This window comes from Taudactylus pleione, unplaced genomic scaffold (assembly GCF_031769625.1).
Source record: "Taudactylus pleione unplaced genomic scaffold, aTauple2 ptg000135l, whole genome shotgun sequence".
NCBI lineage: Eukaryota > Metazoa > Chordata > Amphibia > Anura > Myobatrachidae > Taudactylus > Taudactylus pleione.
The window spans coordinates 5,089,138-6,242,570 of NW_028284537.1; the positions used below are offsets into that span (position 1 = coordinate 5,089,138).

Below are 1,153,433 nucleotides of genomic sequence, written 5' to 3' on the forward strand. Positions count from 1 at the left end.
CCATAGTACCTAAATGACTCCATGAGAACGTTCTACAACTTAATGAGGCTGATTCACATCATTGGGACATTGTCCTCCTCATTTTATACTCATCAGTACTTCTATAATATTATACAGAAAATAAATATATTATAATGACATTTTAAGTAAAATGTAATATGCTCTACGATAGTTACTGAGATGTAAGATTAGAATATGAATGAAATCCATAGCTAGATATTATGACAGAGCCATAACTAGACTTTGTGGTGCCCTGTGCGAGAAGGAGCAACGCCCCCCCTCCTACCCACGTCATATTTTGATATTACTGTTAGTTTGCAACACTGGAGGGGCCATGGCAAATGATACTGTACCAGTCTGATCCTGGTGAGTGATGGTGAGTGACAGCACGCCCCCTTTGGTGGGCGGGCCGGGGGCATGGCTGCCCAGACGGAGGCGTTCACAAGTGATGTCAGTCGGAGTGCTCTCGGCTCTGATAGAGCCGAAAGCACTCCAGGGCTTGCGGCAACGAGACCCTACCACAAGGGTCTCGTCGCAAGCCTGATGGTCGCGATGGTCTTGACCATCGCGACCATCTTCCTGGCCACTCGCTATAGCTGTGGGTGGTCAGGAGCCTGCTCTAAAAATTAAGAAGGATGGCCTGATTCAGAGCCGCTCGTAAGCGGCCGCTTGTTCGCTCCGAGCGATGTTTGCCCAACTGCGCATGCGTACGGATCGTAATACGCATGCGCGAACCAGTCAGTGCGGCCGAAAATCGTTTGTTCACTAAATAGCGAATGCCTGCTATTTTGAGTGACAGAATGAGGCGTATGTGGGTGGTAACAGGGGAAGGTGCTTGAAAACGGGGAGTGGAGATCCGAACGCAGGCGTGCTTAAAGGTCAAAACGGGCGTTTAAAGGGTGTGCATAATTAATACAGCAGCGTCATTGACCACGTCACTGGGTTATTTTATAGCCAGAACTGCTCGCAAGATTGTGGTAGCAAAAACCAACCACAAGAATAGCGAGCAGTTCATACTCGATTAATCTAATAAATAGCGGACATGACGTAGGATGCGAGCGGCCAGGGGGCGTATTTTTTAAAAAAACGACTGCAAGTTTTGTTCGCTCGTTCAGACATAGAGGCATGAACAGACAGCAAAGAGCGAACGGTTCATTTGAATAGCCACCCCTATTATGTGGACAAACGACCGCAAATAGCGTCCGGCTCTGAATCAGGCCCTCTGTGCGGAGGCAGCGGCCGCACCACCCTAGTTACGGCCCTGATATCATAAATTATTAACATTTAAATAGAACTAGCTAAAAATATTTCATAATAATCTATTCTTATCTATAAATAACACTATTTTTCGTTATGTAAAAGTTTTATCCATAATTCCCATTGTTACATATTGTTCATGCGATATCAGCACAAAGTACGTACGTGCATCTCATAAGAACAATGTCCCTGGAACTGAGCCTGTTGTTCTTCCTGTTCGGTCCTATGGAAAAGAATACAGAAATAATACAGTTACTATTGTGTCTGGGATATGATTTGCATCAATTATTCAATGAATAATAGATTGTAAGTAAAAACCACTATTAGTTCCTATTGTTCCCAGGTCAGTCACTTCCTTTGCCTAATCTGCATTAGGCAAATCTGACCAGCATATGTACACACGCCCCATATGGTAACTTGCGGTGTAATAATAATTTGTATTGCTGTGATAAAATGTGAGAGATTGTTAGTCCACAACTATGATAAACAGACCCCTTAAATTTTTAATTACATGGTACAAGAATACCTGGAGGACGAGTCTCAGCTGGACATTGATAGCTCTGGCACCTTCAGGGATCTTGTGGGCCAGACTCAGATGGTGCGCCTTCACCTGCAGGAGGAAGGGTGACAGCAGAGAGTTAGTTACTGGGAACCGGCACACTCATAGTACACAGGGAGATAGGAGATTATGGATGGGTAACCTACGTGTCCTCACACAGACATGTAATACCACAGGTGTAGCTTTTATGCCTGATCGAACCTCTAGTATATATATATATATATATCGAACATATTTTAATTGGCAGCTGAATTTCTCATAGAATATCATTATTTCATTGTATAATACTACAATGGATTACTAGATATATTATATATCATTGGAATATATTTGTTTTACTAGTTTTATCTGGAGGTTTTCATGCCTTTGGTCACATTTCTGAGTTTTACATATTTATCTTATCTTATTGGCCGCGATTCAATTCAGCGCGCTGTTAAGTTGGAGAATGCGACTTACCATGGGTGTTTAGTCATGAGAACCGACATTCTCTGACTAAGGTGCCGGCCGCCACACTGTTAGCGCACTTTTGTCAGGTTTCTCCTCGCACCCCCAGGAGGGTGCTAGGAGAAATCCTTTAGTCGGGCCAAACATCAGGATGAAGTGATTAGCTCTGGGAGCTCCCTCCCGGGGCTATTCATCATCGCTTTGAATTGAATCACGGCCATGGACTTGTCCACTACCAATTATTTGTATTTAATTTACAATTATAATGGACTATGTTTTCCAAGATCATTACAAGTAACCTATTTATCCTTTCTCATATTGTGTATAAATTGTGACACTTGTGGAGTAATATAAGATGTAAATGTCAGTGTAATAAGCATTACATTGTATGACAAAGAGATATATAAATACTAGGACATAAGGAAAAGGTAAGTAACCACAATGACACTAAAAGCACTTACCTCAGGTATTGCCAGGTGTTTTCTGGGCATAGAGACCATGGGTTCAGGTACTGCCAGGTTTTTTCTTGGCATGGGGACCATGGCCTTAGGTACTGCCAGGTGTGTTCTGGGTATGTTGACCATGGCCTCAGGTACTGCCAGGTGTTTTCTTGGTATGGGGACCTCGGCCTCGGGTACTGCCAGGTGTTTTCTTGGTATGGGGACCTCGGCATCAGGTACTGCCAGGTGTTTTCTTGGTATGGGGACCACGGCCTCAGGTACTGCCAGATGTTTTCTTGGTATGGGGACCAAGGCCTCAGGTACTGCCAGGTGTTTTCTTGGTATGGGGACCACGGCCTCAGGTACTGCCAGGTGTTTTCTTGGTATGGGGACCATGGCCTCAGGTACTGCCAGGTGTTTTCTTGACATAGGGGCCACATGGGGCATTTTATACAGTAAAGCCCTAAAAACAGAAAACAGACACATTTGCACCTAAAGGACTCCAAGAGAATGTAACAATAGCTAAGATTACTACAATATAATAATGTACCCATAGCTAGATATTATGGTGTATTTTATGATTAACATTTATATAGTAATAGCTAAACAATACTTCATAACAATCTATTCTTAACTATAAATTACACTAATGTTACATTTCTATCCATTAATCACAGTGTTACATATTGCTCATGTGATATCTGCACAAAGTACTTACGCAGAGCATCTCATAGGACCAGTGATACTGGAACTGGGCGCTTTGTCCTTATGGTGCTTATGGGCTGGCTCTGTAGAATAGAATACAGAAATAGTACAGTTACTACTTTGTCTAGTATAAATTATTCAGTTAGTCAATGGATTATAGTTTGGAAGTGTAAACCCCTATTTGTTCCTATTGTTCCTGGGTCAGTTGCTTCCTTTGCCTAATCTGTAACTGTAAAGACCAGCATATGTACACACCTACCAAACACCCAGCATGGTAACTTGTGCTGTAACTACAATATGTATTGCTGCAATAAGTGGTGATGCAGATTGTTAGTGCACAACTATGATAAACAGACCCCTCAATCTTTTCATTACAAGAAACAAGAATACCTGGAGGACGAGGGTCTTTCAGCTGCACTTTGTCTGCTCTTGTAGCCTCAGGGATTTTGTGGGGGGCACAAAGATGGTTCCTTTCCACCTGCAGGAGGAAGGGTAAACAGCAGGGAGTTAGTTACTGGGCACTGCACAATCAGAGAAATAGGGATACAGGAGATTATAGATGGGATACCTACGTGTCCTCACACAGGGGCCTATTCATGATGTTAATTATCGGGTTCCGAACGGACCCCGATAATTAACATTCTGACTCGCTGCGGCTACCAGAGCAATTCATCATTGGTCCGGCGCGGTGACAGCTGATGCGATATCAGGTGTCCCAGCGAGCTGCTTCACTGCTCCTCTTTGTAGCAGTAAATCTTTTCACTGCTCCTGTCGGAACAGTGACGGGAGTGCAGGTCACACATGCGCACAAGAGCCTCAACATCCAGCAGATGGAGCCGGACAGGGGCGGAGGGATCCCAGAGGATCCCTCATCGCTACCCAGACGTCTTTCCCATAGGGAAGAAGCGGGTTGCGATCCCGGAGCAGGAGCATTCACCATCTGAAGATGGCGAATGCTCCCACAGTCAAGCTCCGAAAATATTATATTTTAGGAGCTTGATGAATTCTGTCCCCATACTAGTGTATGGGGACAGCGGGCTATTCCGTCAGATGAAGGAAAGTAGGAGATATCTGTGATACTAGTGTATGGGGACAGCGGGCCGTTCCGCCAGAGGAAGGTAAGTAGGAGATATCTGTGATACTAGTGTATAGGGACAGCGGGCCATTCCGCCAGAGGAAGGTAAGTAGGAGATATCTGTGATACTAGTGTATGGGGACAGCGTGCCATTCCGCAAGAGGAAGGTAAGTAGGAGATATCTGTGATACTAGTGTATGGGGACAGCGGGCTATTCCGCCAGAGGAAGGTAAGTAGGAGATATCTGTGATACTAGTGTATGGGGACAGCGGGCCATTCCGCCAGAGGAAGGTAAGTAGGAGATATCTGTGATACTGGTGTACGTGGACAGCGGGCGATTCCGCCAGAGGAAGGTAAGTAGGAGATATCTGTGATACTGGTGTACGTGGACAGCGGGCCATTCCGCCAGAGGAAGGTAAGTAGGAGATATCTGTGATACTGGTGTACGTGGACAGCAGGCCATTCCGCCAGAGGAAGGTAAGTAGGAAATATCTATGATGAATGGCCGATAACTAAATTCTTACAATTGCAGGTGAAAATGTGCATTTTGAATGTTCATAATGTTTGTTTTATAAATATAATAAGCGGGAAATTTAATAAACATAATTATCTCATTTTTACAGCATAAAAGTTGGAAAATATAATATTGATGTTTTCTCCATATAGAAGTGCAGTGAAAAGTATGGAGAAATCACTGATGTCACAGAACTTCTCACTGTTTCCTAAACACACTCTCTCCCCCATAGAATTTAATGAGGGTTTTCTCCAGGAGATATTTATAAAAACTGGAGAAGAGATATATATATATTTTTTTTAAACTAAACTAATCTCCATCTCCACGCATATTTAGGTTACCGGTCTATTCATCATCAGGGGTCCAATAGGACCCCCTGATATTCAGCAGTTTGCTTCCGAGAACAAGCGCCATCTTCAGACGGCCTCTGATGATGAATAGGCCCCTCAATCTTTTCATTACAGGAAACAAGAATACCTGGCGGACGAGTCTCAGCTGGACATTGATTGCTCTGGCGCCTTCAGGGATCTTGTGGACCAGACTCAGATGGTGCGCCTTCACCTGCAGGAGCAAGGGTGACAGCAGAGAGTTAGTTACTGGGCACTGGCACACTCATAGTACACAGGGAGACAGGAGATTATGGATGGGTAACCTACGTGTCCTCACACAGACATGTAATACCACAGGTGTAGCTTTTATGCCTGATTGAGCCTGTAGTAGATATTTTTAACATATTTTAATTGCCTGCTGAATTTCTAATAGAATTTCAGTATTTCATTCTACAATACTACAATGGATGACTAGATATATTATATATCATTGGAATATATTTGTTTTACTAGTTTTATCTGGAGGTTTTTCATACCTTTTTTCACATTTCTTAGATTTATATATTTATCTTATCTTATTGGCCGCGTTTCAATCCAGCACGCTATTAAGTCGGAGAATGACGGTTCTCACGACTTAACATGGGTGTTTAGTCATGAGAACCGGCATTCTCCGACTAAAGTGTCAGCCACCAGGCTGTTAGTGCACTATTGTCGGATTTCTCCTCGCACCCCCAGGAGGGTGCGAGCAGAAATCCTTTAGTCGGGCCAAACATAAGGCTGAAGTGATTAGCTCTAGGAGCTCCTTCCCGAGGCTATTCATCATCGCTTTGAATTGAATCACGGCCATGGACTTGTCCACTACCAATTATATTTATTTAATTTCCAATTATAATGGACTATGTTTTCCAAGATCATTACAAGTAACCTATTTATCCTTTCTCATACTGTGTATAAATTGTGACACTTGTGGAGTAATATAAGATGTAAATGTCAGTGTAATAAGCATTATATTGTATGACAAAGAGATATATAAATACTAGGACATAAGGAAAAAGTAAGTAACCACAATGAAACTGAGAGCACTTACCTCAGGTACTGCCAGGTGTTTTCTGGGCATAGGGACCATGGCCTTAGGTACTGCCAGGTGTTTTTTGGGCATGGGGACATCGGCCTCAGGTACTGCCAGGTGTTTTCTTGGCATGGGGACCACGGCCTCAGGTACTGCCAGATGTTTTCTTTGCATGGGGACCACGGCCTCAGGTACTGCCAGGTGTTTTCTTTCCATGAAGACCTCGGCCTCAGGTACTGCCAGATGTTTTCTTTGCATGGGGACCTCGGCCTCAGGTACTGCCAGGTGTTTTCTTGCCATGAAGACCTCGGCCTCAGGTACTGCCGGGTGTTTTCTTTGCATGGGGACCATGGCCTCAGGTACTGCCAGGTGTTTTCTTGCCATGAAGACCTCGGCCTCAGATTCTGCCAGGTGTTTTCTTTGCATGAGGACCTTGGCCTCAGGTACTGCCAGATGTTTTCTTGGCATAGGGACCTCGGCCTCAGGTACTGCCAGGTGTTTTCTGGGCATAGGGACCTTGGCCTCAGGTACTGCCAGGTGTTTTCTTGCCATAAAGACCTCAGCCTCAGGTACTGCCAGGTGTTTTCGTTGCATGGGGACCACGGCCTCAGGTACTGCCAGGTGTTTTCTTGCCATGAAGACCTCGGCCTCAGGTACTGCCAGGTGTTTTCTTTGCATGGGGACCACGGCCTCAGGTACTGCCAGATGTTTTCTTTGCATGGGGACCACCGGCTCAGGTACTGCCAGGTGTTTTCTTGCCATGAAGACCTCAGCCTCAGGTTCTGCCAGGTGTTTTCTTGGCATGGGGACCTCGGCCTCAGGTACTGCCAGGTGTTTTCTGGGCATAGGGACCTCGGCCTCAGGGACTGCCAGGTGCTTTCTGGGCATAGGGACCTCGGCCTCAGGTACTGCCAGGAGTTTTCTTGCCATGAAGACCTCGGCCTCAGGTACTGCCAGGTGTTTTCTTTGCATGGGGACCACGGCCTCAGGTACTGCCAGATGTTTTCTTTGCATGAGGACCTCGGCCTCAGGTACTGCCAAGTGTTTTCTTGCCATGAAGACCTCGGCCTCAGGTACTGCCAGATGTTTTCTTTGCATGGGGACCACGAGCTCAGGTACTGCCAGGTGTTTTCTTTCCATGGGGACCACGGCCTCAGGTACTGCCAGATGTTTATGCAGCGAAGCCCTAAAATGAGAAAACAGACACATTTGCACCTAAAGGACTCCAAGAGAATGTAACAATAGCTAAGATTAGTACAATATAATAATGTACCCATAGCTAGATATTATGGTGTATTATGATTAACATTTATATAGTAATAGCTAAAAAGATACTTCATAACAATCTATTCTTATCTAGAAATTACACTCATTTTACATTTCTAACCATAAATCACAGTGTTACATATTGCTCATGTGATATCTGCACAAAATACTTACGCAGAGCATCTCACAGGACCAGTGTTACTGGAACTGGGGGCTTTGTCCTTATGGTCCTTATGGGCTGGCTCTGTGGAAAAGAATACAGTAATAGTACAGTTACTACTATGTCTGGTATATGTTTTGCTTCAGTTAGTCAATGGATTATAGTTTGGAAGTGTAAACCCCAATTTGTTCTTATTGGCCCTGGGTCAGTTGCTTCCTTTGCCTAATCTACAACTGTAAAGACCAGTATAAGTACACACCTCCCTTCCATCCCAGCATGGTAACTTGTGGTGCAACTACAATATGTATTGCTGCGATAAGTGGTGATGCAGATTAAAGTGGGTACACACCTGACAGATATATCTGCAGATGATGGTCAATCATACACACTGAGCGGCCATCATCTGCTTGAGCCCTCGGGTCCTGGCGGCCGGGGGGCGGGTCAGGGGTGTCTCCTGCCCCCTCCTCATGGCTGCCGCTGTGTGTGTATGGGCGGTCTGCCGACAGCCCGTACACACTTGCCGATGCGATATGTCAGTAACGATGACGTTCACCGACATATCGCAGGTACGCACTGGCTGACATGCAGCAGATACATTGGCTGATCAATTGATCGGTCAATGTATGTCAGTGTGTACCAGTGGCGTAACTAGGGTATTTGGAGCCCAGGGCAAATTTAATAAAGGGAGTTAGACCACCCCCGCCCCCGGATGTGTAAAAAAAATTGGGCGTGGTCACTTAAAAATGGGGCGTGTCAACATGACACACCCCTTTATTTTCACGCTGAACGTTCCTATCCATATGCACCTTAACCCCAGTAGTACCCCCTATACAGTACCCCCAGTATGCAGTTGTGGTCCCTCTTATGCAGGCCCATAGTAGTGCCCCTTATACAGTATCCCCAGTAGTGGTCCCCCTTATACAGCCCCCAATTAGTTCCCCTTACTCAGTACCTCCAGAAGTGCCCCCCCAAATGCAGTGTCCCATGTAGTTTTCCCCATTATGCAGTTCCCCCAGTAGCAGTCCCCACAATGCAGTGCACCCAGTAGCGGTATCCCCTTATGCAGTGCCCATTATATAGTGCCCCCAGTAGTAGTCCCCCCCCTATGCAGTGCCCTTTATATAGTGCCCCCAGCAGTAGTCCCCCCCATTCAGTTTTCCCAGTAGTGGTCCCCCTTATGCAGGCACCCAGTAGTGATCCCCCCTATCCAGTGCCCCCTGTAGTGGCCCTTCCTATTATTGCCTCCAGTAGTGGTCCCCCCAGTGCAGTGCCTCTAGTAGTAGGCCCCTTTTATAATGCCCCCAGTGGTAGTCCCCCCCCCAAGTAGTAGTCCCCAGTAGAGGTGCCCCATCCACTTAAGTGCCCCCAGTAGTAGCCCCCCAGTAGAGGTCCTCCCAATAATGGTGCCCCCAGTAGGAGCCACCCCTACCCTGTTGTGCCCCCACCCCCAGTAGAGGTCCCCCCAGAAGTAGCCACCCCCCTCCCCCGTTGTGCCCCCAGTAGTGCAGATAGGTTTAAAAAATATATATATAAAAATATACTTACCTGAATCCACGCTGCTGCTCCGGTCCGCGACACCGCTCCTGCCGCTGCCCGCCAGTCCTCCCGCCTGGCGCGCTCAGCATTATGGGAGAGACGCCATGATGTCATGACGTCTGTCCCATTACCCACTGCAGGAGCCAGACGGAAGCCTGGCCCTTGCAGTGGGTGCTGCAGCAGTCAATGAGAGTCTATCTGACTCTCACTGGCTGCTGTTTAACACACACATCGCCGCCAGCGCTGGCGGCGATGCGTGTGTTATGCACAGCCTGAGCCCACCTCCTAGCGCTATTGGGCAAGCGCTCAGGGGGAGGGAACGGTCTCAGCTGTGCAGCACAGGACCGGCGCTGGAAGCCTAGCGCCGGTCCTGTGTAAATGTGTAGTGCTGACCGCACTCACTGCGGTCGGCGCTACACTGGTGGCTAACTAGGGCGGCCAGACCGTGGCTGGCGGCGCCCCTCCGCGCCCCTCAGCGCCCCCGGTCCCACGGCGCCCAGGGCACGCACCCTACCCGACCCCCCCTAGTTACGCCACTGGTGTGTATCCAGCTTTAGTGCACAACTATGATAAACAGACCCCTCAATCTTTTCATTATAAGATATAAGAATACCTGGAGGACGAGGGTCTTTCAGCTGCAGTTTGTCTTCTGTTGTAGCCTTAGGGATTTTGTGTGCGGCACAAACACGGTTCCTCTCCACCTGCAGGAGGAAGGGTAAACAGCAGAGAGTTAGTTACTGGGCACTAAACAATCAGAGAAACAGGGAGACAGGAGATTATTGATGGATAACCTACGTGTCCTCACACAGGGGCCTATTCATCATACCTAAACTTTGTCTGGAGGTAATTATGTTTAGAACTGGCATGGAGTTCTACCTAATTACAGGAGGTATTCATCATTCCTCCTCTCCATAACTATCTATTGCGAAAAGCTGTCATTTTTGCGATGACAACTTTTTTGGAAATAGATAGTTATTTCTCTCTACTCTAACTTACCGCAGCTGTAATCAGTGCTGCGCATATGCTGTTACATTCGTAAACCCAATGCATATGCAGCACTACCTACAGCTGCAGTAATTTTGTGTCCCCCCCCAACCACCCCCCGTCCCCACACTTGCCTGCCCGCTGCAGCGCCTCCAGAGGCTGGTATGATACGTGTTCTCCCAGGTGACCACAGTAGTTTAGAAAAAAAAAAAGTTTTTTTTGTTCTAAACTTTATTGTGTTCTGCTGGGAGAACACTTGTCAGACCAGCCTCCGGAGCCAGATGACGGACCAGAGCACTGGAGGGAGACGCCGGGGGACCTGTCCACGCTGACACAGGTAAGTGTTACCTGCTATTCGCCACCTCACAGTGGCGAATAGTAACTCAATCAAATTCCGAGAATACATAATTTTCGGAATTTGATGAATACCATAATTTCCATATTTCCATACTAATGTACTAATGTATGGGGAGTGTGGAAATTAATGCAGGGGGACTTAACCAGGAGATATCAGTGATATCTCCTGTGTTAAGTCTCTTCATGAATACTAACATAACGGTAATTAAGGAAAATGGCCTTAAAAATGTTATTTTAATGTTGATGAATAGGCCCCACAGACATGTAATAGCATAGGTGTAGCTTTTATGACTGATTGAGCCTGTAGTATATATTTTTTAACATATTTTAATTGGCAGCTGAAGTTCTAATAGAAAGTAAAAGATCCCATTCCAACCAGTCTTCTAATAAAACTGATTTTGAATGTTCCTAATGTTTGTTTTATTTAATAATATATTTATTTTGCTAGTTTTATCTGGAGGTTTTTCCCTTGTTCCACCACAGTTATACCCAGTAACATAGATAAATAATTACCCCTTGGGGGCTGCTCACCAGTGTTTTGATGTACTTGGCCTTGCTCCCATAGGTGAGTGTGCTGCGAGAGTCTTCATAGGCAGCATCCGCAGGGCTGATGTGTGTGATCATCACCATTCTGCTCCTGCCACTCAGTGCGCCCTGTGATAGATAAAGCTCTGGTTATAGGAGAGATCACTCAGGAGTCCTTATACATTGTAATGAGCAGTTTAAAGATCTACTACTATTGTTTTATAATATGTTTGTAAGAAACAAATGATTGCAATAATTACTAATATCATGGTTAATTGCAGCCATTGTTGAGATAAAACAACAGAACAATGTGTTAGGAGCAATATTCCTGATGACTGGGGATCTGGCGTGGATGCTTTGGCCACACCCTCTTTACACAGGACCCCAGCATTTACATTGAGCTGTGGCCACACCCCCATACACTAGACCACACCCCTTTAGTACCAGGGCATAATAAAGTCTCACATTCATATTCCTAAATGATTGTTTCCCAAAAAGCTATCTAAAAAGTGACTAATGCTACTTACACATCAGCCATGGGTGTATCCAGTGGCATATTAAGAGAGGAGGAGGCCCATGTTCTGGGGCCCCCTCCTCTCTCCCCGGCTGCCGTCAGTGAACTGACAGCAGCAGTAGACTCTGGGCACTAGAGTGTGTCCTGTCTACTGCACATGAGCATGTCACCAGGAAAATGGTGCAGCGGCCATTTTCCAGGTGTTTTGTGTAGTGCTACTCCATGGGACTTAGGTGGGATTTAGGAGAGGTAAGTATAAAAAAAAAAGTATGGGTGTAAGGTTTGCGGTGTGGGCCCCCCTGAACCACACACCCTGCACCCATTATAAATATGCCCCTGGGAGTACCTATAATGGGTGCAGGGTATAAGGTGTACATTTCCAGTGGTCTCACGCCGCACACCCTGCACCCATAACCTATACTTAACGCTCTGCCAGTGCTGGTATAATCACCAATGTGGTCACCGGGAAAGTGACATGGGTGCCATATTTCCAAAGTCCTGCACATGCCCAGTAGAGAAAGCTCAGTGCCAGAGTATAATTAGTGCATGTGCCTGTAAGAGAAGGGGAGAGGCCGGCATGGAGACTACACACGGGGCCCTTCTCTCTCCTGACATCAGGTACAGGTGTATGGTCATATGTGTGTAGGAAATCTCATAGTAATAACATACCTTTAGCAGCCAGGTCAATTTGCTGTCACGATAATTGATATGGCTGCCCGGTCTCTTGCGTAGCGCCATGATGCAGTTCCTTAGGGCCAGAAGGGAGCGGTTTATATAGCCACTTTCTCTCAGGGTTTGGCCAGTGTTCTTAGTCTGATATAGAAACAGAAAAGATAATGAAGACACATCTGACTTCAGTCACAGTGTGGATGTGATACAAACACATAAACTACTGTATGATAAACCTAATTACACAATTTACTTCAATTGTCTCCCAAGACAGTGACTCCCATTCAGCTTAGTTTCAGTTAGTGATATTAGGCGAAATGCTTTTCTTACTGCGTGTAATTCATCCCAAGCTACTAAAGAAAAATGTATTTCCATTATTAGTATTATTAATTTGATACCGGCTTATGTTATTAATTAAAAAATTACTTTAAACAAAATGTTATATAATTTATTATGAGTAAGGTCTCAGTGGGTGGGAGTCACTGACAAATGTATACAACCAAGGGGGAGGTGGCCAGTAACAGATTGGGAATCACCGCTCTAAGGGGAGAAAGGCCACGCTCAGGGAGTACTACAGACATGAGAAAAAGAGCTATACACATGAAAGGCTCTGTTATAGCTACTTCACTACAAAAAGATGCAGAAACAAACTACAATGTTCATAAGAGCTTACTGTACTTTTCATGCCACCTCAGAATACAGGACAAGGACTACCCTGGGACTACTTAGCTCTCTGATTATTATACACATACTGTAATGGATGTCATTTACGTTGCACAGTGCAAGAGCAGCTTTGGTCTCGTCATGTGCCTCAACTTGTGCGAGCAGGGTGATAACTAGCTATGGGCCACCAGTGCCACCCTACGGCCCTTGCTCCTGGCTAGCAGGGTGCCTGGAACCTTGCAGTCAGGATTGCTGCTGCAACACCCATGGAGCATCCTGCGGACACTCCAGATGGGCACTGCACAGTATATGCAGCCCATCGGGCATCCTGAGGAAACCGAGCCAGCGCTACGCTTATTGGAGCTGCCAACCACAGCCCCCCTGCACGACATAATGATGTCATAGTGTACATACAACATCATGTCATGGTGCGCTCAGGGGGCGGGGGTGGCCCCGGGCACATTTATACCCTGATACGGCTCTGTGTGTGAGTCCTCCTAGATTTCCATCAGCGTTTAACTTTACCAAGCAAGATGGCGGCATTTGCAGAGGAGCAGAACAATATAATGGTGAAGGGGAGCAGTTGGGAGGAGGGAAGGTGTCCCTAGCATAATATGTATGGTGTTGGGGCATCACTGCTCCTCATCATACAGGGCAGGACTGGAACAAAATCTTGCACAGTGCACATCTGGTGATTGTTCTCTAGGTTACAGAGGCATTCCCTTAGAGCAGATAGTAAGCACACATCCAGGCGTGCTCTGGATGGACTATCTGTGCTCACTGGTGCAACACCAAAGCATTTAGCATAGTGCAGCTTTAGTAACTGTCTATATTCCTGATAACACATTGTATGTTTCTCTTTGTGATTGCGTGGGTTCTCTCTAGGTGCTCTGGTTTCCTCCAAAATTGTACCCTGCATGTGACTTAGCTGCTGGCCAAAATATTGGATCCGTGTGTGTGTGTGTGTGTGTGTGTGTGTGTGTGTGTGTACGCTTGCATGTTCGTTAACAGAATTTAGAGTGTAAGCTGTAATGGGCCAGGGACTGTTGTGACAGACAAATATTCCCTCTGTAGAGTAGACAGTGACGACTAGTGGTGAAGCCTGAACACTGCAGGAGGATAACAAACTCTTACGATATTTACCTCTTTGGCATTGCAGGGGGGCATACAAAGAAATGATAATGATATGTAAAATACAAGTGATACCTGGCATGCTCGCTCTGATCCCGCCAGGTCTACCATGTACAGCCGGCCCGTGCACACTCCATCATTGCTCGTCTGCTTTACGGTGACTTGTACAACAGCATGGGAGCGGGATGAGTTCTTATTGGCAGCTGTGGCTGCCTTAGAGCGGCGCTTATTCCCTTTAGTCAGTAATGCGATGGCCTGAAAAAGAAAGTAAAATAGATGCACCAACACTCTTGTGGTTACATAACACAACTCATAAAGTTACACTTACCCATGTGTTATAGCTACAGCAGGGTCACTACACCAGCGATCACATAGTCATGGGCTCTGCTTATTCATTCACACACTAATAGGTTCTTTACAGACAGCAACCCTGTTTATATTAGTCTGTACTTATATAACTCATTGTTATTTGTATCCCCCTTATTCAGTGCTGCAGAACCCTTGTGGTGCCTTATAAATAAAAGATGATAATAATAATAATATAGACAGGGATGACTAGTGGTGAAGCATGGACACTGTGTAAGGGTAGCACAGGCTAATGATAGTCACCTCCTCAGGACTGCTGGGGAAGAACTCTGCAATCCCTTCTATCCTGGTGTTGCCGTAGGGATCCTCTCTAAGTTTCAAACATCCAGAGGACGGTCTCAGCAGATCCCGAACGTTTTCATTGTAGACCTGAAAATGTAATGAAGGAATAATCACTCTCTGCAACACAAGGAATAATCACTGTCTACAGAATAAGCACGATAAGTGTGTAATCCACATTAACTCTCCGGAAAGGGCTTGTGTTACTTGTGGTTCTCCAGATGCTGTATATCATGAAGAACATTTTATTGGGGAATGTACATATAGGGCAGGGGTCCATCTTAGCTTTCAGCTCTGCACCAGTCCCCATGACTTTTCAAAAAACGCAGAGTAGGGGGTCTCAGTTATCCCCTCAAACTTTGTTACAGGCCTGGTAATTGCTAGTTATGCCCAATTACATGTTATTACATGTGATTATATGTAGGGGGGGATCATTTATAGTTGGACACATTTGTGCACAGAATGTACATACAGAGGACACATACAAATCTTATTTCATGCACTTGTTGGACCAAAATCATCTCTAGATGCATCCAGCTGTAATACAGCATTTGCTGCAGGTGTATGTCAGGTGTAATAAGTGTGTATAGTGCACAATAACACAGAGATGGTGTAGAGATGTGGATTGATAGTGTTATTAGTATATTATTAAGTAGCATTACCCTATTTTTACACAATTAATAAATGCTTAAGTGTTATGTTCCATATAGTGTACACAGATACAGTGATTACAGATAAAATAAAATTATTTGAAACACTCTCTCCTTCTACCTGTTTGCATCTTGCCCACTCCTCAATCTCTCCCTCTCATCGGGTATTGTCCACTTTGCATTTAAGCATGCCCATATTACCCCCATTCTTAAAAAACTTACCCTTGATCCTAGCACTCTCTCCAAGTACCGACCCATCTCTCTCCTCCCTTTTTCCCCAGACTCCATGAGCGTATTGTTTACATCTGCATTACCACCCCCCAAGGTTCTGGGGGGTGGACCTCTCCTAATCTCCCTCTATACGTCCTCTCTAGGTGAGCTCATCAGCTCTTTTGGCCTCCAATATAATCTCTATGCTGATAATACTCAGATCTACCTCTCCTCCCCTGACCTCTCCCCCTCTCTCCTCACTCGTGTCTCTAACTGCCTCTCTGTTATCTCTTCCTGGATGTCTCAGTGATTTCTTAAACTTAATATGTCTAAAATTGAACTGATCCTCTTCCCACCCTCCCACATAACCTCACTACCCATAATTTCATTATCTATTGATGGCACAATCATCTTTTCTAGCTCCCAAGAGCACTGTCTTGGAGTTAACCTTGACTTTTTCCTCACATTCAAACCACACATTCACTAACTTTCGCAGTCCTGTCATTTCCATCTCATAAATATCTCAAAGATCTGACCCGATCTCATCTTGGATGGTACTAAGACCCTCATCCACTCACTGGTCATCTCCAGATTAGACTACTGTAACCTCCTCCTATCTGGCCTCCCTGACTACTGTCTCTCTCCTCTCCAATCTGTCCTCAATGCTGCTGCTCGGCTCAAATTCCTTTCCAAATGTACTACATCTGCCTCCACACTCTTGCAAGCCCTTCCCTTTCAGAACCCAATTCAAGCTCCTCATACTCACTTACAAAGTCATCACCCAATCCTCTCCCAGTTACAGTGCATCTGGAAAGTATTCACAGCGCTTCACTTTTTCCACATTTTGTTATGTTACAGCCTTATTCCAAAATGGAATAAATTCATTTTTGTCCTCAAAATTCTACACACACTATACCCCATAATGACAACGTGTAAAAAGTTTTTTTGAGATTTTTGCAAATTTAATAAAAAAAAAATAAAATCACATGTACATAAGTATTCAGAACCTTTGCCATGAAGCTCAAAATTTAGCTCAGGTGCATCCTGTTTCAACTGATCATCCTTGAGATGTTCCTACAGCTTAATTGAAGTCCACCTGTGGTAAATTCAGTTGATTAGACATGATTTTGAAATGTATACACCTGTCTATATAAGGTCCTACACTTGACAGTGCATGTCAGAGCACAAACCAAGCATGAAGTCCAAGGAATTGTCTGTAGACTTCCGAGACAGGATTGTCTCAAGGCACAAATCTGGGGAAGGGTACCGAAAAATATCTGCTGCTTTGAAGGTCCCAATGAGCACAGTGGCCTCCATCATCTGTAAATGAAAGAAGATCGGAACCACCAGGACTCTTCCTAGAGTTGGCCGGCCATCTAAACTGAGTGATCGGGGGAGAAGGGCCCTGATCAGGGAGGTGACCAAGAACCAAATGGTCACTCTGTCAGAGCTACAGCATTCCTCTGTGGAGAGAGAAGAACCTTTCAGAAGGACAACCATCTCTGCAGCAATCCACCAATCAGGCCTGTATGGTAGAATGGCCAGTCGGAAGCCACTCCTTAGTAAAAAGCACATGGCAGCCCACCTGGAGTTTGCCAAAATGCACCTGAAGAACTCTCAGACCATGAGAAACAAAATTCTCTGGTCTGATGAGACAAAGTTTGAACTCTTTGGCGTGAATGCCAGGCATTGTTTGGAGGAAACCAGGCACCGCTCATCACCAGGCCAGTACCATCCCTACAGTGAAGTATGGTGGTGGCAGCATCATGCTGTGGGGATGTTTTTCAGAGGCAGGAACTGGGAGACTAGTCAGGATAGAGGGAAAGATGAATGCAGCAATGTACAGAGACATCCTGGATGAAAACCTGCTCCAGAGCACTCTTGAGCTCAGACTGGGGCAACGGTTCATCTTTCAGCAGGACAACGACCCTAAGCATACAGTCAAGATATCAAAGGAGTGGCTTTAGGACAACTCTGTGAATGTCCTTGAGTGGCCCAGACTTGAATCCGATAGAACATCTCTGGAGAGATCTGAAAATGGCTGTGCACTGACGCATCCCATCCAACCTGATGGAGCTTGAGAGGTGCTGCAAAGAGGAATGGGCGAAACTGCCCAAAGATAGGTGTGCCAAGCTTGTGGCATCATATTAAAAAGAATTGAGGCTGTAATTGCTGCCAAAGGTGCATCAACAAAGTATTGAGCAAAGGTTGTGAATACTTATGTACATGTGACTTCTTAGAATTTTTTTTTAAAATTAAATTAGCAAAAAAAAAAAAAAAAAAATGTACATGTAGTCATTATGGGGTATTGTGTATAGAATTTTGAGGACAAAAATTAATTTATTCCATTTTGGAATAAGGCTGTAACATAACAAAATGTGGAAATGTGCACTGTATATCTCTGACCTCATTTCCCTTCACACTCCAGTCTGTCCTCTTTGCTCCACTAATGAATGCTGCTTCTCCTGCCAACTGATTGCTTCTTCCCATGACTGCCTCCAAGATTTGGCACATGTTGCTCCCTACCTCTGGAATTCTCTACCTCTCCCCGTCAGACTCTCTCACTTCTCTATAAAACTTCAAACGGGCTCTGAAGATGCACATCTTCATCACAGCTTCCATCTCTCATCCTAACACTCTGTCCCATGCTCACTGTCTATCCCATGTGTGTCACCCTTGTCTTTACGCTCCTACCATGTAGAATGTAAGCTTCCATGAGCAGGGCCCTCTTCCCCATGTGCTTTTCCTTCCCTTACTATTATTTATAGCACCTAACCCTTGACTTCTGCAACCGTGCTACTTATTTCAGTGTTATGACCGCTGTTGCAGCAATATTTATATACAATGTATTTGTCCAGCATTGTCTTTTACTGTAAGTCCTGTTTTCTTGTCTGCTCAATTGTTTATGTACTTTGTTAGGCGCTGCGGAACCCTTGTGGATACATATAAATAAAGGATAATAATATTAATACAAACATCTGTTACCTCATTCAAAACTCAAATGATATGATTGTGTCCTGCAGTAGTCTTAGTGGTATCAATTAAGTAATGTGAATATATTGCCGTGACCCATATAACATAGCCGGGATTCTAATGAATCTACTACTATCAGCTGATGGGGTAGATACACAATCAGCCAATCAGAGGATAGCGTTGCTAACAGTTATCATCAATATGTGTAGTTGCATCCGGCCCTCCAGCACCGGCAATAGACACATAACCCAAAATCTGCCTTTGCGTCTAATTGTGCTGCAATTTACTTGGCCTATGTATGCTGGCCGCTGCCCGTGCATGTGCAGTATGTAAATGCATATCTTATGCAAACTCCCAGAGTTCCATCCACCTCTAAACAAGACACATAGAATAGAAACCAAGCACATATTCCTCATATTTACCTCAGCATAGGACACTGACACTGAGAATTTATTCTGCCCTCTCTGCACCTCGATGGTCTTATATAGATCTTTCAGAGTGCGAAATATCACTCCGGGCTCATGGCCATTGCCCATCATAGTAAAGGTCTTCCCGGTGCCTGTGATAAATATAAAGGTATTAAGCATATACTCACTGATGTTACAAGAAAGAATGGCAGATATGTAATTATACAATGTGTCATGTCAGTAGTGAACAGTGACAGACATCAGTAGCGCATGCAGGGGGGGTTTCTGAGTATATTTGTTCTGCCCACAAAACGCTGCCTCCATACTTGGTGATGGGTGCACCTATTCCCTGGTCAGAAGCAGTGGTAACCACAGCCTGTCACAAGCTGACAATGTAACCATTAAAAGGTGAACATCATTTAAGATGCTATATAAAAATCTAATATATGCACATTTGGGGGCTTTTTATTAATCACAAAACTACATTGTAACATAGTGCCTGATTCAGCAAGGAATGCACAGGAGAGAACGCATGCACTTGGCCGATGTTTTAGTATTGCACATGCATCGCACTGCGCATGCTCGAACTAGCTAGTGCGATCGGGTAAGCATATGCAGACTACACGCAGCGTGTATGCAGACCCATTCAGATATTGCTCAACAGGAATTGCCGTTTGTGGGTGGTGATGGGGGGTGGTCGGGTGAATGCAGGCGTGCCTGTGCGTTGGGATGCCATTTTAGTTGCGTCCATAATTAAGCCAGTGCGACGACGGACACAGTGATGAGCCTCCGTGCACACAGGAAGTTGCCAAGATCCTGCGTGAGGTCTGGTCAACCATTATTATTCAAATGTGGTTGATGTTTTCGATGTTACCGATGTTTCCGCTATCTTGTGTACTTATCAGGCTTTGAGTAAAGCGAGGTGGGCGGCTTCATATAGGGCTGGGCGTCTGCATGTTGTGCTGCTTTCTCCGTGCGTATGCATTGATTAGTATATTCTCGCAGCGGCCGGGTGTGCATTCCTTGCTTACTCAGGCACTGATTCAGAGCCAGACGCTCTGACAGAGCGGTCGCTCTGAATCAGGGCCGTCCTGTGACCACCCACAGCTATAGCGAGCGGCCAGGAAGATGGTCGCATTGGTCAAGACCATCGGGCTTGCGACGAGACCCTTGTGGTAGGGTCTCGTTGCCGCAAGCCCTGGAGTGCTTTTGGCTCAAACAGAGCCGAGAGCACTCCCACTGACATCACTTGTGATGTCAGTGAGCGCAGCTTTGCAATTACGATCCTTACAGAATCAGGCCCACAGTGCTCAGACCCGGATTGTGCCATGTTTTTGGAACCACCTGGATAATTGCACAGCCTGTAAGGAAACTACTAGCTCACAATTACTAACAGTACAGATGGTCACATGTTTTACCACCACTCATTTCACCAGCTTACTACTTTTACACATACAATATAACAATTAGACTTATGTATTAATAACATTATTATTACCTGTTGGGCCATAAGCAAATATAGCAGCACTGTACCCCGAGATGATATCATCCACTAGGTTTTTCATTGTGGACTGATAGACATGTTCCTGGAATGAGACACATTTATTGATGCTACATAAGCAATCATGAAAATAATGTAGAAATATATTCCTATACTGAATGAGGAGAAATGACAGCTGTACAAGCATTACTGGCTGATGCTACAGTCACATATGATGATAAATTGTTCTCATATGCTATTTTACTCCCTTTACAAGATGCAGCATGAGCTGCGATGCCATATGTATAATGGGTATAGGGTATGTGGTGCACATGGGCACCTGAACCCAGGGGGGCCCACACCGTACTCCATACACCCATTGTATGTATGCAGCTGCCTCAAAAGAAATCTACCTTGTGGTGCCATTTTCCCGGAGACATACAGTAAGCCTGTATAATAGGCTCTGGCACAGTACCAGAGACTACACCTCACGTACAATGGTTTGGGGGGGGACCCGTTCAGAGACAGCACACGGGGACCCTCCTCTCATAGAATATCCCTGAGTACTGTATTATAAATACTATTAACTTTTATTATTAATTGTAAATAGGTCAGGATTACAATCACCTGGGTAGCTGCTTGGTCAAACACTTCATTAAAGGTGAACGTCCTCTCCCTGGTCCTGCAGCAACGCAGGACATCATCAGGATCCTCGCCAGGGTCCTGCAGTAATACTGTCTGTAAGGAAAGAGAAGACACATTTTCAGTAGATGTCACCAAGTCCTACAAGCACCTCTGTCAGCATTTCAGCACAGTTACCAGGAACATTCTGCTGATACCTATATAAACTCTTCAGAGCCGTAACTAGACTTTTTGGTGTCCTATGCCAGAAACAGCATTGGCGCCCCCCCCTCCATTTTTTAAATAGGGGCATAAGACTCCTGGGGCATCCAGGAGATGCTGAAAATAAAAGAAGAGGAAGCTACAAGTAAAAAATGATAATAAACAGGAAAATTGACAGGCCCAAACAGCGCCCCCTGCCCTGCGGTGCCCTGTGCCATGGCACAGGTTGCACTACCCTAGTTACAGCCCTGAAACTCTTCTAGTCACTGGTTCTTAGGCCCTTAAGGGCTCTATTTACTACATTCCGCATATTGAATGCAGATTGTAGTGTGATATTATCGACTGAATTCGCATTGCGGAATCAGGCAATATCACAGGGATTTACTACAAATCTCTTGCAGGGACAGAGCTTGCGAGAAAGCTCTGTCCCTGCGAATCCCCTCCGCACACTAGTCACGGTATTTTCGCAAAAAATACCGTGACATAGTGCCCGTGCATGCGCCGCCCGGCCGCCGCTGCTACCCCCCTCAGCGCTAAGCTCTGCCCCCAGGCGCTAAGGCCCACCCCCGCGATCGCGGACCCCCATGACCCGCAAGCCCCCCTCTCACTTAATTACACTTACCTGCATGATCCGGGCCTCCGGTGATGTCCTCTAAGCCTCCGATCAGGTGATCTCCCATACTGCACTGGGACCCGATCACCTGATGACCGGGCCACAGTGCACTATGGGAGACCAGCTGACCAGAGGGGAGACATCACCGGAGGCCTGATCACCCGTCCCTTGAGTCCGGATAGGTAAAAAAAAAATGTTGACAATTTTTTCTTTTTATTTTTACAGTCAGCTTGCGGTCTGTTTAGACCACACAGCTGATTACTGGGACTGACTCCCGGCTCTGCTCTGCCCGTTAGAATGGAGCAGGAGTCCGATAACCGGGGGAGACCCTGGATAACACCACCTTCAGGTGGCGTTATTATCAGAGGGCTTTCCCCTATATTTTTTTACAATTTATTTTTAGTAACTTTGGTCGGATCACATTTCCCATTACAATTATGGGAAATGCGATCTGCTTACTAAAAATAAGTGATACTTAGGGGTTGGAGTAGAATTTTTCTACTCCAATTGCCCTGTAATAACTATAGGTGATACTAAAATAATGTGAAAATGGTGTGAAAACACCCTTTTTCACTTTATTTTAGTAAAAATAATGTTAATAAATAGAGCCCTAAGACACAGAATAGTCTAACTCATAAGCCTGGGGGTCCGTCCAACTGTTAGTGAGACATGTTATAATAATAACTTATTGGATTGTGTCTCAAGTGGTTTGCTACCTATTGTGGAACTACAAGTCTCAGGATAACCTCCTTATTGGAGGGAATTGCCATATGTTACTGACCATAAAATATGTGCATGACATCTTTTTTCCGTACTGAACCAAGAGCCCTAGATTGGGCAGATAGGGTAAGATGGATGAAGAGAGAGCACCAGTACTGGTCTGTGGGGTCACACCCCTGCCTATCACACATATTCAGCTGGTTAGTAAGAGGGAGGAGCAGCTTAGGAGCCCTGCTATGGTGTTCTGCAGCAGGCCCAGCATTTGCATAGTCCAGCAATGGTCCATGATTTCCCCATTTCTTGTGCACAGAGTGGTAACACCTGGCACTATCTGTGCAGCAGGTCATTACTCTTATTTGCTCATGGGTATATGGGGACTGTGGATAGCGTTCCACCTCTGATACACAAAGCAAAACATTTTCTTATTATCATAGAACATTTATAAACACAGATATATATACATATATATTTATATATATTCATATATATATATATATATATATATATATATATATATATATATATGTGAAAAATGAAATAAATAACTGTGCTATAAAGTAAAATTTAAACAACAATTGGGGGGAGATGTATCATCGACGAAAATGCGGTAGAACCCCCGAAAATGCAGTTTTCAGGGGTTTTACCGCATTCCCCGTATGTATTAAGCAGCAGAATGCAGTGCATTCTGCTGCTTCGCTTTGCTAGGTAATGCCACCTTCAGGTCTATGGGCTTCTTAGCGCGACGCTCGGGGCTGGGAGGGATCTGAACGGATCCCTCCCATGAGCCTCCGCGGCCCGCGGCCTTCAGCGCATGCGCAGAAGGACTTCTGGGTGTTAAACCCGGAAGTCCCTCTGACCGGCAGCATCGCAAAGGACAGCTCTCATCGAGAGAGCTGTTCTTTGCGATATTCTTGGTACATACCGCGGTAATTAACCGCGGTATGTATGCGAAGTCGGGGGGATGTACCGCATCGGCGATGTCGCCGATGATACATCCCCCCATAAATCTATGAATAATGTTTTGGAAAGAAAACAATTGTATTATTGAATATGTTTGATGTTAAACTAATTCAGTTGTTTAAACTAAAATAATGTTATTAGCATTTTCTTACCTGCGACCCGAGCTGCTGTACAATGCATCGGGCGCTGCTCTTGGCCTCTGTCCTATTAAATGGACGGATGCGCAGAGCGACCTGTGAAACAATAAAACAGACATAAGAACAATGCAGGATTATTAATGCCAAGGTAATCTCCCTATAGTGGCAAAAACCACTAATATATAGCAAACCAAACAGTGATATAGGTGCACTCCCCCTTGTATAACAGCATAACATAATATTTTTGCTTTTATTTTAAATAATTAATTTGAAATTAGAACTTTAACATAAATATTAGAAAGTCTGGAAAGCTACCAAGCAAAACACATTAATACTCCATAGTAAATAATATAAATACAGAGAAAATGTGTCTAACTCTACCCTGAACTTATATGAAATCATATAGCAGTGACCTATTACCATTACCCATCAGTAATACAGTGAGTCCAGGGCTCTATAAGAGATACTTACAGTCATTTGATGGTCCTTAGGACGGTTATTTTCCGCCTTCTTCATCGTAATATCATTGTATCCACTCAGAAATGAGAAGAGAAATCTCTGTACTGTCACTAGTCCAGCAATATCAGATATGACACAGGAAGCATCCAGCTGCCACTTTATACCCATCACACCTCCAATAGTGACATCATCAGCTGCCACTATGACATCACTAGGAGCCCTGGCAGGGGGGCACTGCCATGTATCTCAGGCAGGGCAATGGGGGTTAATAGTAAATACAATGTGCTGACTACTTGTCAGTAAATCAAAACACATAATTAGGATGAGCAGAAAATAATCACTACGCACAGCAGTGAGGTGTATTACCTGTGCTCTGTGTGTGTCTGTGATACATTCGGGCCCATAATATGCATCTGTGGAAACATATACAGAGTGAGGCTCATGTAGTGTTGGACGCACATCTATTGTTTTGAGTCAGATACACATTTTCATACTGCATCTACATACTATAAACAGTGCATATATATCCATATATCGGGCCGATATCGTCCTAGTGTGTACCCTGCTTTACACTTAGGATCTCTTAGGCCCTGGAGCAGTGACATGAGGAAGGGAAGGAAAGGGGCGTGTTCTCATAATTATCACTGATGCAGACCTGAAGGCAGATACACCTGTGCCTGGAGATGTATCTCTTGTGGTGGCTGGGGTGCTGGTGCAACCATACACAGTGATGGTGACAACCAGCAGCACCAGCTTGTCACTTCTGATTGGCTGATTGTATGTACTAAGCTCTCCAGCTGATAGAGCTTTAATCATTAGGATCTCAGCCAATACCCCTTTCAGAAATACAGCAAAAACCTGGGTTCCGGGAACCGAGTCTGGTGGGAAAACCTTATATATATATATATATATATATATATATATATACATATATATATATGTATGTATTTATTATGTATTTATTATGTGTATATTATGTGTATATTATGTAGGGGCACCAGTCAAAACTTTGCCGAGGGCACCAAATTGGCTAGGGCCGGCTCTGTATATATATGTGTATATATATATATATATATATATATATATATATATAAAGAGACATTTGTGTCTTTAGCATAAAATAATTGTAAAATATATTTGTCCTTTTCTCAAGCTACAGTGACAGGGTCCATTTGTCTTTTTATAAAACTAGAATACCTGCTGAACCTCTCGTTGTGATTTGCATCTGACACCAATGGCAAAGGAGAAGGCTGCCACAGATGTAAAAGACATATGATACATAAGGGAGTATGTCCTGCATTATATTTAGTAGTTTGCATTTTGCCATTTACTTACCAAATGCTGATTATTAGTGACAAGGCTGTTGCCTAATAGAAAGCCACATTAATACGCCTGTAATGTCTGATCTGACTAATTGTCCACATGCTTCTAATAAACAAGCCTTCTCACGATGTTTATCGTAATGCCATTCATTTTGCTAATATGTTCCATGATGGGCTGCCTAGCGCAGTGGTTCTCAAACTCGGTCCTCAGGACCCCAAACAGTTCACGTTTTCCAGGTCTCCCAGCAGGTGCACAGGTGTATTCATTACACACTGACACATTTTAAAAGATCCACAGGTGGAGATAATTATTTCACTTGTGATTCTGTGAGGAGACCTGGAAAACATGCACTGTTTCGGTTCCCGAGGACTGAGTTTGAGAACCTGTGGCCTAGCGGAATCATTAAACCAATGAATCAATGGCCTAATGATGATATGTTTAGTCACAATTGCACTATTGCTGTATTAAAATGTCCTACTGCACTAGACAATATGAGTAAGTTTGGGGCTGATTTACTAGAGGGTGATATAAAAAATAAAATTCCCCAGAGAAATGGTCTGATTGCTGGATGCCTAACTCTATCCATGAAGGGTTACAGTGATATGAGGATGTGCAGCTCATGACCACACATGTGTGTAGTGATTTGCCCTTGCAAAGTCTACACAGCTTGAATTGACACAGGCACGATGGATTGATTTCTCGCGGATCCAGCTTTTCGGGCTACTGTAGGCGATTCTGTCAGACAGTTAAGAAAGAAAATCTTTTCATCTCAATACAGACCCCAGTGGCAGGAACATGTCATTACAATCACAGTGAGCAACCATTTAATTCAAAACTGTTGCTCATACACCCTGTGAATTAGATGGTCAGTTATGGGGTCTATAAGACCAGGGATGGTGCTAGGGTGTTCGGTACCCTGTCTCCTAACACTGCTTAGTAAATAGACCTCTACATCACTGTTCGACAGGTCCTCCTCCTGGCGTTGCAGCGCACAGCTGAGGCAGCTCTGCCATTGCTCCTCATCTTGGGCACAGCAAACCGCACACAGAGAACGGGTGTACGCGTGTGGTGTTATCACATACGTAGTGCATGTACACTGTCAGTCTACAGTCTATTGCTGGCAGTGTCGCTGTTTAGAACAACTTAACAAGACAGGGAAACTAACTAGCTCCTGTCGCTCAGGGGCGGGCAATGAAGGGCAATGTAATTATTTCCTGACCGTGTGGTCGCAAACATAAATTACATTTAAATTCAGGCAGATCGGCAATCTGGCTAATGGGTGGTTCGGGGTCCACCTATTACACTGCTACAGCGCAGAACCACCTATTACACTGCTACAGCGCAGAACCACCTATTACACTATTACACCTATTTCATTGCAGGTAATCATATATTTGCACCAGGCACCTATTATAGAAAAACCAATGCTGTTTGGAATTCTCTGATTTGCTGGGTAATCATATATTTGCACCAGGCACCTATTATAGAAAAACCAATGCTGTTTGGAATTCTCTGATTTGCTGGGTAATCATATATTTGCACCAGGCACCTATTATAGAAAAACCAATGCTGTTTGGAATTCTCTGATTTGCTGGGTAATCATATATTTGCACCAGGCACCTATTATAGAAAAACCAATGCTGTTTGGAATTCTCTGATTTGCTGGGTATACTGTCTTTATTTAATATCTGTAAACACCAGAGTAACCTTAAATTTAATTATATAGTCAGATCTTATCTCTTAGCTTCATGGGATGCTGTTTTGGCCTTGCTTGTTTGTATTAGAATTTTATGACTTGTATCTGGTGTGGGTGAGGGTAATGAGGGTGGGTGTAATCAGTGACTACACATGTTATGCTTAACTATATAATCAGTAGGTCACAAGGCTTTAGGCTTGTACAAGGCTGCTAGGTTTTATTTCAAAGTGGGTTTTTTCTAAGTGGGACTACATGTACAGCATAACTTAAAGAGTTAGTCAGGAGTTCAGCAGGAGGAAGACAGGAGGACAATATTTTAAAAGAACTCTCTATAACTTGGAAAAAAGCAAAGGATCTTCTGAGCTTCTGGAAACCCTGCAACTCAGCAACCAGCTTCCATTATAACCTGGACCCACCTTTTGACAACACCCTGCTTCAGCATTGCAAGCAACTACCTGCTTACTGAACATTTAATACTTGTATGTTTGCGTTTCTTCTCTACATTGTTTAAAACATTCCAATACCACTGTCAATTTATCTTTAGACCACTGTAGTATCTACCATTGTTTCACCCCTATACCTTTTTTATATATATATATATATATATATTCATACTTTAGACTAATTCTCAAGTCTTGCTACTTTAACAGCTCTACACTCCTTTTTTGGTTATAATTTACTATTGTAGTTGTGCCTTTACATCTTCCAGCACTGTTCTTTCTTTTATCTGATTTTGACCTTTGACCTGTACTGCTCCCTCATCTCAAACTCATTACTACTACTGACTTTTTCACCCCCAACCGCCTCATCTACACGATGTCTCTTTTATTCTACTCCACCCTCACTCAGCCGCTACATTATTTTCTCCTCTACCACCAGTTTTCACCTCTTTTCTCCATCCATAGTCCCCTCTACGTTCTCCCCCTCCTCTGTCTCTCTTCATCACATATAAGTCTCTCAACTGCATCTCCCACAACTCCAGTATTATTCACTTCTCTTCCACCATGGTCCTGCTGCACCACCACTAAACCCTGCACCCTCTCTTTTCTCCAAGTTACCTATCCTCTCCCCCCCCACACCACACTAAACCTCCTCCTGACCCACCACCTGCTGTCACCCTTCCTCATTCAGAAGCCAGCCACATAACCCCACACTCCTTATTCCCCTTCTCTAGATCAGTATCACCTCCACACTGCATCAACCCTAATAATCTCATTCTCCTCTCACCTCTTAACTCTGTCCCTCTCTCCTGTTCCCTCTGGAAAGCCAGTTTTGTCTATAATAAACTGGTCTCCATTCATGAGCACTTCATCTGCGATGCCTTGATTCTCCTAGCCATCACCAAACCCTGGATTTACCCCTCTGACACCACTGCTCCTGCAAAATTCCTCCATCACTTGGTTTCCTGGCTCTTAATCTTCAAATGGGCCATCAAGACCCATTTCTTCCTCAATGCTTTCCAGCACTCATCCTAACCCACTACTCTATGCTCCTTCCTCACTATCTAGCCCATCTGTGTCACCCCTGTTTGTCTGACCCTCCCCTCAGAATGTAAGCTCTCGCGAGCAGGGCGCTCTTTCCTCACGTGCTTCTTCTTGCCATACTTTTACTTTCATTCACAATGGCACCTAAAACTGCTTACTGACACCCTGCTGCTTATTTAGGTGTTATGCAGCATTGTTTATAAATCATGTACTTGCACTGCATTGTCTGTACTGTTAATAGCTGTTGTCTTAGGTGCTCATTTGTTTCTGTACTTTGTAAGGCGCTGCGGAACCCTTGTGGTGCCATATAAATAAAGGATAATAATAATAATAATAATAATAATACAGCGCAGAACCACCCATTACACTGCTGCAGCCCAGAACCACCCAATACACTGCTACAGCGCAGAACCACCCATTACACTGTTACAGCGCAGAACCACCCACTACACTGCTACAGCGCAGAACCACCCATTACACTGCTGCAGCCCAGAACCACCCATTACACTGCTACAGCGCAGAACCACCCATTACACTGTTACAGCGCAGAACCACCCACTACACTGCTACAGCGCAGAACCACCCATTACACTGCTGCAGCCCAGAACCACCCAATACACTGCTACAGCGCAGAACCACCCATTACACTGTTACAGCGCAGAACCACCCACTACACTGCTACAGCGCAGAACCACCCATTACACTGCTGCAGCCCAGAACCACCCATTACACTGCTACAGCGCAGAACCACCCATTACACTGCTACAGCGCAGAACCACCCATTACACTGCTACAGCGCAGAACCTCCCATTACACTGCTACAACGCAGAACCACCCAATACACTGCTGCAGTGCAGAACCACCTATTACACTGCTACAGCGCAGAAGCACCTATTACACTGCTACAGCGCAGAACCACCCATTACACTGCTGCAGCGCACAACCACCCATTACACTGCTACAGCGCAGAACCACCCATTACACTGTTACAGCGCAGAACCACCCACTACACTGCTACAGCACAGAACCACCCATTACACTGCTGCAGCGCAGAACCACCCATTACACTGCTGCAGCACAGAACCACCCATTACACTGCTGCAGCGCAGAACCACCCATTACACTGCTGCAGCGCAGAACCACCCATTACACTGCTACAGCGCAGAACGTGCAGCTGTAGAGGCTTTTCTACTCTTTTTTTTTATTCCATTACTGATGTATGTTGTGTAAATATTTTGTATCCGTTTTTTAATGTAATTTTCCGTAAAGCATTGTACATATTTATGTCTGTTTATAATCTTATTATTTTATTAGGCTGTACTTTTAGCTCCAGAGCTCTGGTGTCTGCGGAGATAAGGCTGTGATAATGATACAGTAGATACAGTGAGATGGAGTTGTGCCATTCTGTAATTAAGTTATATGCTTGTAGTGGCCGTTTTCACTACATGGTGGCAGTCAGGGGCTGGCTGGCAACTTTTAGCCTGGGGGGCAAATGCATGCAGGCGGCCCTGGCAGAGGAGTAGCGTGTAGCCAGGGTGCCCGAAAGAACGTGCGTGCTACGGCGCCCCCCCCCCTCAGGAGAGGACACCCTTATGCAGGCCTCGAGTAGTGCCCCCAGTAGTGATCCCCCTATGCAGTGCCCCTTGTGCCCCCAGTAGTAAGCCCCTTATATAGTGCCCCCAGTAGTGGTAACCCTTATGCAGTGCCCCTTAAATAGTGGCCCTAGTTGTAGTCTTCCCCCTATTCTGTACCCCCACTATTGCCCTTTATCTAGAGCCCACAGCAGAGGTCCCTCAATGCAGTGCCCCTAGTAGTAGTCCCCTCCCCCCTATGCAATGCCCCTAGTAGTAGTCCCCTTGTAGTGCCCCTAGTAATAGTCCCCCCAGTAGTAGTCCCCCCCTTGTAGTGCCCCCAGTAGTAGTCCCGCCCTTGTAGTGCCCCCAGTAGTAGTAGTCCCCCCAGTAGTAGTGCCCCCAGTAGTAGTAGTCCCCCCATTGTAGTGCCCCCAGTAGTAGTAGCCCCCCCTTGTAGTGGCCCCAGTAGTAGTAGTCCCCCTCTTGTAGCGCCCCCAGTAGTAGTAGTCCCCCAGTAGTGGTCTCCTCCTTATACTGCCAGACCCCCCGCAGTAGACACACATAATATAAAAAAAAAAAAACACTTACCTAACACCCGCTCCTGCTCCTGGTCCCGCCGCCAAGATCAGCTCCTCCGTCCGCCGCTTTGTATTATGGGAGTGACGCGTCACTCCCATTACCCACTGCGGGAGCCAGAAGATGTCCGGCTCTGGCAGTGGGAGCAGCAGCCGATGAGAGTCTGTCTGACTCTCATCAGCTCCTAAAGCAAACACACAGCTGCCGGAGCCGGCGGCTGTGTGTTTGTGCTGTGTAGCGCTGACCGAACTCCGTCCGGTCAGCGCTACACACGCGGTGCAGTCTGTGTCACAGTGACACAGACTGCCCGCGGCCCGGATGACGCTGCGGCCCGGGGGGCACATGGCTCCCTGCCCCCCAGCCCAGCCCGCCACTGGTGGCAGTGACCCTGGATTAGAGTATAATACTAGGATTTAAGGGAAAGATGTACTAAGCATCCCATCAGCGATGCGGTACATCCCTTCCGGTTCATTACCGCGATATGTACCAAGAATATCGCAAGGGACAGCTCTCCCGATAAGAGCTGTCCTATGTGATGGCTCCAGACAGAGGGACTTCCGGGGTTTAACACACAGAAGTCCCTCTGGCGTCCTTCTGCGCAAGGGGGTCAATCCTGATAAGAAGCCCATAGGCTCCTATTGGGCAACTCCACCCGAAGGTGGCATTACCCAGAGCTATAACTAGGCATTTTGGTGCCCTGTGCCAGAAAGAGCATTGGTGCCCCCCCCCCCCCTATATATATATTTTTTTTATTCTTTATTTTGAAAGCTCATAGAGGAGTAACATAGAAAAAAACACAGAGATAGTGAACAATATACATGAGCCATTTTTTTTCAATTAAATAAATAACAATAAGCATATTGGGGGGGTCAGTAGAGGGGGTGGGATGGTAATGGGGGAATGGGAACAGGACTATCAAGGGAAACAAAATATCATAGGAAATGCAGATTGCTGGGCAAAAGGTATTATACGGTAGACATAAAAAAGGTGCCATTTGGATAACATTAGAGGAGAATATTTAGTTAGTTAGGGAGGTTTGCATAGAGAAATCGGTTTGGGAGGAGCAGACTCAACCACCGCGCATGAATCACATATGGGTAGTGAGCGCAGGGAGCAGAGGCAGCAAAGCGTTGTCGTATGAGAGCCATGGAGCCCATACTTGAGAAAGCATATGGCCTCTATCATGAAGATAATAGGTAATATTTTCCATTTCCGCTATATGCCGGATTTGTGACTTTAGGGCAGAGAGGGTCGGTGGAAGAGGGTTTTTCCAGTTACGAGCAATCAAGCTTCTAGCAGCAACTAAGATGTGGGACAACAACTTAACAGAGCGGGTGCTGAGATCGGGACGGGGGTAACTTAAAAGGAAGGTCCATGGGTTTTTTGGAAACAGGTCTCCAAGGATAGTATTCAGAAGAGCATGAACTGAGGTCCAAAAGGGCTCAAGAGCCGGGCAAGTCCATCAAATATGGGTTAGGCCCCCCCCCCCATTATTTTAAACAGGGATAGTGCGCGGCGAAGGCATGCACCAAAAATAAAGGGGCGTGGCCTCACTGGGAAGGGACATGGCCACACAAAAGTACCAATTCACATTACACCGCACAGTAGTGTTTTTTTATTCACATTACACCGCACAGTAGTGTTTTTTATTCACATTATACCGCACAGTAGTGTTTTTTTATTCACATTATATCGCACAGTAGTGTTTTTTATTCACATTATACCGCATAGTAGTGTTTTTTATTCACATTATGTCGCACAGTAGTGTTTTTTATTCACATTATACCACACAGTAGTGTTTTTTTATTCACATTATATCGCACAGTAGTGTTTTTTATTCACATTATACCGGACAGTAGTGTTTTTTATTCACATTACACCGCACAGTAGTGTTTTTTTATTCACATTATATCGCACAGTAGTGTTTGTTATTCACATTACACCGCACAGTAGTGTTTTTTATTCACATTACACCGCACAGTAGTGTTTTTTTATTCACATTATATCGCACAGTAGTGTTTGTTATTCACATTACACCGCACAGTAGTGTTTTTTTATTCACATTATACCGGACAGTAGTGTTTTTTATTCACATTACACCACACAGTAGTATTTTTTATTCACATTATATCGCACGGTAGTGTTTTTTATTCACATTATATCGCACAGTAGTGTTTTTTATTCTCATTATACCGCATAGTAGTGTTTTTTATTCATATTATATCGCACAGTAGTGTTTTTTATTCACATTATATCGCACAGTAGTGTTTTTTATTCACATTATATCGCACAGTAGTGTTTTTTATTCAGATTATACCGCACAGTAGTGTTTTTTATTCGCATTATATTGCACAGTAGTGTTTTTCATTCACATTATACAGCACAGTAGTGTTTTTTATTCACATTACACTGCACAGTAGTGTTTTTTATTTACATTACACCGCACAGTAGTGTTTTTTATTCACATTACACTGCACAGTACTGTTTTTTATTCACATTATATTGCACAGTAGTGTTTTTTATTCACATTATATCGCACAGTAGTGTTTTTTATGCACTAAGAAAAATATATAAACATACAACACCAGGCGCTATTTTAAATATAAAATAAAAGTTGTTGGTAAATAATGTATAAAGAGTCGCTACCCAATAAATAGCTCTGATATTACTACTTCACAATAAACAAATTAATAAGAGGTGATATCTGAAATTATTCACCTCAGGGTGCGCTCACATAGACATAAGGATACATATAATACAATAAAATATTTTATTAAAAATACACAGTATTAACATATAAAAAACATTTATAAATCAGCATCTAAATGGCCATTCTCACATATTCATCATAATGGATGAATAATAGCGTGTGTGAACAATCAAATGTCCACCTGTATAAATAAGTATATTGATCTCCTTTAAGGTTGTAATTATGTCCAAAGAGAGCAATATTGCACTCGCGTCCCGTCGATAATTATGCTCCTTATTAGGGGGGGGAGTAATGAGAGTTCCAAAGCAAGTTTCAGCTGTTAAATGTCCACTCCAGTAATACCTGAAGTTTGCCAATCAACACTCTCTGCAGCCAACCAACAAGTGATTCAAGGTAGCTATTTCAAAGAGGGTGAAGATTTATCATTATTATCATTTATTAGTACATCCCGCCCCAAGTGTTGATATTATAAGAAATTTATAGCCCAATAATAAAGTGATTAATAAATTACCATTGTCAGGAGATCAGAGTGGTTCAGATTCAGGGCCTGATTTAGCAACGAACGCATGCTAGCAGACGCACGCACCCGTCCGCTGCGAGAATATGCTAATCAATACATACGCACGGAGACAGCAGCACAAGGTACAGACGCCCAGCCCCATATTAAACCACTCATCTCCCTTTACTCAAAGCCTGATCAGTACGCAAGATAGCATATCATCCAGAACCATCAGACCCATTTGCATATTAGTGGGTGACCTGACCTGCCGCAGGATTTTGGCCGCTTCCTGTGTACAGCTTACGGTATGGCTGCCTATGCCGCTGCACTGCCTTAATTATGCACTCCCCTAAAATGGCGTTCCAACGCACAGGCACGCCTGCCTTTGCCCAACCAACCCCCGTCACCACCCACAAACGGCACTTCCTGTCAATCAATATCGGAAGGGGTCTGCGTGCACACTGCGTGTAGTCTGCGTACGCATTGGCTAGTTCGTGCGCAGTACAAAACCATCGGCCAAGTGTGTGCGTTCTCTCCTGTGCATTGCTTGCTGAATCAGGCCCTCAGATGTATTTCCAGACACTTGGGACAGACCGGGCAGTGGCATAAACTGTTATACTGATATTCTCTCCCTTGACGTATTCTCAGTTTATCCAATTTTTATTGAGTGTTTTCACAGGTAAGCAAACTGCAGCTCCTACAATCTAATGATTTGTAATCTAAACATGTGATATATTGGGAAGGCGATGTGTAATGTGACGCTTTGGAAAATAGAGGTTTTCCAGCGACTGTGACTTGCGGTGTGCAAACTGCGCAAGAAAAAGATGCCTGTGATTTCCCCAAACCGCACTTATGGCTCATAATAATAATAACAATAATAAAAATAATTTATTGTTACATTGGTGTATAACATCCATATGAAAATGATGAACAAGACAATAGAAACAATAGAAATAGAAGTTACTAGTCATTATTTCAAAATAATTCATGATTTATTATTTTTACCAGTGATTTTATAGAATATCCGGCTATGAATTGCTCTTTAAAACTACACTTATGTGCTTAAATATTGTCTCTTTATATGCTCTGTGTAGGCAATTTCAAGATAAAGGAAATATCTATACTACCAGTACTAATATTATAAGAACGTTGTGTCTGTTTGGTTGTTTCATGTTGGGGCAAAAATACTGAACTGATGTTCATGTATCTGCATCATTTTGTAGTGGAAACTCCTAGAAATAACCTGCACTTTGATTCATCTCCATCCGTCAAGATAAAGCTGAGCAATATCAAAAACAAAACGTATTGACATCAATGCAAGAGATAGGTGTGGCACCATGGGCATGGCCGGTAACAGGTGGGGGGAGAGGTGCTTGGGCCCGCGGTAATATGAATAGGATAGGCTACATAGCAGTCTGTGCACAGGGCACACAGTGACATTGGTGTGAGTGGTGGGTGAATAGGATAGGTTACATAGCAGTCTGTGCACAGGGCACACAGTGACATTGGTGTGAGTGGTCGGTGAATAGGATAGGCTACATAGCAGTCTGTGCACAGGGCACACAGTGACATTGGTGTGAGTGGTGGGTGAATAGGATAGGCTACATAGCAGTCTGTGCACAGGGCACACAGTGACATTGGTGTGAGTGGTGGGTGAATAGGATAGGCTACATAGCAGTCTGTGCACAGGGCACACAGTGACATTGGTGTGAGTGGTGGGTGAATAGGATAGGCTACATAGCAGTCTGTGCACAGGGCACACAGTGACACATGTGTGAGTGCTGGGTGAATAGGATAGGTTACATAGCAGTCTGTGCACAGGGCACACAGTGACATTGGTGTGAGTGGTGGGTGAATAGGATAGGCTACATAGCAGTCTGTGCATAGGGCACACAGTGACAATGGTGTGAGTGGTGGGTGAATAGGATAGGTTACATAGCAGTCTGTGCACAGGGCACACAGTGACATTGGTGTGAGTGGTGGGTGAATAGGATAGGTTACATAGCAGTCCGTGCACAGGGCACACAGTGTCATTGGTGTGAGTGGTGGGTGAATAGGATAGGTTACATAGCAGTCTGAGCACAGGGCACACAGTGACATTGGTGTGAGTGGTGGGTGAATAGGATAGGCTACATAGCAGTCTGTGCACAGGGCACACAGTGACATTGGTGTGAGTGGTGGGTGAATAGGATAGGTTACATAGCAGTCTGAGCACAGGGCACACAGTGACATTGGTGTGAGTGGTGGGTGAATAGGATAGGCTACATAGCAGTCTGTGCACAGGGCACACAGTGTCATTGGTGTGAGTGGTGGGTGAATAGGATAGGCTACATAGCAGTCTGTGCACAGGGCACACAGTGACATTGGTGTGAGTGGTGGGTGAAGGTGCTCTGCCACCAGTCTGTATATCGCTGCTGGTCACGTGGGCCACTCCCTCGACAGCGCCCCTATGCAAAGCAATACAATTAGAACACCTCAAATAAACAAAAATGTTGGCAGAAGCAATTTCATTGTGGGCGAAGCCGCTAGCAACAGCTGGTATTATATAAAACAGATGCTAAACCATTACAGAAAGGCAAAAATGAACTAGCAACAGTTAAATTGAATTGTCTGTGTTTAGGAGTGACTTCCCACATCTTCCAGTTTGCTAACACTCTATTCAAGTATCCCTAACGGAGCATGTATCCATGATCTCCCCATGTAGACACGTCAGATAATTTTGTTTTGTGGATGGGAACAGCAAAGAGAGTATAGGGCTGAGGTGCTTCCCCACCCACCAACGTTTTTATAAAAAATTTTCAACAAGAGAACAAATGCAACAACCTGTTTTGTTCATATTCTGTATACAGGTTGTGCATTAACATTATTCAGTATATAGACCAATACAAAACTATCTACAACAGAAAAATAAATTTTCCCTTGAAATGGTTAAAAATAAGCTTTCTCCTGTGCTTGTAAAAGCGTGTTTAACATTTAATGGTGGCACTTGCGGTGAAAACATAAAATCTGCTTTGACTAAAGCACTAATCCCAACGCCATCAGTGTCACACTATTTTATAGGCTTCTGCTTTCACTTGTGAGCTATCCTATTTATAGCCTATTTATACACCAGTCCATCATGGTATTGATACCGTTTGAACAGCATCGATATTAGAGAGATTTGATTGCACAGACCAGATTGCCCATACCTCCCATTTCAATATAAAATAACTTTGTCACACAGAAACAGTTTGCGGTTCCAACACACACAAAGGTACTATATTGTAAAAAGGGTATAATCAGCCTTAATCTATACAATGCAGCTATATACAGGATAAAGACAAAGATACAATTACCAACACTTCGCCATGCGGTCTGGATCCTAGACTAACAGCTGTCCATCAGGATTGCTGTGTGTTTCTTTAGGGTCAGGCAGGTTGAAAGGTAGCAAAGAAAAAGGGGATGGGATCCAGACTGCATGGCAATTTATAGGTGTACAATTACCTTTGAACATAAGCTGAATACTCAGAGGGGTTCCCTATTGGCCCTTTATTACTGAGTCACAATGGTTGTTGCTATTCATTTGTTAGTAAATGGTTGACGTCACTGGAGGTTGAACTGTTAAAAAAATCCCTTTGTACTAACATTTGACATGCAAATCTACAGGGGAGGTGTACAGTGATTTATACAGTATAGAGTATAATTCTTGGCAGGTCTTCATAACTCGATAATGATCCCTTCCATATTCATTCTGTTGGTTTCATATTCCTGTTGAGACAGAGGGTAATCGGTAGATACTACTCATGACCCATTTATCTTATTCCTAATCCCAGATATCATATAACTGCTATTTAACATGTAACATTCACTGCATACCTTTAAAACACATAGCATTGTGCGTATCTCAGTCAGTTTAGGGTTAAATGGGATATAAGTTTATTGTAAGGAAAGGCTGCTGTCCGTCGGGGTAAGGTTTCCGACAATAATACTTAAAAGCTGGCTATGCGATTGAAATGCAAAACAGTATTTAAACAGTATTGCTGTACTAACTTTATGTGTTTTCTGTAATGTAAAAATGGCGCTTAACTGTTGTGAGCACAGAAGCATGGCTCGCCATTCACAATATGATGAGTTGCGGGGACATGGGATGCGTGTGCATGTATAGCGAGCATGTGCAATTGCGCGTGCGCAAGTGCGTGCGTAAGTGCATGCGCAAATGCGGCGGGAGCCTGTGTTCGCATAAAATGGCCGTGGACGATCAAATTGTCCAATGGATGTCGTGTTGCGATTCGTGTGCAATTAAGCGATCGCAACCAATTTATACGGTTTCGACAGTCCACCCTTTGATAGCAATTATACGCTATCACCATACGCAACCAACAATTAATAATTGGTTATCTGATTAGCCATACTATAAGACATTAGTTAATGTTATTGTTATGGGATGGCATGAGTTGTTAATTTACCCATCAATGAAGCGCTCTTGGGGGAAGGGACATAAAGCTAGCCTTATGTGCACACCACAGGCCAGACTGAAGAGGTCGTGACCATATGTTAGATGTGGGAATGCACCTAACCCATAAGGATAATTTTGAATTGTGTAGAGACTTCATTTTAAGATGTTTTGAAATAGCATTAATAACACTTTTATGCACTGCTAAACAAATTCAAATCACATCATTACAAGGTACCTGTTCTTATGGGACTTCTACTATCATTCGGATCTTATTTCATGTGGACACTGTATTATAAAGTATTGTTCAATGTTCTTAACGATATGACTCCATGTGGTCATTTGAATTGTTGAATACTGCGCCCCTGGGGACATAAAGTAGCCCCCTCGTACGCATACCACGTGGACTCTAAGTCGAGGACCAATGGGGAGCTAGTGTGGGAAAGCACCACTCCATGGAGAGGACAACCTTGGAAGAAAGGGGAGATGAAGACTACATTTAAACTAGGGTGTTCTAAAGAAACATTGACAATACTTTATTATACCTGGCAATATGCAAGCAAACATTAGATCGTACTCTCTAATTCAGGGTTATAATGTAGGGTATTAGTTACATTAGTATTCACAGCATCATGGGTAACTACCATCATTATTTCATTTTCCTGGTTTCCATTGGAACAACCTTTTGCACACTTCATAGCCGCTGGAACACATCTGATACATATGCCAATTATTAGGATGACCACCAACACTAGGATCAGGAGTTTTCCTATACTCGCAATCAGTCCTTGGACCCACTCTCCTAGACCCGAGAACCATTTCATAGGGTTCAACCTGGAGAACCACTCTTCGACCTGTTCCTCCACTTCAGCGATTGAAGCATTATGGTTCTTCCGAAATTCCCATTTCAACTGCAGAATTTCATCCATTTTCCGGTCTATCACCTCCTTGGGGTCACTAGTGCTATTGGTGATATAAGTACAACATTTAACACCAAACTGGTTGGCTAGGGTTACGCAATACCCTCCAGTGACAGCAGTTAAATAATTCAGCACTAAACGATGTTGTACACTTGCAACTCCTTACCAGTGTACCTAAAGGTGTCATCATATAGCTCGGTGATATTATCTATTAATTTTGCGAGATCTTGAATATACCTAAAATTTAGAGATCCCCAAGCAATCCTGGTGGGATCAAGTGCAACTAAAATCTGGAAGCCAGTCGTCTCACTTATCATTTGAGTGGCTTTATGCACATCACCAGGAATCATGTTTCTCTTATTTCTGTGTTCATAATGCGTATGAAGGTATGGAGAAGGTATGTTCCTATGGACATCAATCATTTCATTATGTGCAAGAGTCATGACTTCAGGGAGTACCTTTCCCAAATAGCATAGTCCACTGGAACTTGGAGAGTGCCATTTATACGCTTTTCTACCACAAATATAATATACATCATCTGGGAGGATGAATGGGATGGAATGTTTCATGATACCGGTACACATCTTTTCTATGAATGATCCCATCCCTATCTCCTCCATTTGGCTAATACAAGTATCAGGTTGTATGATCTTCGCACAGTACCCGGGTGGTACTCTTCCAACCATCACTTTAACATTACTCCGCGTATACCTGTACCTATAGAATTTCCCACTTGTAACAATGTTGTATAAAAGGGCTGAGTCTATAGATACATTATCGGCTCTCAGTGAGAAGGTCATTGTCTGATTAATTCCTGTGACTTCCCAATTCCCAGGTTTGTTGGGATTGGTGAAGTTGAAACATATCAGGGATTTATCTACTTGATATTGGTGGAGCTTCAAATTAGGGGAATCGGATATGTTAAATTTTCTGTCCACCGGTTTGCCTCCCTGTAAGTCAATGACTTCAGAGACCTTTAAGGGGAATGGGACTAACCCTACATTATGCTGTCCTTGAGGAACCTGGGAGCATACCCAACATTCGGTTTGGTTCAAAACCTTGCCTACTAGGGAATGGTAGTCCTCTAACGGATGCTCGCCCAAGTATAAATTACTCTGGGTCTGACATCGTAGGATGCATTTATCATTGACTACAGGCCCACAATTTGCGCATATACAATACTCTTCAGACAATAAACCTTCACACTGCCTCCGAGATTCCAAGAGAGCAGATCTTTTAACCATTACAGTGCTAATATTGGTCAGGTACTGGCCTTGTTTTTGCAGCTCTTTCTCTCCCAGCTCCTCTCCACCGACACCACTACCGATCTCTCTCTCCATCCTCCGACCACCAGCACAGAACCAGGACATCCCGAAACACAACAGTATGATATGAACTCTGGGAGGATACACAAAAGCAGTTACAACCTGAAACCCCATCACCATACCAGGTCTTACCAGCCTTGTTCAAGTGCTACTGATACAATTAGTAGCTTTCACGGAACAGGCTTGCAATCGACAGGTCCAGGTTCTCTGTCTCTCCCCTGGTCTGGTTCTCCTCAGGATTTTTGACCTTCCGACAATGGCTGGAATGGACCCAGGTGTCTCTCTCAGCTACTTTCACGGATGTTGTACTTGTCAGTAGCACTTGGTATGGTCCTTCCCAACGGTCAGTCAAACAACCTGAACGTAAAAAGTTTCGGATCATAACATACTCTCCAGGTTCAACATCATGACAGTTCATTTGAGGCATATCAGGTGATAACAGTTTTAGTTTCTGCTGCTGCTGTTGGAGCTGCTTACTCATCCCTATAAGGTACCTCACAGTAACCTCGTTGTTACTTTTCAAATCTTCCTGAGGACTTATAATTAAATGAGGTTGCCTCCCGAACAGTATTTCGAATGGGGAAAGATTAAGAGGGGATCTAGGGTTGGTCCTGATACTATGGAGCACAAGAGGCAGAGCTTCTGGCCATCCCAAACCAGTTTCAGCCATGATTTTACTCAGCTTGTTTTTAATAGTACCATTTACCCTCTCCGCCTTGGCACTGGCCTGCGGTCGATATGGGGTGTGAAGCTTACTATTAATACCCATCAACTTACACATACATTGAAAAACATCTCCGGTAAAATGGGTACCCCTATCACTTTCAATTACTCTAGGGATACCATACCTACATACAAACTCCTGAACTATTTTCTTTGCCGTGAATGCAGCAGTGTTGGTAGCAGCTGGGTATGCCTCTACCCAATTAGAGAATACGTCTATGCAAACCAAAACATACTTCAAGTTCCTGCAGGGTGGTACCTGGATGAAGTCAATTTGTATGACCTGGAAAGGGCCGTCTGCTGGAGGGATGTGAGATGGTTCGGTGGGTACAGTTTTTCCTATATTCTTCCTTAAGCAGGTCAAACAGGACATTGCCCTCTTCTCTGCTTGGGAAGAAAAGCCAGGTGCATACCAGTATGCCTTCACTAACTTACACATACCCTGCTTACCCAGATGGGTCAGACCATGTGCTGCTTCTGCTAAGCTTGGGTAGTATGCCTTAGGAGCTACTGGCTTCCCTTGTCCATTTCTCCAAAGCCCAGATGACTCTTGCTCACATCCCTTGGATCTCCAGCTTGCCTTTTCCTGATGGGTACACACACCTTGCATTTCAACCAGTTTCTGCATGTCAACCATTTCAAATACCAACACTTTATCCATTTGATTAAGTTTTAAACCTGCTGCCCATTTGGCAGCTTCATCAGCCCTGGTGTTACCCAATGATACTGGATCATCTTCGCAGGTGTGGGCTTTACACTTAATGACAGCTACTGTCTTGGGTAGCTGTATTGCCGTCAACAGTCGTTTTATGTGATGTGCATGTGCGATTGGTGTGCCTGCTGCCATTAGAAAATTTCTTAGACGCCATAGGGCCCCAAAATCGTGCACCACCCCAAAAGCGTACCTGGAGTCTGTGTAAATATTGGCCGTTTTTCCTTCGGCCAACTCACACGCTCTCCTTAGTGCCACGAGTTCCGCCACCTGTGCTGAATGGGGTGGACCGAGTGGTTCGGCCACTATAACGTCCTTGTCATCAACCTCAGCATAACCTGTACATAACTCACCTGTATCAGTCTGTCTATGGCAACTCCCATCCGTGTAAAACGTTAAGTCTGCATTTTCTAACGGTGTGTCATGAATGTCAGGCCTAGCTGTAAAATTTTGATTTAAATACTCCATAAAGTCATGCTATTAATTCCTGTACCAAACTCACCTTCTACTACTGGTAACGATTCACCTTTACCTTCCACCCTTTGTGCATCATGAGGCACACTTGGTAAATATGTAGCAGGGTTTAAAGTATTACACCTCTTTATAGTAATGTTGGTTGGTGCAATTAACGCTAGTTCCCATTTAGTGAACCTAGCGGAGGAAACGTGTCTGGTCTGGGCCGAATTTAACAGGGCAGAAACAGCATGTGGTGTATGTACAGTCATGTCATGGCCTAACACTACATCATCACTCTTTTCCACTAAGAGTGCGGTTGCAGCTACGCTCCTTAAACACGTTGGGAGTGCTCTTGCCACAGCGTCCAACTGGGCACTGTAGTATGCTACTGGTCTATTGGCATCACCATGTTTTTGTGTGAGAACTCCTGCCGCACAACCAGCAGCCTCCGTACAAAATAAATCAAAGGGTTTCCCATAGTCTGGAATCCCCAATGCAGGTGCTCTTATCAGACTGTCCTTAAGATTAAGGAAGGCTTGCTCTGACTCTTCAGAGTGCAAGACACGGTCTGGTTTTGTGGAAGATACTAACTCCTGCAGTGGTAAAGCCAGAATGGAAAAACCGGGTATCCATGACCTGCAATACCCACACATGCCCAAGAAGGTATGGATCTGGTGCTGGTTCTGCGGTAGTGTCATGGTCTGTATGGCGTGGATTCTGTCCGCTGTCAGATGTCGGAGGCCTTGGGTAAGACAGTGTCCCAAGTATTTAACCCTGGTCTGGCACGGCTGTAACTTGTCCTTAGCAACCTTATGCCCTGTGTGCGAGAGGTGAAGCAACAAAAGTTTAGTATCATTTAAACATGACATAAACGAATCAGAGCATAACAAAAAATCGTCTACATATTGGATTAGTACCGATCCATTGGCAGGTTGAAAAGACTGTAAACAATCATGTAAGGCCTGGGAGAAGATACTGGGGCTGTCAATGAAGCCCTCGGGTAGTCGTGTCCATGTGTACTGTACGCTTTTGTATGTGAAGGCAAATAGGTATTGGCAATCAGGGTGAAGGGGGACGGAGAAGAAAGCGGAGCATAAATCTATTACCGTGAAATGGGTTGCGGTTGATGGGATTTGCATAAGGATGACAGCTGGGTTAGGCACTATGGGAAATTGGCTTTCTACCACCTTATTAACCCCTCTAAGGTCCTGTACCAGCCTGTACCCCCTCCCACCACTCTTTTTCACAGGGAAGATGGGACTGTTGGCTACACTGGCTGTACGGACTAAAATTCCCTGCTGTAGTAAACGCTCAATTATGGGGTGAACCCCTAACTCCACTTCTGGCTTTAATGGGTATTGGGGAATTTTAGGAGCGTGTCTACCGTTTTTCAGGTTTACCATGACGGGAGCTACATTTGCCATTAACCCAGTGTCCTGTCCATCCTTAGTCCAAAGGAAACTAGGTATTTGTTCTAACATTTCATCTACCTGAGCTGAACCCTTGTCTGATGTTATGGTGTGCAGCATTAACCTTTATTACCGGCTCTTCCCTAGTACCTCTCGTTATCCTGACTGCCTGCAGACTACAGGTATGACCTAACCCCTATAGTTGGCTATCTTCCCCCAGCAAGGCATTTGCAGCAACTATGTGGGCAGGATTTATCTGGTAGTTCTTATGGTTACGAGATGCATCAATACGTTGCTGCATGTGGGGTTCCTGAATTATGACTCTACATTCCTTCCTAAAGTGTCCTACTTGGTTACAGTTAAAACATTTCTTAGCTGATCTGTTGGGGAAATTTTGTTGAAGTCCGGGAGGAGGGGATTTTGAGTGTGGGTATGATGGTTTTGGGTGTGTGTGAAGAGTGTGTTGTGGTCTGGTGTGGTATGTGTGAGGGAATTGTATGGGTTGGGCCTTGTAACTGTGCAGGTGGATATGTGTCTGTTGGCTGTAAGTGCATATCTTCTAGAGCTCGAAGGCTAACAGCCATCAATTTCTCGCTCTGAGCTTCACGTTTCCTGGTGATATTTTTGTCATGGTCTATTGCAGTTTCTCTGAGCATGTCAACTGTTATCCCTCTCCAACCAGGGTGTGAGGTCTGAACTCTGTCTTTCAAACTGTCTTTTAGACCGTCCATTAGAACAGTGATGACCATTCCCCGGTAGTGCGTGCTATCCTTAATGTTTTCGATCCCAGTGTACTGAGTGATCGTCTGCAGCCCACGATTAAAGTAATCTTCTGCAGGATCACTTTCTGCATCATAGACATTTTCCAAATATTCACTCAGGACCGGGTACAACTTACTTGGTTCAGTTACAATATTTTTATAGTTTTTGTTATGTGGTAATGTATCATCACCGCCCACCACATAAGGGGGCAGGGGTGCGCAAGCGCGCTTCGCAATACCTTTGGCAACGCTACCGTGCCGCAAGTTTGCATTTCCCTGTGATGCGTACGCTACGCTGTGTAGCGTTGTGTGCGTATCACCCCTAGGCATGCACGTGGCTCCACGCGGTGCCCCATGCACGCCATTAACCCATGTGCGACTCTCATTCAGCCAGAGTTTCAAAGAATCATCATACTCCACTCTTTTCTTTAGGGATTTCACTCTACATATGTGATCCCTAAGGTTATTTAAAATCTCCATATTAAAGCTTCCAATCTTTGGGAAAGGTTTCTCACTCTTACTCGTCATCTTAACTCACACAGTACAATGCGTCATTGCGTACGCACCATATTTAGTGTACATTATATGAAGAGCCGACCCGGTTGGACCTTGCATACACAGCGCATCGTCTGCCATCCCTGTTGACTGTTTTGCGTCCATTTTGCAAAAAAAAACAACAACAATGATGAGACCGGTGGAAGAATTAACCGATAGGCTGCCTCCACTCACCTATTCTACAGTTAGCTAATATCTAAAAATAGGGAACACAGCAATACCTACTAAGGCAAGCACAGTACCACCTATAATAGGGAACACAGGAGTTATCTAGCTATAGATAAAACCACAGTAACCACCTATTGTCCTTTTGTCCCCGCAACCAGCCTCAGTCAGAGATGCCACACTCGTATGGTCCGGTCGCAACACTCAAAGGCCCTAACTGACCGATGAATATTACAACTACACTGGAAGCTATATTTTATCGTTAACTCTCTTTAACGATAGGAAACCAGGAGGATCCCCTCTGCCACTATACCTGTTATGTATACCCTATATTTATTACCTAAAATAGGGACCACGAAGGCACAACGTATTTAACAATCTCAATCATACACCTTACACACTTCTATATTGTGGCCAAATAACAAAAATAAAAAAAACTACCTTTCTTTTGATTAATAGCCTTTTGGAGATTACAGCCCTATCAATATGACGTATTTCAGTCTTGATGATTTATTTGAATTCTAACAGAAATGCTAGTCACATGCTTCACTTGCTATTGTGCGTTCGGTTACAAACAATTAGATGTAATCACTACACATGGCAGGAAGTGGCCGTACATCCGGTCGCACGCACTATGCTGCGACTGTTTGCACGTGGTGTACACTAAAACCTTTGTGGCGTTATTGTGCGATCGGTTGCGCATGCAATGCGCGGCCGTTCTACAACAACGTGGGCAAGCACAAATCTCTCTCCACTATCCCAGATTCTAATCAGCCCTCTCTGAATTCGCAAACTGCGAGTCTCCGTCTCTGAACAAAAATAGGAACGCAGGAAAAAAGTCTGCGGGCGCCTTTCCAGTCTTTTGTTCCAAGATGAGGGGAGCAGTTCAAAAACACAGCGATGGGTGATATCCAACTCGGTGAGCCCCCATTTATTGATACCGTTTGAACAGCATCGATATTAGAGAGATTTGATTGCACAGACCAGATTGCCCATACCTCCCATTTCAATATAAAATAACTTTGTCACACAGAAACAGTTTGCGGTTCCAACACACACAAAGGTACTATATTGTAAAAAGGGTATAATCAGCCTTAATCTATACAATGCAGCTATATACAGGATAAAGACAAAGATACAATTACCAACACTTCGCCATGCGGTCTGGATCCTAGACTAACAGCTGTCCATCAGGATTGCTGTGTGTTTCTTTAGGGTCAGGCAGGGAGAAAGGTAGCAAAGGAAAAGGGGATGGGATCCAGACTGCATGGCAATTTATAGGTGTACAATTACCTTTGAACATAAGCTGAATACTCAGAGGGGTTCCCTATTGGCCCTTTATTACTGAGTCACAATGGTTGTTGCTATTCATTTGTTAGTAAATGGTTGACGTCACTGGAGGTTGAACTGTTAATAAAATCCCTTTGTACTGACATTTGGCATGCAAATCTACAGGGGAGGTGTACAGTGATTTATACAGTATAGAGTATAATTCTTGGCAGGTCTTCATAACTCGATAGTGATCCCTTCCATATTCATTCTGTTGGTTTCATATTCCTGTTGAGACAGAGGGAAATCGGTAGATACTACTCATGACCCATTTATCTTATTCCTAATCCCAGATATCATATAACTGCTATTTAACATGTAACATTCACTGCATACCTTTAAAACACATAGCATTGTGCGTATCTCAGTCAGTTTAGGGTTAAATGGGATATAAGTTTATTGTAAGGAAAGGCTGCTGTCCATCGGGGTAAGGTTTCCGACAATAATACTTAAAAGTTGGCTATGCGATTGAAACGCAAAACAGTATTTAAACAGTATTGCTGTACTAACTTTATGTGTTTATGTAATGTAAAAATGGCGCTTAACTGTTGTGAGCACAGAAGCATGGCTCGCCATTCACAATATGACGAGTTGCGGGGGCATGGGATGCGTGTGCATGTATAGCGAGCATGTGCAATTGCGCGTGCGCAAGTGCGTGCGCAAGTGCGTGCGCAAATGCGGCGGGAGCCTGTGTTCGCATAAAATGGCCATGGACGATCAAATCGTCCAATGGATGTCGTGTTGCGATTCGTGCGCAATTAAGCGATCGCAACCAATTTATACGGTTTCGACAACGGGCACGGCACATACCCCTTCGCTCAATTCAAATCACTTGTCCACTTCACTAGTTCATTCAGCCAGCAAACTTTTTGACCTAAAATATCATTATCTTTTAAAATGGGTATAGCAGGTCTAAAAAAATTAAATTTATATAATCTTAGCACATTGAATAAGATTTGTCTAAAACTGGTACCCAGTTTTAGACAAATCTTATTCAATGTGCTAAGATTATACGATGGTGCGAGCCAGCGGCGGATTGATGCGTAACCAGTGCTTAAAGTGGTCCTAGAGAAGTGGTGGAACTCACCCCCCTCAGCATTTTTTTAAGAAAAGGGACAGTGCACGCCGTAGGAATGCGCTGGAAAAAGGTGCGTGGTCTTAAAAAAGGGGGCGTGGTCACACAATAGTATTCCCAAATCAAATTACACCACACAGTAGCACAATCTTGATTCATCTGATTCACATTACATCTCATAGCAGTGTACCTTATTCATGTTTGACACACAGCAGTGCCCCTTATACATAATGCCCACATTAGTGCCCCTTATACACAATGCCCACAGTAGTAGTGCCCCTAATACACATAATGCCCAAAGTAGAAATTCCCCTTATGCAATGCCCACAGCAGTAGTGCCCCTTATGCAATGCCCACTGTAGTGGTGCCCCTTATGCAGTGCCCCCAGTAGTGGTAGTGCCACTTATTCAGTGCCCACTGTAGTGGTAGTGCCCCTTATGCAGTGACCCCAGTAGTGGTGCCCCTTATGCAGTTCCCCCAGTAGTGGTAGTGCTCCTAATGCAGTGCCCACAGTGGTAATGCCCCTTATGCAGTGCCTCCAGTAGTAGTGGTGCCCCTAATTCAGTGCCCCCAGTAGTGATACCCCCGTAGAAGTAATTCCCCCAGTAGTAATGCCCCTTGTATTAGTGCCAATAGTAATGCCCCCTGTAGTAATGCCCCCAGTAGTAGTGCCCCCAGCAGGGCTGCCACTATAAATTGTGGGGCCCGATACTAATAAAATAGGCAGGGCCCCCCTGGGGGAGAGCATAGGGCAGGGAAGGCTGAACCTTATTGGGAGGAGAGAGAGGGGGCAGGTTAGGAAAGGCTGGAGTAGGAGGGAGGCACAGGGAAGGGACGGCATGGTACATGGGCAAAGTGGTGACAAAGGGTTAAGTTGGTCTTATACTGTGCAAGCATCTGGAACACTTGTGCACTTGTGAGCAAACGGTAGAGGCAGAGGGCAGGGGAGGCTGTCTGGACTTGGGGGGGGCGGACGTACAGTAAAAGGCTACTACATTAGGAGGACTTACCTATGGACTGACTTCAGCTGGTCCGGAGAGAGCGGGAGCAACAGTGCAGTTATGCAGCGGCAGGCAGCTGGAAAGCGTCGGTGTCACTTCAAATATGGCAATGACCGGCAGCCAATCAGGAGCAGCCGCTGCTGATTGGCTGCTCGCAGGACAACCAATCAGGAGTGGTCGCTCCTGATTGGCTGCTTGTAGAACGACAACCAATCAGGAGCTGCCGCTCCTAATTGGCTGCCGTTCCGCAAGCTCTAATTGGCTCATGGCTGTCTATTTATTTGGAATACTACCTGCGCTGTGCAGCCCTGAGTCTTCTCCCTGGATGCAGCTATAATCCTTTAATGCTGACATCCGGGCCCCCTCTCTCTTCGGGCCCGGGACCACAGGCCCGGCAGTCCCCCCCTGATGGCGGCCCTGGCCCCCAGTAGTAATGCCACCGAGTACACAAAAAAAACCCAACACTTACCTTAACCCCCGCTCCCACGACCATCCGGCCGCTCCTCAGTACTATGGAGAGATGTCATGACGTCTCTCCCATAGTGCACTGCTGGAGCCGGAAGCCCCTGCTCAGGTGTGAGCTCCAGCTTCAGGCTGGCGCTGCGGGGAGGGAGCCGGGCGCCCGCTGGTAACAACATCTCAGCGATCTCCCGGCAAATGGAGCCTCCCTTGCAGCGCCGGGCTAAGGTGGGTCAGAGAAGGCGAAACAGGTTCCATCTTCAAATAGAAGTGACGGAACGCAGTTCCGCCCCGTTCCGGACCACTTTAACCCCTGGATTTAACAAAACTTGGAGCACGTTTTACATACTGTACGATCCAGCGTACAATGGCACAATGTATACTGCATGTAACAGCACCACATGCAGAACAGCAAATGGGACAATGCGATGAACAGCTGCCGGGAACGTGGGATCAAGCGTACACACTATACGATGTGTATGATATATTGTTCTGACCCGCATCAGAACAGTATATTGTACGATACATTGTATAGCGTGTACCCAGCTTAAGTAGAACTTTGACAATATATGCTGCAGACCAGGGGCGTAACTATACCTACAGGGGCCCCATAGCAAAAAATTTTATGGGCCCCCCTCTCAGCCCGCGGCCCCCAATCTCGTCCCGCTCTTGCCCCCTCCCGGGTCTGAGGCCCCCCCGCACCCCGGCTTACCTGGTCCATGGTCGCGCTGTGCAGGGCAGACCCACCTTCCCTCCCGGTCGGCTCCATCTCACTGACTGATGTTGGGAGGAGGTGGCCACACCTTCTCCCAGTATCAGCCAATGGGGAGAGCCGGAGCTGACTGGGAAGATGCGACCACGGAGCAGGGGGGCACGCAACCAAGGAGCAGGTAAGTGCAGTAGAGGGGAGTGAGGAGGGTGCGGAGGGAAGGGCAGCGGACAGCAGCCTGGCACCGTAGGTGCAGGGGGAAGGCCGGGCCCCGGATTGGTCCGGGCCCCATAGCAGCCGCACCCCCTGCACCCACGGTAGTTACGCCACTGCTGCAGACACTAAAGCAAAGCATTATATTATAACTATAGTTAAAAAGAAGCCTTATATCTATCATGTGATATTATCCATTAACCCCAAAAGGTCATGGAATGCAATAATATGAATCACAAGAATCCTACAGTGATTATTTATCTGAGCCTTATGACTGGCACTATAATAAAACTTTTATATACATAGTATAATGCAATATTAAAATATTCTACAAACAAATTAAAATCAAACAATTTGTAGCTCCCTGTGACAGTGTTAGCTTTACCAGATTATACAAAATAATACGTGTAAATTATGTTTGCTTAAAATTAATTCAGAAATTACACACACACATATATATATATATATATATATATATATATATATGAACTATCAGCCGACATCAATACACATTAAAGGAAGTGCAATCCTGCAGTGCAAATACTTTTTTATTATACCATGGGGCAGATGTATGATACTCTGGGAAGTGACAAAGTGGAGAGTGATTAACGACCAACCAATCAGCTTACAACTGTCATTTTTCAAACACAGCCTGTAATATGACAGTTAGGATCTGATTGGTTGGTCGTTTATCACTCTCCAATTTATCACTTTCTAGAGCTTAGTACATCTGCCCCCATGTGCCTTCTTTGCAGGAAATGCAAAGTAGGAGGATGGCTGGGAACACATAAGGAGGACGGCTGGGGACACATAAGGAGGACGGCTGGGGACACATAAGGAAGATGGCTGGAGACACATAAGGAGGACGGCTGGGAACACATAAGGAGGATGGCTGGGGACACATAAGGAGGACGGCTAGGGACACATAAGGAGGACGGCTGGGGACACAGAAGGTGGGTGGCTGGGGACACAGAAGGAGGATGGCTGGGAAAAGAGAAGGAGACTGGCTAAGGACACACAAGGAGGATGGCTGGGGATACATAAGGAGGACGGCTGGGGACACACAAGGAGGATGGCTGGAGACACATAAGGAGGATGGCTGGGGACACACAAGGAGGACGGCTGGGGACACACAAGGAGGATGGCTGGGGACACGTAAGGAGGATGGCTGGGGACACACCATGAGGATGGCTGGGGACACATAAGGAGGATGGCTGGGGAAAGATAAGGAGGATGGCTGGGGACAGATAAGGAGGATGGCTGGGGACAGAAAAGGAGGATGGCTTGGGACACATAAGGTGGTTGGCTGGGGACACATAAGGTGGTTGGCTGGGGACACATAAGGAGGATGGCTGGGGACACATAAGGTGGTTGGCTGGGGACAGATAAGGAGGATGGCTGGGGACACATAAGGAGGATGGCTGGGGACACATCAGGTGGTTGGCTGGGGACAGATAAGGAGGATGGTGGGGGACACATAAGGAGGATGGCTGGGGACACATAAGGAGGATGGCTGGAGACACATAAGGGGGACGGCTGGGGACACATAAGGAGGATGGCTGGGGACACCCAAGCAGGATGGCTGGGGATACATAAGGAGGATGGCTGGGGATACATAAGGAGGATGGCTGGGGACACAGAAGGAGGATGGCTGGGGACACATAAGGAGGATGGCTGGGGAGACCGAATGTGTGCTGACTGATGAGACAGAAGGAGGTGCTGGCTGATGAAACATGGGAGCTGGCTGGGGAGGCAGAAAGGGGATGGCTGGGGAGGCAGAAAGGGAGCTGGCTGGGGAGACAGAAGGGGCCTGGCTGGGGAGACAGAAGGGGGCTGGCTGGGGAGAGGTTATAAGTACAGAATGTAATTTTACAGAAAATATGGGGGTTGGGGGTGCCAGTCCATTACTTTGCCAGGGTTGCTCGGACCCCTAGATACACCCCTGAAGCTGAGACTTACTCAGCCTGGCCAACGGAACCGGACAGCTGGATCAAGGAAGTCTTCGTCCAACACAACTCCAAAAACAGTGAAGACACGCCTCGTTGTGGAGAACGGTTCCGATCATTGCCCCCCAAAGCCAGCAGCATGTCAATCGTGCTGTGGCTAAAGGGGGTCTGCAAGCACGCATGCAGCACCCATTCTGCACATGCTTGTGCTGACCCACCATCATAGATTTATGAAAACCATCGGGTTTGCGGACGTCTCTGAATCAGGCGCTGTAAATCCTACAATATTTATTTTTGCGGGAAGAGATAATTGAAATGAGATAGTGAGTAGAGAGGACATGGTTCCTGTGAGCTGGTGGTATTCCGTATGCGTCCTATACTTTGTATTACACTCATTATGCACCTGTCAGCGCCAGCCTTTCTGTGATGACATACATGTAAATCTCACATTTGCGCCTAAATAAAAGCACATTTCTAGATTTTCAGAAAAATAAAAATGCAAACTTACAAGTTACCATTTCTATACCCTGGAGGGTTACAGTATGGTGTTGACAGTCAAAATGGTGACAGTGCAGTGTTGACTGCAGAATGCCAACGCGGTATTAATGTTATTTAAGTAATTTTAATGGAGTCTGCATTAGAACTTTAAATATGATGATAAATCATTGTGTTTACTTTAAAGTCATAATACCGACGGGGTTAAAATGCTTTAACTAACATGACTACTGTGTCGGCATTCTGCTGTAGACATTTTCACTGTTCACAGAATAACTTTTTCACTAACTGCTTCACGATGAGATATTGCAGGTTATTTACTGTCTGCCTAAAAAGGTCAAATCAATGTTTGGATGTTTTTTTATTGGTAATATAATAATAATTTCTTACAAGTAAACATAATTTTGGTAACAAACCCTAAGGCAAAGCCTATCCAGGTATTTTGTAACTGCTACAATAAGACTCTAATCTGCAACCCTCAGAATTATGTGATACAACTGGTTTGTTGTGCTGGAATGTAGGGGGGTAAATTGGCTGTCTATACTGGGAATAGCTGCATGTGCCTTTCCCCCTACCTTCCTCCTTTACTACCTCCCTCCACCCTTCATGCCACCAGTAGTTTTGTCCCACTTAGAGGGCCCTGTATATATGTCCTGAGGCAGAATGAGGGATTTATTTTCCACTTAGGATGCAGCCATGTTTAATAGTGAGTAGTACACTTAAGTGCCTGGGTTTGGTGTGCAATATTACCTAAGCAGTTATTTGGGGGGAAGAAGGGATAGGATACCCCCTTTCTCATATTCATTGCTTATCTGGTGTTTTATATTTCTTGTGAACCTCCAGTTTATGCTGGGAGGGGACGTGATTTGGGTTATAGTGTCAGCCCATGTCTGATGCAATTGTGATTACTGACAAATGCTGTTTTCTTGCCATGTAATGTATATGTATTTGCTGATATTGGTGTAAATGCAAATGTCTCATTGCTAAAGTTTTATTTTGTTTACTTGTACATCTATGCCTGCCGAGGCATCTTTCTATTTATGCATATATAGGTTTGCAACTGTCTCTGTGCCTAATGTCAGTCAAGTGCTAAATGTTTGCTGTACTGTGATGGTGCATTGCTGGTTTAAGTTATTGCAAGTTGCCGGTAAACTACTGTTATCAGCATAGCCTCAGTGTTGTCCCTATTTTTCTCCAAGGCTCAAAGACTGTGTTTAAGTTATTGCAAGTTGCTGGTGAACTACTGCTATCAGCATAGCCTCAGTGTTATCCCTATTTTTCCTCCAAAGGCTCAAAGACTGTGTTTAAGTTATTGTAAGTTATTACTACCGGTGAACTACTGCCTTCAGCATAGCCTAAGTGTTGTCCATGTTTTGTTTCTCAAAGCAAAGGCTTAAAAACTGTGGCCCTGATTCAGAGCCGCTCGTAAGCGGCCGCTCGTTCGTTCTGACCGATGTTCGCACATCTGCGCATGCATACGGATTTTAATACGCATGCGCGAACCAGTCAGTGCGGCCGAAAATCGTTTGTTCGCTATATAGCGAATGCCTGCTATTTTGAGTGACAGAAGGAGGCGTATGTGGGTGGTAACAGGGGAAGGTGCTTGAAAACGGGGGTGTGGAATTCGAACGCAGGCGTGCTTAAAGGTCAAAACGGGCGTTTTAAGGGAGTGCATAATTAATACAGCAGCCTCATTGACCACGTCACTTGTTTTTTTTTTACTCAGAACTGCTCGCAAAATAGCTGTTGAAAAAACCAGCCACAAGAATAGCGAGCAGTTCATACGCTGTTCGATGTACTTGATTAATCTAATAAATAGCGGACATGACGTATGCTGCGAGCGGCAAGGGGGCGTATTTTTCAAAATTACAACCGCAAGTTTTGCTCGCTTGTTCAGACTTAGAGGCGTGAACAGACCGCAATTAGCGAACGGTTCATTTGAATAGCCACCCCTTGTTTTAGAACGAACGACCGCAAATAGCGAGCGGCTCTGAATGAGGGCCTGTGTTTCCTGTGGGGACCTTTACTTGCTAGCTGGGGTCACCGGTAGAGGACAGGGAGGTTTTAAGTAGTTCTATCAGTATTGAAAGCTATGAGTTTTAAATCTGTCAATGGTTTATTATATTTTATACTGCTGTTGATTATTCACTTGCAATAATAAAATTGCGTTGTACCTTCCTTCCTGACTGGTCACTGTGTCTGCAATAGGGGATATTATTAGACACGGTGGGCCAAATGTAATAGGGTGAGAGTTTAGAAAATGTGAGTTTAGCAGTAAACTCTCACATTGGTTGAGTTTTATCTTCAAAATGGGAAAACATCTGAATGAGATTTTAAATCGTGAGAGTTTTTTAAGTCTAAAAAAACATGCAAGTTCGCTCTGTTACTTTGTTTTTGGACTCTATTACATTGGCAAAGTTTAAAAAGTGTCAGAAACTCTCACTTTTCTAAACTCTCACCCTATTACATTTGGCCCGGTGTGTCCTATCTTAGCTACGGGGAAATCGGCCACCGAAGCATACTGAACACACCTGAACCTAGTGCTAGTGGTGCATGATTATAGAAACTTACAGATCATCACATTTCCATGGAGACTAACCAAGCACCCAAGTTCATCTATGGTCCTGCTCCACCAAGTTACTGACCCTCTAGTAGACTGATAATGTATAACTTAAGTGCACAGTCTGGTACCTGACAACTAGATGATCTGGTGGGATCCTGAGGGAGTGGGGCCCTCTGGGGATTTCCCCTGTACACCTGTGGGCCAGTCCAACCCTGTTAATGAGTAACAAGTTACTGTAACTATTTAGTGCATGAAGCAGTCAGTTGCGATGTTCCTGGACTGAACAAACTTCATGTTAAAATAGTTTCCCAGTTTTCTGTTTCATAACATGGGATCCATAACATGATGTATTGTGCTTCAGAAGCAGTCTCTCTGGGATTTGTATTATATGTTGTCAGCCAAGTGACGATACTTATAGGAAGCAACACTTGGCTGATCGCACCTCTCCCGTCTTATCATTCTTCCCTGTATGAGCAGGGAGTGTCATTACTGACAGGTTATGAAATACACGCATTACCGTGACATCATTAGGCATCCTGTGTTTAGTTCTCTATCCAAGGAATACATCACATAAGGAAAGGAATGATAACATAATATAAATTAAAGTACTTTCATATCCAGTATATTTACATATATTTTCAGGTCACATAATTCTAATCTGTACCGTAAAAGAGCGTTCATTTTTTTTTCTTCTTTTAAAAGGCATGGTTGGATACCTTTGTCAGTTTGGTTGGAGGTATCCACCCTCTGTAAAATGTCTGGGTTAGACTATAGAGCAAAGGGCCCATCCTCAGAGTTTGAGGCCCATTTGAGCCAATGTGTCAATCCCTCGGTAATGTCCATATACTGCGATATCTGATATTATATTTACAGATAAACAAATCTGCATTAACTTCTGATGAATCTTTATTTATTGTCAGTATTCTGCATTTATCCACCACTAGCATTGTCTAAAGTCAGAATGTTTGATTTGTTGTATACAGTATTAATATGTAAATAATGATGTCATTGTACAATTAGAGCCAGGTTCAATCAGCACAGCTCAGCAAGAGCGCTGGATCACATCGTCTGCACAGTGCACAGTAAAATATTCCAATTGTAATGTGGCTAGTATTAAACAGTAAATAAATAAAAACAATAAAAAGAAACACACACATTTTATACAACATTTGGTTTGATGAAGTACATGTGATTTGTGTTGTGTTGGTGGCACTCCAGGCTTCTGTGACTGCTGAAATCACACACACGTCATGTCAGCTCTACTTTCTGTAGTCACCATCTAAAAATATCACAGTGAGAAACCGCTGCAAAGTAGACTGTCTATATTCTCAATAGGCAGAGTGATGCTGCTACCTTGGTTATGCCCCAATCTGCCAGAATACCGATCTTTGGCACACAGAAAAAAAAAACAATTGGCAAGTTTAAAACAAGTGCAGATATACGTGTTTCCCTTGTGATCACAGCCCATTAGCTGAAAGGCTCTCCTGGTGTAGTGTCATATCTAGCAGCACACCAAACAGGCAAATAACTGTAAGACAAATTGTAAATACACTCTGTCCAATCTAAAATTGCATGAACAGGCCGACGGAAAATTAACTTACATGGACGCATACTGACATTGCTAGTTTGGGTGAAAAAAGACACAAGGTCATCAAAGGCTCAGAGTTATCCCGTTTAGCATCTAGGCCAAGGCAAATCTGTAAAGGCCCCCATACACGGTGCGATTTGCATAAGATGTGATCTTGTATACGATTTCCCTTAAATTCTTCCCTTGAAATTCTATACGATTTGTGCCAAAAAATGGTACGATTGTACAAACGAGCATACGATTAGGTGTGTTTTAAGCATTTGCAAATTGTTTAAGATATATCGTATGCGAGCAAACTGCCTCACAATGTATCTGCTAGAATCTCAATAGGGGAGGATTTATCTAGGGGGTATAAAAGGCAGCATCCATTGGGCACACTCTGCTCTATAGTGAGGCTTGGTTTTATACCCTGCTAAATGCTGTACATTGCTATTGTGCTTTGCTTTGGGCTTGCCTTTAACAAAAGTGTGTTCTATACTAAACATATTTTGTGGTGATGGATTCCTATTGCTATAAGTTTCTGCTATCTGAAGCTGAAAGGTGATGGAGCTGAGGAGAGGAGGTGGATGAGGTCTAGCTGGACCAAGGAGAGGCTGATGAGGTGGAAGACTCGCTCCCATATACCCTTGTTGATGGAGATTAGGGAGACCAACCCGGACGATTACTGCAATTACCTGCATATGGATGATTCCACCTTCCAGGAGTTGCTGTGTCTGGTGAGCCCCTATATCCAGAGGCAGGACACCGGCATGAGGAGGGCCATCCCGGCGGAGGAGAGGCTCATTGCTAACCTGAGGTACCTGGCTACAGGAAGATCCTTTGAAGACCTGAAGTTTGGGACCCTCATTTCCCCCCAGGCTTTGGGAAGCATCATACCGGACACCTGTGAAGCCATTGAGAATATCCTGAAGTTCCACTACTTTAAAGTGAGTAAAAACACTACACATTTGTTTCTGGTGAAATAAAAAAAATTTTTTGTTTTTTTTCACACTGAGGGAAAAATTTCAGCCAACATGGCTGTAAATATCACTAAACATAATTTATTTAAAAGCAAAACCAACATGGCTGCTTTTTAATGGTTACCAAAACCAACATGGTTTGAAATGTATAAAAACTGGTATATCAACAAGTTTTATCTCTCCCAAAAGTTAGGCAGCTGCATGGTATACAGTGTGTCAGACGACGGATTTAATAGGCCAAGAAGCACATGGCGCAAGTCCAGATTGAGCCCCCGACATTCCCCAATCTGTCCTTGCGCCATGCGTTTAGTCACCCTGTCCAATCCGCATTATACGCACCGTATACCATGCAGTAGCTATCGGGAGAGATAAAACTTGTTGATATTTTAAATTTACTCTAAATGTAAAAAATGGGGTGGCTCCTCTTCTTCCGGCCAACATGGCTCTGTAAAGAACCTCAGAGGAGGGGTTGGTGGGTTCGGGAGTAACGTAAGTGGGATGGGGTGTAGGGTGGGATGAGGTTGGCCTCAGATGTGTGGCATGGTAGCTTGGTGGTGGGTATGACTGTGATGAGGATGACCCATAGCGGGGAAGCACCATTGTTAGGGGCAGAGGCTCATCCGTCAGCCTAGTTGTGGTGCCCAGCTGCTTCATACGCCCCCGGATCACTGTCTCGTATATGACCCTCTGGGAATGGATTTGCTGACCTTCGTCCATTTCACGTAGACTACTGGTTATGTGAGTGCCCAGGTGGTCGAACATGTCCGGGGCTTTTGTATGGCCTGCTCAACCTGTTTAAGCAGCGGATCTTGCTGCTCCTGAGTCTTGCGCTGGTAATGACGCCGTCTTGCAGCAGGCTGGGGAAATTTGGCCTCACACCCACTACGGGGGGGCCATTTGCGGACTGGTGGTGAGGGCAGTGCCAGATTAAGGTAGACAAGCGCTGTGGCGGTGTGACTAATGATGTGGGGGCATGCATAGTGTGTGGATGTGGTCTACACAGTGTATGTGACTATCTCCAGGAGGGCATAGGTGGCATCTACCGTCACCCACTTAATAGAGGAACTATAACAAGAAAAAAAAATTGTGAAAGAGTGTGAACTGTATGGTCTACCTTTCCTGGACTGCTACAATAGTTTAGATTAATAAGAAAAGTAAAAATATCTAAATTGTTCACTGATATTGGCATACTTCTATAAGTGTCCATCCCATATTCCTAACCACTGCAGTAAATTAATAAATGAACTGTTTATTTAGCTGTTGTTTTAAAAAAAAATAATGGCAATGATGGACCATGGTGACAATGGTTAACTTTTACCATCCTGGTAGATTTGAGGTTGTTACCTTGCTGCGGACATAATCAAAATATTGGTGATGTGGCGGCCCATAAAAATCTCTCTTCCTGCAAGGTGGTGGAAAATACAAATGTATCTATCATGCAAGAAAGGGTGTGTGAGGTGTCTCAGATGTATATTTGGAGATGGGGAACACTTTTGTACAGCCGCACTCTGAGAAAAAATTCAAAATCAATTACACTATTACGTGCAGGAGCAGTTATGTGATCTATTTTATCAGATGTCCTTGTGTGAGAGACAGAGGAATTCTATACTATATATAATATATATATATATATATATAGATAATAAAATAAAAACATATGTATATATAATATATATAGCAGAGAGCGTTACAGTGACCGCCATATATTAGAGAGCAACACCATAACATCCATATAATGTAGAGTGCAATACACTGCCATATCATACAGAGAACATCGCAGTGACTGCCATATAATATAGGGAGCATCACAGTGACCACCAGATAATGCAGAAAATATTGCAGTGACCATCATATAATACAGTGCTTTACAGTGAATAACATATAATGTAGATAACATTGCAGTAACTGCCATATAATATAGAACATCAGAGCGTGCCATATACAGTAATACACCAAGCATCCAATACACAGAGCATCGCAGTAAGTGCCATATAATAGAGAGAGCATTGCAGTGTGTGCAATATAATAGGGAGAGTGTCAAAGTGACAGCCATATACTGTATTTCAGAGAGCATTAAGCAACCATTATTTAATACAGAGAGTAGTATGTGCCATATAATAAAGGCCATCAGTGCCCACCATATAATACACTAAGCATCCACGTGGCCACCATATACTACAAAGAACATTGCAATGAGTGCCATATAATACGGAGAACTCCAAAAATACCCCCAAAATACAGAAGACGTGACACCCACAGACGAAAATGGGATTAATTAGATAGCAAGCTGCTGGCAGTTCTATGGGCATGATCATGGTCAGATGGCATTGCACAGCCACAAGGAAGCAGCTGTGCAATGCCATATAGCAAATATTTAAATACTGCTGGAGGTGTCTATAGGAAGCAGACGCCTCCTGACAGCAACACCGATCTGAGTACAGCGTCCGTAGAATTTGCCTCGTATCACCATTGCGACCATCGGCCTCGATGGTGGCAGCAAGTAAGATCCAGGAAATCTGCATCCACCGACACAGACCCTGACCTCGGCACTCCTGGAAAATGGGGGCGAAATGCCCCTATTTCCAGAAATGCTGCTCAGGCATGCCCACTCTCCACCTTCCCAAATGCCGCAGCATTTCACTCGATCTCTTGGGGGATCTGTGAGCGATATCGCAGAACCTGTTCTGCACATGTGCAGAATGGTTCCTGTGCATCTGCAGTTTTCTGGTAATTGAAAAACTGTGTGGGATCCCTCATCTGCATCTGACCATGAATCAGGCCCTATATCTATTATACAGCACAGCCCTGCATCCTCCTATCTCCCCCATCCTTCACTCCTACCTCCCTCCATACAAGGGGTGTATCTTTAATGGGTGCACACGCACACCCTGCACCCATAAAACTTACCTCTCCGGAGTCCCACGTCGGCTCCGGTGTCTGTGCCTGTAAAAACGACACCGGAGCCGATGTTGGACTCCGGTATCGAATATGGCCATGGCCATTTTCCCAGTGACCTGTGTATGCACTATAGACTCTGGGCACATTCTTGTGCCCAGAGTCTATAAGTGCGGCGCTGGCTGCGCACCTCTCAGTGCGCAGCCGGCCGTCGGACAGAGAGGAGGGGGCCCATGTCGGAGACTGCACACGGGCCCTTTCCTCTCTAGAAACGCCCCTGCTTTGTACTGTGTGCACCGCAGCCAGCGTGTTAACACAGATATACACTCCTATAGTGAAGCAGAGCCAGAGCAGGAGGCCAACAAAGCTGTCTGAAGGTGATGCAGCAGCCAGGGGCACCAAGGGGGGGGGAGGGGAGGGGTACTAATTACCCAGGTACGACTCCCTGCCCCTCCTTCCTGTCAGCTGAGCAGCCCAGCACACGCCACTGTGTGCTGGGCTGCAAAGGGAGATTGCTTGCCACTGCAGAAGTCTCTTCTGCCTGTGGGGGTGAGCCATCATCCTGTGAGCACCCCCCCGGATATGCGCTGGCCTGAGGGGCTCACTGCGCCCCCAACGCGCAGCACCAACAATGTTTTTTTCTCTTCTTTTTTCTTAATGGGGCATGGCCATGCCTACTGCTATTAGGTCACTCCCCCTTCACCCGGGCCGACTCTTGGCAACCCTGGCAGCAGCCGCATATATATATTTATAAATATATATATATATGAACATACATTTATACACGTACAGTATATACTGTACATACATGTACACATATATACCCATACATACAAACACACACACACACATATACATACATAAACACATACATTATAGGTGGCAGACATTGAACTGACCTGGTTATGCATACTGTTTACGGCTGCTGACAACTCTCTTCCATCCTGTGCAAGTCAGCTCAGCCTCTGCGTTCCACCCTAATCTCATTTTCAGGGCCAGCTCCCAGCTGTCAAGCCAGTTTCCAAGGAAGGCTTGTGGTGGGGTGAAAGAGCAGGGCTTCTGCGGGGATTCCAGCTTCTAGTGAACCAAGGGGACACAGGCTGGGTTGCTTAAGCAGGACCTGGGGGCGAGCGTCGTGGGCGGAGCTTTGAACTGCACAGGTTGTGGATGGCCAAGACTGGGTTGCTTAAGCAGGACCTGGGGGCGGAGCTTTGGGGGCAAGGGGCCGGAGCTTTGACTGCAAGGAGGATAGTTGGGTGGCTAGGGGCGGGGCTTTAGACTGTCTGGGGGCAGAGCTTCAGACGGCCGATGTGGAGAGGGGGGGGTGAATGATCTGGCCGGGCTTAAGAAGTATGGATTCTCACACTGCAATGCAGACAGTGTGTTATCAGATCCAGTACAGTCAGTGCAGGCACTGTTAACAGGGATTTTTTTTTTCCTGTCCGCACTGCCTGCACTGTGGGCCTATTTTCATGGTGGGCTTGGAGCTGTAGCTCCACCCGCCCCATTAGTAATCTGGCCCTGGTCACATAGGTCCTTTAGCCACATAGGAAATAGCAGCAACCATGAGTCAATCAGCCAGCTTGAATAACAGGCCAGGCTGACTAATGAGGCAGGCGGCAGATGGAGCTGAGGAGCCTAAAGAAAGGTACAGGAAGTGCCTTTACACAGAATAGATCTGACAGAGGGGCTGCTGGTGCTGATGATCGCGGCTGCAGCCTGCTTCTTACTCACAGACACATGTCTGCCTGTGAGTCAGAAGCAGTTTGGGACTGGGATCATCAGCACAAGCGGCCCTTCTGTCAGTTTTGATCATTAGATCCTGCCAGTTTAGATGTGGGCATTGTGGTTGTGTTCTCTCCCCCCCCCCTTCTGGACAAGTTCAGTTTCAGTTTTACTTTCCTCTCCAGACTCCTCTACATGTTGCACCACCCCTTGGTCCCCTATAGCTCCTCCCTTCTCCTCCCTCAGCCTTCCCTCGCTGCACTAAACAGAGGGACTTAAAACTTCCTCAGCTGTGCCTCTGCTCTTACCCTCCCCATGCATGCCTTAGCCCCCTCACCAATGTGTGCCTTTGCCCCCCACCACCAATGTGTGCCTTTGACCACCCCACCAATGTGTGCCTCTGCCTCCCACACCAATGTGTGCCTTTCCCCCCCTCCAATGTGTGCCTCTGCCTCCCCCACCAATGCGTGCCTTTGCCCCCCCCAATGTGTGCCTTTGCCCCTATCAGCTATGGATTTGCCCCCAAGTGTGCCACTGCCCCTCCCCCCTACTATGCCTTGTTCCTTTTTCACATTTATACCTTTGCCACATTTTCCATCTGTCCTTCTGATACTTCCCCCTGTTGTGCCTCTGCCCCCTTTGCCACCAGTACCTCTGCCACCATCTCCATTTGTCCCTCTGCTTTTTTCCCCATCCAGTACCTCTGTAACTACATTGTGTGTGCATATTCCACCCCCCCATGGTTGGTGACTGCCATCAGAAGTGGCGCAGACCACAGAAGACTGGCCGTGTACAGCACCTCATACAAAGGACGGCAGGTAAGCACAATTTTCTGGTAATAATAATTTTGTTTCTATTTTGCTATGGGAACCAGGTTTGCCCCAAGCTTTGCAAACCTTTATATAGGGAGGTTTGAGGAGAAGTAAATAAGGGGCGGACAATATGGGGCGAACCTGGTTCTTTATGGGAGATATATTGATGACTTGTATTTTATTTGGGAGGGAGATCACCATTCTATCATCACGTTCACAGAGAGTTTAAATTGTAATGACTTTGGATTACGTTTTACTAGTAGTTTTCACCATCAACATATTAATTATTTGGATATAGCAGTATCGGCTAAAGATGGGGAAAATCTAATAACTGAAACATACATTAAGAGTATAGATAAAAATCGTTAACTCCACTATCAGAGCAGTCACCTCAGGAGTTGGCGGGATAATATTCCGAAAAGCCAATTCCTGAGGATAAAACGGAACTGTTCAGAGATAGAGACTTTTGAGAGACAGGCTAAAAATATTTATGGTTCCTTTTCGGAACAGTGATATCCTAATGACATATTAAAAGTAGCATATGATAAGGCTAAACATGTAGACAGATCCTCTTTGTTCGGAGAAAGGTCCTTTTCACGTAACAAGAGGGGTGATGACCTATATGGTGACAGATCAGCTATGTTTATAACCCAATATCATACATATCACCAGGATAGTAGGAAAATCATTCAAATAAATTTCTCTATCCTCAAGTTAGATGAGGTTCTTAATGCGTCCGTTGAACTGAGAGATAATGTAATATTTAGAAAGGCTGAAAATCTAAAATTGAAATTGGCACCAAGTTTATTTAAAAATAAATCAACTAAGAATAGTAATGAATCAGATAAAAAGGATGAATCAGTCAACTTGCTCCCACAACAATTAGTAGGACATTTTAAATGTGGAAAAAATGGATGCACTACATGTGAACATACCATGAGGAAAACAACATACTTTGAGTCATTTGTCTCTAAAGAACGGTTTAAAATAAAGAGATTTTCGAATTGTAGATCTTCATACGTAATCTACGTTATACAGTGTATAGGTTAGAATCCAGAATCCTTAGTTGGGGGCTCATAGTGAAGTCACTAACCTGTTCACACGATAAAATACTGCTATCGATATCTCACCAAAGGGTGGATAGTGGCCACACGCAGTTTTCCCTGCAACCACTCTATGCTGAGAGATCGCTATCCGTTATCGTGTGAGTACGCTGACTAGAATCCAGGGACAAGAAAGGAAAAAGTTTGTTTTCCTTTGTTGATAGTATTTTGCGTTTAAAAGGGTGTCGCGGTATTGCACACACGGCTAAGTCGCATTAAAGACGCACTTTTGCATATGCATCTAAGGGTAAGTCATACGGTTGTGTAGTAGTCGCATTATTGTGTATACGGCTGGTCGCACAATAGCGCATAAGTATTTCCGGTTGTGCTGCCACGTGTTTAAACAAAGCCGTTGAGGTTTACATTTTTCAATTGTTGCCAATAACTGAGTTAACGTGTATTTTTCTGCGCAGGAAAAAAGTGTGTAACTGTGAGTGTTTGTTTAGGGTGTAACACGGGACCTAAATGTTAAGGGTATCGTTGGACCCTTAAGTGCTAGGCACAGTGAGGTGGCCTAGTGACTCGGTAGCAGCATACCGTTTACTTTTACACAGAGCAGGTGTATGGGTTGTTATTTTTGTTAGGGTTCGGCCCCCAGCGTGATTATAGCGTTCAGTAATCAATGTGTGTGATCTGTTAGGCTTATTTGAACACTATAAGTGAACTGCATAATCTTGGCTAGATTGTGATTGTGAGCTGGTGGGAGGGTGGACGAAATCAACTGGAACACAAAGGGTACTTTGCTGCCCCCTAGCAGTTGAAAGGTAGTCAAAAAGGGATTGCTGAGCGGTAGCGGCCTTTACTTCCCTAGGTGAGTGGAAGCATCTAGAAGTCCTCCATAGGGTTTGCGGATACACCCTTTTTCCAAGGCGTTCACAGGTAAGTGAAAGTATCTTAATTGTCTTTCACCAGTTTAAATTTTTATTGAAAAACGTAGGAGTTGTCCCAAGATGGGAGCCACGCAAACAATAGAAATGTTAGACAATGATGTGCTGCTAATGGAGGCGCCGCTTGGATCGGCCCGTCGTATTATGCATACTAAGTACGGTACTTAGCAATAAGGTGTTGTGATGTGTGGTTTAAAATAACGATGAAGAGTGTTAGACCGTTTCCCAGAATTGGTAGCTTTGATAAAGATGTATTGAATAATGTCCGGGACCACATCAGTCTGATGAGGTCTCGAGGTAAGAAGGTAAAATATTATGAATGTTTAAAATTGTGGCACCATGAAGGGGATGCATGGCTTAAAAATGTGCAAGCGACACAAACTAGCGTTGCGAGCGCATTGCCAGCAAATACACCAGCAGCGCTGGATTGCAATGCGTGTGAGCCGCAAAATGGCACGCATGTGCGGCAAGGTAGCATTGCGGAAGGTATTGCCAGCAGTTCACGCGCACCACCGCCATCTTATGTGGATGGGGGTGCAAGTACAGTTATCGAAAAAACCCATAAAAATGTAACAAGCAATTTGTACCCTCTCTTAAGCAACCATAAAGAAAATGTTCATGATGTGGATGATGAGCCTATTGTAATGTCTGCCATTTCCCATGCTGTACAAATCATAGATGCTGTACCACGACAATCACTAGTGGTGCCGCCATCTCCATCAGTAACAGCAAGGGAAGTGCTAACACCCTCTGCACCCATAGAGGAAGTTGTTAATACCATACGTAGCAGCAACAGATTAAACCCCCAGCCAGGTAACAAGGTCAAAGGTAGCAGCGCTGCCGGTCTGCATCCCATTCGGACAATAACTGTTCCGAATGGAAATGCAGATGCGAACGGTGTAGTGCCCACGAAGGGAAGTGGTAATGCATTGTCCTTGGACAAGGGCAGCACTAAATTCCATCATAAATTATTTCCCCAATCCCAAAAACGAACTAGCCAAATAGGAATTTGGGTAGTTCTCATGAGCCAACTAATAAAGATTGGCAAGTGGTGTTAAGGGCCTGTCTACCACACAATATCGACGTGACAAAATTTGTCACGGATTGTGTGTTGGATGGTGGCGTTCCCTTAACAGACCAAGTAAACCAAGGTAACATTTCCCGCATTGTAACTCAATTGGGTATATATTTTCCAGTAGTAGTTAACTGGAACAAAATTTTCACCATAAAGCAAAAGGAGAGTGAATCTGCAGAAGATTATTGCGACCGGGCTCTGCAGGCTATCAATCAGTACACTGGGTTAGAGGATATTAAAGATAGCCACCATTCTCATGGACGGTCTTAAAGAGAACCTAAAGACCCGGGTTCAGACCTCACAGCCTGGCTGGAGGGGAGTCACAATAGATACCCTCATAGAATCTGCCATAGAACATGATAAAAACATCTCAAAGAAGAGAGAGACCCAGAGCAAAAAACTAATGGCTGTCAGTATCCAAGCTCTGGAAGGAATGACGGTAACATCACAGCCAGCAGACACACTTGCACCCACACACACTTTCACCTGAACAGTTATACGCCCTCACTAATCCTATACCACAGCAAACACAGCCTTATCCCACTTATCCTACACAACCACAAGTCCCATACTACCCACAAGCTCCATACCTCCCTCAATATCCTTTTCCTCAAATTCCTTACCCATATCCACCACCTTCTCTCCTGCTAAACCCACAAAACAATCCTTCCCACAAAAGTGTTTTAATTGCAACCAGCCAGGACACATAAATAAGAGCTGCACGGCAAAGAGGGTAGGACCCCAAACCAGGGAGTACCTGGATATCCCCATAAGGGATATGCACACAGACCAGCAAATGTCCATCAGGCACCAGCTCCAATTGTGGCCGTTAATACTTTATTGGAGAGTGGGAGCCAACGCTAGGAGTTGGGTCATACTTGTGGTCTGCAGATAGACAGGTTGACGGGAAGTACTAAGGAAAAACTGGTAATGGTAATTGATGTAACTGATACCCAATCTCTGTTCTGCTTTCTTCCCTGTGCCCTAACACCCTGACTGTCAGTATTTTTCTTTTCCCACCTAGGGGGAGGTGTACACTACACATGGACACAAGTGTCCCATGGGTTCATAGACAACCCCAGTATCTTCTCCCAGGCCTTATATGACTGTTTACAATCTTTTCAACCTGCCAATGGATCTGTTCTAATGTAAAATGTGGACGATTTATTGTTGTATTTAGGTCATGTTTAAATGATATTAAACTGTTGTGCTTTATCTCTCACACACAAGACACAAGGTCGCTAAGGACAAATGGCAGCCATGCCAGCCTAAGGTCAAATACTTGGAATACTGTCCAACCCAGGGGCCCAGGCAATATTTAGAGCAGTAGATATTGATAACAGAATTTAACTTGCAGGAATTTGTGTACAAATACAGTATCCCTAGAATAATTGAATATAGGAGGGATACTCATTTCACAAGTAATGTCTTCTATAACCTGTGTAAGGTGATGGGTATTAATATCAAGATCATCCCAGACCATCTGTCTACCTGCCCCCCTTTGAGATACTGTTTAACAGGCAGCCTCATGTGAAAATATGATAATGAGGTTACTGTGCAGTGTCTCACGAAGATAAGTAAGAACAACTGAAATTGAAAATGTTATTAACTAACATGATTGAAGCAAACTCTCATGATGTCAAACCTGGGGAATTTGTTATGATCCGAATTTTTTTTAGCTCAGGTTGTTTGACTGATCGGTGGAAAGGTCCGTATCTGACATTGTTAACAAAGTACCACATCCTCACAGGGTGGCCGGGGAAGATACGTGGGTCCATTCCACTCACTATAGGGAGGTTAACCAACCGGTGGAGATACAAGGCGGAGACGAGGCCGATAACGTGGACCTGTCGATTGCGAGCTTGTGACGGGAGGATTAAAAAGGTGACAGTGAGAAACCTGAACTAAAAGAGAACTGTAGATCAGTGTCACAGCAAGGGATTGTTCTGCTGTGTTCATTTTTGTATTCTCCTTCCAGAGTTTCCGTCATCTTGGTTTGTTTGAGGATACCCAGTTTCTGTGATGGAGGACCGATAGAGGAGATGGGAGCTGATGGCAGTGCTGATGGAGTGGAGCCAGGAGGAGTGCAATGCCAATCAGGGGAGTTTCTGACCAATCTTAGTACTGTTATTGTTAAGAAAGCTATAATTCCGGATACTCGGGGACGGTGTGGAGGTTTATCGTCTGAAGATTCCTGTATTTGTGAGCTTTGTGGGTCCCTAGTTGATGAGAACTGTATTCAACGGTGCCAGCCTAAATATAACTCATACTGGGGTGGGTATCCTTTAGAGGTTTATCATAGCATGGTAGGCAAAGTGTTAAATCAAACTGATTGCTGGGTGTGTTCACATGTGCCACAGGGACAGCATAACATAGGGTTGGTGCCATTTCCGCTGAATATCATGGAAATTTTAGAATTACAAAAAGGGAAAACATTGGATGGAAAATTCCTCTCATCCAAACCACCTCATTTCAAACTTTATCAATTCCAAGTAGATAGATCACTTTTGTGTTTAAACATAACCAACCCCAATAAACCCAAAAGTTGGGAAGTGACGGGGAATAATCAGACGATGACCTTCTCACAGAGAGCTGATAATGAGTCCATAAACCATGATCTGTTACGCTCAATTAAATCTAGTGGGAAACATTTTAGGTACCGGTACACATTGAGGGCCTCATTCAGAGGCGGTCGGAGGATGCAAGTGGTCGCTCAGAAACTGGGCGGCCGCTTGCATCCTGACCGCCTGCCTCTGTTTCGGTCGTTAGGCTGTGGGTTAACACCCACAGCTCTAATGACCGCTCCAGTGATGGTCGCGACCATCGGGGCTTACGACGAGACCCTAGGGTAGGGTCTCATTTGTCGTAAGCCCTGGAGAGCTTCTGGCTCTGTCAGAGCTGGAAGCTCTCCACTGACATCATTAGTGATGTCAGTGGGGCCTCCCCCAAACGGCAGGCGTTCCCATGGGAACGCCTCGGTTTGGGCTGCCACCCCCCCGGCCCGCCTTCCAAATGGGGCGAGCTGTCAATCAACATCGACAGCTCGCCCCCTTTGGAAAGAGACCCGCTACAACTGGCGCTGTCGGTCATAGCGGGTCTCACGCATGCACACGAGGGAACTGGCTCCCTCATGCGCATGCGCACTGGCCAAACATCGAGGCGGCCGTGCTGTCGTAGACCGTACGGCCGCCTCTGAATGAAGGCCTGAGTTCCACCAAAGAAATTTTTGGTAAGGTACCAGATGATTATTGTGCAAAAATAATACAACCAGAGACTTGCATGTACCAGATGGAAGACCCTGAGATAGGATTGTTCGCAAGGGAAATGTGTTTTATGATAATGATGCATACTATTCCGTATGTTCTCCCCGATAATGGGTATTTTATATATGGAAGAAAGGCATATAAGTGGCTCTCCCCAAGTTCCGAAGGTTTGTGTTACCTGAGAAGAGTAGTCCCAGAAGTTATGACCCTCACACATGTTGAAATGCTCAGTATCATATCTTCACACGCAGTATGAACACAGAGGCAAATGAAATATGATACCTGGTGACGTGCATAAAGCCACTCAGTTAATCAGTGAGACAACTGGCTTCCAAGTTTTAGTCGCACTGGATCCCACCAGAATCGCTCGGGGTACATTAAATTTTAGATATATTCAGGAACTTGCTAAATTAATAGATAACATCCCCGAGATGTATGATGACACATTCAGGTATACAGGGAGAGAATTGCAAGCATACAAGAAAGAACTGGTGCAACACAGACTAGTGTTAAATTATTTAACTGCTGTTACTGGAGGGTATTGCGTAACTTTGGCCACCCAATTTGGAGTGACGTGTTGCACCTATGTCACCAAAGATACCAGCGACCCCAAAGAGGTGATAGACCGGAAGATGGACGAAATTCTGCAGCTAAAATGGGAGTTTCGTAAGAACCATAATGCTTCAGTGGCTGAAGTAGGGGAGAAAATAGAAGGATGGGTCTCATGGTTGAACCCAGTGAAATGGTTCTCAGGCCTAGGGGTTCAAGGTCTGGAGTCTTTATTTACTGTATGACTGCGTACGCAAAATAGCGTCATCCTTAGAGGTTTATAGGAAGGATATTAGAAGGTATAGGCAGGAGTGTATAGAGGTTAGAATCCAGAATCCTTACCCCAGTGGCCAACCTTCACTTACCCCTCCACGGGCCACCAGACCGGCTGCGTGATTTGAGCTCAGCTCCGATCTGGCAGCATTACAGCGCAGCTCACTAAAGGAAAAGAAAAATGGCCAATGGGGGAGCTGCTGTGTGTCTCAGCCGCAGCGACTCCTCCCATAAGCCTTTGCAGAGCTGTCAGTCACCACTAACATCTCCACCTCCAGCCCGTGAGTCACACAGTTCCGCAGCCCTCCTCCAGTTCCGGCTGCAGCGCATTCTTCAACAACAACAAGCAGACTGCACAGCAGCCAAGAATAGGAGCCAGCGGCCTGCCGAGCATAGGTAAGCCTAGTGTAAATCTAATAGCATAGTAACCTCTATTGCTTAACCCATTCAGTGCTAATCTACATCATGGCTTGTCCTACATATAAATGCCCATTAGTCCTATGTTACCTGACATCAGCTTCCACTTTTGTGAGCCAGACAGCACCCAGCCCTGTATTTCACCACATATTTACCATAGTGTTGGTACAAATAAAACAAATGTTAATAAATGGTTTCATGGAAGAATTCCAAAACACATCTGATTTATCATGGTGGACTTTTACTCTTTGCCCTGTCTATGAAAGTTATAATCACACAGGCGTTGTAGCGGCTTTGGTGCCCACAGCTAGGTGGTATCCCATTTTTTACACCCTTGGGTGATATATGAGAGCCCTTACATCATTTTGCTATCAGACCCTCAAATACAGCACACACAACTGTGATCATTTTTAATATTAAACTGTATCCATCTATTAACTTGAATGCATTAGGATTATCTATGTAAAGGTATTAAGGCATACCCTTGTAATGTGCTAAGTAAATACTTTATAGTACTTCTTCAGTGGGGGTGACTCGGACGCACAAAGCAGATAAACCTGATGTAAGTAATGTAATATATGTGCAGCTCCTGCACCGTCAGGGACCTCTATGTACTCTGCGGGGAAAGGCTGATACACCTCATGGTTAGGGTTATCTCACATCTCTATTGTTCTCTCCTGCAGTGCTTGTACCTGATGGGTGTTCTCTCTCTGGGATGTACATACTGGCAGGGACCAAGTGATGACTCTGGAAACTCCGCCTGACACTCTCTCAAAGGGGAAGATGTATGAAGCCTTCTTGCCCGTAGCAATCTGCCTATCATTTTATAGAATGTACTTGATAAATGCTAGCTAGAATCTGATTGGTTGCTATAGAAAACTTCTCCATGTTTCCAGTCCTCCACTCTTTAGGAGGCTTCATTCATCTCCTTAATCAGACGCAGATGTAGCGTGTTATGGGGGTGTCGGGAGAGGGTCACTGACAGTGGTTGCGTAGAGACGCTGAATTGCTCACATTGGAGGCCGTACTAAGATGAAATGCGACTTGCATAGGGCTGGTGCAAGTTTTGATGGTGTGGCCGATGGTGGCGTCTTAAGGCACACCAAATGGTATTGCAGCATCTGTAGATGGTAAAAGTAGGCGTCTCAGTCCTTGCACATTCGGACGCATGGCTGTACATCCTGCAAGAGGTTAGTAGTGGCCGCAACTGCCACCAACTCGGAATCAGGCCTGGAGGGCCCTACTCTTTACAGACCCCATCCCCATTAGGGCTGCTTCCAAAAATTTCCCAGGCTGGTTTTTCATCCCAATCTGCCCCTGACTGTAGCCATCAGTGATCGGGAAGCCGGCATCACCCCCACCCAGCATGGCTGCAGGGCACCCGTTAGCCTCCATGGAAGCAAGAGCCACAGCTACTGTGTTGTCTAGCTAGCAGCACCTTACCTCCTCCTTCCAGCTGTTGCTGTGTCTCGATCACTATGACCAGTCTGGAAGGAATACCTGACATACTATAACAGTGTGGGGGCAGTGCCATGGCAGGATGGCGTTAATAAGTCATAATAATGTCAAAGTTACTGTTGAACATTTTGCATGGTTTGTGTCTTGTGTTTCCACTTACCAAATCAATGCTGCACCTTTCTCCCACATCTTCCTCCTCATCTATGTGTAGTTTCCCCAGGGTTCCTCGTTTCCTCCCACGGGTTGGGTACGCGACCCCAGCACATGCAATGCCGACTTCAGAATACCCCCCTGTAATCCTGACAGTGGAAATCCTGATGCATGCAGGTAAGTATCCTAACCCTACCCCTAACCTTAACCCACCTTTCCTGTAGCTTAGCCATAACTATCCCCTCCCAAATCTGAACAACCCTCCCCCCCACCGCAGCCTAACTGCAACCCTCTCCCCTACAGCCTAACCCCAACTCTGCCACATGCAGCCTATGCCTTACCCTCCACTTAGTACATAACCCTAACCCCTTACCTTAACCCACCTTTCCTGTAGCTTAACCCTAACTCTCCCCTCCGGAAGCCGAACAACAACCCTCCCCCCCACCGCAGCCTAACCGCAACCCTCTCCCCTACAGCCTAACCCGAACTCTACCCCATTCAGCCTATGCCTTACCCTCCCCTTAGTACATAACCCCAACCCCTAAACCTAACCCTGATGCTGACTCCCGTCAGGATTCCGGCGCCGGGATTCTGAGCAGAGGCGATGTGTGCCCCAGGATGTTGACTACATTCCCCTCCCACAGTCCAAAAACCTACTACAGTATATATTAGTGTGTTTGTGGGGTGGGAAATGTAGACCATACAATCCCTATGGCATAAGCACGTCTTGCTGTAAGGGAAAAGCAGCTTGCTAAAGGTGAAGACCTCACGTTGTAAAGGTCTTATCATCTCTTTACTGCTACTGCCCTAACATAGATCTTATGAGATGTAAGAATAATGTTACATATGGAATACCATAAAATAAGGATACAATAAAATTCAGTTATGAAATGTAATGAATTGAAACCACTAAAATCACCAAAGATGTTTATTTAATTGGTAAGATGTTCATTTGATTAGTGGCCGATGGTGTTATTGGACAATGCAGCAAGGTGACGGCCTCGGCCCAAGCGGATCTTTTCATCACCTTCTATGGTCACATTCCAGATGGATGACAGAACGTGCGCTACAATGAGCTGTAGTCTTGATCTAAAGGGAATTCAATTAAAGAATCAGACCATCAATTCATAGGAAGAATTAAACATTTATGTTTTAACAATAGTGAGAATACTCTAAAAATAACAACCAATGACAGGGAAATTGTAACCAGAATACAATTCCCCAAAAAATTCTAACGAAAAGTATGTAATAACAAAGGGACAGATTCACCACTGATCACAACTGTGATTACGCACGCAATAAGCCGATTGTTACATTCTGCGCATGCGCAAACTATCCACTGCAATCGGGACTGCGATCACAGTGACTACGCAGACCCATCGCAGAATGATTGACAGAAAGTGGCCGTTTGGGGGTGGTGATGGGGGTGGTCGCCGAAACACAGGCGTGCCAGTGCGTTTGAATGCTGTTGCAGGGGCGTGCATAAATTATCCACTGCAATGCCATACGTAGTGAATCAGGACCAAAGTGTAAGTAATCATAGTTTCAGTCATGTAAAAAAAAGTAATTTTTTTTATCCCAACTTTTAAATTGTAATCCAATGGGATTGTGTTAAACAGTATATGTAATCCAATGGGATTGAGTTATAGAGTATATGCAATCCAATGGGATTGAGTTATACAGTATATGTAATCCAATGGGATTGTGTTATACAGTATATGGAATCCAAGAAAACATTTTTCATTTGTCATTTAATGGGATCTTCTTACTTTTTTATATACAACACATACATAAGTATCTGATTTATATGCTAGCAACCAGATTGGGGTCTTCCTAGTATACTGGCCACCCGATCTGGGTCTGCTTAGTATACTGGCCACCAGATTGGGGTCTGCTTAGTATACTGGCCACCAGATTGGGGTCTGCTTAGTATACTGGCCACCAGATTGGGGTCTTCTTAATATACTGGCCACCAGATTGGGTTCTTCTTAGTATACTGACAAACCAGATTGCGGTCTTCTTAGTTTGCTGACCACCAGATTGTGCTGTTTAGTGTACTGGCCACCAGATTGGGGTCTGTTTAGTTTACTGACCACGAGATTGGGGTCTGCTTAGTATACTGACCACGAGATTGGGGTCTGCTTAGTTTACTGACCACCAGATTGGGGTCTGCTTAGTGTACTGAACACCAGATTGGGGCTTAGTATACTGGCCACCAGATTGGGATCTTCTTAGTATACTGACAAACCAGATTGGGGTCTTCTTATAGCGAACAAACGATATTTGGCCGCACTGACTGGTTCGCACATGCGTATTACAATCCGTACGCATGCGCAGTTGTGCGAACATCGCTCAGTGTGAACGAGCGGCTGCTTACGAGCGGCTCTGAATCAGGCCCATTGTTTGCTAATTTACATAATATGTAACATGTTACATAACTGTGTGAACTGAAGAATTGTTATTGATATACTAAGATCTGCTTTTGATGTATATATATATTTGCAATACACATGCTAATATAGTTAGATAGTTTAAATTAAGGGGTCCTGCATACTATTGACCAGAATGGAGTTTACATTAAGGGGTCCTGCATACTATTGACCAGAATGGAGTTTACATTAAGGGGTCCTGCATACTATTGACCAGAATGGAGTTTACATTAAGGGGTCCTGCATACTATTGACCAGAATGGAGTTTACATTAAGGGGTCCTGCATACTATTGACCAGAATGGACTATTTTTAACATAGTAGCCAAAAGGAAGGAGGGTCCTGCTAGGGAGAGCTTACATTCAAAAGGGAAAAGATTTAAGTAGTGGCACAAGGGGGTGACATGAAGATGGTAAGGATTTGGGGAGGAAGTGGGAAGAATAACTACTCTCATATCCTCAACGGCAGTATTAATTAATTAGAAATAAAGGAGCATATTTTACTATAAGGATAGCTTCATTCTATAACATTATAATGAATGACTAGATATATTATATATTATTGGAATCTATCAGATTTTCCTCTTTTGTCTGGAGGTTTTCCATGCTTATTCACAGGGCCGGATTAAGGGGAGGGCAACAGGGGCGGTCGTCCCTGGGCCCCCACACACAGAGAGCCCCCACACTACTGCAAGCAGCAGCACATTCAGTGCTGCTGCATCAGCTTGGGCAGGGCGGTAGTGTGGATGGCACATAAGTGCCCCACTGTCTCCGTCTTCCGGCTCCCGCAGTGGCTGATGGGAGAGATGTCGACGTCTCTCCCACCATGTAGAGCGGGCCGGCCCAGGAGGACGCTGGACGGAGGAGCAGATGCCGGAGCGGGGATTAAGGTGGAGATATTTTATTTTTTTTCCTGTGTGTGTGTGTGTGTGTGTCTGGCGGGGGGGGACTACTACTCCTAAGGGCACTGCTGGGGAGGGAACGTACTACTCCTAAGAGCACTGCTGGGGAGGGAACGGACTACACCTAAGGGCACTGCTGGGGAGGGAATGGACTACTCCTAAGGGCACTGCTGGGGGGGGAACGGGCTACTCCTAAGGGCACTGCTGGGGGATACTACTAGGGGCACTGCTGGGGGATACTACTGGGGGCATTGTACACTGCTGGGACCACCACTGGGGGACACAGCATAGAGGGGGGTACTACTAGGGGCACTGCTGGGGATACTACTGGGGGCACTGCACACTGCTGGGACCACCACTGGGGGACACAGCATAGAGGGGGGCACTGCTGGGGATACTACTGGGGGCACTGCACACTGCTGGGACCACTACTGGGGGACACAGCATAGAGGGGGGATCACTACTAGGGGTATTCCTGGGCGGGACTACTGTTGAGGGGGGACTGCTACTGGGGGCACGACTGGGCTGGGCTTGGCTCTGTGTGGCTTGAAGGGGGCCCCCGCAACTTAGTTGCCCTGGGGCCCCCACATGCCTTAATCCGGCCCTGCTTATGCACATTTCTTAGTTTTATATATTTAGCTTATCTAATGGACCTGTCCACTGCTGGACACAATAAGTGTAAGACTGACAATTATTTTTATTTAATTTACAACTATAATGGATTATATTTCTGCCAGGTCATCTCCATTACAAGAAACATATTTTTTCTTTCTCCAAATTGTGTATAAATTATGATGCACGAGGAGTAATATGAGATGCAAATGTCAGTGTAATAAGAAATATATTGGTATGACAAAGATATGTATAAATGGGATGTAGTTTAAATCCTGATAATCGGGATGCCAGGGCACAGAATCCCGGTGCTGGCATCCTTGCGTTAAGTAGTGGGGTTAGGAGGACGGTTATGGGTTAGGGAGAGGCACTGGGGGGGTTAGGGTTAGGCAATAGGGGGGTTAGGGTTAGGCACTAGGGGGGAGGTTAGGCTTAGAGTGACAGGTGTCAGTATCCTAACCCTGTCTGGATGCTGATGTCGGGATTTTGACCGCCGGGATCCAGAGTGCCGGGTTATATACGGGTTGTATAAAAGCTAAGTCATAAGGAAAGTGAAAGTAGACACAATAACACTGAGAGCACTTACGGTATTGCCAGATGTTTCCTTGGCATTGCCAGATGTTTCCTTGGCATAGAGCTCACGGGAGGCAATTTATGCCGCAAACCCTTAAAAAAGTAAACAGACACAATAGTACCTAAATTACTCCATGAGAGCATTCTACAACTTAATGAGGCTGATTCACATCATTGGGACATTGTCCTCCTCATTTTATACTCATCAGTACTTCTATATTATTATACAGAAAATAAATATATTATAATGACATTTTAAGTAAAATGTAATATGCTCTACAATAGTTACTGAGATGTAAGATTAGAATATGAATGAAATCCATAGCTAGATATTATGACAGAGCCATAACTAGACTTTGTGGTGCCCTGTGCGAGAAGGAGCAACGCCCCCCCCTCCTACCCACCATGTCATATTTTGATATTACTGTTAGTTTGCAACACTGGAGGGGCCATGGCAAATGATACTGTACCAGTCTGATCCTGGTGAGTGATGGTGAGTGACAGCACGCCCCCTTTGATGGTGGGCCAGGGGCGTGGCTGCCCAGACGGAGGCGTTCCCATGGGAACGCCTACCGTTTGGGGACGGCCCCACTGACATCACAAGTGATGTCAGTGGGAGTGCTCTCAGCTCTGATAGAGCCGAAAGCATTCCAGGGCTTGCGGCAACGAGACCCTACCACAAGGGTCTCGTCGCAAGCCCGATGGTCGTGATGGTCTTGACCATCGCGACCATCTTCCTGGCTGCTAGCTATAGCTGTTGGTGGTCACCCACAGCTATATGAGCGGCCAGGAGGCTGCTCTAAAAATTAAGAAGGACGGCCCTGATTCAGAGCGAGCGCTCTGTCAGAGCGTCCGGCTCTGAATCAGGGCCTCTGGGCCTGATTCAGAGCCGCTCGTAAGCGGCCGCTCGTTCGCTCCGAGCGATGTTTGCCCAACTGCGCATGCGTACGGATCGTTATACGCATGCGCGAACCAGTCAGTGCGGCCGAAAATCGTTTGTTCGCTAAATAGCGAATGCCTGCTATTTTGAGTGACAGAATGAGGCATATGTGGGTGGTAACAGGGGAAGGTGCTTGAAAAACGGGGAGTGGAGATCCGAACGCAGGCGTGCTTAAAGGTCAAAACGGGCATTTTAAGGGTGTGCAAAATTAATACAGCAGCGTCATTGACCACGTCACTGGGTTATTTTATAGCCAGAAATGCCCGCAAGATTGTGGTAGCAAAAACCAACCACAAGAATAGCGAGCAGTTCATACGCTGGTCGATGTACTCGATTAATCTAATAAATAGAGGACATGACGTAGGATGCAAGCGGCCAGGGGGCGTATTTTTTCAAAAAACGACCACAAGTTTTGTTCGCTCGTTCAGACATAGAGGTGTGAACAGATCGCAAAGAGCGAACGGTTCATTTTGAATAGCCACCCCTATTTTCTGGACGAACGACCGCAAATAGCGTCCGGCTCTGAATCAGGACCTCTGTGCGGAGGCAGCGGCCGCACCACCCTAGTTACAGCCCTGTTATCATAAATTATTAACATTTAAATAGAACTAGCTAAAAATATTTCTTAATAATCTATTCTTATCTATAAATAACACTATTTTTCGTTATGTAAAAGTTTTATCCATAAATCCCATTGTTACATATTGTTCATGCGATATCAGCACAAAGTACGTACGTGCATCTCATAAGAACAATGTCCCTGGAACTGAACCTGTTGTTCTTCCTGTTCGGTCCTGTGGAAAAAATACAGAAATAATACAGTTACTATTGTGTCTGGGATATGATTTGCATCAATTATTCAATGGATAATAGATTGTAAGTAAAAACCACTATTAGTTCCTATTGTTCCCTGGTCAGTCACTTCCTTTGCCTAATCTGCATTAGGCAAATCTGACCAGCATATGTACACATGCCCCATATGGTAACTTGCGGTGTGACAATAATTTGTATTGCTGTGATAAGATGTGAGACAGATTGTTAGTCCACAACTATGATAAACAGACCCCTTACATTTTTAATTACATGGTACAAGAATACCTGGAGGACGAGTTTCAGCTGGACATTGATAGCTCTGGCGCCTTCAGGGATCTTGTGAGCCAGACTCAGATGGTGCGCCTTCAACTGCAGGAGGAAGGGTGACAGCAGAGAGTTAGTTACTGGGCACCGGCACACTCAGAGTACACAGGGAGACAGGAAATTATGGATGGGTAACCTACGTGTCCTCACACAGACATGTAATACCACAGGTGTAGCTTTTATGCCTGATCGAGCCTCTAGTATATATATATATATATATATATATATACATATATATATATCGAACATATTTTAATTGGCAGCTGAATTTCTCATAGAATTTCATTATTTCATTGTATAATACTACAATGGATTACTAGATATATTATATATCATTGGAATATATTTGTTTTACTAGTTTTATCTGGAGGTTTTCATGCCTTTGTTCACATTTCTGAGTTTTACATATTTATCTTATCTTATTGGCTGCGATTCAATTCAGCGCGCTGTTAAGTTGGAGAATGCAGATGTTTGCGAATTAACATGGGTGTTTAGTCGTGAGAACCGACATTCTCCGACTAAAGTGCCGGCCGCCAGGCTGTTAGCGCACTTTTGTCAGGTTTCTCCTCGCACCCCCAGGAGGGTGCTAGGAGAAATCCTTTAGTTGGGCCAAACATCAGGATGAAGTGATTAGCTCTGGGAGCTCCCTCCCGGGGCTATTCATCATCGCTTTGAATTGAATCACGGCCATGGACTTGTCCACTACCAATTGTTTTTATTTAATTTACAATTATAATGGACTATGTTTTCCAAGATCATTACAAGTAACCTATTTATCCTTTCTCATATTGTGTATAAATTGTGACACTTGTGGAGTAATATAAGATGTAAATGTCAGTGTAATAAGCATTACATTGTATGACAAAGAGATATATAAATACTAGGACATAAGGAAAAGGTAAGTAACCACAATGACACTAAAAGCACTTACCTCAGGTATTGCCAGGTGTTTTCTGGGCATAGAGACCATGGGTTCAGGTACTGCCAGGTTTTTTCTTGGCATGGGGACCATGGCCTTAGGTACTGCCAGGTGTGTTCTGGGTATGGGGACCATGGCCTCAGGTACTGCCAGGTGTTTTCTTGGTATGGGGACCTCGGCCTTGGGTACTGCCAGGTGTTTTCTTGGTATGGAGACCATGGCCTCAGGTACTGCCAGGTGTTTTCTTGGTATGGGGACCACGGCCTCAGGTACTGCCAGGTGTTTTCTTGGTATGGGGACCACGGCCTCAGGTACTGCCAGGTATTTTCTTGGTATGGGGACCATGGCCTCAGGTACTGCCAGGTGTTTTCTTGACATAGGGGCTACATGGGGCAGTTTATACAGTAAAGCCCTAAAAACAGAAAACAGACACATTTGCACCTAAAGGACTCCAAGAGAATGTAACAATAGCTAAGATTACTACAATATAATAATGTACCCATAGCTAGATATTATGGTGTATTATGATTAACATTTATATAGTAATAGCTAAACAATACTTCATAACAATCTATTCTTAACTATAAATGACACTAATTTTACATTTCTATCCATTAATCACAGTGTTACATATTGCTCATGTGATATCTGCACAAAGTACTTACGCAGAGCATCTCATAGGACCAGTGATACTGGAACTGGGAGCTTTGTCCTTATGGTGCTTATGGGCTGGCTCTGTAGAATAGAATACAGAAATAGTACAGTTACTACTATGTCTAGTATAAAGTATTCAGTTAGTCAATGGATTATAGTTTGGAAGTGTAAACCCCTATTTGTTCCTATTGTTCCTGGGTCAGTTGCTTCCTTTGCCTAATCTGTAACTGTAAAGACCAGCATATGTACACACCTACCAAACACCCAGCATGGTAACTTGTGGTGTAACTACAATCTGTATTGCTGCGATAAGTGGTGATGCAAATTGTTACTGCACAACTATGATAAACAGACCCCTCAATCTTTTCATTACAAGAAACAAGAATACCTGGAGGACGAGGGTCTTTCAGCTGCACTTTGTCTGCTCTTGTAGCCTCAGGGATTTTGTGGGGGGCACAAAGATGGTTCCTTTCCACCTGCAGGAGGTAGGGTAAACAGCAGGGAGTTAGTTACTGGGCACTGCACAATCAGAGAAATAGGGAGACAGGAGATTATAGATGGGTAACCTACGTGTCCTCACACAAGGGCCTATTCATGATGTTAATTATCGGGTTCCGAACAGACCCCGATAATTAACATTCTGACTCGCTGTGGCTACCGGAGCAATTCATCATTGCTCCGGCGCGGTGACAGCTGATGCGATATCAGGTGTCCCTGCGAGCTGCTTCACTGCTCCTCTTTGTAGCAGTAAATCTTTTCACTGCTCCTATCGGAACAGTGACGGGAGTGCAGGTCAAACATGCGCACAAGAGCCTCGACATCCAGCAGATGGAGCCGGACAGTGGGCGGAGGGATCCCAGAGGATCCCTCATCACAACCCAGATGTTTTTCCCATAGGGAAGAAGCGGGTTGCGATCCCGGAGCAGGAGCATTCACCATCTGAAGATGGCGAATGCTCCCACAGTCAAGCTCCGAAAATATTTTATTTTTGGAGCTTGATGAATTCTGTCCCCATACTAGAGTATGGGGACAGCGCGCTATTCCACCAGAGGAAGGAAAGTAGGAGATATCTGTGATACTGGTGTACGTGGACAGCGGCCATTCCGCCAGAGGAAGGTAAGTAGGAGATATCTGTGATACTGGTGTACGTGGACAGCAGGCCATTCCGCCAGAGGAAGGTAAGTAGGAAATATCTATGATGAATGGCCGATAACTAAATTCTTACAATTGCAGGTGAAACTGTGCATTTTGAATGTGCATCATGTTTGCTTTATAAATATAATAAGCGGGAAATTTAATAAACATAATTATCTAATTTTTCCAGCATAAAAGTTGGAAAATGTGATATTGATGTTTTCTCCATATATAAGTGCAGTGAAAAGTATGGAGAGATCACTGATGTCACAGAACTTCTCACTGTTTCCTAAACACACTCTCTCCCCCATAGAATTTAATGAGGGCTTTCTCCTGGAGATATTTATATAAACTGGAGAAGAGATATTTATTTTTATTTTTTTTAAACTAAACTAATCTCCATCTCCACGCATATTTAGGTTACCGGTCTATTCATCATCAGGGGTCCAATAGGACCCCCTGATATTCAGCAGTTTGCTTCCGAGAACAAGCGCCATCTTCAGACGGCCTCTGATGATGAATAGGCCCCTCAATCTTTTCATTACAGGAAACAAGAATACCTGGCGGACGAGTCTCAGCTGGACATTGATTGCTCTGGCGCCTTCAGGGATCTTATGTGCCAGACTCAGATGGTGCGCCTTCACCTGCAGGAGGAAGGGTAAACAGCGCAGAGTTAGTTACTGGGCACCGGCACACTCAGAGAAAACAGGGAGACAGGAGATTATGGATGGGTAACCTACGTGTCCTCACACAGACATGTAATAACACAGGTGTAGCTTTTATGTCTGATTGAGCCTGTAGTAGATATTTTTAAAAATATTTTAATTGGCAGCTGAATTTCTAATAGAATTTCAGTATTTCATTCTACAATACTACAATGGATGACTAGATATATTAAATATCATTGGAATATATTTGTTTTACTAGTTTTATCTGGAGGTTTTTCATACCTTTTTTCACATTTCCTAGTTTTATATATTTATCTTATCTTATTGGCCGCGATTCAATCCAGCACGCTATTAAGTCGGAGAATGATGGTTCTCATGACTTAACATGGGTGTTTAGTCATGAGAACCGACATTCTCCGACTAAAGTGTCAGCCACCAGGCTGTTAGTGCACTATTGTTGGATTTCTCCTCGTACCCCCAGGACGGTGCGAGGAGAAATCCTTTAGTCAGGCCAAACATCAGGCTGAAGTGATTAGCTCTGGGAGATCCCTCCCGAGGCTATTCATCATCGCTTTGAATTGAATCACGGCCATAGACTTGTCCACTACCAATTATTTTTATTTAATTTACAATTATAATGGACTATGTTTTCCAAGATCATTACAAGTAAACTATTTATCCTTTCTCATACTGTGTATGAATTGTGACACTTGTGGAGTAATATAAGATGTAAATGTCAGTGTAATAAGCATTACATATGACAAAGAGATATATAAATACTAGGACATAAGGAAAAGGTAAGTAAACACAATGAAACTGAGAGCACTTACCTCAGATACTGCCAGGTGTTTTCTGGGCATAGGGACCATGGCCTTAGATACTGCAAAGTGTTTTTTGAGCATGGAGACATCGGCCTCAGGTACTGCCAGGTGTTCTCTGGGCATAGGGACCATGGCCTTAGGTACTGCAAAGTGTTTTTTGGGCATGAGGACATCGGCCTCAGGTTCTGCCAGGTGTTTTCTTTGCATGGGGACCACGGCCTCAGGTACTGCCAGGTGTTTCCTTGCCATGAAGACCTCGGCCTCAGGTACTGCAAGATGTTTTCTTGGCATGGGTACCTCGGCCTCAGGTACTGCCAGGTGTTTTCTGGGCATAGGGACCTCAGCCTCAGGTACTGCCAGGTATTTTCTTGCCATAAAGACCTCGGCCTCAGGTACTGCCAGATGTTTTCTTTGCATGGGGACCTCAGCCTCAGGTACTGCCAGGTGTTTTCTTGCCATGAAGACCTCGGCCTCAGGTACTGCCAGATGTTTTCTTTGCGTGGGGACCACGGACTCAGGTACTGCCAGATGTTTATGCAGCGAAGCCCTAAAATGAGAAAACAGACACATTTGCACCTAAAGGACTCCAAGAGAATGTAACAATAGCTAAGATTAGTACAATATAATAATGTACCCATAGCTAGATATTATGGTGTATTATGATTAACATTTATATAGTAATAGCTAAAAAGATACTTCATAACAATCTATTTTTATCTATAAATTACACTAATTTTACATTTCTAACCATAAATCACAGTGTTACATATTGCTCATGTGATATCTGCACAAAGTACTTACGCAGAGCATCTCACAGGACCAGTGTTACTGGAACTGGGGGCTTTGTCCTTATGGTCCTTATGGGCTGGCTCTGTGGAAAAGAATACAGTAATAGTACAGTTACTACTATGTCTCGTATATGTTTTGCTTCAGTTAGTCAATGGATTATAGTTTGGAAGTGTATACCCCAATTTGTTCTTATTGGCCCTGGGTCAGTTGCTTCCTTTGCCTAATCTACAACTGTAAAGACCAGTATAAGTACACACCTCCCTTCCATCCCAGCATAGTAACTTGTAGTGCAACTACAATCTGTATTGCTGCGATAAGTGGTGATGCAGATTAAGGTGGGTACACACCTGACAGATATATCTGCAGATGATGGTCGTTCATACACACTGAGCGGCCATCATCTGCTTGAGCCCTCGGGTCCCGGCGGCCGGGGGGCGGGTCGGGGGTGTGTCCTGCCCCCCTCCTCGTGGCTGCCGCTGTGTGCGCATGGGCGGTCTGCCGACTGCCCGTACACACTTGCCGATGGACAAATATGTCTGCAGACATATCTGTCCATCGGCTGTGCAGCACAGCCAATGCGATATGTCAGTAACGACGACGTTCACCGACATATCGCAGGTACACACTGGCTGACATGCAGCAGATACATTGGCTGATCAATTGATCGGTCAATGTATGTCAGTGTGTACCAGTGGCGTAACTAGGGTATTTGGAGCCCAGGGCAAATTTGAAAAGGGAGCAAGCCCCCCCCAGATGTGTAAAAAAAAATGGGTGTGGTCACTTAAAAATGGGGCGTGTCAACATGACACACCTCTTTATTTTCACGCTGAACATTCCTATTCATATGCATCTTAACCCCAGTAGTACCCCTTATACAGTATCCCCAGTATGCAGTTGTGGTCCCTCTTATGCAGGCCCATAGTAGTGCCCCTTATACAGTATCCCCAGTAGTGGTCCCCCTTATACAGCCCCCAATTAGTTCCCCTTACTTAGTACCCCCAGTAGTGGCCCCCCCAAATGCAGTGCCCCATGTAGTGTTCCCCCTTATGCAGTGCCCCCAGTAGCAGTCCCCACAATGCAGTGCGCCCAGTAGCGGTATCCCCTTATGCAGTGCCCTTTATATAGTGCCCCCAGTAGTAGTCCCCCTCCCTATGCAGTGCCCTTTATATAGTGCCCCCAGCAGTAGTCCCCCCCATTCAGTTTTCCCAGTAGTGGTCCCCCTTATGCAGGCACCCAGTAGTGATCCCCCCTATGCAGTGCCCCCTGTAGTGGCCCTTCCTATTATTGCCTCAAGTAGTGGTCCCCCCAGTGCAGTGCCTCTAGTAGTAGGCTCCTTTTATAATACCCCCAGTGGTAGTTCCCCCCCCAAGTAGTAGTCCCCAGTAGAGGTTCCCCCTCCCGATTAAGTGCCCCCAGTAGTAGCCCCCCCCAGTAGAGGTCCTCCCAATAATGGTGCCCCCAGTAGTAGCCACCCCTTCCCTGTTGTGCCCCCACCCCCAGTAGAGGTCCCCTCAGAAGTAGCCACCCCCCTCCCCCATTGTGCTTCCAGTAGTGCAGATAGGTTTAAAAAAAAAATATATAAAAATATACTTACCTGAACCCACGCTGCTGCTCAGGTCCGCGACACCGCTCCCGCCGCCGCCCGCCAGTCCTCCCGGGCTGGCGCGCTCAGCATTATGGGAGAGACGCCATGATGTCATGACGTCTGTCCCATTACCCACTGCAGGAGCCAGATGAAGCCTGGCTCTTGCAGTGGGTGCTGCAGCAGTCAATGAGAGTCTATCTGACTCTCATTGGCTGCTGTTTAACACACGCATCGCCGCCAGCGCTGGCGGCGATGCGTGTGTTATGCACAGCCTGAGCCCACCTCCTAGCGCTATTGGGCAAGCGCTCAGGGGGAGGAACGGGCTCAGCTGTGCAGCACAGGACCGGCGCTGGAAGCCTAGTGCCGGTCCTGTGTAAATGTGTAGCACTGACCGCACTCAATGCGGTTGGTGCTACACTGGTGGCTAACTAGGGCGGGCCAGACCGTGGCTGGCAGCGCCCCCCCGCACCCCCGGTCCCACGGCGCCCAGGGTACGCACCCTGCCCAACCCCCCCTAGTTACGCCACTGGTGTGTATCCAGATTTAGTGCACAACCATGATAAACAGACCCCTCAATCTTTTCATTATAAGATATAAGAAGAATACCTGGAGGACGAGGGTCTTTCAGCTGCACTTTGTCTTCTGTTGTAGCCTTAGGGATTTTGTGGGCGGCACAAACACGGTTCCTCTCCACCTGCAGGAGGAAGGGTAAACAGCAGAGAGTTAGTTACTGGGCACTGCACAATCAGAGAAACAGGGAGACAGGAGATTATTGATGGGTAACCTACGTGTCCTCACACAGGGGCCTATTCATCATACCTAAACTTTGTCTGGAGGTAATTAGGTTTAGAACTGGCATGGAGTTCTACCTAATTACTGGAGGTATTCATCATTCCTCCTCTCCATAACTATCTATTGTGAAAAGCTGTCATTTTGTGATGACAACTTTTTTGGAAATAGATAGTTATCTCTCTCTACTCTAACTTACCGCAGCTGTAATCAGTGCTGCGCATATGCTGTTACATTCGTAAACCAAATGCATGTGCAGCACTACCTACAGCTGCAGTAATTTTGTGTCCCCCCCAACCACCCCTCCCCCCGTCCCCACACTTGCCTGCCCGCTGCAGCGCCTCTGGAGGCTGGTATGATACATGTTCTCCCAGGTGACCACAGTAGTTTAGAAAAAAAAAAAGTTAAAAAAAAAAGTTTTTTTTTTCTAAACTTTATTGTGTTCTGCTGGGAGAACACTTGTCAGACCAGCCTCCGGAGCCAGATGACGGACCAGAGCACTGGAGGGAGACGCCGGGGGACCTGTCCACGCTGACACAGGTAAGTGTTACCTGCTATTCGCCACCTCACAGTGGCGAATAGTAACTCAATCAAATTCCGAGAATACATAATTTTCGGAATTTGATGAATACCATAATTTCCATATTTCCATACTAATGTACTAATGTATGGGGAGTGTGGAAATTAATGCAGGGGGACTTAACCAGGAGATATCAGTGATATCTCCTGTGTTAAGTCTCTTCATGAATACTAAAATAACGGTAATTAAGGAAAATGGCCTTAAAAATTTTATTTTAATGTTGATGAATAGGCCCCACAGACATGTAATAGCATAGGTGTAGCTTTTATGACTGATTGAGCCTGTAGTATATATTTTTTAACATATTTTAATTGGCAGCTGAAGTTCTAATAGAAAGTAAATGATCCCATTCCAACCAGTCTTCTAATAAAACTGATTTTGAATGTTCCTAATGTTTGTTTTATTTAATAATATATTTATTTTGCTAGTTTTATCTGGAGGTTTTCCCCTTGTTCCACCACAGTTATACCCAGTAACATAGATAAATAGTTACCCCTTGGGGGCTGCTCACCAGTGTTTTGATGTACTTGGCCTTGCTCCCATAGGTGAGTGTGCTGCGAGAGTCTTCATAGGCAGCATCCGCAGGGCTGATGTGTGTGATCATCACCATTCTGCTCCTGCCACTCAGTGCGCCCTGTGATAGATAAAGCTCTGGTTATAGGAGAGATCACTCAGGAGTCCTTATACATTGTAATGAGTAGTTTAAAGATCTACTACTATTGTTTTATAATATGTTTGTAAGAAACAAATGATTGCACTAATTACTGATATCATGGTTAATTGCAGCCATTGTCTGAGATAAAACAACAGAACAATGTGTTAGGAGCAATATTCCTGATGATTGAGGTTCCGGCGTGGATGCTTTGGCCACACCCCCTTTACACAGGTCCCCAGCATTTACATTGAGCTGTGGCCACACCCCCATACACTAGACCACACCCCTTTAGTACCAGGGCATAATAAAGTCTCACATTCATATTCCTAAATGCTTGTATCTCAAAAAGCTATCTAAAAAGTGACTAATGCTACTTATACATCAGCCATGGGTGTATCCAGTGGCATATTAAGAGAGGAGGGGGCCCATGTTCTGGGGCCCCCTCCTCTCTCCCCGGCTGCCGTCAGCGAACTGAGAGCAGTAGACTCTGGGCACTAGAGTGTGTCCTAAGTCTACTGCACATGAGCATGTCACCAGGAAAATGGTGCAGCGGCCATTTTCCAGGTGTTTTGTGTAGGGCTACTCCATGGGACTTAGGTGGGATTTAGGAGAGGTAAGTATAAAAAGAAAAGTATGGGTGTAAGGTTTGCGGTGTGGGTCCCCCTGAACCACACACCCTGCACCCATTATAAATATGCCCCTGGGTGTATCTATAATGGGTGCAGGGTATAAGGTGTACATTTCCAGTGGTCTCACACCGCACACCCTGCACCCATAACCTATACTTAACGCTCTGCCAGTGCTGCTGTAATCACCAATCTGGTCACCGGGAAAGTGACATGGGTGCCATATTCCTGCACATGCCCAGTAGAGAAAGCTCAGTGCAGGAGTATAATTAGTGCATGTGCCTGTAAGAGAAGGGGGAGGCCGGTATGGAGACTGTACACGGGGCCCTTCTCTCTCCTGACATCAGGTACAGGTGTATGGTCATATGTGTGTAGGAAATCTCATAGTAATAACATACCTTTAGCAGCCAGGTCAATTTGCTGTCACGATAATTGATATGGCCGCCCGGTCTCTTGCGTAGCGCCATGATGCAGTTCCTTAGGGCCAGAAGGGAGCGGTTTATATAGCCACTTTCTTTCAGGGTTTGGCCAGTGTTCTTAGTCTAATATAGAAACAGAAAAGATAATGAAGACACATCTTACTTCAGTCACAGTGTGGATGTGATACAAACACATAAACTACTGTATAATAAACCTAATTACACAATTTGCTTCAATTGTGTCCCAAGATAGTGACTCCCATTCACCTTAGTTTCAGTTAGTGATATTAGGCGAAATGCTTTTCTTACTGTGTGTAATTTATCCCAATCTACTAAAGAAAAATGTAATTCCATTATTAGTATTATTAATTTGATACCGGCTTATGTTATTAATTAATAAATTACTTTAAACAAAATGTAATGTAATTTGTTATGAGTAAGGTCTCAGTGGATGGGGGTCACTGACATACATGTATGTAATCAAGGGGGAGGTGACCAGTAACAGATTGGGAATCACCGCTCTAAGGGGAGAAAGGCCATCCTCAGGGAGTACTGCAAACATGAGAAAAAAGAGCTATACACATGAAAGGCTCTGTTATACCTCATTCACTACAGAAAGATGCAAAAACAAACTACAATGTTCATAAGAGCTTACTGTACTTTTCATGCCACCTCAGAATACAGGACAAGGACTACCCTGGGACTACTTATCTCTCTAATAATTATACACATACTGTAATGGATATCATTTACGTTGCACAGTGCAAGAGCAGCTTTGGTCTCGTCATGTGCCTCAACTTGTGCGAGCAGGGTGATAACTAGCTATGGGCCACCAGTGCCATCCCACGGCCCTTGCTCCTGGCTAGCAGGGTGCCTGGAACCCTGCAGTCAGGATTGCTGCTGCAACACCCACGGAGCACCCTGCGGACTCTCTAGATGGGCACCCTGCACAGTATATGCAGCCCATCATGCATCCTAAGGACACCCAGCCAGCACTGCGCTTATTTGAGCTGCCAACCACAGCCCCCCTGCATGACATAATGATGTCATAGTGTACATACAACATCATGACATGGTGCGCTCAGGGGGCAGGGGTGGCCCCGGGCACATTAATGCCCTGATACGGCTCTGTGTGTGAGTGCTCCTAGATTTCAATCAGGGTTTAACTTTACCAAGCAAGGTGGCAGCATTTGCAGAGGAGCAGAAGAATATAACGGTGAAGGGGAGCAGTTGGGAGGAGGGAAGGTGTCCCTAGCATAATATGTATGGTGTTGGGGCATCACTGCTCCTCATCGTACAGAGCAGGACTGGAACAAAATCTTGCACAGTGCACATCTGGTGATTGTTCTCTAGGTTGCAGAGGCGTTCCCTTAGAGCGGATAGTAGGCACACACCCAGGCGTGCTCTGGATGGACTATCTGTGCTCACTGGTGCAACACCAAAACATTTAGCATAGTGCAGCTTTAGTAACTGTCTATATTCCTGATAACACATTGTATGTTCCTCTTTGTGATTGCGTGGGTTCTTTCTAGGGGTGAGCGGGTTCGGATTTCTGAAATCCGAACCCCCCCGAGCCCCCCCGATCCGAGTCCGATCCGAATCAGGCTCGACTTTTCCCGCCTGACTCGGATCTGAAATCGAGGCAAAACGTCATCATCCCGCCTTCCGAGTCTCGCGGGTTTTGGATCCTATATAAGGTACCCGCGTCGGCGCCATTTTCTCACTTGGCTGTGGACAGTGATGAGGGAGGGTGGGAGTTAGGGCTGTGTAGTGTAGTGTAGTGTAGTGCTGCTGTTGTCCACTACTTCAAAGTCCATAGGGGCTGGCTGTGTTGTGCTGTGCTGCTGTTGTTAATAGGGGCTGTGTCCACTACTTCAAAGTCCATAGGGGCTGGCTGGACTGTGTTGTGCAGTCAGTTCTCCATAGGGGCTGTGTCCACTCCAAAGTCCTGTGCAGTGTCCCAGTCCTAAAGGGGTGCTGTAGTGTTGTCCAGGGGGTGCTCTGTCCATCAGGGGTGCTCCCCCCAAGTGCTAAAAAAATAATATATTTTCTGTGTTTGTGAATTGTGTGCGCAGTAGCCGCACGTGCATCAACAAAGTAGTGCCAAGCGTGCGCCTGTGTCATAAGTAAAGGGCTGGCTGGCTTGACCGTTAAGGGTGCTGTAACCCCCGAAAGAACACTCCAGTCCAAACCAAAAAAAAAATTATTTTCTGTGTTTGTGAATTGTGTGCGCAGTAGCCGCACGTGCATCAACAAAGTAGTGCCAAGCGTGCGCCTGTGTCATAAGTAAAGGGCCGGCTGGCTTGACCGTTAAGGGTGCTGTAACCCCCGAAAGTACACTCCAGTCCAAACCAAAAAAAAATTATTTTCTGTGTTTGTGAATTGTGTGCGCAGTAGCCGCACGTGCATCAACAAAGTAGTGCCAAGCGTGCGCCTGTGTCATAAGTAAAAGGCCGGCTGGCTTGACCGTTAAAGGGTGCTGTAACCCCCGAAAGTACACTCCAGTCCAAACCAAAAAAAAAATTATTTTCTGTGTTTGTGAATTGTGTGCGCAGTAGCCGCACGTGCATCAACAAAGTAGTGCCAAGCGTGCGCCTGTGTCATAAGTAAAGGGCCGGCTGGCTTGACCGTTAAAGGGTGCTGTAACCCCCAAAGTACACTCCAGTCCAAACCAAAAAAAAATTATTTTCTGTGTTTGTGAATTGTGTGCGCAGTAGCCGCACGTGCATCAACAAAGTAGTGCCAAGCGTGCGCCTGTGTCATAAGTAAAGGGCCGGCTGGCTTGACCGTTAAGGGTGCTGTAACCCCCGAAAGTACACTCCAGTCCAAACCAAAAAAAAAATTATTTTCTGTGTTTGTGAATTGTGTGCGCAGTAGCCGCACGTGCATCAACAAAGTAGTGCCAAGCGTGCGCCTGTGTCATAAGTAAAGGGCCGGCTGGCTTGACCGTTAAGGGTACTGTAACCCCTGAAAGTACACTCCAGTCCAAACCAAAAAAAAAATTATTTTCTGTGTTTGTGAATTGTGTGCGCAGTAGCCGCACGTGCATCAACAAAGTAGTGCCAAGCGTGCACCTGTGTCATAAGTAAAGGGCCGGCTGGCTTGACCGTTAAAGGGTGCTGTAACCCCCAAAGTACACTCCAGTCCAAACCAAAAAAAAAATAATTTTCTGTGTTTGTGAATTGTGTGCGCAGTAGCCGCACGTGCATCAACAAAGTAGTGCCAAGCGTGCGCCTGTGTCATAAGTAAAAGGCCGGCTGGCTTGACCGTTAAAGGGTGCAGTAACCCCCGAAAGTACACTCCAGTCCAAACCAAAAAAAAAATTATTTTCTGTGTTTTTGTGAATTGTGTGCGCAGTAGCCGCACGTGCATCAACAAAGTAGTGCCATGTGTGCGCCTGTGTCATAAGTAAAGGGCCGGCTGGCTTGACCGTTAAAGGGTGCTGTAACCCCCGAAAGTACAGTCCAGTCCAAACCAAAAAAAAAATTATTTTCTGTGTTTGTGAATTGTGTGCGCAGTAGCCGCACGTGCATCAACAAAGTAGTGCCAAGCGTGCGCCTGTGTCATAAGTAAAGGGCCGGCTGGCTTGACCGTTAAAGGGTTCTGTAACCCCCAAAGTACACTCCAAACCAAAAAAATATATATTTTCTGTGTTTGTGACTTGTGTGCACTGTGGCTGCACGTGCATCAACAAAGGAGCAGCGCCAAGCGTGCGCCTGTGTCCCATAAGTAAAGAGCCGGCTGGCTCATTTCTTAAAGGGTGGTGTAACCCACAAAGTGCACTACTCTCCAGCAAAAATAAAAAAATATTTTCTGTGTTTGTGTGCGCTTTAGCCGCACGTATATATATCAATATAACATAAATGGAGGACCAAACTTTCTCTGATAAAAATAAAATAGGGAAAGATCAAGAACCACTTCCTCCTAGTGCTGTTGCTGCTGCTGGGAGTTGTTCATCATCCCAGAGAGGAAGTAGGAACATCACTACTTTTACTAAACAATTGACCCTCCAACAGTCCCTAGCGATGAGGATGAAGTACGACAGCAGTCATCCTGAAGCAAAACGTATAACTGAGGCCTTGACTGCTATGTTGGTGTTAGACGTGCGTCCGGTATCCGACATTAGTGCAGTGGGATTTAGACAATTGATGGAGGTAGTGTGTCCTCGGTTCCAAATCCCGTCTAGATTCCACCTGCATCCTCAAAGCAGCAGCGACAAGCGTGCGTCTGTCTGTTAAAGGGTGGTGACACCCTCAAAGTGTGCTACACAAACAATTAAAATATTGTTCTTTTTTTTTCGGTCTTTGTGAAATGTGTGGGCTGTAGCCGCACCTGCATCCTTAAAGCAGCAGCGACAAGCGTGCGTCTGTCTGTTAAAGGGTGGTGACACCCTCAAAGTGTGCTACACAAACAATAAAAATATTCTTCTTCTTTTTTCTGTCTTTGTGAATTGTGTGGGCTGTAGCCGCACTTGCATCCTCAAAGCAGCAGCGACAAGCGTGCGTCTGTCTGTTAAAGGGTGGTGTAACCCTCAAAGTGTGCTCCACAAACAATAAAAATATTCTTTTTTTTTTTCTGTCTTTGTGAATTGTGTGGGCTGTAGCCGCACTTGAATCCTCAAAGCAGCAGCGACAAGCGTGCGTCTGTCTGTTAAAGGATTACATCGGTGACAGCATCCAAGTAGGCATGTCAGACAGTCCATACCTGTACTGGCAGGAAAAAGAAGCAATTTGGAGGTCCCTGTACAAACTGGCTCTATTTTACCTGAGTTGCCCCCCCTCCAGTGTGTACTCCGAAAGAGTGTTTAGTGCAGCCGGGAACCTTGTCTGCGAAAGGCGTAGGAGGTTGCTTCCACAAAATGTGGAGAAGATGATGTTCATAAAATGAATTATCAACTCTTCCAGGGAGACCAGCCTCCAGAACGTACAGAGGGACCTGTGGTTCCAGCAGGGACGAATTAATACTCTGTGAGGATGAGGATGTACACACTGAAGAGGGTGAGGAATCGGTGGATGAGGAGGATGAGGATGACATCTTGCCTCCGTAGAGCCAGTTTGTGCAGGGACAGATAAATTGCCAGCTTGTTTTGTGGGGGCCCAAACGAACCAATCATTTCAGCCACAGTTGTGTGGCAGACCCTGGCGCTGAAATGATTGGTTTGTTAAAGTGTGCATGTCCTGTTTATACAACATAAGGGTGGGTGGGAGGGCCCAAGGACAATTCCATCTTGCACCTCTTTTTTTTCTTTGCATTATGTACAGTTTGGGGCCTAGTTTTTCAATGCCATCCTGTCTGCCACTGCAGTTTCATGCCTAGATGGGTCACGTGTTTGTGCCGCCCACTCGTGTCGCTTAGCATAGTCATCCAGCTACCTCGGTGCAACCTTTTGGACATAAAAACACTATTGTGAGGTGTGAGGTATTCAGAATAGACTGGAAATGAGTGGAAATTAAGGTTATTGAGGTTAATAATAGCATAGGAGCAGAAAAACCTACAAATTCTGTGATTTTAGCTGTTTTTATGCTTTTTTAAAAAAAAATACAGATCCAAAACACAAAACCCAGAACCCAAAACACGGAAGGGTGGTTTTGGCAAAACCAATCCAGATCCAAAACACGAAGAAAGATCCAGATCCAAAACCAAAACACAAAACACGAAAAGTGGCCGGTGCACACCCCTAGTTCTTTCTAGGTGCTCTGGTTTCCTCCAAAATCATACTGGCAGGTGACTTGGCTGCTGGCCAAAAAATTGGATCCGTGTGTGTACGCTTGCATGTTCGTTAACAGAATTTAGAGTGTGAGCTGCAATGGGCCAGGGACTGGTGTGACAGACAAATATTCCCTCTGTAGAGTAGACAGTGATGACTAGTGGTGAAGCATGAACACTGCAAGAGGATAGCAAACTCTTACGATATTTACCTCTTTGGCATTGCAGGGGGGCATACAAAGAAATGATAATGTTATGTAAAATACAAGTGATACCTGGCATGCTCGCTCTGATCCCGCCAGGTCTACCATGTACAGCCGGCCCGTGCACACTCCATCATTGCTCGTCTGCTTTACGGTGACTTGTACAACAGCATGGGAGCGGGATGAGTTCTTATTGGCTGCTGTGGCTGCCTTAGAGCGGCGCTTATTCCCTTTAGTCAGTAATGCGATGGCCTGAAAAAGAAAGTAATATAGATGCACCAACACTCTTGTGGTTACATAACACAACTCATACAGTTACACTTGCCCATGTGTTATAGCTACAGCAGGGTCACTACACCAGCGATCACATAGTCATGGGCTCTGCTTATTCATTCACACATTAATAGGTTCTTTACAGACAGCAACCCTGTTTATATTAGTCTGTACTTATATAACTCATTGTCATTTGTATCCCCCTTGTTCAGTGCTGCAGAACCCTTGTGGTGCCTTATAAATAAAAGATGATAATAATAATAATATAGACAGGGATGACTAGTGGTGAAGCAAGGACACTGTATAAGGGTACCACAGGCTAATGATAGTCACCTCCTCAGGACTGCTGGGGAAGAACTCTGCAATCCCTTCTATCCTGGTGTTGCCGTAGGGATCCTCTCTAAGTTCCAAACATCCAGAGGACGGTCTCAGCAGATCCCGAATGGTTTCATTGTAGACCTGAAAATGTAATGAAGGAATAATCACTCTCTGCAACACAAGAAATAATCACTGTCTGCAGAACAAGCACAACAAGTGTGTAATCCATATTAACTCTCCAGAAAGGGCTTGTGTTACTTGTGGTTCTCCAGATGCTGTATATCATGAAGAACGTTTTATTGGGGAATGTACATATAGGGCAGGGGTCCATCTTAGCTTTCAGCTCTGCACCAGTCCCCATGAATTTTCAAAAAAAGCAGAGTAGGGGGTCTCAGTTATCCCCTCAAACTTTGTTACAGGCCTGGTAATTGCTAGTTATGTCCAATTACATGTTATTACATGTGATTATATGTAGGGGGATCATTTATAGTTGGACGCATATGTGCGCAGAATGTACATACAGAGGACACATACAAATCTTATTTCATGCACTTGTTGGACCAAAATCATCTCAAGATGCATCCAGCTGTAATACAGCATTTGCTGCAGGTGTATGTCAGGTGTAATAAGTGTGTATAGCGCACAATAACACAGAGATGGTGTAGAGATGTGGATTGATAGTGTTATTAGAATATTATTAAGTAACATTACTCTATTTTTACACAATTAATAAATGCTTAAGTGTCGTGTTCCATATAGTGTACATAGATACAGTGATTATAGATAAAATTTAATTATTTTAAATACTCTCTCCTTCTACCTGTTTGCATCTTGCCCACTCCTCAATCTCTCCCTCTCATCAGGTATTGTCCCCTTTGCATTTAAGCATGCCCATATTACACCCATTCTTAAAAAACCTACCCTTGATCCTAGCACTCTCTCCAACTACCGACCCATCTCTCTCCTCCCATTTTCCCCAGACTCCTTGAGCATATTGTTTACAACTGCATTACCACCCTCCAAGGTTCTGTTCTTGGACCTTTCCTAATCTCCTTCTATACGTCCTCTCTAGGTGAGCTCATCAGCTCTTTTGGCCTCCAATATAATCTCTATGCTGATAATACTCAGATCTACCTCTCCTCCCCTGACCTCTCCCCTTCTCTCCTCACTCGTGTCTCTAACTGCCTCTCTGTTATCTCTTCCTGGATGTCTCAGCGCTTTCTTAAACTTAATATGTCTAAAATTGAACTGATCCTCTTCCCACCCTCCCACATAACCTCACTACCCATAATTTCATTATCTATTGATGGCACAACCATCTTTTCTAGCTCCCAAGAGCACTGTCTTGGAGTTATCCTTGACTTTTCCCTCACATTCAAACCACACATTCAGTAACTTTCGCAGTCCTGTCATTTCCATCTCATAAATATCTCAAGGATCTGACCCGATCTCACCTTGGATGGTACTAAGACCCTCATCCACTCACTGGTCATCTCCAGATTAGACTACTGTAACCTCCTCCTATCTGGCCTCCCTGACTACTGTATCTCTCCTCTCCAATCTGTCCTCAATGCTGCTGCTCGACTCAAATTCCTTTCCAAATGTACTACATCTGCCTCCCCTCTCTTGCAAGCCCTTCCCTTTCAGAACCCAATTCAAGCTCCTCATACTCACTTACAAAGTCATCACCCAATCCTCTCCCAGTTACAGTGCATCTGGAAAGTATTCACAGCGCTTCACTTTTTCCACATTCTGTTATGTTACAGCCTTATTCCACAATGGAATAAATTAATTTTTGTCCTCAAAATTCTGCACACACTATACCCCATAATGACAACGTGTAAAAAGTTTTTTTGAGATTTTTGAAAATTTAATTAAAAAAAACTAAAATCACATGTACATAAGTATTCACAGCCTTTGCCATGAAGCTCAAAATTGAGCTCAGGTGCATCCTGTTTCAACTGATCATCCTTGAGATGTTCCTACAGCTTAATTGAAGTCCACCTGTGGTAAATTCAGTTGATTAGACATGATTTTGAAAGCTATACACCTGTCTATATAAGGTCCTACACTTGACAGTGCATGTCAGAGCACAAACCAAGCATGAAGTCCAAGGAATTGTCTGTAGACTTCCGAGACAGGATTGTCTCAAGGCACAAATCTGGGGAAGGGTACCGAAAAATATCTGCTGCTTTGAAGGTCCCAATGAGCACAGTGGCCTCCATCATCTGTAAATGGAAGAAGATCGGAACCACCAGAACTCTTCCTAGAGTTGGCCAGCCGTCTAAACTGAGTGATCGGGGGAGAAGGGCCCTGGTCAGGGAGGTGACCAAGAACCAAATGGTCACTCTGTCAGAGCTACAGCATTCCTCTGTGGAGAGAGAAGAACCTTCCAGAAGGACAACCATCTCTGCAGCAATCCACCAATCAGGCCTGTATTGTAGAGTGGCCAGACGGAAGCCACTCCTTAGTAAAAAGCACATGGCAGCCCACCTGGAGTTTGCCAAAATGCACCTGAAGAACTCTCAGACCATGAGAAACAAAATTCTCTGGTCTGATGAGACAAAGTTTGAACTCTTTGGCGTGAATGCCAGGCATTATGTTTGGAGGAAACCAGGCACCGCTCATCACCAGGCCAATACCATCCCTACAGTGAAGCATGGTGGTGGCAGCATCATGCTGTGGGGATGTTTTTCAGTGGCAGGAACTAGGAGACTAGTCAGGATAGAGGGAAAGATGAATGCAGCAATGTACAGAGACATCCTGGATGAAAACCTGCTCCAGAGCGCTCTTGAGCTCAGACTGGGGCGACGGTTCATCTTTCAGCAGTACAACGACCCTAAGCATACAGCCAAGATATCAAAAGAGTGGCTTTAGGACAACTCTGTGAATGTCCTTGAGTGGCCCAGCCAAAGCAGAGACTAGAATCCGATTGAACATCTCTGGAGAGATCTGAAAATGGCTGTGCACCGACGCATCCCATCCAACCTGATGGAGCTTGAGAGGTGCTGCAAAGAGGAATGGGAGAAACTGCCCAAAGATAGGTGTGCCAAGCTTGTGGCATCATATTAAAAAGACTTGAGGCTTTAATTGCTGCCAAAGGTGCATCAACAAATAATTGAGCAAAGGCTGTGAATACTTATGTACATGTGACTTCTTAGAATTTTTTTTTTTAATTAAATTTGCAAAAATCTAAAAAAAAAATGTACATGTCATTATGGGGTATAGTGTGTGTAGAATTTTGAGGACAAAAATGAATTTATTCCATTTTGGAATAAGGCTGTAACATAACAAAATGTGGAAAAAGTACATCTCATTTCCCTTAAAACTCCAGTCTGTCCTCTTTGCTCCACTAATGAATGCTGCTTCTCCTGCCAACTGATTGCTTCTTCCCATGACTGCCTCCAAGATTTGGCACATGTTGCTCCCTACCTCTGAAATTCTCTACCTCTCCCTGTCAGACTCTCTCACTTCTCTATAAAACTTCAAACGGGCTCTGAAGATGCACATCTTCATCACAGCCTTCCATCTCTCATCCTAACACTCTGGGCCTGATTCAGAGCCGCTCGTAAGCGGCCGCTCGTTCGTTCCGAACGATGTTCGCACATCTGCGCATGCGTATGGGTTGTAATGCGCATGCGCCAACTAGTCAGTGCGGTCGGAAATCGTGTGCTCGCAAAACAGCGAATGCCTGCTAATATGAGTGACAGGATGAGGCGTTTGTGGGTGGTAACAGGGGAAGGTGCTTGAAAACGGGGAGTGGAGATCCGAACGCAGGCGTGCCAAACGGTCAAAACGGGCGTTTTAAGGGTGTGCATAATTAACAAAGCAGCGTCATCGATCACGTCACTTGGTTGTCTTTTAGCCTGAACTGCTCGCATGATTGCGGTAGGAAAATGCTACCACAAGAATAGCGAGCAGTTCATACACCTTTCAATGTACTCGATTAATCTAATAAATAGCGGAGATGACGTATGATGCGAGCGGCCAGGGGGCGTTTTTTCAAAATAGCGGGCGCATGTTTCATTCGCTCGTTCAGACATAGAGGCGTCAACAGACCGCACAGAGCGAGCGCTTAATTTAAATATCCGGCCCCTTTTTCAGAACGACCGTCCGCAAATAGCGTCTGGCTCTGAATCAGGCCCTCTGTCCCATGCTCACTGTCTATCCCATCTGTGTCACTCCTGTCTTTCCGCCCCTACCATTTAGAATGTAAGCTTCCACGAGCAGGGCCCTCTTCCCTATGTGCTTTTCCTTCCCTTACTATTATTTATAGCACCTAACCCTTGACTTCTGCAACCGTGCTACTTATTTCAGTGTTATGACCTCTGTTGCAGCAATATTTATATAAAATGTATTTGTCCAGCATTGTCTTTTACTGTAAGTCCTGTTTTCTTGTCTGCTCAATTGTTTATGTACTTTGTTAGGCGCTGCGGAACCCTTGTGGATACATATAAATAAAGGATAATAATATTAATACAAACATCTGTTGTTACCTCATTCAAAACTCAAATGATATGATTGTGTCCTGCAGTAGTCTTAGTGGTATCAATTAAGTAATGTGAATATATTGCCGTGACCCATATAACATATCCGGGATTCTAATGAATCTACCACTATCAGCTGATGGGGTAGATACACAATCAGCCAATCAGAGGATAGCGTTGCTAACAGTTATCATCACTCTGTGTAGTTGCATCTGTCCCTCCACCACCGGCAATAGACACATAACCCAAAATCTGCCTTTGCGTCATGTCTAATTGTGCTGCAATTTACTTGGCCTATGTATGCTGGCCGCTGCCCGTGCATGTGCAGTATGTAAATGCATATCTTATGCAAACTCCCAGAGTTCCATCCACCTCTAAACAAGACACATAGAATAGAAACCAAGCACATATTCCTCATATTTACCTCAGCATAGGACACTGACACTGAGAATTTATTCTGCCCTCTCTGCACCTCGATGGTCTTATATAGATCTTTCAGAGTGCGAAATATCACTCCGAGCTCATGACCATTGCCCATCATAGTAAAGGTCTTCCCGGTGCCTGTGATAAATATAAAGGTATTAAGCATATACTCACTGATGTTACAAGAAAGAATGGCAGATATGTAATTATACAATGTGTCATGTCAGTAGTGAACAGTGACAGACATCAGTAGCGCACGCAGGGGGGGGTTTCTGAGTATATTTGCTCTGCCCACAAAACGCTGCCTCCATACTTGGTGATGGGTGCACTTATTCCCTGGTCAGAAGCAGTGGTAACCACAGCCTATCACAAGCTGACAATGTAACCATTAAAAGGTGAACATCATTTAAGATGCTATATAAAAATCTAATATATGCACATTTGGGGGCTTTTTATTAAACACAAAACTACATTGTAACATAGTGCCTGATTCAGCAAGGAACGCACAGGAGAGAACGCATGCACTTGGCCGATGTTTTAGTACTGCACATGCATCGCACTGCGCATGCTCGAACTAGCTAGTGCGATCGGGTAAGCATACGCAGACTACACGCAGCGTGTATGCAGACCCCTTCCAATATTGCTCAACAGGAATTGCCATTTGTGGGTGGTGATGGGGGGTGGTCGGGTGAATGCAGTCGTGCCTGTGCGTTGGGATGCCATTTTAGTTGCGTCCATAATTAAGCCAGTGCGACGACGGACACAGTGATGAGACTCCGTGCACACAGGAAGTTTCCAAGATCCTGCGTGAGGTCTGGTCAACCATTATTATGCAAATGTGGTTGATGGTTTTCGATGTTACCGATGTTTCCGCTGTCTTGTGTACTTATCAGGCTTTGAGTAAAGCGAGGTGGGCGGCTTCATATAGGGCTGGGCGTCTGCATGTTGTGCTGCTTTCTCCGTGCGTATGCATTGATTAGCGTATTCTCGCAGCGGCCGGGTGTGCATTCCTTGCTTACTCAGGCCCTGATTCAGAGCCGGACGCTCTGACAGAGCGCTCGCTCTGAATCAGGGCCGTCCTGTGACCACCCACAGCTATAGCAAGCGGCCAGGAAGATGGTCGCATTGGTCAAGACCATCGCGACCATCGGGCTTGCGATGAGACCCTTGTGGTAGGGTCTCGTTGCCGCAAGCCCTGGAGTGCTTTTGGCTCAAACAGAGCCGAGAGCACTCCCACTGACATCACTTGTGATGTCAGTGCGTGCAGCTTTGCAATTATGATCCTTTCAGAATCAGGCCCTCAGTGCTCAGACCCGGATTGTGCCATGTACCTAACGCCTCAGTTTTTGGAACCACCTGGATAATTAACAGCCTGTAAGGAAACTACTAGCTCACAATTACTAACAGTACAGATGGTCACATGTTTTACCACTACTCATTTCACCAGCTCACTACTTTTACACATACAATATAAACAATTAGACTTATGTATTAATACATAACATTATTATTACCTGTTGGGCCATAAGCAAATATAGCAGCACTATACCCCGAGATGATATCATCCACTAGGTTTTTCATTGTGGACTGATAGACATGTTCCTGGAATGAGACACATTTATTGATGCTACATAAGCAATCATGAAAATAATGTAGAAATATATTCCTATACTGAATGAGGAGAAATGACAGCTGTACAAGCATTAATGGCTGATGCTACAGTCACATATGATGATAAATTGCTCTCATGCGCTATTTTACTCCCTTTACAAGATGCAGCATGAGCTGTGATGCCATATGTATAATGGGTATAGGGTATGTGGTGCATATGGGCACCTGAACCCAGGGGGGCCCTCACCGTACTCCATACACCCATTGTATGTATGCAGCTGCCTCAAAAGAAATCTACCTTGTGGTGCCATTTTCCCGGAGACATACAGTAAGCCTGTATAATAGGCTCTGGCACAGTACCAGAGACTACACCTCACGTACAATGGTTTGGGGGGGACCCGTTCAGAGGCAGCACATGGGAACCCTCCTCTCATAGAGTACTGTATTATATATACTATTAACTTTTATTATTCATTGTAAATAGGTCAGGATTACAATCACCTGGGTAGCTGCTTGGTCAAACACTTCATTAAAGGTGAACGTCCTCTCCCTGGTCCTGCAGCAACGCAGGACATCATCAGGATCCTCGCCAGGGTCCTGCAGTAATACTGTCTGTAAGGAAAGAGAAGACACATTTTCAGTAGATGTCACCAAGTCCTACAAGCACCTCTTTGTCAGCATTTCAGCACAGTTACCAGGAACATTCTGCTGATACCTATATAAACTCTTCAGAGCCATAACCAGACTTTTTGGTGTCCTATGCCAGAAACAGCATTAGCGCCCCCCCCCCCCAATCCATTTTTTAAATAGGGACATAAGACTCCTGGGGCATCCAGGAGATGCTGAGAATAAAAGAAGAGGAAGCTACAAGTAAATAATGATAATAAACAGGAAAATTGACAGGCCCAAACAGCGCCCCCTGCCCTGCGGTGCCCTGTGCCATGGCACAGGTTGCACTACCCTAGTTACAGCCCTGAAACTCTTCTAGTCACTGGTTCTTAGGCCCTTAAGGGCTCTGTTTACTACAATCCGCATATTGAATGCAGATTGTAGTGTGATATTATCGACTGAATTCGCATTGCGGAATCAGGCAATATCACAGGGATTTACTACAAATCCCTTGGAGGGACAGAGCTTGCGAGAAAGCTCTGTCCCTGCAAATCCCCTCCGCACACTAGTCACGGTATTTTCGCAAAAAATACCGTGACATAGTGCCTGTGCATGCGCCGCCCGGCCGCCGCTGCTACCCCCCTCGGCGCTAAGCTCTGCCCCCCGGCGCTAAGGCCCACCCCCGTGATCGCGGACCCCCGTGACCCGCAACCCCCCTTCTCACTTAATTACACTTACCTGCATGATCCGGGCCTCCGGTGATGTCCTCTATGCCTCCGATCAGGTGATCTCCCATACTGCACTGGGACCCGATCACCTGATGACCGGGCCACAGTGCACTATGGGAGACCAGCTGACCAGAGGGGAGACATCACCGGAGGCCTGATCACCCGTCTCTTGAGTCCGGATAGGTAACAGTCAGCTTGCGGTCTGTTTAGACCACACAGCTGATTACTGGGACCGACTCCCGGCTCTGCTCGACATCTTTTTTCCCTACTGAACCGAGAGCCCTCGATTGGGCAGATAGGGTAAGATGGATGAAGAGAGAGCACCAGTATGGGTCTGTGGGGTCACACCCCTGCCTAACACACATATTCAGCTGGTTAGTAAGAGGGAGGAGCAGCTTAGGAGCCCTGCTATGGTGTTCTGCAGCAGGCCCAGCATTTGCATAGTCCAGCAATGGTCCATGATTTCCCCATTTCTTGTGCACAGAGAGGTAACACCTGGCACTATCTGTGCAGCAGGTTATTACTCTAATTTGCTCATGGGTATATGGGGACTGTGGATAGCGTTCCACCTCTGATACACAAAGCAAAACATTTTCTTATTATCATATTTATAACATTTATAAACACAGATATATATACATATATATATATATATATATATATTCATATATATATATATATATATATATTATATATATATATATATATATTATATATATATATATATATGTGTGTGAAAAATGAAATAAATAACTGTGCTATAAAGTAGAATTTAAACAACAATTGGGGGGAGATGTATCATCGGCGAAAATGCGGTAGAACCCCCAAAAATGTAGTTTTCAGGGGTTTTACCGCATTTCCCGTATGTATTAAGCAGCAGAATGCGCTGCATTCTGCTGCTTCGCGTTGCTAGGTAACTCCACCTTCAGGTGGCGTTACCCAATACAAGCCTATGGGCTTCTTAGCCCGACGCTCGGGGCTGGGAGGGATCCGAACGGATCCCTCCCATGAGCCCCCACGGCCCGCGGCCTTCTGCGCATGCGCAGAAGGACTTCTGGGTGTTAAACCCGGAAGTCCCTCTGACCGGCAGCATCGCAAAGGACAGCTCTCATCGAGAGAGCTGTTCTTTGCGATATTCTTGGTACATACCGCGGTAATTAACCGCGGTATGTACGCGAAGTAGGGGGGGGATGTACCGCATCGGCGATGTCGCCGATGATACATCTCCCCCATAAATCTATGAATAATGTATTGGAAAGAAAACAATTGTATTATTGAATGTGTTTGATGTTAAACTAATTCAGTTGTTAAAACTAAAATAATGTTATTAGCATTTTCTTACCTGCGGCCCGAGCTGCTGTACAATGCATCGGGCGCTGCTCTTGGCCTCTGTCCTATTAAATGGACGGATGCGCAGAGCGACCTGTGAAACAATGAAACAGACATAAGAACAATGCAGGATTATTAATGCCAAGGTAATCTCCCTATAGTGGCAAAAAACACTAATATATAGCAAACCAAACAGTGATATAGGTGCACTCCCCTTGTATAACAGCATAACATATTTTTGCTTTTATTTAAAATAATTAATTTGAAATTAGAGCCTTTACATAAATATTAGAAAGTCTGGAAAGCTACCAAGCAAAACACATTAATACTCCATAGTAAATAATATAAATACAGAGATAATGTGTCTAACTCTACCCTGAACTTATATGAAATCATATAGCAGTGACCTATTACCATTACCCATCAGTAATACAGTGAGTCCAGGGCTCTATAAGAGATACTTACAGTCATTTGATGGTCCTTAGGACGGTTATATTCCGCCTTCTTCATCGTAATATCATTTTATCCACTCAGAAATGAGAAGAGAAATATCTGTACTGTCACTAGTCCAGCAATATCAGATATGACACAGGAAGCATCCAGCTGCCACTTTATACCCATCACACCTCCAATAGTGACATCATCAGCTGCCACTATGACATCACTAGGAGCCCTGGCAGGGGGCTGCCATGTATCTCAGGCAGGGCAATGGAGGTTAATAGTATATACAATGTGCTGACTACATGTCAGTAAATCAAAACACATAATTAGGAAAACAGTGCATATACATCCATATATTGGGCCGATATCGTCCTAGTGTGTACCCTGCTTTACACTTAGGATCTCTTAGGCCCTGAAGCAGTGACATGAGGAAGGGAAGGAAAGGGGCGTGTTCTCATAATTATCACTGATGCAGACCTGAAGGCAGATACACCTGTGCCTGGAGATGTATCTCTTGTGGTGGCTGGAGTGCTGGTGCAACCATACACAGTGATGGTGACAACCAGCAGCACCAGCAGGTCACTTCTGATTGGCAGATTGTATGTACTAAGCTCTCCAGCTGATAGAGCTTTAATCATTAGGATCTCAGCCAATACCCCTTTCAGAAATACAGCAAAAACCTGGGTTCCGGGAACCGAGTCTGGCGGGAAAACCATATATATATATATATATATGTCCTTTTCTCAAGCTACAGTGACAGGGTCCATTTTTATAAAACTTGAATACCTGCTGAACCTCTCATTGTGATTTGCATCTGACACCAATGGCAAAGGAGAAGGCTGCCACAGATGTAAAAGACATATGATACATAAGGGAGTATGTCCTGCATTATATTTAGTAGTTTGCATTTTGCCATTTACTTACCAAATGCTGATTATTAGTGACAAGGCTGTTGCCTAATAGAAAGCCACATTAATACGCCCGTAATGTCTGATCTGACTAATTGTCCACATGCTTCTAATAAACAAGCCTTCTCACGATGTTTATCGTAATGCCATTCATTTTGCTAATATGTTCCATGATGGGCTGCCTAGCGCAGTGGTTCTCAAACTCGTTTTCCAGGTCTCCCAGCAGGTGCACAGGTGTATTCATTACACACTGACACATTTTAAAAGATCCACAGGTGGAGATAATTATTTCACTTGTGATTCTGTGAGGAGACCTGGAAAACATGCACTATTTCGGTTCCCGAGGACTGAGTTTGAGAACCTGTGGCCTAGCGGAATCATTAAACCAATGAATCAATGGCCTAATGATGATATGTTTAGTCACAATTGCACTATTGCTGTATTAAAATGTCCTACTGCACTAGACAATATGAGTAAGTTTGGGGCTGATTTACTAGAGGGTGATATAAAAAATAAAATTCCCCAGAGAAATGGTCTGATTGCTGGATGCCTAACTCTATCCATGAAGGGTTACAGTGATATGAGGATGTGCAGCTTATGACCACACATGTGTGTAGTGATTTGCCCTTGCAAAGTCTACACAGCTTGAATTGACACAGGCACGATGGATTGATTTCTCGCGGATCCAGCTTTTCGGGCTACTGTAGGCGATTCTGTCAGACAGTTAAGAAAATCTTTTCATCTCACTACAGACCCCAGTGGCAGGAACATGTCATTACAATCACAGTGAGCAACCATTTAATTCAAAACTGTTGCTCATACACCCTGTGAATTAGATGGTCAGTTATGGGGTCTATAAGACCAGGGATGGTGCTAGGGTGTTCGGTACACTGTCTCCTAACACTGCTTAGTAAATAGACCTCTACATCACTGTTCGACAGGTCCTCCTCCTGGCGTTGCAGCGCACAGCTGAGGCAGCTCTGCCATTGCTCCTCATCTTGGGCACAGCAAACCGCACACAGAGAACGGGTGTACGCGTGTGGTGTTATCACATACGTAGTGCATGTACACTGTCGGTCTACAGTCTATTGCTGGCAGTGTCGCTGTTTAGAACAACTTAACAAGACAGGGAAACTAACTAGCTCCTGTCGCTCAGGGGCGGGCAATGAAGGGCAATGTAATTATTTCCTGACCGTGTGGTCGCAAACATAAATTACATTTAAATTCAGGCAGATCGGCAATCTGGCTAATGGGTGGTTCGAGGTCCACCTATTACACTGCTACAGCGCAGAACCACCTATTACACTGCTGCAGCGCAGAACCACCCATTACACTGCTACAACGCAGAACCACCTATTACACTGCTACAGCGCAGAACCACCTATTACACTGCTACAGCGCAGAACCACCTATTACACTGCTACAGCGCAGAACCACCTATTACACTGCTGCAGCGCAGAACCACCCATTACACTGCTGCAGCGCAGAACCACCCATTACACTGCTACAATGCAGAACCACCCAATACACTGCTACAGCGCAGAACCACCCAATACACTGCTACAGCGCAGAACCACCCATTACACTGCTACAACGCAGAACCACCCAATACACTGCTGCAGCGCAGAACCACCCATTACACTGCTACAGCGCAGAACCACCTATTACACTGCTACAGCGCAGAACCACCTATTACACTGCTACAGCGCAGAACCACCCATTACACTGCTACAGCGCAGAACCACCCATTACACTGCTGCAGCGCAGAACCACCCATTACACTGCTGCAGTGCAGAACCACCCATTACACTGCTGCAGTGCAGAACGTGCAGCTGTAGAGGCTTTTCTACTCTTTTTTTTTTTATTCCATTACTGATGTATGTTGTGTAAATATTTTGTATCCGTTTTTTAATGCAATTTTCCATAAAGCATTGTACATATCTATGTCTGTTTATAATCTTATTATTTTATTAGGCTGTACTTTTAGCTCCAGAGCTCTGGTGTCTGCGGAGATAAGGCTGTGATAATGATACAGTAGATACAGTGAGATGGAGTTGTGCCATTCTGTAAATAAGTTATACGCTTGTAGTGGCCGTTTTCACTACATGGTGGCAGTGACCCTGGATTAGAGTATAATACTAGGATTTAAGGGAAAGATGTAATAAGCATCCCATCAGCGATGCGGTACATCCCACCTGTCTTCGGGTACATACCGCGGTTCATTACCGCGGTATGTACCAAGAATATCGCAAGGGACAGCTCTCCTGATAAGAGCTGTCCTATGTGATGGCTCCAGACAGAGGGACTTCCGGGGTTTAACACACAGAAGTCCCTCTGGCGTCCTTCTGCGCAAGGGGGTCCGACCTGATAAGAAGCCCATAGGCTTCTATTGGGTAACTCCACCCGAAGGTGGCATTACCCAGAGCCATAACTAGGCATTTTGGTGCCCTGTGCCAGAAAGAGCATTGGTGCCCCCCCCCATATATATATTTTTTTAATTCTTTATTTTGAAAGCTCATAGAGGAGTAACATAGAAAAAAACACAGATATAGTGAACAATATACATGAGCCATTTTTTTTCAATTAAATAAATAACAATAAGCATATTGGGGGGGGTCAGTAGACGGGGTGGGATGGTAATGGGGGAATGGGAACAGGAATATCAAGGGAAACAAAATATCATAGGAAATGCCAATTGCTGGGCAAAAGGTATTATACGGTAGAAAGAAAAAAAGTGCCATTTGGATAACATTAGAGGAGAATATTTAGTTAGTTAGGGAGGTTTGCACAGAGAAATCGGTTTGGGGGGGATCAGCCACCGCGCATGAATCACATATGGGTAGTGAGCGCAGGAAGCAGAGGCAGCGAAGCGTTGTCGTATGAGAGCCATGGAGCCCATACTTGAGAAAGCATATGGCCTCTATCATGAAGATAATAGGTAATATTTTCCATTTCCGATATATGCCGGATTTGTGACTTTAGGGCAGAGAGGGTCGGTGGAAGAGGGTTTTTCCAGTTACGAGCAATCAAGCTTCTAGCAGCAACTAAGATGTGGAACAACAACTTAACAGAGCGGGTGCTGAGATCAGGAGGGGGGTAACTTAAAAGGCAGGTCCATGGGTCTTTTGGAATCGGGTCTCCAAGGATAGTATTCAGAAGAGCATGAACTGAGGTCCAAAAGGGCTCAAGAGCCGGGCAAGTCCACCAAATATGGGTTAGGCCCCCCTCCCCATTATTTTAAACAGGGATAGTGCGCGGCGAAGGCATGCACCAAAAATAAAGGGGCGTGGCCTCACTGGGAAGGGACATGGCCACACAAAAGTACCAATTCACAGTACACAGCACAGTAGTGTTTTTTTATTCACATTATACCGCACAGTAGTGTTTTTTTATTCACATTATACCGAACAGTAGTGTTTTTTTATTCACATTATACCGAACAGTAGTGTTTTTTTATTCACATTATACCGAACAGTAGTGTTTTTTTATTCACATTATACCGAACAGTAGTGTTTTTTTATTCACATTACACCGCAAAGTAGTGTTTTTTTATTCACATTATACCACACAGTAGTGTTTTTTATTCACATTATATCGCACAGTAGTGTTTTTTATTCACATTATACCGCACAGTAGTGTTTTTATTCACATTATACCGCACAGTAGTGTTTTTTATTCACATTACACCGCACAGTAGTGTTTTTTATTCACATTATATCGCACAGTAGTGTTTTTTATTCACATTAAGCCGCACAGTAGTGTTTTTTATTCACATTATATCGCACGGTAGTGTTTTTTATTCACATTACACCGCACAGTAGTGTTTTTTATTCACATTATATCGCACAGTAGCGTTTTTTATTTACATTATATCGCACAGTACTGTTTGTTATTCACATAAAGCCGCACAGTAGTGTTTTTTATGCACATTAAGCCACACAGTAGTGTTTGTAATTCACATTACCCCGCACAGTAGTATATTTTATTCACATTATATCGCACAGTAGTGTTTTTTATTCACATTATATGGCACAGTAGTGTTTTTTATTCACATTATATCGCACAGTAGTGTTTTTTGTTCACATTATATCGCACAGTAGTGTTTGTTATTCACATTATATCGCACAGTAGTGTTTGTTATTCACATTATACTGCACAGTAGTATTTTTTATTCACATTATATCGCACAGTTGTGTTTGTTATTCACATTAAGCCGCACAGTAGTGTTTTTTATTCACATTATACTGCACAGTAGTGTTTTTTATTCACATTATACCGCACAGTAGTGTTTTTTATTCACATTATACTGCACAGTAGTGTTTTTTATTCACATTATATTGCATAGTAGTGTTTGTTATTCACATTAAATCGCACAGTAGTGTTTTTTATTCACAGTAAGCCGCACAGTAGTGTCTTTTATTCACATTATACCACACAGTACTGTTTTTTATTTACATTATATCGCACAGTAGTGTTTTTTATTCACATTATATCGCATAGTAGTGTTTTTTATTCACATTATATCGCACAGTAGTGTTTTTTATTCACATTATATCGCACAGTAGTGTTTTTTATTCACATTATACTGCACAGTAGTGTTTGTTCACATTATATCGCACAGTAGTGTTTTTTATTCACATTATATCGCACAGTAGTGTTTGTTATTCACATTATACTGCACAGTAGTGTTTTTTATTCACATTATACTGCACAGTAGCGTTTGTTATTCACATTATATCGCATAGTAGTGTTTTTTATTCACATTATACCGCACAGTTGTGTTTTTTATTCACATTATATCACACAGTAGTGTTTGTTATTCACATTATACTGCACAGTAGTTTTTTTTATTCACATTATACTGCACAGTAGTGTTTTTTATTCACATTATACTGCACAGTAGTGTTTTTTATTCACATTATACTGCACAGTAGTGTTTTTTATTCACATTAAGCCGCACAGTAGTGTTTTTTATTCACATTATATCGCACAGTAGTGTTTTTTATTCACATTACACCGCACAGTAGTGGTTTTTATTCACATTATATCGCACAGTAGTTTTTTTTATTTACTTTATATCGCACAGTACTGTTTGTTATTCACATAAAGCCGCACAGTAGTGTTTTTTATGCACATTAAGCCACACAGTAGTGTTTGTAATTCACATTACCCCGCACAGTAGTATTTTTTATTCACATTATATCGCACAGTAGTGTCTTTTATTCACATTATATAGCACAGTAGTGTTTTTTAAACACATTATATCCCACAGTAGTGTTTTTTATTCACATTATATCGCACAGTAGTGTTTGTTATTCACATTATATCACACAGTAGTGTTTTTTATTCACATTATATCGCACAGTAGTGTTTGTTATTCACATTATATTGCACAGTAGTGTTTTTTATTCACATTATATTGCACAGTAGTGTTTGTTATTCACATTATATCGCACAGTAGTGTTTTTTATTCACATGAAGCCGCACAGTAGTGTCTTTTATTCACATTATACCGAACAGTAGTGTTTTTTTATTCACAACACATTATACCGAACAGTAGTGTTTTTTTATTCACATTATACCGAACAGTAGTGTTTTTTTATTCATATTATACCGAACTGTAGTGTTTTTTTATTCACATTACACCGCACAGTAGTGTTTTTTTATTCACATTATACCACACAGTAGTGTTTTTTATTCACATTATATCACACAGTAGTGTTTTTTATTCACATTATACCGCACAGTAGTGTTTTTTATTCAAATTATACCGCACAGTAGTGTTTTTTATTCACATTACACCACACAGTAGTGTTTTCTTATTCACATTATACAGCACAGTAGTGTTTTTTATTCACATTATATCGCACAGTACTGTTTTTTATTCACATTATACAGCACAGTAGTGTTTTTATTTACAATACACCGCACAGTAGTGTTTTTTATTCACATTATACTGCACAGAAGTGTTTTTTATTCACATTAAGCCGCACAGTAGTGTTTTTTATTCACATTATATCGCAAGGTAGTGTTTTTTATTCACATTACACCGCACGGTAGTGTTTTTTATTCACATTATATCGCACAGTAGTGTTTTTTATTTACATTATATCGCACAGTACTGTTTGTTATTCACATAAAGCCGCACAGTAGTGTTTTTTATGCACATTAAGCCACACAGTAGTGTTTGTAATTCACATTACCCCGCACAGTAGTATTTTTTATTCACATTGTATCGCACAGTAGTGTTTGTTATTCACATTATACCGCATGGTAGTGTTTTTAATTCACATTATATCGCACAGTAGTGTTTGTTATTCACATAAAGCTGCACAGTAGTGTTTTTTATTCACATTATATCGCACAGTAGTGTTTTTTATTCACATTATATCGCACAGTAATGTTTTTTATTCACATTATATCGCACAGTAGTGTTTGTTATTCACATTATACTGCACAGTAGTATTTTTTATTCACATTATATCGCACAGTAGTGTTTGTTTTCACATTAAGCCGCACAGTTGTGTTTTTTATTCACATTATATCGCACAGTAGTGTTTGTTATTCATATTATACTGCACAGTAGTGTTTTTTATTCACATTATACTGCACAGTAGTGTTTTTTATTCACATTATACCGCACAGTAGTGTTTTTTATTCACATTATACTGCACAGTAGTGTTTTTTATTCACATTATATTGCACAGTAGTGTTTGTTATTCACATTAAATCGCACAGTAGTGTTTTTTATTCACAGTAAGCCGCACAGTAGTGTCTTTTATTCACATTATACCACACAGTACTGTTTTTTATTTACATTATATCGCACAGTAGTGTTTTTTATTCACATTATATCGCATAGTAGTGTTTTTTATTCACATTATATCGCACAGTAGTGTTTTTTATTCACATTATATCGCACAGTAGTGTTTGTTATTCACATTATATCGCATAGTAGTGTTTTTTATTCACATTATACCGCACAGTAGTGTTTTTTATTCACATTATATCGCACAGTAGTGTTTGTTATTCACATTATACTGCACAGTAGTGTTTTTTATTCACATTATACTGCACAGTAGTGTTTTTTATTCACATTATACTGCACAGTAGTGTTTTTTATTCACATTAAGCCGCACAGTAGTGTTTTTTATTCACATTATATCGCACAGTAGTGTTTTTTATTCACATTACACCGCACAGTAGTGTTTTTTATTTACATTATATCGCACAGTACTGTTTGTTATTCACATAAAGCCGCACAGTAGTGTTTTTTATGCACATTAAGCCACACAGTAGTGTTTGTAATTCACATTACCCCGCACAGTAGTATTTTTTATTCACATTGTATCGCACAGTAGTGTTTGTTATTCACATTATACCGCATGGTAGTGTTTTTAATTCACATTATATCGCACAGTAGTGTTTGTTATTCACATAAAGCTGCACAGTAGTGTTTTTTATTCACATTATATCGCACAGTAGTGTTTTTTATTCACATTATATCGCACAGTAGTGTTTTTTATTCACATTATATCGCACAGTAGTGTTTGTTATTCACATTATACTGCACAGTAGTATTTTTTATTCACATTATATCGCACAGTAGTGTTTGTTATTCACATTAAGCCGCACAGTTGTGTTTTTTATTCACATTATATCGCACAGTAGTGTTTGTTATTTATATTATACTGCACAGTAGTGTTTTTTATTCACATTATACTGCACAGTAGTGTTTTTTATTCACATTATACCGTACAGTATTGTTTTTTATTCACATTATACTGCACAGTAGTGTTTTTTATTCACATTATATTGCACAGTAGTGTTTGTTATTCACATTAAATCGCACAGTAGTGTTTTTTATTCACAGTAAGCCGCACAGTAGTGTCTTTTATTCACATTATACCACACAGTACTGTTTTTTATTTACATTATATCGCACAGTAGTGTTTTTTATTCACATTATATCGCATAGTAGTGTTTTTTATTCACATTATATCGCACAGTAGTGTTTTTTATTCACATTATATCGCACAGTAGTGTTTGTTATTCACATTATATCGCATAGTAGTGTTTTTTATTCACATTATACCGCACAGTAGTGTTTTTTATTCACATTATATCGCACAGTAGTGTTTGTTATTCACATTATACTGCACAGTAGTGTTTTTTATTCACATTATACTGCACAGTAGTGTTTTTTATTCACATTATACTGCACAGTAGTGTTTTTTATTCACATTAAGCCGCACATTAGTGTTTTTTATTCACATTATATCGCACAGTAGTGTTTTTTATTCACATTACACCGCACAGTAGTGGTTTTTATTCACATTATATCGCACAGTAGTGTTTTTTATTTACTTTATATCGCACAGTACTGTTTGTTATTCACATAAAGCCGCACAGTAGTGTTTTTAATGCACATTAAGCCACACAGTAGTGTTTGTAATTGACATTACCCCGCACAGTAGTATTTTTTATTCACATTATATCGCACAGTAGTGTCTTTTATTCACATTATATAGCACAGTAGTGTTTTTTATTCACATTATATTGCACAGTAGTGTTTTTTATTCACATTATATCGCACAGTAATGTTTTTTATTCACATTATATCGCACAGTAGTGTTTGTTACTCACATTATATCGCACAGTAGTGTTTGTTATTCACATTATACTGCACAGTAGTGTTTTTTATTCACATTATACCGCACAGTAGTGTTTTCTATTCACATTATACCGCACAGTAGTGTTTTTTATTCACATTATACTGCACAGTAGTGTTTTTTATTCACATTATATTGCACAGTAGTGTTTGTTATTCACACTAAATCGCACAGTAGTGTTTTTTATTCACAGTAAGCCGCACAGTAGTGTCTTTTATTCACATTATACCACACAGTACTGTTTTTTATTTACATTATATCGCACAGTAGTGTTTTTTATTCTCATTATATCGCATAGTAGTGTTTTTTATTAACATTATATCGCACAGTATTGTTTTTTATTCACATTATATCGCACAGTAGTGTTTGTTATTCACATTATACTGCACAGTAGTGTTTTTTATTCACATTATACTGCACAGTAGTGTTTGTTCACATTATATCGCACAGTAGTGTTTTTTATTCACATTATATCGCACAGTAGTGTTTTTTATTCACATTACACCGCACAGTAGTGGTTTTTATTCACATTATATCGCACAGTAGTGTTTTTTATTTACATTATATCACACAGTACTGTTTGTTATTCACATAAAGCCGCACAGTAGTGTTTTTTATGCTCATTAAGCCACACAGTAGTGTTTGTAATTCACATTACCCCGCACAGTAGTATTTTTTATTCACATTATATCGCACAGTAGTGTCTTTTATTCACATTATATAGCACAGTAGTGTTTTTTATTCACATTATATCGCACAGTAGTGTTTTTTATTCACATTATATCGCACAGTAGTGTTTGTTATTCACATCATATTGCACAGTAGTGTTTTTTATTCACATTATATTGCACAGTAGTGTCTTTTATTCACATTATATAGCACAGTAGTGTTTTTTATTAACATTATATCGCACAGTAGTGTTTTTTATTCACATTATATTGCACAGTAGTGTTTGTTATTCACATTATATCGCACAGTAGTGTTTTTTATTCACATGAAGCCGCACAGTAGTGTCTTTTATTCACATTATACCACACAGTACTTTTTTTTTATTTACATTATATCGCATAGTAGTGTTTTTTATTCATATTATTTCGCACAGTAGTGTTTTTTATTCACATTATATCGCACAGTAGTGTTTGTTATTCACATTATACTGCACAGTAGTGTTTTTTATTCACATTATACTGCACAGTAGTGTTTGTTATTCACATTATATCGCATAGTAGTGTTTTTTATTCACATTATATCGCACAGTAGTGTTTTTTATTCACATTATATCGCACAGTAGTGTTTGTTATTCACATTATACTGCACAGTAGTGTTTTTTATTCACATTATACTGCACAGTAGTGTTTGTTCACATTATATCGCACAGTAGTGTTTTTTATTCACATTATATCGCACAGTAGTGTTTGTTATTCACATTATACTGCACAGTAGTGTTTTTTATTCACATTATACTGCACAGTAGTGTTTGTTATTCACATTATATCGCATAGTAGTGTTTTTTATTCACATTATACCGCACAGTAGTGTTTTTTATTCACATTATATCGCACAGTAGTGTTTGTTATTCACATTATACTGCACAGTAGTGTTTTTTATTCACATTATACTGCACAGTAGTGTTTTATATTCACATTATACTGCACAGTAGTGTTTTTTATTCACATTAAGCCGCACAGTAGTCTTTTTTATTCACATTATATCGCACAGTAGTGTTTTTTATTCACATTACACCGCACAGTAGTGGTTTTTATTCACATTATATCGCACAGTAGTGTTTTTTATTTACATTATATCGCACAGTACTGTTTGTTATTCACATAAAGCCGCACAGTAGTGTTTTTTATGCTCATTAAGCCACACAGTAGTGTTTGTAATTCACATTACCCCGCACAGTAGTATTTTTTATTCACATTATATCGCACAGTAGTGTCTTTTATTCACATTATATAGCACAGTAGTGTTTTTTATTCACATTATATCGCACAGTAGTGTTTTTTATTCACATTATATCGCACAGTAGTGTTTGTTATTCACATCATATTGCACAGTAGTGTTTTTTATTCACATTATATTGCACAGTAGTGTCTTTTATTCACATTATATAGCACAGTAGTGTTTTTTATTCACATTATATCGCACAGTAGTGTTTTTTATTCACATTATATTGCACAGTAGTGTTTGTTATTCACATTATATCGCACAGTAGTGTTTTTTATTCACATGAAGCTGCACAGTAGTGAGTTTTATTCACATTATACCGCACAGTAGTGTTTTTTATTCACATTACACCACACAGTAGTGTTTTCTTATTCACATTATACAGCACAGTAGTGTTTTTTATTCACATTATATCGCACAGTAGTGTTTTTTATTCACATTATACCACACAGTACGGTTTTTTATTCACATTATACAGGACAGTAGTGTTTTTTATTTACATTACACCGCACAGTAGTGTTTTTTATTCACATTATATCGCACAGTAGTGTTTTTTATTCACATTATACTGCACTGAAGTGTTTTTTATTCACATAAAGCCGCACAGTAGTGTTTTTTATTCCCATTATATCGCACGGTAGTGTTTTTTATTCACATTACACCGCACAGTAGTGTTTTTTATTCACATTATATCGCACAGTAGTGTTTTTTATTTACATTATATCGCACAGTACTGTTTGTTATTCACATAAAGCCGCACAGTAGTGTTTTTTATGCACAATAAGCCACACAGTAGTGTTTGTAATTCACATTACCCCGCACAGTAGTATTTTTTATTCACATTATATCGCACAGTAGTGTTTTTTATTCACATTATATCGCACAGTAGTGTTTTTTATTCACATTATATCACACAGTAGTGTTTGTTATTCACATTATATCGCACAGTAGTGTTTGTTATTCACATTATACTGCACAGTAGTATTTTTTATTCACATTATATCGCACAGTAGTGTTTGTTATTCACATTAAGCCGCACAGTAGTGTTTTTTATTCACATTATATCGCACAGTAGTGTTTGTTATTCACATTATACTGCAAAGTAGTGTTTTTTATTCACATTATACTGCACAGTAGTGTTTTTTATTCACATTATACCGTACAGTAGTGTTTTTTATTCACATTATACTCCACAGTAGTGTTTTTTATTCACATTATATTGCACAGTATTGTTTGTTATTCACATTAAATCGCACAGTAGTGTTTTTTATTCACAGTAAGCCGCACAGTAGTGTCTTTTATTCACATTATACCACACAGTACTGTTTTTTATTTACATTATATCGCACAGTAGTGTTTTTTATTCACATTATATCGCATAGTAGTGTTTTTTATTCACATTATATCGCACAGTAGTGTTTTTTATTCACATTATATCGCACAGTAGTGTTTGTTATTCACATTATACTGCACTGTAGTATTTTTTATTCACATTATACTGCACAGTAGTGTTTGTTATTCACATTATATCGCATAGTAGTGTTTTTTATTCACATTATACCGCACAGTAGTGTTTTTTATTCACATTATATCGCACAGTAGTGTTTGTTATTCACATTATACTGCACAGTAGTGTTTTTTATTTACATTATACTTCACAGTAGTGTTTTTTATTCACATTATACTGCACAGTAGTGTTTTTTATTCACATTAAGCCGCACAGTAGTGTTTTTTATTCACATTATATCGCACAGTAGTGTTTTTTATTCACATTACACCGCACAGTAGTGGTTTTTATTCACTTTATATTGCACAGTAGTGTTTTTTATTCCCATTATATTGCACAGTAGTGATTGTTATTCACATTATATCGCACAGTAGTGTTTTTTATTCACATTATATCGCACAGTAGTGTTTGTTATTCACATTATATTGCACAGTAGTGTTTGTTATTCACATTATATCGCACAGTAGTGTTTTTTATTCACATGAAGCCGCACAGTAGTGTCTTTTATTCACATTATACCGAACAGTAGTGTTTTTTTATTCACAACACATTATACCGAACAGTAGTGTTTTTTTATTCACATTATACCGAACAGTAGTGTTTTTTTATTCACATTATACCGAACAGTAGTGTTTTTTTATTCACATTACACCGCACAGTAGTGTTTTTTTATTCACATTATACCACACAGTAGTGTTTTTTATTCACATTATATCGCACAGTACTGTTTTTTATTCACATTATACCGCACAGTAGTGTTTTTTATTCACATTATATCGCACAGTAGTGTTTTTTATTCACATTACACCACACAGTAGTGTTTTCATATTCACATTATACAGCACAGTAGTGTTTTTTATTTACTTTACACCGCACAGTAGTGTTTTTTATTCACATTATATCGCACAGTAGTGTTTTTTATTCACATTATACTGCACAGAAGTGTTTTTTATTCACATTAAGCCGCACAGTAGTGTTTTTTATTCACATTATATCGCACGGTAGTGTTTTTTATTCACATTACACCGCACAGTAGTGTTTTTTATTCACATTATTTCGCACAGTAGTGTTTTTTATTTACATTATATCGCACAGTACTGTTTGTTATTCACATAAAGCCGCACAGTAGTGTTTTTTATGCACATTAAGCCACACAGTAGTGTTTGTAATTCACATTACCCCGCACAGTAGTATTTTTTATTCACATTGTATCGCACAGTAGTGTTTGTTATTCACATTATACCACATGGTAGTGTTTTTTATTCACATTATATCGCACAGTAGTGTTTGTTATTCACATAAAGCTGCACAGTAGTGTTTTTTATTCACATTATATCGCACAGTAGTGTTTTTTATTCACATTATATCGCACAGTAGTGTTTTTTATTCACATTATATCGCACAGTAGTGTTTGTTATTCACATTATATCGCACAGTAGTGTTTGTTGTTCACATTATACTGCACAGTAGTATTTTTTATTCACATTATATCGCACAGTAGTGTTTGTTATTCACATTAAGCCGCACAGTAGTGTTTTTTATTCACATTATATCTCACAGTAGTGTTTGTTATTCACATTATACTGCACAGTAATGTTTTTTATTCACATTATACTGCACAGTAGTGTTTTTTATTCACATTATACCGCACAGTAGTGTTTTTTATTCACATTATACTGCACAGTAGTGTTTTTTATTCACATTATATTGCACAGTAGTGTTTGTTATTCACATTAAATCGCACAGTAGTGTTTTTTATTCACAGTAAGCCGCACAGTAGTGTCTTTTATTCACATTATACCACACAGTACTGTTTTTTATTTACATTATATCGCACAGTAGTGTTTTTTATTCACATTATATCGCATAGTAGTGTTTTTTATTCACATTATATCGCACAGTAGTGTTTTTTATTCACATTATATCGCACAGTAGTGTTTGTTATTCACATTATACTGCACAGTAGTGTTTTTTATTCACATTATACTGCACAGTAGTGTTTGTTCACATTATATCGCACAGTAGTGTTTTTTATTCACATTATATCGCACAGTAGTGTTTGTTATTCACATTATACTGCACAGTAGTGTTTTTTATTCACATTATACTGCACAGTAGTGTTTGTTATTCACATTATATCGCATAGTAGTGTTTTTTATTCACATTATACCGCACAGTAGTGTTTTTTATTCACATTATATCGCACAGTAGTGTTTGTTATTCACATTATACTGCACAGTAGTGTTTTTTATTCACATTATACTGCACAGTAGTGTTTTATATTCACATTATACTGCACAGTAGTGTTTTTTATTCACATTAAGCCGCACAGTAGTCTTTTTTATTCACATTATATCGCACAGTAGTGTTTTTTATTCACATTACACCGCACAGTAGTGGTTTTTATTCACATTATATCGCACAGTAGTGTTTTTTATTTACATTACATCACACAGTACTGTTTGTTATTCACATAAAGCCGCACAGTAGTGTTTTTTATGCTCATTAAGCCACACAGTAGTGTTTGTAATTCACATTACCCCGCACAGTAGTATTTTTTATTCACATTATATCGCACAGTAGTGTCTTTTATTCACATTATATAGCACAGTAGTGTTTTTTATTCACATTATATCGCACAGTAGTGTTTTTTATTCACATTATATCGCACAGTAGTGTTTGTTATTCACATCATATTGCACAGTAGTGTTTTTTATTCACATTATATTGCACAGTAGTGTCTTTTATTCACATTATATAGCACAGTAGTGTTTTTTATTCACATTATATCGCACAGTAGTGTTTTTTATTCACATTATATTGCACAGTAGTGTTTGTTATTCACATTATATCGCACAGTAGTGTTTTTTATTCACATGAAGCCGCACAGTAGTGTCTTTTATTCACATTATACCACACAGTACTTTTTTTTAATTTACATTATATCGCACAGTAGTGTTTTTTAATCATATTATTTCGCACAGTAGTGTTTTTTATTCACATTATATCGCACAGTAGTGTTTGTTATTCACATTATACTGCACAGTAGTGTTTTTTATTCACATTATACTGCACAGTAGTGTTTGTTATTCACATTATATCGCATAGTAGTGTTCTTTATTCACGTTTTACCGCACAGTAGTGTTTTTTATTCACATTATATCGCACAGTAGTGTTTGTTATTCACATTATACTGCACAGTAGTGTTTTTTATTCACATTATATCGCACAGTAGTGTTTGTTATTCACATTATACTGCACAGTAGTGTTTTTTATTCACATTATATTGCACAGTAGTATTTGTTATTCACATTATATCGCACAGTAGTGTTTGTTATTCACATTGTACTGCACAGTAGTGTTTGTTATTCACATTAATCTGCATAGTAGTGTTTTTTATTCACATTATATCGCACAGTAGTGTTTGTTATTCACATTGTACTGCACAGTAGTGTTTGTTATTCACATTAATCTGCATAGTAGTGTTTTTTATTCACATTATATCGCACAGTAGTGTTTGTTATTCACATTATATCGCACAGTAGTGTTTTTTATTCACATTGTATTGCACAGTAATGTTTGTTATTCACATTATATCGCACAGTGGTGTTTTTTATTCACATTATATCGCATAGTAGTGTTTTTTATTTACATTATATCGTACAGTAGTGTTTGTTATTCACATTATACTGCACAGTAGTGTTTGTTAGTCACATTAATCTGTACAGTAGTGTTTTTTATTCACATTATATCTCACAGTAGTGTTTTTAATTCACATTATATCGCACAGTAGTGTTTGTTATTCACATTATATTGCACAGTAGTGTTTTTTATTCACATTATATTGCACAGTAGTGTTTTTTATTCACATTAAGCCGCACAGTAGTGTTTTTTATTCATATTATACCACACAGTAGTGTTTTTTATTCACAATATATCGCACAGTAGTGTTTTTTATTCACAATATATCGCACAGTAGTGTTTGTTATTCACATAAAGCTGCACAGTAGTGTTTTTTATTCACATTATATCGCACAGTAGTGTTTGTTATTCAAATTATATTGCACAGTAGTGTTTTTTATTCACATTATACCACACAGTAGTGTTTTTTATTTACATTATATCGCACAGTAGTATTTGTTATTCACATTACACCGCACAGTAGTGTTTTTTGTTCACATTATACCACACAGTAGTGTTTTTTATTCACATTATATCGCACAGTAGTGTTTTTTATTCACAATATATCGCACAGTAGTGTTTGTTATTCACATTATACCACACAGTACTGTTTTTATTTACATTATATCGCACAGTAGTGTTTGTTATTCACATTAAGCCGCACAGTAGTGTTTTTTGTTCACATTATATTGCATAGTAGTGTTTTTTATTCACATTATACAGCACAGTAGAGTTTTTTATTCACATTATACCACACAGTAGTGTTTTTTATTTACATTATATCGCACAGTAGTGTTTGTTATTCACATTACACCGCACAGTAGTGTTTGTTATTCACATTATACCGCACAGTAGTGTTTGTTATTCACATTACACCGCAGATTAGTGTTTGTTATTCACATTATATTACAAAGTAGCACCCCAGGGATCAAACGCTCTCCCCACTGACACACACCTGCTCGGGACCTGCTGGTGTTGGCCGCTGCCGTTGCTGCCGGACCTGTCATTGTCTGTATAGGATTTGCTGCAGACAGAGCTTTCTGATGGTCACCGCGCCACCTCTGCCGCCCCCGATCGTATTGTACCCCTGACGTGCGACTCACCAACAGCTCCTCACCCTAGGAACTGTGGGAGCGCTGTCACAAGAGGCAGTGTGCAGTGGGACCGGGTCAGGAGGGAGGCGGAGACAAGGGTGCATGAGTGACATGCCCCTTCAGTGGAAGAGCCGGGCGCTGCGCACCGCACCATTCATGATTATAGCAGCGGGCGCCCACCAATTAGAAATAGCGGCGGGCGGCCTCAAGGCTGTTGTGCTCTGTGCAGTGACACCAGCCCAACCACCCTAGATATGGCCCTGGTGTCACCCATCGAGACAAGACACCGGAAAGCATCGCATTGTGGTGCTTAGTACATTTGGGGAATGTGGTAAAACCCCAGAAAACTGCATTTTCAGGGGTTTTACCGCATTTTAGCCTTTAGTACATCCCTCCCCAAGTGTTGATGTTATAAGAAATTTGTAGCCCAATAATAAAGTGATTAATAAATTACCATTGTCAGGAGATCAGACTGGTTCGAATTCAGGGCCTGATTTAGCAACGAACGCATGCTAGCAGACGCACGCACCCGTCCGCTGCAAGAATATGCTAATCAATACATATGCACGGAGACAGCAGCACAAGGTACAGACGCCCAGCCCCATATTAAACCACTCATCTCCCTTTACTCAAAGCCTGATCAGTACGCAAGATAGCATAACATCCAGAACCATCAGACCCATTTGCATATTAGTGGGTGATCTGACCTGCTGCAGAATTTTGGCCGCTTCCTGTGTACAGCTTACGGTATGGCTGCGTATGCCGCTGCACTGCCTTAATTATGCACACCCCTAAAACGGTGTCCCAACGCACAGACATGCCTGCCTTCGCCCAACCAACCCCCGTCACCACCCACAAACGGCACTTCCTGTCAATCAATATCGGAAGGAGTCTGCGTGCACACTGCGTGTAGTCTGCGTACGCTTACCCGACCGCATTGGCTAGTTCATGCGCAGTACTAAACCATCGGCCAAGTGTGTGCGTTCTCTCCTGTGCATTGCTTGCTGAATCAGGCCCTCAGATGTATTTCCAGACACTTGGGACAGACCGGGCAGTGGCATAAACTGTTATACTGATATTCTCCCCCTTGACGTATTTTCAGTTTATCCAATTTTTATTGAGTGTTTTCACAGGTAAGCAAACTGCAGCTCCTACAATCTAATGATTTGTAATCTAAACATGTGATATATTGGGAAGGCGATGTGTAATGTGACGCTTTGCAAAATAGAGGTTTTCCAGCGACTGTGACTTTGCTGTTTGCAAACCGCGCAAGAAAAAGATGCCTGTGATTTCCCCAAACCGCACTTATGGCTCATAATAATAATAACAATAATAATAATAATTTATTGTTACATTGGTGTATAACATCCATATGAAAATGATGAACAATACAATAGAAACAATAGAAATAGAAGTTACTAGTCATTATTTCAAAGTAATTCATGATTTATTATTTTTACCAGTGATTTTATAGAATATCCGGCTATGAATTGCTCTTTAAAATGACACTTATGTGCTTAAATATTGTCTCTTTATATGCTCTGTGTAGGCAATTTCAAGATAAAGGAAATATCTATACTACCAGTACTAATATTATAAGAACGTTGTGTCTGTTTGGTTGTTTCAGGTTGGGGCAAAAATACTGAACTGATGTTCATGTATCTGCATCATTTTGTAGTGGAAACTCCTAGAAATAACCTGCATTTTGATTCATCTCCATCCGTCAAGATGAGAAACCGAAAGATTGCATAAGAAAAGAGGTGTTTTAAACCTCTAGGATGGGGGCAGGCATGTATGCAAATTACTTGTGGGAGTTAGCCTATGGCAAGCAGGGGCGGGTTTGTAACAGGAACATTATATAGTCGGCTAAAAGTGTGGGCCAAAGCCTCTTTGTTCCAGATTCCCCACCCTCCCTCCCCTATAAATTTTGTATGTGGTGGGTTTGGTTTTGGGTGGCGGGAAAGAACGGCAGGTCGCCAGTCAGGGTGCAATTATGATTTAAGGGCGCTACCTTCGTTGACTGGTAGTTGGCTGTACCAACCTAACGGGGGGCAGTATCACCACCTAAACGGGTGGGAAGTCAAGATGGGGGTGAGCGTTACCTTTTGTTGTTGACATGATTTACATGGTTATATGTATGCACTCTGGGCGATCTACGCCTGCTATGCCTTTTGTTGTTTGTGTGTGGGCATAGCAGATCTGGCTGATTTCTGGCCGTCCTTTCTTTGCCACCATACATCCTTAAATAAATAATAAATAAATAATAATTATTATTGCTCCAATAAATCGCCATCAAGTTATCTGCCAAATCCACGTCTCAGTGTCTTTATTTTATCTTAGTATGATAGGTGGTTTGCACACATGACAACACCTCATCCGATAGAAGGTTTAAAAGCTGAGCAATAGCAAAAACAAAATGTATTGACATCAATGCAAGACATAGGTGTGGCACCATGGGCATGGCCGGTAAGGGGTGGGGGGAGAGGTGCTTTGGGCCTGCAGTCATATGAATAGGATAGGCTACATACCAGTCTGTGCACAGGGCACACAGTGACATTGGTGTGAGTGGTGGGTGAATAGGATAGGCTACATAGCAGTCTGTGCAGAGGGCACACAGTGACATTGGTGTGAGTGGTGGGTGAATAGGATAGGTTACATAGCAGTCTGAGCACAGGGCACACAGTGACATTGGTGTGAGTGGTGGGTGAATAGGATAGGCTACATAGCAGTCTGTGCACAGGGCACACAGTGTCATTGGTGTGAGTGGTGGGTGAATAGGATAGGCTACATAGCAGTCTGTGCACAGGGCACACAGTGACAGGTTTGAGTGGTGGGTGAATAGGATAGGCTACATAGCAGTCTGTGCACAGGGCACACAGTGACATTGGTGTGAGTGGTGGGTGAATAGGATAGGCTACATAGCAGTCTGTGCACAGGGCACACAGTGTCATTGGTGTGAATGGTGGGTGAATAGGATAGGATGCATAGCAGTCTGTGCACAGGGCACACAGTGACATTGGTGTGAGTGGTGGGTGAATAGGAGAGGCTACATAGCAGTCTGAGCACAGGGCACACAGTGACAATGGTGTGAGTGGTGGGTGAATAGGATAGGCTACATATCAGTCTGTGCACAGGGCACACAGTGACATAGGTGTGAGTGGTGGGTGAATAGGATAGGCTACATAGCAGTCTGTGCACAGGGCACACAGTGACATTGGTGTGAGTGGTGGGTGAATAGGATAGGTTATATAGCAGTCTGTGCACAGGGCACACAGTGACATTGGTGTGAGTGGTGGGTGAATAGGATAGGCTACATAGCAGTATGTGCACAGGGCATACAGTGACATTGGTGTGAGTGGTGGGTGAATAGGATAGGCTACATAGCAGTCTGTGCACAGGGCACACAGTGACATTGGTGTGAGTGGTGGGTGAATAGGAGAGGCTACATAGCAGTCTGTGCACAGGGCACACAGTGACATTGGTGTGAGTGGTGGGTGAATGGGATAGGCTACATAGTAGTCTGTGCATAGGGCACACAGTAACATTGGTGTGAGTGGTGGGTGAATAGGAGAGGCTACATAGCAGTCTGTGCACAGGGCACACAGTGACATTGGTGTGAGTGGTGGGTCAAGGTGCTCTGCCACCAGTCTGTATATCGCTGCTGGTCATGTGGGCCACTCCCTCGACAGCGCCCCTATGCAAAGCAATACAACTAGAACACCTCAAATAAACAAAAATGTTGGCAGAAGCAATTTCATTGTGGGTGAAGCCGCTAGCAACAGCTGGTATTATATAAAACAGATGCTAAACCATTACAGTAAGGCAAAAATGAACCAGCAACAGTTAAATTGAATTGTCTGTATTTAGGAGTGACTTCCCACATCTTCCAGTTTGCTAATACTCTATTCAAGTATCCCTAACAGACCATGTATCCATGATCTCCCCAAGTAGACACGACAGATAATTTTGTTTTGTGGATGGGAACAGCAAAGAGAGTATAGGGCTGAGGTGCTTCCCCACCCACCAACATTTTTATTAAAAATTCTCAAACAAGAGAACAAATGCAACAACCTGTTTTGTTCGTATTCTGCATACAGGTTGTGCATTACCATTATTCAGTATAGACCAATACAAAACTATCTACAACAGAAAAACAAATTTTCCCTTGAAATGGTTAAAAAAAAACTTTCTCCTGTGCTTGTAAAAGCCTGTTTAACATTTAACGGCCGTACTTGCGGTGAAAACATAAAATCTACTTTGACTAAAGCACTAATCCCAACGCCATCAGTGTCACACTATTTTATAGGCTTCTGCTTCCACTTGTGAGCTAGCCTATTATAGCCTATTTATACACCAGTCCATCACGGCACATACCCCTTCACTCAATTCATATCACTTGTTCACTTCACCAGTTCATTCAGCCAGCAAACTTTTTGACCTAAAATATCATTATCTTTTAAATGGGGTATAGCAGGTCTAAAAAAATTAAATTGATCTAATCTTAGCACATTGAATAAGATTTGTCTAAAACTGGGTACACACCATACGATGGTGCGAGCCAGCGGCGGAATGATGCGTAACCAGTGCTTAAAGTGGTCCTAGAGAAATGGTGGAACTCTCCCCCCTCAGCATTTTTTTAAGAAAAGGGACAGCGCGTGCCGTACTAATGCGCTGGAAAAAAGGTGCGTGGTCTTGAAAAAGGGGGCGTGGTCACACAATAGTATTCCCAAATCAAATTACGCCACACAGAAGCACAATCTTGATTCATCCAATTCACATTACACCACATAGTAGTGTCCCTTATTCATGTATGACACACAGCAGTGCCCCTTATACACAATGCCCACATTAGTACACCTTATACACAATGCCCACAGTAGTAGTGCCCGTAATACACATAATGCCCACAGTAGAAATGCCCACAGCAGTAGTGCCCCTTATGCAATACCCTTTGTAGCGGTGCCCCTTATGCAGTGCCCCCAGTAGTGGTATTCTCCTTATTCAGTGCCCACAGTAGTGGTAGTGCCCCTTATGCAGTGACCCCAGTAGTGGTACCCCTTATGCAGTTCCCCCAGTAGTGGTAGTGCCCCTAATGCTGTGCCCACAGTGGTAATGTCCCTTATGCAGTGCCTCCAGTAGTGGTAGTGTCCCTTATTCAGTGACCCCAGTAGTGGTGCACCTTATTCAGTGCCCCCAGTAGTGGTACCACCTGTAGTAATGCCCCCTGTAGGAGTAATTACTCCAGTAGTAATGCTAATAGTAATGCCCCCTGTAGTAATGCCCCTGAGTAAATGCCCCCAGTAGTAGCGCCCCAAAGTAAATACCCCCAATAGTAATGCCCACAGTAGTAGTGGCCCCAGAAGTTATGCCCACAAAAAAAAAAAAACACTTACCTTAAGCCCCGCTCCCGCGACCTTCCGGCTGCTCCTCAGTACTATGGAGAGACGTCATGATGTCTCTCCCATGGTGCACTGCAGGAGCCGGAAGCCGGAGCTCAGGTGTGCTGCAGGGAGGGAGCCTGGCGCTGCGGGGAGGGAGCTGGGCGCCCGCTGGTAACAACACCTCAGTGGGCTCCCGGCAAGTGGAGCCTCCCTTGCAGCGCCGGGCTAAGGTGGGTCAGAGAAGGCGGAACTGGTTTCGTCACCAAATAGAAGTGACCGAACACTTTAACCCCTGGATTTAACGATACTTGGAGCACGATTTACACACTGTATGATCCAGCGTACAATGGCGCAATGTATTCTGCATGTAACAGCACCACGTGCAGATCAGCAAATGGGACAATGCGATGAACAGCTGCCAGGAACGTGGGATCAGGCGTACACACTATACGATGTGCATGAAATATTGTTCTGATCCGCAGTATACTGTACGATACATTGTATAGCGTGTACCCAGCTTAAGTAGAACTGTGCTGTGACAATATATGCTGCAGACACTAAAGCAAAGCATTATATTATAACTAGTTAAAAAGAAGCCTTATATCTATCATGTGATATTATCCATTAACCCCAAAAGGTCATGGAATGCAATAATATGAATCACGAGAATCCTACAGTGATTATTTATCTGAGCCTTATGACTGGCACTATAATAAAACTTTTATATACATAGTATAATGCAATATTAAAATGTTCTACAAACAAATTCAAATCAAACAATTTGTAGCTCCCTGTGACAGTGTTAGCTTTACCAGATTATACAAAATAATACGTGTAAATTATGTTTGCTTAAAATGAATTCAGAAATGACTTTTGTATATATATATATGAACTATCAGCAGACATCAATACACATTAAAGGAAGTGCAATCCTGCAGTGCAAATACTGTTTTATTATATCATGTGCCTACTTTGCAGGAAATTCACCAGGTTTCATAGGAAGCAAATTAATTTCCTGGCTAGGATGTCCCAATATCAGGCTGTGCATTCTGGGTCTGATTCAGATAAGGACGGTATTGCCTAGACGTCCGTAGACGCTGCCTCGGTCCTCGGATCACCATCGCAACCATCTTGCTTTGGCAAGGCTGCATTAGCTGAGCAGGAGCGTATCTACCCATTGGCCAGAGGCACCTGCCTATGGGGGGCACCGACCGGAAGTGACAGCCATGGCCAGGGGGTAGAATCAGTACGGGACTGCCAGGACTGGAGTCCCGGGTACGCCCCTGCCTCTTACCTACGGTAGATGTCAAGAGCCGGGTAGCCGCTTGCCGGCGGCTGCCTGGTAGACACAATGAATAAATAATGGAGTTTTTTGTGTTTTTTTTTACAAAAGGCACGCGTGATGTCATGACGTTGTATAGCTGCACTGAAGAGAAGCCGGCTGCAGCCAGAAGATGTGGTAAGTATGTGTGCGGGCTTCGGGGACTGGATGCGGATGGCTCGGGGCTGTAGAGACAGAAGGGGGACTGGCTTGGGAGATAGAAGGAGGCTGGCTGGGGAAATAGCAGGAGGCTGGCTGGGATGAAAGAAGGTGGATGGCTGAGGAGACAGAAGGGGGACTGGCTTGGGAAATAGAAGGAGGCTGGCTTGGGAAATAGAAGGAGGCTGGCTGGGGACATAGAAGGAGGCTGGCTGGGGAAATAGAAGGAGGCTGGCTGGGGAAATAGAAGGAAGCTGGCTGGGGAAATAGAAGGAGGCTGGCTGGGGAAATAGAAGGAGGCTGGCTAGGGACACACAAGGAGGATGGCTGGGGATACATAAGGAGGATGGCTGGGGATACATAAGGAGGATGGCTGGGGACACATAAGGAGGATGGCTAGGGTGAAAGAAGGAGGATGGCTGGGGACACATAAAGAGGATGGCTGGGGTGAAAGAAAGAGGATTGCTGAGGAGACAGTAGGTGGATGGCCGGGGACACATAAGGAGGATGGTTGGGGAGACAGAAAGGGGCTGGCTGGGGAGACAGAAGGGAGCTGGCTGAGGAGACAGAAGGGGGCTGGCTGGGGAGACAGAAGGGGGCTGGCTGGGGAGAGGTTATAAGTACAGAATGTAATTTTACAGAAAATATGGGGGTTGGGGGTGCCAGTCCATTACTTTGCCAGGGTTGCTCGGACCCCTAGATACACCCCTGAAGCTGAGACTTAATCAGCCTGGCTGTCAGAACCGGACAGCTGGATCCAGGAAGTCTGCGTCCAACACAACTCCAAAAACGGCGCAGACACGCCTCGTTGTGGAGAACGGTTCCGAGCATTGCCCCCCAAAGGCCGCAGCATGTCAATCGTGCTGCGACTAAGGGGGGTCTGCAAGCGCGCATGCAGCACCCGTTCTGCACATGCTTGTGCAGACCCACCATCAGAGATTTATGAAAACCATCAGGTTTACGGATGTCTCTGAATCGGGCCCTGTAAAGCCTACAATATTTATTTTTGCAGGAAGAGATAATTGAAATGAGATAGTGGGTAGAGAGGACATGGTTCCTGTGAGCTGGTGGTATTCCGTACGCGTCCTATACTTTGTGTTACACTCATTATGCACCAGTCAGCGCCAGCATTTCTGTGATGACATACATGTAAATCTCACATTTGTGCCTAAATAAAAGCACATTTCTAGATTTTCAGAAAAATAAAAATGCAAACTTACAAGTTACCATTTCTATACCCTGGAGGGTTACAGTATGGTGTTGACAGTCAAAATGTTGACAGTGTAGTGTTGACTACAGAATGCCGACGCTGTAGTAATGTTATTTAAGTAATTTAAATGGAGTCTGCATTATAACTTTAAATACGATGGTAAATCATTGTGTTTACTTTAAAGTCATAATACCGACAGCGTTAAAATGCTTTAACTAACATGACTACTGTGTTGTCATTCTGCTGTAGACATTTTCACTGTTCATAGAATAACTTTTCACTAACTACTTCACGGTGAGATATTGCAGGTTATTTCCTGTCTGCCTAAAAAGGTCAAATCAATGTTTGGATGTTTTTTTACTGGGTAATATAATAATAATTTTTTACAAGTAAACATAATTTTGGTAACAAACCCTAAGGCAAAGCCTATCCAGGTATTTTGTAACTGCTACAATAAGACTCTAATCTGCAACCCTCAGAATTATGTGATACAATTGGTTTGTTGTGCTGGAATGTAGGGGGGTAAATTGGCTGTCTATATTGGGAATTGCTGCATGTTCTGTGATTATTTCATAGTGAATGTGAAGTGCCTCGTAGGCAGTGGGGAACCATTGGTAGCAATCAAAGTACCCTGGGGCATATTTGCCCACTATCCTGGAATTTACAGGAGACTCAAATTCAGGGGAGTTCATTCTGCTCCCAAAATAGTGTGCAGCTGTCCCGCATCCCACCACTTCTCCAATGAAGTGGGCAGGCGTCCTCACAGCCCCAACCCCAGACAGATAATGCATGGCAGGACCTATATGACATGGTTTGCAGTTCCATGCCCCGATACCCCCCAAAAATAACTTTTTTCCCATAAAACTCTTGAAGTCCTGTTTAGAGTTGTCCATTGACAACTCAGCTTTCAATGGTTGTAATCAATCGGTTACCAACAATCAATGTTTTAACTGTGCAAATGAGCAGACATGCGCAGACCATGGTGGCACTAGCCATAGGGGCTCCACCACTGATGTTCAACAACGATGTCCTTCCATTGATGCTGAAACTAGTCGCCATCAATCCATTGATGGATGATTGCCAACCCAAATCCTACCATAAAATGTTTGAAAGTACTATAAATCTATATATTGTACTATAAATCTTATATATTGTAAAAGCCCAGGACAGCTGTGGAGCTATGGCCAGACTGGCCATCTGGCACTTCTGGCAAATGCCAGAAGGGGTGATGGCCTGATGGGCCAGTCCGGCAACCTGAAAGCCTGGTCGAGCAGCTATGTATCCTGAAGCTTTGCTTGGCCAGCATGCAGGTTCACGGCCTATTGCTGAAGGGGCTCGGCGAGGGCCTGGGTCCGACACCGCCACCCCTCCCTCTTGTCAGCAGCCCAGCCCATGCTGCTGTGTGCTGCGCTGCAGTGGGAGACTGCTTACTACTGCTGAGCAGCAGCAGTCTCCTCTGCCTGTGGGGGGGGAGCGATCACACCCCTCCCTGGATTTGTGCTGAACTGAGGAGCTCACAGTATAATTAGTGTCAGACTGGAGCATGAAGGGCCCACTGGGGAATGCAGTGGTAGGGGCCCATGCTTAAGGTGCCACCAGCCACCAGAGAGGGTGAGGCCAACCACCACTTTGATTGGCCAGAAGGCTAATCTTGGTGTAATTTCTGTGGTACCCCCATAGTTATGGAGTTACCCCTTAATAAATTAGAGAGACACTCAGGTGTTCTGTAGCCCATGTCAGTTTTTTTTTTTTTTTTTTTACATAAGGCTATACAGCACCATTGGCCCCATAGTCAAGTATACTGAACTCTTACTGACCCTACTCTCCCTGGACCCTTCTGAGCATGTGCAAACAGGGGGGAAGAAAATGTCCCTTGGTCAGTAACCCATTTTTGTGGAAAAATCCTGCCCCACTCATTGGTAGCCTGGGTGTCCAGGCAGAGATCCTTGTAGGCAGCCTGTTGCTGGGGGTCCCCTGTCCACTCATAGAAGCCAGACCGACAGGGAGGAGAGAGATGTGAAGGTTTTAAAAGAGCAAGCCCTGAGTAGAGGGAGTGTGAGGATCTTTCTGTGGCATGCTCTTGGATCTGTGGAATATGGGGAGAGTGAGTTCACCCCTTGGTTGCCCTGGATTACAATTACCGTACTCAGTAGCAGAGAGGAGTACCCCACTGGAGTGTTATACAAATCCCCTACAAGTGCCTTACCGTGGATTATAAATACTATACTCTGCAGCAGAACAGGAGTACCCCACTGGATTGCCATACCAAACCCCTACAAGTGCCTGAGGTGTAATTACACTCACCCTGGAGGCTAAAGAACCTTGCTGACCCTGGCCCTGCAGGACCCCCTAGAGTAATCACCACCTGTACCTGTACCTGTCAGCCACTGCACCAGGAGAAGACTGTTGCTGCAGGGACTAGCTGGGAGAGCTGTAGGACCCCTTATGCTGTGGGCTGCCCGGAGAAGTGCCCGAAGACATGGAAGATCGGTCCAGAGGAGCTGCCTGCGGGATCAAGGGAAAGGAGCCTGCACCGCGACGTGTCCACCAGCGCTGACAGGAGGGACACCCACCTGGAGCAAGGCTACACTGGGAGGACCCGAGGACAGCATGTAAGGGAAGAGACAACCCCAAAGGAAAAGGCTCAAGGACCCTTGGGCTGCCAGACAGAGCACGGAGAAGGGGAATTTCCCCTGCAAGCATCCCTGTGTATTGACATCTGAGGACTGCTTCTTTTAGCTCTGGTGCGGTGCTTAGCATCCCGGAGTTCCACTGGATTTCGTGAAGGCTGAACAGCCACAGCATGGGGTGAGACCTGTGCATTTCCCGGGTACCTGCCCATATGCCTTTCCCCCTACCTTACTCCTTTACTACCTCCCTCCACCCTTCATGCCACCAGTAGTTTTGTCCCACTTAGAGGGCCCTGTATATATGTCCTGGGGCAGAATGAGGGATTTATTTTCCACTTAGGATGCAGCCATGTTTAATAGTGAGTAGTACACTTAAGTGCCTGGGTTTGGTGTGCAATATTACCTAAGCAGTTATTTGGGGGGAAGAAGGGATAGGATACCCCCTTTCTCATATTCATTGCTTATCTGGTGTTTTATATTTCTTGTGAACTTCCAGTTTATGCTGGGAGGGGACGTGATTTGGGTTATAGTGTCAGCCCATGTCTGATGCAATTGTGATTACTGACAAATGCTGTTTTCTTGCCATGTAATGTATATGTATTTGCTGATATTGGTGTAAATGCAAATGTCTCATTGCTAAAGTTTTATTTTGTTTACTTGTACATCTATGCCTGCCGAGGCATCTTTCTATTTATGCATATATAGGTTTGCAACTGTCTCTGTGCCTAATGTCAGTCAAGTGCTAAATGTTTGCTGTACTGTGATGGTGCATTGCTGGTTTAAGTTATTGCAAGTTGCCGGTAAACTACTGTTATCAGCATAGCCTCAGTGTTGTCCCTATTTTTCTCAAGGCTCAAAGACTGTGTTTAAAATATTGCAATTTGCCGGTGAACTACTGCTATCAGCATAACCTCAGTCTTATCCCTATTTTTCTCCAAGGCTCAAAGACTGGGTTTAAGTTATTGCAAGTTGCCGGTGAACTACTGCTATCAGCATAGCCTCAGTGCTATCCCTATTTTTCTCCAAGGCTCAAAGACTGTGTTTAAGTTATTGCAAGTTGCCGGTGAACTACTGCCTTCAGCATAGCCTAATTGTTGTCCCTGTTTTGTTTCTCAAAGCAAAGGCTTAAAAACTGGGGGCCTGATTCAGACCCGCTCGTGAGCGCTGAGCGTTCGCAAGTGGGTCGATGGTGCCCTAGTGTGCATGCCGTCGCTACGGGTCTCGCACCAAAGGGGCGTGCTGTCGATGTTGATTGACAGCACGCCCCCTTTGGTGGGCGTGCCAGGGGCGTGGCTGCCAGACGGAGGCGTTCCCATGGGAACGCCTACCGTCTGGGTCCAGCCCCACTGACATCACTAGTGATGTCAGTGGGAGTGATTTTGGCTCTGATAGAGCCAAAATCACTCCAGGGCTTGCGGTCACCGAGACCCTACCGCAGGGTCTCGTCACAAGCCCAATGGTCGCGATGGTCTTGACCATCGCGACCATCTTTTTGGCCGCTCGCATATGCTGTGGGTGGTCACCCACAGCTATGAAAGCGGCCAGGAGGCCGCTCCAAGTTTAGGTAGGAGGGCCCGGATTCAGAGCGAGCACTCTGGTCAGAGCGTCCGGCTCTGAATCAGGCCCTGTGTTTCCTGTGATGACCTTTACTTGCCAGCTGGGGTCATCGGTAGAGGACAGGGAGGTTTTAAGTAGTTCTATCAGTATTGAAAGCTATGAGTTTCTATTCTGTCAATGGTTTATATTTTATACTGCTGTTGATTATTCACTTGCAATAATAAAATTGCATTGTACCTTCCTTCCTGACTGGTCACTCTGTCTGCAAAAGGGGATATTATTGTGTCCTATCTTAGCTATGGGGAAATCGGCCACCGAAGCATACTGAACACACCTGAACCTGGTGCTAGTGGTGCATGATTATAGAAACTTACAGATCATCACATTTCCATGGAGACTAACCAAGCACCCAAGTTCATCTATGGTCCTGCTCCACCAAGTTACTGACCCTCTAGTAGACTGATAATGTATAACTTAAGTGCACAGTCTGGAACCTGACAACTAGATGATCTGGTGGGACCCTGAGGGAGTGGGGCCCTCTGGGCATTTCCCCTGTATACCTGTGGGCCACTCCAACCCTGTTAGTGAGTAACAAGTTACTGTAACTATTTAGTGCATGAAGCAGTCAGTTGCGATGTTCCTGGACTGAACAAACTTCATGTTAAAATAGTTCCCCTGTTTTCTGTTTCATAACATGGGATCCATAACATGATGTATTGTGTTTCAGAAGCAGTCTCTCTGGGATTTGTATTATATGTTGTCAGCCAAGTGACGATACTTATAGGAAGCAACACTTGGCTGATCGCACCTCTCCCGTCTTATCATTCTTCCCTGTATGAGCAGGGAGTGTCATTACTGACAGGTTATGAAATACACGCATTACCGTGACATCATTAGGCATCCTGTGTTTAGTTCTCTATCCAAGGAATACATCACATAAGGAAAGGAATGATAACATAATATAAATTAAAGTACTTTCATATCCAGTATATTTACATATATTTTCAGGTCACATAATTCTAATCTGTACCGTAAAAGAGCTTCCATTTTTTTTTCTTCTTTTAAAAGGCATGGTTGGATACCTTTGTCAGTTTGGTTGGGGGTATCCACCCTCTGTAAAATGTCTGGGTTAGACTGTAGAGCAATGGGCCCATCCTCAGAGTTTGAGGCCCATTTGAGCCAATGTGTCAATCCCTCGGTAATGTCCATATACTGCGATATCTGATATTATATTTACCGATAAACAAATCTGCATTAACTTCTGATGAATCTTTATTTATTGTCAGTATTCTGCATTTATACACCTCTTGCATTGTCTAAAGTCAGAATGTTTGATTTGTTGTATACAGTATTAATATTTAAATAATGATGTCATTGTACAATTAGAGCCAGGTTCAATCAGCACAGCTCATCAAGAGCGCTGGATCACATCGTCTGCACAGTGCACAGTAAAATATTCCAATTGTAATGTGGCTAGTATTAAACAGTAAATAAATAAAAACAATAAAAAGAAACACACACATTTTATACAACATTTGGTTTGATGTAGTACATGTGATTTGTGTTGTGTTGGTGGCACTCCAGGCTTCTGTGACTGCTGAAATCACACACACGTCATGTCAGCTCTACTTTCTGTAGTCACCATCTAAAAATATCACAGTGAGAAACCGCTGCAAAGCCTCCAAACATTCCCATTAAAAAGTAGACTGTCTATATTCTCAATAGGCAGAGTGATGCTGCTACCTTGGTTATGCCCCAATCTGCCAGAATACTGATCTTTGGCACACAGAAAAAAAAAAACAATTGGCAAGTTTAAAACTAGTGCAGATATAGGTGTTTTCCTTCTGCTCACAGCCCTTTAGCTGAAAGGCTCTCCTGGTGTAGTGTCAACTCTAGCAGCACACCAAACAGGCAAATAACTGTAAGACAAATTGTGAATACACTCTGTCCAATCTAAAATTGCATGAACAGGCCGACGGAAAATGAACTTACATGGACGCATACTGACATTGCTAGTTTGGGTGAAAAAAGACACAAGGTCATCAAAGGCTCAGAGTTATCCCATTTAGCATCTAGGCCAAGGCAAATCTGTAAAGGGCCCCATACACGGTGTGATTTGCATAAGATGCGATCTTGTATACGATTTCCCTTAAATTCTTCCCTTGAAATTCTATACGATTTGTGCCAAAAAATGGTACGATTGTACAAACGAGCATACGATTAGGTGTGTCTTAAGCATTTGCAAATTGTTTAAGATATATCGTATGCGAGCAAACTGCCTCACAATGTATCTGCTAGAATCTCAATAGGGGAGGATTTATCTAGGGGGTATAAAAGGCAGCATCCATTGGGCACACTCTGCTCTATAGTGAGGCTTAGTTTTATACCCTGCTGAACGCTGTACATTGCTATTGTGCTTTGCTTTGGGCTTGCCTTTAACAAAAGTGTGTTCTATACTAAACATATTTTGTGGTGATGGATTCCTGTTGCTAAAAGCTTCTGCTATCTGAAGCTGAAAGGTGATGGAGCTGAGGAGAGGAGGGGGATGAGGTCTAGCTGGACCAAGGAGAGGCTGATGAGGAGGGAGACTCGCTCCCATATGCCCTTGTTGATGGAGATTAGGGAGACCAACCCGGACGATTACCGCAATTACCTGCATACGGATGATTCCACCTTCCAGGAGTTGCTGTGTCTGGTGACCCCCTATATCCAGAGTCAGGACACCGGCATGAGGAGGGCCATCCCGGCGGAGGAGAGGCTCATTGCTAACCTGAGGTACCTGGCTACAGGAAGATCCTTTGAAGACCTGAAGTTTGGGACCCTCATTTCCCCCCAGGCTTTGGGACGCATCATACCGGACACCTGTCAAGCCATTGTGAATATCCTGAAATTCCACTACTTTAAAGTGAGTAAAAACACTACACACTTGTTTCTGGTGAAATAAAAAAAAAATTTTGTCTTTTTTCACACTGAGGGAAAAATCACTAAACATAATTTATTTAAAAGCAAAACCAACATGGCTGCTTTTTAATGGTTACCAAAACCAACATGGTTTGAAATGTAGAAAAACTGGTATATCAACAAGTTTTATCTGTCCCAAAAGTTAGGCAGCTGCATGGAATACAGTGTGTCAGACGACGGATTTAATAGGCCAAGAAGCACATGGCGCAAGTCCAGATTGAGCCCCCGGCATTCCCCAATCTGTCCTTGCGCCATGCGTTTAGTCATCCTGACCAATCCGCATCATCCGCACCATTTACCATGCAGTAGCTATCGGGAGAGATAAAACTTGTTGATATTTTAAATTTACTCTAAATTTAAAAAATGGGGTGGCTCCTCTTCTTCCGGCCAACATGGCTCTGTAAGGAACCTCAGAGGAGGGGTTGGTGGGTTCGGGAGTAACGTAAGTGGGATGGGGTGTAGGGTGGGATGGGGTTGGCCTCAGATGTGTGGCATGGTAGCTTGGTGGTGGGTATGACTGTGATGAGGAAGACCCATAGCGTGGCTGCACCATTGTCAGGGGCAGAGGCTCATCCGTCAGCCTAGTTGTTGTGCTCAGCTGCTTCATACGCCCCCGGATCACTGTCTCGTATATGACCCTCTGGGAATGGATTTGCTGACCTTCGTCCATTTCACGTAGACTACTGGTTATGTGAGTGCCCAGGTGGTCGAACATGTCCGGGGCTTTTGTATGGCCTGCTCGACCTGTTTAAGCAGCGGATCTTGCTGCGCCTGAGTCTTGCGCTGGTAATGACGCCGTCTTGCAGCAGGCTGGGGAAATTTGGCCTCACACCCACTACGGGGGGGCCATTTGCGGACTGGTAGTGAGGGCAGTGCCAGATTAAGGTAGACAAGCGCTGTGGCGGTGTGACTAATGATGTGGGGGCATGCATAGCGTGTGGATGTGGTCTACACAGTGTGTGTGACTATCTCCATGGAGGGCATAGGTGGCATCTACCTTCACCCACTTAATAGTGGAACTATAACAAGAAAAAAAAATTGTGAAAGAGTGTGAACTGTATGGTCTACCTTTCCTGGACTGCTACAATAGTTGATTAATAAGAAAAGAAAAAATATCTAAATTGTTCACTGATATTGGCATACTTCTACAAGTGTCCATCCCATATTCCTAACCACTGCAGTAAATTAATAAATGAACTGTTTATTTAGCTGTTGTTTTAAAAAAAATAATGGCAATGATGGACCATGGTGACAATGGTTAACTTTTACAATCCTGGTAGATTTGAGGTTGTTACCTTGCTGCGGACATAATCAAAATATTGGTGATGTGGTGGCCCATAAAAATCTCTCTTCCTGCAAGGTGGTGGAAAATACAAATGTATCTATCATCCAAGAAAGGGTGTGTGAGGTGTCTCGGATGCATATTTGGAGATGGGGAACACTTTTGTACAGCCGCACTCCGAGAAAAATGTCAAAATCAATTACACTATTACATGCAGGAGCAGTTATGTGATCTATTTTATTAGATGTCCTTGTGTGAGAGACAGAGGAATTCTATATATATATATATATATATATATATATATATATATATATATATATATATATATATATAATAAAATAAAAACATGTATATATAATATATATAGCAGAGAGCGTTACAGTGACCGCCATATATTAGAGAGCAACACCATAACATCCATATAATATAGAGTGCAATACACTGCCATATCATACAGAGAACATCGCAGTGACTGCCATGTTTTTTATTGAGCATCACAGTGACCACCAGATAATGCAGAAAATATTGCAGTGACCATCATATAATACAGAGTGCTTTACAGTGAATAACATATAATGTAGATAACATTGCAGTAACTGCCATATAATATAGAACATCAGAGCGTGCCATATACAGTAATACACCAAGCATCCAATACACAGAGCATCGCAGTAAGTGCCATATAATAGAGAGAGCATTGCAGTGTGTGCAATATAATAGGGAGAGTGTCAAAGTGACAGCCATATACTGTAATTCAGAGAGCATTAAGCAACCATCATTTAATACAGAGAGTAGTATGTGCCATGTAATAAAGACCATCAGTGCCCACCATATAATATACTAAGCATCCACGTGGCCACCATATACTACAAAGAACATTGTAATGAGTGCCACCTAATACGGAGAACTCCAAAAATACCACAAAATACAGAAGACGTCACACCCACAGACTAAAATGGGATTAATTAGATAGCAAGCTGCTGGCAGTTCTATGGCATGATCATGGTCAGATGGTACTGCACAGCCACAAGGAAGCAGCTGTGCCATGCCATATAGTAAATATTTAAATACTGCTGGAGGTGTCTATAGGAAGCAGACGCCTCCTGACAGCAATACCGATCTGAGTACAGCGTCCGTAGAATTTGCCTCGTATCACCATTGCGACCATCGGCCTCGATGGTGGCAGCAAGTAAGATCCAGGAAATCTGCATCCACCGACACAGACCCTGAACTCAGCACTCCTGGAAAATGGGGGCGAAATGCCCCCGTTTCCAGAAATGCTGCTCAGGCATGCCCACTCTCCACCTTCCCAAATGCCGCAGCATTTCACTCAGATCTCTTGGGGGATCTGTGAGTGATATCGCAGAACCTGTTCTGCACATGTGCAGAATGGTTCCTGTGCATCCGCAGTTTTCTGATAATTGAAAAACTGTGTGGGATCCCTCATCTGCATCTGACCATGAATCAGGCCCTATATCTATTATACAGCACAGCCCTGCATCCTCCTATCTCCCCCATCCTTCACTCCTACCTCCCTCCATACAAGGGGCGTATCTTTAATGGGTGCACACACACACCCTGCACCCATAAAACTTACCTCTCCGGAGTCCCACGTCGGCTCCGGTGTCTGTGCCTGTAAAACGACTGAAAAATAGCCGCCGTGGCCATTTTCCCAGTGACCTGTGTATGCACTATAGACTCTGGGCACATTCTAGAGCCCAGAGTCTATAAGTGCGGCCCTGGTTGCGCACCGCTCAGTGCGCAGCCGGCTGTCGGACAGAGAGGAGGGGGCCCATGTCAGAGACTGCACACGGGCCCTTTCCTCTCTAGAAATGCCCCTGCTTTGTACTGTGTGCACCGCAGCCAGCGTGTCAACACAGATATACACTCCTAAAGTGAAGCAGAGCCAGAGCAGGAGGCCAACAAAGGTGCCTGAAGGTGATGCAGCAGCCATGGGCGCCAAGGGGGGGGGAGGGGACGGGTACTAATTACCCAGGTACGACACCCTCCACCTCCTTCCTGTCAGCTGAGCAGCCCAGCACACGCTGCTGTGTGCTGGGCTGCAAAGGGAGATTGCTTGCCGCTGCAGAAGTCTCTTCTGCCTGTGGGGGTGAGCCATCATCCTGTGAGCACCCCCCCGGATATGCGCTGGCCTGAGGGGCTCACTGCGCCCCCAACGCGCAGCACCAACAATGTTTTTTTCTCTTCTTTTTTCTTAATGGGGCATGGCCATGCCTACTGCTATTAGGTCACACCCCCTTCACCCGGGCCAACTCTTGGCAACCCTGGCCCTCGCATATATAGATTTATATAAATATATATTATATATATATATATATATATATATATATGAACATACATTTATACACATACAGTATATACTGTACATACTTGTACACATATATACCCATACATACAAACACACACACACATATACATACATAAACACATACATTATAGGTGGTAGACATTGAACTGACCTGGTTATGCATACTGTTTTCGGCTGCTGACAACTCTCTTCCATCCTGTGCAAGTTAGTTCAGCCTCTGCGTTCCACCCTAATCTCATTTTCAGGGCCAGCTCCCAGCTGTCAAGCCAGTTTCCAGGGATGGCTGGTGGGGGGGGTGAAAGGGCATGGCTTCTGCGGGGATTCAAGCTTCTAGTGAACTAGGGGACACAGGCTGGGTTGCTTAAGCAGGACCTGGGGGCAGAGCGTCGGGGGCGGAGCTTTGAACTGCACCGGTTGTGGACGGCCAAGACTGGGTTGCTTAAGCAGGACCTGGGGGCGGAGCTTCGGGGGCAAGGGGATGGAGCTTTGGACTGCACAAATTGTGGATGGCCCAGGCTTGGTTGCTTAAGCAAGACCTGGGAGCGGAGCTTCGGTGACAAGGGGGTGGAGCTTTGACTGCAAGGAGGATAGTTGGGTGGCTAGGGGCGGGGCTTTAGACTGTCTGGGGGCGGAGCTTCAGACAGCCGATGTGGAGAGGGGGGGTGAATGATCCGGCCGGGCTTAAGAAGTACGGATTCTCACACTGCAATGCAGACAGTGTGTTATCAGATCCAGTACAGTCAGTGCAGGCACTGTTAACAGGGATTTTTTTTTTCCTGTCCGCACTGCCTGCACTGTGGGCCTATGTTCATGGTGGGCTTGGAGCTGCAGCTCCACCCGCCCCATTAGTAATCCGGCCCTGGTCACATAGGTCCTTTAGCCACATAGGAAATAGCGGCAACCATGAGTCAATCAGCCAGCTTGAATAACAGGCCAGGCTGACTAATGAGGCAGGCGGCAGGCAGATGGAGCTGAGGAGCCTAAAGAAAGGTACAGGAAGTGCCTTTACACAGAATAGATCTGACAGAGGGGCTGCTGGTGCTGATGATCGCGGCTGCAGCCTGCTTCATACTCACAGACACATGTCTGCCTGTGAGTCAGAAGCAGTTTGGGACTGGGATCATCAGCACAAGCGGCCCTTCTGTCAGTTTTGATCATTAGATCCTGCCAGTTTAGATGTGGGCATTGTGGCTGTGTTCTCTTTCCCTCCCCCCCTTCTGGACAAGTTCGGTTTCAGTTTTACTTTCCTCTCCAGACTCCTCTACATGTTGCACCACCCCTTGGTCCCCTATAGCTCCTCCCTTCTCCTCCCCCAGCCTTCCCTCGCTGCACTAAACAGAGGGACTTAAAACTTCCTCAGCTGTGCCTCTGCTCTTACCCTCCCCATGCATGCCTTTGCCCCCCCACCAATGTGTGCCTTTGCCCCCCACCACCAATATGTGCCTTTGCCTCCCCCACAATGTGTGCCTCTGCCCCCCCACCAATGTGTGCCTCTGCCTCCCCCACCAATGTGTGCTTTTGCCCCCCCACCAATGTGTTCCTTTGCCCCCTTTATCAGCTATGGATTTGCCCCCAAGTGTGCCACTGCCAATCCCCCTTTCTATGCCTTGTTCCTTTTTCACATTTATACCTTTGCCACATTCTCCATCTGTCCTTGTGATACTTCCCCCTGTTGTGCCTCTGCCCCCTTTGCCACCAGTACCTCTGCCACCATCTCCATTTGTCCCTCTGCTTTTTTCCCCATCCAGTACCTCTGTAACTACATTGTGTGTGCATATTCCACCCCCCCATGGTTGGTGACTGCCATCAGAAGTGGTGCAGACCACAGAAGACTGGCCGTGTACAGCACCTCATAATTCATCTAAAGGACGGCAGGTAAGCACAATTTTCTGGTAATAATAATTTTGTTTCTATTTTGCTATGGGAACCAGGTTTGCCCCAAGCTTTGCAAACCTTTATATAGGGAGGTTTGAGGAGAAGTAAATAAGGGGCGGACAATATGGGGCGAACCTGGTTCTTTATGGGAGATATATTGATGACTTGTATTTTATTTGGGAGGGAGATCACCATTCTATCATCACGTTCACAGAGAGTTTAAATTGTAATGACTTTGGATTACGTTTTACTAGTAGTTTTCACCATCAACATATTAATTATTTGGATATAGCAGTATCGGCTAAAGATGGGGAAAATATAATAACTGAAACATACATTAAGAGTATAGATAAAAATCGTTAACTCCACTATCAGAGCAGTCACCTCAGGAGTTGGCGGGATAATATTCCGAAAAGCCAATTCCTGAGGATAAAACGGAACTGTTCAGAGATAGAGACTTTTGAGAGACAGGCTAAAAATATTTATGGTTCCTTTTCGGAACAGTGATATCCTAATGACATATTAAAAGTAGCATATGATAAGGCTAAACATGTAGACAGATCCTCTTTGTTCGGAGAAAGGTCCTTTTCACGTAACAAGAGGGGTGATGACCTATATGGTGACAGATCAGCTATGTTTATAACCCAATATCATACATATCACCAGGATAGTAGGAAAATCATTCAAATAAATTTCTCTATCCTCAAGTTAGATGAGGTTCTTAATGCGTCCGTTGAACTGAGAGATAATGTAATATTTAGAAAGGCTGAAAATCTAAAATTGAAATTGGCACCAAGTTTATTTAAAAATAAATCAACTAAGAATAGTAATGAATCAGATAAAAAGGATGAATCAGTCAACTTGCTCCCACAACAATTAGTAGGACATTTTAAATGTGGAAAAAATGGATGCACTACATGTGAACATACCATGAGGAAAACAACATACTTTGAGTCATTTGTCTCTAATGAACGTTTTAAAATAAAGAGATTTTCGAATTGTAGATCTTCATACGTAATCTACGTTATACAGTGTAAATGTGGCCGTCAGTATGTGGGACGTACCACACGTTCATTACATAAGAGGTTTATGGAACACCGACGTACATGGCTAAAGCAGATGAAAACTCATCCTTTATCTAAACATATTATCAACTGTCAAGGTAATAATATTAAGGATGTGGAAATCATAGTTATTGAAGTTATTCTACCCACACTAAGAGGCGGGGATAGATTCCAGATGCTATGTAAACAAGAAGCACACTGGGTTTTCCGCCTAAAAACCTTAATACCGCAAGGCTTAAACGATCCAGTTGAATTGAATAATATTTAAGATAGGCATGTAGGGGAACATAGCTGCACATCCTGAGTTTAAATATATCTCGGATGTGGAGACGTGAACCTTCTGCATCCTTATAGTTATTTGGTCTGTACACTGTTAGACTGCGCCGGTCAGGTTGAAGTTGCAGTGTGGGAAGCGAATCGCGAGTCTAAATAAATCTTGTGATGTCGCCCCTTGCGCAGCGCCCCTCCCTTATCCGTATATAGATCACAAATCGTTATCTATTATTTAATGTTATTATCAAATGAGACTCTTTGACATAAATAGCTGGTTCTGGGTTTTTTAACGGGTCCCAATTTATAGACCTTGTTTAAAGTTAGGGTTTCTCCATAATATAGGTGTTGTCATGTAAAACAATAGATCAGTGCTCTCTATATAGAGTGACTTAGTCTATAGTCAGGGGTTCTTCAGAATATAGCTATTCATATGCTTATTATTAGTTCATTATTATGTACTCAGTGTATTTATTTTTATTTAATTACCCGTACTTTGCAGATATATGTCTAGTTCAGTGGATATACACATTATTATTTTTTAAAATAGGCACTTGTATAGCTATATGTGCATAGATATTTTCTCATAGCTTCATTTGATTTACTACTATATATTATATAGCATTTTATTCGGGTATTGATTATTAATGTTTGTTTATCAAATTATGATTATTTATATCCTACTGTATATGTGGCCATCCTTATTTTTATTTTTCATTTATTTTTATTTATTAATTTTTATTTATATACGTATTTATTATTTTTGAATAAAAAAAAATTGTCTATCTATCTATCTATCTATATATATATATATATATATTTATATATATATATATATATTTAATTTTTTATTTGGAGTAAGTTTTAACCAATTTATTCTTTATATAATTAATGATTATTAATATTGATGTGTAGGTTTTCTCTTTTTCTTCTATATATGTTTTGATATCTATAGACAGTTATATGAACGAAATAAGAAGATATACAGTTGGCTTCTTTGTTTTATATTAGATTAGCAGCCCAAGATATGCTGGCTGTGAATATAAGTATATGGCAATCAAAGTCTTGTTAAATAGCTTCCACATGGGATGAACGAGCACTCTAAATCCTTAATTATATGCAGCAGTTGGTAGTCTAGTTACCCTTTAAATAAGGAGCAATGCAGCCCCACACTAACCAGTTCCTGAGGAAGCCGCTGAACGTTTGAGAGGCGGAGAAACGCGTAGAAGGTTTACGGCAGCAAATTGCATGCTGCATGTGTGATCACACTTAGTGTGTCAGCTGTACACACTAGATACCAACACCAGCGGACACTGCTGTGGAATACTACATGCCCCTGGTCTCTGTAGAGCAGAGGAGAAGGGTGCAGGAGATACACATCAGACACCTGCAACAGCTAACCGCTGCTACAGAGACTGTACACAGACAGACTCCCGTGGAACAGAGGAGAAAGGTCTGACTTCTGGAAAAACGTGAGTGCACCACGTATCACATAAAATTGATTAACTGATAAATGGACCCTACCCTGGTCTCCATACCAGGAGGAGCTGCTAATTGCATAGAAAACTGTGTCCATACAGCGCTAATACAGCAGCAGTAGCAGCAGCATTTCATTTTCTGATGATTATTTCACAAGCCCGGTCTGCTATACCAGAGAAAGCAAGAAAAGCGAGCTCTTCCAACCAATAAATATCTTGGATATACAGTCAGGTGCATAAATATTGGGACATTGACAGAATTTTCATATTTTGGCCTCTATTCACCACCACAATGGCTTTGAAATTAAACAAACAAGATGTGCTTTAACTGCAGACTTTCAGATTTAATTTGAGGTTAATTACATCCAAATCAGGTGAACGGTGAACACTTTTAAGGGGCCAAAAGTAATGGGACTATCAACTCAAAAGCTATTTCATGGACAGGTGTGGGCTATTCCCTCATGATTTCATTATCAAGTAAGCAGGTAAAAGGTCAGGAGTTGATTCTAGGTGTGACATTTGCAATTGGAATCAGCTGCTGTCGACTCTCAATATGAGATCCAAAGAGCTGTCACTATCAGTGAAGCAAGCCATCATTAGGCTGAAAAATCAAAACAAGCCCATCAGAGAGATATCAAAAACATTAGGTGTGGCCAAATCAACTGTTTGGAACATTCTTAAAAAGAAAAGAACGCACCGGAGAGCTCAGCAATACCAAAAGACCCGGAAGACCACGGAAAACAACTGTGGTTGATGACAGAAGAATTATTTCCCTGGTGAAGAAAAACCCCTTCACAACAGTTGGCCAAATCAAGAACACTCTCCAGGAGGTAGGTGTATATGTGTCAAAGTCAACAATCAAGAGATGACTTCACAAGAGTGAATATAGAGGGCTCACCACAAGATGTAAACCATTGGTGAGCCTGAAAAACAGGAAGACCAGATTAGAGTTTGCCAAACAACATCTAAAAATGCCATTACAGTTCTAGAACAACATCCTATGGACAGATGAGACAAAGATCAACTTCTACCAGAGTGATGGGAAGAGAAGAGTATGGAGAAGGAAAGGAACTGCTCATTATCCAAAACATACCACCTCATCAGTGAAGCATGGTGGTGGTAGTGTCATGGCGTGGGCATGTATGGCTGCCAATGGAAGTGGTTCCCTTGTATATATTGATGATGTGACTGCTGACAAAAGCAGCAGAATGAATTCTGAAGTGTTTCGGGAAATATTATATGCTCATATTCAGTCAAATGCTTCAGAACTCAATGGACGGCGCTTCACAGTGCAGATGGACAATGACCCGAAGCATACTGCAAAAGCAACCAAAGAGTTTTTTAAGGCTAAAAAGTGGAATGTTATGCAATGGCCAAGTCAATCCCCTGACCTGAATCCGATTGAGCATGCATTTCACTTGATGAAGACAAAACTGAAGGGAAAATGCCCCAAGAACAAGCAGGAACTGAAGACATTTGCAGTAGAGGCCTGGCAGAGCATCACTAGGGATGAAACCCAGCGTCTGGTGATGTCTATGCGTTCCAGACTTCAGGCTGTAATTGCCTGCAAAGGATTTGCAACAAAGTATTAAAAAGTGAAAGTTAGATTTAGGATTGTTTAGTTTGTCCCATTACTTTTGGCCCCTTAAAAAGTGGGAGGCACATATAGAAACCGTTGTAATTCCTACACCGTTCACCTGATTTGGATGTAATTACCCTCAAATTAAATCTGAAAGTCTGCAGTTAAAGCACATCTTGTTTGTTTCATTTCAAAGCCATTGTGGTGGTGATTAGAGGCCAAAATATGAAAATTCTGTCAATGTCCCAATATTTATGCACCTGACTGTATAAGCTCCTATATAAACAGGAGGATTGCTTCTATATATATATATTGGAACTTCATCCAATGTCAACTTAATTAAGTTGCACACATTGTTTTATATTTTATATTGGACGTGTTATGGGACTATAAAATTTGGTATAACACAGGAGTCTTATGGGGAGAAAAATGGCAAATATTTAATACAAGCACGTTGGATCCTCAATTTTTTCTGCACCATTTGGACAGAGTATTGTCTTTGAATTATGTAAAGGGAACATTTTTTTCCGATATTGTGAATACTAATTGATACAATTGTATCGTATCACCAAATACAAAAGCTGCAACTTATTGAGTCCATAAACAGTGTTTTGTGATACTGAGATCATTATATTCCTTTGAATTCTAAATAATTTTAATTATATGCTGTAAGTCTATATTGTGGCCATCTATATATTTATATATTTGTAATATTAAACATTGTTTTATTTTAATATTGAGATAGCGCTTCATTGTTCTAATCTTATTGTTTTGTTTTGTTTTTTAAACTGATAGGTAGAGTAGAGCCTATCGTGATATTTGAAGCAGAAATCTCTAGGTGCCGTCTACAGCTGTGTGTATTAGTTTTCTATTTTCCAATTAGTCCAGCGCTAGATTGTTTACTTTTATATTTATATTTTGTTTATATATTATATATATATATATATATATATATGTATGTTCTGCAGAGCGGCACTCCAGTGTAATAAATATCAATTTCCCCAGTGCCCTCTGTAAGGGATCACATACCACGAGATCCCACAATAAGAGCAATTGTCAGCGGCACTCAGGTGTATAGACTCGCAACACAGCAGTAGGTGTAACAATCGTTTCGGAGCTCTTTAATCACTCCGTCTTCAGTCTATATACCTGAGTGCCGCTGACACTTGCTCTTATATAAATATATTTAAAATAAAATTTGACCCGGACATAAATTAATTGTGGCACATACATGACCAGTGCCCCAGCTCCCGCTGCGTTCAGGTGTTTGCCACAACAATGGTAATGAAGAGGACCGGGAACTAGGGGCAGGGACGGAATGACCATAGAAATTTGAGGCAATTTTCTAGCCTGTCAGCATCATGGAGGAGAAGCATCCTAAGGCATGTATAGCAGGCAGCTCCAGCTAAGCAGCACTGAGGAAGAAAGACAAGGTGGTGCTGGGTGAAGCCATCCATGAAGAGACATCCCCAGCTCACGGACAGCCCCATCCGCAAACCGATAGCACCATTAGCTGGAACAGGAGGCTTCTGTGGGAGAAAGTAAAGGCCTACTAAGGCCTTACTGATAGAGGAGCCGGGTGGGCTGGGGGGCTGTAGGGGCACTAACTAGGTTATACAGGGGTAGGGGGACCCTAATTGTGGTATAGCAGGGGGGCACTATTTGGTGATACATGGGCAGGGGTGGCACTAACTGTTGGTGAAACAAGGCAGGGGGACACTTACTGCGGGTTATATAGGGGCAGGGGAACATTAGTTGTGGGTGATACAGGTTCAGTGGGTCACTAACTGTGTGAAATGGGCACATTAATTGTTGGTGATACAAGGGCAGGTGGGGCACTTACTGTGGGTGATACAGTGGCAGTGGGCACTTACTGCGGGTAATATAGGGGCAGGGGCATTTACTGCGAGTGATATAGAGGCAGGCTGCACCTATTGCGAGTGATATAGGAGGCACTTACTGCGGGTGATATAGGAGCAGGGGGCACTTTCTGCAGGTGAAACAGGGCCAGAGGGGCACTTACTGAGGCACTGATGGCGCAGAGTAAATGGTGCTGGAGACATGGGGATGGTTGGTGGACTGTTGCATGATGATGACATTGGCTTTATCCCTACACAAACAGGCGGCTTCTAGACCTTGTGATCTCCTGCATGAATAGAGAATAGTGAATACCGACTCAAGACACTGCATGTCCAGAAAGGATCAATTTCTTCAGAGGTTCCCCGTTGCAGAGAAATCATATAGGTAAAAAAATACCCATTCACATGCTCATGTTTATTCACTGAAGAGAGGGACTGGGGGTTTGCCAATCAGCTCCCGAAGCGGTGGGTATGCCCCCAACATGTTGAAAACGGGGCAGTGGCTTGCGGGCATGACATTTCACACGAGGCCACGCCACAAGGCCACACCCACCTTCGGCGCACACATAGGGCCACTTTCATTATTTTTTCCAGGGCCACTTTAAATTCCGAAACCACCGCTGAATACACCGTTGTCACGTGCAGTGACTATTTATTCGCAGCGTGACTGACAGTCGGTAGCACCCCCCTTCCAGTGCGGCTGCAGAGCAGCCATGAATGCAAAAGTTGCAGCAGCCGTGGCACCTGGTAGTGATGGCTGCTGTGTCCCGATCACTGTAACCAGGGGCGGATTGGGTCGCTAGGACACTGGGGCGGTTCACACTAGGCCGGCCCCATTGTCCCCTCTGTCGAAGCTGGATTAGTGGCTGAGATGGAATCAGCGTAAAAATTAGCGTGCGCGACGCCATCTTGCGAATGGCAGCTAGACTCCATTTTAGAAACAAGAATCTGCAAGACGCCAGCGCCATTTTAAGTTACAACTCACGAGCTAAGTATAGATGGCAATGTTTTTGATAATCTACCAAGGGCAACTGGAAGAACAGCCTCCTGAGAAAAAGTAAATAGAATAGACAATGCACCAGAATACTGTGAGTGTTTTACATACAAATTGGGAATCCCTGTATGTAGACAAGTATAGTTGTGGCAATTGTAATATAACCCAGGCATTGATCTACACAATTGAATTTGTCTGAATCCTAAACAGGTTTTAGTCCCACACCCAGACAGAATGGCCCTGGGGGTAACACATTTGCATTGCAGTTTGAAACTGTGAGTGAGGAATGAGATGTGTGTGTATGTATGTGTGTGTGTGTGTATATATATATATATTTATATATATACATATATGTGTGTATGTACATGTATATATATGTGTATATGTTAGATAGAATCTCATGCATAAACACCGCACATTACGCACAGTTGAGCTGCTAACATGATGCTCAGTACCGAATGCACAATATCCTGCATACGAACGCTGTTTATTAGCTGCATGCGTGCACATCTGCCCCAAATCAGATAAACCTAACTAGTGTCTTTTCCCATATCCCTAATACTTACATAGTGCACACTTACACAAAAGGTTCCATAGCTATACAGTAAAAGATTCAAGTTTTATTCATTTATTACAAATGCTGTGAAATAAAGACTATTTTGGTATCTAAGGTTTAATTCATGATAAGTAAGCCGTGTTTGATATTATACTGATCCGCACTTTATCCACAGCTTCCCGGTATCAACGGTGTGAAGATCGGAACATGCGTTCGCAACTTATGGACCATAAAGACATAAAGAACCAAAATGTATTGTTGTGCATGCAGGGGAAATCGAGGAGGCAACAAGCTGTTAGAGGCTGTTCTGTGTCCATTTGAACCAACCTGTTAAATGCTCTGTAACAGATGCGTCCCCCTTGGGAACCAATGGCATCAGCAACAAGCCTTTCTATTGTGTTGTCTATTTCTGGGGGGGTATAAATATGTGTGCTCTGACCCTGGGTTTCTAGTCTTCTTGCTGATTGCTGATTGACGGAGGTTATCTTGCTGATGCCGGGATCTGGTCCAGAGCGCCTGCGTATGTATAACTGTACTTGGGTCTGTATAATTTCTTTGCGCTAAATTGTACTTAGATCATAGAGTGTAACTGACTGTACTTTTACTTGAAATATCACTTTGCGCTTTGGAACCACAGATTCAAGGTCTGGAGTCTTTATTTACTGTATGACTGCGTACGCAAAATAGCGTCATCCTTAGAGGTTTATAGGAAGGATATTAGAAGGTATAGGCAGGAGTGTATATAGGTTAGAATCCAGAATCCTTAGTTGGGGGCTCATAGTGAAGTCACTTACCTGTTCACACGATAAAATACTGCTATCGATATCTCACCAAAGGGTGGATAGTGGCCACACGCAGTTTTCCCTGCAACCACTCTATGCTGAGAGATCGCTATCCGTTATCGTGTGAGTACGCTGACTAGAATCCAGGGACAAGAAAGGAAAAAGTTTGTTTTCCTTTGTTGATAGTATTTTGCGTTTAAAAGGGTGTCGCGGTATTGCACACACGGCTAAGTCGCATTAAAGACGCACTTTTGCATATGCATCTAAGGGTAAGTCATACGGTTGTGTAGTAGTCGCATTATTGTGTATACGGCTGGTCGCACAATAGCGCATAAGTATTTCCGGTTGTGCTGCCACGTGTTTAAACAAAGCCGTTGAGGTTTACATTTTTCAATTGTTGCCAATAACTGAGTTAACGTGTATTTTTCTGCGCAGGAAAAAAGTGTGTAACTGTGAGTGTTTGTTTAGGGTGTAACACGGGACCTAAATGTTAAGGGTATCGTTGGACCCTTAAGTGCTAGGCACAGTGAGGTGGCCTAGTGACTCGGTAGCAGCATACCGTTTACTTTTACACAGAGCAGGTGTATGGGTTGTTAATTTTGTTAGGGTTCGGCCCCCAGCGTGATTATAGCGTTCAGTAATCAATGTGTGTGATCTGTTAGGCTTATTTGAACACTATAATTGAACCGCATAATCTTGGCTAGATTGTGATTGTGAGCTGGTGGGAGGGTGGACGAAATCAACTGGAACACAAAGGGTACTTTGCTGCCCCCTAGCAGTTGAAAGGTAGTCAAAAAGGGATTGCTGAGCGGTAGCGGCCTTTACTTCCCTAGGAGAGTGGAAGCGTCTAGAAGTCCTCCATAGGGTTTACGGATACACCCTTTTTCCAAGGCGTTCACAGGTAAGTGAAAGTATCTTAATTGTCTTTCACCAGTTTAAATTTTTATTGAAAAACGTAGGAGTTGTCCCAAGATGGGAGCTACGCAAACAATAGAAATGTTAGACAATGATGTGCTGCTAATGGAGGCGCCGCTTGGATCGGCCCGTAGTATTATGCATACTAAGTACGGTACTTAGCAATAAGGTGTTGTGATGTATGGTTTAAAATAACGATGAAGAGTGTTAGTCCGTTTCCCAGAATTGGTAGCTTTGATAAAGATGTATTGAATAATGTCCGGGACCACATCAGTCTGATGACTTCTCGAGGTAAGAAGGTAAAATATTATGAATGTTTAAAATTGTGGCACCATGAAGGGGATGCATGGCTTAAAAATGTGCAAGCGACACAAACTAGCGTTGCGAGCGCATTGCCAGCAAATACACCAGCAGCGCTGGATTGCAATGTGTGTGAGCCGCAAAATGTCGCGCATGTGCGGCAAGGTAGCATTGCGGAAGGTATTGCCAGCAGTTCACGCGCACCACCGCCATCTTATGTGGATGGGGGTGCAAGTACAGTTATCGAAAAAACCCATAAAAATGTAACAAGCAATTTGTACCCTCTCTTAAGCAACCATAAAGAAAATGTTCATGATGTGGATGATGAGCCTATTGTAATGTCTGCCATTTCCCATGCTGTACAAATCATAGATGCTGTACCACGATAATCACTAGTGGTACCGCCATCTCCATCAGTAACAGCAAGGGAAGTGCTAACACCCTCTGCACCCATAGAGGAAGTTGTTAATACCATACGTAGCAGCAACAGATTAAACCCCCAGCCAGGTAACAAGGTCAAAGGTAGCAGCGCTGCCGGTCTGCATCCCATTCGGACAATAACTGTTCCGAATGGAAATGCAGATGCGAACGGTGTAGTGCCCACGAAGGGAAGTGGTAATGCATTGTCCTTGGACAAGGGCAGAACTAAATTCCATCATAAATTATTTCCCCAATCCCAAAAAGGAACTAGCCAAATAGGAATTTGGGTAGTTCTCATGAGCCAACTAATAAAGATTGGCAAGTGGTGTTAAGGGCCTGTCTACCACACAATATCGACGTGACAAAATTTGTCACGGATTGTGTGTTGGATGGTGGCGTTCCCTTAACAGACCAAGTAAACCAAGGTAACATTTCCCGCATTGTAACTCAATTGGGTATATATTTTCCAGTAGTAGTTAACTGGAACAAAATTTTCGCCATAAAGCAAAAGGAGAGTGAATCTGCAGAAGATTATTGCGACCGGGCTCTGCAGGCTATCAATCAGTACACTGGGTTAGAGGATATTAAAGATAGCATTCACCAAAGGGGAATGATAGTCACCATTCTCATGGACGGTCTTAAAGAGAACCTAAAGACCCGGGTTCAGACCTCACAGCCTGGCTGGAGGGGAGTCACAATAGATACCCTCATAGAATCTGCCATAGAACATGATAAAAACATCTCAAAGAAGAGAGAGACCCAGAGCAAAAAACTAATGGCTGTCAGTATCCAAGCTCTGGAAGGAATGACGGTAACATCACAGCCAGCAGACACACTTGCACCCACACACACTTTCACCTGAACAGTTATACGCCCTCACTAATCCTATACCACAGCAAACACAGCCTTATCCCACTTATCCTACACAACCACAAGTCCCATACTACCCACAAGCTCCATACCTCCCACAATATCCTTTTCCTCAAATTCCTTACCCATATCCACCACCTTCTCTCCTGCTAAACCCACAAAACAATCCTTCCCACAAAAGTGTTTTAATTGCAACCAGCCAGGACACATAAATAAGAGCTGCACGGTAATGAGGGTAGGACCCCCAAACCAGGGAGTACCTGGATATCCCCATAAGGGATATGCACACAGACCAGCAAATGTCCATCAGGCACCAGCTCCAATTGTGGCCGTTAATGCTTTATTGGAGAGTGGGAGCCAACGCTAGGAGTTGGGTCATACTTGTGGTCTGCAGATAGACAGGTTGACGGGAAGTACTAAGGAAAAACTGGTAATGGTAATTGATGTAACTGATACCCAATCTCTGTTCTGCTTTCTTCCCTGTGCCCTAACACCCTGACTGTCAGTATTTTTCTTTTCCCACCTAGGGGGAGGTGTACACTACACATGGACACAAGTGTCCCATGGGTTCATAGACAACCCCAGTATCTTCTCCCAGGCCTTATATGACTGTTTACAATCTTTTCAACCTGCCAATGGATCTGTTCTAATGTAAAATGTGGACAATTTATTGTTGTATTTAGGTCATGTTTAAATGATATTAAACTGTTGTGCTTTATCTCTCACACACAGGACACAAGGTCGCTAAGGACAAACGGCAGCCATGCCAGCCTAAGGTCAAATACTTGGAATACTGTCCAACCCAGGGGCCCAGGCAATATTTAGAGCAGTAGATATTGATAACAGAATTTAACTTGCAGGAATTTGTGTACAAATACAGTATCCCTAGAATAATTGAATATAGGAGGGATACTCATTTCACAAGTAATGTCTTCTATAACCTGTGTAAGGTGATGGGTATTAATATCAAGATCATCCCAGACCATCTGTCTACCTGTCCCCCTTTGAGATACTGTTTAACAGGCAGCCTCATGTGAAAATATGATAATGAGGTTACTGTGCAGTGTCTCACGAAGATAAGAACAACTGAAATTGAAAATGTTATTAACTAACATGACTGAAGCAAACTCTCATGATGTCAAACCTGGGGAATTTGTTATGATCCGAATTTTTTTTAGCTCAGGTTGTTTGACTGATCGGTGGAAAGGTCCGTATCTGACATTGTTAACAAAGTACCACATCCTCACAGGGTGGCCGGGGAAGATACGTGGGTCCATTCCACTCACTATAGGGAGGTTAACCAACCGGTGGAGATACAAGGCGGAGACGAGGCCGATAACGTGGACCTGTCGATTGCGAGCTTGTGATGGGAGGATTAAAAAGGTGACAGTGAGAAACCTGAACTAAAAGAGAACTGTAGATCAGTGTCGCAGCAAGGGATTGTTCTGCTGTGTTCATTTTTGTATTCTCCTTCCAGAGTTTCCGTCATCTTGGTTTGTTTGAGGATACCCAGTTTCTGTGATGGAGGACCGATAGAGGAGATGGGAGCTGATGGCAGTGCTGATGGAGTGGAGCCAGGAGGAGTGCAATGCCAATCAGGGGAGTTTCTGACCAATCTTAGTACTGTTATTGTTAAGAAAGCTATAATTCCGGATACTCGGGGACGGTGTGGAGGTTTATCGTCTGAAGATTCCTGTATTTCTGAGCTTTGTGGGCCCCTAGTTGATGAGAACTGTATTCAACGGTGCCAGCCTAAATATAACTCATACTGGGGTGGGTATCCTTTAGAGGATTATCATAGCATGGTAGGCAAAGTGTTAAATCAAACTGATTGCTGGGTGTGTTCACATGTGCCACAGGGACAGCATAACATAGGGTTGGTGCCATTTCCGCTGAATATCATGGAAATTTTAGAATTACAAAAAGGGAAAACATTGGATGGAAAATTCCTCTCATCCAAACCACCTCATTTCAAACTTTATCAATTCCAAGTAGATAGATCACTTTTGTGTTTAAACATAACCAACCCCAATAAACCCAAAAGTTGGGAAGTGACGGGGAGTAATCAGACGATGACCTTCTCACAGAGAGCTGATAATGAGTCCATAAACCATGATCTGTTACGCTCAATTAAATCTAGTGGGAAACATTTTAGGTACCGGTACACATTGAGGGCATCATTCAGAGGCGGTCGGAGGATGCAAGTGGTCGCTCAGAAACTGGGCGGCCGCTTGCATCCTGACCGCCTGCCTCTGTTTCGGTCGTTAGGCTGTGGGTTAACACCCACAGCTCTAATGACCGCTCCAGTGATGGTCGCGACCATCGGGGCTTACGACGAGACCCTAGGGTAGGGTCTCATTTGTCGTAAGCCCCGGAGAGCTTCTGGCTCTGTCAGAGCCGGAAGCTCTCCACTGACATCACTAGTGATGTCAGTGGGGCCTCCCCCAAATGGCAGGCATTCCCATGGGAACACCTCGGTTTGGGCTGCCACCCCCCCGGCCCGCCTTCCAAATGGGGCGAGCTGTCAATCAACATCGACAGCTCGCCCCCTTTGGAAAGAGACCCGCTACAACTGGCGCTGTCGGTCGTAGCGGGTCTCATGCATGCGCACGAGGGAACTGGCTCCCTCATGCGCATGCGCACTGGCCAAACATCGAGGCGGCCGTGCTGTCGTAGACCGTACGGCCGCCTCTGAATGAAGGCCTGAGTTCCACCAAAGAAATTTTTGGTAAGGTACCAGATGATTATTGTGCAAAAATAATACAACCAGAGACTTGTGACATGTACCAGATGGAAGACCCTGAGATAGGATTGTTCGCAAGGGAAATGTGTTTTATGATAATGATGCATACTATTCCGTATGTTCTCCCCGATAATGGGTATTTTATATATGGAAGAAAGGCATATAAGTGGCTCTCCCCAAGTTCCGAAGGTTTGTGTTACCTGAGAAGAGTAGTCCCAGAAGTTATGACCCTCACACATGTTGAAATGCTCAGTATCATATCTTCACACGCAGTATGAACACAGAGGCAAACGAAATATGATACCTGGTGACGTGCATAAAGCCACTCAGTTAATTAGTGAGACAACTGGCTTCCAAGTTTTAGTCGCACTGGATCCCACCAGAATCGCTCGGGGTACATTAAATTAGATATATTCAGGAACTTGCTAAATTAATAGATAACATCCCCGAGATGTATGATGACACATTCAGGTATACAGGGAGAGAATTGCAAGCATACAAGAAAGAACTGGTGCAACACAGACTAGTGTTAAATTATTTAACTGCTGTTACTGGAGGGTATTGCGTAACTTTGGCCACCCAATTTGGAGTGACGTGTTGCACCTATGTCACCAATGATACCAGCGACCCAAAAGAGGTGATAGACCGGAAGAATGACGAAATTCTGCAGCTAAAATGGGAGTTTCGTAAGAACCATAATGCTTCAGTGGCTGAAGTAGGGGAGAAAATAGAAGGATGGGTCTCATGGTTGAACCCAGTGAAATGGTTCTCAGGCCTAGGGGTTCAAGGTCTGGAGTCTTTATTTACTGTATGACTGCGTACGCAAAATAGCGTCATCCTTAGAGGTTTATAGGAAGGATATTAGAAGGTATAGGCAGGAGTGTATAGAGGTTAGAATCCAGAATCCTTACCTCAGTGGCCAACCTTCACTTACCCCTCCACGGGCCACCAGACCGGCTGCGTGATTTGAGCTCAGCTCCGATCTGGCAGCATTACAGCGCAGCTCACTAAAGGAAAAGAAAAATGGCCAATGGGGGAGCTGCTGTGTGTCTCAGCCGCAGCGACTCCTCCCATAAGCCTTTGCAGAGCTGTCAGTCACCACTAACATCTCCACCTCCAGCCCGTGAGTCACACAGTTCCGCGGCCCTCCTCCAGTTCCGGCTGCAGCGCATTCTTCAACAACAACAAGCAGACTGCACAGCAGCCAAGAATAGGAGCCAGCGGCCTGCCGAGCATAGGTGAGCCTAGTGTAAATCTGATAGCATAGTAACCTCTATTGCTTAACCCATTCAGTGCTAATCTACATCATGGCTTGTCCTACATATAAATGCCCATTAGTCCTATGTTACCTGACATCAGCTTCCACTTTTGTGAGCCAGACAGCACCCAGCCCTGTATTTCACCACATATTTACCATAGTGTTGGTACAAATAAAACAAATGTTAATAAATGGTTTCATGGAAGAATTCCAAAACACATCTGATTTATCATGGTGGACTTTTACTCTTTGCCCTGTCTATGAAAGTTATAATCACACAGGCGTTGTAGCGGCTTTGGTGCCCACAGCTAGGGGGTATCCCATTTTTTACACCCTTGGGTGATATATGAGAGCCCTTACATCATTTTGCTATCAGACCCTCAAATACAGCACACACAACTGTGATCATTTTTAATATTAAACTGTATCCATCTATTAACTTGAATGCATTAGGATTATCTATGTAAAGGTATTAAGGCATACCCTTGTAATGTGCTAAGTAAATACTTTATAGTACTTCTTCAGTGGGGGTGACTCGGACGAACTAAGCAGATAAACCTGATGTAAGTAATGTAATATATGTGCAGCTCCTGCACCGTCAGGGACCTCTATGTACTCTGCGGGGAAAGGCTGATACACCTCATGGTTAGGGTTATCTCACATCTCTATTGTTCTCTCCTGCAGTGCTTGTACCTGATGGGTGTTCTCTCTCTGGGATGTACATACTGGCAGGGTCCAAGTGATGACTCTGGAAACTCCGCCTGACACTCTCTCAAAGGGGAAGATGTATGAAGCCTTCTTGCCCGTAGCAATCTGCCTATCATTTTATAGAATGTACTTGATAAATGCTAGCTAGAATCTGATTGGTTGCTATAGAAAACTTCTCCATGTTTCCAGTCCTCCACTCTTTAGGAGGCTTCATTCATCTCCTTAATCAGACGCAGATGTAGCGTGTTATGGGGGTGTCGGGAGAGGGTCACTGACAGTGGTTGCGTAGAGACGCTGAATTGCTCACATTGGAGGCCGTACTAAGATGAAATGCGACTTGCATAGGGCTGGTGCAAGTTTTGATGGTGTGGCCGATGGTGGCGTCTTAAGGCACACCAAATGGTATTGCAGCGTCTGTAGATGGTAAAAGTAGGCGTCTCAGTCCTTGCACATTCGGACGCATGGCGGTACATCCTGCAAGAGGTTAGTAGTGGCCGCAACTGCCACCAACTCGGAATCAGGCCTGGAGGGCCCTACTCTTTACAGACCCCGTCCCCATTAGGGCTGCTTCCAAAAATTTCCCAGGCTGGTTTTTCATCCCAATCTGCCCCTGACTGTAGCCATCAGTGATCGGGAAGCCGGCATCACCCCCACCCAGCATGGCTGCAGGGCACCCGTTAGCCTCCATGGAAGCAAGAGCCACAGCTACTGTGTTGTCCAGCTAGCAGCACCTTACCTCCTTCCAGCTGTTGCTGTGTCCCGATCACTATGACCAGTCTGGAAGGAATACCTGACATACTATAACAGTGTGGGGGCAGTGCCATGGCAGGATGGCGTTAATAAGTCATAATAATGTCAAAGTTACTGTTGAACATTTTGCATGGTTTGTGTCTTGTGTTTCCACTTACCAAATCAATACTGCACCTTTCTCCCACATCTTCCTCCTCATCTTTGTGTAGTTTCCCCAGGGTGCCTCGTTTCCTCCCACGGGTTGGGTACGCGACCCCAGCACATGCAATGCTGACTTCAGAATACCCCCCTGTAATCCTGACAGTGGAAATCCTGACGCATGCAGGTAAGTATCCTAACCCTTCCCCTAACCTTAACCCACCTTTCCTGTAGCTTAGCCATAACTATCCCCTCCCAAATCTGAACAACCCTCCCCCCCACCGCAGCCTAACTGCAACCCTCTCCCCTACAGCCTAACCCCAACTCTGCCACATGCAGCCTATGCCTTACCCTCCACTTAGTACATAACCCTAACCCCTTACCTTAACCCACCTTTCCTGTAGCTTAACCCTAACTCTCCCCTCCGGAAGCCGAACAACAACCCTCCCCACCGCAGCCTAACCGCAACCCTCTCCCCTACAGCCTAACCCCAACTCTACCCCATTCAGCCTATGCCTTACCCTCCCCTTAGTATATAACCCCAACCCCAACCCCTAAACCTAACCCTGATGCTGACTCCCGTCAGGATTCCGGCGCCGGGATTCTGAGCAGAGGCGATGTGTGCCCCAGGATGTTGACTACATTCCCCTCCCACAGTCCAAAAACCTACTACAGTATATATTAGTGTGTTTGTGGGGTGGGAAATGTAGACCATACAATCCCTAGGGCATAAGCACGTCTTGCTGTAAGGGAAAAGCAGCTTGCTAAAGGTGAAGACCTCACGTTGTAAAGGTCTTATCATCTCTTTACTGCTACTGCCCTAACATAGATCTTATGAAATGTAAGAATAATGTTACATATGGAATACCATAAAATAAGGATACAATAAAATTCAGTTATGAAATGTAATGAATTGAAACCACTAAAATCACCAAAGATGTTTATTTAATTGGTAAGATGTTCATTTGATTAGTGGCCGATGGTGTTATTGGACAATGCAGCAAGGTGACGGCCTCGGCCCAAGCGGATCTTTTCATCACCTTCTATGGTCACATTCCAGATGGATGACAGAACGTGCGCTACAATGAGCTGTAGTCTTGATCTAAAGGGAATTCAATTAAAGAATCAGACCATCAATTCATAGGAAGAATTAAACATTTATGTTTTAACAATAGTGAGAATACTCTAAAAATAACAACCAATGACAGGGAAATTGTAACCAGAATACAATTCCCCAAAAAATTCTAACGAAAAGTATGTAATAACAAAGGGACAGATTCACCACTGATCACAACTGTGATTACGCACGCAATAAGCCGATTGTTACTTTCTGCGCATGCGCAAACTATCCACTGCAATCGGGACTGCGATCACAGTGACTACGCAGACCCATCGCAGAATGATTGACAGGAAGTGGCCGTTTGGGGGTGGTGATGGGGGTGGTCGCCGAAACACAGGCGTGCCAGTGCGTTTGAATGCTGTTGCAGGGGCGTGCATAAATTATCCACTGCAATGCCATACGTACTGAATCAGGACCAAAGTGTAAGTAATCATAGTTTCAGTCATGTAAAAAAAAGTTATTTTTTTTATCCCAACTTTTAAATTGTAATCCAATGGGATTGTGTTAAACAGTATATGTAATCCAATGGGATTGAGTTATAGAGTATATGCAATCCAATGGGATTGAGTTATACAGTATATGTAATCCAATGGGATTGTGTTATACAGTATATGGAATCCAAGAAAACATTTTTCATTTGTCATTTAATGGGATCTTCTTACTTTTTTATATACAACACATACATAAGTATCTGATTTATATGCTAGCAACCAGATTGGGGTCTTCTTAGTATACTGGCCACCCGATCTGGGTCTGCTTAGTATACTGGCCACCAGATTGGGGTCTGCTTAGTATACTGGCCACCAGATTGGGGTCTTCTTAATATACTGGCCACCAGATTGGGTTCTTCTTAGTATACTGACAAACCAGATTGCGGTCTTCTTAGTTTGCTGACCACCAGATTGTGCTGTTTAGTGTACTGGCCACCAGATTGGGGTCTGTTTAGTTTACTGACCACGAGATTGGGGTCTGCTTAGTATACTGACCACGAGATTGGGGTCTGCTTAGTTTACTGATCACGAGATTTGGGTCTTCTTAGTTTACTGACCACCAGATTGGGGTCTGCTTAGTGTACTGGCCACCAGATTGGGATCTTCTTAGTATACTGACAAACCAGATTGGGGTCTTCTTATAGCGAACAAACGATTTTCGGCCGCACTGACTGGTTCGCACATGCGTATTACAATCCGTATGCATGCGCAGTTGTGCGAACATCGCTCAGTGTGAACGAGCGGCTGCTTACGAGCGGCTCTGAATCAGGCCCATTGTTTGCTAATTTACATAATATGTAACATGTTACATAACTGTGTGAACTGAAGAATTGTTATTGATATACTAAGATCTGCTTTTGATGTATATATATATTTGCAATACACATGCTAATATAGTTAGATAGTTTAAATTAAGGGGTCCTGCATACTATTGACCAGAATGGAGTTTACATTAAGGGGTCCTGCATACTATTGACCAGAATGGACTCTTTTTAACATAGTAGCCAAAAGGAAGGAGGGTCCTGCTAGGGAGAGCTTACATTCAAAAGGGAAAAGATTTAAGTAGTGGCACAAGGGGGTGACATGAAGATGGTAAGGATTTGGGGAGGAAGTGGGAAGAATAACTTCTCTCATATCCTCAACGGCAGTATTAATTAATTAGAAATAAAGGAGCATATTTTACTATAAGGATAGCATCATTCTATAACATTATAATGAATGACTAGATATATTATATATTATTGGAATCTATCAGATTTTCCACCTTTGTCTGGAGGTTTTCCATGCTTATTCACAGGGCCGGATTAAGGGGAGGGCAACAGGGGCGGTCATCCCTGGGCCCCCACACACAGAGGGCCCCCACACTACTGCAAGCAGCAGCACATTCAGTGCTGCTGCATCAGCTTGGGGCAGGGCGGTAGTGTGGATGGCACATAAGTGCCCCACTGTCTCCGTCTTCCGGCTCCCGCAGTGGCTGATGGGAGAGATGTCGACGTCTCTCCCACCATGTAGAGCGGGCCGGCCCAGGAGGACGCTGGACGGAGGAGCAGATGCCGGAGCGGGGATTAAGGTGGAGATTTTTTATTTTTTTTCCTGTGTGTGTGTGTGTGTGTGTCTGGCGGGGGGGGACTACTACTCCTAAGGGCACTGCTGGGGAGGGAACGTACTACTCCTAAGAGCACTGCTGGGGAGGGAACGGACTACACCTAAGGGCACTGCTGGGGAGGGAACGGACTACTCCTAAGGGCACTGCTGGGGGGGGAACGGACTACTCCTAATGGCACTGCTGGGGGGGGAACGGACTACTCCTAAGGGCACTGCTGGGGGATACTACTAGGGGCACTGCTGGGGATACTACTGGGGGCACTGTACGCTGCTGGGACCACCACTGGGGGACACAGCATAGAGGGGGGTACTACTAGGGGCACTGCTGGGGATACTACTGGGGGCACTGCACACTGCTGGGACCACCACTGGGGGACACAGCATAGAGGGGGGCACTGCTGGGGACACTACTGGGGGCACTGCACACTGCTGGGACCACTACTGGGGGACACAGCATAGAGGGGGGATCACTACTAGGGGTATTCCTGGGCGGGACTACTGTTGAGGGGGGACTGCTACTGGGGGCACGACTGGGCTGGGCTTGGCTCTGTGTGGCTTGAAGGGGGCCCCCGCAACTTAGTTGCCCTGGGGCCCCCACAAGCCTTAATCTGGCCCTGCTTATTCACATTTCTTAGTTTTATATATTTAGCTTATCTAATGGACCTGTCCACTGCTGGACACAATAAGTGTAAGACTTACAATTATTTTTATTTAATTTACAACTATAATGGATTATATTTCTGCCAGGTCATCTCCTTTACAAGAAACATATTTTTTCCTTCTCCAAATTGTGTATAAATTATGATGCACGAGGAGTAATATGAGATGCAAATGTCAGTGTAATAAGAAATATATTGGTATGACAAAGATATGTATAAATGGGATGTAGTTTAAATCCTGATAATCGGGATGCCAGGGCACAGAATCCCGATGCTGGCATCCTTGCGTTAAGTAGTGGGGTTAGGAGGACGGTTATGGGTTAGGGAGAGGCACTGGGGGGGTTAGGGTTAGGCAATAGGGGGGTTAGGGTTAGGCACTAGGGGGGGGGTTAGGCTTAGAGTGACAGGTGTCAGTATCCTAACCCTGTCTGGATGCTGATGTCGGGATTTTGACCGCCGGGATCCAGAGTGCCGGGTTATATACGGGTTGTATAAAAGCTAAGTCATAAGGAAAGTGAAAGTAGACACAATAACACTGAGAGCACTTACGGTATTGCCAGATGTTTCCTTGGCATTGCCAGATGTTTCCTTGGCATAGAGCTCACGGGAGGCAATTTATGCCGCAAACCCTTAAAAAAGTAAACAGAAACCATAGTACCTAAATGACTCCATGAGAACATTCTACAACTTAATGAGGCTGATTCACATCATTGGGACATTGTCCTCCTCATTTTATACTCATCAGTACTTCTATATTATTATACAGAAAATAAATATATTATAATGACATTTTAAGTAAAATGTAATATGCTCTACAATAGTTACTGAGATGTAAGATTAGAATATGAATGAAATCCATAGCTAGATATTATGACAGAGCCATAACTAGACTTTGTGGTGCCCTGTGCGAGAAGGAGCAACGCCCCCCCCTCCTACCCACCATGTCATATTTTGATATTACTGTTAGTTTGCAACACTGGAGGGGCCATGGCAAATGATACTGTACCAGTCTGATCCTGGTGAGTGATGGTGAGTGACAGCACGCCCCCTTTGATGGCGGGCCAGGGGCGTGGCTGCCCAGACGGAGGCGTTCCCATGGGAACGCCTACCGTTTGGGGACGGCCCCACTGACATCACAAGTGATGTCAGTGGGAGTGCTCTCAGCTCTGATAGAGCCGAAAGCATTCCAGGGCTTGCGGCAACGAGACCCTACCACAAGGGTCTCGTCGCAAGCCCGATGGTCGTGATGGTCTTGACCATCGCGACCATCTTCCTGGCTGCTAGCTATAGCTGTGGGTGGTCACCCACAGCTATATGAGCGGCCAGGAGGCTGCTCTAAAAATTAAGAAGGACGGCCCTGATTCAGAGCGAGCGCTCTGTCAGAGCGTCCGGCTCTGAATCAGGGCCTCTGGGCCTGATTCAGAGTCGCTCGTAAGTGGCCGCTCGTTCGCTCCGAGCGATGTTTGCCCAACTGCGCATGCGTACGGATCGTTATACGCATGCGCGAACCAGTCAGTGCGGCCGAAAATCGTTTGTTCGCTAAATAGCGAATGCCTGCTATTTTGAGTGACAGAATGAGGCATATGTGGGTGGTAACAGGGGAAGGTGCTTGAAAACGGGGAGTGGAGATCCGAACGCAGGCGTGCTTAAAGGTCAAAACGGGCATTTTAAGGGTGTGCATAATTAATACAGCAGCGTCATTGACCACGTCACTGGGTTATTTTATAGCCAGAACTGCCCGCAAGATTGTGGTAGCAAAAACCAACCACAAGAATAGCGAGCAGTTCATACGCTGGTCGATGTACTCGATTAATCTAATAAATAGTGGACATGACGTAGGATGCAAGCGGCCAGGGGGCGTATTTTTTCAAAAAACGACCACAAGTTTTGTTCGCTCGTTCAGACATAGAGGTGTGAACAGATCGCAAAGAGCGAACGGTTCATTTTGAATAGCCACCCCTATTTTCTGGACGAACGACCGCAAATAGCATCCGGCTCTGAATCAGGACCTCTGTGCGGAGGCAGCGGCCGCACCACCCTAGTTACAGCCCTGTTATCATAAATTATTAACATTTAAATAGAACTAGCTAAAAATATTTCATAATAATCTATTCTTATCTATAAATAACACTATTTTTCGTTATGTAAAAGTTTTATCCATAAATCCCATTGTTACATATTGTTCATGCGATATCAGCACAAAGTACGTACGTGCATCTCATAAGAACAATGTCCCTGGAACTGAGCCTGTTGTTCTTCCTGTTCGGTCCTGTGGAAAAGAATACAGAAATAATACAGTTACTATTGTGTCTGGGATATGATTTGCATCAATTATTCAATGGATAATAGATTGTAAGTAAAAACCACTATTAGTTCCTATTGTTCCCTGGTCAGTCACTTCCTTTGCCTAATCTGCATTAGGCAAATCTGACCAGCATATGTACACATGCCCCATATGGTAACTTGCGGTGTGACAATAATTTGTATTGCTGTGATAAGATGTGAGACAGATTGTTAGTCCACAACTATGATAAACAGACCCCTTACATTTTTAATTACATGGTACAAGAATACCTGGAGGACGAGTTTCAGCTGGACATTGATAGCTCTGGCGCCTTCAGGGATCTTGTGAGCCAGACTCAGATGGTGCGCCTTCACCTGCAGGAGGAAGGGTGACAGCAGAGAGTTAGTTACTGGGCACCGGCACACTCAGAGTACACAGGGAGACAGGAGATTATGGATGGGTAACCTACGTGTCCTCACACAGACATGTAATACCACAGGTGTAGCTTTTATGCCTGATCGAGCCTCTAGTATATATATATATATATATACATATATATATATCGAACATATTTTAATTGGCAGCTGAATTTCTCATAGAATTTCATTATTTCATTGTATAATACTACAATGGATTACTAGATATATTATATATCATTGGAATATATTTGTTGTTACTAGTTTTATCTGGAGGTTTTCATGCCCTTGTTCACATTTCTGAGTTTTACATATTTATCTTATCTTATTGGCCGCGATTCAATTCAGCGCGCTGTTAAGTTGGAGAATGCAGATGTTCGCGAATTAACATGGGTGTTTAGTCGTGAGAACCGTCATTCTCCGACTAAAGTGCCGGCCGCCAGGCTGTTAGCGCACTTTTGTCAGGTTTCTCCTCGCACCCCCAGGAGGGTGCTAGGAGAAATCCTTTAGTTGGGCCAAACATCAGGATGAAGTGATTAGCTCTGGGAGCTCCCTCCCGGAGCTATTCATCATTGCTTTGAATTGAATCACGGCCATGGACTTGTCCACTACCAATTGTTTTTATTTAATTTACAATTATAATGGACTATGTTTTCCAAGATCATTACAAGTAACCTATTTATCCTTTCTCATATTGTGTATAAATTGTGACACTTGTGGAGTAATATAAGATGTAAATGTCAGTGTAATAAGCATTACATTGTATGACAAAGAGATATATAAATACTAGGACATAAGGAAAAGGTAAGTAACCACAATGACACTAAAAGCACTTACCTCAGGTATTGCCAGGTGTTTTCTGGGCATAGAGACCATGGGTTCAGGTACTGCCAGGTTTTTTCTTGGCATGGGGACCATGGCCTTAGGTACTGCCAGGTGTGTTCTGGGTATGGGGACCATGGCCTCAGGTACTGCCAGGTGTTTTCTTGGTATGGGGACCTCGGCCTTGGGTACTGCCAGGTGTTTTCTTGGTATGGAGACCATGGCCTCAGGTACTGCCAGGTGTTTTCTTGGTATGGGGACCACGGCCTCAGGTACTGCCAGGTGTTTTCTTGGTATGGGGACCACGGCCTCAGGTACTGCCAGGTATTTTCTTGGTATGGGGACCATGGCCTCAGGTACTGCCAGGTGTTTTCTTGACATAGGGGCTACATGGGGCAGTTTATACAGTAAAGCCCTAAAAACAGAAAACAGACACATTTGCACCTAAAGGACTCCAAGAGAATGTAACAATAGCTAAGATTACTACAATATAATAATGTACCCATAGCTAGATATTATGGTGTATTATGATTAACATTTATATAGTAATAGCTAAACAATACTTCATAACAATCTATTCTTAACTATAAATGACACTAATTTTACATTTCTATCCATTAATCACAGTGTTACATATTGCTCATGTGATATCTGCACAAAGTACTTACGCAGAGCATCTCATAGGACCAGTGATACTGGAACTGGGAGCTTTGTCCTTATGGTGCTTATGGGCTGGCTCTGTAGAATAGAATACAGAAATAGTACAGTTACTACTATGTCTAGTATAAAGTATTCAGTTAGTCAATGGATTATAGTTTGGAAGTGTAAACCCCTATTTGTTCCTATTGTTCCTGGGTCAGTTGCTTCCTTTGCCTAATCTGTAACTGTAAAGACCAGCATATGTACACACCTACCAAACACCCAGCATGGTAACTTGTGGTGTAACTACAATCTGTATTGCTGCGATAAGTGGTGATGCAAATTGTTACTGCACAACTATGATAAACAGACCCCTCAATCTTTTCATTACAAGAAACAAGAATACCTGGAGGACGAGGGTCTTTCAGCTGCACTTTGTCTGCTCAGGGATTTTGTGGGGGGCACAAAGATGGTTCCTTTCCACCTGCAGGAGGTAGGGTAAACAGCAGGGAGTTAGTTACTGGGCACTGCACAATCAGAGAAATAGGGAGACTGGAGATTATAGATGGGTAACCTATGTGTCCTCACACAAGGGCCTATTCATGATGTTAATTATCGGGTTCCGAACAGACCCCGATAATTAACATTCTGACTCGCTGTGGCTACCGGAGCAATTCGTCATTGCTCCGGCGCGGTGACAGCTGATGCGATATCAGGTGTCCCTGCGAGCTGCTTCACTGCTCCTCTTTGTAGCAGTAAATCTTTTCACTGCTCCTATCGGAACAGTGACGGGAGTGCAGGTCAAACATGCGCACAAGAGCCTCGACATCCAGCAGATGGAGCCGGACAGTGGGCGGAGGGATCCCAGAGGATCCCTCATCGCAACCCAGATGTTTTTCCCATAGGGAAGAAGCGGGCTGCGATCCCGGAGCAGGAGCATTCACCATCTGAAGATGGCGAATGCTCCCACAGTCAAGCTCCGAAAATATTTTATTTTTGGAGCTTGATGAATTCTGTCCCCATACTAGAGTATGGGGACAGCGGGCTATTCCGCCAGAGGAAGGAAAGTAGGAGATATCTGTGATACTAGTGTATGGGGACAGCGGGCCATTCCGCCAGAGGAAGGTAAGTAGGAGATATCTGTGATACTGGTGTACGTGGACAGCGGCCATTCCGCCAGAGGAAGGTAAGTAGGAGATATCTGTGATACTGGTGTACGTGGACAGCAGACCATTCCGCCAGAGGAAGGTAAGTAGGAAATATCTATGATGAATGGCCGATAACTAAATTCTTACAATTGCAGGTGAAACTGTGCATTTTGAATGTGCATCATGTTTGTTTTATAAATATAATAAGCGGGAAATTTAATAAACATAATTATCTAATTTTTCCAGCATAAAAGTTGGAAAATGTGATATTGATGTTTTCTCCATATATAAGTGCAGTGAAAAGTATGGAGAGATCACTGATGTCACAGACTTCTCACTGTTTCCTAAACACACTCTCTCCCCCATAGAATTTAATGAGGGTTTTCTCCTGGAGATATTTATATAAACTGGAGAAGAGATATTTATTTTTATTTTTTTTAAACTAAACTAATCTCCATCTCCACGCATATTTAGGTTACCGGTCTATTCATCATCAGGGGTCCAATAGGACCCCCTGATATTCAGCAGTTTGCTTCCGAGAACAAGCGCCATCTTCAGATGGCCTCTGATGATGAATAGGCCCCTCAATCTTTTCATTACAGGAAACAAGAATACCTGGCGGACGAGTCTCAGCTGGACATTGATTGCTCTGGCGCCTTCAGGGATCTTATGTGCCAGACTCAGATGGTGCGCCTTCACCTGCAGGAGGAAGGGTAAACAGCGCAGAGTTAGTTACTGGGCACCGGCACACTCAGAGAAAACAGGGAGACAGGAGATTATGGATGGGTAACCTACGTGTCCTCACACAGACATGTAATAACACAGGTGTAGCTTTTATGTCTGATTGAGCCTGTAGTAGATATTTTTAACATATTTTAATTGGCAGCTGAATTTCTAATAGAATTTCAGTATTTCATTCTACAATACTACAATGGATGACTAGATATATTAAATATCATTGGAATATATTTGTTTTACTAGTTTTATCTGGAGGTTTTTCATACCTTTTTTCACATTTCCTAGTTTTATATATTTATCTTATCTTATTGGCCGCGATTCAATCCAGCACGCTATTAAGTCGGAGAATGATGGTTCTCATGACTTAACATGGGTGTTTAGTCATGAGAACCGACATTCTCCGACTAAAGTGTCAGCCACCAGGCTGTTAGTGCACTATTGTTGGATTTCTCCTCGTACCCCCAGGAGGGTGCGAGGAGAAATCCTTTAGTCGGGCCAAACATCAGGCTGAAGTGATTAGCTCTGGGAGATCCCTCCCGAGGCTATTCATCATCGCTTTGAATTGAATCACGGCCATAGACTTGTCCACTACCAATTATTTTTATTTAATTTACAATTATAATGGACTATGTTTTCCAAGATCATTACAAGTAACCTATTTATCCTTTCTCATACTGTGTATGAATTGTGACACTTGTGGAGTAATATAAGATGTAAATGTCAGTGTAATAAGCATTACGTATGACAAAGAGATATATAAATACTAGGACATAAGGAAAAGGTAAGTAAACACAATGAAACTGAGAGCACTTACCTCAGGTACTGCCAGGTGTTTTCTGGGCATAGGGACCATGGCCTTAGGTACTGCAAAGTGTTTTTTGGGCATGGAGACATCGGCCTCAGGTTCTGCCAGGTGTTTTCTTTGCATGGGGACCACGGCCTCAGGTATTGCCAGATGTTTTCTTTGCATGGGGTACTCGGCCTCAGGTACTGCCAGGGGTTTTCTTGCCATGAAGACCTCGGCTTTGTCCTTATGGTCCTTATGGGCTGGCTCTGTGGAAAAGAATACAGTAATAGTACAGTTACTACTATGTCTCGTATATGTTTTGCTTCAGTTAGTCAATGGATTATAGTTTGGAAGTGTAAACCCCAATTTGTTCTTATTGGCCCTGGGTCAGTTGCTTCCTTTGCCTAATCTACAACTGTAAAGACCAGTATAAGTACACACCTCCCTTCCATCCCAGCATAGTAACTTGTAGTGCAACTACAATCTGTATTGCTGCGATAAGTGGTGATGCAGATTAAGGTGGGTACACACCTGACAGATATATCTGCAGATGATGGTCGTTCATACACACTGAGCGGCCATCATCTGCTTGAGCCCTCGGGTCCCGGCGGCCGGGGGGCGGGTCGGGGGTGTGTCCTGCCCCCCTCCTCGTGGCTGCCGACTGCCCGTACACACTTGCCGATGGACAAATATGTCTGCAGACATATCTGTCCATCGGCTGTGCAGCACAGCCAATGCGATATGTCAGTAACGACGACGTTCACCGACATATCGCAGGTACACACTGGCTGACATGCAGCAGATACATTGGCTGATCAATTGATCGGTCAATGTATGTCAGTGTGTACCAGTGGCGTAACTAGGGTATTTGGAGCCCAGGGCAAATTTGAAAAGGGAGCAAGCCCCCCCCAGATGTGTAAAAAAAAATGGGTGTGGTCACTTAAAAATGGGGCGTGTCAACATGACACACCCCTTTATTTTCACGCTGAACATTACTATCCATATGCATCTTAACCCCAGTAGTACCCCTTATACAGTATCCCCAGTATGCAGTTGTGGTCCCTCTTATGCAGGCCCATAGTAGTGCCCCTTATACAGTATCCCCAGTAGTGGTCCCCCTTATACAGCCCCCAATTAGTTCCCCTTACTTAGTACCCCCAGTAGTGGCCCCCCCAAATGCAGTGCCCCATGTAGTGTTCCCCCTTATGCAGTGCCCCCAGTAGCAGTCCCCACAATGCAGTGCGCCCAGTAGCGGTATCCCCTTATGCAGTGCCCTTTATATAGTGCCCCCAGTAGTAGTCCCCCTCCCTATGCAGTGCCCTTTATATAGTGCCCCCAGCAGTAGTCCCCCCCATTCAGTTTTCCCAGTAGTGGTCCCCCTTATGCAGGCACCCAGTAGTGATCCCCCTTATCCAGTGCCCCCTGTAGTGGCCCTTCCTATTATTGCCTCCAGTAGTGGTCCCCCCAGTGCAGTGCCTCTAGTAGTAGGCTCCTTTTATAATACCCCCAGTGGTAGTTCCCCCCCCAAGTAGTAGTCCCCAGTAGAGGTTCCCCCTCCCGATTAAGTGCCCCCAGTAGTAGCCCCCCCCAGTAGAGGTCCTCCCAATAATGGTGCCCCCAGTAGTAGCCACCCCTTCCCTGTTGTGCCCCCACCCCCAGTAGAGGTCCCCTCAGAAGTAGCCACCCCCCTCCCCCATTGTGCTTCCAGTAGTGCAGATAGGTTTAAAAAATATATATATAAAAATATACTTACCTGAACCCACGCTGCTGCTCAGGTCCGCGACACCGCTCCCGCCGCCGCCCGCCAGTCCTCCCGGGCTGGCGCGCTCAGCATTATGGGAGAGACGCCATGATGTCATGACGTCTGTCCCATTACCCACTGCAGGAGCCAGACGAAGCCTGGCTCTTGCAGTGGGTGCTGCAGCAGTCAATGAGAGTCTATCTGACTCTCATTGGCTGCTGTTTAACACACGCATCGCCGCCAGCGCTGGCGGCGATGCGTGTGTTATGCACAGCCTGAGCCCACCTCCTAGCGCTATTGGGCAAGCGCTCAGGGGGAGGAACGGGCTCAGCTGTGCAGCACAGGACCGGCGCTGGAAGCCTAGCGCCGGGCCTGTGTAAATGTGTAGCATTGACCGCACTCAATGCGGTTGGTGCTACACTGGTGGCTAACTAGGGCGGGCCAGACCGTGGCTGGCGGCGCACCCCCGCACCCCCGGTCCCACGGCGCCCAGGGTACGCACCCTGCCCAACCCCCCCTAGTTACGCCACTGGTGTGTATCCAGATTTAGTGCACAACCATGATAAACAGACCCCTCAATCTTTTCATTATAAGATATAAGAAGAATACCTGGAGGACGAGGGTCTTTCAGCTGCACTTTGTCTTCTGTTGTAGCCTTAGGGATTTTGTGGGCGGCACAAACACGGTTCCTCTCCACCTGCAGGAGGAAGGGTAAACAGCAGAGAGTTAGTTACTGGGCACTGCACAATCAGAGAAACAGGGAGACAGGAGATTATTGATGGGTAACCTACGTGTCCTCACACAGGGGCCTATTCATCATACCTAAACTTTGTCTGGAGGTAATTAGGTTTAGAACTGGCATGGAGTTCTACCTAATTACTGGAGGTATTCATCATTCCTCCTCTCCATAACTATCTATTGTGAAAAGCTGTCATTTTGTGATGACAACTTTTTTGGAAATAGATAGTTATCTCTCTCTACTCTAACTTACCGCAGCTGTAATCAGTGCTGCGCATATGCTGTTACATTCGTAAACCAAATGCATGTGCAGCACTACCTACAGCTGCAGTAATTTTGTGTCCCCCCCAACCACCCCTCCCCCCGTCCCCACACTTGCCTGCCCGCTGCAGCGCCTCTGGAGGCTGGTATGATACATGTTCTCCCAGGTGACCACAGTAGTTTAGAAAAAAAAAAAGTTAAAAAAAAAAGTTTTTTTTTTCTAAACTTTATTGTGTTCTGCTGGGAGAACACTTGTCAGACCAGCCTCCGGAGCCAGATGACGGACCAGAGCACCGGAGGGAGACGCCGGGGGACCTGTCCACGCTGACACAGGTAAGTGTTACCTGCTATTCGCCACCTCACAGTGGCGAATAGTAACTCAATCAAATTCCGAGAATACATAATTTTCGGAATTTGATGAATACCATAATTTCCATATTTCCATACTAATGTACTAATGTATGGGGAGTGTGGAAATTAATGCAGGGGGACTTAACCAGGAGATATCAGTGATATCTCCTGTGTTAAGTCTCTTCATGAATACTAACATAACGGTAATTAAGGAAAATGGCCTTAAAAATGTTATTTTAATGTTGATGAATAGGCCCCACAGACATGTAATAGCATAGGTGTAGCTTTTATGACTGATTGAGCCTGTAGTATATATTTTTTAACATATTTTAATTGGCAGCTGAAGTTCTAATAGAAAGTAAAAGATCACATTCCAACCAGTCTTCTAATAAAACTGATTTTGAATGTTCCTAATGTTTGTTTTATTTAATAATATATTTATTTTGCTAGTTTTATCTGGAGGTTTTCCCCTTGTTCCACCACAGTTATACCCAGTAACATAGATAAATAGTTACCCCTTGGGGGCTGCTCACCAGTGTTTTGATGTACTTGGCCTTGCTCCCATAGGTGAGTGTGCTGCGAGAGTCTTCATAGGCTGCATCCGCAGGACTGATGTGTGTGATCATCACCATTCTGCTCCTGCCACTCAGTGCGCCCTGTGATAGATAAAGCTCTGGTTATAGGAGAGATCACTCAGGAGTCCTTATACATTGTAATGAGCAGTTTAAAGATCTACTACTATTGTTTTATAATATGTTTGTAAGAAACAAATGATTGCACTAATTACTAATATCATGGTTAATTGCAGCCATTGTCTGAGATAAAACAACAGAACAATGTGTTAGGAGCAATATTCCTGATGACTGGGGATCTGGCGTGGATGCTTTGGCCACACCCCCTTTACACAGGACCCCAGCATTTACATTGAGCTGTGGCCACACCCCCATACACTAGACCACACCCCTTTAGTACCAGGGCATATTCCTAAATGCTTGTATCTCAAAAAGCTATCTAAAAAGTGACTAATGCTACTTATACATCAGCCATGGGTGTATCCAGTGGCATATTAAGAGAGGAGGGGGCCCATGTTCTGGGGCCCCCTCCTCTCTCCCCGGCTGCCATCAGCGAACTGAGAGCAGTAGACTCTGGGCACTAGAGTGTGTCCTAAGTCTACTGCACATGAGCATGTCACCAGGAAAATGGTGCAGCGGCCATTTTCCAGGTGTTTTGTGTAGTGCTACTCCATGGGACTTAGGTGGGATTTAGGAGAGGTAAGTATAAAAAGAAAAGTATGGGTGTAAGGTTTGCGGTGTGGGTCCCCCTGAACCACACACCCTGCACCCATTATAAATATGCCCCTGGGTGTATCTATAATGGGTGCAGGGTATAAGGTGTACATTTCCAGTGGTCTCACACCGCACACCCTGCACCCATAACCTATAATTAACGCTCTGCCAGTGCTGCTGTAATCACCAATCTGGTCACCGGGAAAGTGACATGGGTGCCATATATTCCTGCACATGCCCAGTAGAGAAAGCTCAGTGCAGGAGTATAATTAGTGCATGTGCCTGTAAGAGAAGGGGGAGGCCGGTATGGAGACTGTACACGGGGCCCTTCTCTCTCCTGACATCAGGTACAGGTGTATGGTCATATGTGTGTAGGAAATCTCATAGTAATAACATACCTTTAGCAGCCAGGTCAATTTGCTGTCATGATAATTGATATGGCTGCCCGGTCTCTTGCGTAGCGCCATGATGCAGTTCCTTAGGGCCAGAAGGGAGCGGTTTATATAGCCACTTTCTTTCAGGGTTTGGCCAGTGTTCTTAGTCTAATATAGAAACAGAAAAGATAATGAAGACACATCTTACTTCAGTCACAGTGTGGATGTGATACAAACACATAAACTACTGTATAATAAACCTAATTACACAATTTGCTTCAATTGTGTCCCAAGACAGTGACTCCCATTCACCTTAGTTTTAGTTAGTGATATTAGGCGAAATGCTTTTCTTACTGCGTGTAATTTATCCCAAGTTACTAAAGAAATATGTAATTCCATTATTAGTATTATTAATTTGATACCGGCTTATGTTATTAATTAATAAATTACTTTAAAGTTTAAACAAAATGTAATGTAATTTGTTATGAGTAAGGTCTCAGTGGGTGGGGGTCACTGACATACATGTATGTAACCAAGGGGGAGGTGACCAGTAACAGATTGGGAATCACCGCTCTAAGGGGAGAAAGGCCACCTTCAGGGAGTACTGCAAACATGAGAAAAAAGAGCTATACACATGAAAGGCTCTGTTATACCTCATTCACTACAGAAAGATGCAAAAACAAACTACAATGTTCATAAGAGCTTACTGTACTTTTCATGCCACCTCAGAATACAGGACAAGGACTACCCTGGGACTACTTATCTCTCTAATAATTATACACATACTGTAATGGATATCATTTACGTTGCACAGTGCAAGAGCAGCTTTGGTCTCGTCATGTGCCTCAACTTGTGCGAGCAGGGTGATAACTAGCTATGGGCCACCAGTGCCATCCCACGGCCCTTGCTCCTGGCTAGCAGGGTGCCTGGAACCCTGCAGTCAGGATTGCTGCTGCAACACCCACGGAGCACCCTGCGGACTCTCTAGATGGGCACCCTGCACAGTATATGCAGCCCATCATGCATCCTAAGGACACCCAGCCAGCACTGCGCTTATTTGAGCTGCCAACCACAGCGCCCCTGCATGACATAATGATGTCATAGTGTACATACAACATCATGACATGGTGCGCTCAGGGGGCAGGGGTGGCCCCGGGCACATTAATGCCCTGATACGGCTCTGTGTGTGAGTGCTCCTAGATTTCAATCAGGGTTTAACTTTACCAAGCAAGGTGGCAGCATTTGCAGAGGAGCAGAAGAATATAACGGTGAAGGGGAGCAGTTGGGAGGAGGGAAGGTGTCCCTAGCATAATATGTATGGTGTTGGGGCATCACTGCTCATCGTACAGAGCAGGACTGGAACAAAATCTTGCACAGTGCACATCTGGTGATTGTTCTCTAGGTTGCAGAGGCGTTCCCTTAGAGCGGATAGTAGGCACACACCCAGGCGTGCTCTGGATGGACTATCTGTGCTCACTGGTGCAACACCAAAACATTTAGCATAGTGCAGCTTTAGTAACTGTCTATATTCCTGATAACACATTGTATGTTCCTCTTTGTGATTGCGTGGGTTCTTTCTAGGTGCTCTGGTTTCCTCCAAAATCATACTGGCAGGTGACTTGGCTGCTGGCCAAAAAATTGGATCCGTGTGTGTACGCTTGCATGTTCGTTAACAGAATTTAGAGTGTGAGCTGCAATGGGCCAGGGACTGGTGTGACAGACAAATATTCCCTCTGTAGAGTAGACAGTGATGACTAGTGGTGAAGCATGAACACTGCAAGAGGATAGCAAACTCTTACGATATTTACCTCTTTGGCATTGCAGGGGGGCATACAAAGAAATGATAATGTTATGTAAAATACAAGTGATACCTGGCATGCTCGCTCTGATCCCGCCAGGTCTACCATGTACAGCCGGCCCGTGCACACTCCATCATTGCTCGTCTGCTTTACGGTGACTTGTACAACAGCATGGGAGCGGGATGAGTTCTTATTGGCCGCTGTGGCTGCCTTAGAGCGGCGCTTATTCCCTTTAGTCAGTAATGCGATGGCCTGAAAAAGAAAGTAATATAGATGCACCAACACTCTTGTGGTTACATAACACAACTCATACAGTTACACTTGCCCATGTGTTATAGCTACAGCAGGGTCACTACACCAGCGATCACATAGTCATGGGCTCTGCTTATTCATTCACACATTAATAGGTTCTTTACAGACAGCAACCCTGTTTATATTAGTCTGTACTTATATAACTCATTGTCATTTGTATCCCCCTTGTTCAGTGCTGCAGAACCCTTGTGGTGCCTTATAAATAAAAGATGATAATAATAATAATATAGACAGGGATGACTAGTGGTGAAGCATGGACACTGTATAAGGGTAGCACAGGCTAATGATAGTCACCTCCTCAGGACTGGTGGGGAAGAACTCTGCAATCCCTTCTATCCTGGTGTTGCCGTAGGGATCCTCTCTAAGTTTCAAACATCCAGAGGACGGTCTCAGCAGATCCCGAATGGTTTCATTGTAGACCTGAAAATGTAATGAAGGAATAATCACTCTCTGCAACACAAGAAATAATCACTGTCTGCAGAACAAGCACAACAAGTGTGTAATCCATATTAACTCTCCAGAAAGGGCTTGTGTTACTTGTGGTTCTCCAGATGCTGTATATCATGAAGAACGTTTTATTGGGGAATGTACATATAGGGCAGGGGTCCATCTTAGCTTTCAGCTCTGCACCAGTCCCCATGAATTTTCAAAAAAAGCAGAGTAGGGGGTCTCAGTTATCCCCTCAAACTTTGTTACAGGTCTGGTAATTGCTAGTTATGTCCAATTACATGTTATTACATGTGATTATATGTAGGGGGATCATTTATAGTTGGACGCATATGTGCGCAGAATGTACATTCAGAGGACACATAAAAAGCTTATTTCATGCACTTGTTGGACCAAAATCATCTCTAGATGCATCCAGCTGTAATACAGCATTTGCTGCAGGTGTATGTCAGGTGTAATAAGTGTGTATAGTGCACAATAACACAGAGATGGTGTAGAGATGTGGATTGATAGTGTTATTAGAATATTATTAAGTAACATTACTCTATTTTTACACAATTAATAAATGCTTAAGTGTCATGTTCCATATAGTGTACATAGATACAGTGATTATAGATAAAATGTAATTATTTTAAATACTCTCTCCTTCTACCTGTTTGCATCTTGCCCACTCCTCAATCTCTCCCTCTCATCAGGTATTGTCCCCTTTGCATTTAAGCATGCCCATATTACACCCATTCTTAAAAAACCTACCCTTTATCCTAGCACTCTCTCCAACTACCGACCCATCTCTCTCCTCCCATTTTCCCCAGACTCCTTGAGCATATTGTTTACAACTGCATTACCACCCCCCAAGGTTCTGTTCTTGGACCTCTCCTAATCTCCTTCTATACGTCCTCTCTAGGTGAGCTCATCAGCTCTTTTGGCCTCCAATATAATCTCTATGCTGATAATACTCAGATCTACCTCTCCTCCCCTGACCTCTCCCCCTCTCTCCTCACTCGTGTCTCTAACTGCCTCTCTGTTATCTCTTCCTGGAAGTCTCAGCGCTTTCTTAAACTTAATATGTCTAAAATTTAACTGATCCTCTTCCCACCCTCCCACATAACCTCACTACCCATAATTTCATTATCTATTGATGGCACAACCATCTTTTCTAGCTCCCAAGAGCACTGTCTTGGAGTTATCCTTGACTTTTCCCTCACATTCAAACCACACATTCAGTAACTTTCGCAGTCCTGTCATTTCCATCTCATAAATATCTCAAGGATCTGACCCATCTCACCTTGGATGGTACTAAGACCCTCATCCACTCACTGGTCATCTCCAGATTAGACTACTGTAACCTCCTCCTATCTGGCCTCCCTGACTACTGTATCTCTCCTCTCCAATCTGTCCTCAATGCTGCTGCTCGACTCAAATTCCTTTCCAAATGTACTACATCTGCCTCCCCTCTCTTGCAAGCCCTTCCCTTTCAGAACCCAATTCAAGCTCCTCATACTCACTTACAAAGTCATCACCCAATCCTCTCCCAGTTACAGTGCATCTGGAAAGTATTCACAACGCTTCACTTTTTCCACATTTTGTTATGTTACAGCCTTATTCCAAAATGGAATAAATTAATTTTTGTCCTCAAAATTCTACACACACTATACCCCATAATGACAACGTGTAAAAAGTTTTTTTGAGATTTTTGCAAATTTAATTAAAAAAAACTAAAATCACATGTACATAAGTATTCACAGCCTTTGCCATGAAGCTCAAAATTGAGCTCAGGTGCATCCTGTTTCAACTGATTATCCTTGAGATGTTCCTACAGCTTAATTGAAGTCCACCTGTGGTAAATTCAGTTGATTAGACATGATTTTGAAAGGTATACACCTGTCTATATAAGGTCCTACACTTGACAGTGCATGTCAGAGCACAAACCAAGCATGAAGTCCAAGGAATTGTCTGTAGACTTCCGAGACAGGATTGTCTCAAGGCACAAATCTGGGGAAGGGTACCAAAAAATATCTGCTGCTTTGAAGGTCCCAATGAGCACAGTGGCCTCCATCATCTGTAAATGGAAGAAGATCGGAACCACCAGAACTCTTCCTAGAGTTGGCCAGCCGTCTAAACTGAGTGATCGGGGGAGAAGGGCCCTGGTCAGGGAGGTGACCAAGAACCAAATGGTCACTCTGTCAGAGCTACAGCATTACTCTGTGGAGAGAGAAGAACCTTCCAGAAGGACAACCATCTCTGCAGCAATCCACCAATCAGGCCTGTATGGTAGAGTGGCCAGACGGAAGCCACTCGTAAGTAAAAAGCACATGGCAGCCCACCTGGAGTTTGCCAAAATGCACCTGAAGAACTCTCAGACAATGAGAAACAAAATTCTCTAGTCTGATGATACAAAGATTGAACTCTTTGGCGCTCATCTCCAGGCCAATACCATCCTTACAGTGAAGCATGGTGGTGGCAGCATCATGCTGTGGGGATGTTTTTCAGTGGCAGGAACTGGGAGACTAGTCAGGATAGAGGGAAATATGAATGCAGCAATGTACAGAGACATCCTGGATGAAAACCTGCTCCAGAGCACTCTTGACCTCAGACTGGGGCGACGGTTCATCTTTCAGCAGGACAACGACCCTTAGCACACAGCCAAGATATCAAAGGAGTGGCTTCAGGACAACTCTGTGAATGTCCTTGAGTGGCCCAGCCAGAGCCCAGACTTGAATCCGATTGAACATCTCTGGAGAGATCTGAAAATGGCTGTGCACCGACGCATCCCATCCAACCTGATGGAGCTTGAGAGGTGCTGCAAAGAGGAATGGGCGAAACTGCCCAAAGACAGGTGTGCCAAGCTTGTGGCATCATATTAAAAAGACTTGAGGCTTTAATTGCTGCCAAAGGTGCATCAACAAATTATTGAGCAAAGGCTGTGAATACTTATGTACATGTGACTTCTTAGAATTTTTTTTTTTAAATTAAATTTGCAAAAATCTAAAAAAAAAATGTACATGCAGTCATTATGGGGTATTGTGTGTAGAATTTTGAGGACAAAAATGAATTTATTCCATTTTGGAATAAGGCTGTAACATAACAAAATGTGGAAAAAGTGAAGCGCTGTGAATACTTTCCATATGCACTGTATATCTCTGACCTCATTTCCCTTCACACTCCAGTCTGTCCTCTTTGCTCCACTAATGAATGCTGCTTCTCCTGCCAACTGATTGCTTCTTCCCATGACTGCCTCCAAGATTTGGCACATGTTGCTCCCTACCTCTGGAATTCTCTACCTCTCCCTGTGAGACTCTCTCACTTCTCTATAAAACTTCAAACAGGCTCTGAAGATGCACATCTTCATCACAGCCTTCCATCTCTCATCCTAACACTCTGGGCCTGATTCAGAGCCGCTCGTAAGCGGACGCTCGTTCATTCCGAGCAATGTTCGCACATATGCGCATGGGTTGTAATGCGCATGCGCCAACCAGTCAGTGCGGTTGGAAATCGTGTGCTCGCAAAATAGCGAATGCCTGCTAATATGAGTGACAGGATGAGGCATTTGTGGGTGGTAACAGGGGAAAGTGCTTGAAAACGGGGAGTGGAGATCCGAACGCAGGCGTGCCAAATGGTCAAAACGGGCGTTTTAAGGGTGTGCATAATTAACAAAGCAGCGTCATCGACCACGTCACTTGGTTGTCTTTTAGCCTGAACTGCTCGCATGATTGCGGTAGGAAAATGCTACCACAAGAATAGCGAGCAGTTCATACACCTTTCAATGTACTCGATTAATCTAATAAATAGCGGAGATGACGTATGATGCGAGCGGCCAAGGGGCGTCTTTACAAAATAGCGAGCACATGTTTCGTCCGCTCGTTCAGACATAGAGGCGTCAACAGACCGCAAAGAGCGAGCGCTTAATTTAAATATCCTGCCCCTTTTTCAGAACCACCGTCCGCAAATAGCGTCCAGCTCTGAATCAGGCCCTCTGTCCCATGCTCACTGTCTATCCCATCTGTGTCACTCCTGTCTTTCCACCCCTACCATTTAGAATGTAAGCTTCCATGAGCAGGGCCCTCTTCCCTATGTGTTTTTCCTTCCCTTACTATTATTTATAGCACCTAACCCTTGACTTCTGCAACCGTGCTACTTATTTCAGTGTTATGACCGCTGTTGCAGCAATATTTATATACAATGTATTTGTCCAGCATTGTCTTTTACTGTAAGTCCTGTTTTCTTGTCTGCTCAATTGTTTATGTACTTTGTTAGGCGCTGCGGAACCCTTGTGGATACATATAAATAAAGGATAATAATATTAATACAAACATCTGTTGTTACCTCATTCAAAACTCAAATGATATGATTGTGTCCTGCAGTAGTCCTAGTGGTATCAATTAAGTAATGTGAATATATTGCCGGGACTCCATATAACATAGCCGGGATTCTAATGAATCTACTACTATCAGCTGATGGGGTAGATACACAATCAGCCAATCAGAGGATAGCGTTGCTAACAGGTATCATCACTATGTGTAGTTGCATCCGTCCCTCCAACACCGGCAATAGACACATAACCCAAAATCTGCCTTTGTGTCATGTCTAATTGTGCTGCAATTTACTTGGCCTATGTATGCTGGCTGCTGCCCGTACATGTGCAGTATGTAAATGCATATCTTATGCAAACTCCCAGAGTTCCATCCACCTCTAAACAAGACACATAGAATATAAACCAAGCACATATTCCTCATATTTACCTCAGCATAGGACACTGACACTGAGAATTTATTCTGCCCTCTCTGCACCTCGATGGTCTTATATAGATCTTTCAGAGTGCGAAATATCACTCCGAGCTCATGACCATTGCCCATCATAGTAAAGGTCTTCCCGGTGCCTGTGATAAATATAAAGGTATTAAGCATATACTCACTGATGTTACAAGAATGAAAGACAGATATGTAATTATACAATGTGTCATGTCAGTAATGAACAGTGACAGACATCAGTAGCGCACGCAGGGGGGGTTTCTGAGTATATTTGTTCTGCCCACAAAACGCTGCCTCCACACTTGGTGATGGGTGCACCTATTCCCTGGTCAGAAGCAGTGGTAACCACAGCCTATCACAAGCTGACAATGTAACCATTAAAAGGTGAACATCATTTAAGATGCTATATAAAAATCTAATATATGCACATTTGGGGGCTTTTTATTAAACACAAAACTACATTATAACATAGTGCCTGATTCAGCAAGGAACGCACAGGAGAGAACGCATGCACTTGGCCGATGTTTTAGTACTGCACATGCATCGCACTGCGCATGCTCGAACTAGCTAGTGCGATCGGGTAAGCATATGCAGACTACATGCAGCGTGTATGCAGACCCCTTCCAATATTGCTCAACAGGAATTGCCGTTTGTGGGTGGTGATGGGGGGTGGTCGGGTGAATGCAGGCGTGCCTGTGCGTTGGGATGCCATTTTAGTTGCATCCATAATTAAGCCAGTGCGACGACGGACACAGTGATGAGACTCCGTGCACACAGGAAGTTGCCAAGATCCTGCGTGAGGTCTGGTCAACCATTATTATGCAAATGTGGTTGATGGTTTTCGATGTTACCGATGTTTCCGCTATCTTGTGTACTTATCAGGCTTTGAGTAAAGCGAGGTGGGCGGCTTCATATAGGGCTGGGCGTCTGCATGTTGTGCTGCTTTCTCCGTGCGTATGCATTGATTAGCATATTCTCGCAGCGGCCGGGTGTGCATTCATTGCTTACTCAGGCCCTGATTCAGAGCCGGACGCTCTGACAGAGCGCTCGCTCTGAATCAGGGCCGTCCTGTGACCACCCACAGCAATAGCGAGCGGCCAGGAAGATGGTCGCATTGGTCAAGACCATCACGACCATCGGGCTTGCGATGAGACCCTTGTTGTAGGGTCTCGTTGCCGCAAGCCCTGGAGTGCTTTTGGCTCAAACAGAGCCGAGAGCACTCCCACTGACATCACTTGTGATGTCAGTGCGCGCAGCTTTGCAATTACGATCCTTTCAGAATCAGGCCCTCAGTGCTCAGACCCGGATTGTGCCATGTACCTAACGCCTCAGTTTTTGGAACCACCTGGATAATTAACAGCCTGTAAGGAAACTACTAGCTCACAATTACTAACAGTACAGATGGTCACATGTTTTACCACCACTCATTTCACCAGCTCACTACTTTTACACATACAATATAAACAATTAGACTTATGTATTAATACATAACATTATTATTACCTGTTGGGCCATAAGCAAATATAGCAGCACTGTACCCCGAGATGATATCATCCACTAGGTTTTTCATTGTGGACTGATAGACATGTTCCTGGAATGAGACACATTTATTGATGCTACATAAGCAATCATGAAAATAATGTAGAAATATTTTCCTATACTGAATGAGGAGAAATGACAGCTGTACAAGCATTAATGGCTGATGCTACAGTCACATATGATGATAAATTGTTCTCATGTGCTATTTTACTCCCTTTACAAGATGCAGCATGAGCTGCGATGCCATATGTATAATGGGTATAGGGTATGTGGTGCACATGGGCACCTGAACCCAGGGGGGCCCACACCGTACTCCATACACCCGTTGTATGTATGCAGCTGCCTCAAAAGAAATCTATCTTGTGGCACTAGTTTCCCGGAGACATACAGTAAGCCTGTATAATAGGCTCTGGCACAGTACCAGAGACTACACCTCACGTACAATGGTTTGGGGGGGACCCGTTCAGAGACAGCACACGGGAACCCTCCTCTCATAGAATATCCCTGAGTACTGTATTATATATACTATTAACTTTTATTATTCATTGTAAATAGGTCAGGATTACAATCACCTGGGTAGCTGCTTGGTCAAACACTTCATTAAAGGTGAACGTCCTCTCCCTGGTCCTGCAGCAACGCAGGACATCATCAGGATCCTCGCCAGGGTCCTGCAGTAATACTGTCTGTAAGGAAAGAGAAGACACATTTTCAGTAGATGTCACCAAGTCCTACAAGCACCTCTTTGTCAGCATTTCAGCACAGTTACCAGGAACATTCTGCTGATACCTATATAAACTCTTCAGGGCCGTAACTAGACTTTTTGGTGTCCTATGCCAGAAACAGCATTGGCGCCCCCCCTCCATTTTTTAAATAGGGACATAAGACTCCTGGGGCATCCAGGAGATGCTGAAAATAAAAGAAGAGGAAGCTACAAGTAAAAAATGATAATAAACAGGAAAATTGACAGGCCCAAACAGCGCCCCCTGCCCTGTGCCATGGCACAGGTTGCACTACCCTAGTTACAGCCCTGAAACTCTTCTAGTCACTGGTTCTTAGGCCCTTAAGGGCTCTATTTACTACATTCCGCATATTGAATGCAGATTGTAGTGTGATATTATCGACTGAATTCGCATTGTGGAATCAGGCAATATCACAGGGATTTACTACAAATCCCTTGCAGGGACAAAGCTTGCGAGAAAGCTCTGTCCCTGCGAATCCCCTCCGCACACTAGTCACGGTATTTTCGCAAAAAATACCGTGACATAGTGCCCGCGCATGCGCCGCTCAGCCACTGCTGCTACCCCCCTCGGCGCTAAGCTCTGCCCCCCGGCGCTAAGGCCCACCCCCCGCGACCCGCAACCCCCCCTCTCACTTAATTACACTTACCTGCGGGCCTCTGGTGATGTCCTCTATGCCTCCGATCAGGTGATCTCCCATACTGCACTGGGACCCGATCACCTGATGACCGGGCCACAGTGCACTATGGGAGACCAGCTGACCAGAGGGGAGGCAGCACCGGAGGCCCGATCACCCGTCCCTTGAGTCTGGATAGGTAAAAAAAAAATGTTGACAATTTTTTCTTTTTTTTTTACAGTCAGCTTGCGGTCTGTTTAGACCACACAGCTGATTACTGGGACCGACTCCCGGCTCTGCTCTGCCCGTTAGAGTGGAGCAGGAGTCCGATAACCGGGGGAGACCCTGGATAACGTCACCTCCAGGTGGCGTTATTATCACAGGGCTTTCCCCGATATTTTTTTACAATTTATTTTTAGTAACTTTGGTCGGATCACATTTTCCATTACAATTATGGGAAATGCGATCTGCTTACTAAAAATAAGTGATACTTAGGGGTTGGAGTAGAATTTTACGTATTCTACTCCAATTGCCCTGTAATAACTATAGGCGATACTAAAATAATGTGAAAATGGTGTGAAAATACCCTTTTTCACTTTATTTTAGTAAAAATAATGTTAATAAATAGAGCCCTAAGACACAGAATAGTCTAACTCATAAGCCTGGGGGTCCGTCCAACTGTTAGTGAGACATATTATAATAATAACTTATTGGATTGTGTCTCAAGTGGTTTGCTACCTATTGTGGAACTACAAATCTCAGGATAACCTCCTTATTGGAGGGAATTGCCATATGTTACTGACCATAAAATATGTGCATGACATCTTTTTTCCCTACTGAACCGAGAGCCCTAGATTGGGCAGATAGGGTAAGATGGATGAAGAGAGAGCACCACTACTGGTCTGTGGGGTCACACCCCTGCCTAACACACATATTCAGCTGGTTAGTAAGAGGGAGGAGCAGCTTAGGAGCCCTGCTATGGTGTTCTGCAGCAGGCCCAGCATTTGCATAGTCCAGCAATGGTCCATGATTTCCCCATTTCTTGTGCACAGAGAGGTAACACCTGGCACTATCTGTGCAGCAGGTCATTACTCTAATTTGCTCATGGGTATATGGGGACTGTGGATAGCGTTCCACCTCTGATACACAAAGCAAAACATTTTCTTATTATCATATTTATAACATTTATAAACACAGATATATATATATATATATATATTCATATATATATATATATATATATATATATACATATATATATGTGAAAAATGAAATAAATAACTGTGCTATAAAGTAAAATTTAAACAACAATTGGGGGGAGATGTATCATCGGCGAAAATGCGGTAGAACCCCCGAAAATGCAGTTTTCAGGGGTTTTACCACATTCCCCGTATGTATTAAGCAGCAGAATGCGCTGCATTCTGCTGCTTCGCGTTGCTAGGTAACGCCACCTTCAGGTGACATTACCCAATACAAGCCTATGGGCTTCTTAGCGCGACGCTCGGGGCTGGGAGGGATCTGAACGGATCCCTCCCATGAGCCTCCGTGGCCCGCGGCCTTCTGCGCATGCGCAGAAGGACTTCTGGGTGTTAAACCCGGAAGTCCCTCTGCCCGGCAGCATCGCAAAGGACAGCTCTCATCGAGAGAGCTGTTCTTTGCGATATTCTTGGTACATACCGCGGTAATTAACCGCGGTATGTACGCGAAGTCGGGGGGATGTACCGCATCGGCGATGTCGCCGATGATACATCTCCCCCATAAATCTATGAATAATGTATTGGAAAGAAAACAATTGTATTATTGAATGTGTTTGATGTTAAACTAATTCAGTTGTTTAAACTAAAATAATGTTATTAGCATTTTCTTACCTGCGGCCCGAGCTGCTGTACAATGCATCGGGCGCTGCTCTTGGCCTCTGTCCTATTAAATGGACGGATGCGCAGAGCGACCTGTGAAACAATAAAACAGACATAAGAACAATGCAGGATTATTAATGCCAAGGTAATCTCCCTATAGTGGCAAAAACCACTAATATATAGCAAACCAAACAGTGATATAGGTGCACTCCCCTTGTATAACAGCATAACATAATATTTTTGCTTTTATTTTAAATAATTAATTTGAAATTAGAACTTTAACATAAATATTAGAAAGTCTGGAAAGCTACCAAGCAAAACACATTAATACTCCATAGTAAATAATATAAATACAGAGAAAATGTGTCTAACTCTACCCTGAACTTATATGAAATCATATAGCAGTGACCTATTACCATTACCCATCAGTAATACAGTGAGTCCAGGGCTCTATAAGAGATACTTACAGTCATTTGATGGTCCTTAGGATGGTTATATTCCGCCTTCTTCATCGTAATATCATTTTATCCACTCAGAAATGAGAAGAGAAATATCTGTACTGTCACTAGTCCAGCAATATCAGATATGACACAGGAAGCATCCAGCTGCCTTGTTATACCCATCACACCTCCAATAGTGACATCATCAGCTGCCACTATGACATCACTAGGAGCCCTGGCAGGGGGCTGCCATGTATCTCAGGCAGGGCAATGGGGGTTAATAGTATATACAATGTGCTGACTACATGTCAGTAAATCAAAACACATAATTAGGAAAACAGTGCATATACATCCATATATTGGGCCGATATCGTCCTAGTGTGTACCCTGCTTTACACTTAGGATCTCTTAGGCCCTGGAGCAGTGACATGAGGAAGGGAAGGAAAGGGGCGTGTTCTCATAATTATCACTGATGCAGACCTGAAGGCAGATACACCTGTGCCTGGAGATGTATCTCTTGTGGTGGCTGGAGTGCTGGTGCAACCATACACAGTGATGGTGACAACCAGCAGCACCAGCAGGTCACTTCTGATTGGCAGATTGTATGTACTAAGCTCTCCAGCTGATAGAGCTTTAATCATTAGGATCTCAGCCAATACCCCTTTCAGAAATACAGCAAAAACCTGGGTTCCGGGAACCGAGTCTGGCGGGAAAACCATATATATATATATATATATATATATATATATTAGGGGTGAGCGGGTTCGGATTTCTGAAATCCGAACCCCCCCGAGCCCCCCCGATCCGAGTCCGATCCGAATCAGGCTCGACTTTTCCCGCCTGACTCGGATCTGAAATCGAGGCAAAACGTCATCATCCCGCCTTCCGAGTCTCGCGGGTTTTGGATCCTATATAAGGTACCCACGTCGGCGCCATTTTCTCACTCGGCTGTGGACAGTGAAGAGGGAGGGTGGGAGTTAGGGCTGTGTAGTGTAGTGTAGTGTAGTGTAGTGCTGCTGTTGTCCACTACTTCAAAGTCCATAGGGGCTGGCTGTGTTGTGCTGTGCTGCTGTTGTTAATAGGGGCTGTGTCCACTACTTCAAAGTCCATAGGGGCTGGCTGGACTGTGTTGTGCAGTCAGTTCTCCATAGGGGCTGTGTCCACTCCAAAGTCCTGTGCAGTGTCCCAGTCCTAAAGGAGTGCTGCAGTGTTGTCCAGGGGGTGCTCTGTCCATCAGGGGTGCTCCCCCCAAGTGCTAAAAAAATAATATATTTTCTGTGTTTGTGAATTGTGTGCGCAGTAGCCGCACGTGCATCAACAAAGTAGTGCCAAGCGTGCGCCTGTGTCATAAGTAAAGGGCCGGCTGGCTTGACCGTTAAGGGTGCTGTAACCCCCGAAAGTACACTCCAGTCCAAACCAAAAAAAAAATTATTTTCTGTGTTTGTGAATTGTGTGCGCAGTAGCCGCACGTGCATCAACAAAGTAGTGCCAAGCGTGCGCCTGTGTCATAAGTAAAGGGCCGGCTGGCTTGACCGTTAAGGGTGCTGTAACCCCCGAAAGTACACTCCAGTCCAAACCAAAAAAAAAATTATTTTCTGTGTTTGTGAATTGTGTGCGCAGTAGCCGCACGTGCATCAACAAAGTAGTGCCAAGCGTGCGCCTGTGTCATAAGTAAAGGGCCGGCTGGCTTGACCGTTAAGGGTGCTGTAACCCCCGAAAGTACACTCCAGTCCAAACCAAAAAAAAAATTATTTTCTGTGTTTGTGAATTGTGTGCGCAGTAGCCGCACGTGCATCAACAAAGTAGTGCCAAGCGTGCGCCTGTGTCATAAGTAAAGGGCCGGCTGGCTTGACCGTTAAGGGTGCTGTAACCCCCGAAAGTACACTCCAGTCCAAACCAAAAAAAAAATTATTTTCTGTGTTTGTGAATTGTGTGCGCAGTAGCCGCACGTGCATCAACAAAGTAGTGCCAAGCGTGCGCCTGTGTCATAAGTAAAGGGCCGGCTGGCTTGACCGTTAAGGGTGCTGTAACCCCCGAAAGTACACTCCAGTCCAAACCAAAAAAAAAATTATTTTCTGTGTTTGTGAATTGTGTGCGCAGTAGCCGCACGTGCATCAACAAAGTAGTGCCAAGCGTGCGCCTGTGTCATAAGTAAAGGGCCGGCTGGCTTGACCGTTAAGGGTGCTGTAACCCCCGAAAGTACACTCCAGTCCAAACCAAAAAAAAATTATTTTCTGTGTTTGTGAATTGTGTGCGCAGTAGCCGCACGTGCATCAACAAAGTAGTGCCAAGCGTGCGCCTGTGTCATAAGTAAAGGGCCGGCTGGCTTGACCGTTAAGGGTGCTGTAACCCCCGAAAGTACACTCCAGTCCAAACCAAAAAAAAAATTATTTTCTGTGTTTGTGAATTGTGTGCACTGTGGCTGCACGTGCATCAACAAAGGAGCAGCGCCAAGCGTGCGCCTGTGTCCCATAAGTAAAGAGCCGGCTGGCTCATTTCTTAAAGGGTGGTGTAACCCACAAAGTGCACTACTCTCCAGCAAAAATAAAATAATATTTTCTGTGTTTGTGTGCGCTTTAGCCGCACGTATATATATCAATATAACATAAATGGAGGACCAAACTTTCTCCGATAAAAATAAAATAGGGAAAGATCAAGAACCACTTCCTCCTAGTGCTGTTGCTGCTGCTGGGAGTTGTTCATCATCCCAGAGAGGAAGTAGGAACATCACTACTTTTACTAAACAATTGACCCTCCAACAGTCCCTAGCGATGAGGATGAAGTACGACAGCAGTCATCCTGAAGCAAAACGTATAACTGACGCCTTGACTGCTATGTTGGTGTTAGACGTGCGTCCGGTATCCGACATTAGTGCAGTGGGATTTAGACAATTGATGGAGGTAGTGTGTCCTCGGTTCCAAATCCCGTCTAGATTCCACCTGCATCCTCAAAGCAGCAGCGACAAGCGTGCGTCTGTCTGTTAAAGGGTGGTGACACCCTCAAAGTGTGCTACACAAACAATTAAAATATTGTTCTTTTTTTTTCTGTCTTTGGGAATTGTGTGGGCTGTAGCCGCACCTGCATCCTTAAAGCAGCAGCGACAAGCGTGCGTCTGTCTGTTAAAGGGTGGTGACACCCTCAAAGTGTGCTACACAAACAATTAAAATATTGTTCTTTTTTTTTTGGTCTTTGTGAAATGTGTGGGCTGTAGCCGCACCTGCATCCTTAAAGCAGCAGCGACAAGCGTGCGTCTGTCTGTTAAAGGGTGGTGACACCCTCAAAGTGTGCTACACAAACAATTAAAATATTGTTCTTTTTTTTTCTGTCTTTGTGAATTGTGTGGGCTGTAGCCGCACCTGCATCCTTAAAGCAGCAGCGACAAGCGTGCGTCTGTCTGTTAAAGGGTGGTGACACCCTCAAAGTGTGCTACACAAACAATTAAAATATTGTTCTTTTTTTTTTGGTCTTTGTGAAATGTGTGGGCTGTAGCCGCACCTGCATCCTTAAAGCAGCAGTGACAAGCGTGCATCTGTCTGTTAAAGGGTGGTGACACCCTCAAAGTGTGCTACACAAACAATTAAAATATTGTTCTTTTTTTTTTGGTCTTTGTGAAATGTGTGGGCTGTAGCCGCACCTGCATCCTTAAAGCAGCAGCGACAAGCGTGCATCTGTCTGTTAAAGGGTGGTGACACCCTCAAAGTGTTCTACACAAACAATTAAAATATTGTTCTTTTTTTTTCGGTCTTTGTGAAATGTGTGGGCTGTAGCCGCACCTGCATCCTTAAAGCAGCAGCGACAAGCGTGCGTCTGTCTGTTAAAGGGTGGTGACACCCTCAAAGTGTTCTACACAAACAATTAAAATATTGTTCTTTTTTTTTCGGTCTTTGTGAAATGTGTGGGCTGTAGCCGCACCTGCATCCTTAAAGCAGCAGCGCCAAGCGTGCGTCTGTCTGTTAAAGGGTGGTGTAACTCTCAAAGTGCTCCAAAAAATAAAAAACTATTTTTTTAATGTGTTTGTGACTTGTGTGCGATGTAGCCGCACCTGCATCCTTAAAGCAGCAGCGACAAGCGTGCGTCTGTCTGTTAAAGGGTGGTGACACCCTCAAAGTGTGCTACACAAACAATAAAAATATTCTTCTTTTTTCTGTCTATGTGAATTGTGTGGGCTGTAGCCGCACCTGCATCCTTAAAGCAGCAGCGACAAGCGTGCGTCTGTCTGTTAAAGGGTGGTGACACCCTCAAAGTGTTCTACACAAACAATTAAAATATTGTTCTTTTTTTTTCGGTCTTTGTGAAATGTGTGGGCTGTAGCCGCACCTGCATCCTTAAAGCAGCAGCGACAAGCGTGCGTCTGTCTGTTAAAGGGTGGTGTAACTCTCAAAGTGTTCCAAAAAATAAAAAACTATTTTTTTAATGTGTTTGTGACTTGTGTGCGATGTAGCCACACTTGCATCCTCAAAGCAGCAGCGACAAGCGTGCGTCTGTCTGTTAAAGGGTGGTGACACCCTCAAAGTGTGCTACACAAACAATTAAAATATTGTTCTTTTTTTTTCTGTCTATGTGAATTGTGTGGGCTGTAGCCGCACCTGCATCCTTAAAGCAGCAGCGACAAGCGTGCGTCTGTCTGTTAAAGGGTGGTGACACCTCAAAGTGTTCTACACAAACAATTAAAATATTGTTCTTTTTTTTTTGGTCTTTGTGAAATGTGTGGGCTGTAGCCGCACCTGCATCCTTAAAGCAGCAGCGACAAGCGTGCGTCTGTCTGTTAAAGGGTGGTGACACCTCAAAGTGTTCTACACAAACAATTAAAATATTCTTCTTCTTTTTTCTGTCTTTGTGAATTGTGTGGGCTGTAGCCGCACTTGCATCCTCAAAGCAGCAGCGACAAGCGTGCGTCTGTCTGTTAAAGGGTGGTGTAACCCTCAAAGTGTGCTCCACAAACAATAAAAATATTCTTTTTTTTTTCTGTCTTTGTGAATTGTGTGGGCTGTAGCCGCACTTGAATCCTCAAAGCAGCAGCGACAAGCGTGCGTCTGTCTGTTAAAGGATTACATCGGTGACAGCATCCAAGTAGGCATGTCAGACAGTCCGTACCTGTACTGGCAGGAAAAAGAAGCAATTTGGAGGTCCCTGTACAAACTGGCTCTATTTTACCTGAGTTGCCCCCCCTCCAGTGTGTACTCCGAAAGAGTGTTTAGTGCAGCCGGGAACCTTGTCAGCGAAAGGCGTAGGAGGTTGCTTCCACAAAATGTGGAGAAGATGATGTTCATAAAATGAATTATCAACTCTTCCAGGGAGACCAGCCTCCAGAACGTACAGAGGGACCTGTGGTTCCAGCAGGGACGAATTAATACTCTGTGAGGATGAGGATGTACACACTGAAGAGGGTGAGGAATCGGTGGATGAGGAGGATGAGGATGACATCTTGCCTCCGTAGAGCCAGTTTGTGCAGGGACAGAGAAATTGCCAGCTTGTTTTGTGGGGGCCCAAACGAACCAATCATTTCAGCCACAGTTGTGTGGCAGACCCTGGCGCTGAAATGATTGGTTTGTTAAAGTGTGCATGTCCTGTTTATACAACATAAGGGTGGGTGGGAAGGCCCAAGGACAATTCCATCTTCACCTCTTTTTTTTCTTTGCATTATGTACAGTTTGGGGCCTAGTTTTTCAATGCCATCCTGTCTGCCACTGATGTTTCACGCCTAGATGGGTCACGTGTTTGTGCCGCCCACTTGTGTCGCTTAGCATAGTCATCCAGCTACCTCGGTGCAACCTTTTGGACATAAAAACACTATTGTGAGGTGTGAGGTATTCAGAATAGACTGGAAATGAGTGGAAATTAAGGTTATTGAGGTTAATAATAGCATAGGAGCAGAAAAACCTACAAATTCTGTGATTTTAGCTGTTTTTATGCTTTTTTTCAAAAAAATACAGATCCAAAACACAAAACCCAGAACCCAAAACACGCAAGGGTGGTTTTGGCAAAACCAATCCAGATCCAAAACTCGAAGAAAGATCCAGATCCAAAACCAAAACACAAAACACGAAAAGTGGCCGGTGCACACCCCTAATATATATATATATATATATATATATATATGTGTATGTATTTATTATGTGTATATTATGTTGGGGGCACCAGTCAAAACTTTGCCTAGGGCACCAAATTGGCTAGGGCCGGCTCTGTATATATATGTGTGTATATATATATATATATATATGTATATATATATATATATATATATAAAGAGACATTTGTGTCTTTAGCATAAAATAATTGTAAAATATATTTGTCCTTTTCTCAAGCTACAGTGACAGGGTCCCTTTTTATAAAACTTGAATACCTGCTGAACCTCTCATTGTGATTTGCATCTGACACCAATGGCAAAGGAGAAGGCTGCCACAGATGTAAAAGACATATGATACATAAGGGAGTTTGTCCTGCATTATATTTAGTAGTTTGCATTTTGCCATTTACTTACCAAATGCTGATTATTAGTGACAAGGCTGTTGCCTAATAGAAAGCCACATTAATACGCCCGTAATGTCTGATCTGACTAATTGTCCACATGCTTCTAATAAACAAGCCTTCTCACGATGTTTATCGTAATGCCATTCATTTTGCTAATATGTTCCATGATGGGCTGCCTAGCGCAGTGGTTCTCAAACTCGGTCCTCAGGACCCCAAACAGTTCACGTTTTCCAGGTCTCCCAGCAGGTGCACAGGTGTATTCATTACACACTGACACATTTTAAAAGATCCACAGGTGGAGATAATTATTTCACTTGTGATTCTGTGAGGAGACCTGGAAAACATGCACTATTTCGGTTCCCGAGGACTGAGTTTGAGAACCTGTGGCCTAGCGGAATCATTAAACCAATGAATCAATGGCCTAATGATGATATGTTTAGTCACAATTGCACTATTGCTGTATTAAAATGTCCTACTGCACTAGACAATATGAGTAAGTTTGGGGCTGATTTACTAGAGGGTGATATAAAAAATAAAATTCCCCAGAGAAATGGTCTGATTGCTGGATGCCTAACTCTATCCATGAAGGGTTACAGTGATATGAGGATGTGCAGCTTATGACCACACATGTGTGTAGTGATTTGCCCTTGCAAAGTCTACACAGCTTGAATTGACACAGGCACGATGGATTGATTTCTCGCGGATCCATCTTTTCGGGCTACTGTAGGCGATTCTGTCAGACAGTTAAGAAAATCTTTTCATCTCACTACAGACCCCAGTGGCAGGAACATGTCATTACAATCACAGTGAGCAACCATTTAATTCAAAACTGTTGCTCATACACCCTGTGAATTAGATGGTCAGTTATGGGGTCTATAAGACCAGGGTTGGTGCTAGGGTGTTCGGTACCCTGTCTCCTAACACTGCTTAGTAAATAGACCTCTACATCACTGTTCGACAGGTCCTCCTCCTGGCGTTGCAGCGCACAGCTGAGGCAGCTCTGCCATTGCTCCTCACCTTGGGCACAGCAAACCGCACACAGAGAACGGGTGTACGCGTGTGGTGTTATCACATACGTAGTGCATGTACACTGTCGGTCTACAGTCTATTGCTGGCAGTGTCGCTGTTTAGAACAACTTAACAAGACAGGGAAACTAACTAGCTCCTGTCACTCAGGGGCGGGCAATGAAGGGCAATGTAATTATTTCCTGACCGTGTGGTCGCAAACATAAATTACATTTAAATTCAGGCAGATCGGCAATCTGGCTAATGGGTGGTTCGAGGTCCACCTATTACACTGCTACAACGCAGAACCACCTATTACACTGCTACAGCGCAGAACCACCTATTACACCTCTACAGCGCAGAACCACCTGTTACACTGCTACAGCGCAGAACCACCTATTACACTGCTACAGCGCAGAACCACCTATTACACTGCTGCAGCGCAGAACCACCCATTACACTGCTACAACGCAGAACCACCTATTACACTGCTACAGCGCAGAACCACCTATTACACCTCTACAGCGCAGAACCACCTGTTACACTGCTACAGCGCAGAACCACCTATTACACTGCTACAGCGCAGAACCACCTATTACACTGCTGCAGCGCAGAACCACCCATTACACTGCTGCAGCGCAGAACCACCCATTACACTGCTACAATGCAGAACCACCCAATACACTGCTACAGCGCAGAACCACCCAATACACTGCTACAGCGCAGAACCACCCATTACACTGCTACAACGCAGAACCACCCAATACACTGCTGCAGCGCAGAACCACCCATTACACTGCTACAGCGCAGAACCACCTATTACACTGCTACAGCGCAGAACCACCTATTACACTGCTACAGCGCAGAACCACCCATTACACTGCTACAGCGCAGAACCACCCATTACACTGCTGCAGCGCAGAACCACCCATTACACTGCTGCAGTGCAGAACCACCCATTACACTGCTGCAGTGCAGAACGTGCAGCTGTAGAGGCTTTTCTACTCTTTTTTTTTTTTATTCCATTACTGATGTATGTTGTGTAAATATTTTGTATCCGTTTTTTAATGCAATTTTCCATAAAGCATTGTACATATCTATGTCTGTTTATAATCTTATTATTTTATTAGGCTGTACTTTTAGCTCCAGAGCTCTGGTGTCTGCGGAGATAAGGCTGTGATAATGATACAGTAGATACAGTGAGATGGAGTTGTGCCATTCTGTAAATAAGTTATATGCTTGTAGTGGCCGTTTTCACTACATGGTGGCAGTGACCCTGGATTAGAGTATAATACTAGGATTTAAGGGAAAGATGTAATAAGCATCCCATCAGCGATGCGGTACATTCCACCTGTCTTCGGGTACATACCGCGGTTCATTACCGCGGTATGTACCAAGAATATCGCAAGGGACAGCTCTCCTGATAAGAGCTGTCCTATGTGATGGCTCCAGACAGAGGGACTTCCGGGGTTTAACACACAGAAGTCCCTCTGGCGTCCTTCTGCGCAAGGGGGTCCGACCTGATAAGAAGCCCATAGGCTTCTATTGGGTAACTCCACCTGAAGGTGGCATTACCCAGAGCCATAACTAGGCATTTTGGTGCCCTGTGCCAGAAAGAGCATTGGTGCCCCCCCCCATATATATATTTTTTTAATTCTTTATTTTGAAAGCTCACAGAGGAGTAACATAGAAAAAAACACAGATATAGTGAACAATATACATGAGCCATTTTTTTTCAATTAAATAAATAACAATAAGCATATTGGGGGGAGTCAGTAGACGGGGTGGGATGGTAATGGGGGAATGGGAACAGGAATATCAAGGGAAACAAAATATCATAGGAAATGCCAATTGCTGGGCAAAAGGTATTATACGGTAGAAAGAAAAAAAGTGCCATTTGGATAACATTAGAGGAGAATATTTAGTTAGTTAGGGAGGTTTGCACAGAGAAATCGGTTTGGGGGGGATCAGCCACCGCGCATGAATCACATATGGGTAGTGAGCGCAGGAAGCAGAGGCAGCGAAGCGTTGTCGTATGAGAGCCATGGAGCCCATACTTGAGAAAGCATATGGCCTCTATCATGAAGATAATAGGTAATATTTTCCATTTCCGATATATGCCGGATTTGTGACTTTAGGGCAGAGAGGGTCGGTGGAAGAGGGTTTTTCCAGTTACGAGCAATCAAGCTTCTAGCAGCAACTAAGATGTGGAACAACAACTTAACAGAGCGGGTGCTGAGATCAGGAGGGGGGTAACTTAAAAGGCAGGTCCATGGGTCTTTTGGAATCGGGTCTCCAAGGATAGTATTCAGAAGAGCATGAACTGAGGTCCAAAAGGGCTCAAGAGCCGGGCAAGTCCACCAAATATGGGTTAGGCCTCCCTCCCCATTATTTTAAACAGGGATAGTGCGCGGCGAAGGCATGCACCAAAAATAAAGGGACGTGGCCTCACTGGGAAGGGACATGGCCACACAAAAGTACCAATTCACAGTACACAGCACAGTAGTGTTTTTTTATTCACATTATACCGCACAGTAGTGTTTTTTTATTCACATTATACCGAACAGTAGTGTTTTTTTATTCACATTATACCGAACAGTAGTGTTTTTTTATTCACATTATATCGCACAGTAGTGTTTTTTATTCACATTATACCGCACAGTAGTGTTTTTATTCACATTATACCGCACAGTAGTATTTTTTATTCACATTACACCGCACAGTAGTGTTTTTTATTCACATTATATCGCACAGTAGTGTTTTTTATTCACATTATACTGCACAGAAGTGTTTTTTATTCACATTAAGCCGCACAGTAGTGTTTTTTATTCACATTATATCGCACGGTAGTGTTTTTTATTCACATTACACCGCACAGTAGTGTTTTTTATTCACATTATATCGCACAGTAGCGTTTTTTATTTACATTATATCGCACAGTACTGTTTGTTATTCACATAAAGCCGCACAGTAGTGTTTTTTATGCACATTAAGCCACACAGTAGTGTTTGTAATTCACATTACCCCGCACAGTAGTATTTTTTATTCACATTATATCGCACAGTAGTGTTTTTTATTCACATTATATCGCACAGTAGTGTTTTTTATTCACATTATATCGCACAGTAGTGTTTTTTATTCACATTATATCGCACAGTAGTGTTTGTTATTCACATTATATCGCACAGTAGTGTTTGTTATTCACATTATACTGCACAGTAGTATTTTTTATTCACATTATATCGCACAGTAGTGTTTGTTATTCACATTAAGCCGCACAGTAGTGTTTTTTATTCACATTATATCGCACAGTAGTGTTTGTTATTCACATTATACTGCACAGTAGTGTTTTTTATTCACATTATACTGCACAGTAGTGTTTTTTATTCACATTATACCGCACAGTAGTGTTTTTTATTCACATTATACTGCACAGTAGTATTTTTTATTCACATTATATTGCACAGTAGTGTTTGTTATTCACATTAAATCGCACAGTAGTGTTTTTTATTCACATTATACCACACAGTACTGTTTTTTATTTACATTATATCGCACAGTAGTGTTTTTTATTCACATTATATCGCATAGTAGTGTTTTTTATTCACATTATATCGCACAGTAGTGTTTTTTATTCACATTATATCGCACAGTAGTGTTTTTTATTCACATTATACTGCACAGTAGTGTTTTTTATTCACATTATATCACACAGTAGTGTTTGTTATTCACATTATACTGCACAGTAGTGTTTGTTATTCACATTATACTGCACAGTAGTGTTTTTTATTCACATTATATCGCACAGTAGTGTTTGTTATTCACATTATACTGCACAGTAGTGTTTTTTATTCACATTATACTGCACAGTAGCGTTTGTTATTCACATTATATCGCATAGTAGTGTTTTTTATTCACATTATACCGCACAGTAGTGTTTTTTATTCACATTATATCACACAGTAGTGTTTGTTATTCACATTATACTGCACAGTAGTGTTTTTTATTCACATTATACTGCACAGTAGTGTTTTTTATTCACATTATACTGCACAGTAGTGTTTTTTATTCACATTAAGCCGCACAGTAGTGTTTTTTATTCACATTATATCGCACAGTAGTGTTTTTTATTCACATTACACCGCACAGTAGTGGTTTTTATTCACATTATATCGCACAGTAGTTTTTTTTATTTACTTTATATCGCACAGTACTGTTTGTTATTCACATAAAACCGCACAGTAGTGTTTTTTATGCACATTAAGCCACACAGTAGTGTTTGTAATTCACATTACCCCGCACAGTAGTATTTTTTATTCACATTATATCGCACAGTAGTATCTTTTATTCACATTATATAGCACAGTAGTGTTTTTTAAACACATTATATCCCACAGTAGTGTTTTTTATTCACATTATATCGCACAGTAGTGTTTGTTATTCACATTATATCACACAGTAGTGTTTTTTATTCACATTATATCGCACAGTAGTGTTTGTTATTCACATTATATTGCACAGTAGTGTTTTTTATTCACATTATATTGCACAGTAGTGTTTGTTATTCACATTATATCGCACAGTAGTGTTTTTTATTCACATGAAGCCGCACAGTAGTGTCTTTTATTCACATTATACCGAACAGTAGTGTTTTTTTATTCACAACACATTATACCGAACAGTAGTGTTTTTTTATTCACATTATACCGAACAGTAGTGTTTTTTTATTCACATTATACCGAACAGTAGTGTTTTTTTATTCACATTACACCGCACAGTAGTGTTTTTTTATTCACATTATACCACACAGTAGTGTTTTTTATTCACATTATATCGCACAGTAGTGTTTTTTATTCACATTATACCGCACAGTAGTGTTTTTTATTCAAATTATACCGCACAGTAGTGTTTTTTATTCACATTACACCACAGTAGTGTTTTCTTATTCACATTATACAGCACAGTAGTGTTTTTTATTCACATTATATCGCACAGTACTGTTTTTTATTCACATTATACAGCACAGTAGTGTTTTTATTTACAATACACCGCACAGTAGTGTTTTTTATTCACATTATACTGCACAGAAGTGTTTTTTATTCACATTAAGCCGCACAGTAGTGTTTTTTATTCACATTATATCGCAAGGTAGTGTTTTTTATTCACATTACACCGCACGGTAGTGTTTTTTATTCACATTATATCGCACAGTAGTGTTTTTTATTTACATTATATCGCACAGTACTGTTTGTTATTCACATAAAGCCGCACAGTAGTGTTTTTTATGCACATTAAGCCACACAGTAGTGTTTGTAATTCACATTACCCCGCACAGTAGTATTTTTTATTCACATTGTATCGCACAGTAGTGTTTGTTATTCACATTATACCGCATGGTAGTGTTTTTAATTCACATTATATCGCACAGTAGTGTTTGTTATTCACATAAAGCTGCACAGTAGTGTTTTTTATTCACATTATATCGCACAGTAGTGTTTTTTATTCACATTATATCGCACAGTAGTGTTTTTTATTCACATTATATCGCACAGTAGTGTTTGTTATTCACATTATACTGCACAGTAGTATTTTTTATTCACATTATATCGCACAGTAGTGTTTGTTATTCACATTAAGCCGCACAGTTGTGTTTTTTATTCACATTATATCACACAGTAGTGTTTGTTATTCATATTATACTACACAGTAGTGTTTTTTATTCACATTATACTGCACAGTAGTGTTTTTTATTCACATTATACCGCACAGTAGTGTTTTTTATTCACATTATACTGCACAGTAGTGTTTTTTATTCACATTATATTGCACAGTAGTGTTTGTTATTCACATTAAATCGCACAGTAGTGTTTTTTATTCACAGTAAGAGGCACAGTAGTGTCTTTTATTCACATTATACCACACAGTACTGTTTTTTATTTACATTATATCGCACAGTAGTGTTTTTTATTCACATTATATCGCATAGTAGTGTTTTTTATTCACATTATATCGCACAGTAGTGTTTTTTTTTCACATTATATCGCACAGCAGTGTTTGTTATTCACATTATACTGCACAGTAGTGTTTTTTATTCACATTATACTGCACAGTAGTGTTTGTTCACATTATATCGCACAGTAGTGTTTTTTATTCACATTATATCGCACAGTAGTGTTTGTTATTCACATTATATCGCATAGTAGTGTTTTTTCTTCACATTATACCGCACAGTAGTGTTTTTTATTCACATTATATCGCACAGTAGTGTTTGTTATTCACATTATACTGCACAGTAGTGTTTTTTATTCACATTATACTGCACAGTAGTGTTTTTTATTCACATTATACTGCACAGTAGTGTTTTTTATTCACATTAAGCCGCACAGTAGTGTTTTTTATTCACATTATATCGCACAGTAGTGTTTTTTATTCACATTACACCGCACAGTAGTGGTTTTTATTCACATTATATCGCACAGTAGTGTTTTTTATTTACTTTATATCGCACAGTACTGTTTGTTATTCACATAAAGCCGCACAGTAGTGTTTTTTATGCACATTAAGCCACACAGTAGTGTTTGTAATTCACATTACCCCGCACAGTAGTATTTTTTATTCACATTATATCGCACAGTAGTGTCTTTTATTCACATTATATAGCACAGTAGTGTTTTTTATTCACATTATATCACACAGTAGTGTTTTTTATTCACATTATATCGCACAGTAGTGTTTGTTATTCACATTATATCGCACAGTAGTGTTTTTTATTCACATTATATCGCACAGTAGTATTTGTTATTAACATTATATTGCACAGTAGTGTTTTTTATTCACATTATATTGCACAGTAGTGTTTGTTATTCACATTATATCGCACAGTAGTGTTTTTTATTCACATGAAGCCGCACAGTAGTGTTTTTTATTCACATTATACCGCACAGTAGTGTTTTTTATTCACATTACACCACACAGTAGTGTTTTCTTATTCACATTATACAGCACATTAGTGTTTTTTATTCACATTATATCGCACAGTAGTGTTTTTTATTCACATTATACCGCACAGTACTGTTTTTTATTCACATTATACAGCACAGTAGTGTTTTTCATTTACATTACACCGCACAGTAGTGTTTTTTATTCACATTATATCGCACAGTAGTGTTTTTTATTCACATTATACTGCACAGAAGTGTTTTTTATTCACATTAAGCCAAACAGTAGTGTTTTTTATTCACATTATATCGCACGGTAGTGTTTTTTATTCACATTACACCGCACAGTAGTGTTTTTTATTCACATTATATCGCACAGTAGTCGTTTTTATTTACATTATATCGCACAGTAGTGTTTGTTATTCACATGAATCCGCACAGTAGTGTTTTTTATGCACATTAAGCCACACAGTAGTGTTTGTAATTCACATTACCCCGCACAGTAGTATTTTTTATTCACATTATATCGCACAGTAGTGTTTTTTATTCACATTATATCGCACAGTAGTGTTTGTTATTCAAATAAAGCTGCACAGTAGTGTTTTTTATTCACATTATATTGCACAGTAGTGTTTTTTATTCACATTATATCGCACAGTAGTGTTTTTTATTCACATTATATCGCACAGTAGTATTTGTTACTCACATTATATCGCACAGTAGTGTTTGTTATTCACATTATACTGCACAGTAGTGTTTTTTATTCACATTATACCGCACAGTAGTGTTTTCTATTCACATTATACCGCACAGTAGTGTTTTTTATTCACATTATACTGCACAGTAGTGTTTTTTATTCACTTTATATTGCACAGTAGTGTTTGTTATTCACATTAAATCGCACAGTAGTGTTTTTTATTCACAGTAAGCCGCACAGTAGTGTCTTTTATTCACATTATACCACACAGTACTGTTTTTTATTTACATTATATCGCACAGTAGTGTTTTTTATTCTCATTATATCGCATAGTAGTGTTTTTTATTAACATTATATCGCACAGTATTGTTTTTTATTCACATTATATCGCACAGTAGTGTTTGTTATTCACATTATACTGCACAGTAGTGTTTATTATTCACATTATACTGCACAGTAGTGTTTGTTCACATTATATCGCACAGTAGTGTTTTTTATTCACATTATATCGCACAGTAGTGTTTGTTATTCACATTATACTGCACAGTAGTGTTTTTTATTCTCATTATATCGCATAGTAGTGTTTTTTATTAACATTATATCGCACAGTATTGTTTTTTATTCACATTATATCGCACAGTAGTGTTTGTTATTCACATTATACTGCACAGTAGTGTTTATTATTCACATTATACTGCACAGTAGTGTTTGTTCACATTATATCGCACAGTAGTGTTTTTTATTCACATTATATCGCACAGTAGTGTTTGTTATTCACATTATACTGCACAGTAGTGTTTTTTATTCACATTATACTGCACAGTAGTGTTTGTTATTCACATTATATCGCATAGTAGTGTTTTTTATTCACATTATTCCGCACAGTAGTGTTTTTTATTCACATTATATCGCACAGTAGTGTTTGTTATTCACATTATACTGCACAGTAGTGTTTTTTATTCACATTATACTGCACAGTAGTGTTTTTTATTCACATTAAGCCGCACAGTAGTGTTTTTTATTCACATTATATCGCACAGTAGTGTTTTTTATTCACATTACACCGCACAGTAGTGTTTTTTTTCACATTATATTGCACAGTAGTGTTTGTTATTCACATTAAATCGCACAGTAGTGTTTTTTATTCACAGTAAGCCGCACAGTAGTGTCTTTTATTCACATTATACCACACAGTACTGTTTTTTATTTACATTATATCGCACAGTAGTGTTTTTTATTCTCATTATATCGCATAGTAGTGTTTTTTATTAACATTATATCGCACAGTATTGTTTTTTATTCACATTATATCGCACAGTAGTGTTTGTTCACATTATATCGCACAGTAGTGTTTTTTATTCACATTATATCGCACAGTAGTGTTTGTTATTCACATTATACTGCACAGTAGTGTTTTTTATTCACATTATACTGCACAGTAGTGTTTGTTATTCACATTATATCGCATAGTAGTGTTTTTTATTCACATTATTCCGCACAGTAGTGTTTTTTATTCACATTATATCGCACAGTAGTGTTTGTTATTCACATTATACTGCACAGTAGTGTTTTTTATTCACATTATACTGCACAGTAGTGTTTTTTATTCACATTAAGCCGCACAGTAGTGTTTTTTATTCACATTATATCGCACAGTAGTGTTTTTTATTCACATTACACCGCACAGTAGTGTTTTTTTTCACATTATATTGCACAGTAGTGTTTTTTATTCACATTATATCACACAGTAGTGTTTGTTATTCACATTATATCGCACAGTAGTGTTTGTTATTCACATTATACTGCACAGTAGTGTTTTTTATTCACATTATATCGCACAGTAGTGTTTGTTATTCACATTATATCACACAGTAGTGTTTGTTATTCACATTATACTGCACAGTAGTGTTTTTTATTCACATTATACTGCACAGTAGTGTTTTTTATTCACAATATACCGCACAGTAGTGTTTTTTATTCACATTATACCGCACAGTAGTGTTTTTTATTCACATTATATTGCACAGTAGTGTTTGTTATTCACATTAAATCGCACAGTAGTGTTTTTTATTCACAGTAAGCCGCACAGTAGTGTCTTTTATTCACATTATACCACACAGTACTGTTTTTTATTTACATTTTATCGCACAGTAGTGTTTTTTATTCACATTATATCGCATATTAGTGTTTTTTATTCACATTATATCGCACAGTAGTGTTTTTTATTCACATTATATCGCACAGTAGTGTTTGTTTTTCACATTATACTGCACAGTAGTGTTTTTTATTCACATTATACTGCACAGTAGTGTTTGTTCACATTTTATCGCACAGCAGTGTTTTTTATTCACATTATATCGCACAGTAGTGTTTGTTATTCACATTATACTGCACAGTAGTGTTTTTTATTCACATTATACTGCACAGTAGTGTTTGTTATTCACATTATATCGCATAGTAGTATTTTTTATTCACATTATACCGCACAGTAGTGTTTTTTATTCACATTATATCGCACAGTAGTGTTTGTTATTCACATTATACTGCACAGTAGTGTTTTTTATTCACATTATACTGCACAGTAGTGTTTTTTATTCACATTATACTGCACAGTAGTGTTTTTTATTCACATTAAGCCGCACAGTAGTGTTTTTTATTCACATTATATCGCACAGTAGTTTTTTTTTATTCACATTACACCGCACAGTAGTGGTTTTTATTCACATTATATCGCACAGTAGTGTTTTTTATTTACATTATATCGCACAGTACTGTTTGTTATTCACATAAAGCCGCACAGTAGTGTTTTTTATGCACATTAAGCCACACAGAAGAGTTTGTAATTCACATTACCCCGCACAGTAGTATTTTTTATTCACATTATATCGCACAGTAGTGTCTTTTATTCACATTATATAGCACAGTAGAGTTTTTTATTCACATTATATCGCACAGTAGTGTTTTTTATTCACATTATATCGCACAGTAGTGTTTGTTATTCACATTATATTGCACAGTAGTGTTTTTTATTCACATTATATTGCACAGTAGTGTTTTTTATTCACATTATATTGCACAGTAGTGTTTGTTATTCACATTATATCGCACAGTAGTGTTTTTTATTCACATGAAGCCGCACAGTAGTGAGTTTTATTCACATTATACCGCACAGTAGTGTTTTTTATTCACATTACACCACACAGTAGTGTTTTCTTATTCACATTATACAGCACAGTAGTGTTTTTTATTCACATTATATCGCACAGTAGTGTTTTTTATTCACATTATACCGCACAGTACGGTTTTTTATTCACATTATACAGGACAGTAGTGTTTTTTATTTACATTACACCGCACAGTAGTGTTTTTTATTCACATTATATCGCACAGTAGTGTTTTTTTTCACATTATACTGCACTGAAGTGTTTTTTATTCACATTAAGCCGCACAGTAGTGTTTTTTATTCCCATTATATCGCACGGTAGTGTTTTTTATTCACATTACACCGCACAGTAGTGTTTTTTATTCACATTATATAGCACAGTAGTGTTTTTTATTTACATTATATCGCACAGTACTGTTTGTTATTCACATAAAGCCGCACAGTAGTGTTTTTTATGCACAATAAGCCACACAGTAGTGTTTGTAATTCACATTACCCCGCACAGTAGTATTTTTTATTCACATTATATCGCACAGTAGTGATTTTTATTCACATTATATCGCACAGTAGTGTTTGTTATTCACAAAAAGCTGCACAGTAGTGTTTTTTATTCACATTATATCGCACAGTAGTGTTTTTTATTCACATTATATCGCACAGTAGTGTTTTTTATTCACATTATATCACACAGTAGTGTTTGTTATTCACATTATATCGCACAGTAGTGTTTGTTATTCACATTATACTGCACAGTAGTATATTTTATTCACATTATATCGCACAGTAGTGTTTGTTATTCACATTAAGCCGCACAGTAGTGTTTTTTATTCACATTATATCGCACAGTAGTGTTTGTTATTCACATTATACTGCAAAGTAGTGTTTTTTATTCACATTATACTGCACAGTAGTGTTTTTTATTCACATTATACCGTACAGTAGTGTTTTTTATTCACATTATACTGCACAGTAGTGTTTTTTATTCACATTATATTGCACAGTAGTGTTTGTTATTCACATTAAATCGCACAGTAGTGTTTTTTATTCACAGTAAGCCGCACAGTAGTGTCTTTTATTCACATTATACCACACAGTACTGTTTTTTATTTACATTATATCGCACAGTAGTGTTTTTTATTCTCATTATATCGCATAGTAGTGTTTTTTATTAACATTATATCGCACAGTATTGTTTTTTATTCACATTATATCGCACAGTAGTGTTTGTTATTCACATTATACTGCACAGTAGTGTTTATTATTCACATTATACTGCACAGTAGTGTTTGTTCACATTATATCGCACAGTAGTGTTTTTTATTCACATTATATCGCACAGTAGTGTTTGTTATTCACATTATACTGCACAGTAGTGTTTTTTATTCACATTATACTGCACAGTAGTGTTTGTTATTCACATTATATCGCATAGTAGTGTTTTTTATTCACATTATTCCGCACAGTAGTGTTTTTTATTCACATTATATCGCACAGTAGTGTTTGTTATTCACATTATACTGCACAGTAGTGTTTTTTATTCACATTATACTGCACAGTAGTGTTTTTTATTCACATTATACTGCACAGTAGTGTTTTTTATTCACATTAAGCCGCACAGTAGTGTTTTTTATTCACATTATATCGCACAGTAGTGTTTTTTATTCACATTACACCGCACAGTAGTGTTTTTTATTCACATTATATTGCACAGTAGTGTTTTTTATTCACATTATATCACACAGTAGTGTTTGTTATTCACATTATATCGCACAGTAGTGTTTGTTATTCACATTATACTGCACAGTAGTGTTTTTTATTCACATTATATCGCACAGTAGTGTTTGTTATTCACATTATATCACACAGTAGTGTTTGTTATTCACATTATACTGCACAGTAGTGTTTTTTATTCACATTATACTGCACAGTAGTGTTTTTTATTCACAATATACCGCACAGTAGTGTTTTTTATTCACATTATACCGCACAGTAGTGTTTTTTATTCACATTATATTGCACAGTAGTGTTTGTTATTCACATTAAATCGCACAGTAGTGTTTTTTATTCACAGTAAGCCGCACAGTAGTGTCTTTTATTCACATTATACCACACAGTACTGTTTTTTATTTACATTTTATCGCACAGTAGTGTTTTTTATTCACATTATATCGCATATTAGTGTTTTTTATTCACATTATATCGCACAGTAGTGTTTTTTATTCACATTATATCGCACAGTAGTGTTTGTTTTTCACATTATACTGCACAGTAGTGTTTTTTATTCACATTATACTGCACAGTAGTGTTTGTTCACATTTTATCGCACAGTAGTGTTTTTTATTCACATTATATCGCACAGTAGTGTTTGTTATTCACATTATACTGCACAGTAGTGTTTTTTATTCACATTATACTGCACAGTAGTGTTTGTTATTCACATTATATCGCATAGTAGTATTTTTTATTCACATTATACCGCACAGTAGTGTTTTTTATTCACATTATATCGCACAGTAGTGTTTGTTATTCACATTATACTGCACAGTAGTGTTTTTTATTCACATTATACTGCACAGTAGTGTTTTTTATTCACATTATACTGCACAGTAGTGTTTTTTATTCACATTAAGCCGCACAGTAGTGTTTTTTATTCACATTATATCGCACAGTAGTTTTTTTTTATTCACATTACACCGCACAGTAGTGGTTTTTATTCACATTATATCGCACAGTAGTGTTTTTTATTTACATTATATCGCACAGTACTGTTTGTTATTCACATAAAGCCGCACAGTAGTGTTTTTTATGCACATTAAGCCACACAGAAGAGTTTGTAATTCACATTACCCCGCACAGTAGTATTTTTTATTCACATTATATCGCACAGTAGTGTCTTTTATTCACATTATATAGCACAGTAGAGTTTTTTATTCACATTATATCGCACAGTAGTGTTTTTTATTCACATTATATCGCACAGTAGTGTTTGTTATTCACATTATATTGCACAGTAGTGTTTTTTATTCACATTATATTGCACAGTAGTGTTTTTTATTCACATTATATTGCACAGTAGTGTTTGTTATTCACATTATATCGCACAGTAGTGTTTTTTATTCACATGAAGCCGCACAGTAGTGAGTTTTATTCACATTATACCGCACAGTAGTGTTTTTTATTCACATTACACCACACAGTAGTGTTTTCTTATTCACATTATACAGCACAGTAGTGTTTTTTATTCACATTATATCGCACAGTAGTGTTTTTTATTCACATTATACCGCACAGTACGTTTTTTTATTCACATTATACAGGACAGTAGTGTTTTTTATTTACATTACACCGCACAGTAGTGTTTTTTATTCACATTATATCGCACAGTAGTGTTTTTTATTCACATTATACTGCACTGAAGTGTTTTTTATTCACATTAAGCCGCACAGTAGTGTTTTTTATTCCCATTATATCGCACGGTAGTGTTTTTTATTCACATTACACCGCACAGTAGTGTTTTTTATTCACATTATATAGCACAGTAGTGTTTTTTATTTACATTATATCGCACAGTACTGTTTGTTATTCACATAAAGCCGCACAGTAGTGTTTTTTATGCACAATAAGCCACACAGTAGTGTTTGTAATTCACATTACCCCACACAGTAGTATTTTTTATTCACATTATATCGCACAGTAGTGATTTTTATTCACATTATATCGCACAGTAGTGTTTGTTATTCACAAAAAGCTGCACAGTAGTGTTTTTTATTCACATTATATCGCACAGTAGTGTTTTTTATTCACATTATATCGCACAGTAGTGTTTTTTATTCACATTATATCACACAGTAGTGTTTGTTATTCACATTATATCGCACAGTAGTGTTTGTTATTCACATTATACTGCACAGTAGTATATTTTATTCACATTATATCGCACAGTAGTGTTTGTTATTCACATTAAGCCGCACAGTAGTGTTTTTTATTCACATTATATCGCACAGTAGTGTTTGTTATTCACATTATACTGCAAAGTAGTGTTTTTTATTCACATTATACTGCACAGTAGTGTTTTTTATTCACATTATACCGTACAGTAGTGTTTTTTATTCACATTATACTCCACAGTAGTGTTTTTTATTCACATTATATTGCACAGTATTGTTTGTTATTCACATTAAATCGCACAGTAGTGTTTTTTATTCACAGTAAGCCGCACAGTAGTGTCTTTTATTCACATTATACCACACAGTACTGTTTTTTATTTACATTATATCGCACAGTAGTGTTTTTTATTCACATTATATCGCATAGTAGTGTTTTTTATTCACATTATATCGCACAGTAGTGTTTTTTATTCACATTATATCGCACAGTAGTGTTTGTTATTCACATTATACTGCACTGTAGTGTTTTTTATTCACATTATACTGCACAGTAGTGTTTGTTATTCACATTATATCGCATAGTAGTGTTTTTTATTCACATTATACCGCACAGTAGTGTTTATTATTCACATTATATCGCACAGTAGTGTTTGTTATTCACATTATACTGCACAGTAGTGTTTTTTATTTACATTATACTTCACAGTAGTGTTTTATATTCACATTATACTGCACAGTAGTGTTTTTTATTCACATTAAGCCGCACAGTAGTGTTTTTTATTCACATTATATCGCACAGTAGTGTTTTTTATTCACATTACACCGCACAGTAGTGGTTTTTATTTACTTTATATTGCACAGTAGTGTTTTTTATTCCCATTATATTGCACAGTAGTGTTTGTTATTCACATTATATCGCACAGTAGTGTTTTTTATTCACATTATATCGCACAGTAGTGTTTGTTATTCACATTATATTGCACAGTAGTGTTTGTTATTCCCATTATATCGCACAGTAGTGTTTTTTATTCACATGAAGCCGCACAGTAGTGTCTTTTATTCACATTATACCGAACAGTAGTGTTTTTTTATTCACAACACATTATACCGAACAGTAGTGTTTTTTTATTCACATTATACCGAACAGTAGTGTTTTTTTATTCACATTATACCGAACAGTAGTGTTTTTTTATTCACATTACACCGCACAGTAGTGTTTTTTTATTCACATTATACCACACAGTAGTGTTTTTTATTCACATTATATCGCACAGTAGTGTTTTTTATTCACATTATACCGCACAGTAGTGTTTTTTATTCACATTATATCGCACAGTAGTGTTTTTATTCACATTACACCACACAGTAGTGTTTTCATATTCACATTATACAGCACAGTAGTGTTTTTTATTTACTTTACACCGCACAGTAGTGTTTTTTATTCACATTATATCGCACAGTAGTGTTTTTTATTCACATTATACTGCACAGAAGTGTTTTTTATTCACAATAAGCCGCACAGTAGTGTTTTTTATTCACATTATATCGCACGGTAGTGTTTTTTATTCACATTACACCGCACAGTAGTGTTTTTTATTCACATTATTTCGCACAGTAGTGTTTTTTATTTACATTATATCGCACAGTACTGTTTGTTATTCACATAAAGCCGCACAGTAGTGTTTTTTATGCACATTAAGCCACACAGTAGTGTTTGTAATTCACATTACCCCGCACAGTAGTATTTTTTATTCACATTGTATCGCACAGTAGTGTTTGTTATTCACATTATACCACATGGTAGTGTTTTTTATTCACATTATATCGCACAGTAGTGTTTGTTATTCACATAAAGCTGCACAGTAGTGTTTTTTATTCACATTATATCGCACAGTAGTGTTTTTTATTCACATTATATCGGACAGTAGTGTTTTTTATTCACTTTATATCGCACAGTAGTGTTTGTTATTCACATTATATCGCACAGTAGTGTTTGTTGTTCACATTATACTGCACAGTAGTATTTTTTATTCACATTATATCGCACAGTAGTGTTTGTTATTCACATTAAGCCGCACAGTAGTGTTTTTTATTCACATTATATCTCACAGTAGTGTTTGTTATTCACATTATACTGCACAGTAATGTTTTTTATTCACATTATACTGCACAGTAGTGTTTTTTATTCACATTATACCGCACAGTAGTGTTTTTTATTCACATTATACTGCACAGTAGTGTTTTTTATTCACATTATATTGCACAGTAGTGTTTGTTATTCACATTAAATCACACAGTAGTGTTTTTTATTCACAGTAAGCCGCACAGTAGTGTCTTTTATTCACATTATACCACACAGTACTGTTTTTTATTTACATTATATCGCACAGTAGTGTTTTTTATTCACATTATATCGCATAGTAGTGTTTTTTATTCACATTATATCGCACAGTAGTGTTTTTTATTCACATTATATCGCACAGTAGTGTTTGTTATTCACATTATACTGCACAGTAGTGTTTTTTATTCACATTATACTGCACAGTAGTGTTTGTTCACATTATATCGCACAGTAGTGTTTTTTATTCACATTATATCGCACAGTAGTGTTTGTTATTCACATTATACTGCACAGTAGTGTTTTTTATTCACATTATACTGCACAGTAGTGTTTGTTATTCACATTATATCGCATAGTAGTGTTTTTTATTCACATTATACCGCACAGTAGTGTTTTTTATTCACATTATATCGCACAGTAGTGTTTGTTATTCACATTATACTGCACAGTAGTGTTTTTTATTCACATTATACTGCACAGTAGTGTTTTATATTCACATTATACTGCACAGTAGTGTTTTTTATTCACATTAAGCCGCACAGTAGTCTTTTTTATTCACATTATATCGCACAGTAGTGTTTTTTATTCACATTACACCGCACAGTAGTGGTTTTTATTCACATTATATCGCACAGTAGTGTTTTTTATTTACATTATATCGCACAGTACTGTTTGTTATTCACATAAAGCCGCACAGTAGTGTTTTTTATGCTCATTAAGCCACACAGTAGTGTTTGTAATTCACATTACCCCGCACAGTAGTATTTTTTATTCACATTATATCGCACAGTAGTGTCTTTTATTCACATTATATAGCACAGTAGTGTTTTTTATTCACATTATATCGCACAGTAGTGTTTTTTATTCACATTATATCGCACAGTAGTGTTTGTTATTCACATCATATTGCACAGTAGTGTTTTTTATTCACATTATATTGCACAGTAGTGTCTTTTATTCACATTATATAGCACAGTAGTGTTTTTTATTCACATTATATCGCACAGTAGTGTTTTTTATTCACATTATATTGCACAGTAGTGTTTGTTATTCACATTATATCGCACAGTAGTGTTTTTTATTCACATGAAGCCGCACAGTAGTGAGTTTTATTCACATTATACCGCACAGTAGTGTTTTTTATTCACATTACACCACACAGTAGTGTTTTCTTATTCACATTATACAGCACAGTAGTGTTTTTTATTCACATTATATCGCACAGTAGTGTTTTTTATTCACATTATACCGCACAGTACGGTTTTTTATTCACATTATACAGGACAGTAGTGTTTTTTATTTACATTACACCGCACAGTAGTGTTTTTTATTCACATTATATCGCACAGTAGTGTTTTTTATTCACATTATACTGCACTGAAGTGTTTTTTATTCACATTAAGCCGCACAGTAGTGTTTTTTATTCCCATTATATCGCACGGTAGTGTTTTTTATTCACATTACACCGCACAGTAGTGTTTTTTATTCACATTATATCGCACAGTAGTGTTTTTTATTTACATTATATCGCACAGTACTGTTTGTTATTCACATAAAGCCGCACAGTAGTGTTTTTTATGTACAATAAGCCACACAGTAGTGTTTGTAAATCACATTACCCCGCACAGTAGTATTTTTTATTCACATTATATCGCACAGTAGTGATTTTTATTCACATTATATCGCACAGTAGTGTTTGTTATTCACAAAAAGCTGCACAGTAGTGTTTTTTATTCACATTATATCGCACAGTAGTGTTTTTTATTCACATTATATCGCACAGTAGTGTTTTTTATTCACATTATATCGCACAGTAGTGTTTGTTATTCACATTATATCGCACAGTAGTGTTTGTTATTCACATTATACTGCACAGTAGTATTTTTTATTCACATTATATCGCACAGTAGTGTTTTTTATTCACATTATATCGCACAGTAGTGTTTGTTATTCACATTATACTGCAAAGTAGTGTTTTTTATTCACATTATACTGCACAGTAGTGTTTTTTATTCACATTATACCGTACAGTAGTGTTTTTTATTCACATTATACTCCAAAGTAGTGTTTTTTATTCACATTATATTGCACAGTATTGTTTGTTATTCACATTAAATCGCACAGTAGTGTTTTTTATTCACAGTAAGCCGCACAGTAGTGTCTTTTATTCACATTATACCACACAGTACTGTTTTTTATTTACATTATATCGCACAGTAGTGTTTTTTATTCACATTATATCGCATAGTAGTGTTGTTTATTCACATTATATCGCACAGTAGTGTTTTTTATTCACATTATATCGCACAGTAGTGTTTGTTATTCACAATTATACTGCACTGTAGTGTTTTTTATTCACATTATACTGCACAGTAGTGTTTGTTATTCACATTATATCGCATAGTAGTGTTTTTTATTCACATTATACCGCACAGTAGTGTTTTTTATTCACATTATATCGCACAGTAGTGTTTGTTATTCACATTATACTGCACAGTAGTGTTTTTTATTTACATTATACTTCACAGTAGTGTTTTTTATTCACATTATACTGCACAGTAGTGTTTTTTATTCACATTAAGCCGCACAGTAGTGTTTTTTATTCACATTATATCGCACAGTAGTGTTTTTTATTCACAATACACAGCACAGTAGTGGTTTTTATTCACTTTATATTGCACAGTAGTGTTTTTTATTCCCATTATATTGCACAGTAGTGTTTGTTATTCACATTATATCGCACAGTAGTGTTTTTTATTCACATTATATCGCACAGTAGTGTTTGTTATTCACATTATATTGCACAGTAGTGTTTGTTATTCACATTATATCGCACAGTAGTGTTTTTTATTCACATGAAGCCGCACAGTAGTGTCTTTTATTCACATTATACCGAACAGTAGTGTTTTTTTATTCATAACACATTATACCGAACAGTAGTGTTTTTTTATTCACATTATACCGAAGAGTAGTGTTTTTTTATTCACATTATACCGAACAGTAGTGTTTTTTTATTCACATTACACCGCACAGTAGTGTTTTTTTATTCACATTATACCACACAGTAGTGTTTTTTATTCACATTATATCGCACAGTAGTGTTTTTTATTCACATTATACCGCACAGTAGTGTTTTTTATTCACATTATATCGCACAGTAGTGTTTTTTATTCACATTACACCACACAGTAGTGTTTTCATATTCACATTATACAGCACAGTAGTGTTTTTTATTTACTTTACACCGCACAGTAGTGTTTTTTATTCACATTATATCGCACAGTAGTGTTTTTTATTCACATTATACTGCACAGAAGTGTTTTTTATTCACATTAAGCCGCACAGTAGTGTTTTTTATTCACATTATATCGCACGGTAGTGTTTTTTATTCACATTACACCGCACAGTAGTGTTTTTTATTCACATTATTTCGCACAGTAGTGTTTTTTATTTACATTATATCGCACAGTACTGTTTGTTATTCACATAAAGCCGCACAGTAGTGTTTTTTATGCACATTAAGCCACACAGTAGTGTTTGTAATTCACATTACCCCGCACAGTAGTATTTTTTATTCACATTGTATCGCACAGTAGTGTTTGTTATTCACATTATACCACATGGTAGTGTTTTTTATTCACATTATATCGCACAGTAGTGTTTGTTATTCACATAAAGCTGCACAGTAGTGTTTTTTATTCACATTATATCGCACAGTAGTGTTTTTTATTCACATTATATCGGACAGTAGTGTTTTTTATTCACTTTATATCGCACAGTAGTGTTTGTTATTCACATTATATCGCACAGTAGTGTTTGTTGTTCACATTATACTGCACAGTAGTATTTTTTATTCACATTATATCGCACAGTAGTGTTTGTTATTCACATTAAGCCGCACAGTAGTGTTTTTTATTCACATTATATCTCACAGTAGTGTTTGTTATTCACATTATACTGCACAGTAATGTTTTTTATTCACATTATACTGCACAGTAGTGTTTTTTATTCACATTATATTGCACAGTAGTGTTTGTTATTCACATTAAATCACACAGTAGTGTTTTTTATTCACAGTAAGCCGCACAGTAGTGTCTTTTATTCACATTATACCACACAGTACTGTTTTTTATTTACATTATATCGCACAGTAGTGTTTTTTATTCACATTATATCGCATAGTAGTGTTTTTTATTCACATTATATCGCACAGTAGTGTTTTTTATTCACATTATATCGCACAGTAGTGTTTGTTATTCACATTATACTGCACAGTAGTGTTTTTTATTCACATTATACTGCACAGTAGTGTTTGTTCACATTATATCGCACAGTAGTGTTTTTTATTCACATTATATCGCACAGTAGTGTTTGTTATTCACATTATACTGCACAGTAGTGTTTTTTATTCACATTATACTGCACAGTAGTGTTTGTTATTCACATTATATCGCATAGTAGTGTTTTTTATTCACATTATACCGCACAGTAGTGTTTTTTATTCACATTATATCGCACAGTAGTGTTTGTTATTCACATTATACTGCACAGTAGTGTTTTTTATTCACATTATACTGCACAGTAGTGTTTTATATTCACATTATACTGCACAGTAGTGTTTTTTATTCACATTAAGCCGCACAGTAGTCTTTTTTATTCACATTATATCGCACAGTAGTGTTTTTTATTCACATTACACCGCACAGTAGTGGTTTTTATTCACATTATATCGCACAGTAGTGTTTTTTATTTACATTATATCGCACAGTACTGTTTGTTATTCACATAAAGCCGCACAGTAGTGTTTTTTATGCTCATTAAGCCACACAGTAGTGTTTGTAATTCACATTACCCCGCACAGTAGTATTTTTTATTCACATTATATCGCACAGTAGTGTCTTTTATTCACATTATATAGCACAGTAGTGTTTTTTATTCACATTATATCGCACAGTAGTGTTTTTTATTCACATTATATCGCACAGTAGTGTTTGTTATTCACATTATACTGCAAAGTAGTGTTTTTTATTCACATTATACTGCACAGTAGTGTTTTTTATTCACATTATACCGTACAGTAGTGTTTTTTATTCACATTATACTCCAAAGTAGTGTTTTTTATTCACATTATATTGCACAGTATTGTTTGTTATTCACATTAAATCGCACAGTAGTGTTTTTTATTCACAGTAAGCCGCACAGTAGTGTCTTTTATTCACATTATACCACACAGTACTGTTTTTTATTTACATTATATCGCACAGTAGTGTTTTTTATTCACATTATATCGCATAGTAGTGTTGTTTATTCACATTATATCGCACAGTAGTGTTTTTTATTCACATTATATCGCACAGTAGTGTTTGTTATTCACAATTATACTGCACTGTAGTGTTTTTTATTCACATTATACTGCACAGTAGTGTTTGTTATTCACATTATATCGCATAGTAGTGTTTTTTATTCACATTATACCGCACAGTAGTGTTTTTTATTCACATTATATCGCACAGTAGTGTTTGTTATTCACATTATACTGCACAGTAGTGTTTTTTATTTACATTATACTTCACAGTAGTGTTTTTTATTCACATTATACTGCACAGTAGTGTTTTTTATTCACATTAAGCCGCACAGTAGTGTTTTTTATTCACATTATATCGCACAGTAGTGTTTTTTATTCACAATACACAGCACAGTAGTGGTTTTTATTCACTTTATATTGCACAGTAGTGTTTTTTATTCCCATTATATTGCACAGTAGTGTTTGTTATTCACATTATATCGCACAGTAGTGTTTTTTATTCACATTATATCGCACAGTAGTGTTTGTTATTCACATTATATTGCACAGTAGTGTTTGTTATTCACATTATATCGCACAGTAGTGTTTTTTATTCACATGAAGCCGCACAGTAGTGTCTTTTATTCACATTATACCGAACAGTAGTGTTTTTTTATTCATAACACATTATACCGAACAGTAGTGTTTTTTTATTCACATTATACCGAAGAGTAGTGTTTTTTTATTCACATTATACCGAACAGTAGTGTTTTTTTATTCACATTACACCGCACAGTAGTGTTTTTTTATTCACATTATACCACACAGTAGTGTTTTTTATTCACATTATATCGCACAGTAGTGTTTTTTATTCACATTATACCGCACAGTAGTGTTTTTTATTCACATTATATCGCACAGTAGTGTTTTTTATTCACATTACACCACACAGTAGTGTTTTCATATTCACATTATACAGCACAGTAGTGTTTTTTATTTACTTTACACCGCACAGTAGTGTTTTTTATTCACATTATATCGCACAGTAGTGTTTTTTATTCACATTATACTGCACAGAAGTGTTTTTTATTCACATTAAGCCGCACAGTAGTGTTTTTTATTCACATTATATCGCACGGTAGTGTTTTTTATTCACATTACACCGCACAGTAGTGTTTTTTATTCACATTATTTCGCACAGTAGTGTTTTTTATTTACATTATATCGCACAGTACTGTTTGTTATTCACATAAAGCCGCACAGTAGTGTTTTTTATGCACATTAAGCCACACAGTAGTGTTTGTAATTCACATTACCCCGCACAGTAGTATTTTTTATTCACATTGTATCGCACAGTAGTGTTTGTTATTCACATTATACCACATGGTAGTGTTTTTTATTCACATTATATCGCACAGTAGTGTTTGTTATTCACATAAAGCTGCACAGTAGTGTTTTTTATTCACATTATATCGCACAGTAGTGTTTTTTATTCACATTATATCGGACAGTAGTGTTTTTTATTCACTTTATATCGCACAGTAGTGTTTGTTATTCACATTATATCGCACAGTAGTGTTTGTTGTTCACATTATACTGCACAGTAGTATTTTTTATTCACATTATATCGCACAGTAGTGTTTGTTATTCACATTAAGCCGCACAGTAGTGTTTTTTATTCACATTATATCTCACAGTAGTGTTTGTTATTCACATTATACTGCACAGTAATGTTTTTTATTCACATTATACTGCACAGTAGTGTTTTTTATTCACATTATATTGCACAGTAGTGTTTGTTATTCACATTAAATCACACAGTAGTGTTTTTTATTCACAGTAAGCCGCACAGTAGTGTCTTTTATTCACATTATACCACACAGTACTGTTTTTTATTTACATTATATCGCACAGTAGTGTTTTTTATTCACATTATATCGCATAGTAGTGTTTTTTATTCACATTATATCGCACAGTAGTGTTTTTTATTCACATTATATCGCACAGTAGTGTTTGTTATTCACATTATACTGCACAGTAGTGTTTTTTATTCACATTATACTGCACAGTAGTGTTTGTTCACATTATATCGCACAGTAGTGTTTTTTATTCACATTATATCGCACAGTAGTGTTTGTTATTCACATTATACTGCACAGTAGTGTTTTTTATTCACATTATACTGCACAGTAGTGTTTGTTATTCACATTATATCGCATAGTAGTGTTTTTTATTCACATTATACCGCACAGTAGTGTTTTTTATTCACATTATATCGCACAGTAGTGTTTGTTATTCACATTATACTGCACAGTAGTGTTTTTTATTCACATTATACTGCACAGTAGTGTTTTATATTCACATTATACTGCACAGTAGTGTTTTTTATTCACATTAAGCCGCACAGTAGTCTTTTTTATTCACATTATATCGCACAGTAGTGTTTTTTATTCACATTACACCGCACAGTAGTGGTTTTTATTCACATTATATCGCACAGTAGTGTTTTTTATTTACATTATATCGCACAGTACTGTTTGTTATTCACATAAAGCCGCACAGTAGTGTTTTTTATGCTCATTAAGCCACACAGTAGTGTTTGTAATTCACATTACCCCGCACAGTAGTATTTTTTATTCACATTATATCGCACAGTAGTGTCTTTTATTCACATTATATAGCACAGTAGTGTTTTTTATTCACATTATATCGCACAGTAGTGTTTTTTATTCACATTATATCGCACAGTAGTGTTTGTTATTCACATCATATTGCACAGTAGTGTTTTTTATTCACATTATATTGCACAGTAGTGTCTTTTATTCACATTATATAGCACAGTAGTGTTTTTTATTCACATTATATCGCACAGTAGTGTTTTTTATTCACATTATATTGCACAGTAGTGTTTGTTATTCACATTATATCGCACAGTAGTGTTTTTTATTCACATGAAGCCGCACAGTAGTGTCTTTTATTCACATTATACCACACAGTACTTTTTTTTTATTTACATTATATCGCACAGTAGTGTTTTTTATTCATATTATTTCGCACAGTAGTGTTTTTTATTCACATTATATCGCACAGTAGTGTTTGTTATTCACATTATACTGCACAGTAGTGTTTTTTATTCACATTATACTGCACAGTAGTGTTTGTTATTCACATTATATCGCATAGTAGTGTTCTTTATTCACGTTTTACCGCACAGTAGTGTTTTTTATTCACATTATATCGCACAGTAGTGTTTGTTATTCACATTATACTGCACAGTAGTGTTTTTTATTCACATTATATCGCACAGTAGTGTTTGTTATTCACATTATACTGCACAGTAGTGTTTTTTATTCACATTATATTGCACAGTAGTGTTTGTTATTCACATTATATCGCACAGTAGTGTTTGTTATTCACATTGTACTGCACAGTAGTGTTTGTTATTCACATTAATCTGCATAGTAGTGTTTTTTATTCACATTATATCGCACAGTAGTGTTTGTTATTCACATTATATCGCACAGTAGTGTTTTTTATTCACATTGTATTGCACAGTAATGTTTGTTATTCACATTATATCGCACAGTGGTGTTTTTTATTCACATTATATCGCATAGTAGTGTTTTTTATTTACATTATATCGTACAGTAGTGTTTGTTATTCACATTATACTGCACAGTAGTGTTTGTTATTCACATTAATCTGTACAGTAGTGTTTTTTATTCACATTATATCTCACAGTAGTGTTTTTAATTCACATTATATCGCACAGTAGTGTTTGTTATTCACATTATATTGCACAGTAGTGTTTTTTATTCACATTATATTGCACAGTAGTGTTTTTTATTCACATTAAGCCGCACAGTAGTGTTTTTTATTCATATTATACCACACAGTAGTGTTTTTTATTCACAATATATCGCACAGTAGTGTTTTTTATTCACAATATATCGCACAGTAGTGTTTGTTATTCACATAAAGCTGCACAGTAGTGTTTTTTATTCACATTATATCGCACAGTAGTGTTTGTTATTCAAATTATATTGCACAGTAGTGTTTTTTATTCACATTATACCACACAGTAGTGTTTTTTATTTACATTATATCGCACAGTAGTATTTGTTATTCACATTACACCGCACAGTAGTGTTTTTTGTTCACATTATACCACACAGTAGTGTTTTTTATTCACATTATATCGCACAGTAGTGTTTTTTATTCACAATATATCGCACAGTAGTGTTTGTTATTCACATTATACCACACAGTACTGTTTTTATTTACATTATATCGCACAGTAGTGTTTGTTATTCACATTAAGCCGCACAGTAGTGTTTTTTGTTCACATTATATTGCATAGTAGTGTTTTTTATTCACATTATACAGCACAGTAGAGTTTTTTATTCACATTATACCACACAGTAGTGTTTTTTATTTACATTATATCGCACAGTAGTGTTTGTTATTCACATTACACCGCACAGTAGTGTTTGTTATTCACATTATACCGCACAGTAGTGTTTGTTATTCACATTACACCGCAGATTAGTGTTTGTTATTCACATTATATTACAAAGTAGCACCCCAGGGATCAAACGCTCTCCCCACTGACACACACCTGCTCGGGACCTGCTGGTGTTGGCCGCTGCCGTTGCTGCCGGACCTGTCATTGTCTGTATAGGATTTGCTGCAGACAGAGCTTTCTGATGGTCACCGCGCCACCTCTGCCGCCCCCGATCGTATTGTACCCCTGACGTGCGACTCACCAACAGCTCCTCACCCTAGGAACTGTGGGAGCGCTGTCACAAGAGGCAGTGTGCAGTGGGACCGGGTCAGGAGGGAGGCGGAGACAAGGGTGCATGAGTGACATGCCCCTTCAGTGGAAGAGCCGGGCGCTGCGCACCGCACCATTCATGATTATAGCAGCGGGCGCCCACCAATTAGAAATAGCGGCGGGCGGCCTCAAGGCTGTTGTGCTCTGTGCAGTGACACCAGCCCAACCACCCTAGATATGGCCCTGGTGTCACCCATCGAGACAAGACACCGGAAAGCATCGCATTGTGGTACATTTGGGGAATGTGGTAAAACCCCAGAAAACTGCATTTTCAGGGGTTTTACCGCATTTTAGCCTTTAGTACATCCCTCCCCAAGTGTTGATGTTATAAGAAATTTGTAGCCCAATAATAAAGTGATTAATAAATTACCATTGTCAGGAGATCAGACTGGTTCGAATTCAGGGCCTGATTTAGCAACGAACGCATGCTAGCAGACGCACGCACCCGTCCGCTGCAAGAATATGCTAATCAATACATATGCACGGAGACAGCAGCACAAGGTACAGACGCCCAGCCCCATATTAAACCACTCATCTCCCTTTACTCAAAGCCTGATCAGTACGCAAGATAGCATAAAATCCAGAACCATCAGACCCATTTGCATATTAGTGGGTGATCTGACCTGCTGCAGAATTTTGGCCGCTTCCTGTGTACAGCTTACGGTATGGCTGCGTATGCCGCTGCACTACCTTAATTATGCACACCCCTAAAACGGCGTCCCAACGCACAGACATGCCTGCCTTCGCCCAACCAACCCCCGTCACCACCCACAAACGGCACTTCCTGTCAATCAATATCGGAAGGAGTCTGCGTGCACACTGCGTGTAGTCTGCGTACGCTTACCCGACCGCATTGGCTAGTTCATGCGCAGTACTAAACCATCGGCCAAGTGTGTGCGTTCTCTCCTGTGCATTGCTTGCTGAATCAGGCCCTCAGATGTATTTCCAGACACTTGGGACAGACCGGGCAGTGGCATAAACTGTTATACTGATATTCTCCCCCTTGACGTATTTTCAGTTTATCCAATTTTTATTGAGTGTTTTCACAGGTAAGCAAACTGCAGCTCCTACAATCTAATGATTTGTAATCTAAACATGTGATATATTGGGAAGGCGATGTGTAATGTGACGCTTTGCAAAATAGAGGTTTTCCAGCGACTGTGACTTTTCTGTTTGCAAACCGCGCAAGAAAAAGATGCCTGTGATTTCCCCAAACCGCACTTATGGCTCATAATAATAATAACAATAATAATAATAATTTATTGTTACATTGGTGTATAACATCCATATGAAAATGATGAACAATACAATAGAAACAATAGAAATAGAAGTTACTAGTCATTATTTCAAAGTAATTCATGATTTATTATTTTTACCAGTGATTTTATAGAATATCCGGCTATGAATTGCTCTTTAAAACGACACTTATGTGCTTAAATATTGTCTCTTTATATGCTCTGTGTAGGCAATTTCAAGATAAAGGAAATATCTATACTACCAGTACTAATATTATAAGAACGTTGTGTCTGTTTGGTTGTTTCAGGTTGGGGCAAAAATACTGAACTGATGTTCATGTATCTGCATCATTTTGTAGTGGAAACTCCTAGAAATAACCTGCATTTTGATTCATCTCCATCCGTCAAGATGAGAAACCGAAAGATTGCATAAGAAAAGAGGTGTTTTAAACCTCTAGGATGGGGGCAGGCATGTATGCAAATTACTTGTGGGAGTTAGCCTATGGCAAGCAGGGGCGGGTTTGTAACAGGAACATTATATAGTCGGCTAAAAGTGTGGGCCAAAGCCTCTTTGTTCCAGATTCCCCACCCTCCCTCCCCTATAAATTTTGTATGTGGTGGGTTTGGTTTTGGGTGGCGGGAAAGAACGGCAGGTCGCCAGTCAGGGTGCAATTATGATTTAAGGGCGCTACCTTCGTTGACTGGTAGTTGGCTGTACCAACCTAACGGGGGGCAGTATCACCACCTAAACGGGTGGGAAGTCAAGATGGGGGTGAGCGTTACCTTTTGTTGTTGACATGATTTACATGGTTATATGTATGCACTCTGGGCGATCTACGCCTGCTATGCCTTTTGTTGTTTGTGTGTGGGCATAGCAGATCTGGCTGATTTCTGTCCGTCCTTTCTTTGCCACCATACATCCTTAAATAAATAATAAATAAATAATAATTATTATTGCTCCAATAAATCGCCATCAAGTTATCTGCCAAATCCACGTCTCAGTGTCTTTATTTTATCTTAGTATGATAGGTGGTTTGCACACATGACAACACCTCATCCGATAGAAGGTTTAAAAGCTGAGCAATAGCAAAAACAAAATGTATTGACATCAATGCAAGACATAGGTGTGGCACCATGGGCATGGCCGGTAAGGGGTGGGGGGAGAGGTGCTTTGGGCCTGCAGTCATATGAATAGGATAGGCTACATACCAGTCTGTGCACAGGGCACACAGTGACATTGGTGTGAGTGGTGGGTGAATAGGATAGGCTACATAGCAGTCTGTGCAGAGGGCACACAGTGACATTGGTGTGAGTGGTGGGTGAATAGGATAGGTTACATAGCAGTCTGAGCACAGGGCACACAGTGACATTGGTGTGAGTGGTGGGTGAATAGAATAGGCTACATAGCAGTCTGTGCACAGGGCACACAGTGTCATTGGTGTGAGTGGTGGGTGAATAGGATAGGCTACATAGCAGTCTGTGCACAGGGCACACAGTGACAGGTTTGAGTGGTGGGTGAATAGGATAGGCTACATAGCAGTCTGTGCACAGGGCACACAGTGACATTGGTGTGAGTGGTGGGTGAATAGGATAGGCTACATAGCAGTCTGTGCACAGGGCACACAGTGTCATTGGTGTGAATGGTGGGTGAATAGGATAGGATGCATAGCAGTCTGTGCACAGGGCACACAGTGACATTGGTGTGAGTGGTGGGTGAATAGGAGAGGCTACATAGCAGTCTGAGCACAGGGCACACAGTGACAATGGTGTGAGTGGTGGGTGAATAGGATAGGCTACATATCAGTCTGTGCACAGGGCACACAGTGACATAGGTGTGAGTGGTGGGTGAATAGGATAGGCTACATAGCAGTCTGTGCACAGGGCACACAGTGACATTGGTGTGAGTGGTGGGTGAATAGGATAGGTTATATAGCAGTCTGTGCACAGGGCACACAGTGACATTGGTGTGAGTGGTGGGTGAATAGGATAGGCTACATAGCAGTCTGTGCACAGGGCACACAGTGACATTGGTGTGAGTGGTGGGTGAATAGGATAGGCTACATAGCAGTATGTGCACAGGGCATACAGTGACATTGGTGTGAGTGGTGGGTGAATAGGATAGGCTACATAGCAGTCTGTGCACAGGGCACACAGTGACATTGGTGTGAGTGGTGGGTGAATAGGAGAGGCTACATAGCAGTCTGTGCACAGGGCACACAGTGACATTGGTGTGAGTGGTGGGTGAATGGGATAGGCTACATAGTAGTCTGTGCATAGGGCACACAGTAACATTGGTGTGAGTGGTGGGTGAATAGGAGAGGCTACATAGCAGTCTGTGCACAGGGCACACAGTGACATTGGTGTGAGTGGTGGGTCAAGGTGCTCTGCCACCAGTCTGTATATCGCTGCTGGTCATGTGGGCCACTCCCTCGACAGCGCCCCTATGCAAAGCAATACAACTAGAACACCTCAAATAAACAAAAATGTTGGCAGAAGCAATTTCATTGTGGGTGAAGCCGCTAGCAACAGCTGGTATTATATAAAACAGATGCTAAACCATTACAGTAAGGCAAAAATGAACCAGCAACAGTTAAATTGAATTGTCTGTATTTAGGAGTGACTTCCCACATCTTCCAGTTTGCTAATACTCTATTCAAGTATCCCTAACAGACCATGTATCCATGATCTCCCCAAGTAGACACGACAGATAATTTTGTTTTGTGGATGGGAACAGCAAAGAGAGTATAGGGCTGAGGTGCTTCCCCACCCACCAACATTTTTATTAAAAATTCTCAAACAAGAGAACAAATGCAACAACCTGTTTTGTTCGTATTCTGCATACAGGTTGTGCATTACCATTATTCAGTATAGACCAATACAAAACTATCTACAACAGAAAAACAAATTTTCCCTTGAAATGGTTAAAAAAAAACTTTCTCCTGTGCTTGTAAAAGCCTGTTTAACATTTAACGGCCGTACTTGCGGTGAAAACATAAAATCTACTTTGACTAAAGCACTAATCCCAACGCCATCAGTGTCACACTATTTTATAGGCTTCTGCTTCCACTTGTGAGCTAGCCTATTATAGCCTATTTATACACCAGTCCATCACGGCACATACCCCTTCACTCAATTCATATCACTTGTTCACTTCACCAGTTCATTCAGCCAGCAAACTTTTTGACCTAAAATATCATTATCTTTTAAATGGGGTATAGCAGGTCTAAAAAAATTAAATTGATCTAATCTTAGCACATTGAATAAGATTTGTCTAAAACTGGGTACACACCATACGATGGTGCGAGCCAGCGGCGGAATGATGCGTAACCAGTGCTTAAAGTGGTCCTAGAGAAATGGTGGAACTCTCCCCCCTCAGCATTTTTTTAAGAAAAGGGACAGCGCGTGCCGTACTAATGCGCTGGAAAAAAGGTGCGTGGTCTTGAAAAAGGGGGCGTGGTCACACAATAGTATTCCCAAATCAAATTACGCCACACAGAAGCACAATCTTGATTCATCCAATTCACATTACACCACATAGTAGTGTCCCTTATTCATGTATGACACACAGCAGTGCCCCTTATACACAATGCCCACATTAGTACACCTTATACACAATGCCCACAGTAGTAGTGCCCGTAATACACATAATGCCCACAGTAGAAATGCCCACAGCAGTAGTGCCCCTTATGCAATACCCTTTGTAGCGGTGCCCCTTATGCAGTGCCCCCAGTAGTGGTATTCTCCTTATTCAGTGCCCACAGTAGTGGTAGTGCCCCTTATGCAGTGACCCCAGTAGTGGTACCCCTTATGCAGTTCCCCCAGTAGTGGTAGTGCCCCTAATGCTGTGCCCACAGTGGTAATGTCCCTTATGCAGTGCCTCCAGTAGTGGTAGTGTCCCTTATTCAGTGACCCCAGTAGTGGTGCACCTTATTCAGTGCCCCCAGTAGTGGTACCACCTGTAGTAATGCCCCCTGTAGGAGTAATTACTCCAGTAGTAATGCCAATAGTAATGCCCCCTGTAGTAATGCCCCTGAGTAAATGCCCCCAGTAGTAGCGCCCCCAAGTAAATACCCCCAATAGTAATGCCCACAGTAGTAGTGGCCCCAGAAGTTATGCCCACAAAAAAAAAAAAACACTTACCTTAAGCCCCGCTCCCGCGACCTTCCGGCTGCTCCTCAGTACTATGGAGAGACGTCATGATGTCTCTCCCATGGTGCACTGCAGGAGCCGGAAGCCGGAGCTCAGGTGTGCTGCAGGGAGGGAGCCTGGCGCTGCGGGGAGGGAGCTGGGCGCCCGCTGGTAACAACATCTCAGTGGGCTCCCGGCAAGTGGAGCCTCCCTTGCAGCGCCGGGCTAAGGTGGGTCAGAGAAGGCGGAACTGGTTTCGTCACCAAATAGAAGTGACCGAACACTTTAACCCCTGGATTTAACGATACTTGGAGCACGATTTACACACTGTATGATCCAGCGTACAATGGCGCAATGTATTCTGCATGTAACAGCACCACGTGCAGATCAGCAAATGGGACAATGCGATGAACAGCTGCCAGGAACGTGGGATCAGGCGTACACACTATACGATGTGCATGAAATATTGTTCTGATCCGCAGTATACTGTACGATACATTGTATAGCGTGTACCCAGCTTAAGTAGAACTGTGCTGTGACAATATATGCTGCAGACACTAAAGCAAAGCATTATATTATAACTAGTTAAAAAGAAGCCTTATATCTATCATGTGATATTATCCATTAACCCCAAAAGGTCATGGAATGCAATAATATGAATCACGAGAATCCTACAGTGATTATTTATCTGAGCCTTATGACTGGCACTATAATAAAACTTTTATATACATAGTATAATGCAATATTAAAATGTTCTACAAACAAATTCAAATCAAACAATTTGTAGCTCCCTGTGACAGTGTTAGCTTTACCAGATTATACAAAATAATACGTGTAAATTATGTTTGCTTAAAATGAATTCAGAAATGACTTTTGTATATATATATGAACTATCAGCAGACATCAATACACATTAAAGGAAGTGCAATCCTGCAGTGCAAATACTGTTTTATTATATCATGTGCCTACTTTGCAGGAAATTCACCAGGTTTCATAGGAAGCAAATTAATTTCCTGGCTAGGATGTCCCAATATCAGGCTGTGCATTCTGGGTCTGATTCAGATAAGGACGGTATTGCCTAGACGTCCGTAGACGCTGCCTCGGTCCTCGGATCACCATCGCAACCATCTTGCTTTGGCAAGGCTGCATTAGCTGAGCAGGAGCGTATCTACCCATTGGCCAGAGGCACCTGCCTATGGGGGGCACCGACCGGAAGTGACAGCCATGGCCAGGGGGTAGAATCAGTACGGGACTGCCAGGACTGGAGTCCCGGGTACGCCCCTGCCTCTTACCTACGGTAGATGTCAAGAGCCAGGTAGCCGCTTGCCGGCGGCTGCCTGGTAGACACAATGAATAAATAATGGAGTTTTTTGTGTTTTTTTTTACAAAAGGCACGCGTGATGTCATGACGTTGTATAGCTGCACTGAAGAGAAGCCGGCTGCAGCCAGAAGATGTGGTAAGTATGTGTGCGGGCTTCGGGGACTGGATGCGGATGGCTCGGGGCTGTAGAGACAGAAGGGGGACTGGCTTGGGAGATAGAAGGAGGCTGGCTGGGGAAATAGCAGGAGGCTGGCTGGGATGAAAGAAGGTGGATGGCTGAGGAGACAGAAGGGGGACTGGCTTGGGAAATAGAAGGAGGCTGGCTTGGGAAATAGAAGGAGGCTGGCTGGGGACATAGAAGGAGGCTGGCTGGGGAAATAGAAGGAGGCTGGCTGGGGAAATAGAAGGAAGCTGGCTGGGGAAATAGAAGGAGGCTGGCTGGGGAAATAGAAGGAGGCTGGCTAGGGACACACAAGGAGGATGGCTGGGGATACATAAGGAGGATGGCTGGGGATACATAAGGAGGATGGCTGGGGACACATAAGGAGGATGGCTAGGGTGAAAGAAGGAGGATGGCTGGGGACACATAAAGAGGATGGCTGGGGTGAAAGAAAGAGGATTGCTGAGGAGACAGTAGGTGGATGGCCGGGGACACATAAGGAGGATGGTTGGGGAGACAGAAAGGGGCTGGCTGGGGAGACAGAAGGGAGCTGGCTGAGGAGACAGAAGGGGGCTGGCTGGGGAGACAGAAGGGGGCTGGCTGGGGAGAGGTTATAAGTACAGAATGTAATTTTACAGAAAATATGGGGGTTGGGGGTGCCAGTCCATTACTTTGCCAGGGTTGCTCGGACCCCTAGATACACCCCTGAAGCTGAGACTTAATCAGCCTGGCTGTCAGAACCGGACAGCTGGATCCAGGAAGTCTGCGTCCAACACAACTCCAAAAACGGCGCAGACACGCCTCGTTGTGGAGAACGGTTCCGAGCATTGCCCCCCAAAGGCCGCAGCATGTCAATCGTGCTGCGACTAAGGGGGGTCTGCAAGCGCGCATGCAGCACCCGTTCTGCACATGCTTGTGCAGACCCACCATCGGAGATTTATGAAAACCATCAGGTTTACGGATGTCTCTGAATCGGGCCCTGTAAAGCCTACAATATTTATTTTTGCAGGAAGAGATAATTAAATGAGATAGTGGGTAGAGAGGACATGGTTCCTGTGAGCTGGTGGTATTCCGTACGCGTCCTATACTTTGTGTTACACTCATTATGCACCAGTCAGCGCCAGCATTTCTGTGATGACATACATGTAAATCTCACATTTGTGCCTAAATAAAAGCACATTTCTAGATTTTCAGAAAAATAAAAATGCAAACTTACAAGTTACCATTTCTATACCCTGGAGGGTTACAGTATGGTGTTGACAGTCAAAATGTTGACAGTGTAGTGTTGACTACAGAATGCCGACGCTGTAGTAATGTTATTTAAGTAATTTAAATGGAGTCTGCATTATAACTTTAAATACGATGGTAAATCATTGTGTTTACTTTAAAGTCATAATACCGACAGCGTTAAAATGCTTTAACTAACATGACTACTGTGTTGTCATTCTGCTGTAGACATTTTCACTGTTCATAGAATAACTTTTCACTAACTACTTCACGGTGAGATATTGCAGGTTATTTCCTGTCTGCCTAAAAAGGTCAAATCAATGTTTGGATGTTTTTTTACTGGGTAATATAATAATAATTTTTTACAAGTAAACATAATTTTGGTAACAAACCCTAAGGCAAAGCCTATCCAGGTATTTTGTAACTGCTACAATAAGACTCTAATCTGCAACCCTCAGAATTATGTGATACAATTGGTTTGTTGTGCTGGAATGTAGGGGGGTAAATTGGCTGTCTATATTGGGAATTGCTGCATGTTCTGTGATTATTTCATAGTGAATGTGAAGTGCCTCGTAGGCAGTGGGGAACCATTGGTAGCAATCAAAGTACCCTGGGGCATATTTGCCCACTATCCTGGAATTTACAGGAGACTCAAATTCAGGGGAGTTCATTCTGCTCCCAAAATAGTGTGCAGCTGTCCCGCATCCCACCACTTCTCCAATGAAGTGGGCAGGCGTCCTCACAGCCCCAACCCCAGACAGATAATGCATGGCAGGACCTATATGACATGGTTTGCAGTTCCATGCCCCGATACCCCCCAAAAATAACTTTTTTCCCATAAAACTCTTGAAGTCCTGTTTAGAGTTGTCCATTGACAACTCAGCTTTCAATGGTTGTAATCAATCGGTTACCAACAATCAATGTTTTAACTGTGCAAATGAGCAGACATGCGCAGACCATGGTGGCACTAGCCATAGGGGCTCCACCACTGATGTTCAACAACGATGTCCTTCCATTGATGCTGAAACTAGTCGCCATCAATCCATTGATGGATGATTGCCAACCCAAATCCTACCATAAAATGTTTGAAAGTACTATAAATCTATATATTGTACTATAAATCTTATATATTGTAAAAGCCCAGGACAGCTGTGGAGCTATGGCCAGACTGGCCATCTGGCACTTCTGGCAAATGCCAGAAGGGGTGATGGCCTGATGGGCCAGTCCGGCAACCTGAAAGCCTGGTCGAGCAGCTATGTATCCTGAAGCTTTGCTTGGCCAGCATGCAGGTTCACGGCCTATTGCTGAAGGGGCTCGGCGAGGGCCTGGGTCCGACACCGCCACCCCTCCCTCTTGTCAGCAGCCCAGCCCATGCTGCTGTGTGCTGCGCTGCAGTGGGAGACTGCTTACTACTGCTGAGCAGCAGCAGTCTCCTCTGCCTGTGGGGGGGAGCGATCACACCCCTCCCTGGATTTGTGCTGAACTGACCGGCTCATAGTATAATTAGTGTCAGACTGGAGCATGAAGGGCCCACTGGGGAATGCAGTGGTAGGGGCCCATGCTTAAGGTGCCACCAGCCACCAGAGAGGGTGAGGCCAACCACCACTTTGATTGGCCAGAAGGCTAATCTTGGTGTAATTTCTGTGGTACCCCCATAGTTATGGAGTTACCCCTTAATAAATTAGAGAGACACTCAGGTGTTCTGTAGCCCATGTCAGTTTTTTTTTTTTTTTTTACATAAGGCTATACAGCACCATTGGCCCCATAGTCAAGTATACTGAACTCTTACTGACCCTACTCTCCCTGGACCCTTCTGAGCATGTGCAAATAGGGGGGAAGAAAATGTCCCTTGGTCAGTAACCCATTTTTGTGGAAAAATCCTGCCCCACTCATTGGTAGCCTGGGTGTCCAGGCAGAGATCCTTGTAGGCAGCCTGTTGCTGGGGGTCCCCTGTCCACTCATAGAAGCCAGACCGACAGGGAGGAGAGAGATGTGAAGGTTTTAAAAGAGCAAGCCCTGAGTAGAGGGAGTGTGAGGATCTTTCTGTGGCATGCTCTTGGATCTGTGGAATATGGGGAGAGTGAGTTCACCCCTTGGTTGCCCTGGATTACAATTACCGTACTCAGTAGCAGAGAGGAGTACCTCACTGGAGTGTTATACAAATCCCCTACAAGTGCCTTACCGTGGATTATAAATACTATACTCTGCAGCAGAACAGGAGTACCCCACTGGATTGCCATACCAAACCCCTACAAGTGCCTGAGGTGTAATTACACTCACCCTGGAGGCTAAAGAACCTTGATGACCCTGGCCCTGCAGGACCCCCTAGAGTAATCACCACCTGTACCTGTACCTGTCAGCCACTGCACCAGGAGAAGACTGTTGCTGCAGGGACTTGCTGGGAGAGCTGTAGGACCCCTTATGCTGTGGGCTGCCCGGAGAAGTGCCCGAAGACATGGAAGATCGGTCCAGAGGAGCTGCCTGCGGGATCAAGGGAAAGGAGCCTGCACCGCGACGTGTCCACCAGCGCTGACAGGAGGGACACCCACCTGGAGCAAGGCTACACTGGGAGGACCCGAGGACAGCATGTAAGGGAAGAGACAACCCCAAAGGAAAAGGCTCAAGGACCCTTGGGCTGCCAGACAGAGCACGGAGAAGGGGAATTTCCCCTGCAAGCATCCCTGTGTATTGACATCTGAGGACTGCTTCTTTTAGCTCTGGTGCGGTGCTTAGCATCCCGGAGTTCCACTGGATTTCGTGGAGGCTGAACAGCCACAGCTTGGGGTGAGACCTGTGCATTTCCCGGGTACCTGCCCATATGCCTTTCCCCCTACCTTACTCCTTTACTACCTCCCTCCACCCTTCATGCCACCAGTAGTTTTGTCCCACTTAGAGGGCCCTGTATATATGTCCTGGGGCAGAATGAGGGATTTATTTTCCACTTAGGATGCAGCCATGTTTAATAGTGAGTAGTACACTTAAGTGCCTGGGTTTGGTGTGCAATATTACCTAAGCAGTTATTTGGGGGGAAGAAGGGATAGGATACCCCCTTTCTCATATTCATTGCTTATCTGGTGTTTTATATTTCTTGTGAACCTCCAGTTTATGCTGGGAGGGGACGTGATTTGGGTTATAGTGTCAGCCCATGTCTGATGCAATTGTGATTACTGACAAATGCTGTTTTCTTGCCATGTAATGTATATGTATTTGCTGATATTGGTGTAAATGCAAATGTCTCATTGCTAAAGTTTTATTTTGTTTACTTGTACATCTATGCCTGCCGAGGCATCTTTCTATTTATGCATATATAGGTTTGCAACTGTCTCTGTGCCTAATGTCAGTCAAGTGCTAAATGTTTGCTGTACTGTGATGGTGCATTGCTGGTTTAAGTTATTGCAAGTTGCCGGTAAACTACTGTTATCAGCATAGCCTCAGTGTTGTCCCTATTTTTCTCAAGGCTCAAAGACTGTGTTTAAAATATTGCAATTTGCCGGTGAACTACTGCTATCAGCATAACCTCAGTCTTATCCCTATTTTTCTCCAAGGCTCAAAGACTGGGTTTAAGTTATTGCAAGTTGCCGGTGAACTACTGCTATCAGCATAGCCTCAGTGCTATCCCTATTTTTCTCCAAGGCTCAAAGACTGTGTTTAAGTTATTGCAAGTTGCCGGTGAACTACTGCCTTCAGCATAGCCTAATTGTTGTCCCTGTTTTGTTTCTCAAAGCAAAGGCTTAAAAACTGGGGGCCTGATTCAGACCCGCTCGTGAGCGCTGAGCGTTCGCAAGTGGGTCGATGGTGCCCTAGTGTGCATGCCGTCGCTACGGGTCTCGCACCAAAGGGGCGTGCTGTCGATGTTGATTGACAGCACGCCCCCTTTGGTGGGCGTGCCAGGGGCGTGGCTGCCAGACGGAGGCGTTCCCATGGGAACGCCTACCGTCTGGGTCCAGCCCCACTGACATCACTAGTGATGTCAGTGGGAGTGATTTTGGCTCTGATAGAGCCAAAATCACTCCAGGGCTTGCGGTCACCGAGACCCTACCGCAGGGTCTCGTCACAAGCCCAATGGTCGCGATGGTCTTGACCATCGCGACCATCTTTTTGGCCGCTCGCATATGCTGTGGGTGGTCACCCACAGCTATGAAAGCGGCCAGGAGGCCGCTCCAAGTTTAGGTAGGAGGGCCCGGATTCAGAGCGAGCGCTCTGGTCAGAGCGTCCGGCTCTGAATCAGGCCCTGTGTTTCCTGTGATGACCTTTACTTGCCAGCTGGGGTCATCGGTAGAGGACAGGGAGGTTTTAAGTAGTTCTATCAGTATTGAAAGCTATGAGTTTCTATTCTGTCAATGGTTTATATTTTATACTGCTGTTGATTATTCACTTGCAATAATAAAATTGCATTGTACCTTCCTTCCTGACTGGTCACTCTGTCTGCAAAAGGGGATATTATTGTGTCCTATCTTAGCTATGGGGAAATCGGCCACCGAAGCATACTGAACACACCTGAACCTGGTGCTAGTGGTGCATGATTATAGAAACTTACAGATCATCACATTTCCATGGAGACTAACCAAGCACCCAAGTTCATCTATGGTCCTGCTCCACCAAGTTACTGACCCTCTAGTAGACTGATAATGTATAACTTAAGTGCACAGTCTGGAACCTGACAACTAGATGATCTGGTGGGACCCTGAGGGAGTGGGCCCCTCTGGGCATTTCCCCTGTATACCTGTGGGCCACTCCAACCCTGTTAGTGAGTAACAAGTTACTGTAACTATTTAGTGCATGAAGCAGTCAGTTGCGATGTTCCTGGACTGAACAAACTTCATGTTAAAATAGTTCCCCTGTTTTCTGTTTCATAACATGGGATCCATAACATGATGTATTGTGTTTCAGAAGCAGTCTCTCTGGGATTTGTATTATATGTTGTCAGCCAAGTGACGATACTTATAGGAAGCAACACTTGGCTGATCGCACCTCTCCCGTCTTATCATTCTTCCCTGTATGAGCAGGGAGTGTCATTACTGACAGGTTATGAAATACACGCATTACTGTGACATCATTAGGCATCCTGTGTTTAGTTCTCTATCCAAGGAATACATCACATAAGGAAAGGAATGATAACATAATATAAATTAAAGTACTTTCATATCCAGTATATTTACATATATTTTCAGGTCACATAATTCTAATCTGTACCGTAAAAGAGCTTCCATTTTTTTTTCTTCTTTTAAAAGGCATGGTTGGATACCTTTGTCAGTTTGGTTGGGGGTATCCACCCTCTGTAAAATGTCTGGGTTAGACTGTAGAGCAATGGGCCCATCCTCAGAGTTTGAGGCCCATTTGAGCCAATGTGTCAATCCCTCGGTAATGTCCATATACTGCGATATCTGATATTATATTTACCGATAAACAAATCTGCATTAACTTCTGATGAATCTTTATTTATTGTCAGTATTCTGCATTTATACACCTCTTGCATTGTCTAAAGTCAGAATGTTTGATTTGTTGTATACAGTATTAATATTTAAATAATGATGTCATTGTACAATTAGAGCCAGGTTCAATCAGCACAGCTCATCAAGAGCGCTGGATCACATCGTCTGCACAGTGCACAGTAAAATATTCCAATTGTAATGTGGCTAGTATTAAACAGTAAATAAATAAAAACAATAAAAAGAAACACACACATTTTATACAACATTTGGTTTGATGTAGTACATGTGATTTGTGTTGTGTTGGTGGCACTCCAGGCTTCTGTGACTGCTGAAATCACACACACGTCATGTCAGCTCTACTTTCTGTAGTCACCATCTAAAAATATCACAGTGAGAAACCGCTGCAAAGCCTCCAAACATTCCCATTAAAAAGTAGACTGTCTATATTCTCAATAGGCAGAGTGATGCTGCTACCTTGGTTATGCCCCAATCTGCCAGAATACTGATCTTTGGCACACAGAAAAAAAAAAACAATTGGCAAGTTTAAAACTAGTGCAGATATAGGTGTTTTCCTTCTGCTCACAGCCCTTTAGCTGAAAGGCTCTCCTGGTGTAGTGTCAACTCTAGCAGCACACCAAACAGGCAAATAACTGTAAGACAAATTGTGAATACACTCTGTCCAATCTAAAATTGCATGAACAGGCCGACGGAAAATGAACTTACATGGACGCATACTGACATTGCTAGTTTGGGTGAAAAAAGACACAAGGTCATCAAAGGCTCAGAGTTATCCCATTTAGCATCTAGGCCAAGGCAAATCTGTAAAGGGCCCCATACACGGTGTGATTTGCATAAGATGCGATCTTGTATACGATTTCCCTTAAATTCTTCCCTTGAAATTCTATACGATTTGTGCCAAAAAATGGTACGATTGTACAAACGAGCATACGATTAGGTGTGTCTTAAGCATTTGCAAATTGTTTAAGATATATCGTATGCGAGCAAACTGCCTCACAATGTATCTGCTAGAATCTCAATAGGGGAGGATTTATCTAGGGGGTATAAAAGGCAGCATCCATTGGGCACACTCTGCTCTATAGTGAGGCTTAGTTTTATACCCTGCTGAACGCTGTACATTGCTATTGTGCTTTGCTTTGGGCTTGCCTTTAACAAAAGTGTGTTCTATACTAAACATATTTTGTGGTGATGGATTCCTGTTGCTAAAAGCTTCTGCTATCTGAAGCTGAAAGGTGATGGAGCTGAGGAGAGGAGGGGGATGAGGTCTAGCTGGACCAAGGAGAGGCTGATGAGGAGGGAGACTCGCTCCCATATGCCCTTGTTGATGGAGATTAGGGAGACCAACCCGGACGATTACCGCAATTACCTGCATACGGATGATTCCACCTTCCAGGAGTTGCTGTGTCTGGTGACCCCCTATATCCAGAGTCAGGACACCGGCATGAGGAGGGCCATCCCGGCGGAGGAGAGGCTCATTGCTAACCTGAGGTACCTGGCTACAGGAAGATCCTTTGAAGACCTGAAGTTTGGGACCCTCATTTCCCCCCAGGCTTTGGGACGCATCATACCGGACACCTGTCAAGCCATTGTGAATATCCTGAAATTCCACTACTTTAAAGTGAGTAAAAACACTACACACTTGTTTCTGGTGAAATAAAAAAAAATTTTTGTCTTTTTTCACACTGAGGAAAAAATCACTAAACATAATTTATTTAAAAGCAAAACCAACATGGCTGCTTTTTAATGGTTACCAAAACCAACATGGTTTGAAATGTAGAAAAACTGGTATATCAACAAGTTTTATCTGTCCCAAAAGTTAGGCAGCTGCATGGAATACAGTGTGTCAGATGACGGATTTAATAGGCCAAGAAGCACATGGCGCAAGTCCAGATTGAGCCCCCGGCATTCCCCAATCTGTCCTTGCGCCATGCGTTTAGTCATCCTGACCAATCCGCATCATCCACACCATTTACCATGCAGTAGCTATCGGGAGAGATAAAACTTGTTGATATTTTAAATTTACTGTAAATTTAAAAAATGGGGTGGCTCCTCTTCTTCCGGCCAACATGGCTCTGTAAGGAACCTCAGAGGAGGGGTTGGTGGGTTCGGGAGTAACGTAAGTGGGATGGGGTGTAGGGTGGGATGGGGTTGGCCTCAGATGTGTGGCATGGTAGCTTGTTGGTGGGTATGACTGTGATGAGGAAGACCCATAGCGTGGCTGCACCATTGTCAGGGGCAGAGGCTCATCCGTCAGCCTAGTTGTTGTGCTCAGCTGCTTCATACGCCCCCGGATCACTGTCTCGTATATGACCCTCTGGGAATGGATTTGCTGACCTTCGTCCATTTCACGTAGACTACTGGTTATGTGAGTGCCCAGGTGGTCGAACATGTCCGGGGCTTTTGTATGGCCTGCTCGACCTGTTTAAGCAGCGGATCTTGCTGCGCCTGAGTCTTGCGCTGGTAATGACGCCGTCTTGCAGCAGGCTGGGGAAATTTGGCCTCACACCCACTACGGGGGGGCCATTTGCGGACTGGTAGTGAGGGCAGTGCCAGATTAAGGTAGACAAGCGCTGTGGCGGTGTGACTAATGATGTGGGGGCATGCATAGCGTGTGGATGTGGTCTACACAGTGTGTGTGACTATCTCCATGGAGGGCATAGGTGGCATCTACCTTCACCCACTTAATAGTGGAACTATAACAAGAAAAAAAAATTGTGAAAGAGTGTGAACTGTATGGTCTACCTTTCCTGGACTGCTACAATAGTTTAGATTAATAAGAAAAGAAAAAATATCTAAATTGTTCACTGATATTGGCATACTTCTACAAGTGTCCATCCCATATTCCTAACCACTGCAGTAAATTAATAAATGAACTGTTTATTTAGCTGTTGTTTTAAAAAAAATAATGGCAATGATGGACCATGGTGACAATGGTTAACTTTTACCATCCTGGTAGATTTGAGGTTGTTACCTTGCTGCGGACATAATCAAAATATTGGTGATGTGGTGGCCCATAAAAATCTCTCTTCCTGCAAGGTGGTGGAAAATACAAATGTATCTATCATCCAAGAAAGGGTGTGTGAGGTGTCTCGGATGCATATTTGGAGATGGGGAACACTTTTGTACAGCCGCACTCCGAGAAAAATGTCAAAATCAATTACACTATTACGTGCAGGAGCAGTTATGTGATCTATTTTATTAGATGTCCTTGTGTGAGAGACAGAGGAATTCTATATTATATATATATATATATAATAAAATAAAAACATGTATATATAATATATATAGCAGAGAGCGTTACAGTGACCGCCATATATTAGAGAGCAACACCATAACATCCATATAATATAGAGTGCAATACACTGCCATATCATACAGAGAACATCGCAGTGACTGCCATGTAATATAGGGAGCATCACAGTGACCACCAGATAATGCAGAAAATATTGCAGTGACCATCATATAATACAGAGTGCTTTACAGTGAATAACATATAATGTAGATAACATTGCAGTAACTGCCATATAATATAGAACATCAGAGCGTGCCATATACAGTAATACACCAAGCATCCAATACACAGAGCATCGCAGTAAGTGCCATATAATAGAGAGAGCATTGCAGTGTGTGCAATATAATAGGGAGAGTGTCAAAGTGACAGCCATATACTGTAATTCAGAGAGCATTAAGCAACCATCATTTAATACAGAGAGTAGTATGTGCCATATAATAAAGACCATCAGTGCCCACCATATAATATACTAAGCATCCACGTGGCCACCATATACTACAAAGAACATTGTAATGAGTGCCACCTAATACGGAGAACTCCAAAAATACCACAAAATACAGAAGACGTCACACCCACAGACTAAAATGGGATTAATTAGATAGCAAGCTGCTGGCAGTTCTATGGCATGATCATGGTCAGATGGTACTGCACAGCCACAAGGAAGCAGCTGTGCCATGCCATATAGTAAATATTTAAATACTGCTGGAGGTGTCTATAGGAAGCAGACGCCTCCTGACAGCAATACCGATCTGAGTACAGCGTCCGTAGAATTTGCCTCGTATCACCATTGCGACCATCGGCCTCGATGGTGGCAGCAAGTAAGATCCAGGAAATCTGCATCCACCGACACAGACCCTGAACTCGGCACTCCTGGAAAATGGGGGCGAAATGCCCCCGTTTCCAGAAATGCTGCTCAGGCATGCCCACTCTCCACCTTCCCAAATGCCGCAGCATTTCACTCAGATCTCTTGGGGGATCTGTGAGTGATATCGCAGAACCTGTTCTGCACATGTGCAGAATGGTTCCTGTGCATCCGCAGTTTTCTGATAATTGAAAAACTGTGTGGGATCCCTCATCTGCATCTGACCATGAATCAGGCCCTATATCTATTATACAGCACAGCCCTGCATCCTCCTATCTCCCCCATCCTTCACTCCTACCTCCCTCCATACAAGGGGCGTATCTTTAATGGGTGCACACACACACCCTGCACCCATAAAACTTACCTCTCCGGAGTCCCACGTCGGCTCCGGTGTCTGTGCCTGTAAAACGACTGAAAAATAGCCGCCGTGGCCATTTTCCCAGTGACCTGTGTATGCACTATAGACTCTGGGCACATTCTAGAGCCCAGAGTCTATAAGTGCGGCCCTGGTTGCGCACCGCTCAGTGCGCAGCCGGCTGTCAGACAGAGAGGAGGGGGCCCATGTCGGAGACTGCACACGGGCCCTTTCCTCTCTAGAAACGCCCCTGCTTTGTACTGTGTGCACCGCAGCCAGCGTGTCAACACAGATATACACTCCTAAAGTGAAGCAGAGCCAGAGCAGGAGGCCAACAAAGGTGCCTGAAGGTGATGCAGCAGCCATGGGCGCCAAGGGGGGGAGGGGACGGGTACTAATTACCCAGGTACGACACCCTCCACCTCCTTCCTGTCAGCTGAGCAGCCCAGCACACGCTGCTGTGTGCTGGGCTGCAAAGGGAGATTGCTTACCGCTGCAGAAGTCTCTTCTGCCTGTGGGGGTGAGCCATCATCCTGTGAGCACCCCCCCGGATATGCGCTGGCCTGAGGGGCTCACTGCGCCCCCAACGCGCAGCACCAACAATGTTTTTTTCTCTTCTTTTTTCTTAATGGGGCATGGCCATGCCTACTGCTATTAGGTCACACCCCCTTCACCCGGGCCAACTCTTGGCAACCCTGGCCCTCGCATATATATATTTATATAAATATATATTATATATATATATATATATATATATGAACATACATTTATACACATACAGTATATACTGTACATACATGTACACATATATACCCATACATACAAACACACACACACATATACATACATAAACACATACATTATAGGTGGTAGACATTGAACTGACCTGGTTATGCATACTGTTTTCGGCTGCTGACAACTCTCTTCCATCCTGTGCAAGTTAGTTCAGCCTCTGCGTTCCACCCTAATCTCATTTTCAGGGCCAGCTCCCAGCTGTCAAGCCAGTTTCCAGGGATGGCTGGTGGGGGGGGGTGAAAGGGCATGGCTTCTGCGGGGATTCAAGCTTCTAGTGAACTAGGGGACACAGGCTGGGTTGCTTAAGCAGGACCTGGGGGCAGAGCGTCGGGGGCAGAGCTTTGAACTGCACCGGTTGTGGACGGCCAAGACTGGGTTGCTTAAGCAGGACCTGGGGGCGGAGCTTCGGGAGCAAGGGGGTGGAGCTTTGGACTGCACAAATTGTGGATGGCCCAGGCTTGGTTGCTTAAGCAAGACCTGGGAGCGGAGCTTCGGTGACAAGGGGGTGGAGCTTTGACTGCAAGGAGGATAGTTGGGTGGCTAGGGGCGGGGCTTTAGACTGTCTGGGGGCGGAGCTTCAGACAGCCGATGTGGAGAGGGGGGGTGAATGATCCGGCCGGGCTTAAGAAGTACGGATTCTCACACTGCAATGCAGACAGTGTGTTATCAGATCCAGTACAGTCAGTGCAGGCACTGTTAACAGGGATTTTTTTTTTCCTGTCCGCACTGCCTGCACTGTGGGCCTATGTTCATGGTGGGCTTGGAGCTGCAGCTCCACCCGCCCCATTAGTAATCCGGCCCTGGTCACATAGGTCCTTTAGCCACATAGGAAATAGCGGCAACCATGAGTCAATCAGCCAGCTTGAATAACAGGCCAGGCTGACTAATGAGGCAGGCGGCAGGCAGATGGAGCTGAGGAGCCTAAAGAAAGGTACAGGAAGTGCCTTTACACAGAATAGATCTAACAGAGGGGCTGCTGGTGCTGATGATCGCGGCTGCAGCCTGCTTCATACTCACAGACACATGTCTGCCTGTGAGTCAGAAGCAGTTTGGGACTGGGATCATCAGCACAAGCGGCCCTTCTGTCAGTTTTGATCATTAGATCCTGCCAGTTTAGATGTGGGCATTGTGGCTGTGTTCTCTTTCCCTCCCCCCCTTCTGGACAAGTTCGGTTTCAGTTTTACTTTCCTCTCCAGACTCCTCTACATGTTGCACCACCCCTTGGTCCCCTATAGCTCCTCCCTTCTCCTCCCCCAGCCTTCCCTCGCTGCACTAAACAGAGGGACTTAAAACTTCCTCAGCTGTGCCTCTGCTCTTACCCTCCCCATGCATGCCTTTGCCCCCCCACCAATGTGTGCCTTTTCCCCCCACCACCAATATGTGCCTTTGCCTCCCCCACAATGTGTGCTTCTGCCCCCCCACCAATGTGTGCCTCTGCCTCCCCCACCAATGTGTGCTTTTGCCCCCCCACCAATGTGTGCCTTTGCCCCCTTTATCAGCTATGGATTTGCCCCCAAGTGTGCCACTGCCAATCCCCCTTTCTATGCCTTGTTCCTTTTTCACATTTATACCTTTGCCACATTCTCCATCTGTCCTTCTGATACTTCCCCCTGTTGTGCCTCTGCCCCCTTTGCCACCAGTACCTCTGCCACCATCTCCATTTGTCCCTCTGCTTTTTTCCCCATCCAGTACCTCTGTAACTACATTGTGTGTGCATATTCCACCCCCCCATGGTTGGTGACTGCCATCAGAAGTGGCGCGGACCACAGAAGACTGGCCGTGTACAGCACCTCATAATTCATCTAAAGGACGGCAGGTAAGCACAATTTTCTGGTAATAATAATTTTGTTTCTATTTTGCTATGGGAACCAGGTTTGCCCCAAGCTTTGCAAACCTTTATATAGGGAGGTTTGAGGAGAAGTAAATAAGGGGCGGACAATATGGGGCGAACCTGGTTCTTTATGGGAGATATATTGATGACTTGTATTTTATTTGGGAGGGAGATCACCATTCTATCATCACGTTCACAGAGAGTTTAAATTGTAATGACTTTGGATTACGTTTTACTAGTACTTTTCACCATCAACATATTAATTATTTGGATATAGCAGTATCGGCTAAAGATGGGGAAAATATAATAACTGAAACATACATTAAGAGTATAGATAAAAATCGTTAACTCCACTATCAGAGCAGTCACCTCAGGAGTTGGCGGGATAATATTCCGAAAAGCCAATTCCTGAGGATAAAACGGAACTGTTCAGAGATAGAGACTTTTGAGAGACAGGCTAAAAATATTTATGGTTCCTTTTCGGAACAGTGATATCCTAATGACATATTAAAAGTAGCATATGATAAGGCTAAACATGTAGACAGATCCTCTTTGTTCGGAGAAAGGTCCCTTTCACGTAGCAAGAGGGGTGATGACCTATATGGTGACAGATCAGCTATGTTTATAACCCAATATAATACATATCACCAGGATATTAGGAAAATCATTAAAAGAAATTTCTCTATCCTCAAGTTAGATGAGGTTCTTAATGAGTCCTTTGAACTGAGAGATAATGTAATATTTAGAAAGGCTGAAAATCTAAAATTGAAATTGACACCAAGTTTATTTAAAAATAAATCAACTAAGAAGAGTAATGAATCAGATAAAAAGGATGAATCAGTCAACTTGCTCCCACAACAATTAGTAGGACATTTTAAATGTAGAAAAAATGGATGCACTACATGTGAACATACCATGAGGAAAACAACATACTTTGAGTCATTTGTCTCTAAAGAACGTTTTAAAATAAAAAGATTTTCGAATTATAGATCTTCATACGTAATCTACGTTATACAGTGTAAATGTGGCCGTCAGTATGTGGGACGTACCACACGTTCATTACATAAGAGGTTTATGGAACACCGACGTACATGGCTAAAGCAGATGAAAACTCATCCTTTATCTAAACATATTATCAACTGTCAAGGTAATAATATTAAGGATGTGGAAATCATAGTTATTGAAGTTATTCTACCCACACTAAGAGGCGGGGATAGATTCCAGATGCTATGTAAACAAGAAGCACACTGGGTTTTCTGCCTAAAAACCTTAATACCGCAAGGCTTAAACGATCCAGTTGAATTGAATAATATTTAAGATAGGTATGTAGGGGAACATAGCTGCACATCCTGAGTTTAAATATATCTTGGATGTGGAGACGTGAACCTTCTGCATCCTTATAGTTATTTGGTCTGTACACTGTTAGACTGCGCCGGTCAGGTTGAAGTTGCAGTGTGGGAAGCGAATCGCGAGTCTAAATATATCTTGTGATATCATCCCTTGCGCCGCGCCCCTCCCTTACCCGTATACAGATCACAAATCGTTATCTATTATTTATTGTTATTATCAAATGAGCTTCTTTGACATAAATAGCTGGTTCTGGGTTTTCTAATGAGTCACAATTTATAGACCTTGTTTAAAGTTAGGGTTTCTCCATAATATAGGTATTGTCATGTAAAACAATAGATCAGTGCTCTCTATATAGAGTGACTTAGTCTATAGTCAGGGGTTCTTCAGAATATAGCTATTCATATGCTTATTATTATTACATTATTATGTACTCAGTGTATTTATATTACTTTAATTACCCGTACTTTGCAGATATATGTCTTGTTCAGTGGATTTACATATTATTATTTTTTATATAGGCACTTGTATAGCTGTATGTGCATAGATATTTTCTTATAACTTCATTTGATTTACTACTATATATTATATAGCATTTTATTCGGGTATTGATTATTAATGGTTGTTTATCAAATTATGATAATTTATATCCTACTGTATATGTGGCCATCCTTATTTTTATTTTTCATTTATTTGTATTTATTAGTTTTTATTTATATATGTATTTATTAGTTTTTAATTACATACATATATATATATATATATATATATATATATATAAATTTTATTTTTTATTTGGAGTAAGTTTTAACTAATTTAATCTTTATATCATTAATGATTATTAATATTGATGTGTAGGTTTTCTCTTTTTCTTCTATATATGTTTTGATATCAATAGACAGTTATATGAATGAAATAGGAAGATATACAGATGGCTTCTTTGTTTTATATTAGATTAGCGGTCCAAGATATTCTGGCTGTGAATATAAGTATATGGCAATCAAAGTCTTGTTAAATAGCTTCCACACGGGATGAACGAGCACTCTAAATCCTTAATTGTATGCAGCAGTTGGTATTCTAGTTACCCTTTAAATAAGGAGCAATGCAGCCCCACACTAACCAGTTCCTGAGGAAGCCGCTGAACGTTTGAGAGGCGGAGAAACGCGTAGAAAGTTTACGGCAGCAAATTGCATGCTGCCTGTGTGATCACACTAAAGTGTGTCAGCTGTACACACTAGATACCAACACCAGCGGACACTGCTGTGGAATACTGCATGCCCCCGGTCTCTGTAGAGCAGAGGAGAAGGGTGCAGGTGCTACACATCAGACGCCAGCAACAGCTAACCGCTGCTACAGAGACTGTTCACAGAAGGACTCCCGAGGAACAGAGGAGAAAGGTCCGACTTCTGGAAAAACATGAGTGCACCACGTATCACATAAAATTGATTAACTGATAAACGGACCCTACCCCGGTCTCCATACCAGGAGGAGCTGCTCATTGCATAGAAAACTGTGTCCATACAGCGCTAATACAGCAGCAGCAGCATTTCATTTTCTGATGATTATTTCACAAGCCCGGTCTGCTATACCAGAGAAAGCAAGAAAAGTGGTCTCTTCCAGCCAATAAATATCTTGGATATATAAGCTCCTATATAAACAGGAGGATTGCTTCTATATATATTGGAACTTCATCCAATGTCAACTTAATTAAGTTGCACATATTGTTTTATATTTTATATTGGACGTGTTATGGGATTATAAAGTTTGTTATAAAAATGGCAAATATTTAATACAAGCACGTTGGATCCTCAATTTTTTCTGCATCAATTGGACAGATTATTGTCTTTGAATTATGTAAAGGGAACATTTTTTTCCGATATTGTGAATACTAATTGATACAATTGTATCGTATCACCAAATACAAAAGCTGCAAGTTATTGAGTCCATAAACAGTGTTTTGTGATACTGAGATCATTATATTCCTTTGAATTCTAAATAATTTTAATTATATGCTGTAAGTCTATATTGTGGCCATCTATATATTTATATATTTGTAATATTAAACATTGTTTTATTTTAATATTGAGATAGCGCTTCATTGTTTTAATCTTATTGTTGTTTTTGTTTTTTTTAAACTGATAGGTAGAGTAGAGCCTATTTGAGTGATATTTGATGCAGAAATCTCTAGGTGCCGTCTACAGCTGTGTGTATTAGTTTTCTATTTTCCAATTAGTCCAGCACTAGATTGTTTACTTTTATATTTATATTTTGTTCATATATATACATATATATGTTCTGCAGAGCAGCACTCCAGTGTAATATATATCAATTTCCCCGGTGCCCTCTGTAAGGGATCACATACCACGAGATCCCACAATAAGAGCAATCGTCAGCGTCACTCAGGTGTATAGACTCGCAACACAGCAGTAGGTGTAATAAACTTTTTGGAGCTCTTTAATCACTCCGTCTTCAGTCTATATACCTGAGTGCCGCTGACACTTGCTCTTATATATATATATATATATTTAAAATAAAATTTGACCCGGACATAAATTAATTGTGGCACATAGATGACCAGTGCCCCAGCTCCCGCTGCGTTCAGGTGTTTGCCACAACAATGGTAATGAAGAGGACTGGGAACTAGGGGCAGGGACGGAAGGACCATAGAAATTTGAGGGAATTTTCTAGCCTGTCAGCATCATGGAGGAGGAGAAGTATCCTCAGGCATGTATAGCAGGCAGCTCCAGCTAAGCAGCACTGAGGAAGAAGGACAAGGTGGTGCTGGGTGAAGCCATCCATGAAGAGACATCCCCAGCTCACAGACAGCCCCAGCCGCAAACCGACAGCACCATGAACTGGAACAGGAGGCTTCTGTGGGCTGGGGGGCTGTAGGGGCACTAACTAGGTTATACAGGGGTAGGGGGACCCTAATTGTGGTATAGCAGGGGGGCACTATTTGGTGATACATGGGCAGGGGTGGCACTAACTGTTGGTGAAACAAGGCAGGGGGACACTTACTGCGGGTGATATAGGGGCAGGGGAACATTAATTGTGGGTAATACAGGTTCAGTGGGTCACTAACTGTGTGAAATGGGCATTAATTGTTGGTGATACAGGAGCAGGGGGCACTTACTGCAGGTGAAACAGGGCCAGAGGGGCACTTACTGGGGCACTGATGGCGCAGAGTAAATGGTGCTGGAGACATGGGGATGGTTGGTGGACTGTTGCATGTTGATGACATTGGCTTTATCCCTACACAAACAGGCGGCTTCTAGACCCTGTGATCTCCTGCATGAATAGAGAATAGAGAATACAGACTCAAAACACTGCATATCCAGAAAGGATCAATTTCTTCAGAGGTTCCCCGTTGCAGAGAAATCATATAAGTAAGAAAATACCCATTCACCTGCTCGCTCTGTTTATTCACTGAAGAGAGGGACTGGGGGTTTGCCAATCAGCTCCCGAAGCGGTGGGTATGCCCCCAACATGTTGAAAATGGGGAAGTGGCTTGCAGGCATGACATTTCACACGAGGCCACGCCACAAGGCCACACCCACCTTCGGCGCGCACATAGGGCCACTTTCATTATTTTTTACAGGGCCACTTTAAATTCCCAATCCGCTCCTGAATACACCGTAGTCACGCGCAGTGACTATTTATTCACAGCGTGACTGACAGTCGGTAGCACCCCCCCTTCCAGCGCGGCTGCAGAGCAGCCATGAATGCAAAAGTTGCAGCAGCCGTGGCACCTGGTAGTGATAGCTGCTGTGTCCCGATCACTGTAATCAGGGGCGGATTGGGCCGCTAGGACACTGGGGCGGTCCCATTGTCCCCTCAGTGGCCAACCTTCACTTACCCCTCCACGGGCCACAAGACCGGCTGCGTGATCTGAGCTCAGCTCCGATCTGGCAGCATTACAGCGCAGCTCACTAAACGAAAAGAAAAATGGCCAATGGGGGAGCTGCTGCTCGTCTCAGCCACAGCGGCTCCTCCCATAAGCCTTTGCAGAGCTGTCAGTCACCACTAACGTCTCCACCTCCAGCCCGTGAGTCACACAGGTCCACGGCCCTCCTCCAGTTCCGGCTGCAGCGCATTCTTCAACAACAACAAGCAGACTGCACAGCAGCCAAGAATAGGAGCCAGCGGCCTGCCGAGCATAGGTGAGCCTAGTGTAAATCTGATAGCATAATAACCTATATTGCTTAACCCATTCAGTGCTAATCTACATCATGGCTTGACCTACATATAAATGCCCATTAGTCCTATGTTACCTGACATCAGCTTCCACTTTTGTGAGCCAGACAGCACCCAGCCCTGTATTTCACCAGATATTTACCATAGTGTTGGTACAAATAAAACAAATGTTAATAAATGGTTTCATGGAAGAATTCCAAAACACATCTGATTTATCATGGTGGACTTTTACTCTTTGCCCTGTCTATGAAGTTATAATCACACAGGCGTTGTAGCGGCTTTGGTGCCCACAGCTAGGGGGTATCCCATTTTTTACACCCTTGGGTGATATATGAGAGCCCTTACATCATTTTGCTATCAGACCCTCAAATACAGCACACACAACTGTGATCATTTTTTTAAATTGCGTTCATTTATAAAGTTTGTCATTTTATAACAAAAATATCAAATTACAACCCAGAAAGAGAAAACCCTCCCTCCTATAAGCCCAATCCCCACAGAAATAAAATAGCTAGCCATTAAAATAATACAATTACATATTCAAAAACAGTATATAAATAAAACAGAGCACATTATCAGCACAGAAAAATATCTCAACCTTGCGGTATAAGAGAAAATTTACTACAAACATCTCAGAATAATAAAACATTATTGCACAGTCTCGCCGGTCTCCAGCCCCCCACCATCCGAAGTCTCCTCACCTCCATTAACATAATAAGTTGAAGAAATCCACGGACCCCAAATACGTTCATACTTCAGGATAGAGTTACGTTTGGTGTATATAAAACGTTCATGCCCCACTACTTCATTCATTAACCCAGACCATTCAGCAAAAGTAGGGCCCCTAGCTGCCATCCAAGTACGGGCAATACAAACCTTAGCCAAAGTCATCGCATTAATCACATATTGGGCCGTCAATCGATTAACCCTGTTCGAAAGACCCAGTCCAAAGATGCAGATTTTAGGTGACAAAATGGGAATACTACTCTCTGTGTTGGTAACACAGGTGGTGACCCGGGACCAAAACACTCGAACAGCAGGGCACTCCCAGAGGAGATGCCAAAATGAGCACTGGGAAACAGAACACTTAGGACACCTATCCGACACTCCAGATCCAAATCGATTCATCAACAAAGGAGTAAGATACACCCTGTGTAGTAAAAAGAACTGTATCTGTTGGAATCTCACTGCAGAAGTGGCGATCACATGACTATTCAACATTAAAGACCATTCATCATCGTCTAATGGACCCAAATCATCCACCCATTTAAGCCTAAGTGATACTAGGGTATCATCGGAATTAGCAGTAAGGAGGTAGGAGTAAAGTCTGGAAATTAATCGCCTACCACTAGTTGCTTGCAGCATAACCCTAACTGGATCAGGAGTAAATTGCGGAGGGCCTGCAGAAAACTGGACAGCTAGAGCGTGTCGGAGCTGTAGGTAACGGAAAAACATAGTATTTGGTACCCCAAATTCAGTTCTAATAGTATCAAAACTTTTTAATACCCCGTCACTATACAACTGTCCAATGGAGAGAACCCCCCTCCCAGTCCACAAGGAGCTACTATCTAATAGGGCCAGTTCTCTTAGAGCAGAAGAATGCCACAAAGACAAATCAGGATCAATACCCTCTGCCCCCACTAAAGCACAGGCCTGTTTCCACAGCTTATGAGCCTGCGTGACCAATGGAGCTCCCCCTGTAGGGCATTTGTCATCTAATAATAACTGCAAAGGGGAACATCCTCTAGTAACAGTGTGTACCAATAAGGTAGGTAGATCCTGGCTCTCCCCACCCAAAACCCACCCCTGTAAATGAACCAATTGTGAAGCCAAATAATAGAGGCGGAAATTTGGCAATGCCAGACCACCCAGTGCTCTAGGCCTACATAAAGTTTTAAGTTTTATTTCGAGGACGTTTTTCAGCCCAAACTAAAGAGGAGATATAACTATCTATCAATTTAAATATACGTGGAGAAATATAGATAGGGGCCTGCTGAAAAACATATAAAAATTTGGGGAGAACAATCATTTTTACCAAATTAACCCTACCCGTGGCGGTCAAGGGAAGTTTATTCCAAACATGCAGCTTGGATTTCAGGAAATCAATTTGTGGTTGGACATTAAGTGGGACAAAGTCCAACATAGATGACGTTACCCAAATTCCCAGATATTTAAACTTAGTGGTCCACACCAAGGGAGTATTTACTGTACTAACAGGAGTAGAAGGACCATGTAGAGGAAGAATGCAAGATTTGTCCCAATTAATGCGCAGTCCAGAAAATCGTCCAAAAGAGTCTACCACCGAGAGAAGGGCAGTTAAAGACTCTGATGCATCAGACAAGAATAACAACATGTCATCCGCATAGAGAGCCACCTTGTCGACCCTTTGTCGTATCTGAATTCCCCGTATTCTGGGATCAGTTCTTATAAGACACGCCAAAGGCTCGATGGCTAGGGCAAAGAGAGCTGGGGAAAGAGGGCAGCCCTGTCTAGTACCCCTAGAGAGGTGAAAAGAAGGGGAAACATATCCATTAATACAAACCCGCCCTAAAGGGGAGGAGTATAACAATTTAACACAAGCTATAAATCTAGGTCCCATCCCAATACGAAACAGGATCTCCCAAAGATAGTGCCACTCTACAGTCAAAGGCCGTGGCGGCATCCAAAGACACCACCACTGCCCCATCCTCCACCGAATCCGCCAGCTGTAAAATTGAATATAATCTCCTAAGATTTTGTGAGGTAGACTTTCCTGGCATAAAACCAGTCTGGTCAGGATGTACTACCTCACTAATTATCCTATTGAGCCTGAGTGCAAGCATTTTGGCCAATATTTTAATATCCGTAGAGAGGAGGGAAATCGGACGGTAAGAGCCAGGATCAAGGGGATCTTTTCCAAGTTTAGGGATCATGACAATAATGGCCTCAGACATAGAACAGGGGAGAGTACCCAGGTCACACAGTTCATTAAAAAGATTAAGTAATCTGGGAAAAAAGAAAAGGGCATGCTTCTTATAAACCTCAATGGGAATCCCATCTACTCCTGGGGCCTTACCTCCCGGAAACGAAGAAACAGCCACCCCGACTTCCTCTACAGTAAATGGGGAGTCTAGAAATGCTCTGCTATCCTGAGAAATGGAGGGGAGGGATATATGTCCCAAATATTCAAGCATCTCGTCTAGGGAATAATGGGCTTGAGAGCTGTAAAGGTTAGCAAAGTATTCATAAAACACCTTCGTGATAGCTGGTGTAGAAGAGTGCAAGTTACCACAGGAGTCACGAATTTGAGCTACAACTGTAACAGGTCGGACCTCTCTAGAAAGATATGCCAGAAAAGCCCCAGATTTATCCGAGTCTGAATATTGACTATGCCTAACAAATAGTAGACGTCTTCTAGATTTATCTAAAAGGAAATCAGATAAAACTTTAGTGGCCTCCATATATGCGGATCTAGCAACAATAGAACCCGAAGATAGATATCTCTGTTCCAGCAAAGTACAACAATTTTCCAGCTCAGTCTCCCTTTTCTTATGAAAAGTTTTAATATTTATCACCCTACCAATTAAGGAACCTCTCAGAACAGCCTTGAAGGCATCCCATAATATGTTATAGGAAACAGAGCCAGTATTCTCAGTAAAAAAATTAGCCCATTGGGATTCCAATTCCGAGCCCGCACCCATTAAAGTAAACCAGAAGGGATTAAATTTCCAAAAGGAATGGCCTCGCGGAGCAGCAACATCAATAGTCAGTGCTATGGGGGCATGATCCGATACACCCCGGGATCGGTACTCCACCTCCACAACCTGCGGGACCAGCCTCCCGGATATCAGCGCGAGATCAATCCTAGAAAAGGAATGATGAGAGGCCGAGAAGCAAGAGTACCGAGCCAAGGAAGGATGCCGAGCCCGCCATACATCCACCAGCCCAAGCTCATCCACTAAATTAGCAAAAGAATGAGGGGAGGGGGCCAGACACATTCAAACTTTCACGCCACCTATCTAGGGCAGGGTTTAGCACGTTATTAAAATCCCCGACACAAATAACCGGGGTATCAGGTGATAAAGAAATAAATTTGGCAGATTTCCTTAAAACCTCACTGGTATAAGGTGGGGGAATATAAATTGCAAGAATGTAAAATGGAGAGGAGTGAATAGAAGCCCGTATGAAGACATATCTACCCATGGGGTCCACTCTAACATCATCCAGCACAAAATTCAGGGATTTTCGAACCAAGACTGACACACCTCTGGAATATGAGGAGTGTGTAGAATGGTAAGCCCAGCCTATCCAAGGTTTGCGCAAGGCCAAAACTTTCCCGCCCACCAAGTGCGTCTCCATCAAACAGATAATATCGGCCTGGGCCTTTTTTACCTGATTCAATACTAAAGAACGCTTGACCTTATCATTGAGGCCCCGGACATTCCAGGAGAGAACCCGGAGAGTGGAACCTAAACTAGTAGCCATCATGGGGTAAGCCATACATCAGGAGAACGAGGAGACATTAATAATGGAGACAAGACAACAGGGAGAGGAGACCAGCGAGACACGGCAGCTCTGTACAACAAAGAAAACAGCAAAGGCCGAGAATAGCTTAAATACCAGCATATTAGTTTGGTAGATGACATAGCAATGGCATGAAATAAAAACATAAAAAAGTAAATTCCCACACAATATCCCTTAAGAAAAACCCACATCCCACCCTGTATATCCACCCCAACCAGATATACCCAAATCCCTAACCAAACAACTATAAACCCCAAGCCAAAATATCCGAAAAACCCCTTATTCTTATTGAATTATACTAACGAGTAAAATAGAAAAAAGAAGAGGGGGGGGGAGCAACTCTTACCTCAGCCGTAAGGTGGAGTATCGGCTAGGCCCAGAAAAGAATTACCCTCCCCGGCACCCAGCACCCAAAATAACCATATAAATGAATACCACAATAATAATGCCAGTTGAGAAGCATCAAAAAAAAAAAAAATTAATAATAATCAGCAGACTATGTAAAGAACAAACACATCTGGAATATTAAGTTCAAGTCAGTCCGGAGGAGCATCGTCCCCACGACCTCTAAGATCCAGCCACGATGAAGCCTCCCGTGGGGAATCGAAGAAGTGAGATCGACCATCAGCCACCACACGGAGTCGAGCAGGAAACAACATGGCGTATGAGAGGCCCAGATCACGTAAACGACGTATAATTTGTTGAAATTGGGACCTAGACTTCTGAACATCCATAGAAAAGTCCGGGAACACAGCCACCCGACTTCCATTGTATTCCAAAGGGCCCCGTAGACGAGCCAAGCGAAGTATCGAGTCTCTGTCCTTGAAATGCAGGAATTTAGCAATAAATGTGCGGGGGGGGGGCACCAGGAGGCAGAACCCTGCCAGGGATACGGTGCGCTCTCTCCACTGCAAAGTGAGCAGTGAAATCATCTCGGCCAAATGTGTCCACTAACCATTTTTCTAGGAACTCCTCTGGTTGAGACCCTTCCGACTTCTCTGGAAGGCCCACAAAACGGATGTTATTCCTACGAAGACGGCCTTCTATATCAGAGATTTTTGTACGACAGGCCACCATCTGGGACTCCAAGGTTGTAAGACGTCCCGCAACCGGTGCAGTGATATCCTCTAATGTGGAAATACGAGTCTCAGTCTCCCCGACACGTTCTCGCATCGTCTGCATATCATGACGGATAAGAGAAAGTTCCCCATAAACTTCAGAAATCTTGCCAGACAACATTTCTCTGAAGAAGTAATTGCCTGCATTAAATTTTGCATAGTGATCTCAGGCCCCGGGGGAAACTCCCCAGGAGCAGGCGGGGAGGAGGGCTGAGAAATAGACGGTGTTTCTGAAGAGCCGGATCCCGTAGCCCCACCCGCTCCAGAATGGGAGAACCTTTCCAGCCGCGCAGCAGCCGACTGTTGGGAATTTTTCCCCATCTTCACTGGGTCTCAGGGACCGATGCAGGAGGGTGAAACCAATACTGGGTATTGATTAGCAGCTGGACACAATGCAGGGCAATGATCAGCAGCCAGGCACAGCACGGGGTGGTGATCGACAACCGGATACAGAGCAGGGTGGTAATCTGCAGCCGGGCACTGTACAGGATGGGGACCAGCAGCTGGGCACAGTGTAGGGTGATAATTAGCAGCTGGGTACAATACAGGGTGGCACTCAGCAGATGGGGAGAGTGTAAAATGATAAGCAGCTGCTAAGCTCAGTGCAGGATGGTGATGGGCAGCTGGACACAGGGGTAGCAGAGTATGCAGTGTCTCAAATGACCCAGGGAGCCAAAGAAAGGGCCAGCCACCTTTCCAACCCGTCAGAACACTAACCAGAGGTGTGCTGCACCCAGCACTGCAGACAGGAGGTCCAAATCAGCCTGTTTCCGGATCCAAGATGGCGGGCACGATCGGGAATCGCGGGTCCACAGCCACAATTAATGTGCAATCTGCACACTATATAAGGATTCCTCTCCTCCCCAGCACCTCAGGGACCCCTCCGACTGTCAGAAAACACCAGCGCCGGAGCCAGGAGCAGCCACAGAGACCAGGATCCGGATCCAAGATGGCGCCCGCGACGAGGAAACGCTGCAGGGAGAGACTTTCAACTCCCACAGCACAGCAGCCAGCGTGTCCAGACCAGCCTGACGACTCTTGGAGCAAGCAGTGGTAAGTATCCTGCAGCAAGGTAGGTGCCAGGGACCAGGCAGGGGACTCAGAATGGGTTAAATAGGATATTAGGGCCCAGGAGCTCCGGAGTCAGCAGCCTATCTCCAGCCCATCCAGGCCACGCCCCCCGTGATCATTTTTAATATTAAACTGTATCCATCTATTAACTTGAATGCATTAGGATTATCTATGTAAAGGTATTAAGGCATACCCTTGTAATGTGCTAAGTAAATACTTTATAGTACTTCTTCAGTGGGGGTGACTCGGACGCACAAAGCAGATAAACCTGGTGTAAGTAATGTAATATATGTGCAGCTCCTGCACCGTCAGGGACCTCTATGTACTCGGCGGGTAAAAGGCTGGTACACCTCATGGTTAGGGTTATCTTACATCTCTATTGTTCTCTCATGCAGTGCTTGTACCTGATGGGTGTTCTCTCTCTGGGATGTACATACTGGCAGGGACCAAGTGATGACTCTGGAAACTCCGCCTGACTCTCTCTCAAAGGGGAAGATGTATGAAGCCTTCTTGCCCGTAGTAATCTGCCTATCATTTTATAGATTGTACTTGATAAATGCTAGCTAGAATCTGATTGGTTGCTATAGAAAACTTCTCCATGTTTCCAGTCCTCCACTCTTTAGGAGGCTTCATTCATCTCCTTAATCAGACGCAGATGTAGCGTATTATGGGGAGAGGGTCACTGGCGGTGGTTGCGTAGAGATGCTGAATTGCTTACATTGGAGGCCATACTAAGATGAAATGCAACTTGCATAGGGCTGGTGCAAGTTTTGATGGTGTGGCCGATGGTGGCGTCTTAAGGCGCACCAAGTTGTATTGCAGCGTCTGTAGATGGTAAAAGTAGGCGTCTCAGTCCTTGCACATTCGGACGCACGGCTGTACATTCTGCAAGAGGTTAGTAGTGGCCGCAACTGCCACCAACTCGGAATCAGGCCTGGAGGGCCCTACTCTTTACAGACCCCGTCCCCATTAGGGCTGCTTCCAAAAATTTCTCAGGCTGGTTTTTCATCCCAATCTGCCCATGACTGTAGCCATCAGTGATCGGGAAGCCGGCATCACCCCCACCCAGCGTGGCTGCAGGGCACCCGTTAGCCTCCATGGAAGCAAGAGCCACAGCTACTGTGTTGTCCAGCTAGCAGCACCTTACCTCCTCCTTCCGGCTGTTGCTGTGTCCCGATCACTATGACCAGTCTGGAAGGAATACCTGACATACTATAACAGTGTGGGGGCAGTATGGCATTAATAAGTCATAATAATGTCAAAGTTACTGTTGAACATTTTGCATGGTGTGTGTCTTGTGTTTCCACTTATCAAATCAATGCTGCACCTTTCTCCCACATCTTCCTCCTCATCTTTGTGTAGTTTCCCCAGGGTGCCTCGTTTCCTCCCACGGGTTGGGTACACGACCACAGCACATGCAATGCCGACTTCAGAATACCCCCCTGTAATCCTGACAGTGGAAATCCTGACACATGCAGGTAAGTATCCTAACCCTACCCCTAACCTTAACCCACCTTTCCTGTAGCTTAGCCATAACTATCCCCTCCCAAATCTGAACAACCCTCCCCCCCATGGCAGCCTAACCGCAACCCTCTCCCCTACAGCCTAACCCCAACTCTACCCCATGCAGCCTATGCCTTACCCTCCACTTAGTACATAACCCTAACCCCTTACCTTAACACACCTTTCCTATAGCTTAACCCTAACTCTCCCCTCCGGAAGCCGAACAACAACCCTCCCCCCCACCGTAGCCTAACCGCACCCCTCTTCCCTACAGCCTAACCCCAACTCTACCCCATTCAGCCTATGCCTTACCCTCTCCTTAGTACATAACCCAAACCCCAACCCCTAAACCTAACCCTGATGCTGACTCCCGTCAGGATACCGGCGCCGGGATTCTGAGCAGAGGCAATGTGTGCTCCAGGATGTTGACTACAGTCCCCTCCCACAGTCCAAAAACCTACTACAGTATATATCAGTGTGTTTGTGGGGTGGGAAATGTAGACCATACAATCCCCTGGGCATAAGTACGTCTTGCTGTAAGGGAAAGGCAGCTTGCTAAAGGTGAAGACCTCAAGTTGTAAAGGTCTCATCATCTCTTTACTGCTACTGCACTAACATAGATCTTATGAGATGTAAGAATAATGTTACATATGGAATACCATAAAATAAGGATACAATAAAATTCAGTTATGAAATGTAATGAATTGAAACCACTAAAATCACCAAAGATGTTTATTTAATTGGTAAGATGTTAATTTGATTAGTGGCCGATGGTGTTATTGGACAATGCAGCAAGGTGACGGCCTCGGCCCAAGCGGATCTTTTCATCACCTTCTATGGTCACATTCCAGATGGATGACAGAACGTGCGCTACAACGAGCTGTAGTCTTGATCTAAAGGGAATTCAATTAAAGATTCAGATCATCAATTCATAGGAAGAATTAAACATTTATGTTTTAACAATAGTGAGAATACTCTAAAAATAACAACCAATGACAGGGAAATTGTAACCAGAATACAAGTCCCCAAAAAATTCTAACGAAAAGTATGTAATAACAAAGGGACAGATTCACTACCGATCGCAACTGTGATTACGCACGCAATAAGCCGATTGTTACGTTCTGCGCATGTGCAAACTATCCACTGCAATCGGGACTGCGATCACAGTGACTACGCAGACCCATCGCAGAGTGATTGACAGGAAGTGGCCGTTTGGGGGTGGTCGCTGAAACACAAGCGTGCCAGTGCGTTTGAACGCTGTTGCAGGGGCGTGCATAAATTATCCACTGCAATGCCATACGTAGTGAATCAGGCCCAAAGTGTAAGTAATCATAGTTTCAGTCATGTAAAAAAAAGTAATTTTTTTTATCCCAACTTTTAAATTGTAATCCAATGGGATTGTGTTAAACAGTATATGTAATCCAATGGGATTGAGTTATACAGTATATGTAATCCAATGGGATTGAGTTATACAGTATATGGAATCCAAGAAAATATTTTTCATTTGTCATTTAATGGGATCTTCTTACTTTTTTATATACAACACATACATAAGTATCTGATTTATATGCTAGCAACCAGATTGGGGTGGTCTTAGTATACTGGCCACCAGATCTGGGTCTGCTTAGTATACTGGCCACCAGATCTGGGTCTGCTTAGTATACTGGCCACCAGATTGGGTTCTTCTTAGTATACTGACAAACCAGATTGGGGTCTTCTTAGTTTGCTGACCACCAGATTGTGCTCTGTTTAGTGTACTGGCCACCAGATTGGGGTCTGTTTAGTTTACTGACCGCGAGATTGGGGTCTGCTTAGTATACTGACCGCGAGATTCGGGTCTGCTTAGTTTACTGATCACGAGATTGGGGTCTGCTTAGTTTACTGACCAACCAGATTGGGGCTTAGTATACTGGCCACCAGATTGGGATCTTCTTAGTATACTGACAAACCAGATTGGGGTCTTCTTAGTTTGCTGACCACCAGATTGTGCTCTGTTTAGTGTACTGGCCACCAGATTGGGGTCTGTTTAGTTTACTGACAAACCAGATTGGGGTCTGCTTAGTATACTGACCACGAGATTGGGGTCTGCTTAGTATACTGACCACGAGATTGAGGTCTGCTTAGTTTACTGACAAACCAGATTGGGGTCGGCTTAGTATACTGGCCACCAGATTTGGGTCTTCTTAGTATACTGACCACCAGATTGGGGTCTGCTTAGTATACTGGCCACCAGATTGTGTTCTGCTTAGTATACTGGCCACCAGATAGGGGACTGCTTAGTATACTGGCCACCAGATTGGGGTCTGCTTAGTATACTGGCCACCAGATTGGGGTCTGCTTAGTGTACAGGCCACCAGATTGGGGTCTGCTTAGTATACTGGCCTCCAGATTGGGGTCTGCTTAGTATACTGGCCACCAGATTGGATTCCTTATACATGCAGATAATCTCCAATTTGGGATACCTTGTTTGGACATGGGACTTTTCTCTAAATTGAGAATAAGTGAGCTCATAACTACATCCGGGGGTTCTCCTGAGTTTTTGGGACACTGGCCCTGATTCAGAGACGGACGCTCTGAAAGAGTGCTCTCTCTGAATCTGGGCGTTTTTTTTTTTGTGCGGCCTCCTGGCCGCTCGCATAGCTGTGGGTGAATGCCTCTGTTTGGCCAGCCACCCCCTGCCCGCCTACCAAACGGGGCGAGCTGTCAATCACCCCTTTGGTGCGAGACCCGGAGCGACGGAGCACCCGTCGCTAGCCGGGTCTCACGCATGCGCACGACGGAGCCAGCTCCATTGTGCGCATGCCCAGTGGGCAAACATCAACCCGGTTGCGAGCGCTCAGCGCTTGCGAACGGGTCTGAATCAGGCCCACTATCCCTAATATATCTTACTGTATACAACTTTTAAACCCCATGGAGTGGCTAAGTGTGTATATTGTTTGCCAATTTACATAATATGTAACATGTTACATAACTGTGTGAACTGAAGAATTGTTATTGATATACTAAGATCTGCTTTTGATGTATATATATATTTGCAATACACATGCTAATATAGTTAGATAGTTTAAATTAAGGGGTCCTGCATACTATTGACCAGAATGGAGTTTACATTAAGGGGTCCTGCATACTATTGACCAGAATGGAGTTTACATTAAGGGGTCCTGCATACTATTGACCAGAATGGACTCTTTTTAACATAGTAGCCAAAAGGAAGGAGGGTCCTGCTAGGGAGAGCTTACATTCAAAAGGGAAAAGTAGTGGCACAAGGGGGTGACATGAAGAGGGTAAGGATTTGGGGAGGAAGTGGGAAGAATACCTACTCTCATATCCTCAAAGGCAGTATTAATTAGAAATAAAAGGTGCATATTTTACTACAAGGATAGCTTTATTCTATAACATTATGACTAGATATATTATTGGAATCTATCAGTTTTTCCTGTTTTGTCTGGAGGTTTTCCATGCTTATTCACAGGGCCGGATTAAGGGGGGGCAACAGGGACGGTCGTCCCTGGGCCCCCACACACAGAGGGCCCCCACACTACTGCATGCAGCAGCACATTCAATGCTGCTGCATCAGCTTGGGGCAGGGCGGTAGTGTGGACGGAACATAAGTGCCCCACTGTCTCAGTCTTCCGGCTCCCGCAGTTGCTGATGGGAGAGACGTCGACGTCTCTCCCACCATGTAGAGCGGGCTGGCCCAGGACGACGCTGGACGGAGGAGCAGATGCCGGAGCGGGGATTAAGGTAAGTGGAGATTTTTTATCCTGTGTGTGTGTGCGCGTCTGGCGGGGGGGGGGGCAACTACTACTCCTAAGGGCACTGCTGGGGAGGGAACGGACTACTCCTAAGGGCACTGCTGGGGAGGGAACGGACTACTCCTAAGGGCACTTCTGGGGAAGGGAACGGACTACTCCTAAGGGCACTGCTGGGGGGGAACAGACTACTCCTAAGGGCACTGCTTGGGGATACTACTAGGGGCACTGCTGGGGACACTGTACACTGCTGGGACCACTAGTGGGGGAAACTGCATAGAGGGGTGGTACTACTAGGGGCACTGCTGGGGATACTACTGGGGGCACTGCACACTGCTGGGACCACTACTGGGGGACACAACATAGAGGGAGGATCAATACTAGGGGTACTCCTGGGCGGGACTACTGTTGATGGGGGACTGCTACTGGGGGCACGACTGGGCTGGGCTCGGCTCTGTGTGGCTTGAAGGGCCGAGCAACTTAGTTGCCCTGGGAGCCCCCGGAACTTAGTTGCCCTGGGGGCCCCCGCAACTTAGTTGCCCTGGGGCCCCCACAAACCTTAATCCGACCCTGCTTATTCACATTTCTTAGTTTTATATATTTATCTTATCTAATGGACCTGTCCACTGCTGGACACAATAAGTGTAAGACTGACAATTATTTTTATTTAATTTACAACTATAATGGATTATATTTCTGCCAGGTCATCTCCATTACAAGAAACATATTTTTTCTTTCTCCAAATTGTGTATAAATTATGATACACGAGGAGTAATATGAGATGCAAATGTCAGTATAATAAGAAATATATTGGTATGACAAAGAGATGTATAAATGGGATGTAGTTTAAATCCTGGTAGTCGGGATGCCAGGGCACAGAATCCCGGTGCTGGCATCCTGGTGTTAAGTAGTGGGGTTAGGAGGACGATTATGGGTTAGGGTTAGGCACTAGGGGAGGGTTAGGCACTAGAGGGAGGGTTAGGGTTAGGCACTGGATGGGAGGGAGAGGCACTGGGGGGAGGTTAGGCTTAGAGTGACAGGTGTCAGTATCCTAACCCTGTCTGGATGCTGATGTCGGGATTTTGACCGCCGGGATCCAGAGTGCCGGGTTATATACGGGTTGTATAAATGCTAAGTCATAAGGAAAGTGAAAGTAGACACAATAACACTGAGAGCACTTACGGTATTGCCAGATGTTTCCTTGGCATTGCCAGATGTTTCCTTGGCATAGAGCTCACGGGAGGCAATTTATGCCGCAAACCCTTAAAAAAGTAAACAGACACAATAGTACCTAAATTACTCCATGAGCACATTCTACAACTTAATGAGGCTGATTCACATCATTGGGACATTGTCTTCCTCATTTTATACTCATCAGTACTTCTATATTATTATACAGAAAATAAATATATTATAATGACATTTTAAGTAAAATGTAATATGCTCTACGATAGTTACTGAGATGTAAGATTAGAATATGAATGAAATCCATAGCTAGATATTATGACAGAGCCATAACTAGACTTTGTGGTGCCCTGTGCGAGAAGGAGCAACGCCCCCCCCCCTCCTACCCACCATGTCATATTTTGATATTACTATTAGTTTGCAACACTGGAGGGGCCATGGCAAATGATACTGTACCAGTCTGATCCTGGTGAGTGATGGTGAGTGACAGCACGCCCCCTTTGGTGGGCGGGCCGGGGGCGTGGCTGCCCAGACGGAGGCGTTCCCATGAGAACGCCTACCGTCTGGGGATGGCCCCACTGACATCACAAGTGATGTCAGTGGGAGTGCGGCAATGAGACCCTACCACAAGGGTCTCGTCGCAAGCCCGATGGTCACGATGGTCTTGACCATCGCGACCATCTTCCTGGCCGCTCGCTATAGCTGTGGGTAGTCACCCACAGCTATACGAGCGGCCAGGAGGCTGCTCTAAAAATTAAGAAGGACGGCCCTGATTCAGAGCGAGCGCTCTGTCAGAGCGTCCGGCTCTGAATCAGGGCCTCTGGGCCTGATTCAGAGCCGCTCGTAAGCGGCCGCTCGTTCGCTCCGAGTGATGTTTTTCCCAACTGCGCATGCGTACGGATCGTAATACGCATGCGCGAACCAGTCAGTGCGGCCAAAAATCGTTTGTTCGCTAAATAGCGAAGGTCTGCTATTTTGAGTGACAGAATGAGGCATATGTGGGTGGTAACAGGGGAAGGTGCCTGAAAATGGGGAGTGGAGAACCGAACGCAGGCGTGCTTAAAGGTCAAAACGGGCGTTTTAAGGGTGTGCATAATTAATACAGCAGCGTCATTGACCACGTCACTGGGTTATTTTATAGCCAGAACTGCTCGCAAGATTGTGGTAGCAAAAACCAACCACAAGAATAGCGAGCAGTTCATACGCTGGTCGATGTACTCGATTAATCTAATAAATAGCGGACATGACATAGGATGCGAGCGGCCAGGGGGCGTATTTTTTCAAAAAACGACCACAAGTTTTGTTCGCTCGTTCAGACATAGAGGCGTGAACAGACAGCAAAGAGCGAACGGTTCATTTGAATAGCCACCCCTATTTTCTGGACGAACGACCGCAAATAGCGTCCGGCTCTGAATCAGGCCCTCTGTGCGGAGGCAGCGGCCGCACCACCCTAGTTACGGCCCTGTTATCATAAATTATTAACATTTAAATAGAACTTGCTAAATATATTTCATAATAATCTATTCTTATCTATAAATAACACTATTTTTCGTTATGTAAAAGTTTTATCCATAATTCCCATTGTTACATATTGTTCATGCGATATCAGCACAAAGTACGTACATGCATCTCATAAGAACAATGTCCCTGGAACTGAGCCTGTTGTCCTTCCTGTTCGGTCCTATGGAAAAGAATACAGAAATAATACAGTTACTATTGTGTCTGGGATATGATTTGCATCAATTATTCAATGGATAATAGATTGTAAGTAAAAACCACTATTAGTTCCTATTGTTCCCAGGTCAGTCACTCCCTTTGCCTAATCTGCATTAGGCAAATCTGACCAGCATATGTACACACGCCCCATATGGTAACTTGCGGTGTAATAATAATTTGTATTGCTGTGATAAGATGTGAGACAGATTGTTAGTCCACAACTATGATAAACAGACCCCTTACATTTTAAATTACATGGTACAAGAATACCTGGAGGACGAGTTTCAGCTGGACATTGATAGCTCTGGCGCCTTCAGGGATCTTGTGGGCCAGACTCAGATGGTGCGCCTTCACCTGCAGGAGGAAGGGTGACAGCAGAGAGTTAGTTACTGGGCACCGGCACACTCAGAGTACACAGGGAGACAGGAGATTATGGATGGGTAACCTACGTGTCCTCACACAGACATGTAATACCACAGGTGTAGCTTTTATGCCTGATCGAGCCTCTAGTATATTATATATATATATATATATATATATATATCGAACATATTTTAATTGGCAGCTGAATTTCTCATAGAATTTCATTATTTCATTGTATAATACTACAATGGATTACTAGATATATATCATTGGAATATATTTGTTTTACTAGTTTTATCTGGAGGTTTTCATGCCTTTGTTCACATTTCTGAGTTTTACATATTTATCTTATCTTATTGGCCGCGATTCAATTCAGCGCGCTGTTAAGTTGGAGAATGCAGATGTTCACGAATTAACATGGGTGTTTAGTCATGAGAACCGACATTCTCCGACTAAAGTGCCGGCCGCCAGGCTGTTAGCGCACTTTTCTCAGGTTTCTCCTCGCACCCCCAGGAGGGTGCTAGGAGAAATCCTTTAGTTGGGCCAAACATCAGGATGAAGTGATTAGCTCTGGGAGCTCCCTCCCGGGGCTATTCATCATTGCTTTGAATTGAATCACGGCCATGGACTTGTCCACTACCAATTGTTTTTATTTAATTTACAATTATAATGGACTATGGGCCTGATTCAGACCCACTCGCGAGCGGCTGTCCGCTCGCAAGTGGGTCGATGTTATGCACTGAGCATGCGCACGATGGAGGGAGCTCCGTCGTGTGCATGCGCCAGATGCGACGAGCGAAGGAAAGTCCTTCGCTCGTTGTGTCTGATCAAAGGGGGCGTGCTGTCGATGTTGATTGACAGCACGCCTCCTTTGGTGGGCGTGCCGGGGGCGTGCCTCCCTGATGGGGGCGTTCCCATGGGAACGCCTCCCATCAGAAGCCGGCCCACTGACATCACTAGTGATGTCAGTGGGAGTGATTTTGGCTCTGATAGAGCCAAAATCACTCCGGAGCTTGCGGTTGAAAACCTCAACCGCAGGCTCCGGCTCGCAGTTTCGATGGTCACGATGGTCACGACCATCGCGGCCATCACAATGCACGCTCGTATAGCCTGTGGGTGGTGACCCACATCTATACGAGCATCCAGGAGGACGCTCCATTTTCATGGAGGGCGGCCCTCATTCAGAGCGTGCGCTCTGCTCAGAGCGTACGGCTCTGAATGAGGGCCTATGTTTTCCAAGATCATTACAAGTAACCTATTTATCCTTTCTCATATTGTGTATAAATTGTGACACTTGTGGAGTAATATAAGATGTAAATGTCAGTGTAATAAGCATTACATTGTATGACAAAGAGATATATAAATACTAGGACATAAGGAAAAGGTAAGTAACCACAATGACACTAAAAGCACTTACCTCAGGTATTGCCAGGTGTTTTCTGGGCATAGAGACCATGGGTTCAGGTACTGCCAGGTTTTTTCTTGGCATGGGGACCATGGCCTTAGGTACTGCCAGGTGTGTTCTGGGTATGGGGACCATGGCCTCAGGTACTGCCAGGTGTTTTCTTGGTATGGGGACCTCGGCCTCGGGTACTGCCAGGTGTTTTCTTGGTATGGGGACCATGGCCTCAGGTACTGCCAGGTGTTTTCTTGGTATGGGGACCACGGCCTCAGGTACTGCCAGGTGTTTTCTTGGTATGGGGACCACGGCCTCAGGTACTGCCAGGTATTTTCTTGGTATGGGGACCATGGCCTCAGGTACTGCCAGGTGTTTTCTTGACATAGGGGCTACATGGGGCAGTTTATACAGTAAAGCCCTAAAAACAGAAAACAGACACATTTGCACCTAAAGGACTCCAAGAGAATGTAACAATAGCTAAGATTACTACAATATAATAATGTACCCATAGCTAGATATTATGGTGTATTATGATTAACATTTATATAGTAATAGCTAAACAATACTTCATAACAATCTATTCTTAACTATAAATTACACTAATTTTACATTTCTATCCATTAATCACAGTGTTACATATTGCTCATGTGATATCTGCACAAAGAACTTACGCAGAGCATCTCATAGGACCAGTGATACTGGAACTGGGCGCTTTGTCCTTATGGTGCTTATGGGCTGGCTCTGTAGAATAGAATACAGAAATAGTACAGTTACTACTATGTCTAGTATAAAGTATTCAGTTAGTCAATGGATTATAGTTTGGAAGTGTAAACCCCTATTTGTTCCTATTGTTCCTGGGTCAGTTGCTTCCTTTGCCTAATCTGTAACTGTAAAGAACAGCATATGTACACACCTACCAAACACCCAGCATGGTAACTTGTGGTGTAACTACAATCTGTATTGCTGTGATAAGTGGTGATGCAGATTGTTAGTGCACAACTATGATAAATAGACCCCTCAATCTTTTCATTACAAGAAACAAGAATACCTGGAGGACAAGGGTCTTTCAGCTGCACTTTGTCTGCTCTTGTAGCCTCAGGGATTTTGTGGGGGGCACAAAGATGGTTCCTCTCCACCTGCAGGAGGAAGGGTAAACAGCAGGGAGTTAGTTACTGGGCACTGCACAATCAGAGAAATAGGGAGACAGGAGATTATAGATGGGTAACCTATGTGTCCTCACACAAGGGCCTATTCATGATGTTAATTATCGGGTTCTGAACGGACCCCGATAATTAACATTCTGACTCGCTGTGGCTACCGGAGCAATTCATCATTGCTCCGGCGCGGTGACAGCTGATGCGATATCAGGTGTCCCTGCGAGCTGCTTCACTGCTCCTCTTTGTAGCAGTAAATCTTTTCACTGCTCCTATCGGAACAGTGACGGGAGTGCAGGTCAAACATGCGCACAAGAGCCTCGACATCCAGCAGATGGAGCCGGACAGTGGGCGGAGGGATCCCAGAGGATCCCTCATCGCAACCCAGACGTTTTTCCCATAGGGAAGAAGTGGGTTGCGATCCCGGAGCAGGAGCATTCACCATCTGAAGATGGCGAATGCTCCCACAGTCAAGCTCTGAAAATATTATATTTTTGGAGCTTGATGAATTCTGTCCCCATACTAGTGTATGGGGACAGCGGGCTATTCCGCCAGAGGAAGGAAAGTAGGAGATATCTGTGATACTAGTGTATGGGGACAGCGGTCCGTTCCGCCAGAGGAAGGTAAGTAGGAGATATCTGTGATACTAGTGTACGGGGACAGCGGGCCATTCTGCAAGGGGAAGGTAAGTAGGAGATATCTGTGATACTAGTGTATGGGGACAGCGGGCTATTCCGCAAGAGGAAGGTAAGTAGGAGATATCTGTGATACTAGTGTATGGGGACAGCGGGCCATTCCACCAGAGGAAGGAAAGTAGGAGATATCTGTGATACTAGTGTATGGGGACAGCGGGCCATTCCACCAGAGGAAGGAAAGTAGGAGATATCTGTGATACTAGTGTATGGGGACAGCGAGCCATTCCGCCAGAGGAAGGTAAGTAGGAGATATCTGTGATACTGGTGTACGTGGACAGCGGCCATTCCGCCAGAGGTAGGTAAGTAGGAAATATCTATGATGAATGGCCGATAACTAAATTCTTACAATTGCAGGTGAAAATGTGCATTTTGAATGTTCATCATGTTTGTTTTATAAATATAATAAGCGGGAAATTTAATAAACATAATTATCTCATTTTTCCAGCATAAAAGTTGGAAAATGTGATATTGATGTTTTCTCCATATATAAGTGCAGTGAAAAGTATGGAGAGATCACTGATGTCACAGACTTCTCACTGTTTCCTAAACAAACTCTCTCCCCCATAGAATTTAATGAGGGTTTTCTCCTGGAGATATTTATATAAACTGGAGAAGAGATATTTATTTATTTTTTTGAAACTAAACTAATCTCCATCTCCACGCATATTTAGGTTACCGGTCTATTCATCATCAGGGGTCCAATAGGACCCCCTGATATTCAGCAGTTTGCTTCCGAGAACAAGCGCCATCTTCAGACGGCCTCTGATGATGAATAGGCCCCTCAATCTTTTCATTACAGGAAACAAGAATACCTGGCGGACGAGTCTCAGCTGGACATTGATTGCTCTGGCGCCTTCAGGGATCTTATGTGCCAGACTCAGATGGTGCGCCTTCACCTGCAGGAGGAAGGGTAAACAGCGCAGAGTTAGTTACTGGGCACCGGCACACTCAGAGAAAACAGGGAGACAGGAGATTATGGATGGGTAACCTACGTGTCCTCACACAGACATGTAATAACACAGGTGTAGCTTTTATGTCTGATTGAGCCTGTAGTAGATATTTTTAACATATTTTAATTGGCAGCTGAATTTCTAATAGAATTTCAGTATTTCATTCTACAATACTACAATGGATGACTAGATATATTATATATCATTGGAATATATTTGTTTTACTAGTTTTACCTGGAGGTTTTTCATACCTTTTTTCACATTTCTTAGTTTTATATATTTATCTTATCTTATTGGCCGCGATTCAATCCAGCACGCTATTAAGTCGGAGAATAACGGTTCTCACAACTTAACATGGGTGTTTAGTCATGAGAACCGGCATTCTCCGACTAAAGTGTCAGCCACCAGGCTGTTAGTGCACTATTGTCGGATTTCTCCTCATACCCCCAGGAGGGTGCGAGGAGAAATCCTTTAGTCGGGCCAAACATCAGGCTGAAGTGATTAGCTCTGGGAGATCCTTCCCGAGGCTATTCATCATCGCTTTGCATTGAATCACGGCCATGGACTTGTCCACTACCAATTATTTTTATTTAATTTACAATTATAATGGACTATGTTTTCCAAGATCATTACAAGTAACCTATTTATCCTTTCTCATACTGTGTATAAATTGTGACACTTGTGGAGCAATATAAGATGTAAATGTCAGTGTAATAAGCATTACATTGTATGACAAAGAGATATATAAATACTAAGACATAAGTAAAAGGTAAGTAAACACAATGAAACTGAGAGCACTTACCTCAGGTACTGCCAGGTGTTTTCTGGGCATAGGGACCATGGCCTTAGGTACTGCCAGGTGTTTTTTGGGCATGGGGACATCGGCCTCAGGTTCTGCCAGGTGTTTTCTTTGCATGGGGACCATGGCCTCAGGTATTGCCAGATGTTTTCTTTGCATGGGGACCACGGCCTCAGGTACTGCCAGGTGTTTTCTTGCCATGAAGACCTCGGCCTCAGGTTCTGCCAGGTTTTTTCTTGGCATAGGGACCTCGGCCTCAGGTACTGCCAGGTGTTTTCTTGGCATAGGGACCTCGGCCTCAGGTAATGCCAGGTGTTTTCTGGGCATAGGGACCTCGGCCTCAGGTAATGCCAGGTGTTTTCTGGGCATAGGGACCTCAGCCTCAGGTACTGCCAGATGTTTTCTTGCCATAAAGACTTCGGCCTCAGGTACTGCCAGGTGTTTTCTTTGCATGGGGACCACGGCCTCAGGTACTGCCAGGTGTTTTCTTGCCATGAAGACCTCGGCCTCAGGTTCTGCCAGGTGTTTTCTTTGCATGGGGATCACTGCCTCTGGTACTGCTAGATGTTTTCTTTGCATGCGGACCACGGGCTCAGGTACTGCCAGGTGTTTTCTTGCCATGAAGACCTCGGCCTCAGGTTCTGCCAGGTGTTTTCTTTGCATGGGGTCCACGGCCTCAGGTACTGCAAGATGTTTACTTGGCATGGGGACCTCGGCCTCAGGTTCTGCCAGTTGTTTTCTGGGCATAGGGACCTCGGCCTCAGGTACTGCCAGGTGTTTCCTTGCCATGAAGACCTCGGCCTCAGGTACTGCAAGATGTTTTCTTGGCATGGGGACCTCGGCCTCAGGTACTACCAGGTGTTTTCTTGGCATAGGGACCTCGGCCTCAGGTACTGCCAGGTGTTTTCTGGGCATAGGGACCTCGGCCTCAGGTACTGCCAGGTGTTTTCTTGCCATAAAGACCTCGGCCTCAGGTACTGCCAAGTGTTTTCTTTGCATGGCGACCACGGCCTCAGGTACTGCCAGGTGTTTTCTTTGCATGGGGACCACGGCCTCAGGTACTGCAAGATGTTTTCTTTGCATGGGGACCTCGGCCTCAGGTACTGCCAGGTGTTTTCTTGCCATGAAGACCTCAGCCTCAGGTACTGCCAGATGTTTTCTTTGCATGGGGACCACGGGCTCAGGTACTGCCAGATGTTTATGCAGCAAAGCCCTAAAATGAGAAAACAGACACATTTGCACCTAAAGGACTCAAAGAGAATGTAACAATAGCTAAGATTAGTACAATATAATAATGTACCCATAGCTAGATATTATGGTGTATTATGATTAACATTTATATAGTAATAGCTAAAAAGATACTTCATAACAATCTATTCTTATCTATAAATTACACTAATTTTACATTTCTAACCATAAATCACAGTGTTACATATTGCTCATGTGATATCTGCACAATGTACTTACGCAGAGCATCTCACAGGACCAGTGTTACTGGAACTGGGGGCTTTGTCCTTATGGTCCTTATGGGCTGGCTCTGTGGAAAAGAATACAGTAATAGTACAGTTACTACTATGTCTCGTATATGTTTTGCTTCAGTTAGTCAATGGATTATAGTTTGGAAGTGTAAACCCCAATTTGTTCTTATTGGCCCTGGGTCAGTTTCTTCCTTTGCCTAATCTACAACTGTAAAGACCAGTATAAGTACACACCTCCCTTCCATCCCAGCATAGTAACTTGTAGTGCAACTACAATCTGTATTGCTGCGAAAAGTGGTGATGCAGATTAAGGTTGGTACACACCTGACAGATATATCTGCAGATGATGGCATTTCATACACACTGAGCGGCCATCATCTGCTTGAGCCCTCGGGTCCCGGCGGCCGGGGGGTGGGTCGGGGGTGTGTCCTGCCCCCCTCCTCGTGGCTGCCGCTGTGTGTGCATGGGCGGTCTGCCGACTGCCCGTACACACTTGCCGATGGACAAATATATCTGCAGACATATCTGTCCATCGGCTGTGCAGCACAGCCAATGCGATATGTCAGTAACGACGACGTTCACCGACATATCGCAGGTACACACTGGCTGACATGCAGCAGATACATTGGCTGATCAATTGATCGGTCAATGTATGTCAGTGTGTACCAGTGGCGTAACTAGGGAATTTGGAGCCCAGGGCAAATTTGAAAAGGGAGCAAGCCCCCCCCCCCGGATGTTTAAAAAAAAAATGGGTGTGGTCACATAAAAATAGGGCGTGTCAACATGACACACCCCTTTATTTTCACGCTGAACATTCCTATCCATATGCACCTTAACCCCAGTAGTACCCCTTTTACAGTATCCCCAGTATGCAGTTGTGGTCCCTCTTATGCAGGCCCATAGTAGTGCCCCTTATACAGTATCCCCAGTAGTGGTCCCCCTTATACAGCCCCCAATTAGTTCCCCTTACTTAGTACCCCCAGTAGTGGCCCCCCCAAATGCAGTGCCCCATGTAGTGTTCCCCCTTATGCAGTGCCCCCAGTAGCAGTCCCCACAATGCTGTGCGCCCAGTAGCGGTATCCCCTTATGCAGTGCCCTTTATATAGTGCCCCCCAGTAGTAGTCCCCCCCTATGCAGTGCCCTTTATATAGTGCCCCCAGCAGTAGTCCCCCCCATTCAGTTTTCCCAGTAGTGGTCCCCCTTATGCAGGCACCCAGTAGTGATCCCCCCTATCCAGTGCCCCCTGTAGTGGCCCTTCCTATTATTGCCTCCAGTAGTGGTCCCCCCAGTGCAGTGCCTCTAGTAGTAGGCTCCTTTTATAATACCCCCAGTGGTAGTTCTCCCCCCCAAGTAGTGGTCCCCAGTAGAGGTTCCCCCTCCCGATTAAGTGCCCCAAGTATTAGCCCCCCCCAGTAGAGGTCCTCCCAATAATGGTGCCCCCAGTAGTAGCCACCACTCCCCTGTTGTGCCCCCACCCCCAGTAGAGGTCCCCCCAGAAGTAGCCACCCCCCTCCCCCATATAAAAATATACTTACCTGAACCCACGCTGCTGCTCCGGTCCGCGACACCGCTCCCGCCGCCGCCCGCCAGTCCTCCCGGGCTGGCGCGCTCAGCATTATGGGAGAGACGCCATGATGTCATGACGTCTGTCCCATTACCCACTGCAGGAGCCAGACGGAAGCCTGGCTCTTGCAGTGGGTGCTGCAGCAGTCAATGAGAGTCTATCTGACTCTCATTGGCTGCTGTTTAACACACGCATCGCCGCCAGCGCTGGCGGCAATGCGTGTGTTTTGCACAGCCTGAGCCCACCTCTTAGCGCTATTGGGCAAGCGCTCAGGGGGAGGGAATGGGCTCAGCTATGCAGCACAGGACCGGCGCTGGAAGCCTAGCGCCGGTCCTGTGTAAATGTGTAGCACTGACCACACTCAATGCGGTTGGTGCTACACTGGTGGCTAACTAGGGCGGGCCAGACCGTGGCCAGCGGCGCCCCCCCGCGCCCCCGGTCCCACGGCGCCCAGGGCATGCACCCTGCCCAACCCCCCCTAGTTACGCCACTGGTGTGTATCCAGCTTTAGTGCACAACTATGATAAACAGACCCCTCAATCTTTTCATTATAAGATATAAGAAACCTGGAGGACGAGGGTCTTTCAGCTGCACTTTGTCTTCTGTTGTAGCCTTAGGGATTTTGTGGGCGGCACAAACACGGTTCCTCTCCACCTGCAGGAGGAAGGGTAAACAGCAGAGAGTTAGTTACTGGGCACTGCACAATCAGGGAAACAGGGAGACAGGAGAATATTGATGGGTAACCTACGTGTCCTCACACAGGGGCCTATTCATCATACCTAAACTTTGTCTGGAGGTAATTAGGTTTAGAACTGGCATGGAGTTCTACCTAATTACTGGAGGTATTCATCATTCCTCCTCTCCATAACTATCTATTGCGAAAAGCTGTCATTTTTGTGATGACAACTTTTTTGGAAATAGATAGTTATCTCTCTCTACACTAACTTACCACAGCTGTAATCAGTGCTGCGCATATGCTGTTACATTCGTAAACCCAATGCATGTGCAGCACTACCTACAGCTGCAGTAATTTTGTGTCCCCCCCAACCACCCCTCCCCCCGTCCCCACACTTGCCTGCCCGCTGCAGCGCCTCTGGAGGCTGGTATGATACGTGTTCTCCCAGGTGACCACAGTAGTTTAACTCAATCAAATTTCGAGAATACATAATTTTCGGAATTTGATGAATACCATAATTTCCATATTTCCATACTAATGTACTAATGTATGGGGAGTGTGGAAATTAATGCAGGGGGACTTAACTAGGAGATATCAGTGATATCTCCTGTGTTAAGTCTCTTCATGAATACTAAAATAACGGTAATTAAGGAAAATGGCCTTAAAAATTTTATTTTAATGTTGATGAATAGGCCCCACAGACATGTAATACCACAGGTGTAGCTTTTATGACTGATTGAGCCTGTAGTATATATATTTAACAGATTTTAATTGGCAGCTGAAGTTCTAATAGAAAGTAAAAGATCACATTCCAACCAGTCTTCTAATAAAACTGATTTTGAATGTTCCTAACGTTTGTTTTATTTAATAATATATTTATTTTGCTAGTTTAACTGGAGGTTTTCCCCTTGTTCCACCACAGTTATACCCAGTAACATAGATAAATATACAGTTACCCCTTGGGGGCTGCTCACCAGTGTTTTGATGTACTTGGCCTTGCTCCCATAGGTGAGTGTGCTGCGAGAGTCTTCATAGGCAGCATCCGCAGGGCTGATGTGTGTGATCATCACCATTCTGCTCCTGCCACTCAGTGCGCCCTGTGATAGATAAAGCTCTGGTTATAGGAGAGATCACTCAGGAGTCCTTATACATTGTAATGAGCAGTTTAAAGATCTACCACTATTGTTTTATAACATGTTTGTAAGAAACAAATGATTGCACAAATTACTAATATCATGGTTAATTGCAGCCATTGTCTGAGATAAAACAACAGAACAATGTGTTAGGAGCAATATTCCTGATGATTGAGGTTCCGGCGTGGATGCTTTGGCCACAACCCCTTTACACAGGTCCCCAGCATTTACATTGAGCTGTGGCCACACCCCCATACACTAGACCACACCCCTTTAGTACCAGGGCATAATAAAGTCTCACATTCATATTCCTAAATGCTTGTATCCCAAAAAGCTATCTAAAAAGTGACTAATGCTACTTATACATCAGCCATGGGTGTATCCAGTGGCATATTAAGAGAGGAGGAGGCCCATGTTCTGGGGCCCCCTCCTCTCTCCCCGGCTGCCGTCAGCGAACTGAGAACAGTAGACTCTGGGCACTAGAGTGTGTCCTAAGTCTACTGCACATGAGCATGTCACCAGGAAAATGGTGCAGTGGCCATTTTCCAGGTGTTTTGTGTAGTGCTACTCCATGGGACTTAGGTGGAACTTAGGAGAGGTAAGTATAAAAAGAAAAGTATGGGTGTAAGGTTTGCGGTGTGGTTCCCCCTGAACCACACACCCTGCACCCATTATAAATATGCCCCTGGGTGTACCTATAATGAATGCAGGGTATAAGGTGTACATTTCCAGTGGTCTCACACCGCACACCCTGCACCCATAACCTATACTTAACGCTCTGCCAGTGCTGCTGTAATCACCAATGTGGTCACCGGGAAAGTGACATGGGTGCCATATTCCTGCACATGCCCAGTAGAGAAAGCTCAGTGCCAGAGTATAATTAGTGCATGTGCCTGTAAGAGAAGGTGGAGGCTGGCATGGAGACTACACACGGGGCCCTTCTCTCTCCTGACATCAGGTACAGCTGTATGGACATATGTGTGTAGGAAATCTCATAGTAATAACATACCTTTAGCAGCCAGGTCAATTTGCTGTCACGATAATTGATATGGCCGCCCGGTCTCTTGCGTAGCGCCATGATGCAGTTCCTTAGGGCCAGAAGGGAGCGGTTTATATAGCCACTTTCTTTCAGGGTTTGGCCAGTGTTCTTAGTCTAATATAGAAACAGAAAAGATAATGAAGACACATCTTACTTCAGTCACAGTGTGGATGTGATACAAACACATAAACTACTGTATAATAAACCTAATTACACAATTTGCTTCAATTGTGTCCCAAGACAGTGACTCCCATTCACCTTAGTTTTAGTTAGTGATATTAGGCGAAATGCTTTTCTTACTGCGTGTAATTTATCCCAAGCTACTAAAGAAATATGTAATTCCATTATTAGTATTATTAATTTGATACCGGCTTATGTTATTAATTAAAAAATGACTTTAAACAAAATGTTATATAATTTGTTATGAGTAAGGTCTCAGTGGGTGGGGGTCACTGACATACATGTATGTAACCAAGGGGGAGGTGACCAGTAACAGATTGGGAATCACCGCTCTAAGGGGAGAAAGGCCACCCTCAGGGAGTACTACAGACATGAGAAAAAGAGCTATACACATGAAAGGCTCTGTTATAGCTACTTCACTACAGAAAGATGCAAAAACAAACTACAATGTTCATAAGAGCTTACTGTACTTTTCATGCCACCTCAGAATACAGGACAAGGACTACCCTGGGACTACTTATCTCTCTAATAATTATACACATACTGTAATGGATGTCATTTACGTTGCACAGTGCAAGAGCAGCTTTGGTCTCGTCATGTGCCTCAACTTGTGCGAGCAGGGTGATAACTAGCTATGAGCCACCAGTGCCACCCCACGGCCCTTGCTCCTGGCTATCAGTGTGCCTGGAACCCTGCAGTCAGGATTGCTGCTGCAACACCCACGTAGCATCCTGCGGAATCTCTAGATGGGCACCCTGCACAGTATATGCAGCCCATCATGCATCCTATGGACACCCAGCCAGCACTGTGCTTATTGGAGCTTCTAACCACAGCCCCCCTGCATGACATAATGATGTCATAGTGTACATACAACATCATGTCATGGTGCGCTCAGGGGACGGGGGTGGCCCCGGGCACATTTATGCCCTGTTACGGCTCTGTGTGTGAGTGCTCCTAGATTTCCATCAGGGTTTAACTTTACCAAGCAAGGTGGGGGCATTTGCAGAGGAGCAGAACAATATAATGGTGAAGGGGAGCAGTTGGGAGGAGGGAAGGTGTCCCTAGCATAATATGTATGGTGTTGGGGCATCACTGCTCCTCATCATACAGGGCAGGACTGGAACAAAATCTTGCACAGTGCACATCTGGTGATTGTTCTCTAGGTTACAGAGGCGTTCCCTTAGAGCGGATAGTAGGCACACACCCAGGCGTGCTCTGGGTGCACTATCTGTGCTCACTGGTGCAAAACCAAAGCATTTAGCATAGTGCAGCTTTAGTAACTGTCTATATTCCTGATAACACATTGTATGTTCCTCTTTGTGATTGCGTGGGTTCTCTCTAGGTGCTCTGGTTTCCTCCAAAATTGTACCCTGCATGTGACTTGGCTGCTGGCCAAAATATTGGATCCGTGTGTGTGTGTGTGTGTGTGTGTGTGTGCACGCTTGCATGTTCGTTAACAGAATTGAGTGTAAGCTGTAATGGGCCAGGGACTGGTGTGACAGACAAATATTCCCTCTGTAGAGTAGACAGTGACGACTAGTGGTGAAGCCTGAACACTGCAGGAGGATAGCAAACTCTTACGATATTTACCTCTTTGGCATTGCAGGGGGGCATACAAAGAAATGATAATGATATGTAAAATACAAGTGATACCTGGCATGCTCGCTCTGATCCCGCCAGGTCTACCATGTACAGCCGGCCCGTGCACACTCCATCATTGCTCGTCTGCTTTACGGTGACTTGTACAACAGCATGGGAGCGGGATGAGTTCTTATTGGCAGCTGTGGCTGCCTTAGAGCGGCGCTTATTCCCTTTAGTCAGTAATGCGATGGCCTAAAAAAGAAAGTAAAATAGATGCACCAACACTCTTGTGGTTACATAACACAACTCATAAAGTTACACTTGCCCATGCGTTATAGCTACAGCAGGGTCACTACACCAGTGATCACATAGTCATGGGCTCTGCTTATTCATTCATACATTAATAGGTTCTTTACAGACAGCAACCCTGTTTATATTAGTCTGTAATATATAACTCATTGTCATTTGTATCCCCCTTGTTCAGTGCGGCAGAACCCTTGTGGTGCCTTATAAATAAAAGATGATAATAATAATAATAATAATAATAATATAGATAGGGATGACTAGTGGTGAAGCATGGACACTGTATAAGGGTAGCACAGACTAATGATAGTCACCTCCTCAGGACTGCTGGGGAAGAACTCTGCAATCCCTTCTATCCTGGTGTTGCCGTAGGGATCCTCTCTAAGTTTCAAACATCCAGAGGACGGTCTCAGCAGATCCCGAACGGTTTCATTGTAGACCTGAAAATGTAATGAAGGAATAATCACTCTCTGCAACACATGGAATAATCACTGTCTGCAACACAAGGAATAATCACTGTCTGCAACACAAGGAATAATCACTGTCTGCAGAACAAGCATGATAAGTGTGTAATCCACATTTACTCTCTGGAAAGTGCTTGTGCTACTTGTGGTTCTCCAGATGCTGTATATCATGAAGAACGTTTTATTTGGGAATGTATATATAGGGCAGTGGCTCATCTTAGCTTTCAGCTCTGCACCAGTCCCCATGAATTTTCAAAAAAAGCAGAGTAGGGGGTCTCAGTTATCCCCTCAAACTTTGTTACAGGCCTGGTAATTGCTAGTTATGCCCAATTACATGTTATTACATGTGATTATATGTAGGGGGATCATTTATATTTGGACGCATATGTGCGCAGAATGTACATACAGAGGACACATACAAATCTTATTTCATGCACTTGTTGGACCAAAATCATCTCAAGATGCATCCAGCTGTAATACAGCATTTGCTGCAGGTGTATGTCAGGTGTAATAAGTGTGTATAGCGCACAATAACACAGAGATGGTGTAGAGATGTGGATTGATAGTGTTATTAGAATATTATTAAGTAACATTACTCTATTTTTACACAATTAATAAATGCTTAAGTGTCATGTTCCATATAGTGTACATAGATACAGTGATTATAGATAAAATTTAATTATTTTAAATACTCTCTCCTTCTACCTGTTTGCATCTTGCCCACTCCTCAATCTCTCCCTCTCATCAGGTATTGTCCCCTTTGCATTTAAGCATGCCCATATTACACCCATTCTTAAAAAACCTACCCTTGATCCTAGCACTCTCTCCAACTACCGACCCATCTCTCTCCTCCCATTTTCCCCAGACTCCTTGAGCATATTGTTTACAACTGCATTACCACCCTCCAAGGTTCTGTTCTTGGACCTCTCCTAATCGTCTTCTATACGTCCTCTCTAGGTGAGCTCATCAGCTCTTTTGGCCTCCAATATAATCTCTATGCTGATAATACTCAGATCTACCTCTCCTCCCCTGACCTCTCCCCCTCTCTCCTCACTCATGTCTCTAACTGCCTCTCTGTTATCTCTTCCTGGATGTCTCAGCGCTTTCTTAAACTTAATATGTCTAAAATTGAACTGATCCTCTTCCCACCCTCCCACATAACCTCACTACCCATAATTTCATTATCTATTGATGGCACAACCATCTTTTCTAGCTCCCAAGAGCACTGTCTTGGAGTTATCCTTGACTTTTCCCTCACATTCAAACCACACATTCAGTAACTTTCGCAGTCCTGTCATTTCCATCTCATAAATATCTCAAGGATCTGACCCGATCTCACCTTGGATGGTACTAAGACCCTCATCCACTCACTGGTCATCTCCAGATTAGACTACTGTAACCTCCTCCTATCTGGCCTCCCTGACTACTGTATCTCTCCTCTCCAATCTGTCCTAAATGCTGCTGCTCGACTCAAATTCCTTTCCAAATGTACTACATCTGCCTCCCCTCTCTTGCAAGCCCTTCCCTTTCAGAACCCAATTCAAGCTCCTCATACTCACTTACAAAGTCATCACCCAATCCTCTCCCAGTTACAGTGCATCTGGAAAGTATTCACAGCGCTTCACTTTTTCCACATTCTGTTATGTTACAGCCTTATTCCAAAATGGAATAAATTAATTTTTGTCCTCAAAATTCTGCACACACTATACCCCATAATGACAATGTGTAAAAAGTTTTTTTGAGATTTTTGTAAATTTAATTAAAAAAAACTAAAATCACATGTACATAAGTATTCACAGCCTTTGCCATGAAGCTCAAAATTGAGCTCAGGTGCATCCTGTTTCAACTGATCATCCTTGAGATGTTCCTACAGCTTAATTGAAGTCCACCTGTGGTAAATTCAGTTGATTAGACATGATTTTGAAAGCTATACACCTGTCTATATAAGGTCCTACACTTGACAGTGCATGTCAGAGCACAAACCAAGCATGAAGTCCAAGGAATTGTCTGTAGACTTCCGAGGATTGTCTCAAGGCACAAATCTGGGGAAGGGTACTGAAAAATATCTGCTGCTTTGATGGTCCCAATGAGCACAGTGGCCTCCATCATCTGTAAATGGAAGAAGATTGGAACCACCAGAACTCTTCCTAGAGTTGGCCAGCCGTCTAAACTGAGTGATCGGGGGAGAAGGGCCCTGGTCAGGGAGGTGACCAAGAACCAAATGGTCACTCTGTCAGAGCTACAGCATTCCTCTGTGGAGAGAGAAGAACCTTCCAGAAGGACAACCATCTCTGCAGCAATCCACCAATCAGGCCTGTATGGTAGAGTGGCCAGACGGAAGCCACTCCTTAGTAAAAAGCACATGGCAGCCCACCTGGAGTTTGCCAAAATGCACCTGAAGAACTCTCAGACCATGAGAAACAAAATTCTCTGGTCTGATGAGACAAAGTTTGAACTCTTTGGCGTGAATGCCAGGCATTATGTTTGGAGGAAACCAGGCACCGCTCATCACCAGGCCAATACCATCCCTACAGTGAAGCATGGTGGTGGCAGCATCATGCTGTGGGGATGTTTTTCAGTGGCAGGAACTAGGAGACTAGTCAGGATAGAGGGAAAGATGAATGCAGCAATGTACAGAGACATCCTGGATGAAAACCTGCTCCAGAGCGCTCTTGAGCTCAGACTGGGGCGACGGTTCATCTTTCAGCAGTACAACGACCCTAAGCATACAGACAAGATATCAAAAGAGTGGCTTTAGGACAACTCTGTGAATGTCCTTGAGTGACCCAGCCAGAGCAGAGACTTGAATCCGATTGAACATCTCTGGAGAGATCTGAAAATGGCTGTGCACCGACGCATCCCATCCAACCTGATGGAGCTTGAGAGGTGCTGCAAAGAGGAATGGGAGAAACTGCCCAAAGATAGGTGTGCCAAGCTTGTGGCATCATATTAAAAAGACTTGAGGCTTTAATTGCTGCCAAAGGTGCATCAACAAATAATTGAGCAAAGGCTGTGAATACTTATGTACATGTGACTTCTTAGAATTTTTTTTTTTAATTAAATTTGCAAAAATCTAAAAAAAAAATGTACATATCATTATGGGGTATAGTGTGTGTAGAATTTTGAGGACAAAAATGAATTTATTCCATTTTGGAATAAGGCTGTAACATAACAAAATGTGGAAAAAGTACATCTCTGACCTCATTTCCCTTAAAACTCCAGTCTGTCCTCTTTGCTCCACTAATGAATGCTGCTTCTCCTGCCAACTGATTGCTTCTTCCCATGACTGCCTCCAAGATTTGGCACATGTTGCTCCCTACCTCTGGAATTCTCTACCTCTCCCTGTCAGACTCTCTCACTTCTCTATAAAACTTCAAACGGGCTCTGAAGATGCACATCTTCATCACAGCCTTCCATCTCTCATCCTAACACTCTGGGCCTGATTCAGAGCCGCTCGTAAGCGGCCGCTCGTTCGTTCCGAGCGATGTTCGCACATCTGCGCATGCGTTGTAATGCGCATGCGCCAACTAGTCAGTGCGGTCGGAAATCGTGTGCTCGCAAAACAGCGAATGCCTGCTAATATGAGTGACAGGATGAGGCGTTTGTGGGTGGTAACAGGGGAAGGTGCTTGAAAACGGGGAGTGGAAATCCGAACGCAGGCGTGCCAAACGGTCAAAACGGGCGTTTTAAGGGTGTGCATAATTAACAAAGCAGCGTCATCGACCACGTCACTTGGTTGTCTTTTAGCCTGAACTGCTCGCATGACTGCGGTAGGAAAATGCTACCACAAGAATAGCGAGCAGTTCATACACCTTTCAATGTACTCGATTAATCTAATAAATAGCGGAGATGACGTATGATGCGAGCGGCCAGGGGGCGTTTTTTCAAAATAGCGGGCGCATGTTTCATTCGCTCGTTCAGACATAGAGGCGTCAACAGACCGCACAGAGCGAGCGCTTAATTTAAATATCCGGCCCCTTTTTCAGAACGACCGTCCGCAAATAGCGTCCGGCTCTGAATCAGGCCCTCTGTCCCATGCTCACTGTCTATCCCATCTGTGTCACTCCTGTCTTTCCGCCCCTACCATTTAGAATGTAAGCTTCCACGAGCAGGGCCCTCTTCCCTATGTGCTTTTCCTTCCCTTACTATTATTTATAGCACCTAACCCTTGACTTCTGCAACCGTGCTACTTATTTCAGTGTTATGACCTCTGTTGCAGCAATATTTATATAAAATGTATTTGTCCAGCATTGTCTTTTACTGTAAGTCCTGTTTTCTTGTCTGCTCAATTGTTTATGTACTTTGTTAGGCACTGCGGAACCCTTGTGGATACATATAAATAAAGGATAATAATATTAATACAAACATCTGTTGTTACCTCATTCAAAACTCAAATGATATGATTGTGTCCTGCAGTAGTCTTAGTGGTATCAATTAAGTAATGTGAATATATTGCCGTGACCCATATAACATAGCCGGGATTCTAATGAATCTACCACTATCAGCTGATGGGGTAGATACACAATCAGCCAATCAGAGGATAGCGTTGCTAACAGTTATCATCACTCTGTGTAGTTGCATCGGTCCCTCCACCACCGGCAATAGACACATAACCCAAAATCTGCCTTTGCGTCATGTCTAATTGTGCTGCAATTTACTTGGCCTATGTATGCTGGCCGCTGCCCGTGCATGTGCAGTATGTAAATGCATATCTTATGCAAACTCCCAGAGTTCCATCCACCTCTAAACAAGACACATAGAATAGAAACCAAGCACATATTCCTCATATTTACCTCAGCATAGGACACTGACACTGAGAATTTATTCTGCCCTCTCTGCACCTCGATGGTCTTATATAGATCTTTCAGAGTGCGAAATATCACTCCGAGCTCATGACCATTGCCCATCATAGTAAAGGTCTTCCCGGTGCCTGTGATAAATATAAAGGTATTAAGCATATACTCACTGATGTTACAAGAAAGAATGGCAGATATGTAATTATACAATGTGTCATGTCAGTAGTGAACAGTGACAGACATCAGTAGCGCACGCAGGGGGGGGTTTCTGAGTATATTTGCTCTGCCCACAAAACGCTGCCTCCATACTTGGTGATGGGTGCACTTATTCCCTGGTCAGAAGCAGTGGTAACCACAGCCTATCACAAGCTGACAATGTAACCATTAAAAGGTGAACATCATTTAAGATGCTATATAAAAATCTAATATATGCACATTTGGGGGCTTTTTATTAAACACAAAACTACATTGTAACATAGTGCCTGATTCAGCAAGGAACGCACAGGAGAGAACGCATGCACTTGGCCGATGTTTTAGTACTGCACATGCATCGCACTGCGCATGCTCGAACTAGCTAGTGCGATCGGGTAAGCATACGCAGACTACACGCAGCGTGTATGCAGACCCCTTCCAATATTGCTCAACAGGAATTGCCATTTGTGGGTGGTGATGGGGGGTGGTCGGGTGAATGCAGTCGTGCCTGTGCGTTGGGATGCCATTTTAGTTGCGTCCATAATTAAGCCAGTGCGACGGCAGACACAGTGATGAGACTCCGTGCACACAGGAAGTTTCCAAGATCCTGCGTGAGGTCTGGTCAACCATTATTATGCAAATGTGGTTGATGGTTTTCGATGTTACCGATGTTTCCGCTGTCTTGTGTACTTATCAGGCTTTGAGTAAAGCGAGGTGGGCGGCTTCATATAGGGCTGGGCGTCTGCATGTTGTGCTGCTTTCTCCGTGCGTATGCATTGATTAGCGTATTCTCGCAGCGGCCGGGTGTGCATTCCTTGCTTACTCAGGCCCTGATTCAGAGCCGGACGCTATGACAGAGCGCTCGCTCTGAATCAGGGCCGTCCTGTGACCACCCACAGCTATAGCAAGCGGCCAGGAAGATGGTCGCATTGGTCAAGACCATCGCGACCATCGGGCTTGCGACGAGACCCTTGTGGTAGGGTCTCGTTGCCGCAAGCCCTGGAGTGCTTTTGGCTCAAACAGAGCCGAGAGCACTCCCACTGACATCACTTGTGATGTCAGTGCGTGCAGCTTTGCAATTATGATCCTTTCAGAATCAGGCCCTCAGTGCTCAGACCCGGATTGTGCCATGTACCTAACGCCTCAGTTTTTGGAACCACCTGGATAATTAACAGCCTGTAAGGAAACTACTAGCTCACAATTACTAACAGTACAGATGGTCACATGTTTTACCACTACTCATTTCACCAGCTCACTACTTTTACACATACAATATAAACAATTACACTTATGTATTAATACATAACATTATTATTACCTGTTGGGCCATAAGCAAATATAGCAGCACTATACCCCGAGATGATATCATCCACTAGGTTTTTCATTGTGGACTGATAGACATGTTCCTGGAATGAGACACATTTATTGATGCTACATAAGCAATCATGAAAATAATGTAGAAATATATTCCTATACTGAATGAGGAGAAATGACAGCTGTACAAGCATTAATGGCTGATGCTACAGTCACATATGATGATAAATTGTTCTCATGCGCTATTTTACTCCCTTTACAAGATGCAGCATGAGCTGTGATGCCATATGTATAATGGGTATAGGGTATGTGGTGCATATGGGCACCTGAACCCAGGGGGGCCCTCACCGTACTCCATACACCCATTGTATGTATGCAGCTGCCTCAAAAGAAATCTACCTTGTGGTGCCATTTTCCCGGAGACATACAGTAAGCCTGTATAATAGGCTCTGGCACAGTACCAGAGACTACACCTCACGTACAATGGTTTGGGGGGGACCCGTTCAGAGGCAGCACATGGGAACCCTCCTCTCATAGAGTACTGTATTATATATACTATTAACTTTTATTATTCATTGTAAATAGGTCAGGATTACAATCACCTGGGTAGCTGCTTGGTCAAACACTTCATTAAAGGTGAACGTCCTCTCCCTGGTCCTGCAGCAACGCAGGACATCATCAGGATCCTCGCCAGGGTCCTGCAGTAATACTGTCTGTAAGGAAAGAGAAGACACATTTTCAGTAGATGTCACCAAATCCTACAAGCACCTCTTTGTCAGCATTTCAGCACAGTTACCAGGAACATTCTGCTGATACCTATATAAACTCTTCAGAGCCATAACCAGACTTTTTGGTGTCCTATGCCAGAAACAGCATTAGCGCCCCCCCCCCCCAATCCATTTTTTAAATAGGGACATAAGACTCCTGGGGCATCCAGGAGATGCTGAGAATAAAAGAAGAGGAAGCTACAAGTAAATAATGATAATAAACAGGAAAATTGACAGGCCCAAACAGCGCCCCCTGCCCTGCGGTGCCCTGTGCCATGGCACAGGTTGCACTACCCTAGTTACAGCCCTGAAACTCTTCTAGTCACTGGTTCTTAGGCCCTTAAGGGCTCTGTTTACTACAATCCGCATATTGAATGCAGATTGTAGTGTGATATTATCGACTGAATTCGCATTGCGGAATCAGGCAATATCACAGGGATTTACTACAAATCCCTTGCAGGGACAGAGCTTGCGAGAAAGCTCTGTCCCTGCGAATCCCCTCCGCACACTAATCACGGTATTTTCGCAAAAAATACCGTGACATAGTGCCTGTGCATGCGCCGCCCGGCCGCCGCTGCTACCCCCCTCGGCGCTAAGCTCTGCCCCCCGGCGCTAAGGCCCACCCCCGTGATCGCGGACCCCCGTGACCCGCAACCCCCCCCTCACTTAATTACACTTACCTGCATGATCCGGGCCTCCGGTGATGTCCTCTATGCCTCCGATCAGGTGATCTCCCATACTGCACTGGGACCCGATCACCTGATGACCGGGCCACAGTGCACTATGGGAGACCAGCTGACCAGAGGGGAGACATCACCGGAGGCCTGATCACCCGTCTCTTGAGTCCGGATAGGTAACAGTCAGCTTGCGGTCTGTTTAGACCACACAGCTGATTACTGGGACCGACTCCCGGCTCTGCTCGACATCTTTTTTCCCTACTGAACCGAGAGCCCTCGATTGGGCAGATAGGGTAAGATGGATGAAGAGAGAGCACCAGTATGGGTCTGTGGGGTCACACCCCTGCCTAACACACATATTCAGCTGGTTAGTAAGAGGGAGGAGCAGCTTAGGAGCCCTGCTATGGTGTTCTGCAGCAGGCCCAGCATTTGCATAGTCCAGCAATGGTCCATGATTTCCCCATTTCTTGTGCACAGAGAGGTAACACCTGGCACTATCTGTGCAGCAGGTCATTACTCTAATTTGCTCATGGGTATATGGGGACTGTGGATAGCGTTCCACCTCTGATACACAAAGCAAAACATTTTCTTATTATCATATTTATAACATTTATAAACACAGATATATATATACACATATATATATATATATATTATATATATATATATATATATATATATATATATATATATATATATATATATATATATATATATTATATATATATATATATGTGTGAAAAATGAAATAAATAACTGTGCTATAAAGTAGAATTTAAACAACAATTGGGGGGAGATGTATCATCGGCGAAAATGCGGTAGAACCCCCGAAAATGTAGTTTTCAGGGGTTTTACCGCATTTCCCGTATGTATTAAGCAGCAGAATGCGCTGCATTCTGCTGCTTCGCGTTGCTAGGTAACTCCACCTTCAGGTGGCGTTACCCAATACAAGCCAATGGGCTTCTTAGCCCGACGCTCGGGGCTGGGAGGGATCCGAACGGATCCCTCCCATGAGCCCCCGCGGCCCGCGGCCTTCTGCGCATGCGCAGAAGGACTTCTGGGTGTTAAACCCGGAAGTCCCTCTGACCGGCAGCATCGCAAAGGACAGCTCTCATCGAGAGAGCTGTTCTTTGCGATATTCTTGGTACATACCGCGGTAATTAACCGCGGTATGTACGCGAAGTAGGGGGGGATGTACCGCATCGGCGATGTCGCCGATGATACATCTCCCCCATAAATCTATGAATAATGTATTGGAAAGAAAACAATTGTATTATTGAATGTGTTTGATGTTAAACTAATTCAGTTGTTTAAACTAAAATAATGTTATTAGCATTTTCTTACCTGCGGCCCGAGCTGGTGTACAATGCATCGGGCGCTGCTCTTGGCCTCTGTCCTACTAAATGGACGGATGCGCAGAGCGACCTGTGAAACAATGAAACAGACATAAGAACAATGCAGGATTATTAATGCCAAGGTAATCTCCCTATAGTGGCAAAAACCACTAATATATAGCAAACCAAACAGTGATATAGGTGCACTCCCCCTTGTATAACAGCATAACATAATATTTTTGCTTTTATTTTAAATAATTAATTTGAAATTAGAGCCTTTACATAAATATTAGAAAGTCTGGAAAGCTACCAAGCAAAACACATTAATACTCCATAGTAAATAATATAAATACAGAGATAATGTGTCTAACTCTACCCTGAACTTATATGAAATCATATAGCAGTGACCTATTACCATTACCCATCAGTAATACAGTGAGTCCAGGGCTCTATAAGAGATACTTACAGTCATTTGATGGTCCTTAGGACGGTTATATTCCGCCTTCTTCATCGTAATATCATTTTATCCACTCAGAAATGAGAAGAGAAATCTCTGTACTGTCACTAGTCCAGCAATATCAGATATGACACAGGAAGCATCCAGCTGCCTTGTTATACCCATCACACCTCCAATAGTGACATCATCAGCTGCCACTATGACATCACTAGGAGCCCTGGCAGGGGGCTGCCATGTATCTCAGGCAGGGCAATGGGGGTTAATAGTATATACAATGTGCTGACTACATGTCAGTAAATCAAAACACATAATTAGGAAAACAGTGCATATACATCCATATATTGGGCCGATATCGTCCTAGTGTGTACCCTGCTTTACACTTAGGATCTCTTAGGCCCTGGAGCAGTGACATGAGGAAGGGAAGGAAAGGGGCATGTTCTCATAATTATCACTGATGCAGACCTGAAGGCAGATACACCTGTGCCTGGAGATGTATCTCTTGTGGTGGCTGGAGTGCTGGTGCAACCATACACAGTGATGGTGACAACCAGCAGCACCAGCAGGTCACTTCTGATTGGCAGATTGTATGTACTAAGCTCTCCAGCTGATAGAGCTTTAATCATTAGGATCTCAGCCAATACCCCTTTCAGAAATACAGCAAAAACCTGGGTTCTGGGAACCGAGTCTGGTGGGAAAACCATATATATATATATATATATATATATATATATATATATATATATATGTATGTATTTATTATGTGTATATTATGTTGGGGGCACCAGTCAAAACTTTGCCTAGGGCACCAAATTGGCTAGGGCCGGCTCTGTATATATATGTGTGTATATATATATATATATATGTATATATATATATATATATATATATAGAGAGACATTTGTGTCTTTAGCATAAAATAATTGTAAAATATATTTGTCCTTTTCTCAAGCTACAGTGACAGGGTCCCTTTTTATAAAACTTGAATACCTGCTGAACCTCTCATTGTGATTTGCATCTGACACCAATGGCAAAGGAGAAGGCTGCCACAGATGTAAAAGACATATGATACATAAGGGAGTTTGTCCTGCATTATATTTAGTAGTTTGCATTTTGCCATTTACTTACCAAATGCTGATTATTAGTGACAAGGCTGTTGCCTAATAGAAAGCCACATTAATACGCCCGTAATGTCTGATCTGACTAATTGTCCACATGCTTCGAATAAACAAGCCTTCTCACGATGTTTATCGTAATGCCATTCATTTTGCTAATATGTTCCATGATGGGCTGCCTAGCGCAGTGGTTCTCAAACTCGGTCCTCAGGACCCCAAACAGTTCACGTTTTCCAGGTCTCCCAGCAGGTGCACAGGTGTATTCATTACACACTGACACATTTTAAAAGATCCACAGGTGGAGATAATTATTTCACTTGTGATTCTGTGAGGAGACCTGGAAAACATGCACTATTTCGGTTCCCGAGGACTGAGTTTGAGAACCTGTGGCCTAGCGGAATCATTAAACCAATGAATCAATGGCCTAATGATGATATGTTTAGTCACAATTGCACTATTGCTGTATTAAAATGTCCTACTGCACTAGACAATATGAGTAAGTTTGGGGCTGATTTACTAGAGGGTGATATAAAAAATAAAATTCCCCAGAGAAATGGTCTGATTGCTGGATGCCTAACTCTATCCATGAAGGGTTACAGTGATATGAGGATGTGCAGCTTATGACCACACATGTGTGTAGTGATTTGCCCTTCCAAAGTCTACACAGCTTGAATTGACACAGGCACGATGGATTGATTTCTCGCGGATCCATCTTTTCGGGCTACTGTAGGCGATTCTGTCAGACAGTTAAGAAAATCTTTTCATCTCACTACAGACCCCAGTGGCAGGAACATGTCATTACAATCACAGTGAGCAACCATTTAATTCAAAACTGTTGCTCATACACCCTGTGAATTAGATGGTCAGTTATGGGGTCTATAAGACCAGGGTTGGTGCTAGGGTGTTCGGTACCCTGTCTCCTAACACTGCTTAGTAAATAGACCTCTACATCACTGTTCGACAGGTCCTCCTCCTGGCGTTGCAGCGCACAGCTGAGGCAGCTCTGCCATTGCTCCTCATCTTGGGCACAGCAAACCGCACACAGAGAACGGGTGTACGCGTGTGGTGTTATCACATACGTAGTGCATGTACACTGTCGGTCTACAGTCTATTGCTGGCAGTGTCGCTGTTTAGAACAACTTAACAAGACAGGGAAACTAACTAGCTCCTGTCACTCAGGGGCGGGCAATGAAGGGCAATGTAATTATTTCCTGACCGTGTGGTCGCAAACATAAATTACATTTAAATTCAGGCAGATCGGCAATCTGGCTAATGGGTGGTTCGAGGTCCACCTATTACACTGCTACAGCGCAGAACCACCTATTACACTGCTGCAGCGCAGAACCACCCATTACACTGCTACAACGCAGAACCACCTATTACACTGCTACAGCGCAGAACCACCTATTACACCTCTACAGCGCAGAACCACCTGTTACACTGCTACAGCGCAGAACCACCTATTACACTGCTACAGCGCAGAACCACCTATTACACTGCTGCAGCGCAGAACCACCCATTACACTGCTGCAGCGCAGAACCACCCATTACACTGCTACAATGCAGAACCACCCAATACACTGCTACAGCGCAGAACCACCCAATACACTGCTACAGCGCAGAACCACCCATTACACTGCTACAACGCAGAACCACCCATTACACTGCTACAGTGCAGAACCACCTATTACACTGCTACAGCGCAGAACCACCTATTACACTGCTACAGCGCAGAACCACCCATTACACTGCTACAGCGCAGAACCACCCATTACACTGCTGCAGCGCAGAACCACCCATTACACTGCTGCAGTGCAGAACCACCCATTACACTGCTGCAGTGCAGAACGTGCAGCTGTAGAGGCTTTTCTACTCTTTTTTTTTTTATTCCATTACTGATGTATGTTGTGTAAATATTTTGTATCCGTTTTTTAATGCAATTTTCCATAAAGCATTGTACATATCTATGTCTGTTTATAATCTTATTATTTTATTAGGCTGTACTTTTAGCTCCAGGGCTCTGGTGTCTGCGGAGATAAGGCTGTGATAATGATACAGTAGAGTAGATACAGTGAGATGGAGTTGTGCCATTCTGTAAATAAGTTATATGCTTGTAGTGGCCGTTTTCACTACATGGTGGCAGTGACCCTGGATTAGAGTATAATACTAGGATTTAAGGGAAAGATGTAATAAGCATCCCATCAGCGATGCGGTACATTCCACCTGTCTTCGGGTACATACCGCGGTTCATTACCGCGGTATGTACCAAGAATATCGCAAGGGACAGCTCTCCTGATAAGAGCTGTCCTATGTGATGGCTCCAGACAGAGGGACTTCCGGGGTTTAACACACAGAAGTCCCTCTGGCGTCCTTCTGCGCAAGGGGGTCCGACCTGATAAGAAGCCCATAGGCTTCTATTGGGTAACTCCACCCGAAGGTGGCATTACCCAGAGCCATAACTAGGCATTTTGGTGCCCTGTGCCAGAAAGAGCATTGGTGCCCCCCCCATATATATTTTTTTTTAATTCTTTATTTTGAAAGCTCATAGAGGAGTAACATAGAAAAAAACACAGATATAGTGAACAATATACATGAGCCATTTTTTTTCAATTAAATAAATAACAATAAGCATATTGGGGGGGTCAGTAGACGGGGTGGGATGGTAATGGGGGAATGGGAACAGGAATATCAAGGGAAACAAAATATCATAGGAAATGCCAATTGCTGGGCAAAAGGTATTATACGGTAGAAAGAAAAAAAGTGCCATTTGGATAACATTAGAGGAGAATATTTAGTTAGTTAGTGAGGTTTGCACAGAGAAATCGGTTTGGGGGGGATCAGCCACCGCGCATGAATCACATATGGGTAGTGAGCGCAGGAAGCAGAGGCAGCGAAGCGTTGTCGTATGAGAGCCATGGAGCCCATACTTGAGAAAGCATATGGCCTCTATCATGAAGATAATAGGTAATATTTTCCATTTCCGATATATGCCGGATTTGTGACTTTAGGGCAGAGAGGGTCGGTGGAAGAGGGTTTTTCCAGTTACGAGCAATCAAGCTTCTAGCAGCAACTAAGATGTGGAACAACAACTTAACAGAGCGGGTGCTGAGATCAGGAGGGGGGTAACTTAAAAGGCAGGTCCATGGGTCTTTTGGAATCGGGTCTCCAAGGATAGTATTCAGAAGAGCATGAACTGAGGTCCAAAAGGGCTCAAGAGCCGGGCAAGTCCACCAAATATGGGTTAGGCCCCCCTCCCCATTATTTTAAACAGGGATAGTGCGCGGCGAAGGCATGCACCAAAAATAAAGGGGCGTGGCCTCACTGGGAAGGGACATGGCAACACAAAAGTACCAATTCACAGTACACAGCACAGTAGTGTTTTTTTATTCACATTATACCGCACAGTAGTGTTTTTTTATTCACATTATACCGAACAGTAGTGTTTTTTTATTCACATTATACCGAACAGTAGTGTTTTTTTATTCACATTATACCGAACAGTAGTGTTTTTTTATTCACATTACACCGCACAGTAGTGTTTTTTTATTCACATTATACCACACAGTAGTGTTTTTTATTCACATTATATCGCACAGTAGTGTTTTTTATTCACATTATACCGCACAGTAGTGTTTTTATTCACATTATACTGCACAGTAGTATTTTTTATTCACATTACACCGCACAGTAGTGTTTTTTATTCACATTATATCGCACAGTAGTGTTTTTTATTCACATTATACTACACAGTAGTATTTTTTATTCACATTATATCGCACAGTAGTGTTTGTTATTCACATAAAGCCGCACAGTAGTGTTTTTTATGCACATTAAGCCACACAGTAGTGTTTGTAATTCACATTACCCCGCACAGTAGTATTTTTTATTCACATTATATCGCACAGTAGTGTTTTTTATTCACATTATATCGCACAGTAGTGTTTTTTATTCACATTATATCGCACAGTAGTGTTTTTTATTCACATTATATCGCACAGTAGTGTTTGTTATTCACATTATATCGCACAGTAGTGTTTGTTATTCACATTATACTGCACAGTAGTATTTTTTATTCACATTATATCGCACAGTAGTGTTTGTTATTCACATTAAGCCGCACAGTAGTGTTTTTTATTCACATTATATCGCACAGTAGTGTTTGTTATTCACATTATACTGCACAGTAGTGTTTTTTATTCACATTATACTGCACAGTAGTGTTTTTTATTCACATTATACCGCACAGTAGTGTTTTTTATTCACATTATACTGCACAGTAGTGTTTTTTATTCACATTATATTGCACAGTAGTGTTTGTTATTCACATTAAATCGCACAGTAGTGTTTTTTATTCACAGTAAGCTGCACAGTAGTGTCTTTTATTCACATTATACCACACAGTACTGTTTTTTATTTACATTATATCGCACAGTAGTGTTTTTTATTCACATTATATCGCATAGTAGTGTTTTTTATTCACATTATATCGCACAGTAGTGTTTTTTATTCACATTATATCGCACAGTAGTGTTTTTTATTCACATTATACTGCACAGTAGTGTTTGTTCACATTATATCGCACAGTAGTGTTTTTTATTCACATTATATCGCACAGTAGTGTTTGTTATTCACATTATACTGCACAGTAGTGTTTTTTATTCACATTATACTGCACAGTAGTGTTTGTTATTCACATTATATCGCATAGTAGTGTTTTTTATTCACATTATACCGCACAGTAGTGTTTTTTATTCACATTATATCACACAGTAGTGTTTGTTATTCACATTATACTGCACAGTAGTGTTTTTTATTCACATTATACTGCACAGTAGTGTTTTTTATTCACATTATACTGCACAGTAGTGTTTTTTATTCACATTATACTGCACAGTAGTGTTTTTTATTCACATTAAGCCGCACAGTAGTGTTTTTTATTCACATTATATCGCACAGTAGTGTTTTTTATTCACATTACACCGCACAGTAGTGGTTTTTATTCACATTATATCGCACAGTAGTTTTTTTTATTTACTTTATATCGCACAGTACTGTTTGTTATTCACATAAAGCCGCACAGTAGTGTTTTTTATGCACATTAAGCCACACAGTAGTGTTTGTAATTCACATTACCCCGCACAGTAGTATTTTTTATTCACATTATATCGCACAGTAGTATCTTTTATTCACATTATATAGCACAGTAGTGTTTTTTAAACACATTATATCCCACAGTAGTGTTTTTTATTCACATTATATCGCACAGTAGTGTTTGTTATTCACATTATATCACACAGTAGTGTTTTTTATTCACATTATATCGCACAGTAGTGTTTGTTATTCACATTATATTGCACAGTAGTGTTTTTTATTCACATTATATTGCACAGTAGTGTTTGTTATTCACATTATATCGCACAGTAGTGTTTTTTATTCACATGAAGCCGCACAGTAGTGTCTTTTATTCACATTATACCGAACAGTAGTGTTTTTTTATTCACAACACATTATACCGAACAGTAGTGTTTTTTTATTCACATTATACCGAACAGTAGTGTTTTTTTATTCACATTATACCGACGAGTAGTGTTTTTTTATTCACATTACACCGCACAGTAGTGTTTTTTTATTCACATTATACCACACAGTAGTGTTTTTTATTCACATTATATCGCACAGTAGTGTTTTTTATTCACATTATACCGCACAGTAGTGTTTTTTATTCAAATTATACCGCACAGTAGTGTTTTTTATTCACATTACACCACACAGTAGTGTTTTCTTATTCACATTATACAGCACAGTAGTGTTTTTTATTCACATTATATCGCACAGTACTGTTTTTTATTCACATTATACAGCACAGTAGTGTTTTTATTTACAATACACCGCACAGTAGTGTTTTTTATTCACATTATACTGCACAGAAGTGTTTTTTATTCACATTAAGCCGCACAGTAGTGTTTTTTATTCACATTATATCGCAAGGTAGTGTTTTTTATTCACATTACACCGCACGGTAGTGTTTTTTATTCACATTATATCGCACAGTAGTGTTTTTTATTTACATTATATCGCACAGTACTGTTTGTTATTCACATAATGCCGCACAGTAGTGTTTTTTATGCACATTAAGCCACACAGTAGTGTTTGTAATTCACATTACCCCGCACAGTAGTATTTTTTATTCACATTGTATCGCACAGTAGTGTTTGTTATTCACATTATACCGCATGGTAGTGTTTTTAATTCACATTATATCGCACAGTAGTGTTTGTTATTCACATAAAGCTGCACAGTAGTGTTTTTTATTCACATTATATCGCACAGTAGTGTTTTTTATTCACATTATATCGCACAGTAGTGTTTTTTATTCACATTATATCGCACAGTAGTGTTTGTTATTCACATTATACTGCACAGTAGTGTTTTTTATTCACATTATATCGCACAGTAGTGTTTGTTATTCACATTAAGCCGCACAGTTGTGTTTTTTATTCACATTATATCACACAGTAGTGTTTGTTATTCATATTATACTGCACAGTAGTGTTTTTTATTCACATTATACTGCACAGTAGTGTTTTTTATTCACATTATACCGCACAGTAGTGTTTTTTATTCACATTATACTGCACAGTAGTGTTTTTTATTCACATTATATTGCACAGTAGTGTTTGTTATTCACATTAAATCGCACAGTAGTGTTTTTTATTCACAGTAAGCCGCACAGTAGTGTCTTTTATTCACATTATTCCACACAGTACTGTTTTTTATTTACATTATATCGCACAGTAGTGTTTTTTATTCACATTATATCGCATAGTAGTGTTTTTTATTCACATTATATCGCACAGTAGTGTTTTTTTTTCACATTATATCGCACAGCAGTGTTTGTTATTCACATTATACTGCACAGTAGTGTTTTTTATTCACATTATACTGCACAGTAGTGTTTGTTCACATTATATCGCACAGTAGTGTTTTTTATTCACATTATATCGCAAAGTAGTGTTTGTTATTCACATTATATCGCATAGTAGTGTTTTTTATTCACATTATACCGCACAGTAGTGTTTTTTATTCACATTATATCGCACAGTAGTGTTTGTTATTCACATTATACTGCACAGTAGTGTTTTTTATTCACATTATACTGCACAGTAGTGTTTTTTATTCACATTATACTGCACAGTAGTGTTTTTTATTCACATTAAGCCGCACAGTAGTGTTTTTTATTCACATTATATCGCACAGTAGTGTTTTTTGTTCACATTACACCGCACAGTAGTGGTTTTTATTCACATTATATCGCACAGTAGTGTTTTTTATTTACTTTATATCGCACAGTACTGTTTGTTATTCACATAAAGCCGCACAGTAGTGTTTTTTATGCACATTAAGCCACACAGTAGTGTTTGTAATTCACATTACCCCGCACAGTAGTATTTTTTATTCACATTATATCGCACAGTAGTGTCTTTTATTCACATTATATAGCACAGTAGTGTTTTTTATTCACATTATATCGCACAGTAGTGTTTTTTATTCACATTATATCGCACAGTAGTGTTTGTTATTCACATTATATCGCACAGTAGTGTTTTTTATTCACATTACATCGCACAGTAGTATTTGTTATTAACATTATATTGCACAGTAGTGTTTGTTATTCACATTATATCGCACAGTAGTGTTTTTTATTCACATGAAGCCGCACAGTAGTGTTTTTTATTCACATTATACCGCACAGTAGTGTTTTTTATTCACATTACACCACACAGTAGTGTTTTCTTATTCACATTATACAGCACAGTAGTGTTTTTTATTCACATTATATCGCACAGTAGTGTTTTTTATTCACATTATACCGCACAGTACTGTTTTTTATTCACATTATACAGCACAGTAGTGTTTTTCATTTACATTACACCGCACAGTAGTGTTTTTTATTCACATTATATCGCACAGTAGTGTTTTTTATTCACATTATACTGCACAGAAGTGTTTTTTATTCACATTAAGCCGCACAGTAGTGTTTTTTATTCACATTATATCGCACGGTAGTGTTTTTTATTCACATTACACCGCACAGTAGTGTTTTTTATTCACATTATATCGCACAGTAGTGGTTTTTATTTACATTATATCGCACAGTACTGTTTGTTATTCACATAAAGCCGCACAGTAGTGTTTTTTATGCACATTAAGCCACACAGTAGTGTTTGTAATTCACATTACCCCGCACAGTAGTATTTTTTATTCACATTATATCGCACAGTAGTGTTTTTTATTCACATTATATCGCACAGTAGTGTTTGTTATTCAAATAAAGCTGCACAGTAGTGTTTTTTATTCACATTATATTGCACAGTAGTGTTTTTTATTCACATTATATCGCACAGTAGTGTTTTTTATTCACATTATATCGCACAGTAGTGTTTGTTACTCACATTATATCGCACAGTAGTTTTTGTTATTCACATTATACTGCACAGTAGTGTTTTTTATTCACATTATACCGCACAGTAGTGTTTTCTATTCACATTATACCGCACAGTAGTGTTTTTTATTCACATTATACTGCACAGTAGTGTTTTTTAGTCACATTATATTGCACAGTAGTGTTTTTTATTCACATTAAATCGCACAGTAGTGTTTTTTATTCACAGTAAGCCGCACAGTAGTGTCTTTTATTCACATTATACCACACAGTACTGTTTTTTATTTACATTATATCGCACAGTAGTGTTTTTTATTCTCATTATATCGCATAGTAGTGTTTTTTATTAACATTATATCGCACAGTATTGTTTTTTATTCACATTATATCGCACAGTAGTGTTTGTTATTCACATTATACTGCACAGTAGTGTTTTTTATTCACATTATACTGCACAGTAGTGTTTGTTCACATTATATCGCACAGTAGTGTTTTTTATTCACATTATATCGCACAGTAGTGTTTGTTATTCACATTATACTGCACAGTAGTGTTTTTTATTCACATTATACTGCACAGTAGTGTTTGTTATTCACATTATATCGCATAGTAGTGTTTTTTATTCACATTATTCCGCACAGTAGTGTTTTTTATTCACATTATATCGCACAGTAGTGTTTGTTATTCACATTATACTGCACAGTAGTGTTTTTTATTCACATTATACTGCACAGTAGTGTTTTTTATTCACATTATACTGCACAGTAGTGTTTTTTATTCACATTAAGCCGCACAGTAGTGTTTTTTATTCACATTATATCGCACAGTAGTGTTTTTTATTCACATTACACCGCACAGTAGTGTTTTTTTTCACATTATATTGCACAGTAGTGTTTTTTATTCACATTATATCACACAGTAGTGTTTGTTATTCACATTATATCGCACAGTAGTGTTTGTTATTCACATTAAACTGCACAGTAGTGTTTTTTATTCACATTATATCGCACAGTAGTGTTTGTTATTCACATTAAGCCGCACAGTAGTGTTTTTTATTCACATTATATCACACAGTAGTGTTTGTTATTCACATTATACTGCACAGTAGTGTTTTTTATTCACATTATACTGCACAGTAGTGTTTTTTATTCACAATATACCGCACAGTAGTGTTTTTTATTCACATTATACTGCACAGTAGTGTTTTTTATTCACATTATATTGCACAGTAGTGTTTGTTATTCACATTAAATCGCACAGTAGTGTTTTTTATTCACAGTAAGCCGCACAGTAGTGTCTTTTATTCACATTATACCACACAGTACTGTTTTTTATTTACATTTTATCGCACAGTAGTGTTTTTTATTCACATTATATCGCATATTAGTGTTTTTTATTCACATTATATCGCACAGTAGTGTTTTTTATTCACATTATATCGCACAGTAGTGTTTGTTATTCACATTATACTGCACAGTAGTGTTTTTTATTCACATTATACTGCACAGTAGTGTTTGTTCACATTATATCGCACAGTAGTGTTTTTTATTCACATTATATCGCACAGTAGTGTTTGTTATTCACATTATACTGCACAGTAGTGTTTTTTATTCACATTATACCGCACAGTAGTGTTTTTTATTCACATTATATCGCACAGTAGTGTTTGTTATTCACATTATACTGCACAGTAGTGTTTTTTATTCACATTATACTGCACAGTAGTGTTTTTTATTCACATTATACTGCACAGTAGTGTTTTTTATTCACATTAAGCCGCACAGTAGTGTTTTTTATTCACATTATATCGCACAGTAGTGTTTTTTATTCACATTACACCGCACAGTAGTGGTTTTTATTCACATTATATCGCACAGTAGTGTTTCTTATTTACATTATATCGCACAGTACTGTTTGTTATTCACATAAAGCCGCGCAGTAGTGTTTTTTATGCACATTAAGCCACACAGTAGAGTTTGTAATTCACATTACCCCGCACAGTAGTATTTTTTATTCACATTATATCGCACAGTAGTGTCTTTTATTCACATTATATAGCACAGTAGAGTTTTTTATTCACATTATATCGCACAGTAGTGTTTTTTATTCACATTATATCGCACAGTAGTGTTTGTTATTCACATTATATTGCACAGTAGTGTTTTTTATTCACATTATATTGCACAGTAGTGTTTTTTATTCACATTATATTGCACAGTAGTGTTTGTTATTCACATTATATCGCACAGTAGTGTTTTTTATTCACATGAAGCCGCACAGTAGTGAGTTTTATTCACATTATACCGCACAGTAGTGATTTTTATTCACATTACACCACACAGTAGTGTTTTCTTATTCACATTATACAGCACAGTAGTGTTTTTTATTCACATTATATCGCACAGTAGTGTTTTTTATTCACATTATACCGCACAGTACGGTTTATTATTCACATTATACAGGACAGTAGTGTTTTTTATTTACATTACACCGCACAGTAGTGTTTTTTATTCACATTATATCGCACAGTAGTGTTTTTTATTCACATTATACTGCACTGAAGTGTTTTTTATTCACATTAAGCCGCACAGTAGTGTTTTTTATTCCCATTATATCGCACGGTAGTGTTTTTTATTCACATTACACCGCACAGTAGTGTTTTTTATTCACATTATATCGCACAGTAGTGTTTTTTATTTACATTATATCGCACAGTACTGTTTGTTATTCACATAAAGCCGCACAGTAGTGTTTTTTATGCACATTAAGCCACACAGTAGTGTTTGTAATTCACATTACCCCGCACAGTAGTATTTTTTATTCACATTATATCGCACAGTAGTGATTTTTATTCACATTATATCGCACAGTAGTGTTTGTTATTCACAAAAAGCTGCACAGTAGTGTTTTTTATTCACATTATATCGCACAGTAGTGTTTTTTATTCACATTATATCGCACAGTAGTGTTTTTTATTCACATTATATCACACAGTAGTGTTTGTTATTCACATTATATCGCACAGTAGTGTTTGTTATTCACATTATACTGCACAGTAGTATTTTTTATTCACATTATATCGCACAGTAGTGTTTTTTATTCACATTATATCACACAGTAGTGTTTGTTATTCACATTATATCGCACAGTAGTGTTTGTTATTCACATTATACTGCACAGTAGTATTTTTTATTCACATTATATCGCACAGTAGTGTTTGTTATTCACATTAAGCCGCACAGTAGTGTTTTTTATTCACATTATATCGCACAGTAGTGTTTGTTATTCACATTATACTGCAAAGTAGTGTTTTTTATTCACATTATACTGCACAGTAGTGTTTTTTATTCACATTATACCGTACAGTAGTGTTTTTTATTCACATTATACTCCACAGTAGTGTTTTTTATTCACATTATATTGCACAGTATTGATTGTTATTCACATTAAATCGCACAGTAGTGTTTTTTATTCACAGTAAGCCGCACAGTAGTGTCTTTTATTCACATTATACCACACAGTACTAGGGGTGAGCGGGTTCGGATTTCTGAAATCCGAACCCCCCCGAGCCCCCCCGATCCGAGTCCGATCCGAATCAGGCTCGACTTTTCTCGCCTGACTCGGATCTGAAATCGAGGCAAAACGTCATCATCCCGCCTTCCGAGTATCGCGGGTTTTGGATCCTATATAAGGTACCCAAGTCGGCGCCATTTTCTCACTCGGCTGTGGACAGTGAAGAGGGAGGGTGGGAGTTAGGGCTGTGTAGTGTAGTGTAGTGTAGTGCTGCTGTTGTCCACTACTTCAAAGTCCATAGGGGCTGGCTGTGTTGTGCTGTGCTGCTGTTGTTAATAGGGGCTGTGTCCACTACTTCAAAGTCCATAGGGGCTGGCTGGACTGTGTTGTGCAGTCAGTTCTCCATAGGGGCTGTGTCCACTCCAAAGTCCTGTGCAGTGTCCCAGTCCTAAAGAGGTGCTGTAGTGTTGTCCAGGGGGTGCTCTGTCCATCAGGGGTGCTCCCCACAAGTGCTGAAAAAATAATATATTTTCTGTGTTTGTGAATTGTGTGTGCAGTAGCCGCACGTGCATCAACAAAGTAGTGCCAAGCGTGCGCCTGTGTCATAAGTAAAGGGCTGGCTGGCTTGACCGTTAAAGGGTGCTGTAACCCCCGAAAGTACACTCCAGTCCAAACCAAAAAAAAATTATTTTCTGTGTTTGTGAATTGTGTGCGCAGTAGCCGCACGTGCATCAACAAAGTAGTGCCAAGCGTGCGCCTGTGTCATAAGTAAAGGGCCGGCTGGCTTGACCGTTAAGGGTGCTGTAACCCCCGAAAGTACACTCCAGTCCAAACCAAAAAAAAAATTATTTTCTGTGTTTGTGAATTGTGTGCGCAGTAGCCCTACGTGCATCAACAAAGTAGTGCCAAGCGTGCGCCTGTGTCATAAGTAAAGGGCCGGCTGGCTTGACCGTTAAGGGTACTGTAACCCCCGAAAGTACACTCCAGTCCAAACCAAAAAAAAAATTATTTTCTGTGTTTGTGAATTGTGTGCGCAGTAGCCGCACGTGCATCAACAAAGTAGTGCCAAGCGTGCGCCTGTGTCATAAGTAAAGGGCCGGCTGGCTTGACCATTAAGGGTGCTGTAACCCCCGAAAGTACACTCCAGTCCAAACCAAAAAAAAAATTATTTTCTGTGTTTGTGAATTGTGTGCGCAGTAGCCGCACGTGCATCAACAAAGTAGTGCCAAGCGTGCGCCTGTGTCATAAGTAAAGGGCCGGCTGGCTTGACCGTTAAAGGGTGCTATAACCCCCGAAAGTACACTCCAGTCCAAACCAAAAAAAAATTATTTTCTGTGTTTGTGAATTGTGTGCGCAGTAGCCGCACGTGCATCAACAAAGTAGTGCCAAGCGTGCGCCTGTGTCATAAGTAAAGGGCCGGCTGGCTTGACCGTTAAGGGTGCTGTAACCCCCGAAAGTACACTCCAGTCCAAACCAAAAAAAAAATTATTTTCTGTGTTTGTGAATTGTGTGCGCAGTAGCCGCACGTGCATCAACAAAGTAGTGCCAAGCGTGCGCCTGTGTCATAAGTAAAGGGCCGGCTGGCTTGACCATTAAGGGTGCTGTAACCCCCGAAAGTACACTCCAGTCCAAACCAAAAAAAAAATTATTTTCTGTGTTTGTGAATTGTGTGCGCAGTAGCCGCACGTGCATCAACAAAGTAGTGCCAAGCGTGCGCCTGTGTCATAAGTAAAGGGCCGGCTGGCTTGACCGTTAAGGGTGCTGTAACCCCCGAAAGTACACTCCAGTCCAAACCAAAAAAAAAATTATTTTCTGTGTTTGTGAATTGTGTGCGCAGTAGCCGCACGTGCATCAACAAAGTAGTGCCAAGCGTGCGCCTGTGTCATAAGTAAAGGGCCGGCTGGCTTGACCATTAAAGGGTGCTGTAACCCCCAAAGTACACTCCAGTCCAAACCAAAAAAAAATTTATTTTCTGTGTTTGTGAATTGTGTGCGCAGTAGCCGCACGTGCATCAACAAAGTAGTGCCAAGCGTGCGCCTGTGTCATAAGTAAAGGGCCGGCTGGCTTGACCGTTAAAGGGTGCTGTAACCCCCAAAGTACACTCCAGTCCAAACCAAAAAAATTTTTATTTTCTGTGTTTGTGAATTGTGTGCGCAGTAGCCGCACGTGCATCAACAAAGTAGTGCCAAGCGTGCGCCTGTGTCATAAGTAAAGGGCCGGCTGGCTTGACCGTTAAAGGGTGCTGTAACCCCCGAAAGTACACTCCAGTCCAAACCAAAAAAAAAATTATTTTCTGTGTTTGTGAATTGTGTGCGCAGTAGCCGCACGTGCATCAACAAAGTAGTGCCAAGCGTGCGCCTGTGTCATAAGTAAAGGGCCGGCTGGCTTGACCGTTAAAGGGTGCTGTAACCCCCGAAAGTACACTCCAGTCCAAACCAAAAAAAAAATTATTTTCTGTGTTTGTGAATTGTGTGCGCAGTAGCCGCACGTGCATCAACAAAGTAGTGCCAAGCGTGCGCCTGTGTCATAAGTAAAGGGCCGGCTGGCTTGACCGTTAAAGGGTTCTGTAACCCCCAAAGTACACTCCAAACCAAAAAAATATATATTTTCTGTGTTTGTGACTTGTGTGCACTGTGGCTGCACGTGCATCAACAAAGGAGCAGCGCCAAGCGTGCGCCTGTGTCCCATAAGTAAAGAGCCGGCTGGCTCATTTCTTAAAGGGTGGTGTAACCCACAAAGTGCACTACTCTCCAGCAAAAATAAAAAAATATTTTCTGTGTTTGTGTGCGCTTTAGCCGCACGTATATATATCAATATAACATAAATGGAGGACCAAACTTTCTCTGATAAAAATAAAATAGGGAAAGATCAAGAACCACTTCCTACTAGTGCTGTTGCTGCTGCTGGGAGTTGTTCATCATCCCAGAGAGGAAGTAGGAACATCACTACTTTTACTAAACAATTGACCCTCCAACAGTCCCTAGCGATGAGGATGAAGTACGACAGCAGTCATCCTGAAGCAAAACGTATAACTGAGGCCTTGACTGCTATGTTGGTGTTAGACGTGCGTCCGGTATCCGACATTAGTGCAGTGGGATTTAGACAATTGATGGAGGTAGTGTGTCCTCGGTTCCAAATCCCGTCTAGATTCCACCTGCATCCTCAAAGCAGCAGCGACAAGCGTGCGTCTGTCTGTTAAAGGGTGGTGACACCCTCAAAGTGTGCTACACAAACAATTAAAATATTGTTCTTTTTTTTTCTGTCTTTGTGAAATGTGTGGGCTGTAGCCGCACCTGCATCCTTAAAGCAGCAGCGACAAGCGTGCGTCTGTCTGTTAAAGGGTGGTGACACCCTCAAAGTGTGCTACACAAACAATTAAAATATTGTTCTTTTTTTTTCTGTCTTTGTGAATTGTGTGGGCTGTAGCCGCACTTGCATCCTCAAAGCAGCAGCGACAAGCGTGCGTCTGTCTGTTAAAGGGTGTTGTAACTCTCAAAGTGCTCCAAAAAATCAAAAAAATTTTTTTAATGTGTTTGTGACTTGTGTGCGATGTAGCCACACTTGCATCCTCAAAGCAGCAGCGACAAGCGTGCGTCTGTCTATTAAAGGGTGGTGACACCCTCAAAGTGTGCTACACAAACAATAAAAATATTCTTCTTCTTTTTTCTGTCTTTGTGAATTGTGTGGGCTGTAGCCGCACCTGCATCCTTAAAGCAGCAGCGACAAGCGTGCGTCTGTCTGTTAAAGGGTGGTGTAACTCACGAAGTGCTCCAAAAAATAAAAAACTATTTTTTTAATGTGTTTGTGACTTGTGTGCGATGTAGCCGCACTTGCATCCTCAAAGCAGCAGCGACAAGCGTGCGTCTGTCTGTTAAAGGGTGGTGACACCCTCAAAGTGTGCTACACAAACAATAAAAATATTCTTCTTTTTTCTGTCTTTGTGAATTGTGTGGGCTGTAGCCGCACCTGCATCCTTAAAGCAGCAGCGACAAGCGTGCGTCTGTCTGTTAAAGGGTGGTGTAACTCTCAAAGTGCTCCAAAAAATAAAAAACTATTTTTTTTATGTGTTTGTGACTTGTGTGCGATGTAGCCGCACTTGCATCCTCAAAGCAGCAGCGACAAGCGTGCGTCTGTCTGTTAAAGGGTGGTGACACCCTCAAAGTGTTCTACACATACAATAAAAATATTCTTCTTTTTTCTGTCTTTGTGAATTGTGTGGGCTGTAGCCGCACCTGCATCCTTAAAGCAGCAGCGACAAGCGTGCGTCTGTCTGTTAAAGGGTGGTGACACCCTCAAAGTGTGCTACACAAACAATTAAAATATTGTTCTTTTTTTTCGGTCTTTGTGAAATGTGTGGGCTGTAGCCGCACCTGCATCCTTAAAGCAGCAGCGACAAGCGTGCGTCTGTCTGTTAAAGGGTGGTGACACCCTCAAAGTGTGCTACACAAAGAATAAAAATATTCTTCTTCTTTTTTCTGTCTTTGTGAATTGTGTGGGCTGTAGCCGCACTTGCATCCTCAAAGCAGCAGCGACAAGCGTGCGTCTGTCTGTTAGAGGGTGGTGTAACCCTCAAAGTGTGCTCCACAAACAATAAAAATATTCTTTTTTTTTTTCTGTCTTTGTGAATTGTGTGGGCTGTAGCCGCACTTGAATCCTCAAAGCAGCAGCGACAAGCGTGCGTCTGTCTGTTAAAGGATTACATCGGTGACAGCATCCAAGTAGGCATGTCAGACAGTCCGTACCTGTACTGGCAGGAAAAAGAAGCAATTTGGAGGTCCCTGTACAAACTGGCTCTATTTTACCTGAGTTGCCCCCCCTCCAGTGTGTACTCCGAAAGAGTGTTTAGTGCAGCCGGGAACCTTGTTAGCGAAAGGCGTAGGAGGTTGCTTCCACAAAATGTGGAGAAGATGATGTTCATAAAATGAATGATCAACTCTTCCAGGGAGACCAGCCTCCAGAACGTACAGAGGGACCTGTGGTTCCAGCAGGGACGAATTAATACTCTGTGAGGATGAGGATGTACATAACACTGAAGAGGGTGAGGAATCTGTGGATGAGGAGGATGAGGACGACTTCTTGCCTCCGTAGAGCCAGTTTGTGCAGGGACAGATTAATTGCCAGCTTGTTTTGTGGGGGCCCAAACGAACCAATCATTTCAGCCACAGTTGTGTGGCAGACCCTGGCGCTGAAATGATTGGTTTGTTAAAGTGTGCATGTCCTGTTTATACAACATAAGGGTGGGTGGGAGGGCCCAAGGACAATTCCATCTTGCACCTCTTTTTTTTCTTTGCATTATGTACAGTTTGGGGCCTAGTTTTTCAATGCCATCCTGTCTGCCACTGCAGTTTCACGCCTAGATGGGTCACGTGTTTGTGCCGCCCACTCGTGTCGCTTAGCATAGTCATCCAGCTACCTCGGTGCAACCTTTTGGACATAAAAACACTATTGTGAGGTGTGAGGTATTCAGAATAGACTGGAAATGAGTGGAAATTAAGGTTATTGAGGTTAATAATAGCATAGGAGCAGAAAAACCTACAAATTCTGTGATTTTAGCTGTGTTTATGCTTTTTTTCAAAAAAATACAGATCCAAAACACAAAACCCAGAACCCAAAACACGGAAGGGTGGTTTTGGCAAAACCAATCCAGATCCAAAACACGAAGAAAGATCCAGATCCAAAACCAAAACACAAAACACGAAAAGTGGCCGATGCACACCCCTACACAGTACTGTTTTTTATTTACATTATATCGCACAGTAGTGTTTTTTATTCACATTATATCGCATAGTAGTGTTTTTTATTCACATTATATCGCACAGTAGTGTTTTTTATTCACATTATATCGCACAGTAGTGTTTGTTATTCACATTATACTGCACAGTAGTGTTTTTTATTCACATTATACTGCACAGTAGTGTTTGTTCACATTATATCGCACAGTAGTGTTTTTTATTCACATTATATCGCACAGTAGTGTTTGTTATTCACATTATACTGCACTGTAGTGTTTTTTATTCACATTATACTGCACAGTAGTGTTTGTTATTCACATTATATCGCATAGTAGTGTTTTTTATTCACATTATACCGCACAGTAGTGTTTTTTAATCACATTATATCGCACAGTAGTGTTTGTTATTCACATTATACTGCACAGTAGTGTTTTTTATTTACATTATACTTCACAGTAGTGTTTTTTATTCACATTATACTGCACAGTAGTGTTTTTTATTCACATTATATTGCACAGTAGTGTTTGTTATTCACATTAAATCGCACAGTAGTGTTTTTTATTCACAGTAAGCCGCACAGTAGTGTCTTTTATTCACATTATACCACACAGTACTGTTTTTTATTTACATTATATCGCACAGTAGTGTTTTTTATTCACATTATATCGCATAGTAGTGTTTTTTATTCACATTATATCGCACAGTAGTGTTTTTTATTCACATTATATCGCACAGTAGTGTTTGTTATTCACATTATACTACACAGTAGTGTTTTTTATTCACATTATACTGCACAGTAGTGTTTGTTCACATTATATCGCACAGTAGTGTTTTTTATTCACATTATATCGCACAGTAGTGTTTGTTATTCACATTATACTGCACAGTAGTGTTTTTTATTCACATTATACTGCACAGTAGTGTTTGTTATTCACATTATATCGCATAGTAGTGTTTTTTATTCACATTATACCGCACAGTAGTGTTTTTTATTCACATTATATCGCACAGTAGTGTTTGTTATTCACATTATACTGCACAGTAGTGTTTTTTATTCACATTATATTGCATAGTAGTGTTTTATATTCACATTATACTGCACAGTAGTGTTTTTAATTCACATTAAGCCGCACAGTAGTCTTTTTTATTCACATTATATCGCACAGTAGTGTTTTTTATTCACATTACACCGCACAGTAGTGGTTTTTATTCACATTATATCGCACAGTAGTGTTTTTTATTTACATTATATCGCACAGTACTGTTTGTTATTCACATAAAGCCGCACAGTAGTGTTTTTTATGCTCATTAAGCCACACAGTAGTGTTTGTAATTCACATTACCCCGCACAGTAGTATTTTTTATTCACATTATATCGCACAGTAGTGTCTTTTATTCACATTATATAGCACAGTAGTGTTTTTTATTCACATTATATCGCACAGTAGTGTTTTTTATTCACATTATATCGCACAGTAGTGTTTGTTATTCACATCATATTGCACAGTAGTGTTTTTTATTCACATTATATTGCACAGTAGTGTCTTTTATTCACATTATATAGCACAGTAGTGTTTTTTATTCACATTATATCGCACAGTAGTGTTTTTTATTCACATTATATTGCACAGTAGTGTTTGTTATTCACATTATATCGCACAGTAGTGTTTTTTATTCACATGAAGCCGCACAGTAGTGTCTTTTATTCACATTATACCACACAGTACTTTTTTTTTATTTACATTATATCGCACAGTAGTGTTTTTTATTCATATTATTTCGCACAGTAGTGTTTTTTATTCACATTATATCGCACAGTAGTGTTTGTTATTCACATTATACTGCACAGTAGTGTTTTTTATTCACATTATACTGCACAGTAGTGTTTGTTATTCACATTATATCGCATAGTAGTGTTCTTTATTCACGTTTTACCGCACAGTAGTGTTTTTTATTCACATTATATCGCACAGTAGTGTTTGTTATTCACATTATACTGCACAGTAGTGTTTGTTATTCACATTATACTGCACAGTAGTGTTTTTTATTCACATTATATTGCACAGTAGTGTTTGTTATTCACATTATATCGCACAGTAGTGTTTGTTATTCACATTATACTGCACAGTAGTGTTTGTTATTCACATTAATCTGCATAGTAGTGTTTTTTATTCACATTATATCGCACAGTAGTGTTTGTTATTCACATTATATCGCACAGTAGTGTTTTTTATTCACATTGTATTGCACAGTAATGTTTGTTATTCACATTATATCGCACAGTGGTGTTTTTTATTCACATTATATCGCATAGTAGTGTTTTTTATTTACATTATATCGTACAGTAGTGTTTGTTATTCACATTATACTGCACAGTAGTGTTTGTTATTCACATTAATCTGTACAGTAGTGTTTTTTATTCACATTATATCTCACAGTAGTGTTTTTTATTCACATTATATCGCACAGTAGTGTTTGTTATTCACATTATATCGCATAGTAGTGTTTTTTATTCACATTATATTGCACAGTAGTGTTTTTTATTCACATTAAGCCGCACAGTAGTGTTTTTTATTCATATTATACCACACAGTAGTGTTTTTATTCACAATATATCGCACAGTAGTGTTTTTTATTCACAATATATCGCACAGTAGTGTTTGTTATTCACATAAAGCTGCACAGTAGTGTTTTTTATTCACATTATATCGCACAGTAGTGTTTGTTATTCAAATTATATTGCACAGTAGTGTTTTTTATTCACATTATACCACACAGTAGTGTTTTTTATTTACATTATATCGCACAGTAGTATTTGTTATTCACATTACACCGCACAGTAGTGTTTTTTGTTCACATTATACCACACAGTAGTGTTTTTTATTCACATTATATCGCACAGTAGTGTTTTTTATTCACAATATATTGCACAGTAGTGTTTGTTATTCACATTATACCACACAGTACTGTTTTTATTTACATTATATCGCACAGTAGTGTTTGTTATTCACATTAAGCCGCACAGTAGTGTTTTTTGTTCACATTATATTGCATAGTAGTGTTTTTTATTCACATTATACAGCACAGTAGAGTTTTTTATTCACATTATACCACACAGTAGTGTTTTTTATTTACATTATATCGCACAGTAGTGTTTGTTATTCACATTACACCGCACAGTAGTGTTTGTTATTCACATTATACCGCACAGTAGTGTTTGTTATTCACATTACACCGCAGATTAGTGTTTGTTATTCACATTATATTACAAAGTAGCACCCCAGGGATCAAACGCTCTCCCCACTGACACACACCTGCTCGGGACCTGCTGGTGTTGGCCGCTGCCGTTGCTGCCGGACCTGTCATTGTCTGTATAGGATTTGCTGCAGACAGAGCTTTCTGATGGTCACCGCGCCACCTCTGCCGCCCCCGATCGTATTGTACCCCTGACGTGCGACTCACCAACAGCTCCTCACCCTAGGAACTGTGGGAGCGCTGTCACAAGAGGCAGTGTGCAGTGGGACCGGGTCAGGAGGGAGGCGGAGACAAGGGTGCATGAGTGACATGCCACTTCAGTGGAAGAGCCGGGCGCTGCGCACCGCACCATTCATGATTATAGCAGTGGGCGCCCACCAATTAGAAATAGAGGCGGGCGGCCTCAAGGCTGTTGTGCTCTGTGCAGTGACACCAGCCCAACCACCCTAGATATGGCCCTGGTGTCACCCATCGAGACAAGACACCGGAAAGCATCGCATTGTGGTGCTTAGTACATTTGGGGAATGTGGTAAAACCCCAGAAAACTGCATTTTCAGGGGTTTTACCGCATTTTAGCCTTTAGTACATCCCTCCCCAAGTGTTGATGTTATAAGAAATTTGTAGCCCAATAATAAAGTGATTAATAAATTACCATTGTCAGGAGATCAGACTGGTTCGAATTCAGGGCCTGATTTAGCAACGAACGCATGCTAGCAGACGCACGCACCCGTCCGCTGCAAGAATATGCTAATCAATACATATGCACGGAGACAGCAGCACAAGGTACAGACGCCCAGCCCCATATTAAATCACTCATCTCCCTTTACTCAAAGCCTGATCAGTACGCAAGATAGCATAACATCCAGAACCATCAGACCCATTTGCATATTAGTGGGTGACCTGACCTGCTGCAGAATTTTGGCCGCTTCCTGTGTACAGCTTACGGTATGGCTGCGTATGCCGCTGCACTGCCTTAATTATGCACACCCCTAAAACGGTGTCCCAACGCACAGACATGCCTGCCTTCGCCCAACCAACCCCCGTCACCACCCACAAACGGCACTTCCTGTCAATCAATATCGGAAGGAGTCTGCGTGCACACTGCGTGTAGTCTGCGTACGCTTACCCGACCGCATTGGCTAGTTCATGCGCAGTACTAAACCATCGGCCAAGTGTGTGCGTTCTCTCCTGTGCATTGCTTGCTGAATCAGGCCCTCAGATGTATTTCCAGACACTTGGGACAGACCGGGCAGTGGCATAAACTGTTATACTGATATTCTCCCCCTTGACGTATTTTCAGTTTATCCAATTTTTATTGAGTGTTTTCACAGGTAAGCAAACTGCAGCTCCTACAATCTAATGATTTGTAATCTAAACATGTGATATATTGGGAAGGCGATGTGTAATGTGACGCTTTGCAAAATAGAGGTTTTCCAGCGACTGTGACTTTGCTGTTTGCAAACCGCGCAAGAAAAAGATGCCTGTGATTTCCCCAAACCGCACTTATGGCTCATAATAATAATAACAATAATAATAATAATTTATTGTTACATTGGTGTATAACATCCATATGAAAATGATGAACAATACAATAGAAACAATAGAAATAGAAGTTACTAGTCATTATTTCAAAGTAATTCATGATTTATTATTTTTACCAGTGATTTTATAGAATATCCGGCTATGAATTGCTCTTTAAAACGACACTTATGTGCTTAAATATTGTCTCTTTATATGCTCTGTGTAGGCAATTTCAAGATAAAGGAAATATCTATACTACCAGTACTAATATTATAAGAACGTTGTGTCTGTTTGGTTGTTTCAGGTTGGGGCAAAAATACTGAACTGATGTTCATGTATCTGCATCATTTTGTAGTGGAAACTCCTAGAAATAACCTGCATTTTGATTCATCTCCATCCGTCAAGATGAGAAACCGAAAGATTGCATAAGAAAAGAGGTGTTTTAAACCTCTAGGATGGGGGCAGGCATGTATGCAAATTACTTGTGGGAGTTAGCCTATGGCAAGCAGGGGCGGGTTTGTAACAGGAACATTATATAGTCGGCTAAAAGTGTGGGCCAAAGCCTCTTTGTTCCAGATTCCCCACCCTCCCTCCCCTATAAATTTTGTATGTGGTGGGTTTGGTTTTGGGTGGCGGGAAAGAACGGCAGGTCGCCAGTCAGGGTGCAATTATGATTTAAGGGCGCTACCTTCGTTGACTGGTAGTTGGCTGTACCAACCTAACGGGGGGCAGTATCACCACCTAAACGGGTGGGAAGTCAAGATGGGGGTGAGCGTTACCTTTTGTTGTTGACATGATTTACATGGTTATATGTATGCACTCTGGGCGATCTACGCCTGCTATGCCTTTTGTTGTTTGTGTGTGGGCATAGCAGATCTGGCTGATTTCTGGCCGTCCTTTCTTTGCCACCATACATCCTTAAATAAATAATAAATAAATAATAATTATTATTGCTCCAATAAATCGCCATCAAGTTATCTGCCAAATCCACGTCTCAGTGTCTTTATTTTATCTTAGTATGATAAGTGGTTTGCACACATGACAACACCTCATCCGATAGAAGGTTTAAAAGCTGAGCAATAGCAAAAAGAAAATGTATTGACATCAATGCAAGACATAGGTGTGGCACCATGGGCATGGCCAGTAAGGGGTGGGGGGAGAGGTGCTTTGGGCCTGCAGTCATATGAATAGGATAGGCTACATACCAGTCTGTGCACAGGGCACACAGTGACATTGGTGTGAGTGGTGGGTGAATAGGATAGGCTACATAGCAGTCTGTGCAGAGGGCACACAGTGACATTGGTGTGAGTGGTGGGTGAATAGGATAGGTTACATAGCAGTCTGAGCACAGGGCACACAGTGACATTGGTGTGAGTGGTGGGTGAATAGGATAGGCTACATAGCAGTCTGTGCACAGGGCACACAGTGTCATTGGTGTGAGTGGTGGGTGAATAGGATAGGCTACATAGCAGTCTGTGCACAGGGCACACAGTGACAGGTTTGAGTGGTGGGTGAATAGGATAGGCTACATAGCAGTCTGTGCACAGGGCACACAGTGACATTGGTGTGAGTGGTGGGTGAATAGGATAGGCTACATAGCAGTCTGTGCACAGGGCACACAGTGTCATTGGTGTGAATGGTAGGTGAATAGGATAGGATGCATAGCAGTCTGTGCACAGGGCACACAGTGACATTGGTGTGAGTGGTGGGTGAATAGGAGAGGCTACATAGCAGTCTGAGCACAGGGCACACAGTGACAATGGTGTGAGTGGTGGGTGAATAGGATAGGCTACATATCAGTCTGTGCACAGGGCACACAGTGACATTGGTGTGAGTGGTGGGTGAATAGGATAGGTTATATAGCAGTCTGTGCACAGGGCACACAGTGACATTGGTGTGAGTGGTGGGTGAATAGGATAGGCTACATAGCAGTCTGTGCACAGGGCACACAGTGACATTGGTGTGAGTGGTGGGTGAATAGGATAGGCTACATAGCAGTATGTGCACAGGGCATACAGTGACATTGGTGTGAGTGGTGGGTGAATAGGATAGGCTACATAGCAGTCTGTGCACAGGGCACACAGTGACATTGGTGTGAGTGGTGGGTGAATAGGAGAGGCTACATAGCAGTCTGTGCACAGGGCACACAGTGACATTGGTGTGAGTGGTGGGTGAATGGGATAGGCTACATAGTAGTCTGTGCATAGGGCACACAGTAACATTGGTGTGAGTGGTGGGTGAATAGGAGAGGCTACATAGCAGTCTGTGCACAGGGCACACAGTGACATTGGTGTGAGTGGTGGGTCAAGGTGCTCTGCCACCAGTCTGTATATCGCTGCTGGTCATGTGGGCCACTCCCTCGACAGTGCCCCTATGCAAAGCAATACAACTAGAACACCTCAAATAAACAAAAATGTTGGCAGAAGCAATTTCATTGTGGGTGAAGCCGCTAGCAACAGCTGGTATTATATAAAACAGATGCTAAACCATTACAGTAAGGCAAAAATGAACCAGCAACAGTTAAATTGAATTGTCTGTATTTAGGAGTGACTTCCCACATCTTCCAGTTTGCTAATACTCTATTCAAGTATCCCTAACAGACCATGTATCCATGATCTCCCCAAGTAGACACGACAGATAATTTTGTTTTGTGGATGGGAACAGCAAAGAGAGTATAGGGCTGAGGTGCTTCCCCACCCACCAACATTTTTATTAAAAATTCTCAAACAAGAGAACAAATGCAACAACCTGTTTTGTTCGTATTCTGCATACAGGTTGTGCATTACCATTATTCAGTATAGACCAATACAAAACTATCTACAACAGAAAAACAAATTTTCCCTTGAAATGGTTAAAAAAAAACTTTCTCCTGTGCTTGTAAAAGCCTGTTTAACATTTAACGGCCGTACTTGCGGTGAAAACATAAAATCTACTTTGACTAAAGCACTAATCCCAACGCCATCAGTGTCACACTATTTTATAGGCTTCTGCTTCCACTTGTGAGCTAGCCTATTATAGCCTATTTATACACCAGTCCATCACGGCACATACCCCTTCACTCAATTCATATCACTTGTTCACTTCACCAGTTCATTCAGCCAGCAAACTTTTTGACCTAAAATATCATTATCTTTTAAATGGGGTATAGCAGGTCTAAAAAAATTAAATTGATCTAATCTTAGCACATTGAATAAGATTTGTCTAAAACTGGGTACACACCATACGATGGTGCGAGCCAGCGGCGGAATGATGCGTAACCAGTGCTTAAAGTGGTCCTAGAGAAATGGTGGAACTCTCCCCCCTCAGCATTTTTTTAAGAAAAGGGACAGCGCGTGCCGTACTAATGCGCTGGAAAAAAGGTGCGTGGTCTTGAAAAAGGGGGCGTGGTCACACAATAGTATTCCCAAATCAAATTACGCCACACAGAAGCACAATCTTGATTCATCCAATTCACATTACACCACATAGTAGTGTCCCTTATTCATGTATGACACACAGCAGTGCCCCTTATACACAATGCCCACATTAGTACACCTTATACACAATGCCCACAGTAGTAGTGCCCGTAATACACATAATGCCCACAGTAGAAATGCCCACAGCAGTAGTGCCCCTTATGCAATACCCTTTGTAGTGGTGCCCCTTATGCAGTGCCCCCAGTAGTGGTATTCTCCTTATTCAGTGCCCACAGTAGTGGTAGTGCCCCTTATGCAGTGACCCCAGTAGTGGTACCCCTTATGCAGTTCCCCCAGTAGTGGTAGTGCCCCTAATGCTGTGCCCACAGTGGTAATGTCCCTTATGCAGTGCCTCCAGTAGTGGTAGTGTCCCTTATTCAGTGACCCCAGTAGTGGTGCACCTTATTCAGTGCCCCCAGTAGTGGTACCACCTGTAGTAATGCCCCCTGTAGGAGTAATTACTCCAGTAGTAATGCCAATAGTAATGCCCCCTGTAGTAATGCCCCTGAGTAAATGCCCCCAGTAGTAGCGCCCCCAAGTAAATACCCCCAATAGTAATGCCCACAGTAGTAGTGGCCCCAGAAGTTATGCCCACAAAAAAAAAAAAACACTTACCTTAAGCCCCGCTCCCGCGACCTTCCGGCTGCTCCTCAGTACTATGGAGAGACGTCATGATGTCTCTCCCATGGTGCACTGCAGGAGCCGGAAGCCGGAGCTCAGGTGTGCTGCAGGGAGGGAGCCTGGCGCTGCGGGGAGGGAGCTGGGCGCCCGCTGGTAACAACACCTCAGTGGGCTCCCGGCAAGTGGAGCCTCCCTTGCAGCGCCGGGCTAAGGTGGGTCAGAGAAGGCGGAACTGGTTTCGTCACCAAATAGAAGTGACCGAACACTTTAACCCCTGGATTTAACGATACTTGGAGCACGATTTACACACTGTATGATCCAGCGTACAATGGCGCAATGTATTCTACATGTAACAGCACCACGTGCAGATCAGCAAATGGGACAATGTGATGAACAGCTGCCAGGAACGTGGGATCAGGCGTACACACTATACGATGTGCATGAAATATTGTTCTGATCCGCAGTATACTGTACGATACATTGTATAGCGTGTACCCAGCTTAAGTAGAACTGTGCTGTGACAATATATGCTGCAGACACTAAAGCAAAGCATTATATTATAACTAGTTAAAAAGAAGCTATGTAACAAATAAAGAGCGCTTGTGAATAAACATGTATGAATGTAACGCAATACCTGTTAAAAAAAAAAAAAAAAAAAAGGGATTAGTAAAAGATGTTTAAAACCCTTTTTTAATTTTAGGAAAGTCCATAATTGACATCAGGGTTCCGATAACATGCCTTGCAGTGCGGTGTGATACTGGAGTCAGACGTGAAAAACTAACTGTCTCTCCCTATATCTGCCTACCTTTAATGGCTTCCGCTCCGTCCGGCTGGTTCCCTGCATGGGGTGATCGTCTTCTTCGTCCGTGTAAACGGCCCGATGCTGCAAAGGTGCAGTGTGATGACGTCACTATGTCTCTGCTGTGTGTCAGATGTGCGCTAAAACCAACGCGTTTCAGGCTCCTGGCCCTTTTTCAAGGATAGCGTTCCATCCTGTGTGCTCCATTTTATTGAAAGATTTAATTGATTCAATTAAAAACCTAATTCTATAATTAGGTATAATTAGGTATAATTTCCTTTTAGAAATAAATAAAAATTAAGGTATTGCGTTTTTGTGTTTTTATTATGAGAATGGTATTATATTATAAAAAGTGATGTAAAAATTAGAGAAATTTAAGCAATGTATAGAATTAATTGATTAATAGGTATTTAAAGGAAAGCATTTATCTCTATATCCATATTTAAACCTGCAGGTTGCAAGGTTTGCATCCAGAAAATCCATTTTGTTTCCTTTTTTCTCAATTCTTTTGAAATGTCACCTCCTCTCCAGTTAGGGCAGATTTTCTGTATGCCCATAAATGACAAACCAGAGGGATTTCGGTTGTGATGGTCTAGAAAGTGTTTGGACACGCTATGTGTCTGTAAACCTTTCTTGATGTTGAAAATATGCTCAGCAATTCTTATTTTTAGTTTTCTTTTTGTCTGACCAATATATTGGAATCCACAGGGACATTCAAGTAAATAAATTACTGCTTCTGTATCACAAGTGATAGTATCCATAATTTTGTAACTCTTATTTGATACATTTGATTTGAATCCAGTTAATGGTTGTGTCGATTGTTTTCTTAAAGTTTTGCATGGTAAACAGTTCAAACAGAAAAAATTACCTTTCTTTTTGTTCCCAAAGTTGGCTCCATTATTTAAATGAGTATGACTTTTCACCAATTGATGCTTGAGGTTGCATGCTTTTTTGTAAATAATTTTTGGTTTTGTTGGAATGACTGATTTCAATTTATTGTCCAGAAGCAATATATGCCAATGCTTATTCAATATAGATTCAATTACATGATGTTGACTATTAAATTGTGTGACAAAGGCTATATTGAAATCCTCCTTTGTATTGCGTTCTTTATATAAAAGTGTATCCTTCCTCTCTTTAAGCGATATCTCTTCTAAGGCCTCTTGTAATTTCTGTTCATCATATCCTTTTTTCAAGAACTTGTTTTTCATTGTTTCACTTTGTTGTAAAAAGATGTCATGTTGTGAACAATTCCTTTTTAATCTACTAAATTGTCCTTTTGGGATATTCTGAATCCATTTCGTGTGATGATTACTGGTATATAACAAGGTATTGTTTCCACTGATGTCTTTCGTGTGGGTTCTTGTTTGTATGGTGTTATTGAAAATGAAGATTTCCAAATCCAAATAAACTATCATGTTCTTGCTAAAAGTTGAGATAAATTCAAGCCCAAAACTGTTATTATTAAGATACGAGAAGAAATCAGCTAAGAGATCATCAGGGCCATCCCAGATGAAAAATAAGTCATCTATATATTGTTTCCAAGATATGATGTTTTTCTGATAGGGGTTATTCTGCCAAATGTATTGCTCCTCCCATTTTGCCACAAAGAGGTTGGCGTAGCTGGGTGCGAAAGACGAACCCATCGCAGTTCCTTTTACTTGGTTGTAGTAATGACCTCCATTCCAGAAATAGTTTTGATGCAAAATGAATTGAATACAGTCCATGATGAAATTAATCTGTGCATTGTGTAAATTCGAACAGTTCGAAAGAAAAAATCTCGTCGCATCACATCCCAGGTTGTGGTCTATACAGGTATACAGTGAGCGAACATCACTCGTGCACAGTATGAAATGACTTTGCCATTTAATGTTTTCCAGATGTTGTAGAATATTAAGTGTATCCTTCAAGTAACTTCTTTGTTGTTGTACTATGGTTTTGAGAAAAGAGTCTACATATTTGGAGACATTGGAGGATAAAGATCCTATTCCCGATACTATCGGGCGTCCGGGAGGGTTAACTGGATCCTTATGCAATTTGGGTAATTGATAAAAGGTTGGAACCATAGGGAATTCTATAAACAGAAATTCATACTCCTTTTTTGATAGAATACCTATTTGAAGACCCTCCTCTAAAAGTTCTTTCAATTCCTTCTGATACCTCTGTGTTGGGTCTCCTTGTAGTATTTCATATGTCTCCGTGTCCGATAAGAGGTTCAACACCTCTGCTTCATACTTTTCTTTGTCCATAATGACAAGTCCACCGCCCTTATCCGCTGGCTTCAGGACAATGGAGTCATCTTCTTTCAATTCTCTAAGTGCCTCCTTCTCCTCAATGGTTATGTTAAATTTCTTTTTTTCCTTACCCGTTAATTTTCTGATGTCATTCTCAACCAATTTTTGAAAGCTTTCAATATGAGGGCCTTTAACATGAGACGGAAAAAATTTTGACGGAGGTTTAAAATTGCTGTGAATATATTTTTGTTCCAATGTTGTATTTTCTTCATTTGGTGTCTTTTCAGCAAAAAACTTCTTGATACATAGTTTTCTTATAAACTTGTGTGTATCAATGTACACATTAAATTGATCTATGGTGGAGTGAGGGGCAAATTTTAATCCTTTATTTAATACAGAGATTTGATGTTTCGACAACTGTCTCTTACTAAGATTGTATATGTTATCATCTTCTGTTTCCGTAATGGCATTTACTGTAACGTTCTTCTTTCTTTTTCCACCCCGGACACCCCTTCTTTTGGAGAAAGTTCCGTTCGTTGTTTTTTTGCTATTGTGGGAGTCAATTCTGGTGGTTTCTTTGTTTCCCAGAGGAGATCTAAAAAATCTTCATCAGTGTAATCATCTTCCTCCTCCAGTGGTGTTGCTCTTTTGCCGTATCTTGGTGCTGTTGTTGTAATATCTCTGTTTTCTCTTGCTTCTATATTACTAATGAGGTTATGATATTTCAAGTTTTCTTCTGTTCTTGCTGACTCTTTTCCCTGATTAAATGATTGTTTGTTTGTCAAATATGTTGTAGTATTCCTATATTCAAAATTCCTTGGATTGTAAGGGTGATAAATTTTTCTTTGCAAAGGTGTTGGTGGCCGATTCTTTATTAGTGGTTCTTTATGAATATCCCTTCTGGGAAATGTCTTGTTTTGTTTCTTATTATAATAATTAGTTGAGCGGTGAGGTTTGAATGAAGTGTTTTGTGGCTGAAAACCTGCCAATGTTGTTTTTGGTTTAATCTGTGAGGATTTCCTAAAATTCCTTCTTTCATTATCAACAATATGTTGTTTCTCCATATGGTCTCTGTGGAATCTATCATGTGATTTTATCCATTAACCCCAAAAGGTCATGGAATGCAATAATATGAATCACGAGAATCCTACAGTGATTATTTATCTGAGCCTTATGACTGGCACTATAATAAAACTTTTATATACATAGTATAATGCAATATTAAAATGTTCTACAAACAAATTCAAATCAAACAATTTGTAGCTCCCTGTGACAGTGTTAGCTTTACCAGATTATACAAAATAATACGTGTAAATTATGTTTGCTTAAAATGAATTCAGAAATGACTTTTGTATATATATATGAACTATCAGCAGACATCAATACACATTAAAGGAAGTGCAATCCTGCAGTGCAAATACTGTTTTATTATATCATGTGCCTACTTTGCAGGAAATTCACCAGGTTTCATAGGAAGCAAATTAATTTCCTGGCTAGGATGTCCCAATATCAGGCTGTGCATTCTGGGTCTGATTCAGATAAGGACGGTATTGCCTAGACGTCCGTAGACGCTGCCTCGGTCCTCGGATCACCATCGCAACCATCTTGCTTTGGCAAGGCTGCATTAGCTGAGCAGTAGCGTATCTACCCATTGGCCAGAGGCACCTGCCTATGGGGGGCACCGACCGGTAGTGACAGCCATGGCCAGGGGGTAGAATCAGTACGGGACTGCCAGGACTGGAGTCCCGGGTACGCCCCTGCCTCTTACCTACGGTAGATGTCAAGAGCCGGGTAGCCGCTTGCCGGCGGCTGCCTGGTAGACACAATGAATAAATAATGGAGTTTTTTGTGTTTTTTTTTACAAAAGGCACGCGTGATGTCATGACGTTGTATAGCTGCACTGAAGAGAAGCCGGCTGCAGCCAGAAGATGTGGTAAGTATGTGTGCGGGCTTCGGGGACTGGATGCGGATGGCTCGGGGCTGTAGAGACAGAAGGGGGACTGGCTTGGGAGATAGAAGGAGGCTGGCTGGGGAAATAGCAGGAGGCTGGCTGGGATGAAAGAAGGTGGATGGCTGAGGAGACAGAAGGGGGACTGGCTTGGGAAATAGAAGGAGGCTGGCTTGGGAAATAGAAGGAGGCTGGCTGGGGACATAGAAGGAGGCTGGCTGGGGAAATAGAAGGAGGCTGGCTGGGGAAATAGAAGGAAGCTGGCTGGGGAAATAGAAGGAGGCTGGCTGGGGAAATAGAAGGAGGCTGGCTAGGGACACACAAGGAGGATGGCTGGGGATACATAAGGAGGATGGCTGGGGATACATAAGGAGGATGGCTGGGGACACATAAGGAGGATGGCTAGGGTGAAAGAAGGAGGATGGCTGGGGACACATAAAGAGGATGGCTGGGGTGAAAGAAAGAGGATTGCTGAGGAGACAGTAGGTGGATGGCCGGGGACACATAAGGAGGATGGTTGGGGAGACAGAAAGGGGCTGGCTGGGGAGACAGAAGGGAGCTGGCTGAGGAGACAGAAGGGGGCTGGCTGGGGAGACAGAAGGGGGCTGGCTGGGGAGACAGAAGGGGGCTGGCTGGGGAGAGGTTATAAGTACAGAATGTAATTTTACAGAAAATATGGGGGTTGGGGGTGCCAGTCCATTACTTTGCCAGGGTTGCTTGGACCCCTAGATACACCCCTGAAGCTGAGACTTAATCAGCCTGGCTGTCAGAACCGGACAGCTGGATCCAGGAAGTCTGCGTCCAACACAACTCCAAAAACGGCGCAGACACGCCTCGTTGTGGAGAACGGTTCCGAGCATTGCCCCCCAAAGGCCGCAGCATGTCAATCGTGCTGCGACTAAGGGGGGTCTGCAAGCGCGCATGCAGCACCCGTTCTGCACATGCTTGTGCAGACCCACCATCGGAGATTTATGAAAACCATCAGGTTTACGGATGTCTCTGAATCGGGCCCTGTAAAGCCTACAATATTTATTTTTGCAGGAAGAGATAATTGAAATGAGATAGTGGGTAGAGAGGACATGGTTCCTGTGAGCTGGTGGTATTCCGTACGCGTCCTATACTTTGTGTTACACTCATTATGCACCAGTCAGCGCCAGCATTTCTGTGATGACATACATGTAAATCTCACATTTGTGCCTAAATAAAAGCACATTTCTAGATTTTCAGAAAAATAAAAATGCAAACTTACAAGTTACCATTTCTATACCCTGGAGGGTTACAGTATGGTGTTGACAGTCAAAATGTTGACAGTGTAGTGTTGACTACAGAATGCCGACGCTGTAGTAATGTTATTTAAGTAATTTAAATGGAGTCTGCATTATAACTTTAAATATGATGGTAAATCATTGTGTTTACTTTAAAGTCATAATACCGACAGCGTTAAAATGCTTTAACTAACATGACTACTGTGTTGTCATTCTGCTGTAGACATTTTCACTGTTCATAGAATAACTTTTCACTAACTACTTCACGGTGAGATATTGCAGGTTATTTCCTGTCTGCCTAAAAAGGTCAAATCAATGTTTGGATGTTTTTTTACTGGGTAATATAATAATAATTTTTTACAAGTAAACATAATTTTGGTAACAAACCCTAAGGCAAAGCCTATCCAGGTATTTTGTAACTGCTACAATAAGACTCTAATCTGCAACCCTCAGAATTATGTGATACAATTGGTTTGTTGTGCTGGAATGTAGGGGGGTAAATTGGCTGTCTATATTGGGAATTGCTGCATGTTCTGTGATTATTTCATAGTGAATGTGAAGTGCCTCGTAGGCAGTGGGGAACCATTGGTAGCAATCAAAGTACCCTGGGGCATATTTGCCCACTATCCTGGAATTTACAGGAGACTCAAATTCAGGGGAGTTCATTCTGCTCCCAAAATAGTGTGCAGCTGTCCCGCATCCCACCACTTCTCCAATGAAGTGGGCAGGCGTCCTCACAGCCCCAACCCCAGACAGATAATGCATGGCAGGACCTATATGACATGGTTTGCAGTTCCATGCCCCGATACCCCCCAAAAATAACTTTTTTCCCATAAAACTCTTGAAGTCCTGTTTAGAGTTGTCCATTGACAACTCAGCTTTCAATGGTTGTAATCAATCGGTTACCAACAATCAATGGCCCTCATTCAGAGCCGCACGTTAACAACAGTACGCTCGTTCCGAGCGATGTTTGCACATCTGCGCATGCGTACGCTTTTTAGTACGCATGCGCGAACCAGTCAGTGCGGCCGAAAATCCTTTGTACGCTATATAGCGAGTGCCGGCTATTTTGAGTGACAGAATGAGGCGTATGTGGGTGGTAACAGGGGAAGGTGCTTGAAAATGGGGAGTGGAGATCCGAACGCAGGCGTGCTTAAAGGTCAAAACGGGCGTTTTATGGGTGTGTATATTTAAAACAGCAGCGTCATTGACCACGTCACTGGGTTATTTTATAGCCCGAACTGCACGCAAATTTGTGGTAGCAAACACCAACCACAAGAATAGCGAGCAGTTCATACGCTGGTCGATGTACTCGATTAATCTAATAAATAGCGGACATGACGTAGGATGCGTGCGGCCAGGGGGCGTTTTTAACAAATAAACGAGCGTATGTTTTGCTCGCTCGTTCAGACTTAGAGGCGTGAACAGACTGCAATGTGCGTACGGATCATTTGAATAGCCACCCCTTGTTTTTAAACGAACGACCGCAAATAGCGTACGGCTCTGAATGAGGGCCAATGTTTTAACTGTGCAAATGAGCAAACATGCGCAGACCATGGTGGCACTAGCCATAGGGGCTCCACCACTGATGTTCAACAACGATGTCCTTCCATTGATGCTGAAACTAGTCGCCATCAATCCATTGATGGATGATTGCCAACCCAAATCCTACCATAAAATGTTTGAAAGTACTATAAATCTATATATTGTACTATAAATCTTATATATTGTAAAAGCCCAGGACAGCTGTGGAGCTATGGCCAGACTGGCCATCTGGCACTTCTGGCAAATGCCAGAAGGGGTGATGGCCTGATGGGCCAGTCCGGCAACCTGAAAGCCTGGTCGAGCAGCTATGTATCCTGAAGCTTTGCTTGGCCAGCATGCAGGTTCACGGCCTATTGCTGAAGGGGCTCGGCGAGGGCCTGGGTCCGACACCGCCACCCCTCCCTCTTGTCAGCAGCCCAGCGCATGCTGCTGTGTGCTGCGCTGCAGTGGGAGACTGCTTACTACTGCTGAGCAGCAGCAGTCTCCTCTGCCTGTGGGGGGGGAGCGATCACACCCCTCCCTGGATTTGTGCTGAACTGAGGAGCTCACAGTATAATTAGTGTCAGACTGGAGCATGAAGGGCCCACTGGGGAATGCAGTGGTAGGGGCCCATGCTTAAGGTGCCACCAGCCACCAGAGAGGGTGAGGCCAACCACCACTTTGATTGGCCAGAAGGCTAATCTTGGTGTAATTTCTGTGGTACCCCCCATAGTTATGGAGTTACCCCTTAATAAATTAGAGAGACACTCAGGTGTTCTGTAGCCCATGTCAGTTTTTTTTTTTTTTTTTTTACATAAGGCTATACAGCACCATTGGCCCCATAGTCAAGTATACTGAACTCTTACTGACCCTACTCTCCCTGGACCCTTCTGAGCATGTGCAAACAGGGGGGAAGAAAATGTCCCTTGGTCAGTAACCCATTTTTGTGGAAAAATCCTGCCCCACTCATTGGTAGCCTGGGTGTCCAGGCAGAGATCCTTGTAGGCAGCCTGTTGCTGGGGGTCCCCTGTCCACTCATAGAAGCCAGACCGACAGGGAGGAGAGAGATGTGAAGGTTTTAAAAGAGCAAGCCCTGAGTAGAGGGAGTGTGAGGATCTTTCTGTGGCATGCTCTTGGATCTGTGGAATATGGGGAGAGTGAGTTCACCCCTTGGTTGCCCTGGATTACAATTACCGTACTCAGTAGCAGAGAGGAGTACCCCACTGGAGTGTTATACAAATCCCCTACAAGTGCCTTACCGTGGATTATAAATACTATACTCTGCAGCAGAACAGGAGTACCCCACTGGATTGCCATACCAAACCCCTACAAGTGCCTGAGGTGTAATTACACTCACCCTGGAGGCTAAAGAACCTTGCTGACCCTGGCCCTGCAGGACCCCCTAGAGTAATCACCACCTGTACCTGTACCTGTCAGCCACTGCACCAGGAGAAGACTGTTGCTGCAGGGACTTGCTGGGAGAGCTGTAGGACCCCTTATGCTGTGGGCTGCCCGGAGAAGTGCCCGAAGACATGGAAGATCGGTCCAGAGGAGCTGCCTGCGGGATCAAGGGAAAGGAGCCTGCACCGCGACGTGTCCACCAGCGCTGACAGGAGGGACACCCACCTGGAGCAAGGCTACACTGGGAGGACCCGAGGACAGCATGTAAGGGAAGAGACAACCCCAAAGGAAAAGGCTCAAGGACCCTTGGGCTGCCAGACAGAGCACGGAGAAGGGGAATTTCCCCTGCAAGCATCCCTGTGTATTGACATCTGAGGACTGCTTCTTTTAGCTCTGGTGCGGTGCTTAGCATCCCGGAGTTCCACTGGATTTCGTGAAGGCTGAACAGCCACAGCATGGGGTGAGACCTGTGCATTTCCCGGGTACCTGCCCATATGCCTTTCCCCCTACCTTACTCCTTTACTACCTCCCTCCACCCTTCATGCCACCAGTAGTTTTGTCCCACTTAGAGGGCCCTGTATATATGTCCTGGGGCAGAATGAGGGATTTATTTTCCACTTAGGATGCAGCCATGTTTAATAGTGAGTAGTACACTTAAGTGCCTGGGTTTGGTGTGCAATATTACCTAAGCAGTTATTTGGGGGGAAGAAGGGATAGGATACCCCCTTTCTCATATTCATTGCTTATCTGGTGTTTTATATTTCTTGTGAACCTCCAGTTTATGCTGGGAGGGGACGTGATTTGGGTTATAGTGTCAGCCCATGTCTGATGCAATTGTGATTACTGACAAATGCTGTTTTCTTGCCATGTAATGTATATGTATTTGCTGATATTGGTGTAAATGCAAATGTCTCATTGCTAAAGTTTTATTTTGTTTACTTGTACATCTATGCCTGCCGAGGCATCTTTCTATTTATGCATATATAGGTTTGCAACTGTCTCTGTGCCTAATGTCAGTCAAGTGCTAAATGTTTGCTGTACTGTGATGGTGCATTGCTGGTTTAAGTTATTGCAAGTTGCCGGTAAACTACTGTTATCAGCATAGCTTCAGTGTTGTCCCTATTTTTCTCAAGGCTCAAAGACTGTGTTTAAATTATTGCAATTTGCCGGTGAACTACTGCTATCAGCATAACCTCAGTCTTATCCCTATTTTTCTCCAAGGCTCAAAGACTGGGTTTAAGTTATTGAAAGTTGCCGGTGAACTACTGCTATCAGCATAGCCTCAGTGCTATCCCTATTTTTCTCCAAGGCTCAAAGACTGTGTTTAAGTTATTGCAAGTTGCCGGTGAACTACTGCCTTCAGCATAGCCTAATTGTTGTCCCTGTTTTGTTTCTCAAAGCAAAGGCTTAAAAACTGGGGGCCTGATTCAGACCCGCTCGTGAGCGCTGAGCGTTCGCAAGTGGGTCGACGGTGCCCTAGTGTGCATGCGCACGACGGAGGCTGCTCCGCCGTGCGCATGTGCGAGACCCGGCTAGCGACGGGGAAGCCGTCGCTACGGGTCTCGCACCAAAGGGGCGTGCTGTCGATGTTGATTGACAGCACGCCCCCTTTGGTGGGCGTGCCAGGGGCGTGGCTGCCAGACGGAGGCGTTCCCATGGGAACGCCTACCGTCTGGGTCCAGCCCCACTGACATCACTAGTGATGTCAGTGGGAGTGATTTTGGCTCTGATAGAGCCAAAATCACTCCAGGGCTTGCGGTCACCGAGACCCTACCGCAGGGTCTCGTCACAAGCCCAATGGTCGCGATGGTCTTGACCATCGCGACCATCTTTTTGGCCGCTCGCATATGCTGTGGGTGGTCACCCACAGCTATGAAAGCGGCCAGGAGGCCGCTCCAAGTTTAGGTAGGAGGGCCCGGATTCAGAGCGAGCGCTCTGGTCAGAGCGTCCGGCTCTGAATCAGGCCCTGTGTTTCCTGTGATGACCTTTACTTGCCAGCTGGGGTCATCGGTAGAGGACAGGGAGGTTTTAAGTAGTTCTATCAGTATTGAAAGCTATGAGTTTCTATTCTGTCAATGGTTTATATTTTATACTGCTGTTGATTATTCACTTGCAATAATAAAATTGCATTGTACCTTCCTTCCTGACTGGTCACTCTGTCTGCAAAAGGGGATATTATTGTGTCCTATCTTAGCTATGTGGAAATCGGCCACCGAAGCATACTGAACACACCTGAACCTAGTGCTAGTGGTGCATGATTATAGAAACTTACAGATCATCACATTTCCATGGAGACTAACCAAGCACCCAAGTTCATCTATGGTCCTGCTCCACCAAGTTACTGACCCTCTAGTAGACTGATAATGTATAACTTAAGTGCACAGTCTGGAACATGACAACTAGATGATCTGGTGGGACCCTGAGGGAGTGGGGCCCTCTGGGGATTTCCCCTGTACACCTGTGGGCCAGTCCAACCAGGTTAATGAGTAACAAGTTACTGTAACTATTTAGTGCATGAAGCAGTCAGTTGCGATGTTCCTGGACTGAACAAACTTCATGTTAAAATAGTTTCCCAGTTTTCTGTTTCATAACATGGGATCCATAACATGATGTATTGTGCTTCAGAAGCAGTCTCTCTGGGATTTGTATTATATGTTGTCAGCCAAGTGACGATACTTATAGGAAGCAACACTTGGCTGATCGCACCTCTCCCGTCTTATCATTCTTCCCTGTATGAGCAGGGAGTGTCATTACTGACAGGTTATGAAATACACACATTCCCGTGACATCATTAGGCATCCTGTGTTTAGTTCTCTATCCAAGGAATACATCACATAAGGAAAGGAATGATAACATAATATAAATTAAAGTACTTTCATATCCAGTATATTTACATATATTTTCAGGCCACATAATTCTAATCTGTACCGTAAAAGAGCTTCCATTTTTTTTTCTTCTTTTAAAAGGCATGGTTGGATACCTTTGTCAGTTTGGTTGGGGGTATCCACCCTCTGTAAAATGTCTGGGTTAGACTGTAGAGCAATGGGCCCATCCTCAGAGTTTGAGGCCCATTTGAGCCAATGTGTCAATCCCTCTGTAATGTCCATATACTGCGATATCTGATATTATATTTACCGATAAACAAATCTGCATTAACTTCTGATGAATCTTTATTTATTGTCAGTACTCTGCATTTATACACCTCTAGCATTGTCTAAAGTCAGAATGTTTGATTTGTTGTATACAGTATTAATATTTAAATAATGATGTCATTGTACAATTAGAGCCAGGTTCAATCAGCACAGCTCAGCAAGAGCGCTGGATCACATCGTCTGCACAGTGCACAGTAAAATATTCCAATTGTAATGTGGCTAGTATTAAACAGTAAATAAATAAAAACAATAAAAAGAAACACACACATTTTATACAACATTTGGTTTGATGTAGTACATGTGATTTGTGTTGTGTTGGTGGCACTCCAGGCTTCTGTGACTGCTGAAATCACACACACGTCATGTCAGCTCTACTTTCTGTAGTCACCATCTAAAAATATCACAGTGAGAAACCGCTGCAAAGCCTCCAAACATTCCCATTAAAAAGTAGACTGTCTATATTCTCAATAGGCAGAGTGATGCTGCTACCTTGGTTATGCCCCAATCTGCCAGAATACCGATCTTTGGCACACAGAAAAAAAAAACAATTGGCAAGTTTAAAACAAGTGCAGATATACGTGTTTCCCTTGTGATCACAGCCCATTAGCTGAAAGGCTCTCCTGGTGTAGTGTCATATCTAGCAGCACACCAAACAGGCAAATAACTGTAAGACAAATTGTAAATACACTCTGTCCAATCTAAAATTGCATGAACAGGCCGACGGAAAATTAACTTACATGGACGCATACTGACATTGCTAGTTTGGGTGAAAAAAGACACAAGGTCATCAAAGGCTCAGAGTTATCCCGTTTAGCATCTAGGCCAAGGCAAATCTGTAAAGGGTCCCATACACGGTGCGATTTGCATAAGATGCGATCTTGTATACGATTTCCCTTAAATTCTTCCCTTGAAATTCTATACGATTTGTGCCAAAAAATGGTACGAGTGTACAAACGAGCATACGATTAGGTGTGTTTTAAGCATTTGCAAATTGTTTAAGATATATCGTATGCGAGCAAACTGCCTCACAATGTATCTGCTAGAATCTCAATAGGGGAGGATTTATCTAGGGGGTATAAAAGGCAGCATCCATTGGGCACACTCTGCTCTATAGAGAGGCTTGGTTTTATACCCTGCCGAATGCTGTACATTGCTATTGTGTTTTGCTTTGGGCTTGCCTTTAACAAAAGTGTGTTCTATACTAAACATATTTTGTGGTGATGGATTCCTGTTGCTATAAGTTTCTGCTATCTGAAGCTGAAAGGTGATGGAGCTGAGGAGAGGAGGTGGATGAGGTCTAGCTGGACCAAGGAGAGGCTGATGAGGAGGGAGACTCGCTCCCATATGCCCTTGTTGATGGAGATTAGGGAGACCAACCCGGACGATTACCGCAATTACCTGCATACGGATGATTCCACCTTCCAGGAGTTGCTGTGTCTGGTGACCCCCTATATCCAGAGTCAGGACACCGGCATGAGGAGGGCCATCCAGGCGGACGAGAGGCTCATTGCTAACCTGAGGTACCTGGCTACAGGAAGATCCTTTGAAGACCTGAAGTTTGGGACCCTCATTTTCCCCCAGGCTTTGGGATGCATCATACCGGACACCTGTGAAGCCATTGTGAATATCCTGAAGTTCCACTACTTTAAAGTGAGTAAAAACACTACACATTTGTTTCTGGTGAAATAAAAAAAAAATTTTGTCTTTTTTCACACTGAGGGAAAAATTTCAGCCAACATGGCTGTAAATATCACTAAACATCATTTATTTAAAAGCAAAACCAACATGGCTGCTTTTTAATGGTTACCAAAACCAACATGGTTTGAAATGTATAAAAACTGGTATATCAACTAGGGGTGTGCACCGGCCACTTTTCGTGTTTTGTGTTTTGGTTTTGGATCTGGATCTTTCTTCGTGTTTTGGATCTGGATTGGTTTTGCCAAAACCACCCTTCGGTGTTTTGGGTTCTGGGTTTTGTGTTTTGGATCTGTATTTTTTTTTAAAAAAAGCATAAAAACAGCTAAAATCACAGAATGTGTTGATTTTTCTGCTCCTATGCTATTATTAACCTCAAAAAACTTAATTTCCACTCATTTCCAGTCTATTCTGAACACCTCACACCTCACAATAGTGTTTTTATGTCCAAAAGGTTGCACCGAGGTAGATGGATGACTATGCTAAGCGACACGAGTGGGCGGCACAAACACGTGGCCCATCTAGGAGTGACACTGCAGTGGCAGACAGGATGGCAGTTTGAAAAACTAGGCCCCAAACAGTACATAATTCAAAGAAAAAAAAGAGGTGCAAGATGGAATTGTCCTTGGGCCCTCCCACCCACCCTTATGTTGTATAAACAGGACATGCACACTTTAACAAACCAATCATTTCAGCGCCAGGGTCTGCCACACGACTGTGGCTGAAATGATTGGTTCGTTTGGGCCCCCACAAAACAAGCTGGCAATTAATCTGTCCCTGCACAAACTGGCTCTACGGAGGCAAGATGTCGTCCTCATCCTCATCCACCGATTCCTCACCCTCTTCAGTGTTGTGTACATCCTCATCCTCACAGAGTATTAACTCGTCCCCGCTGGAATCCACCACCACAGGTCCCTCTGTACGTTCTGGAGGCTGGTCTCCCTGGAAGAGTTGATAATTCATTTTTATGAACATCATCTTCTCCACATTTTGTGGAAGCAACCTCCTACGCCTTTCGCTGACAAGGTTCCCGGCTGCACTAAACACTCTTTTGGAGTACACACTGGAGGGGGGGCAACTCAGGTAAAATAGAGCCAGTTTGTACAGGGGCCTCCAAATTGCCTCTTTTTCTTGCCAGTACAGATACGGACTGTCTGACATGCCTACTTGGATGCTGTCACCGATGTAATCCTCCACCATTCTGTCAATGGTGACAGTATCATATGCAGTGACAGTAGACATGTCAAAAATTGTTGCCAGGTCCTTCAGTCCGGACCAGATGTCCAAACTTGGTCCTGCCTGCCCTGCATCACCACCAGTGGGTTGCTTAGGATACCTAAGTTTTTTCCTGGCAGCCCCAGTTGCGGGAGAAAATGAAGAAGGAGCTGTTGACGTGTCACGTTCCGCTTCAGCTGACAGTGTTTTCACCAGCAGGTCTTTGCACCTCTGCAGGCTTGTGTCGGCCGGAAAGAGAGACACCACATAGGCTTTACACCTAGGATCGAGCACGGTGGCCAAAATGTAGTGGTCTGATTTCAACAGATTGACCACCCTGGAATCCTGGCAAAGCAAAAGAAGGGCTTCATCCACAAGTCCCACATCTGAGCGGAATCGCTCTGTCTTAGCTCCTCCTTCACTTTCTCCAGCTGCTTCTGCAAAAGCCTGATGAGGGGAATGACCTGACTCAAGCTGGCAGTGTCTGAACTGACTTCACGTGTGGCAAGTTCGAAGGGCTGGAGAACCTTGCACAATACGGAAATCATTCTCCACTGTGCTTGAGTCAGGTGCATACCCCCTCCTTTGCCTATGTCATAGGTGGATGTATAGGCTTGAATGGCCTTTTGCTGCTCCTCCATCCTCTGAAGCATATAGAGGGTTGAGTTCCACCGCGTCACAACCTCTTGCTTCAGATGATGGCGGGGCAGGATCAAGAGTGTTTGCTGGCGCTCCAGTCTTCGGCACGCAGTCGCTGAATGGCGAAAATGGGCAGAAAATTTTCGGGCCACCCAAAGCGTCTCCTGCACGTCCCTGTCGCTTTTCTGAAAATTCTGCACCACCAAGTTTATTGTGTGAGCAAAACATGGGACGTGCTGGAATTTGCCCAGATGTAATGCCCGCACAATATTGGTGGCGTTGTCAGATATCACAAATCCCCAGGAGAGTCTAAGTGGGGTAAGCCACTGGGCGATGATTTCCCTCAGTTTCTCTAAGAGGTTGTCGGCGGTGTGCCTCTTACTGAAACCGGTGATACACAGCGTAGCCTGCCTTGGAACGAGCTGGCGTTTCTGAGATGCTGCTACTGGTGACGCTGCTGCTGTTGCTGCGTAAGGTGATACATCTACCCAGTGGGCTGTCACAGTCATATAGTCCTTAGTCTGCCCTGTTCCACTTGTCCACATGTCCGTGGTTAAGTGGACATTGGGTACAATGGCATTTTTCAGGACACTGAGGACACTTTTGTTGACGTTTTTGTACAGTTTCGGTATCGCCTGCCTAGTGAAGTGGAATCTAGACGGGATTTGGAACCGGGGACACACTACCTCCATCAATTGTCTAAATCCCACTGCACTAATGGCGGATACCGGATGCACATCTAACACCAACATAGCAGTCAAGGCCTCAGTTATACGTTTTGCTTCAGGATGACTGCTGTTGTACTTAAAGGACTGTTGGAGGGTCAATTGTTTAGTAAAAGTAGTGGTGTTCCTACTTCCTCTCTAGGATGATGAACGACTCCCAGCAGCAGCAACAGCAGCAGCGGCAGCAGGAGGCGTAGCAATGCAGGATCCTCCGGAGGAATCTCGGATAGGAGAGTCAGTCATGCCAGTGACATGGCCTGCAGGACTACTTCCGATCCTGACTAAGGAGGAAATTGACGAGGAGGGAGTTGACGGTGTGGTTTGCAGGCGCTTGGATACAACAGGACAACGGGATTTAGGTGTCCCTGGACTGCTTACGGTCTTAGCCAAAGTTTCTGAACTTGACAGTAACTTATTATGAACGCGCTGCAGGTGCCGTATAAGGGAGGATGTTCCTAGGTGGTTAACGTCCCTACCCCTACTTATTCCACGTTTACATATGGTACATATGGCAAGACAGTTGTTGTCCGGATTTGGATAGAAATATTGCCAGACCAAAGAGGTGGAATGTTTGGTCTTCTGCCCAGGCATGACCGTGATGGGCTTTTTCATCCCACGGACAACAACTGTCTCCCCCGGAGCCTGATTTAAACAAACCACATCACCATCAGAATCCTCCTCACAAACTTCCTCCTCAGCGCCAGCTACACCAGTATCCTCATCCTGTTGTACTTCAACAGTGACATCTTCAATTTGCATATCAGCAAGTGGACTGTGGGTGCTCCTTTCAGCACTTGCAGGGGGCGTGCAAATGGTGGAAAGAGCCACCTCTTCCCGTCCAGTGCTGGGAAGGTCAGGCATCGCAACCACCACCACACTTGGACTCTCCTTGGGGATTTGTGATATCTTCTTAGAACGCACAGTTCTTTGCTGTGCTTTTGCCAGCTTAACTCGTTTGATTTTTTTAGCGGGAGGAGGGCTTCCATCGTCATGTGAAGCTGAACCACTAGTCATGAACATACTAGTCATACTAGTATGACACACACTAGTCATAGGGAAAGACCTTAGCCGTTCCTTGCCACTCCGTGTCATAAATGGCATATTGGCAAGTTTACGTTTCTCTTCAGATGATTTAAATGTTTTTTTTTAAGGTCATTTTCCTGAACTTTGTCATTTGGGATTGTATGTGGGTTCTACTATGACATTGGGCATCGGCCTTGGCAGACGACGTTGATGGCATGTTATCGTCTATGTCATGACTAGTGGGAGCAGCTTCAGCACTAGGAGGAAGTGGTTCTTGATCTTTCTCTATTTTATTTTTATCAGAGAAAGTTTGGTCCTCCATTTATGTTATATCGATTTGATATATACGTGCGGCTAAGGCGCACACAAGCACAGAAAATATTTTTTTATTTTTGCTGGAGAGTAGTGCACTTTGTGGGTTACACCACCCTTTAAGAAATGAGCCAGCCGGCCCTTTACTTATGGGACACAGGCGCACGCTTGGCGCTGCTCCTTTGTTGATGCACGTGCGGCTACTGCGCACACAATTCACAAACACAGAAAATATTTTTTTATTTGGTTTGGACTGGAGTGTACTTTGGGGGTTACAGCACCCTTTAACGGTAAAGCCAGCCGGCCCTTTACTTATGACACAGGCGCATGCTTGGCACTACTTTGTTGATGCACGTGCGGCTACTGCGCACACAATTCACAAACACAGAAAATATTTTTTTTTTTGGTTTGGACTGGAGTGTACTTTGGGGGTTACAGCACCCTTTAACGGTCAAGCCAGCCGGCCCTTTACTTATGACACAGGCGCACGCTTGGCACTACTTTGTTGATGCATGTGCGGCTACTGCGCACACAATTCACAAACACAGAAAATAATTTTTTTTTTGGTTTGGACTGGAGTGTACTTTGGGGGTTACAGCACCCTTTAACGGTCAAGCCAGCCGGCCCTTTACTTATGACACAGGCGCACGCTTGGCACTACTTTGTTGATGCACGTGCGGCTACTGCGCACACAATTCACAAACACAGAAAATATTTTTTTTTTTGGTTTGGACTGGAGTGTACTTTGGGGGTTACAGCACCCTTTAACGGTCAAGCCAGCCGGCCCTTTACTTATGACACAGGCGCACGCTTGGCACTACTTTGTTGATGCACGTGCGGCTACTGCGCACACAATTCACAAACACAGAAAATAATTTTTTTTTTGGTTTGGACTGGAGTGTACTTTGGGGGTTACAGCACCCTTTAACGGTCAAGCCAGCCGGCCCTTTACTTATGACACAGGCGCACGCTTGGCACTACTTTGTTGATGCACGTGCGGCTACTGCGCACACAATTCACAAACACAGAAAATATTTTTTTTTTTGGTTTGGACTGGAGTGTACTTTGGGGGTTACAGCACCCTTTAACGGTCAAGCCAGCCGGCCCTTTACTTATGACACAGGCGCACGCTTGGCACTACTTTGTTGATGCACGTGCGGCTACTGCGCACACAATTCACAAACACATAAAAAATATTATTTTTTTAGCACTTGGGGGGAGCACCCCTGATGGACAGAGCACCCCCTGGACAACACTACAGCACCCCTTTAGGACTGGGACACTGCACAGGACTTTGGAGTGGACACAGCCCCTATGGAGAACTGACTGCACAACACAGTCCAGCCAGCCCCTATGGACTTTGAAGTAGTGGACACAGCCCCTATTAACAACAGCAGCACAGCACAACACAGCCAGCCCCTATGGACTTTGAAGTAGTGGACAACAACAGCACAGCGCAGCACAGCACAGCACAACACTACTCTGCACTACACTACACTACACAGCCCAGCCAGCCCTAACTCCCACCCTCCCTCTTCACTGTCCACAGCCGAGTGAGAAAATGGCGCCGACGCGGGTACCTTATATAGGTTCCGAAACCCGTGAGACTCGGAAGGCGGGATGATGACGTTTTGCCTCGATTTCAGATCCGAGTCAGGCGGGAAAAGTCGAGCCTGCCTCGGATCTGCCTCGGATCGGGGGGGCTCGAAGTTAGGCAGCTGCATGGAATACAGTGTGTCAGACGACGGATTTAATAGGCCAAGAAGCACATGGCGCAAGTCCAGATTGAGCCCCCGGCATTCCCCAATCTGTCCTTGCGCCATGCGTTTAGTCACCCTGACCAATCCGCATCATCCGCACCATTTACCATGCAGTAGCTATCGGGAAAGATAAAACTTGTTGATATTTTAAATTTACTCTAAATTTAAAAAATGGGGTGGCTCCTCTTCTTCCGGCCAACATGGCTCTGTAAAGAACCTCAGAGGAGGGGTTGGTGAGTTCGGGAGTAACGTAAGTGGGATGGGGTTGGCCTCAGATGTGTGGCATGGTAGTTTGGTGGTGGGTATGACTGTGATGAGGATGACCCATAGCGGGGCTGCACCATTGTCAGGGGCAGAGGCTCATCCGTCAGCCTAGTTGTTGTGCCCAGCTACTTCATACGCCCCCGGATCACTGTCTCGTATATGACCCTCTGGGAATGGATTTGCTGACTTTCGTCCATTTCACGTAGACTACTGGTTATGTGAGTGCCCAGGTGGTCGAACATGTCCAGGGCTTTTGTATGGCCTGCACGACCTGTTTAAGCAGCGGATCTTGCTGCGCCTGAGTTTTGCGCCGGCAATGACGCCGTCTTGCAGCAGGCTGGGGAAATTTGACCTCACACCCGCTACGGGGGGGCCATTTGCGGACTGGTGGTGAGGGTGTCATGATCTGGTGTTGTAGACTGTTGGAGGAGAGAGAGAAAAGATGTTAATAACATGTTTTCTAATATTTTTTTTTTCTTTCTCTATTCTAGTTCCCAACAATGGTGGAGGAGAGGGAGATCATTGCTGGGGAATTTGATCTTAGGTGGTTTTCCCCAACTGCAGAGGAGGCATTTATGGCAAACATATCCGCATTAACCTACCTGCCCACAGTGCTCATGGCAATGGTGAACATCAATTCCGAGTTTCTTTTTGTTGATTTGGGCAAAAATGGGCGTGCTTCTGATGGAGGGTCATAACCCTCTTCTATGAGAGACTTAACACCAACCGTCTGAATTTGCCAAATACAGAGGCAATGAAGCACGGCCTAAACTACGTTTTTGTGGCTGATGAGGCGTTTGCTTTCCATGAACACTTGCTGAAGCCATATGCACAAAGGGGCCTGACAAAAGAAAAGCGCATCTTCAATTACCGTCTATGCTGGGCAAAGAGGATAGTGGAAAGCACCTTTGGTATTCTATGCAACCGTTTCCGAATTTTCCATACGGCTATAAATCTACGTTGAGGACAATATAGATTCAGTCGTCTTGGCCTGCTGTGTTCTCCACAATTTCCTCCACAAAACTTTGGCCCTCATTCAGAGCCGCTCGCAATTAGAGCTCGCTCGTTCAGAAAAAGGGGGTGGCTATTCAAATGAACCGTACGCTCTTTGTGGTCTGTTGCCGCCTCCATGTCTGAACGAGCGAGCAAAACATACGCTCGTTTATTTGATAAAAACGCCCCCTGGCCGCTCACATCATACGTCATGTCCGCTATTTATTAGATCAATCGAGTACATCGAACAGCGTATGAACTGCTCGCTATTCTTGTGGTTGGTTTTTTCAACCGCTATTTTGCGAGCAGTTCTGAGTTAAAAAAAAAACAAGTGACGTGGTCAATGACGCTGCTGGATTAATTATGCACTCCCTTAAAACGCCCGTTTTGACCTTTAAGCACGCCTGCGTTCTGATCTCCACTCCCCGTTTTCAAGCACCTTCCCCTGTTACCACCCACATACGCCTCATTCTGTCACTCAAAATTGCAGGCCCTCGCTATATAGCGAACAAACGATTTTCAGCCGCACTGACTGGTTCGCGCATGCCGCTTACGAGCGGCTCTGAATGAAGGCCTTCGTCTATACAACAGAGGACAGTAGACACAGCTATGGCAGACCATCCACAGGAGACATTGCAAATGCCATCTGTGGCCCCATCTGCAGTTGTGGAGTCAACAGTGGCTTAAGAGGTCAGGGAGCAATACCTGGCGTTCTTTAATGGAGCGGAGGCAGTACAATGGCAGGAGGACAGTATCCACTAGTGTGATATGGACAATTGTGGACTATTTAACTTTGAAAAAACATTTGGCATGGCGTGTATGCACTATGTCTGTACTTCCGTGGAGTCCTCTTGCTGCTCCCCAGGGACATTCTCAACCATAAGGGCTTGCTTGTGAAGCTCTCTGCGTCTCCTGCTCATGCAGGAACTTGAGCAGGTCAAAGTACCAGAGATTACTGATGTAGACCTCATCGGCCCCAAGCTCCAGATGCCCGCGAATCCTGCTGCTTTTTATTTTCTTTAACGTACACTGGGCCTGATTCAGACCCGGACGCTATTTGCGGCCGCTCGCTCTCAAAAAGGGGCCGGATATTTAAATTGAGCGCTCGCTCTTTGTGCTGTGAGGACGCCTCTATGTCTGTGCGAGCGTCCGCTAAATGCGCTCGCTATTTTTTCAAGACGCCCCTTTGCCGTTCGCAAATCACGTCATCTCCTGTTTTTATTAGATTAATCGGGAACATCGAATGGCATCTGAACTGCTCGCAGCGCCTGAGGTAGGAATTACTTCCCGTAATCACTGCGAGCAGTTCAGGCTAAAAGACAACCAATGACGCTCCTTTGCTAATTATGCACTCCCATTAAACGCCCTTTTGACCGTTGGGCACGCCTGCGTTTGCACAACCACTCCCACGTTTTCAAGCACCTTCCCCCGTTACCACCCACAAACGGCACATTCTGTCACTCAAAATAGCAGCCCCTCTGTGTTTTACGAGCACACGATTTCCGACCGCAATGACTGGTTTGCGCATGCGCATTGCGAACCATATGCATGCGCAGTTGTGCGACCATCACTCAGAGCAAGCGTGCGGACGTTTACGAGCGGGTCTGAATCAGGCCCTCTGTCCACAAATTTTGGATTTTGGATTTCACCCACTTCGGTGAAGCCTCGTCATGGAAGGTCTTTCTAAAAGTGCCAAGCTCTTTCGATTGCAGCAGCTCTCTTGTTTTGTTGCTGTCACAATCGTGGGATTTAAAGACTGTGTTCCCGGACTGGGCCTTGGACCTGTATCACTTGGCGCAGACGCTCGCAGGAGGAGACTTGGTTTAATAAAGTTCCTCCGCATGAGAGGGAGCAGTGAACTAATAGGGAATTTGAGTACTGTTAGAAGTGGTGTGGTAGCTTGGAAGCCACTTGGAAAGACTGGATAGCCTTGTGTGGACGTTAGGAGCTGAGAAGCTACGTGGAGCGGCTGGATAGCCGTGGGTAGACGTTGGTAGCTGGGTGACTACATGGAGCGGCTGGATAGCCGTGGGTAGACGTTGGTAGCTGGGTGGCTACGTGGAGCGGCTGGATAGCCGTGGGTAGATGTTGGTAGCTGGGTGGCTACGTGGAGCGGCTGGATAGCCGTGGGTAGACGTTGGTAGCTGGGTGGCTACGTGGAGCGGCTGGATAGCCGTGGGTAGGGACCAGGGACCAGCGACCAGCAGGAGCCAGCGTGGGAGCAGCAGAGCAGCGGGACCCTCCAGAGGACAGCAGAGACCGGCCAGAGAGAGAGGGAAGCAGCGCACAGCGCGGGAGACGGAAGACAGCGCGGGTCAGCACCCGCAAAAATAGGCGACTGGGTCTGATTCTGGGGTCTCCAGGGCGGCGTGTGACAGTTGCTGTTATCGGGCCCCTTTATTTGCCACCTTTGTGGGCGCGATAGCGCTCGAGAAACCCTGTCACAAATTGACGCTCTCTTGAACTTGTCACTTCTGTGGAAAAATAGAATGAAAAAAGTTTTTAAAATTTTAAAGTTTTAATGTTTTAACTATTGTATTATTTTAATGTGTTGATATGTTTTAAATGTGTTTGAAATACATTTTTAAACATGTGCCAGTTTATTTTCATTGTACATTTCAGAGCCACTGTCCCTGTGTGTGCTATTTACTACATCTGGGTAGTATAGACGCATCCTGCAATGTGATTTTGGGTGCTAATCGGTTGCATGAAGGGGGCAGGACACCATCACAAATGTCTCATGCTGTTTCCGTTCAGTTATGATACGACATAAATTTAGATTTCACACAGACGATTATTTTCCAGAAAAGTCATCATACACAATTCAATATCTTCTCCATCAGCAGCGAAGACAGCAAAAACATCACGTTGATGGATTGAAGTGTATTTTTATACAAACAATGACATTAAAATAAGACAAATAGAACACAATAACTAATTTTGTATGGATCAAGGGGTAATGTAATACATTTAGTAAAGTTTGTGATTGTTTGCATTCTCTTAATTGTATTACAAAATCAAACTATATTACCTAGAACGTCTCCTGCTGAGGACTTGCTGAATTCTATTAAATGGCCACAACATTACGCTTTCCTAATGGTAACATATTGGCGGTTGCTTGGCTTTCATATTAGATCTATGTAAATGTAACATTTTTATACGGGGCCATCTGAGCTGTAATAATGTTACAAATAATACATCTCGCTGTTTATTCGGTCTGACATTGCTTGCCATATGATGGTACCTGAGTGGAAAATCTCTTGTGCCCGTCCTTGCTATTAATCTCTCAGTCAATCTCAGTGAGCTCTGACAAGTCACATTTCATGTCACATTGCTGTAGCTCCAATATGTCCCAATTTTACTAGAACAGACCCAGTTTTCACCATAGTGAATCTTTAATTTACACTCTATATTTTTATTAGAAACAAAATGTGAACCACCTAGAATTAAATTCAGACTGCTCTAGTGTATTTCGGGCAATTATACACAACCTTCAGCATCGGGTGTCTGCTAATCTCTAAATGGGTTGCACATTACTCTTAATCAAGTACATGAATATACTCTTTTTTTAATCACTGAAAGAGACACCTATCTGTAATGCCACCTAGGGACATCTGTTACCCACCATCACTGGTTTAGGGGGTACATATCAGAAGTAAAAAATTACTGCCCTAAACTTGATAACTTAAAGAATCCCCAAAAAACTGTAGTTCCACTTGTGGCCACAAGGTAGTGATAGTGAGTTCTGCAAATTAAATAACACCGGCCTCATTCAGACTAATGCTGGGTGCACACCTGCAGATAAATTCTGCAGATTAGATGAGCGCGCTGGACCAACAGAGCAATTAACGCATCACTGTGCACCTGTATACATAGAGCAATTATTAGCTCAGTGTGTGATGTCTTCAACGGGATCAGGTGGTTGGGAAGGAGGTGCCCCTCTCCCCACACATCTTGCCTTGCCTTGCAGCGGCAAGTGGGTCACTCTTCCACGGTGCCATCTTCCCAGTGGCATGTTTAGAAACATGGCACATGCGCACAAGAGAGAAAAGGCTCTAGCACAGTGTCAGAATCTTTGCTTACACTGGGAAGATGTCACCGTGGAGGAGTGACCCACTTGCCAGGGAGAGGGTGACAGCAGTGGGTGACAGGGAGAGGGTGACGACAGGGAGAAAATGACAGCACTGGGTGAGAGGGTGACAGCATTAGGAGACAGGGAGAGGGTGACAGGGAGAGGGTGACGACAGGGAGAGGGAGCGAGTTACCAGGGAGAGAGTTACCACCCACAGCTATAGCGAGCGTCCATGATGATGATCGCGATGGTCAAGACCATCGCGACCATCGGGCTTGCGACGGAGACCCTGCGGTAGGGTCTCGCTGCCGCAAACCCTGGAGTGATTTTGGCTCTATCAGAGCCAAAATCACTCCCACTGACATCACTACTGATGTCAGTGGGGCCGGACCCAGATGGTAGGCGTTCCCATGGGAACGCCTCCGTCTGGCACCCACGCCCCCGGCACGCCCACCAAAGGGGGCGTGCTGTCAATCAACATTGACAGCACGCCCCCTTTGGTGCGAGACCCGGAGCGACGGAGAGCCCGTCGCTAGCCGGGTCTCATGCATGCGCACGACGGAGCTCCCTCCGTCGTGCGCATGCGCAGTGGGGCAACATCGACCCGCTTGCGAGCGTCCTGCACTCGCGAGCGGGTCTGAATGACCCCCTAAGTCCGGGAATCTGGGGTAGCAGCAGAAGAGCCTAGCACTGCTCTGGACATATATGTACATATTGGTCTCGTTATGCACTGGATAGTGTAATATTATACAGTATTAATAATTAACCCTATTTATGGTCTATAGCAGTGCACCCCTAACAGTGCATGTTTTCCAGATCTACTAGTTGGTGCACAGGTGGCTGACACAGTATTTCATTTGTGATACTGTGAAGAACATACAGCACTAGTAAAATTCTATGATAGCCAGACTTTTATTGGTTACTATAGGCAACACAGGCTTGCCGACTTTCTGGCTGCCCCTTCCGGGAGGAAGCAGCCAAATCAGCATGACAGAGGGTCGTGGCCATCGCGAGGAGGCGGGCCGGCCAGACGACGTGTATTTGTGGGTGGAACGGGGACGGGGCCACACGATTGCCTCATTTTGGCCCTGTCCCCGCTACACAATGCCGATATTACAGGCATTGTGAAGCAGGGGGCGGAGCCAAAATTACGCAATTCAGCGTGAATCGCGTTACCACCCCCCCTGCTGCGGGGGTTTCTAAGGTAAATGCGGAGGTAATAGGAGGAGTGGGCAGCAGCCGGGAGGATCGCCTGCCTTCCCAGGAAGTTGGGAGCGGTACCCGATTTTCGGGAGGCTCCCGACCAAAATCGGGAGGCTAGGCAAGTATGACCTGGCAACACCTTCCCTTGATTTCGCTAGCACACTTGCACACTCTACCGGGACTTCCAGGAGACTCCACAGTTTAGGAGTCTCCTGGCTTTTGGGAAAATGGCCAAATCTCCCACATCCCACCGGCTGACCTGTGTAGTGGACGGGACACGAATCACGATGACAGGATTTGTTATCCCAGCAAAACATTATTCACACAGATCCGCCCCCATCCCGCCCACCTGCCTCCTCCTCTCCTTGAACTCTCTTTTGCTGAAGTTGGCAAGTACGCTCTAAAATAGTGGAGGACAATAAGTGACCCTCCAGCTGCTGATGAACTACACATCCCAGCATGCCCTGCAACAGTTTTAGCATGGCCAAATAGCAAAACTGTGGCAGGGCATGCTGGGATGTGTAGTTCTATAACACCTGGGTGGCAGCTTGTTGCCCACCTCTGCTCTAGAAAGTCCCCATAAGAGGTAACTGTGTGAGCGTATCACCCTCTACAGCTTGTGAACATCTTTAGCAGGTATCTATAAGGACTACCACAAATTATTTTTCCCATTAAGCCACTATTAAGTTATAAAGTTTGACAAGCGCACATCATTACCTGCATAACTGATCCAAGCCCAAGACTTTGTGAAGTTACTTTACCTCACCACCAACCTTATTGTCCTCTTAATGTAAGCATATTACAAATATAACACTTATCGTTGGTATTTTCTCGATTTTCCATTTTTGTATTATGTCATACATGTGATTGTTTTTATCTGTGTATAGAAGTAATTTGGTTCTATAGAGTCCTTCATCACACTGGCGCTGTGTATACTGTATGGGGTGCGGTCAATATACAGGCAAAGGGGATGCCGGTGCTTAGAATACCAGCGCTGGAATCCCGACCCCTGTCACAATCCCTGCGCCGGAATCCCGGTAAGTAGCAGAGTTAGGGGGAGGGTTAGGTTCAGGGTGCAGGGAGGAGAAGGTTAGGTTTAGGCATTAGGAGGGGAGGTCAGGTTTAGGCACCAGGGAGGTAGAGTTAGGGGTAGGGGTAGGAGAAGGTTTAGGATACCTACCGACAGGTGTCGGTATCCTAACCCTTTCAGGATGCCAGCGTCTGGATATTGACCGCTGGGATCCTGATCGCTGGCATCCCATACCCAACCCTATCTATTGTTTTTACAATCAGTAATCGTCCATACACAGCTGCAATACTTTTAAATACTCAGCGCCCTTAAGTTCTTTTTCTTCTTTTGTACACACATACTCCGCCGGGAAGTGCAGCAATGCCCAAAGCATCCTCAGAACGCTCCGAACGGCTGTACTTATAGGCGGCAGGGTGCATGGTATGCTCTGAGCGTCCAAAGTAAGCTCGGGGTGGCACTGCTGCAGTGAACCTGGCTGCAGGGTGCCATTCCAGGTACCCTGCTAGCAAGAACCTCAGGGCAGCTACGGTGCCACCCATAGAGCCTTGTATTCCGTGCGGCAGCACCGATCGCACACACCCCTAGCTACGGCCCTGTATACACATGTAATGGTAATGTCAAGTAAGATTGAATGGAGCCGTGTTATGTACGAGCGCACATCACCCGTACATACGTGTTAGGTATGATTCGTCAACATTCACATTGTCGACAGAATGATTACAGTGTAATTTCAACCAGAGACCACTGACACAGTAGTAAGCATTTTAACCGTGTCGGCATTATAACTTTAAACACGATGGTAAAGCATGATGTTTAAAGTTATAACATTGACACAGTAAAAATGCTTGAAATATCATTGCTACCATGTCGGCATTTTCTGGTCGACATTGTGAATGCTGATGAATCAACTACTGTACCTCCTGTTCATACGGTAGCCTAACGTTGTGCATATCCCTACACATCCTTATGGCAGTGCAAGGCAAATGCAAAGTACTGTATACAGCTAAAATAGGGGCATAGTAGAGTCAATGTTGGGTGCTGTTTCCGGCATTCGATGCCGACCGAATGGTACATCGCATACATCGCTCTCACATGACATGTAATTGAATTGCCCCTATAGACTGTGCAGCTCATGGGCATGGGAGAGACATTGGCCCTCATTCAGAGCCGTACGCTCTGAGCAGAGCGCACGCTCTGAATGAGGGCCGCCCTCCATAATTATGGAGCGTCCTCCTGGACGCTCGTATAGCTGTGGGTCACCACCCACAGCCTATACGAGCGTGCAGTTTGATGGCCGCAATGGTCGTGACCATCGCCACTGCGAGCCGGAGCCTGCGGTTGAGGTTTTCAACCGCAAGGCCCAGAGTGATTTTGGCTCTATCAGAGCCAAAATCACTCCCACTGACATCACTAGTGATGTCAGTGGGCCGGCTTCTGACGGTAGGCGTTCCCTTGGGAACGCCCCCGTCAGGGAGGTACGCCCCCGGCATGCCCACCAAAGGGGGCGTGCTGTCAATCAACATCGACAGCACGCCCCCTTTGATCAGACACAACGAGCGAAGGAAAGTCCTTCGCTCGTCGCGTCTGGCGCATGCGCACGACGGAGGGAGCTCCGTCGTGCGCATGCTCAGTGCAGACCATCGACCCACTTGCGAGCGGACATCCGCTCGCGAGTGGGTCTGAATCAGGCCCATTGACACCTACTTGTTGTTTTATTTTCAGACCATCCAAGCTGGAAGATAGGAGTAAGTGGCTGCTCCTTTTCTGTTACCTTATTGGTCATGGTCTGTTGTATTTATTTACCCAGAGTGGCAAATGCAGGTTTGCACAGAACAAATAATACAGCCATAGGAAGTAGCTAACAGTTCTGGTTGGTTTGATAGAAATATTATGTACTTCTTATCCTCCTTAGTATCCTCCAGATGCTCGCTGCCAGACTGGCACCTGATTAACACACGGCCTTCTCCATATGACACACAGCGTCTTGTGGTTCTGAACAATAAAGAAGAGCCAACAATCTTGCAACCGCAATACTTACAGTGATTAAACTACAGGGAAACAGTTGCTGGGATTAATGAAGACTTTAATGGAGCTGGTAACAAAAAAAAAACAGCAATAAAAAAAAAACACGATATTTTTAGAATTCTAGCAACTCATGCAGAATAAAAGAGCGTCTCAGCTACTGATACCTTAATCCTTTATCTTTGTAATTTATGAATAATTAAAATGACACTGACACATTTCTACTAAGGAAGTGTATTCTAAAAATCTATACACTTCCTTTTGCACTAAGGCCCTCATTCAGAGCCGCTCGCTATTTGCGGTCGTTCGTTTTCTAAAAAGGGGTGGCTATTCAAATGAACCGTTCGCACTTTGCGGTCTGTTCACACCTCTAAGTCTGAACGAGCGAGCAAAACATGCGAACGTAAATTTGGAAAATACGCCCCCTGGCCGCTCGCACCATACGTCATGTCCGCTATTTATTAGATTAATCGAGTACATCGACCAGCGTATGAACTGCTCGCTATTCTTGTGGTTGGTTTTTTCAACCACTATTTTGCGAGCAGTTCTGAGTTAAAAAAATCCAAGTGACGTGGTCAATGACGCTGCTGGATTAATTATGCACTCCCTTAAAACACCCGTTTTGACCTTTAAGCACGCCTGCGATCGGATTTCCACTCCCCGTTTTCAAGAACCTTCCCCTGTTACCACCCACATACGCCTCATTCTGTCACTCAAATTAGCAGGCATTCGCTATTTTGCGAGCACATGAATTTCGACTGCACTGACTGGTTCACGCATGCATATAACGATCCGTACGCATGCGCAGTTGGGCAAACATCGCTCGGAGCGAACGAGCTGCCGCTTACGAGTGGCTCTGAATCAGGCCCTAAATGCTGATTACTGCTTTCAAAGGGGCAATACAACTAGGCGAGTTGTGGGTGAATCCCGTGATGTGACATTGCAATGGTGTCGGTATGCCGATTTCATTCCAATACCTAAATTACACCGATGACACTCCAAATTTACCCTAAATTGTGCATTTTTGTTTGCAGACCCATAGTGGTGCATATTAAAGTAAGCAATATAGGACCTACTGGATGTGGAGCATATGACCGCACTCATTTGTCTCTAATTGAATTGACCCCCCAATGCTGTAAAAGCATTCAACATCGGCCATAAACCATCAATGATTATGAATGGTCGATGGCCATCCTTAATTTGTAGGAGTGCGCTCCTACGTTGCCTCCCTCCAGCACTATCCAGGTAGCAGAGAGCCAGCAGTCACTAAGGTCTGACCTCTGCTACTCTGCATGTGCTGCATCTTTACTCCCCAGTGTCCATGAGGACAGGTCAGACCAGGAGACTCTGACACCAATGAGGCCGACAGTGCCCTGCAGGTATACCTGCAAGTACACTATACCACCACCACTATACACTATACCACCACCATTGTACACTATACCACCCCCACTGTACACTATACCACCACCACTGTATACTATACCACCACCACTGTACACTATACCACCACCACTGTACATTATACCACCACCACTGTACACTATACCACAACCATTGTACACTATACCACCACCACTGTAAACTATACCACCACCACTGTACACTATACCACCACCACTGTACACTATATCACCACCACTGTACATTATACCACCACCACTGTACACTATACCACCACCACTGTACACTATACCACCCCCACTGTACACTATACCACCACCACTGTACACTATATCACCACCACTGTACACTATACCACCACCACTGTACACTATATCACCCCCACTGTACACTATACCACCACCACTGTACACTATACCACCCCCACTGTACACTATACCACCACCACTGTACACTATATCACCACCACTGTACACTATACCACCACCATTGTACACTATATCATCCCCACTGTACACTATACCACCACCACTGTACACTATATCACCACCACTGTACACTATACCACCACCATTGTACACTATATCACCACCACTGTACACTATACCACCCCCATTGTATACTATACCACCACTGTACACTATACCACCACCATTGTACACTATATCACCACCACTGTACACTATACCACCCCCATTGTACACTATACCACCACTGTACACTATACCACCACTACTGTACACAATACCACCACCACTGTACACTATACCACCACCATTGTACACTATACCACCACCACTGTACACTATACCACCACCATTGTACACTATATCACCACCACTGTACACTATACCACCACCACTGTACACTATACCACCACCATTGTACACTATACCACCACCACTGTACACTATACCACCACCATTGTACACTATACCACCACCACTGTACACTATATCACCCCCACTGTACACTATATCATCACCACTGTACACTATACCACCACTGTACACTATATCACCACCACTGTACACTATACCACCACCACTGTACACTATATCACCCCCACTGTACACTATACCACCACCACTGTACACTATATCACCCCCACTGTACACTATACCACCACCACTGTACACTATACCACCACCACTGTACACTATATCACCACCACTGTACACTATACCACCCCCACTGTACACTATATCACCACCACCATTGTACACTATATCACCCCCACTGTACACTATACCACCACCACTGTACACTATATCACCACCACTGTACACTATACCACCACCACTTTACACTATATCACCCCCACTGCACACTATACCACTACCACTGTACACTATATCACCCCCACTGTACACTATACCACCCCCACTGTACACTATACCACCACCACTGTACATTATACCACCACCTCTGTACACAATACCACCACCATTGTACACTATACCACCCCCACTGTACACTATACCACCACTGTACATTATACCACCACCGTTGTATACAATACCACCACCGTTGTATACTAGGCTACCAGTGCTACTATCCTCCGGTGTCAGAACCGCAATCGCACTATATCACAAGCACACTATAACACTCATCAATAGCCTACCTGAAAAATCTGAAAAGTATGGGTTAGCAGTGCAGGGGGTATGGCACATACTGTAGCTCCATCCCTGATGCACTACTTAGCTCTGCCCCCATCCCTGATTGATCTGCTGTGTAGCACAAACAGGGATGTTCATCGTTATTGCAATCATCAATGGCTTCCCCTCCATGGTTCCTTGTCATTGAAACATTTCATAGCCATCACTAAAGGTTGGTCCCTAATTAAAATGGGCAACACAGAATTAGCTTTATGCATGTAAAAATAATAAACTAAGGGCCTGATTCAGACCAGGTCGCTCTGACAGAGCGCTCATTCTGAATCAGGGCCGGGTTTTGTTTTATTTAGAACGGCCTCCTGGCCGCTCGCATAGCTGCGACCACCCACAGCTACAGCGAGCGGCCATGATGATGGTCGCGATGGTCAAGACCATCGCGACCATCGGGCTCGCGACGAGACCCTTGTGGTAGGGTCTCATGGCCGTAAGCCCCAGAGAGATTTCAGCTCTAACAGAGCCGGAACCTCTCCACTGACATCACTCGTTCTCATGGGAGCGCCTCCGTTTGGGCAGCCACCCCCCTGGCCCGCCCACCAAAGACGGGGAGCTGTCACTCAACATCGACAGCTCGCCCCCTTTGTTGTGAGACCCGGAGCGATGGAGTGCCCGTCGCTAGCCGGGTCTCGCGCATGCGCACGACAGAGCCAGCTCCGTCGTGCGCATGCGCTGTAGTCCACCATCGACCCGGTTGCAAGCGCTCAGCGCTTGCGACCAGGTCTGAATCAGGCCCTAAGTGTATCAGTGGGAGTCTAGAAGATCAATGATCCAGAGATAATGTTAGGAACTGAGACGCCGGGGCCATTTTCACTGTATACCTCCCCGTTGACACCCACAAAAGGTCCCAGCCTGTCAGTCGCTTTGCAAATAAATCCTCTCTCTGCGAGTGACAATGAATCTTGATGCAAGCGCAGCACGCAAGTGCAGGTTACCGATAATCACTCAAACTGCGTATATATCTCTGAATCAGGCCCTTTGGTTTAAACTGTTGTATTGTCAATATTGGCCCTGATTCATCAAAGATAGCAATTGCAAAGCTGCACGCAGGAAACTGCGATCCTTGCAATAACAACATCACAACCATCAGTGGTCAATGGTCATGATGTTGGATGGCACCGGGCGGCCAGACAGCTGAGTAAGCCTCAGCTTACTCAGGCTGGCCGGCTTGTGAGCTCAGAAGACTGCGTACGTCCACGCAGTCTCTGGGCTGGCCACTCCCGAAGACCGGGTCAGACACGCCCCTTTTCCGGGAACGCCATCTGCCCCCGCCCCTTAAATGCCTCTGTCTGTCAATCAGGCAGAGTCAGTCAAGGGCTTGTGTGCGTGTTAGCAGGACCCATTCTGCACACTCACAGAATGGGTCCTGCGCAGCGCAGATTCCTGATAATCGGAAATCTGCGTTTAGCAGTGCACGCTGAATCATGCCCATAGTTTGTACATCTTTTAATTAATAGCTTGTGTTCTGCATGTCTGTAACAAATACACAATCTGGACCCCTGATCTGTTATACCACTCCCTGCTGAACAATATGAGCCAGCTGAAAATTTTAAATAAATCAAAGCTCCAAATAAAACATTTTCTTCTGAAAATTTAGTTCTGCATTTTGAATTTCTTTAAGCGTAGGAATAATTATTTTCATAGTGGCTGGATAAAAAGGATGGTTAAGTGAATTTCCTAAAGCTAATATTGAACAGCAGGTCTTACGGGCCTTCCTGAAAATGTGGTTTCCTTTATAAAATGTTAACTGCTGGTACAGTGACCACAAACTCAATTTGAGGTTATTTGTACAAAACACATTACATTTGGAAGACTACACAACAACAAACAACATACAAATAAAAAAAATTAATAAAAACAATATATTGTAATGTATTAAGCTATGTACTGGTCTACTCAGAGGAGGTGTCTTTTTTTGGTGGTGGTATTAATTGTACATATGTTAAACATTTCCCAGAGCTAATTTTAATGAGAGATTAAGCAGCAACCGCAAAACACAGTATAACAAATCAGGGGTCCAGATTGTGTATTTGTTACAGACATGCAGAACGGGTGTGGTATAAGAGATAAACAATAATTAGAAAGAAAATGTCTAGATCGACCCCAGATGTTAGACAGTTAATAGATCGACAGGTACAAAAGGTCGACGCTGCGGGCACGGTGGCTCGCTTCGCTCGCCACATGGATTTATTCCCCCTCCATGCCCACTTGGATGGTAGGGAATGACGTTGGATGGTAGGGAATGACGTTGGACACTGGCTCATCTTAAGTGCCTAACTCTAAACAAAAACAAAAAATCATGTGTCGATCATTTTTGTGTCGACCATTTTCATGTCCACCTTTTGACCATGTCGACCATTTGTACCTGTCGACCTTCTTACATGGCGACCTTTAGTGTATCGACCTTTTGTACCTGTCTATCTATTGACTGTCTAACATCTGGGGTCGTCTTACTGTCCATCTACAGTCTGGCACCCGTTCAGCATTTTCTTCTATTAAAAAGGAACCAAGGCCCTCATTCAGAGCCGGACGCTCTGAGCAGAGCGCACGCTCTGAATGAGGGCCGTCCTCCATAATTATGGAGCGTCCTCCTGGACGCTCGTATAGCTGTGGGTCACCACCCACAGCCTATACGAGCGTGCAGGTTGATGGCCGCGATGGTCTTGACCATCGTGACCATCGCCACTGCGAGCCGGAGCCTGCGATTGAGTTTCTCAACCACAAGGCCCGGAGTGATTTTGGCTCTATCAGAGCCCAAATCACTCCCACTGACATCACTAGTGATGTCAGTGGGCCGGCCTCTGACGGTAGGCGTTCCCTTGGGAACGCTCCCGTCTGGGAGGCACGCCCCTGGCACGCCCACCAAAGGGGGCGTGCTGTCATTCAACATCGACAGCACGCCCCCTTTGATCAGACACAACGAGCGAAGGAAAGTCCTTCGCTCGTCGCATCTGGCGCATGCGCACGACGGAGCTCCCGCCGTCGTGCGCATGTGCAGTGCACACCATCGACCCACTTGCGAGCGGACAGCCGCTCGTGAGTGGGTCTGAATCAGGCCCCAAATCTGTACAAAAAAATGCATGAATCCCTCTTTACACCCCAGGTTTTAAATCATACTTGCCCACACCCCCGGAAGTTCCAGAAGACTCCGAAATTTGGGGAAGAATCTCCCGGCTCCGGAGAGAGTAAACAACTGTCCCATCACAACCCATCACTATTTGTCAGGGCAGGGATGATTCCGCAATTCATACCATCTTGGACCCGCTCCCAGCGACGTAAAGCCAAGAATCGTGGCAAAGCATCACAGGAGAGGGGCAGTGATGGTGTAATTCATAGCCGTCATCTCGTGTCTGATTTTTCCATCTGCTCGCGCCTCTTCTCTGTCGCCATTTTAAAATGGTGAATGATATAGATTTGACAGTTCTGTATTACAGTACATTAGCATCAAAAATTACAGAATTTTTATTTGTAGTTCCAATAATAAATCTCATAAACACACCTGTGGCTGTTTATAAAAACATATTATTTTACACTTTATTTAAAAAAAAAAAAAAAATACCATAGAATATACCATCTATAAAGTCAACGGGATGCAGTCACATTACCGGCGGCTGGGATGCCGGCTGCCAGAATCCCACCATGGGACTAAAGATAGGCATCGAAATGCCGGCGTCTATCTTTATCCTGACAGCCGCCATCCCGAACGAAGGTGAGCGGGTGCTATTAGGTGTTAGCCGTGGGGGGGGGAGGGTTAGGTTTAGGCACCCGGGGTAATATTAGTTAGGCACTCCCCAGGGAGGGTTAGGCTACGTGGAGGGGGGTTTAGGCTTAGGCACCCCCAGGGGGAGGTTAGGGTTAGGCACTAGCCAGGGGAGGGTTAGGTTTAGGGTGAGGGAAAAGGGGGTTAGGGTTCGGCACCACCGGGGGGAGGTTAGGGTTAGGCTCCACCAGGGGGAGGTTAGGGTTAGGCACCACTAAGGGAGGGTTAGGGTTAGGGGGTGGAGAGGGGAGGATTAGGGTACTCAACGGCCCGTTGGGATTCTTCACGATCGGGATGCCAGCTTCGGTGTTTTGACCCCCGGCATCCCATCCATTATTATGTCATACCGATTCCGATGCAATTGTTTTTAGCAGCGGATAGATGGGTCTCATTTATGCAGGCAACTAAATATAGACAGAATTCCGCATTTTTTTCCATCAAGACACCACAGAACACTTGTCCTATGTGCAAACACCCTGTTTCCGCCCCAAGTAACACCCACCATTCCCAAGTGAAGCTCTGACTGAGATTCATACGACGCTAAATCGCCTGCGATTGCCCTGAGTTGCGTATACAGGCCCTGGGTGAATGCGCAGTTTGCTACAAAATCATGAGGTCCATAGGCAGACAGAATTGCATACATCTCTGAATCACCCATAAAGTACATCAAATTCTCTACTACAGTACTAGTCTAGCCCCAGGAGATAGAAGCAGCTGCACAGGCAGATCGTTGGGTGTCTGCTGAGGGAATGACCAAGTTAGTAAAATATATGTACTGTAACGTTGAGTCAGGAGAAAAAAGCAACTTGTTAGTTTGTATCATCCAAAGCCACAGATTTTTTTTTGTGATAAACCCCGGTGACCTCACCCAGGAATGTTGGTTGCTAAACACATCTCTGTCCTTGGTAAACTGGTCAGAGGTATTAGTAATGGTCTCGGGGAGGGAGGAGTTGACCACTGACCTTTGTGAGACATGAACATACTGTAGGGCTGGAAATGTGTGTATTTCCTGATTAGTCATATTAATATAACACATGTCAACCTTTTCTCTTTGTGTCACAAAACAAAACTGACTTTATTTATTACACACGTATGTAAATGCCAAAAAAAATATTTTATACCGTGTAATAAAAATAAAAAAAACAGGGTGGTTTACATTTTGATGGATATGTGGGCAAAGTCATACAGATTAACACTTTAAAATTAAACCCACCAAACCCCTGAAGAACACACCCTTTTTACAAAATAATTAATCTCCATACCACTTTCCCGGTGTGGTTACCCGTTTTCAGATAAATAGCTGATAAAATCGAGAGCTGATATATACTTCTTTCATCCCCTTTCACATGGCAATGCCGGGTCGCACCCAGGATTTCATTCACGCGTCCATCACAGGTGCGACCAGGCTGAGACCCCTTCCAGACTGGCAGCCGGGTCGATGATGTCAACCCCCATCACGTGCTTGTGAACCTGACCCGGGTGGCGTCATCCAGGGTTACCCATTCACACTGCATCGTGAGCCGGGTTGAACCCGTGTTCAATCCTGCTCATGACTAGGGCTGAAATGGCGGGTCAACCCGGCTTATTTCAACCTAGCCCTTTCACACTGCCCAATCACCCAGGTTGCTGCGCGTTCACGTGCAATAACCCAAATTATTGCAGCAAGTGTGAAAGGGGTTATCAGACAAGCAGCAAAATCACCGGTTATAGCACGGTTACCCCAGGTTGCTGCTAGGCGTGAAAGGGGCAAGAATTGGATTCCCAGGTCAAGTAACCCAGCAATCCAACCCAGGTATCTTGCAGAGTTTAACATGGGAACGACCCGTATAACCCTGCAGTATAAACAGGTAACCTGGGTCGTGTGACCCGTGTCTTGTTTACAGCATGGGGACTTTCTGGTTTCTCAACGCTTGGAGATGATGTCATCTCCAAGCGCAGGCAGGCCAGTTCCACTGCACCCATGTGCAGCTTAAGCGGCGCCGACCCGGGAATATCTCGGGTTGGCGCCGCAGTCTGAAGGTGGTATGTCCAGGGTCTGACCCGGTTTGGAACCTTGATCCAAATAAGGGGTCAGACCCGGGACATTAGTGTAAAAGAGACATTCAACATTTTATATTCTCATATATTAAGGGTAAAAAAAAATATTTAGAAATATATTGTATAATACCCCTTTCAGACATAAAACCCTGATTCGAACCCGGGACACTGAGCACGGGTTGAAGCTAGGGATTTCTCTACCTACCCCTTCCACACATGGGTGATGACACGGGTTATGCCCGGGTCGTCACCATTCACACCGGACCTGGGTCTTCCAGTGACTCGGGTCTTCTGGCCAGTGGCGTAACTAGGGTATTTGGAGCCCAGGGCAAATTTGAAAATGGAGCCCCCCCTATGTGCCCCTAGTAGTGGTCCCCCTTATGCAGGCTCCGATTAGTTCCCCTTATACAGGCCCCCAGTAGTGGTCCCCCATATGCAGTGCCCCTTACACAGTGCCCCCTGTAGTGGTCCCCCTTATGCAGCCCCCATTAGTTCCCCTTATACAGTGCCCCCAGTAGTGATCCCTCATATGCAGGCCCCCAGTAGTGATCCCCCATATACAGTGCCCCTTATACAGTGCCCCCAGTAGTTGTCCCCCTTATGCAGTGCCCCCTGTAGTGGTTCTCCCTTTTCAGTGCCCCCTGTAGTGGACCCCCCTGTGCAGTGCCCCCAGTAGTGAGCCCCTTATATAGTGCCCCCCCAGTAGTAGTCCCTCCTATACAGTGCCCTTTATATAGTTCCCCCAGTAGGAGTCCCCCCCTGTAGTAGTCCCCAGTAGTGGTCCCCCACAATGCAGTGCCCACAGTAGTATCCCCCCCCCCAGTTGCAGTCCCCAGTAGTGGTCCCCCATGATGCAGTGCCCACAGTAGTATCCCCCCCCCAGTGGTAGTACCCAATAGTGGTCCCCCACGATGCAGTGCCCACAGCAGCATCCCCCCCAGTAGTGGTCCCCCCCTGAAGCAGTGCCCTCAGTAGTATCCCCCCCCAGTAGTATCCCCCCAGTAATGGTCCCCCCCTCCCGAGGCAGTGCCCCAGTAGTATCCTGCCCAGTAGTTGTCCCCAGTAGTGGGTAGTGGTCCCCCCCGAAGCAGTGCCCCCAGTAGTATCCCCCACCCAGTAGTAGTCCCCAGTACTGGTCCCCCCCACCTGAAGCAGTGCCCACAGTAGTATCCCCCCCAGTAGTGCCCCCAGTAGTAGTCCCCTTCTTTGTAATAGAGTGCGGACGAAATACACACTAAAATGAAACAAAAGAAAAATACTTACCTGTATCCACGCTCCTGCCGCCGTCCGCACGTCCATCCTCCCGGGCCGGGCTGCTCTGCATTATGGGGGAGACGTCATGACATCATGACGTTTCTCCCATTACCACTGCAGGAGCCGGACGGAAGCCTGGCTCTTGCAGTGGGCGCGCAGCAGCCAATGAGAGTCTATCTGACTCTCATTGGCTGCTGATTCACACACACATCGCTGCCACTCGGCGGTGATGTGTGTGCAGTAGCAGCAGCAGCCAATGAGAGTCAGATACACTCTCATTGACTGCTGATTAACACACACATCACCGCCAGTGCTGGCAGCGATGTGAGTGTTATGCACAGTCTGAGCCTGCCTGCCACCCTCCACCCTGGGGCTATTGGGCAAGTGCTCAGGGGGAGGGAAGGGGCTCAGCTGTGCAGCACAGGACCGGCGCTGGAAGCCTAGCGCCGGTCCTGTGTAAATGTGTAGCGCTGACCACACTCACTGCGGTCGGCGCTACACTGGCTAACTAGGGCGGGCCAGTACCGTGGTCGGCGGCGCCCCCCCCCCCGCCGCCGGTCCCACGGCGCCCAGGGCACGCATCCCGCTCGCCCTCTTTTAGACGCGACCTGGGTTATCAAGTCCTGGGAAAAACCCTGATAGCGACCAGGGTCGTGGACCCGGGACTGTCAACCTTGGTCAGCCCTTTCAGACATACGCCAGATCCGGGTCGTTGGCTTATGTGTGAAAGGTACAAATGACATGAGATTTGTTTTATTTCTATAATGCTCATGAAAACATTTCTATAAAGTGGACCTGTCATTTCCATACAGTGGAGGCTGCCTAGTGCCTCATGCTCCTGGGAAAGTGGCCACTGTCCTGATTCAGGGATCTGAACTCTTTGGGACGTAACCGTATGTTTTTAGAGTGTGCGATGAAACATGAGTCATTTCACTAATATGCATAGGCCCGACTTACATTCATGAGGTACTGTTTCCAGTGTACATTCCTACGGCAGTTTAGCTCACAAAATGGATGACAACATACAGGGGGAGATTTGTCAAATCTTATAAAGGGAAGTTTCTCATACTGTAGCAACCAATCAGCTGCTGTCATTTTTCTAGCACAGCCTGTAAAATGACATAAGCTGATTGATTGGTTAGTATGGGTAATTTCTCCATTTTATCTGTCTCCAAGATTTGATAAATCTCCCCCAGAGTAATGGCAGTCAATTTGTGAGCTCAGCCAACTTTCATGATAATGCAGAGTAGTAATTCACCAGCGACATCACGCAAATACATTTTTTCCTTTTTGTAATTGGAATCGACTGATTTTTAAAAAAAATTATATAGGGTGTGTCACTCTCCGGACTATTAAAACCACTTTCTTACCTCTCCTGTGCCTGTCCAGGATAGCACAGAGGTCCGCTAATGCTGCACATTGCTCCCGGCTGGTGCTGAGGTCTGTCTGTGCTGTTGCTGCCCCGTCCGCTCAGTGTCCTGTCAGTATGTAGATAGCTCTCCGCAGCCCCTTGCTCAGAGCGTTTCTTCCAAGCATGATGGCACACAAGCTGCACGCCAGAGTTCCCTCCTAAACAACAGGATGGGCGCAGCCATGTTGGACTCTGTCACCTGACGCTCTTCCTCCACTCAGAGCGCTGCTACCAGACCAGCTGATCGCAGCATCCAATCCCTGGGGATCCTCCCATATAACTTCCATTTCCAGACTGGCCTCTGTTGCCAGTACAACGGCGCTTCTTGCTGAAGTTACAGCTCAATGCTGAGATCCCAGGTACTCTGTATCTGAACGGTCCCAGGCCCTGATTCAGAGCCGGACGCTCTGACAGAGCGCTCGCTCTGAATCAGGGCCGTCCCTACTCCTTTTTGGAGCGGCCTCCTTGCCGCTCGCATAGCTGTGGGTGGCCACCCACAGCTATAGCGAGCGGCCAAAATGATGGTCGCAATGGTCAAGACCATCGCGACTATCGGGCTTGCGATGAGACCCTGCGGTAGGGTCTCGCTGCCGCAACCCCTGGAGTGCTTTTGGCTCTACCAGAGCCAAAAGCACTCCCACTGACATCACTAGTGATGTCAGTGGGGCCGGCCCCAGACGGTAGGCGTTCCCATGGGAACGCCTCCGTCTGGGCAGCCATGCCCACCAAAGGGGGCGTGCTGTCAATCACCATCAACAGCACGTCCCCTTTGGTGCGAGACCCATAACGACGGCCTGGCCGTCGTTATTTGGGTCTCGCGCATGCCCACGACGGAGCTGGCTCCCTCGTGCGCATGCGCACTTGGGCAACATAGACCCGCTTGCGAGCGCTCAGCGCTCACGAGCGGGTCTGAATCAGGCCCCCAGTCCGTGATGTCCAGTTCCTATATCTGGCAAACAAGTCTCCTATACCATCTTGCACACCAGTCTGGTTTTTACCACCGAGACTTGTGCTTACAGCCTCCATCGGTTCCAGCCGATACCTCCAACCATCGGTCTCATCCGATGCTTCCAACATTGGACTCATATTAATTAAGCTCTTCAATTCATCAACATCGCTCCCAACCAATCAAGTTAATCAATTCATCAACATCGGACTCTTATCAATTAAGTTCTTCAATTCTTCAACATTGGTCTTAGGGCCTGATTCAGAGCCGGACGCAATTAGCGCTCGCTCGTCCTGAAAATAGGGGTGGCTATTCAAATGAACCGTTCGCTGTTTGCGGTCTGTTCACGCCTCTAGGTCTGAACGAGCGTACAAAACTTGCGGTCGTTTTTTGGGAAACTACGCCCCCTGGCCGCTCGCATCCTACGTCATGTCCGCTATTTATTAGATTAATCGAGTACATCGAACAGGGTATGAACTGCTCGCTATTCTTGTGGTTGGTTTTTGCTACCACAATTTTGCGAGCAGTTCTGGCTTAAAAAAACCCAGTGACGTGGTCAATGACGCTGCTGTTTTAAATATGCACACCCATAAAACGCCCGTTTTGACCTTTAAGCACGCCTGCGATCGGATCTGCACTCCCCGTTTTCAAGCACCTTCCCCTGTTACCACCCACATACGCCTCATTCTGTCACTCAAATTAGCAGGCATTCGCTATTTTGCGAGCACATGAATTTCGGCCGCACTGACTGGTTCGCGCATGCGTATAACGATCCATACCATGCGCAGTTGGGCAAACATCGCTCGGAGCGAACGAGCTGCTGCTTACGAGTGGCTTTGAATCAGGCCCTTAAACCGATCAAGTTCATCAATTCTAAAACATCGTATTCAAATCCATTAAGTTCTTCAAATCGTTAACATCGGTCTCAAACCGATCCAGCTCTCAATCTAGCATCATCGGTCCCATCCGATTCTGATAATTTATTCAGTTTTATCATCTCCAGTTCTCATTCCAACCTGCTGTTTAATAAAGATAATCCATTCTAGTTCTTGCCTTCGGGCCCATCATCCTCTGCAACTCCTCTACCTCCTCACAGCAATACATGAGGAAGTCCTGGCTCCAGCCACTCAAGTTTATTCCCACCTCCCAAGTCTCCTCTTCAGCCTCCCACGCCTGTTCCAGCCCAAACCAACCCTCAGGCGTGACAGGATGGACATGCTGTATAAACGTTTAAATAATAATATTTAATATTTTTAACATGGGCATAACTACCATAGGTGCAAGGGGTGCACTTCTGGGGCCCGGAGCTGAGGGGGGCCCATCTTCCTTGTCAAAGTTACATGTGCTATATACCTTTTTTACCATTGGGTGGTACATAGGGACGCAGACTTTTGCTGTGGGGCCTTCAAATACCTAGTAACCCTGATTTTTAACATTTGTTTTCAAAATTGTAATTTTATTAATGAAGCAACTACGTGGTCTTTGATCTGTTCCCTGCTTAGAAACTGCATCAGTTTCCATTTTCAAGGAAATACCTGGTGGTTAAGTGAGCATGACATTATAAAGGAGACAGACGTTATAAATGCTGTGTGCATTATGGATTAATAGTGACTTCTACAGTCATATCTGTGTGGCCTTTATATCATTATCCTGGAATACGTTTATGTTGATCATTATTTTTAGACCATAAAGTACTGGTGATAGTCAGCAATGGTCAGAGGCTACGTATGGTGTCATCTCAAGTGGCCGACGTCTTTTTATAGTTGGTTGCTAGGCAACCGGACACACACCAGAGTAAACATTATGCCAGGTTAGGACTAAGCTTTCTCCTTATAGTTTTACATTAATTTATGTCTATAATAACTCACAACGGAAACATTTTCCTCTTTATTACTGACTGGCATTTTAATTTGTGGAGCTGAATTTGGTAAACTCACATATACTAAGGATATCATAGCCAATAACCTATTGCAAGTGTACTTTGTGTGTAGTATTATGAATACAATAATGGTGTAAGGTTGCTAAGGCCGTGGGAATAAGCAAACTTGTGGTTATATAAAATTCCACATAACAAGGAACCCAACAGTGAAGCATTCTCCCCCACTTCCTAGTAGGTTACAACAACACACACACAACATACCTTGCTTTAACCCTGTTATTTACATGGAACAGGTTATGTTACCTACTATAAGTCGCAAAAAAAAGTGACTCAAACAAGACAACAAGTTATACACCTATGGGGTCTGTAATCTAGAAATCTGTTGTTGGAAAACTACTAAATGCTAAAGCAAAAAGAAGAGGTGAATAATGACTGCTATACCGAAGTAAAGTCACACATATGGGGTATATTTATAATAGTGATGGTTTTTAAAAGTGGAGATGTTGCCTATAGCAACCAATCAGATTCTACTTATCTTTTATCTAGCTCCTTCTAGAAAATAGCTAGAATCTGATTGGTTGCTATGGGCAACATCTCCACTTCTAAAAACCTGCACTTCATCCTTCGCTCCATCCAGAGCTCACCGTGTCGGACGCAGTTAAGCCCATACCTCCTTGCGGGGGTCAGGGCGTATCTATATTGGGTGCAGGGTGTGCGGGGCACATGGGCCCCCGGGTCCAGGGGGGCCCACACCACACACCCTGCACCCATAAGTAATTATACTTACCTCTCCGCCGATTCCCGAAGTGCTGCTCCGCAGCGCCGGACTGGCACTGTACAGCAGCAAACACTCACTGGGAAAATGGTGGTGGCCATTTTCCCAGTGATCTGCACAGAAAAGATGTCCCCAGGAAAGTAGGCGCAGGCGCCATTTTCCCGGAGACCCGCGCATGCGCTGAAGATTCTGCCATGAAGCCAGAATCTACAGCGCTCAGTGCCGCTGAGCCGCTGTCAGAGAGGAGGGGGCCCAAATGGAGGCTGCACACGGGCCCCGTCCTCTCTTAAAATGGCCCTGGCGAGGGTCCCTGGTGAACACAGCTGACACGTTAGACTCCGTGCCTAAGTAATAGGTCTCGTCAATCCCATATACGGTTTGCATCCATTACCGATCCGAGAGTTGCGACAGGTATTTTGTATTTGCCACAATAAGGGGTATATTTACTAAAGTGCAGGTTTTTAGAAGTGGAGATGTTGCCCATAGCAACCAATCAGATTCTACTTAACATTTATCTAGCACCTTCTAGAAGATAATAGCTAGAATCTGATTGGTTGCTATGGGCAACATCTCCACTTCTAAAAACCTGCACTGTAGTAAATATACCCCATGGGGTGAGATACATCAAGCATTGCATTTTGGATATGATGCATACCAGTGTTTAGTAACACCGTTTGCATGAAGATTTTAGCAAAGGACAGCTCTCCCAATAAGTGCTGTCCTTTGTGGTGTGAGGACTTCCGGGTTTATGACCTGGAAGTCCTTCTGCAAATGCATGGGTGTCGGCCAGTGTATGTGCAAGACACGGGGGACCCTGGACGGGATTCTATTGGATTCCTCTCATGGAAAACTCAGATAAAAAGCCCATAGGCTTCTATTAGACAATGCCATCTATAGATGGCATTGCCAAACGGGGACACCCTCCTAGTGCATACGGTGATTGCAGTCAAACCTCCAAATACAGCATTTTCGGAGAGGGCTGAACGCATTTTTAATGTTGGTGCATCCCGTCCACGGACGTGATTACTTAGAAGTATATTTACTAAAGTGAGAGTTTTTAGAAGTGGAGATGTTGCCCATAGCAACCAATCAGATTCTACTTAAGTTTTATCTAGCACCTTCTAGAATATAATAGCTAGAATCTGATTGGTTGCTGTAGGCAATATCTCCATTTCTAAAAACTCTCACTTTAGTGAATATACCCCTTAGAGTCTCCTAAAGTCAGGCTTGCCTACCCTCCCGATTTGGTCGGGAGCCTGCCGAATATCGGAAGCCGCTCCCGGCCCCCCGTAAAGGCAGGCAAGACTCCCAGGTGCCGTCTGCCCCCCCCCCCCCGGACTATTACGTTTTGCGCTGAATCACGTCATCGTGGCTACGCCCCCTGCTTCACATTGCCTTTATTGTTGGCATTGTGAAGAGGGGACAGGGCCATGATGATGTGATCACGCGGTCACGCCTCTGGCACCGCCCCCATACTGAGTCAGTGCCCGGCCACGCCCCCGCTGTATGCAGGCATTCAGCTCCCTCCCGGAAGGAGGGAGCTGACTGTCGGCAAGTATGCCTAAAGTAGACCGAGCGATGAGCAATTTAATGAGACAGGCAATGACAGAGTACTGTGTGGGAATAATGGAGGCCATTTTTAGCCGTAACTTAGTACATACTTGTCTACTCTTCAGGAATGATTGGGAAACTCCTGAATATTAGGAATTCTACATTTCCGGATGAGTAGTAGATCATCCTCCTGGATCCTGCCCACTTCCACAGTGAAGTGGATGGGAGCTTGATGATGCATTTAGAGGGATTTGCATCATTGTGGCCCCATCACCCACTCTAAAATGCAAGAATGATGGCATTGCACAGGCCAACAATGATGCAAATTGCATCCCCATGCCAATTTCGTCCTTCCCATAGCAAGTATGACTTAGTACTGTGATTCCCAAACTTCCCTGAATCACAACACCCTAGAGTATCAGCATTTTTGTCACGGCACCCCTAGACCAAAAGTTGCTAGCCTGTAGAAGTTCTTGTTCCCTTACAAATGTATCATTTTTGATGCACTAAGCCTTGGAGAGAGATATAGTGGAGAGAGATAAAGTACCAACCAATCAACTCCTGTCATTTTTCAAACACAGTCTGTAATTGGCAATTAGGAGCTGATTGGTTGGCACTTTAGCTCTCTCCACGGCTTAGTACATCTCCCCCATAATCATTTATCCCAAGGAGTGTTAATTTTCAACACTGCTTGTTTGCCATCTTCATGAATTGCTTTTATAAGCTTCCTCCTACATAACAAGAAAAAAAGATCAATACAAAAAGTCTCTGCTCTCTCACACTGACCGAGGCACCTCTCTGCACTCTCACACACTGATCCGGGGCACCTCTCTGCACTCTCACACACTGATCCGGGGTACCTCTCTGCACTCTCACACACTGACCCGAGGCACCTCTCTGCTCTCTCACACACTGACCCTGGGTACCTCTCTGCACTCTCACACACTGACCCGAGGCACCTCTCTGCTCTCTCACACACTGACCCGAGGCACCTCTCTGCTCTCTCACACTGACTGAGGCACCTCTCTGCACACTCACACACTGACCCGGGACAGCTCTCTGCTCTATCACATTGACCTGGGGCATCTCTCTGGTCTCTCATACACTGACCTGGGTCACCTCTCTGCTCTCTCACACAATGACCCAGAGAAACTCTCTGCTCTCTCACACACTGACCTGGGTAACCGCTCTGCACTCTCACACAATGACCCAGGGAAGCTCTCTGCTCTCTCACACTGACTGAGGGCACCTCTCTGATCTCTCACACCATTTCTTCTCTCACACCCTGACCTGGGTCACCTCTCAGCTCTCTCAAACACTGACTTGGAACACTTCTCTGCTCTCTCAAACACTGACTTGGAACACTTCTCTGCTCTCTCAAACACTGACTTGGAACACTTCTCTGCTCTCTCAAACAATGACCCGGGGAAGCTCTCTCACACACTGACCCTCGGCACCTCTCTGCTGTCTCTGACACTGACACGGACCACCTCTCTCTCACACTGACCGGGGGCAGCTCTCTACTCTTTCACACACTGACCCAGGGCAGCTCTTTAATCACTCACAAACTGAACCGGGGTCAATGCTCTGACACAGGGCACCTCTATGTTCTATCACACCGTAATTTGGGGCAGCTCTGTGCTCTCTCATACACTGACCCGGGTGCTTATCTGCTCTCTCACACACAGCTCTCTGTTCTCACACACTGACCCAGGGCACCTATCTGTTCTCTCATACACTGACCCGAGGCACCTCCATGCTCTCTCACACACTGACCCGAGGCACCTCCATGCTCTCTCACACACTGTCCTGAGGCACTTTCATGCTCTTTCACATACTGACATGGGGAAGCTCTCTGCTCTCTCACACTGACCTGGGGCACCTCTCTGGTCTCTCATACACTGACCTGGGTCACCTCTCTGCTCTCTCACACAATGACCCAGGGAAGCTCTCTGCTCTCTCACACACTGACCCGGGGCACCTCTTTGCACTCCCACACACTGACCCAGGGAAGCTCTCTGCTCTCTCAACTGACCGAGGGCACCTCTCTGATCTCTCACACCCTGACCTGGGTCACCTCTCTGCTCTCTCACACACTGACCCGGGACACTTCTCTGCTCTCTCAAACAATGACCCGAGGAAGCTCTCTGCTCTCTCTCACACTGACACGGAGCACCTCTCTGCTCTCTCACACACTGACCCAGGCCACCTATCAGCTCTCTCACACTCTGACCTGGGGCCACCTATCTGCTCTCTCACACACTGAACCGGGCAGCTCTCTGCTCTCTCACACTGACCTGGGGCACCTCTCTGATCTCTCACACCTTCTCTTCTCTCACACCCTGACCTGGGACACTTCTCTGCTCTCTCAAACAATGACCCGGGGAAGCTCTCTGCTCTCTCACACACTGACCCGGGGCACCTCTCTGCTCTCACACACTAACCCGGGACACCTCTATGCTCTCTCAAACACTGACACGGAGCACTTCTCTGTTCTCTCACACTGACCCGGGGCAGCTCTCTACTCTTTCACACACTGACCCGGGGCAGCTCTTTAATCACTCACAAACTGAACCAGGGTCAATGCTCTGACACAGGGCACCTCTATGTTCTCTCACATCGTAATTCGGGGAAGCTCTGTGCTCTCTCACACACTGACCTGGGCACCTCTCTGCTCTATCACACACAGCTCTCTGTTCTCAATCACTGACCCCGGGCACCTCTCTGCTCTCTCGCACACTGACCCGAGGCACTTCCATGCTCTCTCACACACTGACCTGGGGAAGCTCTCTGCTCTTACACACTGACGCGGGGCACCTCTCTGCTCTCTCTCACACTGACCCGTAGCACCTCTCTGTTCTCCCACACTGACCCGGGGCAGCTCTCTACTCTTTCACACACTGACCCGGGGCACCTCTCTGCTCTCTCACACTGACCTGGGGCACCTCTCTGCTCTCTAACACTGCCCTGGAGAATCTCTCTGTTCTCTCACACTGACCCGAGGTAGCTCTCTACTCTTTCACACACTGACCCGGGGTAGCTCTCTATTCTGTCACACACTGATCCAGGGCACTTGTCTGCTCTCTCACACACTACTAACCTGCGGCAGCTCTGTGCTCTATAATACACTGACCCGCGATTCGTGGGTCAATATGGAGGAGGCGGAGCCAATATGACGCGATTTCATTAGAATCTAGTCATTTGGCCCCTCCCGAGTGACCCGCGAGGGGCATAATTAAATGGTGCCAGCCTGCTCGTACCTGTACCGATCTGATCTGCTGCAAGGTAAGTTTGTTTGTAAAATACATGTGACATATGTGTGTGTATATATATATATGTGTGAGCATGTAAGGTATGTGTAACGTGTGTATGTATATGCGTGTGTATGTATATATGTATTATATATGTGTATACACACACATTATATATATATATATTTGAAACCCCCCCATAAAAATCCTGCATTTGCCCCTGTGCAGGATTGCCCTACCGCCGCATCTAATGGATTAACTATGTTTACATCGGAATTATGACATACACTGAACTTTGCATGACAGCTAATGATGCTCTCTTCATGGACTGGCCACACTCGCTCTAAAACCAAGCATTTGGAAACCCCCCCTCTAGAAATCCTGCGTTTGCCCCTGGACCCGGGGCAGCTCTCTGCTCCCTCACAGCTCACACACGGAGCACTGACTGACCCGAGGCATCTCTTTGCTGCTCTAGGACCCTGGAGGGGAGGGAAGGGTGCTGTGCTGTGTACAGTATGGGGAGGGAGAGGTAGGAGCCCCAGTGCGCCTGCGTGCGGGAGTGAGGAGTGAGGATCACACTGGGACGGGATGGAAGGAACCTTTGTATCTCTCTCCCAGCACTGAGTGAGGGAACAGCCCGAGCAGCAGCCGCGGGAGTTGGGGGAGCTGCGGGGCTGAGCGTCGGCCGGGGGGAGAGACCCGGGTGATAGAAAGTTGCAGAGTGATGAGTGAGTGCGGGCTGCGGGGACACTCACCGCTGACACCTGCGCCCCAGCCGCCGGCCCCGGGACTCTCACCATGGCCAAAGTCATCCAGAAGAAGAACCACTGGACGAGCAGGGTGCACCGGTGCACGGTGAGCCGGGGCCCCGGGGGGGAGCTCTGCCTGCCCGTGCTGGGGGGAGCGGAGGACGGAGAGTTCCTCTATCTGGGGGAGGTGGAGGACTCCGGCGATGGGGAGCTGCAGGCAGGGGAGCTGCTGCTGGAGGTGGCCGGGGTGCCGGTGTCCGGGCTACCCAGATACGACGTGTTGGACTTAGTGAGGGGCTGCGGGGAGAGTGTCCCGATCACAGCTGTCAGGCAAGGTGAGTGCGGTCCCTGCCCTCCTGCTTCACTCACCTGAGTTACTGTACTGTACTCACTGTCTATATCCTACTATCCCCCAGTCATTCCTATTGCTTCTTCTATCACCAGTATGTATCAGGTATAACTTGTGGATGGGCTCTGAGTGTTTTGCTGCCATGCAGTGTGTTGCAGGCCACCGTTTCCTATGCCTCAGGTTTGTGGTAGTGAGTTGGTCTCTGATCAGGTGTACTGGATATATTCCTGCTGTGGCACAGTGACACTTCCAGGTGACATATGCTGTGCACACATTGGGCTAGCTGTCACATGGAGCTGGGGGTGACATAGCTGCCTTTCATTACAAGGGGATAAATTAGTGTTCTTATTTGTATTGTTAGTGTCTGCTGATTGCTTGGTGGTGTACAGGTATCACGATGCAATTCGCCATCCAAAAACAAAGGGCTTGATACTGTATTATTCTGCAAAATCACATAAATATATGAGGACAGTCAGAAAAGTTTCAAGAACAGTAAATCTTAATGGTTTGTCGTATGTATGTAGATATATATATATATATTACACTGTGCGTGGGCAGACTAGCAGCACTTGCGGTTAATAAGTAACAACTGGTCCACACAAACTTATAGTTCAACGTTTCAGTTTTATAAAGAAAATAAACTTTGGTCAGGAATGTTTCAGACAAATGAGAGCTGAGTTTGTTTTGTATGTATGTATGTATATATATATATATATATATATATATATATATATATATATATATATATATATATATATATATTTAATATTGTGTGTCACTGGCTCTTGGCAACGTTGCGCCCTCCTTGTGGGATACAGCTAAAGTTCTAATTGTTTTTTTCCGTGACCTGTGACTGTATCATAATAATTATCTATACATAACATTCTAGGGGGATCTTCGGCCGCTGGCTTTGTGTACATGCGATCTGTTTGCCCTGATGTAGTACAAAAGTTATTTTCTGTCAATATTTGTGCTCCACACACACTGTGGAGTGAGCTCACCTGTTACCATCCACCCATGGTGAATGAGTCACACACAGATAGTATTCTTTCAGCTTTGGGACATCCAGAAAAGGATTATGTATTGCCATAAAATCAGATGCACCACTTTTAATGGATTTATTTTTCCTGTATGTTTCTCTCTTTGGCTGTAAAAAATACACAAAAAGATTTGATTCAAGGTTTTAAAAAAACAAGTTTATCTGTTGAGTTCTACAATGAAGATCGGGTAAAAGCTGGTTGCAAGAGCTTGCACTCATTATGGGTTCACAAAGTTTATAATGAAGTTCTATGAGTCAGTGTAATGTGTAATTACATATAATTTATTTTCAGCAAATATTTTACAGGGCCTTAAAATCAACACACACACCCCCCGGTCCACACCCCCCTTCCTTATGTGACAGCATGTTTTTGGACAGTGGGAGGAGACTGGAGCAACCACGTGGAGACCGTACAAACAGTGCACAGATAGGACCCTGGCCAGATTAAAAGACGTGTCCCAGTACTGTCAGACATCTATACTAACCACTGTGCCAACGTGTCGCTTTCAGAAATTCTTAATTGCTTGGCCCAGAACATGTAGAAATCTGCTTCACAACTTATAAACTAGTTTATATGTTAGTTTATAGGTTGCTTTTATTTAATTATACCTGTTAGCAAATTAGGTATTTCACAAGATAATAATATAATATCCATACATGTACTTTACAAGATGATGTTAAACTTTTTAGTTTTGTAAAGAAAGAGGTTTGCAGGTGCCCAAGCTGAATGCCATGAATCCATGTTTTGGGTTGCAACACGTAGAATTAAGATTGGCACGCCTGGTGATTTTGTTGGCTTTGGCGCCTGTTTTTGGCGACACTAGTCTGAACTAGTTCTGTCCAATATTGAACAGTTCCTGGCTGGAAAAAATACGCTTGCATGTATCATGAACTGGACTCTGCTCCGGATGTTCCCTTATCCGGCTGAGCACCTATATGTTAGCTGCGTGTGGCCATATGAAGAATCCCTGATCTTGTTAAGTAGATGATTTGCATTAAGGGTTTAAGGAAGTGGTATGGGAACTCTTTTATCTTTTACCCTAAAATATATTTAGATACGCCGACATTACCCCCTTGATTTGAAAGGAAGGAAATCATATAGTAATGCCCCCATATACTGCCCCTGTAGTAGTGCCCCCATATAATGCCCCTGTAGTGCCGCTTGTACAAAAAAAAACCACTTACCTTAATCCCCGCTCCTGCATCCGCCGCCATCCTGTCCGCCCCGCTGCTCCCTCGGAACTATGGGAGAGACGTTATGACGTCTCTCCCATAGTGCGCATGAAGAGAGCCTGAAGCTGGAGTTCAGAAGAGAACTCCAACCTCCGGCTAACACGGCGATGCAGGGAAGGAGCAGGGAGCCCGTTGGTAATAACATCTCAGCGGGCGTCCGGCTTAGAGCCTCCCTGCGGCACAGCCGGGCATGCATATGAATCATTCTATATTATAGAATGATTCATATGCATGCCCAGCTGTCCGTCCATTACCCCCAGGAATTTAATTTTTACCCCATGTGGGGTAATTTACCCCTGTTCCCTGACCACTGGTTTTAGGGGTCTATTCAGCATTGATTTTTTTACATAAAAAATACAGAAACTATGATTTCCGTATTTTTTATGTAAATTCCCTATTCAGCAATGGGATAATGGAGAAGATAACGTAATTATCTTCTACATTGATTCCCATCTCGCTGAATACCGCACTGTAGGGATCAGCCATTGCTCTCTACAGTGCTTTAACACTTTTTGCTATTCAGCATAGCAAAAAAGTGTTAAATCACTCGATAAATGTTTCCTTTATATAACGCCATCTCAGAATGGCGTAACATGAAGAAAATACTTACATTTCCCGAAAACTGCAGGGACAGAGGGAAATCTTCCCATAAGTCCCTGCAGCAAGTTGTAAATCCGTCCCTGCTTCCCGGTGATCAGTGACAGGTAAGTCACTCTAGAGCCTTTTAAACCCCCCCAAAAATTGATTGATATGTGTATACAGGCTTTATACTAGCCTGTATACATGTATATTTATGTGCTTTTATATTTAACATTTATACATAAATGTTAACTATAAAAGCACATAAAGATACATGTATAAAGCCTGTATACACATATCAATCAATTTCGGGAGGCTGGAGCTGTACTTACCGCTCCGCGGTCACCGGGAAGCCAGGACGGAGACTGTTCCCGAGCGCATGACTGAGCATGTGCAGAGGAACAAACAGTAGGGATTGTTTTTGGAATCCCGAAAACAAAAACTTGTTCAATAGATTGTTGTTTCTGCTTTACCGTCGTCTTCTGGTTTTGGAATTTTTGTTGGTTTCGCTTAAAAAACAAAAAAAAATTATCTGCTTTAAATCTCACAACTAAATTGCTGAAATCTCAACATTTTCTGCAATAGGCAGGCTATTACATTTGGTCCATAGTGTCTATATCCCTTGTAATTAACACTTCACAGTTCCTATCCTATCTCACTCATTAGGATGAAGAAAACAGAGCAGGCAGGTGATTTACTACCATTAGGCAAACTAGACAGATTGACCCGTGCAGGGCATATAACATTTCAAGTATTGATGGGCTATTAACTGTATTGAATGTTAGTACAGCTTTGAAAATGTCTAATCTATTATAAATAATGTCATTGTATATCATGTAATACTGTATAGGCATAAACTCACTTATGAACTCAGAAAAGCGATGGGATCACTGAAATATTTAATATGAACACAAACTTGGAGCAAATAAAATATTGTCACACTTAATGCTATGTACACACTATACAATTATTGGGCCAACTTGCCAATAATCGGTTGATCGGCCTCCTTTATTGTATAGTGTGTATGAACGATGGTGTCAGCGTTTCACCCATAAAACGGTTAGAAAATATCCACAAACGCATTCCTTCGATTATCCGATCTGTCAGTCAAGACTGAAAATCTTGGCCTCAATTTTCCAATAACGAGCTGTGTGTGCATTCTTAATAATCTACCCATGTTTCCCATGTTTCCCTGTCACTGTGTCCTCCTCGTGGGTGGACATATGCAAAATCAGTGTGTAGTGGCGGGAAATCGGTAGTAGTGGCGGGAACTCGGTAGCTTCTAATAAAAAAAAATTGCATAATGTGTAGCACAGATATTGGGACTTTCAATATGATGAAAAATCGCCTTGTTCGTCGTCCTGATCAAAAAAAAATCGGTCAGTATTTACCTAGCATTGCCCGATTTAATTCTCTGCGGGAACCTCACGCACTAGCTACTAAAGGCAGGATTATTCCTCGTACCCTCAGGAGCTGCGAGGAAAAATCTGCTTTAAAATGCTAGTTCTGCATTTTAATGCGCGGGGACCTCCAGAACAGAACAGAGACGCCTTGCTGCGGCCTGGTGGCTTACCATATATTTGCAAATGTATGCAACTGAGATCTCTGCATTGCTATTATCAGGTAGAATGTAAGTTTCTATATGCTGGCCTATTTGCAGTGTGCTCAGGGAAAAACATCTTTGCTGTTTTTTTTTTCTTATCTAGATTAACCCTTACATGCACCTGCCATGGGTTTATTAATTGATTTGAGTAACTTCCATTCTGTGTATCGATGTTTTACTATCATTATGCATAAATTATGTGAATATACTGTATGCATATCATTTTGTAAATAATACCAGTATAAAGGGTGAGTTTTTGGATGTCATCACCTACAAGTGACTTAATCCATCTTAATTTGAGAGTTGTGATATCATCACTTCAGTTTTCAGTAGGGGGACTTGTGCAATATTGCACTTTATACAGTGGCAATCTATTCTGCACAGCGGTATCATCATAGTGATTTTCTATTCAGGCTCAGCACTCCCTGCCACATGGGTTACACTCTAATGATGGGTACACACTTTGTCTACGGATCGGTCAATAGAACGATCTGCCATCAGAACATCCTATTGGTAACTTATACACACTTAACAATTGGCCGCTTGATATGTCTGGACTGACATCACAACTGGTCGGGCATTTAAATGTACCCACCCAGTCCTGATGTCAGTGTCGGTGACCCCTGCAGCATGTATACGAGCGGTTGGCTGGTTGCCCATACATACAGCCAGTGCATCGGCTGACCTGATATGTCTGCGAATGGCACCTGCCAATACACATGCGACATATCGCTCGTCGATAGAACGAGCGATATATCGCCAAGTGTGTGCCCAGCCTAATTTCTCTGTCACATCCAAATTCGCAGCAGAGACAATTTAATCACAGACCAATTATCATACCAGCATGCCATTGAACTGAGGGGGTGGACCTGAGTATCAGGAAGAAGCTTTTGGGAATAGAGCATGGAAATGCCATTCACATGTTACCTTGGCTCGCATGAAACCGAAGGCCCTTAGAATGCTACTGTTACTTATAATAGGTGTTACGAGCCACCACCGATTTCTTTGGGTTACAGTTAATCTACATTAAAAAGGTCGACAGTGTCTAGATAGAACACAGATGTTAGACACGCAATAGGTCAACTCCCAAAAGATCGACATGGATGAAGGTCGACGAGGTCAACACAAAAATGGTCGACACATTGTCTTTTTTTTTTGTTAGAGTTAAGACACTTAACTGACGGTTAGAAAAAAGTGTTGACCATTTTTATTTTTTTTGGTTTTGCATCAACCTTTTGACCCTGTTGACCTTATGTACCAGTCAATCTTCATCCATGTCGATCTTTTATTTCTCGACATTTTGTCCCTGTTGACCTTATTGCCTGTCTAACATCTGTTGTCTATATAGACATAGTCTATCTTTTTCTTGTATATCTTTTATACCATATCCGATTTTCTTTGACCTGTGTTAAAGCATGCCTTTATATAGCTAAAGAACATCTTGGTGTCTTCTAATGTCCCTTATAATTCAAAGTAATGAGTTGAATATCCCAAATCTAAATGAGATCATAAGACAGGCCAACATTATTTCCCATATATCTCCTAGTATATGTCTGTTTCTGAGTTAATCAGGGACGCTGTTTTACAACTCAACCCAGGGAAGTAAATCTGCTTTCTGCCTTTCCCATGGAAGCTGGTTTAGACGAAGGGTGTAGATCGAGAACACTGGGCCCCATATCAGAATTACCCGCAAGCTGCTCTCGTTTCAGCTGTATCAATATTTTTACACCCACCTACTGAGAACTTGCTCTACCGCCCAATTTTCACCACTAGATACATATTTCCTATCATGACACAGTTGCCTGTATGTACAGTCCTTAAATTAACAGCAGACATTCGATTTCTGTATCAATAATGTAAATCTCCGGGCACCCAAAAAGGTGCAGCTGTACAATACGGAATTACTAGACCCATCCCCAAATATACATTACATGCCAAGTTTCAACTGACTTGTAACTGAAGATACTTAAATTATGTTGAGGTTGATACAATCTGTACACACCTGGTTGGGTATGAAATACCAGCTGCTGTTGGTTGAAATCTTGACCCCGGAAGCCCTACTATCGAAGTTCTCGACGGAGGCTGGTAAGTACCCTAACCCTCCCTTAGTGGTGCCTAACCCTAACCTCCCCCCAGTGGTGCCTAACCCTAACCTCCCCCCAGTGGTGCCTTACCCTAACCCCCCCTTCCTGCACCCTAACCTTCCCGGGGTGTGCCTAACCCTAACCTCCCCCCAGTGGTGCCTAACCCTAACCCCCCCTTCCTGCACCCTAACCCTCCCCGGGGAGTGCCTAACCCCCCCCCATCCCCCGGCCAACGTGCTGATACTTTCCCGGATCCTTCATTTGGGATTCCGGCGGCCGCGATGCAGACGCCGTTATCCCAATTCCCTTCGGGATTCCGGCGTCGGTATTTCGACCGCCGACATTCCGTCCACCTGCATATAAACTACATCCCGTACACACCATATTACTGCAGTCCTATTTTATGGCTAATGACGAAACCTCTGGAAGCCATTCAGTAACTTGCGGAAGAACACAACAGTAATTAAATTGCCTTAAATTAGCCAAGAAGAAATATAGGGTAGAATCAGTATAATGGTGCATACACACGGTTAGATTTTCTGTCAGATCTGAACGATAACGATTTTAAAAATCGTTCATATCTGAAAGAAAATGTGACATGTGTGATTGCAACGATGAACGATGCGCGTTCCCGCTTGTCAGATAACGATATCTGACATCTGATGTGTTCGCAGTCAGATTTGGACGATTCCATTCATTTTAATACAGTCTCAAATCGTTGATAAAATCGTTCAAACCGTTCATCTGACATATCTGACATGGCAAGCTAGCTAAGAGTAGTGAGAGTTCCCGGCTTGTGTAGCCTGTGGGGTGTAAGCGAGCACCATTCTGATGGAATCTCAGCGCTATTTGAATATGCCCCATAATGTCAAATATCTTAAATTCTGTTATTTACATTTTTTCACTTGTATCTGCGAAAATACAATATGCCTTTTCATACTAGATCAGCTTGTTTTTCAGGTTTAGAGATCCTTGGTACAGTATAGTGATCTGTCAGTACAATGACACAGAATAGACACAGGTGTCTAACTGCCACTCAGTTCCTACATTGGAATCTCCGAGACGCCATAAGCGTAAAAAGAAAGAATTTCAATCAGCTGCGTAGGTATCCGATTCCGAGCTAGGCTTTGGCCGCAATAGGGCACTATAATGTCATTTATAATTTAGATTAAAAATAAATAAATTGGAATCTGAGCCTGAAATAAGCGAGATTTGTATTAGCTGTGATTTTATAGCCAGTTGTGAGATAAATCTGTGCAGACGCTCGGCGGTGGTTTTGGAAGCCGTTTTCGTGGTTTACAAGTCTAGTCTGCAGTTGACATCTTTGATGTGGTCACGGGTGCGTTTGAGAGAATTCAAAACGAATTCACTTCTGATCTCACATAAGGTTCCCTTGGGACTGAACTGCTAACAATAGCAGCTCTGTGCTGGTCACAGCCACTTCATGAAACTGTTTTCTTTATTTAAAAAAAAGAAGAAAGAAAAATACATATAAATATATTGGTGTAACTGACTGAGAAGGAAGCAGGGTCCCTAGTGAGATAGAAAAATATCTGCGTTCTTGGCACAATAATTTCATTATTTTCTCGTTGTCGGTCTGGTTAACATTCTTTGGTGACATCATATCTGCTTGGTGTCCTAATCATTACTGGAAGTCGGAGAGGTAACTTATCTGTATTCTGCTCATCTTAATGTAAGTACTCGGATTGCTTTGTGTGAACGGGACCGAGGGACTTTTCTGGAGCTGGAATGTGATATTGGATGAAACACGCCCTGTGACAGGTGAAGAGGGCATTCCATATCAGTGCTCACAGACTAGACTTTGAACGGGAACTGGAACCTGGTACAAAGAAAACAGAAATCCTTTGTGAAACTAAGCTGGGCCAGAAATGTTTTGCATTCTGTAAAGGTTAATATATCGATGTTGGACGGGACTACAAAATAGTAAAATAGTATCGGTGAACGAATATTAGTTACAAGGCTGTGTGCTTTTTCCATCTTTTCTAAAATACCTGTGGCTCACGCTAAAAGGTAGGAACTCGTCTTTCTAGTGAGCTTCTGCCACTGACCAAAGGAAATCCATTCTGTTGCAGGTGGTAAGCAGTGCTAGTGGCAGGCGACTATTGGCTTTCTCGCTGCTGTGGAACTACAAATCCCAGAATGTGCTGCCGGCTGGCAAGAAATGCTGGGACACCCACAGGCTCCCAGGGCGTACTCTTAAACTGGGTACACCCGTTCCATTGAACGGGCGATATATCTATAGTGCATCGCGGGGTGTGTACAGCGGATGTGTCTATGGAGGGCCTGCTTCAGAGTTGTACGCTATGCGGATGTTTTCGCAGTTGATCGATTATCGTCCTTCTACGCATGTGTCAAGGTACATTACCGTGGCCGGTTGCATGGAGTGTTCACAGTGTGATCGACAGTCTGGAAGGGGGGGGGCAGTGGCGGGCGCCCGCTGGTGCCGGCATTTTAGCTCTCTCCAAATTGAGGAGGTGAGCAGAATTGTGTGAAGAGTCCTTGGTTTGGCCGCGCTAACCTGCACTTTAGATGGGTTTAGCCGTTTTACGCAGCGATGCGACAAGGAAGCACCAGCAGACTGTGCTGGTTAACCTGATAGGCGTCAATTGTATATCTGTTTGCGTCTTGGGGGTTTATTCATGAAGCTGAGAAGAGCCCTGTTTAGCTGAAATCAGGGGTCTTCTCTGCTTCATGCCATTCATGGGGCAAGTTTACCGTGGAGAAGTGTATTACTTCTCCAGCAGTACCCCCCCCCCCCGCTCCATGCCTGCGATTCCTGAAGGAACGGAAAGCTCAACTTTCCGTTCCTCTCCTGCGGTACAGATTAGCCATCTGAGAATGGCGTAATCTGTACCGCATACCGAATAAAGCAGGGAAGTTGCATACTTCCCTGCTGTCTGCCCGGCACTGGCTCCGCCCCCTTTTCACAGCATCCATTGCAGCAGGTCTAACCTGACCTGCTGCTCTCGGACGCCGGGGCATGCGCAGTGATATGTCTGAATTTTCACTGCGCTCAGGTATTGACGTCCCGGACAGCGCATTAAGACGTCAGAGAGGTAAGTAAACATGAATGGCTTCTAAACTTCTATATATTGCATCGATGTGATGCGATATATTGTGATATCTATAACTAGCCACCTCATGTTCTACATGAATAGATCCCTTAGTCCCTTATATGAAGTGCTACAATGTAGCGGCCGCTTCTTTTTTTCATTCCAAGTGCCGTTGTGCTTCATATACAGACTCAGTCGCACACAGATATACAAGAGTCGCATATCAAACTAATCAACGCAGTCTGTTGGAGCGACCTAGTTGCATCGCTTTGCGACTTAGACGCGTTTTCGGCAAATAAACGATGCCCAACGCTAGCAGAGTAGCACAGGACCGGGCGGCTCACTCACGCAAGGCAAGTCACACTTCTTAGTATATTGTGGCTAGATGTATCAGAACATCTGTACATGATATATGATAGAATCTGATTGGATGTTAAGGGCAACTCCTCCACATGTCGTCTATGGAAAGTTAGGTAAATCTCTTCTTATGTCACATACAACAAGTAAAATCCTGACTAAAATATGCAACAAAAAGTATGGAATATATGCATAAGGCTCCTGTTAGCATATAATCATAGCAGATGATGTTGATACAATTAATAAGCAATGCACAAAAACACTAATCAGGACACAACATACAAAAAGTAGTGTACTTGTGTTATTTTGTATGTTTGGGAGGAAAGGGACGTTGAGGAATTATGGGCTATGAAGTGGTTTTGTGATTTTCCAATAGGAGAGGCCAGGAATGTCCAAAATGTACAAGATACAACTCTTCAGAATTCAAAAATCACCAGAGTTTATGAAAACCTTTTTGGATTATTATATGGTTTTACATTCTCTTTGGGATAATGTCTGTAAATGAGTTTTGAAGCCTCTTCCAACCATGTTGTGTTATCCCCCTACCCACCTCCTATATCTCATTAAGAATATGTGACAATAGCTACCCCAAACATTATATACCCTTAACATCCAATGGATTGGGACCAGCAGAAGAGATAAGGTTGCTAAGCAACTCTGCCCTCCCCCACGACATATTGTGGAGAGGCGGTATAGAGAGAAGAGATTGCATTAAGCAGATATCCATTGGGAAAACATTATAATGACTTGATGGTACTGGTACGATAGACACCATTTCTCTTTGTGGCAGGTCACAGATAATGCTTGCTGTATACCATCCCATTTGTCCTGGACTTGTATTATATTGTAACACAGAGGTGTTCTGCTTGGATCAATATGACCTTATTGATTGACAATCGCTAGAAGGGGGAAGATTTTTTAATATCGGCAAATGACATAAACATGTGGTGTTCTGCTGGGTTTTTATCTCTATAAATCATTCCTACAGTACCTACATTTTTATGTATTTTAAATGAAAAACTCTCAAAGTTGTATTTTCACATACGCATTTTTTTTATTTTTATTTTTTTTAAGAGTTTTCTTTGCTGACCTAAGAAATGTTGATAGGAATTTCTAACCATTTGCCAAATTTTCCGGAACTCTAACTGGTGTTTTGTTCCTGCCATATGCCGGGTCTTTAGTTTTCATAGTTTGTGTCACTTATCAATGGCTTTAAGTTTATTTAAAAGTTCATTGCAAAAGGTTCTTATGTGACATTGGCGGAATGGATAACTTCAGGCACATAAATGAAGAACTGCATAAACCTGTTATGGATACGCTGTCATGGATACATACGCTGCCTACCTCTTCAGACTTGTTTATGCCGGTATTTTTTTCCCCCAGGTAATGTTTTGAGTCAATTAGGAATGTCAAGTTTTTGTATGTGGCATTCACCAGATCTACCAGGTCATTGATGTGACACTACTCTCTACTGTAACCGCACATTGCATCATCTTATTTCTGCCCCCCTGTATCTCGCCTGTTTCCCCCTCGTCCACCATGTCTCTGATCTGTCCACCTACCTCCCCTTCTCAATGTCTCTCATCTCTATCTGCTTCACACTCACCCCACCATCTCCCTGTCTCTTATCTCTCCCCATCTCATCTCTATTCCACTACCCCCTTGTCTTTCATATCTGACCCTGTGTGGAGGAGTGGCCAGCTGAGCAGGTGTGGAGGAGTGGCCAGCTGAGCAGGTGTGGAGGAGTGGCCAGCTGAGCAGGTGTGGAGGAGTGGCCAGCTGAGCAGGTGTGGAGGAGTGGCCAGCTGAGCAGGTGTGGAGGAGTGGCCAGCTGAGCAGGTGTGGAGGAGTGGCCAGCTGAGCAGGTGTGGAGGAGTGGCCAGCTGAGCAGGTGTGGAGGAGTGGCAAGCTGAGCAGGTGTGGAGGAGTGGCCAGGTGTGGAGGAGTGGCCAGCTGAGCAGGTGTGGAGGAGTGGCCAGGTGTGGGGGAGTGGCCAGGTGTGGAGGAGTGGCCGTCACATCAGTGTTATCGGTGGTAGCACAGCAAATGGTAGGGGAGTATGTCACAACAGGTAGACTTTCAACCGGTTTGTTGTGGGTGCGCGCAAGGGTTATTTTGTTTTCCTGTGTACAACCCAGTTTAATTGCCACATCCTGTTTATTGGGAGCATGATGACATCCTTTTAGTTAGTTAGTTTCTCATTCAACATCATAATCACTATGAACTAGCGAAGATCATTCCAAGTACCCCCATTGGGTTTTGTATTTAGATTGTAAGCTCCATTGGGGCATGGGCTGATGTGAATGACAAAATATTCTCTGTAAAGTGCTGCGGAATATATGTATGCACTATATAAATAACTGGCATAAATAGATAGTAAAGTGAGTGTATTTGAGTAGAAATCTGCTATACTGCAAAATCGCTTGTACTCTAGGCCTTAAAAAAGTAATTTTATTTCTTGACGTTGAGTCCATCCGTTGGTGTCAAGGTGCAGATCTAGATCTTGTAGTGTTACGTGACATTCCCTACGTTACGGTCGAATGCAATGTCCAGTCTTTTACTTAGTTCTTTTACTTACCAGTGATGCACCATGTGGGTGAAATATCCAAGCTCGGGTCTCTCATAGTCCCACTTGCCTTATTGAAACAAGCAGAGCAGCTGCCGAAGCCACCCCAATGTTTACATCCCAGTATGGGCCTTTTTCAGCTGGGTGATGCTTTAGCATAGAAGACCAGTGTGGGATTGTCAAAGTCTTCATGGGCCTAGGGATCAGGAAATTGGAGCATTACAGGTACATAGGAAAGCAGTTGAATCTTAATGTAGTCAAATCTAAGCAGTACCAGATTTACATTTTAGTTCTGCCCATTTATCAAATACAGCAGGAAAAGTCTGGTAAGTAAACTACAGCGACTTATATATATTTATTTATTCATCGGTAGACAGAGTGTAAAATTCATGTCTAGCACTTGGTCCAATCTTTGTAAAATCTTGTATATGAATCGCTCTCTTGCAGGATTGGAACCTGTGTCCATGTGATACAAGCAGTAGAGTGGTAGCTTATCTTTTAATGACACTGATATGTAGTGATATGTAGTGCACTGGCTCTGTAATCCTTGTAAGAATGGATCCTAATAAGCCCAGATTCTTCCCTAGCCCTCCAGGACTATACTTTTGTGTTTGTTAGCTTGGTAGACCAACACTAAGCAGACATTTCAGATCACCCAGTGTCATGCGGGAGAGTTTTGTTTGGGGATTTTCTATGTACCTCTAAACTGAATTAACCTGCAGTTTTATTAGTTGATGTCCACAAATAATTTTAAGTCAAATGACCATTTCCTCTCACAAACTCATAATGTAAATGGGGGCTGTTGGGATGGCTGCCTACACTGCGAAGTTGGCTCTCGAGGTTTTTGACCCCATCTGTTGAAATGTGTTCAATCTACTAATGGAGTAGCAGGGCCGTAACTAGAGTGGTGCGACCAGTGCCATGGCACAGGGCACTGCAGGACAGGGGGGCGCTGTTTGTGGCTGTCAATTTTCCTGTTTATTATCATTCTCACTTGTAGCTTCTTCTTTTATCCCCAGCATCTCCCGGCCTCTCCTATCTTTTCCCTGGCCCTTCCCCATGAGGCCATGGCCCTTTTTTAGGTGCACTCTCTTATGTCCCTATTTAAAAAATGGGGGGGTGCCATTGCTCTCTCTGGCACAGGGCACCAAAAAGTCTAGTTACTGCTCTCTGGATTAGGTCATAATGTCATCATCATAGCCGTGACCTTATCTGGTGGTGGCAAATACCAAATTGGATTCTGAGCACCTTTGACGATCCTGTCTTTGGAAGTAGCGGAGGTACTTTCTGTTGGATGAAGGGGACTATACTGCATACAGTTATTTCTCTGTACAGATGCTATTATTCATCAGGTTTTTGTTCTGTATAACATGCTGATTTGTCAAGTTGCATTAACTAGGATTTCAAAAACACTCAAAAACAAAGAGAACTTCTCATCCTATCCTAACTAGACACACACCCCAAGCTGAAGTCATGACCAGTCAGGGCCCTAATCATAGATATCTCACTCACCTTTATCATCACTTATCCCTTCTTCTGGCTCAGACAGCTTCATAATAAAGAGAAGCATGCCAGGCTTCTTACAGCCGAGGAGATTGACAGCTTAACAGCCCTGCTGCGTCTCGAGGCACGGCTGATGGTGCAATTGGTTATTGACCTGAGTTTATAGGCCTGCCGTATGCTAGCATCTCTCTCACTGGCTATGTGCATTGATGACAGAAGAGCTAACGCTCTGTTGTGCCTCTCTCAAACAGTTCTGATTTTTTTTTTTCTCTTTAAACAAAAATTTACGACACTAATGATTTTTTTGTCAGCAGAAGCCTCAATACAGGCATCAAACAGAGCAGGCTAGTAGCTAGCAGGTTTTGTTCTCCTAAGCTATTAAGACGTACAGGGGAGGTGGCCATGTAGTTATGTGTCCCAGACATGGAATTAGCTAGCAAAGCAATGTCTGCCCCCCCCCTACACACACTACCAGTTACTATCACTTCCTATGTATATTTCAGTGGTCACATTGGCCCACCGAGACCTGCTCCATCCCAGTACAATGCAATGCCCTGATAACCTATTAATCAGTCTGACGTGTGCCTGAATACAGTATGTGTACTGAGCATTCCTTTTATCTTCACAAGCTGAAAAATCTGATTAGTGCTTGGATGAATCAATATGCAGCTAGGCCGAGGGGGACGGTAGAGTTATGTTCTCTTCTGTCTCCGTGCACTCTATGCTGATTTTTCCCATAGGCTGTAATGGCTATTTATACACCTAATTTACAGTGTTCAAGTCCATTGACTTAAGACAACTGCCAGACCATCAACTGGTCCTGTCTCAGGAACATTAATATTGTTATAAAGAATGTATTAATGATTCCCTGTTTGGTTGGTTTGTCCTGGTGCTTTTTTTTTTTTTTTCTAAGTGCTTCTTAGTCTCGACCCCCCCCCCCCCCTTCCTTTCCTTCGTGTTTGTGTGTTTTTTTTTTTATTGAATTTGCTTCTACATGCTTTTAGGAAGGCCACTGAGGGTGCTTTGTAAAACGCGTCTTGATGTTGAATATTGAGCAGTGTTTTTGGCTATTTTGGAAGGCCATATTTCTGACGCATAAACGTGGCTTTGAAATGGCAATGGACCTATATATATGGGGTACTGGCCATTTTTTGGGTGTGCTTTTATTGCTGTCGTTATCTAGTATTCAAGTTACTTCAATGCTGAAATAATACATTTTTACTACCTGCTTAGTGAGAACACAAAATCTACTTGTATTTCTTGGTATACCAGTGCCCTGACTCAATAGCCAACACATGGCTACTGGCAACCATATTATTACCCTATATATAGCCCTAACGGAATGGGATTGAAATACAGGCGACTGCCAGTTCAAATCCCGACTGTAAAAGCCAGACAGGAGGAGATCCCGATGCCGGCTGGTAAGTATCCCAACCCTTCCCTCTCCCCCCCTCTAAACCTCCCTTGGTGGTGCCTAACCCTAAAACTCTGGGGTGGTGCCTAACCCCGATTCCCCCCAGTGGCACCTAACCCTCTCTTTCCCTAGCCTAACCCTCGTGGGGGGTGCCTAACCCTAAGTCCCCCCTGGGGTGCTTAAACCTTCCATCCCTCGCGGCTAACTCCTAAGACGCCCCGGATTTACCTTGTTCGGAATGACGTCTGTCAGGATTACGGCGTCAGTATTAAGATAGGCGTCTATATTTCGATATTACATAGCACTTTGTAGAGTACGTTTAATTATTCACATCAAGCCCTGTCTCAGTGGACCTTACAGTCTAAATAATTCTCCAACACGCATTAGGTTAATTGGCTCCTGACAAAATTAACCTTTTCGGTGTTTTTGGATTGTAGCAGGAAGCCCATGCAAACTCAAGGAGAACATACAAACTCTACACTGATAGGGCCTTGGTTCAATTAGAATCCAGCACCCCAGCTCTAAATCTCGTTCCTCAAGGCATCCTAAAGCTGGCCACACATCTAAAGATTATCTGTCCAACCAGCCAACTAGTTGATTGGTTGGAATGAAAATCTGGTAAGGATTACTATCAGCAAGTTGCTCCCAAACGCTGGAAAATGGACCAAAACTGTCGTTTGAACAAATTGTTTAGATCAAACATTTAACAAACTTGTCTGAACAACCATTTTCATCTGTTTCCTGGCATTTAGGAGCAAATTGCTGATCATCATTTACTCCAATACGTTACCAGATTTTCATTCCAACCAATCAACAAGTTGGCTGGTTGGATGTAAGTTGGTCTAGTGTGTGGCCAGCTTAACAGTCCAGGTTGTAAGGATATCCATGCTTGTGCATACAGGTAGATGGTATAATTTAGTTTTCAATCTAGCACCCTGCACCTGTCACAACCTGTGCAGTTCCTCTTTCCTGCCTGGTGCGTTGCTCTCTGCTCTGGTGCGTCTAACACACTCAGCTAATGCAACAAACTGCTGAGCTATAGACCAGAGTGCGCTAGAAGCACCAGAGCAAAGAGTGACACCCCAGGCAGGAAAGAGGAACTGCACAAGTTGTGACAGGTGCAGGGTGCTCGAATGATCACTAGTATAATCAAGCACAGGTAACTTAATTAGTACTTCATTCAGTTTGGATATCTTAAAACTTGGCTTGGGAACCACTGCCCTACATCCCTTTCCCAAATAAATAAAAATAAAAAAATACTACAAAATATAAAAACTATTGTTTAAAATAAAAAAAGCTACAAGGTGAAGGATAAAAGCACTGGGAGTTTTAGAGTTTACAAAAAATAAAGTTTTTAAAAGTTATTCTTGAGCAAATACCAATTACATTTTGCCAAAGAGAATTTAGAATAATCCTTTTTCTCACCTGTAACAGACAGCGTAACATATATCACAGCTTATCCTTAATGTCAAAATAGTGTTTTGTCTTTTTGGTGTATTTTCACTTTTTCTTTACTTTCCCATCTAAATACATGGACATTAATTCGTAAATTATGGAGAACACAACCTGTCTGTATGTGCATTTATTAGCAACTAGCGTGCTGTTTACTTTGCCAAACGGTGTTGCTGCAGGTCAAATCATTATGCAAAATCGACTAATTGTTCAGTATCACAAAGCAACAACTCTTTATTAAATGTTTATGTACAACATACACAATGTGCCTAATTGCAGTAAAACATATTGTAAAATATAACCTAACTATATGAAAACAACAGTTCCCCATCACTAATAAATAAATAAATAAATATATATATATATATATATATATATATATATATGTACACACAATCCAAAAGGAGGCACTACGGACTCGTAGGAAAAAAACAAATCACAAGGGATACGGCATTCAGTGCAACGTTTCAACGCCTTTATTGGCGTTTTTGTCTTTGGCTTGACAAAAACGCCAATAAAGGCGTTGAAACGTTGCACTGAACGCCGTATCCCATGTGATGTGTTTTTTCCTACGAGTCCGGAGTGCCTCCTTTGGGATTGTATATTTCAGCTACTACATTTGGTGGATTTGCTGTGGAAGGGCACCCGGCGCAGTTGACTTGTTCTACAGAGTGCCGGATCGTGGATGTGTGTATATGTGTATATATATATATATATATATATATACATATATATATACATACATACATACATACATACATACATACATACATGTCCATAAATATTGGGACATTGACAGAATTTTCATATTTTGGCTTCTATTCACCACCACAATGGCTTTGAAATGAAACAAACAAGATGTGATTTAACTGCAGACTTTCAGATTTAATTTGAGGGTAATTACATCCAAATCACGTGAACGGTGTAGGAATTACAACGGTTTCTATATGTGCCTCCCACTTTTTAAGGGGCCAAAAGTAATGGGACAAACTAAACAATCCTAAATCTAACTTTCACTTTTCAATACTTTGTTGCAAATCCTTTGCAGGCAATTACAGCCTGAAGTCTGGAACGCATAGACATCACTAGACGCTGGGTTTCATCCCCGGTGATGCTCTGCCAGGCCTCTACTGCAAATGTCTTCAGTTCCTGCTTGTTCTTGGGGCATTTTCCCTTCAGTTTTGTCTTCATCAAGTGAAATGCATGCTCAATCGGATTCAGGTCAGGGGATTGACTTGGCCATTGCATAACATTCCACTTTTTAGCCTTAAAAAACTCTTTGGTTGCTTTTGCAGTATGCTTCGGGTCATTGTCCATCTGCACTGTGAAGCGCCGTCCAATGAGTTCTGAAGCATTTGACTGAATATGAGCATATAATATTGCCCGAAACACTTCAGAATTCATTCTGCTGCTTTTGTCAGCAGTCACATCATCAATATATACAAGGGAACCAGTTCCATTGGCAGCCATACATGCCCACGCCATGACACTACCACCACCATGCTTCACTGATGAGGTTGTATGTTTTGGATCATGAGCAGTTCCTTTCCTTCTCCATACTCTTCTCTTCCCATCACTCTGGTACAAGTTGATCTTTGTCTCATCTGTCCATAGGATGTTGTTCCAGAACTGTAATGGCTTTTTTAGATGTTGTTTGGCAAACTCTAATCTGGTCTTCCTGTTTTTGAGGCTCACCAATGGTTTGCATCTTGTGGTGAACCCTCTATATTCACTGTTGTGAAGTCTTCTCTTGATTGTTGACTTTGACACATATACACCTACCTTCTGGAGAGTGTTCTTGATTTGGCCAACTGTTGTGAAGGGGTTTTTCTTCACCAGGGAAATAATTCTTCTGTCATCCACCACAGTTGTTTTCCGTGGTCTTCCGTGTCTTTTGGTGTTGCTGAGCTCTCCGGTGCGTTTTTTCTTTTTAAGAATGTTCCAAACAGTTGATTTGGCCACACCTAATGTTTTTACTATCTCTCTGATGGGTTTGTTTTGATTTTTCAGCCTAATGATGGCTTGCTTCACTGATAGTGACAGCTCTTTGGATCTCATATTGAGAGTCTACAGCAACTGATTCCAAATGCAAATGTCACACCTAGAATCAACTCCAGACCTTTTACCTGCTTAATTGATAATGAAATAACGAGGGAATAGCCCACACCTGTCCATGAAATAGCTTTTGAGTTGACAGTCCCATTACTTTTGGCCCCTTAAAAAGTGGGAGGCACATATTGAAACCATTGTAATTCCTACACCGTTCACCCGATTTGGATGTAATTACCCTCAAATTAAATCTGAAAGTCTGCAGTTAAAGCATATCTTGTTTGTTTCATTTCAAAACCATTGTGGTGGTGAATAGAGGCCAAAATATGAAAATTCTGTCAATGTCCCAATATTTATGGACCTAACTGTGTGTGTGTATGTATGTATGTATATATATATAAATATAAATTATACACACAAATATTACACAGACAGAGCCTTGGTGATATACTAGCCAGCGGCTTCGCCCATGATGAAGTCGCTTCTGCCATCATTGTTTTTTATTTGAGGCGATCTAGTTGTATTGCTTTGCTGTTGCTGGAGTGGCCCACTTGGCCAGCAGCGCTATACACATTGGTGGCAGCAGCGAATTCACCACTCACACCAATGTCACTGTGTGCCCTGTGCACAGACTGCTATGTAACTTATCCTATTCACCTACCACTCACACAAATGTCACTGTGTGTCCTGTGCACAGACTGCTATGTACAGTAGCCTATCCTATTCACCCACCACTCACACCAATGTCACTGTGTGCCCTGTGCACAGACTGCTATGTAATCTATCCTATTCACCCACCACTCACACCAATGTCACTGTGTGCCATGTGCACAGACTGCTATGTAGCCTATCCTATTCACCCAGCACTCACACCAATGTCACTGTGTGCCATGTGCACAGACTGCTATGTAGCCTATCCTATTCACCCAGCACTCACACCAATGTCACTGTGTGCCCTGTGTACAGACTGCTATGTAACCTATCCTATTCACCCAGCACTCACACCAATGTCACTGTGTGCCCTGTGCACAGACTGCTATGTAGCCTATCCTATTCACCCACCACTCACACCAATGTCACTGTGTGCCCTGTGCACAGACTGCTATGTAATCTATCCTATTCACCCACCACTCACACCAATGTCACTGTGTGCCATGTGCACAGACTGCTATGTAGCCTATCCTATTCACCCAGCACTCACACCAATGTCACTGTGTGCCCTGTGTACAGACTGCTATGTAACCTATCCTATTCACCCAGCACTCACACCAATGTCACTGTGTGCCCTGTGCACAGACTGCTATGTAGCCTATCCTATTCACCCACCACTCACACCAATGTCACTGTGTGCCCTGTGCACAGACTGCTATGTAATCTATCCTATTCACCCACCACTCACACCAATGTCACTGTGTGCCCTGTATACAGACTGCTATGTAATCTATCCTATTCACCCACCACTCACACCAATGTCACTGTGTGCCCTGTATACAGACTGCTATGTAGCCTATCCTATTCACCCACCACTCACACTAATGTCACTGTGTGCCCTGTGCACAGACTGCTATGTAGCCTATCCTATTCACCCACCACTCACACCAATGTCACTGTGTGCCCTGTGCACAGACTGCTGTGTAGCCTATTCTTTTCAAGGAGTTTCCACTACAAACTGTTGTAGATTTCATGAAAATCGGTTCAGCAGTTTTTGCACCAACTTGGAAAAAAGCGACAGACACAATGTTCTTATATTAGTATAGATCACCACCAAGGCCCCGTCTGTGTGATGTTTGTATCTTCTCCCTGTGTTTGCGTGGGTTTCCTCCGGGTGCCGGTTACAGTGTGTGCATTATATAAATAATGAAGTAAATATTAATAACATTTTTCATTCTTTCAGTTTGTCTATAAAATCCAGGATTCTCAGACGCATAAAAAATTGTCCTCTGTGCTTGTAGCATATGATACTAGAGTACTTAATGGAGTTTGGTAACTATTTGTTATGCGTCTATGAGCCGTATCCAATTTGAGCCGAGTCGCGATACTTTTTTGCGGCCCGGACTTTTCGCCTACTTCGCCTGTTTTGTAGGCGGAAAAGTATCGCGTGCGTGCCCGCTTTACTCCGTATTTAATTTGAAAGTAGGCGAAAACGGGACCCGGGGAAACCTGAACTGGCGGAAAGTACTGTCAGAATTGGGGAAATCAGCCTGACACCCCCCAAAAGATGCTCTGACATGGGGGTTAGCTATGGTACCCCCCAATTTGGCTTGCTGAAGGTATTTGGTGTTTTAAAGGTCTCACTAGCTGCTAAATAGCGTTTTTGTATACGTGCAGAATAGTATTCAGGAGTATATTTTGCAGAAAATAAGTTATCCCAGCAAATTTGGGGTACTTGAAAATAGGGGTCAGCATATTTAAAAGTTACTAAAGTGAATTTGAAAAAATTGTGAAAAATCCACCTGCCGCAAGCACCTGCAATCAAAAAAACACTTGGAGCATACTTGGGGACCCCCCCAGAGTCAAGTTCGCTAGTTTTTAACTTTCTACCCCAACTTTCTTTTTTCTACCCCCTTTTTCAAAGTAATTTTTTCGGGTGTCCTTAAGTGTTGTTTTTTTATTTTTAGACACAGTTTACCTTTGGGGGACTGTCTGAAGGCTGCACGGGGCTTCCCGCAACGTTGCACCCCAAAACCCCAATTCTGCACTTTTTTCCGCCTGCTATTCATAGGCAAAACTTTTTTGTCTAGTACATTGCATTGACTTTCCGCCTAGGCGGAAAGGCTTTCAAATTGAATGCGGGGTAAAAGCAAAACAGGCGAAAAAGAATCGCGGATCCGGACTTTTCGACTCAAATTGAATACGGGCCTATGTGTGTCCTAAGACTCCTAGGAGTAGTAGGGGGTTAAAGGAAGCTCGCAGTTCTGGGCATGGTTATAATAGTCAGGGAGAACCGAACCATGTGAGAAACACAGGGAATCTGATTGGACTAAATCAATAGTCCTGGAAGCTAAGACTGGAGGGAGATGTAACATAGAGCATTATCGCCTAATGAGCATGAAAGCGGCATCTGAGGGCAGACTGAGCTGACGAGGGGCCCTGCCCCGAAGCACTTTCTCTGCTCAGAAACATTCTCATTAAATTATATTGAGACATATTTTAGTCAACTGATCATATCACATTGTGCTTTTTTCCCCCAGTGCTTTTTATGCCTTTACAGTTCCCATCTAAAAGGAGGATTTTATTTTTAATTTTAGTATGTCATTTACATTTTTGTTTTATTTAATATAATATTTGTTTTTTAAGCTTTAATTGATTATTTAGTTGAATTCTGCCTGTTTGAGTAAACAAACATGAAACACTTGGTGTATGCTTCAATCTAAGCATAAATATAGCTGTCTGTGGATTTGACTTGCCTCTGAAACTTTGATAATTAGAAATGGACGAGTCACTTACTGCCTAGACATTGTGGGGGGAGCCATTTTATGGGGGCAACCTATATTCATGAGCTTGCAACTGACCAGTTCCAATCCCCCCCCCCACCCCCCAAAGCTCTTGCTACGACCTTTCTGTTGTCATGGTCACAGGAGTAGCAACTCGGGTGCTGGATTTAAAGGGGCGACAATATTAAACACAAAGCACAGGTGATTTTAATTTTAAAATGATTGCCCCATTAAATCTAGAGTTCTCAATCACCGAAGCTATGGCCGCTTTGAAAGGTGCTGCATAGTAATTTACCCCTTGGTTGGATTTGCCTATTCGGTTTCATTAGTCCAGCGTGCGCCATAGTTATCGGTGTTAGGTTCATTTGCAAAACGTAAGAAGTATACGGCGCAGCGCATTTATAAAAGCACAATTGTGCCTGCTCAGTATATGGATCTTTCCACGCCTACATTAAGCACAATCGCGGTACAGCTCTGTACACATTGTGCACAAACATTGCAGTCTGAAAGGTGATTCTCTACTGTGCGCAGAACTAAAAATGGAAACAAAACAATAATCAAGGCCTGCTTAACACCAGGCCAGGCCTCCATCGCATGATATATTCCTTTTCTGATATACATTGCTTTACATACTTATGTGCAGTTTCCAAACTGCTATAATCCCAACGCCGGAGGACCGGCACCAGTGAAGATCCCGACAGCAGCTAAGGTAAGTACTAACTAACCTAACCCCCCCCCAACCCTAATCCTCCCTTAGGGGTACCTAACCCTAACCCCCCCTTTCCCGCAGCCTAAACCTAAGTCTCCCGGGGGGTGCCTAATAACCTCCCCCCCGGGGGTGCCTAACCCTTCCAGGGGGGGTGCCTAACCCTAAGTCCCCTCCGCGAGCCCCTAAGCTAACACCCTTCCCCCGGCGGCTGTCCGTTCCCGGCACCCAGCTTACCAGCTCCCGACGCCTGTCATTAGACCCTTGCTAGGATTAGACAGTCGGGATGCCAACGTTCGTCATTTAGACCATCGGCATCCCGACTGCATACCTTCCAAGCTGGCAGTGTCCTTGTGCCATGCACCTACTGGAAAGGTTACCGATTTCTAACCTCTCCAATGTGGGGTAATATGTTGCGTTGTAGGGGAAAATGTAAAATGAGCAGACACATAAGCCAGCAATTATTGTAACGCCTAATTTGCTTATTTCAATATGCCCCCCCCCTATGGTGCAGCAAACTAAAGTGTGCCGTTTAGGATTAAAATTGGCGCAGTGTAAATGCGGCACAACACAATTCCATTGGTGCATTGTCCACACATGACCCCTAATAGAACTGACCCCTATTTGTTTGATTGTTGCGTTGTCCTAACACAACTTATTTCTTTGCACCATGCTAATTAATAAGCTGATGTTATTGGGCAGCCAGTGGAGTCTTTCAGTCTCCATTGGCTGCCCGATTCAGCAAAACAACAGCTCTTATAATTCGGTCTCTTTTCCTACATTCATTTCTGTATTTACATTGCTGCATAGTTCCCTGAAGCATAATCTCAGCTACTTGACTCTTTTTGATCTCTGCTTGTGTATGTCTTGCGAACATGTTTAGTGGCTGCAGAATCAATTACTACATCAGCAGTTGGTTAAAGTATTTGGAGGTTAGACCCACCCTGTTGTCAGAATTTGCCGTTCTCATTTAATGTGTTGCAAGATCGGAAATTAAACTGTGTGAAATGCAAACCCTGGGAAGATACTGCGTCCTAATTCATGTAAAACCTTATATCCACCATGCATGTGTTCTGCTATGCTGGAAGCCCCCCTGCTATTCGCATCATTGTGCCATTAAGACTAATTTGAAGGTAAAAAGACGCACGGACAGAGGCTCGGCGCTACAGAGTCACACCGCGGCATGGCGCGACTAGAAGGGCTGTTTAACGCGCCAGGAAGCTGGATGTATGAGGCCCCATCTGTATGTTTATTAATTATTGACAGTTAATCATATAGAGCATACATATTCCGCATCGCTTTACAGAAAATACCATACCAATATAGTCATGAAAATAAAGGATAATTATTGTCTGTAATCCAGTGAGTTACTGTAGTTCAATTAAAATATAGTTTACATATAACCTCCATATCTTATTAAGGCTAATTTAAAGTTGCTCTAACACCTAGGTAAAGTAATTGAATAAGATTGCCTTTCCCCCAGCCAGAGGCCGGGGATCGCAGCTGTGCCTCTGTTTTTCCCAGGGCTCTGTAATACCATCTCTGGGAAAATAAATACCAATGTTCCTATCGCCGTCCTGTTTCGGCCCTATAATAATAGTTGCACAGAGATCTGATTTCACCAGCGAGGCAAGCCGGCCAGTGACCTAACTGAGGCATCAGGCACGAAGGCAGTGTTCTCATTCTCATGAACAGTGCTTCAGGTTACAATATGTCTGCCTGCACTCTGTCTAGACCCATAGGCTCACGGTTCATCAGCATTTCTGTAATTCAGCCAGTGACAAATCAGCTGCAACTCTGTCTGGGTTGGACAAATAACCTGCGCAGTGATCTGTGATTCATATAGTTACTGGTTTGATCATCACTAAGCACTATATGCTGAAAACAGGGGATGTGGGTGGAATTTGTAATATGGTGACAGGTGTGACGCGACGCACCATATATTCAGTATACACACACCTATAACATCCATGCAAATCTCTCCAGTACGACAGGGCGGCTCATATAAAATAGCAAAGCTCCAGGTGTCAAAAAGTACTAAGGCGTGAACCATACTTTGCCAGAAGATAAGTTACTGTGGGGTCTATTTACTAAGCAGTGTTAGGAGAAGTGATAAGGTGCCAGCCAATCAGCTCCCAACTGTCATCTCACAGGCTGTGTTTGAAAAATGAAGTTGGGAGCTGATTGGCTCTCACCTTATCACTCTTCATTTTTCACTTCTCCTAACACTGCTTAGTAAATAGACCCCTGTGTGTCAAGGTTCAACTTTTCCCTAAAGGCACACATCCACTTGCCGATTTTTTTTTAACGATAACGATACCGTTATAGTTCAATCGATCAAGAATCGTGCACATTAATGTCGGAAACAACCAACGATGCGAGCTCCCGCTGGTCGTTTCCGACATCAATCATCGGCTGAACAACCTGACGATAACGTTAGGTTAAGCAAGTTATGGTGCATACACACGGTAAGATCAGACATCGTCCTGCATGTGCTGGATGATCGTTATCGAACATCCAGCACAGCACCAACCCCCAAACGACCCGCAATCATCGTCCGTCGTTTGGGGGTTGGAAGGGGCTAAAGAATGGTCGATATAAACGATCTAACGATAAACGATATTGTTATCGTTTATATCGTCCTGCTAAATCTGACCGTGTGTATACACCATTAGGGGATGATTGATGTGCCTACACTGAACGGCTGCTCGTTCAGTGTAGGCACAGCACAGACTGTCAAACAACTGCACGATTACAATGTCGTAATCGTGCAGTCGTTTTGAGGTCTGCTAGTGGATGTGTGCCTTAAGTCTCCCATAAATGCAAATCATGTGTAGCGACTGACATGTATATATGTAAAAACATCCTGTACAACTATTTGTTTATGAAGTAAAATGCACAAAACATTAATGAAACGCTTGTAATTACAAGTAAATAATGTTTCCTTTGCTGTAAAGTAAAAAAAAAAAAAAGGAATTGGAAATCTCTCCTGATCCGTGACTCGTACAGAAAGCACTTACACTAACCCGACTGCGTTGGGTGACGTGCAATAGCCTTAGGAAACATTGATACACACAGAGAGGGAGACATAGTCTTGCTAAGTCGGGTGCCAGTTTTGTTTCTCATTTCAGCCCAACTGTTTTTGAGTCACCACAAATCCTTAATAAGAACATAACCCACATTAGCAGCTTGCGAGACTGATCTTAATGCGGATCCGTCTGTCTGGCAATGGGTTAAAGCTCAGATGGCGGGGAATGTAGTTTGCCATCTGCCAAAATTAAAAAAAAAAAAAAGGATCTTTTAAATATTAACTACACAATGACATTCGTCAGGCACTACAGAAACCACTACAGAAACCGTATCTGCCTACTCTCCAGCAGACCTTAACCCTTGGTGGCCCAGAGCCTGTGTCGTACTAAAGTATTGGAAATTGTTTTGTAATTAAAATATCTCGTGTTAAAATTACATGTTGTCTTTTTTTTGGGGGGGGGGGGGGATGAAATGAACATTACGTCATTAGGGCGAAGGGTACTGTTGTGTGCATAAGTTATTTGTAGTTTAGCGAACAGAAATGTATCTTTCGTAGCTTCACAGAACTTGAGATGTTTGACTGTCTATTTACATTTGCTAGAGAGTGCAAGCTAGTGCTCTCAGTTATCAGCTATTTCCTGAAAGAGTCGGGTTGCAGCGTTCTTCATTGAGATTACTGACATGAAGTCTGCTTTGTGCAGGAAAATATAATATAACCCCCTTGATCACAAATAAAATTCAATTATCTTCCTTCCTGATAAACTTTGCTTTGTCTTTTAAAGCCATTGCTGACATTACATCATTGCAACTGTTGCAGGCAGCATTAACCGATCGCATCAGCATTCCAGGGACACATAGCCTGGTGCTTCCACTGCGTACTTTCCTTGTGTGACTCCCATATTTAGAGTAAAGCTGGCCACACATCTAAAGATGTACTGTCCAACCAGCCAACTAGTTGATTGGTTGGAATGAAAATCTGGTAATGTATGGGAGTAACTGATGATCAGCAATTTGCTCCTAAATGCCAGAAAACAGATGAAAATGGTCGTCAGACAAGTTTGTTAAATGTTTGATCTAAACAATTTGTTCAAACAACAGTTTTTACCCATTTTTCGGCGTTTGGGAGCAAATTGCTGATTGTCATTTGATTTCATCCCATACCAGATTTTCATTCCAACCTATCAACTAGTTGGATGTAAGTTGGTCTAGTGTGTGGCCAGCTTTCATCCAACCAGCCAACTAGTTGATTGGTTGGAATGAAAATCTGGTAAGGTATGAAAGCAAATGACAATCAGCAATTTGCTCCCAAACGCCGAAAAATGGGTAAAAACTGTTGTTTGAACAAATTGTTTAGATCAAACATTGAACAAACTTGTCTGAACGACCATTTTCATCTGTTTTCTGGCATTTAGGAGCAAATTGCTGATTATCATTTATTCCCATTCCTTACCAGATTTTCATTCCAACCAATCAACTAGTTGGATGGTTGGATGAAAGTTGGTCTAGTGTGTGGCCAGTTTTAGTGTTGTAATGTGCAGAGAATAACTGTATTGTGCAGCAGGCGGCAGAGTCATGATAATGTGAATTGGGTCACCACGCCTCCCGCACTTGCCCCTTGGACCTCCCCTCCAGTTGCAGGGTTGCCACCAGACAGTGTGGGACCCAGTACAAATGAAGCATGCATGGCCCCATTATCCGTTTGTGTCTCCAGCTTCTCTCATGCTACCAGCAAAAATGCGATATAGACATCCATTATGCAGGGATGTGGCCTTATCAGTGATTACCTGCCTGTGGAATATTCGTAAAACTCCAGGCATTTTCATTCTGCTGAGAGTTTTTAAATATAGGCTTAAGCACATCAGTGAATTAATTTGCACCTTACAGACTGAGTTATACAAGCGGCAGCCATTTTTCTGGAGGCCAAAAATGCACTGAGAGCTATGTAAATAACTCAGCGGCTATGACTTCAGGTTTGGAGACAAACTAATGGGACAATTCATCCCCAAGTGGTGAGCAAAGGAAAAAACATTCAGGAAAGTGTCAGTCAGGATAATCAGTGCCAGGCCACCTTGACGGCCCAGGCCCTTATAGGTGTACCCCCTGCTGAAGGCCCTGTATGGGAGATTCCTGTTACATAGCTTAAAAATGTGAAATACGTTCAGCATAAAGTGCTTATGTGCCATTAATATCCGTGTGTGCTTACCTCCATTAGTCCAAATATTGGTCGGGCTATCCTGCTTTTTGGAACCTCGAAGGCCTATTGCAAAGTGGCCATAACTTTGTGGGTGTTTTTGAGTTATCAGGGGGCGTGTTTCTGTTGGATGGTTGATGTGGATTATATCATCTTGATTTTGCATTTTTAAATGGTAATGGGCACGGTGTGTAAGTGCTGTCATTTGTTTGGTTCACAACGTTTTACAGACGTACAATCTCTCCCTTTTATAATAAGTAAGAACACTCTACATTCCTTCTCGCCCTCTCTTGGCTGAGATTCACGAAAAAGTACATTCCAAGAGATCTCTCATCTCTGGGCCTGGCGTGTTGCGCAGCCACTGAAACTGGCTCAGGGTCATTGTTTACACATGTGACAGGTCTCGCGCTCTCAGCGATACTAGACATACCAGCTGGGGAACTATAGCTCCGTTCTCCGGCAGCCAACATTATGTCCCACTCCAGCGTAAACATTGGTGCCATGCGAGAGAATTTGCATGTGAGGTTTGTTTCCCGTCCAACCGGCGTAACCCCTGCAGTGCCGGCTAAGTGTAACATGGCAAATTCTTGCAGACAGAACATTGTTGTATTTGATAAACCTTTAGCGTTACCGCCTCACAGCACTGAGGTCATGGGTTCAATTCCCACCACGGCCCTACCTGTGCGGAGTTTGTATATTCTCCCTGTGCTTGCGTGGGTTTCCTTCGGGTACTCCGGTGTCCTCCCACACTCCAAAAATATACTGGTAGGTTAATTGGCTCCCAACACAAATTAGCCCTAGTGTGTATGTGTGTGAGCTTGTGATAGGGAATATAAGAGTGTAAGCTCCACTGGGGCAGGGACTGATGTGAATGGACAAATATTCTCTGTAAAGCGCTGCGGAATATGTGTGCGCTATATAAATAACTGGTAATAATAATAATAATAATAATAATAAAAGCTTAACTAGTGTTCTGCTGGGTTTTTTTTTGTTTTTTTTTATCAAACCGCAAATAATGCCAAAGCTTTCAAGGCTAACTCCCATTTGAAACCATTTTATTCCAATCCCTAGGGTCTTTACAGGTTATTCATAGTATTATTATTGATAATTGTGCTCCAGTCCTTAACGAATTTATGCTATGCAGCTTTGGTTGCGATCCGAAGTAGCAGGAAGGAGGGTAGAACTGTAAACTCGCCTGCGCCTAGCAACTGTTTGACGAACGGAGACCAGTCATCAGTAACCTGATAGACTTCTGGGCTCCACATTGCGCAGCCCCATAGCTTTCAATATGGCCGCACATTATCTTCAATAATAAATTAATTCAATAAAGTTAATCAAAGAAATTTACATCTTTGTGTAATAAAATATCAGGAATTTTAAACAATCCATATAATAATAATAATATATATATATATATATATATATATATATGACGATTTGGAATGGCACTCCAATACAGCGGGCAACAGCCGAGGTGCACTGCATAAAAGAGCATGTATCCAGAAAGAAGCGGCACTCAAACGGACTTTACATACAAAGATACCACAGGTAAACGCAATTCCTTCAACGTTTCGGATTTTAATCCGTCCTCAGGAAGAAAATATTTTCTTCCTGAGGACGGATTAAAATCCGAAACGTTGAAGGAATTGCGTTTACCTGTGGTATCTTTGTATGTAAAGTCCGTTTGAGTGCCGCTTCTTTCTGGATATATACATAGATTATAGTGTGTGTATGTTCTTTATATTTGTATCCATTGAGGGTTTATTGGTCCTTTTGACCCTTTTTTTAACTCAAATCCGTATTCTGGCCGTGTTGTATATGATGGTGTCTTTTTACTATATCCACACCATAGTTTTTCTTTCCCGTTGCCAGTTGTTGTACTGCCATAACCTCAGCTAATACCACAAACCTACTTACCCTGCCACAGCCTACAATCTTATACCACAGCAATATAACCACTAGTTTCCTAACATACCCTCACCAGCTAGTCTCTCTTTACACGGCCTCAGTTTCTGCCGTAACAGCGCAGCGATTGGACCACATTGCCCATTCCATGGGCAAATTCTGGCAGTCGGCGCACGTGGTTTCATTAGTAGTTGGTAACGACAGCCGGCTCACTGTTTTAGTGATCCAGAAGGTGATCTAAAATGACAGATCCATTTGCAATTTTTCAAGTTCAAATATCATGATTGGTGATGGAAATCGCCACAGTATTCCCAACACAAGTTTTTATTTTTCCTACTATTAAATATATGGTGTGGGATCTAAACTCTCCCAAATGTTAAAAGCCCATAAGTTCATAATAGTCAAAGTGATTAATATATAAGCTGCATACACACACAACGATTTTTTTGAACGCTTATCGTTAAACGATATCGTTTAACGATAATCGTTTGAAAAAAATCGTTCACTTTATGAGTCAAACGATGAACGATTATCGTTCATGTGCGTTCACGTTTGTAGTTCAGTCAGACTTGTCAACTCAACGATTTTCGTTAAGGGAATATGCAAAAATCGTTTGTTTTTCCAAAACAATCGTTCATTACACTTTAAAAAAATCTGACCGATAATCTTACAGAAAATCGTTCAGAAAATTGTTGGTAACAAAATCGTTGTGTGTGTATGCAGCTATAGCAGTATAAACAGGTCTTTCTCTGTTTCAGTCGGGTCAAAGTTTTATACTGACTTTAATTGGTGTTACAATCGCAGCTGTGGATGACTGGAAGCTGCTATGATAACTTAAAGTGGGAACTACTGTGCTGGATACAATAAAAGCAACTGGAATGTTCTAATAGTTTAGGTACATAAATGAGTTAAAAAAAAAAAAAAATATTACATACATCTCTGCTTAATGGCCAGTTCATTTATTGATTCAAGTCAATGACTTGGAATGGCGCAGTTTACAGGTAGTGATTAAGAGACCACAGACATGTGTCAGGGTGATGTAATCAGCCTTCCAATGGCTTTATACTACTCTAAGCACGTCATAGCTCTCAACATTTAAAAAAAAAAAGCTGCATTGACACACTAAAACCCATCTATGGTCTGCAAAGGCTACACCAGGTGTAAATGCCACGCCTATTTTCTCGCAGGTAATATCGCTAAGGTTTGAGAACTGTGCGCTAGTTGGCGGGCACATGCTCAGAGACAGCCCACCTCATTTTTTTTTTTTTTATGAAAAAAATACCATAAGAAGTCTGCGGTGAGCTTCAGCCGTGACATACTGTAGCTTTATCGCAAGCTGCGGATGTTGATAGATCCTTGTGATAACTTTGTTTATCGCAATGCGATGATCGTTATCATCACTGAAAAACCGCAATTAAATAGCAGATTTTGATAAATAGGGCAGAACGAGAGTTCACATGGTAACGATGCAAATAGTGATAAAGATCAACTCCTAATACAGTCAGGGTTTATATAACCAAACTCGTTTACATCAGACATGAGTACCCAGGTTTTATTATCACATGCTTATCACATTCAAAAATAAGCACTAATTATAACACAATTGAGTCACTCCTATATAAAGCAAGAATGAACAGAAAAAGAAATAAAGTAATACTACATAAGACTTAATACGACAAGGGGAGGAAAGCACAATAGGGTAGGAACTGATAACTCTTCTAAATATGTCAACTTTAGGTATTTTAATTTTATTCTAATTGGTAATTGGCAGGGGTATATTTTAGAAGCAGAATAAATTTTAGAAGAAAATCCACATCGGATCAAATACAATTCTTCTGAGTGTAAAAACAATTTGACTGACAAGTTCTAGGGCAAGCGATGATAAAAATAAATAAATAAATAAAATCATTTTATTGACACAATAATAAGCTATTTTTTGTTTTGTTTAAAAAAAGGGAACGTTAGTATTTTTTAAAAGTTTGACATTAAAAGCTTTTAATATATGTACACACTTACAATGCACTATTTTATTAAATTAAACACCCACCAAAATGAAACAGCCTCAGCATATTGCAAAATTTAAAAGTGTATATATATATATATAGAATTTTTTATTTTTTTTTAAATTGATAAGGCATCCAACACCTTAATCTGGTTGTAGGCCACCTATTACACTTCCCTGATCCATCCTTCATTCCAGGGGCGTATCTACCCATTGGCCAGGATGGCACTCGCCAGGGGCGCCGGCCAAAGGGGGGCGCCGTCCGGCAGTGCCACCAGCAGCCAATGGGTGGACTACCCCACTAGACCCCTGGGCCCCAAGTGTAGGGCAGACCGCAGTGAGAGTGGTCTGCCCTACACAGTTTACAAGCACACAGCCGCCAGCGGCAGCTGTCTGTTTGTTATAGCAGCCAGCCAATGAGAGTCAGTCAGACTCTCATTGGCTGCTGCTTCCACGGAGGGAGCCAGCTGGCGCTCACTCATGAGCTCCGTCTTCTGGCTCCCCCGCAGCGAGTGATGGGAGAGAAATCATGACATCATGTCTATCCCATCCCATAGGGCAAAGCGAGAGCGGGCCCGGATGAGTAGACAGCGGTGGTCGTCGGCAGGAGCGGGGATCAAGTAAGTTGTTTTACTTTTTTTTTTGGCACAGCACTGTGGGGGGAGTATGGCTACTAGGGGGCACTGTATAGGGGGTGGCCGCTACTGGGGGCACGTTATGGGGAGGGATGGACGCTACTGGGGGCACTGTATTGTGGGGGCCGCTACTGGGGGCACGTTATGGGGGGGATGGACGCTACTGGGGGCACTGTATTGAGGGGGCCACTACTGGGGGCACGTTATGGGGGGGATGGACACTACTGGGGGAACTGTATAGGGAGGACTACTACTGGGGGCAATGCATAAGGGGGACTACTAATGGGGGCTCTGTATAGGGGGACTACTACTTGGGGGCACTTCCTGAAATTATGGAGGGGAAGGGGGGCACCAGTCCATTACCTTGCCAGGGGCGTTCCTATCCCTAGATACACCCCTGCTTCATTCTATAATCGATAAAGATTCTTCTTGCTTGTAACACCTCAGTCATTTTGAAAATCCGTTCCATGTTGTAAAGTGAATATAGCCAGATGGCGGCTGATCTTGTCTCAGTAAAAGGCGCAGTTTAGCACGTTTAGGTCTATAACGTAATTTTCCACCATTGCAGCCAGTCCTGACCTAACAAGATAGGTAACTTTCTTCTGAATCCCTCAGACCTGATGTGTTTATGGGTCTATTTACCATTGTAGCATTACGTTTGATTACTTTCTATGACATAGGTTCTCAAACTCTGTCATAACAGACCATGTATTAAGGCTATCCATGCTTGAGTCTAGATGATTAAATCAAATTGACTGAAGGCCCCCATACATCAGCAATCTGAAAACCACAATTGGACAATTTGAAGATTTATTGCCTCATGTTAGAATTTCCCAATCTAGCAATCTGCGCCCATACATAACATTCGGCAAACACAGATCTTCAAATCTTGAAAGGCCATCCTTTTACTAGTAACGGTCTGTAAATCTGATGATCATGTCCATACACTAGCAATCTACAGCCCCAATTGATCTGTGAAAGCAAACATGTTGGACAATCTGATTTACCAATTCCAATCACTTTTTAGTTGCAATCTGCGACCTGTGAAGCCCATACATTACAGATTTTTATACACAATCGATTGCAAATTGCAGAATTGCCACAATCGATTGCTGATGTATGGGGGCGCCTTTAGGTACTAATTAAGGGTTTGATTTAGAGTTGGGAATTAAGTAAAGGGGCCCATACACTAGCATTGGATCGCTGCGATCCTGAGATACCAGGTTGCAGGATCGGTGAAATCCCACATGTTCATCCAACATCCTACCGACTATCAAAATATGATCGTGATTTGGAAATCGTTGAAATTTAAAATGGAGAATTTCACCGATCCTCCAAAGGATTGCAGAACATCGATGGCCGCCGGTCGGTGTTTTCGATCGGATTGCGCAACCTGTCGGTAGGTGTATGGGAACCTTAATATAGAGCAATTAACTGAGCACCTTGGAAACACCATGCTGCACTACAGGTGGGGGAGATGTAAAATGTGCAGAGAGATCCAGATTGGGATGGGTGTGTCCACACTGTTTGCAGTCGGAATGCCGACCGTCTGCATCGCGACTGTCTAATCCCAGCAAGGGTCTAATGACAGGTGTCAAAATCCTGACGCCTGTAATTTTATCTACGCCGGGAGCCCAGCATCCCGATCGAAGGTAAGCCGGGTGCGGACAGCCGCTGGGGGGAGGGTTAGGTTAGGGGCTCCGACTTAGGGATAGGCACCCCCTGGGAGGGTTAGGGTTAGGCTAGGGGAAGGGAGGGGTAGGTTTAGGCACCCTCGGGGGGAGGTTAGGGTTAGGCACCTCCCCGGGAGGGTTAGGTTTAGGCAGCGGGGAAGGGGGCTCAGGTTTAGGCACGCGCCCGGCGGTTAATCATACCGATCCCGTCCACGCTGATATGTGAATTGCAGTGTAAAAATAAAGCTGTCCAGCATGTGTGGGCTACATGCAAAAGCAGCCAGGATTTACCCTGCATGCAAAAAATAAAGGTATGTATTTGAACCCCTGCATTGCAACATGGTTTGGCCAGGCGCACAGTTACTTGCTCTATCTTACTCTATTCCCAACTCTGAATCAGGCCCTAAGTCACCTGTGATCAAACATGGATATCCTTAAAACGTGGACTGTAATGGCGGAATTTGGGAACCTCTGGTCTATGTGGACAGTGAAAAGGTAGAGTGATACAATCATATACCTTCCAGGGAAAATGTGAGTGTTCCACAGCGGTCACTGCCACAATATCTGTTCTGGTTTAGCCATCTTTGTTTCTGGTATAGCCCCTGTCGCCAGTGTGCTATTCAATACATCTGGACGGTATAATCGCATCCCGTAATGCGATTTTAGGTGCTATATTGTACCCAGATAGCCTTGCAAACGTGATTATTGATAAATATGCTTGGAGAAAACTTGTAAAACTGCTTCTAAAAAGAACATTTACTTCAGAGAAATGGGAAACTTTAGCTAAACCAAGTAGGAAAGTTAACTCCAAGTATAATCCTCCCCTTACCTTACAGGGGATTCAATATTAATCATGCTGAAATCCATCCTCTAAATGACTTTCACAAAGAGATTGATTCCACAGTGATATATTCATGTATTTATTCAGTGAGGAATATAAACTTGAATTTCAATCATGATGCTAATTTGTATTATAAATATCTATAATTATACATATTCAGCAACTATTTAGCACCTGACCATTAAAACACTCCATCTGCTTAGTTCCTTCCTCCTAATATGCTTTTAAAGCTAGCTTTTAACCCATTCCTGACAGAGATAAGGAAATGGATTGCTAATAACTGGATTTGAGTTCAGCATTTGCTTTATATAACTTGGGTATAAATAAATTATAATAATAATAATATTCTATGTACTGTAAGTTATCTCACAAGCACTTTACCTCTCTTGGGGCTCTAGTTGTTAATGGGTAAAATCCCATCTCTGACGAAACTGGGTGTTTGCAACAGCGATAGGACAGAGGAAATAAATAAAAAGAAATGCTTTATTATTTACATCTGTCTACTTCTCTGTGATTCCCTTGGAAATATTTTAGCTGCCAGACATTACAAACCAAAAAAATGTCCGGGGTGCGACCACCAATAAAGTGTTTAGGCAATGGATGGGTACTAATAATGTTAGTAGCTTCCCTGTCTTTCCTATTTGAAGCTAGATTGCCCAGGTTAGCAGGATAATTTGTAGTCTGGGAATGAAGACATGCGTCACATCTTTGCACAGTTATTAGGCTGTGAGCAGGACTTACGGTTTCAGGGTTCACTCACCAGAGGCCCAGGCTTCTCTGGCTATGCAGGCCGCGCTTCGGTTCTTCAGTTTGGAGAGGGTCTAGTGAGCCAATATGTCTCCTCAGTGAGGGAAGGAGGTGGAGTAGGGGAGTAGCGCCCCTAGTAGGGAGGGGACTGACCCTGCTGGTACCACACTAAACGTCCCCCAGTGTCACCTAGTGCAAAGATTTGCCTAACCCTGTACAGTAATATCCTACACAGTTTGTGTGTCCGCTGATATGCACAGTAAGAGTCGGACAGTGGTACGAGCACTGTTACTCCCGTGAATACCTACTGCCACTAACGATGGCTCTTCTGCTGGGTGCCATATCTGTGCCGCATTGCATTCTTCATAGTAGATGGTTCTCACGTGCATTTTCACATGTCAGAAGAGTTTAAGACATAGCCTTGTAAAGGTAGGTTTTGGCCACCTACCATTTCATCTTAGCAAAATTTTACAAGTGAAGTGAAAATTATTTTCTTTTTCACATTCTTTTCCTAATAATAGTACTATATATCACCACCATTTAGTGATTTTAGCGAGGTGACGAGGTCCAGGCCGGGACCTCTCCTGACCATCCTTTGTTGCCACTCTACTCAGGAAGTGAGATCCGACACCCCCCAGGGCAGCTCCAAAGCTTTTTAAGTAGAGTCATAATTGCCTTTAGTAACTTTATTGGAAGATGATATACGGTAACTGTATTTACCTGAAATAGATACTGTATTACAAAATCGGTGTGGATTTAGAGTTGATTAAAACCACAATCTTCATACGTGAAGTCATTTGCTTCAAGTTTTTACTTTTTTAATTTGTGAGCACAAAAAAACATTCCTATAATCTCCCCCCACTGTCTTCAGGAAAATATAAATGGCAACCATGACAAATATAACTAAGTTTTGCACAGGTTTTACCAATTTATCAACATTTCATCTCATTTGTTTCAAAGAAAGGCTTTCTGTCCTCTCTGCTAAACGGCACAGACCACGTGCGCTTGACTCATTTGTACAGATCGCTAAGACCTCATTTTGTCAGCTTGCTCGGTTCGCCAGCCAGCATCTCGCTTCTGCTTCCTTTTTGGGATGAGAGGAGTGCGATTTGTTAAAATAAACTTTGCTAGCACAAATAATTATGTCTGTTTTTTTTTTGTTTCTTCGAGCCGAGCCTGTGAAAGCACCGTCTTACATCTCTCATGTGGAAAATGTGGGGATAACAATGCTGCAGATTCAGATGGAATGTAGAGTTACACCCTGGAATTTTGGGCTGTTTCATTCTCCTGCATTAGAGGAAATCTCCAGTTTAGTCTACTGCCAGGTCATGAACATCCAGAGACTCTGACAATTTAAATATTTTATACATATTGTTGTGGTGGAAAAAATATTTGAACAAAGTGTTCCTTATTCTTTAGGGAAAATAAAAATATATATAATAAAATTGACTGCTGATAAAGATTGTGTCATTACCTTGGTATTTAATGACTGTTGGTTTGAACTCTGACCCCTCCTACCAGTGTTAGAGATATACAGGAGAGAGTGAGGGGATGGTGATAGAGAAACCCAGTGGAGATGGTTAAGTGGGTAGAGAAGAGAGAAAAGGGGGTGGGGGGTGTAAGACAGGTGGGGAGAAAGTTTTGGCGGGGGGGGTGTGTGGCTGGGTAAGAGAGACGGAGAAAAAGAGAGGGGATGGTGGAGAGGGAGAGGTGCAGAAAGTTTCAGGTGAAAAGAAAGAGATGGGAGGGCAAAGAAAATAAAAGCCAGGCAGTGTCAGGCATTACAGATGGTATCTTCTGAATATTAAATTAAGTCTACTGCAGATCTGTTGTTAATACATTTTATATGTGGATCCCATTACCCTGCCAGAATTGAAAGGACGTGTACACATCAGACATGCACAATTCATTTTCACAGAGCCTCACTGGGTCCTGCTGTTGCTCTCCTCGGGGTCTGGGAAAGCCTTGCAGGTTCACAGGTCAAACATATGAGATTTAAAACCCATGAGACTTGGATAGTTGGGAGAGTGTGGGCAGTAGGAGGGGCAATACACATCATCACATCCTGCTGCTGGCAATATGGCAGATTGCTGAACTTGGTTGCAACAGGCTGGTACGCTTGTGGATAGGCTGATAATTTTCTGTTATTTAGTATCTCACTTTCTGTATTTCCCCAATATCTATCATATCTCCATGTATGGCTTATTCCTCCCATTGTAAACTTAGTAGTGCGCCCAAGATGGCTGCCTTGCTTGGTACTGTCATGGGTAGGATGAACAATACATGGAACTGATGATTCTGTGGGTATCTTATAATTTGAAATAATATTGTATTTTTCCAGCTCCTCTCAGATGTACTAAGCGCTGGAAAGTGATGCATTGGAGGGTGATAAACCACCAGCCAATCAGCTCCCAACTGTCATTTTCCAAACACAGCCTGTAACATGACAGTTGGGAGCTGATTGGCTGATCGTTTATCACTTTTCAGAGCTTAGTACATCTCCCCTAATGTGACAAAAGGTTAACACTAGAGAAATCTGAGAGTTCTCTGGTCCTAACCTATTTAGTGTCGCTTACCATATTTATGAAGCGGAGATAAACTAAATCTGTGGTCTTCATTACTCTACTACGGTGACCGCATAATCTTGCGGTTATTTAAGCAACGATAAGCAGAGCTTGAGGTAGCGATATGTATACCTGGCATTGGAGACCAACAAAAAAAGAGAAAATATACTGCGCTCAGCTTGCATCTGACAACAACTAAAAAGTATATATGCTGTGTTGGTGGAATAATGAAGCTCAAATTGTACCCACCTATACAGGGTAACATGCAACAAGTATGCAATGTAGTGAAATATAACAATGTCAATACTGCAATATAAAAAGTCAATTTATTCTAAATAGGCTGGACCATAAAAAGCAGAAAAACTGCACACGCACACAAATAGATTGCCTACCAAAGTATCACATGTGGAATCTCTGATATCTCAGAATTGCATGGGATATGTATAAGTAAGCAAAGTCTTGTGCACATAGAAGAAAAAACAAAAAGAATGTATAAAAGGGTTAATAGAAGTTTTGCACTAATTGTGCACAGTCCCAAATAAGTCTGAGTGCTGTGCAATAGTCTTTATGATTCCTAAAGCGGCGTCCCGCTATATGAGATAAAGACAGTTGATTGTTGGCATAAATTGAGGTGCCCGGGGTGGTCTTCACGGGGATAGGAGTACGGTGGATTGCCGGGGAGACGTAGCCTCCTGGTGCAGCGTGATCCGCTCACAGTGTGAGTGTCAGAGGCTACCTGAATGACCAGGCCGCCTCTGACCTCTGCCACCGGGATGACCCTGTGTGTAAACGGGAGACAGCCCGGCACCACCGCTCGCTAGAGTAGCGCGCCGTGTGTCTCCCCTTGTACCGGGGACTTACCTGTCTCAACCTGGGAGGCACCGCTCCTTCCCCTGCCGGCTCTGTTCTTCCAAACGGCTATGTTGCTTGTAGTCCTACACACGATGCAGTCACATGACCGGTGTCTGTCACGTGACTGTGACAATGAATCAGTCCGGATACTCTTGGTAAGCAAAAAGTGCGTGCTGGTGTGTCAGCCACAATAGACACAGCAGGTGAATGATGTGTGAGATGAACTCCAACGCGTTTCTGCCTGGATGGCCTTTATCATTGGAGACCAACAAACCCAGAGAATTGTGTGCATGTGCATTTTATGGCAATGTTTTGCCAGGGCTCCAAGTCCCAACATGGTAAATCCAGATGCAACTCCAATCTGTATTGCTGCGATAAGCGGAAATACAGATTGTTAGTGTTGGATATTCATAAACCGACCCATTTGTCTCTCCTCAAAGCATAATTATACCTTTGTGTATTACTTATCTCATCCATTGTAATCTAAGTAGTGTGCCCAAGATGGCCGCCTCACCTGGGACTTTTGTGAGTTAGATTAACAAAAGTCTGGGAGTGGAACTGATTATTCCTTTGGTATCTTGTCATTTGTATGTCATATTTTGTACTCTTTCCTTACATAGGCCATCATCTTCTCCCCTTGCAATCAGTGTCTCTGAACCGGTCTGCTGCGCCCACTCACTAGAGTACAGGTTCAGCCAGCGCTGATTTGTGAGTTATAGTGTCTGTATTTGTATAAATGTGTCGTTCTTGACTGATATATCATATAGTTTTGTATCCTGCTTTGTTTGTACTGTGATTTTTATGCACTTTGTCCTGTTATGATTGCTGTATTTGTATATACACTTTGTACCATGCTGTGGACCCCATGTGCCATCCTATGACTGAATAATAATTTAGCTAATTGTGTTCTGTAAGTAGAAATGTAGAGACCTTGTACTGATTATCTCTTAGATATTAAACCTGACACAAGCCTAAAGGCACGTATCCACTGGACGACTAAAATGAGCGATTGAACAATTACGACATCGTTATCGTTCAATCGCTTATTAATCGTTCAGAACTCGTGCAGTAAAATGTCGAAAGCGACCAGCGATGCGCGTTCACGCTGGACGTTTTCGACATCTATCATCGCCTGAACATGCCGGTCAATCTGCCGATATCGACAGGTTGTGCATGTTCGGGGATGAGGGAGGGTGCCTGCACTGAACGTCATATCATTCAGTGTGGGCACATTATCCACTGCACAGGGTGATGAACGATTGTACGATTACAATCGTTAAACAAGGCTATTCCTGTAGTATTCTGGCAGGTCTGAGGACCATGACTGTCAGGGAAGCCTCATCATTCTTGATTACAGAAAAAATAAACTAGACCACAAAGTGACTTCATATGGTAGGACTCGCAGGGGAGGCCCAATTTCGTTCTACAAATCCACCTCCCCTCCCATGTGTGAGTCTGTCCATGCCAGCCGGGAAATTGAAATGCAGCGTCACATTGCATATCCTGCAAATCTGATCTCTTCTTACTGTAAGTGTAATCTGCTGGCTCAGCAGTGGCAGGAACCATGTTTGCCTTATTGTTTAAGCAAACGTTATATTATATGTATAGTTCTTGTGTGTAGTTGTCAAGTCTGCTGTGAATTCAGGCCCTCATTCAGAGCCGTACGCTCTGAGCAGAGCGCACGCTCTGAATGAGGGCCGTCCTCCATAACTATGGAGCGTCCTCCTGGACGCTCGTATAGCTGTGGGTCACCACCCACAGCCTATACGAGCGTGGAGTTTGATGGCCGCAATGGTCTTGACCATCGAAACTGCGAGCCGGAGCCTGCGGTTGAGGTTTTCAACCGCAAGGCCCGGAGTGATTTTGGCTCTATCAGAGCCAAAATCACTCCCACTGACATCACTAGTGATGTCAGTGGGCCGGCTTCTGACGGTAGGCGTTCCCTTAGGAACGCCCCCGTCAGGGAGGCACGCCCACCAAAGGGGGCGTGCTGTCAATCAACATCGACAGCACGCCCCCTTTGATCAGACACAACGAGCGAAGGAAAGTCCTTCGCTCGTCGCGTCTGGCGCATGCGCACGACGGAGCTCCCTCCGTCGTGCGCATGCTCAGTGCAGAACATCGACCCACTTGCGAGCGGACAGCTGCTCGCGAGTGGGTCTGAATCAGGCCCTCAGTTCCAATTGAACCATGCTCCCGGTATAGACAGATCAATATGCAGGAGAATTTGCTGCAAAATAATGGGGAACAGGGGCAGCTTTTCATCAGAGGACGATGAGCCCTGCTATCAGCTAGAACGGGAGATTTTGGGGTCTATTTATGCAGTGGAACAAATCTCTGGTGAAAACGCCGGAGAAAGTCTCTGTCTTTGCTTCACGCCATCTAACCAGAGGATGACTGGTGGTAGCCAGTTTTGCGCCGCTTACCGTCATCTCCATAGAGCAGTATTTCCCAACTCCAGTCCTCAGGGATCCCTAACCGCGCATGTTTTACAGATGTCCTAGTTGGTGCACAGGTGTAGTAGTTACTAGCTGACACTTTTAAATAGATCCACAGGTGGAGCTAATTATTTTATTGAGGAGATCTGTAAAACATGCACTGTTAGGAGTACCTAAGGACTGGAGTGGGGATAGACACTAACATAGAGCTTTCTGCAGCAAGCTAACATTATCTCAGGATGGCTTAAGGTGGGTATACACCTGGGCGACTGATCTGCAGACTGGGCAGGCGAGTGGTAAGCCAATCTGGTCGATGTGCTTTCGCTGATCTCACAACTGTGCAGGCATTTAAATTTGCCTGCCCAGTTGAGATGTCAGTTACCGGCAGTCCCTGCATCAAGTGTACTGGCGGATGACGGGTTGCCTGTACATGCAGCCAGATGTGCTGATATATCGGCAAGACAGATATATTGTACACCCCCACTGATGCATTATACGATATGTCGGTCATCGGCTGATTGATCAAAATATCGCATAGTGTGTAGTATACCCAGCATTAAACTATACCCGGCAATGGGGACCTGCAAAGCTTCATTGGATACCTGCCCCGTTCAAACCTATATGCCCAAGTTCATATCACGTTAACCCTTTGCAGTTAGCTTAAGGCTGGGCACACACTGGAGCGATGGGCATTCGGTCCGACATCGGAACAAATAGCTGTGAAAAGTGATTGTGCGTCCACACTAGGTGACTTTAAAACGACGGAATAATCACCGTTCCGTAATTCATTAACAATGCACTGGCCGCTAGGGATATCGCTAGGTTTGATGTGCGGCACATTAAACCTTTGCGACCGTCGCTAGCGACCACGGGAGCGCGCAATCATTCCTACACACTGAGTGATGTAGGCGATATGTCGTTATGAAACTGTATATCGTCCTGACATCGCTCCAGCATGTACCCGGCTTTAGACTGCTAGATGCGGGGAGTAAACCTCTTTGCTGAGGAGTGGAGTATTTTGCATGGTAAATATAATTATCACTGCATAATGATAGTCGGCACAGCTAATAAGTCTTAACAGTAACTAAATCCCTATAGATCTAAGGGATTACCGATGGCAACATAACATCACTTTCATAGACTATCCCATGTTTTTTCTTACGTTCACAGGTATGGAATTGGGGATGTAGTCAGTATACAGCGGGCGCAATCCCACCCGCCGATATCCCGACACTGAAAGCCCGACATGGGACTAAAGATAGGCATCGAAATCCCGACACCTATCATTAGCCCCACTACGAAATCCCGACACCCGGCATACCGAACAAAGGTAAGCCGGGTGTCTTAGCTTCTAGTTGCGGCTAGGGTTAGGGACCCCCGGGGGGGGGGGACTTAGGATAAGGCACTCCCCTGGGAGGGTTAAGGTAGAAAAAGGGGGGGTGTTAGAGTTAGGCACCACTGGGGGGCAGTCAGGGTTACGAACCCCCCCTTCCCCTGGAGGGTTAGGCTTAGTGTGCGGGGAAGGGGGGTTAGTGTTAGGCACTAGGGGGGGAGGTTAGGGAAGAGAGAGGGGAGGGCAGTGTGCTAACCAGCCCCAGTTGAGATTTTTGTCCTTCGGTCTTTTGCTGTCGGTATATGATATGCCGGCATTTCATACCGATTCCATTGTGAGACCATCTCATTTAAGGAGTGATACCAGCCTATTTGCAGCATATATCTGTCCACTGCTGGGTACACACATTGTATAGTGTGTAACCAGGTTTACACTAGCAAACTGCAGCCATATCGCAGTTGTTGGGCACCTCGCAGCAGCAGCAGATGATGATTGCGTAACCCTAATGCAGTTGGCTGAGTGTGCCACTTCTGTTTTTTCAGCAGTGCGAGTTGTTCTTGTTTTTTTTTTTTCATTCCTCCAACATTACTAAATGTGACAGATAGCTCAGAGCCATCTCTGTGTTATGCTTTCAAAGATGTTTTGCTTTTAACATCAAACACATGGATAGCGTTTGTGCACTTGACTTGCTGTCTGTCCTGAGGCTCAGACTTGTAGCGTTAAGGGTTGATGCAATTTAGTTTCATTTGTCACTTGATTTCTAAGTGTTCCACCAGGACGTTATCTCTGAAAGCCTTGTCGATCTGAGGAGCTGCGATTAGTTATTTCTCCGATACGGATTTTTAATTTACCTAAAGTTGATGCTTATCTGATTTTTATGTTTTTTTTGTTTTTTTTAACCTATTGGGTTTGTGCGTATAAATATAATCTCAAGCAGTGAAATATTGTTTGTCTTGTGCATAAATAAAAACACATTATTAATATGGTAATCTCTATTGACTGAGCTTAGTCAAAATGACTCATGAATACACCAGACTCGCCTCTACCAGAGGGGATGGTCCAATGAGCCAGTGAGGCGGGCACAATGATGCAAATCATGTAATTTCCCCCCGCCCACCTCTGCATAATAACATGATTTGCATCACTGCGCAGCAGGGCCATGATGAAAGCAATTCAGTCAGGCCCCACCTATTTCCGTATGGTTATGCAAAATAGCTCTTCGTGCAGCAGTGGCAGGGCCTAATGATTTTAATTTCTTCATCAAAGCCCTGATCTCTTCACAAGACATAGAGCAAAAAGATCCAGGAGAGTGGCCTACACTCCCAGGAGTCTGGGAAGGCTCCTCAAAATGTATGAGTCTACGTTGCTCCAGTTTTCTTCATGATTAATAAGCCATTTTGTTACGGTGATACATAGGAGCAAATTCACTTAGCCGCGTATTGAGCTGCGCTTTCTGGTTCTAGCAGAAGGGCACTTATCTGTGGGAACATACAACACAATTAATACAATGGCTAATCAACTGTGCCCCTCATACCCCTTTTACACTGCCAGCAATAACCCTGGTTATTTCACATAAATGCACAGCAACCCGGGTTACTGTGCACTGTGAAAGGATCCAGTGAATATAACCCAGCTCAAGCGACCCGGCATTTCAACCCAGGTAACGAGCAGGGTTGAACACAGGTTTAACCCGGCTTGCGGTGCAGTGTGAACGGGTAACTCGGGTCGATGCTTCCCGGGACTCGTTCACGTCATAGGAGGAGCCGGCTCTTGGCATCTCCAAGTGCCGGCTCAGCACGTGATGATGGTGACGTTATCAGCCAAGCAATAAGCCGGTTTGGGATGCCAGTATGAAACGCGTCGCACCCGGGATGGACACTTGTACATAATCCCGGGTGCGACCTGGGTTTGCAATGTGAAAGAGGTAATAAAGTTCGACCTGTAACCTACACACTGTGGAGGCAGCCATTTTGTATGCTAAACTAGATAAACTGAGTATTCAATCTTATCCATTCACTAGGAATTGGTGGCGTCAGGTTCCCATATTTGGTAGGGCAGTGCCAATTTGATGAGTCTTTCCCACAGCACTGCTGGGAGGTCTCAGTTACTGACAAAACGTTTTGCGATTTATGTGTGATTATATGAGATTTATTTGCTGTGACAGGCTTGTTTTTAGCGACATTTCTTTTCTCTGCCTAATAAATGAGATGACAATCATTGTTCTACTGTCTTTGGTTTCTAATCATCATTGTCTGCTTGAAAATCTGAGATAATTGCTCACTTTTACATTCCCTGCCTAAATGAATAAAATTTGCTTCAAATTATTCATCTTAGATCCGCTCAATTTGCTTTTTTCTTGGCGTTGTTGTATATACTGCTGACATAACATCCATGTTATAAAACTTTATGGTGTATGATGGAACGTATTAGGATGATTGATAAAACACAGCAGGGACGCTTTAACGATCATTGAGCAGCGCTCTGATCTGGGTAGTCCGCAAATATTGCAGTATTCATCCTCATGTTACAGCCCAGAGATTTGTACAACTATAGCAGTACTTTTACAACTATTATGGTGCATACACACACAATGATTTTGTTACCAACGATTTTATGAACGATTATCTGTCAGATTTTGTGAAGTGTAATGAACGATTTTTTTGAACTACAAACTATTTTTTGCATATTCCCTTAATGAAAATCGTTGAGTTGACAAGTCTGACTATACTACAAAAGTGAACGCGCATGAACAATTATCGTTCATCGTTTGACTCAGAAAGTGAACGATTTTTTCAAACGATTATCGTTACACGATATCGTTTAACGATAATCGTTCAAAAAATCGTGTGTGTGTATGCACCTTATATAATATGCATTTCTTTTTAGAAGTATAAGCAGAGTATGCAAAGTGATTACTGTTAAATTATGTAAATAAAAATGCACTGAGAGTAGAAGAACATAAATACAATTTTTAATGTCTGTTAAGCTAAATGCCCAATTATATCTTACATGCTCTTATTGGATTGAGAAATATAGGCGTTAAGAATTGCATAAAATATGGGAACTGGTGTTGAGGACATGGGCTCACACTATTTAATTTAATTTAATTGTATTTGTTTACTATTGTGTAACATGTTGGCAATTTAATATGTTTGAATACCGGCCAATGGTTACTTTGCTGTAAAATACCATACTTACAAATATATGTGCTTATGTTCGATTTTATGTCGTATATCTTCAATAAAGAAAAACTTTGTTGGGAAAAAAAAAAGAATTGTATAAAATTAATCCGATTGGCTACAAATTGCTAGACAGTGTTTCAATTGTGATATGTAAATTGGTTTTCAACAAAATTTAAATGCCTTCCATTATATGGGAGGGGCTTGTGGTTCCCGATCATAGTAGATGTAATAAGTGGGACTTGTGATGGCTTATTGCTGTCCCGGATGGAGCCATAAAAAGAACTGATTACATTTTCAACGTGATATCATGTTTTTCAGTGTGTACACTTCATTCAGGCACCGACGCTATAGTGTCTATAAATGTAGCTCTCCGTTTATCGGAAAACTGCGCATGCACAGGACACTTTCTGTGATCTCGCAAACACATCCCCCAAGGTACAGCATGATTTCACATTCTGCTGCATTTGGGGGGCAGAGCTAGGGCTTGGCTGGGCAGCATTCTAGGAAACTGGGTATGGCACCCCCGTTTTCTGGGAATGCTGAAGCCAGGGTATGTGTGGGCACAGATTTCCTGGTCTTGCAGGCTGCCAGCCTGAGTAAGCTGAAGAACCATTGCAACTTATAGTAAGATGGTTGCTCCGATGCAGCGTCTATGGACCCTACACTCTGATCACTAAGACTGTGAGGAGGCGTCTGCTTCCTATAGATGCCTCCTGCAGTATTTTAATATATGCTGGACACTATTGCACTGTCTCTTCCTTGCGACTGTGCAATAGTGTACGGACCTGAATCAGGCCCATTGTCCCGCAGGATGGGGATAGACAAACGATATAGGGAGATTGCAAGTAGCCACAGGCAAGGGGTAGCCAGACATGGGCAGTTTAGGAGAGGTTCCCGTAAGCAAGGCAGAGCGTTGGAATTGTGTGTGATTGGTGATGGTGGCCATAAGGGGACCATGGCTCATACAGCTTTATCTCTGATAAAAAAAATATATATATATTTCTTAAAAGTACAAGGTCCAGTAAAGGTCAAGTTATCACGCCAGGATAGCTGCTTGTAAATAACAGGGGCTTGGCGGGTGTCTCCATGGTGCCAAAGTTTTACAGCTGCGGGTCATTCGTGGTCTCTCTCTCCCTCTGTAGTTCTCAGTCATGTGAAGTCCGATGTAATCTGAGAAATGCAGTCTAGACAAGCTAACTGTCCACAATTTCCTTTATACTCTCTCACTGTGAAATATTGCAAGAAATCAGCACACAGAAAGCCAGTGCTATCCTCAGAGATGTTTTGAATTATGGACTAAGATATCATGTTAAGAATGGTGTATGTCTGCCATAACTAGAACAGTCTTATTGTTTATTTCCGCTTTACGACCGCCATCTATTTTATGTAGGTTATCTCAGTCTAAGGGCTTCTTTACATTTTTGGATTATATTTTAAACACTGTGGTGGGGTCCATTTATAAATGGAGGCTTGTAAGAAAATACGATGCAAAAAAGTACGTTCAGCTCAAAAAACATTAGTATTTGCACCAATAGGGGCTGATCCTAGTGAGGACGCAAAGGGTCCCATTCATGTAGATTCCTGAGTATCGGGAATCTGCGCATGTACAGAACGGGTCCTGCGAGATCGCACGCTGGCCCCCGCTATGCCTCAGTCTGATTGACAAGCAGAAGCGTTTGCCGGGCAGTGCGGGGGCGGAGACAGCCTGCATTCCCGGCCTCGCAGACTGCCAGGACCAAAGGAGCATCCATCGTGGCCATCGATGGTTATCCCAGACTGCGACTTCACTGTCACAGAAAATAAGAGTGTGGGGGTGATGGGTAGAAATATGTGGTAAGTTGTGCATCGGGTGAAAGTAAATCTGTATTTGATATAAATTATACAGCCCTGGGATGAGAGATCATTTGCACACAAAAATCTCAGTTGCAAGTATCCAATGAATAAAGCACCTGATTCAGAGATGTAACTAATGCTATCGCAGCTGCTGCGCCAAAATATGCAAATGTCACAGGCGCCGAGGATTGTAGTGAGACGCCCACCTGCGGCTTTGCAAATCCAAGCATCTGCCTACATAGACGCTTCAGGGTATTCCTATGGCTACTAGGAATGGCTGCGGGAACTGAGACACCGGAGACCAATCGGGCAACTGCATGCATTCATACATACATACATACATACATGCTTATAATCAGCATTGAGTATCACTGCACCAGCCCTCCAGTGCCCCTGAGGTGATGTGTCTGCCTGTAAATAAGCCCCCTGTATTGTCAGTTTACACGTAATTGCAAACGAAAACTTAGCCTATTTATTTATTAATGTTATTTATGTAGCTTGCACATATTCCGCAGCACTTTACAGAGACTAGTCATTCATATCAGATCCTGTCCCGGTGGAGCTTACAATCTATATTCCGTATCTCACACATGCACACTAAAGTTATTATTTTTTTATTTTTGTCAGAAGCCAATTATACCACTTTGAGACAGAGGACCTGATTCAGACCCGCTCGCGAGCGCTGAGCGCTTGCAAGCGGGTTGATGGTGCCCAAGTGCGCATGCGCACGACGGAGGTGGCTCCGTCGTGCGCATGCGCGAGACCCGAATAACAACGGCTAAGCCGTCGTTATGGGTCTCGCACCAAAGGGGGCGTGCTGTCGATGTTGATTGACAGCACGCCCCCTTTGGTGGGCGTGCCGGGGGCGTGGCTGCCCAGACAGAGGCGTTCCCATGGGAACGCCTACCATCTGGGTCCGGCCCCACTGACATCACTAGTGATGTCAGTGGGAGTGCTTTTGGCTCTGATAGAGCCAAAAGCACTCCAGGGCTTACGGAAGACGAGACCCTACCTTAGGGTCTCGTCGCATACCCGATGGTCGCGATGGTCTTGACCATCGCGACCATCATTTTGGCCGCTCGCTATAGCTGTGGGTGGTCACCCACAGCTATGCGAGCGGCCAGGAGGCCGCTCCAAAAGGGAGCAGGAACGGCCCTGATTCAGAGCGAGCGCTCTGTCAGAGCGTCCGGCTCTAAATCAGGCCCAGAAACCGCTGCTTTAACCCGGCTCGGAACCTGGACACTGAACACGAGTTGAAGCCTGGGTTTCAGTAGTTTCCCCCTTTCACACCGGCGGATGGACGGGTTATTCCCAGGTCTTCGTCGTTCACACCAGGGTCTTCAGTCTCTCAATGGGCGCTTGGAGATGTCATCTCCAAGTGCCCACTGTGCCCTCCAGTCTGCTCCCTTTAGGCATGACCCAGGTCATCGTGACCCCGGTCATGCCTTTCACACAGCAGCCAACCCAGAAATAACCCTGGTAGTCACCAGGGTCGAAGGCCTGGCAATTTCGACCCGGGTTAACGCTTCCACATAGAAAAAGGACCAGGATTGACCTGGCTTGCCCCGGAGCATTCCCTGGTCTATGTCTAAAAGGTGTAATAACCGAACAAATATCTGAGGCCGGCCACATATGGAGTTTGCCGTCATTGGAAGAGGTTGCAATAAAACATAACTTGTATAAAAATGTGAAATATGCTGAATGTGTTATGGGAAATGTGGAACTTCTGTGCAATCATGCCATATTATTTATTTATTAATGGTATTTGCAACTTTGGAGGATGTGTGGCTATAGGCCCCCACACATCAGCAATCTGAAAACATCAATTGAACAATTTGAAGATTTATTGCCCGATTTTAGGATTTCCCAATCTAGCAATCTGCACCCATACATTACAGATCTTATTCAGTGATTTGCAGATCATTTTCAGCAAACATACATCTACCGATCTTGAAAGGCCCATTCACTAGCAATCTACAGCCCCAATCGATCTGTGAAATTCAACATGTTGGCCAATCTGATTTACCAATTCCAATCCCTTTTTGGTTGCAATCTGCGATCTGTGAAGCACATACATTGCAGATTTTTACACACAATCGATTGCAAATTGCTGAATTGTCACAATCGATTGCTGGTGTATGGGGGCCTTATGCTACGTTAATTATCAGAATCCAATTAACCAACCAGTATGTTTTTGCATTGTGTGAGGAAGCCATAGCACCTGGACAAATCCCGTGGAAACACAGGAAGAACTTACAAACTCCACAGCTCTAGGACCATGGTGGGAATCGAACCCAAGACCTTAGTGCTGTTAGGCAGTACCGCTAACCACTATGCCAATTGTGCTCTCACAAGATGAGACTTTGATGAAGACCAAGCTTTCTAACAGTGACATCTGCCAGCGAATCAGAATGCAGCTCATTTATTCTGATTTGCTACCTGACCTCACTTACAGATGGCCGGGTCCGGCTGGGATTGCGAATTCTCCCGGTACAGAGTCCTTCCATGCCATCCAAGATTCTTGCGTATCTATCCTGTTCTCCGCAGACCATGTGGGCTGCAGGTTGTGCATCAGTGATGTAAAGATATTGACAGAGTACAACGATCCACAGGAAATTGTAAAAATGATTGATCACATAAACTTTACTTTTTCATTAAACATATGAAATCCTCCAACCCAATTCCTTGGGGGTCTGGTGCAATGCTGCTCTTTGTAGTATTATTCTCTCAATAGTTCTTAAGATATGGATGATAAGGGGTTTCTCAGGACTCTGAGGACCACAAGGGGTCAGCGAAACTTACATACCAGTACGCCAGATGCAGGTAGAGTGATGGTTCTGCTGCTGCTGCTGCTGCAGGCGAACAATGAATATATTGTGTCTCACCAGGCTGTTTGTTGACAGAAATGGCTAAGGTAGAAAGGTTTACAGCAAAGGGACCATGTGCTATATATTTTATCCTGGCCATACACTAGTACAACCAGCATAAGATGCGATTCAGCATGCGATTTGCCTTGAACTCCCCGGCAGCTCCCTGGCAGTCCCGGCCGCACGATTTGGTGCTTTTTGACACACGATGTACATACGATCTCACGTTCGACTATTTGCCCCTACACGACGGGTCGTGATAAGATCGATCGTGTGCCTCACTAAAAACATGCGATCATAATAGATTTACGTAGAGGAAAATGTCACTCAAATTATGCCGGTCGGATGCACGATGCATCGAATGCGCAAATACACGGCACGATCTACATACAATTACGACGGACAATATGGGCTGCACGTCTGATCATAAGATACGATATAAGAGCAGCGGGAGCACGCAACGGATCGTATTCGTACCTATATACTGCACGATTTGCACACAATGCATCATAAGAGGCGTCTAAAATCGTGCAATCGGCATGAAATCGCGCTAGTGTATGGCCAGCATAAGAATTCTAGACAATATTCCCCACTGGGACACAGTTGAACTGTACTTTCTCCTTGGCAGAATAAAATGTACTACAGAATGGCAAGTGGTACGGACAGTCTATCCCACCTAGGCAGGTCAGACTGGCCAATATCTGGCAAGACATTTCTTGTATGATGTCCATCTTTAGGACACGAATGGCTGGACAATTGTCACTGGCTTAAAGATTCATGAGAACTCTGATAAGTGTTTTGGGCTTTGTCTAGGCATTATGCTGTTGCCCTTAAAGGGCATTACAGACAGGTACAGATGGGGAAAGTCATACATGAACTGGAAGCAACAGGGTCTACCACAGAAGTGGCAAACGGGGGGAGCAGGATAGTTCCGGGCGGCATACCACAGAAGTGGCAAACGGGGGGAGCAGGATAGTTCCTGGCGGCATACCAAAGAAGTGGCAAACGGGGGGAGCAGGATAGTTCCGGGCGGCATACCGCAGAAGTGGCAAACGGGGGGAGCAGGATAGTTCTGGGCGGCATACCGCAGAAGTGGCAAACGGGCGGAGCAGGATAGTACCGGGCGGCATGTAAAAGAAACCCTGGTGAAATGCCCTTGATATTGATCCTGGGGAGAACACTGAAGACGCAGTGGTGGTTGCGATAAATGTCTCAGCCGCTACTGCAACTGCATTCACTTCTGAATCACCCAATAAATGTATGAGGCACATTTTATATGTGGAATAAATTGGATAGCCCTTTAAATAACACACCATATGTATAAAAGCTGTATACAGAGATTGAGAACATCAATATATATTTTGGAGGCAGGTGAAAAAAAATCCCCGATAAGCAGCCCCATTTTCGCGTTCGCGGCAGCGAAAACACATAGGTCTGTGACCTTATCACGGAACCTATGTGTATTCGCCTGAAAACGGATCACATTTTTGGCGAATAAAACAAGGTCTAATTGAATTGCCCGAAGTCAAAAAATTGTGCTAAGTCCCATTTTATTTGCCCAAAAATTATCGGGGCTAATTGAATCCCCCCCTCCCAACGTCTATAAAACATTTTGTCTTGAAGATGGTTCTTCTTCAATGGAATTCTAAAGCGTCATTTTTATTTATTTAATCCTATGAAGGAGAAGCAGTATTACCTGAGAGCGGACATGACTGTTGACACATTGGCATTCGTGTTATACTAATAAAATCGTACGCTACAGGATGTTTCAGTTCCTGTTAGACTCTTGAGCTTAAAACAAAAAGAAAGGAGTTGGTAATTGTACACATGCACAATCTGCTTTTACTTAAACCCTTTTCCCCATTGGAATACAGAATACACGTCCCCAGAAAGAAAGACGATCACTGTGTTTCAGTATGGGTTGTTAAGTGAGCCCAGCAGTTAATTAAACAAAAGTTTTAAGAATTTTTTTTTGTAAGTGCTGCTGACCTTGCGCAGATACTGCCAGGGTATAAAGCACAGAGCCGTAACAGATGGCTGGGCTGTTTATACATGTCATCAATATAAGGATACGCTCTACTCATTTGCGGCTATAGCCACTTTATCCTGGGGGCTTGATAACGTTACTTCATTTGAGAGAAGGAGATTGAAAGGCAGCCTCTTTGGAAAGAATTACATTAACTCACAAAGAATGTACTTAATTAAACCAAACATGAGTGTACATAATGAGCATACACTAACCCATTAAGCGCTCTCTGCAGATAAAACGTGCTTTGGAGATTTTGTGTATTTTTTTTTTCTTTTTTTATACTATTTTTAATTTATTTTTGTGCCTTTTGTTTAAATGTAAATTTATAATTGGCTACGACGTGTATTTGTCGTAAATCGGTGACGGAGGTTAAAGAGTGTTTTTGGTCCTTTTTTTTTTTTTTTTTTTATGTTTACTTTGTAGATACGCGTGTCAGTCAGCAAGACTAAGAAAATGGATTAAATTTAAAAAAAAGCAAATTTTTTGGTGCCAGGTTCTTAATTGCTGTTATTTACCCCATTTGTAACTTTACTAATGCATACATAATGCAATTTGTTATATTTATATATTTATGTTATATATCTGTGAAGGGTATGAGAGTGTCACCAGTTTGGTTGCCACATCAGGCAGCGGGATGGCTAAGCACACCGCTGGATCACCGCGCCCATCCTGGGGGCCATAGTCCTTGGATACATTAGATCTGCGATCATGGAGTTGGCAAATCTTCAAACAGAGGTGGGTGTGTCCTGGGGGGCACGATGATGCGATCGCGTAAGTGTAGCTCCGCCCCTTGCTATGCATTGCCGAGATTCCTGGCATTGAGGAGCCGGGGGGTGGAGCCAAGATGACTGGATTCAACGCAAATGCATCATCGGGCACCGATGTTGCCCACTTCACTGGGGAAGTGGGCGGCCGCGTGGCCTCAGACCCAGGAGACTTGCCCATCTTTTTGGGTGTCCGGAAGCGCCACCAAATTTTTTGGGTAGCCTCCCAGCTGTTCCCGGGAGGGCAGGTAAGTATGTGCTACAGTTCTGTTCCTCTTTAATTAAAAACCCTCCTGAGAAGATTTGTGTCAACACTACCACATACCCTGTAGACCAGGGGTGGGGAACCCTTTTTTCTGCCAAGGGCCATTTTGATATATATAACATTATTTGCGTGACGTCACATGGGGGTGGGGCCAGAATATCCGGTGATTACAGCAATGCCCGTAGCATCCTGAGGATGTTTCTGGGAGCTGTAAGGGCAGCGGTGTGACCGTTTGAAGCATCCTAAAGATGCACCAGGTGGCACTGCTGCATAGATGCTGGGTGCCATTCTAGTCACCCTGCTAGCCAAATGAGGCTATCAGAAAAAAGCTCAGAGGGCCAGACCAAATGATACCGAGGGACTTATAAGGCCCCCGGGCAGGAGGTTCCCCATCCTTGCTGTAGACTAATAAGCTCTCACGAGCAGGGCCCTCTTTCCTCATGTGCTTTTACTTCCCTTACTTCTACGATCATCTGTTACATACTCCCTACAACGACACCTAACCCCTGTCGCTCTGCTGCTAATTGGAGTAGTATGGCCGCTGTTGCAGCGCTGTTTATTAACCACATCCTTGTACTGCAATAGTTTGTACGTGTACTGTAAGTAGTTTTCTATGTACTTTGTAAGGCGCTGCGGAACCCTTGTAGTGTCATATGAATAAAGGTTAACAATAATAATAAAAGACTTCACAATGAACAAGGAAACTAATAGTAAATAATTCTTTCTTTAGTTTTAATGATGAGCAACTTCAATTAAGGGGATATTCTTCCGCATTCATCTGAATGAGGACATTGTAGCCTTATGCAACAGTCCCACCACAAGCAAAGGGTTCATAGAAGTGTACAGAGAACATGTAATCCTCCCTGTCATTCACTGCCCTGGTGGGGCCTAAAGCCACTTATCCTACCAGTATGTTTTTTGGGGCTGTGCAAGGAAAACTGTGCACCCAGGCTAAATCTGTCTCCCCACTGATAATGCTCTGGTGGGAATCTAACCCATGGCTCCACTGGTCTGAGCTAACAATGCTAGACACTATGCCATTATCTTCCAAACTACAATTAATCTCCGGCATGGCAACAGAAGCTGGCTTCATAAATCACCTGTGATTGCAAAAATTTTTTAAAAAAAATCGCATTCAATGAAACCATCCATCACCAACTTCCATACTGGGAACTTTAGCACCTACCGTGTTTCCCCGATATTAAGACCTACCCTGAAAATAAGCCCTACCCTTACTTTTGTAGCCGGGTCTAAAATAAGCCCTACCCCGAAAATAAGACCTACCTTAATCTCTTTTTGAGCTGGGAACGCTGTAGAGACCAGCGTTCCCAGTCATGCAGTGCGCGGGGGCCTTCATGACGTCACCCGCACGCTGAGGATCCTGTGCGGCCGCGCTTGCTGGATCATGTTAGAGCCAGTCAGCGCGCAAGTGAGAGGGACATCCCGGATGGCGGCGACTCAGGTAAGTACGGTACTGTACTGGTGGGGGATCAATTACAGGGGGGCTTGCACTGCAATAAGGGGGCCTGCATAAAGGACACTGCTACAGGGAGGGGGGCCTGCATAAGGGGCACTTATACACAAGGGAGGCTGCATAAGGGGCACTGCTACAGGGGGGGCCTGCATAAGGGGCACTGCTGTCAATGTTAGTTAAAATAAGACCTACCCCGAAAATAAGCCCTATGGTGTTTTTTGGAACCAAAAGAAAAATAAGACACTGTCTTATTATCGGGGAAACACGGTATATTGTTTGAGAATGCATAAGAGATATCAATATGTTTAAGATCCCACAGATATGACCTGTATAGTATATGAGTGGTTATACAAATGTCCCTATGTATGGCTGTTTGTTTAGAATTATTTCTGTTCTCTCTCTATATTGATAGATAGATATATTGTAGGCCTTGCGACAGGTCCGACCTGTCTCAAATACAAAGGTTCTCCTGACACGCAGAGAGCTTTCATACTGCGTATGTGTTTGCAGTGGCTAATTTATGTAACGGCGTTTAAACAGTAATGGACCGTACACACGGCCAGATCAGACAACGATCAGATATCGCCTGATCGCCCTACATGTGCTGAATGATCATTATCGAACATCCAGCACATGCACCATTCCCCCAACTACTGTCCCTATAGTAACCATGCTGGTCGATATATCAACCAGAGTGGCCTGCATGCATGGGTGATGGTCGATATCGACCATCCGTGCCCTTGCATCGACCATCGTTTGAAGGGGTCAGAAACTGGTCGATTTGAATGATAATGATATATCGATATCGTTCAAATCGACCAGGAAATCCGACCGTGTGTATGCACCATAAGATGCACCTACATTTTTCTGACCCACCCCCCTATTACAGCCTCCAAACGGTTCTATTTGTGTGTGGAATTGCAAATCAATAGCAGAGTGTGCACAGTGCGGCTTATGGCAAACAATCGCTCGATCTGCGTAACAATCACCATTGCATCAGTCTCTGAATCAGACCCATAGTCCGAATGGGCGCTCTAAAATTCATGAGTCTCCTGGACATGCCAGAGGAGCAGGGAAATATGCATGCGGTGCCCAGGCTGTGTTATGCTGGGTGCACACTGACCGATATCACTTGTTCCATCCAACTGGCGACATATCTGTAATGCATCGACGGGTGTGTACAGATGAGGGGATCGGTATGAAATACCGCCGGCCCCGTGGCCGGCAGTTCGCATCCTGGCAGCGGCAGGCAGACAGAAGCAGAGTTCCCGGCAGCGGAAGCCCGACAGCGATGGAAATCCCGATCGTCCTAAAGGTAAGTAAAAACTAACCTAACCCCCTAACCCTCCTTAGGGGTGCCTAACCCTAAGCTCCCCCCCAAGTGCCTAAACCTAACCCCCCCTCTAAGTGCCTAACCCCCCCCCCCTTCCCCGCTGCCTAAACCTAAGCCCCCCGGGGGGAGCAGGGGGTGTCTAACCTTGTCACCCCCGGGGCTGCCTAACCCTCCCCTCCCCCCGTGGCTGTCCGCTCGCGGCGCCCTGCATCCCTTCGATCGAGATGTCGGGCGCCGGTCTCCCAGCGTCTGGAAAATGACAGGCGTCTAGATATAGACGCCTGTCATGTAACCCACACCGGGATAAAGCAATCGGGAAGCCGGCTGTCGGGTTTAAGACAGCCGGTTTCCTGATTGCATCCCCAGACAATACGTCGTTCACAGGCATATTTCACCTGTCCTGCAGCACAGCCGATAAATACCTTTCCGATATATCGGCACGTCTGACTATGTGCGTATGGACGACCTGCCGACCTCCCGTACACTTGCAGTGGGTACCCACTGGTGACTGACAACTCAACTGGACTGGCAAATTGAAATGCCCTCCCAGTTGTGAGGTCAGTGCAGACACATCGGCCGAACGATTGGTAAGTGCTATATAAAATACAGTATAATAAATAATATCACCATGATCATATCATGAGGTCAGGTCATGTTGAGTAGATGCAGTGTCCTACAGGTAGATTCCATGCTATCAGGACCGCAGTGAACTCAGAACTTTCTCTGTGCGACTACATCTATATAAAACAACACTGGGTCTGTAGTCTTGTGCTTGTATTGTTATCCTTTATATTACACAAGCATCTTGACCTGCTTGATTGTTAGTAAAAGCAATTTAGCTGTTATTGGAATTTAATGAGGTGTTGCCAGAGAAGGATTCTCAGAAAGATGTAAATCCCCAGCTATTAGAGTCCTCTTCCAACTGCAAACAGCATTACATTTACCCGTTCTACATGGAAAACCTTCCCAGGAATGCAGGGAGAGAGAAATAAATGGATGCACACTGCATTCCTCAATCTATTGATTAATTGGCCTCTCACATACATCTATGTGTTACATTAACAACGCCAGCATCTGTAAGGAGACGTCAGTACAGCCCAATCTAATTTTTTTTTAATTCACATTTGTCATTGTTGTTTGTTAATTTAGTTTTTTTTTTTTGTCAAATTATTTAAGAAGGTGAAATGTTATGTTTTATCTCATCAGTGTTTTATTTTGTTATTGCTCTTGTGATGTCTATTGTTCTGAGTAATATATGTGTGTGCATATATATAATATCTCTTTACATAGTATTGTACATAAGAATGGTTATTTGGGTATATAAGACACAAATTAGTGTACAAAGTCACTGGCGACCATTTGTTTTGTTGCTCTGGTCGGGCGCAATAGGCACCGCCATTTTTGCTTGCACCATCAGTAGGGTGTGAGCAAAAATGCGCGATAAACCCTTGGTTAGGACTTTAGACTGGTTTGGCCGCTTTACATGGCTAAGCTCGGTATAATTGGGTGCAAAGACCGCGATAATTAATGGGGTGTCCATTAATTGTCAACGCCCGCAAAAAAAATTGAGTTGGAATATGTAGTATACACAAGTTCATGGTTTGTGATTCTGGTGTCCAAATTTTATTTGGCTGCTTATGTTATAAATATGACCTTGTGCACCAGACTGTAATTGTAAGTAAAAATATTTTATACTAGACACTACATGATCTCCTGGGCAATAGGCATTCAAGTTTGAAGAGTCCTAGGGTGTAGTCTGTATCCATTAGAAGTATTCTGCATGTGGCTTTCCAGATGCTGTGGAACTACACATTCCAGCATGCCCTACCGCAGTTTTAGCATGCCCTAATAGCAAAACTGTGGCAGAACATGCTCAGTGGCAAATGCAGGGTTTCTAGAAGGGGGTTTCCAAATGCTTGATTTTAGAGTGAATGTGGCCAGTCCATGAATAGGGCATAATTAGCACTTATCCAGCTTTAATATGCATCATACAAAGTGTATTGTGTGTCATAATTCCAGCATATACAGGACCAGAGATCACAGTAGTCTGGGGGAGCAGCAGAATAACCTAGCACTGCCCTGGACATATATGTAAACATCGGGCTCTGTAGCAGTGCATCCCTAACAGTGCATGTTTTCCAAATCCCCTAATTGGTACACAGGTGTATTTATTACTTGCTGATACATGTTAAAAGTTCCACAGGTGGTGCTATATATTTTATGATTCTGAGAAGAACATGCAGCGCTAGTAAAATTCCATTTTATTACTATTTCTATTGTAGTCATGGTGTGGGCTGGAGAGGGGGGTTTCCAGGCAGATGGAAACCCCCCCTGCGTTTGCCTATGATGCTGGTATGTTAATACGTTTTCATTACACTATTGTTTTGATGAATGTAACATGTAGATCTAAGTATACATATTATCAGTGTGAACGGAGTAGTTTGTGCCATGCGTGCTAACATTTACCCCAGTGAAATCATTCTGTAGCTGTGGTTGTTTTACTATATACAGGGAGGATGCTTTCATATCCTGCATTCTGATTGGTGGAATCTTAGTAACCATTGTTGGGAACCAGCTTTTATTCCTCCCTGGAGACTTCCTTCATGCAGCAGCTATCAATTAGCAATCATGGATTGTCTGCGTTAACACTTGTACTGCTGGACCTCTCCATGTTCTGTGTCTATAATATACCGTGCACCTTTTCTATACTGTCTTACGTAGTAGATTAAATCCAGCTCTCTCAGATACTAAAGAGTTAAAGGAATATAAAGCTTTTTGCCTATGTTAGGTGTAATGTATTTGCTGAATTATGCACAGTACAAGGGAATGTTCTGTACTTACTGGTCACAGCTATATGCTGTCCTTGATAGATGTTATGGAGAAATTTAGGGGTCTGCGTTTATCCTTTGCACCATCATCTGTCATCTTGTTTTTTGGATCTACATACTTTGATACCTTGGCAATATCTGCCCCTGGACCAGCGGTAGGCAACCTAATACACTTTAGGGCTGTATTGGGCGGCACTCTAATCTTCATAAGGTTACGCATATTGTCCTTAATCTCAGTAATAAATTACATTTAGCCAGTTAAATAGATACCAGTCTGTAATGACACATCACAATTTAAGCTGGCCACACACATAGCAATATTTTACCCGATCTCGCCGATTCCGACACATTGGAACGACAGATTGTGTAAAATATGGCCAAATCCCGCTGGTCGCACATCGCATCGTCAGATCTGCCGTGCAGTAGGGCAGATCTGACAATCTAGGAGACGATGCACTGTGACAGCCTGGATGCAGGAGTGATCGTTTGCAGATTGCACACCAAATTGTGTGGAGATCGTGTGCAGAGATGCCGAGGAGAGTTTCAAGGGAAATCGTACACAACGACTGATCGTGTGCAGATCGGTATGTGTGTGGGCACCTTTACACAAGCATCACAAGCTATAACATAGATGACAACCAAGCAGGAAGAAGCAGGATCATATAGTAGACGACAGCTGATCCAGGCTGGCAGACTTGGTGACCCCTTTACCACTTAGACCAATTATACAGGAGAAACTACTTTACAGTTATGCTGGGTACAGACTGAACGATATATCGTTCCTACAACCTGTATATCGAACTGTATATCATCAGAGCCAACGACCAGTCTGTACACCTGATATATACGTGAAGGGCTTTGTTCACAAATATATTGTGTCGGCCGTGCAGCCTGACAGACGCAGCATGGTCACATGGCCGCCACTGGAGACGCTCCCGCTGCCGAACTAGGTAACTGACTGCTGGGCCACCAGGGGCAATATGTTGAAATTGCACTATGTTGACATTTCATCAGTGTTTATGGTCAATGTGGACAGTATGACCATGTCAACACGCTCATGTCGACATTTTGAGTGTCAATATATCATACCTAACCCCTGTTAAGGGCTCAAGAGCGTAGCTACGGTGGGTGAGGCCGGAGGTGACTGTGGCTCTGCAATATTGGGTCGCCTCTTCCCTTTTCGAAACACCACTCCCCACCCCCGAGACTTCCTATTCCGCAATGAGAAGGCTTCTAAGTCGGCACATGGGTCGGAATGCGCATGCTTGGATAAGGTACCCACTCTGTCCTTTGGGATAGGGAGGCTAGAGCGGGCTTTTATCCATGCTATGCACTGAAAAGGCTGTAATATACACACATAGGTAACTGCAGAACATTATATGAGACTGGCACACCTAATCAAATGCAATAACCGCTAAATGGCCTTATTTAAAGAAAAATAATCCTATGGCCTTAGTAATGAGAAAAGCAGAAACATGTAGGAGTCTCAGCTCACAGATGGATGTTCACCGCTGTTGTAATGCTCAGCAGAGGTCAATAGAGGATTCACCTGCCCTTTAGGGAAGCCTATTGTTGGCCTCAGGTATGACATCATGATTCTCGGCTAATCATGGCTTCTCGCCGTTGCTGAGATACGCTGCTGGCAGGAATAAAACAAAGTGCTGGGGAAGATAGGAACAGTTAAAATCAGACATCCCACAGAGATTAAAGACAGCTTCTCTTAGTGGAAACAGACTTCACAGTCTACTTCAGCCAGCATTACACATTCTTAATTAGGAAATGTTTGTTGTTATCCAGTTCTGCTGTCTGTGTGGGATTAAACAGTCCCAGTTTAAAATGCTCTTTTATATTTGGCACTGTGTTATTGTATTACATCTCCTAATTACATGGAGTGCAGCATTTTACTACTGATGAGTTGATTTGTTGTGTTTTTTTTTTCTTCCAGACCTTTTTGTAGTGGCGAATGCAGCCGTAACCTATATACGAAATTGCTGTGATTCGTTAAAAAAAAATGTTAATTAATTATTTCAGACAAGTACTTTATTTTATCGGAGCGTGACTCATGTAAATCTAACTGTGAATAAATATAATATAGGAAGTTTACTATAAAAACAGTAGGAGACGTGTGGCATACCGCCATATGGCGCCTACTCCCGCCGCGGTGTATATATACATTGATATTACACCAGAAGGGAGCAGGAATGTGAGAAATGTTTATTTTTTAATCGCCTTTTCTGTTGGGGGTTATGATGCACACATAATAAAAAAAACCATTTGGCTCCCCACAAGCCCTGCGGTAGGACCTTGCTGACCGAGCGTTACAATAAATCTGATATTTGATTTTTTGTTTCCCCAAAGGCTACACTTTTGGCACAAGTGGATGTTACAAATTGTTAATGATTGCTTTTGGCATGCATGGTGATTTTCTTATGGACCTTTTTGCAGACATTTGCATACTAACGAGGCCTACAGATGTTGTGTAATCATTGTTTTATGGCTGACAAAACTGACAATGATAGTATTTCACTAGATGTATAATGAGCAGAAAAAAAGTTGCATACTTCACTTTCAATAGCTGCCTCTCAATGTTAACCTATCTGTCCTCCACTAACAGCTCATGTCCTGTGACAGCAGGAGCTCGGTGCTTAGAAATAAGATATTTAAGTGCTTTATGAATTATCACCACTAGTTTCTCACTGTGGCCCCATTTAACAATGAAGCATAACCCCTTACCGCTCGCTAAAGGGGTTAGGTTATGCCACCCTTTCTAGATTTAACAAGCAGCGGTAATCTAAAGGTGAGTATCCACTAGCACAGGCCTGGCCAACCTGTGGCTCTCCAGCTGTTGTGAAACTACAAGTCCCAGCATGCCTTGCCACAGTTTTATTATTAGGGTATGCTAAAACAGTTGCTGGGGATGCTGGGACATGTAGTTTCACAACAGCTGGAGAGCCACAGGTTGGCCAGGCCTGCAGTAGCAGATAGTGGAACGACCGTACGATTACAACATTGTAATCGTACAGTCGTTCCTCTTCCCCTGCAGTGCCTACACTGAATGATATGTCGGTCAGTGTAGGCACCCTTCCTCATCCCTGAACATGGTCAATCTGTCGTTATCGGCAGATTGAGCAGCATGTTCAGGCGATGATTGATGTCTGAAAGGACCAGCGGGAGCGCGCATCGTTTCTGACATTTTCATGCCCGATTTGTGCACGATTAATGAGCGATTGAACAATATCGTTATCATTCAATCGCTCATTTTAATCGGCAAGTGGATACACGCCTTAAGATTACCGCTGTTCGTCAAACATCGCTCTCGCCATCTTTTAGATGGCGAGAGCGATGCGGTCCCCATTGCTGGCAGTGGAGACCCGATGGTGCCTTTCCGGCTTTAGCGAAGCCTGCCAGGCACTGCCTGGTCTCCGTGACATGCACAGACGGAACGTCGCGCATACGCATAACATCGGAGACTTTTGCTGGCGGCGTTAGGCTGCCAGCAGCCCAGCGGAGGACCTCGCCGAGGATGAGGATTTAGCGGGACTTTGCCGGAGGGGTAAGTATTGGTAAATACCAGTGAATTTTTCATTACGAAAAAATTCAGCTGGTATTTGCCTTGGTTGTTATATAAGGGCCTGTATTTCTCATGCATGTTAGGTGTGATCTTCAGTTTTGGTAATGCAGGTTGTACAGGTGTGTCCTCATACACCTATTATCAAATAGACTGATTTGGCGCAAAATGGACCTTGCATCTAAGCTGGGCTATACAGTTCGCCACAGGCTTTTTCACAGAATATGTTTCTTAGTCACATCACTAGTGCGACAAAGTACAATGCATGTGTATCCTGAATACTGGCGCTGACATTGCATGCAGCTGCTGGGCGCGGTTCAGACGCTAACCTTGGTATAAAGGATAAAAGGTGTACCATTTATTTGCAACAAAAATACCAATCCAAAGTGCCTATTACACCATAAGTAACTTTGCATGTGGCTGCAATGTGTATAAGACGCTAAATTCAGGAATGAGTGCGAAAGTCTGGGAGTCGCTACCTGTGGTGTGGAAAGGATAGCTGCACGAGGACACATATGTAAGTGATAACTAATCAATAAGCCCTCACATGGTTCTGTCAATGTCTGGATATGTTCTATATGGCTTCAGGCTTGAGTCCGTAAGCCGTTCCAGTCTATCAGGCCGTGTCTCACCAGTATTCGTGCAACAGAGAAACTGGAAAGTTTAGGTACAATGTCTCCAAAAGGTAGAAGCACAACAACCTATCTTACTAGCAATTGAGGAATATTATATAAGATAACTAAGATGGCCTTTGTTTAAGGTTTCCTGTTTCACATCCAATTCTCTGTGGGCAGCAGTAGGTAGCACAGACTAAAATGACAGCCATTGTTTAACGTCTGATCCCTGAATATGGGCTGACACACTGAAAAGTGTGATCAAGCCCACCAGGGGGGCGAAATGCGCATCCTGCTTCATCCCCGCACCAGGAGACATGCCGTAATACAGCAACGGGAGATCAACATTCTGCACCTCCTCCCAGGTACCTTCTTTCAGTGCCGGCAGCCCTCCCACGGCGAATCTGATCTCTGCACTGTTTTACACAACAGGGATCACCTAACACCTTACCCCTGCCGGCATCTTTCCCTATTTTTCCATCGGCACAGTCACCTATCCCTCTCTCATCTGGTGTCCTCTCCTATGGAAGACACCAGAAAGCAGAGGGGACTGGGATATCTGCATGCTGTACTTATCCGATCTTAGACACACACATTGTGACACTTTCTTCATTTATTTACACTGTTTATGAGATCTATGATAAGGAGAAGTTCAATAATATTGGAATTTTGTATGCACGTGTATATGGAATCTGTGCATGTTCATTGATGTATGCTTATATAAGAAATGTGGTTTACACAAAAGTGCTGGAAATGTTATATGGACTATAGGCTATATAATTTTGATATTTGCTCAATTATCGTTTTCTTTAGACATATGACCCAGGAATATTAACTATCAAAAGGACCACAAGATACATGGTGCTGATATCTGATCATCATTTAAGATTTTCATATGAGACTCATATGAATGACTGAGACTTAGGGCCGTATTCAATTAGGTGCAAAAAGCCTTTTTCGGTGATAAAGTGACGTCATTTCGCCATGCGAAAAGTTTCCGCAGTATTCAGTTCCGGAGACTTTTCGCCGGTGCGGAAACTCAATGCAATGGAACCTGCGAAAAAGTTTCGTCTATGAATAGGTGTCGAAAAAAAGTGTTGAATTGGGGTTTTGGGGTGCAAACCTCGGAAAAAAAACCTACACCTTTGGGACAGTCCTCCAAAGGTAAACTGCGTCAAAAAAAGTTAAAAAAATCCTTTCGATCACCCTGAAAAAGTCCAAAGTTGGGAAACAAATTTAAAAACTAGCGAAATAGACTCCAGGGGGTCCCCAAGTATGCCCCAGGTGTTTTTAAGTTTGCAGGTGGTTTTGGCAGGTGGATTTTTTGCATTTTTTAAAACTTCACTTTAGCAACTTATAAAGACGCTTGCACCCATTTTCGTGTACTTCAAATTTGCTGGGACTAATTATTTTCTGCAAAAAAAACTGCTAAATGCTTATCTTCACCACTTCTGCAAAGATGCTAATTAGCTGCTATTGAGAGCATTTAAGTACCCCAAATACCTTCAGCAGGCCTATTCGGGGGTATCTATAGTGATCCCCAATGTCAGTGCATTTTTTTGGGGGGTGTCAGGCTGATTTCCCCAAATCTGACAGCACTTTTTGCATGTTACAGTTTCGCCGGGTCCCGATTTCTTACTGAATACGGGGATAAGCGGGGACGAGCGCTATACTTTTTCGCATTGAAAACCAGCGATGTCGGCGAAAAGTCCGGGACTTTTCGCATGGAATTGAATATGCCCCTTAGAATATATGTTCTTTCATGGCACCGAACATGCAAATAATGATACAGTACTGTTTTCACTAATATGTGATTACGTTTATGAAGGATATGGGTTATAGGCGGCAGGGATTTGGATTTCCAAACATGTTTGCTCTTTGTGTAACTTGCATGTCATTTGTTAATGAACCTAAGAAATTACAGGGACCGACATCTACAGTATATATATACATGCACGCACGTGTATATGGAATCTGTGCATGTTCATTTGTGTATGCTTATATAACAAATGTGGTTTATATGAAAGTACTGGGAACGTCATATGGGCTATAGGCTATATGGTGCTGATACTTACTCCAATCACCGTTTACTCCAGACATAAACACGTGAGATTGATTAACAAAGATACAGTACTATTTTCTTTAAACATTTAATATGCGCTATGTATATGAGTCAGTTAGTTGTATTTATATTTCTCACAGAAAGAGCATTATAGACAACTCTCTGGAACAGAAATATTAGTTTTACTTGGATTACTGGACCTCAGGTGGGGAATAATGGGCCCCATCCATCTGCGATGGATTGCCGCGATCCCGCGATGCTGCAACCCGGCATCGCGGGATCGCAGAAATCCAACATGTTGGATTTTCCCGATTTGACGATCACGATCAAAAAATGATTGTGATCGTCAAATCGACGACATTTAACATGGCAAGTTTTTGCGATCCAGCGACGGATCTCAGAACATCGATGATGGACGATCGGAAGTTTCCGATGGGCGATCGGAAATTTCAGATCGCATCCCTGCATCGCGACGATCCGTTGCAGATGTATGGGCACCTTAAGTGTTAGTGGATCTAAAGGTGCCCATACATCTGTGACAGACCGTCACGATGCAGGGATGCGATCGGAGATTTCCGATCGCCCATCGGAAACTTCCGATTGCCCACCATCGATGTGCGATTCGTCGCTGGATCGCAGACATTTGCCATGTCAAATCGGCAAAATCCAACATGCTGGATCTCTGCGATCCCGTGACGCCGGGTTGCAGCATCGCGGGATTGCGGCAATCCATCGCAGATGGATGGGGCCCATTAGATCCCTCCGGGAAACAGGAGTCCATTGACTGTGTTTGTATTGGGCCCCATCCATCTGCGATGGATTGCCGCGATGCTACAACCTGGCGTCGCGGGATCGCAGAGATCCAAAATGTTGGATTTTGACGATCGCGATCAAAAAATTATCGTGATCGGCAAATCGACAACATTTAACATGGCAAATGTCTGCGATCCAGCGACGGATCGCAGAACATCGATGGTGGGCGATCGGAAGTTTCCGATGGACGATCGGAAATTTCCGATCGCATCCCTGCATCGCGACGATCCGTCGCAGATGTATGGGCACCTTCAGTCCTACCATGCCCAGCTAGCCTTTTGCAGATTAAAGCTGCCACTGCAATAGATCAGGCCCACAACTGCTGCTAAACTGGAAGCCCCTGTGTGATGGGGAGTAGTACAGTGCGCATGCAGATCTGCCGTACATGGTAGTGACAGCTGAGGCGAGTTAACAGCTCATTAACTCATTTTTTTAATCATAATTAAAATCAGTGTTTGCAAGCTGTAAACTTAAAATCCATGGCTTTGTTCCAGTGATATTCTGCAATTATAAATCTTTACTGGCAAGGACATCAGATATACAGCATGGGAGCGGAAGGCCAGATCTGTGACGTACACTGCCAGGTATGTCCGTGTTCTTGCATGACACCTTCCAGCGTCACCTAATTCGCACATATTGAAGTTGGTGCAGCGAGAGTGCTATGCCAGCTTCTGTATATTCGCACTGTGCATGCACAGAAAGCAAACGCAACTCAACACTTTTTTTTTTTAACGCATCGAAACTGATGACGGGAGAGATGGAGCACTTTGTAGGCAAAGTTCACGCAGATGTGTCCCATGTAGACCAGCAATTAGGCGCATATACCACTGTTAAGAAGCATAGCTAATTATTTATTTATTACCAGTTATTTATATAGCGCACACATATTCCGCAGCGCTTCACAGAGAGTATTTGCCCATTCACATCAGTCCCTGCTCCAGTGGAGCTTACAATCTATGTTCCCTATCACATGCGCACACACATACACACTAGGGTTAATTTTGTGTTGGGAGCCAATTAACCTACCAGTATATTTTTGGAGTGTGGGAGGAAACCGGAGTACCCGGAGGAAACCCACGCAAGCACAGGGAGAATATACAAACTCCACACAGGTAGAGCTGTAGAGAGGTAGAGATGGTGGGAATCGAACCCATGACCTCAGCGCTGTGAGGCAGTAATGCTAACCATTATACCGTCTGTGCTAATGCAGCGCTGTGAGGGATATGGCGCGGCCATGGCTAAAGTGTGTACATGCACTGCTCAGGGAGGGCTCTTGATTCTCAAGCATTAAATATAGAGAGGTATGCATTATGATAACAATATTCCACTGACAAGGATGTTCCTGTCGTCATAGGCTGCTCTGTTCTCAGTCACCAGTGGATGGGTGTGAGAGGCTGCTACAGTTCTGTGCTCTGTGTCTGTCCTTTTGGCTCTGCATTGTTCAGTACATGGGTTTCTCCCCCTCCCCCACCTGCTCCAGCCAAAAAGTACCTATTATTATTATTAGTATCATTTATTTATATGGCGCCACAAATGTTCCGCAGCGCCTTACAAAGCACATAAACAAGTTGTAGACAAGCGACTTACACAACAATACAATACAATACAGTACCAGGACATGGATAATATATATTGCTACATTAGTGACCATAACACCCAGATAAGTAACAGAGCATAAGCAGCCAAGTGTTAGGTGCCCTAGTGGTGAGTAAGAAGTAGATTAAACTAAAGTAGGGAGAAGTACAAGATGTTAGAGGGCCCTGCTCATAAGAGCTTACATTCTAAAAGGGGAGGGGAAGACAAACAGGGGTCACACAGATGGGGAGGAAGGTGTATGTATCAGGAAGTTAGAATGACAGCTGGAAGGCTTTGATGAAATAATGGGTCTTGAGAGCCCGTTTGAAGGATTGCAAAGAGGTGGAGAGTCTGATGGGGAGTGGGAGAGAGTTCCAGAGATGAGGAGCAGTGCGGGCAAAATCTTGGAGGCGGGAGTGGGAGGAAGTAATCAGCTGGCATGAAAGGCGTTGTGCATTAATTGAACGAAGAGAGCGGAGAGGAGAGTGAAGGGAGATGAGATCAGAGATGTATATGGGGGAAGATTGGGTGAGGGCTTTGTAAGTGAGCGTGAGAACCTTAAATTGGGTTCTAAAAGGGAAGGGGAGCCAGTGGAGGGCTTGTAGGAGAAGGGAGGCAGATGTAGAGCGTTTGGAGAAGAATATAAGCCGTGCAGCAGCATTAAGGATAGACTGGAGAGATGGGATTTGGGGAGGCCAGATAGGAGGAGGTTACAGTAGTCCAATCTGGAGATGACCAGTGAGTGTATGAGGGTTTTTGTATCATCCTGGGCGAGATAGGGTCTGATCTTAGAAATATTTTTGAGATGGAAACGACAGGACTGTGAAAGGTTCTGGATATGTGGTTTGAAGGAGAGGGATGAGTCCAGGATGACTCCAAGACAGTGCACTTTGGGGCTAGATGAGATAGTTATACCATCAATTGATAAAGAAATAGTGGGAAGTGAGGTTATGTGGGAGGGTGGGAAGACTATCAGCTCTGTCTTAGACATATTAAGTTTAAGAAATCGATGGGACATCCAGGAAGAGATGACAGAGAGACAGTTGGAGATACGAGTCAGAAGAGAGGGGGAGAGATCAGGGGAGGAAATGTAGATTTGAGTATCATTAGCATAGAGATGATAATGGAGGTCAAAAGAGCTGATCAGTTCACCTAGAAAGGAAGTATAGAGGGAGAATAGAAGAGGTCCAAGAACAGAACCTTGAGGAACACCTACTGTAAGAGGCTGTGGGGGGGAAGAGGAGTCATGAGAGGAAACTGTGAAAGATTGGTCAGAGAGGTAGGATGACAGCCAGAAGAGGGCAGTGTCACGTAGACCAAGGGAGTGAAGGATATGCAGCAGGAGAGAGTAGTGGCCCTTGGATTTGGCAGCAAGGAGGTCGTTGCTGACTTTCGTGAGGGCAGTTTCAGTGGAGTGGAGACAACGGAAGCCGGATCAAGGAGGGAGTGGGAGCAAAGAAAAGTGGTAAGACATTTGTAGACAGTCCGCTCAAGGAGTTTGGAGGCAAAAGGGAGGAGAGAGATGGGTCGGTAGTTAGACAGAAGGTTAGGATCAAGGGTAGGTTTTTTAAGAATGGGGGAGACAAGGGCATGCTTGCATGCAGAAGGACCAGTGCCTGATGAGTGGGAGAGGTTAATGAGACGGGCAAGATGGGAGCAGGCAGAAAGAGGAAGCGGAGGAGGCGGAAGGGGATAGGATCAAGGGGGGAGGTGGAAGGGGGGGAGGACCGGATGAGGGCCATAACTTCCTCTCCAGATACAGGTGAGAAGGATGTTAGAGTTGGTAAAGTTGATTGGGAGGGGTGATCTGGGAAAGGAGGAGGTGGAGAGCTGGGGGACTGGTTGGATATGATGTCCTGACGTATGGAATCAATTTTAGATGTAAAGTAGGTAGCAAAGTCAAGGGCAGAGAGTAAGGGGGGGTGGGCGAAGGAGGGAGTTGAAAGTGGTGAAGAGACGCTGGGCATTAGAGGACTGAGAGGAGATGAGGATCTTGAAATAGGACTGTTTAGAGAGGGAGAGAGCAGCACTAAAGGATGAGAGCATAAATTTGAAATGGAGAAAATCTGCCATAGAGCGTGATCTTCTCCACTGTCGCTCGGCAGTTCGTGAACACTTTTGCAGGTATCTGGTGCTTTTGGAATGCCAGGGTTGAGGAGTAGATCTGCGAGTGTGAGTAGTGATAGTCGGAGCAACAGAGTCCATAGTAGAAGTAAGGGAGGCGTTGTATAGGGAAGTGGCTTGGTCAGGACAAGAGAGAGAGAGGATAGGGGAGAGAAGAGAGTCAAGCAGGTAAGAAAAGGAAACTGTGTCGATAGCGTCAATGTTACGCTTAGTGATGGTGGCTTTTGGAGGTAGAGAAGGGGAAGGAGAGAGGGACAGGTTAAAAGAGAGAAGGTGATGGTCAGAAAGTGGGAAAGGGGAATTGGAGTGATCAGAAATATCACATCAGTGAGTGAAGATCAGATCAAGCAAATGGCCACTCACATGGGAGGGTAAGGAGGTCCATTGGGAGAGACCAAGTGAAGATGTGAGGGTGAGGAGTTTGGAGGCAGAGGATTCTGTGGGGATATCAATTGGAATATTGAAGTCACCTAGGATAATGGAGGGAAGGTCTGAGGAGAGAAAGTGAGGGAGCCAGGAAGCGAAGTTGTCAAGGAACTTGGAGAGATGGCCAGGGGGACGATAAACGACAGCTACTCTGAGGTGTACTGGGTGGAAGAGGCATAAAGCATGGACTTCGAATGTAGAGAATGTAAGGGATGGTTCAGAGGGAATGGGTTGGTATGAGTAACCAGGGGATAGGAGGACCCCAACACCACCACCATGGCGACCCCCAGGTCGTGGGGTGTGGGAAAAGGTGGGGCCCCCAGAGGAGAGAGCTGCAGGAGAAGTGGTGTCAGAGGGTAAAATCCAGGTTTCAGTAATGGCTAGGAGATTCAGGGAGTTGGAGATGAAAAGGTCATGGGTTGGGACCAGTTTATTGCAGACTGACCTGGCATTCCAGAGGGCACAGGATAGAGGGACAGAGTTTGTTGTAGAGATTTGTATGAGATTATCAGGGTTGCTATAGCGTGGAAGTGAAATTAGTTTGGGGGACCGAATGAAATAGAGTGTAGCAATGGTGCGGTCTCCCGTGCTAGAAGGGGAGCCAGCAGAAGGTGGGCAGAAAGGGAGCTTAATGATATGTGGATGGATGTGGGGTGGGAGGAGGGTTTAGCAGTGAGGTAGTAGGACCTCGGTGGAGTATAAGAGAATGAAAGTGGAGTAATGGGAGAAGATGGGGAGGAAGGTAAACAGACGAGAGGAGATAAGGGGAAGAGGAAGTGGAGGAGACCAGGGGGAAAGGATAAAGGTGGAAGCAAGGGGCAGAACATAAGATTAGGTAGACACTGAGTGAAGGTGGGAGTTGAAGAAAACATGGTAATAGTAAGGATGATGTGAATAAGGGAAGAAAAAGTTGAAAGTAGGAATGAAGAAAGAATGTAAGAGTGCAGATTTCCAGAAATTTTAGTAAGAGTACAGTGTGGGAAAAGTGTATATGTAAAACAAAAGCTTATTATTGAGTATAATAAAAGTGGAGATTTGGTGGGAGCAGAAATTAAATAATAAAATATAAAGTGGTTGGCGCTAGATGATATAAGACTAGAAACAGAGCTAAGGTAAAAGTACATGGTCATAGAGGTAAACTGACATTAACACAGATAAGTATGCATTAGGATTATATGTAAAGCACAGAGCCAGCAGCAATAGTAGGAAGGGAAGCACCAGCTTTATGCAGCCACCAGACAGGGAGTTCAGTGATGAATGTCCTGGTTATGTAGTCCACAGGAGCTAGTAGTATGGAGAATGTGAATTCACAATGTTCATTCCACTTTGTCCAATTAATGTTTGGCTTGCTGTTTGATTGTAGATCGGTGGGTTTCCCTCTGTTTCACTTCTGTTTAACACTGATATAACGCCAATAATCGATTTAAAATTTAATTGGCACTTTTAAATCGGGCACTTATAAGATAGGGCACCAACCTTACTATGAACCTTATACCCCTTTTACACCGGAGCTAAATCCCGGGTTTTTGACAGGTTAACCCGGGCAGCTCCCTGGTGTAAAAGGGCAGAGGGTTGGATCGCCGGGTCGAGTGACCCGGCAATCAAACCCAGGTAACTAGCAGGGTTTAACACGGGCGTAGCCCGTGAAACCCTGCTATGGGAACAGCGCACTCCGGGTCACGAAGACCTGGAGTGCTCTGCTAGCCGGCCGATTGGTCCGGCTTCAGTGGCGCTTGGAGATGACGTCATCTACAAGCGTCCACTTTCACTCCGCAAAAGCCGGGTCTATGCAGACCCGACTGCGGTGTGAGCGGCGCTGACTCGGGAATATCCCGAGTCAGCGCCGGCAAAATTCCGGGTCTGATCCGGATAGGAACTTTGTTCCAACTACGGGTCAGACCCGGAATTTAGGTGGAAGAGGGGTATTACATAGGAGACCTGGCATGTGAGGCCACTGATTACTAACTACCCCCAAAACACTCCCACTAGTATTGCCAGCAATAAATTACCTTAAACAAACAAATAGCACATACCATTAAGCTAGCATCTGGGTCTATACAACTAAAAGCTAACAAAGGACACAAAAACAAAAAAAAACTATATTCCGAACCATCATTTACAGATAATATGCATTGATAAACTACTTAATTTAACATTGCTGCTAAGTTAATTGTTCAGAGCAGTAGTCAAATACCTAGTACAGCTGAGGCAGGGACATACAATTCCAATTGCAGCAAGAATATGCTGGGAGCAGTAGTCAAATACCTGCAGGTAAACTATGTAAAGGCATGTCAGATGTAATCCAGTGTGGTCTGCAATAGTTAATAAGCAATTGTTTTAAGGATGGGGTGAATGGAGTACACTCATTTGACCACAGAGTGTTAGCTTGCGGTGATCGCACATAAATGGAACAGGCTGCATTAGAAACAATTAAGGGTCTCTTGACCACAATTGCAAATGCTTAATAGGCTTGCATAATATATGTTTTAATGGGTTCCCTTATCAAGCCATTTGCATACTAGTTAATGCATGCACGCTAGCGGGTAAGGGACCTTAGTGGCACATGGCAGTGAATTGGAAATACACCCATAAAACATTATTGCTGTCAAATTCCTGCGCGCTTGCAGTGTTTTAATATCTGAAGCATTTCTAAGGTGACAGCAAAACCATTTTTCCCAGTAACTACTATAGGTCACCTTAGGTTCAGTCATGCCCGTGTGACACCAGCCTTGTATCATGCCCGTGTGACACCAGCCTTGTATCATGCCCGTGTGACACCAGCCTTGTATCATGCCCATGTGACACCAGCCTTGTATCATGCCCGTGTGACACCAGCCTTGTATCATGCCCGTGTGACACTAGCCTTGTATCATACCCGTGTGACACTAGCCTTGTATCATACTCTTGTGACACCAGCCTTGTATCATACCCGTGTGACACCAGCCTTGTATCATACCCTTGTCACACCAGCCTTGTATCATACCCTTGTCACACCAGCCTTGTATCATACTCGTGTGACACCACCCTTGTATCATACCCGTGTGACACCAGCCTTGTATCATACCCGTGTGACACCAGCTTTGTATCATGCCCGTGTGACACCAGCCTTGTATCATGCCCGTGTGACACCAGCCTTGTATCATGCCCGTGTGACACCAGCCTTGTATCATGCCTGTGTGACACCAGCCTTGTATCATGCCCGTGTGACACCAGCCTTGTATCATACTCGTGACACCAGCCTTGTATCATACTCATGTGACACCAGCCTTGTATCATACTCATGTGACACCAGCCTTGTATCATACCTGTGTGACACCAGCCTTGTATCATACCTGTGTGACACCAGCCTTGTATCATACCTGTGTGACACCAGCCTTGTATCATACCTGTGTGACACCAGCCTTGTATCATACCTGTGTGACACCAGCCTTGTATCATACCCGTGTGACACCAGCCTTGTATCATACCCGTGTGACACCAGCCTTGTATCATACCCGTGTGAAATCAGCCTTGTATCATACCCGTGTGACACCAGCATTGTATCATACCCCTGTGACACCAGCCTTGTATCATACCTGTGTGACATCAGCCTTCTATCATACACGTGTGACACCAGCCTTGTATCCTACCCGTGTGACACCAGCCTTGTATCATACTCGTGTGACAAGAGCCTTGTATCATACTCGTGTGACATCAGCCTTGTATCATACCTGTGTGACATCAGCCTTCTATCATACCGGTGTGACACCAGCCTTGTATCCTACCTGTGTGACACCAGCCTTGTATCCTACCTGTGTGACACCAGCCTTGTATCCTACCTGTGTGACACCAGCCTTGTATCATACCTGTGTGACACCAGCCTTGTATCATACCTGTGTGACACCAGCCTTGTATCATACCTGTGTGACACCAGCCTTGTATCATACCTGTGTGACACCAGCCTTGTATCATACCCGTGTGACACCAGCCTTGTATCATACCCGTGTGACACCAGCCTTGTATCATACCCGTGTGAAATCAGCCTTGTATCATACCCGTGTGACACCAGCATTGTATCATACCCCTGTGACACCAGCCTTGTATCATACCTGTGTGACATCAGCCTTCTATCATACACGTGTGACACCAGCCTTGTATCATACCCGTGTGACACCAGCCTTGTATCATACCTGTGTGACACCAGCCTTGTATCATACCTGTGTGACACCAGCCTTGTATCCTACCTGTGTGACACCAGCCTTGTATCATAACCGTGTGACACCAGCCTTGTATCATACCTGTGTGACAAGAGCCTTGGGATATATCCGTTACTATTAAGTTCACCTGTTCTTTTGAGGGGGAGATATTAAAAACACTCAGGATGCCTGTGAACAGGTACAAAACTCGTTTACTATGTTAACTGCCAACATGAGGAAACGCTGTTGTAATATTATTTCTTCCTACCAAGTCGCATTTGATGCATACACCTGTAACCACAAGGTACCTGTTTGACAGGTTTTAGTGTTTCATATGGAAACAAAGTGTCTGTATCATGCACACAATGCACAAAGAATGTGAACACTGAAGGCGGCTCTGAGAAGGCCTATGACCTCTCGCTTTCAATTCCTGAAACAGAGTTATTTTAGGCAATATGAGATGCTGGCTATTGTTTCACGCTGCTATAGATACTGTACCCCCCACACGTTACTCCCAGTCTGTGTTCAATGCTCACATTCTGTACTGCCTTAGATATACGTACCATGTAAAATTGTATAACTTGCAAAAAAAAACAAAAAACATCTTTTGAACTGTGCTATCTGTAAAATCCCGGCCTTAGGATAAGTTACAAAGCATATTTCTTTAGAATAAGATAAATTGTAGGAAGAAGGTAATACTTAAATCTGGGTTATTGGGATAGCAGAATATTAAAATAGCTATATTTTCCCCTTCAAAGCTGTGCTTGCTGGTGTGCTGTATACAGGTGCTTTACACTCTTTGTGTCAGCATAGCAATTTAAAGTGCAAGGATCCCCACTATCGGACTTTAAAGTACTACTTCTACTGTTAGCCCACCGCCCCTCCCCCACCCCAGAATGCAGAGGGCTTCCCTTTACTCCCTACTTCTGAGCTTTGACCACATTCATCCAGGGAGTGGTAAAGAAAGAGCTAATTCCTTTGAGATGTCCACAGATACATTCATAGAAGTCGCCTTTAAGAAATGTTTGCCTCTTATTTGAGACAGGAAGTCTGGTGTGCATAGAAAAAAACAAATCCCCCGTAAACTGGGTACACACCTTCGCGATCACTCTATCACTGCGATGGTTCGATCTACTTCACTCCCGATTGGAAGTCCCGACCACAGTGCCGATACGCCTACACACCTATACAATCATTCTGGCGACCTTCGATCCTGACTGCCAAAATATCGATCCCAACTGCTGCTGGTGTAGAACCGGATGAACGGTCGAAGGTGTGTGTGTACACTGCACTTTTGGTCCGATCTGACCCTGTTGAATCGCTTGAATATTAAACTGCACATAAGATGCGATCCTTCGATACGCCCGTTTTTCTTCCGGCAAAAACATGATGGAAGATACGTACACACTCTTGCGATATCGCATAAACGAGTCAAAATCGAAAGGACCGCCCGACGATTGCATAGGTGTATACCAAACTTAAGTCACAGATTAATCCGTTAATGTTACTGATAGTCCTTTTAAATAAGGCAACATGTACTATATTAGGCTGAGAGATCTTATACGATAGAGAAGTCATCTCTTTAATGGTTTAATAAGACTTCATCTTTAGGAATAACTGACTGGGTGGAGGAATGATTTGTTCCTAAATGTCATTTAATTAAATAGAAACTCTTTTTTGTGCTATTAAAGGGCTTATCCAGATGACTTTTATTTATTGGTTTGTAGTGGATGCAATGGTATATCAGAACAGGCTGCATGGACTATGATGTAAACAGTAAAATAATTTATTGGCTTCAGTCAGTTGATCACTATTGAGCAGTATATCTTTAAGAACTACTGGGCTAAAGGACAGTCTGTCTCCATTCCTAAAACCAGGGTTGCATAAAATTGAATAAAAAAATAAATAAATAAAAAATCAGACGGATTTATTTATTTAAATAGGATTTTTTTATTACATTTTTTTTAAATAAACGTTTAAAACTTTAAATTGTTTACTTTAAAAAAAAATGTAATTAAAAAAATCCTATTTGAATCCCCCTAAAAAATCTGATTTAAATAAAATAAAACTGTTTTTTATTTATTTTTTTTTAAATCCGACTTTTATGCAACCCTGCCTAAAACATTTTTTTTTTTTTTGCCAACGTATGGAACCGGAGTCTCGGAAACGCGCCATGGTACTCGGACGACAAGCCTGTCTGACAATTACAGTTCCGATGATTGACCACGTCAGTCTTGAACAGCATTGTCTTGAGCTGTGCAATCCAATTACTGTAACTAAATCTTCATTAGCGCCCATTGTTTAAAGAGAAAATAGGCTGCTGCTAAGAAAAACTGAGAATGGGAGTCATTATCTGGTGTCCTCTTTGATGTTTTGGGAAATAAAAACAAGGGAGTTTGTTTTCCCAGGATACCTTTTAATCACTTTTTTTTGAGCTGTACCTCACTTCCTCTTCCTGCTCTCAGCGTGCGGGGGGCTTGCAGGGGGGAAAAAATGGTTTCCGTAAAAAGTTGACTTGTTTGTAAAAGAAAACAGGAACCGCTGTGAGTCATACGTTCCAAATGAACAAATGAGTTTAGCTGTTTGAGATAAATAACACGGAGGAGTTGGGATCAAGAGGGTGTTGTCAGTTATTCTGGGCATTCAAACCACAGCGTTTGCTTTAAAGAGGGGAGAGGCATCATGGGTCTCTCCAGCTGTTGTGGAAGTGCAAGTCCCAGCATGACCTGCCAGCAAACATGCATTATATCTAAGTGCAGTTAACCTATAATGACGAAAAGTCAGCTTTGGTCCCACCGTAACCATGGGCTGCATCAGCGTGCACCTTATTGGTTTACCCAGGTCTTGCTATCTCATATTGCTGCGTTGCCAGATCTTTACCCTCTACCCCATCCCATGGAAACTCTAATCATGAATGGAACCCAAATTGGCTGCCAAGCTCCTCCTACGGCACTAGCCACAGCCTCTCTGCCGCCAGAACGTTCAGTGGTCTCCATCTTGCGCTGCCTGTTATCATGATAGCTGAAGCAAAAAATGTCCGTTGGCAATACACTGTACCTGTTCATAACACACTAGTAAATGCAATCTGCATCTGCCGAGTCATTACAGCTGCCCCCTCATGTCCCATGTCCCCCGCATTTCATTCCTGCCCCCTTTTGTACCCTCCCGTTCCTGGTCCTCTTCTGTCTTAGCGGCTGGGGGAGCTGGGGTAAGAAACGTGCCTGTTATGTGCGACTTTCATGTGCTCACCGCATACTTGGAGACCAATTTTTTAAATATTAGAATTGCCTACACTAGTGGAATGTCTGGGAGACTCTTAAGTTGTCCCCGATTTGCTGGAAAGCGAGGTGTCCCCCCTGTTTCCTGGGAGTGGCGAGGACAGGGTCTGCGTCGTTGGATGCAGATATCCTTGCCTCGTAAGCAGCCAAGGAGCTTCGGCGTACGCAGCCTGATCGAGGGCAGCAACCGGTGATCCAAAGCTGCATCTACGGACGTTGCTCTCGGATCGCAGATGCATGCAGGAGGGGTCTGTAGGACATAGACAGACACCTCCTGCTGCATTTTGCATTTGTGTGTTCGGTGTTGCACAGTCGTTTCCTTGGGGCTGTACAATACTGTCCATATCTGAAATCAGGACCCTAATCTCTATCTTGAATACAAATTTTATTTCATTTAAAAAGAGAAAAGAACAGTCTCCAGCATGTTACGTAACAGTGTACGTAAAGTACATAATGTGTGTTACAAATTGAGATCTGCTGACTACACAGTGGAACATTGTTGTTGTTTTTTTGCAAGTATAGTAATTAAGGGGGAGCTGTATAAGGATGTACTCCATTGTAATTGTCCCCTGAATGGTGGCTCCTTTGCTGGCAAGAGGCTGGAGGAGATAGAAGAGGCTTTGTCTTTGCACCGTAATGAGTTGCACAATCTAAGTTACAGAACATTTCCTTATGATGAAACACATTCAGCCAAATTGTTCTTGATTTGGTATTTTGCATGCTCCGCGAGTTGTATCATGATTATACGTTCGCATATACTAAAGGAAACTTGCTAACAAAACCTTGTAATACAGACCAGGGGGTCTATTTACTAAAGTGCCGGTATTTAAAAGTGGAGGTGTTGCCAATAGCAACCAATCAGATTCTAGCTATTATCTTCTAGAACCGAGATGTCAAACTTGAGACACTCCAGCTGCTGTCAAACTACATATCACAGCATGCCCTGCCACAGTTTTAGCCTGCCCTCAATAGCAAACTGTAGCAGTGCATGCTGGGATGTGTAGTTCCACTGCAGCTGGAGGTCCTCAAGTTTGACACATCTGTTCTAGAAGATAATAGCTAGAATCTGATTGGTTGCTATGGGCAACATCTACACTTCTAAAAACCTGCACTTTAGTAAATAGACCCCCTGGTCTGTATTACAAGGTTTTGTTAGCAAGTTTCCTTTAGTATATACGAGCGTATAATCATGATACAACTCGCGGTGCATGCAAAATACCAAATCAAGAACAATTTGGCTGAATGTGTATCAAAAATAGTGTCTTAAATTCTACTAGATAATATTTAAAAAAATGCTTATAGTGTCATGCGGTAATGTAATGCTAGATTTCTAGTTTCCACCGGTATCCGCGGTGACATAAGAAAAATAAAATAATCAGAATTGTTTTTCATTAATTTATATTCCACAAACCAGAAAGGGCCTGATTTTCTAAGTGTTAAACCCTTGGTTTGCGTAAGATTTTTACCACAGCGGAAAGGTTTACAGAGCGAAATGACGGCATTGTCACAGAGCAGCACATTGCGCTAATCCACGGGAAGAGATAGACATTGCGTTACTCTATGGGAGAGAGGCACAGTGTTGCTGTAGGGTTCTCTGTGCCTAGTTTTGCAGGGAAAGGTAAAAATGAGAATTGAGTTTGCAGGGGGAAGTTGGTGAATTGAGACAAAGGGGTGGAGAGGGAACAGATCCATTTCCACTTGGCAAAATGGCTTGACTTTGCATCAGCTTTCAGTCGCCAGAGATCAGGTCTTGCCTTAAACATCCAATAGGATGGATCTTGAAACTTTCTTGAAGCACGGCACCCTTAGGGGTATATTTACTAAAATGAGAGTTTTTAGAAGTGGAGATGTTGCCCATAGCAACCAATCAGATTCTACTTAACATTTAACTAGCACATTCTAGAAGATAATAGCTAGAATCTGATTGGTTGCTATGGGCAACATCTCCACTTCTAAAAACTCTCACTTTAGTAAATTTACCCCTTAGAGTCTCAACGTTTTTTGCACGGCACCCACAGGCCAGAAGTTTCTTATTGAGCAATGCTTACCTGTCATCCTTAGGTTCAGTTATGTGGTGATTAACAGGGTTGTGCTTCTCTTTGTCCACATATTTTATGATTGGTGACCACCAGCACCGGTTTTGAATATACATTGATGAAAAATCATTTTACAGTATTTGGTACTAGACCACCAAACTGTGACACCACAGCAAGTGGCCTGCAGTACCCCAGGGTGCCACAGCACCCAGTTTGGGAAACACTGACTTAAGCCACGAAGACTAAATCCACCAATATATTTTGAGATGCTTTTTACACTTTTGCACAGATTTCTATGCATATCCGCAAAGCTAGGAGCACTTGTAGTTTTATAGAGCTGACTCCAGAGAGCGGAGAGTAATACCCCTTTTCCACCTAAATTCCGGGTCTGACCCGGAGTTGGAACAAAGTTCCTATCCGGATCAGACCCGGAATTTTGCCGGCGCTGACTCGGGATATTCCCGAGTCAGCGCCGCTCACACCGCAGTCGGGTCTGCATAGACCCGGCTTTTGCGGAGTGAAAGTGGACGCTTGGAGATGACGTCATCTCCAAGCGCCACTGAAGCCGGACCAATTGTCCGGCTAGCAGCACACTCCAGGTCATCGTGACCCGGAGTGCGCTGTTCCCATAACAGGGTTTCACGGGCTACGCCCGTGTTAAACCCTGCTAGTTACCTGGGTTGGATTGCCGGGTCACTCGACCCGGCGATCCAACCCTCTGCCCTTTTACACCAGGGAGCTGCCCGGGTTAACCCTTCAAAAACCCGGGTTTTAGCTCCGGTGTAAAAGGGGTATAAGTGTGCACTAAGACGTATGCTGTGTGGGCCATCAAGACTAATGGGGGGCATCCACTAGACAATTTTAGCAGGCGATTGAACGATAACATTATCGTTCAATCGTTTAAAAATCATTTTCAAATCGTGCAGTAATTGTTTCTAACGATGTACGATGCGCGCTCCCGCTGGTCGTTTGATCGTCTCCTCTATCGACTGAACTTGCAGGTCAATTTCACTTGATTGCTTACACATCGTTTACACATCGTTTACACATCGTTTACACATCGTTTACACATCGTTTACACATCGTTCACGCTGAACGATCAAACGATGAACCACTATCTGCCCACTATAGCTGAAAGCTGTCAATCACAGATTGAAACAACATAGTTTATCGTTAGATCTTTTGCAAATCGTTTGCAAATCGTTCAGACTGAAAGTAAAAATTCAAGGGAAAAAATCAAGGGAAAATCGTTTAGAGATTGGACAGGGAGTAGATCGTCTAGTGGATGTGCCCCTTTACAGGTGCAGAAACTGTTTCATTAGGCACACTGACAAGTGGTGCGCTTGTGTAATAGCTCCCCCCTTCCCCATCCCCGAGGCTGTATATCACTCACACACCCACACACTATCATCTATATCCCTCTTCTGTGGTTTTGTATCACATCATCCTGCCCCCCATATACAAGGCATCAGTATCGCAGTCCTATTCATTGCTAGTTGTGCTGCTTTCAGCATGGTAACCACCAGCCATCTCTGCCTGAGTGGGTGACCACAATTTATGGCTATTACTACATGTGGCTATATTCTGTGGCCATGTGATGGATCACTCAAAATTTATTAAAATACTATGAAGTGTTTGGCAGAAACCCTTAAACGGTCTGCAGATGTTTTTTTGCCTTCCATGGGGAGGTCTTACCAGTGGCAAAATAAGTCTATAGGCTGCGCAGCAATGAAGCCCCGTAAACTAAATTGACATGGCTTTATATATATTTTTAAAAACAGGTGTTTTATACACGTATCATTATTTATACCCGTGTTTAAGAGACTTTCTTCCTTTATCGGTAAAGGCCAGAGTACACAATAGAACGTAATCGGCACGAAAAATTGTGCATATTGTCTGTGTGCGCACTATTGCGCGCTACTGCGGACGACATACCAGATCGTTTGATTGCACGCGCTGCACGGTCAATCAAACGATATTGTGCATATTAATGAAGGACGGAACGACATATTGTTCCGTCGTTCATTAAATCATCTCGTTTGTAAAGGCAATCTGCGATGAACCGGGGCAAAGGGTAATCGCCTCGTCCATTAGCACTTTTGCCGGTCATTCTAATGTGTACACGACCTAACACCATCCAAAATCACAGAGATTCCAGATCTATTTACTTTTTAACACTTTTTCTTTTAAAAATTTTACCCTGTCAAGTTATATCATCTCCCAAAAACTCATCTCCAAAAACACTGTTGATCCTTAAGCTGGCCACACATCTAAAGATTTTCTGTCCAACCATCCAACTAGTTGATTGGTTGGAATGAAAATCTGGTAAGGTATGGGAGTAACTGATGATCAGAAATTTGCTCCCAAACGCCGGAAAATTTACAAAAACTGTTGTTTTAACAAATTGTTTAGATCAAACATTTAACAAACTTGTCTGACGACCATTTTCATCTGTTTTCTGGCATTTAGGAGCAAATTGCTGATCATCAGTTACTCCCATACATTACCAGCCAACTAGTTGATTGGTTGGACAGAAAATCTTTAGATGTGTGGCCATCTTAATAAAGATTATTGCTCAACCCCATTTTTATACTCAGATGTGTAATTTGCAGATCCGGTTGTTACTGTGCATACAATTAGTGTTGTCACTTTACGACCAATAAAACGTGCACATATATTCTGCCGGCCATTATATTCTGCCGGCCATTATATTCTGCCGTCCATTCTTGCCTTGAGCTGGAGATACATTGTACTATCATCAGCAACAAAACACCTTTGACTTTCAACTGTCCCTACTGGAGCATGAGTCTTAAGGGGCCTATCCATTAGCAAATAAATTTGAACGATGAACAATATATCGTTCAGTCGTTCAATTTATCTGTCATGGATAGACCCTGAACGGTGACAGATGCGCACTCCCGCGGCCGACAAATTGTGTCTTTCGTCTCCAACATGTTGGTCAATTATCGCTTATCGCTGACAGATATTAGAAATATCTGTCAGTTTATGAGCGGTAAACAATGAACGATATTTTTTATGAAAATTAATAGAAACATAAAAAAAATCCACTCCCTGAATGATGTCATGCAATAACGTTCGTCGTTTGCAAAAATCTGTCAATGTACATGACCGATATCTGTCACCGCAGCCCCAGGAATTTTCAAGGGATAAATCTTTTGTCTTTCATAGTAGAGAAAGATCTGCTAATGTGCTAATGGATAGGCCCCTTTAAGATGGGGCCACACCTAAACGATGGCGCATCCCAGCGTTGCGATGTAACTATACGTCGCTGTATACACTACATCAAACTCGGTCCTCAGGACCCCCAACAGTGCATGTTTTCCAGGTCTCCTCTCAGAATCAAAAGTGAAATAATTAGCTCCACCTGTGGATCTTTTAAAATGTGTCAGTGAGTAATGACTACACCTGTGCACCTGCTAGGTGACCTGGAAAATGCGAACTGTGTGGGGTCCTGAGGACCGAGTTTGAAAACCACTGCACTACATGATCATTTGTACGACTGAGCAATGTATCGATATGTGCTGCATGTAACAACATGTTGGCCATGGAAACATGTCCCATTTGACGTGCAGCACACCAGATGGGATGATTCGATTTACTATATATAGATTTTAATCATTCCCTCGAGCTGTCAGTCTTTTGGGTGTCATGTATAGATTAGTTTGGATAAATAATTTATAATGGCAATCTCTCTGTATATGTTTATCTTCCTCCTCGAAGGTGTTGGTAGTTTGCAGCTGTGTTTATGCTAGTTTGTACCGAAAGTCTGTGAGGCGTGCGTCGGCAGTAACTGCAGGTTTAACAGACCATTCAGCGTCTGTGAGGCCCAGCAGTACAAGGTATCAATTTATACTCACACAGGGCAATTCAATTTGGAGCGAAAAGTCAGTTTTTGCGATAATTTCGCACCGATGACGTAATTTTCGCTGGTTTTGGTTTTACACTGTATTCAATTTCAAAGACTTTTTGCAGGTTCGAAAAGTTTTTGAATTAAACGGGGATAACTTTTCACCACTGAATAGGTGGCGAAAAAAAGTGCAGAATTGGGGTTTAGGGGTGCAGGCTTAAAAAAAATTAGCCTGCACTCTTGGGAATGTCATTTTAAAATAAACTGTGTCAAAAAAAAAGTAAAAAAAAAAAAAGTAGGGACACCCCAAAAAAATTATTTTAAATTTGGGGTGAAAAAAAAAAAAGGGAAAAAAGTGTTTAAAAATAGGGAAATAGGTTCAGGGCTATTCTGCAAGTATGCGGCAGGTGTTTTCTAGAATAGGCTATTAGCAGCAGGTGCATATTTGCAGAATTTTTAAATAAAGACTTTAGGGACTTAAAAATATGCTAGTACCCATTTTCATGTACCCCAAATTTGATGAGACCACTAAAAAAAACGAAAAATATAACCTACGTGCTCTTCTGCATCACTTCTTCAATGTCAGGAAAAAAACACCTGCAGCCGCTATTTAAATCCCCGACTTTAATTTGCAGGCTAAAACGGGGGTACCCAAAGTGATCCCCCTTGTTTTTACAGCTTTAGGGGGGTCCTACAATTTATTCCAGGAAAATTTCGTATTTTTTCGCAGATCCCACTTCGCAGGTACCGATACTTTATCCCAAATCTCCGATGTGGAGCGAAAAGTCCAGCACGGACTTTTCGCTCCCATATTGAATACCCCTGAAAGTCTTCATCTGCACTTGGTGGGACCAGGGTCCCATCTGAATGCTTATTGGAACCTGCATTGCCTCATGGCTGATCTGTCTCGCATGCTGTAAGAGAGGACCAGGTGTCCAGCATTACCAGGCTCTTATACGAAACCAAAGGCACAAAGAGGGAAGAACTGTATTCAGAGATTGTCTTCCTTGTGCTTCCTCCACACGAGGCCCTGATTCAGAGCCGGTCGCTCTGACAGAGCGCTCGCTCTGAATCAGGGCCGGTCCTTTTTTTTTTTTTTTTTTTTTTTTTCAGAGCGGCCTCCTGGCCGCTTGCATAGCTGTGGGTGACCGCCCACAGCTATAGCAAGCGGCCAGAAAGATGGTCGCGAATGTCAAGACCATCGCGACCATCGGGCTTGCAACGAGACCCTTGTGGTAGGGTCTCGTTGCCGCGAGCCCCAGAGAGCTTTCGGCTCAAACAGAGCCATTGGGAACGCCTCCGTTTGGGCAGCCACTCCCCCGGCACGCCCACCAAAGGGGGCGTGCTGTCACTCAACATCGACAGCACGCCCCCTTTGGTAAGAGACCCGGAGCGACGGATTGCCCGTCGCTATCCGGGTCTCGCGCATGCGCACGACGGAGCCGGCTCCATCGTGCGCATGCGCTCTGGACCACCATCGACCCAGTTGTGAGTGCACAGCACTTGCGACCGGGTCTGAATCAGGCCCCGAGTTCTATTTGTATGATATAACCCAGCGATGCTGAAGGGACTTTCACTGGCTTCCTGCTCACATCACTTGTCCTAAAACTCTCTGCCGATAACCATTGACTGAACCTCTGTTTGAGATCTGGTCACAATGGCGACAGTCGCCATATTGAATTCATAATGTCGACACTAGAACGTCAGGCGTCTGGTCTGGATCTGCTTCTCTCTGACCACCAGGACCCGGAAGACGACGCTGAAGACGCCACTGCTGCCGGGAGCAGGTAAGACACTCTAGGGACAGTTTGTCAAACGTCTGACATGTCATCCATGTAGAGGAATGATGAATATTGCCATGCTCACTGTCGACATGCTGAGCATGTCAACATTCTCATGTCAACCTTATGCATGCCGACATGATAACGGTCGAAGTAACAAACCAGACTATATTTTCTAGGATATAGAATGGGGTTTAAAGAGAGAGAGTGGCTGTCAGGGCTGCTGGAACCATGGAAATGACATTGAAAATCCTGTGGCGGCCGGTTCTGGTGTATCTGATTTGTAGAGCACTGAGCAAATCTCCTTTTGAATGCGAGCGCCGGAGCGAATGAGTTCCGTTCACGACGCGCGTGCGCACTGCCTAACAATCGGCTCACTTGCGAGCGGGTTTGAATCAGGCCCACTGTTCTTGTCAAATCTGTTATCCTAAATGCCAGGTAGGAATGAGAGCATGCAGTGACTGACTCACAGTCTTCTGCACTTGCTCAGCTCAGATGCACTCTGTGCCTTGGCAAAGTCATATAAAGGTGCAGAAGCCGTGATGTCACAGCAGCTCAAATTACTGTAAGCTCAATTTATTAATCATTGTCAGATCCCATCATAAAGATGTGGGAGGAGCTTCAGCTGACTAATGGAATTGGGAGATAATTCATGACCTTTTAACTTGGCTGCAGAGGAATGTCTAGTTAGTCCTGAACAATGTAACCTGCTAGGGAGAATAGTGGGGGTGGGAACAGAACAAAACACAGAGGACTGGAAGCGTGACTCGCAATATTGTTCAGCCATAAAGCGGGACGTTGAAAGCTTGGCAGCGGTATGCACATAAAAATGTTGTGGTCATACGTAATTTTGGACATGTGGTATGCCAACCCAAACCACACACCCCTTATCTAGAAACAATTGGAATTTGCTGCAGATACCAGTGGCAATGAGGGCATAGCCTCCCAATTTTCTGGCAGTTGAGATAAACATGCCCAGTGTCCCCCCTAAATCGGCACAGTTAGGGGGGTTTGCAGTCAGGCCTTTATGGGAATATCACAAAGGTAAGAAGAAAGAAACGCTGCCTACAATCCCTTTAACAAAGCCATGGTGGAAATTCAGCATCGGACAGAACAGCACGTTTCTACATTTGAAGAAATTCGAACATTTTCAGAGAGACGCTTTTAATAGTTCAGCTGTGTTTTACTCTGGTTCTGTAATACACACACAGGCACAATACACGTGCACAGCTAATAATTTTCCCTTACAAAAAGAAAATGTATAATTCATTATCTATCTGGTAATATTTGTACCAAGGAGGGACATTGTTTGGAACAGATGGACTGGAGAACAGGACATAAGTTATTTCAGTACCTAGAATACAGGAAGCACACACAGAGGAGAACTAAACACTGGATGTAAACACACAGGAGGCCTGGGAGGAAGCAGCGAGCCTTGACGGGTGTCTCTGCTATTATATAGTGCCAAGTGCATACAGCGCGGCGCTCACGTGAACTGTAGCCCCTTATTGTGTAACTACGGTAGCATCACCCGTCGGCTATCACTATAAGCACTTTATGGGGATGTGTGTCAGGGTGTCACCACATGTAATAGACTATCTTTTGCTGTCTCCTAAAGCTAGACAACTTTTAATGTTCTCTCCTGGAGAACTTAGAGGGTGACATCTAGATGAGGGGTCTGGGAGGAGTGGCACTGAGAATCGTTTCACAGCGGTGCCTCCACTGTACCGGGGTGTAGTTACATTACCGGCGGCCAGAATGCTGGCTGTCGGAAGCCCAACCCGGGACTAAAGATAGGCGTAGAAATCCTGACTCCTATCTTTAGTCTCATGCCGAAATCCCAACGGCCGGCATCCCGAACGAATGTAAGCGGGGCTTTCTAGCTGTTAGCCGTTGTGGGGGGGTTAGGGGTGAGGGGTAGGTTTAGGCACCATCTAGGGTTAGGCACCCCCGGGGAGGGTTAGGGTTGGGCTAGGGGAAAGGGGGGTTTTAGGGTTAGGCACCACTGGGTGGAGGTTAGGGTTAGGCAACCCCCCGGGGCGGTTAGGCTAGGCGAGGGGGGAGTTAGGGTTAGGCACCACTGGGTGGAGGTTAGGGTTAGGCAACCCCCCGGGGCGGTTAGGCTAGGCGAGGGGGGAGTTAGGGTTAGGCACCACTGGGGGGAGGTTAGGGATAGCCACCCCTAAGGGAGGGTTAGGTTTAGGAAGAAGGGACAGGGGAGGGTTAGGGTACTTACCAGCCCCTGCTGGGATGTAGACTGTTTGGGCTTCCGGCGCCGGTATTTCATCCGGCGGCTAATGAGCCACCGACATACATACCGATTCCACCTTAGCATTCTGCTGTTTGAGGCATTGTATAGCGGGGTGTTCACACAGAGAAGTAAATGATTGCAAATCCTGTCAATGCAATGCGGCCTCGGACCCACCACTACAGTAGGGAGTGGCCGGTACCTGGGAGGCTAGTCTACTCGCGAGTCTCGGAGAGCTCCCCGAAAATTGTGAGACACATTCTTACCATCATTCCTTATTGGTAATTGATACAAATTAGGTCATGCCTTGACCTCCCCCAATAAGGCCTGTTTCTACTTAGCGCACACCCCTTAGTGGTCAGTAATGCCTCTTTTGGGTGCTGTGAGTGCTGCCGGTTATGGTTACATGAACTTTGTTTCATAATGAGGTGCCTCATTACTCTGAGTTGCTGCGGACTCTGCTCCTTCTACTATGTGACTCTCAGTAGGTGCTAAAACCTGCAAAATGTAGCTCTGACTCTAATGGAACACACTTTGATACTAAAACAGCCATCATTATCAATACACTATGCAGTATATTTACTATTAGTCGATTTTAATCAATTTAAACATCAACATCACACATTTACAAACAGACAATTTGTTTGATTAGTTTTATTTTTTGTTTTAAGTATCAGTAAATGTATGATTGAGCCCCAGAATCACAACATCGATGTTGATCGATTTTTCATCAATTTTTAAATAGACCAAAATCGATTTACTAAATATACCCCTAGGTGTCAGTGACATCTTGAGTCATATGGCTGGTGAAGATATTGGTCACACACAAACTGTAGTCATTATGTAGATTTTTTTAATTTTATTTTTTAGATAGACATTATGGCCCTCATTCAGAGGCGGTTGGAGAATGCAAGCGGTCGCTCAGAAACTGGGCGGCCGCTTGCATCCTGACCGGCCGCCTCTGTTTCGGTCCTTAGGCTGTGGGTTTACACCCACAGCTCTAACAACCGCTAGGGTGATGGTCGCGATGGTCAGAGACCATCGGGGCTTACGACGAGACCCTAGGGTAGGGTCTCACTTGTCGTAAGCCCCGGAGAGCTTCTGGCTCTGTCAGAGCCGGAAGCTCTCCACTGACATCACTAGTGATGTCAGTGGGGCCTCCCCCAAACGGCAGGCGTTCCCATGGGAACACCTCCGTTTGGGCTGCCACCCCCCCGGCCCGCCAAACGGGGCGAGCTGTCAATCAACATCGACAGCTCGCCCCCTTTGGAAAGAGACCCGCTACGACCGGCACTGTGGGTCGTAGCAGGTCTCACGCATGCGCACGAAGGAGCCGGCTCCCTCGTGCGCATGCGCACAGGACAAACATCGAGGCGGCCGTGCGGTCGTAAACCGTACGGCCGCCTCTGAATGAAGCCCTATATTTGAACTATATATATCACAAGATGTAAAAGTGCTGACTAGTGATGTCATTGGTCGCAGACAGCTCTTTGTACAGTGTGACTATAATGGGATGTATTGACCTCCTTTGTCATAAGTTGACCTTAGTTATTTTTTGAATGTGTATTCCCTGCCTTATTACCACATTAGGTGATCAGATTAATCTCTAGTAGTGTGTGCGTGTGTGTCACATGCTTCAGTATATAGCCCACCCACAGCTGTGACAGTTCACATGGAAATTCCCCTGTGTGTGCGCCTTAGTTGGAAACCACCCAAGCACTACTGAATGATAGTGAACCGTATGTTTATTGACGCATAAACAGGATATTTGCAATAGAGAAGCAAGTACAAGCAGGCTAATTTAGCAGGTAAAGGCCCCATCTGCGATGGGTTGAGGCAATTCCCCGATCTCCAGACGCCGAGGTCGGGGCATCGGTGAAATCCAACATGTTGGATTTGCCAATCGCAACCAAAAAAATATCGTGCTCAGCAAATCTAGGATTTTTAACATGAAGTGTTTCACCGTTTCACAGATTCCTCGATTGATCGTTGATCATCGATGGCCACTGATCAACGGTTCCATTTGCATCGGGAAAACGGCGGCTGTCTGATGTATGGGGCTGTTAACACATGAATAGAGCAGGTAGGCCAGTGGTAGCAGGCTAATGACACAGGTTAACCGAATCACAGTAATCAAGAATGCAAATAGCAACAATATCTAGGAATGCACTGGTGATTGCAGATGGAACGGAATGCAATAATGATAATGTCCAGGATAGCACTAAGGTTTGCAGATTAACAGGAATATAAGTATTAATATCCTGGATAACACTGAGGATCGCAGATAAACAATAATATAAGTAATAATGGCCTGGATAACACTGAGATTTGCAGATGAAAATTAAAGTAAGTAATAACCTGAATGCAGAGGAGATGCTGGACAGGTATGCTGTAAGGCACTGGGATCTTCTGTTGGCAATACAGAGAGGTCAGGAGTTCCAGAAGTGAATCAGGCAAAACAAGCATGGCTACAGGACTCTGACACAGAGAGTCTGAGACCAGGGGGTAAATGTACTAAAGGTCAGGTGAACGCAGGCGTTATAATGGCGTGCATAATAAAGGCAATGCGGCGGCATACTCAGCCATACCGTAAGTTGTACACAGGAAGTGGCCAACATCCGGCGGCAGGTCAGGTCAACCACTATTGTGCGTATGAGTCCGATGGTTCTCGATGTTACAGATGTTTATGCTATTTAGCATACTGATCAGGCTGTGAGTAAGGGGAGATGGGCGGCTTTATATGGGGCTGGGCGTCTGCATCTTGTACTGCGGTCTCTGTGCGTATGCATTGATTAGCATATTCTCGCAGCGGACGGGTGCGTGCGTCAGCTAGCGTGCGTTTCTTGCTGTATCGGGCCTTGAGTTCATGGAATTTCAGTTTTCACTGGCACACTTTGGATCTTTCACAGATGTCCTGGCCAGTGTGCTTAAGCTGGCCACACTTGCTGGGATATCACACATTTTGCCCCATATCAGAACGTGTCTGGCCTAAAATGTAACCAGATAATCAAATAGAAATTGATACTATTGCTGTGAGGATACCGGGTGTCCTGGGTATCCTGGGGTTCAGGGATCACACAGTGGAGCAGGTTATAATGAAGGAATGATGAACTTCATTCATGGAGACACAGAAATTCAGCAAACAGTAAGCAGGGTTATATCATTACAGTCCACTCAGAGTTCAGCAAAGTCTTTTCCAGCTGCTGTATATCTCTTCCCTACCTGGCCAGCTGTAACAGGGCACACAGAGCTGTTATATATCTTAAGACACTAAGAGGGGACAACACCCCAACCTTCAGAGTCACACTCTACACACACACTATCCCACAATTCCTCTTGCTGCACCACCCTACTTCCCTCTCTCTCACTCATTGGTGGGCTCAGGTGTCAGTCTTTGCAGAGAGGAAGGAGGAGGGTTTTGTAACAGGAACACACCTTTGCTGTCTGCTGCTGGCAAACTTCCTGTATGAGACATGCAGACTGAGGGTTTCAATTTAAGAACACAGAACTGGGTCATAACTCTTTTCAACATGCAGGCAAGTCCTAGAAGTCCTTTTCCCTTGCCTCCTCACAATTGCTATCGGACATTCTGACATATGGTCTCTTCTGACCACCTTAACAAAACTTGCTAGAAGTGATTCGGTGGCAAGAGCTTTGTGCCCAACAGAGTCTGATGTTGTTAGCCTTCTATTGGCCAACTTCTACCCAGCGGCAGTTTCTGCCTTTTTGTGGCTGGCATTAATGATAGAGGGCCTGATACGTCACGGATCGCAATTGCAACACCGCACGCAGATCGGCCGATGCTGTGCACTGCATATGGCGTGCGCCGCCAGTATTGCGATCGCACTGCGATCACGTATGCAGGTACAAAGCCATCACAGAGTGAGTGATGGGATATCAGCATTTGGGGGGGTGACGGGGGAGTGGACGGAGAAATGCAAGCGTGCCTGTTCGTTTGGAGCGCAGTTTCCTGGGCATGCAGAAATTAGCCGCTGTGACGGCATTCGCAGCTTGAGTAATCGACGAGATTGCAGTTTCTGAGACTGGTCAGACCTGCTGTAATTCTGCGTGAGGGTCCGATGTTACTGATGTATACGCAGGATTGCGAGGTTGAAAGAGGTAGTGGGAGTCTATGTCGGGTGAACAGTTGCAGACATTAGCGTATATTCGCAGCAGAACTGCCTGTGGAATATCCACCCAGATAAGTTCCTGAAACCCTTACATATTTATTTTTAAGTGTTATATAAATGAATTTAGATTTAGCTATCAACATTCTGAGCAGTTACTTTACCTCCCGTAATGAGTATATATCGTCAGAACTTGTTTGTTTGGATGGAATAGGGGTTTCTACATGATATGCCTCATTGTTCCCCAAATAAGTGGCATACGTCATTAATTGTCCTTTTATAACATGGCAATTAATCTACGTTCTGAAATGGGCTACGCTATACAGCGGAGGACCAGCAGTGAAGATCCCGACAGGTAAGTATTTTTCTTATTACTAACCTAAAGTCTCACGGAGGGGTGCCTAACCCTAACCTCCCCCCGGCGGTGCCAAACCCTAAACCCCTCTTCGCGTAGCCTAAACCTAACCCTCCGGGGGGGTGCCTAACCCCCCCCCCCCGGGAGCCCCTAACCTAATCCTCCCCCCTGCGGCAGTCCGCGGCTGGCTTACCTTCGATCGGTATGCTGGGCTCCCAGCGTAGGTAAAATGACAGCGTCGGGATCTCGACACCTGTCATTAGACCCCTGCCGAGGATTAGACAGTCGGGAAGCCGGCGGTCAGCATTTTGACCGTCGGCTTCCTGACTGCATCCCATGCATTATACATATAATTGATGTTAGTCATGTGAATCCTTCAGTATCTCACCCCAACTGTACAAAAACAAATTAAGAATCTTTTACAGGGAAACATGACGTTTTATCTTGTACATTATGTTTGTCTTATGTTTGTCTTATGTTTGCCTTATATAGTTGGTTAACAGTTGTTATATCAGAATATAGTAATGAACTTTCTGGCTCTTTGTAAATTCTGCATTTTGAAGACCTCTCACTTCACCACTGATTAAGTTGGGGTTATGTAGAAAATACAAAGTCATTTTTTTCCTAGCAATTATAGTTAATGTTTATAGGTTACTAGTGCCACTGTTACAAGCTGCTCAACTGATTTCCCAGGTTAAGCCAGGTACACACTATACAATTATCAGGCCACTCAGCCGATAATTGTATGATCGGCATAGTGATGCCGTGTGTGTTACCAATGAAAACTATAAGGCATACAGTACATTAGAATTGTGACAGACAGGTTTAGGGGATAAGAGGCAACAGGAACAAAGAATAGGCAACAGAATAAAGTGATATAATGGAGCACCGAACAGCAACCGCAGAAGGCAAAACATATCAATATGAAGCAAATTACATACCTGAGGTAAAATATATTGCTTTTAGGTAACATATATTAACCTGAAGTAAATTATATTCTTTTTAGGTAACCTATACTAAACCGAGGTAAATTATATATATATATATTTTTTTTAAGGGGCGAATATATTTCTCTGAGGCAGTATGCCTCTGGAGGTAAAGTACACCAATAACAGCCAACCACAGGCACTTGTACTTAACTTAAACATCTCAAAACCAAAAGACCAGGATACAGGATACTCCCTCACATATAACTTCCTTACTAAAGCTGGTGTGATATCTTGGGGGTAATTGGCTCGGTAGGTTGGGGTCAGTGGTGCAGAATTAGTCCACACATGGCATTCCAGTAAAATAAAGGAAATGGTGCTTTACGTATGGTAATCAGGAAACAAGAATAGAAAATAACAAACAACCTAGCCCTCTCTTAGGGCACTAGCTCACTTCTTCAACCCTCTCTATAAGTTGCAGCTAGTCTGCCAATAAAGTCTCTGCCTGCTTCTCTGCAGGTTTATTTGCCGGCTCCAGCCTGGCTTGGCTGCCACAGCTATACAAACACAGTCTCTGTGCCTTCCCTGTATCCTCCAGGTATACAGTAAGCCCTGGCTTACACAGCCTGCAGTCCAGCTGCTTCAATGTCACACAGTCTGAGAGTTTGTGGTCCCCCCTTGCCTCCTGCAAGGTCCAGACATAGGCCTCCCAATGGCTCGCTTAGCTTCACTGGGCTCTCTGGCTGCCACAATCCCACATAGATTGTTTCCCACAGCAGCCTGACTGGTCTGCCTTCTCATCAGCCCACACCTGAACTCTCTCCACTAGGCAGCAATTAGGTATCTTCCCACAATGCTTTTCTAGTCTGTGTGGGCGGATTTCCCCTGCCCCACACAGAGGGCCTGATTCAGAGCCGGACACTCTGACCAGAGCGCTCGCTCTGAATCAGGGCCGGCCTACCTAAAATTGGAGCGGCCTCCCGGCCGCTCGCATAGCTGTAGGTGACCACCCACAGCTTATGCGAGCGGCCAAAAAGATGGTCGCGATGGTCAAGACCATCGTGACCATCGGGCTTGCGACGAGACCCTTGTGGTAGGGTCTCGTCTGCCGCAAGCCCGGAGTGCTTTTGGCTCTATCAGAGCCAAAAACACTCCCACTGACATCACTAGTGATGTCAGTGGGGCCGGACCCAGACGGTAGGCGTTCCCATGGGAACGCCTCCGTCTGAGCGGCCACGCCCCCGGCACGTCCACCAAAGGGGGTGTGCTGTCAATCACCATTGACAGCACGCCCCCTTTGGTGCGAGACCCTGAGCTCGCCGGGTCTCGCGCTTGCGCACGACGGAGGCGCCTCCGTCGTGCGCATGCGCATTTGGGTAACATCGACCCGCTTGCGAGCGCACAGCGCTCGCGAGCGGGTCTGAATTAGACCCAGAATCTGCTGCTCACTAGTGCTACCTCTGGTGACACTGCCACACTAGGTACACACCTTAAAGATATATCTGCAGATCGAGTGATCTGCAGATGTTGGTTGTTCAAACACACTGACCAACCATCATCTGCCTGCTGGCCGCGGGTCCCGCTGGCCGGGGGGAGTGTGGCGTCTCCCTCCCCGCGGCCTCCGCTGCAAGTGTATGGGCGGACGGCTGACCGCCCATACACGCACAGCACGATGCCTCAATATATCTGCAGATATATGGGGCATCAACTGTGCAGCACAGCTGACGCGATAGGTCTGTGAAAAACGTCGTTCACAGACAATATTGGTGGTACACACTGGCCGACTCATTTGATCGGCTAATATATCCGCCAGTGTGTAACCAACATTAATTCCTCCTGCTGAATGCCATTGGCTCCTGCAGTCTTAGTAACCTCCCCAACATCCAGACCTTAACCCTTCCAACCACGTAATAGGAAATGTGCCTGTGTCCTACACAACCCAAGGCATTTAAGTTTCCTCAGTTATAGTTACTGATGGCTAATCTGAAGATTTCTGCAGCAAACTTCTTTTACCCTTTAGAATACAGTTAGGTTAGGTCAAAAGAATCCCACAGGTGGGGTGACATCTTTGCATGCAAATGATGTCGTAGGTTTGATCAGTATGTCTGGTGAATAGCCGCTATCTAAACATATTGGTTTTAAACAAAACTGATTACAGCTCTGTGAGATTGTCTCTTTCCGAAAGAGCACTAAGGCCTAAAATTTACTTTTTCAGATATGAACCATATGTCGCTCAGTATTAATCTGATATTCCACTGAAGTTCTGTTAGAAAGTAAAGGATTAACCCCTTAATTGTCGACTTCACAGAAGACCCTTCCGGGTGATGCAAAGGGGGATGTCTGTGAAGTCCAGGACAGACAGGATTTAGTGACGTGATTTCCAAAATCATGATGGGTTCTGCTCACTGCTGCTTGTTCTGGCCTGGTATCAGGACGATTGCCAAACTACCTTGGTATTCCATGATATTGGCCACTATTTCGGGACAATCTGCAAGTTTGAGTAACTTTTCGCCCCATTACTGGCAGCTGAAGCTCATCCCACAGAATATTTATAGAATCTGATATATCAAACAATTAGGCTGTGTCATAATACATTCAGGAGCAAGGATTAAGTGTACCCTTATTATGGCTTAATTTGTGTGTTACAGTTAAGGGGTGGAGTTTTGGGGCTGAGTTACTGGTCTGTAATAGTGATTTCCTTGTTGGGAGGTCTCTTGCCTCTTTGGAAGCCCAGTCCTCCCAACCCCCCCCCCCCTCCATTTGATGACTGTTTTGTGGGAGAAACCGGTAATAGGGGCTGCCTTGTTGTAGGTCTTGAGGCTGATTAAACTTTACTGGGGTCAGAGACACTACCATCCCTGTGGGCTTTTTTGTATGTCATAGGCAGGGGAGTTTGGCTACCTTCAGTTTTTGGTGATGTGCTGGCAGTTGGCCCTATATACACCTTGTATTGGATTATTTGGGCAAGATGGTCATTCTGTGCATAGGACCATTCTTTCTTCACCACCATACTATTTATCTCCATTCAATAAATTTAAGTTAACCCCTTTCCCCACCAATATGTCTGTGTCTTTACTGTAGAAATATTTTTTTTCTCTTGGCCTGGTTAGAAGTGTGGGCCGACATCAGCTGAAGAAGTTTATGATCCTCTTCAGTTACTGATCACTAGTCCTGACCCATGTATTAATCGCGCCATAGTCACGACATAGATTGTTTATGAAGCGCACCAGATCCTTACCACAAAACATTCTAGCTTCATTAGTTCATCCAACAGACCCATCAAGGTTTATACTCATACTTGCCTACTTTCCCGGGACCTGCGGGAGGGTGCCAATTTTTCGGGTAACCACCAGCACCACCGGAAAAGTAGGTACTTTTCCCGCACCCATGGGGAGAATTTTCCCAGGGATCAGCGGGTCCGTGAGTAAGGGCTGGAGCCTAATGCCGTGATTCTCTGACGGGCTTACTGACGTGAATAGTCTGGCCCTGCCACGCATCTCCACCCACCTGTATCTCCTTGCCGGGCAACTTCCAGAGAGGAAAATAAAAATGTCAGTAAGTATGTTTATACTTAATGTCTGCACTCAAGCAAACTAAAAATATGCAGAGAGGCTGAACAATTTTTTTTTATTTCTTTTTAGGTGCATTCCTCCAGGAATATTGTTTCTTTTAGCCTGTTTTACATATCAAATTAATAATTAATAAGCGTGTGAGGACATCAGTACTGTTTTTACTACTCGAGTCAATTTTGTGTGTGTGCAGCGCTTGGTTACATTGTTCTGCTGCCAAGAAATGTGATTCTCAGCCTAAGGTGCTTTAATATGAAAAGGGTCCCATTTAGCGGAGAACAGTCCCCATGTACAGTGCACTGCTTAAAATATGAGAAATAGTTTAAAAAAGGTTTTAATAATTTTGCATCAGAATGATGCTCGTAGAATATGATTGTCTTTTCTTTTTGTTTAATCCATTCAAGTGTTTGTTTCATATTGTATAATATAAGCTATAACAGAAAGCAGAATTTTTATTTTATAATAATTTTTTTTTTTTCCAATACAACTTTATTTAAAAATTTTGTATGCGTCTATATTTTTTTTACTATTTTGATCTAATAGACGTGTATAATGCACACTCTTTACAGAACTCTCCCTTCCCAACTTAAAACTTGTTTGTGAATTGCTGTACAAAACCTGGCTGGTGCTGTGATGTGCTTAATATGTACTTTACTAGAACCTCTGTCTATTTTATATTTTGCTCCTCCCATAGTTTGTAGGAAGCACCTGAATGAAGTTTGGTGCATAATAGATAATATACTTACTGTAGAGTTTATTATACACACATTTTATGTGCATCCACAACACGGCCGTGCGGCTAACTTGAACCACAAAATAAAGCAACTTTATTTAGCCATTATTTAGCCTAATGTGTATTAGCCCGAACCAGAGTTGACCCTAAGAGGTTTAAATAGTGCAAAATTTCATATTAAGGGGTCTGTTTACTAAGCAGTGTTAGGAGATAAAGTGATAAGAAAGTGATAAGGTGCCAGCCATTCAGCTCCCAACTGTCATCTCACAGGCTGTGTTTGAAAAATTACAGTTGGAGCTGATTGGCTGGCACCTTATCACTTTCTTATCATTTTTCACTCTGTCTCCTAACACCTCTTATGGTGGGTACACACTACACGATATGCTCCCTGAGCGATATCGTGTAGTGTTGTCCCCGGCAGGCTGTGCTCAATGTCGTTCATGACATTGAGCACAGCCGCTGAACGATATCATTAACGATATCGTTCAGCGCCGGGCTCTCTCCCCCATTCCCTGACATGCAGCAACCTGACGAGATCGTCAGGTTGGCCTGCATGTCAGCCCGATGAACGATAATGACGAACGACCCGCAGGAACGCGCGTCGTCGTTATCGTTCATCTTTCTGGGGTTAAAAATGGACGATAAAGTGGACGACTGAACGATAACGATATCGTTATCGTTCAGTCGTCCACTTTATCGCCCAGTGTGTACGCACCTTTAGTAATTAGACCCCTGAGCCATTTATTAACACATTTAAAAGTGACATATGGATATACAGGGTTTAAGTCTAGAGTTTCATTTTTTGCTGGCTGCTAGCAGTCATGACTATCTGCAACCAATCATATTGCAGCTGTCTTTTTTTGGAGCATATATAGCATAATTTCTCAAAGAATCCATTCAACTCTCTAATCAATGTAAATTGGTGAGAGTGATGCCCGTTGCCTGTTGCCCTGAAAGTTGTGGCAGCGCCCATGTGAACAGCAGTATTAACGATGCATATATAAGAGTCCCAGTTTTATTGGGATAGCCAGTTTCTGCAGGTAAAACATGCTGTTATCAGTACTCTAGCACGGTCATGCAGGTTCAAGACTTTGGCCTGGTGGATGCCAGGTCATCACTACTGTTGTTTCCATAGCTACCTCCCCTCTTTACCCTTCAGCCTGCTCATAGCCAATCAACCATTAGTATCTTCATCATGTGACAAAGTGGCAACGGTCCACAGTTTGAGAATATCCATGCTTGAGCACAGGTGACTTAAATAGTGCCTCAGTCAATTTGATTTAACCAGCTGGACTCAGCAGACCATCAAAGTTTTTTTTTTTTTTTAAGTAATGGGTGTTTTTCTTTTTTTTCCTTCATTTGCTCTTAGTATGTTATTTTGTGAATTGTTCTGAAAACCTTCAGTGATCTTTATAAAAGAGAACTTTTGTGACGCTTTCATAATCTCGGTAAGTGGAGCTGACCTCTCTCACATTCCTCTGTGGAAGGTAATTAGCTGATTTATGCTTGGTCCCCGAACACCAGCCACCATCTCTCGGGAAAAGCACTGAGAGAATGACATTTTTATTTCCCGGAATATTATTAGCTAAAAAAGTAGACACTAGGAGATTTTTCCTGCGATTCGCCTTTGTTATGGCTGTAACATTTTCTTGAACCCGTAAATTGTTCTATTTTTTTTTTTTTACTGGATTTGTTGAACGCTTACAGGTAATTTTTATTAAGGAATAATGGCTGGTGCACCTGGATTTGTCTCAGATTATGATCACATTCGGAGCTGCAATCTGCCAGATGCCTGCAATCAATTGATGTAATATCAGTAATGTTTGCAGCCAAAACAGACCCACCTTAGGGACACCCCAAAGTCACTCATTGTTAGCTTTAAACATGCTGTCGAAAACTTACTTTTTTAGGTTTGGTTCAGATGAGGGTAATGCTAGAAGGTGCTCATGCTGAGAATAAATGCAACCTCAGCAAAGTACTCTGCTGCTTCTACCATTGACCGCACTTCCCGGGCTGTCTGCTCATCTGGTACCTAATTAGTATAGCGCCTGGTGGATACAAGAGGCTAACTTATTGCACGGTATAGTGACAAGATGCGGTTAAGATACCGCCACCCGGAATGCTGCCCATCGGAAACCCGCCCATCGTGAATCCCGATGCTGGTAGCTCGACCAGGGACTAAAGATAGGCATCTAAATCCCGACGCCTATATTTAGCCCCACGAGGAAATCCCTAAGCCCGGCATGCTGAACGAAAGTAAGCCGGAGGCTTTCTAGCTGTTAGCCGCAGGGGGGGGATGGGGGAGGAGGGTTCGGTTTAGGCACCCCTGGGGGGGGACTTAGGGTTGGCCACCCCCTAGGGTTAGGCTAGGGGATAGGGGAGTTAGTGTTATGCACCACTGGGGGGAGGTTAGGGTTAGGCATCCCCCGGGGAGGTTAGGGTTAGGCACCACTAAGGGAGGTAATTACCAGTTCTAGTCGGGATTTCACTGTTTGGACTTCCGGCGTCGGCTCTTGGTCCGCCGGGAATAGATCCGGCAGCATTACATACCGATTCCCTAGTGACGTTGAATGTGTACCTGTGATTTGTATTGTGATTGCTATGTCGGTAGCACGTTAAAGTAAGGATTTTTTTTGTTTAATATCCACAGAGTAATTAGTAACTAATAAAGTCACATATAGTATGCAAAAGTTTTTATCAAGTTCAAAACACCCAGAGGCAAACGCAGAATCTCTGGAAGGGGTTTTCCGAATGTTTGAAGAAGGCATGGCCGGCCAATGCTATTATATACAATGGATCATTGAGTGTGACTGTTTCATTGTCACTCACAGAGTAGTCTTATTTCACTGTTCAGGCTATCCCTTTTATATGTTTTATTTTGTACTTTGTATATTGAAGTAGTTGTATTTTCAGTGTAATTTGTACCTCTATGTGACGTTTGGTAGTGCCATATAAGTAAAGTACAATAATAATAGACCCATCATATGCCTTCCCCTCCAACTCTACCCTATATTTTCATCCCGTATGATCACTAATTATTGGCAAAAAAAAATGAAAGCGAAGAAAAATTCCTAATCTAAACCAAATCCTAAGGAAACCTTTAACTCCAATGTCTTTATTTAAAACATAGTGATTTCCTTTGAAAAACACTCGGAAGTTTGGACAGTTTTTAAGTAACATTGCCAATCTGACCTGCCAATGACGCTGCTGGTCATGTGATCGGCAGTGATAATCCGGCGTGACAGCAGGGATCCGATGCCTGTGATTTTGTTGGAGCAGTTTGCAAATCACTTGACTGCGCCAAGATTTTGTTACAGATGTTTCCTTACTTATCGCCTGATTCAGAGACAGGCGCAATGGCGTTATTTACACAGATTACGCGATTGTTAGCCATTGCCCATGCATGTAATCCGCAAAGCGCACATGCAGCGATCGAATTGCGTTTACGCTCACACAGAGGATTCACTCGCAAACTGAGTGACCGGTAGTCAGCGTTTGAGGTAGGTAACGTGGCGGTTAGAGAACCGCAGGCATGTCAGACCGTTTTGACACTATTTTCTGGGGGTGTATAAATTATACTCTTTGTTTGCAGCAGGACTCTGTGTGTCTGGGGACACGCTATGACTGCGGCAGCTTAGACTTACTCAGAAGGCTGGTGGCCGCCTGCTCTGTGTTCCATGTTTCCGGTTTTGTGCATGAGTGGTGGAAGTGAGATGCTGTCAATGAGCGTCTCTAAGCGCTGGGCAACGACTGGCTCTTTAGCATATTTTTGCGATTCAGCTGCGATGGCATGTGCTTCCATCTCTGAATCAGGCCCTCAACTTTGATGAGATTGCGCCAAAGACCCCTCTATTTTTCCTCACGGTGATGGATACATGCTATAATCAGGGTGGACAGTGGGCCTGATTCAGAGCCGAACGCTCTGACCAGAGCGCTCGCTCTGAATTAGGGCCCTCCTCCCTAAAAATGGAGCGGCCTCTTGGACGCTCGCATAGCTGTGGGTTACCACCCACAGCTATAGCGAGCGTCCATGATGATGGTTGCGATGGTCAAGACCATCGCGACCATCGGGCTTGTGACGAGACCCTGCGGTAGGGTCTCGCTTCCGCAAGCCCTGGAATGATTTTGGCTCTATCAGAGCCAAAATCACTCCCATTCACATAATTACTGATGGCACACTATAGTTGTTTAAGTACATTGCGCTTTCCTGTCACCCTTAAGGTCAGTTATGTGGTGGTGTTATAGGGTCGTGCTTCTGTTTGTCACATGTTTAATGATTGGCCGCCACTATCACTGGTTTTGCCTATCACATGGACCATAAATAGTTGTAGTTGGTCCTGGACCACCAACCCGTAGCACTCCTGCATGTGCCCCGCGGCAGCCAGTTTGGGACCCACTGATCTATGACATAATGGCGACGTGAGAAACAACAATAAAAATCAAATATTTACAAATATCTATATTTACTAATATTATGCCAATTTTTTTTTGCTAATTGTCTGCAAAATTATTATTTTTTATTTTTGTTTTCGCAATTGAAATTGCTGTTAAGTGGTAGCTGCAGTGCCCCTCTGAATACACTTCAGGTTCTCAGAACGTTATTGGGGACAATTTTTTAAATCATGGTCAGTTACTAGGCAGATGTTGCTAATAAAATATTTGGATCTACAAATGTGTCCTTACTAAGCTTTGCTCTCACACTCTCAGAATGGTACAGGGATGGAAGATCTACAGTATCTAGATAGACAGTCAATAGGTCAACACCAAATGGTCAACAGGCAATAGGTAGACAGGGTCAAATAGTCAACACATGGTTTTTCGTAATTTTTCATGATTATTAGGATTAGGCTGCTGGAGGGTGCGGTTAGGGTTAGGCACCAGGGGGATGGTTATGGTTAGGCTGCGGGAGGGTACGGTTAGGGTTAGGCACCAGGGGGAGGGTTATGGTTAGGCACTAGAAGGGTTAGGCACTTGGCGGAGGGTTAGGCTGCGGGAGAGTACGGTTAGGATGAGGATTAGGGTAAAAAAAAATGTTGTCATTTCTTTGGAAACCTTTTGAACCTGTCGACTTCAGTCCATGGTCGACATGGTAATTGACGACATTTTGACACTGTCTACTTATTGCGTCGTCCCCCATAATAATTAGCAATTTTCAATCAAGCTAACCGAGAAGTTGTTCGGCATGTGCTTAGTTGAAGCAATACTTTTTTCTATTTTTACTTTCAAAACTTTTGTCTACTGATAGACTTATTTTCTAGTCTGGTTTTGTAACTTGACGTTATTAATATCTATTTCAGCTTTTATGAATCTGTTTGGATATAAATAAAACACAAATTAATGTTTATTGAGTACCAAGCAGCAATTTGCGGGCTGAGCCAGCATTCAGGAGAATGCAGCTATACATTCACTAGAAATTAGTGACACTGCTGAGGTGCGAGGCATTATGGAGATCAGGGCCATAACTAGGGTAGTGTGGCATGTGCCATGGAACAGGGCACCGTAGGGCAGGGGGGCAATGACTGGCCCTGCCAGTTTCCTGTTTATCATCATCCTCACTTGTAGCTTCCTATTATTTTATCCCCAGCATCTCCTGGCATCCTCTGTCTTCCCCGGCCCTTCCCCATGAGGCCATGGCCCTTTTTCGGGTGCGCATTTTATGTCACTATTTGAAATATATAAGGGGTGGGGGCACCATTGCTCTTTTTGGCACAGGGCATCACAAAGTCTAGTTACGGCTCTGATGGAGATAGCAGGTTTGCACCCTTGTTTTAGGTAAAATAACTACTTTTCCTAGTACTGCATGGGTGGCCAGGTTTACTATAAGGAAAAACAATTAAGTAACATATTGGTTAGAATACCACAGAGGTATGTGTATTGTAACTTTGCCAGAATATACTGTAGCTACTGGTAAAACAATTTATGTATGTGGTAAAAATATTTTTGTCTACTGTGTTCAGATTTTTGGACGGATTTAGAATTGCATACAAGCATCTACGCTCTGTAAATCTGCATTGTGCGTAATGTTTTTCACTGTGCTCCTGCAAACAGCTTGCGTGGTACTTTGAGCTGCATGTATCTGAAATTTGCGGGCTCTTGTGCTTCCAGAAGTAGTTCACTAGCGTTCACATACTTATGCCGTACAATAGAGAGGAGCAGATGGGATTTAAACATCACATTTGATATGCATCTTACTTTGGGGTGTTTGTATTGTGTCTTTGATACATATGATAGTTACTGGGTGTAAATTCTGCAACAGGTCCAGTTTTTGAGTTGATGATGATGATGACTGACCAGACCTTCCAACGTACTGGGAGCCTGTGTCGGGACATGGGGACGTGTCACAATGTTAAGGGGGCATTTCTATGTCTCGACTTTGTAATGGTTAGCATTACTGCCTCACAGCACTGAGGTCGTGGGTTCGATTCCCATCACAGCACTAACTGTGTGGAGTTTGTATATTCTCCCTGTGCTGGCGTGGGTTTCATCTGGGTCCTCCGATTTCCTCCCACACTCCAAAAATATACTGGTAGGTTAATTGGGCCCCAACAAAAATAAACCCTAGTGTGTATGTGTGTGCGCATGTGATAGGGAACATAAATTGTAAGCTCCACTGGGGCAGGCAGGGGCGCCGAGAGGGGAGGGGAGCGGGTACAGATTGCCCGGGCTTTCTGAGGGGCCCGACGGGGGCCCGGGTCTGGCGCTGCTCTCCCCCCTCACAGCAGCCCAGCACACGGCGTGTGCTGAGCTGCAGTTGGAGACTGCTCGTGGCTGCTGAGGAGCAGCCACAGCAGTCTCCTATGCCTGTGCGGGGGAGCGATCACACTGATTGCACCTCCCCTGGCTTTGCGCCGAGCTGAGGGGGCTCAGAGCGCCCCGCCCCTTCTCCCCAGCGCTGCAAATCATTTTTCTTTCCTATCGGCAAGAGGGCGTGGCCACGCCTCCCGCTATTAGGCCACGCCCCCTATTACCGGGGCCCGCCACAGCTCTTGGCGGGCCTGGGGGCAGGGACTGATGTGAATGGCCAAATATGCTCTGTAAAGCTCTGCGGAATATGTGTGCGCTATATAAATAACTGGTAATAATAATAATGTCTTTGTAGTCACGGCCACTCCCCTGGGGGCTCGGGCACTGGCATGAGCTAGGTTGTCTCATCCTGCTCCTGTTCTTCGCAATCACCTTTTCACTGCCATAGTAACCACTGGCACGTGCTGTGTACAGCATCGGTGCAGTAGGGCAGAACAGATATGTTATGCGGCACAAGACGTCTCGTTGCGAGTGAACCGCTTCGAGCGGTGTAGCGTAGTGACCTTTTCTTTAAATTGCCTCATATTCGCACTGCAGACTCAGCGAAACACCACTCAATCTGTAACTGAGACGTCTGGCTGCGACTTTAACCGTGCAGGGATTGGTTTTTAATATGTAACAATTCATAGGTGAAGTACAACAGAATAAGTGTGAAAAAAAGCTGCAGCCGCTATATTGTAGCGCTTCGTATACAGATTCAGACTCATTCGCACACAGATGCACAAGTGTCGCATATCAAATGAATCAGTCCAGTCTCGTTAAGTGGTTTGTTTAATTTGTGCAACTTAGATGCACATTTGAGCGAAAAAGACGCACTGGTCTTGACGTACCGAGCAGGGCTGTTTGCCGCGCCTGCAGCAATAGTGTTCGAGGACATATCTGTACTGCCCAACTGCTGGTCACATTGGAACGCCGCAGTCCCGTCATGTTGGCGACACAGCACTCAAATTGGGACTGTCCAACCAAAATTGGTGCATTTGTGACATAAGGATAGACTCCTATTTGCTACAGACACGTCTATACCCTAGATTTAAGGTTTGATATACATTGAGATGTGTGTAACACAAAATACAGATAAGGGAATGTGCAGACCACTATTTGCTCATATACAAATAGGCATGCAGTTCCCCCCTTTGTATCTGGGAAAAGGCCAGTAACATGACAGAACATGAATGTTATGGATGATGTTGATGTTGACTGTTCACTAATAGATTAATAGGCCATCAGTATGGTAAAATAAAGGAGAACACATTATCTTGAAAGTATCATTTGCAAGAAAAATGGTCTTGTCATTCAAATTCTCTCTGAGCCTGTGACTATCCCATTCCTGGGTGAGAGGGTGGAATCATGCATAGCTTGGGCAGAGGTTCTGTAGCAAACAAAACCTGTCACGTTTAGCATGTAATGGCTCGAAAATGCTCATTATTCATTGTTTGGCTTTAAACATAAAATACGATTTATAGAACAAACCCTGCAGCTCGTTTTCACAATGGCGTTATTATTTATACAGATGTAATACTAACAGGAGCTGCCCTTCACCAAGGTCATTTACCTACTAGTCTTCGGTCCATTTATCATTTGATTTATATGTTTATCAATGGTGACGACTGCTCCATATTTTATTGGTTAGGGGGTTACTCTATCAGGAATAACCGTCTGTAATCTGCAGCATGCTTTGTTCTGATGTCTCTGAGAGAGAGCTCAAAGGCAAGCCACCCAGTATACAGGAGGCTGTTTATATAATGGCACCACTTCTGTTTTGTTCCGCTGGTTCTATTTCGCCTGGATTCTCATATTTATTTTGGTTCTCCAAAGGAAAGTTTGGGATGGGTTTTGGTACCCAATTAAGTATGAAGGTGGATGTTCGTGCTGAATTTAGAGAAGAGCTGTCTCTCTATTGCATAAGTGATATGGTGCGTACACAAGGGACGATCAACAACGATAACAATATCGTTGTTCGATCTCCCGGGTGTGCTGGATGATCGATATCGATCATCCAGCACACCATGTACCTACCAATGACTATCAACGATCACGGGTCCCTATAGTAACTTGCTCGATATCGACCATATGTGCCCGTGCATCACAGGTCTTTGGTGAAATTGTAATGTCCTAAAAATGAACGATTTAAACAATAACTATATCGATTATCGATGTCGTTATCGTTCAAATTGCTCATTTAAATCGCTGCGTGTGTATGTACCATTACACTATGGGCATGAAATTGTTGCATAATGAGATGCAAACGACTGGTCATTGCTAGTACTGAACATTACAGAACCAATAACACAACCCCCTTCTGTTGTCCATTACACAATGCTAAGCACACATCTCATGTCAATTATATGAAGCAAAACCACCCTGTGATGCTCATTACACACAGGGCCGGTTCTAATGTTAGTGGCCGAAAGTTTCCTTCGGCGACCTGAGCTCAGGGGTTATGGCCTGACGGGGCGAGGCCATGGATGCCAATAAAGAATATAGTAATTGAGTGGCTCTGCGTACTCACTGTTATTTGCTGGGAGGGGGGGGGAGGAGCCGATCTTACCTGGTGAAGGCAGACGGGCACCTGCTCTATGTGCTGCTCCTCCATCTTCTGTCTTCTGCGTCTGCTCCCAGAATGCCATGAGCAATGTCATCACCCCGGGCGCCGGATTCGAGTCACTCAATGATTGACCACCTCTCGAGCCTCTGTCAGAGAGAGCCGGAGTCAGTGGCAGCTCCGCCCCCTGCACTGCTGATCCGACCTGATCATACTACTGCAGTCAGCGCAGACGTACGTCCAGGTCGGATCAGCAGTGCAGGGGGCGGAGCTGTCAGCAACTCACTCGCTGCTACTGCCGGGGCTTGTGTACTGACACAGGAGAGTCCGTGCAGAAGCTTGATCTGCAATGCTGGGCTGCGGAGGGTGGAGCTGTCAGCGAATCACTCAGAGTCGCCGGCACCCCTGCTTGCTACAGCTGTAAAGAGCCGTGTCCCGAGACACTCCACTGAGTTGAGCCATGTGGCTCAACTCAGTACGGTGAATCGCTCTGCCTATCCCTACCTGGTATTGTAATTATACTGTGCACAGCCCCTCCTGTGACGTCATTATACTGTGCACAGCCCCTCCTGTGATGTCATTATACTGTGCACAGCCCCTCCTGTGATGGTCATTATACTGTTATTCGAAATGATACGTTACAGTATCAGCGGCTTTGACGTAGCATTTTGCATGCATATACACCCGCAGTTGCACACAGAATATAGGCATGCCACATATCATTTTAATTAACAGAAGCTGCTTGTTCGTCCAATATGCGCTTTGTGAATAAGATGCCTTTAAAGGTAAAAGTTGCACCAGTGGTTACACATTGCTAGCTTTAAGCTGCATACACACACAACGATTTTGTTACCAACGATTTTATGAATGATTTTCTGTCAGATTATCTGTCAGATTTTTTAAAGTGTAATGAACAATTTTTTTGAACTACAAACGATTTTTGCATATTCCCTTAATGAATATTGTTGAGTTGACAAGTCTGACTGAACTACAAACTACAAACGTGAATGCGCAAGAACGATTATCGTTCATCGTTTGACTCAGAAAGTGAACGATTTTTTCAAACGATTATCGTTAAACGATATCGTTTAACGATAATCGTTCAAAAAATCGTGTGTGTATGCAGCTTAAGGCCCTCATTCAGACCCACTCGCGAGCGGCCGTCGTGCGCATGCGCGAGACGCGACGAGCGAAGGACTTTCCTTCGCTCGTAGTGTCTCATCAAAGGGGGCGTGCTGTCGATGTTGACTGACAGCACGCCCCCTTTGGTGGGCGTACCGGGGGCGTGCCTGCCAGACGGAGGCGTTCCCATGGGAACGCCTACCGTCTGAAGCCGGCCCCACTGACATCACTAGTGATGTCAGTGGGAGTGATTTTGGCTCTGACAAAATCACTCCTGGCCTTGCGGTTGAAAAACTCAACCGCAGGCTTCTGCTCGCAGTTTCGATGGTCGCAATGGTCAAGACCATCGCGACCATCATCCTGCACGCTCGTATATGCTGTGGGTGGTGACCCACAGCTATACGAGCGTCCAGGAGGACGCTCCATATTAATGGAGGTGGGCCCTGATTCAGAGCGAGCGCTCTGGTCAGTGTGTCCGGCTCTGAATCAGGGCCTAAGTCTTAAACTTCCCCTCCATTTCTCTGCCTGGTTGTATTTACTCCTTAAAGTGATCTCACCTGCATCAGGGTCACGCAGTATTACCTACAGCATACTCCATATAGTATAAAAAAAATACATCTACCCAGTGAGCAGTTTTGTCACATGTACATTTGATGTGTGTTTGCTATAAGCAGATATATAGCTGGAGAGACACTGGGGCCCAGGGGCTGAAGGCCCCCATACATGGTGCAATTCAAAGTTGGTAAGGTGTGTTGTACGATTGCCCATACGATATGGTCAAATGGTTTACGATTGATCATTACGATCATAGGATAAGATGCATAAAATGTTTCACATTGTACTCAAAAGATCGTAGATCTCTCTGCAAACCATCTGATCTGCGATCCAACTAGAGAACGGCGGGGACGCGCATCGGGGTCGCAGAACACACAAAAAACACCTATTTTCATACGATTGGCCTGTACAACCTGTCGAAACTGTCCATATCGGGTAAAAAATCGTACCGTGTATGGGTAGAGGGAAGGGGGTACTCTTTGCCTGGGCATTGGCTTGTTGGAGGGCCCCGGATCAGTTGCTGAGAGGGAAATTGTCCCCTTTGCAGCGCTGCTGATCGAATTAGATGCCCCCCCTTTGCAGTACACAGCATCCCCCAATTACAGCACGCTTCACGGCGCCGCTCAAAGTAGTTTGCCAGATGTGGCATCCCTACTTCAGGGTCAGCGAACAGCAGCTGCTTATTTAGGGCCTGATTCAGAGCCACTCGTAAGCGGCAGCTCGTTCGCTCCGAGCGATGTTTGCCCAACTGCGCATGCGTACGGATCGTTATACGCATGCGCAAACCAGTCAGTGCAGTCGAAATTCATGTGCTCGCAAAATAGCGAATGCCTGATAATTTGAGTGACAGAATGAGGCGTATGTGGGTGGTAACAGGGGAAGGTGCTTGAAAACGGGCGTTTTAAGGGAGTGCATAATTAATCCAGCAGCGTCATTGACCACGTCACTTGGTTTTTTTTAACTCAGAACTGCTCGCAAAATAGTGGTTGAAAAAACCAACCACAAGAATAGCGAGCAGTTCATACGCTGGTCGATGTACTCGATTAATCTAATAAATAGCGGACATGACGTATGGTGCGAGCCAGGGGGCGTATTTTTCAAATTTACGTTCGCATGTTTTGCTCGCTCGTTCAGACTTCGAGGCGTGAACAGAACGCAAAGTGTGAACGGTTCATTTGAATAGCCACCCCTTTTTAGAAAACGAACGACCGCAAATAGCGAGCGGCTCTGAATGAGGGCCTTAGTCATTAGGACATATAGGAAACCACATCCAAATATCCTTGCTCTGCTAGTTGACTTAACCCAGATTGTGGTAGCCATTTTAGAGTTGGGCAGTTACCAACCTACTGACTCAAGTCACTGTAGTTCTTTCTGAAGACCTGAGGGAGGCAGGTTTTAAGGCTTCCCGAACATGATAAATATTTAAAGGTGTGTTTGCCAAGGGCGTACTGGCCTGGTTACTTACCATGCATTTTGTGTCATTTTGGTGTATCCAGAAAAGCAGGTCCTGTAAACTACTATTAAATAAGTTTTTACAAGTGTTTCGTCATAGAAGTCAGTGAAAGTATATCATGATCACCTCATACAATTCAACGTATTTATGCTAAAATCCTTTTTTTCTGAGCAGAGCTATGATTTTCTCTATTCACACAAATTTTAAGGCTTTTCTTCTCAAGCCTGTATTTTATATCTCTAAAGAAAAATAGTCTCTTGAAATGTATGTTTTGAGGTTCTAAAATTACAGGATCAATTCCATTTAAAGGCTGCTGGCGAAAATCAAATTAACAGGAAGAGCATGAAAAATTCCAGCTCGTACATCTTTGTCAGGGTAAAGTTTTAGGTCAGTTGTGGTTTATTCTCCTCTCTTAACAGTGGGATAAACTGGCAGAAATAAATTAAATTTGGTTTGATTTTATTTTTGTATTTGGCAAGCGCTTGTTGTTCTGAGTGCACAGCGTTGAATTTCATACATATAACCGTATTTTCATGGAAGCCTTTCTGGGGAATGTGTATAGAAGCAATAGAAAGCAGAAACCATCCTTCCATAATTATATTTATGCTTTTCCCAAAGCATTTCAATGAGCTGTTGGTTGCAGAGGTCCCTGTGACATTAATCCCAGTTTATGGCTGAAAGCTGGCAGACCTTCATTTTGATGATGTCACAGGCTGTTTCTCAGGAGCCCAGGGAGCATGCTCATTGCCAGTACATGGGTGGGTCACTCTCTCATTACTACTCATGAATTTTTATACCTGTCCATAAAAGCTGATTATAAAAAAAAAAAAAAACCACTGTTGAGATGTACTAAGCCCTGGAGAGTGATAAAGTACCAACCGATCAGCTCTTAACTATTAGGTTACAGGCTGTGTTTGAAAAATGACAGGAGCTGATTGGTTGGTAGTTTATCACTCTGCACTTTATCACTCTCCAAGATTTAGTGCATCTTCCTCGTATAGTAAACTAACAACCCGCCCCGGCTTCGCACTGGAGCATTTTTTCAATTTACGACAGCAGTCTTATTTTAACCAAGGTCTTACAAGATTGCTTTGTAGACGATGACAGTCGTTTTCCCTCCTGATGTCAACACGAAAAGATTTAGCTTTGGCGTGACGCGCAAAAGGGCCACGTAAAGTTGTCCATGAGCAAAACAGTCTCCAGCCACGTCTGTCCCTGTGCTGTATTTCTTTTCATGCCATAGCAGACTCTTAAGGTGCGTACACACTGGGCGATAAAGTGGACGACTGAACGATAACGATATCATTATCGTTCAGTCGTCCACTTTATCGTCCATTTTTAACCCCAAAAAGATGAACGATGACGACGACGCGCGTTCCCGCGGGTCGTTCGTCATCATCGTTCATCGGGCTGACATGCAGGCCAACCTGACGATCTCGTCAGGTTGCTGCATGTCAGGGAATGGGGGAGAGAGCCCGGCGCTGAACGATATCGTTAATGATATCGTTCAGCGGCTGTGCTCAAATGTCATGAACGACATTGAGCACAGCCTGCTGGGGACACACTACACGATATCGCTCAGGGAGCATATCGTGTAGTGTGTACCCACCATTACAGGGAATTGGACTCTTTTGAAATTAAAGAATCGTTTTTCACGTTAATGAAATAGTAATGGTAATAAAAGGGAGATCCTTAAATTCTGCATCAATAAACAGGGCTTACATCATTTTTTTCTGGAGAAACCGGATAATACGTATCAATCTCTAGAAAGGTATAAAATAAAGTCCATTGTGTATTGTGATATATCTTTAACGATTTAGGCAGCGTAAGCCAAGAAAGCGCTCGGACGTATCGTTTTTTCATTGACCTGTTTTACTATAAGCGTCACTGCTCGGCTCCCTTTAGTCATACATTAATGTGTCATACACCTAAACCTTCCTCCACAAATACTCTATAGAATAGTGAAAATTGTATCAAAATCCGCCCAGTGGTTCTCGAGATTAGCCCGAAACACACAGACAGACGCCTACCAGGGACTTTATCTTATTCTATACATAGATGTAACATATTCAGAAAGCAGTGTTGTATTGGTGACGGGTACGTTTTACGGTTGCTGAGTGTCGTGTTGCACAGTTTGTGGACATTAGCTGACTAATGAAACAGACGCCTGGTTGCTGTGGGTTACTGTACGTTTGCAAACATTATCTGGTTAGAATGATGGTTTATGTTGACATAGTGTTTTTTTTTTTTTTTTGCATATTTTTCATTGTGGATTAGTGGGAGCTCTCGTTCTGCCAAGGTTGTATCTATAGACTCGAGTGGAACCAAGTTATTATGAACGATGTCTTTAGCAGGCAGATAATTGGATCCGATCCCTTGCTCACTACACTCCAGAGATCAAACTGATTTCATTTTTTTTTTGATAAAACGTTCTGATGTCTCATTTAATGCTTTTTTTTTTTTTCTTAAAAAAAATATATTTCTTTCATTATGTTGTACAAAGAAATTCTTGTCTGTCTCTTCCAATCACAGTATCTCATAACTCCCAGCATTTATATGTCTAAATCAGGACAAAGCCACGTGCCACCCACCTGCCCCCCCCAATACAAAGGGGTATAGCTGTGTCTTCATTGGGCTGTGGTTGCCTCGTGATGGCTATGACCCGGCATTTCTAGTTTTTCCACCTACACTTTTTATTTTCCTAGTTTACAATAAATTTGACATGAGCAGGAGAAGTGTTTCATCTTTTTTTTGCTGGGTAATTTGATCGGGACAAAATTTCCCTTGAAATCTGTTAAGATTACCATTTTTTTTTTACTATACATAGGGGCAGCATTAATTAGCCACAGTGCTTATCGCGGGCAGGGGTTGGGTACGGGATGCCAGGATACTCGGGATTCTGTCAAAATCCCGACGTTAGGATACCGACACCTGTCATTAGGTATCTTAACCCTTCTCCTAACCCTCCCTCCCCGCTGCCTAAACCTAACCCTCCCCGCTGCCTAAACCTAACCCTCCCCCCCCCTAGTGCCTAACCCTAACCTTCCCCCCGCACCCTAAACTTAACTTCTCCCCCCCTAGTGCCTAACCCTAACACTCCCCCTAGTGCCTAACTCTAACCCTCCCCCTAACCCCACTACTTAACATCGGGATGCCGTCGCCGGGATTCTGACAGGTGTCGAGATTCCGGCGCCGGGATTCTAAGCGCCAGCATCCCACTTACCGGGACATTGACCGCATACTGCGGGCAGATAGCCTTGAGCTTTAACAAGCGGAGCCAAGCATTTATAAAGCCCATTTCGTCCTGTGGTAAACACGCAGTTCACACACTTAACCCAGGTTAAGTGCCCGGAACGATGGGTTATAACGTGCTTGCGGCAGCCACGGTAAGGGCAGAAAGCCTTTCTTACAGGAGGGAATGAACAGAAATCTGCAGTAAGGGCCTGATTCAGAAAGGATCGCTGATGCGATCACGGTTGCAAAAGCGCGCGCAGTTCTGTTGCGAAAGTACGCTAACATGTGCAATCGCAAAGCACTCGCACAGACTACATGCAGGCGCCCACTTCCCCTCTCGCACATCTGTAACACCTTGCAATCCATCCAAAACATCAGTAACTGCGAAGTATATCGAAGCCTCTCGCACAATTACGGCAGGTCAGACCTCACTTATAAATTGCTAACTTTACTGTACGCAGTGAGCACTCAATCTACGGATGCTGTCGCAGGGGCTAATTTATTCACACCCCTCTAACAGCGTTCAGACGCACTGGCACGCCTGCGTTTTTTCCGACCTCCCCCCCCCCCCCTGTCACCACCCCCAAACGCTCTCTGCCTGTTAATCATTCTGTGATTGCTCTGCGTTGTCTCTGTGATCGCAGTGAAGCATTCGCACACTGCAAAGCATGCGCAGTACACAATCGTCCGTCTGCGTACGCGATTGCAATAGTAAGCCTGCTGTAAACGCCAATTCCAGTTGTATCTGTCCCATGGTCTTAGCTTTAATGTTATGCATGTACCATGGCATTTCAAGGGCTTGATCCCATTAGCCGCAAGTAAGTTATTGCAGCTCCGTACTCGCAGGGCTCTGGGCCTGATTCAGACCCGGTCGCAAGCGCTGAGCGCTCACAACCGGGTTGATGGTGGCCCAGAGCGCATGCGCACGACGGAGCCGTGCGCATGCGCGAGTCTTGGATATCGACGGACAAGCCGTCGCTCCGGGTCTCGCACCAAAGGGGGCGTGCTGTTGATGTTGAGTGACAGCACGCCCCCTTTGGTGGGCGTGCCAGGGGGTGGCTGCCCAGACTGAGGCGTTCCCATGAGAACGCCTACCGTCTGGGGCCGGCCCCACTGACATCACAAGTGATACCACAAGGGTCTCGTCGCAAGCCCGATGGTCGCGATGGTCTTGACCATCTTCCTGGCCGTTCGCTATAGCCGTGGGTGGTCACCCACATCTATGCAAGCGGCCAGGAGGCCGCTCTACAAAAAAAAAAAAAGACCGACCCTGATTCAGAGCGAGCGCTCTGTCAGAGTCTGGCTCTGAATCAGGGCCTCTGTACAGAAATCTTCAAGTCCAAGACATGATTGGGCTGAGAGGGGGACAAGTTGAGGTGCCATTGCCAGGGCTATTCTTTCCCTTGTGATTAATTGAGTTGCCCCCCCTGCGTGCAAATTTTTTACTTGGAATTTCCGGGTAGAGACAAGAAAATCTGACAATGTGAAATCTCTTTCTTCTTTTGGAGACATTTCTTTATTGCTGCTGCCACCAATTCACCTACTCTGTGAACGACAGAACTGCAGAAAGCAGGGCACACCTTCCAACATTCCCAATGGTGGGAGCATACATCCTGTCTGCCAGAATCAAGGCAGTACTACATGTATCCGGGACAGCTGGGTGGTATCATATCATATATTACTACTTTTTGGATCTTCCCATTGAGAAATTTTGCAAGGGAGGTCTGGCGGGGGAGGGGCATGGTGAGTAATGATTGATATTTGCTTCATTAGGCTAATGAGGGTGGGGCAATGATGACCTGAATTACTAGTTACGTGGGTGATATCTGAGAAGGGGACTTACCCCCTGGAGTCTGGTAGAACGCCTCAAAATTCGGGGGTCTGCTGAACAGTCTGGAAGAGTAGGCACGTATGTTACATATTTATTGGAGATTGCTGGCATTGCAGTATAAATCTGATACAAATCATGTCAAATTAGGCTTGGGGGTTTATCAATGTATCTCTTATGAAGTTTTATTCCCAAGCAAGGGAGTCTCAGAAAGTTTTTTTCTCACTTTCCCACATTCTGTATAGTATTGTCACCCATGTAATATTTAACTAATCTCTAATCATTTCTTACTCAACCCATATTTACTGTTGCCTAGTAAACCAATAGATTGTGTAATTGATACTGCCCACAAAATGGCTGCCTCGTTTGTACCTCATGAATGCTGCTCACTCCCACAAAATGGCTGCCTCTAACTTTGTCTAGTCAACAGCTAATGTTTTTCTCTTCATTGCATCCTGTGCTAGATCTCCGTTTATTTTATGTTGCCTTAGAATTATGTTTTTTGGGGGGTTTTTGCTACACCTTTTTTTCTGAAAGGAAATGTGTTTAGAGTCAGCTCAATATTTTCTCAGATTTAAAATGGTCATTTGGGAGGGGTTGTGTTGAGAAGTGAACCTCATGCATTACTCCTTTCAGATTGTACTGATTATATGGAACCCTGGCACACATTAATGATGTGTATCTAGATTAGGTTCCACCTTTGATAACGGCAGGACGGAACAACTGGGTCCATTACCTTAATACTATTGTTCCTTTTCTAAGTATTACAGAGTGATTGTATTTCAAAGTGGCTTATATGGTGAAGGCTGAAATAAGAAATTCATAAATGAAAACCCTACAGGCTAAACTATAATATTTAGACTGTAGTTGCTTTTATAACCCTTTGAATTTTGAAATGAGATTAATTGTCTAGAATAGAAAATATTATTGCCTATTTTTGGAAGCAAAGAAAACCCCTACCGATATAGGAGCTCATTCAGACCCATTCGCTAAATGCGATCGCTCACTCCGAGTGTATGGAAATTCGGCTAAGTGACGTCAAGGCAGCCGCTCGCAGGGCAAGTCATAAGCACACCCACTATGTTTTGGCAGGCGATCACTTTTTGTATGTAGACGCCCACTTGCGTACGTCATCTCCAGGAAGTGCAAGAAACCATTGGTACATCGAGCACCATCGGATGCGATCGCAGCGCTTGAGGTTGACTATACCCCGCTGCAAGCACTGTAAGCACTTCAGTGTAGATTTCTAGCAAGTCACGTGTCCTGTGACGCTGGCTGTTAATTATGCACGCCTCTGAAACAGCATTGAATTTCTCAGGCACCCCTGCGATCGCACCTCATCTCCCCCGTTTCCAATGGCCTGCCCCTGTTACCACCCACAAACGGCTTGATCTGTCACTCATTCAGCTGGGCTGTCTATGCTTGGCGAGCGAGAGTTTCCCCATCACTCGTACCAGTTCGCGCACGCGCAATACGAAGCGTACGCATGCGCAGATGGAAAAACATTGCTCGCACCGAGCGATCGCTTGCTAGCAAACTGGTCTGAATCAGGCCCATAGTACTAACAACTAACGGGCAGGTAAGGGCATTGAGGGAGCTGGGAATGGGGCGTGGCTGGCCGGGGATGACTCCGCCCTTGTGAGACGCCTCCAATTTGTCACACTTGGGAGCGTGCCCAGCACTTACGGAGGTGCTGGGCTTCCCCCAAGCTCTCCCGTCACGGTGAATAGATGCCGTGCGCATGCACACAAGTGTCTATTCACCCGGCGGTGATCGTTCACCGCAACTTCACCCACCTAGGGGACACTGCGGCCCATGGGTGGGGAAGACTTAGAGCAGGCTGTTTTAAAATCGGTCAGGGCGCGGCGCCCGCTAAAGCAGTTTAGCGGGAACACTAAAAAACATTATTTAGTTTATATAGCGCTAGCATTTTCTGTTGCGCTTTACAATTGCTTGCCATTATCTATAGATGTAGCAGCCTTTGATTGATTTAGGAAAGAGGGGCCTAAACAAAATATATTTATCTACAGGTTTTTGTAAAGAATTTAAATGTTTCTTTTGGCTTATCAAATACTGAGAGAACAGTAAAAGGGATATATAATTTCAGACTGTGGTAACATTATTTATACAATATATATTATTTCTGTTGATTAAAACTACAAGTGTTCTTGCTGATTTTGCGGCATCTTCAAATGATCTTTCCAGCATCATAAATCATTATTAGATTTTATGTTCCGTGTTATTAGCTACAGCATGTAATATCCACAAGGGCAGCAGAAAATCTCTAAAATGTATGTTATAACCCCAAACCTAAAGTAACGATTGTGTAGAATAGCACCATAAGTACTTGCTCTTAACTGAGGACCTCATTCAGAGTTGGTCGTTGCGGCCGCACGGTCGTAAGGGAAAAGGGGCCGGATATGCAAATGATGCACTCGCAAGTTGCGTCCTTAAGATCGGATCGGTAGCTGGACGACCAAGGGGAGGAAGCGGATGGAATTCCCAAAAATACGCCCCCTTCTCGTACGCATTACACGTCATCTCCGGCCATATAAGGATTAATCGAGACCATCGGGAACCATCGAAACTGGTCGTAGAGCTTAAGGTTGACCATACCCTCTCTTAAGCACTACAATCATGTCAGTGTAAAAACCTCCCATGTCACATGTGCCATTACGCTACTTTGTTAATTATGCACTCCCATAAAACGCCGTTCGCATTATTAGGCACGCCTGCATTCGGATCTCCACTCCCCCGTTTTCAAGCACCTTCCCCTGTTACCACCCACAAACAGTTCATTCTGTCACTCAAACTAACGACCTGGCTGTGTTCAAGGAGAGAGAAATTTCTGATCGTAAGAGCTAGTTTGCGCACGGGAATTGCGAACTTTACGCATGCGCAGTTTAGCGAACATCGGTGGCGTACGACCGTGCGGCCGCAACGACCGACTCTGAATGAGGTACTGAATCTCTTGAATATTTTAATCTGTGTGATTTATGTCTTAAACTATTTAATGTAATAGGGAATTAACCCGTAATGACGTGTCATGATTGTACATGGTGGTATGTATGCACATAAGCATTTAAAGAACAATAACAATAAAATTATCTCTAGAGCCTTTTCTGTATATAATAACCTGACTGAGGCCATTTTTGGAAACTTATTCTTTTAAAGCTATAACCACATCCAAAAGCATTTTATTAACTGAAGTGCATTTCCTCTTATATCTGTAGATGTCAGTGTTTATAATGTCTATGGACCACCAGTTAGTGCCAACACGGTATAACAAGGTGACATCGGGAATACTGATAAGAGGCCCCATTTAATAATCAAATCTGTATAGTTCTAATTAAACAGCAAAGTTTATTACCAAATGACCTTCCCTTCCTGCACAATGAAGCCGTATTCAATTAGCAGCAAAAACGTCAGTTTTCGACAAAAAAAAGGCAAAAGTTTCACCAAAGAACAGGCGAAAACAGCAACAGGCAAAAAAAAAAAAATCTGGAGAAAAGTTTTCTCCATCCCAGCCCAGGAGAAAAAAAAAAAAGCAAAATCCCTATTTTTGGCTAAAAATGTGGGGATTTCTTGCACTTGAGAGATGAATGATGCACGCTCCCGAGCTTCGTTAACGATATCTGCATTCGTCTGCATATGTAGCTCAATCTAGGGATATTGTTAACGATGCCATGCTGCCTAATGGGCCCGCCGCTGCTGATATCACTCAATACACACATTGGGCCTGATTCAGAGCCGCTCGTAAGCGGCCGCTCGTTCGTTCCGAGCGATGTTTGCCCAACTGCGTATGCGTACGGATCGTAATACGCATGCGCGAACCAGTTAGTGCGGCCGAAAATCGTTTGTTCGCTAAATAGCGAATGCCTGCTAATATGAGTGACAGGAGGAGGCGTATGTGGGTGGTAACAGGGGAAGGTGCTTGAAAACGGGGAGTGGAGATCAGAACGCAGGCGTGCTTAAAGGTCAAAACGGGCATTTTATGGGTGTGCATAATTAATACAGCAGCGTCACTGACCACGTCACTGGGTTATTTTATAGTCAGAACTGCTCGCAAATTTGTGGTAGGAAAAACCAACCACAAGAATAGCGAGCAGTTCATACGCTGGTCGATGTACTCGATTAATCTAATAAATATCGGACATGACGTAGGATGCGAGCGGCCAGGGGGCGTAGTTATCCAAAAAACGACCGCAAGTTTTGTTCGCTCGTTCAGACATAGAGGCGTGAACAGACCGCAAAGAGCGAACGGTTCATTTGAATAGCCACCCCTTTTTTCTGAACGAACGACCGCAAATAGCGTCCGGCTCTGAATCGGGCCCTTTGTCCAGTGTGTATGCGGCTTAAGGGGTCTATGTGCTAATAATTGTGGATCATTAAGTATCCATATCGCTGGGGATATTTTAATTTTTATTGGAAATATCCCCGCTATGTACATAGGGGAACTCGCAGGGGTAGCGGTTGCGGTAACCGCTGTCCCTGTGAGTTATATCCCCGGCACATTGTAGAAGTCTTTGTGAAAAACTTCTCCGGTGGAAGCTGACGCTGCACATGCACACAGTGTCAGCTTTCGGAGCCGGCCCGGGGCTGCAGGGGAGAGATCGTAATGTGTTTCTCCTGCATCTGGAGCCTCCATAGGCTTACAGTAGAATACACCATCTGAAGTTGTTAAAAAACTACCTGGACCAAACTCCAGGAAAATAGGGGTCAGATTATAGTGCCCATTGATAATTGGGACTGCAATCTGCAGCGCTAATTACCACTTTGTCAGAGATTTCTGTGAAGTCTCCTGCGTTGTGCTTTTAGTACATACCTGCAATATATACAATATACAACTGCAGTTTCTACATCATTTTATGTAAATAGCAGCTTGATGCTTAGGCCCCTAAGGCTTCAATATATTTAAACAACTGAATTGTACCTCCAGTACTTTTAGTTAACAAGATTAATTGAGTTATCACTCTTCTAATATTTGATTACGTGAGACATTTGGTAGACAAACTTGTTACAACTCTGCCTGCCGTTGTCTCTTACATTTTAATCACCGATAAGCCATTCTCTTTCTGCATTGTGATCGCTTTTGACAGGCTGGTAATTGATAGCTGGGAGTTATCGAAGTGTCTGCTAACAAGGCATTTTCTTTTTAATGCCCGAATTTACATTTCCGCACCTGCATCAGAGTTGTAACACATCCCCCGTTGGTTTGACACCGTCAACACCGCCAAGAGAATTTGACTTGCTCACCTGCTAATTATATTTTTTAGAACCAGTGACGTAAAATCCCGGCTGAAAGAAGGAATTCAGTTGATGTTGATGGTTCTGTTTCTATTTTCGGAGTGTAAACTCTTCTGTGCGCCTCCCAACCACCCCATAGCTTCTTTTTACACGTGTATGTAATGACGCATCACCTCATTTTATTACTACACTACTATAAAGGACTCATCCACTTTTCAGCTATGAATAGCTCCTGAAATAAAAAAAAAAAAACACATAAAAAATAGGCTGAGTGGTTTCTTATTGGCTTATTCCCATTATTGCAGTCTAAAATTTTGACTTTATTACATTACTCCTAAATCTTACCCATGCACAGTGGTGGATTTCCCATTAGGCATTTGCCTAGGGCCACCATTTGCTGGGAGGCGGCACAGCAGGTCCTTCTGCATAAGAGCCTTGCTGCCGGCTGGACGGAAAAATCAGCAACTGCTCAGCAGTTGAAAGATCCCAGATGTCAGCTATGTTTTCTGTCATTACATCATAGGCAAACGCAGGGGGGGTTTCCGTCTGCCTGGAAACCCCCCTCCCCAGCACATACCATGACCCACAATAGAAATAGTAATATAATAGAATGTTACTAGTGCTGCATGCTCTTCTCAGTGTCACAAATGAAATGATTAGCACCACCTGTGGATCTTTTAAAATGTGTCAGCCAGTAATAAATAAATATACCTGTGCACCAACTAGGAGATGTGGAAAACATGCACTGTTAGAGATGCACTCCTACAGACCATCAATAGGGTTAATTATTAATACTGTATAATAATACACTATCCAGTACATAAGGAGACCGATATGTACATATATGTCCAGGGCAGTGCTAAGTTCTTCTGCTGCTCCCTCAGACTCCTGGACTTGCTCCAATGCTCAGGAATGGTGCCCACATCTGAAAAATACATTCTGCTCAGACAGGATTACTGGTCCTGTATATGCTGGAATTATGCACCACAATACACTTTGTATGTAACATATTAAAGCTGGATAAGTGCTAATTCTGCCCTCTTCATGGACTGGCCACACTCACTCTAAAATCAAGCATTTGGAAACCCCCCCTCTAGAAATCCTGCGTTTGCCACTGATTACATGGTACGTGGGTCAGGCGGGCAGAATGCAGAATCCTTACCACGGCAGAGTAGGGGTTCAAGGTTGGAGACAGTCGGGGCAAAGCCGGCCCTGTCTCGTGATGTTACCTCATTGCACCGGCTTCTGGTCTGCCTAATGAAGGTTTGTGTCAGGCGGCTGTTTATGCACAGTGTGTGCGAGCGTAAATTACTGTTTCGTCCTTCGCCCATTTGGCCATTGTGACTGATGCAGCCCCCCATGTGGCTTAACACAGCATTGGTTCTAAAGCTGCTGCAATCTCCACAGCTGCAATGCATGGTCGTCGGCTCATTCTCCTGCATCTGAATGTCTTTCCAAGCATCTGGTAGGGTACTTTATAGCCCATACTTGCTGACTTCTTTTTTTAGCTCTTCTCCAGGAGGAGCCTAGAGAGGAGTTGCATCTGGTCAATGAGGCGACGGGGGCGGGCACTTTGTGTCATGACGCCACTCTCCCAGCACAACATAATACCACAAATCACAGGTCTAAGAAAAGGGGGTGGGGCCAAAATGACACAATTTTGGGGAGTAGGTAATGCTATAACCTAGTTATGAAAATAATAAAATTGGGAAGCAGAAACGATAATATTGTATTTAGTAATGGCCTGACACCTAAATTTGCCCATGCATATTTTAATCGGTGACCGTATGTAGCAGAGCAATAGGCAACAAGTCTATTTGCAAGCTTGGGCAGTTATTACAATAGAATGGTAAGCTTACAAGCTGGGCCCTATAACCTATTGGTCTAACTGCTAATAAACCACTTTTGTATTTTTACTGGATTTGTTCACAGATGAGAGAATTTGTCTCCATTGCCCGATGTTCAGTACTGTGATTTGTAGCATGGTGTTGCAGGGGGATGGGCCAGGATGATGCAAATAGCATAAATCGTGTAATTACACCAACACATCTCATTTTACCCGGTATCCGAAAGGTTTGTCTACACTCCTTTGCGAGTCCAGGAAAACTCAATGAAACTCAGGAGTCTCCCAGATAATTATAATAATATTGCTCAGCACAAGAGATAGACCTAATTATATAAGCTACAGTAAACAGCATAAATACAATGCGCCATGATTGGAGTACACAGCATACATGCCTACCTATCCCGGTTTTCGCGGGAGGCTCCCGATTTTTCGGGTAACCCCCCGTACCCCCGTAACTGTAGGCATTTCTCCCGCATTCTGCCCACTTCCTAGTTAAGTGGGGAGAATTTCCGCGGAGATCTCAGTGAATCGTGTCATTTAGCCCCGCCCCTATTTAAATATAAGCCAATCGCATCAATTTGCCATGAAGGGGGTGGTGCTTAATGACTCAAACCATCAGGCCCCGCCCCCATCACAGCTCCCCTGCTTCTCCTACCAAGGCTTCTCCCGGGGAGGAGAAGCCAAAGGTAGGCAACTATGGTACAAAGCATAATTACAGACATGGCAAGTATGGAATAAAGTTAAATTTGCAGAATTGTTATGATATGGCAGTAGGGTCCTCTTCGTGAAGAGGCATAAGAAACACCAATTTAGATTTTGCAACAGGACCCAACGGGCTTTTTCTATGCCGCTAGGGGGATGTACATTTATGCTAATAATACAAATGGCAGGGAATGTTTGAATGAGGAAAGTGGACACCTGTAACACAGTGAAAATTATTTACTAACATAACCCAAATGAGTGGTAAAATCACAGCAACCAATCAACCATGAGCTTTTATCTATGTATTAATGAGACAATGAGAGCCACACTCTGGTTGCTGGTATTTTAGTGTAGATTTACACATTTGAGTGATGCATGTAAATAACACTTGGGGGGGGGTATTCAATATGGGAGCGAAAAGTCCGTGCTGGACTTTTCTCTCCACATCGGAGGTTTTGCAGGGATAAAGTATCGGGCGCGCGCCCACTTTATCCCCGCATTCAATTAGAAAGCTGCGAAAACGGGACCCGGCGGAAAGGTACTGTAAGTATCGGAAAACATTCGGGACTTTTCGGGAATTCATCCAGGGACCCCCTAATGATGTGCTGACATGGGGGGATCACTATGGGTACCCCCGTTTTGGCCTGCGGAAGGTAAGTATGGTTTTTAAATAGCCGTGGCAGGTGTTTTTTACCGCCTGGGAAGAAGGGTGAAGAAGAGCACTTAGCTTTTTTTTTTTTTTTACAAAAAAATACTAGGTTCATCAAATTTGGGGTACATGAAAATGGGTGTAAGCATATTTTTAAGTCCCTAAGGTGCATTTTTAAAATGCTACAAAAATGCACCTGTCGCTACCCACTCATTCTTTAAAACACCCTCCACATACTTGGGAACCCCTCCAGAATTTATGACGTTAGTTTAAAACTTGTTCTTCATATTTTTTTTTTAACCCCAAAATTTTACTTTTTTTTTTACTTTTTGTGACCGTTAATTTTGAAGGACCATTCCCAGGGGTGCAGGCTAATTTTTTTTTAAGCCTGCACCCCTAAACCCCAATTCTGCACTTTTTTTTTCGCCACATACTTCAGTGGTGAAAAGCTATCCCCGTTTTTTTTCAAAGACTTTTTGAACCTGCGATAAGTCTTTGAATTTGAATACGGGGATAATTGAAATAGGTGAAAATGACGTCATCGGCAATAAATTATCGCCGATTCCGACATTTCGCTCCAAATTGAATATGGCCCTTAATGTTGCTGATTCGATTCAGTGTGGTCTTGCGTGATTTTCTCCTATGTATTTCCATATATTACGGTTCATAAAACATCCCTTATTTCGGCTTGAGCAATGTATTAGGAATACAGCATCCCGCGAGAATCCGACGGGACCTTGCACTTAATTGAGTGATTTATTATACGGATATCTCCATAGCTGTGCTTTACTGATACGATTCACTTTTTCAATGTTTTTCCTAATTGTAGAAGTTGAAATAAGCCATTTATATTCCCATACTTTCATTTAATACTTTGCAAAGGTCAGTGAGTATATACAGCAAAATTTTTACCTCAGCAAATACTTCCACGCGTTTCATTCTGCTCACTAAGCCCGAGAGATAGGCGTCGCTGGCACAGGTGTGTTTAATTTCATTGGGTCAGCTGTTTCCTCTGCAGAAAAAAAAAGCTAGGCCGACACAGCTTGACTCAAATTTCCATTTCCACAACCTAACAGTCTCTGCAAACATTCTCATATCAATGTCTCTCCACCCTAGAGCCATGAGAATGATTCATAAGCTGTAAAGGGAGTGTGTTACCCTACCCCCATCAACTACATCTGAAAGTATTCTAATTTAATAATCGGCTGCACAAGCCAAAGCGCGCTTTATTCAATAAATGGATGCATATCTTTTCCTTTTTTTTTTTTTTTCATTTTAATCTCCAGAGAAATTTATGTATGTATGCCCGTCCATGTCCGATGTCTCGTTAAATCTAAATTGCAGGGATGAGATCATAGACTGGAAATAGTTTGACAAATTAGTGCCGACTTCATTAATTAGCAATTATATTCATCTAAAGCTAAACACTAAAGGTGCATACACACACAACGATTTTTTGAACGATTATCGATAACGATATCGTTAATTGTTGAAAAAATCGTTCACTTTCGGAGTTAAAACGATGAACGATTATCGTTCATGCGCGTTCACGTTTGTAGTTCAGTCAGACTGACCAACTCAAGGATTTTCAGTAAGGGAATATGCAAAAATCGTTTGTAGTTCAAAAAAATCGTTCATTACAGTTAGTAAATGAACGATTTTAGTAAACGATTTTTGTTCATTTTTCCCTTGAAAAAATGAACGAAAATCGTTTACTAAAATCGTTCATGTACTAAATCGTTGTGTGTGTATGCAGCTTTACATGTTGCCGATTCACAGTATGATAAAATTTAGGGGGTCATTCAGACCCACTCGTGAGCGGCAGTACGCTCGCAAGTGGGTCGATGTTCCCCACTGCGCATGCACACGACGGAGGGAGCTCCGTCGTGCGCATGCGCGAGACCCGACGAGCGAAGGACTTTCCTTCGCTCGGAGTGTCTCATCAAAGGGGGCGTGCTGTCGATGGTGACTGACAGCACGCCCCCTTTGGTGGGCTTGCCGGGGGCGTGCCTGCCAGACGGAGGCCCCACTGACATCACTAGTGATGTCAGTGGGAGTGATTTTGGCTCTGACCCACAGCTATACGAGCATCCAGGAGGAAGCTCCATATTAATGGAGGTGGCCCTGATTCAGAGCGAGCGCTCTGGTCAGAGCGTCCGGCTCTGAATCAGGGCCATAGATTCTGCTTTGCCCACTTATTTTCCAATGGCAGTAACTTGGGAGGAGTTTATTTGCTTTAGTTGTTTCTTTAACAGTAATCAACAAATGCTGCCTTAATGCGAATATGGAAGCAGAGTTTTATCGATTTCATCAATTATTAATTAATTAAAATAAAATTGTGTATAATCTGCAATGAATATGTGAGCACGACATGTGTTTGTAAGCTCAGTCAGTCTGCGTTTTTAAACATGTGCCTGTAACAAAACAGAAGTCATATTGTTCTAGGCAAACGTGGAAATGTATATTGTAAACGATTCTTCAGCACAAGTTAAAGGCACTTGGAAAAAAAATAAACCTCAGACTTGTTCTGTGTCATGTGGTATAATAAAGTTCTTTGCAGCTGTCCACGTGCTCTTAGTTTTCGTTTGAAACGCACGTTATACAATATATTCAGCCAGCGCACCCTCTGTCAATTTGTTTGGTAGCTCATTGCGGTTATCAATAACTGATCACATGGTTGCTGCGTGTACAAGTGTTCAGGTGGGTGTACACGTTCAGACACAGCGACGATCAGATCGTTCTGCATGTGTTGGATAATCGTTATCGAACATCCAGCACATGCATTAACCTATATCGACCCGCGATTAAACGATTACGGGTCCCTATAGTAAGGCTAACATGGTAGATATCGACCATGTATACTGGTTTTCCCGGGCGACGGACGATGGTCGATAACGACCATTCGTGCCCGCGCATCGGCCATTGTTTGGGCGTTTGCATGGGGCATTAAAGTGAACGATTTAAATGATAATGATAAGATCGTTATCGTTTAAATCATTCACTTTATCTGAACGTGTGTACGCAGCTTTCCTAGTAGTCAGTTATGCGTATCAGTTGTATGTTACTGACTTTTACATTTTAGTTATTGTTTTGCTTATGCGCTAACAAAGTGAGAGATATCTCACTGGGGCTAGTGCGAAACCTCTGTGTAAGTGGTACTGTAGCTCGAGGAATGGCCTCCACGAGACCTCTGAAGGTGTCCTGTGGTATCTGGCACCAAGACTTAAGCAGCAGATCCTTTGAGTCCTGTAACATGGTAAGGGCTCCACGGCTCGGACTTGTTTTTCCAGCACATCCCACAGATCCTCTATTGGATTGAGATCTGGGGAATTTGGAGGACAAGTCAACACCTTGAACTCTTTGTCATGTTCCTCAAGCTATTGCTGAACAATGTTTGCAGTCTGGCCTGGCATCTAATCCTGCTGCCATCAGGGAAAACTGTTGCTGTGAAGGAGTGTACTTGGTCTGCAACAATGTTTTAAGTAGGTGATATGTGTCAAAGTACAGTAACATCCATATGAATGGCAGGACCCAAGGTTTCCCAGCAGAACATTGCCCAGAGCATCACACTGCCTCCGCTGGCTTGTCTTCTTCCCATAGTGCATCCTGGTGCCTTCTCTTCCCCAGATAAACTACGCGCACTCCTCCGATATAAAAGAAACGTGATTAATCAGACCAGGCAGCCTTCTTCCATTGCCCCATTGTCACAGGACCATTGCAGGCGCTTCCGGCGGTGGTCTGGTGTCAGCATGGGCACTACGCAGCCCCATACGCAGCGAGCTGCGATGCACTGTGTATAATTACCGTTCCCGTTAGGCTGTTTCAGCGGGGCGCCGCACCCTGCCCTATTTTTGAAATGCGGAAAGCACCCTGTCCTGCAGCGCTTAATTCTGAATTTAGAACAATACCAATGTCCAGGAAATGAGTCCCACAAGTGATTGCACAAACAGTGTCTTATAACCCAATTCCTCACATATAAAAGTGGGATTGTGAAGCAGAGATCCTATATCTGAAATGGATCGGCGTCCTCCCCAGTATAAGAACCCCCCAATCCAGTCGGGAACAACACTAAAAATAAAAGGCAGAGGCAATCACCCGGTTACAGACCGGGTGATTGCCTCTGCTTATTATTGTGCTGTTTACGCTAGCGGTGGCTCTGACCGCTCGTTCTGGTACACGCATTGTCATTTTTAAAGATTGCAATAAAATATTGTTATAATTTTAAGCATGATGTGGCGTCCCCTTTCTCTGTTTTCTTTTTATTTATATATATTTATATATATACGGGATGCAGTCAGGATACCGGCGGGCGCTATACTGACGATATCTCCCAACACTGACATCCCGACATGGGACTAAAGATGGGCATTGAAATCCTGACGTCTATCATTAGCTCCACTACAAAATCCCGACACCCAGCATACCGAACGAAGGTAATCCAAGTGTCTGAGCGTGTAGCCGCGGGGGAAGGGTTAGGTTTAGGGACCCCCAGAGGAACTTAGGGTTAGGCACCACTAGGGGGGGGTTAGGCACCACCCCGGAAGGATTATGGTTTAGGGTGCATGGAGAGGGGGTTAAGTTTAGGCACTAACTGTGGGAGGTTAGGGTTAAGCACCACTAATGGAGGGTTAGGGTAGGGAGAGGAGAGGGCTAGGGTACTTACCTGCTGCAGTCGGGATTTCGATCCGTCGGGCTGCCGCTGTCAGTATTTGTCAGTAAGAGAAACATATAGAAAACTCTGCCTAGATTAAGCAGCCTCGGTGATAGAGAGAAAATGAATTTACAATCAAACTACTACATCAAGGTTGACTAAATGTGGAAATTCTGTATAAATCTGCAGTAATGGTAGAATGTTTAATTTCTTCTCCACCCTCTTGTTTCAGTATAGCAATGTTTTCTGAAGTGTTACAGACGTGAATGTGATTACTGTAACGCCTTTAAAAGTACCTAAAAACTCAAACTTTATAACCACGGGAAACATGAAACTTTATTCTGAATGTAGTATTTAGAAAAGACCAATACCTGGGTTTATGTGATATCATTTTTTGGTTTTATACTTATAAAAGATTATTTTAAATGAAATAACATATGGTACGAGTTAGCGCCAAATCCCCCAACACAATATATATGTTGCGGAACATGTTGCTCGTCTTTCATGCAGAAATTCAAACTCCATGTTAATACAGTGACATTAATAAGAGAGCGAGTCGGGAGACTTCCAGACTGCAGGTCTATATACAATTCAGCGTGGAGTCTGTGGTTTGCCTAGATCTGGCTTTCATAAGCTGCCTGTAAGGGTGGAGTGAATACGCGCACGGCTTTTGTTATAACAACCTCGACAATAAAAGAAAACATCTGTATGTTATTCATATGGCTTGAGGTGGTACTACGTGTTGGTTCTGGTTTATGTAATCAAGCTACAATGCAAATAATTCTGTAAATAGTTATTTGTCTTTTATAGGATGTTTGAATGGGGTTAGCGGGAACTTTGGAACTGGAGTAGCTCGTGGGGAGTTGTTAAATGGACATTTTTTTCTTTTTCTTCTTCCACCTGCCTACAACTTTTACTAAGTTATTTATTTCCCTGGCTCATTTCTGTGTTTTTTTAGTCATGTCTTTTTATCAACAGTCCATTTTTGTTGCGTATAGATATAGCACATACAGCTTTGTGCATTGGATACAGACAATTTTGGGTTTTGGAGGACCGTCTCAGTTCGTCGACCATGAAAATGGCAGAGTTTCACCCAAAGGTGTGGGCTTCTGGGTGTACAGGGGTGAAGCTTATTTTGTCCTGATTTTATATCTAAATGGTGGAAGGTATGGTTTTACAGAGGGGTACGAAAATAACTCAATAGAAGATATAAGGGTTACTTGAAATAAAACAGTAAGAGGACATAAAAACAAAGTGGTGTAGGAAGGCCATACTTGTCTACTTTTTTTAATTCTCCCTTCCAAGAGAAGCCCAAGGGGGAAGATGCAAATGACCACTTTTGGGGGGCGGTGGTGGGCTCTTTAAGGGCCAGATTTACGAAGCTCTGAAAAGTGATAAACTGGAGAGTGATAAACCACCATCCAATCAGCTCCCAACTGTCATTTTTCAAACACAGCCTGTAACATGACAGTTGGGAGTTGAGTGGCTGGTGGTTTATCAATCTCCAGTTTATCACTTTTCAGAGCTTAGTACATCTCCCCTTAAGTCATTTGTGATTTGTCATTTTAGCTCCGCCCCCTCCTTAGCCGTGATTCCCGGTATTATCTCCCCATCCCGCCCACTTCACTAGGAAGATACGCCCATTCTTCCTCTGGACAGGGGGGCTACCCCGAAACATTGCACCTTCTGGGAGAGTACCGTATATACTCGAGTATAAGCCAACCCGAATATAAGCCGAGGTACCTACTTTCACCCCAAAAAACTGGGAAAACTTATTGACTCGAGTATAAGCCTAGTGTGGGAAATGGCAGCAGCTGGTAGTGCCCCCAGTAGTAAATCCCCCTGGTTGTGCCCCCAGTAGTAATCCCTCCTGGTAGTGCACCCAGTGGTAATCCCCCTTTCAGTGCCTCCAGCAGTAATCCCCCCCCTGGTAGTACCCCCAGTGGTGATTCCCCCTTTTAGTGCCCCCTGTAGTAATCCCCCCCTGGTAGTGCCCCCTGTAGTAATCCTCCCCTGGTAGTTCCCCCAGTGGTAATCCCCCCTTTTAGTGCCCCTGGTAGTGCCCCCTGTAGTAATCGCCCCCAGTGGTGATCCCCCCTTTTAGTGCCCCCTGTAGTAATCCTCCCCTGGTAGTTCCCCCAGTGGCAATCCCCCCTTTTAGTGCCCCTGGTAGTGCCCCCTGTAGTAATCGCCCCCTGGTAGTGCCCCCTGTAGTCCTCCCCCCCCCCAGTAGAGAGAGATGTGATCAGAATAAGAAAAAAAAATCACTTACCTGAAACTCCCGCTCCTGGTCCCGCCGCTATCCGCTCCTCCGGCCGCTTTGCATGGGAGAGACGTCGTCATGACGACGTGTCTCCCATTACCCACTGCGGGAGCCGGAAGATGGCTCCCGCAGTGGGAGCAGCAGCAGCCGCTGAGAGTCTGACAGACTCTCAGCGGCTGCTGATTACAGCAAACACATAGCTGCCGGCTCCGGCGGCTGTGTGTTTGTGCTGTGTAGCGCTGACCGAACTCCGTCCGGTCAGCGCTACACTTCACTCGAGTATAAGCCGAGGGGGTACTTTTTCAGCACAAAAAATGTGCTGAAAAAGTCGGCTTATACTCGAGTATATACGGTAGTTAAATATGAGGTAGGCACAAAGAAATGATTAGCCTTGTGGAAATCCCTTTCAGTATTCAGAAGACTCAGCATCTTGTCTAAAGCTTGGTACACACTATACGATATATCGTGCGATCTTTGTACTTTCAACTAATCTGCTCGACCATCGTTTCGTATGTACACACAATCCGTCGTTTTCACCCGTTGATTACATCTTCCCATTGGATGTTCTGGATGATTCCAGGGGCGGCATGGTGTTACATGAAACATGTAACTATACATTATTGCGTCATCATATAATGGGTCATGTATTGTGTACGTCAATATATTGTTACATTGTGTCTCATCGGCGCTTAGAGGTGTACCTGTCTAGCACTCTCCCACTTACTCTATATTCTAATAGTTCTGTTCTTTACTACAGGGTTTATTGTAAATCTAGAGATATATAAGATAATCAGAAATCCCTTGTTATAGAGACATGAATATTCTCTATGAATAGGAATATAGGGCCTGATTCAGAGCCGTTCGCTATTTGCGGTCGTTCGTTCAAAAACAAGGGGTGGCTATTCAAATGATCCGTTCGCAAATTGCAGTCTGTTCACACCTCTAAGTCTGAACGAGCGAGCAAAACATACGCTCGTTTATTTGTTACAAACGCCCCCTGGCCGCTCGCACCATACGTCATGTCCGCTATTTATTAGATTAATCGAGTACATCGACCAGCGTATGAACTGCTCGCTATTCTTGTGGTTGGTTTTTGCTACCACAATCTTGCGAGCAGTTCTGGCTATAAAATAACCCAGTGACGTGGTCAATGACGCTGCTGTATTAATTATGCACACCCATAAAACGCCCGTTTTGACCTTTAAGCACGCCTGCGTTCTGATCTCCACTCCCCGTTTTCAAGCACCTTCCCCTGTTACCACCCACATACGCCTCATTCTGTCACTCAAAATAGCAGGCATTCGCTATATTGCGAGCACATGAATTTCGGCCGCACTGACTGGTTCGCGCATGCGTATAACGATCCGTACGCATGCGCAGATGTGCGAACATCGCTCGGAACGAGCGTACTGCCGCTAGCGAGTGGCTCTGAATGAGGGCCATAATGCTTAAACAATTTTACATGCCGCTTCCCAGAGAAATCCATTATGAGCCACTTGTAACGATCAGTCACATAGATTGCTAGAAAGGCTCGCTTAGCCTACCCAGTGTCCTTTTTATAAGCCTAATAAAATCTTTAGAGATTAAATACAGTTTTGCTGTCCTTAAAATAATGCAGAATTATTCTTCCAGATTCTTTATTTTCCTCAGCTATTTGTTTTGGAATGCAGTTGGGATCCCGACTGTCTAATCCCGGCAACTGTCTAATGACCGGCGTTAAAATCCCGACGCCTGTCATTAGACCTACGCCGGGAGCCCGACAACCGGCTTACCGATCGGAGGTAAGCCGGGGCTCCCGGGTGGGGGGGACTTAGGGTTAGACATCCCCCTGGGAGGTTAGGGTTAGGCTAGGGGAAGAGGGGTAAGGGTTAGGCACCCCCCCGGGAGACTTAGGGTTAGGCTGCGGAGTAGGGGGGGTTAGGTTTAGGCACTTAGATGGGGATTAGGCACCCCTAAGGGAGGGTTAGGGTTAGGCACCCCTAAGGGAGGGTTAGAGTTAGGGGGGGGAGGTTACTGTTAGGCACCCCTATGGGAGGGTTAGGGTTAGAGGGGGGGGGTTAGGAAATAGAAAAATACTTACCTGTCAGGATCTTCACTGCCGGGCTTCCGCTGTCGGGATTTGAACTGCCAGCCATTTGTTTTATCCCTTTTTTTAGCCAAACTCCACTGTAAACTCTAACCTGATTATTTTGTCTGTGTTCTCAGCTAGTATAGGCCACAGTCTATTACTAGTTTGTAATTCATAGATATACACAAATCAATTCACCCACAAGTCATATTTGTGGAGATGTATCAAACTGTTGAGAGAGATGAAGTGGAGAAGTCTCCCATAGCAACCAATCATCTTCTAGCTGCCATTTTATAGATGATATCTATGGGCTGATTGGTTGCTATGGGGCAACTTCTTTACTTTATCTCTCTTGAAGGTTTGATACAACTCTCCTTTAGGCAGAGATGTATACAAACTGCTAAAGAGGGCAAGTGGAGGTGTTGCCCATAGCAACCAATCAGGTTCTAGCTATCATTTCTATAATAATGACTATTACTGTTTTTTCTTGCTTAACTAACAAGTGTGAGAGGCCACAAATTGCGTACCCACCCCCGTGATGTATTGCCCGGCCTCCATCTTCCTTTTGGCATTGGTTTTGTGGTTAGTCTTCTCCAGGCCAGCTCACCTTTTCCATATCAAAGAGGACTATAAGGAATCCAATTGGGAAAATACATACCTCCCAACATGACCCTCTCCAGGAGGGACACAATGCTCTGGTCCTGGACTTCCCTGGTAATTTATGATTGGTGGAGGCTCCAGGGGTGGGGCTGCAGTACAGTCCAAAATTCAAATAGGGGAGTCACACCAGCTGCAAGTGAGTCCCAGCCAGTGATGTTTTTCAGTGTGATAGTTGGTGTTGCTCCCCTATTTGAATTTTGAACTGTGCTGCAGCCCCACCTCTTACCAGGGAAGTCCAGGACCAGAGCACCGTGTCCCTCTTGGAGCGGGTCGTGTTGGGATGTATGAAAATAACTTGGGTAACCATACTGTAGAGTTTATACAGATATATAAATGTACCCTTTCTGCTACACTAAGGAAAAGTTTACAAAATGACGTAGACATGGTACATATCATATTGTAGAATTCCAGCTTACCTGTATATAGTCTCTTGATGTAGCTGGCACCTGGGCATCCAGATCTTATATTGACTGACATATACTGCAGTCTGTTCAGCTTCACCTTCCAGCAGGGACTGGAGGAGGACAATTGGCTAAAATACTGATTTAGTGCAGGTTATGACCAAACCAGAACATGGACCAAGACGTTTATAGTTTTAAGGACAACACATAAAACAGTAGTAGTCTTATCCCAAAAGGAATATGGTGTTAAATGCATACATTGACATTATTTATTAAGGCCCTGGCCAACCACTGGGCAACCCCTTTATGACATGACTCAGTGGCAAATCAGGACAGGTTTGAGGAAAATGGGCACTCTTGTCTAGAGCTACGGTCTCAGGAGAGCGCAGATGAAAGGCATCTACCTGCAAAGGTTTTGGCCGTAGAGTGAAAATAAAGCAGACTACTCCAGTATGTCCATTATGCTCTCTTCAGGGGCTTGCAATGCTAGAAGGGAGGTTTTCTAACACAGCAGCCAGGCAGAGTGTGACTGATGCATTGTCAGATTTGCACTGTGTAGATAAATGCTTCCCAATTCCAGTCCTCAGGGAACCATAACAGTGCAGGTTTTCCATATCTCCTTGCTTGGAGCACAGGTGTTTTCATTGCTGACTGTCACATTTTAAAAGCTCCACAGGTGGTGGTAATTATTTCACTTGCGATTGTGTGAGGAGACCTGGAAAACATGCACTGTTGGTGCTCTTGGAGGACTGGGTTTGGGAAACACTGGTGTAGATTGATGGATTTATACACAGGGGCCGCTGATGTCACATGACTGCATCAGGACATGAGGGCATGGTTCTGTGGGGAATGGGTATGAAATACTGCCGGCCGCATGGAGCAGAGTGCGACGCAGCGGAAGCCCGACAGTGCTGGAAATCCCGATCGTGGATAGGTAAGTATCCACTAACCTAACCCTCCTAACCCTAACTTCCCCCCCCAAGTGCCTAACCCTAATCCCCCCTCTAAGTGCCTAACCCTAACCACCCCCTTCCCCGCTACCTAAACCTAAGTCCCCCGGGGGGGTGCCTAACCCTAAATCTCCCCCGGGGGTGCCTAACCCTAACCCTCCCTCCCCCTAGCCTAACCCTAACCCTCCTGGGGGGGGTGCCTAACCCTAAGTCCCCCCCAGGGAGCCCTAAACCTAACCCTCCCCCCCCGCAGCTGTCCGCTCGCGGCGCCCGGCATCACTACGATCGTGATGCCGGGCGCCGGTCTCCCGGCGTCGGGGAAATGTGGGCGTCTACATCTAGGCGCCCGGCATTTCACCCTTGCCGGGATAAGACAGTCGGGAAGCCGGCTGCCGGTATATAGGCAGTCGGCTTCCCGATTGCTTCCCGTTCTGAGGATGTGGGAAAAGCTGTAGCTGACGGAATGAAGTAGGGAGGTAATGCTTTATCTTTACAGAGCTGCAGTGGAGGGTCAGGGTAACACTGAACAGCGTATTTCACTTTCATACAGTATCTGAAAATATTGATATTGAGCTCATGTGGTTCACTGTTTTGCTATCAGCATTCATTACTTTCCAGTGTTTCTGTTTGGTTCAGGCCTCACATGTTTAACATGTGATAAACTTTTTTTATTAATGCTGCTTGACCGTTTCTTAAACAGTGTTTTGAGTAGCCTGGTCTTCGCCAGTGTGATCTGTAACCTAAGTGATACAGGAATGAGTCAGTTAACATTTACGTATGCTAAAAAAAACAAAAACTATAGATGAAGTTTTAACAATTGTTTCATATACATATTGCCACACTCTCATCATAATTCATACCGAATTCCTGAGTACTTATCTAGTGCTGTCAAACTAAATGTAGATAAACAGCCTGTAAAAGTGTTGTTGGATACTTAGCACGATCCGTCCCTTCCTCTTAGTGAAAGCCATTACTGTATTGTTAATTATTGTGCACGTACATTCTCTTTCTTATCATTTGGGAAATAGAGATGTGCCAATGTACTAAAGCCTAAAGCATGGTAAGCCTGTATAACTGATTAACTTGGGGCAAATGTTCGGAATGAACTCAAGGATTCCTAAAAAGAGTTCTAACTATTTACGTCAATGTACATTTAAAGGGCCATGCTGCTTTTTTTGTTTTACTTCATTTATTTAGTCACTGATTGCAAACTGTGATAAAAGAGAAAATAGTCTGTGTTGCTTGTTACTTTTAAATAAAGCTACAGCAGAGTCATTACAAAAGTGAATAGTGCATTATTGTTAATTTTTGTTATATGATATATTCAATAGTTTTTTGTTTTACGGTTTTGTTCTCTTTAAATATAATCATCTGCATTCAGCGATTATATAGATACGGCACCTCTGATGAAACCGGTAATTGCAAACCCAGAGAAACGCGTTAGTTTCTATTAACCACCGGTGACCGAATCACAGTTTCCCTTTGCAAGGAACATCTTAAAGGCAGAGATCCAGAAATGGCACATGGCTGGCTAATTTACTGGTACCGCCCTATAGTCCATTATTGTGTAGATGGAGCTCTGTATACTGTACGAGGGGCCGCATTTACTCACATCAGGGGATGACACAGAATTGTCCTCTGACTGCCTGAAGACCTTCTCCGTATACAATCTGATACCTACCCGTTATACAGTCCTGGCAGTATATTATTGTAGAGCAGGACCTATGCAGGAGAAATACAGCATATCCTTGGCATAGGACAGCACAGACCCAGCCCCCAAATTACCCTAGGGCGGGCAAGGATTTGGATATTTTCTGGACAGTTTTATCTCAATTAAATGGTGAGGATATAACTAGTGAGGTGCATTATCACCTATTATTTATTCATGATATGTGCCGATTGTCAGGACCCTAATTACTGTATAATCTCCTGCCTATCATAAAATGTCAGTGGAGTTCTGGGCAGTCATTTTTTTCTTGCTATACCATCGATCATGAATGTCTGCTAAAAGGTACAAAAGACAGACTTAATTAAGATTAATCCACCTCCAATTTACAAGAGATATATTATATGTGATTTATAAGTGCTGTTGGACATTATTTTATTAGTGGATACCAGTAGGAAGTGAATGAGGCATGCCTTCATTGGGAACTATTCACTTCCAATTTAGTGTACTTAAACATAGGTCTCCAAGGGGTATGATACAAGAAGACTGCTCCTATTTTAGGTTTACTACAGTGTAACGTCATTGAAACCAATTCTCCCAGCCCCCTCTCTTTGTATACAATATCCATTTCACCAGATGTTATATGTGGGAATTGGGGGAGATGTATCAAACCTTGGAGACAGATAAAGTACCAATCAATCAGCTTCTAACTGTCATGTTACTGGCCATGTTTGAAAAATGGCAGAAGCTAATTGGTGGGTACTTTTTCTCTCCACTTTTTCGTTCCCGAAGATTCGATAAACCTCCCCCAATATGTTTAAAACTGCTGTTAGAATCTATCCTGAGTGTATAAATAGAGGTCACTTTTATTGTTTGTATAATTTTTTTTTTATTTGATGTGAGACTGATAAACGTTCTAATTTTATAGTAGCTTAGAAAAACACATTTTATTTTAATTATTATTCTTTTAATCCTAAGCCATATAGACATCAGTATTCTTCTTGCTTACTCGGTCTGCACAAACAATGATCTCTGCTATATTGTCCTCTGATACTTTCATCCTCAGTAGTTTCATCTGGAACCAGTAAACACAAACAAGTGGAAAAGGATTTCCTGCCAAAACTATTTCCCATGTCCCACAGATCTCTCTGCATTGCTGTCATTTAGCTGGAGCTTCAGCTAATAGACTTGTGCTCAGTACAGGCTGTGATTATTACACTTATGCCTCCCTGGTGACACATTGCTGGTGGTACTGACTATGGGCTTCATTCAGAGGCGGCCGTACAGTCTACGACCGCACGGCCGCCTCGATGTTTGTCCAGTGCGCATGCGGACGAGGGAGCCGGCTCCTTCGTGCGCATGCGTGAGACCCGCTACGACCGACAGCGCCGGTCGTAGCGGGTCTCTTTCCAAAGGGGGCGAGCTGTCAATGTTGATTGACAGCTTGCCCCGTTTGGATGGCGGGCCGGGGGGGTGGCAGCCCAAACGGAGGCGTTCCCATGGGAACGCCTGCCGTTTGGGGGAGGCCCCACTGACATCACTAGTGATGTCAGTGGAGAGCTTCCGGCTCTGACAGAGCCAGAAGCTCTCCGGGGCTTACGACAAGTGAGACCCTACCTTAGGGTCTCGTCGTAAGCCCCGATGGTCGCGATGGTCTATGACCATCGCGACCATCACCCTAGCGGTCGTTAGAGCTGTGGGTGTAAACCCACAGCCTAACGACCGAAACAGAGGCGGCCGGTCAGGATGCAAGCGGCCGCCCAGTTTCTGAGCGACCGCTTGCATCTTCCGACCGCCTCTCAATGAGGGCCTATGTCTCTAGTCAATAAACATTGTCAAGGAACACTTTCCTTATAATCTAGCTGATGCCAACTAGAAACTAGCGCAACTCAATCATGTTGGGAGTTCTATTTATATATTGACCAGTTGTATAGAGTTGTGGAGTACCCTGGAGATTTGTTAATGAATTAAAAAATAATAATACATTTGAACAACCTTTAATGCATGTGAGGTTTCCAAAAAAAAACCAAAACCATGGCTCCATTTTTCTTTAAAACTCTATGGAAATGTTTTCTATCCTGGCGGAATTCAAAGAATTCAAGGTTACATGTGTTTTTTTTTTTTTAATGTTAATTCACAAATTTTCTTTAAGTGAACGTCGTGAGTTGTAGTTTCTTCCAAGTTTGTCGAAAACCCCCTAAATGCCCCTTCCCCTGTGCCATGAAAACATTGCCACCACTTGATATGTGCGCGGACTGGCCTGTTATGGTTTTGGCAAAACCACCCTCAAGTGTTTTTCGACTTTTTTGATAAAAACAGCTAAGATCATGTAACTTTGACCTGTTTTTGTTCCTATAGTATTGTTAACATCAATCAAATTAATTTCCAGTCATTTCTGACCAATTTTGGCACCTGAAGTAACGAGGGAGGGACTTACATGCAATAAAAAAACACGCAAGCTCTGCTTTTTAGATCCGAGATCCGACCTGTGGGAAGTCCTGAGCCGGGACTTAGTTCTACTTGGAAACCCACAAGTGATCCGAGTCGGCACTCAGAACACCAAAGCTCGGAAGTGTTAGGTTATCAGCAAAACTGAACCACTCATCTCTAGTTTGTGTACGCAAGGTGAGATTTGATTGGATGCTGCCAAAATGATTAAAGACATAGTGAAGATAGGGATTTGGTGGGGGTTGGAGTATGCATCACTGCATACCCGGCAGCATTAGATGCCTTCTCATTTGTTATGGTGCGTACACACGGTACGATTAAAATGGACGATATGAACAATAACGATATTGATAATATCGTTATCGTTCATATCGTGCATTTTTCGGTGCCCAACGACCTGCGATGCGCGTGCACGTGTGGTCTATATCGATATCAACCATCGCCTGTGCATGCAGGCCAACCTGGTCGATATAGACCAGGTTACTATAGGGACCCGCGATCGTTGATCGCGGATCGCTATAGTCGTTGGTGAGTTGTTTGGTTGTTCTGGATATCGATCGTCCAGCACACCCAGGAGATCGAACAACGATATCTTTGTCGATTGTTCCGTCTGTACGCACCATTACCGTGTGGTCATGGCAGCATTTTAGGTTAAAAGACAAAAATCATTTTTATAAAAACTTTATAGACTCAGATAAAAACACTCCCCCTAGTGGTCAGAATGTCATGAACAATTGTAGATGCCCACTTGGCATTAACTTGGGAACAGAACATGTCTTCTACATGAGATAACCCATGTTCTATTCTGTAGAATATCCACTAGAAATGTGTTGTTTTTACAAGAACTATTTTTTATTTTCACACATTGGGCCTGAATCATTCCGGATCGCAGCTGCGTAATTACACGCAATGAAGCTGCGAAAATATGCTAATGTCTGCCACCGCTCAGCCAGCATAGAGACGCCCACTATTACTTTCTCACATCCGTAATACCTTGTAGTCCTGCGTATACATCGGTAACATCGGCCCCTCTCGCACAATTACAGCAGGTCTGACCTATCTCGACCTATCTCGTCGCCTGCAGTGAGTACTCAGTGAGTGCCGCGTAGACAATCGCAGTGGCTAATTTATGCATGCCATCGCAGCGGCATTCAGACGGACAGGCACGCCTGCGTTTCTGCAACCACTCCCCAATCACCACCCTCACGGCCTGTCACTCACTCTGCGATGGATTCCTCTCTGCGTGTGTAATCACAGTGCGATGGCCGCGCACTGCGCAACTATGCAACAATCGGCCGATCTGTGTATGTGGTTGCAATTGCCATCCATGCTGAATTAGGCCTATTGTCCCTTGTATGGTCCAGTGAATCCCAACACTCTCCCAACGAGTGTATCCTCACAATTACAAGGTTAACATTTGTATCCTATGAAGCGTTAACCTACTGGCACAGACTTCTCTGTTTAAATATTTTTAAAACAGGAAACAATGGATTTGGTTGTCCTCTCAGTCCCGAATTGCTTTTAGTGCTATAATTTGGGGGCAACATAGATTGATATGTCAGACAGAGTTTTGCCTCTTTGACCCCTTAATTGCTGCTTTGTATACAGAATCCTCTGAGATTATATATAAAAGCTTCTACTGTGTATGTCTTGGAGAAATACAGCATAAGTGCTCTTTGTTTTACTGCCTCGTTGGTGCCGTTTGCCCTTCTGATCAACTACCTAGAAAAGACCTTTGTGTGTAGACCGAAGACGTTTAAAGGGACTTAAATTACCACTATATTGTAAATAGCTAAATCGAGTTCACTCCTGAGAGGAACGGGGGGGGGGGGGTCCATATTTTATGGCACAATAATTAAATGTGTAACACACAGCATGTTGTGATCATTGTTTACATAGCACAGGTGACTTCCTGCGGCCCTCCAGCTGTTAGGGATTTTACAAGTCCCAGCATACCTGACAGCCCCCACCTCATGGAGAGGTGTTGAACAAGTAGTTTTGAGGCCGCTGGGTGCAATGCCGCCAGTCTAAATTCCAACGGGGGATCCCCGGCAAGGGACTCAAGATAGGCGTCAAAATACCGACATCTGTCTTAATCCCGACGCCGGAACATAGAAGGACGCCAGCCCGAACAAGGTAAGTCCGGGGCTCCGTTAGTGTTAGCCAAAGGGGTGGGGGAGGGCAGGGCCGAAACTAGGATATCGGTCACCCGGTGCAAGGCAGTAATTTTGCGCCCCCTCCCTTCCCGTACCTGGATTTTGTCCTTGCTTATCCATAACGCAGTGCAGTAGTCAGACGTCCCTGGTATAGTGACTTACATTATTCCACACACCATAATGCCCATTACACATTATGCAACACACTGTAATGCCTATTACCAAAGTGCCACTAAAATATTTGCACCTGACACCATTTTATGCCCCACAGTAAGGCTTCTAATTACTTTAAATTTACCTGCTCATTGTCACCAGGGGTTCCATGCTTGTTGTCAGGGGTTTTATGCTCATTACCAGGGATTCCATGCTTGTTGCCAGGGGGTTTTAAAGCTCGTTGCCAGGGGGTTTTACGGGAGAAGATGCAGCTTTCTGCATCTTCTCCCAGCAGCTACACTGGCCTAACAGACACTACAGGTCCAGTAGGACCTCTAGCATCTGTCTCCTCCTTGGCGGCGGCCATTTTTGGAGGGGCGTTTTCAGCAGAGCCCATGCGGACGGCTAGTCCGCATGGAATCTGCAGCCCCCAAATCACAACGCACTACAAGACTACGCGGGTTGTGCATGGGCTGAGTCACCCCTTTTTCACCCCCTACATTCCAACACCCGGTGCACATGCACCTCTAGCCCCCCCCTAGTTACGGCCCTGGGGAGAGATTGGTTTAGGTAGCATAGCTGGGTTAGCGTTAGTTTTTTGTGGGGGGGGGGTTAGGTTGTGGGGGGGAGGTTAAGCTTAGGCACCCCTAGGGGGGAGTGTCAGGGTTAGGCATCACTTAGGGGGGGGTTAGGGTTAGCAACCATTGGAGGGGTTAGGTGTAGGCACCAAAGGGGGCGGCTTAGGTTTAGGCATGAAGGGGGGTTTAGGGTGCGGGGAGGGTTAGGACTAGGCTACAAGAAGGGAGGGTTAGGGGAAGAGGAGGGAAGGGTAAGTATACTTACACGACCCCTGTCGGGATACCAACCATCAGGATGCCGCTGTCGGTATTTTGACAGGAGGCATCCCAACAGCCGGCATTACATACCAGTTTCGTTGAACATCTCGGAGCTGATGAGAATTCTCTTACTAATGCATTGCCCTCTCTAGGTGGCGCCACTTAGACACCTGTATGATGGATATGACTTTATAACGTGAAAGGGTCATAGCTGGGAGATCAGCGCATGTTGGCTGTGGCATGGGGGAATCCTCTTGTAGACAGGACTAATAATGATTCACTTGTACAGAATAGAGGAATCTTTATTATGAAGAAGGATAAAGTGGTCCATCTCCTTTAGCTTGAAGTAGTAAAACAACATCACCTTGTAACTGGTGAAATGAATAATCCATCTTTTAAATGCATGTTTGATATGGCACATGATCTCCCCTAACTAGCAGAAAGTGTGGCATCCAATAGGAGGTCTGTCATTTACTGGGCTCACAGATATAATCCTGTGTTGTGCATCATTGGAAGATGGAGGAAGAACAACGCTACAGTTGGGTTCATTGATCCATATGAGAAAACCACATACTGCACACACATACAACGTTCTTTCTTGTACATATTTGTCTGCGATGGGCCATGTTTTTTTTTTTTTCCTCACAGGAATCCCTAGTAGGGATGTCACATCGATGACACATCGAAAGGCAACATCGATGTTAACGATATTTATTTATTTTTAACTTGTCAGTCACAAGACATCGAGATCACTCAAAGGGGTCCATTCAAATAGAAGTGATGCAAAATTGCTTGTTCCGGCGTGAAGTACGGGTAAAGTGCAGTGCGCACAAACTCTGTGTATGCATGTTAATAATATGCACTCCTATGGGGCTACCAAATTAAATGCACAAATGTAGGAGCAAATTACTGTAGGATGCCTAAGCCGGCGTTCACAATGGCACATAGCCGGCATCACCCACACATTGCCCCTAATTGAATTGACCACAAACCCTAGTTACAAATGAATGATTTTTTTTTTTTACATTTTTATCTTTACCCATCTAAACATTGATAAATTACATACCGCCCTGCCACGCTCATGCTGCCACGCTCATGCTGCCACGCTCCTGCTGCCACGCTCATGCTGCCACCTGACTGACCGGAACAATCTGCAGGAAGTCACTACCCCATGGGCCTGATTGTGAGTCACACGCATTGCCGATGAGCTATTTATTTGCTACTGTGTGTGCGAAAAGCCCTAAAATCTCGTACGGGACACGTGTTATACTGTGAGTGCGCACAGAGGCGCAGTGGCGTTTGAGACGCACAGTATAAGAAATGTGTTTGTGCGATCCTGGAAGGTATTCAGCCGCACGGAGATGGTCCTCCTTATATGCGTGTTATAGGAGTATCGCGAAACTGGCTGCGTACACAGACGCTTAATCGCTCACATTTGGAGCCATACTCATATGAATAATCTGCACCCACCGTAGGGGTAGTGCCAGTTTTAATGGTGCGACAGATGGTGGCGTTATAAGTTGCACCAAGCTGTATCCCATTCAGACGCATACTTGTGCGCCAAGGCTGTTACTAGCATCAGGTCGCAGGCGCAGCTATGGAAAAAGACACTAATGGGGTCGCAGAATCCAGCCCTGTGTGTCAGAATCGCACTGCAGTGACTGAGGACCTCATTCAGAATGAGGGTGGCCGCATCTATTTTCCGGCCGGTCTCCTGGGCGCTCGCTAAGCTGTGGGTGGTCAAGGCCATCGCGACCATCGGAGCTTGTGACGAGACCCTTGTGGTAGGGTCTCATCTGCCGCAAGCCCCAGTGAGCTTCCGGCTAATAGAGCCGGAAGCTCACCACTGACATCACTGGGGGTGGGGCCGCCCCCAAACAGCAGGCGTTCCATCTGGAACACCTCCGTTTGGCAAGCCACCCCCCTGCCCCACCTACAAAATGGTGCGAGCTGTCGATCACCATCGACAGCCGCCCCTTTTGTAGTAAGGAGTGAGAGAATTTCTCTCTTGCTCCGGGGCTTGCGCACGCCCAGTGCGGCCGCTGTGCGTGCGCAGGTCCTCTGCATCAACCCGCTTGCGAGCGCATCGGCGCTTGCAAGCGGGCCTGAATGAGACCCTGAGTCTAACGCCACACAAACAGCGCTGACCCAGCCAAGCGTCGCTGCTGCTGCCACGTGCAGCCTGGAAAAAGTAGGCAGGGGGTCTGGTTGGCCACCGGAGCCAATCAGAACAAAGACATGGCGATATCAGAAGCAATCCATCTATGGTGGGTAGAACTCGCCATCGGCACAAAACATTTTTGTTTCCAGCGTTTCATCATTCGATCCCCATCCCTGATCCCTAGTGCATCAGCGTCAGAAATGCGACATGGCATGAACAGTGTAAAACCGCTTCTGTGCGCTTTGGCTTAAGTTAGAAATATCTTTTAACTAAAAATAATAAAATGACATCACCGTGTACGTACTCCGTGTTTAGACATTATTTTTAGCTCCGAGTTCACCAATGTATGATAACAGCACTAACTGTTCACAGCAAAGTAATCATTGGACGGTCAACCTGGGAATTACATGATCAATCAATGCAGCTGCTGTTTTTGATCTGTTATTTATTTTCTCAAAACCCAGTGTACACTGACCAATAACTTCTACAGAGCTGCCTTAATGGTGGCAAAACAAAAGTACCTCTGTTTATGTTTCTGTGTTTGATTGTCATTTACCACCCACAAAATAAGAACATTAATAATAATTACTGCATAGAAAAAGAATAAAATGCAACTAATAGTTGCTGTGCATAGTAACTATAAAATGCATGGGGTAAACACAAGCACGTGTGTCCCATGGTCTGCTGCGAGCTCTGCCGCGTGCTCGTGTGTTGTATATAAACACCACCTTTCCTCTGCGTTTTATTGCAGCCGAAACATAAGGAAGTGGCTCCCCCTAGGGTTAAACTGAGTGCAGTGTCACTATATCTATCCCCGGTATTTTGTTTTCACCCATTTGTGTGACTACATTATCAGCTAAACTAGAGAATTAGGGGTGAAAATACCGATTGCCAATGAAAATGGCGTTTTCTCTGGTAAACATGTTTTTTTTTTCCGTTATAAACATTTTTCCCCAATTTTTATAAGGTTTTAATTATTTTTGTAAATCGTGTCTATTTTTAAAGTTTGTTCTTTTTTTACTTCTACATTAGTGTAACTGAAAGCCCAAGCCTGCGCTCTCAGCTCACCTGCTCTTGATGAAACTGGCAAGGTGGGTCATGCAGGACCATATCTGCAGAAAATGTCCTGGCAAAGCTGTATAAATTAACCCTTTACCCCAGTGGTTCCCAAACTGTCTCAGTTCGAGGCATCCTTAGGGTCTCCGTAATTTTTTCAAGGCACCCCTAGGCCAAAATATTTACAGAAAACTCCAGTTTTAAGTAGCATAAACATAAAATAACATAAACATTTCAAAAAGAAAAAGAAAACTGTGCTATTCTTACCAGTTGCACCCTCCGTCTCTCCCTTTGCCCCCTCCATCTCTCTCCCTTTGCCCCTCTGTCTCTCTCCCTTGGCCCGCACCATGTCTCTTCCTCTGCCCCCTCCATATCTTTCCCTTTCCCAACTTCATGTCTCGCCATTTGCTCCATGGGAAGACACCTCAAGGACTGAAACATAGGAGGGTCCCTACACCGAATCTTGGGGACCTGATACCAACTGGTAATGGGTGACAGCTGACATTAAGCAGAGAGGCCACACTGAAGGGGTAAAGAAAGGGAGTGACAAGGGAGTGTGAGAAGGACACTAGGGCAGGATCTAGGAAGGCCACCAGATGTATCACCCCCAACCTGTGGAGCTTCTGACTCCTCCGATATCCAGACACAGCCCAGGATGCAAAACACTGCACTGGGCTGCTCTGAGAGCAATTACGATCTATCTACTGGTCCACTGCTACTCTCTCCCTCCCCCCCGATCATGTCTGTCAGGAGCAACAGGGGAAATCCTCCTCTCTGGGAACTTTATACCCTCCCAGTGCCATGCTTGCCTCCAGGGGTCCTCGCTGGGCAGGAGCTAGTTGGGGCTGTCAAATACACTGTGGGGGATGTTCGGGTCCATAGGTCTTTTCCTCAACTGTAGACTGGCTTCTCCACAAGACAGGGTCCGGTTGTCGTCGGCAGGCCCTCAGCAATGTCTCCGGGATTACCCCTCTCTGGCAGTCAGCTCCTCTTCCTGGGTTTTCTTCAGGGTCCTCCTCTTGGGCAGGCAGATCTCCGGTCCCCTGTCCAGCTACCACATTAGGCAGCAATGGGTCCTCAGCAGTGTCTGGTCCTAAGGGGGCGTCTTCTCCCTTCAGTAGGCACACCTGAATCCGGCTCAGGGTCCGTCACAGCACCCTTCTTTCTGGAGGTGGGTCCCTAGTTAATTGGACCGTGCTCCGGTCTCCCTCCTTCACAGCGGGGTAGCAGCAGCCTCTTGCTCCTCTGGGCAAGGCCTTATATTAACAGCTCCCCCTTCCAGCTGTGCAGAAAATATTTGAAACAAAAAAATAACACTGGCCGGCAACCCCGGCGACAGCGCTGAATTTGTATATGTCAGTCATGTGAGATAATGAGAGTGCTCTGTACAGACTGGTGGAATAATATAATAATAAGGGATGTGGCCATAGAGGTATGAAAGATTATTGAAATCACACAAACTGAACATTTCTTTTTGAATATTTGAAGCCAGATACTTAGGTCCTGCTGCGACCCTTCTAGCATCTTTTGCCGTATTCGCGCCTGCGGCCAGTGGCAAACGCAGGATTTCTAGAGGGGGGTTTCCAAATGCTTGGTTTTAGAGCGAGTGTGGCCAGTCCATGAAGTGGGCAGAATTAGTACTTATCCAGCTTTAATATGTTACATACAAAGTGTATTGTGGTGCATAATTCCAGCATATACAGGACCAGTAATCCTGTCTGAGCAGAATGTATTTTTCAGATGTGGGCTCCATTCCTGAGCATTGGAGCAAGTCCGGGAGTCTGAGGGAGCAGCAGAAGAACTTAGCACTGACCTGGACATATATGTACATATTGGTCTCCTTATGTACTGGATAGTGTATTATTATACAGTATTAATAATTAACCCTATTGATGGTCTATAGCAGTGCACCCCTAACAGTGCATGTTTTCCACATGTCCTAGTTGGTGCACAGGTATATTTATTACTGGCTGGCACATTTTAAAATATCCACAGGTGGCACTAATCATTTCATTTGTGATACTGAGAAGAACATGCAGCACTAGTAACATTCTTATTATATTACTATTTCTATTGTGGTCATGGTGTGTGCTGGGGAGGGGGGTTTCCAGGCACACGGAAACCCCCCCTGCGTTTGCCTATGGCGGCTATATGCTAATGCTAGTACCAGCCCTTCCCCTGGTGTACAAACCTGCATCTGACTGTGCAAGAACTAAGACACCCACCTTGTGTGTCTTTAGACACTGGAATACCGCTTGGTGCATCTTTAGACGCTGTAACACCGCTTGGTGCCTCTATAGGCGCCGTAATACTTCTTAGTGCATCTTTAAGCACTGTAATACGGCTTGGCGCCTCTATAGACGCTGTAATACCGCTTGGTGCATCTTTAGGCGCTGTAATACCGCTTCGTGCCTCTTTAGACGCTGTAATACTACTATGTGCCTCTTTAGTCGCTACCATCAGGCTCACCTTGGAAGCTTGCACCAGCCCCATGCTATGTGCAGATTTCCCGTCTGACTATGGCCTTCACTGTGAGCCATTAAGCCTCAGCGACACACCCATAAGCCGGACCATCTCTGTGCGTGTGAATAGCCCCTTCCCAGTCACCGCCCAGCACATGCCCAGTACATTTCTGATACAATGCTTCTCAATTGCACCTGTGGCTCTGTGCGTACACACGGCGGGACACATGCGCCTTACGGGTTTTTAGGGATTATCGTGCATGTGCAGTAGCAAAAGAATCGCTCAACTCCTCAACGTGTGCGACTCTGAGGCCCCTGATCGTGTGTTGGAGGTTATGGGGAGGATTTATTTATTTTACTGTTGTGATAAACGGAATGGAAATGTTTCATCTTACTTTCATTTTACACAATATACCACATAAACACACACACTTGTGTTAATTTTTTTGCCTGGAAACCTGTGGAAGCGCAGTGAGAACCTACAAACTCCACACCGTTGGGGCCGTGGTGGGAATTGAACCCACAACCACAGTGCGGTGAGGCAGTAATACTAACCATTGCACCGTCCGTGCTGCCCTCTTCTGTCATGTACGCCACACCCACTGATATAAACTACTGTGCTTGTTGCTATCAAGACATGACTGAAAAACAAAGCTGTGATTTGAAAACATATAACAGTGCGTTTGTAATAATCGCATTAGGACAGATCCAAGTCCTAAAAGTTATGTGAAAGTGGGCAACCTCTTTAAAAACCATGAAGAAATAGATTATCAACACCCATTGACTGCTGTTTATGTTTTACCTTTTGTTTGGTGGGTCCCTAATAGGTTTCACTCTCCCCGACAATAGATGCTGTATACACTGAGAATTTCTCTGGCTCCCTTGTACTGGTAATTTTCCCATGGAAAATGATACAGAGAAATGTTTGTGGACAAAAGACTAAACCTTATTTTACAGAGTGCTTTTCCCTCTGCAGATAAATGGCCTTTCAGGGTCTATGAGAAAGTGTGGACACATTTACAGCGAGATAACTCATTTGATTATCCTTTTCTGCTGGAAGATATATGTATCCTATTGGCGCATTTTTTTATTTAGTTTTTCTGCTTTTTGGGGTGGATTGTCCGGCTGCCTTTTTTGTTTTCTTTTATTAAACGAAATACGAGCTATTGTGCTCCCTGAATCTTAACTCTCTTCACTTTTGTTTTTGGCACTCACATAAGCCGTAATTAACAGTCTGGTCTCCTCGTTGAATTCCAGTCTGCGGTCCAGCAGGATTATCAGTCACTGTAGAATATCTTGCCCACTTGCTTATGTAAAATTCATGTATGAGATTTATAGACTAGCCCTGGTACTTTGTTACCTGATTTGTATTTATTTTGACAGTAACAAATTAGAGACGGTTGAACTTGTAAGATTTATCGGGTTTTCAGTGTCTTGAAAACAAGGTTCTTACTGTTTGGTTCACATCAAGCGAGGGGCGAAACACGCAGATTTTGAAGGGCGATTGGCAAATTTTTTGGGGGGGATAGTCTTGTTTAGTGAGTTGGTCCAGATCGCAAATGGTGCAAACTAAAGACGTCTCTTTAATGGTGTATAACTATAAAGTCATCTATATGTGCATTTACGTGATCCTTTATTTTTTTTATAATTAGTGGATTCAAATTTTCGTCAAAATTATCTTTTTAAATAGAAATCTAAGGTTGCCTAAACATGAGTGAAATAAGAATCCTGGGGTTTTGCTGATTGGCTGTCTTGACAGCCTTGTTACTAGTCAGATTAAGTGGTTTAAGGGGTCAGGTGGTTGTTTGCTGACCAATGCTTGGAATTGTGGGTGTGCCTGTGATTAGGGGTATAAATGAGGTGGTGTGCATGTGATCAGCCTCTTTGCTGATTCTGGAGCTCACCCTCCCGCCCAAAGCTTTGCCGTTTGTATTTGTTGTGTTTGTTTTTTCCTTATTCAAAGAAGGCACAGCATGGCGGGAGAACGCTGCATCTCAGCGGCTTTATTGTGGCGCAAGAGAGCGTTGTGAGGGTGCTGGACCTCGATGTAACATGACGAGTCTGTCCTTCTCGTACGAGGGGACCCGAGCGCTTTTGTACGGAAGCGCTCGCAGTAGACTGGCCCAGAAGGGAGGCGAGACCTTCACAGCGTAAGTGCGTCTTTAGGGGGAGCGTTTTAGTCGTTCCCCGTTTATGTCAGCTGGAAAGCTAGAACTGAGTATGCAGCGTCTCCTGGCCACCTTGGTTAGGTGAATTAATGAATTAATTCGGAAATAAAAGCTGTGACCTTTTATCCAAGCTGTTATGGTGTCTGTCTCTTTATTTATTAGATAAGTTAAGTGCTGAGTTCAGTAAGGATGTTTAAGGTATTTAATTAGCAATAAGCCAATGGAGATCTTATTATATGTATATATAATGTGTGTGTGTAAAACATCCCAGGTAGTTTAATTTATCTCCACTCATCACTGTCACTAGAATTAACTTCATCGATTAGTGTAAAGTATTTACATGGCTTCCTGTAACTCCTATTAAATGCATTATTTTTTATTTGGCCTCTTTGTCACCAATACATTTCAGGTGTCCTTGAGGTGTTTATTTTTGGCTTTTGGATACAGTGTAATGAGGAAAGAGTCTCTGCCTTGGATCGGGGACCTGATTCAGCAAGGAACGCAGTTGCTTATACAAACGCAATCGGCCGATTGTTGCGTTCAGCGCATGCATCGCAGTGCGTGAACTATACCACTGCGACCGGGACTGCGATTGCAGAGGACACGCAGACCCATTGCTGAGTGATTGACAGGAGGTGCCGTTTGGGGGTGGTAACGAGGGGGGGTCGACCTGGCAGGCATGCCAGTGTGTTCGCACACAGTTGCAGGGGTGTGCATAAATTATCCACTACGATAGCATATGCAGCCTGAGGTCTCATAGCGTGCGTGGCTGGTAGCAATGCCTGAGTAAGGTCATGGCTTGTGCAAGTCTGCGTATGGGTCCGATGGTACTTGATTGTACCGATAGTTTCGCTATGTTGACAAAGTATATGGATGTGGGTAAGGGGAAGTCCTTGTGTTAGGCTGCTATCTCAATACGAATGCAAACATTTACATATCCCCGCTGTTATTAGCAACTGCGCTGCGTGCAGTATAAGCAGAATTGTGATCCGTAGTGAATTAGGCCCAAAGACAAGAAAAAAGATAAAACATGTACAGATGTGTCCTTGCTCATCTAGTGGTCTATTTACTAAGCAGTGTTAGGAGAGTGAAAAGTGATAAGGTGCCAGCCAATCAGCTCCTGTCATTTTTCAAACACAGCCTGTGAGATGACAGTTGGGAGCTGATTGGCTGGCACCTTATCACTTTTCACTCTGTCTCTTAACACTGCTTAGTAAATAGACCCCATAGCCTCAAACGCTATGCAGCGTGATAAGCCTGACGTGAGTGAACCGCCAGGTCCCATGCAACTCTGCTGGTGTCAGGCATCTTTTTTTTGCCGAAAATGCAATGCAATGCAACTAGGACACACCAGGACACATGCTGAGTAATTAGGTATGCTCACTTATATATCTGTGTACATCTGAGGCTGTAAACGGTGCTTGTCATGGAAAAAAACTGCGACCACTGCCTCGTAGCACTTGGCGTGCTGATTGAGAGACTCCGCTACACACGGATATACAAGTGTCACATAGGAAATTAATCAGCAGTCTCCTGGTGCGTCTAAGTCTCATCATATTGCGACTTAGATGCATTTTCTGGAAAAACAAAACCCACATAAGACGCCCGGTGCTAGCAGGGTCTCACGGGACCAAGAGCTCTGAGAGGGGCTGTTTGGCGCAAAAACGCGTGAGGACACATCTGTATTCTGCAATTAGTATTGTTACAGAGAGGTTTACAAACTGGTTCTAAAGTTGGAATATTTACAATGAATTCTTGAACTTTAGGCTGGCTGCAAGAATTATAATGTTCGCTGTTAGCAAAACATAATTTGAAAAGTACCGTACAATGTGGTAATTTAAACACAGGCATAAAATAAATTTTATAGCTTATTTTATCGTCTTTTACTGTAAGCCAGAAAAGCAAACTTAGCAGCTGTAAAATACACACCGCAGTGGTCGAACCTAACACTGGCTCAAAAGTTTGAGTTTGCAGGATGGGGGCTTCTGGCTACTGTCCTCCCATGACTCTTCTAGGTATCATATTTGTTTGATATGGTATCCGGTCGACATTCAGAATTTAGACGCGGTCATTAGGTCGGCAATCAATATGTAGACATGCATTTATGTCAACGCCGAAATTTTTTTTTTTTTTTGGTGATTGTTAGAGTTCAGGGGCCTATCCATTAGACAACTTTTTGAACAATCCGACCAAAACCAGGAGGTTTTGGTCGGAACGTTCAGAAAGTCATCTAATGGATAGCCGACAAGGACCAGCGATGCACGTGCACGCTGGGTCCTTGCCGACCCCGACTATCTGTGGAATATGCTAGTCAACCTGACGATGAGCATCAGGTTCCACATGTTCACAGATAAGAGGTCGGGATCCTGCACTGAATAACGTTCAGTGAACGCCGTTCAGTGCGGGCACCGCACCCGGCGACCTGAAGGACTGAACGCTAGACGTTCAGTTTTTCAGGTCGCCTAATGGATAGGCCCCTTTAGGCTAAAATAAAAAAAACAAATGTCGCCATTATGAACATGTCTACTCAAGTACGTACATATCTACATATTGATTGCTCACCTAATAACCATGTTGAACGTCTGACTGTTTAGAACCTGTTGACATTCTGAATGCTGACAAGTCATAGCGCACCCACTTGATATATACCATCTCCCGGAAGTTGCGGGAGGCTCACAAATTTTCGGGGAGCCCCCCGCACCCATGAATAATATCCGGATCTCCCGCATCCAGCCCAGTTTCTAGTGAAGTGGGCAGGATTGGGAGATAATTGTCGGGAATCGCGGCTCCATTTGGAGGGGGCGGGGCTAAATGGCACGAAAAGTCATCATCTAGCCCTGACACCTCCGTAAGCTCTCGAGATTTGCGGCAGTTTGCAGCGAAGGGGGTGGGACCTAATAAACTAGTAACCCAGTCCCGCCCCCAAAGTGGCTGCTGCGTCTGCTCTCCGGGCATCTCCGCGTAAACAGTTAAACGCAAACATGTACGCAGATTGTTTTCAGACAGTTTGCAACTAATCAAGCATTGGCCAATCAGTGGAAGTCATTCTTTCCAGAAGTCTGTGTAAGTGACCTTCAGCCACTGCAGATATCTGAGGAGTGAGTGCTGCGCTCACTTTAACGTTAAGGGAGCCGTTGAGCTGCTGTAACATGGTTGAGAGCATGTACATGCTGCATACTACAATATAGATAGTGGGCGGAGAAACTCATTGTAAACTTTTAACAGAAAAGTTTCCATTTCTGTTAAGAAATGTATATTTGTGATGCAGAGTGATAGGAGCTTGTCCTCCCAGGTGGCGGCCATGATGGCAGAGTGATAGGAGCTTGTCCTCCCTGGCGGCGGCCATGATGGCAGAGTGATAGGAGCTTGTCCTCCCAGGCGGCGGCCATGATGGCAGAGTGATAGGAGCTTGTCCTCCCAGGCGGCGGCCATGATGGCAGACTGATAGGAGCTTGTCCTCCCAGGCGGCGGCCATGATGGCAGAGTGATAGGAGCTTGTCCTCCCAGGCGGTGGCCATTATGGCAGAGTGATGGGAGCTTGTCCTCCCAAGCAGCGGCCATGATGGCAGAGTGATGGGAGCTTGTCCTCACAGGCAGCAGCCATGATGGCAGAGTGATAGGAGCTTGTCCTCCCAGGCAGCAGCCATGATGGCAGAGTGATGGGAGCTTGTCCTCCCAGGCAGCAGCCATGATGGCAGAGTGATGGGAGCTTGTCCTCCCAGGCAGCAGCCATGATGGCAGAGTGATAGGAGCATTTCCTCCCAGGCGACGGCCATGATGGCAGAGTATAAGAGCTTGTCCTCCCAGGTGACGGCCATGATGCCTGATAAAATCTACTCTCTGCATCCAATCTAATGCGCTCTGGTGGATTACAGAAGCGGAGGAATTTATGTATGGTCAGATACAGAATGATACACAGTTTAATTGCTATAAGAGCATAAAGAGAGATGAATCAAGCCTTCTAAAGAAAGGAGAAATGGAGGGGTTGTCCACAGCAACCAATCAGCTTTTATCTAGCCTTTACAAGTAAATTTTATAAAATAATAGGTAAAAGCTGATTGGTTGGTTTGAGCAACTTCTCCACTCTTTAGAAGACTTGATACATCTCCCACATAGTTGCCTACTCGCCAAACTGCCAGGGAGACCTCCAGATTATTAGGACATCTTGAACTGCTTGAAGGCCGCTCTACAACCTCTGAACACAGAGTAGCTGATGTACGGATGGACTGGTCCAGTTCTTGGCCTCACTGAGAACCTCTGGGACGAATTGGAGTGACAGGTGCATTCTAGGCCAACTTAACCTTCTTCAGTGTCACAGTTGGTCACTGTACTTAAGGCGGAATGGCAAAATATACCGCCTGCTGTTATCCAGGAACTTGTGGACAGTTTGCCAAGAAGGATGTCTGCAGTAATCACTGCACGTGGTGGACCTATAAAGTACTGACGTCAATAAAATCTCATTGATCTATTTGCTGTTAGTGTCCAATCACTTTTGGTAGTCTGTATAGTGATAGACCTTTGTCTCATGACCCAGTAGCTCCTACTCAGCTTCATGTATCTCTTCTGCAGGATCATAGCTGTACAGGGGAAGTGAATGATGTTCGACTGATGCTCCTGTTTGCACCATCTAAACCCTCTTTTTCAACATACCCCTGATAAAACATTTGCCAAGAATATCCAAGACCGATGCAATTAAATTGGCAAGTTCATCTTGACTTGCACAATGTATTTTTTTTTAGATACAAGCAAAGAAGAGAGGTGCAATCAATGTAAAGAGGTTAAATTATGAGTATAATGCAATATTTTAAGAATACCGAGACATATTTAAAAAAAACAACAATAGAGTTTCTCCTTTGAATTAGCTACAAAAACAGTGATATGATTAATATTCCATTGAGTTTATCTCATTGGATGTTATTGTTTTTAAACTGAGGAAATGTTGCTCTCACTGCACGAGGCATCGCTGCCAATGCTAATATTCTCCCTAATAGTCCTCTTTTTCTCTTCATTTGGCAGATGTCGCTACAGTTTTGAAGTACAGATAATCGGACAATAAATCATTATTAACATTGTTGAAATCCAAATGCACATGTTACAATCTGTTGGCTTTCCCAAACAAAGGCTTTACAGTTGGTTACATAGAACGCAATTTTAATACTTGGGTGAGAAACATGTCTGATTACTGACTACAAATGTGGAACGCGTCGCAGCCTTTGAATGTAACTGAAGAATTTTTCTTTTGTATAAAGGTGATTTAAAGGGGAAGTTTTAATTTTTAAGACACTAGCGCTAAATAGTTATGATCTTGTTAAACTTGCAGTGCTGAGACCGTTTAAATAACATTTGGGATCATAAATACTTATTTTATTTTTTTCACCGCGTTCTGCAAACGAAGGAGTGCAGCATACCTCCATCAGTAACCTAAGGAGTGCAGCATACCTCTATCTGTAACCTAAGGAGTGCAGCATACCTCCATCTGTAACCTAAGGAGTACAGCATACCTCTATCTGTAACCTAAGCGAGTGCAGCATACCTCCATCAGTAACCTAAGGAGTGCAGCATACCTCCATCTGTAACCTAAGGAGTGCAGCATACCTCCATCTGCAAACGAAGGAGTGCAGCATACCTCCATCTGCAAACGAAGGAGTGCAGCATACCTCCATCTGCAAACGAAGGAGTGCAGCATACCACCATCTGTAAACTAAGGAGTGTGCAGCGTACCTCCATCTGTAAACTAAGGAGTGTGAGCATACCTCCATCTGTAAACTAAGGAGTGCAGCATACCTCCATCTGTAACCTAAGGAGTGCAGCATACCTCCATCTGTAACCTAAGGAGTGCAGCATACCTCCATCTGTAACCTAAGGAGTACAGCATACCTCTATCTGTAACCTAAGGAGTGCAGCATACCTCCATCTGTAACCTAAGGAGTGCAGCATACCTCCATCTGTAACCTAAGGAGTGCAGCATACCTCCATCTGCAAACTAAGGAGTGCAGCATACCTCCATCAGTAACCTAAGGAGTGCAGCATACCTCCATCAGTAACCTAAGGAGTGCACCATACCTCCATCTGCAAACGAAGGAGTGCAGCATACCTCCATCTGCAAACGAAGGAGTGCAGCATACCTCCATCTGCAAACGAAGGAGTGCAGCATACCTCCATCTGCAAACGACGGAGTGCAGCATACCTCCATCTGTAACCTAAGGAGTGCAGCATACCTCCATCTGTAACCTAAGGAGTGCAGCATACCTCCATCTGTAACCTAAGGAGTGCAGCATACCTCCATCTGTAACCTAAGGAGTGCAGCATACCTCCATCTGCAAACTAAGGAGTGCAGCATACCTCCATCAGTAACCTAAGGAGTGCAGCATACCTCCATCAGTAACCTAAGGAGTGCACCATACCTCCATCTGCAAACGAAGGAGTGCAGCATACCTCCATCTGCAAACGAAGGAGTGCAGCATACCTCCATCTGCAAACGAAGGAGTGCAGCATACCTCCATCTGCAAACGACGGAGTGCAGCATACCTCCATCTGTAACCTAAGGAGTGCAGCATACCTCCATCTGTAACCTAAGGAGTGCAGCATACCTCCATCTGTAACCTAAGGAGTGCAGCATACCTCCATCTGTAACCTAAGGAGTGCAGCATACCTCCATCTGTAACCTAAGGAGTGCAGCATACCTCCATCTGTAACCTAAGGAGTGCAGCATACCTCCATCTGTAACCTAAGGAGTGCAGCATACCTCCATCTGTAACCTAAGGAGTGCAGCATACCTCCATCTGCAAACTAAGGAGTGCAGCATACCTCCATCTGTAAACTGAGTGTGAAGCATACCTCCATCTGTAAACTAAGGAGTGTGAAGCGTACCTCCATCTGTAAACTAAGGAGTGTGAGCATACCTCCATCTGTAAACTAAGGAGTGCAGCATACCTCCATCTGTAACCTAAGGAGTGCAGCATACCTCTATCTGTAACCTAAGGAGTGCAGCATACCTCCATCTGTAACCTAAGGAGTACAGCATACCTCTATCTGTAACCTAAGGAGTGCAGCATACCTCTATCTGTAACCTAAGGAGTGCAGCATACCTCCATCTGTAACCTAAGGAGTGCAGCATACCTCCATCTGCAAACTAAGGAGTGCAGCATACCTCCATCAGTAACCTAAGGAGTGCAGCATACCTCCATCAGTAACCTAAGGAGTGCAGCATACCTCCATCTGTAACCTAAGGAGTGCAGCATACCTCCATCTGTAACCTAAGGAGTGCAGCATACCTCCATCTGCAAACTAAGGAGTGCAGCATACCTCCATCTGCAAACTAAGGAGTGCAGCATACCTCCATCTGTAAACTGAGTGTGCAGCGTACCTCCATCTGTAAACTAAGGAGTGTGAGCATACCTCCATCTGTAAACTAAGGAGTGCAGCATACCTCCATCTGTAACCTAAGGAGTGCAGCATACCTCCATCTGTAACCTAAGGAGTGCAGCATACCTCCATCTGTAACCTAAGGAGTACAGCATACCTCCATCTGTAAACTAAGGAGTGCAGCATACCTCCATCTGTAACCTAAGGAGTGCAGCATACCTCCATCTGTAACCTAAGGAGTGCAGCATACCTCCATCTGTAACCTAAGGAGTACAGCATACCTCTATCTGTAACCTAAGGAGTGCAGCATACCTCCATCTGTAACCTAAGGAGTGCAGCATACCTCCATCTGTAACCTAAGGAGTGCAGCATACCTCCATCTGCAAACTAAGGAGTGCAGCATACCTCCATCTGCAAACTAAGGAGTGCAGCATACCTCCATCTGCAAACTAAGGAGTGCAGCATACCTCCATCTGCAAACTAAGGAGTGCAGCATACCTCCATCAGTAACCTAAGGAGTGCAGCATACCTCCATCAGTAACCTAAGGAGTGCAGCATACCTCCATCTGCAAACGAAGGAGTGCAGCATACCTCCATCTGCAAACGAAGGAGTGCAGCATACCTCCATCTGCAAACGAAGGAGTGCAGCATACCTCCATCTGCAAACGAAGGAGTGCAGCATACCTCCATCTGCAAACGAAGGAGTGCAGCATACCTCCATCTGCAAACTACGGAGTGCAGCATACCTCCATCTGCAAACGACGGAGTGCAGCATACCTCCATCTGTAACCTAAGGAGTGCAGCATACCTCCATCTGTAACCTAAGGAGTGCAGCATACCTCCATCTGTAACCTAAGGAGTGCAGCATACCTCCATCTGTAACCTAAGGAGTGCAGCATACCTCCATCTGTAAACTAAGGAGTGTGAAGCGTACCTCCATCTGTAAACTAAGGAGTGTGAGCATACCTCCATCTGTAAACTAAGGAGTGCAGCATACCTCCATCTGTAACCTAAGGAGTGCAGCATACCTCTATCTGTAACCTAAGGAGTGCAGCATACCTCCATCTGTAACCTAAGGAGTACAGCATACCTCTATCTGTAACCTAAGCAGTGCAGCATACCTCTATCTGTAACCTAAGGAGTGCAGCATACCTCCATCTGTAACCTAAGGAGTGCAGCATACCTCCATCTGCAAATTAAGGAGTGCAGCATACCTCCATCAGTAACCTAAGGAGTGCAGCATACCTCCATCAGTAACCTAAGGAGTGCAGCATACCTCCATCAGTAACCTAAGGAGTGCAGCATACCTCCATCTGTAACCTAAGGAGTGCAGCATACCTCCATCTGCAAACTAAGGAGTGCAGCATACCTCCATCTGCAAACTAAGGAGTGCAGCATACCTCCATCTGTAAACTAAGGAGTGTGAAGCGTACCTCCATCTGTAAACTAAGGAGTGTGCAGCGTACCTCCATCTGTAAACTAAGGAGTGTGAGCATACCTCCATCTGTAAACTAAGGAGTGTGAGCATACCTCCATCTGCAAACGAAGGAGTGCAGCATACCTCCATCTGCAAACGAAGGAGTGCAGCATACCTCCATCTGCAAACGAAGGAGTGCAGCATACCTCCATCTGCAAACGACGAAGTGCAGCATACCTCCATCTGCAAACGACGGAGTGCAGCATACCTCCATCTGTAACCTAAGGAGTGCAGCGTACCTCTATCTATGAGCGACGTATAAAACTGATACTGAGAACTGAAGCTGCTGATTTAACAATCATTCCTAATTGGAAAGACTTTTGTCGATTTGGGGCAACCGAATTGAAAATGTTCCACCATTATCTTTAGAACCAGTAACGAGCCAGTGAATTCCCCTTCAAGCCAACACAGTAAATGGCCAGCACATGGTCATTTCGAAGGCTCATTTCATGTAATTATAGTACAGATGTGTCTGTCATTCATTTTAATAGGCGGACAGTAGAAAAAAATGTAGCACAGTCTTCTGCCCACATAATTAACCGTACGTATTCTATTATTCAGTACAAATGCCACATTCTATTCTGCAGTCGGCTTCATGTTTTTTGATATATTTTGTTGGTATTGCTGCCCTTTTATTAGCCAGCTGGAGACTTTATACATATTTTAGCACGGCTGTGTTTGTATGCTGGCTTTACGTGACATAGCACACACAATCGGGCAATACAGCATAAACAGGTGGGACAATTAATGCACCGCTTTTAAAGTTATATGACTATTTGTAATATGAAATATAACATTTATTGAATTTAATTCTATTTCTCTTTAACTTATCCAGGAGCCTATTAATGTTTTGAATTTTATTTTGAATTCATTTGGTGATTCAAATTTAGATTGCAAGCTCTGTGGTAGTAAAAAGGATCCCTTTGGCTAAACATTGCCTATTTGTTAGTAGGGATTAGATTCCCTTAAATTCGATTTAGCATTTTCAGAAGATTGTTTATGAAGAATAATCCGATTTGTCTGCATATTTAATTATATATATTCATGAGTAAGTAATCAGTCCACCATATTTGCTCTTTTTATTCACATCTCTATCCCACAGGAGCACACAAAGGGTATGTTTGTGGCAACTGTGGTTGGCATGGCAACGGGTTCCTGCCACAGGAGTCCAGTAGTCTCCCCAAAATTCAGGAGAGATTAGACAAATTTACAGGGAGTAGCAAATGGCCCATGGGCTATGGGGCAGAATTTCACCTGAAGCTAAAGTTGCCCTTGGGCCCTGAAATCTATATGCTGCCATTGGGACAGGGCAATATTACATTCTGGAAAGGTTTATGCTTCAAATGCAAGTGCTGCAACCACCATAGTTGCGTCACCGTAACTGAGGCATGAGACATTTTGTGTGTCACGCCTCAGTAATGTAATTAGTTTCTTGTTAAGAAGACAAAATGCCTGCCTTGACTATGTGTAGGTGATGGGAACACTTCAGGGCTGATTCAGTTTCGGACCATGTGCCGCCGAGTATATCTGCCATAGGCTGTGATGTTGCTGGGTGCAGTGTGCCGTTATGGAACGGGACATTGCGTTTTTTTTTTTAAATGGCTCCTTACAGTATACATGTAACCCCCCCTTACCCTTGGACATGGCACTTACCCTTGGACACGGCACATCTGACATGCCTGGTAACAGCAATTGGGAAGAAACTGACTAAATTGTTGTCAGAGTAGATGTGTAATTGTGAGATTACACAGGTTGAAGATTATGGTCCTGAGTGAGAGTTTCCTGCAAGTCGGCTGTAATTACTGCTTGTACGGGGCAAGATGCGGATATTCTCCTGTATGCAGATTAGGGATGTGCAGGCTCGCATAGGTTCGGATTTTTTCCTCCAAAAATCGGGTCTCAGAAAGAGGCAAAATGTCTTCTTTCATGGACAAACATCATCTTCCATGGACTTTTGTCAAGGAATGATGTTTGTCCATGAAAGATGACGTTTTGCCTATTTCTGAGACCAGATTTTTGGAGCGAAAAATCCGAACTCGGCGTGCAAATTCGAACCTATCCGAGCCTGCACATCCCTAATGCAGATTAATCTCACCACCCTTACCTGTATGCTTGTTTCAGACTTGCCAAGTTTACTTTTCTGCTCTCCAGGAGAAGCCCTGAGAGGAGAAGCAGATGACCACTCCGGGGACGTGCTCTTCACGTTAGTAGGCCTTGTTCCCATCCACAAATCGCAGGTCCACAGGGATTGTGGTGTGTCTAAAATGGGACAAATTACTTCCTATTAGTCCTACCCCCTCTCTATTGACCCCCAATTCCCAGTGTTACCTCCCCATCTTGGCTACTTCACTAGGAAGTGGGCTGGAAGCGGGAGATCCACCAACACTTCTGGGGGTCTGGGGTAGTACCTGAAAAGTCATGAGTCTGCCGTACCTTCCAGGAGAGTAGGTGAGTATGTCTTGTTTAAATATCTGCATAATCGGAATGCACTTGTATCAGCCCTTGGTGCAATGAATGCGTCAAAATTGAGATGGATCTCTGCATATGCATAGCTCACCATACTCCACAGTCCTGCCTACATGCCCTCACTAAACTCAGCCTACACGGGAAAGCCACATTTCTGCCCTCTGATGCTCATCCAGCCATATTGGTGATGTGACATAGATGCGCGCGACTCTGCTTTTCTTTTTAGTTGCATAGGATCAGCTAAGGAGCACACGCGGTGATAAGTCACCAGAACTAGGCTGCATAGTTATTTATCCAGCATGTCACTGTGGTATAATGCTCCATTAAGAGACTGGAAAGAGTAACATCTCTTTAATTACTTTAAGCAAATTCAGTACCTTTGTCAGCCCATGCAGGAGGCATTGTAACGGGTTCTACGTTGTGAATTCTCAGCTGCGTTATCCACTTGGAAATGTCATATATAAATAAGAGATAGCAGGGGGAGGTTTTTAACCAGCCTGTTTCCAAGGCATATTGTCTAGTACTATTGTAACTAAGTAAGATTTACAGAAGTGCGTTTCACTATGAAATCTAATCACAAAGTTGGGACGAGACTGAATGAATAAATCGCAGAATGACTGTTCTGTACGGATTCCTGATATATAACAAAAGGGATTTGAAAGTAATGAAAGATACCACCCACTTAGAGAGATTCTGAGTTTATGCACCTAGAGGAGAATGCCTTAGGGAGAGGAGTAACGTCTTGTCTAATGAGCTTACAGGTTATCCCTCCGACTGCAGAGACACCAGCATTTACATCAGGAGCATAGCAGCATGACTAGTGTGTAGGTATTCTGTATACATACAGTATTATACCGTTGCGTGTTTGCTAAACTGCAGGTAGCCGTCAGGGGAAAATGCAATTTTATGTAGGGTACACTGACGTTCATTGGTTTTAAAAAATATTTCCGTGTTGGCATTTTCTTTACGTTGATTTAATATGGGTTTATTTTGGAATTCCTACCACAGAACATCACAGTAGTTTTTTATTTGACATTAGAGAGTATTTTGTGAAGATTTTTCTTACATCCTTAAAAACAGGACAATGGTTGATTAAAGTCATTCTGTTGTTTTAATACTCAGCAGAAGAACATTTTGGCTCCAATCAGTGGCATCACTATGCGTGATGACACCCGCGCAAAAGGGGGCAAGGCCTCATGCCCACGAAACCACGCCCCCTGGGTTCTGACTTTTTTTTTTTAAGAAGCGTAACTGCGAGTCACGCCCCCATTCTCGTCACACTGGGGGCTTGACGGGAGCTGCTGGGTAACTTCCGGCCTCTCCCAGCACAGTGGATGAAGCGTGCATGGTGTAACCCCCTCGGATGTTGTCACCTGTTGCGGCCCGCACCCCCTAGTGACGCCACTAGCTCCAATTACATCTGTATTTATTTGAGATGATAGGCAGGGAAGCACGACCATATCATTAAGTTGGGTACACACTGATAGATATACTGCCCGCAGCATTGAATGGGCGATATATCTATGGCGTATCTGATGTTGTGTACAGCGGATAATACTGTGAACGACGTTGCCCCTCAAAATCCCATTTCCTCCAGTGTGAAACCAATCACCATTGTGGTTCTAATCTGCTCTTTACAATAATACTCAAGTCCCCCATCGAACATTACAAATATTTGTGTTGTTGCAGTTCTGTAAACGGCCCTTTCGAAGTATTTCTTAAGATGGTACTACGGCAAAAGGGAGTTTCCTCTTTTTTTTTTTTTTTAGCTATGTTTTGTCAAAACAAGAAGCACTTGGTCACTAATTTAGTGCTAATGCCTTCATTATGGGATTTATCGCTGCCACTGAATTACAATGCCGACCGTGGAATGAGCAAGAGGTTAGACAGTGCCCGAACTCTTCTGGATAATGGGAAATTTACTGAACTCCCAGCAAGTGGGTGGGTAGAAGATTAAAGGGGATGATTTTTTAAACTGTATTTCATTATATGAATAACCCATCCATCCGTGTGGTAAAAAAAACAAATTAACTCTGTTGGCTAAATTTATTTCTATATTATGTTGTTAGAAAACGGGTTAAGTGTACAGACTTTATAACGATGCGTGGTCACAATGGGATGAGTAACTGTTTATGTGGCCCAATAAATGTTGTTAGTAGCCGTCTTATCTGATTATATCGTTTCCTCTTTCCTATCTATCCACATTACGGAGATATTGAAATGCGTAGTATAAAGGCAGAATGATAATAAAACGTCTGTTATTTCTTTAGAGTAACAATCATTTTTCTTTTATTATTTTGCAGGTAAGAAAATACAATTTTCTGCAAGTGTGAGATTCTCTTGTTGTCTGTAAGTATGAGTGTGCTCAGCCTTTTATTAAAGAATGATTTAAACATGAATGTCGACAATGATTTTGATTCAATTCCCCCCCCTCCTTGCGTTAACTTTTTTCCTCTAAGTGCTCTGAACCGTGAACGATCGTGGGGTGGCTGGTTCTTTATTGAAATATTATAGTCCGTATAGAGTTATTGAATCCTGTCTCTCAGTTGTGCCCTTGCCCACCTATCTTGTTCCTGTATGTAATGTGAGAATGAGGCGCTGAGTTCCTCTTTGTCTATTCATAGTTTTCTATTATTAACTCGGAACCTGACTGATTTGGTGATAAAGATGTGGATGCAGGAAATTTCACTGATCTATGCGAGTACCGAGCCAATTTATTGTAGTGTAATTAACATTCCTTAATGGGGCTCTCAAGTTAGTGTAATAAATAGTGAACAAGAATTTAATGAGGGATTAATAATAGATTGTGTATGTAACAACGATCCTCTTGCTACAACATCCATGCAACAGGAATTTACTTACTTGAGCCGACCACAAAATTGTAACTGTCAGCTCTTTCGTTTTTTTTAACCAGTTAATAAGGCTTATTCTACAGTAACTAACCATGCGTTAAAGGGGCACCTGACTCCAAACATTCAAAACGCTATAATAATATTAATAATACCTACTGTAAGTGGAGTTACATAGCGTTGGATAATGTTAATACTAGTGTATTAATGATAATTAGCTACTTTTAGTTTTGTTTTGTACGCAAAAATGTTTTTTTTTTTTTTTATTTACTCCAGACATCTCGGCGACCATATTAAAGTGACAGCATATTAAACTATTACTTTACACATTCTCACTAAGGGCCGTATTCAATTAGAAGTGAAAAGCCGAGTTCCGCGAAACTGTATCGGCGATTGCGACTTTTTCGCCAGGCGGAAATTTAACTCCGTATTCAATTCCATCCGCATTACACGTACGAGGAAACGCAACGCAACACAATGCAATGTAATAGGCGAATAGCAGGAGAAAAGTCATGTAGAGTTTTAATTTAGGGGTGCAAAAGTGGGGAAACCACTCAGAACCCATTGAACAGGCCCCCAAAGGAGAACTGCGTCAAAAAAATCCCTAAAAAATGTAAGGAACACCCCTAAAAAGTCATTTCAATTTGTGGCGAAAAAGTACAAAGTGGGGGTACAAACATAAAAAGTAGCGAAATAGACTTTTAGGGGTATATACATTAAGTATGGGTGAGGTGCTTTTTTGATTACAGGTGTTTGCTTAAGGTGCGTATTTTACGTTTTACATAACTTCACTTTAGCAACTCTTAAATATGCTTGCACCCATTTTCAAGTACCCCAAATTTGACAGGACTACTTATTTTTTTCCAAAAAAAAACAGCTTTATGCCATTCTTCACCACTTGTGTAAAGACGCTAATTAGAGGCAATTGTACCAACTTAAGTACCCCAAACAGTTTAATTAGGACTAATCGGGCACTACTACAGTGATCCCCAATGTTTCTCCGTCTTTCTGGGGGGGTTCAGGTTGATTTTCCCCACTTCTGACACCACTTTTTGCCTGTTCTGACTTCGCGTGCCTCCGTTTTCGGGTCTTTTTGAATTGAATAGGGCGAATCGCGGGTACACGCATGATAAGTTTCCACGGCTAAAATACGCGATGTAGGCAAAAAGTCCGGCAGGCGAAACTTTATCGCGTACGCGAAACTAATTGAATACGGGCCATAGTTGGCTGTGTGACTTATGGGCTCATGCTTGTGTCCAATGACTTTGAAGTATTTTAATATAGAAACAATTCTGTGTTGTGACAGGCAGGGGGCGTAACTAGAGCGGGACAACCTGTGCTACTACATAGGGTACAAAGCTTGTTGCTGCCCCGTGACATCTGTATTTGGCTAGAAGGTGCATGGAACGTTAGGCTGCAGGTCCACCGGAGAGCAGCCCTTTGCATCCTCAGGTTGTGCCTGGAACTTGGCGTCCTTGTCCCGGTGGTGGTCTAGCCATCTCTTCATGTCACATGTTGCCATTTTTACATTCATATATGCAAATACAGTATGTCTTGTCATAAATAGTAATGTATATGAAATTCTGCCCATTAAAAGGTCAGAAGGAGGATTTTTGGCTAGAATTAATAAGCTTGTAGTCGTAATGATGACTTCCAAATCAGGGAAAAAGTCAAACAATATCGTAAATAATTTCCCAGGACCATAATATATTTATTTTTATATATGTCCCATTCATTTCTGAAGTAAATTTTAGTTCCTCTTGGCACAGTGGTTAGCATTGCTGACTTATTGCTCTAAAATAATTGCATTCATTTCCTCCTGAGCACTATTTACTTCGAGTTTGTATGTTCTCTCCGTGTTCTTTTGCGTTACTTCTGGGAGATACAGTTTCCTTCCACAATCTGGAAATATACTGTTAATTAAATTGGCTTTGGATGGGATGACTCTAATGTATTTGTGCAGTAGTAGAGAATCTAGACTGTAAATTCCATTGGGACAGGGGCATTCTCTGTATTGGCGCTATATAAAAATGAGTAATTAATAATAATAATAATAATGCAAGCCTTTTGTAATTGCTTTACTAGATGCCTGTTAAGTCCTTTGCTTTGCTCTCAATCGCAGACCTCCCAAAATGCGTGCAGGCGAAATTAGGACAAATTAAAACCAGCCCCGGTCTAAGCAGACTCCGCCCTGTTCCACCAACTCCGCTCCGCAATCACCCCAGAAACAGGGCCGGAGCTACCATTAGGCAACCTTAGGCAGCCGTCTAAGGGCCCCAGCCACTGGAGAGTGCCGCTGAGTCCACAAAGTAAAAAAAATAAATGGCATAATTCATGGCTGAGTGACATATAATGAATTTGTGGCACAGCTGTGTGGCATATTAAGAATTTGCGGCAGTGTTATGAGGTACATTATGATTTTGGCGCTCTGCTGTGTGTGTAATATTCTATGTGGTATATTATGAATTTGGGACACTGCTGTCTGGCATATTATTAAACTGGGGAGACTGATGCGTGGCATATTATGAATTAGAGGGAGCAGGGGCGGTTGGTGAAATGTTGCCTAGGGTACCCGGAAACCTAGCACCGACCCTGCCCAGAAACTCCCACTCTGAAAAACTTATGAGATTACGGAATCTGTATTGTGATGGCAAATGTAACAACTGGGAGGTGTGCATTATATAGATTACACTACACGAGGGTCAGAAAAGGAAAAAATATAGTAGGGTGGCTACATAAATGTATTTGGAGGCTTTGCTGGTAGTTCTGTTATATTGTACGGTATTCAACTCTCATGTTGAGTGTAACCTTCCAAACACAGAGCTCTGCATCTTCAAAGCCCCATTAATACAGGACAGACCATCCTTGATTTACAGCGTTTTCTAACCGTGACGTACATCTCAGATGCGAGAGCCCCATTCATTCGTCTCAGGCTGGCATGTTAGTCAGACCAGCTTGACTGTGGGTCAAGCAACAGTGACATCACGCCCGTTTGTCATCCTCGTTCCCGTACAGTAGCTGTAAGGCGCAATTTTAATTGGCACGTTACGCTCTCTTGTTCGAAATAGCTTCTAAACATTTCTGTCAGTCACGTACATGATAATTATTCTGTCTCCCATTAAGCTACTCAATATTTACTGAGAGCGAGGCAGCCATCTTGAGCACTCTGTCTCTGTTCAAAGTAATCATACACTTCTGTGGGCTTCATGGGTGGAAACAGGAGCGCCTGGAGGAAACCCATTTAAACACACCAGGGTGGTTCTTGGCTTATTTAAGCAAGAAATTTAAAGCGTCAATACTATTCAAAGCAAAAAAAAAAACTGCTGTGTTTTAAATTTCCTGCTTAAACACATGGAAAATCGGTGCGTTTGCAAGCCGCCACTTAGCATATTTACCAAGGAAGAGCATGCAAACTCCACACAGACTGCGAGATATCCATGCTAACCACTGTGCTGCTATGGTGGTCAAAAAAAAATAAAAAATAGTTAGGAGCCAGGTTAATGAAGATGCCAAATGACTTGTTAATACCAATTGGTTAATTCAAACAAGTTAGGCACCAGCAGCACATTTTATTTATGAGGGAACCTACAGAATATATCCTGTGCATAAAATCCCATCCACTAGATGGCACTGTTTTATCTGAGTGAATAAGTATTCCGTTATTAGTTATTACTGTACTATCGAAATGAATATTCCCATCCTGTGCGTGCTGAGAGAAGGCTTGGCTTTATGAAAGCACTCCAAGTGGTGAAAATGGTGAGATGGACTTTAGTAGAAATATGGCATTGTGTGTTATTTTTAATTTAGGATAAAAAAATTAAATAACCCAGAGTGTTTTTAAATTCAAGGAATGGCAATGTAGGACATATCTGCCACTATTGCAGTTAAAGTTATTGATAATTAAAGGAACAGTCGAGTCATATGTGTATTATTTTGGGGTATTGCCTTTAAATTGAATTTTCCTGCATTAAAAGCTGTGAATACGACTATATATTTTAGCAAATTTAGCTGTACAAATAAGCAAATCAAGCAAATTGATGTTGTGCCTTGGAGATGTTAGAGACCTAGAAATTTTAGTAAAAAAGCTATTAGGACCTACAACCCCAGAACCATAGGCCTAAGAGATACTGGTACATGGTATTCTGTAATTAGGCTCTTGTACAACGGCAGAATCAATGTTGTTTTAGCAAGTGATTCTGCACTAGAGATGAGTAGATCCAACTGGGATTGTGCTTAATCTAACAGCTTGATTCAGACAGAGAGAGAGCAGTCAGACACATCTTGTCCTCTTCCTGCCGGGCAGCGGTAGATGAGCACACGGGGGATCTTGTGAGAGAAGGAATTATACTGTTCCCTGTGATGATTACAATCAACATAAAAATTATCCACAGATGACATTTTTAGACCTCATGGGTTGTGTGCTTCAGAGGTGGCTTCTCTTAATTACAGAGAGAAACGCACAAGGGTAGAACAGCGGCTTACATGCTGTACATCTGTTGGCTCAATAAATCTGTGACTCTTTAAAATAATGACATCTCCGTTACCAGACATATTTTTCTTAAATCAATAGACTACGTTTTTTTTTTACATGAACGTGCTACCGCAGCTGAAGCTAATGCTTTTAAATGTTTGTATTAGTAGAGTGGACAGTTCTTCATCTAGAAACGCTGTGCTATTGACATGTTTTGCTACGGTGCAGTGCACTAACAGTCTAAACCGCTCACTACACAGTGCACTCACAGTGTAAACCCATCACCACACAGTGCATTAATAGTGTAATCCTATACAGTGCACTAATAGTGTAATCATACACAGTGCATTCATAGTGTAAACCTTCCATTACATAGTTCACAAACAATGGAAACCTTTCATTACATAGTGCACTAACAGTTTACACTTTAATTTCATAGTGTACTAATTGTGTCATAATTTCACTACACAGTGCTCTCACCATGTAAAACAGGGGTGGCCAACCATTCAGAGTCAAAGAGCCCAAAATATCTGTAGGTATGTCAAAGAGCCTAGATAATGCGAACATGCAAAAAGGGGTGTAGCCTTGTGCCAGCTAGGCCACGCCCCTGGTATGTTTTTTTTTTTTTTAGGAGCATGTAAAAGCCCATGCACACAATCACCGTGGAGGTAACTATTAAAAGCCAGAACAATGAAAAAAAACATGGAAAAAGCCACAGCCACATAAAATACACTGAAAAAGCCACATCCACATAAATTAACCTGAAAAAGCCGCATCCGCATAAAATACACTGAAAAGGCCGCATCCACAAAAAAATACATTGAAAAAAAAAATAAATCAGATTCACATAATACAATCCAGCCCCCTCCATGTGTCCCAACAGCAGTCAGTATTAGTCAGGGGAGCCGCATCAGGACAATGGAAGAGCCACAGGTTGGCCACCGCTGGTGTAAACATTTCACTATACAGTGCATTAACAGTATAAACCTTCCACTACACAGTGCATTACATTATAATAATTTCAGTATATAATGCACTAATGGTGTAACCTTTTTCTTTGAAGTACGCTAACAGTGTAAAACTTGCGCTACACAGTGTACTAGTAGTGTAGTCCTTTCCATATGTAGTGCACTAATGTTGTAAACCATTCACTGTGAAGTGCACTAACTAAATTTTTTTCTGTACAGTGTGCCAATTGTAAACGTTTTACTACACAGTGTATTAGCAGTGTAAATCTTTCACTACGCAGTGTACTGATGGTGTAAACATTTCACTAACGGTGCACAAACAGGGTAAACGTGTCACTGCAGTGCATGAACAGTGTAAACCTTCCACTGAGCAGGCCACTACAGATACTTAACCATACATCTCTGCTAGCATGTTATAGGACGATGAGGAGTAGCCAATTCTTGCAGTATGTACTGTAGACAACGCAGAGTTTTGGTCAGTCAGCAGATACTTCGGTAAGGGGTGACTTTAAATCCGATGTGGGGAGTTCATGATAGCGTGCAGTTATTTATTATATGGTGTGCAGTTTGTAAATCTAAGACCATAAGAACATTGATACAGTTCAGAAATAGTCAACTTCATTAACAAAGGTAAATAGTAAGGAAATTATAGAATAAACTATGTTTGCTTCTTTTGAAAAGACATCTTAGAGGCTACCCTATTAATAGATACAAATGTATCACAGGTCAAACAAAGATTTGTCTAATGTTTTATTCTCCTTTATTTATATGGCGCCACAAGGGTTCCGCAGCGCCTTACAAAGTACAGAAACAAATGAGAACACGAGACAACAGTTATTAACAGTACATACAATGCAGGACAAGTATATGATTTATAAACAATGCTGCATAACACCTAAATAAGCAGCAGGGTGTCAGTAAGCAGTTTTAGGTGCCATTGTAAATAAAAGTAAAAGTAAGGCAAGAAGAAGCACGTGAGGAGAGAGGGCCCTGCTCGCGAGAGCTTACATTCTGAGGGGAGGGTCAGACAAACAGGGGTGACACAGATGGGGAGCATAGAGTAGTGGGTTAGGATGAGCGCTGGAAAGCATTGAGGAAGAAATGGGTCTTGAGGGCCCATTTGAAGATTAAGAGCCAGGAAGCCAAGTGATGGAGGAATTTTGCAGGAGCAGTGGTGTCAGAGGGGTAAATCCAGGGTTTGGTGATGGCAAGCAGAATCAAGGCATTGCAGATGAAGTGCTCATGAACGGGGACCAGTTTATTACAGACAAACTGGCTTTCCAGAGGGAACAGGAGAGAGGGACAGAGTTAAGAGGCGAGAGGAGAATGAGATTATTAGGGTTGATGTAGTGTGGAGGTGATATTGATCTAGAGAAGGGGGATAAGGAGTGTGGGGTTATGTGGCTGGCTTCTGAATTAGGAAGGGTGACAGCAGGTGGTGGGTAAGGTGGAGGTTTAGTGTGGTGTGGGGGGGGGGAAGGATAGGAAACTAGGAGAAAAGAGAGGGTGCAGGGTTTAGTGGTGGTGCAGCAGGACCATGGTGGAAGAGAAGTTAATACTACTGGAGTTGTGGGAGATGCAGTGGAGAGACTTATATGTGGTGAAGAGAGACAGGGGAGGGGGAGAACGCAGAGGGGACTATGGATGGTGAAAACTGGTAGAAGAGGAGAAAATAATGTAGCAGCTGAGTGAGGGAGGAGTAGAAGAAAAGAGACATCGTGTAGATGAGGCAGTTGGGGGGGGGAAAGTCAGTAGTAGTAATGAGTGTGAGATGAGGGAGCAGTACAGGTCAAAGGTCAAAATCCGATAAAGGAAAGAACAGTGCTGGAAGATGTAAAGGCACAACTTCAATAGTATATTATAACCAAAAAAGGGGTATAGAGCTGTTAAAGTAGCAAGACTTGAGAATTAGTATAAAGTATGAATATATATATATAAAAAAAAAAAAGTTATAGGTGTGAAACAATAGTAGATACTACAGTGGTAGTGTTTTGTACTAAAGGCAATACAGAGGTCACAGGGTCATGTTGCGAACATTAGAAGATTATTGCATTAAGTAGCCATATCCAGGGCCGGATTGAGGGCCACATGGGCCTGGCTGAAAATGATTAAGGGCCTATTTTTAAAAGCAGATGAGGTGTGACCAGTGCTGTGTGGTGTGGCCAGAGCCACATGGGCATAAACAGCCGCTATAATCTCGACACCAATGTCTCCGTAAATATGTAAAAGAAAAAAAAATCTATTTTGTGAGGTAACTAGAAATACAATTTTACTACTTATGATTTATGGCTGACCATGTGGACAGCAGATGGTCAGTCAACATCATGCTGTCATGATGATTGGCCTATTTTTATTTGGAGGCCTGGCGCTGTAGCTCCATCCGCCCCATTGTTAATCTGGCCCTGGCCATATCACCGACCACTCAGATTTGTGGGGATTCTATCTACCAACGTTACCTAGGTTTCCATCACGACTGCTCTCAGGGCTAAATTTACTAAGAATCGTGTTGGCCCGAGAGTGCAATCACGTGAGTATTTTGTCATTTTTTCCAAACACGGGAATTTACTTAGAAAAAAACGGGGGTATTTTCTGTATCTTTAGAGGTTATCACGACCGATTTTTAAGTTAAAATGCACCCGAAAATACAGGAAGAAATTAATACACGATCGTCTGAACACAGCAGTACTTTTCCTAGACAGGAATACAAAACAGGAATTTACCAAAAATCGTGATTAGAATCACGGGTGTAATAAAACCAAATGCGGTGTAAAAATAGAATTACAAATAGACCCCTTCCTGAGCAGCGTGTCTAGCAGAAACATACACAGATCAGCGTGATCCCTGTATGTTTCTGCATTTTGGTGTTCAATAAATGGTTAATTTAAAAAAAAGAAATGTACGTGCCCCCTTCCCAAAGCATAACAGCCCGGGCTCCTTAGCCAGTCCTGGTTCTAAAAATACGGAGGGAAAAACGTGTAGGGTTCCCCCGAATTTTAGGAACCAGCACTGTACTCCCAGAGCCAGTCCTGGTTTTAAAAATAGAGAAAAAAAATTGCATGGGGTTCCCCCTATTTTTAAAACCAGCACTGGACTTAAATCTAGCCGTGGTGTAATACCATAGCCAGGGGACCCTTTCTCCGGGTCTCCCTGGCCAAAGCATTAACACTCCCAGCTAGTCAGCACAAGGTGGGGAACTCATGGGAGGTGGGACCCCCCCCCCAATAAAGGGGTCCCTCCTCTCCCGAGCAACCCAGGCTTACACTGAAGGTAAGTATGTGTGTGTGTTAAGTATGTAATAAACGTTTACAATCTATGGTGTGTGTGTACTGTCTTTTTGTTTACTATTTTATTTTACAGTGAGGGTACGGGTGCCGGGTGCCTGCTGGTACTTGTAGTTCCACAAGTACCAAAGGGCAGGCACGCTGGCACCTGTAGTTCCACTGTAAAAAACAGTAATATAATTCTATATATAATTTTCTCACTATTACCGCTGGACCCACCAGCAAGGGGTGCAGGGAAGAACCCCGAACCTCAGCATAAGCTTGGGGTGCACGGAAGAGGAGTGGTCCCCACCTTCTCTGAGATCCCCAGCTCGTGCTGACTAGCTTGGGGTGTTAATGCTTTGGCTGGGGAGACCCCGTGCAAGGGTCCCCTGGCTGTGGCATTACACCCCGGCTAGATTTTACATCTGTGCTTGTTTTAAAAATAGGGGGAGCCCCACATGATTTTCCCCCCCTATTTTTAAAACCAGGAATGTCTCTTGGAGCCCAGTGCTGGTTCCCAAAATACTGGGGAACCCTACACATTTCCCCTCCATATTTTTAGAACACCCACTGGCTCAGGAGCCCCGGCCTGGTAATGCTTGTCACGGTCCTGTGGGCCGATCCTCCATATACGCCAATCTGAGAATCGCCGCCCGTGACTTCTACAGGTTACCTCAGCATGTTTGGTTAACTAAACCTGGTAACTGCCACCAGCAGAAGAAGAATATAATGCTAAAGCGTAAGGTGAGCTTCTGCTCTCACCTGGACACACAATTATCAATACTTAGAAAAATAGGTAACATGAGCCATATGAGGCCTTGGTTCATAAAAACACAGATCCAGAACTAGAATTAATGTTTAATTCAAGAATATCTTCAAAGCTCAGGTACAAAAAGTTACAAAGAATATAATAATGTTAAAGAATCACACCGTTACTCACACTTTCCAGAAAATAAAGAAAATAATAAACAGGAGAACAAACAATTCGGATCACGTTGGATTAAATGGTTCTGGGGCGAGGCCTTCCCAGAGACGAATTAGTTATCGTCTGTATCCTTTGATAGCCTCATGCAGAATGAACAAGGGGCCAGGGTGGACTCACATTTTATGCCTGACTTTTCCATGCACCCCCCTCACCCCCTCTCTGGAGATGATTTTAACCCTTTTCAGCTCAGGGTGGGTTGTTTAGCTGGCTGAAGCTCATGATTTCCTGGCCACATGAACAGGGGTTCTTTAATTACACATTCAGCCCTATTTGAAGTTTGGGAAATAGGCTTGGGTCAATAAACGTGCCCAGTGACATAGGTGAGGAGATTCACACATCTGGAGACTGAGTGTCTCTCTGTATAAACAAACATTCTTTGATCAATGTCCTCAAACAGAACACAGGGCTCTTAATGACTGTTTTAGCAAGGGCCTGGCCAGCTGCCATATAATTCCACAGACTAGAACTAGAGTATAGTACACAGACCCTCACAAAAGATTCTTACATACGAATGTACCAGAGGAAAAAAAAATACATGTCGTTACCAATACAATATCAGTTGCAGTTATGCCCATTCTGATGGGAAATTAGCTATTCCGCTACAATGCTTTTGGGGAAAGGAACATAATTTTTTTTTTCCAATTAACCATTTAGTTACTAACACAAACAAGCAACCTGCACGTACCTCACAGATATGTGCAGGCTGCACGTTCGGGAGGGAAACGCAGGCAGGAAACACGGGGATTAAACACGGGCAGGAACGATCACATACACCATCAGGAAACACGATCCTGACAGACAAACACGGGAGCTTGCTAAATTCCCAAATTTATTTAAAAGAACCTCTCTCGATACTGATCGTTCCTATCCGTGGTAAAAAAACGGACAGACAAGGTCAGGAATACGATTCTTAGTAAATTTACCCCTCAGACATCCGGTGCATGTAACATACAGTCCGTAACCTTATTATTAAATCAAGAAACCCACATTTCCTGACCAAAAATTCAAGGCACCGGTTGTTTACTATTAACAATATTCCGCAATAAATCTTATTCTTCTAAGAAAAAAAATAATCAATTGTCAGTGTCTGCCAAGCCATCAATTCAGGATCGATCCAGTTAGGAAATAGCGTTTGCCTTTATAATGTAATTAGGTAAAGCTGGCAGGTCAGAGCTGCATGGGGAATTCTGTATAGTCAGGAATTAAAGGGACACTAGAGATCATTTACTGACAATGAATGTGTACACTTTGCTCTAAACCACAGTAACTCACCAGACACTTGCTTTCATTGCTTAACTTGCACCAAACAAATAATATCTAAGCCGTGGTTTTGCACAAATTCTGCATTTTAACCACTTGCCTGGCATGGTCGCATCAGATGCGACCAGTCAGAAATCCCCACAAGGCGGCTGCGGGAAGCTAATCTTCCCGTAACCGCCTATGTCAGAGGAACCTGCTGGTCTATCCACATCTGCGGTTCCCCCTCCTTATGTCCCGATCACTGCTGACCACAGTGATCGGGCACCCGGGAGCACCCCCTCCCAGCGTGGCTGCAAGGGCAGCCGTAACTTCTATAGAAGCCGCGGCTCCTGTGACCCGATCACTGTGGCCAGCAATGATCGGGCAGCCGGCATCACCCCTTCAGTAAAAACAGTAGCCACTGCTCCTGCTGCATCCCCAGGACGGGTGTGATATGTACGGCCGGCGGTTCCAATCCCGACAGCGGCTGCCCGACAAAGGAGGGAAATCCCAATCGTCCTAAAGGTAAGTATAAACTAATCTAATTCTACCCCATAACCCTAACCCTCCTTTAGGGTGCCTAACCCTAACCACCTCCCCCCTGTGCCTAACCCTAACCCCCCCTTCCCCGCTGCCTAAACCGAAGTCCCCCGGGGAGGGTCCTAACCCTAACCTGCCCCTGGGGGTGCCTAACCCTCCCTCCCCCTAGCCTGACCCTAACCTCCCGGGGGGGTGCCTAAGTCCCTCCCGGGAGCCCTAAACCTAACCCTCGTGTCTCTGCTCCTTTCCAACGCGTTTCGTCTATTCTCTAGACTTCTTCAAGGGGAGAGAATAGACTAAACGCGTTGGGTCAGTGCAATCCAGCCTTCCAGGACCTTCTTAAAATTGAGATAAGCTCCATATTTTCTTCTTTAAAAAATTTTTTAAAAGTTTTTTTTTTTTTTTATTTTCCATTTTTTTTAGATATTTTTTATATTTTTCTTACTTGATCTTGTCCAAGTTAATGCTTTCTGTGCAAGCCTTTATTGCACAGTTACTGTTGTAATCTTGAAATAAATTGTATACCCTTTTTTTTAGTAATATCAGCACATCATTGTGATTTTTATATATGCACATATGCACCAATGACACTTTAAATGCACCAGAACACTTTATATTGTTATTAGTATTAATTCTTATTTTTAATATATGTGTTTTATGAAACTTGCACTGATTATTGCACATATACACTGCAGCTTGCATTGTGAGAGTGGTTGAAATATACCCTCAATTACTTAATTCATTAATTATTTGCACAAGGCACTCAGCACTTTCAGGTGCTCCATATCAAATCCATTTAATGATATAGTTTCTAGGTGTCAGAATCCAACTGATACCATATTTCTGATAGAGCTGACACCCTTTTGAAAGGAGGGGAGTGCATCAAGGTTATTAGTGATTAATCTCTGTTTAAAAGTGCCTTTTTTACCTATCTTCTATATATCCTGTTGTGGTTTTTAATTGGTGCCAAATTTTCATCTATTTATTTATATATATATATATATATATATATATATATATGTATATTATATAAACTCACTCATGGGGGGGTGGGAATTTGGCACCCATTGACCTTGGGGGTGAGGGTTGGGGCCACAGGTACATATTATATTTAGGGGGTGGGAGTTGTTATTGCTGGGCATCTTTTGACACTGGGAAGGGTTATTTTTGATGGGAGGCAATCGGGAAGCCGACTGTCTTATCCCGGCAAGGGTGAAATGCCGGACGTCTACATGTAGACGCCCGCATTTCCCCGACACCGGGAGACCGGCGCCCAGCATCACGATCGTAGTGATGCCGGGCGCTGCGAGCGGACAGCCGCGGGGGGGAGGGTTAGGTTTAGGGCTCCCGGGGGGGACTTAGGGTTAGGCACCCCCCCGGGAGGGTTAGGGTTAGGCTAGGGGGAGGGAGGGTTAGGGTTAGGCACCCCCGGGGGGGACTTAGGGTTAGGCACCCCCCCGGGGGACTTAGGTTTAGGCAGCGGGGAAGGGGGTGGTTAGGGTTAGGCACTTAGAGGGGGGATTAGGGTTAGGCACTTGGGGGGGAAGTTAGGGTTAGGCACCCCTAAGGAGGGTTAGGGTTAGGGGGGTTAGGTTAGTAAATACTTACATATCCACGATCGGGATTTCCAGCGCTGTCGGGCTTCCGCTGCGTCGCACTCTGCTCCTGTCGGGCTGCCGCTGACGGGAATCGAAGGCCGGCGGTATTTCATACCAATCCCTTTTTGATGGGGGGGTAGGATGTTAAATTACAATGGGGCCCTATGGACAGGGGAGTTGAGGGGGGGATGCAAAACATCCCCTAGGTATATTTTTTTAAATAAAATATTTAAATATATAAAAAAAAAATACTTATTAAACTTAAATTTAAAAAAACAACAATTTCTGTGCAGTTTTGCCGAAAAAAATTGTCAGTTAAGTGGTTAATGGGGGCAATTCAAATGCCGATACCGACGAGATCTGTCGTTCCAGAACGGCACATTGCACCCTCTGGCATCGCAAGTTTTCCCTTGCACCCCCAAAGAGGTGCGGGGGAAATCTTGCGATTGTCGGCACTACCGTGACTGGTGAATAAGTGCTCACTTCCTGCTGAATTCAATCCCCCCCCCCCCAGTGTATGGTCAGAACCCTACTATAATACATACAGTATATATATTTTTTTATGCTCTATGATCTTAAATATAAATTGCTTGAGAGTGAAGGAGTAACGGGTAGAAAACATGAATTGTTGTTTTTATGAAATTCTTTTTATTTCTCTCTCCCTCTCGTCTTTTGCTGGAACCCCCCTTCCTGATGCTCATGGCGTTCTGTGCAAATGAAAGTCAGTAGATATTGAAGTTGTGGAAAATATGTGCTGTATGGGATCTATAGTTCTAAACTAAATCCATTTCTGTGCTTCTCTGTTGGTATGGGGTGAGGTTTCATAGCCGTCCATTTTGGTTTTTATTTTTTTATTTTTAAACAAAACACATTTTTGCCCACAGTTTTTCAGTCCTCTCTGTAGATTAGTAAAATTCAATTTACTTCACAGGTAATTTACAAAGTGTTAATAATGTGACAAAACCATTTGTATTTACAAATGTGTTCTCATACATCTACCCTCAATAAGCCACACAGTGCGACTTGTCTGGTGTGATTAAGCCGCCAGTTCCCGTGTTACTTTGCTAGCGTTGGCTGTCATTTTTTTTCCCCATAATTGTTTTCTAAGTCGCGATGCGACTAGGACGCACCAGCAGACTGTGCTGATTAATGTGATATGTGATACTTGTATATCTGTGTTTACCTGAGTCTATATATGAACCACAAGGGAACTTGGAATGAAGGAAGCTGCGGCCGCTAGATTTGTAGCACATCGTATACAGATTCAGAGACTCCGGGGCACGCAGATACATGTGTCACATATCAAATTACTCAGCACAGTCTGCTGGGGCGTCATAGTCACATTTCCTGGCGCTAAGAGAGTCTTACGGGACCAGGGACCTAGCACGCCAAGAGGGGCTTTTTTTCCGCAACCGCAGCAAAGATGTGTAAGGAAATGTCATATTTGTCCCCACTCATAAATAGTGCCCATAGGTGTATTTCCGGTACTTGTAACTGCCCTGGAATATCAATCTGCAGGTCAGACTAGAAATGCGCATGGCAGGAAATATTGAAAACATCACTTCAAACTATGATGTACTAAGTCTTTTATCTGAGGGAACAATTTCAACATCAATACTCCCCCAACAGTACCACCTAATTCATACATTATTTAGTGTTCATTCTAGCACCCTGCACCTGTCACAACCCCTGCAGTTCCCCTTTCCTACCAGGTGTGTCGCTCTCTACACATTGGCTCCCAGAGGAAATAAAAACACACATTTGCCCCCACAGGAAATAAAAACACACATTGGCCCCCACAGGAAAAAAAAAACACATTAATTGCCCCAGACACCCAATGAAGAATGAACTGACCTCACCATTTAGACTCTCACTGTGTCTTAAGCTCAAACACTTCAACTTGCAGAGGAGAAGAGAGGAGCTCTCAGTTCATTATTTGTACATAATGGTAACATCTGTGTATATAATGAGTGCCCTTCAATAGCTGAATGGTAAATACTGTCCTTTCCATAATCGTATTCTGGCTTCTCATTCCCTCTTCGATGAAATAATTTGCTTTCTGTGACAATATATCAGAAATTTCCAGCTTCATATTTTTGTACAGCTGAGGCACTGCCTAGTTGCGTATGTAACATCATTGAGCATTCTACAAGACAATCCTCACATTTTAGCATTTTGCTCCTGTACACAGTGGCCGTGTAGGGTAACTGGCTGAGCAATGTATGCCGCCCGCACCGGGCTATTCTTAGGAGACCTGTGAACTGGAATCGATGAAACCAAATTAAAGTGGAGCAATCTGCATGGTCCTGTCATTCATTACACAGCGCAGCTATTGAAGGTCAGGAACGTGACAGGTGCATGCTGGGAAATAATACACCTCTCTTGCGAGATGGCCTTAGGGAACTTTGTTCAGTGACAAAACCACACTGAGGTGACATGTAATAATATCAGGCTCATCCTTGTGGCTTGTCGCTTCAGTCATTCACTTATTGTGTTCATTGGTCACTGTGTACTGCTGGGATCCCTGAGTACACTCCAGAGGAATGTGATCATTATCGATTTGTGTATGCGCCAGAACGTTCCTCGTCAATGTGATTGATTCATTTCAAGGAGCTTTCAGAATCCGATTTGTGTCTTATCTGCATGTAATGAGCTCTCCTTCAACCTCTCTGTATAGATTTTTAAAAAGCAATTCCTTCTGTGTCTTTGTATGACTGCGCCTTTCTATGATAGCTAAAGGGGCTAGGTAGCCATGTTGGCTTAATTTTTGTGTCCACATTATAGGCCTTCGAGCCGTATTCAATTTGAGCTGAGCCGCACCGCGATACTTTTTTCACGGTCCGGACTTTCCGCCTACTTGGCCTGTTTTGTAGGCGGAAAAGTATCGCGGCCGTCCCTGCTTTACCCCGTATTCAATATCGAAGTACGCGAAAACGGGACCCGGTGAAACTGAAACAGGTGGAAAGTACTGTCCGTTTTGGGGAAATCAGCCTGACACCACCCAAAAGATGCTCTGACATGGGGGTTCAATATGGTACCCCAACGATTTGGCTTGCTGAAGGTATTTGGTGTTTTTAAACTTGCTCAATAGCTGCTAAATAGCGTTTTCTATACATGATACAGAATAGTATTTTGGAGTTTTTTTTCCCAGAAAATAACTTATTCCAGCAAATTTGGGGTACTTGAAAATGGGGGGGTAGCATATTTAAAAGTTGCTAAAGTGAAGATGAAAAATCCACCCGCCGCAAGCCCCTGCAACGAAAAAAAACACTTGAGGCATACTTGGGGCCCCCCCCAGAGTCAAGTTCGCTAGTTTTTAAGTTAGTACCCCAACATTTTTTTTTGCCCCATTTTTCAAAGTAATTTTTTGGGGTGTCCTTAAGTGTTTTGTTTTTTTTAATTTTTGACACAGATTACCTTTGGTGGACTGTCTGAAGGCTGCAGGGGGGTTCCCGCAACGTTGCACCTCAAAACCCCAATTCTGCACTTTTTTCCGCCTCCCTTCATAGGCGAAACTTTACCGCCTATTACATTGCATTGAGGCAGAAAGTCTTTCAAATTGAATACGGGGTAAGAGCAAAACAGGCGAAAATGACGTCATCGGCGAAAGTTTACGCCAAAAACACACGGAAACTGACTTTTCGCCTCAAATTGAATACGGCCCTAGGTCTGAATCGGGTGCATGTCTGCAAATACTGCTGCAAGCCCTTCCCTGGAGTAGAGCCGTGGATCTGTATGCGCAGGGACTGAGACCTCCACTTTGAGCACCTTCAGGTGCTGCAATCATGCTTGGATGATGCCACCATCGGTCGCAACATTAAAACGTGCACCAGCCCCATGCCAGGTGCAGAATCCCTGTCAATGTAAATGTTTTATGTGCCCGAGTCCGCCACCATTTCAATGACATGCCCGCGACACTCCCATGATACGCCCGTAAGACAAACCATCACTACGCTTAGCCATCTCCCAGTCACCGGCCTGGAACTCCCAATACATTTTCAAGACACTTCTTAGATCGCGCGTCTCAATAGCAAGGTCGACTCTGTGCGCACGGACTCTGAACGTATGTAAAGTGCGATTTAAACGCATGCGTAGTGAAAGAATTGGGCGTTTGAGTATAAGGTATCCGCCACCTTTGAGAATGAGCAAAAATTAAATCATCCTTTATGGGTGGAAAAAAAATGCCCTGTGCCCCTATTACACAGGTCATGCCCACATAAATGTGCTCTTTCCACCCTTTTAATCTCATAGGAGTTTCTTGTCCTAACAAACACAAAAAATCTTAGGGGCGCACTACAAGTGCGCCTTGCCTGCACTCATCAAAGAGCCACTCGATGCGCTAAACTTTTTCCAACTGTTGTACCTTTTCTTAGCCCGGAGATCTATCCTACCGGGTATACATAGGTGAATGCATGCTGTAACAAAATGCCATTAGTCCTGCAAGACGCATACTTTATCGTTCCTACGTAGGCTTTCCTCTGTATGATCTGGCTGCAGTAATATACTGTATATTAGTAGATTTACTAAAGCTTCTTAAACGGTTAAGTGGTGGTGTTGCCTGTCTGTCTATCTTTGTTTTTAGAATGCAATAGAGAAATGATAACTAGAATCTGATTGGTTGCTCTAGGTAACAACACCACTTTTCATTTTTAGAAACTTTAGTAAATCTATCCCATACTTTCTGAAGTTGCCACTGGAATGCCAGTTCTTAAACTAATAATTACATATTGCATGAGATATCGGCACCTTAACCCTCTTCCACCTAATTACAGGCCCCAGCATGCTCCTCTCTAGATTTACATAATTATATTTTTATCATTCTGACTACTGTACTTCCTAATAAAATGTATATATAGATGTTGTAGGCTTGCAAATCTTTCTTACAGTTATAAACCCTCTTTCTCTAGATCAGTGGTGTCAAACTCGGGCCCTTCAGCTGCAGTGGAACTACACATCCCAGCATGCACTGCCGCAGTTTTGCTTTTAGGGCATGCTAAAACTGTGGCAGGGCATGCTGGTATATGTAGTCCCACAGCAGCTGTAGGGCCCGAGTTTGACACCACTGCTCTAGATGATAGCTGGGCGAGATCGGGACATTTTACATAGAGATCCAACTTCACTGGCCCAGTAGTCCAAAGTTGACTGCATGTATAGGCTTGATGTCCATTATGTAACCATATTTACCAACATGTCTGATAATCATTAAATCTATATCCATCTGACTTTAATCACACTGTGATAGGGGAGTCAATGCCCAGTATTGCTGCCAATATTGTGCAGTTTGGTCATCTTACTGTGCAATAAATGTGATTATATTATGCACATTGTAAATGACATCACTTACTACGAATGCCATTTGCCATGGGGCAACATTAGTGTGCATCAAATCGAATCTAATCTTTAATATTTTCCTAATATAATTTTCAATAGGGTCTCTCTAATGGCCAATTCTGTTATATCTTTGTTAGTATTCTCTATATAGTTATATATCATAGTTAGTGGTTTATTATGCTTCTGCGCTGCTTTAGTTCCAGATGAATGCATTAATGTCTTTTACTTGGTATTAAAAATGACTGTCTGATCAGGGCGACAGGCATTGACTGGGTCACTGATAAGCCCATTAACCAGTCATTAATTATTTGCACTGGAAGATCGAAATCTATTAAAAGTTCATATCGTGAACAGATCATTTTGCAAGATTAACTCTATGTTTATTTTTTTTATTTAATAAAACTGTTGTTATCTAGATTTATTACAAGATGTTTTAGCAAAGCAACATCTCCCCAGATCCTCTGCAAATCGTGTATTTGAAACTGTAGGATGGTAGCATAGGATATAATTGCATTTTCTGTCTGATAATTTGTGTACTGTTCATACTGTACATTCTCAGTAGTGAGGAAAATAATCACTAGATGGCGCTGCACAGCTTTGGGCTGCAATCTGGAACTCCACGGTTTGGATTATTAATACAAAGTCAAAAAAGTCGTTCTATTTGCTATGATGAAAAACTTGCTCTGGAGCACAATTTGTTTTCTAGTTACGCCTCTGTGCTGGAACATTTGTAATTGAGCCCTCGGTGTCTTGGTTTTTAGTTTAGCGATCTATATTTCAAAATGCCAAAAGAGGTGCACCTAAAACTTTTTATAAAAGGCTTATTTGTGGTTATTCATAGACCGAGCATATACCTTGCTACTGTGTTGGATAAAATAGAAACATAAAACACAGCCTATGCTATACAACTGCAAAGGCCATACAGCAATACTTCATTAATTCATTGATTGTCAAGGAAAAGGTAGGAGCCAATGACATTCTTTGCCAATACATATCTATCAGACCCCATAAACTGAATAAAGGGACAATTTAAAAGAAAAGTGGAACATGAGATTGGGACATTTTATTGTTGTCACTGACGATATCCTGTAAGGATAATTCTGCCTAAAAATTATTTTTTTTTAACTACTCTCCTTACTCCATCTGACCAGCAGGTTTTTGGGTGCATGCAGTTTGGAGAACGCACCCTACCAGCACCCCATTGCAGCCTATCTTGGCTTTGACATCATGAGAGAAGCCACGTTCATACAGCCCTGTGTTGGTTGAGTGGGATCCCTACAGTACTGCTAGTTAGGGTGACTGAAACGCTCATATTTTACTTTGTTTGGAATTCGCTGTCAGTGGTTTCAGTGTCAGTGTAGTGCGGATCGCACTACACAGTAAGACAAACGCCGCCGGCTATTACACAGTGAGTGCACTACCTGGCAGCGGTGTGTTTGTTTTAGTAGCCAATGAGAGTCAGACAGACTCTCAGTGGCTGCTGCAGCCAGGATCCGAGTCGGGCTGGAGCTCACTCATGAGCTCCGCCTTCCAGCTCCCGCAGTGGGTGAAGGGAGGACGGAGGAGCGGACGGCAGTGGGCGCAGGTGCGGGGATTCAGGTAAGCATTGCGTTTTACTTTATGTGTGTCTGTGTTATATACAGTATATAAGGGGCACTGTATAAGGGGCACTACTGGCCGGGGGCCCTGTATAATGGGCACTACTGGCCGGGTTCCCTGTATAAGGGGCACTGTTGTACGGGGGCCCTGTATAAAGGGCACTACTGGCCGGGGGCACTGCATAGAGGGGACCACTACTGGGGCACTGCATAAGGGACACTACTGGTGGGCACTGTATAAGGGGCACTACTGTGGACACTGCATAAGGGGCACTACTGGGGTCACAGCATAAGGGGGACTACTGGGGGGCACTGTATAAGGGGCACTACTGTGGGCACTGCGTATGGGACACTACTGGGGGGCACTGTATAAGGGGCACTACTGTGGGCACTGCATAAGAGGCACTACTGGGGTCACAGCATAAGGGGGACTACTGGGGGGCACTGTAAAAGGGTCACTTTAAGGGTACACTACTGGGGACACTGCATAATGTGAACTACAACAGGGGGCATTGCATAAGGGGCACTACTACTGGGAGCTCTACATAAGGAGAACAGCTACATGGGGCATTGCATAAAGGACACTACTACAGTGGGCATTGCAAGAGGGGCACTACTGCTGGGGGCATTAAGGTGCATATGGAATGGAAAGGAATATTCCCAGAGTGACGAGAGATGGTGGTGTCATGTTGACACGCCCCCATTTTCAGTGGCCATGCCCCTTGTGGCATGTGGCCGCTGTTAGCTCTTTGCTAAATAGACTGAATGGTGGGATGAAAGAGAGATCCCTACTAAGGTACTGTTATTGGGAAAGGAGGAGATCTATTACAGGGGGTTATTACAAAAAAAAAAGAAAAACCTTTTCATGTTAAGTCACTGCATCTCAAATTGATTTTGTTCTTTAGAATTTGGGTGTTTAGGAAATGTATTTTGTGTTTGGCACAGTTGTTTTGTCGTCTTTTCCCTACGGTGACAGAAGAGCGGCTAATTGGCAAGTTTTGTGGTTTAAGTGATGCCAGATTACGCTGCGTAGAAAACCTGGAAACACTGTCGTTACTGTATCAGGCTGCAAAGGGAGAAACAGATATACTCTCAGGCCTTGCTACAGTCTGTGGCTGTTGCCATGGTATCCGAATCCTTTGTCTGTATGTTATCTGAATGCACGCTTTCCATCACCTTTTTTTTTATCCTAGAAAAATGGCTGCATGTGGCAGCTCCTAGGACCCTGGCTAGGAGGAGGAGCACAATGGGACCATTTTTGGAGGGTGGTGGTACAGCAGCTTTAAAATAGAAACACATTTTTTCCAATATTACATTTGGATTGTGTATATTTCTTGCAGATTGTGCACAGTCTCTCCCCTTTACAATCTGAGTGTCACAGTGTGCCAAGGGAAGGGTATGGGATGCTGGCGGTCAAAATCCCGACGCCGACATCCCAACAGGATTAGGATACCGACACCTTTCGGTCGGTATCCTAACCCTCCCTCCCCGGTGCCTAAACCTAACCTTCCCCCTAGTGTCTAAACCTCACCTCTCCCTCCCCCCTAGTGACCCTAAGCCTCCCCCTTGTGCCTAACCCTCCCTCCTAACCACGCTACTTACCTTCAGGATGCCGGCACCAGGATTCTGATAGGTGTCGGGATTTCGGCACCGGCATTCCATGTGTTGGAATGCTGAACGTATCCCTGCGCCAATGCAGGAAATGCTTTTGCCAACTGCAGAGTGTTGGTTATTCAAATATGTTCTTAAAGGGATTTTGGCAAACCATTGACAACCCCAGCTTTCAAAGACTTGTCTATGGATGTTTTCTTTCTTGATCTATATATATTCAGTTATCTGTAAAGAAAAATGATGTTCCAAACTATCAGCCAAAGTGTGCTAATGTAATAATAAGTAGTCAAGGGACATTCGCACACTTTGGTTCAGCGCTTAGGACATTCCTTTCTTAATTCATTGATTGATTTTTCACTGATAATCCCCGTTTTTTGCCAATCTTTTTTTTTCTTTTTTAACACCCTATCCTATTTGGGCAAACAAATTAAATAATTTGACCGAAAACACACAGGATTTGTTCATGGACCTATGTGTTTTCGCCATAGCGCCAGCCTAAAAAAACAGCACTTATAGGGGATTATTTTTCGGGACACATCAGGTCTTGAAAAAAAAATCCCCAGTAATTGCTGGCTTTGGGCTGGACTTCAGGACTAATTGAATAACCCCCGGGGGATCCATTAGCAGCGTAATTTACCGCTGCTAATTCGATACCAGCCTAAAGCTTTTGCAGTGACCCGAAAGAGCGATTATCGGATTGGCGTGCACCCGTACACACTGAGCAATTTTTAGCTCAGTGTGCGATGTCTTCAACGGGAATGGGAGGTCAGGGAATAAGATGGTCAACCAGAACATCATCCAATCCAGATGTGACCGGTGCAGGAGCGTTTGAAGCCTTTTATCAACTAACACTCATGCATACACACTATACAATTATTGAGCCGACCGTACAGTTGTCGGCTGATCAGCCAGGTTATTGTATAAGGTGTACCACACTTTACAGTGCTCCCAACAAGGAGCACAGTCGCCATATTGTTCTGTTATCTGAACCCAAGGCCCAGCTTGTGTTGCTTTTCTGGTTGCTGGAGGGCTTCTTCTGTACATACAATTTCAATATAGCGCTAGGCCAGCTTTTTTAGCTATGGTCAATATACAAAATCCCATACTTCAATTGCTACCAAGGTAGATGGTACCACCCCATTAAGGGTTGCGTTTACCTAGGGGGGTGTATTGGATTTTGAATAATGTTCAATTAATTATCACTGTTTTATCTTTTATCTTACTGATAGTGTGATATTACTGTGTAGCTCTTCTACTTATGGTGTGATATTACTCTGTAGCCCTTCTCCTGAAGGTGTGTTCTCCTGATGGTTTGATATTACTGTGTAGCATTTCTCCTGATAGTGTGATATTACTGTGTAGCTCTTCTCCTTATAGTGTGATATTACTGTGTAGCTCTTGTCCTGATGGTTTAATATTACTGTGTAGTTCTTCGCCTGAGGGTGCGATATAACTGTGTGGCTATTCTCTTGATGGTTTGATATTACTGTGTAGCTCTTCTCCTGGTGGTTTGATATTACTGTGTAGCTCTTCTCCTGAGGGTGTGTTATTACTGTGTAGCTCTTCTCCTGAGGGTGTGATATTACTGTGTAGCTCTTCTCCTGATGGTGTGATATTACTGTGTAGCTCTTCTCCTGAGGGTGTGATATTACTGTGTAGCGCTTATCCTGAGGCTGTGATATTACTGTGTAGCTCTTATCCTGATGGCGTGATATTACTGTGTAGCTCTTCTCCTGGAGGTTTGATATTACTGTGTAGCTCTTCTCCTGAGGGTGTAATATTACTGTGTAGCTCTTCACCTTATGGCGTGATATTAGTGTGTAGCTCTACTCCTGATGGTTAGATATTACTGTGTAGCTCTTCTCCTGAGGGTGTGTTATTACTGTGTAGCTCTTCTCCTGAGGGTGTGATCTATTACTGTGTAGCTCTTCTCCTGAGGCTGTGATATTACTGTGTAGCTCTTTTCCTGAGGGTGTGATATTACTGTGTAGCTCTTTTCCTGAGGGTGTGATCTATTACTGTGTAGCTCTTTTCCTGAGGGTGTGATCTATTACTGTGTAGCTCTTCTCCTGAGGGTGTGTTATTACTGTGGAGCTCTTTTCCTGAGGGTGTGATATTACTGTGGAGCTCTTTTCTTGAGGGTGTGATATTACGGTGTTGCTCTTTTCCTGATGGTCTGATATTACTGTGTAGCTCCACTTCTGATGGTGTGATACTACTATGGGTGGAGTTCAGTGTGATTTCCTGCCCACTATATAATGTCAATTGCACCATTAAATCCCATCCATCTAGTCTTTTATTATGTTGTTTCCGTATATCCCGGAAGCGAGGTAATAAAAGAAAAAAAAAGTAGTAAGCCATGGTGGAATTAGCATGTGGGTTTGGGTCAATTTGGTTTAAAATTTCCAGTTGGCAAGTATTTCCTAAATTGCATCCCCTTTATTGGGCTATACCATTGTTCATATGAAGGCTGAACAATGGGTTCCACTCTCATCATTGCGGTCACCACCATGTGAGAAGATGACGGGAACACTTCTGGAGTACAGATGCAGACTCGGGTGAGAAATACTTTGGAGAAGTCTGTGATTTAACGTTTATATAAATCCTTCTTCAATCATTATTGGCCTCAATATGTCATAGGCTGTAATTTATGTGTGAAAATTCATGTGCTAAGCATCTCTCAGCTGAAAGTATGACAGGCGATTTGCACTTTGCCCATAATTACATAATTGTGTGACTATTTCTACTATCAATATAATGTCTCTATATTGAAATACATATTAAGTAACACTGATTAAGTTAGCTAGGTTAATTGCAGTTTGTATTGAATTTACAGCTATTGTAATAACATTGCTGGGCTTGAGATGCTGTTATATATTACTTTCTGGAATTACGTGCCTCCCTTGACATTTGAGAGCGGTCTTGAAATAACATCTGCGTATAATTGTCGCCGATTGTCATCGTACTGTAATTGTGATTTAGGGTTTCTGCATTTCACTTTCTGCATTCTTCCTCGCACTGCATTTATAGAGTCTATATATTATAGGAATTGAATGGTTTTCATGCAATGCGTGAAGTCTGTTTGTTTTAGGGGGAATCATGTTATAGACCTATATAGTAAATACCCTCCTGTCTGTTTGGGTGAGTTCGTTTTAAGGTGTACATTTAGATCCTGAAAAGACAGGGCTGGTGCAAGTGTGTAGTGATATTGATGACCGATATGAAACCATGCAAACTGAGAGGGGCGGTTTGGCTGCAGAGAAGCTCAGCATACCTTCAATTCTGCAAAGATTATATTGTTACCTACAATTTAGCCTAAGTCATGGTGATATTGTTAGCTCCGTATGCAGTTCATTACACACTGGCGTTATGTAATGTTGCATGTGACACACCGTTATGTTCTACATGCGGTATGTACCAAGCTTTTACACCTGCGGTGATGGAGGGTATCAGTGGAGGAAGTTCCGTTGTCTCCCTTATGTTCACTTTCAGTGACCATGAGTTGTTCAAAAGACTGTGCCACCGCTACGACTTCCAAAGCAAGCGGGAGGGGTATGTGGAACCTTGGAACTAATAAGTTCTACCCAATATCTTTGACTTTTTTATCAAAAAATAAATTACGCTTTTTAACGCCAATGAGTAACTGGGCCTTGGAATTGTTGGTGTGTTCTTGCATAAGGGGCATAAACAATTTATCAGGTTTAATTAATATCTGTAGTTTTTATTTCCCACACATCTCTCAAACGCTCATGGTATCATCATCGACTCTAAAACCTTGATCATCCTACAACTGCGGCATAAATCTGAGGCGTTAATGTGCTGACTGGATTGATGGTGGAGGCTTAACATATGTCTCAGCGAATTTATGGCCTAATCCTGCCCGAGGCCAGTGAAGGACCTGCTCTCTCACCTCTCAGAGAAAACCTGCTGAGTTTTCAGACTAATTCCTTGCTCTAAATCAAGGTGACGAACTCCCAGTCTGTCAGGAAAGAAGACAACAAGAAGGGTTGGTGTTGGAGCAGCCATTTTCACCCAACCACGTCCCTGATCGTTTTCAATCACATCAAGCTGTAGTGTTGTCTCTTTCCGGACGTCCACCAAATGTAATTACTGGCAGATGGTCAGTGCTGGTCTTCCTCGAGACAGCAGTAATTCAGGGTAAATTTAATTATTCTTTAAAATGATTCACTGGAGTCCTAATGTGGAGATCGTGTGGCACATAGAATATTTTTTTTTTTACTTGAGAGCAATCCCTTTAAATAAAAAAAATATAGGATTACCATGATAAATTCCCTAATTACCCTGAAACTACATAATAATATACTCATTTAGTATGGGAAACATGTACCATTTTGAAAGGATTTTCCAATATTGTTTTTTTTTTTTTTTTTTAATAATACAAAGCTTTAATTATTTACTTTGCATGTAATATATTATAATAATTTTTTTAATTTATATAAAGCTCTTTCTCCAGAACTTAAAGCGCTTATATGTACATAAATCTTTTTAAAACTTCATGTATTTAAAAAAAAAAAAAACCATGGATCCATTAACATATACAAATAGAGATGTGCAGTGACCCCCGTGTTTTTGTTTTTGATCTGGATTTATCTTCGTGTTTTGAGTTTGCAAAACTACCCTCAAGTGTTTTGGTTCTGGGTTTTTATAAAAAAAAAAAAATTGCTAAGTTTTTAAAAACATGAAATTCGAATTTAAAATCCGAAGTTTGAACCACAGGGAGAACCAGCCATATCGATACATTTCAATAAATGGGCAATTGGCTGCCGAGCATTTTATTACATAGCCATAGGTTCTTAACTGCATCTGCGTGGAGACTCTTGCTAGCGTTCCAGCTAGGCTGTTTCAGCGGGGTGCCGCGCCCTGCCCTTTTTCTGAAGCGCAGAAAGCACCCTGCCCTCCAGCGCGGCGCCCTGCTGAAACAGCCTGCGGGTTCTGTCCTCCACCCACGGGCCACAGTGTCCCGTGGGTGGGGAAAAACGGCAGAGCTGCGGTCACCGGCGGTGAATAGATGCCGGGAGCTTGGGGGCTGTCAGGCATGTCCGTAAGTGCCGGGCACGCCCCCAAGAGTGACGACAAGGGGACGCGTCATAGAGACATGCCCCCTTTTCATTGGCCACACCCCTTTTCGGGCGCGCAGAAGTGCCCTTGCTCTAGATCTGGCGTCCTGCTTACAGTATACGTGTGCATGCATTTAGAAAACTGTTCTTTACTAAAAAAGATTAATATACCGTAGTTTTATGTAGTTTTTCATTTTCTCAACATGAGGCTTATTAACAGAAAACCACAAGACCAGTCTTCAGTGAGGCGCAGACTAAAATCTATTTAGCAAATCTGTGTCATGGGGCGACAATTACATTCAGGGACTTTAGGGCAGCCGGCTCGCGGCCAGATGAACAATATTTTTTTTCTGCTTAAGGCCATCTTTGAAATAGCCAAATCACACTGGAAAAGGAAAAGTGTCTCCCAGGCAAAACATTGTGCAGCTACATAAGACTCACATTTTCTCTGTGTAAAGTGCAAATTATGTTCTACAGTGTTCTCCCCAGAAAATTTTTCTAGTCGGGTGGCATCAACAAGTAGCCGGATGGGGACCTTCACAATAATAAAATGTTTTAAACCCTGACCTTATAATGATTTAAACTTGAAATAACATTGTATATATTCATTCTGCTCTTATTAGAGGCCCAGTCGTCTGATTATGAAAAAGCTGCAAAGTCTGTAGGATTTGGTCCTTTTTATACAGCTCCCAGATACTGTCCCCACTTGCAGGCTCCCAAAGTGCCGGGTGGTGCACCCACAGAAAACAGCCTGGGGAGAACACTGTTATATAACGCCAATAACCGCAGAATCTCCACATTGTTCCCGTTGGTGAATATGATACAAAAGAAACAAAAGTACACTTTCACTGCAAATACAGTTTTAGAAATGTACTTATTGATATCTGACAGTTACTGAAGTGCTTCTTTAATGCCACTCATTGGCAGTAAATACATGCGTGTTCTAGATCTGACAATGGGGTCAAAAGGGTCTGACAATGGAACCCATACTCATACAATAACTTGTCATTTCCTGGGTTTCCTCTTTTTACACAGGATAAATTAGGACAAGTCTTTAGTTGCAATCAGTTAATTCTAGGTACAAGCAAGAGAAGACAGGCAGATACAAGGCATAGGAATATCACTGATGGTCTCACATGTCTTTCCCCGGTCACACTCCCTGAAAACATGCTTCCCCTACCCCCAAGTACCAGCTACCAAGCATGTGGGCATCCTTGTCTCTAGCCAATTAAGTTCACATGTTTAACCCATTACAATATGAGGCACGTTGATTTCTAACATCATAACTGTGCTTAAACATGACGTAAAATATACAAGCGCCATCTTGTGGTGACATAATATATTGCAACTTTAAAGAAGATGATTAGTTGTTAAATAATTTGATAATTAGTACACGGGTATATTTACTAAAGTGCTGGTTTTTAGAAGTGGAATTGTTGCCTACATCAACCAATCAGACTCTACTTATTTATCTAGCACCTTTTAGAATATAATAGCTAGAATCTGATTGGTTGCTACTGGCAACAACTCCACTTCTAAAAACTCGCACTTTAGTAAATATATACCTTAATATCGTATCTAACATTGTGTTACTGTTTTTCAAATCCTTCTTGCTCCATTAATGAAGTGACATCCCACAAATAAGTAAAAATGATGACTCCCAGCTGTCCTGATTTAGGTAGCGGAGCTCCCATTTGAGAAATGTGTCCCGCCGCCTTGGTCTGGACAGCTTTGTTCCCAGTCTTGCCGAAACATTGGGATGCATGTTGCACCTTTCATGGTAGATAGTTTGGCACCAATTGCCCATTTACTGAAAGCAGAAATGAATGGGTGATTGGAGGGTAAGGGATAACATAACTCATCAAAAGCACTAGACATGGCCCTAGGTTGTGGTCACATCCCGATTATGCTGCAGTCATGCCACCATTGCAACATCCCACGTTGTTTTTTTTTGTGGCCATATTCTCTGTCCATTCTATGCTGGGAATTACAGATGTGTCCCCATACACCTCGCCTCAATACGCTATGCAACACGAGACACTTGACGCAAGTGATTTGCCAGGTCCCGTTTGACTCTTCTTATGCCGGACGTCTTTTTTGCACAAAAATGTATCGTAGTCGCAAACGGATGTGCCAAAGCGCTTCAGGAGACTGCACTGATTGATATGATATGCAAAACTTGTATCTTTGTGTGCACCTGAATCTGTAAACAAAGCACCAAGGGACTTGGCGTGGAAAAAAGCAGCAGCTGCTGCATCATAGCACTTCCTATACCAGGGGTGGGGAACCTTTTTTCTGCCGAGGGTCATTTTTGATATATATAACATTATTTGTGGGCCTGGTGCAGGCCACGCCCCATTCTGTATAATGTCACACGGGGCGGGACCACAATCGCTGGTGATTACAGCAATGCCTGTAGCATTGGTGTGACTGTCTGAAGCGTCCTAAGGACGCTCCAGGCGGCTCTGCTGCATAGATTCTGGCTGCAGTGTGTCAGATGAGGCTACCAGAAAAAAGCTCAGAGGGCCAGACCAAATGATTCCATGGGGCTTATATGGCCCCTGGGCCTGAGGTTCCCCATCCCTGTCCTATACAGATTCAAACTAAGTCACACACAGATATACAAGTGTCGCATATCAAATTAATCAGTGCAGTCTCCTGAAGCGGTTTGTTGCATCTGTGTGTGTCCAAGGGACATTTTTGTGGTAAAAAAGAAGCTCGATGCAACAGAGTCAGACGGGACCTGACGTTCAGAGAAGGGCTATTTGGCGCAATTGCAGCAACTGTCTGAGAGCTCATCTGTATGGTGCCACCATTGCTGTGTGACCGGATCATATAGCCCACCAAGAAAATTTGGCCGGGCCAATTTGGAGTACATTTATCCTCAAGTATCAAGCACCTTTTCCCCTACAGATTGTACGCTTGCCAGCAGGGCCCTCTTACCTCTCCCTATAATTATCCAATTTTGTTTTATTACTGGTTTGTTCCTAAATTGTACAGCACAACGGAATATGCTAGAGCTATATAAATAAATGTTGATAAACAAACAAAACACTAGTTACCAGCTGCATCTCCAATGTGTTTTACATGAAGTTTCACCACTATTTGAATTCGCGTTTTTGCCCTTAGTTTGGTAGCTACATGATTTGTTCCAGTTTTATGCTTCCGAGTGCTTTGTTGTTCATGAACCTTATATAATGCCCACATTATACAGCGTTGTGGGCATCATTAAATGCTTAGCTTTAACTAGGTCATTTTTTTTTTCCCTACAAGATTATTTTTTACTTTTTAGAGCCGTCCGAATTACAAGCACTTAAAGCTGTAAATTAGTGTATGAAACTTTATACACTATTTTAATAGGAAGAAAAGTTTAATTTGCCATTAGGCAAACTGATTACTGTTCTGCTGTAGTAACGTCTCAGATAGCAGCAGATTAAAATTTGATTGATAGTCCTGAGAGCTAGATTAAATTAACACTGCAACTTTATTTATTTCTTTCTTTTTTTTTAAAGTAATCTTCTTTATTACAAGCTGAGTGCAGGCAGTCTCTTACATGGGTGAGATCTCACCCGAGGCCTGCTGTTTGAAGCCAGACAATACTTTGTTACAAAGGTTGCTATTGAAGCAACAAAAAAAACCCTTAAATAATCTTTTGAAGACTCAATTAAACCATCATAGAACACTCAAGTCGAACCAGACCTGGTTCGACTATATGATTTTCAATGCCGTTTTGTGTTAAACTTACCGATTTTATAGGGTGCGGAAGAAAAATTCTGCAGTACCTTTTAATGATTTTGTGTTTCTGGTTGTCCATGGTATAAAGTCTCATTTTGCAAGAATATCTTTCAAGAGGGAATGGGTATGAAGTCCCTACCCGACACTGGCAGGCCGAAGGGAGAAGAGCCCAACAGGGCAGGTAAGTATCCTATTCTCCCCCCCCCTTCATAACCCTTCCTTAGTGGTGCCTAACCCTAACCTCCCCCCGGGGGTGCCTAACCCTTACTTTCCCCCCTACGGGTGCCTAATCCTAACCTCCCCCCAAAAAACCTAACCCAAACCCCGCTACTCTCCCTAAAGCTAACCCTTCACCCTCCTGTAGCTAACGCTAAGGGATGCCCGGACATGCAATAAGGAGGTTCTTGCCATCAACGTGAAGCCATTTTGCCCCTATCGCCTACACCCATAAGCCATTATTTTTTGAGACTGACTTTGGGAAAGCGACAGGTTTACTTTAAAAACAGTCATACCGTATGTCATACATTTAAAAACAAAAGTGAATGAGACTTCTACAGTAGCCGTGTTTTATTGCTTCATGTTACACGACAATAATCAATATGGAACCAGCGGAGCACCCGTGTCCTCTATTCTCATAGATACATGGTGTGCCTTAAGGTTTCATTAATATCCATGCAATCCTTTGATAGAATTAGTTATCTCGTCCTAATGAGCTGGCATAAATATTTCAGTAATGCAATTACTTGCTGTACAGAATTATTCTTCCACGTGTCACTGGGCTGATAGAAATGTTGAATGGAAATAATTTCCCGAGTGACGGCAGCGGATTCTGGGATGTGCAGGGGAGGAGGGGGGCGGGGGGGGGATGTCATGTCTCACGCAAGGAAACAGCCATTTTTTTATTTTTCTTTAATCAGTGAGGGAAGTTGATGAATGCGTCTTCCCATCATGCAATGGGTTTATTGATTAAAGATGCATTTTGCTTGATAATTGTCTGGAGAAGGAAACAGGACGGTAACATTGCAGCTTATTGGTGCATCTTGTATTTTTGGTAACTGGCGCATTTTAATGTTTGTTTCTATTACATATTTGTAGCGCTGTACAGTGACGATTGGGTTTGTTCTCCAGCAGTCAGTAACTAGTTGGGGCTGGTGGCATTATGAATGTAGTGGAGATTTGCGGAGGGGGAAATGCACTGGGGTCTGGGGGTGAACAGACTTGTGCTGAAGTATAAGTCTATATTAAACTATTATGGATAGAAAATGCAGAGCTCATCTTCCTGCAACTTGGAGAAGATGGCCTGCAGTTCTTCATGACAATGGTACTAGGACAGGGGACAGTCGAGTGGGAATGGACATCGAATTATGATGGATTAAAACCATCAATGATTTTTAATTTGATGGTAGTGTTTTTACCATTAGCCATGCCTGAATGGATATACCCGGGAGCCGAATGTGAGGACAACACCAGCGCTATGGAGCAGCAGGTACACCGTAACTGCACCGGTCCCCGCCCCCAGGCCAGTCACGAGGCAAGGGTATCACGCATGCGCAAATCTTAGTTTTCCCACCAGATTCTTTTGATCCGATGGTTAGTTACCATCACATTGAAAGTTTCGATGGCGGGAGCCCAGCCATCATTTGATGGTAAGCTTCCGATGTCCATCCCTACAGTTGAGCAGATTGTATATCCTGGATATGCCTCCGAGTCCAGAACCCCTGCCCAATTCTCATGCATGCTATACTCTGAATCCCCATCACATAAAGTTGGGCCATATCATTATACAAAGGTGGGCAGGGCTGGGGCTTGATGACCTTTATTGGCCTGACTACTTTACTGCAAATCTTGACACTAAGCCTAGTCCACACAGTTTCTTCCTACTTCACTTCCACATCTTCTGTACGAGAGGTTGGGCAAGTAAGCAAATCTCTCCCAGTCATATAGCATAGCCACAGGATTACTGCAGGGCCTGCGGGGGGTTTGGCGGTCCGTGCTCCACACATTAATAAGTGCTTGGAGTCGGTCAATTTTCAGGACATAAGGTTTGCCTTGTGCTGACTACACTGGATGTACAGTCCAGTAGCTAACTGACCATGTCTAAGGGCAAGGTAAGTTGCATGTCGTTTGCTGTAAAGCATTGTCTAACTCAGGGGTCTTCAACCTTGGACCTCCAGCTGCTGTGGAACTACACATCCCAGCATGCACTGCCATAGTTTTAGCATGCTGTTATATCAAAAAGGTGGCAGTGCATGCTTGGATGTGTAGTTCCACAGCAGCTGTAGGGCCAAGGTTGAAGACCCCTGGTCTAACTAGATGAAAGCTACCTACCCATGTGTCAGTGTATAACTTTAGATTGAATGCTCCACTCTATACCACAGGGGTATTCCACATCTGTCCCTCCAGCTGAAATGGAACTACATATCCCAGCTTGCCCTGCCACACTTTTCCTATTAGAGCATGTTAAAACTGTCTGAGGGCATGCTGGGATGTGTAGTTCTACAACAGCTGTAGATGACATGTTGAATACCTCTGCTCTATACCCATTTCTTGGTTTGGGCTTATATCCTTATATTGTATTGTAGTGTGCTGGCTACAATGTGGCTGCTCTATAAATACTGTATAAGATAACCAGTAATGCAGCCACAGAGGAAAATGAATTGCTCTATACTAGGCATTGGCACCCTGTGGCTTTCCAGGTGACAGAGGTATTCTGGTTCTTGTAGTTCCACACATGCTTGAAAGCTTGTCTCTGTTCGAGACTTTAAAGAGGATGTTTACCACTGGACTTGGTCACCTGTAGATTGTACTTTCATTCCTGAAGGAAGGTGCGTGATATTTATTTATTACCAGTTATTTATGTAGCGCACACATATTCCGCAGCGCTTTACAGAGAATATTTGGCCATTCACATCTTTCCCTGCCCCAGTGGAGCTTACAATCTATGGCCCTCATTCAGAGCCGTACGCTCTGAGCAGAGCGCACGCTCTGAATGAGGGCCGCCCTCCATAAAAATGGAGCGTCCTCCTGGACGCTCGTATAGCTGTCGGTCACCACCCACAGCCTATACGAGCGTGCAGTTTGATGGCCGCGATGGTCGCGACCATCGAAACTGCGAGCCGGAGCCTGCGGTTGACATTTTCAACCGCAAGCTCCGGAGTGATTTTGGCTCTATCAGAGCCAAAATCACTCCCACTTCTGACGGGAGGCGTTCCCGTGGGAACGCCCCCGTCAGGGAGGCACGCCCACCAAAGGGGGCATGCTGTCAATCAACATCGACAGCACGCCCCCTTTGATCAGACGCAACGAGCGAAGGACTTTCCTTCGCTCGTCGCGTCTGGCGCATGCGCACGACGGAGCTCCCTCCGTCGTGCGCATGCTCAGTGCAGAACATCGACCCACTTGCGAGCGGACAGCCGCTCGCGAGTAGGTCTGAATCAGGGCCAATATTCCCTAACACATGCTCACACACTAGGGTTAATTTTTGCTGGGAGCCAATTAACCTACCAGTATATTTTTGGAACGCGGGAGGAAACCGGAGCACCCGGAGGAAACCCACGCAAATACAGGGAGAATATACAAACTCCGCACAGTTAGGGCCGTGGTGGGAATTGAACACATGACCTCAGTGCTGTGAGGCAGTAATGCTAACCATTACACCGTCTCTGCTGCCCCATATATATATGTTTCACCTGTATGGGGAATCAAGAACTTCAACAGGGGAAGGCGAGAGGTACGCTGGGGTCTTTGTGATGCTATGAACACTTCTGAGTATTACAGTAAGTAAAAACATTGTTTACAGTTCCTAGAACATAAGCAAAAATTAGCAATGTTTAACTACTCTAATAACCAGGGAAAACCTTGTGGATAATGAATTCCCCCCCACACGCTAAAGCAAGGGTGGGCAGTAAGCGACCATTCAGCTGTTGTTGAACTACAGATCCCAGCATACCTTGCAACAGTTTTAGCTTGGCCAAATAGCAAAACGGTCGCAGGGCATGCTGGGTTGGGTAGTTCTACAACAGCTGGGGGGGGGAGCTTATTACCCACCCCTGCCCTATAGTGTCATCATTGTGTCAAACTGTCCCTATTCCTTTTTCAAATTGATCCTGTAACTGATAGTGTGACAGTACAGCACATTCTCCGTCAAAGGTGGTCACTGACTTAATCAAGAGTATCCGTTGGTGTCGGACAGTGTTGACATTATCCACATTTTCTATGTTAATATTGCCGACTGCTTCATCCACTTCTGGGTGCTGTCCTTAAGGGGCCTATCCATTAGCAGATAAATTTGAAGAAGATGAACTTTTTATCGTTCATTCGTTCAATTTATCTGCTAATGGATAGGCTCTGAACGATAAAAATGCGCACTCCCGCGGCCGACAAATCGGGTCTTTTGTCTCTCCAACATGTTGGTCAATTATCGTTTATCGCTGACAGATATTAGAAATATCTGTCGCGGTAAACGGCGAATGATTTTTTTAATGAAAATGAATAGAAACGTAGAAACAATTCCACTCCCTGAATGATGTCATGCAATATCGTTCGTCGTTTGCAAAAATCTGTCATGTACATGACCGATATCTGTCACAGCAGCCCCAGGAATTTTCAAAAGATAGATCTTTTGTCTTTCAGAAAGATCTAATAATGGATAGGCCCCTAATTTGCTGCTGTTATTAGCCAAAGACAGAAAAAGTCTAAAATAATCCAATAAGGTATTAGGAGCGACTCGATCTATAAATAGTAAGGGCGATGGTACATTTCTGTGCTGTTCTTCGGAATGCGGCATAAGGATATCCTAATTAGTGGCCTCCTTGTCTTGCAGATTGTCAGCGACTCTTATTTCAAGGTCTTCTTTCTCCTAAACACCCAGTGGGTGGCGGTATGCAAGACTTTGTAGGGAAAATGTTGATTTTATTCCAGTTTCCATGACGATGACTGCGGCTTTGATGATGAGGCGCCTGTCAAAGCAGGGAGAAGGAGAAAGAGGGCGACGTTGCATTGAAACAGCTGCCAAAGCTTGTGCTGCCCGTGTGAATGTATGCGGGGAGGGGGGACAACAAGTGTAATGAGGAGTAAAACAGCTACAACTATCACTTAATGAGGAAATAATCCCTCCAAGGGGATCTGCGTTGATAATTGTGAATGATTTAACCTTCTCACTGAGGTTTTATACAGATAAACACACAAATAATAACCATTATAAACCTTCCACACCACTTACACAAAAGTGGGCGACAAAACTGCACGAAGGAGCAAAATAATAAAACATTTACTTTGCTTATGTGCAGGTATACGGAGCAAATGAGCACTGACTTCCTGCGTTACTGAGTAATGCACCAGACTTCCATGCATTGTAGCCTGTACTCTACAGACACTGGTGGCAGCCATTTTGTGGGCTGGGCTAATATAAATCAGATTAAGGCCCATCTGTTCACTAGGAACATGTGCCTTATGTGAGTCAGCAGCGTACTAGTGAATTGTCTGCTGGTGAATATTGTATTATCCAACAAGATGGCCGCCTCCACGGTCTTCACTGTAATGGTGCATACACACGGTCAGATTTTTCTTCAGATCTGAACGATAATGATTTAAAAAATCGTTCATTTCTGAAGGAAAATCTGACATATCTGACATGTCTGAATGATGAACGATGCGCGTTCCCGATGGTCAGATAACGATATCTGACATCTGATGTGTTTGCAGTCAGATTTGGACGATTCCATTCATTTTAATGCAGTCAAAAATCGTTCATAGTTCAAATCGTTGGTCAAATCGTTCAGATCGTTCAAATCGTTCAATCGTTCATCTGACACATCTGACAAATCTGACCGTGTGTATGCTCCATAACATAGAAGCAGTAATGTGTTTATCAAGATCACCATGCTGTGCAAAGAGTACTCATGATGAACTTGTATGCTCTAATGCAGTGGCCTCCAACCCGTAGCTCGCGAGCTACCGGTAGCTCGCGGCCGTAATTTGAGTAGCTCTCCTAGCTGCAGTACTACTGAGTCAACTAGGAGGAAGTGACCTTTGACAAAGTCGTGGGTGGAGCGACGGGGAAGCTCGTCAGGTGATTACCATAGGGCGACACAATGCGTGACAGATTTGGGGCGAGTGACTCCTGACCAACCGTGCCGAAAAATCACGCAGCAGCCCTGCCTATATCTTTTGCTCCTCTACTGTGTATACCTCCTTGAAGCCGGTAATTAAAAGTGAACTGTGCAACAATATCACTGTATTAATGAAATGCATTGTTGTTTTCTATGAAACATTATTTTCATTTTCATTAAATGATCTTTCATTTTTTGGTTATTAGCCAGATTTTTTTATTTTTATTTTTTTTAAATGTTCGTAGCTCTTCAGGAGGTTTCATTTCTCTCGAGTAGCTCACATCCCAATTAAGGTTGGTGACCACTGCTCTAATGTGATTGCTTGATAAACCGATCAAAGTAAATGTAAAAATGTTTCATGTTATTTGACCACCTGGGGGCAGCACTGTTCTATTGGCATTTCTTGGCTGATATTTCAAATTGCCAAACAATAGGGCAGCTCACACTCTCGTTAATAAAAAGAATATAATAAATATAATAATATGTACGGAGAGAAAAGTTTTTAAGGTTTGATTATTATTCACTGAAAGTTAATTGGAAAAAAAATTACTTAAATTAATTCCATTTTTTAGAAATGACGCTGATACTTTTATAAATGGTCGTGTTTTTAACCCATGCGTAATGACTGAGTAAATTGCACTGTGAATTCACAAGTGTCCTGAAAGTGATCAATCAGCTGTCCGCACTTAATGCCAAGCCCAGCTGTGATCCTAATTCTTCAGCGTATTGATCAGAGGAATGATTGAGTTATAAATCTTGTCAGCAAGTAACATATGGCTACTAAGGTCTTTCTCTATCGACAGCTGGAGAACAATCCGGCATTGTATAAAAGTGAACATTTAGGTCCTGATTCAGCCATGGACGGATGGCAGAGCCGCACACAAACAGCAGTGCAATTCCGTCCATCTAAAATGCTAACGCAGGAGGAGGTGTCTGTAGGTAACAGACACCTCCTTGCTGCATCTGCGATCCTAGCGATGCAACCTGATGTTGCAGCCCTGGATCACTATTGTGAACCGTTGCGATGGCTGCTCCTTTGGCCAGACTGCGGAAGCTGAAGCTTGCCGCAGCCTAGGCCTGGATATATGCGTCGACCGAGACGGATCCTGGCCTCGTCCCTCCCGTAAAAAATGGGGGTGACGCCCCCTATTTCCCAGGAATGGTGGCCAGCCACGCCCCCCAATCACCGCAGCATTTCAATCATGTCAGGCTTGGGGGGGGGTTTGCGAGCAAATCGTAGGACCCATTCTGCTCATGCGCAGACACCAAATCATCGGAGGTGTGTGCTAAGCATCGGATTAGCGTACATCTCTGAATCAGACCCTTAATACGTTTATAATTGTGGGGGGGCGGGGTTAAGTTTTTGTAGATTAAACAGATAAAATCATGAAAAACATGGCTAAATGCCAACGGGCTTTGTATTCCAGGAACAGTCCCGGCTTTTTAAATTCTGTCCCTATTTGTGAGCATTGACTGACTGCACGTTATGGTTATTTTTGGAGGGGGGGGGGGGGTTTAACTCTTGGCAATGTTTGGATGCACGCATTCCAGAGAATTATGGTAGAGCATAATTTTGCTATGCACCTCTATGGGGTGTGAAGGAATATTGGCGATGATGGTGTCATTATACCGACTGCCCCGGTGGTGTTCCAGCTTTTAGCGGACAACGCCTGGAAATAAATAAATTCCTCCCTTCTTATATCACAGAGAAAACTCAACAAAAGGGGCACTATACGAATGGAGGAAGAATAAAACAATGTTACTTGATACCTATTTGGGGACCTTATAGGATTGCTGCTACTTACAGAGGAGCTGACCCAATCAGAATAGAAACCTAGAAAACAAAAATAATGGAGAGCTACCACAAAATAGGCCTAATCAATACACCTGAAATTAGGCAATAAAAACAGTTTAATAAAACTTGATGGACCAAAAAAGAATTGAGACAATAGTAAGAAAACAAATAAAAAAGCTATATAAAAATACATACAAATATAACAATAAAAAATACATATGGATTAAAGTGCTAAAAACTTTCACATTGTTAAGTCTGTGTTAGTTTGAAACACTGTTGCCAGTTCATATCAATTGTGTCCTAAAATAGATCTAATGTAGGGGAATTCTAACTCCTCCAATCTCTCACTTCCACTGCTGAATGTCAGAACAAACTGGTTGGATTTATATGCTTATAATAGCCAGTGTTTAAAAGGATTTCAACAAGTCTCAGTCCTTTTGCACATAGGGCCTGATTCAGACCCGCTCACGAGCGCGTAGCTCGTAGCAAAACGGGGCGGCTGTCGATGTTGGTATACAGCTTGCCCCGTTTTGTAGGCAGGTAGGGGGGTGGCTGAACAAACTGAGGTGTTCCCGAAGGAACGCCTGCCGTTTGTGGGCGGCCCTACTGACATCACACGTGATGTCAGTAGTGGACTTCCGGCTCTATTAGAGCTGGAAGTCCACTCGGCATTGCGAGTGCTGAGACCCTATCTTAGGGTCTCCTCGCAATGCTGATGGTCTAGATAATCGCGACCATCGCCAGGCCGCTCGCACAAGTGGTGGGTGGTCACCCACAGCTGTGTGAGCGGCCTGGAGGCTGGAATTAAAAAAATATAGGGATGCCCTGATTCAGAGCGAGCGCACGCAAATAGCGTGCGCCTCTGAATCAGGCCCATAGACTTCTCTGATGAAAAAATATAATTAGAGTTTTAAAGGAAAATATATGAATTTTCACAATAAAACACCGCTATTGGGTTTCCTATCAGTTAGGGGTCACCTGCAGAGAGAAACTCCCGACATCAGTATAAAAACTGAACAGTCACCGGAGATAGTAATATTAGAAGATGGACACAAATCACAAAACTGTGACTTGTATTAGGGTGAGACTTATCTGTTAATGCCTCAGTAATATGGTACCTTTTATATTTCGGTTCTACTACTCCGAGTCACAGGGCTATTCGGGGTTATTCCGTTACGAGTGCACTTGTGGCTGCGGCTGTTCACTCACTGGGGCTTCTTAACTTATCAGACGGAGAGTCTGAATCTCTGCAGCGTGGACCGGCAACAAGCAGTGTGTGCGGTGTGCAGCATGTTCATCTCCAAAGGACTCAGCTGTGGAGCAGTGGCGTAACAACAGCCCCCGCAGACCTCGCGGTGGCTTGGTGCCGGCAGGGAAGGGGCGCGGGGGCAGCAGTATAACTAATCCAGGCCGGTGGATGCTGGCAGAGGAATCTCGGGGGCGGATTGTGCCACCGCGATCTCAGGAGAGTTCCCGCTGGGCCGGCTCCGTCCTCCCTTAAGTTGCTTGCAGGCGGGCTGATTTGGCTGCGTGGCCGGCTGCCGTGTGATCGGAGCTCAGCTCCGATTAGCAGCATTTCCCCTTCAGTCTCCATGTGCGCATGTGCAGAACCTCTCTATGAAGCCAAAGGATAATGGCCGAGGGGGAGCTGCTGTGCATACCTGGCTACAGCAGTTCCTCCCTTGAGCCATTTTTGGGGTTTGATGAATACAGTAAAGTATGGGGAGTGTGGAAATTAACGAAGACAGACTTAACGAGGAGATATTAGTCATATCTCCTGCGTTAAGTCTTTTAATGAATACTACTATTACATAAATATGTTAAATATTACCTAAAAAACAAAACTTTAGGTTTGATGAATAGGCCCCTATATCTCAGCACAGACCTTCCTGAGTCCCCATTTATAAAGTGTGCAGCAGCCATGGAGGGAGGCGTCTGACTTCCCAAACAAATTAGAAATCAGTGCTTTTTAGGTGCCCTTCTTTACATTAATGATTTACTTTTAAAGTAATTGTATTTATTTACTAGTAGGCAGATATTGTTTTATTGTAAAGAACTCCACCTGAATAGCAATGACTGGGAGATGTACTAAGCCTTGAAAAGTGATAAAGTGTGGAGTGATAAAGTACCAATCAATCAGCTCCTAACTGTAACTTTACAGGCTGTGTTTGAAAAATGACTGGAGATGATTGGTTGGTACTTTATCACTCCACACTTTATCACTTTTCAAGGCTTAGTACATCTCGCCCTCTATGTGATTCCTAGTCACTTTGTAAGATGACCTTTATTGAGTGGGAGTATTTGAAACTGCTATAATGAAATTCAGTATACACTTATTTACTCAGTAAAAATAGTTAAGAAGGTGGCGTAAAATGAAAGGACAGTTAATCTCTTAGATTACCTTCCACACATGCACATCCACAGCTAGCGAGCGGCCAGGAGGCCGGCTCTGACCATAGAAGCGGCCGCCCTCATTCAGAGCGAGCGGCTCTGAATGAGGTCCTAAGTCCCCATAATAACAAATTAGATTCTAGCTATAATTTTCTAGAATGTTCTAGGTAAATTAAAGCTGGAATCTGATTGGTTGCTATTGGGAACACTTCCATTTCTTTTTCTTTTTTTTTTTTTTAGAAGGTGTGATAAATCTTCCATATTGAGCTCAGCAAAAGACAGATGATTGCAGCTTCTCTTTAAGGCTATGTACGCACGGCAAAGGGGTATACGGATAGAAGATCAACAATGAATAGGTCGACAGTCAATATGTCGACACCAGATGGGCGCTGGGCAAAAGGTTCACACGATTAAACGATTTACTGGTTCAAATGTTGGACACAAATGGACAACACAAAAATGGTCACCTGGGTGAGAGTTAGGCTACCTGGGGGAGGGTTAGTGGTAGGCACTAGGGGGAGGGTAAGGTTTAGGCACCAAGGGGGGTGTTAGGCACTAGGGGGAGGGTTAGGGACAGGCTTGGGTTGAGTTTAGGCACATGGAGGGTTAGGGTGAGTATTAGGGTTAATTACACCCAAACAAAAAAAGTGTCAACCATTTTTTGTCACCATTCAAACCTGTTGAACTTTTGAACAGTTGACCTTGGTTTTTATGGGTGTTAAGTGTGTGTACCCACAAACATAATATGTCTTGACGAAACATATTGATTTCATTACTATATTGATTTTAATTTATGTTTATAATTGTTAGCGCCTAGATCAATTTTTCTATTTTGAGCTACTCTTTGAAAGTTACAAGTTGATAGAGGATTTATAGCAGCTTCATATGTGCAGACCATACTTGCCTACTCTCCTGGGGCTCCTGAATCTCAGGTGGTCCTCCCGGTCGCCCAGAAGAGTATTCAAGTCTCCCGGTCCGGAGTTGCTGCTGCCCGCAAACCGCGTGGCGCCACAATAATCACCTCCTGGAAAAGGCAGCCAGAAATTCGTCAAGTATAGTGCAGATACTTATTTTTATTAATTTCCGAAATTATAATTTTTTTGTTTTTGTTTCTACAACTAGTTACAAAGATTAAAAATTAGACCAAAAAGACGGCACCCTTCTGCATCCCCAGAGTACCACCAGGAAAAACAAAAACGGAATCATCTTATTTGTTACGTTTTAGTGTTAGTGGCCTTGTGTACATGGTGTTGTGTGGATAATTCTGCCTTCCTCCCCATCATATATGAAGCATGACCCCAAAAACATTACTTTAACTGTTTGTTATTTTCATTTTCCTACTGAGTGTCAGCATGAAAGACTTATGACAGCATTGCACGCGGTATTTTGTTATAAAAGAGTAATGGTGCATGTTAAATGTCTGTGTAGGCTTTCTCTTCCTCCCTAGGTGGATAATTTAGCAGCGCATTATGCCATGAAACATTCAGTATTCTTTGTTTGGCTTCAGTTTTCTGAAGGGAAATTTTTCTTATTTTCCTTTAACGAGAGTGGTTGTATGGGTGATGGTGAGGTCATTGATTTGAGGTCATCGCTCCCTCAATTGCTGGACTATGAGTTGTGGCTATTAAATAATGAGACTGTACTTGTAAAAATAAAAATAAACCATGCTGCATGAATTAAAAGGGAGCGGGGGGAACATTGACCTTGGACTATTCCAAATCGGTTTTGCTAGTCTCAGCCCTCAATTGTTGTCACACGAAATTGTGGTTTTCTTGTGAAGGTGCGTACACACGGGACGACGTGCGCCCTGAACGAACATCGTCCCGTGTCCCGGCAGTTTATGCTCATTGTCGATAACGACACTGAGCACAAACACTGAACGAAATCAAGATCGTTTTCATTCAGGGCCGTGCCCCCTCCTAATCCCCGAACATGTACAACCTGACAAAATCATCAGGTTGTACGGCCAGTTTGGGCGATTAACAAAAACTGCAAACGGGAGCGCACATTTGTAGTTTTCGTTCATCATTTTGGGGCCAATACTGAACGATTTCTTGAACGATTTGTCGTTAACGACAAATCGATCCATGTGTACGCACCATGAGTCCTGAAAATTCTTCAAAAGTAGAGCCACGTGTTAACTTAATATTTTTAGTTTAGTTTAACAAAATTCCCACCAAATCTTTACGTATGGTAACCAAGGCTTACGGGGCAGATTGTATATCATGTGCACGTGTGTTTGAGCATCACAAAAGATTTAGTGATGGTCGTGAGGATGTGGTAGATGATGAATGTCCTGGAAGGCCTTGCACGTCAAAAACAAATGTAAATGTGGAAAAAAATGTAGAAAAGTTTTTGAAATGTCCGTCGTCTCAGCATCCGAATGATGGCAGAAATGGTAAACGTCGACAAAGAAACTATTAGGCAAGTTTTGCCTCAAGACCTCAACATGACAAAAGTTTGTGCAAAGATGGTTCCATGGCTTCTCGCTGCCGAGCAGAAAGAAAATGGAAAGCAAATTTGGACAGGCGCTTTGGAACAAATTTAATTGAATTTGCATGTTTTAGATAATGTTATTACTTGTGATGAAATATGGATCTACCAGTACGATCTTGAGACAAAACGCCAGTCCATGCACTGGAAAACACCATCATCACCAAGAATGTCTTCTGTTATCTTTGATATCAAGGGTGTTATTTTGGAAGACTGGGTACCAGAAGGTGCAGCAGTGAATCAACATTACTACAAAAACATTCTAGTAACTTTGCGGGGAAAAATCAGAAGAAAGAAAAGAATTGTGGAAAAATAGTTTCATCCTCCATCAGGAAGAGACCACACAGCTCTGTCTATGAAGCAGTTTTTGACCGAGAAAAAGTTTGCAGTGCTAAAACACCCTCCACACTCGCCAGACCTAGCACCCTGTGACTTCTTTCTTTTCCCTAAAGTCAAATCTGTCCTCAAAGGAACCTGTTTTGCATCAGTTGTCGAGGAAAAGAAGAACACGATGGAGCTGTTGGGACAGCTGACAGATAATGAGCTACAGCTCAGCTTTGACCAACGGAAAATAAGAATGCAGGGGTGTGTGGATGCAGAAGGGGAGTACATAGAAGAGGAATGTAGTTCAAACGTACTTAATATAATTAAACATAAATTACAGCATCAGTCTTGTTATTTAATAGCCACACCTGGTATGTCGCCCGGGAAGCTTTGATAAAGGGAAGAAAAAGAAACCGCCATAAACTAGCACACCAATTTATTATCAGTTATTTATATAGCGCACACATATTCCGAAGTGTTGTACTGGGAATATTTGGCCACTCACACCAGTCCCTGCCCCAGTGGAGTTTACAATCTATATTTCCTATCACATGTAAGCCGACGCACACAATTCTTTTCCGTCAGAATCCAATTAACTTACCAGTATGTTTTTGGAATGTGGGAGGAGTACACAGAGGAAATCCATACAAATACAGAGAAAACATGCAAACTCCACACACTAAGGGGCTTGGTGGGAATCGAAAACAAGACCTCAGTGCTGTGAGGCAGCCATTCTGACCTCTACACCAATCGGGCATCATGGAATATCTTGTACGATGATTGTGTTTGTGGTATTTGTACACATCTAAAGTCCAAAATCACGATACTTTAAAACCACCCTTTATTTAAACTTAAGCTTTAGTCCAATGACAAAATGAGGTGTCGTTTTTTTTTTATCATGGACTATGTTGCATTTTACCATTTTTTCCTTGGTTTGTTTCTTGCATCTATTAATGATTGATAATTCTGTTCCATGTTGTTGACTATCATGACTTCCACAGTCACATGGCACATTATGAAATGAGCAGAGAAGCTTTAGAATGCACCTCTGAGATCTGTTTTCACTGTGACCTTCTCTCTGTCCTTCTCCCCCTCTCCCTTCGCATGACAAGCTGGGAGCCGTGTCTGTGTGGCAGACTTGACTAAAGATAATAATTAGTAAAAGGACAGCTTCAGACGTATTCTTAAAAGGTGCTTCATTTGCTATTAAAAGGGGAAAAAAAATTATGCAGGATTGCCACGTTAAACATTTCCAATTTGTTCCTAAAATAAAGCTTAGGCCCTGATTCAGAGCCGCTCGCAAAAAGCGAGCGCTCGCTCTGAATCAGGGCGAACGCTTTTAAAAAAAAAAAAAAACGGCTTCCTGGCTGCTCGCTAAGCTGTGGGTGACCCCCCACAGCTTTTGCGAGTGGCCAGGTGATGGTCGCGATGATCACGACCATTGGGCTTGCACCGAGACCCTTGTGGTAGGGTCTCGTCTGCCGCAAGCCCCAGTGAGCTTCCAGCTCTAACAGAGCCAGAAGCTCACTACTGACATCAATAGTGATGTCAGTAGGGCCGCCCTCAAATGGCAGGCCTCCATTTGGCCAGCCACCCCCCCTCCCCTCCTACAAAACGGGGCGAGCTGTCAATCAACATCGACAGCCGCCCCGTTTGTAGCAAGCCCCGGAGCGAATTAATTTCTCACTTGCTCCGGGGCTTGTGCACGCCGTGCGTTCGCAGTGCCCCACCATCGACCTGCTTGAGAGCGGGTTTGAATCAGGCCCGTATGGGTTTGGTCGGGCCAAATCAATCATGACTGTGACACGCATGTTTGTATTACACTGCTCGGAGTCCCAACAGATAATGTGCTCATCTGCAGGACTGCAGCATGGGCCTATTAAAATAAAAGGGCAAAAGCTGCATTGCCAAGTTCTTTACATTACTACGATGGATCATACAGGTCTATTTATTAAGACCCCTGCAAAATAAAGATTTTGAAAAACTGCAATAGAGATTATTTTCTAATGCAGTGAATCAAAGCAAAAAGTCACTCAGACAACGGAGCAATGCTCAGCTCCCCAACGAGACTGGCTGGCAGCGGTAAAAGTAGATGTCCTATCACTTACCGAACCAGTCTGGTGTCAAATAAAGGGCTTGCGTGAGTCGGCTTTCAGGCAACTGCAAGCCCGACTTTTTAACTTTGAAAATGGAGAGATGAAAAAGGCACAAAAACACCAAAATAACGAACATAAAATAATAATAATAAAAACAGCAAAGCAAAATCTGATTCAGTTTCTTAGCCGCTGCCAGTTTGCACTTTGTAAACGATGACCTTTGCCACCACCGTGTTAATATAGTCTTTCTTGTATATTTCTTTCTCTTTTTTTATTTTTGGCTTGTATTACCTCAGTCTTTAAACCTTGCTACGATTATATTGACCCTTTAATCTTATTTTCTGAGGTAATGTGACTCGCCCATGGCTGGAAACACTGCAATGAATTTTAATGTTTTGCTTCAGACTCTGCATAAGAGTGTTGGCGTTATTACCAAGTGTGATGTTTTTTGTTTTTTTTCTCGAATCATGTTAAATGGGCCGCATGTTGGAGAGAGCAGTTTCCTGAGGGAATCCGTGCCATGGACGCAGCCTGATTGATTACGGAGGAAAACGACATGCTGTCATAATGTATGAACTTTATGTATAGTGAACATCTTTAATGAAGGGGAACATGGGCGCACACAGTAATACATTTCCTGAAAGTCACCTCTGCAATACTGTAGTGTACACGTGACTCGCAGGTTATCCGGGTCTTCATGAGTCTGCGGTGACCTCAGATCTTAGCAGATATCGGGGTCTGTTTATCATTGTACAGCCATAACATATTTTCTATCACGGCCGGCCGCAGCCCTGGTTCCATCTGCACATGCCTGACCCTGCTTTTGCAGATTCACACATGGATAGTGGAACTGCCCCTGGCTTTCAATTTCAATTCTACTTTCAACAATAAAATGTTTAAAAATGTTTTTACAATTGTTAAAAAAATAATTGATTAATAACTGCTTTTTAAAAAAAAAAATATATATATATATAGAAAATGCTTTATATAAGTAAATAAAATATTTTACTTTAATAATAAACCCTTCTATAATCAACCTGAGATAGCAGTAGCATTGTAATTATGGAGTATCTGCAAATCTCTGGGCCAGCGGGGTCTTATCTGTCTATTTATCAGGTGTCGTTTATTGTCGTCTATCTATCTACTATCTCATCTATCTATCTATCTATCTATCATCTATCTACTATCTCATCTATCTATCTATCTACTATCTCATATCTATCTATCTACTATCTCATCTATCTATCTCATATCTATATCATATCTCTATCTATCTCATCTATCTATCTATCTCATATCTATCTATCTATCTATCTACTATCTCATCTATCTATCTCATATCTAGCTACTATATCATCTATCTATCTATCTCATATCTACCTATCTATATCATATCTATCTCATATCTCTATCTATCTCATCTATCTATCTATCTCATATCTATCTATCTCATATCTATCTATCTATCTATCTCATATCTATCATCTATCTATCTATCTCATATCTGTCTATCTCATATCTATCTATCTCATATCTATCTATCTCATATCTGTCTATCTCATATCTACCTATCTCATATCTATCTATCCTATCTATCTATCTCATATCTATCTATCTATCTATCTCATATCTATCATCTATCTATCTATCTCATATCTGTCTATCTCATATCTATCTATCTCATATCTATCTATCCTATCTATCTATCTATCTATCTATCTATCTATCTATCTATCTCATATCTATCATCTATCTATCTATCTATCTCATATCTGTCTATCTCATATCTATCTATCCTATCTATCTATCTATCTATCTCATATCTATCTATCTATCTCATATCTATCTATCTCATATCTATCCTATCTCTCTCATATCTGTCTATCTCATATCTACCTATCTCATATCTATCTATCTCATATCTATCATATCTATCTCATATCTATCTATGTCATATCTACCTATCTATATCATATCTATCTCATATCTCTATCTCATCTATCTATCTCATATCTATCTATCTATCTATCTACTATCTCATCTATCTATCTCATATCTAGCTACTATATCATCTATCTATCTATCTCATATCTACCTATCTATATCATATCTATCTCATATCTCTATCTATCTCATCTATCTATCTATCTCATATCTATCTATCTCATATCTATCTATCTATCTATCTCATATCTATCATCTATCTGTCTATCTCATATCTGTCTATCTCATATCTATCTATCTCATATCTATCTATCTCATATCTGTCTATCTCATATCTACCTATCTCATATCTATCTATCCTATCTATCTATCTCATATCTATCTATCTATCTATCTCATATCTATCATCTATCTATCTATCTCATATCTGTCTATCTCATATCTATCTATCTCATATCTATCTATCCTATCTATCTATCTATCTATCTCATATCTATCATCTATCTATCTATCTCATATCTGTCTATCTCATATCTATCTATCCTATCTATCTATCTATCTCATATCTATCTATCTATCTATCTATCTCATATCTATCTATCTCATATCTATCCTATCTCTCTCATATCTGTCTATCTCATATCTACCTATCTCATATCTATCTATCTCATATCTATCATATCTATCTCATATCTATCTATGTCATATCTACCTATCTATATCATATCTATCTCATATCTCTATCTATCTCATCTATCTATCTCATATCTATCTATCTCATATCTATCATATCTATCTCATATCTGTCTATCTCATATCTACCCATCTCATATCTATCTATCCTATCTATCTATCTATCTATCTCATATCTATCTATCTCATATCTATCATATCTATCTCATATCTATCTATCTCATATCTATCATATCTATCTCATATCTGTCTATCTCATATCTACCTATCTCATATCTATCTATCCTATCTATCTATCTATCTATCTATCTATCTATCTATCTCATATCTGTCTATCTCATATCTATCTATCTATCTATCTATCTATCTCATATCTATCATATCTATCTCATATCTATCTATCTCATATCTATCCTATCTGTCTATCTCATATCTATCTATCTCATATCTATCTATCTATCTCATATCTACCTATCCTATCTATCTATCTATCTATCTCATATCTATCCTATCTATCTATCTCATATCTATCTATCTATCTCATATCTATCCTATCTATCTATCTATCTATCTATCTATCTATCTCATATCTGTCTATCTCATATCTATCTATCTATCTCATATCTATCTATCTATCTATCTATCTATCTCATATCTGTCTATCTCATATCTATCTATCTCATATCTATCTATCCTATCTATCTATCTGTCTATCTCATATCTGTCTATCTCATATTTATCTATCTCATATCTATCTATCTATCTATCTCATATCTATCTATCCTATCTATCTATCTCATATCTGTCTATCTCATATCTATCTATCTCATATCTATCATATCTATCTCATATCTATCTATCTCATATCTATCTATCTCATATCTATCCTATCTATCTATCTCATATCTATCTATCTCATATCTATCATATCTATCTATCTATCTCATATCTATCCTATCTATCTATCTCATATCTATCTATCTCATATCTATCTATCTATCTCATATCTATCTATCATGTACTATCTCATCTATCTATCTATCTATCTCATATCTATCTATCTCAATTATATCTATATATCTATCTACTATCTCATATCTATATATCTATCTATCTATCTATCTCATATCTATCTATCATCTATCTACTATCTCATCTATCTATCCTTCTATCTATCTCATATCTGTCTATCTCATATCTATCTATCCTATCTATCTCATATATATCTATCATCTATCTATCTCATATCTGTATATCTCATATCTATCTATCTATCCATCTATCTCATATCTATCTGTCTATCTCATATCTATCTATCTCATATCTATCTATCATATATCTATCTATCTCCTATCTATCTCATATCTATCTATCTACTATCTCATATCTATCTACTATCTCATATCTATCTATCATCTATCTACTATCTCATCTATCTATCCGTCTATCTATCTCTCTCATATATATCTATCATATCTATCTATCTCATATCTATCCTATCTATCTATCTATCTCATATCTATCTATCTATCTCATATCTATCTATCTTCTACTATCTCATCTATCTATCTACTATCTCATATCTATATATCTATCTATCTATCTATCTCATATCTATCTATCTCATATCTATATATCTATCTATCTCATATCTATCTATCATCTATCTACTATCTCATCTATCTATCCTTCTATCTATCTCATATCTATCTATCATATCTATCTCATATCTATCTACCTATCTATCTCATATCTATCTATCTCATATCTATCTATCTATCTATCTCATATCTATCTATCTACTATCTCATATCTATCTCTATCTCATATCTATCTATCCTATCTATCTCATATCTATCTATCTATCTATCTCATATCTGTATATCTCATATCTATCTATCTATCCTATCTATCTCATATATATCTATCTATCTCATATCTATCTATCATCTATCTACTATCTCATCTATCTATCCTATCTATCTATCTATCTATCTATCTCATATCTATCTATCCTATCTATCTCATATCTATCTACCTATCTATCTATCTCATATCTATCTATCTACTATCTCATATCTATCTATCTCATATCTATCTCCAATCTATCTATCATCGATCTATCTCATATCTATCCTATCTATCTATCTATCTATCTCATATCTATCTATCTCATATCTAGCTATCCTTCTATCTATCCTATGTATCTCATATCTCTATCTATCTATCTCATATCTATCTATCTCATATCTAGCTATCCTTCTATCTATCCTATGTATCTCATATCTATCTATCTATCTATCTCATTATCTATCTATCTACTATCTCATATCTATCTACCTATCTATCTCATATCTATCTATCTCATATCTATCTATCTACTATCTCATCTATCTCTATCTCATATCTATCTATCCTATCTATCTCATATCTATCTATCTATCTCATATCTATCCTATCTATCTCATATATATCTATCTCATATCTATCTATCTCATATCTATCTGTCTATCTCATATCTATCTATCTCATATCTATCTATTTCATATCTATCTATCAATCATCTATCTGCTATCTCATCTATCTATCTATCTCATATCTATCTACTATCTCATCTATCCTTCTATCTATCTATCTCATATCTATCTATCCTATCTATCTATCTCATATCTATCTATCCTATTTATCTCATATATATGTATCATCTATCTATCTCATATATATCTATCATCTATCTATCTCATATCTATCTCTATCTCATATCTATCTATCTATCATCTATCTATCTCATATCTGTATATCTCATATCTATCTCTCTATCTCATATCTATCTATCTCATATCTATCTATTTCATATCTATCTATCAATCATCTATCTGCTATCTCATCTATCTATCTCATATCTATCTACTATCTCATCTATCCTTCTATCTATCTCATATCTATCTATCCTATCTATCTATCTCATATATATCTATCATCTATCTATCTACTATCTCATATCTATCTATCTCATATCTATCTCCAATCTATCTATCTATCATCGATCTATCTCATATCTATCCTATCTATCTATCTATCTATCTATCTCATATCTATCTATCTATCTATCTATCTATCTCATATCTATCTATCTCATATCTAGCTATCCTTCTATCTATCCTATGTATCTCATATCTATCTATCTCATATCTAGCTATCCTTCTATCTATCCTATGTATCTCATATCTATCTATCTATCTCATTATCTATCTATCTACTATCTCATATCTATCTATCTCTCATATCTATCTATCTCTCATATCTATCTATCTCTCATATATATCTATCTCATATCTATTTATCATCTATCTACTATCTCATATCTATGTATCTATCTCATATCTATCTATCCTATCTATCTATCTCATATCTATCTGTCCTATCTATCTCATATCTATCTATCCTATCTATCTCATATCTATCTATCCTATCTATCTCATATCTATCTATCCTATCTATCTCATATCTATCAATCTACTATCTAATATCTATCTCATATCTATCTCATATATATCTATCTATCTCATATCTATCCTATCTATCTATCTCATATCTGTCTATCTATCTATCTATCTATCTATCTATCTCATATCTGTCTATCTATCTATCTATCTATCTATCTGTGATGTGCGGTAAGGTAAATGGCTGGGGATGCACTGTCTAGTATCAGAACCAGATTTTCAGATACATATATGAATCCGAGGGTACATGTGGGCATTATATAAAGGTGCAGCAGTATATAGTGCTGGAAATTTGGTGTGTTTTGCACAGAGATGTGTGGAAAAGGGAGACAGGGGAGGCAGTGCCTCACCTGCCATACACTTTTCACTACAGAGTTTTAACTATAAAAATGATTAGAATAATACAAAGAAGATATTTATAATAATTTCTTTACATATTTCTTATAATTTTTATAGTCAAAACTCTGGAGTATACCCAAGTATGACAGGAAAGGCTCTGCCTCATCTCGCCGCACATCACTGATTATATATATATATATATATATATATATATATATATAGTTACTCACAAAGGCAGCACTCCCAATATTCAAATTGATCAATGCCGGTGCCTTTCTAGGAATCCAGGCGGCACTCGATATGAAATTTTAATGACAAGGCGGTAATATGAATCAACATTTTGAGAACATTTATTGTCTCGTCGTCAGGATATATACACATACATACATACATACATTCATACATACATACATACATACAGACAGACAGGTTGAGTCTCCCATATCCAAAATGCCTGGGACCAGGGGTATTTTGGATATCGGCGGAATATTCCGTATTTTGGAATATTTGCATACCTTAATCAGATATCTTGGCAATGGGACCCAAATCTAAACACAGAATGCATTTCTGTTTCATATACACCTTATACACACAGCCAGAAGGTAATTTAACCCACTATTTTTAATAATTTTGTGCATCAAAGTTTGTATAGATACGTGATATTCATTTATGTTTCATATACACCTTATACACACAATTCAAAAATAAATAAAAATGTACAAACCCTATGGCGCTGCCCTCCAGTGCTGCAGAGGTTAATAATATGTCACCACCTTATATCTAATAACATATAACAAAACACATCAACCTCACTTGTGCTCTGGATTGTTCCAACAAGTCAACAATAAGTCCATCAAAGGAATTGTCCTTGTCCTGCGGTATAGGTAATTCTCCAGTATAAAAAAGAAGAAATGGAAAACACAATATAGTGTAATAACGTCACTGTATGATGTAGCCAGCCGGGGATGTGCATATGAGGAGGATATGGTGGTCTATGAAGATCTTCTCCCGGCTTAGTATGGTCCCAACTCCTGTAAGAATCCCCCAGATGTGAATGAGAATATCTCGTGTGGAGTTCCTTACATCTATGCTTACTTGTAAGGGCGATATATGGACATATAAAGGAATCTTTATTTTCAGAAACCTCGACCTGTGGTTCTTAACAGAATGTGGGGACTTTCAAGTCGTGATAGGACAAGGTAAAAGAAAAGACCGTCATCCAGTACCATGAAAGACAGCTATATATTATACATAAAAACCTATATAAAAAATGCAGCATGAAGCCCATACCATCAGATTCCTACTGCCCTGCAGAAGATGGACCCGGATCAGTAATGGCAAATGGGTAACATATAGAATGGTTGGGATACTGCATACAATGGGTGAAGCGACACTCTTCAACGCGTTTCGGCGTGCTGCGGCGCCTTTTTCAAGATGATTGTCCTTTCACTCCCTGATGCAAGCTCTGTTTCAGCAGCATCGGGCTGGCTACATCGTACAATGTTTATTACACTATATTGTGTTTTCCATTTCTTTTTTATACGGGAGAATTACCTGTACCGGAGGACGTGGGACAATTCCTTTGATGGACTTATTGTTGACTTGGAACAATCCGGAGTGCAAGTGAGGTTGATTTGTTCTGTTATACACACCTTATACACACCACCTGAAAATAATTCAGGTCAGATAAACTTGACGATTTAAAAGATAACTATCTTATCGTTATCGTTCAAATCGTCAAGTTTATGGCCCCCTCAAACGACCAAACGATGGTCGATGCACGGGCATCAATGGTCGATAACGATATCGCCCATTGCCCGTGCATGCAGGCCAACATGGTCGATGTCGACCATGTTTACCTGTTTACTATAGGGACCCGTGATCGTCGATCGCGGGTCATTATAGTAGTTGGGGGGTTGCTGCATGTTCGATCCAGCACATGCAGGACGATCATAGAACGATCATTATCGTTATCTGACCGTCGAGCAGTCTTACTGTGTGTACCCCACATAAACCATCAGAACAATCAATCCAATGGGATACAGGTCCAGAAATGCATAGGAAATTTCACGTGAAGGACGGCAACAAAGCTCCTTGTCTAGATCCACACCACCTCCTTTATTCTGTAATATATAAAATGACAAAGGCGCCTCCTAGTGCAATAAAGTGCAAATGCCACCAATATGTGTTCAATAAACTAATAAGTGGACCCGTACCAGAATAATAAGTGAGTAAGCTTATCTCAATGTTTTTCCACAAGTATACACACAAATTCGCCCACCATAGGATTATTCATAAGTTTTTAATGGAACTCCAACAACATACATAGTATAAAAACAGAAACACATATAGTGCAATAAAGTTTGTACATAAGGGCATAAATAAATATATATATATAAAATACCCGTACATTTCAAGGAATAAAAAAAGGCTCATCTGATTATGAACGTCTAGTAGTAACCAACGTGTTTCGTCTAGATGGGCTTATGTCTCATCTCCTGGACTTCATCAGGGGTAATGGATCATCTTTTGTCAAAAAAGGTGTATTTGACAAATTGGATTATTTTCCTCTCTGCTCCATTCATTGTACTGAAAAGTTCCATCTGCACCTTTTTGAACTGAACTCCTCTGCGATTTATATAGCTTGGCCCCGTATTATGTTCTCTGAGTACTCTGCTATTGCAACTCTCACCGAAAGAAAGCAAGGGAGCTCCAAATTGGCAACGACAACATGAGAGGCTGCAGAATTTAGCATCCCGCCACTGTCATAAATACAATTAACATAGACGTAGCATCAAATATTTATTTGTTTTTATTAAAAACTGACTGACTGGCTGCGTACACCAGTCCTGCTCTGACAGTGTCTGCTGTGGTTGGATGTCAATCAAATATCCAATATCCAGAGAAGCAGCTAGCACAATGCTTCCTCCTCCTGCAGTTATATATACTGTATATATAGGCTAGTGCCACAAAGATACCTGCGTCATAGCACAGCATGGGTGTAATGATGTAATGTCTAGTTCAGCCCATTAGAGTGCAATAAAAAAAAAGTCCCTGAAGAAACAGCTTATGCTGAAATCTGGACAAATGTATAAAAACAGTGATAAAAGGTATAGGAAGCACAGACTTGTGATGCTATAGAGGCAGAAGACGACATATTGTATAATATAAAGCAGACACTGATCCCTGTTATTATCAGTTTTGGCCATTTCTGGAGTAGAAAGAGCTTGTTTGTATTGATTGACCCTAATGTTACTGTATCTTTTAATAAGGGAGAAGAGGCAGCGATAACGGCTGCATACTGTAGTAGGCACATAGGTTATTGAGCTGTGATTACAAGCTCTGGAATGCAAGGACACAAAATGACTTGGTCAGGAACACACCAGAGATCTGACAGCAGAATGTAAATGAGTGCTATGGAACTCTGTAAATGAGTGCTATGGAACTCACCGCTCATCATATCAAATGGAACTCACCGCTCATCATATCAAATGGAACTCACCGCTCATCATATCAAATGGAACTCACCGCTCATCATATCAAATGGAACTCACGGCTCATCATATCAAATGGAACTCACGGCTCATAATATCAAATGGAACTCACCGCTCATAATATCAAATGGAACTCACCGCTCATCATATCAAATGGAACTCACCGCTCATCATATCAAATGGAACTCACCGCTCATAATATCAAATGGAACTCACCGCTCATCATATCAAATGGAACTCACCGCTCATCATTTCAAATGGAACTCACGGCTCATCATATCAAATGGAACTCACGGCTCATCATATCAAAATATGTATAAAGTCCACTTAAGTGCTTAAAAGTACTGAAGCTAAAGAAAGTGGCCATTCACAAATGAATTTTACTGCTCGTGTCTGATTGGGTTTTCTGTATATGTAGGTATCGGGTCTAAGAGTGAGCACACCTATCACTGTTAATTTGACACTTATGTTATATAGGGGTCTATATACTAAGCTGTGTTAGGAGATAGAGTGAACGGTGGTAAGGTACCAGCCAATCAGCTACTAACTGCCATTTTCAAACACAACTTGTGACATGGCAGTTAGGAGCTGATTGGCTGGTACGTTCACTTTATCTCCTAACACAGCTTAGTAAATAGACCCCATAGTCACCCAGCGATGTTTGAATTTGAAATCTCCGGGGCTGTCAAAGTGATTAGGAGACTTGGTGTAGTGGTAATTTCTTGGGTCAGCAGATCTACTAGGTGGGTTTAATGAGACTATTTTCTAAAAATGTTTCTTTTGAGTAGATATTATTATTTACTTAAAATCATGCCTATAGGCCCCCTAACCATACATTGGGGGTTTGGTCAAAGTGCAAAATGATATCATTACAGAATGAACAGACAACCATTAGTGCATGATAGAAAATAGGCCAGAACAACAACTGATTACACAGTGATCATAAAGCAATGAGTTGTATAGAACATAGGAGAGAATTAGGGTGGGGGGACCTGGGAAAAACAGAGCGCGCACTAGCATGACGCAAGCCCATGAGTGGGAGCGAGACGCAGGGCTAGAGAAGGGATAAGGACATAAATAAGAAAGTGAAAGCAGGAATACACAAGGAATAGGTCTACCGTCTTGTGAGCTTTCAATCTAGTAGGAACAAGGCAGACACAAACAAGGTGACACTGATAAGGGCACTAGATGTGATGTTTCGGAGGGGGAAGGTTGGTCATATATCAGGGTCTTAGCCCCTGTTGCCAATGAAGAGGAGTGTATAGGAGAGCCTTCAAGCTTTTCTAAAAAGATTTGTATTTAGGGCTTATTTGAAGCCTTGGAGACTAGTATGTAGCCTAATCGGGACATGGCGTGCATTCCAAAGATGGCGAGATGTCTTGAAGGTAGGAATGTGCAGAGGTCATCAATGATCAGGTGAGGCGGCGGTCATCGTCAAGGGAGAGGACAGGAGAGATTGTGGGTAGAAATGAGGTTGGAGAGGTGAGGCCGAAGGCTCTGTCAATGATGAGCAGTTTGATCTAGTATCGGTGGGGTAAATGGAGCCAATGTAGTGACATAACGACAGTGTTTGAGCATTTTAGTTGCTTCCAATGTGATAAAGGACCTGGTCCTGGAGATGTTATGAAGGATTTGGGAGATCTGACGGAATGTGAGTAAAGAAGGGAGAGTGGAGTCAAGGGTGAAAACCATACAGCCGCATTGAGGGACAGATGAGAGGGTAGTGTTGTCTATGGCGAGATATTACAATAGGACCTTGGATTGGGGGATTACAGTAATTTACTTTTAGACATCCAAGAGGAGATAGATAGCTGGAGACACTAGGGAAGAGGGAATGGAAGAGATCAAGATATAAATCAATCAAATGTAAAAATGCATCTGCATCCACAAATAAATAAGCGCGTGAGCTCACACTTGTGCCAACTGAGCGCCAGAGTGGTAAAGTAATACTTAAGCAGCCTTCGAGTGTCCACCTTTTCCGATGACAGATAATGAACCTGTGGCTCTCCAGCTGCTTTTGAGCTATGGGGGAGATGTACAGTTTCAAGCCTTCAAAGTGTGGAGAAAGTACCCATAGCAACCAATCAGCTCCGAGGTAGCATTTACTAAGTACATTCTATAAAGTTTTCGATAGAAGTTGATTGGTTGCTCTGTGTAACTTCTCCACTGTTTATAAGGCTTGATACATCTCCCCTAAGAGTCACAGCATGTTCTTCCAGGTAGTTACTGGGGGTTATGGCTCATGCTCACCTTTGCTCTAGAAAAAAATTAAATGTACGATCTTAATATGCAAAATGTGCAAATTTTTTCCCTGCCGGCAGTATAACATCTGTACCTAGGCAGCATTTTAGTTTGGACCTCTGGGCCTGATTCAGAGCCGGACGCTCTGAAAGAGCGCTCGCACTGAATCAGGGCGTTTTTTTTTTTTTTGTGCGGCCTCCTGGCCGCTCGTTTAGCTCACAGCTATTGCGAGCGGCCAGGTGATGGTCGCGATGGTCTCGACCATCGGGGCTTGCGACGAGACACTTGTGGTAGGTGCTCGTTCCCGCAAGCCCCAGTGAGCTTCCGGCTCTATTAGAGCCGGAAGCACACCCACTGACATCACTCGTGATGTCAGTGGGGCCGCCCCCAAACGGCAGGCGTTCCTTCGGGAACGCCTCTGTTTGGCCAGCCACCCCTCCTGCCCGCCTCCAAAACGGGGCAAGCTGTCATGCAAAATCGACAGCTGCCCCGCTTTGGTGCGAGACCCATAGTGACGGAGTGCCCGTCGCTAGCCGGGTCTCGCGCATGCACACGCCGGCTCCGGCGTGCGCATGTGCAGTGGCCAAACATCGACCCGCTCTCAAGCGCATAGCGCTTGCGAGCGGGTCTGAATCAGGCCCTCTGTTCCTTCTTTCTCGTCCCAAATTTTTTTTTTAAAATTAGTGATGTGCGATCTGCATCGGTACGATATATCGCTTAGTGTGTACACAGCTTTAGTCGCAGTGCGGTGCATCCGGAGGCTGCGCTGATTAATTTGATACGCGACACTTTGTATATCTGTGACTGAGTCTCTGAATCTGTATAAAAGTGCCACGATGCGCGCCCACGGCTTTTTTCCACTCCTAAATTCTGTTCTGCTTCATACACAGACTCAGTCGCACACAAATATACAAGAGTCCCAATGACTCAGCGCGGTCTCCTGGTGCATCCTAGGCGCATCGCATTGCGCCTAAATCGCATTTTTGTAAAAAAAAAAAAAAACGACTCCCGGCGCCAGCAGAGTTGCCAAGGACCTGGCGGCTCACTCACACCAGACATCTCACGCCGCGTGGCGTTTTGAGGCTAGATGTACGAGGACACATCTGTAGGACAATGACTGAATTGCAACATTCTATCAAGGTTGCGAGTAGAATATTCCATGCTTGTTCCCTGATGGGATTACCTAATTCCTCATGTTCCAACCTGCACTGAGAACCTGTCTGTATCTATATTGTGCTGTGTGGAAGCCTCCTCCCTTTGATTACAGTGTAGTGCACAAACACTGACAATACCTGCACTTGACAGAATTTCCAATGAATCATTTCAATCATAGTGACAGTGTTTGTTTGAGAATAAAAAGGTTGTTGGGCTGCAGTGAAGCAAAATAAATACAGTTTGCGAGTGGGTAGTAAATAGAATCCTTATTAGAACTACATTTGTTCTTCGTAGTAAAACTGGAAGCGAACTGACTGCAAGCTGGAACGTTAATATAATCAATGGAGTGGTTACACTTCTGTTCTTAGTGCCAGTGTCATAGGACAATATATATTGCATTATGCCTGTATTATATGGTATTTGTTTTATTGGGAAGCCGACGGACGAATTCCCGACTGTCTAATCCCGGCAAGGTACTAATGACAGGCGTCGAAATGCCAACGCCTGTCAGTAGACCTACGCCGGGAGCCCGACACCCGGCATACCGATCAAAGGTTAGCCGGGTGCCGGGCGCGGACAGCCGCAGGGGGGGAAGGGTTAGGTTAGGGGCTCCCGGGGGGACTCAGGGATAGGCACTCCCCCGGGAGGGTTAGGCTAGGAGAAGGGTTAGGCACCACCAGGAGACTTAGGGTTAGGCTGCGGGGAAGGGGAGCTTAGGTTTAGGCACTTAGAGGGAGGTTAGGGTTAGGCACCCCTAAAGAAGGGTTAGGGTAGGAAGTAAGGTTAGCTATACTTTCCGAAATGAACGATCGGGATCTTCACCCCTGCCGGGCTGCCACTGTCGGGATTAAAACCACCGGCCATGCGGTAGTCAGTCAGAATTTTTTTTTTAGAATGTTTTGTAATCTATTATATAGGAGGAGATGTAGCCAAACTTCTGAAGAGGACAGGTGGAGAGGTTCCCTACAGCAACCATTCCGCTTCTACCTATCATTTTATAGAATGCGTTTTATAAATGATAGCTGGAGGCTGATTGGTTGCTATGGGGCAAGTTCTCCGCTTGTCCTCTTTGGATACATCTCCCCCTTAACCGCCACAGTTTGCTTTTTTGCATAGATTCAGGGGAGACCAGGATTTTGTGTTTACTGGATCAACTAATTGGAATGCAGCCTATAAATTATACCTGCTGACATCTTTTCCACTAAGTATGAGGAGCTGGGGAAGTGGTGACGTGAAACGCGTCTTCAAGTCCCCAGTGCTCCCACTTACACTGGGTAAGTGGCTGGGATCTGTGAATTAGGTTAGTCTGCTCACTATACGTATGGGAAATTCTGGGAGAGTAGGCTAGTAAGCTATTCACTAGGATGTAACTGAAGCATGATGCATTGGATGGATTAATATAGTGCTGTTACAACGACTTGTTGGTTTATAGGTCGCTACTTCTCGTTCAGTATTGCCACAGATTTGTTTTCAAGGAGGTCTGGGGGGGGTCACACATTGATGATTTGCAACCTTGCTCTCAAAAGGGGGAGCCCCACCATTAGAGGCATTCTGTGCTATTACTGTGGTAGGAGGTGTGTAGCTAAAGCAACGCATATTTGGATCGGTCACGACTGCAGTCCTGTCCAATCAGGTGCACAACCAGGATCTTGGAGGTGGCGGGGGTACAATATTGAAGCCTCTGAAGTATTGTTAGTGCATATGTCATACTGATAAGTTACCTGTGAATCTGACATACCTGTAAAGTAGAATGCCTTCGATATTTTTCACATGCAGTGTTTTGTTTAGCAGTATTACTACTTGTATCAGTAGTGTATCACATTTAACCATATAAAATAATTAAATGTGTGGACTGTATAAAATCTTCCAGCTGTGTATCTTTCCTGCAGTTCCAGGCAATGTTATTTATTGCTGTGTAAATACATCAAAATTATTTCTTTTGACATTGCTTAATGTAATCTATCCCCTTCTCGTGGCTCTATAATACAGGATTGCGTTTTTAAAAATGTTTACCCCCCTCCCCATCCGGCGTTTTTACCCAGCAGGAACATTCAAAGTGATTTTCTAGAGGACGTCGGCAGATATAAATATAAATTCTGCCTGATGAGAGTGTAACGTGTCAGTCCTTTACAGACAATTAACAATGTAAGCCGTAAAGAGTGATGAGGCACAGCGTAATGTTCAATGCGAGATTCATACACACATCCCAGGAACAAGTTACAACAAGGTGAAATAAAGGACATGAAGAATATTGATGGCAGCAGAAGAGAAAATTGGGGCCCCTCACCATCAAGGACCCATCTCCACTCCAGGCCATTTAAAACCGATTTAAAGCACAGCCTCATCTGTATCACGTGACTGCCTATACCACCTGACTAGTCCTTATGTCCCTGCCAGCACACAGGCACAAAGAAATATCTCTGTTCTGTCTCCGCTTCCAGATCAACTTCTCTCTTACAGCCCTACTCAACAGAGTTTGAGTTCACAAATCCCCAGCTGTCATAACTGGGGATTCAGCCATTAATCTCTCTCCCCACTTTTAAATTGTCCAAGTTGGGAGGCTTTTTATGTGACCAGTAAGCTGCTGGCAACACCACGTTTCAGACCTACGTCACATTATGTAGAAAAGTGCCATGTTCTCCGGTGCTCATGGAAGCTCCTCCAATATTTGTAAATACTGCTCACATCAATGCAATCGTCAGTGATTCGGAGATGGACGGAATTGCACAGCCCAGAGGCGTCACTAGGGTTGGTGTCACCCGATGCGGCAACTCATGGTGTCACCCCCCCCCATCCATGGACCTCCTCTCGTATAACGCCATACAGAATCCTAAGTAATGTGTTTCATACAGGCCCCGGGATATATGTAAATGTTGCCTTTTTGGTCTCTAAAGGTCCCCACACAGGGAGCGATATAGCGGCCGATCCGACGGATTGGAATAATATCGCAGCAACATTGTTCCGTGTGTGGGTATGATATCGTTCAGTGCACGATCCCAAGGGGTCGTCCATCACTCCTCCAAGGAAAGGGATTGAAATACCGGTGGCTGTTTAGCCGCCGGTTCAAATCCCGACAGCGTATGCCCGATGGATGAAGATCCCGACTGGGGCAGGTAAGTACCCTAACTTTCCCCTGCCCCCTCCCCCTCCCTTAGTGGTGCTTAGCCCTAACATCCCCCCTAGTGCCTAACCCTAACCTCACCCCAGGGGTGCCTATCCCCCTCTTACTGCTGCCTAAACCTAACCCTCCCGGGTGGGTGCCTAACCCTAATCTCTCCCTGGGGGTGCCTAACCCTAATCTCTCCCTGGGGGTGCCTACACCTTATTTCCCCCTCAAACCTAACCCTAACCCGATAGACACCCTAAACCCCCCCCCTCCCCACGGCTAACGCTAAGGGTACCCCAGACTTATCTTCGTTCGGGCTGTCGTCTGGATTAACATAGCCGTAGGTATTTCGATGCCTATATTAAATCCCTTGCCCGGACTCCGCTGTCGGGATTGAGACCTCTCATAACTACATCCCCTCCCCCAGATCTTTCATGCTGCACAAGATATCTGGAGAAGCGATGAACGACCCCATGCAAGTCTATGCGGGGTGGAGAGGGGGGGAGGCGGCATATAGGGTGTTCGGGCCCCGGATTACTCCGTGTGTGTGGACCGCCCGATATGTCGGCCGTCAGATCGTTCATTGCATCGCTGGGTGTACCGTGTATACCCATCTTAAGGGCTCTAAATATCAGGTTTTTTTTTCTTTTTTACTAAAATAATGTGAAAACAGATTTTTGATAAAAACTACTCCAAGCCCTTTAATTTGCAGTGGGGGTAGGAGTTAATCCAAACCGGCGTCGGTGCATGCACGCAGTTTGCAAAATATACAGTTAGATTTGTGCTGTGATGTTTTTACAGGGACAGAACTTTCTCGACAGCTCTGCCCCTGCTTGAGAATGTTGACGCACTCTCATGATAATTCCTAAATTCGCAATGCGGATTTAGGTGGAAACTATCAGACTAAACAGGGGCCTTATAGAGCTTCCCTGCGCTATGAAAAATGGAAAAAAGGCAATTTGTAGCAAGACCTGGCACAGATACTGTCCCTTTTGTTAGTGTACAAAATACTTGTGGATTACATTTTAGCAGATTAGGCAATAAAATAATTGTAACTTATTAAAATACACATGAGTGTCAGGGCCATTCGAGCAATGTGACCGCTAGTGGGCGCCACCCCATAGGGGGGACTATGGACTGGCGCTGACCACCAGCTGTAGGACCCAGCCAGGCTTAAGCTCTGCCACCACAGTGATGTAGTCACCAGGAGGGCTGGCTAGTGGGAGAGAGGCAGTGAAACAAGCTAGCCACCTCCATGGGGGTGCCTGGCAGCGCAGCTGATGCAATTGCATTCTGGCCATGCGGCTTTGTGTATGATGTCAGGATTCTCAGTGACAGTGTCTCAGTGTCCAAGAGGAGTCAACATGGCCATTATACTGGGACTGCGGGACCCCACTTCTTCTGTTATTCTACTTATATAAGATGATGCACACGGGTTAAAAAAGGGGAACTGCCCTAATTAGGGCAACTATCATAGATATGCTGAATAAAAAATGAGTTAGATAAAAATAAAGTTATGTGGTGTCACTGTCCTTATGCATGCAATATCTGATAGACAGTAGCATAATACTCACTTCTACAAGAAACATCCACAGAGCAGGCACAGCCACAGACTCCTCTCCACAAAGCGCACAGCCACATACCACTGCGAGCTGACCAGGGGCGGATTGGGGTGGAAAACCAGACCGGGAAATTTCTGGAAGCAGCCCTAATGGAGGTGGGTATGTTGAGAGGGCAGGGTCTGTGGAGGAGGGCAGAATACTCCCTCCTCTTAGGGCCTGCAGTAGCTTTTGCAAGCCACTGAGGGGAGCAAGGTCGGCAACATAAATCTTGGTGAATAATACACTCTTTTTGGGGCACCCCATCCCTCTGCACTAGGTACAGGCCAGTCAGTTTGAAAGTCTTTTCTTACCTATATGGGGGTTTCTCTGCAACGGGGGACCTCTGAGGAGTTTGAGCCTCCCTGGGCAGCGCCTTCAGCCGGTATTCACTATTCATGTAGGAGATCACATTGACTGGAAGATGTCTGTTTACGTAGAAACATAACCAATGTCATCATCATAACCAGTTAATATATAGTAACAGAATGTTTTGTGCAGGGCAAAATGTGAATTTCCCTGATCAAACAATTTCTGTGTCACTCCAGACCCCTACGTCTCTCCATCCCCAGGTCCCCCTGTGGCTTTCCAGGACCCCTGTAGATCTCCAGGCTCCCCTGTGTCTCTTCATCTCCAGGCCCCCTTGTATCTCCATCCCCATGACCCCCTGCTTCTCTCCAAGCCCCACTGCATCTCTCCATCCCCAGGCCCACATGTGGCACTGAGCCTAATTCCCCCAACCCCAGTGTGTCTCAGCCCCATTCTCCTGGCCACAGTGTGAGTCTCTCAGCCCTATTCCCCCGGCCCCAGTCTGTCTCTCTCAGCCTTATTCCCTCGGCCCCAGTGTGCGACTCTCAGACCCATTCCCCCGGCCCCAGTGCACGTCTCACTGCCCCAGTGCACATCTCTCTGCCCCATTCCTCCAGGACCCAGTGTATCTCCCATACTCATTCCACCTCCTGCCCCAGTGCACGTCTCTCTGCCCCATTCCCCCAGGACCCAGTGTATCTCCCAGACTCATTCCCCCCCCCTGCCCCAGTGCGCATCTCTCTGCCCCATTCCCCCATGTCCCAGTATGTCTCCCAGACTAATTCCCCCCCCCCTACCTTAGTGCGTGTCTCTCTGCCCCATTCCCCCAGGACCCAGTGTGTCTCCCAGACTCACCCCCCCTCCCCCCTGCCCCAGTGCGCGTCCCTCTGCCCCATTCCCCCAGGACCCAGTGTGTCTCTCAGCCTCATTCTCCCCCAGCCCCAGTATGCATCTCTCAGCCCCAGTCCTCAGCATCAGTACTGAGCAACCAGCCCTCAGCATCAGTCCACACTCCCCAGCCACCAGTTCTCAGAATCAAGCCCCATAAGCCCCCACCCACCAGTCCCAGCCCACAGCATGAGTCCCAAGCCACCAGCCACAGTCCTCAGCCACCAGCCCCAGCATCAGTCCCCACTCCCCAGCCCCAGAGCTCTGAATCAAGCCCCAGCCACCAGTCCCAGCCCACAGCATAAGTCACAAGGAACCAACCCTCAGCCCCAGTGTCTGCCCGCGTCCGTCCACCCACCAACATTTACCTGCTGCTGCTCCTCTGTTTGGCTGCCCGCTGCTTGTCTGTGGCGTGGCCAGCGTTCCCATCTTGCAGGGTAGGCTGCTTGTTGCTGAGCCTGTCTTGTCGGCAGGGCCGGGACGCTGAGGGGCTGGAGGCGGAGCCTTCGTCAGTGGTGACTGACAGGCTCCGCAAAGGATTGTGGGGGAGCTGCTGTGGCTGGGGCTGTCATGCGCAGCAGCTCCCCATAGCAAATTTCATTTGTTCTCTAGTGCTGCCCGATCGGAGCTGAGCTCCGATCACGGCAGCGGCCGTGGGTGAGTGGAGGGTGGCCGCGGGAACCGGCCCGGTGTCCCGGCGGCCCTGACTGACAGAGCTGTCACTGGAGCACAGCTCCGCTCCCTCATCAGTGCTACTTCCAGAATGCTGGGCGGCGCTCGACAGGCGTGATGATATCACGCGGTGCGCCCAGCATTCTGGGAAGACAAGGGTAAAGTTACTTTTTATACCGGGGGCCGCAGAGAGGGGTGGATTGGTGGTGCGGGCAGTATACTGTGGACTGTGGGAGCGGGAGGGGTGTGCAGGCGCTTTTGGTGTCACCCCCTCGGAGGGTGACACCCGGTGCGGTCCGCACTCCCCGCACCACCCTAGTGACGCCGCTGGCACAGCCACACACAATGCCATCCTTTGCACCCCCTGCTGCATTTGTGATCCCATGGGTCGCGATGGTGGATGGTGCCGGGCCGCTGTCCAGCTGAGTAAGCCTCAGCTTACTCAGGTTGGCCGGGTTGTGAGGCCAGGAAACAGCATTCATGGGCCCAGCACCTGGCCTTGTCACTCCCAGAAAATGGGGGAGTCATGCCCCCTTTTCCGGGAACGCCCCCAGCACCGCCGCCTAAATGCTGCTGCCTGTCAATCAGACAGTGACTTCGCAGCCTGGGATCACCATTGGTCGTGATTGTTGTCCCTTGGGCCAGGCTGCGGTAGCTGAAGCTTTCCGCAGCCTGACCGGGTCCTGGCAGCTTGCGAGGCCAGGAAGTCTGCATGCACCTACGCAGACCCTGGCCTCGTCCCTCCTGGAAAATGGGTGCAACATGCCCCTGTTTCCAGAAAAGCTGCCCAGGAATGCCCCCGCTCTGCCTCCTAAACGCCGCAGCCTTTCACTCAGGCTGTGGCTGTGTACACCCACCATTGGAGATGTGCGCTAACCATCGGGTTAGCGTACATCTCGGAATTAGGCCCTCAGCACGGTGAGCGGGAAATATCTCTGACAGTCCAAAAAAGTCCTTACTTGTGGGATGGTCTGTTTGTTTGTCTCTATGGTTATGGATTCAAACACCCCTGCACTGATTGGGATGAAACCAACATGAAGTGGTCCAGTTGGAGCCTGGCCAGGGTTTAGGGGGGTTAGGGTCCCAGTCGGACCTCCTGTTGGTGTACACTGGGCAGAACTTTGACCCAGGGAGCCTGTTCTGAGCCTTCCATTAGATGGATTTGAACAAAAAATTCAGAGTGGTAACATTGGTTCCCAGAAGACACACTGTACTCGCGGGTTCAGGTTCTGGTCGGACCTCTTGTTGGTGTACGCTGGGCAGAACTTTGACCCGGGGAGCCTGTTCTAGGCCTTCCTCCGGATGGATTCGGATGAAAACTTCACATAGGGGTGGCAATTTATCTTGGATGCCTAATGAAGTGGTTGGGGTCCCGGTTGGACCTCTCAGTGGAGTGCACTAGGGAGAACTTTGAGCCAGGGAGCCTGTTCTTGGGCCTTCCACTGAATGGATTTGGATGAGATTACATAACAAAATGAAAGAGTAAACGTACTAAGCTCTGGAGAGTGATAAACCACCAGCCAATCAGCTCCTAACTGTCATTTTTTCAAATACAACCTGTAACATGACAGTTAGGAGCTGAGTGGCTGGTAACTTATCACTTTCCAGGGCTTAGTACATCTCCCCTTAATAACTTAAAGATTTAAATGAGCACTTCAGCTAGTTTTTTTTATAATTGGGACAGGTACTTGGATATGCAGCATGCACCCACTTTTTTGTTGGGGTGCCCTGACCCCTGAATCTGCCCTGCTAACCGAGGTGGTCCAAGCAGTGAGGTAAATCCACAGAAAGGGGAGGGGGGAGAGAGAGAGAAGAATGGAAACAGTCAAGTATTAGCAATGCTGTCAGAGAAGCAGGGAAAGGCCAATGTGAGACAACTGCATATCACTTGGGTACGAAAGACCCCAGGGTTCTCAGGCAGGGCCACAACTAGGGGGGCTGGCTGAGGAAGGTGATGTCACACGCGCTGAAGTACAGTGTATGAGGAGCCGGCCACTGCCTTGAGGAGGAGCAAAGAGAAGATCCAGGAGTAACACAAACACAGACTGCTGCTGCATCGATAACAAATTGCTACCTTACTCGGGTGACAAAAATCCTAGTTTCGGCCCTGTCTAAGGCAGGCTTGCCAACCTTCTGGCTGCCCCTTCCGGGAGGGATCAGCCAGATCGGAAATTACAAAGGGGGCGTGGCCAACATGAGGAGGCGGGGCCGGCCAGGTGATGCGCGTTTGTGGGCGGAGCAGGGGGGCCACGCGATCGCATCATTTTGGCCCCACTACACAATGCCGATATTACAGGCATTGTGAAGCAGGGGGTGTAGCCGAAATGACGCGATTCGGCGTGAATTGCGTCACGGCCCCCCTGCTGCAGGAGTTTCTAAGGAAAGTGCAGGGGGTTAAGAGGGAGCTGGGAGGATTGCCTGCCTTCTCGGGAGGTCGGGAGCGGCACCCGAATTTCGGGAGGCTCCCGGCCAAATCGGGAGGGTAGGCAAGTATGGTCTAAGGTATAGCTTATGATCGTCTAATCAGATACCATTGTATACACCTCTTTTTAACAAAAAGTAGGCAAGAAAGTTGCAGAAAGTTTTGTTGATTTCCTCTGAGCTGAACAATGTAACACAACGTTAACAATAACACTTCTTCTCTGGGGGCATACATGTCAGGTATGATTACTCAGCATGTCGACTGTTCATTTCACCAGAGAATAAGATATTATTTTCAAAACACTGAAAGCGTTTCTTTCGCTATCCAGGTGCTGCTAGGAGCCTACATTCAACACTCGGGCTGCCGACAGCCCAAATCTTTCTTCTTGATAAAAGAATAACACCAGCCGCCTAATACGTGCCTATTCGTGCCTATTCGCCGGTGAAACTGGTGCCTGTGTATATGAATAGAGAAATCCAAGATGTGCAGGGACTCTAAGCAGAGTTCTCTTATGTTTCAGAAAAACTGATGCCTGGAAATGTTTTATTGTACAAAATAATAATGGATTTGGGGAACCCTACAGGGACATCGCAGTGAAAATCCTACCTACGCTCTATGTTTAGAATGATGGACTGTACACGGTTTGGTACAGGATTACTTTCATGGTAATGGCAGGAAACTTCTGCACGTACCCTAACTAGATTTGTCATGTTGGTATTTATTTTAATTTACTTTTTGAGATGTATTGATTAAAGTGCACATTAATAAAAATAAAGCATGGAAATGTTATACATATTACATTAGGTATAATGTTTAATTTTCCTCAATCCGCAGGAGCCTTACATCTTGGCTCTTTCTACTAATCACTGTCAGGGTATGGTACCTATTAACATTGCTATGTGAGAGGTACGGGACAGAGTGGGATTGTCCATGTTATATGGGGGGGGGGGGGGGGGGAGAGGGCTGTGGCCACATTCCCAGGAGTGTGAAATGTGATAAGCTATCCCATATCTGCTTCCCTCCAATCGTTGTTCAGAGCAACAGTGACTGGGCGTACTTCCGACAGTGGCGGGGAGACCTCAAACCGGTACTGTCCCACCTATATGGGATGTTGGGAGGTGTGCTGTGACGCATGGGCATGCACAGGTTCTACTTTAGGGGGTGCAAGATATAGCCATGCCCCCCTCCCTTCCACACACCTCTTCCTGAGGTCCTGGTCGTGTATAGATCCCCTTCAGTATTTGTACCAGGAAGTGACGTGGAGTGAGGGCGGAAGTGTGGTTCCATGCCCATAAAGGCCACCAAAAGAAGAAATTTGTCCCTTCACGGGCTTGCTACGCTCGCCACGCTTCGGGCATGGTGGCCACAGGTTTATATTCCCCTTCTATGTCCACGTGGATAGTAAGGAATGACTTTGGACAGTAACTGATGACGTTGGTACAAATACTGAAGGGGATCTATCCACTACTATCTGAATACCAGGCAGGTCTGAATTGGTGCGCACGCCAACGTCACTGCCTGTGCTGCCTCGCCCCAAGATACATCCCCAATCCCGGTATATTCTGTGATAATTCAGGTTGGGGCTGCCGTAAGGGTGTGCAGGTACACACCCCATGCGCACGCCTATGCAGTGTTTTCCAACTCCAGTCCTCCAGAAGCGTTTTATCTGGGGATGGTAAACATGTGCAAACTCTGTGCAGGCACCATCCTCTGATAAAACGCCTCTTATTCTGAAGGTAAGGAAATGCAGAAAACAAAATGAAAAATAACATTTATTTTATATAGTAAAGCGTTCTAGGAATCATGCCTGCCATGTCTCTAACGTGATAATTACATTTTTGCCTGTGTTAGCATTATCTGTGCTTCATTTTCCAGTTTTGCCGAAATTGTTCTCAAAATGAATGTTCCTCAGAAGTTTCCTGATTCTGAGTATACAGAACTGCAGCATTTACTGTGAGAGTAACAGGTGTTCTTATCCCCAACAAAACACCCAGAAATAAATCTAGGCTATGTGGTCCCTTAAGTTGATTTTTTTTTTATTTATTTTTTTTTAACAGCCTTGAGCAAAATCTCTGCAAAAATTTTAAGCAAATACAGTTTTGTGGCAAAACCGTCCATTTCCCAGAAGTACAGACTTACAAGTTCCGCCATTCCGAATACACCACTCTGCAGTGTATTTATAAATGTACATCTCTGGAGATGAACTGTGGTGGGGCGACAGTAACCATGTCCTTCTGATGGGTGGTGTGCTTGGGACAGGACAGGGAACATCTATGTCCCCGCTGTTCTGGCGAATCGTGTGACATTTCACAGCCAAATGCAGAACTAGGCGAATATTTCAATTGTCATTTTTTTGAGGCTGCAATATTCACATTGATCAGCTTAGTTGTTCAATCTTTTGGGGCTCTGTATTGCTTTGTGTAGTGACACTTTTCTTCCCAGCAATGTTCATTCATGTTTGCCCAGATTCCTGAAATCACTGCTGACTGCCCAGCTGCACACACACCAGTAATTGGATTCAAACATCATCACTGTATTAACTTGTCTAATTCAACACATGAAGTATCAAAGATAGTTATGCTCCCTGGGAATAAATGCCAAAACATGCACATGCATACGCCTCCGATATTTCCTATAGAATGACTTGTTTCTGTTGGCAGAGATCCTCATTGCTTTATCTTGGACATAGTCTGCATAATGACAGGTTTGTGTGAGGGGCGTGGACATTAAAGACACATGTAAAGGCGTCAAACCTTTTCTGACTTGTTAAAGTTCTCACAGTCGTCATTTATCAGAGCTCCGTGCTGCAGATACCCCATCAGATACCCCTATTAGTAGGAAGTTATCATACAGAAAAATAACTTCACCTACAGCACCCGGAGCCCAGGTGATTCCAAACCATTAATGGTAAGACTGCCGGCTGACCTGGCTGCTTACAATATACTGTACTGTGTAATTCTACAAATATTTAGCACCTATGTTTATCTGAGTTCCCAACACCAACTTAAACTTACTTGGGTTGATTTTTTTTTTAAGTGTAGTTTGTCTATTAATTACGCTTTCAGGACAAGCTTGTGTTTTGTATTCTCTGTACCTGTATGAGCTAATTAGAAGTTCAGTAACGTTTTTGTTCATTGAGCTTTCTTGGGAATGTTTTTAGCTTTTTTGCATTTTGTGTATTAAAAGATGTTTTTTGTATATTTCTGCTTTTATTATTTTTATTATTGCTTTTGATGATTTTATTTCATGGGGTTTTTCTACTCTGCGATCACCTTGGGTGCGGCTTGGTTTTCTCTGTAGCCGTAAAGATCCGATGTGCGCTGAAAGCGTGCAGGAGAGTCCGTGATCTTGCTGTGCATTATGAATGATGGAGAATGTACAATGATGGTTACTTTTGGAGAAAGAGGGAAAGACCGTCGAATTTAGATATCAACAGATATATCCAAAAAGTATTGATGAAATAGACACGACACTGGTTTTAGAAGCGATTTTCTTGTATGAGAAGTGCTTTGTCCTAAAAACTTATTGCATTTAAATGCAAGGAGATACTTAGCAAGTCCATGGATGTGAGCTGTAGTGATCCATAGTATTTTGTTTAGCAATATACAGTATAATATGTTTTCTTTTGTGTTTTGGAGGTTGTTATGCTGTGGTACAATTGTTTGTTTTTGACAATCTGTCGTTTCATTGTACCTATTTACGTATAGTTAAGTTAAAGTTCTGTGTAATGTGCTTGGAGGGAGTGAGGGGGTAGACATGGCCAGTGATGGTAGAGATTTGGCCACGTGCTGCCCCCTGAAAGTGAACTTTAGGGATGGTCTCATGAGACAGTGACTGTGCTTGTTTTATGGTCGTAGTACATGGGCAATTTACAACTTGGGCTCTGTGGTCTAGAATTTGGGTCAAGCTTCTGTCATTGGGTTTTTAAAGAAGTGGCACCAGTAGGACTGTGGGTAAGGCCATCATTTTCTCATCCTGTGACACTTTCCTATACTTAAGGTTCACTACTAATGCTGCTGCAGATGAGCAGGTGTTCTCTAACACTATTATCCAACATCATTTGTTTCATTATCGCTTGATTACTATTGTCAATGACAGCCTACATTAGGAGTTTCATGCAGCCCTCCAGCGGCTGTGGAACTAATCATCCCAGCAAGCCCTGCATGTTGAATTTCCCTGCCTTACATCTCCTGCTACCATGGTGGCGCCTGTGACTCTAACATGTCCTGATTAATGGTACATTATGCACCAGAGGTGAGAAAATAAGGAGAGAGGTGCTTTGAAATGAGTAAAATTGTACTTGTTTAATATCTCTTATTTATGTTTGGATATTTCCGGGACGATTGTCTAATACGAAAGCGCATGTAAACATGTTACATATAGTGTAATATCAGCAGACATTGGACCGCAACAATCTCTATTATTACATGTTCACTAAACATAGTTATAATCTTAATTTTTTTGCATCTGTAATGCTCTTCCTTGCTAAATATTACATTGCAACGTCCAGCAAGGGATTGGGAGCTGAAGGTCGGCCTAGCGATTTATATGTATATACATACGTTGCTGTGTTGACATTTTACCAACTAACATTGTATCTCCTTCCACAGTAAATGTGGCCAATGACATATGTAGTTCCATCAATTAAATCGGTGCACCGTGATATGCTTCATCTATAGCAGTATGTTACTTCAAGGCATTCCCTATTGGGGTTTGTTATATTCTCCCCTGACTACTCTGTAATTAACCCATTATCCCTTTTATTCATATTTGAATTTTTTTAACAGCTGGATTCCTGCCCTTTAGCTGTTACATTATGTTAATTTAGGAGTACGTAGCAGGCACAGTGCAAATCTAGCAGCCGCCACCATGGTAACAGATGTGTACATCTGTTGACATATTTAAATAACTTTATCGTTCAGGTAACAATGTCTTGCAATACATATTATTTTTATATATATATATATTTCTATAGCTGTGTAAGCCAGTCTTTACATTGATTTAATTTCCATGTATTAACAATTCTGATATGATGATAAATTAATTATAGGGCATATATTCCAGTAGGTATTGTTTTGTACCGGGTTGGGTACAGGATGCCGGTGCTCAGGAACCCGGTGGTCAAAATCCCAATGCCAGCATCCTGACAGGGTTAGGATACCAACTCCTGTCGGTAGGTATCCTAACCCTTCTCCTATCCCTAACCCTTCCTCTCCGGTGCCTAAACCTAACCTCCCCCTCCCTACACCCTAATCCTCACCCTCCCCCACCTAGTGCCTAACCCTCCCCCTAGTGTCTAACCCTCCCCCTAACCCCGCAACTTACCTTTGGGATGCCGGCTGTCTGGATGCATTCCCTTTGCCGGAATATTGACCGGATCCCTTTTGTACTTAGCACCACCCACAAAGTCCCATTATTTAGTAAATAAAACCATCATCTTGCGTCTCCATATTTACTGACATTTAGCATCTGCTCCCTGGGAGATGCCCGTAGAGCAGACACAGGAGGCCACTTTGGGGGCCGGGGCCGGGTTGCTATGTCATTAAGCCCTGCCCCGCTACGGTAAACTGCCGGGAATCGCGGGCAGCGCAAGGAGGGTGCTGACGAGTTTCACGGCATTTAGCCTCGTCCCCTCCATATGGAGCCGCGATTCTCAGCAGACATCTCCCCATCCTGCCCACTTCACTAGGAAGTCGGAGGGATGCGCAAGATCCGGATAATTCGGGCAACCTTTGGGAGAGTAGGTAAGTTCGTGCTTCTCTTGTGAATAGTTACGATGGATACCCATGCATCAGTGTTGGCACCGTATACAGGAGATTAGCAAGAACCCAGCTCGTGAGGCCAATGTATTAAATGAGTTTGTGGTCAATCCTCCGAATATGGCTGCTTACGGAAGACTGCCGCATTAATTATTAGGACTATGGGGCAGATGTACTATGCCTTGAAGAGAGAGAAAGTGGAGAGTGATAAACTACCAACCAATCAGCTCCTAACTGTAATTTTTCAAACACAGCCTGTAACATGTCAGTTAGGAGCAGATTGGCTGGTACTTTATCTCTCCCCATTTTATCCCTCTCTAGGGCTTAGTACATCCTCCCCGTTTGTATTAAGAGGGTACCACAGCATATAACAATCTGTTATCGATCGCAGAAGCAGACCCCATAGATTTCTATGCGGACGGCGAAAATGCCAAATCTATATTAAGCATGAGCAGCTCGGTTTTATAAATTGACGCAAAGACGCATTCCAAATCGCTATGATATCCGCCGATATGCATCGCCATTATTCATAAATAGGCCCCTATATATAGTATGACTGAAAATGGCTGGTCACACGTGATCATATGCTTCACATAAATTCTGTTCTTTAAACCAAAATAAAGAAATCTGTCTGAATCTATCCCCAAAACCACTCAAAGGTTGTAAAAGTGAGTGGAAGCTGTTTACACATGCACAAAGCCATAAATATATATATATATAATAAGACAAATTGCCATCTGATGACTTATACTTTCAAGTTCCAGTAATCGCTGCACTTCAAATCCTGTTTGATGTGAAGAGGGTAACTCTTATGTTGCTTCGGGGCGAGAGAAGTGTCAGGTCTCATGTACAGGCTAATGGGTAGCGAACAGAAATACTTTTCCAGCTCCTACACACACTTCCCGGTAAGCAGGAGATTATTCTCTGAACTACCCACCATTATACCACAAGATAGGTAATGATAAGTTCTTTTATACGCCTCTTGAGCGCTCTCACCAGACAGACAGCGCTATCTGCATTCAATACTGAGAATCGCCAGTATCTACCAGACAAATTTATTCAGAGAAAAGGCTGCACACGGACCGGAGAGAGATTTATTGAGTGAAACTGACTGACTCAAATGACTCTCAGCTAATGGAGCCGTACAGAGACCATTTATGAATGAGAGTTATCATGCAAGGAAACGAGTCAGGTTATTTCCCAAGGGGTGAATGTAAACAGTAGGATTAAGGTTCTGCCTATGACATGGATTGTTGGGGGGGGGGAGGGATTTTTTTTGGGGGGATCGTAGGGATGTGTTTAGTAAACTTTGATCACAGTTTCATGTTACAACTCAGTTTTCTTGTGTATTATGCACAATCTATAATATAGGTTACAAGCCTATTCATTTAGTAAAGCAACCAGAATATTTTATTTTTTTTGCAGAGTACAATAATGCAGAGACAGTCTATGGATAGAGTAGACAAGTAATACTTATATCTATAGGGCAAGTCCGCTACAAATGGTCCCAAACATTTTATCGCTAGCTTCACCCGTCTGTAGTCAACTCTCTTAACTGAATAGTTTTTGATAGCGTGACTAAAATAAAATAAGCCAGGTGGGTCAGTATTTATTTTGTCATAAATGTTTAAATTGTTGCTATACTTTAAAGAGAAAAAATACATATTATTTTAATAGAGAATCGTAAACAAAATTTTCAAAACTGTTATATCATTCTGCATTTTGACTGCACAATTTTACATGTTTTCCCGCTTGAAATTTGCCCTGTAGTGTTCCTAGTCCTACCTCGACTGCACCACATAGCAGAATGAACTGAATGCCGTCATCTCTGTTCATAAGGCACTATGGGGTCTATTTACTAAGCAGTGTTAGGAGATAGAGTGAAAAGTGATAAGATAGTGACAAGGTGCCAGCCAATCGGATCCCAACTGTCATCTCACAGGCTGTGTTTGAAAAATGACAGTTGGGAACTGATTGGCTGGCACCTTATCACTTTCTTATCACTTTTCACTCTGTCTCCTAACACTGCTTAGTAAATAGACCCCAGAGTTACTCATATTGTCAACCTCACATTCTGAAGCTCCATATCCCTTATACAGCAGTAGCGTTCCTGCTAGGCTGTTCTAGCAGGGTGCCGCGTCCTCCCAGATTTCAAAAGGAAAGAATGCGCCCTTTTGGCGACAGCCTGCTGACGAGAAGAAAGTGTGGTTAAGCGCTCACAGCCGGTGAATAGATGCCATGCGCATGTGCACGGCATCTATTCACAGTGAGGTAAGAGCTTGTGGGCAGCCCAGCATGTCCGTAAGTACTAGCTAGCCCCCAGAGAGTGATGAAAAGGGGGCGTGTCTTAAAGACACACCCCCTTTCTCATGGCCACCCTCCCTTTTCCGACATGCGCTCGAGAGTGCCCTTTCTTTTACGGTCCGGCGCCCTGCCCCGCGCCAGACCTAGAATGAACACTACTCAAGACTGCCTAATTCACTAGGGAAATAGGCAGGATCTGAAAAAGGAGGCTTAAGCTGGGTGCACACCATACAACCCAGCGATGTGGCGACCAATATAGCGATACATCGTGCGCGCAGTACACATTGCATGATCCACGCGATTTATTGTTACATGTTGCATGTAACTACACCCTGTCGTTCATTGCATCGTCCTATCTGCTGTTGATGCAATGAACGACCTCGGCAACGACGGATCGGACATGCAGACTATATTTTGTATACGATGTATCATACCAATCTGCGTCGGAGCGATATATTGTACGATACATTGTATAGTGTGTAACCAGCTTTACTCTCCCCGGCACTACACACTGGGGTCAATCCCATTAGCGGCTATTTCCCCCGCAGCGCGAGTATCTGCATCTGTATACTGCACTTGCTATACTGTACCTCCAGACTGGCACATTTTTTTGTTTGCAGCCCCATAGCTTACAAAATATCTGCGAGTCCGGGGTGAGATCGGGCCACCAGGCGGGGCGAGTTACAGCGCCACTGCTGGCGTTCTACACAGCTAATAGGATCGGGCACACTGTATACATTTCACAACATTAGTGCCGGGTTGGGCTGCCAGACTGAAAGGGGTCTCAGGAGGGTCGCATTCGGGATCGACGCGTGCACAAATCCTGGCTCGACCTGCCAATAGCGACCTGAAAGGGGTATTATTATCAGGTTATTTCGGTGTAACCATGATCAGCTGGGTGCTGCTGCTATTTTGCTTTATAGCGCCAAGGTCTATTTCCTATTTTTATATTTTCTAGTTATGCTTTATTTGGCCATTATTATTATTGTTGTTGCTATTATTGTTTTTATTATTATTAATAATAATTTATATGTTGCTGCAAGGGTTCCACAGCGCCTAGTACATAAACAAATGAGCACACAAGAAAAACAGTTATTAACAGTAGAAATTGGTTGTGTGCTGATCAGTTACAGAAAAGAAAGCATGATTCAGTATATGACCAGGTTTCTTTTTACTTATGTAAATATGACTATTATGTTTTTGGCAGTTTGGTTCATAGTGTTTTTGTGTTTTTTTTTCTTCATTTTAGTCTTTCACTGTGTCTCAGGATAGTGAGAGAAATGACCATTTGTGGAGACTTTTCTCTCCTACCCCGTAGGTAATTCAGTAATGAAAGGAGGATCTGGCAGCTGTGCAATACTGATTTTTATAAATCACTCCTTTGTCAGCGCCAGGGTATGGTCAGTGAGTCTAATTATTGGTGTTTTATAGGTCCATTGTTTGTAATCACTTTTAGACAGCAGCTGGAAGACTGTATATAAATATGTAGATGTGTGCAGAAGAGCCTTCTGTGGTTATGGGACACAAAACATTTTATAACATACATTATTATTACCTTTTATTTATAAATTCTCAGTACATTTTACAGTAAGGTAGAGTGGGCAGATAATAGAAACATACAGTCATTCAGTATAGGAACAAGACCATTGCAATGAGGACCTTACACTCTAAAGGGAAATAATGGAGGTGATAAATAAAAAAACAGCAACGGAGCAGCCGCATATAAATGTACAGAAGTGTAGCGTGTTGGCGAGCTGTGAACGTTGCCGCAGGGCACTAGCTGCTACAGAGACAGTTCCAAGGTTCTCAGGGTTGATCCTTTGTGGCTGCATGAAGGCCTGGACCATTGTAATAATCTTAAGCACATGTTTATCTCTGGTTGTGTGATTATACAGTATTTGGGTCACTTGTGCTCAAGCACCGACAGATATAAATTGTGGCCCATGTACAACCACAACTGAAAACCGCTTTCCTAGATCAGGAATATATAGGGTACGTACTACAGTACTAATGTAGTAAGAGGTGCCGATTTGCCCCCTCTTCTGAGGCGCGCACTCCGTCCTGGGGGCCCTGCGCTGTTACTCTGTTACGCAGTGGTCCGCGGGCACTATACTGCCCCCTGGCGTGATGAGGCCACCACTCTGCTCTTTCGAAGCCTATTGGAGGACCTGGGAGGCTAGTGCAGCTTTACCGGGCCCCTACCTAAATTTTACTATGGGACCGGTGATGCACACCTACACCCCTACTGGGAGTTACGTGTTCCTCCTAATACAGAGGTTCCCAAACTCCGCCATTACATTCCAGATTTTAAGGATATCCATGCTTGAGCACTGGTGACTTAATTAGTACCTCAGTCAATTTGATTTAACCATCTGGGCTCAAGCCTGGATATTCTTCAAACATGGACTGTAATGGGGGAGTTTGGGAACCTCCGTCTTAATGGATTAATTTATCAGCTATCGTTCGATTTACTGACACTTTCAAACATATATTTCATATTTCTATCTATATATAGCAATACCTGTTAGAGAACAGAAAAATGCACCACAGTGTAAAGCTCATGCCATTTCATGTTATCGTTTGGGTGAAGCAGTAAATTTGCACTTAGTTTGCACCTGAATATATATATCACATAGGCAAACGCAGGGGGGGTTTCCGTCTGCCTGCAACCCCCCCTCCCCAGCACATACCATGACCACAATAGAAATAGTAATATAATAGAATGTTACTAGTGCTGCATGCTCTTCTCAGTATCACAAATATGATTAGCACCACCTATAGATCTTTTAAAATGTGTCAGCCAGTAATAAATATACCTGTGCACCAACTAGGAGATGTGGAAAACATGCACTGTTAGAGGTACACTGCTACAGACCATCAATAGGGTTAATTATTAATACTGTATAATAATACACTATCCAGTACATAAGGAGACCGATATGTACATATATGTCCAGGGCAGTGCTAAGTTCTTCTGCTGCTCCCTCAGACTCCTGGACTTGCTCCAATGCTCAGGAATGGTGCCCACATCTGAAAAATACATTCTGCTCAGACAGGATTACTGGTCCTGTATATGCTGGAATTATGCACCACAATATACTTTGTATGTAACATATTAAAGCTGGATAAGTGCTAATTCTGCCCTCTTCATGGACTGGCTACACTCACTCTAAAATCAAGCATTTGGAAACCCCCCTCTAGAAATCCTGCGTTTGCCACTGATATCAGGATATCAGCTAGTTGCCTGGATGTCTGACAGGCTAGAGTGTTATTTTGGGCATTGCAAAGAGTAATTATAGGTTTGAAATTCTGCAAAGACAGAAAATATGTATTCACCCAACAACGTTGTCTTATTTCTGTGAGACATCAGTTTCACTCAATTACTCCCAGCAGAACACATTTCCATAATTTGACACGCGTTTTACAATCCGAGGTCAGTTTCGCAAGCCGCCTCCATGAATGCCATTAAGGTCACAAATAATATTTCTCTAATGATATTACAGCACACTGCTATGTATGCAATAATCAAACTATTACCAGCATACACTCTAGCAGACTCTCTCCTCTTTCCAATGATCTTGTATTTCCTTTGCATGCGTTACCTGCTTCTTGGCTATTTTGTGATCTTTAATGAGGTTGCATAGAAATTGCTAGAGAACAGATACATTCTGCCCTGTTAATACAGCATTGTAATAGCGGTGCGAGACTGTATAAAGGTTACCACAAGGAGAATCGGACTCTATTAATAAAATAGATCTTTAATCCACATAAAAGCTGGCTATTATTATAGCCTTCAAAAGCTTTGTGCTCATCGGTTTCTACAAAAGGACTGAGGCCTGTTGGATGAGTCTTGTAATGAGCTAATGCTATGACTGGTGTCAGTGGTCTTGATTGTACTGTAGTACATGTGTTAAAATTTAAAATATAATGTTCAGAGGCCAGTGAACACACTTTCTATAATTAGGGTACTCTAAAATCCAAGAAACTCTAACCCCTGTACAAAGTATCAAAACTTAACTTTTTGTGAACAGTTGCCATCATTGACACGACCTTAAGCTGGGTACACATTAGATGTTAAGTACCCAGCCGATCTTTCATGTGCGACGGACCCAGTGGGGGTGCCTACATACTTGCCGATGCCGGGAGCTGGGGGGGGGTAGCGGGGGGCCATGCCGTTCGGCAGCATGGCATCGCTAGCTACATCTTCAGATCTTTTTGCATGTCCAAAAGAGGATGCGACGGACGACCCACAGGAGCGAGCGTCGGCATCGTGTGTACACACTGGACGATATGAACGATTTGTCGCACCTACGCGTCGGAATCTGCCAAATTGCTCAAGATATTGTCTATAGCGTGTAGGGGCCTTTAGAGATACAATTAATTGAAGCAGCAATCCTACTAAATTAAATGCAGAATATTACTAATTACGGTTTCTTCTTGTATTATGTCTTCAGATTACTAGTAATGATAGATTTTCCACAGTTTTAGGTGACTACCTTGGTAACCACAGTCGCATGGCACATGATGCAGTGAGCAGAAAGCTCACAGAACAGCCACGATAGACTGTATGCAAAGCTTGTGTGCGTGATCAGGTGCAGTACGCAGAACTATTGGCATCAGTCATTGGAATTCCAATGCATGAGGTTTATGGGCATGCCTAGCAGCACTGTGATCAAAGCTCAAGCCTCCACTGTTATGAATTGGATAGCTATTCTGCACAATGGGAAAAAATACAAGGGCAAATCCTGGAACCATGAAAATAGCAATTATGATTCTTTTTAAAGTGCTGACCAGATGACCTTGCCCAAATGAGCTTATTATCTTGGTTGGCTATCCCTTAAAACTCGTGTCAAATGTAACATTTGTGTGGCGTTCTCCTTTCCTGTTGCTGGCCATGATTATTTAAACCATTAATATGCTGCCTTCCTCATATTATTCCAAGCTGGGTGCCCCAGGGCAGTTGCAGGGGTGCCTTGGGTTGGTGGCTCAGTACCAAATAAAATGATTCTTAGTCAGTGTGATAGGCAACACCAGTGCTAATGGCTGCCAATCAAAAAATATGTGGACAAAAATAAGCGCAGCCCTAACAACCACCACATAATTGATCCTAAGGGTGCCATATAAGCACAATTTACCTCATTCAATTTCTGCTGAGTTTCTCAATAATAAACCTTTGGCCCAGTGGTGCCGTGAAAACAATGCTGCTACTCCAGGATGCAGTGATTTGTAAACTTTGATGTATATATGTATATGTGTGTGCGTGTGTATATGTGTATATATATATATATATATATATATATATATATACACAGTCAGGTGCATAAATATTGGGACATTGACAGAATTTTCATGTTTTGGCCTCTGTTCACAACCACAAAGGCTTTGAAATGAAACAAACAAGATGCGCTTTAACTGCAGACTTTCAGATTTAATTTGAGGGTAATTACATCCAAATCAGGTGAACGGTGTAGGAATTACAACGGTTTCTATATGTGCCTCCCACTTTTTAAGGGGCCAAAAGTAATGGGACAAACTAAACAATCCTAAATCTAACTTTCACTTTTTAATATTTTGTTGCAAATCCTTTGCAGGCAATTACAGCCTGAAGTCTGGAACGCATAGACATCACCAGACGCTGGGTTTCATCCCTGGTGATGCTCTGCCAGGCCTCTACTGCAAATATCTTTAGTTCCTGCTTGTTCTTGGGACATTTTCCCTTCAGTTTTGTCTTCATCAAGTGAAATGCATGCTCAATCGGATTCAGGTCAGGGGATTGACTTGGCCATTGCATAACATTCCACTTTTTAGCCTTAAAAAACTCTTTGGTTGCTTTTGCAGTATGCTTCGGGTCATTGTCCATTTGCACTGTGAAGCGCCACCCAATGAGTTCTGAAGCATTTGACTGAATATGAGCATATAATATTGCCCGAAACACTTCAGAATTCATTCTGCTGCTTTTGTCAGCAGTCACATCATCAATAAATACAAGGGAACCAGTTCCATTGCCCACGCCATGACACTACCACCACCATGCTTCACTGATGAGGTGGTATGTTTTGGATCATGAGCAGTTCCTTTCCTTCTCCATACTCTTCTCTTCCCATCACTCTGGTACAAGTTGATCTTTGTCTCATCTGTCCATAGGATGTTGTTCCAGAACTGTAATGGCTTTTTTAAATGTTGTTTAGCAAACTCTAATCTGATCTTTCTGTTTTTGTGGCTCACCAATGGTTTACATCTTGTGGTGAACCCTCTATATTCACTCTTGTGAAGTCTTCTCTTGATTGTTGACTTTGACACATATACACCTACCTCCTGGAGAGTGTTCTTTATTTGGCCAACTGTTGTGAAGGGGTTTTTCTTTACCAGGGAAATAATTCTTTGGTCATCCACCACAGTTGTTTTCCGTGGTCTTCCGGGACTTTTGGTGTTGCTGAGCTCTCTGATGCGTTCTTTCTTTTTAAGAATGTTCCATACAGTTGATTTGGCCACATCTAATGTTTTTGCAATCTCTCTGATGGGTTTGTTTTGATTTTTCAGCCTAATGATGGCTTGCTCTCATATTGAGAGTCGACAGCAACTGATTCCAAATGCAAATGTCACACCTAGAATCAACTCCAGACCTTTTACCTGCTTAATTGATAATGAAATAATGAGGAAATAGCCCACACCTGTCCATGAAATAGCTTTTGAATTGATAGTCCCATTACTTTTGGCCCCTTAAAAAGCGGGAGGCACATATAGAAACCGTTGTAATTCCTACACTGTTCACCTGATTTGGATGTAATTACCCTAAAATTAAATCTGAAAGTCTGCAGTTAAAGCACATCTTGTTTGTTTCATTTCAAAGCCATTGTGGTGGTGAATAGAGGCCAAAATATGAAAATTCTGTCAATGTCCCAATATTTATGCACCTGACTGTGTATGTATGTATATATATATATATATATATATATATATATACTGTTCACTCTAGGTCCGGCGCCGGAGCTAGAGAAAGGGCACAGCTGTGCACGTCCAAAAAAGGGCATGTCCAAGGAAAAGGGTCATGTCTTTAAGACACATCCCCCCTTTCGTCACTCTTGGGGGCGTGCCCGGCACTTACGGACATGTTCTGCTGCCCCCAAGCGCTGCTATCAGTGTGAAAGGTTGCTGGGCGCAGGCTGTTTCAGCGGGGGCGCCGCACTGGAGGGCACGGTGCTTTTTGCCTTTTAGAAGTAGTGCCTCATTGAACTAGCTTCTGTACTGTGTTTATTTATATATATATATTTTGACATAACATCTAAATGCAATGGTTTTGATATACTGCTGATTATTTTGATATATCATCAAAAATTTTGCCAACTTGACATGACATAAAAAGCACTATGCATTTCTAATTTATTTAAAATGTTCAGTATCGTTGCCAAGGATATAAAATATATCGATGAACTAGCAATTTGTACTAAAATGTTTATTATGAGATGTTTACAGAACTTTTAAAGAAAACCGTTTTAGCTTATATTGTTGTCTTGAAATCAATACATTTTAGGTGTTTTCAATAAAATAACATGCAATCAAGGCATTGTTTAAAATTGGGATGAAATTATTGATTAATTAGGTAGAATAGAGGCATTTTCTGGGCTTGTTAGTATTATCAGATCTAGGGAGGTACTGTAGCATTTATGGCTTGTAGAAGGAACACGTATTTATACAGTAACAAGTAGTATTTTTTACAATAAGACCAGGAATTATTATTGTATTTTTTTTACTTCATTTAAGAAATCAGTAGATAAAGTAATTTTCTCTAAATTGCACGCACTACCCGGTTGTATCATAACCGGCTCCTCATTATTATTATAAATCTATATAAATAACAAGAACATTACCCCGTGCTTATATTGTACCATTTTATTTGCTGAATTTGCCGAAAGCGGAATTGCAAACTTTTCTTGTTTGCAACAACTGCAGATCTTTCCCAATGAACAATAACATACTCCAGTGTCTCTCTCTGCACTGTATATTCTAATTAAAAAGTTCATTTCCTCCAGCTGCCAACTTGTACAGGTTTTTTTAAAACCAAAAAAACTATTTTAAATTGAGTCATTGTAAACCGGTTCTGTTGGATTGCAGTAAACTGAGACAGATGTTGTAATCTTAATTAAGGAAAGTAAATAAAACAAAACCATTTTGATACCTGCAGTCATGTTGGTGTCTGGAGTGGGAGGACCTCCTGGATAGAAATGTTAAATTTTTTAAGGTAAAAGCTGTTATAGTTCATTGACATACAATACTTCCCAATAGTCACATATTTGTCAGGACTATCTCAGAAAGTAGACGGAGCTTTGTGTGAAATTGATTGCAGTAGTGTGAAGACTCTTTCATGTACATCTTAAACATCACCACTTTTCCAGCACATTACCTTAGCATATGTTAAACTGTGATCTTAAAGCACAATCTCCTCACTCCACCTGCACTGTTCTTAAGCAAAACAGTGTTGGTCAGGTTACATACTATTGTTGCAGGGAACAATAGTTCCACAGTCACACAAGATTAAAGTTGTCACACGTCAACATCCCCTACATCAAGGACTCATTTTTTGCAACTCATAACCATCCAATAAACCAGGAACTCAATATTGTATCCAGGCTGCCTAGATACAGCGACCACCATCTCTTACTACAGTTCTTCTCAAACTCGGTCCTCAGGACCCCACACAGTTCACGTTTTGCAGGTCACCCAGCAGGTGCACAGGTGTATTCATTACTCACTTCCAAATTTTAAAAGATCCACAGATTGAGCTAATTATTTCACCTGTGATTCTGTGAGGAGACTTGGAAAACATGCACAGTTTGGGGTCCTGAGGACCGAGTTTGAGAACCTGTGGCCTACTATATGGGAATATATTACATGAGGGCTTTCCATCTATTGCTGCTGCACAGTTGCATATTTATAAGCCAGTTTGGTGAGGATGCTGCTACTGGCACGCTCACCGACTCAGTTAGTTTACTCCGGGCTGTTCCTTCACACTGTCTTAATATCCAATCGCTCTCTACCAAATTTGCACACATAATGCTCCACTCTTTGTTCATCCTCCTCCATATACATATACACTCTCAGTCCATGTGGCCAAGGTGTTCTTTCCCTGCTGAATAGCCATGCTGCCTAAACACGGTGATGCCCGCCTCAAGGCATGGGAGCACTTTTTAAAGGGGCTGTCCTCTGTTGGGGTCTCCTTCAGACACTTCTCACTTCAGCCATGCTACCTGGACGCAGTGACTCCCCCCTTCCCCCCCGCCCATCTCAGTATCACACTTTTAGCAATCATGGCAACCAGTCACGGATCCTCTTCTGGAACTCAGGGGTAGTCAGAACGTCCACCCCTCCAGTCCTGGGCCACCAGTTATTGCATAACTCCTACTCCCTGACTATTGTGAGCTCACACATGATCCCCACTGCTGCCTTGTGTGAGGACACTTAATCATACATTCGGTTAGATTGGAGCTTGATGATTAGGGAAGAGGAAAGCTCCATCTCCAGCGAAATCGGTGTTTTTTTCGCCAAACGATCTTTCTTTTCTCTGTATAATTAATAGGCCCAACGGTGTGTACTGTAAATGAAGACAAGACTGTAAGTGAAGACAGTTTGTAAAATGGTATATGTCATTTATCATACATATGTAATCTTATCTTTAACCGTTTTTCTTCTAAACCGCATTCTTCTTATAATATACTGTTTTAGAATGCAATTTTGTTTCGTCCAATAGGAGAAGACTCATATAAATCATTATTTTCTCTTGTGTTTGGTGTACATTTCAGGATAATACAAACTCTTTGCAATTATTCTGTGTGTTTCCATCAGTTTTGCCCAACCGGCAGCTTCTTTATAAAACGGTCAACAATCACTTGAGTCCTTAAACAAATGAGATTACTACAAAGAGTAGTAATTTGCTGTTTTTTACATTTATTTTTATTAGGAAGCCGACTAAACAAGGACCTGCGCCACTATTTAAACCAGGGGTTCCAGAAAGCATCTCCCGACCACGAACTGCAGCAAATCATTCGAGATAATCTTTACCGCCATGCAGTGCCTTGTGAGTAACGCATTATGAAATATTTACAACTGTTTCCATTGTTTATGGTTGCAAAATAACTGGAGTTTCTAGTATCATGCAATTGGTGCTGTAGAGCTTGCACTTTATCCAGCCCCCCTAGGAATAAATAAGTCTGCCCCTTTTTTATGTATATTCTAGGTGCATGCACAGATTAAATATGGCCTTGAAATGGAGATGTGGCTCTTGTCAAGACTTGTGAAAATATATATATTTTTAATTATTATTTCCTTTTATTTTTGAATTGTGTATGTATTATTTTGTATTGCACTAAACAAAGGTGGTGGTCTCATATATTAATATACAGGTTGAGTCTCCCATATCCAAAATGCTTGGGACCAGGGGCATTTTGTATAACGGAATATTTCGTATTTTGGAATATTTGCATATCATAATTAAATATCTTGGGAATGGGACCCCAATATACACACAGAATGCATTTATGTTTCATATACACCTTATACACACAGCTTGAAGGTAATTTTATACAATATTTTTAATAATTTGTGCCTTAGACAAAGTTTGTGTACATTGAACCATCAAAAATCAAAGGTTTAATTATCTCAGTCATACCAAAATAATTCCGTATTTCGGAATATTTGGGTATGGGAGACTCAACCTGTACAAGAAGAAGTCACTTGGTTTTTCCATACTGTCCAAAGGATTATTACCTTATCATGTGCAGTGTAATCTTAATAATTTCTAATCACATATTGGATGTAGACACCATGTGAAGAGCCAAGAATGAATAATCATATTGTGTATATATACACCAATTTCCCGGTTCGCAAATTTGCTTTCCAAGAATGGGAAGTCTACTTGGTGCGTTTTGGATGAATTGACTGATATCACCTGACTGCTCAGTAATATAATTATTACAGGCCATAATATCAGCCTAATACCCTTATCATTGTGGAGGGAGGCAGTGATTAGACCGGCAGACTGAACACCGCTGGTCTAAATACTGACGCCTAAAGCCCGACACGGGACTTAAGATAGGCGTTGAAATACAGACTCCTACCTTAATCCTGACGCTGGAAGACAGGCAGATGCCGAACCGATCGAGGTAAATTCTGCACGTCTTAACTGTTAGCCGCGAGGGAGGAGGGTTAGCGTTAGGCTCCCCTGGGTGGACTTCGGGTTAGGCACCCCACGGGGAGGGTTAGGCTAGGGGAAGGGTAGGTTAGGGTTAGGCACCACTGGTGGGAGGTTAGCACCCCCGGGAGGGTTAGGTGTAGGGTGCGGGAAGAGGGGGTTAGCATTAGGCACCCCCGGGGGGATTTAGGGTTAGGCACCACCCTGGGAGTTTTAGGGTTAGGCACCACCAAGTGAGGGTTTGGGTTTCGCGTGAGAGGGGAGGGTTAGGATACCTACCAGCCCCAGTCAGGATATCCTCCTCTGCCGGGCTTGTGCAGCCGGGATTTAAACCGCTGGTATTTCAATCCCATTCCCATTGTGGATACCTGAGAAATGGTCATTTCACCTTCTTTTCCTGGAATAGTATTCTATGTTATTGTTCTAGGTTAGCATGATACTATGTGATGTTTTGTGATGTTATATGTTGTGTTTTGGATATTTGATGATCAGTTTTTGTTTAGTAAGTGATAAGTGTAAGATTTTTTATTTCTTTGCATATTATAATATTGTAGATTTTTTATTTTGTTTTTCTGTGCATATATTACTTTAGAGGAGGTTCTGTGGCAATGGGGATAGGTGAGCATATATCAATCAGCATCAGTGCAAGAACACCCCTTAGAGCTTTTACAACACATACTTGCCAGCTCTACTGGTAGGTCCAGGAGAGTTCCAAATTTGGGGGAGGGGGGAGGATGTGAACAGCTGGGGTCAGGGCCAGGATGTGAACAGCTGGGGGCAGGGCCAGGATGTGAACAGCTGGGGGTAGGGCCAGGATGTGAACAGCTGGGGGCAGGGCCAGGATGTGAACAGCTGGGGGCAGGGCCAGTATGTGAACAGCTGGAGGCAGGGCCAGGATGTGAGCAGCTGGGGCAGGGCCAGGATGTGAACAGCTGGAGGCAGTGCCAGGATGTGAACAGCTGGGGGCACGGTCAGGATGTGAACAGCTGGGGGCAGGGCCAGGATGTGAACAGCTGGGGCAGGGCCAGGATGTGAACAGCTGGGGGCAGGGCCAGGATGTGAACAGCTGGGGGCAGGGCCAGGATGTGAACAGCTGGCGGCAGTGCCAGGATGTGAACAGTTGGGGGTAGGACCAGGATGTGAACAGCTGAGGGCAGGGCCAGGATGTGAACAGCTGAGGGCAGGGCCAGGATGCGAACAGCTGAGGGCAGGGCCAGGATGTGAACAGCTGGAGGCAGGGTCAGGATGTGAACAGCTGGAGGCAGGGCCACAGATGTGAACAGCTGGAGGCAGGGCCAGGATGTGAACAACTGGGAGCAAGTATCTTTTAAATTGTATATTCATATAATCTTAAAGTAGCCTATAGCAAAATGATACACAAACCCTGGAAGAATAGTTTTTGAATAAAACCTTGGTCCACATGTAATAGCCTCCATTTTAACAAAAGTCTCTCTTTTTTGGGTGATTTTGCAACAATATTTAAAGCCACTCAAAGCCAGTCAAAACTGGGTTTTGCCTTAAAATCAACCTGGTGCTTTAAGTCCCGCTGCAAAATTATTACAAAATTTGCACTTTTTAGCTAATTGAAGGCTATTTTATTACATTTGGCCTCTAGTCTATATTTACTTTCAAGTAATAGTTTTGTGACACAAAGTAGATCACATGCATCTGTCATTTACCATAAAGTTCACTATTTAAACAGGAAACGTATGATCGCCTGCTTACTTGCACCCATGAGAAGTCACCCCCTACCTGGTACTGCAGGAATTCTCTCTCTCTCTGATGTGAGAACCACATGACAAAGGCCGAAGTGAGCAGCTACTTCAGGTCATGAGGGCTGATGCTGAACCTGAAGTGCTGAAGTACCTCATACTCCTCTTGTTATATCTTACAAGTTCAAACGATGATAATTTCCTATCACGTATTTCAGCCAGAAAGCACTTAACCTTTTTGTCCCATCCATCATGGACTAGTCTACTGAGAGTACACTTAGAAGCTTCAGAAAATGATGGACGTGTTACATATTGTTCTGTGCTAAACAAGGACGATAGCGGTTTGATTTAGTGTCCTGTTATTAAAAAAACAAAAAAACTTTATGGGATTACAGGACTGTGTCTTAGATATTTCGTTAAAAATGCTCTGCCAAACAAAAGTTTATAGAAAACTCATCACCTCCTATGGCAGATGACCGAAACCCCGACCATCTCCCCCATGGCAACCCAACCAACTTCCTGTTTCCTCAAGTCGCTGCGTCCTGAACAAATCATAAGTGGTGGGAGCCGCTTTGAATTTATTATGGAGATTTATTACGAACCCTCCGGGGGGGAGCCTGAGGAGTGAAGAATTGAGTGTTATATGGTGAATTAGGGCAGAGGAGTCTGAGTTATGTACAGCACCAATTAAATGTATCTCTCTTGTAGCTGCTGCGTGAATTGAGAAAGAGGAAACATGCCTTGGTCCAGGTACAGCCTGTCCATGATGATTTGCAAGAGAATAAAAAGAGGTCTTCCTAGAGATGTAGAACATAAAATTTGATTGTTCAGTTTAAATATGGTGAACAAATATTATCGTTGTGTCCGCAGTATGCCCGTGTCGTATTCATGCGAGAATAGTAAGCCCATGGTTAAAGGATTGTTCTGCCTTGTATTATATCTGTTCAGCCTCCCCATACATCCTACATACAGTAGCTGGTATATGGATATATCCCCCACTATTAGCTAAACTCAGCATCATCCTTTACTAACTGTCAGCAGGTCATCTTCTTTAAATATCCACCGATGTCCGAGGCAAGAGCATTCCTTTCAATGATATTAAGGGCATACCTACAATTTTTTTTGTAACGGCTTACATAAAATCAATAGTTTTTTTTTTGTATACCAGCCTTTGCCTTCTAAGTTCTGTGGCCTGAAGCTAAAAGTTTGTATATTAATCTTCATTGGGTAAAGGAGTAGAGATTGTTCATGATGTGCTGTAAAGTTCCCCCTTCCTATCACCTCTAACTCAATTCACTGCCCTGACCTCCTTTCCTTTAGCGCCACAACACTGACCTCCTTTCCCTTAGTGCCACGACACTGACCTCCTTTTCCTTAGTAACATGGCACTGACCTCCTTTCCCTTAGTACCATAACACTGACCTCCTTTCCCTTAGTACCACGACACTGACCTACTTTCCTTTAGCTCCACAATACTGGCCTCCTTTTCCTTAGTACCAATACACTGACATCCTTTTCCTTAGTACCATGACACTGACCTCCTTTTCCTTAGTATCACGATACCGACCTTCTTTTTCTTAGTATCATGACACTAACCTCCTTTCCCTTAGTACCACACCACTAACCTCCTTTCCCTTAGTACAACATACACTGACCTTCTTTCCCTTAGTACTATGGCCCTGATCTTATTTCCCTTAGTACAACAACACTGACCTCCTTTCCCATGTTTCCAACAGGTCCACAGCAATGACCTCCTTTCCCACCGCCCCACTGCCCTTACTACTTTTCACTCAGACCCACAGCACAGCTCTCCTTTCCCACAAGCCCTCCCCACAAAAATCCCTTCTGTCAGCCCCACTGCACTTACCCCCTTTCCATTTTATTACCCGCAGACCCACTGCACAGCCCACTTTCCCCTCCGCTCACTGCACCAACCACCTCCTCAGTCCCATTTTCCACAGATGCCCTCTCCTCCCCTACTTACTGCCCATTCCTCCCTCCCTATCCCCATTGCCCATATCTCCCTCTGGCCCATTTGCACATGACCCGAAGCAGAACCCCATACCTTATCTATTCAGTAAGAAGCCCTGGCAATGATGGCGATTGGTTTTCAGGTCATTCAGCAACTTTACAGTGAAGCAGAAAGATGCTGATTGCACTGAATGATTTGGAACCTCAGCACAGTCACTGGGACTATTGGACTCCTTCCCTCTCAGCATGGTGACTATGGGGTCTATGTACTAAGCAGTGTTAGGAGACAAGAGTGAAAAGTGATAAGGTGCCAGCCAATCAGCTCCCAACTGCCATCTAACAGGCTGTGTTTGAAAAATGACAGTTGGGAGCTGATTGGCTGGCACCTTATCACTTTTCACTCTGTCTCCTAACACTGCTTAGTAAATAGACCTGTATATACTATAAGCTATTTTAGCAATGTAATGAAAGATGTTCTATTCCTTTCATTAAGCCTTCTGCTAGACAGGGTGCTGCCTAGGCCATATTACCAAGTTTTATCGCCCATAATGCAGCGGCTAATGGACACCAGTGATTTCAGTGTGAACAGGATGACAGTGGCAGATTGGCCAAACGTTATTGGCTTCCTAATTGCAAACATTAAAAATACATGCTGGACGCGTATAAATTACCGCTCGTATAAGGTGCGCAGGCTGGAAACCGATAAAACAAATGAATCTTAAAGGAAAGCAATATTTTATTTATAAAGGCTTATTTTCCCTTTTATTAGGCAGTAAAACATATGTGCAGAAATCTGTTGAATGTTTAACCAGCACAGTGTCGTGTGGAAAAGAATCTATTGAAGCTTCCACATACATAAGATGCTGCATATTAATTCACTACAAAACCGTACATGAGTGATATTCATCAAACCTGGGGAGTACTGACAAACATGCCATCCATAGAGTACAAGGGGGGGGGGGATCTAATTCTCGCCGATGTCCATGAAGTGTTGTTGGAACTGCGGTAGGGATGGACAGTGGGAGCCCATCATCAATTGGTGGATGGGCTTCCGACATCGAATCTTGCTTATACGCCTGTAACTAACCATGGCAAAACTATTCAATTCAGTGTATGGGCAATAGAGACCCATGGCCAGGATGGATTTTTAACAGCTGTGTTCAGCTGTAATTTATCATCGGAAGATCGTAGCTTACACACTATTTGATGGCGGTGAATATCGAAAAACCGCCATCGAATGGAAAAAAAATGCTAGCATTGATAAGAAAATAAACAGTGGTTGTGAATCCTCGACTATCGATGTCCATCTCTAAATTTACTGAGAATAAATGGTAATTGCTCATTGGTCTGTGCTTAGCGGACCACCCAGACACACAGGTGTAAATACAAGGCGTTTAGTGCTGTGCTGCACAATATATCAAAAGAACTCAAAATAAAGAGCAGATGGTCAGAAGGAACAAATAGACATAGAAATTCGACAAAAATTCTATGTACCACTTAAGTCCTCTGAATAGACATATGATCTTTTGGTCCTTGCTCCCTCTGATAATTTGTCAAATTCCCTTCCGTGGTGGTAAACATAAAAGAGAAAATAAACAAACAAAAAAAAGTCCAATAGATATATCTGTATATACAATGAAGTAGTTGAGATAAATCTACATTTCTACTTCAGGGTCCATAGGGTATCCACAGGATACCTTGGGGGTATAGGTGTGACGTCAGTCGCCGGGCACCATAGAGTTAAGCTTTTCAGCCTCCCAGGATGCACTAGGGTCCCCCTCCTATACCCCGCCCCCGAGCCAAGGCACCCCAGTTTAGTTTGGTGCCCGGCCGGAGTCGGGTGCACCTGTCGGAGTGGGGGCTAGAAGAGCCCCTGAAGCTTTCTTCTATGCAGCTGTGGCTGCACATCTGGATGTACAGCATGGACAGTCAGTCCTGACGTCCATGCTGTCTTCCCTACACCCCCGCCGGTACCAGAACGCCGGTACCGATCCGGGGATGCTGGTGAGCATCTGGGGTCACAGCTAGCGGTGACCCCAGATGTTCCGGACCATGGCCGGATTCAAGCGGGACAAAGGTAAGCAGCGGGGTCCCGCGGTGGGTCCCCGCTGGTCACATGGTCCTAAGTCCCCAGGCAGGGGGCTCCCTGGGGACTGGCTGCAGCGTGGAGCCAGGCGACCAACCTGCGCTTCCACTACCTCCTGGGACAGCGGACCGCAGCAGAGCGGTAGCGCTGCGGCGTCCCAGGGGTTAAATGCATGCCAGGGGAGCGCGCCTTCCCTGTCTCACAGCCAGCGCCTCCCCCGCTGCACACAGCCCTCTCTGCACGCTGCCGACTGGTCCTGTGGCAGCGCTCCTCCCCCAGGCCAGCCTCCTCTCTGCTCCTCGGCGGCCATCTTCTTCTGGACGCATGGTGAACGCTGCTGGAAGCGCTGGACGGAAGCATCGTGGTCTGGGTCCCCCCACATACCTCTCCTCTGCTGTGGTCAGGTCTGTGTATGCAGCGCTGTGTCCTACCAGGCCCTGTGTCTGCATAGTTGAGTGATCAGCGCTGTTAGTGCAGGAATTGATTTTCTTTGCATTGTATGTGACTGTGCTAGCGCTGCTGCCTGTAACTTTTCTTCTAAACTGTCAGGTTTATTCTGTCCCTGTTCTTTCTGCTAAGCCCTTGCGGTGCAGTGCTGCAGGGTGGTCTCTCGCCTATTTACTACATAATTGGTGAGAGGGGTCACATACTTGGTGCCATCATGTCTGAAAGTGATTTTCCTCTCCGGCTACAGTGTACTACGTGTAAAGTACCATTAGCGGAGGGGGAGGGTAGCGCGGAGAGCCTTTGCCGGCAGTGTTTGTCCATGGCGCGGCCGCTTACGGTTACAGCACCGGTACAGGAGCCGCCCTGGGCTTGTTTTGCTCAGGCGCTTACAGCCTTAGTGGGCCAGTTAGCTCCGCAGCCCGCGTTTACACCGATGGGTTTGTCCCGGAAGTCTGTGGTGTCGTCACCCATGCAGGGTTTCCCACGACAATTTGTGGTACTCCACAGTCTCCCTATTTCCCCGCTCCCGGTTTCTCAGGAGCCAGCGTGGGTTAACTCCCTGACGAGTTCTGTACAGCACTTGTCGGATGTGTTGCAAGGGGAGTCTGTGATGCGGCCGCATAAACGGCCGGTGGCGTCTCTGTCGGCTCCTTATGAGGATGACGAGGGGACGTCTGATGATGGGGAGATTCTGGATCCTTACGATCAGGAACCTCTCCACAATAAGGATGCTGATGCTAAGTCCAAGGTATATATTCCTGGACTTATTCGGGCGGTCCGCACAGCCTTGGTGATTGAGGACGAAGTTCCCCCAGCGGCTAAATCTAAGTATGCCTTTTTCAAAGATGTGAAGGGCGATGCCACAGTCTTTCCTCTTTCGGGTCAGTTAGTGGACCATTTAGAGGAGGCGTGGAAACAGCCTGGCAAAAGATACCAGCCGCAGAGACGCCTGGCGGTGGCTTATCCGTTCGCGGATAATTATTTTGGTAAGTGGGAATCCCCTCCACAGGTGGATTCTCACGTGACCCGTCTTGTCCGTAGTGCCACATTGCCGATGCCATCCTTGTCCTCCCTTAAGGATGCTATGGACCGCAAGGTGGAGATCTGCCTGATGTCCGCTTATTCCCTTGCGGGGTAGGCAGCACGGCCGGCTATGGCCATTTGCTGGGTTGCCAGAGCGATGGAGCGCTGGGCGGATTCATTAGAGGCTTCTTTTGATTCCGACTGTCCGGCCGAACAGGCGGAGTTGATTGGTAATCTCCGTGATTCGGCCACTTATATCAACGAGGCGGCCCTAGACATTAGTACTCTGGTGTCTAGAATTTCTTCAGCAGCGGTGGCTGCTCGTCGCACCTTGTGGCTGCGATCCTGGAAGGCGGACGCAGATTCCAAAAAGGGTCTGGAGGCGTTGCCGTTTACCGGAGAAGTTCTCTTCGATCCGGATCTGGATAAGATTGTGGCCACGCTGGCGGCAGCCAAATCGGCTTGTCTCCCGTCGGCCGCTGCTCCTTCTGGTTCTGGACCATCGTCCTTTCGGTCGTCTAGGGCCCAGGGCAGGCCCAAACCACAGTCGTTTCCTCGACAGGCTGGCCCTAAGAAATCGGCCAAGCCCCGGAAGCAGGCATGGAGTACCAGACGTCCGGCCCCCAAGCCAGATGACAAGCCTGCGGCCTGACGGTCCGGGCCTCCCTTTGGGGGATCCCAGGGTGGGAGGCCGCCTGCTGCAGTTCGCCCAGTGTTGGTCGGCCACTACGACAGACACTTGGGTTCTCGAGGTGGTCTCCCACAGGTATGCCCTCTCCTTCCGGCACAGACCCCCGGCGCGATTCTTCACCACGGGTCTACCATCAGACCGGAACAAGGCTACGGAGCTGCGGAAGGTATTGCACACTATGCTCCAGGCTTGAGTTATAGTGCCTGTTCCATTCTCCCAAAGGGGCCAGGGTTTCTATTCAAATCTTTTTTTGGTACAGAAACCCAATGGGTCGTATCGTCCGATTCTCAACCTCAAAGCACTCAACAAGTCTTTGCGGGTTCCGAAGTTTCGGATGGAGACCCTACGGTCCATCATTCTGGAACCTGGGGACTACATGGTGTCATTGGACATAGAGGACGCTTACCTGCATGTCCCTATTCTTTTGCGCCATCAACAGTTCCTCAGGTTTGCAATCCGCAGCGACCACTTCCAGTTTCGGGCGTTACCTTTTGGCCTGGCGACAGCACCACGTGTTTTCACCAAGGTGATGGCGGTCATGGCGGCTTCTCTGCGGCTGCAGGGAGTCCGCATGTTGCCGTACTTGGACGACTTGTTATTGGTGGCAGGATCTCCAGAGCTCCTGTTACGCCACTTGGACCTGACCATTGCACTGCTGCAACGGCACGGCTGGCTAATCTACTGGCAGAAGTCCACTCTAATCCCGTCTCGGAGGATTCTGCATCCTGGAGCCTTATTGGACTCGGGACAGCAAAGGATCTTCGTGACGGAGGACAAGATCTCTGCTTTACAGTCAAGGGTGTGCAGTTGTCTGCACAGCCGCCGGGTGTCCCTACACTCGGCGATGAGGTTACTGGGCTCCATGGTGTCGGTATTCGACATGGTGGAATTCGCCCAGTTTCACTCCAGACCTCTGCAGCACCTGATCCTGTCCAAGTGGAACGGGCTGCCTCAGTCTCTGAAGTCCCAGACGATTGTGATCACCCCGGAGGTTCGCCTGTCCCTTGCTTGGTGGTTACAGACGACTCACCTCAACAAGGGACGTCCGTTCTGGGTTCCAAATTGGGTCCTGTTGACAACGGACGCCAGTCTTCGGGGCTGGGGAGCAGTTTCGGGTCCACACTTGTTCCAGGGCAGGTGGACGCTGACAGAAGCGGAGCTTCCAATAAATATCTTGGAACTCCGTGCGGTCTTCAATGCTCTCCAGCAGGCACATCGGTTTCTCCAGGGTCACCCGGTGCAGGTCCAGTCGGACAACGCTACCACCGTGGCCTACATAAACAGGCAAGGAGGAACTCGCAGTCGGGCGGCTCTCGTAGAGGTCTCTCGGATCCTGGTTTGGGCGGAGCGCAATCTTCCGGCCATATCAGCGGTCTTCATCCCTGGAGTGCTAAATTGGGAGGCGGACTTTCTAAGTCACCAGGACATTCATCCGGGGGAATGGTCCCTGCACCAGGACGTTTTTCAACTGCTGGTGGACAGGTGGGGTCTTCCAGAGATCGACCTCATGGCGTCCCAGCACAACAACAAGTTGCCGGTGTACGGGTCTCGCACAAGAGACGAAGGGGCGTCTCTGGTGGATGCTCTGTCCGTCCGGTGGACGTTCCGGTTTGCATACCTGTTCCCTCCGGTCTCCCTTCTTCCACGGGTAATCCGGAAATTCAAACAGGAAGGAGGGACGCTCCTGTTGATAGCTCCCGCGTGGCCCAGACGGCACTGGTTCTCAGACCTTCAGGGTCTGTCCGTGGACAGTCCTCTGCGGTTGCCGCTACGACCGGACCTTCTGTCTCAGGGTCCTTGTCTTCACCCGGACCAGACTCGGCTGTCTTTGACGGCGTGGCTGTTGAGACGGCCATGCTGAGGTCCCGGGGGTTTTCCAGCTCTGTGGTGCGTACCATGTTGCGAGCTCGGAAACCGTCTTCCGCGAGGATATACCATCGCGTGTGGCATACGTTCTTCCAGTGGTGTCGACCGAGAGGTTATGCTCCGCGGGAGTTTCGTCTGTCTCGGATTCTCGTCTTCCTGCAAGCGGGACTAGATAATTGGCTTCGCCTTGCTTCTTTGAAGGTACAGGTTTCGGCCCTATCTGTCTGGTTTCACCGTAGGATTGCTACAATCCCGGATGTGCGCACCTTTATGCAAGGTGTTCTCCGCATTCAGCCACCCTTTGTTCCACCTGTGGCGCCTTGGGATTTGGCTGTGGTCCTTAGGGCTCTCCAAGGACCGCCGTTTGAACCACTGGGCTCAGTGGATCTTAAATGGCTAACAGCTAAGACTGTTTTCCTTCTGGCTATTGCTTCGGCCAGACATGTTTCTGATTTAGGGGCTCTTTCTTGTAAACCCCCTTTCTTGGTTTTTCATGGGAACAGGGCAGTGCTCCGCACTCGGCCCGAGTTTCTTCCCAAAGTTGTCTCCCAGTTTCATGTTAACGAGGAAATCGTTGTTCCGGCCTTTAACTCACCGGGTCTTTCCGTGGGTGAGGCCTCTTTGGATGTTGTGCGGGTCTTAAGGACTTATGTTGACCGCACTTCTTCGTTTAGGAAGTCGGACGCTTTGTTTGTCCTCTATGGCTTCCGTAAAAAGGGTTGGCCTGCTTCAAAGCAAACTTTGGCAGCCTGGATCCGTATGGCTATTTCTGAAGCTTATCTTCATGAAGGCCTACCGGTTCCTCCTTCTCTGAAGGCTCATTCCACTAGGTCTGTGGGTCCTTCGTGGGCAGCTCGACGTGGTGCCTCTGCAGTCCAGATCTGCAAGGCTGCTACGTGGTCTTCTGTCCATACCTTCGTGAGGTATTACAGGTTTGACACCTTCGCCTCTCAGGATGCTTCCTTCAGGCGGCGGATTCTCCTTTCTGCACAGGAGCGTCCCCACCCTTAAAGGATACTGCTTTGGGACATCCCCAAGGTATCCTGTGGATACCCTATGGACCCTGAAGTAGAAAATATGAGATATGGTAAGAACTTACCCTTGTTATCTCTATTTCTACGAAGTCCATAGGGTTCCACAGGACTCCCACCCTGTCGCACCTGTGCTGCAGATGGGCTTTGCATCTCCCTCTGGTGAGAATGTGATTCTTGTATGTGTCCAGATCTTTTTTCTCTCTCTTCCTTCTCCTCCTCCGGCCTATGGCTTGATAACTAACTGAGGTGCCTTGGCTCGGGGGCGGGGTATAGGAGGGGGACCCTAGTGCATCCTTGGAGGCTGAAAAGCTTAACTCTATGGTGCCCGGCGACTGACGTCACACCTATACTCCCAAGGTATCCTGTGGAACCCTATGGACTTCGTAGAAATAGAGATAACAAGGGTAAGTTCTTACCATATCTCATATTATCCCCCACTATAAGTTCATGAAGACATAACAAAGGTTCTTCAAATTGATGAACGGTCTTTATGTGTATAGATATATACTGTTTGAACTCTCTCTTCAAATCTCCCACCAACCGTATCAATAAGTTGTAGGGGACGTACCCCACTCAATTTGCAGTGAAGGTGTAGAGGTATATCTAGGTATCTTTGATCTTCATGCTTACCATACTCACGTGTATTTCAAGCGTTGTATTCTTATCTGGGTATCTTTACGCGTCGGTGTGTGCTGCTTTTTGGATTTATTTTATGTTTTGGTGGGCAATCTATTATCCAGCTTTAGCAGGTACATATTGTGTCACTCATCCAGAGAGTTGAATTTACACATGTATCATCTGTACATCTGCTTTTGTCTGGACCCAGTAGCCTGCATTTTGGGCAATTAAAAGTTTTGAATTTTTAACCACTTATCCGGGTGGACATCCATTCTTCCTCCACCAAAGTACAGAGGATATGCTGGCTCCCACTAAAGATACCCAGATAAGAATACAATGCTTGAAATACACGTGAGTATGGTACGCATGAAGATCAAAGATACCTAGATATCTAGACACCTTCACTGCAAAGTGAGTGGAGTACGTCCCCTACAGCTTGTTGATACCGTTGGTGGGAGATTTGAAGAGAGGGTTCAAACAGTATATATCTATACACATAAAGACCGTTCATCAATTTCAAGAACCTTTGTTATCTCTTCATGAACTTATAGTGGGGGATATGTAGATTTATCTCACCTACTTCATTGTATATACAGATATACCCATTGGACTTTTTTTGTTTGTTTATTTTCGCTTTTATGTTTACCACCACGGAGGGAATTTGACAAATTATCAGAGGGAGCAAGGACCAAAAGATCATGGCCCTCATTCAGAGCCGTACGCTCTGAGCAGAGCGCACGCTCTGAATGAGGGCCGGGCTCCATTTTCATGGAGCGTCCTCCTGGACGCTCGTATAGCTGTGGGTCACCACCCACAGGCTATACGAGCGTGCATTGTGATGGTCGCGATGGTCGAGACCATCGCGACCATCGAATTTGCGAGCCGGAGCCTGCGGTTGAGGTTTTCAACCGCAAGCTCCGGAGTGATTTTGGCTCTATCAGAGCTAAAATCACTCCCACTGACATCACTAGTGATGTCAGTGGGCCGGCTTTTGACGGGAGGCGTTCCCGTGGGAACGCCCCCGTCAGGGAGGCACGCCCACCAAAGGGGGCGTGCTGTCAATCAACATTGACAGCACGCCCCCTTTGATCGGACACAACGAGCGAAGGACTTTCCTTCCATCGTCGCGTCTGGCGCATGCGCACGACGGAGCTCCCTCCGTCTTGCGCATGCTCAGTCCATAACATCGACTCACTTGCGAGCGGACAGCCGCTCGCGAGTGGGTCTGAATCAGGCCCCATATGTCTATTCAGAGGACTTAAGTGGTACATATATTTTTTGTCGAATTTCTATGTCTATTTGTTCCTTCTGACCATCTGCTCTTTATTTTGAGTTCTTTTGATATATTGTGCAGCACTCCCCTCTCCGGGTTCCATTTTTAGGTTATATTTACTGTGTTTTTGGGTGTTGGGTGACGCTCAGGGACCTGTTGAAGGGTGCTGCTGTTAGAGGTTTGCGCAGTGGAGTTATCTAGATCTATTGTATTGGGGTTTAGTGCTGTGCGTCCACTGTGCATCTGTTGTCTAGTTCAAAAGAAAATGTGATTTTCATGTACAGTATATGCTGAGATATTTTGCTGCATTGAAGCAATACAGGTACAGAACGTTACTGGTCACAGGGATGACCAAACGGCATTGGCGCATTTCTAATGTTGTATTTGACCAAACATTGTAGGGGACAAAGTGCCCTCGCCATACCTACAGTACAGGCATATGAAACTTGATAAATAAGAAATATATTCCTTCTGCGCAGTGGTTTTCCGTAATTACTATCTGATGTTTTTATTTCAACGTTAAGAATATTTAATTAAAACCAACCTTGTTGATTTCATTTTAGTGATATATTGCCTTTGTACCCTCGAAAGCACATTGTTTAATATAGCTTTATTGCCCTTTTGTAGCTACTTTGTAGTGATTTAAATAAGACGAGAATCCTCTAGCTTGCTATAGTCAAATAAAACATACATAAAGTGTCAGGAGTCTATGTAGATGGCTTTCTGATGACCAGATAGCAGTCCAATTAGCACTGGAAAATACACTGTTTAACTCTTAATCACAAATTAACGGCCTTATTGCTCCACTTAATATCCTTACAATTAAAAACGGATGCAGGAAGTGTAGTGTTTACCTAAGAGTCACATAATAGACAAAGCTAAAAAGAAAAATCAATGGTAAACAACCTGTGCATTAACTTTGAAGTCAGTCGTCACCAGTGGAGGCTCCAGGGGTGAGGCTGCAGCACAGTTCAAAATTCAAATAGGGGAGTCACACCAACTGCCAGTGAGTCCCGGCCAGCAATGTTTGGTTTTGTTTGAAGTGACAGTTGGTGCGGCTCCCCTGTTTGAATTTTGAACTGCGCTGCAGCCCCACTTGAATCCGCCACTGGTCGTTACTGTGAAACAGTGATTTTTACAGAGGGTTCCAACCTATTCCGTTCTAAACATATAGTATACAGTGGTTTTATACCTCTAGTATGGAGCTGGGATCTCAGCAGCTGCAATCGTACATACAGAGCAATAATCTATATAGGTAATTCTGTTAAATAATTCCGAATCTTAGCTGCTTCCCTCCTGGCATTTAAATCTAGAGAGATATTAATCATCTGGCCCGTAGGTCAAATCTTCACATTTGGAGACAGGTCCCTAGACAGGGTCTACTGAGAGGTTCCAGTATGACAAATACCCGGCACAATGTGTAAGGAATTGTGGATGGATGAGGACATTATAGAGAAAATATAAATACAATTGTCTTGTTTTGCTTTTGCAGCTAGACATAATGTTGATGTTCCTGCTGACAGTCTAGTTCTAGTGCAATACTTACCTATTCCCTGGTGGCTGCAGAGGAGGACGCGCAGAATGTTGTTTATGGGCCAGTCTCTGGTATAATTAGTATGTGATGCATTGTTAGTGGTATAATTCATTTAACCTTACATTGTATACATACTGTGGGCCTGAATTTAGAATACGGCAAGATAGAGCAAGTAACTGCGCCTGGACAATCCATGTAGCAATGCAATGGGTGAGGATACATACTTTTCTTTTTTTTTTTTGCATGCAGGGTAAATACTGGCTGCTGTTCCATGTAGCCCACAAATGCTGGGCAGCTTTAAATTTACACTGCAATTTAGATTTCAGTTTGGACACACCCCTCCCAAATCTAACTCTCTCTGCACATTTTACATCTGCCCCACTTGCAGTGTAGAATGGTTTTTCCCAGGTGCACAGTTACTTGCTCTTTCTTACTCTATTCCCAACTCAGAATCAGGACCTTTGTATGTTCTTTCCTGCTACCTATAAATCATGGTTTCCCAACTTTTCATTAGTTAGTTACTTTCAGGGTGTTAGGGGTAAATTTACTAAGAATCGTGTGTGATCAAGATTGCCCGATTAGAAACTCGATTTGCATCGCTGAAACTCGGGTATTTATGCTGCTGAAACTCTCAAATTTACTAAGAATCGTGATTAGCTGAGATCGTGTTTTCCGATGTTGTATGCGATCGAGATTTCTCACCCGAGTTCCCTGAATCTGATCGCAGCCAAATTCTCCCGAACAAGCAGCCCACACATATCAGTGAGATATGTGCAGGTGGCTTGTGTGTAGAGATCCCCGGCTTTGGCTGACTAGCTTTGGGTGTTATTCCGGGGTGACCCGGCTAGAATGGAGTCCGGTGCTGGTTTTAAAAATAGGGGGAGTCCCACACATTTCCCCCCCCCCCTTTTTTAAAACCAGGACTGGCTCAGGAGCCCAGTGCTGGTTCATAAAATACAGGGGAGCCTTACTATTTTTTTTTTCCCTGTGTTTTAAGAACCAGGACTGTCTCAGGACCCCGGGTAAGTTATGCTTTTTTTGGGGGGGGAACCCTACATAATTTTTTTTTTTTTGTTTTACATTAACCATTTCCATCCTTATTACAGGCAGAAACATACATAGATCACACTGATCTGTGTATGTTTCTGCAAAGCTCTCAGCTCAGGGGGTAGTCTGTTAGAAACTTCTATTTAGGTCAGAGTTTGCTGAAATTACACCCATGATTCTAATCATGATTCTTGGTAAATTCACGAGTTGTATTTCTTTCACGAAAAGTACTTGCCAGTTTGGCCGATGGTGTATTGATTTGTGCTTGCGTCCTCACCCGAGATTTCTTGTTTCAAAAGCGAAATCACTCCCGAGATTTACATCTGCGAGTTGGAAAAAATGGTTAAACTCACCTTAGAGTGCAATCTCGACCTAACCCGTATCTTAGTAAATTTACCCCTTATTGTGAAAGGGCTACAATAAACTACAATTTGCTTAAAATGATGCCAAATATTTAGGAACACTTTGCTATCATGCCATAACTCTCAACATTATTTATACGTCCCTAAGGAGATGGGGGGCTGGGTGGATTTGCCATCTCTCTAGCACATTTCTTATCAGTACCCCTCCCCTGTAAAAACATTTGTCATCACCTCACTAACGTATAACTCTTGCTACCCCTTACCTGTAGCACATATCCTGTGCACATTGCCTCCCTCACCTGTGTTGTTGCCCCCTACCAGGGATAGTGCCAGAACCCATGTCACTCTTCTAGCTCCGGGCGTCTTTTACACTCGTAAATGTGTCTTAAGCTGGGCATCCACTATACAATTTTCTGTCAGATCTCTGGGTCTCATTCAGACCCGCTCGTGAGCGCAGGACGCTCGCAAGCGGGTCGATGGTACCCAAATGCGCATGTGCATGACGGAGGCTGCTCCGTCGTGCACATGCGCGAGACCTGGCGTGCGACAGGGAAGCCGTTGCTCGGGGTCTCGCACCAAAGGGGGCGTGCTGTCGATGGTGAGTGACAGCACGCCCCCTTTGGTGGGCGTGCCGGGGGCGTGGCTGCCAGACGGAGGCGTTCCCATGGGAACGCCTACCGTCTGGGTCCGGCCCCACTGACATCACTAGTGATGTCAGTGGGAGTGCTTTTTGTTCTGATAGAGCCAAAATCACTCCAGGGCTTATGGCAACGAGACCCTACCGCAGGGTCTCGTCGCAAGCCCGATGGTCGCGATGGTCTTGACCATCGCGACCATCATCATGGACGCTCGCATAAGCTGTGGGTGGTAACCCACAGCTATGCGAGCGTCCAAGAGGCCGCTCCAATTTTAGGTAGCCCGGCCCTGATTCAGAGCGAGCGCTCTGGTCAGAGCGTCCGGCTCTGAATCAGGCCCTCTGTCCAATCTGGCTGGTTGGAATGAAAACCTGGTACTGTATGGGAGCAAATGACAGTCGTCCATTTGCTCACAAACACTTGAAAATAGCCAAAAATGGTCGTTCAGACAAATTGGTTAAAACACACAAATGTAACCAATTTGAACAATTTTTTTTGTCCTTTTTTCAGTGTTTAAAACCATATGATCGACTGTCATTTGCTCCCATACATTACCAGGTTTTCATTCCAACCAGCCAGATTGGACAGATATCTGACAGAAAATTGTATAGTGGATGCCCAGCTTAAGTCTCAATGCAATTGAGTAGGACGCACCAGCAGGCTGTGCTATGTGACACCTGTATAATCTGTGTGTGACTGAGTCTCTGAATCTGCATACAAACTGGTACAATGTAGTGGCGGCAGCTCTTTCCATGCGAAGTTCCGAGTGGCGTAGCATGGCGACGAAGATGCATTTTCAGGCGAAATAGACACCCCAACGTCAGAGTCGCACGGAACCTGGCGGCCCACTCACGCCAGGGATCTCGCAACAAACGGCGTATGCTGGCTAGATGTATAAGGGCACAGCTGTACCTTGGCACTTGCTCAGTGCGACCGTGAGGCATACGCAGTTGGCCGATAATCGCTCGACTGCATAAATATCAACATTGCGCACATGTCTGAATCAGGCCCACACTTCACCCTTTGTCCAGTATTGCGCCTTACAAAAGTGAAGATGCACGTACAGTAAAACCCGATCTTTCAGTGTGACTGGCGCGTACACACGTTTAAGATATTGCATGAATGGGTCGGGAATCGAAAAGGTTCAGCGATTGTACCAGTGTGCATCTGGCTTTGTTCACAACCTGCAGGATACAGAGGGGACCAGTCACCCTGTCAGAGGCACTCCTGGATAGAGAAAATTGATTTGTATGATTGTATTGACAAAATGGACTAAAGGTGCTTATCCACTTGTAGATCTTGGAACAACAGTACGATCACAACATTGTAATCGTACAGTCGTTCCTCATCAGCTGTAGTGCCTACACTGAACGATATATCGTTCAGTGCAGGCACCCTCCCTCATCCCTGAACACGGCCAATCTGTCATTATCGTCAGACTGACCGTCAAGTTCAGGCGATGATTGATGTCGGAAACGACCAGCTGGAGCGCACATCGTTGGCCGTTTCCGTAGTTATACTGGCCGATTTATGCACGAGCGATTGAACAATTACGATGTCGTAATCGTCCAATCGCTCTGTTTAATCGGCAAGTGGATACGCGGCTTAAGAGACAGTCACGATGTTAGGAGTGTTCATTCACAGAAGGTTACATTTTATATAATTAGGTGGATGAATGCTCCTATTATTGTGACCGTCTCCCAGTTCTTTCTGTTAGTACTATCACACAATTTAACTTTATCTATCCAACAGAAGAACTCCTTTCCTAGTATCTTCCGCATGTTTACAAATGCTATACGGAAGAGCACCTATGGAAAATATAAGCACTATATATTAGTACATGTTCATTCCAAAGTGCATAATAATCCTACATAAGATATTTTTGTGGGATTTTCTGGATACCAGCGTGGAGGTCCCCTTACTCTATCAGTTCACAGCATAAATGGCAGCAATGCCATAGCAAAGCTCAGCGAGCTCCTATTACTAACACTGCGGGTCTGTGTCCCTGGAACCCGATTCCCAATATCATGAATTCGGCTCTGAGGTGCTACTAAACCCTGATGAGAGAGCCATGGCAGTAAATTTCGGCGGCGGAGGTAAAGTTGAAGGGGTTTATTTACTAAGCAGTGACACGGCGTGTTAAAGCTGACATTTCAAAGGGCAGTACTTTTAATAGCCAAGCACCTCATAGTGTTATGGAGAAGGTATGCTAATCAGTTTCTAGCATGTACCAGCATGTTTGTAGTAGGGATGTGCAGGCTCAGATAGGTTCGAATTTTCCCGCCAAGTTCGGATTTTTCCCGGCAAAAATCGGATCTCAGAAAGAGGCAAAACGTCATCTTTCATGGATAACCATCATCTTCCATGGACTTTTGTCCAGGAATGATGATCATTCTGCATGAAAGTTGACGTTTTGCCTCTTTCTGAGACCCGATTTTTGGCGGGAAAAATCTGAACTTGGTGGGAAAATTCTAACCTATCCGAGCCTGCACATCCCTAGTTTGTAATAAATTATGGAGGCCCCATGGACATGGTATGTCAGGTAACCCCGCTGACTGATGCTAAATTATTTCCTTCCATAACATTACTCTTGGTTCTCATCTGTATAACTGGCCTAGGTTGTGGTGACGTTACGTGCTCCCCTGGTTTGGTGGGGGACCGTACCAACCCACAGACTGCTGCCATTGCTCCTAAAAGTAAGTGCTGTGTTAGGAGACTAAGGGCTCCTTAACCAGAGCTCCTGGTGTTGTGAGGACCTATAATGCACCAATACTGACTCTGGAATAGGCACTTAATGACCCCTTAGTTGTCTTCCCCATTCTTCATGTCACCGGCCTCCCTCAGCTCTAAAGCATACCAGGCAAGGTACGGTAAAGGCTTCTTACATTTGGCTTTGGCTAATTATTAGTATAAGGCGAGACACATGGGTTATTAATACACAAAATAATGCATGTAAGTTTATTTTCATGCATTTTTCTATACTTTCTATTGTTGAGTGATTTGTCTTTGTTGAAAAATAGGACATGCTGTGTTTTCACGTTTTCCAAAGACCCATTAACGTTGTAACAAAGCGGTGTGAACTACACCATTAAAAATAATTGGTTCCTTTCTCTATATATCTTATATGTGTCAGCTTTGGCCCGAACAGCACTTTTTAAATTAGGTGGACAAGTACCTATGAAAACATGTCCTGGCCTCCTGGCTTCACCCAAAACATATGAAACGAAATCCTGAAATGGATCTAGCGGCAGTAATGATACTTGTTTGTTTATCCAGGACGTCCTGTACGTAAGCAAACAGCTAGAGCACATGTATGCCAAGCAGTGTTTAAGAGGGGATATGTATCAAATCTTCTAAAAACAGGTAGAGTGGTTACCCATATCAACCAATTGTATGCAGTAAGGAAGCCGACGGTCACAGTGCCGGCCTCCGGCTTCCCGACTGTCAAATCCCGGCAAGGTACACATGACAGGCGTCAAAGTCCCGACGCCTATCATTAGACCTACGCTGGGAGCCCGACACCCGGCTTGCCGATCGAAGGTAAACCGGGAGCGGACAGCCGTGGGGGGGGGGGGGAGGTTAGGTTAGGGGCTCCCGGGGGGGACTTAGGGTTAGGCACCCCCCCGGGAGGTTAGGGTTAGGCTAAGGGAAGGGGGGGTTAGGGTTAAGCACCCCCGGGGAGAGGTTAGGGTTAGGCACCCCCCCGGGAGACTTAGAGTTAGGCTGTGGGGAAGGGGGATTTAAGTTTAGGCACTTGGGGGGGAGGTTAGGGTTAGGCACCCCAAAGGAGGTTTAGGGTTAGGGGTAACAATGGTTAGTTAATACTTACCTTTTGTAGCTTCGGGATCTTCAGCCCTGCCGGGCTTCCGCTGTTGGGATTTTAACTGCCGGTCATCATACTGATTCCCAACCATTCAGATCTTAGTTATCATTTTTTAGAATGTACTTGATAAATGATAGCTAGGAGCTGATTGGTTGCTATTGGGCAATTTCTCCTTTTTGTCCTCTTTAGAAGGTTTTTAAACCCAACCCCCTCAAATGTGTTGTGGGCAAGGAGGCATTTTTTTTTTAGTTTGTGGCTGTAGTATATCACACATTATACAGCTGTAATAAGGTGTAGGAAGACATATTGTGTGCTCTAAAACCATAACAAAATTAATTTGTAGTTCTCTATCGGCTGACTATAGCTAATTGTGCTCTATGAAAAATGAGACTAGGCAACATATGGTATGGACTGGTCTGTGAATGCATGCAATGCCGCATCATGCATAACCCACTTCTCCCCTCTTACCTTTATAAGGCAATTAATATTCTTGGCAGCGACTGATCCATCCCCATTAGAATCACAGCACCTCTGGCAGATATATTGTTGTGGTGGGAATGAAATATTAATATCTCCAAACAAGACTGTATCAGTCTAAAGCTGCGACATAAGTACGGTGGAGTACACTCCTGCCTGTTTAATCCACAGCATAATGAAAGGTGGCCACTTAATGAGGCCTCTGGGTTCTGGTGTTTTGGAGATCACACACCCAGAGACGGAATAAAGTGTCTACACTCAGAGAAGTATTATGTGGTAATAGAATGACTATATGCAGCAGTCAAAGCTTCATAGGATGCATCTCAGTACATTATTCATTTCACATGAGTGACGTATCGTGTGCACAGTGGGAAAGATTTATGCCCAGGCTTTTTTTTTTTGTCCCTATTTTTCCTTATTGGCAACTGGACTAAAGTTAGATGTACTGTATCTCTCTTAGGGCTCTATTTCTTAACATTATTTTTACTAAAATAAAGTGAAAAAAGGTGTTTTCACACCCTTTTCACATTATTTTAGTTTCACCTAAATTTACTAAAGGGCAATTGGAGTAGAATTCATAAATTCTACTCCAAGCTCTAATTATCACATATTTTTTAGTAAGCAGATCGCATTTCCCATAATTGTAATGGGAAATGCGATCTGCCAGAGAGTTATTAAAAATAAAATGTGAAAAAATACCGGGGGAAGCCCTGTGATAATAATGCCACCTGGAGGTGGCGTTATCCGGGGTCTCCCCCGGTTACCGGACCTCTGCTCTAACAGGCAGAGCAGAGCCCGGAGCCGGCCCCTGTCATCAGCTGTGTGGTCTAAACAGACCACAAGCTGATCACTGCAAGAAAAAACCCTAACACTATCCGGTAAGTGCTCCGGTGATGTCCTCCCTCCGGTCAGCTGGTCTCCTGGCTCCTGCACAATGACCCTGGTCAGCTGCTACATAGAACAGCTGACCGGGTCACAGTGCAGGGTGGGAGACCAGCTGACCGGAGCCCCAGAGGGAGGACATCAACGATCACCAGAGGTAAGTGAAATTAAGGGGGGGGGGCGATCGCAGGGGCGGTAACCAATCAGCTACTGTCATTTCATAGACTGTGTCAGGTAAATGACAGTTAGAAGTTGATTGGTCGTTTTGGGCAACTTCTTCCCCTTGGCTCTAAGGCTTGATACATATGCCCCTTATTCTTTAAGCTTCTTAAGTTTTCATTTATTGAAAACTAGCTAGGACACCCGGCGTTGCCTGGGTTGAAGATTAGACCCTAAAGTACACCTGCAGCCTTTATTTGTTTACATTGTCCTTACCTATAACCCTATTATATTGATCCTGAAAAGGACCCCAGTGTTTGCTAACATGCATGCAAACAGTGAAGTAACTACCGTAGGTGTAAGGGGTGCGGCTGCTATGGTGTCCAAGCTGCCTCTGTGGCCCGCCGCTCCCCCTGCACCCATTCACGCACACAAGATGGTGCCAGCCCGCCGGCATATTTAAGTTGGCGCACTGGCAGGCAGTCATGTAGAGGCAGCACTGCCGATCGCAAGGCAATCGGAGCTCGCAGACTAACGCCAGACTCTGCCAGTGTGCCAGCTGTAATTAGCTGGCGGCCGGGCCCCAAATCCACACCTACTGGCTGCTGGTGGCACACAGGGGGAGGCAAGAGGCTGCTGGAGGAACACAGGGAGTGGAGTACCTGTGCGGAGGCTTAATGTATAAGGGCACTACTGCTATGCGGCATAATCTGTAAAGGGCATTACTGTGTGGTATAATGTGCAAGGGGTATTACTGTGTAGTGTAAGGGGCATTACTCTGTAGCATAATGTATAAGGGACACTACTACTGCGTGACAAAATGTGTATAAGGGGTACTACTGTGTTGCATAACCTGAATTGGCTGTGTGTGGCATAACTTAAATGGAGTCTGTGTGGCATAACATGAAAGGACTGTGGAGCTTATTCAGACCCGGTCGTTAGCTCTACGAGCTCGCAACTGGGTCGATGTTGCTCCAGTGCGCATGCGCACGACGGAGCCGGCTCCGTCGTGCGCATGTGCGAGACCCGGCTAACGACGGGTGATCCGTCGTTAGGGGTCTCGTAGCAGACGGGACAAGCTGTCGATGTTGAGTGACAGCTCGCTCCGTTTGCTGGCGGGCCGGGGGCGTGCCCGGCCAAACGGAGGCGTTCCTGTCGGAACGCTTGCCGTTTGGGGGCGGCCCCACTGACATCATCAGTGATGTCAGTGGGGAGCTTCCTGCTCAAACAGAGCAGGAAGCTCCCTGGGGCTTAAGGTTGACGAGACCCTACCTTAGGGTCTCATCGTAAGCCCCGATGGTCTTGACCATCGTGACCATCACCCTTAGCGGTCGTTAGAGCTATGGGTGTTAACCCACAGCCTAACGACCGACATGGAGGCGGCCGTTCAGGATGCAAGCAGCCGCCCTGTTTCAGAACGACCGCTTGTATCCTACGACCGCCTCTGAATGAGGTCCTCTGTGTGTGGGGCAAATGTATGTGGGTTTTTTTTACATCTTTTGGGGGGGGAGGGCTTTGGAGATCTGTGTGGCCCACAAAGTACGCCCTTGCATGGAAACACAGAGGCTCTGGATTTAATATGAACTTGCTTGAGTCATCTAGTTTGTTCAGACTGAAGGTAAAAGGATACTTTTGAAGCTTTCTCACAGGTTGGAGCCGGCCCTGGAACCTGTGCAATTTAATAGTGTTCCCATTTCTAGGGTTTGTGTAAGAATATATGGCCCTAGTTCAAACCTAGGCAAATACTAATCCTGGTGAAACTACATCACCATGCCGATTGTGGTGGGGCTAGGTCCAAAACTCTGGCCATGCATAAAGGACAAACAGACAGATACGCTTTCTCACTTATTATCTAGATTAATATTTAAAATTCAAGAAAGAAATGAGAGCGCTTGATCGAATACAGGTGATGAGCAAACAATTTATTCACAAGATTGCCAATTGTATTTTTATGCCTTTATAGGTTTATATATTTTTATTGTAAATATATTGTGAATAAATTGTTTGCTCATCACCTGTATTCGATCAAGCGCTCTCATTACCGGCATTATAAAGCAGGGATCGGGGCAACAATGACGCGATTCAGCACGGTCGCCATTCCGGGGGACTTGCCTACTCTTGTGGGGTGCTGGGAGCGGCAAACAATTTTCGGGATAGTAGGCAAGTATGGAGTTAGGTGCAATCAGGGAGATTTCTTCAGGGAGTCTCCCTGACATTCAGGCAGAGTTGGCGGGATGCAGTTAATAGACTGGCGGACGCAATGCCGCCGTTCTAATCCGGACACCACCTGCCCGACAAGGGACTTAAGATAGACGTCGAAATGGCAACGTCGATGTTACTTCCGCCGCCGGAAAACTGACTCCCGCCACCCCGATCGTCCCCTGACGGGTAAGTATAACACTTAGCCCGGAGATGGGGTGGTTAGGTTCAGGGACCCCCGAGAGGAATTAGGGTTAGGCACCCCCCCGTGGAAGGTTAGGGTTAGGCTATGGGAAGGGGGGGGTTAGGCACTGGGGGGAGATTAGGATTAGGTACCCCCCCTAGGAGGGTTAGGTTTAGGGTGCGGGGAGGGGGGTTGTGTTTAGGCACCCCTAAGGGAGGGTTGGGGGGGAGGGGAGGGTTAGGGTACTTACCAACTCCTGTCGGGATCTCAATATGTCGCACTGTCACTGTCGGGATTCGAACTGGCGGCTGTTGAGCTGACTGGTGTTTCAATCCCACTCCGAGTTGGCAAGTTAGATTTATATTTATTTCCCCAATAATTACATTTACCAGAGTTAATGTGTTTTCTCATCATTTTCAGGGGCCCCGAGAGGGAAGGGAGGTGGGTACCCGGGCACGTGCTGCCGAAGATGCACAACCCCCTCCTGTGTGGGGCATTGTACCTTGCAAACAGGGCCACAATGGGCCTAATAGATCTCCTGACGGCCCTGACCTACATATTGGTGGCTTGCTGTAACATGTTATTTCCTTCACGTTATCATGCTTCATCAGTGCTGTAATGTAGCAATGTATTAGCATTCCTGCATGTTTCTGGGAAAGGTCCTCAGCTGTGTAGTTGGTGGTAGTGAAGCACCAAAGGAAATTGCTGAGCAACACGTACAGCCCTTGCTCAGGTCATATGTTCCCATTTTCTGTGTTTTGCCTCCTTGACCGAGTGTTGTGGAAGCTGTAACTCTAATGGAGCGTACACACGGTCAGATTTGTCAGATTTGTCAGATGAACGACTGAACGATTAAACGATTTGAACGATTTGGACGATTTGACCAAAGTTTTGAACGATTTGAACGATTGAACGATTTTTAACTGCATTAAAATGAATGGAATCGTCCAAGTCTGACTGCAAACCCATCAGATGTCAGATATCGTTATCTGACAAACGGGAACGCGCATCGTTGATCGTCCATCGTTCAGGCATGTCAGATATGAACGATTTTTCATCAGATATGAACGACTGAACGATTTTTAAATCGTTATCGTCCATATCTGAAGAAAAAATCTGATCGTGTGTATGCACCTTAAAGCTGCATACACACACAACGATTTTGTTACCAACGATTTTCTGAACGATTTTCTGAACGATTTTCTGTCAGATTGTCTGAATTTTTTAAAGTGTAATGAACGATTTTTTTGAACTACAAACGATTTTTGCATATTCCCTCAATGAAAATCGTTGAGTTGGTCAGTCTGACTGAACTACAAACTACAAACGTGAACGCGCATGAATGATAATCGTTCATCGTTTTAACTTAGAAAGTGAACGATTTTTTAAACGATATCGTTAACAATAATCGTTCAAAAAATCGTTGTGTGTGTATGCACCTTTACTACTCCACACAAGACAGATCTGTTGCACTAGAATGTTATTCATGGTTATAAGACTATTTGTTATTACATTGATGTACATATATCCGTTCATCATCACTAAATGGCCCGTTACATGTACAGAAACGCTTGTACCCGCATATTCCGATAGCACCACCTGATATTCGGAGTTTACCTGCGAGCACAAACGCCATCTTCAGATTTATGGAAAGGATTTCTGGGGATGCAAAGAGGGATCTGTGTGGATCCCTCCGCCGCCCCCTCACTGCCTCCCCAGAATCTGCACTTGCGTGCCCTCTGGTCACACATGCGGAGAAGCCAGCGACGAGACAGGTAAGTAACGCTGCTACAGAAGTAGGTGTTACTGGTGGTGGGGACAGCTGCTATTTTTAGCAGCTGTCCCCAATGCTGATTTGCTCCGGTGATGAGTATCCCCCGTTTTATATTTGCTCCTAACGCTGCCTAAGCCCAGCAGTGCGATGCAGGCGCAGAACTAGAAGATTGTATCCCTAGAACGTCTCACTTCTGTAATATGGTTTGTTCTGCCACAATGTCGCTCATCTCTACAGTAAGTGCATGTCGATGTACAAACTGTTGGCATATCCTGTGTGGTCTCTTCTCAGCCCTTTGCATAGTAGTCCTGGGGAAAGGGGCTGGGTATTGGGTCCCGGTGGCCGGGATGCCACCGGTCAGAAAACAGACAGCGGCATCCCAACAGTGAGAATCCCGCCTCCATTAAGGTAAGTACCCTAACCCTCCCTCCCCGGTGCCTAAACCTAACTTCCCCTGCTAGTGCCTAAACCTCACCTTCCTCTCACCGCTCCCTAACCCTCCCCCTAGTGCCTAACCATAAACCTAACCTCTCCTGCTAGTGCCTAAACCTAACCTTCCTCTCACCGCTCCCTAACCCTCCCCCTAGTGCCTAACCATAAACCTAACCTTCCCCTAACCCCCGATACCTACCTTTGGGGTACCGGTGGCCGGGATTCTGGAGCCGGGATCCTGATGCTGTCGGGATTATGGCGCCGGTATTTCGACCGTCTGCATCCCGCACACCAGGTTACAGGGGTAAGGTGGAGTTTAGAAAAAAAACAACACAAAAATATGGCAAATGATGAATAAAACTAATTTATCATGGTTAGAAAACATGAAGTGTGATGGAATGTACCTCCCACCTGTGTGCGGGGAATGCAGGGATACCCCATTAATCCAGAGGTAGGGAATCATTGATGAGGTCAGTATTATATTTTATGCAAGGTATACATATGATATTCTATATATACTATACTGTACAACATATATATATCTGTAGATATAAACCTTCTATGCGGAACCCACTGATATGAAAGTGTTTAGTAAACAAATCCTGAATTTGTCTGTACTGAATAAAACGCATATGAAGGGAAAAAATAGCACGAAAAGACGCTCAACACTACCGAGTCACGCCACGGCATGGCGCGACTAGAACGGCATAACGTGGGAATGGTTACCCGTTTAACGTGCAAGGAGGCTAGATGTATGAGGACACATCTGTATAACGGGTAAATATTCCCACGTTATGGTCACAGAGCATCTGGCAGTTCAGTATAATGTAACGTGTATTTTTTAAACACATCATACTCCCGGAAGTCGCGGGAGGCTCACGATTTTTCGTGTAACCCCCGACACCCCCGTAGAGTAGGCATTTCTCCCGCATTCTGGCCACTATCTATGGAAGTGGGCGGAATGGGGAAAATTTCTGCGGCGAACGCGGGTCCCTGTGTAGGGTCGGTGCTTAATGACGCGACTCTTCATGAATCGCGTCATTTAGCCACGTCCCCTATTTAAATTTGTGCCAAAGAGGGGGCGGGGCTTAATGACACAAAAAGTCAGGCCCTGCCCTCGTTGCAACCCACCTGCTTCTCCTCCCCGGACTTCTCCAGGGGAGGTGAAAAAAAAGTAGGCATGTATGATCATAATAACATAGGATTTGGGCACTTACTACTACAGATGTTTAGGAAAAATGCACCTATCACTTTACAGATGTGCCTTAACCAGGGCTGCCAAGAGCCGGGCCAGTCTCGGGTGAAGGGGGCGTGGCCTAGTCGTAGATGCGTGGCCACGCCCCCTTAAGATAAAAATTATATTTCTGCAGAGAGAGCCCTGAGGAGGGGCTGTGAGCTCCCCAGCCCAGCGCATATCCAGGTTGATCGCTCCCCCCACAGGCATTGGAGACTGCTGCCGCAAGCAATCTCCCTTTGCAGCCCAGCACACAGCATCGTGTGCTAGGCTGACAAGGAGGAGGGGGGGGGCGCCATCAGACCCAAGCCCCTGCCGGCCCCTCCAGCAAGCCCAGGCCCGGGTTAATAGTACCTGCTCCCCCTCCCTCTCGGCGCCCCTGGCCTTAACCCATTCACACGAGCATGACATTTACTTATACATCCAAAACTAGGCTATTAGGAGCTCAAGGAGCCTCATAGATACTAACTAGCCACACTGGGCAATATAACAGTCACACGTCTCCTGTGACCCATGAGATGTATGTCACTAGTATGTACAATGAGTCAAGTTCACAGGAAGGTCAGCAGTCATGGCTTGTGCAAGGCAGCTGGTCCTGAATACACTCCTTTCATGCACAAGTGAGTAGTGAGAGTTCAGAGTCTAGGAGACCTCATACGTTCTATGTAGTGTGTATGTCTATGTAACAGACTGCATTACATGAGCTATATAACCCTCACTTTATACAATGTCTCTGTGAGACTTCTTTACTAACATGGTGTAACCCATAGGATACATAACAACATTTGTGTATATGATGAAATGAGAAACGTTTGTGCGAGCCGCAGCTTTGGAGTAGGGGGTGTGGTCGCACATCACATCACAAGGGAGTGATGCACCTGATTGCCCCCTACCCTATCCCATTCCCTTTAAATGCCACACACACCATGGCATGAGACTTACCTCCCCAGCTGTCCAGCGGGATATTGCAGTCCTGATTGGGAAGTCGGGATAGAGCCCTGAAATCAGGACCATCCCACCTATATCAACACAGTTTGGGGGTATGCATGCATTGGTTTACATACTTTGTAAGGCACTGCCGAACCCTTGTGGAGCCATATAAATAACGGATAATAATACACTTAGCCAAATGGGGCCACGGACTTTGCAACTAAGTCGAATCATGCCACAGACCTTTTCATAAAATAATGGCCCTCATTTACTAACGAGTTTTATCACCAAAATGAGTGATAAATGTCACTGTGTATGATAACGGTGCTCCAGCCAATCAGCTCCCAACTGTAATTTTTTGTAACAGTTGACAGGTGGGAGCTGATTGGCTGGAGCACCATTTATCATACACAGTGACATTTATCACTCATTTTGATGATGAAACTTGTTAGTAAATGAGGCCCTATGCGTCAGAATTACAATGCACATTCCTTTGCAAGATACTTATCTCAATTGCTTAGTAAACTGTAAGTGACTTTGTATGCAGCTATGATGCAAATAAGGCAACATTTAAGAAAATTACATCTGGGAATTGCTATCCGAGACATTGCGCAATCAGATTCCTAATGCTGATTAGAAACTTGAAATGAATGTCCGGTTGCTATGTGTTTTTGCATGTAGAAATGCGTCATTAATTAAGACTATGTGTTATCAGTAATAAATGTGTACATATATAAATGTTCAACCAAACATAGACATCTAGGGTCTCATTCAGAGGCGGTCGGAGGATGCAAGCGGTTGGTCAGAAACTGGGCGGCCACTTGCATCCTGACCACCCGCCTCTGTTGCGGTCGTTAGGCTGTGGGTTAACACCCACAGCTCTAACGACCGCTAGGGTGATGGTCGCGATGGTCATAGACCATCGCGACCATCGGGGCTTACGACGAGACCCTAGGGTAGGGTCTCACTTGTCGTAAGCCCCGGAGAGCTTCTGCCTCTGTCAGAGCCGGAAGCTCTCCACTGACATCACTAGTGATGTCAGTGGGGCCTCCCCCAAACGGCAGGCGTTCTCATGGGAACGCCTCCGTTTGGTCTGCCACCCCCACGGCCCGCCTTCCAAACGGGGCGAGCTGTCAATCAACATCGACAGCTCGCCCCCTTTGGAAAGAGACCCGCTACGACCGGCGCTGTCGGTCGTAGCGGGTCTCACGCATGCGCACGAGGGAGCCGGCTCCCTCGTGCGCATGCGTACTGGCAAAACATTGAGGCGGCCGTGCGGTCGTAGACCGTACGGCCGCCTCTGAATAAGGTCCCTAGTTCTTATGCTGTAAATTTTTTTTTTTCCATACGTGGCAGCTGATATATTGTCAAAAGAATGGAACAGCGCCACCCAGTGGCCGCATTATCATAGAAAATTAAAGAATATTTGGATTTACCAAGCAGTAACTTGCACAATGTATCTAATGGGCCTAATTCAAAGATGTACAGACTCCTAATGGTTTACTTACATATCTGGCATGTGATCTGTACATGTGCAGATGACGCACTGTTCATGTGGAGAACTAGTCCTGCGAAATCTCTCTCAGTGGCCACTAAGCCGCAGCATCATTAAACATGCTGTGGCCATTTGGAGAAGTGGACTGGGCGTTGTCGGACTGCGTTCTCGAAAACAGGGACGCGTCAGGTCTGCGATGCCGGGGGTGTGCGTCTTAATTTATTCACAGTCCATTCTGATTACAAGATTTATAAATCATAAGAAATAATGAGTTTTCTCAACAATATTAGCAATTCAGTGACAGCAGATAACTATTATATATTAGCACTGCATTTCAAATGTCCCCAATGGAGGCAGACATTTTATAGGCGGAGCTATTTGTAGGTAGCACCTTACTAGTTCTCTCAGAACAACTGACATCGCTGAGGGATGATGTAAACAGTTCAAAATGTCCCTACAGTCTTTCTTAGCAAATTGGCTACATCATTGAGGCATGAGGCACCAAATTAAAACTGCAGCTGTATATTAGGAACATCAATAAGGCATGAGGTGCAAAGTCTGCACATTTTCTAAGAATTAGTGACATTACTGAGGCATGAACTGTGGAGGTGAAATTAGTCAATGTTCTAAATCTTAAGGACATTATTGAAGTATGAGACAGTGTAAATTGTGATCTTTCTGTGTGCTAGCATCTAGACTAGAGGCATTCTCTGAGGCACGAGGCATAGCTCATAGAGAATTGTTAGGCTGCCTTTCCACAGATAATTGGTACAACCCAGAAAATGGCTGCCTCCATTCTGTGTGAGGTGACCAATACACATGAAGCTAACTACTAAGAATTTCTATCTCTAGGTGTGTCATGTCTATTTTATTTGTAATACATGTATATATTTGTACATAATATGTATCTACTTTATGTAATATACTGATGTATTTAAGGTGTTGTATCCCATAGCAACAAGCTACACTGTTGCTTTCTATTTGTCTTTCAATAGGCTGATCCTCAGCATCCGATTGGTTATTCCGGGTTACAAGACATCAGCGCTATTTGCACCCTTTTTATTAGAATACCCCCGGCCTGTTTTCTGTGCAGCCAGCCGGGCCGGAGGTGCTGTGATGTAATGCTGCTTCCATACAGATGGATATTGTCATGTGTTGGAAGTGTCACCAATAATATAAAGGCTTCTGCTTTCTCCCCGTGCGCTGCCAGCTGCAGGGAGCTCGTTGCCTATCCCTCCTTGCAATCCCAGTTTTCGCACGGGCTGTAAAACCCTGAGGAAGTGTCACCTCATCTCTGTCATCCCTACCCTGGGTCGTCTCCGTACTGCAGAAACGCTCGCAGCCACGCGTGGGTTGGATTAATTTCTGTGGCTAAATCTCACCACGGTTCAGGCAAGTGCAAAACATTTGTATTTTTTTAATTTTCTCCCGTAAATCTTTTCCGTTTGGAAATAAAATACTGGCCTGTGCCGGCCCTCTAGAGCAGCATGAAAAGGGTTAAAGTGCATTGGATTGTGTATGGATTGGAGCCAAATGCTAAGGAAGGAGGGGGTTGTATTAGATGCATGAGGTAGAAGCACTACAGCCGGCTAGCAAGGACAGATGGCTAGTGCTGCCTATTTAATTCATCCAGCAGGCTTTACGTGAGGCCCATTCGTGAATGGGTGTTTCTTTTGAAAAGAGGGGTCACTGCACACAAATAGGCTAGTTCAGGTCCAGATGCCAGCTGCATAATAGGTCTTTGGAGAGAAATGTTAGCAGGAAGTGTGTCTGTCTTTGCATTGCCTCTGCATTGCAGGTTACATTTTTGGATTGCTCGGGCTTAATGAATTACATTCCTAACTGTGTCTCTGGGAGAAAAAATAAGGAATGCACCCACAAAATCTGATTTTTGTTTCATGATTACCGTCATTGTGATGCGGGTGCAGCAGGTGTCTTGTTTATACGCATTATAAAAAAGGAGATTATGAAATAATACGTCATCACTATTGCTTTGCAAAAATCTGCTTTTAATGTAATGTATACAGAGGATTTGGCTCTTCCGTGTGGATGAATCCCTGCCATGCTGGCACGGATTAGCAGCATGTCCTCCGCCGCCAGGGAAGGGGTTAAGCCTAGGCCTGATGATGACTGGCAGCTGGGTGGTACAGGAAGATGCTGGTGTTAGTGATCTGCATAGCAGTCTGCTGGCGCTCATCTCCGCACCTCTGACTAGATCACGGGCTGCGAGGCAGCTCTTAAAGGGCCAGCGCCGGCCTGCGTCACGCTCCTACCCTTGCCTACAGGATGGCCATGAATAATACATTGGCAGGAGAGGAAATATATGTGAGACCCATCAATTATGAAGGAATATTTCCTCAGCAAATTGCTTCATCTGTTAGATAGGAAACAATGCAGTCAATACAGGCAAATATATATTAAACCGCTGTTCTATAATTACAGCCATCTGCGGATGAAACACAGGAGCCTCAGTACAGATGTGTTACAACTAACGCAGGATATAATGAGCTGCCAGGCCGCAATGTAAGGGTATTCTCTAGTAATGGGATTTTTAATTGGTACTGGGTCAATTTTGGAGTATCTACACTTTGGGGCACAAAGATATTATTATAAGATAATAGTAAGGGGCCTATCCATTAGACGACCAGGAGGTTTTGGTCGGATCGTTCTGAAAGTTGTCTAATGGATAGCCGGCAAGGACCAGCGATGCGCGTGCACGCTGGGTCCTTGCTGACGCCGACTATCTGTGGAACATGCCCGTCGACCTGATGATGCTCATCAAGCTCCAAATGTTTGCAGATAGTAGGTCGATCTTCTGCGCTGAATGACGTTCAGTGAATGCCATTCAGTGCAGGCACCGCACCTAGGCGACCTGAAGGACTGAATGCTAGTCGTTCAGTTTTTCAGGTCGCCTAATGGATAGGCCCCTTAACTGTCATGTTACAGGCTGTGTTTGAAAAATGACAGGAGCTGATTGGTTGGTACAGATGTGTCCTCTTTCGTCTTTGCTGCAGTCGCGCCACACAGCCCCTCTCAGCGCTCTGGGTCCCGTGAGACTCTGCTAGCGTCAGGCATCTTTTTTGGCGAAAATGCGACTAGGACGCACCCGGAGACTGTGCCGATTACTTTGATATGTGACACTTTGTATATCTGTGTACGACTAAGGGCCGTATTCAATTAGTTTCGCACCCGTGATAAAGTTTTGCATGCCGGACTTTTCGCCTACATCGCGTATTTTAACAACGGAAACTTATCATGCACGTGTCCGCTATGCACCCTATTCAAGTCCAAAAGACATGAAAACGGCGACACGCGAAGTCAGAGCAGGCGAAAAGGGGTGTCAGAATCGGGGAAAAAGATGCAGAAACATTGGGGATCACTGTAGTAGTGCCCGATTAGTCCTAATAAAACTGTTTGGGGTACTTAAGTTCGCACAATTGCCTCTAATTAGCGTCTTTGCACAAGTGGTGAACAATGGCATAAAGCAGTATTTTTTGGATAAAATAAGTAGTCCTGGCACATTAGGGGAACCTGGAAATGGGTGTAAGCATCTTTTAATGTCTCTAAAGAGTAGTTTTAATAAAAGTGAAATTCCTCCCTCATAAAAGCACCTGCAATCCCAAAAACACTTCAATCCCTTGCAATCCCCTTCTTAGAGCACCCCCAGAACCTTATTTCACTAGTTTGCTAACTTGTCCCCCCACTTTGTGCTTTTTCGCCCCCTAATTAAAAGTACTGTTTTGGGGTGTTAATTTTTTTCCTGGAATTTTATGACGCAGTTGTATTTTGGGGGGCTGTCCCAAGGGTTCTGAGTGGTTTCCCCACCTTTGCACCCCAAAATAATAATAGGCAAATCTTTTTCACCTGTTACATTGCATTGACTTTCCACGTACGCAAAAAGCGGATGGAATTGAATACGGAGATAAGTTTCTGAAAGTCGCAATCGGCGATACTTCTAGTTGAATACGGCCCTTAGTCTCTCAATCAGCACGCGAAGTGCTACAATGCAGGGGCCAGAGCATTTTTTCCCCTCGCCAAGTTTCATTTGCAGACTCAGGACCTGATTCAGCAAGGATTGCAAGTAAGAATTCGCAGTTGGCCGATGTTGCGTCTCTGCGCCTGCATGTGCGTCTCAATGTGCGAAGCAGTCATTGCGATCAAGTAAGAGATCGCACATCATACGCAGTTAGCATGGAGAGACCTCCGATGTTGAGTGACAGGAAGTGGCGTTTGTGGGTGGTGGCGGGGGGGTGGTCGTGAGAACGCAGGCGCGCCTGTGCGTTTGAGCGGTGTTACAGGGGCGTGCATAATTAAGCTTGTGTGGCGGCATACGCAGCCGTATGTCTCGATGTACACAGGAACCTGCTACAATCCTGTGGCAGGTCAGGGCTACCACGCAGTTGTGCGTATGGGTTAGATGGTTCTCGATGTTTTCGCTAGCCTCCGTACTGATCAAGCATAGAGTAAAGGGAGGCGGGCTGGCTTTATGTAGTGCTGGGCGTCTGCATCTTGTGTTGCGATTGGCGTGCGTATGCATTCATTAGCATATCCTCGCTGCGGCCAGGTACGTGCAATCTCTTACTTGCGATCCTCGCTGAATCAGGCCCTCAGTCACACACAGATATACCTGTGCCTCATATCAATTGTGTCCCAGTCGCACTGTACTGCGACTTAGATTCATTTTCGGCAAAAAAGACGCCCAACGCTACCAGACCCACCGGACCTGGCGGCTCACTCACGCATATGGCGCTGCGTGGTGCATTAAGGCTAGATGAGCAAGGCCACTTCTGTACTTTATCTCTCTCCAAGACAGGGTCTGATTCAGTACAGAACGCAACTGCGAATGCAATAGCGATTATGCACGCAGTTTCACTGCGAAGATACGCTAATCTACTGTACTGTGATCTCTGGGCCTGATTCAGAGCCGCTCGTTCGTTCCGACTGATGTTCGCACAACTGCGCATGCGTATGGATTTTAATATGCACGCGCGAACCAGTCATTGCGGCCGAAAATCGTGTGCTCGCTAAATAGTGAGTGCCTGCTAATTTGAGTGACAGAATGAGGTGTTTGTGGGTGGTAACAGGGGAAGGTGCTTGAAAACGGGGAGTGGAGATCAGAACGCAGGCGTGCCTAAAGGTCAAAACGGGCGTATAATGGGAGTGCATAATTAACAAAGCAGCGTTATCTACGACGTCACTTGGTTGTTTTATAGTTAGAACTGCTCGCATGATTGTGGTAGGAAAAACCAACCACAAGAATAGCGAGCAGTTCATACGCAGTCCGATGTACTCGATTAATCTAATATATAGCGGACATGACTTATGATGCGAGCGGCCAGGGGGCGTTTGTTTCAAAATTACGTTCGCATGTTTTGTTCGCTCGTTCAGACATAGAGGTGAACAGACCGCAAAGAGCGAACGTTTAATTTAAATAGCCAGCCCCTTTTTCTGGATGAGCGAGCGCAAATAGCGTCCGGCTCTGAATCAGGCTCTCTGTTCCCTCGCAGCACAAGGTCTCAGCTCTGACCTTACTCAGGAATTGTTAACCTCATCGCAGGCAGTGAGTACACAAGCTGCGTATGTCATCGCAGTGCCTAATTTATACTCACCCCTGCAACGGCGTTCAAACGCACAGGCATGCCTGCGTTTCATCAAACCCCCCCCGTCACCACCCCCAAAGGGCACTTCCTGTCATTCATGCTGCGATAGGTCTGTGTAGTCCCGATCGCAGTGGCTGGTTCGAGCACGCAGAACGCAACAATCGGCCGATTGTGTGCGTAATCACAGTTCCGATTTTTGCTGAATCAGGCCCTTAGTACTTTTACCCCATAGAAATCTATGAATGTGACCGGAGAAAAAATGTGTCAAAAATCATAAGGTGGCCATATGAATCTTATATAGGAACATATAGCAAGATATATGGAATCCAAAGTAATTCCCATCTGAAAGGGCTGTGGTTAATTTGTGTCTGCACGCCCTTAATGTACCCTGATCCACCTCACAAGAGACATTACAAACACGCAGGTGTGAATACTAGTGCAAGGTCTGCACATTCACTGTGCACCCAATATACATATGCCGCTCACTTATTTCTAGCTTTAAATCACCCCCGGTGGTCTCTTTATATGTAAAACTAAATGTTAACTAGTTATGAGCATTTAATGCATACTTTTAGATATTTACTTTTTAATCTGTCTCGTCTGTATCTCCAACGGGGGCTTGTGCTGTAGGCAAATCAAGGGGGGTGGGAGAGACAGGTTTAGCAGGGAGTGCAATTTAAAAAGGGTTTGGCCACCATTGTGTGTTTCAGGATGAGAATAAACTGCTATTCATTTGTCTTCTGTTTTATAGTGAACATATCGCATACAATGGTTTCAGCTATTCTGTGGGCTGGACCAATATTCAGCAGACAGGAGCAGTATTTATATTTGCATTGTTTTAACATATATCCATCTGACTCACCATGGGAGCTGTGTGGTACTTCAGTGGGTACAGGGATGGAAGATATACAGTGTCTACCTAGACAGTCAATAGGTCGACACCAGATGGTGGACATGCAAATGGTCGACAGTGTCAAAGGTCGACAATGTCAAAATGTTGACATGTAACAGGTCGACACATGAATTTTCTTGATTTTTGGGCTTAGGCGGAGGGTTAGGATTAGGCTGCCGAAGGGGACGGTTAGGGTTATGCAGCGGGGGGGCATTGTTAGGGTTAGGCGCTAGGGGGAGGGTTAGGGTGCGGATTAGGGTTAAAATAATAATAAATAAATGTGTCGACATTTTCTGTGTTGACAACTTGTGTGTCGACATTTTGACCATGTTAACAATTTGTCCCTGTTAACCTTAGCCCATGACGACTATTTAACAGTCGACATTTTGACCCTGTTGACCAATGTACCCTGTCAATCTATTGCCTATTAACCATTTGGTGTCGATCTATTGACTGTCTATCTAAATACTGTAGATCCCTTTAGTGCAAGATGTTAATGATACTTTACTTGTCCACATTGGTGGTTTTCCTACTAAGGGACGTATTAAATTAGAAGCGAATAGGCGAGATCCGCGAAAAAGTATCGCCGATTGCGACTTTTAGCCTGTCGGAAACTTATTTCTGTATTCAATTCCATCCGCTTTTCATGTACGCGGAAAGTCAATGCAATGTAATAGGCGAAAAAGATTCGCCTCTGAATAGCAGGAGAACAGAAGTGCACATTTTTTATTTTCCGGTGCAAAGGTGGGGAAACTACTCAGGACCCTTGGGACAGCCCCCCAAAGGGCAACTACGTCAAAAAATTACAGGAAAAAAAAATTAAGAACACCCCAAAAAAGTACTTTGAATTTTGGGGTGAAAAAGCACAAAGTGGGGGCAACTTAAAAAACTAGCGAAATAAGGTTCTGGGGGTCCTCTAAGAAGGGGCCAAGTGTTTTTGGGATTGCAGGTGCTTTTATGGAGGAGGAATTTCACTTTTAAAACTACACTTTAGAGACATTAAAAGATGCTAGCACCAATTTTCAGGTACCCCAAATGTGACAGGACTACTTATTTACTTCCCAAAATACTGCCTAATGCCATTCTTCACCACTTGTGCAAAGACGCTAATTAGAGGCAATTGTGTGAACTTAAGTACCCCAACAGTTTTATTAGGACTAATCGGGCACTACTACATTGATCCCCAATGTTTCTGCATTTTTTGGGGGGGTTCAGGCTGATTTCTCTGATTCTGACACCACTTTTCACCTGTTCTGACTTCGTGTGTTGCCATTTTTGCATGTTTTGGAATTGAACAGGGTGAATAGCGGGGACGCGCACGATAAGTTTCCGCTGCTAAAATATGCAATTTAGGCGAAAAGTGCGAAACTAATTGAATACCGCCTTAAATTGTCAAAAAGGAGATACCTGTTTGATTTACCTGTTGGAGACACCTCACCATGCTTGCCAACTCTCCCGAAATGTTTGGGTAAGCCCCAAGTTTTTGGGATTCTCTCTCGCTCACGTCAGATTGGTCTAATCTCCTGGACCGGGGGTTTGATGACATGATTCACACCTCAAACTGTAAAAAAAAAAACCATATGCCCGCCTGGTTGGTGCTGCTTTTTAAACTCGCAGGTCACGGACAGTATAACGCTTCCATTAACCAGATTTATCATTGGTTCCTACTTCCCTAGCAGCATCTCATTCAGTAAGCTTAAACAGCCAAAGACTGTGCAGGTCCCTCACCGCTCCAGCAGGTGGTGCTGCTGAGAGTACCTATCCGCAATTTATCGCGCTGGCCAAAATATATTTTTCAGAATTATTCCAGTGTTGGAGGTGTTCCAGTTTTTGTGATACTCTGGGCCTGATTCAGACCCGGTCGCAAGCGCTGAGCACTCGCAACCGGGTCGATGGTGGCCTAGAGCGTATGCGCACGATGGAGCCGGCTCCGTCGTGCGCATGCGCGAGACCCGGATAGCGACGGGCAATTTTTGGTGGGCGTGCAAACGGAGGCGTTCCCATGAGAACGCCTGTCGTTTGGGGGCAGCCCCACTGACATCACAAGTGATGTCAGTGGAGAGCTCCTGGCTCTGTTAGAGCCGAAATCTCTCTGGGGCTTGCGGCCATGAGATCCTACCACAAGGGTCTCGTCGCAAGCCCGATGGTCGCGATGGCCTTGACCATGGCGACCATCATCATGGCCGCTCGCAATAGCTGTGGGTGGTCACCCACAGCTATGCGAGCGGCCAGGAGGCCGTTCTAAAAAAAAAAGAAAAAACGCCGGCCTTGATTCAGAGCGAGCGTTCTGTCAGAGCGCCCGGGTCTGAATCAGGGCCTCTTGCCATTATCATGATGGAGCTACTTGCAGAACCCCATCCCTGTCCACACAATGGGGGTCATTCAGACCCGGTCGTTAGCGCTGATGCGCTCGGACCGGGTCGATGGCCCCCCACAGAGCATGCGCACGACGGCGCCGTCGTGCACATGCGTGAGACCTGCTACGACCGACAGCGCTGGTCGTAGCAGGTTTCGATCCAAAGGGGGCGAGCTGTCGATGTTGATTGACACCTCGCCCCATTTGGAAGGCGGGCCAGGGGGGTGGCAGCCCAAACGGAGGCGTTCCCATGGGAACGCCTACCGTTTGGGGGAGGCCCCACTGACATCACTAGTGATGTCAGTGGAGAGCTTCCGGCTCAGACAGAGCCAGAAGCTCTCCGGGGCTTACGACAAGTGAGACCCTACCATAGGGTCTCGTCGTAAGCCCCGATGGTCTCTGACCATCGCGACCATCACCCGAGCGGTCGTTAGAGCTGTGGGTGTTAACCCACAGCCTAACGACCGCAACAGAGGCGGGCGGTCAGGATGCAAGTGGCCGTCCAGTTTCTGAGCGACCGCTTGCATCATCCGACCGCCTCTGAATGAGGCCCAATGTTATTTAAAACTGCCACATTTGTTATCATGTTGTTTTTTTTTTTTCTGTTTTGACCCCATTCATACCATCAAGCGGGTGGGCAAAGGTGTTTGATGAAGCTAAATAAGTCATTACTCCCCTTACCATTCATGAATCCGTGAGGTGAGTAGCCCACCTTGCAGACAGGTGAGTACGCTTGCCTTGTTTGCCAGCATTCTTTTGCACCTAGAAACTCTCTCTTAAAAAAATCATTCCATGAGGCAACTATGGCCAGATCTCCTCCACTAGGACATTGTAATAGGATGATATTGGTTTTTTTTTTAAATGGAACACATTTTAGATCATAAGCTTGTCATAAAACAGCCATTCTAGTGATGTCATGGCCATCCCTACTTCAAAGCCCATTAAATTACATATGCATGATGTCACCACTATAATTGAATATTGGTTACATTGTACACTCACAGACTGAGAATTCCCAAGACATCATCACCCGGCCAGCTTTAGCCGTAGATGCCTTCTCTCAAGGGCTGTCAGTGAGACTGGTGAATTTGTAGAAGACCTCCCCTGCTCTCCATAGAGCAGGCCATTCTCCCTCAAGTGCATTTGGCTCCTGGAGTGTGGGCGGGGACACTAAGTGGGCAGGGACGGGATGATCTGACTGGTTCCATCATACACTTTGCCCCGCCCACTGGATATAAAATCTGTGCTGGTTTAATAAACGTTATGTACCATTCTGTACAAATAATTAGGCAAATAGTAAATAATAGATAAAAATAGAACTAGCATCTTGCAGTACAAGCCATGCCCACTTTTTACATCACATTTTAATCAAAACTATTCCATTTGTTTTCATTGCAATTGTGTTGTTTGGTATCCGGTCTAAAGATCTACAGTAAAAAGGTAGACAATGTCTAGATAGACACCAGATTTTAGACAGTAAATTGGTCGACAGGGACAAAATGTTGACACACTAAATGTCGACCTGTAAGAAGGACGACAGGTACAAATTTATGACAGGATCAAAAGGTCAACTTGAAAATGGTCGACACATTTTTGTTTAGGGTTAGGCATTTACCCTGACGTTTAGGGTTAGGCGCTAGAAGGGATGGTTAGGGTCAGGCACCTACCCGGACTGTTAGGGTTAGGCACCAGGAGGGAGGGTTAAGGTTAGGCACCAAGGGGAGGGTTAGGGTGAAGATTGGGGTAAGAAAACAAACAAAACAACGTGTCGACCATTTTCATGTCGACCTTTTGACCCTGTTGACCATTTGTACCTGTCAACCTTCTTACATGGTGACCTTTAGTGTGTCGACATTTTGTCCCTGTCGACCTATTGACTGTCTAACATCTGTGGATATATATATACTAAAGTTAGTGTTTTTAGCAGTGGGGATGTTGCCCATAGCACCCAAACAAATTCTACTACACAACATATAACTAGCACCTTCTAGAAGATAATAGCTAGAATCTGATTGGTTGCTATGGGCAACATCTCTTCTAAAAACTCTCACTTTAGTAAATTTACCCCTTGGTGTCTATCTAGACATTGTCTATCTTTTTACTGTAGATCTTTCAATCCACATCCGTGTTGTTTGGATACAATGTCGCACTAATTTGCACAGTTCTCCTTGAGATTGCAGAGAAGCTGCCATTTCATTAGCTGCGCTGGTTTTGTGAATGTTGCCCTAAGCTGTGTGTTGTGATATCCCTTTCTCCTCCATTCTCTCCTGAATGCCTCTTCCATATTATATGACACTTATGACTGTAGCTATGCCCCACTTTCCTGCCTCCCTTTATTGCTGAGCTCATGCAGCCTGTTCTGTTATCCTCTGATGTTTTAATTTGTTAATATATTCTACTAACCAGGATAACGAGTTCTCTATGCTAATCCGTTCTGGCCTTGCAGGCTCCAGCTAATCCTTATACATGTCCTACCACACAGCATGTGTGTGTGTGATGTCTGCATGCATGTTTTGTGGTATTAGGCTCAGGCACCGCGGTGTGTGGTACATTACATGTCGCGCAGTGTTACCTTATACTGATGCATAAACCGTGAACTCTGAATCTTTCAAATATAATATAAAAGTGTAGTCTCCATTTTATTTTCTTCTGTCTGTCCTGGGTTTTTTTTTTCTGTGGTCTAGGTTAAATCTATTTATATTTTGTGATTCGTAAATCTGATCTGTTTTAAGGGAGAAATAAAAACAAACTAGTGGAACATTTATATGCAAAGTCTGTGTTAAATGGTTCCAGTCGTAAATGTGTGTATGAGAAATGTATATGTAAATTAATTTGCAGCTGTTTTACAACATCACTGTGTGCAGATAGAAGGTAGAATGTTCTAGGATAACAGGAATGATTTGCTTTGAGTGCATAATTATCACTTAAGGTGTGTACGCACACAACGATTTTGTTACCAACGATTTTATGAACGATTTTCTGTCAGATATTTTTTAAAGTGTAATGAACGATTTTTTGAACTACAAACGATTTTTGTAACTTCCCTCAATGGAAATCGTTCAGTTGGTCAGTCAGAATGAACTACAAACGGGAACGCGCATGAACGATAATCGTTCATCGTTATAACTCAGAAACTGAACGATTTTTTCAACGATTGAACGAAAATTACGTTAAATCGTTCAAAAAATCGTTACGTGTGTATGCACCTTTATAGATCGCCGTATGTATATAGTCATCCGCCTTAGTGGCCTTCAACCATGGAGACTCCTGAATCATCCAGAGTGTGCTTACCTATCACACAGACATTATGAGAATGAAGTTATTGTGCCCCTCCCTCAGTGTACTGAGATGATGGGTGACAGGGTGTTTGGTGCACACAGCATCTGAGTCAAGGGAAAATTTAGGATATTGCCCCCTGGGTCTGCAGTGGTGGCAGCATAGCATTTTGCCAACAGAGTCTCCTTTGTGTGACAATCATGGCATCTCATAATATCATCCCGGAAAGCCGACGGTTGCAATGCTGATTGCCGGCTTCCTGACTGTCTAATCTCGGCAAGGTTCAAATGACAGGCGTCGAAATCTCGACGCCTGTCATTAGACCTATGCCGGGAGCCCGACACCCGACATACCTAGGGGGGGGAATTAGATTAGCTAGAATTACCTTAATGGACGATCAGGATTTCCACCTCTGCCGGGCTGCCGCTGTCGGCCGGCGGTAAATCTGATCCTATCATCCCTGCTTTGATTTAATTGCATGGGCCTAAGGTTCTGTGGATCCAGCCCATGACCTATACATCATTTCAGATAGAAGGGACCACATGCTGGAACTGATGGTCTGTGTGAGCTCTTAAGTCAATAAATCCCCATAGGATGGCACCAATTCTCTTGTTTTAGAGCCAGGAGTAGTTTTCCAGAACCTCACGTTTTATTCTATGTTTTCCATTCAGGAAAGTTGGCGCAGTTACACGCCCATTGCATGCATTGAACTATATGGAAATTAACCATATTCTGAGTTGCATGTAGCTATGCGACTGCACCAACCCTATCCATACACGTGGCTTCATAGCCACCGTCATTATCAGCGCTCAGTGGCACCAGCCCTAGCCTTAATGCAAGAGATTTCCTTTTGAAATCAGACAGATGCCTGCGTACGCACAACTCAACATAGTCTATGCACCCCTACTAAACTACGTGTGTACCATTACTCCCATTCATTTGCACGTGGAAGTGCGACTGAGATATGTACAACTCTGATTCGCCAGTAGATGCGTACGCTCGGCTATGGGGCAGGCAAAGTACTAAAAATCACGAGCCATAAGAAAACCGGTCTAGCGTGCAACTCTTAATTGGGGAAGGGTTTCAGGAGTGCGGGAGAGCTCCCCGGAATTTGGTAGTCTCCCGGACATTCCAGGAGAGTCGTCAAGCACGGTTCCCACATACAGAAAAGTTGTGAAAGTAATCACTTTACACTATCTATATGCATCAGGGGTGTGGTATGTTAGGTTGACAGTTCTCATATTGACATGGTCACAAAGTCGACATGCTCAGCATGTTGAAAGTGACCAGGTCGACATTCATCATGTCTACATGGAAGATGTGTTAACATGATAGGATGTCGACCTAATGTCCCGGTGGCCCAGCGGTCACTTACCTGATCTTAGCGGCAGTAGCGTCTCCAGCGTCGTCTTCCAGGTCCCAGCGTCCACTTCCGTAGGACACGTCTGATGGTGCGGCGGTTTGGGTGAGTAGTTTACCCCTATCCCTAATCTATAATCCTCCTCCTAGGGCCTAACCCTAACCCCGCCCCTGAAGCCTAACCCTAACTCTCCCGATGGTGCCTCTCCGCATCCTTCGGCATTCTGAGAACGTCGACACTTCACATGGCGACATTTCAGATGTCAACATTGTGAAGATGTAGACATTCTGAGGATGTCAACGTTGCTCCTGTCAACATGTAGAACCATGTCCAATGTCGACAGTATGAATGTTGTCATCGTAACTGTCGACCAGGTGACAATATCATATGCATAAGTATTCAGAACTATAAAATTCTAAATAAAGTTGTTAACCATCTTTAGCCTAAAAGAACATGTAAAGTCACTATTTGACATTAATGTATAAAGAACCATTCCGTCAACCATTCAGGCTGTCATTTGTACCTTGGCGTTGCAACCATGTGGGATTTTATGAGGTGCACTCCTCACCTCCAACCTCTCTCCGGGACGCGTGCCAACACCAAAGCTCCAACTTGCCCCATAAACTCATTAAACCAAAAAAAAAAAAAAAAAAAAAATTGCTCCAATTAAAAAGCATCTTTATAAAACCATCTTGTGCTTGATAATCTACGACATCGTCATTCCAGCGGCTGACATTTTCTAAATAATTATAGAGCGATTTCATTGACCTTAAGCCGAATTGATTGGTAATTCCAGGCAATAAGAGCAGAAGACTAAATTACATAAAATATATTTTAATTTATATTTTTATTTTCTGGATGCCAGCTGAAAATCTGCATCTAAAGGTTTATCTGAGATGGATAAATTTATGCAGACATTTTAGAAAACATCTGACACGCTCTGACAATTTTGTATCGCGGTTGATCTGTTTGTATAATATGAAAAACAAAGTCTTGTAATGGAAAAATAAATTCAAACCAATTTGTATTTTCTTATCTTTTTGTTAGTCATAGAATGTAGTTCTGTTTTATCCGCCCCTTGTCAGTTAGCAGAATATGTTTATAGACAGCGGCAAGAATTAGAGTTTATTTTATACATTAGTGCACGTAATGTGCTGTAACCACTAGCAACCACACAGAGATTTGCTTTAATGATGCTGACTACACTAGACTGTTAAAAGCAGATATCTAATTGGTCACTGGGGGCTACAGTTCATCACTGCTGTTTGCACTGTTATTAAATAATATGATATTAGACTTAAGGCTCATAATGGCGCAGTTACTAACTACAAAATATACGGATGTACTTAATACATGTATCTGAGCACTTGGCACATCAGGGCATATTCAATTAGCCGCAAAAAGTCGGAAAGGTTTCGCCTGCCGTACTTTTCGCCGACGTCGCGTGTTCTGGAAGCGAAAACTTTTCGTGCGAGGCACCGCTTTTCTCCCCGGTTCAATACAAAAGGATGCGAAAATGGGACCCGGCGAAATTCAAACAGGCGAAAAGTGCTGTCAGATTTGGGGAAACCAGCCTGGCACCCTCCAAAAGATGCACTAACATTGGGGATCAATGTAGATGCCCCCGAATAGCCCTACTGAAGCTATCTGGGGTACTGAAATGCTCTCCATAGCTGCTAATTAGCGTCTTTTGCACAAGTGGTGAAGAATAGCATTTAGCAGTTTTTTTAGGAGAAAATAAGTAGTCCCAGCAAATTTGGGGTACATGAAAATGGGTGTAAGCATAAGTGAAGTTTTAAAACACCTTAAAAACGCACCTTCAGCAATCACCTGCAATGAAAAAAAAAAACACCTTCCCCATACTTGCAGACCCCCCAAAAACTTAGTTTTTAAGTTTGTACCCCAACTTGTACTTTTTCGCCTCCCTTCATAAAAGTCATTTTTTGGGGTGGTGTTTAATTTTTTGGGAGGGATTTTTTTTTACGCAGTTAACCTTTGAGGGCCTGTCCCAAGGGTCCAGGGTGGTTTCCCCACCTTTGCACCCCAAAACCGAAATTCTGCACTTTTTTCCGCCTGCTTTCATAGGCGAATCTTTTTCGTATATTCCAATTCAATGACTTTCCGCGTAGGCGAAAAGTCTTTGGATTTGAATACGGGGATACATTGTCTCCTGGCGAAATGACGTTATCAGCGAAAACAGCTTATCGCGGCTAATTGAATATGCCCCATAGAGTAAGTTCTCACTTTTTCTCCACAATTACCTGATTTTTTTTTTCATTTTGTATCTAAAACAGGGGTGTGCAATAAGCGGCCCGCTCCAGCTCATGATGAACTACACACCCCAGCAGTTCTAGCATGGCCAAATAGTGAAACTGTGGCAAGGCATTCTGGGATGTGTAGTTCTACTACAGCTGAAGAGAGGGGGGGGGAGGTACTTATTACCCACCCCTGATCTAAAACCACTCTTATACACCTTTCAGACATACAACCCGGGAAATTTCCTGCTCAGACCCGGGAATTTCTCCTGTGAAAATTCCCGGGTATTTGGTTGAGACCCCCCTTTCACACTACAGTGTCTACCTCAGTGTCTACCCGTGAAAATCCCAGGTAGACCCCTTTCAGACTTAAGCCGGGTTTTTCTGCTTACCTGCCTCTCCTCTTCCGTCTGCTCCTCCTAGCCTATCCCCTCTCCGGCTGCCGCTGACGATGTCATCATTGGGCTGCCGGAAGCCGGTCAATCAAAATGCTGCATTTTTTTTTATTATTACTTAATTATTTGTTTTAATTCTTTTATTGCCCTGGTGGTCCAGTGGGAGTGCGGGTGGCCCGCTATTGCTGAGACCAGTCGGTGGTCTCCAGCGCAGGTGGGTGTCCCCAGCGTCCGGCTGGGGTCCTGTGTCGCTGACTCTATCTACAGCGACACAGCCATCGGCGCAGGGGGGTGGTGAGCGGCAGCACTGAGCATCCTATAGGATTCCCGGGTAGCACCATTCAGACATGAGCAGGGTACCTACCCGGGAACGGGTTCCCGGGTAGGTACCTTTCTGACATACGCGGCTACCTGGGAATTTGGCTGAGGCAAGCCAAATGCCCGGGATTCTCGATATGTCTGAAAGGGGTATTACCTAAAGCATGTGAGGCTTTGGAGTATCTTTCTTGGGAAGATAAGAGCAGCTAAACCCCTGCTGATGGGTAACACATTAAAATGCTTAGAAAAGATGCTGGTAATGGACCCTTGTCCAAGTGCAGTTGCTGTAACGTTCTTCTATCTGTTCTCACAGTATGTTATTGGCAGGAGTTTGCCCTTTACAACCTTATATCACAACAGGGACCTGCGTTATTCTGTGCTACCACTGCTACAATAGATATAGTAGGGAAAGAGACATCTAATTAAAGCACATGTCAATAACCCATCACTAACGCATTTTACCAGCACATGTGTGTGAGCAAACCCTGCAATTGGCCTCACTGCAGGAGCACACCTGTAACCGTACAGTATAACGGAGAATAAGACACAGCCGGGAGAGTTCTCCAGCGACTCATCTCCAGCACATTCTGCGCCATAAAACTAAAGTTCACATAAAAGTAACTGTGCTTGAAAGTGCCACTTGTTGGAGAAACAAGGTTTAAAGCATTCGAATAATGAAATATCATCTTGCCTGTACTTCCTGCCTTGTCTTTTTCATGGCCATTAAATTCACATTCTTCTCCATGGCTGGAGAAAGACGATACATTTAGGAAGGGACCCTGAGACCAAGCGCTAAAGTCGCCCATACACGGGGCATCCGTCGGCCGAACAAATTATAATAGTCCTGGTGAGGCCTCACCTGTGTCCTGGTTCCGTCGTCTTCTTTCTTCTGGTCTCCTAATTAGTCTGGACCGTATTCAGGTGAGTGTGAGACGTTACTCACCGGTGTGGTCCCCGCAGTATACTTACCTCCGGGTGCCCGCGTCTCCTCTGTCCCCTATGCACGAGGTCACAGTCGGGATGGAGTGAGTTCCGGAGAAGCTTGACGCCCCATTGGGGATTTCCCCATATTCGTTTTTACATATAAGACTGAATAATCCTGGAGCATTGTGTCTCATATTAAAGGATTGTTTCACCCTCAACATTACTGTCTAGAGTCATTTATATTATGTCATAGATCTATAGACCTATAAATACAATTTTCAACAATAGTGCTGCACATTATAAACACACCATTGTTTGAATTAAGCCTTTACCAGGCGCTGACTTTATTATATCTATTCCATGTGATCTATAAGGAGGTGGGGACCGAAGTGTGCAGCCACCCTGCAGTGAGCGCGGAGAACTTTATTTTGTTACTTGGAAAAGTTCATCTGTCCAGTCTGGCTGGAAGGAAAGTCTGGTAATGTATGGGCGCAAATGACAATCGACCGTTTGCTCCCAAATGCTGAAAAATTGTCAAAAACTGTCGTTCTGACAAATTGGTTAAATCTAACCTTGTATCCCCCGCTTAGATAGAGGTTCACCTACAGTACTATCCTATCCTAAAAAAAAATATTGGTAAGTAAATCGAGTGAGGTGAGAAATATGGGATAGTCTTTTGGTGCATTCACTTTTTTCCGGTCTAGCCAAGAGACCAAGGCAATAGAGAAGTGCCTTAGTGCTTTAAGATAGAAGTATATGTGCTCCACGTGGTTAGTCATTCTGCGTTCTTCTCCTCTATGTCAAACCACATCCTGCAGACTGCATATCAAACCCTCAGCTCCTCGGGTGCTGACCAGATGATGCTTTACCCACAGGAAGTGCCTTCAGATCCACTGTTACGTACAGGCTCATCTATACCTGCTCTATCTGACACTCTCTAAACAATTTTTTTTAATATAATCCATTGGATTGAATATGAGATCCGGCGTCAAAATCACAACGCCTGCATCCGGACGGGGTTAGGATACCGACACCTGTGGGTAGGTATCCTAACCCTTCTCCTAACCTTAACCCTCCCTTCCCAGTGCCTAAACCTACCCCCCATGTGCCTAAACCTAACCTCCCCCCATGTGCCTAAACCTAACCTCCCCCATGTGCCTAAACCTAACCTCGCCACCATGTGCCTAAACCTAACCTCCCCACCATGTGCCTAAACCTAACCTCCCCACCATGTACCTAAACCTAACCTCCCCACCATGTGCCTAAACCTAACCTCCCCCCATTGCCTAAACCTAACCTCCCCCTCCGTGCCTAAACCTAACCTCCCCCTTAGTGCCTAAACCTAACCTCCCCCATGTGCCTAAACCTAACCTCCCCCATGTGCCTAAATCTAACTTCCCCTCCCCCATGTGCCTAAACCTAACCTCCCCCCATTGCCTAAACCTAACTTCCCCCATGTGCCTAAATCTAACCTCCCCCCATGTGCCTAAACCTAACCTCCCCCCCATTGCCTAAATCTAACCTCCCCCCATGTGCCTAAACCTAACTTCCCCCTCCCCCTTTGTGCCTAAACCTAACCTCCCCCCCAGTGTCTAAACCTAACCTCCCCCAATGTGCCTAAATCTAACCTCCCCCCCATGGGCCTGAACCTAACGTCCCCCCCCATGTGCCTAAAACTAACCTCCCCCCCATGTGCCTAAACCTAACGTCCCCCCCATATGCCTAAACCTAACTGCCCCCCCATGTGCCTAAACCTAACCTCCCCCCCATGTGCCTAAACCTAACGTCCCCCCCCCCCCTGCACTCTAAACCTTTTCCTTCCCCTCTAGTGCCTAACCCTCCCCCTAACCTCCCGTTACTTACCTTCAGGATCCTGGCGGTCGGGATGCCGGCGGTCGGGATTCTAAGCGCCAGCATTCCCTTTGCTATTTGCTATTATTGACCGCATCCCGATCCATTCAACATATGGGTCAGTGACATGGGCCACCTTGGTGTCTACGGGGTATATTTACAAAAGTGCGGGTTTATAGGAGTGGATGTGTTGCCCATAGCAACCAATCAGATTCTGGCTATTGTCTTCTAGAAGGTGCTAAATAAATGATAAGTAGAATCTGATTGGTTGCAACACCTCCACTTCTAAAAACCCGCACTCTTGTAAATATATCCCTAACAGTCTGTGAAGACTGCAGGTTATAGGGGGGTAGGTTAGAAGGTGCCAAAGTACCATCCTCTATAAATAATAATTAGCCTTGTATGTAATACAAATTCTCCATGTTGGGATCCAGCTCTGGGCGTCAGATTAAAGAGCTGCAGTGATAACTTGTGGTGGAATAGTAAAGGCTGTTTTCCAGTAATAGGCTTCTTATGTCAGAACATTTTGACATTTCATGCAAATTTGCTATAGACAAGTCTTCTGGTGCTTCATTATGTGCATTTCCAGAGCTACGTTTTGATTGGACCTAATAGTTTTCTGTCTTTGATACAACGTTAGGTTTAGTTTTGTATCCTGTTGAAGATTAAATTGTCATAGTGTAAAAAAAACACAGTTTTAAATCTAAAAAACTCTGTAAAGATGACACAATGACAGTATATCACTAGGGGTGAGAGCTGGGAATGACTGTATGAAATAGTATGCCATTTGATTTGGAAGATATTCATTTACTCACTTCTGCTGTCTTCTTGCTACATGCCAAATTAATACTCGCGTGTGCCAATAACATCGGCAGCTAAAAGGCATAGACAAGTGTCTGGTTTAGTTGTGTGCTACAGCATTTTGAAAAATGTATATATGGACACCATACACCTCTAACTTCCAGTTCCGTTTCTGTACTCAAGCAAACTTAAAGTGATATTAAATGCCAAACCGTTAAATCTGCATGTCAAGAGTCCTCTTTTAATACATGTGAAAGTATTAATTTGGTGGGCAAGAGAAAGTTCTCATCTCTGCGCTGTGTTACCCTATGAATGGTAACATGAAGATATTTGTATTTTATATTAACCTGCCTCCCCCACCTATCAGATTGGCAGGAACTTCTGCCCCTCTGTTTGGAGAACACTCGTTTACTGTAAACAAGTGATTTGTTCATTCAGCTGTTATCGTGGTATGCACTTGGGAAGCCGACGGACCTAATCCCGACAGCCGGCTTCCCGACTGCTTAATCCCGGCAAGGGTTAAATGACAGGCGTCTAGGTCTAGATGCCTGTCATTTTACTGACGCCGGGAGACCGGCGCCCGACATCCCAATCGAAGGGATGCCGAGCGCGGATAGCCGCGGGGGAGATTTTGGCTTAGGGTTAGGCACCCCTCCGGGAGGTTAGGGTTAGGCACCCCCTGGGGGGGACTTAGCGTTATGCACCCCCCCGGGTGACTTAGGTTTAGGCGGCGGGGAAGGGGGCTTAGGTATAGGCACTTAGAGGGGGGAAGGTTATGGTTAGGCACCCCTAAGGGAGGGTTAGGGTTAGGGGGTAGAATAGGTTAGTGAATACTTACCTTGGGACGATAGGGATTTTCATCCTTGTCGGGCTGCAGCTGTCGGGATTTGAACCGCCGGGCATCGGTCCGGCGGTAAATCATGCCGATTCCGTTGTCGGTGCCCCTCCTACTTGAACTTCACAATGCCTAAGAAGTTTCTAGGGTAAGTGCATGAACAAGAGTGCTATGTGGTTGAAACGGGATGTACATGGTATATTGGCGCGCAGAATGCAGACGGTCAGAATCACGGCACCGGAATCCTGACGGCTGTGATCCCCACAGTGAGTATTAGGGTTAGGCTGCAGGAGGGGAGGTTAGGGTTAGGCAGTGGCATCACAAAGGGGGGTGTGGGACGCACCCGGGTGTCACCCGCAGAGGGGTGACACCAAGGTGCAGACTCCCTCTCAGTGACAGGAGCCGGGTGCTGCACTGCACACACAGGGCAGTCCGCACCTCCGGCACCCCCCTTCCCCAGTAAGAAGCACGGGGGTTGGGCTGCGAGGTCATGCCCCCTTCCGCATAGTCATGCCCCTGCCTACGAGACTACACCCATTTTCATTGCACACAGTATCCCCCCCGCACCTGGTGACACGGCGGGGAGGGACGCCACTGGGGTTAGGCTGCAGGAAATGTGGGTTAGGAGTAGGGTTACAATACTTAGATGCATGCGTCAGGATTTCAAACCTGTAGGATTGCGCTGCTGGGATACTGACCACTAGCATTCTGTGCGCCGGGATCACGCACCAAACCCGTTGAAATGTGGCGCAGGGAGGCGACTGTAGTGCTTGACTTTTAAAAGCCTTCGGTGGGGGGCAGCCAGATTGGGGTACAGCACCACTGTAGGTAACTACAACTTGGTAATTTATTTTACTGAACTCCACACTATTAAATACATAATTTTGGGTTGAGTTCAAAGATATCTCCTGCATTAGGCTTACTAGCAAGGCAGATTACAGTCCCAGTTATTATTAATGGAGACTACGGTTTGGCTTTGCTTATCAAGCATGGTCCCATTGGCTGATGCCATCTTGAAGGTAGCGTTGGCCCCTTTGTCCCTATGGAGGCGATCCTTCTCTTGCAGCCTCCATACACTGATGCGCGCATTTCCACAAGATGGCACTGCAGACGCGCAATGTAAGAAATGGCGTTGATGGCGAATGCTGTCACTTCATTGTTATGTGCTCTGCCGGCCGGGGAGCCTCTTACCACAGCATCGCGTGTAGGAAAATGATATAGAAAACGTTTATGTGCAGTGTTGCATAAAACTTGTGCAATTAAAAACTAAAGATCATGAAACATAATTTATAATGAGGACGGCTTATGGCATACACGGAAAATGACAGATCATATGCAACAGATTCAGCTAATTATCAGAGCCAGATAAAAAAAACTACTTATTGTGTTTTGCCAGAACAATAAGATGAACATTTAACGCCATTCCGCTTAATTAAGATGTCATTCATACCTGAGTCCACTTGCTTTCTCCCAGCTGACAATGGCATTCATGGTGGCGCAGCCAGTCTGCTCACTTATTGCCAAACGCACAAAGAGAAGGTAATACTAACCTGTAAGTATGGAAGAGAAATCTGTCAGGAGGAGAAGAAAACCCTCATTCATGCAGCAATGACGTGCGGGTGAAGGTAGTTGCTTAAAGCTGTTAATCACAATACAGGCAGGTCAGATGTCAGCCGGGGTGTAGATCAGAACACAAGGTAACAGAAAGGCTGCACCAACAATGAGGCTTGTGCTGAAACAAAGATTCTGGGCCTTGAATGTGAAAGACAACATTCCACCTGTCGCTAAATGGATTGCTACATTTTTGTCCATTCTAGATGTTGTTTGCATAACTTTGAAATTCATCAGTGATGCTTTACATGCCAGTGATTTGCTTAGGGCACCTGTAGGTTTGGTTCACTTATAACCTTTCTGCATAATGGTTGAGTGGCCATCCTTTTCTGTTCTCACCAGTGTGATTAATGAGTTGCTTTCATTATGAATATTTTATAGGTTTTCAACAGTATCGGTCACTTGCACACGGTGCGACAGATATCTGAACAGACAACCTATAACGAAATATAGATTATTCTGTCTTCATCTCTTATATCTTTCTGATGTCAGCCGTGTTCTAGGCTGCTCTACCATGAATATTAATGAGTGAATAGCCCATGTACCGGCAGGAGAAACATGCTCACTGTAAGTCTCCAAAACTTCCTGTGACATCATCAAACTGCCAGCTCTATGCACATTGGCTCTCAATGATCACATGATGTTAGATTCAAGGGAACTTCTGCGTCATTAAATAATGCTTTGTTCCTCGAGGAGCATAGCATAGTTCTGTAGCCGAAATTTCTCATTTATAATTACCAACTCTCCCAGAGGTTTGGTAGACTCAACATTTTTCAGGCAATCCCCCGAGCCCCCTGAAGAGTGGGTGAATTAAGTGTGCTGTATGGGAAGTATAATGACAGGAACTATGGATCCATGGGGCGGGTCTTCCCTTCTTGTTAGACCCGCGATTTGCTTCCCCCACGGAGGAGGTTTAAAGATTTGGCAACTATGGTTATGGTATGTTGGTTAATAACTGTAGATAGCCAATTAATTTGTAACATTCATCCCTACTTTTCACACCTACTGGGAGATGTGGATGGAATGTATAAAAAAAAGTGGTGCCGTGACTTAATGACACCATCCAATAAGTGGGGCAAGGAGTATGATGACATCACACCCCTGCCCACTCAATCTTCCCTGAGGTGGGTGGGGCGGGATGACACGACTTGCAGGCAGGCGAGCACCTTTGCAGGAGAGTTACCTACTACCTTGGCAGTCTGGGAGGTCTCCTCTTAGTCATGGAGCTTTTGCTTCATAAGTTATGCAAATGTTTTCAAAGTTTAATTGAATGGGAGAGAAGTCTAGGCAAGGAACTAGACTGAAGCTTGACATTACTTTTATGCTTTAGAATGGGATATGCAGAAAATGAGATGCAATGTGCTCTCAATAGCTTCTTAGTAGATAGATAATTTAATTGTGCTTTAGGGAGGTAATTTGCAGCGCGCCGTCTGGTCATAAATTACCCCGGCCGGCTTCTGTCTGCTTGTTCTTTTTGTATTTATGTCATGTTTAGCAAACATTAAGAAGTTGTTTGTAGCATTAGAACAAGTTTGATTTTATCTGTAGTTACAAGAAAACTTCAATGGGCATTGGGCCTGATTCAGAGCCGCTCAATCGCGCTGTGCGTTCACAAGCGGCCCGATGTTCTGGGTACGTGCATGCGCACGCTTCGTTGTGCGCGATTTACACACTGCGATCGCATCCCTCTCGCTCGCCCAGCAAAGCCAGCCCAGGGTAATGAGTGACAGGAGAGGCCGTTTGTGGGCGGTAACAGGGGCAGGACACTAATAACGGGGGGTTGGAGATGCGAACGCAGGCGTGCCTGAGTGTTTCAACGCTGTTTTAGAGGCGTGCATAATTAACAGGCAGCGTCATAGTACACGTCACTTGCCTTTTTTTTACACTGATTTCCTCACAATGCTTGCGGTAGGGTAAAGCAACCGCAAGCACTGCGTTCACATCCGATGGTGCTCGATGTACCAATGTTTTAATACACTTCCTGGAGATGACGTGTTGCTGGTGGGCGGCTCTGCCTGTGCGATTGGAGGTACTCATACACAAAGTGGCTGCTCGCTAAGACATGGTGGGCGTGCTTATGCCTTGGTGAGCGTTCGCTTCCCGTGGCGTCACTTTGACAAATTTGTATACACATCCAGCGAGCGTACGCAGATAACGAACGGGTCTGAATCATGCCCTTTGTACATTCATTCTGAACACATCGCTAAGGTACTTTGGCGCATTCGTAGTGCAGCAGTGACACATGTGCAGTCTGCCGATAATTTATCACAAATATCGGCAATGAGTATGTCTAGGTTCTGGACGTCAGCAAATATATCTGCAATAGAGAAGTATCTTGATATTCGGCCTTTTAAACAGGACAAGAAGATCGCAGCAAGAGATAAACGTTTTTTGGATCTCCAAGATAATTCCGAGGGTTTTCTGAAAGGAAAACTGGCATGTTAAATGTTCATGCTGATTCTTTGTGCCACGTCCATTTAAGCTAGCATGAACTGGCTGCCAGTCATATTTCACCGGTGAAACCATTAAGTACTGGCATGGAAAAGCGAAGCCCACAGCCAAGAGACGAGTCTGGAAAAGTCGGTGTTCTCTCTAGGTGGATGGAATTGTGCCCTGTACACAGGCTATGTGACACAATCGGCTTTCCTTCATGTCATTGGTGTCGTTCTAGCCATGTACGCAGGCAAGGTAAGTGTTCTGAAGGTATGTAGACAGATTTGCAGGCTATTTAGAGGTGTGTGTGTATACGGACGTCTGATTTCGGAATGGATCTCTAGCGCCAAAGATGGGCTGGTGCAAGTCAGCGCTGCTAGTGATGATGGATACTTTCACAAGATTGGATGGGGGCCATAGATGAGACTAACTATGGCTACAGGCGGATATCCACATTAATTTCCGAGCACGTAATGCAGCCATGGATGCGGCTGAATTGTGTGCAACTCCGAATCAGGCCTATTGTGGATGTTATCAGTAAACGGATGCTGTCCCAGTGCCTGCAGAGTGTAGGTCATTTAATAATGAGTTTTAGCGAATGAGAATATTTTTCCCAAGATAGAGTTTCCCATGGTACATAACAGGGCACCTGACTGGTGGCTCAGTGACCTATGGTACCTGGGAATTCTTGTGCTTTGCTCCCTGGTGCTCATTTTATTTATCTTATTCTTTTTTTTTTTTTTTAAATATATACATATATGGGATCATCCATATGGAGACGCAGTATCCAGAAATGTTGAAAAGCCAGGGAGCTAAAACAGGAATTAAATTCTGCTGCTGGGTTATACAGGTGTGCCCACATACATCTTAATTCCTTGCACTTTAAACAGCCCTTCTAGTTGTGCCATGCCATGGAGTGACTCTGTAGCGCTGAATGTCTTTTTGTGCGACTTTTTACCTTCAAATGCATCTTATTTACATAGTGGTGTGAATAGGATACACAGGCAGCTTCTGCTGATTAAAATGATATGCGGCAAACCTATACTCTGTATGCGACTGTTTCTGAATGCGAAATGCTACGTTACAGAGTCACAGCCGCTGATACTGTGACGTAGCATTTCGCATTCAGGTACACCGCAATCGCACACAGAATATAGGCATGACGCATATTTTAATCTGAAGAAGCTGCTTGTGCGTCCTATCTGCATTGTTTTGCAAATAAGGCGCATGTGAAGGTAAAAAGTCGCATGAAATGACGCTCGGCGTTACCGAGTCACACACCGCTCACACGTTATGTTTAATGCGACTTGTGCACGGAGGTAACATGTATGTGGACACATCCGTATATGTTCACACACAGACGTGGTCATTAAGTGTCTCCGTTCTGCAGTCACTATGAGGAGCTCTGCTACAGCAGATTGTTGGGGGCCTTGTAAAGTCAACAGCACCCCATCCCTCCTCTTCCCACACAAGTACTCCTGGTTATGCTCTGTAAACCGTGTGGGTGAAACATTAACTTTTAAAGATTTGTCATATGAAGGCAAAGATTTATTTTTTAAAAATATGAAAACTAAAAAGTTACAAAGTCGTTCACATTCAATTCCAAATTATCTTGGCAAACGCAGCGGGTGCCAAAGTCGTCTTTCTAGTTTGGCTGTGAAATTATTTTCTTGCCTCTCAATAACACATTTGACTGTGAATTTGAAGTTTCTATAGAATATATTTTGTGGGGGTGGGGGGGGGGAGAGAATATACGAGGCAAATGAAAATCATCTTGTGATGTTGCGTTATTTGAGAAGCTTAACTTTTTCGGCATATGTGAAATTGGTATATACGGGGTACTGTCTGCTGCTTAGACTTGAAGTATTACAGAGGGTGAGCAGATAGGTACACGTTTTACTTGATGAGGTTTATTGACATTTAATAGCTTCTACATGTCCTTGTAATGGTTTTTGTCAATGGAGTGGATGTATCCGCAACGAAACGTGTTTATAGAGAGCGAAAAGCTCAGGGTCAGCAGCAGGTTGTGTGAGGGAGCCAATACTCATATAAATGCTATAAATGTTCTTACAAAAAAAAATGTCTAACGATAATGAAAATATAAAATTCTGCAAATATGAATTGGATCTTAGGAAATAATTAGAATTAAGGAAGGAGTAATTACATATTGTGCCAGTAAGGGGGCTAAAATTGTACTAACTTGATCAACTGGGTCTAGATATTTATTGAAACTTTACAGTATATTAATGGATATGGCGCTCAGGCCACTACATGCACTGCTGATCGCAGATTCCAGAGCTATTCTGGTCCTACGTAGTTGCACGCAGCCCCTTCTGAACCTCTGCCTGATTGACAGGCAACGACATTTAAGGGGCGGTGCGGGGGCGAAGTCGGTCGGCGTTCCCGGATATGGGGCGTGTCCGTCCCATTTTTCGGGAGCGGCAAGGCCAACCTGCGTAAGCTGAGGCTTACTCAGCTGGCTGGCGCCGTCCACCATCGCGACCATTGACCACCGATGGTCGCGATGGTGATTGATCAGAGCCTGCGACCTCCGTCGCAGTGCTGGGATTGTGAATGCAGCAGGGGGTGTCATACACCTCCTGCTGCATTTGCATATTTGCAAGGACAGAATTGCAAAGCTGCCTGCGTGCATATATCATATACTGTATCTATAGCCTGTGTGCATATATCATATACTGTATCTATAGCCTGCGTGCATATATCATATACTGTATCTATAGCATGTGTGCAGCTTTGCAATTGTGGTCCTTGCTGAATCACCCCCTATATACCTAACCGTGACACCATACATACATATATTTTCTTGCAATACCAAGTTCCACTCTGTACTGGATTATGATACAATAGAGGAGTAGGCACTGGATTTTAGGTGTGCCAGTTAAATGTGTGTTATTCATTGTGAATTACAGACCACAGTTAGTACAAAACAGACTAAATGTTGAAGAAAATAATCCGAGACTATTAGACCAATTGGTAGTGTTTGCTGCCTTAGGGGAAAGAGGGATTCAGAATCTCTTTTAGAGAATCCAATTGAAAAAGTTACTTTTGGCGCAGCTCCTACCAATTGAAGAGTCAACGGGGGAGATTTATCAAATCTTGGAGAGCGATAACGTACCAACCACTCAGCTTCTAATAGTCATTATTCATCCTGTAAAATGACAGCTAGGAGCTGATTGGTTGGTACTTTGTGTCTCTTTACTTCATCTCTCTCCAAGGTTTGATACATCTCCCCCCATACCATTTAATTGAAATTGTCTTCAGGTTTATTGAAAATTCAATAGAAGATGCATAAATCCAATATCACAAACAATGGATAGGAGATCATCAATTATGTATGGCACGTGGAAGAACATTTACATAAACTTATTGCAGCACGTTTCATTGGTACGCTTTCAGCTTCCTCATATTTGTTTATGCCAGTATATTTTATACAGCGTATGCTGCGTCCTCCTTTCTCTTGCAGTTCAAAGGCCAAATTACTCATTTTGGTAGGACCTGCGCCAAAAGGAACTTTTTCATTTATAAAACAGTCACTGCTAAACTCTGTCGCACTTGACTAGTGAACTGCCCAAAGTCACAGGCACATAAGCTACTGTGCCCCAGTCTCCAGCATTGTTCATTGGTTAAATTTGTTTCTCTTTTCCTGATTGGCTACTGGACTTTACCATGGGTCAAGTAACTAACCAATGACACTGCAATCTAGGGTCCAATCTGAAAGAGGTAAGCAATGCACCAAAGCATTGAGGAAGGTAAGTCAGATGCTTGGTTGCAAAGCGAGAGGAATCAGTAGCAGGAAAAAAGAAGTAATAATACCACTGTATAGGTCTTTGGTACGGCCTCATCTAGAATACTGTGTTCAGTTCTGGAGGCAGGGCTGGCTCTTGGGGTGTTCGACCAGTGTGGTCGAACAGGGGCGCCACCCCATAGCGGACGCACCCCCTCCCAACATCACGATTTAAGCGGTACAGCACTGTCCCGCTGTTCCACCCGCAGGTGGTCAAATCGGGAGGTTGGGCACCCCCACCGCCGCCCCCCGGAGCAGCTGATTGGAATCTGTGCGCATGCGCGCGGCATCCATTCAGTGCCGGGGGAGGCCTGGGGGAAGCCCGGCTAGTAACGGAGTGCTGGGCTCTCCCCCAGTCTGACGTTACATGGGAGGCGTGCCATGCGGGCACGCCCTCAAATAACGTCCGTTAGGGAGCATGACCTATGGTAAGTAGCCCACGCGCGACTAGAGACGCTTTACACCAAGCGGGCACAGAACGCATGTACCCCTGGAGCCAGCCCCGTCTGGAGGCCACATCTCCAGAAGGATATAGACACATTAGAGACGGTACAAAGAAGGGCAACTACAATGGTGCATGGCCTACAGCACAGAACTTACCCGGAAAGACTAAAAGATCTTAATATGTATAGTTTTGAACAGAGAAGGGAAAGGGGGGACATGATAGAAACTTTCAAATACATGAAGGGCTTTAACAAGGTGCAGGAGGGAATCATTCTTCAAAGGAAGAGAAGTACAAGAACACGAGGACATGGACTGAGACTGGAGAGAGATGGATTCAAAGGAAATTTGAGGAAAAAATACTTCACAGAAAGGGTAGTGGATAAGTGGAATAGCCTCCCATCAGAGGTGGTTGAAGCTAAGACGGGGGGACAATTTAACTTGGGATAGGCATAAGAATATCCTTAAGCGAGACCTCATTAGCAAATAGGGTTGAAGTTGACAAAAGGATAAATTAAAGGGTGTGATATGTATTACCGCCGGTCGCATGGCCGGCGGTTCAATTCCCAACAGCTGCTGCCCGACAAAGGAGGAAATCCCGATCGTTCTAAAGGTAAGTATCGACTAACCTAACCCTAACCAAACCCCCCTGTGCCTAACCCTAACCCCCCCTCTAAGTGCCTAAACCTAACCCCCCCTTCCCTGCTGCCTAACCCTAAGTCCCCCCCGGGTGCCCTAAACCTTACACCCCCCCCCCCGCGCGGCTGTCCGCTGCGGTGCCCGGCATCCGCTCGATCTACATCTACATTTAGACGCCTGTCATTCGTCCCTTGTCGGGATAAAGCAGTCTGGAAGCCGGCGGTCGGCATTTAGACCGTCGGGTTCCAGACTACATCCCAAATTAAAAGGGGCAGACTAGATGGGGCAAGTGGTTTTTATCTGCCGTTAAATTCTAGAGCCCGACGCTTGGGTAGACTGTCTGGAATCTATGTTAGCAACAGCATGACAAAAGGACCAAATAGTTTTTTGCACAGTAGATTACGCTGCCAGTCAATCGCTTCAATCAATGAGAAAATGACAACAGATTCAAGTTTTTTGCTGATTGGCTCATTCTGACAATGTAACTTCTCCTCTGCCGAGACAAAAGAATATCTGATAAATCGTCTGCAGGCTTTTTCTTTCATCCTCATTACCAGTTCATTGTTTGCAATTAGAAATAATAGGAAAGCAAGCATGCATGAATTTGTTCATTTTCCCATTGATTTTTTTTAATGTGCTAAAAGGCGTAGGTCACGTGGCGGGTATATACTTTATTGAGTTTCTTTAACCCTGAGATAGTGACTCTGACTAAAATATCTGTTCGCTGTTCATCCATGATTCCCGGAGCGCATTGAGCGGGCTGTAAATCGCCATCTGGCAGCTGCATTGGCCAAAATGGCCGTACATAGTGCTATATCAATAACTTTACTTCTCAACATTTTCTGCAGTGAGCTCAGCAGGGAATGTAATGTTGTTGGCCTGTTATTCAAATTTATTCTTTAGAAGGTTTGTTTTCAAAGTGTGTCTGCTGTTTAGACATAATGGAGGCAGCCATTTTGTGAGCTGGACATAGGCTGGACTGTAATGAATGCTATCAGTTAGGTTCTAGTGATATCACTGGGTGGCTTAGAAAAACATTGCTAATTAACATAATGCTCCGCCTTAAATCACTGTAAAACATACACATTCCTTATTCTAATCGCTGATTCGGAAGGCGCCATAAAACAGGGCACACGTAAAAGAGGAACATACAAGGTACAAAATAATTGCAGACGTGAAAGCGGAGGGTTGGGAGGGCCCTGCTCATGAAAGAGCTAACAATCATACTGGAAACAGGCAAAACTGGGAATGGGACAGTTGACGCCATAATAATTGAAATAATAAGCATCAAATGTTAAATTCCAACTTGTGGCTGTCCCAAATCGGATCAGATTTGGAGCATGGTCACATCACTTGGGGGTGGGCTGTGACCCCCAGGGAGTGTGGTGTGGGCCACCCTCGTCCCCCTGGCCCAACCCTAAATACACCCATTCAGTGGCACACACATTTGCCCTGGTACATGAAGAATTAAAGTGACACCTATCAGCAGGATACCACTCTTAACTGTCATAGAATCAGGACTAAAGTCCTGATCCATGGAAACAGCTGTCGACCCTATAAGTTGGGAAGTATGATGAAATATTAATTTTAACCTTCACAAACGAACATGATTACTGTCCTGTAAATTAGTTAGCACTTACCTTCCTAACTAGATTCCCAGTCGTAATCTATTTTGCTTTCTTTTTTTCCTCAGCATAAGAAATTCAGGTTCACTGGACTGTGGGACTTGTCCAACTATTTGCAAATCGCTGTTTTGTGCATAGGCAGTTGTACTAAAACTCCCAGAAAGCATTGCATTGCTAGAACGTATAAATGGCCATAGCTATTCATAACAGTAGACTTTTCCTAATGGCACTTTTAAACGATGCTGCACTGCATGTAAGGGGTGGTCACTGATATGCACATTGGGACGTGGCCATGTGTCCACTACTACCAGAGCCTACTAGATCTCACAGTGGCCTTTCAGAAGAGAACCTTGCAATTGTTCTGTCATTGTTCACTTAATTCAAAACCTGCAACTTTCTTGTACTTACTTGAATGTTGGATGATACCTCTCACTCCCCTCCCCCATAATGTGCCCCTGCGATAAGTAAGGGGCTGCCGGTAAGACCGTTAATAACCTCTTTATTACCTAAAAAAAAAAAAAAAAAAAGTAGTTTTTATTATTTATTATACTGTTCAAAATGTTGACTCTGAGTTATAGATCTACTGTATTATGGAAATAATGGGTTTATCTTATAAATCATATCTGGTTATGGGTAAACATATTTAACTGAATGAATTCCTTGTTGCTGTTAATGTGGATCTTCATTTCAATTAATTCTGAATGCACGGACTTTAAAATATTAATGAAGGCAAATATCCCTGTAGTAACATTTATCGCAGTTTACCATTTATTTAAAAGCCGAAATGTGCATTATTTAGCTAGTTTACCCCCTGCTGTGGCACATATCCAATCCCCAGTGCCAGAGCGATTTAACGGGGCCACGGTTTCACCACTGGAAATCCTGTAACCTGAGATCAACTCTGTTCCTATCCTGTTCTCAGAACCCTGACCGTGCCCAGCTAAGAAACTCAGAATTCTCCTGTTATTGGCCCTGCACCTTCCGCAGGTGTGCCGGACTTTGATCCTTACAAGAATGTTCTTTCAGTTACCGTTTCTATAAAGATTTATACTTGTTTTTAGTTAGGGAAATATGCTTTGATTCATGAAATAATGGTGCGTCCGTTCAGGCTGAATGCTTCCGTGGGATGCCGACACCAGTTGTGGTTTGGAGGGAGTTGTGGCGGCCTTATGTAAGGTAATGGTGGAGAGAACCACACCTCACTTCTACTTGGTGAGGTACTGAATACAGAAATGGGGCCTTTGGAGGAGGAGAACCACGTTTTACTTCAGCCGTCTTAAATCTAGTCCATAGTAGGTATACATTATAATTCTACTAAGCTGTGTGTATAGTCACCTCTCTCACATTTATATAATTGTGATAGTGTTGGCAACAGTATATTTATGTATCATTGACGACGTGACCTCCTCTGACGGATAGAAGTGTCATTAGCAAAGCTGCAATACTTCATGCTGATTGCAAACTAGATTTTTACTTACTCAAGCAGTCATTAAACATTTAATACCGTAAAAAAAATAACTGTTAAGTGTTAAATAGCATTCAGTACATTAATACTAATTGGCGAGTATGACGTTTTAAACTGGTTTGTGTTTTTTTTTATATATATATATATTTTTTTTGTTCTTTTCTTAACATTTTACCTTAGATTTTCTCGGGTTTACGAGTTAATCTATTAAATTAAGGGGGGGGGGGTATAACTGCATTATTATGCGCTAAATGATTTGTAGATATTTCTATTTAACATTTCAAATGAATAGGTATATAATACATCATATATATATATATATAGTATGTGATTGCAAGCCTTGCATCAGGTGGTGGCGTACTGCATTTAATAATCCGCAAACCCAAACAAGACTGTATCACTATATTCCTGTTTGTAACATCTGAACCAGTGTGACCATGGGGCCCATTTATCAAAGTGCATTTGAGGTAAATTCCCCGAAAACACCTGTTTTCCGGGGTTTACCTCAAATACTAAGTATCCCCCGAATGTATGAAGGAGGGACCGCAGCAGGTATCTCCGATACCTTCTGCGATCCCTCCATTGCCGCTGGCAGCCGCCTCCCCCATAGGTTTCTATGGGGGATGCGATGCTGCCAAATGTATCAATATCGGGAATGCGAAGCATTCCCGATATTGACCCCAGCAGCTAACGCTATCTGAAGATAGCGTTAGCCGCTGTGTCCTATGGGCACTCACCGCATTTCAGCCGGCGGAGGGATCTTCCAGATCCCTTCGCCGGCAATGGGCGCCGCTCATGTACAGTCCTTGGGACTGCGCATGCGCAGCAGCCTGGAATGCGCTCCGGCCACGTCGCAGGACTGGTCTCTTTTCGGAGCCTGTCTCCCTGCATGTGTCGGGTCATACATTCGACCGGTATGATCGCATTTTGCAATGCGATCATGGGCGGTACTGCATGCCGTGATCGCATTGCAAAATGCGATCCTTAATAAATGGGCCCCCATGTCCTTGATCTCCACCTGCCTATGCAGTGACTAATATCCTGATAGTCCTTGACCTTTATTGACCAACACACAGGGCTGTCCCACAAAGCTAGGACAGCTGTTAGGGCCGGCACTAGCATTAGGCCAACCTCCCCAGTGGCTAAAGCAGTGGTTCCCAAACTTTTTTAAATCACGACACCCTAGAGTATCAGCATTGTTTGCACGGCACCCCTAAGTTTAACTTTGTTATTGAGAAATTCAGAAACAAATGAAGTGAAGTAGTAAAGTGAAGTAAATTGTGCTTAAATGTCATTCTAAAGGTGCATACACACACGTTTTTGAACGATTATCGATAACGATATCCTTTATCGTTCAATCATTAAAAAAATCGTTCACTTTCTGAGTTAAAACGATGAACGATTATCGTTCATGCTCATTCATGTTTGTAGTTTGTAGTTCAGTCAGACTGACCAACTCAATGATTTTCAGTAAGGGAATATGCAAAAATCGTTTGTAGTTCAAAAAAATCGTTCATTACACTTTAAAAAATCTGACAGATAATCTGACATAAAATTGTTCATAAAATCGTTCGTAACAAAATCCGCTGTGTGTGTATGCAGCTTTAAGGTGCCCACACACATACCGACTTGCTCCCAATCAGCCGATGTACACGATTTCCCCTGAACTCTCCCCAGGCAGTCGTGGTCACGATTTGGAGTTAAAAATGTCCAATCAGACTAAAGATCTATCTTGCAGCCAGTGCATTGTATCCCAGATTGGCTAATCTGCCCTACAGCACGGCAGATCTGAAGATGTGAGGTACGACGAGCGGGTTCGCGCATCGGCATCGTGATCAAGAGTAGAAACTCACGAGTTGGCCATTTTTTACATGATCTGTCGTCACGATTCGTCAAATCGGCCAAATTGGATGAAAAGTCGGTATGTGTGTGGGCACCTTAAGGTTCAATTATGTGGTGGTAAACAGGTTTGTGCTTCTGTTTGCCCACATATTTACATTACATACTTAAATAAGTTGATTTGGTACCTGACCACCAACCTGAGGCACCCCTGCAAGTGTCCCGAGGCACCCCAGGGTGTCACGGCGCACAGTTTGGGAACTACTGGGCTAAGGGGAGCCTGTAACACTGAGTAAGTGACTGAGTATCAGCTGCCGCTGCAGTGTTACGCTGTACCCAAGTGCCACACTTCTAGTCTGAGGATATGAAGATTCCGCCCCCACCAGCGCCTGCCAAGTAAGAAGCATCGGGGGTAGTCTGGCGCTTCTCAGTGTGGGGAGCCGTCACCTGAGGTGCCCCCAGGGCCCGTGCCAGCCCTGACTGTAGGAAGGTATGATTGAACAACAGTAATATAATGTAGAGAAGGGAGGACTGGAGCTGCTGCTGGATAGATGCTATATTCCTCAACACCTGCAGAGCTACAGGGGGCCTTCATAAAGTACAGTGGATACATTGGACACAGAATTAGTATTGTTAGTTTTTTTTTACCCAATATGTTTATTGTAGCATCGTCTGTAACAAAAATAGCATCGTGAATATATATTACAGTACATCCAGTTGGCAGTTGTCTATCATGCGCATATTGTACCAAGAAGTGTGGTTCGTATTGTTGGTTAATACATAAAACATGGGGTTTGGTAGGCTAGTCCTCAGTAATGAGTGTGTGTGTTCTGTACATTTCCTTATACAATGATCACGCTCCAGTACTTGTCATCAGAACAAACTTTGCAAAATATATTTAGTCTGAATACTTTTTTGTGATGTTACTAGGTGTCGTCGCTGTAAGCTGCCAGCTTCATTGCTTTCCAGTATGCTGTGCCATGGCCATGGAAAGGCGACATGAGGAATAGGGAGCGTGGAGAGACAAAAATAGCTGAAGTCATTGACTTCACAGAGTTTATAGAATAGTCTTCTCTCCCTAGTTCCAATCTCTTGGCCAGATCCTGGTTACAGAGCATTACACCTGCAGAGTATTGCAAATGTATGCTCACCTATTTTTATCCGGCACCTTATCTATCCATGTCTCACGCGTTTTTCTCTTTCTTTCATGTCGTCCTTGAGACTTTTCTCTCCTGTTCTCTCTGTACCTTTCAAGGCTTCTTAGGAGGAAACTCTGCTTTGATCATATGTCTGGATATAGCACTGCTGCAAGATATTGTTTTATTTTATGTGCACAAAAGCTGCTAGCAGGAGGACAGCCCATGTATGGGTGTATTTTTATGCATCTCATCATAAAGGATATATGGAGATTGTTCTTCTTGCACATCTGGACCATCAGAGCCGTAACTAGACTTTTTGGTGCCCTGTGCCAGAAAGAGCATTGTCGTCCCCCTCATTTTTCAAAGTGACATAATGCACCCAAAAAAGGCCTCATGGGGAAAGGCCAGGGAAGAGATAGGGGAGGCCAGGAGAAGCTGGGGATGAAATAAGAGGAAGCTACAAGCAAGAATGGTAATAAACAGAAATTTGACAGGCCCAAACAGCGCCCCCTGACCTGTGGTGCCCTGTGCGATGGCACCGGCCGCACTACCTTAGCTACGGCCCTGTGGACCATATCAACCTTATTGTCCCCAGGTTATAATATCATAAGGCAGGCCTGGCCAACCTGTGGCTCTTCAGCTGTTGTGAAACTACAAGTCCCGGCATGCCTTGCCACAGTTTTGCTGTTAGGGAATGCTAAAACTCTGGCAAGGCATGCTGGGACTTGTAGTTTCACAACAGCTGGAGAGCCACAGGTTGGCCAGGCCTGTCATAAGAGGTATAACTGCAGGTTGATCTTTATACTGAGAGTTATCAAACTGTTTGGTGATTACATCATTTCAGCGCTACCCAGGGCAATGCAAGATGAAATAGATCCTCTCTTCTCAGACGCTTTCTGAAGGTGACAACTGTCAGCAAAGTTCTAGGGCATATAGCAATTACTATACAGGGACGGAGCGACAGAGGGGGACGCAGCGGCTTCAGGGTACTTCATGTCGGGTCGCCCCTACATCCAATGCCCCCGCTCTTTCCCCTGATTCACGCATTTTGCTCTCAAAAGAGCAGCACAGTTGGTGTAATAGTTCTCATGACTGCCTCACAGCACTGAGGTCTTGGGTTCAATTCCCTCCCTGTGCTTGCGTGGGGTTTCCTCTGGATGCTACGGTTTTCTCCCACAAACCAAAAATATACTGAAATAAAAGAGCTAGATGGATCACGCATGCGCTGATCCCCGGCAAAGCGTTAAATTAACTTATATTTTAATCGTAAAAAAAAATAAATGGCGACAGTAGGTTTTCTATCAGTGTAAGATTTATATTTCCTGGTCCAGTGTGAAATGACTAATAAGTGAGACCTTTAGTTGAAGCTCAGCACATGTCAATGCAATGTCCGTATCACACACATGGGAGCTTTTACGTATACTATATTTATGCAAATTTTAGAAAATACCTATTCATATTGGTTCAAGTTATATTTTCGGTATAGTGGCCCTTTAAAAATAAGCACTTTTTTTGCAATACATCTTAAGGAGCTAAGAAAATGATTGAATAAACAGGGAAAGGAGGGTTTATAAAGGCAGCTATAGGAATTAAAGCCTGCCAAAAGGCCTATCCTAACATGCCTAGATGAGAGCCTATATGATCCCGTGTCTGCTGGGTGATGGATGATTTTGAGTCCTATCTAGAGAAAACAGGAATTCCATCAGATCAGATAGGAGGCACGGCTAGAGAAAGGGATTCCCATTCAGAAGCAATATTCTGTCGGATTGCTGTGAAAATGCACATTACAGGCTGCGGTAACACCAGCAACCATTGTTTCTGCTGTAACCATACCTACTGAGGTTTTATCTGCGTTGCATTTTTTAGATTGTTACTTGTTTTATGTCAATTTTTTGCTTTTATTGCAAGTAAAGGTATTGGGAAGCTCTAAAATGCTAGTACAAATTCAAGGAAAACTGCATATTAAATGCTTTTATACGTTTGATAAGTGTTCTTCCTAGCGTTGCTATACGCAAAAATAAAATCCAGGGTATATGATGATCGGAAATGAATGCAGCTCAGATCGATAGGGGTTGAAGTGTTAAAAAGAGGGTCGTTGATGTTAGCAAGTTTTAGGTCCCATCCAAAGTTTAGCAGATGTTCCCAGTGATTTCTCTACTGCGCAGACCGTCATTTTCACTGTGATGCCGGAAAGGTAAGTATGCGCGCAGGGTGGGCGGTGTGAGCTACCTTGGATCCAGGGGCCTGTGTGCATCACACACAGCGCACCCATTATTGATACGCCCATGCTGCATAGCTAGAATCTGATTGGTAATATAGAGACTAGGAAGAATGTACAGTGCATTCTTCCTAGTCTCTATGTGACCAATCAGATTCTAGCTATCATTTCATGGAATGTACTAGATATATCATAGCTAGAAGCTGATTGGTTGCAAGGGACAACACCCCCATTTGTCATCTTTAGAAGGTTTGGAAAATCTCCCCCTAAATATTAGATATACAAGGACTGCTCGAGCATCTTGAATGATGTTAGCTATGGCCAACTGAATAACATTCACATTCAGGATGCTCTTGCATTTTTGACAGTTTTGTCACAGTACTGTCTTTGCTCAGTACTTTCATGGGGGTCCTTTCTTCAAAGGGTTCTGGTTCGAGATGACGACTAAAAAATGTGCAGCTTTACTGGCATCCTTTTATGAATATGAACCGCAGAGGTATAGGGGCTGGTACATATTTGCGTAGCGTGAATTCGCACTGCACATCCTTTGGAAATGAATGTGCTCAAGTACGACAATGCTGAGTCACACACATCTACACTTAGGATCGGAGATTCGGAGAGGGGGGTTCTCTCCATGTTGGCTGAGTTCTGTAATGCAAATATGACGCATGCACCCTAGGGTTTTAGGATGAAAGATCGAAAAAGACCGACAAGCAATAGGTCAACACCAGATGGCCGACAGCCAATAGGTCGACACAGGCAAAAGGTCAAGAGGTACAAAAGGTCGACATGGATGTAGGTCGAAAGGTACAAAAGGATGTCATGGAAATTGTCAACACAAAATAAAAAAAAATGTCAACGTGTGTTTTTTAGGGTTAGAGTTATGCACTTACCGGAGGGTTAGGTTCTAGGAGGGACGTTTAGGACTTACTGGACGGTTAGGGTTAGGCACTAGGTGGAACGGTTAGGGTTAGGCACTAGGTGGAACGATTAGAGTTTGGCACTTACCCCGACGGTTATGGTTAGGCAGCAAGCGAAGGGATTAAAGTTAGAGTAAATATTAGGGTTAGAAAAAGAAAAAAAACATATCGACCATTTTTTTTGTGTCGACCATTCCCATTCCATCCTTTTGACCCTGTCGACCTACACCCATTTCCACAGTTTGTCTGTCGACCTTTTGTGCCTATCGACATTTTGCCCCTGTCGACCTATTGCTCGTCAACCTTTTTACTGTCAGTCTATTAATCCACACCCGCACACAGCGTACATCCCTGCATAGGCAATACTTGTCCGTGCTTGCTTCTGTTAAGTAATGTTCGGCAATTTTACTTACAGCTCTGAGCCGACCCCATAAGCTCTGTAGATGCGTGTTGGGGGATTTCCTTTCAGCAATCGTTCACTTTGCCATTTAACAGCACAATGACTTAAACCGATAATCTGCCCAGAAAAGGAGTTGTCGTGTCGTGTTGGCTGGACATGGAAAAGCGGCATGCATAATCACTGCCCATGCTGAGCCTATTCTGGGCATTCAGCAATAGCTTCTGTTGCCCGTACTCTAAGCTTGGCACATTCCAACGGTAAGAACTGAATTGGCAAAATAAAGGAAGGAATTGTTTGTTATGTTAATTGCGCAAGAAGCAATGTCTTGTAAATCATATTTAATGGTTGTGTTTTTAAATGAAAGTTTTCTATTGAACTTATTTCAGTGGCACATTGTCATATCTCGCTGCACAATAGGCTTACATCAAACGTCATGTAATTACTACTTTTTTCATTTTCCTTTGAACATATGGCTCATGCTAACTGTAACGGAAAAGAGAGTTCGCTTACAATAACTTGGTGTACAACTGAGTGAGGCCAATGAAAATCAGTGTATAAATTGGAGCTTTTGAATTCTCTCTTGTATTTTAATCATCGTTAAATGTGCATTACATTGTCGTACACGGGTTCTGGTTTGACCTGTTTGTTTACAATAAATTAGAGATTTTACAGTCTGCGGCATCGCGATTGTTTTATTTTTTTTTTCCCCCCACAAATTAAAAAGCATTTCAGGATTGGAAAATCGTGCACTGCATCTATTAGAGAGAGAATCCAGAACAATGTTTCAGGGGGTGTGGTATGAAACGCCGACATTCACAAATGTCAACATGGGCAGCACAGACGGTGTAATGGTTAGCGTTACTGCCTCACAGCACTGAGGTCATGGGTTCGTGACAAGGGTGTGTGTCCGTGACAAGGGGGAGTGGCCGGGCTGGTGACACACACTTAGGGGCAGGGTGGGGGCGGAGCCACGCGATCGCGTCAGTTCGGCCCCGCCCCCGCTACACAATGCCGGTAATATCTGCGGGGGTTGCAGGGGTTATTGTGGGGGTGATAGGAGGGGAGGGCGGCAACCGGGAGGATTGCCTGCCTTCCCGGGAGGTCGGGAGCGGCACCGGCACCCGATTTTCGGGAGGCTCCCGACCAAATCGGGAGGGTAGGCAAGTATGGCCTAAACCAGTGTTGGCTAACCTTGACACTCCAGCTGTTGTGGAACTATATATCCCAGCATGCCCTGCCACAGTTTTAGCATGCCCTAATAGCAAAACTGTAGCAGTGCATGCTGGGTTATGTAGTTCCATAACAGCTGGAGTGTCAAGGTTAGCCAACACTGGCCTAAACCTAACCCTAAAAGTAACAAAAAAAATTTTTTTGGGCCGCCCTTATGTCCACGTTGATATTCTGACTAACCGGATACAGTTTCAAGTGCTCCTAGACTAGAATTCGTCATCTTTTAAAGAATCCCCAGCACCTTAATCTTGCACTTATGTGAAATAATCTGTTTAACGGGGATTAGTAATTATCCTACCTGTTCCCACATAGGGAAATTCCTCAAAACATGACAATGTTTGATATAAGTAAGGAATGGACTTGAAAACTGTGCCTGATAACGTGTTCATATGGTTTTCTGAGAAAAAAATAATGACGCCTTGGAGCTTGAATCCTAAGCTGAATGATATATTCTTGTCTCCCTTCCTAGTTCTTTACCATTTTATGTATTCATGTGCCAGGTTACACTCCTTTCCTCCCGAGTGTACTTGCCTACTCTCCCAGAACATCCAGGAGACTTCCCAATCTCGAGTGGCTCTCCCAGACTCAGGGAAGAGTAGTCAAGTCACCCGCAAAAGGTTCTTTGCTGCCAGCTACTGCCCACTTTCCGAGGGAGTGAGCGGTTCAGATGGCTTAATGACGCGAATCGCACTGTATTCTGTAATTGTGACCGTGATCCCTGCTAAATATTGCCTGAAATTGTGGCCTTGTACAGCGGGCGGCAGAGCCAAGATAATGCGATCGATGTGCCACGCCCCCTGCACCTCCCACCCGAATGTCGGTAAGAATGTCATGTTGTTATTCCCATTTGGAAGAATTCATTGAGCACCACACAAGTTGACTTGGAAGGGGGAGCTACAATATATTTCATTATTAAGACTTTAGGGATTCTTACAGTTTTAATTTATTTTTAACCCTGATTTTAGATGTTTTTTTTTTTTTTTTACAATATTTAATAAAATACAAAGTCATATTAAGTGATGCCACTTAATATATCTTTGTACTTTTTAACTAGTTTAAAAAAATTATTACCGTACCCAACCTCTCCTCTCTGTCAGCAAGTAACGCAAAGGAGAGAACGCACGCACTGGGCCGATGTTTTTGATCTGCGTATGTACAGCACTGCGCGTGCGCGAACTAGCCAGTGCGTTCGGTTATGGTACACAAACTACACGCAGTGTGTACACAGACGCTTCCAATATTGACTGACATTAAGTGCCTTTTGTGGGTGGTGACGGGGGGTGGTCAGGCGGACACAGACGTTATAACTCCGTTATAGGGGTGTACATAATTAAGGCAGTGTGGTGGCATACGCAGCCGTACCGTAAGATAGACACAGGAAGCGGCCAAAATCCTGCGGCAGGTCAAGTTAACCACTATTATGCTAATGGATCCGATGGTTCTCGATGTTACCGATATTTACGTTATCTTGCGTGTGATCAGGCTGTGGGTAAAGGGAGATGGGTGGCTTAATATGGGGCTGGGCATCTGCATCTTGTGCTGCGGTCTCCGTGCGTATGCATTGATTAGCATTTTCTCGCAGCGGACGGGTGCGTGCCTCTGCTAACTTGCATTCCTTGCTGAATCAGGCCCTGTGTCCGGAGACACATGCTGAGAATGGTGTTGAATAGTGAAGAAATACGCAGTAATACTCCAGGCTTGTTCTTTCTGCTGAGGGGAAGTTACTAAATAAAGCTTTGTCAGAACATTGATTTTGTGTGAAGTAACCACTATCTTACAGTGTGTCTCTATTATTGACCGAGTTGTAAAAGCAGCAGCCATTTTTATGGAGACCAAAATGCACTGAGAGACTATGAAAGTAGCTCAGCAACAGTGGCTCCTGCGTTGGAGACAAATTTGATTGTGATAATTGATCACTAAGTGGGGAGTTAGGATGGGAAAAGGGAAGAAGTGGTATAACATGCTGTTGTATTGTAGCTAACCTTGACCAACGTATGTGAAAGCTTATTACCACGTATACCTTTACTTAAATCTACTGTGGAGTAAAGATGGCTGCACACAGGTGGATTATTAACTCAGATAGATCCAAACATTCAACGGCTTGTTATGATTTACTATCTTATACTACTGTTAGATTCCATTCAGTTAACGCGAGAGTCCGTACGTCTACAAGTATAAAGCCGTGCCGCCCATTGGATTTATACCAACCACCATGCTAGTTGTAAGAGATACGTCAGTAACATGCTTCCGTACGCACGACTCAGAAACACATGAAGCTTTAGATACACGCTGAGGACCCACCCACAAGTCACGGCGGTTTCTTGTGATTGCATTCTCGCTGCCCAGGTTCTGCCCACAAACCCTGAATTTAATGGGTTGATGCTAGATCCTATGTGCAGATAGGACCTCTGTGACGTATCAACCACGTGACCGCTGCAGGAGGGCTGGACCGCTCCTGAGTTACCATCCACGAGGGCATAGAGGGGGAATAAATATTTGTGCCAAGCGTAGTGAGCCCGCGAGGGGACACTTTTGGTCCCCCGTTAGCATCCCCGACCCTCCCCCTTTCATGCCGGGTCACGTGGGTGTGACGTCACAGGTCCCCTGCAGCCCTCTATTCTAGTCAGAACCGAATTTAATGGTAAGCCCAATCCGGCCAAGTTCCACCCGGCTCAGATTAGGACAGATATAAGCGAAACCGTGTAAATTCGCATCTGCGCATGTGCTGTGTCCATGCACGCTCTCCATTCGCCTTCATGCACAGAGATCTCTGCGATTCAGATTCTGCCTGTCTGTGTTCAGGCTAAAAGGCAGAGGGTCTCATTCAGACCCGCTCACGAGCGCAGAACGCTCGCAAGCGGGTCGATGGTACCCAAATGCACATGACGGAGGGAGCTCCGTTGTGCGCATGCGTGAGACCCGGCAAGCGACGGGGTAGCCGTCGCTCGGGGTCTCGCACCAAAGGGAGCGTGCTGTCGATGGTGAGTGACAGCACGCCCCCTTTGGTGGGCGTGCTGGGGGCGTGGCTGACAGACGGAAGCGTTCTCATGGGAACGCCTACCGTCTGGGTCCGGCTTTACTGACATCACTAGTGATGTCAGTGGGAGTGATTTTGGCTCTGATAGAGCCAAAATCACTCCAGGGCTTGCGGCATTGAGACCCTACCGCAGGTTCTCGTCGCAAGCCCGATGGTCGCGATGGTCTTGACCATCGCGACCATCATCATGGACGCTCGCATGAGCTGTGGGTGGTAACCCACAGCTATGCGAACGTCCCAGAGGCCGCTCCAAGTTTAGGTAGGTGGGCCCTGATTCAGAGTGAGCGCTCTGGTCAGAGCGTCTGGCTCTGAATCAGGCCCCGAGTCTCACGCTTCTTCCTAATTGCAGTCGTCCAATTATTGCACCAGTAGCAACAGCAGTTACCAGTCAACTACATTTGTAGTCATGAATGATTGAAATCTCAATTGATTGATCTGGTTGGTAAATCGGTTTGACTTATCATGTGTGAGGTGATCCGTCATCCCTGAAGCATACTGGTGTGCTCTTCAGAATTTCCGGAAAACTCACATTTTGGAGACTTTGACTGAAATAATAGATATATTGTATGAATCGACTCATAATATACTTGTTATAACGGATGTATCCTGGTTTTTTTCCCCCACCACCTGGGTGATTAATGTGCATAGTATACAGTCGCACAGTATTTTGCTTACTTTCCCCCCCTTGTATTGCTATAGTTGCTTTAAGGTGTTAAACCCTTGAGATCATTAGAAACCTAACATATTTCTTACTGTTACTTTCAAGTAATTATACTCGTGTGTTTGTATATTAACATTCACAGTGTACCGTTGTCAGCTCATTAACAAGCACATCCTATTTCTGGGCAAGCCACTTACAAAGGCCCAGGCCTGAGGTAGCTGGAGAAAATGGGCGACTTGATAGTGACTGGCAGTGCCCAGGGTAATTTGGTGCCGGTCTGTTAGTACAGCAATCAGGATAGCTGCGCTGTCCTATCTGCCTCGTCACCTATCCTTCTTTGGCCATCACGTTATACAATTATTTCGCGTATTTAGGGCCTGATTCAGAGATGGACGCAATGGCGAATATGCAAGTTAATCGAGCGATTGTTTGTCATTGTGCATACGCAGCTTTGCGTGTCAGAAGACCTCTCAAGGCTGCAGCAGGTCAGACCTGCCACAAGGGCAAGATGGCCGCTGATGTGCGTCAGTGTCACCGATATTTACGTAAGTATGCATCGTCGCACGCAGGTAAGAAGGCAGCAGTGAGCATCTTTTTATGCTCGGGTGATCTTTGCAAATATTAGCATATTTTCGCAGCTGTGTTAGCGTCCATCTCTGAATAAGCCCTTAGACATTAGAATGGTCAAATGATAGAAAACATTACATAAGACGTAAGCCAATGCTTTGTCACAGAATACTATATTACTTCAGTACGATGGCAAAAAGTTTTGACAGGGCCTGATATATTTTTACCGTTTTAAAAGTACTAACCATTGTTAGTTTAGTTACTATAGAGGTTGTAACAGGATTTTTCATAATAACGACATTTTAAGATAAATTCCAGCAATATCTGCTCCAACAGGTGTGTATGAAACGTCACGGTGTACGGTATAATCTCACAGCTATTTACACCAGTGAAAATACTTCATACTTTTTCTGAAAATGTTCCAGATACGTTCAGAAGTTACAGGAGGGCCCTGTCTTTCTGCGTTCTGCTTTTCAGGATTCCGCTACTCAGCGTTTTTCAATGTGTGCTGTGTTCATTATTTTTGCGCCATGTCTGGTCATTTGGTCCAATGGAAGGACGTCTGCTGTTACATTAAAGCATTGTGCAGGATTTCAATGGCATCTAATGGCAAGAAAAAGCAATTACCTTAAATACTTAGGGCCGTATTCAATTTGGAGTGAAAAATCTGTTTTCGCGTGTTTTTGGCGAAACTTTTTCGCAGGTGACGTCATTTTCGCCTGTTTTGGTTTTACCCCGTATTCAATTTGAAGGACTTTCCGCCTAGGCGGAAAGTCAATGCAATGTACCAGGCGAAAAAGTTTTGCCTGTGAATAGCAGGCAGAAAAAAGTGCAGAATTGGGATTTTGGGGTGCAACGTTGCGGGAATCCCCGTGCAGCCTTCAGACAGGCCCCCAAAGGTAATCTGTGTCAAAAAAAAATTTAAAAGACACTTTAGGACACCCCAAGAAATCACTTTGAAAAAGGGGGCAAAAAAAAAAGTTGGGGTACAAAGTTAAAAACTAGCGAACTTGACTCTGGGGGGGGGGGGGTCCCCAAGTATGCCCCTAGTGTTTTTTTGTTTGCAGGTGTTTGCGGCAGGTGGATTTTTCACGATTTTTCAACTTCACTTTAGCAACTTTTAAATATAGTGACCCTCATTTTCAAGTACCCCAAATTTGCTGGGATAAGTTAATTTCTGGGAAAAAACTCCTGAATACTATTCTGCACCATGTATAGAAAAACGCTATTTAGCAGCTATTGAGCCCATTTAAAAACCCCAAATACCTTCAGCAAGCCAAATCAGGGGGTACCATAGCTAACCCCCATGTCAGAATGTCAGAACATCTTTTGGGGGGTATCAGGCTGATTTCCCCAAATCTGACAGCACTTTCCACCTGTTTCATTTTCGCCGGGTGCCGTTTTCGCGTACTTTCAAATTGAATACGGGGTAAAGCGTGCACACGCACGATACTTTTCCGCCTGCCAAATAGGCAGAAAGTCCGGGCCGCGAAAAAGTATCGCGGCTCGGCTCATATTGAATACGGCTCATAGTGGGAGATTTAAGAAAGGGTGGTCAGTGCCATATCCAGCGCTATTTAACGCTTACAACGAACCTTGGTATATATGAAAGCAGATAACGTAGAGAAAAGCACTTTCTCTGTTATCTCCAAACATCTAGCAATTTCACTATGGCGAGGGAAATCATCCAGGTGTTATTTAAAAATGATAAGCGTGGTTTTGTGGCTTATTGTTTTTTGGGGTTTTTTGCATATCGCCAGGATTCCCTGCCAGTATGTGTACAAACCTGCGGGGGCTTTGTGGGAGTCCAGCTGTGCACGAGATCCCACAATCTTCGTGAGAACTTGCCCATACGCAGAGGGGCTGACCAGGAGGTAAGACACAGCGCATCAGAACTAGGCTGATGCATTATGGGTCTTTCATGAATCGCCGGAGTGGGCGAGTTTTTTTTCTCCCCCACTCCGGCGGATGGAATGTTAATACATCTCGTCGTATTGCTTCCTGCTTCACCTCGATACGTACACTTATGATTAAAAAAAATGGCAATGTTCCCTTTCTCAGCAGTTTTAGCTCTTTTGTGGGGGTCCGGGACCGGAACATAACTCTCCATATGTACGGGGTCCTCCTGTACTTGGGAGTATAAGGCTTCAATTAAAATGATGTAGTTAAGATACTGGCCGGCGGAATCCCGACCTGCGGCCAGAATCCCAACATCTCTTGAGATGCCGACGCCAGAATCCCGACAGCTGGCATCCCAAACGTAAGTATAGCGGACACGGTTAGGTTTACACCCCAGGGGGAGAAGGGTTAGGTTCAGGCACCACCGGGGGTGGGGCAGGTGGGGGGGAGTTAGGGTTAGACTGCAGACAGGGGGGGTTAGGTTTAGGCACTAACTGGGAGAGTAGGGTGTGGCTGCAGGGGGAGGGGGTTAGGATGCAGGATGGAGGGTTATGGGGTGAAGGGGGGGAATTTAGGATACTTGCCTCACCGTTTTGAGGGCGTTTTAGGGGCGTACATACATTACCTGCTACGACCGACATAGAAGGCCAGAAGTAGTAAAACGTCACTCTGCGAGCAGGTTCAAGGCCTGGCTGATCGTACAGCTTGAGGTTGGGTAGGAGCTCCCGCAAGCCACACAGTACAATCGATACTATCGAATGTTACTGATGTTAGGATTGATGTTTCTATTTTGAGCCACACAATGCAAGCAGCTAATAATCGATTGTTGTAGCTGATAACACTGCTAATTGGCTTGTAATTAATCCAGCTGCGTTAGCATTAGCGAATAATAAGAATAAATACATTTCATGGGGATGGCTTATTCTATGCGTTTTTTTGTGGGCATCAACACAACACAAGAGGCCGCAACCATCAGAAGAAAATTAACATACAGCGACTGACAACGATTGACTCGATCGCTAGCTGCTATCACTCGTTAGCTAGAGGAGGTGCATTGTTCACGTATGGGCGTCACTTTGGTTGCGGCTATGCGATTCAGTTTCTCGGTCGTTAGGCGTGCGACTGAGCGGCCGCTTACGACCGACTCTGAATGAGGTCCACAGTCTCCATGATGGGATCACTTGATGCTGAGGATGGTAAAGGTACTGTGATGACATCCTCCTCGGTGTGATTTTTTTTTTTTTTACACGATTTGCCCGTTGTCGATCGATTGTAACGACCAATCATGTAAAAAGTGCCGTGCGTGGGGATGATTACGACGCCGATGTGCGCTCCCGCTGTCGCTGATCAATTGAACCTGCAGGAAGATATCGACCTATCTTTCACGATTTGGCAAACATTGTTTCGCGTGTGTGCACGATGAACGATGCGATGGGCGATTTGTCGTCGCTGATCCTGGCCAATCCCCTTCACTATTTTTAAATGTTCCAGCAGATGCATCGTGAGGTTGTTTGCTGCCAAACGATATATCGTTAACGAGCCATCTATATCGTTTAGTCGTTTGTACAATCGCAACGACATCGGATCGTTTGCATATCCACCGTGTGTGGGGGCCTTTAAAGGAATACTACCTCATCTTACTATTACTTGCCAATGCACATAAACTATCTATATAGATACTATAGTATCATCTATAGAATAGTGTTTTTCTGTAATATAGGTGGAGGTTGGATAATCAACAAGGAAAGTCATTATGGCTCTCACAGATAATAAATACATTGTTCAGATTATTTTGTTCTAATTATTTTGTCACTGCTGACAAAGCATCAACTTTATTTTACAGTATAAAATGAGAAAAGAATTAGGAAAGGTAGAATATGGTTAATACAGTGGTACATACTACACAGACAGATAAAAGGTTGGGCAAAGTATGGACATTTATAGGACATATTATACTAAAGAGCCACGAGGAGATTGAAACGTTGAAATAAAGCCCACTTTTGTATATGTTACGCGAGTGCCTGTCATTGCTATTACTAATATGTGAATATATATTCTTTATATATGGGCACCGCAATACTCTATAGAGCAATACAGATGTATACCAGAGAGTGGACTATTTCTACTACTTTTTGGACCACAAGCAAATAGTGGCTCTGTCCTAAAATGTGGATTTAATGTACGCTTACTGTAACGGTCTTGTAGTCCCTGCACCGTAAGCAGAATTTGAGGAAAAGATTCCCTGCACCTTCTCAGCTGTGTTGGCAAGGGTGTGGTGTATTTTGTTGACATTCATTATGTCGACGTGGTTGTAATGGTGATGTTAAACATGGCGACATGTTCATAATGTCGACATTAACAATTCCGCTATTCACCATGTCGACACTGATGTAATGTCGACATTGTGTTTTTGGTTTGGTTCTGTCACTAACCATAATAGAAATGTTGACATTTCAGATGTCGACATTCTGACAATGTGAAATTTTTGCAGGTGTTGGCATTAATGAAGTCAACATTGTAATTGAGACATTCTGACTGCATTACCCTGGCAATGAATTAATCATAACTAGCACATTACATAAACAAAAACATGGAGCATATATAGTCTAGTAGAATCAATATATAGTTGCTTGATTAGGGTAAGGGAGCCATATACTGGGGTAAACGGTTGCACCTGTCATGCAGCAGCCTAATAGTAGTACTCCAGTCCTGGGCCTTGGTACAGGTATCTGCAGCTAGTTTAATTAGCAGCACAAAAATAAACAAAACATAAAAGTAAATCCTGGCCTGTCGGGCTCTAACTAAACAAAATGATTCCCTCTCTTAGAGTGGAGGGACCTAGCATCCCTGTCACAAAACAGAAGCACTTACATTCAGAAATCACAGTGTCTCTCAACAGGCCTCTGATTTGTTCCCCAGGCAGTGATACACTAATACCTCTTTTCCACCAAAAACCCAGGTCCGACCTGGGTTTTTGGACATGGTTCCAACCCTGGTCAGACCCAGGTCAGACCCATTTACACTGCACCTTTGATCTGGGTTACTCCCAGGTCAGCCCTGTTCACACTGAACTCAGGTCTGCCCTGCTAAACCTCTGAGGTCATAAAAAGTGGGAGGTGAATGCTCGACAACCACCAATCCGCTCATTTTAGGCATGATCCAGGTCAGATAACCTGGGTTGCACCGTTTACACTGCACCATTACCTGGGTCCATCCTGGGTCCAACCCTGGTAGCTACCTGGGTTGGATTGCAGGGTCACTTGACCCAGGTTATTTTTCAGGGACCCTTTTACACTGAGCTGCGACCCGGGTAGACCCAGCAAAATCCCAGGTTTTTGCTCTGGTGTAAAAGGGGTATTACACACACTTTATCAGCCACTCACAGGTGGTCTGGCAATCAAGGCTGCTAATCAGCTTATATCTACCAAAGAGAATGTAAAAACCTGGGGCATATAGATCTCCCCTTGACAACCTTTCTAGTGTGTTTGTAACTATATACTCTAAACATTTCAGCCTTAATCTGGTAATCCTCAAGGTAATGGGTCATGTTAATTACTTAAATATGATCATGTGTGTTTACGTTGCCACTTCCTCAATGAAAAAGGCAAAAAGGGATTGGTGCAGACCAAGAATATACAAAATATATTTCAGAACTAATTTAGAAAATATGGTGAGAGGGTTGATAAATCCATAATAAATTTGATCCATTGAAGTTCCTACTACTATATCTGTGTTGCAAGTGATATATGACCACTTTGGTCAAACAAAACACGGGAACCCTGGTATACCGGATATGGTGAGTGCAAAGTTCACATGATTTTATATATATATATATATATATATAATATATGGTTGTTTTATTATTCAGCCTCTAAATACTTTTACCTGTCAATTAATCTGCAAAGCTGGCACATTGATAACTCTACTATAATAGAGCTGTTTCTGGAATAAAACATAGTTATGTAAACATAAAATATTTGCTGGAACAGGATACCGGAATGAATGCAGGGTGTTGAGAAGGTACGAGGTCTCAATAAATTTGGCTCTTGGATTTAAAGATGAGATAGAGCGCAAAATATTTCCTGATGCATCTGCTGGTATTTATGCCTGTACTGACAAGAAATGAAACCTGTTCCTCTATGGCGGAAGGAATGATGAGACTAAACCATCTGTACTGTATTGACTTTTGTCCCTTAATTTGCAGTCAAAACACAGATAAACACTATTCATTTTTGTTTTGCAAGCCAATCTGGAAACCGCGTCTTAGAGATAATTAGGGTAAATTTGTGTTTTATAATATTTCACCGGCCCAAACATATCACTGATATCAGGTATGAATAATTTGGCCTATCGAAACGCATTTGGGGTGAGAGCAATATAACAGATGGTATTCACATTCCCATAATCAACCAGTATTATCCCTCCTACCCAAAAGATGTACAGGAAAACCTACGCTCGGAACTCTGGGAAGAGACATACATACTGCTCCTAGCTTGCCGTTTTGCTGTGAGATGCAACAACAAAAATCCAACTATTACTCAACTTTTTATTACCAAATATACTTTATTTGCAACATATAACTATAGACTTCTAAAGCTGGCCACATACTGCACAATAATTGTGCAGTATCGAACCAGCCAGCTAAATGACTGTTTTGAATGATCGATCAGTGTATGGTACTGAAGGATGATCGTAAACAGTCTGAAAACTGCTAAAACATCTGGATTGTTCAGTTTGGTTTTCAATCCTGTCGGATCCTTTCAACCATCAATCATTCAACTTTAGACTACGATGGAGATTCCCTCCTTACATTGTGTAGTGTATGGAGGCGCTCCAGGTACAGGGCGGTCTGCTCCTCTCCTGTCCCTTTCGGCTGGTCATCTGCACAATGTGCAGTGTATGACCATCGTAATATGACACGCAGTACACCCAGGTACACAAATTACATGGCCTTAGAGCTGCCCATGTCCCACCACTGGTATCATGCGCTGCAGTACTCAGAGGATTCTGAGGGGGTCGCAGTCACCATGTCGACAGCTATAGTGGCGACACCAGAATGTCAATATTGTTGTAATGTTGACATGTATTATGATGATATCTGCAGAATGATGACATATTAACAATGTTGACATGTGACATTCTAGATAATACCGACATGAGGTTAGGATGCGGAAGGGGGAGCTGGTTGATGCGAGGGTTAGCATTAGCTGTACTGGATTCCGCATTACCTGATGCCGCCGAACCTGGAAGACACTGCTGCGGTGTTGGTGATCACCGCATTGCCAGGACCCGCTGTTTTGTTGACACTTCACCAGTGTAGACATGCTGCATGTCGATGTTAGGATCATGTCAGCATTCTTATGTCGACAAAACATACTAAACCCGTTTCTGGGAGTGCATGCCCAAAGATTTATTAAAGGGGAAAGCAAAGGTTGGTCCATCCACTTGTTCCTCAGGTCTGGCAATGTTGGAGTAGACCTAGAGTCAGCCTGTGACAGTTGTGAGTAGATATTTTCATTCTCGGCTTGTAGGACATCCCCGTGTATAGGGACACTCCCTGAAGGGCTGCAGAGATGTCTCTTCATTGATGATGCACCATAGACCTGTCTTTGCACAGTTTCATGGTGTGTATGGAAGTCCGGAGAGGCAACTTTCCATGGATGGACACCATCCATAATACCTGTTGGAAGCTGTTTTTTTCCATACATTTTTTAACAACTCTATAAAATATATAGAACTGTACAGTTTTTGGATAGTGTCCGAAATCAAGGTCACTTCCCTCCAGCTTGTTCTTTCTTACAAACTTAGCAACATCGCATCGACAGTTCGAGCTTACTTGCAGCTCAATCTGTCAGTTTGATGAACGACCCCATGCATTTGGATGCGGCTGGTGAACAACATATTGTGCGGTCGTTTACCAGATCGTGCTGTGTATACGGGACCACACAATATGTCATCTGTTGCATCATGGGTCGGCTGGGTACACCTTCATGTCTACCCAGCTTTACTCCTACTCTGCCAGGATGTCCGGGAGACTCCTGAATTTTGCAGAGGTCCCAGTCTGCTGGGGTGTGCAGAGAACCCTCCCAGATCCCGTTAACTTCCCTAGTTAAGTGGACTGGGGCTCATTTACATTCATGCGTTTCCGATCAGGTAATTATGTACCTGGGAATGGGAGCCAGTGAGTGGTGTAGAACTTGGGCAGAGATAAGGGATAAAGTTGGGCATTATATTGAGACCTGTGAAGAGAGATGTATGTTGGTGCAGTTTTGTGTGTCGTGGCTTTGTGTGTCGTGGCTTTGTGTGTCGTGGCTTTGTGTGTTGGTAGAAGCAATTTGTATGGTACCGTTCACAACATACTGTAGTGTCTCTTTTTCATTGTACCATGAGGTACAAAATATAGTGTCTGTTATCCATTGTACCAGGTGTGAGGTATGTTTTTTTTAACACATTTTATATTCTTTTGAATTATGTTTAAAAAAACAATAAAAAAAAAAGCATCACTTCAGCTGGAGAAGTGCTAAAAGCATGGGGATCATTGATCCCTATACGGATAATGCTGCTTTCAGTTACACAGTAAAGTAAAGCTAATTATCAGCAATGATAAAGTAAGAAAATAGCTTCTGCTCCTTTTTGTATTTTCTTTGCAGGACTATTAAGAATACAGGGGACGGACACTTTTCACACATAAACCTATTCTTTAACCTGTCTCAGACACTGAACACGGATTGAGGTTGGGGATTTAGTGGTTACCCCCTTTCACACCTGGGTGATGGACCTGGGCTATTCCCGGGTTGTCACCTTTCATACCGGACCCGGGTCCTCCAGTGATTCGGGTCTTCCGTCTAACAGTGGACGCTTGGAGATAATGTAATCTGTGCCTGCCAATCAACTCCTTTTAGGCATGACTTGGTTTTTCGTTACCCGGATTGCACCATTCATACCGTAGGCGACCTGGGTAGTTTCTGTTCACACATAAGCCGGGACCTGGGTCAAGCCACAAGCCTTGGCAAAAAAAAAAGGGTTAACTCTGTACTGTATGTGTGAAAGGGGTATTGGAAATCTTAGAAAAGGGTGTTTGCCAGTTGTCCCTATTTGGGATTGATTTGATAATTTTATAATGTTCCCAAGTTGTCTGTCTGGACCCGCTCCCCCCCTTATGATGGCTGTTCCTGTGTAGTAAATGATGTATGAAGCCCTGTTAGAGACAGGTACAAGTCTGTATGTTATAAAATGTTCATTGATCGCTCTCTGTATCATAATGATGTCTATTCTTAGATAGATTATTTAACTCAGTGTGGCACAGTGGTAAGTATTACTAGCTCACAGCTCAAAGGGCCCTACATTTAACTCCAACCCATTGTGTGTGTGTGTGTAGTTTGTATGTTCTCACTGTGTTTGTACACATTCCCACCTACATTCCAAAGATATCCTGGAAGGTAAACTGGCTATTTACCCTGGTCCGTGACTGTGGCAGGACAGTTATACTGAATTTAGTGCTATGTACATGAGGGATAATAATAATTGTATCCTGCAGCCATTAAAGCTGTGATAGCAGTCAAAATAAATGGCTAAATAAAATGGACTGTGTTTCTCTCATACCCCTTTTCCACCAAACTATCCAGGTTATTGCCGGGGGCAACCAGGGTCGACGTTTGCTGTTAAAGGGTCTAAGAAAAATAACCTGGGTGGAGTTACCCAGTAATCGGACCATGGTAGCTACCAGGGTCGAACCTGGGAAGGACCTGGGTAACTGTGCGGTGTAATCGTTGCGACCCGGGTCACGCAAAAAAGCCGCTGATTGGAGCTTCAGTAAGCAGTCACCACCCACTTTTTATGACCTCATCTTTGTGAGCCTGAAAAAAGGCAATTTCTTATGACATACAGAAGTTTTGCAGGGCAGACCCAGGTTCAGTGTGAATGGGACTAACCCGGGAATAACCAAGGTGCAGGGTAAAAGGGGTCTGAGCCGGCTATTACACGGGTTGGAACCATGTTCGAAAACCCGGGTCGGACACAGCTATTTGGTGGAAAAGGAGTATCACTATCTACTGCTTGTCTGTATTACCCTCCTCACATCGTATTACTGCCACTCTCCACACCAAAGTAATTACACACAAGTGCGCAGGTCACTGCCTCGCACGCGCACCCAATCAGCACAATGAGCACATTAACATAAAATTAAAATAAATATACATACGCACACAATTGTAAAGCGCAATGCAATATGCTGGCACTATATAAGTAATTGTTGATAAATCTAATATTACACTAGTATATTGGTAGTGTATTGGACCTCGGTCACCTCAGTCTCACCGTCCCGTCCCCCTGACTGCTGTTCCCCTACTGACCCCCGCTCAGCTGGCAGTCCTCTCCGGCAGGCGTCTAGGCTCTGTCCAGTCTAACCTACAGAGGAAGCTGTTGAGGCGCACGCCCAGGCGGAATGGTTATGTTTGACCGCCGGACGTCAGCCTGGCGGTTCAAATCCCTACGCTGGCAGCCCGATGCACAAGATCCCGACAGCGGAGGTAGGTTACGTATTCCTAACCCTCTCCCCCCCCCCCAACCCTCCTTTAGGGGTGCCTAACCCTAACCGCCCCCCTAGTGTCTATAGCCCTAACCCTCCCTCGTAAGTGCCGAAACCTAACCCTCCCCCTCCTCACCGCACCCTAAACCTGACCCTCCCAGGAGGGTGCCTAACTCTAACCTCCCCCCCTTTGTGCCTAAACCTAGCCCCCCCCCCTTCTCTAGCCTAACTGTAACCCTCCCCGAGGGGGTGCCTGACCCTAACACCCCCATCCCCAGCTACATACATACTTACCCCCGATGTTGGACGATCGGTCCGGCGTCCTGCCGGGGTCCCGTCGTCTGGATTAACATAGACGTCGGCATTTCGACGCCTATGTTAGATCCCTTGCTGGGATTAAGCTGTCAGTGTTCAGACCGGCGGGCATGCGTTTGCCGGTCTCATAACTGCATACCGCCCAGACTTCCACTGCGCGCACATTGAGGAGACGGAACAGACTTTCTGTAATTGTATGTGTGTATATATACTGTATATGTGTATGTATAGTGTGTGTGTGTATGGGAGGAATATTAAACAGAATAACCCTATTTACATTCTACTTCCTCTCACACCTACCTCCATATCCGCCAATGTTACTCACTTCTCACAGTGTGTAGCGCTACGCTTCTGCTTTTCATGTTTGTTGTTTTCCCTTCCGCCATTCGCAATCACCTCTTTTAATTGTCTGGTGTTAAAACAACTGGAGAATAAGTGTGTAAAGCAGAAAACAGAGCATTGTCACCCGGTCAGAGCGAGTCGGCGTGACAGGCAGGCATCACACTGAACAGCGTTCTGCTCCGGAAGGGGTTAACTGAATAGGAACTCCGACTTCACTATAAACCCATCTCACCTGTCCATTGTGTCACACTGACAGCTGTTCATTCTCAATTAGGAGATGAAAGGCTTTTATTTTATTTCAGCGACAAATTTACCAGCCAGGCAGGAGGTGCTTTGTTGTAATATTGACTTAACCTTTACATTTGTCATGTGGTATATGCATGAGGGGGGTGTATGCACTTTTTTAGTTTTTTTTTTTTTAGAGATCTTCTCTCCAGCTTGCAAATTGGATTCACTTAGTCAATTTTTTTATTATTATTTGTGGCCAATTTGAAGCCTTAATTTATTGTTGTTGTGTATATCTTTTATTATTACACTACACCAAAGTGGTGTGTCTTAGGCTAATGCCCTCAGGCTTTTTTGGGGCTGGGGTAGAGAGGGGGTTGCTGTGTGTCAGGATCACGTGATTTGCCTGGGTGATTTTTCCTTGTTTATCCTAAGACCATGTGTAGGTAGGCGGATGCACACACACCAGGGGGACAGAGGGACATTAGCTCCCAGCTTCTCTCTCCACAAGCCACACTGTGGAGAGCACACAGTGACTGTCTGAGCTGTGTGCATGGGCAGGGGGACTGATGCACTGTGCCTGTAGGCTGGATAAGGGAGCCAGCTGCTGGTAAGTGCTTGCTCGGTTGCATGTGAGATGCCATTCGAAAAGGCTATGGATGTATTCACTGAAAAGGATGGACATTTGCTAAAGAACTGGAGGGTTTGAAACGCACCAAGTTTGGTCTAAGGTAAAGCTGCTTCTTGATTTCCCTATATCCTTCCCTATCCGTAATGAATGGATGCACAAATGAATGAATGAATTAATAAGCGTATCGTACTACAGTATGAATCCATCTCACTGCCTTCCTCAACGACTGCTACCGTATTGATATATTTATTGGCGTCTATACAGCGATAAGTTGTAGGGGGGAGGGGGGGATAAAATACACAAGTCATTTTCTGGGCTTTTTTGTTTGTTTTTTAATGCGAACCAGGGAGCAGCTTAGTCTAGTAGTACTACATCTGTCGTTGAGCCAGCCATGTTTTTTATACGATTATACACAGTGCAATTGCTGAAGCTGAAATGCACGGATGTTCCCCATCATTCGTATGGCAGGGCCTTTGCAGCAAAAAAAAAAAAATGTAATACAATTAAAGGGACATTTTTATGTTACAGACCAGAGCCTGGTCTGTACAGTTAAAGATCGCTCTCACGTTGAAGGCCCTGTAAGGTTTTGTGCATTTAGATTTTATTTTGTCTCTCTTGTACATTTGCTTTTTTTTTTTTGTGCCGTTTGAATGAGGCAGAGGCTCAGCTGGAGAAGATGGTGAGATATAAAGAATTTCAAAGGGTGGCCTTTTGTGCAAGGCTCTTTTGTGCTGCTATACCCCCACCACTCCACAGCAGAACACAAGTAGCCTTTAGTTAACTAACCATAGCCTGCAGAAACAGGTTCATTGGATGCAGCACTATAATGTCTCCGCTTTACAGCGCGAGAACGGTTTTTATTCCCTTAGAAAAAGAGGGATTCAAAATCTCCCAACCGGAAAAGTGTTTTTTACCGTATGCACGATTGCACTGTTTGTGTCTTTACCTACAGGCGGATTAACCCCTCTTTTTATTTTTACATCCCCCCCATGTGCAAGGCACACAAGCTGGTCAGATTCCTGGTTCCACCCTAGTGAGAGAGTATATATTAGGGGCCTTTAACCCCTTATTGACCACGTTGCTTTGAAAATGGGTTTCTGTCTCCTGACGCCTTTTGATAGTGGCGCTAAATCCCTGTGCTTTCGCTCTACGCTTCCCTTCCACGTCTTCCGTGGCGTAATTTCCCTGGAACTGCCTCTATTGTTTAAACTGAAACAAAAACAAAACAAAACAGGGTACTGAAAGGAATGTTGGGCAAGGGATAACGGAGTATCCCCCAACCTGTTTTAATGCTTTGGAGTTACACGTCTTTACACCGATGGTCTCCCTATAGACGTATTGTTTAATGCATCAGCACATGAACAAATTAGTACCTTGTTTTGTTTTTTTATGGCTTAATTGTGTTTATTTTCCTCACAGGCCAGATGTCGCTTTAAAAAAAAAAAAAAAAAAAAATCAGATTTGCTACATATGTTGTTTATTATACATTTATATCAAAGTGAGTAATTAGCATTCATTAGTAGTATGTCTTGTGGGATGGTTATTTACCTTTTTGTTAAGGTGGCACATGTACCAGTGGAGATTTTACAGGCCATAGAGTGTTTCTAGATTCACCCCTTACAGGGGGAGGATGGGGCTCAATATATATCGCTGTTTCAATGTATCAAGTTTGTTTAGTTTGAATGCCTTTTCCACTTGCCATAAGCCATCATGTGTGCAAATGTACAATTAGAATGGATTTGGCCGTTTGTTATTGGGTGTCTTGGACTTGTTAGATTATAGCCTTTCAATGCGAACGTTTCAGTTAGTCCCCAGGTCTGATTAAGGAGTAATACGGCCTCTTCTAAACGTATAATACAAAAGCTCATATAATTTAGCTATATGTGGCCATCTAAAGCCCATTGTGACTCTCATCCTTTGCTGAGAATCTGCGTAAATTCCTGTCCAAATGGCAAGTCTTTATATCACTCGTGCGTTCCAAAAACTTGGAGTAATATTGCATTAAGAGGAAGCCGTTTAGCGTCAGGTGCCGCGTAACCTACCCAACATGCACTGCTGTAAAAGCTTGTTGACATTTTGCTATGCAGTATAGTAGAGAGCAGACTTAACCCCGCGCATGCAACCCTCTGCTTCTACCATGTGGATTACTTCTTTTGAAACCATTACATTTTATTTTATTGCTTTATTATCTAGACACTGTAAATAAGTTCTGCTCTACTGCACTGTGTTTTATTATATTCTGCTTACATTGAGTGCAAACCTTGGCACATTATATAGGTCAGCAAACACAGCACAGGAGATTGTGGCAAAATATCGCTGTTTATTTAGGTGGTTCCTCACCAGCCGAGCGTCATATAATAATAATTATAATAATTCCTGTTACCTCCTCCTTGTACGATTATTACTGTACCTGGAAGGAATGAAGAGTTTAAGGAATTGATGGTTTTGATATAGGCTGGAACCTGATTCAGAAGCCGTCACTTGGGATCAGAATGTTTTATTGAGATTATGAATGAGTTTTGTCTTCTATAAATCTGAAATTATGCCATAGTGGGCATGACACCTGACCTATAAACTCATTTAATGGTGGGTATTTAATATACGTAACCATATTATGTCAGTTCTTTGACCTAATACTTGGATCTCCCATTTCTCAGCTAACTGCTTTATAATTGGTGGAAATCATTTCTGGAATTGTTTTGGAGTATGTTTATAGGTCCGTGTTTTGGGCATAGAATTCGGATGATTGTTGGTTACTTGAACATACCTGTCTATAAAGCTAACTGGGACTGGTAGTTGCCTGTCCATCTATTACCTAACTTAAGGTCTTAGAGAAGTCATGATGTTATTATGAGAAATACAGATGAGCATTTGTGCTTTTTGCAGATGTTTATATTGTATCCTGCAGTCCCAGGGGTATATTTACTAAACTGAGGGGTTTTAGAAGTGGAGTTGTTGCTCATAGCAACAAATCAGATTCTACTTATCATTTATCTTGCACCTTCTAGAAGATAATAGCTAGAATCTGATTGGTTGCTATGGGCAACCTCTCCACTTCTAAAAACCTGCACTTTAGTAAATATACCAGATTGCATACTGTAGTGTAAAATGATATAATATTATAGTTATGAATTGTGTTTGCTATTGTGAAATGGAATCTAGCATATCTTATTAGAGCTTGTAAATGTTGAAACTACTTTGCTATAAATGTTTGTTAATGTTTGCCTAGATATCGGTGTGTTTGTGTGTGTGTGTGTGTGTGTGTGTGTATTGTATTTATACACCTATCAGCATGCTGTGATGGAATTTGGATATCAGTTTTCATCCACATACTTGACTTGCTGTTGTCATTTTGTCATACCTAACAACATATTAAATTACTAAAGAAGATTGTTAAGGGCTATTCTAAATTTGCATAGTTTTGAAGTGCACACAGATAAACAAGCAGATGTACCTCAGCAGGCTGGGATATAACACTGCAAACTATACACAGCTCAGACATCGCAAACCACTAAGACACAAAGGCCTAGTTCAGAGCTGCACGAACCTCTATTTTGAATCTTGCTCATGCTCCATAGCGGTTTCAGCGACTATGGGCGATTGAGCCGTACACCTCTCCGCTGCGTCTTGCCGCTGGTTGGGTGTAACTGGGAGGGAACTGGGAGTTCGCACATTGACTAAGAGGTCTATTTACTAAGCAGTGTTAGGAGACAGAGTGAAAAGTGATAAGGTGCCAGCCAATCAGCTCCCAACTGTCAGTTTTCAAACACAGCCTGTGAGGAATCGGTATGAATTCGGTTCAAATTCTGACAGCGGTTGGCCGACATGGCTGAAAAACCCGATCATCCCCAGGTAAGTATCAACTAACCTAACCTAACCCCCCTAACCCTCCTTAGGGGTGCCTAACCCTAACCTTCCCCCCCAGTACCTAACCATAATCCCCCCTCTAAGTGCCTAAACCTAACCCCCCCTTCCCCGCCGCCTAAATCTAAGTCACCTGGGGGGGTGCCTAACCCTAAGTCCCCCCCGGGGGTGCCTAACCCTCCCTTCCCCTAGCCTAACCTCCCGGGGGGGTTAGGCTATCCCCCCCGGGAGCCCTAAACCGAACCCCCCCCCCCCACGGCTGTCCGCAGCGGCGCGCAGTATCACTTCGATCGGGTTGCCGGGCGCCGGTCTCCCAGCGTCGGTAAAATTACTGGCGTCTGTCAATTAACCCTCACCGGGATAAAGCAGTTGGGAAGCCGGCTGTCGGGCTTACGTCCGCTGACTTCCCGACTGCATACCATCTGGGAGATGGCAGTTAGGAGCTGATTGGCTGGCACCTTATCACTATCTTATCACTTTTCACTCTGTATCCTAACACTGCTTAGTAAATAGACCCCTATGTGTTCTTAGGGCCTGTTGTGGGCGTATAAGCAGAATTGCAGGCTATTCAGATGTTAGAGTAAACGGAGGTTTCAGTCAGATCTTTTGCATGAGGTATAGGCTGGTGCAAACGTGAGCTGATGGCGATGATGGCTACTTTCATAAGATGGATAAGGGTGGTGCAGCCGCATAGATGTGGCCGTCTCTGAATACAGGTTGAGTCTCCCATATCCAAATATTCCGAAATACGGAATATTCCAAAATACGGAATTATTTTGGCATGACAGTGATAATGAAACCTTTGATTTTTGATGGTTCAATGTACAAAAACTTTGTCTAAGGCACAAATTATTAAAAATATTGTATAAAATTACCTTCAGGCTATGTGTATAAGGTGTATATGAAATATAAATGAATTTAATTTCTGTACACAAACTTTGCTTGAGCCACAAAATTATTGAAAATATTGTATAAAATTACCTGCAGGCTGTGTGTATAAGGTGTATATAACATATAAATGCATTCTGTGTGTATATTGGGGTCCCATTCCCAATATATTTCATTATGACATGCAAATATTCCAATATACTGAATATTCTGTTATCCAAAATACCCCTGGTCCCAAGCATTTTGGATATGGGAGACTCAACCTGTACACACAAATAGCCACAGTCATTTCTGAGCACGCATCTTCAGCCGATTTGTGTGTATCTCTGAAACAGGCCCTGGAAAATAACAACTTCTCAGACATGTAGATCTCCCTGGAGAGTCTGTCTAAGGCCAGACTGGCCTTAGACTGATAGACTCTGCGCGCAACATAGTGATGACATAATCACTCTGCGACTACCATGAAGGAAATACGGGTGAAAGGAATAAGAAGGATGTGTGCTACAAGAAAATGGCTGCCACTCTACAACACACTGATGGCTATATGAATGGATGAATTACAGGTGGGGTGTGCTCCATTATAGGGCATGCGTGTTGCATTATGGGGTATGTGTGCTTCATTGCTGGAGGGCTGCCTTACAGGGGACGTGTGACAAATTGCATTAGGAGGAAGCCATTCAACGTCAGGCGCTGCGTCACCTACCCAACATGCATTGATGTAAAAGCTTGTTGACATTTTGCCATGCAGTATAGTAGAGAGCAGACTTAACCCCGCGCATGCAACCCTTTGCTCTGATTACTCTTTTTAAACCATAACATTTGATTTTATTGCTTTATTATCTAGACCAGTGGTTCCCAAACTGTCCTGGGTTGGTGGTCCAGTACAAATAAAATTGTATTTAGTCAGTGTGATAGGAAAAACCAGAGCTAGTGGCTGCTGCCAATCAAAAAATATGTGGAGCCCTGTCAGCCACCACGTGACTGACCCTAAGGGTGACATATAAGCACAATTTACTTCATTTAAGTTTTTCTGAATTTCTCAATAAGAAACTTTTGCCCCAGGGATGCCGTGGAAAAAATGCTGATACTCTAGGGCAGGGGTCAGGGAACCTTTTTACCTAGATATGCCAATGTTACCCACTTGATTTGAAAGGAAAGAAATCATATAGTAGTGCCCCCATAGTTATGCCCCTGTAGTAGTGCCCCATATAATGCCCCTATAGTTATGCCCCTGTGGTAGTGCCCCATATAATGCCCCTGTAGTAGTAGTGCCCCATATAATGCCCTGTAGTAGTGCCCCCATATAATGCCCCTGTAGTAGTGCCCCCATATAAGGCCCCTGTAGTGCCGCTTGTACAAAAAACCCCCCAAAAAACACCTTAATCCCCGCTCCTACATCCGCCGCCGTCCTGTCCGCCCGGCTGCTCCTCGGAACTATGGGAGAGACGTCATGACGTCTCTCCCATAGTGCGCATGGAGAGAGCCGGAAGCTGGAGTTCAGAAGAGAACTCCAGCCTCCGGCTAACGCAGTGCTGCAGGGAAGGAGCCGGGCGCCCGGCTTGGAGCCTCCCTGTGGCACAGCCGGGCATGTATATGAATCATTCTATATTATAGAATGATTCATATGCATGCCCGGCTGTCCGTCCATTACCCCCAGGAATTTCATTTTTACCCCATGTGAGGTAATTTACCCCTGTTCCCTGACCACTGCTCTAGGGCACCGTGATTCTAAAACGTTTGGGAACTACTGATCTAGACATTGTAACTAAGTTCTGCTAACTGCACTGTGTTATTATATTTATTTATTATATTCTGCTTTCATCAAGTGCAAACCTTGGCACATTATATCAGAGTTCAGGAGATTGTGACAAAATATCGCTGTTTATTTAGGTTTTCATTATGAGTCACATTCAGCAGCAGAAAGTTCGGTCGGCATGAGAATGTTTTATTGAGATTATGAATGAGTTTTGTGTTGTATAAACCTGAAGAAATGCCATAGATTGCATGACACCTGACCTGTAAACTCATTTAATGGTGGATATTTAATATAAGTATGCATATTATGTCAGTACTTTGACTTAATACTTGGAATAACTTGTATTATAGTCTGCTTCCATTGCGTGTAACAAATTGCATGAACCCGGTGGAAGAGAAAGAGTTTAAAACTTCTGCCGTCACTGGGTTCATGGGCTAAAGAGCAGACTTAATGGTCATCTGTGAGGCTCTTTTTTACTTGACAACTGCGCATTGTAGTGCATGCAAAATGTAAATACGTGGTTGAAAAGCTTCCTATCACATCTGTACCGTATCCAATTGTCTTGCTGCTCTATAACTAGGAAAATAAAGAAATATCAAAGATATTAAGATAATTATATACACTGTGTGTGTATATATATATATATTATATATATATATATATATACACACACACTCTCTCTCTCTCTCTCTCTCTCTCTCTCTCTCTCTCTCTCTCTCTCTCTCTCTCTCTCTCTCTCTCTCTCTCTCTCTCTCTCTCTCTCTCTCTCTCTCTCTCTCTCTCTCAGCGGAATTCAATTGTGTAACCCTCCCCTACGCACCCGACAGGATATATTCAATTGTAACTCCTGACGGGCGCTATCAGCTGAAATGTGCGAAAAGTGACCCATTTGGGCGCCCAAGAGACACTTTTTGCAATCGCGCCCAGCACTTTGTTCGGTGGTAGCCGCAGCTAAACCCGACCTCTATGGGCGCGATCAGCGCAATAACAGAAATCAATTGAATAGCTCCCAATGATCTCCTGTCACTTTAGACGGGAGATCGGGCGCGCTAAAACAATTGAATACCACGCACAGTGTGTACACTGGGGGCCTGATTCAGAGCCGGACGCTCTGAATCAGGGCCCTCCTACCTAAACTTGGAGCGGCCTCCTGGCCGCTCGCATAGCTGTGGGTGACCACCCACAGCATATGCGAGCGGGCAAAAAGATGGTCGCGATGGTCAAGATCATCGCGACCATCGGGCTTGCGACGAGACCCTGCGGTAGGGTCTCGGTGACCGCAAGCCCTGGAGTGATTTTGACTATATCAGTGCCAAAACCACTCCCACTGACATCACTAGTGACATCACTGATATCACTAGTGATGTCAGTGGGGCCGGACCCAGACGGTAGGCGTTCCCATGGCGATGTGCTCACGATCCGACATTGTGTCCGATCTCCCCTTGAACTGTCCCCAGAGGCTCCCCGGCAGTCGTGGGCACGATTTGGTGTTAAAAACTGTCCAGTGTGACAAACGATCTATCGTGCCTCCTAACTATTCCAGTGCATCGTGACTGAGATTGGCAAATGTGCCCTACAGCACGGCAGATCTGAAGATGCGATGTATGTCCTACGGGGACGCGCATCGTGATCCTGAGTAGACACTCATGATTAGGACATATTTTACATGATTTGTCGTCACGATGCGTCGGAATCGGGCAAATCATGTAAAATATCGCTAAGTGTGTAGGCACATTACAAAATGCACATCTGCTGGGGTTTTTATTTTTCTGAAACTGCAAGAGGTGCATAGTGCCCTACGGAAAAATGATTTAATGTGGGCATGGTCTTTATGTGGGCCAAAATCAACAGTTGACTTCACTGAAGTATGAGACTACTTTGTGCCTTCATGATGTCACTAATTCCTAGTGAATTGATATATATATATATATATATATGGGCGTTTTAAGATAGAATAGGGTCCGTCTGGAGACTCAGTATGAGCCCCCTTCTCTTGTCAGCGCAGTAGATGATTCTGCCTTTGTGCCAGAATCTACGGCGCATGCGTGGGTCTCCGGGAATATGGCGTCCGCGCCTTATTCTCGGGAACATCAGTACCGCACATGCGTGAGTCACTGAGAAAATGGCCGCCGCCATTTTCCAGTGATTTTCTTCTGCACTGCAGTACCGGCCCTGTGCTGCAGGGTAGCACTGTGGAGACTATGGAAAGGTAAGTATAACAATATTTGGTTGCAGGGTGTGCGCTGCGGGCCCCCCATTACACACACTTCACCCATTACCTATACACCATTGTATATATAAATGTTTCACCCACAAAATGGCTGCCTTTTTTGGGACAAGTGCATGAATATACATTAATTTGTGAGAACAATGATTCAAAGGGTTAGAGACCTATTAGTAATAGTTCTCATCTTAGTTCTCAAATCGCGCTTTCAGTGTTTGTTTCTTTGACTTCATCCCCTCTTTGCTATCTCTATTAGTGAAAACTTTTCGACTGTATCTTATTATCGCAGGTGCAATAATTTGACGCAAAATCAGCCATTGGCCTATTTCGCACCTAATTGAATCCGGCCCTTAATCTGTTTCCAAATCATGTTACGTACGTATAAAAAAACATATCCAGAATATGACCATATCTTACAACAGATACTGCAAAAACGATAATTTATGCACTTATTATTTCCTGCACTAGTTACTGCAATAGTCTCCCTACTGGTCTTACCCAAAACAGACTCTCACCACTACAATCCATCTTGAACGCAGTTGTGATGCTGATCTTCCTCGCTAAACCTTCGTCTGCTGCTCCGCTCTGTCAAACCCTCCATTGGTTACCTGTTTTCTACCGAATTCAATATAAAATACTTTTTCTTACACATAAGGCCATTAACCAAACTACACCAACATACATCTCTTCATTTATCTCAAAATATCTCCCAACCCGACCTCTCCTCTCTGCACAAGATCTGCTCCTCTTATCCACATGCATTACCTGCTGCCATTCACGTTTACATACGTTTTCGGGCTGCATCCACTCTGTGGAATACCCTCCCACACATAATAAAACTTTCCTCTAGTCTCTAAACTCTCAAGCGTTCCCAGAAAACTCATCTCTTTAGGCAGCTTATGGAATCCCAGAACCACCCACATAACCTCCATAAGCTATCCTACCCAATTACATCCCCTCTATACAGTCCACACATAACTGTACATACAGTACTTACTCTTCATTTTCTCATCCTTCCGACCATAGGCCAACATTCCTGTGTGACTGGATCATAATGCCCACCAAAAATCCCTATAGTCTGGCTGGACCAATATGCATTAGATAGCACCTATCCTTGTGTATACATGCTTATTTTCCTATAGATTGTAAGCTTGCAAGCAGGGCCCTCTTACCTTTATGTCTGTCTGTTATTACACAGTTATTGTTGCCAATTGTAAAGCGCAATGGATTATGTTGGCGCCATATAAGTAACTGTTAGTAAATAAGAAGTAATAAGTGCCTTATCACACATAGCTTAAAGTTGGTACACACCTCACCGATATATCTGCAGGTCGACTGATCTGCAGATATATCTGCAGACTGCAGAACATATGTTCTGCCTACAGACTGCCCGATTCGTCGTGACTGACGTCACAACTGAGTGGGCATTTGCATGCGCCTGCCCAGTTGAGCTGTCAATCACTTCCGGCCCATGCAGCTAGTGTATGGGCGGCCGGCTGACCGCCTGTACACACAGCACGATGCCCCAATATATCTGCAGATATATTGGGCATCGGCTGTGCAGCACAGCCGACGTGAGAAGTCTGCGAAGTTGTTTGCAGACATATCGCTGGTACAGACTGGTCGACGCACACAACCAATATATCGACCGTTCAATTGATATGTCAGCCAGTATGTACCCAGCTTCACACTTAACTTAAAATAAATGATTCCCTTATTAATTATGCTAGAAACACAGCATTAGCCTTAGACAGATGAGGTTTATTTCCCCTCTTAATATTACATTGTAATGTTGGAAATAGCTCTTCTATTTTAATCAGATTACAGAATGCGGAATTGATTTATTGATCCTCTGCCAGCGTTTATTTGTCATTTATATAGTGTCAGCACAGAAAACAGATCTTTTGACTTGCTAATTTGAAATTTAAAGCATCTTTGCCAAGAGACATGTTGCCTATGTTCTTTCCCAATGCAGTAAATCTTCAGACTATGCAAATCGCCATCTCCTGTTCAGTGCTTGTTTAGCTCTCTGCTCTTCTGAGGGACACACAACCCCCCTGAGTTGCCTCAGGCCTTTTTTTTACACCAATGGATTAAGTAGCTGACTTGTATAGTTAGTTTCAGAGGTGTTTTCTCGTAAATATAACCGGGAATATTGTTCGCTAGCATCTAGTAATTCTTTAAAAGCATTGTGTATAATTTGCGCTGCTCAGAAAGTCAGTACCCACAATTCCTAGGGACTTCCTGATGTTGTGGAGGAATTGCTTGCTGGAAAAAATAAGTGTCCCAGGACATTCTGGTTGGCATGGGCATGCTGATACTTGTTGTTCTACAATAGCTGGAGCGGCTGTAGATTGCTTATCTCTGGAAATCCTCAGTGACCAGTAATACCTGATGGTCTGGCCCTCTGACATCTGTTCTGTTTCCCACCTATCTCTGAGTCTTTGAGACCTGATAAAGAGAGGTAGTTCAAAGGGGTCTCCAGTTCACCAAACAAACAGCAGGCCTTAGAGGATGGAAGCGACATTCCCATGAAAAGCAATCCTTTATTGTATAGAGTAAATGCTGTGATTTGCTCATTTCCATTTTATTTTTCTAGAATTGTTCTCGAGGATGAGTTATTCAGAGCAGACGGTATATTACAGTACATACCAAACCGCTAGCAGTGCCTTGGGAAAATGAATTATCCGTCATAGACTAAAACATAGACAGTGCTGAATTGTTTTGAATTGTTATCATGTTGAATTGTTTGACACTATAGTTGGCTTTACCAAGTTATAACTTTTAAATGTGAAGAAGGTTTCAAGAGCGCTTTTAAATATTAAAAGTAAGTATTGAACCTTTTGCCGTGATGGGCAAAAGGTCGTCCTCCGACACTTCACGTGCGACTCCTTCCTACTTTAATCTTATTTTGGTTTGTTGTAGCCTGTGACGCTTGTTTATCTTACAATAAAATGCCTGCGGACATGTTTTTACAGATATGTGCTGCTTTCTTTATCTATCCTGTGTTCGCTGATTACTGAGGTTAATGGTAATGTGTAGCTGTCGTTTTGTTGGCTGGAGGGCTGCACTAAATGCTGTAATACATAGCAAGCAATCAGATATTGGCTAGTAAGTCTAGTTTACAAAGTATTCAAAATCCTCAAACTAGCTTCCATTCTGAAATAAGGTGGTCAAGGCAGGGAATGCTTGGATTTGTAGTTCATACCAGATCGGGAGCCACAGATTGTCTGACATTGGCCAGGATGTACTGAAGGAAAAATGCAGTAAAACCCCCTGTTTTCGGGGTTTTTAACGCATTTCCATATGTACTAAGCCCCGTCCACCCTATTATCGGTGCGGAGGGTAACGGCAGAAAAACCTGGCGTTACCCTATAGAATCCTATGGGCTTCTTATCGCACCCGACGCTTCACCGCCCCGTCGTCGTCCAGCAATGGCCCCCACTCACTTGACTCTCCATGGTCGTCAGCCATGCTCCTCCTGGGTACCCCACCTCCTGCACAGGTCACCAGCAGGAAGTTCCCGCGGCTCGGAGGGGGCGGGTTCCCTCGGAGACCCCCTCACCCGGGGTCTCGCGACGGCTGCTTCGCAAAGGGCAGCTCTTATCGCAAGAGCTGTCCTTTGCGATACTAATCGCATATGTTAGTACATATGCGATTAGTAAGGTTGCGGTGACTGGCGGAATGGTCACCCCAACCTTAGTACATCCCGGCCTCTGTCAGAAGGAACAAACACAGATTCTGATAAGAATCTGTAGGTACACATACACGCAGTAAGGTATCCAGCAACATACAAGGGTTTATGTAATCAGAGATTACGATCGTCCAAATGACATAACCGGGACAAAAAAGGAGCAAGTAATAAATACGTTGGCATGTTAGGACAGATAAATATAGAATCCGCATGTCAAATGATTAAATAGCTAGTGACAAGCGAAATGAAGTAAAGCAGTCAGAGGACTGGGCACCTATGCTATCAAACAATGGGGGAGCTGCACCAAAGTTTCTAAAGAGGTCAGGTGGAGAAATAGCCAATGGCAACCATTCAGCTTCATATAATTTTATAGAAGGTACTTCATGATAGTTGCTGTATGGTGCTATGGAAAACTTGTCCACTTTAGAAAGTTTGAGAGATCTCTCTCCCAACGACTGCAACACATATCGGGAATTAGCCCATCTGGACCATATTTTGTGGTATTTCTACATAGAATTTCTGTCAATGATCATTCGTGCCCCTCAGTGTCATTCACCAGTGCCACCCACTTATAGAAACACATTGTATTGGCCATACAGGTATTCTCTATAATGACTGCCCAAAATCAGCCTGTTACAAAGACACACTGAGATGTTAATTTGTCTAAAAGAAGGACAAGAGAGACTTAAAACATACACATACTTCCCTTAAGAGGTGACAAAATGATCCGGCATCAGTTCCACATTTCTTGACTTTTAGCGGTACTATTTCATCCAGGATCTGTAGAAGTGGGTTACACCATATGCAAAATGTATAACTGCACCTGCCAATACCTGGTATTGGAAGTAGAGTCTTTGGCTCTACCAAGCATGAGGTCCCACTACTCCTCACTGAATTGGGTCATGTCACACTCCCACATAACAGTGAGGGACAATAAATTAGCGGACTGGAGATATAATGGCGTACAGTGTATAAATTACAGTACTTTTTTGAGAAGCTACCCTCCAACCAAATCACCTTATGGGGAGAATAAAGATGCAATGGTTTACACCAGTGGTTCTCAAACTCGGTCCTCAGGACACCACACAGCTCACATTTTGCAGGTCTCCTGGCAGGTCCACAGGTGTATTCATTACTCACTGACACATTTTAAAAGATCCACATGTGGAGCTAATTATTTCACGTGTGATTCTGTGAGGAGACTTAAGCTGGTCACACACTAGAACAACTTACATCCAACCAGCCAACTTGTTGATTGGTTAGAATGAAAATCTGGTAAGGAATGGGAGTAAATGATGATCAGAAATTTACTCCTAAATGCCAGAAAACAGATGAAAATGGTCGTCACACAAGTTTGTTAAATGTTTGATTTAAACTATTTGTTTATACAACAGTTTTGGTCCATTTTTCAGCCTCTGGGAGCAAGTTGCTGATTGTATTCCTTACCAGATTTTCATTCCAACCAATCTACTAGTTGGCTGGTTGGACAGATAATCTTTAGATGTGTGGCCAGCTTAAGAATACATGCACTGTTTGGGGTCCTGAGGACCGAGTTTGAAAACCTGTGGTTTACACCATCAAATTGCTTAGTAAAGGAATTGTAATAGTAAATAACTGTGGGAGAGCCTAGTAAAGATGGTGAATCCTTCCCTCAATTGTTCAAAGGATTTCAATCCAATGTTCAGATTGAACTGACCAATCGAGGTGTAGAACATTTGAATTTTATCCTATTTGAATAACACCATTTGCAAACTGCAGAAAAATGTCTGGTGTCAGCAGGTGTTGTGACTAGTAGTTATTGTGATTACATAGACACTTTCCTTATTTACTTACGAGTCATATATACTGTGAAAGGTCAATATTACAGTCACACAAGAGAGTTTTTATTATTGAAGCCATGTTACATTGTTCCGTACACTTTCCATGGTCAACAAGTTTTTTTTTCCGTCTTAAGGTTCCACTACACGAGAGTGGAACGACTGTACGATTACAACATTGTTATCGTTCATCATCCTGTGCAGTGGATAATGTGCCCGCACTGAACGATATGTCGGTCAGTGCAGGCATCCTCCCTCATCCCCGAACATGCACAACCTGTCGATATCCACAGGATGGCCGGCACGTTCAGGCGATGACAAATGCCGACAACGACCAGCTGGAACGAACACCGCTGGTCGTTGCCGGCATATTCACTGCACGATTAATGGACGATAACGATGTCTTAACTGTTCAATCGCTCATCTTTCTCGTGTAGTGGATACGCGCCTTTAGATCTTCATTACGGAAGCTCACAGAGCAAATAATCTGTCTGATGTCACTGGCTCCAATTTTATTAATATAATCCATTCTAGTGCAGTGGTTACCGAACCTTCCTGAAGCGCAGCGCCCTATAGTATCAGCATTTTTTTCATGGCACCGCTAGGCCCAAACTTTCGAATTGAGAACTTCAGCAAAATGTACTGAATTAGGTAAATTGTTCTTACCTGTCATACGTGGGTTCAGTTCTGTGGTGGTGGACAGGCTCGTACTTCTGTTTGTCCGCATATTTTTTTAAGGCAAAAACAGTGCTGGTGGCTGCCAATCAATAGACCATAAATAATTTGATTTGGTCCTGGACCACCGACGCTTGGCACCCCTGCAAGTTGCCTGCAGCACTCTAGAGTGCCACAGCAATCACCGTTCTAATGAGTATTGGTTCACAAAATGGCTGCCTTTAGTGTGGGTAAATTGTGCACTTTTTGGGACTAATTTTAAACCAATGATTAGATATGTACATGAAATAAAGCCAAAGTTGCCTTCTCTCCTGAAATGCATCATTATGACTTGAGTGTATCAAGTAATTAGATTACTTATCATCTACTTCCTAATGGAGGCGGTCCAGCAGTAATAAACTTTATCCATACATTGCTTATGGGTATAACGCGTTTCACGTTTTTTTTTCAGTTCCGCACTGCTGCTGTGTGATGATACAATTTACAGCATTGTACGCACACACACACCTGCCTAAACATTGTTGTCCTTAAATAAAATCCTCCCCATAATTCCTGTTTAGATCCTAAATAACTAAAGACCATTATATGAACCTATCCTCTCTTACTAACACTAAAATTCAGTCAAACGTCTGAAAACTACCGTATTCGGAGGTTTGACCGCATTCCCCGTGTGTACCAACTTCTGGAAAGTGAAACTTTCTGGAGCTTGCACTGGCCATCTATAGATGTTGTTGCCTAATAGAAGCCTATGGGCTTTTTTTCAGCTAGTTTCCAGAGAGAGGTCTAATAGGATCCTCCCTAGTGTCCCCCGTGGCCCGCGCATGTGCCGGTCAGAGGCCACGCATGCACAGAAGGACTCCCGGGTCATAAACTCGGAAGCCTTTACACTGCACAGGACCGCTCTTTTCGGAAGAGCTGTCCTTTGCAGTTTTAATCTCAAAACGACATGCATGCGGCATTAATAAATGCCACTATGCATGTGGTAAGTGGTGGGATATATCGCTTTCAATATGCTTTGCTTGATGCAACTTCCGACAGCGGTAGCCTGACAAGGGTGAAAATCCCGATCGTTAAAAGGCGAGTATCGCTAACCTAATTCCACCCCCTAACCCTCCCTTAGGGGTGCCTAACTCTAACCTCCCCCCAAGTGCCTAACCCTAACTCCCCCTTCCCTGCAGCCCAACCCTAAGTCCCCCCGGGAACCCTAAAACCTAACCCTTACCCCCCGTGGCTGTCCGCGCCTGGCTTACCTTCATTCGGTATGCTGGGCGTCGGTCTTCCGGCGTATGGATAATGACAGGCGTCGAGTGTCATTAGTACCACGCCGGGATTAGAGAGTCGGGAAGCCGGTGGTCAGCATTTCGACCGTCGGCTTCCTGACTACATCCCTGCCATATATCTTTTAAACTGGCCACTGTAAATAATCACACAGCACTGTACAGATGTCATCCATTCAAATAAGGTAACATGGCATATACTGTCCACCAATATAGTTCCATAATAGTACTTGGACAGGTCTGTCCTGCTAGGACTATACATGCTAGGTCCATTTCCTATATATATGCATACATGCCTACTCTCCCGAAAATCGAGTGCCGCTCCCGGGCCCCCCGGAACAGTAGGCAAGCCTCCAGTCCCCTTCCCCCTGCAATGTAGCCCCAAACACCTGCAGCGGCGGGGGGTCGCGGATAACGCGATTCTCGCTGATCGCATGATCATGACTACGCCTCCTGCTCCACAATGCCGGAAATCTCGGACCCTAAATGGCGTGTAATGTCTCCAGTCTTGCCCCTTTTGCCGTCCACACCACCCTGCTAAGCCGACCTGGATGCTCCCTCCCGGAAGGGGCAGCCAGGATATCGGCAAGCATGCATATATGCTGGAAGTTATAGTTCTACAGCAGATGGGAGGGCACAGGCTGCATACATCGGATACAAAGGATTGTGTTGCCGCAGAACAGAGCACTAGAGAAGCAGGACTCTCTAAACTGCACAGGCCAATACACCTGCCCCGACAACTACCTGCTTACTTGTGGAAAGGGGATGTAGTCGGGATGCCAACGCTCAGAATAGCGGCGCTGGAATCCCGACAGCAGTCGGAATCCCGGCTCCAGAATCCCAACAGTAGTAAGTATTAGGGTTAGGCACTAATAAGGGTTAGTGTTGCTCCCACGGATGCCGCTCTACCATTACACCAGATGGGCGCATACTTTATCCACGGGGAGCCTAATTCACCGCCACTAAACTGGGATTGGATGCAGTGTTGCTCCCAAGGATGTTGCCCCCACTATTACATCAGGTGGGTGCGTATTATATCCACGAGGAATGAACTACCATCCTATCGCTGTTACACCAGGATTGGAATGTGTGACTGACTTTCTACATTGGCGCTAAGCTAAACTGATGCATTTTTTTTATATATATTGTTGTTCTACTATTGGAACTTTTTCTATCAGTTGATCTAAAGAGACTCTTTCTCTGCAATAAAGTACCCAGAGCATAACACTGGTACTTAGACGCATATATTGGTATTAGTGCTCAAACACTGGGATTTATTTATACTTCAATGTAAAGAGGATTATCTCTATTGTAACGGAGCACAGTAGCTAAAGTGGACACTATTCTGCGATTTAAGACATTTTCTATATTTTATGTATTTGTTTTAATTATTTAGCCTGATTAAGTGGCTCTCATTATAGTGTTATATATCTGTATGTATGTTTAATTATACTTTATTAAATTAATATGTAAAGATTCTCATTAGCGCTCCCTAAGTGCTTTATTTGTAGTTATACTGGCTTTCTTTGATTGATAATTAGTATTTCCAGGGATACTAATTGGGAGCTGCACTACAGATAACATCTGTTCTCTACATATTTTTGCACCTAATATAGATACGTTTTATCTGTGGGGGGAGGATTAGGGTTAGGCTGTGGGGGGGAGGATTAGGGTTAGGCTGTGGGGGGGTTAGGGTTAGGCTGTGGGGGGGTTAGGCTTAGGCTGTGGGGGGGATTAGGGTTAGGCTGTGGGGGGGTTAGAGTTAGGCAGTGTGGGGGGAGGATTAGGGTTAGGCTGTGGGGGGTTAGGGTTAGGCTGTGGGGGGGGTTAGGCTTAGGCTGGGGGGGGATTAGGGTTAGGCTGTGGGGGGGTTAGAGTTAGGCAGTGTGGGGGGAGGATTAGGGTTAGGCTGTGGGGGGGTTAGGGTTAGGCTGTAGGAAAGGTGGGTCAGGGGAAGAGTTAGGCTGTGGGGGGGAGGGTTAGGCTGCAGGAAAGGTGGCTTAGGGGAGGGTTACCTTCAGGCGTTGGATTCTGACTGGATGCTGCTATCAGTATTTTCACCCCCAACATCCCAACCACCAAGATCCTGTAACCAACCTGTGGAAAGGAAGTCTCTGTGTAGAACCTCATTAAGGACAGCAAGGTGATCATTTTCTGCTTTTCCTTTTTTCTTTTTTTTTTTTTCTACTTGCAATAAAGTGAATCAACCAAACTAATTGGTGTTAAAAGCAAATTTAATGATCCATTTTTAATTCAGCCCAATTTATGGCCACTGTAAAATAAATGGAGAAACAACATAATATTACTAAATACTAATTAATTAGTCTAGCCCTAGTTAAATAGTAAAATAAGTCTGAAAAGCATTATCGGAATATTACTGCTATAAAGTAGTCCAGGTTGACAGATAAAACTGTTACGGCTGCAAATCCAAATCTAGAATGGTTCAGGATAGAGTATGTAGCTAATTAAAGTGGATATGACATTCAGTACAATACGGTTAGTCTATAAGCCCAGGCCCCTTCACACGCCATAAGCTGCTGCTTTTCATTGACCACCACCTACGTCCCTGTGTCATGTACATGGCTCTCCTAAGCCAGGAAACCTCTTTGCTCTTACTCAAGTACGTAGCTGTCTCCTGAGGCCGCCATTTCCAAATGGCGGCGTACACCTCCTCTAACAGTACATAGAACTGTAGAAGGTGGCATGTGAAAGGGTCATTTCTGTGGGGTCTATCACTATTATGTGACTGTCACTGCACAAAAACCTAGTAATAGTCATTGACCATCAACGCTTAACAACCATCAATGGTATGTCACCGATGGGCAATTTTTTTGCCATAGCTGGCAGAGATCCAATAGTTCTCCGCCATCGATGGTAGGTTAGGCAGTGCCCCTCCCACCCACAGCTTCTGGGATTGTAGTTTGGTCCCGCCCCGATTGTTAGCTAAGCCCATCCCCATTCCCTGATTGCCCCTGCCTGTCTTTTCACACTGCAGGGACGGCCATTGATGGGTGCAAACCATTGTTTGTTCACCGTTGATGGTTTCATGCCATCGAAGTTAGCACCAGAAACCCCATACTCGTGGTCAGTAGCACGCAACCTAGAGGAGTGATGGGCAAAAGGCGGCCCCCTGAGTTTACACTTGGAGCCCCTAACCCTGCTTTGTTATATTTGCCTTGTTGTAGCTTGTAATGCTTGTATAAAAGACACTGATTATGTTATTACAGATCGGTGTCACTTTCATAGATTACTGTATTAATTTACCTTAGCTACTAAGATTAAGAGTAACAAGTAGCCCCTATGAAGGTTAGAGGTCTGCCTAATGCGGGCCCCAATGTTTATCAGGTTGCCTGTCACTGACCTTGATGGACAGACTAGCCTTCTGCATCCATTTCCCCGGGGCTGGCCTATCATTGTGCGGCTTCAGGGGGCGGGGCGTGTGCTGTGCAACTTGATGGGATGGAACACTGTCTATACACCTCATCCCCCTCCCCACCCCCACACACACAGCACAACACATGACCTGTCCGCGCCCCTCTAGTTTCTTCGCTGATCTCTGCACTGCAATTGTGTATATGTAAACTTATGTTCTTGTCTGTACTAAGTTATACTTATGCACTTTATTTTATGTTTAGCCTTGTGTACAGGATAGCAGAGCCTTTGTGGCGTCATACAAATAAAATAGAATAACTCAAGGAATATTTTGCATGTGTAGGTAATTACATAGTTCAATCTCTTTTTCTCTCTCTCTATATATATATATATATATATATATACTATATAGTCTTTGCCGGCACTCCTCGATATAAGGTAAAATACTGCGCCCGGTGCCTTCCTTATTACCTCTCTCAAATTGGAGAGAAAAATACAAAGTCCTGGAACAGGCGTCACTCGCGGCGTCTATGGTAATCAAACTTCACATGCTCGTTGTGTCACGAGCATGTGAAGTTTGATTACCATAGACGCCGCGAGTGACGCCTGTTCCAGGACTTTATATATATATATATATATATATACAGTCTAATCTTCAGTCGTCATATGTGTGATACTGTTATAAGCATCAGTCGTCATATATATTTCGGGAACCTTTCAAGTATTAATAAAACATTCAATACGATAAGTTAGCAAAAAGTTCTGCTATCGCCAGTAGTACAATTAGCAATGTAATGCTTGGAACACTTATACTGGTTTCTGCTATTACATTTTAGAGATTACCACTGGAAGGCATTTTACTCAAGAGCCAAATTAATAAGCATAAAATTAGCATGTACACTTACAAGGAATGTTCCACTTCTCTCAGAAAACCAAGGCTTCCAGCGGAGGTGAAAAGTGGCTTGTAATAACCTGTGGTTCAGTGACTTAGGCTTTGCATATTGAATTATAAATGCCAATATAAACTGCGAGACAGGAACGTTGTGGTCTAACAATTACCTACTGTATGTGATTTCTGTGCCAGGCCAAATAACCACAGTCGCTTAACTGTTTTACACTTTTAAATATATAATTAAGTGGATCTGGCACTCCTGTAAAGATGGCCCTCAGCGTTAAGGCCCCGTAATAAGTTATAGCAGATCTAACGTGTTGAGAAAAGATTATTTAAATGAAAACTTGTGGAAGAGTTAAAGGGGCCTGCTAGAAAGTTCTGCAATCTGTTATAGCACCACAGAGCATGTTGTTTAATACATTCTAAGTGAATCTTCAAGACAGAAAATAGTTGGGGTAAAGTTTGTGGTAGAGGTACCATAGTTTCCTACCCAGTTTCTATTGCATAAAATCATTGTAGTCTAACAAAAGCCACATATCCCAAATGATGTTAGTGCATTCTAGTGAGCTTTGTCATGGGGGGAGTTATATATCATACCCATGGGCATATTAACTCTTCTGACCAGCAGACCCCACAACTTACCTTGCTCCGGCAAGCGTGTCCCTCCTCCCCCGCTGCGCTACCGTCCCAGTTATATTCGGGAAGATGGGGCATGCGCACAAGAAAGCAAAGGCTCCTGAACAGTGCCAGAGTCTTTCCTGTCACTGTGCAGCACCATCTTCTTGAAGATGTCACTGGGAAGATGGCGCTGCGGAGCAAGGTAATCCTGTTATGGGTGCAGGGAGTGCAGTGCGGGGTCTCCCTGGATACAGGAGCTCGTGTGCACTGCACACCCTGCACCCATAATAAATACACCTATGATTGTACATCACAACATTCCCAAATGAAAAATCCACAAACACCGTGCACCAATCCACCCATTTCTTGCCTCATGTTTATGGCCGTATGCTGTCCCTTTTAGCATACAGCCCAAAAACTGAGGTAAAAAATGGGTGTATACCTACAGTGTGTAGTCTGAGGTGATTTATTATTATTATTTATTTTATTTTTTTTAATTACCCCAACATGTTTTTTTTTCCTGTGGAAGCAGGTGGGATAATTACTGACCCAGCAAAATAGATCAACTTCCCTATGCATGATTAAGCAAATCCACAAAACATGAACTGTTGGTGGTATTTTAAGTCTGGAGATGGGAACCATTGACATTGACTATTCAGAAATAAAATTAAATAACAATTATTAAAGCAGACACTTAAGATAGCAACAATTTTTTATATTACAGTAGGCCCCTAATTTCCAGTGACAGCCCCAGGCTTTAAAAAATGTAAACCAGAAGTTCACAAACTCTGCTATTACACTCAAGGTTTTAAGGATTTCCATGGTTGAGCCCAGATGTTTAAAGCAAATTGACTGAGGTGCTAATTAAGCCACCTGTGCTCAAGCATAGATATCCTTAAAACCTGGACTGTAATGGTGAAGTTTGGGATCCTCGGGTGTAAACGGGATATGATCAATATCCCGACAAAGGGGATGCCGGCTCTTAGAATACCAGCGTCAGATTCCCGACCGCCGGCATCTCGAAGGTAAGAAGCTGGGTTTGGATTAGGCACTAGGGAGAGGGTTTGGGTAAGGGTTCGGTACTAGGGGGGGGGGGGTTACAGGTGTCTAAAGCTAACCCTGTCAGGATGCCGGCATCAGGATTTTGACGGCCGGGATCCCGAGCACCAGCATCCTTTACCCAATCCGGTGTAAACTGTTCCGTGTAGTGGATGACCCTGATCTTTGCTGTTTCCTTTCATAGTTAATGAAATCCATATAATTTCTGACACAGTGCCCCCTAATGTCAGGACTTGTAAACTATGATCAGCTTATGATACTGCATTGATACTATGGGCTCTATTTACTACAATCCGCATTTAGAATGCAGATTGTAGTCTGATATTTCCGACTGAATTTGCATTTTGATTTCAGGCAATATCACAGGGGTTTACTGCGATAAATCTCTGTCCCTGCAAATCCCCTCTGCAGCTTTATCACTGTATTGTTTCGGAAAAAATACAGTGACAAGGTGGCGTGCATGCGCCGACTGGTCGCCACTACACTACTGTTAATAAATAGAGCCCACTATATGTTTTATCAGGTTTTAGTTGATCCAAAATAATACAATTTGTAAAAAAAGTTTTATTAATTTAAAGGAAAACATGAAAAATCTATGTATCCCTGTAATTGTCAGTACATACCATAGCTTTAAAAAAATATACTAAGAAAGTATATACTGTAAACTATAGTGTTTTTTTTTCTCCCAAGTCTACATTTTCCATAAATTGTAATGTGAGAAATATATAGATACAATTAATTTATTTGTATTAATCTTGTTTATACTGTAGCACCTGTATTGTTTTTTATATATAGCAATGCCTTAACATTTGATCTAATAGCAATTATATTAATTGCAAATGCTTTGTTTTGCAAATGTTGGGTGCACTAATAATGCAATAAGCTGCCAGGGGTTTCCCAGGCGGAAAAGGATCGAGAACTACTGATTTATGGGTTTCATAACTTCACATTTTAATTTTTGGAATCTGTAAGATTGTAAAAATATCCTGTTATATTGAAAACAAATATTAAACTAAGTTCTGTGAATATCAAGATGGAGATTGTAGTTCTGTATGCAGTATTATGCTTTATTAAGGGGTATTTTTTTTACTCCAAATCCTTAATCAACCCAATTTCTTTATGCCAGTGGTTCTCAAACTCGGTCCTCAGGACCCCACACAGGTCATGTTTTCCAGGTCACCCAGTAGGAGCACAGGTGTAGTCATTACTCACTAACACATTTTAAAAGATCCACAGGTGGAGCTAATTATTCCACTTGCGATTCTGTATGGAGACCTGGAAAACATGCCCTGTTTGGGGTCCTGAGGACCGAGTTTGAGAACCTGTGGTTTATGCTATGTGATTATTAATTTTAATAAACTTTTCAGCATTTTATAGATTATCTGCTCTCTTTAGTTCAGAGGTTTGGAACTACAAGTCCCAGAATGTTCTGCCAGTGAGCATGTATATTCTCAACTGATGTAGAACTGCAAGTTTGCTTTAGATGAATTTGTGAAGTGGTCAGAATCCATGGTACATGGTTATATTAAACCGCTTATTATGGATATAATAGGGATTTTGTAACAATACAGATATGCCCACATACATCTTAACTCTGTGCGCTACAAGTCGCATTAAACATAACGCGTGAAAGCCGTGCTACTCGGTGGCGGTGATCATCATTTTTGTGCGACTTTTTACCTTCAAATTTGTCTTATTCGCAAAGTGATGCGAATAGGACGCACAAGCAGCTTCTGCTGATTAAAATGATGCTGCACAGCTGCATGACGCTGTAACGTAGCGTTTCGCATGCAGATGTAACCACAGACAGAAACAGAATATAGACATGCCGCATATCATTTTAATCAGCAGAAGCTGCTGGTGCATTCTGTTCACATCACTTGGCAAATAAGACTCATTTGAAGGCAAAGAGTCACATAAAAAGATGCTTGGAACTACCGAGTCACGGCATGGCGTGACGAGAAGGGCTGTTTAACGCTCAAGAAAGTAGGATGTATGTGGACACACAGGGACGGCTCTAGGGGTGTTCGACCAGTGCGGTCGAACAGGAGCGCCACCCATAGAGGGCGCACTCCTCACCAACATCCCGATTTCAGCTGTTTTCACCCGTGGGCCGAAGTGGCCCGTGGGTGGTCAAATCGGGAGGTTGGGGACCCCCACCGCCGCAACTTTGCGGCGGTGCCGGACCCCCGGAGTTTGAATGGCGCGCGGCATCCATTCACTGACGGTAGAGGGCTGGGGGAAGTGATGGAGGGCTGGGCTTTACCCCCAGCCTGACGTTATTTGGAGGCGTGCCATGCGGGCACGCCTCCAAATAACGCCACTTAAGGGGTGTGGCCTATGTTAATGAGGCCACACCCCCAATTTAAGTAGAGCGTGATTGCAGGGCGCAGTGTATCGGGTCGGCACAGGGTGCTCAGACCCCTGGAGCCGGCCTTGTGGACTCATCTGTATATCCGATATATTAGCATTGATACTATACATCAGTTAGTTCTGTGGTTCATTTTAGATAGCAGGAATATATTCTTGCGAGTGTCTAGGTTTAATGATGCTTTTAAATCTATTCTTCCAATTGTTGAATGGTAACTTGTTTTTTTTTTTTTTAAGTTTCTCCTCATTTATATGATTATTTAATACATTTTAGCCATGGACGTACCCATTTTGTTAGGTGAGCCAAGAGTCATGAAACAGCAGCCGATCGCTCCCCTAGGAACCGGTGACATCTAGGAGCATACCTCCCAACATGTGCAGAATCCAAATCAGTATGGGGGAGCGGTTTAGATCCATCTGGCGCGTGACCACACCATAGTGGATGTAGGAAACACCAGAATAAATTCCTAATACAACTCGCTATTATCATGGATAAACAAAAATTTAGAAATAACAAAATCTTTTTCACTATCGCAGACAACAGTGGTTAGAGGAATAATTAAAAAAATACAGATTAGTTTTAAAAATAATTTCAAAACACAGGATCACAAGTTAAAAACCAGGCATAAAAATAAAGCATAAAAGAAAAATGAAATGCTCACTTAAAACTGCAACGCGTTTCACAGCACATGTCCACTTCCACAGGCAGATTCATTCAACACAGCCCGAGGAAGCAACTAGGTGCTGTGAAATGCATTGCCGTTTTAAGAGAGAATTGCATGTATAAGTTGTGATACTGTGTTTTTAAATGATCTGTATTTTTAATTATTCCTCTAACCATTGTTGTCTACAATAGTGAAAAATATTGTTATTTTTACATTTCGTTTATCCATGACAATAGTGATTTGTAGTATGATGCCATTAATCTAACTAATAAATCATTATCGATAAATCAATAATCAAATTATTTATTAGTTATATTATGTTGAGTTATCCCTTATTTGCCAATTGCAGGCCTTACAGACCCGGCATATATAGGGTTAAATTCACCATCCACATCTAAATGTTTGATTGTTGGATGTACTGTATCTGTTCTTCATGTGGCTCCTAAAATGTGTGTAGTCCTGTGAACCATATTAGTGATTTTTAATAAAATGTGGTGTTGATCTTGTACGATAGTGTTTTATGTTATTCTAGTGCCCCGCATTCGCACGGGAGCTATTTTGCATTTATGGCGATAATCTTTTTTTTTTTTGACCAAGGTCTTATAAGATTGACTTGTAGACGACATTAGTAATTTTTCCTCCTGACGTGAACACGAAAAGATATAGGGCCGTATTCAATTGCCGGCGAAAAAGTCCCGGACTTTTCGCATGCCAGAATTTTTGCTGTCATCGCTAGTTTTTTTCTCCAGAAAAGTATAGCGTCGTCACCGCGATTCGCCCTATTCAATTGCAAAGGACGCGAGAATGCTCCCTGCCGAAACTGAAATCGGTTTATTGTCATGCCATAGCAGACTTACCTGGAATTGGACTCGTGTGAACTTAAAGAATCGTTTTTCACATGAATGATACAAAATTTCAGTCTTTCCCTTAAACAGGGCTTACATCAATTTTTCTGTAGAAACCAGATAATGTGTATCAGTGTCTACATGGTATAAAATAAAGTCCATAGCTGCGATATATCTTTAGTGGTTTAGGCAGCCTAAGCCCGGTGCTCTGACGTCTGTTTTTTCATTGACTTACATCAGTAAAAGCGTCACTGCTCGGCTCCCCTTTGTCATACATTATTGTGTCATTTAGCTAAACCTTCCTCACCAATTGCTCTATAGAATAGTGACAACTGCATCAAAATGTGTCCAGTGGTTCTCGAGATTAGTCAAACAAACAGACAGACACCTGCCAGGGACTTTATTTTATATTATGTATGGATTTATACTAATCGGACAGTGTGTACAAACGATATGTCTGTGAACGATGTTGTTCACCGACATATCGCATTGGCTGTGCTGCACAGCCGATGGAGAGATATGTCTGCAGAGGGTTGGGTATGAAATCCCGGCTGTCGGGAGGCCGCTAGTCAGAATACCGACAGCCAGAATTCCTACACCCATAGGACTCAATGATGAGTAGTTTTCTACTCACCGTTCCCCCTAGTGGCTAAACCTATCCTCCCCCTCCCCGGTGCCTAAACCTAACACCCCTTCCCCGGTGCCTAAACCTAACCTCCCCCCTAGTGCCTAAGCCTAACCTCCCTAACCTCCCCGCACCCTAAACCTAACACCCCCTCCCCAGTGCCTAACCCTACCCCTAGTGACTAACCCTAGCCGCACTAGCTAACACTACCCTCACCGTGCACCCCGATACTTGCCTTCGGGATGCCGACGGTCGGGATACTGGTGCCGGGATCCCAACCTGTCAGGATTTCGGCGCCGGTATTAAGACCGTTGGCATCCCGCACGCCGGGATGCTGACTAAATCTTGTCTGCAGACATATCTGTCCATCGACAAGTGTGTTATGTCTGCAGACTGCCCGAACACATGTGTACCCACCTTAAGATCAAGTGTAGATCTGGTGGTTACCCCATGGAGGTGTGAGGCACATGATCACCCGGACCTCTGGCTGATGGTGAAAAACTTAAGGTGCTGAGCTAACCACTATGTAATTGCATAACCAAATAGATCTCCGTGGCAACATGCTGTTTATTAGTTGCTCTGCCTAGTGGTAGGGTAACTGATCGTCTAAATTTGATTTCACTTTGCACTTTTTTCATGTTTTGTTTTCCTGTGTCTTTTTACATATTTCACAGTCAGATTTGTAGACTGGTCTTTATGGACTTATGCTCCCTGTATTGGTGGTGTTGGTGTTACCAGTCATGTTGGCATGTGGTATGACTAGTCGACATTTAGAATATCGACAGGATCTGAATGTCAACAGTCAGAATATCAACATGAACAATAGGTCTACAACCAATATGTTGACATACAATTAGGTCGACATGGGTAAAATGTCAGTATGTCAGCGTGCGGACATTGTTTGTTTTGCTTGTATTAAACCTTACCCTAAAAATCATCAAAAAAACTCTGTGTCGAAATTCTGAACGTGTCAGCATTTTAACCGTGTTGACCTAATTATATGCCAACAAGCTATTGTCCATGTCTTCATTTAGAACCTGTCAACATTCGTGTGTACACCCTATATTTGTCAAATTGAATGTCGTCTACCTGACCAGATACCGTCATGTTAATCCCTACAGGGACCCTCTTGTGGGAGCCAAAGATAGAGTCCCTGGGTATGGTTTCCGCTGACCCAGGGTGAAAGAGTCTCTCCCTAGCCTTTCCGAAAGGGCCTTATGGCTCAGGCATTAGCACCTGGAAAGTGGATAGGAATAAACTAGCTCTCACTGGGGACATCCAAGCAGCAATGACAGAATGTCGACAGCCATTTTTAGGCTAAGAATTAGATTTAGGGTTCGTCAATACCGCTATGGAACACTATATTGTCTACATTCTGGCAATGTCAACCTGACATCCATGTCGACATTCTGAATATTGACATTCAGACCGTGTTCTCATTCAACCCTGTATTCCACACCTAAGGACCCTGCTCAGTATATTAAATAGTAGCGGTCTCAAGGGGATAGGGACTTTATCATTATTACCATTATTATTAATAGCAGACAGCACAGACTGTGTAATGGTTAGCATTACTGACTCACAGCACTGAGGTTTTGGGTTGGATTCCCACAACGGCCCTAACTGTGTGGAGTTTGTATATTCTCCCTGTGCATGCGTGGGTTTCCTCCGGGTACTCTGGTTTCCTCCCACACTCCAAAAATGGTTGATTGTCTCCCAACAAAAATATAACCCTAGAGTGTAAGTGTGTGTGTACATGTAGTCGGGAATACTGTATAGATCATACTTTCCGACATTGGAGTTTCCCTCCCCGTGAGAAACCCAGGGAGGAGCAGCAGGTGGGAGGTTTTTGGGGCGAGGCTGGATGGGTCGCATCATTAACTCCCACAACCTCGTGGCTATTTGCTGTAAACTGTGGTGCGGGGGATTACCCTAAAAATTGGGAGCCTCCCGTGACTTCTGGGAGGGTAGGCATGTATGGTATAGAGTGTAAGCCCCATTGGGGCAGGGACTGATGTGAATGGACAAATATTCTCTGTACAGCGCTGCGCAATATGTGTGCGCTATATAAATAACTGGTAATAAATAATAATAATAATAATTACTTACATAGCACCGTTTTGTTTTACAATTGGGAACAAAACAGTAATGAAACGAGACGGGGTAATAACAGACAAAGAGGTCACAGGGCCCTGCTCGCAAGCTTACACTCTCCTCATTAAAATACTCCTACAGGAAAGGGAGGGGGTTGGTTACATTTATCATTGAAGTTGAAAAACCCTTTAAAACCTTCTTACCTTTTTTTTTTTTTTTTTTTTAATTGAGTGATGCCGCAAACTATGAACCCATCAGGAGGAGGTAAAACTTGTATCTAATAATGAGCATTTTATACAGAGTAAGAAAAAATTAAAATAGTAAACTATATTTGCCGTGCCAAATGTTTCTTGCTTCTAGAACTTTTTTTTTTTTTTTTTTTTTACCAGTGAGAGACTCGTTGTTAAGCAATTAATTGTGACATTTGCATGCGCTGTAATAAGTGGCACCTTTACAAAGTGGGTAATTTCGTCATTGAGGCCACGTCCAGGTGATATAGAGAATTCTCAGCCTGGAGTTGGGAGCTTTAACTTGATCTGTGATTACTTCCTCTATTGGCCAGTATCACTGTTCAGTTCAGGAAGTGTCAAAGGCTCAACTTTTTGTTTTTCTATGTTCCCCTCTGACAAGGGAACAGGGCAGGAAAAGTAACATTGTCTACACATTCTCCCTTCTTTCAAAGACCGCAGCTGAATACAGCCTTTAAGTCATTTCACTTGAAAAAAAAAAAAATGAAGCTGTCAAACCAAACCTTAGCTAACGGCGCGGCGAGGACTATTTGAGTTATTTTCAGTCCCATTAGCTCAAATTGCCATGTTTCCCATTGTGGGATTTGATTTGATTACAGAAACCCCATGCGTCAAAGATAGACTCTTGAATGTACTGTGTACTGTCAGATTGAGGCTGTAATATTGCATCAGTGTTGACCCCCAGGGAAAGGCAATATATCTTGGCCCCTAGCTTGCTTCTCCCTACCTCCTCCCAAAACTGTGGTCAGTGCAGGAGTGATTAACAGCAGGCTATGGTCTGCCGCAACACTTACTACGCCAGTCACGGCGATGGAAGTGGGGGCACACCTTGCCACATCTGGGGGTTGCTCAGTCTTGCAAATGTACTGTATATTAAAAAAAAAAAAAAAAACATTATTGGGGTATTTTTTATTTATGTGATTTTTGACAACATATTACACAGTGCTATACTGTACCTCAGTGTTAGCCTGCGGAATTTACAATTTAACGCAAGCAAAATCCATGCAGACTGTGAGTTTCCAGCTGCTGCGGAACTACAAGTCCAAGAAAGCATGTGTCCACAACAGCTGTAGGACCATAGGTTGCCTCGGACTGGCATAGTTACACTATTGGACAACAACCCCAAGTCAGGTTTTGCTGAACATCTTTTGGGTGCATATTAATTTTCATTCTGCCCGCACTGCCCCTCTGCTTGGGCTGCTGATCAGTGCAGCTGTAGATTAGGATCATTGATCCCTATGAGGATGGAAAGGTCCATTAATGCAAACATTTCAGGTCATCAGAACATAGAGACAGAGGAGGAGAACACTGTAAATTGCAGATATACTTTTGTTGTGTGTTTACACTGTTGTCGCAGTGATCGGCCTTTTGTGAATCTAATAAGGGCTAATGAGACCTTTTTTTTAAAGTTCTCTTCCTTGAAAACAACTCAAGCAGAGGGCAAAGATGGGCTGAACACAAGGCTGGATTAAGGTTTTGGGGGCTCAGGGCATTTTAGACTGCGGGCCCTAAAGGGGTGCGCACGTCGCTTCCTCTGCTACTGGACTGTCCCCAGCCTCATGTGCACAGCAGGTTCCCTCCCTACCTTTCCTTCAGTCCACATGTGGGACAGTACCCAAAAAACAGTTCTATCCCCCCAAAATCTGATGGTTCGGGGGATTCGCTTACGTAGTCCCATACAGTCACACACTTATGCATACATACTGTCACACACACAGGGCCTGATGCAGAGATGGGTGCTTTCGCACAGTGACAGCGTCTTTGGACACAACTGCTGTGTAAAATTACGCTTATGCCTGCTGGAGGCGTCTGAAGGGAAAAGTCGCCTCCTGCTGGCATCTCAGAGCCGATGCCTGTGCCCATCAGTCGCAGACAATGCTGGAAGACTCGCATTGTCCCGGCTCCTGGGAAAAGTGGGCTGCTTCCCTGTGTCCTGTGCTCACCCACCAGCCGACCCGTGAAATGGGAGAGAGAAGGGGCACTGATGATGCAATTTGCTATGAACTGTGTCATGGCGGCCCTGCTACACATAGCCAACAATCCCAGCAAAAAGTCTCATTAAGTCGGGGGACAATTATGCAATTTGAAGCGCCCCCGCCCTATCCAGCCCACTGGGCCCCCCTCTCAGCTGAGCTCCCAGAGGGGATCTTGCCGATGTCAGCAAGTATGCAGTCCTGGCTTTTGGCCTGGAGACTTTCCAAGGTGGTATTGAGGCTCTAGAATAACTTAAGCCGTGCAAAAAATACAATCCAGAATTAAGCGCAGCCATATCTTTCCACTTACTTGCTCTAGTGATTGTTTATTAGTAGCCACGTACAGCTCGGAAAACGCTGTCGGTGCCATAAGCAAAGACTGGATCATTTCATTAGTGTGCAGGTTAAATATTTGAGCAGGTGATAGATGAGTGCGACACAACATCCTGATTAAAGGCTGCAGTCATCAAATAGCCATTGCCGAGAGGCCCGGATCCATGTGTCCAATATCCAATAACTGCATCTAATTTATTTTACAAGGTGTTAGGTGTGTGCCAGGAAATAGATTGCTGTTTATTTATTGTAAGTGTCCTTCATTATATAGGTTCCAAAAAGATACACCCTCACCTTACAATCAGCCCCTGCAATTTAAACTGATTGATTTATGAATTTAATGTACATAAGGGTACAAAAATATCTTGTATATAAAAATATCTAGTTATACACCACAAGCATACATGTACAAAACGTACCATCCAATTAATTATAATTAAAGAGCCCAACCCACAATCCCCCTAAACATTGACTCGTGAACCACAATTCTGTGAAGCCCTGTCAAAAAACAAAACAAAACAACTTTTGGCAGGGGCAAGTGACAAGACAATACAGTAAGTTTAGAGTTTTGAAATCCCAATATTTAGATACACAACATTAGGACTTACTCAAATACTGCCTGATCCTCTCAGAACTGCCAACTTTGTCTAAACTTTTCCCCTTTAGAGGTCTAGGAATTAAGGATCTCCATCATAGGTAAACTATGGAACATCGATCCCTGACCATCAATGTTTGCCGCCATCGTTACTTTCCATCATTGGTGGGAAACCGTAGATATTTTTCACTATCAATTTGCATCCTTATACTGAAGTGTGATCACTGCCATGGATGTATCTATAGTAGGTGTTGGAGGTGCAATTGCAATGGGGCCCAAAGGCTTAAGAGGCCTTCCCCCGTGGCCTGGCTCCTGTGCACCCAGGTCATATTGTTGTCTACCAAGTTTCTGGAATTGCATTATATTTTCAGGGAGTGATTTGTGTAATGGTAAGGTGGGAGAAGTGTAGTGGATAATATACAAAGAATGGATGTGTGTGTAGTGGATGTTATAATGTACTAGGGACACTGTAATGTGGCATAGTCTGAACTGTGGGCATTGTAATGTGGTTTAGTTTGCTCTGAAGGGCACTGTTATGGGACATAACATGAGCTGAGGCACTGTAATGAGTCACAGTATGAACTGGGCACTCTCTAATGTGGCATCTATTTGGGGGCACTGTAATATGGTATAATATAAACTATAGAGGACACTAGAATATGGCACAATATGAACTGGAGACATTATAGTGCGGAATAATATGAACTGGGGCACTGTAATGTGGCTTAATGTAAATTGGGGTTCACGGTAATGTGGCATTAGATGAACTGGGGACACAGTAATGTTGCACAGTCTGAACTGGAGCACTACAGTGTGGCATAATATAAATTAGGGGCTCTACAGTGTGGCATAATATGTACTGGGGACACTGTGTGGCATGAAAACTGGGGGCTTATATTGCACACACATATTCCGCAGCACATTACAGTGAATATTTCAGACAGAGTTGGCAATTTATATTCACTTTTACACACACACACACACACACTAGGGATACTTTTGTCAGAAGCCAATTCACCTACCTGTATGCCTTTGGCCGATTGGTGGCCATGACTGTGAATTGAACTCAGGAACTCAGTGCTGTGAGGCAGTAATGCTAACCACTACGCCATCCATGCTGCCCACATCACACATAGCAGGTCACACAGGACTAGCAGTCCCTAAACATTGCCAGTGGTTCCCAATGTGCTGGCATGGAAATGTAGGGACACCACGGGGCATCTTCTTCCCTTATGAGCATTGTAGTCCAGCAGCAGTGCCATGACTGGGCTGTAGGGTAGATGCCATGATTGGGCTGTAGGGTAGGTGCCATGGCTTGGCTGTACTGTAGGGTAGATGCCATGGCTGTACTGTAGGGCAGGTGCCATGGCTATACTGTAGGGTAGATGCCATGGCTGTACTGTAGGGCAGGTGCCATGGCTGTACTGTAGGACAGGTGCCATGACTGGGCTGTGTAGGGTAGGTGCCATGGCTGTACTGTAGGGCAGGTGCCATGGCTGTACTGTAGGGCAGGTGCCATGGCTGTACTGTAGGGCAGGTGCAATGGCTGGGCTGTAGGGCAGGTGCCATGGCTGGGCTGTAGGGCAGGTGCCATGGCTGTACTGTAGGGCAGGTGCCATGGCTGGGCTGTAGGGCAGGTGCCATGGCTGTACTATAGGGCAGGTGCCATGGCTGTGCTGTAGGGCAGGTGCCATGGCTGGGCTATAGGGCATTTATCATGGCTGTACTGTAGGGCAGGTGCCATGGCTGGGCTGTAGGGCAGGTGCCATGTCTGTACTGTAGGCAGGTGCCATGGCTGTACTGTAGGGCAGGTGCCATGGCTGTAGTAGTCCCTAAACATTGCCAGTGGTTCCCAATGTGCCGGCATGGAAATGTAGGGACACCACAGAGCATCTTCCCTTATGAGCATTGTAGTCAAGCAGCAGTGCCATGACTGGGCTGTAGGGTAGGTGCCATGACTGGGCTGTAGGGTAGGTGCCATGGCTGTACTGTAGGGTAGATGCCATGGCTGTACTGTAGGGCATGTGCCAGGCTGTACTGTAGGACAGGTGCCATGGCTGGGCTGTAGGGTAGGTGCCATGGCTGTACTGTAGGGTAGGTGCCATGGCTGGGCTGTAGGGTAGGTGCCATGGCTGGGCTGTAGGGCAGGTGCCATGTCTGTACTGTAGGGCAGGTGCCATGTCTGTACTGTAGGGCAGGTGCCATGTCTGTACTGTAGGGCTGGTGCCATGTCTGTACTATAGGGCAGGTGCCATGGCTGGGCTGTAGGGCAGGTGCCATGGCTGGGCTGTAGGGCAGGTGCCATGGCTGGGCTGTAGGGCAGGTGCCATGGCTGGGCTGTAGGGCAGGTGCCATGGCTGTACTGTAGGGTAGATGCCATGGCTGTACTGTAGGTAGATGCCATGGCTGGGCTGTAGGGCAGATGCCATGCCTGTACTGTAGGGCAGGTGCCATGGCTGGGCTGTAGGGCAGGTGCCATGTCTGTACTGTAGGCAGGTGCCATGGCTGTACTGTAGGGCAGGTGCCATGGCTGTAGTAGTCCCTAAACATTGCCAGTGGTTCCCAATGTGCCGGCATGGAAATGTAGGGACACCACAGAGCATCTTCTTCCCTTATGAGCATTGTAGTCAAGCAGCAGTGCCATGACTGGGCTGTAGGGTAGGTGCCATGGCTGTACTGTAGGGTATATGCCATGGCTGTACTGTAGGGCATGTGCCAGGCTGTACTGTAGGACAGGTGCCATGGCTGGGCTGTAGGGTAGGTGCCATGGCTGTACTGTAGGGTAGGTGCCATGGCTGGGCTGTAGGGTAGGTGCCATGGCTGGGCTGTAGGGCAGGTGCCATGTCTGTACTGTAGGGCAGGTGCCATGTCTGTACTGAAGGGCAGGTGCCATGGCTGGGCTGTAGGGCAGGTGCCATGGCTGGGCTGTAGGGCAGGTGCCATGACTGGGCTGTAGGGTAGATGCCATGGCTGGGCTGTAGGGCAGATGCCATGCCTGTACTGTAGGGTAGGTGCCATGGCTGGGCTGTAGGGTAGGTGCCATGGCTGGGCTGTAGGGTAGGTGCCATGGCTGGGCTGTAGGGCAGGTGCCATGGCTGTACTGTAGGGCAGGTGCCATGGCTGGGCTGTAGGGCAGGTGCCATGGCTGGGCTGTAGGGCAGGTGCCATGGCTGTACTGTAGGGTAGATGCCATGGCTGGGCGGTAGGTGGCATGGCTGTATTGTAGGTGCCATGGCTGGGCTGTAGGGTAGGTCCCATGACTGGGCTGTAGGCTAGGTACCATGACTGGGCTGTAGGGCAGGTGCCATGGCTGGGCTGTAGCCTCAGTGCCACAGAATGTGTAGACATCGCCCAAAAATACATAAATCGTTCATTGGGATTATAAATGCAGAAATAATCCATAAACGTCCATTTTATTGCTTATTTTTTTAGCTACAAAGTTACTTCCTCCTAGACTATTCCCTCAGAAGTTACCAGGTACGCAAAACAAAACCACCTAAAAAATTAACGCAATAATAAAAGTGACACAATATGACCGGAATAAAGTAGTAAAGTTTTGTGCAACAATTTAGCATCTGTTTATGGAAATTACAAAAGACAGAGGGTCTGATTCAGAGCCGGACGCTATTTGCGGACGGTCGTTCTGATAAAGGGGCCGGATATTTAAATTAAGCGCTCGCTCTTTGCGGTCTGTTGACGCCTCTATTTCTGAACGAGCGAGCAAAACATGCGGTCGCTATTTTGAAAAAAACGCCCCCTGGCCGCTCGCACCATACGTCATCTCCGCTATTTATTAGATTAATCGAGTACATCGAACGGCGTCTGAACTGCTCGCTATTCTTGTGGTAGCATTTTCCTACCGCAATCATGCGAGCAGTTCAGGCTAAAAGACAACCAAGTGACGTGGTCAATGACGCTTCTTTGTTGATTATGCACACCCTTAAAACGCCCGTTTTGACCGTTTGGCACGCCTGCGTTCGGATCTCCACTCCCCGTTTTCAAGCACCTTCCCCTGTTACCACCCACAAACGCCTCACACTGTCACTCAAATTAGCAGGCATTCGCTATTTTGCGAGCACACGAATTCCGGCCGCACTGACTGGTTGACGCATGCGCATTACAACCCATACGCATGCGCAGATGTGCGAACATCGCTCGGAGCGAGCGAGCGGCCGCTTACGAGCGGCTCTGAATCAGGCCCAGAGACTTTTGTATACGGGGACAGTAGCAGAAATGCACGGGAGCCTTCCACAGGAGTTCTACGCTGCTGGCAGAGATTCTCCTGTGGGGCTGGGAGGGGAGGGGGGGGGGGGGGCGTGTTTGTATTGGTTGAAACATTGCAGCAGTGAAACATTCTATATCGCAGAGATGGTGCAATACAACTATTAAGTATAACTGATTAATTGCAACCGATAGTACATAGAGGCCCTCATTGCTGACTACAAGTAACCAGATCACATTGAAGCCCCTAAATTGCTGAGGTCAACAAATAAAAATGTTATCATGCAACATGTAATATATTTTCAGGAAGGCATTCATGCAGTAGAATATTCAAGGTGGCTCTGCAGGCCTATACATTTCAGCATGGTGACAGGGAGTTTGGTTTTTCAGACAGTGGGCAATAGGAAGGGCAGAGAACGACAAGCATGTCCTTGTTACCATTCATTACAGTGTCAGCTCATCCTCTCCTCCATGTATCCGATATTTCTGTAGCGCTCAGTAGCTTGTCGACAGCTGCGCGTGATTGATGCCAGTCCTGGGAGCAAACAGCTGCTGATTTTATGATTACTGCTCCATCTCTTAACCTTTAGAACATTACAGGAGTATGTATTCACACCGTCATGCTTAATGGCATCTGATGCAGCACTTGTAACCGAACAATGATGGATTCAATAGATCTCGCCATTATCGTCTTCATCTGTGTTATTACTGAGCTGCAAAAAATGTAACCTTTTTTTTATATATATATATATATACTGTTGTTTTTTTTTTCTGTGTGCACATTTTGACTATTAATGCGCCTGTGAGAGCAGGCTACATTTAGGCCCTGATTCAGAGCCACTCGCTGCCGTCGCCGCCTGCATGCTGGGACTGTGGGAGTTTTTCTTTTTTGTTCTCCGCCGCTCGCAAAGCTGTGGGAGACCACCCACAGCTTGTGCGAGCGGCCAGGAGACCATCACGATAATCACGACCATTGACCTTGCGACGAGACCCTACGGTAGGGTCTAGGCTGCCGCAAGGCTGAGTGGACTTACTGCTCTAATAGAGCAGGAAGTCCACTACTGACATCAGTAGTGATGTCAGTAAGACCTCCCTCCAAACGGCAGGCGTTCCTAAGGGAACGCCTGCGTTTGTCCAGCAACCCCCTCTACCTGCCCACAAAACGGGGCGAGCTGTCACTCACCATCGACAGCCGCCCCGTCTTGATGCGAGCCCCGTAGTGACTGAACTTCAGTCGCTCGGTTGGAGCTCGCGCACGCCGGAAGCGGCGCATGCGCAGTGCCTAAACATCGGGCCGCTTGCAAGCGGAATTGCGTTTGACTACTGTGTTTGCAGCAATAGCTATAGAAGTTGCCGGCCCAGTGTCTTGCTTGTCTATGCTAGCTGCCATTTATTTATATAGCACTAACATAATTCTGTTGAGCTTTACTATTGGGAGCACAGGTGCTGACAGACCAAGGTAAGAGGGACATTGCCCCTCCTCACATATCACCCATTCATTTCACAACAGCACTGAACGAGACCTACCTTCTGACCTGCAGGACAAAGGGGCCTGCGGGCGGGACAGAGCTCTTTAAATGTGTCTATCCCACCTAAACTGGGACATCTGGGAGTCATTCAATTGCCCAATAAAGTAAATCTTTCCTGCTTGCTCGATGCTGTTCTTAGCGTCTGTTCTTGTCCCCTAGGCATATTTATTAAGACGAATTATAGAGTAATACTTAAAATTACAAAAAGGGCATTATTTTCAACTCTTGTAAACCTGACAATATGGGAATTATAGATAGAGATGCGGGATTCAAGTACAAAAGTACTTGGGGGGGGTATGAATATGGTGGGTTCTTGGCCCATCTTTGTTCCCATCTGAGCCCCTTTAAGGCTAAGAAAATTGACTCTGGGGGTCATTATCTTCATATGAGTCAATGTGGTCCATGGTGATGTGCTTGATGGCATCGTCACAGCATGACTGTGTCTTTGGCCAAGGTTGTATATGTGTAAATGGTAACAGTGCAGTGATATGCTCATCACTGTAGCTCTCTTGTAGCATGTAGCTTTGCATATGGCATTGTGACTTTGTTTCGTTATACCGCTCTGTGAAACACATGGAGTAGACAGACATTTTGTTACTAGGGTTAATATTTGTCAGTAACCAATTAACCTACCAGTATATTTTTGGATTTACAGGAGGAAAACAGATTACCTGTAGAGAACATACAAACTCCACACAGTTGGGGCCGTGTTCGGAATCGAACTCAAGGCCTCAGTGCTGTAAGTCAGTGATGCTAAAGCCATCCGTGCTAAATCGGTTTACCCTAGCAGGCCAGAAGTTGGGCAAAAGTCAGTAGGCCTGGGAAACGTACTTACCAACTGTCCCAATTTACGCAAGACAGTCCTGATTTAGGGCTGTCCTCCCTTCCTGGTCAAGAGATTGGCCGGGCAGGTGGTGAGGTGTCTCGTGCAGAGCAGCAATACACCGGTGTCAGACGCACATGCCATAATACTGTTTTCACAGCAGTCAAAGGACGGGAATGGGACGGGCAACGATCCAGTGTGTCATATGCGCTGGTTATGCCCTTGTGATACAAGTCACTCTCTTCTGTCCACAAGTTTGACAGGGCTAAAATGTTGGCGGTTATATGGCCAGTGTGGCATCATTGTCTTTCCCTTATACAGTATATGCTATCTAGCATTAAAAAAAATGGGGATCCCTTTATTCAGTATGCTAGTGACAATTTGGAATCCGAGCTATATCTAGTATTCTACTTTGTGCCACGTTGACTTCACCTGATTTGAATCAAGTCATTGATGCTAAAGAAAAAAAGTGTCCTGGGTAAATCGGATCATATTGGCAGGCATTGTATAGTAATAGGTCTGATATAGCATTGCCTGGTGGTGCACAGCTCCTCGTGTGCCCATTGTGACATTAATGTACCAGGAAGGGAGTAGACTGTGTGAAGCGTAAACATGTCTTCTGTCATTTTAAAACTTAAATCGGATTTAGGTCATTCCATTTTGTGGTGAGTAAACTTGTATTTTCATATGAGTGCATAGTAAATTATTAAGCGGAAAAGCAAAGGAGTATTGCTGGAATGACAGGTGGCTGAGTAGGGTGAAAATCTGGCGTGTGGCTGTAATTATGCCTGTTTTCGTGCATACGCAGAGTTGTACACAGATCCGACCACATCATTATGTCCGCCTGGTCTGCTGCTAGTTACCATCATTATTAGCGAGGACTAGCACCTGCCCTATACTAGATGCAAAAGATACACCTCCAAGCACACACATATATTTATGTCCAGTCCTGCATACAGTTGTGTCCTCATACACTATTGTCGCAGTCACGCCAAACAGCCCTTCTTCCTGAGCTTTTTTTTGCGTCTTTTTTTGCCTAAATGTGCGCCCTAGTTGCAATGTGATGCGACAAAACTGCTTCACAAGACTGCAATGACTAATTTGATATACGATACTTTTTATATCTGTGTGTGACGGAGTCTGAATCTCTATACGAAATGCTACAATGCAGCTGTTGCGGCTTTTTTATTTTACACGCCAAGTTCCGTTATACAGATTGAGACTCAGTTGCACCCAGATATACAAGTGTCGCGTATCAAATGAATCTGTGCAGTGTCGTGACGCTAGTTTGTCGCATCACGTAGTGACTAAGATGCAAATTTGCGTGAAAGAGATGCTACGCCGCTTGGCACAGCTCACTCGCAGTAAGGCATCTCTCGGCGCATGGCGTATTGAGGCTGGGTAGATGAGGACACACTGTAGCCCGCATTTACATGAACATGCCCTCACTGAGCTTTGCCTATGTAAGATCGCCCCGTTACAAGTAGGGATGTGCAGGCTCAGATTAGTTCGGATTTTCCCGCAAAGTTCGGATTTTTCCCGCCAAAATTCGGGTCTCAGAAAGCGGCAAAATGTCATCTTTCATGGACTTTTGTCCAGGAATAATGATGTTTGTCCATGAAAGATCACATTTTGCCTCTTTCTGAGACCCGATTTTTGGCGGGAAAAGTCTGAATTTGGCGGGAAAATACGAACTAATCCGAACCTGCACATCAATAGTTACAAGTAACAACCCAGTTCTAAATCTTTGCTCTTAAATGTAGCTGCGGTCGGGTTGCATATGACTCTGCCTCGCCCCTACTTTCATGAGCCCATTTTCAGAGCATGTGCAGTGAGCATTCAAGCATGGTACGCTTAGTAAACAGGCATGTGTTCAACTCTTTACGTCTGTCTCCCTATGTAAACAGTTGTGCTGTGTTGTGCTACATTATGGCATACTTTATAAATAAAGGACGAGGAGAACGTAGACTTCAGTGTTATTACTATGGGGGAGATGTATCATAGCTTCTAAAGAGGACCAGGGAAGAATTTTCCCATAGCAACCAATCAGCTTCTAGATCTCATTTTATACATACCTCCCATCCTTCCCGATTTCAGTATGACTGTCCGATTTTTGGACACTGTCACGCTGATCCCATCCACAGGCCAGAGTGTCCCGTGGGCAGGGGTAAGAATGGGAGAGCACTTCATCACCTCTGCTCTGCACAGCAGAGCAGCCGGTGAATACTGGATGGATGCCGTGCGGCACCTAAACAGTGCAGGGAGGAGAACTTGGGGACAGCCCAGCTAGGCACGCCCACAGAGTGACTAAATCGGTCAATGCACTGTGATGCCATGCTCCCTCCCAAGACCACTTCTACTTTTCAGATGTTGGTGTGTGGTCTGAGATTATGAAGTCCATTTGTTGGGAGGTTTGTTCTATAGAATGTACTGAAAAAAATTATAGCTTAGGGCCTGATTCAGAGCCGAACGCTCTGAACGAGCGCCCGCTCTGAATCAGGGCGTTTTTTTTTTTTTTGGTGCGTCCTCCTGGACGCTCGCATAGCTGTGGGTTACCACCCACAGCTTATGCAAGCGTCCATGATGATGGTCGCGATGGTCAAGACCATCGCGACCATCGGGCTTGCGACGAGACCCTGCGGTAGGGTCTCGCTGCCGCAAGTCCTGGAGTGATTTTGGCTCTATCAGAGCCAAAATCACTCCCACTGACATCACTAGACGGTAGGCGTTCCCATGGGAACGCCTCCGTCTGGGCAGCCACGCCCCGGCACGCCCACCAAAGGGGGCGTGCTGTCACTCACCATCGACAGCACGCCCCCTTTGGTGCGAGACCCCGAGCGACGGCTTCCACGTCGCTCGCCGGGTCTCGCGCATGCGCACGACGGAGCAGCCTCCGTCGTGCGCATGCGCATTTGGGTACCATCGACCCGCTTGCGAGCGTCCTGCACTCGCGAGCGGGTCTGAATGAGACCCTTAGTTTGCTATGGGTAACCTCTACACTTGTTCTCTTTAGAATGTTTGATATATCTTTAAATGTTTTGACAACTTGAGTCCTTTTTAAAAAAAATTGTATTGTGTATTTGGTATGGAGTTTAAAGGAACGGTAAATCTAAAAAGGAAGTGATGGTGAGATTTAAAAAATATATACTGTATGAAAAGTTGTGGAAAATTACTGAAACCTAAAGCTGGGTACACACGGTACGATCTGCACAACCAACGATATCGCTGAGCGATTTCCCTTGGAACTTTTCTGTAGTGCAGAACAAACGATATTGGGTGTACACACTGAGAGATATCTATGATAGATATCTTTCAGTGAAGTCATCCTGCCACATCTCTGAACATGCAAATCGTGATGAAATCGTCCATGTTGGCCTGCATGTAAGGACGACCATAGATATCGTTATTGTCCATGTGGGAATGCGCATCGTTGGCCGTTCAATGCATGAAAATTAACAATATGAACGATTTATCGTTTAATCTTTTAGATGTTTGATACATCACTGTCATCGATGCACTCCAGACTCTAGAAGAAACGGGACTTTTTTTTTTTTTTTTCTTAAACCTTCCTGATCATCCACAGTAGATTGAAAGCAAATGCAGCAAGTGCCACCGTTCATGCCATCCTTGTTGAGGCGAGATACACTGTCAACTGGGTGGAAAGAACTTTAGAATTGAATGAGGTTTTCAGTATGGCGGTTATTGTGGAGCGGGCGATATATCTATAGTGCATTCTTGGGTGTGTACAGCGGATATGTCTGTGAACGATGTGCAGCACAGCATATGGCCGATATATTGGTCATCTGCTGGTGTGTACGGGCAAGACGCCAATCTCCCGTACACATACTGCAGGGACCGGGCAGTGATTGACAGCTCAACTGGGCGGGCCAGCCCAGTTGAGCTGTCAAGCCTGGCACACGGGCAGATGATTGATAACTGTGTATACCAATCATCAGAGAGGTCGGCTGAACCGACGACCTAGTGTGTACCCAGCTTTACAGTACACAATCTTTACTAACTTTACTTCCCATCCCCTATAGGGTGTGAGGGAAATGTATCTAAGATACTGACATGCCATTGCCTGACCATTCTTGAGTCACTTCACACCCGTTGTGCTGAATTGAGGGCCTGATTCAGACCCGCTCGCTAAATGCGTTTGCACGCAGCCATCCGCTGCCAAAGTATGCAAATCCCGCAATTGCACGGCAAGGCATTAGCATGCCCACTATGCCTTGGCATGCGATCGCGGTGTGTATTTAGACGCACACCAGCCAGTCTTAAGACGCCCACTTTCCCTTAGTGATACACATCATCCCTTAGTGATACACATCATCTCCAGGAGGTGTATGCAACAATCGGTAACATCGGAGCCATATGCAGCACTTGTGGCTGACCATATCCTACCGCAAGCACTGTGAGTGCTTCAGTGTTTAATTCAGCCATGTCACGTGTATCATGACGCTGCGTCTTAATTATGCACGCCCCTGAAACGGCGTTAAGACGCTCAGACACGCCTGCGTTCGCACCACCACTCCCCCGTTTCCATCGACCAACCCCTGTTACCACCCAGAAACGGCTCGTCCTGTCACTCAATCTAGCGAGGCGTCTGTGTACAAGGGGCGACCGCATGGACTGGTTCGCGACCGCGCATTGCGTCTTATACCCATGCGCAGATTGCAAACATCGGCAGGCTAGGTGGGAACGCAGCCTAGCGAACGGGTCTGAATCAGGCCCCGAGTCCCCAACGATGTTTCAAGATGTTACAAGAGGCCCTTTAACATTGAATTATGAATATGAGATGTGCAATTTGTGATATGAATGACAAAATGCATTAAACTATATCGGCTGCGGAAAGGGAAAGATGCTCATTAAAAACTACAACAGAGTTGAGGTAATTGGAAATTTTCAATGGATTTGTAAATCTTATTCTCACTTCCTAGGCCCTTTCTCTAATAGCATTTCTGTTAAAGAATGGATGGTAATAAAACCTTATTATGTTATAATACAAAACAATACATCGCAGGAGAACGCTGGTATTTCATTAGAAAACTGAATGTCAGCGCGGTAATAGCGAAGATGAACATGTGCAATAATCTGCACTAATAATCGTAAACCTGAAATAGTCTCATTATAAATTATAGGATGTTTTCCCGCTTATTTCTGATGCTCATTGGGTTCTTGAAACGATTTACACAATAGGAAATTCATATTGTAATGTAGTAAAAATCGATAAGGTTGGATCCTCTTGAACTAACAATAAAATGTGTGTGTGTGTATTTTAAAGGCGGTGTCCGCTCAAAATAAAAACATTCTGAGCGTTAACTGCCAGCTCACAAGTAGATGGTTTCAAAACAACACTAAGGGGTAGAATTACTAAAATGTCTAAAAGGGAAAAGTGTAGGTTTGCTTATGTGGTACCTCGAATAAATCTATTTTTGTATGATGGTATAGTCAGAGAATTATCACAGGCCCTGATGTTATCTTTTTGTAGTGGGTCAGCAGAAAGTGACTCTTACCTCGGCTCTCCTCCTCAAAAGCAATCCAGTTGCTTCCCTCTATTACACCACAGCAGAGAGGCAAGGATTTTTCCCCGAGACACATACTGTAATCAGACCAGGATTTATGAAAAAAGAAGTTAGTATTTATTTCCAAGGACTCCACCCTAGAAGCTAAGATGGGGCACGTTACTAATACCCCTTTTACACCGGAGCTAAAACCCGGGTTATTGCAGGGTTAACCCGGGCAGCTCCTTGGTGTAAAAGGGGTGAGGGTTGGATCGCCGGGTCGAGTGACCCGGCAATCCAACCCAGGTAAATAGCAGGGTTTAATACGGGCGTGGCCCGTGAAACCCTGCTGTGTGTACGGCGCACTCCGGGTCTTGATGACCTGCAGTGCACTGCAAGCTGGCCGATTGGTTCGGCTTCAGTGGCGCTTGGAGATGAAGCACTCTCCAAGCGTCCACTTTCACGCCGGAAAAGCCGGGTCTATGCAGACCCGACTGCGGTGTGTGCGGCGCCGACTCGGGAATATCCCGAGTCGGCGCCGGCTAAATTCCAGGTCTGATCCGGATAGGAACCCTGTTCCAACTCCGGGTCAGACCCGGAATTTGGGTGGAAAGGGGTATTATAGTTGCAGTAAGGATAAGGTTTTGCGAGTTTGACGTATAACACAGGTACAAACACAAATGGTTCACAATCACCAAAAATGTCACACACCAGAATGGCTAGTTGCTTAAAACTACCATTCTCTGAATTACTAGAGAAGATATATGACCAGATGTTTCTCACTATCTTAATTAACAGTGGTCTACTGATCTGTTAAGCATGCATACAAAATACCTACAGAAGTACTCAATATTGTTTATGAACTCTTACAATCCTAATTAAATATTAGCCTGACAGACCTAACAACACATGGGATGTCTATAGCAGAATTTATCCGTAATCCTAGCACACTGCATTGAAAGATGATTGTGGGGCCTGTTCATTATTAACCCCTGATGCCCCCCCGGTAATTAGGTATTCAGCTTGCCATGAGTTGTGGCATTGGATACCAAAGTTTGGTTGTAGGAATGCTGCTTCGAAAAAATCTGTTGTATGAGCCCTAACATTGCACTATTGTGGGGTATCACATTCATAACAACCAGCTAGATTGTAGTTCTCATTTATATAGTACAGTCTAGAAATTTATATATAGAATATGATTGGTTGCTATGGACAACACCCCTACTTTTCCTTTTTAGAAAGAGCTTCAAGTTGAACAAAGTGATATATATATATATATATATATATATATATATATATGTGTGTGCGTGTGTGTGAAAATGGCCATACAATATGTGTTGTCTCCGTCCTGACCCATGGTTGCTTACATTCTGGCTGCCACTTCCGGGAGGGAGCAGCCAGATCGGCATGGCAGGGGGGCGTGGCCCGACAGCTTACAGGGGCGAGGTCACGCGATCGCATAATTTTGTCCCCACTACACAATGCCGATATTACAGGCATTGTGAAGCAGGGGGCGGGGCCAAAATGATGCGATTTTCGGGAGGTTTACGGCTGAATCGGGAGGGTAGGCAAGTATGTGACCCCCTCCTCTCTAGCTGGTGGTGCATGGAGTAAACACTGGTGCTGTGCCAGAGTCTACTGCGCATGCCCAGGACTCCAGGGAAATGGTGTGGTGACCATTTTCCCGGCGTTTTTTATACTGCTGTTGCGCAAATCGCAGGGAAAATGGCCACCACGCCATCTTCTCGTGATTTGTGCGGTGCTGCAGCTGCTGACGCTGGACGGATAGGTTTGTATTAAAGAGCATAGGTGCAGGGTGCGCAATGTGGGCCCCCTAGATCCAGAAGCCCGTATGCACCGCTCACCCTGCACCAGTTATAGATATGCAACTAAATATGTGTCCATCAACAACAAAAATAGTTTGTTTGGAAAAAAGGGTGTTCTTTTTCTTTTACCATTCAGATTGCTGATCCAATGATGTACTTTATCCGATAGCGTCCATAGGAAAATGTATTTAAATAAATAAAAAGGATACAGAAAATACAAATGTAGAAATTGTTCCTTTTAAAAATTAAAAAAGGAAGAAGCCTCTACTTCTCCCAGGTGGAAAAATAAGTGAAATAAGCACAAAAGTGTGAAAGGGTAATAATCTACATAATAAGAGCTCCAACAAGTGACAACCTTTAAAGCCCCTGGATTTTCACTACATCCTAAATAACAAGCCACACTTACACATTGAAATAAAAGGATGCTTTCTTTCCATAGGGCAGGTTTGGCCAAACTGTGGCTCTACAGCTGTTTTGAAACTACAAGTCCCATCGGTCAGCCTGTAAAGCATGCTGGGACTTGTAGTTCCACAACAGCTGGAGAGGCACAGGTTGGCCAGGCCTGCCCTAAAGGGTCATGAAAGAAAAAAACTTTAATGGCATTACTCCCTTAACAATGGGAGAAATAAAGATATTCTAAGTTTCACTCTCATGAAATCAAATTGAAAAAGGTATATATGGTGAATGTTGGCGTCGGCGAGTATTTTTCCAGCCAGACTCTCATAGAGGAGCTTTTATCATTTGATAATGGTTTTAAGCTGGTATCCTCAAAGACAATAAGATATGGGCACCCCCAAAGTGTGGTAAATCTAAATAGAATTTATGACGAGTGTATAATAAAGAAACACTCACATTTAACTAATGCCGGATTAAACCCTGTGGATGCCCCTGGGCAGGCGACATCTTGGGGCCCCCCTCGCAAATGATCTCCTAATAGGTTTTTAATTTTACCAACCAACAATTTTAATAAACCATACGTAGGTCATACATGCCTACCCTCCTGGAAGTCGCGGGAGGCTTCCGATTTTTCGGGTAACCCGCTCCACCCCCGGAAGGGTAGGCACTTTTCCCGCATTCTGCATACTTCCTAGTGAAGTGGGCAGAATAAGGAGAATTTTATTGCGGACTGGCGGGTCCGCGAGTAGGGGGCATGACCTAATGATGCGATTATATGAGAATTGCATAATTTGGTCCCACCCCTTTATTTAAATATGCGCCTTTCGCTGCAAATTGCAGAGAGGAGGTGGGGCTTAATTAATTGAACCGTCCGGCCCCAACACCTCCCACCTGCTTCTCCCCGGGCAGTCAAATGTCGGGAAGTATGACGTAGGTTGCACCGAAAATGTTTTACAAACTGACAGCTGCTTTCAAGAGACAAACTAATGTGAATATGATATCTATGGTTTATGTACTTTAAGTTGTTAATGGCTACGTTACATTAATACAGTATTTTTTGTAAAGAGTTTTTAATGTAAAGTTTTTGTTTCTTTGAGTTGATTCTTTTTTTCTATCTATTGGAAACAACTTAAGAAAGCTTAATAGTAATTTTCTTTCAAGTTCAAATCAATATTGTTTTGATTCGTTGTCGTGGGGCCCCTAAAATGTGCAGGGGGCCTATTTGATAATCCGGCACTATATTTAACCTCTCTTGGCTATAAGCATATAAGTCACCCGCAGGCTGAATTGTATAAATTCACAATCCAGTGGAATGAAAAAGATCTCTTTAAAAATCAGTAGCAGGAAAAAAGAAGTGATAATGCCACTGTATAGGTCCTTGGTACGGCCTCATCTAGAATACTGTGTTCAGTTCTGGAGGCCATATCTCCAGAAGGATATAGACACATTAGAGACAGTACAAAGAAGGGCAACTAAAATGGTGCATGGCCTACAGCACAGAACTTACCCGGAAAGACTAAAAGATCTTAATATGTATAGTTTGGAACAGAGAAGGGAAAGGGGGGACATGACAGAAGCGTTCAAATACATGAAGGGTTTTAGCAAGGGACAGGAGGGAAGCATTCTTCAAAGGAAGAGATGTACAAGAACACGAGGACATGGACTGAGACTGGAGGGAGGTAGGCTCCGAGGAAATTTGAGGAAAAAATACTTCACAGAAAGGGTATTGGATAAGTGGATTAGCCTCCCATCAGCGGTGGTTGAAGCAAAGACGGTGGAACAATTTAAACACACTTGGGATAGGCATAAGGATATCATTAAGAGAGACGTAAGGAGCAAATAGGGTTGAAGTTACCTAAAGGATACATGAAAAGGGGCAGACTAGATGGGCCAAGTGGTTCTTATCTGCCGTCAAATTCTATGTTTCTAAAAACTATAAAAACCCAAAATAAACATGGAGAAGGAAGTTTTTTTTAATTGTGCATCAAAGGTTTTAAACAACTGCAATAGATGGAATATTTAGGGACCATGTCAAGCAGGATATTTCAAATGCACTAATCAGTAGGAAGAACAGCCCATTAACACATTTCAAATAGCCCATTAACACATTTCAGCATGTGCCCTTATCAAAATGGCCATGAACGGTGTCTGAATTTCCTTCATCTCTTCTTTGCATGCAGCGACTGTCAGGTGGGGAAAGAACATAGTTATAGAACTTTAAAAATAGTCCCTTGTGGAACATGTAGCTATCATTACTTGACTGTATATATGTCCTTTTTGGTATATATGCAGTTGAAGCAGCCATTTCATGTGCTGGACCATTATTTCGCTTATGAACTCATTAGGAACTAGTGAAGTTACTAGGCCCTAGTGAATTGTTAAATTGCCTCCCCATGAATGTTGGCATGGTAATTAACTGAAATACTTCTGTCCATAGAGAGAGGGTCACGGGGCAAGACCAGAATATGTGTAGAAGGGAGCCCTCACATCCACATTTCCTCCAACAAAACTTAGAGGAATCAGGCCCAATACTGTGTAGTTTGAGTGGAGTGTAATATAAGCTATATAGTAATTTAAATAGCATTTCAGAGTGATTTAAGCACTTAGATATTTAAAAATATTTGTGAATAAAGTAATCCAGTCTTCATCTGTTAAAGAGATATTAAGTTCTGATTCCCATCTGGATTGTATAGAAAGTTTACCGTCCTCTAGAGGCGATAATAGCATATTATACCACATGGTGATACACCCTTGTGGCCAGCAGCAGAAAGTTTAGAGCGAATGTATGGAGGAGGGGAGAGAAGGGGACATGACAAGGAAGAATTGGAGAGTATCCAATGCCTTACTTGTAAAAATTAAAAAAAATCCTTCTTCGGTATATCATATTGATCTCAAAGTTGTTGGAATGAACTGAGTTGTTGATCTGTATATAGATATTTAACTGTTAGAATACCACATTCGTACCAATTAGCCAAAGAGAGGTCAGGGATTAATTTTGAGAGTGCCAATGTGGACATGCTGGAAGATGGGAGAGAAAAATCACCATGTGCACCAATCAGTTTATCCCAAACTTTAAGGGTATCGGAAACACTTCTGGAAACAAGCAACTGGGTGGGTCTATCAGCCGATTTAATCCAGATAGTATCTCGTAGGGGGAAAGTGGTACAAATAGAGGCTTGAATGTCTACCCAAGGTTTAGATGACAAAGGAGACAGCCAGTCTTTCATCTGATCTAGGAGGCAGGCATACTGATAAAATTCAAGGTTGGGAGCCGCCAAACCACCCCTTGGCCTTGGATCTATATGGTCTTGTTCTTGCCATACGAGGGCGTTTGCCCTTCCAAACAAACAGGGAAAGTTCTGAGTAAAATTTATTTGAAAGGCTAATTGGGACTAAAAATGGAATGGCTCTAAATAAATAGAGAATTTTAGACAATACAGGTTGAGTCTCCCATATCCAAAATGCTTGGGACCAGGGGTATTTTGGATAACGGAATATTCCGTATTTTGGAATAATTGCATAACATAATGAAATATCTTGGGAATAGGACCCCAATATACACACAGAATGCATTTATGTGTAATATACACCTATACACACAGCCGTCAGGTAATTTCATACAATATTTTCAATAATTTTGTGGCCCAAGCAAAGTTTGTGTACAGAAATGAAATTCATTTATGTTTCATATACACCTTATATACACAGCCTAAAGGTAATTTTATACTATATTTTTAATAATTTGTGCCTTAGACAAAGTTTGTGTACATTGAACCATCAAAAATCAAAGGTTTCATTATCTCAGTCATGCCAAAATTATTCCGTATTTCGGAATATTTGGATATGGGAGACTCAACCTGTAACATCATTTTTACAGTGGAAAGGCATCCCATCCAAGAGATTTCATAGTTTACCCACAGTTTAGTAAGCGCTGAAAATTGTTCTAGGAGAGGGAGATAATTATATATTATAGCATCTTGTGGTTTAAGAGGTATTTTGATGCCCAAATATGCAAGACTTGAAGACTGCCAAGCATAGGGATATCTATTCTGAAGTAGACATAAAGCAGAGTCGTCAATATTGTAAGCTAATGCTTCAGTTTTGGTGGTATTTAATTTGTAGTACGAGGCCGCAGAATACTCTTAAAGAACAGTATGAAGGGCTGGTAGAGAAGTGTCCGGATTTGTAACAAATAAAAGTACGTCGTCGGCAAAAAGTCATATCTTATGCTGAGTGGTACCAACATAAAAAACTGTAAATGATGGGGAAGTTTTAATTTTTTCAACGAGTGTTTCCATAGCTAGAGCGAATATAAGGGGTGAAAGGGGGCATCCCTGTCTAGTTCCATTAGTGATATTAAAGCTATTAGAAAGAAACCCGTTGCTATAGACGCGAGCCGAGGGGAGAGTATATAGGGTTAGAATAGATTTCAAAAACAGACCAGAAAAACCAAACCTAGCAAGGACCAGAGACGTGGTAGTTCTACTTTTTAGGCCGTAACTCTGCTATGCTCCAGATTGATAAAATGAATTTATAAAGTTATGATATATACCTGATAGACTGTAAGCTCTTGTGTGCAGGGACCTCTCCATCCTCTGTCTCACATCTGCACCTCCTTCTGTCAACCTCATCTGTGCTTGCTTTTTTCATTTTTATTTTTAATGATTTATGACCACCTTTGTTGACTAACTTTGTTGGGCCCTACGATGATGCTGATGAAGTAACTTTACTCCCTCCGATATCTGTATTTTCCTCTGTCACGGTTTGACTTTGTGCAGTTGTGTGTTGACATCTCCGCAGAGATTGACTGTGCAGATAACATTTCAAAAGTCTTTTCTGTGTATCAGATAACCGGAGATAACCTACCACAAATCAGATGGTGTTGAGGGACATGTAGTTTGCAAGTTACTGACATAAACGTATAGTGTGTTCTCTTTTTGTTCTTCTGATGTAATGACCACCCATACTCCCATTCGATCAGGCCTAGCTTCCAGAAGCCCACAGGCCATATGGTTTATTTTTTGAAAGGGAAAAAAAATTGTGTTTATAAAACATATTTGCTGACCTTTGGGCCGCCCCCTCTGGCAGCCAGGTCTGCACTGCAGGGGGCGTGGAGCTACAGAAGTGGGTGGTGCCGGGGGGGAGTGGTGCGCCCACCCCCGCTACACAATGCCTTGACTACCGGCATTATTCGGGCAGCACAGATGGTGTAATGGCTAGCATTACTGCCTTACAGCACTGAAGTCGTGGGTTTGATTCCCATCACGGTCCTACCTGTGTGGAGTTTGTATATTCTCCCTGTGCTTGCGTGGGTTTCCTCCGGGTGCTCCGGTTTCCTCCCACACTCCAAAAATATACTGGCAAGCTAATTGGCTCCCAACAAAATTAACCCCAGTGTGTATGTGTGTGAGCATGAGGTAGGGAATATAGAGTGTAAGCTCCACTGGGGCAGGGACTGATGTGAATGACCAAATATTCTCTGTAAAGCACTGTGGAATATGCATGCGCTATATAAATAACTGGTAATAAATAAATTATAAAGCAGGGGACAGAGCCATGATGATGCAATTCATCTCGAATTGCGTCAAAGCCCGCCTGTACTGTCCACTTCAATGGGGAAATGGGCAGTTGCGGCCAGGGGTCAGAGGGGTGGCTCCAGGAGACTTGTCCACTTTATCAGGTGGCCGGGAGTGCCCCTCAGTTTATGTGAGCCTCCCGGCCGATCCGAATGTCTGCTTAGAAGCTCTATCAGAACACACATCAGAGGTAATTATAGAATTTGAATGCAATAACAAAGTTAGTTAGTTGGGAATCAGGGGGTATTTAGAGCAGTGTTTCTCAAACCTAGTCCTCATGGAACCCTAAAGCTGCCCATACACCAGACCAACTTTCCTCCAACCATCCAACTAGTTGGTTGGAATGAAAATCCAGTAATGTATGGGAGAAAATGACAATCAGCAATTTGCTCCCAAACACCGGAAAACGGATGAAAGCTGCTGTTCAGACAAGTTGTTTAAATCAAGCAGATTTAACCAACTTGCCTGAATGACCTTTTTCATGTTTTCTGGTGTCGGGGAGCAAATTGCTGATTGTCATTTGCTCCCATACGTTACTGGATTTTCATTCCAACCAGCAAACTAGTTGGATGTTTGGAGGAAAGTTGGTCTTGTGCATGGGCAGCTTAACAGTGGATGTTTCCCAGATCCACAAATAGCTGGAGCACAGGTTAGTTAATTGACTTAATGCAATAGTTATACAGGTGGTACTAATTATTCTCGAGGATACCTTGAAAACACGCACTGTTAGAGTTCCATGAGGACTGAGTTTTAGAAACACTGATTAAGAGTATCACCCAAACTTTGTTAGCAATTGATCAAGCGGCTCAGTAGTTAAATGCGCTGACTTGACTCTGAATCTCACTAACTGCCCTTTTTTCTGCTTGTTATGCAATTGACAATACTGTATGCAATTGTAAGCTCTACACACCAAGGGCAAGTAGAGCTGAATTATTGTTCATCAATTGATTACACAGACCTATACTCATGGCCACTATTCATTAATTATCTTTGGTGTTAAAAAGGACCTGTAACATTTCAAATAAAGGGGCCCATTTAAATTCATTATGCGGCGTTTAAACAGATTTTCTATCCCCGCTTATCCCAGGGATAGAAAATCTTTCACTGCGGTGAGAAAACCCCTTACCGCTTTTCCAGCCTTCCGTGTGTGCACAGCGGAACTGGAAGCCCAAACATGGGCTTACAGTTCTACTTTAGTGGTAAATAAATGAATAAATAAAGAAATGTACCTTGTACAGTATAGCACTCAGTAAAGGTAAAACACACCTTGGTGGGATCACCTAAGACGAGCACCTTGTTGTTTTTATGTTCTTTGTGTATTAAGCTAATTAGAGACCCCAGTGAAATGGTCCGGCTGCTCAGCCCAGGAGCCGTAAGGCTGGATCTCCTCCAAAGTGGCCACTGCTGAGTGTCAGGATAACTTCTACACCTATTTCCTTCTCATTGCAATGCATCGTTGCCCTGACATAACCCAGAGACACTGGAAGTGATCCAACCACTTGGCCTGAGTGTAAGATTTTTTTTTTATCTATCTTGGACACCTACATTCTGGTAGACCTGCATTTGGCCGGCATAAGTGAGTGTTGCTCGTAATTAATCTAATGTTATACACTCTGGAATATGCATTTCTGTGTCTATCCTATTATTGTATGTCTTATTATACATATACTCTAAGTTGTGGAAGGATCTGCCCTGAATTATATGGTTCTAATCTGTTAGTAATTACCTAAGTATTCATCATGAGGAAGCTAGAACACTCATAATCAGCAGCGGCTGCCGTCTGCTGCTGGCTGTGTCCCGGCACCTGAGCAATGGGACTGGTGCATGTGCATAACACCGGCATCTGGGGACTGCATTGACTGCAGACCCGAGGAGCCGTGTAGGGCAGGGTTTCCACTGGAAGCCGCTCTCTGCTAATGACATCCCAGACTGGCAGTCCCAGGGGAAGGAGACACTACCCGCTGGGGCTGCCTGTCACGTGCATGACTGGCAGGTGGCTCTTCCATTGGGAAGCCACCTCCAGTCACAGTGTAGCCAGTGCAGTCATGAACGGCAACTGACTCCCTGAAGTGGAGGATTTTACTGGGGGGGCTGCAGCCCCTAGGCAAAATCCGTCACTGCTCCTAATATACTTTTGTTATAAGACCTACATTGTTTGCGGCCTTAAAGCTGCACTATCACTTTCCCGGGGGACCAATCCCAAACTGCAATCCTTCAATTGTAGCTTTTGATTGGTTCTTGCACTCACGACAGCTTTTCCCAGTTTGGCAGCTGGGGATGTAGGAGGGAAGGCGGAACCCTGAGGAAAACTACTCTGAACCTTAACAACAATGTGTAGCAGATGTTGGTGCAGCTTTAATTGTCCTCACAAGACAGTATTCTAAATTCTTAAAGGTATATTTACTAAAGGTCGATTTTGATCAATTCAAATCGATCAACATCGATGTTGTGTTTCTGGGGCTATATTACACATTTACTAATAATTAAAAAATAAATAAAAAAATTGTCTGTTAGTAAATGTGTGATTTTTGCCCCAGGAACACAACATTGATGTTGATCAATTTTAAATCTATTAAAATCGACCTTAAGTAAATATACCCCTTATTATTTCCCCGTCAGCTCTTATACATACTTACCAACTTTGTAAGTGCTTTCCGGGAGCAGTCCTCTTGTAGGCCGGTTCGGGGGGCGAGGCCGGACTGTAGCCATAATTAGGCCCCACCTCTTTCCCGGGAAAAGTCCGCAATTTGCTGGTCCGTGAGGAGGGGCAGGGCTAAATTACACGCATCACACTGTTTAGCCCCGCCCCCTCCTCACAGACTTGTGAATTCCCCATCCTGCCCACTTCACTAGGAAGTGGGCAGGATGCAGGAGATCTGCCTACACTTCGAGGGTGCGGGGAGTTACCTGAAAAATCGCGAGTCTCCCGCGACTTCCAGGAGTGTAGGCAAGTATGCTCTTATATGGGGAGATTTATCAAAGTTTGAGGAGAGATAAAGTGGCGAGAGATAAAATAGCAACCTATCAGCTTCTAACTGTCATTTTAAGGTCTGTATTTGAAAAATGACAATTAGGAGTTGATTGGTTGGTACTTTCTCTCTCCACTTAATCTCTTCAAGCTTTAATTAATCTTCCCCATAGTGTGTGTGTGTGTATGTATATTAGGGGTGTGCACCGGCCACTTTTCGTGTTTTGTGTTTTGGTTTTGGATCTGGATCTTTCTTCGTGTTTTGGATCTGGATTGGTTTTGCCAAAACCACCCTTCCGTGTTTTGGGTTCTGGGTTTTGTGTTTTGGATCTGTATTTTTTTTTAAAAAAGCATAAAAACAGCTAAAATCACAGAATTTGTAGGTTTTTCTGCTCCTATGCTATTATTAACCTCAATAACCTTAATTTCCACTCATTTCCAGTCTATTCTGAACACCTCACACCTCACAATAGTGTTTTTATGTCCAAAACGTTGCACCGAGGTAGCTGGATGACTATGCTAAGCGACACGAGTGGGCGGCACAAACACGTGACCCATCTAGGCGTGAAACTGCAGTGGCAGACAGGATGGCAGTTTGAAAAACTAGGCCCCAAACTGTACATAATGCAAAGAAAAAAAAGAGGTGCAAGATGGAATTGTCCTTGGGCCCTCCCACCCACCCTTATGTTGTATAAACAGGACATGCACACTTTAACAAACCAATCATTTCAGCGCCAGGGTCTGCCACACAACTGTGGCTGAAATGATTGGTTCGTTTGGGCCCCCACAAAACAAGCTGGCAATTAATGTGTCCCTGCACAAACTGGCTCTATGGAGGCAAGATGTCATCCTCATCCTCCTCATCCACCGATTCCTCACCCTCTTCAGTGTGTACATCCTCATCCTCACAAAGTATTAACTCGTCCCCACTTGAATCCACCACCACAGGTCCCTCTGTACCTTCTGGAGGCTGGTCTCCCTGGAAGAGCTGATAATTCATTTTGATGAACATCATCTTCTCCACATTCTGTGGAAGCAACCTCCTACGCCTTTCGCTGACAAGGTTCCCGGCTGCACTAAACACTCTTTCGGAGTACACACTGGAGGGGGGGCAACTCAGGTAAAATAGAGCCAGTTTGTACAGGGGCCTCCAAATTGCCTCTTTTTCCTGCCAGTACAGGTATGGACTGTCTGCCATGCCTACTTGGATGCTGTCACCGATGTAATCCTCCACCATTCTGTCAATGGTGACAGTATCATATGCAGTGACAGTAGACATGTCAGAAATTGTTGCCAGGTCCTTCAGTCCGGACCAGATGTCCAAACTTGGTCCTGCCTGCCCTGCATCACCGCCAGCGGGTTGCTTAGGATACCTAAGTTTTTTCCTGGCAGCCCCAGTTGCGGGAGAAAATGAAGAAGGAGCCGTTGACGTGTCACGTTCCGCTTCAGCTGACAGTGTGTTCACCAGCAGGTCTTTGCACCTCTGCAGGCTTGTGTCGGCCGGAAAGAGAGACACCACATAGGCTTTAAACCTAGGATCGAGCACGGTGGCCAAAACGTAGTGGTCTGATTTCAACAGATTGACCACCCTGGAATCCTGGCAAAGCGAATGAAGGGCTTCATCCACAAGTCCCACATGCCGAGCGGAATCGCTCCGTCTTAGCTCCTCCTTCACTTTCTCCAGCTGCTTCTGCAAAAGCCTGATGAGGGGAATGACCTGACTCAAGCTGGCTGTGTCTGAACTGACTTCACGTGTGGCAAGTTCGAAGGGCTGGAGAACCTTGCACAACACGGAAATCATTCTCCACTGCGCTTGAGTCAGGTGCATACCCCCTCCTTTGCCTATGTCATAGGTGGATGTATAGGCTTGTATGGCCTTTTGCTGCTCCTCCATCCTCTGAAGCATATAGAGGGTTGAGTTCCACCGCGTCACAACCTCTTGCTTCAGGTGATGGCGGGGCAGGTTCAAGAGTGTTTGCTGGCGCTCCAGTCTTCGGCACGCAGTCGCTGAATGGCGAAAGTGGCCAGAAATTTTTCGGGCCACCCAAAGCGTCTCCTGCACGCCCCTGTCGCTTTTCAGAAAATTCTGCACCACCAAGTTTATTGTGTGAGCAAAACATGGGACGTGCTGGAATTTGCCCAGATGTAATGCCCGCACAATATTGGTGGCGTTGTCAGATATCACAAATCCCCAGGAGAGTCTAAGTGGGGTAAGCCACTGGGCGATGATTTCCCTCAGTTTCTCTAAGAGGTTGTCGGCGGTGTGCCTCTTACTGAAACCGGTGATACACAGCGTAGCCTGCCTTGTAACGAGCTGGCATTTCTGAGATGCTGCTACTGGTGACGCTGCTGCTGTTGCTGCGTAAGGTGATACATCTACCCAGTGGGCTGTCACAGTCATATAGTCCTTAGTCTGCCCTGTTCCACTTGTCCACATGTCCGTGGTTAAGTGGACATTGTGTACAACGGCATTTTTCAGGACACTGAGGACACTTTTTCTGACGTTTCTGTACAGTCTCGGTATCGCCTGCCTAGTGAAGTGGAATCTAGACGGGATTTGGAACCGGGGACACACTACCTCCATCAATTGTCTAAATCCCACTGCACTAATGGCGGATACTGGACGCACGTCTAACACCAACATAGCAGTCAAGGCCTCAGTTATACGTTTTGCTTCAGGATGACTGCTGTCGTACTTCATCCTCCTCGCTAAGGACTGTTGGAGGGTCAATTGTTTAGTAAAAGTAGTGGTGTTCCTACTTCCTCTCTGGGATGATGAACGACTCCCAGCAGCAGCAACAGCAGCAGCGGCAGCAGTAGGCGTAGCAATGCAGGATCCTCCAGAGGAATCCCGGATAGGAGAGTCAGTCATGCCAGTGACATGGCCTGCAGGACTACTTCCGATCCTGACTAAGGAGGAAATTGACGAGGAGGGAGTTGACGGTGTGGTTTGCAGGCGCTTGGATACAACAGGACAACGGGATTTAGGTGTCCCTGGACTGCTTACGGTCTTAGCCAAAGTTTCTGAACTTGACAGTAACTTTTTATGAACGCGCTGCAGGTGCCGTATAAGGGAGGATGTTCCTAGGTGGTTGACGTCCCTACCCCTACTTATTTCACCTTTACATATGGTACATATGGCAAGACAGTTGTTGTCCGGATTTGGATAGAAATATTGCCAGACCAAAGAGGTGGAATGTTTGGTCTTCTGCCCAGGCATGACCGTGATGGGCTTTTTCATCCCACGGACAACAACTGTCTCCCCCGGAGCCTGATTTAAACAAACCACATCACCATCAGAATCCTCCTCGCCAACTTCCTCCTCAGCGCCAGCTACACCAGTATCCTCATCCTGTTGTACTTCAACAGTGACATCTTCAATTTGCATATCAGCAAGTGGACTGTGGGTGCTCCTTTCAGCACTTGCAGGGGGCGTGCAAATGGTGGAAAGAGCCACCTCTTCCCGTCCAGTGCTGGGAAGGTCAGGCATCGCAACCACCACCACACTTGGACTCTCCTTGGGGATTTGTGATATCTTCTTAGAAAGCACAGTTCTTCGCTGTGCTTTTGCCAGCTTAACTCTTTTGATTTTTTTAGTGGGAGGAGGGCTTCCATCGTCATGTGAAGCTGAACCACTAGTCATGAACATACTAGGGATCGACCTTAGCCGTTCCTTGCCACTCCGTGTCGTAAATGGCATATTGGCAAGTTTACGTTTCTCTTCAGCTGATTTAAATGTCTTTTTCAAGGTCATTTTCCTGAACTTTGCCATTTGGGATTGTATGTGCCCTCTACTATGACATTGGGCATCGGCCTTGGCAGACGACTTTGATGGCATGTTATCGTCTATGTCATGACTAGTGGCAGCAGCTTCAGCACTAGGAGGAAGTGGTTCTTGATCTTTCTCTATTTTATTTTTATCGGAGAAAGTTTGGTCCTCCATTTATGTTATATCGATTTGATATATACGTGCGGCTAAACACAGAAAATAATTTTTTTTTTGGTTTGGACTGGAGTGTACTTTGTGGGTTACAGCACCCTTTAACGGTCAAGCCAGCCAGCCCTTTACTTATGACACAGGCGCACGCTTGGCACTACTTTGTTGATGCACGTGCGGCTACTGCGCACACAATTCACAAACACAGAAAATAATTTTTTTTTTGGTTTGGACTGGAGTGTACTTTCGGGGGTTACAGCACCCTTAACGGTCAAGCCAGCCGGCCCTTTACTTATGACACAGGCGCACGCTTGCCACTACTTTGTTGATGCACGTGCGGCTACTGCGCACACAATTCACAAACACAGAAAATAATTTTTTTTTTGGTTTGGACTGGAGTGTACTTTCGGGGGTTACAGCACCCTTTAACGGTCAAGCCAGCCGGCCCTTTACTTATGACACAGGCGCACGCTTGGCACTACTTTGTTGATGCACGTGCGGCTACTGCGCACACAATTCACAAACACAGAAAATAATTTTTTTTTGGTTTGGACTGGAGTGTACTTTCGGGGGTTACAGCACCCTTAACGGTCAAGCCAGCCGGCCCTTTACTTATGACACAGGCGCACGCTTGGCACTACTTTGTTGATGCACGTGCGGCTACTGCGCACACAATTCACAAACACAGAAAATAATTTTTTTTTGGTTTGGACTGGAGTGTACTTTCGGGGGTTACAGCACCCTTTAATGGTCAAGCCAGCCGGCCCTTTACTTATGACACAGGCGCACGCTTGGCACTACTTTGTTGATGCACGTGCGGCTACTGCGCACACAATTCACAAACACAGAAAATAATTTTTTTTTGGTTTGGACTGGAGTGTACTTTCGGGGGTTTCAGCACCCTTTAACGGTCAAGCCAGCCGGCCCTTTACTTATGACACAGGCGCACGCTTGGCACTACTTTGTTGATGCACGTGCGGCTACTGCGCACACAATTCACAAACACAGAAAATAATTTTTTTTTGGTTTGGACTGGAGTGTACTTTCGGGGGTTACAGCACCCTTTAACGGTCAAGCCAGACGGCCCTTTACTTATGACACAGGCGCACGCTTGGCACTACTTTGTTGATGCACGTGCGGCTACTGCGCACACAATTCACAAACACAGAAAATAATTTTTTTTTTGGTTTGGACTGGAGTGTACTTTGGGGGTTACAGCACCCTTTAACGGTCAAGCCAGCCGGCCCTTTACTTATGACACAGGCGCACGCTTGGCACTACTTTGTTGATGCACGTGCGGCTACTGCGCACACAATTCACAAACACAGAAAATAATTTTTTTTTTGGTTTGGACTGGAGTGTACTTTCGGGGGTTACAGCACCCTTAACGGTCAAGCCAGCCGGCCCTTTACTTATGACACAGGTGCACGCTTGGCACTACTTTGTTGATGCACGTGCGGCTACTGCGCACACAATTCACAAACAGAAAATAATTTTTTTTTGGTTTGGACTGGAGTGTACTTTCGGGGGTTACAGCACCCTTTAACGGTCAAGCCAGCCGGCCCTTTACTTATGACACAGGCGCACGCTTGGCACTACTTTGTTGATGCACGTGCGGCTACTGCGCACACAATTCACAAACACAGAAAATAATTTTTTTTTGGTTTGGACTGGAGTGTACTTTCGGGGGTTACAGCACCCTTTAACGGTCAAGCCAGCCGGCCCTTTACTTATGACACAGGCGCACGCTTGCCACTACTTTGTTGATGCACGTGCGGCTACTGCGCACACAATTCACAAACACAGAAAATAATTTTTTTTTTGGTTTGGACTGGAGTGTACTTTGGGGGTTACAGCACCCTTTAACGGTCAAGCCAGCCGGCCCTTTACTTATGACACAGGCGCACGCTTGGCACTACTTTGTTGATGCACGTGCGGCTACTGCGCACACAATTCACAAACACAGAAAATAATTTTTTTTTTGGTTTGGACTGGAGTGTACTTTCGGGGGTTACAGCACCCTTAACGGTCAAGCCAGCCGGCCCTTTACTTATGACACAGGCGCACGCTTGGCACTACTTTGTTGATGCACGTGCGGCTACTGCGCACACAATTCACAAACACAGAAAATAATTTTTTTTTGGTTTGGACTGGAGTGTACTTTCGGGGGTTACAGCACCCTTTAACGGTCAAGTCAGCCAGCCCTTTACTTATGACACAGGCGCACGCTTGGCACTACTTTGTTGATGCACGTGCGGCTACTGCGCACACAATTCACAAACACAGAAAATAATTTTTTTTTTGGTTTGGACTGGAGTGTACTTTCGGGGGTTACAGCACCCTTAACGGTCAAGCCAGCCGGCCCTTTACTTATGACACAGGCGCACGCTTGGCACTACTTTGTTGATGCACGTGCGGCTACTGCGCACACAATTCACAAACACAGAAAATAATTTTTTTTTTGGTTTGGACTGGAGTGTACTTTCGGGGGTTACAGCACCCTTAACGGTCAAGCCAGCCGGCCCTTTACTTATGACACAGGCGCACGCTTGGCACTACTTTGTTGATGCACGTGCGGCTACTGCGCACACAATTCACAAACACAGAAAATAATTTTTTTTTTGGTTTGGACTGGAGTGTACTTTCGGGGGTTACAGCACCCTTAACGTTCAAGCCAGCCGGCCCTTTACTTATGACACAGGCGCACGCTTGGCACTACTTTGTTGATGCACGTGCGGCTACTGCGCACACAATTCACAAACACAGAAAATAATTTTTTTTTTGGTTTGGACTGGAGTGTACTTTCGGGGGTTACAGCACCCTTAACGGTCAAGCCAGCCGGCCCTTTACTTATGACACAGGCGCACGCTTGGCACTACTTTGTTGATGCACGTGCGGCTACTGCGCACACAATTCACAAACACAGAAAATATATTATTTTTTTAGCACTTGGGGGGAGCACCCCTGATGGACAGAGCACCCCCTGGACAACACTGCAGCACTCCTTTAGGACTGGGACACTGCACAGGACTTTGGAGTGGACACAGCCCCTATGGAGAACTGACTGCACAACACAGTCCAGCCAGCCCCTATGGACTTTGAAGTAGTGGACACAGCCCCTATTAACAACAGCAGCACAGCACAACACAGCCAGCCCCTATGGACTTTGAAGTAGTGGACAACAGCAGCACTACACTACACTACACTACACAGCCCTAACTCCCACCCTCCCTCTTCACTGTCCACAGCCGAGTGAGAAAATGGCGCCGACGTGGGTACCTTATATAGGATCCAAAACCCGCGAGACTCGGAAGGCGGGATGATGACGTTTTGCCTCGATTTCAGATCCGAGTCAGGCGGGAAAAGTCGAGCCTGATTCGGATCGGACTCGGATCGGGGGGGCTCGGGGGGGTTCGGATTTCAGAAATCCGAACCCGCTCACCCCTAATGTATATATATATATATATATATATATATATATATATATATATATATATATATAATATTTTGATTGAAGGAAGGATGAATGGAAAAATATACCGAGACATTCTTGATAAAGCTCTGCTGCCATCTATCAGGATGCTGAAGATGACACAGGGGTGGACATTTCAGCAAGAGAATGATCCAAAACTCACAGCCAAGGACACTCTCAGTTGGTTTTAAAATAAAGCTGCTAATATGGCCCAGCCAATCACCTGACTTGAATCCAATTGAAAAATCTATGGAAAGAACTAAAGATCAGAGTTCATAGAAAGAGGCCGCACGGAACCTTTGAGATTTGAAGACTGTTTGTGTGGAAGAATGAACCAAAAAAAATCACACCTGAGCAATGCATGCGACTAGTTTCTCCATACAGGAGGCGTCTCGAAGCTGTCATTACCTACAAAGGCTATTGTACGAGGTATTAAATACATTTCAGTAAGCGTGTTCAATACTTTTTCCCTGTGTCATTTCACATTATTACGCATAACTCAATTTATGGACATCTATAGTTTGATTTCTTTGCATGCGCGGATTGCATGGGTTGTTGCTTACATTTGGTGAAAATTTCATTACAATAGCCCATTACAAATATATTTACTGAGAAAACTGTTGATGTGTTCAATACTTATTTTACCCGCTGTGTGTGTGTGTGTGTATATATATATATATATATATATATATATATATATATATATATATATATCTTTGTTACCTGGGTAAAACAAAGTATAGTTTATTGGTGAGGAAGAAAAGACGCATGGGCAAAATTGCAAATTCTATTTTTAGGTTGATAAATTGGAAGATGTTTTATGAATTGGTAATAAAGTGCGTTCACTTATTAATCAGATGAAAATCAGTAGAGCTGACAGTGTGCAAAATCGCTATGTCTCAGTCTCCAAGGAGGAAGAGTAACTAATACCTAAATATATATAAACAACGTGTAGAGATTAGTGTGGTGAAGCTTGTCAGCAATCCCCAAGTGCATTTTTTTAATTGGAACTGTAAACAGAATTACATTGAAACCTGACCAATGTTCTGTCTGTAAGATGATGTTTTGTTATACAACAATACTTTTAGGTAGCTGAAATGTAATGCGATTGCACACAGATAACGCTTTCTGCACTATATAAAGTGAACGGTTTTTGGGCTATCCCTCCTTACAAATAATGTGCAATGTATTGCTACTCTTCAAGTTCTACGAGTAGGGATGGCCATTGACCATCGATGGTTTGACACTCATCAGTGATCAGAGATCTGATGTTCTTTCCTCTGCCATCGATAGCATGATGGTTACATGGCAATGTTTTTGTTTTGTTACCTATCGCACAGTGCTTCGCCCGTCCCCCACTTGTGCGCACTTTAGCCTCACACTACCACTTTGATTCCTAGCTAATGCTGCTCATTGATGGTTCAAACCATCTATGGTTTCCTGTCATCAATGTAAAGTGCTGATGGTACCGTCGGTAGGGGTCATTGATGATGAATCATTCGATGACCTTCCCTGTCTACAAGCCATCAATACATATCTTGCAATGATGAGATGGTAAGAGCCTGTCTTCACTTGCTGGTTTTATTATTAGCATCATTAATTATTCTAATAGCTCCAATATATTGCTCAACATTTTACCTCAGTGGAGCTTTCAGTCTACATTCTGTGCCACCCAAATGATGCATAGTGTTCCCGCTAGGCTGTTTTAGTGTGGCCCCTCACCCTTTTAGCGGCGCCCCACAAAAATTTAGCTTTTTGTCACCGTGAGGTGAGAGCTTGGGTGTAAGTGCTGGACATGGCCCCAAGTGTGATGATTTGGAGGGCGTGTCACAAAGACACACCCCTCCACGGACGACCATGCCCCCTTTTTGGGAGCGTGTGCCTTCAACGCTCACAGAGACTCCATTCCCACCCCCTCAGCATTCTGCCCTGCCCCCGCGGCCCAGTGGGAACACTAGATGCACACTACTGTCACTTTTCTCAGCAACCTGTTAACCTACCAGTATGTCTTTTGAAGTGCGGGATGAAACCAAAACACCTGGAGGAAGTCCGTACGAACATGGGAGAACATACAAACTATACGCAGATTTGTCTTGATCGTAATGAGAAGTGTCAAGCCCTGGTACTGGGGAGGGGGGCAGTTTGTGGGTGTGTGGAAACATGCTGTTGTGAATATAGCCCCCCCCCCTCTTTCCTCCTCTTGGCGCTCACACAGATAGTACTCTGGTTGAAACAGAATGCTAATAACTCTACCGCTTGATTAGGCACTATCGTTTGACACTAAGCATTTGAGGAACTGAAGCATCGCCCCTCTGTCTGCATGATGGGCTCTACTTCTCTGCTGTATCTATTCTCATAGGCAAACGCAGGGGGGGTTCCGGCTGCCTGGAAACCCCCCTCCCCACCACACACCATGACCACAGTAGAAATAGTAATATAATAGAAGTTTACTAGTGCTGAATGTTCAGCCAGTAATAACCTATACACCAACTAGGAGATCTGGAAAACATGCACTGTTAGGGATGTACTGCTATAGAGCCCAATATGCACATACAGGTTGAGTCTCCCATATACAAAATGCTTGGGACCAGGGGTATTTTGGATAACGGAATATTCTGTATTTTGGAATATTTGCATGTCATAATGAAATATCTTGGGAATGGGACCCAAATATATACACAGAATGCATTTATGTTTCATATACACCTTATACACACAGTCTGGAGGTAATTTTATACAATATTTTTAATAATGTGTGCCTTAGACAAAGTTTATGTACATTGAACCATCAAAAATCAAAGGTTTCATTATTTTAGTCATGCCAAAATTATTCCGTATTTCGGAATATTTGGATATGGGAGACTCAACCTGTGTATGTCCAGGGCAGTGCTTGGTTCTTCTGCTGCTCCTCCAGGCTCCCGGACCTGCTCCAATAGTCTGGAATGGTGCCCACAGCTAAAATAAAAACATTCAGCTCAGACAGGATGGCGCTACGGCCACATGAAATGGCTTACTGTGATCGCTGGTCCTGTATATGCTGGAATTATGACACACAATACACTATGTATGACGCATATTAAAGCTGGTTAAGTACTAATTCTGCCCTCTTCATGGACAGGCCACACTCGCTCTAAAATCAAGAATTTGGAAACCCCCCCTCTAGAAATCCTGCGTTTGCCACTGATGCTACAGAGATTTTGGGTGCATAGCTCTCCAATGGGGGCGAGAATACATTAGCATATTTTCACCATACATTCCTAGGGTAAGGCTTAATCCCTCATTCTTTGGCTGTGTGGGATAATGTTGCTTGGTATACACCATCCATGAGAATGTAAATACCTTCTGTTGTAAAAAGTCTCTTACTGATCTATTAATAGTGGCTGCTTCTAAATCTCCTTTTAACTTACCCCACTATAGCACTAATGAGTGCACTGCAAACAAACTTATAAATGCATTAATTAGTACAACTGGAAGCTGCCATATTGGTTCTGCTGCTGAGATAAAATAAATCAGCCATCAAAGACTTCAATACAGCAGTGTCCCCAGCGGGCGCGCTATTCTGAAAGACGCTGAGACATTTGTTTGGCGCAGCAACAATCAATTTTGATGAAAGCGTCTTTCAAATACGGGAGTACTCTTGTTTTAGTCAAAATGGATATTTGCTATAAAATATATATATATATTTTTATTTGGAATAAGGAAAGTTTCCGTATAATGTTCAGATAAAGCCATTATTATTGCCATCATTTCTCGTCTCTATGCAAAGTGTATGTTGCCTTGCTCCTTCCAGAAAGCAAACATTGTGGGTTTGTTTTAAGTGAGGTTTGTAATCATCGTACACATCCAGACGGCTTAGAGAAACCCTTTGATTTTGCCATCTGCCGAGCGTGTGTCCAGCAAACAGCTTGTCACTTTATTCAGTGGGGGAAGGAGCCTTAACACCTCCTTCCTTATCCTTCTCTCTTCTGTTCCTTTCCAATGGTGTTTTAGATATTTGCTCAGATCCAAATCCGTTCTGTAGGGAATGTCAGTCAGATAGATCCTCCATATAGATAAGATTTCCCATATTGATTTATTTACCCGTTTATTGGAAACGGGTGTTAATAACCTAGAATGGAATATTTCACATAGGTCCTTAATTGGGTCACGATTAAATGTTATAGCCTACTGCTATGCATCCCTTTTTTTATTATTTTGTGCAATCCCCAATAAAAAATATACTGTATGTACATGTACAGCTTTCATTTAATATAAAGTAAACACATTCTCCTAAGTTTTTTTTTATATTTGTCAAAAATTCAGTATATTTATATACTTGCCAACTTTCTGAAATCCCGCTGCGGAGCTTATCATGCACGCCAACAGGACGCATCCATTAGGCCATGCCCATTGGTGTAGGATATTTTGGGGGAGTGACTGCAAATCACGGCCCCGTTTCCTGTCATGATGGGGCAAGCCCAACTCCCCCCACATCCCCTTCCTGCAAGAGACAGTGCCCGAAAGCAGGACTGTCTCGCTGAATTCGGGGCGGTTGAGAGATGTGTGTGTGTGTATGTATGTATATATATATATATATATATATATATATATATATATATATATGGATGTGCAGGCTCGGATAGGTTCGAGTTTGCACGTTGAGTTCGGATTTTTCCCACCAAAAAAATGGAACTCAGAAAGAGGCAAAACGTCATCTTGCATGGACGAACATCATCATTCCTGGACAAAACTAACTAATGAACTGATTTTCATGAATTCTGCATTATTTTTTAGTGAAAACTAGAAATAATATCCTGCACTTTATTTCATCTTGAGCTGTCACAGCACCATTTGCGCGACCGGTAAGGGGTGGGGGGAGAGGTGCTTTGGGCCTGCGTTCACTTGACTAGGAGGATGGGCTACATAGCAGTCTGTGCACAGGGAACACAGTGACATTGGTGTGAGTGGTGGGTGAATAGGAGAGGCTACATAGCAGTCTGTGCACAGGGTATACAGTGACATTGGTGTGAGTGGTGGGTGAATAGGATAGTCTACATAGCAGTCGATAGCAACTGATTCCAAATGCAAATGTCACACCTAGAATCAACTCCAGACCTTTTACCTGCTTAATTGATAATAAAATAACGAGGGAATAGCCCACACCTGTCCATGAAATAGCTTTTCAGTTGATAGTCCCATTACTTTTGGCCCCTTAAAAAGTGGGAGGCACATATAGAAACCGTTGTAATTCCTACACCGATCACCTGATTTGGATGTAATTACCCTCAAATTAAATCTGAAAGTCTGCAGTTGAAGCACATCTTGTTTGTTTCATTTCAAAGCCATTGTGGTGGTGAATAGAGGCCAAAACATGAAAATTCTGTCAATGTCCCAATATTTATGCACCTGACTGTATACATTATATATATATATATATATATATACATATATATATACAATCAGCTAGGACACACTTTACTTTTAACAATGTACCGTGTACTTACAGTAATGAGTGTTGCCATAGAACACTCTCATATTGTACTATGCATTACCTGTCCTGAACCTAGTGGGCAAAAATTGTCACAAAGCAAATGCTTGATGGAAACTGGGAAGCCCGCCATCACAGGGTGTGTACTATGCTTTGAGGACCTGCTTGGATGACTTGAATTATATTGGATGTGTGTATGAGGGTCCATCTGTGGGAATTCTGGGCTGGTTGTATATGTATGTTATTTCAGCAGCAATTTTATGTGCCAAGTTGGCCGCATAGACGAAGAATTAGTTGGATGTCGGCACCCTCCCTTCCTAGAGTGATGTTTAAATCTTTATTACAGTATCTGTTTCTTGGTGATTATGATCACAAGATAGGAACTGCTTTTTTTATTGTATGGTCTGTCTTTGTACTATTAATACTATAATTATTAGTATGTATGGTGTGTAATGGCACTATTAATACTATAATTATTAGTATGTATGGTGTGTAATGGCACTATTAATACTATAATTATTAGTATGTATGGTCTGTATTGCACTATTAATACTATCATTATTAGTATGTATGGTCTGTCTTGGCACTATTAATACTATAATTATTAGTATGTATGGTCGGTCTTGGCACTATTAATACTATAATTATTAGTATGTATGGTCTGTCTTGGCACTATTAATACTATAATTATTAGTATGTATGGTCTGTATTGCACTATTAATACTATAATTATTAGTATGTATGGTCTGTTTTGGCACTATTATTACTATAATTATTAGTATGTATGGTCTGTTTTGGCACTATTAATGCTATAATTATTAGTATGTATGGTCTGTTTTGGCACTATTATTACTATAATTATTAGTATGTATGGTCTGTTTTGGCACTATTATTACTATAATTATTAGTATGTATGGTCTGTTTTGGCACTATTAATACTATAATTATTAGTATGTATGGTCTGTTTTGGCACTATTATTACTATAATTATTAGTATGTATGGTCTGTTTTGGCACTATTAATTCTATCATTATTAGTATGTATGGTCTGTCTTGGCACTATTATTACTATAATTATTAGTATGTATGGTCTGTCTCTGCACTATTAATACTATAATTATTAGTATGTATGGTCTGTATTGCACTATTAATACTATAATTATTAGTATGTATTGCCTGTTTTGGTACTAGCAATACTATAATTATTAGTATCTGTACAGATAACTACATATGTATATATATTATTTTGCTGCAACAGAGGACGGGCCCCTGACTGGCCTCACCTCTATGGAACATGTTCCAAATAAACCTTTAAAATGTCCTTGACAAATGTCTGAGGGTGTTAAATTTCTAATAATTTTCACTTAAGTCACAATACACACAATGTGTGTCAAAGGGCCGCTTCTAGTTCCCTCTTGCTGAGGGCAATATAGCTAGTAAGTGTCATCTGCAGCCGGCAGCTGTGGGGTCGTTTGTCCCCTCCCTCTGGTTGTCCGTCTTAGGCAGATGTTCGGTTATCTGACCCCACAGCCTGTGATTGTAGTACAACAATGTATAACGAGGGGGTTGTGTGTGAATTTATACTTTTATTGGTGAAATGATACCTTTAGTTTACAGTTTCACTTGCAGACATAGATTATATGTGGATTTATTTAGCATTACAGCAACCTCCATTGTCTGCAGAGATATCGGCTCCTGTTGGTGTTGACCGTCTAGGGCAGGCTTAGAGAACCCGTGGCTCGACAGCTTTTGTGTAACTAGAAGTCCCAGCATGGCCCGACAGCTGCCACTGTAACCATCCGAGAGCCACGATTTGTCTACGTTTGGTCTAGAGACTTGACGTGGTTTTGGTTTTCTGTTTGGCATATTATGTATGTTTTTGTTTTTACATAATGAAATATATGATATGTTTTCTAGTGTTTAATGCAGTGATTTGAATCTTCTTGTTGCAGGCACAACACGCCCAGCTAGAGAAGGAGAAGTCCCCGGGGTGGACTACAGATTTCTGAGCGTACAGGATTTTTTGGCGCTACAACAGAGCGGAACTTTACTTGAAGTTGGAACATATGAAGGTATGTAACATATTGGTGTTTAATTATTGGCATCCACTCATTCCAAAGAGACTTGACCTGTAACTACTCTCTTAAGGAGACCTTCATCCAACCTTATGACAATCCACAGTGGCCTTTCTGTCAGTTGTCCAACCTTTGATTAATGGAGAGAAAACATGAGTAAGCTGCAAAATCAGAGGGTTCAGTATTCTGTAGTTGCTGGGCATACGAAGGAGGGAACATCAGTGTTCCACCAGTTGGTGAGAGATAGAGAGTCAGCAAAATTATAAGATCTTGGAGGATTTCAAGACCCTAAAAAAGGAGTGGGGGGAGAGACCATGTACAAAGTATACAGACAGGATCTGTCTAGGGTTCTGGAAGTCAATAAGATGCGTAAACCACTCCATCCACAAGGCCACGACAATGCCGCCCTCTACTTTGTGGCTGTTTTACTAGAAGTTTGTGCCCCTGGCCTGTACTTTTCAGATGTTTTTTTTTTTCCCCAATTGTTTTTTAATTAGAAATGGGCTGTCCCAATATTTTCTGCACAAATTCTATCATGGATCTGCCAGCGGCTCGTATTCATTTTAACCCTGTCATCTCCGTGGTCTCTGTTGGGCCCAAGGAACATAAGCTCTATTTGCAGTTGAGGTCATACAAACGGTCACCAAACTCCACATCAGACTGGCTAATCTATTGAAAGAATATAGTGCTCTATCTAGCTACAAAATTCAGTGGGTAGATCAGAGAGGTTAGACTTAAATGTAATCCCAGATACTTTGCAGTCGCTAAAAATAAATTTCAGTTTTTGTTGACAGACTCATCAGCTTAATTATTTGGTTGTATATTGGGCGAGATCCTATCATCTATTGTATGCTGCCAATTTTCCCAGACTCATCCACTCTATAAAGATTTAGCAGATTTAAATGTTATATCCTGGTTTGGTCGCAACACAGGCATTAAAATGAACGTTTCACCCAGCCTTCTCTATCTATGGCAGACTCTCCCTATATGTGTCCCAGTTGAAATTCTTAAAAATATCCAACATACTCTCTGGACAAGCAGAAAACCCAGGGTAAACGTGAGGATTCAGCATAAACACCACAGACTATGGGCATTTTGGAGTTCCTCATCTCTCAAAATATTATCAGGCTACACATCTGACGCAGTGTAAGCTGTGGCATTAAGCACCACAGCCTGGATTTCGGCCTACTATAAAAACCCTCGCTCTTGAAACATTCTCTGCTTGCTGTGATTCAAACTACAGACTGTTTATTTGGAAAGCAAAACGTTCTCCTATTGTGAAGTTTTCGCTTGCTGTTTGGGACTATCGCTCTTTCCATTCTCTCCTAATCTGTACTCTTTATAAATTGCTATTAGCATTTGAACAACCCCAAAAAGATGCCCATGAGTTGGCATGGGAGAGAAGTTCGGGGGAGACTCTGACCCTGAAGAGGTGACCAAAATGAAAGAGAATCTGCCCATAAACTCACTCTGTGTGGATTCAAGAAAAGTCCTTCAAGTTTTTTTTACAGATGGTGCCTGGTTCCAACTCAACTTCATTTCATTTTTCCTGGTCCTTCAGACCTTTATTGGCCACGTATAGTGGAAGGTGTACCCTGCGGAAAATTAGGTGCTACTAGACAAAGATCCAAGCCCTTATTGAAGCTGTAACCAATTTCCAGATGCCCGATTCCCCACTATATTCCTTGAATGCTTATAAAGTACATGCGGTCAAGTGTCATAACGCATCCAAGTGGAAATAACTTCTAGTCAATATATATCGTATGGAGCGCATTACATCTACCTTACATGCCACTCCAGATTGTTTTGTTAGTACCCTGACCTCTGTGACAGTTCAATTTGAGGCCGAACCCCCTTTGAATCCTATTTAGCTCACCATTGCTACACCCCAATACCAGCTCAATTTTGTTAGCGACTCTGTTTTGCCATACTTATTGTTTGTGATGGTTTAAAGAAACATCTTGCTGACCTTCCATTGCACTGTGGATATATGCACAATTGCATCACCAATCACATAGCTCAGTGAACTGTTCAACTGTGGCATAAATATAGCAGATGTTGTGACCTTAGTGATGACCAGCATGTCTTAACCACAACCTCCAGGGAACGGCTACAGCCAGACAGTTCAGAGTTCGAGGCAGGAACTGTGCGGTCTGGTTACAGATTCCCATGTCCTTGCTCACAGCATTCATACCCTGTGTGCGGTATGAGATCATGTCAGGCATTACTCATTATTACAGGAAAGCGCTATGATGTCATTGGGGCAGCTCCTGAGGACACGAAACAGGTCCTCCTATTCAGGCAGCACTAGCTACGTTTAGTAGCATTTGGCTCCTCAGTTACTACTAGATCCAGGTTGAGTATCTGGTTGACATTAAAAAGGTTGACACATTCTCAAGGTCGACCACCACTCTGTAGACGTATTTAGGTTGACATAGTTAAATGGTCGCCGCTTTCAAAAGGTCGACATTTAACCTGGCGACACTAAAATGTCGACATTATTTTTTGGTGATTGTTAGGGCTAGGCTAAAATTGAAAAAAAATATATATTTTTTGCGTCATCATGTTAAATTTCGACCTTTTGAATGTGTCGCCCATTTAACCCATGTTAACCTAAATACATGCCTACATATTAGTGGTCGACCTAATGCCCATGTTGTCCTATTGACTGTCGGCGTTCAGAACCTGTCGACCTTCTGGTATCGACCTTCTGAATGTTGACCTTCAGTCTGTCGACCGGTCATACCACACCCTCAGGTTGCACCAGTTGTATCAGTGCTGGAATTTAGGAGATTTATCCTGCATACAACACTTCTATGTCTTTCATGACTAAAAAAAAAACAATAAAATAAAATGTGAGAAAAATAAATAAAATAAATAGAAGTGGATGAAATGGGGCCAGGGGGGGTTCTCCTGGCATGTAAGGGGCTGGTAGTCATTGTGTAGCTTCTTCTTAATATACCCTAGATGGGTCCCACTATTTTTAGGATGGTCCTGTTTTTAAAACTGTGTTGTCTAATGCTGAAGCCGGTTTAGCTGCTGTTAGAGAACATTTTTTGCTCTATGCCCCAAGTAATTGTTTAAAACTGTTTTGTGTAACTCCTGTCAGGTCTTGATCGAATATTAACGTGTACCTGGTATCTGCACGCAGTGGCAGACATATTTGAGCTGTACCGATGCTTCTAATAATTCAGCATAGAATTCACTAGTAACTAGTAATAACACTGGGGCATGACGCCTATACAACTCCCGCCTCTTCCTGCCGGTTGTAGCTGACTCTAGAGCCTTTCAAAGCTGAGCTGTGTTTTGGAATAGTCAGTGTTTGTCTTCTTATTCTCCAGCCGTCAACACTTCCAGTTATTGATTGACAGCTTGGCATGAGCAGGAAATTAGGAATTGTACTGCTGATGAATTATTGCAGGATATGCATCTGACCAAATACCCCTGGAATTGCACTGGCATCAGCTGCACTCTAGGGATTTCATCCTGTTTTTTTCTAGAGGCTTAACACTACAAAGATGATTTCAATGAATCTATCTGCTCGGTCACATTTACAGTGTGGTGCAGTACAGTATTTTTTTTTTTTACCTCAATATGTAGTGATACCATTAATGGGCATATTTACTAATGTGTGGATTTTGCATACCATATTTAAAAGGGCAATAATAGAAATGCAAAACTAGGCTTGTTTTGCGCTAAGTATTATTGACCTTTTAAATCTGGCAGACCAAATCTGTAAACATTGAGGGTTTTGAAAATCTACTGCTTGGTAAATATGCCCCTAATAAATGTGTCTGTTAGCAGGTTCTTGGCTGATAGAAATGTTATCATATCTATTTGAATCAGAGCGTTATGTTAGTGTTTTGTATTATATATAATATTATATATAGTCGGCTCACAGATTATAATGTGTTTTAGTTTTGGGTGACATGGTTGATATTACCCTGCTTGTATTCATCCCCAGTGCTGTATAACATTATATGCAATGGGGTATATTTGCATCGCAGTGATTATTTATTTATTTATTACCAGTTATTTATATAGCGCACTCATATTGCACAGCGCTTTACAGAGAATATTTTACCATTCAAATCTGTCCCTGCCCCAGTGGAGCTTACACTCTATATTCCCTACCACAAGCTCACACACATACACACTATGGTTAATTTTGTGGGGAGCCAATTAACCTACCAGTATATTTTTGGAGTGTGGGAGGAAACCGGAGTACCCGGAGGAAACCCACGCAAGCCCAGGGAGAATATACAAACTCCACACAGTTAGGGCCGTGATAAACCTTATATCTGATGTAAAGGGGTTATTACTTCTTTAGTCAATTTACAAAACGGATTTTTGCAGAGAAACCATTGATTTTCCTTGAGGTCGAGTCAGTAGCGCAGTTCGCTGCTTCCCCGTAGGGGGCTACGTAAATCGCAGATTACGGGCAATATACTAAAAATATTATATGTCTGCTGAAGTCAGGGCTGTGTTGTAACTGTGCTGCCGGAGAAAAGAAGAGTGAGCAGTTTTACTTCCTCCCCCGGCAGGATGTCGATCATTTTGCCAAATGCCGACTCACCCCAATAGCAGTGCGCATGTCTCCACCGGCCGCCTGTGTATGCGCAGTGCTACGCTCTTCAAAGAAATCCCAGAAGACGGTCACAAAGCCTAACACCGGTGCAATGCGTTTCTGGCTGGGATTTACATGAGCGGTCTTTATTACTGCGAATTACAGCAGTATAGGGAACCTTTGGTGAATTGCAGCGGTGACTTGTTTTGTAACGCTGCGGCACATAACGTCAGTTATCACTGTAATATTGTTTTCTACGTAAATACAGATGTCTCCTTGTACATCTATCCTCCTTGCGCGTTAAACAGCCCTTCTATTTGTGCAATGCTTTGAAGTGCGAAATGCTACATTTGTGTCACTGCCGCTGACACTGTAACGTAGCATTTCGCATGGAGATACAGCCGCAGTCACACACAGAATATAGGCATGCCCAGGGCCGGCTCCAGGGGGAGCCGTGGCATGTGCAGGACGGGTAATCATTGTGGGGCGTGGCCTAACAACCATAGACCACACCCCTAAATTGTTATTTGGGGGAGTGCCCGTATGACACGCATCCTGTTAACATCAGGCTGGGAGCGAGCCCAGCACTACGTCAGTAGCTGGGCTGCCCCCAGCCCTCTTCTTGCACTGAATGGAAAACAGGACTGTCCCGCTGACATCGGGAATGGCTGGCAGGGGTGCGCCCTCGATGGGGGGCGACCCTGTTCAACCGCCCTGGCTGAACATGTCTCGAGCCAGCCCTGGGCAGGCCGCATATCATTTTAATCAGCAGTAGCTGCTTGCGCGTCCTATTCGCATCACTTTCTGAATAAGACGCATTTGAAGGTAAAAAGTCGCACGAAAACTCGCTCGCCATTAACAGAGTCCCACGGAGCTCACATGTTATGTGTAGCGCAATTTGTAGTGCGCGGAGGATAGGTATATGTGGACGCAGCTGTATACCCAGTGACTCTTTAAAAGCAATTAGCAGTTTCCTTATTTTTTATGTATGATTTGATTTGAGCGTTATATAGATAACGTGTACAATTATGCATATACAGAGACAATCAACGTTTTGCAATCCCCAGGTTATAAATCTCATCCATGCATGTAAAGTAGCCTCCCGATGTACGAAGGTTTATGCTCAACCAACATCAATTGCCTGTTGGCACACGTACGTGCATCAGAATGATTGTAATGTTACACATACTAATATATTATGTTTTCTCTGGGTTCCACTGTCAGTAAATGTACACGGTATGGGCACAATGAACAAATTCCGCTAATGTGACAATTAAGGCACAAGCGATTTTAGCCAATTCCGAACCCCTTCCATATTTTTTTGCGTTATTGAATAATATTCTCATGCAGTAAATTGTTCCAGGACAGAATAAAAATAGAATGATTTTGATTTCTTTCTAAATAAGGAAGTTAGTATTGATTGCAGGAGAAAGTAGATGCTGTAGCCCCTCTCCTCGCGCACTTTTGTCTGAATCAATCTCTGCTCCAGCTGCCATCTCTGGGGTCTCGGCTCCGGTTGCCTGGTAACCAGAGTTTCCTCAAGGCAGCTTCTGAATAGCAAACGCCAGCAAGTTTGTGATGTCTGCAGACGGATTTCTCGGCTTCAGCCTTTGCAGAACAATCATTAGAAACTAAGCATCTGCAATAAAGAAGCAGTAATACAGTATTATCCTTCATATCTAAAGCTTGCGGTTTTCTTTGTGGGTATTGTTTTTTAGATGGTTTGTCAGTTATTTAAAGATAATTGTCAAGAAATAACTTTTTGATGTGCATGAAAATGTCTGCAAAGCTCGTTGTTGTTTTTATTTTTTACATTTCCTCCCCTTTTCTGTTTATTGACAAATTAGGACATGTACGAGGATTATCTCCACTGAGAAAAATGATTTTGCAAATACTGTAAGGAGGGTGGTTTAAATCCAATCCCAAAGTTAGGTGCAATTACTGATCTGGTTCCAGTTTGGCCAAATTGGACAGGTTAAGCCAGTCAGTGCTAAAGCTAGTAATGCCTCATTATATGGAACCTCTCAGTGCATTTTGCACGCATATATATATATATATATATATATATATATATATATATATATATATATATAATATATTTACACACACACACACACACACACAACATAAGACAATTTTTATGGGCATGTAAGATAATGGCAGGTTTCTTTGACGTTCTACTTGCTTGGAGACCACACATACACAACATCAAGGTGCAATTTATTTAGACAGGAGAATGAAACTGGCCCAATGATGCTCCATTTCACCCTCAAATTGTCCTGTATTTGACTGAGGGCCTAAGTCAGAGCCGGACGCTCTAAAAGAGTGCTCACTCTGAAATCAGGACTTTTTTTTTTTTGTGCGGCCTTCTGGACGCTTGCTTAGCTGTGGGTGACCACCCACAGCTATTGCGAGCGGCCAGGTGATGGTCGAGACCATCGCGACCATCGGGTCTATTAGAGCCGGAAGGTCACCCACTGGCATCACTCGTGGTGTCAGTGGGGCCGTCCCCAAATGGCAGGCGTTCCTTCGGGAACAGAATTAGAGGGTTTAAGTGCTGCACACAACCTATATCTATTTGACAACTGGGAGGGCTAAAGATATAATAAATGTGTACGTAGCCAACAGTTCTACCCAACCTTTATGATACTCATATACAATGTGTAGATTAATTAGGAAGTGATGCTAGACACAATAAATATAGATATGATGTTTTACTTAAACTCTGAAAATACACGCAATAAGGTGCAACAATATATATATAAAATATCAATAGCAACTGTGAATCAGTACAATATGGTAGGAGCACAATCCACCGTGTACCTGACTGTACACCCTGTGGTGGTCCGTGCAGTCCCAATATGAGAGATCACCAGTTGATCTTATGATACAGTAGAAATTGAAGGGGTTACTCCCATGTGCCAACCTGATACCTGTAACACACCTCTAAGTATATAGATGTATTAGTGTCTATGGAATATGAGGATGAGAAACAGCGGCGTCCCTCTATTCTCAATAGGAGATACCTCAATAGAGCGTCCAAACGTCCTGTGTGTTGATGGTGTGCGTTGCCCGGGGTGATGCTGTGATGGTGCGGCGGTGGCTGGCTTCGGCTGGCAGCGGGGATCACTCTGTGCTGCGGTGCTCTGGACCATGCAAACACGGACACTATCCCTGTTTCCAGAGTTAGGTCCGTGCGGGTGTCTGAGTGTGCCGGTAGGCAGTGAGAGGAAGTGAACAGCGGTCCTAGCTCTGGAGAGCCGGGGGCCGAGTACACTCCTCTCAACAGAGGATATTTACCTGGATGTGCTCTCAGCTCTCTGCCTTGTTGATCTTCCTGTCGGCTTCAGGGGTGCGTTGGCGCACTTGCTGCGGTCTCCTTTCAGCTGCGTTCTCGCGATGAAATATTCAATTTACAAGTGGATACAGGTCCCGGGGCACTTTGAGTAAATGGATAAGTTCTGGGTGTTCTGTATCCAACGCGTTTCGACCTAGTTGGTCTTCCTCTGGGAGTATAAGATATCACTATTATGTCACTGTTGGATCTTTTATACGGTCCTGCTCCCTGTGATTGGCAAGTCTGATGACGTCATCGTCTTACTTGATAGGTCTGTGGTTGTCATGGTGATTGTTACCATGGATGTGTTTATTACAAACAAGTTCTGCTTTGTCCTTACTTAATAAAAGGCGTGTATTACAGCCTTATATATATTTCTGAAAAAAATATATATATATTTAGAACCACCATAATTGTTAATAGATGTATTAATATACATAGGGATCCATATTGTAGATTGATGACATAAAAAAATATAATATATATTATTAGATGATCATATTAAAGAAGTATTCTGATCAGATCCAGATTTACTTGAAACTGTATAGCTAGTGTTTGTACATCTTATAAAGACTAATTATGAAGAGCTAGTGTCTAGACCTCATCTTCATTGTTTTCAGTTAATAGCTAGGAGGGCATTTATTATATGATCAAAATTAAAAATAATAATATTAAAAAAGAGCTTGAAACAAGGTATGATCATGGCATGCACTATATTGAAATATGAGTGAAGATATAATTCTAGTAGTTTCCCTAGTGATGGGATCGTTGGTTTACCAGAATCCGATTGTGGTATTGTTTTGTCAAACTAACTGAACTAAAATGGGCCTTGATTCATTTTTTGGCAAATTATGGATTTGATTTCATTATCTCTGTTCAGACCTTTAGGGTGGAATGTTTGTAACTTGTACATCCATTCCGGTTCATGTTTATTGATGTAGTAGTCGAAATCTCCCCCCCTCCAATTAGGTTTCACGGTTTGAATTGCCATAAAACTAAGATCTTTGGGGTTGCTATTATGATGATCACAGAAATGTTTGGATAGATTGTGGCTATCCAGTTTCTTTCTAATATTTCTGATATGTTCTGCAATCCTAGTTTTCAAAGGTCTCGTAGTTCTCCCCACATATTGTTTTGGGCAAGTACATTGTAATAGATATATGACATTATTGTGGTTACATGTAAGTGTTTCTTTAATCTTGTATGTCTCCCCTGTACTGCATGATCTAAATGTATTCTTGGGCTTTGTGCTGATGGTCCTAGTACCAGTGCATCCAGAACATGAATTGCAGTGGTAAAAACCCTTGAATAATGTACTTAGCGTGGTTTGTTGCAGTTTACTCGGAGGGATATGGTTTTTTACCAATTTAGACCTGATGTCTGGTGCCTTCCTATATATCACTCTTGGTTTAGTAGGTAAAGAATTAACCAAAGTGTCATCTTCTTGCAGTAGCTGCCAATGTCTTCGGGAACGCCTTCGTTTGGCCAGCCACCTCCCCTGCCCGCCTCCAAAACGGGGCAAGCTGTCAATCAAAATCGACAGCTGCCCCGCTTTGGTGCGAGACCCGTAGTGACAGAGCGCCCGTCGCTAGCCGGGTCTCGCGCATGCGCACGTCGGAGCCGGCTCCGGCGTGCGCATGCGCAGTGGGCAAACATCGACCCGCTCTCGAGCGCATGGGGGGGGGGTCTATAGTTCTATATGACCTGATATATGGATATAACCTGATGCACTGAAACATTGAGGGTCCGATTGTCAGCCGCAAAGTGAATTTGAAAGAGGGGTCTCTCTTCTGTCAAATGAGGATTCAAATCAGGACGGGGGAAGCTCACTCCCATCCCTGGATTTGTTAGTGATTTCTATAATGAATGGGGTTATGGTCTGGTGATCATATTGACTTTTGAAGGGGCTCCCCACTTTTAGGTGCTCCTGGTTGTGGCTGCCATGATGTGGGAGACTTTAAGTTAGTTTTCCCATTCCATGTCCTATTGTTTGTAGTGAAGAGGCCGGGAGCATCAGATGGTGATGTTATTCTGCTGGTGGGGTACTTGTAAGAATGAGTGTTACTTATTTGGACTCCCTCAGTGATAAGGATGAGTGGGACTTGTCCATAGCACTTTGGAAGTATTGTATGCAGGACGAGTCCAACTCATCCTTAGCACTGAACTGGCTTAAATATTGCCATACAAACATTTTGTCACATGTGGTCCTCATAGCAATTATTATAAATAATACAAATCCAATCAGATTTGAATTGATCTAGCTGTGACGATCAGACCCTGTGACACATGGCTCACCAATGTGTTCTTTGCTGAGTGCATTGTACATATTCACGGCTGCTTACACAGTTGCCTATTCTCTATGCTGTATTCACCAGGAGGTATGTAAACCTGTTCTACAGTAAAAACAAAATGCCTATGCGAGGCCTGGAGTAGCTGGGAGAGGACAGCTTTTCTTTAGCTCTCCTGCACAAATCCTGAAAGAAATCCTGTTTTCCTGGATATACAGTATTTACTTCACAATCAGGGATTTGTTGGTTTAGCCTCTCCTGTACGTATTGGAGTGTTGCAGCTGGCTCCTGTTGTGTACTTTAAGGCACTATTCCCCGGCGACTTGAGCAGGGGCGTTTCTAGAGAGGAGGGGGCCCGTGTGCAGTCTCCGACATGGGCCCCCTCCTCTCCGCCCAGCAGCGCACTGAGCTGTGTGCGGCCAGCGCCGGAGTTATAAACTCTGGGCACTAGAGTATGCCCAGAGTCTATAGTGTATGTAGAGGTCCCCGGGAAAATGGCCGCGGCAGCCATTTTCCCTGTACTGCACATGCGTAAACGATGGGAAAATGGCCGGCACGGCCATTTTCCAGTCGTTTTACAGCGCTGGATCCTCGCGCCGACGTGGGACTCCGGAGGGGTAAGTAATATTATGGGTGCAGGGTGTGCGGTGCGGGGCCCCCTTGGACCCAGAGGCCTGTGTTCACTGCACACCCTGCACCCATTATAGATACGCCCCTGGACTCGAGATGGCGGTTTCCTTCTCCTGCTGGCCCAGAGTCTCCATCCCTACTCTTAACTACTGCTTCTCAAAATACTACTTAACCTGGTGGTTTGCTTTCATTAACCGGCTATTCCTGGTGCTCCGGTCCCTCTGCCGCCGACTGCTTGCCCGGTCTCCACTCCCCGCTGCCTTGCTCTGGCGATTTGAACACAACGGCCACCATTTTGGGACCGCACCCTACCTGAAGTAGCGCCACTGCTGATCTTGCTGGAACGTTGATCTTGCCGCTGCTGCTCATTATTCTGCAGTTTCTCCCTGTTGTTGGTGCCTCTAATCTCCTGTTACTCACCAAGGGATTCTGTTCCTGTGTCTGATAATTAGATTGGACAGTTGACAGCCATTTTATTTTAAGTGCCTCTGGTGGTGGGATTCAGCTCCTCATAACAGATCCTGACACTGGCTGCAGTATATAGCTGTTGCTGGAGAACATAGGTGGTGTGCTAACCACCACCATTTAGTCTGTACCTGCTTACAGTTGCTGCGGATACTTGCGGCTTGATTACCTTACAGATGGCTAGTTCAATGCAGCTGATTCTTCAAGCTATTGCTACTTCCACACAGAGGCTTCTCAATAAACTTGGAGAAGTAATGAGGCTACCTTCTGCATGTCCTATAAGAGAGAACAAGTCTGGAGCTTTATCCTTACCTAGGGAAGTGTCTATTCCCATGCTGGATACGCTTTCAAACCCTAGGTGGTCGGGATCTACTGTGTTTTTCCAAAGAGTGCTACATTTCAAGTGGAGGAATCGGGGCACCGGGCTTTGCCATTCAAGTTTTTCATATTTTTTTTCTGTGTCCCCTTGGAAGGATGGATGTCTTCAGGATACATCATTAAAGTATTCCATGTACTTTTCTGTACGTCTTTGGGCGAATGGGGATGGAACTATGCCTTTATTTTCACTGCCTCCTGAGGCCTGGACGGATTAATGATTAATAATTTGATGCCCCTCATTATGCTTTCATGTTCCAATATTTCTTTGTCTTGTTGGTTATAATATCCTAGTATATAAATTAGTATGTTGCCAAGCTTTAAGTATGTGAAGAATGTTTTATCTCTATAGTATGTCTGTGGAAAATGTTTTATCCTTATTATGCGGGAGAGCTGGTTTTAGCATAGTCTAGCCTAGCTAAGGTCAACAATATATTGCCCTTGTCATATATGTGTTTTACTATCCTTTGTGTGGGTGGAGGGAGAGGGTTTATAGGTTAGGATATTGTAGGTTGGTAAGGGGGAATTGGGATCCAAGTATGCCTGGGTTGGGGTTAGGCCATACAGGGTGGGGGGTTATAGGATGGGTTGTTTTGGAGGGTTTTGATTTATGGCAGATTATTAGTATTTGTTAATTTTATTTAGTAATATTTTGCAATTATTATATTTCAGGCTTAAGATGTAAGGTACTTTTGTACTTTTATATGCCTCTAGCACTGGCTATTTATATTTCATATTTGGTAAATGAGCTCATATGGTGCCTATGGGCTCTTACTGTTTATTGATATACTATGTGGTGCTCTTTATATCCTGCTTTATTGGTTATTTGTCTTTACCTATGTTTATTGCCTGATTGTATTTATTTTTGTATATCTACCATTATTATTTGTTATTGGGTGTTTTATTCTAAGTTCTCTATTGGGAATTATGCCATTTAAGAAGGTAATACCGAATATTATTCTTTGAATCAATGTCTATGCAACTTGTCTTACACCTGAACAACAGTATGCTTAATCTGTTCGTGAATTTGCTCTCTACTGAGTCTGTATCAGGCATAATTTGTAATGGAGTTAATATATGTGTCATTGTTTGTTTATGTTATTATAAAATCAATTAAAATTATTGAATTAAAAAAAAAAAATGCCTAAATAAATCTTATTTATTTAATTGGGATACCTTTCGACATGATGTCAATAAATCTGCTTTGGATTTATTTTCTAATGATATTCAAAATACTTGGGTATGGGAAAGCAATGTTTGTATTAAGGCTAGTGATACATCACTGTTACATAGTGTAGCACATAGCAGGCAATGTAAGCTGCTGGGTTTCTGTCACCGGAACCCTGATATGATCTGTCAGCGCTGTCTGCAGCGTTCACTGTGTGTATATCAGTGTTTATAGCACAGGGACTCGGTACGTACGCTTACTGTCGTGAACAGGACAACACAGCGTAGATCTCAGAGCCAGTGACTCCATGTGACGACAGTGGAGTCTCTTAGGGGTCTATTTACTAAGCAGTGTTAGGAGACAGAGTGCAAAGTGATAAGGTGCCAGCCAATCAGCTCCCAACTGTCATTTTTCAAACACAGCCTGTGAGATGACAGTTGGGAGCTGATTGGCTGGCACCTTATCACTTTTCACTCTATCTCCTAACACTGCTTAGTAAATAAACCCCTTAGTACGGTGAGAAAATGACCGCACACATAGGCATAGGAGTCTTGTTTGGTTCTATTTACCAACATGTTTGATAATGATCCAATCCACTTAAAATTGATAATTACTAGGCATCACAGAGCCAGTCCATTGGTGCCATGCCTTCAACGATACCGCAGGGTGGACGGCCAGCATTAAAGTCATCCGTTGTCTTTTAGCTAATAGTTACTTATTATATTGCATCTCGAACCTGTTTGGAAAACTGTTACTGGGGCAGTCAGTCCCTCTGCAGTATGACTTGTATTTTAAATCACTGACGTGAGTTTTTTTTTTTTTTATATAATGATTTTGGTGGTGGGGCAGGAAGTTGTGTCTTTTAAGTGGTTTTTTTAGTGATAATTAGGTTTTAAAAATTTTGTTACTTTTTTTGTTTCTTATAAACAAAATGCCAGAGCCAGACATTGGATAAAACTAGAACACTGGAGTGCGTATAGGCTGTATACATTTATAAGGGAATTCTGATCCGTGCAGTGGCCAGGAAATGCCTGTAGAACGGTCAGGGGAAGGCACTTAACGAACAGCATCTGTGCATCCCATAAAGGTGCACAGAGAATAAGCGAGGAGAGGTGCCGGCAAAATGTAATTCCCCCCTATTAATCCAAGAACTCTCACAATTCAGTTTACATTAGTTTTTTTTAGTTTTTTCGGTCTCTGTGTTTGTTCTTTGTCTTGTCTTGATGATTTTTCCTTTCCAATGATGTAACACACTATGGGGTATATATAATAGGGTGCGAGTTCCCAGAATTGGTGCAATATTGGCGATTTAAGGCTGTAGATTTAAAGAGGCAATCATTTTCCCTTTTTAATTAATGCTGCTTTAAATCGACAGACTTAATTATAGAGATGAAGCTGTTTCACGGAACCCACACACTATTACATATAGTCCTATATAGGCTTGTGCATAACGGTGAGTTTCGTTCTGATCGGAATGAACTAGTACACACATGTGACCAATATGAGTGAGTACAAATGAACACACTTTATTTACAAGTAACAAACAAACAATAAACAAACAACATACAAAGTATACAGTATACTCAACTCTTGTCTATGTATTCAGATGACACCGGTAATTCATCATCTTCAGCATAAGATGTACTTCATCTTATCTTCTCTCTGGGGAGCCCATCGTTTCACAACGCCCAGGTTATTCAATATACATTGCAGGCACCTCTTCTGCAGACTTTGAGATCCGTGCATGAGCTAAAGGGTCCTTTGTGTACCTCTGGTTTATATACCCTAGTCTGGGGTGTTGGCTTGCCGGATATTAAGCCCATACTAGTTACATACAGTGCTAGGTATCAAGCACTCATTGGTCCAGCATAGCATTGACCAAACTTATCTCTCTTGCACATGCTCCGTAAGCACTAAGATATATACTACCAGACAAAGACATACAGTAATGACGTATCCTAGTATGTTTGGAGATGAACTGTTTCAATGCTCCTTTGTGTAGAGTGTAGACATCACTGCTAATTACCCATAATGCTTAGCATCTCTACACATCTTAGAATGGAATGTAGCTAACTGATAAGAACATAGAAGCTATGAATGGCTCATTATACTTCTAGTAGTAGAAATGACAGGTAGAGCTAGGCCTCAATATTTATGGCTTATTTGACCCCAAAAGGTCATTTGACCATTCTATGGAAAAACAGCAACTGTATTAAGACAATCTCATTTCAAACCTCAAGAGGCCTAGCAAGGGAATATATGTGTTTGTAACTTATATGCCTATGTAGAAATTAACTATTTAACCCACTGGTTACAGCTTGTGTATATGTATGTGTATATATATATATATATATATAATATATATACATACAAAAAGGTCCACACCCACGTTTTCCTGTCAGTGTTGCTGGGGTCGCAAGCTCAAACGGGCTCAGTAGCTCCAAAAGTATAAGAACATATTGAGCGCACTCACCAGACTTGTAAAGATTTAAAAATTTACAAGTCTGGTGAGTGCGCTCAATATGTTCTTATATATATATATATATATATATATATATATATATACACATACATATTACATACACATTTATTTGCCTTGTGGTGATGCTGGACGTATTGCTGCTATTGATGTTGGTCTAGAATGACCCTGGTTGGGACCAAAGTCGACAGACAGAGATAAAGTATATGTGCTAACAGACATGAGTTGTGGTGCAATGCGATACTTATATGCCTAAGGAAATGTTTACAACATGGTGTGTACACTGGGCGGTGATGAATTAAGAATAAAGTGGTACACAACAATTTTATTCCTACCTGCAGGACACTGCGGCCCGCAGGTGAGGACGACACCCGGCATGTTGTTTTAGCACGACGCCGACAAAAGTTAAGGATGCAATTGGCACTTTTGAAATTGGGCAGGGTGCGGTGCCCCGCAAAGACAACCTAGTGGGAATGCTATATGTATGTGTATATATATATATATATATATATACAAATTCTATGCAGCGGCACTTTGTAATCAATCTACGATGCACAGGTCAAGTTTCAACGTTTCGATGCTTTAACAATACATCGTCATCAGGAAAGGCTTTTTGTTATATATAGGTGAGTGCCACCTGATTTGCTTTATATATATATATATATACATATATATATATATATATATATATATATATATATACAGAAAACTCAGCACTCACCATTTTTTAAATCACTCACAATAATACTTAAACAATGGGGTTTTGGTTCATGGATTGGTCAATGTATTTAAGCCTGCAGCCCACATCACGGGACCCCACTTCTCTGCAGGTCCTACACTATCTGTCAAACTGATGGAAACCTGGTAGCTGCTATCACATCTGTTTTTATTTATTTAACCAATGTGGTCACAAGCCACTTAGCACCCCAGACCTGGAAATGGCGAGTGCAGGTTTGCACCCCAAATCTGGGAGTGGTGAGTGCAGTGGATTTCTGAATATGAATATATATATCTATATATATATATATAGTTACCACACGACTGGCACTCCACAGTGGTAAAGGAAATCTTGCCTCGTTGCCTTCCCTAGGGTAAGACCCAAATAATATAGCAGCAGACGGGCGGCACTCGTAGGGCTTGTAAATGATCAGGAGAAATGCTCAACCTTTAGGTCATTTTAATAGCATACCAACGTTTCAATCCCAAACAGAGGATTTTTCAGAGCCTTGACAAAAATCCTCTGTGTGGGATTGAAACGTTGGTATGCTATTAAAATGACCTAAAGGTTGAGCATTTCTCCTGATCATTTACAAGCCCTACGAGTGCCGTCGTCCGTCTACTGCTATATACAGGTTGAGTCTCCCATATCCAAAATGCTTGGGACCAGGGGTATTTTGGATATCGGAATATTCCGTATTTTGGAATATTTGCATATTATAATGAAATGTCTTGGGAATGGGACCCAAATTACACACAGAATGCATTTATGTGTTATATACACCTTATACACATAGCCTGCAGGTCATTTTATCCAATATTTTTTTATAATTTTGTGCATCAAAAAAAGTTTGTGTACAGACATGAAATTAATTTATGTTTCATATACACCTTATACACACAGCCTTAAGGTTATTTTATACAATATTTTTAATAATTTGTGCCTTAGACAAAGGTTTATGTACATTAAACCATCAAAAATCAAAGTTTCATTATCTCAGCCATGCTGAAAATATTCCGTATTTCGGAATATTTGGATATGGGAGACTCAACCTGTATCTATATATACATATGTGTGTTTGTATATTTATATATATATATATATATATATATATATATATTATATAATGTCTGAGTCTCCCATGACGGAATAATACGGAATTATTTTGGCATGACTGAGATAGTGAAACCTTTGGTTTTTGATGGTTCAATGTACACAAGGCACAAATTATTAAAAGTATTGTGTAAAATTACCTTCAGGCTGTGTGTATAAGGTGTATATGAAATATAACTGAATTTCATTTCTGTACACAAACTTTGTTTGAACCACAAAATTATTGAATATATTGTATAAAATTACCTGCAGTCTGTGTGTATAAGGTGTATATAACACATAAATGCATTCTGTGTGTATATTTGGGTCCTATTTCCAAGATATTTCATTATGGTATGCAATTATTCCATAATACGGAATATTCCGTTATCCAAAATATCCCTGGTCCCAAGCAGTTTGGATATGGGAGACTCAACCTGTATTTGTTTTTAATTTTTTTTCAAATAGGGGTCTCACACCAACTGCCAGTGATGTTTGGCAGCAGTTAGGGTGACCATTGGTGGACTCCCCTATTTGAATATTGGACTGCGCTGGAGTCGCTACTGCTAAGGACTACAAAAAAAAACTTAAGTTACTTAATCTTGATACCTAGCATGCTCCTTTACACCAGAGACATAAAATAAACTAAGCATACACCAGTCCTCATACGTCTAGCCTAGATGTATTTGGACACATCTATGTAAGTTAAGATGGTATGAAGGAAATGAAAATATGTAAGTACCACCGGGTTGAAACCAGGTACATCAGCTAGTATATATAATTGTCTGTATATATATGGTATATATGAAAATTCGGCGCCAATTATAAATCCACTTAAGGGTATATATAAAATACAATAACGGGCACTTTGAACAGAGATTATTCAATAATCACCTTACTACACTCCCCTTCTCTCAAAAGGGTGTCTGCTCTATCAAAAAAATGGTGCCAATTTTATTCTGCCACAGATAGAAATTTTTCGTAAATGAAATTGATATGGAGCGCCTAAAAGTGCTTAGTGCCGTATAACAATAATTGAATAATTGAGAATATACTTCAGCCACTCTTAAAGTGCAAAATAAAGTGTATATTTGCAATAAAAAGTATGTAGTTCATTCAAACTTATAAAAAGAAAAATAAAGGTGACATTTGCAGTAACGATATAAAGTATTATAGTGCAATTAAAGTGTTTTTAGTGCAAAATGAGGAAGTACATACGTGTATATAAAAACCACAATAATATGCTAAAGTCACTAAAAAAAAAGTACACAATTTATTTAAAAAACACAACGGTGACTGTGCAATAAAGGTTTGCACCGTAAAAATATACACGGACAACACAAATAAAAGAGATAAGATAAAATATATATATATAGAACAGTAATGAGCTTATTTCTGTTTTCTGATTCAGATTAGGAAGGTCCAGGAAGGCAGAATAGCACTGGCCCTATATAGTGTGTGTGTATATATATATATATATATATATATATATATAAGAAAAATTTTAAAATGTTGAATCCTTTGGAAATAGGTAACTTTTATATCTTATTGAGTCGTAAATTTAATTCATAATGAGAGAAAATAAGGAAGCACTGATGCCTTTTGGAATGTAAGTGTTGTAATTTGCACCGTTGGACATCATTCCAGCACAACCTCCCAATACCTTTTTCTTTACAAAGATGTTTTAATAAAAATTGCTCACAAAAACCTCAAGTGGTTCATTTGAATTGAAAAGTTTTCTGAAGCAGAAGAAGCCTCCACAGCTGCCTCCATTTCCTCAGTGACTAATGCTGGATCTACAGGGTTCTCATTCTACATTTGTGGACAGAATTATAACCTCCCCCCCCCCCCCCCCCTGCTTCCCCCCCAAAAATAACCCTGAATTCTAACAGAAGTGGGTCCAGCACGATAATGTGGGTCATTCTATCCTTTCTTCGCCGCTCGGGTGAAAGGGATAATGAATTTTATATTTTTTGTCGGGTACACTCTAAACCTGACATCACATTGTACAAAAGCACACTTGGACGAGGCCTGCTAATTGAAATTCGCAGCAAGATGAAGTTTTGCTATTCAGCCCAGCTGCCTTTTGTTTTAAATCTCTGGAATGAATGATCTTCAACAATACACTGCTCAATTCCCCCAGTAAATTCAACTTGAGTAACCCAGAAAACACAAAGAAACCATCAGCCCTCCTTCACCACCAGTAACCCCCCCCCACTCCTTCCAAGCTCATGTCTGGAATTGTAATAGTATAATATCTGCCAATGAAAATGAATGAGTCCCAAATATATTCGTTTTTAACATGCAAATTTGCTTCCATTGCCTAGGTAACTATTATGGGACGCCCAAGCCTCCAAGCCAGCCTGTCGGTGGGAAAGTAACTTCCGGTGATGCATTGCACAACCCTTTACCCGGAGCCAAGCTACCAACCCCCAAACGGACAAAGTCTTACAATGATATGCAAAATGCTGGTATAGTGCACGCCGAGAATTATTATGACGATGAGGCTCCTGAAATGAACAGTAGTTTTACAGGTAATCTGTTACTACGTTTGTTTAGATAAATGTGCTTCCTAGTAAAATACTATCATGTTTTTATAATTCAGTTTTTTAACGAGCCATACCTCAACAAGGAGCCTGTTGGGGGGGCTGTGGAAATGCCTAGAGATTAATGGGTCTATTTACTAAGCAGTGTTAGAAGACAGAGTGAAAAGTGATAAGGTACCAGCCAATCAGCTCCCAACTGTCATTTTTCAAACACAGCCTGTGAGATGACAGTTAGGAGCTGATTAGCTGGCACCTTATCACTTTTCACTCTGTCTCCTAACACTGCTTAGTACATAGACCCCACAGTCAATTCATAAAGACCATATACTCTGTACCCTCACACAGGATCTGCGGATCATAAGCCGGCATCACACAAGCGATGGGGCAGTGTCCAACTTTGGCAAAAGTACATGTGTCCTTATACATCTTTGCTGCAGTGGCACCAAAAAGCCCCCCCTCGTGCACGCCAGGTACCGTGAGACTCTGCTAGCGCCAGGCTTCTATTTTTAATTTCTTTTCTCCGAAAATGCAATGTGATGCCACTAGGACGCACCAGCAGACACTGCTGATCAATTAGATATACGACGCTTGTATATTTGTGTGCGACTGAGTCTCTGAATCTGTATACAAAGCGCTACAATGTAGCGGCCACAGCTTTTTTTCATTTCCGTTGTGCTTCATATACAGACTCAGGGGCACACAGATATACAAGTGTCACATATCACATTAATCAGCGCAGTCTGCTGGTGCGTCCTAGTCACATCACATTAAGGGCCGTATTCAATTAGATGCGAAAAAGTATCGCGGATGGCGTCATTTCGACAGGCTGAAACTTTACTCCGTGTTCAATTCCAAATAGTTTTTGCGTACGCAAAAACACAATGCAATGTTATAGGCGAAAAAGAATCGCCTATGAATAGGTGGTGAAAAAAAGTGCAGATTTGCAGTTTTAGGGTGCAAACGTCGGGAAACCTCTCAGCACCCTTGGGACAGTCCCCCAAAGCATAACCGTCAAAAAATCCTTAAATAGAATTGAGGAACACCCCAAAAATTTACTTTGAAAATGGGGGCGGAAAAGTGCAAAGTGGGGGTACAAACTTTTAAACTAGCGAAATGGACTTTTGGGGGGTCTGCAAGTATGGGGGGAGGTGTTATTTTGATTACAGGTGTTTGGCGAAGGTGCGTTTTTTAAAACTTCACTTTTGTGATTTTAAACCATGCTTGCACCAATATAAGTACCCCAAATTTGCTGGGACCACTTATTTTCTCCCCCAAAAAACTGCTTAATGCTATTCTTCACCACTTGTGCAAAGATGCTAATTAGAGGCAGTTGACAGCTCTTAAGTACCCCAAATAGCTTCACTAGAGTTATTCGGGGGTATTTATAGTGATCCCCAATGTTAGTGCATCTTTTGGGGGGTGTCAGGCTGATTTCCCTGTTTTTGACAGCACTTTTCGCCTGTTTGAGTATCGTCAAGATGCGTTTTCGCATCTTTTGGAATTGAATATGGCGAATAGCGAGGGCGTGCCCGATAAGTTTCCGCAGCCAAAACATGCGATGTAGGCGAAAAGTGCAGCAGGCGAAACCTTTCCGACTTTTCGTGGCTAATTGAATACGGCCCTAAGACTTAAATGCATTTTTGGTGAAAAAAGATGCCTGACGCTAGCGGGCCAGACGAGTCGCGCTGCGTGTCGTATGGAGGCTAGATGTATGAGGACACATCTGTAGGTTACCAAATTGGATAATGTTTAGGACTGGGGGGGCTGTATCACTTCTGGCATGTCGGTGTGTTTGGAAGTAGCCTACAGCTACAGGTTGATAATGGTCATCCTCCAACCTCATTTAGCAACATGTACAATAATGTTCTCATTGATTTAATTTGAATTATTACCAGGCATCATAGTCCTATTTGGCGATGACCTGATGTTTACAATGGGTTTGGACAGTATTAAAGAAGGGGACATTGCTTGGCTTGTGGCCAATGAGTAGGAGCATAATCGAGGAAGCCCAGCTTCTCCTAGGGTTGAAGTAAGCAGAGCACCCTTTAAATCCAGCTACTTCAATGGGCATCATGGTTCTGGTCATACAACAGATAAAGAAGCTTTACTGCCTTGTAAAGGGCTATAAAACTTCCATACTGAATAATATTTCTTGTGGCTTCTGGTGGAAGCATGTGAGAATTTTTAATGGTCTAGTGAAGAAAAAATTACTTCGGAGCACCAAGGTGTAACAAGATATTGCCACCCATGTAACTGCTCTAAGAGCAATTTGTCTTAGAGCAGCGGGAAAAGGGAAAAGCTTGAGTTTCTAGAGATCCTCCTCCTTCTGGACTGGTAATTACTGCTGAAAATGTGTATTTAGTTTCAGCCAATCTAGGTATGTTTTGTATTATTGGGCATTATTATGGGTTGCAAAAGAAGTTGGTGAGCTAGTCTGATTTCAAAAGAAGTTGGGAATGACATAGGAGTTACGTCCTCATTTAAGTATGTACCAAGATCCTCCTCCCCTCTAGTCGGAATTTAAGGACTGCTCTTTCAGTTGTTTATCCCAGTGTTTTACCATACGTATTCTATCCCTTGGCTAATACTGGAGCCGGGGTTAAGGGAGTAAGAACCAAGAGATTGTGGCTTGTAATTGGTTCTCCTAATCACACACACCATTCACTGCCAATCTAACACTGGTGGATTAAATTGTTTTGTTGATTGTGTATTACGGAACCAACTGCAGCCCCCGGGTACCTAGGTAAAAATCTTAACTAGGTGGTAGCACAGTTTTAAAGGAAAGTTCCTTTGTGGACCAGTATGGTAATGTATGTACTCTTTCCTTCAATTTGTCTACCAATGTGAGAAATCTTTCCATAGAGATCATAAGCTTGCGGGCAGGGCCCTCTTACCTCTGTACCCCCCTCCCCCCCGTAAAATCCGTCCGGCCCGGGGCCGTCTCCTTGTCTACGGAGGACTAGTGCAGTACGGGCAGCAGCAGCCCTAATCATCCAAGAGGGTAGTAGCAGCGGGATGTAGTCAGGATACCGGCGGTCCCTATCCCGGCCGTCGAAATCTCGACACTTAAAAAGCCCAACATGGGACTAAAGATAGGCGTCGAAAGCCCGACGCTTATCATTATTAGCCCCACGACGAAATCTCGACACCCGGCATACCGCACAATGGTAAGCCGGGTGTCTTAGGTTCTAGCAGTGGGGGGAGGGAGATGTTAGCTTTAGGAACCCCCCGAGGGGATTTAGGGTTAGGTACCCCCCCGGGAGGGTTAGGCTAGAGGAAGGGAGGGTTAGGGATAGACACCCCCGGGGAGAGGTTAGGCACCCCCGGGAGGATTAGGTTTAGGGTGTGGGAAGGAGGGGGTTAGGATTAGGCACTAAAAGGGGGGAGATTAGCGTTAGGCATCACTAAGGGAGGGTTAGGGTAGGGAGAGGGGAGGCTATTCAGCCGCCGGCATTACATACCGATTCCCTGCCCAGTCACTTTTTATTACTGACTGTTTTGTTCCCAATAATAAAGCGCAACAATATATGCGGTCACTAAAATAACTATTAATAAATAGTGTAACATTCTGCTGTGTTTTATCGGATGGGAAGTGTTAATTACGATTTTGAAGTGATTTCCCCTCCCCTTGTTTATGACCTGCTTTAATGAGGTTTTTGCCACCTTCTGGATCCACCATAACCAGAATAGGGGTTTGGAGGTAGTGGAGATCAAACAGCTGTAACATAACCACAGTGTTGCCAAATGCACCAGGCGTTCTATGCCCCAGTGTGTATATTTTGTGATCCCAGGTCTGATGAGTTCATTCCCTTGTTGTTGGACCGCGGTTTAGAAGCGAAATGCGTTTCTAAACCAGAAGTAGAACTTAGAATGTCTACTGCACATAAATGCCACACTGTTACTTCCTTATATCTGAGGGGCCAGTGCCCAGATTATACACTGGGGCCCTGTAGCCACACCAGTCACACAGCATCAGCAGTTTTCTTTATAGTGGTTGAATTTGTTTGACAATATGAAGGCTACAATATGCACATTCCATCTTAAGGCCCAGATTTATCAATGAGTGATATTCTTGTTATCACTCGTTACTAATCTTAAATGATGCTCCAACCAATCAGCTCCTGTCCTGTGTTTGAAAAATGACAGTTAGGAGCTGATGGGTTGGAGCACCACTTAAGAATATCACTCATTGATAAATTTAGGCCTTAGTATGGGCAGTCCGAGGTATTTAATACTCTTGTGTGGATGCTGAGTGAAGGCATGAATTCAGTTGACTGAAATGCCCAGGTTCTATGGGAAATGGTGCTTCGTGTTGTATTATGGACACCTGAATATGTTTGGGTTTTTGTTTTCGAATTGATTTCAGTCACTGACCATTTGCTGTATTACTTGTTTTGGTGGCACCAGACTCCAGTGAACAAGACGAAAACACAAGTAGCACGACGCAAGAAATCCCCCCACCACGGTTTCGGATACTTCCTAGTTTTCCCATCACGGAAGCATCTCAGAAGTTGCCTCAATACCTACCTCCTGCTGACGAGGGAAGCCTTGGACCCCTGCCTGCTAATTGGGAGATGGCCTACACGGAGAATGGAGAAGTCTATTTTATAGAGTAAGTGCAATTTTGTTGTTTGCGACGTTATGCTATAAGCCTTTGTAGGGTGTCTTTTACAGGGGTGTGATCATCGCACTCTTTTGAGACGTAGTGACCTCTCTACTCAATTGTGCTAGGGAAGAGAGTGCACAGGGTCAGTGACACGATGTGAGGAGGGGAATAATGGCAGCAGGAAGCCATAGCCTGAGCGTTATACAGTTCAAGGAGCAGGGTCCCCAGCAGCACAGAGTACATCAGGAGAAGAGTGATGTGTTAGGGAGGACAGGACTGTATTTGCCATGATGTGAGGAGGGGAATAGAGGCAGCAGGAGGCCACAGACTGGGAGATATATAGTGGGTGGAGCAGGGTTCCCCAGCAGCACAGAGTATATAAGGAGATGTGTGAAGTGTCAGTGAGGACAGGGCTGCATGTGACAGGGGCAGTAACATGATGTGAGGAGGGGAATGGAGGCAGCAGGAAGCCACAGGCTGAGAGTTTTATAGTGAAAGGAGCAGGGTTCCCCAGCAGTACAGAGTAGTCATATGAGGCTTCTGTCACACTGATGTAGGAAGATTGTGGTGTCAAACTCACCTTTCTTCTTCAGGGTCCATAGGGTCCACAGGAACTACCTTGGGGGGTATGTGGTTGGAGAGATCCAGGCACCAAACAGTCAAAGCCTTAGCTCCCAGAATGCACTGGTCCTCCTCCATGTATACCCCGCCCCCTAGCCACAGGTATTCAGTTTTTGTTTTGTTGCTCAGCAAGAGTTCAGATGCACCTTTAGAACAGGAGACTGCTCTGGCAGTCCAAAGCTTTTTATTTTATGATTTGTTTTAGTTACTATTTTACTGGGTTAGCAGTGCTGAGTATCCTAATATGCATGCACTGCTACTCCTTCTACCTCCGCCCATGCTGCAACACCAGCAACGTCTCTGGTGATTTTGGCGGGCCACATCAGAGCTTACTGTAGCTTTCAGCTATGATGGGAGCCAGGACACATGGAGATGTCAGGTAAGGCGATTCCTCGCTTATGGGGAATCGCACGCGGCAGTCCTTGCGTCCGGCACTGGAGGTGCATCGGAAGCCGCTGCAGTGAAGGCCCGGCTGCTCCCCCATGTCCTCACTAGACCACTGGGACCTTATCGTCTGACACCGGAGATGGGGAGATCGGCAGAAGATGCATCTACTGCCATAAGGCCAGCGTACCCGGTAGGTTAATGCAGCTTAGGGGAGGTAGGCTCTCCCCTGACCCAGACATAGACCCTACGAAAAGTATTCACGCGTCTGGGTTGTTCCTCCTGCCCGCCTCGTGTATATGAGACGCTCAAAGTCCACCATCGGTGCTCTGCTGAAGCTGTCGTTCTCAGAAGGTTTGGGTCGTCTCCCTGTATACCTCTCCCATAGGTCAGGTATATAGTGCTCTACATCCTACCAAGCCACCAAGCTTTGGGTGTTGGTCAGTTGATTCAGAGCTCATTGCGATTTAACTGCCTATGCATTATATGTGACTTGTGCTAGCTGCTGTTGATACTGCCTTTTATTTCTGACTGTCAGTTATAACTATCACTGTTTTTATCCTCAGCCCTCTGTTCAGGGTGTGTGGGGTTTTCTGTGTACTTCACAAATACTGGTACTTGTGAAGACTGTCACATTGCATTGCATTTATACCTTATACCTTTTATACATTGATATATCAAAGGTTAAGGATAATCAGGAGGTTGAAGCTCTTGTGCTGGTGACATGTAAATCCTGTTCAGCAGGCCAGTCGGCTCGGGATTGCATACGGGATGGTTTGCATGCTCCCTGTTATAGGGGAGAGCTACAGTACCCCACCAAATTTAGTACACCAGATAAAAAAGTGTATTGGTACCTTTGTACTTAGATATGCTAAGCATAAAGGGAAACAGGAGTTAATGCAAGTTAACTTATTTTAAGTTAATTTGTCTATTATAACTATCACTGCTATTGCTCCATTTTAACCCTCAACTACCAGGTGTGTAGGGGTTAAATTGTACACCACACTTGCTCATCTCCCTCTCTCCTAATTAGTTAGAGAAGCTCAGCTGCAATTGAGTGTTTACTGAGGGGAGTGTTTACTGAGGGGAGATTTGGTCTCTCTGTGTATACCTTTTCTCCTAGGTCCAAGGTATATAGCACTGGAATCCTACCAACTTTTTTGTTTGAGTTGATTCAGTGCCGATTTGTAAGTATATTTGTATGCATTGTACTTGTATCCTACCAATGTAACTGCGATTTAGTGCCCATTTGCAAATATATTTAGAAGCATGTAGATCCTACCAAAAACTTATGTGTTTAGGTAGTTGATTTTAATGCACTTTTGCAAATAAATGATATGCATTTTATGTGACCTATGCTAAACTCTGCTGTTAAAACAAAAAGTATTTTTTTTTTCCTTTTTTTTATTTTTTCTAAACCCCATCTACCTGGTGTATAGGGGTTAGAGAGTGCTCCACATTTATTTTTATCGGTGAAGTAGGTCACATTGCATTGTTCACCCTACACTTGTTGTAGGTTATTTGCAAATATTTCCCATGTCTCAGGACAAAGGTAAACAGGAGATTGTTGTCCCTGTGCTGGTTTCATATAAATCCTGTACAGTAGGCCTCTCAGGTTTTTATACAGGATGGACACCACAGCAGTCCACCTTACCAGCAGCTGTTCAGGGGTCACCTTGAAGGTCCTACTGGTCTCAGGTTATGACGCAGTTTCCTCTTCCTATACATCCTTCCTGGATGGAGAATTATGTACACTCAGTTCAGAATTTGGCTTTTAGCATCTACCTATCTGTAGAGGTTACAGGCGAATAAGACATCAGCCTTTTCCACTTCAGGGTCCATAGGGTATCCACAGGATACCTTGGGGTATAGGCGATGGCGGCAGACATCCAGGCTCCACAGAGTTAAATTTTCAGCCTCCCAGGATGCACTGGGGTCCCTCTCCTATACCCCGCCCCCGAGCCTCAGGCTACTCAGTTTTCGTCGGTGCCTGGCCGGAACCAGTCGCACCGTACAGAGGGGGGTCTTTTCAAGGCCCCTGAGTATTTCTTCGCAGCTGTGGCTGCACAACTAGAGTGCTACAGCATAAGACAGTTAGTACTGACGTCCATGCTGTCACTCCTACAAACCCCGCTGGTACCAGAATGCCGCTACTGATCCGGGGATTCTGGTGGGCAATCGGGGTCACGACTAGCGGTGCCCCTCATTGCCTGGACTGTAGCTGGATTCACGGGCATCTCAGGTAAGCGGCAATATTCGGGTTCCCGCCGAATATTGTATCACAGTCCTTTGGTCCCCAGGCAGGGGGCTCCCTGGGGACCGGCTGCAGCATGGAGCCAGGCTCACCATACCCTGCGCTTCCACTACCCCCGGGGACACAGGACCGCGCGATAATAGAAAACGCCCGGCGTCCCAGGGGTTAAATGCATGCCAGGGGAGTGTGCTTTCCCTGCACGACAGGCGGCGCCTCCCCCGCTGCACACAACCTTTCCACTGCGGTCTGGCATCTGCATGCACTCCTCCCTCAGTCCTGCCCTCACTCTGCTCCTCAGTGGCCATTTTCTGTGACTTGGCAAGCGCTGCTGGACGCTGAAAACGGCGGCATTAGGGTCGGGGGTCCCCCTGCATACCTCTCCTCCAGGTAAGGTCAGGTTATGCTGCGCTGTTTCCTACCAGGCTATCAGTCTGAGTAGTTGATGAAGGGCTGATAGTGCAGGTTGTTATTTCTGCATTGTGTGTGACTAAATCGCTAGTGTCTGCTGCTTGTACTTTCACTTTCAATCTGTCAGACATTTTCCTATCCCTGTCTCTCTGCTATTAGCCCTTGTGGTGCGGTGTTTCCAGGGGTCAGTGTCCCACTATACAAGTCTGTTAGTTAGACGTGTCACACACAGTTCCGGAGTTGCCTTTTCAGCCAAGGTGTACAGTATGTCTGGCACCATTAGTGGAGGGAGATGGCAGCTCTGAAGGGGTTTGCAACACTTGTCTTACAAGGCACAGCGAACTACTGTCCCTGCACCTGGGCTTGTTCGCTAAGGCACTTACAACCCTGGCGGGCCAGCTAGCAACACCCCCTGCATTTCCCCATATGGGGGTTTCACAGCAGTCTATGGCGTCGTCCCCTGTACAGGGGTTCCCTAGACAGTTGGTAATCCTTCGGAGTCCCTCGGTCTCGCCCCCCCAGGTCATGCAAGAACCTGCGTGAGCGAAGTCATTGTCCACGTCGGTACAACACCTGTTGGACGCTTGCAGGGAGAGCCATCCTGGCAGCCGCACAAGCGGCAGCTGCAAACTGATCAGGGTGATCGGGATGATATGTCTCCTGATGACAGAGAAATATTGACACTTCCGATCACGGCCTTGGTTGTTGAGGATGACGCTCCGCCTGTGGCAAAACCTAAATATCCCTTTTTTAAGGATATTAAAGGTGATGCTGTGGTATTCCCCCTATCTGGTCAATTAGTGGATCATTTAGAGGAAGCTTGGAAATCGCCAGGTAGGCGTTTCCTGCCCCAGAAGCGTCTGGCAGTGGCATATCTCTTCATAGAAAATTTTTCTAAATGGGGAAACCCCGCCACAGGTCGACACTTGTCTCGTCAAGAGTGCGACGTTGCCAATGCCCTCCATGGTCTCCTTAAAGGATCCCGCGGATCGCAAGGTGGAAATAGGTCTTAAGTCTATGTATTCCCTTGCTGGAGGCGTTTACAGACCGGCTATGGCTGTGTGCTGGGTGAATAGCATCTCAGGATGCTTCCTTCGGGCAACGGATTCTCCTCTCAGCACAGGAGTGTCCCCACCCTTGAAGGATACTGCTTTGGGACATCCCCAAGGTATCCTGTGGATACCCTATGGACCCTGAAGTAGAAAATATGAGATATGGTAAGAACTTACCCTTGTTATCTCTATTTCTACGAAGTCCATAGGGTTCCACAGGACTCCCGCCCTGTCGCACCTGTACTGCAGATGGGCTGTGATTCTGGTCACCGGTTTTTCCGTCTCCCTCTGGTGAGACTGTGATTCTTGTGCGTTCCAGACTGTCTTCTCTCTCTTTGTTTTTTGCTCCTGCTCCGGCCTATGGCTTGTTACGAAACTGAGTAGCCTGAGGCTCGGGGGCGGGGTATAGGAGAGGGACCCCAGTGCATCCTGGGAGGCTGAAAATTTAACTCTGTGGTGCCTGGATGTCTGCCACCATCGCCTATACCCCAAGGTATCCTGTGGAAACCCTATGGACTTCGTAGAAATAGAGATAACAAGGGTAAGTTCTTACCATATCTCATATTTTAAGCATATTAATGGACTGCACCATCCTCTCAGTACATCTGACTTTCAGATTCTGATATGTCATCTGAGGAGGCAGAGTATACACAGGTTTTCTACCTCTGGGCCTATCTCGGAGAGGAGGAGTGTAATTCATCAGTGGATGTTTCTGTCTAGCAGGGGCGGTAAATTCAATAGTCTTTATAGAAGATAAAGTACCAGCTCCTAAAGCCTAATAAACCTGGTGTTCAGACACCTGAAGGTGATTTCGGCTGGATTACCTCAATCTAAATAGCTCACTGAGTGTATGGGGGAAGCTAGGAACACTCCAGATAAACTTTTCCAGATTCCAAGTTTGACTAATGACTTTTTACCCTCTCCTGCAGGGAGAGAACATTAGGTGTGAAATCCACAGAAGGTTGGCACAACTCCCTCATCAGGTTCTATCTATGTCCTTGCCCTCTAGTAGACCATTCATACCCTGCTCAGTCCAGGGGGGCTAATCCCGGTTCCTTTAGCTATCAGGGAAGGAGTCATTGTTTTTGATTCAGAAACTAAATGCTCTATTCTGAATTGGAAATCTCTCAACAGGTTCATCCATGTGCCCAAGTTATGGAGACCCTGCGGACAATTTTGCTGGCAGTAGAAACTGGGGATTTCTGGGTTCCCTGGATATACAGGATGCATATCTGCATGTATCTATTGCACTATTCTAACAGGGGTTTCTGAGTTTTGCTGTTCGTCACCAACATTACCATTACCCTTTGGTCTGTCCACAGCCCCTACCGGTTTCCTCCAATCTCCCTCCTACCAAAGGTTCCCAGAAAATTCAAGCAAGAAGGCGGCAGGGTGATACTAATAGCCCCGGCGACTTTGGTTCACCAATCTGACATGTCTATCCATAGACAATTCACTTCCACTTCCTCTACAGCTGGATTTGTTAGGGCAGAGTCCCTGCCTACATCCGGACCTACCTCGTCTGGTTGTGACGGCGTGGCTCTTGAGTCTTCTGTCTTGAGAGCCAAAGGGTTTTCTACTTCTGTGATTCCTTTTTTCAAAGCAAGAACTCTCCCGAGTTCTTGCTTTTATCCAGGCTGGACTAGAATTAGGTCTTCGACTGGCTACCTTGAAAGTTCAGGTTTCTGCATTGTCAGTTTGGTTCCAGCACAGAATTGCTCCTCTGCCTAAAATGTTTGAACATTTTTGCAGGGTGTTCTCCATCTGCAACCTCTGTTTGTCTCTCCGGTGGCACCGTGGGATTTATTATTGGTTCTAAGGGCACTGCAGGCTCCTCCCTTTGAGCCCTTGGACACAGTGGACCTTAAATGGTTGACAGCAAAGACACTTTTTTTGTCCTCGCTATCTCCTCAGCTCGCAGAGTTTCTGATTTGGCAGCGCTTTCATGTCATGTCCCCATATTTGATTTTTCACCAGAATAGAGCTGTCCTCAGGTTACCTTCCGAAGGTGGTATCCCGTTTTCATATTAAGAAATTGTAGTCCCGGCTTTTCAGTCTTCAGACTTTTCTACAGGTGAAGCTTTCCTGGATGGGGTTCAAGCCCTTCGTATTTACGTGGATCATACCAACTCCATCAGGAAATCAGATGTGCTTTTTGTGTTATATGGTTTTCACAAGCGAGGCTGGCCAGCTGGCTCACTGGCTGCATATGACTATTTCTCAGGTTTATACACAGGCTGATCTCCCTGTCCCTAACACGGTGACAGCACATTCGACTCGGGCTGTGGGACCATCGTGTGCATTTAGACATGGCGCCTCTGTGGAACAGTTGTGCAAGGCGGCCGCCTGGTCTTCTGTCCACACTTTTATCAATTTTATACATTTGATACTTCTGACTCTCAAGATGCTTCCTTTGGGCGGCGGATTCACCTCTCTGCTCAGGAGCGCCCCCACCCTTCAGGGAACTGCTTTAGGACATCCCCAAGGTAGTTCCTGTGGACCCTATGGACCCTGAAGACGAAAATAAGAGTTATGGTAGACTTACCTTTGTTAACTCTTTTTCTTCGATTTGTACTTCCTTCTCCACTTTCCTTCTCCTGCCTTTTAGGCTTATTTACAAACTGCATGCCTGTGGCTAGGGGGCGGGGTATTTATGGAGGAGGACCAGTGCATTCTGGCAGCTAAAGCTTGGAAAGATTGGTGCCTGGATCACTCCAACCACATACCCCCCAAGGTAGTTCCTGTGGACCCTGTGGACCTTAAATAAAAAGAGTTAACAAAGTTAAGTCTACCATAACTCTTATTTTTGTATGAAACATTCATACATCCATCTTCATTATTACAATGGATGACAATCAATCAATACATTTTAATTTAAATTCTTTACATGTAAGAATCAATTTGGTCACTTCAAGCACTTCTCTCATAAACGCACACATATAATATCATATTTTATTGTATTTGTCATGCAGTTTATACATGACAAATACATTAACTGATCATTAATAGCACATGCTTTAGTAATAAGCCTAACATAATGTACAATTATTAAAGGATAATGAAAACGGAAAGCTAAAAATATAATTTATGTTCATATAAAATAAAACACGTGCTGAATGCTGGCACACGTTTAATAATGTGATGCTGTACGTCCTTAGGAGCACAGTGGGCATGCTCCTGCCAATATACACGGTAAATGTATCATATGTTTACATATCTCTCTCTCTCTACGGCCCTTTAAACAGCTCCTGTGACCTAGACATGGCAAGGCTGGCCAATTAGTGGGCAGAGGCCATCTATTAATGAGAAGTATCATCTGCTTATACAAGAATGTTCCTTGTTCCCACCAATGTGCTAATATTTTATCCCTTAAGCTGGGTACACATTAGACCAGTGGTTCCCTAAATGGGTGCCTCGGGACACTCTCAGGGGTGCCTCAGGTTGGTGATCCAGCACCAAATCAAACTATTTAGGGTCAATGTAAAAGGCAAAAACATAACACAAGTGGACAGACAGAAGCTTAATCCTGTCCACCACCACATAACTGAACATAGGGATGACGGATAAGCACTAATTATTTTCAGAATTTCTCAAAAACAAACTTTTGGCTTAGGGGTGCCTTCAAAAAAATATTGATACTCTAGGGCGCCGTGATCCAAGAAAGTTTGGGAACCACTGCATTAGACGATAGATTGGACGATTTGATGATTTTAGACGAATCGGAACGACAAATCGTCCACATCGTCTAGTGTGTACGCACTACTGCACACTCCCGCGCGTCTTCCATCGCATCTTCACATCAGCCTGCACTGCATGCCAATCTGAAGACATCGCATGCGGTGCAGTGCTTATTAATGAAGGATGGCACATTGCTCCGTCAAGCATTAAATCTTCTAGTGTGTACCGAAAATTTTGGATGGTCCGGGGCGAAGGCTAATCACGCCGACCATTGGCAAGAGTTGCCGGTCATCTAGTCTGTACCCAGCTTAACAGCTCCCTGACTGGGCTTCAGTTAAAAATGGGTTCCCAGTCTGTCCGGGAAAACAGTCCAATCTCAAGCCAGGTAATTATGAATGAGAATCTGCTGTCATGCCAACATCATTTTGATTAACATTAACACCGGTGCTCTTACCTGAAACCATTATGTCCATAAGAGCAACTTCTACCCCCACCCCCCTGCCACCCCTTCTCCGATAAGCACTATGTGCTTTTAAAGGGATGTAGTTATGAGACCGACGGCCGCATGGCCGACGGTCTCAATCCCGACCCAGGAATCCTGGCAAGGGATTTAACATAGGCGTTGAAATACCGACCGGTCGTCCTTAGCCGGGGGTAAGTATACACTTAGCCGAGGATGGGGGGTTTAGGATTAGGGAACCCGGGGGGATTTCAGGTTAGGCACCCCCCCTGGGAAAGGTTAGGGTTAGGCTAGGGGAAGGGGGGGTTAGGTTTAGGCACTAGGGAGGGAGGGTTAGAGTTAGGCACCCCCCCCCGGGAGGGTTAGGTTTGGGGTGCGGGGAGGGGGGTTACGGTTAGGCACACATAAGGGAGGATTAGGGTTAGGGATAGTATACTTACCTGTGCTATCTGGATTTTTAACCATCGGGCTGCCGGCGTCAGGATTTTACAGTCCGGCGGTCATTCATACTGACTCCCTTTTAAACAATATCAGGGGCCATTTCTTATTTATCCTGAATTAGAAGCTGCAAAGGTCTGAATATTTTATCAAGAAAACAGGCATATTAGTCATAATTATTCCAGGGGTGAGCGCGGTAATGGTACTGGAGAAAGCGGACATGTTTATTAATCCTTCATAGTATGTGGTGTAGTTTCAAACTGAAGTTTTATTCCCCTCTTAAATTAAGATGAAGCAGTTTATTGCAGAGAACGTCCTATATGGCACAGACTGGAGCATTTGATTTAATTGCAGAGATCTGTCACAATATAACACGGATTCTCCCCCTAATCCTTAGATATGTTGACTTGTTCACTGCAATAAACCGTGCTGGACATATAATCGCTCTCTGCTGTACTACCTATGCAGTGTGTTACTGCTCTCTCCTGGCGGACATGCATCCTAAATCCACATGAAAAACTCTGCGTTAATAATTCACTAAGTGATTTCTTGATGGGCTTCATTTATCCCTCTGTATTATTATATTTCTCAAACAATGATTATGCTGATACATTGGAACGATGCAGGGCATGTGTAAATATCTGAAGCATCCAAACCCCGGGACTGGCATTTGTTATGTAATTCCTCACACAGGACAAATCTGTGATCTGTGCTGTGCAAATAGTGCTTGGTGAAGCAGGAACCTGAACAAATCCCTTAACAACTGCTTTATTGGGGGAGGGTGGGATCTAGAACACTGTTTGTGTTTTTAGATTTGTGATCACTGAGGCCCTCTGTCTGCCATTTGGCTGTACTGCATAATATAATTTTCCATCTCACCTTTAGGAGTTTATTTACGTAGCAATGGATTTTCAAAACCCATGATTTTTGCCTGCCGTATTTAAAAGGGCAGTAATAGTAAAGGCAAAATCAGGCTGGTTTTGCATAAAATCTTATTGCCTTTTTAAATCTGGCAGGAAAAATCTGCAAAAATGAAGGATTTTAAATGTCCACTGCTTAGTAAATATACCCCTTTGGCGGGAAACTTTAGGCCATGCATTACCGAAAGGTAAATTAGATAAAATCCACAATACCTTACTAACTAATGCACACGCATTTATATTTTATGCTGTGCAAATTGACGCGTGAATGTTTTAAAAGAGAATAACAAACTTCCAGTTGCGATTGCTTACTTTTGGGGATGTTACATGTTATTTATTTTCATATATACAGATATATTTCTTATATGTTCAATAAAACTTATACGAGAGCTGTTTCTTTCAGGCATTATTTTTTTAAAAAAGGAGCCATTACTTCAAACAGGGCAGTCTACCTCATCCTGGGACTAAACATTATTCAGCTGTTCACACTGTAGAAGTAGTGACATCACTAAGATGCGTGTTGTATGTCGTGTTTTAAAGTTTTTATTTTAAGTTGCTATGACGATGAACATAATTTAACAGAAATGGCAACAGTACCACCTACATGTAAATTACCATAGCATCCTGGGCATAGCTATAGTGGGTGCAGAGGATGCCATGCTATAGCAGTGAGAGGTGTGTGTGTGGCAAAATATGAACTGGGGGCACTAATGTGGCATAATTTGAAATGGAAGGCACTGTAATGTGGCACAATATGAAGTGGAGGCACTATAGTGTGGCATAATATGAACTGGGGACACTGTCATGTGGCATAATATGAACTGGGGACACTGGGCCTGATTCAGACCTGGTCGCAAGCGCTGAGCGCTCGCAACCGGGTCCATGGTGGCCCAGAGCAAGCCGTCGCTCCGGGTCTCGCACCAAAGGGGGCGTGCTGTCGATGTTGAGTGACAGCACGCCCCCTTTGGTGGGCGGGCCGGGGGGGAGTCGCTGCCCAGATGGAGGCGTTCCCATGAGAACGCCTACCGTCTGGGGGCGGCCCCACTGACATCACAAGTGATGTCAGTGGGAGAGCTTTCGGCTCTGTTAGAGCCGAAAGCTCTCTGAGGCTTGCGGCAACGAGACCCTACCACAAGGGTCTCGTCGCAAGCCCGATGGTCGCGATGGTCTTGACCATCGCGACCATCTTCCTGGCCGCTCGCTGTAGCTGTGGGTGGTCACCCACAGCTATGCGAGTGGCCAGGAGGCCGTTCTAAACAAAAAAAAAAGACCAGCCCTGATTCAGAGCGAGCGGCTCTGAATCAGGGCCTCTGTCATAATGTGAATTTGGGTTACTGTGAGGCATAATGTGTACTGGCAGCCCTACAATGTGACAAAATGTGAACTAGGGCACTACTATGGTTCATACAATAAAGTAGGGTACTATTGTGAAGCATCAAACAACAACTGCTGTGGAGAGGTGTCTCTCTCTAGACGCATTGGGACAGGGGCCCCTTCAAAATGTTGCTATGAGGCCCACAAAGTTCTGCCTACACCCCTGCATAGCATTCTTGCCTACTTTCCTGGAATATGAGTGTAGCCTTGATGCTGAGAATCGCAGCTAATTGCACTATCATACTCTAACCCCCTCTATTTTAACTGTTTTTAGATTTATTATCCTTATTTATTTTCTTTATTTTTCATGGTGGATAGTCAACCTACTGTCGCAGCCTCACCAATACTCCACTGTTTCTTCCAAGTTCCTAATTGATTCAGGCAGCACACAAGATTTTTGGACACTGCACGGAACAATGTGCAGCCTCAGCAATACTCCACTATTTCTACCGAGTTCATCATTGATTCAGGCAGCACACAAGATTTTTGGACACTGCACGGAACAATGTGCAGCCTCAGCAATACTCCACTATTTCTACCGAGTTCATCATTGATTCAGGCAGCACACAAGATTTTTGGACACTGCCCAGATCAGTGAGGCACCCAGAAGGTAATATGGGTTGCCTGAAACTGCAGTACACAGATGGTGTATTGCCAGATAGCAACAGGTAACAGTGTACAGTAGGACCTGCTAGGATGGACTTTACAATTTTTAATCTATGAATACTGATGTCAAAATGTACATTTTGCAAATATTTTTTGCAAGGACGTCAATAGACCATATCAATTGACGGGTATTGTACAGATTTGCCTCTATGGTGTACTTTGTAACCATTTAGAGATTTAAGGGAGCATCTCCATGAAGGAAGCCACAATGGCTATTTACAAAATGTATTTAAAAACCTTTTTCCCGTATCGTCTGTGTTTGCCTAAATCGATTCTCTGAATTTATTTTAGCCACAACACGAAAACGACGTCTTGGTTAGACCCACGGTGCCTGAACAAACAGCAAAAGCCTCTGGAAGAATGTGAAGATGATGGTAAGGAAATCTGCATATAACTAGATACAATTACGAAATATGTGTAATCTTAGTAAGTATGTTGTGCCAATGTGCTGGAAAAGTAATATTTTTTTTTATGGGTGAAAAGTAAATGATCTGTTTGGCAGGGCTGTAACTAGGGTAGTGCAACCTGTGCCATTGCAGGGGGCACCACAGGGCATGGGGCGCTGGTCAGGCCTCTCAGTTTTCCTGTTCATTATCATTCTCACTTGTAGCTTCCTCTGCTTTGTCCCCAGCATTTCCTGGCCTCCCCTATCTCATCCCTGGCCCTTCCCCATGAGGACATGGCCCTTTTTCAGGTGCACTATCTTATGTCCCTATCTAAATAATGAAGGGGAGGGGGGGGTGCCAATGCTCTCTCTGGCACAGGGCACCAAAAAGTTTTCTTTTAAATGACTTTCTTGTTTATTAATAAAATGGCAAACTTTCTTGTACGATAATCACAGGATGCATCTTACTATACACAGCTACACATGCTGCTAAACACTCAAATACATAGGTACAGGGTGGTTTATTATGATGCGTTTAAGATACCATAGAACGCAGTTGTTGAGAATAGCCAAGCATGTCTGTGCCTCGTCCCCTGTGCACCAGCGATAGACATCCTGACACCCGTCAAGGGCCCCACGGAGGTTGGGTATGGGTTCCCGGTGGCCAGAATACCGACAACGGTTAGTATACTTACTTACAGGTATTGGGATTCTATCACTAATCCTAACCCCTACCCGAACCCTCTCTCTTCGGTGCCTAAACCTAACCTCCCCGTCTAGTGCCTAAAGCTAACCTCCCCCTCCTCGCACCCTAAACCTCCCTCTCTGGTGCCTAAACCTAACCTACCCCTCCCCGCACCCTAACCCTCCCTGTAGTGCCTAAATCTAACCCTCCCCCTAGTGCCTGACCCCTAGCCCTAAACTTAACCCATCCCTAACCCACGATACTTACCTTTGGGATACTGGAGCCGGGTTCCTGGCGCTATTGGGAATCTGCTGCCAGTATTTAGATTGTTGGCATCCCGCACGCCGGGATGCTGACTACATCCCTCCCGACAGGACCCTCTAACCTTCAAAAGGGCCGTACATTATTCTATATCTCAGTAATAGGTTAAACTTAAACAGTACATTTCGTCAGGGAAATAACAGTAATAACATATCAGCAGGCATTTTATTAATGTGTTACAAGCTATAAGAAACATATCTGACCATAATGAAGGAAACAGCCGCGGCCCAGAGCAGAAGGCTCGGAGTGCCCCCTATTGCCCATCCCCGCTATGGTCTGTCCTTCCATAAAAGGGACAGATTTGAAGTATGAAATTGGCATAAACAGATTAATTCTGCAGCAGTTGTAGGATTTTTGCATTGAGTGATAGTGGGTGGATTTTCCTGGGATTTGTTGAGAGTGCGAGTTAAACCTATATTGGGTTTCTCTTATAAAGAAATATAAATTGGCAAAGATTTGTAAATATCTCAGTGCTCTAGGTTTAATTCAAAATCCCTTTTAGAATATTTCCTTTAAAGGCACATTGCTCATCTTGTTCTGTATTTGCTTTAATGTATACATTGAGATGCAGGCATAGGGCCTGATTCAGAGCCGCTCGTAAGCGGCCGCTCGTTCGCTCCGAGCGATGTTTGCCCAACTGCGCATGCGTACGGATCGTTATACGCATGCGCGAACCAGTCAGTGCGGTCAAAATTCATATGCTCGCAAACTAGCGAATGCCTGAAAATTTGAGTGACAGAAAGAGGCGTATGTGGGTGGTAACAGGGGAAGGTGCTTGAAAACGGGGAGTGGAGATCCGAATGCAGGCGTGCTTAAAGGTCAAAACGAGCGTTTTATGGGTGTGCATAATTAAAACAGCAGCGTCATTGACCACGTCCCTGGGTTATTTTATAGCCAGAACTGCTCGCAAAATTGTGGTAACAAAAACCAGCCACAAGAATAGCGAGCAGTTCATACGCTGGTCGATGTACTCGATTAATCTAATAAATAGCGGACATGACGTAGGATGCGAGCGGCCAGGGGGCGTAGTTTTCCAAAAAACGACCGCAAGTTTTGTTAGCTCGTTCAGACCTAGAGGCGTGAACAGACCGCAAAGAGCGAACGGTTCATTTGAATAGCCACCCCTATTTTCTGGACGAGCGAGTGCTAATTGCGTCCGGCTCTGAATCAGGCCCATAGCTCTCAATATTTTGGCATGCAAATTAGGGACAAAATAATCCCCCCCCCTGCCCCACACAAACACCACCCACCTATAATTGAGTTCCGACCCCCAGTTTGATAAAACACCACCCAGATCCTCCCCCAAATAAACACTTTGGATGAAACACTCCCATTTCTGTGGAAGCCCTGCCTTCTTCAAGGTCTGAGATCAGCTAGCAGGTATAATGAATATATAACAATAATACTGCTGCAGGATATTACCTAACACTCATCAAAGTGTTAGGAAGTCTGCTAGCAGTAGGGATGGCCATCGTGGTTACCATCAATGGCATTTTTGCAAGTGACCAACTATGCAATGGATGACCATCGATGGTTTTACCAACCGATGGTCATTCCTGTTTATTGACTGACTAGCCCATGGGCCAATTAGAACAGGGGCGGGGCTATGCTCTGTGTCCCAACACCTTGCAACAAGAAAAAAACCAGCACAATTCAGTTATGATTTACCATCGATGGAGGGAAACCATCTGGTTTTTCCACATCGATGGGAACCCCCCCCAAAAAAACACATTCTACATCTGCCCTAAACCATTGATGATTATGAATCATTGATGGTCGATGGCCAGCCCTAGCTAGTAGAGCATTCAGCTATAGAGCCATTGTTTTTGTCTCCATCTCATGAGACTCATTTCTCTACCTATTGTCATCCTGTCTGTCTGATTATTGTTTGATAATCTCACAATACAGCAGGTGGAGGATGTCCCCTAGTTACAGGGGAGGGTATTGCATGATTGGGAACACAGTATAACAATATTGAGGGCATGCCGGGGCATGAATGGCTTGTAGATAGCAGTGATCAGCCTTAGTGGAGTCAGACACAACTTCCTTAATTCATCCATAGTAATAGCAATGATAGACTAACCTACGCCCTGCATATGTTTCTCTCTATATTTGGCATGGTTTTCTTTTTGAGGTTAGAATTCCTTTTGAATGAAAGAACTTACTGATTCTTCTGATCCTTGCAGTTGTGATTGATGAACTGTTTTAATAGGGTTAACTATTAAAAATAGATTCAAAACGTTCTTAGGACTTCTGATAGAAAGTCCTTGCATAAGGTAATAAGAAACTCTCTAACTCTTATCTTAGAACATTGATATGCTACATTATTAATATTGGTTCACCCTCCGAAACTGAGGCCTCTGCCGTAATATCAACTGTAACTGAAATGCAACTGAAAATAGCCGAATACTCAGGAGTAAACTACCAGGGCCGTAACTAGGGTGGTGCGACCAGTGCCATGGCACAGGGCACCGCAGGGTAGGGGGCGCTGTTTGGGCCTGTCAGTTTTCCTGTTTATTATCATTCTCACTTGTAGCTTCCTCTTCTTCTATCTCCAGCATCTCTTGGCCTCCCCTATCTCTTCCTTGGCCCTTCCCCAGGAGGCCATGGCCCTTTTTCAGGTGTACTCTCTTATGTCCCTATTTAAAAAATGGGGGGGTGCCAGTGCTCTCTCTGGAACAGGGCACCAAAAAGTCTAGTTACGTCTCTGTAAACTACTAGGTTCCAAGTACAAGTCAAAATGTATCTGAATGTAAAATGCGTTTGTATTCTACTAATCAACCCCCTGTTGTAACACAGAGAACAGTTTGACAGCTAAAGGAACGCAGAATAGCTTTGGTTTTCATTTTCAATTTTTACGTTCTGCAAGGGGTGCAGTGTATATTAAGTCATTAGGCATTTATGCTTTAGTAGCGCTGAAATTAACTTGATTTGAAAGACTTAGGTCTGCAGAACAAAATAAAAAACAAATGTAATAGAAAATATACGTTACTTATACCTAGTTTTATTTTCACTTTTTTTTTTTTTTCTTATGTAACTTCACAGTATAACATGTAGATCTGGGGTATATTGTACAAAAAAAAGGACTAATTTAAAAATAAACTTGAGTTACCTGGTCTCTATGCAAAATAAAAATTAATTTGGAGACATACGTTTTGCACACCTAGTTTACAAAGTTTGATAAATTGTGGAATACGAAGATTTTGACATGAACGCAGGAGATATCAGTACTGTTGCCTGCGTTAGACAATTGATAAATAGGAAGGAAACTAAAATAATCCGAAAACTGCTGTTTCCGCATGATTAATGGACCAAATTTAAAGGCTTGATACTGTACATAGGCCTCAGGCTTCTAAACGTGAGCAGAAAGCAGCAGTGCCCCTAGTGGCACTGTCATGAAATGGATTGTACACCCTTTGCTAGCTGGTCACTGCTCCCCCTACAGTACAGTATGTGCTTATGCATCCATTATTACATTGAAGCTGCAGCTCCTGTAGAAGATAGCAAGATAGGGGAGCAGTCAGCTCTACTTGTCAGCTGTTAAACTAGGTATGACCCATAATCCTAGCGTCTAATGGATCAGCTACGATACTGGGGCTGCTGCTCCCACCGTTTATATACTAAGCCCATTATATCAGACATCTGCTCATATTATAAGACAGAAACAGTGTTTTAATTTTACTTACAAATTTCCATATTGCTCTCCCATATTGCACAACAACATGTATGTGTCTATAAATATATAAGACAAATACTCTTTGGCAGTTTTGAATAAAAAAATTACTATTTTGAACAAGCCACCATTGATTGTATTGTATATACTGTAGCACAGGCCTACATCTCCAGTCTTGTACGGCGTCCAGCAGAGAACGTACTTGTGGAACATTTAATTGTACTTTGAGAGAAGTTTCTCATAGGCTGGACTTGTGCTAGGCTGTTGTATAGTTTCATGCTGGGTACATAGTACACGATGTCTACCCAGCGATGGGACGACACAATGGAGCGATACATTGCGCTGTCCTTACACACTGCGTGATCCGGTGTACGACGGCGCAGTGTGCCATTCCATGCTGCATTTACCAGCATGGCGTCCTGTATTGCATCGTCCTCTCTGCTGTGCAACACCGCAGATGGGATGATGCGATGTATAATCCACGGGCACGCGCCATCGGTGGTGCACACTGTGCGATCTGAACGATATATCGTTCCGAACCACGTCGGAACGATATATCGTTCCGAACCGCGTCGGAACGATATATCGTGCAATGGATCGCGTAGTGTGTAAACAGCTTTACAATTGGAAGTTCTCATTCCCTTGACATGTCATGTTTTATAGGACAATATTTCTATTTATTTTGTGACAAATGTATTTACTTTAGAGCCAAATGCAAGGTCACATCATGCTGTCGGCTACGTGTGTCATTTCTTTTTGGGCACGTGGAGTCTAGTTCCTGTGCCACAAACTATCTTGCATTGCATTGTCTCATACAGGTTGATCTGTTCTAATCTGGGACATTTCGGACAATTATTATTATATTTTTTTTAAATAAATCATAAAATGAGGAGTTCCTTAATAAAAGATCGATGCCTAAATTCTCAACCATGATTCATTTGCGCTCAGCGCACAAATCCGATCACTTCTGAAATGTCAAAGTATTAGTGTTCCAGATTAGAACCTTTACTACCTGTATTATTGATTTTATATATTTTTTTTTTCTGATGGGGATTTCCAACCTGGTGTCGGTATCTGAATTTATTTTCTTTTAATCTTTCTGTCTCATTTCCTGCTCTTTCCCTGGAGAAGAAGGGGTCCACACAGAAGAACTGGACAGTGAACTAGGTAATGTGTCACTCTCTATTTTTAATGCTAATTTTTTTATTTTTTTACTTCTACAAAACTGATTTTCCTCTGTTTATGCTCCTAACCCAAGTTTTAAAACGATCTGTCCTTTCTAAATACATGTGTGTTGTAAAAATGATCAGAAATTCTCTTTCGACTCGACGCAATGGCGGTCTGTGCCGCTTTTATGGAGGCATTTAAGGGAGATCAGAGCATCATGTGACCCTGCATCTAAATTGTAGTTTTTGTCACGTACCTAGAGATGTGTCCACATACATCTTACATCCGTGCGCTACAAGTTGCGTTAAACATAACAGGTGAGCGCCGTGCAACTGTGTAGTGTCTTATGCGAATAGGATGTACAAGCATCTTCTGCTGATTAAAATGATATGCGGCATGCCTATATTCTGTGTGCGACTGCGGTTGTATCTGCATGCAAAATGCTACATTAGCGGCTGTGACACTGTAACGTAGCATTTCGCAGGCAGATACAGCCGCAGTCGCACACAGAATATAGGCATGCCGCATATCATTTTAATCAGCAGGAGCTGCTTGTCTGTCCTATTTGCATCACTTTGCGAATAAGGCTCATTTGAAGGTAAATATTGTACAAAAAGATGCTTGGCGTTACCGAGTGATGCCACAGCATGGCGCGATTAGAAGGGCTGTTTAATGCACAAGGAAATAAGATGTAAGTGGACATATCTGTATTTATGCATTTTAGTTATGTCTCCTTTCGTGATCATTTTGAGGCATTAATTATTTGCTAAAAGGCTGAACGAGTTTGCAAATGATTATCTTGTAGCATGAAGGGTTGCAGAAATGTATAAAAAAAAAAATAAGATTGCAATTGTTTGTGTTATAATAAAGTTAATTTAGGAAATGAAAGATAACATCTAATCGGTTCCACTGACAGCACCAGTATTCGTAAATAACCCTGATTGCGTTGGCGCCACCTACAGGATTACCAACATTATGGCACTGAAGACTTTACTAAAACACTTCTAGATCTTAGCTGATCACAAAAACACTGTCTAGTAATGTTAATTATTTTCCATCATCATTCCAATCAGTTATTTTGTTTTTAAATGGACATTTGCAAGGTTCAAAGAGATTTTTAATGTAGATGGCTACTGGAAACAGGATTGATCCCTGTGTCAATGTAAATGAAAAGTTTTATCGCTGGTTCAGTATTCTGTTACATGCGTTTATTTTAACTGGATAAAATTTCTGCCCAGTTCCTCTGATTATTTATCAGAACTGTCTATAATGTCTATAGGCTCATGTGCAGGTATTCGACGATAGGCGCTAACTCTTTTTTTTAATTTTTTTTTATCCACTACCTCCCTTAAAGATAGGGACTAAGCAAACCTTTGCAAAAAAACAGCAATTAATATAGCTTCTACTGTAAAAGTCTCTCATAGAAACAAAAGTTTATAGGGAATTCCCTGCCATCTAAATCCTGCATCAAGGACTCATCCTGTGGCTTTTTAAAATGCGCTATCATGCATTTATTATCACGTTCATATACTTTTTACTTGCGTTCCACGTGCCGTGAGCACTATAACATACTTACCAAATTGAAACCTCAGAGACCGCCATTGGGTAAATTAGGAAAATCCACTTTACAAAAGGCCTAGTCCAGACAACTGAGACGCATACAGTTATTGGATAAAAACGTGACATTGCCAGTGGGCGCTAGACTAGTAAAACGCGTCACATAAACACCACACTACACCCACGCTATAAGACAACATAGAGGCATGGCTACTAATGTATGACAGTGGGGTGTTTACTGTTGACAACACAATTGGTATAAGTGATTAAAATAAGTTAACAAAAATTGAGACATCCTAGTTAATTTTAAGGTTTGATGGCCACTAAGGATGTTTAATAGGACTCCCGCTAATATTATGGAGGTAGAAAAAACAATGGGGAAAGACCGATCATTCTTTACAGAAATGTGGATGGCAACCCTAGTTTGATCTCCATTATGTTTAAGATATGTTACTGCTTGTTGAATAAATTAGTTTAATAAGAATATTTAGTCCAACACCATTTTGGTGCTCTATGAACACACCCGCCTGTCTGAGGCAATACATTGAGTGTCTCGGAAAAACACACAAATCCAACCTGCTATCCCCCAAACTTAACCTTCTGTTTATCTGGATGGAATCTGCTTTGCGATGTAACCGATGGTCCCGATTTCATAATACAATCACTGATTACAAACCATGATTCTGTAATTAGTGCAAATATTAATCCTATTAGAATCTTGCCCTATGTTGCAGCTCTGCCATGTTTTTGCTACATTTATTCCGTATGTATGGGATGTAGGATTTTATTAAATGTTACTGAATTTTTTTTGCTTGAAAGTGGAAAATAAAACAAAAATAAGCCCAGAAACGTCTATTTTTTTAACTAAAATGTCATTTTATTTAACTGTTCTAGTTTAGTTTAAAAAAAAAAAATGGAAATCCCACTTAATGGCGTACCGCCGTTTGGTACATCAAGAACTCTACAACATGAGGTCAAGCACACACACAAAAAAAAAATAGAATGTATTCTACCAGCCATTAAAAATGTTAATGTCCTGAAACTCCCCTGCGATGAGTTAATTTAAAAAAAAAAATTATTTACCACCATAGGACATGCGACTTCCCCTTACAGTTCTGCCACCCCTGGCCCCGCCCTTTGCGACATTTCCGAGCCTGCATATGTTTGTTTGTTTTTTAAATATATTATTTTTCTCTGATTTTTAGATACTTTTTTTTAATAACAAGTGTTTATTTATTTTAATACATTTTGCTGTATGACTCTCACATAGTGTGTAAATTAATAATACAAAATAAATGGGAAAAGGCTTTAATGCTCTCTCTCCATGGCTTAAGGTATCAATGTACCTTTTGATAAAATAAAGCAGTAGTGTAGCTATTAGGTCTCTTATCTTGTGGAACAGGCTATAGGAGTGTTTGATTGTAGCATTCCCCTGATCTGCCGCCAAATGGCAATGAGAACATCTTCTAATTAGTTCCTGTGTGTTTTGTGTTGTGCCGGAGTTTAGACTGCAGTATTTTCTGCCCTTATGTCACTGCAGATGAAATCTGCTAATATTACTGTATAAATGTTTTTTTTCCTGTAACATCCTGTTTCTAATGTGTGATTCTTGGATTTCATCGGGCAGACTGACACTTTAGGGGTGCTCAGGCTACTGACTGTCTGAATTTATTTATTATGTTTATTGGCAGTTATTTATGTAGCACACCTATATTCCGCAGTGCTTTATTGAGAATATATAGTATTTCGCTTCAGTCCCTGCCACAGTGTATATTTTCTACGAGATGCCGGTGTTCGGGATCCCGACGGTCAAAATCCCAATGCCGGCAATCCCCGAAAGGGTTAGGATACCGACACCTGTCGGTCAATATCCTAACCCTCCCCCTAACCCTCCCTCCCCGGTGCCTAAACCTAACCTCCCTCCTAGTGCCTAAACCTAACCTCCCTCCTAGTGCCTAAACCTAACCTCCCTTCTAATGCCTAAACCTAACCTCCCTTCTAATGCCTAAACCTAACCTCCCCCTAGTGCCTAAACCTAACCTCCCTCCTAGTGCCTAAACCTAACCTCCCTTCTAGTGCCTAAATCTAACCTCCCTCCTAGTGCCTAAATCTAACCTCCCTCCTAGTGCCTAAATCTAACCTCCCTTCTAGTGCCTAAACCTAACCTCCCTCCTAGTGCCTAAACCTAACCTCCCTCCTAGTGCCTAAACCTAACCTCCCTCCTAGTGCCTAAACCTAACCTCCCTCCTAGTGCCTAAACCTAACCTCCCTTCTAGTGCCTAACCCTAACCTCCCTCGTAGTGCCTAACCCTAACCTCCCTCGTAGTGCCTAAACCTAACCTCCCTCCCAGTGCCTAAACCTAACCTCCCTCCTAGTGCCTAACCCTAACCTCCCTCCTAGTGCCTAAACCTAACCTCCCTCCTAGTGCCTAAACCTAACCTCCCTTCTAGTGCCTAAACCTAACCTCCCTCCTAGTGCCTAAACCTAACCTCCCTTCTAGTGCCTAAACCTAACCTCCCTCCTAGTACCTAAACCTAACCTCCCTCCTAGTGCCTAAACCTAACCTCCCTCCTAGTGCCTAAACCTAACCTCCCTCCTAGTGCCTTAACCTAACCTCCCTCCTAGTGCCTAAACCTAACCTCCCTCCTAGTGCCTAAACCTAACCTCCCTCCTAGTGCCTAAACCTAACCTCCCTCCTAGTGCCTAAATCTAACCTCCCTCCTAGTGCCTAAATCTAACCTCCCTTCTAGTGCCTAAACCTAACCTCCCTCCTAGTGCCTAAACCTAACCTCCCTCCTAGTGCCTAAACCTAACCTCCCTCCTAGTGCCTAAACCTAACCTCCCTCCTAGTGCCTAAACCTAACCTCCCTTCTAGTGCCTAAACCTAACCTCCCTCCTAGTGCCTAACCCTAACCTCCCTCCTAGTGCCTAAACCTAACCTCCCTCCCAGTGCCTAAACCTAACCTCCCTCCTAGTGCCTAACCCTAATCTCCCCCCCTAGTACCTAAACCTAACCTCCCTCCTAGTGCCTAACCCTAATCTCCCCCCCCAGTACCTAAACCTAACCTCCCCCCTAGTGCCTAAACCTAACCTCCCCCCCCCTAGTGCCTAACCCTAACCTCTCCAAACTCTAAACCTAGCCCTCCCCCACTAGTGCCTATCCCTAACCCTCCTCCCAACCCCGTTACTTACCTTCGGGATGCCAGCGGACGGAATGCCTGCTCCTGGATTCTAACAGATGTCTTGATTCTGTTGCCGGTATTCTAAGCGCCAGAATTCCCTGTGCCTGGATACTGATCGTATTAACTAGGGTTAATTTTTTTTTGTCATAACAATTTTTTGACATAATTAACCTACATGTATGTTTTTGGAGTGTAGGAGGAAATCCACATAAACACAGGGAGAACATACACACTCTCCACACAAATAGTGCCTTGGTGGGAATCGAACCCAAGACCTCATTGCTGTGAGGCAGTAACGACAACTGGCTGGATTTGATCTAAATGACAGTTCAGCGCCTTTTCAATTTGTTTAAGATTTTTTAAATTCCATTTGTTCATTGGTTATTATTTATTTGAGGCAAAAGCTACAAATTTCCATAATGGAAAAGATGTTTTACATACAATATGCTGTTGCCAATACGAAAATGAAAATCAATCTTTTTATCTGTTTTGTAATGCACATTTTTAATATTACATTGATTTATTTTTTTCTTAAATGCAACGTGAAGAAAAAGAGAATCTATCACAGATCTCTTGCTGCAGGCATGTAATTAGTAATACTTGTACAGACAATGCAATGTCTGAAGAGTAAAATTGCAATTATCACTATGATTTGAATAGATTGGAGCCACCTGCAGGTTGCAAGTAGGTACTGCAATCCACTGAAAAAAGATATATTGGAACACTTGGAAAGAAATAAATGGCGGATAGGTTGTATGAGCTAAAGTAATATAAATATATTCTTATTAACTCCCATTAAACCATATGCAAAAATTCATAAAAGGAGCCGCGTGAGTATTTAGAATTAAAATAAGGTTTAATAAACACAATCTAAATTCATAAAAATGTCATTGAGACATACACACTAAAATGTTCATGCAATTGCTAGCAGTATTTGTGTATCATGTGTAGAATAAATCTATTCTACCAGAGAATAATAATGAAGTCCCATGGACAGACTTAAGCTGGGTACACACTGACAGATATATTGGCCGATCAATATATCTGGTGCCCGGTCGGCCAGTGTGTACCAGCGATTTGTCTGTGAACGACGTCATTCACAGACATATCGCTTCAGCTGAAGGTGGGTACACGCTATACAGATATATCCATCAGCAAGCTTGTACCCACCTTTAATCACTTAAATGATATTTGCATAGGCGTTCCATATAGCACACACAGTTACCGGTACCACTTGATTAATTGGGGAGAAAGAGGAAATGTCCAGCAGAGTTGATAATTATCTGCAACTTGTGCAGTCCCTTGGCTGTAGTGAACTCCCACAGATGAAAGGTCCAAAGCGGCCGTGGTTAAAATAGTCCGGTTCTCTAATGTGGCAAGGTGTAATCCAAATGGTATCCAGTGGAATGTCCAGTCCAAAAAGTCCTCTGGTGGTCAGGCTGAGGAGTTTCCCTGTCACAGACCGCTTTTTCCAAGGCAGAAATAATACTTAAAATAGACATATTGGCCTGTTTTCACTTGCATTCAGTACAGTACAGATGCGACAAACCGCTCATCTGCTTGCAACCAAAATGCATTTTTTGGGTGAAAAAGACGCTCGTACAGGACCTGGCTGCTCACTGACGCCAGGCGTTTCGCACCACATAGCGTATTGAGGAGACATCTGATGCTGCTGTCAACTCAGAAAACATTTTTTTTTTTTGCATCAGTAATGCTTACTGTAACAAAGAACATTTCAGAATGATTAAATAAAGCTACACTACTGGGAAATGAATATCTATATATAAAGTATAGTTCTTCCCCTGGTAAGGCCGTTTATGAAATAGTTATCCCAGCTGACGCTGCCTTCAGTCTCTGAACCCTAACCTGATCCAGCAGAAGGTTGGCTTTAATAGTGAGGGGATATTATACTGAAAGAATAAGTTTGTGAGAGCTGTACCAGTGATTGAGTACTGTATATGGAGGTGCATCATTATGTTTCCTCTCTCTTACCGAAACACCGTCTTCTCTTTAATCTATAGAATTACCTACTGGATGGGAGAAGATTGAAGATCCTATATATGGAGTCTACTATGTAGAGTAAGTTATTAACACCACTATAAGCTTGCTGTTTTGTATTTACTGATGTAATCCCCTGCCCCAACTGGAGCCGCAGGGGCTGCTCCGAGCAGATGTTATTTCCTGGGCTCCTCGGTTCCACTACCAAAATCTTGTTCCACTACCAAAATCTGTGCGTTGGCAGGTAGCAGGGAAGGACCAATCACAAGTCATGATTGTGAGATTAGAGCTTGGGATTGGTCCTTCCCCTTCTGACCCTCCCTCCCCTCAGCCTCCATTTTAAAGATGGTTAGATGAATTGATTTACTGTACTGGTTCTGTTTTGGAGGTAAAATATGTAGAACCTCCCACTAAACCCCAACGTATCCAAGGGACCAGATTTAGAGGATTTTGGTCCCATAGAATTTTTCTTGGAGGTATAAAAAGAAATGACTGTATCGCCACAATTACTGTGTCTTGTTTGTTCAGCATTCGCTTTCTTGTCTCTTGTGATTTAACTCTTGATCATTGATAATTAGGGGAAAAAAAAAAACCCCTAAGACTCTTTGACACTACACTTCAACCTCTCTATATCTGTCCTCTATATTTCCAACTACTTGGATGAATAGTCCTCTTTTTTTTCTGTACCACATGCAGTGCATTGTATATAATTTGAATATTTTTTGTTCACAAGTTTCTCTTAAATGTGCTAAAGTATCAGTAGCCTAACAAACCGTGTTTACACAAAATAATCAAAAAAAAGGTGCAGCATAGGCTCTAGTTAATAAATGATAAATGTGTGCACCTCACACAGGGAAGGAGAATCGCAGAATATAATGTAGAGAAGATAAAGGGGAGGGGGTTCATGGGGCAGAAGGGGTGGAGTCTTGGAGGGGAGGGAGTAGAGGGATTCTCACCGCAGCCCATTGGTGGCAGTGTGTGAGGGTCAGCTCAGCAGTGCCTGCCCTGATGACGACAGCAATGTACCTAAGACCTTGGGGCATTCTTGCTTAATCTCCCGGAATGTCCGAGAGGCTACTAAAAATCGGGAGGCGCTCCCAGCCACCTGGAAAAGTTGGCAAGTCCCCTGAATCCCCCCCCTCCCTCCCACCCCCGGGGCCACCAACATAGAGTGCACAAGTGGGCGGTCCAGGGGGGGCGATGACCCAATTCGTGATGAATCGCTAGTAACGCCAGTTTACTTTGCACTGTAGAGGGGGGCGGGGCCACTATCGTGCTGCCACGCCCCCTGCACAGCCCACCTTTCCAGCCAGGAGGAGAGGGCAGCAAAGTCTGTAAGTATGCTTTAGGGCCAAACTAAGTAAGCTTCCTATGGGTCCAGAGGGGCCCCTTGTGAGAGCCCCCTTTAATCCGGTGATTTTAGAAAAGAGCTAAGGATTTGACATAGGGCCAATAAGAAAAGTGACAGCCGTATGCTTAAAAGATACTTAAATTGCTATTTACAGAAAGTTAAACCTATGTGGGATTTACTGCTCTGACTGCTTTACACATAAGGGATAAGAGAGGATATACAATGTATGATTTTGTTGTCTCAGATTATAATTATTTAAAGAATGCAAAGTGCTAATTAGAGGAGGGGAAAAAAAAACCCAATTCACTCTATTTGTGACACAGGGCCTGATTCAGAGCCGGACGCTATTTGCGGACGGACGTTCTGAAATAGGGGCCGGATATTTAAATGAAGTGCTCGCTGTTTGCGGTCTGTTGACGCCTCTATGTCTGAACGAGCGAACGAAACATGCGGTTGCTATTTTGAAAAACACGCCCCCTGGCCGCTCGCATCATACATCATCTCCGCTATTTATTTGATTAATCGAGTACATCGAACGGCTTCTGAACTGCTCGCTATTCTTGTGGTAGCATTTTCCTACCGCAATCATGCGAGCAGTTCAAGCTAAAAAACAACCAAGTGACGTGGTCGATGACGCTGCTTTGTTAATTATGCACACCCTTAAAACGCCCGTTTTGACCGTTTGGCACGCCTGCGTTCGGATCTCCACTCCCCGTTATGAAGTTCCTTCCCCTGTTACCACCCACAAGCGCCTCATCCTGTCACTCAAATTACCAGGCATTCGCTATATTGCGAGCACATGATTTCTGACCACACTGACTGGTTCGCGCATGCGTACTAAAACCCATACGCATGCGCAGATGTGCGAACATCGCTCCGAACGGACGAGCGGCCGCTTACGAGTGGCTCTGAATCAGACCCACAGATCCCTCACTTTGCACCTGCCCAAACATAGAACAGTCTGCAGATTTTTATTTCGGCCTCTTTGAGACCTTTATTAAATGTCCAGATGTGTTTTTTCAATGCTGACACAATTTCTATTTTGATAGATAGTTTTTATTTATAGGGGGATGCATAAACTTCCTGACCACTCCCGTCGGCTTTGTGTGAAGTGTCCTCAATAGAGTGTGTTCCTGTCCTTCAATACTAAAGCACGTCATTCTGTCTTCCTTCACAGTCACATAAACAGGAAAACACAGTACGAAAATCCTGTCCTCGAAGCCAAGCGAAAGAAACAACTTGGACAGCAGCAGGCAGAAGGTGAGTAAACCTGCCGCATCATTCTTCCATTAAGCCGTTTTATGTGAATACTGCAGGTTATGGGTTGTTTTAGTGATGGGGATAATGCTGACAGTATTACGCTTGGATAATGCCAAGTAGAATACATTCTGAGTGCATGGCCGGGTTGAGGTAGACTAGTAGATTAGCACCAAAAAGAAGGCGCTGAGGAGAGGTAATAAAGGGTCTTTGCAGTAAATATCCTACTTAGGCTGAGCCTGTCATCTACAGTACATATAGTGTAAACCGCTATACTGTACGCGGACGCAATACAAAGCCTTCGCTAGTGACATCATTAAGGCACAAGGTGTCAGTCAATGTCACTAGTTCCTATTTAATTGGTATTGTAGGCTGAATATATTTTCAGCCCACCATGTGACTGCCCCCTCTGTGTGCTGGTTCCAGGTACAGATCCACTGTGCGCATGTGATAGGGATCATAGAGTGTAAGCTCCACTGGGGCAGGGACTGATGTGAATGGTAAGGTATTCTCTGCATAGTGCTGCGGAATATGTGTGCGCTATATAAATAACTGGTAATAAATAAATAAAGACTCCTACCTAAGACTCTTATTACTCATAGCAGTTCTGGGACCTTACTCACAGATTCTGGTTTTACATAATATCAGATAATGCTGACATTAAGAGGATAATTTGGACATTACCACACCTCCAACGCTGTCTTCAACATATGTATTTTATTTGACCATATTTTTAAATTCGAAGGTGTTTGAGACCGATGTTGGCACGTTTTATTCATTCATCTAACTCTGACATTTGCAACAATATAAATCCTGTTTGGTTTATGCTATTGATAAATGAAGGACATTTCAGTCTACTAATGCGAGGAAACCTTGATTGCCTTTATTTAAAGATGCGTTTACATATGAAGCATGATTTGTTACCCAAAGTTGTTAGAGAGTACCGGTGCTTTGTGTTGTAGGGAGCTGTGGAGGGAGGCTGTGTTCTAATTGTGTTTCCCTGGGATTGCTAAGCACTCATTGCTAAGGTCACCCTGTGTAGGAGATCCACAGGGGGGCACCCTGAGACAAGTAATACTCAGCAGACAGGGAAGATGCACACTGAGAACCACAAATAAAAGAATTTAAAATCTCCAGACGCCACAATCGATTTGCCCAATTTGCTATTGCACGTGTGATCATGTTGTAATTTATGCATTTTGCTCTGCAGAGCTTACAGCGTAATAACGCTTTTAATGTCATATGTACAGTATATAAATCATACAGTATATTAATACGCATTGGGGGATTAATGCAATATCTGTAATGTAATGTAGAAATAATATGTAATGTAATTGTGTTTACCGGTTTTGCAGAAATCTGTTTTATTTATGACTAACTGTAATGCGTCTGTCATTCAATTTGTTTGCTTTAGTCCCGTCATATTGTCCCTGCCTTAAGAGCAGAGGCACTTTTGTGGAAATTAGAGGATGGAATCGTGTAGCTGGTCATTTAATAGGCTTAAAGTGATAGGTGGCTGCTGTCTGAGGAATGGAATAAAAACTGACTTGAAAAAGGGTTTGTGTTTAGCACACAGTGGACTAAACGTCCCATTAATTGATGATGTTCCTATTTTTACCAGAGTGGACAGCAGAACACCCACCTATAGCGCCTCCACCCATTGGTCTCCCTAACAACATCACCCCGAAAAAGAAGGAACCAGCAAGAGACACTTCCAACCAGGGTACAATATTAAGATCCTAACTAAACAGTATTAATGTGTCTGTGTTACAGTAACCGTGATCTTTAAACGGGTATTATTTTCTTTTCTTGTTGCAGTGAAACCATTCTTCACCAGGAATCCGTCTGAGTTAAAAGGAAAATTTATTAACACAAAACTTAGGAAAAGCACCCGAGGTTTTGGTTTCACTGTGGTTGGGGGAGATGAGCCTGATGAGTTCTTGCAGATAAAAAGTCTGGTTCTTGACGGCCCTGCTGCTCTTGATGGAAAAATGGAAACTGGTAAATAATTATTATTATTAGCCACAAGTACAGATTGAGAATTGAAGGTGTTAGATTTCTATAATTAAAAGAAGATTTTAAAATAGCTTTCCAGGAGGCTAAGTAGGGCGTAATCTCTAAGACTGTAGTAAGCAGGCCATGTAGAAAACAATGGTGATATATAAACTCCATGCATTATGATTGGACCAGAAGATGCAGAGACCACTTATCATTTTTATAGGCTGAGGGCCTGATTCAGAGCCGGACGCTATTTGCGGACGCTCGTTCAGAAAAAGGGGCCAGATATTTAAATTGAGCGCTCGCTCTTTGCGGTCTGTGGACACCTCTATGTCTGAGCGAGCGTCCGAAACATGCGCTCGCTATTTTGTAAAAACGCCCCTTGGCCGTTCGCATCATACGTCATCTCCCCTATTTATTAGATTTATCGAGTACATCGAAAGGCGTCTGAACTGCTCGCAGTGCTTGTGGTAGGTTTTACTTCCCGCAATCACTGCGAGCAGTTCAGGCTAAAAGACAACCAAGTGACGTGGTCGATGACGTTGCTTTGTTAATTATGCACACCCATTAAACGCCCGTTTTGACTGTTTTACACGCCTGCGTTCGGATCTCCACTCCCCGTTTTCAAGCACTTTCCCCTGTTACCACCCACAAACGCCTCATTCTGTCACTCAAATTAGCAGGCACTCGCTGTTTTGCGAGCACACGATTTCCGACCGCAATGACTGGTTGGCGCATGCGCATTACGACCCATACCCATACGCATGCGCAGAGGTGCGAACATCGCTCGGAGTGAGCGAGCAGCCACTTACGAGCGGCTCTGAATCAGGCCCTGAGCGATCTGATTTGCTATTGGAACAAGCAGTCTACTGGTACATTTTGTTTGTTTTTTTACAAAATGACTTATCTGCTTGTTACTCATATTGCCTAGCTACAGCTTTCAAGAAAAAGACCTGTAATTCTCTAAAGTCCTCTGTAACTGTCCATCAATAACCTATACTTTGTGACAGGATCTGTGGGTAAATTTGTTTGACATTTTAAAGGACACACTGACGCATTTTACGATCAGTGAAGAAATTATTCATTTTACAAATATAAAGTCTACAGAATTGTTCAGCTTTGTGATCCTTAATAAGGCAATACAACTCAACTTGTTTAAAATAATAATAAAAAATAAATAGGCCGCAGTAGTAAAATTCACAGAAAAATACCAGTATACTTTACTAAGATAAGAAAAAAAATAAAACATTTTATATAACCTGTACTTCCTTTCATTCTGGCATTAACCTAAAATGAAGAGTCCTCCAAAGTAGCGCTGTTATCGATACCCGTGAGCGAGCGGATAATGCAGGTAATGTCTTTATTATAGAGCACATATTACACTGCAGCAACGCACTTCACATCAGCTGTAGCTTTCTAGCTTCCTGTCTCCTAGGCCTAGGATTATTTTCAAACTTTATTGGCAGTACTACGAAATGCACACAGTGCAGTAGTTATAAGACTAATAGGCACATGAATAAACATTATTCCAACTCCCCCACTACACAACTACTTTCGTTTGAGGTCTCATCTTGGTTCTGGCGGCCCAGATCTAGAGCTGGTTGAGCTTTCATCCCATCAGTAGCAGGTGTAATCCTCTTCTGCCTCTTGTTAGAGGCAGCTTTTGCATCTTCCCACCACTCTGGCTGGGGTTGGGTCGACAGTCATAATTTTGGAAATTCAACATGTTGACATGGTCATAATGTAGACAGTGATGAATTATCGACATGTTAGAATGTTGACATATCGTCCCTGGTGGCCCAGCGACTTACCTGCTTCAGACGGCTTCAGGGCTCCAGCGGCACCTCCCGGGTCGCGGCAGTCATGTGTCTGTCACCTCTGGGTCAGCGCTCTGATCCCTCAGTGTTTCAGTGGGTACTTTTCCCTAATCACTATTCCCCCACCCCTCTAGTGCCTTATCCTAACCCCCCCCCCCCCCCCGCAGCCTAACCTTTCTTCCCACAGCCTACCCCTAATATCCACGTTCTGACAATGTTGATATTCCACCTGTCGACAATGTCAACATCACAACTGTCGACCTTTTGACTTCATTCCCTCCGACTCGGGTTGCTGTGTTGTACAAACCATGTCGGGCAGGAGTTTAGTTGGAAAGCTCGTGTTCCCTTATGTGGATCTTCAAACTTTTTAAAAATATTCTCTTTCACTAGCCTAATGCCTAATTCAGTCTCACTGTGACTCTGCTTGTGGCTTAGGCTGAATTACCTGTGAAATATTATTTATTTGTTCCTTTGCATTAATCAGCTTCCCATTTTAGGAACATTTTGAGTGTGTACATACGGGCTGTTTGCAAATGTTTTAATCTGCTGTATCTCAGGATTCTTTCTGTTCCATAGTTTATGTAGAGCTTTTACGGGGTAAACAATTGTGTAGTGCACAGACTGTCATGATTGCTTCACCCCAATATCTCATTGGCCTGAAAGGGCGTTCTTTAATCTCTTTCACGAACAGTACAGTCGTTCCTCCCTGCCCTACCTCTCTGCCTGGGGTTGTACGGTGCTGTGCTCTGGAACACAATTCCACTCTTTTTTTAAGATCACGTGTGTCTAAGCACTTGTGGGTGTTTCTGTGCCATTCCTGCATCTGTGTATGCTGGCATACTTCACGTTTAGGTCGACAGTGTCAAAATGTCGACAGGCTCTAATGGTCGACGGTTGAAAAGTCAACATTGACTTAGTTCGAAAGGATCTAAGGTCGACATGGTCAAAAGGTCAACGTATAGATTGTCGCCACATAAATTGTCAGCACTGGTTTTCATGGGTTAGGCTGTGGAAAAGGAGGTTAGGGATAGGCACTAGTGGGGAGAGTTAGGGATAGGCACTAGGGGGGAGGGTTAGGCACTAGAGGGGAGGGATAGGGTTAGGCACCAGGGGGAGGGTTAGCGTTGGGCACTAGGGGGAGGGTTGGGCTTAGGCACTAGGGGGAGGGTTAGGCACCAGGGGGAGGGTTAGGCACTAGGGGGGAGGGTTATGGTTAGGCACCAGGGGGGGGTAGAGTTAGGCACTAGGGGGGAGGGTTAGGCACCAGGGGAAGGGTTAGGCACTAGGGGGGAGGGTTATAGTTAGGCACTAGGGTGAAGGGTTAGACACCAGGGGGAGGGTTAGGCACCAGGGGGAGGGTTAGGCACTAGGGTGGATGGATAGGGTTAAGCACCAGGGGGGAGGGTTAGGGATAGGCACTAGGGGGGAGGGTTAGGGATAGGCACTAGGGGGGAGGGTTAGGGTAGGCACTAGAGGGGAGGGTTAGGCACTAGGGGGGAGGGATAGGGTTAGGCACCAGCTGGAGGGTTAGGGTTAGGCACTAGGGGGCAGGGTTAGGCACCAGGGGGAGGGTTAGGGTTAGGCACTAGGGGGGAGGGTTATGGTTAGGCACCAGGGGGAGGGTTAGGCACTAGGGAGAGGGTTAAGGTGAGGATTAGGGTTAAAATAACAAAAATTTCAATAAAAAATGTCTACCTTTTCTGTGTCGTCCATTTGTGTATCAACCTTTAGTCCATGTCAACCTTTTAACAGTCGACCATTTGACCCTGTCAATTAATTGCCTGTTGACCATCTGCTGTCGACCCATTGACTGTTTATCTAGAAACTGTTTATCTTTTATTCCATACCCAAATATTGTTAGACTTCCTGTGGCGCTTCATCCTTGCTGTACAGCAGTTGGGCCATTGTGTAGCTTCACTGATCACTGATGAACATGAGAAAATACTGCTTCCTTCCTGTGCTCATTGGTCCAGCACATCGCTGTGTTTCAAGTCCGGAGTGTGTACAGCTCTATTATTGCTGGGTTTTGGAATTTGTTTCCTCGTCATTTTGTCTTTGAAGCTGTCAGTAGCTCTTATCATCTGAATGCACTGATCAGTCCTGATAATGTTAGGGAGCTGCTCTTTATCTGGCTTCCTTACTGCTTCGGGGGTTCCTGTGTCCTGGACATTGGTGTCACATATGGATGTATTGTAGATAATAGGTCAGTCCTGCTTGGCTGTATTGACATCTACATTGTACTTAAGTGGATGCAACTCATCAGTGCTTTCTCCGTCTGTGACTGTTTTCTGTGACGGTACAGTTGTCACAACATTGCTTTGTGATCTTCAGTGACAATGGGCCACTTCCAAGATCTGGTACATATATTATGCATTGGTATAGTTCTAGTGTGTGTAGGGGAGACTGGTAAGATACGGTAGTAACCATACAATAGTGTGACCCAGTGGTGCGGCGAGAAATGTAACGGTACATCGCGTTCGCCATGCACAGGGCTGCCATCAAAAATTGTAGGGCTATGGTCTGACAAAATAGGCAGAAACATCCCCCCCCCTTGACGTCACGCCATGCCAGCTCATAAAAGAAAAATTTTATTGCAGCGTACGTAGGAGGTGGAGCGGGGGGGCGGCCCTGGGCAGCTGGTTGGGAAGTGACTTGACTCACTGTATTGTACTGCAGAAAGGGCGGGGGGATAGCGAGGGACTGGCTGGTAACTTTCCTGGCTTTGCTATGTGCCCATGCGTGCCCAGGGAATAAGGCCCGACACCCTGGAGGTCTAGGGTGGTAAAGAGGAAGGGTTGTCCCACTGGGACCTTACCTGCTCTGCCGACCTTGGCGGGCACAGAGGGGTACCCTCTGCGCCAGCCCTTCCCCGCAAGGATCAGCGCTGCTCCTCAGCTTGCCAAGTGCTGGATCCTCACATGCCTCTAGGTGGTCGCTTGACTACGCAGACTACTTGACTCCCAGCAGACTTAACTTGAACAGCAAAGAAGCCGTTATAAAATATATTGTTTTGTCCAGGGGCGTATCTATAATGGGTGCAGGGTGTGCGGGGAAAATGGGCCCCTGGGTCCAGGGGGGCCCCGCACACCCTGCACCCAACAATTACTTACCTCTCCGGAGTCCAACGTCAGCGCTGCGATCCGGCGCTGTACCACCACTGGCAAATGGCCGCGGCGGCCATTTTCCCATCGTTTGTGCAGTACAGGGAAAATGGCCGCCGCGGCCATTTTCCCGGTGACCTGTACATACATTATAGACTCTGGGTACACTCTAGTGCCCAGAGTCTATAACTCCGGCGCTGGCCGCGCACAGCTCAATGCGCTGCCGGGCGGAGAGAAGGGGACCTGTGACGGAGACTGCACACGGGCCCCCTCCTCTCGAGAAACGCCCCTGGTCTTGTCCTTTCATATATCTGTATGTAGGTGCCTCCCCCTATATATTCTGCATTGTGCCCCCTATATATTCTGCATTGTGCCCCCTATATGTTCTGCATTGTGCCCCCTATATGTTCTGCATTGTGCCCCCTATATGTTCTGCATTGTGCCCCTATATGTTCTGCATTGTGCCCCCTATATGTTCTGCATTGTGCCCCCTATATGTTCTGCATTGTGCCCCCTATATGTTCTGCATTGTGCCCCCTATATGTTCTGCATTGTGCCTCCTATATGTTCTGCATTGTGCCTCCTATATGTTCTGCCTCCCCTTCTCTGTATCCCACTATGCTCCACATGCCGCATTGTGCTTCCCTTTCCCTCATCTCATTCACACTGTGCTCCCCTTTCCCTCATCTCACCCACACCGTGCCCCCCCTTCCCTCATCTCACCCACACTGTGCTCCCCCTTCCCTCATCTCACCCACACTGTGCTCCTCTTCCCTCATCTCACCCACACTGTGCTCCCCCTTCCCTCATCTGACCCACACTGTGTTCCCCCTTCCCTCATCTCACCGACACTGTGCCCCCCTTCCCTCATCTCACCGACACTGTGCCCCCCTTCCCTCATCTCACCCACACTGTGCTCCCCCTTCCCTCATCTCACCCACACTGTGCCCCCCTTCCCTCATCTCACCGACACTGTGCTCCCCTTCCCTCATCTCACCCACACTGTGCTCCCCCTTCCCTCATCTCACCCACACTGTGCTCCCCCTTCCCTCATCTCACCCACACTGTGCTCCCCCTTCCCTCATTTCTCCCACACTGTGCTCCCCCTTCCCTCATCTCACCCACACTGTGCTCCCCCTTCCCTCCCACACTGTGCTCCCCCTTCCCTCATCTCACCTACACTGTGCTCCCCCTTCCCTCATCTCACCCACACTGTGCTCCCCCTACCCTCATCTCACCCACACTGTGCTCCCCCTTCCCTCATCTCACCCACACTGTGCTCCCCCTTCCCTCATCTCACCGACACTGTGCCCCCCTTCCCTCATCTCACCGACACTGTGCCCCCCTTCCCTCATCTCACCCACACTGTGCTCCCCCTTCCCTCATCTCACCCACACTGTGCTCCCCCTTCCCTCGTCTCACCCACACTGTGCCCCCCTTCCCTCATCTCACCGACACTGTGCTCCCCCTTCCCTCATTTCTCCCACACTGTGCTCCCCCTTCCCTCATTCCTCCCACACTGTGCTCCCCCTTCCCTCATCTCATCCACACTGTGCTCCCCCTTCCCTCATCTCATCCACACTGTGCTCCCCCTTCCCTCATCTCATCCACACTGTGCTCCCCCTTCCCTCCCACACTGTGCTCCCCCTTCCCTCATCTCTCACCCACACTGTGCTCCCCCTTCCCTCCCACACTGTGCTCCCCCTTCCCTCATCTCTCACCCACACTGTGCTCCCCCTTCCCTCATCTCACCCACACTGTGCTCCCCCTTCCCTCATTTCTCCCACACCGTGCCCCCCCTTCCCTCATCTCACCCACACTGTGCCCCCCCTTCCCTCATCTCACCCACACTGTGCCCCCCCTTCCCTCATCTCTCACCCACACTGTGCCCCCCCTTCCCTCATCTCTCACCCACACTGTGCTCCCCCTTCCCTCATCTCACCCACACTGTGCTCCCCTTCCCTCATCTCACCCACACTGTGCTCCCCTTCCCTCATCTCACCCACACTGTGCTCCCCTTCCCTCATCTCACCCACACCGTGCTCCCCCTTCCCTAATCTCAGCCACACTGTGCTGCCCCTTCCCTCATCTCACCCACACTGTGCTCCCCTTCCCTCATCCGACCCACACCGTGCCTCCCCTTTCCTCATCTCACCCACACTGTGCTCCCCTTCCCTCATCTCACCCACACCGTGCTCCCCCTTCCCTCATCTCACCCACACTGTGCTCCCCTTCCCTCATCTCACCCACACTGTGCTCCCCTTTCCCTAATGTCACCCACACTGTGCCCCCTGATGTCACCCACACTGTGCTCCCCCTTCCCTAATCTCATCCACACTGTGCTCCCCCTTCCCTCATCTCACCCACACTGTGCCCCCTCATGTCACACACACTGTGCTCCCCCTTCCCTCATCTCACCCACACTGTGCCCCCTCATCTCATCCACATTGTTTCCCTTTCCCTCATGTCACCCACACTGTGCCCCCTGATGTCACCCACACTGTTCCCCCTTTCCCTCCTCTCACCTACACTGTGCCCCTCCTTTCATCGATACTGTGCCCCCTTCTCTCACCCACACTGTGCTCCCCCTCCAACACTTACCTATAACAATGCTGGCCAGTTCTTCTCCCTGGCAGTTGGCTCCTCTGCATGCAGAGCCAGCTGTGCTGTCATCATGCCTGACGCTGGTCGTGGTCTCTGGAGAAGCAGAACACCGCACTGTCCGGGATGGGGGCGGAGCTTCCTGATGACTCATCAGCTCTCTTAGCCAATGATCAGAGGAGACTGAAGCAGACAGCTCAGCTCACTTCAGACTCCTCAGATCACTGACTTAAATATCCGAGGAATCATCAGGCAGCCGGGCCCCTCCCCCAGTGCTGCTCACAGAACTCAGCCTCCTCTCTGACTCAGCTTCTCCAGGCCACGGCGGCAGATGCTAATGCCGGCCCAAGGCCGGGTCCTGCATGTGTGTGCAGCGTCCGGCTGCAGACTGCTGGCGGCACCTTGTCCTCCGGCCCACCCTCTTACAGTGCAGTAGCAGGGGGGTAGGAGCCGGTTCCTCGAGTGTCTGGGCCCGTGACTCCAGTCCCGACAGCTCCCCCTCTGATGGCGGCCTTGGCCATACCCACTGTGGGCCTGATTCAGAGCCGGACGCTATTTGCGAACGGTCGTTCAGAAAAAGGGGCCGGCTATTTAAATTGAGCGCTCGCTCTTTGCGGTCTGTTAATGCCTCTATGTCTGAGCGAGCGAATGAAACATGCGCTCGCTATTTTGTAAAGACGCCCCCTGGCCGTTCGCATCATACGTCATCTCCGCTATTTATTAGATTAATCGAGTACATCGAAAGGTGTCTGAACTGCTCGCAGTGCTTGTGGTAGGTTTTACTTCCCGCAATCACTGCGAGCAGTTCAGGCTAATAGACAACCAAGTGACGTGGCCAATGACGCTGCTTTGTTAATTATGCACTCCCATTAAACGCCTGTTTTGACCGTTTGGCACGCCTGCGTTCGGATCTCCACTCCCCGTTTTCAAGCACCTTCCCCTGTTACCACCCACAAACGCCTCATCCTGTCACTCAAATTAGCAGGCCCTCGCTGTTTTGCGAGCGCACGATTTCGGACCGCAATGACCTGTTGGCATTACAACCCATACGCATGCGCAGATGAGCGAACATCGCTCGGAGCGAGTGAGCGGACGCTTACGAGCGGCTCTGAATCAGGCCCTGTGTACGACGGCACGATGTATCGTACATGCTGCATCTAACCATACCGTGATGTTCATTGCATCGTCCCATCTGGTGTGCACGACAGCAGATGGGACGATGCAGTGAACGATGGTTCAGGTATGTGATATATATCGTTCCGATCCGTATCGGAACAATACATCGTATAGTGTGTGCCCAGCTTAGCTGTCCTTTATTCCTCTGGAAGTGACATACTGTCCATCAGCTGCAGGTGAGAGAAGACGCTGTATTGCTGACCTGTTGTAGAAGAGCCGGTACACCATGCATGTCTTTCAGTGCCGCCAGCCCGTCAAGAGCCGCGCCGGGGCCTCGGCAAAAAAGGGCGTGGCATAACCGTGGGAGGCGTGGCCACACCCCCTTGGGTAAAAAAAAAAGAAAGACGCCAGAGGGACATCTGAGTGTTAAACTCGGAAGTCCCTCTGTCCGAGGCTATCGTAAAGTCGCATTTCTAAGTACATACCGGGGTAATTAACCCCCGTATGTACCCGAACAGCAGCGTGATGCTTAGTACACCCCGCCCGGGGAGAGAGAGGCCGCGCTTGCATCCTGTGTGCTCATAGTCCTTACCCCGATCTCGTGTCTATAACGCTGATTCTGCACTGGGCACGTTGGCATTACATGTGCTCCCTGTTTTCCGCTTCTATTAATCCTCAAGCTCGTCTTTGACCTATTGAAACGTGATCTTTTTATCTGGGCGAGCATCAACCGCGGGCACAAGCAATTTACAGTTTTCTGGGAGACTACTAAATAGCAGTTGTGCTTTGTCAGATGGGCCACTGTGAAGTCTTTGATTTGCTATGAAACTTACCAGCAGCTTCTTACAAAGCAACAAGAAACATCACAGAAACTGTCGCCTCAATGGTTTCCCGCCTTTTTTTTTTTTTTTTTTAATTCTTTTTTGCTTTACTAACAACATAATAAAACAATAAAACACTCTCAGTTCAGTAGTTGTCATAATGAGAATATGAATACACATTATTCTAACAGTGACCTTCCCATTCTGGTAAATACGCTGCCGTCACTTTAGAAATTACCCCCTCCCCCCCTAAGAAAAAAAGGACTCTCCTTAGTGAATAAGGGGTAATTGCAGTGTTGGGCTGTCGTCTGAGAATAACACTGCACTGAAGGGAAGTATAACTTTTTATTTTTATCGACAAACCAAATAAAGGACGCTGCCATTTAGAGACAAAATGGCCAACAGTTGGAAAGCCGTGACATTGTAAGACAGTTCTATGTGTTCAACAAAAAAAAATCTTTGCTGCAGTCGCGTTAAAGAGCCCAGCTCGGTGCGCCAGGTCCCAGGAGACTGCCAGCGCCAGGAGTCTTTTCTGCGTTTTTTTATTGCCGAAAATGCATCTGTCGCAGTGTGACTAAGACACACCAGTAGACTATGCTGATTAATTTGTTATGCGACACTTGTTTATATGTGTGCGACTGAATCTGTATGCGAAGTGTACAATGTAGCGCCCACAGCTTGTTTCATTTCAAGTTTCATTGTGCTTCATATACAGACTCAGGTGCACACAGAAATACAAGTGTCACATATCAAATTAACCAGCACAATCTGAAGACTCCTGACGATAACAGAGTAGCACTGAACCTGGCGGCTTTCTCATACCAGGCATGTCGCCCTGCGTGGCGTATTGAGGTTAGATGTATGAAGACACATCTATATACATAAGGCAACAACTGATTGGATGCCTTGGCCCCCATCCAATCAGGTGCCACATTCACTAAACGCGTACCATCCTGGCAGGCTTGAATTAACCACCTTCTTGTCCAGATTTCACAGCTCCCTGCTTATCCGTCGCTCTGGGTCTCGTACGAAAGGGGGCGTGCTGTCGATGTTGAGTGACAGCACGCCCCCTTTGGTGGGCGGGCCGAGGGCGTGGCTGCCCATACGGAGGCGTTCCCATGGGAATGCCTACCGTCTGGGGCCGGCCCCACTGCACTGGTGGTGTCAGCACTCCTACTGACATCACCAGTGATGTCAGTAGGAGTGCTTTCGGCTCTGTTAGAGCCAAAAGCACTCTAGGGCTTACCGCAACGAGACCCTACCACAAGGGTCTCGTTGCAAGCCCGATGGTCGCGATGGTCTTGACCATCGCGACCATCTTCCTGGCCGCTCGCTATAGCTGTGGGTGGTCACCCACAGCTCCGCGAGCGGCGAGGAGGGCGCTCTAATAAAACAGAAGGCTGGCCCTGATTCAGAGCGAGCACTCTGTCAGAGCGTCTGGCTCTGAAAGTACAATACTATTGCTCTGCTTAGGCCTCAGAGTAACCATCCAACTAAGATTGCATTTATTTACATGGAGAGGGATCCACTTTGAGAAGGACAAAATAAAAAGAAGGATTATCATCTGCAAAAACACTATGGAGACCAGTGGTCTTCAACCCATAGCTCGCAAGATACTGGTAGCTTGCAGTCTTAATTTTGTTAGCTCACCTAGCTGCAGTATTGCAGAGTCAACTAGGAGGGTAGCTCGCCTAGCTGCAGTACTGCCGAGTCAGCTGGGAGCCCACTAGGTGGAAGTGACCTCTGATGCATGCTCTCCTGTGGCATCGACGCCACGGGTGGAGCCACAGGGAAGTGATTGTCATAGCCGCAACGATCACCTGACGTGCTTCCCCGTGGGTCTATCCATGGCGTCTACGCCGCCGTGGAGCGGCACAATACGTGACAAACGCCGCTAGTGACTCCTGCCCAGCCCTCCCGGAAAATCACACAGCAGCCCTGCCTATATCTTTTGCTCCTCTACTGCACGTACCTCCTTGGAGCCGGTAACTTTATTTACAAAATACAACATTATCACTGTATTAATTAAATTCATTGTTGTTTTCTACTGTATGAAACAATTTTTAATTTTCATTAAATGGCTCAATTGTTCGGTTACAATTATTAGCCAGATTTTTTTTTTTTTTCTATAATTTTAGTAGCTCTTCAGGAGGTTTAATTTGTCTCGAGTAGCTCACACCCCAATTAAGGTTGGGGACCACTGATGTAGACAGAATTGATTGGACGCTGACAGCAAATAGATCAACGAGATTTTATTGACATCAGTACTTTGTAGGTCCACCACGTGCAGTGATTACTGCAGACAATCTTTTTGGCAAACTGTCCACAAGTTCCTGGATAACAGCAGGCGGTATGTTTTGCCATTCCGCCTTAAGTACAGTGACCAACTGTGACACTGAAGAAGGTCGAGTCAGCCTAGAATGCACCTGTCACTCCAATTCATCCCTGAGGTTCTCAATGAGGTTAAGATCTGGACTGGAGCTGACCAGTCCATCCAGGTTACCAATATTTTCTGTATACCAGTCCAGCGGCGCCCTGGATACATGACAGTTGGCATTGTCGTCCTGATAAAAACATCGCTGTTTCTGGAGAACTGCAAGTGCATGGGCCTCCCTACCAAGTGTTCTTGTTGAAACCGCCACATTAGTGGCCATTTGGAACTCACATGCAATGGTATGCATTTCGCTTGTGCGGAGGTGTCCAATCACTTTTGTCTACATAGTGTATTACTAATCTTGAAGCATATATTATTTAGTGATGTTTCATGGGGGAAGCAAAAGAATAGTAAAATTTAGCAGTTGCAGAGAAACATTTTATTGCACATCTATTGGAAAATTACCAACAAAAATAAACAAGTGTTCTAAGTAGGCTGTTTTTGTACTTAAAACTTGGTAGGAGCCACATGAGTGAGACTGACATAAAATATCCCTGAAAAAAGGTTACGCTGTAATGTGGAATCATTTTTAAAGTGAATTTATTTCCATTTAAAAAAAAAAAATTTCTTTAAAAAAAAAAAAAAGGTTCGGTTTAAAATAAAAAAATTGGCCTTTCAGGTGATTTGGATGTATGCTGTGCACAATTTAAATTTCATTATTTAATCCGGTATTTTCCCCCTCTGCAGGCGATGTCATCGTCAGTGTAAATGAGACCTGTGTGCTTGGCTATACCCACGCTCAAGTGGTGAAGATCTTCCAGTCTATACCGATCGGCGAAAGTGTTGACCTTGAACTCTGCCGAGGTTACCCACTTCCTTTCGATCCTGACGACCCCAACACAAGCATGGTGACGTCAGTGGCCATTGTGGATAAAGATCCCATCATTGTCAATGGCCAAGAAAATTATGACTCCCCATCTAGCAACAGCAGCAAAACTAGAAAAGTCAATAACTTAAAAGAGCCGCGGCCTAGCAGCCCCGTGGACGTATCTTCCAATGGTTCCCATGGTTACCCTAATGACACAGTCTCGTTGGCATCTTCTATAGCAACGCAACCTGAACTCATTACCGTGCATATAGTAAAAGGGCCAATGGGGTTTGGCTTCACCATAGCAGATAGTCCTGGTGGTGGAGGCCAGAGAGTGAAACAGATTGTAGATAGCCCTCGATGCCGCGGCCTGAAGGAAGGAGATCTCATTGTGGAGGTGAACAAGAAGAATGTGCAGACTCTTACACATAATCAAGTTGTGGATTTACTCATCGAATGTCCAAAGGGGAGTGAAGTTACACTGTTGGTGCAAAGAGGAGGTAAGGTTTATGGGAGCTCAAGCCGATATATTAATTCACAGTCTGTAGACCCAGCTGGTGTGAAGTTTTCATGCTTTGTGGAACCCAAAAGAGCTTCACAGCCAACTTGTCCTAGAACTTCTAAAATGACCACGTCTGCATCTAGGAATTTAGAGAATTGTCGTTTTTATCATCCATACAGTAAACAGTAGTGATTGGTCCTCCTTGAACAAATGTGTCCACTGTCGCACTATGGACCTGATTGAGAGATGTACGCTGCGCCAATATTTACACAGTTGAGCGATTATTGGGGAATCTCGCACGTGTTTGAGTTGCACTGCCATGCATCAAGTTACTTTATCGTAGTCGCTCGCAGCGACTCTTTTTACTCGCAGTATGATTGGTAGTCAAGGAGCGTTTGCGGGAGATAACGTGGAGTGGTGGCAAAAAAACGCAGGCGTATCACAACCGTTTTTAGGGCATTTCACAGCCTGCGTCTAAGATCCCGTACGCAACGGAAGTGGCGCTGCGTCTCAGTTCCCCCGGCCATAGGGTGACTCAGAAGACTGATAATCGAATGATCTGTGACCGATGCTGCAGGTTCGTACGCAGACGCTTGGATTTGCAAAGCCGCAGGTGGGCGTTTCAATACATTCCTCGGTATGTTTGCGCACAGCAGCTGCGTACCGGATCGCAGCAGCAATGGCGTTAGCGTACATCTCTGAATCGAGCCCAGTGTGTGACCCAATCCGTACAGATAAAAGTCCATTCCAGCGAGTTTAGGGGGCGATCTACCGGATGAGTTCAAATTATCTGAGATAATCGCCCCACTGCGGAGGGGATTGGAGAGAGACCTTCCACTGCGTTACCGGAATTGCCAGATCTGTACAGACTGGATGCTCAACTGATTTGGCTGAGACACTTCAGTGCCTGACAACAGAGAGGTGTTTTATGCCTAAAGCTGGTCATAGACTGCATGATATTTGCAGACGACTGGGACGGGGGAGGCGCAGTGGACCAATAATTACAGCGCCTACATACATTGCACATTCTATGGGTGCGATCTCTATTACCAGCATGCAGTGGTCTGAACGATATTTGGTAGGTTCAATAATTCAGTCGATCCAGACCGTTGTTAATTCTTTATCGGTTGTCGTTCAGGTCCATACACTGAAGGATAATCGTTTGGTCAGCTACAGTAGATTGCACCATTATCGTGCAGTGTACGGTCTTCTTTATGCTGCACACACATGGGACGACCGTCAGCGATAACTATATCGCTGATCGATCTCCTGGGTGTGCTGGATGATCGATATCGATCATCCAGCACACCAACGACCCGCGATCAACCCGCGGGTCCTTATAGTAACCTGGTCGATATATCGATCACGCTGGCCTGCATGCACGGGCGATGGACGATATCGTTATCGTCCATGCGTGCCCGCACATCGCAGATCGTTGGTGGGCTAGAGGCACCGAAAAATACACAATATGGACGATAACGATATGATCGATATGGTTCATATCGTGCATTTTAATCGTGCCGTGTGTACGCACCTTAAGAGCTAGGCAGATGGTTGGGTGTGAACTAGGGATGTGCAGGCTCGGATAGGTTCGAGTTTGCACGTGGAGTTCGGATTTTTCCCTCCATAAAAACGGAACTCAGAACGAGGCAAAACGTCATATTACATGGACGAACATCATCATTCCTGGACAAAAGACCAGGAATGATGATGTTCGTCCATGTAAGATGACGTTTTGCCTCGTTCTGAGTTCCGTTTTTTTGGAGGGAAAAATCCGAACTCCACGTGCAAACTCGAACCTATCCGAGCCTGCACATCCCTAGTGTGAACTGAAAAAACGGGTCACATACCGTTACCTGCTGTCCATTCATTAACTCACACATTGAAAATAAAATCCTTTCAGATTTCTTTAATGAAAAAAAAAAATAGAATTAGTACCCTGCTGCTTTATAAATCATTTTTTGAAGTATTTCAAACTTAAAGTGCTTCTCAGTAGATCAGAGGTACATTTAACTCTTCCGTGTGTATATGCCTACGTGAGAACACACATTACTGCATTATGTTCCGCTGTTAGTACAATATGGCTGAGTTTACAGTAAGTAGATGAATGTCTGACCTGATCTTGGTCAGCTGCCGAAATGCATAATTGGCTCCAGTCGGACTGAGTGTCTTCATTCCCTGTACAGTATCAAGAGTCCATCGATTTAAAGAAAACTCAGAGTTATTATTAAGCCACCTTACTTTGTCTAGCAGACCCCACAATTAACACAGCTTTTAAAATGAAACGTATGTCTAAATGCCGAAATAAAAACAATTTCATGATATGCATAATTTGTGGCCTAATAATAGTTGAACAATTTTCCACCCCAAACAATTTATATTTAATGTGCCTCCCCGCTCCCCAATATAATACGTAATTTTCTGTGATATTCAGCCAAAATGTGTCAGCATGGTTAGGCCCAACACGTAATGCCGGCAATGGTTTATAGCAGGATTTTCCAAACTCGGCCCTCAAGGTACCCGAACAGTCCAAGTTTTAACCACTTAACGGACAAATTTTTTTACATTTTTTTTTAAATGAGCTCAGAAATTGGCAGGGTTTTTTTTTTTTAATAAAGTTATGAATGTATTTTTAATAATATTTTTAAATATTTTATTTAAAAGAAAAAAGCTTGGGGATGTTTGGCATAGGCACCCATTGTAAAATCACCTGCCACCCTCCTTCAGAAATAGCGCTCCCCCCGGTGGCAAAAGATACCCAGCATTATCACCCCAAACCCCTAATGGTAATAAATCTCAGTGGCAGAGCCCCCACATCCAGCCCCAGTGATATTGGACCCCCGCTCAATTAGTGCCCCCCATCTCGTGTCACTGTACATTCATTTGCATTTTTTAAATATATATTCACCTACCACCCAGCCAAAATATATATTTTTGGTGGGTCTTAAACCACCCCCCAAGTGCCAAAAGATGAGCCCCAATTACCCCCTCCCCTGTGGGCATAGCTCCATCCCATCACCTTATTGCAGAGCACAGCTGCGCTTGCAAAGATCAGCACAATAGTTCTCGTGGGAACTGTGGGGGTCATTCAGACCCGCTCAAAAGCGGGTCGATGTTGCCCCACTGCGCATGCGCACGACGGAGGGAGCTCCATCGTGCGCATGCGCGAGACCCGGATAGCGACGTGCTCTCCGTTCTCCGGGTCTCGCACCAAAGGGGACGTGCTGTCGATGTTGATTGACAGCACGCCCCTTTTGGTGGGCGTGCCGGGGGCGTGGCTGCCAGACGGAGGCATTCCCATGGGAACGCCTACCGTCTGAAGCCGGTCCCACTGACATCAGTAATGATCAGTAATACATCATAATGATGTCAGTGGGAGTGATTTTGGCTCTGATAGAGCCAAAATCACTCCTGGGCTTGCGGCAGCGAGACCCTACCGCATGGTCTCGTCGCAAGCCCGATGGTCGCGATGGTCAAAGACCATCGCGACCATCTTTTTGGCCGCTCACATATGCTGTGGGTGGTCACCCACAGCTATGCGAGCGGCCAGGAGGCTGCTCCATTTTCAGGTAGGAGGGCACTGATTCAGAGCGAGCGCTCTGGTCACAGCATTCAGCTCTGAATCAGGCCCTGTGTTCCCCATCTCACACTTGAGTTACAGCGCATGTACCCTAGAGTGTCATTCGCACGGCATTCTGTGGCGCGATTTCAGGCGTGATGTTGGTAGTCACAGACAGCAACATAACTCCCAGGGGGCTGTAGTATAAGGAGGAGATCCGTTCTGCACAAGCGCAGAACATATTTCCTCCATGCAGACGGGGGACGTCCGGTACAGCACTACTGTACCTGCAGACACTTTCCACGCATTTGTGCCAGGAAAGTGGTTAAGGATATCCAGGCTTGTGCACAGATGGTACAATCAAACTGACTTAATAATTAAGTCACCTGTGTTTAAGCATGGATATCGTCAAAACCTGGACTGTTGTGGTGCCTTGAGAACCGAGTTTGGGAAGCTCTGGTCTATAGCCAGGCCACGTTAGGTCTTAGTGTGCCAAACTCTGCAACATAAGTTCGTTTATGACCTTAAACAGAGTTTAATTAACAGTATGAATAAATGCAAGCTTTCAGTTTTCTAGGCCGTTCTGTTATTTGGCAGGTTTGTTGAAAGTGCTTTTCGTTATATTGCTGGTCTTTTGAATACGGAGTGAATGGAAATGAAACATTAGTGGCTAATTGGTTCAGGTGGTAAGTCGAAAATTATGCTCCAGCGCTGAGAGTGATGCGCCAGGAAAATGAAGATTGTACATTTGTTCCTTTATGTAGATTAGGGACCTCTTGTCACAATAAGCAGTATATATATAGGCCACCAATTTATGAGGTTACGCTTTACCAGTTTCAAGTCCTCTATCTCGTTTTGAGACCTTTCCAGGCTCCAAAACTTAGTCAAATCTAGGAGATTTTGACTAAGTGTCTCCTACCTATTTTCTGCTGCCCGAGAAATAACAGGACTCCGGTCTCTCTTGAGGGAGGTGTATCAAACATTCTAAAGAGAACATGCGGAGGTGTAGCCCACGGTAAAGCCAATCAGATTACTGCTATCATTTATCAATTGCATTCTATGAAATGATAGCGAGAATCTGATTTGTTGCTATGGTGACAACATGTCCTCTTTAAAAGATTTGATGCTTCTCCCGTGAGGTTTGATAGTAATCCGATGACACAGGGACTGAGAGAGGTGTTTGCGGCCTGATTTTTAAGAGCTCTTGTCCGCTACTAAACTCTCTTTTATATTTGCTGAAGAGTCAGAAAGCCATCCTTACCCTGTAAATGGAAACAAGTGCTAAATAAATACAAGATGAATGTGCTATTTCCATGACGTTACACAACTGATGGTTTTAGACTGAAAGTGAGATCTATGAATTGTATTTTCAAATGTTCTGCCAGAAAAATATGGAAGTCAGTCTTTGAAGTGCATCAGCGAAGACGGGGGCTGGGAGCTAGTTTTAGGGATCTGTGGGCCTGATTCGGACCCGGTCGCTAAGATGCGAACGCTTGCTGCCAAAAGGGGCCGGGTATGCAAATCCCGCGATCTCACTGTCTGGCTTAAGGACGCCCTCTAAGTGTTAGAGGGTGACGGCAGTGAGCGTACGCAGGAGTATAAAGCCGCCCACCTTTCTCTCTTAGCACACGTCATTTCCAGGAAGTGTCTGATTAATCGGTAACATCGAGACCCATCGGACCTGCTCGCAGCCCTTGAGGTAGCCCCTACCCCACCACAAGCACTGCGATCACTGCAGGCTAAAATACAACCAAGTGACGTGTTCAGTGACGCAACTTTGCTAATTATGCACACCCATTAAACTCCATTTTGATGCTCAGACGCGCCTGCGTTCGCACATCCACTTTGCCGTTCACAAGCACCTTCCCCTGTCACCACCCACAAACGGCGCTATCTGTCACTCCAAATCGCGTCCAGTCTGTGTACTACGAGCGCACGATTCCCGGCCGCAGTGACTGGGTCGCGCACGTGTACTTTGACGCATACGCAGATGTGCGATAATCGCCCCTAGCGAGCGTTCGCAACTTAGCGACCGGGTCTGAATCAGGCCCTATGTACTAAGCCTTGGAGAGAGATAAAGTGGACAGAGATAAAGTACCAACCTATCAGCTCCTAACTGTCATTTCACAGCCTCTAAAGTGACAATTAGGTAATTGGTTGGTACTTTCTCTGTCTACTTTATCTCTCGGCAAGGCTTAGTACATAGACCCCCCTATGTAACAAAGGGGTCTATTTACTAAGCCTTGGATGGAGATAAAGTGGACGGGGATAAAGTACCAGCCAATCAGCTCCTAACTTTCATTTTTCAAACACAGCCTGTGACATGACAGTTAATACCTGATTTGCTGGTACTATGGACCTCATTCAGAGCCGGTCGTTGCGGCCTCACGGTCGTATGCCACCGATGTTCGCTAAACTGCGCATGCGTAAAATTCGCAATGCGCGTGCGCAAACTAGCTATTACGATCAGAAATTGCTCTCTCCTTCAACTTCGCCAGGTCGTTAGTTTGAGTGACAGAATGAGGCGTTTGTGGGTGGTAACATGGGAAGGTGCTTGTGAACGGGGGAGTGGAGACCCGAACGCAGGCGTGCCTAATTATGCAAACGGCATTTTATGGGAGTGCATAATTAACTAAGTAGTGTCATGGCACATGTGACATGGGAGGTTTTTACACTGACATGATCGTAGTGCTTAAGAGAGGGTATGGTCAACCTTAAGGTCTACGACCAGCTCCGATGGTCTCGATTAATCCTTATATGCCCGGAGATGACGTGTAATGGGAACGAGAAGGGGGCGTATTTTTAGTCTTACGGCCGCATCCTCCCCTCGCTCGTCCAGATAACAATCCCATCTTAACGACGCAACTTGCTAGCGCTTCATTTGCATATCCGGCCCCTTTGACCTTACGACCGTGCGGCCGCAACGACCGACTCTGAATGAGGTCCCATATCTCTGTCCACTTTATCTCCAACCAAGGCTTAGTAAATAGACCCCAAATTTACTTGAACCCCCTTTCAGCCAAATATCAGAAATGTGGGGAACCAACAGATCCTGCTCGTTCCAGGCATTACACCCTAGCCCAAGCTTGATGGTGAGAAGTACCATGTAAAGCTATTGCCGCGATTTATTTACCCCTATGTACTACACTGCAGAATGTTTTGTGGTGCCACATTAAAGCATAATAGTAGTAGTGTAATCCCCACTGTTTAAAGCGAAAACATTTTGCAATGTTATTCATTAAGAGCTTCTTGCTCCCAGTTGGGGGATTCTGCAGAGGATAGTGTACAGATTACTGTTATACATGCTGTTTTCTTCCCCCTTTTAAAATGGTTGGTGATTTATCGCTGTGCAGTAGCTCGTCCTGGACATGAAAGAGCGACTGCGTCTGCTGGGCGCCGTCCCGCTGAGCTGCCTCCGTTTTATACAAGCGGCGTGTGGCAGCGAGCCGTAGTGATACATACACCCCATACCTGCACTAATCAAAAGTCCTCTCTTGGCTCTGACTGTTAAATAGCAGATTTGACACAAACAGCACAATCTCCAATATATGATAATTAGCTCCAAGTTGACTTTATTCTTATTTCATGGACAAAAAAAAAATAAAAATCCCAGTATATGAAATGTTTGTCAAATAGAAAGGAAAATAGAGACCGTTAATAGGTAGAATTAATATTTTACTTTATATTTGTTGAAGTAAAATGTATTCGGAATGTTTCATATAATAGTGTTTCTCTGTAGGTTTTAATTAGTTGTCATGGATGGGGTCTGTCTCTCGGGTTACATTGGCAGGATAAAATGAGACTTCAATAGAACACTACCATGGCTACATTGTTTTAAAATGTGAATTGGTTCTAATAATTTTTGGCACACGCAGGATTTATAAAGGGGGGGTCTACAAATATGTGCTTTCGAAGAGATATATATAAGGGTACCGCCTGCACCCACTGTTGGGATGTGTTCGTGGAGGGGCTGTTGGACTCCCATGCACTTAGGTGATCGGGGTAAAGTACAGGAAGCCAGGACAGCGTCTGGTCACGTGCCCTCTGGTTATCCCTGGTGCTGTCAGTCAGTGGCTGGGTTCCCCTGTAATTAGGGGTAGGGGTGTACAGTAATCGGAGGCGGAGCAGCAGAAACTTTGCTAGATGGTGGTCAGCCACAATCATCTGTCCCAGTAGCGGCCGTACTGTGCCCCCTATGGGGTGGTGCCCCCATGTGGCCGCTCTTCTTGAAGGCTCTCGAACTAGAACAATTTAGTACACTATGGGGGGGAATCCAATTAGTGGTGTTAGCCCCACACATCATCTCCCCTAGGTCGACTTTTCCCTCACAGCTTCAGGAGCGGCATGGAAACTGCACCATCAGGGGTTTCACGGGGGAGTAAACACATCGATTCTGCAGTTTCCGCAGAATCTGTGGGTTTTCGCGAGTTAACCCCCGATTTACAGCGCTGGAGAAAAATGCTCTTTCATTGAATTAGGGTAATTTTCCGCAGGGTAAATTCCACGGCTAATTGGGTTATCCACTACAAGGGCCTGATTCAGCAAGGATCGCTATTCTGCTAGAACGCATGCACCGCAGTTGCTAATATTAGCGGGGAAATGCAAATGTTTGCAATCACATTGGGATCACCGCTTACCATAAGGACGCCCACTTCCCCTTACTCACATCCGTATACTTGGGCAACATAGCGAAATAATCGGTAACATCGGACCCATATGCACAGTTAAGGCAGGTCAGACCTCACTCAGGAATTGCTCACTTCAGCGCAGGCTATGAGGCCTCAGGCTGTGTATGGTATTGCAGTGGATGATTTATACACGCCCCTGCAATGGCGTTGCAACGCACTGGCACGCCTGCGTTTGCCCGACCCCCCCCCCCCCATCACCACCCACAAACGGCACTAACTGTCAATCACTCTGCTCCGGATCTGACCAGCGCCACGCTTCGTTATACTTCATGTGCAACTGAACACCAATTCCTTTGTGACAAATAACCTAATCCTAAGTACCTAGTACACTTTTTGTGAACCAAGGTGCATATTTGAGGAAAAGGTAGCACAATTTAGTTAAAAGTACGCAGCATGGGAGTTGCCCCAGGGGTCTCGCGTCATATGGAGCAAAAGGGGTGGGGTGTATGAGGTCACATCTGTAGTTTATGCGCTATATCTTTGGGAGTGACGTTTTTTATCCCCTTGGATATCCCCTTGCATAATTCCTGCCCTTCCCATACCTATTGTTACTGGCCTCAGTGTAATCTCATTGCCCCCACACATTTTTGTGCAATATTGTTTTTTGCTGAAGGAATTTTTTTTTTTTTGCTGATCATACACTACTGCTAGAAACTAGCACTTCATACACACTAATACCACCACATACCTCCCAACATGACCCTCTCCAGGAGGGACACAATACTCTGGTCCTGGACTTCCCTGGTAATTTATGATTGGTGGAGGCTCCAGAGGTGGGGCTGCAGCACAGTCCAATATTCAAATAGGGGAGTCACACCAACTGCCAGTGAGTCCCAGCCAGTGATATTGGGCAGTGTGTGAAATGACAATTGGTGTGACTCCCCTATTTGAATTTTGAACTGCACTGCAGCCCCACCTCTTACCAGGGAAGTCCAGGACCAGAGCATTGTGTCCCTCCTGGAGAGGGTCATGTTGGGATGTATGCCACCAGGTATTACTACGTACAAACTACACCAATAATAAACTATACTTTTTCAAATACCACTACCACATGCTACGTCAACTAATTAAAAACAACATGGTACTGCTAAAAAAATTAACATTCCATTTCATACATGCCTACTCTCCCTGCCCCCTGGAAAAGTAGGCAAATCTCCTGGCCCCCGTCACCCCCCTGCATCACCCTGGACCCCCCCTACCCTCTCTAAAACAGAAGGCTGAATCTACTGTAAGTAGGCAGAGCTACTGTATGGGCTGTCATCGCAATTCATAAACATCACCACACTTTTCTACTCATTTGTAGCACAAGGAGCTGAGTGTGGTTTCTGTGTACCAGGAAACCCCCTCCTAGGTGGGCCACTGTTATATTATTTCTGGAGAGATGGCTCATACGCAGGAATAATAAAGGTCCTACTCTCATTGGTTGATGGCATGTTAATAGGTGTGGCTCTGTGTCACTCAGTGGGTATGGCCAGATCTTCAGTGAACATTATGTTGTGATAGTGGGCAGTGCGAAAAATCATATTTACAGCAAACACATCAGGTCGATTCAATTAAAGGCATAGCTTGCCATTTACAGTTGCAACAATGTGGAAAAGCCATTAATGATACACCAAATTGCCCAGATTACACGCCAAATTGGCCCAGAAATGTCAGATTTTGTTCACAGCCTCATAGGGCTGCATACACATATCTGCAATCTTGGGGTTACTTTCAGTGTGGCATATCCACTCAATTACTCGTGGCCATTGCCCGTAATTGAATCGACCCCATCATGTGTCAGACATGCATCTTCTATAGATCATAAGCTAATGCAGTGACCGACAGATGTATCCACATACATCTATCCCCTGTGCGCTACAAGTCCCGTTCCATATACAACAGTGATGCGAATAGGATGCTTCTACTGATTAAAATGATATGCGGCATAACGTAGCGGGCAGACACACCCACAGTCGCACACAGAATATAGGCATGCCGCATATCATTATAATCAGCAGAAGCTGCTAGTGCGTCCTATTCACATCACTGTGCGAATAACACACGTTTGCAGGGACAAAGTTGCACGAAAGTACGCTCTGTGCTACCGAGTCATGCTATGGCATAGTGCGACTAGAAGGGCTGTTCAACGCACAAAGAGGCAAGCAGGGCCGGCTCCAGGGGTCGGAGCACCCTGTGCCGGCCCTCATCACTGCACCCTATGTTCACGAAAATGGGGGCATGGCCTAATTACCATAGGTCACGCCCCCTGCATGATGTTATTTGGAGGTGTGTACCCCTCCAAATAACGTCAGGCTGGGGGGAGCCTCACTAGCTGGGCTTCCCCCAGCCCCTCTCCCGTCACGGAATGGATGTCCCGCACAGCAGCCATTCAGAGTCTCCGGGGTCCCCAAGCTCATGATTTGACCACCCACGGGCCACATCAGCCACGGGTGGAGCAGCGGGATGTTGGGGAGGGGTGCGCCCTCTATGGGTGGCATCCCTGTGCGACCGCACAGGTCGAACACACCTAGAGCTGGCCCTGGAGGCTAGATGTATACTTGGGTTCAACACCTGTCCGCACGTCACATTGACAGCTGCCTGTGTCATGGTCACCATAATATAAAAGCTTGTAGGGCTTGCCTAGCTAATGAAGGAATCTCTGCAGGTACTAATCCTTGCGCCCCCTCCTGTACAGAATGTGCTATTCACCTTTCTCACATTGCACAAACAAAATCGTGCTAAGATACCAGCGGAGAAATGCACTGTGGGCTCCCCTCCAGCCCCTGTCGCTGCCGCTATTTACCATGCACTCCCTACGTAGCTGAAGTCTGCCATCTAATCAGGGAGCATTCACCTGTAAATGGCTTTAAACCATATTTGAGAAAAGCTTTCACAGCATGAAGTATTCGTCTGCTCCATCAGAGAAATTCCTCATTGATAGGTTTATCTAACTGTTCTCTCCTTTTGCAAATTCTTATCTGGCTTCTGCACAAAGAAGATAAACTTTGTTTGGAGCCTGTTCTTTAAACCTGCGATAGCAATTGCTAACCGACAGCATGTTGTGAAATACATCTCCAATATTGCCTGTCTGCTTGTGCTTATTCAAAGCTCAGAGATGTACTGAAATCAACACATTAGGCTTGTAAGTGCTCTTTCTCATATTGCTAGATTGCTCAGGTATCACATTACTACAATATGATTAGAACTAATTCCCTGAACAGCGCAAGTGCTCGGTGAATGGATTCCAGGAAGGAGAAGGCTTGGATCGGAACCTCCGACCGAGAGACTTGACGTGGGTGGGTGGTTTGTCTGTAAGAAGCACCTCGTTGTGCCAGGAATTATGACATTATCACTGCTTATTTCAGCTATCCTCTCAAATTGCAATATGCTAGACAGTAAACTAGACATGACACACAGGATTTGAATGAAAATCTAGGCGATTGTCGATTGGCTGATCTAATGAATCAGCCAATCATCAATTGCCTATTCAGAAGATAAAATCAGAAGGTCAGCAGATAAACTCTACTGTGGGAATGATTGCACAAAGCAATGTGTGTGGTAAATATAGTTATCTTCTTATGCTCATGTGTGTTTAATTGGCTGATGCATCTCTTAATTCCATTATTCCATCACCAGACGTGTGAATAACAATGCTGCCGGCAGATCGCACTACACTCATAAGCGCGATAACTGCAGGATGATTTCTGCTCATACCACTGTAGGCTGTGAGCAGAAATTAGCAAAGAGACAGCATCCCAAAAAAGCCACCAGAAGCCATTTCGGCAGCTGCTTGCGGCAAATAGAATCTGGACCGGTATCTGAATCAGTCAGTGTATCTTCATTTCGAGTCATCAGATCATTGAGGTTGTGAAGAGTTTTCAAGAGATCTAAAAAGTGTTCACAACTTTAGGGCCGTCAAGACTAATCTCACATCTCACATCTCGGCGCAGCATATTCTTGGATTGCCCATTCCTAGACTTGTACATAAAGCTTTGGCAGAAGCCATTGCCTTCTATCAGCACAGTCACTTTCCAAGCTTATAATTGATCGGTCGAGCCATGTGACCCAAGCATTCGTCCCTTCCACCCATATCATAATCCGTTACTGCCGGATTGCCTGCCCCCAATTTAAAGATTGCTTTTGTTTAACTTTTAAAAGGAAAAAAAAAAAAAAAAAGTTTTCTGAACGTTGCTACAAACTCATCACCTCTCACTCTTCTAAATTAATTAGAGAACTGTGCTCAGTAGAAACTCTCAAAATAAATTAGCAATTCATTCCCCATGAAGGAAGAATCGGTATCAAAGATGGTCTTGAATCATTTTTGACACGTTCTGTAATTTGGCGCCCTAGGATTTCCATGCTTGTTGTTTTCAAAAGTCTGATTTTCTTTTTTTTTTTTACACTCGTCAGAGAGACAGTTCTCAAAACAGAGCTTGCCCCGATCTTTCTGACGGATGATTCAGATGTAAAATTATTCACAAAACAATATCATTCACAGTGATATCGCAGTGTATTGTGCTGGAAAAAAATAGTCAACTGATTTTTATTTTTATTTTTTTCCCATCTGACTGAGAACAAAGATGTAGAAAAATTTGTTGACAGTGTCAAGTTTTTATGTAATTAGGGCCTGATTCATTACCGATCGCAACTGCGATCACGCAAGCAGTCGGCCGATTGTTGCATTCTGCGCATGTATGCATCGCAATGCGTGTGTGCGAAGGTCTCACTGCAGTGACTACACAGTCCCATCGCAGAGAGAGTGACAGGAAATGACCGTTTGGGGGTGGTCACGGGGTGGGGGTGGGGTAGTTGACAAAATGCAGGTGTGCCAGTTTTACCGCCATTACAGGGGCGTGCATTAATTAGTCACTGCGATGGTATAAGCAGCTTAAGCAATTTCTAAGTAGGGTCAGACCTTGTGCAACTGTGCGTGAGGCTGCGATGGTACTCGATGTTACCAAGTATTATGGATGTGTGCAAGGGGACGTGGGCGTCCTATGTTAGGCTGTGACAGCATTGTGATTGCAAACATTAGCATATTGTCGCAGTGGATCTGTGTGCGATTACGGAGCTGCGATCGCAATAGCGATCCGTAATGAATCAGGCCCTTTATTTACAAAGATTGTCGTCTTTAATTTTAAGAGGATTCATGCCCCTTTTCCAAGATGTGTTTTGACCTTAAAGTGCGCTTGTACTGTACACTATACTCAAGAGTCCCGTTTGTGGACTGAACTAATATTCATATGTAGAGTAGCAGTTCACTAAGGACCACTGAGGCTTCTAAAGCCCTTCGTGGATAAATGCAGAGATGCTATGGTACTGTTGCGGCTTCATGGGCTTAAATTAGCCCTCAAAATGGCTGCCTGTGTAGGCAGTGATTGTTCTTCCCTGATGGAAGAGTGCAAGGGGCGTGGCTAACTTCCGACACCTTCCTGTTCTCTTCCCATACACGGGCAATGCTGCGCCCATGTCTGCTAGATGCACACAGCTCACCCTTCACGTGCATAGTAATGTGAATCAGAACATGCCTTCCAAATGTCCTTGCAGAGAGAACAAAGGATCAGATTCAAAGTTGTACATTATTGCACAGGCGCTGCGACTTTGTATGCTAATGCCCAAAGTCCTGACTGCACGAGGTAGTTACCCAAAATGGGCACTGCCCCATGATAATCACGGCTGGCAGACTGTCCTTGCAGCTATCATTAACTGCGGCTGCTTGTCTGACCCTGGAATGTTGGGGCCCTGTTTGGAAATATGAATAGATAAATGAACTATGGAAATGCTAGCAATGACTACACATTCTAGGCCCCCCTCCCCCAAACAAGCAAACCAGTAGAACCCACGTTTAATAAGTAGACCACCCTACCTGCATTCAGCACCAGAATTAAATGAATGGCTTTCACATATAATAAATAAATACTCACCAAACAGTGCATAATTTGTTATGTAGAGCTCCTTCTACACAGTCTCATCCTCACATTAAGTTACTAGCTCCCAAATCACTGCAGCATTTAGTAAATATCATCACTCTACCTTTAATAGCCACTACCATTTCCCCATTATTCATATATTCAAATAGCCACTCGCCACCACCCCAAATTAAGATATAATTTAATATCTCACTTCTAAAATGACTAGCCCTCGCCAATAAATTAATATCCCATGAACCCGTAAGACAGGGTCTGGCCAAATCACTCACACGGAAGTCATTTGGGTGCTCCCTCACTAAGCATCTGTGTCAAACACTTGCAGTAGCTGCTTCCTAACATTGAGAATGATGCTGCCCGATGTTTTTACAGTATGTGGCAGATTGTAAACTTTCTAGTCACAGGTACTCCCCCTGTCCTTTCCCGGTTCTCTCCACTCTGTCCCCCCCTGTTCCTCCTTGCTTTTGTCGACTCAGCTTTGCTAGTCTACCTCCGTGGTTCTACATTCTGTCCATCCACCTCCTTCCCTGTGTTTTCCCATCCTCCTTCTACTATTCTGCTATCTGGACTTTGCTTCTTCCTTTCCTCTCTATGGTGCTCTCCACTCCATGCACCCCCTCCTCACTGGTTCTCTCAGCTCCACCCCTACCCACTTCAAAGTCTCCCCATACATTGCATTGGTGTACTGCTCTGTTAGCTTCTCTTCTCTCCGGTTCCCTTCTCCACAGACCACATCGCAGATGTGAATGGTGACATTTTAACGCTCATTATCCATCTTCGGGGGTTACAGATTCAGGGAATGTGAGGCAGATCCCACCTGGGATCTGAATGGTACCCTCTTGGGTCAATCCCACACTGTGGACCTCATTCAGAGTCGGTCACAAGTGCTGAGCGCTCGCAACCGACTCAATGTTTTGGCCCTGCACACGCGCAGCGGCCGCACTGCGCGTGCGCAAGCCCCGGAGTGAGAGAGAAACTCTCTCGCTTTGTAGCTCACTACAAAAGGGGCGGCTGTCGATGTTGATCGACAGCTCGCCCCGTTTTGTGGGCGGGGGGGTGGTTTCACAAACGGGGGCGTTCCTGACGGAACGCTTGCCGTTTTGTGGGCGGCCGCACTGACATCAGCAGTGATGTCAGTGGGGAGTTTCCTGCTGGATCAGAGCAGGAAGCTCCCTGGGGCTTGCGGGTGCCGAGACCCAACCTTAGGGTCTCATCGCAAGCCTCGATGGTCGCGATGGTCTTAACCATCGCGACCATCACCCTGGTCGGTCGCTAAAGCTGTGGGTGGTAACCCACAGCTTAGCTAGCAACCAGGAGGCCACACAAAAAAAAAAGCGCCCGCCCTCATTCAGAGAGAGCGATCGCTTCTTGCGACCGCCTCTGAATGTGGGCCTGTGTCTAGGTGACGCTTGTTTTTTTTTTAGTAGTAAAAATCATTAAGACCAACATATTTGTAGTCTGCATACAAATGTGCAGAGGGTCATTCACATTAGTAATCAGTCAGCTCTATTATTAGGTTATAAGGGTAGATACATATGGCTGTGTCTTCGTTCCGAGGAGTGATTAGGCTTAGGTCTAGGTTCTACTCACCATCTACTTCATGAGTTGAATTACAGAGACAAGGCCTATTGGATGCAGCCATTGTGCTGTGACAGTGGTCCTGCTATGCTGCTGCCTCCATGGATGGTTAGATGAATTTATAGTAGTGTATACTCTAAAGTGAGGAATATAGTCCGGGGCAAGATGTAATGAGTATGTACAGGGGAGGCTTCTGAAACAAGACAAGAAGGAAATAAGGGAAGCATTACCTTGGCCACCTGCGAGTAATAGGTTCTATTTAGCTCAGGCGTAGTTGCTCTTCTAGTTAGGATCATAGAGGGTGGAGATGTCTCTTCCTCCTACTTATGTGAGGGGCGCCATCGTCAATTGGTGAAAGATCTCTAGTCTGTACCTCAGTCTAGTGTAATTCTGGACATACACTAGTACGACCAGCATAAGATGCTATTCATCATACGATTTCCCTTGAACTCCCTGGCAGTCCCTGCCGCATGATTTGGTGCTTTTTGACACACGATGTACATACGATCTCACGTACGATCATTTGCCCCTATACGACTGGTCGTCATACGATTGATCGTGTGCCTCACTAAAAACATGCAATCATAATAGATTTAAATAGGGGAAAATGCCACTCAATTGACGCCGATCGGATGCACGATGCATCGAAAGCGCAAAATACACAGAACGTTCTGCATACGATTATGACGGATAATATGGGCTGCACATCTGATCATAACATACGATATAAAAGCGATGGGAGCACGCATCAGATCGTATTCGTACCTATATACTGCACGATTTGCACACAATGCATTGCAAGAGGGGTCTAAAATCATGCAGTCGGCACAAAATCGCGCTAGTGTATGGCCAGCATAAGCGCTGAGTGCCATTCCCTCTATTTTGGGGACCCATGAATGCATACTTACAACTGCCACTGGCCCCCATCATGTCCATCCAGCTCAGTCTAAGAGGATGTACCATGACTCTTCATATAGTGGCATTTGGACTGGTCCTCATTGTTTCTTTGTAGGTCAAAATGTCCTGCCAGAGAGAGCGGCACATGATTAAGAAATGAATGTCTGAACCCTGGGCTGTTGTGTCTATACCCTCGGATTTGCAACAGACATCTTGTGAAATATTAATATCGTATTAACATTTAGGCTATTATGGTCCCTATAATCTGCCGGGCATTTTAAGCTTTCATTGAAGTGATCTCCTACTCTATGGAGCCGCTGCTGTTAAATCAATGCGTTCATGAATTATTGGTGGCACCTCATTGATCTTCATTTGCGCAGCTGGCTGCCTATTAACTGGCATAAGCACTTGACCCTTTGCCTTCTCCCTATCCACAAGAAACGACGTTAGTCGCGGGAGTTGACGTAGTGGGTGTGCAGAAATGAGTACAGCAGATTTCAATGTTTCTGGTCCAGCTGTAGGAAGCCGGCATTGGTGTGAGGAGGTTTGGGAGATATACAGCACTTTTGCAATTCAGATTTGCTTTTATTTTCTAAACTGTACTAAACTAAATGGGATTTTGGGGCCCCCTACTCTTTCCACTGTCTTCTCTCTGTTTCCTCTCTTCAGGCTTATTCCGAAGCAGACGTAAAGATAAGTTGTGGCTTTTTTTCTGTTATTGCCCGCAACTTGCACTCTTCTTTATAGCGCACGCACAACTGTTTGCACAGCACAATCTTTTTTCCAGGCATAGACCATACTTGCTACAAATCAGATTAAGGCTGGGTACACACCAAGCGACCCACCAATCGGTGAACGATATATTGGGTGGGCAGTACACACTGCACTATCCGGTGAACGACCGCCCCGATATATATCGTTCACCGGCAGCATTGACCATGCCGGCATGGGCAGCTGGGCCGCTCCATCGGCCGTGCCTGCAGCCCCGATGAACGACCTGAAGGAGCGCATATAGTGGGTACTCGCTACAAGGTGTGCCCGATATGTCGGTCCGATCCACAGGTTCGGACGACATATTGTCTAGTTTGTACCCAGCTTAAGGGGCAGATACTGCGGCTGGGATGACCGTGTAGTCGTGCCAAGTCGCAAACACAACTCCCTGAAGGGTTCCGACTTGCGGGTGCTTCAAACACTGTGTACGTTGCACACTGATGCTAATGACTGAATCTGATTGGTCGCAAACATTTAAACCACACCCATTTCTGCAAAACCAGTTAAACTGCTGGAAGTGTTTTCACCTTCACTTTACAGCGCGTTGCACACTCATTTTACACAAATATGCTTTGTGCTCAGTTGGGAAAGGGGAAGGCTGCACATATGTTTTTAAGTGTTGTCATAAAATAAATGTAATATTTAATAAAGTTAATAAGTTTAATACGGCCCTTCATGTTCCTTTCCTAGCTCTGCTCCTGGCCCGCGCAGCCCTTTTCTCATGTATCACAAGTGGGCAAGTCACTGCCTCCCAACCATCAGCATTAATCACCTGAAATACACTGTGCTGCTGTGAACGTTCCAGTTATCCATTTAGCCACAGCTTGTTCTGTCCCCATCCACTTCAAAACTAGGGAAATCCAAATGCACAGGAGTTGAAAAAGTAATACATAAAGATGCTTTGCCAGTCATCAGACACATGATAAAATGGTTAGTCTGGTTGCTATGGGTTACAACCCATTTTTGTTCCGTTACCTGTGCACCAGGTTTTCACACACATGCCCCCAATGACTAATGTTACATAGACAGCCCGCCGTGATGTCATGTGGAGGCAGGGGTTGTAGCTTATTATCTTTGGCTTCGATTCAGAACATTTAATGGTTTTGGTACATTGCTAGTGACTAAGAAGGCTGTGGGCCTGATTCAGACCCGGACGCTAAGCTGCGAATGCACGCTATGACCGATAATCTCACGTTTGCGCATGCACGAGTCACTCATTGCGGTCGGGAATTGAGCGCTCGTAGGACACAGACTGGACGCTACTTTGAGTGACAGCGCCGTTTGTGGGTAGTAACGGGATGGTGCTTGTGAACGGGGGAGCGGATGTGCGAACGCAGGCGTGGTGGGCGTCTAAATGGTGTTTTAGTGGTGTGCATAATTAGCATAGAAGCGTCATTGTGCACGTCACTTGGTTGTATTTTAGCCAGCACTGATTGCAGTGCTTGCAGTGGGGTAGGGTCTGCCTCAATCGCTGTGTGCAGCTCCGATGGCTCTTGATGTTATCGATTAATCACACACTTCCTGGAGATGACGTGTGCTAAGATTTATACTCCGGTTTGCGATCGCTCACTGCCGTCGCCAGGGCCAGATTAACAATGGGGCAGTTGGAGCTACAGCTCCAGGCCTCCACATAAAAATAGGCCCATTGTCATGCCAACATAATGTTGACTGGACATCTGCTCTCCACATGGTCAGTTATAAATCATAAATAGTAAAATTGTATTTCTATTTACCTCACAAAAGAAAGCATTTTTTTTCTTTTACATATTTATGGAGACATTGGAGTATAGGGGTATACACGCCCACATGGCACTGGCCACACCCACACAGCACTGGTCACACCTCCTCTGCTTCTCATAATAGGCCCTTGGTCATTTTCAGCTCCAGGTCCATGTGACCCTCAATCCGGCCCTGGCCGTCGCTCTCTAAGACATAGAGGGCGTCCTTCCACCAGACAGTGCGATCGTGGCATTTGCATACCCGGCCCCTTTAAGCTGCGTGAAAGCGCTGCTTAGCATCCGGGTCTGAATGAGCTCCAGTGTCCACTATAGAAAGCAGTAGTTACTGAATCTAACTCACCTCTGTCCTCCACTGTTATGTTACAGCAAGCTGGGACTTGTAGTCTCTAAAAGCTGACAAGAAAAAGGTTGCCTAATCCTGCCTTAGTATTTAAAGGGATATTGGGCCTGATTCAGATTTGTACACTATGCTGATGGTTTCGCAGTTGAGCGATTATCATCAATCTACGAATGCGCCTGAGTCGCATTGTGCATGCGTCAAAGGTACCTTACCGTAGCGACTATTTAATAGCAGTGTGATTGACAGTCAGGGAGCATTTGGGAGAGGTAACGGGGAGTGGCGGCAAAGAACGCAGGTGTGTTTTGACCATTTTGGGGGGCGTGACGCATTCTGCCACTGTGATCCCATACGCGAGAAATATGGCTCCGGTATCTCTGCACCCACGGCCATACTGTATGACCACAGGCTTACTCAGGACTGCCACAATCAAATGTTCTGCAGCCGATGCTGCCTCTTTGTACGCAGATTCTGCAACATTTTACGTAGATGTTTGGATTAGCAACGTCGCAGGTGGACGTCTCAATAAGCATCTCCCGGCAGCTGCGGCATTTTTATAGTTTCACACCGCATTGGGACTAAGATGCATTTTTGGGCAAAAATAGATTTTAAAACATACGCTCGGTGCTAGCAGAGGACACATCTGTAACAGTCATTTTCCTAGCACAGCCTGTAAAGTGACAGAAGCTGACTGGTTGGTACTTTATCTCTCTCCAAGATTTGATAAATCTCCCCGTTAAAACTTTAATTGATTGATTCATTCATTCATTTATACTTTCATATATAAAAACAAATAGTCTCGCGCTACTCAAAAATTAAAGTGCTGCTTGAAAAAATGTGGTCCCCCACCGGGATGCAGTCAAGAAGCCGACTGTCGCAATGCCGACCGCCGGCTTCCCGACTGTCAAATCCCGGCAAGGTACTAATGACAGGCGTCAAAAACCCGACGCCTGTTGTTAGATCTACGCCAGGAGCCCGGCACCCGGCATAGCGATCGAAGGTAAGCCGGGCGCGGACAGCCGCGGGAGGGGGGGAGGGTTAGGTTAGGGGCTCCTGGGGGGACTTAGGGTTAGGCAGCCCCTGGGAGGGTTAGGGTTAGGCTAGGGGTAGAGAGGGGTTAGGCACCTCCGGGGGGATGTTCGGGTTAGGCACCCCCCCGGGAGACTTAGGTTTAGGCTGTGGGGCAGGGGAGGGTTCGGTTTAGGCACTTGGGGGGAAGTTAGGGTTAGGCAACCCTAAAGGAGGCTTAGGGTACGGAATTAGGTTAGCGGTACTTAACTAAGTTAGCAGTCGGGATCTTCACCTCTGCCGGCCTTCCGCTGTGATTTGAACCGTCAGCGGTAAATCATACTGATTCCTCCCCACCACATATAACTTATAAAGAGAAAAAAAACAAGATTTCAAGTGCTACTATCTCTAGGGTACTGAGAAGCAGGTCTCTGTTACAGCTTCAAAATACTTGATACACAGAAATATCAAAAACAGATTAGTCCTTAAACATATAATGTTCTTCCTTTCTGAAAATCCTCCTTCCAGATGTTTCTCGAAGAGAAGTTTGAAATAAGGTATTTGACTAATATCAATAAATATGAGTAGGTGATATTATTCCTAGGATTTCATGATTATGTTCCACATTCTCCCCTTATGTGAGGTTTTCCAACAGAGAATACAGGTCTTATTCCAACCACGTGTTCCTCAGAGAAAAAAATGACAGAAGGGATAATCCCATAGTGTAATTCTTAAACATTTATTTATACATCTAAAATAACATAGACAAATGGTCGCGTACCACAAATGGCCTTCAAGCCAAGCCAGGACAAGTACACATGAAATGGTGGATCAAAATTCTCGGTTTCAGAACCACCTTTCCAATAGTACCTCAGAGTCTCGTTGAAAGTCCACAAATGGCCGCTCCTCCCTCTAGTCACACTAACGCGTTTCGGTGGTTGCCTTTATCAAAGTGTGACCAGATAGTGTCAGTCCAGGATATAAATAGCTGCAATCATAGCTTCAACCCTCCGCCGGGGCAGATCAACATGTGTAATTTATACATTCATACCTACCTAGCTCCATACATATGCAGGGCAGCCATTACTAATTCTGGAGATATTATGCTCACATAGGGGTGGATGTACTGAGCCTTGGAGAGAGACCCAACCAATCAGCTCCTAACTGTAATTTTACAAAGTGGGGGATGTACTAAGTCTTGGAGAGAGATAAAATGGACGGAGATAAAGTACCAACCAATCAGCTCCTAACTGTCCCTTTACAGGTTGTGTTTAAAAAATGACAGGAGCTGATTGGTTGGTACTTTATATTTGTCCACTTTATCTCTCTCCAAGGCTTGTATATCTCCCCCATAAATACTTATTATGAAAACGTCATAGCTTTCCCTGCTGAGTAATATACGATTAATGTTTCAATTGAACACTTTTATTTGGTAATGTTAAGAAACCTTTGTACCATTTTCACAATAGTTTGGCCACTTTGGGCACTGTTGCTTTGGACGCCATGCGAAATACAGAATTTTATTTCATATTCACAGAGAAATCAATATGACAGCTCTCATGTTACATTGGGCAGATGTAATAAGATTTGGAGAGAGAGTACTAACCAATAAGATTCTAACAGTCATGTTACAGGCTGTTGGTATTCTGGAACTAGTAGTTCCATGATGGCTGGAGAATTACAGGTTGTTGACCTACAGTACACATTATCTCTATTATAATGGTGGGGGATCTGCTATATACAATTTTGAGCTAAATGGTGCCTCATTGTATAACTTATTCTTAGTAATTTATCAATTGAATATTAATAAACATCTGAATCTCATTCACGTTATTTTATACACATGTTTTTCATCGCACCCTGCAGAGCAGTTGACATTTTGTACTAGCCTATACAACCTTGTTTCTTAAGTCAATTACTGCTGGTTTTGCAGTAAACATTGGTATGATTCAAATGGCATTTTATGATTCATGCTTCTTGGGGGAGGGGGGCTATCAGACAATAGCCAAGTGTATTTTTCCATAACACCTCTGCATTTTTATCCAACTTGAATGGAAGGACTTAATTGTGAGAACATGGTTAGGTGTTCACTCACAATGTTGATTTTTTTTTTTTTTTCTTTAGAATTATTATTTTTTTTTTTTTTTTCATTTTGCTTACAAACCCTGGCTCAGTAGAAGAGCTTAATTTTTTTGGTGCTGGTTTTAAATTGGTAACTGCTGCATCAACAAAAAATAAATAAATAAATAAAAATAAATAAAAAAAAATACATGCAGCTTATTATTTTTTAAAAATCGACTTAAAAAAAATAAATTTTGTTATTGCAAACAGAGGTTGAAAAATTAGTTTTGATGCAGAGCTGTTTTTTTTTTTTTTTTTAAGTGAAGTAAAACAAAAAGAAAAATCACATTAGAGGCTTTGGATCATATCTCGTACGATTGCTATTAAAATTGCACCCGATCAAAGAGTTTAGAATTTAGCTGTATACTAAGAGATTTTACCAAAAGTTTAGTTCGCCTTCATTTTTTAGTATCATGGCCATTGATTCAAAATTGTGATGTGTTGATTTTAATACATAAGATAAAGTGTTAATGATCTTGTTGTTACAATAAGAAAAAAAATATCAGCAATTGTAGTTAGGAAACATTTTGTTCCTATATGGCATTGTGTAAAATTATTCTTTACACATTTTCAATGGAACTGTTAAAAAAAAAAAACACAATTCTTTAGAAATGTCATGTTCCTGGGCAACTATCTCCACCAACTGCTGCACACTACATAAATAATCATTTGATTTCCAAACTGCACAAGGAAAAAGAGGGGTTTTACAAAGTGCAGCAACCCGTCAACAAAAAGCCATTTATAGAGTTTGATGGCATCACCTGCTTACCTTCAGACAGTTCAGATCTCATAGCTTGAAAGGTTTGTGGCCTAATGAGAAATGGTCAAAGTGGTGCATGGGAATTTGGGTTTGATTCGAGAGAACTGGGGACATGGGGTAATTGTGGGATCAATTGTAGTATGAATAAATATTTGGTCATGGCAATAGGAGGATTGTGCAATGTCACATATCTACAATAATAATCACAATACTGCTTATAACTGCAAAAAAATTATTTTATTTTGTAGAACAGTATTTTAAAGAGTTGCAGGGGTGAGCACTGGGCATATATTAGTGGGAGTCAGCTTATCTATTAAGCGTTACAAATAGCACAATCTCAGTGGTGGGAGTACATTTGTTGGGTCAGTTTCTGCTCATTATCGCCGGATCTTATAAAGACATACCATTATACTGTATGCGCAAATTACCAAAAATCCTTTATGGATTTTTATAAAACATTAATGAGGAGCAAAGGAGCAGCACATTGGGCTTAAAGGGAAAAGTACAACGAAGGATAATGGATATTTGAATGCAATACTCAGACATGCTGTGATGTGTACATTACTCTCTAACAAACTATCTTTGAGTCACTGTTTAAAATCTTTAACACTCACAGTTAGAGATGAAAATGTGACTTTCGCCTGTCATCCCTTACACACCATGGTATTGGCTTTACAAATGTTGCTGCTGTTATTAGGTGCAGTAGGTAACCCATGGTACTACTCATCTGTACCGTGTACATGTTACCCTTGCCGCTAGCGCCACCCACTGGAGTGCAGGTTCTTCTTTGCATCACCCATCTGTTTATATCTATAAACTTGCAGTCAGGTTTCCATTTGTTTTTAGATGTTTTTTTTATTTTATTTTTTTCTTGTTTTGGTTTAATTTTTAATACAGGGTGGTACGGTAACGTTATTTATGTAGTAAATTGACTTTGTCTCTTTCACACAAGGAACATGAGAGAGAGAGAGAATTTTAATATGTATTTATAGTTTCTGTTAAGTGAAATAGAACATTGAATTAGAATGGTATTATTCAGTCAGAATCACTTTTCATCTGCTCTGTCAAATTCACATTAACTGTGGTAACATATCAGCTTTGTTTTAATGGAGCTGCCTGCCACATGTTTATTAACCTTGATGGAACAACACCCCCCTCATTCTCCCTCGGCAAAAATCCCTGTCTTCCCACTTGCTGTACAGAATCCCTTTTTAACGGCAGCTGGCGTCTGTGGTCCAGCTTTCATTGGTCCAGTACAATTGACAAGCAGGTCGCGTCAAAAAAGGACATATCTGGGTTTAATTATTAACCCGAGTCTCTCTTAATCCTGGGGAACATTTGAGATTCTGTCCAAGCGCTCAGTTTTCCCAGGCCGATGAGGTCTGTTCTCCCCAGCCTCCAGGCTGCTGCAGTATCGCTAATGCAGATAGATTTCTGTCCCTCTCTCTTTTTCAATCCCCCCTTATTTTCCTCTCTCTCTTTCTCTCTCTCTCTCCCTCTCTCTTCCTCCTCCTCTCCCCTTCTTGTTTTTGCTCCCTCGCACTCTGCTTTGATTCGTTATAAACAGACTGATAACTCTGATGCTGAAGAGGCTCCTGGTATAACCGTGCAGATGGCTACATTACAATGATATACCTTGGGATTTATCTTAGATGAACGTAACATTTGTATGCTAATGTTGATCTCTCCCTTATTGCCGTTTTGCAGGACTTCCAGTCCCAAAGAAGAGCCCAAAGTCGGTGAGTCTTTATTTTATATTTTTATATTTTCTGTGCTTATAGCGTGCTGATCTGGAGATGTGAGCCTTGTTATTGTTCAGCTGTTACACTGTGTGTTTGCTGTCGGAAATGTGGTTAGCACTGTTTTATGCATCGGGAAAGGGTGTATATTAGAAAATGTAGTCAATCTAGCACTGCATGATTAAAGAGCAGAATGCAGGCAACATTGCAGCCACTGCTTAACCTAACGGCCAGGCTGTTGGTTATCATGCCTATTACTCACGGTAGGTGACTTTTTTATTTTTTGTGGCAGTTTAATTTGGGAGGAGGGTAAAAGACGGGCAACAGTGGGTGGGGGGCACTATTCATTTCTTAGATGGAATAAATGTGACTCCACCTTCCATCTCTCATATGGTCTATAACACCTGCTACTTTAATCTGACGTTCTAGGACCCTAAATATGTTTTTTGGAATTTGCCAATTTTTGGATGTTTTTTTTTTTTTTTTTTTTCAGCCACATTGTATCACTGTTAGATTGCTTTAGTTCATTAATTCAAACGGTGGACCTTCTTTGTCTGTCACTCAAAACCTACGCTGTGGGGAACTTGCAGGTCTGGGACCCCCCTCTACACATCATTATTTTTTATTTATTTTATTTTTTTCCTCCTAGATGCAGCACTAGTCGGTCTCCTTTCTTCAAAGACCACAAAAGTGGTTTCTGTAAAAATAGCTTGCGCATTATTTCAGAGGACATATAAATAATTCACTAGCTGGAGCTAATTGATGGTCTTATAGTCTCTCTGATTTTCCAGCCAGCGTTTACAGCACCTGAGCCTATATTTTCATTCATTCATTTTTTTTTTCAACAGTCGTTTCTGGTTTTTGTGTTGTCATCAGTATACTTTAACAAAAAAAATGTCATAGCATCTGTATTTAAGCACATAACTTAATGCTTTTCTTTGGGGGGGTGGGTTTATGATAATTTTGAAAATTATAACTTTTTTATGATTAACTGTGCTGGAGCTAAGTGGTAAATATTGCTATGGATGTAAATCAGCTTGCAGGAGTGACGCATCCTCCTTATGTCACGTAACAGCTACTGGAACAAAAAAACAAAAACAAACAGTTGATTTTTATTTTATTTTTGTATTTTATTTTTCTCCATGATTATTTTATTTTTTTTATAGAGGGGAGGGGGGTGGGGGGGACAGGCTGAATCTTGGCAGGCAACAAACCACAGTCACTATCTGCCTTTTTTTAAATTCAATAAATCTAACAGCATCTCACAGGCGATGTTGGGGATCTTACAAGGGGAGAGCTGCAGATAATAAGAATGTGATTTTTAGTTGAATCGCTAAAATAAATGATATGATTTTTATGGCTTAAGGCATTTCTAGGTAGTCACGTGACCTTAGGCCTGAACCATTGTCAGTTTATATTAATGCAAAGACATAGAGTATTCGTTTGCGCTCACAGCCCAATCTCAAAAAATGTCAAACTGTGTGCCCATAGTTCTGCACCATCGTCAGAAACAATTTAGCCCCTGGGGACAAGCACTAAAAAATTTGCCTTTAAAACAAACGTAACCTTATTCTATCATGATTTACTGACATTTCAGGTTTAAGTAAAAAAAGAAAAAAGTGAGGTGGGGTGGGCAAGATCGTACAAATGTTTCGTTGACGCTATTAAATGTCTATTGACCAAAAAGCAGTCTTCATTTGTGATCTGCAAAGCAATATAAGTATTCGATTTAATCTCTCTTACCAGCAGTGTTCCCCAGTGCTTAGTGTAATTAGTGATTTTTGTTTGGATTTTTTTTTGTTTTCTCCCCAAGAAATAAATACCTCTTAACAGTCATAATATGAAGATTTTTTTTATTCAAATATGTAAAAAAAAAAAAAAAAAAAAGATGTTAATATACTGAATAATCTGCCACTTGGTCATTGGGGTTTTTAATCACCATAATTTATTGTAATGAAGACTGCAGTTTTCTTTTTTTCAGTATTTGCATAATATATTCAGTGCAGTCTTCCGAGCGCAGTTATTGTGCAGCATATGTGAAGGGGCAAATTGTACTCCATTCCGTTTTCTTACTGTAAATGGACAACATTTTATTCACCATAGCAACTGCATCATCACGTGATGTAGATGCAACCAAATCGTAGTGAACTTCACATCCCTTAAACCAAGCCATGACAACCTGGGACCACTCTGACTGCTGTGGGAATGGAGCTATAGTTCTACAACAGCTGGAGAGAGCCAAAGTTTGCCTATTAGACTATTAAACTTGTAATTCTAATTTTTATGGTGGATCTGTGTGAGCCAATTTAATTCCCTTAATTGGTCTAATTTATATCTTATGATATAGCAAATTAGCTTAATTACTTTAGCTTTTATTTAAAGGGTTAGTGTATTGAAAGTGCTTACATAACACAAAAGCATTACAAATAGAGGCAGTACTCTTCCTCAGGTCTCTGTACAAGATGTAGTATTGGCTTAGTAGCAACATGACTGCTCTCAAACACATTTGCAATTGCAAATATACAAAAAGTTGTGATTGTAGAATAACTATTTATTTTGGGAGTTGGGTGGAGATTTTAGTCACTGACTAGCAGGGGGGATTAAGGACCAAGGCTGCCGACAACTTTGACGGGACCAGGTACAGGGAGGGGGCATGGCCAATCGGGGATGTGTAGCCAGACCCCCTCCTTCAAAAGATTAAAAAAATAGCACAGGGTGGACCGGTGTCCGGGGTGGGGGCGCAATCGCTTCCCCCCCTGCATATAACGCCAGGAGGGAGAGAGATCTGACTGCTGCTGCAGCCTCTCTTCCTAGCCTACCGCTCAGCGTGACAGCAGCGGGTGTGCTGGGCTGCAGCCAGTCCTCGTCTCTCCCCCAGCCCGAACTAAGTAGCGACTGCAGGACCCGGGCCTCTCCCACAGGCCCGGGTAAATAGTACCCGCTCCCCACCTCTCTGTGCCCCTGTTAAGGACCACATGGGCCTGGAGCTGAAAATGATCAAGGGCCTATTGTGAGTGTGGAGGAGGTGTGGCCAGTGCAATGTGGGCATGTACTTCCCCTACACTATCAGCCCCGATGTATCACTAACTACGCAAAACTAGAAGGGAGTTCAACTTAATGGGAGTGTGACAAAAGTTGCCCGCTGCTGCTCCAGTGTTTTATGTGCCCTCTAACCATTGATGTTTAGGTTCCCCTAATGAATATAAAATACCATATTTTTTTAATAGAATAATATTTTTCTTGCACATTTACAGTACATTGTTTGAACATTTTTAAAAGTATTATTTAGAAAGTATATAGCCAATGCCCATTGCCATTAGGCACTTTGACTTATGTTCATCTAGAAATACAATATTATATTTAGAATTTTAACACAATATATAAGGATTTACAAGTGTTTGCCACAAGCTTGATTTATGGTTTCGGGCAGGTACGCGCGTTTATCTCTTTTATGTCAATACTCAAATGTCAGACCTCAGTATGTCACTTTAGTTAGTATGCTTTTGTTTACAGTATTTTTATGTTGGCCTTACTTGTAATTTAAGACACTTTGTTTTTATTGACACTAGTGACAAAATGTATTGCCATTGGGCACCTGTACGTTGTTTATTTAAGTGGTCTTCCTCGCCTAAATGCATATAAACACTGCGTTTCCTATTTATTGTATGTGATGTCCTCAGACGTCACTTTATAACATATTACAGTTCAGTCCTCTCAAATGCTTATCCTCATTGGGTATAGAAGTGGTCTCTGGACAGTGTAGTGCTGATTCATACCAATAGGAAGAAAGTAGAGATGTGCGGGTCCGGTTTTACTCTGTTCTTTTCACCAAAATTATCGGATTTATTTTATTGGCTATCCAAAACACGTGATAGCCAATAGCTGATAAGATGCCGTTTTTTTAAATCCGAACATATCCGAGTAAAAGCGAACCAGCACATCTCTAGAAAAAAGGATTATATATGTGTATATTCAGTAACATTCATAGTCTGTGCGCTTTCGCGAGGCACAGTACTGAAGCACAGGGCCTGCCCACTCTACTTCCCACTCCCCCCCTCCTCAAAACTCCCATACATTCCCTAGAGGCTGGTGCAGAGCATCGTTGAATGGGTCATACAGCCCCACATTGCAACAGTCGGAACACACTCTCAAATCAGGACTATCCAGCTTAAATTGGGACAGTTGAAATGTAGGTAAAACATCAAAGGGGTATTAGAGGCATATAAAAAGATTACTGGGGATTAGGTAGATAGTGCCATGGCTGTCCAGAGGAATTTGTAGGACCCGTCCATATCTTAGAACTGAGGGCCTGATTCAGAGATGGAAGGATTTGTACAACCACACACAAGTGGCTGTGCAAATCCGTCCATCTCTGATGCATTAGCGGTCCCGGCACTGACACCGACCTCGCAAGCTGGGATCACCATGGAAACCGATGGCCGCAATGGTTGCTTCTTTGGTCAGGCTGCTGGAGCTGAAGCTTCCCACAGCCTGACTGGGTGCTGGCCACGTAAAAGGCCGGGAATCTGGCCTTGTCCCCTCCCGGAAAACAGGGTCGACATGCCCCCGTTCCCAGGAACGGTGACCAGGCAACGCCCCCCAAACGCAACTGCAACTTTGGGGGTCTATGAGCAAGATCGCAGAACCCATTCTGCACATGCACAGAACGGGTTCTGCTCATACAGTCGGATGAACGTACATCTCTGAATCAGGCTTTGAGTGTGTGTGGTGCTATGAAGCCATGCTGGGCTGGGGTGATGCGCACGTACTAGGCTGCTCACATCACCGTGAAAATGTAAAACCCTGTATTGCAAAGCAAATGCTGCCAATCGCCGACATGGGGGCATATTAGTTATACACACAACAGAGACTACTCAGACTGGCCCGGGCCTGGCCTCCTGACCCTCCATCACCTCTCGTTGCCCCTGGATGTTGCTACAGCCCTAAAAGTGTAAAATAGGGGTCAAGTCATCTTCCACATTATATTTAGCGAGGGATGAAAGAGAGCTCTCTCAGCAATCTAATTAATACCTACATTACTATATTTGAAGGTATAGGGGGATGGAAAGTAAGTACAGAAGATTTTTTTGTTTCACAAAAGGCCTACTATTAACCGTCCATTTAATTGTGGGCTGTTACCCCTTCCCAGACCATTTTTTTCCAAAATTTATTGTTGCTAAATCTAGTGGATCACATCTCCATTCTTAGAGTGCATTGGTTACCTCCATCCCACATGTCAACTCTCCTGGGAATGCCCAAAAGGCTCCTGGTTTTTGGGAGTCCTCTTTGACTCGCGAGAAAGCATGCAATTTTCTTTGACAGCAGGGAAAGGTTGTGGGTACGAGGCCCTGACGATGAGATTCACATGGTCGTGGACTGACCACTGCTGTGTGATAATGTAAAACCCATAATGGCTCAGCGCTATTGGCCTGCGATGAAGTGTATCCCGTCATCGCATCCAATCCAACAATTTTGCCCAATGCCACAAATGACATCAGTGGGCGGGCCATGATACAGCAGAGGGTGGTCCATAGTTATGTGACTACCCTGCTCACCCTGACTTGGTAGACCCTCCCCCTAGCATCTCCCAAGGGATAGTTCTACAAAGTATGCACCAATCATAAACCTTCTATTGGATGAGGTGTCATGCTTGCAAACCACTAAGTTTTACTAAAATAAATAAAGACACTAAGACGTAGATTTGGCAGATAACTTGATCGCGATTTATTGGAGCAATAATTATTTATTATTTATTTATTATTTATTTAAGAATGTATGGTGGCAGAGAAAGGACGGACAAGAAATCAGCCAATTTTGCAATGCCCGCACATTGATCGTAGATCGCCCATAACAATATAAACCATATAATCAACAAAAAAGGTATCGCTCACCCTCTACCTTGACTACCCAACCCTTTAGGTGATGATACTGCCCCCCGTTAGGTTGGTACAGCCAACTACCAGTCAACGAAGGGAGCGCACCTCAACTAAATAATTGCACCCGGACTGGTGGCCTGCCGTTCTTTCCCGCCACGCTAAAACCAAATCTACCACATAACAGCCAAAATTAAAGGAGGGAGGGTGGGAAATCTGGAAACTAAAGAGGCTTTGGCCCACACTTCTAGCCCCTTATATAATATCCCTATTAAAAACCCGCCCCTGCTTGCCATAGGCTATTACAACCAGTGATTTGCATACATGCCACCCCCATCCTAGAGGTTTTAAACACCTCTTTTCTTATGCAATCATTCGGTTTCTTAAAGAAGCACAGATATGCTTGTCAACGTAGCCTATGAATACATCGCTGACTTCAATGATGTACTTAGTCTATCCATACATAGTGCTCCAGTAATGTCACTGGTTCCTAATGAATTGAGACTGCATTCTCAACATGTCTGCTCCCACTTTAGGGCAGATCACAGTAGCATAGGCATTTTGTTAACTCTGCTGTGATACCGTTTTCTGTGTATCCTATTATGAAAAAATATAAAGAGAAATATACACATCATCATTGAACTTCATGGTAAATTGGTTGTGTACCATGGTAATTTTGAGCCTATAGTTTATAAAGGGGATATAATAAAGACATGAAATATAAGCCATCTACCATAAGTATATAATTCTTCATCATTGTCTGTATGTCACATCTGACTAGTTTATTGTGAGTTTATATCACCATAGTTGTAATGTACTGTAATAAAAATATTCTATACTCCTTTACTTGTAGACCAGAATACAGATTTCCCCTCAAAGTCTTTCTTTTTCCCTTTGGACTTATGTTAAAGCTTCTGTGATGAGTATTTGTGGTGTTGCCTGGCAACAGGTACGGTCATTATTTGCGGAAATAACCAGAGAGTGTTTGGCAATCTTCTCAGCCTCCTTGCTTTGTCTCATCGTGTAACAATGCCTCTGGAAATACAGAACATGCGTATTCTTCAATAAACGCTTTCAAGTAAAGTCTTATTATGACAGTCCTCTGGTTCTCAATCTTCCATGATCACAACTAGGATGACAACTAATTATGAGCTAATGCAGAGATTTACATGCAACAGATATTGCGCAAGATTAATGTTTTGTGAGATATACTTTAGCTATAGAATTCATGAGGTCACCTGGGGGCTCAGAACAGAGTATTGAGAAAATCAGAGTTAGTTATTGACTGGGGAGCCAGGTCTTAGCAGAAGCGTACTAATTTTATACAGCTTTTTGACGAGGAGGTGCTATATTGAACAAAATACTTTGTACATAATATCAGGCTTTGCGATGGACTATCCAGGAGGCTGGAGCCCAATTTGAACATACCTTGATTAACAATACGGAAAGAAAAACATTAAATGTAAGGTGAGAAGGCCCTAGTCGCAAGAGCTTGCAATTTAAATGAGGTGAGGGGAATGAATCAGAAGCATTACATTTACAAAGCTTTACATAAAATCTAGTGGAATTGAACTGTGACATTTCTCTCTACTGGTATTAGTAATTCACGGGAAATACCTACACTCCAAAAATGTTCAGGAGACTCTTACATTTTAGGTAGTCCTCCAGGCATGCTTGCCAACTCTCCATGATTGTCAGGGAGACTCCCTGAAATAGTAGCAATCTCCTGACTCCCTGAAGAGTCTTCCAATCTCCCTTATTGCACCTTACCCCCATTATGTAAGCTGTTATATATATAAAAAAACGAATATATATATATATATATATACATTCAAATTGGATCATTAGCATAATTTCTCTGCATTGGTTATAGGGTACAATGATCCCTATGGCTACATGCATTTTATGAAAATTATCCGTGTGTTACTAACTGCTTTGGGGCTTTTTTACATTTAGATATAAATCAATGTTATGACAATCTCCCTGAAATGCTTTTTCCAAAGTAGGTACAGTAAGTATGCCTCCAGGAGAATAGTCCGCCATTGCGGTTCCCGCTTCTTTCTGTTTTGAAGTGGGCAGGGTGTGACCTTGATGATGTGGATTGCGTCATTATTGCCCCACCTTCATGCTGGCCTGTGATGGTGTCTTCACACCTGCTCCTTGGTCCTCCCTCTGGGATTTCCTGGAAAGGAGGTCCAAAGATTACTGTTTTAAAATGTACCCTTCACCTACAAACAATGGAGGCAGCCATTTCGGTGAACCAATATTCCTGAGAATGGAGGCTCTAATGTTTACTAAGGATCAGTGATTTTGCCAAGCAATACGGCTTTTCATGATTGCTGGTTCAAAATGGCTGCCCCCACTGTATACAGGTGAAAGGTAAACTAAAAATTTACCTGTCACGCTGTTTTTGCTCCACCGTGATGGCCCCCATCAGAGATCTCTCACTCTCTCTGTCTACCTGTGTGTGTGTGTGTGTGTATATATATATATATATATATATATACACGCCCATGCCCGTGAATATTTGCTGCCTGCAAGGTATACAAGGTATGGTATGGCCTAATTGGCTTGCCGCACCATGTATGGGCACTGTTAAACAGCTACGTATGAAAGTAACAAGTGTCAGATTGCTTGTGTAGGGGAAATATCTGAGCTGGGTGAATGTAGAGCAACTAATTGCAAAGCTTCAATGCTAGTAACTGAAAAATCTATGGATCATATTATAAGGTTCATTAGACGCGGCTATAGAATTGATTTTGGATATAGAAAGGATAATGCATCCTTAAAGGGATTTTGCGCCTTCAGCTTCTATTTATTTGCTAGCTTGTACATTGCTCTTCATTCAGCTTTGTTTCTGCACTCTGTGCTTTTCAGCAATGATTTTATAGGACGTGACAAAACTGGTTATTTTTATCTCCCGTGGGCACAACACGTCAGTCACATGTCGTGCTCTAGGCATTGGCCGTGATTACATCCAGGAGACTAGCCTCGTGTCCCGGGACAACCACAACATACAACTATGTCTGATAATATAAAAACACGGCAGAAAAGCACAGACACAAGCTAGAAAGGAAAAACTACGTATTGAGTAAACTCTGCCAGAGGGCGGAAACGCGCCAATACATCCAAGTTATCTGAAGGTGGAGAATCCAGTTACAACTATTCTGGGAAATCAGTGTAGTAGTTATTTAATAAAATACTCTCTAATGGATGGGCAGCATGTGTAGGCTGTGTCAAGTAGTTAAGAATGTTGTTATGCTACATAGGTACTTCTTGTCATGACAATGATCAATAATTTATGGAAATCTATTCTCAATTGTTAGGCCTGGGCACTGCTCCCCTCTCCTAGTTATTCTCTCTGCATCTTAATTCTCTAATGCTCAGAATTCTTCCATTTAAAAAAAAAAAAAGTTATTTATTCTTTCTTTGATTGGCAGATTCTACCTGGTATTTAACACGTACAGAGCAAAGCAGAGATAATTTTTGATGGTTAACCATGTATTAAGGTATATGTTTTAAAATATTCTAGGAGTGTTTAGTAAATAGTCGTCTTTTTTTTTGGATGACGGATTTAACAGATGAAACGAGAAAAATAATATATCTCAATCTACATTGTTAACAAGATGATTCTTTACAGATTATTACTGTAACACACGTCTCCAATGTTCCTTGAGGGAGACGGAGAGCACTCGAGCAGGAAATTGATACCTCTTCATCTCTGGGGTTGAACCTCGCTGCCTTTTCTTTAATTTCATCTGATCATTTAACTCATCTGTTCCCAAAAAAAAGAAAAGAAAAGAAAATATTGCCGGAAGCCCCTCTGGCAGGAACGCCAGCTAATGTTCATTTTTCAGCTTTATAAATCTGTGCTCTATTTTTCTATTCTCTGCTTTGAGTAAAGAAAGTGCTGGAAGCCATAATTCATAAAGCAATTAGTGTTCTAAAAACCATTAGTCACAAATCTTATTAGGTGCTATATTTGACTCCCATTTTCATAATTGACACATACAGTAATGGTGTATAGTAAGTCCATCAACTGTTTGTTATGAGAGCGGAGTCGCTCTTGTGTATTTTTTTAGCCCCTGACTTTACACCTATCACAGTTTGATAAGTGGCTTCAAAAGTTTTTAAAGGTTGTCCGCTTGTGGCAATTTTGTACTTAAAAGAAGGAACCCAGCCCCTCTTATGTTGCTCTCTCAGTAGTGAACATAATAACAGTTATGTATGTGTGTGTGTTTTGTGTATGTGTGTGTATGTATGTACAGGTTGAGTCTCCCATATCCAAATATTCCGAAATACGGAATATTTTTGGCATGACTCGGATAATGAAACCTATAATTTTTGATGGTTCAATGTACACAAACTTTGTCTAAATCACAAATTATTAAAAATATTGTATAAAATTACCTTCAAGCTTTGTGTGTAAGGTGTATATGAACATAACTGAATTTCATGTATGTACACAAACTTTGTTTGAGCCACAAAATTATTGAAAATATTGTATAAAATGACCTGCAGGCTGTGTGTATAAGGTGTATATAACACATAAATGCCTTCTGTGTGTATATTTGGGTCCTATTCCCAAGATATTTAATTATGATATGCAAATATTCCAAGATACGGAATTTTCCCTTATCCAAAATACCCCTGGTCCCAAGCATTTTGGATATGGGAGACTCAACCTATATATGTGTGTGTGTATATATATGACCACCTCCTACATTTGAACTCAGCAGCGCGTAGCCCATGAAGTACGTCACGTGCCGTGCGCTGGGTATATAAGGTGTGCGATAGGCTGTCTACACATATAGCACTCATTGCTGTCATGGGTAAAAGGGGCGATTTATCTGAGTTGTAAAAAGGAACCGACAGGCTACAGTAGAGCAGCTCTCCGTCAAAATGAACCTGGGGGCCACCAGACGTGTGTCTAAAACGACAGTTCAGCGAACCCTTCTGCATAAGGGGCTGTGAAGCCTGCACCTATGCTAATGAAGGTGCATCGGCGTAAAAGGCTTACATTTTCACGCCTGTATCGGAATTGACCTCCGCTGACTGATGAAGGATTGCCTTCTCCGATGAGTGACATTTTCTGCCTCATCGAACAGATGGACGTTTGTTCTCTGATGTTTCTCGTCTTACACACCAACACCCTGCAACCATTGCTGGAAGAACACCAGCCTGGTGGTGGCAGCATTATGATCTGGGTAATGTTTTCATGGCATTCTCTGGGCCCACTCATCCATGTGGAAGGCACCCTCTACCGATTTGGTTATGAATCCATCCTTGCATGCTATTGTCTTCCCTGAGGCGGATGGGAACAATGCGACATGTCACATGGCTAGAAATGTCCGACAGTGGTTGGACTAGCACCACCAAGACTTCCAAGGACTTCCCTGACCCCCTAATTCCCCAGACTTGAACCCAATTGAGCATCTGTGGGACTACATCAATCGTTGTGTTCACTCTATGGATACTCCACCATACACCATCCAGCAGCTGTGGGATGCACTGCAGTCAGCATGGCTCCAGATACCTGTGCCAACCTACCAGCACCTTACTGAGTCACTCCCAGTCCGTCTAGCTGCTGGCTATTAGCTGGTGGTCATAATAATGCGACTTGACCGTGTGTGTGTATGTATATGTGTGTGTGTGTGTGTGTGTGTGTGTGTGTGTGTGTGTGTGTGTGTGTGTGTGTGTGTGTGTATATATATACACACACACTACCGTTCAAAAGTTTGGGGTCACCCAGACAATTTCGTGTTTTACATGAAAACTGACTTTTATTTATCAAATGAGTTGCAAAATGAATACAACATATAGTCAAGACATTGGCAAGGTTAGAAATAATGAATTTTATTTGAAATAATAATTTTGTCCTTCAAACTTTGCTTTCGTCAAAGAATGCTCCTTTTGCAGCAATTACAGCATTGCAGACCTCTGGCATTCTAGCTGTTAATTTGTTGAGGTAATCTGAAGAAATTTCGCCCCACGCTTCCTGAAGCACCTCCCACAAGTTGGATTGGCTTGGTGGGCACTTCTTGCGTACCATACGGTCAAACTGCTCCCACAACAGCTCAATGGGGTCAGGGCCGAAACTAGGATATCTGTCACCCGGTGCAAGGCAGCAATTTTGCGCCCCCTCCCTTCCTGTACCTGGATTTTGTCCTTGCTCCTCCATAAGGCAGTGCACTACTCAGACGTCCCTGGTATAGTGACTTACATTATTCAACACACCATAATGCCCATTACACATTATGCCACACAGTGTAATGCCTATTACCAAAGTGCCACTTACATATTTGCCTGACACCATCTTATACCCCACAGTAAGGCTTCTAATTACTTTCAAATTACCTGCTCATTGCCATGGGGTTTCATGCTGGTTGCCATGGGGTTTCATGCTGGTTACCAGGGGGTTACATGTTTATTGCTAGGGCTTACATGCTCGTTGCCATGGGGTTTATGCTTCTTGCCATGGGGTTTCATGCTTGTTGCCAGGGGATTTCACGGGAGAAGATGCAGCTTTCAGCATCTTCTCCCAGAAGCGCCAGCGTTTTCAGTGCCGGGAACGCTGTGTGCATTTCGCTGGCCTAACAGACACTAGAGGTCCAGTAGGACCTCTAGCATCTGTCTCCTCCTAGGTGGCGGTCATTTTTGGATGGCCGTTTTCAGCAGAGTCCATGCTAATCCGCATGGAATTTGCTGAAAACGGCCATTTAAAAATGGCCACCGCCAAGGAGGAGACAGACACTAGAGGGCCAGTAAGGACCTCTAGCATTTGTCTCCTCTTTGGCGGCGGCCATTTTTGGATAGGTGTTTTCTGAGTCTGCAGCCCCAAAGCCACCTCGAGTCAGCTTATGTCACCCCATGCAATCCGGCACCCGGTGCACGTGCACCTCTAGCCCCCCCCCTAGTTGTGGCCCTGATGGGGTTGAGATCTGGTGACTGTGCTGGCCACTCCATTACAGACAGAAAAAATGCTGCAATGTTAAAATGCTTTCAGAAGAGAAGAGTTACTAGTTTATTTTTATCAATTAATGAAATGCAAAGTGAATGAACAGAAGAGAAATCTAAATCGAATCAATATTTGGTGTGACCACCCTTTGCTTTCAAAACTGCATCAATTCTTCTAGGTACACTTGCACAGGAATTTTGTAGGATTATAGTCAGGTGCATGATTAACCAATCATACTAAACAGGTGATAGTGATCATCATTTTCATATGTAGGTTGACACCAGTGGCGGCTCCAGAGGCGGGGCTGCAGCACAGTCCAAAATTCAAATAGGTTGGTGTGGCTCCCCTATTTAAATTTTGAACTGTGCTGCACCTCTGGAGCCATCACTGTTTGAAACTCAGTCATTAACTGAAACAGAAACAGCTGTGTAGGAGGCTTAAAACTGGAACAGCCAAACTCTGCTACAAAGGTGAGGTTGTGGAAGACCGTTTCATGTCACGGGTCATACACCATGGCAAGACTGAGCACAGTAACAAGACACAAGGTAGTTATACTGCATCAGCAAGGTCTCTCCCAGGCAAAGATTTCAAAGCAGACTGGGGTTTCAAGATGTGCTGTTCAAGCTTTTTTGAAGAAGCCAAGAGAACTTGGCAACATTGAAGACCGTAGACGCAGTGGTCGGCCAAGGACACTTGGTGCATCAGATGAGAGACACATCATGATTACTTCCATTCGAAATCAGAAGATGTCCAGCAGTGCCATAAGCTCAGAACTGGCAGAAACCAGTGGGACCCATGCAGTGGTGTAACTAAATATTTGAAGGCCCCATATCAAAAGTTTGTACCACCCAATGGTGAAAAATGTATATAATAATTTTGACAAGGAAGATGCCCCCCCCCCCTCAGCTCTGAGCCCCATAACAGCTGCACCTCTTGCACCTGTGGTAGTTACGCCCATGGACCAGGTACACCATCTACTGTTCGGAGGAGTCTGTCCAGAAGTGATCTTCATGGAAGAATTGTGGCCAAAAAGCCATAGCTTCTACGTGGAAACAAATCCAAGAAACTCAGCTATGTACTATAACATAGGAACTGGTGTGCAGAAAAATGGCAGCAGGTGCTCTGGACTGATGAGTCAAAATTTAAATAATTATCTGTAACAGAAGGCAGTTTGTTCACCAAAGGGCTGGAGAGCGGTACAATAATGAGTGTCTGCAGGCAACAGTGAAGCATGGTGGAGGTTCCTTGCAAGCAGACCCAGCCCTAACCAGTTTGATGCCCTAGGCAAGATCTTGGATGTTGCCCCTTAGCAGCATTGCTAGTTCCTCTTCTGACCCAGCGCCCCTCTCCCAGCACATCACCCATCAGTACAGATCACAGCAGCAGCCAGCAACATCTATCACCCCTCATCCACAGAGCTGTAACTAGACATTTTGGTAACCTGTGCCAGCAAGCGCATTAGCGCCCCCACCCCCCGTGTGTCTCTCTGCAGACAGGCCCAGCCTACTGGACTCTGCAAACGCCCATGGGAGGAGGAATTATTGCAGCTGGGCATGCCCAGCAGCCCTCCTCTAGTGACCATTTTTGTTACTGCCCTTCCCCCACTGTGTCTGATCCCTGCTCCCGCAGCTGTATGAGCTGCCGCCCGATCATAGCTGAGCTGAGAGCTCCAATTATGGTAGGACAACAAGAGCAGAGGCGCCATCCGCCCGTCTCGGTCCCGCCATTCCCCGCTGTCAAGCAGAGCTGACCCTAGGCTTGGAATGCATGCCCCTAGGCATTTGCCTAGTTTGCCTAGGGCCGGCTCTGCTTGCAAGCATTCTTTGCAGCATTTTTTTCACACCTGCCTAATACTTGCACAGTACTATATATATATATATATATATATATATATATATATATATATATATATAAATAATCTATGCATGTATAATAACTATTATGTCTTCACATTTCAAATATGAGAGGGGTCAATCCTATTAGCCACAAGTTCCCTCTAGGTACGAGTAAGCGCCACTGTAAGCTACACTTATGTTACCTCTGGACTCGCAGATAATTGTTTGCAGCCCCATGCGAGCCTGGGGTAAATTGGAGCCACGAGGTAGACCAGTTGCGGTGGCATTTGCTGGCGTCTGTCTTTTTCAACGGCAACTCGCCCCCTTCGTGACTAATAAGATTGACCCTATATAGTATTATAATAGATTTTGACGAAAATGCATCCATCTTTAATGGTTTCTTGTGAGTCTGTGAGCCCTGAAAACACATGTAAACAACATTGAATGCAGTTACGTTTGGTACATATACCTGACTTGGAAAATGTTCTAGAAAGTTCAATTGGGAGATGGAGTGAAAGAATCACTCCACCCAAAGCGTCAAATTCCAGATGATGGGAGAGTCCCCAACATCTCTGCTGTGCTGACCCCATGCTTGCGGGACTCTCCTTAATTATGCCAACGCAGTCCTCATTTCAGACTGGTGGTGAGGAGCCTGCAGAGCAGGGTGCGCACAAGAGGTCGGGTCAAGTGCACAATAGACTTCTATGGTAAAATTTTTAGATAAGGTCTAACTTATGATATTCCATTCATAATTAATTTTTTACAATCCAGTTATTCTGCCAAACGAATGGAGCTGATTGCATACTCCTTTAGACTAGATTGGACCGATCTACAAGCTACAGGTGTGTCTACGTACATCTATCCTCCGTGCGCTACAAGTCGCGCCACATATAACGCGGGAGCCAGAGCCATAACTAGACTTTTTGGTTCCATGTGCCAGAGAGAGCAGTAGTTCACCCCCCCCCCATTTTTTAAATAGGAACATAAGATAGTGCACCTGAAAAAGGGCCATGGCTTCATATGGAAGGGCCAGGGAAGACATGACTACAGACTTGGTAGTGCCAAGCGTAGTTTAATGCGTCTTTTCACCTTCAAATGTGTCTTATTCGCACAACGATACCAATATATAGCACAAGCAGCTTCTGCTGATTAAAATGATATGCAGCATGTCTATGTTCTGTGTGTGACTGCTTGGGTATCTGTATGCAAAATGCTACGTTACAGTGTTACGGCCGCTGACACTGTAACGTAACATTTCACATGCAGATACACCCGCAGACACACAGAGAACATAGGCTTGCCGCATATAATTTTAATCAGCAGAAGCTGCTTGTGCTATCTATTCACATCGTTGTGTGAATAAGACGCATTTTACATTAAAAAGACGCACGGAAAGACGCTCAGCGCTACCGAGTCACGCCACGGCATGGCGTGACTAGAAGGGCTGTTTAACGCGCCAGGAGGCTAGATGTATGAGGACCCATCTGTAGGATCCGGAAGTAGAGCTAATCTTTGTTGATGCCACATAGGCTGATAGACTCTGCTCACTGAGTGGTGTGACCAACAATGTTATATTTCTTTAACTGGGTAAAGTTACGCAAAGCTGACAAAATGGGGTAATTAACTGAAAATATGCCTTCTAAGTCAATAATTCCTGTTTACAATTCTTTTCCACCAGCTTCCACAACTTGAAAGGAGAGACAGCCAAAACAGTTCACAGCATAGTGTATCCAGTCATCACAGCGGGCACACTGCCTCACCCCTCCGCAGCGCCCCTATTGTCCCTGACTACCCAACCGGCGAGGCACCATCTGTGGACCAAGTTGACGGCTCAGGACAGAAAAAGCCTGATCCATTTCAAATCTGGGCCAAGTCCAGGAGCATGTATGAAAGCAGACGTGAGTATCCCATTGTTAGCTCATATTTGGCGACTTGGACAATGCTGGTGCTGAGAGCTGATTGGTTGCAGTGGGATGCAGCACATTTATGTTAGTGCATTACATTAACATCTGCATTCTTAGACACTTGTTCTACAGAAGAGGTTGGCATTGGGTAGCTCCCCAACAGGGGGATGCTGGGAGTTAATGGTGCGTTTATGCACTGATCTCTGCGGTGACAGAGTTTTCTGTACTGAGACGCAGGATCTACCTGAAAAGTGTCCACTGTTTAAGTATGATGTAAGCGACACATTTTCCCTGTTTGAGGTGTGAGGGAACACTTGTGATGCTGGCGGGCGCCATGTGCCATTCCGGAACCACACATCGCATCGAATTTAATTCCTCCCTTAAATAACGCACTTTCTAGCTGCATCTATCGTGCTTTGGAAGCAGCTCGCTACAGCGCAGATAAAACACATTATTTTTACCCAGTGTGTATGAACCCCAAACCTGTTCTACAATGTTACATTATTATTTTAAATTTCATCATATTATTACTTTGTACCGTAATAACCCTTCATACCCTGCCTCTGTCAAATGACTGAGGAATGTAATGGAGCGTATATATTTCCCCCCTCGGTGGGCAAAGTACAGGAATCCCAGAACGTCAAACTGATTGATGCTAATTTCTTTGAGCAACGACTTCAAAGATCTGCATGTTTGTAACCTTGACATAACCGTTAACAGGCTGGTATGCTTTCCAGATAGGGAGGAAATTGACCACATACTGTATTTTGTCAGGTTTATTTAGCATGAAAACAAATGCAGACTACTGTGTGTGCGCGCCTATAAATTGATTGTCATGTTCCGGTATTTGGTAAATGCATGCTACCATGGCTCTGACTTGCAGTATAGTCTTCATCTTTCCACTGGCTGGAATATATTACCTCTTAAATCTAGTGCGGGAAGTAACCTGTGGCTTCCCGCTGTTATTAAATTATTTAGGGGATGGATTGGAAGTAAAATTCAATACTGGCATGTAAAATATACTAGTATGAATGTGGAACGTCGTAAATATTCCATACTTTTATTCCTCAGCATGCATATCACATAGCCTCTAATTAAACAATGTAGGCAGTGTAGTAAAGTTATGGAGGAAAATAGGTCTAATGTTCTAAATAAAAAATATCTTCATTAGCAGAATTATTTTACAGTGCAATTAACACCCCCTTAAAGTAAAATAAAATAAAACCTTCCTGTGTTAAGTAAACAGGGAACCATACGCTCTCGACTTTTTTGAAACCTCGGAAGGCTTCTGTGTGCTACAAAAATCGCATAGAAGTTACTCACTGCATGCTAATCCCACGAGCCTCCCATTGCACATCAGTGACTTGAATCCATAATATGCCCAATTAGCTGTCATGTTTGAAAGATCCGATTTGGTTTTAATCAAGTTACATTACCTGTTTACAGGTAAGTCAGAAAAAATGTCCGCGGAACTTTGCGTTTCTTGTTGGACTACACTTTTAGGGGACTATGTATCAAAGCTTGATGAGAGATTAAATTGTGAGAGAAAAAGTCATAACCAATCAGCTCCTAATTGTCATTTTTCCAACACAGCCTATAAAATGTAAGTTAGAAGCTGATTGGGTGGTGATTGATGTCTCACAATTTTATCTCTCATCAAGCTTTGATACATAGGCCTCTTAGTTTGGCATATTGCTGTGAGAACAATAAGCCCTAGAGCCTGATTACAGCTCCTGCCACAAATGCCTAATCCATAGCCATAAGATCTTAACACTCTGTAGAAATTAAAACACGAGACATAAGTGGCGTAAAACAAACTTCTATTTCAATAAAATAGTATGGTGGCAGAGGAAACAATGGCCAACTGATCAGTGAGACCACTTGACTCCTGCAAGTTTACTTTAAACAGCGTCTGCATGGGCCAGCGATGCCCGAGAAGTGTGAGGTCTCCGACTCCCATTCCAGTAACACACAAAGCCCACCCGGCCAGGTATCGCCACTGCCCGCAGTAGATTGAAATCAGCCTACACAGTGTATTGTAGAGGAGTGCAGCTCACAAGTGCAGCAAGATGGCTACTGGGTCGACAATCTTTTCCCGCCAAAAACTCATAAAGCTGACATATTACAAACAACATAAAGGGGAGAGAGTGAGGGAAATGCAGGAAACAGCCATCCACCCACTATAAACTCACAAGACACACCCCAAGCTCCACCTCCCTACAGCTATGTATTGGACAATCAAGCTGTCACCACACATAGGGCCTTATTCCGGTTGGATCGCACGGCTGCATTCACACGCACCCGCTAGCTGCGAAAATATGCTAATGAATGCAATCTCACGGCAACCGCAGCTCTATACCAAGACGCCCATCACTGTATAAAGCCGCCCACTGCCCATGACATGCATCCGCAAGTCAGCGAAAACATCGAGTAACATCGGAACCATTCGCACAGTTGTGGTTGCCCTAACCCTACCGCACAAGCAGCTAAACTTCCTGTCGCCATCTAGACCTCTGCCAGCATATGTAATCGCAGGGGCTTAATTATGCACATGCGAACGCAGCCGTGCGGTACAACCTAATTAAGGCCCCTACTTAACAAAATATAGTCTACAGTGTCAAAATGTCATTTAGTGCACTACCTTGGGGTTTAGAGGCCATCAGGCTTACTTCAGCCCTCTGGTATTCTTCTAGTTGAAAATCTGCAATGTGAGTCAGGCCAACTAACAATGGCACAAACACCACACAAGCGTCTGACATTGGATGGCACAGGCAGGTGCCCATTCTGGTCCCATCGTTATAGCCCTAATACTGGTTGGCAATGATTGATGTAGTGGTGGTTTCACATGAGAGAAGGGAAATAACAAACTGAGTTTTGTGTTAGAGCAGTTGAGAAACATCAATATATAAATAAAGCACATAAAATAGCTATTGACGATTTCTTTAGTTTTTAGAGGTAGTTTATCTTGATTAAGGTAAATAACCATCTAATTAGGCAAAAGACCAAGAAAAAACTCCATTAACTGAGTTATTGACCTGCAAATGCCAAGTGAAACTGTTTACTTTTCTTAGTCTTTTTCTATTAAATGTTTTCCGATATTGTACTGCCGCTGTAAGTATGATTATTTATTTTCATTAGATCATATACGGGGTTTTTTACCCATATTATTTAATTTAAAACCAGGTTAAGGTTTATATTAATTTTCAAGTCCTCCCCTCTATTTTTTAATGCTATGAACCATGCGGTGCAGTTAATGTAATGATCAGGTAAACTCCTTTTGTTTTACTAACAAGCAGTTTAGCTACTTGTTTATGTTCATGTCTCATTCTTCCACTCGCTAAAGCTTCCAAAGCCAATCTGAATATAGGGAACGGGGATAGAACGACCTGCAGCCAATCGGAACAACTGAGTATTCACAGCAGGGGAATCTAGCGGTAGGAGATTGGAGGCAGCACAAAGCCACAGATTGAGAGTTATAAAGTGGAAGGAATAGTCCTCCAGCAGTGCAGAGAATATAAGGAGATGAGAAATACATAACCCCAACGATTTTGGTTGGACAGTCCCAGTTTTTGAGGACTGTTCCAAGATTAGGATATTTGTCGATTTACGAGGGGTTGTGTGGTGTTGCACTACAGCTTGCTGTGCAGGCAAGTATTTCCAAGGCACGTGAACAAAAAAATGCACTTTCTACTTCAGGGTCCATAGGGTATCCACAGGATACCTTGGGGTATAGGTGTGACGTCAGTCGCAGGGCACCAAAGAGTTAAGCTTTCAGCCTCCCAGGATGCACTAGGTCCCCCTCCTATACCCCGCCCCCGGGCCAAGGCACCTCAGTTTAGTTTGGTGCCCGGCCGGAGTCGGGTGCACCTGTTGGAGTGGGGGCTAGAAGAGCCCCTGAAGCTTTTTCTTCATGCAGCTGTGGCTGCACATCTGGATGAACAGCATGGACAGTCAGTCCTGACGTCCATGCTGTCTTCCCTACACCCCGCCGGTACCAGAACGCCGGTACTGATCCGGGGATGCTGGTGGGCGTCTGGGGTCACAGCTAGCGGTGACCCCAGATGTTCCGGACCATGGCCGGATTCAAGGGGGACAGAGGTAAGCAGCGGGGTTCCGCGGTGGGTCCCCGCTGATCACATGGTCCTAAGTCCCCAGGCAGGGGGCTCCCTGGGGACTGGCTGCAGCGTGGAGCCAGGCGACCAACCTGCGCTTCCACTACCCCCTGGGACAGCGGACCGCAGCAGAGCGGTAGCGCTGCGGCGTCCCAGGGGTTAAATGCATGCCAGGGGAGCGCGCCTTCCCTGTCTCACAGCCGGCGCCTCCCCCGCTGCACACAGCCCTCTCTGCACTGTGCTGACTGGTCCTGTGTCAGCGCTCCTCCCCCAGGCCAGCTTCTCTCTGCTCCTCGGCGGCCATCTTCTCTGCAACGCATGGTGAACGCTGCTGGAAGTCTGGAAGGAAGCATCGTGGTCTGGGTCCCCCCGCATACCTCTCCTCCGCTGTGGCTCAGGTCTGTGTATGCAGCGCTGTGTCCTACCAGGCCCTGTGTCTGTGTAGTTGAGTGATCAGCGCTGTTAGTGCAGGAATTGTTATTTCTCTGCATTGTATGTGACTGTGCTAGCGCTGCCTGTAACTTTTCTTCTCTAAACTGTCAGCTTTATTACTGTCCCTGTTCTTTCTGCTAAAGCCCTTGCGGTGCGGTGCTGCAGGGTGGTCTCTCGCCTATTTAATACTTAATTGGTGAGAGAGGTCACATACGTGGTGCCATCATGTCTGAAAGTGATTTTCCCCTCCGGCTACAGTGTACCACGTGCAAAGTACCGTTAGCGGAGGGGGAGGGTAGCGCGGAGGGCCTTTGCCGGCAGTGTTTGTCCATGGCGCGGCCTATTACGGTTACAGCACCGGTACAGGAGCCGCCCTGGGCTTGTTTCGCTCAGGCGTTAACAGCTTTAGTGGGCCAGTTAGCTCCGCAGCCCGCGTTTACTCCGATGGGTTTGTCCCAGCAGTCTGTGGTGTCGTCACCCATGCAGGGGTTCCCACGACAATTGGTGGTACCCCACAGTCTCCCTATTTCCCCGCTCCCGGGTTCTCAGGAGCCAGCGTGGGTTAACTCCCTGACGAGTTCTGTACAGCACTTGTCGGATGTGTTGCAAGGGGAGTCTGTGATGCGGCCTCATAAAAGGCCGGTGGCGTCTCTGTCCGCTCCTTATGAGGATGACGAAGGGACGTCTGATGATGGGGAGATTCTGGATCCTTACGATCAGGAACCTTTCCATACTAAGGACGCTGATGCTAAGTCCAAAGTATATATTCCTGGACTTATTCGGGCGGTCCGCACAGCCTTGGTGATTGAGGACGAAGTTCCCCCAGCGGCTAAATCTAAGTATGCCTTTTTCAAAGATGATGTCCTCCCTTAAGGATGCTACGGACCGCAAGGTAGAAATCTGCCTGAAGTCTGCTTATTCCCTTGCAGGGGGGGCAGCACGGCCGGCTATGGCCATTTGCTGGGTTGCCAGAGCGATGGAGCGCTGGGCGGATTCATTAGAGGCTTCTTTTGAATCCGACTGTCCGGCCGAACAGGCGGAGTTGATTGGCAATCTCCGTGATTCGGCCACCTACATCAACGAGGCGGCTCTAGACATTAGTACTCTGGTGTCTAGAATTTCTTCAGCAGCGGTAGCTGCTCGTCGCACCTTGTGGCTGCGATCCTGGAAGGCGGACGCAGATCCAAGAAAGGTCTGGAAGCGTTGCCGTTTACCGGAGAAGTTCTCTTCGGTCCGGATCTGGATAAGATTGTGGCCACGCTGGCGGCAGCCAAATCTGCTTGTCTCCCGTCGGCCGCTGCTCCTTCTGGTTCTGGACCATCGTCCTTTCGGTCATCTAGGGCCCAGGGCAGGCCCAAACCACAGTCGTTTCCTCGACAGGCTGGCCCTAAGAAATCGGTCAAGCCCCGGAAACAGGCATGGAGTACCAGACGTCCGGCCCCCAAGCCAGATGACAAGCCTGCGGCCTGACGGTCCGGGTCTCCCCTTGGGGGATCCCAGGGTGGGAGGCCGCCTGCTGCAGTTCTCCCGGTGTTGGTCGTTCACTACGACAGACACTTGGGTTCTGGAGGTGGTCTCTCACGGGTACGCCCTCTCCTTCCGGCACAGACCCCCGGCTCGATTCTTCACCACGGGTCTACCATCAGACCGGAACAAGGCTACGGAGCTGCGGAAGGTATTGCACACTATGCTCCAGGCTGGAGTTATAGTGCCTGTTCCATTCTCCCAGAGGGGCCAGGGTTTCTATTCAAATCTTTTTTTGGTACAGAAACCCAATGGGTCATATCGTCCGATTCTCAACCTCAAAGCACTCAACAAGTCTTTGCGGGTCCCGAAGTTTCGGATGGAGACCCTACGGTCCATCATTCTGGCGCTGGAACCTGGGGACTACATGGTGTCATTGAACTTACAGGACGCTATGGCGGTCATGGCGGCTTCTCTGCGGCTGCAAGGAGTCCGCATGTTGCCGTACTTGGACGACCTGTTATTGGTGGCAGGATCTCCAGAGCTCCTGTTACACCACTTGGACCTGACCATTGCACTGCTGCAATGGCACGGCTGGCTAATCAACTGGCAGAAGTCCACTCTAATCCCGTCTCGGAGGATTCTGCATCTTGGAGCCTTATTGGACTCGGGACAGCAAAGGATCTTCGTGACGGAGGACAAGATCTCTGCTTTACAGTCAAGGGTGCGCAGTTGTCTGCACAGCCGCCGGGTGTCCTTACACTCGGCGATGAGGTTACTGGGCTCCATGGTGTCGGTGTTCGACATGGTGGAATACGCCCAGTTTCACTCCAGACCTCTGCAGCACCTGATCCTGTCCAAGTGGAACGGGCTGCCTCAGTCTCTGAAGTTCCAGACGATTGTGCTCACCCCGGAGGTTCGCCTGTCCCTTGCGTGGTGGTTAAAGACAACCCACCTCAACAAGGGACGTCCGTTCTGGGTTCCAAATTGGGTCCTGTTGACAACGGACGCCAGTCTTCGGGGCTGGGGAGCAGTTTCGGGTCCACACTTGTTCCAGGGCAGGTGGACACCGACAGAAGCGGAGCTTCCAATAAATATCTTGGAACTCCGTGCGGTCTTCAATGCTCTCCTGCAGGCACAGCGGTTTCTCCAGGGTCACCCGGTGCAGGTCCAGTCGGACAATGCTACCACCGTGGCCTACATAAACAGGCAAGGAGGAACTCGCAGTCGGGCGGCTCTCGTAGAGGTCTCTCGGATCCTGGTTTGGGCGGAGCGCAATCTTCCGGCCATATCAGCGGTCTTCATCCCGGGAGTGCTAAATTGGGAGGCAGACTTTCTAAGTCGCCAGGACGTTCATCCAGGGGAATGGTCCCTGCACCCGGACGTTTTTCAACTACTGGTGGACAGGTGGGGTCTTCCAGAAATCGACCTCATGGCGTCCCGGCACAACAACAAGTTGCCGGTGTACGGGTCTCGCACAAGAGACGAAGGGGCGTCTCTGGTGGATGCTCTGTCCGTCCGGTGGACGTTCAGGTTCGCATACCTGTTCCCTCCGGTCTCCCTTCTTCCACGGGTAATCCGGAAATTCAAACAGGAAGGAGGGACGCTCCTGTTGATAGCTCCCGCGTGGCCCAGACGGCACTGGTTCTCAGACCTTCAGGGTCTGTCCGTGGACAGTCCTCTGCGGTTGCCGCTACGACCGGACCTTCTGTCTCAGGGTCCTTGTCTTCACCCGGACCTGACTCGGCTGTCTTTGGCGGCGTGGCTGTTGAGACGGCCATGCTGAGGTCCTGGGGGTTTTCCAGCTCTGTGGTGCGTACCATGTTACGAGCTCGGAAACCGTCTTCCGCGAGGATATACCATCGCGTGTGGCATATGTTCTTCCAGTGGTGTCGACCGAGAGGTTATGCACCGCGGGAGTTTCGTCTGTCTCGGATTCTCGCCTTCCTGCAAGCGGGACTAGATCATGGGCTTCGCCTTGCTTCTTTGAAGGTACAGGTTTCGGCCCTATCTGTCTGGTTTCACCGTAGGATTGCTACAATCCCGGATGTGCGCACCTTTATGCAAGGTGTTCTCCGTATTCAGCCGCCCTTTGTTCCACCTGTGGCGCCTTGGGATTTGGCTGTGGTCCTGAGGGCTCTCCAAGGACCGCCGTTTGAACCACTGGGCTCAGTGGATATTAAATGGCTAACAGCTAAGACTGTTTTCCTTCTGGCCGTTGCTTCAGCCAGACGTGTTTCTGAGTTAGGGGCTCTTTCTTGTAGACCCCCTTTCTTGGTTTTTCATGGGAACAGGGCAGTGCTCCGCACTCGGCCCAAGTTTCTTCCCAAAGTTGTTTCCCAGTTTCATGTTAACGAGGAAATAGTTGTTCCGGCCTTTAACTCACCGGGTCTTTCCGTGGGTGAGGCCTCTTTGGATGTTGTGCGGGCCTTAAGGACTTATGTTGACCGCACTTCTTTGTTTAGGAAGTCGGACGCTTTGTTGTCCTCTATGGCTTCTGTAAAAAGGGTTGGCCTGCTTCAAAGCAAACTTTGGCAGCCTGGATCCGTATGGCTATTTCTGAAGCTTATCTTCATGAAGGCCTACCGGTCCCTCCTTCTCTGAAGGCTCATTCCACTAGGTCTGTGGGTCCTTCGTGGGCAGCTCGACGTGGTGCCTCGGCAGTTCAGATCTGCAAGGCTGCTACGTGGTCTTCTGTCCATACCTTCGTGAGGTATTACAGGTTTGACACCTTCGCCTCTCAGGATGCTTCCTTCGGGCGGCGGATTCTCCTTTCTGCACAGGAGCGTCCCCACCCTTAAAGGATACTGCTTTGGGACATCCCCAAGGTATCCTGTGGATACCCTATGGACCCTGAAGTAGAAAATATGAGATATGGTAAGAACTTACCCTTGTTATCTCTATTTCTACGAAGTCCATAGGGTTCCACAGGACTCCCGCCCTGTCGCACCTGTGCTGCAGATGGGCTTTGCTCTGGTCACCGGTTTTCCGTCTCCCTCTGGTGAGAATGTGATTCTTGTATGTGTCCAGATCTTTGTTCTCTCTCTTCCTTCTCCTCCTCCGGCCTATGGCTTGGTAACTAACTGAGGTGCCTTGGCCCGGGGGCGGGGTATAGGAGGGGGACCTAGTGCATCCTGGGAGGCTGAAAGCTTAACTCTTTGGTGCCCTGCGACTGACGTCACACCTATACCCCAAGGTATCCTGTGGAACCCTATGGACTTCGTAGAAATAGAGATAACAAGGGTAAGTTCTTACCATATCTCATATTTTTAATTTAATTGGATTCCCAGCAGCACAGAGTAGGTCAGGAATTAGTGATGTGCTAGTGAGGACAGGGCTGCATAATGGTGTGAGGCAGGGCCATAACTTGGGGTATGCGACCGGTGCTGCTACACAACCCTTGCTTCAGGCAAGCAGGGTGCCTGGAACGGCTCCATGCAGCCAGTATCACTGCGGCAGTGCTGCCCATAGTGTACTTCGGATGCTACAGGCAGACACACTGCCGTGTGTACAGCTGCCCAAGGTGTCTTGAAGAGACTCTGGGCACTGCTGCACTTCTGGGTGCTAGCGGCCCAGCCCCCTATGCACAACGCCATGATGTCATGCAGAAATGGGGGCGGCTGGCATACGGCCTGATTCAGTACGGATCGCATCGCAACCGCGTATGCAGATCGACCGATGGTTGTATGCACTGCATTTTGGATGCGCTGCGATCACACTGCGATTATGGGCGCACATAGGAATCCATCGCAGAGTGAGTAACAGTGATAGGCCGTGAGTGTTCGGGAGTGGTGACGGGGGAGTGGTTGGAAAAACGCTGGGGTGCCTGTCCATTTGAACGCCGTTGCATGGACGTGCATAAATAAGCCACTGCGATTGCATACTCAGCTTGAGTACTCACTACGTGCGATGAGACTTGCAATTTCTGAGACAGGTCAGAGCTGCTGTAATTGTGCTTGACGGGCCGATGTACTTCGATGTTACCAATGTATACGCAGGACTACAAGGTATTATGGATGTGAGAAAGCAGAAGTGGGCGTCTCTATGCTGGCTGTGCGGTGGCAGACATTAGCATATTTTCGCAGATGGATTGCGTGTGATTACGGAGCTGCGATCGCAATTGTGATCTGTGCTGAATCAGGCCCATAGTGTGCTGTTAAGCCCTAGTATGAAGAGAGAATTGGAGGCAGCAGGAAGCCAAAGATTTGTATACTGGAAAGGGCAGGGTCCCCAACTGCACATAGTAGTGATGTGAGGCTCCTGATATCAAACGTACCTTTATGTGAAACAGAGTTGCCGACTTGTAGCTCCCTCCTACCTGGAGGGAGCTGTCGGACATCCTCAGCAGGGGGGCGTGTCCCATCATAAGGGGGCGTGGCCCGGACTATGGCTAGTCAATGGGGGTGGGGCATGGGCGTGACAACGCGATCGCGTCATCGCGGCCCCGCCCCCTCTTCACAATGCCAAGATAAATGGCAGTGTGAAGCAGGGGGCGGGCCATGATGACGCAAATCGCGTCATCGGGCCCCCCGCTGACGGGGATAATACTGTATTCGCGGGGGGAGCGGCGGCGAGCCGGATGGATCACCGGGGACCGGGAGACTTACCTACCTTTCCGGGGGGCTGGGAGCGGCACCCGATTTTTGGGAGGCTCCCGACCAAATCGGGACGGTAGGTAAGTATGATGTGAAACGAAGTCCACTCCAGTTGCTTCAAGTTTATGTTAGTCCTGATTTGGGCCACTTCACTGTATTTAATAATATTCTTTTCTATACACGCTCTTTGTAACTCAACACTTTATTAACATTTGTTGTGTGATTATTTTGGCGGGACAGTCCTGATTCTTGGACCCCAGAAGAGTTGTTTATGGGCGTATCAGGGAGGGGCTACAGCAGACTGGGCGTAGCTTCGTTAACTCTATTTAGCTGACTACATAATATTATTCTATATGAACATCCGTTTTCAGCTGGAAAATGGCTGACTGCAGTGTCTCAGTTGGATTATTGGACAGGAAGTCGGGGGATGCGTCGGAAAATATCACCCTTCATAGCAGTGCTCGAAGTGGTAATTTATAGGTGGGGGTATGGAGATTGAATCCCCCCCCTATGGGCCCCTGCTTCCATTCCATATCACCCCATTGTACTTCTATCCACCCCCCTACACCCCCTCACCCTTCTCCATGCCTGCTCCCCTCTCTCAGACCTTGCTTTTACTGATTCCCTTTCTTTTTCACCCCCTACAATAGTTAGCCTGCCTCTCTCTGTCTGCCCCTCTCTCTAGTCCCTCTCTCACACCCTCCCCTCTCTCTAATTCCCTCTTACCTGCGCTGCTGGAGTGGAGCCACCGGGATCCTCTGGTCTTCTTCACTGCAGTTTACCTGGCGCCGCAATGAGCCAATGAGCAGCTGCAATTTGGCAGCTTCTCATTGGCTGGCGGCTGCGAGCCTTGCGATTGGCTGGCGGCCGCGAGTCCCGCAATTGGCTGGCGGCTGTGAGCCTCGTGATTGGCTGGCAGCCGCACAGTGCGTGGTGCTTACAGTGCAGCCGCGACCAGGTACTTTGTCCCGGCTACATGTCAGCGCCTCCACTGCCGCGATTGAGATGTGTCCCCTGCGGGACACATCTCTACACATTGCTGCCACTGTTTCAGCGCTGGGATCCCATCGCTAGTGCATTCTCTAAAATGAAGTGGGGCCGGGAAGTGGCGGTATGTCATACCGCCGTATACCGCCCCACTTCGACCACTGCTTCATAGTCTTAAAACTTTGTCACAGAAATCTGTAGTTCTGTAATCTCCTGAAAATGTTACTTGTATATTTCTGATTGTTATTAGTAACTATTTTATATAAGCAAAACCTATTGCACAGTATGAGGATTTTCCAATATTACAATCTGGCATCCATCCTGGTGATCAGGTCTCCTGTACAACAGGCCTATCACCTAACCACAAGTAGTATCTTCCCCTTAATTATATTGATTTTTTTTTTGTTTTCTTCCAAGAAAGTTCTTGATATTACATTCTCCACTCGACTCACTTAATGGTATTGACTTGCGGAGACCTCCATACAATCAATAGTAGTGAGAATCTGCTAAGGATCAGACACAGTTTTCCGGTAATTCTCCACTGGGTGCCAAGATGACTTAAGTAATGCAGGATTTTCATTCAGACCATGTTCCTTAGCTCTTCCTCTTTTAAAAAAAAAGAAAATAAAAAAAAAAAAAAAAGAAATATTTTATACTCGTGGAATAATCTATTAAGTATGCACTTTTCATTATTTTATTTTTTTATTATTATTTGTCATTCTTCTACTGTACATTTTAGCTTTATAAACACATTCACAAAAAAAAAACACAAAGGAAACCGTTTGCATAATTGCATGTGGTGGAAGGTGGAATTCTGGGAGGCCTTAGGCACTTGCAGAGGCTCTACTGTACTGTATGTCATTAAAATAAGATGTATAAGTGTAAAAAGCTTGTCACAGTCCCTGTAGACCCACACCCACAAGCACACAAATATGGTGTCACCAGTTAATTAGAATTTATAGTTGATAAAATATTTTTTTGTTATATAAGGGTTGTATCCACCCTTTAAACTAATTTTCCATTTTACATATATTAATTTGCATGAAATTGGCAGCCCAAACCAAATAGCAAAAATGGTTTATTACAGTATGTATTATATGGATTTTTTTTCCTACCTATAAGTACTGTTCTGTACTCTCCAATGAGTCCTAATAATATTAACAGAAATGTTTGCTTGTTTTTTTTTGGTATTTTAAATAAATAAACATGCGCGGATGAATTACAGATATTCTTCCCACCTCAAAGTGTGCCTATACAACAGAGGCAGCCATTTTGTGGGCGGAAGTAACGCTCAACAATCAGCCTATAGATTCATTAAGAACTAATGATATAACTGTGGCAAAAAGCTGTGCTTAGGAACATCTGCCGTCTGGGTTGGGCCCAGGGCCGTATTAACCCATGGCTGGGCCACTACTAGGCATTCAGGTATTTCGGGCCCTGAAGGTGGTCATCACTCGTCAGGGTTTTGGATGTCCATGTGTGTGTGTCGTGGTGGCGTCCCGCACTATGCACTCACTAGTAGGTTGCAGCATCCGTCATTAGGTGTGTGCATTCCGGCTCTTCAATCCAGTTGGCTCCACCCCTATGCTGGGGTATCCTTGCTCTGCACTCAGAGGTGGTTCTCTAGTGGGCGGCCGGAATCCCCACAAGTCCTGCAGTATGTCCTGTCTCTGTGTGTGTGCTGAGGTCTGGAGGAGGTAGAGTGACAGCAGCTGTGATGTCGGCAGTCACGTGTCCTTTCATGGAGGTGTAATAACTCTGATGCTAGTGCGCTATTGGCTTGCTGTCTCCCCCTCCATTGACTCAAAACAAACCTCAGCTGACTATGAGTGTACCTTGCAACTTCTCCTTCATATGCATTTCTGGTGAGGCCCCCATCGTTGTGGGGTGAATTGATTATAATTATTAAAATAGACTATTACTTTGTAAAAAAAAAAATTGTATTTTGGGGGAAGGGGAAGCAGCTTACACTGAAGCAACCATTCCCGATGTTATGTCCCATATTCGGAAATATTTTAAGGAAAAGTAAACTGCGTTGGACCCTAACTGCTGAATAAGAGCCAGAGACGCTCTTCAGTTGTGCTCTGAAGCACCAGATGATTAATGATCGTCACTCAATGGATGAGTTGAGGAGACGCCAGTGAACCACCTGAAATTTACCAGACGCAAAGCTGTTCAATAGTACAATGGAGAAACCCGGCAATTTAATTCATAATGACAAATAAGATAACATTTCAAAACTTGGCAGGAACAGAGTCATCAGTTCACCAGCAATGTACAGAAAAGAGCTTGTTTTATTCATTGTAGGCTAATGATATTTTGTTTTTGTGACTGCTAAATAACGTTTTTAGTAGTGTACGTTGTTAAATAACACAGGACCCATGTTGTATATTACTATATATGGCTGGCCCAACACTATTAATTGGCACGATTGTTTTCTTGTTCTGTTGATTCTTTAGTTCTGTTGATACTATTTCTTCTAGTACCTTCCAAATGGTTTTCCAGAACAGGATATATTGGGGAAAAATAATGGAATATAAAGGGATATATTTTGAACTTGTCAGCGATGCATAGTGAATATGTTTTGCAGAATCCTTGATTTTCACCTTCATGTCACCATAACCTTCATCGCTGGCACATCACCGGAACCAGATTAATGGAACCCCCTTCACGAATAGGACCATTGGCCCATATCTAGCATTGGTTTAGCATTATTTATGCTGTTGAAAAGATTACTGCAAGAAAGCAAAATGAGACTAAGACTAAAGAATTCTTTATGCCTACACAGGGTAAATGCGGCCATTTTGTGTGGGCGGCATGAAAATGGTAGTCTGGTAATTTAGTAGGCATCAACGCCTTGTGAATATTGATTAGGCAATGTGCAGATTCTCAGTGGTGTTACTGGTCTCTAGTACTTCAATAAACTATATTCTCCAGAATATTTGCAGCACGGTGGTAAGCATTGTTGTCTGACAGCACTGAAGACTTGAGTCCGATTCTGCCCAGTGCTCTGTCTGGGTGGAGTTTGTATGTCCTCTTATGTTTGCTCCATTTTCCCCCCACATTCCAAAGACAAAGATGGCAGGTAATTCATACGTGTCGACTTTCTGGCTGTCCCCTCTGGGAGGGGGCATGGCTCGGCAAAGTGGTAGGCTCAAGGGGCATGGCACTGCAAAGCGGGTGGCACCCCAGGCCATGACAGCGCAATTGCGTCAATGTGGCTCCGACCATTGCTACACTTAACATGGGAAGTGGGTGGCTGCGGGCAGGTGTCGAGCAGCCTGTGGGAGACTTGCCCACTTTTTTGGGGTACCCGGGAGGGCCACCCCGAGATAGGGGAGCCTTCTGGACGTTTTGGGAAGGTAGGTAATTGACTTGAAAAAAACAAAGGACCCTGGTGTGGTGTTTTTGTGTGTCCAAGTGTTCGATAACATTGATTGTAAGCTCCACTGGGTCAGAGATTGGTGTGTGTGACTATTCTCTGTAAAATGCTGTGTGATACGATGTACATTATAAAAAGATAAAGTCAGAATTTTAGACAACAAGCCCAGTCAGTCCGGCATTTATAGCCGGCTCCTGAACAGCCATCTCTATCCTCAGGCCCTCACACAGATCTTTCCGCGCAGTGGAGAGCGGTTAAAATTTAATGCCGCGTATTGTTTCGTTCTTTTGTATGCCAAATAATATTGCATTCCTCTTTATGTTCTCTGTTTTCTCAAGTTCCAGATTTTCAAGAGCATGATATCTTTTTATGGAGGAAAGAAACTGGTTTTGGCTTCAGGATTCTCGGCGGGAATGAGCCAGGGGAACCAGTAAGTACTTTGACCACTTTAGGTGACTTTCTATGACGTTGCTGAACCTCTGGTTGCAAAAGCCACCTTATCCGCTCTTTATACATGGCGTCTTTCTGCAGTGCCCACTTGTTTTATGCCATATTCCCCCCCCTACCACTCCACAACGTCTGGTGTATTGGGGTGACTGGCTGCAGTGTCGTTAAATGAAGCACTAGCTGCCATGTCTTGTTAATTGCCGCCCGAGATGCAATGCTCATCTTTCCTCATGCTCGGCACTAGCCTTGCCTGCACATACTCAATTACAGCTGCTAAATAGCATGGTCATATTCAGCATACACAGTGGTAACAAACTGAATTAGCATATGCTATAGGAAGATCAATTCTGGCAACCAGTCTATTACAGAAGTATGGGAGCAATTTTGTTAATTACAGCCCTATTGGTGCTTTATCAAGAAAGGTAATTACTTATATACTGTGTGAATAAGCATTTAAGTACTAGTCAATACATTGGTATGCACAATAAAACAGAATCATTTTTAGTTATAAACCGCTAATTAATTTTATGTCCATTCCAGGTCCCAAGTCACCGACTTTGCTCAATAATTAAACTAACCCTGTTATCAGCAATGTATATGATATTCAAATCTTTTTAATATTGTGTAAGTTCTTGGCAATATCCATTCATTACTTCCCTATGTTTCAATAAATTTGTTCTACAAGGAGTTTTAGCACATATTTGTCTCTTTGTCACGTTTGAAGGTTGCAATAGCAATTTTGTAGCTTAGGTTGCTCAGAAAACGCTGTATGCTGCATTCTAAACGTGTGAGCGGTTTGAAGGTTTTCTGTGTTTTTTTTGTTTTAGTTTTTTTTCAGCTTGAGAATTGTAAGTAGCAGTAAATTTGTTTTCACTTTTAGGAGCATATTTATAAATATTAGCATTTTAGCCCCTATAGTTATAATTTCTTATCATCACTGCATGTCGCGGCAATAAGAAATTAATTATCAAGGCAATGTATCAAACAGCACATGCAGGGACACGGGCCTGCGAAGGGTAAAACGCAAAGTGATCGCTTATACAGCGGCTGACATCATCAAATGACTTAGGGCCTAATTCACTAAGGAACGCAACTGCGAATGCAATAGCGATAACGCACACAGTTCCACTGCGATAGTATGATTCATTGCGATCGCAATGTCGCTGCAATAAAGGACGCCCACTTTACCTTGCACACATCCGTAATGTTTAGTAAGACTGTGAAACCATCGGTAACATGGAGTACCATCGCAGCCTCACGCACACTTGCACAAGCTCTGACCTTACTCAGGAAGTGCTAACTTCCACGCACGCTATCAGGCCTCAGGTTGCGTAGGGCGTCGCAGTGGATAATTTATGCACGCCCCCTTGCAAAGGCGTTAAAATTCACTGGCAGCCTGCATTTCTCCGACCACCCCCTCGTTACCACCCACAAACGACACTTCCTGTCAATCACTCGGCGATGGGTCTGTGTAGTTACTGTGATCGCAGTCCCAATCACAATGGCTAGTTCGCGCACGTGCACTGCGATCCATACGCATGAGCAGTACAGAAACAATCGCCCGATTGCATGCGTATTAGCAACTGCGTTCCATGCTGAATAGGGCCCTTAGTTAGTGGGGTCAACTGCGGTACCCTCTTAATACCTCCTCAGAATCCATCCGTTAAAAGGGTCCTTAAAAATAAGGGGCCCTTAAGCTCCAACAATTGTCTATCTAAAAAGATATTGGGAGAATTTACAGTGACCGTCCTGTTAAGAACGAACACTTATCCCACAGTAACACCATGTTTTGTTTTACAGTCCATCTACTATATACATTCTAAAATAAATCAGAGCTGTTCAAATTGTATTGCTGCTTGATATGTGCCCCCAAAGCTAATGGTCTCCCTGTCTTTTCCCATCAGATATTCATAGGTCATATTGTACCTCTGGGGTCGGCCGATGCAGATGGTCGGCTGAGGTCAGGTGATGAGCTGATCTGCGTGGACGGAACGGCTGTGGTTGGGAAATCCCATCAACTTGTAGTACAACTTATGCAGCAGGCGGCCAAACAAGGTCACGTCAATTTAACCATAAGGCGCAAAGTAGTTTATCCAGGTGGGTCGAAACGATATGTTTCAAATACACTCCGACAGGGCATAACAGTGGGGCAAATGGAGCTACTACTCCAGGCCTCCATATGAAAATAGGCCCATCGTCATAACAGCATGGTGATGACCAACTGCCTAACTGGCCACAAAGTTGACCATACAATCATAAGCATTGTTTTTTGGGGTTTTTTTTATGTATTTACGGAGACATTGAGACTGATATTGTAGGGAGTGTATACACCCACACAGCACTGGCCACACCCACACAGCGCTGGCCATGCCCACACAGCACTACCCACACAGTACAGGCCACACCCACACAGTGCTGGTCACACCCACACAGCACGGGCCACACCCATATTGCACTGCTGAACTGGCCACACCCACACGGCACTGGTCACAGCTATCCCCTTTCTCAATATAGGACTTGAACATTTTCAGGCCGATGTGGACCTTAATCCGGACTTGCACTCCGAGCAGGTGATGTCAGGCAATGATAGGAGGGCTACTGTAATTTTAAGAATCTGAATCTGTTGCAGCGTGTGACATTACATAGGCTTAATTGCAAAAGCACATATTTTTTCCCTTGCAATGAAACTATTTCCTTTGGTTAATTCATAAGCATTAGCAGTGTGTATTGGAAAAGATTTGTATTCTAACTTAAATATGTGATGCCATGCGAGTGGGAGGGGTTCATATCGACAGACAGTCGGCAAGATGCAATTTTTCTTAATTGGATGCACTTTATATCAACTTGTTTCTGCTGCCTAGTCAATGTCACACTGATGTGTTTTATGTTGAATATGGGAGGGGCTTGTTTCTCGAGTACATATAGAAATGCAAATTAACTATGCAAAATAGTTCATGAGCAGGAGTGATAATTCCAGAGGCAAATGGAAATTCCATACTAAAAATTTATTTATCATTTTAGTATTTTGGTCTCTGCTCTTGTATGTGTTGGTGCTTTCCCATCCATATTCAGCCAAGCATTCTACCGTTGTCATTGTCTTTTTAGTTCCCAAAACAGAAAATGATGTCCCTGGTTCACCAGCGTCTTCCCACCATAGCAGCAACCAACCTGCCTCTCTAACGGAGGAGAAACGCACGCCACAAGGCAGCCAGAACTCTCTAAACACCGTCAGCTCCGGCAGCGGCTCCACCAGCGGAATTGGCAGTGGAGGTGGAGGCGGAAGCGGCTTAGTCAGCACTGTGGTTCAGCCTTACGATGTGGAAATTCGCCGTGGCGAAAACGAAGGCTTTGGATTTGTCATTGTGTCGTCCGTCAGCAGGCCGGAAGCTGGAACCACTTTTGGTAAGTGCCGCCAGACTATATCGAACAGTAAATATTCTGTGCGTACAAGGATAAGGCCGTTACTGTCATAAGTTGGTAGTACATGCTAAATAAATAGAGCATAATAAAAAGGAGCACAGAGTGGGGATACAAAGGGCCGTGGATCTGCTTTGGGGGCCCAAGGGTGGTGGTGGTCTATAATGTGGGCCGATGAGATGTCAACTAGTGGCCCACAGATCTGGCCCAGCAATGGCCCCATTCGAGATTATGGGTGGGGGCGAGGGAGTACAGGGACAGTTTAAATGCATGAACCATTGGCTTCCTTATTAGTCTGCGCAGTTGCACGCTCAGACTGCATGTTCTATACAAGCTTTTACTAAGACTGTGTGTGTGTAAGAACAAAGGGCCTGATTCAGAGCCGGACGCAATTAGCGCTCGCTTGTCCTGAAAATAGGGGTGGCTATTCAAATGAACCGTTCGCTGTTTGCGGTCTGTTCACGCCTCTAGGTCTGAACGAGCGAACAAAACTTGCGGTCGTTTTTTGGGAAACTACGCCCCCTGGCCGCTCGCATCCTACGTCATGTCCGCTATTTATTAGATTAATCGAGTACATCGACCAGGGTATGAGCTGCTGGCTATTCTTGTGGTTGGTTTTTGCTATAAAATAACCCAGTGACGTAGTCAATGACGCTGCTGTTTTAATTATGCACACCCATAAAACGCCCGTTTTGACCTTTAAGCACGCCTGCGATCGGATCTCCACTCCCCATTTTCAAGCACCTTCCCCTGTTACCACCCACATACGCCTCTTTCTGTCACTGAAATTATCAGGCATTCGCTATTTTGCGAGCACATGAATTTCGGCCGCACTGACTGGTTCGCGCATGCATATAACGATCCGTACGCATGCGCAGTTGGGCAAACATCGCTCGCAGTGAACGAGCGGCCGCTTACGAGTGGCTCTGAATCAGGCCCAAAGTTCCCTTTAATGCTAATATATTGGTAACCTGGCCGCTCATCAAAAACCAAAACTACTGGTTTTGACTCATCCATGTTGGTTTAGCACAAGTTTAAATTGTTAGGTTTTTTTTTTGTGTAATGCAAATATAAGTTGAAAGATTATGCTATCAGAATGTATTTTCCCTCTGGTTTTATTCCGTTAAGAAGGCAACTGTCACTCAAAGCCCCAGAGGACAGTAAAACTTGTTATTTTTACGAAATCTTCAGCGCAACCGCAGGTTTACGGCTCAGCCCTGGTATTCCGGGAGCAATAAAACCAGCCCTAGAATTCTGTGTGAATAGAAGCCTTAATCAGGATATTCCCTTCCTCCCTAAATAAAATCTATATTAGATCTTGTAACATTTTATTTACATTGTTCTTGAAGACTAAATCAAAGCACATTTCTAATACAGGGTACAAACCGATGTATGCTTTATTATTATAAATATTTTAGACATTGAAAAAGAAAAAAAAACCTGCTGGAAAAAGATCTGTCACAGCGTACAAACCACGGAAGATTAGATCAGTTTGAAATAGATTTAAAATGTGGAGAGGATTTGAGTTAATGTGTATATTGTGGATTTGAATCTGATGCATTATGGTTGCTGTAGTACCATCCTACCATGAACTACCTCCAGAGAGGTCTATGATTCAGCAGAATGAAAGTTCCCCTTATTAGAAACATCCTCCTGGGACAGATGTGTTCTTAGTAAGCTTTGCTGAATGGTGCCAAAGACCCATCACACGCCATGGTATACAGGTCCGTGCCATGTTATCCCCCGTTCTACAAACTGCAACGCATAGCAGGTTGGGTACTACTGATCGACAGTTATCATGCCAACATGATAATATCGACACTGTCAAATTTATGACATTTAACATGCTGATAGTAGCATTTACGACATTTATCATGTCTACATGGATGATATGTCGACATGGTGAACTGTCGACAAAGTCCCTGATGGTCTAGCGGTGTCTTACCTTGTCTCGTCGGTTCCAGCATCGTCTTCCGGATCCCAACGGTCGTGTTAAGATCAGTTCTGGTGGCGATGTCTCAGCAGCGCACCTTCCATTGATAATTAAGCCCCTAGTGCCTAATCCTAACCACCACCTAAGCCTAGCCCCAACCTCCACCCGCAGTCTAACCCTCCAGGCGGCGCCTAAACCTAACCATCTGCATCCTCAGACTGTCGACATTTCACATGGCGACATTTCAGATGTTGATATTCTGTCTGTGCCGACATGATTAGTGTCAATCTTCTGACCGGTTGCCCCGCAAGGTGGCCTTTGTACTTCCTCTGCGAGTTCTCGCAATTTGGCAGCATTGGCATAAGTTTCCTGCTTACGAATCTTCGCAGAAAATAGCAAAACATTTATAACAGAATATTACCAAAAAAGTTGCAAAGAAATTAAGATTAGTCAACGTTGCTGTGTGTCCATAACACCATGAAATTCATTTTGTACTAATAATACAACAATGACAAACAACAATAGACAAAGAACAAATATTTGATAATCTGATAAATTGTTTTGCTATCTTTTGGCTAATTTTGTAAAACGCTATGCGACAAAATACCGCTACTGGCTCGCAAAACCTTAGCACCAGATGGCATCAGTAACGGAGCATACCATCCTGCACCTCTCTCTGGCGCTGAGAGCATAGCTAAGTAAGGACACATCTGTAAATATTGAAATATCCCACGTTTTTATCAAGTGTTAAAATTCTGGTGAGATCCAAGATTCATCCCCTCATTACTTAAAAAGATCTTCCCTCCATCTACTTAAGTTACCTCAGAAAATGTTTGTTTGGACATTTTTTTTTTTATATATGAGTTGCCTGTTATCTGCAGCCATTTTGTCGCCTGAAGCAATATTCCTCCACGTTCAGCCTATCCATTTGCTATGGACCAGTGCTTCATGAATACTGGACACAAACCAACTGATGTCACTGGTGACAATGTGTGTCGATTGGCTGCATTTTTATCAATGTTGGTTCAGACCACAGATCAGCTGCCACCTAGATATGCCGGCAGTAGATGTGCCCTCACCTGTTGCATTTTAGTTGTTGTCTTACTATATAGCTTGGATTAGTCTTAATGGCGAAAAAAACTAATGCAAATATTGCTTTGTGTGGATGCTGTGTAGACCTCTTATTTGTGCATGACTTGCTATCCGCTTCTCTCTGCTCCCTGTGCTCTGTGGGCTTCATGCATACATCCTCTGTTGGCTTTGTTTAATGTTATGGGTTTTTTTTTGTGGTGATTAGACACGGTTTCACCCTGCTTATTTGTGCACTGCTCAGTGTCTGAGGTGAAAGGGGGCAGCTCACTGACTTTTACATGTAGCGACGATCATTACACCCAGCGGTGAAGAGAACATTGGCAAGCACGAATGGGTCATTTGTCTTACTGTAATGCAGGAGTCACTGGGGCTTATTCAGAGGACAAATGAGCAGACCCCAGTGGCTTTCTTTGTGGGAAAAGCAAAGCAAGGATGCCGGTTTATAAAAGGCCGGCCCTGTGCATCACCTGGGGGTGTACTGAAAATAGATTTGGCAAATACATTTCGGCTTAGTACTTTGCTTTTCAGTGCATGAAAAATAGATTTGATCTAATTTTTTTTTGTTATTCCGCTGATATTTTTGTGCATGTGGGATGATGGGCTAGTCTCATCACACACCAAACTATCAATAGGACACTAAGGGTCATAGTTATCAATTATCAGGACTTTTTTTTTATATAAATATGCCCCCAAAATCAATAATACCATCAAAATTACACCAAAGTACAGATAAAGCCTACTAGCATTTCAAGCAACCATTTTGTGGGCTGCACTAGAATTTATGGGAATGAAGCCTATCAAGTGACTAGGAACTAGTGAAATCACCAAGCAGAGCTGCCATGTAAGGGTTTGGGCCCTAGTGCTAAGGTGGGCATGGCTGTGGCATTTGTCGGTGTGGCAATACATGTTGTGAGTCACAGACCCCGCGAGTGCAACATGACTCTGAAGGGGGTATGGCCACTCTATTTTGGGTTGAGTGGCTTTGCCTATGTCAAGCACCATTGTCCGAGCCAGGCTGGGTCGTGGTACCCTGTACAAGGCCACCTTCCCTCTTGGCAGCCCTATCACTGAGGCACAAGGACTTGTTTACGCTTCATACATCACATGATTTCATTGATATTTGATCAACCACAAAATGGCTGCTTCTACTATGTAGGCAGTTGCTACACCATAAGCCAATCTACCAACTTGCTCATAGAGTGGCGATTTAATAGTTTTTTTGGGCAGCGATAATTAATGGGCACCCGTCTTAGCAGTTCAATTAATTTGGGCGCCCATTAATTCTCTCTCTTGTCAGGCCTAAAAGCACTGTGTGCTGCTAAACTCGTTAACACTAATGGGTGTGATGCGAAAAATGCCATATGGGTGCCCGAAAGACAGACTTTTTCTTTGTGCCACTTCAGTAGGCTGTGAGCAGAAATGTGGGTACATGCGGCATTCGCGCTTAATCAGCGTTACAATTGAATTGCTCCGTCAGGCGCCCATCACTTAGAGCAGTGTTGGCTAGCCTTGACACTCCAGCTGTTGTGGAACTATATATCCCAGCATGCCCTGCCACAGTTTTAGCATGCACTAATAGCAAAACTGTAGCAGTGCATGCTGGGTTATGTAGTTCCATAACAGCTGGAGTGTCAAGGTTAGCCAACACTGACTTAGAGCGTCCAAAAAAATTTTTTAATTCCCCCCCATAGAACATGTTCTTTGATCTTTTTGTGAGAAAGGAACTTTTAGGCCACCAGACCCGAAAACACAAGCTGATTTCCTATCCAAATAGCGCTTTTAGCAAATGCAGAGACTGGCAGGACAATACTGTAAGTTATAGCACTTTGCGGTTTAGTTCTCTGTTGTTCTAGAGTCCCCTCAGTGCTCCTTCCATGCCGGGGAGTCAGCAGCTTTACCTTTAAAATTTTTAATATCCTGGTCGCCCACTCGTCTTGCCAATGTTTCCTTCCTCTTCAGCAACACTACTCACCTAATAATGTTTGCTTAATGCATTATTAACCCTAAACCTTCTGTTTTCCTTTCTCAATCCTTCTCTTCTATCCCTTCGATGTCTCGTCACGTTAACAAATATTGTGACATACAAAAGCCGGAAATGCATGTGTGGCCATGCCTCATAAAATAGGTCGGATAATAGAAGGAAGCCCAGCTGACCGGTGCGGGAAGCTCAAGGTGGGGGACCGGATACTGGCCGTTAACGGGTGTTCAATCACCAACAAGTCGCATTCGGACATCGTCAACTTAATCAAAGAAGCTGGAAACACTGTAACTCTACGCATCATTCCTGGGGATGGTAAATTATTATTTTAATTCTGTTATAGTCTCTGTTGATTTTTCTGTTATTTTCGCATCATTTGTATTCCATTATTGCACCTTTGTGCTGTGTTTAGCTGTAACGAATAGACAGGTTAAGCAGGAACGAATGACAAAAACAAAAAACAAACATCACCTCCTTATTGTTTCGGTCATCTACAGTTCGTTCTTTTTGTCCGCAGTTTATTAGCCATTTAGATCCAGGGAAAGTTCACAGCAGTTCAGAGTATTTCAGCACAGATCCCGTAGGAGGCCGTGACCTATCATCTCGTGTGTGTTGTATGTTTTTAGTCAAGACTACATGGGACAGGGACGGTGTCGTGGTGTGAGGAGGGAATTGAGGCAAGTGGAAAGCCACTTGGGGAGATGTAGTGTATCAAACTTTCTACTACGACAGGTGGAGAAATTTCCTGCAGCAACCAATCAGCTTCTAGCTGTCATTTTACAGAATGCACTAGTTAAATAATAGCTAGTAGCTGACTGGTTGCTATGAGACAACTTCTCCATTTCCCCTCTTAAGAAGGTTTAATACACCTCTATTATTGCATATACGATACCTCCCACCCTGAGAGAGAAAGAGTGCAAAGAGCAGCATCCTTCAACTAGTAGCCTATAATTCATGGTGGACCAAACACAACATCCTTTTGAGGAAAAAAATGTCCAACTTCTAAAGCAGCAATGAGAATTCTCCTTTGGGGGAGGAGACATACTATTTTATATTGTTTGCTATTAGCCCTAGGACCTCTGAGTTACCCAGCGCTTCTCACCGTTCGTGTGTGTCTATAACCGATAAAGCTATTTAGTTTTGAAGAGCAAGTAACATGGCTGTCATCACTCATGTTGAGAAGTTCGGTCCACAATACAGATTATTATATCCATATTTATATGAAGGAAAAAGAAATCCTTTATTATATGTTGCTGTACTAAAGATAGTAGTAGCTACTTCTGTAAGAAGGCCATGATGGAAATGGATAGACACTGCCTTGCATGTCCTGTGTTTATTTCTGCGCAATGTGAATTGTGTTGTTGCCTCTGGTAGACCAGGAATGTGACATGCTTGGCTGGGTCCCGATGTTGAAATAAATAGCCAATGTTAACTAGGATATTACCCGAAGACCAATACTTGCCACTACTGTTAGGAGAAAGGTTAGCTTGCTAGAGATTTATCATTTTGTGGCAAAATAAAACTCGGGGCGTTTTTTTCCTTTTGGAAAGGAAATTCACAAATAACCCAAGTCTTTTGCTGGGGATGTGCCCGTCCAATTGGCAGTGAGCAGTCTCCAGATGGGATTGCTAAGAACAGGTGGCAGTTCCAAATTTTTCTTATTCTCAGAAGGAGTGTGCAGCAGTCCTTACATACTAAGTGCCACAAAATTCTTCCTGGTTCCACTGATTTCCTGCTTATTCAATTATTCGATGTCTACATCCTCCCTCAATTAAAGTAATGCACTGAATAGACACTCAAATGACTAGCATCCAATTTATTAGTAACTTGCAACAGTCACAATTTGAGCAAGGTCCCTTTCATATTATAAGGCCCCACAAAATCTTTCTCTTAAATGTTTGTTTCTTCTTCGGTGTCCATGGGGTCCACAGGAATTACCTTGGGGTATGTGGTTGGAGTGATCCAGGCATCAAACAGTTAACAAGCTTCAGCTCCCAGCATGCACTGGGTCCTCCTCCATATATACCCCACCCAGGCTACAGGTAGATAGTTTTTTGTTTGGTGCGCAGGAGTGCACCTTGTTGATAGTGGGACTGCGGCAGCAGTCCCAGACAAGTTTTTTTTTTTCCCTGAATGAGCAGCACAAGCTGAACGGCTTGGCGGCCGGAGGGACGCCTGTGCTGCCCGCTCCGACTACCCCAACCGGCGCCTCAACACCAGTGAGGGAACTGGTGATTTTGGCGGGCCTTGGACTGAGCCCGGGACTGCAACCGGAAACATTGGGGATGCAAGTAAGGGTTCCCCGAGGCCGCTGATGTGGGGAACCATGTGGCAATCCGTTCCTCCGCCGGTGGAGACTCATCGGAGGACGCTGTAGTGAGGAACTACGTGTAAATTGCCTCCAACACTAGACCACCGGGACGTGAGGGATCCTGACAGCTGGGGGTAATAATGGTGGCGTGTGCCGGGTGGATCCATACAGCAGAGGGGAGGTTCGCTCTCCCCGGCGGCCCCTCCCCTGACCAAGACGCTGGTCCAGATTCGAGGTTTCCCGCGTCTTGGTTGCTCCTCCTAGCCTTCCTCTATATGAGTCGGCCAGAGACCACTCTCAGGTGTTCTCGGTGGCTGTGTTCTCAGGAGGTTGGGTCAGTCTCCCTGTATACCTTTCCTACGGTGTTCAGGTTATACAGAGCTCAAATATCCTACTAATCTGCTGTGCTCTCGTAATTGATTAAAGAGCATATTGGAAATATATTTATATATATATATAAATAAAGTCCAAATACTCGGCACTGAGCTGAAGATGTATCAGCTGTCGCCGGTGCCCTCCTTCATAAATAACCGATATATATACAGTTGGCGGCACTCGAGCATAAATATGGAATAAACACACGGAGTTCCCGTATTGGGTCAACGTTTCAATTCACAGTGAATTGAAACGTTGACCCAATACGGGAACTCCATGTGTTTATTCCATATTTATGCTATATCATTGGATTTGACTTATGAACTGCTGTGTTATATTGCCTTTTTTATTATTCAATAGCTGTCAGTTATATACTATCACTGTTGTTTCCCCTCATAAGCTCTCTACTGCAGGTGTGTGGGTGATATGTTATACATTATGTCCAAAGAAACTAAGAAACAGGTGGCTGAAGCCCCTGTGCTAGTATCATGTATGGCCTGTAAAGAGGGGTTATCCACACAGGACTTCATACAAGATGGGTTATTTGGTCACTGTTTTAAAGAATCACCACATCAGTCAAATCTACCAGCCTCTGGGCAGGAACCTCCTTGGGCTTCCTTTTCCCAGATCATGGCGCAGGTTGCAGATCGGTTGGTGGCTCCTAGTTCAGTCCCAATGATGGGGTACCCTATGTTTATGCCCCCTATGCATCTGTCCTGGATGGACGTGTATGCTTGCTCAGGTCAGAGTATGGTTTCATCCTCAGCAGCTTTTCAGCAACCGCTGCAGTCAGCTAGACTGGTACAGCCAAAGACCAGAAGGTGGTCGGCCTCATCCTATCACTCCGTCCAGCCTACAAATTCTGGTACATCGTTTGATGAGTATGGGAATATACAGGGCTCCTCTCAGGAGAGGAGGACCATTTTCCAACAGCAGATGTTCCCTCCCTGATTAGGGCGGTCAAGGCTGTGCTAAACATAGATGATGAAGAGCCAGTACAAAGACAGGCTCCAGTATTCAAATGCCAGAAAGTGGTGAAGGCGGAGTTTCCCAAATCTGAGCACCTCTCAGAACTTATGGGGGAAGCATGGAGTTCTCTGGATAGGAAATTCCATGTTACAAAAAAGGTTGCGGCCTTATACCCCTTTCCGTCAGATCAGTGTGCTAAGTGGGAAAATCCGCCAACTGTAGACGCGTATGTGGCACATCTGGTCAGGAGCGCCACATTGCCCATACCATCTGCATCCTCCTTTAAGTATTCCACAGATAGAAGACGTGAAGCCTGTCTCTAGGCAGTCTTTTCTCTATCAGGAGCTGTTTCTCGCCCGGCCATGGCTACAGCTTGGGTTTCCAAAGCCATTGAGTAATGGATGAAGGCACTGGAAGAGACTCTGCCAGAGACTTCCAGGGAACAGCAGGATATTATCTCCTATGTTAAGGAGACAGTGTCCTATTTGGGAGAGGCAGCATTGGATGCTGGTATATTATTCTCTAAAGCACCAGTGGTCTCAGTTGTGGCTTGCAGAGCCCTTTGGTTAAGGGACTGGAAAGCTGATGTAAGGTTCAAGAAGGCCCTGGAATTCCTTCCGTGTATGGGGGGACATTCTGTTTGGCACAGAAGTGGATAAGATTGTGGCTACGGTGGCAGCCTCTAAGACAGCTGGTCTGCCTTCAGCATTTTCTCTCAGACCCAGGCAGTCGTCCTTTCGGCCACAAGGTAAAGCAAAGGGTTAGCCTTCCTCCAGAACCAGTTCTTGCAGGAAACCGCAACCAGCAAATCCTGGCCAAATAGACGTCTGGTTTCCAGTTCCAAGGATAAACCTACAGCCTGATGGGATGGGCCTCCCCCTGGGGGATCCCAGGGTAGGAGGCCGACTTCTTCAGTATTCGGACACATGGCATCTCACAACAACAGACGCCTGGGATCGAGAGGTGGTCTCTCAAGGGTATGCCCTTACTTTCTGGAGAAGTCCTCCGCAGAGGTTTTTTGCACTACTCCAGCAGTGGAGTCTGAAAAAACTTTGGCTATTCACTCTCTGCTGGTATCAGGAGTGATAATCCAGGTTCCAGTGGATCAGCTGGGAAAGGGTTATTATTCCAACCTGTTTCTAATTCAAAAACCAAATGGATCTTACCGTCCTATTCTGAACCTAAAAGGTCTCAACACATTCATCTGGGCTCCCAGGTTTCGCATGGAAACCCTTAGGTTAATTGTGTTGGCAATGGAACCAGGGGATTTTATGGTGTCTTTGGACATTCAGGATGCATATCTACATGTGCCAATTTCACCGTCCTACCAACGGTTTCTACGGTCCACGGTGCTGCAGAAACATTTCCAATTTCAGGCGCTGCTATTTGGTTTATCAACAGCTCCTCGGGTGTTTACCAAAATTGTGGCAGTAATAACGGCCTGCCTCAGGCGCCAGGGGGTCAGGATACTGCCATACCTGGACGATCTTCTGATACTGGCGCAATATCCACAACTGTTGCAGCATCATCTCAGATTGATGATTGCCTGTCTACATAGATACGGCTGGATCATAAATTGGAAGAAATTATCGCTTCTTCCAGTACAACAGATGGGGCATCTGGGGGGCCCGTTTGGATTCTCTGGTACAGAGAATATATCTGCCAGACAACAAGATTGTGGCCCTTCAATTATGCATACGCAGGTTTCTTTACTACCGGTCAGTATCTGTTCATTTAACAATGCAGGTTCTGGGATCCATGGTGTCCACCTTCGACATGGTGGAATATGCCCAGTTCCACTCCAGACCTTGCAGCGGTTAATCCTCTCACACTTGAACGGGGAGTACCATTCAATCTCTCGCCGGAAGTGCGACTGTCCCTGTAATCGTGGTTACAGACGTTCCGTCTCAACAAGGGTCGTCCATTCTGTATTCCAGGTTGCATGCTCCTCACTACCGATGCCAGCTTCCGCGGATGGGGCGCAGTGACAGGTTGACACACATTTCAGGGAAAATGGATGTCCAGGGAAAGTCTCCTGTCCATAAACATTCTGGAACTGCGAGCGGTATTCAGAGCGCTAGTTCAAGCACAGGAAATACTGAAGGGCAGGCCTGTCCAGGTACAATCGGACAATGCCACTGCAGTAGCCTACTTCAACCATCAGGGGGGCACGCGGAGCCGGGCTGCCATGACAGAGGTGTCAAACATTCTGGTCTGGGCAGAATGTCATCTTCCAGAGATCTTGGCAGTGTTCATACCAGGAGTTCTCAATTGGGAAGTGGACTTCCTAAGTCACCAGGATATACACACCTGAGAGTGGGCTCTTCATCCACAGCTGTTTCAGAGCCTAGTGGAAAGATGGGGTCTTCCCGAAGTAGACATCATGGCCTCAGGTCACAACCACAGGGTCCCCAGGTACGAGTCCAGAACCATGGATCCTGCAGCCAAGTTTGTAGACGCTCTGGCAGTGAAGTGGAACTTCGAACTGGCATATCTGTTTCCTCCATTTTCCCTTCTTCCAAGGGTCATCAGGAAGTTCAAGCAGGAAGGCGGGACAGTAATACTGATAGCCCCGGCTTGGCCCAGACGCCATTGGTTCACCGACCTCCAGAGTCTCTCCATAGACACTCCGTGGCCTCTTCCTCTAAGGCCGGACCTGTTAACACAGGGTTCCTGTCTGCATCCGGACCTTGCCCATCTGTCTTTGACAGTGTGGCTTTTGAGACTTCCGTCCTAAGGGCTAAAGGTTTTTCCACTTCTGTAATTCAGACAATGCTTAGGGCAAGGAGACCTTTCTCTGCCCGCATTTATTACAGAATTTGGCATTCGTATTTTCAGTGGTGTGAACATAAAAAGTATGATCCCCAAGTGTTTAAGGTCTCTTGAGTGCTTTCCTTTCTTCAGGCAGGATTAGATCAGGGTCTCCATCTGGCCACCCTGAGGGTGCACGCATCTGCGCTCTCAGTTTGGTTTCAGCGAAGGATCGCCCCGTTGCCTGATGTTAGAACTTTTTTTCAAGGGGTTCTAATGGTTCAGCCTCCTTTTGTCCCTCCGGTAGCTTTGTGGGATTTGTCTCTGGTTCTCAGGGCTCTGCAGGCTCCCCCATTCGAACCCCTGAAATCCGTAGACCTTAAGTGGTTAACAGCAAAAACTGTATTTCTTCTTGCTATTTCCTCTGCTAGAAAGGGTCTCTGATTTAGCAGCCCTTTCTTTTCGCTCTCCTTTTTTGGTGTTCCATCAGGATAGAGCTGTTCTTCGTACAAGGGCGGGTTACCTGCCTAGGGTTGTATCCCGGTTCCATGTGAATGAAGAAATTGTGGTTCCAGCCTCCCAGTCTTCAGGCCTCTCTGTGGGTGAAGCTTCTTTGGATGTTGTATGCGCGCTACGTATTTATGTGGATCGCACCAACTCTCTTAGGAAGACATTCTTTATTTGTGTTGTATGGCTGTCATAAGCGTGGCTGGCAAGCCAACAAACAGACTCTGGCCAGATGGCTTTGCATGACAATTTCTCAAGCATACACACAAGCTGATCTCTCTGTTCCAAAAACAGTGACAGCACATTCTACTCGATCTGTGGGACCATCATGGGCGGTTCGTTGTGGTGCCTCTGCTGAACAGTTGTGCAAGGCAGCCACGTGGTCTTCTGTCCACACCTTTGTCAAATTCTATGCATTTGACACATTTGCCTCTCCGGATGCTTCCTTTGGGCGTCAGATTCTTCTTCTACTGAGACACAGGAGCGTCCACACCCTTGGACCCTATGGACCCTGAAGAAGAAAATAAAAGTTATGGTATAACATACCTTTGTTAACTCTTTTTCTTCAAGGTCCATAGGGTCCACAGGACACCCACCTTAACGCACCTGTGTTATTGGGTAATCTTTCTTTTGTATTTCTGTGATTCCCTCTTTGGAGAGAGAGAGGTTCTAGAGTACAAGGGTCCTTTCGTCTCACCTTTCTCCTTCTCCTGCTTTGGGCTTGGTAACAAACTATCTACCTGCATCCTGGTAGCTGAAGCTTGTTAACTGTTTGGTGCCTGGATCACTCCAACCACATACCCCAAGGTAATTCCTGTGGAACTTATGGACCTCGAAGAAAAAGTTAACAAAGGTATGTTATACCATAACTCTTATTTTTGCCAAAATCTCATCACTGCTCAAAGTGACACCTGAGATACTGTAGGTAGATGGGGTTCACATTAATAGTCTAAGAGTCTTGCAAGTGTCTTTTCTTATGTAATATAGCCGCTGTTGTCCGCTACTTTGCCCACGATGAAATCGCTTCTGCCAACATTTTTTTTTATTTGAGGTGTTCTAGTTATATTGCTTTGCATTGTTGCGGGAGTAGCCCACGTGCTATACAGACTGGTAGCAGCAGCCTTCACCCAGCACTCACACCAATGTCACTGTGTGCCCTGTGCACAGACTGCTATGTAACCTCTCCTATTCACCCACCACTCACACCAATGTCACTGTGTGCCCTGTGCACAGACTGCTATGTAACCTCTCCTCTTCACCCACCACTCACACCAATGTCACTGTGTGCCCTGTGCACAGACTGCTATGTAACCTATCCTATTCACCCACCACTCACACCAATGTCACTGTGTACCCTGTGCACAGACTGCTATGTAACCTCTCCTATTCACCCACCACTCACACCAATGTCACTGTGTGCCCTGTGCACAGACTGCTATGTATCCTATCCTATTCACCCACCACTCACACCAATGTCACTGTGTGCCCTGTGCACAGACTGCTATGTAGCCTATCCTATTCACCCACCACTCACACCAATGTCACTGTGTGCCCTGTGCACAGACTGCTATGTAACCTATCCTATTCACCCACCACTCACACCAATGTCACTGTGTACCCTGTGCACAGACTGCTATGTAACCTCTCCTATTCACCCACCACTCACACCAATGTCACTGTGTGCCCTGTGCACAGACTGCTATGTAGCCTATCCTATTCACCCAGCACTCACACCAATGTCACTGTGTGCCCTGTGCACAGACTGCTATGTATCCTATCCTATTCACCCACCACTCACACCAATGTCACTGTGTACCCTGTGCACAGACTGCTATGTAACCTCTCCTATTCACCCACCACTCACACCAATGTCACTGTGTGCCCTGTGCACAGACTGCTATGTAGCCTATCCTATTCATGTGACCACGGGCCCAAAGCACGTCTCTCCCCAACCCTTACCGTCCACGCATATGGTGCCGCACCTATCTCTTGTATGGATGATGTCAATAAATTTTGTTTTTGTCACCGCCCCTGTGCAAAGCAATACACCTAGACAACCACAAATAATAATAAATGTTGGCAGAAGTGATTTCATTGTAAGCGAAGCTGTGGGCAACAGCTAGTTAAGTAATATTGCTAATAAGATTTGTCCATTTACTGAAAATAAAATATAAAAAAGTGTCCACAAAAGTGAACACATCCTTTAAACTATTGAAATATGTAAAAGTATTTCAATTTAAAAGCAAATGTTTTTCAATCGGTAGCAGATATATAGGTCAAGAACATTCAACAGTCTCTGCATCATTGCTTTTAGAAATAAGGGTAGAAGCTGGCATATGTTTTGGGTATAGGAAGACTAGCATACGCAAATGACACCAGTTCTCCATAGCAGCTTTTACAGATCTTAAAATAAAACCATTCAGTACAATCTTCCATTTACTATGTGCCTGTTGTCTTCAGAGGAATGACAGCTGTGCCTCATGTCTCATTAATGTGCCTCATACTTCCACTGTTTCATAGTTAATCAATAGTTTACATTCTCGTCAATATTAGATAAACCTACAAAATAGGGGATGTGACAGGGGCACTTTTAATTGGGCCCTTCTATAGTAACTTGGATGTGTAACTGGTGCCCGAGGAATTGTCTCAGACAAATCGTTAATATCACTTTTGCTGACACGAATTTCCTTTGAGAAAGCCCCCGGCGAAACACGCGTCAGGCTCCGCTCATGGGGTACCTCTGTGCGCACAGGGGACCCCCACACCGACAGACCAATATACCTCTGGGAGCTCTCACCTAACAGGTACCTATACTACCTTTCCTGTTCTCTCACCAGTGGCTGCAGAGTGCTCCATATCCTGCGCTGCTCTGCAACAGAATCTGAGCCCCGTATCTCAGCACTGGCAGTAGAAACGGCTCTATTTGTATCCTTCACTGTGCCATTGCACGAGACTCTCATCACCAGTCTGATATTTTACATGACTGGTGAAAGCAGATCCCAGTGCATCTAATTGCACAGATACTCATTTTCCTATCTAGAGACACAGTTGCCGAAGACTTGTTCTTTTTTTTTATTTTTGACTTGATTCCCAGTGTATTGAGGGACGCCTCATTAAATACAAATTTTTCCTGTTTAAGATAATTAGACAAATGGTCTGTTTGCTTGGTGCAATTTTAATCTGTGTATCTTATTTTATGAATTGCACTTTTTTCTCTTTCACATTTTCGCTGATATTCACCTAGAGGTGAATATTTTCACTATTAATCATGCACATGCACTTTTTCATATATCTGGTAGATTAAGTAATTACTTTCGTTTTCACATCTGTTTTGTATTTCTATGATATTTTATTTGTAGGTCATTAACTTAGTGATTCCTATACCTCTCATCTTTATTAATCTGAATTAAAGGTTATGTTTTAGTTCTATTATTAGGTGTGCCCAATCAGATAGGAGTACTGTCTGTCTTGTTTTTGTTGAACAGGAGTAATGGGTATGGTGACATTAGATACACTATAACATTAACACCAGAGGGTATGAGGCCAAGGAACTCACACTATTATCTTCCCTCACACTATTCTCTATCACACTATTATCTTCCCTCACACTATTCCCTGTCACACTGTTATTTTACCTCACACTATTCCCTATCACTAATCCCTGTCACACTATTATTTTCCTTCACACTATTCCCTGTCATACTATTATGTCCCTCACACTATTCCCTGTCACACTATTATCTTCCCTCACACTGTTCCCTGTCACACTATTATCTTTCTTCACACTATTCCCTGTCATTCTATTATCTCCCTCACACTATTCCCTGTCACACTATTATCTTCCCTCACACTATTCCCTGTCACACTATTATCTTCCCTCACACTATTCCCTGTCATACTATTATCTCCCTCACACTATTCCCTGTCACACTATTATCTACCCTCACTCCATTCCCTGTCACACTATTATTACCCTCACTCCATTCCCTGTCGCACTATTATCTTCTTTCACACTATTCCCTGTCTCACACACACCATTTCCATTCTCTTATTGAGTATTACCTCCTCGGGACAGGAGTACATGACACGCTCAGCACCATTCCAGTATCCTATCACTGAGTCGTCTTATGCACCGGCTGTAGGCACGTCCACCAAGCTCACAGGTAGCCAATCACTGCCCAAACCTGCTCCTGCCCTGCCCTCTGTCATCACTGCCATCATCACAGTGCAGTGCAGTGACAGGTGCATCCTGACCCAGGCCACCGAGTTGCCATTCAGTGTATAAGGGGGACAATGTCTTCCTTAGCAGCTGACCCACAAGCCCGGTTAATTGGTACCCGCTCCACCCCATCCAGACACAGTCTAGCCACCCTTCAAACAATTATCAGATATAATGGATAATTAATGAATGGCCACAGCAATCCACTGTTCAATTATCGGCCCGATCAGATGATCGGCTAAACAGGCTAATATGAGTATTACTTTGCAAACCTTTATTTCATTTTTTTTAGTCCTGCAAAGTAAAATAATAACTTTATCCTTATGCAGAACCTGTATCCCCATGTCGAATGCCCTCACCTTTATTGCCGTTTTCTAAAATGTTATTTTTTTAATCTTTCAGTGGTATAATATATCTTTGAAACACGTGCAGTTTTGTACCACTGACCCTCTACTTTCTAATGCTAGTCACTCGTGTAATTATTTAAATAGAATACCTCAGTAGAGGGTTCTAGGTAATGACCTTAATCTTTTTAATAGATCAGACACTATCACGCATTGTCTAATGCACTTATGATTTTTTTTTATTTTTTTTACATCATTTTTCCAAAATTGCTGCTGTGAGTGGTTGTAAGTCTACAGAAAAGCTTTATTGTTCATTAGGACCTGCTTCAGAGGACTGTGATATATCGTATGTGTGGATATCTACCTTCTCTCTATATTTCTAGTTCATATCTATCTTTGCAGGACTTTTTCTATCTCATATTTCATGTATTATTTTATCTCACTTCTATCTCATGTATGTTTCTAGTTCACCTCCATTATCTACCATTCTGTCTGCCTATGTAAGCCCAAAAATGTGGTAAATTCTCAGAAAATAGATGTTTTCAGGGGATTTTGGCAATTTTGAGAATCCGGGGTATTTATCAAAGGGGTACCGCAGCAGTTATCTCTGTATTTTTGATCTGCAAAAATACCCCATTTACCAAGAACAGCTTAGTTTTTAGGAGCTTGGTCCTGTTAACAAACGCCATCTTTAGTTGGCGTTAGCCCATTGTAGCGGAGCTCGTCAGAAATATAGTTTTCACACAAGCAATCACTTTGAACCGTCGTCGTCACTGGCTTTTTTTGGTGCCTGTTTCTGGGCAATACTATATAAGGCTTCCTATTGGTGCAACATGCCTGGTAGAGTAGCAACCTGACCACATGACACTGGGCCTAATTTAGAGATGGGTGCTTATGCATTCATGGTTGCAAAAATTTGTGGAATCGTAGCGGCGGTAATATGCAAATCTTAGTTTCAGCCTTCCCCTTGTGTAGTCATGTGTGCCGGACATCGCAAGCCCTGAGAAGCCCAGTTTCAATTCCCATGAACAGTGCAGATCCGCCTGGTGGACTCTCTATCATTCCACCATCGGTGCTCCATCATGATCACCAATGACACAACGCCCTGTGGTAGGTATGCCTCTGAAATTGCTCTAAACATGGCTATGTTCACTGGCACAACTGTGACACTCTCATAACATGCCCATGAGACGGCCATTTTTATTGCGTTCGCTTCAAGCCGTCTCCCATTCACTTCCCAGGAACGCCGATGTCTTTCCGCTGTCAGCTCAAATGAGAGCGATCCCACACACAACAGTGGTCTCTGCATACACTCAGTGGTAGGCATGTGCCGTAAGGACATCCAGGACTTTTCACACATGCACAGTAGCAAATAATCAGCTGCACAAACATCAGTACTGAGGCCCCCTCTCCATCAGATCCATGTGGTACCATGCCGATATGAGGATTAATGTAAAGGACTTCTTTTGGAAAAACTCCCCAACCCAGGACCACATTCCTATCACGATGTTGGGAGGTTTGAGTGCCAGAAAATGGGTAAAACCCTTCCTGACTCCAAAACTTGTAGTCAGATAAACTCCCGGGTCGATAATGTCTTAGTTTTTGCTACAGAATTGTAAGCTCTTGTAAGAATAACATTTAATAATTTTCTCACAGCATTCATACCTCCCAACATCTATAAAAAATTGTAACTAGACCAGAAAGCGAACGCGGCTGAATCCCCATAGGGACATGTCTATGTCACAGTCTTCATCATCCCGCTTCCTGGGGCATGTGTAGCGCTTCCAAAGTGCTAGTCCCAATCCCCTTGCTTCCCAAAAACATCACTTACTGACATACCTAACCAAAACAAGACCAAGGCCTGATATGCTTAATGGTGGATCAGCTCCTGAAATCTGGATGGACCCACCTAAATCAGGAAAGTTGTAAGGTATGGTTTTCAAGGTGCGGTCAGTACAACTTGATTGCCCTAATGCCCTCGACCTTTTCCGAGACCTCTAACTGGGAGCAGGTCAGCTTTCCTCTGTGTTGCACTCACATTGACTGTAATTATTTAGTCAGGCAGTCTAATATATGTGCTGAGGTGTGAGTTGTGTGCTTGCTATAGCTTAGTTTTGTTTGGTCGTTATATATTTGTTTTTTTGTATATATATATATATATATATTTATATTTTGTGTGTACCCTGGCCTTCTTTCAGTCATGTTCAAAAATATTTGAAACCACAGGGAGAAAGTCTAAATTCTGGGGTAATTAAGCATGATTTATATTTCAAGTCTTTTAGGCATGGCCTTCATATACAGTCAGGTGCATAAATATTGGGACATTGACAGAATTTTCATATTTTGGCCTCTATTCGCCACCACAATGGCTTTGAAATGAAACAAACAAGATGTGCTTTACCTGCAGACTTTCAGATTTAATTTGAGGGTAATTATATCCAAATCAGGTGAACAGTGTAGGAATTACAACAGTTTCTATATGTGCCTCCCACTTTTTAAGGGGCCAAAAGTAATGGGACTATCAACTCAAAAGCTATTTCATGGACAGGTGTGGGCTATTTCCTCGTTATTTCATTATCAATTAAGCAGGTAAAAGGTCTGGAGTTGATTCTAGGTGTGACATTTGCATTTGGAATCAGTTGCTGTCGACTCTCAATATGAGAGCAAGCCATCATTAGGCTGAAAAATCAAAACAAACCCATCAGTGAGATTGCAAAAACATTAGATGTGGCCAAATCAACTGTATGGAATTTGAGGGTAATTATATCCAAATCAGGTGAACGGTGTAGGAATTACAACGGTTTCTATATGTGCCTCCCACTTTTTAAGGGGCCAAAAGTAATGGGACAAACTAAACAATCCTAAATCTAACTTTCACTTTTTAATACTTTGTTGCAAATCCTTTGCAGGCAATTACAGCTGAAGTCTGGAACGCATAGACATCACCAGACGCTGGGTTTCATCCCTGGTGATGCTCTGCCAGGCCTCTACTGCAAATGTCTTCAGTTCCTGCTTGTTCTTTGGGCATTTTCCTTCAGTTTTGTCTTCATCAAGTGAAATGCATGCTCAATCGGATTCAGGTTAGGGGATTGACTTGGCCATTGCATAACATTCCACTTTTTAGCCTTAAAAACTCTTTGGTTGCTTTTGCAGTATGCTTCGGGTCATTGTCCATCTGCACTTTGAAGCGCCATCCAATGAGTTCTGAAGCATTTGACTGAATATGAGCATATAATATTGCCCGAAATACTTCAGAATTCATTCTGCTACTTTTGTCAGCAGTCACATCATCAATAAATACAAGGGAACCAGTTCCATTGGCAGCCATACATGCCCACGCCATGACACTATTACCACCATGCTTCACTGATGAGGTGGTATGTTTTGGATCATGAGCAGTTCCTTTCCTTCTCCATACTTTTCTCTTCCCATCAGTCTGCTACAAGTTGATCTTTGTCTCATCTGTCCATAGGATGTTGTTCCAGAACTGTAATGGCTTTTTTAGATGTTGTTTGGCAAACTCTAATCTGGTCTTCCTGTTTTTGAGGCTCTCCAATTGTTTACATCTTGTGGTGAACCCTCTATATTCACTCTTGTGAAGTCTTCTCTTGATTGTTGACTTTGACACATATACACCTACCTCCTGGAGAGTGTTCTTGATTTGGCCAACTGTTGTGAAGGGGTTTTTCTTCACCAGGGAAATTATTCTTCTGTCATCCACCACAGTTGTTTTGCGTGGTTTTCTGGGTCTTTTGGTGTTGCTGAGCTCTCTGGGGCATTATCTCTTTTTAAGAATGTTCCAAACAGTTGATTTGGCCTCACCTAATGTTTTTGCTATCTCTCTGATGGGTGTGTTTTGATTCACTGATAGTGACAGTTCTTTGGATCTCATATTGAGAGTCTACAGCAACTGATTTCCAAATGCAAATGTCACACCTAGAATCAACTCCTGACCTTTTACCCGCTTAATTGATAATGAAATAATGAGGGAATAGCCCACACCTGTCCATGAAATAGCTTTTGAGTTGATAGTCCCATTACTTTTGGCCCCTTAAAAAGTCGGAGGCACATATAGAAACCATTGTAATTCCTACACCGTTCACCTGATTTGGATGTAATTACCCTCAAATTAAATCTGAAAGCCTGCAGTTAAAGCACATCTTGTTTGTTTCATTTCAAAGCCATTGTGGTGGTGAATTGAGGCCAAAATATGAAAATTATGTCAATGTCCCAATATTTATGCACCTGACTGTTAATACTCTTTTAGAATATTCATGTAGCACATTTCCTACATTTTTCCATATAAATTTCCATATAAATACTTTCCAGCCATTTTGAATAACTTTATAAATTTGCTTTGTGTTGAAAACTAGTATTGGTAGCTTCCCAAATAGATAACACTGTCATTCCCATCTATTTAGTGGGGAGGATAATGTTAATCTGCAGATAGGTTGTACTGTACCTGCAACTTTTCTAGAAATCTAATTTTAAAGTGTGGCCATTACCGTCCTAAACGCTGTAAAGGAACCATTTTGTTGGCTGAACCAATATTCCTCAGAATGCAGTGCCTACAAACTAGAGGCAGTAGTGAGTCCTGCATATTGGCAAAATGGCTGCCTTCATTGTGATCCTCTTCCAAGTCCAGTGTAAAATTCAACACACAAACCGCATACTCCAGAAGTCAGACAAAGGGGGAGATGTATCAAACCTTTGAGAGAGAGAAATTTGAAAAAAAATAATTTTATAGACTGCTAGATAAATGACAGTAAGAAGTTGATTTGTTGCTATGGGTAAAGGGGCACATCCACTAGCAGATAGTGAAACAACAGTACGATTACAACATTGTAATCGTACAGTCGTTCCTCTTCCCCTGCAGTGCCTACACTGAACGATATGTCGTTCAGTGCAGGCACCCTCCCTCATCCCTGATCCTGGTCAATTTGTCATTATCGACAGTTTGACCAGCATGTTCAGGCGATGATTGATGTCGGAAATGACCAGCAGGAGCGCGCATCGCTGGTCATTTCCAACAATGTGGTGCACGATTAATGAGCGCTTGAACGATAACTATGTCGTTATTGTTCAATCTCTCATTAATATCTCCTAGTGGATGTACGCCTTAAGGCTGCATACTCACCTATAGATATATCTGTCCAATCTGTCTTGTGGGAAGGAAAAGCTGGTCAGTTTGCCAGTGTTTGGGAGCAATTTTCAATTGTAATCTGCTCTCATACATTAGCAGATTTTACTTCTCACCAGACAGATTGGACATATATCACCCAGGAGCCCCCGCATTTTCGGGGTTTTATCGCATTTCTCGGCTTGCTGCATCTCGCTCTCTCTCTCTCTCTCTCTCTCTCTCTCATTATATTTTTTTTCATTCACAATAACTAGATCACAAATTTAAGTTATATACTAGGATTTTAGTGCATAAGAGATATTGGGGATGATTCAGAGATGGACGGGATGGCAGAGCGGCACACAAGCAGCTGTGCAGTTTCATCCATCTAAAATGCTAACGCAGCAGGAGGTCTCTGTAGGAAACGGACACCTCCTTGCTGCACCTGCGATCACCGATGTTACAGCCTGGCATCACCATCCAAAAGTTTGAAACGGTTGGTCGCAATGGTTGCTCCTTTTGGCCAGACTGCGATAGCTGACCAGGTCCTGGCAGCTGTGGGGCCAGGAAATCTGCGTTCACCGATGCAGACCCTTGGCTTCGTCCCTCCCAGAAAAAGGGGGGCGACGCTCCCCCCTTTTTCGGAAACGGTGGGCAGCCACACCCCTTCTCCACCCCCCAAACGCCACAGCATGTCAACCATGCTGCGGCATGGGGGTGGTCTGCAAGCAAGATTGCAGGACCTGTACTGCACCTGCATAGAACGAGTCCTGTACATGCGCAGACCACTCACCATCGGAGTTGTGCGCTGACCATCGAGTTACAGTACATCTCTGAATGAGGCCCATTGTCGCTAGGGAACTAATTACGATATAAATGGACGATTGAACGATAACGACATCGCTGATCGTTGTCGGCATCTGTCATCGCATGAACATACCGCCCAACCTGATGATATCGTCAGGTTGTGCATGTTCGGGGATGAGGGCGGGTGCCGGCCCTGAGTGACATATCGTTCAGTGTGGGCACATTATCCCACTGCACAGTATGATGAATGATTGAACGATAAAGATGTAGTTATCGTTCAATTGTTCATTAGTCGTGTAGTGGATGTGCGGCTTAAGACTTCAGTGGTCCTACTCTTCCACATACTTACTGCAATTATTAGGCATTCCTTAATAAATCTGTGCACAGTTACCCCCAAGTCTTATGTTGACGCTGAGAAATCTTTGCTTTTTGCAGAATCCTCTAATGCTTCACTATTGACCAACGCAGAGAAGATTGCAACGATTACGACCACACACACGCCTCAGACACTAACCCAGGAAACAAAGTAAGATTTCATACTGAGGAAAAGCTGATCTTCCTCGGCAGTGGTAAAGCTAATCGGCTGTTTACTGAATGAAACCACTTTAATCCACATTTTTTTTTTTTTTTTTAATCAAAACAGGAACAACACGAAACCAAAGCAAGAGCCCCAGTTTGAGTTTAAAACCCCTCCAACCACACAAGTAAGTGGAAATTTGCTAAATTGCCTGTGTATTGACAAACTATAAAAATGTAGTTATGCTGGGTACAACATACCGGCCATTCAGTTGAATGGCCGATATATTGTGTGTGCGTCGGCCAGTGTGTCCCAGCGATATGTCTGTGAATGACGACCTTCACAGACATATCGCCTTGGCTGTGCTGCACAGCTGATGCGATATCTGCAGATATATTGGGGCATCGTGCTGTGTGTACGGACGGTCGGACGACCGTCCGTACACTTGCTGCACGGGCCGGCTGTGATTGACAGCTCAACTGGGCGGGCACATATAAATGCCCGCCCAGTTGTAACGTGAGTCACGACGGTACGGGCAGTCTGAATGCTGAACATATCTTCTGCACAGACTGCAAATATATCTACATATCAGTCTATCTGCAGATTTATAATTTAAGTGTGTATCCACCTTTAGTTTCATCTGCATGGTACTGAATAGAAATATTGGAAGTTGTTTTTTTATGTTGGTTTGTGGTCTTCCATGTTTATGGTATAGTGTAGTGTCACAAGCATAGGAGAATTAGTGTGCATAGAAATATATAATTTGGATACAAAAGCAAAGCATGCTGTTCTAATATATACTGTGGAGGTTTGACCACTAGGGGCGCTGTTTATATCTGTGCCTGATCAGAAACAGTAAAGCAGTTTCTACTAGTGCACAGGTTTTCGAACTCTGTTCTCAGGACCCCAAACAGTGCATGTTTTCCAGGTCTCCTCACAGAATCACAAGTGAAATAATTAGCTGCAGCTGTGGATCTTATAAAATGTGCCAGTGAGTAATGACTACACCTGTGCACCTGCTGGGTGACCTGGAAAATGTGACCTGTGTGGGGTCCTGAGGACTGAGTTTAAAAACCATTGTACAGCCATGGCCAAAAGTTTTGAGAATAACACGAGTATTGGTTTTCACAAAGTTTGCTGCTTCAGTGTTTTTAGACCTTTTTGTCAGATGTTACTATGGTATACTGAAGTAAAATTACAAGCATTTCATAAGTGTCAAAGGCTTTTATTGACAATTACATTAAGTTTATGCAAAGAGTCAATATTTGCAGTGTTGACCCTTATTTTTCAAGACCTCTGCAATTCGCCCTGGCATGCTGTCAATCAGCTTCTGGGCCACATACTGACTGATGGCCACCCATTCTTGCCTAATCAATGCTTGGAGTTTGTCAGAATTTGTGGGTTTTTGTTTGTCCACCCGCCTTTTAAGGATTGACCACAAGTTCTCAATGGGATTAAGGTCTGGGGATTTCCTGGCCTTGGACCCAAAATTTCGATGTTTTGTTCCCCGAGCCACTTAGTTATCACTTTTGCCTTATGGCAAGGTGCTCCATCATGCTGGAAAAGGCATTGTTCATCACCAAACTGTTCTTGGATGGTTGGGAGAAGTTGCTCTTGGAGGATGTTTTGGTACCATTCTTTATTCATGGCTGTGTTCTTAGGCCAAATTGTGACTGATCATTCATGTGTGGGGTTGCTTCTCAGCCAGGGGAGTGGGCTCACTCACAATTTTGCCTAAGAACAGCCATGAATAAAGAATGGTACCAAAACATCCTCCATTTGATTAATTTGATATGCGACACTTGTATATCTGTGTGAGACTTGGGCCGAATTCAATTAGGCGTGAAAAGCCGAGCCGCGTTGTTTTCGCCGACTTCGCCTGTTTTGAGGTGAAACTTTTTCCGTGCGCGCTCCCGCTTATCTCCGTATTCAATTCCAAAAGATGCGAAAAAGGCAAACAAACGAAATTGGCAGAAAGCGAAACTGGCGAAAAGTCCCTAAGATTTTGGGGAAATCAGTCTTGTACCCCAGAAATAGCTGCACTAATATTTAAAACTCAATATAGAAGTGTCCTAATAGCCCTAATGAAAGTGTTTTGTGTTCTTAAAGTGTCAGAAATTGCTGTTATATGCTTATATGCGTAAGAGCTGAGAAATGATAGAAAGCAATTTCTTTGGGGAAAAATAAGTACCGAGGTCCAATTTGGGGTACATGAAAATGGGTACTAGCATATTTTGATGTCTCTAAAGTGAAGATTTAAAAATTTTTAAAAAGTACACCTGCAGCTGCCTCGTGCAATCCCAAAAACACCTATCCCATCCATATAGCCCCCTCAAAGTACCAGGCCCCCCACTTATCACCCATTTTCCGACACTTTTTTCATCTTCGATTTTTTTTTTTAGGGAGCCAAAGAAAAGCTTCTATATTGTATTTTTGTGAATTTTTAGCAATTTTTGTGGTTTATTGTCTTGCGTATTAATATGCATTTTACAGTATTTCTATCTGAAAGTCAAATGAAGTATTATGTTTCTTAGCACAAGCATAAATGCTGTTGTGTTCAGTAACCTTACTTTTCCCTCTTTGGGGATTGTAAATGTTGGAAGCTGTGCAACATTATAGGATTAAACCATGTTAAAGTCATGAGTAGCTAAATGACTTTGCCAAGTTGCATCTAATTGCAAACATGCAAAGTGTAGCTGCTGTTATAACGAGTCTTTCCAATCTCTAATGTGTCCAGCTCACTATTTTCCTTAAATCTTGTCTTAACTTTAAATTGAACTCTATTTCTGAAAAAAAATTATTTGTGCTCTCTAGCTCAACAATACAACTCATTAAATCATTATTTCCTACACTGACGGAGTGTCACCCACTTATTTTTATTGTGAAGTGGACAGGTCCTTAATAACGCGTTTCGCATCATCAGGCCCAGCCTATGTTGTGCACAGATGTCATGTGCATCGTTCCCTGCTGCGTGATGACACAATCCTGGCATTGCGCAGCAGGGCCCGGGCAGTGATTACCTATAGACTTCATTCCTAGTCTTGATATCAAGCTCTCTAAGATTCCATCTCCGCTGCCTGCTGTCTTAGGAAGACACGAGACTCCACACCTGTAATAGTAATCCCCTTGTTCACTTGCATTGTTGCTTAAAGCTGTTTAGGTTAAATATTCTGCTAAGGTGCCCCGGGCATATCAATACAGTAAACCAACTTTAAATTGTGGAAGAGTGAATGGAAGGACCAATCAGATGCTGCCGTCTCTTGACTGTGACATGTGATTGGTGCCCTGTTTTTTATTGTTTCTTCTGGTTTTCAGATTGGCTGTCTTGGGTGGTTCTCACAAGTTCAACCAATCGCACAGCAATAAAGTAGGTTTTAGTTCTACTGCACCATAGAACATCTTAGCCTGGGATGACACAAGATAAATTAGCATCTTGTTGAGCTCTCATTTATAGCTTTTTGAATAAACCATGCAAGATGTGTGTTTTACAGCCATTCAGGCAAACAGCAATGATATCTTTACCTCTGTCAATGTGTGAACAGGAGCTGCAGGAATGTTCATCGTTGGTTTAAATTCTTTTTAACCCAGTGGAAAGGCAACTCGAGATATGTTTTGCAGTGCCCTGATAAGCCTCACCCTTTAGCAACAAACAAAATAATTGAAAAATAGGCTTCAGTACAATACTGCACATTGGGTATAGAGTATATTTTCCCGAAAACCGCTTGGTTATGGAATTTTTCAATGCACATTTATCAAGTCGGGAGACATATATTGTGCTGATGCACGCTCGCTGAATCCAAGGCACTTTTCAAGTGATGGCTCAAGTGAGCTGATAAAAGGCCATAACTCAGTTTAACGAGCATTGTACAAAACGTTATGTGACAGATATTATATTTATTTCATTACTGGAAAATATCCTTACTGGTCTTTCAGAAAGCGACGGCCTGGTGTCAAGCTGCTATTTGTGCAGCAAAAAAATGTGGCTGCTGGTTGAAAGTCAAAGGTGTTCATTGATATAATAGATAGTGTATATTACAAGTAAGCTTGTCATTGACTTCTAGAAGTCACTATTGACTTCTAGATAAACACCTAATTGCAGAGGTTCCCAAACGCGGTCCTCAAGGCTCCCCAACAGTTCAGGTGTTAGAGATATCTATGGTTGAGCACAGGTGGTTAAATCAAATTGACTGAGGTACTAATTAGGTCACCTGTGCTCAGCCATGGATATCTCTAACACCTGAACTGTTGGGGAGCCTTGAGGGCTACGCTGAGAACTTCTGTCTTATTGTCTCTTCCTAAAAGAGAGGGAAGTTACTGAAAAGACCAAGGGGTCGATTCAATTAGAAGGGAATTGGGTCCTGCGATGGGTTTTCATAGCAAATTTGCACTGCGATTCCCATTTGCAAGTCCGTTCCTAATTCGCATTCAATTTTTTCCTAACAAATTTGCCCTTTTTTGTGCATTTATATGAATCAGGCCTACAGTGCAGAACTTCTGGTACACCCCTCTTAACGAATAATGATGCACTTAAAGGGGTTTAAATATTCGTACTATAATTCAGGCCAAAAAATACATGTCCATTTTTCAGGTCATTTTCTCTTAAAATGGGTTAAATGATGTACGACAGGTGTGATGAGGTGTAAATGATGTACAGTACTACAGGTATGATGAAGTGTAAATGATGTACAGTAGTACAGGTATGGTGAGGTGTAAATGATGTACAGTAGTACAGGTATGGTGAGGTGTAAATGGTCTACAGTATAGTGACATGTACATAATGTACAGGAGTACAGTTATGATGTGTAAATGATGTACAGTAGGAAAGCATGGTGTGGTGTAAATGATGTAAAGTAAGACAGGTATGAGGTGTAAATGATGTGCAGTAGTACAGGTATGGTGAGGTGTAAATGATGTACAGTAGTACAGGTATGGTGAGGTGTAAATGATGTACAGTAGTACAGGTATGATGAGGTGTACATGTTATACAATAGTACAGGGATGGTGTGGTGTAAATGATGTACAGTAGTACAGGTATGTTGACATGTAAATGATGTACAGTAGGAAAGGCATGGTGTGGTGTAAAGGATCTACAGTAGGACAGGTATGATGAGGAGTAAATGATGTACAGTAGTACAGGTATCGTGACATGTAAATGATGTACAGTAGTACAGGTATGGTGAGGTGTATATGATGTACAGTAGTACAGGTATGATGAGGAGTAAATGATGTACAGTAGTACATGTATGGTGACATGTAAATGATGTACAGTATGACAGGTATGGTGAGGTGTAAATGATGTACAGTAGTACAAGTATGGTGAGGTGTAAATGATGTACAGGTATGGTGAGGTGTAAATGATGTACAGTAGTACAAGTATGGTGAGGTGTAAATGATGTACAGTAGTACAAGTATGGTGAGGTGTAAATGATGTACAGTAGTACAGGTATGGTGAGGTGTAAATGATGTACAGTAGTACAGGTATGGTGAGGTGTAAATGATGTACAGTAGTACAAGTATGGTGAGGTGTAAATGATGTACAGCAGTACAGGCATGGTGAGGTGTAAATGATGTACAGTAGAAGAGGTGTGATGACTTGTAAATGATGTACAGTAGTTCAGGCATGGTGAGGTGTAAATGATGTACAGTAGGACAGGTATGGTGAGATGTAAAATATGTACAGTAGTACAGGTATGGTGAGGTGTAAATGATGTACAGTAGTACAGACATGGGGTGGTGTAAATGATGTACAGTAGGACAGGTATCGTTTGGTGTAAATGATGTACAGTAGGCAGGCATGGTAAGGTGTAAATGATGTACATTAGGACATGTATGGTGAGGTGTAAATTATGTAGTACAGATACAGTATGGTAAAGGTGTAAATGATGTACAGTAGGACAGGCATGGTGAGGTGTAAAGGATGTACAGTAGTACAGACATGGGGTGGAATAAATGACGTACAGTAGGACAGGTATGGTGAGGTGTAAATGATGTACAGTAGTACAGGTATGGTGAGGTGTAAATGATGTACAGTAGGGCAGGTATGGTGAGGTGTAAATGATGTACAGTAGGACAAGTATGGTGAGGTGTAAATGATGTACAGTAGGAAGGCATGGTAAGGTGTAAATTATGTACATTAGGACATGTATGGTGAGGTGTGAATTATGTAGTACAGATACAGTATGGTAAAGGTGTAAATGATGTACAGTAGGACAGGCATGGTGAGGTGTATGTACAGTAGAACAGGCATGGTCAGTTATAAAACATGTAGGACAGGTATGATGAGGTGTAAATGATATACAGTAGGAAATGCATGGTGAAGTGTAAATGATGCACAGTAGGATGGGTATGATGAGGTGCATGTACAGTAGGACAGGTATGATGAGGTGTAAATGTTGTACAGTAGAACAGTAAATGATATAGGGCAGGTATGGTGAGGTGTAAATGATATACAGTAGGAAAGGCATGGTGAAGTGTAAATTTATTATACCTATCTGGTGGAAAAGAGAATACAGACAGCTGTATATATTTAGCAATGTAGGGTCTGATTCAAGGTTGCATGCGAGTTGGTTGCAACTTTTCCTATTGTGTCATCATGGCCCCACACCCTGATGACACCATTCAGAATGAAACGCATCATCAAGCTACCCAGACAACCCACTTGACTCAGGAAGTGGGCGGCACTGGGCATCCCCTGGGATACTCAACTATTCTTCTGGGCCATCCATTAAAACCAACCAAGATTCTGGAGAGTCCCGAACGCTTCAGTCAAATATGAGCTGCCGTGTGTATGACTCCCATTGTTGCTCACAGTTGCATATGCTCGGATTGGGCAAATCCACAGTGTGAAAAATGGCAAGATCCGTCTGCAAAATCGATGAGCATGTGACACGGAATCAGCCCCTTCGTCTACAGCTTCACTTACTCCGAATGGGTTCGGTACGGGATGCCGGCACTCGTGATCCCAGCGGTCAGAATCCCAACTCTGGCATCCCGACAGGGTTAGCATACCGACACCTGTCTGTAAGTATCCTAACCCTCCCTCCCTGCAGCCTAAACCTAACATCATGCCCCCACCATGCAGCCTAACCCTAACCACCACCACCCTGCAGCCTAACCCTAACCCTCCCAGTAGTGCCTAACCTTAACCCTCCCCCTAACCCCAATACTTACCATCGGGATACTGGCGCTGGGATTCTTACTGGTGTCGGGATACTGGCACCGGCATTCTGAGCGCTGGCTTCCCCACAGCCGGGATTTAAACCTCATCTCCTCAGAATGGACTTTCCTTATGTGATTACTCTTCATTCCACCTTGGAATTAATATGGTAGAGGCCATCTTTGATCTAAGTAATTAGATTGCTTGCTTTGCTTGTCTCATTCTTCTGGTTTCGTAGATTGCCGCTTGCATTACAGAGGTGTACAGGTAACGCAGAAATATATATCTAGAACAATTGTTTATCATACAGTAGAAAAATAATAAAAAATATACCAACATTTGCACAATCACAGCCTATAGGAGCTGATCTATTTATTATTTATTTTCATGTGTGCAGCAGGAGCAAGAATTTTACATAGTAGAACTCGACAGGGGAACGAAAGGATTTGGGTTCAGTCTGCGAGGAGGCCGGGAGTATAACATGGACCTCTATGTTCTTCGTCTAGCAGAAGATGGACCCGCAGAGAAGTGTGGGAAGATGAGGGTATGTATAGAGATCCACACTGGTGTTCCCTTTAATGAATAGACTATGGGGGATATTTATCAAAGCTTGTAAAGAGATAAAGTACCAACCAATCAGTTTCTACCTGTCCACTTACAGGTCGTATTTGAAAAATCACAGGTAGGAGACTGAGTTGTTGGTACTTTATCTCTGTCCACTTTATCTCTATCCAAGCTTCGATACATCTCCCCCTAGGTCTCATTAGAAATATTTGGCTGTAACCTAGAGGTTCTCACCATTAGTCCTTATGTTAATTATGGGAACAGATTGCTTGTGTTTGAGTAGACCCATTTCTTAAGAACTTTAGCTACTTAAATTCTGAACATTTGGGTCTTTAGCGGCCCATACCTAAGTTTATATAATTTCTGATGCTACAGTTGGTCTTCTAACTCTGCTGCAATATATAATATAATACGTTTAACAACTTTTATACTGTAATGATGGCAGAGAAGGAGGTGGGTGGTGACGGGGAGGGAGAATATGGGGCTTATTCAGTGTATTGAGACTGCATAGATCTGGTCTAGCGGCTTGCACCTCTGATGTATGTAGCTTAAATGTTTTACTCATTATTAGCTATATGCTTGTATTCTGTGATTGATTTGCTGTATCAGGCATCACAATCTAGAACAGCTATTACTTACCTCTGATACATAGTAAATCAGGAGTTGATAGGAATTTTCTTTTCCAAAATTGATGGTAATGTTAATTTATATGATATTTTTTCGGCTGCCTTATGGTTGAAATATAGCATTTAATAGCTTTCTGTGTAGCATAATGTCTTTACTGTATTCCAGAGTGTAAACTAGTTAGACAGCTCGGAAGGATGACATAATGCGGCCTGCCTAGGCTTGACTTAATAAATAAGTACGAGCTGGTGGGAGGAAATCAATTTCTGTTTAATCTAGCTTGATAGTAACGTTGCCGAGATCTTGCTTGCTTCAAGTGAATGTATTTAATGCAGCATTCATAAGTACTGTATTTAAATAATAAGACCGAAAATTAATAACAATGATTAAAGAAAAGAATGCTGTAGCATTAATAATAGAAATATTAACTCCTATATAATCTAAGTATAAAACATAGAAAAGTAGAGCTTTTTAATTTTGAAAGGTCTGGATTTTACAAGTACCTGTAAATCTATATATGAATTGTACAGCAATATTGTGGGGAGAAAAAGAGTGAGGTGTGTAAAAGGAAAAATAAATTATTACAACAATTTTATTTTTATACTCAAGGTGGTGGCATCACTACAGCAGGGGTAGTCATCTTAAAGAGATTGTCGCTATAGATTAATTTTATTTTATATATTTTTGTTCTAAATTTATTTGCTATGTTTTTTTAGTAATTTTATATTGAATTTTCCCCCCCTTGTAGGTCGGTGATGAGATTTTGGAAATCAATGGAGAGACCACAAAGAATATGAAACATGCTCGGGCAATTGAACTGATTAAAAATGGTGGCCGGCGAGTGCGTCTGAGTCTGAAGCGCGGGGATGGTTCTGTGCCAGAATATGGTGGGTCAAACTCTGAAAACATTCCTTTGCTCCCTACCGTCACTCCATGAATGATCTCTCTCTGTCAAGAATCTGGAGCAGGAAATACCTTTTTTCTTTTAATCACCAGTGTCTTACCAACTTTTGCGAAATATGATTAATTGCTTCGCTTGTACTGATTTTTTTTCTGCTCTCCTCAACCTCTTCTTGCTTCTGTGGACTTGGGGCTCAGTAGGAGGAAAAATTATAAAAAAAAAAAAAATCAACGTAGCATCTTTGGTGAAGGAAAAACGCTAAAACAAACCTTGTATTTGTTCAAATCTCAACTGTGTTGAAATGTGCCAAACTGTTTGATCCTTTTGTAACAAATGAGAATTCTGCCATTTAAGGGGGGGAGCTGTGGTGGGGGGATTTAATGAACGGGAACGACGACATGACTCCGGCCTAATTTGCCTGCACTGTTGCATAAAGTTGGTGATTGCATATTCCTGCTTTTTCCGAGCAGCGTCTGCCCATATAAGATATAAAGATTTTATCTCTCAATGAAAAGAAAATTTATTTAAAGAAAAAAATATATGTTATCAGGGAACAAAATATACTGAACGTAATTCTATTTTATGTTAAGAGGATGTTATAGCGAAGACTGTATTAAATACAATATATTGTAAAATATTCCTATTTAAGATAAATGCTGAAAAGGCCCTATATGTGTACGTATGTATACGGCTTGTCCCAACCAAAGGTTTCTATATGAACTATTCTGGTCATTTCATTCCCAGAAGGTTTTGGTTTTTGCCATATGCTTCCATGTGCTTTCTATAGATCATCCTAATCTGCTCATAACACTTGCAAATTGTGCATTACATTTTTCTGGGCTCTTCCAGATTTGCCTGTCTTTGGTAGGTCTTTTTCTTGCTCTGTAAAGATCCCATTTAAAGTAATACAAGCATTGCATGCCAGTAATGGGTGCATTGTAGGCTAAGATTTTGGAAGCCTAATATTACGGACAGCTGCAAAGTAATTGCTGTTTTTTTTTTTTTTAAACTTGAAGGGGAAGTATCCACTTTGTTTTCTAATGATTGTAGTGGGAGATTGTACGTTTGTAAGATAGCCACAAAACAAATCATTCAATTTATTTTGCCGTAGATGTGCTGCTCAAAAAGTTGCAAGTAAAAGTAGCATAATTCTGCTCATATGCATTCACTTTTAGGTACCTATAAAACATATGCCAAAAACAATAAATAAAATGTGCTTAAACACACTCAAAAAATTATCATCTGTGCCCAAGCAGCAAAGAAAGGATCAATCGATGTCAATGGACCATTCGCAAAAACTAAATGCAAGCAGACTGACATCGTTATCCACTATTTAAACATGCCCCTGACAACCCACAAATAATAGGGTTTTGGCAAGCACATATGCATCTTTTTTCCACTCTGCATGTGTTTGCAATCGCGCAAACATGCCCTTGCTATACTTGGAGCGTTTAGAATGCGTCCTGCCCCTTTGTGACCATCCAGACGTAAGTGGCAGGATCACTGTCAAGCAAATTTGTATGGTTATAGAAGTAAGTCATTCAACACCAACTGATCCAATTTTAATTACCTTCTTACCATAGATTTCCAATTTTTTTTTGCAATCTTTATACTAAATGGGACATCAAAGTTGACTACAAATCTTGAATAGAAAATGTCAAAAAATCCATTTTGCCATTTGTGAGCACACAAAATCTAATTTTCTCAGACCAGGATTGAAATTCTTTTTAACATTTTTTTTGTTGTGTTCAGAACATAACCGGCTTTAGTTTGATATTCCACATGACTAGATTGAAGCTGGTCAACATTCAAGGTCACAAACTCAAACATTTCAAAACAAAATGTTCAAAAACATTGTGTATATTCATTGGTGTTTTAAGATTATTCATAAAAATTTCAGGTTGGGATCTCAATGGGATCTACTATTTTTAGAAATGTTCTGATTTTTTTTTTTTAGGGGGGGGATGTTACTTTCTTAGAGCATTAAAGTTAAGCATTTTTTTCTCTGAAATTAAAAAAAATAATATTTAAGATAATATTACCTGATCAAGTAGTTAATATTATAAATTTTAGGTAATATTATAAATCATCAGAGTGATTTGTTTTGACATTTTTAAAAGCTGAAATACCCAGGATTCTGATGTTGGTAAGAGCTTGACCTTGTATGCATTAATAATCCAGTGTTTTGAAAAGTGGATGTTTTGACCATGGGAACCTGTCAGATTCTAGCTATTGTTTCTCTAGTAGTCTAAAAAATAAAAATAAAATATTGAATAGAAGTATATTTAGACACTATCTTGTGGTATTGAATGTTTCCAGATAATAAAAGTAATTGGTAAGGTAATTTGCATTGGATCACTTGACTTGGCATAACCCATACGCCATCTTGGCTATAAGCACATTTATGGGCTTGGCTAGTAGTATATTCAATTACTTTTCATATGGATTATGTTATTGTCTACACCTCCTCCTGACTCTGTAAAACAGCCGATAAAACCATCTCTTACTCTGTTATTTTCACCTGTTCTCAATGACCACAGAATCCATTAAAATTAAATAAAATGGTGACTGTAAAGAGCATTGATTTTAAGCATGGTTTAGAAAAAGAGTGATACTTCCCCTATAACTAAGTTACAAAAAAATTACAATTCTTTGAAAATTATTGAAATTTTTAGCAATTGTAATGCAATTTTTGTTTTTGTAATTCATCATGTAGCTCAAGAGCAGAAACAGTGATGATGATTAAACAATGTCCGTAGCATCAGACAGACACTTCATATTATCATTTTCAACCAGTTAATTATAAAAAGGAACAGCAAAAATTCCCATTGAATTGTAACAAAAAATGCATTGCTTTTGGCAACTATTTTCTGTATATATTTTTATTGTCCATAACTTTTAATGGTTTCTCTTTAAAGATGCACTGTATTGTTAAATACCCATTGTATGAATTATCCTGTTGTGAGGTGGTGTGCCTCGATACGACATGGCTTGTTGCACTGACAAAACAGATTGGAAGCCAACTGACTTTGAAGCGAAAAATGTGCTTTATTTTATTTTATTTTTTTGAGATATGAGAAGTCAGAGACTTTGAAAATTGTGCTGCTAAAAAGTACATATGTAAAACCTGATGGGTTCATTTGTTCCTTGGACCCTATTTATTACAAATGTGAAGTTCCAGAATATTACCTCTTTAAATGGAACATGTTTCACAGTAAGGCTGTATCATTTTTGTAATGAGTTTTTACTTTGTATTTTAATTTCAATGTCGTGGTCTGCCGTGGACTTGTATATATATATAATTTTTTTGTTGAATGTAAATGTTATTTTTTTTCTGGCATCCTGTTTATCTGTTTCCAGTTTTTGAAAAAAAAATAGTTCTAATAGTCTTGTCTGTTTAAAAACAAAAACAAAAAAAATATCACATTTTAGATGCCTAATGTCACAATAGAAATTGCAATTTTCACAGCCTTATTTGGATATCATCTAGCCAACCTGGTCGGATTTCAAAATAAACCATCCTGAAATATGAAGATTGAATAATTATTCTCCTTTCCTCTTTGAATGTATAGGGTTTCTAAATCTTCTGCTTTTTCTCTTTCTTTCCCTCTCTTTTTCACTTCTCTTGGTGCGGGCTATGCCTTCCTCAGCGATGATACCTGCTAATATCGCTGCATGTATGAGAAATGACAAGCTCGGCGAGTCTTGCGTCTACCTTATGGGCCAAAATCAAACTACGGTTTGTAGCTAAATCAATATTAGGTGTTTCTGTGCTGTGGCCTAATTACCCATTTGCTTGTGCTTTGCTAAACTTTCTAAGTGTACAGCAATTCATGAACACCTTGCATTTCTCTGATCTGTAACTGTAAGTACACTCGTGGATGTTTAACATGCAAGCTTCGTTGTTCCATTGCAACCACATTCCAAAAGTAAGCTTGCGAGTTTAATTTTACACTTAAAGCCACACTAAGAGTAAAGGTTCCATTATATTTGCTGATCTACTACATATACGTGATACTGGTTTTGTTTTGTTTTTTGTTTTGATTTATTCAAAAGGCTGATTTTAACTAATTTCGTGTACTCTCTTTATAAAGTAGATTTTTACATTGAAAAAACAAAACTAGCAATATAGATTATTGATAAGAATGTGATCTAGAAAAGGCTTGGGAACCCTCAGTTTCTCTTCACATCACATGTAAATCGGTGACAGGTGTGTGTTGGTAAAATGTAACCTGGGTAGTGTATAGGCGGTTTGTGATAAAGAATTTGGTATGTGGACCTTGGTATAACATCTATAAATAGTAAGCTACCTAAAGGAATCTGGGGAGATTTGGCCCCAGCGGAAGGAGGCAAATTCCCTCACATGCGTAATTGAATATAAAAAAAAAATCAAAACTTCGTCAGAATATTCAACCACTTGGTACACATAATTTTTGTGGATCCGCTGTTTGGGGTTTTCCAGCAGACCTAAATTTATCAGCCCTCCCCTGAAATTCCAGCATGTTCGGGCCTGACGGTAAGATTTTGAAGCATAGGATCCAAGATGAAATTTAAAAACTACTCTATCAATTCATGATATTTTTCTGTGAATCAACATGGTTGAAGATAATAACACTCTGAATAAGGTGGATTATAATGTGTAAAGATGACCACACATAGGCTGTTCCTCTTAGGCCTAAGCGTTGTGTCATGATTTGGATACACAAGTTGGTAGTATTCTATTTCAATCAGATGGTTCTCTGCTTGTTTTGGAGTAAGTAGGTGTTGATTTCTGCCAATTTTCCAATATTGTCTGCAATATTCAGCGAGTGCCAACTTATTACAGTTACTAAGAAGCAAAAACATTGAAATAGGCTAGAAATTAATGATGCCTTTTAAACAGACATGCCTTAACTAATGCCATTCTTAATAAATCAGATTAACAGCTTTCAATTAATACGTACTGACTGCTTTAACCTATGTGTGTTGCACACACTAACTATGGAGAAAAGATCTAGGTTGGTATGCATGTCTACGTGCAAGACTAATTTTATTTTTCCTCTCCAGAACCCAACAGTGACAGGAACAGCCCTACAGCCAGTTCACAAAGCCTATCGAAAATGAACACACTGCCATCTGAGAGACATCCCATGCCATTGGAGTTCAGTTACCCACCAAATACTCACAAGTCATTACAGCATGAGGAAAAACTGACTTATGTCAAAGACCCCAAAGGCCACAGGGACTACAGCAGACAACACAATGACCATCACACTTGGAACGGGTCCTCAAAAAATCATTCTGTGCAAAGTGGCCGAAGGGACAAGTCCCCTGAAGCCAAGCAGCTGAGGCAAGGGGAAAAAATGGCAGTCAATGGACAGAAGAAGATGTCCCCTGAGAAAAGAAGTGAAGGGACAAGGAGTGCTGAAAATACTTTGGAGAAGAGAGAGAGAGAGCGGTATGAGCGAAGGAGAGACAGTTCTCCTCAAAGAACCAGGGAAAGGTCACCTGTGCAAAAAAGGGATGGTTCGCCTAACCGGAGAAGGAAGTCACTGGATCGGTTTATGGATCAAAGAAGGTCACCAGATCGAAGGAGAGACAGTTCTCCTGAAAGGCGAAGGGCAAAGTCATCTGATAGAAGAAGGGAAAGATCTCCTGACAGAAGAAGACACCGCTCACCTGAAAGGAGGAGGGAGAGGTCTCCCGAACGGAAAAGGGACAGATCTCCAGATAGAAGGAACCGAGATCAAAAATCCAGCAACAGAGACCGGGATGATCACAGTTTAAAACATGATACAGTGAGAAATTCTAAACATCCCACAGTATCGCGACGGAAACCCTATAAGGAATGTAGCACAGACCTCAGTATCTGACCAGTCTGATGTCATATTCCAGCCTCCATCTAAGGAGGCTTTGAGAACAAAAATCTTTATAGTGTCTTACTTAGATCTACACCCAACACACACACATGATCCTTTAGAACCATGAAATGTTTTATGCAGATGAAACCTTACTACAGAGTGTTGTGCCTGATGTATATTAAAGAAAGTATTTTTGATGTATCTTTTTTTTAAATTATTTGCCAAATGTAAACCCCTAAGGGATTCGACATGATCTTCAAGAAGCTATTTTATTGACCATGTTCATTTATGGACTTTGATTTCCAGACTTTTCTTCTGTAGAACATGTTCATGGCACTGGAGAGCAAACTGCAAGCTTTTTTGTTTTTAAGATTTTGGGGTTTTTTTTTGGCTAGGCTTTATTAACTAAGTTTTTTTCTGACTGTTAATTATTTGCAACTACAATTGGTGTAATTATACTTATGTAGGTCGGTGACGGAAGCTGATGAAATGTAGGGACATTTATGAAGAAATTAAGCTAAAGTCAGTGTATCGGATTGAATGGAAGGGAGATAATTATTTGAAGATAACTGAGACTACTATTACAATGAAGGACATATACAAGCACACTTCGCACAAGGCTCTTCATGTTACAGTTTATTGTTTCATCAGGTGGACCTGTAGTGGATGGGTTGTAATTCCCAGAGGTAGCCTACTAAATTAACTTGATAAAGATATTGAGAACCTAGAGTGTTTAAACAGGATCGTAACAGACTTTTGGATGACCGTATGGTGTTCCAGAGACCAGGAGTTCATTGATCTACCAATATCCTGTTGGTCTTTTGAATACATGTTTTTGAGGTTGTTTTTGTGGGTTTTTTAAAATCAAAAATGGGGAACTATGGTGCTCCACTGTAAATGTTTAGGTATATACAGGTCCCAATGCATGGCCTACAAAGCAAGTATATATTTTTTATTTTTAGGTCTTCTACAGCAGCTATTGTCCTGTCTGCTGAGTATCCTCGATCCACGTTACTATTGCATTACTGCCTAGCTGAGCCGAACTGTCTGCCACAAATCTGAATATGCTGCTTTTACAGTGCATTGGTGTATTAAGAAAAAAAAAAAGACAAAAACATATTTTTCATACAGCCATGAATGAGCATTGCGAGTCTATCACTGTTGTATGGTACTGTACAAAAAAAAGGCCAATCATTGTGTGTACAGAATTGAAATGTAATTATCCGAGCTTGTTAAAATAACAAAATGCCTTTTTTTTGTTCCTTGTATAAAAGATACTTTATGATGATAAAAAAAGTGTAATGCGTGAGGGATATGACAAGTATTCATATTTCCCACAATGGCGAAAACCTAGAAATTGGGGATATATTTTAATGTAAACTGAATCAGGTATGTAAAGGTGTTTTTCCGTCTCTGAAATCAGAATCTATACCGTTAATTTGGAAGCTTTAGTTGTTTGGCGATCGGCACTAGGTTACAGCATTGTGGACCTGCTTGTCCATTATAAAGCACTTGTATACACTCTTCAGTCATATCTTGTACCTAAACCACGGCGTTCTTTAATGTCTTGATGAAAAGAGGTTAGTGGGCCAATCTTTGTTTAAACACTATGCATAAATCGACACTGTCCATGACATTGCTTTATTTAACTTATGGAAGTTGATACCTTACTTTGAATTGATTGAAGCTGATTGTGGACTTTGCCAGTACAGGCTTCCTTACCTGGGACAGAACACAATGTATGTAGCTAGACGAGCAAGTCTGTGAATGCTATTTTTATTATAAATAAAGTTTTCAATACAAAAAATATAATTGTGTTACGGAAGCTGAAGATCTGCATGTGCATTCATTTCTGCAACTGAGTGGATGAAATTAAATGTGCCGGCTGGGATGACCTACTGCACTGCACCTTGGGTATTCTTCGTGACTTCAAAATTTCATGCTGCCTTCTTCTCATGATACTAGAGACATACGCAAAAATTAAAGCAGAACTTCCAAAGTGTCCGCTGGTAACAATTCCCCAAGTGTTCTGAGTACTAATTCATTCTCAATAATCCTCCAATCTACCTACTGCTTATGAAGTTTACCTATGTCTTCCTATTATTGTTTTGTGAAACTTCTCTATGTCCTCACACTACCTTTACAATTCCAACTTTCAAGCATCTACTCTGGAGTCCGTCCACTATACACACCCTAGTGAGTAGGGCGTCTGGCTTTAATTTTTTACGTCTTTCCTTGTGTCACCCAACCCGGTCTCTCTTTTGGAGGCTGTAAGCGTTCAACAGCTACTTGTCCAGTCTATCTGGAATCCCATGTACCCCAGTATCGTATACTAATACGGAATATGCTTTCACTGTACATATAAAAAGGATATAATAGTCCCATTTCCACCCAATGCTCCCAATACCAACCATCAAGCATAGACATTTTAATCCACATTATAGACCTTTAAACTTGCCGGAATCTTATAAAGAGAATCTTGAAAGGCAGAATTTGCTTAGTGGATGCTGTTACGTGGACCGAGTGCAATTGGGAATAAAAAAAACAAGAAGCAAAAGGACTGAGGCAGATGTGAAAGTAAGTCAGTCGGAATTATACTTGCGTTGCGTGCACGGAAATAAAAGCATATACAGTATTTGTGTAGCATTGTAATGATCTATGCCACCGTACCCCTATCCATCTGCTGGGTTTCCTAGCATTACGCATTATCAGGGTGCACATACACTAGCCCTATCCTTGGTGCTTTATGGAAATAGGTGTATCTTTGCAACCTATTCTGCGCAATTTTCCGTAGACCGCAATTCTGTCGATGTGCCCTCATTGAACCTTGTCTACATGTACACGCCATGTTACGCGTTTTCAGCCATAAAATGGAGATGTCACTGAGTTGCACATGACTCTGAATCACCTGTAGGCACATACACTTGACAACAGAGCATATGCGGCACAAAGACTTATACGATACATCCGCAAAACTGACTTGCGTTCAACTCTGGATTGGCCCAAGAATTTTTTAATTTCTGTAATTCCAGATCCTTCTAAATAGTAAGATATATATATATATATCGGGAGATGTATCAAACTTTCTAAAGATAGGTGCAGAAGATGCCCATACCAACCAATCAGCCTCTAGCAGTCATTTCATAGATTGTACTTGATAAATGCTAGCTAAAAGCTGATTGATTGCTATGGACAGGTTCTCCACTTTGATACATCTCCCCTATAAAGAGTACTAGGACAATTCAGATTGCACCAGTACACAAAGTGTATGTGAGGTCACACTGCCACTTTGGTATAGTAACGTGTTTGCTACTACAAGCCTTGGTAGTGTGATCAATGTAGATGTTATTTTATGTTACACATTTATCTTTCCTTTAGGTCTACATTGTGCTTACTCCATATAATAATATATATTTATTTTAACACTTTGTAAGTTTGGGTTTTATAGCGTCGGACTGGCCCACAAGGGTACAGGGGAAATCCCATGTGGGCCTCTCTGCCTGTGGGCCCACCCCACCTCTAGGGGTCAAGTTCCAGATTGTGCACTCTATAAGACGGTTAGCTACCTGGTGGAGCACGACCACTGATGAACATGGGTCCTTGGTTCGCTTCTAAAGAGATTACACCAAGATAAACTCTTCTGCCAACCAGTGAGTAGTCACAACAAAACCTTGTACCCTCTTCTTGTTGGCTGTAAGCTTTAACATAATGAACACAGGCCCTGATTCAGAGCCGGACGCTCTGAAAGAGCGCTCGCTCTGAATCAGGGCGTTTTTGTTTTTTATTGTGCGAGACCACCCACAGCTATAGCGAGCGGCCAGGCTGATGGTCGCGATGGTCAAGACCATCGCGACCATCAGGCTTGCGACGAGAGCCTTGTGGTAGGGTCTCATGGCCGCAAGCCCCAGAGATTTCGGCTCTAACAGAGCCGGAATCTCTCCACTGACATCACTCGTGATGTCAGTGGGGCCGCCCTCAAATGGGAGGCGTTCTCATGGGAATGCCTCCGTTTGGGCAGCCACCCCCCCGACCCGCCCACCAAAGGGGGCGAGCTGTCACTCAACATCGACAGCTCGCCCCCTTTGGTGCGAGACCCGGTGCAACGGATTGCCCGTCGCTATCCGGTTCTTGCGCATGCGCTCTGGGCCACCATCGACCCGGTTGTGAGCGCTCAGCGCTTGCGACCGGGTCTGAATCAGGCCCATAGTTCTTGCCAGCGTTTGGATTGACATTAAAACTCTGCATTCATTTACTAACCTACAATTAAGTCATCCCACTGGTAAGGGCTTAGATAGTTTATTTTTTACTAAGGCATGTATTTCACCTTTACTAGACCTAAATGCAGTCCTCATTGAGTTTTATACACATGTACATTTAATGTAAATATAGACAGGATCAGCGTAATGTGCTTTAATAGCAGACATATGTTTCTGTATATTGTACTCCATTCCCAGAGCTGTCATGCAATCACTACAGTGCATTGTGGTTATCAGTCTGGTCATTATCATGCATGCACTATCTGTATATACTATATATATTTGTAAAGAGTCCCAGACCATGCACTCTCTAATGGTTGTCCAAGTCCCACTGTGGTGGCTGACCACACCCCTTAAGCACGGGCCCCTGCCACTGCATTCCCCTGGTGGGCCCCAACACTGAGGGTTTATCTTCGCTATATATTTAATGATGTCTTTGAATCCAACTTTCTTGTTATCCCTTTAATGAAAACAAAAACAGCGCTGTAGAATGTACCACTTTGTTTAAATGGGTCAGATTATATAACCAAACATAATTTATAAAACATGTTCCTTATGATTAGCCTTCTCAATGTACTACTTATTATACAGCACAGGAGTTATGATTAGTTTCTAAAAAAATAAATTACACTTGTCTTCTGGATTTAACATCAATGCCAAATTAGTTAAAATAAGTTGAATAAAATATTAATCACACTTTCTTTATTGCTGTATATAAATGAAGCCCAAACTCTCTATACACACACAATACTTTTCCTCACCAGTAAGTTGATGTTTATAGGATTTAGATAGATTAATAAATATTGCTCACTTAGATTTTATCAAGATGTTTGTTACTGTATCCCAGGATTGTGAACATTCAAGGTTGGAATAGTGGAATAGGTGGCATAGTGGTTAGCACTACTACCTCACATCACTCATATTGTGCTTTCAATTCCTGATCAGAGCACTAACTGTGTGGAGTTTTTATGCACTCCCAGTGTTTGCATGGGTTTCCTCCCACACTCTGGTAAGTTAATTGTATTAACCCTAGAGTGGAGGTGTGTGTGCTTGTATGTTAAGTAATAATGGGGCAGAAACTAATATGGAGGACAATTGCTCTCTGTACAGGGCTACGTAAAATTGGTGGCACTATATAAACAGTACTAATAATAAAATGTCTGCAATTTGGAATGGATAAAAATGTACCTGATATACCGGTGACGCAGTGTTGTAGTCAAGAGCAAAAGCTCAAAAGGGAATGTAACTAGTGGAATTACCTTAAAGTTTAGGGTGCTATCTGTTTATTACATGTGATCTATACGGCAGGGGTTCCCAGACTCAGCCCTCAAGGCACCCTAACAGTCCAGGTTTTAAGGATATCCATGCTCCAGCACAGGTGGTTAAATAAAAGTGACTGAAGCGCTAATTAAGTCACCTGTGTTCATTTTACTAAATGACACCAACCTTTGTAATAGGATTGATACAGAAGGGGTAAATTAAATGGATAGATTTATATATTGGAAAGGAGCGCTAAAGCCTGGGAAATTAAATCTAATAAATCAAAATGTAAATGAACGATCATATATATATATATATGTATATATATGTGTATTGCGTGGCTAGCAATGTAGTGTCAATAATAGAGAAAATGTATCTGTAGGAGTTTTAGGGCCGGATTCAATTAGCGGGCAAGTGGACGATTTTCTCCAGAAAAAAACAGGCGAAAAGTTTTCTCCACCTAAAACCAGGAGAAAAAAAAAAAGCAAAATCCCTTTTTTTGACTAAAAATGTGGTTATTTCTTTCAGAACCCTTTGGACACCCTGCTAATGATAAATGACCCAAACATTTTTTGAAAGTTGCGTAATTTGGCGAAAAATTACCGGTCGAATGAAAAAAAATAATTGAAAATGGGTTTAAGGTATGATATTTTGGGGGGTGGTATGGATGCGTCAAGTGTTTTAAACATTGCACGTGGCCGCAGCAGGCACTTTTTTAGCAGTTTTTAAAATTGCGCTTTTATGACACGAAAATATGCTTGCACCCATTTTAACGTACGCCCAAATTATGTGGAATAGTAATTTCCTGGTAAAAAAAAAATTGCTTTCTGTAATTTTTTTTACGTTTTCCCGTACACACAAATTACCGCCAATCGACACAATTTGAGTCCCCGAAATACAATACTTTTATTATGGCCAATCGTCGACTTCTAAAATAATTTCTGATGTATGTTAGTCATTTTTTTGGGTACAGACGCAAATTCCTAACTTTTTCGCCTATTTTCGCTCTTTTTTTTTCTTGCCCCTCCTGTTTTCGGCTGCTTTTTGGCAAAAATCAGCTGTTTTTGCCGTCGGTGATAAAATCGTCCGATTTCTCTCTCTAATTGAATCCGCCTCTTAATATCAAATGAAACACAGGTAAAGCAAATTGTGTAGTAAATTAGCAAGAAAAGCAACTATAACTCGCTTTATTAGGAATAGCTTTATTGTCAGTAAGAGGGTTATATTGTTTCTACTTAGATTATGAGTGAGACCTCGGATGGATGGGGGCAGGGGGCATCTGCCCTCCCCCGGTCAGTCTAATATTGGGGTTGCCTTGGGCCAGTCAGGGTCATACCGCAGCCTGTGCATCTGCACTATTCAGCGGGGCGTAGGCAAGAAGGGACCCCATTCATTGGTCAGCGCAATGCAGTACTTCCGGCTTTAAGCTCCCTGTATTTTTTTAAGTAATTGTTTTGTGGTGCGGAGCATGGGATGTCATGATGTTGAGCAGCTGAAGGGAAGAGGAGCAGCCAGAAGACAAGGCACAGTAAGATAAGGGATGAGCTAGAGAGACACAGGGAATGGTGCTGAAGAGACACAAGGGAGATGACGGTGAAGAAATGGCATGGGGATGGCGCTGGAGGGACACAAGGGGGATGATGATGGAAAGAACTGGCGACACTGGAGAGAACTGGGGGAGGGATGATGCCGGGGAGTTGGGACTGGAGATTATTCACAACTGGAAGGCTGGGGCACTGTCATCTTTACTAATACACCAAGTCTAGAGAAACCATATTTCTGATATAAATGGTATACAAAATTAGCAAATACAGTTTAATCTATACTAATATAATAAGAAAATTGTGTCTGTTCCAAGTTGGAGCAAAAACAACTGAACCGATTTTCAGGAAAACATAATTTTGTAGTGTTAACCCCTGGCAGTGAAATATCTAATGCTGGGTACACACTAAACGGTGTGTACCCAGCGCACTGTCTCATGTGGTGGGATCCAGCGGGGGTGCCAGAATCGGCAAGTGCATACACACTTGCCGATGCCAGCAGCGACGGCTGGAGCTATGCTGACGATATTGCCCATCGGACTTGCATGCATCATCATCCGATCCGCCGGACCAGACTACATATTGTCTAGTGTGTACCCGGCTTAAGAGAGTGACTTTGGTGCCATAGGACATACTGAGTACAATGAAGGCATGAAAAGGAGACCAGGAGGATGGGGTACATTGGGACACAGGGATTTGTGGAAATGAGGTACCGTAATGAGACAGTGACATAGCAATTACAGCATGGCTCCCACCCCCAAATAAAGATGGGCATGGCAAAAAGGGGTGGGCAATATAACCTTCCATATTTTCTTAAAGAACAATTCCACTTTCAGTTAATACTTATCTAAGAATTAAATCTGCATCCACCATACTGTACTTATAAATAGAGGGGGGGTATTTTTGTGATACTTAGCAATAGAAGCATGGTAACTATTGGTCTTGGGACTTAAGATCTTTTTACAGTGTAAATATGAATCACCAGTATAATGCTATGTGTGCACGGGGGAGGGGGGTTACAGTACCCTCCTTTATAGTCCGTTACACATGATTGTGATGGCTGTGCGAATGGGAAGTATTGATACCGTTTGAACAGCATCGATATTAGAGAGATTTGATTGCACAGACCAGATTGCCCATACCTCCCATTTCAATATAAAATAACTTTGTCACACAGAAACAGTTTGCGGTTACAACACACACAAAGGTACTATATTGTAAAAAGGGTATAATCAGCCTTAATCTATACAATGCAGCTATATACAGGATAAAGACAAAGATACAATTACCAACACTTCGCCATGCGGTCTTGGATCCTAGACTAATCAGCTGTCCATCAGGATTGCTGTGTGTTTCTTTAGGGTGAGGCAGGGAGGAAGGTAGCAAAGGGAAGGGATCCAGACTGCATGGCAATTTATAGGTGTACAATTACCTTTGAACATAAGCTGAATACTCAGAGGGGTTCCCTATTGGCCCTTTATTACTGAGTCACAATGGTTGTTGCTATTCATTTGTTAGGAAATGGTTGACGTCACTGGAGGTTGAACTGTTAAAAAAATCCCTTTGTACTAACATTTGGCATGCAAATCTACAGGGGAGGTGTACAGTGATTTATACAGTATAGAGTATAATTCTTGGCAGGTCTTCGTAACTCGATAGTGATCCCTTCCATATTCATTCTGTTGGTTTCATATTCCTGTTGAGACAGAGGGAAATTGGTAGATACTACTCATGACCCATTTATCTTATTCCTAATCCCAGATATCATATAACTGCTATTTAACATGTAACATTCACTGTATACCTTTAAAACACATAGCATTGTGCGTATCTCAGTCAGTTTAGGGTTAAATGGGATATAAGTTTATTGTAAGGAAAGGCTGCTGTCCGTCGGGGTAAGGTTTCCGATAATAATACTTAAAAGCTGGCTATGCGATTGAAACGCAAAACAGTATTTAAACAGTATTGCTGTACTAACTTTGTGTTTATGTAATGTAAAAATGGCGCTTAACTGTTGTGAGCACAGAAGCATGGCTCGCCATTCACAATATGACGAGTTGCGGGGGCATGGGATGCATGTGCATGTATAGCGAGCATGTGCAATTGCGCGTGCGCAAGTGCGTGCGCAAAATGCGGTGGGAGCCTGTGTTCGCATAAGATGGCCGTGGATGATCAAATCGTCCAATGGATGTCATGTTGCGATTCGTGCGCAATTAAGCGATCGCAACCAATTTATACGGTTTCAACAGTCCACCCTTTGATAGCAATTATACGCTATCACCATACGCAAGCAACAATTAATAATTGGTTATCTGATTAGCCATACTATAAGACATTAGTTAATGTTATTGTTATGGGATGGCATGAGTTGTTAATTTACCCATCAATGAAGCGCTCTTGGGGGAAGGGACATAAAACTAGCCTTATGTGCACACCACAGGCCAGACTGAAGAGGTCGTGACCATATGTTAGATGTGGGAATGCACCTAACCCATAAGGATAATTTTGAATTGTTTAGAGACTTCATTTTAAGATGTTTTGAAATAGCATTAATAACACTTTTATGCACTGCTAAACAAATCCAAATCACATCATTACAAGGTACGTGTTCTTATGGGACTTCTACTATCATTCGGATCTTATTTCATGTGGACACTGTATTATAAAGTATTGTTCAATGTTCTTAACGATATGACTCCATGTGGTCATTTGAATCATTGAATAATGCGCCCCTGGGGACATAAAGTAGCCCCTCGTACGCATACCACGTGGACTCTAAGTCGAGGACCAATGGGGAGCTAGTGTGGGAAAGCACCACTCCATGGAGAGGACAACCTTGGAAGAAAGGGGAGATGGAGACTACATTTAAACTAGGGTGTTCTAAAGAAACATTGACAATACTTTATTATACATGGCAATATGCAAGCAAACATTAGATCGTACTCTCTAATTCAGGGTTATAATGTAGGGTATTAGTTACCCATGATGCTGTGAATACTAATGTAACTACCATCATTATTTCATTTTCCTGGTTTCCATTGGAACAACCTTTTGCACACTTAATAGCCGCTGGAACACATCTGATACATATGCCAATTATTAGGATGACCACCAACACTAGGATCAGGAGTTTCCCTATACTCGCAATCAGTCCTTGGACCCACTCTCCTAGACCCGAGAACCATTTCATAGGGTTCAACCAGGAGAACCACTCTTCGACCTGTTCCTCCACTTCAGCGATTGAAGCATTATGGTTCTTCCGAAATTCCCATTTCAACTGCAGAATTTCATCCATTTTCCGGTCTATCACCTCCTTGGGGTCACTAGTGCTATTGGTGTTATAAGTACAACATTTAACACCAAACTGGGTGGCTAGGGTTACGCAATACCCTCCAGTGACAGCAGTTAAATAATTCAGCACTAAACGATGTTGGACCAGCTCTTTCTTGTACACTTGCAACTCCTTACCAGTGTACCTAAAGGTGTCATCATATAGCTCGGTGATATTATCTATTAATTTTGCGAGATCTTGAAAATGCCTAAAATTTAGAGATCCCCGAGCAATCCTGGTGGGATCAAGTGCAACTAAAATCTGGAAGCCAGTCGTCTCACTTATCATTTGAGTGGCTTTATGCACATCACCAGGAATCATGTTTCTCTTATTTCTGTGTTCATAATGCGTATGAAGGTATGGAGAAGGTATGTTCATATGGACATCAATCATTTCATTATGAGCAGAGTCATGACTTCAGGGAGTACCTTTCCCAAATAGCATAGTCCACTGGAACTTGGAGAGAGCCATTTATACGCTTTTCTACCACAAATATAATATACATCATCTGGGAGGATGAATGGGATGGAATGTTTCATGATACCGGTACACATCTTTTCTATGAATGATCCCATCCCTATCTCCTCCATTTGGCTAATACAAGTATCAGGTTGTATGATCTTTGCACAGTACCCGGGTGGTACTCTTCCAACCATCACTTTAACATTACTCCGCGTATACCTGTACCTATAGAATTTCCCACTTGTAACAATGTTGTATAAAAGTGCTGAGTCTATAGATACATTATCGGCTCTCAGTGAGAAGGTCATTGTCTGATTAATTCCTGTGACTTCCCAATTCCCAGGTTTGTTGGGATTGGTGAAGTTGAAACATAACAGGGATTTATCTACTTGATATTGGTGGAGCTTCAAATTAGGGGAATCGGATATGTAAAATTTTCTGTCCACCGGTTTGCCTCCCTGTAAGTCAATGACTTCAGAGACCTGAAGGGGAATGGGACTAACCCTACATTATGCTGTCCTTGAGGAACCTGGGAGCATACCCAACATTCGGTTTGGTTCAAAACCTTGCCTACTAGGGAATGGTAGTCCTCTAACGGATGCTCGCCCAAGTATAAATTACTCTGGGTCTGACATTGTAGGATGCATTTATCATTGACTACAGGCCCACAATTTGCGCATATACAATACTCTTCAGACAATAAACCTTCACACTGCCTCCGAGATTCCAAGAGAGCAGATCTTTTAACCATTACAGTGCTAATATTGGTCAGGTACTGGCCTTGTTTTTGCAGCTCTTTCTCTCCCAGCTCCTCTCCACCGACACCACTACCGATCTCTCTCTCCATCCTCCGACCACCAGCACAGAACCAGGACATCCCGAGGCACAACAGTATGATATGAACTCTGGGAGGATACACAAAAGCAGTTACAACCTGAAACCCCATCACCATACCAGGTCTTACCAGCCTTGTTCAAGTGCTACTGATACAATAGTAGCTTTCACGGAACAGGCTTGCAATCAACAGGTCCAGGTTCTCTGTCTCTCCCCTGGTCTGGTTCTCCTTAGGATTTTTGACCTTCCGACAATGGCTGGAATGGACCCAGGTGTCTCTCTCAGCTACTTTCACGGATGTTGTACTTGTCAGTAGCACTTGGTATGGTCCTTCCCAACGGTCAGTCAAACAACCTGAACGTAAAAAGTTTTGGATCATAACATACTCTCCAGGTTCAACATCATGACAGTTCATTTCAGGCATATCAGGTGATAACAGTTTTAGTTTCTGCTGCTGCTGCTGCTGCTGCTGTTGGAGCTGCTTACTCATCCCTATAAGGTACCTCACAGTAACCTCGTTGTTACTTTTCAAATCTTCCTGAGGACTTATAATTAAATGAGGTTGCCTCCCGAACAGTATTTCAAATGGGGAAAGATTAAGAGGGGATCTAGGGGTGGTCCTGATACTATGGAGCACAAGAGGCAGAGCTTCTGGCCATCCCAAACCAGTTTCCGCCATGATTTTACTCAGCTTGTTTTTAATAGTACCATTTACCCTCTCCACCTTGGCACTGGCCTGCGGTCGATATGGGTTGTGAAGCTTACTATTAATACCCATCAACTTACACATACATTGAAAAACATCTCCGGTAAAATGGGTACCCCTATCACTTTCAATTACTCTAGGGATACAATATCTACATACAAACTCCTGAACTATTTTCTTTGCCGTGAATGCAGCAGTGTTGGTAGCAGCTGGGTATGCCTCTACCCAATTAGAGAATACGTCTATGCAAACCAAAACATACTTCAAGTTCCTGCAGGGTGGTAACTGGATGAAGTCAATTTGTATGACCTGGAAAGGGCCGTCTGCTGGAGGGATGTGAGATGGTTTGGTGGGTTACAGTTTTTCCTATATTCTTCCTTAAGCAGGTCAAACAGGACATTGCCCTCTTCTCTGCTTGGGAAGAAAAGCCAGGTGCATACCAGTATGCCTTCACTAACTTACACATACCCTGCTTACCCAGATGGTTCAGACCATGTGCTGCTTCTGCTAAGCTTGGGTAGTATGCCTTAGGAGCTACTGGCTTCCCTTGTCCATTTCTCCAGAGCCCAGAGGACTCTTTATCACATCCCTTGGATCTCCAGCTTGCCTTTTCCTGATGGGTACACAGACCTTGCATTTCAACCAGTTTCTGCATGTCAACCATTTCAAATACCAACACTTTATCCATTTGATTAAGTTTTAAACCTGCTGCCCATTTGGCAGCTTCATCAGCCCTGTTGTTACCCAATGATACTGGATCATCTTCGCAGGTGTGGGCTTTACACTTAATGACAGCTACTGTCTTGGGTAGCTGTATTGCCGTCAACAGTCGTTTTATGTGATGTGCATGTGCGATTGGTGTGCCTGCTGCCATTAGAAAATTTCTTAGACGCCATAGGGCACCACCCCAAAAGCGTACCTGGAGTCTGTGTAAATATTGGCAGTTTTTCCTTCGGCCAACTCACACGCTCTCCTTAGTGCCACGAGTTCCGCCACCTGCGCTGAATGGGGTGGACCGAGTGGTTCGGCCACTATAACATCCTTGTCATCAACCACAGCATAACCTGTACATAACTCACCTGTATCAGTCTGTCTATGGCAACTCCCATCCGTGTAAAACGTTAAGTCTGCATTTTCTAACGGTGTGTCATGAATGTCAGGCCTAGCTGTAAAATTTTGATTTAAATACTCCATACAGTCATGCCTATTAATTCCTGTACCAAACTCACCTTCTACCACTGGTAACGATTCACCTTTACCTTCCACCCTTTGTGCATCATGAGGCACACTTGGTAAATATGTAGCAGGGTTTAAAGTATTACACCTCTTTATAGTAATGTTGGTCGGTGCAATTAACGCTAGTTCCCATTTAGTGAACCTAGCGGAGGAAACGTGTCTGGTCTGGGCCGAATTTAACAGGGCAGAAACAGCATGTGGTGTATGTACAGTCATGTCATGGCCTAACACTACATTGTCACTCTTTTCCACTAAGAGTGCGGTTGCAGCTACGCTCCTTAAACACGTTGGGAGTGCTCTTACCACAGCGTCCAACTGGGCACTGTAGTATGCTACTGGTCTATTGGCATCACCATGTTTTTGTGTGAGAACTCCTGCCGCACAACCAGCAGCCTCCGTACAAAATAAATCAAAGGGTTTCCCATATTCTGGAATCCCCAATGCAGGTGCTCTTATCAGACTGTCCTTAAGATTAAGGAAGGCTTGCTCTGACTCTTCAGAGTGCAAGACACGGTCTGGTTTTGTGGAAGATACTAACTCCTGCAGTGGTAAAGCCAGAATGGAAAAACCGGGTATCCATGACCTGCAATACCCACACATGCCCAAGAAGGTACGGATCTGGTGCTGGTTCTGCGGTAGTGTCATGGTCTGTATGGCGTGGATTCTGTCCGCTGTCAGATGTCGGAGGCCTTGGGTAAGACAGTGTCCCAAGTATTTAACCCTGGTCTGGCACGGCTGTAACTTGTCCTTAGCAACCTTATGCCCTGTGTGCGAGAGATGAAGCAACAAAAGTTTAGTATCATTTAAACATGACATAAACGAATCAGAGCATAACAACAAATCGTCTACATATTGGATTAGTACCGATCCATTGGCAGGTTGAAAAGACTGTAAACAATCATGTAAGGCCTGGGAGAAGATACTGGGGCTGTCAATGAAGCCCTGGGGTAGTCGTGTCCATGTGTACTGTACGCCTTTGTATGTGAAGGCAAATAGGTATTGGCAATCAGGATGAAGGGGGATGGAGAAGAAAGCGGAGCATAAATCTATTACCGTGAAATGGGTTGCGGTTGATGGGATTTGCATAAGGATGACAGCTGGGTTAGGCACTACGGGAAATTGACTTTCTACCACCTTATTAACCCCTCTAAGGTCCTGTACCAGCCTGTACCCCCTCCCACCACTCTTTTTCACAGGGAAGATGGGACTGTTGGCTACACTGGCTGTACGGACTAAAATTCCCTGTTGTAGTAAACGCTCAATTATGGGGTGAACCCCTAACTCCACGTCTGGCTTTAATGGGTATTGGGGAATTTTAGGAGCGTGTCTACTGTTTTTCAGGTTTACCATGACGGGAGCTACATTTGCCATTAACCCAGTGTCCTGTCCATCCTTAGTCCAAAGGAATCTAGGTATTTGTTCTAACATTTCATCTACCTGAGCTGAACCCTTGTCTGATGTTATGGTGTGCAGCATTAACCTTTGGGGAGTGTCTAGCACATCCCTTACCTCGTGTGCAAACCTTCCTGGCACATCCATAAATATCCCGTCAGGGGTACAATAGATAATACATCCCATTTTGCACAATAAATCTCTTCCCAGGAGATTAGTAGGGGCTGTTGCTGCCAGGAGGAAACAATGCCTGGCATGCAAAGGCCCAATGGTAACCTCCGTGGGTTTGGTTAAAGGGTAATGCTGTACGCTACCTGTTACACCCATTGCTGGTACTGTCTGGTTTGTTATCTGTAGATTTTCAAGAGATTTTAAAACAGACCTGGTCGCCCCTGTGTCTACTAGGAAGGAACGTTCAGTACCAGCTACATTAACCTTTATTACCGGCTCTTCCCTAGTACCTCCCGTTATCCTGACTGCCTGCAGACTACAGGTATGACCTAACCCCTATAGTTGGCTATCTTCCCCCAGCAAGGCATTTGCAGCAACTATGTGGGCAGGATTTATCTGGTAGTTCATGTGGTTACGAGATGCATCAATACGTTGCTGCATGTGGGGTTCCTGAATTATGAGGACTATATGGTCATAGAAATTCAGAGATATTAGTTGCATGCATTTGCAAATACATGGGAGGCTGCTGGCCACGTCACGGCTTCTCTGTTACCAGCAGTCCCTAACACTAAGGGGTTCACGTCCATGGTGCAGTGCACCCCAAAAACCGTCGAGCCCAGGACCCCCCCAGGGCATCACACGAAAATGGAAAAAGAGTGACAGTGCAGTGTAAAGTATAGCTGTGTGTGAGTAATCATTAAGTGTGGAATGAGAGGTTAAAATATATGTGAAAAAATACATGAATAATAAACAAACATAAAAGGTGATGTGAAAAGCAACTATGTGTATTAAGTGGTGATGCCCTGAGGAGGCCCAGCCAGACCAGTCCCGGGGGCCCTACGCCCAAACGCTCACCCCAAATGTAAAATATACCAATTATAAGGCCTCATGATAAAGGCACATATATAATTTTGTCAAATGTAAGGCCTCATGATAAAGGCACATACATAAATGCATCCAAATTGAGAGCCAGCTTACCTGGGAGTCACCCCTGGGAACTCCAACTAGCACTACTAGAACCAGCATGCCCTACTAATGCTGGCTCCTTCATGCAACTCATAACAAACAAACAAAAATGGCAGCTGCTCAATCAATCTAGCAGTACTAATCAGGTGCATGAAAGGGAGGGGTCATACTAAGTAGAAAAAGGAGGGGGATTTAACCCCCTATTGTACCTCAGCACACTGAATAATACCTGCAACAATATATGAAGACTATATGGTCATAGAAATTCAGAGATATTAGTTGCATGCATTTGCAAATACATGGGAGGCTGCTGGGCCACGTCACGGCTTCTCTGTTACCAGCAGTCCCTAACACACATAGTTGCTTTTCACATCACCTTTTATGTTTGTTTATTATTCATGTATTTTTTCACATATATTTTAACCTCTCATTCCACACTTAATGATTACTCAAACACAGCTATACTTTACACTGCACTGTCACTCTTTTTCCATTTTCGTGTGATGCCCTGGGGGGGTCCTGGGCTCGACGGTTTTTGGGGTGCACTGCACCCCGGACGTGAACCCCTTAGTGTTAGGGACTGCTGGTAACAGAGAAGCCGTGACGTGGCCCAGCAGCCTCCCATGTATTTGCAAATGCATGCAACTAATATCTCTGAATTTCTATGACCATATAGTCTTCATATATTGTTGCAGGTATTATTCAGTGTGCTGAGGTACAATAGGGGGTTAAATCCCCCTCCTTTTTCTACTTAGTATGACCCCTCCCTTTCATGCACCTGATTAGTACTGCTAGATTGATTGAGCAGCTGCCATTTTTGTTTGTTCCTGAATTATGACTCTACAGTCCTTCCTAAAGTGTCCTACTTGGTTACAGTTAAAACATTTCTTAGCTGACCTGTTGGGGAAATTTTGTTGAAGTCCGGGAGGAGGGGATTTTGAGTGTGGGTATGATGGTTTTGAATGTGTGTGAAGAGTGTGTTGTGGTCTGGTGTGGTATGTGTGAGGGAATTGTATGGGTTGGGCCTGTGCAGGATGGTAGGTGTTTAAGACTTGTAACTGTGCAGGTGGATATGTGTCTGTTGGCTGTAAGTGCATATCTTCTAGAGCTCGAATGCTAACAGCCATCAATTTCTCGCTCTGAGCTTCACGTTTCCTGGTGATATTTTTGTCATGGTCTATTGCAGTTTCCCTGAGCGCGTCAACTGTTATTCCTCTCCAACCAGGGTGTGAGGTCTGAACTCTGTCTTTCAAACTGTCTTTTAGACCGTCCATTAGAACAGTGATGACCATTCCCCGGTAGTGCGTGCTATCCTTAATGTTTTCGATCCCAGTGTACTGAGTGATCGTCTGCAGCCCACGATTAAAGTAATCTTCTGCAGGTTCACTTTCCTTTTGTTTAATGGAGAAGATTTTACTCCAATTAACAACTAACGGGGAAAATATGGCTAGTTGGGCAACTATACGGGCAATGCAATCCTGATTACCTTGATCAGTTAAGGGGATGTCTGCATCCAGAGTACATGCTGTGATAAACTTTTTCACATCTGTACCTTCTGGGAGTCATGCTCTTAACACCACTCGCCAATCCTTGTTGGTTGGCTCATGGGCATTGCCTAGATCCTTTATGAAACGCTGACATTTTGCCAGATGTTTCTTGGGGTCAGGAAATTCAGACATAATGGAATGTAGTTCCGCCCGTGTCCAAGGACAGTGCATCGCTACTTCCCTTGTGGGTACGACACCATTCGCATCTGCGTTCCCATTAGGGACAATAATTGTCCTTACAGGGTGGATGCCTCCCACCTCTATACCTTTAAGCCTATTACTGTAGCGAACGGTATTAGTAACCTCCGCTATTGAAGCAGTTGGTTCTAATACTTCCTGCACCCTTATTAAAGGAGCCTCCCCCACCATGGGTTCTACTAGGGCCTCCCCCCCATGAGCTAAGGATCCCTCCCCCCCTCTTGATGCCATAGGTGCAGCTACTTGTACTTGCTGGGAAGGGACATTTAATAACTGCACAGCATGGGATACAGCAGACATTGCTACAGGATCACTTTCTGCATCATAGACATTTTCCAAATATTCACTCAGGACCGGGTACAACTTACTTGGTTCAGTTACAACATTTTTATAGTTTTTGTTATGTGGTAATGTATCATCACCGCCCACCACATAAGGTGGCGGGGGTGCGCAAGCGCGATTCGCAATACCTTTGGCAACGCTACCTTGACGCAAGTTTGCATTTCCCTGTGCTGCGTACGCTACGCTGTGTAGCGTTGCGTGCGCATCACCCCTAGGCATGCACGTGGCTCCACGCGGTGCCCCATGCACGCCATTAACCCATGTGCGACTCTCATTCAGCCAGAGTTTCAAAGAATCATCATACTCCACTCTTTTCTTTAGGGATTTCACTCTACATATGTGATCCCTAAGGTTATTTAAAATCTCCATATTAAAGCTTCCAATCTTTGGGAAAGGTTTCTCACTCTTACCCGTCATCTTAACCCACACAGTACAGTGCGTCATTGCGTACGCACCATATTTAGTGTACATTATATGAAGAGCCGACCCAATCGGACCTTGCATACACAGCGCATCGTCTACCATCCCTGTTGACTGTTTTGCGCCCATTTTGCGAAAAAAAACAACAACAATGATGAGACCGGTGGAAGAATTAACCGATAGGCTGCCTCCACACACCTATTCTACAGTTAGCTAATATCTAAAAATAGGGAACACAGCAATACCTACTAAGGCAAGCACAGTACCACCTATAATAGGGAACACAGGAGTTATCTAGCTATAGATAAAACCACAGTAACCACCTATTGTCCTTTTGTCCCCGCAACCAGCCTCAGTCAGAGATGCCACACTCGTATGGTCCGGTCGCAACACTCAAAGGCCCTAACTGACCGATGAATATTACAACTACACTGGAAGCTATATTTTATCGTTAACTCTCTTTAACGATAGGAAACCAGGAGGATCCCCTCTGCCAGTATACCTGTTATGTATACCCTATATTTATTACCTAAAATAGGGACCACGAAGGCACAACCTATTTAACAATCTCAATCATACACCTTACACACTTCTATATTGTGGCCAAATAACAAAAATAAAAAAAAATACCTTTCTTTTGATTAATAGCCTTTTGGAGATTACAGCCCTATCAATATGACGTATTTCAGTCTTGATGATTTATTTGAATTCTAACAGAAATGCTAGTCACATGCTTCACTTGCTATTGTGCGTTCGGTTACAAACAATTAGATGTAATCACTACACATGGCAGGAAGTGGCCGTACATCCGGTCGCACGCACTATGCTGCGACTGTTTGCACGTGGTGTACACTAAAACCTTTGTGGCGTTATTGTGCGATCGGTTGCGCATGCAATGCGCGGCCGTTCTACAACAACGTGGGCAAGCACAAATCTCTCTCCACTATCCCAGATTCTAATCAGCCCTCTCTGAATTCGCAAACTGCGAGTCTCCGTCTCCGAACAAAAATAGGAACGCAGGAAAAAAGTCTGCGGGCGCCTTTCCAGTCTTTTGTTCCAAGACGAGGGGAGCAGTTCAAAAACACAGTGATGGGTGATATCCCGGACGAGCCCCCATTTATTGATACCGTTTGAACAGCATCGATATTAGAGAGATTTGATTGCACAGACCAGATTGCCCATACCTCCCATTTCAATATAAAATAACTTTGTCACACAGAAACAGTTTGCGGTTACAACACACACAAAGGTACTATATTGTAAAAAGGGTATAATCAGCCTTAATCTATACAATGCAGCTATATACAGGATAAAGACAAAGATACAATTACCAACACTTCGCCATGCGGTCTTGGATCCTAGACTAATCAGCTGTCCATCAGGATTGCTGTGTGTTTCTTTAGGGTGAGGCAGGGAGGAAGGTAGCAAAGGGAAGGGATCCAGACTGCATGGCAATTTATAGGTGTACAATTACCTTTGAACATAAGCTGAATACTCAGAGGGGTTCCCTATTGGCCCTTTATTACTGAGTCACAATGGTTGTTGCTATTCATTTGTTAGGAAATGGTTGACGTCACTGGAGGTTGAACTGTTAAAAAAATCCCTTTGTACTAACATTTGGCATGCAAATCTACAGGGGAGGTGTACAGTGATTTATACAGTATAGAGTATAATTCTTGGCAGGTCTTCGTAACTCGATAGTGATCCCTTCCATATTCATTCTGTTGGTTTCATATTCCTGTTGAGACAGAGGGAAATTGGTAGATACTACTCATGACCCATTTATCTTATTCCTAATCCCAGATATCATATAACTGCTATTTAACATGTAACATTCACTGTATACCTTTAAAACACATAGCATTGTGTGTATCTCAGTCAGTTTAGGGTTAAATGGGATATAAGTTTATTGTAAGGAAAGGCTGCTGTCCGTCAGGGTAAGGTTTCCGATAATAATACTTAAAAGCTGGCTATGCGATTGAAACGCAAAACAGTATTTAAACAGTATTGCTGTACTAACTTTATGTGTTTATGTAATGTAAAAATGGCGCTTAACTGTTGTGAGCACAGAAGCATGGCTCGCCATTCACAATATGATGAGTTGCGGGGGCATGGGATGCGTGTGCATGTATAGCGAGCATGTGCAATTGCGCGTGCGCAAGTGCGTGCGCAAAATGCGGCGGGAGCCTGTGTTCGCATAAGATGGCCGTGGACGATCAAATCGTCCAATGGATGTTGTGTTGCGATTCGTGCGCAATTAAGCGATCGCAACCAATTTATACGGTTTAGACAGAAGGGAGGGCAGTCTAGTACCTGGTATGCCCCCAACGTAGCTTGTTCATCCTCTGGTGGTAGCAAATCCGGGGCCACATGCTTGATCTATCCCCCCTCCAGGCTGAAAGATGCTAGCCAGCCCCTTGACCTTACCTCAAGCATTGTGAACTGTTATTGAACCCCCTAAAATCATTAATACACTAATCAAAATTTAAAACTGCATGTGCCCCCCCAAAAAATGCCACTGAAATGGGTACAACTGCCTATGAATGTCTTAAATGTTAGTTTTCCATAGCATTACATTTATATGGGAACTGTAAGCCATGAAACTAAAACAGCCAATAATAAAATTAAAGCTCATGCGTGATTCTTATCAAAAAGATCTTTGCATTGCTGAGATTTTACCCCCCCGACCACTTATTTTGCCAACATTCATCATGTCTACATGCAGAATATCGAGATTGACCACATATACATTCATCATGTCGACACCGATGAAAAGTCAACATGAATAGAATGTTGACAAAACGTTCAGGGTGGTCTGGTGGTGGCTTACCTGGTACAGCGGGTGTGATGGCTCTATATTCTTCTGATTCAATTGAAAGAAAAAAGATCAATGCCTCCATATATCTTATATAAGTAACATTTTATTGTGGCTCTCACTAAAGCTGGATACACACTATATAATCTATCATCCGATATATCATTACGATGTGGATCAGAACGATGTATCGTACACATCGTGTAGTTTTTACTCCCAATCTGTCATTCCTACCCGTCATTAATTGAATTGTCCCATCTGCTGTGCTTCACATCAAATGGGACGTTTCCACGGCTGATGCGGTACTGTTGCTTGCAGCATGTAATGCTACATTGTGCTTTCGTACGCCAGATCGTGTACGGCGACAATGTATCATTACTTCGCATCACTGGGTCGCACTGTCGTATGGTGTGTACCCATCTTAAGTCATCCCTGCATATTTCTACAGAAAATATGGCAGTATTAGGTTAGACTACTGCGTGGTTGTATAACTGTGTTCCCAACAGTAGTTTCTAAGGGTCAAACTTATGAAAACCTAAATCTAAACTGTTCATAAATGTAAGGATACTGGCTATATACCTTCTTACCTATACCTTCTAAAACCTGCCTATAACCTCTAAGATTTACGCTATTTACGTACGCAGTCATACAGGAAAATAAAGACCTTAGACCTTGAACATGTGTTTCCAAAGCACAAAGTATTATTCAACCAAAGTACAGATAATACACGCTGTGATCTAAGTACAATTTAGCGCAAAGAAATTATACAGACCCAAGATACAGTCATAGATACGAAAGCGCTCTGGAACCAGATTCCTGCATCAGCAAGAGACCTCCGTCAATCAGCAATCAGCAGAATAGACTAGAAACCCAGGGTCAGAGCACACGTATTTATACCCCCCCAGAAATAAGCTGAACAAAAGAGAGGTCTTGTTGCGATTCCACTGGCTCTCCTTCACGGTGCGTTTGTTACAAGGCACTTAACAGGTTGATTCAAATGGCCACAGTCCAGCCTCCAACAGCTGGTTGCCTTCGTTTTTCCACCTCATGCAAATCTAGACTGTTGGTTTTACAAAGTACATTTTGGTTCTTTATGTTTTTACGGTCCATAAGTTGCGAACGCATGTTCCGATCTTCACACCGATGATACCAGAAAGCTGTGGATAAAGTGCAGATCAGTATAATCCCAAACGCGATTTATTTATCATGTATTAAACCTTAGATACCAAATAGTCTTTATTTCACAGCATTTGTAATAAATGAATAAAACTTGGATCTTTTACTTTATAGCTATGGAACCTTTTGTGTAAGTGTGCACTATGTAAGTATTAGGGATATGAGAAAAGATGCTAGTTAGGTTTATCTGATTTGGGGCAGATGTGCACGCATGCAGCTAATAAACAGCGTTCGCATGCAGGATATTGTGCATTTGCTACTGTGCGTCATGTTAGTAGCGCAACTGTGCGTAATGTGCGGTGTTTATGCATGAGATTCTATTTGTGATGGAGTTAACATATATATATATATATATATATATATATATACTTATATATATATACACACACATATCTCATTCCTTACTAACAGTTTCAAACTGCAATGCAACTGTGTTATGGGCAGTGAGCTTCACTTCTCAAACAAGGTGGAGACCCCCAGCTGTGAAGCTGGGGCCATTCTGTCTGGGAGTGAGACTAAAACCTGTTTAGGATTCAGAGAAATTCAATTGTGTAGATCAATGTCTGGGTTATATTACAATTGCCACAACTATACTTGTCCATATACAGGGATTCACAATTTGTATGTAAAACACTCACAGTATTCTGGTGTATTGTCTATTCTATTTACTTTTCTCAGGAGGCTGTTTTTCTAGTTGTTTTGGTATTTCGCTATGCAAGGTTGTCCCCAGAATGGGCCTGTCATGGCTTCTAAAAAGATTATCCAAAACATTGCCATCTGTACTTAGCTCGTGAGTTGTAACTTAAAATGGTGCTGGTCGCAAAATGGCGTCTTGCAGATTCTTGTTTCTAAAATGGAGTCTAGCTGCCATTCGCAAGATGGCGTCACGCACGCTAATTTTTGCGCTGATCCTGTCTCAGCCACTAATCCAGCTTCGACAAATTCGAATTATGTTCTACTATAGTGGAATTTTGTTGGAATAATAGCTCTACATGTTAAAGCTGCAGGTGTTATCTTTGTAGCTTTTGTCCCTCAGTATAAATGGATTATAAAAAAAATAAATAGTACCTGTGTGCCATTCATTCACAGATACTGTTGTATACTGATCAGATAGTATGTTGCAGAACCCTTCAGTGAATATAGAAAAATATCATCACCAGGTGATACTAATACCCATATCACACTGCCATCAAATAACCCGGGTTACTGTGCAGTGTGAAAGGAACAGGTTGAAATAACCCGGGTCGAGCGACTCGGCATTTCAACTCTGGTAATAATCAGGGTTGAACACAAGTTCAACCCGGCTCATGGTGCAGTGTGTACAGGTAACCCGTGTCGAGGCGATCCGGGTCCCGTTCACTGCATATGGATTTCATCTCCAAGCACCGGCTCAGCAGTGATGGCATCGGCTGTTGGTCTGAAAGGGGTTTCAGGCGGGTCACACCCGGGATAGACACGTACAAAATCAGGGTACGACTCGCGATTTGCGATTTGAAAGGGGCATAAGTTGTGTGGAAATATATGGTAGAAAGAACACAGTAGGTCTGTAAAAATAAAGATCCTAAATCAGTAAATCAGTAAAACAAAGATGATAACAGATTGCCCTTTCATATTAGTACACTGCAGTTGCTTTCTTGGGCTCAAGTATGCTATCTGGATGGAATTTTTGAGTGGAGTGTTATTCTTTTTGCTCTTATTATAACAAAGTAATTCCACTGGACCGTATTCCAAATAATTATTTTTTATATAATGCATGAATAGAACTTGAGAGAGAGATCATATATTTCTCCAATAAATTAGATAGTTACCAATGTTTGATGCGTTTAGTGGATTGTCTTCCTGCTTCATCAGAAAAGCATGGCTGTTAGATCTCTCTCTACTATTAATTTTTTTTTTTTCAAGGGGTCAGTGAGAAGTCTAATCTAAAAATATGTATTGTTATTTTTAGAGGCAATCATGCTTTCTCTGTTTTAAAGCATATAGAAAAAAATTTTCATTTTTTTTGGCTGTCCTTTTTAAGGGAAATCAAAATATATAAATTTTTATAAAAATATTTATGACCATTACCAATATATATAAACCAGTTATTCTCAACTAGTGAGTGGCTCTGTCTATGATGTTTAAAAGCCTCTGTAAAGCAAGAAGCAGAGGTTGGAAAGAGTTTGACAGACACCAAAACGTTCTTGGTCTGCAGCACAGAAGAAAAAAAAACCCCAATGAATATATGAAAGAATGGTTCTCCAGAGCTGAGGTAGATACTATAATAGAGCCCTTATTATAATATAGGTTCAAATTCCATGTGTTGTGGTGCTTAAATTATGAAAATGGATTAAACCCTCACTCACTAAGAGCACTATTTACTACAGTCAGCATTTCAAGTGCAGTTTTAATGTGATATTTTCACCTAAATTTGCATTGTGAATTTAGGAAATATCACAGGACTTTATCAAAAATCTCTTGCAGGGACAGAACTTGCAATAAAGCTCTGTCCCTGCTGTCAAAGCTGGATTATTGGCTGAGACAAGATCAGTTTAAAATTGAATCACAGCAACACCATCTTGTGACTGGCCGCAAGACACCATCTTGGAAATGAGATTGCAAGATGCCATTTTGCGAATGGCCGCCTAAGCGCCATTTTAGATAAACTCACACTTTAGTACATGTGGGGATATTACTATTAGCATCATGCGAATGCATCTGTGACCATCGACATAAGTTACGGCGATTCACCAAAAGCCCATTTCATGACTTTACGTAGTTTGGGTGCTCTGGATAAAGTGTGTATTATTATAATTCCCCTAATGGATATATTTCAGAAATGGCTGTACAGTATGTCAAAATTGGATTGCATTAGCAACAACAGAGTAAATGGCCACGTGACAACTAGCCTGTGTAGACAAGCTTTCTGGATATAATGTCTGCTCTCACTCCAGGTGGCCCTGCTCGAATACACACCTTACATTAGCAGGCTTCCTGCAATAAAATTCCTTCAAAGCCAAGAGTGTTATCTTAGGTTTGGGTCTTGTAGCTGTGCTAATTTGCATTTACACAAGAACCTGGGAGAACAAAGGACTTTACTTTTGAGCCTGGGAAGGGTGGGGGCTGCTGAGAGAGGGGGCGTGTGGAACTATAAGGCTCAGCATTCCACACTGTTCACTTAGTTTAAGTGAGATTTAAGTGCACCATTTCTCATACACACATTAATACGCACAATTGCGCTGGTAACTAATCGCATATTAGCGAATGCATAAGATCCTATATGAAAACGCTGTTCATTAGCTTTATGTGCACACATCTGCTCCAAGTTAACTAGCGTCTTTATATCAAACCCCGCATACTCACACATTACATATTCACATACAAGGTTCCATAAGCTTTAAGGTATAAGATTTAAGTTTGTTCATTTAGTATAAATGCTGTGAAATAAAGATTATTTGGTAACTAAGGTTTTATACATGGTAAGTAAGCCGTGTTTGGTTTTGTACTAATGTGTACTCTTTCAACAGAATTCCGGTATTATCGGTGTGGAGATCGCATCATGCATTCTCAACTTATGGACCGCAGAGACTTCAAGCAACAAAATGTATATTATATGAACAACTGTTAGGATGTTGCATGGGGTGGGAAACCAGAGACCCTCAGTTGTTGGAGGCTGGGTTGTGTCTATTTGAATCAGCCTGTTAAATGCTCTGTAACAGATACATCCCCCCTGAGGACCAATGGCATCAGTAACAAACTTCTCTATTGTGTTGTCTATTTCTGGGGGGTATAAATATGTGTGCTCCAACACTGGGTCTTAGTCTTCTTGCTGAATGCTGACTGACGAGGTGTTTCTTGCTGATGCCTAACATCTGGACCAGAGAGTGCTGCGTATGTATACTGTACTTGGGTCTGTATAATTCCTTTGCACCAAATTGTGTATGGATCAATAGCATGTAACTGACTGTACTTTTACTTGAATAATACTTTGTGCTTTGGAACCACACGTTCCAAGTCTGGAGTCTTTATTTACTGTATGACTGCATATGCAAATTAGCATCATCCTTAGAGGTTTATAGGTAGGATATTAGAAGGTATAGGCAGGGGTATATAGAGGTTCTAATTCAGTATCGTTACTGCGAATCACCTCCACACTCTTCTCACTGTATTTTTTTTTAAAAAGAGAAGGTATCTGCTTATGCGACACCAACTCGCCAACTCCCCGCGATCGCCACCCCCCTCCCCGTGGCCCCCCACACCCACCCTCACAACCATGGATACCACACAGTTGATCACAGGGGCTTACTCCCAGCTCTGCCTGTCAGAGAAGGAGTCTTGGGACCGGGGGAAAGCTAATGCCATCTGAAGATGGCGTTATTATCACAGGGCTTTCCCACTTATTTTTTACAATTATTATTTTTAGTAAATCTCAGGCAGATCGCATTTTCCATTGCAAGTATGGGAAATGCAATCCGCATATTAAAATTATGCAAATCGAAGGGCATAGAGTTGTTTTTCATGAAAACTACTCTAATTGCCCTTTAATAAATTTGTGATACTAAAATAAAGTGAAAAGGGTGTAAAAATAATATTGATAAATAGGCCCCTAAATGAACTTTAAAAGCATCCAATAGATCGATAAATAATAATAATCCTATATTAATCAATTCTATAGTGCAGGGGGGCTGTCCTGGGTACAAAAAGCCAGACTTCAAACAGTATCTTGATAAACAAAATTGTCCTGGGGAGTAAAGTCTAACACTGACAGACAAATTTGGTATCAAAAATAATTCACATCATCATATAAAAAATACACATTGATGTGAAAAACAAAATGAAAGCAAAAAAGCAAATCAAAAGAGGAATTTCTCACTTATGTACTGGTACAACACGTTTCACGAATGACCTCTGCTTCCCTATTAATGCAATAATGCAAATGAACTATTCCAAAATACTAGACATCTGGGTAATTTCATTTTGATGGTGGCCTGAGTCATCAACTTGTCCAGAGCGTGACATGAGCTTTTCATGTCACCGAACATCTACGTATATTTACTCCCGTTTTCTTGTGCTGGAGGAAACATGGACGCTCAGGGATTCCATCCACTCCAGTTGTTGCTTTCCCAGGTTGCATTTGTTTTCACACCATTTAGTCAGAGCAGGGACGCCTTCTCTGGAGACCTGGTTAATGTCATAGGACTATGACGGTACATTGACCAGGCTACTGGAATAATTAGGACTTCAGTGGAAGTATGCAAATGAGTCCAACATCATTTGTCATTGGATAGCTGTAATTGTGGCTGATCCCCCCCATTCTCTCCAAGTTGCAAATATCAAGCCACATAACCTAAGTATCATCATTCAAAAAGTGAAGCAGGATAGGAATGAATTTAATGCAAATGTGCCTTTCACAACCACCGTTTGCGATAACATTACGTTATATTAAACTCTCCAGCCTGCTATATTACAGGACATCACCACAGGCAGCGGGTGAGTCAGGCAAAAAAATTATATAACATTTTAAGTAGAATATATAATTTATTTTTCTTGATAACATTTTAATAGTGTATGAAAGTACCATAACCTATTGATCCCCTTCTCCTTATTCCTGTGTCTATTTCCTTTTGTCTTTTTCCCTTTTCTCATAACAAAATAATCCCTGGATACACACTGTTAATCCATGATCTCTTGCAGAGACCAAGCAAAAGTTTAAAAAGAAATGCAAACTGTGTTGCTTGTTATTATACTGATTATTTGTTAAGAAGAGATTACACACCGCGCCTCACCCGGCACTTACCCGTCACTCAATGTAAACCTTAAAGGGTATCGGTGCTAGAGCATGAATTTAAATATAAACCGTTCTCAGTAACTTTGACAACACAACTGCTCCAAACTGGAAATGTTCAGATGTGAACAGTGGCGTAACTAGGGTATTTGGAGCCCAGGGCAAATTTGAAAAAGGAGCCCCCCCCCCCATGTGCGCGCGGCAAAAAATGGGCGTGGTCACTTAAAAATGGGGCGTGTCAACATGACACACCCCTTTATTTTCAAACTGAACATTCCTATCCATATGCACCTTAACCTCAGTAGTACCCCCAGTATGCAGTTGTGGTCCCTCTCATGCAGGCCCATAGTAGTGCCCCTTATACAGTATCCCCAGTAGTGGTCCCTCTTATACAGCCCCCAATTAGTTCCCCTTACTCAGTACCCCCAGTAGTGGCCCCCCAAATGCAGTGCCCCACGTAGTGTTCCCCCTTATGCAGTGCCCCCAGTAGCAGTCCCCACAATGCAGTGCGCCCAGTAGCAGTATCCCCTTATGCAGTGCCCTTTTATATAGTGCCCCCAGCAGTAGTGCCCCCCCATGCAGTTTTCCCAGTAGTGGTCCCCTTATGCAGGCATCCTGTAGTGATCCCCCCTATCTAGTGCCCCCTGTAGTGGTCCCCGCAGTGCCCCTAGCAGTAAGCCCCTTATATAGTGCCCCCAGCAGTAGTGTCCCCCCCTCCCATGCAGTGCCCCCAGTAGTGGTCCCCCTGATGCAGGCTCCCAGTAGTGACCCCCCTTCCCTATCCAGTGGTCCCTGTAGTGGCCCTTCCTATTATTGCCCCCATTAGTGGTCCCCCGAGTGCAGTGCCTCTAGTAATACTACTCCCCTTTTAGAATGCCCCCAGTGGTAGTCCCCCCCAAGTAGTAGTCCCCAGTAGAGTAGTCCCCCCCAGTAGAGGTCCTCCCAATGGCACCCCCAGTAGATGTCCCCCCCAGTAGTAGCCAACCCCTCCCCCGTTGTGCAGATAGGTAAGGTTTAAAAATAAATAAATATATATAAAAATATACTTACCTGATTCCACGCTGCTCCTGTCCACGATGCCGATGCCGCTCCCGCCCTCCAGTCCGCCCGGGCTGGCGCGCTCAGCATTATGGGACTGACGTCATGACGTCAGTCCCATTACCCACTGCAGGAGCCGGACGGAAGTCCGGCTCTTGCAGTGGGTGCTGCAGCAGTCAATGAGAGTCTATCTGACTCTCATTGGCTGCTGTTTAACACACGCATCGCCGCCAGCGCTGGCGGCGATGCGTGTGTTATGCACAGCCTGAGCCCGCCTCCTGGCGCTATTGGGCAAGCGCTCAGGGGGAGGGAACGGGCTCAGGCGTGCAGCACAGGACCGGCGCTGGAAGCATAGCGCCGGTCCTGTGCAAATGTGTAGCGCTGACCGCACTCATTGCGGTAGGCGCTACACTGGCTATCTAGGGCAGGCGGGCCAGTACCGTGGCCGGCGGCGCCCCCCCGCGCCGCCGGTCCAACGGCGCCCAGGGCACAAACCCCGCTCGCCCTGCCCTAGTTACGCCACTGGTTGTGAACCTTGAAGCTAATATACCTCACAAAATCCATAAACATGCAGGTAGGTTAAATGGATTCTGAAAGAAACCAAAAAACATTAACCCTAGTACGTGTGTGTGTGCAGGTGATAGCGAATATCGTATATACTGTATGTGCCTACGCTCCTGGAACCTGCGGGAGTCTCCCGATTTTTCAGGTAACCCCCTGCACCCCTGGAAGAGTAGGCACTTCTCCCGACTTCCTAGTGAAGTGGGCAGAATGGAAGAATTTTTCTGGGGATTGGCGGTCTGTGGGTAGGGGGCGTAGCCTAATGATGCAATTCTATGAGATAGAGCAATTGGCCCCGGACCCTAGCAGTTAACCATGAAGGGCAGGGCTTAATGATGATGACCATTTGGCCCCGCCTCACCATCGCCGCCCACCTGCATCTAAATCTAAATCACTGATGTGAACGGCCAAATATTCTCTGTAAAGTGCTGCGGTATATGTGTGCGCTATATAAATAACTGGTAATAAGTGACACTGTACAACAAATTAATACTTTCTAAAAATAGTCATACATTACTAATTTGAGGTCAAGAAAAACTAAAATGATTTCAGAATGTTTTTACTAGCTCTATATTTTGAGCTACACTACTTGCACTATACTGTTTGTACATTAGTAATATAGTCATAGTGAAAAGCTATTTTAAAATAATCTGATATTTTCTTGATTGAATTAAAACAACTGTTATTTATTTTCTATCAATCACCGATAAGAACGCAAAACGAAACAAACATACAGCATACGAAACAAACATACAGCATACGAAACAAACATACAGCATAGGAAAGTACTATGTAATATAGTGCCCTATACATGGGGGTGCTTTCTCTTTGCTTGTCGCTTGTACTCCTCTCCTGGGGCATCTCTTGTCACTGTCTAACAGTAGTGATCACCTACCCTGATATCTTTGTTCCATTGCTGAAATGTCTTGGTGGAATCGCTCACTATGCTTGTCACTCAGTGCACCACAGTTATCTTGTGTGGGTAATCACATGAATCGCATATATTTGAATAGGGGAGGGGACAAATAACTGATTCATTTAATTGGATCATGCCCCGCCCCCTCTGCGCAGAACGCAGATTGCTGGTAAGATTCTCTCCATTCTGCCCACGTCACTAGGAATACCCCTACATCGTCATAAATGGGCTATATCTCGGAACTCAGAGCTAACTGAGAGTTTTAAATGTCATATTCATTCTTTGCATGCTGAAATCAATTAGAAGTAACGATTTTCACATCGGAAACATTTTCATTGTTGTGCAGTGTAATTAATAGCAATCAGTCACAGATTAGAAAGGATTGTTTTAATGTAAATTAGTTGTGTTAATACTTTAAATGTCTTAAAACGTCAGATATGCAGCAGGCTGTACTTAGCTCTGACACCTGCTCAGTCAACGGAATGAAGCATGAAGATGGGGACATTTGTGAGACATTTAGGAAAGCTGGTGAACAGGTCATTGTATAAGACAGAGATAAATGTCCTCACCTGGAAGTAGCCTTAATGCCATTTATACCACCACATTTTCTTCTTCTCAGTACTCTCTTCTTTTGTACATCACCACCCTTTCTTTCCTCGACAAGACTGTATCCTTGTTCACTTGCACACTTACCTACGGCCTTGACTCTGTTGCCCTGGCTGTCACTATTTCCTTTGCCTGTCCCCAACCATGGCACACCTCAGATGCCAGCTACCTACAATATTACTGAGCACCTCTACAGAAGTCACACTCACACAGATTTCTTCCATTCGCTTTCATTTCTGCTCTCAAACTCCCTGAACAGTCCTACTTTAAGGCTCTTGTTTCCTTCCATTCCTCTAAATCCGTCACCTCTTTGCCACCTTCAGCTCACACCTCCTGTCCTTCCTCTCCACTTCTTTCTCTCTGCTCTTGACTTTGCTGCCCACTTCACCTCCATAATCGAATCCATTTGTCACAACATCTCCTTACATCAGTCCCTTCTCACCCAACCTCAGGTTCCCTTTCCCACCTACCTCTCGGAGCATGGCCTCAAGCCTTTTCTCCTTACTTCCACCCTCCCCCTCTTGCCAACCCATCTCCTTCCTCCATCAGGTTTCTGCAGATGAAGTCCACATACCTCTCTCCACCTCTTTCCCCTCCATCTACTCACTAAACCTACTAAGCCCTAACCTCCTCCGCTTCTTTTCTCCTGAGGCTTGCTCCCATCTGGCCCATTTCTTCAACCTAACCCTGTCATCTGGTACCGACCATTCTTCCTTCAAACACACCATTGTCTCCCCCATACTCTGCTGCCTTTGACCACTCTCTTCTTTTGCAGATCCTCTTTATTGGCCTCTGGGACCATATCCTCTCCTATCTTACCTCTTACTGTACATTACCAAAAGCTAATTTTCTGTGTCTCCGTCTGACCACACTTCTCCTCTCTTCCCTTACCTGTCAGTGTCGCCTAAGGATCTGGTATTGAGAAATGGGGGATGCACTCAGCTTATATACACTGAAAGGGTGCAAATGCAGACAACAGACAAACACAATATGTCTAAAACTTCAATCATTGCTGCCCCCTTCCATAACCCCTTCCCTCTTCTACCGATCTGTTAAAGGCAATACACTTTCCTCTGTCTCTCAAGTATGATGCTAGGAGTCATGATCAACTTCTCCCCCTTTTTCGCTCCCCATATAGAGTCCCTCTACCATTCATGCTGCTTCCATAACTACAACACCTCCAGGACCTAGCTTCTTCCCACCATGGAAGCAACCAAACCTCTTCTTCACTCCCTCTTCATTGTGTCTTGCCCTGATTACTATAGCCTCCTCTTTTCTGTCCTTCCCAAGTTCACTCTATCCCTCTTCAATCTGTACTACACACCACTAATCTCGAAGGCTTCAAATGTTCCCTCAAAAACTCATCTCTTTACTCAAGGGGAAGCCTGGGTTTGATGCTGCCCCCCTCCCTCTTACCTGTCAGCAGCCCAGCACACGCTGCAGTGTGCCAGGTTGCAGTGGGAGACCTCTCGCTGCTGCTGAGCAGTAGCAGCAGTCTCCTGCCTTGGGAGGGAGTGATCACACTGATCGTGCTCCCCCCCCCCTGGATTTGCTCCAGGCTGAGGGGCTCTCAGCGGCGCATTGCAGCACTAAAAATAGTCAATACAAAGAGAAAAATCTAAGGGGGCATGGCCACGTATTCCGTGATTAGGCCACGACCCACTGGCCCTGTCTACGTGGACCAAAGAGGAGGTCACCCAAGTATGAAATTGTTTTTCTGTTTTTCATTTATTTTTTAATAAAGCAACTACTGCTGATGTTGCCCTAATAATCTAATTTAAGGGAAAATAACCAGATATGGCAGAAACAAAGAGATTCAGGACACCAAAATCTATATAATTTAAATAATGTCATGTGACAATATTACATATGTTAAAAAAAGATATAACATAGTTAAGAGGTCATAACAGACTATTCATAAAAAGGACCTCCCAATTTTGGGGCCCACTATATTTAACTCTGAAAAAACCCCACATATAAATATATATCCTATGAAGCTCACCGGATTGCAATCCAAAAAAAGGGCGATAGTGAGTAAATTCTAAGTCCACACTGTTGCTCAACTATATTCCTTAATAGAATCGCCATACAAAAGTGTACAGAGCCGATGTCATGGGTCTCAGCTCGTGAATGAGCGTTAGCTCTGCTTAACACACTGTAGCGGAAGGTGTCTCCCAAGGTCCAGATGATCCGCTATACTGTTGATATCCCAGTTAGTTGGACAAAACGATTTCCGGTTTAGGTTGTTTGTACGGGGCCGCTGAAATGATGGTCCCTGATAACAGGGGCAGAAATAGGTGTACAGGGGAATCTTTGAGGAGGGTAATCAGTGCTGAGGCTCGTAATAATGTCAACCAGTGACCACCTCTCCTTCTTTACCTCTCCTCCGCCGCCAAACGTAACAGGGGACTCGACACCAGGTGACCTTTTAAGTTCCAAATAGACTTGGCAGGTATCCACTGATCTTTGAGCGCAACACCAGCAGTAGTTGTTTTGTTGTATTTTTGACCATTTATTGGTGGTTTCTATTGGGCATACACAAACCCATAGTTGTATGCAGCTGTTTATGGTTAAATATCAAATATATATCTATATTAGCGCCAGTCTGATTATTGCTATCATTTTTTAATAAAGGCTTACCACAGTCGATGTGTTAGTACTGTGGTAATGCCATAGAGTGGGGTCCTCCTGCCATTACATTAACCAGCCCCAAACTGGTCAGCCCAGGGCTGGTAGTCCCTCGGGATGGGAGACCCCATTTTATTTTTGGGGTTCCCCCTTTCGGAGGAATTCTAGCCCTGGGATGACCAGTTTGGTGCTGGTTAATGTGATCACAGAGGGACCCAATGCTGTATGTCCCCATGCTATGTCATTATCCCTCAGTTAATTCAACCAGGTACTGGTTATTTGAAAATAGGGGGAACCCTACACCCACCCTCTTCCTGCTATGTTCCAATACCAGCTCAGGCTGAGTGGTTCTGGGTTGATTACTGATTTGAAAGGGGGACCCCAAGCATTTTTTTTTAATATATAATTTGAACACTTTGTTAACCTTTTTAACCTAACAAAGTCTGCATAAGTCATACTGATCTCTGCCGTGCTTCTCCCAAACTTGAATAGGAGATGTACACCTTTAAGGAACCCAACAGTTTTAGATAAAAAAAAACTTATTTATAAAATATAAAGATAAATATACATGTATACAACCAGTAATCAATGAGTTAGTTGAAAAGTGTTATTAAAAGTCACTATTGTGCTTTAGCGATCAACCTTCTTATTCACTCATAATTGATATCACTTGATACATTGTATATCCGAATATGACAGGAAATTTTTAATTTCGTTTTAAAGCAGTAGCATCCGGAATTTAGTGGAACTTTGCAACAGTCCTTTAGTATTGTAATAATATTTTAAAGATTATAGCTGTAGTGTCCACAAGGTATGCATACCATTATAGGATGTGGTAGGAGTCAACCTCCCCTCGTGCTACTCCAGCCCCTCGCTTACCACATTTTTTTTTATATAATTTTTTCACTTTGTTAACCTTTTTAACCTAACGAAGCCTGCACAGGTCATACTGATCTCTGCAGTGATTCTCCAAACTTGCCTACCTCAGGTAGGTCTATTGTTTGGGCGGGTTTTCCAACATTTGCAGTCAGTTTGTGGTTATAAAAACTACCATTAGTAAATCCGCAGATCCTATCTTCTCTGTGTGGAAAAATCGATTGTTGGCCCAATGCTCTAAAGTCAGGTGTTTTGTCATTTTGACATCAGGGGGGGGTGGGAGGTCGCGGGGGGTGTATTGGTGGCCGGTCAGCACATGCGCAGCCACCTCGTCACTGTATTTTTCCAAAAAATACAGTGATAAGGCGGCAGAGGGGATTTGCAGGGACAGAGCTTTATCGCAAGCTCTGTCCCTGCAAGGGATTTTTAGTAAATCCCTGTGATGTTGCCTGAATTCGCAATGCGAATTCAGTCGGAAATATCACACTACAATCTGCATCTGAATGCGGATTGTAGTAAATAGAGCCCTAAATGGCTTAATTTGGCAGCCGCCAAAAACTTAAAAAGAAAACAGTGCAAAAGGGGTAAGTAAATGACTCGCCATACAATATAACCTTAGATATTGTAACTTTGTATATAGGGTAACTGTTGTCTCTGTGTAAAAAAGTACAAGGGTCCATATGCCATAAAATTTGTGTTGCTTATCATGTTTGGAAGAATCCAAGGGCTCTATATATTAACATTATTTTTATTAAAATAAAGTGAAAAGGCGTGTTTTCACACCCTTTTCACATTATTTTAGTATCACATAAAGTTACTAAAGGGCAATTGGAGTATAATTCGTAAAATTTTACTCCAAGCCCTAATTATCACTTATTTTTAGTAATCAGATCACATTTCCCATAATTGTAATGGGAAATGCGCTCTACGTGCAAGTTACTAAAAATAAATAGTGAAAAAATACAGATGAAAGCCCTGTGATAATAACGCCACCTGGAGGTGGCGTTATCCAGGGTCTCCCCCAGTTACCGGACTCCTGCTCCACTCTAACATGCAGAGCAGAGCCCGGGCCCGGCCCCAGTAATCAGCTGACCGAGTCCCAGTGCAGGATGGGAGATCAGCTGACTGGAGTCACGGAGGACATCAGCGAAGTCCCGATCACCAGAGGTAAGTGTAATTAACAGAGGTGGGGGGTTGCGATTGCGGGGGATGGGGCTTATCGGTGGCCGGTCAGCTCATGCGCGGGCACTTGTCACTGTATTTTTTGCGAAAATACCGTGATAAGTGTGCGGAGGGGATTCGCAGGGACAGAGCTTTATCGCAAACTCTGTCCCTGCAAGGGATTTTTAGTAAATCCCTGTGATATTGGCTGAATTTGCAATGCGAATTCAGTCGGTAATATCACACTGCAATCTGCATTCAATATGCGGATTGTAGTAAATAGAGCCCCAAATCTCCTTGCATACAAAATGCCAGACATAACTGTGAAAAGCCATGATGGTGGTAGAACCTGGTTGACTTTGCTTGGCAGCTTCCTAAGGAGGACGGGAGTGGAGAGAACCCCATTAGTCTCTAGTCCAGCACTGAATTAATAATTTAATTAATCTTGTCCCAAATCACCACCTCTATTGCTGCTGCCACCAAACTCCACACAAGTAGAAGTTTACTCTGCTCAGACAGACCAATCACCCTGCTCGCCCTCCCACAGTCACTACCACAACCAATAGCTGGCTGCAGGGTGAAGGGAGGGCTGGGATGGTTGGTTGGTTTCACAGATGCAACCTGTCCACAATTTAAAATAGTATTTTTATTTTCTTTCATTAAAATATACATACGTTTCTTTTGGAAGGGGGGAAAGTCCTCTCTTCCTTAGTTGTTTCTTGTGTTTGGAACACCAATAACTTTAAAAAGTAGAAGGAAAAAAAAAACAAAGGTTCAGGGTTTGTAAATCGGAAATTAAAAAGTTGGGACAGTTCGGCTTTCCTACCATTAACTGCCACAATTAGATGAATGAAATTAAGAACAGGTACCAACTGCTGCTGTAACGTTACTTACAGTACGATGCTGGTTTGGGTCTCATTAGCTATAAGATAAAGGTTCAACTTCCGCCATGTTAGTCTGGTTTAGTTTCCTGTTGGACCTCTTGCTGCTGTGATGTATCGATCTGTGCTAGGGCCATTCATCAACTGAATTATATACTTAGGACAATTCCAAGCCCAAACTCGCTCATTGAAGACGCACTGTTTGTCATACGTTTTGTCAAACAGACCCAAAAGCGTCTTTTGTGCTGAATGAAAGGGTGATTGAGTGCTCAGTCGGAGAAGTATTGCCGTTACTTTGCTGGCAATATGTATGCTCCGAGGAAAATTACTTTTTAAATTACAATTTTTGTACTCCTATTGATTTCTTTGCTGTTGCTTCCGCCGTATCAGGCTAAAAAACATGAAATGAAGTATCCTGAATGGAAGCCATATTTCTCCGAGGAACGGTGAGGAAAATTGCTAGCTTCTGTAATAAATCGGCTTATGTTTATTCTATTTCCCCAATTATAGGCTGTGTATAATTACTTTGTGCAAGATACAATATTATGGGCCTGCTTCAGAGATGTTCACGCAGTTGTGCGATTATTTGCTACTGCGCATGAGCAAAATATTCTGAAAACCCCTACGGCGCATGTGTTACGCCCAAATGCACTGTTGCATATGGGAACGCTGGTATCGGAGATGGCGAGGGAAAAACATGCCGGTTCCTGGGTGGTGGCATGAAGTGTATGAAAAAAAAAATGAATCGTGTGGGCGTGTTATGGGCTTGTCAGAACCACAGCCACAGAGGCCATGTTCAGACGGTGACATGTCAGTGGTGCACCGATGGTGGAGTGTCTTGAATCACCGGCGGTGTTACACCATAACTCAGACCCATGGGCAGACTGAAAACATTGCCCGCCTGCGTGAGGCATTGACGTAGCGTGCACTTCTGAATCAGACCCTAAGGGATAAATTAACTAAAGTGAGAGTTTTTAGAAGTGAGTTTTAAAAGTGATGTTGCCCATAGCAACCAATCAGATTCTACTTAAAATTTAAATAGCACCTTCTAGAAGATAATAGCTAGAATCTGATTGGTTGCTATGGGCAACATCACTTTTAAAGCTCACTTCTGAAAACTCTCACTTTAGTAAATTTACCCCTAAATGTGCAAATGACAAAATCCATGATTTCTATGTACTAAAAGAGTCGGGAACTCAATTCCTTGGTGGTGGTTACGACTCTGAGTTTGCTGGACTCACAGGGATATGTGCTGCAGACAGTTGTGCTTTTTAGGTGATAAAGGGGTCTATGTACTAAGCCGTGGAGGGAGATAAAGTACCAACCAATCAGATCCTAACTGTCACTTTACAAGCTGTGTTTGAAAAATGGCAGTTAGGAGCTGAATGGGTGGTACTTTACTTCCCTCCACGGCTTAGTACATAGACCCTATGTACCTCTAGCCACCCCTTGTGTTCTTCTCATCTGCACCCTACTCACATTTCTGCTGCAGAACTGTGAAGATAACAATTACTCGTTAATCTGTTGTTTTATGAATTTTTGACAATTTCTAACTTTAATATGACTGCACAAAGATCCATAACTAGCACTACTACAGCCAAAATATAGGACTGTGTTTTGGGAGTGATGATTATATCTAATTGTGAAAGAGTATTTTTCTACCTATACACCTATACACCACCTTGTATTAAAAGGCAACAAGACCTAAAATGTAAGAAGTGTCATATATGGGACGTACTAACCTTCATAAATATATATATAATTTCCTGAACCTTATGATGTTTGAGAGAAAGCTGTATTTAGAAAAGGCATTATTTTCTATATACCCAAGAATGAGCTCACTGGAAAAAAAACCGCCGGCTATTGATCTCTAGTCAGTGCTGAACAGATCCCTTATCCGGGGGTCATTAGTTATTGTGTCATGTTCCATTTGGAATAAAACACAAATAGTACTGTACATTATGTGACCAGCTATTGTGCAAATGAGCCGTTTCCATCTGTAATTCCCAGGCGTAGGTTGATACGCTCCCTAATCCCAACCAACTTCAGTGGCAAACGCAGGATTTTTAGGGGGGGGTTTCCAAATCTCTCTCTATATATACAGACACACATATATATATGTGTGTATATATATATATATATATATATATATATATACACACTTTGTATGTATATATATATATATATATATAGAGAGAGAGAGAGAGAGATACACTCCCGTCCCTAATGCTGTGCCCCCAGTAGTTTTGTCCCATATGCGTGGCCCCCTTAAGTAGTGTCCCTTATGCATGGCCCCCTAAAGTAGTGTCCCTTATGCATGGCTCCTTAACTAGTGCCCATTATACATGCCCCCCCCCTCCGCCCAGTACTTACCTCACCACCACGCTGTCTCCCGCTTCGCCGCTGCTTTGGCTGGATCAGGCTCTTCACATCGCGCGGGTGACGTCATGACGTCACCCGCGCAGTGCATCCCTGGGAACGCTGGCCTCTGAAGCGATCGGAGGCTTCTTTAGCCTCCGGTCTCTTCAGAGGCCAGTGTTCACAGTGCAGGGAGCCACAGAGGTCGGAGACGGAGCGCTGTCTCCGTCTCTGAAAAAAATAATTTTGGATCATCAGGGGGGGTTTCTGGGTACTCAGAACCCCCCCCTGCGTGTGCGGGTGAACTTGTACCGTGCTGTTGATCCCCCTCCCCAAATCCCCCGTGAACAAACCTTTCCCATGCCAAATACTCCACTGGCCAGTTTTACAGGCATCAGTAAAATTAAGTGTAGTAGACATGTATCTTGTTTACATCATGTCGTATAATTACTATCCAGTTGGTTGTCCAACCTTGATTATCAAGGTCTTTGACTGATCGATTTAAAACGGCAATAAAAATAAATGCTATGCAAGTCTGATTTAGCATTGATTTCTATTGCCATTTTAAATGTATCTATATAATCTACAAGTGATCTGCTAGTTAATAAATATGCTCCCGGGCCTTCAGACCCACAATATATTACAAATCCTAAAGCACATTTCTGGAAATGCGGCAAAGTCCAACTAGCTGCTTCCTACCGGCCCTGCCCCATGACCATGTGATGTCAGGAGGGCAGAGCCGGTTCTACCATTAGGCAAGGGCGCTGGCCACTGGAGGGCGCCGCTGAGTCTACAAAAAAAAAAAATGAGTGGCATAATTCATGGCTGAGTGGCATATAATGAATTTGAGACACAGCTGTGTGGCATATTATAAATTTGCAGCGGTATTATGAGGTACATTATGATTTTGGCGCTCACCTGTGTGTAATATTCTATATAGTATATTATGAATTTGGGACACTGCTGTGTAGCATATTATTTAACTGGGGAGATTGAAGCGTGGTATATTACGAATTGGAGGGATCAGGGGCGGTTGGTGAATTGTTGCCTAGGGCGCACGGAAACCTTGCATCGGCCCTGCAGGTGGGGGTGGGGCTGCCGGCAGGAGAAAGTAGAGAGCTGAGTACACACTGCATAGTGCCTGCCCGGAGCATCCTTTGGATGTTCCAAGCAGAACTTCTGGTCACAGGGTGCATTTCTAGGAATCCTGCTAGCCATATGCAGGGGCTGTAGGGTAGCGACGATGCTACCCTTAGGAACATGCGCCCTGGCCGATGGCACTGCTCACACACACCCCTCCATACGACCCTGTCCATGCTGAATTTGTTTGTTCTTTTCTACTGTGATGAGACCTAGGGAAATAGTCAGATGGAGAGGCTAATACAGTGGTTCCTAAACTTTCTTTAATCACGGCGCCCTAGAGCAGATGTTCCCAAACTCAGTCCTCAATGTACACTAACAGTCCAGGGTTTAAGGCTATCCATGCTTGACCACATGTGATTTAATTAGTACCTTAGTCAATTTGATTTAACCGCCATGGAAATCTCTAAAACCTGAGCTGTTGGGTGCCTTGAGGACCGTGTTTGGATATCAGCAATTTTTCAACGGCACACCTAGGCAAAAAGTTTCTTATTGAGAAACTTAGCAAAAATTATTAAATTACTGTAAGTAAACTGTGCTTACCGGTCATCCTTAGGGTCACCGGTCACCCTTAGGGTCAGTTATGTGGTGGTGGACAGGGTTCTGCTTTTCTTTGTCCACTTATTTTATGATTGGTATTACTGGTTTTGCTTATCACATGGTTCATAAATAATTTGACTTGGTACTGGACCACCGGCATGTGACAGCTCTGCAAGTGCATTGTAGCACCTAAGGGTGCCACAGCACCCAGTTTGGTAACCACTGGGCTAATGTATTCTATAAAAGTATTAGGAAAAAATTTTTGTTATAAAAAATAGTTTACATCATTCCAAATAATAATACCCTCTAGAAAATACAGTTTTTCTTACTAAAGAGCATAAGAATAATTTTCATTGGTTTTCATTACTGTCCCTAGCCCATTTAATAAAATATTCAGATGGAATTTCATATACACTGCAATAAAAATAATAGCTCAATAGAAGCCAGAAGTGTTTGATTTTGTGGTTTAACACTGGTCTTTATGTAATATGTTATGCAGTAAAATTTTACACTGCTGAGCACCACGTGAATTATGTTTTACTGAATGTAGCGTTTGGCAGACAGTGAAAATCCTGGACAAGACTACTCCCGCGCTGCCTCCGAAACGGTACACCCCAACGTTTTATAGCCCCAAATCCAATCATAGCACATATAATATCAGCTTTTACGGCTCACCACAAAATTAGGATTCTGCCAGTCAGTGCCCAGTTACCCAGTGGAAGATAAAAGTAATTTGTCAGCAAGCAATTGGTAAAACTACTTGATGTGGCCATTTTCTCCCCCATCATTATAAACACATCAGCATTGGGCAGATTCAATTACTGCCGACCGCTACTCGCATTGCGCATTTTAGCAGCCAGTTGCTGTAGGCTGAATCTGTTCGCACCTCCTTAAGCTATAAGCAGCATTATTGGAACTGTGGGCTTTATTCAGAGGTGGCCGTACGGTCTACGACCGCACGGCCGCCTCGATGTTTGTCTAGTGCGCATGCGCACGAGGGAGCCGGCTCTTTCGTGCGCATGCGTGAGACCCGCTACGACTGACAGCGCCGGTCGTAGCGGGTCTTTTTCCAAAGGGGACGAGCTGTCGATGTTGATTGACAGCTCGCCCCGTTTGGAAGGTTGGCCGGGGGGGTGGCAGCCCAAACGGAGGCGTTCCCATGGGAACGCCTGCTGTTTGGGGGAGGCCCCACTGACATCACTAGTGATTTTAGTGGAGAGCTTCCGGCTCTGACAGAGCCAGAAGCTCTCCGGGGCTTACGACAAGTGAGACCCTACCCTAGGGTCTCGTCGTAAGCCCCGATGGTCGCGATGGTCAATGACCATCGCGACCATCACCCTAGCGGTCGTTAGGCTGTGGGTTAACGACCGAAACAGAGGCGGCCGGTCAGGATGCAAGCGGCCGCCCAGTTTCTGAGCGACCGCTTGCATCCTCCGACCGCCTCTGAATGAGGGCATGTGTGCTGTCACCTTCCAACTGCATAAACAATATGCTTAGTGGTAGGACCGATGGGCAGGATTGGACCTTGTATGGCCACATCAGAGGTGGGCGCAATGTCTATGCCAGATGCAGTGTAGGAATCCATCACTACCAATTGGCAGTGGAATTGGCTTGTTCGTTACTGCAGGGACGTTTCTTTTCGAAACATCTCTCACAGCACCTGAGCAATGTTGAATTGTTCTGGTGAGGCCAATGTTAGGGTGTTCAGTGCCCCCTTGCAAACTATACATTTGTGTGCCCTCCCTCCCATACTTTTTAAAGGGTCAGAGCGTGGCAAAGGGGTGTGGCCACACAATAGTATACCCCATATCAAATAACCCCATACAGTAGTGCAATCTTATTGTCACGGTAGATCTGGTTCAGGACCCTTGGGTCTAACTGAGGTGCATGTAAGACGTGGAGGTTGGATATAGCTCTTGCTCATGAGTCAGACGGGTAGCTTGGCACACTAGTGACACAGATAGGGACCACGGGCTGGAGTTATGCAGGGATACGGACCAGGTACAGAAGAGGATCAGCTTGAAGCCTACTAGGCAGCCCTTTGCCCATTGACCTGTGAAGGCCAGCAGAGCTAAGGACACACTCCAGTGACAAAGGTGACAACCCTAGTACTTAGGCCAATATAGTACCAGCAGAGTAGAACTCAGAACTCAGGCCAGGAATCAGAGTCTTTTGCATGCAGAGCACAGCTTGAGGAAGCAAGTACTCTGGCAGTGCTCTGATGCAAGACCTGGAACTGGAACCCGGTCAGGAACTCGGGCACTGATGGACCAGGATAAGAAATACAGATCTGCACATCACCCCTCGCTACTACTGCATTCTGCACACTGACCACAGCCCTGAAACCTGCACATCTTACTCAGTGCCAGCCCCAGACAACAACAACACAGCACAAAGAGACCAATACTCTGTCAGCACAATAATGTAACCGGTAACCTGAAGTACAGTAGATGTCCGGTGAGCTGAGTGATAACAACACAGTACTGGATAAGGCTTGGTACATAATGTACCAATAGTATAGCAACCCGAGATCGAGGACACCAGGATGGATTCCACAGTAATGGAGCTTGGTGGTGTTTCACAGCGCTAGATGATAGTAAGCTACAGAAGGGAACGCCGGCTCTGTGAATGCTTTGAGGCAGGCATTGCAGCGGCACCTGGGTGAAGCTGAAGTGGAAGTATAGCAGCTGTGAGTGCAGATAACAGAGTTCTCAGAAATAACAGATAATGCAGATAAATGGGTAACACTGGAAATGCTGGTATACAGTAGTGGTCCACATGACACAAGGAACATGGTTACGGAAGACATGGGAAACAGGAGGCAGTAACACTGAGACCACACAATGTCCACAGTAGTGCCCCTTATACACAATGCCCACAGTAGTGCCCCTTATACACAATGCCCACAGTAGTGCCCCTTATACACAATGCCCACAATAGTGCCCCTTAAACACACAATGCCCACAGTGGTGCCTCTTACACATAATGTCCACAGTAGTAGTGCCCCTTATACACAATGCCCACAGTAGTGCCCCTTATACACAATGCCCACAATAGTGCCCCTTATACACACAATGCCCACAGTGGTGCCTCTTACACATAATGTCCACAGTAGTAGCAACCCTTATACACAATGTCCACAGTATTTGTGTCCCTTACACATAATGCCCACAGTAGTGCCCCTTATACATATAATTCCCACAGTAGTAGTGCCCCTTACACATGATGTCCAGAGTAGTGCCCCTTATACACATAATGCCCACAGTAGTAGTGCCCCTTATACACATAATGCCCACAGTAGTAGTGCCCCTTACACATTATGCCACACAGACACAGCATTGTACTTACATGAAGCCCCGCTCCTGCACCCACCACTGTCTGACAGTTCCTCACGCTTAGCACTATGGGAGAGGCTTCATAATGTCTCTCCCTACACACACGGGAGCCGGAAGATGGAGCCTCTGGCTACAGGGAAGGAGCCGCCGGGTGCCCGCTGGTAAAAATCTCAGCGGGCACCCAGCAAGTGGAGAAGGCGGCAGCACCTCTCCAGACCGGCGCCTCCCTGCATTGCAGAGCCTGCTTATCGCATTGCGCCAACCCTGCCTGTAACTCGTGGCCAAACGGAAATCTATCTTAACTATGGCCCTCATTCAGAGCCGTACGCTCTGAGCAGAGCGCACGCTCTGAATGAGGGCCGCCCTCCATAATTCTGGAGCGTCCTCCTGGACGCTCGTATAGCTGTGGGTCACCACCCACAGCCTATACGAGCGTGCAGTTTGATGGCCGCGATGGTCGTGACCATCGCGACCATCGAAACTGCGAGCCGGAGCCTGCGGTTGAGGTTTTCAACCGCAAGGCCCGGAGTGATTTTGGCTCTATCAGAGCCAAAATCACTGCCACTGACATCACTAGTGATGTCAGTGGGCCGGCTTCTGACGGTAGGCGTTCACTTTGGAACGCCCCCGTCAGGGAGGCACGCCCCCGGCACGCCCACCAAAGGGGGCGTGCTGTCAATCAACATCGACAGCACGCCCCCTTTGATCAGACACAACGAGCTAAGGACTTTCCTTCGCTCGTCGCGTCTGGCGCATGCGCACGACGGAGCTCCCGCCATCGTGCGCATGCGCAGTGCACAACATCGACCCACTTGCGAGCGGACAGCCGCTTGCGAGTGGGTCTGAATCAGGCCCTATGTTTGTTAATGAACAGACCCCTAACTTTGACTAAAATGTTTTGTTCAGAATACAACTATTTTCTCCTTATTACAAGAACTCAGGGGCCACGGTATAAGAGATAGCAAGAGGGGGAAACATATTATATTTTCAAATTAATCAGACACAACACGTATAGCATATTCAATTAGGTTTTTTTTCTTTAAGTTAATTTGGATCCTGACACTGTCAGAGGGAATGGATAACTAATGTAACCCAGTATAAACTTTGATTTCCAATTTTTTTTTTATTAGAAATATTCCTTTAACAATAATTTACAACGCAATGATCGTAAACGTATGTAATATTACATAGAGTGAAATGCTTATATTTAATGCTATCTATTCAATTTAGAAATAATAAAATAATGTTCTAACTAGAGTGATGGTTAAGAAAAAATGAACTCCGCTTTACCCCCCAGAATCCTTTGCAGCTATACAAACATCTGCATTCATTTCTGGGCGTCCGGTGGTTACTCAGCCATAACGTTCCTTCGGATCTGATTTGTACTTTACATGTTATCTTAGAAAGAGGAATGCATCACAATCCATCAGAATTTATACATATTTTTACTTTTCATCACGATTACAAAACCTGGTTGTAAAATGCCTCAGTGATTCTCTAGTTTGGAGAAATGCTGATGTATAGGCTTTCTACTCATCTGTAAAAATTAATCACAGGATTATTAGAAGGCTATTTACGGGAAGCCATGACCCGCAGCTTTCTCCTAGTGCTAATGTATGCATTCTATGGGCTGCGGTAATTAAGTCTTAGGTAAGCGTTCTGTGGATGAAAACAGATATGTTGACTTTCTTTTGTGAGAAAATACCACAAAGATTTTCCTTCTGATAAATACTAGTAAAGGAGCCCAACATACTATAAGCCGGGTCATCTTGTCTGCCTCCCTGCTTTGTCCCGCTATGCCCCCTTTTCTGACTGTATCTCTGTCCCTCTCTCTGCTGCTCTGTCTGGCCCTCCTACCTGCACCCCTGTCCTGTTTGCCCTGGCCCCGCCCCATCCCGCTTCCATACTTACCTAGATCCCTACACTCAGTGGCTGCTTCTCCTCTCCACTGTCTATTCCATTTCCCTAGTAGTGGGAGCCATTGGACGAGTGGTGCGTGCAGGGCTGGCTCGAGGCATGTTCGATCAGTGCGGTCGAACAGGGGCGCCACCCCTCCCAGCCATTCCTGGGCAAAGTGTCTCTCGGGTGGTTGGGCACCTCCACCGCCGCAGCCATGCTGTCCCACGGGGAAGAGGAATGGATGCGCGCGGCATACATTCGCTGCAGGAAGAGGGCTAGGGGCAGCCCAGCTACTGGAGTTTTGCCGGGGCTTGCCCCCAGCCTGACAAATAATGTCATTTGGGGGGCATGACCTATTGTAATTAGGCTATGCCCCCATTTTCGGTTGCGCTGCTAACCCTGGAGCCGGCCCTGGGCACGTGCTCCCGCTGCCACGGCAAATGCATGTTGGAGATGGGACAAATCTAAAGCTGCGTACACATTATATTGTTATATGCTCAGTGGCATATCTATAATGGGTGCAGTGTGTGCGGGGCACACGGGCCCCCAGGTCCAGGGGGGGCCCCGCACCGCACACCCTGCACCCATATTATTTTACATTTACCTGTCTGTGGTCCCACGGCGGGTGTCAGCGCTGCTCAGTACACCGGTAAATGGCTGCTGCTGCCATTTTTCCGGTGTTCTGCGCATGCGCAGTAGACTCCGGGCACATTCTAGTGCAGCAGGCCCCTATGCAGTACCCAGTAGTGCCCCCAGTAGTAGTACCCCTTATGTAGTGCCCCCAGTAGTGTCCGTTATATAGAGACGCCAGTAGTAGTTCCCCCTTTGCAGTGCCCCTTATATAGTGCCCCCAGTAGTAGCCCCCTCAATGCAGTGCCCCTTATATAGTTCCCCCAGTAGTAATTCCCCCAGAAGTGCCCCTTATGTAGTAGTCCCCCCAGAAGTGCCCCTTATATAGTGCTGCCAGTAATAGTCCCCCCAGTAGTGACCTTTATATAGTGTCCTCAGTAATATAGTCCCCCCAGTAGTGCCCCTTATATAGTTCCCCCAGAAGTGCCCCTTATGTAGTAGTCCCCACAGTAGTGCCCCCAGTAATAGTCCCCCCAGTAGTGCCCATTATATAGTGTCCCCAGTAATATAGTCCTTCCAGTAGTGCCCCTTATATAGTGTCCCAAGTAGTAGTCTCCCTATTCAGTGCCCCCAGTAGCAGCCACCCACTCTATACAGTGCCCCCTCTAGCAGCCCCCCCTATACAGTGCCCTTAATAGCACCCCCCCTAAGCAGTGCCAGTGTTCGTGCCCCTTACACACAAAAAACACAACTTACCTGAATCCCTGCTCCTGCCATGACCGCCGCTGTCCGCTCCTCCCAGCCCGCTTTGCACTATGGGAGAGACATCATGACGTCTCTCCCATCACCTGCTGCAGAGGGAGCCGGAAGGCGGAGCTCATGAGTGAGCTCCAGCCGTCTCCCTCCGTGGACGCAGCAGCCAGTGAGAGTCTGTCTGACTCTTATTGGCTGCTAAAATAAACATACCTCTGGTGTGTAGTATGAGCGTACTACCCGGTACCGGCAGCGGTGTGTTTGTTAGTGTGTAGTGCAGACAGCACTCACTGCGGGCAGGGGGGGTTTCTGGGTGCTGGGAAACCCCCCCCTCCATGTGCACCTGACCCCTCTCTAAATGCTGAGCTGATTTTAAGCGAAACATTTTTATAACACAGTCATTTACTTTTTAAAACTTGTTGGCTGTCTGTGCGTCTACCCCTGCTGTATTGCAGCTCCTGCTGAATCCTCCTCACTGCACTTTGTGGGGGTGGCGCTGGCAGACTGCAGGGAGTCAGTGCAGGCTCAGCCTGCTGGACTCCGTAAAGGCCCATGGGAGGAGGAGCTGCTGCGGCTGGGCATGCGTAACAGCCCTCCTCCAGAGACCAGAAGCCATTTTTGTTCATGCTAAGTGCCCACTGCTCCCACTGTGCAGAGTTTGCTATTCTGCTCCAGCCTCCTTACACCTGCTTGCTCCTGCAGCGGAAGCCCACCATATCTGGCTGTGAGCTGCCTGCTGCAGCTACTTCCCCATCAGACCGGAGAGCTCCGATCACGGTCACCTAAACACTAACAGAGCCCCACTGTCCAGGTGCCCTGCCCCCGCCACTGCCTGCCCGCTCACTGTTGGACAGAGTGGACGCTGCAGTAGCAGGTGCCTCGTGCCTTAGTGCCTGACCCAAACATCCGCCGGCGGGCTTGGATGCCCCTAGGCATTCCATTCCAATAGGCATTTCCTTAGTTTGCCTATGCCTAGGGCTGGCTCTGCAGGGCGGGTTGGGTAAGGGATGCTGGCGCTCGGGATCCTGGCAGTCAGAAACCCGACGCTGACATCCATACAGGGTTAGGTTAACGACACTTATCGGTAAGTATCCTAAACCTACTCCGACCCCTAAACCTAACTCACGCCCCCACAGCCTAACCTACCCCCCGGTAGCCTAAACCTAACCCCCCTGCAGCCTAAACCTAACCCCCTCCCTGCAGCCTAAACCTAACCCCCCCTGCAGCCTAACGCTAACCCTCCTTCCCGCACCTTAAACTTAACCCCCCCACTGTCTAAACCTAACCCTCGCCCCATAGTGCCTTACCCTATCCCCACTAAACGCCGGAATTCTTACTGGTGTCGGGATTACGGCGTAAGCATTCTGAGTGCCGGCATTCTGGATAGTGACTACATCCTGTTCAGGGCACATCAGTAATTTCTTTTATGAGGAGCTCTGTACACTTGGTAATGATTGGCTTTATGTATCCTGAACTCTAAGTGTAATTACATATTCAGGGTCATCATTTTTTAAGTAAGTTCACATTTTTAGGGATTTCCCATATTGGAAACATGAAGAGGGTGCCCTGTTACCGACATCTACAGAAGAAAGGTGCACGGGGTGAATATTGAAATTCGGCGAAGACTTGTTACACAGCGGACAAGATAGATGTAAAGTAAATGATGACCTAATGTTTGTTAGAACGGGGATGATTTATGTGCTGTTGAGCTCTGTAACTAGAGATACATTCATTGAATACTGATATACAGGGGCATATGTGTAACAGATAAAGTATACAGAGACTGAAAGTCTAATGAACAGCTGTTTTACCTGACTGGGCAGTGATTGATAACTTGCTTTTATGTAGCTGACAAAGAACTGCAATGGACAAATTACGCTGCTGAATTCCAGAGGGTTTTCTGATGATGACATGTCCCGAGCATGTTTCACGCAGTATTTTTTTCTGGGGGCAACAAGGCAATAGCAACCGTGAGGGGTTTATTTATTGCACACGGGGAGGTAGAGTGCCTTCCTTCACATGGCATGTGTAGGTAGACTAAAGGGGCATATTTATTATCAGGACTTGGTCTCGATGGGATGTAGTCACGAGACCGGCGGCCACATGGGCGCCGATCTCAATACCGACAGCGGAATCCCAGCAACGGATTTACCATAGGCATCGAAACACTGACGCCTATGTTAATCCCGAGGACGCCAGCATGAACGAAGGTAAGTCCAGGGCGCCCTTAGCGTTAGCTGCGGGGAAGGGGGCAGGGTTAGGATTAGGGAAAGGAGTCTATCGGGGTTAGGTTTTGGGGGGGGGGAGATTAGGTGTAGGCACCCCTAGGGGGTAGGGTTAGGAACCCCCAGGTAAAGATTACAGTTAGACGCCCCCCCCCCGAGAGGGTTAGGTTTTAGGAGCGGTAGGAGGGGGTTAGGCACCACTAAGGGAGGGTTAGGGGGGGGACAAGGGGGGGTTAGGGTACTTACCTGCCCCAGTTGGGATCTTCATCCGACTGGCATCCGCTGTCGGGATTTGAACCGGCTAAACAGCAGCTGGTATTTCAATCCCTTTCCGGTCTAGACAATTGTAGTTTCTTATCTCAGCAAAATAAAATTACGTATCACCCAAAATGTTATTATAAAATAAATTTACTACATCTTGACCAGACTAAGGGCTTGATTCAGAGATGGACTCAGTCCCGATGATTGCACAGATGAGTGATGTTTTTTATTGTGCGCACGCGCCTGAGACGCACTTGGTTGGTTACCGATGGCCGTCGCAGTGAGACTTTGGATGCAGAGTGATTGACAGTCGGTGTACATTTATGGGAGGCAATGTGGGTGACGAGTCAAACCCGGAGGTGGTGGTGAGCGATTTGTGGGTGTGACACCGCTAGCGACTGCGTCTGCATCCGCAGATTAGCTTAGTTCTGACAGAACTGCTCAGAAGATCGATGGTGCCAACTGATCTGCGACCAGTGGTGCGCCTTTGTATGCAAGCGGCGGATTAGAGGCGCAGCCGGCATTAGCATATATCCGTAGTACCATGGTGAACAAAGATGCAGTCTTGAATTAATTAGCATCCACCTCTGAATCAGGCCTTAAGTCTGGGTCTAACAACTAGGGCAAGTGTCCCCAATGCCCACTGGGCCCTAGGGGAGTGCCTAGTTCACCTAGTGTGCAATCCAGCCATGGGAAGAGGAGGATAACATCTGGTTGTAAATTTTGATATGTAGTTAAATGATTAATAGCTATGTGCTGTCTTTTAACTGTGTGTTATTGTGCATGACTCATCAGCCTCAATAACATCACATGTCTACATCACCAGACTTAAAGGTCAGACTGATTAGAATCCAGGTGCAAGACTTGTTTACATGGCTCTTTGAAGGGATCTGCATGTACAGAAGTCTGACACTGTGTTGGAGCCTTACAGTGCTATACAGTACTTAGCCCAAGAGAGAGAAATCCTTTATCATATTGACTGCTGTTTGTCTTCTATCATGTGTTTCTTGTTATCTTCAATAAAACCTATTCTGGGAGGAAAATCAGTGTGTGGACTAACCTCTTTGCTCACATCTGCTACACACCTACCAACTTGTAGGCATCTGCCAATACTGAAAAGACTCAATTCCACATTTAGGAACACATACTGTAGGACCTGATTCTAAGTTGGGAGCAAAGTAACTTTGCACCTAGACAGTCCATGCTGCAATGCAAGGGGTGCAAATACTTGTAGTGTTTTGCATGCAGTGTAAATACTGGTTGCTGTTGCATGTAGCCCACAAATGCAGCACAGCTTTATTATTACACTGCAATTTAGATTGGAGTGTGGACACATTCCTCCCAAATCAAATCTCTCTGCACATCTTACATCTGCTTCACCCCCCTCTCCTCCAGCGCAACATGGTTTTGTCAAGATGCAAAGTTACTTGCTCTGTTTTGCTTTGCTTAGAACTCAGGGGCTGATTCAACGTTACAATTACAGTATGTGCAATGCTGAACGCAGATTCCCGATTATCGGGAATCTGCATGTACGCAGGACTTGTTATGCTAATGTGCAGAGGGTCCTGCGTGATCGCACACAGGGCCCGAATCAGACCCGCTCGCTAGGCTGCGCTTGCACGCAGCCTGCCGATGTCCGCAATCTGCGTATGCATTGCAGTGCAGGTGTGCAAACTAGTCCATGCGATCGGGAAGCGTTCGCTCGCTGCGCATAGCCAGCTCGCTAGAATGAGTGACAGGACGAGCCTTTTGTGTGTGGTGACAGAGAATGGTCGATGGAAACGGGGGTGTGGTGGTGCGAACACAGGCGTGTCTGTGCGTCTTAACGACGTCTCAGAGGCGTGCATAATTAAGACGCAGCGTCATAGTACATGTCACATGGTTGTTTTACACACTGAAGCACTCGCAGTGCTTGCGGTAGGGTATGGTAAGCCACAAGTGCTACGTACGCTCCCGATGGTACTTGATGTTACCGACAGCTATATACTGTACACATCCTGGAGATGACGTGTGTAAGTGGGCGCCTGTATACACACTGCAATCACACGCCAAGACATAGTGGGCGTGATAATGCCTTGCCATGCGATCGGGTGATTTGCATACTTTGGCTACGTGGGAACGCATCTAGCGAACAGGTCTGAATCGAGCATCGCGACCGATGGAATCACAAATGCAGCAGGGGGTGTCATACACCTCCTGCTGCATTTGAATATTAGCAAGGAACGGAATTGCAGAGCTGTCTGCGTACATATATCATATACTGTATCTATAGCCTGCGTACAGCTTTGCAATTCCGTCCTAAGTTAAATCACCCCCTAAGATCATAATCTTCATTAATGAATAACTTTGCGGAGGGGGGATTGGAACAGTCACTGTGAGATGTACCTTGTATTTCAGCTCCTCATTTGATGCTCTAAGCAGCCAATATTACGTTCCAGCCTGATATTTTTGTCCATCTGTCACAAGAAATGAAAGAAAGAAAACAGTAATATTACATATTGTATTAGTAAGTGAGATTGTATATACATCAGGTATACATCAGTATGAGAACCTACAATCATGTCCATGTAAAATATCATCAGTACAGAGTTCCAGTCATAAGGGAAAAGAGCATTGGCAGGTTGAATGAATACCTCAAACTACGTCAGTAGTGTCACTGATTCCGAATGAACACTAATTGCTCAAAGTACACCAGTGATGTCACTGGCTCCTAGTTAGTTGGGGCCGTACAGGTACCTGCCTACTCTCCCAGAATGTCTGGGAGGCTCCTGAATTTCTGTATGTTCTGCCTGATTCATGGGAGAGCAGGTGTCAGGGAAACATACATAACATGTATGTACATAACATGGCTGTGATCTCACCAACTGGCGCTCTACATGGCACAGACACCCAGAGCCGTAATTAGACTTTTTGGTGCCCTGTGCCAGAAAGAGCATTGGCGCTCCCCCTATTTTTTAAATAGGGACATAAGATAGTGCACCTGAAAAAAGGGCCATGGCCTCATGGCATACTTGCCGACAATCAGCTCCAGCCTTCCGGGAGGGAGCTGATTGTCGGCTAACAGTGGGGGGGCGGGGGCGGTCATTGGGGGCGGAGCCGGGGGCGGGCCAGCCAGTTGGTGGTGCATTGAGGGTGGAACCGGCGGCGGAGCCGCACGATCGCGTCATCGTGGCTCCGCCCCTCTTCACAATGCCGTTATTTTCGGCAGTGTGAAGCAGGGGGCGGGGCCGTGATGACGCGATTCAGCGCGAATCGCGTCACCGGCTCCCCCGCTGCGGGGGTTTCTAATCTTTTCAGGGGGGAGGACGGGAGGGTCGGAGGCTTCCGGGAGGCTTGCCTGCCTTTCCGGGGGGCTGGGAGCGACACCCGAAAATCGGGAGGCTCCCGGCCAAATCGGGAGGGTAGCCAAGCCTGCCTCATGGGGAAGGGCCAGGGAAGAGATAGGGGAGGCCAGGAGATGCTGGGGATAAAAGAAGAGGAAGTTACAAGTACGAATGATAATAAACAGGAAAATTGACAGGCCCAAACAGCGCCCCCTGCCTACGGTGCCCTGTGCCAAGGCACTGGTCGCACCACCCTAGTTACGGCCCTGTAGACACCTCTCAAACATTGATGCGTTATTTCTTTCTGGTGACCTAGGGGTGCGACTTTATGATGGCATGCCGTTCAGGGGGTGGTTGTGGCACAGGGTACACTGGCACCCTGTAACAGGGCTGGGATGTGTAGACACTAGATAAGTATAGGTCCGCATAGGGCAAATATACTCATTTAGCTCTGTGAGCGCATCGCAAGTTCAATTGCCGCGACTTGCATGGTGTGGTGTAGTACAGTAAATGTAAAATCATGGCATAAATAAGTTAAAACATAAGAACACCATAATTATTATAAGATACACATGGTAATACCAATTACCTGTCACTGATTTTTTATTAACTTATTTTCGCACAATTTTACAACTTAATTACCATACAATATTGTTAATGTTGCTAGAGCACTAGGACCCCGGGCTCGATTCTCACCAACATGCTATATGTGTGGAGTTTGTACGTTCCCAGATATGTATTCTCATAGAGTTCCATTTTTGTGTCTAACTTTCTTAAAATGCATCTACTTCTCATGCTGTCTGCACTGAAATTTTGGTTGTTTCTAAATCAATATAATTATTTCTGCTGAAATGTGTTCACACACAGCCATCGAGTCTGATTAGTTTCCGTATGTTGCTCATTTTCGACAGACTGATGATGGAAGTGTGACACAAGCTGGGGTGTACTTGTTACAGAAGAAATGACTTGAAATGTTAAATACGCAATATAATAATAATTATACAGTTTTATGCTGTTTCTTTCAATGTTCCTGGACAGGCAAATGTCAGCAGTTTGATAGGCTGCCATCTCTTTTGGAAGAAGCACAGATGAAAAATAAAACAATCTGCATAAATCACATACGAGCATTAGAATGTTTTTGCATATGGCGCATTAGCAAAGATGGTTATTATATCGGAACACAAAACAAAGTAAGCCAGGCTTATGTAATATATTGTGTACGAATTGTACTTTTTATGCAAATATAAAATGGAATTTAATATAAAAATCTAACAAATTATTGTGAAAAAGAGAATAAACAAGCGAATAAACGTAAGTAATGAGGTACTGCCAACCTATCGTACTGGTTTGATCCGTTCATTTCCAATCAATCATCTCTCTTAGGGAAAAAGAAAAAGGTTTATCGCTAATCATTGTGTCCTATGGGCAGGGCCTTAGCTTTGTGGATCTTTTTAAATATTGACGCCACAGAAAACTATGGGGACGGCTGCGGTCCCTGTCGGACTGGGGCATGAAGTGCCCACAGGGGGAATGTAATGGTAGAGGCCGACTGAAGGGAGGCAGTGCAAAGCTGAAGAGGTGTGGCCAGCCGATTGAGGGTATGTGACAGAAAGCGTTGCATCAGGGGCTTCTTAAGAGAGGAGGGGGCCCGTGTGCACTCCCCATGCGGGGCCCCCTCCTCTCTCCCTGGTGGTTGGCAGTAACTGACACGGCTGGCCGGCTACCGGAGCATTAGTAGACTCCGGGCACTAGAGTGTGCCCGGAGTCTACTGCGCATGCAGAACATCGGAAAATGCCCGTGGCGGCCATTTTTCTGGTGTTCTGAGAAGCGCTGACACCCGACGTGGGACCACAGACAGGTAGGTTTAAAAAAATATGGGTGCAGTGTAGGGATGTGCGCCGGACCATTTTTGCCGGATTTGGATTTGGTTCTAATTCGTCGTCCGGATTTGGATTTGGATTTGCCAAACTGCGGTGACTGGCTTTGGATTTGGATTTGGATTTGGATTTTTTGCCAAAATTGGCAAAAAAAGCTAAAATTACATAAATTGGGCTTTTTTTTCTTCCTAGAGTGTTATTTACCTCAATAACATTAATTTCCAGTCATTTACAGTCAATTTAGACCACCTCACAGCTTAAATTATTGTTTTCACCATTATTGGCCAAAGGTTGCAGTGAGCTGACTGGTGACCAAGCGTCAGAGCAGCGGCGCAGTGGCACAGACACCACAGTTTAAAGCACATCTATGAAACTATGCCACACAGCAGTGGCAGAAATGAAAGGTAGTGCTAGATGGAATTGTTCCCTCCCACCCACCCTTTATGTTGGATCTTAAAAAGGACATGCACACTTTAACAAACGAAGCATTTCAGCGACAAGTACTGCCACTTTGTGGCTGAAGTGCTTGGTTTGTTTGGGCCCCCACAAAAAAATCTTCCAATCTACTAAAGGCAACAGGTCTACAGTGGCATGATGTCACCATCATTGCCATCCTCACCCTCATCAGTGTGTACATCATCCGATTCCTCACACAATATCAGTTCATCCCTGCTGGAATCTACCATTACAGAAGTATCTGTACTGTGACGTGATTGGTGGGAAAGGTTTTCCTCGTGAAATTTCCAGTTCATTTTAATGAACATAATTTTTTCTACATTTTGTGGAAGTAGCCTCCTTCGTCGTTCACTCACAAGGTTCCCGGCTGTACTGAAAACTCTCTCCGAGTACACACTGGAGGGTGGGCAGCTTAAATAATGCAAAGCCAGTTTATACAAGGGTCTCCAAATTGCCTTTTTTTTCTTCCAATATTCGAAGGGACTCTGTGACATGTCTACGTGTACGGTGTCCTGAAAATAATCCTCCACCATTCTTTGGATGGTAATCGTATTAGATGGAGTTGCGGTACAGGTGTCACTGGTGTTGGGCAAATCTTTTAGACCCGACCAGATGTCAAAATGTTGACTTGACTTATCTGCATCACCACTGGGTCTTTTGGAAAAGGTGCATTTTTTTCTGTCACTTCAGCTGCCAACTTTGCTCACCAGGAGCGCTTTGGTTCTTTTAAGATCTGGGTCAGTTGTAAAGAAAGACACAGCATATGACTTGAACCTAGGATCAAGAATGGTTGCTAAAATATAATGATCAGATTTCAAGATCTTGGCCACCCGTGGATCCTGGCGAAGCGAACAAAGGACTTGATCTATCAGTCCAGCATACTTTGCGGAATCACTTTGTTTAATATCATCCTTCAATTTCTCCAGCTGCTTTTCCAAAAGCGAAATCAGGGGAATCACCTTACTCAAGCTAGCAGTGTCAGCACTCACTTCACAAGTGGCAACTTCAAATGGTTTGAGCACCTTGCACAAGACAGAAAGTACTCTCCACTGTGCTGGGGTAAGGTACATTCCCCCTCCTCTCCCAATGTCATGGCTTGTCGTATAGCTATGGATGGCTTTTTGCTGCTCCTCCATCCGCTGAAGCATATACAGGGTTGAGTTCCACCTCGTTACCACTTCTTGCTTCAGTTGATGGCAGGGCAAATTAAACTGCCAATCTCCTGCACGCTGTTGCTGAATGCCGAAAATGTCCCGAAATTTTTCGGGCCACAGACAGCATCTCCTGCACGCCCCTGTCGTTTTTTAAAAAACCCTGCACCACTAAGTTTATTGTGTGAGCAAAACAGGGGATGTGTTGGAATTCACCCAGCTGTAATGCTTTCACTATATTTGTAGCATTGTCAGAAATCACAAATCCTGAGGAGAGTCCAAGTGGGGTAAGCCATGTTTCTATGACATCTCTTAGTTTTTCTAAGAGGTTGTCAGCGGTATGCCTCTTATTGAATCCGGTGATGCACAGAGTTGCCTGCCTCTGAATGAGCTGGTGTTGTTTGTTAGATACTGCTGCTGCTGAAGGCGATTCACCCACCCAGTGGGCCGTCACAGTCATGTAATCTTTAGTTTGTCCACTACCGCTTGTCCACATATCTGTGGTTAAGTGGACAGTGGGTACAATAGCATTTTGCAGACCAATAATTAGGTTCTGTTTAACGTCCTGGTACAGCCGAGGAATGGCTTTTCGGGTAAAATGAAACCGAGATGGAATTTGGTACCGGGGACACATGACCTCAACTAGCTGTGTAAATCCCACTGCATTAATTGAGGATATTGGACGCAGATCTAATATTAGCATAGCTGTCATGGTGTCAGTGATCCGCTGTGCGACAGGGTGAGAGCTGTCATACTTGCTTCCCCTTGCAAGAGATTCTTTAACAGTCAATTGTTTCTTTGGTATACTACTAGTAGTCTTCTTGGTCCACTTCTGGGATGAAGATCCACCAGCAGCAGCAGCAGCAGGCCTAGCGCTCAAAGATTCAGTTTCTTCTGAGGTGTCCTGGAAATTGGAGGAGTCACCGTGACTTAGCACTAACAAATTGGATGTTGTACTACCACTGATCATTCCTGAGGATATTGAGGAGGAAGGTGTTGTCGGCGGAGATTGCAGGTGCTGGGATTTAGTAGAGAGAAGGCATCTAGCTAATGCTGGACTGCTTGTTGTTATTTTTTTTGCAGTAGTTTCTGTTATCAAACACCTGTCATGAGCTCGCTGCAGATGACGTAATAGCGTAGAGGTTCCTAGATGTTTAACGTCCCTACCTCTACTAACTGTGGTCTCACAGAGGCTACAAATGGCTTGACAAACGTTGTCAGGGTTTGGGTAAAAGTAATTCCACACAAAAGATGTGGATTTGTTGGTTCTATGCCCAGGCATGGCAATGGCCTTCTTATCTTGGCCAAGAGCTACTTCCACTGGTGCCTGACTTATACAAATAATATCCTCATCCTCAACATCCTCATTAGTGCCAGCGTCAGCTGCACATATATTCCTCTCATCCTCTTGCAATTCCACGGTGGCATCCTCAATTTCTATGTTCTCGGCAATACTGCTCATCCCCACAACTATAGATGGAAAAGAAACTGTGGAGGGCGGCTTCTCTGAAAGGTCAGGCTTACACATAGAAATGCCACTTGTGGACCCACTTAGACTCTCCTCAGGGATTTCTGACATTTGTGTTTCAAAAAACACAGTTTGTTCGACTGCCTTATTGGTTTTAAATTTTTTCACACTTCTATAGTCTGATTGAAAAGGTCTTTTATCATCACGAGAGGCACAAGATGCCTCACTGACAGCTGCAGAACCACCACTCAGAAATAAAGGGCAAAGCCTGAGTCTTTCCTTGCCGCTACGTGTGGTGAATGGTATGTTGCCAATTTTCTGTTTCTCTGCAATAGTAGTAGTCTTTAGAGGTTTTTTTTTTGTCTTTACCCCTGTAAAATCTACATTTTTTGATTTCAGGTTCCCTAAGGTTTTAAAGCCTCTATGCCCTTGAGCATCAGCTTTAGATAAAAGTGATGGACTTCCAGCCGCTGCAATGCTAGCATTTACATGTTGTTTCTGCTCTCCTCTCAGTTCATTCTCGTGATCCATATTACTTTATCACTATGAACTGGAGTCACAGAGCTTGTATACACACAGTGGGCAATGCCCTTTCACGGAGCTTGTATAATAGACACAGTGGGCTATGCCCTGTCACGGAGCTTGTATAATACTCAGTGGGCTTATGCCCTGTCACGGAGCTTGTATAATAGACACAGTGGGCTATGCCCTGTCACGGAGCTTGTATAATACACTCAGTGGGCTATGCCCTGTCACGAAGCTTGTATAATACTCAGTGGGCTTATGCCCTGTCACGGAGCTTGTATAATAGACTCAGTGGGCTATGCCCTGTCACGGAGCTTGTATAATAGACACAGTGGGCTTATGCCCTGTCACAGAGCTTGTATAATAGACACAGTGGGCTTATGCCCTGTCACGGAGCTTGTACAAAACACTCAGTGGGCTATGCCCTGTCACGGAGCTTGTATACACTCAGTGGGCTAAGCCCAGTCACGGAGCTTGTATAATACACTCAGTGGGCTATGCCCTGTCAGTTGTCACGGAGCTTGTATAATACAGTGAGTAGTAGAGTACACATACACAGTGGGCTTATTATGCCCAGTCACGGAGCACACACAAGGGCTTATGCCCAGTAAAGTCACAGAGCACTGCCTACTCTAATCTATCTAACACTAGAACAGACAGCGCACTAGCTAACTACCTTACTAAGCGTCACGCGAGAAATGGCGCCGACTGCCGGGCGCCGCGCCTATTTATAGAGGCCGAACGTCACTCGGCTCTCGCGAGAATCCGACGCCGGACGGGTGACGTTCGGCCTCGAGGTGGAATCCGAGTCAGGCGGGAACACCCGAACTTGCGTTCGGGTGGACTCGGATTCCACCTGTTCGGAGCGGTTCGGATTCCTCAGAATCCGAACCGCTCATCACTAGTGCAGTGTGTGCGGTGTGGGGCCCCCCGGACCCGGGGCCCGTGTGCCCCGCGCATACAGCACCCATTATAGATACGCTACTGCGTTGCATACCCCGCCATATACAGAGAGCATCGCAGTGATCACCATATAATGCAGAGAGCATCGCTGTGACTGCCATATAATACAGAGAGTATTTTAGTGACTGCCATATAATACAGAGAGTATTTTAGTGACTGCCACATAATACAGAGAGCATTCCAGTGACCTCCATATAATACAGAGAGCACTGCAGTGAAGCCATATACTACAGAGAACATTTCAGTGACCGCCTTATAATAAAGAGAGCATCACAGTGACCATCATATAATACAGAGAATATTGCGGTGAACGTCCTATAATACAGAGAGCGCTGCAGTGACCACCATACAGTGGTGTAACTAGGGTGTTTGGAGCCCCCCCACTATGTGCACGCATTGAAAAAGTAGGTGTGGCCACTGAAAAAAGGGGACATGACACACCATTTCTTATCACTCTGGGAACATTCCTTTCCAATTCATATGCACCTTAATGTCCCCAGTAGTGCACGCAGGGGGGGTTTCTGAGTACCCAGAACCCACCCTTGCCGATTCACCATGTTTTTTAATGTAATCAATGCCCGCCCGGTCATAAACGTGTTATCTTCGCGCCTGAACGGATGGACCTGCTTCTTGTTTCCCAGCTCCATCTCCCCTTCTTTGATACCAATAGGATCAGTCATATGATTCAGCTGATGCACCATCGCGGCAGCGACATCATGACTAGAGATGAGCGGGTCCGGTTCCCAGAAAACCGGACCCACCCGAACATTGCTTTTCCGAGTCAGATCCATCTCCGGCTCGAGTTTTCCCGTCTGACTCGGATCCGAAAACGAGGCAAAACGTCAGTCTCCCGGTATCAGATTCTCGCGGATTTTGGATTCTATAAAGGTCCTGGTGATCAGCGCCATTTTTACTCTCGCTGTGGAGAGTGTACAGAACAGACGTGCTCTGTTCTTCTCTTGTTCAGTGCTGTATTTGCTCAAGAGTGCAGGGTTGTTGGGCTGGGGCTGCAATAAATAAAGTGGGGGGTGCTGCTGTGTCACTGTTGTCTTGTCAATCAAGGGGCTAGGGCTGCAGTTCATAAAGGGGTGCTGTGTCATCCAGGTGTCCTCTGTCAATCCAGGGGTGCTCACTCTTCCCCAGTGTAAAAAAAACCAAAAGTTAAAATTAATAATTATCCCTCAAAAAATAAAAAGATATTTTTTTTCATTTATTTTTTTGTGTGTGCTAGCTACACTATTATTGTTCGGTGACACTGCCGGCCAGACCGCAGTTTATCATCCACGTATTTGTGACTCTGCAGGTGGTCCGTCCGCACTGCACAGGGGTGCTCCGTTGTCCATAATGGGGCGCTGTGTTGTTCATCAAGGGGCTGCTGCCTCGTACAGGGGTGCTCTTCACCAGTATAAAAAAAATAAAAGTTAATTAAACTTAGCATTCCACAACAATTTTATAAAAAATATATTTTTTCATTTTTTTTTGTGTGAGCTAGCTACGCTATTATTGTTCGGTTACACTGCCGGCCAGACCGTAGTTTATCAACCATGTATTATTCTTGTTCATAAAAAAAATTGTGACACTAAGTTGTAGTGAAGTTCGTTATTATTTTTTTATTCATAAAAAAATCTTGTGATGTGTTATTCTTTTCTTCTTCATAAAAAATATTGTGTCACTGTAACTGGTAGTGCAGTGTTTTACTCATAAAAAACTCTTGTGACCAGAGGTGGATTTACCGCCAGGCAGTCCAGGCACCCGCTTAGGGCCCGGCGGGTCCCTGGGGGCCGGCCGCGGCCGTCGACGCTGGGGTTGTATAATGGGGCAAGGGCAGCCGCAGGGGACATTTTGCTTGCTGCCAGGCTCCAGCAGCAGACAGGCTGCCTCAGCATGCATTGGATAGCGCCTTTACTCTGTCTCCTCCTCTCCTGCACTGTGTCACTGTGTGCACGTGACATTCACAGAGAGAGGGAGCGAGGAGCCGAGATCACAGGAAGAAGACTGGCGCGCTGCTGAATAAGGTAAGTTTACCGCCTGTTACACTCATGCCTTGCCTCTAGGACACTGTGTAATAAAGCTCAGCTCAGACACCACCACCAACATCCACCTTCACAAGTGCGATGGGGGGGAGGGGAGTCGCGAGGGGAGGGTCGCGGGGGGGGGTGTACAAGCTCTGAATTTGCTTAGGGGAGGTAAGGTGTCTGCCTGCGCCTCTACTGTTTTCAGCAAGGGAGGGGGCTAGGGGAGGTGAGATGCATGACAGCTATTACTGTTTTCAGCAGGGTAGGGGGCTAGGGAGGTGAAGAGCCTGACAGACAGAGCCATTACTATTTTCAGCAATGAGTGGGGGGGGGGGGCTGGGGAGGTGAGGAGCCTGTCAGTGGCATTACTGTTTGCAGATAGGGGGAGGGGGGATGGAGGAGAAAGAGAGGTGAGGTTCCTGACAGTGCCATTACTGTTTGCAGCAAGAGGGTGGGGGGTGGGGGGCTGGGGAGGTGAGGAGCCTGACTGACAGTGCCATTACTATTTGCAGAATGGAGGGGGGGTGGTCTAGGGGAGGTGCCTGACAGTGTCATTAAGTGTGTCATACACAGTGCGTTAAAGCAGCTGATCCGACGGATTGGTAGGATTTGGCTGCTATATTGCACCGTGTATGGCCCTGATGTCAGACCAAGCGTGCACCCGTGGGGTCATACATCGCACCCCCTGATCTCACTGCAGGTTCAGTCAATCAGGAGATGCGATGCGCGATCCCATGCAGCGCTATGCGAGAGAAGGAGGGGCAAGCCGGCATATCGGGCGGTCGGCTGTGTGGGGACCGCCAGATATGTCGGACGTCGGATCCCCCATCGCGTCGCATGGTGCCTATCGTACCGTGTATGGCCCGCTTTACTGTTTGCAGCAAGAGGGGGGCAGGGCTGGCTCCAGGCACGATCCGTGCTTGTGGCCGCACAGGGTCCATCGGGGTCTGGCTGTAGAAGATCTATGTCCTCCACCCACCTGTTGCCGTTATTATTTTAAGCTCAGGGGGAGGGTGCAGTGAGGGAAGGGTGCAGTGAGGGAAGGGGCAGAGGGCAGAGGAAGGGGCAGAGGGGGAGCACGGACCGGAGCTGTGTGCTGAGACACCTAGCACTGGTCCTGGGGGAAGAGGGGCTAGAGGAGGTGAGGTGCCTGCCAGTGCATTCACAATCGGGGAAGTGAGGTTATTGCATGATTATTTAAAGGTCCAAAAAATATAAATAAATGTCACATTTTTATTTAAGAACCTGCCTCTTTCTTAAGTGGTCTTAAGGGGCTTCTGTCACAAGACTAGCTAGTTTAGCAACTGTTCTATTTACTCCATGACAGGTGTATCTCACAGAGCTAATGCCTCACTCCCATCTCCTAGTTTGGAGATGATGTGGGCAGTGAATACAAAGCACAAGCTTACATGTATAGAGACTGAGGGGTCTATTTATGATGTTAATTATCAGGGTCTGAACGGACCCCGATAATTAACATTCTAACTCGCCGCGAGTGCCGCAGCAATTCATCATTGCTCCGGTGCGGAGACAGCTGATGCGAAAATCAGCTGTCTTTGCGAGCGACCAAGTCATTCATATATCAACGCGACCGCACACCAAGAGTGGTATATCCATCTTATAAAATGCTGTGACAAAATAAGTAGGAGAAAAAAACAGTTCAGAATAGGCTGTTTAATTTGAATTATTTTTAACGAATAAACATTTAACTGTATAAACAGTGTAAGTGCATAAAATAGTTGACACTTTTCAGTGAGGTTGTGATGTGCTGCTGTCAGTGAGTAGTCTCTCTGGGGGCGATTCAGTTATTTTTAAGGCATGATAGTTAATGAGCGCCCAGTGTTGCAATTCAATTGTTCTGGGCGCTCATTAATTATCGCCCTCTTCGCCCCGGGTTTGGCCGTGTAAAACGGCTAAACCCATCTAAAGTTCTGGTTAGTACGCGCTAATTGCGGTTAGCACGCCCTAACCAGGGGGTTTCTCACACGTTTCTGCTCACACCCTCCTGAGCGTGCGAGCAGAAATGCCGGGCGCCGGCAGCTATGGCGCCCTGACAGAGCAACGAATGAATTGCTCCATCGGGTGTCTTAAAAGAAAAAAAAACTGGCAAAACATTTGAACCGCCCCCTCTGAGTGATGCTCTTATTTACAGTTAGGTTTGTTTACAAATGGTCATGTGATAGTTGAAAGTGTGGGGTTACGCTGGGAACTGGGCGGTCATTAGGAAATAATGTATGGTCATGTGATCTAATGTGTCCCATCATGTTACTGAGTTTTCTGCCATTATACCATGTCATTTTATAAATATCGAATTTTGCTATTTGTACCCATACAATGTTAGACTTTAACTTCATGCCAACTGATCATGTTCCCATACTTTGCAGTGGAGGAAACAGACATAGGATACTTTTGCAATGTGAGTGCTAGTGTATTTTGTACACTATGGGGTATATGTTCTAAGGTGTGGGTTTTTAGAAGTGGAGAAGTTGCCCATAGAAACCAATCAGATTTAGCTGCTAAATAAATGTTAAGTAGAATCTGATTGGTTGCTATGGACAACATCTCCACTTCTAAAAACTCTCACTTTAGTAACTATACCCCTATCTCACTGCACCAGGCTTGCCTACCCTCCCGATTTGGCCGGGAGCCTCACGATTTTCGGGTGCCGCTCCCGGCCCCGCGGAAAGGCAGGCAAGCCTCCCGGAAGTCTCTGACCCTCCCTACCTGCCCCCTGAAACAACTAGAAACCCCCGCAGCAGGGGGGACCGGTGACGCGATTCGCACTGAATCGCGTCATCGTGGCCCCGCCCCCTGCTTCACAACACCGAAAATAATGGCATTGTGAAGAGGGGCGGAGCCACGATGACGCGATCGTGTGGCTCCGCCCCCGGCTCCACCCCCAATGAGAAACAACCTGACCGGCCCCGCCCCGGCTCCGCCCCCGATGGCCGGCCCCGCCCCCTCTGTTAGCCGACAATCAGCTCCCTCCCGGAAGGCTGGAGCTGATTGTCGGCAAGTATGCACTGCACGGCCCAAATGAGGAACTAATTTAATTCATATTTATGATTTTTATGTGATAAGTTGCTTGAGCCGCTGGACCTAGTGCCATCTTTTTATTAAATTATTTTTTCTATAGACCCATTACACCTTAATCACTATGTCGATTCTGTGTCTGTAATGTATGTGCTTTATTTTGGTATTTGCATACTATTGTACGTTTTACAAGTAGCAATATATATTTGTATTTGTAATTATCATAGTTGATATGCATATCTTTAAAGATTATCCTTGTGGTTTAACTGTGATTAAAATTGCATTGATTGTTTGTGTAGTTTACTAGGTTAAACAACATTGGATATTGTGCCCGTATGCAGCACATGTGTGCTGGCGCTGCTTTGTGTATTTTTGTTTTATGTTTACACTATATTCGGGGTGTCTTTTAGCTTTATTATATGTTTACACTGTTGCTATTTCCCATGACGTCACATCTGGGATGAGGGAAACATACATTCCCTGTTTCTCATGTTTGCGTTCCATCAGCCAGGTGCTGGCTGTGTCTCGCAACGTCACTTACGGTACAGAGGAACTGGCTTTCATTCCCCATGTTGGGTCACGGAAGTTTGGGTTCCACAGGATGGATGCTGATGAGTGGAGACCGGAGGGACTGGCAGGCCCAGTTGAATGGGATTGGTGAATTATTTTTTTGTTATTTAAAGCCGATATCCTGCACACATCAATATAGCTAACCCTTAACAAACGTGTACTGTTGACCATTTGTCCATGATAAGACCTGTAACTGTATACAGTCTGTTAAACATAGCAGGATGGCTTCTACTAATGCTTAAATGGATTACCCTTTTGGCACTTTTCGGTGTGCTGGTCCCCTTTTATAAGATCCTGGAATTTTGAGAGGCTGCATATATATATATATATATATATATATATATATATATATATATATCAGAGTTGCCTACCTTTGTAAATCTCCTCCCGGGAGAAGCCCGGGTAGGAGAAGCAGGAGGGGGATATTGGGGGTGGGGCCTGACGAGTTGCGTCATTAAGCCCCGCCCCCTTGCGGTAAAATTGCCGTGATTGGCTAGAATTTGCATAGGGGCGGGGCCAGATGACGTGAGCCATGTAGAATCACGTTTTAAGCCCTGCCCCCTACGCGGAGACCCGCGATTGCCGCGGGTATTCTCCTCATTCTGCCCACTTCACTAGAAGTGGGCAGAATGTGGGAGAAATGCCTACCCTTCCGGGGGTGCGGGGGGTTAACTGAAAAATCGAGAGCCTCCCGCGAAAACTGGGAGGGTAGGCATGTATGATATATATATATATATATATATATATATATATATAGTGATTGCGCAGAATGAAAACATTTGTGAGTCCCAGGGACCCTCGCTTTAAAAAATTGGGTCCTACTCAACTGTTTCTGGGTCCCATTACATATTATGGGGGGTAAGGGCAGGCAGCAGTTGGGGTAGAGCTTGGGGGTGAAGGCAATATGAAGCTGGGGTAGAGGGGGCAAGGGTGAATAGCAACTGGGGCAGTATTAGGGGCATGGAGAGGTTAGGGGCAGGCAGTGCTGGGGGTAGGGAGGGAGCAAGGGGAGATGATAGCTGGGGTAGTACTGGGGGCAAGAAGTGGGTTTTGTTCATGCAGTACTGGGTGTAGGAAGGGGCTTTGGTAAATAACAGCTGGGGCAGTACTGAGGGGGCAAGGAGGGGGCAGGCAGTGCTGGGGCTAGGAAGGAGGTAAGGGTAGATTATAGAGAAGTTCAAAGTAGTAGAAGTAGCAGCTACCCTCCCCCACCCATATTATTAGCAATTACTGCTGTTATATATTAGATGTTATTGCTACACTGTTGTACATTTAGTAAAGGCACCAGGTGGCATAAACTCTAAAATTAATTTGGTGCCATCCGCCCTGGCTTTACACCCCCTCCCAGCACTCTTTACTGAGCATCAGCACTGCAGCACCAGCAGTTGCAGGTAGTTATCCTCTGGCCCAGTCACCAGCCACAGCACCTGTCGTGTATGTTACTGGGTCCTACCTCCCTTCCTGGTGTAGAGTCCGTTCTTCCATCGGGGCCTGTCCTGCTGTCCCCTACCTCCCAACAGTGCCTGTCCTGTCGCCGGGTGCCAGGGGCGTCCTCTCGCTGGGGCCTTTTGAGGTGCCGGGGACATCCTGCTGCCATCCGTGTGCTGAGAACGTCCTGCTGCTGGAGCCATCTTGCCACTGGGTCCTGTCCTGCTGCCGGGGCCATCCTGCCGCTGTGGACGTCCTCCCACCGAGGGGGAAAGGGGCACAGCTTCTGCTCCCAGGTGCTGCACTTCACTCCCAGCTCTCACCTGTTCCAACGGTGAGTAGCAGCATGCAGACACTGCACGGGGTCTGGCTGGGGAGAGGGGGGAGGTACTGCTGCTGCTCCCGGGCAGTGGGCAGGGGCTGGCGTTCTTGGGACGTAGCGTGGTGAGCCGGCTGGTGTCTGGAAGGAAGGAAGCTGCCTGCTGATTGGGTGAGGAGACACCACGCATAGTTGAATAGACGCCGGCAGCAGCAATTGGCTGCTGTGGCGCTAGCAAAGCCACACAGCGCCAGCGCGTCCTACAGGACCCACTTAGTTTTTAAAATTGGGTCCCCAACTGCGTATATAACGCGAAAAAATGCGCTATAGCGTGTATTTTGCGAACCCTATATATACCCTAAGTATATATCTACGGAACCCCTCCCCAAAGACCCGCATTATATTAATATATACATTGTACACATACGGTATATCATGGCATGACAAATCCCGGTCACCAGGTCCCCATGAGACCATGATTTTAATCCTGGCAACTAGGTTTTACAACAGCCGGCCAGATAATTTACTAATAAAGCTATTTGCAAAAAAAACAAAACTCTCCTACGGGGGTGGTTACAGCTTGGAGGGGGCGGGATGGTGCATGCCTGTCACTCGAGGATGGAGGAGTGCGTGCCCGCTCCGCCTCCTCTGTTCTCCTTGCGAAAGATGCCACCAAGTGGATACCCTAACTGGAGTCCTGTCTTTCACTCCCTGCCGCTGTAACACTGTCGGCACAATGGAAGAAGAGTCTGATGCCTGGGGGAGCTGGACACTGTCGATCCTGGAGCAGAAGCAGCTTGTTGATCGGGTCCCGCAAAGGAGGTACATCATGTCATAACATGGAACACGGTAATAACGTTTGTCTGCTGAAACAGATGTTGCAAGCTTTACACAGTGCGTGCTGGATCCTCAGTCTGGTCATCTAATAAGATAGATTTAGCTGCCAGCCTTCACTGTGTTGTCTGCACCCAGCTGCTTCATTTTCTACACACCCTCCTTTAGTGTTTTTGACTTGGTTGGGGTACTGCTCTCTTCTCCAGTTTCTTTTTGGGGTGGGAAGCTGTAGTCTGTGGCATAATATGAATTTGGTTCCTACTGTGTGGCATAATATGAATTTGGTGCATAATGTGTGACTTAATATGAATTTGGACACTAATGTGTTGTATACTATGAATTTTGGGGATGCTATGTGGCATATGAATTTGGTTCATACTGTGTGGCATTAAATGAATATGGTGCCCAATGTATGACTTAATATGAATTTGGGCCCTAATGTGTGGAATACTATACATTTTCCCCATACTGTGTGGCATAATATGAACTGTGGCCTCACAGTGTGGCATAATATGGATTTGGGGCCCTATGGTGTGGCATAATATGTATTTGAGGCACTATGGTGTGGCATAATATGGATCTGAGGCCCTACGGTGTAGTATAATATGAAATTGGGGCCCTACAATGTGGCATAATATGAATTTGGGCCCAACAGTGTGGCATAATATGAATGTGGGCCCTATGGTATGGCATAATATGAATTGGGGACACTATGGTGTGACATTTTGATTTGGTGGCAGGGTTGGACTTGTGGCTGAATCTAATGACCATTAAAGAGGCATTTGTGGTGGTCTGATAGCATGTTGGAAGGTTGAAGGGCAATAGGGCAGGTGGGGTGGGTCCATACCAGTGTTCATATATTTTGGTGATGGACAATGGTCTGGCTCCTAAACATTTAAGATGGCTCCCAGATTTTACAAAACTTTGTTGAGCACTGTGGTATATGACTTTTCTGTTATGTTTTGATGCCATTTTCAGCAGGAAAATATAGTATGTGGTATTCTCTTGATAATAGAATTACTATTGTCTGTTCTTATTGTGTAGGAAAACTACAACATACTGTAATAAGAGAGATTGCTTTGAGATTCTCTATCAACCAGGATGAATAAGCACGCATCTGGGTCTGCTAAACGAAAGAAGAAGAAAGAGATGGAAAAGGAAGCACTAAAACAACAAAAACTGATGCAGTCTTTTATAACCTCGAAGATTCTTACAGTGTCTTCTGAGGATCCTGAACCTGACTTTGATGCACCAGGAACTTCTCACAGCAGTTTCACTGCAGACATGGATACAGGCATACAGCAGGATGCTTGCCATGCCATCTCAGAAGAAACCTCAAATACCAAAAGCCTGCAGTCTGGAACATCCCATGAGATAGAATCAACAAATGAACAACAGACTGCTTTTGTTGAAGAAATTGCAGATCTTCAGACCGAGAACATTCAGAAATCATCTACCGCCTTGTCAAAATCACAAGATTCATCCAGAAAATCTATAGAAGACGACATCATTGTATGTTATTCTGATGATCCTGCCGACTGGGGACAGGGTAATAACATTACAGAATCCATGAGAGAATATTTTTCCCGCAATCCATTAAAAAATACTTTGTCAGATTTTTCAGCATCCAGGAGAATCTATTCTGATGGGACACGATTTCTGACTCCAGATCTCTTTTGGAGAAAAAAATTAATGGAGAAAGTGTTCACCGCGATTGGCTCATATACTCTAAATCAAAAGGCACTGTATTTTGCATCCCTTGTAAACTGTACAGCAGTACATCACATGCCCTGGCAGCAGCTGGATTTAACGATTGGAAAAATTCTGCAACAAGGTTTAAGGAACATGAAACATCAAGTGATCATCGCAGCTGTGTAATGAAATTAACACAAGGAGCCAAACATAGTTGCCGGATAGACCATGCCCTTGCTTTACAAATGGATAAAGAACAGAACTACTGGAGAGAAGTTTTAAAGAGAGTTGTTGCCGTTATCAAGTTCCTAGTGGAACGTGGTTTACCCTTTTCGGGGCCATGATGAGCTATTTGGTTCTCCACAGAATGGATGTTTCCTTTGATGTCTGGAACTTATCGCTCAATTTGATCCATTTCTTGAAAATCATATCAAGCAATATGGAGGAGCAGGAAGTGGAGTTAGTAATTATATGTCCTCAACCACAGTGGAAGAATTTATTGGGCTTATGGGAGCTAAAGTTTTAGATACAATAGTCCATGAACTCAAAAAGGCCAAATATTATTCTGTTATTGTGGACTCCACTCCAGATCTCAGTCATGTTGATCAACTAGCAATAGTTGTGAGATATGTGAACAAAGATGGAACAGTAGAGCGATTTTTAAGATTTGTGCCAATACATTCTCATACTGGAGAGCACCTTGAAAACACTTTACTATCAGTGCTTTCTGAAGAAAATATTGACATTTGAAACTGTCGAGGACAAAGCTATGACAATGCCAGCAATATGTCTGGCAAATACAGTGGCTTACAAGCAAGAATTTGTGCAATCAATCCTTTAGCACTGTATGTACCTTGTTCTGCTCACTCACTCAATCTAGTGGGAGCATGTGCTGCTGATTCTTGTGTAACAGCTGTATCGAATTAGAGTGCCTTTACACTTTTTTTTCTTCATCAACTCATCGATGGGAAATACTCACTAAACACCTCAGCAAAGCACCTGGACACCTTTCCCTTAAAAGATTGTCAAGCACAAGATGGTCAGCTCGTACTGATGCTACAAAAGCATTAAGAAGAGGCTATAAGTATGTTGGTGATGCACTTAATGAATTGAAGGACTCAGAGCAACAACCTTCAAATGCTCGAGGGGAAGCAAACGCTCTGGAAGAGCAACTTAATGCTTTTGAAACAGCTATCTTGCTTGTTGTATGGGGAAAAATTCTTGAGAGATTGAATGCAACAAGTAAGACTTTGCAAACAATAAATGTTTGCATCGATGAAGTTGTGAATCTCTACAGTTCACTAGAGGATTATGTCCAAACAATTAGAGATTCTTTTGACAAATTTGAAACTGAAGCTCAACAAATGACATCCAACCATCTTTATCCAGGTGAAGGAAAGCGCTCAAAAATCCGGAAACGTTTCCATGATGAGGAAGAAACCAGCGATGAACCGCATTTTTCAGCAAGAGAAAAATTCATTTTCAATACCATCAATATCATAATAGATCGTCTTCTTGTTGAGCTGAAGAAATGAAACAAGTCCTATGAAAACATCAGTAGGTGATTTGCAATTCTTAAACCATCAACTGGAATACCCATAAATGAGCTGCGCAGTTTGGCAGATAATCTGCCAAAAAATTATCCAGATGATCTTGATGAGAGTTTTACTGAAGAATGTATCCAATTTTCTTTGATGTTACCTCAGGAGGATAACCCAGTGACAATGAGGCAGTATATAATTGACCATGATCTCCTGGATACATTCCCCAATACAGAAAGTATGCTACGCATTTTTTTATGTATGCCTATTGCTAATGCCAGTGGAGAGAGGTCATTTTCCTGTCTAAAACTAATTAAAAATGAAAGAAGAACTACCATGGGTCAAGATCGTCTATCAGCACTATATTTGCTGGCTGTAGAATCAGGTCTTGTTAAACAATTGGACTTCAATGACCTAGTGGATGCTTTTGCAAAAAAAAAAAAGCACGCAAAATATCACTGTAGCAATAGTTCTAAAGCTAAAGGGATACTATATTTGTGAAAAGATATTGATTTTGACTCAATTATTTTTTACATTATTTGCACTGTTTTATGTTTACAATGTTGTTTGCCCTAATTTTTCTAGTAGGCATTAAAGGTTCACATATTGAACATTGGCCCTCATTCAAAGCCGTTCGCAATTTGCGGTCGTTCGTTCAAAAACAAGGGGTGGCTATTCAAATGATCCGTTCGCAAATTGCAGTCTGTTCCCACCTCTAAGTCTGAACGAGCGAGCAAAACATACGCTCGTTTATTTGATAAAAACGCCCCCTCGCCGCTCGCACCATACGTCATGTCCGCTATTTATTAGATTAATCGAGTACATCGAACAGGATATGAACTGCTCGCTATTCTTGTGGTTGGTTTTTTCAACCGCTATTTTGCGAGCAGTTCTGACTATAAAACAACCAGGTGACGTGGTCAATGACGCTGCTGGATTAATTATGCACACCCTTAAAACGCCCGTTTTGACCTTTAAGCACGCCTGCGTTCGAATTCCACTCCCCGTTTTCAAGCACCTTCCCCTGTTACCACCCACATACGCCTCATTCTGTCACTCAAAATAGCAGGCACTCGCTATATAGCGTACAAACGATTTTTGGCCGCACTGACTGGTTCGCGCATGCGTACTAAAAACCGTACGCATGCGCAGATGTGCAAACATCGCTCGGAACGAGCGTACTGCCGCTAACGAGCGGCTCTGAATGAGGGCCATTGTTTTGTATTACATACATTGTTTGCATTTTCTCTGATATAAGATGTTCAAAGTTTTAATAAAATATTTTGTATTTTATTTGCACTGTGATTTTATGGTCCTTTTTTACTGTTTGTGATGTTAGTAATGTTTAAAGTTATAAAAGGTTGAATATAAGGAGGAAAAATTAAAAAATAATGTAAGAGAATATATCAGGAATGAAATAGTGTTATGGATTGTTTGAGGAAGGGGGCCCCCAAATTGGTATCTTGCTTAGGGCCCCAAGAGGTCTAAATCCGCCTCTGCTTGTGACACTAAGTGGTAACGCAGTGTTATTCTTTTTTTTAATAAAAAATCTTGTGACACTGTAATGGTAGCGCAGTGTGTTATTCTTCTCTTATTCATAAAAACTATTGTGACACTATAGGTCATTGATATCGCAGTGTATTATTTAAAATTGGTACAAATTGATGTGTGTGCTGTACCCCACTTCATTCGTGTTTGTTGATATGGAGAACGATCAGTTGAGAGGAGAGCAGGAACCACATACTAGTTCTGGAGCTGCTGCCAGTGCCACCAATCATGACAATACTAGTCCGTCTACATCACCTACTAAAGCAGATGCCCAAGGGCATACAGGGCTTAAGTCAGGGCATCTAAAATCAAAGAAAGAATCTTTTACAGTGGTAAGGAAAAAAACATCAAAGGAAAACTTAGCTGCAGAAAGACATAAAATTGGCAATATGCCTTTCACCACATGATGTGGCAAGGAAAGGCTAAGGCCTTGGCCTTTATTTATGACTGGTGGTTCTGCCTCTTATTATGATGTAAGCCCTTTTCCCTGTACATGTTTCAAAAAAATATAAATTATTAAGGCACAGGAACCAACTGTGCGCCCACAAATCCCTGAGGAGAGAGTAAGTGTGTTGGTAGGTGCCATGTGTGAGCCTGACCTTTCTAATACTGTACTCGAAGAGGAGCCTCCTTCCACCACTTGTGCATCCTCTGCAAATGTGGGGATGAGCGGCACAAGTCAACATGCTAACATAGAAATTAAGGATGCTTCTTTGAAAGTGCACCAGGATGAGGAGGATATTTGTGTAGCTGACGCTAATAAGGATGTTGAAGATGAGAATGGTGATAATGAGGATGTTGTTTGTGTAAATCAGGCCCCAGTGGAAACAGTTGTTGCCCATGACAAGGAAAAGCCCATTGTCATGCCTGGGCATAAAACAAAAAAAATCCACTTCTTATGTGTGGAATAATTTCTACCCAAATCCAGACAACAAATGTCAAGCCATCTGTACCCATTGTTTTGCCAGAGTAAGTAGAGGTAGGGACCCTAACAATCTAAGAGCCTCCTCCCTGTTACGTCATCTACAGCGCATCCATCAAAGTGTTTGCAAAATTCAGAAACTTTGGCTAAAAAAGTAACAACATGCAGTCCAGCATCAGCTAGCTCCCTTCTCTCTGCTAGATCCAAGCACCTGGCATCTTCACCACCAACACCTTCATCAACAATATCCTCAATCATGATCGGAAGTAGTCCTGCATCCAATTTGATAAAGCTAACTAAGTCCTTCCCTATCCTGGATTCCTCAGAAGAGCCCTTGAGTGCTATGCCTGCTGCTGCTGGGAGTGGATCTTCATCCCAGAAGGGGACCAGGAAGACTACTAGTGGTAGTTCTAAAAAAACTATTGACAGTTAAACAATATGTGCCATTGATGCAGTGGGTTTTAGACAGTTAATTGAGGTCCTCTGTCCCCGCTATCAAGTCCCATCTAGGGTCCACTTCACTAGAAAAGCAATTCCCAGCCTGTACAGGGACATTAAAAAAAACTTAATTAGGGTCCTCCAAAATGCCATTGTACCCACTGTTCACTTAACTACAGATATGTGGACAAGTGGAACAGGGCAAACGCAAGATTACATGACAATAACAGCCCACTGGGTGGGTGTATTGCCTTCAGTGGCACCAACAGCAGCATCTAAGAAAAAGCAGCTTATTCAGAGGCAGGCTACTCTGTGTATAACAAGTTTCCCTAAGAGGCATACTACTAACAACCTTTTAGAAAAACTCAGGGAAGTCATTGCAAAATGGCTTACCCCGCTTGGACTCTCCTCGGTATTTGTGATTTCTGACAACACCACCAATATTGTGAGAGCATTACAGCTGGGAGAACTCCAGCACATCCCATGTTTTGCTCACACTGTTAACTTGGTGGTGCAAAAAATGACAGGGCCATGCGGGAGATGCTCTCCGTGGCTCGTAACATTTCTGGCCATTTTCGCCATTCAGCAGGTGCATGTAGAAGATTGCAGCACCTGCAAGAAATGTTGAATTTGCCCTGTCACCAGCTGAAGAAAGAGAGGTAGTTACGAGGTGGAACTCCACCCTTTACATGCTTGAGCAGATGGAGGAACAGCAAAAAGCCATCCAAAGCTACACAACAAAGTATGAAATAGGATGAGGATGGGGACTGTACCTTACTCAAGCTCAGTGGAAAATACTTTCCGTGTTGTGTAGATTGCTGAAACCCTTTGAAGTAGTCACTTGTGAAGTTAGGGCCTGATTCAGACCCGGTCGCAAGCGCTGAGCACTCGCAACTGGGTTGATGGTGGCCCACAGCGCATGCGCACGACAGAGCCAGCTCTGTCCTGCGCATGTGCGAGACCTGGATAGCGACGGGCACTCCGTCGCTCCAGGTCTCACACCAAAGGGGGGTGAGATGTTGATGTTGAGTGACAGCTCACCCCCTTTGGTGGGCGGGCTGGGGGGGTGGCTGCCCAAACAGAGGCATTCCCATGAGAATGCCTGCCATTTGGGGGTGGCCCCACTGGCATCACAAGTGATGTCAGTGGAGAGCTTCCGGCTCTGTTAGAGCCGAAAGCTCTCTGGGGCTTGCGATGAACAAGACCCTACCACAAGGGTCTCGTCGCAAGCCCGATGGTCGCGATGGTCTAGATCATCACGACCATCATCATGGCCGCTTGCTATAGCTGAGGGTGGTCACCCACAGCTATGCGAGCGGCCAAGAGGCCGATCCAAAAAAAAAAAAAGCCCGGCCCTGATTCAGAGCGAGCGATCTGTCAGAGCGAGCGGCTCTGAATCAGGCCCACAGTTCAGACACCTCCAGCTTGAGTCAGGTAATTCTCCTCATTAGGCTGTTGGAAAAGCATCTTGAGAAACTGAAGGAGGAGCTCAAATGAAGCGATTCTGTTAAGTATTTCAGACTTGTAGATTAAGTCCTTTATTTGCTTCGTCAGGATCCATGGGTTGTCAGGATCTTCTAATTGGATCAATACATTTTGGTAACCGTGCTCGATCCTAGGTTTAAATCATAAGTTGTGTCTTTCTTCCCAATGGACACAGATCTGAAGAAATGCAAACAGCTGTTGGTAAGCAAATTGTCTGCTCAAACGGCACGTGATGCAGAGATGGCTCCTCCTTCAGTTTCTCCAGCAAGTGAGACTGCCAGAAAAAAACTTTCTCAAAAAAAAGATCCACTGCTGATGCAGATGAGTCAACACAACCAAGCTTTGACATCTGGTTGGCTCTAAGGAATTGCCTACAATTAATGAGACCTCTACCATGACTCCATCTGATATTGTCATCATTCAAAGAATGGTTGAGGACTATTTTAATGATAGCGTAGGCATGTCAAACAGTCCGTTTCACTACAGGCAGGATAAAAGGCAATTTGGAGGCCCTTGCACAAACTGGGTTTGCTTTACATGAGCTGGCCACCCTCCAATGTGTTCTCAGAAAGAGTTTTCAGCACAGCCGGTAACCTTGTCAGCGATCGGCATAGGAGGCTACTTCCTCAAAATGTGTAAAAGATGATGTCCATCAAAATGAACTACAAATTTAACGAGGAAGACCTTTACTGCCAATTACATCCAAAAATTACAGAGGCATCTGAGGTTGTAATGGTGGATTTCAGCGGGGACAAATTAACATTGTGTGAAGATGATGTACACACTGATGAGTGTGAGGAATCAGATGATGATGGTTACAACATCTTGCCTCTGTAAAGTCAGTTTGTGCAGGGAGAGGTCATTGCCAGCAATTGGTAGCTTGTTTTGTGGGGGCCCAAACAAACCAATCGCTTCAGCCACAACTGGCAGTCCCTGTCACTGAAGTGATTGGTTTGTTAAACTGTGGATGTCCTATATACAACATAAGGGTGGGTGGATGGGCCCAAGGACAATTCCATCTTGCTCCTCTTTTCTTTGCATTATGTGCTGTTTGGGGCATTACTGCCTGACATTTTTAATTTTATTGTGTATGAAACTGTCATCCCGTCTGCCACTGCTGTGTTTCAAAAGTTTAATAGATGTCCTATATTTTTTAAAACTGCCGTGCTTTTGTACCGCTGCTCTGAGACTTACTTTTTTTTCTTTTTATAGTTTGATACTGTATTTATTTCAACGAACATCACAAATAGGTATACTTGCAAAATACTCTTATATCCATTTTTCAACCTTGATTTGTAGATACCAACCTGGTGGACTTGGTCTTGATCATAACATACATGTTTTGTCAGATGCAACTCAAACACCAAATGGAAACACCAAACACCAAATGTGATGGTATCTGGAGATCTCTCTCCTCCCCTTCCAGCCTTCCCATCCATAATCCCAGAAGCGTAGTGATAAAAGATGTTTAGTACCAGACTTTAAAAATCCCTTTGCCCCTTCCTGTTCAGAGCTTCCATCTTTTGTGCTGCCACAGACAGCATCTCCTGCATTCCCCTTTATTTATTTTTTTTTAAAATGCTGGACCACCACAATAACTTAACTGGGGCAAGGACTGATGTGAATGAGTCAAATATTCTTTGAAGATGACTCCCCACCTCCCTCCCTCATAAATTTTACTTAAATTAAATTTACTATTGATCAACCCTTCCTTTCTCTGCCTTCAACTACATATATACTCCATCTCCCTCAGGCCTCTTGATTAATGAAAACATATGTTTCATTATGTGCATTGTTGGAAGTTGAACTGCCACATGTTTGTGCCGCCCACTGCTGCCACTTAGCTTAGTCAACCAGCTATTTTGGTGCAAATTATGGGCCTAAACTGGATACAAATAATATTGTGAGCTGTGAGATTATCAAAATTGAGTGGAAACGAGTGGAAATTAATGTTATTGAGGTTAATATTACTGTAGGAACAAAAACAGGCCCAAATTATGTGATTTTAGCTGTTTTTATGATTTTTTTAGAAAAAAACATATCCAAAACCAGAACACGCAAGGGCGGTTTTGCCTAAACCAAATCCAGATTCAAAATACAAAGGCAATACAGATCCAAAACCAAAACACGGGGGTAGGCACACATCCCTAGTCATGACGTCGGTCGGGCCGTGCATGATCATATACAGTTCTTGAGAGGAGTGGAGCCTGAGGTGTTCTGACTTGTGCAGTGCCCGGAGGAAGACATCCACTCTCAGCAACGCAAGTCTGCAATTGCACGCACCCGCACGCTGCAAAATTATACAAATGAATGCGATCGCAGCACTATACCAAGACAACCACCACTGTATAAAGCCACCCGCTTCCTATGACATACATCCGCAAGTCAGCAAAAACATCGGTAACATCGAGTAACATCGGACCCATACACACAGTTGTGGTTGAGCTGATCCTACCTCACAAACTGCGAAACTTCATGTCGCCATCTAGACTTCTGCCAGCATATGCAATTGCAAGGCTTAATTATGCACGTCCCTGTAACGGCGTTCACACGCACAGGCATGCCTGCGTCCCACCAACCACCCCCCCTTCTCCACCCCCAAATGGTGCTTCCTGTCAATCATTCTGCGATGGCTTTGCGTATCCACTGCGTTAACTTTTGCTATCGCAGCAGCCGGTTCACACAGGCGCATTGCGGTGCATATGCATGTGCAGAACGCAAACATCAACCGGGTGCATGCGTCCATGAACTTGCGATCCACACTGAATGAGGACCTAAATCCCTCCCAGGGCACAATGCAATGCCCATAGGCTAGTGTTGGAAAATGCCATGTATGAATGGCACTGCCGACTGGGTCCAAGCTCCAGAAAGTATCTCAATCCGGAGCTTGGTACGTATGGGGAATGTGGCCAAAACTCAGAAAATGGCAGTTTTCGGCTATTTGCTCGCATTTACCTTTAGTACATTCCACCCACAGTGTAGAAGTTGCACATAGCAACCAAACGACTTCTAGCTATCATATATCGAGCACAGTCTATGAAACAACAGCAGCTGATTGGTTGCAACTGCTCCACTTTAGCTTTCTCCCAAACTTGATACATCTCCCCCAGATTGTGTGGAAGTTCTCTTTATGATACTCTACTATCAGATATAGGAATGACATTTTACTGCATTCTAATTTAGGGGACCTAACACTATAATATAAGGATTCCAAATCATACTTAGCTGGCCTAGAAATATGAATGGTAGAACGTATCAATGTAGGAATTACTGGGTCTAATGATCTTGCTACTGCCTACTTCTAGGAAGGATCAAACTTCAGTGACCACATTACACATATAGATGGCTCTGTGGCGTAACTCATACAGGCAGTGAAATTGTTTGTCTCTGGAGACCTGGTGTGAAAGGAGCACCAATGGGGGCCCAGTGAGTGAGTGGAGGGCAGTCTGGGATGCTGTCTGGAACTCAGGTAGAGCAGAGCAGACTGCAATGTGTGCTGTACTATCTCCTGTGGGAGTGTGTCCCTGCTCGCTCCTGCACTTGAAGCTTACCCCTGCTTGTAGGCAAACGGTGGGATTTGTGGGGTTCTAGACCAATTAGAGCCCAGAAAATAGTTCTTTTGGCACTCCCCTTATAAAAAAAAAATCTATACTGTTTTTGCGTGTACTAAATAAAAATAACACATCACCTATACAGTGGTTTCTTTGCAACAGGGAACCTCTGAATAAATTGGTTTTCCCTGGGCAGACATTGTCTTTAGTCGGTATTCACTATTCATGTAGGAAATCACATGGTCCAGAAGATGCCTGTTTGTGTGGGAAAATAACCAATGTCATCATCATACAACAGAGCCGGTTCCACCAGATTTGTGCCCCTTGCGTCATGACTGCCTCCTGTGTCTCTCTGGCCTCCTACCCCATTGTTCTCTGGAATGCTGCCATCTGTCACTACAGCCTACTGTCTCTACAGCCTCCTGCCCCATGCCACTTCAGCCTCCTGTCTTTCCAGCCTCCTGCCCGATGTCACTCCAGCCCCCTGTCTTTTCAGCTTCCAGCCCCATCACTCCAGCATCCTGTCTTTCCAGTTTCCTACCCCATGTTTCTCCATCCTCCTACACCCTGTGTCTCTCCAGCCTCCTGCTCCTTGTCTTTTCAGCCTTCTGCCCCTTGACTCTCTAGTCTCCTGCCCTGTCACTCCAGTCTCCTAACGGAATTGGTATGAAATACCGTCGGCCGCATGGCCGGCGGTTCGATTCCCGTCAGCGGCAGCCCGACAGAAGCAGAGTGCGACGCGGCAGAAGGCCGACAGCGCTGGAAATCCCGATCGTGGATAGGTAATTATCCACTAACCTAACCCCCCTAACCCTAGACGGTGTGGCATAATGATGTCACAACATACACTGAGTAACAACCCACGCCATCGAAAACCACTGGGCTTTAGTGCCTGGTGGCTGGCAGTAAAAAGATGCAGTGTGGAGTGCACCTCTAATAGATGGCACTGGTCCCCAGGCCACAGCACCCGGGCAATAACCCTGCCAGCACGCCCCTTAAGCTGCTCCTTGGCGGATCTTTTCACATGGGGAGGAAAGTAGGTTCTTGCCTCAGAACACCAGGACTGCCACTAAATCAAACTGCGTGTATGACAAAGTAGAACTGTCAAGGAGCCCTAGGTGGGAAAGGGTCACAATTTCCATCTTTTCAGATAAATCAAGCTGAAAAGAAAGAGTATTATATATATATAACAGAGGTGGGGAACCTTTTTTCTGCCATGGGCCATTTGGATATTTAGAACATCAGTCGGGTGCCATACCGGCCACTGTGACGGCGAATCGACTGTGTTCTTAAGGGACACACACACACAGGATGACAGGTGCTTCCCCTTAAATCCCCATCCCCCAAATTTACCTTACTACAATGGAAGAGTTGGAGGGGTCGATAGTGAATGAGACCAGGCTATTAGCAGCAATAGAATGGACCACACAGGTGAGACAATCCATACTAGCGTCTCACTGCATCCCTATCTTGTGCATTGTGCATACCAGCGTGCAGTGTTAGTGACTGGTAGGCCCCAGCCGGTCACACACACAATGGAGACTCCTCTACGCTGCTATACAGCCCACACAGTGCCGCCATCCCCCCACCCCAGGCACAGGGCTGAGCTCTTACCACCGCGGTGTTGTCAGCGCTACTGTCCGTCTTCATCCTCTTTGGGGCACGGCCACCCTCAGTCTCGTAATAAGCTGGCCTTCCTCCCACCGCTGCAGCTGCCACCGTCTTCAGAGATCCGCCGGGACTGAGCTCCGTAACACATACTGCACAGCTTTATTATTAGTCTACAATTTAGATGTCAGTTTGGAAACACTCCTCCCAAATCTAAATCTCTCTGCACATTTTAAATCTGCCCCACCTGCAGTGCAACATGGTGTCACCAAGATGATCAGTTGAGAGAGACCTCTCTCTATTCCCAAGTCTGAATCAGGCCCTCAATCCCATTAGATGCGCCACCAGGATCATAAAAATAGTGGGTGCAGGGGCTGCAGTCGCTCTGGGGCCCGAAAGCTTAGGTCACCCTCCTTCCCTTCACCTCACCCCCATCCAGCGCCTGATCTATATGTATTTCAGTTTGCCTCCATGCCTAACCGCCTGTTAGTAAGATCTGTAATTTTTCAAACACAGCCTGTGAGATGACAGTTGGGAGCTGATTGGCTGGCACCTTATCACTTTCTTATCACTTGTCACTCTGTCTCCTAACACTGCTTAGTAAATAGACCCCTTAGTGTGTAAATGTAAAGCAGATTGCATTATCTCACTGGGAAGAGAAGTCAGGTTGGCAGGTAAGATGGTACAGTGAAATTAGTTTTGTGTGTGTTTTACAGATATTAATTAAAGTTTCCCTCTTTCTGTACCTCCACTATGACCCAAATAAGTGCGCCCTGCACTACACCTCGCTCCATCACTGTGGCACAGCAGCTGCTGGGAGTGATACTACACTGTCTGTCACCCTGCAGTGCTCTTCAAAATGCAACTTCCCCTTTAAAAAGGGCTCCCAGGTCTTGTCAGGTGTCATGCATGTATTATAATGTCAGTATTATAATGTCGTGCACTGAAAGTCACTGCAACTCTAATAAGTCGTCTCATGAAGCAAACTCTTTATATAACCTGTGACAGGGCATGCTGGGACTTGTAGCTCAACAGGTTGTCAGATGTCAAAGACTATTCTGTATCTGACGTACAGTACTGTAGACTCATCATCTACTTTTATCTTGCTCCATGTGGTATACAAATGTTTGGAATCCTCTGCTTCCAGGAAGCCTGTTTTCATTCATTGGCACGGTTATGGGACTACTGATGTTCCTCACATAATTAAGACCACATGGAGAGTAACATATTCCGGGAAGTGTTTCAGCTGACATCATTCCATGTTGGCTCTAGGCTGTGTATGAAAAGTAGACCGGTATACATCCAGATGGGATACAAACAAACTTCTCCTCTCTTGTCCAATTATTTCACTGTACAATTATGTACTGCCCACGTTCTTACAAGTGGAGTAAATAGTGGCTTCAGCTATGTATATATATATATATATATATATATAAAATATATATATATATATATATATAAATATATTTCAAAATAAGTTGTATAATGTTCACTGGGCCTGATTCAGAGGCGCTCGCTCTGAATCAGGGCAGCTGCTTTGTTTTGAAAAACCCGGCCTCCTGGCCGCTTGTTAAGCTGTGGGTGGCCAGCTTTTGCGAGTGGCCAGGTGATGGTCACAACTATCGCGACCATCAGGCTTGCGATGAGACCCTTGTGGTAGGGTCTCGTTCCCACAAGCCCCAGTGAGCTTTCGACTCTAATAGAGCCGGAAGTTCACTACTGACATCACTTGTGATGTCAGTAGGGCCGCCCCCAAACTGCAGGCGTTCCTTCGGGAATGCCTTCATTTGGCCAGCAACCCCCCCTCCCACCTCCAAAACGGGGCGAGCTGTCGATCAACATCGACAGCCGCCCCGTTTGTAGCGAGCCCCGGAGCGAGAGAATGTCTCTCTCGCTCCGGGGCATGCGCACTGCCCGGCCATCGACCCCCCTGCGAGCGCATAGCGCTTGCGAGCGGGTCTGAATCAGGCCCACTGTTTTTAAAATAAATATGGATTTGAGGTGTGCGTGATTTAGCAGGAATGTGCTAAATTTAAAGACCGTTTACTATTTACTAGAGATGAGCGGTTCGGATTCTGTGGAATCCGAACCGCTCCGAACATTGGGGATCCGAGTCCACCCAAACCCTGTTCGGGTGTTCACCGCCTGACTCAGGTCCCCGTTCGGGGCCGAACGGCGGCCGCCTGATGTCGGATTCTCACTAGAGAATCCGACATCAGGGCTCCTATTGTGTAGGGCAGAGCGCAGTGATAGCGCTCTGCCCTACACACACACAGACACACAGCTGCCAGCGGCAGCTGTGTGTTTGTCACAGCAGCCAATGAGAGTCACACAGACTCTCATTGGCTGCTGTACGGAGGGAGCCGGCTGGAGCTCACACATGAGCTCCGTCTTCCGGCTCCCTCCGCAGCGTGTGACAGCAGAGCGGACGGCGCGGGAGCGGGGAATCAGGTAAGTTTTATTTTTTATTTTTTTTTACTTGTCAAAGGTCCGGGGGCGCTACTGGGGGGGTCTGCTACTGGGGGGGCCTGCTACTGGCGGGGGCTATACTACTGGGGGGGTCTGCTACTGGGGGGGCTATACTACTGGGGGGGTCTGCTACTGGGGGTCCATACTATTGAGGGTCCTGCTACTGGGGGGGGCTATACTACTGGGGGGGGGTCTGCTACTGGGGGGGTCTGCTACTGGGCGTCCATACTACTGAGGGGCCTGCTACTGGGGGGGGCTATACTACTGGGGGGGGTTTGCTACTGGGGGGGTCTGCTACTGGGGGGGCCATACTACTGAGGGGCCTGCTACTGGGGGGGCCATACTACTGGGGGGGCTTACTACTACTGGGGGGGGGCATACTACTGGGGGGGGCTTACTACTACTGGGGGGGCCATACTACAGGGGGGCCATACTACAGGGGGGGGCTACTACTGGGGCAGCCTACTACTGAGGGGGGCCTGCTACTGGGGGGCAGCCTACTACTGGGGGGGGCATACTACTGGGGGGGGCATACTACTGGGGGGCCATACTACTGGGGGGGCTGCTAAAGGGGGGCATACTACTGGGTGGCATGCTAATGGGGGGCATACTACTGGGGGGGCCTGCTAATGGGGGGCATACTACTGGGGGGCATTCTACTGGGGGCACTGCATAGGGGACCCTACTACTAAGGGGACTGCATAGGGGGCACCACTGCTGGGGGCATTGTGTAAAGAACACCGCTACTGTGGGCATTGTGTAAAAGGGGCACTACTGTGGGCATTGTGTAAAAGGGTCACTACTGTGGGCATTGTGTAAAAGGGGCACTACTGTGTGTCGTAATAAATAAGAGACACTACTTTATGGTGTAATGTGAATCAGGCCCTACGTGCGGTGTAATGTGAATAAGATTGTGCACTGTGACTCCTTGGGCCGTAGCCCACTATGTAAACAAGTACTGTGACTCTGCTGGCCGTACCCCACTGGGTGGGTGCACTACTTTTCATTTCTGCCACTGCTGTGTGGCAATGTGTCATAGATGTACTTTATACTGTGGTGTCTGTGTCGTTGTGCCGCTGCTCTGTTGCTTAGGAACCAGTCAGCTCACTGCAACCTTTGGCCAATAATGTTGAAAACAATATTATGAGCTGTTATATGGTCTAAATTGACTGGAAATTTATGTTATTGAGGTTAATAATACTCTAGGAAGAAAAAAAAGACCAATTTATGTGATTTTAGCTTTTTTTGTCAATTTTTGTAAAAAAATCCAAATCCAAATCCAAAGCCAGTCACCGCAGTTTGGCAAATCCAAATCCAAATCCAAAGCCGGACGACGAATTAGAACCAAATCCAAATCCGGCAAAAATGGTCCGGCGCACATCCCTACTATTTACATATATGGGCAATAAAATGTTTAGAAGAAATGTATTTTATTATTAGATATATTGTTATATTCATAATTGAATTTGACTGTAACTTTGCCCTCACTGGCCAAATGATAATTCATTGCATAACATTTACATAATATTGAATAACAATGATAGAAGAAGACCCAGTGCTTTAGCAGGGCATCTCAGTGCCCTGGATTAGCCCCAGTTATGATGTCACTTTCACTTCAAAGAGGAAGCTGGGAGAAGACAAGTCTGGCATGTCTCCACACAGCCGGGTGCTTCTCAAGGCACTCCATAGGATACATACAGATGCCATTGGGGCAGACGTACTGCCCCCTTGATCTTATGCCCTGGGAAGTGGCACCAGTCACACTACCCTTGATAGCATCTCTCAAAATTGAGAATATGCTTACTTATTACCCTTATAGAAAGGTTCTATAGATCAGTAATTTGTTTTAAGCAAGTACATGACAGACAAAAATATTATGGGACATTTATGTACAGCCGTAACTACCATAGACATTTTAGCACCCTGGGCACAAGAGAAAAATGGTAACCCTATAGTGGTGGGAGTAGAAGCTTCCTCCAAATGGTGATGTGTGGCCGAACTACTGTGGTGGCGTGCCCAGCCAGTTACAACTGCTAAACCACCTTACGACAGGGCCACTGCTACCATTAGGCAGCTACAGGCAGCCGCCACTGGAGGGCGGTGCTGAGTCCACACACGCAAAAAAAAAAAGAATGGCATAATTCATGGCTGAGAGGCATATAATGAATTTGTGGCACAGCTGTGTGGCATATTATGAATTTGCGGCAATGTTATTAGGTATATTATGATTTTGGTGCTCTGCTGTGTGCAATATTCTATATAGTATATTATGTATTTTGGACACTACTGTCTGGCATATTATTAAACTGGGGAGACTGATGCATGGCATATTATGAATTGGAGGGAGCAGGGGCGGTTGGTGAAATGCTGCCTAGGGCACCCGGAAACCTTGCACCAGCCCTGCCTATCTTGCAAACCTGAACTACTTTCTCTTGCGGCTTTGACTACCTGGGGTCGTCACTAGTGTCCTAGCATTACTTGGTACTTGGTCAGATCCTGCAAAGTTAGGGCCCTGTCTGGAAAAGGGACAGCAATATGCACCTCTTGCAAAGCCAACCAATGAATGAATACCGTATATCTCCAGCCAGACATATTCAGCCAGACATTAAATGGACAGCACTCATTTGTAATAATTACACCTCCTTCCCCCCAACAGCCTGACATTAAATTAATAGGATTTTATTTTATTTATTAAAGTGCGGAAGGACCGTGATCTATTTATTTTTCAAACTTTTACTCACCTGATGGCTACACAAAGCACCAAGAAGACTGTTACAAGGGGGAGATTCAATTAGATGCGGAGTTAACCCAGCAGCTAATTGAACGCGCTGCCCAATTCAATTAGCTGTGGGAACCCCATGACCTAAGCCCCAGAGGGTGGGTTTTTCCTCAGGAGCTGCAAGGAAAATCTGCGTTAAAATAGAGACGCGCAGCGAAACCCATAGATTCCAGCACTTTGCGTGGAATCCGTGGGTTAGCGCACGTTAACCCATGGTTTACTGTGCAGGTAAATTGCCTATTTAATTGAATAGCTCAGAGCGTGAAAGCCTGAGCTATTCTCCCCGCAGCAAACTCTGAGCCTAATTAAATCCCCCCAAGAGGGAGCCTGATATTGATAGTGGTGAGTAAACTGCACATGTAGAAACATGGAATAAGGAGGAGGAGAGGAAGGGTGAGGGGGGCGGAGATGCAAGTCTGCTCGTCCTAAGGCCGTGACCCTCTCACCCGCTTTATAGCAAAGTATCAATGAAGAGAAGTTGTATAGTAATAGATCTGCCAGTGAAACTGAGCTACATCACTCCCTCCCCTCACACAGCATGCCAATATTAGAGTATATATCTGGGGCCACAACAGGGCTTCACAACCCTGACTGGTGGGAGTGTCATGGGAATGTCCTTTGCGTGTAGCGAAAGCTCCATGCGATTCGGAGTTTTGCGAGCAGAGAAGGGAAGCCTGTCTTCTAACGTGTATCTTACACATAACATGGGCTGGGGCGAGCGCTGCTGCTAATTAGGGATGTGCAGGCTCGGATTAGTTCAGATTTTCCCGCCAAATTCTGAATTTTCCTGCCAAAAAATCGGGTCTCAGAAAGGGGCAAAATGTCATCTTTCATGGACAAACATCATCATTCCTGGACAAAAGTCCATGAAATTATTATGTTTGTCCACGGAAGATGACATTTTGCCTCTTTCTGAGGCCTGAGTTTTGGCCGGAAAATTCCAAATTTGACGGGAAAATACGAACTAATCCGAGCCTGCACATCCCTACTGCTAATGCTGATAGTCACAGTGGCTGGCATAAAATCAGTGGGCGGCATGGGTTTCTCACTTGCAGATACTCAGAACACAATCTGCATTAGCATAAGGCATTAAATCAGGCTTCCGCGGCTGCCCGTAACTACAGCCAGTTTGTGTGCCGCTATATACCGTTGTCTCACACAAGTGTAATTTCTTCTAAAATATGCCAAATCAACCATGGTCAGCGATTACACCCCACATATTTACAGAAGTGTCCTCTTGTGTCTTTGTGCGGCAAACGTGCGCACGCATTACGCCATGCGACTTGCCACGCACACGTCTGCCAAGGTATGCTGGACCATGGCAGCGTTTGCACCATGCAATCTTATGGATCGTGGGTGTGAACGCAGCGTGTGCACGCGGGCTCGCGTTTCGCACCATACGCGGTCGATTTTCCACACAAGCAGGAAAGATACGAGAGGACACATCTGTACATAATATAGGCTCTGACTAGCACATTTTTCTGAGATCCTCTTTTAACATAATCATGGAAACTGTAAGAACCAGTATTGCTGAGATTACTGCCATTACTTCATTGTTGATTTTGACAAGTGTCATCCGGAAAATAAAAAAAGAACTGAAGTGACCTTGGGCAGAATTTAATTAGTTTGGGTTCATTGCGTTTGCTGGGCGATATTTCTACCAGATCCTGCTTGTTAAAAGGATGATTGAGATCAAGGTCGCTGACTTCATATAAAAACTCACATCTGATAAGCTATTGGTAATTCATGGACACTGAGAAAATAAAAATCAAAATGAAATATTTTGCCCCATGAAACAGACAGAGGAGACTGCAATCTCCCACTGTAGCCCAGCACACAGCAGCGTGTGCTGGGCTGCAGACAGGGTAACAGAAAGAGGGGAGTGGCAGCGGACCCGGGCCCCTCCAGAAAGTCCCGGCCCAGGTAATTAGTACATGCCCCCCCTCTCAGCGCCCCTGAGCATCACATATTGCAAGTGATGCATCCCACCACTCATCACATGCATGCAGGGCCGGTTCTCCCATTACGCATGGTACGCAGCTGAGTAGGGTGCCACATAGTGGAGGGCGCCTCAGCTGCGTACCATGCGGGCCACGGGCAGACTGTGTCTCCGTGACACAGCTGCACCATGTGTGTAGCGCTGACTGGATGGAGTTCGGTCAGCACTACACAGCACAAACACACAGCCGCTAGTGCCGGCAGCTGTGTGTTGGCTTTAGCAGCTGATGTGAGTCAGACAGACGCTCATCGGCTGCTGCTCCCACTGCCGGAGCCGGGCATCTTCCAGCTCCCGCAGTTGGTAATGGGAGAGACTTCTCTCCCATAATGCAAAGCGGCCTGGCGCGGGAGGACGGACGGAGGAGCTGATAGCGGCGGCGGGACCAGGAGCGGGGTTTCAGGTAAGTGGGTTTTTTTTATTTTTATTACGTATGTCTCTACTGCGGGGTGGGGGGGAAAGGCTACTACTGGGAGCGCTACAAGGGGGGGCTACTACTGGGAGCACTACAAGGGGGAGGCTACTACTGAGGGCACTACAACGGGAGGGCTACTACTGGGGGCACTACAAGGGGGGCTACTACTGGGGGCACTACAAGGGGGGATTACTACTGGGGGGCACTACAAGGGGGGCTACTACTGGGGGCACTACAAGGGGGGATTACTACTGGGGGGCACTACAAGGGGGGACTACTGCTGGGAGCACTACAAGGGGGGATTACTACTGGGGGCACTGCATAGGGGGGGAACCTCCACTGGGGGGACTACTACAAGGGGGGACTTGTATTGTATCCCTCTCACAGCACTTTGCAGAAAGAGGCCCATAGGCTTTTGTTAGGTAACGCCATCTAAAGATTGTGGCGAGCCTGCGTCATGGCTGGCCCCACCTGCTGCGTCTGACATCAGCAGAAGACTGTTGCATGAAGACCTCCGGCAGCCGCAGAAGAGCTCAGGAGAGAAGAGCTCCGGCAGCCCCAGAAGAGCTCAGGAGAGAAGAGCTCCGGCGGCGGCGCCGTTGGCCATTATGGACTAGCTGCAGAAGAATGCGGCTGAGGACTGGAGAGTGCTGCTGCCTATCCCACCAGACAGGTAGGCCCTCTATGATGCCTTCCCGTCATTAACCCCTCCTTGACCACCAGGTTATCGGGCACTAGGCCTGTGGGGGTAATCAGGCCTTAGGCCTGTGGCACTGATAGGCGGGCATTGGGCCATTGCTCCTGCAAGTGACCCTGGGCAATAGACCAGGGTCAATAAATTGAGGGATGGGGTGCTGTTTTTCAATTTGCCTTGGGTGCCAAAACCCATAGTTATGCCCTTGCCATTGGGTCCAAGCTGCGGAAAGCTTTGCTTTCCAAAGCTTGGGTCATATGAGAAATGTGGTCAATCCCCCCAAAATCCTCCCACCCTGGGACTTGTAGTTCCACAACAACTGAAAGGCCACATCCTGTCCTTAGTACATCTCATGTATATAAGGTGCTATATTGCAGAATATTACATCCGGAGTATTAGGCTGAGCAGTCGCTATTTCCGCTTTGAAAGCTAAAGTAAAAATGAACTTCATAGAGCATTAGAGATATAGCTACAGGCAAAACCAAAGTGGGCTCTGTGACCTTGATGCATTCTGCCGTTGTTATGGAAACAAGAACATGATATCAGTTTGGTTGCAGTACAAAGAAATGATGCAGTAACCATCTAATTGTCATTTCAGGGGAGAAATTTGATAACATCAATTAAAAAAACAAAAACGATAGAGCAACAGAAAATAAAATATATTTTTATGACTTCTGTTAAAAAAGAAATATGTCATGCCTAATGTGATTAAACTAGTTCATGGCAAAAATATGTGAAATCTATCTGTCTATTTCTATCTATCTGTCAATATGTCTATCTATCTATCTATCTATCTATCTATCTATCTATCTATCTATCTGTCTTTCTATCTCTCCAAAGTCTGTCTATCTGCTTGTTTGTCTGTCTATCTCTCCAATATCTCTCTCTCTGTCTATCTCTCCAAAGTCTATCTGTCTGTCTGCCTGTTTGTCTATCTCTCTCTGGGCCTGATTCAGAGCCGGACGCTATTTGCGCTCGCTCGTTCAGAAAAAGGGGCCGGATATTTAAATTGAGCGCTCGCTCTTTGCAGTCTGTTGACGCCTCTATGTCTTTGCGGTCTGTTGACGCCGCTATTTATTTGATTAATCGAGTACATCGAAAGGCATCTGAACTGCTCGCAGTGCTTGTGGTTGGATTTTCCTACCGCAATCATGCGAACAGTTCAAGCTAAGAAACAACCAAGTGACGTGGTCGATGACGCTGCTTTGTTAATTATGCACACCCTTAAAACGCCCATTTTGACCGTTTGGCATGCCTGCGTTCGGATCACCACTCCCCGTTTTCAAGCACCTTCCCCTGTTACCACCCACAAATGCCTCATCCTGTCACTCAAATTAGCAGGCACTCGCTATTTTGCGAGCGCTCGATTTCCGACCGCAATGACTGGTTGGCGCATGCGCATTACGACCCATACGCCTGCGCAGATGTGCGAACATCTCTCGGAGCGAACGAGCGGCCGCTTACGAGCGGCTCTGAATCAGGCCCACTGTCTCTGTCTACTTGTTTGTCTATCTATCTCTCCAATATCTATCTATCTATCTATCTATCTATCTATCTATCTATCTATCTATCTATCTATCTATCTATCTATCTATCTATCTATCTCTCCAATCTCATATCTATCTATCTATCTATCTATCTATCTATCTATCTATCTATCTATCTATCTATCTATCTATCTATCTATCTATCTCTCCAATGTCTCCAATCTCATATCTATCTATCTATCTATCTATCTATCTATCTATCTATCTATCTATCTATCTATCTATCTATCTAATATCTATTTATCTCATAACAATCTATCTATCTATCTATCTGATGTATATTATCTATCTAATTATTTATTTAGCTATCTATCTATGACCTCTACTAATGTATACTGTATGCTATTTTCTCAAAACAATTCTGCAAATATCAGATGCCATTATAAGGAAAGTGTTAACCGCTTATCTGTTTTTAAATTGTATATAAGAATGGTTTTCTCAGGGTCATATATTGTCTCTGGAGCATCTCTAGAGACCTAATACCGGCTTTCAAAAAATGCTGTTGGCGCTCTGCTCACTCACTGGAAATCAACAAAACAACTTGGAAAGTCCTGAGTGAGATAATGGAACAGGTCAAGTGGTCATTGAGGATGAAAAAAGTGTCAATTGTCCTACGCTGTGGCTCCCAGGGTTGCTGCACAGCCCCCGTGCATTCTAATACCCGGCTGTGTGCCAGCACCTTGCTCAGGCTAAAGGGCTGCTTAGCGGTATCATAAAGTGAACAGGTGTTACAGTAGAATCCAACTATATCTAGCTTGTCGTTTCCAATATTTGTGCATCTCTATGCTAATAAATTCCAGAACTAGATGTCTGTTATGTTTTTATTTATTCCACAACACTGAATCTTCCCCAAAGGCCTCTCAGCTTGTGCCGTGATTATATTTAATGATTTGAGTTGTTTTCTGATGAGCTGACAGACATGAGGGTTTGAAGTACAAAACATGGTTATCAGTAACAGAATCACATTCGCAAATTTTTTATTTCTTTTTTTCTCCGCTGCAAATTCACGCACCTTACTCTACACACTGATCCCCCCAGGGTACTATTCGTATTCTTGGGATGTAGTTAGGTTTCAGGACTCTTTCATAGCCAAAGGGTTAGGACGGTGGCATGGGAGTATGTTGTCTTTGTAAAGTTGCTGTCATGTCTGCTACTCGTTGTAAACACAGCCGGGGTTTAGCTGGCAGACAGCACGGTGCCCATAAACCGCTAGAAGTTCTGACTAAGTGGAGTATGACTGTGTAACGTGATCAACATTTATGCTTCCTATCCCAGCATGTTTCTAGCTTCTGCAAATTCTCAGATGTTCATTGACTCATTGCCTTGGTTGAACCATTCACCTTTTCCCACCTGTTCTTGAAATGTTGTGACAGCGCTAACTTGGCAGTTCATTACAAAAGCTCCAACCGTAAATCTGAGCCACAGTGATAGGCAGCATGGTGTACGGACCCCGGCGGCTGAGCTGGGTCACAGATAACCAGCACTGATATGAAAAGGCGAGCCCTGGCGAGTCATCACAGATTGCTGTACAGTTTGGAAAAAAAGAGGCTGCATATTTGCTCAGTCTAAAAGAAATGTTCTGTAATATTTGTCAAAGCCCTCAGAGTGGATAAACACACTTAATAGTGCATAAGTGTTCAACCCCTTTAATTGACAAATGAGGGACACACCATCCTAAACTATTTTTTGGGATATTATCTAGATCTATTGATCATCTAAAATTCTAAATCAACCATACAATCTTATATTTAATTGTAGCTTTAAAGTACTTGCTTTATTCTGGCACACACCTTTATGGCTGAGTGTAGATGGAATGCTAGTAACAGCTCCTGTTCTTCTTTTCATGAAATACTCCAATTCATGCTCCCTGCTTCCGTTTATCTTCAGAAGATAAGTAAATCTGGTCAGTGAGATGATGATCCAATTGGGATATCTGAAAGATCCTGACATTCGCTGTTCAAGCCAAGTTCTCTGCTGTAAAGAAGCTACATAAAAGAGGTCAATCACCTGACTACCTCTGCCCCATTCCTACACTGATGGCTCCTCATGAGAGGTACATCAGGATTGGTGGACTTTTTGAGATTACACAGTTGGCTGCCAATTAGCATGCTGGATGGACACCTTAATTGAAGAACTTAGAACTATGATCATGATACTAGGAAACAGAAAGTTTGTTTATATCATTGGAGACTTGGTATGGCAAAATTGGGGCAAGATCCGGAAATGTTAGAGAGTATTCAAAGGAAAGTATGAAGCTTATAATTGAAATACATATTTTAATACTACATGAATGAGGCATTTGTTCATACTTCCGACAATGCAAAATTTATACATTGACTTATACCAATTTTTTTTTTATCTTAGTCTTTGCTGATCTGGGACAACTGCCACAAACTCAATAAAGTAGATGGTACTGTGCTAGCTTCGATATCACTTCTTCTCCACTCTTTTTTTAAATGATAGGTGTGGATGATTGGGGAACCTAAGCAATTGTCTAGAAAACCTGGACAAATTCTCCTTCTCAATTAGTGTGTTGCGAGGATTATTAAAATAAATATTTATTTTATAAAACCATGTGTCGATCATTTATGTGTCAACCATTTCCATTTAGACCTTTTGACCCTGTTGACCTTTTGTTCCTGTCTATCTTCATCCATGTTGACCTTTTGTGTGTCAACCTTTTGCCCCTGTCGACCTTTTGTCTTTGTCGACCTATTGGCTGTCTACCATGTGGTGTCTATCTAGACATTATCGACCTTTTTAATGTAGATCTCTTGAATAGAACCCACCTGTGTCACACTGTTCTGATTAAGAGGACATATGTGCCATGATGTATTCAGCATTGCTTACTGTGTTTGAAAGTGATAGAGTGCATCCAAACACTGGGCCTGATTCAGAGCCGCTCGTAAGCGGCCGCTCGTTCGCTCTGAGCGATGTTCGCACAACTGCGCATGTGTATGGGTCATAATGCGCATGCGCCAACCAGTCATTGCGGTCGGAAATCGAGCGCTTGCAAAATAGCGAGTGCCTGCTAATTTGAGTGACAGAATGAGGTGTTTGTGGGTGGTAGTAGGGGAAGGTGCTTGAAAACGGGGAGTGGAGATCCGAACGCAGGCATGCCAAACAGTCAAAACCGGCGTTTTAAGGGTGTGCATAATTAACAAAGCAGCGTCATCGACCACGTCACTTGGTTGTCTCTTAGCCTGAACTGTTCGCATGATTGTGGTAGGAAAATCCAACCACAAGCACTGCGAGCAGTTCAGACGTCTTTCGATGTACTCGATTAATCAAATAAATAGTGGAGATGACGTAGGATGCGAGCGGCCAGGGGGCATCTTTACAAAATAGCGAGCGCATGTTTCTTTCGCTCGCTCAGACATAGAGGCGTCAACAGACCGCAAAGAGCGAGCGCTCAATTTAAATAGCCGGCCCCTATTTCTGAACGAGCGAGCGCAAATAGCGTCCGGCTCTGAATCAGGCCCACTGTCTAAAGAGACAACCACATTACTTGCTGGCTGGCCATGCTTTCCGTTGAGTGGCAGCACACACATTAGCAAGCACATCCATGACCCCGCCTCATGGTGGCAGAATGATTACATTTAATTATATAAATAATTTTATCTACAGGTGCAAGTACTAAGTTTGCACCAAGCAACACCAACCTGTTTGTAGGACTCTGACTAAAGAGCTTCATTCACAATAACAACCCATTTAATGGAAACTTTGCCATGTGGTGATGCTATATAGATGACATATACTTTTTATGTAGAGGATTGATGGGAGTCTTCAAATTCACTCTTGGTACAAACAAATAAAATTTAAATTACTAGAGCTTTACATCAACAACAAGCAAGGAACAGGCAATTGTCCTTGATTTTGACATTTAGGGCATACTTGCCTACTATTGAAAACTAGTTTCAGGGAGATTGTAGGTGGCAGTATAATGTGCCATGCGTGTCATGTCCTGCCCAGGGGGCGTGTCTAGCTCCACATATGGGTGTGTCTATTGTCATTTAGGGGCGTGTCCTGCAGTGGCAGGTGAAAACTATAGTACTAAGAGCAGTATTTTAGCAGGAGCAGTGGCGTAACTAGGGTATTTGGAGGCCAGGGCAAATTTCAAAAGGGAGCCACCCCTCCCGATGTGCGCACGCTGAATGCGCGCGCAGCAAAAAAAATGGGAGTGGTCACTTAAAAATGGGGCGTGTCAACATGACACACCCCTTTTTATTATCACACTGAACATTCCTATCCATATGCACCTTAACCCCAGTAGTACCCCTTATACAGTACCCCCAGTATGCAGTTGTGGTCCCTCTTATGCAGGCCCATAGTAGTGCCCCTTATACAGTATCCCCAGTAGTGGTCCCCCTTATACAGCCCCCAATTAGTTCCCCTTACTCAGTACCCCCAGTAGTGGCCCCCCCCCAAATGCAGTGCCCCATGTAGTGTTCCCCCTTATGCAGTGCTCTTTATATGGTGCCCCCAGAAGTAGTCCCCCCCTATGCAGTGCCCTTTATATAGTGCCCCCAGCAGTAGTTCCCCCATGCAGTTTTCCCAGTAGTGGCCCCCTTATGCAGGCACCCAGTAGTGATCCCCCCTATCCAGTGCCCCCGGTAGTGGCCCTTCCTATTATTTCCCCCAGTAGTGGTCCCCCGAGTGCAGTGTCTCTAGTAGTAGGCCCCTTTTATAATGCCCCCAGTGGTAGTTCCCCCCCCCCAAGAGGTAGTCCCCAGTAGAGGTTCCCCCTCCCGATTAAGTGCCCCCAGTAGTAGCCCCCCCTGTAGAGGTCCTCCCAATAATGGTGCCCCCAGTAGTAGCCACCCCTCCCCCATTGTGCCCCCACCCCCAGTAGAGGTCCCCCCAGTAGTAGCCACCCCCTCCCCCGTTATGCCCCCACCCCCAGTAGAGGTCCCCCCAGTAGTAGCCACCCCCCTCCCCCGTTGTGCCCCCATTAGTGCAGATAGGTTAAAAAACAAACAAACAAAAAAAAAAAATATATATATATATATATATATAAAAATATACTTACCTGAATCCACGCTGCTGCTGCTCCGGTCTGCGACGCCGCTCCCGCCGCCAGTCCTCCCGGGCTGGCGCGCTCAGCATTATGGGACAGACGTCATGACGTCTGTCCCATTACCCACTGCAGGAGCCTGGACGGAAGCCCGGCTCTTGCAGTGGGTGCTGCAGCAGTCAATGAGAGTATATCTGACTGTCATTGGCTGCTGTTTAACAAACGCATAGCCGCCAGCGCTGGCGGCGATGCGTGTTATGCACAGCCTGCGCCTGCCTCCTAGCGCTATTGGGAAAGCACTCAGGGGGAGGGAACGGGCTCAGGTGTGCAGCACAGGAACGGCGCAGGAAGCCTAGCGCCGGTCCTGTGTAAATGTGTAGCGCTGACCGCACTCATTGCGGTCGACGCTACACTGGCTAACTAGGGCGGGCCGGTACCGTGGCCGGTGGCGCCCCCCTGCGCCGCCGGTCCAACGGTGCCCAGGGCACGCACCCCGGTCGCCCTGCCCTAGTTACGCCACTGAGCAGGAGGCTCATGAAAGTACAGTTGCCTGTTTAAAAATAAGCTATAAATCAAATATTAATACATTCTTGACTATTGTTAACCATAAAATGTCCCCAGACAATAGTTGCCAATGATTTGGGTGTGAATAAATGAAATGTGCTCAGAGGGGGCAGCTGTATTTTTAGTCAGAGCTTCCTTATTGTGATATATCCAGTCACAAGCATTAACTGCACTCTGAAAGGGCACTCACTGACAGTCATCCATTTATTGGCTACTCACTAACAGTCAACCATTTATTGGCTACTCACTGACAGTCATCCATTTATTGGCTACTCACTGACAGTCAACCATTTATTGGCTACTCACTGACAGTCATCCATTTATTGGCTACTCGCTGACAGCTATCCATTTATTGGCTACTCGCTGACAGCTATCCATTTATTGGCTGTCAGTGAGTGCCCTTTCAAAGTGCAGTTAAAAATGCCTGTGACTCAGCATCCAGCCCCAGCCACCATCACTGTATATGAGGCAGTCGCAGGTCTCATTGGCCGCTTACAATTATATTTGAGGCCATCATGGGGGGGACAAAATGACACCATACCTGCGATGATGCCCCTGATCAGTGCAGTGCTGCTGGTCAGTGCAGCACTGCTATTAACAGGCTCCGCTCTGCTCGCCACCGCCGCCGTGCCCAACACACTCCGTGTGCGCACTCACCGCTCACTAGCCTGCCACCGCTACCCACATCCCCGTGGTGACCAGCCTTGAAGTATCATGGCGTCACGCGTTGTGACGTCATGATGTCCCCACCGCAGACTCCGCCCCCTGACAGTCTGGTTTTGCACATGCGCAATCAATAGATTCAAAGAATCCGGGAGTTCAGGTAATGTTTGCGGGGGGGGGGGGGGGGGAGGGTAGTCAACCCTGATTTAGGGCCGTATTCAATTAGAACTGAAAAGCTGTGATCCTTGACTTATCTCCGTATTCAATTCCATCCGCTTTTCACGTACGCGGAAAGTCAAGGCAATGTAATAGGTGAAAAAGATTCGCCTCTGAATAGCAGGAGAAAAGAAGTGCAACATTTTTAATTTGGGGTGCAAAGGTGGGGAAACTACTCAGGACCCTTGGGACAGCCCCCCAAAAGGACAACTGCGTCAAAAAATTCCTGAAAAAACGTAAGAACACCCCAAAAAAGTACTTTCATTTTGGGGGTGAAAAAGCACAAAGTGGGGGGACAACTTCGCAAACTAGCGAAATAAGGTTCTGGGGGTGCTCTAAGAAGGGGCCAAGTGTTTTTGGGATTGCAGGTGCTTTTATGAGGGAGGAATTTCACTTTTATTAAAACTACACTTTAGAGACATTAAAAGATGCTAGCACCCATTTACAGGTACCCCAAATGTACCAGGACTACTTATTTTCTCCTAAAAATACTGCTTTATGCCATTGTTCACCACTTGTGCAAAGACGCTAATTAATGGCAATTGTACCAACTTAAGTACCCCAAACAGTTTCATTAGGACTAATCGGGCACTACTACAGTGATCCCCAATGTTTCTGTATCTGTTTGTGGGGTTCAGCCTGATTTCCCAATTCTGACACCACTTTCTGCCTGTTCTGACTTCGCATGTCATCGTTTTCGCGTCTTTTGGAATTGAATTGGTTGAATAGCGGGGATGTGAACAATACGTTTCCACGGCCAAAAGACATGGTGTAGGTGAAAGGTCCGGCAGGCGGAACTTTATCGGGGTTGCGAAACTAATTGAATACGGCCCTTAAATTGACTAAGGTAGCATGAATGCAATGGCACAAAGCAAAAAGGTGGATATGAATAATTATCTTCTCCCTACAAGCTGCCATTACCCACAATGGAACAGCAAAATCCCAAAATGGATAATTCGGATGAATGAGAAATAACTGTATTATGATGTCATTTGATGTTTGATAATCAAAGATCTTGAAAAATATGTTCTTCTAGAGAGGTTATCACCTGACCTCATAGATACTTCCTGGCAACATCATGAAACTAAAATTAATTATTGCCATCGAAAAATAAAGTCAGTGTGGATGCAGACTCACTTCCTCTTTCCTATATCACACATTATTCAAGATAAGCTGAAATCCAAAGAATAATTGACAAACACTGGAACATCCTTTTAAGGAACCCAATGTTAATGAATGTCCTACCTCAGAACCATGGGTCAATTTTAAGAGAAAGGAATCTTTTAATTTTAACTGAAACAAGAATGTTGTTGTATACAGGGACACAGCTAGGTGGGGGCAGGCAGGGCAAGTGCCCAAGGTGATGAAGGGGTGCTAGAAGGGAAGCATGGGTGGATTGGCTATACACCTATTCTAGGTAGGCCAATGGTCTAAAGCTGCCCACAGACATAGCGATATTTTACCCGATTTGGACGATTTCGATGAATCGTGACGACAAATCATGCAAAATATGACCAAATCGTGAGTTTCCACTCACGATCGCGATGACGATGAGCGTCACCGCTATTCGTACATCGCATCTTCAGACCTGCCATACTGTAGGGCAGATTTGCCAATCTGGGACACAATTAGGTTCCTATCGTGAGTAGTTTTTTACTCACGATGTATCTCACGATTCATCGTACATTGCGGAATTTGACAGGCAGGGCCCTGTACACGCCCATCCACCATCCTGGGCAGCATCATGAATAAAAGGAGAAGGAAGCACGATTGGGAGCCTGCACACTGAAGTCTGGATTGCAGCACTTTGGTGAGTATTGGTACTGTATTTAATGCAACCCCACTGCCCACCAATGTGTGCCACCCACCTACCCACCAATGTGTTCGCGGGGCAGGGGGGGTACTTAAACATATATTGATTGTAAAAATCAATGTGGCCAACAAAAAAAAACATGTAAAGGGGAGGCGGTGGGACTGAAAAGGGGAGGTGCCAGTACAGGAAAAGGAGGAGTCAGAATTAATTATTAACTCGCCCCCCCAATAGTACAGTCTAGATCCGCCCCTGTTTCCATCGATGGCTCCTCCGCAGTTAGGGAAATTGCAACGTTGTTCAAACTCTTCAGCGATGCTCTTCCACTCTGGAAAAATAGCAAAAAATGGGTTAAAAGTTAAAACATGACTTTAATATTGTTTTTCTTTTTGTTTTCTATATAGACTCCCACCCAAGAGCCTGATATGTCCTCCACACCAGACCTAAGTTTGCTCGGGGACAGCGAGGTGGCTAATTTGACCCCAGTGCCAACACCCATTCTACCAGGACCATCATCTTCTTCGGCACCACCCCAAAAAAAACAAAAAAAAAAACAAGAGAGAAAGCAGCAGCACACAGAACAGGAGGACTTATTTCTCCAACAAGCAGAACGCATCCTTCAGAAACCACCAGATGATATCGACGATTTTACAGCACATATTAACAGTTGAATGAGGAAAATGGATGAGCTAACTAAGAAAAATTTCCACAGGTTTGTCTATGAGCCTTTAATTAGGTCACTCAACAGCAATTTACATGACTTCACCTACATTGCAGGCCCACTTCTTTATTTGCCTGCCCCAACCACCTATGTGAGGCCTCCCCAGCCCGGTTAGAGATTACTCCCCCACCCAGCACCCCACCTACAAGCCATACTGTTTATAATGCTCTGCTGGAGTCAGAGGAAGATTTGTCGCGTTACTCTTAATTTTTATTGTTTTTTCTTCTACTTGCCTGAACTATAACCAAATGTCATCACTCCCAATAGGTGCTGGCTGTATGGTATACGGTGGTGATGACACTAATTGGACAAGTTCACTACACACATGGCGCAAGTACAGATTGATGGAAGCCGGGGCCACAATCTATACTTGTGCCATGTGTGCTGTCGAAGCTGGATAATTGGCTGAGACAAGATCAGTTTAAAATTGGATCGCAGCGACGCCATCTTGCGACTGGCCGCAAGACGCCATCTTGGAAATGAGATCGCAAGACGCCATTTTGCGAATGGCCGCCTAAGCGCCATTTTAGATAAACTCACACTTTAGTACATCTGGCGATATTACTATTAACATCATGCGATTGCATCTTTCACCATTTCTCATATACACATTAATACGCAGAATTGCGCTGTTAACTAGTCGCATATTATCAAATGCATAAGATCCTGTATGAAAACGCTGAATATTAGCTCCATGCACACGCATCTTCCCCAAGTTAACTAGCGTCTTTACATCAAACCCCACATACTCACACATTACATATTAACATACAAGGTTCCATAAGCTTAAAGGTATAAGATTAAAGTATGCACATTTACTATAATTGCTATGAAATAAAGATTATTTCGTAACTAAGGTTTTATACGTGATAAGTAAGTCATGTTTGATATTGTACTGATGCGTACTCTCTCAACAGTATTCCAGTAATATCGATGGAGAGATCGCAACATGCATTCTCAACTTATGGACCGCAGAGACTTCGAGCAACAAAATGTACATTATATGAACAACTGTTAGGATTTGCATGAGGCGGGAAACCAGAGACCACCAGTTGTTAGAGGCTGGACTGTGTCTATTTGAACCAACCTGTCAAATGCCTTGTAACATATGCCCTCTCCTTTAGGACCAATGGTATTAGCAACAAACTTCTCTATTGTGTTGTTTATTCCTGGGGGGTATAAATATGTGTGCTCTGACCCTGGGTTCCTAGTCTTCGTGCTGAATGCTGATTGACGGGGGTTTCTTGCTGATGCCTACATCTGGACCAGAGAGCGCTGCGTATGTATAACTGTACTTGGGTCTGTATAATTTCTTTGCGCTAAGATTATATGAGGATCATAGCGTGTAACTGCTGTACTTTTACTTGAATAATACTTTGTGCTTTGGAACCACAGGTTCTAGGCCTGGAGTCTTTATTTACTGTACGACTGCGTACACAAAATAGCGTTATCCTTAGAGGTTTATAGGAAGGATATTAGAAGGTATAGGCAGGGGTATTTATAAGGTTCAAAGGCAGTATCGTTAGTGTATTGGCCTGTTCAATCTGGCTTCTGACCCACCGTACAACATACAGCAGCCTACCTATTGGGATTGAAAAAATTTGGTGATAATGCTGTTTTGTACAATTTATGTTCATGTTTATTTTATATATTAAAAATAACAAAAAAATATGTTATTGCCTACAGTTCAGTGCACAGTCTAGTTAATGCAGCCTTATTGGCTGTCTCAGTTATAAAAAGTTTAAATAAAAAATGCAGAAAAATTGTTTTTGACTACTGTGCAGTGTTATTGCCACAGTGGCTGTCAGTTATTATGAGTTACAAAAAAACCTTACAAAAAAATTTAATTGACTACTATGTAGTGTTGTTGCCACACAAATGTTAATGACTGCTATGCAGCACAGTCTTGTTAATACTGTTTTATTGGTTGTCACAGTTATTATAAAGAGTTAAATTTAAAAAAAAAAATAAAAAAAAATAAAAAACTATTTTTCTTTGACAAGAAACAAATCTGTATGGTGTTGTTTTTTCTTACCTTGCAATACTGGTACTGCAGCACTTTAACAATAGCCTTGCAGGTCTCCGAGATGACGACGCCCAAGGACTGAGGTGAGATGAGTGTCCCAAACTTCAGGTCTTCAAATGACCTTCCTGCAGCCAGGTACCTCAGGGTAGCTATCAGCCTCTCTTCAGCAGGGATTGCCCTCCGCCACCTTTTGTCTTGCCTCCGGATGTGGGGGGTCACCAGATGCAGCAACTCCTGGAAGGTGGCGTCATCCATGCGCAGGTAGTTGTGGTAGTCGTCCGGGTTGTTCTCCTTGATCTCAATCAGCAGGGACATGTGAGAGCGAGTATCCCTTTGCTACAGCCACTCCTTGGTCCAGCATTCTCTCCTCCTCCTTCGCTGGGTCCTCTCCTGGATCACCTTGACCCTAGCTTGGGCGACCAACACTTTATACTGATAGGGATGCATCAGCACAGAATTCAGGAACAGGATAGAATGCAGGTAGCACACAATTGCAGGTAGAAGAAACTTTGTATAAGGCAAGCCAAATACAAAGCCGAGCACAGTAGCAATGTACAGGGTTCAGCAGGTATACGCCTAGCCTCACTAGTAGCAGAGCAAAATGTGCACAGGGTTAAAATGGCGCCTGCTTTTTATACCCCCTAGCTAGTCTCGCCCATTATTTAAATTTCCCACCAATCGTGAAGATCGTCGTGTGTTGTTTAGTAAACTCACGATCTATCGTGCACGATCTCACGTTTTGGACTTCAGACACTATGCACGATAGATCGTGAATCAAATTGGCGGCTTCTTTGACCAAATCGTGCCCACGACTGCCGGGGAGCTCCCGGGAAGAGTTCAGGGGAAATCGTACACGATGTCGGATCGTGAGCACATCGCTATGTGTGTGGGCACCTTAACCGAGCCATCTGATGTTTTGTGTTACAGATGACAATATTTTTTAAATACTTTGCTAAAGCATTCAATGTTATGAGTAATGGCAATTGTAATAAGAATTATTTTATATATGTATTAACAGGCAATATATAGAGGGGACTACTGGAACTTTGAAATGAAGAATCAGCCAGCATTAATGGAACATGAAAAAAATAACACTCATATTAAGTAAATAGGCATTTTACCAAGAGACCCCATGCTGGCTCAAAATTTCTCACTCGTCAGGATATTGAAGCTGTACAAATAGTAAACTGGGAAATATTAGTGTTTGCCTCAACTAACTTAAAAAAAAGTTTAAAGGAATGTTTTTTTTTTCTCTACAATGTGGACACCCTACCTCAGGGGTTAAATTATGACTATGATATTAATGCTTTTTTTGGAGTTTAAATGAAGAATTTTTTGTTATGGGCCATGCAATGTATTTTTACTTTTCAATTGACATTGCTTATATTTTTATTGAATGTAATATTCATTTGCTCATTATGTATGTTTTATGTATGAATTTCTACTTTTTTGTAAATAAGATTGCTTATATGCTTATTGTATGTTAAAATGATATTTTAGTTGTTTTTATGCTGGTTCTTTATGTTGAATATGTAATACATAGATACAGTAGGGCTGTTTGTACTGTTTACTGACATGTATTAGATATACCTGAGAAATATAGCATGGAGTACTGAAGTGAGTTGCTTACAGGGCAGTGCTGATTGCTACACAGAAGCCCTCTATCTATGTTGGAGAAACAGCCTCAGTTTGCTCTAATGCAACTTTTAATCTCCCATCCAATAACTGCATTCTCATTTACGTGTCTTGGTTAATAAATCTGCTTGATCTATTGGAGGTTTTGTTTTAATTTTTTATTAGCAGCACCTTCCGATTATACAACCCATTATTTATCACCAGAGTGGTAGTGGATCAATCAGGAAACTTGTACGATGGTGCAGCTGTCTCATCCATTGTGATAGATACTTGCGGAAATATTGAACAACACGTTTGAACTATCTCATTGCTGAGGCTTTGGTGAGATCTATATCAAACACAGATGGGAACGGAGTGTTTTGTCCTTATAGGACTTCGTACACTGGTTTTCTTTATGACTTTAAGCAATGTTATCATTTCTGATTATTGTAGTAACATTTTTTTGTGAACGTTTGACAGTGTTTTAATGTACACTTTAAATATACAGTATCTCATAATCCCTACATTTTGATGATGAAGTAGTAGAATTTATTAATTCGGATTAGCAATCTGAAAGAATAATAACATCAAAAGTTAAGACTCAAAGGCCGAATTGAATTCAGGGCATGTTGAATAGCTGCGGGATTGAGCCACTGCAGCTATTCAATACACTGCGCTGTTTGGGCAGCTAAAGTATTTGTTATCGCGCCCACCTGGGGATGTGAGGACAAATCCGGCAAAAGTACCGGGCGTGCAGCTGTTGGCCGGCTTAGCGCGGCGCTAACAGCCGCGCGCCCGGCACTTTAGTCAGAGAATGCCGGTTAACGCGCCTTAACACCCAGGTTAAGTCGAGAGAACTGGCATTCTCAGACTTAACCCATTCCCGACAACGCTAACAGCGCGTTGAATTGAATAGCTGCTGGAGCTCCCTCCCGTGGCTATTCAGCATTGCACTGAAAATTCGGCCGAATGAGAAAACTGGGAGAAATAAGGCTAACCCTGATCCTCATAGCCAGCCCCCAAATGGGTACCACAAATGGGCACCACAAAATTGGCTGTAAATTAGAAAACTCCATCACCTTTGACTCCCACAATTGGAATTGCCTGTTAAAAGATTAGATACTTGCAGGGGCGGTTTAAGACCTTTAGGGGCTGTAAGCACTTAAAAGATCTTGGTGCCCCCATAAATATTTTTTCTCCCCAATAAGAACCCCAAAGAAAAGTTATCTCCAAAATCCTCACCAAAGCCTTTACAAGCCTCCAAATTTGGAGAACCCCCCCCCCACCCGTTTGGCAACACTCTACTGAGCGCTGCAGCACTCTACTCAGCGGACAACTGAACAGGACAGCCGACATGACCAAGACAAGAATGATCACGTGACCCTCATTGAACCGTGTGGCAGTTTACCAGCTACCAGATTATAATTATGTTGTATTCCCAAGATTAATGTATATCATTAACCTCTCGTTACTATTTTTATTATTGTATATAGCCCCTTTTTGTTGAGCATGGTTCAGTTGCCCCATTTGCAGTTTTGCACCATATGGTCCATGGTAAATCCGGCAAAGGAACTGTTCTGTGGTGCCCCCTTCCCTTAAATACCTAAGCATCGGCTTATTTTTGCTTAATGGTTAATCCAGCCCTGGATATTTTTGAAGAATAGCTGTAATTTTTTCTTTTCTCACATTATCACCTTCCATCACATTTAGACATAATTTCCAATTGTAGGTAGCAATTTAGAGTACTTTACTGCACGTTCTAATAATATAAATGTCACGTCCATGTAATACAGTGGTACATTACACAGACTCCAACTAGCAACCATTTGGCTGTAAAAAAATACTTTGTGTTGTCTGAAAAACTCTATAGGCTTATGTTATTATATCTGGGCCTCCTAACGTAAAGTTCTAGCATACTTGTGACGTACAGTTTATCGACTGTTTGTCAAGTGGAACTGACACATGTGTTGATGTCATTTACCCAATCACGCCATTTTATGTCAGCGGCGAGGCAAAGTGAATTGTATGCTGCAGCACAGATCATCATTTATTGTTAATGTCATTTGTGCTCAGCTGTCACATCAGATTTACATGTTTTAGAGGCACTGTATTAAAGGGAATTATACAGCCTGAGTATTGACATTGTGTGGCTGGGAAATGGATACAGCTATAGTATGAGAACCAGGATTGCTTAGTTGACTGCTTATGATTTAATACTTGGAAGCATGATGACATTATAAGATATAGGGGCCTATTCATCAACACTAAAATAAAGTTTTTAAGGACATTTTCCTTAAATAACGTTATTTTGGTATTCATGTAGCCACTTAGCACAGGAGATATCACAGATATCTCCTTGCTAAGTTCCCCTGCGTTCATTTCCACACTCCCCATACATTAGTATGGGGATATGGAAATTGTGGTATTCATCAAATTCCGAAAATTATCAATTTTCGGAATTTGATGCAGTTACTATTCGCCACTGTGAGGTGGCGAATAGCAGGTGAAACTTACCTGTATCCGCGTGTGCAGGTCCCCCGACGAGTCCCTCCGGTGCTCTGCTCTGTCCTCAGGCTCCGGAGGCTGGTCGGACATGTGTGCTCCCCAGCAGAGCACAAGAAAGTTTAGACAAAAAAAAAAAAGTTTTTTTTTTTTCTAATCTGTCATGTGGTCTGCTGGGAAACCACATGACAGACTCGCAGGACGGAGCCGGAGGCTGCTGCGCGGACAGGTAAGTCGGGGGGGTGGAGGTGAGCAGAGGGGGGTGTGGTCGGGGGGGGGTCCACAAACTTAATGCATCTGTAGGCAGTGCTGCTCATGCGCTGGTTTTACAGATGTAACAGCACATGCGCAGCACTGTTTCCAGATGCGATAAGGTAGTGTAGGCAGGGAAAAGTATCTATTTCCCGAAAAGCTGTCATCGCAAAAATGACAGCTTTTCGGAATAGATACTTATGGAGAGGTGGAATGATGAATTCCACCTATAATTAGCTAGAACTCCATGAGAGTTCTAAAGCTAATTATCTCCAGAGAATTTTTAGGTTTAATGAATAGGTTCGAGTTTGCACGCCAAGTTCGGATTTTTCCCTCAAAAAATCGGGTCTCACAAAGAGACAAAACGTCATCTTTCATGGACCAACATCATCATTCCTGGACAAAAGTCCATGGAAGATGATGTTTGTAAATTTAACGTGGAGGAGCCGCTCATTGGCTAAGCCCACGTGGGTCCCAGCCAATAAGCGGCCGCTAATGTTAGTCGCCGCTGATTGGCCGGCGGCCCGGGACTGAAGTCTACTCGTTCTCACGAGCATACAGTAGCGCAATGTAACAGCATGCAGTAACATGCTGTTACACTGTATCAGGGGCCCGTCTTGGATTTCTGCGGAGAACATCGTGGGATATAAAGGTGAGTATTGGATCTTTTTTTACAGGTAATTCGTGGGGATACTTTACGTTGACAAGTGGATGTGAACATTTGGAAACAGGTGAGTATGTATGTGTATGTATGTATGTATGTATGTATGTATGTATGCGTTAAAGCTTTATTATCACGCTGTGTTGTGTGTTTTTTTAACCATTTCTTTACAGGTGAACTACAGGTCCCAGTGGGCCCTTAATGCCCCGCATGCTGGTACTTGTGGTTCTACAAAGTACCAGCATGCGGGGGAGGCTTGCTGGGACCTGTAACCACTGTAAAGACAATGATGATAAATCTATTTTTTACACTACACCTAACACAATCAACCCGCCACTCACCACCCAGGGGGGGCGGGGATAGCCCCGGGCTATCAGCCTAGGCCAGGGGTGCCCTGGAGAGGGTGACCCCTTTATCACTGGCCTGGGCTGACTAATGGTCAGGGCTGATGCTGCGGCTGGGGAGCCCGGTGAAAGGACAAACATCATTCAATGGTTTTTATTTATTTAAATTATTTTCAACATAGTAGATTAATACTGAAGACATAAAAACTATGAAAGAACACATACGGAATTATGTTATATATAAAAGTTTTAAACAAATCAAAATATGCTTTATATTTTAGATTCCTCAAGTAGCCCCCTTTTGCTTTGATGACGGCTTTGCACACTCTTGGCATTCTCTCAATCAGCTTCATGAGGTAGTCTCCTGGAATGGTTTTGAATTAACAGGTGTGCCTTGTCAAGAGTCAATCTGTGGAATTACTTTCCTTCTTAATGTGTTTGAGACCATCAGTTGTGCTGTACAGAGGTAGGGTTAGTACACAGTGGACACCACTATTTGACTACTGTTGTAATCCATATTATGGCACCAACCACTCAACTCAGTAAAGAAAAACGACAGTCCATCATTACTTTAAGACATAAAGGTCAGTCGATACGGAAAATTTCAAGAACTTTGAATGTATCCTCAAGTGCAGTTGCAAAAACCATCAAACGCTATGATGAAACTGTCTCTCATGAGAACCGCCCCAGGAAAGGAAGACCAAGAGTTACCACTGCTGCAGAGGATAAGTTCATTAGAGTTACCAGCCTCAGAACCGCTACTTAACAGCACCTCAGATTAGAGACCACATAAAGTCTTCACAGAGTTCAAGTAGCAGACAAATGACAACATCAGAGGAGACTGCGTGAATCAGGCCTTCATGGTCATATTGCTGTGAAGAAGCCACTACAGAGGATGAACAACAAGAAGAGAATTGTTTGGGCCAAGAAACACAAGAAATGGACATTAGACCAGTGGAAATCTGTGCTTTGGTCTGATGAGTACAAATTTTAGATTTTTGGTTCCAACCGCCGTGTCTTTGTGAGACGCAGAGAAGGTGAGTGGATGGTTTCTGCATGTGTGGTTCCCACTGTGAAGCATGGAGGAGGAGGTGTGATGGTGTGGGGGTGCTTTGCTGGTGACACTGTTGGTGATTTATTCAAAATTCAAGACACACTTAACCAGCATGGCTACCACAGCATTCTGCAGCACCATGCCATCCCATCTGCACTTACTGAGACCATCCTTTGATTTTCAACAAGACAATGACCCCAAACACACCTCCAGGCTATGTAAGGGTTACTTGACCAAGAAGGAAAGTGATGGAGTGCTGCATCAGATGACCTGGCCTCCACAATCATCTGACCTAAACCCAATTGAGCTGGTTTGGGATGAGTTGGACTGCAGAGTGAAGGAAAAGCAGCCAACAACCTCTGGGAACTCCTTCAAGACTGTTGGAAAACCATTCCAGGACACTACCTCATGAAGCTGATTGAGAGAATGCCAAGAGTGTGCAAAGCTGTAATCCAAGCAAAAGGAGGCTACTTTGAGGAATCTAAAATATAAAACACATTTTGATTTGTTTAACACTTTTTTGTTTACAACATAATTCCATATGTGTTCTTTCATAGTTTTGATGTCTTCAGTGTTAATCTACTATGTTGAAAATAATTTAAATAAACAAAAACCATTGAATGAGAAGGTGTATCCATACTTTTGACTGGTACTATATATATATATATATATATATATACACACTGTATGTATAGTACTTGTCGAACGTCTGAGCGCACCAGTATATTTTAAGGAATTTTCAATTTAACTGCACAGAAACAAAATAAAACCTGTTTTATTGGCTTTGTTTACAGTTCTAGGTATAGTGCTTTCATTGAAGTGACGACCCTTAGCTTTGATAAGCGCTTTGCATATCCTTGGTATCCTATTTACTAATTTGTTCAGCTTTGGGTGATCCATTTGACTCCAACAGCTTTGAAGACCCTCCCAGAGGCCCTCAGTGTTGGTAGGTATATGTTTTCGGACTTCTCAGTCTAGTTCTTCCCACAAAAGCTCGTTGGATGAAACATCTGGTGATTGAGGTGGCCATTCCATTTTTGTTACGACTTGAGCATCTTGTTTCTTTTGCAAATAATTAGTACACAACTTGGACATTTGATTTGGTCTGTTATCTTGTTGGAAAACGAAGTTGTGACCCACAAGTTGCCTTCCGGAGGGAATCACATTACGCACTAATATGTTGTGGTACACCCTTTGATCCATTATTCCGTCGATTCTGACTAAGTCACCAACTTGGTTGCCCACGAAACATCCCCAAACCATCACATTGCCTCGTCCATGCTTAACTGTTGGCGCTACACAGTCTGGGCGAAAAAACGCTCACCTGGACGACGACGCACAAAAGACTGGTGATGCGAGCCAAAAAGTACAAGTTTCGATTCATCGGTCCAAAGCACCCTCTTCCACTGTTCCTCAGTCCAATCCTTATGCTTCTTAGCCCATGCGTACCTTTTTGCTAGCACGTAGAAGTGGTTTTCTTACCGCAACCCTACGACTAAGGACATATTCCTGCAAGCGCCTGGCCACCGTCCTATGGGACACAGGCTGGGAACGACTTTTCCGTAACTCCCTTCCTATTCCCGGAGCGGTCAAACGTCTCTTACGCTTGCTAGTAGTCACAATGAAGTTGTCCTCACGAACAGTTGTTGTTTTTGGACGACAAGTTAATTTTCTTGTAACATTTTAACCTGTTTTTTGGCTTTCGTTCAATTGCCCGACGCACGGCCCCAACGGATACCTTCAACAGTTTGTGGATTTGCCGCAAAGAATAACCTTCTTCCCTCAAAACAATGATTTGAGCACGTGTTTCCACACTTACCTCACAGTTCTTTTTGGCTACTTTTGACTAACTGAAGCTTTCAGGAAACTTGTTGACAATTTGGAATGTAAGAAAGCAGCACAATCACACGTTGATAATGTTCGATTATTTCTGATCACTTCGTGCTCACACCAGGGCCGGATTAACAATGGGACGGATGGAGCTGTAGCTTCGGGTTTTGACAGGAAAAAAATGTTTTCCTGTCACAGACTACCAGCAGCCATCCTCCGGCTCCAGCACTTTCACCTGAGTCCTGAACTCCCTTGCAGATCCATGCAGGCAGTGTGGTGGCCGCCCCTCCCTTCAGCTCTCCCCATATCAGGGGTCCTGACTAAGCCTGTCACTCACACTCAGAAAGCTCCGCCCCCAGACTACACGAGGAGCTGCTGCCTCATAAAGCCGAGTACTGTGTACAGTGTTCTATAATGGCTACTTAATAAGTATCATCAATTATTGTGTGTATACTGTACTGTACACAAGTAGTATATACAATAAACAAGCTTCTTTTCGATTTCAGGGGGTGTGCTCAGAGTTTTGACAAGTACTATATATATATATATATATATATATATATATATATATATATAGTACTATCCGTAGAGTAACATTTATTACTCTGGCACCTGTAATAACTTCTGTAAGTTGATCACAGTGCCCACTCCTATCTCTCTCTCTTTCTCTTTCAGGTATAAATAAAAGAAAAATGCTTTACTGTCAGCATACTTTAGAAGGAAAATAACAAACACCTAGCCCCCATTTCAGGGCACTGACTCACTTTATTCGTCCCTGACTAACTTTGGGCAGCTAGTCTGCAAATAAGGTCCAAAGTCTCTCTCTGCTTCCTGTAGAGTAGCACTGGGATATTTATCCTTCCTGTGCTTGGCCTCTAGCTTCTCAATTATCAGCTGTCCTAAAACAGGCTGCGACCTGGTCTTTAACTGGCTGGCTGCCACAGCGTTACAGTTCTCAACACAGTCTTTCAGAGGTTTAGGGTTCTCGCTACCTCATGTAGGTCTAAAACCCGACTTCCTAGCCACCAGTGGCTTTCCAGCACACACTGGCCTTCAATTGAAGTCCCACCTGAACTGTCTGACTGCTCCAGCCCTTCCTGGGCTCTGCGCAAAGGGCAGCCATTAGGTGAGTTCCCACACTCCCTTTCTACTCTGTGTGGGCGGATCTCTCCTGCCCCACACAGAATCTGCTGCTCATCAGCGCCATCTCTATTCTGTCACAATATATATTTCATTCTTGTCTACTTTTGAAAAAGCATTTCAGGGAGATTGTGAAAGCAACACCTATGAGTGTAGCGGTAAGGTGGGCGTGTACTGCTACATCTGAGAGGTGTGGCATAAAACTGATTTATATCCAAATGTAAATGAGCCCCAAAGCAGTTAGTAAGACCTACAGTACTTCTTGATGAAAACAAACTGACACTTTTCAGAAAATGCATGTAGCCATAGGGACCATTGTGCCTTATAACCAATGCAGGGAAATATACTAATGATCCCATATAAAACAGCTTCATAATTGGGGTAAGGTGAAATCAGGGAGATTGCTAGGCTCTTCAGGGAGTCTCCCTGACAATCAGGGAGAGTTGGCATATATATATATATATATATATATATATATACAAATATATCTATATATATATATAGATATATATTATATGTGTGTATATGTGTGTGTGTATATATATATATTTTAACATACACAATGTGTCAAGAATATAGAACTGACTTATGTTTAAGGAGAAGAGATCTTATTTACATTGCTGTATGAAAAGTGTCATCCGGTACGAGGCTTACATTTATTTGGGTGTTGGTGATTGCTATTTTCGCTGACGCCACTTCTATTTTGGTATAACTCTGTATAATCAGCACAGTTCTATATTCTTGACACATTGTGTATGTTAAAAAACGTATCACACGATCTGGAGGCTCTCTCTTTTATATTTACATATCTACCTTGGAGCGGATTGGTGCTTAAGGAGAAGAGACCCTAAATACATTGCTGTATGAAAAAGTGTTATCCGGTACGAGGCTTGCATTTATTTGGGTGCTGGTGATTGCTGGTTTTAATTTTCTCTGACACCATTTCTAGTCTGTGCAATCAGCACAGTCTCATATCTTATATTAAGACTTTATATCAGGTTACACTATGTTGGTTTTTATTCTCTTCTTTTTTGAGATATACACCTGGGACATTAAACACGGAGATCCCGTCAGGATAAAGATTATATGGACTCTATATAAACAGTGTTGTTGTTAAATATCTAAAAAGGACTGGTACACTGAAGGCGCCTTTCCTTCACTAGTATATATATATATATATATATATATATGTGCCTTTCCTTCACTATATATATATAATATATATATATATATATATATATATATATATATATAGGTTGAGTCTCCCATATCCAAATATTCTGAAATACGGAATATTTTTAGCATGACTGAGACAGTGAAACCTTTGCTTTCTGATGGTTCCATGTACACAAACTTTGTTTAAAGCACAAAATTATTAAGATACAGTATAAAATAACCTTCAGGCTGTGTGTATAGGGTGTATATGAAACATAAATGAGTTTCATGTATGTACACAAACTTTTTTTGATGCACAAAATGATTAAAAATATTGTATAAAATGACCTGCAGGTTGTGTGTATAAGGTGTATATAGAACATAAATGCATTCTGTGCTTAGATTTGGGTCCCATTCCCAAGACACTTCATTATGGCAAGCAAATATTCCATAATACGAAATATTCCAATATCCAAAGTACCCCTGGTCCCAAGCTTTTTGGATATGGGAGACTCAACCTGTGTATCTATCTGTGTGTATATATATATATATATATATATATATATATATATACACAGTACTGTGCAAAACTTTTAGGCAGGTGTGGAAAAAATGCTGCAAAGTAAGAATGCTTTCAAAAGATAGAAGTGGTAATAAATAGGAGAGGCCAGGAGATGCTGGGGATGACATAAGAGGGACATAATGCACCCAAACTAAACTATTAACACTTCTAGATTTGAAAGCATTCTTACTTTGCAGCATTTTTTCCACAGTATTGTGTGTATATATCTGTATATACATATATCTATATATGATATTTTTCACTAAACTAACTTCCATAAATAAAATAGTAGAATTTTAATATTATGTCACAATTTTATGCATTACAGTCCAATGTCATGTTTTTTTTGGATGCCGACTGTTGGGATACCTCCTGTCAGAATACCTACAGCAGTATCCCGATGGTTGGTATCCCGACAGGGGATAAGTATACTTACCCTTCTCCCCTTACTAACCATCCCTTATTGTAGCCTAACCCTAACCCTCTCCACTCTGCACCCTAAACCTAACCCTCCCCATTAATGCCTAAACCTAAGTCTCTCCCCTTCGTGCCAAACCTAACCCTCCCCCCTTGGTGCATAACCCTAACCTCCCCCCAACACCTAACCCTAACCCTGCTACGCTCCCTAAACATAAAAACCCCCTCACCATGGCTAACAATAAGGGCGCCCAAGACTTACCTCGTTTGGCTTGACGTCTTTCAGCGTTTGGGTGTTTGGGTAATCCCGACAAGGAATTTAAGATAAGCGTCAAAATACTGATGCCTATCTTAAGTCCCTTGTCGGGATTCCCCTGTCGGTATTGAGAATGGTGTCATCGTGACCGCCAGTCTCATAACTACATCCCCATTAAAATGTATAGAGGAGATTAACGCGAGATGCAGCTTGCCCTGCACTCATGTCCAATATAGCACAAATGATAGCACTGTTTTCCTATTCCAGGAATCCAACAAGGCAGAGTCATGTTGTCATATCGATGAACAATGGAGAAAATACTTTATCTTTCACTCTGGTTTTTTTTTTGAAGGTCTCTTACACAATGGGGAGAAAATACATGCTTTTCTGGTGTTTTTTTTAAATACTATTAAAAGTATAAAAATAAGTGGATGGAATCATTTAGTTTCTATGATGGAACACCCACAAGCTTTTGTCATTGCGGTCGGTAGCGTTTACGTTATGCCACTATTTCTCTGGATGCTGTAAATCTCAAGGGGATGTTCTCTTCAGAACGTGTTCCTTACCACTTTCTTTAATATTGATATATATATTTTGCAAGTTATATGTCACATGGAAAAGTGGTCATGCACAGCACAGAAGTGCCTCTCTGCGTACAATTACATGACCAAATGACTTCCAGTTATGCTTTGATGCTTTATGCTTTTACAGAGCTAATTGGAAATTTAATAAGGATCACTGATCCCTGCGTATAATTGATTATGCATACTAGGCATGCACCAAAGTCATGCTGCAATGTTGCAAGGGCAGAATAAATCTGTTTATGTGTATATAAATATCCATATATTTATATTCCCACGTAGACCTCAGTATTAAAGCAGCCGTCCGTGTCAGTCATTGACCAAATCACAGCAGTTATAAGAGTCACATATAATTAGGCTTGCCATATCATCACTTTAATTCAGGAATCGGGACACATATGAATTACACAGATACTGTGGCTGGCTGACTTCAGGTCTCCACTTCACCTGGATTTAATCAGCCACAGAACCTGTGCAATTCACATGTCCCAAATGAAAGGGATGATATGGCAAACCTACATATAATGGTATCTTGTTGTTAACATTTTTTTAAAAGGTAACCAAACCCCAAAATTAAGAGAAACTAAAACTGCATTGTGTGTCCCAATGCCCCCAAACCATCACATCTGACTATTCCGGTGTTCGGCAGTAGCTGCCGGTAATCAGCGTCTCCCGGGCTGACGGCAGGTTTCACTCACGCATTGTAGTGACTTATACTGATTTCTATAATGGATATTCCGAACACTCTACAGGCACTTCAGAGTCCTACTTCTCAGTGTAACGCGGGAGATATGTTACCTCTCTGCCAGAATTGTATTTCTGTACGTTTTGCTCCTACTATATTGTCGCATTCAGTGACCATCACAACCTTTCCTTACCAGAATGCAGCCATAACGGAGTTCCAGCAACCACAAAAACCCTTGCATAGATCTGCAGGCCTATACAGTGAGGGCACGTGTCACGATTGCATACTGAAGAAGAAATTCTTGCTTAACAGACAGGTGGTTGAATTATTGAAAAAACACAATCCCATTGATGTTGATGGAAAAGAGATTCTGGGGTTTTATATTCTGCTTACTGCCAAAGAGAGAAAAATTATAAAAGAATCTGGTGGCCTGGAAGAATTTCTAAGAGACAACCCATCTCTACAGATAATTAATAATCGGGTGACGTTGAAGAGTAAAAGCAATCTGAAGACCTTTGACAACTCCAGTGAAATTAACTGGTCCATCATGGAGAACCCAGAGAGCGTTGGACATAAATTCAGTCCTGTCTATAGTGTGGTGTACTCGGATGAAGCACTGGATCCGCCTGGGCATGCGTATGGCCAATCGGTTAATGAGCTGGTTACAGAAGTGATCCCTCACTAAGAAATATTGTGGCCTGATCCGGTTAATAAAGAAGAGCTGCTGTGTGGGAATAAGCGTTCAGCTTGTGAATACAAAAACACGAGCTACTCCAAGTTTGGAAATATGGGACAGTGAAAATGATTTTCAGCTAATGTCTGAAGATCCGTCTCACTCGGAGGTATATAGTTACGTGCAAATGAAAACACTGCCGAATTTTTTGGAAACATGGGGCCTGATTCAGACTCGCTCGCATGCACACGCCGGAGCCGGCTCCGGAGTGCACATGCGCGAGCCTCAGCGAGCGATGGCAGCTCCGTCGCTCACTACAAGATGGGGTGGCTGTCGATATTGATTGACAGCTTGCCCCGTTTTGTAGGAGGAGAGGGGGGGTGGCTGTGCAAACAGAGGCGTTCCCGAAGGAATGCCTGTTTAAGGGCGGCCCTACTGACATCATCAGTAATGTCAGTAGTGAGCTTCCGGCTTGCGGCAGACGAGACCCTACCACAAGGGTCTCGTCGCAAACCCGATGGTCGAGACCATCACGACCATCACCAGGCCGCTCGCTTAGCGAGCGGCCAGGAGACCGGCTCCAATATAAAAAAAAACGCCCTGATTCAGAGCGAGCACTCTGAAAGAGCGTTTGGAATCAGGGCCTCTGTCTGCCCTTCATGACTCTGGAATTACCGAGGGAGATGTATTAATGAAAGCACAAATTCAGTGTTCAAAGGATCTGGCAGAGTAACTGGACCGGCCAAAAGTCATGGCACAATACAATTTCCGATATACCGTTCGGACAACTCTGATCACCCTGGTGACCAAAAATGTTCATCTACTGATTTTCTTGATGTTGAAACATTCCAGGTGTTAAAAGTGGCAGCTTTCACAGTAGATCAAGCTCACAATTTTCCCTCGATGGTGAAGATACGGATGTAGAGCAGTGTGCATTTGAAGAGGCCCTTGAAGACCTTTACAGTTTTTCTTTATGCAGCCATGTTAACCATCCACCAGCCTTCCATCTGTCAACATGAACCCACCTATAGAGGCCAAAAAGGCTTTCCAAGCAACTAATAATAAAATTAACTTAACAGATCTAAGAACTGTAACAGGGAACCCCAAACTGAAAGATATTACTTCTAAAACTGATCTTTCATGTGTATCAGATTGTTATGACAAAGAAACTCAGTCCATAAAAACAGGCACACAAGATATTAAAGTAAATACGGACATAATGATAAATGGATTATTTTAACTGGATACAACACAGGCAGGGACCGGAGCCTGCAAAATCATGGAACTTTGCAATGGGGCTGGAGATGGATTGCTATCTGCTTCTTATGAGGCGAGAGCAATAAAGGCTGAACTCCAGTTTTTGGATATGCAGCGTGTGATGTATTTGCAACTCTGCTGGAAAACACATCAGCAGAGCATGGAGACACAGGGCCTGATTCAGACCCGGACGCTATTTGCGGATGGTCGTTCAAAAAAAGGGGCCGGCTATTTCAATTGTGCGTTCTCTCATTGCGGTTTGTTGACGCCTCTATGTCTGAGCGAGCAAACAAAAAATGCGCTCGTTATTTTGTAAAGACGCCCCTTTGCCGTTCGCATCACACATCATCTCCGGTATTTATTTGATTAATCGGGTACATCGAAAGGCATCTGAACTGCTCGCAGTGCTTGTGGTAGGTTTTTCCTGCCGCAATCACTGCGAGCAGTTCAGGCTAAAAGACAACCAAGTGACGTGGTCGATGACGCTCCTTTACTAATTATGATCTCCACTCCCCCGTTTTCAAGCACCTTCCCCTGTTACCACCCACAAACGGTACATTCTGTCAATCAAATTAGCAGTCCCTCGCTGTTTTGCGAGCGCTCGATTTCCGACCGCACTGACTGGTTTGCACATGCGCATTACGACCCATACGCATGCGCAGTTGTGCGAACATCGCTCAGAGCGAACGAGCGGCCGCTTACGAGCGGCTCTGAATCAGGCCCACAGACTTTCCTTAGCCTGCAGAGAGCACCAACCGTTCAGTCCGCAACTGAGGTTCACTTCAATCTTATATCAGCTCTTGCTGAAGTATCAGGAAATGAAGAAACAAATTCAGCCTGGCATATCACTTGATACATTGGAGCCTCTCAATGTGCAACTCACCAAAGTGAAATCTCCAGCTGATAACTTACTGAAGGAATGCTTTATGAATGCTCATCAGCACAGCACAATGCAGAAATGGTTTGATGGTGCATCTCTGGACTTCAAGAAAACCAAAAGTGTGGAAAGTGTTTGGTCGAGCACACTCATTTCTGCTTACGGAATGATCAGCAGAGAGGAGAGGAAGGAGACAGTAACTCAGCGAGTCAGCCAGAGCTGCAGCAACGTTACTATGTCCATGTGGGAAATATAGCGCTTTCTGTCAAAGAGGTCGATTTGATGAATGTTTTCCAGAAATATAAGGTGTTAAATGTTTTTCTTGAAGAATCGTCTATGATGTCCAGGTATTCTGTATTGATCTTCACTTGTTCAGAACAAGCACAAGCTGCTGTAAAAGAAATGGATGGAAAGGAGTTTTTTGGGAAAAAATTAACAGTCCGTGCAGTCAAGAATTCCACCTGCAATTTGTCATTAGCATTCAAAACATCTGGGGAAGTCAAGATTGGCACCACCAGGGCCGGCTCTAGGGGTGTTCGACCAGTGCGGTCGCACAGGGGCGCCACCCGTAGAGGGCGGCACTCCTCCCCAGCATCCTGAAGTGGCCCACGGGTGGTCAAATCAGGAGGTTGGGGACACCCACCGCCGCGGCGGTGCCGGACCCCTGGAGTGTAATGGTTGCTGCGCGCATGCGTGCGGCAACCATTCACTGACAGGAGAGGGCTGGGGGAAGCCCAGCCAGCCGCCTCCAAATAATGTCACACAGGGGGCATGGCCTATGTTAATTAGGCCACGACCCCCCAAATCGGTCACGACGAGCGTAAGGGCGACTTCTCAAGGGCTGGCACAGGGTGCTCCGAACCCTGGAGCCGGCCCTGGGCACCACTGAGCCTACAGAATGGTTTCCTTTGCAACCATCAACATGTGACAAGATGCCCAAACCAGGGCCACATGGTGACCCTCCCAAAGCGCAAGGTGATGAAAGCATGAAAGATTTCTTTATGGACAAGCCAAATAAGTATGGTTCCTTTTCGTTACAATAATGTAAATAAAGTACAACCAGCTGTTTCTTACAGCAATAGTCCTTTTGTCTTGCCTGCTGGCAATCAATGGATGTTACATTCCTTTTATTCAAACATGGCTTACAATGGCATACCAAATCCAATGGCTGTTCCATATATGTATCCACTAAGTACTTCACCCATACCATCTCCATGTTCCTGTGGCAAATCCCAATATTTTCACTCTGGATGTTAATATGAAGTCTAATGTACCCACTTCCATCGGTAAAGTTGGTAGCAGTTACGTACCTGTTAAGCCAGTGAAACCCATTTATGCCACAAACGGCCAAATCGGTGGTGTAGCTACACTGTCTAATGTAGGAGATGCTGTGCAGAAAAATACCAGGTCTTCAACTGCTAGAACAACGATAAAGGGAACAGAGACTAATGCAGGAAACACACTAAATAAGCCAACTGCGGCACAGCCTCTCATTGGACCAGCACCTATGTTCACATCAAACAATGGGAAACTGACAGCTACATTCCCTGTACGAAATACTCTGACTACTTTGTGTAAAGAGGGAACTGCTGTATGTGACAGTGTGTCATCCCGTCATAACGTCACAAAGCATACTTCAGTGTCATCCATCTTTACGTCTACAGCACCTTTGAGAGTTCCTACATTTGTCCCATGCAACGTGACAATACCAGAACCCAGTGAAACCTCTTCAAGTACCTTATCCAGTGCAGGTTTTGTCCTATTCTGCAGATGAAGCACCTGTGAGCTCCAGTGCTGCTGGTCGTCAAGGAGGTTCTCCATCATATACAGAAATGGATTGGGGTATGTCCGACCTGGAGGAAGAAGCAGCTGAGTTTGATATCACCATCATTCCTCACCAATTTAATTTCTACCAGTTCCTAAGGGTGATGGCTTATCTGACAGAGAGGCACAAAGATGTTCCCAGAGAACAGATTATGGCGACACTGGATGAGATAAGACGAAGCAGAGGAGGCACCCTTTCTGGTGTGGCTATTCCAGAAATTATATCAGAGGCAATTTCAAAATTGGCTGCAAGAAAAATGCCACCAGTCTGAACGTTGAACATGACAGGTGTGCTTAGCAAAGTTGTTTGAACCAGCTTGTTGCGCCAAGTCTTTTGAGAAAAATAAAACGCTGACGTACGAATTCTGAGAACCTACAGCTGTGGGTTGTCGCTGCATGTAATATTCTTTTTGTCAACATATAGGTTTATACTCCTTACATTCCTAAATTTTCAATTCTCTGTAGTCTGTATGCATGTCTTTGCTATGAAGAGAACATGAATGCTCCTGTTTGGAAGTGGTTTTTGCAATGTCGATTGATAAAATGTCAGCAATTATCAAATTTTTTTTTTTTTGGAAAGTTGGAGTGGGCATTATTTTTGTAATTTGAATGTCAGAATATTGTTTCATTAACTTTGCGGTATCAACCTTCTTTCTCTGTAAGCATATTTTCATTCTGTATTGTTGAACATATTAGTGCTTTAGTGTTTCTACTACAGTCACGTCATTGCAGGAATAAGACTATTCTGCAATTTACTGTGTTAAGATAAAATGCAGTTTTACTTGCCTGCGGTACGCAATTGGCGTAATCTGCCACTGGTGTGTAACATACACCAGTGATGCGCTTCGGCTTTGTTTCCACATGCTAAATCCAAGCAGTATCAGATCTTCTGGTTTCACTGGTGCCTGGTATTGTAGTAGCGCAGGTCCAGATAGTAGTCACCTTCTAACTGCATTTACCCATAGGAGTGATTATAATGTCAAATAGATTCTTATAGTCCTTATTTTGGGGCCAAAACTTTGCAATATCACATAAACTGACTGCTTTTGCAACATGGCCAGCTTTGGAATATGGAAACCAGTAGCAGAAATCTAGAACATTAAAGGCTTGAGGGAACCCAGAAGATCTGACTAACATATGTCACAGAAGAGTGAAAAAATTGTGTTTTATGCGACATTCAATTCCACCCAATAGCAATTGCTTGTTATTTGGAGTTACTACTTTCATTTTTTTCAAACTCTGTTGGCCTATTTGTTCTGGCAATGTATTTTCATTTCTGACCTGTTATTTTCTTGACAACATTGTTTGAGTCTAGCAAAAAGTAAAACTATATGAAGTTGAACATTTTCCTGTTTGGTATCACATTTATGTAATCTGTGGCACTCTTGCTGCAGATTTGCAGATATCCACAGACGAAATGTATTATCTGCCAGATCAGTAACATCTATTGGGCCACAGATTGACAAAACTCGATCAGTGTTACACGTTAATAAAAAGCTTAATTAAAAAAACAAAAACAAATGAGGCCCCCCATTTTACCTCTGCAAAGTTTCACCAGGTTACTAAGGGATCTATTTACTAAGCAGTGTTAGGAGACAGAGTGAAAGGTGATAAGAAAGTGATAAGGTGCCAGCCAATCAGCTCCCAACTGTCATTTTTCAAACACAGCCTGTGAGATGACAGTTGGGAGCTGATTGGCTGGCACCTTATCACTTTTCACTCTGTCTCCTAACACTGCTTAGTAAATAGACCCTTAACCCCCTTACTCTCTAATATTTTCCTACCTTTAATCTCCTGTTAAGTGGTGTACCTTTTTTCTATCAGTGCCTCCACCCAAGTATAGGTAATAGGTATGGGACTACTTGGGAAAACCCTTTTAAGCAATTTAGGTTTGCTGGGGTAGGCGTACCAATACAAAAACTAATATTTATGTTCCAATTGGGTAATGCATAAATAATCTAGGGTGACCTAAAAACGTACAGCAGTTAAGTTCTGAATGCAAACCTGTTCTTCTCTCCTTTTGTGTCACCAAGCTTACCAGTCCCCTTCAAGCAAATAATACACTTTAACTATAGTTTCACAGTTTCATATTAGCTTTGCTTATGAAATACCAACCAGTACTTCCATATTCATGACAGAAATGGCATATACAGTCAGTACATATTTATACTTGAATTTTAACTGAACAAAGTAATTCTTAAGTTTAAAAGATCTATAATAAAGCTCTAATGGTTAAAAGCTTAGTGCAACGTTGAGTCCAGAGTTTTCTCGTCTCCTATGTTATATTATACTGTAAATCCGGTATTGCCAAAGTTCCTTTAGATATATAGGGGTATTCAATATGGGTGCGATAACATCGTTTTTGCATTAATATCGCATTTTTTAACTTTTTTGCGTTAATATCACTGGTTTTAGTTTTACGCCATATTCAATTTCAAAGACTTATCGCAGTTTTGAAAAGTCTTCGATAAAAAACAGTGATAACTGATCATCATTGAATAGGTGTCGAAAAAAAGTGCAGAATTGGGGTTTAGGGGTGCAGGCTTAAAAAAAATAGCCTGCACCCCTGAGATTGACATTTAAAAAAGAACTGTCAAAAAAAGTTTTTTTAAAAAAATAGGGACACCCCAAAAAATGTATTTAAAAATTGGGGTGCAAAAAAAAAAAATGGGAAAAAATTGTTAAACAATAGTGAAATAGGTTCAGGGCTATTCTGCATGTATGCGGCAGGTGTATTCTAGAACAGAATTATAGCGGCAGGTGCACAAATGCAGAATTTTTAAAAACTGACTTTAGGGACTTAAAAATATGCTAGTACCCATTTTCATGTACCTCAAATTTGATGGGACCACTTAAAAAAACGAAAAAAATAACCTAAGTGCTCTTCTGCATCACTTCTTCAATGTCGGGAAAAAAGCACCTGCTGCGGCTATTTAAATCCCCGACTTTCAATTAAAGGCTAAAACGGGGGTATCCATAGTGTTCCCCCATGTTTTTACAACTTTAGGGGGTCTTACAATTATTTTAAGGAAAAATTCGTAACTTTACGCAAATCCAACTTCGGAGTTTACCGTTTTCGTTAATTTTATTTTGAATACGGGGATAAGCGGGAGCGCGCACCATACCTTTACGCAGAAAAAACTCTGATATGAAACGTTAACTTCGCCAGGGAAGTTAACCTTTCATATTGAATACCCCTCATAGTGGTGCTATTCAAACACCTTAAAGTTGCACTAGTATATGATATTGATAGCCAGATAGTTAGATAACTGTTCCCCTATAGTCACTTTAAAAGATATATTTTTATCCACCTAATTGTTTTATGGATGTTCACACAGAAACAAATATAATACACACATCCACTTGCAGATATAGTCCAAAAAGAGTTGACAGTAAGTATTACTGATGAAACATAAAATCAGCAGATGTAAAAGTGATAAAATAAGACTAAAATGTATCTACTTAAATGGCCACAAGTATCCTCTATTGTGAGCGGCTGTAACATAGGGTCTCCTGCTCAGTGAATCTCTCTAGTAAGAGCTGAGCTGCCTCACCCTGGAAACCCTGGTCATCTGACCTAATGACAGAAAACATGAGACGGCCTATTACTGCATCTCCTCAGTTCTCCCCTGAACATCTTCTTATATAAGAATATTTGGAGGAATGCAGTATAAGTTATGGCTTCAGCAGTGGGAGTACTCCTGCTGCTCCTGTGGTCATTTATACTATTAAGGTGGCCACACACATGGCGATCTGCACACGATCAGCCGATGTGTACGATTTGTGTACAATTTCCCTTGAAACTCTCCCCGGCAGCTCTGCACACCATCTGCACACAATATATTGTCCAATCTTCTTACAATCTCTCCTGCATCCATACTATCACAGTGCATCGTGTCCTAGATTGTCAGATCTTCCCTACTGCACGGCAGATCTGAAGATGCGATGTGCGACCAGCAGGGACGCGCATCGCATCGTGATTGGGGACTCACGATTTACTCAGTATTTGGGCATATTTCACACGATCTGTTGTTCCAATGTGTCGGAATTGGCCAGATCGGGTAAAATATCGCTATGTGTGTGGCCAGCATCAGGTTCAATGCCTCCAGCTCACTTATGAAATGCAGCTATTGATGCAGGTGATAAAGGTAGGCTGAGCTGCCTGATAGCTATTGAGTGTAGTGTAGTATGGATTAATAACTATGGGCTTGGCACTGCTGCCGCTGCCCACATACATGAAGACACCAATCTAGCAGCTTTTCTTGAAGGACGAGGTCCTGCTCTTTAGAAACAGCTGACTGCTGCCTACAATGTCAGCCTCCACTATGCTGTACAGCAAGACCCTGCGATGCCTCACTGCCTCACTACTATTGCTGTTGTCTCCTCTCTTCCTCCACTGACCACCTGCTGCTAACTCTAATGGCTGCATCCAGCAACACCCTCGACTGGTGAGCTGGGAACTCTGCTGACAGCTGCAGCTGCTCTCATAGCTCCGGCTGTAACGGGCTCCGTCTCCGGCTCCACCCCCCCAGTGCCCGGCAGCCTAACAAGGCTCTGCAGCTCGGGACACAGGGGGGTGGGCACTGGCCGTTCATCTTCTGGCCGCTCCTATTTTGTTCTCCCTCAACTTGGTCCCTCTTTCCCTGACAGGAACCAAATCACTCCCCTCCGTATCATTCCGCCCCTTCTTCTCTAGTGCACGTGCATCCCACACACTGGGGCACATCCTTACCACAGAGAAAAAAGTTTCACATAATCCGATATGTAAATACATTAAATATATATATCATGAACCACAATACTGAATTATAAATACATGACACACATATACATTTTATCTCATGAGCTGTGACTACATACACATATATATTACCTTAATACATATATTTATTAATATAGTATGTTTGTTTGTTTGTTTGTTTTATTTAAACCTTAACCAGGGTTACACTTATTAAATAAGTGTCACATAATCACAATGTAATGTTCCTAATGAGTGTGAAACACCAACAAATAAAGGTAAAACTTAAATTTAAGATTGCAATAAATTAGGGATGTGTGCCGGACCATTTTTGCTGGATTTGTATTTTGTTCTAATTCGTCATCTGGATTTTGGATTTGGATTTGCTAAACTGCGGTGACTGGATTTGTATTTGTTTTTTTTTACAAAAATTTACAAAAAAAGCTAAAATCACATAAATTATTACTTTTTTTCTTCCTAGAGTATTATTAACCTTGATAATATTAATTTCCAATCATTTACAGTCAATTTAGACCACCTCGCAGCTTATAATATTGTTTTCACCATTATTGGCCAAAGGTTGCAGTGACCTGACTGGTTACTATTACTAAGCGTCAGAGCAGTGGCACAAACACCACAGTTTAAAGGACATCTATGAAACATTGACACACAGCAGTGGCAGAAATGAAAGGTAGTGCAAGATGGAATTGCCTTTGAGTGGGGTATGGCCAGCAGAATCACAGTACTTGTTTACATAGTGGGCTACGGCCCAAGGAGTCACAGTGCACAATCTTATTCACATTGCACCGCACATAGGGGGTCATTCTGACCCGCTCGCGAGTGGCAGGATGCTCGCAAGCGGGTCGATGTTCCCCACTGCGCATGCGCACGACGGAGGGAGCTCCGTCGTGCGCATGCGCGAGACCCGGCGAGCGACGGGCTCACCATCGCTCCGGGTCTCGCACCAAAGGGGGCGTGCTGTTGATGTTGATTGACAGCACGCCCCCTTTGGTGGGCGTGCCTGCCAGACGGAGGCGTTCCCATGGGAATGCCTACCGTCTCAAGCCGGCCCCACTGACATCACTAGTGATGTCAGTGGGAGTGATTTTGGCTCTGATAGAGCCAAAATCACTCCAGGGCTTGCGGCAGCGAGACCCTACCGCAGGGTCTCCGTCGCAAGCCCGATGGTCGCGATGGTCAAGACCATCGCGACCATCATCATGGACGCTCGCTATAGCTGTGGGTGGTAACCCACAGTTATGCGAGCGTCCATGAGGACGCTCCAAAAAAAGGTAGGAGGGCCCTGATTCAGAGCGAGCGCTCTGGTCAGAGCGTTCAGCTCTGAATCAGGCCCATAGTGCCCCTGATTCACATTACACCATAAAGTAGTGTCTCTTATTTATGTTATGATACACAGTAGTGCCCCTTTTACACAATGCCCACAGTAGTGACCCTTATACACAAAGCCCACAGTAGTAATGCCCTTTATACCTTGCCCACAATAGTAGTGCCACTTATACAATGCTCACAGCAATAGTGTCTCTTACACAATACCATTGGTGTCCCTTACACAATACCCCCAGTAGTGGTGCCCTCTATGCAGTGCCCTTAGTAGTAGGGCCCCCTATGCAATGTCCCCAGTAGTAATGCCCCCAGTAGTAATGCATCTTGTAGTAGAGCCCCCAATAGTTATGCCCCCTGTAGTAATGCCCCCAGTGGTAGTGCCCCTGGTAGTATGCCCCCATTAGCAATGCCCCCATTTGCAGCACCCCCAGTAGCAGTGCCCCCAGTAGCAGTGCCCCCATTAGCAGTGTCCCCAGTAGTAGTGCCCCAGTAGTATGCCCCCCAGTAGTATGCCCCCCAGTAGTATTCCCCCATTAGTAGTGCCCCTAGTATGTCCCCATTAGCCATGCCCCCATTAGCAGTGCCCCCAGTAGTATACCCCCATTAGCAGTGCCCCCAGTAGTATGCCCCTGTAGTATGCCCCCATTAGCAGTGCCCCATTAGTAGTGCCCCCAGTAGTATGCCCCCAGTAGTATGCCCCATTAGTGCCCCTAGTATGCCCCCATTAGCAATGCCCCCATTAGCAGTGCCCCCCAGTAGTATGCCCTCATTAGCAGTGCCCCCATTAGCAGTGCCCCCAGTAGTATGCCCCCATTAGTAGTGCCCCCATTAGTAGTGCCCCCAGTTGTATGCCCCCATTAGCAGTGCCCCCATTAGCAGTTCCCCCAGTAGTATGCCCCCATTAACTGTGTCCCCAGTAGTATGCCCCCAGTAGCGCCCCCTTACACTCACACAGAAAAAAAGAAAGAAAAAACTTACCTGAATCCCCGCTCCTGCCGCCATCCACTCTGCTCTATCACCCGCTGTGGAGGGACCCGGAAGAAGGAGCTCATGAGTGAGCTCCAGTCAGCTCCCTCCATGCAGCAGCCAATGAGAGTCTGTCCGTTCGGCCTCGAAGGGGGATCCGAGTCAGGCGGGGAACACCCGAACAGCATTTGGATAGACTCGGATCCCCAATGTTCGGAGTGGTTCGGATTCCACAGAATCCGAAGCACTCATCTCTACAATTAATGTGCAACCCCCAAGACTGATGTCCCTCTAAATCAAGGGTGGCCAGACTTTTGGACTCGGTAATCTACTTTTAAATCAAAAAATCTTTTGTGATCTACCAAGCCTGAAAAAGGGGGCGTGGTATGCAAAAAGAGGGCGTGATCTCACAGCAAGGGACGTGGGATCTGTCCTGCTGAAATCACACATAGTATCCCCAATTCAAATGACTACACACAGCAGCACAATCTTATTCACATTACACCACATAGTAGTCCCTTCATTCACATTACGACACAGTAGTGCCCCTTATACAATGACCATTGTATTAGTGCCCCTTATTCAATGCCTCCAGTAGTAGTGCCCCTTATGCAATGCCCCTAGTAGTAGTGTCCCTTATGCAATGCCCCCAGTAGAGCCCATTATGCAATGCCCCCTGTAGTTGTGATCATTATGCAATGCCCCCTTTATTAGAGCCCATTATGTAATGCCCTTTGTATTAGAGCCCCTTATGCAGTGCCCCTGTAGTTGTGCCCATTATGCAGTGCCCCCTGTATTAGAGCCCCTTATGCCGTTGCTCCAGTACCCCCAGTAGTGCCCATTATGCTGTTCCCCCAGTAATGTCTCTAATGTTGTTCCCCCAGTAATGCCCCCCAGTACTGGTGCCCTGTGCATTACTTACCTGGCCAGTGCTCCCGCGTAGACGTCCGCTGCCTGCTAGATCCAGCAGGTGCACAGGCTCTTCACATTGCTGATGGCATCATGACGTCACCCACGCTCTCGCGCACTGCACTACTGGGCATGCTGGCCTCTGAAGTGATCAGAGGCTACTTTAGTCTTCAGCTACCGGTAGATTGCGATCGACCTTTTGGTCGGCCCTGCTCTAAATTAATATAAAGACCAAAGTTTTAATAACTACAAAACAGCAAATGTTATAAAATGGCCAAAGTTAAACATTAAGGGGGAATTCAATTAGGCGCAAAAATGTTACGTTTTCGCATGTGCAAACTTTTCACACCCTTTGCCTGAATGTGACACTTTTCGCCGCTCGCACGTATGCGGGTTATTGGGCAATCCTATTACAAAAGAGGCGATGCGACTTTCGCCCGAAATAAATATGGTGCGCATGAAAAGGGGGAAATGTGCCTGTATCCCATAGAAAAAACAGTTAAACTAACATTGGGTAATAGTTTAGAAATGTATTATTGGGCAAAATCAAAGGGTTTGGGGCTTTTTAAATAGTGTGAAATGGCTGTTATATGCATTTTCCTTTAACAGTGTAAAAATGTTAGAAAGGAAGTTTTTGGGGCAAAATAAGTGCTGCAGTTAAATTAGATGTACATAAAAATGGGTGCAAGTATATTTTTGCGTTATTTTAGGGTACTTTAAAAAAAGTTTAAAATACACCTGATGCAGCCACCTGCAATCCCCAAAACACTTGTTCCCATCCATACAGCCCCCAAAATATCTACCACACTACTTTAAACCCATTTTTCAACAATTTTTACATTTTGACCCCAAAAATGACGTCATTATCAGGGGGAATTAAGTTAAATAAAAAAATATTATTGCCTAATTAATCATTGGGGGGGACGGTGTCCAAGGGATTCTGAACCAAGTCCCCACATTTAGCCCCAAAAAAGGGTTTTGCACATTATTTCACCTGCTCTGAGACGGTGAAAACTTTTAGCTGCGCAAATTTCACATGTGCGAAAAGCTGCGATTAATAGGATAGAACGATACGTATTTTTGGCAAAAACTTCGCGTAAGTGTAAAGTCTTCGACAAAGCTTTTCGTGGCTAATTCAATCCGACCCTTAGGCTGCTAAATTAACTTGAATAGCAAAAAATTAAATAAATCTAAAGCTCCCAACTTAATCTAATTCATCCCATTAAAACTAAGGGCCGGATTCAGTAAGGATTGCTAATGTGATTGCAGGTGAGAATTTGCTCGGAGCGCAGCGATAAAAATAGGCTAATGCTTGCCAAGCTCAGCCGCCATAATGACGCCCACTGCTGCTTTCCCACATCCGTCCAATGTCGCTCTTCTGCGTAAACATTGGTACCATCGATCAACACACATCGCCCAGGTACGCAGCATTTACACCAGGTCTGACCAGCCGCAGACACTGCAAGTCTCTTAGCATGCATTGGACTCTCAAGCTGTGTATGCACTCGCAGCGGCTAATTTATGTACGCCCAAGCAAGTGCATTCAAATGGACAGGCACGCCTGCGTTTTTCAGAACACTCCCCCATCACCACCCCCCAAACACTGACAGCCTGTCACTCACTCTGTGATGGATTCCTCTATGCGTCCGTAGTCACAGTGCAATCAAAGTGCATGCGTAGTGCGGCTTATACACATGCACAGAGGCGTCACTTATCTGGGAGACCCCCGGTACGAAAGGGGGGGCGAGGCTTAACAGAAGGGGGTGTGGTTTATTGAAAGGGGTGTGACATTGCTCTGTGAAGCCACACCCCTTTATGTGTGCCAATTTTGGGGCAGTCTCTCCCCTGCCTCTCTCCACGTTCTGGCTTCTCGGTGACACCATCCGATGGGGTGACACCAAAATAGCAGATAAGCTATTTTGCTGTCACCCAGTGCGGCCCATACCCCCCGCACCCAGAGCCGTAACTAGACTTTTTGGTGCCCTGTGCCAGAGAGAGCATTGGTGCCCTCCCCCCCAATTTTTTAAATAGGGACATAAGATAGTGTACCTGAAAAAGGGCCATGGGCTCATGGAGAAGGGCCAGGGAAGAGATAGGGGAGGCCAGGAGATGCTGGGGATAAAAGAAGAGGAAGCTACAAGTGAGAATCATAATAGACAGAGAAATTGACTGGCCCAAACAGCGCCCCCTGCCCTGTAGTGGCCTGTGCCACTCTTTATTAAATATATTTAAAGAGCAAGGTAGTGTAAATATATCTTAATAATGTCTTTATGATAGATTAGATACACCTCCAGTGCTACGGAAATATGAAAAAAAACAAAAAAAACATATATATATATATAGTGTGTGTAGCACTGGTGGAGGTGTATCTAATCTATTTTAAAGTCATTATTATCTTGCTCTCTACATTTAAATTTATTATGAATTTGGGGTGGCTATGGGGGTGGATATATTTAAAGAGCATATGTTTTATCACTCTGTCATGTTATCATGTTAAATAATTTAACATGGCAGAGTGATAAAATGTATGCTCTTTAAACATATCACCCCCCCCAAGTCCTACCCCCAGCAATGACCCCGTCCCACCCTCATAGGGCTCGGCTTGCACTTGACAGACTTACTTACTATAATGTTTTACTGTAAGTCTGTCTGCGGCCTGCCACAGCCCACTCTGCTGCTTATCTCTCCCGGGTCCTGGCCACTCTCCTCGCAGTCCGTGACAGCCGCCGCATCCACGCTGGTTTCACTGCCCGTATCCCCTGCCAGCCGCCGGTGCCTTGTAGTATCGGACATGGAGACAGTCTCGGCTCCTCAGGCGGGCAGGCACAGGGTCGCGAGCGATCACATGCTACGCCGTCCACGACCACAGAGACAGAGTGCAGTCATGAGGAGGAGACAGACATGGAGGAGGAGCGCCGCTGATGCTGGCTCCTCTGCTTTGGAAGGAACTACTTAGAAGCCATTAGGAGGACATGGAACGGCTGGGACCTGGGTGACAATGGAGGTGGTGCCCCCTTCAGTGCTGGCGCCCAGAGGCAACTGACTCCATTGTCTCCGGGAGTTCCGCCACTGCTCCAGAGTCCGCATTGCAGCCATAATGGCTGAGCAGTGCAAATTTCTGGCCTGGGCAGCGCTGGGCTCTTCCAGGCAGCTCAGACGTGGCCAGTGCATGACCTATAGATGGCGAAATGGCAGCGTAGCATCAAAGGTCACACAGCCGCACTCTGGGCCTAATTCAGACCCGCTCGCGAGCGGGTCGATGTTGGCCCAGTGCGCATGCGCACGAGGGAGCCGGCTCCGTCGTGCGCACGTGCGAGACCCGGATAGCGACGGCCAAGCAGTCGCTATGGGTCTCGCTACAAAGGGGGCGTGCTGTCGATGGTGAGTGACAGCATGCCCCATTTGGTGGGCGTGCCGGGGGCTTGCTGCCCAGATGGAGGCGTTCCCATGGGAACGCCTACCGTCTGGGGCCGGCCCCACTGACATCACAAGTGATGTCAGTGGGAGTGCTCTCGGCTCTGATAGAGCCGAAAGCACTCCAGGGCTTGCGGTAGACGAGACCCTATCTTAGGGTCTCGTCGCAAGCCCGATGGTCGCGATGGTCAAGACCATCGCGACCATCTTTTTGGCCGCTCGCTATAGCTGTGGGTGGTCACCCACAGCTATGCGAGCGGCCAGGAGGCCGCTCTAAAATCAGGAAGGCCAGCCCTGATTCAGAGTGAGCGCTCTGTCAGAGCATCCGGCTCTGAATCAGGGCCTCTGTTCTGACCACGTATGGTGTATTCACTGCATTGATTAAGACACTATGGGGTCTATGTACTAAGCTGTGTTTGGAGATAAAGTGAACGGGGATAAGGTCCCAGCCAATCAGCTCCTAACTACCATGTCACAGGCTGTGTTTAAAAAATGGCAGTTAGGAGCTGATTGGCTGATACCTTATCACCGTTCACTTTATCTCCTAACGCAGCTTAGTAAATAGACCCCTGAGGCTGCTGTGTGACAGTGCCGCAGCTGAGAGCCAGGGAGGGACAATTGGTGCTCTGTCTGTGTTTGATGCTCTTCTCCTGCAACTAGTTCTGCTGATGTATAGTCTGTGACAGGTTAGTCTTCTGTGAGGGGCCAATGTGTGTTTATTTTTTTCCGGTGAGGGCAATGATTGTGTGTTTTTTTTCTTGTGGGGGCCAATGTGTGTGTTTTTGTTGCTTATCTTTGTGACTCCTCAGTTTTTACTTATTCCACAGAAAAGAAAAAAGAAATACCAAGAAATATATATTTTTTTGTTCTAAAAGTATTAATTATGGATATAGTTGCATTGAAGGGGGTGGGCTCCAAAAATTTCTGCATAGGGTGCAAGTAGACCACTTATTTTCGCTACTTTAACTGTGAGAGCATATTATTATGTACAGTATGCCTGAAGAAGCCAGATGTGGGTGTGTACCAGCCACTGCTCAATTCAACTTGGAGAGGTTATCTCATTCTCAGTTAATGCAACATTTTGTCACCTTAGATATGGAGACCAGACTATGGGGCTTATGTAATAGATTGTGAGCTGCAGCCGCTACGGGACCTTTGATGAGTGTTCATGTATTTTTAAAGCGGCAATCATGTTAAAGGCAAAACCAGCTTGGTTTTGCCTTTAAAATGATTGCCGCTTTGCTGCAGGAGTTCCCGCAGCAGCACTAGAAGGCACCCTATTACATAAGCCCCCATATGTTTAGCCATATCGCCAGCTTTGTATAACTTAATCAGCTCATTGTCTCCTCTGCTGGTTCTATTTATAAGCCTATTGTGAATTACAAAAATTTTTATTTCTGATTCTTTACTATATTTTCTGTATGTTCCCTTCCAGCAGCCTAATGATCAAGATAAAACAATCTATCATTCTTGTCTGATGCTAGATGTCTGTGTTCCTCATTTATTATAGCAAGATCCGTTTTATGGACCTTTTGTAGATTAGGCGGACATTTCCAATTTGGACAAACGTCTGCCAATATAATCTGTATTAAAAAATCTCCCTAGAATATATCGGACCTTTTGAAGGATCCAGAATTACTTGTTAATAAATGTTATCTGCTACTATATAATAAGATTCCCACAGAGGCTTGATATACACTGTAATATTTCATTGTAATATAACTTATTTGGATTTTTATCCGTGTGGATTTCCTTGATCATTGATTTGGATTTTGATGATACTGTAGAGAGCATACAAACGAGTTTCTCATTTTAAAGATCCGGCCCCACGCTCACAGCAGTATGCGTTTTTCCTGACAGCGTTATAAAAGTCACAGCAAGTCATTAACAGGCTGCAAAGATGCAGAACAAAACTGTTTTTCAGACAGCTCAGTGACCTCATAGACCTATTTTTGCACGGTGGCATCTGACAGTGACAGACACAATACTTTGTATGGCAAGGTGCTTTAATTATGAGAGAAACACATCTATAGGAAGATAGGGGTTGGATGTGAGTCCAAAAAACAGATGCGTCCCGCGAATAGCAGCGTACTAAGAATTTTTTTTCAGCTTTTGCAAAGGAGAATACCGTGTCTGTCTCTGTGACATCCTCTTTACTGCAATTCCCTATTGTTATAGATTATTTAAATAGGAGTACCACTAAAATAGTGGCCTCTTCTACTGAAAGTAGTTCTTAATCAGATAAACTAATTCGCAAAAGAAATATATTCCTGTCAGGAAACAAATGAATTCCCAAAACAGTGATTCACAAACTGGGTGCCGTGGGACACTTCAGAGTCGTAACAACTAGCCATTTTGGTGCCCTGTGCCAGAAAGTGCTTCGGTGCTCCCCCCCATCATAAACAGGGACAGTGCACGCCGCAAGCGCACGGACCAAAAAAAAGTGTGTGGCCTTGTAGGGAAAGGGTGTGGTCACACTATAATACCCCCCAATTCACATTACGCCACAAGTAGTCCCCCTTATTTACATTACACTACATACCTGTAGTAGTGTCCCTTGTAAACATTATGCTAAATTGTAGTAGTACCCATTACACATTACGCCACACAGTAGTAATGCCACTTACACGTTATGCCACTTACACGTTATGCCCACAGTACAAATTCTCCTACTACACATTATACCACACAGTACAAATCCCTCCCATTACGCCACACAGTACAAATTCCTCCCCATTACACATTATGCCACACAGTACAACTTCACCCCCCTTACACATTATGCCACTCAGTACAACTGCCCCCCCGTCTATCCTTACACATGATGCCACACAGTACAACTGCCCCCCACCCTCTCCCTTATACATTATGCCACACAGTACAAAGCCCCCCAGGTCTCTCAGCACTTACCTGTGTAACTGTGGCGCCGTTTCTGCACTGGCTGACAAGGCCCAACGCCGAAAGAACGGCTCCTCGGCACAGGGCACTGTGGGACTGGACTGGGAGAGACGTCATAAGGTCTCTTCCATCCTTGAAGACACTGCAGTAGACAGGGGAGGGGGCGGAGCACAGGGGCCTGACAGTCAGGCAGCTGCAGCGCTGCCCGCTGTAATAGTAGCGTGCACCCGGCAGAGAAGGAGCCGGGCACACAGGTACTATTATACATTGCAGCAGGCAGCCGCTGTAGATGAAAGGCAATTAGATGGGGTAATCGCGAGTGGAGGTGGCTGGTTTCGCCCTTAGGGCAGTTGCACTCTGTGCGAGCGCACCGGCCGCACCACTCTAGTTACGGCACTGGTCATGAGGTTATTAACTGGTAGTGTGAAGCAGAACTTATGTCGGCTAAATGATTCTTCTGCATATATTATATTACATATACCTTATACTCTCAATCCTTTAATGGTATTAGTATAGCTGCTCTTCCACAAGGATTGAGGTCCAGATAACGAGCTGCACAGTCGTGGACGACCACAGTGATACAGCTATTAAAGAAAACTCACACTGACGCGTTTCTTTGCTCCAGGCACTTTTGTCAATGGAATTGAAGGAATGGATTAACCCTCACTATGTTGCAAATTTAAAGTCCCAATATACAATCATTATAGGCCTGGACAGGTGAAGTATAATACATCAGATTACCCGTGAGTGATTAACCCTTTATTTTCCTGGAGGCTTCATCTGAGGTGGCCTCACGCACCGCACAGGGTAAGTATACTTAATGAGAGTAGAATGTGTGGTATGGGTCTCCCTGGTCCCAGGGGTACCTATGCACCCATTATAGATACACTACTGCACAAGATGCCTCCAAATGTAGCCATCCTGGAGGAGTAATATATGTAAAATATAAAGCTAATCTATAGAAACAGTGCCGACATAGTAGCACGTCGCAGGGCGCATAGAATAGTTTCCCAATGCTCATCCAGAAGGAGACCTAGATCTTCTCACCTGGAATGAAGCTGGAGAGGCCATCAGTCATAGTCATGACATGGCAATAGCAAAAGGAGGTGAGCTGCCTGGATCCCAGGGCTGTAGCTTGTTGTTTGGCAGCTACTGGAAATGCCTGGGACCCTTTCTCAGCAACATACTCCTAATAAAATGTGGTACTTAGCATTTATGTATGTATTGTATATATGAATAATACATGCCACATATATACCCTGGTGTGATTGGTGCATGTATAACATCCCCTCCTATCACACAGGCCCATGCCAGGGCTTTCCTGACTGGTTACTGCAGTCACATGAACATGAACTAATCAATTACAGCTGTTTAATGTGCTGCAGTGATTTCTGCCCTCCATTGTCATTCCAGAGTCTCGGAGGTCCCAGATGCAGCCTCTGGTGACCTTATATAGGGCTGTTCACTTGCCGCCCAGCCCTTGTGATTTTTGACAACTATTATTATAATATTTTAATACGTATTTTTATTTCTAAGTAAAGTTCTACTTGACAATTGGACAACACTTTCAATATCTGCTATGCACATCCTAAGAGGTGATCACCTAGCTAGGTATTCATTATTATAATCCTCCACTCATTCATTTCTCCTTTTTCTACTTTTAAGATTTGCAATTATCTTTGATTTATTTATTTTTTGCATTTTTATATATTGAAATTTTTATTTAAACAGAAATTGTGGTAGATTTTTTGAGGTCTGGTGAAATTAACAACATACTGCTAAGACCTTTTTATCATATACAGATTAAGAAATAAAATTACTGTTTTATAAAGAAATTAGTCTAGATCCACAATTATTTTTGGACTGGGTATAAGGACCCATAGTAATATACCGATGGACATCGGGATGAGAAAATGAATGTCCAAGGCGTATAATATATCCCATTCAAGGTGAGTACACTGCATATTGTGTAAAATCTTGGATTGGGTAAATTGATCTGTACCATGGAGGCTTGTTGTATTTGTTTCCCCATTTACAACACTACGTGTGGGAGGAATTGAAAACCTCACCTTAAAGGCCAGCGTTGCATTTTGCAACCACGGCAGGACCACGGTGAAAATTGGGTCCAATGTCTACAACTCACTTCTAAAGGAAAAATACCAAAAAGAAAAGATTTTCATTATATAACAGGAAGCGCCGGAACCACTTCACAAAACAATTATCCTTTTGAGGGGCCTTGTTGAAAGCTCCTGCTGTTCCTGGCTGTATTCTGGGTCTATCGTTAGACTTCACAGGGAACATAGCGCCAGTCACTTACATCTGTAAACATCCCAGGGGGGTGCCTAACCCTGACCTCCCCCTGGTGGTGCCTAATTCAAACCCCCCCTCCCCGCAGCCTAACTCTAACCCTCCCCAGGGGTTGCCTAACCCTAATTTACCCCCGGGGCTTCCTAGACCTAACCCCTCTTTCCCTGGCTAACCGCGCCTACTTACCCGGTCCTCATTTGGGAGTCCGGCGGTTGGGATGCCGACACCGGTTTCCTCATCCCATTAGGGATAGCGGCGTCGACATTTTGCTGGTATATGTACAGGTAGAGGGATTCTGGCTGTGGTATATGTACGGCTGGCATCCCATCCGCTGGCATATTGACTACATCCCCTACATAGTATTACACTGGGAAGAATAGGCAATGCTTGAATGAGCTGACACATAATTGGGGAAAATATTAGGGGGCCTATTCATCATCACTTAATTTTTACAAAAGCAGGTGAAACTGCACATTTTCATCTGCAATTGTAAAAATTAAGTGTTCGGGCCATTCATCACAAAGGTAAAGCAGGAGATATCACAGATATACACCCCATACACTAGTATCACAGATATCTCCTACTTACCTTCCTCTCCCGGAATGGCCCGCTGTCCCCATACACTAGTATCACAGATATCTCCTACTTACCTTCCTCTTGCGGAATGGCCCGCTGTCCCCATACACTAGTATCACAGATATCTCCTACTTACCTTCCTCTTGCTGAATGGTCCGCTGTCCCCATACACTAGTATCACAGATATCTCCTACTTACCTTCCTCTTGCTGAATGGTCCGCTGTCCCCATACACTAGTATCACAGATATCTCCTACTTACCTTCCTATTGCGGAATGGCCCGCTGTCCCCATACACTAATATCACAGATATCTCCTACTTACCTTCCTCTCCCGGAATGGCCCGCTGTCCCCATACACTAATATCACAGATATCTCCTACTTACCTTCCTCTGGCGGAATGGCCCGATGTCCCCATACACTAGTATCACAGATATCTCCTACTTATCTTCCTCTTGCAGAATGGTCCGCTGTCCCCATACACTAGTATCACAGATATCTCCTACTCAGGGGCAGAACTTTGGGAGACAATGGAGGCGCCTGCCGCCGGGCTCCAGCACTGAAGGGGCACCTCCTCCATTGCCCACAATATATTCATCCCACTTAGGACTGTAACTATGTACCCGGAGTGTACCATCACGGCCACCCAATACATGGCACCTCTTCCCGGCACCTGAGAAGCCACCATAACCATGTATTATGAAATAGATGGAAAGATAGATATGAGATAGATAGATAGATATGAATCAGTTAGATATATATAAGATAGATATGTACCATTTATTATTATTTTTTTTAAAGGGGGGGCACCAAATTATAACTTGCCTCCGGGTGTCTGGGATGAACTTACGCCACTACTCCTACTTACCTTCCTCTTGTGGAATGGCCGCTGTCCCCATACACTAGTATCACAGATATATCCTACTTACCTTCCTCTTGCGGAATGGCCCGCTGTCCCCATACACTAGTATGGGGACAGAATTCATCAAGCTGCAAAAATATTATTTTTTCGGACCTTGATTGCGGTAGCTTTCGCCATCTTCAGATGGCGTTTGCTACCGCTACCCGCTCCTTCCCTATGGAAGGAGTCCCAGGTCGCAAAGATCCTTCCGGATCTCTCCGCCCCTGTCTGGCTCCTTCCGCCGGACGTCGGGGCTCTTGTGCGCATGCGTGTCCGAACAGAGCAGTGAAGCCGCTTGCTGGGACAGCTAATTTTTGAATTAGCTATCTCAGCACCGGAGCAATAATTAATTGCTCTGGCGTCCACAGTGAGTCAAGGTGCCCACACACATACCGACTTGCTCCCAATCAGCCAATGTATACGATTTCCCCTGAACCCTCCCTGAACTCTCCCCAGGCAGTCGTGGTCACGATTTGGAGTTAAAAATGTCCAATCTGACTAAAGATCTATCTTGCAGCCAATGCATTGTATCCCAGATTGGCTAATCTGCCCTACAGCACGGCAGATCTGAAGATGCGATGTACGACGAGCGGGGACGCGCATCGGCATCGTGATCAAGAGTAGAAACTCACGAGTTGGCCATTTTTTGCATGATCTGTCGTCACGATTCGTCGAAATCGGCCAAATTGGATGAAAAGTCGGTATCTGTGTGGGCACCTTAAGTGTGTTAATTATCGGGGTCCTTTCGGACCTCGATAATTAACATCTTGAATAGGCCCCACGGAGAGATCCTTACTAAATCACCAGAACCATGCATTGTTTATTCTACACAAGAGAGTACCAGGCGAGGCAGCCATCCTGGGTGCAATTAGCAATACATGAAAATAAGTCATACAAATTTAAAATGAAAAGTGACTAACAGGATACACACTGCATAAATGGTTATGCAGCTTACAGAATATGGTCTTACTCTATAATTGCTTTTATCCATTTTTTTCCTTTACAAAAATTTTAACTGAACTGAAAGGAAAATATCAAGAGGTGCCAGTCACATGCAATAATGTACAAATAGTACTGAAAAATAAGAAAAAAAGTTATATTAATCCTGTAAAGCTCAGATGTTAAACTCATATTCTGAATTGCATAAAATATTGTATGAAGCCCACATGGATTACTGACACCTCAGGAGTGACAGACTTTGTTTTGATGCAATATAGAAAAATGCAAGAGCTATGAGACCACCTAAACATATTTTAATAAAATTCTAGATAAGAGTGGAGCTAATATCATACAGCTTACATAAAAACCAATATCAAGAAAAAAAGTGATGGTATTTTAGCATAAGCTCTGTAACTCCAATGTATATAAGGGACACTGTGAACAAAAATCAAATAATATTTTGTCGGATATCAAATAAATTCTGCAAGATGCAAGAATAAATGTCATCGGATACAATTACCAAGGCAACTGGCACTGTCCATGGTGGATAACCACACATTCGTAGGGTCCAAAATGATGGGTTTATATCTCGGAGGATGGAAAGCTCCTTGAGAATGGTCCAGTGGAGAAGTCTGCACTAGAATCTGGATGGGAAAGGGCCAGTGTGAGAGTTCCAGCTACTGATGATCTGGTGGAGTAGTCCGCACTAGTATCTGTATGGGAGAGGGCCAGTGTGGGAGTTACAGCTACTGATGGGCGGGTGAAGTAGTCAGCACTAGTATCTGGATGGGAGTAGGCCAGTGTGAGAGTTCCAGCTACTGATGGTCCGATGGAGCAGTCCGCACTAGTATCTGGATGGGAGCGGGCCAGTGTGAGAGTTCCAGCTACTGATGGTCTGGTGGAGTAGTCCGCATTAGTATCTGGATGGGAGTAGGCCAGTGTGAGAGTCAGCCAGGGAGAAGATAGGGGTGGCCAGGAGATGTTGGGAATAAAAAAAAGAGGAAGCAACAAGTAAGAATGATTGCAAAACAGAAAATCGTCAGGCCCGAATGGTGCCCTGTGCCATGGCACATCTAGCACCACCCTAGTTATGGCTCTGGGGCACTTACAGAGGGTGCCATGGGTTGGAGGTCCATTATCAAATCATGCACACTTTACTTAATTTAATATTTTTTTTCAGAACTTTTCAATAAGAAACTTTTGGTCTAAGGATGCCTTAAAAATAAAAAAAAATTGACACTAGAAAGTTTAAAAACCACTGGCCCAAAAGGCATACTTGTCCTCTCCCAGCTCATCGGGATCACAAATACAGTAAATTCTTTCCTGGCCTCCTTCTTCCCCCCGCAATGGCGGCAACATGCCTCCCTTCTATGAAACTGAAGCCGTCGCCTCCACTCCACCCCTAGGTAGCAACAGACTGTCAATCACTGACAGTCTACTGCCTCTCTGCCTACAATCGCCCATGCTCAGAACGGGTTCTTTGCATGTGCAGATTCCCCGCTATCGCAAATCTGCGTTCAGCAGCACACCTGCGTGAACTGCTGAATGAGAGCCAGAAAGTAAAAAAGGCTATTTTACACTATTTCTCTATGTAAAGTCCTTGAGTTATTGCTTAAAACAAAAGAGGTTCAGAATGAAGGGTCTACCAGAAATCCCTTACTTACTAACCAGGGGTGGCTGTTGCATAAGGTTAGATCTATGAGTTGATCTTTGTTCATCCAAACCACAGATGTCTTCTGAGGTTTTATTGGTAAGATGATCATGTGTTTCAATGGATAATAATGGTATTTGGCTTATCCATTGCCTCTTATACTTTCCCTCGAGTCATGAATTCAGTTGTGTCACATCGTTGCCAGCAGAATGTTGAATGCATTATGTATCTGGACTGGACAGCATGCTCTCAGCACACCTAGATCAATATACCCAGTGAAAGCCCTGACATTTAGCTTTGCCCCTTGGGTGGCATCTGGAGTTCACAGTAAACCAGCCAGTGTCAGTTTTGATCCTGCCTCATACTATTACATGCCTGGGGTTCAGTCTACAAAGCCATTCATTTTCTCTAGCAGTGCCTCCAGAGAGGTGGCTGGAAGTACAGGAATTTGTTCCAAAAGTGCAGAATTCCGCTGTGCATCCTGGTAAATGTCATACAGAAAATGGCTGCCATGTCCTCAGGCTTCCATTCAAATTTAAAGTGTCTCTGTGAACTTACTACAGTGGCTTATGCCAATGCGAGAATCAGCGTGTTTATGCCGAATATCCGTGCATCCATCTCGCCCCATTTGCGACTGCGTACTATGAAGAAGCCAGGGAGTCAGTTTACACGCCCACAACACTCCCATGACACTCCCAGGAGACAGATCAGGTACATGCATCCGCATTGTCGCAGCCCAGTTACCGCCCAGAAACACCCAGTATACTGATAGAGTGCTCCGCTGGCAGATGGACCAGTCTTGTCAATGTCCGTATGCCTGCTCCAGCTCATGCGCAGTCATTGATTTCTTTATACAGATGTGTCCTCATACACCAAGCCTTAATACGCAATGTGGTGCGAGATGCCCGGCGTGAGTGAACCGCACCCAGTGGTGTGGCATTTTATTCCCACCGCAGATGCAGTGAAACACCACACAGTTTGTACCAGAGATGCCGAACTGCGACTTTAACCATACAGGAATAAGAGGTTTATGTATCAAGCAGTGAAAAGCGTGGTCCAGTGTAGAAGTTGCCCATAGCAACCATTCAGTAGCATTTATCAAGTACAGTCTATAAAATAATAGGTAGGAGCTGATTGGTTGCTACTATTGGGCAACTTCTCCACTGGTCTGCACCTCCATGCTTTTCAGTGTTTGGTACATAAATCCCTTAGTTTTAAATATGTACAAATGCGCAGTTGAAGCACAATGGAATTTGTCGTGAAAACAGCCGCGACCACTGCATCGTAGTACTTCATGTACTCATTCGGTCAACATCAAATGGACGACATCCAAACGTTATTTTAAGCCTAATCCTAACCCTACCCCTAGTGCCAAAATCTAACCCTCTCCCTGGTGCCTAACCCTAACCCTCCCCCAAGTCCCTAAACATGACCGAAGCCTAAACCTAACCCTCCCTCTAGTGCCTAAACCTAAACCATCCCCTCCGTCAGCCTAACCCTAACCTTAACCCCTAACCCTAAACATAAAAATGTTGGGGGAAAAAAATCATGTGTCGACCACCGGAACATGTCAATCTGTGTACATGTTGACCCTTTGCACTGTCGACATTTTGTCAGTCGACCTTTAGTACTGGTCGACCTATTGACTTAATATTGATTACAAAACATTTGAGGTCTTCCATACTCCAGAGTTTATTATCCCTATTACTTCCTTAATTTTTGGCAAAATCCTCTGGATCTGAAATGCCATCAGTAAACTTTCCCATCACAGTTGACCTGCTCATGATCAAGTAACTCATGAGCGTGCGCAGCCTGCTGCCTGCAAAGTATATCGACAAGGGATTGACATTAGTTTCACCTTCCTCCGCCACCAATCGAGATCAGGAGGTTTGCTGCCTAAGCCACCACCTGTTGCTAGACGGCAATCTTATTGCCTAGAACAAAGCAAGTTGGCAAATTACAGATTTCTGCTAACTCCTGTATTGTGATCATGAATCCTCTTATACATATCTTTCTGCTTTTCCTCCCTGTTATGTTATGCAGTTTACCTGTCTTGGTCACAGTAAAGAATATGCAGCAATTTTTTCCCGTGTGTTTGATGATTGAACAGAGGACCTGATTCCGAGATGGATCGATACTGTATCACACAGCTGCTCGGTGTCTTTGCATGTAGGGAGCAGCGACTGTGTGATGGGTGTGGGTTAACAGATAGACAGCAAAAAGGTAGACAATGTCTAGATAGACACCAGATGTTAGACAGTCAATAGGTCGACTAGGATAAAAGGTTGACAGGGACAAAATTTCGACACACTAAAGGTTGACATGTAAGAAGATCGACGGGGTCAAAAGGTCAACATGGAAATGGTCGACACAAAAATGGCGGACACATTTTTTTTTCTTTTTAGTCATAATCTTTACCCTAACCCTCCTCTTGGTGCCTAACCCTAACCCTCCCTCCTGGTGCCTAACCCTAACCATCGAGGTAGGTGCCTGACCCTAACCATCCCTACTAGTGCCTAACCCTAACTCTCCCTCCTGGTGCCTAACCCTAGCAGTCGGGGTAGGTGCCTGACCCTAACCATCCCTACTAGTGTCTAACCCTAACTCTCCCTCCTGGTGCCTAACCCTAGCAGTCGGGGTAGGTGCCTGACCCTAACCGTCCCTTCTAGTACCTAACCCTCCCTCTTGGTGCCTAACCCTCCCAGTAAATGCCTAACTCTAACCATAAAAAATATATATTTTTAAAATCACGTGTCAACCAATTTTTTACATCAACCATTTTCATGTCGACCTTTTGACCCCATCGACCATTTGTACCTGTCGACCTTCCTACAAGTCGGCCTTTAGTGTGTCAACCTTTTGTCCCTGGCGACCTATTGACTGTCCAACATTGTGGTGTCTATCTAGGCACTGTCTATCTAATTACTGTCTATCTATAGTCCGGCACCTCTGTGTGATAATAGGCTAATGCTGCAGGAGGCACCTTGTGTAAATACTGGCGCCTCAATGCCGGCTTCTCTGATCCGCTGCTGCGCCTGAGGACCTAGAATCGGATCATCTGCGTGATCCATCGGTCATCTGAGTAACCAGTAAATCCACGCTGTTGAAGCCAGTCAATTTAGGCTCAAAACCTCATATTCTACAGCAGACAGCAGTGTAATCTGATATTTGTACATTTGACAACGTACACATTTAAATCAATATGCAAACCGCAGTGCAAATCCCCAGCATAGCTGAACATCAAAAAGCAGGGTTAGAGGCTGCTCCAGAATATCTACATGGTGTAAAATGAAACACATAAATGCATTAAATATGAAAAACAACCAGTCAAAAGCAATTAATCTTAGTCTTTAGACTATGTATAAAGCATCACGCTATCGTTTACGCAACATTTTAAATATTTTAGTACTGAAAGATTTTGGAGTGCTGAGACCAGATGGAAACTATTACTTCCAATGGAACTAGAAAGAAGCCATTAGCTTCAATGGGGTAGTAATGTTCAATGGAGCACCGACCAATGGGGGATAACTAAACATTAAATAATACAGGGGTAGTGGGATTTATTTTGTTTGGGAATTGACACCGTGTTTTTCTGCCATCATTTAACTGAATTATTAATGAGTATGGAGATAGCTAGTGACCTTCTCAGTGGCCCCTGCTTGTTACACTCAGGTCTCCTCCACTCTGTTCTGCACCTGCTCTGACCTTAACCAATGCGTATGTAACCTAACCTAAAGGTGCCCACACACTGTTACTCTGTGCAGCCAATGAGTAGTTTTTACACTGGTACATAGAAGCTGCATGTATACATGATATTAAGAAAGTAGCCTGATTTTGAGTGTGCGCATGTGTGCAGGTCTTGCTTCTGCGAGTTAATGCAAACACCGCTGCAAGTCCTTCCCATTGTGTGCAGCCGCGAGCCTGGATGTGCAAGGCCTGAGGTGCCCACTTTGTTCATCTTTAGATGTTCCAACACCGCTGGGCGCATCTTGAGACATAACCATCGGTAGCACCATTGAAACTTGCACCAACCCCATGCCAGGTGACGATTGTTCATCTGAGTATGGCCTCCGATATGAATGATAATGAGTCCGCAACCACTGCAGTGACACTCCTGTGACACTCCTATAACACATCCGTAAGATGCAGCATCTCCGTGCTTCAGTATAGCCACCACCCAGGCACCGTCCAGGAATGACCAATGCATTTTTTAAGACATTTCTGTGACTGCGTGTCTCAATCACAACTGTGACTCATTTGCACGTGGCTTTGACACAGCTCTGCACAGACTAGAAATGTCAGGCACCACCTAACCCCTCCCCCCTTCCCGCCGCCCTCCAACATGCAGTGACTGGAGGCACATTCTTACTTTGCCTCCTGGTGTTGCTCTGCTGCTCCTTATATTATATAGGAACCATAATTATCATAGTAATAATACAAATAGAGGTACACAGAGTGTTATGTCTCATTCAGCTGACTCAGCTATGGGGACCAGATGAAGCCACCTGAAGAGCAAAGATGTCCGTAAAAGGAGGGGGGGGGGATTCAATTAGAAGAAGCAACATCTGCAAAGTGTCAGAGAAACCATTGGAACACTGGCACCTTGCGGCTACCAACACGTTCCCTAGCATACCATAGAAATGCGCAGGAAAATGTGCCATACTGGGATACCATACATCTCGGTGATATGCGCTGCTGAACATCGTGGCTGCAAGTTAGGGACCTTTATTGCCTCCGTGGTATGCTACATGCTGCTTCCGCCCTCTGTTAGTGGAAAAAATGAAATGAACCCTTTTGGGTTTATCATTGCCATTAAAATGGAAAAAAATCCATTCAGGTGGACCTAGATATGGTCAGTGGAGGGCTGGCCATGTATGGCAGGGTGTGCCGTAGGACCTGATGCTGAGTTGAATGAATCTCTGTGTATGGGCTGAAACGGCAAGTTTTGGCAAATGTACACATCTTACACATGTGTATCTCTGACCTCTCTGAGTCAGGCAGAACTTGGCTGGATCTGTCTTTCGGAGACATAGGGGGGGATCTGGGCAGTGACAATGCGGTAGCACATAACCGCCCTGACTTGTGGGAGTGTCATGGGTGTGTCATGGGAGTGTATCTAAAGCGCCGTTCTATTCTGAGTCATGCGAACAGGGAAGGGAAGCCTGTGCCTGACGGATCTCCTGCACCTAACATTGGGCTGGTGCAAGTGCAGATACTGGTCATGGCGGCTGGTGTAAAATAATTGGGCGGTGCTGTTTTCCACTTGCACGCGCACGATCCCCCGCATTAGCTCTATGGATTCTCAAATTGGTATAAGGTAGTGAATCAGGCTTCCGCGGCTGCCCGTAGCTACAGCTACTGTGCCTGTGACTCAGGATCAGGGACTTAGGCCCTCATTCAGAGCCGTACGCTCTGAGCAGAGCGCACGCTCTGAATGAGGGCCGTCCTCCATAACTATGGAGCGTCCTCCTGGACGCTCGTATAGCTGTGGGTCACCACCCACAGCCTATACGAGCGTGCAGTATGATGGCCGCGATGGTCGTGACCATCACGACCATCGAAACTGCGAGCCGGAGCCTGCGGTTGAAGTTTTCAACCGCAGGGCCGGAGTGATTTTGGCTCTATCAGAGCCAAAATCACTCCCACTGACATCACTAGTGATGTCAGTGGGCCGGCTTCTGACGGTAGGCGTTCCCTTAGGAACGCCCCTGTCAGGGAGGCACGCCCCCGGCACGCCCACCAAAGCGGGCGTGCTGTCAATCAACATCGACAGCACGCCCCCTTTGATCAGAAACAACGAGCGAAGGAAAGTCCTTCGCTCGTCGCGTCTGGCGCATGCGCACGACGGAGCTCCCTCCGTCGTGCGCATGCTCAGTGCAGAACATCGACCCACTTGCGAGCGGACAGCCGCTCGCGAGTGGGTCTGAATCAGGCCCTTAGTGTGATTTTACTAAGTTTCGGAGGTTTAAATCTCGACAGCAGCATCCCGGCAGCAGTGAAAATCCCGATCGTCGAAAGGTAAGTATTCACTAACCTATTCTACCCCCTAACCCTCCCTTAGGGGTGTCTAACCCTAACCTCCCCCCCAAGTGCCTAACCCTAATCCCCGCTCTAAGTGCCTAAACCTAACCCCCCCTTCCGCGCCGCCTACAATTGCTGGGCAACATATTATTCAGTAGCGCTGTACGACATATTACTGTATAGATATTTAAGAAACCGCTACATAATACATCTGATGACTGTCTGCTGCACTAAGATTGAAGCATCAATGCTTCTGGATTGATATATATATTGATATTTAAAATATTGTCATTGCTTTTCCTTACAGGGGCATTTGTGCTCCTCGTTTGAATCACACTGCTATGTAAAGAGCATTTGTGCTCCTTAATCTAGTTATATTGTTACATATTCTCGTTGCTCTTCTTCATACTGAGCAATTTTCTTGTTTTTACTCTTACATGTTTGTTTTTTGAAACACATATTATGAATAATTAGTAATAAAAGTTGTTTTATAGTGCCCCCCCAAAAAAGAGAGTTTATTTTTCTCATATTCTGTCCTGTTTTTTTTTTTTTTACTCTCAGGGGTGCACCCCCACACATGTGACATGGATGAATGATATTCACAATTTGATTCATACCAATCAGTGGGTAACCAATAACCATATGATTTAAATAGAATTACCACCTTGTTATTTTTGTCTTACCAGTGCTCAGGTTTCTTTGCCCAATTTTTCCCCTCCGCCCACTCTTTCCCTTGTTTTTTGAAAATTACCTGGCGCAAGACACTGGTTTGGGTCCTCCTTCCTCAAACTGTTTATCAACGGAAACATAAAACAGGTTAGAGTAGTCCAGGTTCCTCAGTGCCCGCTGGTCCATAGACGGGAGCCAGGCTTGTCTAATGTATGATCTGGCTCTGAATCTGATGTGTGGCAGCGGGTATAGGCCAATGAGACCCAATGAACAGCCACATGCTTAACTGTCGGTGCAATAAAGTGACTGCGTTGCTCGGTGTAATAAATGCAGCTTCAGATCGACCCCCATCCTCAAAGGAAAAGGAAATTAGGGGAGGCGACGTGGCTGGAACTGTCAGAGAAAAAGGGGGAAGAGAAGAGAGGCCGATAGGAATAGAGGGTTTAGTGAAGGGGAACTAGCATGAAAGAGGGACAGCCAGGGACCCCAGACCTTGTCAAAAGGCTTAGAGGAGTTCTTAAGAATACTGGTCATGAATTCCATGCGCTGAACTTGCCAGACCCTACTAATAATGGAATGAAAGGAGTGGGGGGCAGCTGTTTCCAGTAAACAGCAAACTCAGGAGGCGGCTGAAAGAATGTGCCTGATAAGTTTATTTTGGTGATGGGTGGCTGCAGGGATGGCCAGGGGTAAAAGAAAAAAATAGGTTCTAGTGGGATCGTGAGTTGGAGAATCGTAGAAATCAAATTCTTAATATGCATCCAGAACCAGTAAGCTTTGGACAGCTCCAACCAGATGTGGAGAAACGTTCCTTCCAACGTGCAGCTGCACCAACATCTATAGGAGACATCAGGAAGCATCTTTTTAAACCAGGTGGCGACATCTATATAGGGTTTTGTATATATTTTCTTTTATCTGCACACAGATTGAGCTGGAGGCAGCACCCTCCCGAATCTTGGCCCAGTCATCAGAACCTAGGGACTCGCCCAAATCCCACTCCCAGGCCAATTCTTACGGGTCTCATGTAGTTATTGTGGCAAGTGAAAGCTCAGAATATAGTGTAGAAATCAGTCCGGCAGTAGAAGACAGATGCAAACAAAACAGTTCAACAGAAGTGAGGGGGTTGGGGGTAAGACGGTGCTTAACTTTGCTGTGAAAGTCTTGTAGTTGTAGGTGTTGGCAAAACTTTTTAGAGGGAATGTGAAATGTAGTTTGGAAGTCAGAGAATAGGGGAAAGGAGATGTCATGAGTCAAATAATTTTCGGTATCTAATGCTACCTTTTAGCCAAGGAGAGGATGCTGATGGCACCAGGCCAGGAGGGAAATCTGAAGAGTTAAACAGCGGAATGATTGGGGTGGGAGGTGGAGAAAGGCCAATGTTAGGACAGCGGAGCCCCATATCAACAGGGAATTGGAGTCTATGGGGTGATCGCAAGCAGGGCCGGCGCTAGGCTTTGCTGTGCCCAGCGCCGTCCTGTGTTGCCGCCCCTTCCCTCCTCCACTCCCTCCCCCTGAAGCTACATAATGACTATAGCGGCGGGAGGGAGGGTGGGCGTTTTCAGCGCCCGCCGGTTACAATGGCGCTCCGGGTGATGCCAGGTTTGCCCGGGCCTAGAGCTGCTACTGATTGCAAGCCTTTTTCAGGCATAGAGCCTGTGGGAGCCAGAGGAGGCAAGCAGGAGAAACTAAAGAACTAAACAAAGAAGGGGGGCGCTATACCAAGTAAGAGACAAAAACAAATAAATAGTGAAAAGGAATGATATTGGATAATATTAATAATATTAGTGAAGGTAATAACAAATATAATTCTAATAATAATAAATGATATAAATGCAGAGAACTTTAGAGATTGCTGCTACCAAGGAGGAGCTGAATCTCCTAAAAGAGCAAAAAGCAAGAAACCACAATAAAGGAGCGCTATCTCTAAAGAACATATATGCAAAAAAATTATGTGTAATAAACCGTCCTGCTATAATAATTGCCACTCAAATGTATTATAAACAATTATTTAATAATAAAGTATATTGAGGGAGGACAATGAAAGATACTAATGGGATAAAAATAGCACAGAACAATGACAGATAAATAAATTAAAAGATACCATAAATAATAAACCCAATTGGGCCTATTACATAGTGAATATATCAATAACACAAAAAGAAAAAATATGTAAAATAGCAATGCAAAAAACAAAAAAACCCTATTTAATCCTCAATGTCAGGATCGTAATTGATCTGCAACTGTGTTGCCAATTGTATGAAAACACCAGATAATGTTACCAGTTCCTATTTGTGGTATAAATGGTAACAAAGTAAACCTCTCCTTGTTTCAAATGCTTGATCCTGTAATCCAGGATATTAAATGGATATAAAAACACTTACACTGGCCAGTGAATAGAGGATTGAAAGGGTTAAAATTATATTTCACAGAGACCTTGTATTTATCCACAATTAAGTGTTGAAAAAAAGAGTCAATAATAACCAATATGATGACATATAATGAATTCTTCTCTTTAAATTCGGTTAAGTGAAAAAGATAGGTTCTGAGTATAAACACGGTCTAAGTAGCCAGTAACCCAAGGTGACTGCACAGAGAAAATGTAAGCGCATGCTGAATCAAGTTCTTGTAGGAAAGGTTAGGTCTCTACCGCTTGTATGTGTCAGGTACCTTAAAATTGTGGCCCCAATGGCCAAGCGGGGCTGGTCCAATTCGAGTGTACTCACGATAAAATACCATCCAGATGGGAACTCGGACCTCTCAGACGGTTATTCTCTGCGCCTGGGCTAACAGACGGTGAACCGCAGTAAAAGATAATTCCTCTCAGAGCGCTCGTCTCATGCTCTTGGTGGCTTTTACCGATGAACGGACCGTGTTTAGCAATGAACAATAAAGTTCTCAGTGGTCTCAATGTGCAACAAACGGTAACAGGGGAACGCTTGACGCGTTTCTCTGCGCTTGCCGTTTCCTCAAAAGCAATGTGCCAAGAACTTGATTCAGCACGCGTTATTATTGACTCTTTTTTTCAACACTTAATTGTGGATAAATAAAAGGTCTCTGTGCAATATAATTTTAACCCTTTCAATCCTCTATTCACTGGCCAGTGTAAGTGTTTTTATATCCATTTAATATCCTGGATTACAGGATCAAGCATTTGAAACAAGGAGAGATTTACTTTGTTACCATTTATACCACAAATAGGAACTGGTAACATTATCTGGTGTTTTCATACAATTGGCAACACAGTTGCAGATCAATTACGATCCTGACATTGAGGATTAAATAGGGTTTTTTTGTTTTTTGCATTGCTATTTTACATATTTTTTCTTTTTGTGTTATTGATATATTCACTATGTAATAGGCCCAATTGGGTTTATTATTTATGGTATCTTTTAATTTATTTATATGTCATTGTTCTGTGCTATTTTTATCCCATTAGTATCTTTCATTGTCCTCCCTCAATATACTTTATTATTAAATAATTGTTTATAATACATTTGAGTGGCAATCATTATAGCAGGACGGTTTATTACACATAATTTTTTTGCATATATGTTCTTTAGAGATAGCGCTCCTTTATTGTGGAAACTAAAGAACTGATTACAGGACCACAGACAGTGCCCCAAAATCAAGACTGTTCCGCCAAAAGAAGGACAGTTGGGAGGTAAGCAGAAAAGGACAAAGCTGCTGTCTGGTACGAAATGCTTCATATTCATTTTATATAATACTTAACCTATTTGTGATACTCCCAGAGGGGAGATGCAACTAACTGGTAATGGGATGGACAGGCACTCTGCGGCCTAAAACATTATGCCCCCAGACCTGCCCACTCCACTAAGAAGCAGCAGGATGTGGGAGGGCTGCCTACACTTCCAGAGTGGACTGGCTACAAATTCAGGTGTCTCCGGGACATACCGGCAGAGTAGGTAAGATTGAAGATTGATTTAAATAGTACAAATCTCTGCAGCAAATGCATCAACTACTTGTCAATAATACTGAGAAAGTGGTACTTGGGCATCTTCCAGATCTCACTGTGTCATTCTCATTTTCTCTGTAAAATTAATGAACACTAAACAACTTGGAAAATTGTCTGTTCTGACTGGATGTTAAAATTTCCACATAGTTCATTTAAACCAGAGGTTCTCAACTCCAGTCCTCATCTACCACCAACAGGTCATGTTTTGTGGATTTACTTTATCATGCACACTTGAGTACATGTTGCTGCTCTGTAATTATCCCCCCTGCTTCCAGAGACAGAAATCCTTAAAACATTATCTGATGGGAAAATTTGAGGTTCGAGGTTGAGACCCACTGATTTAAACTATTACCAATTATGTATAATATATATCAGATTTATGAAGACCATTGATCAGAGATAATGAAATAGATGGTCATATATAATAATCAATATTTGCAGGATACCCCCCCCCAATTACAATTTTTGTGGAGGTATCTGCATTTATTAAGGATCCCTCAGATGCATCAGTAATCACCGATATCTGCAGTAGTCCATCCATTTCCGCCTGAAAATGCAGCTCCCATGGGTGTCTATGGATCTTCTATTCAGCCGGATTTACCAAGCTGCGGAATGCATTAAGCCCGGATAGCTAACACCATCTGTAGAGAGCATCTGCCTATATCGCAAATCCTCTGGAACCCTCCCTATCTGCCCCGAATAATGCATTCCCCTGTAGACGACAGCACATTCACGTTGACTGTGGGGGACCCAAAACAGGAAGCAGTGTATGCTATCATTCTGCATTCAGCTCTTCCCCAGTACGGGCTCTTATGGGATCCCGTCTCTTGGCAAGAGACACATTGTAGATTTGCATGAAAATATACATTTTCAGAATGTTAACTGAGGCGAAAATATTTATCACATCTACATCAAAAATGTGGATTGTGATAAACTTGCCCTAAAGTCCTTTCCAAAAGCTTCATATTTGTGCCGACTTCATCCAGTCACCGGTGACCCGGCACTGAAAGTACATGATAGGTAAGAAGTGTCAAGTTCGACTTTCAATTTGACTGACTGAGACCAAACTGGAATTACAACAATAAAATACTGCGCCTTAATATTTGATGTGGGACACCAGTACAGCACACATCAAATAAAGGCATAAAACATAATTTATTCAATATATAGCTAAATAGCAGCATATAAACCACAATAAATGAAATTAAATTAAATAAAGGTACACAATAATTCCTAATTAGCATGAACAATAAGAACAATAGGATTTGTGCAATTCATTTAGCACATAAAAGAGTTGATCAGACTCTTATCAGAATGCACACAATCAAAAAATATAAAAGAAAAAATGAAAAAAATATATAGAAAGTCAATGGAAACAAAAAAGCATCCAGAGATACTGTAGCCAGTAATGTATCCGAATATTGAATATGTATCTCAATGGCTGATACAAGTTAATGACTCAAAAGAAATTCCCCCGGAGATCCTTTTAAGAAAGTATAGTCAACAGCTCTCCTATGATTATTAAATATTGGAAAAGCTCGATATAAGGTGCATTTAAAGAGAACTAAGCCAACTAAGGCCCGTATTCAAAGCCATTTTTGCGTGTTTTTGGTGGAAACTTTTCGCAGATGACGTCATTTTCGCCTGTTTTGACTTTCCTCCGTATTCAATTTGAAAGACTTTTTGCCTAGGCGGAAAGTCAAAGCAATGTAATAGGCGGAAAAGTTTTGCCTATGAATAGCAGGCGGAAAAAAAATGCAGAATTGGGATTTTGTGGTGCAATGTTGCGGGAACCCCCGTGCAGCCTCCAGACAGTCCCCCAAAGGTAAACTGTGTCAAAAACAAAACAAAAAACTTTAGAACACCCCAAAAAAATCACTTTGAATTTGGGGGCGAAACAAAAAAATGTTGGGGGAGCTTGACTCTGGGGCGGTCCCCAAGTATGCCCCACGTGTTTTTTTCATTGCAGGGGCTTGCGGCAGGTGGATTTTTCAAAATTTTTTCAACTTAACTTTAGCAACTTTAAAATATGCTGGTCCCCATTTTCCAGTACCCCAAATTTGCTGGGGTAAGTTATTTTCTGCAAAAAATACTCCTGAATACTATTCAGGACCGCTTGTACAAAAACGCTATTTAGCAGCTATTGAACCCGTTTAAAAACACCAAATACCTTCAGCAAGCCAAATCGGGGGGTACCATACCTAACCCCCATGTCAGAGCATCTTTTGGGGGTTGTCAGGCTGATTTCCCCAAATCTGACAGAACTTTCCGCCTGTTTAAGTTTCGCTGGGTCCCGTTTTCGCATTCTTTCAAATTGAATACGGCGATACGAGGGCACACGAGCGATACTTTTCCGCCTACAAAACACGTGATGTAGGCGAAAAGTCTGGGAGGCGGAAAAATATTGCGGGTCCGCTCAAATTGAATACGGGCCTAAAGGAGAGTCTGCTCTTTCTATAACAGCTGCTGTGCAATAAAGTCCAGTAAAGCTGTGTAAATCCACAACAGGATAATGGTGGTGAATACTCACTAATACCCTGTATCCAAGGCTGTGCCTTATAGCAATCGAAGCACTGCAGGGAAAGGCAATTCCAGTATAATGTTGTTCGAACACAGGACGTTCGTGGTCCACATCTCAGAATGATGGAGGCGGCATGAATGTGATGATCCGCCATGAGACTCTCAGAATTCCCATTTTAGAGCAGTGAGGGTAGCATAAATAGTGCAGCGGGGAGAGAGCTGGAGATTTAGGCCATAATACGTACCGGCACTGGTCAAGGCCAGCTCTCACCTCCAGAGTCGCCTGGCTGCTTGGGATCTAGACTGAGATAGAATAGGTAGCGTCAGCCCATCAAATAGTCGAGTGGTGGTCAGTATAAAAGCCTAAGTCCAGGGTGGATCTCCGCTCAGCGTGTGAGGGAGCAGACCAAACTAGCCCACAAATTTCATACAGTACGTGATGCAAAGCTGAATACAAGTCATCTGTATATGTTCCTGCTTTGTGTGGCCAGAAAGTGATGTGTATATTCCCTTATATGCAGCATTGGGCACATTTTTGCAGTGCACCTGTCCCTATCTGTGCCCTTGGTTTGTTACTCGTCATTATCATCAGTGTACACTTCCACCACCTTATACTTGGTGCAAATGATATACATGTATATTTGCTCCAATCCACCTCAATAGTGGCTGAAATTGAAATAGCTGACAATGCAGCTAGTCTGTGACTGGTTGGGTATGACATGACATCTCTCCCATGCAGGAGAAGAGCGTCCGGGTGTCAGGACCTCATTCAGAGTCGGTCGTTGCGGCCGCACGGTCGTATGCCACCGATGTTCACCTAACTGCACATGTGCAAAGTTCGCAATGCGCGTGCGCAAACTAGCTGCTATGATCAGAAATTTCTCTCTCCTTGAACACAGCCAGGTCGGTAGTTTCAGTGACAGATTGAGGCGTTTGTGGGTGGTAACAGAGGAAGGTGCTTGAAAAAGGGGGAGTGGAGATCCGAACGCAGGCGTGCCTAATTATGCGAACGGCGTTTTATGGGAGTGCATAATTAACAAAGTAGTGTCATAGCACACGTGACATGGGAGGTTTTCACACTGACAAGATCGTAGAGCTTAAGAGAAGGTATGATCAACCTTAAACTCTACGACCAGTTCTGATGGTTCTCGATGGTCTTGATTAATCCTTATATGCCCGGAGATGACGTGTAATGCGTACGAGAAGGGGGCGTATTTTTTTGTCTTCCGGCCGCTTCCTCCCCTTGGTCGGCCAGCTACCGATCCGATCTTAGGGACGCAACTTGCGAGTGCATCATTTACATATCTGGCCCCTTTTCCCGTACGACCGTGCGGCCGCAACGACCGACTCTGAATGAGGTCCTCAGAGCGGACAGCGGTGGTCGCGTCAGGAGCAGTGATCAGGTAAGTTGAATTTTTTTTTTGTTCTTTGTGTGTGTAATCCTGGCACTACAGGGGGGGGACCCTGAAATAGGGGGTGGCCGCTACTGGGGGCACTTTATGGGGGGGTGCCCGCTACTGGGGGGTGCAGTATAGGAGTGGCCACTACTGGGGCAATTTATGGGGGTGGCCACTACTGTGAGCACTGTATAGGGGTGGCCACTACTGGGGGCAATTTAGGGGGTTGGCCACTACTGGAGGCACTGTATAGGGGTGACTACTACTGGGGGCACTGTATAGAGGGGGACTACTACTGGGGTCTACTACTGGGGGGCACTGTGTGGGGGGACTACTACTGGGGGGCACTGTGTGGGGGGACTACTACTGGGGGGCACTGTATAAGGGGGCTACTACTGGGGGCAATGTATAGGGGGCTACTACTGGGGGCAATGCAGCATAGGGGGGATTACTACTGGGGGATTACTATTGGGGCACTGCATGGGGGGGTGCCAGTCCATTACATTGCCAGGGGCGCTTGGATCACTAGATACACCCCTGGAAGAACCCTCCCCCTCTACCCCCCCCTGACCCTCCCTTAGTGGTGCCTAACCTATCCTCCCGCTGTTGTGCTTAAACCCAACCCCCCTTCCCGCACCCTAAACCTAACCCTCCTGGGGGGGGGGTGTGCCTAACCCTAACCTCCCCCCGGTGCTGCCTAACCCTATATAATAACTAAATGTATAATGTTTAATCCAGTTTTCCTGATAGTCTGTTTCAGCGGGGCGCCGAGCACTGACCGATATGGAATGACTGAAATGCACCCTGCACTAATAGCGGTGCTCAGCTGAAACAGCCATTCCCAACTGCGGGCCACATACACACATATATAAACTTGCAATATGGGCAGCACTTCCACAGATAAATAAATTATAGAAACACGCTTTAAATCTGCAACGTTTCAGATGTTTAATTCATCTTTTCTCAAGGCACACATGTGGAAGTGCTTACATAAATATATATATTCAGCTTTGTGAAACGTCCGTAGGCTCTCTACAGCCGTTGTCTATGTTCTGAATATATTGAAACACACTGTTATTGTTTATGCTGTTAGATTGAGAGTGATACATGTGTTACACTGTGTATCTGGTGACTTTTTAGCCGCTGCAAACAAAGCAATGAGAAAGCACTGACCGCTTTGGCAGAGGACGGGGTAATATAGAAGCAAGGGGAAATGTGTAATAAATGTATTAAAAAACAAAATTATCCACAAATAATGATAACAATAATGAAGAATAAACAATCACATTTATAAAACTCCCAGGAGCAGGGATGTTAATGTATCAATATCATTACAGTAAAATCACAATAAAATAAAAAACAAAAAACAAAAATCCGGAATATAATGTAATAAAATCCACAGTTATAGACTGGCTTGTGGCAGATTGCTGCCAAATTTTGTAAATGGATACACGTTAACACCAGTCTTATAACGACCAATAGTGTAGAAATGTAGCAGTTCTCCTTACGTACTGTATATAAATGTGACATCGCTGCAGGAGGACAGTGAGTACCCTGGAGAACTGAGCTGTTCAAACTACACATTGTCACATTCTTACTGCTCTGAATTTCACTTTGAAACACTGTGGAATATTGGAATCATCTAGCTCTGTTTGAGAGCACTTAACCACAACAACTATTTGCTACACCTTTTGCCTTTTTCCAGCGGCATTTATATACTGTGCGTAAGGAGAACTGCTACGTTTCTACACTATTAGTTGTTATAAGACTCTGGTGGTTAATGTGTATCCATTTACAAAATTTGGTAGCAATCTGCCACAAGCCAGTGTGTATCTGTGGATTTTATTACATTATATTCCGGATTTTTGTTTTTTATTTTCTCTTTTATTGTGATTTTATTGTAATTACATTGATACATTTACATCCCCACTCCCGGGAGTTTTATAAATGTGATTTGTTTATTCTTCATTATTTATGGATAATTTTGTTTTTTAATAAATTTATTACACATTACCCCTTGCTGTGTGTACTAAGCGCCACCTACTTCTTTTTTTATTTTTTACTATTGTTAGAGGTGTGGCAAAGCCTCTTGTTGGTGTGCAGCACTGTATACAAATAGGTGAGTGATATCTATATGCCGCCACTGGCGCTCGGGCTATTATTTGCTCTTCCAATACATTAAATGCATTTTTCATGTAAAAAAATAAATACAAATTTGACCAAAATTTCAGCGGTCATTTTTTTGCCAAAGTACGCAATTTACGATTTTTTTATAGCTAAAGTATCATTAGGAGGGCTGTCCAAAGGGTTCTGTAAGAAATCCCCAAATTTCTACACAAAAATAGGGATTTTGCACGTTTTCCCCCTTTTTTAAAATGGAGAAAAGTTTTCTCTATTATTAAATAAAAAATTGGCAATAAATCATCGCCAATGCGATAATATCAACAAAAAATGGCGATATTATTGCTGGTGCGATAATATCACCGCTAATTGAATTAGAGATGAGCGGTTCGGATTCTGTGGAATCTGAACCGCTCCGAACATTGGGGATCTGAGTCCACCCGAACGCTGTTCGGGTGCTCCCCACCTGACTCGGATCCCCCTTAGAGGCCAAACAGCGGCCTCCTGACGTCGGATTCTCGTGAGAGAATCCGACGTCAGTGCCCCACTAGTGTAAGGCAGAACGCAGTGAGAGTGGTCTGCCCTACACAGAAACAAACACACAGCCGCCAGCGGCAGCTGTGTGTTTGTTATAGCAGCCAATGAGAGTCAGACAGACTCTCATTGGCTGCTGCACGGAGGGAGCCAACTGGAGCTCACTCATGAGCTCCGTCTTCCGGCTCCCTCAGCAGCGGGTGATAGAGCAGAGCAGAGCAGAGCAGATGGCGGCAGGAGCGAGCAGAGCGACTCCCGAGTCCCTCATCAGCATCATGTGACACACATGTCCGTGACACTGATGAGGGTACATGGGAGCAGCTCTGCCAGAAACGGGAGGTCAGGTGAGTAATCAAAGGTGGGGAGTGAGGAAGTAGGCTACTTGTGGATGGCTTGGAGGCAGGTGGGAAGGCTCTGTGTGACTTGGGGGTAGGCTCCGTGTTGTTTAGAGGGGGCCCCCAGAACTTAGTTGCCCTGGGTCCCCCACAATCCTTAATCCGGCCCTGGCTGGAGACGCCCCCTACCCCTGTGTCTCAGTGATATGCCCCTTTTCGAGTGACCATGCCTATTTTTCGGGCGTGTGCCAATGATGTACACATAGCAGTGCTCTCCAACAACACCCTGCCCCCTACCGAGCCTAGAAGGACACTATAATGCCCCCTGAGCTGAATTAGTGTTGGCTTAATATGGCGCTTTTTGGGTCTTATTCTGAGTTGCACACAAATCCAAATGGGGATGGATAGAGCACTTTTCACCAAATGCGCTTGCATTGCTAGCTGCATACTAGAGATGTGTGCAGACCTTCGTGTTTTGGTTGTAAATACTTTTCGTGGTTTGGTTTTGGCAAAACCACCATCAAGTGTTTGGTTCGGTTTTAGTATTGGATTTCTTTAAAAATTTATAAAAATAGCTAAAATCATGTAACTTGGACCTGTTTCTGTTCCTAGAGTATTATTACATCAATAATATCATTAATTTCAAGTAATTTCCAGTCAGTTTTGTCCACCTCACAGTACCTGAAATCAAGAGGGTGGGACTTACATCAGGCCGGATTAAAGGGGGGGGGGCGACAGGGGTGGCCTTCCCTGTGCCCCCGCACATCAAGGGCACTCACACCCACCAGAGGTTAAAGTGGGCCGTAACGGGAAATGGAACCAGTTTCACCTCCTCCAGCCCACCTAATCCCGGTGCCGCAGGAAGGCTCCATTAGCCAGGTGCCCACTGAGATTTTGTTAACAGCGGCGCCCGGCTCCCTCTCTGCAGCATAGGTATAAGTGGCTTCACTACTAGGAGCGCTACGTCAGGGGTCACTACTACTGCGGGCACTACATCTTGGGGCATTGCTACTGGTGGCACTGCTACAGGGGGCACTAAATCTTGGGGCATTGCTACTGGGGGCACTACATCTGGGAGCATTGCTACTGGTGGCACTGCTACTGGGGGCACTACTTCTGGGGGCATTGCTACTGGGGGCACTACAGTTGGGGGCATTGCTCTGGTGGCACTGCTACAGAGGGCACTACTTCTGGGGGCATTGCTACTGGGGGCACTACATTTGGGGGCATTGCTACTGGGGCACTACTTCTGGGGGCATTGCTACTGGGGGCACTACAGCTGGGGCATTGCTACTGGGGCACTACTTCTGGGGGTATTGCTACTGGGGACACTACAGCTGGGGGCATTGTTACTGGTGGCACTGCTACAAGGGGCACTACATCTGGGGGCACTACTTCTGGGGGCATTGCTACTGGGGGTACTACATTTGGGGGCATTGCTACTGGGGGCACTACTACTGTGGGCAGTACATCTGGGGGCACTTCTATTGGAGGCATTACTATTGTGGGCACTGCTACAGGGGGCATTACTCCAGGGGGAACTACTATATTGTCCATATTTAATAGTGTCCCCAACATGTTTGTTGCCCAGGGGCCCCCACAGACCTTAATCTGGCCCTGACTTACATGCAATCCAAAATATGCAATATCTGTTTTTTAGATCCGGATTCTGAACTTTGAAGCAGACCCGAGTTGGCACCCCAAAGCAAAACCGAACTGCTCATCTCTACTACATACAGTATGCATCTTAAAGTATTTCATTTACAGAAAGGGTAAGAATTTGTCTAATGGTGATGCACAATCATAAAATCTAACTTTTATGAAGTACAGTACATTAGAAAGTTATCGGTACAAACAGACAGCAAAATCTAAAAACATTCATTGATAAATAGTGCTGGACAAAAAATAGAAATTGTGTTTAAAACTCCAGTCACCAATCTGTATGTCACATTGCTATTTAGTATCAATAGTGAAAATGTATACACATATAAAAGTCAGGATGGTTCTTGTAGCCTGTAATATAATCCTAATGGAATGTTCAAAGAGTATTTTCTGACTGCTCCACAAAGTGTCCAAATGTATCTTGCGAGAATAAATTCTTGAATGTTTAACACAAAATGGAAACAGTAATTAAATAAATGGCAAACTGAGTGTTACAGTGTGTAACCAACGTGAGGGCTTATTTATAAGATGGCTCGGATATCATTTAGATAAACATTTAACGACAATAATTAGCTTTTATATAGCATTGAAATAAATATTCCATATATACGGTAGGTATCCGGTTTGGAGCCAAGTGTTATTAGTTAGATTGTAAAGTTGTTAAATAACTTTGCTCCCTTTTATTCAAGATAATTCAAGATAATTAATTGGAACAAAATGTGTTCTTTTAGCCAAAGAGTGAGGTAATCACAATAAATCCGGCACCTTTAAGGAATAATTGGTCATTGTGACACCCTCTTCTGTGTAAATTATCTAACGGTTACTGACAGTTTATATCATCCTTGTCAGTTATTCCATAATATAATTAGGAGTAGATGTGTGTACAGTAATTTCTGTTACAAATGTGGAGCAGCTGCAATCATTTATAGCACTAGTAATGTTTAATTAGCCGTTATATTATTTTGGTGCTGTTTTTTATTTATGGCGAACGTGCTTATAAATAGTTGCACAAAGTCTCCTCAGTATATCAATCTAATAGGAGATTATTGACCACCATGGGCGTAGCAGGAACTTTATGGGCCCCATAGCAACATTTTGAAGGGGTCCCTTTCCCCTTCTGGAGACACCTCTCTCCACAGTAGTTGTTAATTTTATGCTCAATATTATTGCACTAGGTCATTTTATGAATTATAGTGGTATCCTTGTTAATGTTGTGCCCCATAGTAGTGCCGTAGTTCACATCATACCAGTTCATATTGTGGGGTATATGTATCAAACCTTGGAGAGCGATAAAGTGGAAAGAGATGAGGTACCAACCAATCAGCTCCTAACTGTCATTGTTCAAACCTGTAACATGACAGGAGCTGATTGGTTGATACTTTACCTCTTTTCACTTTTTCTCTCTCAAAGCTTTGATACATCACCCACTACTGCATGTCACATTGTATAACCCCAAGTACACAATGCGGCAGTTCACATTATACCACATAGTGCTTTGCAGGTAATTCCTAGAACATGGTAGACAACATTATGACCTAGGTGCAGTTGAGTCAGGCCTCAGAGGTGGGCCCCCTAAGCCACTGGGCTCCATTGCAATGGCACTCCCTGCACCCACCATATCTATGCCCATGTTGTACACTGCATTGTCCTATGAGATAAGTAACATTAGGTGATTGCAATGCACTGGGACGGCTTGAGGGTTGGTTGAGCAGTGCGGCTGCACAGGTTCTGGGGGTGTCTTGCAGTGCACGAGAACCCCGCCCTCCACCCACCGGCTGGCATTCATGATATGACCTCAGGGAGAGGGAAGGGGCGGAGCAGGAGGGCAGAGGCGGCAGTGTAGCACAGGGTGCAAGTGGACTTATGGCCAGCCCTTGTTCCTTGGCACACACAGATTGTTGCAACAAGTGACTGCAATATATTAGCCACTGCAGCATTCTCAAGCATTTAGTGTGACCATTACTAAGCCAGCATTAAATATAGTTTGTACAATATGTATTCTGGAATTAGTCTTGGATACGTTGTGCTGCTGCCCTGTTAAAGTGGATTCTGGGAACAGCAATGTAATAGTGACTGGATATATGAGTATGCAGTGGAGCGACCATGATAGTTTGTGTGACGTAGAACGTAGATTGACCGCTGCACTCAGTTTATATTGGTTGGCACTCAGAAATTGTCCAATTATCATGTGCCATGTTATGGATCCAAATGTCCAATCAAATGCTCACATTAGAATACACCCCTCCATTTTTTGCACCTTCGTTTTTTGTAAGACTGATTAGCATTCCTTCGATATGTATCCTACTGTACATTGTGTATTATTATGTTTACTCTTTAATACATCTAAATTTGTGTTGTCACAATATTGGTTAGCAAAAATAGGGCTATGTTGTGAGATTGTTCTTATAATAATATTGTTAAAGTGTTTTACATAAATATATAAAAAATATATAATACAGTATATAAATATATATTTTATTTAAGGATTCCTTAAAATAAAAAAAATACGTGTTATATACTTAGTCAATAATTAATTTGTGTATATAGAAAATTTTCCTTAAGTAAAGATAAAATTGAGTTTTATATAAAAGTATTTAAATTCTATTGTGTGTGAAATAATTGTATAAAAGGATTAAAATTTATATAATAAATATATTGATACATTTGTATAAAAAATGATGACAAAATAAAGTGCAATTTCTATATTTGTTGTTAAAATAATTATAAACAATAATATATATATATAGTAAGTTAGTAAAATAAAATATATATATATAAAAAATGAATATTATTGTGTGTGAATGTAATATTGTGATCAATGATTAAGTGTAAGTGCAGTTCATATGTGAAATAAAAGTCGTAATACATGCAAAAACCTGTGATGAAAAATCAAAAGTGTGGAAAAACAATGTAATGTGAATCTTGTGACATTATATACTAGACTAGTAAAATAATAAAGGAATACCTTCATTCTATATATAAGGATCATATTCTTATAATTGATCTATTAAAGAAGATTGTAAAATAATATAATTGTTATCATACAGTGTTCCTATTAGATTCAAAATGTATGTTTACCATTATATTCTTATGGTTATGTATTGGAGTGTGTGTATAAAAAGTAGATATATATAACTAAAATTCCATTATTTTAATTATCACATATACCATATTATATGTACTATTGGAAACTTATAAAACTATATTAATGAGCCTCTGTATATATAAGTGTAGGATCATTATTACATATACCACAATTCTTAAAGCTATATGGATTCATTGGAGTTAAGAGACAGAAATTTCAGAGAAAAATGGAAATGTCATCTAATCTCATGTTTCAATTTTACAGAAAGAAGAGAAATTATACTCTTCATCAAACCTGTTGGAGACATGGTGTTCATGAGAAATACAGTATCAATCTCTTTTCTCTTTGTAAAATATCCCTCCTCTTATGCTAGAAAAGATTTTTTCCATTCCAAACACTAACTCCTTTCAGATTGTTCTGATGATATCTCAGTAAATGTTTTGCAGTGGAGTTGAGGGGTTTCGTCCGTTGTTGATCAGTTCATGCATTATATATGCTCTTATATGTTCCAAAACTCTTCTTATGAGAGGTATTTTGGTTTTTCCAATATACTGTTTCCCACAAGGGCATTCTAAATTGCATATTACACCTGTGGTGTTACAGTCAATGTAGTCTTTAATGTGCCATACCTTACCATACCTATCTTGATATGTTTTAGTAGGTATCATATATCCGGAGGCCTTGCATGTTCTGCATTTTATGGTGCCATGGCTGAAGTATGATGGTATGTCAACTGTCTCTAAATGGCTTTAGACCAAAAGGTCTTTTAGATTCTTAGATCTTCGCCAACTTACAGATGGTTTGTACTCCAGAATTTTGGCCAGATCTGTATCTGTACTAAGGATCTTCCAATGTTTGCTCAAAATGTTTTGGTATTCTTGCCACTGTCTGCAAAAGGTACCAACAAATCTGACGGGTTGTCAAATATGTATACACACATAAGGGTGAGGGGGAGTGGAAGAAAGGTCGCACCAAGGACTGATATTCAAAACATCATAAATTCTCAGATAACCCTTAAATTACTATTGCTTTTATAAATTAATGATCAAGTAAGGGGTGCAGTATACATTATTTCAAAAAAGGAGAGAAGGAAAGAATCCCTATAATAGTGCACTCATATAGGGATTCTTTCCTTCTCTACTTTTTTTAAATCTGACGGGTTGCTCTTTCTTTTTTTGTTTTAGGTATTAAGAGTTGTTCCCTCACATATTTATGTGTCTCATTATATGCTTTTTAACCATCTTCTTGCTCTATCCCCTCCCTAACAATCAACAAATTGCTGAGTTATTTTGCCCTTTTATGCTAATTGACGGTTTTTGAGCAATTTTGTTTAGTATGGAGAAATTCACCCTTAGGAACTCCTTTCACAGTTGGTGGGATATGTGGACTCTACCAATGGAGAATACTGTTGGATGGCTGTAGATTTGTAGTAAAGATTAGTAGAAATACATCCATCTTCCTCTAGTGTGAGGGTCAGATCTAAAAAATGAATCTTTTTTCTGCTGAATTCTGTAGTGAGTTTCAAGTTTGGGTTGTTACTATTAAAGGGTCTATGTACTAAGCCGTGGACAGAGATAAAGTACCAACCAATCAGCTCCTAACTGTCATTTTCAAACACAGCCTGTAAATTGACAGGAGCTGATTGGTTGCTACTTGCATCTCCATTCACATGATCTCTCTCCAAGTCTTAGTACATAGGCCCCTAAGTATATTGACTCTAAATGTACTCTTTTGAATGTACTTGAATTAATATACCAGTGCGGACTCTCAGCCCAGGGCAGTTTCTAGGGTCTGAGGCTCCCAGTGCGAGCAGTCAAAATGCGCCCCCCCCCCCTCAAGAAGCAGTAATATTGCGGAGTGGGCGTGGCCTCATTGTGAGGAGGTGTGGTATCACAGTAAGGGAGCGTGGTCTCAAAATACCACAGAATGTCAGCTGCTGTGACTACTGAGTCCAGGGGTGGCTAACCTGTCAGAGGCAAAGTGCTGAAAAATATATGTAGTTGAATGAAAGACGGACAGCATGCGCGCGCCGGAGACGCGCGCTCAAAAAATGGGGTGTTGCCTAGCTGTCACAAGCTCACGCCGCATTTGTGTGTGCATGCCTTTGGTGTGACATTTGCAGGAGTATAACCTTGTATCACACCCGTTTTTAGTCACGTTGGGGGCGAACCCAGTACATTGAAAATACAAACCAGATCCACATAAAATACATTGAAATAAGCCAGGTCCACCTAAAGTACACTGAAAAAGCCATTTAGGATTACACTGCAACAAACCACTTCCACATAAAATATATTGGAAAAGCCAGAGCCACATAAACTACGTTTTAAAACCACATCCACCTGGATATTTTTTACTCCAGATCCTGACCACGACTGCTGGGGAGCTGCCTGGGGAGAGTTCAGGGGAAATCGTGCAGGTCGGATCGTGAGCACATCGCTATGTGTGTAGGCACCTTTAGGCTTCCCCCCCACTGGCTCTCAGGCAAAGTACCCATTATGCAGTGCCCCCTGTAGTTGTCCCCATATGCAGTGTCCCCTGTATTTGTGCCCCTTATGCAGTGCCCCATGGGCAACGTATGATACGGTGAGATGCTGGAAACACTTTGGACCTGGTTTAGAGTTACACAATGTAAAGATGATTCAACATGGAGACTGGGCAGACGTCTCACCAGCAGAGAGAGCTTAGTAAATAACACCTGGAGGTTACAAATCGGGGGATTAATCTGAGCTGGATGGGAATATGAGCAGATTATGTCACTATAATTAAACAACATACAGCCAGGCATCATTAGGATAAAAAATGCAACAGGCACAAATTACAGGCTGTTTATCGCTTTAACACAGTTTTGAAACAACACGACATTGCGCCATTTTCCCTTTGATTAGGAGTGCACATAGATTACATCTTCTACACGGCTCCAATCTGAGGACTCCTCAGATTAGAGCCGTGTAGAAGATGTAGTCTATGTGCAGTCAGTGAGGAGTTGTGACCCAAATCGGGAAAAGTGTCATCTAGGCTTTGTGAGGGGGAGGGGTTTCCTCCTAATAATAGATGAATGTGATCCCTGACTGCCCCTAGAAACGGCCCTGCAGCTAGTGACAGCACAGGGCAGTGACATACATAGGTGCAGACAGTGTAAAGGAGGGCAGCTAGTGACAGCACAGGGCAGTGACATACATAGGTGCAGTGTAAAGGAGGGCAGCTAGTGATAGCACAGGCATGCAGTGACATACATAGGTGGCACTCCCCCCCCCCGCAGAGGTGCAGTTTAGTTACCTTGCGAAGCTGCTGTGCGCAGCACGCTTGCCCCATCCCATGCCCAGACCGGAGTGTGGGCGCCGCCTCCAACCACCGAGTGAGACCAGAGATAGAGTGAGGACAGCCCGGACAAACACAGACAGTCGAGGGCAACCAGCAGCAGAACGGAGGTCACTCTCAGCCTGTGTCCGGACTTTTCAGTGCGGCTGATGTGTGCGCTGCTCCCTTCCTGTCATGTGACACCCAGGAGGAGAAGAGGGAAGGCGCGCGAAGTTACTGTAGCCACCCGATAGGTTGAGGGAGACAGCGCTGATGCAGGAGTCGGACCCGGCGTACTTTGCATTGAGGGCGGAGCGCCCCGTGCGATTGCACGGGTCGCCCGCGACTAGAAACGGCCCTGTCTCAGCCTATAAAGGATTTCCTCCCAGCTAAAGTGCTTTAGAATTCAGGGAATAAACAGAGTAAATTACATTTATAAAATGACTAATTGCCCAGGAAGGCAGTTTTACATCTCTATGGCACAGAGACTCCAATCTATGGCCCTGATTCAGAGCCGGACGCTCTGACAGAGCGCTCGCTCTGAATCAGGGCCATCCTTCTGAATTTTTAGAGCGGCCTCATGGCCGCTCGTATAGCTGTGGGTGACTGCCCACAGCTATAGCGAGCGGCCAGGAAGATGGTCGCGATGGTCAAGACCATTGCGACCATCGGGCTTGCGACGAGACCCTTGTGGTAGGGTCTCATTGCCGCAAGCCCTGGAGTGCTTTTGGCTCTATGAGAGCCAAAAGCACCCACTGACATCACTTGGGATGTCAGTGGGGCCGGCCCCAGACGGTAGGCGTTCCCATGGAAATGCCTCCGTCTGGCCAGCCACGCCCTCAGCACACCCATGAAAGAGGGCATGCTGTCACTCAACATCGACAGCACGTCCCCTTTGTAGCGAGACCCATAGTGATGGCTTGCCCGTCGCTATCCGGGTCTCGCGCATGTGCACGACGGAGCTGTCTGCGCATGCGCACTGGGCTTCATCGACCCGCTTGCGAGCGCTCAGCACTCGCGAGCGGGTCTGAATTAGGCCCTATGGGCGATGATTCCGAGTCGAACACTGCAGCAGCCGTGTGCGCGTCTTTTACCGGTATTGCGTCTGTGACTTTATGCTAATACCACTACAAGCCCTATCCTGGTGAACAGCTGTGTGTCTGAATGTGCAAGGACTGAGACGCCCACTTTGAGTATCTTTAGATGCTGAAAAACCGCTTTGTGCTTGTTTAGACACAACAATCGGTCATGCTATCGGAACTTGCATTAGCCCCATTTTAGGTGCAGTTTCTACATTAGAATATAAGTTATTGACCATTTTCTGAAAAGCCACCTCTCGGTCACTGCTCAGTGGTGTACAGCACATTTTCAAGGCACTCCAGATGCTCTGCGTCTCAGTTACAACTGCGCCTCTGTGCGTATACATCGCGGGATGCATGCACCATTGGAAAACACCAACCATTTGCGAGAATATTGGCATTGCCTGCAACTCAGAATCAGGCTGTATGAGTCTTCTCTACTACATCAGTTTGTCCATATGCTGAAATTTGTATGTCTATTTTGGACATTTTTCTTGTATAATCATGTTATTATATTCTGTATTGTACCTTTTTGTATGTTAAATTCCTATTTAATAAGATGATGTCCTTACTGCACCAAAAAAATCCATAGCCTATTCAGAAAAGATAGATTGCTTGTTTACCTTAGCCTCATGAATTGTGAGTGGGGGGAAATCATAACTGGTTATCTATTTGATGCAGGGTTGCGTCACTCTGTTATTAAGGTATATGATCGTATTGATCTTCACTTCCCTCGTAGGGGCAGTTAACTGGGTTTGAGAATAATACATTAAAATCAGTGAAATTATCAAATTATTGATTAATTGTGTAATTAGTCAGTACATCAGGAAACAAAGTGATCTGGTCTAGTAATTTAAACAAATTTCAATAATGTAATAAATATACACATAACCTACCTAAATATCTATCAAATAAAGGGCTTCATTAAGAGTAGAACACAATATTGTAGCCCGCATGTTCACATAAAAGGAAGACCTTAATTTTTTTTATTTTCAGTTGCACAAATCTTATTTTTTTTTTAATGACATTATTACCTATAGTCATCTGTGCAAGACTAGATTGGTCCTCTCTAAGTGTGCTCCACGCAGCTGTACTTCCCTATTTCTTATATATGAGTGGTTATGTTTTTATTCCTTTTTATTTCTTGAAATTATTTTGCATATAAATATGTGTGTCCTTTCTGTACATTTTTTTTGTATTTGATGCTTTGGAGTAATTTTCCACTCAGATTAAAACCCTTAATCATAGCATGTTTTCTGACGTTCTTTCCAAGTACTGATACGCCTGTAAGATTGCTAATGTCTATGCTACATACATATACACATATGACCTTACTGTTTGAAAAATAATCATTGTGTAAAGTAATGTCTAAGGACTACTTCTTCTAATCCCTTTGTGACAGTTTAATGGTGTTATTTATGTAAGTGTTGATGTGATAATTAACATGACCAGCGGTTTCAGATTGAAGGGGGACCAGCTGTTCCTGACAATGTGTACATGTGTGTGACTATGTTTGTATGTATGTATGTGTTCTGACAAAAGTGCTGGGGAAGTTGTTGATGGGAGGTATATTGGTCCCAGGGAGCAGGATGACAGACCTGTTGAAAGACACTGCTATGTCTTTAAATAAGTACTGTATTTTAGTGCTGTTTTGGGTGAGTTGGACATGGTCCATTAGAGAGGTAAACTTCTGTTTAGTTAGAACCGAACAGGCTAGGATTTATTTTTTATGATTGTTTATTTTGCTACACAAATAAAACTAGCTGCAGTTATACTGATTGGCTGCTGCATGCAGAGTGCTGCTATTTTCCCCAGAAAATGGCATTCCTTACCTGATCTTGTGACAGTTTATATGTGTGTGCGCTTTATGGTAACTGTCCTACTGCAAACCGTAGTGTTATCAGAGGGGGGAGGCCATGCCATCTTTTCCTCTGCCAGCCAAAGGTATGCCCATGAAGACCCAATCCCTGCATCCCAAATGTTGCTCTTTAGGGCTCCTCAGACTTATGTGCCCCGGGCCCCCAAAGCCTTAATCCAGCTCTGGCAGGTTTCCGTGTTACAGTGTGACCAACCTAGCATGTTATAGCTAAGTGCTAGTTGTGGTTTTTATTACTCTCAATTTATGAAGTATATTACATTTGTAATTTATGTGTTTTTTTGCTTTTTAACACTTGCAAAACACTGTGCTGATGATAATTATTAGCACATATCCATGCACCATTGCTAACACGCCCTTACTGTACTACAGCTGTACTTGCACAACCCTGATCTGTATCTCCAGGTGTAGGGGACTGCAAATGCCTATTATGCAAAACTTTAACCTTCACCTTGTTTTACTGTGCTATGTAGGGTTTGTGTGATTGATATTTTATGCAAAACTTTTCAAATTAAAATTTGAAATTGTTTAGTGAAATGTAGAACCTTCAGTTTGTAATTATCTTTTATAGTCCCTTAAAATATAACATCAGTAGAATTTACAGTATACAGTATAAATGTTTGATATAATAATATTCATTATAGAGTATAAAAAAGTTTAATAAAATTTTGTATAAGCAAACATCATTAAATTGTGTGATTTTATTAGGAAAACAATGATTAGCATGAGTACCTTTTTTTAACTATTATTTAGCTTTTTTATTAAAATACTTATTTAACTGGTTAGCCAAGGGGTGGTATGGTGTGGCGTGGACATACTGTAGCTCGAATCAGGCATCGGAGTTCCAATTCTAACTCAGCTACAAAACACCTTCCAGCCTAGTCCACTAACTCAATATCAGCCTCCTGTTTCTATACTACAACTGTTGGCAGCAGGACCTGTGAGACAGAAGTCTCTCACCATTGCCAAGTGTCTCCAAATAGCATGTCTCGACATACCGCCATTGCGGCTAACCCTGCTGGCTATAAGTACTGTGAAAGACCAACTCCGTGGACTGTGGTTAAATTTATTTTGTTTAGATCAGGGATCCTACTAGCCATGTCTCTGTTAGTGAGTTGTTGAGTTTGTGTCTCAATACTACAGGAGTTCGTACAACCTCTGCCACTGGCACCTTACCTTCCACTCCTTTCACACAGTGTTCGCAAAAAGTCTCCTTGTAAGCCCTTGAGCTTCTATAGATTCTATATGGGACTTTTACTACCTTCGTAAACCGTTGGACTGTGCCTTGGGTGCCAGACTTTCAGTGTTTATTTGGACACTTTTATCCACTTAACTGATGTGGTCACATGGAAGTCAACTGTGCTTCAGCTGACAAGGTACGACCGTACCGCCTGCTGTATTTTTGAAGAGGAAATCCGTTGTACACATGTGCAGAAAAGATCTCCTATGACTCCCTGGACTCTCCAGTGGACCCAGCAATTTCTGACCGGTTTTGCCAGAAAAAATCGTCAGTAAAGTGGTTAAATATTCCGGCGCCCATGTTCAGACAAAGATCCTGTACCATTGGGCTGGTGCAATATTCAATGGTGTGTTTATATGCTTTAGTGCCGCAGCTAGTGGGCATTTCTGTACGAATCTCCTCAGCTGCAGCATTAGCATAAAGAGGCAGTCGCACTGCTGCAAAAGACACAGTGGTGGCTGCAATATTGTGAATCAGGCCTAAAATGTCAACTTACCCATATCCTAGATCATGAGAGGAGGATGTCTACCTTCAACATCGAGGTGGGTTTAAAAACTTTACATAAGGCGTGGGGTAGATATATAGATAGGGCCTGATTCAGTGTCACAAGCAAGTTCAAATGCAACCATATTGCTGTAAAGCTCCATATGTATATGGAAATTCAGTCACATCACCGGCACCTAACTTGGGGTAGTTGGGTGTAAGTGTTGATGCTGATGATGGCTGCTCTCGCAGGCAGGGAGTGGGGTGTTGTGATTGCATAGATTCATACAACTCAGAATATGGTAGTATAGTTGCATCAGCATTCAGTTTGCTGCTGGCATCTGGAATTGAGGAAGCAATATGTACAATTCTGGATCAGGACAATATTCTCCCCATCCAAGCTCAAGCAAACATCTTCAAGATTTTAGCTCCCTCAAAATCGTACTTATTGAGGCAAATCACCTGACAATAAATCCAATTTCGTTATGTTTCTCTGTGGTTGACCATTTCATCGTACTAATGCATTGGAATTTTGCCTTTCTCTCCTTCCCCTCTTTAGCTCTTCCCTCTCATACGACTGTGCCCTTATAATATATGAACTAGTTTTGCAAAGTCAATTGAATGAAGAGAGCAGGGAAGGTCTTCAGTAACATGTAACTTGCCCTCAGGAAACCAGTAAGTGTCTGTAATTACTGTACCTGTGCAGACTAGGTGCTCCAGGTAGAAGATATTGGTAAACATACAGCCATTGTCTGAGGCTTGCATGTTGATTACTAGAAGATGGGAAGCTGGTGCTGATCACAGCAGGGACAAGCAATCAGCAGTCTAACCTCTAAATGAACCAGAGCAATGACAAAACCATATGTTATCTGTTTTTGACATATAATTAATATTTCTATAACAGCTAGTATCTTCCAAAATCAAAGAATAATTTCTGAAGTCTATACGCAGGTTAAGGGATAAATTTACTGAGAATCGAGTTTGGTCAAGATGACAATCTTGGGTGAGTTTAGGCATGTTTTTCATCTTGCAAATTTACTAAAGGCAAATCATTGGCCAAAATCTGAAGTACTTTTCACCTAGAACATACATGTTGCAAATTTACCAAGAATTGAGATTAGAATCTTGGGTGAGATGCTTGCAAACTCGCTGCCAAATTTACGTTTTAAACACTCCTCTCCAGATCTGCGAGTTTTGCTGAACCATACACAAATTTTTTTTTTTTTTCCTTAATTATTCAATTTTCTAAAAAAAATGACCTGAGGTCCCCCCACAAAACACTAACCAACCCCGGACTTGCCAGCCTGTCTTGGTACCTAAAATTACGGGGAACAAAATAAATAGGGATCCACCATAAATTAGGTACTAGTACCTGGCTGCAGTGCCAGTCCTGATTTTAATTATAGGGAGAAAAAATTTGCATAGGGGTACCCCTATAATTAAAACCAGCCCTGGACCCTTTCTAGCGGAGGGCTGATGCCACAGCCAGGGGTGCCCTTTCACTGGGCCTACCAGCCGCAGCATCAGCCCTGACTGCTAGTCAGCCCATGCCAGGGAGCCCTGGGGAGTTGAGTACCCCTACATTAAAGGGGTATCTCTCTCCAGGGCACCTCTGGCCTAGGCTGATAGCTCGGGGCTATCCCCGCTACCCCTGGGCGGTGGGTGGCGGGTTGATAGTGTAGGTGTACTGTAAAATGAGAAATAACAACGTCATTACAGTGGTACTACAGGTCCCAGAAAGCCTCCCCCGCATGCTGGTACTTGGAGAACAACATATACTAGCATGCAAGGCATTAAGGGCCCACTGGTATGTGTAGTTCACCTGTAAATTAGGTATCTAATTAATCCAACATCACATTACAGTCATTGAAACTTTGAATTCATATTATAGCTTAAATAATGGAGATTAAAGTATGCTTACCATATTTCATATAGCTATCACACCGGGGAAGTTATGTGCAGTTATATGTACTTCAGTTAAAAGTAAGTGGGCAGTTCTAGTATGGACCCTGGTACAATTAACTGGTTAGCTAGTCAGCAGAGACTTGATTATGATCTCAGTAGAGAGGGGGTGAGGCAAGTTATAAAAGACATGAAAGTCTTTTTGTTCTGGGTCGTACCAGTGGATTAATTTCTAAGTTGAAGCCTGTGTCTGGGTTTCCTGCTGTTCCCCAGTACAGAATAGTCTACATGTTATTCTGTACATTTTTTTCTTTTAATTTGAAATTGCAATGCCTGTTTGTCTATGTAACCTGTAACCCTTTTTGTTTTTTAAAACCTTTCTGTAACTAAGCCTTGTACTTCTTTTGTAAATAAAGTGTTCTTTATTAATTTATTTCATGTATGCTCTAGAACCCAGTCTTTGAGGAAGTTATTAGATTGCTAAGGTTTCACTATAACTGTTATTGGTGGCTAGAAGAAGAGGAAGACCAAACTACTGTAACTGTGTGGTAGTTTGAGTTATCAAGCCTATGCTATTGTGATATAGTGTTAGGGGACCTGTGGCTCCTTTGTAATTACCATGGGTAATACAAGGGGTGTGCAGTCGGGAAGCCGGCGGACCTAATCCCGACAGCTGGCTTCCCGACTGCTTAATCCTGGCGAGGGTTAAATGACAGGCATCTAAATCTAGATGCCTGTCATTTTACCGATGCTGGGAGACCTTCGATTGGGATGCCGGGCGACGAGCGCAGATAGCCAAGGAGGGAGGGTTAGGTTTAGGGTTCCCGGGGGGGACTTAGGGTTAGGCATCCCCCTGAGAGGTTAAGGTTTAGGCTAGGGGAAGGGGGGTTAGCGTTAGGCACCCCTGGGGGGGATCTTAGGGTTAGGCACCCCCCCGGGGGACTTAGGTTTAGGCAGCGGGGAAGGGGGGTTAGGTTTAGGCACTTAGAGGGGGGATTAGGGTTAGGCACTGGGGGAAAGGTTAGGGTTAGGCCCCCTAAGGGAGGGTTAGGGGGCACAATTAGGTTAGACAATACTTACTTTGGACGATCGGGATTTCCTCCACTGCCAGAATGCCGCTGTCGGGATTCCAACCGCCGGGCATGGTTCCGGCGGTAAATCATACAGATTCCATACAGGGCAGGGTTATAGACTATTCAGTGTGAGCATTATATTTTGCTATACCCTCACTGCATCAGGACTTAGAGATTGCTGTCACGACACTAGTGTGGTACAGTCTAGGTGAATTAAATTACTGCCTCTGGCCAGAATGCAATCATCAGGGATACTTACTTTGGTCCCTGACAAAGGTAATTAAAAAAATAAGTTATGGTATAACATACATTTGTTAACTCTTTTTCTTCGAGGTCCATGGGGTCCACAGGCATTACGTTGGGTATGAATCCCGGTCACCCAACAGTTAACACAAACGAGCTCTCTGCTCCCAGGATGCACCGGGGTTCCTCATATACCCCACCCCCTGCCTCAGGTAGCCAGTTTGTTACCAAGCTCAAGCAGGAGGAGACAAACAAAGGGTAAGAAAGAAGAAACCCATAACTCATGAGTTCAGACTCTCAAGAGGAGAAACTACGGAAAACCTCCCCCAGAACTACAGGTGCGTCTGGGTGGGTGACCCCTTGGACCTCAAAGAAAAGAGTTAACAAAGGTATGTTATACCATAACTCTTATTTTCTTCTTCGGGGTCCATGGGGTCCACAGCCATTACATTGGGGATATCCCAAAGCACTAACCCTACGGGTGGGGACGCTCCTGGCTCTCGGAAGAGAGGAGAATCTTACGCCTGAAGGAGGCATCCTGAGAGGCAAAAATGTCAAAGGCATAACAATTGACAAAGGTGTGGACGGAAGACCACGTGGCTGCCCTGCAGAACTATTCAGCAGAGGCACCCCAGCAAGCCGCCCACGAAGGCCCCACTGACCGTGTGGATGTACCTTTACTGAGTCTGGCACCACCAGAATAGTCTGTGTGTATATGAGAAATCGTCATATAAATTCATCTGACCAGCGTCCGCTTATCGGCTGGCCAGCCTTATGACTGTCATACAGTACAAAAGGGAAACCTACTTCCTCATGCTGTTGGGATGATCCACATAATTATGTAGCGCACGGCCAACATCCAAGGAAGCCTTACCTACCGAGAGGCTTGTAGTCTGAAAGCTGGGATCACAATCTCTACATTCATATAGAACCAGAATAACACTCTTGGAAGGTATTCCGCCCTAGTATGAAGTACCGCTCTCTCCCGATGACTTATAAAACGGGGAAGCGGGAAGAAAGTGCTGCTAGATCAGAGACCCTCCAGTCTGACGAAAAGAACATACTCGAGAAAACCTAACCCCCTAGGGCCACATTTTCTCAGTTCATCCCGGAGAACATACAAAGTTTTAATAACTGCAGCCAGAAGTAAGTTCCTTGTCCTCTAACTTACAGAACATCCTTTCACAAGGAGGAGGTTTTGAATAACCATGCCGTCCAAGATGGACGAGTCAGGTCTAGATACAGGAAGGGAGCCTGTATTAACAGGTCCGACCTTAGCAGAAGAGGACACAGAGTGTCTATGGAGTGACTCTGCAGGTTGGCGAACCAGCAACGCCTGGGTCAAGCAGGGGCCATTAGTATTACTGTTGCATGTTCCCGTTAACCCTTAGAGGGAGGGATAGCGGGTGAAGCAAATACGCTAGTTTGAAGTTCTACTCTACTGCCAGAGCATCCACAAACACTGTGCCCCTAACTGGGGACCCTGTGCTTGTGACTCAAGGCCATGAGGTCTACTCTGGAAGACCCATCCATCCACAAGGCTCTGAAATACCTGTGGATGAAGAGCCCACACTCTCTGGTGTGTATCCTGCTGGCCTAGGAAGTCTACTTCCAAAATAAGGACTCCTGGTATGAGCACAACTGATCTCGCTGGAAAATGACATTCTGACCCCTGATAGATGAGGCAGTCTACTGCGGTGGTATTGATAAATTGCACCTAGACCGGCCTGCCCCTTTAGTATTTCCTGAGCTTGAAAAGCGCTCCTGAATACTGCCCTTAGTTCCAGGACATTTTACGGAGAGACTGCTTTCCATTGTCCTCCATTTTCCTTGAAATGTGTGTCGACCTGTCACTGCTCCCTACCAGCGGAGGCTGGTATCATCCAGGTCCAGAACAGGCAACCCTTGTTGCGACAAACGTCTTTAATGGATAGTCGCTCTTCTGGCGAGAGACAGATAGTCTGTGCCTTTATTTGGAACTCCGGCTGTACCCTGGCCGAGCAAATAACAGCTCCTGACAGAGAAAGACTGCGCAGAAAAACGGCTTCAAATCTCTTATCAGTGGAATATTTACAGGCGATTGCCAAAGGTGCTGGAAAGGGATATAAGGCCTCAACCTTTCTGGTAATATGGATTTTTCTGCCCGGAGAAAACTCCATGCTACGTTCCCTACCACTCCTGGAATCTCAGGTGGTCTCCCATCCCAGTACTAACTGGGCTCAATGCTGCTTAGCTATCAAGATCCAACAATCTTGGGCATGTCCAGTATGGTCTGGCTGTAGTCAGATTTGGAAGGCTTTCCCAACTTTCTGGCATTAGAACACTGGAGCTTCTCCTTATACCGGCTCCACAAGCATAGCTTTGACCCCTCTGACCAGGGGTGAGACGTACTGTTGGAAGACAATCTTCCTCTCTTGAGAGTGACTCCTGGGGGGAGACCCGTGTGTCCCCCTAAACACCAGAAGATGTACCAGAATCTGAGGGCTGGACAGAGTCACTGCGCCAGAGGACTGAACTAGTGTGTGGATTGGGGAAGGGGCCGCCAGGGAAGCGCACCTCCCCTATGTTGCTTGGACCCCTTATCGCGGTGGTCTAGTGTAGGAAACAAGTTATATGCATCCCGACTGCAGCTTAACCTGTAGGAAAGGGTTCAAGGGAAAGACAGTGACAGTATACAGGAATTACAGTTCTTTTACATAAGAATCAGTATCCATAAACAACAATCACATGTCATTCATAAACACTCTGTGAGCCATATGCATATAAGCTCTCACTACCACAATCAGCCTAAGCTTAGGTAGGATAGAGCCCTGAAAAACCTAGACCAGCAGTAGGCAAGGTATACAGGGAGACTGCCCAACGTCCTCTCTTGTAGGAGCAGTGTTCAGAGAGCAACTTACATACACTCTGGCTGCCCTATTTGGAGGCTGGGAGGAGCAATCCACAATCACTGTGCCAGAGGACTGAACTAGCATGTGGATTGGGGGAGGGGCCACCGGGGAAGCGTACCTCCCCTATGCTGCTTGGACCTGCCCGGTAAACTGACCTGGCCACCGCAACAAGCCCCGGCTGGTCAGGAACATCAAATCCCGGCGGTCTAGGCTAGGAGAACAAGCCGTATACCTCCTGACTGCAACGCGCCTCCGGCCAGTCTCACCGCCGGAGGCCGGACTGCCACGTGGTCCCGGCATCAGCGGCCGCCGCGACCACCTGCTTACCTGCCATCCCCTTGATCCGGTTGCGGTCCAGGGTCAGAAAGCCCCTGCCAAGGACCTGCCGAGGCTAGCGGTGCGGCGCCGGAGGAGGTAGTTGCAGCGCGTGGCCGGTGCGCCTCCAATCAGGCACGAGGCTGCTTCCAGGACAGCTCAGACCACCCGCTGAGATAGAGAGTAAAACTCTCTTTTTTTTTTTTTTTGGTTACTCGTTTGCAGGATTGCTCCAGCAGTCCCACTGTCTATGTGGTGAACACACCAAACAGGAAGAACTGGCTACCTGAGGCAGGGGGTGGGGTATATGAGGAGGAACCCCAGTGCATCCTGGAAGCAGAGAGCTCGTTTGTGTTAACTGTTTGATGACCGGGATTCATACCCAACGTAATGGCTGTGGACCCCATGGACCCCGAAGAAGAAAAATATATATATAGTCTAAAAAGCTAATCATGAAGTACAACAGGAACAGTTAAAGTGCATACACATGTAAAGAGTTTCTGTCCAACCATCCAACTAGTTGATTGGTTGGAATTCAAATCTGGTAAAGTATGACAGTAACTGATGATCAGCAATTTGCTCCTAAATGCCAGAAAACAGATGAAAAAGGTCGTACAGACAAGTTTGTTAAATGTTCGATCTAAACAATTTGTTCAAACAACAGTTTTTGTCCATTTTCCGGCGTTTGGGAGCAAATTGCTGATTGTCATATGCTGTCATACCTTACCAGATTTTCATTCCAACCAATCAACTAATTGGATGGTTGGACAGAAAATCTTTACATGTGTATGCACCTTAACATGGATGAAAGATGCTGCCCAGGATTCTAATTAGGAAAATCATCATAATCAAAACAACAATTCGTTAACAAAACTGTTGTATGCAATTTATTTAGTAAGATAGATTGCAAAGCTAAATTAAAATTGTATTAATGCATAAATGGTGAACACCTAGAAATTGGGCAGTCTAATATTTAAATAAACACTTTTTAGCTATTGTTAGTCCACAAATATTAAACATTGGAGAAGGTAATTTCTCCCAAAATAATTTTAAGATGGCATATTTTGATTAACTGATTGAAACTTGTTTAAAAAAATAATACTATGTCTATGTGGTTAGAAACATTCTCCAGGATACACATGAAACTATAAAGTCCAATCTGCCGTGTTTGTAAACAGAAATTCGCATCTGTCATGAGAAAATATCCAGGACATCTTTCATCTGGAATATTAGTCTTAAAAACCATGGCAAAATAAAAGAGAGCCAGGCATGCTCTTTGTTAAAAATAATAGTACCTTACAGCACAGTGAGGTTATTGTTAGCATTACTGACTTACATCACTGAGGTCATAAGTTCAAATCCTGTTCATGGCCTATCTGTGCAGTGTTTGTATATTCTCCTTCTGTTTGAGTGGGTTTCCGCTGGGTACTCCAGTTTCCACCCACACTAGACAAACATACTGTACTGGAAGGTTAATTGGATTCTCTCAAAATTAACCCTAGTGTGCATGTGTGCGCGTTTGTATGTTAGGGAATTTACAGTAGACTGTACTGTAAGCTCCAATGGTGCAAAGATTAAAATGAATGACAAAACATCTCTGTACAGCACTGACATGTAGAGATGACCCAACTAACTTGTGTTTGGCTTCATTCCAAAACCATCTTTTTAGTTTTTTTGTTTGTTTTTTATTTCACCATTTAAATTTGATGAACAGTGATATACATTAATAATATCTTGTAATTTAGTTTATTTTTTTCTGTTTCTACTTTAATATTAATATAATTTCCACTAATTTCCACTCTATTTTATAATGATTACCTTACAATATTATAATCATGAGCAGTATTAGCCAAAGGTTGGCTGGAAATGTTACAGGTGCATACATCCAATAGGTAGTTATAGTAGAAGTGTCCTTTGGACCTCAGACCCACTCTTACAGTATATTGTAGACAGGCCAGCCAAGAGTTGTTTCAGAGGGCCCCGTGTTGAGGTCACACCTTGATGAGTGCCGCATGAAGGAGCTTTGTGCTGCTCAGTGTATCCTTGAGGGCAGGTGTAGCTGGGCCAATTTGGGGAGGGAGCATGGTTGGACCTACTCGGGCAATCTCAGGCTCCTTCAGAGGCCAAGGCCTGGGTACTTACTGCCTGATTCAGCAAGGATCACTATTGCAATAGCGTATGCAGACGGCCAATTGTCACGTACCGCGCATGCGCGAGTTAGCATTGCGATCGCACTGCAATCACTCACGCAGATACAAGCCATCGCAGATGGAGGGACAGCACGTCAGCGTTTGGGGGTGGTGATGGGGAGTGGGCGGAAAAATGCCGGTAAGTCTTTCCGTTTGAATGCCATTGCATGTGCTTGTATAAATTAGCCACAGCTACTGCATACGCAGCTTGAGTGCTCACTGCGTGCAACGAGGTTAGCACATTTTGAGTAAGGTCAGACCTGTTGTAGTTGTGCATGAGGGATCAATGTTACTCGATGTTCCTGATGTATACGCAGGATTGCAAGGTATTACGTATGTGCGAAAGCGGTAGTGGGCGTCTCTATGCTGGCTATGGGTGTCTCTCTAGTGACTTTGCATTTGCAGTCATTAGCATATTTTCACAGCAGACTTGCGTGCGTCATCGCAGCCGAGATCGCAATAGCCATCCATGCTGAATAAGGTCCTTAGGACCTGCCTTACCCCCCGCCTCACCCCCACCCCTTGCATCCCTGAGTGTAAATTAAAACAGGACATGCATAGTATAGCAAACTAGGCAATTTTTTGGATAAAATGCTTGCTTTGTTTGGGCCATCACAAACAAGAACAGATGACAGATTTTAGACTGTGAATCAGAGCACTGTTTATTCTTCATGTGTACTGTATAACACTATTAGTAATGTAAATGACGTCATATCCTTATCATTCTGTTTGGTGTCAAATCTAATGTAAAAATTATCATCATCATTTATCCCAGGTACAGTAAACTACAAATCACAGCATATAATATAAGCCGATAGCATGATCCTTGGGCTCTTAATCCAAACCTTATTTTGTGGATTAAGAAAGACATGTGAATAGTTTAACACATCTGGCACTTTGGCAACTGGGATTGGGAATGTTATTTTTGTGGCTCAAGCGATTGGTTTGTTCAGGAACCAAGAAATTGTAAGACTATGGACAGGACTAGTTACTGTCAGAATGGACAGCTTCCTCAATTTTCTCATCCCATCATGAGTACTGATCATCATCCAATATAATAGAGTCAGACCAAAACTTCCTCCTGGAACTTTCTGCTGATTTCAACACTGTGGACCCCCCTCTCCCACTGCACTGCTTTAACTTCTCCTTCTCTGTTCCTAGCTCCAGATCCTCCACCCCTTACTCAGACAATTTCTATACTGATCCACATTCCCTATAGAATTTAACTCGAACTCATCACCCACCGCTACAAAACTCTCAGCCTCTCCAACTCCATTACATAAACAACCTCATCTCCCTCCACACTTCCTTTCCATCTTTGCTGCTCTGCCACCTCAACACCTTACTTATCACCACATTACACCAACACTTGTTCTGTGTCACTCCACACCTATGAAGCACACTCCACACATCCACAGGACGTCAGGCAGGGAGAAAGCAGAGACTGCTGCTGCTCAACGGCATCAGCCTCCCTCCCCAGCCCTGCATACGCTGCTGTGTGCTAGACTGGGCAGGGTTCTGGGGAGGCTACTGCCACTGAGCAGCAGCAGCCTCCACTCTTTCCGTGCCTGATGTGCTGCCCTGCTGCTATATTGCAATCAGTGGTAGTGGGCAGGGAAGATATTGCAATCAGCGGTAGTGGGCAGGGATTTGGTGTCAGTCATAGATGTAGTAAAATGTGGATCTTTCACCAGTTTCCGTATCTGTGGGCCGTCAAAAATTCCTGCCTTTAATTCTTCAATACTAAGAGATGGAAATGTTTGACCAATATACGTGAAACAATCGCCTGACTTGTCCAGTGCTTTTACAAATTGTTTTATTAAACCCATTTTGATATGGAGAGGTGGCAGTATGATTTTTTTCCTGTCAATTAAGGGCTCATAAATGATGTTGGATTCTTCTACAGTTATAACTTCTCTTGGAGGCCATACAGTTTGCTGTCAGTGCTTTTGTTTTGCACGACTATCCCATAAGCATACTGTATGTGACAAAGATACTTAGCATATACACTTTGCTGCCCAAAAAGAAAGTATACCATTTTTAAATTGACACAAACAGATCCACTGATGCCAGGGCCGGCTCCAGGGCTAATAGCGCCCTGTGCCGGCCGAGTGCTCTGTGCTTCTTATTGCGCGCGGCTCCAAAATTGGGAGCGTAGCCTAATTATCATAGGCCACGCCTCCTTACCTGACGTTATCTGAGAGACGTGCCGACATGGCTCGCCTCCAAATAACGTCAGGCCGGGGGGAGCCTCACTAGCTAGGCTTCCCCCATTCTTCTCACGGCACTGAATGGATGCCGCGCGCATGTGTGCAGCAACCATTCAGACTACGGGGTCCCGGCACCGCCACACAGCTGTGGCAGTAGGGGTCCCCAACCCCCCGATTTGACCCGCTGTTCCACCCACGGGCCACTTCGGCCCATGGGTGGAACAGCGGGACAGTACTGTCCCGCTGAAATCGGGATGCTGGGGAAGGGTGCGATCTCTATGGGTGGCGCCCCTGTTTGACCACTCAGGTCGAACACCCCTAGAGCCGGCCCTGACTGATGCTGAGAATAAGCAATTTTTTCTAAGTCTAACTTGATATTTTCATACTGTTCTTTAAGTTTTGTTGAATGGCCGATAGTAATCAACGCAAATTTATTCCCATTGTGAAGCAATAAGTATTTTAATCTCCTTTTAGAACTATCAAAAAGAGCCGCCAGTCTTCTGCTCGATATTCTAGTTAGCTCATCATCTGGAGAAGTTCCGGAATATTGTTGCAGTACACAAGATTGTTATCTTGGCTAAAGAACGGCAGTATGGCTTGCGCTCTATTTCAATACGACATTATAGTAACATCCGGCTCAAGACAGTGCTTTCTTGAAGTCTGGATCCTAAAAGCTCAGCATGTTTTTTGTATAATTTCAAGTCACAAATTAAATTGTTTAGCATCTTTTGAGACAATTTGTTTGGCGTTGAGGAGCTTTCTTCAAACTCACTTTCATCTGTGTTGTCACTTACACTGGATGAAATGAACATTTCCATATCATTCAACTTTGCACAAAGAACTGAATGATGGTACAGGTGAATCTTCGCTTTGTGGTATCGGTTGTTTTGCAGAATTCATACTTGGGTATTCCCATTTGCGTTTTTTACATCGATTCATACCCAAAAATAGCAGTCACTCAAGTGGTCTTTTAACTCACACCACATCATAGGTATGCCGAAATTAAGTCCTTTTCGATCACCTTTAGTCCAATTGCGGAGTGATTCCAAGCAGGTTTTACATACTTTGTGAGGCACCCAAATCTTGTCTTGCTGGCTTATGTGACATCCAGAATAAGCCTGATACGCTTGTTTTACGAATACAGTTATATTTTTTCTTTCTTTTGCAACACTATATTTGCCACAAATGTAACAAAAAACATCAGCGTTGTTAGTACACCGTCTTCGGGAAGAACTAATTTTTACGGTGAAAACGTTTTGTTTCACACAGACAGTGCTAATTCCCAACAAAAGCTAAGGACATACTGAACAAAACAAGCCCAACTGAGGAGAAATTCGTTGTGGTGGGACAGAGAGAGGGACGAACAAAGGAACAGGAGGTGTGCTAACTGCATCATGCGGTCCTCTCCGTAGCTCCTCTCTCTATGCTGGGAGGAGGCGTGGCTGTGGTCTGAGGATGTCCCAGCAGGCTCAGCAGTACACTGCCATGCCTCCTCCCAGCGTTAGTGAGGAGATCTGAATGTGTTATGTGTCTCAAACGTGACTACCAGCTACATTATCATAAATAAAATAAATTCTTGTTATTCTTGAAAGAGGGCAAGTTGTTAAAAAAGCAAAACTAAGTTGATTCAGTTATGTAAAGCAGGCCTAGACTAGTAAGGTACTTCAAATGGAGAAAATAATTGAATTTTATAATTTTTCATTTAATTTGAAAACTAGAACCAATTCAGCTATAACGAAGATCTAATGTGAAAATAAGACCTGCGAGTACTCTCAAACCGATCTTAAATCCTTGGCAAGAAAAAAAATATATTTTTTTTGTTCCCCAGTGTAATATGACATTTAAGAAAGTGTTATAAAAAGGAAAATGGAAGTATACCAATAAAAGTGCACATGTGCGAGAAAAAAGGTGTTTTGACCTTGGTTTTGTGCCAAATTACAGCAATAGCAAATAATAAATATATATATAAATAAACATTTCATAAGACTAGTGGAGATATATATATATATATATATATATAAAAAGAAAGTTTTAATAAGACAACATCTACACATATAAAATAAAGTGCACATAAAAGCACCAATGCATAAAAAAGCACATGACGTTAGATAAACAGCAATAAAAACAGCTTATCTGAATAAAGACTGGTAAGTTCATGAAAGGTAGATATAGAGAAGCCTCCAACACATTTCGTCTGGTTCTCAGACTTCTTCAAGGGATGAGATCATCCCACGAAACCAAGGTCAAAACACCTTTTTTCTCGCACATGCACTTTTATTGGTATACTTCCATTTTCCTATTTATAACTTGTGTCATGACTTAAATGTCATATTAACTGTGTATTATATTTCTGCACTTTAGTTAACTATCTCATTACTAGATTTTGCACTTTAAATAACTACCTCAGTATTATACTTGTTATATTCTATATTTAAGCACAGTGGGCGCTATAATACATATATACTGTATGAGCTTACACCCATATTGTTAAGGAGTGTTGCAAACATATTAGACAGGTGTATGTGTTTATTTTAGGGTTATTATTCATGCATGTAATGATCTTTTGAGTTTGATCAAGGGTATCCACTTCAATTGGCGCTGTTGTTCTCATTGTATATATAGTTAAATATGCCCCTGTACTAGTCATCATTTTTTTTATGTTTTTGTTTTACTAATTTTTCATCAAATTTAGATTATGGGGTGAAGAGAAAAAAATGTAAATAAAAAAAACTACCAGCCTGGTTTTGATAAACAAATAATTTATTATATTTTAAAGGCAGTCATCCGAACTCTTTATTTCAATATCGTACTAGTGAATGATGAATAATAATAACTGTACTTGTTAGATGCATTTGCTTTTAAATTATAGCTATTTAAAGTCCCCAGTCTGTCTGCAATCTGTTCTATCTAATGTTGTTTTTTGTCTAAATCTGGTTTTCTTCAAATTTCAAGGATTAATCTTTATCCTCCAATAAATCTGAAGTGCTTGGTTTTAAAATGTTGCATTTCAGTTAAAAGATTAGTAATTATTAAACAGGATTGTTTAAATAATTTTCCTTATAATGATCCCAGATGAATCCCTATTTCTATATATAAAGTAGGTGGCAGCAAGACTCTAGTGTTCCTGCACTACAGAGGCCATAAGAGAGACTGGTACTCTCTAACAGTCTCTAGTGAAAGAGTAAACATTGGGAACCAATTGGAATAGTTTCAGGCCATATGTTCTGTGTGCGTCTTTATCACAATAAAAATTGTATTACATTATAACAGTGTACTGTAGAAAGTCAAAAGAAAATAGTGTTTGGGATAACATTTTAAATCAAAATAAAGCCATATCTATTCTGAATAAAACAATATAAAATATACAATTGACTGAGTCAGACATATAAATAAAAAATGTATTCCCAGAAATAAATTGTTCAAGTCAATTTGGTACAAACTACCTCTAGCTGAGAAAGCTTTATAACTGATTATTTTTATGAGTTGTATTATTCACAGGAGCTATCAATCCACTTGACGTAGAAGCCTCTTTTGTTTGAAACAAGGCATCTCCCCCCTGTCCTCCTAGGCTACAAGGGGGATGAGACAGAAGTTTCCTTTTTGCTTATAAAAATGTTTTATTAATTTCTAGGAAATCTTTGGGTAAAGCATCCTATACAGATGTTCCCCAAGTAAATATAAATTTTTACCCCCTTATTAAAATTACTCTTCTTAGAAAATATCTGTCACACTATTCTAATTGTTTAGCTGAATAAATGTCACAGGGTTTTTTTTAATAGGCGGTGGCCTGTAAAAGCCAAAGTTTTCTTTCCTGTTAAGCCCAAATATTTACAAAATATGAGGTGTTTTTTCACTTTTAAATTTTGATCTCAAACACACTGTGGAATCATCCTTTTGACTACTCAACGGCGTACAATAACCCTGCATGATGTAGGAAAAATTAGCATTTTGATTCGTTGGTCCATAAGACCTTCCTACAGTCTTCAGTAGTCCACACTGCTTCATGGCCCAGGTAAGACTCTTTTTCATTGCTGCAGAATAGCTCTAAGGTCTTTACTCTTTACTTGTTCCCTGAAAAAGTTTTTTTTTTATAACTATAAAGTTTACATTATTTGTATTTTTTAACCTCTAGCAGTTTAACGCTTACCATTTCAGATTATTCACCAAACTTGAAAAAAGTGATTTCACGGCGTTATAGTAAGGTTTATAAAAATGTATACATTCATACTTTTTCATTGTGTAGGTTATTTAGTGAGTGGACGAAGTGTAATACTAGTTCCTCAAGAATGTAGCACATCTTTTACCGAAGCTAAGTGAATTTTGTGCCCATTTTGGATTTTTCTACCAATATCTGTAGTTTCTGCCTTTACATTACACAAGATCGAATTGTGATTTCCCTGTCAATACTGGAGCATTGGAGTCTTTACCGGCTCTTTCTCAAACCAGGCCAACCTGTGAGGAACTATATGTGAGGAGAACATAGAGGAGACCATTGTCCCAGAAGACTGGTCCCAAATTAGGGATTACATGATGAAAAGTTTGATTTATACACAAAGGAAATGTGCATGATGCTTGTCCTTCAATTAATCTTTGCTCTAAAATGAAGGGCACCCTGTCTCACATATGGTGTAGTTGTCCTGGATAGAGACACATGCGGGCTGATTCAGAGGTGGACGTAGAAATGGCTAAGTCTATTGATGGTGGCCGGTCTGCAACTTTATACAAATGTTGCTAAATAGTACTTTACTTGTGTCCTTCCTTGTGTCCGAATGTGCAAGGACTGAGAGCCCCAATGTCAGTGTTCATATATGCTGATTTACTGATAGGTGCGTGTTTAGATGCACTATCGCTCGCACCACAGACACTTGCACCAGTCCTATGGCAGGTGCAGTTTTTACATCTGAGTATGGCATCTTTTGTGAGTGGTTGGGCATCTGGGTACGCAATCACTTTCACCGACATGCCCGCGACACTCCCATAACACGCCTCTATAAGATGGACAACCTCTGTGCATGCACTCTTAGACACCTCCCAATTATTGCCCAGGAATCCCTATCACTTTTTATAGGAACTCAGGATTGCACATTGGTAGAACGGAGCAAATAGTCCAGATTGCCCACTTATAACAGGGTGCCAGGATTCAGGGCCATAGCGAGGTTGGTGCAGCCGGTGCCATTGCCTAGGGCGTGATGATCTGGGGGTTGCCCTGCCTCAGCCTGTCTGCCCCTTCTTACTGAGGCCCTGATAGCTAATGAAAAACAGCCATAGCTCAGTGATTACTCTCTTCTCTTCATTGGTGTCAGTGAGTGTGACAAGCAAGCTGAGATGCCATGACACCTCATCTCCTGACCCTCGAGAACTTGAAGATGAAGAGGAGGCAAGGATGATTGCTCCACTGTGGAGCAGCCTGGAGCCTCTACTGGCAACCTGTGTCCAGAAGACTTCAGCAGGCTCCCTGAAAGTAGAAATTGAGAAATTAATCAAACAGAACAGCAGAGGACAAAGGTAAGCACAGGGGGTGGGCACAACTAAAATATATTATATAAGGGGAGAGGACAAGGGGCAAAAATTAAATATATTATAACTGGGGGACAGGGCACAAATGTAATAAATATATAAGAGGGATGAAGGTACAACTTAAATATATAAGGGGAATGGGGGAACAACTTAAATATATTTTATAAGGGGGAACAGGGGGCATAGCTTGAATAAATATTATAAAACGGGACAGGGGGCACAACTTTAATAAATATACTTAACTATATAAGGAGGGACAGAGGGCACAAATTAATAAAAATATAAGGGGGGCAACTGAAATGTATTATATACCGTGTGACAGGGGGCACAACTTAAAAATATTATAAAGGGGGAACAGGGGTCACAACTTAAATATATTATAACTGGAGGACAGGGTACAGATGTAATAAGGCAGAGGGGCACAACTTAAAAGGGTGAGAGGAAGTACAACTTTCATAAATATTATATAAGGGGAGGACATGGGGGCACAACTTTAATAAATATATTATATAAGGAGGGACAATGTAAATACAGTAAATCTAATAAATAAGGGAGGTGCTGGTGGCATAAAATTATTGAATAGATTATATAAGGGGAGTGCAGGTGCACAAACTAATTAAACATCTTATAAGGGGGCGTGTGGCATATATAAAGCACACATTAATTAAACATATCAGAATGGCAGTGTGGTACATATTACACAGTATATAAGGGATGGGGCAAGTGGCATAAATTAAATTCTGTATATTATTAAATAAAGTATATACTGGTAGCAGAATTCCAGGAACTCAGAATACCAGGAACAGAACCAAAACAACATACTGTAACTACAACTGTGGAACAGTATAAGCAACAATGATCTGGCCCTGATTGTAGGGGGAGTCAGAGTTTTAACTCCTTCACTGCTGTGGATTTCTCAGTACTTGCTGAACCCATTTTTAGAATGCATATCACTAATTGTTTATTGATTAACAAATGATACCTACTTTTTTTTAACCTGATACAGTATTGCATTTTCAGAAAATACCATTAATCTCTGTTAATCACGTTAATTACATTTTAACCAAAATGGCCCAAAAAAGTTTAACTTTATTAAACTGATATATTAATAAAGTGAACTAATAAACACCACAAAGAAATACACTTTGTAATTTTCTCCGGCATTAATCAACCTTTCGAAAATAGCAAAAATCAGCATTCTATTCATAGGTTTTAACTGAAACTTATAATAATGATTTGGGTTTATTTTGCATTTTTTTGCTAACACATTTTTTTTAAAGAGGGGACTTTCCTTTTTCAAACAAGGGTGCCCCATGTGTGTTTGGTCCAGTTTAGTGGAAAGCATCTTAATAGCATTCCTTACAGTATTGAAGTTCCTTAGCAGATGGACCAATGTTTTTTCAGTGTAATACATTGGTTATTTTTTTTGTATCGCAGCCCAATAAGAGGATATTTAAATTAAATCGCAAAGCTAAAGAATAATTCTAGTGTGAATTTTACTTGAAGTGAGTGTAATAATGTGTAATGTGAGATGTGTTCAGTAAACATATTTCTAAATTGACAGTAAAACCAACACTAATTACTCAACTAAATTCAAAATCGCAATCATTATATTTGAATAAAGATAGCATTGAAGCTGGTTCCTATGTCTACCTTTTAAAGTTACCTTTGTATGCTATTTTAGAAACAAGCATTGCAGATATTGGATCGTTTATTAAAAGCATTTGTTTTAATTCAATTTAAACTGTTTGTAACAGCGCCAGGAACATTTATTGTACTGATAACAATAACGTCTTGCCAAGTACAACAAATACATTTAATTCACTGTAGTTGCTTAGTGTAGCCCTGGCACAAATAATAAACCATGAAGGTTTAATAAATAGCCAAGGGCTACATTTCTGAGCACTAGTTTATTTTGAATGAGGAAAATGTATACATATGTTGAAAAAAAAAAAAGTTTTAGCAGATTTTTTTCTGATTAACCATTTGGACCACTTTTATTGTATCATGAACTTAGTTAATGTTGAATTATAGAGTGCGCTCCTGCTCTATCTCCATAATGCTCCTCTAAGGAAGCTAAGATGGCTGCTTGTCAAATCATCGGCACACGCGCAGTGCCATTTTGTTACTGTGCATGAGCGCCACAGTTGTACATGTTCGTGTTATAGAGAGACCATGCGATATACAGCAGAGATATCTGCTACAGAGCATACAGCTACTTTATATACTGTATATGCACCGCGGATATAGTATAAATGATCAACAATAAAAAGGTAGACAGTCAATAGTTCGATACGTAATGGTCGACATACAATAGGCCAACAGGGACAAAAGGTCACCAGGTACAATAGGTCGACAGTGGAAAATGTCGAAAGGTTCAAATCAACACACCAATGGTAAACACAAAAATTGTAATACATTGTTTTTGTACATTGACCCTAATCTAACCCTCCCCCTGGTGCCTAACCCTAACCCTCTGGTGCCTAACCCTAACCCTCCCACTAGTGCCTAACCCTAACCCTCCCACTGGTGCCTAACCCTAAACCTCCCACTGGTACCTAACCCTAACCCTCTGGTGCCTAACCCTCCCACTGGTGCCTAACCCTATCCCTCCCACTAGTGCCTAACCCTATCCCTCCCACTAGTGCCTAACCCTAAACCATTTTTTGTGTCAACCATTTGAACCTGTCGACCTTTTAACCCTGTGGACCTTTTTCACTGTCGACACTTTCTATCTTTCGATCTTTTGTCCTTGTCGACCTATTGCATGTCGACCAACTGGTGTTGACATATTCATTGACAAACTTTTATCCAAATATCTGCACCGCTACCTACGTACATTACCAGATGGTGACTTGTATGTTCCGCTCAAGCTCCGCTCCATCCAGATGCCACATGCGGGGGCGGATTGGCCGTATAATTTACCGGGAGGAATCCCGCTGGGCCGAGAGGACTGTGGGGCCGGTCTGCCTTTTGCATGGCCCCACCCCCAGTAGCGCATCATGCATATTCAAGCCAGACTGCCTGTCAGCAGCCCAGTCGCTCCCAGCCCACTCTTACTGTACATGCTGGCGCCGGTGGAGTCCATGATCATTGGCTGGAGGTAGGGATGGCTCCAGGCACATTCAGTCTGTGCAGCAGTGAGGAGGATATCCCCGCCCTCTACCCACCGGCAGTAGAGAAGAAGTTGTTATGGCCAGGGAGAGGGCGCAGGCGGAGAAGTACAGGACAGCACTGGGTGCAGAGGCACCTAGCACCGGCCCTGGCTTGAGGAAGCTGTACACATGCAGAAGGGGCCTGTGAGCAGGGTCCAGCCGGCAGCGGCTGGATCCGGAGCAGAGATGGGGGCTGACGAGCTCCTCACAGCTGCTGTGGGTTTGCTGGGCCAGGCATGCTGTCTACTGCAAGACAGGTTAGTGTTGTAAACCCCCAAGCCCAGTAACCCCCTCTCCCCAGCCCTGTGGCCCCCATACAAATGACCCCCATCACAGTGTATCCCCCTTCTCCAGCCCAGTGAACCCCACCATCTCTGACCCCCCCCAACCCAGTGTCTCCCACCAAGCCAGCTCAGTGTCTCCCCTTTCTCTCCATAATGGCTTGCGGGCATGTCATGTCACATGAGGTCACTCCCATTGCCACAAGACCACACCCACTTTTTTGCATAGGACCACTTTTGGATATTTTTCCAGGGCCACTTTCATTTTCCAATCCACCCCTGACCACATGTATGTAACTATGAGTATGGCTGTACAGACCCATCGCTGCACAATAAATCAAAGTACTGGTTATGTCCTGAGCTGCCTGTTGCATTGGGGAATCCGCTATTCTATACTATTTACTCTGCTTATCATCATCCAAATAGTACACACATATCAACAGTTAACTTTTTTTTTTACTTACATTTTGTTGATCTTTATAATTGTTCAAGGTTAAGGTTATGAAGGAGTTAGAGGACAACTAATAAGGTTTAAGCAATAGTTTGTATAAAATGGTATCACTTATTAATTATTATAAACATGCTCCCCCAGTACCGCTATCCTGCCCTCAACAGCATCCTCCTTAATCTAAGATACAGGAGGAAGCTTGTGATGATTGCGTTTGCCACTGACAAATCTCTGAAGCCTCTTCTACGTCTTCATTAGGAGAGCTGCTGCAAAGCTGAAGGGGGTAGAACTGAGGAATTGGGCAAGTAAGTGCTCACATTATAAGCTACAGTAAGTCACTTAAACACAACCTTATCAAAAGGCCAAAAGTTATCTTTTTATTTTAATATAAAAAATAATACATAATTTTCCCCATGGCTGTCCCCTTACATTCTGCCACCTGAGACTATGGCAAAAACATCAGTACTGTAATAAAAGAATGAGGGGGTTTATCATTAGTGGGTCAGTGGGTTTGTTCTAGCTCTCTGTTTGTGGCAGAGATACAGAACACAGTTTCTGATCAATAAGATCTTGGGCTCTTCTCGGTGCACCAACAAATTCTCACTCCTAAGCCGAGTTTTCTCCGGCTCACCAGCAGCCCGACCAATGGATGAAGGGTTCCAGCAATAAACGCATCCACATTGACAAATGGGTCCGAAGGGGATACAGAACAGCCTCTCTGATTTCGCTTGTTCCCATTGTCAGGCCTAAGTAACAATCTCCATACTGAGTTTCCTTGTAGCATATAAATTAGTCTTGCAGTCCCCATAGTAGACTAAGAGTACAGTGGTAACAGATTGACCGCAGGAAATATCAGTGACTTCTCCATGGAAGGGAGAAACAGTGACAAACCTTTTCTCAGGCAAAAAAAAAAAAAAAGATTATCAGTCCAGGGGCTGATTCAAGAGAGTCTGCAATCTCCATACAGCCCGGTCTCTCTCCGGTGGAGGGCTCAGAAGACTCTGGCACTTGGCATTGTGCCAGAGTTTAATGCGCATGTGCCAATCTCTAGGAAAATGGCACGGGCGCCATTTCCCTGGTGATTTCTGTAGTGCGCATGCCATTGATATCTGTGGCTCCAACAGAGAGGTCAGTATTGTGAATGGGTGCAGGGTGTGTAGACCCAGGGGCCCATGTGCACCGTACACCCTACATCCATTATAGACACACACATGGTTATCACTGTTTGCTAAATAAACCCTTCAGTCTCAGTCTTATTTTCATGGAAAGGCGTTTGTGCTAGAAGCAGCAATCCTACATAGAATTTGTTTTTCTTTATCAAGCTTATTATTTTACTTTTTATTAAATAAAGTTTTAAGGGGCATATTCAATTGGGTGTGAGAATAGCAAGAAACCCGCACCTGTGAGGTTTTTCCAGCAGGTGAGGGTTCTTTTGCTATCCAAAAAGCTGCGTTTTTTTTTCGCGCCAGGAGTTTTGTTTTCACGCACCTCCAGAGCAAGTGTGATTTTTCCTAAAATCGGTAATTTAATGAAAAAACGCCGGGACTTGCTCTGACACCCAATTAGCTTAATTTGTCCTTAATTACTTACCTTCCGAAGCGGTGTCTTCTACATCCAGCGTCGGAAGCTGAGTCTTCTGCAGCAGGGTGAGTATGTCAGTGTGTGTGAGTGAGTGTGTGTGTGTAACCCCCTGTTTGTGTGGCCCCCCCAGTGTCTGTGTGGCCTCCCTGGAATGGGCGCAGGAAGAACTACATCTCCCAGCAGCCCTTGCCCCTCCCAGCAGCCCCCGGGACTCCCAGCAGCCCCCTCTCCAGTGAGAAGATAGAGGGGAGGCCACTGGGAGCCGCAGAGACCCCCGGGCAGGTAAGTGCCGAATTATTATTTTTTTACGTGGTGCTGGTTTGCAGAGCTGAAAACCTCGTGACCACTTTTTTTTAACTGGATACCACTGTTATCAGGAGCGCGCATACCTGTGGTATTCTAAAATTGGACACGAGGGACGCAAGGTTTTTTAACCTCAATAAACCTTTCACCCAATTGAATATGCCCCTAAGAATTCAAAAATGTTCTTTCCAACCTTTCTACTATTCATTCATTATAATCACCAGTACGTTTCTGGATGGCAAAGATATGTGGATGCCACAGGGTCACAGAGATTAGCATGTCATGTGATGGCAGAGGGGCTAAGAATTGTCTGGCTGCCAGGCACATCAGCTACCCAGATCTTTGGCGAAAGTTCATACCAGACGCAAGTTATCATTTAGTGCCCCCCTATCCCCTATATTTATAGACCTAAGTGGGGTGAATATATTGGGGGTGATGGAGGAGGTGCCCCTTCAGTGCTGGCGCCCGGCGGCAGGCGCCTCCATTGTCTCCCATAATTCTGCCCCTGACCCAGATGCAGATTCATAACTCTTAGCAGAGGTGAGTGGAAGGGGAAGGATGTCACAGTGAAAAAAAGAGCTCACAGGAGCATTCCAAAGCCTCAGTGATCACTACATAATGTGACATGTGACTGAGGCTGCCATGGCAGTCTCATAACACTGTGGGAAATCTGAACAATTATTTATCATTAGTAGCACCAAGGAGAAATTGTAAATATCAAGATTCTTCATAAATCGAAATATGTTGAAATAAACCCACATAATATTTTTTTATTATTGCTTTTACAGAAAATATTTGGAGTTCTAAAGCTATCCATTTTAGCTATTGATTTAAGTCAGTGACTTCAGATGTGGGCCAAATGTTCACTGTAATACATTATGCACTATAAACATGGTCACATTAGGATGTGTAGGGGCACTTTCTAATTACACTTAATTGTCCAAGGGGTCTTCCCAGGGCCGCCATCAGGGGGGGACCACCGGGCCTGGAGTCCCGGGCCCAGAGAGAACAGAGACAGAGGGGGGCCCGGGTGGCTGCAGTGCTGCACCGATGAATACCTGACAGTGCCTGCTGTATTACAGTTACAAATATGGTGCCGGCCGCGAGTCAGCCTGAGCTCGCGGACCGGCAGCCAATCAGGAGCGTCCACTCCTAATTGGCTGCCGGTCCACGAGCTTTGATTGGCTCATGCTTAGCGCCATCCAATCGAAACTCCCGGACAGGCAGCCAATCAGGAGTGGACGCTCCTGATTGGCTGCTGGTCTGCCAGCTTTGATTGGCTCTGGCCCAGCACCGTATGTGGAATGCTGGTGGGTGCAGCAGCTTCCAGTCACGGTGCCACTCTACATGTATGATTCCGGCTGCCAACTGAAGAACCGCAATCCAGGTACTACATAGTGCCTGACTTTGCCCTGTGCTCTCCCTCCTGTTCCAGCCAGCCCTCCCTACCCTGTCCCTCCCTCTCTACCCTGAGCCTCCCCAGCGAGTTCAGACAGCCTTCCCTGTCCCTCTCCTAGTTGTGACAGCCTTCCCTGCCATGCCCCACCCCCCAGTCCAGACAGCCCTCCCTGCCCTGTGCGTTTCCCCCCAGTTCAGCCAGCCAGCCATCCCTGTCCGACCTCCCCAAGTCCAGCCAGCCCTCCCTACCCTGTCCCCCCTCTCTGCCCTGAGTCTCCCCCCTAGTCCAGCCAGCCCTCCTTACCCTGTCCCCCCTCTCTGCCCTGAGTCTCCCCCCTAGTCCAGCCAGCCTTCCCTGTCCCCTCCTAGTCCAGCCAAACTTCCCTGCCCTGTGTGTCTCCCCCCTAGTACTGCCAGCCCTCCTTACCCTGTCCCCCCTCTCTGCCCTGAGTCTCCCCCCTAGTCCAGCCAGCCTTCCCTGTCCCCTCCTAGTCCAGCCAAACTTCCCTGCCCTGTGTGTCTCCCCCCTAGTACTGCCAGCCGTCAGTGTCGTGTCCCACTTCTCAGCCCTGAGCCTACCGCCCCCCCTCCCCTCCAGTCCAGTCAGCCTTTTCTGGCTTTTATGTGAGTCTAGCTTTTTCAACATATTTTATGTGGCTATGGCTTATTTATATATATAAATCCATCCCCTCCGTCACCTGGGGGGGCCCTATGTACTTTGTCAGTATCGGGCCCCACAATTTCTGATGGAGGTCCTGGATCTTCCAAACCTATAAATGCTTAGTATTCATGTCCCAATCCACCCAGCCCTGCAACAAGCAGTAGGCAGGCACAGCTATCTGAAATCAATGCAAGCCACATTGCCACACCATGTGTATTGTGAAGATACCTTGTTGGGGCTCTGATGTGTGGAGCATGTTCAAGTTCTGATTTGGCCAGGTTTGGTGCATGTTGGAGATGTACCACATTATCTATAACATTAAAGTCATGTCTTATGTACCACTTATGCCCTCACAAAGATTAATAAATAATGGCTAATAAAGGGTGTGAGTAGGGAAACAGTAGAATTTGGATATCGACCAATGTTCCTTGTAGATGTGCTGATACTCGGTGTCAGGAGGTACTAGCTCATTTTTAGCTGACAGCACTAGGAATACATAAAAAATAAGTGTATCATCTCCCCCATTACTAAGTCAGTTAATTAAATCCTTAGTACTGAAACTTTACAACTTCCACATCAAGTGAAGAATTTTAAAAGTCTTAACATGTACTCATTTTTTGTCAGTGGAAAAATGTGATAAGATACAGAGCAAGAATCATAAGATATAGTTATACTTTATGATAAATGTAACCGCTGCTTTTAAGAGGGGGAGGCAGAAATACCTCTAAAAAAAATACAGGCTTGTGAGTTGAACCCACATCAAAGAATATTTGTCATGTAACAGAAGGTAATGCTCTCACAAGGACTGCCATGTCCGACTTTCAGAATGCAAAAACAGTATTAGGGTATTTTGTGTTAATTAAAATGTAACTTTGCTGGTAATGGTTATTTTTTAAAATCAATAAATACATAAATAAATAAAAAGAAAGAAAATAATTATTGTTTACCTCAATTTTTTTTTTTTTTTTACAAAGTGCAGTAAATGTTTTCAGCCTGCAGATGTCACTGTTGTAGTTTATTTCCATAAAAGCTTTTAGTTTGCGATCTCCCTAAACAGCAGTGGACACAGTGACACCTGCAGGTTAACAAAATATATTTGACACATTTAATTATAATTTGAATGTAGGTTTAATAACAGCAAAGTGCGTAAAGTGGAGAAACCGCAGGTGTAGCAGGGTACCGTTACCAGTGAAATATATAGGCACAAAGGATATCTCCTTTGATGAAAATAAATTAGGTAAATTTGCATTTTACAACTTTACACTAAAGCACAGTTCACTTTGTGGCATAGGCAGTTATGTGACTTGGCATAAGAGCTGACACTCTCGGATGTCACTGCCACTTTCACTCCTCTGCTTTTAAACAGCTACAGTAGTATATTCACACACCAATTGGTACAGACTCACGTCACTCTGATCATAGCTACACCTGGTGATTTAACAAGTGCAGTCTCGATTCTCTCAGATACCTTTTTAAGGGGCATATCAGAGATGTGTAGACAGGGGAGGCAGTGTCATACTCCTGAGATGTGATTTAAAAATGATTAGAATAATACAAAGAAGATATTTAGAACTTATAAACATCTTCTTTGTTTATTGTAATAATATTTATAGTTAACACTCACCAGCTTTGTGGAGCTCCCTGGGACTGCAGGGAGATGAGAGATGAGACAGCAACAGCTAAGCATCGCTTCTGTATAGTCAGACACTGCTTGCAGAGCTGGGGGCGGGGCCACACCACAGACAATAACCTGCACAGAAAGCTAATCGAGGCATGCCTCTGAGTATGGGGGGGGGGGCGTGCCTTGAGCTCTGATGCACATCTTGGATGTGTCATGTGACCAGGAAGCGCACTGTAGTGTTTAGAGATCAGTCAGCAGCAGCAAGAGAAGACACAGCGATGCAGGTAGGAGAATCAATGGACACTTCAGCTTAATGTAGTGAGGGGAGAAATATGTTGAGTACATACTAAATGATGTGCACCCAACACAATCTCGTTTGCGACGGGATCCGGCGGGGGTCCCGGCAACGGCAAGTACATAACACATACCGATGCCGGGAGCAACGGGGGGCCAATGGTGCATTCGGCTGCATGGCTCCCACTGACGATATCACGCGCATCGTCCGTCAGCAATATAGCCGGTACACACTGGCCGATGTGAATGGATTGGATTAGTCTAGTGGGTACCCGGCTTTACAGTGAGTAGGGGGTGAGACAGGTTCCCACCACTCAGACCTATCTCCATGTGTGCCTCCCCAGCTATTGACCTCACCTCACGTCACAGGGCATATATACTTAAAAAAATGCTTCCAGCTCCCGAAAATTTAGATTCTTTAACCCAGTATATCAAAGCAATACAGAACCTTTTTTTAGGGCAATGTATTTATCTAAGTCTGAAGGACACGGGCTCTGGTAAGAGCCTGTCCTGGCGATTAGTGATCAAATATGCAGTAACTTTACGTCCGGGATACAGGCCAGGCAGGGCCGCGGCTATCCTGCTGCACATACACACTGCAAATATCTTGTAATTACCATCGGGATCACCTCCAGCCCACGGGAGCGGGATCGCAAGATTTCTCCCCGGCAAGTTTGCCCTATTGAAGTTAGCTGGCTAACGAATGCAATGGCAAAACCGTCGCACAGCCAGTATAGAGATGCCCACTACCGCTATCTCACATCCATAATACCTTGCAGTCCTGCGTATATATCGGGAACATCGAGTAACATCGGCACCTCACGCACAGACCTTACTCAGAAATTGCAGTGAGTACCCAAGCTGTGTTTGTGACGCAGTGGATAATTTTATGCACCTTCATGCAACGGCGTTCAAAACGGGCAGACACGCCTGCGTTTCTCCGACCACTTCCCCGTTATCAGCTCCAAACGCTGACCTCCCATCACTCGGTCTGTGATGGCTTTGTATCTGTGTAGGTGATCACAGTGCAATCGCCATGCTAACTCACGCATGCACACTGCTGTGCATGTGCACCATCGGCTGATCTGTGTACGCTGTTGCAGTTGCGATCCGCGATGAATCAGTACTTCAGTCTTAACACTCCTGCTTCCCACAGCATCACTGTCCTCTGCCTGCATCCCTGAGCCTCCCTCTCAGAACTCAGATACACTTGAATCATCGCTGCAAATTTAATTGCCCCCATTTGTTAGTCTGACTCGACAGTGCTAGTGCGCCTGCGTTAACTAGAGCTCACGTAGGCTCACAAAGCCCTGGCGTCCGGCGTAAGGAGATGGACAGGGACAGAGGGATTCATTTTTGCAACCCGGGACTCCTTCCCATCGGGATGGAGCGGGTGTGTGGGAGCAAATGGCATCTGAATTTGGCGAATGCTCCCGCAGTCAAGCTCCAAAAATATTGTATTTATGGAGCTTGATGAATTTAGATCCGTAGGTGAAAATGTTCATCTTCACCTGCTTTAGTAGAAATTAAGTGATAATGAATATAGCCCTCAGAAAATTAGGGGTCTTTTTACTAAGCTGTGTTAGGAGATAAAGTGAACGGCAATAAGGTACCAGCCAATCAGCTCATAACTGCCATTTTTCAAACACAGCCTGTGAGATGGCAGTTAGGAGCTGATTGGCTGGTACCTTATCCCCGTTCACTTTATCTCCTAACACAGCTTAGTAAATAGACCCTCTAGACTAATATCTTACGAAGGGTAGCATTGGGCGTTAATGTGGTTGCACCTTTTCTTAGCGTCCAGTGAACAATATAAATGTGAAAAAAGTGTACATGCAAAATGAATGTAAAGAATTATATGGAACAAAGGGCCTGATTCAGTATGGTTCGCAACTGCATTCGCAATGGTGATTATGCACGCAACCTCACTGCGAAGATATGCTAATATCCACGATCGCTATGCCATATGCAGCCTAACATAAGGACGCTCACCTTACCTTACACACATCCGTAATACTTAGTAAGACTGCGAGACCATCGGTAACATCGAGTACCATCGCAGCCTCACGCACACTGGCACAAGTTCTGACCTTACTCAGGAATTGCTAACCTCATCGCACGCAGTGAGAACACAAGCTGCGTATGGCATTGCAGTGGCTAATTTATGCACGCCCAGGCAATGGCGTTCAAACGCACTGGCACGCCTGCGTTTCTCCATCCACCTTTCGGTCACCGCCCCCAAATGGTCACTTCCTGTCAATCGCTGTGCGATGGGTCTACGTAGTCACTGCGATCGCAATCCCGATCACAGTGGAGTATTCGCACACACACACACTGCGATTCATATGGATGTGCAGAATGCAATGATCGGCCAATTGCGTGCATAATCACAGTTGCCATCGCTGTTGAATCAGGCCCAAAGTGATGTTATTAACATAAAAATCTCTGAAATCAACATCATCATCTGCTCTGTATAATGAAGTAAATAATATGCTTGCATATACCACAACTCTAATATCCTTTGGGGAGTGATATTTGCATAACACTAGGTCAAAGGTTACTTGAGTACCGAGTACAAGGATCTGCTGATAAAAGGCAGGTAATCATTTCACCGTGAAAAATCTCAGACTTTAAAAACCGCACTAGCTGTAAGCGAGGGATAAAGTTACAAATCTTCCAAATGAATGTCTGTCCTTTCTCTGTACTGATGTTATGCTAACTATGAGCTCTAACTGACTTATATCTATGTGATAATAACCATATAACCACGGTGTAATGCAATACTAGTGAAATCACACATAATAAAACAATATACAGAAGGTTTACTTTTATCTAAATGATCTGGCTGAGTTAGCAGATTTTCGTTATTATTATGTCACTTTGTGGAACTATTTTATTTAGATAATATCCATAAAACACAGCAAATAAAACCTGCTCTGTGCTACAAGTAACACTAATATGCAGGGTTGAAGATAGTCTTTGCCACTTGGGGCGAAGGCTCAGCTTGGTGCCCCCCCATATTGCCCCCGTACATAATAGTCACCCTCGGTTTGCTTAAATACAGCCGACAACATGGTAAAGACTGAGCTGTTTGTAGGTGAGGGCAAAACCCATTGCATTAGGGTGCCAGGGGTGCATTTATTCTGTGGTTCCGGGGTGTTTTCACATTTAAATGAAACATACAGGTTACACTGTGTCAAGACTTAAAGGGAAGTATTGCTGCCTGTACTACACCACCCCAACCTAAACTTGAAGTGGCCATGGAAAAATTCTTTAAATGGCCCATGTGGTCGGAATCAAAACTACAACTGGGCAGGGTTACCACACTATTAGCCATAGCCACTTCGGTGACTAGCATCAGGTTTCTCAAATGCTGATGCCAAATCCCAATTAAAACTAATATGGAAAAATTGTCAAAATGGCAGCGAGTGCCCATACAGTAATATACCAAAAACATCCGTATACAACTTTAGAGCCTGATTCCAAAGACCCAAGGCCAGATTAACAATGGGGCGGATGGAGCTACAGCTCCAGGCCTCCACATCAAAATAGGCCCATTGTCATGACAACATGATGTTGACTGGCCATCTGCTCTCCACACAGTCGGCCATAAATCATAAGTATAAAAATTGCATTTCTATTTACCTCACAAATTTAAGCATTTTTTTTCTTTGATTTAGGGAGACATTGGGTCTGAGAGTATAAGGGTGTACACGCCCACATGGCACTGGCCACACCCACACAGCACTGGTCACACCTCCTCTCTTCTCTTAATAGGCCCTTGGTCATTTTCAGCTCCCGGCCCATGTGGCCCTCAATCCGGCCCTGCAAAGACCCTCTGCTTCATAGACAGTCCATCATATTACACAGGGACTGTCTGATATCTTTTAGCCTGAGGAGAACAGTCCAAGCATATGGCCCAGTGTTTGCCACCACCAGAGGATGTATAAACAAGCTATGTGGGGACATGTTTAAGCAGTATATTACCCTCCAACCTCTTCACTTTCTATTCTCTCTCTCTAGTATGCTCTGTGTGGTGCGGGACAGAGAACAACAACATTTTATACCACTATCCAAAGATTATTCAAAGGAGAAAGGCAAATTTCTCTGTATTCCTCCTTCATTAGCAGTTCAGCATGAAGGGGGACACATCTGTCCCGAAAGCTAGAAACAGTCCCTTTAAACTGGGAATGTACTACCAGACTCTTTGCCCTCTGATTTTCCCCAGGTCGTTGCCGCCCGCCACCGGTTCTCTCCAGCTCCTTCCTCCCCTGGTTCTCTCAAGCCCCTTCTCCCTTCTATTCGATCTCTTCTCCCTCTGGTTCTCTCCAGCTCACTTGTAATTTATGGCTATTTGTCGCACTTCAAGGTGCTTTAGGCTTGTTGTCAGCAGAATGATGTGAAAATGTGCATGGTACAACACAGTAACCAGGAGCTCTGAGAGCGAGGAAAGTGTAGATAAATAAATACCTGGAACGTTCCAGGGGCCTGGGAGTGCAGGGAAGGTGTAACCATAGGAACATAGGGCCTGATTCAGACCCACTCGCGAGCGGCTGTCCGCTCGCAAGTGGGTCGATGTTATGCACTGAGCATGCGCATGACGGAGGGAGCTCCGTCGTGCGCATGCGCCAGACGCGACGAGCGAAGGAAAGTCCTTCGCTCATTGTGTCCGATCAAAGGGGGCGTGCTGTCAATGTTGATTGACAGCACGCCCCCTTTGGTGGGCGTGCCGGGGGCGTGCCTCCCTGACGGGGGCGTTCCCACGGGTACGCCTCCCGTCAGAAGCCGGCCCACTGACATCACTAGTGATGTCAGTGGGAGTGATTTTGGCTCTGATAGAGCCAAAATCACTCCGGAGCTTGCGGTTGAAAACCTCAACCGCAGGCTCCGGCTCGCAATTTCGATGGTCGCGATGGTCTCGACCATCGCGGCCATCACAAAGCACGCTCGTATAGCCTGTGGGTGGTGACCCACAGCTATACGAGCGTCCAGGAGGACGCTCCATGAAAATGGAGCCCGGCCCTCATTCAGAGTGTGCGCTCTGCTCAGAGCGTACGGCTCTGAATGAGGGCCATAATCCACTGTAGGATGTAGTCATCCCCCTCCTGTGGCCACACTCACCCATTACCAGGGCCCGCCCGATGTCTCGGCGACCCTCACAGTAACCATCACTGAAAAAAGTCCAACCCACCAGCACATTATCTCTCTAAACCTTCATTAATGTAAGCTTTGCCTTTTGACTCCTAAAATACTGGCATCATTTATGTCATAATATAATCAGTGAGAGGACATTGTTGCTGTTTTTATTACATTTGGCACTTTTTTGTATTTGAAGCCTTTTTATTGCTATATAAACATGCATTTCTTCACTGAAGTGTAACTGGAAGTGGCAAAATGTTTATTTTATAAACACAAAACATATCTGCTATAATATGGATTTTCTGTTAGGAAATAGTGCTTTGTCATTTTGTAGTACCACATTTTTATCTGACAAATGTTTTTGTATTACAAAATAATGCTTTTGACAAACTAATTTTGTAAAATCCAATTAGAGGCTACAAATTTGGTTTTGATTTAGAAGTAGTTGTTTGATTTTTTTTTGTGTTGCAAAATTGATTTTGCAGTCCATCTCTAAATTTTGTGTCCAAATTTTAGTCCATCTCTACATTCACTATTTATGACAGTGTATGGCATGATTTATGTCCCCTGCCACAATATATTTAGTCCATATAATTGGTTTCATAGGTAAATACTGTTAAGTAATATTACCATTCACTTTTGCCTCCTAATTTTGTCTCTCTATAGCCACCAGTGCTGACCAAGTGCACTTATATACTGTAATGTGTGCCATGACTGTCATTCAAGAATATAGTATCTTACTATTTTCTGAAATTCAGACCGGAGCTGTAAACCGAGCTGCCAACTTGTAATTTTAAGCACATCAACCATTTGGCAAGTGTCGTTCCTGAACTGTACTGCAACCCCTACATAACACCATACCTCTCAACAGGGCCGGCCCAAGCCTAATTTTTCTGGTAAGCGGATATAGATTTTGGCGCCCCCTGTTGAAATAATCCCGATTTTCCGGCGTGAGAAAAAGGCTATTTAATTGTATAGCCTTTCCCAACGCAGCAGGGATTTTTTTACGGTAATTAGTCACGGGGGAACCCTGTGGCTAATTGAATACCCCCCAAGGGCTACCCATAAAGAAAAAAAAAAAACACATTGGCCCCCATGTGAAAATAATTATGCTTTTATGCTCGCAAAATAAAAAAACAGGCCCCACATGAAAATAATTAAACACACACATAGGCCCCCACATGAATATGTATGAAGTGCATATACAGCAGGACCACCCTGGGTGCTAAGATACAATTATACCCAAAGATACATATTCAGGGACAGGGTAACAGCACTGGGTGACGGGGAGAGTGTGACAGCACTGGGTGACGACAGGGAGAGGGTGACAGCAATAGGTGACAGGGAGAGGGTGACATCAGTGGGTGACGGGGAGTGGGTGACATCAGTGGGTGACGGGGAGTGGGTGACATCAGAGGGTGACAGCAATGATTGATGAAAGGTATTGGGTGACAGCAATTGGTGACAGGCAGAGGGTGAGAGCAGGGTGAGAGCGACAGCAGTTGGTAACAGGGAGAGAGTGACAGGGAGAGGGTGACATCAGTGGGTGACGGGGAGTGGGTGACATCAGAGGGTGACAGCAATGATTGATGAAAGGTATTGGGTGACAGCAATTGGTGACAGGCAGAGGGTGAGAGCGACAGCAGTTGGTAACAGGGAGAGAGTGACAACAGTGGGTGACAGGGAGAGGGTGACGACAGGGAGAGGGTGAAAGCGACAGCAGTTGGTAGCAGGGAGAAGGTGACAGCAATGGATGACAGGGAGAGGGTGACAGCAGTGGGTGTCAGGGAGAGGGTGACAGCCAGTGGATGACTAATATACAAATCAGGCCACAGTATTTATATTCTCTTACCTAGGTCCAGAACTTCCTTGGACTTAACGTCGGGGCCGGTCATGAGATTGATCCCTCCATCCATCCCAGCCATGCCTGTACTCAGGGCCGGTTCTAGAAAATGTGGAGCTCAGGGCGGAAATTCCCAGTTGCCCCCCCCCTCCGCAATAACGTCTTTGGAGATGTCGTTCCTCTGCGCAAGCCGCTTTCAAAAAGGGGGAGAGGCCGATTGGGGATGGGGTTTTTTCCTTGCGGAACATCCCCAAATGATCACCCTTTCTAATACATTATGCCACACACGTGTAATGCCCTTTATAATAAAGTATGCCACACATATATTGCCCTTTATAATAAATTATGCCACACATGTAATGCCCTTTATAATATATGATGCCACACATGTAATGCCCTTTATAATAAATTATGCCACACATTTAATGCCCTTTATAACAAAGTATGCCACACATGTAATGCCCTTTATAATATATGATGCCACACATGTAATGCCCTATATAATAAAGTATGCCACACATGTAATGCCCTTTATAATAAAGTATGCCACACATGTAATGCCCTATATAATAAAGTATGCCACACATGTAATGCCCTTTATAATAAAGTATGCCACACATGTAATGCCCTTTATAATAAATTATGCCACACATATAATGCCCTTTATAATAAATTATGCCACACATATAATGCCTCCCCCCCTCTCCTCAGCATTCACCGCCTCCTAATCTTCCCATTCCCCCAGTGACTTACCCGCTGTGGGTCCCTCCAAGCAAAGGCTGCTCCTCCACATCCCAGTCCTGCAGGCTGCTCCATGTCTACAGTTCTCTCCCCTGCATCCCAGAATGCCAGGAGCGGCCGCGATGATGTCACGCGGTGCGCCGCACGGCATTCTGGGAGACAGTGGGAGGGACTGAGAGGGAAGGAGGCAGTGGTCATCATGGCGCCGCCGGATTAGCTGCGACCTGAACACTGTCGGTGATTGACAGTACAGGCTGGCGGACAGCGCGGCAGCAAATGTGGTGGACAGCTGCAGGACAACGGACACAGCGCCCTTACAGCTTGGCACCGTACGCAGCTGCGTACTTCGTGTAATGGGCTGGCCGGCTCTGCCTCTCAATTCAGCGGGACAGTGCTGTATTTCTGAGACTGTCCCACCCGCGGGACGCAGTGTCCCACTGTGGGGGGAAATTTGGGGGCGCACAACCCCCCAAATTAGCAGAGATAGAACAGATGCATTTATTCGCTAGAGTAGGGGGAGCCTGGGGCTGCCCAGCATCTAGGAGAGTGCTGGGAATGCTCCCACAGTGACATAAATGGGAGGGGCTGCCCCATTTTCCAGATGCTCCGCCCCTTTAATGCAACGACCCGCTCCCTTTTCAGTCAAGCACTGGCAGCGCTCGAACTGTCCCTCTCTAGGAAACTTAAAATTTGGGAGGTATGATAATACTGATACCCACAATATGCAACAGTCTAAACTACAACACCAAATGACTCTATAGTGACACACCTGCTAATCAAAACTTACTATGCACCTCTGCGTAATACTGACAATCACTGCCACCCACGCAATACTGCAAAACAGCGCCATATTAATAATGGGGCATATGGAGCTGAAGCTCCAGGCTTACACATACAAATAGGCCCATCATCAAGACAGCATGATGATGACCAGCCACCAGCTGGCCATGTGGTCGGCCATAAATCATAATTATTAAAATAGTATTTTTAATTTCCACACAAAATTATGCAATCTTTATACTTTTACATATGTAGGGAGACAAATTGAAGCTTATAGTGTAGGGGGAGAACATGTCCACAAGGCACTGGCCACACCCACACAGCACTGGCCACACCCACACAGCACTGGCCATATCCACGCAGCACTGGCCACACCCACACAGCACTGGCCACACCCACACAGCATTGGTCAGACCCATACAGCATTGGCCACACTCACACATCACTGGTCACTGCTCCTCTGTTTCTCACAATAGGCCCTTGTACATTATCAGCCACACATTACTACACTGGTCTCTACGCAATACTGCCACACATTACTACACTGACCTTCATGCAATACTGCTACACATTACTACACTGGCCTTCACGCAATACTGCCACACATTACTACACTGACCTTCACGCAATACTGCCACACATTACTACACTGACCTTCACGCAATACTGCCACACATTACTACACTGGCCTCCACGCAATACTGCCACACATTACTACACTGGCCTCCATGCGATACTGCCACACATTACTACACTGGCCTTCACGCAATCCTGCCACACATTACTACACTGACCTTCACTCAAAACTGCCACACATTACTACACTGGACTTCATGCAATACTGCCACACATTACTACACTGGTCTCCATGCAATACTGCCACACATTACTACACTGACCTCCACGCAATACTGACAGACATTACTACACTGGCCTACACACAATACTGCCACACATTACTACACTGACCTTCACACAATACTGACACACATTACTACACTGGCCTCCATGCAATACTGCCACAGATTACTACACTGGTTGTAATAACAATACTGCCACACATTACTACACTGACCTTCATGCAATACTGCCACACATTGCTACACTGACCTACATGCAATACTGCCACACATTACTACACTGGCCTCCATGCAATACTGCCACAAATTACTACACTGGCCTCCACACAATACTGCCACACATTACTACACTGGCCTCCATGCAATACTGCCACACATGACTACACTGGTCTCCACGCAATAATGCTACACATTACTACACTGGCCTCTACGCAATACTGCCACACATTACTACACTGACCTTCACGCAATACTGCCACACATTACTACACTGGCCTCCACGCAATACTGCCACACATTACTACACTGGCCTTCATGCAATACTGCTACACAATACACTGCCGTCCACACAATGTTACCAGACATTTAGGGCCGGACTGGCCATCTGGCATTCAGACAAATGCCAGATGGGCCGATGGCCTGATGAACAATATTGTGTATGGAGCCCACATTAGGTGGGCCTGTGTGCTTTATATGTCAGAGCAAATTTTTTGCCTTGCACACATTACTACATCACCACCCACACAATACTATAATATAAATACACTGGCAACTATCTACTGCCATTTTGAAAGCAACATTCTCAAACAACAAAAGATACACTACTCTTATGTAATACATGATCATTTTATCCCTACACATTGTCACCATTTCACACAATATTAAAAAACACATTCTACTCTCACCCCACCAACACTCCTGTCAGGGGTGTAGTGTCCAATCGCCAGGATCCCCTGGAAAACATTTTGTTTGGGCACACCATTTAATTCCCATTACCCATGTAGGCACCCACTCTGCTCTTTGGCGCATGCACAGTGTAGCCACGACAGGAGAGCGGGGTCCTACATAATGCAAGGTTGGCACCACAGTCATTGCACCCACTCCGACACCTGTAGTTGAGCCCGTGAATTCTAAACTACCAATTCAATGAAGCATTCACATTCCTCCAAACTGCCTCTTTTACACGGTAACCATTCACAGTATGAAGATCATATATCCCTGTATACTGAGTGCTTGTAGCACCCTCCACAAATCTATAACTAACCACCCACAGATCAATACCTGCCTAAAACAGTTTAGCTTCACATGCCAATATTATTCAGTGTTACTGTGCATTCTACAAACACATTCATTATTTTATACTAATAACTACATAAGTGCTTTTCAATATTTTACTCCGTATACCCCAATTTTTCACTGTGCAAAATCCAGGTCACTTTTGGCAATTTCCTCTTAAAATAAATGGTATTTCTAGCTTCAGATGGCTTTAATTTATTGGCTTACTAAAAATACTTCCAGCTCCCTTCTGTGATTTTAAGGAAGATTTGTTTATTTTTTACTTTAATGATAAGATGCAGCTCTGGGCAATTTATTTAGTAACATTTTCTAAGAATACAGGAAGTTATTTACATTTACTAATAACGTTATGGAGCACTCCTGGTAACCTACTGATATTTTGCAATCTAAAAGTGTGATAATAACTTAATGGACATGGCTTTCATTATGTATTACTGCTCGATGTGATTACTTTGTAGAGATAAGGGCACTACTGTACTTTCTATTACACAAAAGAAATAGGAAAATGATTGGTAGGGAAACATGGCTAAGAAAATTGTCATAGGAAGTCAAATGGTGCCCATCACACAGGAGGGGTGGGGTGCAACTTTACTAGTGATAGTCAAAGATGTAACTACGGTATACGTTCAGTATTTCCACATTCAGAATGTCGACATGGACAGAATGTTGCGATTCAACATGTCGACACAATGTCAACAATGGCAGAATGTTGAAAAGACATGTCAGCATTGTTACACCTTACAAAGTACATGAACAAATGAGCACACAAGAAAAGAGACATTAACAGTACAAAACAATGCCGGACAAGGACATGGTTTATAAAAATTGCTGCATTAGCATTCATAACACTCAACAAGCAGCAGGACGTAAGCAACCAAGTGTTAGGTGCCCTTGTGGGGATTTAGGAGTAGATGATAGCATAAGTAAGGGTAGAAGAAGCACACGAGGGAAGGGATGTGGATTGAAAGATCTACAGTAAAAAGGTAGACAATGTCAAGATCAGAGGTTCCCAACCACGGTCCTCAAGGCTATTTTTGTGGCGACCATTTTCATGTCGACATTTCGACCCTGTCAACTGCTTGCACATGCCGACCTTCTTACGTGTCGACATTTAGTGTGTTGACCTTTTGTCCATGTCGACCTATTGACTGTTTAACATCTGGTGTCTATCTAGACATTGTCTACTTATTAACTGTAGATCTTTAGACTGGATCCTGAGGGAAGAGGGCCCGGCTCATGAGAGCTTACATTCTAAATGGGAGGGGCAGACAGACAGTGTGACACACATGGGGTAGGCAGGGAGGAAGGATCATGGAGCATTGGCTTAGGATGAGAGCTGGAAGGCTTTGATGAATAAGTGGGTCTTGAGAGCTCGTTTGAAGATTTGTAAAGAGGTGGAGAGTCAAAATCTTGGAGGCAGTGTGAAGGGTGATGAGGTCAGAGATGTAAATGGGAGAGGATTGAGTGAGGGCTTTGTAAGTGGGCGTGAGAACCTTGAATTGGGTCCTGAAGTGGAAGGGGAACCAGTGTAGGGCTTGTAGGAGAGGGGAGGCAGATGTAGAATGTTTTGAGAACATGTTCGAAGATGAGCCGAGCAGCAGCATTGAGGACAGATTGGAGTGGTGAGAGGTGAGAATCAGGGACATCTAAGTCTTTTGTTATTCTAGGGTTACAGTTATTGTTAGGCTACTCTTAGGATTAGGCTGTGGTTAGGTTTAGAGTTAGGGATACTTACCCCGACAATGGAAAACTGCAAGGTTAATATGCCGACATTCAAAATAAAATTTTGGCAATGCCGACATGTCAATAGCGACCTCCCGTCCATGTCAAAATTCGGAATGTTGAAATTCAGAACATGTCAACATCTGATTCAACATTCTGAACGTCAACATTTTGTACCACACCCGTAACTACCACAGTAACAAGGAGCGGGCTATAGGGGCCCCATCTCTACTGTATATGTGTTTCTAGGTTTTTTTTTACCCTTGAGTAAAAAACATGGGGGTCCTTAGAAAATGTTACTGTGGGTCCCACGGATGTCTAGCGATGTCCTCTTATCCTTTGTATCATGTGTATGATGCTCATATGGGTCCAGGGCACTAAAATTTTAAGTCATTTAAATGCTTCACCAAATGGTATCAATAGACCAGATCAGTTATAGCATCATCACTGTGTAGATGGGAGCAGTCCAGCTGTTAATACAGGTTTTCAGATGCATCACTTCCTTTCACCTCTAGCTGTCTGGTATAAAGTGTTATTCACAGGGTACAGCAAAGTCCCTGGGTACCGTTCTGCTGTCTCTAGACTCAGAACCAACATTTTTACTAGGTTCATAAGTCAGAGCTTGGAGTGTGAGGAATTCACGCTACTCGGGATGCAGTCATAATCCCGGCCAGGGGGGATTCCGGTTTCAGAATGCCGACACCGGAAACCCAAAATTTATCAGAATACCGGCGTCTGCATTCTTACCGCCGAGATCCCGAAGGTAAGTACTGGGTAGGGTTAGGCACTAGGGGGAGGGTTAGATTTAGGCTGCGGGGGGAAAGGGGAGGGAGATTAGGCTTAGGCTGCAGGGAGGGAGGGTTAGGTTTAGGCACTAAGGGGGGTTTAGGCACAAGGTAGGGGGAGGGAAAGGGGGAGGGTTAGGATTCCCGACCGACAGGTGTCAGTATCCTAACCCCGTTGGGATGCCGGGCCTCGGGATTCTGAGCGTTGAGATCCAGAAAGCCGTCATCCCTTACCCAACCCACACTACTCATATAGGCTCCAAAAAAATAGTAATCAGTGTATCTTCACCCATGTGATGAGACTCAGCTGTGATTAAGATGTGTTCCTCTCTGCAACTGCTGCATATGCTCTGAATTACGATAGCGACATGTAACAGACCCATACACCCAAACTGGGCGTATGGGTCTGTAACAAACGTAATTGCTACCCGCCATTGCTTTTTCTGCTACAACCTCCCTATTACAGCAGAAACATCCCCCTATCTTGCTCATGAAAGAAAACAAAAAAATAAATAACATTTTTGAAACATGCTCACAAAAGCTCACAGGGGCGACAAAGAAAGCACCAATCAGTTGCAGCGTGGCGCTCGCAAGCAGCCAATCCCAAGGGGTACGCTAAATCCAACAGCCATCATCGTTATCATCCAGGTTTATATTTACTCCTTATACCCCGCAAATGATTTGTCACTTCCAGGTGTATTTATATCTCGATCAGGGTCTGAATGCGTTTGCAACTGCGCACAAACAATCCTTACTGTTCTAGCCTTCTGGCAGAACGCCCTTGTCCTGCCCCACTCCACCTTAATCAGCTGCAGACACTCATAAGTGTCAAAAATCCGGAAATCTGTAAGAGCGCATTTGCCTTTGCACACTATTCAGAGCAGACGCAAGCGGTTCCATCTAATTTGCGCTCCGGCAACTGTCATAGTACTCAAGCTGCAGGAGCCCCTAAATGTGCAGGGACATAAATATCCACCACGTCATAATGAAATAATGGGAAGTACTAATATATATTAGTGCTGGTGTCATGTGGATCAAACTGCCCCTGGCTTGTTTTTCCTGTCTATGGCATTAATTAATCTGTTCTGGTTTTAAGTAAAACAGGCAGAGTGAATGTGACCTATGACACTATGAGAATGAGAGCACTACAGATTTTATTTTAAAGATAAATCTCAAGATCCATACACTATAAAAAAATTAAAATGCGGTCAATACTCTGAAAACACCCTCTTTTGGGGGTTTTGGCTACATTTCTTTACGTCCAAGCTCCTGAATGCAATACATTACAGAGCTTGGACGTGATGGGCAATGCCATCTTTAGATAGCGTTACCCAATAGAAGCCTTGGGCTTCTTTCCTCAATTCCCCTTGAGAGGGATCCAATCGGATCACACAGAATAGTTTTTGCACTTTATACTGTACAATTTATAAGACTGGACCACACAGTAACCAGAAACGAAAAGGGCATTTGACCAACTGCTACATGTGCATAGACCACAATATTAGTACGTTCAACTGATGTTTTTTTTTATTAATTATTAATCTTTGAGTTAAACGAAGGGCTATCACTCAGTGATCCCTAATCAGACCCAAAGGCTCCCTAATTGCAGTACATTATTTTACAGCGGGGGTCTACAGGGAAACTAACAAAGGTCTTCCAAGTCAAATCGGGGTCGCTCATATTGGCCAGGACATGTTCACGAGGCAAGGCACAGATCATGCTAAGCTACAATTACAAAAATGCTCAAAATTAATTTGCAATTAGAATCTAGACTGATCCAGCAGATCAGCTAATAAAAGACACATGGACGGTGAGCTGGGGCAAAATCTGGACTCCTTAAACTGCAGCCTAAGAAAAATAAAAAATGAAAAGGGAGAAAAATAAGATGAAGAGTATAAGGTTCTATTAATTTCCTCACTGACGGAGGAGCAGCTGCCCCACTACAAAGCGAGGTATTACCCTCCAACACAAGGGTTTAATTGTAAGGTAACATTCAAATCTCCAAACAATGTCTCGTTTTATACACAGGAGGGGGGCGATGAGATGTCATTTTATGTCAGTTTCCTAATTACATGTTACAGACGAACACACACAAATCTTTCAACTGTTCTTTATAAAAATGTAAGGATTGCGCTACCATGAAGCGTCCCTTCTTTTCAGATGAAAATGTCAAAGCGGAAAGGTTCCCTTAGCTCATATACAAGTCCATATAAAATTGCACAGGAGCCCCATATTTTACATTGTAGTTAAGGATAATAAATTAAAAGTACTTTGTAAACTTTTGATGGCCGAAACGTCAATAACCCCATGAATTATATATTGAGCTATCCAAATATCTAACATATGTGTGTGGTGGTGTCAAACAATTGCTTTGAAACTAACTCTGCAGTTGCAACATGGTTGTCGAGGAGTAAATGGCCTCTTGAGTGTTCCATTTTCTTTTTTGCTCCTCACTCGGAATCAAGCGTGTGAAAATATGCAATTGTTGGGGCCGCTGGGAGATGTATTGAAACGCCCACCGGCGCCTTTACAAATCCAAGTATCTGTGTACACAGATGCACCGGTTGCAGATCATTCAATGCATGCTCCCGTGGGTTGTACATGATAATCTTTTGCTTGGCCGTGCTTCACAGCCAATCAGAAGATATCGTGTACGAGGTGGTGCAGTTTAACGAAGGACGGACGAGATGTCGTTCCATCGTTCATTAAATTGCAGAGTATTACGGGCAATCACGAATACCGAGACCAAGGGAATTCGTTCCGACCATCATCCCGACTGCTCTCCGTTGTAGTGTGTACCCGGCCTAAGATGCATATTTGGCAGGAATGTGTGTGGTGGTACACATGGTGCGGCTTAGTTGCAAAGTCCATGGGGCGCCAAATGGGGCTATTTGTTGTGATTTGAGGATAGTCATACAAAATAAATACACTTTCAGTATCATGGGCTGTTGAACGGACGTTGTGTTTATATTATTTTGAAAGTAAAACAAAATAAAAGCTGATTAACTAGAGCCTGCTACCTACCTATGACCTATTCTACACAGATATGTATGAGTATAAAGGATTACTATGCTTTGAATGGAGATAAAGTGGACAGAGATAAAGTACCAACCAGCCAGCTCCTAACTGTCATTTTTCAAACACAGCCTGTGACATGACAGTTAGGAACTGATTGGCTTGTACTTTATCTCCATTCACTTTATATCCATCCAAGGCTTAGCAAATAGACCCCTCAGCTCTGTGTGTGTACCAGAATATTTCATATTGATATGCCCAAGACATTTCCAACTACTGTATTACTAAAAATGTATAGCTTCACAATATTTAAAATTTAAATACTGTATATATATATTTTTTTTTTAAAATAAGTAATGTTTTTGTCCCTTTAAGAAATATTACATGTTTTATGTGATGGAAACATCACTTTTGTTCTGCGTTTTGTCCAAGGTTTGTGTCTTCTACTCTGAACTGGCTTGGCAGGGAACTCCGTGTATATTTATATACAGCTGCAAATCTTATTCTGCCGCTGCCAAATTATGTCACCGCCGTGAATAGTGGTGTGTCCTTGCGATTGTGCATAGCATCAGTTCCAGCTCAGTCCTGACATCTCTCTGCCACAGCTGCTCATACTACTGGGTTTCTCAGGTTATTGGAACAGCTGGATGCATAGCTCAGATCCTACTTGTCTAGTGGCTATTACAGCCGCCAATTTTGCATTTTAATGCGGCACACATTTGCGCGGTAGCACAGAAACACTGCTAAGCACTCTTTCAGGCAGTTCGCTTACATTCAGCAGCATAAAGCACAATAGACTGTGTCCTAGTCATTAATCATTTACCTGCCAAGGAATAAAGGAGCATCCGTGCTTTGTTAAAAAATATCTCATCACTTTTGCACACAAAGTATATTTATATAGAACTGTTAATTCTGTTGGAAGCACAATGGATAGATTTTTCAGAACAAAGCACAGCTAATACATAAATAGCCACATAAAGGGCTCTGTATTAAAGGACAGGTAAAATGTGAGAGTTGTTTTGCATAAAAGAGATATTAATAATATAAATGCTGCTTTGAAGTGAGATAAATGTTACTATTATAATACTTTATTCTTATTTTAAAATACCATTGGAATTTGTGCTTTTTGAAAATCGAAACTAACACTTTGGTTAGTAGTTATCTATATTGGCCTTTTATAATTAGAAACTCCCCACATTTACATTAGTTGCTATGTGATTTCCCAAATTTGGGACACAATTGACATTATTAATATATAGACAATTTTTATTAACCTGGAGATCAGAGATGGACGGTTAGGACTATTAGAGTCTCATTCAGAGGTGGACGGAGTGTTGATGTTGGACGCAAGAGGCCGGTGTTTTTGGTCTGCGCATGGTCCGAATTGCGCTGCACACCGGTCCCAATATTTACTGCTCTGAAGGTGGGGACATACTGCAAAGATATATCTGCAGATCGAGTGACCTGCAGATATATCTGTAGATGATGGTCTTTCATATACACTGAACGACCATCATCTTCCAGGCATCCGGGGGTCCCGCCGGACGTGGGGCGGGACTGCCCCCCTTCCCTGCGGCTGCCGCTGCATCTGTACGGGCGATCGGCTGATCGCCCGCACACGCTTGCCATTGAACAGATATATCTGCCATTGGCTATGCAGCACAGCTGACGTGATATGTCTGTGACCGACGTTCATAGACTTGTCACTGGTACACACTGGTCGACGGGCACCAGATATATTGGCCGATCAATTGATCGGCCAATATATCTGTCAGTGAGTACCCAGCTTTAGGCACAGAACGAATTTGTATGCAGAGTGATTATTTTCATTGGGCGTTTCTGTGGGGCAGCCAGTTGT

At 44.0% G+C, this 1,153,433-nt stretch overlaps 1 protein-coding gene and 1 pseudogene across 8 annotated transcripts; both read left to right on the plus strand.

Annotated features, from left to right (window-relative positions):
- The first annotated feature begins 364,469 nt into the window (after positions 1 to 364,469).
- MAGI1 (membrane associated guanylate kinase, WW and PDZ domain containing 1) lies at positions 364,470 to 940,690 on the plus strand. Of its 8 annotated transcripts, none has more exons than XM_088473388.1 (24): positions 364,470 to 365,001; positions 615,419 to 615,535; positions 772,923 to 773,042; positions 792,492 to 792,698; positions 797,118 to 797,322; positions 809,863 to 809,945; positions 815,764 to 815,802; positions 822,564 to 822,621; positions 825,069 to 825,151; positions 826,770 to 826,871; positions 826,967 to 827,149; positions 839,724 to 840,344; positions 865,421 to 865,452; positions 881,797 to 882,016; positions 897,333 to 897,424; positions 899,346 to 899,538; positions 900,547 to 900,843; positions 905,973 to 906,176; positions 923,699 to 923,789; positions 923,907 to 923,967; positions 931,334 to 931,480; positions 932,873 to 933,011; positions 936,676 to 936,764; positions 938,072 to 938,215. In XM_088473388.1, exons 1-24 carry the CDS (start codon positions 364,716 to 364,718, stop codon positions 938,126 to 938,128), a joined length of 3,726 nt encoding a protein of 1,241 aa, XP_088329514.1. In that variant the 5' UTR covers positions 364,470 to 364,715; the 3' UTR covers positions 938,129 to 938,215. The 8 variants fall into 8 exon arrangements, with proteins under 8 accessions (XP_088329514.1, XP_088329516.1, XP_088329509.1 ...); XM_088473390.1 differs by having other exon boundaries at positions 815,767 to 815,802; XM_088473383.1 differs by lacking the exon at positions 936,676 to 936,764 and having other exon boundaries at positions 938,072 to 940,690.
- Positions 940,691 to 1,038,625: 97,935 nt separating this feature from the next.
- LOC148522984 (uncharacterized) lies at positions 1,038,626 to 1,058,648 on the plus strand (annotated as a pseudogene).
- The last annotated feature ends 94,785 nt before the right edge of the window (positions 1,058,649 to 1,153,433 follow it).

Excerpts from the sequence above, each read along its gene's own strand:
- MAGI1 (XM_088473383.1), top strand. The coding sequence starts at position 364,716 with ATGGCCAAAGTCATCCAGAAGAAGAACCACTGGACGAGCAGGGTGCAC. Across the intron at positions 797,323-809,862 it reads GGAGAAGTCTATTTTATAGA|CCACAACACGAAAACGACGT; the intron begins GTAAGTGCAATT and ends AATTTATTTTAG. Across the intron at positions 923,790-923,906 it reads ACACTAACCCAGGAAACAAA|GAACAACACGAAACCAAAGC; the intron begins GTAAGATTTCAT and ends TAATCAAAACAG.